The sequence below is a fragment of the Choloepus didactylus genome, chromosome 8, assembly GCF_015220235.1.
Source record: "Choloepus didactylus isolate mChoDid1 chromosome 8, mChoDid1.pri, whole genome shotgun sequence".
Classification (NCBI taxonomy): Eukaryota; Metazoa; Chordata; class Mammalia; order Pilosa; family Megalonychidae; genus Choloepus; species Choloepus didactylus.
Window position 1 is genome coordinate 111,625,671 of NC_051314.1, and position 1,153,433 is coordinate 112,779,103.

A 1,153,433-nucleotide genomic window follows, 5' to 3' on the forward strand; every position below is an offset into this window, starting at 1 on the left:
GGATCACATGGTGATGTTGGGCGGGGGGGGGAAGGCACCCCAGAAACCCAGAGAAAGAAAGAAAAACTGAGATCCCAGGCTGGAAGCCAGACGACCACAAAGAAGATAGGATTTAGGGGCAATGAGGAAAGCAGTAATTGGAAGTGTGCTGAAAGTGGCTGAAAAGTCCAATCTGGAGGTGGGTTGTTCCAGTACATGTATATGCATTGGAGGCAGACAGTTCCCGATTTTGAAACAAAAGCCAAACAATGTGAAAATTTTTTTTGATCTCTGATTTCTTGCTAATTTCAGCTCTGAAAAAGATAGAAATAAAGAGATTTGCAAAGACACCCTTAGAAAGATTAAAAAAAAAATAACAACTAATTGAGGATAGGGTCCTTTGTGATTAATCAGCACAGCTGCACAGAGCATCAAGGAACTCAGTGTCTATAATACTTAGAACTGATATTATTTTAACAGCTTTGGTTATTCCAGTAGCTTAAAAAAACTCAGTTTTAGTATGAAATACTTGAGATTTGAGAAACTGTTCTACATAGATGATGAAGGAATTATTTAATAAGATAGATTTTTTTAAAATGTTATTGGAATAGACATAATACTTAAATAGACAAGATGTACAAATTTATGTCAGATGAGTAAACGAAAATAACTCTCATAATATTGGACATATGCACAGTCTAGTAAATCCCAGTTTATAATCAAAAGTGCAACTCATGATTAATGACAGGTGTGTATTATAATGCCACATAGATTTTTAATGCTAGTATATTATTTTTAGCAGAAATCATTGCTACATTATCTGGAATATAGTTTCATTATTCGATTATGAAACAAGATACAAACAAATTTTATAAGCAGAGTTTTGGCTTCTTAACCAGTAAAACTGTAATTCCAAGTTTCAGAGACATTCACATAAAGATATTCTTTAGCTTCTAATTAATGACAATATACCAAAGATAGTTAGCATGAATTAACAGTACTTTCCATTTATGACATGCATCGTTAACAACTCTGAATTAATTAGGTCAAAAATAATTAACATGGTGGCCATATTTTAATTCAGAAAAAAATAAATTATTATGCTTGCTGTATGTATCTGTAGGTATATGCATGAACATTTTTTCAGATGGTATTGAACCCAAGTTGACTCAGAAAAGGAGTTAATTAGGCATATTACCATGCATTTCTGTTATCAGGATAACTTTTATGTAACTTTATGATGTCAGATAAAACTTAGAGCTCTAGACAACTGGTGTAAGCAATGTCTTGAGTCTGTTGAGTGTATTAGCCATGGAAATTGGTTAACTCTACAGTACAGTTGTTCCCTTTGTACAATATAAACATAGTATAGTGTGTCTGCATTGCTTATTTTGAGTCGCTATTAGATCCATGTTTCTAAATTGCATTTGGGGAGATCCTGGAAAAGCATATGGGGAGTTCCCAGCTGTGGATCTTTAGCAAACTTTCTTCAGCTCCAGCTTCACCTGTTGTCTCTGCAAAGGACCATTTTGTTCTATCTTTCCAATTTATACACTCTTTATTTCTCTTTCCTACCCCATTGCCATCTCTCTGCTTACCAACTTATCTCTCCCGGATGAACTACGGAGAGAACTGAACTATCCTCTTTCCCATCCTGCCATGCACTTCCCTCACCCTTACCCTGCTTGGGTGGGAAAAAGGGGGAAAGAGGGGGAGAATGACTGCGGAATAAAAAAAAAAAAATGCAAGCGGGTAACAGAATGGAAAACAACAACAACAACAACGAAATCAGATCAAGAAAGCCACTGATTGTAACAAAAAGAAAGAACACTCAAAAGAGTTTTCAGCCTTATAATCTTAAATGCTCTAAAAAATTCAAAAGTATGACACAAGGTGATCTAAACAGAACATCAAGCAATGAAAGAAAGCAATGATAGTCTCAGCTAAGAAGTCTACACTGCCTTTGCTTCTAAAAGAATCAAATTAGTTATGTATGTTCCTAAGATTACAAATGGTGTAAAAGGGTCTAAGGGCTTTATTCACATGGTTCATGTTTTCAACAAGAATACAACTGTAATTGAATACAATTTGGTATATTTTCACCAGCTTAGCAGACTGTCTTCCAAGAATCTGGTTGCTCAAAGTTTTCTTCTCCAGCTGTAAGGAAAAAAAATACATAAAATAAAAACACATCCTGCATTTTTAAGAAGAAAAGGCAAGATGAAGAGAACCTTGGGAAATAAATATTTAGCCCTCTAAATTACATTATATTGTGCACTCTGCTACTGAAAATTATTAAAAAAAAATGAGTTTGGACTGATTAGGTTTTAAAATTTTTCCTCTCAGCTTGAGACACATTAGTGTTTTCTCATTTCACATCTGAATCTCCCTAAGGGATGAAACTGCAGTGTGGTATGTTTGGTAGAAATCTGAAAGGGCCACAAATCTCGCTTGGATAAGAATGTTTCATGTCGAAAATACCCACCATTAGGACCATTAATTTATATCAAGGTACTGTCTCTATAAATTTCCTGTTAAAATGCATATTACTTGGGAAAGATGACATAGGAACACATTTGTAAATATTTCTGTATTAGGTGAGCTAGACTTCTTGGAAAGAACTGAGAGAAAAAAAGAAAGGACACTTGTTAGGTGAATGGGATCGCAAAGCTTTAGAGCATGAGGTCCACAGTTAAGGGGTGGGGGTGGGGGGTTGCCAAATCGCAGACTAGACCAGGTACCTGGGACTCCAAGAAGAAGGTGGAACAGCTAAAACCTATGATGAGATAGGGAGAAGGAGTGGTCAGAGGCAAAATGCATCCCCTCATTTTCAACAAGATCATCTCTACATAAAACCACATTCCCTCAGTTAGTTGCAATATAATTTGAATGCCTGGATTACATTTTAACCTGAATTGCTGGCACATTTAGTAATGCTGTAGATAATGGGTTGCTTTTCAAAGGGAAAGAAAAAAAAATACAAGAAATGTATCCTGTAAAAACTCCACTGAAATAGAAATCCCTTGAATAAACTAAAAGCCTTCCAAATAATACCTAGAGACTTTAGAATGGAAATACTAAAGAGGCCAATGGTTAATATATCATATGGGAATTCAAATTGTTATTCCAATTTAGATTAATAAAATTTTGCTTTTTCATTTCATATCAGAGACCAGTCACTTAGGAAATTTCAATAATTAAAAAATATTTATTTTCCAAAAAAAGAATTTAAATGGAGACCAATAGTCACATCCTTCCCTAAAATTTCCATTGAAGATATTCCTCTTCCTCTTTAAAATTAGCTCTTCCTTTTCCATTCTAGCTCACTTTCCTTTCTGGTTCTGCACATCTTCCCAACCATCAAATCTTCAACTACACTATCAACCAATCTCTACCTGTGTTCTCCCCGTACTGACTTCAAAAATGGGTAAGTGTTCTAAATCATGATTCTAAAAACAATCACCTGGGATGCATCATCCTTTTCCCACTATTCAACTATTTCTTATGTTCCTTAATTGAAAGAGTTCTGAAAATGAGAGAGCCATGCGAACTATCCAGTACCCTAGTACCTGTTTTTTCTTAAGTCTGAGTTTTTACCTTCTTGTTTCAAATTCCCTTTGAAAATTGTTTCAGAAGGGGCAAAGCAGCAACAAAGCATGTCATTGGGCAGAGGCAGGGGGGAGTCTTGTGAAACACTTTAAATACAATCTTCCTTTCCCCTTGATTTTTAAAATAACTATTCTGCTATATTTGATGCTGCTGATCACTCCCTTAGTAAAACATTCTATCCTTGACTTCTTGGATACTCTTATTTTGGTTCTCCTCTTTACTTTCGCCTACTCCTTTTAACAACCCTTCACTGACACTATTTCCTCCCAGTTCCCTTGATCACTGGTTATTCTCTGAGGGAAATCCTTTGCTATCTGCCCTCCTACCACTAAGTCTAAGCCCTAGGAGAGATCTCCATTCTCATGGTTTCAATTTTGTTCACTGGCTCTGAATTTCCAATTGTCCCCAAACCTGACTGATCATCAGAATAACTTGGGGGAGCTTCTTAAGGTTATAGATTCTGGGACTTCGCTCAGAATCAGAATCCCTGAGCCCAAGGCCAAGAAATCTCTTTTTTCAGCAAGCTCTTTGGGTAAATCAGATGTGACAGTCCCTAAACGGATAGAGGAGAACTGACTTAAACACTTTTTAAAACCTAGAATGTCTGTCTCCTTGAAGTGAACCTATCTCTTTATCTGCAGAAATTCTCATTCTTTATCATTGGCATCACAATTTCAGTCTCACACTTTGAAAATTGTGTTGAACTGCACATTCGCTTTTATCCATTTAGCTAAAAATTATACCCATCTTATCTCATCCCTTTCAGCATACTGTAGAATCTCTCCATCCATTCCCATTGTCTAACTGCACCTCATCACTTATTATTTTCTTTGTTTCCTACTGGTGTCCCCACTCTAGCCTCTCTTCTTCAACATGGTCCATTGGGAGGTGTCATGGCATAATTGAAAGAGCTACGGAGTCACCTGAACCTGAGCTAGAATCCCAATATCTTACTGTGTGACCTAAGGCAAGTAAATATACCTCTTTAAGGCTCAGCTTTCTGAGCTATAAAGGTTAGCAATAATACCTGACACATAGTAGGTGCTCAGTTGTTTTAATTATTGTTATTACTCTTATTTCCTATGCACCAAACCAGACTCATCTTCCTTCACCATGTCATCTTTGTGCTGAAAATCCACAGGGCATTTTATTCCTTCTGGTCTTTATCCCAGTTTCACCATGTGCCTGCTATGATGAGGGGCAAGTTACTTAATCTCTCTGTGCCTCTGTTCCCTCATCTGTAAAGTGTAGATAACAGAAGTGCCCCCCTCCCAGGCTTATTGTAACGATTTAACTTATAAAGCCATATCAAGTGCTTAGAACCATGCCTGGCCCGCTGCAGTATAATAACACTCAAAATATTAGCTAGTACTAGTAGTAGCCCACCCCCAATCCTATGTTCTGCTATTGCACTGGCTGTTCACCCTATATATTCACTGTCTGTGCCATTCTCATTCTTGATGTCTCTCATCAGCTCCCTTCGCTGCCCATGATGGTGCCTGGCATCTAGTGGGCATAAATATTTATCTGCTGAATTAAGGAATATAACCCTACCTCATCTCCCACATTAGCCCTGGCCTTACTTTGAGTTCAAAAAACATCTTTATCCCACTCTCTTCCATTTGTCTCTCACAGGGTGTTTTTTTTTTTTTTTTTCCACAACAGAAGCTATCAGCTTGATGCTGGAAAGTACCTCCTGCTCTTTTCCCTTCTTCCACATTGTCTGTCCAATACTAGGTACAGGCACATGTACCTTCTCCATTAGCACAAATGTCAGAGCACTAAGCCAGCAGCATATGCTTTGACTATCAGACCACTCACTACATTATATTACACATTTTAATATTTGAATTATGTCATAAATATGGCATCATTACAATTTTTGAGAAGTAATATTCTAGGTCTATTTATTACACCTTGATGACTTCCATTCTTAATAGTAATAAAAATTACATCCCTGGTTACATTTGGCTCTCATAGCAACCCTGCACATGGGTATCATTTTACCAATGAGGCTCACGGTCAGCCAGCTAGGAAGCAGCAGAGCCAAGATTTGAACCCAGGCCTGTGAGGCTTCAAAGCCCTGGCTGATCAGTTAACGAGGTTCTTTAATTCAACTAGTAGCTTTAATGCTACTTGGATAGTATTTCCATTTGAAGATTATACCTAATCCTGGTATAGAAGAACTACACACAGTAGTCAAAATTACACAGGCTTAGACTCAGAATAGGCCCCTATCTATTAGGGTGAAACATATGCAACCACTGTGTTTGTAAGTAAAAGATGGTTAATTTTCAGCAGTTTCATTTCTTTTAACCTCTCAAAACAAGTAATTGGATTTGTGATTATTTAACCTCTTTCGCCTCAGTTTCTTCAACTATAAAATAGAAAGTTGGATTTTTAGCTCTCTCAGTTCTTGGAACTTATTATTCCATGTTTTCAACTTCTAACATGAGAAATAAAAGTTTTAATAAGCTACAGATTGTGAAATTCATATAAAATTCTCCAGTCTCACCAAGAAATGTTTTTGTATCTTTGGGAGTCATTAGTGAAATGTATACTGATCTTTATATAATAAACATCACTGTGAATTTCTGAGTTGGAGGAGGCAACATAGTTTTAAAAATCTGAATAAATAAAGGCAACTTTGTTCCATTCAACACAGAATCCTAAAAGTAAGCAAAGCGTCTCTGTCCTGCAATTGGAAGAGTTTCACCATACTTGTACCTTTCTTGTGGCTTTTGCCAAGAAGCCAGTAACAGGGCTGCTGCCTCTGGAAGAGTTAGTGGTTGGGAATATGGGCTACGCCTTTCTGGAGAAACAAAAAATGTACACAGTTTCTATTAGCATTTAAGCATCATACAGAAAAATCCTGTTATAGTTTACCATATTCCTAGGAAAACTTCTATGAAGTACATTTTCAATCCCTAAGCCAAAGTCCCCTTACAGAGGAGACTGATTTTTATAAAATAAAACATTTCACTCTTCCCTTTGAAAGTGCTAATAAATATTTGGTTGTGCAATGTTTTACAGGGTATGGAAGAGAATTTAAACTATACACTAGAGAAATTTCATGAAAACAAGGAGGATTAAAATAAAAAGTCCATGAGAAATTTCTCTCTTACAGCTTAAAATGCTATCTCTTTGAACAGAAAGGTTTAGATGTGATCTTGCTTGGGTCCTAGACTACTTCTCTCTTATTCCTTCTAAAGCACGTTTGAGATAATAATGAATTAGATTCTTGGTAATTAAGACTGCAAATCTGCTAAATATTCAAAATTATTTCAAATCTAAGTTGACAGAAGAAAAACAGTCCTCATTTAACACAAACCATAATCTTTATTTTGGAGGTAACTAAAGTAGGGAATGTTACCCCCAGAAAGCACATTAGCTTCTTCAAGCTTGCAGTGTAATTACGCGTAACACACATTTGTTAAGCACCTACTACACGTTCAACATGGTATTTGGTATTTTTTTTTTTAAATGCCTTTTATTTGTAGTGTTTCTAACTTTAATATTTTATCAAATTAGTTGTATTTTATTTTTTAATCCAATGACACTGAAAGGTTTAGCATGAAAAATAAGTCCCTGGCCCCATTCTTAATTGTTCCCCATTTCTTAACTATTTCTAGTTTTTATCCCTTTGATAGCCACCTTGGTAATGTAATTGCTAAAGGCATACGTTTGAAGTTTCTAGGTACATCACTATTTTCATCATTATCATCATCACCACAGAGTTTAACAAGAAAGAGTGTTAAGGACTTTTATAAAAGTGTTATAAAAGGGTAGCTAAGGCAGTTGCACGATTCTTTCTATTCCTCTTTACCCTCGTTGCGGAACCCTGACCTTGCCCGCGCGCCTCGCTAATTCCCGGGGAACCTCTGCACACCCGCGGGGCCAGAAGGCGGCCCCTCTGAGCAGCTGCGACCCGGGTCAACTCCGGGAGCCGCGGCCCCAACCTCCTCCGCGCCTTCCACCATTAGTGCGGGGAGAAGCGAGATCCTAGCTCCGGCGCTCGGCGGCCAACTTGGGCGGGTCTGGGTATGGCTCTATCTGCAGGCGGTCCCGGAGCCGCGTCCTTCCTGGCCGGAAGACGCCTACGTTCGCGCCTGCGCGGAGCGCGCCCCGCCGGTGCCTCCCTGTTCTAGGACTCCCGCCGGGCCCTTCACGCCCTCGGTCACTCACTCGGCGGCGGCCGGTCGGAGAGGTCCTTCCTCCGGCTCTGGTCGGAGATGAAGCGGCGCCCCTCTGCAAGGTAGAGACACGCTGCTCAGGGCCCGCCCGGGGTTAAATTAGAGCCGCTCGGCAGCCCGCAGTCCCCAAACCCGGTGGCGGTGGGGCGGCGGCGGCGGCGGCGGGCTGCGCCTGGGCACTGTTCCCACTGGGCTGCTCGGCTCCGGGGACTTGGCGCGCGTCCCCGCTCCAGATGCGCTAAGCTGAGCCAGGCGCCTCAGGGGAGACCAGGAGGAAGACTCCGCACACACGCCTTCGCCCTGCCGGCCGCCCAGAGAGGGCTTTAGAGCGGAGTTCCTGTGCAGGAGGAACCAGTGTGGTGTTTCCCAGGCAAACCCAGAGTCCTCATTTGCCCCAAGAAACAGCGCTCCAGTTTAGATGGAGGATTGCTAACAACTAGAGAGCGTCCTCCCACCCCCACACCCTAACCCAGGTCTCTTTTCCTTAATTAGCTCGGACTAGGACGGCCTCCGTTATTTACAGGAACAGGCTCGATATTAGTCTCTTCCCTTTACTCTCCATCTACCCCATAGATTCATGCACCCCTAAAGGTCTTCCATGATTGCTGTAGAAAGAGCAAAGTATTTGGAACATACGTGCACCCTTCAGGTAGAGCATAGCTTGAGGAGTCCAGTTCCTTCTCTCAAAGAGTCTCTACAACCCGGAAAGAAGAATAATTAGAAAGACTTTGCAACCCAGTCCTCTATTAGAGAAAGAAAAAAGAAAAAGCAGAAGTGGGCACATATCCCATGTAGGAGCCCTGCGTTTTGCATTTGATTACCTGCCGAGCGCTGCTGAAATTCCCTATGAAAGAAAACACCAGGAAAAGAGCCAAGGTTGTTGCCGTCAGACTTCGGAGTCCCTACACGGAACAATGAACCAACAGGAAGAGGATCATTTCTGTGCCGACAGGGTCTTCTGCTTCTTTCTTTCTCACTATGTTCTGTTTTAATACTCAGTATATGGGGGTGTTTTCTGTCTAATCCATTTTCTAATGAAGCCTCAGAGTCCTTATTTTACAAAGTGTTTAGAAATACGTCCTTTCATTCTCTCATTCAAATGAGAAATTGGGTGAACTAAGTGAATTTTTTCATAAAATTAAACAATTCTGATACCTTTATGGTATGCTCTTCAATTACCTTTTAGACTTTAAAATGCTTATAGAAAATTGCTAAAATGTCTATAGTTCTCTTAAGTGAATAAAAATTTTACTTACCTTCATCTTCTGTTCCTTTCCCAACCCCTGAAATAACTTAAATTTAGGTCTGAGTTTTCCAATCTTGTTCTGAAGCGGGGGCTTTTAAAGTCTAGTGCCAGGGAATCCTCCCCCATCTGCAGGATGAATTAGGGAGTCCATAGGGACTTCTTGTCAGACTTTGAGATTGAAAAGATTTGATGACTCCTCTAAGGAGAGCCAATTGCAGGAAGTCGAGGACGTGTGTGGACATCATTTGTTCAAATACTGACCACATCAGCTGGGAGATATACTGAATATATTAGCGAGCATTGTCTTTGCTTTTCTGGAATAGCTTCCTAATTAATAAAGCATCCTTAAAAAAATGTTATTAAAGAAAATGATCAATAGCCCCAGGCAGAAAAAAATTAGGTAAACCATGAAAATGTCTTGGGTAACTAGCTATCAAGATATCAGTGATGACTAAAGATGAATCACTCGGATAGAAATGAAAAGGTTAAGGAATCTCGATGGAATTTGACATCAATCATTCACTTATTCATCCGTCTATTCAATTATTTAACAAATATTTATTGAAGGTTGACCATATGTCAGAGTCCTCCTTTTAGTTCATAAAATACAGCCATGAATGAAAAAGATACGGTCTCTGCTTTGACCAAACTTACTTTCCAGTCAGGGGCGAAACACTCTAAGCTGGTTAACTGGTAAGATAATTTCAGAATGTTTTAAATTTTAGAGGAAAGTTAGCAAGAGGATGTGATAGAGTAAGTGATGGGCTACTTTAGGGAAGATAAAAATTGAAGAGTCAATAAGACAGAGTCAGATACGGATAAGCTGGGGAAGGAATTAATATTCCAGGAATTCCAAGCAGCAAAAGAGAAAAACAACAAATAAAACATTGAGACTGCAAAGAGCTTGACTTATATGATAACTAGGAAAGAGGCTAATGGAGCCAAAGTTGTGTGGGTGTCAGGGGAGAGTTTTTTTGAACTGAGGCTGGAAAGGAAGAAAGGGGCCTGTTCTATGGGAACACAACTATAAGCAAAAGATGATGATAGCTAGACTGGGGTGGTACCAGCAAGGATGGCTAGCTGTAAATGAATTTGGGATATATGTTGGAATTAGAAAATATAGGCTTTGTGGAGAAGTAGGATGTGATAGTATGAAGAAGATAGAAATCAAGGATGCCTCTTAGGTTTTTAGCTTTAACAACTAGATGAATGATGAAGCCATTTATTGAAACTTGGGAGACTTCAAAAGGAAATGCTACAGGGAGATTAAGAACTGTCTTTTGGGCATATTAAAATTAGAATGGATATCAGACATCCAGGTAGAGGAGCAAAATAGGCAATTAGAGATGCAAAACTATAGAGTTCAGGGACGAGGTCACTAGCTAATAGATATTTTTGAAAGGCAGAAATTATCAGCCCTTAAGGATTGAAAAGGATGGGATTGAGAGAGACCACTCAATATTGCTAGGAGTGAATGGAGCTAGAGAGGAGAGACAGGGACAGAAACATGAGAACAGACCCACAGAGACTGAGCAGAGGAAGAGTCAGAAAAGGAGGCTGAGATGAAGCAATCAGAAAGAAAGAAGAAATTATAGGAGGCCATGGTGCCAAGGAAGCCAGGAGACTATCCATTAACATTGAAAGATGGAGTAAGATGAGGACCAAGACTTGTCCACTGGATTTGGAAATATGATGGATTTTGAAGTCAGAAGCTAGATTAGAGTAGGTTGAAGGTGAATAGGCTATGAGGAAATAAAGACAAGTATAGATAAGCTTTTTGAGAAATTTTGCTGGAAGGGGGAATGGAAATATGAGGTAGAAACTGAAGAGGGGCAGAGTCTAGGGAAGTTTTGTTGTGTTTAGTTTTGTTTTTCAAGATACTTGAGTGTGGTGGAAGTTGTTACTCTTTTTGGCCTTCCAGTATCATCTGAACTCTTTTGTATTTTTTAAGGAATTCCTGAAATTCCCTAAATTATGAATTATGGAATTATGAATCTTGTGGGGAGGCAGAGTCTTCCTTCTATTGTACGAGCTGAAAATTTCAGATACTCACTCTTCTAGTTTCTCTATCAGGTAGGGTATGGGCATATGACACAGGCTTCGCCAGTCAGATGTAGCTGCTCTGATGGGTAATCTGAAGTTAACCTGGAAGAAAGTGGGAGTCAGGGGAAACACTTTCTGGTACAGTGGTGGTGGTACTAAGATTGGGTTTCTGGGACAATACAAACTACAATGCTAGTGGCGATTCTTTACTAGCATCTAGGGCTAGAGGTAGTGGTAGCACTGGTTGCAGTGTCCTTTAAATAAATTCCTCTTCTAGGTTTGTTGGTTTCTGTTGTTGACAACTAAGAAACCATTTGTAGGACATGAATGCTGAGGGGTATGATCAGAGAGAAGAAATTGATGACGTAGAATAAAGAGCAGAGCAGATAACCAAAAGAGGGAATCTTAGAAGGTAAGAGCGATAGGATACAAAGGATCAAATTTAGTTGAAAGAGTTATATACATAGGCAGATACTAAACAAGGACCTGAGTACCCACCATATGATATGGTAAGGTGGAAAAATGAGATGGTCCTTTTTTTTAAAAATTCAATTTTATTGAGATTTATTCATATTCCGTACAATCATCCAAAGTGTACAATCAGTTGTTCACAGTACCATCATATAGTTGTGCATTCATCACCCCAATCTATTTTTTCAACATTTTCCTTGTACCAGAAAAAGTAAAAATAAGAAAAAAAATAAAAGTAAAAAAGAACATCCAAATCACTTCTCCCCACCCTATTTTTCAGTTTTTGTCCCCATTTTTCTACTCATCCATCCATATACTGGATAAAGGGGGTGTGATCCACAAGGCTTTCACAATCACACTGTCACCCCTTGTAATCTACATTGCTATAGAATTATCTTCAAGAGTCAAGGCTATTGGGTTGCAGTTTGATAGTTTCAGGTATTTACTTCTAGCTATTCTAATGCATTAAAACCTAAAAAGGGCTATCTATAGAGTGCGTAAGAATGTCCACCAGAGTGACCTCTTAACTCCATTTGAAATCTCTCAGCCACTGACACTTTATTTCGTTTCATTTTGCATACCGCTTTTGGTCAAGAAGATGTTCTCAATCCCACAATGCCAGGTCCAGATTCATCCCCGGGAGACATATCCTGTGTTTCCAGGGAGATTTACACCCCTGGGAGTCAGGTCCCATGTAGGGGAGAGGGCAGTGAGTTCACCTGTCGAGGTGGCTTAGTTAGAGAGAGAGAGAGGGCCACATCTGAGCAACAAAGAGGCACTCAGGGGAGGACTCTTAGGCACAATTATAAGCAGTTTTAGCCTCTCCTTTGCAGTGACGAGCTTCATAAGGGCAAGTTGCATGATAGAGTGCTCGTCACCTCAAACCGCCAGTCCTGAATGTTTGTGAGAACATCAGCAACAATCCAGGTGAGAAAGCCCAACACCTCTGCATTTCCCCCCAGCTCCTCAGGGAGGCCCTGCATATATATTTTCATTCTCTGTTCAAATTACTTTGGGATGTGTCGCTGTTTCACACTAAGCTATGCAAACCTATCAGGTCTCACTTCCTGTTAAAAGTTCCATGTAATTATGGTATTTGAACAGACTGTATGAATTAAATTGATTAGGAAATATAGATCTTGCACCAACTAACCATCTCTTCCCTTGGTCTCACAATGAATTTGAAGTTTTAAAACGCAGTCATTATTGTCCTTCGTGCTTTGGCCCAAATTGCCCTACTCCTAACCACATCTGCTTCATTCATATCTCTAGTTGAAGTCTGGAATCTTTTCAGCTTTTTTAACAGTTGCTATATGTGCTAATTCTGACATTCATATCTGCTAAGTTCTGGCTCTGAGTTTCAGGTGTCACACAGATACCCAAATTTCCAGGGATCAGTCAGGTTATACACAAAGAGATCAGCATCTCGGAATCTGGAGATAGCCATTACAATTCAGGAATAGATGGGACTGCTATAAGAGCTTACAATCTAGGGACCGTTTCAATAAGCATTCCCCTGATAAGCTGTGCTCTGAGGTTCAATTCTAAGTTTAAACAATGTAGTTAGTCCATGGAGGTGTGATCACACCCATCAAGGTGGGGCTTGATTAGTTTACTGGAGTCCTTAAGAGCTCAGGAGTCAACACAGACCCAGTTGCTAGGAGATGCAGACAGAAAGACATTTGGAGATGCTAAGAGATGAAGCCCAGAGTTTGCCCTGGAGAAGCTGAGGACCCCCAGATGCTTAGAGAAATGCCCTAGGAGAACATGCAAAGATGTGTAAGAGCTGAGAGAGAGAAGCTAAGAAAGAAAGAAGCCCAGAGACATTTTGGAGAAAGCCATTTTGAAATTAGAACCTGGGAGAAAAAGACCAGCAAATGCCAGCCATGTGCCTTCTCAGCTGACAGAAGTGTTCCAGATGCAATTGGCCTTTCTTCAGTGAAGGTATCCTCTTGTTGACGCCTTAGTTTGGACACTTTTATGGTCATAGAACTGTAAATTTGTAACCTAATAAATCCCCTTTATAAAAGCCAATCCATTTCTGGTATTTTGCATATTGCTAGCTTTAGCAAACTGGAACACCTTCTATCCAAAATAAAGCTCCGTATTCCTTGGCCAATGTCTTTTCTTAGTCTTTTTTTTTTTTTTTAATCTTCATTTTATTGAGATATATTCACATACCACGCAGTCATACAAAACAAATCGTACTTTCGATTGTTTACAGTACCATTACATAGTGGTACATTCATCACCCAAATCAATCCCTGACACCTTCATTAGCACACACACAAAAATAACAAGAATAATAATTAGAGTGAAAAAGAGCAATTGAAGTCAAAAAGAACACTGGGTACCTTTGTCTGTTTGTTTCCTTCCCCTATTTTTCTACTCCTCCATCCATAAACTAGACAAAGTGGAGTGTGGTCCTTATGGCTTTCCCAATCCCATTGTCACCCCTCATAAGCTACATTTTTATACAACTGTCTTCGAGATTCATGGGTTCTGGGTTGTAGTTTGATAGTTTCAGGTATCCACCACCAGCTACCCCAATTCTTTAGAACCTAAAAAGGGTTGTCTAAAGTGTGCATAAGAGTGCCCACCAGAGTGACCTCTCGGCTCCTTTTGGATTCTCTCTGCCACTGAAGCTTATTTCATTTCCTTTCACATCCCCCTTTTGGTCAAGAAGATGTTCTCCGTCCCACGATGCCAGGTCTACATTCCTCCCCGGGAGTCATATTCCACGTTGCCAGGGAGATTCACTCCCCTGGGTGTCTGATCCCACATAGGGGGGAGGGCAGTGATTTCACCTTTCAAGTTGGCTTAGCTAGGGAGACAGGGCCACATCTGAGCAACAAAGAGGCATTCAGGAGGAGGCTCTTAGGCACAACCATAGGGAGGCCTAGCCTCTCCTTTGCAGCAACTGTCTTCCCAAGGGTAAAACCTGTGGTAGAGGGCTCAACCCATCAAACCAGCAGTCCCCTATGTCTGTGGTCATGTTAGCAACCATGGAGGTGGGGTAGGCGAATACCCCTGCATTCTCCACAGGCTCCTCAAGGGGGCACTACATCTTTTTTTCCTTGTTTTTCTTTTCTTTTTTTTTTTTTTTTAACTTTCCCTTCTTTTTTAAATCAACTGTATGAAAAAAAAAGTTAAAAAGAAAACAAACATACAATAAAAGAACATTTCAAAGAGACCATAACAAGGGAGTAAGAAAAAGACAACTAACCTAAGATAACTGCTTAACTTCCAACATGTTCCTACTTTACCCCAAGAAAGTTACCTAATATAGCAACATTTCTGTGAACTTGCTCCTACTATATCCATCAGAAATTAACAGACCATAGTCATTCCTCGGCATCCCCAGAACGTTAAATAGCTTATCTGTTCTTCCTGGATTATTGTTCCCCCTTCCTTAATTGCTCTCTATTGCTAGTTCCCCTACATTCTACATTATAAGCCATTTGTTTTACATTTTTCAAAGTTCACGTTAGTGGTAGCATATAATATTTCTCTTTTTGTGCCTGGCTTATTTCACTCAGCATTATGTCTTCAAGGTTCATCCATGTTGTCATATGTTTCACGAGATCGTTCCTTCTTACTGCCGCGTAGTATTCCATCGTGTGTATATACCACATTTTATTTATCCACTCATCTGTTGAAGGACATTTGGGTTGTTTCCATCTCTTGGCAATTGTGAATAATGCTGCTATGAACATTGGCGTGCAGATATCTGTTCGTGTCACTGCTTTCCGATCTTCCGGGTATATACCGAGAAGTGCAATCGCTGGATCGAATGGTAACTCTATATCTAGTTTTCTAAGGAACTGCCAGACTGACTTCCAGAGTGGCTGAACCATTATACAGTCCCACCAACAGTGAATAAGAGTTCCAATTTCTCCACATCCCCTCCAGCATTTGTAGTTTCCTGTTTGTTTAATGGCAGCCATTCTAACCGGTGTTAGATGGTATCTCATTGTGGTCTTAATTTGCATCTCTCTAATAGCTAGTGAAGCTGAACATTTTTTCATGTGTTTCTTGGCCATTTGTATTTCCTCTTCAGAGAACTGTCTTTTCATATCTTTTGCCCATTTTATAATTGGGCCGACTGTACTATTGTCATTGAGTTGTAGGATTTCTTTATATATGCAAGATATCAGTCTTTTGTCAGATACATGGTTTCCAAAAATTTTTTCCCATTGAGTTGGCTGCCTCTTTACCTTTTTGAGAAATTCCTTTGAGGTGCAGAAACTTCTAAGCTTGAGGAGTTCCCATTTATCTATTTTCTCTTTTGTTGCTTGTGCTTTGGGTGTAAAGTCTAGGAAGTGGCCGCCTAATACAAGGTCTTGAAGATGTTTTCCTACATTATCTTCTAGGAGTTTTATGGTACTTTCTTTTATATTGAGATCTTTGGTCCATTTTGAGTTAATTTTTGTGTAGGGGGTGAGGTAGGGGTCCTCTTTCATTCTTTTGGATATGGATATCCAACTCTCCCAGCCCCATTTGTTGAAAAGACCATTATGACTCAGTTCAGTGACTTTGGGGGCCTTATCAAAGATCAGTCGGCCATAGATCTGAGGGTCTATCTCCGAATTCTCAATTCGATTCCATTGATCTATATGTCTATCTTTGTGCCAGTACCATGCTGTTTTGGCAACTGTGGCTTTTTATAATAAGCTTCAAAGTCAGGGAGTGTAAGTCCTCCCACTTCGTTTTTCTTTTTTAGAGTGTCTTTAGCAATTCGAGGCATCTTCCCTTTCCAAATAAATTTGATAACTAGCTTTTCCAAGTCTGCAAAGTAGGTTGTTGGAATTTTGATTGGGATTGCATTGAATCTGTAGATGAGTTTGGGTAGAATTGACATCTTAATGACATTTAGTCTTCCTATCCATGAACATGGAATATTTTTCCATCTTTTAAGGACCCCTTCTATTTCTTTCAGTAGAGTTATGTAGTTTTCTTTGTATAGGTCTTTTACATCTTTGGTTAAGTTTATTCCTAGGTACTTGATTTTTTTAGTTGCTATTGAAAATGGTATCTTTTTCTTGAGTGTCTCTTCAGTTTGTTCATTTCTAGCATATAGAAACATTACTGACTTATGTGCATTAACCTTGTATCCCACTACTTTGCTAAATTTGTTTATTAGCTCTAGTAGCTGTATCGTCGATTTCTCAGGGTTTTCTAGATATAAGATCATATCATCTGCAAACAATGACAGTTTTACTTCTTATTTTCCAATTTGGATGCCTTTTATTTCTTTGTCTTGCCGGATTGCCCTGGCTAGCACTTCCAGCACAATGTTGAATAACAGTGGTGACAGCGGGCATCCTTGTCTTGTTCCTGATCTTAGAGGGAAGGCTTTCAGTCTCTCACCATTGAGTAGTATGCTGGCTGTGGGTTTTTCATATATGCTCTTTATCATGTTGAGGAAGTTTCCTTCAATTCCTACCTTTTGAAGTGTTTTTATCAAAAAGGGATGTTGGATTTTGTCAAATGCTTTTTCAGCATCTATTGAGATGATCAATTGATTTTTCCCTTTTGACTTGTTAATGTGTTGTAATACATTGATTGATTTTCTTATGTTGAACCATCCTTGCATGCCTGGAATAAACCCCACTTGGTCATGGTGTATGATTTTTTTAATGTGTCTTTGGATTCGATTTGCAAGTATTTGTTGAGGATTTTTGCATCTATATTCATTAGGGAGATTGGCCGGTAGTTTTCCTTTTTTGTAGCATCTTTGCCTGGTTTTCGTATTAGATTGATGTTAGCTTCATAAAATGAGTTAGGTAGTGTTCCATTTTCTTCAATGTTTTGAAAGAGTTTGAGTAAGATTGGTGTCAGTTCTTTCTGGAAAGTTTGGTAGAATTCCCCTGTGAAGCCATCTGGCCCTGGGCATTTATTTGTGGGAAGATTTTTGATGACTGATTGGATCTCTTTGCTTGTGATGGGTTGGTTGAGGTCTTCTATTTCTTCTCTGGTCAGTCTAGGTTGTTCATATGTTTCCAGGAAACTGTCCATTTCCTCTACATTATCCAGTTTGTTGCCATACAGTTGTTCATAGTATCCTCTTATAATTTTTTTAATTTCTTCAGGATCTGCAGTTATGTCACCTTTTTCATTCGTTATTTTGTTTATATGGGTCTTCTCTCTTTTTGATTTTGTCAGTCTAGCTAGGGGCTTGTCAATCTTGTTGATCTTCTCAAAGAACCAACTTTTGGTGATATTTATCCTCTCTATTGTTTTTTTGTTCTCTATGTCATTTATTTCTGCTTTAATCCTTGTTGTTTCTTTTCTTCTACTTGGTTTAGGATTGGTTTGCTGTTCATTTTCTAGCTTCTTCAGTTGATCCATTAGTTCTTTGATTTTGGCTCTTTCTTGCTTTTTAATATATGCGTTTAGTGCTATAAATTTCCCCCTTAGCACTGCTTTTGCTGCATCCCATAGGTTTTGGTATGTTGTGTTCTCATTTTCATTCATCTCTATATATTTAGCAATTTCTCTTGCTATTTCTTCTTTAACCCACTGATTGTTTAGGAGTGTGTTGTTTAACCTCCAGGTATTTGTGAATTTTCTAAGTCTCTGATGGTTATTGACTTCTAATTGTATTCCATTGTGGTCAGAGAATGTGCTTTGAATAATTTCAATCTTTTTAAATTTATTGAGGCTTGTTTTATGTCCCAGCATATGATCTATTCTGGAGAAAGTTCCATGAGCACTAGAAAAGTATGTGTATCCTGGTGATTTGGGATGTAATGTCCTGTAGATGTCTGTTAAATCTAATTCATTTATCAGATTGTTTAGGTTTTCAATTTCCTTATTGGTCTTCTGTCTGGTTGATCTATCTATAGGAGAGAGTGATGTGTTGAAGTCACCCACAATTATTGTGGAAACATCAATTGCTTCCTTTAGTTTTGCCAGTGTTTCTCTCATGTATTTTGTGGCACCTTGATTGGGTGCATAGACATTTACGATTGTTATTTCTTCTTGCTGAATTGCCCCTTTTATTAGTATGTAGTGGCCTTCTTTGTCTCTCAAAACATCCCTGCATTTGAAGTCTATTTTATCTGAGATTAATATTGCTACACCTGCTTTCTTTTGGCTGTAGCTTGCATGAAATATTTTTTTCCATCCTTTCACTTTCAGTTTCTTTGTGTCCCTGTGTCTAAGATGAGTCTCTTGTATGCAACATATTGATGGTTCATTTTTTTTGATCCATTCTGCGAATCTATATCTTTTAATTGGGGAGTTTAATCCATTTACATTCAATGTTATAACCGTGAAGGCATTTCTTGAATCAGCCATCTTATCCTTTGGTTTATGTTTGTCATATTTTTCCCATCTGTCTATTAATATCCTTTATTGTACCCATACCGAATCTCTTTAGTACTGAACCTTTCTCCAAGTCTCTCTGTCCTTTCTTTGTTTCTCTGTCTGTAGGGCTCTCTTTAGTATCTCCAGTAGGGCAGGTCTCTTGTTAGCAAATTCTCTCAGCATTTGTTTGTCTGTGAAAAATTTAAGCTCTCCCTCAAATTTGAAGGAGAGCTTTGCTGGATAAAGTATTCTTGGCTGGAAATTTTTCTCACTCAGAATTTTAAATATATCGTGCCACTGCCTTCTTGCCTCCGTGGTGGCTGCTGAGTAGTCACTACTTAGTCTTATGCTGTTTCCTTTGTATGTGGTGAATTGCTTTTCTCTTGCTGCTTTCAGAACTTGCTCCTTCTCTTCTGTGTTTGACAGTGTGATCAGTATATGTCTCGGAGTGGGTTTATTTGGATTTATTCTATTTGGAGTTCGCTGAGCATTTATGATTTGTGTATTTATGTTGTTTAGAAGATTTGGGAAGTTTTCCCCAACAATTTCTTTGAATACTCTTCCTAGACCTTTACCCTTTTCTTCCCCTTCTGGGACACCAATGAGTCTTATATTCGGACGTTTCATATTATCTATCATATCCCTGAGGTCCATTTCAAGTTTTTCAATTTTTTTCCCCATTCTTTCTTTTATGCTTTCATTTTCCATTCTGTCATCTTCCAGGTCACTGATTCGTTGTTCAACTTCCTCTAGTCTTGTACTATGAGTGTCCAGAATCTTTTTAATTTGGTCAACAGTTTCTTTAATTTCCATAAGATCATCCATTTTTTTATTTAGTCTTGCAATGTCTTCTTTATGCTCTTCTAGGGTCTTCTTGATTTCCTTTGTCTCCCGTACTATGGTCTCATTGTTCATCTTTAGTTCTTTGAGTAGCTGCTCTAGGTGCTGTGTCTCTTCTGAGCTTTTGATTTGGGTGCTTGGGCTTGGGTTATCCATATCGTCTGGTTTTTTCATATGCTTTATAATTTTCTGTTGTTTTTGGCCTCGTGGCATTTGCTGAACTTGATAGGGTTCTTTTAGGATTTGTAGACCAATTGAAGTCCTTATCTCTAATTTATCAGATCTACAGCTTCGTGGAGTACACTTTCTCTAACTAACCAGCAGGTGGCGTCCACGAGCCACCTGTTCTCCACAAGCCAGTTCTCTCCTGCTTAGCCTTTTTGGTGAGTGGGGGAGTGAGTCTTGTGGGGTCCAATTGGTGTACCAAGCTTGCGTGTGTAGTTGGTGTTGCCTGCCCTGTATATGGGGCGTGTTTCTGGGCAGTCAGGGTGGGGGGGTGTGGCTCTAACAATCAAATCTCCCTGGTGATCCTAGAGTTTTAAAGCTGCTGCAATAGTCTAATCCTTCAGTTCAGTCCTGCCACAGTTTGTCTCTGCCACTGACCCACAAGTCCTTGGTATTGGCGTATGGCTCCTGAGACTTGCAAGTGGGCCCCTCTTCCAGGCCGTGCACCCCGGGTCCTCTGTTGAGGGATGATTGTGCTGTGTCACAGGTGAGTGCCGTCCCCCCAGGGCAGTTCTGGGCTGCTGGGCTGTGTAGGGAGGCTCCCAGTCTGCTGAAATGATGGCTGAATGGGGCTTTGTTAATTCACACTCCTCTACCTTCCCAACTCTGGGACAATCAGCTGAGGTTGCAGGGAAGGCTAATGTCCACGCCCAGTTTTGTGGTGTGTGCCTGTTATTTGAAGCACTTCCGTCACACTGGGTTGTCTGGGGCAGTTCTGGGCTATGGGGCTGGCGATGGGCAGGAGTGTTTCCTGTCCACCAGGATGATGGCTGTGAGTGGACACCCCCCTTTTCTTGGGAAGTTGTGGTGTTTAGTGAATTTTCTCAGCCACTGGATTATTGCGTTTTGTCTCAGAGCTCTCCTAGTTCTGCTCTTGACTTGACCTGCCCAAATTGCAAGTCTTTGAAGCTTTCTGTATTGGGCTTCTTAGAGTAATTGTTTTAGAAAAAGAAAAAAGGATTAAAAAAAAAAAAAAAAAAAAGGGCCCTCCTCAGAGATCTAATGGGTTATTGAAATGCTAAGAGACAAAGCAACCAGGGCCATTAAGGAAAGGTCCACAGGGCAGAGAGATCAGCTTTTCTTCGGGATTTGCATATGCGCCTCAGGGCCTGAGCTCAGGCCTGAGCTCTGCTCTTCCCTTTTCTATGTTCACCAGAACTCCAAAAATCCTCCGCTTTTATTTTGGAGTTTTTCGTGTTGTTTTTTTTTTCTCTATGCCTGTCTCCTCTCTGCTGGGCTGGCTGCTCTCAGATTCTCTGGTGTCTGGTCTCAGTCTATCTATGGTTGGAGTTTGGATCAGTAGAATGAGATTCCGATAAGGGCTGCCACTGCAGTTCTCCCTTCTCCTTCCTGGAGCTGACAGCCCCTCCTCCCACGGGACTGAGCCTGGCAGGGAGGGGCGCGGGTCCCCTGGCTGCAAAAACTTACAGATTTTGCTGATCTCAGCAGTTCCACGTTTTCATGAGTGTTGTATGTAGTATGCCCAAAGTCAGATTGCTCTGTGGTGTCCAGTCCACGCAGTTCCTGGCTTTCTACCTACTTTCCTGGAGGAGTAACTAAAACATACAGCTCACCAGTCTGCCATCTTGCCCCACCTCTAGTCGGTTAATTTTTTACAAGAATTCCATGACAATTCAATGAGGGAAAGAATAGTTTTTCAACAAATGGTGCTGGGACAATTGGCTATCACATACGTAAGACTGATTCTTATTCTTTTTACTAAAGGTTTTGATTCCTACTGAACCCACACCCTGGAAGAGTTATTATAATCCTCATCTGTTTATAAAATCTTTCAGATGGTTCGTAGAGAACTATATTTAAGGGAGTGAAGAGAGATAAAGCTTTTGGTCTTCTGGGGAGAATAAAGAGTACTATCCAGGGACTTGGGGGTTGATAAAGGAAGGCAGAAAGACTAAAGTTCACCTACTTCACAATTTTACCTGGATTAGAATATTTTAACACTCATTTCCAAAACGAGCACTCAAAGTACATAGCTGCTTATGGTGTGCTAGTGCATGTTATTGAAAGAGCAGCACAAAGATGCAGGGCAAATACTGTAGAAAGGCTTGGATAAAGAAGACAGCATCAAAATACTAACACAGATTGCTCTTTAGAAATGTTGTCTTAAAAGAGTTGGTAGCTCAGAAATATGAAGATGCAATAAATCTGCGATTTTAATTTGATTGAATACTAGATATTGCCATGGATCATCATCAAATAGTTAGATGGGGTTCTACTTCCAACCTAGGTCTGTGGGCCAGGAAATGCACACGAGGACAATAATACTCGCACAACACTTTTTATATTTTATTTTATTTCCATCATCTTCACAACAAAGTTGTGTAGTATTATTTAGATTTCACTTATGAGCAAACTCAGAGAATTTGACTTGACATAACACTAAATGGTAGAGTTGGGTTTTATCACCAAAGGCCACAAGACACACAACTGCCTGAGGATCACAAACACCAAAAAGAAGCCTCTTCTTCAGAGATTTGCATTACCTATGATGATCACCACTATTTCACAGATGTTAAGAGATCATTCTGCAGGCGACCCCTCTTGTTGCTGGGTATTATTTCTGGCTTTTTTCACTTAAGAAATAAGTTTACCTCATAATTATTTTTTCCCTGGGGTAGTTCTTCATATTAGCATCTCCAATTATAAACAGAGCCTCAATCTTGAAAAAGGAAAAAACAAAAACAAAAAACCCTCTTGGTTTTCAATTCATATTACAAAGAAAGAAAACTGACAATTAGTGATTCACATTAGTCTCAAAACTTTAGAAGTAGTGGCTTGGTCTCCCCAGCAACCAGCCTTTTCTAGTGAAGAAAGGCAGCCATTCTCCAGGCAGTCCTCGCTTTATCTATAATTCCTCTTCTCTCCATTCACAAGGTGCAGGGCACAGTAAAGTCAAAGTATCTCAGGTTATAAGGAAGGCTAAGCAGAAAGGCAGAGACTTCAGCTGTAGCCAGATCACGGCTCTTCTTTATGGATGATGAAAACCTGCTGGCTGGCTTGAACACACAAGAGGTGATCAGTAGGAAGGCACCAGAAGAACTGTTAGAATTAATTTTCACTCATCCAACCAACATTTATGGAGCATCTACTAAATGAAGGAACTAGAGACATAAACATTACAAAGAACAGATCACAAACCTTAAGAACCCATTTTCCAGAGGAAGACAGTCTCATAACCAAATAACTACAAAATGAGTGTGAAGTTCTGTGAGATGGTGAGGAAGGACCAGCTATTTTGGCCTAGTGAGGTCAGGAAAGACATGATCGAGGTGACATTTCAATTGAGTCTTGAGAGCTGAGTAAAGAAAATGTTGTGGAAAAGTATGTCAATCAGTCGACGAAGGATTTGGGATGTGTCAGGTCATATGGGCTACCTCTGTGTCCAACCTTCATGGAGACAGGTGGTGGAAAGGCAGAGGATGCAGGTTTTCAGTACAGAATGAATACACTGGATATTTACTAATAGATTTAAGCCTTCTAGTTCACCTGATAATGGTCAAAACAATAGTCGTATTTGCTGAATTATTGAATTCAACAAACACTTAGGTATATGAATACCTAAGTGGTAGACATGGCCAGTAATTTCTTGGCCTTACCAAAACTTACAATCAAAACACTTGATGTTAAGTGGCTTTATCTAGGTCTCAAATATCTAAATATTATATATTCTTTCCATTTTGAGAAAAAATAATTAAGCGTTTTCTTCCCTAGTTTCTAAATTCACTGACCACTTTTTTTTTTTTTTAATGTTTGCAATCAATGGTAGCAATCATAGGAGTTTTCAGAAAACCATCCCAACTGCCTGTAGCAATAGCAATTTCATAGCAAGCCTATGGATACACAAATAGCAGTGGCAGTTCTGAATCCCTAGGCTTACATTAAGATGAAAAATTCTCTTCCTGCAAAAACGAAAATAAAAAGCAAAAGTTGCAAAATAAATCACATCTGGGAACAAAACTCCTACAGTTAAAGCTAATGTCATTTTCCCTCCAAAGACACCTTTTTTTTTTTTTTTTTTAATCATCATTTTATTGAGATATATTCACATACCACGCAGTCATACAAAACAAATTGTACTTTCGATTGTTTACAGTACCATTACATAGTTGTACATTCATCACCTAAATCAATCCCTGACACCTTCATTAGCACACACACAAAAATAACAAGAATAATAATTAGAGTGAAAAAGAGCAATTGAAGTAAAAAAGAACACTGGGTACCTTTGTCTGTTTGTTTGCTTCCCCTACTTTTCTACACATCCATCCATAAACTAGACAAAGTGGAGTTTGGTCCTTATGGCATTCCCAATCCCACTGTCACCCCTCATAAGCTACATTTTTATACAACTGTCTTCGAGATTCATGGGTTCTGGGTTGTAGTTTAATAGTTTCAGGTATCCACCACCAGCTACCCCAATTCTTTAGAACCTAAAAAAGGTTGCAAAGACACCTTTTGAAAATGCAAATCAATTACAAAGCTGAAGGCTCAACAGCCCTACTCACTCCTGATTGGAAGAAAAGGTTAGGATGTCTGGACCACAAATTATTCTACCACATGTATCTGTGGTATAATTGAGAGTGAGTTATTTAGAAATAAGGTTAAGCATTTATGAGTAATGTTAAAACTATGAACTCCTCATTGGCAGGTGCTGCATTTTATTCTCCTGGGTCTCCCAAACTCAGCATTTTAGTCCTCAGGAGGTCCCCAGAAAATATCAGAATAACCAAACATGAGAGTCGGATTTTTTTTTTAATAGCACAGTGCCCAAACCAAGTGACTTACTCCTTTTACACAGTTTTCAAACCTAAAAGTTTTCTTGTTTACTTGTAGTATATTTTAATTTACAATTAAATTTAAACAATTTGGAAGTGAAAGATGTGATGAGCACTTTATAAAAAAAGAAGCAAATTGCATATAAAGCTTTTTTTTTAAAAATGAAGGGGGTTATTCTGTAATGTTAAATGTTAGAATTTCATAATAAAGATACCCTCGACCATCAATTAATAGAAAAGTACCCTTTATTGAGAGGTAAGACAAGTGTATTTACAATATTCAATTGTTAGATCATATAATCTGATCTTGAGACTTTTTAAAGCAGCAGTATTTCAGGAATTACAATTTACAAGGGAAAAAGAAAAACATTCCAAATATGTTTCTGTTACAAAAAATACATTTGAACAATGACAGATACACTTAAGGCTAAGTAGTATTAGACCTTTCCCTCCATCTTTATAGAAATAAAGTATGCTTTTGTCACAGACAGAAGGTGATTTTGGAAAGGAAGAGACAATATGATGTACAGTGCTTTCTGTCAGAAGACTAGTATGTTTAAAAAGACAACTTCATCAATGGTGCTGAATAAAAAATACACAATGCTGCCAAGCAGTCCCAAACTCACATCTGATTATTAACTGGACTTCAGACTCTCAGTCTTACTAAGGACTGGGAGATTATCAAATGCTTTCCATGCTTTTGTCCAAAAGCAGTGCTTTCTGAAATAAGATTGTTGAAAAAGGGATCTCTGTCACAGTGCAAAGAACGTTTGATAGAAATTCATGTCTACAAAGGAGTTAAATAATACAGAAGTTCCATACATTAACAGATACTTTTCTTACACTAAAAAGATGGGATTATTTAGCCACTGTAAATGATATGGGTCAAAAATATGTATAACAGAGTCCTACAGGGCACCTTATGTAAATCAATACCTAATATATATATATATATTTGACACTCTCCAAGTGAGGATGAAACTACTTTTTTGAAGAACATCAGACACAACACTAAGTCTCTTATAATTCCATGAGCTACTGAGGTAGGAATCTCCATTTGTCGATGCCAATTTTCACAGATTATATCATAAGTAAAATGCCAGTACCAAAAAGACAGCAATCCACAAGACTGAACCATTAGACTATATACCAATCTTTCCTTCTTTACATGAGCAAGGCTGGGAGTTCTCTATGCATCAACAGATTTCACTTAAAAATAACATAAGTTGTAATGTTTTGTAGACATGTTTACAAATACAAACCATAAATTTCAATTATGATTTTATGCATTAAAAACCTTTGTAACTGTTAAAAAAGTAAATAGCACGATCATTAGTGGTAAATAAATAGTACTGTGGCTGTTAAACTGTGTTCCTACATCTACCACAAAAGCTGCCACCTTGGAAAACTGCTAAAGAAGAAACAACTGTTGTTTCCTACTGCTGTCAAGTAGCAACAGGAGAAAAGACAATACATCATTATTTTTAGTGTCATGTTTTTAAGAAACTGTAGCCAGTTTAATTACAGTAAAATAACTATAGCATGTGATCTAAGATATTTTCTCCAAAACTGAAGATGAAGAGTGCTCACAGGAAGCATGTCATGCGTATTAAATTTTGTTATGAAAAAGCTGAACAGGGAAAGTTCAGCTTATATGAAGTCCTGAAAAAGTCATGAACTTAACCTTTAACATTTCACGTCTTAAAGTAAGCATTACCAATAGTTATTTTAATTTATGAAAAGCAAAATAAAAAACTGCTATTAAAATTTGTAAAAAAAGGGAAAAAAGCAAGAAAGAAAAACTACACCATGATGTGGGCAGATACATTTGGTTTTGTACCACTTAGGACCTGAAATAAAAGACTATTCAATGAGACAAGCTATGTAATAGACAACTTCATGGTCAAGAGTGCTTTTTGTTAAATGCTTAGATGTAATGAATATGGACAGATACTTAGGAGTTCAAACTCCTCAGAAGTATGAGTATTTTCAGAGTATGTTGCTGACCAAAAAAGTGCTTAGTAAGCTGTAATTTAGATACAAATAAATTAAATTAGTAAAGAATGACTTTTGCATATTCCAACAAAGAATACGTAGTTCAATTTTCATCTGGCTTTAAAATATTCAGATTCATTGTTTCTCGACCTTTTGGCTAAGATCAACAGTACAATATTAAGATTCAGAAGAACAACAAAAGTTTTATTGTAACCACATTTATAAAAAAAGTAATTCATACATCAAAACTGGGTTTCCCTTGGTTTTAATATATAAAAAAGACATAATCCAATTTATCTCATGCATCACTTTCAGAGACACAGTGCAACTGGAAGTATTTTTGCCATTGTAGTGGGCATTTCTGAAAAGCAAATTTTGTGTGTGGATGCTCCTGCACTTTCAAAATAAAAAGTAAAGGGACAGGCACCACAGTTCTCTAAGGATGGCTATAGTTCACACATTGTAGGAAAAAACAATAAAAATAGCCTTCAAGAGTTTCGATAAAGGTTGTAACATTTCACCTCCTTCAGTTTGCTTGATGACTTCTTAGATCACTTGATTAGAAGCCTGTTTTCATTGCTTCCTTGCTAACTACTGTTGATACTTTGTAGGCTATACGCTTTAAACTTCTGGAAAGAGCATTACAAGCTATTTCATGTAATTTAATTTTGTGCTGAATTTTCTTCAAAGGATTTTATAAATAATACAATATTTTAAATGAGTCTTCAGTTCACTTGTTGTTATACCATATTGTTGCTTTCTCCAACTTTATCTACAAACTGTAAGGAGAAAAAAAAACAATTAAAAAAAGCCATTGGTTTTATACATTATATCAACATTTAAAATGTTGATCAAAAACTCCAGCTTTACAAGATTTGTAGAAATTTAAGGTATGACCGACAATGATTAATCTGGTATTACTCACCACCATCTTCTGACAACATAAATGTTTATAAAATCACACTTTTTTTTTTCTAAAAGTCGTTTTACATGACATATTGTACATATGAACTTCTGAGTGCAACATGAAAAATGCAACACAATGAATAAATAAATTGGATAAAATGAGGTTAACACTGCTAGCTTAACAAAAAAAATAAAAAAAAATAAAAAGCTGAAATGTCAGCCATTCATGCATTAATGAACCCAATAAGATATTTCAACTGACCATTACTGTGGATCTCTTCTGGGCCTATGTGGTCTTTGAATAAACAGATTTAACTCCATTAAGTTCAATAATTAACAACAGCTAGTGACTAAAAATACTTTAAATGTGTTTTCTGGACTTCAGACTGAAAATGGCAACAACATTAAAAATAAGATTTAATGATACAAGCATAAATTTATAATTACTGAATATAAATTTTAACACACATTAAAGTAAGTGGTTATCTACTTTGGTTACTCCACCCCAAATATAAAGCAGTTTGGCTTTCTTCAGCATTCCAGATGGTGATTCAAAGATTGAAACAAAAGTGTATAATTAGTGGAGATATTAAAAGTTATGTATCACAAGTGGTTATAATACTATCAAAATCTAGCATTCATTTAACTGCTTTTTTCATTTCACTATTCACATTTTTACTTATGCATTTGTTATAATGAAGGAATGATAGGAAACATAATCTATATACTGGGTGTCCATTTATATAAATACTAGAGAATCCTTAAAGTAAGGATATAAATAATGATTACAACTATATAACTAGAGATTTCAGTAAAGTTAACATCCTAAGTACAAACAACACTGACAACTGTGTGAGACTGGAGATTAATGTAACTGAAATCAGGACTTACCCCTATAAGCCTAGATTCCAACACCATATTATCACAAATAGATGGCTGACACATCTAAACTCAAAGATGCTCAATGTATTCATGGATTCATTAGAATTTTAAGGTGAATTTAAGAAGAGAGCAAGTATAACATTCTCTCTCCAAGGGTAACTTGAAATATCTCTAGGTTGCCTTGGCTATAAGGTTCTGATTCCAAAATTGACCTGGTGATGGAAATGGAATTAGACTTTTAGTGGCACTTATTCTTCTATGGGTAGGCCATCTTTTAGCTCTTTGAGAATTCAATAAATGCTACAGGCCTTCTCTCTAGAAAGATCTACAAAAATCTGTAAACAACTTTAGGGAGTTGATGGATTCCCTGACACCTAATTAGAACTTATGGTCTTTTAAATTTGTCTTTAAGGTCAGTTTATCCTAGTTCTTCAGAATAGACCTGGAACTACGAAATTGATGCAAGGAAGAAAAAGCACCTAGGTCAGATTTACAGCCAACAGGATTGTCCCCAGCTCAGCTGAATTCCAGATTATCCAAATTCTTTTGAAATGAAAAGGATTTAGCTTAGTTTTGAAATTAAGGATTCAGGCTAAAAGAAAGTCAGCTGGAGTTGTCTTGAAATCAGCTGATTTCCCTGAGGTCAACGAAATGCAATCATTCATTCATTCATTCAGCAAAGATGTTCTGAGTGTTTATTATGTGTCAGGCATTGTGCCAGGCACTGGGGACAGAACAATGACTAAAATATAGTCTGTCTTTGCCCTCAAGGACTTTATATATATATCACGTGTAGGCCTTTCTCTTGATGTTAAAAACAGAGGTGACTGCTATGAGAGAAATGTGCACAGGGAATGCTATAGAAGCATGGGAGTCAGGACAGCTTTTTCTGAATAAGTAATGTTAGTAAGTTGAATCCTCGAAGACCTGAGCTCTTTAAGAGGTGACAGCCTTCAAACCAGTAGTTTTGTATCAAACATTTGCTGAATGAATTTTGAATGCAGGGAAGAAACTTCACTTGTCAATTTTTAAAGTGTTCTCTTTTGCATTTATCAATGACCTGATATGACTCCCACTATTTTTTCAGGGTGGAAACTGAGGCCCACTCTGGAGAAGCAGATTTGACACTGTACAAGTTGTGGACAGAACTAGTAACAGAATCATATCATGCTTCCCTGCATGGTAATGCTTTATTTTATTGTCTTAATTCACCCCATTTGGCAATGCAGTCTGAGAAGGAAATACTTGCAAGGAATAATGTTGTCCTTTTAATGTTATTTTTCTTAAATTAGAGATCATATGAAAGTTAACTGAAAAATGCCTTGAAGCCTCAAAGAGAAAGGAAACATACTATATCAATCTGAGTAACATTTAAAATTATAGAACAATATTAAAAATGGATACAGTGAAACAAAATTTCAGGCTTAATAAGTTTAGCAATATTATTTTCTCTGCTGTTCATGAAAACCATGATCTATGTGATGCAAGCATTTATATCACAGTCAAAAACTTATCAATCATTCAATCAAATATCAATGACTTAAAATTTCTGTAAGCAAAAAGCATCAAAAATTTTGTGTTTATTTAGTGGTTTTAAAAATGTATTACTAACTACATGATTACTTACTGATCTAATTCCAGGTAAATTCAAGAGGGATCCAAGGACTGGCACTCTTCTAATAAAGCCAACTACCACAGGAAAGAAACCCCTGGGGGAAGAAAAAGAAAGGTTCTCAGAACTTTTACATTCTCTATCACCAAAACCAATCGGTAAGTAAGTGAAAAGTAAAGATCCTGTTAATATGTTGAATATTTTAGAGACTTTAAACTCAGAATTATGAGTGTTAATAATATAATCCAAAAATTTGGTAATTATTAGTAAAAACATGAGAACAGCACAATGAGGTCTAGCTATGTTGTATGCTTACGTTATCAGTTATCTGGAGAGTTGGGTGGGGTGAAACTGATCAAAACTAAAGGGCAGGAGAGAACTAGTGGGTATAACCATGAAAATAACAATGGCTATCATTTACTGGAAATTTACTAAGTGACAACACTTAGTAACACTAACAGTCATGACTGCCTAAAAGATGGATATTATTATCCTTAAATTAAGTGTCATTTTTTTGTCTAAATACAAGGCTACAGAAGTTTCACAGCCTCTAACTAGTTTAAAATTAAGACACCTCTAAATAGGAAGACTAGGAAATAGCTTATTAAAAAAATGCATAGGGAGTAAATTTTTTGTGAGTCTTAAGGGATGAAAATATAATAATGGAGAGAATTCAGGAATTAAGCTGTAAGATTCAAACAAGAATCTGCAAGAAATGAAAATATATGGAATAAAAGAAAAGTTAAATAAAAAGCAAGATTTTTTTTTTGCATTCAATGAGAACTTTTATTCCAATTATCCACAAAACAATATTATAAAATATTTTATAAAAACATTAAGTTTTAGGCCACCATCATTCATTAAAAAAAAGTATGCTAGAAAGTTTTATGCCAACTTCTATTTTTGGTAAGGGTTAAGTTCCATATTATGAGACTGAAGAAAACAAGCAGCTGAAAAAAAATCTTCAAATGTACAAAGTTGTTTCTTATTCTTGACAAATTAAAAATACATAACCATTTAAACTGAATACACCTTAAGTTAAAAGAGTTTTATTTCCTTATTATACAATTGTTATTACAAGGAACTGCTCCACTCAGTTAAAACCCTAATGAGAGAGGCGGGGCAAGATGGCAGACTGGTGAGCTGTATGTTTTAGTTACTCCTCCAGGAAAATAGGTAGAAAGCCAGGAACTGCGTGGACTGGACACCACAGAGCAATCTGACTTTGGGCATACTTCATACAACACTCATGAAAACGTGGAACTGCTGAGATCAGCGAAATCTGTAAGTTTTTGCGGCCAGGGGACCCGCGCCCCTCCCTGCCAGGCTCAGTCCCGTGGGAGGAGGGGCTGTCAGCTCCAGGAAGGAGAAGGGAGAACTGCAGTGGCAGCCCTTATCGGAATCTCATTCTACTGATCCAAACTCCAACCATAGATAGACTGAGACCAGACACCAGAGAATCTGAGAGCAGCCAGCCCAGCAGAGAGGAGACAGGCATAGAGAAAAAAAAAAACAACACGAAAAACTCCAAAATAAAAGCGGAGGATTTTTGGAGTTCTGGTGAACACAGAAAGGGGAAGGGCCCTGAGGCGCATATGCAAATCCCGAAGAAAAGCTGATCTCTCTGCCCTGTGGACCTTTCCTTAATGGCCCTGGTTGCTTTGTCTCTTAGCATTTCAATAACCCATTAGATCTCTGAGGAGGGCCCTTTTTTTTTTTTTTTTTTTTTTTTTTTAATCCTTTTTTCTTTTTCTAAAACAATTACTCTAAGAAGCCCAATACAGAAAGCTTCAAAGACTTGCAATTTGGGCAGGTCAAGTCAAGAGCAGAACTAGGAGAGCTCTGAGACAAAACGCAATAATCCAGTGGCTGAGAAAATTCACTAAACACCACAACTTCCCAAGAAAAGGGGGGTGTCCGCTCACAGCCATCATCCTGGTGGACAGGAAACACTCCTGCCCATCGCCAGCCCCATAGCCCAGAACTGCCCCAGACAACCCAGTGTGACAGAAGTTCTTCAAATAACAGGCACACACCACAAAACTGGGCGTGGACATTAGCCTTCCCTGCAACCTCAGCTGATTGTCCCAGAGTTGGGAAGGTAGAGCAGTGTGAATTAACAAAGCCCCATTCAGCCATCATTTCAGCAGACTGGGAGCCTCCCTACACAGCCCAGCAGCCCAGAACTGCCCTGGGGGGACGGCACTCACCTGTGACACAGCACAGTCATCCCTCAACAGAGGACCCGGGGTGCATGGCCTGGAAGAGGGGCCCACTTGCAAGTCTCAGGAGCCATACGCCAATACCAAGGACTTGTGGGTCAGTGGCAGAGACAAACTGTGGCAGGACTGAACTGAAGGATTAGACTATTGCAGCAGCTTTAAAACTCTAGGATCACCAGGGAGATTTGATTGTTAGAGCCACCCCCCCCCCACCTGACTGCCCAGAAACACGCCCCATATACAGGGCAGGCAACACCAACTACACACGCAAGCTTGGTACACCAATTGGACCCCACAAGACTCACTCCCCCACTCACCAAAAAGGCTAAGCAGGGGAGAACTGGCTTGTGGAGAACAGGTGGCTCGTGGACGCCACCTGCTGGTTAGTTAGAGAAAGTGTACTCCACGAAGCTGTAGATCTGATAAATTAGAGATAAGGACTTCAATTGGTCTACAAATCCTAAAAGAACCCTATCAAGTTCAGCAAATGCCACGAGGCCAAAAACAACAGAAAATTATAAAGCATATGAAAAAACCAGACGATATGGAAAACCCAAGCCCAAGCACCCAAATCAAAAGCTCAGAAGAGACACAGCACCTAGAGCAGCTACTCAAAGAACTAAAGATGAACAATGAGACCATAGTACGGGAGACAAAGGAAATCAAGAAGACCCTAGAAGAGCATAAAGAAGACATTGCAAGACTAAATAAAAAAATGGATGATCTAATGGAAATTAAAGAAACTGTTGACCAAATTAAAAAGATTCTGGACACTCATAGTACAAGACTAGAGGAAGTTGAACAATGAATCAGTGACCTCAAAGATGACAGAATGGAAAATGAAAGCATAAAAGAAAGAATGGGGAAAAAAATTGAAAAAATCGAAATGGACCTCGGGGATATGATAGATAATATGAAACGTCCAAATATAAGACTCATTGGTGTCCCACAAGGGGAAGAAAAGGGTAAAGGGCTAGGAAGAGTATTCAAAGAAATTGTTGGGGAAAACTTCCCAAATCCTCTAAACAACATAAATACACAAATCATAAATGCTCAGCGAACCCCAAATAGAATAAATCCAAATAAACCCACTCCGAGACATATTCTGATCACACTGTCAAACACAGAAGAGAAGGAGCAAGTTCTGAAAGCACCAAGAGAAAAGCAATTCACCACATACAAAAGAAACAGCATAAGACTAAGTAGTGACTACTCAGCAGCCACCACGGAGGCAAGAAGGCAGTGGCACGATATATTTAAAATTCTGAGTGAGAAAAATTTCCAGCCAAGAATACTTTATCCAGCAAAGCTCTCCTTCAAATTTGAGGGAGTTTTATGGTACTGTCTTTTATATTGGGATCTTTGATCCATTTTGAGTTAATTTTTGTGTAGGGTGTGAGGTAGGGGTCCTCTTTCATTCTTTTGGATATGGATATCCAACTCTCCCAGCCCCATTTGTTGAAAAGACCATTATGACTCAGTTCTGTGACTTTGGGGGCCTTATCAAAGATCAGTCGGCCATAGATCTGAGGGTCTATCTCCGAATTCTCAATTCGATTCCATTGATCTATATGTCTATCTTTGTGCCAGTACCATGATGTTTTGGCAACTGTGGCTTTATAATAAGCTTCAAAGTCAGGGAGTGTAAGTCCTCCCACTTCGTTTTTCTTTTTTAGAGTGTCTTTAGCAATTCGAGGCATCTTCCCTTTCCAAATAAATTTGATAACTAGCTTTTCCAAGTCTGCAAAGTAGGTTGTTGGAATTTTGATTGGGATTGCATTGAATCTGTAGATGAGTTTGGGTAGAATTGACATCTTAATGACATTTAGTCTTCCTATCCATGAACATGGAATATTTTTCCATCTTTTAAGGACCCCTTCTATTTCTTTCGGTAGAGTTATGTAGTTTTCTTTGTATAGGTCTTTTACATCTTTGGTTAAGTTTATTCCTAGGTACTTGATTTTTTTAGTTGCTATTGAAACTGCCTTCTTGCCTCCGTGGTGGCTGCTGAGTAGTCACTACTTAGTCTTATGCTGTTTCTTTTGTATGTGGTGAATTGCTTTTCTCTTGGTGCTTTCAGAACTTGCTCCTTCTCTTCTGTGTTTGACAGTGTGATCAGAATATGTCTCGGAGTGGGTTTATTTGGATTTATTCTATTTGGAGTTCGCTGGGCATTTATGCTTTGTGTATTTATATTGTGTAGAAGGTTGAGGAAGTTCTCCCCAATAGTTTCTTTGAATACTCTTCCTAGCCCTTTACCCTTCTCTTCCCCTTCTGGGACACCAATGAGTCTTAAATTTGGAAGTTTTATTTTATCTATCGTATCCTTGAGATCCATTTCGATTTTTTTGATTTTTTTCTCCATTCTTTTCTTTGTTCTTTCATTTTCTGTTCTGTGGACTTCTAGGACACTGAGATGTTATTCACCTTCCTCTAGTCTTGTACTGTGAATATCCAGAGTCTTTTTAATTTGGCCAACAGTTTCTTTTATTTCCATAAGATCTTCTACTTTTTTTTATTTACTCTTGCAATGTCTTCTTTATGCTCTTCTAGAGTCTTCTTTATGGTTCTTATATCCTGGGCCATGGTCTTCTTGATGTCCTTTAAATCCTTTCCCATGTTTTCGTTCCTCGATTGTAGCTCTTTGATTAATTGTGTGAGGTAGAGTGTTTCTTCTGAAATCTTGATTTGTGTGTTTGGAGTTGGATTCTCCATATCGTCTGGTTTTATTATATGCATTAAGATTTTCTGTTGTTTTTGGCCTCTTGGCATTTGTTTTGCTTGATAGCGTTCTTTCAAGTTGTTACAAAAAAAAGGATATTGATCTAATTTTTCAGAGACATAGTTTGGTGATGTACGCTTTCTCTAACTAACCAGCAGATGGCGTCTGTGAGTCACCTATATCCCTCAAGTCAGTTCACAACCTTGTTCCCGCAGTGTGTGGGGAAATGATTCTTGTGGGTTCAGTTGGAGAACTCAGTTTGGGTGTGTTGCTGGAGCCGTCTGCCCTGAATGTGGGGCGTGTGTATGGGTGGCCAGGGAGGAAGGGCAGTTCTAATGTTCAAATCCCCCTGGTTCCAGGAGATTCCAGGCCGCCGCAACAGTCTAAGCCTTCATTTCAGTTCAGCCCCAGACCCTCTCTCTCACTGCTCTACAAACCACCAGACTTGGCGTAGTGCCCCTGGGTTCTCTGAGCAGGTCCCCCTTCCCAGCCGCGATCCTCCAGGAGCTCAGCCGAGGGAATGCCGTGCTACGTCACTAGTGCGCGCCGTCCCTCAAGGGAAGCCGTGGGCTGCCGGGCCGTGCCGCGGCGCGCTCTCAGTTCGTTTCAGAGTGCAGAATGTCTGAGGCTGTCTTTACTGCAATGCCTTGTGGGCTGAGAACAGCTGAGGTTTTCTCCACAGAGGGAGAGAGAGGGACAGAAAAACTCCCAGGTGCACCCATCAGCCAGAGATAGCACCCGATCCTCTGGGCTCCCCATCCTGAGACAGATATGTCCCCTGATTCTCCCGAGATCAGTCGTCACCAAAAGCCTCTGTCTGCTTGTTGAGGATTAACTGTCTGTATTGAGCAGTTAATATTAAAACCTCACTTGGAGCTGGGCTGAGAGAGTGCATGGCGTGGCTTCCATGATGGAGGGGCTCTCGGCTCTAGGCTCTCTGCTCTCAGCACGGGTCCGCAGTTTTACTTACAGATTTTATGCTGTGATCTTGGGCATTCCTCCCAATTCAGGTTGGTGGATGATGAGTGGGCAGTCACGTTTGTCTCCCCGCTGTTATTCCAGGTTATTTACTGGTTTTTTGTTCATTTATGCATTGTTCTGGGGGAGACTAAGTCTTCCACTTCTCTCTATGCCGCCATCTTCCCCAAATCAAAGTATACTACTTTTAACAAGCCGTTCTAAGAACTATTGTAATCTGGTCTCCGAAACTTTCTTTTCGGTCTCATCTCCAACCATTTCTTCCATTCATCTCAGAGTCCTGCTGCATCAGACTATTCACTCTTCACAGAACAAGCGATGTACTTTCATGACCCCATACTTCGTTGTTCATCTATTCCTTCTGTCTAGTTAACTGTCCTTCCCTCTCTCATTTATAGGATGAATTCTGACCTATCCCTCAAGGCCCAGTTTATCAGCTAAACATTTCTTACCTAACCCTGGATTTAATTTCTTCCTTAATTATTTTCTTGTAATATTTTGAATATACCTCTCTAATAGCATTATGACTATATCCTACTGTATAGGATATAGACATGTATATTTTTACATGTCTATTTCCATATTAGAAATTAGAGATTTCCTAAAGCAAATTTGGAACTTAATTCATTTTTATGTCTCCCATGGGTGATACAATGCCTGGGAAACAGAAGGCACAGAATATACATTTTATGAAGAAATAATTAATACCAACCTTACTTAAAGGCATTTTCTCACATTGCATACTATTGTTTACTTACTTGTTAATGGAATTTGCAAAACATTAACTGATTAAAATCCCACATGCGTGTAAACAAGAAATTTCTAGTGGTATAAGCATTGACTGAATTACCATCAAGTGCCAATATCTGTGAAGTATCAAGTTTTATGTATCAAAATGCTGTATCTATCCATCTATGTATTTTTCAATAACTGTTCAGTTGATTAAAGTATCAGACATAAAGATAATGCCTTAAAATGCCAATAAAATAAATTTTATGTTATTACAAGTACTTTACAAGATTACTTGTGTCCTTACTTAAGCAATCATCTACATTTGATAAATATTTTTATAGTTGACTGAATGGTCTAGAGCTGTAATAAATAATTCAATCTAAATAAAAATTCTTTTAAGAACATGATTGCCTCCTTACTTGTGCCATGTAAATATATGGGTCTTCGTAAAAATAATCTGACATTCTGGTATACCAGAAAAGAAAATACAATAAAATGATTGCCTTACCTGAACAAGAGAAAGAATCCATAAATTTCAAAGATCATGCCTATCAAAGGCCAACCAATAAGGACTACAAATACACCACCCAGGAAAAATCCTGTAGCTTTCATTTTATGTTTTTGGAAGAAGAATCTGAATGTTCTTTCTAAACCAATAACAAAAGCCAAGCCAGCCACAAATAAAACCTAGAAAAAAAAAACAACGCAACATTGAAAAAGTAGTTAAGCACAATGCATACATTTAAAAAGTAGGGTCAAAGCTAAATCTAATAAAAAAGAAGCTCATTTGTTTGGCTTTTAATATGGACAAGTAGCCAGGGAGAGAACTACAATGCACAATCAAGAAGCAGAACCAAGAAGGGGGTTAAGAGCTGTTCTACTCTTCTCATTCCTCTTCTAACTTGATTAAGCGGACAAAAAGAGGAACAAAGAAAAATTAGACGTTACCAAGGGCATCTGTATCTGCAGTTTTCCCAGTTTTAGCTGGATGGGGTTGGCTTAATCAAGCAGATAAGGCATGACAAACAGGGAATCCATACTTAAATATGTCACCGGAAGGTAACCCTGGTTCTGAAATATTCATCAAGGACTACAGGAGTTCCTTTGAATGGGAAAGATACTGACATGGCCAAGTTGAAAGAAGAAACCATGCAAGTCCAGGAAAGATTATAATTTGATTAATTCCAGAACATCTGGTGGCAGTGGAAATAAAAATATGAGCATGTGTCTCTCAAACAGACATATGGTATGTTTCAGATAGTGTACAAGAAACGGTGATCTATAAAAACTTGCTTTTTCCCATGTTTTATTCCCAAGTACTTTCCTCCCTTATTAACTTTCTTTAACAAAAAATATTTCATATGAATATACATTAAGCCTAATGGTTAAGTTTCACATTTTGAGATACCAATTTTGTTTGCATTACGATACAACATTAACTTTGAACAACAATTTTGTTACCCTTTATCTTTTCCTATTTCTAACTAAAAGTCCAATGGTAATATATACTTCAAAAGCTATTTAATCATCTGTCAATAACTTTCCAGTGCCCTCTTAGAAGTGCACAAACTCCACACATGAAAATATAGTACACATTCCAAACAAACAACAGGCAAGTCAACTATTAATATAGGTATATTTTTAAAAGGTTTTAAAACTTTTATTTTTTGTTGCTGAATGAAATTTGAACAGATTTGCCAAGAGATTGGGCTATCAAGTCATCTACTTTAAACTCCTATTCAGAGGCAGCCTTCCTTTAATTTATTGTAAATTACAAATCAAACACTTAACAGAGAAGTTCTGGGGTTAGAAAATCTCATTAAGTGTTTGCCTTTTATTTAAACAGAAAGCTGACAGGTTTCATTCCTGATGGAAATAAAGAATGTAATGGGAATTTTATATATGCTTAATAGTGAATTATTTCTCCCAAATCTAACAGTAGGTAATAATTCATTTGAAATTAAAATTTCTTTATAAACTTAGTTAAAATACTTATTTTAAGAACTCACATTTCCAATAGCCAGTAGTGCTTTGTCAAAAAAGAGAATCATTCCAAAGAACAGGAAAAACACTCCAAATCCTGTTAATCCCATTCCAATTTCTGCAATATAAATTGTATGGTTACGGGTAGAGAAAAATTAAAGTCACATTAAGATCCCTGTAAGCTAAGTAAGAAAATTTATCATATATATTTTTGTTTGACATAAAGTAAAGTCCCCAACACTTTAGGTTAACTTCATAATGACATTCATTAAGAAATTTAACAAATTAAATTAACATCAGCAAATTACCTCAAAATTTAAAATAAGAATTTAAATTTTTAATCCTTATACAGAAGAAAGAATACTTCTCACAAACATTTCCATAATAGAAAAGAGATAAGAATCAGTATTCTAAACCTTTGGTTATCCCCTCATCCCGCAATGCCCCACCCAGAACCCCTGACAGCAGACATAAATATATGGGCTTCCTTTAACTCTTTATCAGTTTATCTCCTTTTACATTCTAAGATTATTATTCACATGTACAGTATCTACAGTTCCTTCTCTTACTTCTTAAAATTAATTTCTTTTTTAACCCATCTGAAATGCTGTAATAGGTCAGCACAACATAATTCACTCAATTAGATAACCGCTTCTCACAGCAGCAACAAAAAATATTGAGAATCATGGTGCTGTCTCCTGAAAAGTTAATCTTCAGAAGGTTAGGCATCACTTTTAACATCTCCTTGATGGTTTATTATGGATTTAACTTCCACAAATTTATCTAAATTTTGAATCCATTTATATATTTAGTCTAATGAGTCCTAAAATCACCTGTCTGAAGTTTCAAAGAACACTATTAATATTAATGTTAATATTTCGGGTTAATAATTTGGTTAATATTTTTACTCATTCATTCAAAAACAAAGAATTGTTGGTAAACTACTAAAGGCCAGGAACTGTTTTAGGTACTGAGTATAAAGTGGTGGATGAACCATAAGCTTTGGAATCTATGTTCACCTTGTCTATAAAATTAATTTTATTGACTTTTATTGACTTCATTCTCCAGTCCTTATTTTTTTTAGTTTGAAGAGTTTTAACTGTTATAAAGCACAATTCACTGAGTGACCGCCTTGATTATTTTAGTTTTGTTTTCAGGAAATAACCCACCAATTCTTAAATTACCTAGAAACACTTTTTTTGCATAAGATATTGAGTCAGAGCAAAGGCCACTCTATGGAAACACACTAATCCACTACTATTAATTTCTGATCTGTTACTTAACTTTTTTTACCTTGGCTCCAGAAGGTTAATATCTAGGTTGCAACTATTTAAAAAATATCTGTAGCCATACAAAATGTTCTGTTAACTTGAAAATCTCTATCAACTTGAACTTTTTCTACATCCCTCTCTCCCCAATTTCTAAAGAATTACTGCCTTCCATTCTAGCCATTCCTTTCTTCCAAATTTACCCTACAATAATTCAGGTAGCTGCCTATATAATATACCAGTAAACGTATTTCACAGCACAAAATTCCTATGCAAATTTCAGGCTGGCATGTTCATGTTTTAATGCCTTAAGATAATTTACCAAAATAACTATTCAAGTGCCAGACATAATTTACTGGAGGAAAAGATGGACAAAAGACAAGTAAAATGCCAGTAAATAACTATTACATATTTAGTTAGGTTAGGGTTTAATCACTGGCACCTGAGTTATTTGGATATGTTTGATTTCTGTCTTTACACCAATTATCCTAATGATTACATAGAAATTTTGAGATGTATGTACATCAGAAAGAAAATGATATGGACATATACCTATTATGTCTTGAGAAGTTACCATAATTAGACATTACAAGGTGTTTTACATATATAACTTAATCCTTCCAATATGCCTTTCAAAGTAGACATCATTATATCATTTGAGAAATGGAAAAAATTGAGGTTTAGGGAGGTGAACTAATTTTCCAAAAGTCACATTTCTGGTTAGGCATTTGAACCCAGGTCTGTCTTAATCCAAAGTCCATGCACTTATTCATTAGGTCGTATTGCTCCCCACAGGATCTTTTTATTTTCTCTAGGATTAAATATGGTTGTTTTAATGAAACTTAAGGATATCAGAGTACACTGAACTTCTGGGGGAAGATGCCTCTTTAGGTAACTCAAGTTTAACTTTATCAGTTCATTACCAAATATAACCAAGTAGATACCAGTAGACCTATTAAAAATTGACTGCAGTGTTAAAGGATAATGTCTGAATACGTTTTTACATTTAATGAAGTGCCTTTATAAATATTTTATAATTCCTTTAACAAAATTGTGAGATAAAAAATAGCACCACCCCATGTTCCATATGAGTAACCAAAGAATTAGAGAGCTTAAGTAACTTGCCTTGGTCACAGAATCAGCAAAAGTGTGTGTATATGTTTGTGTGTGTGTGTGTGGGGGAGGGTGCGTGATGGTGGTGTCGGTGTAGAGTCAGGCTAGAATTCAAATCCAGTCTGGCTCTAGAGCCAATGGTCTTACGACTATAACATGGTGTTTTTGTTTGTTAAGCTGCTCAAAAGCAGATACCACGAAATGCATTGGCTTTAACTATGGGAATTTATTTGCTTACAAGCTTACAGTCTGGGAGCCATGAAAATGTCCAAATCTAGGCATTGTCAAGATGATGCTTTCTTCCTGAAGACCAGCCAGCAGTGATCCTGGACTCATCTGTCACATGGCAAAGCATATGGTGGTGTCTACTGGTTTCTCCCTTCTCTTTCGGGCTGTCTTGCTTTTAGCTTCTTATTCCTGTGGCTTTCTCTCTCTTTGTTTGAATTTCATTCTCTTATAAAGGACTCCAGTAAGAGGACTAAGATGCCTCCCACCCCCACCCCTAGCTGTGCCTTAACTGAAATAATGTAATCAGAAGGTCCTACTTACAGTAGGTTTCCATCACAGGAATAGATTAGCTTTAAGAAAGTGATTTTCTGGGGTACATATGGTTTCAAACCACCACACCCTACTCTCTGGACCCCCAAGACATGTTCTTTCCATATGCAAAATACATTCCTCCTATCACAATATCCCAAAAACTTTAAACCATTTCATTAACAATACTAAGTGCAAAGCCTCATCAAAATTGGTTATAGGTGTGGTCTGTCTTGGGGCACTGGTCCTCCCTCTGTAGACCAGTGAAGCCTAGCCAACAAGTTAGCAGCTTCTGATATACAAAGAAGGGACAGTCATAGGATAAACATTTCCATTTCCATAGGGAGAAATTGGAAGGAAATCCCAGATCACAGTTCCCAAACATTTCAAAACTCTGCAAGACATATTTGATTAGACCTCAAGGTCTGAGAGTAATCTATAGAGGATGCTTTGTCTTCCAGGCCTGAAGGAGCAGCAGCCCCACTCTTTCCAAGTGCTTGTGCAGGGGCCATGCTCTCCCCAAATACTGAGGTGAAGGCTCCAACATCTTCGAGCATTGGGTTGATGGCCAGGCTCTCAGCTCCACGCTCGTCAAGCACTGGGGTGGCAGCCAGACTCCAGGCTCCACCTCATCAAGCATCAGGGTTGGTGGCCAGACTCTAGGCTCCACCGTCCTCAAGTATGGATGGCAGCCAAATTCTCCACAATCCCCCAGGCATGTGAGAACACTGGGGTGGTAATACTCTTCCTGAACAATGGGGTGGAAGGCCCCCCCTCTCGAAGCTCTGAGGCATATTCACCCTTTCCGTGTACAGGGGTGGGTCCGCTCTCTTGGCTCAAGATGTCTTTGATTCAGACCTCAGCTTCCACGGTTCTGCCTTTGAAGTCATTTTTCCTTCAATCAGTCCTTTTCCTGTCCCTTTTAGTCCAGGCTGGCAGTGGTTCCGTTCGTATAGATGTTGCAAAAAAAACCTTGGTTTCACATGCAGCACCCAGGAGCCCAAACCATTAAACAAAAGAACTTTTCACAGATCCTTTCTGGAAAACTGTATCTCTAATCCTGCCTTGCACTGAAATGGCTTATTGGTTCCATGTTCAGTTAAACTTTTGCATGAAGCACTATTCTCGGGGGACTTGCTTTCCGGAAGCCCAGAATTTCCCAGACCATCAATTTCTGGTTTCTTTGTGTCCAGGAGTTTATTTCTCAGCTTATCCCTTTCTCTCACATTTTACTATAAGATGCAAGGAGAAAGTAGGGAGCACTTTACACACTCAGTTTGGAAATGTCCTCAGCAAAGCCTGTCACTTTCAAATTCTGCCTTCCATCCGACATCAGAACTCAATATTGTTAAGTTCTTTGCCACTTGAAAACAAGGATCAACTTTGTTCCAGTTTGTAGTGACACTTTCATCGTTTCTAAGGCCTCATCGGAATTACCTTTAGCATCCATATTTCTACCAACAGTCTCTTCAAAGCAATCTAGGCCTTTTCTATCAAGCACCTCACAATTCTTCCTGCTTCTACTCATTACCCAGTTACAAAACCTTTTAAACATTCTTCCTACTTGCAATAGTAGTACTTCACTCTTCTGGTACCAAAATCTGTTTTAGTTTCCTAAGCTGCTCAAAGCAGGTACCATAAAATGGTTTGGCTTTTAACAAACAATAGTTGGTAAGTTTACAGTTTTGAAGCCATGCAAATGTCCAAATCTAGGCATCAAGGAGATGACTTCTCGGATTTCTTCCTGAATTCCAGCTGCCAGCGATCCCGGACTCCTCTGTCAAATGGCAAGGTACATGGTGGTATCTGCTGGTCTCTCCCTTCTCTTCTGGGTTTCCTTGCTTACAACTTCTTGCTCCGGTGGCTTTCTCTCTCTTTGTTTGAATTTCATTCTCTTATAAAGGACTCCAGCAAGAGGATTAAGACCCACCCTGGGCCACACCTTAACTGAAATAACCTAATCAAAAGGTCCTACTTACAATAGGTTTACACCCATAGGAATGGCTTTAAGAACATGATGTTCTGGGGTACATACAGTTCCAAATCATCACACATGGGAACTAAAACATTTTTACTACTTTATCCTATGTAGTCCAGCAGGGGAAAATCTTCTGCAACATCTTTGCCAAAACTGGCACTGCTGTGTGGTTGCCAAGTATTGTCCCACTCTAAAGAGGTCAAAGGAGATTCAAACTGGCCTCGATGCCTTTTTCTCATCTCCAGATTATCTTCTTCCCTATACTTATTCATCATAAGCACTGTTTTATCAAAAGCCCTACAATAGAGCTGCCTCGGTCCACCAGAATCATAAACAGTAAAATAAATTTATCTTTCTCAAGTGCATTAGCAAACTTTCATTCCTTCTGCCCACAAGGTGTTTTTAGAAAGAGTTCATCTAATAAAAGCAATCTAATTAAACTAATTTTTCTAATTTAAAATCTCATTGTGGACATTATTTATAAAGAAACATAAGCATAATCCCATCACCAATGGCCATCACTGTTAGTATTTTTGCATCTTATTTAGAATTTTTTTTTTTTTTTGGTAGCATTGTCCTTTCTGTCTGTGCCCTTTTAAAATTAGTAGACATCATAAAAAAGAATTCTTTTTAACTCAACTGACTACAGAAGAATCTCAGGCAATGTGACATAATGAAGTGAAGACCTTCAGCAGCTGGGAACCCCTTCCTGTTAATGTGCCCTTCAATAAATCTCTTCTCTGAGGGGTTAGATATGCTATTATAGAATCCCTTAAAATAATCATGTATTGCTATTTGCTCTCTACTCTGATCAGTGCTAGGTCACCCTTTCCAAGAATCAGAATCCCAGAATTATCTTGGCAAATCACTTTTGAATGATGGCCAATCCCTGCAGCTAAACACACAGAAACAAACATAATCTGAAATCCAAAGAGATCACTAATCATTTTATGTTTTAATTCACTGTCCCACCTAAAACACCTGGCAAGTGAACAAAGAGTAAAATTTCATCTTCCCACCAATTCAATATTGAGAGTATTTCTTATTCTGCCTATAGTCCAACACCACACCATTGTTCTGGTTCTTGGAAGGATGTAAATCAGGCACTCAACCCTGTAAGTCTTTAACAGAAGAGACTCTTTATACACAGGATAGGTAATTCACAATTTTATATTAATAATATCAGATAGGACGAATAATAATACTTTACAGTTAGATGGGAAAACTATGTAGATATTAAGTACTTGCTCTGAGTAAGTAAGGGATTAGAAATACATTCTAGCAATTTATATATAAAACTCTGCTAATGTCCTTGTACAATGCAATCTTAACTTTGGGTTTCAATCAAGAAGAACAGAGCACTGTGTACCATACGGACTATAGACTCTGAATAACCCACAGAAACCCTCAAAAGAAAAAAAAAATCAATGTATAATACATAGTAATCCAATAGGATAAATATCTACTGTTGAAACTTTTTGCTATAGAAGAATTTTATCACTCTTGGATCTCAATGTTTATATCAAGTTTTCTTAGATACCCATGTGGTACAATGAAAAGAACAAAGGTTTTTGGGCCAGCAGACCTGAGATTGTCTTATTTCTGTCACTTTCCTTATGACCACTCAATGAATCTTTTTGCATTGCATTTAATTTGTAAAAAGGATATACTCCTATACTCCTCTCTGCCTCAGAGGGTTCTTAAAAGAAAAAAGTGTAACGACCTATATGAAAGTACGTGGTAAACTGAAAGACGATACCTTAATTCATTTGCTTGCTTTTTTAACAGCAGACCCCCCCCCCAAAAAAAATAAAACACAAAAAAACAAGCCTGTACATATCTATTTTTTTTCTCTGATAAAAGAGATGAAGTCAATAGAGTTACTTAAATGGGCACTTAATTGGGGAGGAAGCTACAAACTGTAGACTCAGTTCAACCTAAGGAGGGAGGGGAGCCTGGTGTGCCAAAGGAGCCTCACAGTGTGTTGCAGGAGACCTTAAGAATCCTTGCTAAGTGCAAGTCTGCCATGGCTTGAATCTAAATCTTAAGAATCCACTTTAAAATAGGGCATTTTAAATTAAGTTCTATTTTCAGTGCAATAGACTTTCTTGAAATCTTGAAAACCTGAGTTAACTTGAATAAGAAAAGTGAAGCAAAAGAGACTTATCACCATCAAAAGATAAGGAAGTTCAGGGCTTGACCAGATATGTAAATAACAGATTTATTAAGATTGACAAGAAGGGGTAGAAAATTGGAAATGTTATACTAAAAGAAAACGATGCTAACTTTAGAGATGAAATTAGGCCTGGACAACTCTGTAGCAGGCAGAGAGAGGATGCTCAAATAATAAAACATGCCATAAAATACAATATAGAACATTAATGAATGAAATCCTTTAACTGAACACAAAGTGGCTTTTCATTACTGTTGAATCGCTAGCGGGTAGAAAAGTGAAGTAGTTTCAAAAGGGATTTTTAGAAGCTTGCTTCAAGTAGTGGCAAAGGCGAATATTCAAAATATTTAAGTGTAAGCACATTTTAAAAACAGCCACAACAGGTGACATTTAAATTACCGCTTCCCAAACAACCAGCCAGTGACTTGTAAAGGACCCTGACTATGTCATGTGCAGAAAGGTCCTCAATAGTAGGCTGCCGGCCCCGCGCATCAAACTTTCTGTTGTGCAGCATCCAGGAACAAAGTGCCCATCTCACCCCGGGAGAGCGCGCGGCTCGACCCTGAAGTGAGACCGACGATCAGCTGAAGTTCCCACTTCCCAGCTCGGGCGCATCCCCCGACCCCACCCTTTTCTCCTCCCAGGCCAGGTCGGCAACTGCAAGTTCGGCCCCTTCCTTTCAAGGCAGCCCTCCACGTCCCGGCAGCTCTCGCCGAGTCTCGCAGGCCGCCCCCCCCAACGCGGAGCTTCTTTCATTGCACCCGAAGAGGGGCGGGCAAGCGAGACCGAGCCCCAGCAAGGTGTGTGTGGGGCTCAAGGAGGGGCAGGCAAGACCCCGAAGCAGGTACTTACTCTGGGTGTCCGTTAAGGAGATCATGGCTGCAGTGGTGAGAACAACGGCGGTAGCAGATGCGGCGGCGGCACCTCAGGACGCCCAGGGTGTGAAGCTGAATCTGTAGAAATGCAGCCGGGAAGCAGCCCAGGCGAGAGCCGCCACGTCTTCCGGAAACACGCAGCCACCCTCACCCCAGCTCCAAAACCGCTTCTCACTGGCTAAACCCGCTCTAAATATCAACCAATAGCCGGTGGTCTTGTTCGGTGACACTCACGGCGGCTACACCTTTGGACCAATTAGAGAAAGGTATTACTTGCGATTGGTTGACTAGATCGCCCCGGAAGGGTGGATGCTCCCGGCAAGGGACAGGGGAAAGCCCGGTGGCGGGAAGGCTTTATTGGCGAGCGGCTGGAACGGGTGCGTAGCGGTCGCCAGGCTGAGGGGCTTTGGGGCTAGAGAACGGGGAACGGGAGGGGGCTTCTTTAACTCCGTGGGGTTAAGTTCTGGGGTAACTCTTGTGACAACTTGGAAGGGTCAAGGATGTGCGCGGGTCACTTCCTTCCACCTACATATTGGCAGGAAAGAAACAAGGGCGTTAATCACTGCTCTCTTCTCATGGAACTCGGGCCTTTAGGGGCACATTCGCCTGCTAATCGAGCTCCTTTGATCTCTGCAGCCTTTTCCATGCAGACGGTTCTGATATCAAATGCTGTTCTTTGGCAGCCACCGTTTGTTGGGAAATACCACTGGGGATGCTTCCATCCCTTGCTTCACGAGAGCATTAGGGAGGGTATCATTAAATTACTGTTGCCTCTAAACGCAGGTGGTGGGAGAGGAGAGGAGATGTACATCTGATTTAGCCTGTGGTACCTCCGTGGCATTTCTTCCAGCATTGATCAACTGGCTTTCACCCCGTAAATTTTTTCCTATGGGTGCCTACTGCATACTTCTGACTGACAAACCTGCTATAGCTCATTAATTTATTAATACATTTTACATTGAGATGTTCTTTGCTGTTTGGGGAGGGAGAGAGTTTATGAGCAGTCTTTTAACGGTTTAACTCAAAGGAATAGTTTAAATTCGTGGGGAAAATTTGGTTATAGATTGTAATCTTTCATAAGAGTAGCAATAGCCCCTGCTTTCAATCTCAGCAAACTGTTGAGCTTGTGCTTTATATATGCAAGGCCCTATGCTAAGCTTTGTGTATACATAACTGAAAAGACTTAATCCCTGCCCTGCTGCAGAACCTTACAGCTTAGCAAAGGAGAGTCAGTTACATTTCTACGAAAAGGTGATGAGATGTTTATATAGATAGAAAATGAAAGGTCCTCGGTTCACTCCCCTACTATAAAATTATTTTAGGGAACTGGCTGTTTCAAAGGCCAAGGCTAAAAGACCCAGTCTGTCTTTCCATCCTAGGGATGCCATCGGAATTATATGTAGGAAGGGTTTAAGGTCAGCAGTCTGGGTAAGGGTAGGGTGTTGCTGGAGCTATCTTTGGAGAACATTCCAAGTTACTTTTAGAAAATGTTGATTGTCCGTATCAGAGAGTTGGGAAAAGGTATCCCTGGAGTTTATGGGGAATCTAAAGTTCCTACCCTCAATCCTCATCTCCTTCCACTTGTCCATATGCCCTTTATGTTTTAGTCATCCTTCTGTACTTAATTCTTTAATACAAACTATTATTTCTGTCCTACCTGACTTCTCTGTGTTCTCTTCTTCTGAAATCTAACCCCTTCTAGAGTGCCAATTCCTCTTTTAAGATCGAACCTAAGTTGTAAGTAAATTTTAGGTGATTAATTTGATCATTTATGTTGATGGATTTTGCTTAGTCTGGGGCATTTGAGTCTATACAACTTGTTATTTGTACGATAAGTTCTGTCATCCCAATTTTACAGACAAAGAGGCTTAGATGAACAGGTTGGGTAATGGTAATTTAGTGCTAGAACTGACATCGAAACTAGCCTGATTAACCTCAAATCTTTACCCCATTTTTGCTACGTTACTTTGCTTTTGGTGAATGTTTGTTGTTATTGACATTATACCTGTCATGTATATTTTTATGTTACTTTGGGCCCTTCTCCAAAATAGAGATTTTTCCCATAAAAGTTAGTCCTTGTTTGAAAGGTTCCTGTAATATATTTTACTTTCTAACAGTTTTTGGGGCCTAGTAGTGACAGACTATCATTGACGGAACACTATCAATAGTAGCTCATTAAAAAACTGTTGCTGTGATTGTTTTTTCATTTTTAGAAAGAAATTTGGATCTCTGATTCAATTTGAGAATGGCCTCTGTTACAGGTTAGTGGAAATGATTACTTTTTTTTGTTCATTGTGTTCTGTTTCTAATTGTATGTTCTTTAAAACAATTTGTTTTAAAAATTATGATTATAGGAATGATAGGTTTTTGATAGAATTATTGGAAACCTAAGAAAGTGTAAAGAAGAAAATATGAATCATTTCTAAGTCTACTACTCAGATTAACACTGTTAATATTTAGATGTATTATTTTTCAATAATATTTGTCACATTTTGTAGATACTGTTTTGTAACTTGATTTCTAAAATGTAATTTAAACATAGGCTATAGGTATATTTTTAGATAACTTCTACGTTGTAAATATTCTGTTTTTAATACCTGCACTGTCTTGTTCTTTTGAAGTGACATTATTTACTTAATCTTCTGTTGAAATTTTAAACTGTTTCCATTTTTAAAATTAGATTACGCAACATTGAACATCTTTGAATCAGATTTTTGTTTCTTTCTCTGATTATTTCCTTAAGATAAATTCCTAGGAGTGGAGTTATTTGAAGTGTTTTTATACAATCTGCGTATTCTATTTATTTCATATAAGTGAGATCATGCAGTTTGTCTTTTGGTATTTGACTTATTCAAAATGAGGTCATCAAAGTTCACTCATGTTATAGCTTGTATCAGAATTTCACGCCTTTTTACAGCTGAATAAAATTCCATTGTATGTATATACCACATTTTGTTTATTCATTCATTTGTTGATGGATGCTTGGGTTGCTTTTGTCTTCTGGCCATTGTGAGTAATGCTGCTGTGAACATTGGTATGTAACTATCTGTTGGAGTCTCTGCTTTCAGTTCTTTTGGTATATACTCAGAAGTGGGATTTCTGGGTCATATGGTTGTTCTATGTTTAACTTTTTTGAGGAACTGCCAAACTGGTTTCCACAGTGTGTGTGCCATTTTATATTTTACAAACCCACCAGAGTCTACCCTGTGTTTACTTCACACCCATACATTCATCTTTTAACCATAGTTAACTTCCAGGTAAAGTCAATAGCAAAATCAGACTTCTGTGTAACAAGATGGAACTATCTTTTGTGCAGCCGGATACATACTTACCCTCTCCGCAAAGAGGGTCAGATATTCTCTATTCGTTTTTGGGTGATGCTCATTCCTCTTCTCACTGAATCACATCCTCCATGATAATCCTGTAACTTAAATCCCAAAATATAAGGTTAGCTACCATTAACACATCTTATATTGGATGGTAGGGGAGATGGAGAGGGAACAAAACAAAAAAACACCCAACTTGGTTATATACATATATCAAAATAAAGAAGAAATGTTTATAACTATTACAATTCTTATTTCTCAACTGGTCATATGGTCATAGCTGGTATTATAACTACCTTCTTCCATTACCCATTCCCTATCCCTTTGCTCTCAGCAAACATCTTAGCTGGTCATGGGTCTTTCCTTGGTGGGGAATTGCCTTAGCAGTCCTACCTGTATTTTTGTAATTTTCCATTAACTTTAGTTACAGGACGTGGGAGTGCTAAGAGGCACTCCTAGAGGTTCTCCTACACTTCGGAATAGTCCTCCCTACCTCTATAGTGTAGTAGCAATCCAATCACTCATCCCATCCGGTACGGTGACCCCGTCTTTTTCTGTTGATTTACTGGCATGAGGAGCCCAAAATGGCCAAGTGGCAGTCTCAATGGAACCTTTGCTTTGTTTCATGGTAGAAGCATTTCTTCCTTGATGACTATGACTGCTAGACCAGCGGAGTCCAAAGTTGTGAGGATGGCAAGCAAAATTTTCATGAGTGGATTACTGTGGGCATTAGTGAGAGGAGCCACTTCCATCTCTATGACTTGATTCCCATGAATTCTGGCTGTGGGAGAAACAGTACTATTCAGTGATTTAAAGAGTATACCACATCCTGGAGGACAGTTCCCCAGCCCTTACGGTATTGCCACCCAGCTGGCATCATAATTGAGTCTTCAAAATGCCATTCCATTATGCTTTCATCTTAGGGTGATGGGGAACTTGATTAGACTAGTGAATTCCTTGAGCATGAGCCTTCTGTTACAAGTCATTTACTGTAAAATGAGCTCTTTGGTCAGACGCAGTTTTTTTTTTTTTTTTCAATTAAGATTTATTCACATACCATACAGTCATCAAAATATACAATCAGTTGATCATATTACCATCATATAGTTGTACATTCATCACCCCAATCTGTTTTTTTAACATTTTCCTTGTACCAGAAAAAGTGATAAGAATAAAAAAAAAATAGTGAAAAAGGAGCACCCAAATCGTGCCCCCGCCGCCCTATTTTTCCTTTAGGTTTTTTGCCCCCATTTTTCTACTCATCGCTTCATACACTGGATAAAGGGAGTACAATCCACAAGGTTTTCAAAATCACACTGTCACCCCTTGTAAGCTACATTGTCATAACAATTGTCTTCAAGAATCAAGGCCACTGGGTTGGAGTTGGATAGTTTCAAGTATTTACTTCTAGCTATTCCAATACATTAAAACCTAAAAAGTGTGATCTGTATAGTAAGAATGTCCACCAGAATGACCTCTTGACTCCATTTGAATTCTCTCAGCCACTGAAGCTTTATTTTGTTTCATTTTGCATCCCCCCTTTGGTCAAGAAGATGTTCTCAATCCCACGATGCCAGGTCCAGATTCATTCCTGGAGTCATATCCTGTGTTGCCAGGGAGATTTACACCCCTGGGAGTTAGGTCCCACGTAGAGGGGAGGGTAGTGAAGTCACCTGCTGCGGTGGCTTAGAGAGAGAGGGCCACAGCTGAGCAACAAAGAGGGAGTCAGGGAGTGACTCTTAGGCACAATTATAAGCAGGCCTACCAGAGGCAGTTTTATGTGGAATATCATGATGGCATTCTGTAAATTAATGGATGGTGGATTTGGAAGAAGCATTGCAGCCAGTAAAGGCAAATCCATATCTGAAGTAAGCACCTATATCGGGCCACAGTGCTGCCCATTTCATCACAGAAGGTTTCAGTGTAATCATTTTGCTACCAGGTGTCTGACTACCCTGCCAGAGAATGGTGCCACATTGGAGGCTCAGTATTGGCATGTATTGTTTTTAAATTGGCCACTCAGCTTGTCTATGACCAGGTTGGTCTTGGTGAGCGTAATGCATGTTGTGGCAAGATGGGCACTTTATTCTTGAGCCCAGTGAGCAAGGCAGGAGTGGGTAGGAAAGAGGCTGACTGATGTTCACAGGACAGGTCATCTTATCCACCTGATTAATTAAGATCTTACTTTATGGAGGTTACATTTTGGTGAGCCTTCACATGGAACACAGCTATCTTTACATACTGAGCCCATTAGGAGAGGTCTGTATGTATACCTTTTCCCCAGACCTCATTGCCACTGATTTTCTGATTTTCTTCATTCCATGTTCCAGACCATCCAGCCAATCCATTAGCCATTGCTTGCGAATTGATGTGGATCTGTACCTCTGGCCAAATGAATAACCATGTGTGCTGTTTGAGGTCCTGCCAACTGGGAGAATTTTCCTTCCCCACTGTTCTTCAGGGTCATCCTGGAAAGGGCTGTAATGCTTTAGTTGCTCACTTTCAGGTAGTGCCAGTGTATTGTACAGATCCTTCTGTATATCAAGCTTGTATTTTTGCTTCCTCAATCAGCTAGTATTAGGGAACTCCCCATGAATCAGAGGTGTAAGTGGAGAGGGAGGAGGCAAGATAGCAGCAGTGTGACCCATGAGCCTTTGGGTTCCTTGCTCATGCCTTCATTTAGAACCTACTTCTGGTAACTTTTGCATATACCACTTCCATGTTAGGATAAAAGTCTGCTTTATGGCTTGAAGGATCAGATGATACCTGGTTGATAATAGGCATTGCAGGTCACAGAGTAACTTGGTGTCTTTTAAGATCTGGGAGCAATCCAAAAACTGTTTCCAAAAAAAGTGTTATTATCTTTAGAAGATAGCATGTCTTGCTCCAAAATCTACATGGTCTGTACTGTGACTCACCTGTATGACTGAAGGCAACATACAGCATCCCTACTTGTTACAGACATTTAAAGTACCATCAGATCTTTTGGCTTAAATGGTTTGTATGGTAGTATTACCTCTTGTTCAAGGTCCTACTCAAAACTGGTAGCTTTTTGGGTTACTTGGTAAGTGAGATATGATGCCAAGTAAGATATGTGTTGCCTCCCAAATACAAACATTCTCATTAAACTTTCTGCCCCATTCTTAGTGATAGGACCGGCCAGATAGCAACTTGTCCTTCTCCTTGGAAGGGCTGTCCTAGTATGCCCCATACCTTGGGCCTTCTGGAAAGGCATGGGGCATATTGGTGGGTGATAGGCCCCCACATTTTTGTGGGATTTATTTTCTATTCTTTGGCGTGCATATATCTTAACAGTTTGTCTAGAGTAGTTGCTATTTCTTGCCCACCAGATCAGATGAGCATGATAATCATCAGTGTAATGGACCAGTGTAATGTTTTGGTATAATATGGAGAGGCAATCAAGTTCCCTGCAGAACTTGATTATGACATAGGGCTAGAGAGTTCATAGGATAGTGAAGGTGTGTTGGTAGCCTTGTCAGCGGAAAGCAAACTGCTTTTGATGGTTTTTATGAACAGGTATAGAGACTAAAACATTCAACAGATCAATAGCTAAATATCATTGAATAGCTGAATACTAGCTGACCCAGGTACCGTGAGATGTGTTATGTTTTAACAATGAAACCACATCTGGAACAGCAGCTACAATTGGAGTCACACCTGGTTAATTTTACAATAATCTGTTGTGAATCTCCAGGACCCCTTTGTCTTCTGCACAGGCTGTCTTGGTGAATTCAATGGAGATGTGGTAAGAAACATTACTCCTGCATCTTTCAAGCCCTTTATGGTGGCAGTAATCTCTGTAGTTCCTCCAGGAATGCAATAACACTCTTGGTTTACTGTTTTGGTAGGTAAAAGCAGTTTTACTGGCTCCCACTTGGCCTTCCCTACCATATAGTCCTTATTTCCTTTGGGTCAGGAAACCACTGTGGGGATTCTGCCAGTTGCTGAGTATATCTGTTCTGATTATGCTTTCTGGAATTGGGGAAATAACCATAGAGTGGGTTTAGAGACTTACTGAGCCCACTGTATGGTAGACCCATCAAAATTTCATGGATCACCTTACTTCCAGAAGTCCTGTCCTTACCCTGCTGGATCATAGTGGTGCTTTGGGTATCTAGGAATTAGCATCAGCTCAGAGCTGATGTCCAGTAATTTCTGAGAAATTAATTCCCTTTCCCTAATGAACAGTTACGCTGATAAATTTTTTTGGAGAAGGCTAGAGGGAAGATTTACTGTATAAATTTTTAACTGCTTAGGAGGGTCCTTCCTCAAGGGGACCAACCTTTACTTTTTTCAAGGCTGCCTGGCTCTATAAATTGGCTTAAGTCTGGGAATTGATTGAGGGGCTGTGATTCTATTGTGGTGATTAAAGTTAGACTTATGTTTACCGGAATTGGAGCTTTCCTTTGTATATAAATCAAGTAATCTATTTCCGTTTTAGAGACACCATGATCAATTAGCCAACACCAAAGCTCTCTGTGGGTCAGACTATTCTGATCACTGCCCATTCTGGTAACCACATCATTTTGTATTGGTCATTAATTGCCACTGTTTCACTCTAGTATCTTGAAATTCATCATTCTCATTGAATTCAGTAGTGTAGTTTGAAGGTAGTACTTCCCGCAGTCATTCCTGGTTTGACAGAGAGCAGCCACCACAGAGCTGGCTCCCCTCGTGAATGTATTTCTTCTGGCCTTGGTAAAGGTGTGTCCTCTGGATGCTTCTGGGGAACAGACAGCAAGGAGGTGGATGATAAATCCACTCTAGCATTCCATTCTCCCCAGACCTTTGCATACCTTCCTTTTGGGTGTACCCAAAAAGTTCTAGCACTTCAGTTTTATTGGAATCTATAACTATGTTTCCATCCCAATTTTCTGACATTCTTTGGGGCCAGGTTTCAGGCAACCAGCCGAGGAAATTATTAGAGCCATTCCTGGAGGCCACTGTACCTAGCACATTAATCCCAGAATTTCTTAGTAAGCCCATATTAATAAATTTTTGTTGATTCAACATTATATTTCATCCACCCTTAGGATCCACTTTCACATGTATTTCCTGGGTTTCTGTTGATATGTATTGGAAAATGTAACTCTGTTGGTGAACATTGTTATATTGTGGATCATACTTTTGTACCTCATCCTCTGGGGCTTGCTGGGTAGATCCTTAGGAGGATTAGCAATTCCTTGCAGGGTAACTACCTCAGGGGAGACCATTACAAGTATTTTAGGTAGGAGGAGACAAGCCATTTCAGAAAAAGGAGGAAGGGCAAAGGAGACTTGTCAGAATTTAGTAGTACAAGGTCCCCTACTTCACTGGAAATCATTTGGAATCTCATGGTACCTGGGTCAGCTAGTATTCATTGGGAATCTGCTTATATGTTCCTATCCCAATTTCAGAATTCACTCCTTCCAGTCAGTGCCCTAACTTTAATTTAGGAGTCCCTGTGAGGTTGGGAGTTCAATTTGTATTGTAATTCAGCCACCTGCAGAATTTAGACTTAAGATTGGTTTTTAGAAATCTTGGCCCTGTAGCTACAGGAGATAAGTTTCTCTTAGAGTAATGATAGAAACTTTGAGGTCCCTTAATGGAGATCCTGTATTTCTTCTCCCAGGTTCTCCAGTTTACTTAAAAGGAACCAACCATTTCCATTATTCTCCTTTATCTCACAAAATGTTCTCTGATGGCAACTACTTCGTTACCCAAAGGCTTGCCTTCTCTAGACTTTTGATTGCTGGTGATTACAGGTTATAATTTAAATAACTTTCCATTGTATGCAGTGGAATACCAGTGTCCCCTTTCTACTGAAAACAGGGTCATTAATGTTTTTAAATGTATCAGATCAGAGAAACAGTTCCAGATAGCCCAGAAATAATTGAGAGAACCAAATCCATCCTTAAGTTTCTGTTCCTCTGGAACAAAATTCTATACTGGTTAGGGTTTGATCAGGGAAGCTGAACCATTATGAGTGATGTAAGGGATTTATTTTAGGGATTAGTCCTTATGTATTCATGGGAGCTGGTTAAGCAGTTGTCCCTGTGTCTGCTGCTGGTCCTGAAGTCATCAGGGCCATCATTCAGGAAGGGAAGATGAACATAATGTGAAGGAAAATAAGGATGAGTTGGAACCTGCAGGGACAAGCTGAAACTCATGAGGACAAAGTAGAACCCATCTCTCTCTCTCTCTCTCTCATTGGAACTCATGTCAGTGTGTCATTACCTCCAAGGCTCTGACTTTGAGGATGCTAGTGCATCCTGCTGAAGAGCTGGTGCACTTCATCACTGAAAGTTGCACACAAACCTAGTCAAAGGCTCAGAGAAGCTGAAGAAGTTGAGGGTCATGCTGCTGCCCCAGGGAGATTCAGCAGGAGCTGGAGGAACTGTCCTGGCTTCTGTCCCATGCCATCAAGGTGAGCCAGCAGATCCAAGACAACATGAGTGAGCTCCTACTGCGCCTGACCTTCTGCCAACTATCATATATAAACAACATTACTGCTGTTTCATTCCCACCTTCAGATCTTACACACTTCACTTGTGCCCACCCCTAATCCAGAATCATGCAGAGAAGGGAATTCTGACGTTTGATACAACACAAAGTCACCACAATATCCTATCTTTAAATATATAACCGTAAGATTTCATCACACGAAGAGACATTAAAACTGGCTGATTAATGCAGGTGGATGGACGTATTAGGAAGCACTCAGGACATCTTTAAATTTTTTTCTAGTGTCCATTGATATATCAAAAGGAATCTCACTTTGACTTTAATAGTTCGATTGATTAGAATCATACATTGGGGCCTCTATAAAGTAGTTACGACGGAGTTGTAATGCCAATTTCAGTAGTATACTTGATGTCTCTTACTTGTTATGCTGTCTTGTTTATAATCACCGACTTCTTATCATGCTGCCATATGAGCCCAAATATTAATGTTTTCATGAAATAATAGCTAAGTAGTTAGGGGATTATTTTTAAGTAGCTTCGTTTGGCTTCAAAGCCTGATCATTTGACCTACATGATTTAGGAGATTGTTGGACCATTTCTTTAAAACATAAAAAAAAATGAGAGCTATCATTTGTTAAATGCTTAGCTATATACCAGGTATGGTGCCAAGAGCTTTCAATATGTTCTCTCACTTAATTCTTTATGACAATACTATGAAAGTTAGCTATTATCCCCATTTTACAGATGTGGAAATTGAGGCTTAGTTAAGTAGCTTGCTGGAGATCGCCCAAGCAGGTAAGAGGAGGACCTGAGGTTTAACCCCAGTCTGTATGACTCTAAAACATACGCTCTTAACCACTCTGCTATATTATTTTAAATTTGTCTACATTTTATATGGTGAAGAACATTCAAAAAGCAATGAGAAAACTTAAGGTTGTGATTAACTCTAAGCTGGTCATAATATCTTTTTTTCCCTCATCACAGCTCTGACTGAGGAACTGGATTCAGTAACCAATGAGCTACATGCAGTGGACATTCAAATTCAAGAGCTTATGGAAAGGCAACAAGAGCTTATTCAGAAAAAAACTGTCCTAACTAAGAAAATAAAGGAGAATTTAGAGGATTCTCATGCTGGGGCAAGCAACGAGTGTGATTCTTCACCTGCTGCTTGGAATAAAGAAGGTATACCTTTTCTACCCCTTGCTAGTTTTTTTTTTTTTTTTTTTTTCCCTTCTTATTTCTTTAAACTAGAGTTAAATTATTCTGCATGGGTGTCTTTAGTTTCCTAGAATTGCTGTAACAAAGTTCCACACAGTGGGTGGCTTAAAACAACAGATATGTATTGTCTCATAGTTCTGGAGGGAAGGCATCTGAAATCTGTAGGGTAGAATCCTTCCTTGCATCTTTCTAGCTTCTGGTGGGTTTTGGCAGTCCTTAGGCTTCAGTCTGCCTCAGTGGTCACATGATCTTTCCCCTTCTCTGTCTAGTTCTTTGCTCATTATAAGGACACTAGCCGTATTGGATTTGGGTCCACCCTAGTCCATTTTGGCCTCATCTTAACTAATACTATTTTCAAAGATCCTGTTTCCAAGTAGGGTCACATTAACAGGACCAGGGGTACTTGAGTACATCTTTTGGCGGGACACATTTCAACTCATAACAGTGGATCAGTGCTTTCCATCAGGTGGAATGGGAAACTTGGAGGCAGACCATCTTTCTCACTTTCTCTATCTTTCTGAATTAAGCTTTTATTACTCAGACTTTATTATTTTTTCCAAATATTGATCAATGCTTGGAATATAAGATATTCATTTTAACTAAAGTTGCTAAGTTTTAACTAAAAAAAACATGCAATTAAGAAAGAAATTATTTAAACTTCTTTCTAAAGTCTAGTTCATATTCCTGCCCTAGAGAACAAGCCTTTCTTGAACTTGATTCAAGATCTTGCTATGCATTATGCTTATCATTAACTATAATAGAATAATATAGATCTAGAAGGAATTGCAATTTTGGGGCAGAGGCATTGTTTTCCAGTGATTTGCTTCTAAACATGATATTTACACCAAAAATTCTAAAGAATTGTTAACTGTTAATGGTGTTTGTGTTTTTGTTTTGTGTTGTTTGTTTTTTATGATACTGTGAATTCCCTGATCAACATTTATACTGTTTTTCAAATATCTGATCAAATGCCATCCTCTCTGTGTGGAATAATTCTCAACTGGCAAACATTTTCATTTTTTCTGATGTACCATTTTTTACGATGTATCATTTAATTTGTTTTTCTTTGTGAGTTAAACTAATCCCAAAGTGATTACTGTAAAAGTTTAATGGTCCATTACTATTAAAAATTTTAGATATGATTATCTTATTCTTTTTTGTTATAAAAGCTGCCATTCAAGTTTGTGTTTCATTTATAATCCTAATAGTTATAATGTTTTGAGCCTATTTTTCTCTTTCTAGATTTTCCCTGGTCTGGTAAGGTTAAAGATGTTCTGCAAAATGTCTTTAAACTGCAGAAATTCAGATCGCTGCAGCTTGAAACTATTAATGTAACAATGGCTGGAAAGGAGGTATTTTTGGTCATGCCTACTGGAGGTGGAAAGAGTTTGTGTTACCAGTTACCAGCATTATGTTCAGATGGTATGTATTAATAAAGATTTCATTTTTAGTTGAGGAAATGCCATTTTTCTTGATATACTTTTAAGTGATTTTTTAAAAATAATTTTTAACCATACATATGTGAATATAAAGTGGATTTTTGTTTTATTCATTTCTACATTAATATACATTTAAAGGGTTCACTTAAGGGGAAGATTAATGACTTCTGAGGGTAATGTTTTCTGTCTGGTTCCTGAAACGTATTTAGGAAACATGTTGTAGGAGAAAATGCACTGGAAAAGGAGTCAGTAGACCTTGATCTTTGTTGACTGTCTGCTTTGGTGCTAAGCAGTGAGCAAAATAGGCATGGAGGCATGGTCCCATTTTCTCAGAGTTCATAGTGTAGAACAGTTCTTTCTCAAATGTTAATGTACACAAAATTTAACCTGAGGACCCTTTTTTTTTTTTTTTCTTTTTTTTTGGCTTTTATTAAGGGGGTTTATTTGGTTACAAAGTTACCGTCTGAAGGCCATGAAAATGTCCAAATTAAGGCATCAATACGAGTATGCCTTCACCAAAGGAAGGCCAGTGGTGTCCAAAAAACCCTGGGAGGGCACATGGCTGGCATCTGCTGATCCCGGGTTGTGTTCCAGCTCCTCCCTCAGCTCCTGTGCGTTCTTCAAAATGTTGCTCTCGGGGTGTTTTGTCCTTTCTTAGTTTCTGTGGAGCAAACACTGGGCTAGCATCAGCAAAAGTCTACTTTCAGTGGCCGTCTCCAAAATGTCTCTCTCAGCTGCTCTGAGGTCCTTCTGTTTGTGAGCTCTTTTATAGGACTCCAGTGATTAAATCAAGATCCACCCTGAATGGGCGGGGTTCATGTCTCCATGGAAATAATTTAATCAAATGTTTCACTTGCAGATTGAATCATATCTCCATGGAAACAATCAAAGGATTCCAACCTAATCAACACTAATATGTATGCCCCCACAAGATTGCGTTAAAGAATATGGCTTTTAACAGAACATGATATATCCAAACTAGCACATTCAGTTATTTCGCTTGCAAACTAGGGATATTAATAATAAGTATGTCTATCTCATAAGATTATTGCAAGGCTCAAATATCTGGTGTTTATTCAATCCTAGTATTTTACCTTTAAGTGTTGAATTTATATTATTTATATTTATTTTCATAACAAATATGTTGGTCTTCTGATTATTTCTTTTTTTTAATTCAGTTTTATTGAGATATATTCACATATCATATAGTCATCCGTGGTGTACAATCATCTGTTCACAGTACCATCCTATAGTTGTGCATTCATCACTTGAGGATCCTTTTGACATGCAGATTCTGATTTAGTGTGAGACCTAAGACAGGCATGAGACCCAAGATTCTCATTTCTAGCAAGTTCCCAGGTGATACTGAAGCTGCTGGTTGGGGAGGAGGAAGGGTCAAGAGCAGGAGCCTGCAAATTTTCTTCAAGAGCCAGGTAGTAAATATTTTAGGCTTCGTGGTCCATGTGGTTTCTGTGACAACTACTCAACTTGGCCTTTTTAGCACGATAGCAGCCATAGGCAAGACATAGACAAATGGTGTGGCTGTGTTCTAATAAAACTTTATTTATAAAAACAGGCAGCCAGTGCTTGAGTTTTCTCTTCTAGAGGACATAGGTAATTGAAAGCAATTGCAGTAAGGATTTTTGGATAAAAGGTTTTATAGGGAATTAAGAGTCAGTGTAAAGATCTGGTCTAGGAGGTGTCATGAAAGGCTGTCTTGAGGAAGTGGCATTTGAGCTGAAAGCTAAAGGATAAGTAGGCAAAAGGGACAGGGCAGGAAGGAAGAGTGTTCATGCTGGGGAGCAACACGTGTGAGAGCACCAAAGTAAGTGAGAACATGCCTCGAAGGGTGCATTCAGTAACCTGGAAATATTTCAGTATGGCAGGAAGTGGTGAGAGATATGGAAGGAGCCTTTAAAGCTATTTTTAAACTTTCTCTTAGATTAGCAGAAAGCCATTGAAGGGTTTTATAAAGGTAGAAGACTTGTCAGATTTTTGCTTTAGAAGAATAATTCCAGTGAATGGAGGGATTCCAGAAATATTAGGAGGTTGTTAGATAGGAATTAGATGTGGGACAAGGGAGAAGGAATAGCCAAGAATGATGTCCAAATGTTAGGCTTGGGCAAATGATGAGGTTGTTCACTGAAATAGATGAATTCTATTGAATTTAAGATGCCTGTAAGACATCCAAGTGGAATTGACTAGGAGCATGTTTGGATCTATAGCTTGGGTCTGAGAGATCTGAGTTAGAGAGATGAGTTGGAGAATGTCAGTGTGAGATTGTCATTGAATATCCATGAGAGTAATTTAAGGGATCCAGAGCAACATGAGAAGAGGACCTGGAACAGAATCAAGAATGATTAGAGTTTAGGGATAAACAGAGAAAGAGGGTCTTGCAGAGAAGACTGAGGAGAAACAGTCAGAATGTTGGAGGATAATCCGGAGAGTATGGTGGTATTAGAAGCCCAGGGGGTGGGATTGTTTCAAGGAGGGATTGGTCAGTAGTAATGACCAATGGCATCAAAAGCTCAAATAAAATAAGGACCAAAGTTCCATTGGATTTAATGGCAAGGGACTCATTTATGATCTTGGCCAGAGCAATTTCAGTGGAATGGATGGGTGGAAATCAAATAGCAGTGGTTTAGAAGTGGGTAGTAACTGAGGAAGTGGAGCTAGTGTGGAACATTCTTTAGAAAAGTATGGCTATGAAGGGAAGAAGACAGGGACATAAATGAGGTATCTAAGGCTTTTTCAAAGATGAGAGAGATTTGACCAGGTTAAGTATAATTGACCAGGTTAAGTATAATAAGATGATGCCAGTAATGAGGGAAAAAGTGAAAATACAGGAGAGAGAATAATTGAGAGGATGAAATCCCTGATGAGATCTTAATCTTAGTCTGTTTTTAAAATGGATCTCTCCTCACTAGAGGTTATTGTAAGGATCAGACTACAGAAATGTAGGCTTGTATGATTTTAACAATGTAAAATAGTTCTTGTAATTTTGAACAATTTCAGATATAAGAGAAAGAGTATATTACTAGAACTTTATGCAGAGAATAAACTGCTGATTTCTACTCATAATACATCTGGTACAATAAGTGGAATACTCATGCAACTATTCTTAATTATGCATGATGTTATGCTATCTTTGGAAAGATTTGGAATAATTTTCCCTGATGTAACTGTATAGTATTTGACCTGATTTATGTTATTGAATGAGATTGCCAATGCTGACTGCTGAAAATGTTTAATCTTGTAAGTTATATATGTCTGTTTAGTCTTATCTTTGCTTATTTAGCTTATACTCACCTCAGGTAATCATTTATTCTCATCTACCACTCTGATTAATGAGGTTAAGAATAGTATATTGCTAAAGCTGCATTGAAAATTAGTCTGAATTGATACATGGGGACCCAAGTTATGCTAAAGAAGTTGAATGTTGGCAACTCATTCTGGCAGTGGTGTACAATTTAAAGTATATTTTTCTCTTTTAGGTTTTACACTCGTGATTTGTCCATTGATCTCTCTTATGGAAGACCAATTAATGGTTTTAGAACAATTAGGAATTTCAGCTACCACATTAAATGCTTCTAGTTCTAAGGTATGGTGCTGGTTTTTTTGTTTTTGTTTTTTTTTTAACTTAAACTCTTCTTTGAAGTAGAGGCTTTAATGGCAGTTGAGTTGCTTATTAAAGTGTTTATAATTATTTATATCAGTACTACTTTTTATCAGCAAACTGTGTACTTGTGGGCCAGTTCTGGCCTACTGCCTATTTTATTTTTATATGGTCTACGTGCTAAGAATGGTTTTAATATTTTGAAATAGTTAAACAAAAATCAAAAGAATATTATTTCCTAAAATGTAAAAGTTGTATGAAATTAAATTTCAGTGTCTGTAAATGAAATAAATTTTATTGGCTTACAGCCATGCTTGGTTTACATATTGTCTATGACTTCTTTCACATTATAATGCCAAGGTTAAATAGTTGTGAATAGTTAAGTAGTTATGTATGGTCCACACAACATAGTATTGACTATCTGGCTTTTTACAGGAAATGTATGCTGACCTGTGTTTTGTATTATCATTCTAAAATTATAAGCAAGAATTTCTAATTATGTGATATAATTAAATCCATAAAAATAATTACTAACAAGATACCCTACCCTTGTGGAATTTCTTCTGTTTGGGAATGGACTGTCTTACCCTCTTCTGTAGAATAAAGCATTTCCCAGTTATTCTTTATTTGAAAATTTATAATTGAAAATTTAAGTACCAGGTATCCATTACCCACCTTCAATTGTTATTTATATATGGCCAGTCTTGTTTCATCTATATACTCCTATTTTCTTTCTTCTCTTCCTTTAGTTAATTTATTTGAAACATATCTCAGACATTATATCATTTTGATTGTAAATTCTTCAGTATGTATCACTAACCTTTTTTTTAAATTAAATTCAGTTTTATTGAAATACATTCAAATACCATATAATCATCCATGATGTACAATCAGCTGTTCACAGTATGATCATATAGTTATGCATTCCTCACCACAATCTATTTCTGAATGTTTTCGTTACATCAGAAAGAATCAGAATAAAAAATAAAAGTAAAAAAGAACACTCAAATCATCCCCTCCATACCACCCTATTTTTCATTTAGTTTTTGTCCCCATTTTTCTACTTATCCATACTACACTAGATAAAGGGAGTGTGAGCCACAAGGTTTTCACAATCACACTGTCACCCCTTGTAAGCTACATTGTTATACAATCATCTTCAGGAGTCCAGACTACTGGGTTGGAGTTTGATAGTTTCAGGTATTTACTTCTAGCTATTCCAATACATTAAAACCTAAGAGGTATTATCTATATAGTGCATAAGAATGTCCACCAGAGTGACCTCTCGACTCCATTTGAAATCTCTCAGCCACTGAAACTATTTCGTCTCATTTTGCATCCCCCTTTTGGTCAAGAAGATGTTCTCAATCCCACGATGCTGGGTCCAGATTCATCCCTGGGAGTCATACCCTGCGTTGCCAGGGAGATTTACACCCCTGGGAGTCGCGTCCCACGTAGGGGAGAGGGCATTGAGTTCACCTGTCGAGGTGGCTCAACTAACCTTTTTTTAAAAGATTCCTTAAAAAATATTCAGATTTCTCTGTCTCATCATTTATGCATTTTTTTTTTTTTTTTAATCTTGGTTCAGATAAGATTCATGCATTGCCTTTGGTTGATATAACCATAGTTTCCCCTTATCTCTTTTTGTTTCCTTTGCAAATTTTTTGTTGACGAAACAAGGTCATTTTTGATATGGATTCCTTCATTCTGGATTTTTCTGATTGCATCCTTGTGATGTTTAGCTTGTTCCTTTTAGACTCAGAAACTTTGTATTTGGGCTTGATTTTTTTTTTTTTTTTTTTTTTTTTGGCAAGCATATACTTCCTTTGCATCACATCAGGAGGTATATAATGCCTAGTTGTCTTTTTGTGATGTTATGATTGATCAGTGGGTTTAGATGATGTCAACCTAATTTACAATTATCAATTTCTCTATCAGCTTTTCATCTAATGGTTTTAGCAGCCACTAATGATTTTTGCCTACCTTAGATCCATTATTATTTAGGTGGTTACAAAATGGTGATTTCTAATTCTGTCATTCCTTCTTCATAGATTAGTGATACTTTTTCTATGAAGAACTTTTTTCTCATCAACTCTTGGCAGGATAAAAATGCTTGATTCTCTTTTTTTTACTATTTTTCAGAAGGAATTGGTTTTTCAACATTCTCCAAAGGTGGTCAATAAGTTATTTTGTTTTCTTCAAATATAATTATAAACTTAGGCATTTTTAACATATTTGATGTATTTTAATCTATATAATTATTCTTTTTTATGCTGAAATAGTCCCTTCTGGCAGGGAGAACCACTTCAAGGTGGCTCCCAAATCTTTTTTATTTCCTGTATATTTTTGTTTTATTTAAACTCTTGTGTCATTATGGTATAACTGTTCTCATTCAACAGAATGAATCTGTTCAGAACTTATTGCCCTTCTAATACTGTACTTCCTTAAAACTGAAAAAAAGTATTAGTAATAGAAAGTAGCTTAGAAGTTGCAAATAATTACAGGTTTGTGTCATATCGTTCTGAAAGCTGGAGAGGTAGAGAGGGGATAAGTCAAGTCCCGTTTTCTGATTGCTTTCACTAATAGTTTGTGGGATATGAGTATGGCATTAAAAAAATTTTTTTTTTTAGCTTTGGTTCTCTGTTTATTCTGCCAGAGGTTCTAGTATTTTGTTGCACCTGCTCATTTTTTGAGGGAATGGCCTAAGGTTTCTGAGACATTGAAGACTAGTTGAAATGTTTAATACACTTTAGGTCATTTGTTAACAAAATTAGGAGTATCTCTAGGAGTTAATGAACAGCCTCTTAGCTGGAACAGTGAGAGCAGTTTTGACTGTGTCTTTCTATCCCATCCATTATTGTTTTTTTAATGCTGTTTGGTCTCAATTAGATTAGAAGAAAAAAATGGCATGTGATGTGCTAAATGTTATACAAAATAATATCAAAGCACTAAGAACCTAATAAATGTTACTGTTTAGGATTTACTTTTGGTAAAAATATTAATTTAATGAATAAGAAACTTTATGCAACTCCATGGCCTTTATATTTCTATAAAGAGGTAAGTGAACTTGATAGCATGTTAGAGTAGCGAATTCAGGAATAAATTTTGTTTATGTATCTATGAAGTGACAAAATGTTATAATTAATAAAACCTACCTTTATAATCATAGTTATTTCTTTTAGCTCCCATTTTGGCATTTATTATGACTAGTTCAGAATTATGCCCTCATATCATAGAATAGATGCTCTTTATTAGAGTTTCTTTTCATATTCATTTTTTTGTTGTTATTGTAAAGTGAGATTATTTTTTTATCATCAACAATGTAAATAATTAAATGGTATTTACACAACTGTCATGAAGTTTAGTCCTCAGACATGGTTTTGACTTTATTGAACTAACTATCTGCTGCTAGAACAACCCAACCCTTGTTATTTTTCAGTGAGGAATGTCTTCATTTACTATTTAGTGTTGCATTTTGCTAGCTTAGTTCTACTATCATGTCTGTTTTTCCTTTTAATAGGAGCATGTGAAATGGGTTCATGCTGAGATGGTAAATAAAAACTCCAAGTTAAAGCTAATTTATGTGACTCCAGAGAAAATTGCAAAAAGCAAAATGTTTATGTCAAGACTAGAAAAAGCCTATGAAGCAAGATTATTTACTCGAATTGCTGTGGATGAAGTTCACTGCTGTAGTCAATGGGGACATGATTTCAGACCTGGTATGTATGTTTTATCTAGAACACTTGATGTTAGGGACTATTTTCTTACTCAGTTTTGCACAATGGATAGCCTGGCATCCATTAAAATTGTTCTCTCAAGTAGTTATTTCTCATTTTCTCTTGTCTTCATATTAGGGGGCTCAAGAAGCAGAGTTTTACTTTCTTTACTCCCTGCTACAGTTTTTAACCTAATTGCCTTTATCTTTGGAAGTATATGTTTTCTTAAAGTATTATACTCTTCCATCCTTGTCAGTGGCATTTACTGGCCTCCAGGTTCTCGCTCACATTGGTTGAGGAATTTGCATCTGCTTCAAAGTTTTCTTCTTTAGTTGTCATCCTGGGTATCTTCAGCATTCACTTCGGCATCCACACCCAATTTCTCAGTGTTAAAATTCTATGAAATATTTCAGTAACCCTTTCTTCCCTCCGTTAACCTAATCTTCTAGTCATCTCTGAAGCAACTTATTCAGAATTACTCTATGCAAAGAATCTTAAATCTTTTCCCTAGCTGCAACTTCTTTTACTTCTGCACTGTTGTCTTACACTTATATGGAACCCTTAGGTCCCTCTTTCAGTCCCGCCTTATTTTACATACCTCAGGTCTCCACAATTGGGAACTCCTTTTCCCATCCATTCTCTGCTCTATTACCACTTTTCTTCTGTTGTACTCTCCCTGGCTTGCCTGGCTAGTTTATTGTTTTGCTATGAGCGCTGTGCCAGGCTGAGATTTTTTTTTTCCCCCAAGGAAAAGAAGGCTCTTTCTTTTAAGGGTAGCTATAATCACTCCCATTCTCCTTTCGTGCCTTCTTAAGATTTTGCTCGATCAAGCTCCTCATTCCTGCATCTTCAGTCTCTTTTATCCCCTCCCTGAAAACAAAAACAGAAATTAAAACACCTTCTGACAGTTCCCACCCCTTTTTGGTTTTGGCCTATTGTCTTCTCTTCACCATCAAACTTCAAAACTCAACATGTCATTTCTTACCTTTTGTCCCTTTCTGAACTCATTGAATTATGCAAGCTGCTGCTGCTGCTGCTTTTTTGGCTTAGACAATAGGAATTTATTGGCTCATGGTTTTGAAGTTACAGGAAGTCCAAAATCAAGATATCAGCAAGGCTTGATTTCTCCAAAAAATCTGTAGCCTTCTGGTGCTGGCTGCTGGCAAACTTTGGGGTTCCTTTACTTTCCCATTACATGGTGATGTCTTCTCCTTTCTTTTCCAGGTTCCCACTGATTTCCTCCTTCTCCCTGTGGCTCTCTCTGATTATGTCTGAATTTCTTCTGCTTAGTAAGGCCCACCCTCATTCTGTTGAGCCACACCTTAATTAAAATAACATTTTCAAGAGATCTGGTATTTATAGCAATTTACCAGCCTTTTCCTCTCACTCCTTCTGGATGGAGTGTTCCCCTAGACTCCGGAGTTTCAAAGTTGTTGATTCAGACAGTTTCTGCTAGTTCAATAGTTGTTTTGGTGGAGGGACTGATTCCTAGAGCTTCCTACTCTGCCATCTTCCCACCTATTCATGCTTCTGCTTCCACCACTCGACGTCACCAATGACCCCACTTCCCAGTGGCTTAATCCAGTGGTCTCATTTCATTCCTCTTCCCACTTAATTTCAGTAACATTCATACTGAACACCAATGGCTTAATCTTACCTTACCACTTTTCCTCCCTTTCCATTTTCATCCCTTTCACTCTTCTTCCCTTGCCTTAAATATTAGTGTTACCCAGAGTTCTGATCTCGGTCTACCTTTCCTTACACTTCTGTAGGAATAGTAAATTCATGGCCTGAAGATTAAATTCTCCACCTTTAGAATTGTTTTGGACAAGTTTTTTTTTTTGTTTGTTTGTTTTTTTATGTTTTTTTTTGATTGAAATATGTCAAGCAGAGTATATAGTCACTTTTCTGTTAAGGATCCCACTATTTTAACCAGCCTGCTCCACATAGTTGTTGCCTGGTGCCCACTGAAGGCATTTGGTTTATGACCCTTGCCCTGTATTCGCAACCTGACTGGTTTTTCCTGATGGATTACCATTACTTATGGGTTACCATTGCTTATGCATTACCATGACTTATGTCACCCATATATAATTATCTTATTCCTAAACTTTGTTGGACATGTGTATATAAATAAGCATGGCTAAAACTAAATTCCCCCAAAGAACTGCCCTCTTCTGCAGCTGGGAATCACTCTTTACCAGTTGCTCTAGATATCTTGACTAAGAACTTTTTAATTTCTTCCCCTTTCCTTTCCTTACCTCTTCCTTCGCCCACCACTCCCAAACAATTTCTTCTTCTGTCTTCCCTTTCTTAGAAAATCATTCTACCGCTCACACATTTACTCAAGTCAAAATTTTAGCAGTCATCTGTATCAATCAGGGGTCAGTTAGGAAATAGAAACCATACCATTTGTTTGAACACTGAGAATTTAATGTGAAGAATTGTTAAAAGTAAAAAGAATTGAAAAAGTAAAAAGAAAACACTGAGGTATTACGGAGGTAGAAACTGGAAGAAGTAACTACCATTACTATGCCTGAAGGAATAGAATGAAAAGGTTGGAATTAATAAGATTTAGAAATTTAGAGGTAGCATCCTGTGTAGCTGAAACTCAGACTTCTGAAAACTCAGGTGCGAAGAACTGTTTTCTCTTGGTAGAGTGGGAAGTGAGGTGGGTGCATGATGAAGCTGGTTCTCCAAAGTTTGGAGAAACTGCCAACTGTATTCAGCCTCTGCTAAGGAAAGACAGTGCTGCTTCAGGGATGAAAAAGCCTTGCTGGGGTGACATTCACAGGTACCAGGAAGCAAATGGGAAGGAGCAAGTCCCTCCTTCCCCCAGGCTTATAATCTCTCCTTGTAGGGCCAACTGGCAAAGCTGGAATGTAGTGGGCAGGGTTCCTGTTCAGCATTACAAAGCAGAGTGTAGAAGGTGGAGTTGGAGCTGAGAGAAAATAACTTAATAGCTGGCACATCATCCTGGATTTGTCCGACCTCTTCAGATCCAGTCCACCAGTAAGATCTCTCATCTCTCCCACTAAATTTAATCTCAAATTTGTTCACTTCTCTTTGTCTTTACTTCCATTTCTTAAGTCCAGCTGGGCTCTTTTCCTCTGGTTTACTATAGTAGCTTCCTAATAGTCTCTGATTCCAGTCTTACCCTTTTACACTTCATTGTCCACACCACAGCCAAAGTGAGCTTTTCTAAATGTAAATCAAGTCTTGTTATTTCTTTGCTTAACTGTGTCCTATGAGGCCGTATGTGATCCCGCCCCCCCTTCCCCCCATCTTGACCTAATTTCTGACCTTCCTCACTCACTCATTATGTTCCAGCTGCACCGGGGTATCATGGTGAGCACTTATCACTCTCTGATGTTAGCATATTTATTGTTTTACTCTCTGTATTGTCTGGTTTCGTTGCTTGAATGGTAGCTATTGGCAAATAGCATCTTTGTCTTCACCACTTATCTCCAGTGTCTAGAGATATGCTTAACACCTAATAAAAAAGTGCTTTACATGTATCTATTGAATGAATATTTGACTCTTGTACCCTTTCGTCCCTCCCCTCCCATATCCCAGTGGTCTTTAGGACCTGTGGGGTTCTAGTTCACATATTTCTATTCAGTCTTTTCTTTCTCATTTATTCTCCATGTCATGCCTTATTTCATATTTGCTGTTATTTGTTTTCTGTCTTTTGCTGCTATCTTTTAACAGGTCTCCCTTCAATCATTGCCTATTTCAGCCCATCCTTTACACTGCCACCAAAGGGTGATTTCTGAAACAAATCTGTTTGTGTCTCTTGCTGCTTTAAAAATTACTTGATGACTTCTCATTGCCTATGGGATTAAGTCATAGCTCCTTAGACTCAGCAGACTGTATTGTTCATAGTCTTACTTAAACCTGCCTTTCTATACTCCTCTGTATAACAGTATCAGTCAGGATTTGGTCAGGGAAGCAGAGTCACTATGAATATTATGGGATAAGGGATTTATCATAGAAAGCAGACCTTACACGATTATGGAAGAGCTGGGGAATTGAAGGTGTAAGTGGAAAGTGAAGGAACAGAGAAAAGCCACTGACTACTCCTGAGGCACTGATGTATGAGGACAAGCTGGAGCTTGTAAGGGGAGCTGCATCTGGCATGTCCAGTTGCCAAAGTGGGACCAAAAAAGGGAAGCCTGTAGAGAAGTGTGAGGTAAGCTGTCTCCTCCGAGTAGCTGTTACCTCCGTGAGTTTGCTGCCAAGCATCTAGTAGTGGGCCTGGTGCCACCATTGATTGGCAAGCCCTGCCATTGGGAAGAAGAGCTGAATAAGGAGTGGAAAAGAACTAGGCCAACCTAGAACTGTCTGGGTACCTCTATCTGTCCATCAGCCTGCCTGAGATAGAGTAATGGTAGCCTGTTCACTTCTGCCTCCTAAATCTTGCACAAATTGCTCTTTTTAACCAGCTCTAACCTGGAACAATACAAGGAAGGGGATTCTGGAAAATATAGTTCCAGCTTAATGGAGTTCAGTAGATCCAGTCAGCATAATACCCTGTGATTTAGCCCTACTGCACTGCTTTCTGTTATCTGAGCATGCTGAGTACTTTTATGCCAGTGTATCTGTTTTATGTTTTCTTCTTCTTACTTTCCTAGTGAACTTCTGCTCATCCTTTAAGACCCAATTCAAATGTTATCTTTGCCTTGAAACCATTACAACTTCTCAAGCAGTGCCTTTCTTCTCTGTGTTTCATAGTAGTCTTGTACCTTAGCATTTAGCAATTTCTATCACATTTCTTTATCAGTTTCCTCCAGAGTACTAGAGGAGGCTTAAGGACAAGCTATTTAGTGATTTAGATGTGTATGACAAGTATGAGCCCAGGATGGTTTCCCTGAAATAGGTTATATAAGAAGCAATGCCTTTTCTGGTCTGAACCTGTGACTTGGATGATACTGGGTGGTTAGAAGGGTTTTGACTGATGGCCTCTTTTATCTCTTTGTCAGTTGTATGGCTGCTCTCACTGTCTCTCACATCCACTGTTCAGCATTCTCTGGAATCCACCAATGCATAGCTTGATGGAATGTTTAGGTGTTTCCTCTCTTCAACAGGGAGTTCCATCTATGACCAGGAACAATGTTTCTGAAGTGCTAGTTAAAAGAATAATAGAGCCGCCTATTCAAAAAAGACTATGTGGCAATTGCAAATTTACTGAGATAGCTATGGAAGTAAAATCACAGTTATCACTGATTACCTACATAGTATTAAAGGGTGTAATTTACTCTATTATTTAAGGGATGAAAAGAGGATCACTGTGTATCTTCTTTTGTTTCTTCCAGATTATAAGGCACTTGGTATCTTAAAGCGGCAGTTCCCTAATGCATCCCTAATTGGGCTGACGGCAACTGCAACAAATCACGTTTTGAAGGATGCTCAGAAAATTTTGTGTGTTGAAAAGTGTTTTACTTTTACAGCATCTTTTAATCGGCCAAATCTTTATTATGAGGTATAAAACTTTTATGTCAGTTTATTACCTGTGTGAGTGACTTCAGCAGAGTAGTTAGCTTTTTATTATATTTATTTCCATGAACAAAAGTTAACTCTCTCTATGAAAGTTATTAAAATCAAGAGAAAATTATAAGCAGATTCACTACTCAGTGCTTTATTCTTGTATCTGTTTCACTGTATAATCCTTTAAGTTAAGTAGAGGATATTGGTTGATATCTTATAAAAGATATGAATGGTCATATATATTTGTTAAATTTATATCCATTCTTTCTTGAGCAAGGATGGAAAATATAGAATTATACCAAGGATACTAATGACATCTTTACTGAAATTGATTACTAGATAATGGAAATATTAATGTCATTAAAAATTGCTGATACTCTTCTATTTAGATTTTATTTGATACATAAACTTGAAAGCTAAATAACTTAACAGCTATTTTTTCTTTGTTATCTTTTTAAGAATAGATTTAATATTTTTCTGAGTTTTTCATTGAATAGTTATTTATGCTATGGTTTGTATTTGCATAAAAGTAGTATCAGAAAATTTTAAAAAGTCCTCATCTTTACAAGTTATTCCCTGATTTTATGTCTCCCTATCTCTGGTAAATTCACAGTAAGGATCAAGAAGAAAATCTGAGAGGTGGCAGGGTTGAGTTATATGGGGTGAGTCAAATGAGGGGAGCAAAAGAGTAAATAAATAAAAACACTATGCTCATGAAAGAACAGCACCTTGAAAATTGTAAGTAAATAGCTACGTGGATGTTACTCATTAATTTACTTTTTAATAAGTTAGCTATTTTTTTTTCTTTTTTTTTAGGTTCGGCAGAAGCCCTCAAACACTGAAGATTTTATTGAGGATATTGTAAAGCTCATTAATGGGAGATACAAAGGGCAATCAGGTAATACAGAAAACAAGCCAACTTTGAAGCCTTAGACTTTAGAGATAGCTTTCACAAAATGCTAATATTACACTGATATTATATACTGATAAATGACTAACACTGAAAAATACTAATGTATGGCAGAAGATATTTGAAAATGTTGTCATAGAATTAACTTTTTGACCATATTAGAATTGGGTATAATATTTGCTTATGTCACAGATGTTAAGAATCATAGAATTGCTTCTTTATACTTAATTGCTTTAAATAAAGGACCTGATGACTTAATGTGAATTATTGGGAGGACATATTTAGTAAGTATGCATTGTTTACAAGATAGAGGGCTATGTACTGAAATTTGAAAGATATAAAATATAGTCCCTTATAATCAGGGACATATTAAAAATATTGATAATTAAATAGTATATATGGTATGGGTTAAGCATAGAGTCGAGAGTATATAAAAATGTGTTCCAGGATTAATGAATAGAGAAGTGCCACTGATGCAGAGTCTGTGTAAAAGAGGCATTTCAAAACTATTCTATAGATTTTCAGGAGATATTAGTGGGCACTCTGTGTAAAAAGAGTTCCAAGGTCAAATAAGTTTGAGAAAGGCTGCAGCCATTTATCCCTCTTTTGAGATTTCACTGGGTTTATCAGCATGTTATAAGCCCTGAGAACCCCTACAAGTAAGAGAAACCTGTTTAACTTTGTTTAATGCAGTGTTCCCCAAACTCATTTACACATACAACTTTTTTCACAGCACACTTAAAAACATCTTATGGAGCTGTGGGACATCAGTTTGAGAAATACTATATAGTGGGAGATAAAGTTGGAGAGAGAAAAGAGGTAATGGGAACAGAACTGGAGGTTAAAGGCTCACTTCTACTTTAGAGCAAGCTGGTGGTCTAATCTGGAATTATATCAAAAAGTAAATATGCTCAGGCCCTTGGAATTTTTCATACCCCTCACCCCCCACCCCATGCATTATATTAATCAGGGTGTAAGTGTTGAAAATGTGTGTGTTGAAAATGAACTTTCAGAAATGTACCATATATAACTAACAGTTGGGTATATTTTACTACAGGAATCATATATTGCTTTTCTCAGAAAGACTCTGAGCAAATTACGGTTAGTTTACAGAAGCTGGGAATTCATGCAGGTGCTTACCATGCCAATATGGAACCAGAAGATAAGACCAAAGTTCATAGACAGTGGTCAGCCAGTGAAATCCAGGTTAAGTATATATCTTCAGTAGAAGCCTAATTTACTTTTAAAAATATTTAAACTTAATTAACAGATAAAATGTTCAAACATTTTAGGTAGTAGTGGCAACGGTTGCATTTGGTATGGGAATTGATAAATCAGATGTGAGGTTTGTCATTCATCATTCAATGAGCAAATCTATGGAAAACTATTACCAAGAGAGTGGACGTGCAGGTATGTAGAACTCAAATTCAGAAGTAATTTTAAGAAAAAGCTTTTACAAAAAACACTATAAATGATGTTTAATAATTGGACAGTTTTACAACAAGTAATGAAGCCTCTTTGGTAGTTTTACTCTTAATGGCATACGGAAAAATTTTACTCATGCTCTATTGGAGTGTATCAGTTGTTCTTATGTTTGCTAAGAAAACGTGATGCCTACCCTTCCCTCCTGAATTTTTAATTAGTGGTTTCAAGTCTATAAATTAAAAACTGAATTACTTATGCACACATTTTTTTAAATTTAGTAAAGCTGATTGCTGATAAATCTGTTTAGTCATTTTGTTTTTAATTGAGGGCAGCTGTTACAGATTAAAGTTCACATCTGTCTAAAATTTCTAGTTGTGGTATGTTTAGAATTTGAAGCTTTGCCAGCTAATTTTACATATGTATTATTTTTGTATGTTTTGAGTTTTTAAAATTAACTCTGTGGTCTGAAGATTTCTTGTAAACCACAGGTCGAGATGACATGAAAGCAGACTGTATTTTATATTATGGCTTTGGAGATATATTCAGATTAAGTTCAATGGTGGTCATGGAGAATGTGGGACAACAGAAGCTTTATGAGATGGTATCATACTGTCAAAACATAAGCAAGTAAGCCACATACCTTTCTGTAATTTTTGACAATTAAAGACAAGCACAGATATGAAAGTGTATGATGTTACTCTGAGTACTTATTAAAGTGAGTAAACACCTTGGGATAACACCAAGGTGCAAATCCATAAAAGCAGATGTCTGCAGGAAGGAAACTGGTACATGAAGCCACAGGATCTGCTTTAATCCAAGAAAAGATTCTCCCTCTATCTCTTCTCTGTCTGTCTTATACATCTACCTACTTATCTATCTTTGAGATAAATCTCCAAAACTATTGTGGCTTTTTTTGGTGGTTTAGATACAAATTGACTGTAAGTTCAAGCTTTTTGTCTCTGGCACTGGCATACAAGCTACGTGCTTTAATAATTTTGAAAAGGTCTATAATAACATAGTCATTTGAGGGTTAAGCTTAGCAACACATGCCATCCTACTAGCTGATGGATCCATGAAATAATTGAGAGCAGGGTCAAGTTTCTCTTTCAGCAAAAAGTATAAATCTACTTAGCGTGGTTTTAATTATAACATAAAGTCTTAGTCATCTTTGTAGTCTTCATGCCCATCACATAAGGCAGCTCAGAAATGTTTAAATCATAAACAGTTGTACAGTGATAGTATATGATATTTCTTTCCCATAGATGCTACAATAATCCTGTTAAAGAGATGGGAAAATCAAAACTGCCTTAAATTCCAGTAGCTTTCCATGAAGCATATACATATATAAATATATATATATATATATATATATATATATATATTTTATTTAGACTCCTATATTGATACTGGAAAATACAAGAAACTTCTTTGCTATCAAGAAGATTCTCTTGCTAGTTATGAAATATTGAATCTCAAAATGAAATCCTGGCGTCTGCTTAAGTAATGCCCACATCCTGATCCCTGGAACCTGTGCATATATACTTTACATGGCAAAGAACTATGGTTGTTAATCACCTGACTTCAAAATAGGGAAATTATCCTTGATTATCCAGTGTGCCCAGTGTAATCATAAAGGTCCTTAAAAATGGAAGAGGGAGGCAGAAGTAGAAGTCTGATGTGATGTGTTTGAGAAAGACTCAATCTGCCACTCTGCCTATGAAGATAGAAGGTGGGCCTTAAGTCAAGGAATGCAGGCAGCCTCTGGAACCTGGAAAAAGCAAGGAAAACAGATTCTCCCCTAGAGCCCCCAGATGAAATGCAGCCTTGCTGCTACCTTGATTTTAATCCAGTGAGACCTGTGTTGGACTTCTAAGCTATAGCTGTTAAGATAATAAATTTATGTTGTTTCAAGCTACTAAGTTTGTGATAATTTAGTATGACAATAGGAAACTAATAAAATATATATAACCCTGTATTTTGAAATAGGTATTCTTAAAACTTTATTAGATTGTTTTATAATTTGTATCTCTAAATGTGTTTTCAGATGTCGCCGTGTATTGATAGCTCAACATTTTGATGAAGTGTGGAACTTAGAAGCATGTAACAAAATGTGTGATAATTGTTCTAAAGGCATTTGTGAGTTCACTGTTTTTTTAAAACCTTTATAAGCTAATATATAAGATGGGATTACATGAAGCAAGTTTATCTAGATCCCAGGATGGATTTATAAGATTAAGCAATGTATGAGTAGAATTTTGCAGTTTCAAAAGGAATAACTCAGTTTTGAAATAAAGGTTAATAAGGGGAAAAGTTGTTAAGTGGTGTGTACATATTTTATATTGCTATACTGAGGGCATATGAAATTCTTAAGAAATGAAGGAAAAATTTTAACTTCCTCTGACTAGAAGTGCTATTTATATAAGCAAAGGATAACCTTTTGATAATCCCTAAAATTTTTTTTTTTTTTTTTTTTTTTTTTGTCTTGAATTTCCTTTTATTATATATGTATACAAATCATGTTCAAGGCCATACATAAGAGCAATCATTCAAGTTACATGAAAAATAAAATGGAAATCTGTTCAGAATCCTTGAATTAACCCATAAGTGTTGTTCCCCACAATGCAAATAGGGTAACATCAGATCCATGTGCCACCTTACAATAGAGGAAGCCCATGTGCTGTAGAAAAATTGTTGTAGATGTTCAGATGAAGAAAAAAAGGAGCTGTCTTTGAGAGGAGACTATTTTTTTTTTTTTTTTTTTTTTAATCATCATTTTATTGAGATATATTCACATACCACGCAGTCATACAAAACAAATTGTACTTTCGATTGTTTACAGTACCATTACATAGTTGTACATTCATCACCTAAATCAATCCCTGACACCTTCATTAGCACACACACAAAAATAACAAGAATAATAATTAGAGTGAAAAAGAGCAATTGAAGTAAAAAAGAACACTGGGTACCTTTGTCTGTTTGTTTCCTTCCCCTACTTTTCTACACATCCATCCATAAACTAGACAAAGTGGTGTTTGGTCCTTATGGCTTTCCCAATCCCATTGTCACCCCTCATAAGCTACATTTTTATACAACTGTCTTCGAGATTCATGGGTTCTGGGTTGTAGTTTGATAGTTTCAGGTATCCACCACCAGCTACCCCAATTCTTTAGAACCTAAAAAGGGTTGTCTAAAGTGTGCATAAGAGTGCCCACCAGAGTGATCTCTCGGCTCCTTTTGGAATCTCTCTGCCACTGAAGCTTATTTCATTTCCTTTCACATCCCCCTTTTGGTCAAGAAGATGTTCTCCGTCCCACGGTGCCAGGTCTACATTCCTCCCTGGGAGTCATATTCCACGTTGCCAGGAAGATTCACTTCCCTGGGTGTCTGATCCCACGTAGGGGGGAGGGCAGTGATTTCACCTTTCAAGTTGGCTTAGCCAGAGAGAGAGGGCCACATCTGAGCAACAAAGAGGCATTCAGGAGGAGACTCTTAGGCACAAATACAGGGAGGCCTAGCCTCTCCTTTGCAGCAACCGTCTTCCCAAGGGTAAAACTTATGGTAGAGGGCTCAACCCATCAAACCACCAGTCCCCTATGTCTGTGGTCATGTTAGCAACCATGGAGGTGGGGTAGGCGAATACCCCTGCATTCTCCACAGGCTCCTCAAGGGGGCACTACATCTTTTTTTTTTTTTTTTTTCCCTTGTTTGTCTTTTTTCTTTTTTTTTTTTTTTTTTTTTTTTTAACTTTCCCTTCTTTTTTCAAATCACCTGTATGAAAAAAAAAGTTAAAAAGAAAACAAACATACAATAAAAGAGCATTTCAAAGAGACCATAGCAAGGGAGTAAGAAAAAGACAACTAACCTAAGATAACTGCTTAACTTCCAACATGTTCCTACTTTACCCCAAGAAAGTTACATAATATAGCAACATTTCAGTGAACTTGTTCCTACTACAACCATCAGAAATTAACAGACCATAGTCATTTCTGGGCATCCCCAGAACGTTAAATAGCTTATCTGTTCTTCTTGGATTATTGTTCCCCCTTCCTTAATTGCTCTCTACTGCTAGTTCCCCTACATTCTACATTATAAACCATTTGTTTTACATTTTTCAAAGTTCACATTAGTGGTAGCATATAATATTTCTCTTTTTGTGCCTGGCTTATTTCGCTCAGCATTATGTCTTCAAGGTTCATCCATGTTGTCATATGTTTCACCAGATCGTTCCTTCTTACTGCCGCGTAGTATTCCATCGTGTGTATATACCACATTTTATTTATCCACTCCTCTGTTGAAGGACATTTGGGTTGTTTCCATCTCTTGGCAATTGTGAATAATGCTGCTATGAACATTGGCGTGCAGATATCTGTTCGTGTCACTGCTTTCCGATCTTCCGGGTATATACCGAGGAGTGCAATCGCTGGATCGAATGGTAGCTCTATATCTAGTTTTCTAAGGAACTGCCAGACTGACTTCCAGAGTGGCTGAACCATTATACAGTCCCACCAACAATGAATAAGAGTTCCAATTTCTCCACATCCCCTCCAGCATTTGTAGTTTCCTGTTTGTTTAATGGCAGCCATTCTAACCGGTGTTAGATGGTATCTCATTGTGGTCTTAATTTGCATCTCTCTAATAGCTAGTGAAGCTGAACATTTTTTCATGTGTTTCTTGGCCATTTGTATTTCCTCTTCAGAGAACTGTCTTTTCATATCTTTTGCCCATTTTATAATTGGGCTGTCTGTACTATTGTCATTGAGTTGTAGGATTTCTTTGTATATGCAAGATATCAGTCTTTTGTCAGATACATGGTTTCCAAAAATTTTTTCCCATTGAGTTGGCTGCCTCTTTACCTTTTTGAGAAATTCCTTTGAGGTGCAGAAACTTCTAAGCTTGAGGAGTTCCCATTTATCTATTTTCTCTTTTGTTGCTTGTGCTTTGGGTGTAAAGTCTAGGAAGTGGCCTCCTAATACAAGGTCTTGAAGATGTTTTCCTACATTATCTTCTAGGAGTTTTATGGTACTTTCTTTTATATTGAGATCTTTGGTCCATTTTGAGTTAATTTTTGTGTAGGGGGTGAGGTAAGGGTCCTCTTTCATTCTTTTGGATATGGATATCCAACTCTCCCAGCCCCATTTGTTGAAAAGACCATTATGGCTCAGTTCGGACACTTTGGGTGCCTTATCAAAGATCAGTCGGCCATAGATCTGAGGGTCTATCTCTGAATTCTCAATTCGATTCCATTGATCTATATGTCTATCTTTGTGCCAGTACCATGCTGTTTTGGCAACTGTGGCTTTATAATAAGCTTCAAAGTCAGGGAGTGTAAGTCCTCCCACTTCGTTTTTCTTTTTTAGAGTGTCTTTAGCAATTCGAGGCATCTTCCCTTTCCAAATAAATTTGATAACTAGCTTTTCCAAGTCTGCAAAGTAGGTTGTTGGAATTTTAATTGGGATTGCATTGAATCTGTAGATGAGTTTGGGTAGAATTGACATCTTAATGACATTTAGCCTTCCTATCCATGAACATGGAATATTTTTCCATCTTTTAAGGTCCCCTTCTATTTCTTTTAGTAGAGTTATGTAGTTTTCTTTGTATAGGTCTTTTACATCTTTGGTTAAGTTGATTCCTAGGTACTTGATTTTTTTAGTTGCTATTGAAAATGGTATCTTTTTCTTGAGTGTCTCTTCAGTTTGTTCATTTCTAGCATATAGAAACATTACTGACTTATGTGCATTAATCTTGTATCCCGCTACTTTGCTAAATTTGTTTATTAGCTCTAGTAGGTGTATCGTTGATTTCTCAGGGTTTTCTAGATATAAGATCATATCATCTGCAAACAATGACAGTTTTACTTCTTCTTTTCCAATTTGGATGCCTTTTATTTCTTTGTCTTGCCGGATTGCCCTGGCTAGCACTTCCAGCACAATGTTGAATAACAGTGGTGACAGCGGGCATCCTTGTCTTGTTCCTGATCTTAGAGGGAAGGCTTTCAGTCTCTCACCATTGAGTACTATGCTGGCTGTGGGTTTTTCATATATGCTCTTTATCATGTTGAGGAAGTTTCCTTCAATTCCTACCTTTTGAAGTGTTTTTATCAAAAAGGGATGTTGGATTTTGTCAAATGCTTTTTCAGCATCTATTGAGATGATCAATTGATTTTTCCCTTTCGAGTTTTTAATGTGTTGTAATACATTGATTGTTTTTCTGATGTTGAACCATCCTTGCATGCCTGGAATGAACCCCACTTGGTCATGGTGTATGATTTTTTTAATGTGTCTTTGGATTCGATTTGCAAGTATTTTGTTGAGGATTTTTGCATCTATATTCATTAGGGAGATTGGCCGGTAGTTTTCCTTTTTTGTAGCATCTTTGCCTGGTTTTGGTATTAGATTGATGTTAGCTTCATAAAATGAGTTAGGTAGTGTTCCATTTTTTTCAATGTTTTGAAAGAGTTTGAGTAAGATTGGTGTCAGTTCTTTCTGGAAAGTTTGGTAGAATTCCCCTGTGAAGCCATCTGGCCCTGGGCATTTATTTGTGGGAAGATTTTTGATAACTGATTGGATCTCTTTGCTTGTGATGGGTTGGTTGAGGTCTTCTATTTCTTCTCTGGTCAGTCTAGGTTGTTCATATGTTTCCAGGAAATTGTCCATTTCTTCTACATTATCCAGTTTGTTGCCATACAGTTGTTCATAATATCCTCTTATAATTTTTTTAATTTCTTCAGGATCTGCAGTTATGTCACCTTTTTCATTCATTATTTTGTTTATATGGGTCTTCTCTCTTTTTGATTTTGTCAGTCTAGCTAGGGGCTTGTCAATCTTGTTGATCTTCTCAAAGAACCAACTTTTGGTGATATTTATCCTTTCTATTGTTTTTTTGTTCTCTATGTCATTTATTTCTGCTTTAATCCTTGTTATTTCTTTTCTTGTACTTGGTTTAGGATTGGTTTGCTGTTCATTTTCTAGCTTCTTCAGTTGATCCATTAGTTCTTTGATTTTGGCTCTTTCTTCCTTTTTAATATATGCGTTTAGTGCTATAAATTTTCCCCTTAGCACTGCTTTTGCTGCATCCCATAGGTTTTGGTATGTTGTGTTCTCATTTTCATTCGTCTCTATATATTTAGCAATTTCTCTTGCTATTTCTTCTTTAACCCACTGATTGTTTAGGAGTGTGTTGTTTAACCTCCAGGTATTTGTGAATTTTCTAAGTCTCTGATGGTTATTGACTTCTAATTGTATTCCATTGTGGTCAGAGAATGTGCTTTGAATAATTTCAATCTTTTTAAATTTATTGAGGCTTGTTTTATGTCCCAGCATATGATCTATTCTGGAGAAAGTTCCGTGAGCACTAGAAAAGTATGTGTATCCTGGTGATTTGGGATGTAATGTCCTGTAGATGTCTGTTAAATCTAATTCATTTATCAGATTGTTTAGGTTTTCAATTTCCTTATTGGTCTTCTGTCTGGTTGATCTATCTATAGGAGAGAGTGATGTGTTGAAGTCTCCCACAATTATTGTGGAAACATCAATTGCTTCCTTTAGTTTTGCCAATGTTTCTCTCATGTATTTTGTGGCACCTTGATTGGGTGCATAGACATTTACGATTGTTATTTCTTCTTGCTGAATTGCCCCTTTTATTAGTATGTAGTGGCCTTCTTTGTCTCTCAAAACATCCCTGCATTTGAAGTCTATTTTATCTGAGATTAATATTGCTACACCTGCTTTCTTTTGGCTGTAGCTTGCATGAAATATTTTTTTCCATCCTTTCACTTTCAATTTCTTTGTGTCCCTGTGTCTAAGATGAGTCTCTTGTATGCAACATATTGATGGTTCATTTTTTTTGATCCATTCTGCGAATCTATATCTTTTAATTGGGGAGTTTAATCCATTTACATTCAACGTTAAAACCGTGAAGGCATTTCTTGAATCGGCCATCTTATCCTTTGGATTATGTTTGCCATATTTTTCCCTCTCTCTATTAATATCCTTTATTGTATCCATACCGAATCTCTTTAGTACTGAACCTTTCTCCAAGTCTCTCTGTCCTGTCTTTGTTTCTCTGTCTGTAGGGCTCCCTTTAGTATCTCCAGTAGGGCAGGTCTCTTGTTAGCAAATTCTCTCAGCATTTCTTTGTCTGTGAAAAATTTAAGCTCTCCCTCAAATTTGAAGGAGAGCTTTGCTGGATAAAGTATTCTTGGCTGGAAATTCCTCTCTCTCAGAATTTTAAATATATCGTGCCACTGCCTTCTCGCCTCCATGGTGGCTGCTGAGTAGTCACTACTTAGTCTTATGCTGTTTCCTTTGTATGTGGTGAATTGCTTTTCTCTTGCTGCTTTCAGAACTTGCTCCTTCTCTTCTATGTTTGACAGTGTGATCAGTATATGTCTCGGAGTGGGTTTTTTTGGATTTATTCTATTTGGAGTTCGCTGAGCATTTATGATTTGTGTATTTATGTTGTTTAGAAGATTTGGGAAGTTTTCCCCAACAATTTCTTTGAATACTCTTCCTAGACCTTTACCCTTTTCTTCCCCTTCTGGGACACCAATGAGTCTTATATTCGGACGTTTCATATTATCTATCATATCCCTGAGGTCCATTTCGAGTTTTTCAATTTTTTTCCCCATTCTTTCTTTTATGCTTTCATTTTCCATTCTGTCATCTTCCAGGTCACTGATTCGTTGTTCAACTTCCTCTAGTCTTGTACTATGAGTGTCCAGAATCTTTTTAATTTGGTCAACAGTTTCTTTAATTTCCATAAGATCATCCATTTTTTTATTTAGTCTTGCAATGTCTTCTTTATGCTCTTCTAGGGTCTTCTTGATTTCCTTCATATCCCGTACTAGGGTCTCATTGTTCATCTTTAGTTCTTTGAGTAGCTGCTCTAGGTGTGTCTCTTCTGGTCTTTTGATTTGGGTGCTTGGGCTTGGGTTATCCATATCGTCTGGTTTTTTCATATGCTTTATAATTTTCTGTTGTTTTTGGCCTCGTGGCATTTGCTGACCTTGATAGGGTTCTTTTAGGGTTTGTAGACCAGTTGAAGTCCTTATCTCTAATTTATCAGATCTACAGCTTCGTGGAGTACACTTTCTCTAACTAACCAGCAGGTGGCGTCCACGAGCCACCTGTTCTCCACAAGCCAGATCTCCCCTGCTTAGCCTTTTTGGTGAGTGGGGGAGTGAGTCTTGTGGGGCCCAATTGGTGTCCCAAGCTTGCGTGTGTAGTTGGTGTTGCCTGCCCTGTATGTGGGGCGTGTTTCTGGGCAGTCGGGGAGGGGGGGTGGCCCTAACAATCAAATCTCCCTGATGATCCTAGAGTTTTAAAGCTACTGCAATAGTCTAATCCTTCAGTTCAGTCCTGCCACAGTTTGTCTCTGCCACTGACCCACAAGTCTTTGGTATTGGCGTATGGCTCCTGAGACTTGCAAGTGGGCCCCTCTTCCAGGCTGTGCACCCCGGGTCCTCTGTTGAGGGATGACTGTGCTATGTCCCAGGTGAGTGCCGTCCCCCCAGGGCAGTTCTGGGCTGCTGGGCTGTGTTGGGAGGCTCCCAGTCTGCTCAAATGATGGCTGAATGGGGCTCTGTTAATTCACACTGCTCCCCCTTCCCAGCTCTGGGACATTCAGCTGAGGTTGCAGGGAAGGCTAATGTCCACGCCCAGTTTTGTGGTGTGTGCCTGTTATTTGAAGCACTTCCGTCACACTGGGTTGTCTGGGGCAGCTCTGGGCTATGGGGCTGGCGATGGGCAGGAGTGTTTCCTGTCCACCAGGATGGTGGCTGTGAGCGGACACCCCCCTTTTCTTGGGAAGTTGTGTTGTTTAGTGAATTTTCTCAGCCACTGGATTATTGCCTTTTGTCTCAGAGCTCTCTTAGTTCTGCTCTTGACTTGACGTGCCCAAATTTCAATTCTTTGAAGCTTTCTGTATTGAGCTTCTTAGAGTAATTGTTTTAGAAAAAGCAAAAAGGATTTAAAAAAAAAAAAAAAAAAAAAAAACGGCCCTCCTCAGAGATCTAATGGGTTATTGAAATGCTAATAGACAAAGCAACCAGGGCCATTAAGGAAAGGTGCCCAGGGCAGAGAGATCAGCCTTGCTTCGGGATTTGCATATGCGCCTCAAGGCCTGATCTCCGCCCTTCCCCTTTCTGTGTTCACCAGAACTCCAAAAATCCTCTGCTTTTACTTTGGAGCTTCTCGTGTTGTTTTCCTTCTATGCCCGTCTCCTCTCTGCTGGGCTGGCTGCTCTCAGAGTCTCTGGTGTCTGGCCTCAGTCTATCTATGGTTGGAGTTTGAATCAGTAGAATGAGTTTCCAATAAGAGCAGCCACTGCAATTCTCCCTTCTCCTTCCTGGAGCTGACAGCCCCTCCTCCCCCGGGACTGAGCCTGGCAGGGAGGGGCGCGGGTCCCCTGGCCGCAAAAACTTACAGATTTCGCTGATCTCAGCAGTTCCACGTTTTCATGAGTGTTGTATGAAGTATGCCCAAAGACAGATTGCTCTGTGGTGTCCAGTCCACGCAGTTCCTGGCTTTTTACCTACTTTCCTGGAGGAGTAACTAAAACATACAGCTCACCAGTCTGCCATCTTGCCCCGCCTCTCAATCCCTAAAATTTTATATCCACCGATTAGGAAGAGAAATTTAGTGCAAAAGAGAGATTATAGTGAATCATCTTTTATCCCGATAATGGCTAACTACTCATTAGAACACTAACTTAACATTGTCTTGACACTGTATTTTGACTTTCATCCTGTGTGCATGTAATTTTTTTTAGATCAGTAGTAAACAATACTTCATGCAGGGCTCATGGAGTTCTTAGTGTGTTGGTGGACGGAGGTCCTTACACTTGATTTTGCAACTAGAGAAATTTACTTGTTTATGAGTTAACTAGATTGTCTTATGCTGACCAAATTAACAAGACCCTGTTATATAAAACAGTGTGCTAGTTCCTTAACTAAAAATTGGGGCTATCTGTCCAGGATATCCATGTTTTTAAATCTGAGTGCTTTAGGAACCTATACTTGTGTTCAGTATTTTGTTTAATGAGCACAAACCAGATAAGTAAGTACTTATCTTTGTGGCTCTCCTGTAAAGCCCATCTCTTAGTAACTGTCATCATCATATCTGGCAGACACTCTGGTTCCTGGTGCATGCCACAGACCTTTGGATAGCCAGGTTATTTTCTTTACATCACTGTAAACTCCACAATGCCTTCCAGAGGCTATAACTTGTTCTAGTGATAAGAGACTTGAGGAATAGTCTAGTTTTAATTCAGAATACTTAAGAAATCAGTGTTGAGGGAGCCTCACATTGATGATTAGTTTTAAACCAGTTTGGCAACTTTCTAAATTTCAGTTGCCTGCACCATGTCTCTTTCATTACAGCATTTGAAAGAAAGAATGTAGCAGAATACTGCAGAGATCTAATCAAGATCCTGAAGCAGGCAGAGGAACTGAATGAAAAGTTAACTCCATTGAAACTGATTGATTCTTGGATGGGAAAGGGTGCAGCAAAATTGAGAGTAGCAGGTGTTGCTCCTCCCAAACTTCCTCGTGAAGACCTGGAGAAAATTATTGCGCACTGTCTTCTACAGCAGTATCTTAAGTATATCCAAAATCATGTCTTGTCTTTAGTGATTGTTTCTTCTGATTTTTTATTCACAGCAAAATAAATGGTTTTGCAGTTGTTTCATATGAACTATTAAGTACTATAGAAAATTTACTCAATAGGCAAACTCAAACTTTGATTATGTAAAAAACATACAACTAAAATACTTTCTAAAAGAATATTTGCATTCTTATAATGTTTTATTTCATATCAGTGTGTGTTACTTAAAATTATTGCACTTTGCTTTATAAATTTTAGTTTGTTTTCTGTGACTTCTTCACAACTTTTCTGATTGTCGGTCTTTATCTTCTGCAGAGAAGACTACAGTTTTACAGCTTATGCTACCATTTCATATTTGAAAATAGGACCCAAAGCTAATCTTCTCAACAGTGAAGCACATGTTATTACTATGCAAGTAATGAAACCTACACAGAGCTGTTTCAGGGTAACTGGATATTAATTTTAAGTTTTAATATATTTTTAAAAATACATTAAAGCTTTTGGGATGCTTTCCTTTACTTGCCTAGTATTTGCTTAGGTCCAGTTGAACATGAGAAAAGTAAGTTTTCTTCTTAGATTCTGGGGTGGAAGAGAGAAAACATAACTTTGTTTTGGAGATGTTAGTGGAGGAATTGAGTCTCTAGCCTTTTAATATAGACGAGGGTTTCCAATCTTTTTAAATGTGAGGACTCCATTTTAATGTCTAATTTTGTGATGCACACTACTCCTATGATACTGTTTGTGATCATATTGGTTGAGAAGTCTGTGCAGCTCCAGAGGTTGAAAACCACTGTTATACAGCAAATACTATCAAGCCTGCAAAATATGCCATGTACCATTGTGTCTATAGACATTACATGTATTCTTCAGGGTTTCTCTGACAGCACAAACCCTTCTATTCAAGAAGGGGAGAGTCAGGTTCATATTTGAGTAGAAATTTAAAGATAACCAGCCAGACCATGGGATACTGAAAGAGCTAACTGACATAAAACAAATATTTTGAGATTATTAATCTCATGAAAAAACTGAATGGCCAAATTTTTACCAGGTCACTTGCTTTGTTATTGTTTTGTAGGTTGAATCATCTCCAACTTGTCATTCTGAACAAGCTGACAGAAAGAAGGAAGAAAAAAATTCAGGTGACTTCCAGAAGAAGTCTGCAAATAAGATTCACCAATCTGAAGCCAAGAATACAGGGGCTAAGAAAAGAAAAATGGATGATGCCCAGGATGAGTGTTACTAAATTTTCCAAGAAAAGAACAGTTTATGCACATTTATAATATCATTTTTATAGTTAATCAAAGCTTAATGTCTAAGACAGTTTCACTAATACCTTATCTATATAGACCTGTATTTTTAAAATTTATCTGTTAGGTATTGATGAGTTTTACACATCTGAAAATTTCAGACCATAAATAACATATAATTTTATAGTATATGAGAAATTAACTTTTTTTATAGGAAATCTTTACACATAAGATATTTAAGACAATATGTCCACATATCTTAAGGTTTTTATGCCTTAATATCCTTAGTTGTAGTTTCTTTTGACTTAACCCTGTTATGACAGAAATATTATTATACTGAAAATTTTACATGTTTATCCCTAGACATGAGTGATATTTTAAGCTGAATAATGTAGATGATTTCAGGTTATATAAACAGCTATAGAATCCAAACAAAAAAAAGGAATAAAGTTTCAGTACAATATTAGCAAATAAGATACTACTTCATCTCTAAGTAGAATAAAATTACAAGCTCATTGAAACCACAGCCCTATTTTTTTTTCTTTCTTTTTAAAATTATTGATTTATTGATGGAACTATCTTTGGCTTCCTAACTACAAATCCTTTGGGTTGTGTAGGAAGAATGACCTTTGAGACCTGAATTAAAATGGTCAGCCTGAAACTGCAAAGGAATATCTAACCATTTCCCCAAATATATAATGAGGTGGTCTAGTTTTTTTAAAAATTTTTATTGTGGTAACTTACATACAAATTTCCCATTATAACCACTGTTGTATATAAATTTCCCATTATAACCAGTTTTATACAATTCAGTGATATTAATTACATACACAATATTGTGCTACTATCACCACTGTCTATTACCAGAACTTTTTCATCACTCCAAACAGAAACTTCTCATTAGGCAGCAACTCTCCAATCACAGCCCTATTTTGACAAGTCAAAATCTTTATCGAAGAATGACTTTCTGGTCTACATTTTGGTTAAGTAGATAACCACTGAGCTAAATTTGCTCCAAATTTAAATCATGAAAGAACATATTTAAGTTTAAAAAATACAGATGAATAATTTAAGATTTTTTACACAATAGTTAATTTTATGTTAGAAAATATATAAGTAAATAAATTGAACTGATTTACTTCTTAGATTTTAATATTTTTCCACTAAAATTATCTTCAGTGTGGTCATCATTAAGTCAGTGCAGTCATTCACAATATTGGCTTATGATTTTTTTTGTCTTATTTGGAAATATATGTTTTCTTGAAATGTCCTTTTTAATCAAAATAATCTTCTATGTCAATATTTGGATCTAGCAGATCTTCTCCATAGGATGAAAGATTCATTTGGTTTAAAATTAGGTTTTCAAATGTTTCTTCCAAATCAGTTTCACCAATTAAGACAGCTCCCATCATTCTCCCATTTTGCATGACAACTTTGACATATTCTTCTCCTTTGGTACATCTCAGCATTAGTTCATGATCTGAACCTAAGCCCTGTGCATTGTATTTTCCCAGCAATACAACCTATATTTAGGGAGAAAAAAGTTCTAATGAGGACCAAAAAGGAATCATAATATGCACTTATTTTGTGTTATGCTAAAATAGCCAGCAGAAAAATCTATTTACAAAACTTGACAGCTAAAAATGTCACTGGGGAGGTTCGTAAAGAAAGCATTTAAATGACATTTATATATTCTACAGATGTCACTAGAACTAACCTACATAAACAAGCATTAAAAATACCTAAGAAAATTAATAAATATTTAGAATATGGACTGTATTAACCTGGAGTCATGGTTTAAAATTTTAATAAGGAATTGAGTTAGATCTTTCATGGGCAAATCACAATTACTTAATTTCTGTGAGCCTGGTGTACATGTGTGTTGTGTGTGTGTTTCTCTTTATCTGTAAATTAGGAAGAAAAAGCCCACCTCAGAGTAACATAAAGAGAACTAAACAAAATAAAATGTGTGTGAAAACACTTCGTTGATTCTTATTGTGATAGCTATTAGTTCCCTATACAAAGAAAGGATGACTCTTATATAAAACTTAGAAATGCACTAATGGAACAAATCTGGAAGAGAGTTTTTCCCCTTTAAACTGTAAAATAGTGTACTTGAAAGGTGGGTGGTGATTATCCAATAATTAGGAATTAAGACCAGCAATAATACCAGGTATTGACTTCAAAGGTAAGAGAAAATACTTTATTTTTAAAAATGATTAAAACCATGTAAATTTTATTTGAGAAAATTAGATGATCATATTTAGTCACATGAAGGCATTAATTTATCTTACCTTGTAGTTAAAAAATTTTGTTACATGAGCAAAAAGTTCAAAGCTGAAATCCATGTCAGTAGTGTTTCCTAAATTAGCTGCAGCCATGCACTTTGCGGCATACCATCCCATCTGTCTAGCCTGGGTCCACAGCCTCATCTGAAACAATGTAAAAATGTTAAGCAATGTCATTTTCATTATTTTTTGGAAAGTGCTATCATTTTAACCTTGTAAATTCCTTTAAAGGGGTTCCAAGTTGGACAATACTGAGAACACTTGGATCTAGCCATTATTCATCTTTGTCATGGAAGCAATAACCAATCCAAACTAACCAAACTGATTTTGGTTGTTAATTCTACCTCAATTACTGCCTCTGAAGTTAAAGGCATGTACTCACCAATTATGCATGTTTCAATGAAATTTCTACTTAAAATTACTACAATATTTGAACCTATACCAGGTGAAAATAAAATTAATTTGCCAGCGTAAGCTTATCATCAACATTAATAAACATGGCAAACTTTCAGTGAAAATTTTTTTCCATTTCCAGTAAGTTTCAGTTTTAGGTACTAGCTAGACAGTTAAGGATACCCTGCTATTAACCCTTCAATGGTAAGACAGACAGATATTAATTAGTGCCCAGCCCCAAGACATGACATGAGATTTCAGCAACTGATTGTGGAAAGTCATTTAAATTCCTCTCTACAAATTCCTCTGTCTTCAAATTTTATTATAATTTGACAAAAGTGTTGAGCTTTCTGGGTATAATACCAGGGGGTTTTAATCCCAGGGGATTTAAAATGTTGAAGAAAACCCCCTCACAAACTCCAACTCCCAATTGAGACTTTGATCAGTTATGCCACAGAAAGGACAATATTGTAGAGAAGACTGAAAACTAGCTATTTTGAAACATTTCAGAAACATTTAAACAGGCTGAATTAATTCTTATTATTAATGTTGTATATAAAATACACAAAATAGTAAACGTGTCTCTTAAAATACATTCAGTCCTTCCACTACTTCACACTCAAATCATAGTTAATCTGAATGAGTGATATCCCTATTCAGACCAGCTGGGGAGCTGTCACACACACACACCGTAACCGCAGACAATCTCTCACCTATGGCCATTTTCTTTGACTATCTTCCGCTGTTATTCGAAGAAGGTGCACAATATGTGATGACAGGAAGAAGTTTAGATCCAGTTGGGGGGAATCATAGGCTGAGACAGGCTCCTCACTATAGGATCATTTTTCATTAATAATTCCCAGAGGAATAGAATAGTGTCATCCAGGAGCAGAATGCTGTATTTATATGGTTTATAATCTCGGTAGTTTTTTTGTTTTTTAATGATCTAAAGCTGTGCTGCCAGTATTGTAACTACTAGTAACATTTAGCTATTTAAATTTAAAAGTAAAAAAAAATTAAAAGTTCAGCTCCTCAGTCACTTTAGCCACATTTCAGGTGCTCAAAAATTACATGTGGCTAGTGGCTAACATAAAGGACACTAGAATTATAGACCATTTCCATCATCACAGAAAGTTCTACCAGATAATGCTGATAAAGCACTGAGAATGAAAACCCAAGTAATAGCCTACAATTCTTTTTAAATTAAAAGATATCCTACTCTATGCCACTGCTGTATAATAATTTACCAAGAAGGAAAAAAAATCCTAGTTTTTTTTTTTTTTTCTTTTAATGTCATGAACAACTCAGCTTGTTTCATAAAGTAGCACTGAAATCCAGAAAACTGGATTTGCTAGTAACAACCACTTGATATTCAGACAGGATCTCTGATGAAAATGTGCCCATGTATGCTGGTTTACCTGCTGCCAGACTGGGCTGGGCTGCCACGATACAGTGCAGATGTCACCTGCTGCATAGATATCAGGAAGTGACGTTTGCATATGATCATCTACTTTCAGGCCACCATCTTGTCCTAGATCAAACTAAACATTGTTCCTTGTAAACATAAATAATAAGAAAAATAAAACATGACTAAAGTAGAAGACCAAGTCAAATTTTACCTTGGCCTGCTGATTTTTAATGGGAAAATAAAAAAATAGTTGCAAAGTTGAGACACCAAAGCTGAATTTCCAGCGAGTCAAATTCTTACTAAGACAGACCCATATAATTCTTAGAATTTTAATAACCATTCCTCACCCAAGTACAAGAATATTCCCACTTTTTAAGTTTCAAATGCTAAAAGTACAAAAGATACAAGATGCTTTCTCTAAAAGAACCACTTTTAAGGATTCATAGGAGTTGTTAATCTCATCAACGATTAGATAAATAAATTGTAAATTATGTTCAATTAAAGATGACATGTTGAGATGGTAGCTGCTTAAGGATTTTAAGCAGTAAAGGATATTGCAAAATCAAGACATGCACATCACCAAATTGTTTTTAGCAATCTTAATTTACTAAAACAATTATTCATGCTTGAAAATTAGAGACGTTCACAAAGAATTAATACTTTTAAATATCTGTAGCTGCACAAGTTTCTCCTTACATTGTTGCCATGGAGAAAAGGTTCTATATTTGGTATAACTCCTGTAGCACTGACAATGAAATCACAGCCATATATCTTTTCATTAGTCAATTCCACATATACAGGCCACAACTCTTAAAAAAAAAAAAAAAAGAAAAAAAAAAGAAAAAGATTTTATTCTCAAATGTAACCACCAACAGCTGTGTCCATAGTGTTACATGAATATAATAACTAGAAACACAAATAAAGAAAAATGAAGAGATGACTTTAAAACACCCCTTAATAATTCCTAATAATTGTTATAAAGTACATTTGCTAAAACATGATTACTATTCATTTATCCTATTGAGCTTTAAACTTTCTGGAATCACAGTAAACAATATTAATGCAATTAATACCATCTTGTTTTTTTGGTATAGTAACATTCTAAACATTTGTCTTTCAGATTTAGATATAATGCCAATAAAGTAAATTTAAATTGTTAACTTTCTAAATTATTTTCTTCAAAAATCTTTGTTACACACCACTGAGAGTTTAATCTAACTAGATTAGTAATTTTTCAATGTTTTTCCATGAATATTCATATTGAACTTCTAATACTCCCATATTAGAATATCTCATACACTAGGTTTGGTTGAGTGTACTTCCAATGATGGCAGTTCATACAGGATGTGTAGAGCCAGGGTTAGGACCGCTACATCTTAGCCTCAAGTTTTACAGATTTTTCAATCTGTTTGATTTTAGGGAAGTCACTTCACCTCTGAAAGCTTTGGGTTTTTTTAGTTTCACTTTCTTTGTTTTGTTTTAATCTGCAAGATATTCTGATTGATTCACAGAGTTATGATGGTTCAAACACTATGAGCCCTAGGTAAAATGCAGAAGCCCAATATAAATTAATTCATTGGAAAACTGGAAGAATCAGCAGTGAAAATGAAATGACATATAGCTAAATTATGGTTTTATTTTTACTCTTCATGTATAAATTTTATACGGAAATTTGAAGCTGTTTTTTAAATATAATAATATAGCAAAATTATCTTCCTTTTAAGTAAGTGATTACATATTTTTCTTATTTCATTACTTACCTTTATCAGTTGGTTTAACTGACTTATTATGATGGTCTTCTGGAAAAGTCAAGGACTTCTTCCTCAGAATTCTAAATTCTTCCTGAAGGTAGATTTTCTTTACTTCACACATGGTTTCAATGTGAATCTTATGAGAAAACTAAAGTGAAAAAATAATGATCACCCTCATACTTTCAAAAGGAATGACATGGGTTGCTGATGATGAAGAACAAATTTTTAAAATACTTGTCGAAAACAATTTACAGAAAATATAATTCTTATAATACAAATGACAATACACTGATGCTCCAAAATAACCTTCTCAATTTCTACTCATGAAAGGGGTATAAATTCATTCAGTACCTAATAAGAGATTTAATAATTGCATTAGTAGACCATACATGAGACCATACTTTTTAATTTTAAACTTCATTGATAATTGCATATACAGTTGGTCTTTATTATTTGCAGATTCTGTACTGGCAAATTTGCCTACTTGCTAAAATTTATTTGTAACCCCAAATCAACACTTATGACCCTTTCACGGTCATTTGCAGACTTACACAGAGTGGTGAAAAACTTAAGTCACCCAATATACACATTCCCAGCTGAGTCAATGAACAGGCAACACTCTGCTGCCACCTTTCAGCTTTCATTCTGTGTCCTTTTTGCAATATATTTCATGCCACACTCGTATTTTTGTACTTTTTGCTGGTGATTTTGCTGTTTAAAATGGCCCCCCAAAAAAGTGCTGAAGTGCTGTCTAGTGCTCCTAAGTGCAAAAACACTGTGATGGTGACTTAAAGAGAAAATACATAACATAAGCTTCATTCAGGCAGGAGGTATAGTGCTGTTGCCCATTAGTTCAATGTTAATGAATCAACAGTATGTATTAAATAAGGTGTCTTTAAATAGAAACAAACATAAAACAAGGTTACACATTGATAGGTTGATGAAAATGTGACCAGAGACTTGCAGGAACCAAACCCTCTATTACCCCTAGGGACAATGGTTCAGTATTCACTAATTTAGAGTTTGTGAAGACTTTATAGAACACAACTACTGCAAATAATGAGAATCAACTATATATATATATATTTTTTTTTATTGAGATTGTTCACATACCATACAACTATCCAAAGATCCAAAGTGTACAATCAGCTGTCCATGGTATCATCATACAGCTGTGCCTCCATCAATACAATTTTTTTTTTCACTTTTTAGAACATTTTCATTACTCCAGAAAAGAAATAAAGACAAAAAAAAAAGGAACTCAAATCCTCCCCCATACCCCTAACCACACCCTCCATATTGATTCAGTTTTGGGATAGTACATTTGTTACTGTTGATGAAAGAATGTTAAATACTACTAACGGTAGTATATAGATTGCCATAGGTATATATTTTTTTTCCTATATGCCTCTCTATTATTAACTTCTAGTTATAGTGTCATACATTTGTTCTAGTTCATGAGAGAGATTTCTAATATTTGTATAGTTAATCACAGACATTGTCCACCACAAGATTCACTGTTTTATACATTCCCATCTTTTAAATCTCCAACTTTCCTTCTGGTGACATACATGACTCTGAACTTACCCTTTCCACCACCTTCACACAACTTTCAGCACTGTTAGTTATAATCAAAACATGCTACCATCACCCCTGTCCATTTCCAAACGTTTAAGTTACACCCTAGTTGAACATTCTGCTCATAATAAGCAAACACTTCCCATTCTTTAGCATTGTTCTATATCCCTGGGTACATATATTTCATGTCTATGAGTTTACGTATTATTAATTAGTTCCTATCAGTGAGACGCTGCAATATTTGCCTTTATGTGTCTGTCTTATTTCACTCAATATAGTGCCCTCAAGGTTCTTTCATCAACCCATTGTCTTTAAGATGGTTTTGTTCACACACCATACATTCCCGTCCTAAGTAAAACAATCGCTGGTTCCCTGTATGTCACTTATTTATGTATTCAGCACCATCACCACTATCTATATAAGGACATCTCCATTTCTTCCACAAAGGATGAAGAGTCAAAGAAGGCAGAGAGACAAAAAGAAAAAGATAAAGAAATAGAGAAAACAAAACAAAACAAAAACCCAAAACTTGACAGCTAGAAAGCAAGCAAAAGGAAAGAGCATTAACCTAAAGTAGAATAAAGAGTCAGACAATCACCCATTGCCAGGTAGTCCCTACCCTTCCCCATATTCCCAGCCCCCATATGCATTGTAGCTTTGGTATATTGCCTTTGTTATATTAAAGGAAGCATAATACAATTTTTCCATAATTATAGTCTGTAGTTTGCATTGATTGTATTTTCCCCCAAATCCCACCCTATTTTTAACACCTTGCAATGTTGACATTCATTTGTTCTACCTCATGTAAAAACATATTTATACCTTTTATTACAATCATTGAGCACCCTAGGTTTCCCTGAGTTCACAGTCCCATCTTTATCCTTCGTCTTCTGTTCTGGTGTCCACAATGATCCCAACCTTCCTCTTTCAACACACACTCATAGTCAATCTTTGTTCATGTACTTAACATTGCTGTGCTACTATCTCCCAGAATTGTTTTCCAAACCTCTCACTCCTTTTCTCTTTTCTGTCTGCAGTGCCTCTTTAGTGTTTCCTTAGAGCAGGTATCTTGTTCATACTCTGTCATTGTCTGTTTTGTTAGAGAATATTTTAAGCTCTCCAGCATATTTGAAGGACATCTTTGCTGGATATAGGAATTCTTGGCTGGTAGGTTTTTCTCTTTAGTATCTTAAATATATCACCCCACTTCCTTCTTGTCTCCATGGTTTCTATTGAGAAATCCACACATATTTTTTATCAAGCTTCCTTTGTATGTGATGGATCACTTTTTCTCTTGCTGCTTTCAGGATTCCTCTCTTATCTTGATGTCTGATAATCTGATTATTAAGTGTCTTGGAGTAGGCCTATTCAGATCTATTCTGTTTGGGGTATGCTGTACTTCTTGGATCTGTAATTTTATGTCTTGTCGTAAGAGATGGGAAATTTTCATTGATTATTCCTCTATTATTGCTTCTGCCCCTTTCCCTTCTCTTTTCCTTCTGGGACAACCGATGACATGTACATTCTTGCTTTCATTTTGTCCTTAAGTTACCGGAGACGTTGCTCATATTTTCCATTCTTTTCTCTCTATGTTCTTTTGTGTGTAGGCTTTCAGTTACCTTGTTCTCCATTCCTAAGTGTTTTCTTCTTCTGCCTCTTGAGCTCTGCTGTTGTATGTTTTCCATTGTGTCTTTCATCTCTTGTGTTGTGGGCTTTCATTTCTCATAGATTCTGCCAGTTGGTTTTTCAAACTTTCAATTTCTAACGCTCATGTAACCCCCAGTTGTTTTCATTATGCAGTTCAGTCCTTTCGCCAGATCTTCCTGAACTTTTTGAATTGACTTATTATTAGTTGTTTCAATTCCTGTATCTCAGTTGAAGTGTAAGTCTGTTCCTCTGACTGGGCCATAACTTTGTTTTTCTTAGTGTAGGGTCGTAGTTTTCTGTTGTCTAGGCATGGTTTTCCTTGGTTATCCCCAATCAGGTTTTTCCAGACCAGAACGGGCTTAAGGTCCCAGAATGAAGAAATATTCAGTATTTGGTTTCCTTGAGGGTGTGTCTTAGAAAACTGGTACACCCTTTGAGGCCTCAGGTCACTGTGCTCTTCTGCACCGAGCAGGTAGTAACCTTAAGCCTGTAACTCCAGACTGGTGTAAGGAGGTATGGCCGTGGCTGTTTTCCCCCAGACTCTGGGGTCTGGTTGTGAATGGAAGGCAGGTAGTAGAGCTGGGCCCCACCCCTTTCCTCTTAGGGAAGATAAGCCCCTAGGGAGAGTATATTAGCATTTGAATAGACTCTGCCCATGCTATCTCCACCCCTGTCTTGGGTCCAGAAAACTGGGAACTGAAAATGGCTGAGGGGTTTCTCCACCGAGCCGAAACAGGGACAGAAAGCCCCCTTCAGGGCCCATCGGTGGCCAACCTCTGGCTCTCCAAGGTCAGTCATCACCCAAAGCCTTTGTGTGTTGGGGATTTGTAGCTCATAGCAAGCAGGTCCATGCTTGTTAACTAAAGCTCCAGTTGGAGCTCAGCTGAGCTATATTCACTGCTGGGAGAAAAGCTTTCTCTCTAGCACCAAAGGCTTTGCAGCTTGGGCTGTTGGGGGAGGGGGCTCCCGGCTTGGAGCCGCAGTTTTTCTTACAGATTTTATGCTGTGATCTCGGGCATTCCTCCCAATTCAGGTTGGGGTATGATGAGTGGACGGTCACATTTGTCCCCCTACAGTTATTACGGATTATTTACTAGTTGTTCCTGGTTCTTTTTTAGTTGTTTCAGGAGGATTAACTAACTTCCACTCCTCTCTATGCCACCACCTTAGATCTTCTCCTCTCTATTTTTAAAATTATAATGGTTATAAAAACTTCTTGAGGGTAGGTCCATGCCAACTTATTATTGCTGTATCCCAGAACCTTATTAAAGTGCCAGCTAGGCAGAAGATAATAAATGTTTACTGAACTAAACTTTGAAGTCCTTAGGGTAAAAATACTATTAATCTTAGGATATTAAGGTGCAGATAGAAAAAACTTTTGCATAATTTGCATGGCCAGCTCCCCTCCCCCCATCCCAAGGCTGAAAAATCAGTGCTTTAAAAGAAATCAATAAACATAATGAAAGGACTGTTTTGTATGTTTTTTACAATATTTAAATATCATAACCTTCTAACAACTATTAAAAAATTAAAATATCTAATATTTAAGTAAGACACCCACTTACCTACTTAGGATACTTAGTGTGTATTTTATTTAGAATCCATATAATAATCTTTAAAATATTGAAAGTTTACTATATGTATCTGAAATGACCTTTGAGAAAAGATTATTAAAAATAGTACAGGTGTATTCAGCATTGCTGGGTACAGAGGTCTCTGTACCTGAGTTTAAGAAGATGGCTGAGAGCCAGTTTTAGATAAATTTGATATTTTCCTATCTTTGGTGCACAATTGGGCCAAGTGGCTTTGAAGTCCTTTTTTAGTACTATGGATTTTAAGTAAAGTGACCTAGCAATCCTCTAACTAGATATTTTTAACCAGTCTTTACCAAATGGTTCAAGAATTTAAAATTATATTTAGACATGTGTAATCAGTATGTGAAAACACACCTCTTTGGTTCCTTTAAGTGTCAAGCTTCATGCCAATCAGGTCCCAACGCACTACCTACATTAACCATCCTTAGCTTTGGTTCTTCTTTCCTTTTTCCTTCCTAAGGAGACAAAAAGTAATTCAAAATTCAAATGATACCAAAATTGCCAGAGAGTTACACCTGTGTACTGAAGCTTTTATCAGACAATGTAATGATTCTCATACAGGATGACTAAACTATGTATCCATATTAATCATTTTATTCATTATTTTAATATCTTGTGATTGAGAGCTATAACAAGGATAAACTTTCAACTGAGTATTGAGTATAAACACATTCAACATATTTTGGGATGTCTAGGTTAATCTGAATGATAAGAAAAGTAGTCATCAAATTTTCAAAATTTTGTCAAACTTACAAAGTTCTTGTTAAATTTATAGGCAAACAGTAAAATAGTTTTAAAACTATTTTAAACTTCAGAAATGTAAGGGTATATTAGTTTTTTAAACTCATTGCAGTTTTTTACAAAATTACATGTTGTCAAATTGTAATATCTGCTTGCAAAGGTGTAGATGGGCTGGTTTATTTAATTCACTTTGAATTTACAGTTTTAATTATACATAATTTTCATAAAATATATGTTCCAGAAAATCTGAAAAATTCATGCAAAGATATAGAAATAAAAATTATTCATGTCTATCTCCCAAATACAGTATTTTGCTAAATTTTCTTATAGTCATTTTCTATTTAATTAAAAAACGAAACTTCGTCTGTGAATTAATGAGCCAGATGCTCTGCTTACCTTCAGTTGTATATCTGGTTCTTTTCTGTGCAAACTTTAGCTTCTGGTTTTTCAGCAATGAGCTTTGAAGTTAAGAATTCAGCTGCCCCTGCATCGAAGAAAGTATTCCCAATAGCTTTATCTTTAATGGCCCAAATCACTTCACAGCCTTCAATTTCATAACTAAAAGATAAATTAAAATTACTTAAATGTTATTTTAAAAATCTGAGTAGAAATATTTGCATCTGCAAATAACAACGATCTCCCCTAAGGCAAAAAAATATACTGTCTCCTAAAATAAGAAAATATTTTAAAGGAAACTGGAAAATGTTAATTATAAAAAAAAAATAACACTTTCAGGATAGTAAGAGTTATAGGTAGAATAAATAGTAAAAGAAATTACCCAGGTTACTGAAAGAACTTATAAGGGACAAAAATATATACTGAATTTCAGATAAAATTTTATTACCATGAATATCATTTCAAATTTTTACAACACATTTTATAGAATGTCCCCAGGGTCCCAAGGATTAAGCAATGTTTGTTTATCTGGTTTTAATGTAATCAATAATGGGTGGATGGATGGTATACAGCAAGAACATTGAGAATAACTGACTTCATTGGTAACAATTTTTCATATTCTCAAAAGCACCACATTCTGGAAATGGATAGAAAAAGGAGATCATCATAAACTAAAATCTTAACTTTGTTAAAAAGAACCACTACCCATACAATTCCTTTCATCTCAGAAATTTCCAAACCAACTAGTCAAAGAAAGTTCTAGTTCACAGAAAGATCAGGGATTTTAGAGGAAGAAAGGAATTGTTATGTTAGAGAAAAGCTACCCTCTATTACCATTTATAAGCTAGCCAGAGTTCCTAGGCATCTGCTCTTGTATCTGTACATTTGGACATTAAAATAGGGTTTTCTTAATAATTATTTTGGACAAAATCCCTTGAAATCCATTATAATTAGGGTGATCATATAATTTATCATCCAAGCTGGGATACTATCTGCTATTAACTGTTTTAGTACAATAGGTGTACTGGACAAACAGGACATATGGTCATGCTTACTGTAATAAGATTTTATTTGAACAGTTAATTAATATATTAACTTTTAACACTTTTTTCGGTACAAAGTATTACCATCTTTATTTCATAGGCCAATATAAAGTAACATAGGTTAGATAACTTTTCAAAGGTTATCTTAAGCAGATGATAGGGAAAAAAAGGTTAGTACATTTGACTCCAGGTGACCTGATGCTTGTGCTTTTTGGCATATGATAAAGGAGCCCTATGCCTCATCTAATAAGCCTTTATTTTTGCTGCTCTCCTATGCCAGAAAAAAACATTTATAAGTCACTAAATTTCAGATTACGTGGAGGACATTCTATTTCGTGCTACTCAGATCACATATCATTGCTGATCAACAGAAAGAAAAAAGCATATTTAGTAATAAAATTTATGTTTCAGTATACAGGTAGGCATATAGTTTAAAATGCTTCCCTTAATTTTTATAAACTGAAAATTTCATACTTTAAAGTAATAGTATGAAACATATCAATGTAATTGAAAATACTGATAACTGACTGGCAGGCCACAGTTATTATAAGTAACCACTACAAGTTAATTTCTCTACTTGATCTGCCTCAGAGGACACCCACTAATCCTCTTACCCTAATTTATATGATGCCTTCAGCAAGATGCATAAGTTTAAAGATTTCATCATACATAGGGGAAATACTGCTTTGATTTTAAAACCACCCTAAACACACCTGATAAACAGTAAGGTGTAATTATTGAAATTATGAAAAACTTTGCTTGTTTGGAAAGGAAAAGATAAACCTACACTTGGAAAGAAGAAAAGAGAGATAATTAAAATAAAAGTATATTGAAGAAAATTAAAATTAACCCCAGTGGAATATGGGGATTAAAGAGTTAAAGTGTTTGGATATATCAGTTTTCATCATGAGAAGACAAACATCTAATCAATCATTTGGCAGACCTAAAATGAGAGAATAGCAGTATATGGATCCTTTCTTAAACTATCAAAGAAGACCTTACTAAATAAAAAACTTTGATTTTTATCCAATCATAGTCTTTCATTCTTCAACCTAAGGAAAATGAGAAATATGTGTGGCTTTGGACATTTTTGAATATAAAGTTTTTTCATTATAATTAATAAGTTATACTTTGGTGATAGCTGAGAGAAAATCTGTCATGTATACACAAGGATTTGAAGCCCTCCTTACAGTAAATCGATGCCTCTCCACTCTCAGCCCACAGTTTGGTTTCGACCCCCTGCACTTTTCAATACGGTATCACAAACTTCATAATCATGGTAATGATGAATTGCCACCTCTAGTACTCAGGCAATTTGGGGACTCTTACAGGCTTCCACTGGGATTGACCCTCTCCTAAATATAAGATGGGGGCAAAACCTAGTCTGAGAATTGAGATGGAGTAAAAACCTAGTCTGAGAATTGGGATGGATGAAAATGAGCACAGATACGAGTTTTGGCATATTCCCTATTTTGATATAAATTTGTCCTCTGTGGCCTGATCCACCTTTCTGGCCTGAAAAATATTCCGACCATTCCATGTCAGCCATCCACTGGAACCTAAAATCACAAAGATAAGTGAACCAATGCTCTATAGAGCACAAAAGGGCTTTATTTAATGTTTTCTGAGCTTGAATTATCATAAAATTTTATGAAAAATTTTCAAATTAATATGTTCACATTTCCTAAACTTCCAAAAACCAAGAGCTGGGAATACCACATATTCTAAAACAGGAGTCAAAAACACTTATGGTTTCAAGGGACAGACATGTAACAGATGAGTGAAGCAGGATAGAGATAATCCATAAGACTTGGTAGGGGCAATGTCTAGAAATTTCTAAAGATATACACACTTCAATTATTTAAAACACAGTACAAGCTTATAAAACACATCAAATGGGATAAATCTGGCTAGTCACCAGTGAATGATCCGTAGAGATTAAAGCATTCCTTGAACTATAATGTTTTATAAGGAAACTTCTGCAACTATGGATTCCATGAAAGCTAAAAAATAAAGTGATCTTTTGTCCTTGAAAAATATGAAAGACAATTACATTTATTTTTGATTTTCAGGCTAATAAGATGTTTCCTTGTTTGCCAATAATCACATCAGAGTAATTCTTAAATAATATTTAAAAATATATACTTACACTAACTCAAGTGCAATACCACCGTTCCCTACAATCATTATTCTTCTAGCATTAGTGAGCTGTTTCTGAAATTCCTATATTAAAAAGAAAATGAGATAATATTTTATAATTGTGAACAATATCCGAAGCAATAGACTTTACTGATAGTATCCTAAAAGTATAAGTATTTTATTTAATTTACAAAGGAACAACAAAATATGACTTACTTTCCCACTCTGCCATGATGCACCCTCCCAAGTAACTATAAACGTTCTCTCTGTTTCAACCCCAGTTGCCTTCACAGCAATGTCTCTCCTGGTTTTCCTTGCCTTTTACATAATTACATTTAGAGTACCTTAGAATCTTTAGCAAGAGGTAGTTTAGTCTCTTTAGTTTACCACATTTCTAATTATTTGACCAAATCAATTCACTAGCATGACATTAATCTGTATCCTTGATACAGGACTTGTCCTTTCATTCTCATGCTAGTTCCTCAGCTGACACTTTCCCTGGAGTCACACAGTACCTAAAACTTTCAGGAAAGAGGACAGAAGCATTGTGGTTAAGAACACAGGTTCTGGAGTTACTGGCTCTACCAGTTACTAACTGGCTGACCTTGGGGAAGTTGCTTAACATTTCTGAGCCTCAGGTTTCTCACAGTAAATGGAAATACTGTCTATATCCCATAAGGCTTCTGTAAGGATTAAGTAAAATGATGTACATAAAGCTTTTAGGAGTAGCAGGCACATAATAATGTCTAACAATTACTGAAAAATAATATTACCATTATAAGAGAAATAATTGATGGTCCTACCCCCCAAGAAAGATCACAATGAGCTTGGAGAAGCCAGTGGTCATTCTGGCACTATCAAAAGTACAGAATAATCCCATTGCTTTAGAATATGTGAACAGCTAATTTCCTACTGCTACTACTATGCCAAGTTACCATTTCTGTTAAATTGACATGAAAACTTATTGTACTATTCAAAAAAAAAAAAAAAAAAAAAATTCAACCCTGAAATTAACTTCTATTTTAAAATTGTAGAAGAAAGAAAAATTGAAGTCAATTTTAGCTTGTCCTTCAATGAGGGCAGTGAATAACTTAAAGATCTGTAAAGAGCACTGGAGTCGGAGATGAAAGGCATGAGCTTGAACTGCACTTCTTATCAATTTACTAGCTAATGCAGAATAAGCATGTTACTGAATCTCTCAATCTCAGTTTCTGATTTGTAAAATAGGAGTAATAACTATCATACAGGATCACTGTGAGGTTTCAATGAGTTCATGTATGTAGTGGACCCAGTTGGAAGAAGTTGAGTTCAAAAATTCTGATGAATATTTTTTAAAATATGAATCTAAAATGTTTACAAGAAGACAAGTTCTTTTAGTTTTTCTCTAACTTCCTAATTATTGGGGAAGAATAGGTTGAAGGCAAACCATCAATTTTCTAGAATATAAAATATTATATAAATGTAAATACATCACCTCGGGGACAGAACATCAACAAAAACAATGAACATGAGGTAAGACAGAGTACTGTGACTGGAAACCAGGAAGAGTTCCTTGACAATTAAAAAACCCAAGTAAGTTATCAAAAGAAGTTGTGTAAGATTCCATACATTGAAGTTCCACCTGACTGGGATAGTTTATCACATTCCTAGGGAAGAGCAATAAACCCCAAATGATATTTTCAGTTCCATACCACAAAGATAATGCATATTTTGAATATTAATTTCTTTGCTAGAGAGTAAGTTAAGTTAGTTTTGGACTTGCTATACCTTTTTTGGAAAAAGACCATTACATGATTTAGGTTGCAAAGCCATAATCCCAATCAAAGGAGAGTAATGAATTTGTGTATAATGTAAGTTGTGATATTCAGCACAATTATATTTGGGACATCTCATAATCAAAAGAACAAAGAACATCAGCATGAACTAAATTAACAAAGTAAGTTATCAACTAAAAACAAACTGAAATTGGCAGTAATAAAACATTATAACCACTTGAGAACTGTTTTTGGTTTATGGGTCATGAAACAAAAACCTCTTTTCTCATCTGACCAGATAAAAATTAACATACATGGAACATTTTGATTTGAATGTAGAAAAGTCTAAGGAATTGATTTGTACTTCTTTAATCTTAATTTTCCCTTCCCATGACCCAACCTTAAAATCTTACCTGATTTATGTGACAATCCCTATGAAATGAGTGGAAGTATGATTTTTGAATTAAATGACTTTTCCATTTGGTGGTTAAAAAAAAAAAAAAAAAAAAAAATTTACATTCATGTAGAATACAATGTTTAATGAAAGATAAGTAATAAAAATGTGTTAATTTGAAGCATGCATATATATATATTTTAAGCTCAATGGTAATTGTAGCAATTATTTTGAACTGAGAAAAACAAAAGTTTGTTTTTTTTTTTTCAGTGAGTAGTATTTTCTCTCTGACATTATTTAGAGTTGCAGATGATAATAAAAAGCAGAAAAACTGTTGTTTTTAAAAAAAAAAAAAAATCTTACCTGAGTACTATCTGTATCACGGATTCCTAATACATAAGGATTTCCTTCACATATCAACTTCGGTTTAGCTCCAGCACAAAGACAGAGTTTCTTATACACATGCTGATTGCCATCATCTGTTAAAATGCACTGTAAAAACATATAGCAATGAAAGGGGAGGGGAAACATATTTAGACATGGTTACAATTTCACTTTAAGTTAGGAATTAAATAGGACAAAAGCAAAAAGTATATTCAGGCTGCCTCTTGGTGGCACCCAACATGTGTCAGCAATTACAAAGCTAAGTAAGCATGAAAATGCATTCTCTAATCCAATGATTATTAATCATTTTAGGGTCATAAACTACTTTGAGATGCTGATGAAAACTAGACCTCCCTTGGGGAAAAAAATTACATTCACACAGTTTTACATAAAACTCCAGGAAAATCATATGATGTTTGGAGAGGTATACTGACCTCAAGTTAAAAACCAGACTTTTAGAAATTTTAAAATTGAGCATTCTGATTATCTTATATCTCACATGGGCCTTGATAAATATTTCTGATTTCAGTGGAAGTTACTACAAGAAGAGCTAGTGATTCTACGCATATCATACCTTAATACCTGTTATGGGTACAAAGAGGGAGAGTGTGTGGTACAAGAGGTTACTATATGTCTGCCTTACCTAAAAAAAATAAGTGCTAAAAGTACAGTATTTATATTCTTATGTCCAAATAACAATTACTTTACCAGCAAACTAAATGGCTTGTTTGAAGATTATATTTTAATATAACTGAAAAACATGTTAACCTTTAATCTTAATATGAGTTGGCTTTAAAGTTGTTCATATTACTTAATTTTTAAATGACACTGATGAGGTTAAAATACATATTAGAAATACACTGTTTTTCTTCATTATATTAAATGAAAATCTACATGTAAAGGTAGTAACCTTTAGAAAGCAGTATTAAGTACATGCCACCATGAGTTTGTTGGAATGATTTAGGGGTTAACATTTGTGCCATGTGTTTGACTTACAAAACCTGGCAAAGCATAGAACTTAATACCCATTAACACATTTGTTACTCTATTTAAGTCTTCTATTGCATAACAAATTCTTAAAACCAGTGATCCAACATAGCATAATCCACACAGAATTTTTCCAAGTCTTCCTTCAGATAATTCAGTTAAAATTCTATCTCAGAAACAGAATAGACACAGATCAAATTTTAAACATAACTCACATTTAGCTATTGCAAACACAAACAAGCAAACAAATAGCACAGATACTGAAAACACTTCTCATTAGCTACTGCTAAACTTTTGGAAGTAAAACACTATCTTTAATTCACTAAAGAATGTAAAGGAAGGATAAAAGAATATAAACATGCATTTCATGCGGGATACTTTTTCAAATAGTAAAGGAGGCACTCTGATTCATTCAAATGTCCCAAAAAATAAATTCCTTCACAATTCATTAATATTTTAGAGTCTGCCTAAATTTGCAAAATTAATTGACATGGATATTACCTGGAATATGTGTTAACACTAAGTATGAGCAAATTACTTGGATTCTGGATTCAAATTTTTTTCTCTTAAAACTCAGCACTTTCCCTCACTTTTTTTTTCCTTCAAATTACGTGCATTAAATTAGAAATGCCTTAGAGAAACAACTACAAACCCTACTTCTCATCTTATGTAAGGCTTATTTGAGAATCTAGTAAAGATGGTGTCTGACAGCATCCTTTCCTAAGATGCCTTATTCATTCTAATGTCCAATGAATTAATGAGTCCTGAATTTATGGCAGAAATCTCCCTCAAATCTGGTCCATTCTTTCCACTACCATTGTCTTTGTATTAGTTTTGTCTTATATCGTCTGCACTACTGAAACTGCCTTATGATTTAATTGTTGGTCACCAACCACTCCCTCTATCCCAGTTCATCCTCCACACTGTTGTCAGTAGATTCCTAAAAGAAAATCTATTCTATGACTCCTGCCTCTCTTAAAATCTCTTTTATTGTTTCTCCATTGATATAAAATAAACTCAACTTCTTAGCATGATATAAAAAGCTCTATGCAACCTTACTTATTTCTCTGGACTTGTCTGCCAATCTCCTTTATTTATCCACAACCCAATCCCTTGAACAGCCTCACTATTCTGCATATTCCTTTTCTTTCCTATGGGTCATTAAACATGCAATCTCTTCTTCCTGGAATGCCCCTTTCCAACTGCAGAATTCTTAATTCACCTATATTTTAAAATGGAGGTCAGATTTAACCTCCTCTGTGAAGTACTCCTAAATCCCTAATATTGGATATTACCTCCTCTGTGAAGTATTCCTAAGTCCCCAATATCAGAGATTTGATCATATTTCAATGACCATACTTTTCACGTCAGTCTAATTATATGTGCATGACTCCCAGAGCAGGTATGTTGTATTATTCCTCTTGTATCCCAGCACCTAATGCAGTGCCCAGAACACAGTGAACACTATGTAAATATTAATGCTAATTTGAAATAAATATGAAATCAAAAATGTGAAAACAAACTAAATATATATTCCTGACAAACACACAGAAAGTGTAAATGTTTCTGATAAAAATGGAAATCCATTTCACTAAACTGTACATGTTAGAGACTTAAACGGTAGTAGTCAGGGTGGTGGTGATAGTGGTAGAGGGAGATGGGGTCAAAGAAAGGAAGGCAAAGTTCACCAAAATTTTAAGAACGGAAAATTTCACTAAGGAAAAACCTCTTACGTGTTCTTCACTCTTCAGTTGCTTTACTTCAGATTCTATAACCTTAATGTTGGGAAAGCGGTTTTCTAATATGGTACTTGGTTGTTCTTCAACATCAAATTCTTCCAGTATTTTAGAAACCTGTATTAGATTAAAGAGTTAAAATGCATATTTTAAGAAGTATTTTCTTTCAAGAATCTTAAATAATAAAAATACTTTTATTTGTTTTTATATGCTGCTATTTCATGTTTATAAAATAGTAGAGTCAGATAGCTGCATTATATATGGTGGAAAGAGGACAAGACTCTGCATTCTAAGATCTGAACTCAAATACTAGTTCTACCACTCCTAGGCAACTCATGTACATCACTGAATCTTAGTTTCCTGGCTGTCAAATGAAGGCTAAACTAATTATTACTCCATGGTTGTTATGAAGATTTATTCAAATAGTTTACCTATTTCCTTTTCCTTTTAGCTTTCCCTCTCCACTTACAATCCAACCTTACTGTGATCTAGTCTAGTCTTTGGACTCTTCTTTCCTATTCTCCAAAAGCATCAGCATCCTCTTGAATTCACTTTCTTTCCTATTCAGCTAAGATTCTACTGTGGATCATTTCATCTTTTGCTAAAACCCTTTATTACCTTAACCATTAATTACCCTGAAAAGCCCCCAACCACAGATCAAACCACTGACTTTCTCTAGTTCTATACCTGGGCTGCTTAGAAGGACCACACAACCTTGGAGATTGGTATCTAACCTCAGCGACTCCTTAAACACTGCATGGAAATCCTACTACCTGGTGCCAGCAATTCTCAAATCTTTTGGTCTCAAGTCCTCTTAACCCTCTTGCAAGTTATGGAGGACCCCAGAAAACTTTTGTTTGTGTAAGTTATACCTATCAATATTTACCAAATTATAAATTAAAAGAGAAAAATTTTAGATATGAAATCACTTAAAAATAATGATAAACCCAATACTTTTAATGAAAGTATATAATATACTTGTAATGAAAAATAATTATGTTTTCCCAAACAAAAAAAATTCAGTGAGAGGAGTGGCAGTGTTTTACAGTTTTGTAAATATCTTTAATGAATGGCTTAACAAAAGATAGCTCTTATCTGCATTTGCATTCAAACTGTTTTTACATTGTGCTTCTATACTCAAACTGTTGCAGTGTTATTTTGCTCAAAATAAAATAGATATGCAACTGAGTAAAGGAGTATTTTAATAGCTTTTCATGCTAAAACTTTACAAGTGATAGTTTCTTAAAGATTAGTTGCAATGTGGCATTTGAAATTATATCAAAGATATTTTTCATACTGTTACTTTAAAATTGACTGGTCTATCCTGTACTTTGAATGAATTGTGTAACCTCAAGCACTGGTCATTTGAATAACATTGGTTCCTGAGTCATACAGATTTTCCAAATGTTGACTCATTTCATATTAACAGAATTTCAAAAAGTCATGCTCATTAATATCACCAGAAATCTTATCAGAAAAGTCAAGAAAAGTCTTTAAGTACAGGAGGGTCACAGTGGAGAGTATGAGCTTTCCAAAATTCTAATTTTTACTTGGAAGCTCTATTTTTATCATTGGCAAGAGATACTGTCAGTTGTTTCCCTTGAAGTGACAGGCTCCCTTCATTCATTTTCCAAGTCTGAATAATCATAGTTTGTCAGTTGGCTCTTTAAGTAAAAACGACATTCCTTGAACAAAAGTGGCCAGTTCTGCTTGCAATTTAACTGCACAACTGATTTTCCTTGCAACGACACTCTGCTATGCAGAAGTACTTTGTGTACTTCCCATTTCATCATACAAAATATTAAAAACCTGAGCACTGAAGAATCAAGATTTAATAAAATCAATAATCTCATCCTTCTCTCTCTTAGAAAGTCACCTTTCTTCTAAGTTCAGAGACTACTAAGACTCCTACTACTTCCTTTGTACTATCTATAAACTTCTCCGCTGTAGTCCACCTTTCTAGACCCATTTTTTCTCCCTCACCTTTTCAAGGTGAATTCATTAATCCATGCTCCATATCCCATCATCTCTCACCTCTGCAGGACTCCTGCCTTATTACGTGTTCCTTGTTTTCCCATATCTTCAGCCTTCTCTACCGGTTTCTTAATTTCATCAGGTAAACATAATCAAGTCTTTCCCATCTTAAAAATAATAAAAAAAACCCTCCCTTAATTCTAGAGGCATGTTCTCATTTTTTGCCACCCTGTCTTTCCTCTCTTCACAGTCACGTTTCAAAAGAGGCCATCCTATAAGACACCACAATTGGGCCTGTCTTCTCACTGAATTAACTCTTTCTGAAAAACTGCATCCTATGCCTGTAGCTTCAGCTAACCCCGATACAATGATGAATGCTAAACTAATACTTCCAATGCAGTCTTTTTACCTGTTCAAAATGCTCCAGCAGTTTTTTATCACTGAAATTTAGATAAAATGCAATTCCACAGCATGACATACAGGCCTGTCATGATCTGCTGGTTTCTGCTTACTGGTACAATTGCTTACTTTATACTCCAACAATGCTGAAATGGTACCTGTGTGAGCATATTATGTAGTCATACAATTCCATGCCCCTTGGCACATAATGTTAAGTCTCTTTCTGGGATGCCTGTCTCTACCCAACCTTTCATAAACATGGTAAACACCTACTTATTAATTCTCAGCTTCAATGCAACCTCCCTTGTAAAAGCCTTCCTTGATTCTCAAAGGCAGACTCTGACCCCCATATATCAAGTATATGCTTAAAAATAAATATATATATAAATTGTGATATGACCTCATTTTTTTTAACCACTATCAGGATAATTATCACATGGTATTATAATTATTTCTTTGCATATTTATTGCCCCCAAAGAAAGTAATTATTCTGATAATGCACTATTCATTAATGATGAGGACTCCAGAGCCAAAGTGCCTGACTTCAAAAGCTAGCTGTATGACCCTAGGAAATCTACCTAACCTTGCTCTGACTCATTTACCTCACCTGTAAATGGATGTTCTGGTTTGCTAAAGCTGCTGTTATGCAAAATACTGAAATGGGTTGGCTTCTATAAAGGGGATTTATTGGGCTACACATTTACAGTTCTAAGGCCATAAAAGTGTTCAAACTAAGACATCAACAAGAGGATGCCTTTCTTCACTGAAGAAAGGCCAATGGTGTCCAGAATACATCTGTCAGCTAGGAAGGCAGGTGGTCAGCGTCTGCTGGTCCTTTGCTCCTGGGCTGTGTTTCAAAATAACTTCCTCCAAAATGTCTCTGGGCTTCTGTCTTCACTCCTCTCTCTCAGCTCCTGTGTGTCCTTGTTTCTTACTCCCAGGGAGTTTCTAAGCATCTGGGGGTCCTCTCTTAGCTTCTCCAGGGCAAACTCTAGGCTTCGTCTCTTGGCTTAGTAGTATCTCCAAACGTCTTTCCTGTCTGCAACTCCAAGCATCTGGGTTTGTGTCCAGGGGCAAACTCTGTATTACATATCTTAGCTTCTCTCCAATATGTCTCTCTCAGCTTCTCTAAGCTCCTTGCTTCCCTGAGCACTCTTACAGGACTCCAGTGATCTAATTAAGACTCTCCCGGAATGGGCGGGGTCACATCTCCATGGAAATAATTTTATCAGAGGTCTCACCCACAGGTGGGTAAGTCATACGTCCCTGGAGACACTCAGTCAAAAGGTTCTACCTGAGAAGACTGGAGTACAAGATCATGGCTCTTCTGGGGTCCTTAACAGTTTCAAACTGGCACAATGGAGATGATAACAGAATTTACTTCACAGGGCTATTTAAGGATTAAAAGAATCTGTATATGTAAAACACTTAGAAGAGTGCTTCTTACATAGTAAGCACCCCATACATGTGAGTTATTAGTAATCTTTGCTCCCTTTAAAAAATCCAGTTGATGAATACATATTCTTTTTAACAGTAAACAAATAAATAACACATAATATAGAGTAAAAAACTGAAGTCCCTCTTTACTTCTCTTCACAGCTCACAGTTCTCCAACCACCCAATGCCCAAAAAACCCACTAGTGACCTTTTGGTGTGTGTTCTATGCTTTTTCATCTCTGTACTCTGGGTGCATGGCACATTAGTTGATATATAACAGGTGCTCAATAAATGATAAAAAGGATACAATTTCCTACTGCTGAACACTTAGAAAAACTGACATATGTATAATGTTTGTTATTTCAAAGCACTTTCACATCTCTTTTTCACACTTCACATCCCTGTTAAGTAAGCAAGTATTATCCTAATACTATGTGTGAAACAACTCAGATACACAGGTTTGCCAAGCCTACACAGCCAGTAAATAACAGAATCAGGCATAGAACCCAAGTTGAAAATACTTGGAAAAATTGAACTCAGGTATTATAACTCTAGGATCATTACTCCAAATTAAAACTTCTGGAGAGACAATTCTAAGACCTACCTACAGTTCTTTCTCCTACATATGAGCTCTTAGCATGTGTGCCAGTTTGAATGTATTATGTCCCCCAAAATGCCATTATCTTTGATGCAATCATGTGTGGGCAGATGTTTTAGTGTTGACTAGATTGGAATTCTTTGATTGAGTGTTTTCATGGAGATGTGACCCACCCAACTGTGGGTGATAACCCTGATTAGACAATTTCCATGGAGACATGGCCCCAGCCATTCAGCGTGGGCCTTGATTAGTTCACTGGAGCCCTATAAAAGCTAAGACAGAAGGAGTAAGCTTGCTACAGCCAAGAGGGACACCTTGAAGAATGCACAGGAGCTGAGAGAGGAGCTTCAGCTTACAGAGACATTTTGGAGACGGCCTTTGAAAGCAGACTTCTGCTCCAGAGAAGCTAAAAGAGGACAAATGCCCCAAAAGCAACAAAGAGTGACATTTTTGAGGAGCTGAAACCTAGGGAGGAATGTCCTGGGGGAAAGCCATTTTGAAACCAGAACTCTGGAGCAGACACCAGCCACGTGCCTTCCCAGCTAACAGAGGTTTTCTGTTGTTATGCCATTGGCCGTAACAATGGCCATGGTTCTGATGCCATGGGTCATCCTCTGGTGAAGGTACCCGACTGTTGATGTGTTACCTTGGACACTTTATGGCCTTAAGACTATGACTGTGTAACCAAATAAACCCCCTTTTATAAAAGCCAATCCATTTCTGGTGTTTTGCATTCTGGCAGCATCAGCAAACCAGAACAACACGTAAATGAATATTTATTTTTCATTTGAAGATTAACAGCCATAATTTATTTTCTCATTCTTCCAATCCTATAACTCTTTTGGCTATACCTAGTTATTAAGATACCTTAGGTATCTCTAGGCAAGTTCTAAAGGGTCAATATAGCATATGACCTATTTAGTTTTTATAGCACCTTTTCTCGCTAGACTTATTGGAAATTTTCTGAGAAAAGTGAAACATATATGGATTGAGTTGGAGGAAAAGATGGGGAGAAAAAGAAGAAGAGAAATTCAATATCATTCTGGGTGCTTCTGTTTTCAATCTAGCCCTAAACTTCAAGAATTGATTTAAATATGGATATCAAAAGAATATTTGTAATTTTAAGCAATTAAAACACCACAATTACACCTATTTGATAAGCAAATTACAAATTTTAAAAACTAATACTAAGAAAAGTTATACAAAGGTTCTTACCTGCTTGAAATTTGTAATAGCTTTAATGACAGGAGATGCTGTCACCAGGAGAATATCTTCTGATGGAAACTGAATAGCCAACTTATTAAAAAAAAGAGTGAAAAATATGATAAGTGAGTTTTGGTACTGGTACATATGGCATGGGGGGTTAGGCTGAGATAATGCAATTTTAATGTTATAAATCTAGGAAAATAAAAGTTCACTATTCCTCATTTACAGGTCTCCACTATCCTGGGTCTTGTTAATATTTGTAGGGCTGTTGATAAAATGAATAATACATTTAAAATGAATTTATAAGAACTCCTGAACAAGAAAAGTGATATAAAGAAATAGACTTGATTTATTTAAACTTATTTTACATACCAATTTAAAGCTATCATGCAGAGAATTAGAATAAACTACTTTCCTAACTAAGTTAAAGCCACTCCTATTGAGGTTTCTGTTGACCAAGATGTCAGCATAAGACACTCCAGGGTGCCATTCCCCCACAGAATCTTTGAATAACTAGCAAAAATTGGCAGAGCCATCTTCCTCAAAACTCCAGAAAACAGCTAATGGGTTTCAGGAACTGGGCATGTACTAAATCAAGGAAATGTCCCTTAAAAACAGGAGAAGCTCCCTTTGCCCTTACTGGCCCAGTCCCCACCCCCTACCCTGGTTTGGTGTGGAGCCAGAGCAAACCCATTGTGGATCCCTGGCCTTGTTCCAGAGGGAGCAGAGTAAATCTTATAAAAATAGTGGGGTACCTGTATACAATGCCTTTCTATTGGGTAGCAAGCTAAAAGAATGAATCAGGATCCTCCTCTTTGGCTCGTCTCCCTCCCTGCCCCAGAACTTGCTCTCCAGGCAGAGGCAACTTGTGAACAGTGAAAGCAGTGTAAGAAATAATTAAGTCCAAGCAGACTGGGGCAAATGATTACCTCCTTTAAGACACACACTAGAGCAGCAGGGAGGGGGAAATGTCTATTTCATAGGGAGTAGAGGGGACATTCTGTATTTCTGTAAATGGGGGAATGCCCAAGGCCACAAGCCAGGAAGGAGCACAAGCTCAGGAGAAGACACAGTCTCAGAAAAATACACTTCACTTTTGCCTGAAGCTGATTTTTATGGAAGGGCTAAACTGTGAAGGAGAACACTACCCAATTCAATTTCAACTTGCAAAGACAGTGAGAGGTGTGTTTTGCTTTGTTTCTGTTAGATTCTGACACTCATGGAAATCTCTGTCATATCACTAGCTGGATACAAACACAAAGAACAGCTCAAGGACTAAATCCCAAAGTTAACACTTATGTTCAATGTGCTACAAAAAAATTACAAGACAAACAAAGAAAGAGGCTATGATGGCCCATACAAAACAAGATACAAATCCAGAAATCATCAATGAAGAAGACCAGACTTTGGACATACTGAGCAATGACTTTTAAAAAAATGATCCTCAATATGCTCAAGGAGATAAAGAAAAACACAGAGAAACAACTAAAGGATACCAAGAAAATAATGAAGGAATGATATGAGAGTCTCAATAAAGAGACAGAAAGTTATAAAAGGAACCAAACACAAATACTGGAGTTCAAGACCACAATAACTGAAGTAAGAAAATATCCTATAGGGTTTCAACAGCAGATTGCAGCTGGCAGAAGAGTCATTGCACTGAAAGACAAGACAACTGAAATGTTTCAGGTTGACAGGCAGAAAGAAAAAGAATTAAAAAAGTGAACAGAGCCTAACAGACTATGGGACAACATCAAGCACACCAATATATGCATTTCGGGAATCCTAGAAGGAAAAGAAAGATAAATGGAGAAAAGGGGAGAAGGAATATTCAAAGCAATAATGTCAGGAAACTTCCCAAATTTAACCAAGGACATGAATATACACATTCAAAACTCTCAATGAACCCTAAACAGGATAAACTTGACGAGAACTATGCAGACACACAGTAGTCAAACTGTCCAAAACCAAGGATAAGGAGAGAATTCTGAATGCTGTAAGGGAAAAACAATGTGTTATGTACAAGGGAATCCCCAAAAGATTAAGTGATTTCACTTTCACATCAGAAACTATGGAGGCAAGAAGGCAGTGGTAGGAAATATTTAAAGTGCTAAAAGAAAACAATTGCTGACAAGAATTTTATATCCAGTGTGTCCATCTTTCAACAATGTGAAGGAAAGATTAAAACATTTCAGAAAAACAAAAGCTAAGGGAGGAGTTCATCACTACTACCTGCCATGCAAGCAATGCTAAAAAGGGAGTCCTCCAGACTAAAAAGAAAGGACACAAGACAAAAGATCAAAACACCATAAAGAAAACCTTTGATAAGGTAACCAACCATACAGGTAATTATAAATGCCAGCAACTTTTACTGCATTTTTTAGCATGTGACTCCACTTTTTACTCCTTACAGGTTCTAAACTGCAAATGCATAAAAAGTAATGATAAATCTATGGTTTTGGACATACAGTGCATAAAGATATAATTTGTAACAAGTATAACAAAAAGGGGACAGAGGGGATAGCAACAGTATTTGTTTATGTCATTGTAATTAAGTCAGTATAAAATCAAATGTGATTGTTATAGATTTAGGATGTTAAATTTAAGCTCCATGGTAACCACAAAGAAAATATATGAAAAATATATAAAGAAGAAAATGAGAAGGGACTAAAAATAAATATGAAAGTAGGCATCAATGGAAGGATTCAGGGTCAAAAAGGGTATAAAGACTTACAAAAACCAAATAGCAAAGTGGCAGAAGACAGTCCTATATTATCAGTAGTCATTTTAAAATGGATTAAACTCTCCAGTCGAAAGGCAGATATCGGAAGACCAGATGCCAACTGTATGTTCTTTACAAGAAACTAACTTTTAATCCAAAGACGTAGGTAGGGTTGAAGGTGAATGAATGGAAGAAAATATACCATGCACAGTAACCAAAAGAGAACTTGGGTATCTATGCTAATATTAGATAAAACAGACTTTAAGTCAAAAACTGTTACAAGGGGCAAAGGAACTCATTCTATACTGATAAAAGGGTCAATTCAACAAGACTTAATTATTAATATACATGCACCTAATGACAGAGCCCTAAAATACATGATACAAATATTGACAAATCTGAAGGGAGAAATAGATGGTTCTACATTAATAGTAAGAGAATTCAATACACCACTTTCAATAATGGGTAGACATCTAGACAAAAGAGCAATAAGGAAACAGAAGACTTGAACAATACTATACACTAACTAGATGTAACAGATATATAATTCACCCCATGCTTCACCCCAAAGCAGCAGAATATACTTTCTTCACTAATGTATATGGCTCATTCTCCAGGATAGACCACAGGTTACGTCTCAATAAATTAAAAAATATTGAAATCATACAACGTATCTTCTTTGATCACAATGGAGTGAAGCTAGAAATCAGTAACAGAGGGAGAACCAGAATATCATAAATATGTGGAAATTAAACAACATACTCTTAAACAACCAATGGATCAAAGAAGGAATCACAACAGACATTAGGAAATATCTTGAGGCAAAAATACAACAGACCAAAACTTAGGTGACACAGTGAAGGCAGTGCTGAGAGGGAAATTAATAGCTCTAAATGTTTACATTACAAAAGAAAGATGTCAAACCAGAGACCTAACCTCACAATGGTGGATCCAGAAAAAGAAGAACAAACAAAACCCAAAGCGAACAGGAGAAAGGAAATAACAAAGATTAGAGAGGAGATAAATGAGACAGAATAAACAAACAATGGAGAGAATTAACAAAATCAAAAGTTGTTTCTTGAAAAGACCAATAAAATCAGCAGACCTTTAGCTAAACTGACAAATACCAAAAGAAATGAAAGAGGGAACATTACTACCAACCCCACAGAAATGAAAAGGACAATGAGAAGATACTATAAATAACTAGATGCCAACAAACTAGATAACCTACATGAAATGGACAAATTTCTAAAAACACACAAACTACCTGCACTGACAAGAAGAAATAGACGATATCAACAGACCAATAACAAGAGATTGAATCAGTTATCAAAACCCTCCCAACAAAGAAAAGTCCAGGACCAGTGGGTTCACTGATGAATTTCACCAAAAATTCCAAGAAGAATTAGCACCAATCCTGCTCAAACTCTTTCAAAAAACTGAGGAAGAGGGAACACTTCTGAACTCATTCTATGAGGCCCATATCATCCTAATACCAAAGCTAGATAAAGATACTACAAGATAAGAAAATTCCAGACCAATATTCCTTATGAATACAGATGGAAAAAAATCCTCTGTACTAGCAAACCGAATCCAATAGCACATCAAAAGAATTAAACACCACAATTAAGAGGGATTTATCTCATATATGCAAGGGTGGTTCAACAAAAGAAAACAAATTAAGGTAATATACCACAGAAATAGAATGAAGGAGAAAAACCACGTGATCATCTGAATTGAAGAGAAAAGGCATTTGACAAAATCCAGCACTCCTTGACAAAAGCACTTAGAACATTAGGAATAGAAGGAAACTTCCTCAACACGATAGAGGGCATATATGAAAAACCTGCTGCTAACATCATACTCAGTAGTGAAAGATGGAAAGCCTTTCCTCTAAGATGAAGAACAAAACAAAGATGCCCACGGTATTCAACTTTGTACTGGAAGTTCTAGCCAGAGCAGTCAGGCAAGAAAAAGAAATAAAAGACATCTAAATTGGAGAGGAAAAAGTAAAACTTTCCCTATTTGCAGATGACATGATCCTATACACAGAAAACCCTGAAACATCCACAACATCCACATTCAGTTGAATGAGGAGGTAGAATATCAACATGCAAAAATCTGTAGTGTTTCCATATATTAGTAATGATCAATCTCAAGAGGAAATTGGGGAACAAATTCCATCTACAATACAACTAAAAGAATTAAATAGCTAGGAATAATTTTAACCAACATGTAAAGGACTTGTAACATGGAAAACTAAAAGACATTACTAACAGAATTCAAAGACCTAAATAAATGGAAGGATATTCTGTGTTCATGGACTGGAAAACTAAATATTGTTAAGATGTCAATTGTATTCAAAGCCACTTACAGATTCAACACAATACCAATCAAAATTCCAACTGCCTCTTTGCAGAAATGGAAAAGCCATCATCAAATTTACATGGAAGGGTGAGGGGCACTGAAGAGCCAAAACCATCTTGAAAAAGAAGAACAAAGTTGGAGGTTTCATACTTCCTGATTTTAAAACTTGTTACAAAGTTATATTAATCAAAACAGTATGGTACGGGCACAGAGAGAGGCATATAAATCAATAGAATGGAATCGAGATTTCAGAAATAAACACTCACATCTATGGCCAAATGACTTTTGACAAGGATGTCAAGTCTACTAAATGGGTAAGACAAATGAAAACTGGATATCTATAAGCAAAACAATGAATGTGAACCCCTAGCTGACACATATAAAAATTAACTCAAAATGCACCAAAGACCTAAGTATAAGTGTGAAAACTATAAAATTAGATAAGTAGGACTCCATCAAAATTAAAACTTTTGTGCCTTAAAGTATTTATTATGAAAGTATAAAGCCAACCTATAGAATGGGAGAAAATATTTGGAAACCGCATATCTGATAAGGCTTTAACATCTAGACTATATAAAGAAATGTACAACTCAACAACAAAAAGACAAAAAACTGAATTAAAAATGGGCAAAAGATTTGAATATACATTTTCCTAAAGAAGATATACAAATGGCCAAAAAGCACATGAAATGATGCTTAACATCATTAGCCTTTAGGGAAAAGTAAATCAAAACTACAATTAGATACCATTTCATACACACCAGAATGGCTACTATTAAAAAAATGGAAAATAACAAGTGTTGAAGAGGATGTGGAAAAATAGGAACACTTGTTCATTGTTGGTTGGAATGTAAGATGGTGCAGCTGCCGTGGAAAACAGTTTTGCAGTTAATCAGAAGGTTAAATATAGAAGTATCCTATGATTAAGCAATCCCACTTCTAGGTATGTATCTCAAAGAACTGAAAGCAGGCACTTGAACAGTTTTTTGTACACCAAAGTCCATAGCAGCATTATTCACAATCGCCAAAAGGAGATAGCAACCTAGTGTCCATGAGCAGATGAATGGACAAACAAAATATGACATATACATAACAGTGGATTATTACTCGGCTATGAAAAGGAATGAAATTCTGGTACATGCAACAACATGGATAAACCTTGAAAACATCCTGTTGAGTGATATAAGCCAGACACAAACAGAGAAATATTGTATGACCTCACTGATACGGAAAAATTAGAATAAGCAAATTCACAGAGCTAGAAACTGGAATACAGGCTACCATGGGCCTGGAAAGGGAGAGAATGGGGAATTAATGCTTAGTTTGTTCAGACATTTTGTTTGGGGTGATAGAAAAGTTTTGGTAATGGATGGTGGTGATGGTAACACAATAATATGAATGTAATTAACACCACCCGTGGGGAACTGAGTCTTCCATGTTGCCTGAGGCATATCTGGGGTGGTGGCTTAGAACGCTGAGCCGCAGGCCTGCATAGATGCCATGCAGGCCCGCCCTGTAAAGATGTGTGTCTTGTGACTACCATTGTCTTAAACCTAGATTGTATGCACCTGATGTAAACATAGGTCTCTGGTGGGCTCTCCCCCACCTGAGCACCTTTAGCATATACATCTGATCTTCTGAAATAAATAGCTGGAGCAAGGCTGCATTGTCGTCCACTTAGCACGAGATGCAAGTGGGCCCCCTGCTCCCTTAATTCTTAGCTTTGTGTCCGTGTCTCATTCCTGCGCTGCCCTGTCAGCAATAACCACCAAATTACATATTTGAATGTGGTTAAAAGGAGAAATTTTAGGTTATATATTTTACCAGAAAAATTTTTTTAAAGAAACCATAAGGCTGATCAACACAAATATGAACCCTAATATAAGCTATGGACTTGTTAAAAGTATAATTTTAACATTTTGATTTCATTAGTTTGTTACAATAGTACCACACTGATGCAAAGTGTTAATAGGGTAAATGGCATGTGTTAGGGGCATAGTATAGGGGAACGCCATATTATTCTGCAAAAGTACAATTTCTCTAATAAAAATATCCACTCCCATTCATTTAAAAATAATATTTAAAAAGCAAGGATATTTTTATTTGCCTTCAATGGGATGAAATTACAGCTAACTCTCAATAATAAATTCTTAGACTATTAGCCTGACTTTTCTCAAGTGCTTTGGGACTCCTATTCTGCCTCTCCCAATTGCCCGACCAGTATATATTCTGGAAAGACAAAAACATTTTAATATCAGCTTTATTGTTTCTTCATCCTCCTCTAGCTACAATCTATCTCATCCTTACTTTAAACTTCTTGAAAGCATTTTCTGATTTCACTCTCGTCTCAACTCCACCAACCTAAAACCGAGCACGCTCAAGTCACCTAAACACCCTTAAAGCCCATCAGATTGTTTTTAGTGTCACATTATTTAAACCCTGTATTATTTAACAATGTTATCACTCTCTTCATCTTGAATCCTTTCCTTTATATATTCTGTAATTTATCTCTTTTCTTTCTGTTCCCATTGCTAGACCAAGCCCTCACAACTTCTTTTTACTACTGAAATCATCTTCAAATTGGCCTCCCATTCTCATATATTAACAAGCTGCCCAACACAAATCAACTTTAACCAGATATCTTTGAAAATGTTTAATTTAATCATGTCACTCCACCACTCAAAATCATTTGACTACATATAAGTTCTCAGCAACATGTAAGACCCTTTATGATCTGGTCTCTGGCAACTTTTCCATCATCATCATCTCTGGTAACTTTATCCAAGCACAATGTGCTTTAAGCCTTGCTGCTCCAGGATGGTGCCATGCTTACGCAACTGAGATTATATTGTTACCTCCATTGGGAATGCCTTTTATTTTTTCCTACCTGGTGAACATTTACCAGTTTTTCTATACTGGAATAAAATGATACCCCCTTTGTCTTCTCAAAGCCACTCCCTACCAACTACACTGGCACCCCAACATAGCAGTTAACACAGAGATGAAGTGATTTCTTTATATATGTCCTTTCCATTAGACTGTGACTTCCTAGTACCGAGGTAAGCTTTAGTTCTATTTGACTACAAAGCCTTTAAAACAGTGCCTGGATCACAGGTGTTTTCTTGATGAATAAATGGCAAAAACACATCCAAAGATTAAAGTTTAAAAAAGACACTGGAATTGCTGGCACGATTTCTTATGACTTCAGTGATTATGTTTACTTTACATAAACAAAATAATCTAGTTCTCTTTGGAATATAATATATACATACATTCTATTCATTATAATCAGAAAAACATTCCTTTCTTCTTGTATCGCAAAACATTTTCAGAGACGAAATCCCTTCTACCCTGGAAGTTCCAACTACAGGAAACTTAGGTAAGCGCTTCACTACTAAGTGCTCACGATGCACTAAAGATTTGGCAGCTCTCTAGAAGCTGAATTCAATCAGCTAAGCTAATTAAGAAAGGTGGCTGAATTTTCCGTCCAAGTTCTTACCAGTTATAAGTACTCCTGACGGCTCTGGTATTACTAGGACTAGGGCCTGGTTCAGCCGGCACTGGTTTCCCCACTAACAATTTGTTCCCCACCCTTTATCCCTGCGACTGAGGCGAAGTCTGAGATGTACTTAGGACATCTGCAGAACACAATGCAATTTCTAATATCTGCGGAGCACGGTGTGCGGGAAAGTGACGAAGCGAAAGAGGAAATAGTTAGAAGGACAAAAGGAGGACGCGCGAGGGAGCTTCGGCACCCCAGCCCTGGGGTCTTGAGAGTAGACGGAGCCACCTGGGCGCCTGCCCTACCTGCTCCGCACAGGTGACGCCCGCAATGCCGCCGCCGACCACCACTAACTTCCCCGCTTTCGGAAGAGGGCGCGCTACCTCCATACTCTCGGACTGCTAGAGGTTTACGGAATACTGTCCGGAGCCGAGAGAGTTCCCATTTCCGAGAGGAAACCAATGCCCCACGGCCACTTCCGGTCTCTGAGCCGAAGAATTCACCTACGGGTGCCTAAGAGCTCATACTTAGCCTCCTCGCTTGGTGGCTGCCGAGCTGCCTTGTTGAAGTGTAGAGGCGTTTCGTCGTTTCCGGTGTTTGCGTTGTTTTTACTACGCTCAAATGCAGCTTTTCCACGTGGGTTTGAAGAAGAGGAGCCAAAACAAAGTAAAGAATGTGGGATGTCGAAAGAGGTTTGGCAGATTGGTTCTCTAAAGACAGACTAGTGCAGTCTCAGGGCAGAACATTACAAAATAAATGGAATGTTCTGAAGTTCGCACTCCTTGTTCCTGCGATAAATTAGACATAGGCTCAGATCTTAAACTCCTAGTGGTAGAAGGAACTTAGGGATTGTCATCCTAGCCACCCTTCTTACTTTGTAGAAGAGGAAATGGAAGCCTCTAAAAACCACTTTTTTTGCCACCCTTGACATAACAATCCAAAATTTTTTATTTGAGGAAGCAAAAACGTTCTTCATGATGTATTAATCAAGGCAAAGCAATACCACAGAGTTGTTCTCTAAGTTGTCATTTCCATTTACAATGTATGCCTCAGCTAAAATTTCTAATAATAAATAGAATTGCTTGCTGTTTTATCGGAACAAATCAACATTTTCTCCCAAGTTACCAATAATATTTTGAGGACTGAATGAAATATTCCCAATCTTAATTTTGCTGTTAATATCTCTTTTGTGGTGTTCATTTGTTTTGAGAAATGGCTGTCATTATTTACTATTTTTGCTATATTTACTCACCTTTTATCACTATTTACATTCCCAAATAGTTGTGTTCTAATATTAAGAAGATACTACCTCAAGTGGCTTATTCTAAAACTGGTAATCACCAATGTTCCTTTTGTTCTTTAAATTCTGAGAATAACCATTCAAAATGAACAGGAAAATATACCACATACTTAATTACAGATATTTACTGATATTCATAATAATCATGCTTCAATTAATTTAAATGGTAGGCAGTTCAATAAGTGATTCTAGTTCCTATTTAGAGTTTAGACAACCAATTAAAGCATTTCTAAAAAGGACTTGTACTTTAAACCTGTTTAGATCTAGTCTTACTTCAGTTTCTTATTGTCACATGCTCCTTCCAGATTCAAGCACACTTGCATCTCCCATTTTCTCTCTTTTCTGGGCATTTGCACATATCTTTCCTGTCATGTTCTCGTCCAGCTACTTTTCCTAGTTGACCTTTGGTTTCAAGCAGACATCATTTTCTCCTAGGAAGTTTTATTTAATGCCCTCAAGACTGAGCTAGGTGTCTTCTCTTTGTTTTCCAATAGCACCTTGGTCACCACTGAAGTTAGGATTATCTCATCTTATTGCAACCATCTATTAACCAACTCCTGCCCCACCCCACCACCACCACTACTGTGGTAGGCTGAATTATATCTCTGAAAAACATGTTCTTTAATCCATTCCTATAGTTACGAACTTGTAAATAGGACCTTTTCTAGATGTTAGTTAAGGTATGGTTTTATTCCTATTACTGGAAGCTTTATAGAGAAACCTACAAAGACAAAGCCACGGGGAGAAAACAGAAGCTGGAATTAGAACTGGGAGAGAAAGAGGAGGACGCAGCCACATACACTGCCATGTGACAGAAAAGTCAAGGACCCAAGGATTGCTAGGAGCCAGCCAGAGAAAACCACAATCCTCAGATAGAAGGCATTGCTTTGCAGTCTCCTCAGTTTCGGACTTCTCCTAGCCTCAAAACCGTAAGCCAATAAATTCCTGTTATTTAAGTCAGCCTATTATATGGTATTTGTTTTAGCAGCTGGGAAACAAAACAACCACTATAAACTCACTAATCTTAGGGATTCTACTTGTTCCCCTTTGTAACTAATGTTACATTGGTAGTACATGTTCAAAAAAATGTGCTGAACAAATTAGGAAGTGGCTGGATCATGAGACTGACCTGCAGTCCCCTTAAGGACTTTTAGATTCATTGTCCGTGGGCAGGATTCTCCTGTATATTATGAGAGCTATTTCCCTTTATGGAGGGCAAAGAGAAGAACAGACTGGAACTCAAGCAACCAGAGGAAATAGAGGGAGACAGGGTGTAGATGAGAGAAGTATAGGTGGAATTGGGAGAGGAAGCAAAACAGTAGGAAGTTTCTCTCTTAAATGATAAGAGATGGTGACCACACTCTTCTTTTTTCCTTCCCCTTTAGAAGGCTAACCTATATTAGGGAGGGGTAGTGATAAGGCTTGCTGCCTCCCACACTGAACTGAACATCCAACTTTTAGAAGTTTCTAGTTAAGGAACCTTCATGGTAGAGCACCAAGGGAAGGCTAGCAGTGTAGCCTATCTTAATTGAATTAATTAGAAATGCAGGCTGTGTGTGGAATAGGTTAGGCATACGATGTAGGTGAAAAAGAAAGAAAGAAAAGCGTTTGGGGTGGTTCAGGATTCATCTGGGAAAAGCAAAGGAGATAAACTTTATCTTGCTTCTTCTATTTCCTTCCTTAATTCCTTTCTTCTTTCAGATTCTTTAAATCTGATTTCCATCCCCACCTACTCCCTTGAAGGTCATCCATGACTTTTAAGCTAACAAATGAAAATCTAGCTTTCCACCCTTCTCCAAGTTGATTCCAAAAATGTCTAAAATAAGAGGACTTTCATTAATTTGCTGAGCCGCTTGACTGAAAATTGGGAAGGAACAATGAAATTTCTGCAGTAAAGTTTAAAGGCTTTTGTGTCCACCTTCTGTTTAAATCTGGTAACTTGCCATGTGGGTTACTCACTCCACTGAATCTTCATTTCCTTGTTTGCCAAGTGGGTATAAGATCCACTTTTATTTTTTAATTTTTAACTTTATTTATCAAAAAATTAAACAAACAACAAAAAAACCACAGCATTTCAAACAAAACAAAGCAAAGGATTAAGAAAAACAAAGAACCTAAAATAACTACTTTGCTTCCAACATGTTCCTACCATACCCCAAGAAAATTAATAAACCATATCCAAACAAAAGAATAAGAAAAACAAATAATCTAAAATAACTACATCGCTTTATACCCCAAGAAAAGATCCACTTTGCAGAGTTGATTTGATGTATATATGAGAGAACATATTTAAACTTTCTAGCACAGTGAGTGTCACATAGCAGGACCAGCTGTTAAATTGTCAGCCTCTGCTCAGCGGTCCAATGGATCTTATCTATGCTTGTAACGTCAGTGATCTTATAATGCTTTTAACTCTCAAATGTCTGTCTTTGGTGTCACCTACTCCCTGAATCTTCAAACCAAAAATTTCTAAAGTTTCCTGGATCTCTTTTCATGGTTATTGCAGTCTCCTCAAATTCAGTATGAAGCCAAACTGGACTCACCTTCCTCTCAAAACTTCTTTCTTTTTTTTTTTGTTTATGTTACCATTTTATTGAACGAGCCAGATTTTGTAGGGAGCAAACGAAAGGAAACTTTTTTCTTTCTTACCACTTTCCCTGATATTGTGTTTTTCTCATCCCATAAATTAAATCCTTGAAATGTCTCAGAGCTTTTCTGAGCATTCTCAGGTGATAGAAAGTTCAGTGCTACCTGTTATCAAAACTCCAGACTGTCATCCAATTAAAGCTTCACCTAACTACAGGAAGTCAAGGTTGGTTTCTTTTTACTTTCTTGCCCCAACTCTTCCCTTAGTAGCTGATGTTTTGAGCTGCTTTAGACTTGAAGGGTGGGTAAAAAGTAAGGGAAGGAAAGATTTTACTTGACTGGTACAAGTACCAGTGAATCAGTGGCGTTAGAGCTACCTTGTCCCATGAAAGCTGCCGATTTAAGTTCCAGGAATTATGGGAGCTGTTTGTTAACACAGCCATTCTTAAAGATAAAATTATGTAAACTTAACATTAAATAAATTAACTAAAAGCAAAGGTAATAAATATTCAAAACTCATCATTTCCTGGTTATTTTGCTACATTTTACAAACAGTAAAATTTGTAATAAACACATGGATTCATATATATATATATCTATTCATGCATTCATTATTTTCAGAGAGTTGGTTGTTAAACATTTAGCAGCATACCACTGATTATATTCTAGCATTGGAGCCTTCTTGGTGTGGCAAATTCTAAATGCTGATTCTTTTTCTCTTGTGGATGATTTTCTGGGTACATCTGAGACCTACATCATTGGGGACTTGCAGTCACTAGGTATTGCTCACCTGTAGTTTCTGGGTCCTTCCCTTCTCAGACTCAGTCCCTCTTAAGATGACTCGGGGTCCACAAAGGACTTCTGGGAAACTCACTTAATCTTTGCCCCTACCAGGTCTTGAAAGGGCAGATCAAACCAACATGGTACTTTCCTCACTCTGCTGTCAGGTCATCTAGCTAGCCACACCTGGCCTTCAGCTGAATTAGGTAGCAGACCCATACATGGCTTTCCAAATGGTGCTCTTGAAGCCCCCCTAACTTGTGCTAGGAGCAGAGGTGGAAGGCTGGATAACATTTTTCTTTCTCCTTTCCCATGTGGGCTGTGAGTTATGTTGGCCAGGGAGGGTTGCTCTCACAGCAAACCTACAGGCATCTCCAAAAGAATTCCTATTTCAGGCTTCTGAAATTCATTGAAGAATTGTTTACATTCCCTTATACAGCACCAAGCAAGATGATGGTCTAGTTCTGGCAGGCCAGTTTGCAGTTTTTTTTAGCACCGTGCTTCCTAGGTAGTCTAATCTATTATGTTGAAGGCATTGGGGTACTTGCACCTACTTTATTGTTCTTTGCTTTTAAAGTTGAATCAACCAGAAAAATCACATTTAACACCACAGTATAGGTTTTGTTTTATAAGTATCAGGCTCATGCCATTTAGAAAATTGGAGGCATTTCTTACACTATACTCCGTCAACTCCAAAATTCAGTATACCAAGTCCTATCAATTTAGAAATGTGTAACATGTTCATCATTTCAATTTTTATTGTGACTGCACTATTTTAGTCTTCTTTGAAATATTTGTACTATTAAAAATGTTCCTAATTCGTCTTTCTTCCTTCGTTCCCTGCTTCTAAACTTATCTTCCATGCTGTCACAGAGTTATCTTCCTAAAAACGAAATGCAGTTATTCTTCCTCTGTTTTGGTTTCCCAGGGCTGCTGAATAAAGTACCACTGACTAGATGACTTAAACAACAGGAATTTGTTATCTCATACTTTTGGAGGCTAGAAATCCAAAATCATGGTGTTGGCAGGGCCATGCTTTCTCTGAAGTCTGTAGTGTCTTGGTAGTGGCTTGCCAACAGTCCGCAACTCAACCTCCGTCTCCGTCCCCATTTGTCTCTTCCTGTGTCCACATTTTCTCTGCTTATAAGGACTCCAAGTATAATGGATTAAGGCTTCCCTGATTCAGTTTGGCCTCATCTTAACAAATAACATCTTCAAAGATCCTTTTTACAAATGAGTTCATATCTAAGGACTGGATGTTAGGACTTGAACATGTCTTTGTGAGGGACATGATTCAATCCATAGCACCGTCCCTACCATTTTTGCTTCTGCCACAATGAACTATTCCCAATTCCCTGAACACTTTATGAATTTTGTTGCCTCCTCCATTCCAAACTTCCTTTCCCCACCTACAGAAATCTATGAATCTATTGATGGCAAAATCAAATGCTGTCTTCTCTGTTTTTCCCCCACCATTCTCAGACAGAAATAATCTGCACTACTTTAACAGTTAACATTTAACTGTTGACATTTAACCATTTTTATTTAGATCTGGTTGTGTGTGTTTCCCTTTTGGGCATTCTGCTTGAGGAAAGGGACCATACAGTATTCACCTTTGGTTTTTTTCCTCTGCCCTCAACCCCAGCACTTAGCACCATGACTTAAGTAGTAAATATTCAATAAATGTTTCTTGATGCTTCAGAATTAATATGGTGGAACCAAACTTGAAAAGACTGAGCTCTCATATTTTGATTAGATCCACCATTGTGAAGTATGACTTTGTTTTATGAAATATTACTGTTCTTTATTAAATAGTTTGCTGTAATATTTTTAGATATTTAAATAGTTTGCTGTAATATTTTTAGACCGGGTTGTTCAGGGTACATGCTGTGGTTATCCTGCGGTAACAGGATGGAACCCCACCCCAAATTTACCTTTGGATACCAATACTGATGACGCCACACACGTACTAAGAAGGTATGAAAAGATTTATTGCATAATGAGGTTTTTTGAGCTTTCTGGGGAGAGCAGGAAAAGAATACATGCTCTGCTTTTATTGTGAATAGGGGTTGGTGCTGGGGTGAAGGTTCCCACACATGTGGGCAATGGTGTGTGGTTGAACATTCTATTGCCACCAAACCAAGTTTTCTCAGCTTGCCCAAATGTGGGACAGGATGGGGATAGGGGAGTGGTGAGGTTTGAAAGCTGTCAGCGAATATCAAAAATGGAATCACAGTCTTTATTACAATAGGTAGTCTTCCTTTCATGGTTTCTAATTCTATTCAACAGGTTTATAGAATTTCCAAGTGCTTCTCAAGCTATACAGTGGAGCTTCAGAAATCAAATTCAATTTCAATCCATATCACAAGAAAACACCTTATTAGATTTAGAAGTACAAAACAAAATTCCAAAGCCAAATACCAATTTTTTTACTTGCATCTTTTTTTAGAAATTTGTAGATTCTCTTTAGCATTATAAATTTTTTTTGAATCATGATTAAAATTTCTAAAAGAGATATTTCATAATGTAAAGTATTACAACAGTATTTCCATTATCTTTTTCTGTATCCCAAATAAGTAAAGAATATTAGGGTTAGCCCTTAAGTCTTTCATTCTATTTTTGAATAAAACATTTCTGCTTACATTACATGGCGTATATTTGATGATTGCTATGCTTTCCTCATATAAAATTATGGTGACAGCATTTGGAAGACTTATTTAATTACTTTGATGCTTAATTATTTTCTATTTTAGTGTGTTAGGCAACATTTTAACATCAGCTATTCTGAAGATAAAGGAAATTGAAATTGTTTTCTCATGGGGCAGACTTTTCTGCAGCTAGTTAATTTTACTTGAGGAATAGAAAGGAACAACACTTTGTGTTTATGTTTTTTTAAAATTAAAATCATTTGTATATTTCAGATGGAACAAAGAAGGTACAAAGAAGGTAAAGTATATTTCCTTACAAATGAGAAAAAATGTTAAATTATGGCGTAAACAAATGGATGTGGCTAATTTATTTCAATTCATATAAAATACTGAAGTTATAAATAGTTTGTATCTCTGAAATTTTATGTTAAAAAAATCTGTTATTTCAAATGATGCTATGTTATACCTTGTTTCTTTCAAGTTCTCATTAACTCAAGTTTAAGTAAATTTCTCCTCTTTGATCTTGAAGATATTTACAGGTTTATATTTACTTTAAAGTTTAAGCTGTCAACATTATCTTTTAATCAGGTTATTTATTGTAACAACGTTTCATATTGAGAATGCTGGACCAAACACATCAAGCTAAAATTATAGAAAGTAACACTCTTATTTTGTTTTTCCACTTGGGAAATGCAAGTCCAACCCAGTTTCTGGTTTGGTTCAGGTTAAGTCGTTTATTGCATGGAGCACATTTTGGAGAAAAGCTAGGTAAAAACTTATTTTATTTAACACCCAAAAAATTGTAAAAATTGCAACTGTGAAATTGCATTCACAGAAGGAAACGTTTTTCTTCAGGAAGATGAAACATTTGTCATGTAAAGAGATCCATCAGCTGGCTGTGCTAAGGTTCATTTTTTACTTCTTTGAAGTAATCTAAAGTTTTATCGGTTACAGAATAGTTACGGCATCTGGTGTTTGTGGAATTGGATACTCATTCATTCTCTCCCTTCTTTTTCTCTAGCTATTCGCTGCTGTAGTCTATAGCATCCTTTTCTGTATTTATCAATGTCCCTGTTGAAAAGGAATGTTACTGTGAATTGTCAGGTGGCTATAACTTACGGAATCATAAAGTAACGACCATCCACACATTCTAAGGTAATTGAGAATATGTCAGAAACACTTAAGCCTAAGACTAAAAATCATGAATAACTCAACAATATTCCTATTTTCCTTTTACATCTGTCTTTTTTTTCTCTCTTTCCTTTGCTGATTCAGTTTCTTTCACCTCCCCCTAAATGCAGTTGTCCCTGAAACTTTATTTTCTACCAAGTTCTATTTCCTTTGTACACTTCCTTTTTCAGCACGTCTGTTCTTAGTTGACTATCAAATATACATTCTTCTCTTCTTCCTTACTAACAGAATCCCAATTTTGTTTAAATTGACAATGTACCCACCTAAAAATACCTGTCTTTGCAGACTCCTTTGCATCTAGGGGTGGCCATCCAACACAGTTCTGACCTATGAGTTAGTGGATGTCAGTGAGGGATTTCTGGGAAAATCTTTGCTCTCCTGATACAGGTACTGCTAGTTCTTTCTCTCTTCCTTCTTCTTCCTGTCTGGAATGTGGATGTGAGATTAGAGTAGAACAGCCATCTTTCAACCATTAGATGAAAGCATACATGCTAATGATGTTGAGGGAAGAGAGAGAAGGATCCAGGTTCTCTATAGGCTTCGTTGAGTTCCTTTTCTAACTCTGGAATCTTGTTGTCCAAAAAAATAAATCTCTATGTTTAGCTACTACTCGTATTCTGTTACCTGTTGCTGAACACAATCTTAACTGAGCCCCCTCCTTTTTTAATTAAATAAGGACATATACATTGTTTACTCCTGTAACATTATCTTTTTAAGCCATATTCATTTCTATTTCTCACCTATGATTTCCTTTCAATGTATGACTTGAAAGTGTGTCAAACTGAAGGCAACATTCTGTATCATTTGCAAAGTCAAATAAATTGCTCTTGGTTCAAAGTAGTTCAGTGATTTATTTTGTCATTTCTCAGATTTTGGTATAGCTGCAACATTTTTCTGTAGATATGATATGATTTTTAATTTGGAGACCTTGATACAGTTTGATTCCTTATCCCATTACCTGATCACATTAGTATCAATTTGTGTTAACTACTCATGAAAATCCAGTCCGGATTAATTTCTTTATGAAATAATATTGTGGGAGGGCATGACATATTTTATCAGACATAGGTTTCAATTTGCCACCCTTTCTATAATGAAGTCGTTTGACAGTGAGCAGGAAAAATAGGCCCCTGTACAGAGTAACATAATTAATTTGTGTGAGTGTCTATATCTACATCTTTATCTATATATACTTTTAGGGATCTGACTGAGACAAGGAGTAGTTATGTAAATGTAATTGTTTCCAAAACAATGACTTCTGTTTTTCTTCAAATCACCATGATTCAATATAGTAAACTAGTCTGAATGTATTCCTTTAGCTTCTTAGCAATTTGTATTAATGGAATTAACCAAATAGGCTCAGTAAACATGTTTTAATTTTGTAATGAAAAGCCTATTAAATGGATTAGGAGAAGTACAGGTGGGTTATGCAAATACTAATCAGTATGGCCATTCTAATGTCATTTTAAAGTCTTTATATTGTTACTTTTTCACTAATTCATTCACTCAATAAATATTTGCTGAACATCTGGTAAATGCCAGACATTATTCCAGACACTTGGGATACATCAGTGAATAAAACAAACAAATTTCTGCCCTATCAGGGGGCAAGAGGCAAGAAACAAGAATAAATAAAAAAATAAATAAGGTAATACATTAAAAGGTGCTAAATGTATGGAAAACAATTAGAACAAGAAAAGTGGGATCAATAATATGAGTGGGGGTACGCCCTTTGCAATTTTGATGAAGTTCAGTAGGTAGGTTGCATTGAAACAATGCTATTTCAACTAAGACATGAAGGAGCTGAAAGAACCAGGTAGATGTCTGGGAGAAGAGCATTATAGGTGTCAGGAGTGAGAGGGCCAGGGAATGGTGAGTATCCATGCCTGGCACAGACAAGACATAGCAAGGAGGATAGTGTGGTTGGAGCAAATGCATGAGGGGAGAGAAGTAGGTTGTAAGTTTAGAGAGGAATAGGAAAGAGGTAGGCAGATTTAGTAGGGTTTGTAGGCCATGTGAGAACTTTGGCATTTGCTTAGTGTTATGTGGGGGTAATTGCAGGGCTTTCAGCATATAAGTGACAGGTACTGAAGGTAAGTACAAAGCAGAAAGACCAGATGCAGTAGTGAGAGGAGATAGTGGCTTGCACCAGTGAGATGTGCTTAGATTCTGGATGTGTTCTGAAGGAATAATCAACAGATTTGGAGAGGTTGAACATATAATTTTTAATCCAAACCTGACATTCTTAAAACTGAAAAAAAGATGCAATTAATATGCCAAGATAAGAAGCATAAAACAGAACTGTTCTGGACAAAACTGGACATAGGGTCACTCCAGTCATTAGTGACCTTAAAAAGAATATTTTGTCTTCTTTGCAGAAAAGTCCTTCTGTCTATTCCTTCTCTCTTAAAACCACTCCTGTCAGGCTTTTCCCCCACAAGCCACAGAAATTGATCAGTTTGCAATTGTTTATCCTAAATTAGAGAAATGTCCTCTGAACACAAGCGAAATGCTGGGATTATACCCCATCTCATCTTCGGCTAGATTTTTGTCAGTAAATCTCTCTCTCTCTCTCTCTCTCACACACACACACACACAGACACACAGACACACACACACACAAACACACACACACAGGTTGGTTTGTTAAGGTTGGTTCGATTCATCTAGATCAAGAGTATGCAAACTTTTTCTTAATAAAGGGACAGATAATCAATATTTTAAGTTTTCCAGGCTGTACGGTCTCTTTCTTTTAACACTGCCATTGAAGTGCAAAAGCAGCGATAGCCAATATGTAAAGGAATGAACATGGCTGTGTTCCAGTGGAACTTTATTTATCAACAATGAAATTTGAATTTCAAGTAATTTTTGCATCCTTTTAATGAAACTTTTTATTTTTTGATAGCTATAGATTAATGCAGTTGAATCTATAGAGATCCCATGTACCCTTTATTCATTTTCCTCCAATGGTAATATTTTGCAAAGTTATAGTATAATATCACAACCAAAGTCTTGATATTGATATATTCAATATAAAACATTTCCATCACCACAAGGATCCCTCATTGTTGCCCTTGCATAGCTATACCTACTTCCCTTCCACCCCTATCTTCTCCTTAACTCCTGGTAACCACTGATCTGTTCATTTGTATAATTTTGTCATTTCAGGAATGTTATATAAATGGAATCACAGATTGTAAATATCCTTTGGGATTTTTGTTTCACTCAGCAAAGTTCTCTGGAGATTCATTCTTGTTGTCAAGGGGATCAATATTTTGTTGCTTTTCATTGCTGAGTAATATTCCATGATTTAGATACACCAGATTGTTCAATGATTCACCCACTCACCCCTTGAAGGATATCTAGGTTGTGTCTAATTTCTGGCTATTTGAATAAAGCTGCCATGAAAATCAGTGTCTTCATTTCTCTGAGATAAATGCCAGTAAGTCATATGGTAGTTGCAAGGTTGTTTTTTTAAGAAGCTGCCAAACTGCTTTCAAGAGTGACTGTACCATTTTACATTCTCACCAATAGTGTATGAGTGATCCAGTTTCTTTGCAACCTTATCAGAGTTTGGTGTTGTCACTATTTTTTATTTTAGCCATTCTGATAGATTTGTGGAGATACCTCCTTGTGGTTTCAATTTGCATTTCTTTAGTGGCTAACGATGTTGAACATATTTTCATGCACTTATTTGCCATCTATATATCCTCTTCAGTGAAATATTTCCTCATGTCTTTTGCCCATTTTTTATTGGATTTTTTTTACTGTTGAGTTTTGAGATTTCCTTATGTATTCTATATATTAGTCCTTTGTTGGATATGTGGTTTGCCAATATTTTCTTACACTGTATAGGTTGCATTTTTATTCTCTTAATGGGGCTTCTCATAGAGCAAAAGTTTTAATCTTGATGAAGTTCAATTTACTGATTTTCCTTTTATAGATTGTGCTTTTGGTGTCAAGTTTAATAACTTTGCCTAGCCCAAGGTCCCAAATAATTTTTTGTGCTTTTTTAAAAAGTTTTATTGCTCTATATTTTACAGTTAAGTCCATGACTATTTTGAGTTAGTTTTTTAAAAGTTGTGAGACTTCGATTGAGGTTCATTTTTTTTTTTTAACCAATGGATGTCCAGTTGCTTTAACACCATTTGTTGAATTGCTTTTGCAACTTTGACAAAGATCAGTTGGGCATATGTGTGTGGATCTATTTCTAGGTTCTCTATTTTGTTCAATTGTTCTATGCATCTATCTCTCCACCAATATAACACAGTCTTGATTATTTGGGCTTTAAAATAAGTCCTGAAATCAGGTAGACTGATTCCTCCCCCTTGATTCTTCTTTTTCAAAATTGTTTTAGCTGTTCTGATTCATTTGCCTTTCTGTATGAATTTTGGAATAATTTTTCCTGTACCTATAAGAAATCTTGTAGGAATTTTGATAGAAATTGCATTAGACCTATAAAAATATGGGGAAATTTGGCATCTTTAACTCTGTTGATTCTTCCAATCCATGTTGTGGTATATCTTTCCATTTATTTAGATCATCCTTGCTTTAAGCAAAAGCATTAGCTTTAGGTTTTTTGTAAATGCACTTTATCAAGATGAAGAAGTTTTCTGTGGTGGATTAATCATGTATACCAGGAAAAAAAAACATGTTCTTAAGTTCTTAATACCATTCTTGTGGGTGTGTCATAACTATCAAAACTTTTGTGTTCTGTTTTGGCATCCATCTCACTTGGCTAAACCACTTGCCTCAACACTGACCTTTGGCCTAGTTAATGAACAGCTTTCAAGCCCTGGGGCATAAACTCCCCCAAAGCTCAAGCCCACATTTGAGGCCACCACCCACACCCACTCACACAAAATCCACACCTGGTCTCAAATAATAAGTTACCCATCTCCACTGCCCTTGAACATGTAGTCTCTTTTCCTTTTCATGTGCATTTGCTTTAAATTAACCAACCCTTGACTCCCACAGGAAGTCTACAAACCTCCACCCCTGGACCGCAGTAAAGGTGCAAGCCCACAGAAATCCCTTTGTTCCATCTGCTGGTTGAGCCACCTGAGCTGACTGCTCTTCCCATCAACCTCGCATGGCTCCTTCTTTCCCTGAAACCTGTGAGTAACAATCTTTTCTCATGCGTTATGTTCTCCGTTTCCTATTATGTCATATATGACGTCCCACACAGACCCAAATTTAAAACCTAACTTAACTAATTTGAAACAGGGTGTGTACCCATTGTAAATAGAACTTTTAAAAGATGTTATTTTTCGTTAAGTTGTGGCCAACTGAATCAGGATGGGTCTGATTCCTGTCATTGGAGGCCTTATAAGAGAGAAAGCCAGGAGGAAGAGCCAGATGGTTGAAGTCAGTGGAATGTAGTAGAGAAAGGAGAAGATGCCATTGTCCTTTGACAGGAATGTCAAGGAACCTAAGTATTGCTAGCCAGCCAGAATGCTATCCACCCCAGGAGGAAGCAAGCCTTGTAGTGTCTGAAACTGTGATCTTATAAATTGTTGTTATTAAGTTAATCCATTGTGTGGTATTTGTCATAGAAAGAAGGAATCTAGGGCAGTTTTTGTTACCAGAAATTGGGGTGCTGCTATTATTACAAATGCCTAAAAATGCCAAAATGGCTTTGGGATTAGGTAATGGGTAGAGACTGGACAAATTGTGAGATGAAAAAACCTAGATCGCTTTGAAGAATGTTGGTAGAAATGTGGACGTTAAAGGTACTTCTGATGAGACTTTAGAAGCAAATGATGAATGTGTTATTGGAAAATGGAGGAAAGCCAAGTCCTTATTATAAAGTAGCAGACAACTTGGCAGTTTTTGTCAGACTGAAATTGGAACTTTTAAGCAATGAAGTTGTATATGTAGCTGAGGAAATTTCCAAGCTAAGTGTGGATGATGCAGTCTGGTTTCTCCTTGCAGCTTATAATAAAATGCAAGAAGAAAGAGATAAGCTGAGAACTGAACTGTTAAGCACAAATAAACCAGCAAGTGATGATTTAGAAAAATTTCCAGCCTATCTAGGTCATGTACTCTGAGACACGGGCCAAAAGTAGCTCTATTAGGGACCTCCCTGAGCTTCTGGGAAGTGAATCCCCAGTGAACCAGGATCTGAATGAGGGTTTAACTGAACAGCCCTTTGCTGAAGAGGGTGTGGCTGAACATTGATCCAGTCAGTTATCTCAGAGGAAGGCAGGATTAAAAATACAGTTATCCAGGAAAGATCCATGGCAAGTCCTTTGTCTGATGGTTTGGACCCTCTTGAACTGCATGCAAAACCAACTAGGTTTTTGCAAAATTTATATGAGCAGAACCACTGCCAGCCTGTACTGAAAGGGACAGAGAAGGGATGATTGAAAAATGACTTCAAGGGCAGAACCATGACAGTAAATGTCTGGAGTAAAAGATCTCCTTGGGCCAAGACAGCAGGCGCACCACATGTATGCAAAGGGTGCATCCATCCCTGCATTTGGAGCGTGCATGCCATCTGCCCTGGTGCTTGGAGGAAGTGGGCCTTGTGCCCTGATGTTCAGGGAGAGTGCCAGCACCCCAGTACTTGAAGATGGTGGGGCCTGTGCCCAGCATTCATGCAGAGCCTAGCCACCATTTGGAAAGTGTGGGGTCTGTGCTCCAGTGTTCAGGGAGAGCATGGCTGCTGCCCAAGTGCTTGGAGAAGGTGTGGCTGCCACTTCGGCAAGCCCAGAGAACAAAGCTTTGATCCACAGGTGATTCTCAGACATTGGGAGCTAATGGAATTTACCCTGCTGGGTTTCGGACTTGTTTGGGACCCATGACCCTGTTTTCCTTCCACTTTCTCCTTTCTGGAATGGGAATGTCTATCCTATGCTTGTCTATCCATTGTATATTAGAAGCAGATAACGTGTTCTCTAGGTTTCACAGGTCCACAGACAGAGATGAATTTTGCTGCAGGATGGACCAAACCCATAACTGATTTTGATGAGACTTTGGATTTGGAGTTGTTCTAAAACAGCTTAGAGCTTTGGAGATATTATGATGGAATTAATGTATTTTGCATGTGGGAAGAACATATCCTTTTTGGGTAGATTCTCAAATGTGTGGACTGTGGTTAAATTGAATTATGTACCCCAGAAAAAACATGTTCTTAATTTGAAACTATGGGTGTGAACCCATGGCAATAAAACCTTTCGAAGATGTTACTTTTAGTTAAGGTGTGGACAACTGAATCAGGATGGGTCTGACTCAATTACTTGAGGCCTTATAATAGAGAAGGCCATGGGGAGAAGCCAGAAGCTGAAACTTAAGAGAAAGGAGAGAAAATTACCATATGATTAGAAAGCCAAGGTACCCAAGGATTTCCGGCCAGTCAGAACACTAATGACTCCAGGAGGAAGCAAGCCTTGTAGCTTCTGAAAACGTGAGCCAATAAATCCCTGTTGTTAAGCCATGCCATTTTGTGGTATTGTCATAGCATCCAGGAAACAAGACATCCTCAATTCCTATCTTTATGCTAGTTTTATCATGAATGAATGTTGAATTTTGTCGATTTTTTTCCTGCATTGAATGATTTGATCACATGATTTTTCTTCTTTAACCTGTTCATATGGTGGATTACAGTGACTGATTTTCAAACAGTGAACCAACCTTGCATCTCTTGAATAAATCCCATGTGTCAATGGTGTATAATTTTGGCAGTATATGCTGAATTCTACTTGTTAATATTTTGTTGATCTTTGTGTCTGTATTCCTGAGGGACATTGGTCTGTTGTCCCCACCCCACTCCCTTATTTTTTTGGTAATATTTTTATCTGGCTGCGGTCTCAGTGTGCTATTATCCCATACAATGAAATAGGATGTGTTCTATTTCCTGGAAGAGATCCTTTAGAATTGGTATTAATTCTTCTCTAAATACTTGATATAATTCTCCAGTGGACTGGAGATGCCTCCTTTGGAAGTTTTTTTTATTATAAATTTCATTTTCTTTATAATTATATGTATTAAATTATCTATTTCACATTGGGAAAGTGGTGGTAATTTGTGTTTTTTGGGGAAGAGATCCATTTTGTCTGAGGTGTCAAATTGTTGCATGTTGAGTTGTTTGTAGTATTCCTTTATTATTCTTTTGATGTCTGAAAGGCCTTTAGTGATATCCTCTGTTTAGTTCCTGATACTGGTGATTTGAATCCTTTCTCTTTTTAGTTTATCAGTATTGTTAGGAGTTTGTCCACTTTATTGATTATTTAAAAACTACTTCTTTGATTTTAAAAAAATTGTTTAGAGAAATTGTAAGTTTACAGAAAAATCATGTGAAAAAAACAATGTTCCCATATACCTCCAAATTATTATCACTTTGCATTAGTGTGGTACCTTTGTTACAACTGATGAAAGAATATTATAATTGTGCTATAAACTATAGTCCATAGTTTACAGTAGGGTGTATTTTTTCCCCGTATGCCACCATATTATTAACAACTTGAATTAGTGTGGTACATTTGTTGTAATTCATGAAAGAACATTTTTATAATTGTACTATTAACTATAGTCCATCATTTACCATAGGGTTCATGTGTTGTAAAGTCCTGATTTATCTTTTAATTTTTATTCTAGTAACATATATACATCCTAAAATTTCCCCTTTTAAGCACAGTCAAATGTATAATTCAGTACTGTTAATTACAAACACAACATTGTGTGACATCACTACCATCCATTTCTAAAACTTTACAATCAACCCAAATAAAAATTCTGTAGAACTTACGCATTAACTTCCCATTCCCTATACCCAGCCCAGTCCGTGGTAACCTATATTCCAGATTCTAACTCTATGAGTTTGCTTATTCTAATTATTTCATATCATTGAGATCATACAATATTTGTCCTTTTGTGTCTGGCTTATTTCATTCATCATAATGTGTTCAAGGTTCATCCATGTTTTGCGTGAGTCAGAACTCAATTCCTTTTTAATGCTGAATAATATTCCATTGAATGTATATACCACATTTTATTTGTCCATTCATTTGTTGATGGACACTTGGTTTGTTTACATCTTTTGGGCAATTGTGAATAGTTCCACTGTGAACATTGGTGTGCAAGTATGTGTTCGAATCCCTGCTTTCAATTCTTTTGGATATATACCTAACAGAGGGATTGCCTGGTCATATGGTAGTTCTAGACTTAGCTTTCTGAGGAACTGCCAAACTGTCTTCCACAGAGACTTTACAATTTTACATTCTCACCAGCAATGAATGAGTGTTCCTATTTCTCTTCATCCTCTCCAAATTTTCCATTTTTTTATAGCAGCCATTTTAATGGATGTGCAGTGGTATCTCACTGTGGCTTTGATATGCATTTCCCTAATAGCTAGTGAAATTGAGCGTCTTTAGATGTGCTTTCTGGCCATTTGCTTATCTTCTTTGGAGAGATTTCTGTTCAAGTATTTGGCCCATTTTTTAACTGGGTTGTCTGACTTTTTGTTATTAAGATGAAGGAATTCTTTATGTATTCTGGTTATTAAGCCTTTATCAGATGTGTGGTTTCCAAATATTTTCTCCCCTTGCTTAGGTTGTCATTTTACTTTCATGATAAATTTCTTTGAGGAACAATAGTTTTTAATTTTGATGAGGTCCCATTTATTTTTTCCTTTGTTGCTTTGCTTTTGGTGTAAAGTCTAAGAAACCTTTGCCTAACTCAAGGTCTTGAAGATGCTCCCCTATGTTTTCTATGAGAAGACAATATAGTTTTTAATTCTTCTTTATCAGAATGGCTTTAGCTATTCAGGGCCCCTTACCTTTCCATATAAATTTTTTTAAAATTAATTAATTAATTTTTTAATTTTTATTTTGAAATAATTTCAAACATATAGGACAGTTGCAAATACAATATAAGCCCCATGTAGAGAACTTCGACACCCCCAACCCCCAGATATCCCTATCTACCAATTTTACATTTTGCTACCTTTGCAGTACCTTTCTTTCTCCTCCGTCCCTCCCTCCCTCCGTCCCTTCCTTCCTTCCTTCCTTCCTTCCTTCCTTCCTTCCTTTCTTTCTCTCTCCCTCCCCCCTCTCTTTCTTTCAACTATATCTATTGTCTTTCTATCAATTATCTGTCAACCCGTTTATCATCTTCTGAACATTTGAGAGCAGGTTGCGTATATCATACTCCTTGAACTCATAACACTTCCATGTACATTTCCTACGAACAAGGATATTCACTTATGTCATTAACTTAATTGCAGTTAATTCAAGAAAATTAATATAGATATAAAACTTAAATTCTGTATTCCAATTTTTCCTTATGCCCCCTTTGAGCTTTTCTCCTCCATTCTTAGATCCACTCCAGTATCCTGTATTGCATTGATTGCCATTAACTCTTAATTAACTTTTTAAAAAAATTAACTATAAAAAAATATTTTTTTAAAAAAGATATACAATAAAAAACATTTCAAACAAACTGTAACAAGGGAGTAAGAAAAAGACAACTAACCTGAAATAACTACTTTACTTCCAACATGTTCCTACTCTACCCCAAGAAAATAACCTAATCTAGCAACATTTCTGTGAACTCGTTCCTACCATACCCATCAGAAATTAACAAACCATAGTCATTCCTGGGCATTTCCAGAATGTTAAATTTACCCACGATAGCTTATCTGTTCTTATTGGGTTATCGTTCCCCCTTCATTAATTGCTCTCTATCGCTAGTTCCCCTACATTCTACATTATAAACCATTTATTTGAGGAGTGTGTTGTTTAGCTTCCAGGTGTTTGTAAATTCTCTAAGTCTCTGATGGTTATTGACTTCTAATTGTATTCCATTGTGGTCAGAGAATGTGCTTTGAATAATTTCAATTTTTTTAAATTTATTGAGGCTTGTTTTATGTCCCAGCATATGGTCTATTCTGGAGAAAGTTCCGTGATCACTAGAGAAGAATGTGTATCCTGGTGATTTGGGATGTAATGTTCTATATATGTCTGTTGAATCAAGTTCATTTATCCGATTGTTCAGGTTTTCAGTTTCCTTATTGGTCTTCGGTCTGGTTGATCTATCTATAGGAGAGATAGAATTCCACAATTATTGTGGAAACATCCATTGCTTCCTTTAGTTTTGCCAGTGTTTCTCTCATGTATTTTGTGGCACCATGATTGGGTGCATAAACATTTATGATTGTTATTTCTTCTTCTTGAATTGCCCCTTTTATTAGCATATAGTGGCCTTCTTTGTCTCTCCTAACATCCTTGCATTTAAAGTCTATTTTATCTGAGATTAATATTGCTACTCCTGCTTTGTTTTGGCTGTAGCATGCATGAAATATTTTTTCCATCCTTTCACTTTCAATTTCTTTGTGTCCCTGTGTCTAAGATGAGTCTCTTGTATGCAACATATTGATGGTTCATTTTTTTTGATCCATTCTGCCAACTTGTATCTTTTAATTGGGGAGTTTAATCTATTTACATTCAATGTTATTGCTGTGAAGGCATTTCTTGAATCAGCCATCCTATCCTTTGGTTTATGTTTGTCAGATATATTTTTTCCCTATCTCTCTTATTGTCCTTTAATGAACCAATATTGAATCTCTTTAGTACTGAACCTTTCTCCGTCTCTCTCTCTCCTTTCTTTGTTTCTCTGTCAGTAGGGCTCCCTTTAGTATCTCAAGTAGGGCAGGTCTTATATTAGGAAAATCTCTCAGCATTTGTTTGTCTGTGAAAAATTTAAGCTCTCCCTCAAATTTGAAGGAGAGCTTTGGTGGATAAAGTATTCTTGGTTGGAAATTTTTCCCTCTCAGAATTTTAAATATGTCATGCCACTGCCTTCTCACCTCCATGGTGGCCGCTGAGTAGTCATTACTTAGTCTTATGTTGTTTCCTTTGTATGTGGTGAATTGCTTTTCTCTTGCTGCTTTCAGAACTTGCTCCTTCTCTTCAGTATTTGACAGTCTGATCAGAATATGTCTTGGAGTGGATTTATTTGGATTTATTCTATTTGGAGTTCGCTGGGCATTTATGCTTTGTGTATTTATATTGTGTAGAAGGTTGGGGAAGTTTTCCCCAACAATTTCTTTGAATACTCTTTCTAGACCTTTACCCTTCTTTTCTCCTTCTGGGACACCAATTAGTCTTATATTTGGACATTTTATTTTATCTATCATATCCCTGAAGTCCGTTTCGATTTTTTCGATATTTTTCCCCATTCTTTCTTTTGTTCTTTCATTTTCCATTTTGTGGTCCTTGAGGTCGCTGATTCATTGTTCAGCTTCCACTAGTCTTGTACTGTGAGTATTCAGAATCTTTTTAATTTGGTCAACAGTTCTTTTACTTCCATAAGATCATCTATTTTTTTATTTACTCTTGCAGTTTCTTCTTTATGCTCTTCTAGGGTCTTCTTCATGTCCTTTATATCCTGTGCCGTGCTCTTCTTCATGTCCTTTATATCCTGTGCCATGCTCTCATTGTTTGTCTTTAGTTCTTTGACTAATTGCTCCAAGTACAGTGTCTCCTCTGATCTTTTGAGTTGGGTATTTGAGTTTGGGTTATCCATATCATCTGATTTTATCATATGCTTTAAAATTTTCTGTTGTTTTTGGCCTCTTGGCATTTGCTTTAATTGATAGGGTTCTTTTAGGATATGTAGGATTATTCAAAGACTAATCTCTGATTTGTCAGATCTGCAGCTTGGAGGTGTACACTTTCTCTAACTAACCAGCAGATGGCATCCATGAGTCACCTATTCCCTCAAGTCAGTCTACACAACTTTGTCTTTGTGGTATTGTGGGAGTCTGATTCTTGTGGGGTCCAATTGGTGCACCAAGTTTGAGTGTGTTGTTGGTGCTGTCTGCCCTGAATGTGGGGCATGTGTCTGAGCAGTTAGGGAGGGAGGGCAGCTTTAATAATCAAACCTCCCAGGTGTTCCTGGAGATTTAAGGCTGTTGCAAGAGTCTAAACCTTCATTTCAGTCTCGCCACAGATTGTCTCTGTTGCTGACCCGCAAGTCCTTGGTATTTGTGTAGGGTCCATGGGATTTCCGAGTGGGTCCCTCTTCCAAGTCGTGCCCTTTAAGGGCCTCTGCTGAGGGAAGGTTGTGCTACGTCACAAGTGCACGCCATCCTGCAAGGGAAGTTCTGGGCGGCCAGGCCCTGTAGGGGTGTTCCCAGCCTGCTGTAAGGATGGCTTTATGGGGCATGTTAATTTCCCCCCTTTCACACAGCTCTGCCTTCCCAGCTCTGGGACAATTAGCTGTGGGTGCGCGAAAGGCTATTGTCTACGCCTGATATTGTGGCATGTGCGCATGTTGCTGGAAACACTTCCTGTTACATTGGGTTTTTGGCATGGTTCTGAGCTGTGGCTCTGGCGCTGGGCAGGAATGTTCCCATCCCGCTGGGAAGATGGCTGCAAGGAGCGTGGTTTTTTTCCCCTTTTGGCTAACCTTTGCCTTCCTTGCTCTGAGACTATTAGCAACGGGTGTGTGAAAGGCTATCTTCCATGCCAGATATTGAGGCATTCGCACAGCCTGTTCCTGCCACACTTCACTGTGCAGTTCTCGCTGCCATATCTGGAGCCGCTTTTGGGTTTTTTTAATAAAAGAACTAGTCTGCCTCCAAATGCCAACCCTCAGGTTCCCCACACTGCAGCGTGGCTGCCTGATATTCAGCGGCTTACTCGCTCATTTCAGAAAGCAGACTCCCGGTTTCACCAAGTGCATGGTGTCTGTGGATTTAGCAGACCTTGTCCAGCTGGTGCATTGCTGGAACTGGTATTCTGGGTCACTTTCTGGCTTTTATGTAGTATTTTTCATGGAGGTGTTTTTTTTCCCTGTCTCTCCTAGCTGCCATCTTAGGTTCTCCCTCCATATAAATTTGATAATTGGCTTTTCCATTTCTGCAATGAAGGTTGTTGGAATTTTGATTGGGATTCCATTGAATCTGTAAATTGCTTTGGATAGTATTGATAGCTTAACAATATTTAGTCTTCCAATTCATAAACACAGAATGTCCTTCCATTTATTTAGGCCTTATATAATTTCTTTTAGCAATGTTTTGTAGTTTTTTTGTGTACATGTCCTTTACATTTTTGGTTAGATTTATTCCTGGATATTTGATTCTTATAGTTGCTATTGTAAATTTCTTCTTCTGATCACTCATTGCTTGTGTATAGAAACTCTACTGATTTTTGGATGTTGATCTTGTACCCTGCCACATTTTCATTTATTAGTTCTAGGAGCTTTGTTTTGGATTTTTCAGGATTTTCTGCATATAGGAGCAAATCATCTTTAAATACGGAAAGTTTTACTTCTTCTTTTCCAATCTGAATGCCTTTTATTTCCTTTTGTTGCCTAATTGTTCTGGCAAGAACTTCCAGTACGATGTTGAATAACTGTGGTGGCATTGGGCATCCTTGTCTTGTTCCCAATATCAGTGGGAAAGTTTTCAGTTTTTCCCCATTAGGTACAGTGTTAACTGTGGGCTTTACATATGCCCTTTATCATGTTGAGGAAGTTTCCTTCAATTCCTAACATGCTAAGTGCTGTTGTTTATCTGAGAATGTCTTGATTTCAGCCTTATTTTTGAAAAAGAGTCTCCCTGGATGTAAAATTCTTGCCTGGCAGTTGTTTTCTTTCAGTACTTCAAATATTTCAACCCACTGTCTTCTTGCCTCCATGGTTTCTGAGGAGAAATTGGCACTCAATGTAATTGGGACTCGCTTGTACATAACATGTTGCTTTTCTCTTGCAGCTTTCAGAACTCTTTCCTTGTCCTTTGCATTTGAGAATATAATTGATATATGACAGGTGTATTTTTCTTCATATTTATCCTGTTTTGTGTTCTCTGTGCTACTTAGAAGTGAATATTTACATCTTTTACTAAATTTAAGCAGTCCTCTGTCATTGTTTCTTTGACTAGTCCTTCTGCCCAACCCATATCCCTCCCTTATATCCCCCTCATATGCATTTAACTTTGGTATATTGCCTTTGTTACATTTAATGGAAGCATATTACGATGTTACTGTTGACTATAGACTCCAGTTTGCTTTGATTATTTTTTTTTCCCAAATACCATCCCTTTTTCAACACTTTGCATGGTTGACATTCGTTTGCTCTCCCACATGTGAGAACATTTTTATATTTGTACATTTAGTAACAGTCATTGGCCACTCCAGTTTTTGCCAGATTATACAGTCCCAGTCTTTATCATGTATCTTTACATCTGGTGTCATATGTTATCCTATCTCACCTCTCTCAGCCTTACTCACAGATGTCTTTGTTCAGTGTACTTTCAATATTGTGTTACCATCACACAGTATTATGCTATTTATTTCTGGATCTATACAATCAATCCTGCTGAACATTCTGTAGTCCTTCAGCATCAAATGCCTGATCTCTACCCTCTTTCTATCTCCTGGTAGCCTGTGTTATCAACTTTTAACTCTCAAAGTTTGCTCACTAATGTTAGTTCATATTAGAGACACCATACAGTATTTGTCTTTTTGTTTCTGGCTAACTTCACTCAACATAATGTCCTCAAGGTTCATCCACATTATTATATGTTCCATGTCTTTGTTCTGTCTTGCAGCTGCATAATATTCCATCATTTGTATATACCACACTGTGTTTATCCACTCGTCCATTAATGGACATTTGGGCTGCTTCTATCTCTTGGTAATTGTGAATAATGCTGCAATAAAGATCGGTTGACAAATGTCCATTTGTGTCTTAACTTTCAGTTCCTTTGAGTATATACCTAGCAGTAGAATAACTGGGTCATATGGCAAATCTATATTTAGCTTCCTGAGGAACTTCCACACTGTCTTCCGAAGTGGTTGCACCATTCTACTTTCCCACCAACAATGAATAAGTGTGCCTCTTTCTCCACATCCTCTCCAGCACTTGTAATTTTCTGTTTTTTGGATAATGGCCATTCTGGTAGGTATGAGATGATATCTCATTGTGTTTTTTTTTTTAAATTAAATTCAGTTTTATTGAAATATATTCACATACCATGCAGTCATCCATGGTATACAATCAACTGTTCACAGTACGAATATATAGTTAAGCATTCATCACCACAATCTATTTCTGAGCATTTTCCTTACATCAGAAAGAATCAGAATAAGAATAAAAAATAAAAGTAAAAAAAGAACACCCAAATCATCCCCCTCATCCCACCCTATTTTTCATTTAGTTTTTGTCCCCATTTTTCTACTCATCCATCCATACACTAAAGGGAGTGTGATCTACAAGGTTTTCACAATCACACTGTCACCCCTTGTAATCTACATTGTTATACAATTGTCTTCAGGAGTCCAGACTACTGGGTTGGAGTTTGATAGTTTCAGGTATTTACTTCTAGCTATTCCAATACATTAAAACCTAAGAGGTGTGGTCTATATAGTGCGTAAGAATGTGCACCAGAGTGAGCTCTCGACTCCATTTGAAATCTCTCAGCCACTGAAACTATTTTGTCTCATTTTGCATCCCTCTTTGGTTCTGGAAGATATTCTCAATCCAATGATGCCAGGTCTAGATTCATCCCCGGGAGTCATATCCTGCATTGCCAGGGAGAGTTACACCCCTGGGTGTTGGTTCCCATGTAGGGGAGAAGGCAGTGAGTTCACCTGCTGAGGTGGCTTGGTTAGAGGGAGAGTGAGGGCCACATCTGAGCAACAAAGAGGTGCTCGGGGGAGACTCTTAGGCACGATTATATGCAAGTTTAGCCTCTCCTTTGCAGTAATGAGCTTCATAAGGGCAAGTCCCATGATAGAGGGCTCAGCACATCAAACCACCAGTCCTAATGTCTGTGACAACATCAACATCAGTCTAGGTGAGGAGTCCAACACTTCCGCACTTTCCCCCAGCTCCTCAGGGGGGCCCTGTAAATGTATTTTTATTCTCTGCACAAATTACTTTGGGATGTGTCACAATTTCACTGTAACCTCTACTAACCTACAGTATTTCACTTCCTATTCAAAGTTCCATGTAATTGTGGTGTTTGAACAAACTGACTGTAGGGTTATACTGTTTGGAAAATACAGACCAAATAGTCATCTCTTCCCTTGGTCTCACATGGAAGTTGAAGTTTTAAAACACAGTCAGTTTCGACCTTTACCCTTTGGCCCGGTTTGCCCTAGTCTTAACCAGATCTGCCTCATTTATATTACTAATTGAAGTCTGGGCTCTTTTTCAGCTTTTTTTTTTTTTTTTTTCTTAACGGTTGTTGTATGCATTAATACTGACATTCATATCTGCCGAGCTCCAGCTCTGAGTTTCAGGTGTCACAGAGTTATGCATTGTTCCAGAGACCAATCAGGTCATACACCAAGGGATCAACATCTCAGAGTTTGGGGATAGCCATTACAATTCAGGAATAAATTTGACTTCTGTAAGAGCTTACAATCTAGGGACCATTACAATAATCATTCACCTCTTAGACTGTGTTTTAAGATTCAATTCTGAGTTTACACATTGTAGTTGGTCCATATTGGTGAGGCATTATAGTGTTTGCCTTTATTTCTGGTGTACTTCGCTCAAATACTGTATTCAGAATCCATTCACCTCATTGCATGTCTCACAGCTTCATTCCTCGTAGTTGCTCAATATTCCATTGTATGTGTGTACTACAGTTCACCATTCTGTTCCTCAGTCTATGTACCCTTAGGCCACCTCCACCCATTGTAAATCATGAATGCTGCCTCCATGAACACCAGTGTGCAAATGTCCATTCATGTCTCTGTTCTCAGATCTTACAAGTACATAACCCATAGTGAGGTTGCAGGACTTTATGGCCCCCACATACTTAGCTTTTTGTGGAACCACCAAACTGACCCTCAGAAAGGCTACATCATTCTGCCTCCTCATCAACAGTAGGTAGGTACATCCCTCTCTCCTTGTTTTCTCCAACACTTTTACTCCTATATATTTTTTTTTCCTACAATTTTATAGAGTTATATTCACATGTCATACATTTATCCACAGTGTACAGTCAGTCATTCATGGTATCATCATAAAGTTGTACATTTATCACCACAGTCAGCACTTGAACATATTGATTACTGCAAAAAAATTGTTTTTTTTTTTTTTTTTTAGTGAATAATAAAAAAGCTGATAAAAAGAAAAGTAACATGTCATACAATACAATATAATAGTAAGGACAGAAAATAAAACCACTACCAAGAATCCCATATCTATCCCCTATATCCCCTTCTCATACACGCTTACCATTGGTATATTGCATTAATTACATTTAATGGAAGCATATTACAATGTTACTGTTGACCATAGACTCCAGTTTGCTTTGATTATGTTTTTTCCCAAATACCATCCCTTTTTCAAAACTCTGCATGGTTGACATTCATTTGCTCTCCCACATGCAAAAACATTTTTGTATTTGTACATTTAGTAACAGTCATTGGCCACTCCAGTTTTTGCCAAGTTATATAGTCCCAGTCTTTATCATCTATCTTTACCTCTGGTGTCATACATTCCCTATCCCACCTCTTTCAGCTTTACTCACAGACATCTTTGTTTCTTTTACTTACAATACTGTGCTACCATCATACAGTATTATGCTATCTATTTCTGGATCTATACAATCAATCCTGCTGAACATTCTGTAGTCCTTCAGCATCAAATGCCTAATCTCTACCCTCTTTCTATCTCCTGTCAGCTTTTAACTCTCAAAGTTTGTTCATTAATGTTTGTTCATATTAGTGAGACCATACAGTGTCTGTCCTTTTGTTTCTGGCTAACTTCACTCAACATAATGTCCTCAAGGTTCATCCACGTTATTATATGATTCATGTCTTTGTTCTATCTTACAGCTGCATAATATTCCATCATGTGTATATACCACAGTTTGTTTATCCACTCGTCCATTGATGGACATTTGGGCTGTTTCCATCTCTTGGCAATCGTGAATAATGCTGCAATAAACATCAGTTTGCAAATGTCTGTTTGTGTCTTAAGTTTCAGTTCCTCTGAGTATATACCTAGCGATGGAATAGCTGGGTCATATGGCAAATCTATACTTAGCTTCTTGAGGAACTGCCACACTGTCTTCCAGAGTGGTTGCACCATTCTACATTCCCAACAACAATGAATGAGTGCCTCTTTCTCCACATCCTCTCCAGCACTTGCAATTTTCTGTTTTTTGGATAATGGCCATTCTGGTAGGTGTGAGATGATATCTCATTGTGGTTTTGATTTGCATTTCCCTAATAGCCAGTGAAGTTGAGCATTTTTTCGTATGTTTTTGAGCCATTTGTATTTTGAGCCAAGTGTCTGTGCATGTCTTTTGCCCATTTTTTAATTGGGTTGTCTTTCTGTTGTTGAGTTGTAGCATTGCTTTATATATTCGGGATATTAACCACGTATCTGATATGTGGTTTCCAAATATTGTCTCCCATTGTGTAGGCTGCCTTTTTACTTTTTAAACAAAGTCCTTTGATGTACAAAAGTGTTTGATTTTGAGGAGATCCCATTTGTCTGTTTGTTCTTTGGTTGCTCATGCTTTGGGTGTAAGATCTAGGAAACCACCTCCTATCACAAGGTATTTAAGATATTGCCCTACGTTTTCTTCTAAGAGTCTTATGGTCTTAGCACTTATGTTTAAGTCTTTGATCCACTTGGGGTTAATTTTTGTATAAGGTATGAGGTAGGAGTCCTCTTTCATTCTTTTGGAAATGGATATTCAGTTCTCCAAACACCATTTGTTGAAGAGGCTGCTCTGTCCCAGTTGCTTTGGCTTGACTGCCTTAGGAAAGATCAATTGCCCATAGATGCCAGAGTATTTCTGAATACTCAGTGTGATTCCATTGGTTGGTATCTCTGTCCTTATGCCAGTACCATGCTGTTTTGAGAACTGTAGCTTTGTAATATGCTTCAAAGTCAGGTAGTGTGAAACCTCCCACTTTGTTCCTCTTTCTCAAGGTGTTTTTGGCTATTCTGGGCACCTGCCCTTCCAAATAAATTTGGTTATTGGTTTTTCTATTTCTGCAAAGTAGGTTGTTGTGATTTTAACTGGTATTGCATTGAATTGGATAATGCTTTTTTATCCATTCTGCCACTCTGTGTCTTTTGTTTGGGGAGTTTAATCCATTAACATTCAGTGTTATTACTGCAAAGGCATTACTTCCTTCAGCCATTTTGTCCTGTAGTTTTTATAGGTCATTTTTTTTTTTGCCTCTCTTTTTCTTTATTGCAGACTCTTTTTCTATATAGTTAAGCTTTTGTGATGTATCTGAGTGATCACTTTCTCATTTCTGTTTCTGTATATTTTTTAAATACTTTCTTTGTTGGTAACCTGAGGTTTGTGTTATACAACATCCATCTATAACCTACTAATTTGAAAAGATACCAACTTAACTTCAATAGCATATGTACTCTCTGTTCCCATATCCCTCTATTTTCTTTCTTTATGTTGTTTTTGTCCCATGTTGCCTCTTTATATTTTCCATGTCCATTATCATGAAATATGATATTTTCTTGTTCAACTGTATTCTGATTCTTAAAAGAATTAAAGAGTAGGGTTGTATGTTGATTATGCAGTACTGAGTTTTGCATTTACCCTTTTAGCTACCTTTATTGAATATCTTCATTTCTTAACACTATTGTAAGCCATTCTCTCCCATCTTTTCCTTTCAACTTGCAGAATTCCCTTTAGTAATTTTTGCGAGGTAGGTCTTTTGTTGGCAGAGTCTATCAGTTTCTGTTTATCTATGAATATCTTAAACTATTCCTGATTTTTTTTTCAAGTTAAGTATTTTTTTTTTCTTTTTGCATGGTTAAATTTTATTATGTAGACAAAGAGTGTGGTGTGGTTTTTAGGGGACATGGTTCTGGAATCTAACCCTCTGCTTTGTCAGTTATTGGCTGTGCAACTTTGTGCAACTTACCCACTCTGAGCCCTAGTTTCCTCATTTGAAAATAGAAATAATAAAAATACCAACCTTATAGAGTGGCAGGAGAAAATGACATTATAGATTAAATCACATGGCATCCTAAGTAGTATATGGAAGTATATCCCCATGATATTATTTTTTTAATTAAATTCAGTTTTATTGAGATATATTCACATACCATACAATCATCTATGGTGTACAATCAGCTGTTCACAGTACCATCACATAGTTATGCATTCATCACCCCAATCTATTTTTGAACATTTTCCTTACACCGGAAAGAATCAGAATAAAAATAAAAAATGAAAGTAAAAAAGAACACCCAAATCATCCCCTCCATCTCACCCTATTTTTAATTTAGTTTTTGTCCCCATTTTTATATTCATCCATCCATATACTGAAAAAAGAGACTGCGATCCACAAGGTTTTCACAATCACACTGTCACCCCTTGTAAGCTACATTGTTGATACACAATTGTCTTCAAGAGTCAAGGCTACTGGGTTGGAGTTTGATAGTTTCAGGTATTTACTTCTAGCTATTCCAATACATTAAAACCTAAAAAGTGTTATCTATATAGTGTGTGAGAATGTCCACCAGAGTGACCTCTCAACTCCATTTGAAATCTCTCAGCCACTGAAGCTTTATTTCATTTCATTTTGCATCCCCCTTTTGGTCAAGCAGATGTTCTCAATCCCATGATGCCAGGTCCAGATTCATCCCCAGAGTCATATCCTGTGTTGTGAGGGAGATTTACACCCTTGGGAGTCAGGTCCCATGTAGGAGGGAGAAGTTAAGTAGTATTTAAAAAATTTTTATTGATGTGTGGTCATGTCCTCCATGTTTCTAAATGCATTTTTTTTGATTAATGTGATGTATAAACATATCAACAAACATGTCTAAATCAGAAATGGACTTATGAAAATGTATTGGTTGTAGATTTTCATGTTTTAAATGTCCAGGCAAACTTTTAGTGATGAGCATGAAGTATCAGAAATACAGTATTCATATTTTTAAAAATATCTTTAATATCCACTCATTGACTACCCTGGTAGTTATGTAAGGTGGGAGATACTTTCACTAGAATAATTCCTTTCAGAGTGTCATTTACTTTTTTTTCCCCTGAAATTTTGTTGAGATATAGTCGCATACCACACAATCGTCCACAGGATACAATCACTTGTTCACTGTATCATCATATAGTTGTGCATTCATCACCGCAATCAGTCCTTGAACACGTTCATTACTCCGATAAAAATAAAAATAAGAATAAAAATAAAAGTAAATAAGAACACCCAAACACCCCCCCACCCCCATGCCTCCGTATTATTCATTTAATTTTTTGTCCCCATTTTTGTACTCATCTTTCCATACACTGGAAAAAGGGAGTGTGAGCCACAAGGTTTTCACAATCACATGGTCACACCATATAAACTATATAGTTATACAGTTGTCTTTAAGAATCAAGGCTTCTGGATTGCAGTTCAACAGTTTCATGTAGTTCCTTCTAGCTATAATAATACACTAAAAACTAAAAGGGGATAACTATATAATGCATAAAAATAACCTCCAGAATGACCTCTTGACTCCATTTGACCTCCCCGATCCGTTGAAACTTTATTTTGTTTCATTTCTCTTACCCTGCATTGGTCCAGAAGGCTTTCTCAATCCCATGATGCTGGGACGAGGCTCATCCCTGGGAGTCATGTCCCATGTTGCCAGGGAGATTTATCACCTTGGGAGTCATTTCTCCTGTTGGGGGGGGAGGGCAGTGAGTCCACTTGCCAAGGTGGCTTAGAGAAAGACCACATCGAAGCAACAAAAGAGGTTTTCTGGGGGTGACTCTTTAGCACACTTATAAGTAGGCTTAGCCTCTCTTATGCAGCAATAAGCTTCATTAGGGCAAGCCCCAAGATCAAGGGCTCAGCCTACTAAATTGGTAGTCCCCAGTACTTACAAGAGTATAAGGAATTCCCCTGGTGTCTCCCTCATTTTTGAAGGACGATTTTGCCAGAGAAAGAATTCTAGGCTGGCAGTTTTTTTCTTTCACTACCTTAAATGTATCATACCACTGCCTCTCGCCTCTATGGTTTTTGATGAGAAATTGGAACTTAGTCTTATGAGAATCCCTTGTATGTGATGAATTACTTTTCTCTTGCTGCTTTCAAGATTCTCTTATTGTGGTTAGTATGTATCTTTGATTAGGTCTGTTAGGGTTTATTCTGGAGGGTGTTGCACTTCTTGGCAGATATAGTTATGTCTTTCATAATAGTTGGGAAATTTTTGGCCATTATTTCCTCAAATATTCTTTCTGCCCCCTTTCCTTTCTCTTTTCCTTCTGGGAGACCTATGATGCATATGTTTTTATGCTGCATGCTGTCACTTATGTCCCTGAGACACTGCTTAATTTTTTCTCTTCTTTTCTCTGTTTGTATGACCATGATTTTGATCATCTTGTCTTCTAGCTTGCTGATTCTTTCTCCTGCCTGTTCAAACCTGCTGTTGTATGTCTTTAGTTTATTTTTAATCTCCATTATTGTACCTTTCATCCCCCAAATTCTGTTATGTTTCTTTTTAAACTTTCAGATTCTTCTTTATGCTCACACACTGTCTTCTTAATATTCTTTAGCTCTATAACCATATTTTACTTCATCTCCTTGAATTGATTTAGGAGATTAACTTAAACTTGTGTGTTTAGTTGTTTCAAATTCTATGTCTCCTCTTAAGTTTTAATTTTTTCCCTTGTCTGAACTATATCTTCCTGTTTCTTAATATGGTTTGTAATTTTTTGCTGATGTCTGGGCATCTGATTGTCTCTATGAGTTAACTCTGAAGGTCAGTTTCTCCCTCTTGTATAGGGTTTTTTTTTTTTTTTGTTTTTTGGGGGTAAAACAATTTTATTTCACAGTTGAATTTAAAACCACAAAGACACTAAATTCATCATATAAAAACAGTAGTATAGATACCTTATACTTTCTAGAAAATTATTATATAGCCCCTCTCAAAATTAAAAAGCACCCCATTATATGGTTACAGTTAGGTTACTTGGAAAAAAATCACTTCCTAAAACAAACCTATTCCACCACTCTGCACCTTTTGGTTCAAAGTAAAGATTATTGTCATTCTGGTACATGTTCCTGCATTGTTACATATTTGATAATACATATATAGTCTGCTTTATCACTTAATGTTCCGTTGGTTCATCAGCCTTTTCTGCAGGTTCATCAGAAGGTTGAGCAGGCTGAATCTTTCTCTGTGGTCTTTCTTCAAGACTTTCCAGGAATGGAGACACATCATCATCATCATAGATTGTAGACTCCAAGTCTTTATCAACAATTCCAATGGAAAAATTCTTTGTAATTAGGTCCTGCTCTGCAGGAAGTGTCTCTCTTAAGGTATGCAGACCATGTTTAACCAGTTCATTCAAATTACACTCCACAAACTCAGACATATGTCTCTCCAAGTCAGTATGTGCTGACTGAGAACGGGCCCCAATGGACATAGCTCTGCAGTCAAAATAGCAGATGGATAGGTTTGGAAAATATAAGGGCCCATATCATCCTAACTAGCAATGAGCAGTCCCACACCATATGGTCTTCAGCCATATCGTTGGGTTGGTAGCTGGGTCTTGCTTCCAATTAGCCGTACAGGACAAGGCATGGGAAGAGGTCTGTCAAATACAAGTCTGGAATCCAAACACTCCTGGCACATGAAATTACACAACAGTCTAGCATCAGCAGTAAACCCCACAGTTGAGATTCCAGTATGGTTGTCGACGTGGTGAATTTTTTTTTTTGATGGGCTGCAAGCTCTGATTGTGCCCTCTTCAATGCAACTAACACTGCATGGTTTTTGATTTCAGCCCAACTGTGGCTGAACCTTGCTTGACAGCTTCCATTGCATATTCAATTTGATGAATTCTGCCCTGAGGTCTCCAAACAGTGACATCATTGTCATACTGATAGCGAAACATGGTTCTGGCCTGGGACTGGCTGCGGCCTCCAGCAAAGCTGCGGGTCAAGGCTTGATGCCAAAACTACTGCTCAGCGGTTGGTGTATAGGGTTTTATTGTTGATTGGCTTTGTGTTAAGGCTCTTGTTTGATGTGTGGTCCAACTTTTTATGGACCTTGAGAACAGCCCGTGTTTAACTTTTCAGATTTTCTCAGCTCTTCTTCACCTGATTTTTGCCCTGGATATTCAGTACAGTTTTTAAGATTGTACTTTTTGTGTAATTGTTTCACCTCTGGGAGAAAGCTTCCTTTCCTCTGTTCCTTCTCCAGGAGTCTTGATTTGTTCTCTTTGTTTCTGTGCAGAATATTCTCCTGAGCTCCTATGATTTGTTTAAATTCTCTCCCTTACCCAGTGCCCCCTTTTACTTACAGTTTTCAATTCTAGGACCCATCTTTCTAATAGCCAGTTCTACTACCACCTTCCCCCCTTTTTTCTTGTGAGACTTTTCTGCCTCCAGTTTCAGACTGGTTATGAGATCTTGCCCCAGGGACCCAGATAGGGTGAATCCAGAAAGTTGAATCAATCCAGAAAGGTCTGTTTCTCCTTTAGGTAGGTCATCAGTGACTGGATTGAGCATGTGCACCTTTTGCCAACAGTTCTGTGCTCTCCCTCTTTTTTTCCCCTGGGGGCACTTTTGTATGTGGCACTCAGCTGCTTGTTTTGCACCCTTGGTCTCTGTGGAGATAAGTACCTGGGCTGGATATGTGTGGAGTTCTGACTTGCTGCTGTGAGTATCTCTATGGTCTGAATCTGTGGCAGGAGGAACCCAGGCTATACTTCTAAGTTGCAGCTTCTAAGTTGTGTGGGATGAAGTGAGAGAAATGGTTCCAGACTGGCAAATCTCCTACCTGATTTTGATGATTATTTTTCTTTTTCTTTGGTCAGTGTTTGTAGAGTCCTTTTCCAGTCTCTGTCATTCTTCAGAGTTCAAAGAAAGTGGGATTTGTCCTTTTATTAGTTGATTCTGAAGGGAGACTTTTCCAGGGGATGTCCTATGTCACTGTGTTGAAAATTTGTCAGTGTATCTGTCATACTCCCAAATAGTTCAGGAAACTTAGCATGATTTAACTTCACTTTGAGAGCCACTGACTCCCATCTTCCACATAATTATCATTGAATACACTAGTTCCATATAGTTTTTGTTTATACATTGTTTTAAATTTACTTTCTTATAAATATCTAAATTATGCATGCACAGTATCAAATACTTTTATTTCGGTATATGTCTTTTAAAATTATTCTTCATCACCCTTCGCATTTCCAAATTTCCCTCCTCAGAGAAACTATTTCAGTGTTTTTAACTGTTTCTTCTCACATTATCTTTGTTTTTATTAAGCAACTGGCTTTTTCTGTTTTTTGCCTCCTTCTTTTGAAGATTTAATTTCCTTAAACAACTCATTCTTCTGCATGCTTACCATATATGCACACACACACACTTCTTTTGATAGCATCCTCATATAGTTGATTATAATTTTTAAATAAATAAGTATTCAATATATATGGTGTGTGTGTGTGTGTATATATATATATATATATATATATAGTTAGATTTCTTATCTCATGAATCCAAATATTTATTCTTTTTTTAGTTTACTACCTCATTTGCAATGAGAATATACTTTGTAATCTTTCTGAGAAATGATGGCATGGTTGAGTTTTTTGAAACTTGAACATTTCTTTAATTCTACCCTCACCTTTGATAGCTAGGTATAGAATGAATGACTGGATACAGAATTCCAAGATGAAATAATTTTTCCTGAGAATTTTGAAGATACTGATTCATATGTCCTAATTTTTTGCATTGTTGATGAGAAATATGATACCTGTCTGATTCCTGATCCTTGGTTTGTACCAAGTGTTTTTCTCCCAAGAGCCTTTTGAATCCCTGGTATTCTAAAATTTTAAGGTAATATGTGCTAGTAAATGACTTACAATTTTTTTTTTAATTCAGTGTACTGAGCACTTAATGGCCTTTTAAATCTGGGAAATGTTAGTTGTTTTTTGATAATTCTTCTTTCCATTTTTCTTTTTCTATTTTTCTAAATTATGCAGATATTGGTCCATTTCTAGTAATCATCTGATTTTTCTCATTTTGATATACTATTTTTAATTGTTGTGCATTTCTTCTTTCTTCAATATGTTATTTACTTAATCTTCCAATTTTTTTCTGTGAATTTTTTATTGTCTCATACTTTTTAATGCTCTGAGATTGTTTTTGTTCTCTCATATGTAGTTCTTGAAAAGTTTTTTCTGTCCCTATGCTCTGTTTTCTTCAAATTGTGAGCCTGCGTTTTTCTTCCCATTTGCTTGGTTTGGTCTGTCTTTCATATAAGAGGTATTCCTCACACATCTGGAGACTCTTATGTATGGTTCACGATTACCAATATCACATTAATGTACTAATAAGTTTATGGAAGATTTATTTTATAGGGGGGCTTTTGAACTGGTGGATTTTATTGTAGGATTATCAGACTGGGTCATGGGTCATTAGCCTTTTTTTTTTTTTTTTTGGATGGGTGAACTCCCAATAGTCAGTCTCTGCTTTTTTTGTTGTTCTTGTTGTTTGATAAGTATCTGGTCAGTATCTCCAGAGAGATATCTCCCAGTCTTCTGCTTACTGGAAAAAACACTGGCTGTCAGTCTTCCGGAATTCAAATTGGGAAAGAGATATGAGGGCTTATCTTTTATATATAGATTTTCACTTGATATCCATATTTCATTCCATCATATGGGTTCTCAGTGCCGGTTGTTATAATTAAGATGAGAGTTCCTCTGATTGAGCCTTTCCAGAGGGTATGCATCAGTACTGTGCTAGGGTAGGGGAGAACCAGTTGCTTCATGGTATGGAAGAGGGGATTTGGAGTTAAACTGTTTCTCATATAGAATTTCAATTAATATTCATGTATGAGGCTCATCTGTACTCTCAGTTAGTACCTAATGCCTCCAGTTCCTGAGATTTTTCTGAGGTTCTGTCCAGAAATTTGTTTTACTTTTGTACTTACCCTACTGCCAGCTTAGATTTTAGGTTTCTTGAATTTGCTAAGTCAGTTACTATTTGTTCACCTGCTTTTTGGCTTCTAAATTTGTCTTACTGTTACCCCTTTGCTCCCATTCTCTTTTCCTTTTACACTTTTAAAAATCCTTTGCTGTCATTCTATTGGGATTTTAGGAGGGTTAGTGGTATGTGTGTATTCAGCCTGCCCTGTTTAACTGGTAAGTACCATTTATTTTTGAAATTTCCCAAATTAATAATAATTTTTTTACAATTAATACTTATTTAGATTTACAACACATTTTATCATTTTCTTTCCATATACACAGTAAACATTTAATCTTGGACTAGTTTCTAAGGTTGCTATTGAAAAATTTCTTTCATCATTTCTGAGTGTCATAAGCAATTTCTTAGCCATTGTTGACCAGAGTGGGGAGAAAAGCATTTTTAAAATATTAGAATATGTTTTATGTGGTAGACAGAATAATGGCTTCCCCATTATTCCTCAGAACCTGTGAATTTGCAAAGGGACTTTGCAAATGTGATTAAGTTAAGGACCTTTAGAAAAGATTATTCTGGATTATCCATTTGGGTCCAGTGTAATCAGAACAGTCCTTAAAAGTAAAAGGAGGCAGAAGAGGAGTGTCAGAGAATCAGAGGGAGATGTTACTGCAGAAGAATGGTCAGAGAAAGGCAACGTTCCCGTCTTTGAAGATAGAAGAAGGGTGCCACAGGCCAAGAAATGTGAGCAGCCTATAGAAGTTAGAAAAGGCAAAGAAATTGATTCTCCCTCAGAGCCTCCAGAAAAGAATGTATCCTTGCTGACACCTTGATTTTATCCCACTGACACCTAAAGAATTGCAAAATAATAAATATTTATATTGTTTTAAACCACTAAATTTGTGATAATTTGTTATAGCATCAATAGAAAACTAATACACCTTGGTTCTGCTTCCACTATAGGTACAAGAATTAAGAATATAAAATTAAAATGGAAGCCCAAAATATGGTCAATAAATATTTGCTAAAGAAAATATTTAATAAATGAATTTTCTGTTCACAGAAGCTGGTCATAATGCTATTTGTGAGATTGTCATGTTTTAGAGATTCTCCCATGATAGTAAAGGTACTGAACAATCCAGACATTAGAATCTACATATTATGAAATGCCTGGATACCCTTTATTCATAGGTGTATGTGATGGTTAGGTTCATGTGTCAGTTTGGCCAGGTGATGGTACCCAGGTTCTGGTCAAGCAAGCACTGGCCTAACCATTGCTGTGAGGACGTTTGCGGCTACCTGATAAACCAGAAGGCTGGTTTGTTAAATCATCAGTCAATTGGCTGCAGCTGTGACTGATGCTGTCAACAAAGGGCATATCTTCCATAATGAGAGAATGCAGTCAGCTGGATTTAATCCAATCAGATGAAGACTTTTAAACAAGACAGAGAACCTTCTCTTCTTCTTCGGTTAACCAGCGAAACGTTTCCTGAGGAGTTCATTGAAGTTGCCAGTTTGTTTCCGGAGGAGTTCATCGAACATGTTCATCGAAGTTGCCAGTTCGCTGCCTGAGGAGTTCATCGAACATCTTTATTGGTGTTGCCAGTTTGCTGCCTGCCCTGTGGAATTTGGACTCGTGCATATCCACAGTTGCATGAGACACTTCTATAAATCTTATATTTATAGATATCTCTTATTGATTCTCTTTCCCTAGGGGACCCTAACTAATACGACTTGGTACTGGGAGTGGTTCTTGAGAAACAGAATCTTAAAATGGGCTTTTACAATTGGTTTTCTACTCTGATTAGATTCAAAGGCACTAATGACTCCATTTCCAATAATTATGATGGCTCTGACAGTCCATGGCGTGAGTTGGCAATGGAGATACGCAAAATAGCACCATTTGATTCTCCTAATCATACTCTTGTACGAAGCAAGACTCTGGGTGACAGTGTTTTGACACCTTCACAGAGTTTTGCAGAATTAAGAGGTATAATGATGTTGGCTGGCTGCTCTTAGATATGATGGATAAAGTTATAAGAGAAGGGGACGAGCTAAAGGCTTCAAATTTAAAACTTAAGCACCGTATGACAGATGTAAAGGTTTCTATGTGTGCCCTGAAAGAAAATCTTATTTCCTGTGGCTTCAGACTTGAGATTTCTGAAAACTGGACACAGAGTCTCATTGTGGGAGTAGCAGATTTACAATGTAAACTAAAATCTCAACCTTGCAAGGTGTCTGCTGTTAAAGTAAAGGCATTGATTGGAAAAAAACGGGATCCTGAAACTTGGAATAGGGACATATGGATTGATAATAATGGCAGTGAAGACACTGGAACCCTGGATTCTGCTGAGTCATTGTTAGATATACCTGTAGTGGGCTCCTGAGGATACAGACCCCCCACCTCCAGTCTGCCCTGAAGAGACAGCTACCCAACCTCTAGCCTTCTTGGAGGAAACAGCTTCTGACCTCCAGTCTGCCCCGAGGAGCCTGCCATCCAATCTCCACCTAAAGAGATTAACTCTTCAGTGCCTGCTAAACTTGTAATTACCTCCCCTGAGGGAGCAGCCCTCACTCCTTTGTCTGGAGAGATTAATTCTGTTTTACTAGACAAAACTGCAACAGAATGTCCTGAGGTAAATGGCTTGAGGGATACTTCTTTTCATGACCTACCCCCCATCACCAGTCTTTGCTTCAAGACCTATAACTAGACTAAAGTCCCAACAGGCCCCCGAAGGGTGAGGTACAAAGTGTGACCCATGAGGAAGTATGCTATACTCCAAAAGAACTGAGTTTTCCAACTTATATAGACAGAAACCAGGGGAATATGTGTGGGAATGGATATTAAGGGCGTGGGATAAAGGTGGAAGGAATATAAAGTTGCATCAGGCTGAATTTAATGATATGGGCCCACTAAGCAGAGATTCTGCATTCAGTGTTGTAGCTCTAGGGGTTAGAAAGGGCGTTAAAAGTTTGTTTGGGTGGTGAGCTGAAACATGCATCAAAAGGTGGCCAACATTACCTGAGGTTGAAATGCCAGAACTGCCCTGGTATAACATAGAGGAGGGAATTCAAAGGCTTAGAGAGATTAGAATGTTAGAGTGGAATTTATGCCTGTGGAATGTCCAGAAGGCACACCTTTTACCAGGACTGTGAGGAATAAATTTGTGAGACTAGCTTCATCATCCCTGAAGAGCTCTGTAGTTGCCGTTCTCTGTAGGTCAGATATTACTGTGGCAACTGCTGTCACTGAGCTGGAATCCTTAAACACAATGGGGATAATCAGATCCCAAGTCAGCAGAATCCACATGGCAGCAGTTAATTGCCAAAGACAAGGTGGACATAGCTACCATAATGGAGAACAGGCTCAAAGTAGCAGTCAAAATAACCTGACTCACAGAGACTTATGGCGTTGGCTAGTAATCATGGAGTACCTAGCAGTAAAATAGATGGGCAGTTGACTAAATTCTTGTTTGAACTATATAAGCAGAAGAATTCTAGGTCAAGTGAACAAAAGTCTACCTTGAATTACAAAAACAGAGTCACAGCCCCTTAATCAGTTTCTAGGCTTGAGACAGTTTACAGCTCCAGAGCCCCTTGAATGAGGGGAAGGCCAGGTACCCTTGGGGAAGGACCTTGTTATACTGCCAAAATTTTATGCTGTTTATCTTCCTCCCAGCCTTCCCCAGGGAGACCTGTGGCCTTTTACCAGGGAAAGTGTGCATTGGGGGAAAGGAAATGATCAGATATTTTGGGGATTATTAGACACTGGTTCAGAAGTGACGTTAATTCCAGGAGACCCAAAATATCACTCTGAGTCAGAGTTGGGGCTTATGGAGGTCAGGTGATTGATGGAGTTTTAGCTCAGGTCCGTCTCACAGTGGTCCAGTGGGTCCCCCGACCCATTCTGTGGTTATTTCCCAAATTCTGGAATGCATAATTGGAATAGACATACTCAGCAACTGGCAGAATCCTCACATTGGTTCCCTGACTTGTTGAGTGAGGGCTATTATGGTAGGAAAGGCCAAGTGGAAGCCTCTAGAACTGCCCCTGCCTAGGAAAATAGCAAATCAGAAGCAATACCAGATTCCTGGTGGGATTGTAGAGATTAATGCCACTCTTAAGAACTTGAAGGATGCAGGGGTGGTGATTCCCACGACATCCCCATTCAACTCTCCTGTTTGGCCTGTGCAGAAAACGGATGGGTCTTGGAGGATGACAGTGGATTATTTTAAGCTTAACCACGTGGTGACTCCAATTGCCTGCTGCTGTTCCAGATGTGGTATCATTGCTTGAGCAAATCAGCACATCCCTTGGTACCTGGTATGCAGCTACTGAGCTGGCAAATGCTTTTTTCTCAATAACTGTCAGCAAGGACCACCAGAAACAGTTTGCATTCAGCTGGCAAGGCCAGCAGTATACTTTCACTGTGCTTCCTTAGGGTTATATCAACTCTCCAGCCCTATGTCGTAATATTGTCCACAGGGATCTTGATTGTTTCTCCCTCCCACAAGACATTACGCTGGTCATTAAATTGATGATATCATGTTGATTGTACCTAGTGAGTAAGAAGTAGCAATTACTCAGATTTGTTGGTAAGGTATTTGTGTGGCAGAGGTTGGGAGATAAATCCAACAAAAATACAGGGGCATTCCACCTCAGTAAAATTTCTGGATGTCCAGTGGTGTGGGGCATGTTGAGATATCCCTTCTGAGGTGAAGGATAAGCTATTGTATCTGGTCCCTTCTCCGACCGAAAAAGAGGCACAACACTTAGTTGGCCTCTTTGGAGTTTGGAGACATATTTCTCATTTGGATGTGCTACTCTGGCCCATTTACTGAGTGACCAGAAAAGCTTCTGGTTTTGAGTGGGGACTGGAACAAGATGAGGCTTAGTGACAGGTCCAGGCTGCTGTGCAAGCTGCTCTGCCGCTTGGACTGTGTGATGCAGCTGATCCAATGGTGCTGGAAGTGTCAGTGGCAAATAGAGATGCTGTTTGGAGCCTTTGGCAGGCTCCTGTAGGAGAATCACAATGCAGGCCCTTAGGATTTTGGAGTAAAGTTTACCATCCTCTGCAGATAACTATTCTCCATTTGAGAAACAGCTGTTGGCCTGCTACTGGGCCTTAGTTGACAGAATGCTTAACTATGGGCCACCACGTTACCATGAGACCTGAGTTACCTATCATGAGCTGGGTGTTGTCTGACCCGCCAAGCCAGAAAGTTGGGTGTACACAGCAACACTCCATCATAAAATAGAAATGGTATATACGAGATAGAGCTTGAGCGGGTCCTAAAGGCACAAGTAAGTTACATGAGGAAGTGGCTCAAATGCCCATGGCCCCCACTCCTTCCGCCTTACCTTCTCTTTCCAAGCCCACAGCTATGGCATCTTGGGGAGTTCCTTATAATCAGTTGACTGAGGAAGAGAAAACTCGGGCCTGGTTTACAGACGGTTCTGCATGATATGCAGGCACCACCCAAAAGTGGACATCTGCAGCACTGCAGCCCCTTTCAGGAATGTCCCTGAAGGACTGTGGTGAGGGGAAATCCTCCCAGTGGGCAGTACTTTGAGTAGTGCACCTGGTTGTTCACTTTGCTTGGGGGTTTGTGAACTGATTCCTGGGCTGTTGCTAATGGTTTGACTGGATGGTCAGGGACTTGGAAGAAACATGATTGGAAAATTGGTGACATAGAAGTCTAGGGAAGAGGTGTGTGGATAGACCCTTCTGAGGGGGCAAAAAACATGAAGATATTTGTGTCCCATGTGAATGCTCACCAGAGGGTGACTTCAGCATATTTTTAATAACCAAGTGGATAAAATGACCCATTTGGTGGATGCCAATCAGTCTCTTTCCCCAGCCACTCCTGTCATTGCCCAATGGGCTCATGAACAGTGGTCAGTGGTCATGGTGGTAGGGATGGAGGTTATGCATGGGCTCAGCAACATGGACTTCCACTCACCAAGGCCAACCTGGCCACAGCCACTGCTGAGTGCCCAGTCTGCCAGCAGCAAGGACCCACACTCAATCCCCAATATGGCACCATTCCCCAAGGTGATTAGCCTGCTACCTGGTGGCAGGTTGATTACATTGGACCACTTCTATCATGGAAGGAGCAGCAATTTGTTCTTACTGGAATAGTCACATACTCCAAATATGGGTTTGCCTTCCCTGCATGAAATGCTTCTGCCAAAACTACCCTCCATGGACTTACAGAATGCCTTATCCACTCTCATGGTAGTCCACACAGCATTGCTTCTGACCAAGGAGCCCACTTCACAGCAAAGGAAATGAGGGAATGGGCACATGCTCATGGAATTCTCTGGTCTTACCATGTTCCCCATCATCCAGAGGCAGCTGGGTTCATAGAATGGTGGAATGGCCTGCTGAAGACACAATTACCACACCAACTAGGTGACAATACCTTGCAGGGCTGGAGCAGTGTTTTCAAGGAGGCCGTGTATGCCCTGAATCAGTGTCCACTCTATGGTGCTATTTGTCCCATAGCCATGATTCATGGGTTCAGGAATCGGCGTGAAAACAGGAGTGGCACCACTCACTATCACTCCTAGTGATCCGCTAGGAAAATATTTGCTTCCTGTTCCTGCAAACTTAAGCTCTGCTGGTCTACAAGTCTTGGTTCCAAAAGGAGGAGTGCTTCCACCAGGAAACACAACAATAATCCCTTTGAACTGGAAGTTTAGACTGCCACATTGCTACTTTGGGCTTCTTATGCCTCTGAATCAACAGGCAAGGAAGGGGGTTACTGTACTTGCTGGGGTGATTGATCCTGACTATCAAGGGGGAAATAGCACTGCAGCTACACAATGGAGGTAAAGGAGTTTTCCTGGAATACAGGAGACCCCCTAGGGGTCTCTTAGTACTGCCATGCCCTGTGATTAAAATCAATGGAAAACTGCAAGAACCCAATCCAGGCAGGACTACCAGTGGCCAAGAAACTTCAGGAATGAAGGTTTGGGTCACCCCACCAGGCAAAGAACCATGACCAGCTGAAGTGCTTGCTGAGGGTAAAGGGAACATGGAACGAGTAGTGGAAGAAGGTAGTGATAAATATGAACTACGGCCATGTGACCAGTTACAGAAATGAGGACTATGATGGCATGAATATTTCCTCCTTGTTTTGTTATGAGTAGTTTGTATTTGTCTGTAAAGCAAATATCTTTGCTTTCTTCTCTGTCTTATCTCCTTATCATATGACATAAGCTGTATTGTTCACTTTGCAGTATTTAAGTTAAAGGAAATCAGTTTTAGAGTTAATGTCACCCAAGGACTTGCACCCTATTCTGGAGAGATTTAGTGCTTTTCTGGTTGTATGCTGGACAGCAGAGTCTTGTTATGCAAAATATATATCTGTTACTGTTCTCTACTTAAAGATAAAGTATGGTTTTAGGTGATGTGTTTAACCACCAAATTGATAAGAGGTGGACTGTGATTGTTAGGTTTAGGTGTCATTTTGGCCAGGTGATGGTACCCAGGTGTCTGGTCAAGCAAGCGCTGGCCTAACCATTGCTGCAAGGATGTTTGTGGCTGCCTGATAAACCAGAAGGCTGGTTTGTTAAACCATCAGTCAGTTGGCTGCAGCTGTGACTAATGATGTCAACAAAGGGCATGTCTTCCATAATGAGAGAATGCAGTCAGCTGGATTTAATCCAATCAGTTGAAGACTTTTAAGCAGTACAGATAGAGAACCTTCACTTCTTCTTCGCCTAACCAGCGAAGCGTTTCCTGAGGAGTTCATCAAAGTTGCCAGTTTGTTTCCTGAGGAGTTCATCGAACACGTTCATCGAAGTTGCCAGTTCGCTGCCTGAGGAGTTCATCGAACATCTTCATTGGCGTTGCCAGTTTGCTGCCTACCCTACGGAATTTGGACTCTTGCATACCCACAGTTGTGCAAGACACTTCTATAAATCTTATATTTATAGATATCTCTTGTTGATGCTCTTTCCGTAGAGAACCATAACTAATGCAGTATATAAGTTAGCAACTTCTGTTTGTCAGCAGAAAAAAAAATATGGTAATTTACGACTTAGTAATTCAGTTATTCAGAATGGTTAGAACTAGAAACCAAAAGATGGCATATATCAACAGCTGTGGTCAAAAGTTTTAGCAAGGATACCATAGATAAAGAGCTTGGCTAAACTAGTTCCCTCTTGGACACTGTTTATGTACATAAGGTTTTTATAGAACGTAGCCTGCTCATTAGTTTATATATTGTCTATGGCTGCTTTTGTGTGACAACAGCAGAGTTGAATAGATGCAATAGAGACCATATGGCCCACAAAATCTAGAGTATTTACTACCTAGACCTTTACAGAAAAACTTTGTCAATCCTGTGGTAGACTCTGACAACAAATGTGTTGTCTGAATTCATTAAAAATTATAACACATGACTCTATGGACATATATGCTATTTTTTTTGTATTTGATTGTATCCATGTATTTTGAGTTGGAATCCATATTCCAAAGTATATCTATGTTACACAGTTGATAAAAGATGAACATGGATGGAAATTTAAAAGCAAGACAAATGGTGATAAACTTCACTAGAAATTCTTAACTTTATCTCTAGTTTGTGAGACTTCATTATTATTATAATTTTTTTTTTGGTTAAAAACTCGAGATCTTAGAATTTTTTTTCTATTAGAAGGATGTTGTTTAAGAAGATTGTTCAAGTGATTGTGTCACAGGTGGGAAATTGCTACCTATAAATATGAAAACGTTTAATATCTGCTGCTTTCCTTTCTTGAGGTCAGGAACTAGAGGAAGACACCTGAAGAAACTGAGGGACTCCTGGATAACCGGTGTTTTGAATTGGTGTGTGTGAAATGGTGACTTTGGCTTGGGGCAGGAGGAATTCAGCATGGTTGTAGGAGAATTTTAAAAAGCAGGGAAACTTTTAGAATTCTGCTTTTGCTTCTTCCTTGCCATTATCTGGGGATGAACAGGGCTTCTGGCAATTACAGGCAACTCAAACTTCTGGCCCAGGTGTTCTTGGGAGTACAAGGAGCAGCCCAGAAACCCCATGTTTGTAAGCTGCTAAGGAAAAACAGGAAGGAATAACTGGCCTTGGGCAGTTGCTTCCTCCACTTCTCATACTCATAACTCCAAGGGGTTTGTGTAGCCCAGTGCAAAATGAAAATGTGGGGCCTCTTGTTCAAATTTCAGGCAGAAACAGCAGAGTGGTAAACCAAATGTGGGTGCCAGTAAGCATGAGGCCCTGTGCAACTACACAGGCTACCCACCATGAGTCTGGCTCTGTTCTCAGAGCAGGGAAATTACAGTCTAAGGAATATTTCCTCCTAAGGCTATGTCTCACTGGGGAGAAATGATGGAAACCTGACCCAAAGTATTATGGGTAGAGGGGAACTTAATTTATCATGTCCTGTGTGTGTGTGTCCAGGATTGTACATCCAAGGGCACATTATTTCCCACCCTGGTATATTGGGGCTGACAGAAAATGAGTTCTTTTCTTCCTTTCTAGCATTGCCTGACCAATTTAAAAATAACTCCAGAGTAAAATAGCTCCTAGGCCCAAATAACAAGACATTTGAGAGCACGATCATTTGAAAAGAAAAGAACAGATTTGAACAGAAGCAGATGATTAGAGCAATTACGTCAAAAATTTAAACTTAGCCTAATGAACCTACTAAAGAGATAAAGAATGATATTAACAAAATGAAATAAGAACAATAGAACACAAAAAGAAACACACAGAAATATTATATAGGAAAAATAATCAACATAATAAATGTAGAAGTTGGAATAAGTAGCAGAATGGCTAAAGCTTGAGAAAGGAAGTAAAGAGAAGACCAGGTTGAGAAAATCCTCAAGAAGAAGGAAAGAACAAAGAAATACGAAAACATACAAGAAGAGCAAAAAGACAAAAAGGATAGAAATAGAAATGCTAATCCCCACTACCCCAAATTAAAAACTTTTGAAAGATCTCAGATTGAAAGGGCCTAAAGAACAACAAAAAAGAGATATAGTGGAAAGCAAACTCTAAAAATATAGTGGGTCTAGGTGCTGTGTTGAGAGGATTTTCCAGACATATGAAAGTTCTAAATCAGTTTATCTCCAGCCATTCAGAAGGAGGCTACATGGGGTGGGTCTGATCCAATCACACCCAAGCCCTTAATAGGGGCTGGAGCCATATGGGGCTCAGAGACTCCACACAGCAGAGAGAAGCAAACACACTTCCACACTCTGGGCCTCCGTACCTACCTGAATCTCTGCAACTGTAAGTGCCAGCTCTCCCCACCCTGGATTAGGCCCTATGGCTGCAGAGAAAAGACTCTCAGGAGAAAGCTCAGGGATAAAAATGGAAGAAGTGATGTTTCAGCCTGAAATTACTAGAAATCTCCAGGAAGTAGAGGAAGAAGACACTGAAGAACCAGAGAAGCTCTCAGGCCAGCTAAATACTCCTTGGAGTGATAAGGAAATCAGGAGTTTCCTTCAGGAATGGGAATCCCTTGAACACGTGATGTATCCCATTCAGAAAAAAAAGAATTACGTGCTGTCGAAATCAATTGCCCAGGGGCTCAGGAAGAGGGGCATAAAGAAGAGCTGGCAACAATGTCTCCACATGTTGATAAGTTTGACCGACTTATATTGGACTATACATGAGGCCAACCAGAAGCCAAGGACTGAACCCCTGCCTTGTCCTTATGGAGAGGCCCTATACAGGATAATGGAGTATAACTGGGAGGACAGCATCTCCTCAGGTTGCCCCCATGCAGACATGGCCAACCTTCCACCTCCCGAGTTCCAGGCCTGCACCATCTTCGTGTGCCCTGAAGAGCTGATGTGGACTTCCCCACATGTGTTCTGCATGGAGAACCCTCAGGTACCAGGATGGGTGCCCTGGACCCCGAGCCCTCCATGGTCACCTCCGTACCTGTATCCTGTCATTCTCCCGGAAGACCCCACACCCCAGCTGCAGTGGTCGACTGCCTCTAACTGATGCAGATCCTGGTCTTTACTAAAACTTAAACCTGGATCCCAAATCTGTTTGAAGAATAACAGAATATCACAGATCCATGAACTCATTCCATCTTTTTTTTTTTTTTTTTCCATTTTTATTGAGATTGTTCAGATACCGTACAATTATCCAAAGATCCAAAGTGTACAATCACTTGCCCCTGGGTACCCTCATACAGCTGTGCATCCATCACACTTAATTTTTGTTCAATTTTTAGAAACTTTTCATTACTCCAGACAAGAAATAAAGTGAAAGATGAAAAAAGAAAAAAAGAAAAGGAAACTCTAAACCTCCCCTATCCCTAACCAACTCCCCTCAATTGTTGACTCCTAGTATTGATATAGCACGTTTGCTACTGTTTATGAAAAAATGTTGAAATACTACTAACTGTAGTATATAGTTTGTAATAGGTATATAGTTCTTCCCTATATGCCTCTCTATTATTAACTTCTAATTGTATTGTCATACATTTGTTCTGGTTCATGAAGTGATTTCTAGTGTTTGTACAGTTGATCATGGACATTGCCCACCATAGGATTCAGTTTTATACATTTCCATCTTTTGACCTCCAACTTTCCTTCTGGTGACATATGTGACTCTGAGCTTCCCCTTTCCACCTCATTCACACACCATTCGGCGCTGTTAGTTATTCTCACATCTTGCTACCAACACCCCTGTTCATTTCCAAACATTTAAGTTCATCCTAATTGAACATTCTGCTCATACTAAGCAAGAGCATCTACATTTCTTCCACAAGGCAGGAGGGAGAGTCAAAGAAGGCAGAGAGGCAAAAGAAAGAGGAAACAAAAAAAAATGACAGCTAGGAAGCAGCAAAAGGAAAAATAACCTTAAATCAAAGTAGAATAAAGAATCAGACAGTACCACCGATGTCAAGTGTCTAACATGCCTCCCCTATCCCCCCCTCTTATCTGCATTCACCTTGGTATATCACCTTTGTTACATTAAAGGAAGCATAATACAATGATTCTATTAGTTACAGTCTCTAGTTTATGCTGATTGCATCCCTCCCCCAATGCCTCCCCATTTTTAACACCTTGCAAGGTTGACATTTGCTTGTTCTCCCTCGTAAAAGAACATATTTTTACATTTTATCACAATTGTTGAATACTCTAGATTTCACCAAGTTACACAGTCCCAGTCGTTATCTTTCCTCCTTTCTTGTGGTGTCTCACATGCTCCCCATCTTTCTCTCTCAACCGTATTCATAGTTACCTTTGTTCAGTGTACTTACATTGTTGTGCTACCATCTCCCAAAATTGTGTTCCAAACCACACATTCCTGTCTTCTATCACCCTGTAGTGCTCCCTTTAGTATTTCCTGTAGGGCAGGTGTCTTGTTCACAAAGTCTCTCATTGTCTGTTTGTCAGAAAATATTTTGAGCTCTCCCTCATATTTGAAGGACAGCTTTGCTGGATACAGGATTCTTGGTTGGTGGTTTTTCTCTTTCAGTATCTTAAATATATCACACCACTTCCTTCTTGCCTCCATGGTTTCTGCTGAGAGATCCGCACATAATCTTATTAAGCATTTTATTATATACAATTTATAATATACAAATATTACATTTGTATGTAATGGATTGCTTTTCTCTTGCTGCTTTCAGGATTCCCTCTTTGTCTTTGACATTTGATAATCTGATTATTAAGTGTCTTGGCGTAGACCTATTCATATCTCTTCTGTTTGGAGTACGCTGCGCTTCTTTGATCTGTAATTTTATGTCTTTCATAAGAGATGGGAAATTTTCATTAATTATTTCCTCTATTATTGCTTCTGCCCCCTTTCCCTTCTCTTCTCCTTCTGGGACACCAATGATACATACATTATTGTACTTTGTTTCATCCTTGAGTTCCCGGAGACGTTGCTCATATTTTTTCATTCTTTTCTCCATCTGCTCCTTTGCGTGTAGGCTTTCAGGTGTTTTGTTCTCCAGTTCCTGAGTGTTTTCTTCTGCCTCTTGAGATCTGCTGTTGTATGTTTCCATTGTGTCTTTCATCTCTTGTGTTGTGCCTTTCATTTCCATAGATTCTACTAGTAGGTTTTTTGAACTTTTGATTTCTGCCATATACATGTCCAGTGCTTCCTTTGCAGCCTCTATCTCTTTTGCAATATCTTCTCTAAACTTTTTGAATTGATTAAGCATTAGTTGTTTAAATTCCTGTATCTCAGTTGAAGTGTATGTTTGTTCCTTTGACTGGGCCATAACTTTGTTTTTCTTAGTGTAGGTTGTAATTTTCTATTGTCTAGGCAAGGTTTCCTTGGTTATCCAAATCGGGTTTTCTCAGACCAGAACAGGCTCAGGTCCCAGAGGGAAGAAATATTCAGTATCTGGTTTCCCTGAGGGTGTGTCTTAGAAAATTGCTCCACCCCTTGATGCCTCAGGTCACTGTGCTTTTCTGCCCAGCAGGTGACACTGTTAGCCTATAATTCTTGACTGGTGTGAGGAGGTATGGCCGTGTTCCCCCAGGCTCTGGGGTCTGGTTCTGAATGGAAAGGGCCCCACCCCTTTCCTCCTAGAGAAGACAGACCCCTCAGGTGGAGGTCATTAGCATTTCAGTGGTCTCGCTCTCTGCTTGTGGTGTCTCCACCCTTCCCAGAGTCACAGCCCTGGAAACTGGAAATGACTGGGGCTTTCTCCACTGAGCCAAAAAAGAAACAGATAGTCCCCTTCAGACCCAGTCCAAGGTGACCCTCCGGCTCTCCCAGGTCAGTCGTCACCCAAAGCCTCTGTCTGTTTTTTGGGGATGCGTACCTGTAGTGAGCAGTTCACACTCGCTACTTAAAACCCCAGTTGGAGCTCAGCTGAGCTGTATTCGCTTGCTGGGAGAGAGCTTCTCTGTGGCACCATGCGGCTCCGCAGCTTGGGCTATGGGGGAGAGGGTCTCCCGACCTGGTTCTGCAGGTTTTACTTACAGATTTTATGCTGTGTTCTCGGGCATTCCTCCCAATTCAGATTGGTGTATGATGAGTGGATGGTCTCGTTTGTCCCCCCACAGTTATTCTGGATTATTTACTAGTTGTTTCTGGTTTTTTGTAGTTGTTCCAGGGGTACTACTTAGCTTCCACTCCTCTCTATGCCGCCATCTTGCCCGACTCCAACTCATTCCATCTTAATGATGTTGTTCTTCCAATCTATTACCACAAAATAGTCTATCATTTATTTAGGTTTTCATTAATTCTTTTAGCAATTTTTTTTTTATTTTCAGTGTACAAGCACTTTATATCTTGGTTAGATTTATTCCTAGATTTTTTATTATTTTAGTTTCTCTTGTGAATGAAATTTTTTCCTTGATTACTTCTGATTATTCAAAGTTCGTGTATAGAAAGAGTAAAGATTTTTAGCTGTCGATATTGTACCCCACCACTTTTATGAACTCATGTCAAGTGCCTTTCTATATATAGGGTCATGTCACCTGCAGATAGTGAATGTTTTACTTTTTCCTTTCCAATTTGCAGGGTTTGTATTTTTTTTTCTTGCCTAGATGCTCTGACTAGAACTTCTAGAACAATGTTGAACAACAGTGGTGACAGTGGACATCTTTGTCTTGTTCCAGATTTTAGAGGGAAAGCTTCATTCTTTGACTACTAAGTATGATGTTAGGTTGGGTTTGTCATTTATGCTCTTTATCAGGTTGAGGGAGATTCCTTCTATTCTTACTTTCTAAGTATTTTTATCAAGAAAGAATGCTGTGTTTTGTCAGAAGCATTTTCTGCATCCATTGAGAGGATCATGTTTTCTTTTTCCTTTTTGATATTGTTGTGTATTTTACTCTTTGATTTTCTAACGTTAAACCATCTTGCATGCCTGGGATAAAATCCACTTAAATCTTGTTTTTCTTTCATGCATTGTTGGAGTCAATTTGCAAGTATTTTGTTTAGGATCTTTGCATCTATATTCATAAGAGAAATTGGTGTGTAATTTTATTTTCTTGTAGTATCTTTATATGGCTTTGGCATTAGGATAATTTTGGCCTCATACAGTGAATTAAGGAGTGTCCCCTTCTCTTCAGTTTTTTTGGAAGGGTTTGAACATGATTCATATTAATTTTTCTTGGAATGAATGGTAGAATTCACCTGTGCAGACATCTGATCCTGAGCTATTAGTTGGGAGATTTTTGAAGACTGATTCAATCTCTTTGCTTGGAATTGGTCAGTTGAGATATTCTATTTGTTGTATAATCAGTGTAGGTTGTTTGTATGTTACCAGTAGTTTGTCCATTTCATCTAGTTTGTCCAATTTATCAGCAGATTTATTTTCATAGATTCTATTTTGATAAGAGATTCTTATGATCCTTTTTTTCCTATGGGGTCAGTAATACGCATAGAGGTATGGCAAGTTCAAGGATTATGATATATGTAACTTACTATAATTTTTTTTGAAAATAGGTATATATATGTAATTAGATATAGATATGTAAAGGATGGATAGATAGACACACATATAGATAGAATTATACAAAACTGTGGCAAAATATTAAAGGTAGACAAATAGGGTATGTGGGTATGGGGTATACTGGGGTTCTTTGTATTATGATATAACTTTTGTAACTGTCCTTAACTTTAAAGTTATTTCAAAATAAAAGTTATAGAAATGAAAAAAAAATGTAGTGAAATTCAAGACTGTCTAAAACAAAGAAAAATATAAAACCGTCCTGAAAAATGAAAAGTTTGCATGCAAAGGAACAAGAAAAGATCAATATCAGGTTTTTGAGCCACAACATTGGAGTCAAGAAGTAAATGGAGCAGTATTTTAAAAATATGGCAGAAAAAGAAATTTAAATCTTGAATTTCATGTCAGTCAAATTGTCAATCAACATTGAGGGCATAGCCTCCCCACTACGTGGGACATGACTCCCAGGGGCGTGCATCTCTCTGGCAACATGGGACATGACTCCCGGCATTGAACCTGATCCTGGCATCACGGGATTGAGAAAGCCTTCTTTACCAAAAGTGGGAAGAGAAATGAAATGGCTGAGAGATTTCGAATGGAGTCAAGAGGTCATGCTGGAGGTTATTCTTTTGCATTATATAGATATCCCTTTTTAGTTTTTAGTGTATTGAAATAGCTAGAAGGAAATACCTGAAACTATTGAACTATAGCTCAGTAGCCTTGATTCTTGAAGACAGTTGTATAACTGTACAGTTTATAAGGTGTGACTATGTGATTGTGAAAACATTGTTGCTCATGCTCCCTTTATCCAGTGTATGGATAGATGAGTAGAAAAATGGGGTCAAAAGTTAAATGAATAATAGGAGGGGATTTCAGTTGTTGTTTTTGGAGTAATGAAAATGTTCAACACTTGATTGTGGTGATGAATGCACAATTCTATAATGGTACTATGAACAATTGATTGTACACTTTGGCTGATTGTATGGTATGTGTATATATCTCAATAAAATTGAATTAGAAAAAAAAGTGAGGGCATAGTATGAAAATAATATTTGCAGTCATACAAGGCTCCAGAAGGTTTAGCATACAAAAACGAACACTGAAACAGTTTTGGGTGAAATATTTAAGTGAGAAGAGAGAAAAATCCAGGAGATATAAGAGATATATGAGGTAAAGGGGATCAAATCACTTGGTAAAATTTGCTGCTGTCTTAAAAATTGCTGGGTACTCTCTACCCACAAAGAGAAAATGCAGCTGTAAAAATTCAGACTCTGAATTACAAGTCTAGATAATAACAACATGGTAGGTATTGAAGGAGTAGTTCTTGTCTTATTGCTGGGAAAATGCAAATGTAAATTTTAGAATGTGGTAAGAAAGAATTAATAAGAAACTTAGAAAAAGTGAGACAAGCTGAAATAATAATTAAGATGATAGAAGCAGGCCCTAGATGTAGTTAATACAATTAGACTTAGCTTATTAATTAAAAGATACAAGTTGATAAATAGGATAAATAGAAACATGCACATATGTAAAAATATGAAAAAAGATACGTCAGGCAAATTTTAGCCAAAAGAATGTAGGTATAGTTATTTATATCAGATCTAATAGATTTTAAAAAGTAACAAAACAATTATTAGGGAAAAAATGAATCATCACATATTGGTAAATATCCAATGTACCATGAAACTGTAGAAATTTTTTCTCAAAATATATGAATGAGAATGGATCGGTATGAGAGAGACATTGATAAATCCACCATTATACTGAAATTTCAGTATAAATTTTGATTATTGATGTCAAGTATATAAAAAATCAGACAGATTTAAAATAGCTGAACAACACCATTAACAAGTTGATGTGATAGACATATGTAAAGTTATGCACACAATTAGAAAGAACAAATTTTTCTAAAAAAATATGAAACATTTGTAAAAATTTATTAGAAACCCCGCAACAAAGAAAGCCTTAATAAATTTCCAAGTGTAGGTAACATACAGATCATGACCTTTGAGCACATTGTAATTAAGTTAGAAATTAACAAAAAGATAGATATATAATCCTCACATATTTGGAAATTAAAGAAAAAAATGCTACCATGTAACTCATGAATTAAAGAAGAAATCAATGAAAAATTGAAAATACCTAGAACTGAATGATAAAATTTAAGTATGTAAACATATATATGTTTATATATGTTGAAAAATTAGCAGAAGACAAAAATAAAATTGAGAAATAAATGAACATTTCTGGAGCAACATTTATTGGGGAATACTCATGTAGGTAGGAGTAGTAACAGGTATGCAGGTCCCCCATTGTCCATCTCAATCTAGGGTATCTTACATATATTTATATGAGGATACCAGATTCCAGGAGAGATGACTTGGCTGTGGAGGAAGTATAAGCCCCCTCCCCTGACATAGTCAATGAGTAAAGAAGTCCAAACATACAGGTATATGCACTGTGATTTGGCAGAATCTTAGCCTTTGGCTCTATTCTTCTACCTTGGCATTCTTTATTGGGACAACACTAACCTTCCTCTGTCATGACCAGGAGCTGAGATCTAAACCATACAGAACTTGGAGGCTTCACCTTCTCCTTAACACTCTGCAAGACTGATTGCCTTAAGCACTAAACTAGCTGGTTTACAATGGAACTTCACAACCAGCTGACGGAATCTGTTTTGGAAAAGTAACTCTTACCTCTCAAAGACTAATAAAACCAAAAACTGGTGCTTTAAAAAGTAACAAAATAAACAAATCTCTCGTGATTTAGCCCATGCTTCCTAGAAAGCAGGGTCTGAAGCAAAGATGGTTTATTTGTAAATTGCAAGTCCAATGTAAGAGAGAGTGGAAAGGGAAATAAAGCAGGGAAGGATGGTGACACATTATTGTGCTGATGACTGCTTCATGACAAGTTATTTGGTAGGTGTTTGGTCACAAAGGACATACCTGGACAAGAATATGAAGGAACTGTGCTTTATAGCAGTCCATGAAAAGAGGAAGAAGAGCAAGTTTATCTTTCTAGGTTCCTCATCTCCTGTGTTCATTTGTTAACGTTCACCCCATGATATATTAACTCGCCTGCATTTTTGAGTTGTGTCAGCCACCCCATTGGTGGCCACCCTGGAAGCCTTTGGTGTGGCCTTTCATCCCAGTCTGGAAGTGACGAGAGAAGTTACACTGTCTAGGCATGCAGCTAATTGGGTAGCTGTGCAGTGGCAGCCAATGGGAGGGTTTCTTCTCCTGAGCAAAAATTACTACATCCTTGGATAGACTCAACAGAAGTTTGTCAGCTGTGGTGGCACTTAGATAAAATAAGCTGCTAAAAGTCTGTGGGAAGATGGCAGAAAGAGGTTCTGAGCAGTCACATGTGCTATATTTAACAATCTGACAAGACTGATCAAGAAGCTGGAAGACACAAATTAACAATATTATGAATGGAAAGGAAGACATAAATAAAGATAAAGTAGAGATTTAAAAGATAAATATGCCGTCAATAACTGTATGCCTTGACTTTGAAAACTGAATGTGAATAAATTCTTAGAAAATCGTAACTCATCAAAAATGAATGAAAATTCTGAATAAACTTTCAGATTTAAAAAGCCATTAGAAAGCAGATTGAAGTAGGGATTAAAAATCATTCCAACTTCGTGTATCTTCCAGACAATAGAAAAAGAAATTCTCCCCAATTCATTTCTTAACTCTAGTAGAACCTGAAATCAGAACCAGACAAGTACATAATAAGAGAGAATTACAAGGTCATTTCACTGATTAATGTATGAAATGAGTGAAATGAGATGGAAATTTCTCAACAATCCAGTAGAGCATATAAAAGATAATGTATCACATCAAGGTGAGTTTATTCCAGGTATGCAATGATGGTTTAATTTTAGAAATCTATAAATTTCATTTATATATTAACATATTGAGTTAAAAAAACATCATTTGACAGACATTTGATAAAATTCAACAGCTAATCATGATAAATATTCTAAGCAACTTGGAAATAAAAGGGAAGAGATCTTAAACTGATTTTGTAAAGATTATGCATAAAATGATTAAATTTAACAAAAGATATTTGATCTCTATGTAGGGAAAATTATAAAACTTTATTTAGCAATGTTAAAGAAATTCTAAATAAGTAGATATACCATGCTCATGCATAGGATTTACTAACATAGAGATGCCATTTCTCCCCAAATTAGTCTATAGATTCAATGCAATTAGTGATCATGAAATTTGATAAGACTGTTGTAACTTTATATGGTCAAGTGAAAGATCCATTAAAAAAAATGGGTGGGGAGTGGGACTTACTAAAGTGGAACCTAATACTTATTATAAAGCTATAGCAATGAACATAGTATGTATATTAGCAGGGATAGATAAACTAACACATGGAATTTAAACAGAGCCCTGAAAAAGGTCCAGTCATGTTTGGAAGTTTGGTATGTAATGCAGGGGCATGAGAGATCAATGGGGAAAAGAGAGATTGCCCAGTAAATAGAGCTGGAAAAAAAGCTGATGCATATAGAAAAAGATAATATTGGAGTACTTTCTCACTTTATATACAAAATCAAGTACAAATAGATTAAATTTTATGTGGCTAAAACAAAATTTTAATACTTCTTGTAAAAAAGTTACAGTTTTATTTTGAGGCAAGAGAAGATTTCCTTTAAAAGACACAAATAAGCTTTGACTATAAAAGAAAAAAATGGAAAAGTTTGACTATATTACAAATAAGAATTTCTGTTCACTAGAGGTCAGCATAAAATAGCAAATAATAACATGGGAGAAAATATTTACAATATACATAACTAATAGATTAGAATCAATAATATTCCAAAAACATCTACGTAATCATAGGAACAACACAGACAGCCCAACAGAAAACCAGGTGAGAAATGAGCAGGATATCACAGAATTAGAAATACATGTGATCAGTAAACATGTGAAGAAAATATTTAATCTCTTTTATTATCTTTAATAAACATGAAGATCATGAGATGTCATTTTATACTCATTCTTTTGAAAAAAATTAGAGTCTGAAAATACCAAGTATTGGAGAGGATGCATTTCAATAGCACTTTTTTCTAGCTTCTGGGAATGTAAATCGGTATAACTACTAGAATACAATTTGACCTTATCTCATAAAATTGAACAATTTAAATAGCCTCTGATGCACCATTCTATAGCTAAGAAACTTATTCCCAAAGAAACTTATACACTTGTACAACAGGAATTGTTCTTAACAGCAAAATCCAAAAAACAACCCAAATACTCATCAAAGAGAAAGTAAATGATTTAAACTGTAGTGCCTGCCTTTACCTAATGAAGCATTATACAGCAATAGAAGCAAGTTAACAGGGGGCTCACCAGCATGAGCGGAAAAGGGGAAGCATGGAGCATTCAGCCATGGCAGCACGGGGGGTAAAAGTGAAGCAGCCACTCACACACACACACACACACACACACACACACACACACACACACAATCAATGCCAGCTCAGCTCTGCTGCCACAGTTGCTGTAGAGGAGAAGGAAGCGAATCCAGCTGAGTGAGCACAGATATCTTTGTTTCCCTCTATATTGTAAGTCTTTAAGAGTGGGGACTGTGGAGAACTTCTGGGGAAATGGTGGAGTAGGGAGCTACATGATTTACTCCTCTCCCCAAAACAGATAATGGACAGGCAGAAACTGTCTGAGACAACTGTTCTGGGGCTCTGGAGGCTAGGGGAGCACTGTACAGCTTCCAGGAAAGAGCAGGACAAAGAGAATGAACAGAGGAAAGAAAGCTTTGACCTGGGGGTGAAAAAATTGCACAAAGCAATCTTAAAAATTGTACCACGTACCCAGGACAAGAGCCAGATGTGGAAGAGTTGAATAAATCTAATCAGTTAAACACAGGTAATTTTCAAGGTCAAGAAGAAATGGAACCAAGTGTCAAAGAAGAGCCTTATCTCTAAGCCAATCCACAGCAAAACCCTAGAAAAGAGAGAGAAGTTGACCTTCAGAGTAAACTCATCAAGATAATCAGATGCCCAGACAGCAGCAAAAAATTACAAACCATACTAAGAAGCAGGAAAATATGACCCAGTCAAAGGAGCAATTAAAAAGTCAAGGAGACACAGAATTTGGAGCAATTAACAAAACATGTTCAAATAAATTAATCAATTCAAGGAGATGAAGGAAAATATAGCTAAAGAGATCATAAGAGAATGCCATGAACAGCCATATGCCAACAAATTGGACAACTTAGATGAAATGGACAACTTCCAAGAAACACACAATCTGAACTGACTCTAGAAGAAATAGAAGACCTCAACAGACCAGTTACAAGTAAAGAGATTGAATCAGTCATCAAAAACCTCCCAACAAAGAAAATCCCAGGACCAGATGGCTTCATAGGTGAAATCTACTGATCATTCCAAAAGAGTTAATACCAGTTCTGCTGAAACTCTACCAAAAAATTGAAGATGAGGGAACGCTATTTAACTTGTTATTTTAAGCCAGCATGACTCTAATACCAAAGCCAGCTAAAGATACTACAGAAAAGAAAATTTGAGTACAGTTTCTCTGATGAATATAGATGCAAAAATCCTCAACAAAATACTTGCAAATCAAATCCAACAGCACATTAAAAGAATTAATTATACACCGTGATCAAGTGGGTTTTATCCCAGGTATGCAAGGATGGTTCAACAAAAGAAAATCAATTAATGTAATACACCACATTAACAAATCAAAGGGGAAACACCACATGATCATCTTGATTGACACACAAAAGACATTCAAGAAAGTCCAGCATCCTTTCTTGATAAAAACATTAAAAATAGAAATACAGAAGGGACCTTCCTCAACATGATAAAGGGAATATATGAAAAACCCACAGTAGCATCATACTCAATGGTGAAAGACTGAAAGCTTTCCCTTTGAAGTTGGGAACAAGATGAGGATGCCCATTGTCACCACTGTTATTCAGAATTATACTGGAAGTTCTAGCCAGAGCAGTTAGACAAGAAAAAGAAATGAAAGGCATCCAAATTGGAAAGGAAGAAGTAAAAACTTTCACTATTTGCAGATAACATCTACTAAAAAGCTATTAGAGCTAATAAATGAGTTCAGCAAAATGGCTGGATACAGGATCAACACACAAACATCAGTATTATTTCTGTACACTAGTAATGAACAATCTGAGGAGGACAGCAATAAAAAATTCCATTTACAGTGTCAATCAAATAACTAGGAATAAATTTAACTAAGGATGCCAGTGACCTGTACACAGAAAAATTAAAAAAAAAATTCTAAAATAAATCAGAGAAGACTTAAATAAATGGAAGTACATTCTGTGTTCATGGACTGGAAGACTAAATATCGTTTAGATGTTAATTCTCCCAAAATTGATTTACAGATTCAATGTAATCCAAATCAAAATTCTTACAGCCGCCTTTGTAAGAAAGGAAAAGCCAATTATCCAATTTATTTGTAAGGGTAAGGGGCCCCAAATAGCCAAAAGCATCTTGAGAAAAGACTGAAGTTGGAAGACTCACATGTCCAGACTTTAAAGCATATACAAAGATACCATGGTCAAAACAGCATGTTCCTGGCATAAAGATAGATATGTTGACCAATGGAATTGAATTGAGAGTTCAGAAATAGACCCTCAGATCTATGGTCAGTTGATTTTTGACTAGTTTTCCAAGTCCATTCAACTGGGACAAAGCAGTCTCTTCAACAAATGTTGCTGGGAGAACTGGATATCCATAACAAAAAGAATTGCAAATCAAAACCGCAATGAGATGTCATATCCAAAAGAATGAAAGAGGACTCCTATCCTCATACGTTATACAAAAATTAACTCAAAATGGATTAAAGACAGAAATAAAAGATCCAAGAAACTCCTAGAAGAGAAAATAGGACTGCATCTTCAAGATATGTAGTAAGCAGTACTTTCTTAGACGTTAACCAAAGCACAAGCAACAAAAGAAAAAATAGAAAAATGGAACCTTCTCAAAATTAAAAAACTTTTGGGCTTCAAAGGACTTTGTCAAGAAAGTGAAAAGCATCCTATTCAATGGGAGAAAGTATTTGGAAACCACATATCTGATGTGGATTTAATATCCAGAATATTTAAAGAAATCCTACAATTCAACAATAAAAAGACAAACAACCCAATTAAGAAATGGGCAAAAGACTTGTATAGACTTTTCTCCAAAGAGGAAATATAACTGAATTAAAAAATGTGTGAAAAGATGCTCAACAGCATTAGCTATTAGGGAACTGCAAATCAAAACCACAATGAGATATCATTTAGCACCTGCTAGAATGGCCACTATTTAAATAAAGAAAACAAAACTGCAAGAGTTGGAGAGGATGTAGAGAAATAGGAATGCTTATTCACTGCTGGTAGAAATGTAGAATGGTACAGTCACTGTGGAAGAGAGTTTGGTGGTTCCTCAGGAAGCTAAGTATAGAATTGCCATGTGATCTGGTGGTCCTGCTATTCAGAATGTAGTCAGAACTGAAAGCAGGGACACAGACAGACATTTGCACACTGATGTTCATAGTGGCATTATTCACAATTTCCAAACAATGGAAGCAACTCAAGTGTCCATCAACTGAGAGTGGATAATCAAAATGTGGTATATATATATAAGATGGAATATTATTCATCTCTGAGAAGGAATGAGGTCCTGATGTATCTAACAACATGGATGAAACTTGAGTGAAATAAGCCAGACACAAAAGGACAATTATTATATGATCTCACTGTTATGAACTAATTATAATAAGCAAACTCATAGAGTTAGAATCTAGAATATAGGTTACCAGGAAATAGAATGAGGATAGTGAATAGAGAGCTGATAATGTAATTTGTGCAGAATTTTTAATTAGTTTGATTGTAAATGTTTGGAAATGAATAGAGGTTTGGTAGCACATTATTGGGAGTGTAATTAATGGCGTTGAATTATGTGTGTGAATGTGGTTGAAAGGGGAAGTTTAGGGTCGTGTATGTCACTAGAAGGAAAACTCAAGGTTAAACATGGGTCTGTATAACACAGTGAACTGTTGTGGATGATGACTGTAGTTAATAGTACAGATATAGGAATGTTCTTTCATGAACTAGAACAAATATACGTCACTATTACAAGGTGTTAATAATAGGGTGGTATATGGGAAAACATACACCTATTGCAAACTATGGACTATAGTTAACAGTAATATTTTAATATTCTGTCATCAATCATAGCAAAGGTACCAGACCAATTCTAAGTGTCAGTAATAGGGGGGTTTAAGGGGTATGCAGTTTTTCTTTTTGGAGTAATGAAATATCCTAAAATTGATTGTGGTAATTATACTGAGAGCCACTGATTGCACACTTTAGCTGGATTGTATGGTGTGTGAATATATCTCAGTAAAACTACTTAAAAAATCAAATGAACACAATGATATGATGTGGAATGGTATAGATGAATCCTAGCAATAAAGGGAAAAAATTAAATCTCCCAAATTACCTACAGCCTAATACTCTTTTTATAAAATTTAAAACAATCTCTCTTTCTTTAGGAATATATTTGGATGCAAAAGTACATAAAAATGAAAGCAAGGGAATGATGAATATAAGATTCAGGGTGGTGGTTACCTCAGACTGGATGAGACGGGGGTGAGTTAGAGAAACCAGGTGGTTAGATGTAATTTATTGACAAGGTTCTAGTTTTTGTAAACAAAAGCACACCATGCATGGATAATGATGAGGCAAAGTCATGAGCCAAGGATTATGATTAATCCATTTCTGTGTTTCTAAGTTTCAGAAAATAAAATAAAATTTCCTCCAAATACTTTCCTAGATGGGTTACTTTCCACATTTTAATAATTATGAAGGACCATGCCTGACTAATCAAATGCTCAGTAAGAGGAAAGAACTTGTGCAATGGAGTGAAGAGTACATACGTAATGTGTTTGATGTTCAGAGAGATAGAAGCAGGATGTGCAGACTCTGAAGGAAGCTTGTGTACTGTACATCTCATAGATATGACAGTGATCTCAGAGGTTGTTGTCAAAGATGGGAAGGGTAGTGGTGTCACCTGCCACACATGAATTCATCCCAATCCTTCACATTGGTATCTGCCTCTTAACCTGTAAGCCACAATTTTTGCCAGAGATCCTGCTGACACTATTACAATTACTGGCCACTATTTCTACCCGAGGCATTTCTCTACAACATTCACTTCACTCTTTGGCCCTTTCTTTGTAAAGGGCCAAATATTAAACATGGTAAACCTTGCAGACTATAAGATCTGTTGTCAACTATTCAGCTTTGCCATTGTAGCATGAAAGCAGCCATAGACAAAATGTAAATGGTTTAGTGTGGCTGTGTTTCCAATAAAACATGAATTACAAAAACAGGTAGCATGCTAGATATGGCCCATGGGCTAGAGTTTGCTGACCCCTGTTATATACTATCCATCCGATGGTAGATTTCTTTATCTTATAGTGAGAGAATATCAAGACAACATGTTTGCCAGCATGGTGAGATGGTCTTTAGCTTATATATCAGAATTTAATAAGTTATCACCATTATTAAAGGGAAGTTGCCCCATCTTCCAATGTAAGAAGAAACAGACCTAGTGATCCAGACTACAGAAATCTTTACAATGGAATTATCATCAAGTGATGCTCTCTCCAGAGTTGAAAATCTGAGATGAGGATTGACGCAGAAGTAAATAGTAATAGAATTTGAAAGGATTGTCAATTTTCTTTGGGGTGTGAGGCTTGTCAATGCTTTTAGAACCCAAGATGCCTTTCTGGGTTGATCAGCAAACCCTGTCTGTCTACACCGTCACTGCTGGTATACTTAGAGGGTGGAACCTGTTTGAAAACAAAATTGAAATTTATTCTATCAGCCATTCACAGATTGTTTTAGGAAGACTTTGGAGGATCTTTGGTGATTTGGGACATTCTTTTCCATACTATTTTTTAGGGTGAATAACAAGTTTACTTTTGGTAGTGACTGTCCTCTGTCTTGTTGAAAAAAAGGGCAGCCCAAACAGTCTGTTTTGTGCCTTCATATGCCTGCTTAGAATTTATAATTTGCTTGACAGCTTATAGAACTAGTATTTTTAACTTAATGCTAACCATGCTGGGTTTTCATCAGCAGAGAAGGGGCTGGAAGAATTCCTTAGTGGACAACTTAGGGTATCTGGTAGCCTCACCAGCAAATAGCAGAGGAACATGCACACAGGTCTTTGCATATAATATTACGTGTGGTTAAGATAGTACACAAAGTTAAGAAATCACATTTAATATTGTGGGGAGAGCCAGGGTCAACACTGAAAGCTTAAAGGTCTCTGTGCTTTCCCACTGCTAACTAGGGACATTGAACTTGTACAGATATTTATTCAAAGAAGAGGTATCTTGATATAAAGAAGTGGCTGGTAGAGACATGAAGCAAGAAAAGAACATGTTGTTTACGACCAAAGGGCAATTGTCAATATTTTAAAAATACTTTCTCTATGGTTATTAGGTACCTTTGTTGTACAATAACAGTTATTTTTGAGTATACTGGCCTCGCATATCTAAATTAGGGGAAAATTATTTGTGTAGAAAATGATCAGAATTGCTAAGGTACTAAAGACAGTGATCTGGTGCCTTAGCTATTGGAAGCCCCTATCCAGGTAGTTGCCACAGAGTTTTCTAAAGATCTCTGTTATGGAAAACTTCTATCAGTAAATCCTTGAGGCTATCTCAAAAACGTGATCTGAATGTTGGCAGATCTGTCCATGGACCAGGCCACCATGCTTATCCCAGCCATTGAGAATTTCTTGCCTAGACTGGTGCAGTATTTTCCTGGCTCCACTCTTGCTTCCTCTACTCACCCCGTCTGCCACACAGAAGTCAAAATGATCTTTATAACACAAATCTAATCATGTCGTTTCTCTGCTTCACATCCTCTAATGGCTGCCCATTTCCATTAGAATAAAATCCAAACTCTTTGCCCTAGAGTATAGTACTGTCCATGATCTGGCCTCTGCTTACAACTCCAATTCCATCTTGTACCATTCTCTCCTTAGTGAGTATAGCTAAACCTGCTCCAACCACACCAGCCTTCTTGCCAGTTCTCAAATATACCGAACTTGTTTCCTTTCACCCTAAGGCTTCTGCCCTTGCTGTTTCCTCTGCCTGGAGGGCTCTGTCTCTAGATGTTCACACAGTTGCTCCTTCTTATATTTTGGGTTTCAGCTCAAGTATCATCTCTTTGGAGCCTTCCCTGACCGCCTCTGCAAAAGAAGACCCCTGGACTCTCTCAACCCCATCACTCTATTTGATTCTTTTTATAGTGCTTATTATTTCATGAAATTGTCTTAAGTTGTTTCCTAAAAACTTTGGGTGATCCTGCTGGAAGATGGAGAAGTAGAGAATGAGGTGGGGAGATTTAGGGCATGGGGCAGGGGTGCTTTTGGATATTGGCGATATGATTATTTTTCCTTTTGAGAAAAAATGGGATAGATGGATTGCCATATTTTTTTCTGGAGTATGGCTCTACAAGGCTTTGCACATTTGGTTATAAGAAATACTTATGTATTTTGCAACAAGGGAAGGGAAAAGAAACATGCAGTTGTTAAGAGAATTATTTTAATGCTCTTTTCTGCCTATTTGCTAATTTAATGTCAACTATTGAAGGGCAGTGAAGTACAGTGTTTAAAAGTGCAGGATCTGGAGCTGAACTGCAGGGCTCTAAATTCCCACTTTTCATCTTTTCAGCTGTGTGATCTTGGGAACATTAAAGCCAGCCTGTTCCTCAGTATCCTGGGATAGTGATAGTACTTATTTTTTTACATTTGTTGAAAGGACTGCATGAGTTTACACACTTATGTGCTTATAATGGTCCATGGCATATAATATAAACATTCAATACATGTTAATTGTCATTATTACCAGAGAATAGAAAATAACCCTGCCCCTTGGGGCCTTTCAAGAGAAACGAAAGGTTGGAATTTTCTTTTCACACCATATGAGGGCACTAGAGAGATGAGGGCATCTCCCCACTTTTTTTTTTTTTTTTTTTGAAGCAGTCCCTGAGTTTTATCCATGAAGCTTCACCATGGGTAGATCTTCTTCTGTCCATCCTTTGCCAAACTACTTAAACTGAAAAACAGTGAAAGAAATCTCACCAGCAGAGGATGAGTAGTAGTTCAAGTAACATCTGAGTATTACTAAATATTATCTTAGGTAGAAAAAGGGATTGTAGAAAAAAAATGTTCTAACTGGTACAGTTGCTAGGAATTCACACACGTGCACACACACACACCACACACTTTTTAAATATTTTTATTAAGTAGGCCTACAAAGGGAAAAAGTTCCTTTTTAATCTTATCAGTTGGACTTGTTTATTTTCTTTCTTCCTTTAACCAGACAAACAAAACCATGAGAGAGTGATTAGACTATTTTGCTTATTAAACCCTAGCACCTAAAATAATATTTGGCACAAAATAGGCACACAAAAAATATTAGTCTGATGAAAGAACAGTTATCTCAGCAAACTTTTGAGGGAGGTGCTCTAATTATCCCAGAGTATAGATGAGAGAACTGAGGCTAATTCACTTGTTTAAGATCACAACTGGTCAATGCTGGAGCTGGATTTGAAATCAGTTAATGCTTTTAAATATCCCACAGTTTTTGTATCATTTCCCCCTTAAAAATATCAGTTCAAACAATCATTTCCATTCCATCCTAAATTCACTTGGATATTTCCACTTCAGTATGTGTCACAGACTCTAACTAGACCCAATATTTCATCCATCCAACCAAGCTAGCAATTTACTTGTGAAATAATCTTTAAACATTGTTTTTGTCTCATCAGTCGACTTTTCAAAAATGCCGGTTGCACCTATAGAAATAGATATTTCTGTCTACATCAACTCCATGCTTCCAAACTTATTCCTATTTTGGTATCATCTTTTCTTAAGTTATCCAGTACATGGAAATTGCACTAGCCACTCACACTCAAAATACAAGCATCTTAATTTACTAAATCAGCAAATTAATAGGTGATTCTTTGATTTACAAGACTTGTTAAAGTCTTCTTAACCATGAATAAGAAAAAAAAAACCTGAGAAAATTGAGGCTCAGCAAAGTTACGTAACATTTAACTGAGTTTTTCTGAAGTCTTTGACGGAATGTTAGCCTCAGAGTTGCTGCCACGTAAGAGTTAACTTTGAGAAACAAAACAGCAAGGAGGAGCTTCAGGTTCCAAGTGACTAATCTTTTCTATAACCTGATTTATGCAACCCTCAGAGCCAAAGAAACTTTACCAAAGGATTAAAACTTACATAAACACGGTCCTTTTATTTACAACTCTGATTTTCTGGAGAATAAGAAGCTTCAGCTTTCATGTTTGCAGTCCTTTGTTCATAGTGGTTACTTAGTATGAATTTTTAAAAAGTCTAATGGCCTTACAGTATGGAAGCAGCAGTGAGTGGAAATGATGGTGAATGCTAAGGTAAAAGTAGTTCATTTACTCTGTTTGTTGTGGGTTACAAAACAGTCACTTTTGCTTGGAAAAATATAAGACAGATTTCATACTTAATACTTAGTTGAAATATGTAAAATTCTTTGGGTTTTCTAATTACCTTGTCTATACTTCTCTAACAGTGAAGTTTATTCTGTTTAACACAGGATTTAAGCAATAGTAATCCTATTATTTGTTTATATACACACTTACAAGCATATGGACATATATTTTGATTTTTCAAACATGTGATTGGAGAATGATTCTGGAGAATATTATTTTCCTCTTGCTTTATCCATGATCTGAAAGGCCTCTCTTTGTTTATTCAGTTCTTCCACATCCGTTATCCAAGTTTCTCACCAAGCCCTATGTTTTCCACATCACTCTTGCTCTCCCCAGAAATTCTAGAGCATTAGTCATCCATATTATACACATATACATTTGCAACACACACATACATACACATATACACTTCATTGGAGGTTTCTTTTAAAATTCAAAAGTGAGAAATCATTATTTAGATAATAGCCAAACAACACAAAAGTGTAAAAAGAAAAAGCCGATTTGATTCATATAAATATATAGTTATTTAAAAATATGAAACATATATAATTATATGTTTATATATTTATGTTTGCATCTGCTTTTATTTATAAGAATAATATCATCATTGTATATATAGCTTGACTTGTATTCATTTAGCTAGGTATGTGGCTATCCCTAAGTCAGTACATGTATCTAAATCATTCTTAGTCCACATATCCTAGTCAGGAACACTCATTTCTATAGAGTAGATTTCCAAAAGTGAAATAACAGAAATAATATATACTGAAATTCACAATCTCACCATTTTCCCACACCATTCCATTGTGTTATGAGTCTTTTTGATTTTTGCTAACTCAAGATATGAAAAATGCATTATTTTGAATAGCATTTCCTTGGCTGCTAGTGAGATTGAGCATCTTTTGTAAAAATATTCTTTAAAAAATTCTCTTATTCATTAGTATTTCTTTTATGAACCCCAGTTCATACATTTTACCCATTTTTAAAAACCAATTTGTGAGTCCTGTTTTTTTTTTTACATTAGATGTATAAACCCTAGTCTCTCATACATGTCTGAAACATTTTCTTCTTGACTATTATTTTTTTAAAACCCTATGTTTTGGTATTTTTTGCCATTGTGTAATTGTGTGTTTGAAGTTAACCCTGTAAATTTTTTCCCTTATGGATTTTTGGTTTCTTGTCTTTTAAAAGAAGTTCTTCATCCTGAGGTATACAAACAATTTCCTAATTTTTTCAAATGTTTTTATTTTTTACATTTTAATTTTGAACATGACATTAGACAGAGGTATCACTCTTTTGTCCTACTAGATGGAGATCTAATTATGATATGAATAACATTTTTGATAAACTGTAGTTTTCCTGCTGAACTATGATTGTGATATCTATTATATATTACATTTTAATTTATACTGACTCTAGTTATGGACTCAGTTTTGTACGAATGATCTTGTCTATTCTTGTGCTGATAGCATGCTGTTTAATCAGATTAGTGTTACAGGTTTAGTATTTTGTATGGCAAGTGCCCATCATCTTGTTCAATATTTTTCAGCAAATCTTACACATTTATTCATCCATATATACTTTAAAACCATTTTGTTCAGTTCTAAAAGAAATCCTGAATAATAAAATCTGAGTGAAATTATGTCTAAAATTGCATTAACTGTTTATTTAGGAAAGATACATATTTTGATAATGTTATATTTTCTTGTCCAGGAAGCAGGGTGGTTTTTCCTAATTTCTGCAAGCTATATTTTATGTTCTTCAATATAATGTTTTGTGATTTCCTTCATATGGTTCCTGTGCATTTTTGTTAAAATTTTCCAAGACATTTTATCGTTTGATTGTTATTGTGAATGAGTTTTTTTTTAATTCTAATTTTTATATGTTACTGATAGAATAAAGAAAAGCCTTTGGTTGTGTATATTTTATCTTATATCATTGAATTAAAACCTTTTATTAATTATAATTTTTTAAGATTATTTTTGTAATTTAAATGTATTAATAATCGTCTTCAATTAAAAATTGATTTTTTATCTACAGTACTTATATATTTATTTCCTTTTCTTGTCTTCTCATGTTAATTAAAATTTGCAGAAGAATGCTGAATAACAGTATTATGAGGTAACCTTTATTTTTTCCTGATTTTAGTAGGACTACTAGCTTAATTATTACACAATTTATATAATGTTTGAAATAATGTATTATTCGTGTTAGTATTAGTATAGTTCCTGTTTTTTTATCATCACTATCTTCCTGTCAAGATGGTAAGCAAGTGTCAGAACCATATTAGTGGAAGGACATGCTATTTTATGTGAATTAATCTCAGCCACTGAATTTAAGGGGCTTGCATGTCTCACCCACTTCCAGATACTTGAAACATCTAAATTTCTGAGAAAATACTGTTATACTCATCTCTTCCTGGGATGATTAACTGTTTCCCAGCATGCACCCCTTTTCCTTCATGCAGAGCTGGATTTGTAGATTTGGCCATATAACCTTGTACAGAAACAGGTTTCTCTAAGTTCTAGTTTGTCTTTCTGGAACGAAGTCAGGACACAGTGGGTTTTTGCTGAGCCACTAAGTCATGTTTACCAGAATCATAAGGTAGGTTCTAGACTCAGTCACACAGATAGAACTGTTTCTAAAGACCCTACAGGTTACTTCACTGAGTTCTGAAGGACTGTTTGTGCATGAGTCCATGCTTCTGCCTTGAAATTGACTACCACCTGATCTGGAAACAGGGCCAGAATTCGTAGAAACTCTGGAAATAGCTCTTCAATGGAGCAACTGTTGAATTATGCTTGCTTCTATTTATTGATATATTGAGACAAGGTTTATTACCAATTCCATTTTTATTATTTTATAAATGTCAACACTAAGGAATATTGTTTTCATGAAAATGTAGTTGAGGGGAAGGAATTTTATTAATGTCACTCAATTCTTTGAACTCCTTATAGTTATATATCAAAAGTCAAATAGTGATCTGCTACCTAAAATTATTTTTATTGCTCTACTGACTGACAACTTCGTTTTCCTTCAATGTTGTTGAAAGCAAACACAATCCTTACAGAAGATTTGTTACTTAATTGTTAGAATTATTCACTTTCTCAATTCTGAGAAATATACCTACAAATTTTATCTAGATGTATAAAAGCATTACTCATTATACTTGTTTCTCTTTCATTTACAGGCACCTACAATTGATAATGTTGCCTTGAAAACAATAGCATTAAATTGGGCATTGTGTATTGTAGGACATTTTTTTCCATAGGCTGAGCAGAGACATATTTATGTGTGCCAAATTTTAATTTTCTAATCTGACTTTTCTCTAAGATGCTTAAAAGATCTTGACAGCTGGACAGAAAAATGGATGTTTGAAAACTTTATATCTCTATTAGTTAGATATTTTGTTTCATGGTTGAAAATGGTTACATTTATAACAATATATTTAATGGACTTAATGAGCTTATCATCCTCTGAACAGGAGCAGTTAATCCTAAATAAAGGAAGCTGGTTTCTAAAGTTTAGGTTGCTACCTAGATTGCTTTGTGGAAGCTTCTAGCCCTTTTCCTGAATGTAAGTAGGTATTGTGATTTTAAGAGTGCAATAAAATCTTCTTTAGGAAAATTAATTGCAAAAGTATAAGGTATTTGGCCACTAGTAAATGTGAGACTTAGAGAAAGAAAGCAGGGTCCCCATGAGGGATCTGACCTCAGGGGGAATGTATTCTTTGATAATAATAGGGGAAGATGGAATGTGCCACATTAAGATTTGGGGTAAGTTAAGAGGTAAGGCTTTTCTTTTGTCATGCAAGAAAAGGGAATTTTGAGACAGGAGGTGGGAAAAGGAGAACTAGCATGATGTCTAAACTCTATGTCCATTTTCAGGCAGATCAGTTTTACAAATGATTCTAAACAGAAGTTGTATAATTGGAGATGGATTCCCTTAAAACTACTTATGCCTGTATACCTTGGAACATCTTTGTGTACCCTAAATGTCACATAGCCTGGTCTAGAGACCAGTGTTCTAGATCACCTATGCCCTTGCAAAGGAGAAGGACAAGAATGGGTTTTATGACACTTAACTGATCACCCTTTGCCAGTTTTCTAAGGTTTGTATAGGTAGAAAGGTACATTGTATATTAGAGGGGAATTTCTTTGGAGAAAGTTGTGCTGCTATGTTTCATCCCTACCGCTGTGAGGAAAGGATGGGGATTTCCTTCTCCTGACCTCAAGCCTGGTAAGCATGACTTAAAGAAGTTTGCTTGGTGTACATTATATTTGACCTCTGCAGTTTGGGGGACACAGGGGACTGGTGTCAAACTCATGCTTAAGAAGTCTAAAAGGCAAAAGGCTTTGGCTATATCTGCTTCTAGGAAATAAACAAACAAACAAACAGTGGGTCAACTGGAGCTAGTTTGGGGGCTATCTTAGATCTTAGGCTGATTGGGTCATATGGATGGGTGATGAAACCTCAGTAGAAAGATCATGAAAGTGTATGTCTTATACCCAAAGTTGAAGGAAAGAATTGTGTGTGACTAATGAGAAGAGAGGCATTTGCCCCTGCCAAGGATAAGGCAGCTGACAGATCACTAATGAGAAGTGGGATCTTCAAAGAACCCATGGAAGTGGCCTTATGTTTTAGCTTCCTGGCAGCTAAAAGAAATACAGTACAATGGGTTGGCTTAAACAACAGAAATCTATTGGCTCACAGTTTCAGAGGCCAGTAGGCTTGCTTTCTTCTGAGGTTGGTATCTTCTTGCTTTCTGGCAACCTTTGGGGTTTATTGGCTTTTCCATTACATGACAATGTACGGGGCAGGGGGCTTTTTCTTTCTTTTCTGGGTTCCATAGATATCCATCTTCCTGCTGCTTCCATGGTTTCTTCTGTCCAATTTTCTTTGCTTATAAGGATTTCAGTCATATTGGATTAAGTCCCACCCTCATTTAGTTCAGGCACACCTTAACTAGTAACATCTTCAGAGGTCCTATTTACAAATGGGTTCACATCCAGAGGACCAGGGGTTGCGATCATGTCCCCTGTCTCTTGTGGAGTACATGATTCAATCCCTAACACCGTAAAAAAGAGTAAGTTTTAAATATCTGCACTGGTCAAAGAAGGCAAGGGTGACATTTCCTGCTTCCTTAACTCCTCCCCTACTAGCTTCAGCTCTGCATGAGACAGAAGCAACCTTGTTCAGCAGTGGGGGAAGACTTATAGTGGGTGCCAGGGGAAGACTTACAGTGGGTGCAAGATGAGCCGGGATGGAACATAGAGAAACAACTGGGACTGTTTCCAACTGCAGGCTTTAGACCTGCTGTAGTGGAAGGGAAGAAGTTTTCATTTAAATGAAGTACAAAGTGAATTAGATATATTGGTAAGAACTGAGCCTCTTGGGGAAATGAGGGGACTTTTTCTTATCTTTTGGAAGTGAACAAAAAGTGGTGTAGCCTGTCTGAGATTTCATTTAGTGTCTGGAAAATAACTGGCACTATAAAACCAATCTGATAAGCATTGGAGGGAAAAGAATAAGGCTATTTTCTGATTATGCCACATTAATCCCATTTGTTCAGGGTGCTTGCACTTGCAATTTATTTTGAATGTAAATATTGCTTGAGAGAAGGGCATGATTATTTCAACTTTTTCAATAACACCTCTCTTTCAGTAAATATTTGGCCTTCTCCTCAGGAAGACAACAAGATTGTAATTTTTCCTTCCTGCAAGCCTCCCTTCACTTCAGTATACTGTACTAGTTTTTCTGCTTTCACAGAGATATTTTGCCATTTTACCTTGAGGTATCTTTATGACTTGTGGGAATGGATTTAACTTCAGAAGCATGCCATCAAGTCCATGAGATGATTATGTTTTACATGGGAATTTGTGAGGACAGTCAAGGCATTTGGATCAAATGTGTACCACTCTATAAAGGAAAACTTTTAAAGTAGAATTTATCAGTTATAAAAATGATGATAATGTCAGATTTATGTAGCATTTTAAATCTATATAGTCATTTATTTCTTATAAGCAGAAAAAAGTAGGATTATAATCCCCATGTTTGAAATGAGGACAGAAAGTAGAAAGATTACTTAATGCAACTGCTAAGAGGCATAACAAGGACGAGATAGATCTCAACTGTGCCAACTTTTCAGTTACTTTGTCTAGCAATAGCAGCAGTGGGGAGCTACCAACTATTGAGCCTTATAATATGTCAGGCTCTCTGGTGACATTTATATCTTTAATCTAATTTTAAAAATTATATGTCACATGGATATCTAATCTTTTTAGGATATACAAGAGAAGATTTAGATATCTCTGATTTTAGCCAATTCTAGGAAGCTTAAATAGGTCTACCTACTTAGATGGTCTGTTGGCAATCCTGGAAGCATCAGATATTTAGGTTTTTTGGGTTTAAAAATTAGAAGTAGTGCAGATGTGGTGGTTGCAGCTTGGGTATTCCAAAATGTTCAAGTATATGATGTAAGTTTTGGCAGGAAAAGACTGGGGGACAGACTGGAAGAAATTGTGGGTGATTTATAAGCTTGGGTGAATATTTTCTTTCTTCTTTTCCAAAATTCTGCATTATACATTGCAAATTTTATGATTATTTTAACTAGATATATACTATTTTTCAAAAAATTTTTGCAGTATTTTTGCCGTATTTTTTTACAGCATTTTTCAAAATCTTTTTGCAGGTTTACATTCTTTTCCTTTTTGTGGACATTAGCCACTCTGAGTTTAAGGCTTATAAGTCCATGTTTGTTGAGCAAAATAAAGTATGTGACAGAATGTGACAGCACTTTAGGAACTCAATATTATATAGATTTACCTTTGGCTAGCACCTCTTAAACTTATAAGCCTTGTATCAAAACTGACATTGCAAGTTATTTTATGTGGCTAAAAATTTCTGGAAAACTCTAAAAATACCTGGTTTGGCAAAGTGAACATACTCAGTTCACCAACATTTTTGTTTCACAAATAAAATGTTTTATAGTGACAATCTGATTTCGTCTACATTTGTAAGAATATAATATGGTAATCTAGTGAAATAATATACATTTATTTAGATTTTAAAATGGTAAAAGAGAGTAGGAAATAGGACTCTGAAAAGCTCATGTGACGCACCTCATTTTCAAGAAGACCTGGTTTCTTTTCCTATCATTTTATTTCTTTTATCTCTGTGTGGGTGTGAATATTTCTTTATTTCCTCGTGGCACTTATGTCATTTGTGGTTTATGTTCTCCTGTTCCTTATGCTGTAAATCTTGGTGTTAAACCCATGCTAAATGGGGCTAATTGGAAAGATACCTAATATCTAAATTCAGTATGAACTACAGTATAAGAAAACATACCCTTGAGATGCAAATTCATCTTGATTTTGCTACAGTATCTTCTGTTATATTTACATGGCAGAATAAAGTATGTGTGTATATAAGGAAAAGGGAAGAGGGTGGACTGTCTTTTTGAGTTTTTGCTTTCCATTTGGGACACTGATCACTTTTTAACCTCTTAAGCCAATGTTGAGTGTTAGCCATTAATGAGTCTTACCTGTATTTAAAAATTATGGTCACATCTATGGATATTTCTATAAGCTAAATTGCACTTTAAAGATATTTCCATAGAAAAGGCAATTAGAAAGAAAGGGTGTAGGTGGATAATACCAAAGTTTTTCTGAAGCAAATTTCCAGATGAAAATATATAATAAAATATAACTGGAATGAGTATAACACTTTTTTAGATGAGAAAACATTATATCATACCCTGTTGCCTCCCTGTATTACAGATGAAAAAATAATTCACTTCAGATTACTGGTCACAGTGACCAGGCTCAGTTTTAGTGGTAAAACAGTGCATTATCCATTTTAGGTGATTCAGTTTTCTAACTCAAATATACCAAAAGGGCAACATGTACTAGAGATGTGTGGGATTTAAAAGATATTAAAGAGCCTCAGCACGTTACGTCTTAAAATAGCCGCTTTTAAGGATTCATTAGATTGTTGTATTATGGTGTTTACAGTGACAATGTACTAAAGGGTCTTATCTACATTTGACTACTCTCTAGAAGACTAATCCTGCACCTACAGTATTTTACCAGTTGTAGCTGTTAGAATCCCCTAAACATCTTGACCTTTGTCTTTATATTTTCTCTCTCTCTTTCTTTTTTTAATTTTTTTGTCAGAAGTCTCAGAATCAAGGTGGGGCCAAATGTGAAAGTAATGAAGTGATATACATATCACTTCACACTTTGGTGAAGCATGCTTTGGTCAATGCCACAGTTAATAATAATCACAGCTAAAATTTATTGTGTTGTATTAGCAGGTATTATATACTAAGTGATTTTAATATCATATCTCTTATCCTCATATCTTTGTAAAGTAGATATTATTATTTTATTCATATAGAAATGAGGAAATTGAGGCTAAGAGAAATTGAGATGTTTATTTATTTACAATTTTGAAAAAAGAACCAGAAACTCACAACGACCTGCCTGATATTTCAAATTATAGAAAGTTACAGGAGTTAATTTGAACAGGAGTTCTTCTCAAAACCTGTTGTCTGATCAGGCTATACATATTTCTGAAAGTGGAGGCATGCATTCAAATAAATGAAGTGAATTATTACAAACTAGAACACAGTTTTATCACACAGTTATAGTTATGTGTGGGACCAGAGTCTTCCAACCTTACATAAGCCCATACTAATTATTTCATCATTTCATAGGCATCCATTATTATATGTCTATAGAATAATGAGGGCATTATATCCATGGAGATGAAGAGATTTTTTTTTTGGAAGTCTACAATTTTTTTGATAGAATTAATTTTCCTTTAAATAACGCTAATCTAGGATTTTAATTTTAAAAATATTTATTAACATATATTTGCTATACATGGGGTAACATTTGTGACTACTTAATTCTATCCTTAATTTCTTCCCACCCTTCTAGTCTACTTATAGTCAGGTAAACTCTACCAAGTGTGCTGTTTCTATATGGTCTGCTGTTCCTTTTTAGGATTTGCATGCCACTTTTCCACTAATCATCACCTTTGTTCTGAATCACAAAAAGAATATTCCCACAAGGAAGTGGGTGGAGAGACATGAGGAGAACAATCAAGGCAAGGATTTTCAGAGCCTGTATCTTGAATGATTCTTTCAAAATTTTGTAATTCTAGATGCTGTTATACAGTGAAAGTGCCTTTGCGTCATTGGTTATTAGAGCAGCTAAGGTATCTGGTGCTAAAATCCTATTTAGGATTTGGGTGGATTATTATCATTATTATTTCCCCTTTACTTTATCTTGGTACCTTTCCCCATCTTGTTTTGCACCTACTTTTGTTACCTCTATTTACCTTTTTCTTTCTCTTAACTCCTTCTAGTTTGCTATTAATAACAAAAATACCCATAATAATACCATTTCTTTGTTTTTGTACACATTATAATGGCTGTAACAACTACCACTAGTGGAAAACCAATGATGTGCCAGGTACTTTTTGCTTGTTTCCTTTTCCTAATCTTTAAAAAAATCCTACAAAGGCAGGTATTACTATCCCTGTTTTACAGAAGGGGTTGAAGATGCCACAATCTATCACTTTCATCAGACTGCCTTAAATCATAACTATACTAAAGCTCTATCATTCATTCATTTTTATTTGTTCATTTATTTATAGAATGCATTTATTCATCCAAAACATCTTGAGCACCTATTATGTGCTTAAATATTGTGAGAAGTACAGATATAACTTATGTATCCTTGTCCTCAGGTACATTATAGGCTAAATGAGGGAATAATACCTGGGCATACACAACCAAAATACAAGGTAGAGACTGTGAACTTATTCAAGGTATCCCTGAAACCCAAAGACTAAAATGGTAAAAATTCAAAAGTTCATTAAGTGTTTGTTAAATGAATGAATAAATTTGTTGAATGACTGAATAAACTATCAGAAGACAGCTACAAATAAAAGTCTAAGTAAATTCATAGGAGAGCTGAGATCATGAGAAGTTCCATAGAGAATGAGACATTTGAGCAAAACCTGAAGGGTGTGTCAAATTTAGACTCCCAGAGGTGAAAGAAGAATTTTGCAAATTGAGCAAATTATATGAGCAAAAGTATAGAGGTGGGTGAGTGTGAGGTGTGAATAGGAAGTTGGTAGAAATTTAATACACAAAATGGAGGGGTAGCAATGCAGCTGGGAATGTAGACTGAAGACCAGCTTGAAGATCCCTGAGGAAGGAAGTTGAAGTACCGGCTAGAGGATGCAGGCCTATTCACTGAGCAGTTTTCATTTAACCAGAAAAAAAAAAAAAGTTATCTCAGTTTTTTACAGAACAAAGAAGTAAAAGTGTCAATAGAAAACTCAGTATGATAATCTAAGTGATATTGGCAATAAAAATAAAAGGGTGAGCTACTAGCAATCTTTCAGTATTGGAAATATCTCATATGTATTATATTTTTCATACTCTCTCCCAGTTGAAACCTTAAAACAAAGCAAAACTTTGTCAAACTGGGTAGACTTAAGATTGTTTTCCCCAAAAAATCAAATAAACTCTTCTTATTTTGAATAAATATCTTATTTCCTTTGTTCTTTTGTCTGACTTATTTATCCAGTTCCAAAACAAAGTGATTTGGCCTGGCTCAACACAAAATAAACCACAGTGGAAGTAGAAGAAACTATTTTTGTTTAGACATGAGATAGAGAAATTACTTCAAATCCAGCTAATAAAACTAGGTTCAAACAGTGGTTCCACTCATTAACTGTGTGATCTTGGATGAGTAGCTCATTTTCTATTCCTTAGTTTCTTCCAGTAAAAGAGGGTAACAATACCTGTCCTATGGGGTTTTGTGACGGCTAACAATAATATACATAAGGTACATGTAGATGGTACTTAGAAAATAGTGTCAATTTTGTCTTAATTCTGCCATGATTTCTTGTTTTCCTGACAATGTGTGTAATTTAGTTTATGCCACTCTAAAAAGAAGATGATAGACTTTTACAAATCTGTCAGGGGGGTATCAGTGGCTAAGAGAACAAGCTCTGGTTCCTACCCCCAACTCAAAACTAGAATATAAGTTCCACAAGGGCAGGAGATTTTGTGTTTCTAGTTTACTAACAATCCCGAACACTTAAGGAGTGTGTGACATGTAACAGGTGCTCAGCAAACGCTTGGAATGAATGGATGTTTGGGTTAAAATCTTGGCTCTACCACTTACTAGCTGTGTGACCTAAGGCAAATCACTTCACCATCTTCTACTTCATTTTCTTCATCTGTAAAATAGATAATAATATTATTTTTTTCTTTTGTTATGAGGATTCAATCAGATAGTGTGTGTGAATGAGCTCGGAACAGCATCTTGCACATAGTGAGTTTGCCATAGATGTAGTTCTAAGAGGGAAGGCAATGGAAGATCAGCAATTAACGAGTCTTACCCTAAATCGTACCAAGTGCAAATAGAGTTAGGTAAACAGATAAGGACATTCATGCCTTCAGGCTTAGAGTAGAGTCTCTCTCATTAAAGAACATATTAAATGCCCCGTCAAGCACCTTCCTGAGATACCTTTCCCCTACAAATGGGCCCAATGCCATTCTGTGGTAAGGTGACCCTGTGGGATATGCATTTTAGGGAGAAAAGTGAGGCTTCCTCTATAAAGGAAATGGGAAGGTACCATTGTTTATTGCAGGGCAGGTTTTCAGCCAAAATCCTAGCTATTGTCACTGACATGATTACATTTAATCTTTGCAGCCACTTTCTGGTTTATTTATTATTCTTTTCATGTCACATATGAGGAAACAGAGGCTCAGAGTAACTTAATCAAAGTCACCCAGGTAGGTCTATGTGACTCTAGGAGACATAGACTTGCCAACATACTGCACTAATGAGGATGCACACTATTTGGTTCTCCCCCAGTACCTCCAAGGGGTTTTGCTCTGGAACAATTGCAGATATCCTTAGTTGTCAGCTGCACAGGTGACCAGCAGCAAATGGTGATTCTCTCATAGGGATAGAGAAGGGTTTTCTATCTTTCGGTCCCAGGAATGTATATTTCTGGCCTTTTCCAAGACACAAAAGAAACTTAGGATCAATGATGACACATCAAAATTTAAATCTCTGGTCCATACTGTAGTTTATTTTTCACCTTGTAAGCATTTCCACTGTGTCATCATGAAGAAATAGCAGGTTTGAAATCATCAGGGATGCTATTGACACCTCCTACACAACTGAAAAGAGGTGAAGAATTTGGCTGCAATTTTTAAAGATGTTGCCATTGCTTACTTCTACCTAGTATAGGTGTATTTCACACCTTTAGTAGATGCTCAAGGGACCCTGGAAGCCGTGGAATTTTCCTTTGGACCTTGTTACTCAGTGATTTCTTTAGGAACAAAAAAACACAGCACTGTATTATAAAGATTTCTTTCCCATATATAATGAGAGACTCCTATTAATTAATTATAAGCAATAGCATTTTATAGATTCCAAAAGGAGGTATTGGGGTTTTCCCAAAACTCTATAATATGGCTGTCAAAGCCACTCTAACTCAGTAGACCTGAGCTTTTAGATTCTGTTTATCGTTCACCTGAAGAAATGAGACAATCACAAAAACAATATAGCAACAATATACTTCTATAATATAGCAGTTTAAATCTAAATGAAATAGTATAATACTCTGATATAGTGTTCCTTTTAAATATAAAAGATAATCACAAATTGTGATGAGAGATCATTGTGGGGAGAAATAATATTCAGTAGGGCAATGATGAAAGATTCTTGAAGATTTTGCCATTGAAGTGTTTCAAAAGTCTGTGCTAAGGCACTTATTCAGTTTGGGGGGAATGGGGACAGAGACAGAGGCTGAAAAATAAGAAGAAATGTTCTGATAACAGTTTAAAAGACATAACTAAGAGAGCAAAAACAGTTTGGCAGGAGCATATATGAAATGAAATTATGTGAGTTTATGTTGGAGAAATAGAGTGGGGTTAAATTATAGAGGAGCTTGAATATGTGAGGCTAATTTGATATATTTTAGTAGGCAACAACAAGACTTTGAAAACTTCTGTGTAGAAGAATGTCAGTAAGATATGTGCGTTTGGAAACTTATTCTGATCTCAGTGTATGGAATGGCAGAAAAAAAAAAAAGGAGGATGGAGAACTACTGACAGGCTGTCATAGTAGTTCTGGTTTGAAGTAAAAAGGACCTGAATTACAATGACAATGAGAGAAGAAAGGAGATGCATGACTTAGCAGCAAGGAGGCATTAGAGTACATTTCCTGGTAACTGATTGAATGTATGGAGCAGGGAATTAGAGCAATGAGAGACCATTCCAAGATTTCAAGACTGACTTAAAGTGGACGAATGGTTGTGCTATTATTAAATGTAAAAGAATAAGCAGGAGAAGCAAATTTGGGAGATAGGATGAAAAGTTTGATTTTGGTTATAGTATTAGGCTAGACTGTAGATTCAAATCACAAAGGTTTATTTCTTCTTCACATTCCATGTACAAAACAAATCAGGCCATTCTCTTCCATGAAGTTACTCAGGGACTCAGTCTGATGGAGGCCTCCCCATCAGGAACAGCGTGCTACTACACCAGAGGAAAGAGAAAGATTGAATATTTGCATGTAATCTTTTTACTGAATAAGCCTGAAAGTGACTTATATCTCTTCTTCTTATATTTTATTGGCCAGAACTAGCCACATGGCCCTGACTGAAGGCAATGCGGACTGAAAAACATGATCTCTAATGTGCTCAGAAAGGAGAGGATATTGGTGAATGCTAAAAATATCTACCACAAATCCATTGAGTGTAATAAGTTGAATCTTTCCATAGGTTTGCATGGTTTGTATGTAGCAGGGAGAAGAATGTGTAGGAAAAGAATAATTTTTCCTGTTTATATGAAAAGCCCCATCTAGTACTCAGGCTCTGTGTTAGCCAAAGGAGTATTGGACTCACAATGCTCACTTTTCTACTATTAACCAAAAGTAATTCTTTAATTAAGCATAATATTGCCTGATAAGTCAGGATTCAGAGAAATGAGAGCTACATGCGTAATGTCCTCTTACAAAGCCAAAGAGGATTTCTAGAATTTTTAAATGTGGTATCACTAAACAAATTCTTAGTTCTGACCCTGTATTGAAGCATAGAAGCTAGAGGAATCATTTGTAATTCTAAATGTTTAATAAAATGTAGTTTGTAGTAGGTATATGAACTATTTGGATGCTTAACTCACTTTTAGGTTGCTCAAGGGTACCCCTGATTTCATGTACCATAGGCACAAGTTTGGGATAAATTTATTTTTTATTAGAGAAGTTGGGAGTTTACAGAGCAATCATGCATAAAATACAGGATTCTCATATACTATTCCACCACCAACACTTTGCACTGGTGTGGAACATTTGTTACAATTGATGATAGCATATTTATATAATTGTGATTTTACTAATAAAAGTCCATGGATTAACTTAGAGTTCCCAGCTTGTGTAGTGTAGTTCCATGGATTTTTTTTTTTAAATTTTTATTCTGTTACCGTATATACAATCTAACATTTCCCTTTTTAATCATATTCAGGTATGTATATTGGCTGTTAATTGCATTCACAATATTGTGTTACTATCACAACCACCATTACCAAAACATTTCCATCACTCCAAATAGGAATGCTGTACATTTTAAGCCTTAAAGTCCCATTCCCTATCCCACCCCTAAACCCTGGTGACCTATATTCTAGATTCTGACTCCAAGAGTTTGCTTATTCTAATTGTTTCAAAACAGTGAGATCAAACAATATTTGCCCTTTTTGTATTGACTGGCTTATTTCACTCAACACAGTGTCTTCAAGGTTCATCCATGTTGTGACATGTATCAGGACTGCATTCCTTTTTTATGGTTGAACAATATTCCATTGCATGTATATACCACATTTTCTTTATCCATTCATCAGTGGATAGAAACTTGGATTGCTTCCATATTCTGGCAATTGTGAATAATGCTGCTATGAACATTTGTGTACAAATATCTGTTCGAATCCCTGCTTTCAATTCTTTTGGTTATTTACCTAGTATGGGATTGCTGGGTCATATGGTAGTTCTATACTTAACTTTCTGAGGAACCTCCAAACTGTCTTCCACAGAGGCTGTACTATTTTACATTGCTACTAACAATAAGTGACTGTTCCTATTTTTCTGCATCCTCTCCAACACTTAGTATTTTCCATTTTTTAAGTACAGTCATTCTAATGGGTGTAAAATGACATCTCATTGTGGTTTTGATTTGCATTTACCTGATAGCCAGTGATGTTGAGCATCTTTTCTGGCCATTTATATATCTTCTTTGAAGAGATGTCTTTCAAGTCTTTTGCTCATTTTTTTTTTTTAATCATCATTTTATTGAGATATATTCACATACCACGCAGTCATACAAAACAAATCGTACTTTCAATTGTTTACAGTACCATTACATAGTTGTATATTCATCACCTAAATCAATCCCTGACACCTTCATTAGCACACACACAAAAATAACAAGAATAATAATTAGAGTGAAAAAGAGCAATTGAAGTAAAAAAGAACACTGGGTACCTTTGTCTGTTTGTTTCCTTCCCCTATTTTTCTACTCCTCCATCCATAAACTAGACAAAGTGGAGTGTGGTCCTTATGGCTTTCCCAATCCCATTGTCACCCCTCATAAGCTACATTTTTATACAACTGTCTTTGAGATTCATGGGTTCTGGGTTGTAGTTTGATAGTTTCAGGTATCCACCACCAGCTACCCCAATTCTTTAGGACCTAAAAAGGGTTGTCTAAAGTGTGCGTAAGAGTGCCCACCAGAGTGACCTCTCGGCTCGTTTTGGAATCTCTCTGCCACTGAAGCTTATTTCATTTCCTTTCACATCCCCCTTTTGGTCAAGAAGATGTTCTCCGTCCCACGATGCCGGGTCTACATTCCTCCCCGGGAGTCATATTCTACGTTGCCAGGGAGATTCACTCCCCTGGGTGTCTGATCCCACGTAGGGGGGAGGGCAGTGATTTCACCTTTCAAGTTGGCTTAGCCATTTTGCTCATTTTTTAAATTGGGTTGTCTTTCTGTTCTTAAGATGAAGGATTTCTTTATATATTCTCAATATTAACCCTTTATTGGGTATGTGGTTTCCAAATACTTTCTCCTATTGTGTAGTTGTGTAGGTTGTCATTTTACCTTCGTGATAAAGTCCTTTGAGGAATAAAGCTTTTTTAATTTTGATGAGGTCCCATTTATCTATTTTTCTTTTGTTGCTTGTGCTTTGTGTATAAAATCTGAGAAACCATTGCTTAGCAGTAGATACTGAAGATGCCTCCCAACATTTTCTTCTAGGAGTTTTAGAGTTCTTGATCTTATATTAAGGTATTTGATCCATTTTTAGTTGATTTTTGAACATGGTGTGAGATAGGGGTCTTCCTTTTTTTTTGTTTTTCCAAATGGGGATCCAGTTTTCCCTGCACCATTTGTTGAAGAGATGATTCTTTCCCAATTGAGTAGTTGCCACCTTGTCAAAAATCAGTTGACCATAAATGTGAGGGTTGATTTCTGAGCTCTTAATGCTATGCCATTGTTTGAAATGTCTGTCCTTGTGCCAGTATCATGCTGTTATGATTACTGTGGCTTTGCAATAGGTTTTAAGATTGGGAAGTTTGAGGCATCTAACTTCATTCTTCTTTTTCAGGATGGCGTTAGCTATTTGGGGCCCCTTTCCTTTCCATATAAATTTGATGATTGGCTTTTCCATTTCTGCAAAGAAGGTTTTTGGAATTTTGATTGGGATGACATTGCTTTGGGTGCAATGTTAATTGCATCTTAACATGCTATGTTGCATCTTAATGATATTGAGTCTTCCAATCCATGAACACAGAATATCCGTCCATTTACTTAGGTCTTTGATTTCTTTTAGCAATGGTTTGTAGTTTTCTCTGTACAAGTCCTTTACATCCTTGGTTAGATTTATTCCTAGATATTTGATTCTTTTGGTTGCTACTGTAATGGAACTTTTTTCTTTATTTTTTCTTCGGATTGTTCATTGCTTGTTTATGGAAACAATACTCATATTTGGGTGTGTTCTATACCCTGCCACTTTGCTGAATTCATTTATTACCTCTAGGAGCTCAGCTGTGGAATTTTTAGGATTTTCTGCATAATGGATCATATCATCTGCAAATCAGAAAAGTTTTACTTCCTCCTTTCCAATTAGGATACCTTTTATTTCTTTTCTTGCCTAATTGCTTTTGCAAGAGCTTCCACTGTAATGTTGTTTCACAGTGGTGACAGTGGACATCTTGTCTTGTTCCTGATCTCAGAGGGAAAGCTTTCAGGCTTTCACCATTAAGTAGAATGTTAGCCAGCTTTTCATATATGCCCCTTATCTTGTTGAGTAAGTTTCCTTCAATTCCTAGCATTCTAAGTGTTTTTATCAAGAAAGGGTGCTGTATTTTGTCAAATGCCTTTCTTTATTGATTGAGATCATGTGGGTTTTTTCATTATGTTAATGTAGTATATAACATTAATTGATTTTCTTATGTTGAACCAATCTTGCATACCAGGGAATAAGGTCCAGTTGATTACAGTGTATAATTCTTTTAACATGCAGTTTAGTTTAGTTTTGTGTAGTTTTTTTTTTGCATCTATATTCATAAGAGATATTTGTCTATAGTTTTCTTTTCTTGTGGTATCTTTATCTGGTTTGATTCAAGGGTAATGTTGCCTCCTCTTAAATTTTTTGAAAGAGTTTGAGCAGAACTGGAGTAAAATCTTTTTGGAATGTTTGGTAGAATTCTGTTAAGGCATTTGTTCCTGGGCTTTCCTTTGTTGGGGGTTCTTGATTACTGTTTCAGTCTCTTTACTTGTAATTGGCTTATTGAAATCCATGTGTACTCAAGATAGTATAATCAATATATTACAGGGTGTATTTTTTTTAATATTTATCCTGTTTTGTGTTCTCTGATCTTCTTGCATATGCATATTTATGTCTTTTGCTAAGTTTAGGAAGTTCTCCATCATTATTTCTTCACTATTCCTTCTGCCCCTTTCTCTCTTTCTTCTCTTCCTGGGACTCCCATTATGTGTATATTGGTGTGCTTGTTGGTATCCCAAAGCTGTCTTGGGCTATTTTTGCTTTTATTATTTCTTTTTTCTTTCTGTTCCTCAGCCTGACTCATTTCAAGTATCTTGTCTTCAAGTTCACTGATTCTTTCTTCTGCTAGCTCCTATCTGCTTGTGAAACCTTCCTCGGCATTTTTAATTTCAGTTATTGTGGTCTTCAACTCCAGTAGGCCTGTTTGGTTTCTTTTTAAAATTTCTCTCTCTTTACTTGGGCTCTCATATTTTTCATTCATTGTTTTCCTGATATCCTTTAGTTCTTTCTCTGTATTTTCTTTCATCTCCTTGAGCATTTTTAAGATTATTTTTTTAAAGGTTTTGTTTGGTATGTCCACATTCTCATCTTCTTCATTGTTGTTTTCTGTATTTTTATCCTCTTCCTTTGGATGGACCATCATTTCCTGTTTCTTTCTTTTGGTGCATACTGTACATTTTAAAATTTTTAAATGTTAATTTGGGGATTTATCCCCTGGGATTTATCACCAGCTGGTGATAAGACACGGAGTTTCTTGAGCTTTAACCTCCTTTCATGAAGGTCTTTCCAATGCTAATGCAATGTGTAGGGTTTTCCTGTCTTTCCAGGTCTCTGTCTTGTCCTGGGCTTTTGCTTGTTAGTTGTTTTGGAGTTCCCCTGTTTTCAGGAGATTGGTTGTCCCCTTTATGCCTCTATGGTTTTTACATTCCTTTCATTGTTCCATGCTGTTCTTGCCTGGAGGGCAAATTCTGGGAAGAGAGGCCCCCAGAGAGGACTTTTCTATGCCAGTCTTTCCCAGCCAAATAGGGCCAGGGACCCAGGAGGCAGTGCAAACTGGCTTCAAAGTGTCCTGGGGAAGGGATCAGGGATGGCACCAAAAGCTTCTCCAACAGCTCCTCAAAGTTGATTTTTCCTTGCCTGTCCAGCAAAGGCAGCCCTTCAGCTAACTGTTCCCTATAGCCCTCAGGAAGTGCTGCGTCTTTAAATCTCTAATACCTTCATCCCTGTCTGGGAAGGGTTAAGACATGGCTGCTATTGCCTTTGTCAGGGCTGGGTTGAAACAGCAGCTGCCTCAGATCAGGGACCCAGCAATCCAAATTCGCTAATTAAAAGATGTGATCAGCGATCGGCCGGGCCCCCTTTTCTTTGAGAAGAGGATTTTTATGTCCTTTTCTGTCACCAGCAGTTAGTCAAGACTGCACCCTGAGGTGGCCTACTACTAGAGTAGGGAATGGGTTATGGTAGTTGCCATGCAGAGATAATTTACAGTTCTTTATTGTAATTTATCAGCCTCTTCCTCCCGCTCTCCCTGATATTGTACAATGTTCTTCTGGCCTCTGGAGTTTCAAAATAGTTGTTTCAGTCAGTTCCTTCCTGTTTAATTGTTGTTTTGGTGGGAGGAGAGTCCTGGAGCTCACCACCCTGTCATCTTCCCCAGAAGTCTAGGTTGGGGTAAATTTAGTCACCAAAATATTTCTATTGGTACCTCCAATTACATTGAACAATTGATATGCATCATTATTTTTACACAGTAATTGTTAGAAACCAGGGAAAGTTTGGTAAGTTTCATGACAGTAAGATTTTCCTGAACTATATGTATTTAGCTTCCTTATTGATCTGCAAATACCAGTCTACCTAAGGAAATAATGCTGAATTTGTTTCTGTGTTTCACTTTGAAAAGAAATTTATTGAAAGAACTTTAGAATAATGTCTACTATATATATATATCTGTTATATCAATGTTATTAATCAACAGCTTCTCTTTCCCTCTCAAAAGTTTCCCAGTTGGGATAATTAATTATATAGTCACCTTAACTATATTCTCCTTCTTAGCACTGGGGTTTTTCATGTTATTATCTGCACTTTCTTATGTTTTTACTCTTGGTAACTCTGTGCTGCTATATACAAAGTCTTTGAACATCATAAGCACCCATTAAATTTTTGTTATTTCTTGAACCATAAATTGGGGAGTTGAAATAAATCTGTATAATAATATGATATTTAGTAAAGCTTTATTTAAAGTAGACTAGTGTGTGAAAAATTTTAAATAAGTAAGTTTAAGAGATTATAATTTAATAGTACTGTATTCAATCTGAAAACTTGATCTTGAGTCCACTTTGAAAGAAGGGCCAACAGTTGAACATCTCAAATAGGAATTTATGCATGTATTATTTATTTCAGTGTGCAACTAATATAAAATTCATGATACACATCTTTCATCTCTATGTACTCACATAGAAAAACAATAACTCTATAATTTGGTAATCTAATCAATTAATAGGGGGAAATTTTAATATAGAAATCATGTCAGAGAGACAGATTCTCACCAAGATTGGCATGCTGCTTCTTTTTTCTACTCTTTAGAAAATAAAAATTGAGTACCTTTAGAAATGGCATACTGCAGCATGATAGCAGTTTACAAGAATTAATGCTACTTTCAAGGTGTCTAACTCAAAGTCAGGGAAGAGCTGATACCTTGTAAGAATCTGACTTAACTACAGCTGTCTTCCAATAAGCAAACAAACAAAAGCAAAGAAAATCAAATGCATTACCTCTGTCAGAAATGTCCAGTTAACAAAGAAAGTAACTTGCCATACAGTACATAGTTTCCAGAAGTCTGTGGTCTTTTAACTGAAGACATGATTATTGGAGGAACACAAATTGCTTTTGCAATACTTTTCATAAGAAGTTGAGTGTGGTTTGCTAAAAGCCACTTAAACAGAATAAAAGGACATATGCATTTAATAAAAGATCACTGAGGATAATACACAATGAAATCCTCATGGGCATAAATTGCTTTTATATTTTTAAATAACCATTTAGTACCAGCAAGGACAACAAAGAATAGAATTTTTAAAACATTTCAGCTGAGTCAGGAGCATTATTTTATTTATTGATTTGTAAAACAGCATCATTTCATTTTAGAGATTTAATGCAGAAAGAGATTGCTTAACAGGGGCACTAACAATTGCTGGTTTTCTAATGTTCAGAATCTTACCTTTACTATTAGCTGTTTACATTTTACCAAGTTTCAAACTACCATTTTCTCCTTCATTCTCAAACTCAGATCATAAAGATATAGGCAGAAGAAATGACTTTTTTATATTTTTAAAATAAAATTTACATCAAGTACATTTCATTTTTAAAGAGCTTGCCTTTTTATTGTGGAACTTTAATTAGTATTAATTTCATAACAATACTTGACATGTATATATGTACTGGTAAATGAAACATGGAACACATGGACACCTACATTCACACTAGAAATTTTAAAGACCCTGTTAAATAATACAGGAAATCACTAGAGTGTTTATACCTAAAGCAATGAGAACCGCAGAAGGAAGAAGATCTCTAAAGGGGGAAGTAATTCAGTGGTTCTCTGTTTAAAACATCAACTGTATTCCTCTTGCCGTATGTGTTGGATCCCACGTTGGTAGGTGAGAGAACTACACCAAGGTTGTTGCTGGAACGAACTAAAAAATTTGCCAGGCGTTGCGTCACACAGGTGGCAGTGTTGCATTTCCGTTTTTCCACCAGATGACTGGTGTCATCAAACAAATGTGAAAGATTAGAGGCTTACAATCTGGATTAGATCTAGCTATGTGACACCAAATATCTCATATTGATAATAACTAAAAGAACCATTTTCAGAGTAACCAAATGTTTTGATTTGCAAATATTTAGATGATTGAGATTTTTTTTGACACCTTGAAGATACAGTGCAATCAATTTTTGACTAGGAAATTATATAGCCCACTCTCCAATTAGCTTCAGTTTTACATTTCCCAGTATAATTTTTTCCTTTGGAGATTCAGATTAAGTTCTAGGTGAGGAAAGAAAAAGTGCCTGTGTTTTATATTTTTCTAAACCCTACTGAGGAATTTATTTTCCCAAATGTAAAATGGATACAGAGTGTAAAATTTATCTGTAACTTGGAATATGTGGAAATTTGTTTCTTTAAAAAATATATTCATTTCCAATAAGAATTAAGCAGCATTAGTTAAGTTTTGTTTAGTTGTCTGAGATTATTGAATCAGTGTGTTAAGAGAGAAATATCATGAATTATAATGTCTCAAAAAGAATTAAATTTATCACCTTTTAGGGTACTCTGACTATTGTAGTTCTATTAGTACTAGCATAAACACATGAACTTGACTATCTTCTTACCACCTACTTGGTTCCTTTACTTTTAGCAATTTTAGTGCTAGGACTATGTTAAAAGTTAAAGCCAAAAGACTTTCTGTATCAGTGGTACTAATAGTCACCACATTATGTCGGCCACCTTGAACAATTTCATAATAATATTATAGATAAGTCAGAAATTATGATAGTGATTAAATAATTCATTTGAAATTTAACTTCTATTGCTAGTTACCAAATTTATTTATATCAACTCTATATTTTTGTATCACCTCTTATTTTAGTGTGCTTTCAAAATGGTATTGGCAAATTGCTTCATTGTTACTGATTATTAGGAAAGCTAAGAAAATGTTTTAGTTTTCAGCTCCATAGAAATCAAAATATTGGTGAAACAAACTATAAAACAGGAAACAAAACTCAATGTCCATATACCAGTGGAGAAAGACAGTTTGGAGCAATATGTGGATTTTTGTCTCAGTGCATTTACTTTGCATGGGGAGTACTTAACTTTCTGTATCTCTACGTAGAGATAGCCTAAAAGGAAATATTTTAAAGTTTCAGCTTACATGGTTTTACTTCCCTATTTCCTCCCAAATACAGAAAACTCTTCTTACAGTATCAGGTCAACCAGATATCTACTGAGTTTAACTGTATGCTGACAAACCAATTGTTCAGGCAAAGCAAACCCACTTTGGGACCTAATGACCTGGTCTGTATAACAATTATATCCAAACTATCTGTTCAGTTATTTATCTCTCTGCATGTGCACTAAGCATGGCCAATGTGTATTTTGAAAGAATGATTTAATGCTTTTAAGGGTTGACCCGGTAATTCCATACGTCTGGCATTAAATTCTAAAAGACGGTCTTTTTTCTGAAAAATAGCAGGAATTGGAATTTCACCCAGAGACTTCAAACTAATAAATTTAAAGCAATAAAGGGAAGTTTGAATCAAATTGGGAAAGTTCAAAGGAATATCTGTTCCAAGATAAATTTGGTAAATGCCTAGAGCAGAGTGTAAAATACTCTATTTGCTAAATATCTGAGACGTAACTTGACAACTGATCTCATGGTCAGTAATTCAGTAAGAAGTTTTAAAATTATTCTAACTAAAATGACATCTTATTTGAGTTATTTAGAAGGACATCATTCTACTTAAAAGAAATATTTATAGCCTTCAGGTTTGTTGTTTTTTTAATTGTGAAACTGCTTTCCCAAACAAGAATTTTATCTACACATACTATTCAGCATGTATAAGATTATATTCAAAACGATCATTAAGATGCAAAAAGGAGGCTGAAATGGCTAGCAAAAGGCAGGGCACCCTTACCTTCTGGCATCTTTCCTCATTGAGCAGACAAATCCTGCCTGCCTGCTAGTAACAATTACCAGTTTAAAGCTGTTGAACACTTGGAACCACATACACGGATATTGTTGACTTCATGAGATTTTGAGTAGTGATGACTATTGGCCAGATTAGAACTCTTAAATTTTCTCCCCTTAAAAACATTACAGTTTCAAGGGTTGTCCCTGTTCTTAATCAACATTCATGTGTGGAGGTCCAATTAGTAACTATAGCTTGGCCTCTGTTATTAGATTTTTGACTGCCCTTTGATTATGTGCCAACCAAGTTATTTACAACCTAGTGCAAAATAGTATAAATGTATAAAAGTTGAAAAAAATCCCAAATGAGGTAACTGATTTCATAAAAAATTTGACACTGAATAATAAATCTACATTGACTTTAATTTTTTAAGGTGTTTAAAATTTGAGACATTTTCTACATAGGTTTTCTCAACTTTTTATGAGATTTTGTAGAATATTGCATAGTGGAACAGCTGAGGAGGATAAATCCACCCCCTTTAAAAAATTACCAAGACACTGGTTTTAGGAAACACATTATAAAGCAATTTTTTAGTATGTTTTAGAAATAATGCTAACAATTCAATGTAAGAGATTGTAAAATGAGTATGAAAATAATTTGATAGTAAGTAATGTTATGCACTATCCTATTTCTGAGTAAAATTCACCTCATAATTAGCAAACATCCGTAAAGACATATTAAGTAAGGGTGATTAGCAAATATCTACATCTAATGAAAGAAAAGATTTAAGATAGAGACAGAAATACTAGGTAATACTGATAATTTTCCTGTCATCACTCAATTGTTCTGCTAATCTATTTGAAACTTTATGTCAGTTTTGAAGTTATTTTTATCCATGAAACAGCCAATTGAACACTATATTCAGTTCTGAGAAGAACATCCCGTAAACTAGCTAAGCCTTGAAGTGACAAAAAAAATCTTCTGATGATGCCTGCTATTTATTATATGTAGGTGCTTTAAAAATATGCTTATAGCCACAATTTCCAACCCAAAAAAAAAGCATCCTGAAAGAAAATAAAGACAAGATGCTGGTAATTTTAATGAGAAGATTCTACTGTGAAATTCAACAATCTCTTTTCAAAAGTAAACTTAATTTTCCTTGGTCTTAAAGAGTATATAAGTTCAGACCCATGAGACTATATGGAGGCAAAACTAAGTTAGGCAAAAACAAATCCTCATTATGCTATTTAGGAAGTTGAACTTAAGAATCTTTGAAATAAATGAAGAATTAAAAGTTTAAAGTTTGAAAGTGGTAATTACTCTAACATTTTTACCTGACATAGTTTTTAAACTTTCTTAAAATTACCATTTAAATGATATAACACCTTTTAAAATATGCCTTCTTGGGAAAGCCAGATGGACATGCTACCTAAGGATAATATTTTCAAGAGCTATTAATTTAGCTGCTCAGAAGTAATATCACGGAGGGTAATTTTTTTATAATTCTGTTTTATTTGCACAACAGCTAGTAATACAGGATGAATTCCCTAATAGCAAATGGCTTTTTCATTAATTCTCTAAGTTTAACTTCCTAAAAACTTTAATTCCCTCCCACCCCCACCACCTGCTTAATTCTATATATTTCAGTTTCTGGAAAGAGGTGCAAAAGCTTTGGATATTGTCAGAGTTCTGTGAGAAAAAAACTTGTGTAAATATACAGTAAAATTTCACCTGATATAAAATATATGCTTTACTTAAGTGTTTCTAAATTTGTTTTAGAATGAGGTTAATATAGTAGAAATTATACCTTTTGATTTCTCCTGCCTCTTGTTCTGCCTTAGCCCCTGTAAATTCCCACAGCATATTTCTTGACAAAGCTGGAACTATCCATTCCTGTCAGACATGTCATCAGAGAGTTTCATCAGACACTGGTATTAATCTTTAAAGAACACTGAATTCAAGGAACAATTGAACAGCTTAAGGTATTGTTCTAAAGCATGATTTAATCAGGAATTCACTGGCATAAGGGCTGTTAGTTATGTAGCAGTATTTAATTCTACTTTTCCCAAGCTTTACAAAAGAAACAACATTTTAAAGTTACTAACCTTTCAATGGGTGTAGCTTTCAGATGGTTTAATGCAACAGAGAGTACAATGAGAACTACTGGCAGCTTTAGGGTGCACATTGCTTCTCAAATTTTCTGAAAAGAATAATCCAGCCTTGAAATCAAGAATTTCTTGTAGCTTTGACTTGATAGAATTTTAAGCTAGAGCCTAATTAAAAAAGAGAGACAAAACTTTTTTAACATACTCTACAAGCATAGTCCATTGCCACAGTCCCTTAAAACTGTTCAAGCAATTTCCAAATATTTAAAAAAATTTTTACTGTCCCGATTTCCTTCTCCAAACAATCTGCAAAATTGATATTATCCGTTAGCCTTTATTTGAAATAACCATATATTCAATGCCAATTCCTCTCTTCCCTGAATAAATAACACTTTCTCAGAAAAATATTCTTTACCTTTTAATGTTTCAGTGTCAGCAATATCAGAAAATGCCTTTGATAGCAAGAAAGCTTCAAGAAAAAATCTCACGCTTGCATCCACTGGACTATTTACCCCCCACTTGCTAACTAGTAATTCAGCTCTTATATACCCTTCACACCTTTCTCAGCTCTGACATCAGGCAGCTCAGAAAGACTCTGTCATTAATTTCCATCCCTATAGATAGAAAGTGCCTCATAGACAGCAGAAGCAGATGGATCATTATTACATTAACACATCAGTAAATATTAATGTAGCAGATACAGAATGTCTTTATGCACTTAATGGAGGGTCATACACAGCAGAAGTTTGAATTTGTCATCTTTGTAAAATACCAAAGTGACTCTGCAATTTAAATTAAGTATGGTCTAGAAAGGAATTGATAAAAAAGAAGTGATTAAGAATAACAGCAAATGTGTTTATATGGAAAGAGTGAAACCAGGAAATTTGAGGAGGTATGATTAAATCCAGTTGACCCCAATGGCTTAATCTCGTTAACATTCAGAAGAAGATTGATATATCCGTGCAAGGTGCATAAAGAAAGGACAGAAAATAGAAATAAAAAACATTTATAATGATGGAGGAGGGCATGTAAAGATATAAAAAGAATAATTTTCTGACCACAAATCCATTGTTGGTATTTAAACTCAGACACATAGCTATATTCATTCCAGTAGTTTTTCACCAACGTTTCCATTAATTGTTGCATAGAAATACCACAATTATTTTGGAGGAACAGATTTTTTTTTCATTGACTTCATGAGAAAATTATGGATGCGTTGGCTCAGGAAAGTAGTCTGGTTAGCCTTTTAAAATAATTTGTTACAATGTTCTCTAAATTATTTCTTTTCTTGTACTTCTAAATTATATATATTATATTCTAAGCCATAACAACCTTAATATCATATTATCCAACTAAAATAAATTACAACTGTTGGTAAAACTGTGCTCATGTGTGTAAACTGCAAAAGTAAAAAATTAAGTTCACTAATTTCGTCTACTTCCTTAAAACCTGGTAACATAGTTTGAGAGTATTCAGTAAAGATTTCAGGAAAGAAAAAAACACATTTTTCCAATCCTTTTTCTAATTAGTTAATAATTCTGCAATTTGACTATTTCTGTGAAATTTACTGATATCCCAAAAGGAAAGGAAGCATAAAATCAAAGGATTTGGAAGGATAATAATGTCTTATAAGAAGATAACTAATATATATGATAAGATATGTACAGTGATTTTGGAAATAATACAGAAGAGGCTCAGAGGTGTTAAATAACATGTCCAAAATCACATATACAGTCAGTGCCAAAGCAGGACTACAACCCAGCTTTTCTGTCTCATGATCTAGTGTTCATTTAGACTAAAACGCATATAACCCTCCATATTCATTTATTTTCAGAACTCTTCTTTCCCTCTGAGATTTTAAGGGTGTCAAGCATAACATCAAAAATTGATTCACCCTCACCTCTTGGGAAATCAATGTTATAAAGAAAATGTCCTACCTAAGAAAGGAACAGGAGAACCTGATATTTTTAAGAACTACCATATGCCAGGAACAGTTGTTTAATTGATATGTGAAACCTCACTTCATCTTCACACCTCTGAGGTGAGTATCATTTGCCCCAATTGACAGATGGTGAAACAGATTCAAAGAATATAAGTGACTTACTTCAGATTACACAGCTACTCAGGGACAAAGCAAAATTCAAATTCTCATCTGTCTCCAAGATACATATTCTCTTTGCATAAGGGATTCCTACCCCCATGTAGTGGATTGTCAGTAGCTTCCTCTCAGTTTTGTATCTTGCTATAACACTTTGAATGATTATGTCATAGCCAGACATGGCCTCATGTTGGTTTTGTATAATGTCTAAGGTCAATATCTATCCCAATCTCAAGGAGTATTAGGTCTCATGTGCTTCCTTCCAATACTAATCACAGTGAAGGTGGTATGTGGTGATTAAGATTCTCTTTATACAGCAACTGCATTACCAGGTTCTGAGCTCCTTTCTGAAGGACAAACATCACTTATCAGTCATCTTTGTTCCCCCTCTACCCTTGCTGTTCAAAGTATGTTTAGACACTGATGGTTTGGCATCACCTGGGAGCTTGTTAGAAATGCGAAATCTCAGGTCTCATACCAAATCCACTGATCCAGAATCTGCATGTTAACAAGATCCCCAGGCAGTTGTATGCCCTTTCAAGTTTGAGAAAAACTGTGCTATAGAACATTGCACTTATCCATTGATTCAATAATTATTTTTTAAGTATCTTCTCTGTAACAGGGATTGTTCTAGGTACTGGAGTTACAACAGCAAACAAAGCAAAGTCTACCTTTCATGCAGCTTAGAGTCTGTGGAGGAAACAAGGGCTAAGCAAATAAATATAGCTCAGAGAAATAGTAAATGGAAAATACTGTAGAGGAAAATAATCTGGTGGTGAGATAAAGAAAAATGGTGACAATTACGTTGAATTTCAAAATGTAAGAGTTAACCAGGGCAGGAGTAAATGGGAGGTGTTTGAAAGACCAGTAAAACAGAATGTGCAAATTTAAGTGAAAGGGAAAGTGGTGTAAAGATGACGCTGGAGACAAAAGCAGGAACCTGTTGGTGGGTGCAGGAATCTGAGGGCCATCATAAGGATCCTGGATTTATTCAGAGAGCAATGGGAAGCTACTGAAGACGTCTACCCACGAGTGTGGCATGTTCTGCTTTGCACCTTTAAAACTTCAGTCTGACTGCTGTGTGTAAAATGATCAGAGGGTGAAAAGAGTGAAAACAGGAAATCTGTCCAGATAAGAGATGTTTGATACCTTACTTAGTTCAGGGTGTATAAGAGGAAAATGAGTTTAAATCATATTCTAGATCTTAACTTAATTTGGTAATAGATTAGGTATGGAGAATAAATGAGAGGGAAAGTGAGAATAAGCGTGAGTGCCAGGCTAGGGTATAACTCATAATATCAATTAATGGGTTTGTTCCCATCAAATTAAAAAAGTAAAATATTTTTTATGTATCTTTTAAAAATAATTTTTATTTTTATCAAATTTGTATATGTTCACAGTTTTAGAAAATCAAAAGGGCTGACAATGAAAACAGCAGTCCTTTGCCTTACCTAACTAGCCTTCTCCTGAGTTTTACTCTCCACAGGAAAGCAATTTTAACTATTTTAGTTGTTTCTCCATATTTTAAAAATACATTCTTCTCTTGAAATTCTCATTTTATCAGTTTTAAATGTTATATGTTGATGTCCTATTCTAAAAAATGAAGAATTAGCACTTAACACTGTCACTTTCTTCTCTACCACCTTCCTGAAATATTTTTAATGCAAATTTTATTGAGATATGATCACATAATATACAGTCATTCAAAGTGTACAATCAGTTGTTCACAGTATTGTCATATAGTTGTGCTTTCATCACCACAAACTTTGAACGTTTTCATTAGTCCAAAAAATAAAATGAAAATTAAAATAAAAAAGAATATCCAAAACATCCCATTCCCCTCTCTTCTAGTTTGCTAATGCTGCAATGCAAAACACCAGAGATGGATTGGCTTTTATAAAAAGGGGGTTTATTTGGCTACACAGTTACAGTCTTAAGGCCATAAAGCGTCCAAGGTAACACATCAGTAATCGGGTACCTTCACTGGAGGATGGCCAATGGTGTCCGGAAAACCTCTGTTAGCTGGGAAGGCACGTGGCTGGCGTCTGCTCCAAAGTTCTGGTTTCAAAATGGCTTTCTCCCAGGACATTCCTCTCTAGCAAGCTTGCTCCTCTTCAAAATGTCACTCACAGCTGCACTGAGTTCCATCTCCCTGAGTCAGCACATTTATATGGCTCCACTGATCAAGGCCCACCCTGAATGGGTGGGGCCATGCCTCCATGGAAATATCCCATCAGTTATCATCTGCAGTTGGGTGGGGTGCATCTCCATGCAAACAACTTAATCCAAATGTTCCAACTTAATCCCCACTATTATGTCTGCCCCACAAGATTGCATCAAAGAATATGGCTTTTTCTGGGGGACATAATACATCCAAACTGGCACATTTCACCCCCTGGACCCCAGAAAAACATATTCTTTCCAAATACAAAATGCATTCATCCCACAATACCACAGAAACTTAAATCATTTCAGTAACAAAAGTTAAGTACAAGATCCCATCAAAATCAAATATAGGCGTGGTCAGTCCTAAGGCATACTTTTCCTTTAGCTTTGGATCTGTGGACTTAGAACAAGTTATATGCTTCCAATATACAAAGGAGGGACATTCATAGGATAAACATTCCCATTGCCATAAGGAGAAAGAGTAAGGAAAACAGGGTTAACAGGACCAAAACAGTTCCTAAAACCTGCAGGACAAACTCCATTAGATTTCAAAGTCTGAGAGTCATTTATAGAACAACGTTGCATCCTTGGGGCTTGAGAGAGCGGGAGCCTAACCCTTCCTAAGGGCCTTTTCGGCAGCCCTTTCCTCTCCAAACGCTTAGGTGAGTGCTCCAACATACCCACACATTGGGGAGACCACCTTCTCGGCCCCACCCTCCTCAAACATCGGGGCTGCTCCCGGATTCCCTTCCATCTCCAGGGCACACGCTTAACCCCTTCAGAACAGTGTGGTGGCAGCCAGGCTCTCCCCAATTCCCTGGGAATGTGCTCCACCCTCTTTGGGACCTCAGGTGGCAAAACTCTTCCAGAGCATCGAGGTGGAATGCCCACCCCCGACCTCCGGGGCAAACTCACCCTTTCCATGCGTGTGGGCTGCTCCACTCTCCCAGCCCAAGGCCTCTTGACTCCAGACCTCAACCTCCATGGCTCTGTGTTTGAAGAAGTTTTTCCTGCCATTTGTTCCTTGTCTGTCTCCTCCAGTCCAGACTGGCAGCAGCTCTGTCTATAAAGTTCTCGCAAAAATTCTGTTGGCTTTGCATGAAGCACACAGGGGTCAAAGCCATCAGACAACAGGACTTTCCACAAATCCTTTCTGGATAATTCCATCTCCAATCTTGGCTTGTACTGAAACGGCGGCTGGGTTCCATGTTTAGTTAAATCCTCATGTTGGGCTATAGCTTCTAGGGATCCACCCCCTGGAAGCCTGGAATTTTCCAAACCATCAGTTTCTGGTTTCTTTGAATCCAAGAGTTCAGTTCTAAGTTTATCTCTCCTCGCATTTTACTATAAGCTGCAAGGAGAAGCCAGGGCACGTCCTCCACATGTAGTCTGGAGATCTCCTCAGCTAAGTATTCCAGGTTGTCGCTTTCAAATTCTTCCCTCCGTCTGACACCAGGACTCAATTTTGCCAAATTCTCTGCCACTTTAAAGCAAGGATCGCCTTTCTTCCAGTTCGCAACAACACATTCATCATTTCTGTTCAAGGCCTCATCAGAAGTATCTTTAGAGTCCATATTTCCACAAACAGTCTCTTCAAAGCAGTTTAGGCCTTTTCTATCAAGCTCCTCACAATTCTTCCAGAACCTTCCCCTTATCCATTTAGAAAGCAGTTCCAACATGTTTGGTATTTGCAAACTCAGCAGCAAAAGCACCCCACTTCTCTGGTACCAAAATCTATTCTAGTTTGCTAATGCTGTGGAATGCAAAACACCAGAGATGGATTGGCTTTTATAAAAAGGGGATTTATTTGGCTACACAGTTACAGTCTTAAGGCCATAAAGCATCCAAGGTAACATATCAGTAATTGGGTACCTTCACTGGAGGATGGCCAATGGCATCCAGAAAACCTCTGTTAGCTGAGAAGGCACGTGGCTGGCATCTGCTCCAAAGTTCTGGTTTCAAAATGGCTTTCTCCCAGGACATTCCTCTCTAGCAAGCTTGCTCCTCTTCAAAATGTCACTCACAGCTGCACTGAGTTCCATCTCCCTGAGTCAGCACATTTATATGGCTCCACTGATCAAGGCCCACCCTGAATGGGTGGGGCCATGCCTCCATGGAAATATCCCATCAGTTATCATCTGCAGTTGGGTGGGGCGCATCTCCATGCAAACAACCTAATCCAAACGTTCCAACTTAATCCTCACCATTATGTCTGCCCCACAAGATTGCATCAAAGAATATGGCTTTTTCTGGGGGACATAATACGTCCAAACTGGCACACCCTCCTCCCTCCATTGTTCATTTACTTTTTTTAAAATACAGTTTGAGATACAGTCACATACCCTACAGTCATCCAGTGTACAATCAATTATTTACCACATACAGTTGCGCGTTCATTACCAGAAACAATTTTTGAACCTTTTCCTTACTCCAAAATAAAAATAAAAGCAAAAAAGAACACCTAAATTTTTCCATCTCTCCTATTCTTCATCTAATTTTTGTCCCCATTTTTCCACTCATCTGTCCATATACTGGATACAGAGAGTGTGAGCCATGAGGTTTTCACAGTCACGCAGTCACACTATGCAATCTACATAGCTATACAATCGTCGTTAAGAATCAAGGCCACTGGGCCGCAGTTTAAGAGCCTCAGGCATCTCCCTCTAGCCACTCCAATACACCAAAGACTAAAAGGTAATATCTATATAGCACATAGGAATACCCTCCAGAGGGACCTGCCGATTCCATTTGAAATCTCTCAGCCACTGGAACCCTACTTTGCTTTATCTCTCTTCCCCCTTTTGGTAAAGATCCTCTCAGTCCCACAATGCTGGGTCCAGGCTCATCTCCAGGAGTCATTTCCCGCTTTGCTAGGGGGATTCACACTTCTGGGAGTCACATCCAACATAAGGGGGACCTTCTGAAATATTTTAAGAAAAGATTTGGTTTATATCAATATTAGGTTTATACTTTTTATATTTAAAATTTTTAAGCTCTTTTTAATGGAAATTTTCAAACGTATATAACGTTCCAACAATTATTAATACATAGCCTATTTTGTTTCCCCTATATTCCCACCCATTTTTCTCCCATCCCACATTAGATTAATTAAAACAACTTCTAGATCTCACATTATTTTATCTGTAGACTCTTCATCATTGTATCTCTAAAAATGGCATATTTTAAAAACATAACTAAAATACAATACAGTAAAATGTACAGTAATTCCTTATTAACATTAAATAATCCCATCAGCAATTATGTTTTCTCCCCAGATTTTTAAAACTGATTTTTGGAATCAGGTTCTAAACAAGATTTCATTTTGTTGCTCTGTCTCTTTTTGAATACTTTAATTTATAACTTTCTCTCCTGTATTTTCCTTACCATTGATTTACTTAAAACTAGGCCATTTGTTTGGTAGTATTTCCTATATACTGCATTTTGTTGATTACATATGTGTGGTGTCATTTAACATGGTCCTTTCTTACTTGTGTTTCCTGTATACTGGTGGTTAGATCTAGAGGCTTGATCAGATTCAGGTTTAATTATTTTGGCAATAAATACTTTGTGTGTGGTGGTATTTATTTCCTATTGCATCATAAGGCACATAGTATCTGGTAGAATCTTTTTTGTGATGTTAAGGTTGGTCATTCAGTTCAGGTGTCAGCCAGATTGTCCATTCTACATTCTTCTTAGCCTTTCACTTACTGGTTTTAGCAGCTATTGGTGATAGCTGCCTGAAACCATTGTTTTATTAGGGGTTGCAAGATGGTGTAGTCTAATTCTATTTTTCCTTCTATATTTATTAGTTGACATCCTAATAAAGAACATCCATCATTAGCTATAAGGTAACCTTGAGGTACAGTTTTAAAGGAAAGCTAAGATATGTTGATTCTTTCACTTTATTTACCAGATTTCAAAATATAGTTTTTTAGTTTCATGAAGGCGTGTGTTTTCACATATGTGTGTTTCAATTCCTTCATCTTTTTTATAATCAAATTACCTCTTCTAGTTGGTTTCTGTGTTCTTTTGACATTACCTCAGTAATTTGACAGCTTCCTTGCTTTCTGGTGAGTAGGTATATTTTTATGTCTGCATAAACATTGTTCATTGCTGAGCCAAGTAGTATTACTATGATTTATTTTCTTTCTTTTACAACATTTTGTTTTCCTCTGATAAATATTTGCTTCACTGCATTGTTTAGTTTTAGATTTGCAAACTATCTTAGAGAATGATAAAACTATCTTAAAAGGGCAATATTTTCATTTTATTTCCAACATCCTCCCTCGCCTAGGTTTCTCTCCTAGAGCATATTCTGAACAGGTTGTTTTCTAGATTAGCTGTACAGTTGTTGCTGCACTTTGTTGCTTATTGAGAAATACATTCATCATCCTTCTGTTCTGGATATCCTGTTTCAGGTTTTTTGGTTTACTCCCTTAATTTGATGCAGTGTATCCTACGTAGCTTTTTGAGAATGGGCATGTGAGAAATTAAGACCTTTTGCTTCTGAACATAACTTAATTCAGTCCTCACACTTGGTTTTAAATACGTCTGGATATATAGTTCTAGACATATGATTTTTATTGAAAATCATAAAGGCATAATTTCATTGTATTTTAACCATACAGTGGCTATAGAGAAAAGCAATTTCTGACCCCTTATGTGTGACTTTATTTTTTTAAAACTTTTTTAAGAAGTCTTTAAGATCTCTAAAACTGGTGTATGAAATCTCATGATAATGTGCTTTGGTGTGGGTCATTTTCATTTACTGAGTTGGAAAATTAATGTGACTTTTAATATTTAAACTCATGTCTTTCAGTTCTGGGAAATATTTTTGAATTATTTCTCAATAGATTTCTGCTCTCTATTTTCTGTGATTTCATGCTCAACAGACTTTTGTGACTTAGATTTATTGGATTAATCCTGGATTTATTTTTTTCTCTCACGTTTTCCATGTGCTTAATTTTTTTTAAATTCTGAGAAATATCCTAAACTTAATCTACTAACCGCTCTATTAAAATGTAACTTTGACAAATGTAATTTACATATATATATAAGAGAAGTTGTATGTTTACAGAAAAATCATGCATAAAATAGAGAGTTCCCGTATACCACCCTGTTACTGACAGTGGTTAGCTTTAGTATAGCATTAGTGTGGTAAATTTGATAAAATTCATGAAAGAACATTTTTATAATTGTCCTCAACTATAATCTATCATTTATAGTAGGGATCACTGTTTGTGCTGTATAGTCCTGTTTGTTTTAAAAATTTTATTCTAGTAACATAAGGTTATTTTTCCTTTTGCTGCTTCCTAGCTGTCATTTTTTTTTTCCTCTTTCTTTTGCCTCTCTACCTTCTTTGACTCTCTCTCCTGCCTTGTGGAAGAAATGTAGATGCCCTTATACAGATAATGGTGAAGGTGGTGAATACATAAATGTATGACCATGCAGAGAACCATCGATTATTTACTTGGGATGGAATGTATGGTGAGTGAACAAAACCATATTTAAAAAAAAATGGGTTGATGACAAAACCTCGAGGGCTATATACTGAGCGAAATAAGCCAGACACATAAGGACAATTATTGCAGGGTCTCACTGATAGGAACTAATTATAATATGTAAACTCATAGACATGAAATATAAGGTACCAAGATATAGGACGAGGCTTAAGAATGGGGAGCGGTTGCTTAGTATGAGCAGAATGTTCAATTAGGATGAACTTAAATGTTTGGAAATGAACAGGGGTGTTGGTAGCAAGATGTGAGAATAACTAACAGCACCGAATGGTGTGTGAATGAGGTGGAAAGGGGAAGCTCAGAGTCATATATGTCACCAGAAGGAAAGTTGGAGGTCAAAAGATAGGAATGTATAAAACTGAATCCTATGGTGGGCAATGTCCATGATCAACTGTACAAATACTAGAAATTGCCTCCATGAACCAGAACAGATGTATGACAATACAATTAGAAGTTAATAATAGAGGGGCATTATAGGGAAGAACTATATACCTATTGCAAACTATATACTACAGTTAGTAGTATTTCAATATTTTTTCATAAACAGTAACAAATGTACTATATCAATACTACGAGTCAACAATTGAGGGGGGTTGGTTAGGGATGGGGAGGATCAGAGTTTCTTTTTCTTTTTCTCTTTTTTCATCTTTCACTTTATTTCTTGTCTGGAGTAATGAAAAGTTTCTAAAAATTGAACAAAAATTAAGTGTGATGGATGCACAGCTGTATGAGGGTACCCAGGGGCAAGTGATTGTACACTTGGATCTTTGGATAATTGTATGGTATCTGAACAATCTCAATAAAAATGAAAAAAAAATTTATTCTAGTAACTTGTATACAACCTAAAATTTCCCCTTTTAACTACATCCAAATATATAATTCGGTGCTGTTAAACAAATTCAGAATGTTGTGCTACCATCACCACCATCTATTACCAAAACATTTCCGTTAACCGAAAGAGAAACTGTAAAATTTATGCTTAATTTCCTATTCCCTAACCCCACCCTGGCTCTTGGTAACCTGTATACTAGTTTTTGACGCTATGAATTTGCATACTCTTCTTATTTCATATCAGTGAAATCATGTAATAGTTGTCCTTTTGTGTCTGGCTTATTTCACTCAACATGATGTCTTCTAGGTCCATCCATATGGTCACACGTATCAGGACTGCTTCCTTTTTATGGTTGAACAGTATTCCACTGTATGTATTTGCCACATACTGTTTATCCATTTATTAGTTGATGAACCCTTGGGTTGCTTCTGTCTTTTGTCAATTGTAAATAATGCCACTATGAACATTGGTGTGCAAATATCTGCTCAAGTACCTGCTTTCAATATTTTGGGAACATATGTAGAAGTGGGATTGCAGGGTAATATGGTAGTTCTATACCTAACTATCTGAAGAAATGCAAAACTGCCTTACGCAACAGCTACAACATTTTACACTGCTACCAACGATGAACGAGAGCTTGTGTTTCTTCCTGTCCTCTCCAAAATTTGTAATATTCTGTTTTTTTTTAAATAGTAGTTATTTTAGGGGGTCTGAAATGGTATCTAAATGTTATTTTGCTTTGTATTTTTCTAATAGCTAATGATGTTGAACATCTTTACATGTGGCTATTGGCCATTTGTATATGTTCTTTGGAGAGATGTCTTTTGCCCATTTTTAAATTAGGTTGTTTGTCTTTTTATTGTTGAGTGGTAGAATGTCTTCATATTTTATAAATAGTAAACCTTTATTGGATATGTAGTTTCCAAATATTTTCTCCCATTGAGTAGGTTATCTTTTTTACTTTCATGATAAAGTCCTTTTATGCACAAAAGTTAATTTTTGTGAGGTCCAGTTTATCTATTTTTTCTGTTGTTGCTGTGCTTTGGGTATAAAGTCTAAGAAACCATTGCTTAACATAAGGTAGTAAAGATGCTTTCCTGTGTTTTCTTCTAGGAGATTTATAACCATGGTTTTTATATTTAGGTCTTTGATCCATTTTGAGTTGATTTTTGTATGTGGTGTGAGATAGAGGTTTACCTTCATTATTTTGCAAATGAAAATCCAATTTTTTCCAACACCATTTGTTAAGTAGACCGTTCTTTTCCAATTGAGTGGTCTTTGCCACCTTGTCAAAAATCACTTGGCTGCAAATGTGAGGGTTGATTTAAGAACTCTCTATTTGATTCCATTGGTCTATATGTCTCTCCTTGTGCCAGTACCATTCTGTTTTGATTACTGTGGCTTTGTAATAAGTTTTAAGATCAGTTAATGTGAACCCTCCAACTTTGTTATTCTTTTTCAAGATAGCTTTGGCTATTCAGGCTCCCTTACCCTTCCATATAAATTTGATGATTGGGTTTTCCCTTTCTGCAAAGAAGGTTGTTAGAATTTTGAATGGGATTGTGCTGAATCTGTAAATTGCTTTGGGGAGAATTGACAATAGTATTTAGTCTTCCAATCCGTGAATGTGGAATGTCATTTTACTTTCATGATAAAGTCCTTTGAGGAACAAAATATTTTAGTTTTGATGAAGTCCCATTAATCTATTTTTCTTTTGTTGCTTGTGTTTTGTGTGTAAAGTCTAAAAAACCATTGCTTAACACATGATACTGAAGATGTTTCCCTACATTTTCTTCTAGGATTTTGATAATCAATCTCTTATATTAAGGTTTTTGATCCATTATAGGTTCATTTTTGTATTTGATCTGAGATGAGGTCCACCTTAATTTTTTGGCAAATGGAAGTTCAATTTTCCCAACACCATTTGTTAAATAGACCATTCTTTTCCAAATGAGTGGTTGCCGCCTTGTCAAAAATCAGTTGGCCATACACCTCCAGGGAATATCTTTTGTTTCTCAGATGTGGCCTTTCTCTCTCTAAGCCCAACTTGGTAAATAAATTCATTAATCTCCCCCCACCCCAAGAGGGACATGACTCCCAGAGGAATGAATCTCCCTGGCAACATGGGATATGATTCCCAGGAATGAGCCTGGCCGTGGCAGCAAGGGATTGAAAATGCCTACTTGACCAAAAGGGGGAAAAATAAAGGTAACAAGCGGAGGTTACAGTGGCTGAGAGATCCCAAATAGAGTCAAGAGGTAAGCTCCAGCTAGACATCCCAAATGGCCACAGTATGCCATGCCCTTACCAAAAGTAGTCCCCAAATACCTAGGTCTCTACCTGAGATTCTATAAAAGATTCACTCACCAAGTTTTATTTTCAGAAACTTAATCCACCAGAGTGTTCCTGTGCCAGACAAATCCTAAAACCCAGAGGCAACAGCCTCTTTAAGAACAACAGTCAGATGCATCCTCTTCCCCTTTCAATATGAACAAGTTAGGGTGCTCACTGCCTAGACACCCCTTAAGATGGAGAAGGAGATAAAGTGAGAGGAAGGGATAGCAGCAAACAAGATAAGATTTAACAAAGGTCTATGAACACTGAAACTTTATATGATTGTATGTATTTTTTGGATGCTGGGGTATTGGAAGGGCTGAAAGGAGGTAAAAGACATGGTGGAACTGTAGCCTATAGCATCCTTGGGGTTTGCTCTATAGCTGCTCATTGAATTATGCCTTGAAGGTCTTCACCTTTCTGTATATACCTTGTATTGCATAATAGGAAAGGGACTGAGACTGTGGAACTGTAACCCATAGCAATTTTTTAAATTACCTATATACCTGCTTGTTGAGCTGTACATCAACAGTTGACACCTTTTTGTATGTGTATCTTACAATAATGGAAATGGCTAAAGTTGTGGAACTGTGACCCATGATATTCTTTGAAATTTGCTCTCTAACTACTTGTGAAATTGTACTTTGAAAGTTGACAGTTATGTATATATGTTAAAGTTCACAATATAAAAAAATAAAAAAATATCAGTTGGCCATAAATGTGAAGGTTGATTTCTGAGCTCTCAATTCTATTCCTTTGTTCAAAATGTCTGTCCTTGTTCTAGTTCCATGCTCTTTTGATTACTGTGCCTTTGCAATAGGTTTTAAAATCAGGAAGTGTGAGTCCTCCAACTTCATTCTTCTTTGTCAGGATGGCTTTAGTTAGCCCCTTAGCCTGCCCTATAAATTTGATGATTGGCTTTTCCATTTCTGCAAAGACAGTTTTTGGAATTTTGATTTGGATTGCATTGAATCTATGAATTTCTTTGGGTAGAAGTGACATCTTAAAAATATTTCGTCTTCCAATCTATGGAAATGGAATGTCCTTCCATTATTTTTAAACCTATTCTTTGATTTCTTTTAGCAATATTTTGTAGTTTTCTTTGTACAATTCCTTTACATCTTTGGTTAGATTTATTCCTAGATATTTGATTCTTTTAATTGCTATAGTTACAAGAATTCTTTTCTTGAATTACTCTTCTGATTGTTCATTATTTGTGCCTAGAAACACTACTGATTTTGGGGTGTTGATCTTGTACTCCACCACTTCGCTGAATTCATTTATTAGCTCTAGGAGCTTAGTTGTGGATTTTTCAGGAGTTTCTGCATATGGGATCATATCCCCTGCAAATACAGTACATTTTACTTCTTCCTTTCCAAGTTGGATGCCTTATATTTCTTTTTTCTTGCCTCATTGCTCTGGCAAGATCTTACAGTACAATGTTGAATAACAGTGGAGACAATGAGCACCCTTTTCTTATTCCTGATGTTAGAGTGAAAACTTTCAGTCTTTCACTATTGAGTAGGATGTTATCTGTGGACTTTTCGTATATGCCCTTTATCATATGGAGGAAGTTTCCTTCTATTCCAAGTGTACTAAGTGTTTTTATTAAGAAAGGTTGCTGTGTTTTATCAAATGCCTTTTGTGTGTCAATTGAGATGATCATGTGTTTTTTTCCTTCCCTTCTGTTAAAGCAGTGTCCTCCATTAATTGATTTTCTTATGTTGAACCAACCTTGCATACCTTGATAAATCTTCCTTGATCATGATGTATAATTCTTTTAATATGCTGCTGGATTTAGTTTGCTAATATTTTGTTGAGGATGTTTGCATAGATTCATGAGAGATATTCATCTGTAGTTTTCTTTTCTTGTGTTATCTTTATCTGGTTTCTTGTGGTATCTGTGGTATCTTTATGTGGTATGAGGGTAATGTTGGCCTTGTAGAATGAGTTAGGAATGTTTCTTCCTCTTCAATTTTTTGGAAGAGTTTGAGCAGAATTGGAGGTAAGTCTTCTTGCAATGTTTGGTAGAATTCCATGTGAAGCCATCTAGTCCTGGGCTTCTTTTTATTGGGATGTTTTTGATGAGTGTGTCAGTTTCTTTACTAGTAATTCATTTGTTGAGATCTTTTGTATCTTCTTGAGTCAAGGTAGGTAGTTTGTGTGTTTCTAAGAATTTGTCCATTTCATCTAGGTTATCTAATTTGTTAGCATAAAGTTGTTCATAGTATCCTTCTTTTGTCCTTTTCATTTCAGTGGCCTTGGCAGTGATGTCCCCTTTTACATATGGATTTTTAAAATTTGTGTCCTCTATTTTTTCTTTGTCTTACTAAAGGTATGTCTATTTTATGGATATTTTCAAAGAACCCACCTTTGATTTTGTTGATTCTCTATTGTTTTTTGTTTGTTTGTTACTGTACCAGTTTGTATATATTATGTCCCCCAGAAAAAGGCATGTTCTTTGATGCAATCTTGTGCAGCAGACATATTAGTGGGGAGTAAGTTTGGATTAGGTTGTTTCCATGGAAATGCACCCCACCCAACTGTGGGTGATAACTCTGATTGGATAATTTCCATGGAGGTGTGGCCCCACCCATTCAGCATGGGCCTTGATTAGTTTACTGGAGCACTATATAAACTCAGACAGAAGGAGCAAGCTTGCTACAGCCAAGAGGGACACTTTGAAGAATAAACGGGAGCTGAGACGAGAGGAGCTGCAGATGAGAGACAGTTTGAAGACAGCTGTTGAAAGCAGACTTTTGCTCCAGAGAAGCTAAGAGAGGAAAAATGCCCCAAGAGCGACTAAGAGTGACTTTTTTGGGGGAACTGCAGCTTAGAGAGGAACATCCTGGGAGAAAGCCATTTTGAAACCAGAACTTTGGAACAGACATCAGCCACGTGCCTTCCGAGCTAACAGAGGTTTTCTGGACACCACTGGCCATCCTCCAGTGAAGGTACCTGATTGTTGATGTGTTACCTTGGACACTTTATGGCCTATAGACTGTAACTGTAAAAGCCAATCCATTTCTGGTATTTTGCATTCTGGCAGCATTAGCAAACTAGAACAGTTACTATTTCATTTATTTCTGCTCTATTCTTTGTTTTTTTTTTTTTTTTTTTTCCTTCCTTCTGCTTGCTTTTGGTTTCATTTGCTCTTCTTATCCTAGTTCTTCCAGTTCTGATTTGAAATCAGGTTGTTTCTTCTTTTTTAATGTAAGCATTTATTGCTATAAATTTCCCTTTCAACACTGCCTTCACTATAGCCCATAGCTTTTGGTATTTTGTATTTTTATTTTCATTCACTTCAAGATTTTTCCTAATTTTACTTCAGATTTTCTCATTAACCCTTTGGTTGTTTAATAGTATGTTGGTTAATTGCCACATATTTGAGAATTTTCCATTTCTCCTTCTGTTATTGATTTCTAGCTTCATTCCATTGTGGTTGGAGAATATGCATTGTATGATTTCAATATTTTTGAATTTATTGAGACTTGTTTTGTGACCCAACATATGGTCCATCCTGGAGAATGATCCATGTGCACTGGAGAAGAACATGCATTCTGTTTTTGTTGGGTGCAGTGTTCTATTTTTGTCTGTTAGGTCTAGTTGGTTTAGTGTGTGATTCAAGTCTTGTACTTCTTTACTGATCTTCTGACTAGATGTTCTGTCTGTTATTGAGAGTGGTATGTTAAAGCCTCCTGTTAATTTACAACCATCAATTTTTCCCTTCAAAGCTGTCAATATTTGTACCGTATTTTGGGACTCTGCTGTTAGGTGCATATGCGTATATTTATAATTGTTACATCTTCTTATAGGATTGTCCCTTGATCAGCATATAATGACCATGGTTTCCCCTCATAGCTGTTTTTGACTTGGAGTCTATTTTTTCCAATATTAACATAGCCATCCCAGCTCTCTTTAAGTTACACTTTGCATGGTATATTTTTTCCAGACTTTCACCCTAAGCCTTTTACTTTCCAACCTTTTACTTTCCACCTACTTATGTTTTGGAATGTAAGGTGGGTCTCTTCTAAGCAGCATAGGGTTGGGTCATGCTCTTTTATCCATTCTGACAATCTCTGCCTTTTGACTGGAGTGTTTAAACCATTTACAGTTAAATTTACTACTTATAGTGTAGCACTTTCTTTTTCCATTTTGTTATTTGGTTTTGTAAGTCTTTATACCTTTATTGACCCTTAGTTCTTCCATTATTGCCTACTTCCATATTTATTTGTTTGTATTTTACCATATTGAGTCCCTTCTCATTTCTTTCTGAATGTATTTTTCATGTATTTTCTTTATGATTCCCACAGGGTTAAAATTTAACACCATAAACCCGTAACTACCACATTTGATATGATACTTTCTTATCTTCAGTAACATACACTTATGCACTGTTCCTCTCCCTTACTGCTCCCCACCTTCTTTGAACTTGTTACAAATTATATCTTTGTGAATTGTCCAAAACCATCAATTTGTCATTACTTTTTATGCTTTTGCATTTTAGCACCTGTAAGATGTAGGAAGTGGAATTACATAACAACACAATACAATACAATAGTACTAGCATTTATAATTACCAATATGGTTACCTTTTCTGGAGGTCTTTTTCCTTTATGCTGCTTCTGTCCAGTGTCCTTCTCTTTCAATCTGATGAACTCTATTTAGTGTTGCTTGTAGGGCTGTTCTAGTGGTAATGATCTCCCTCAGTTTTAGTTTATTTGGGAATGTTTTGATCTGTCCCTCATTTTTTATTTTTTTAAGTCTTTCCTGATATACAATTCTTGGTTGTCAGTTGTTTATTTTCATCACTTTAAATATCTTGTACCACTGCCTTTTTGTCTCCATGGTTTCTGATGAGAAATTGACACGTAATCTAATTGTGATCCCTTGTACATAATTTGTTGCTTTTCTCTTGCAGCTTTCAGAACTCTCCTTATCCTTGGCATTGGACAATTTGATTACTATTTGTCTGAGAGTGATTCTTTTTAAGTTTGTTCTGTTTGAGCATTTGTTGGACTTCTTGAATGTGCATATTCATCCTTTCATTAAATTTGGGATGTTTTCTGCCATTATTTCTTTGACTATTCTTTCTGCCTCTTTCTCTTGTTCTTCTCATTCTGGGACTCCCATAATGCATATATTGGTATGCTTGATGATGTCCCACAGCTCTCTTAGGCTTAGTTTGTTCCTTTTTATTCTTTTTTCTTTCTGTTCCTCAGCCTGAATCTTTTCAGTTGTCTTGTCTTCAAGATCACTGATCTTTCTTCTGCCAACTCCAATCTGCTGTTGAAACCTTCTACGGAATTTTTCATTTATTTTATTGTGTTCTTCAACTCCAGTATTTGTATGGAGAGATTGCCATATTTTTCATTCATTGATTTCCTCATATCATTTTATTCTTTCTCCTTTTTTCCTTTATCACCTTGAGCATATTGGCAATCATTATTTTAAAGTCTGTGTCTGGCAAGTACAAAATCTATTCCTCTTCATTGATATTTCTGAATTTTTATCTTGTTGTGTTGGAAGGGCTATAATTTCCTGTTTCTTTGTCTTGTAATATTTTGTTGCATACTGTACATTTTAATATTTTAAGGTGTTAACTCTGGATTTAGTGTCTGAGTTGTCTGTTCTTTAAATTTCCATCCAGCTAGTGATATGCTGGAGATTTTCTTGAATGCCAGAAGCTTATCAAAACAAACTAACCAAGGCAAAAAAGCACCTTTAATCCTCTTAGCAAATTGAGTGTGCTTTGACAGGTGATCTCCTTCAGAGCTTAGCCCTTCTATCAAGAAGATCAGCCTGTGGCAAATGGGAAGTGTAGGGTCCTCTCTGTCTTATCTGAACCTATGTGGAGTTGTAGCTGTAGAGATGGCTTCTTTTAATGGTTTTCTACTTACCAGAAGCCCTGGGAATTTCCTGTTCAAAGTTTATGATAATTTTAGTGAATACCCCCTCTACTCCCTTTGAAATAGGCCTCCTCCCCCTCCTGGGTGCTCTCTTGGTGACTAAGTGCAGGTAGTTCTTTACTTTAGACTGTTTCAACTTGATTGTTTCTCACATTGTCCTAGTTGTCTGCAAGCAGTGTCTTTGCCTTCAGGACAAAGTCTGGGAGGGTGAGTTCCAGACTTGTTCCCTAGCTCAGTCTCTCACACTTCCACTGATATTTTGGCACTGATGTACAGACACCCCGGTGTGCACACAGGGGCCATTCAGCTCTCTCTTGAACAGGGCCAAGGACCCACAGTGGGGGAGGGCAAGTTGGCTCCATCCTGCTTTGTGAAGGGAGTGGGGGAGGGGCCAGCAGGGGCACCAGGAGCTGCTGCTTTGGTTTTTGAAGTTGCATTTTCTTAATTCCACACTTTCCCAGTTAATGTGTCCCTGTTGCTGCTTTTCATAGCTTTGAGGAACATTACTGTCTTTAAGATCCCTCTTCCACCTTTGCCTGAAGGAGGTTAGAACAATGACTGCTCTCAGAGCCAGCCACCAGAGATCTAAAGTGGCTCATCTAAGTAGAGATCTGGAATCAGACATCACGCTCCTGGAGTTTGGAGGGCTAGTTCTTTATGTCCCCCCCTGGCGCCAACTTGCTACACCAGGAGCCCAAACTTCAGTCCCCATTGCTGCCTCCAGTGAGGCTGGGGGAAGGCAATGATAGTTCCCACAGGGAGAGTGAAACTCATGGGTATTTACTGCAATTTACCGGTCTCTTCCTCCCATTCCTCCATTGTTGCTACACAATGTTCCCCTAGACTCCATAGTTGCAAAATAGTTGATTCAGACAGTTCAACAGTTGTTTTGGTGAAGGGACTGATTCCTGGAGCTTCCTGCTCTGCCATCTTACTACAATTCTCTCTGACAATCATACTTTTTAAATTTTAAGAGCTCTTGCTTTCTGATTCTTCTTTTCATAGCATCCTGTTTTTGTTTTGTGGTTGCAACTTCCAACCTTCTGTCTGAGGATATTAATTATTGCTTTCTGTGTTTTTAAAAAAATTCTCCTTTTATGGTCTACATTTCCTTCAGGTACATTCTTTCCCTGATTGTTTGTTTTGGTCTCTGTATTATTGGAGCTTTCTTTAAATGTCTTTCTTTAAATGATTCTTAATGGTTCATTTATTTATTTTTATTTTGTTTTTGTTATTTTACAACTTTATTCAAGTACTATTGAAATATAATAAATAAACTGCATATATTTAAAATGCAGAATTTGATCATTTTTCCTTTCTATTGATTTCTTCATATCCTTTTTTTCTTTCTCCTTTTTTCTTTTTTCACCTTGAGCGTATTGATGATCATTACTTTAAAGTCTGTGTCTGGCAAGTCCAAAATCTGTTCCTTTTCATTGATATTTCTGAATTTTTATCGTATTCTGCTGAAAGGGCTATAATTTCCTATTTCTTTGTCTTGTAATATTATGTTAACATACTGTACATTTTAATAAACTCCTGAAACCATCCTTGCAGACATTTCAAACCTCCAAAAAGTTTTCTTGTGCCCTTTTGTAATTAATTGATCCCTCCCTCTACCCTCTTCTCTCCCAACCCTCTCCACTTCCTCATGCCCTCCTCAGGCAACCACTGATGTTCTTTCAGTTCATATAGATTTGTTTCCATTTTCTAGAATGGAATTGTATTGCATGCATTCATTCTTACTTGGCTTTTTTGTTCACTAAGCTTAATGGTTTTGACATTCATCCATGTTGTGCTTCAATAGTTCTTTCCTTTTTATTGCTGAGTGGTATTCCATTGTGCAGATAAACCACAATGTGTTTGTCCTGTCCCCTGCTAATGGACTTTTGGGTTGTCTCCAGTTTGAGGTTATTATAAATAAAACTACAAATACCCATGTAAAATCTTTGTGTGGACATGTTTTTCTTTTCTCCTGGGTGAATATGTGGGGGAGGCACAGGAAGTCTATTTTTATCAATGAGATGCTACAGAGCTGATTGGTAGCTGTATGCATGGGCATAGCTTATCAGCTGGTGGATGGTGGATTTAACTGTGGGTTATTGGGTAGGAGCCAGATCGTTTACTTAGGAGACTCCCAAATATCAGTATGATGGTTCTTTTCCCTGGGACTTTAGATTTCTCCATAGAAAAATCTTCTACTGTCTTCTTCGAGGAGTGACTATTCTTTGTTAGGGTAGGGGGTTTAGAACTTAACCGGTTCTCCCTGATTTAAACTTGATGTTTCACTTCGCCCTGTTGTGGCTATTGGTTTACACACATCCAGCACATCCAGAACCTATCTTTTTTTAATTTATCCAGAGATTAAACCATGGTTGGAGTAGTGATAAGTAGTTTACCTGGTTGCTTGGAGGGAAGTACAGGGCAATCTCTGTTACAGTCTATAAAATTCTTAAAGTGTAAAACATCCTTCAGTTCTTAGTCCTATCCCATGCCCTTGCTTCTCAGTTACTTGAGGTCGAAAACTCCCTAGATTTTCAGAGGTACTGTGGAGCAATCCAGTTGGCTTCTTGTTATCATTGCCCTCTTAGTATAATGAAACAGAAACTAAGTTATTATCACTTCTCAATCATTTATCCATCTTTCAATTATGTGCGAATGTCTTCAGCTTATTATTGTTTCTTCTCCCATTTCCTGTCTTTGTGGATTTACACATCTTCTATTCTTTGCTACCATTTTAATGGTTTTACAAGAAAGGAAAGATAAAGATGTTCATTCTGCCATGACTACGTGAAGACCAGTGTTACATTTTTGATTCCTTCGGATCCTACTTTCTTCTTTGATAACAGCTTTCCTAACAGCTTTGGTTTTTTCTTTCTTTTTAATTGTTTTGATGTTATTCATTTCCTATTTGTAGACTTATTTTCACACTTTAAAGTTAATTTTTAATTATAGGAAATTTAAAAGGCATCAGCAATTTAAAACCATATGAACTAATGGTAAAGGAAAATTAAACTTACAGAATTGTCCCATATGCTCCAACTGAACTATACACAATATTTGCATATAAAAATAGTAAACATAAAAATATCAGTAGAGTACTAGACTATGGCCATTTTCCCTCTGAGCTGTTTCTGTGTTGCTGCGTGTTTTTAAAACTATCTTGTTAAAAGACTGCTGTGCAGAGTTTGAGTGGTGTCACTGGTCTAAAAGTTTCAGAAAACAAATGTGTTTTAAAACCTGCAGCACTTATGTATCAAACAGTACTTTATCTATTTTACTCTACCATGGCTGCTTAAATGATTTTCTAGCAAAAAGAAATAAATTAGCAAGATGGATGATTTTTCCAACACACAATTTCACATTCATCACTTCTCTGGAGAGCAGTGGAAAATTGACACTGTTTTCAATGATGGTCATTTTTTCCATCCCACCCTTTAAAATGTAGCACAGGAATTTTTAAGTCCCTAAAGTGAAAGTAATGTTTTTCTGACACTCCCTTCCCATCTTCTCTTACCAGATTCAAGCCAGGTGAGTAAGGTTTTGAAAAGAGAGAGGGGCACACACCACACCAAAAAAGTCTATTGAGTGTTCAGCAAATGGATTGGCAGACAGACAGATGGACAAACAGATAGAAGGATAGATAGATGGATTGATAGATTGATGGATAGATAGAATAGTATGGCAAATGTGGCAAAATGTTAAAATTGATGGATCTCGGTATCTTGGAGGGGGTTGGATATAGGGGTATGTTGGAGTTCTTTGTATGGAGTGTGTATTATTTTTGTAACTGTCCTGTAAATTTGAAAATATTTCAACATAAAAAGTTAAACAACAAAAAAATCTAGGTGAACATGAGTAATGCCTTCTCACACCTTAATTTTATTTTTATGCTTTTGGGGAGAAGTCAATACTTAATAGTTTGCTTCTTTATATTTTTTAAGTTTCTCAAATGATTTTACCCAAGAACATATGTATTCTTTTATAAAGCTTTAATATTTTGAAAAAAGATACATTTTCCAACACTTCTAAGATCCTGTTACTTCGGACACACAGATTAGAGCTTTTCAAAGATTTTCCCCAATCAAAACAAAACAAACACACTATCAAAGCAAAAACAATCTCTGAATTAGAAGAGAACTTAAGGATCATTTAATTTAACTCCAATGCTTGAAATGGTCATTTAATAATATACAGAACATCTATTGGGTACAAAGCCCTTAAATATAGTCTAGTTGGGGGTTTGGTTAACTAAACAAAAAATTACAATGACATTTTCAATCTGCCAGAAAAAAATGGCAGAAAAAGGGATTTGATAATAGCACTGTATATAACTTGGGGTTAATGGGAGCACACTGAAGGGGGTATCTACTGATACAACTTTTCAACTACCAAAGAGGCAGTCAATAACCTTTTTTCAATCAACTCAAAATGCTGTTTAATTGTATCAGTGAGCCCAGTGTTTCTCTCTGAAAATAATCAAATATAGCAAGGATCTGGCCTACGCTCTAATTTTATGAATAGATTTGTAAGCACATAGCCACTACTATCTATTTACATATTGTCTATGGCTGCTTTGGTGCTGCAGTGACAGAGATGAATAGTGGTGTTAATTTTTTAAATTAATCTTCTTAGAAGTAGTTAGGTCAAAGGGCATAAACGTTTTTAGTTTTGATACACAATACTCAATTGCCATGAGAGTATTGTACCATTTATACTTTCATCATCAGTGAGTGAAAGGCCTTTGACATTGTTGTGTATTGTAATAAAGAGACCTTTGACAGACAGATTGAGTTTGTTTTGATGGAACTTAAAGTCTAGCATATTTCAAGATATGAAATACGTAGCAATTAAAGGTGTGATTAAGAGGAACATATCTAAGGAGATTTAACCTAGGCCAAGGTGTTAGATTTAAAGTCTTCTGAAGTGACACTTAAGAATAAATAAAAATTAGCCAAGACTTGAAGACTGCCTGCATCTATGGAGAGGGTAAAGAGGAGCTTCAAAGGACGCTAAGAAGGAGCAGATAGGGAAGAAGGAGAAAACCCATGGAATGCAGTATTGCTATTAATAATAACACTTAGTTGAAATGGCATTAAAGTTCAGTGATAAAAATGTTTTCTCTCATGAGAAGAACATGTCATTAAAGCCAAGAGAAGAGAATATTTTAAAAAATAGGAATGAAAACTCAGTGTCTCATATTACTAAGAGGTCAAAGAAAGAGAATGACTGAAAAGTTGCATTGAATTTAATAGCACTGAATTAATTTGAGCTCCTAATAAAAAGATGTTTAGTACTGTGGTTTGTCTGAAAGTCTAACTGTAGTGGTTGAGGAGTGAGATGAAGAAATAATGATACTGATTAAAGGCAATTTATTTAAAAACTCTTTGAAGTTTATTATTTTAAAATATGGTAATTCGCTTCTTATGTATTCATTTGTGAATCTATTTCTATTTATTGTCCGTGTTTCTAAAGCTGGTATTTGTTTTTTATTGATATGTAAGTGCTATTGATATGTAAGTTTTAACCAGGTTTTTATTTGGCTATTAATATGCTATTAATATCCTTTTTTTTTCTTGGTCATTGTTGCCCTAAATTTTAACTTTTTAATAGAGGCTTTCTGCTTCTTTTGTATGTTTGCAAAGGCCTTTTCCTCTATTATAGCCTATAAATAGAAAATTTCTTCTAGAACTTCTTTTTGGAATTTAACATGGAGTATGGAATGAAGTGGAGATTTAATTTTTTTTCCGGTAGTAAATAAGCTATCCCAAAGAAACGTAATGATAAGCATTTGAGTTGAATCGATAGGAAAAAGTAAAGTTCTGAAAGAGTCATGTGGCTTGATCATTTGTGGTTTGATGCAAGACTCAATGAGCATTGAGTATGGGGACTGGAGATGATACATGTGAATTCCCACTTATTCTGTCAGTCTGAATACAGGCCACGGTAGACTGAGACCAGCCATTCATTAAGTCATATTTGATTTGGTTGAGATCTCTTGAATCCACATTATAGTACTTCCTAGCAGTAAGTATGTATATAGTACAAATTCAGTGCTCAGCACTATATTAGGAAATGTGGGTATTAAAATAAGGTAAGGGCATAGTGCTGAACCACAGGAAAATTTAATAATATTGTATAGGGAATGAAGTCCTGATACATGCAACAACATGGATGAAACTTGAAGAAGTCATGTTGACTAAAATACCCAAAGGGCAAATATTGTATGATCACACTCCTTTGAAACAATTAGAATAAGCAAACTCAGAGAGCCATAATCTAGAATGTAGGTTACAAGGGGATGGGATAAAAAGGGGATAAGAGCAGTAAGAAATGGGAAGTTATGCCTTAAAATGTACAGGGTGCCTATTTGGAATAATGAAATGTTTTGGTGATAGGTGGTGGTGATGGTAGCACAACACTGTGAACACTATTAACAGCACTGAAATATATATCTGAATATGATTACGAGGAGAATATTAGATTGTATATGTGGTAACAAATTTTTTAAGAAAATCCATGGAACTACACTACACAAACTGGGAACCCTAAGTTAAACCATGGGTTTTTAATTAATAGTACAATTAATTATAAAAGTGTGCTATCATCAATTGTAACAAATGTTCCACACCAATGCAAGATGTTGGTGGTGGGGTGGCATGTGAGAAACCTGTATTTTATGCATGATTGTCCTGTAAACTCACAATTTTTCTAATAAAGGAAAAAATATTGTATAGGAGAGACATTCATGTATGAAACAATAAATCTGTCTGACTAGCTATAATAACATGCTAATGGTGAAGTACAGACAATTATTGCAGATAGAGTCACAAAGGCTGATGAAATAACCTGAGCTATACTACTTCACTCCAATGTCCAATACTCTGCTTGGCATCCTAGGTACTAAATAATTTGCCCTTAGGCAAGTATATTGACTTGGGCTATTTAATGAACCTTTGACAATGAAGTTTTTTTTCAAATGTAATTTTATTGAGATTGTTCATATACCATGCAATTATCCAGAGATTCAAAGTGTACAATCAATTGCCCATGGTACCATCGTACAGCTGTGCATCCATCACCAGAGTTAATTTTTTTTTCAATTTTTAGAACATTTTCATTACTCCAGAAAAGAAATAAAGACAACAAAAGAAACTCAAATCATACCCCTAACCACAACCCCTCCATTATTGACTCATAGTATTGGTATAGTATATTTGTTACTGTTGATGAAAGAGTGTTAAAATACTACTAACTGTATTATATAGTTTGCAATAGGTATATTTTGTTTCCTGTATGCCCCTCTATTATTGACTTCTGGTGATATTGTCATACATTTTTTCTAGTTCATGAAAGAGATTTCTAATATTTGTACAGTTAATCACTGACATTGCCCACCACAAGATTCACTGTTTTATACATTCCCATCTTTTAACCTCCAACTTTCCTTCTGGTGACATACATGACTCTGAGCTTCCCCTTTCTGCTGCATTCACACACCATTCAGCACTGTTAGTTATTCTCTCAATGTGCTACCATCACCTCTGTCCATTTCCAAACACTTAGGTTCAACCTAGTTGAACATTCTGCTCATAATAAGCAACTGCTCCCCATTCTTTAGCCTTGTTCTATACCCTGGTAACTTATATTTCATGTCTATAAGTTTACATATTATAAATAGTTCACAGTTATATCAGTGAGACCCTATAATATTTGTCCTTATGAATCTGACTCATTTCACTCAATATAGTGCCCTCAAGGTTTCTTCATCAACCCTTTTTTTTCTGTTTTTTAAGGCGATTTTGTTCACACACCATACATTCTGTCCTTAGTAAACAATCAATGATTTCCTATACAGTCACATATTTATGTATTCACCACCATCACCACTTTCTATATAAGGACATCTCCATTTCTTCCACAAAGAAGGAGGGAGAGTCAAAGAAGGTAGAGAGACAAAAGAAAAAGAAAAAAGAGAAAACAAAACAAAAGAAAACATGACAGCTAGGAAGCAACAAAAGGAAAGATAGAATTAAAATAAACTAGATTAAAGAGTCCGACAGCATCACCAATGCCAAGAGTCCCATACCCCTCCTTTATGTCCCCCTCTTATATGCATTTAGCTTTGGTATATTGCCTTTGTTACAGTAAAGGAAGCATAATACAATGTTTCTGTTAACTATACTGTCTAGTTTGCATTGATTGTATTTTTTCCCCCAATAACGTTTATCCCTCATGTAAAAACATATTTGTACATTTTATCACAATTGTTGAGCACTCTAGGTTTCACTGAGTTATACAGTCCCAGTCTTTATCTTTCCTCTTTCCTTCTGATGTCCCACATGCTCCTAACCTTACTGTTTCAACCATACTCACAGTCATCTTTGTTCAGTGTACTTATATTGTTGTGTTACCATCACCCAAAATTGTGTTCCAAACCTCTCACTCCTGTCTTTTCCTATCTGCTGTAGTGCTCCCTTTAGTATTTCCCACAGAGCAGGTATCTTGTTCACAAAGTGTCATTGTCTGTTTGTCAGAGAATATTTTAAGCTCTCCCTCATATTTGAAGGACAGTTTTACTGGATATAGGATTCTTGGTTGGTGGTTTTTCTCTTTCAGTATCTTAAATCATACCACTTCCTCCTCGCCTCCATGGTTTCTACTGAGAAATCCTCACATAGTCTTATCAAGCTTCCTTTGTATGTGATGGATCACTTTTCTCTTGCTCCTTTCAGGATTCTCTCTTTGTCTTTGATGTTTGATACTCTGATTATTAAGTGTCTTGGCGTAGGCCTATTCAGATCTACTCTGTTTGGGGTGCACTGCACTTCTTGGGTCTGTAATTTTATGTCTTTCTTAAGAGATGGGAAATTTTCATTGATTATTTCCTCTATTATTGCTTCTGCCCCTTTTCCCTTCTCTTCTTCTGGGACACCCATGACAAATACATTCATGAGTTTCATGTTGTCATTCAGTTCCCTGAGACTTTGCTCATATTTTTCCATTCTTTTCCCTTTCTGTTCTTTTGTGTGTAGGATTTCAGGTGTCTTGTTCTCCAGTTCCTAGGTGTTTTCTTCAACCTCTTGAGATCTGCTGTTGTATGTCTCCACTGTATCTTTCATCTCCTGTGTTGTGCCTTTCATTTCCATAGATTCTGCTGGATGTTTTTCAAACTTTCAATTTCTACCTTATGTTCACCCATTGTTTTCATTATACACTTCATCTCTTTTGCCATATCTTCCCTAAACTTGTTGAATTGATTTAGCATTAGTTATTTCAATTCCTGTATCTCGGTTGAAGTGTAGGTTGTTCCTTTGACTGGGCCATATCTTCATTTTTCTTAGTGTAGGTTGTAGTTTTCTGTTGTCTAGGCATCTGGTTTCCTTGGTTACCCCTCAGGTTTTCTCAGACCAGAAGGGGCTCAGGTCTTAGGAGGGGGAAATATTCAGTATCAGGTTTCCCTGAGGCTGTGTCTTAGAGGATTAACACACCCTGTGAGGCCTCTAGCTGCTTTTCTTTTCCTAACCTGCCCAGCAGGTGGTGCCTGTCAGCCTGTTGCTGACTGGTGTAAGAGGTGTGGCCCCCTTAGTTTCTGTTTTGGATGTTTCCCCCCAGGCTCTGGGGTCTGGTTCTGAGTGGAAGGTGGGTAGTAGAGCTGGGCACCATCTCATTCATCTTAGGGAAGATACACCCCTTAGGGAGTTATCATCAGTATTTAAATATATTCTTTGTCTCTCTGACTCTGCTATCTCCACCCTTGGCTGGGTCAGAGCTCTGTGAACTGAAAATGGCCTAGGCTCTCTCCACTGAGCCGCTCAGGTTGAGAGAGAGAAAAAGGATCAGAAAGCCCCCTTCATAGCCAGTCCATGGATCCTCAATTTCACTCATGGGCTAGAGGTAACATCTGGTCTTCTGGGCTCCCGCTCCTGGGACAGATGAGTCTTCTGGTTCTTTAAGGTCAGTCATCACTAAAAGCCTCTGTCTGCTTGTTAGGAATTTGTAGCTTGTATTAAGCAGTCCACATTTGTTAATTAAGATCCCAGTTGGAGCTGGAATGAGGTATATTCACTTGTTCAGAGTGCTGCTTCCTACCACAGTGAGGTTTTGCTGTTCAGCCTGCCATGGGGAGTGAGGGGTGGGGTTCCCCGCATATTTCCGCAGCTTTTATTTACAGATTTTAGGCTGCGATCTCAGGCATTCCTCCCAATCCAGGTTGGTGTACAATGTGTGGACAGTCATGGTTGTCCCCCAGCAGTGTTTCCAGATTATTTACTTAGTTGTTCCTGGTTGTTTATTAGTTGTTCCATGGAGACTAACTAACTTCCCCTCCTCTCTATGCCTTCATCTTGCCGCCTCTCCAACAATGAAGTTTTAAACAAGTTTTCTTTAAGTTGTTTTACTTTCAACAACTAATTTCTTTTCAATTCACATTACTAAAAGAATGACAACTTACCTGTATCTTAAAATATGCTTCATTTTGCGAAAATGATATAGTCTTGACAGATGGACTGTAGATAGTGGCTTTTTTCTTGTAGTTTGAAATTAGCATCATTCTTGTTACCAAGAGCTCCCCACAAGGAGTGAAGGAAATGCTTTCCATTATGTAGGTAGATTTATGATGACAATTACCATAAAATACAAATCAGCCTACTATTAATGGCACAATAGTATGTGTGTGGTTTGCTAGCTCATCTTGTCTCCAAATGAATGGGATGGAAAATGTAGGTGTTTCTTCCAGAGTGGAGTGGAGCAGACAGCTGCAGTTACATCTTTGCAAATTCAGGATTGTTCTGGTTTACTAATGCTGCTGGAATGCAAAACACCAGAAATGGATTGGCTTTTTTAAAAGGGGATTTATTGGGTTACACAGTTACAGTTTTAAGGCCATTAAGTGTCCAAGGTAATGCATCAACAATCGGGTACCTTCACTGGAGGATGGCCAATGGTGTCCAGAAAACCTCTGTTAGCTGGGAAGGCATGTGGCTGGCGTCTGCTCTAGAGTTCTGGTTTCAGAATGGCTTTCTCCCAGGATGTTCCTCTCTAGGCTTCAACTTCTCTTCAAAATGTCACTCTCAGTTGCTCTTGGAGCATTTGTCCTCTCTTAGCTTCTCCAGAGCAAAAGTCTGCTTACAAAGTCTCCAAAATGTCTCTGTATACTGCAGTTCTTCTCTCAGCTCCTGTGCATTCTTCAAAGTGTCCCTCTTGGCTGTAGCAAAGCTCGCTCCTTCTGTCTGAGCTTATATAGTGCTCCAGTAAACTAATCAAAGCCCATGCTGAATGAGCAGGGCCACACCTCCATGGAAATTATCCAGTGAAAGATCTCGCCCACAGTTCAGTGATCACATCTCTAAGAAACATCCAATCAAAAGTCTGCAACCCAATCAACACCAAAACATTTCCTGCCCTCACAAGACTGCATCAAAGATAATGGCATTTGGGGGGGACATGATACATCCAAACCAGCACAAGGATGTATCTGATGGTTTTGGAGGTTGGGGGCAACAACCGGCCAAATTCCAGTCAAAGGAAAATCCCTTTGGACTCTGTAACCAGGTAGTTATAAATGCTGGGAATGTAGCTATGCCTATGGCTTTTGCTGAAGCAAGTATAAATGACAGTAATTGTTTCTCATATATTTACTTTTGGGAACCATATTTCTCAATAAAAAGTCACCTAGTTGACAATTATGGTTTAATTTGAACTGTGTATACTGCCAGTGCAAATTCTTTAGAAGACAAATTTCACCCTCAAATCTGCATCCTGTACTCAGCAGAAAAGTGTCTGTGTTTGATTAGTCTTCAATACAACTCTCTTATGACAATTCTATGGGAGTAGATGAAGTTTTCAAAGATCAAGGTGGACTGAATCATGTACCCCATCTAGACATGTTAATCTGAATCTATATTCCTGTGTATTAATCTGCATTCTATTGTAAATAGAATGTTTTGAATATGTTATTCTTGTTAATTTGTGGCCCAACTGAATGAGGATGAGCCTTAAAATGGATAACTGGAGTCCTTCATAAGCAGAAAAAAATTAAGACATAATCAGAGAAAGCCATGGAGAGGAGCCAGAAACCAGAAGTCAATGGAACCTGAAAGGGAAAGGAGAAGCCAGTACCACGTGATGTAAGGCAGGAATATAAGCCAGCGAACCCCAAGGATCACTGGCAGCCAGCACTAGGATATTACAGACTCTGGGGAGAAAGCATCACTTTACTGATACAATTTTACATCAAAGTTGTAGCTTTAAAACCATAAGCCTATAAATTCCCATTTTTTAAGCCAAACTATTGTGTAGTATTTGTCCTTGCAGCTCAGGAAAAACTAAGACAGTACTGAAGGCCATTTGCTGAATGGCCTATTTGCTAAATTTACTAGTTTATGAAAAAAATGTTTTAAATATTTAGCGTATATTAATTAGGGTTCTTTAGGGAAACAGGATCAACAAGAGATATCTATAAATATATGATTTTATAAAAGTCTCTCACGCAACTGTGGGTATGCATGAGTCCAAATTCCATAGGTCAGGCAGCAAACTGGCAACTCCAGTGAAGACGTTTGATGAATTCCTCAGGCAGTGAACTGGCAACTTCAATGAATGTGTTCGATGAACTCTTCAGGAACAAACTGGCAACTTCAATGAACTCCTCAGAAAACACTTTGCTGGTTAGCCAAAGAAGAAGTGAAGGTCCTTTATCTGTCTCGCTTTAAAGTCTTCAACTGATTGGATTAAATCCAGCTGATTGCATTCTCTCATTGTGGAAGACACACCCTTTGTAGATGTAATCAGCCACAGCTGCAGCCAATTGAATTATGATTTAATAAACCAGCCTTCTGGTTTATTAACCAGCCACAAATGTTCTTGCATTAATGGTTAGGCCAGTGCTTGCTTGACCAGACACCTGGGTTCCATCCCCTGGCCAAGTTGACACATGAACCTAACCATCACAAGCTGCATGAGCATATTAAATGATTGTGAAAATATTGTCCTGTAAACATATTCTTATTGACTATATTAAATGAATATGAATATTTTATTCTTGACTATATTACTTATGCTGGCCCACCTGAAAGGAAAGAGTTAATGGATCCCTAACAGATGCTTAATTAATTCTCTATAAATTGGCAGGGCCAATGATATTTTGAACAAAGATTATATTAGCAAATTACATCTATTAGCTATTCTTTCTAACCACGAACCTTTGTGCCATTGTGAGATGAAGAAGACAGGCACTTTTCCACAAACTTATAATTATGGCATAATGAAATAATGAAAGTAAAATGTTATCTAGGTACATAAACCAGTGGTTGATGAATCATAGTTAATGATCTTTTGTGAAAAACTCAAGAAAAACGAAGACTTTGAGCTCCCAGTCAACATACATCACTTTTCATTCTTTAAGTTGTATTAATCAAGGCCCTTCATGTAGCATAGCTCATTTTCAAGCAACTCAGATAATTAGATGAACTCCAATGGATTTTTATTCATATTTTAACCCATGACTGTCTACCCTGAACAATACTATCATTAAGAGAGGTGTTTAAAAACTTCCCAGCCTAACTCAAGATACACTTTGACTGCTTGGGATATTGATGTCAGCTCTGTGCAGTCCCAAATTAAAAGAAGAGTTGTTCACTATCTGTGTACTAACTTGAGTGCAGAGAGATAGTTTGATATTTCTGAGGCATTTTTCCCTAATTTTTACTTTTATTCACCTTTCTTTGTAGATAAGCAATGGTTTTTATGCCTGAATTTTCATGTCCTTTTGGCATACAGACCTGACTTTTATCAGCAACCCTTTCTCATTTATATTTAATAATGTTAGCTGTAACTAGGTTGCATGAAGAAATTCTTTTTGGTTCCACCTATTCTAAAAAAGGCTCCTAATAGCAGGTTACTGGGACATTCTCTTCTATTTGACCTGAAGCAAGTCACTCTTTTGGTTACTCTATAAAAATTTGGGTCATTGTCTCTAAGTAATCACATTAGAATATGCATTTATCTACCTATCAAGGGAGCAACCAGGTATGTGTATATGTTTGTGTGTGTGTTGGGGATTGAGAGGGAAGAATTGGTGAGAGATGGAAAGGGAATGCAGGAGAGAAGGTTGCTTTGGGAGTCAGGCAGATTATGTCTTGCCCCTGCAAATATCCAATTGTGTGACCTTAGGCTAATCTCTTAATGATTATGGTCTTAGTTTCCCAAACCAAAAAACAATGTAGTTATCTAATCTGTCCCTATCTTTTAACACATGTAAAGAACATCAGATTAAATCAGTAAGAGAAGAGAGAATGAGAGGGGACAGAGGGCAGAAGACATAGTTAGGCAGAAGATATCGTCCTTCTTATGAGTTTTAGACTTATCTCCTGTATGTCCAAGATGGAAAATGCAGAGCTTTTCTTAAAGGAGTCCTGCTTCTTTCATGCTAGTTTTCTTGCTCTTTTGGTCTTGTGTTTGGAATGCCTTCTCCCCTTACTCTGTCTAGACTCTATTTGTCAAGTCCAGCTTGAATGCTGCTCTCACCGTGAGTGAATATACTTCTCTGCCCCATTGATACTGGCTTGGCCATTTGGCATGCTTTGGCCAGTAGAATGCAGGCACAGTGATGTTGTTTCAACATGAGGCATTGCTGTGTTTCTCCTTGCTACACTTCCACTCCTGTGATCCAACATAAGAAGAATATGCATGAGGTAACTTGTGTCCCCAAATGAAAGCATGTGAAATAGAGGTAAACTAGAAACTTGGTGTTCAGCCTGCCCCAGCCAAACACAGCCTATATCTGAAGCACACTGAACCAAAAGAGCTGAGAATGTGAAAATAAATACTTGTTCAGTAATTGATATATTTGAGGTTGTTTGTTATGTAGCATTATTGCATCAAAAACTGATTAATACAGGAGAACCTAAGATGGCAGCTAGGAGAGACAGTGCAAAAAAACACCTCCATGAGAAATACTAGATAAAAGCCAGAAAGTGACCCAGAACTCCAGTTCCAGCAATGCACCAGCTGGACAAGGTCTGCTAAATCCACAGGGACCGTGCACTTGGTGAAACCAGGAGTCTGCGTTCTGAAATGAGTGAATAAGCCTGCTGAATATCTGTCAGCTGTGTTGCAATGTGGAGAAACTGTGGGCTGACATTTGGAGGCAGACTAGTTCTTTTTTAAAAAAACCCAAAAGTGGCTGTAGATATGGCAGCGAGAAATGCACAGTGAAGCATGGCAGGAACGGGCTATGCCAACCCCTTAATATCTGGTGTGGAAGATAGCCTTTTGCACACCCACTGCTAATTGTCTCAGAGCGAGGAAGGCAGAGGTGAGCCAAAAGGGGAAAAAAAAAACACACCTCTTGCAGCCATCTTCCCAGCAGGCTGGGAATGCTCTTGCCCGGCACCGACACCACAGGCCAGAGCCATGCCAAAAAACCCAATGTGACAGGAAGTATTTCCAGCAATAGGCGCACACGCCACAATATTGGGTGGGGCAGTAGCATTTTGTGCACCCACAGCTAATTGTCCTGGAGCTGGGAAGGCAGAGCTGTGCGAAAAGAGGGAAATTAACACTCCCCATAAAGCCATCCTTACAGCAGGCTGGGAATGCACCTACACGGCCCAGTGGCCCAGAACTTCCCTTGAGGGATGGCGTGCACTTGTGACGTAGCACAGCCTTCCCTCAGCAGAGGCCCTAGGAGGGCATGGCTTGGAAGAGGGACCCACTTGGAAATCCCAGGGACCATACACCAATACCAAGTACTTGTGGGTCAGCGGCAGAGACAGTCTGTGGTGAGACTGAAATGAAGGTTTAGACTCTTGCAACAGCCTTAAATCTCCAGGAACACCTGGGAGGTTTGATTATTAAAGCTGCCCTCCCTCCCTAACTACTCAGACATATGCTCCACATTCATGGGGACAGCACCAACAACACACCCAAACTTGGTACACCAATTGGACCCCACAAGAATCAGACCCCCACACACCACAAAGACAAAGTTGGGGAGAACAGACTTGAGGGGAATAGGTGACTCACAGACACCATCTGCTTCTTAGTTAGAGAAAGTGTACACCACCAAGCTGTAGATCTGACAAATCAGAGATTCATCTTTGAATAATCCTACATATCCTAAAAGAACCCTATCAAGTAAAGCAAATGCCAAGAGGCCAAAAACAACAGAAAATTTTAAAGCATATGAAAAAACCAGATGATATGGATAATCCAAGCCCAAACACCCAAATCAAAAGAGGAGACACAGTACTTAGAGCAATTAGTCAAAGAACTAAAGATAAACAATGAGAGCATGGCACAGGATATAAAGGACATGAAGAAGAGCATGGCACAGGATATAAAGGACGTGAAGAAGACCTAGAAGAGCATAAAGAAGAAATTGCAAGAGTAAATTAAAAAATAGATGATCTTATGGAAATAAAAGAACTCTTGACCAAATTAAAAAGATTCTGGATATTCATAGTATAAGACTAGAGGAAGCTTAACAACAAATCAGTGACCTCGAGGACCACAGAATGGAAAATGAAAAAACTGAAGAAAGAATGAGGAAAAAAATCGAAAAAATAGAAATGGACCTCAGGGATATGATAGATAATATAAAACATCCAAACATAAGACTCATTGGTGTCCCAGAAGGGGAAGAGAAGGGTAAAGGTCTAGAAAGAGTATTCAAAGAAATTGTTGGAGAAAACTTCCTAAACCTTCTACACAATATAAATACACAAAGCATAAATGCCCAGCAAACTCCAAATAGAATAAATCCAAATAAACCCACACCAAGACGTATTCTGATCAGACTGTCAAATACTGAAGAGAAGGAGCAAGTTCTGAAAGCAGCAAGAGAAAAGCAATACACCACATACAAAGGAAACAACATGACTAAATAGTGACTACTCAGCAGCCACCATGGAGGCGAGAAGGCAGTGGCATGATGTATTTAAAATTCTGAGAGAGAAAAATTTCCAGCCAAGAATACTTTATCCAGCAAAGCTCTCCTTCAAATTTGAGGGAGAGCCTAAATTTTTCACAGACAAACAAATGCTGAGAGATTTTGCTAATACAAGACCTGCCCTACTTGAGATACTAAAGGGAGCTCTACCAACAGAGAAACAAAGAAAGGAGAGAGAGATCTGGAGAAAGGTTCAGTACTAAAGAGATTCAGTATTGGTTCATTAAAGGACAATAAGAGAGAGAGGGGAAAAATATATCTGACAAACGTAAATCAAAGGATAGGATGGCTGATTCAAGAAATGCCTTCACAGTAATAATGTTGAATGTAACTGTATTAAACTCCCCAATTAAAAGATATAGATTGGCAGAATGGATAAAAAAATATGAACCATCAATATGTTGCATACAAGAGACTCATCTTAGACACAGGGACACAAAGAAATTGAAAGTGAAAGGATGGAAAAAATATTTCTTTCACACTACAGCCAAAATAAAGCAAGAGTAGCAGTATTAATCTGAGATAAAATAGACTAAATGCAAGTATGTTATGAGAGACAAAGAAGGCCACTACATACTGATGAAAGGGGCAATTCAACAAGAAGAAATAACAATCATAAATGTTTATGCACCCAATCAAGGTGCCACAAAATACATGTGACAAACACTGGCAAAACTAAAGGAAGCAATGGATGTTTCCACAATAATTGTGGGAGACTTCAACACTTCACTCTCTCCTATAGATAGATCAACGAGACAGAAGACCAATAAGGAAACTGAAAACCTAAACAATCGGATAAATGAATTGGATTTAATAGACATATGTAGAACATTGCATCCCAAATCACCAGGATACACTTTCTTCTCTAGTGATGGTGGAACTTTCTTCAGAATAGACCATATACTGGGGCATGAAACAAGCCTCAATAAATTAAAAAAAAGTTGAAATTCAAAGCACATTCTCTGACCACAATGGAATACAATTAGAAGTCAATAACCATCAGAGACTTAGAGAATTCACAAACACCTGGAGGTTAAACAACACACTCCTCAAATAAACGGTTTATAATGTAGAATGTAGGGGAACTAGCGATAGAGAGCAATTAATGAAGGGGGAACGATAACCCAATAAGAACAGATAAGCTATCGCGGGTAAATTTAACGTTCTGGGAATGCCCAGGAATGACTATGGTTTGTTATTTTCTGATGGGTATGGTAGGAACAAGTTCACAGAAATGTTGCTAGATTAGGTTATTTTCTTGGGGTAGAATAGGAACATGTTAGAAGTAAAGTAGTTATTTTAGATTAGTTGTCTTTTTCTTACCCCCTTGTTATGGTTTGTTTGAAATGTTTTTTTATTATGTATCTTTAAAAAAATTTTTTTATATAGTTAATTAAAAAAAAAGAGTTAATTAAAAAAATGCAAAAAAAAAATATGCAGAGCCCCCTTGAAGAGCTGGTGGAGAATGCAGGGGTATTGGTCTCCCCCACCTCGATGGTTGCTGGTGTGCTTGCAGACATGGGGGACTGGTGGTTTGATGGGCTGGGCCCTCTACCATGGGACTCACCCTTGGGAAGACTGTTGCTGCAAAGGAGAGTCTAGGCCTGCCCATAATTGTGCCTAAGAGCCTCCTCCTGAATGCCTCTTTGTTGCTCAGATGTGGCCCTCTCTCTCTAGCTAAGCCAACTTGGCAGGTAAAATCACTACCCTCCCCATTACATGGGATCTGACACCCAGGGGAGTGAATCTCCCTGGCAATGTGGAATATGACTCCCGGGGAGGAATGTAGACCCGGCATCATGGGATGGAGAACATCTTCTTGACCAAAAGAGGGATGTGAAAGGAAATGAAATAAGCTTCAGTGGCAGAGAGATTCCAAAAGTCGCCGAGAGGTCACTGGTGGGCCCTCCTACACACAATATAGACAACCCTTTTTAGGTTCTAATAAATTGGAATAGCTAGCAGTAAATACCTGAAACTATCAAACTACAACCCAGAACCCATGAATCTTGTAGAAGATTGTATAAAAATGTAGTATATGAGGGGTGACAATGTGATTGGGAAAGCCATATGGACCACACTCCCCTTTGTCCAGTTTATGGATGGAGGAGTAGAAAAATGGGGGGGGGGGTGAGGCACCCAGTGTTCTTTTTTACTTTGGTTGTTCTTTTTCACTTTGGTATTTATTCTTATTGTTTTTGTGTGTGTGGTAATGAAAATGTCAAAAATTAATTTTGGTGTTGAATGCACAACTATATAATAGTACTGTAAACAATTGAATGTACGCTTTGTTTTGTATGACCGCATGGTATGTGAATATATCTCAATAAAAATGAATTAAAAACAAAACCAAAACCAAACAAAAAACTGCTTAATACAGACTTGGTACTGGAGGTATGGTGCTGGTACAACAAAAACATGAACTATATTTCAAAATTTTGGGAACCAGAAGGTGAAAAACTAATGTGGGCTGTAAAAATGTTGACTCATATTATGTGGTGGTGAAATATGTGGCCAAATAATTGCCTGTGATGACCTAGAAAACAGAAGTTCCTAATGAATTTGAGGCATTGGCAAGGAACGGTGATAGCATGAATTGGTTGTGGCTAACTGAATTGACAAAGCACTAAAAGAAAGAGATGACCTCTGAAACTAGTTGGCTTGTTTGTAAGAAGAATTGAGACAAAGAATAGAGAACCCAGAAATTTGGGATTAGAAAAGAAAATTGTTTCTTAACAAATGGAAGGTGTGGTCATTAAGGCACAATCTCAGGACAAAAACAAAACCTAAGACCTGCCCTTTAAGTACATTCTTAAGAACAAAGAAATAGCCTTTGTATGGACTTCTGAAAGGCAAAACCCATGCCTAGTAAGTTCTTTCATCTTGACAAAACACCTCTAAAGCACAGTCCCTTGGAAGCCTGATATACTCAGTTATCTGTAATAAAAACTAGAGAAGTAGAGGTATTTCTCAAAAAAAATTGTGATTGTTACTTTGGGCACATATTATCGCTTGTAGTCAAATTCCTAGAAAACCAATGGTATTTTTGACAGTGCTGATTGCTGATAGTGACTAAAAAGACGTAAAGACTTTTAAGTCCCCAGCTTTCTATGGATAGGAAGTAAGCTGATAAAGATCCTCACCTGCCAAGGAGTGTATATTCTTTAATGTACTGATGTAGGCAGAGAATATAGCCATGGAGAAGAATGAACTGAGAGAGGTACTTAGGGAAAATTAGAATTGGGCTCTAATCCAGTGGCATGTGCTCAGTGAGATTTTGAAAATTGTAATTGACCAGGGACCACCATGTGCTTTTCATTTTCTCTCTCTTTGAATGGAAGCATTTGATATGGTTATCCTGTTCTGGTTCCACCATGGCATTTTAAGTGTAAGAGAGATGGATCAAGAGGAGCTACTTCTGGATCTGATACAGATCATGAGTGTATCTTGTGAGTGGGAGGGAAGTGAACACTTCTGACTAAGAAGGAAAACTGCAGGAGATTGTCATATTGTCGTATTGTTCTCAATTCTTCTATCCTTCTCATAATAAAATCAGACCAGTGCACCTTTTGCCATGTGACCAAGAATGGAGCTTTATTGTAGATCTTTTAGGATTCTCTGTATATAGGATCATGTCAGTTTTATTTCTTCCTTTCTAATTTGGATTCTATTTATTTATTTATTTATTTATTTATTGCCTAATTGCTCTGGCTAGAACTGTTTCTTATTTTTAATGTAAGCATTTGGGGTTAAAAATTTTCCTCTCAGCATTGCCTTTGCTGCATCCCTTAAGTTTTGATATGTTGCTTTCTCATTTTAATTTGTCTCAAGGTATTTATTTATTTCCCTTGAAATTTCTTCTTTGACCCATTGATTGTTTAAGAGTATGTTCTTAAACTTCCATGTATTTATGGATGTTTCAGTTTTCTGCCTGTTATTGATTTCTAGCTCCATTCCATTATGGTCAGAGAATTTGGTTTGTATAATTTTAATCTTTTTAAATATATTGAGACCTATTTTGTGACCCAACCTGTGGTCTATCTTGGAGAATGATCTGTGTGCACTTGAGAGGAATGTATATCCTGCTGTTTTGAGTATGTCTGTTAGATCTAGTTCATGTATCATATTATTCAAATTCACTGTTTCCTTACTGAAGTGCTGGATGTTCTATCTATCGATGGGAGCTGTTATTGTAGAGGTGTCTGTCCCTTCAGTTCTGCTAGTGTTTGCCTCATGTATGTTGGGGTGCTGTGGTTAGGTGCATAAATATTTGTGATTGTTTATTTCTTCTTGGTGGACTGCTCCTTTTATAAATACGTGGTGTCCCTCTTTGACTCCTGTAATAGCTTTTGACTTAAAGTCTATTTTGTCCGATAGTAGTATAGATACCCCTGCTCTCTTGGTTACTATTTGTGTGGAATATCTTTTTCCATCCTTTCACTTTCAACCTATTTGTGTCTTTGTGTCTAAGGTGAGTCTCTTATAAACAACATATAGTTGGAGCATGCTTTTTTTTTTTTTTAATACATTCTGCCAATCTGTGTCTTTTGACTGGGGAGTTTAATCCATTAACACTCAGTGTTATTATTGTAAAGACAGTGCTTACATCAGCCATTTTGTCCTTTGGTTTTTATAAGTTGTATCTTTATTTTGTCTCTCTTTTCCTTTATTGTAACCTTCTTTTCTATATAATTGATACTTTTTTGATGTGTCTGACTGATCCCTTTTTCATTTCTCTTACTGTATATTTTTAAAATACTTTATTGCTGGTTACACTAAGGTTTGTATGGTACAACTTAAATCTATAACCTACTCATTTGAAAATATACCAAACTAGGTGCAATAACATACATGTTCTCTACTGCCAAATCCTTCTGTTTCCCTTAGTTATGTTGTTTTTGTTTTTATCATACATTGCCTCTTTATGGTTTGTGTGTCCATTATCTTGCTCAACTGTTTTAGTTTGCTAAAGCTGACGAAATGCAATATACCAGAATTGAACTGGCTTTTAACAATGGAGATTTATTGGCTTACAAGTTTACAGGTCTAAGGCCATAACAATGTCCAAATTAAGGCATCAACAGGACGATTCCCTCTCCCCAAAGACTGGAGATCTCAACTCCTCTGTTCCATGGCCAGACACATGGTGAAATTTGCTGATTCTCCCTTCTCTACCAGGTTTCATTGCCTCCAGCCTCTGGCTTCCACGGCTTCCTCTCTGTTTTCTGTGTGTCCTTTATTTTAGCTTCTTTCTCTCTTAGCTTCTCTGGGGCCTTCTTCTGGTGTCTTCGCCCTGTCTTTTATCCTCTTATTTATAAAGAACTCCAGTAAGAGGATAAGACCCACCCTGAATGAAGTGGGTCATATCTCTACTGAAATAACCTAATCAAAAGGTCCCATCCACAATAGGTATATATCCACAGGAATGGTTTAACTTATGAACATCCTTTTCTGGGGTCCATAAAGCCTCCAAACGACCAAATCTATATTTAGACTCATAGAAATTAGAGTAGAGCTGTATATTGAGTATACAGTACTATTGGGTTTTGTATTAACACTTTATTTACTCTTTATGAAGATCTTCATTTCTTCATACTACTCCAACTCACTGTCACCTGTATTTTCCTTTCAACCTATGGAATTCCCTTTAGTAATTCTTGTAGGGCAAGTCTTTTGTTGACAACACCTCTCAGTTTCTGTTTATCTGTGAATATTTGAAACTCTCCCTCCTTTTTGAAGGACAGATTTGCCAGATAAAGAATTTTTGGCTGGCAGTCTTTCTCTTTCAGTGACTTAAATATATCATACCACTGCCTTCTCACTTCCCTGGTTTCTGTTGAGAAATTTGCACTTAGTCTTATTGAGGATCCCTTGTATGTGGTGAATTACTTTTCTCTTGCTGTTTTCAGAATACTCTCTTTATCTTTGCCATTTGACATTCTGATTAGTATGTATCTCAGAGTAGGTCTATTAGGATTTATTTTGTTTGGAGTATGTTGCACTTCTTGTACATGTATATTTATGTCTTTCATAAAGAGTTGTGACATTTTTGGCCATTATTTCCTAAAATATTCCTTCTGCCCCTTTCCTGTCTCTTCCCCTCTGGGACACCCATGTCACATATGTTTGTGTGCTTCATGCTGTTATTCGAATCCCTGAGACACTGCTCAATTTTTTCATTCTTTTATCTATCTGTTCTTCAGACTGTATGATTTAAATTGTCCTGTCTTCTAGTTTGCTGATTCTTTCTCCTGCCTGTTCAGATCTGCTATTGAATGCCTCTAGTGTATTTATAATCTCTATTATTGTGCTTTTCATCCCCATAATTTCTCTGTTTCTTTTTATACTCAAAGCTCTTCTTCTTGCCCACACATTGTCTTCTTAGTATCTTTTAGCTTTATATCTATCTTTTCCTTCATTTCCTTGAATTCATTTAGGATATTTGCTTGAACTTTTTTGTTTTGTTCTTCTAAATTTTGTGTCTTCTCTGAAGTTTTAATTAGTTCCCTTGACTAAGCCATATCTTCCCGTTTCTTAGTATGGCTTGTAATTTTGCTGATGTTCGGACTTCTGACTGTCTTGAAGAGTTAACTCTGAAGGATAGTTTCTCTCTCTTGTCTAGGATTTTATTGTTGATTGGCTTTGTGTTAAGGCTTTTGTTTGACTCATAGTCCAACTTATTCTGGATCTTTAGAGTAACCTGTGTTTAACTGTTCAGATTTTCTCAGATCTTCTTAATCTAATTCTTGAGCTGAATATTTGGTACAATTTATAAGATTGCACTTTTTGTGGAATTTTTTCACCTCCAGGAGAAAGCCTCCTTTCCTCTTTTCCTTCTCTGGAAATCTTGATCTGTTCTGTTTGTTTTGGTGCAGAATTTTCTCCCCAGATCCTTTAATTTATTTAATTTTTCTCCCTCACTCAGTGCCCCCTTTTCCTTAAACATTTCAGTTTTGGGGTCTGTCTTGTCTTCTAATAGTTCAGTTCCTCCTCCCTCTTTTTTTTCTTCTGGGAGGATTCTCTGCCTCCAGTTTCTTCCCCATTCATGTATTTCACCACATGGAGCCATAAGGGATCAGTCCATAAAGGTGGGTCAATCTAGAAAAATCTGTTTTGCATTTAGGTGTCCAGCCAACAGAAACTGGGTTGAGTGCATATAACTCTTTCCAACAGTTCTACCAAGGTCTGTCTCTGTCTCTGTCTCTCTCTCTGTCTTCTTCTGGTGGCCCTTTCATATGCAGCATGATTCAGTGGCTAGTGTTCTGCCTTGGGTCTCGTTGGATTTGGGTCCCCGTGCCTGATATAAGTGGGGTTCTAACTTGTTGGTGTGAATGGCTCTACAGTCTGTATCTGTGGCAGGAGGGACCCGTGCTGTGCTGCCTCTGCATGACTCCCAAGTTGAGTGGGACTGAATGAGGGAGAGGAGTCTGGACTGAAGGGTCCAGGACAGAAATTTCCCATCTGATCTTGGAAATTATTATTTTTTCTTTGATTCAGCACTTTTGGTGTCCTTCTCCAGTATCTATCATCCTCCAGAGTGCTAAACAAGTGAGATTTGTCCTTTTATTAGCTGATTCTAAGGGGAGAATTTTCCAAGGGATGTCTTACATCACCATGTTGATGATATCACCTCCTCTATCCTTTCCTTTGATTGTGTAGATTGAGTAATACCCTCATTGGGAACCCATCTATCTTGCTCCTAGATATTTCATGTTCTATGAACTATCGTCATATCTTTCTACAGCTCAGCCCATCCTGGTTACCACCCCAGCCTTGATGCTCATTACAATAATTATATCTACTTTGCTTCTGATGTTTAAGAGCTACTGGCTAGCCTCTCTATTGTTTCATGACCCTATTATCCCCTTTTCTCTTGGAGAGTCATGCTTTATAATAACATCTCTTAATGTCATTCTTGGCCTACAAAGGTCAGCTACCAGTGAGCTTCCCAATAATGCTCACCAGTAAATTACTTATTGCTCTGGTAAGTGGAGTACCCTTTGGACTTTTCTGTGGAACACAGAGAGCTTTTTTCACCACCTTATATGATATATCTACTCTAGCATGCCTATTTCTTTGAGCCTTGTTATCCCTTCTCTTATTATGGAAGTTCTGGCATTTCTATTTTGCTTAGTGTGGAGACATCCTAGAAGCATGTTAGCTTATTCCTTGTCAGTTAAATATTTTATTATAGGAGAGTTCTCCCATTTTGATAAGCTTTTCCTTATCCAACTTTAGTTCTGCCCCCTCCCCCTTTCCAAATTTTCAAAATTCTGTCCCATGCATTTTCTTTTAGCTCCTGCCCATAAATGTTCACCTGGTCCTGCAGCTTCTTTGGGATATAGTCTTTTTCCTACTTTAGCAGGTCCAGCACTTCACAGCTGATCTGTGTGGACTTAACCCTAGTTATTGTATTGGTGGTCAGGAGGGAAGTTTGGAGAAGATTCTTAAGGAGTGTATGTTGTCTTGCAAGGCAGAGGATAGTTTGCTAGTCTTTAGTAAAAAGGAATAGAGGGTTTTCATGGGTATCTGGTGATTCAGGATTTTCAAGTATATCAACTCAGATGCCTCTATGCCAAGTCTCAGCATCCCACTTCTTTCCAATCAGGACACTGAGATTGCATAGAGTTTCAGTTGGGTTTTAGAATTCAATTTTCTATGAAACTTTGGTTCTGTTTTAAGTCCTGGAATTCATTCTTAGCTTTTACTTACCTCCAGCTACAGGAGATGATAATGCCCTTTCTGGTTTTCACACTTAGATTTAAATTGGCTATTAACTATCACTCAGCTTTTCATTATTTTTCTCCAGTGCATCCGCTATTTCCAGCAATAGCCATTAGAGTCTATGCTCCTTATTCCATAGTTCCTTCTTCAAATGTTTCAGACTCCTGTCAGTATTTTTCCTTCCAATGGTATTCCTCCATCACGAAAGTATTAACAATTCTATCATACTGTCTGCAAAGGCTAATCAATATGTCACCTGTTATTAGTGATGGAGTCCTCCTTATTGCCAGATGTTTGAAGGATAGCCCAGTTCCATCATCCTGTTTTAGAGTTTGCATCATCAGATCACCTGGTACCAATTGTATTATGTTGAGTTCTCTGGGAAATAGATTCTGAGATAGAGATTAGTATACCAGTAGTTTATTGGGGGGTGTTCAGGAAATGGCCCCTGTAAGGGAGACAGGGAAACAGAATTGAGTAGAGGGAAACATTTAAATATAATGCATTTGCAACAGAAGTCTGGACTGATCCTATGAAAAACTCTGCAAGTAGAATGAACTTTTGAGGGGTCCAAAATTGAGGCAGGGGGCCACATTGTGTCCGTTGGTAGTGGGCATAATCTTGGACAAGGTAGTGCCCTTCAGCAAAGGATAATTCCTAAAGAGGGCCTCAGCATTAGCAGCCGATACCCCCGAGTAACTTGGTACTGAAGGGGATATCTGGGCAGAATACCAGCGCATCCACTGCAGTAGTATTGACAGTAGGTTGAAAGAATGAGAGACTTGTGTTATGGTCAATCTTCTAACAGAGATAGGAATCAGAAAATGAGCAGAAATCTAGGTTGAGGGAAGCTAATGAATTTTTTTGTTTTTCCTTAATGAGGATATGACAGTCTGACTGTTGGAATCTTAACCTAGAGTTACATAGAGAGTTGAAACATGAAGATGTAGGTCTGGAAGCCCAATAGTATTTTAGTTACTTAAAGCCATTAGATGCATGATATTATCTGAGACAAGAGTATACAGCAAGATAAGAGGGACAAATATTAAACCTTGATAAACCCTTATACATAAAGGGTATCTCAGGAAAGGAAACTAGGCAGGTGGAAAATAGATACAGATTCTTTTAAAATATTGGCCATTAGCATTTTTAAAAAGTGGCAAAAGAGCCTACAGCCTTACCAAAACTAACTGTAAGAGATAGTGGAAATTTTTAGGAACAATGCATTTGAAAAATCTTTGTTTTCTCAATCTGGGTAAATTTCCCATTTGTGGGTCAACTATTCAAACTCTGGCATTGCCTTTCTATTCTGAATACTGTTCCATTTTAGTGACTTTCACTTCTACCCTCACATCAGCAGCTCCCATATCTGACCTCACTGTGGGCTTGTCCCCTCAAGAAACAACTCCCCATATGATATCTTACACCATAAAATCCTTCTGAATATTTTTTTCTTTAACAGTAATGCTTTGTCTATCTCTCTAATCTTTTCAATTAACCAACTTTTTGCTTGTATCATGTGCCCCTCCCTGTGGTTTTAGTCTATCATTTCCTTCAGGGTTCCTTTTTCTCTGTATTCAAACCTGACTTCATGATCCATAATTTCAAGTTTATGCTTATTGGCCTCTGAGATTCCTTTACCTCCTTAACCCATCACTGAACCCAAATTGTTAATTCCCAATTCTAGATAAACACCTACATCTACTTATATCCCTCCTTTTTCCTTTCTATTTACCTTGAAATTTCTTCAGATTTTCCATCAACATTGCTCTTTCTAACATACTCTTTACAACATGGTTCACATAACCCTCCTAATACAAAGAATATGCATATGAATATATGAAGGCTTGCACAAATATGGGTATCCCATCTCATTAATGAGTGGGAAAGACTGAAGGAACAAAACCATCAATTGCTGTTCCTGGGAAGAGTGTTTGATAGTGGTAGGGGAAGTAGAATAGACTCCACATTTCTGCTGAATGTAATGAGATATTTTTTCTAGAAGTCAACCTTCTTGCAAAAATCAAATACTAAGCAAAACCAAAAACCAAACCAAACCAAAATAAAATAAAACCTGAAACTAACAAAACAGCCACAGCAGTGAAAAAGTTCAATAAAGACTTTTTCATTGCTGCATCTTTTTAGAAGATACAGGCAACTGGACAGAGACAAAGAGTGCTCAGAAAAAATAGGCTTGAAAAAGTCACCAGGCAATTGCAAACAGAGACACTTGTCATACCTGGCTAATAATTTAAAAGCTGACAGACTCTTTCAGAACTTTAGTTTACTTTAACTTAGTGAAGTGAGAAAGGGCATGGACTTATTGACAAATATATCCAAAGGTAAAATTATGTCGTATTGGGTTTGGTAGTCAAATATATTGGAGAAAAATAAAACCTTCTTGATATAAGAACCCAAGACAAAAAATTATCTGATATTGATAATAAAGGACCCCAAGAAGAAGAATAATAACTATTTCAGTGCAGATCATTGTGGTCACAGAGGAAAATGGTTAGCAGAGTCTATAAGAAGGAAATCCAGATGGTACCAGAAAAAAGACATTTCCTCACTTAAACATGGCTAAGGCTTTTATCTATTCCCTATTAATTTAGTCTCTTTTGGCAAATTAATATCATAACCCTATTATAAATTGCTTATAGTTAATTGTGTGTGTGTTATATAGCATGTTCAGTCATTTTCAATTAACTTATTTATTTTTAAAATGTCCTAAGTTAAAAGACTTCTCCTTAGTATTAGAAAAACCTACACTGAGAAAACCCCAAATGACTTTAGCATTCAAAATCCTGATGTCCATGAAGGAATTTTCTGGGTGATAGAAACGTTCTATAGCTTGATAGGAATATGGACTACATGGGTGTATTCCATTGTCGAAACTCACTGAGTTGTACAATTAAGATTTGTGCATTTTGCTGTATGTTAATTTTACCTGCAAAGCTATAAACAAATATTGAAATTTTTTTTGTTTTTAGTTAGTAGGTTTGCCTTTCACAGTGGTGTGGGCTAACATTCTGAAACTGTTTTCTATTTGTATTAGGCTTGAAAAAATAAATAATCTATTGAGGATAATGGGAACAGGTTTCTTCTGGTGGAGACAGAAGTTACAGTATTGAAAGAGGAAAGACTAAAATATACCCTACAATATTTTACTAGAATTGGCAGTATCAGTATGAACTCATCTTTAATATCTATACATTTACCCATATTAGATATCTATATATATTGATATATTTATATTTCTCATTATATATATGTATATCCCTATCTCTAAGTTTCTAAATATTAGTCTCCACTAAAAGAAATCAGTGTTTCTTAGAGAATGGGTTAATTTGGGAGCTGTGGCATGGAAAGTAAAAAATGAACCTGTAACATCTTTGGGAGTCACAAAGTAAGGAGGTGCTCAAAGAATGATGGGGACATACAAAAGGACATAGGAACCAGTTTGAAGGAGCTTCAAAGACATTTTAGCAAGAATATGAATAATGACGTTAATAGATTTTTCTAGTTTGTTAATGCTGCCAGAATGCAAAATACCAGAGATGGATCGGCTTTTATAAAGGAGGTTTATTTGGTTACAAAGTTACAGTCTTAAGGCCATAAAGTGTCCAAGGTAAGTCATCAACAATCAGGTACCTTCATTGGAAGATGGCCAATGGTGTCCGGAAAACCTTTGTTAGCTGGGAAGTCACGTGGCTGGCGTTTGCTCCAAGTTCTGGTTTCAAAATGACTTTCTCCCAGGATGTTCCTCTCTAGGCTGCAGTTCCTCAAAAATGTCACTCTTAGTTGCACTTGGGGTATTTGTCCTCTCTTAGCTTCTCCAGAGCAAGAGTCCACTTTCAATGGCCGTCTTCAAACTCTCTCTCATCTGCAGCTCCTGTGCTTTCTTCAAAGTGTCCCTCTTGGCTGTTGCTCCTCTTCAAAATGTCACTCACAGCTTCACTGAGTTCCTTCTGTTTCTTCTGCTCATTTATATGGCTCTGCTGATCAAGGCCCACCCTGAATGTGTGGGGCCATCCTCCACAGTTATATCTCATCAGAGTCATCACCCACAGTTGGGTGGGGCACATTCCAAGGAAACACTCAAAGAATTGCAATCTAATCAACACTGATAACGTCTGCCCACACAAGATTACATCAAAGATAATGGCGTTTGGGGGACATAATACATTCAAACCAGCACATAGATTATAGCCAGTTGAATGAAATAAAAATCCATGTTTCCATACTGAAATAATTAAATAAAAATATGTAGAGGGAGAAAGGAAGTCTCTTTCTTATAGATTGTCAATTAATGCCTATAAAATGAATAATGGAGCCAGAATATCATCAGTGGATGCTAAAACTAATGGATTAAAGTTTGATGAGGAACAGGATATTTAAATAGTCTTAAAGTATCTCTGTACAAATTACCTATTAATTACAAAGAGAAAAATAGTAACTTTATACTGAGAAAACTGGAAGATATATTTTAACTTGTGATCAAAGGTAACATCACCCACATTAGGACAAATTGATATAAGGTGATTGAAGATATGATGTGCAGAAAATCACCTCACTGGTATTTCTGTCCCAGATGCACTGCCAGAACATAATCATGAGGAAACATCAGACAAAATCTTATCAAGGGATCTTTTACAAATCAAGTGACTTACATTCTTCAGGAAATATCAAGGCCAAGAAATAGCACACATACCCAAAAGGCTGATGAACTCTTCTTGATCAAAGGGAACTAAAGAGAGATGATAACTGAATGCAATGTGTGGTGCTGGATTGTATCCTGGACCATGAAAACATACAAACAACAACAACTAAAGGACATTGTTAGGACAATTGACACAATTTGTTTATAGGCTATGGATTAGAGAATAATGTTGAACCAATGTAAGTTATCAGATTTTGATAACTGTATTGTGGTTATGAATCAGATACCCATTTTTAGGAAATATACACTGAACTATTTAGTGATAAAATACCACAATATCTCCAGTTTTTTCAAGTGGTTCAGGATAAAAATATATATGTGCATATATGTGTGTATTGAGAGAGGTAGGGAGGAAAGAATGAGAAAGCAAACAAAGTAAAATGTGAACACCTGGTGAATGTGGGTAAAGAGTATATAGCTATTCTTTGCATAATTCTTGCAACTTTTCTCTATGTTTGAAATTATACCAAAATAAAAGTTACCAAAACAATATTGATGCTTAGAGGGGTAAATCAGGTAAATAGAGGTCTACAAAATCTCTATTTTAACAAGGTTCTTTTCTGTCTGGGAGGGTTATATAATATGGATAGGTAGAAAGATAGGCCATTAGGTAGACAGTGGAAATGTATTCTGGGTAAGAATCATGGACTTCAGCAAGTATTTTTGGTTTTTAGTTAAAACTGTGAGTATGTGTAAGTGCTTTACTAAGTATTTTGTGTGCATATGTACTATTGTGGCATGAGTAGCAATATAAATGAGTGTTGTTTCCATATTTGCTAAATGAGAACTCTGGATCAATGTTTGCCAATCCCTTGTGACTCACAACTCCCTTTCACAGTAATGCAGTGTCTTGAAAACTTTTATAAATTAAAAGTAAAGTTTATTTAAAGATAGATGATTTTACCTTAAAAAGTTTGATTTTAGATCAGTATGTTTTTAGATAATTAAAAACCTTATTTCATTTTTTTTATTTAGTAATATTAAGTATTAAACCAAATTTCTAACTTTATTTAACATGAGATATGCAGTCTTGATTTTAAATTAATGTTGTGAGAAAAAGCATGGCCTATTAAAATTAAATTCAAAGATGACGTTGTATTTGGTTTGGGGAGTAATCTATTAAAATGTAAATTGGATTTTTTTTATATGTGTTAGGTGTTGAAATAAGAAAATTGTTGCTTTATGATGTTTGGAAATCTTGCATGTTGAGTAATTAGCAACTAACTTGGTTTTATAATGTTCATGTTTTTTTAAATTAATGAAATAAGAAAGTGGATTTTATGTCACTATTTGCAAATATTTCTGTGTGGGAAAGCCCATTTGCTTAGTTCTCTAGGGCTGCTGTAACCAAGTACCACAAACTGGGAGGCTAAAAACAAGAGAAATTTATTATCTCACAGTTCTGGAGGCTAGAAGTAAAAAAAAAATATTAAGGTATCAGCAAGGCCATGCTTTCTCTTAAACCTGTAGGGGAAAATTCTTCCTCACCTCTTCCTAGCTTCTTGAGACTTGCTGGCAATCCATGGTTCTTGTTCTCTGCCACATTCAGATGCTATATTCCCCTCTGTCTCTCTTGTGTCCAAATTTCTCCTTCTTAAAAGGACACCAGTCATATTGCATTAAGGGTTCTTTTAGTTTCCCAGCTGCTAAAACAAATACCATTCAGTGGGTTGGCTTAAGCAATGGGAATTTATTTGTTCATGGTTTTGAGGCTAGAGAAAGTCCAAAATTGAGGCATAAGCAAGGCAATGCTTTCTCCATGAAGACTATGGCATTCTGGGTCTGGCTGCTGGAAATCCTTGGTCCTTGGGTTTTCTGTCACATGGCCATGCATATGGTGGTATCTTCTTTCTCTTCTGAGTTCTATTGACTTCCGTCTTCTTGCTTCTCCTGTGGCTTCTCTCTCTGTCTGGCTTTCACTTTGCATATAAAGGACTTTAGTAATCTGGATTAAGCCCAACCTGATTCAATTGTGCCACACCTTAACTGAAATAATATCTTGAAGAGACCTCATTTATATTGAATCCACATCCACCAGAATATGTCCAAACTGAGGTATGCAATTCAATCTACCATAAGGGTCTACCTAATCAAGTATGACTTCATTTTAACTTGTCTAATTCTATCTTAGGCTAGTATTTTCCAAAATAAGGTCACATTCTGAGTTACTGAGGATTAGGACTTAAACATACCTTGTTTGGGGAACACAATTCAACCCATTATATCCATTTAGATAGAATTCTCCATTCCGTTATTCCTTTTAAAAAACTGATATTTGAACTGTGGAACCATACTTAGGTACTAGGTAAAAGGTTTGAATAGATGAATGAAATTTAGAGGTTGGGTGAAGGTAATCCTGAGGGAAATTTATAACTTTTTAAAATATGTTTACACATCTCAGGTTATATTTTAACATCAGGATTCTTCATGCTTCTGATCTTTAACCAATGGTCCATTAGAAGTATAAATAAAACACTGCATGGCCCTGAGTAAAGATAATTTAAAATTGTGTAACGGTGCAAACAACCATGCTGACAAATGGAATTCATGAGTGATAAACTGAAGGATATGCTGAGTCATACACACACTCTGATTAACACTAATCACTGAGCATCTACTTGATATTAATTGAGCTCCAAACTCTTCCCTTTAAATAACTTAAATAATTATTTTATTTATTAAATTTAGTAGAAATTTGAATTGATACCACTGATAATATTACTGCTTGGAACAGTTGGGAAGCCATTTGGGAAGTTTTGAGTAGCCAAGAAGGTTCTTGGTGCCTTCCAGCTCTAACAAAGTAGCTTTAGTTAGGAAGTTTATGGATGCCTCAGGTGTTTTTGCTAAATTAAATCCCGAATAACCAAAGAGAAGTGAGAGAGGAGACTGACATTTCAAAAGGTTCTCAGAGAAGCAAAATAATTAGAGAAATGAGAAAAGAAATAAGTAGTTTAAAACTTAGTGTTAACTTGAATTAGAATTGTGCTGCATTCTGCATTCTTACTACGTTTGTAATGAATCGATTCCTTTGATATTTATCCTTTTTTTCCCTATAATGTATTTTTTAATTGGAAAAATTATAAGGATGCTTGGAGAAAACAGCACGAAAATTCCCAGAGGGAAAAACAGAGCAAAATCAACCATAGTTCAATCCAGAGATAACCCACTTTTAAGATTCTGGTTTAGGTCCTTAAGCATTTTATGTGTGAATTCAAAAGGGGCCACCCACCCATCCACCCACACATACTCACATACCTGTGGAGAGGTAGCTTGGTTGTGTTTGGATCAGATTGCTTGGAGCTGAATTCTAGCTTTGCCACTTGCAAGCTGGGTGGCTTTGGGCAAATTACTCGATGTCTCTGTACCTCAGTTCCCACATCTTTAAAATTGGGATAATAATAGTACCTATGTCATAAGATTTTACGGGGATTAAATGAGCTGACATCTCTAGAACTCCTAAAACAGTGCCTAGCATATAAAAAGCAGTATTTGAACATTTACATTTTTATTATCTCCAACTATATATAGTTTTACAAAAAATGGTATCACATCGTATATATTAGATCGCAGACTGTGTTTTTTCAATCTGGTGCTAGTCCTTTAAGAAAAATCTCCTTCTTCAAGCTTTTCTTGTATGTTGGGGTCTTTGAGGATATACAATAAACACAAGCTTTCTTCTCCCATCTTAACTGTGAATTAATTGAGAATTAAGACAGACAAATATGGTCACATGGGTTCCAAAATATCCCCTTTCACCCCAAACAAACTGATATTGGAGAATTTGGCTTTTATCTGTTGGCAAGTAGACTTCCTAATGGTAAACCTCCAAATGGATGGGCTTTCCCAGATAGTTAGTGGGTATGGAGAGAGCAAAGGAGTGTTATGCTAATGGAACTCTACCTAAAAGGAGTAATAGGAATGAAGAAGCTTTCCTTCCATAATATTATAATTTCTTCTTTCTACTTTCCACCTTAGAAATGACTTAATTGGACTTTTAGGTACTGTTTTTAATCTGGCTGTTGAAGCATTCTAATTTAGTGTTAACAAAGAACGTGTGTCATCAACTTGGTTCTCTGGACATTTCCATACACACACAACCTAAATAAGCAAATTAGTTGTTATATGAAGATTTGGTTACTATACCTTGCTTTGTAAAGATTTGGTTACTATAAAGGTGTTTACATGATGCCAAAGTAATTGGTTAATACATTCAAATCAGTTAAAAATTTGTTGATTTGATGACAAAACATCTCTTATTTGGTATCACAGAGATTGTGAGATTGCAATGCCTACATATATAAAGCGGAAACCTGGGTAATTAAGCAAAGAGTTAAGTCTCCTGAATCTTTTATTACTGAGAATAAAGAGAGCATTGAGGACTGGAGGTATGATTATCCAATGTGAACAGCTACCTTTAGTGAATATTGATTGTATGCTAGCATCGTATTAGGCATTTAACATATACCATTACAGAACAAAGTGGTGTTCTCTGCCCCTGCATATAACAGCCAATCTATGACACCAGGGTTTCAAAAGGAGAAAGAGTTTATTGCAATGTGAAGCAAGGAGAACAGACATGATTGAAGGGCCTAAAAATCTGTCTCTGGAAGTCTAAGGAGTTTAGGGTGTTTATGGATTGAAACAAAAGGAGACGGAATTGTTACTATTACAATAACAAATATAAACAGCTACAATTTACAAATATAAAGGAGTGGAGCTAAGCTAGAACTAAGCTAACCATTGCAATAAGAAATGAATAGTTAGTTCTGGGAAGAACCATGTAGGTTGTGTTAAAGCGAGGTATTGGTGTTAGAATGTGGAGAAGGCAAAAGCCATAGCACAGCGACTTGAGTGTCCTCGGGGACTCAAGCTTCTGCCCCACAGCCCTTTCCCTTTCTGATACAGCAAGCAGGCAACTTCCTGCTCTTACAAATCTCTGGTTGCTTCTCCATCCCCATTTAGTCTTTGAACCCTTCTAATATCTTTGTAGATACTTTCATAACTAGTTTACTGTATTAAATTCCTTCAACTGTCATGGGCTCTATTTTCCTTCCTGGACCTTGACTGATACAAAGATAGATTTTATTTTTATTTCATTTTATAGATTAAATGACTTTCTAAAATCACACAGCTTCTTTAAAACCAAGGTTTAAAACAAGCTGTGTCTAATTCCACAGGCCAAGTACTTAAACTACTATGCTGTCTCCAAACGAATATCCAAATGAATAATTCTGAGTAATTGCTTTTTCCTATTATTTAGCTTAAATTGTTTGCATTGTAGCACTAATTAGCTATTATTATCAATGAATTGTCTTTCTCTCCCCATAGCTTATGAGGCCTTCTTGAGAGCAAGCATATATATTATTTTGTTTCCTTAGCACCTACTACTGTGCTTGGAATGTAGTAGAGCGTCAATAAATATTTTTGAAGTGAATGAATAATCATCACTACCATTTATAAAGTGACTATTTTATTCCAGCAACCAGGGTAAGAGTCTTATGTAAATTTTATAATTCTCTTCTTAACAATCTTGGAAGATATGAATAATCATTCCAGCATCATAAATAAGGAAAAATAAGTTAAAACAGTTTAAATAACTCACAGCTAATCTGGAGTTAAACCCAAGCTAGCCGGGCTCCAAGGTCTGACATTCTGAGTATTTTGAGTATTTTGCCTTCCTCCTCTCTTAACGTGAATGAACAAATACAGAAATAAATGGGTTGGGAAAAAAATCCAAGTATTTTGTTGGATTTTCAGTTATCTTTGGAGTTTTGTAAACAGATAAAATCTTACCTTTATGATTAAAAGGAGCCGTTCTTATATGTTACCACAATAAATCTTTTTTTTTTTTTTAAAGGAGCAGTTCAGTATTTACTTGTCACAAATTAAATGGAGGTACACTTTTTTGTATGTAAAACTGTGTCTACCCAGGCAAAAGAAGAGAAGAATTGGGATAGTAATCTGCAGAAATTGAACAGTTCATATCATAAGTGTGGAAAACATTGGTTACTCCCATAATTCTCTAATTCTCTAGAATTACTTGGTGTGGAATGTGACCTTGATGATATTCATAACCAGTTCTCCTAAGTTCTCAGGTTTCAGTTTTACTTTTTTGCTTCTTGGTCTATTATTCAGAGTTAGACAGCATGTTATCCAAAGTAACTGAGTAGATATTTTCACTACTTGATTGCTGATGAAGGTTTTTGCTTGTGTTTCTGTGAGTCTCATTCTTTATTTTGCATGTTGTGATCAAACATATAGGTACAATTCTCTAGCCCCACTAAATGTCTTCTCTAGTTTTGCCTAGAGTGATGCATTCTTGGTACTTTCTCTGAATGAAGCCAGTAAAAAAATACCTATATTTCTATGGCCATTTTACAGAATCCATTATTTTATCCTTTAATTTCTGATTAAAATAAACTAGAAGAAGAAAAAATTTGCTAGGCATCATACAAAAAGTCATTGTTGATTTTGCATGTACTTCATTTGACACGTATTTTGCTTGGTTTGGTATTGGTTGAAATTATTTCAGCTGGATACCACCCAAGAGGCTGTCCTCTTCTCACACAGCTAAGAGCTGTTTGAAAATTGTGAAAATAAATGATTCGTCAAAAGAATTTTTGCTGGTGTGATTCTCTTTTTTCCCAAGGAAATGATATTCTCCTAAGTCTTCTTCATGTATGTACTAGCTTTCCATGATAGAGTAAAGCCTTTATGTTATTATTTCAATTGTTAAGAATAATGTAAAGTGAAATGCATGCATTATTTTCAGCTGATCTTTTAATAACCACAACTATGTAAGTATATTTAACATTGGGGAAAGAGCACAAAAAGACTGTTTATTCATTTTGTAAAAACAATTATTTTCTTGTGATTGAGCTATATCATTAGAGACTGGCAACCAAAGGGTGCCAAAACCTCCAGAGTTTTGAGGAACAGGCGTGGAAGAAGCACATGACCTTTGTGTGAGAAAGAATACTGAGGCATTACCTGCTCCCTTTTGAATGCTGAGAAGAGTGAGTTTGGGAAATGAAATGAAATGAAATGAAATAAAACTCTAGCAAGGGAGGTAGTTTTCATTAGCAGTGATGATTGATGGGGATTTGCCAGGTCATTGTGTGGCCCCAGGAACAGAAGTCACCATGTAAACAACACTGTGCTAACAAAAGGGGACTGTTCCCATGGCTGGCACTTGCACTGCCAGCCTTAAGGATATGAAGAAACATGCATAAATTCCCTGATTTGGGGTCAGAGCACTCATGAGTGACTGTAACGTTAATTATTGGATTTCATGCATTTTGTGAAATGAAAAGAATAGATTTTATTCATCCATTCATTCATTCATTTTCCTCCATTAAAAAATTTTCTTAATGTGGCTAAAAAGATGAAACATTTTTGGGGCTCACATATTTGAAAGGAGGAGTCAAAGGAAAAATAAGGGAGAAGGATTGGGGTCTAAATGCATAAGAAGGAAGAAATGAGGGCAGTTGAGAAGTTTATGATAAATGCATATTAATATTAGGGATGATAAAAAAATAGCAGTTTCTACTCTTTCAAAAAATTACTGAATGCTATCAGTTTGTCCAAAAACAGTGTCAGTACTTAAACTGTAGTTAAGGTGATTTGGAATTTTATGTAGAAGATTTTGGTATGGGTTCATTTGTATGGCCATTCAGAATTGACGGAAGTGTCTCTAATAACTTTTATCTATGACTTAAGAAATTTTTCACAACTTATATGGCAAAAAATTTATACTTGACCGTACACTGTCTGGTTCTGTTCCAATGTGGTTTATATAAAGTTTTATCTTTCTCAATGAAAGTCCTTGGATTCTGAGTCCAAGTGTCTTCCATAGACCTTCCATTTACTTGTCTAACTAATTTATATTCTCCCTAGGACAGTTTGCCTCTCTAGTTTGCTGCTGAATTCCCAGTGCAAAATGACTAGCACATAATAGGCTTTTGATAAATACTTATTTCATCAGTGAGAGACTGGGTAAAGTGAACTACGCTCATACATAATTTTTCAGGGGGTATTGCCTTAACATGTGTAGGGTGTGGTATTCAGCAAATTTGTAGAGGCAAAGCAGTTAGGTTTTTAAACACTGGTACCGTTCAGAATCACTTAAGTGGACATTGTTCAGAAGATTTGAATAAATTAAATCATAGGATACTGTTAAGTTAGCATTTTTGGCAAATTAGAATAGATCTGCTGGAATAAATATTGTCGAAGTGAAAAACTTGTTTTGGTACAAAATATTGCTCTATTTTTAAGACACAAAACAGACAAAATCTTAAACAATGGATTAGTAGAATTTAATAGAGTTTGCCATCTTCTCGTTTTACATATAAAATGTGTGCCTATATGATGAATATTTATACCTATATCTATATTTACATATAGATCTCCACTTAAATGGATGGTCTTCTCCTAAACCTTATATCTTAACTTGAAACTATAGGATTTTTTTTCAGATCATAGAATTATTTGTTATTTTTACTTAGGCTATTTCCATGATTAAAATTCCATGTCTCCCCAGGTTTCCGTGAATCAGCAGCGCCCCACAAAGCATTTCCCTTCCTGAGATTCCAAGGAAGTCTTGGAACTCAAAGAACTTGAAGAGGGAGTCTGGCCAAATAGAGATTTTTGAGCCGTGGTAGGCTTATTGAAGCAGATTTGTAGCACAAACATAAACCAAAGTCCGTGTTCTTAAAAGCAGCAATTTTCATGTAAGTCCAAGGAGCTCACTTTGGTTCTGTTTATTTTGGCTAATGAGATGAAAAGCTTTGTTTTAACCATGTGGCCATTATTTTGCAAATGGACCATAAAAAATCATTCTAATATTTTTAATCTCACTAAAGAGTAACTGAAGTTACTTGAACCAACTTTTTTAATAGAAAATTAACTGAATCTTCTTTAACATCTTTATATTTTAGACTTGAATCAAAAGTTTCCCAAGTATTTTTATAATACAATGGGTTCTAGTTATGTTATTCAGATACATTACACTTTTTTAAAAAATGATGGTGTATGATTTTGTCAGTAACTTAATAGATTTTTGTTTTTTAAAAAGGATAGGACTAAGAAACATCAAGGTTTAAAAGATAAATACCTTGGAACCTTCAGAAGAGCAACATGGGAGAAACTGAGAAAAGAATTGAAACCCATAGAATAAGATGTCTTTCCAAGGTGAAGGTATGGACTGTTTTTTGTGGATATATATATTAAATATATATTTAAACTTACATATTTATATATATATAATGTATATATTTAAACTTAGTCCTTGTAAATTTGCTCACATCTGCATGAAGTAATCTAATATGAATGTCATAGTACCTGAAGTATTTATAATTTTTTGCTTTAAAGAACCTGGTTTTGTAACTGAGGCTGTGTCTAAATAGGATTATTGACTCTGCAATTTAATCAGAAAAGGTTTTAGATACTTAAATGAAGACAGGATCTTAAAAATTTTTTCAGACATACTTTATGTTGTGGCAGGATCTATTTTCATGGATCAAAAGCCAATTCAAGTTTCATCCTTCTAGGGCTTCTATGCCAGAAGAGTCTGGGAGACTGTACTAGAAAATGGTTTCTTGCACAGAAACGCTTTATTGATCTATTTACAATGATTACTTCACAATGATCTAGTAAGACAAATGTTTTCTTCAGCTTTGACAACATAACAATCATCCTCTATAAGAAAAAAGCCCATTTTGTTAGCGTTTCTGCCACTTTCGACTATTTCAGAGCAAATTTTTTTACTTAGTTTCAAATTTGAATTCACTTTAAACCAAGGGATCTCAATATTTGTCTTCACTTTACAGCTAGTCCCTACAAATGGTTTCCAAATTAAAACACTGCTACCAATTTTCTCCCCATCAAAGCCCTGTTTTCCCTTTATATGTGCTGAGGGAAAATCTACACATGTAAACTTAAGTGGGCAATTATAATATATATCTAGAAAACTACTTTGCCTAAAATATCATGATTATTATGTAAATTTTTTTTTTTTTTTCCTGAAATTACCTCTCAATTCTCATTTGCTTCTCATGTAATTGAGTGGTTAAAAATAAGGCTCTGAATCCAGGCTATCTGGGATCACAAGTCCAGCAGCTAAGCTGTGTGATGTTGGACCGATTGCTTAACCCTTTATGCCTCAGTTTTCTCATCTGACGAGGGTAATAACTGTCCTACCTCCTCATAGACATTTTTTAAAGCAGGCTAGAAACAATGATTTTAATATTGTAAACTTTCAATAAATATTAACTGTTATTAATAAGTAACAGTATTTGTAGAGAAAAGCCAAGTCGTGTGTTATTTGCTTATGATAGGCTTTAAATTTAATTTTTTATTACTTTGGAGTTTGACAAAATTAGATAACATTGTGAAGGTTAAGGGAAAATATTGCAGATTTATCAGATAAAATTGAGAGTTGGACAATTGCTAAATAATCAGCTTTCTCTGCTTCACTGAAATTAGAAATGTGCTCATGAAGCAAAATACTTTAGGAAGCACCAAAATACTGTCCTTGAAAATGTGCTTCAGTCTCTGGGGCATTATTGTTAAAAGCTGGTAGGACTAGATTTATGAATATAGAGATTATTTTGCATTAGACTTAAGTCAGAATAGGCACTGGTTACTGCCACTCTGTGAGTAGAACCAAGCAGTTGAGGCAACTCTAGATCTAGGTGTTGTATGAAAAAAGCACCGAGGTCATGACAATCTAGTTTCCTTTCTTCCTGTGTTAAATAAAATAACTTGCCCAAAATCTGATTTGTGCTTTATTAGGTAGACCTAATATACAAGTATAAAACCTTTAAATATAAAACCTGAATTATAAACCCACATGAAAATTGTTTACTTTCAACAATATGCTCTGTAAAGATACGGAGTGTAAGGAGACAATATTTCTGTAAAGTTATTTAATATTAAAGGGTACATAGCTAGAGGTATAACTATACTATCTTGGCAGCCATGTAATACTCAATAGATTGAGTCTGATATCATTTAAACTCCCCAAATCCTTTTCACATAAATTCTGTTTAGATTCCCGCAAACTAAGTGGTAGAGACAACTTTTGGCTTAGATTCTCGTAATCCTATTACATCTCATCTTACTTTCAGCTGACCACTTCTTCAAGATGTTTTTGAATGTTTATTCTGTTATTAATTCAATAAACTTGTATTGAATGCCTACTATTATTCATCAGGCACTGTACTTGGCAACAAAGGTACACATGTAAATAATATATGGTTCCTATCTCTGAATTTCTTACAGTATAGTGAGAGGCACCTTATAGACTCCAAACACATAAATAAAGTGACTATGATCAGGGTAATAATAGAGGTGGGTACACACAGTACATTTGGAAGACACAGAGACTGGTCAAGGCTAGAGGAGTCAAGGAAGGCTTCACAAAAGACATGATGAGGATTTTAGGGAATTGAGCGTGCTGACTAGAGAGTAGGTCAAATGGTCTTCCTGGATGGAAGTGTCATAAGGAAATATCGTTAGAAAGAGCCAAGGAAAAAGTCCTATGGCATATCATTGGAAACTACCATGCAGGTTTACATAGATCTATTTATCTTCATTTTTATTGATTCTGAAGCAGTAATTAGTCTATCAAACTATGCTTTTAGTCAGTATACATTGCTCCTTCTTGACTTGTTTCAAATCCTTTATTAAAAGCCAAATATGATTTAATAAGCTTATCAAAATTTTACCTTTACACGTTTTTAGTAAAACCATGTTACCTCCTAGTCATTGCAATGGCTCTATTTGGTAAATTGTCCTTGATTTTTGTTATGCAACATATCCGTGCTCTCTAGAACTATATCAGGACATAGGAAATATGATTTGATATATGAAAATTTGCCGTATTCATATTTATTTGTAATAGCAGGTACCTGTTCAGTTAATGTGTATGTATTCTTCAGCGCTACAGATAGAATTGTAGTGCTGAAGACCTATATGAATGATCAGCTATGTCTTATTTGGAATGACTATTTGTTTCTATGTATGTGATATATAGAAGATGTGACTATAAACTAAAGGGACTACAGCTGCCTACAAAATTCAATATCACTAACTTCTTAGTACCACTTTTGAGTTTTCAAAGAGAGAACATGGCATGACAGAACAGACCACATTAAAAGTATCTTGCAAATTCAAGTGTTATTTGATTTGGGGATGATCAGTCTTTTGGTAGAAGATATTTGATCATCAGGTGGCAAACAGTAGACACTGTAAAATAAATTTTTATGTTTTCTCGTATTCTTTTCTTCCTAGATGTTCCTATTGGCATTGACATGTGCTTATATATCCAAAACACTATCTGGGGCTTATATGAATTCCATGCTCACACAAATAGAGAGACAATTCAACATCCCGACATCTCTAGTTGGATTTATTAATGGGAGCTTTGAGATTGGTAATGATTTATTTCTGCATTACTACTTATTATTTTGTTTTATCCATGAAGTTGGGCTGAATTTTATTCTCTTTGTTTGCTGCTATAGGCTATTTAACTGGACTGAGTTATATGTTTTCTAAAAAGATTTGGATAGCCTTACTAAGTTTGGGGTATGTTTAGAAGCTATTCATTTAAATATTACCTCTGAATAACACCTAAATATTGCCACATGTCCCACTTTTTTATTGTGATACTTTCTCAGTTATCTAGCTTGAGTAGCAAGAGTATTTAGAGTGTTTATATTTAAATCTTCCACTTGATAACCCTAAGGGAAAGTAAGGGCTTTAACTTAGTATGTAGAAATCATCATGGAAGACCAAATGAATCTGTTTTCTGACAGAAAAAGCAAATAGTTTACTGCTTCTACTGTGTCTGGGAAGTTGACAGTTATCCTTGCTAAGGGCAGAGGAGAGAAGAATTTCTTTTTACTAACCCCTGAATTTATTTCAGAAACACCCTTAAATGTGGCTCTCAGGAATAATAAGTGCTACTCTTAGGTTCTGATTTTCGTGGATGATTGAGACATGAGGACAAAAGAGGGAGAATGAGGGAGAGAAAGTTTTCCTCTGTGAATAAAGTTGCAGAGAAAGGAAGGCCATCTCTTTCTGTTCTTTCTGGCTTTATAATGGCTCCTCCTTCCTTCAAGAAGAAAGTTGAATTTAATATATTTAAATATTGAATTTAATATAATCAGTCTCCAAAAGAAAAATCAGAGTGAGGAGAGGCAAAATTGTTACACTGGTGAGGCTCCTTCTTGTCTCTTATTGTTCAACTCCCTCAGAGCTTATTCTGTACCACCTATAGTTCTAGATCCTGGTGAGGAAAATACAACTAAGGTTAAGTTCCTAGCCTTGTGTAGACTCAGTGCACAGTGTAATGGTAGGTGTATCAGTCATGGTTCTCTGGAGAAAAAGAACTGATAGATAGAGATAGATAAATAGCTTTAGGTAGATGATAGATAGAGATGGATATAGATGATGATAGAAGATAAGTAGATATCTATAGATAGAGATACATACAGATAATGACAGATAAATAGCTATAGGTAGATGATAGAGCTAGATAGAAATAATGCTAGCTATAGATAAGAGCTATAGATAGATGATAGATATAGATATAGATATAGATATAGATATAGATATAGTTAGTTGGATAGATAGATTTTCAGAATTGGCTCCCATGATTGTGGGGACTGGCAAGTCTGAATTCTGTAAAGCAGGCAGCAGGCATGAAACTCCTGTCAAGCTGGTATTGCACTCTTGAATTTGAAATCTGCAGATGAGGCCCGTAGGCTGAAAACTCAGGCAAGAGTAAATGTGGCCATCTTGAGGAAGAATTTCTTCTTCCTCTAGAAACCTCAGTTCTTTGCTCATGTGGCCTTTAGCTGATTGGATGAGACCCATGTACATCATCAAGGACAATCTCCTTTACTTAAAGCCAGCTGCCTGTAGAGGCTAACATCTACACAATACCTTTACAGCAACATTTAGGCTAGCATTTGACCAAGCAATTGGACACCATAACCAAAACCACCATAGCCAAGTTGACACATAAAAGGCATACACGAAAATAATAATTTTAATTTAATGCAGTAACTATGGAGATATATCATCCGCATTAGGGAAGGTTGAGTTTTAAAGAATGAATAAGAGTTTTCTAGGCGAAGAAATGGGATTAAGTAAGTGTGAAAGTAATTCCAATAGAAGAAGAAATATAAGCAAGGAGTCATATGGGTGAGACAGCATAGCATGTGTAGGGAGCAATATTTAGCTTAGAATTATTGGTTGACAATTCCAAGATGGAAATTATTAAGAGATGAGCCCGGGGAAATAGGTAGAGGTGTGAAATGGACCATGGAGAGCCTTGCTTGTTTGCTATGGACCTTACCTTTTATTGTCTAGGTGAGGGAGAGTCACTAAGGGTTTGGCAGGTGTTGTTAATATTTTTGTGCCAAGGACCCCTTTGGCAATCTGGTGTAATATGATCTCTGAATAATATTTTGGATTGATTGCATAAAATAAAAATCATAGGCATACCAAGGAAGCCAATTATATTGAAATAGAATTATGAAATATTGAAACAACTTACAGTAATATATGTACCTGTTTATCAACACATTTATGTAACAGAATCTAGCACTGATTTTGAAGTGATGATTAGTTTAAATAATATTTACAATATCACTATAATGTGATATGCAAATATCTGTAATTTCTGTTGGTGACATTTGGTGACAAAGACATAGGTTCTGTTAATATTACTGTAGTTTGTTGCCTACTTTCACATTCAAAGGAAAAGATAATATTCAGTTAGAGGATAGTTACAATGAAGATGCAATATGCTTTTTTTTCTCATCCAAGTTTATGCAACCCTTGATTTCCATCCATGGACTTCTTGGAGATTTATAGACTGCAGGTTATGAGCCTCTGTTTAAACAAGAGTCAGATTTACTTTACTTTTTAGAAGAGACATGGCTTTTTAGAAGATTATGGCTGTGTCAGGGATAGATTTGAAGGTGGCAAATCACACTGGGGAGAGAGGCATCATAGGAGGAAAATGCAAAAGCACAACAGGGAGCTGATTTAGGCCTGATCCAGACTCATACTGGTAGGAATAGAATAAAGAAATTGACAAAGAAATATTTAGGAGATAAATTTCATGGAACTTAGTGATAGACTGGATGTGGTTAGTGAGGGAGAGGAAGGAGCATAGGATGCCCCCAGATTTACAGTTTGGGCAATAGAGTCGATACCTGTGCTGAGACAGACAATAGGGTAGGAACAGGATTGTGGTGGTGGTAAGGAGACAATTATGGGTTGTGTTTATGCAAATTGTTTGTAGTAGCACCTGTGAGCCTTTGGGTAGAGATGTCCTCACTGCAATTATATGAATCTGAAGTACTGGGGAACTATCTAGCTGGATATATTGAATAGTGAGTAAATAGGTGGTTGTTGAAACTTTAAAGAGTAGATGAGGTCATTCAGGGAGAGGATATAGGGTGATAAGTACAGTGGGCAAAGAATGCAACCCTGGAGAAGAGTAACATTTAGGAATAAGTGGAAGAAAAGGATCCCATGAAAATGTGAGAGAAGCAGGGGGAGAGCTGGGAAGTCAAGGGAAGAAAAATTTCCGAAAGAAAGAATTTGTCAACAGTGTCAAAAGAATTAGAAAGACTTAGTTAGATGAGGATGGAAAACTATCCACTGGACTTCATAATATGGAGATTGTTGATATCTTTGCCAGGGCACTTTCAGTGGAATAAGCCAGAATGGAGCAAGCAGTAAGTTCCTTTAGAAAAGAATAGGAGCAGAACACATTTTGGTCACTTTATTAAATGACATTTAAACAGTTTTAAGTTTCAATTGCTAAACAGAACTTTGAATGATGAAACTACAGATGGCATATTGTCATACTTGAATGCTTTACTTTAAAAACTTGAATGCTTGCTCTTTAAATAAAAGAATAGGGGGTGAAGAATTGGAGTCTGTGAATATAGAGAAAATTTCTGAGAATTCGGGGGACTATCTGCAGATTAAGATTCAGTAGAGAAGGAAAAGCTTAAAATACACGATAGACCTAGAGTTTAATTCTCAGAATATATTGCTAGAGAAGAGGGAGACACATGAGATAAAGAGTCCAGGTGGTTTGTTTGTCCTTGGGTGGTCAAATGAGCACTACGACCTCAGAAACTGAAGGGAACAGGAAAGGACGTAGAAGGTGGGAAACTCAGATACCTCATGTTTGATCGCCCAAATTTCTTGACAAATTAAAACATATTAACTATGGAACGCAAGTGGGGACAGGTGACTTGAGAGAAGATTGATAAAGGTATGAAATAGTTGTGAGGGGATAAAAGAGGAAATTTACAGATGCTAATAAAAAGTATCACTTTGCTTACCTTTCCCCAGTCATTTTTATAGGCAGTGTTCTCCATACCCTTAACAAAGACTTAGCTGTCTTTTCCCCTCCCATCTTATGGTGATTGATTTTAGTGATAGAGTAAGGCAATTTGAAAGATAAACTCACTCTTATGTGAGAAAGGAAATCTCTTTACTTCCAGTTTCAAAGACAGATACGGACTTTAAACAATGGCCTTCTGGAGACAATACCTTCAGCATGAATGCTTTTGATGATGGGGATTTTAGAAACCTAGGCAGGCCAGTGTGGCTGGTATGGCTATAGAGATGAGACACTCTCCATATATAATAATGTAGGGGTTGACATCTTTTCTATGTCTGAGGCAGAAATTGGAGAAAAAACAGAGATCTAAAGAAAAGACTTCAAAATATACAACTTAATCTAGAGAATTATTAACTCTTTGAGGAAAAGATATTGTAAAAATTTTATAATCCTTGAGTTTATCACAAAGCCCTACACATAGTGGAATCAGGGTAAATACTGTTTTTGGAATTCAGAAATTTATGGTTTGCAAAGAACTTACTCCTATATTTGATTCTTTCACCCCCTTCAATCCACACTCTCCAAGCACCTGTTAAGAATGGAATTTCCCTAATGGGCTTTTCTATCCTAAGAAAAATTAGGACTTATTTACTCTTGAAATCTAGACTAACTTACTTCTAAGGCCTTGGAGAAGTATGTGTGGGGCGGTGGTGGTGACTTACCTACATTATATGATCTAAGGAAGAAGTAGAAAAAAAATAGATCTCTGGCTTGGCTATGTTGACCAATATAAAGTTATCTCTCTGAATCATTAGTTACAAAACATGCATCTTTCTGAATTTGATTTTTGCTTCTCTTTCCAAGGACAGCAAAACATCACAGTATTCTGTTGAACAGGAAGAGAGGGGAAGCCAAAGTCACATACAGCTGACAGCGCTTATGCATCCCATTCCCCAAGGCTAGATAATTACAAAAAGAGCCTTTTATCTTCCCATACACCATTCTTCAGTCCTGTCGCTGGCTTCTCTTCCTCTGCCCTCTGTTTCTGTTTCTGTCTACACTGCTAAGCAGAGCTCTCCTTTGGGGAGAGGTCATTCTTATTCATTTACCTTTTATGCATCCCTAGCCCCAAACCCAATATTTGAGATAGCTGTTATTATAATAAATGCTAGATAGTGAACAATTGAGTGGGGGTGTGATTAAGATTTTCTTCTTACTTGTGGAAATAAGCATTTAATTTTTTTTTTCTAGGAAATCTTTTGTTGATTATATTTGTGAGTTATTTTGGAACCAAACTTCATAGACCTATAGTGATTGGTGTTGGATGTGTGATTATGGGCTTAGGATGTTTCTTGCAATCGCTACCTCATTTCCTCATGAATAGGTAAGTATTCCAGTCTCTGATGATGTTTTAGATTTAATTTTCAACTGCAGGAAGTGAATTTTCCTTTCTAGAGCCATGATGTCTAAAATCACAAAGCACTGTAATGGGAACTGAAAGATGCAGCTTCTGTTCCATTAGGCTGTTTTGTGCTCTTGGCTGCAACACTACCACTTACATAGCTACATTTTGCCAATTTATGAACTAGGGAGGCTTATATTGAAAAAGAGTTGTCCTTTCCCTTCTACCTTACTCCATATTTCTACTTCCTAGAGGCATCCACTTGCCAGTTTTAGCTCTTTTGTCTATTTACCTCCATATGTCTAAGTAAATGCTTATCCCGTTAGTTTTTGATATTTCAGCTTAATATATAGACTTTCTACTATAAAATCATATTCAGAGTTTGCGTTTTTATGACTATGTATAGATTTTTAATGACTGAACCAGGCAGTTATTATAATTCCTTTTTCCTTTCTTATACAACTTTTTATTTTCCCTGGATTTAATAATTGCTTCATTTTTTCATTTGATTAATTTTCTTTGTATCTCTCACTAATTCATCACTAAACTCTCCAGTGGTAAAGGAAATATACTTTCAATATTCTTATGCACATATTGTGTTTACTGACACAGCAAGGCAATTTGAAAGACAAATTTACCCTTACATGAGGAGGGAAAGCTCTTCCAAACCCTTTGTACTTGATGCTTGTACCTGAGTTTCTCTGTTGTTTTAGAACTACCTCTCCTGTCAACCTCAATTCTTCTGCAGTTTGAACTGGAAACTCTCTAGGCCCGTACATTACTGTTGCCTTGGGATTTTCCCTCGTCATTACCCTTAGAATCTGCTTTATTTCTGCCTTGCATTCAGTTACTTGTTTCTTGGGTCTCACGTTGTCCACTTTTATTTTTTACTCTTACTCCTTTGGTGGAGAAAATAATCTGGTAGCTTTTTGAGAAAGCATGCAAGAGGAATACAAATTTTAAGACTTTGAATATCTGAAAACATTCACATTTTGCTCTCACACTTGATTGATAGTTTGTTATAAAATTGTAGGTTGGAAATAATTTCCCTAGGGATTTTGAAAGCATTATTCCAATGTTTCCAGTGTTACTTTTGAGAATCCTGGGCCATTCTGAAACTTGTGACCAGATTCTTTTCTCTGGGAGATATTGAAATTTTCTTTTAAGTTGCAGAATCTGAAATTTCATAATTGGTTTGGCATAAATCCTTTTCCTCCATTGTGCTAGGTGCCTTCAATCTGGACATTTGGAAAAGTTACTTGTATTATTTCTTTAATAATGTTCTTCCCCTTCTTTTCATCCCTCCATTTTCTCTGATTTTTCTTTCTAGAACTTCTACAATGTGAATATTGGACATCCTGGATTAATTTTAGTTTTATATTTTTCTCATCTTTTTTTTTTTCCTTCTTCCAATTTTCTACCTCTGACTTTTTATTACTCTCTGGGAGATCTTTTCAACCTTATCTTCCAAACCACCTAATGAATTTTTAATTTATGCTATCATACTTTTCATTTTCAAGAATCTTTTTTTTCTTGAATGTCTCTTTTTAAGAAACATTTTGTTCTTCTTTCAAGAATGCAGTGTCTTCTCCTATCTAAATTTTCTTCAGCTGTCTTCGTTGTCTCTGTCTCCTCCAAGTGTACAATTTTTGTTTGTCTTGTTTCTATCTTTAATGTCATCATCTTCTTTGAAATGTCTGGTGGTTCTTTTTGTCTATTCATTTTTAAGAGAGAGGAAATACAGCAACATAAAAGCTGATTGGAAGTTCTGTGTACACAATTATGACTTGTTCGATGGAAAACTTCTTCATAGGGTGATTGTGCAAGGGCTAGCTATTAATTCAGATGACTCACAAATACCCATAACAGGTTAGTTTTCCTAGAGAGGGATACTCCAATCTTTTGCCTAAAGGTAAAGGCTTGGCTACTATCTAGATGAGGGATGGGGATATCACTTTTCAGGATGTGTTTTTTTTTTTTAACTTAATTTTTAGTACAGTATCTCTATCCTCAGGTTTGCTGGTTCAGACTTTCTAAAGCCAGTGGACAATTTCAGTTGGAATGGAGAAGGGTTCTTTGAGGATCTAACTTCTCCTTACACATTCTTTGAACCAATTGTCCTGTTTTTTTCCGACTGTTTCCACCTCTGTTTTTTATAAGTATCTTGTGACTCCAATTCTTGAAACTTTACAGGAATATATGTATGCCTTTGGTTGCTCCCCTGTAGGCACTTACTTAGGGTTGTGTCTTTTCATATCTGTTAGGTCAGTGACTACTCAATAATCTGCTATCTGCTTTTCAAAGTTTTGTCAAACCTCCCATCCTTGTGGGATTATTCCTTTTTCTTTTCCTTTTTAAACTGACTTACTGTCATTTACTGGTGTTTTGGGAATACATTTTTGGATTTTGTTAGGTGAATAAGTTAAATGAACAAAAGATATTTTATCTTCTCAGGGATTTCTGAAGGGATCTGAAGTCTCTAGGCAAAAAAAGACTTTTTACTGGCCCTTTATTTCCTTATCCTACCTAAGACAATGCCAAGTAATATTCAGTTATTATTGACATTTCTCCCTGCTCTCTGAAGCTGGCATGTCTCACAGGGTCTTGGGAGAGGAGACAGAAGCCTTTGTTCTCAGTTCACAGCCACTCTTTGTGGACTTGACTTGGCAATTGTTCTGAGGAGGGGGTGTTCTGATCCCTTCTGTTACATCCCATAGCACAGAAATGGAGACCATCGGTGACATCCAAGCATAACACTCTTTGCTCACTTGGAACTCAAAAGGGCAAGTTTTCTTTTGTCTTTCCCTTATCTAATAGAAACATAGAAAGCAATCTAGCATAATTTCTAACAAAGAGAGACTTAACTGGGTATGTTTTCCTTCCTTATTGCAGCATGTAATTTACTCTCTGAGAAAAGACATGTAGATCTTCTGGTAATTTGCCTAAGTTAAATAGTCATAGTCTCTTAAATCCTTTGTTCTTATGGGAGGAAAACATGTCATTACATTGTGTTATTAGGGTGTTTGAGACTCCCAAAGCCTTAAAAAAAAAAAGGCCTTTCTTATCAATGGGCAAATGTTTTGTTTTACTTAGAGGTTAATGAACCCATGAAGGAATTATTGTTTGGATTCTCTGAAAGTAGTAGTGTATTTCTTGCAAGCAAAACTCAGAGAATCCAAAATGAGAGACTGTGTTGTTCCCTACCCTTTGAAAGCTTTTATCTTCTTAATTATACTTTGTTGAGTCTATTATTTTATGAAACATTTAGTTTCTGTTCCTGATCTCACACTAATTATTTCCAGGAAATGATTACCTAAAAATCAAAGAAGGATGATGTTAAATAACCTAAAAGATAGATAATTCACATGCAGAATAATTGAAAGCTACCATACAGGGACTGCAAATTTATAGTGAATAGCAAGTTCCTTTTGACCCTATTAATTTATCATGATTAGGATAGCAAAGATAAAAAGACCTTCTTTACTGGATTTGGATGCTGTGTCTTAAGTGAAGCAGAGGTTAATAATCTGGACATTGCTCACAATATACTTATCAATTCCTTAACATAGACATCTTTTCTCTGTGTTCACACAGATATGAATATGAATCTACAGTTTCAGTTTCAGGCAACTTATCCTCAAACAGTTTTTTGTGTGTGGAAAATGGAACTGAGATTTTCAAGCCAACAGAAGATCCATCAGGTTACCTATTTCATTTTATTGCTTTCTGTTCAGTAAATTTTTAACTGGACACTTTCGGCTAAGGGCTTTTGAATGAGTGATTGAGTTTTGTTAATTGAGTAAGGTAAATGGACAATAGATATTTTCTCTTTTCAGGAATTTTGGAGGGGATCACAGTGAATAGGAATGGCTATTAATGCAGAATGTTATTCCTTTTATCTTTGAATGTATTAATTAAGACTGCCTTTGTCTAGTCCTTAAAATGGTTACTGCAAAATGAATCAAAGACATCCAGCCAAGGATCATTGTCAAGTTAATTTCACAGAGGAAAACAGTTTAAAAGGATGTATTTTTGTTGATGATTTCATCCATACTATTAAGTAAATAGGAGATAGAGATAGAAATAGAGTTTAAAGATTCATGTTATATCCCTCCTCTTCTGTAGCTAGGAAAACAGGCAACTATGCTATAGTCTTGATATTCTAATCCTTTTCTACTCAACTAGGAACTTCTCTCAGATGCCTTATGTCCCACCTTTCCCTCTTTACCCGAGACACTCCTTTACAGTCCAACACTGTATTTGTGCTTCCTTTAGCTTCCTATAGGCTCAGTCACCACTGTGCTGGCATCTGCTCCCCTTATGTGCTAAGGGGCCTATCTAATCTTCTAGTGTTATTTCATCTGGAGATGGCTCTCCTGACTTATCTTAGACCAGAACTTCTCCTTCTCTGATGGAAACATTTTTATGCTGGATTCATAGCAGTGGAAGATACAGTGGTCCCAAGGTCTAGGAATCAGAGGAAATCAAAATAGTTTCAAGGAGCCTAAGGGTGGCTGTCTCAGAAGTCCTAGGCCAGAGGAACCACCTGGGGAAACAAAGAACAATGAAGTAAATAGCAGCCTGAGCCTTCTTCTTAAATTGGCTTTTGCCCAAGACTAACCCCAGGGGTGGTCCGGAATGTAGCAGATCAAACAAAGCTTCCCCAGTCTTGTGTATCTCCAGGAAATCACCTTTCAGTTTTGCCCTTAGAGTAAGCCTAGAATTTGCCTATGATCTTTAGAAAAAAATCATTGTGCTCCATAGAAAAAAGACCTGAATACTCATAAATGTAGACTGTGGATTTTTGGACTGGGAATGATTGAGAGCTAGAACTCCCAAGAAGTACCCAATGCCAGCTGCGTTCAGGACCCTCACTTCTATGGGTGGCACTCAGCCAATTTATAGGAGGTGAGAATAAGTTGTTATTCACTTTCCTAAAAAACATAACCCTAAGGGTTTCCTCCTTGTTTGGCAGCTACTTTGGCTAGAACCAGAATGGCAAAGAGGTACAAGTTTTCAGAGGTCTGCCTATCTTTCTCCCTTTCGATTCATTTTGACCTAGTCTGTGTTATTCTAATAAGCAGCTCCAAGGATTAGGACTGATTTGTTTATTAAAAGTTTTTTGGTGGTTGCAGTATGCAATAGGCTCTGTAGAGGAAATGTGAATGTGAATTACCACCTGGTTATACATTTTCAGTTTCTAAAAAGTAATTAGAGCTGTAGCAACACCATCCAAACTTCAGTGAGTTTTTTTTTAAGCATTCGTAACAGCTTGGTGGATTCAGTGGTTATTGGTAAACTGAATCTCCAGGGAAAAACAGCCCTAATTGTCGTGTTTGCCGATTTCTGTGGTATAAATACTCCCATCAAGCTACCAGTATGACACTAAACACTGAACTGGGAAGAGATGTGTATATTCAGCTCTTCTGACCCAGAAGGAACTGGATCCATCACATCGCTTATACTTGCCCGCGCCTAAGTACTCTGTCAGCAAATGCGATAGGACGGGCCCATGATTCATTGGTGGCAAAGAAATAAAAATCATGAATTAGGTGCCATGGTCACATAAGAATTATGAAATGTTTATAGAAACCTTAGAATTAAGTAGCATGAATCCTTTACCATCAAAACACTAATGCAACACCTTTTTTTAAATGCAGGGTGTGTGAAGGAAGTGAAATCATTAATGTGGGTGTATGTACTGGTAGGAAATATTATACGTGGAATTGGTGAAACTCCCATCATGCCTTTGGGCATTTCCTACATAGAAGATTTTGCCAAATCTGAAAACTCTCCTTTATATATAGGTACGTTTGAAAAGCAAAAGGTTGGGGTCACTCTTTTTAATTAAACAATATTCTTTTAGTTATTTTAGCTATTTGCTGTTATATGAATTATAGATTTTGCCCCAATGTGGCCATTTGCACTGCAAAAGCAATTTATGTAAACTTGTGAATTCTGCATATTCTCCTTAAGCTTCCAGTTCCTCTATTCTAAGCACTTAAGAAGCACAAGTGAGTAAAGAGAAAAATCCACTTCCTTCCATATTTCCATCTCAGGGCTGAGAAGGATGTGTTCCTCCTCTTCTCTGTAACCACCCTTATACTATTGAGCTCATTTTTTTCTTCTATTTTGAAGACCTACCTACTCCATGTAATTGCCATTTTAAAATGTTTTCATTAGCTCATTTTTGCCTTGGTTGCTTTTCTTCTTCATTTAAAAAAATTAAACCTCTGAAATCCTGGTGGAGGTAGGGGTAGCCTATACTGTTGCTCTTTCTTATGATTGCTCCCCCTGCCCTTTCTTCTCTTTCTCAAATACATTTATGAGGAAGTTGTTTCTAAGTCTTCACAACCCTTGGCATTATGGATGCTATCCTTTCCTTTGAAATTGTTTTCTCTAAAGTCACCATGAATCTTCTTACTGCCCACAATTATCATTCAACTTTATCTCTGTTCTAACCCGGATACTACTTCGTTTGGCTTCTATGCTTAAAATGACGACTCTGTTATATTTCTGCCACTTTCACAGGTTCTTCTTGGTTCCCTCTATGGTTCTCTCCTTGACATAATGCTCTTCTTTTTTATATTTTGTTTTCTTAAGGAGTTCTTCCATGCTTAAAGTATGGACTGTAATCTCTCTCACAGATAGCTCTGATCCTGATACATCTCTCGCAGATCTATGTTTGACTAAATGAGTGAAACATGACACTTGGCACACAATATACTCTGCCTTCCTTGAATTACCATTGTTTTAAATAGTTTACTTTTATAGGGAAATTAGTACTTTCTTCCTTCCTGTATACTGTCTTAATTCCTTTTTTAATCATACTTTTATTGTAGAATATGACATATATACGTAGAAGTGATAACTTTCCAGTGCAATTTAACAAGTAGAGAGCAAATTTCAAGGAATGTTATGGGTTCTAGTTCCACAGTTTCAGTCATTTCCTTATTGTGAAATATAACATATATACAAAAAGATAATATCTTTCAAAGTATGATTTAACAAGTAGTTATATAGGAAATTTCCAAAAAAGATATGAGTTATATTACCATAGTTTCAGTTATTTCCTAATTGTGAAATATAACTTATATACAAAACAATGGTAACTTTCAAATTACAATTTAACAAGTAGTTATAGAACAAATTTCAAAGGATGCTATGGGTTACAGTTCCACCATTTCAATTACTTCCTTCTAGCTATTCTAATACCCTAACAACTAAGAAAAAGAAAATTATATACAGATTCAGTATTCATAATCCTTTGTTAAATTCCATCTTATCTGTTGCTACCCCTTCCTCTAGTTCAATCACTTCCCCAAACTTCAGAGCTGTCTAGGCAGTGACCACCCTAACGTGTTTATGTTAACTTGTTTATGTATCAACTTTATTCAGAAAGGGGACACAGTAAGTTTCTTGAGGGCAGAGATCAGTTACTTTTTTGGATTCTTAATGATTTCCAGGATGATGATTAAAGTGCCTTGGTGCTGTTTGTGGTCAATAAAAGTTTGTTGAATGGAGCAATTATATGCTGACTCCAAATAAATCACTTTCTAAAATCTGCTTTTTTTTCTATTGAAAATACTACTATCTGGTGCCTTTGCGTTTCTCTGTGACTCTCCCATTTCCTTGACACTGCTCTATATCCAACCTGGAAAGAGAGTTACCATTTTTTTTTTCTCTAAAATGTAACTTATATTCAAAACCTGTCTCACTGTTTCATTATTTCTGTTTTTTATTCAAGTCCTCATTACCTCATTTTGAAGTTGATTATAACTTCTTCATTGATTCTCTTATCTCTAGTATTTTCTTTTACCAATTCTTTACACACATTCTTGCAGCATAATTTTTCTCAAATATTGTTTTACACATCTCTCCCATGTTCATGAAACTATACTGTCTTGTTATTTATCAAATCTGAGCTCTCTACTTTATTACTTATGACTCTGCTCCCCATTTATCTATTTAGTTTCTTATATAGTTTCTCTTCATCACAATCTCTCTATACTAGCGAGACTTCATTTATTTACAAAAATCTGTCTTCTTACTTTGGGTTACATTGCTTGAGATTTCCTTTTCTAAAATCCATGAATGTCACTTTCCTCAAAACCTACCTTCTTATGCTGTCTTCCAATCCCCTACATGTTCTTTTATGAATAACTTGCTCATATTCTTTAGTTATTTCATCAGTAGTAAAATCATAACTTTGAGTACAGGACATTTTGCTTTGAATGTAGACATAGATTTTTAAAAACAGAAAATTTTAAGAGGCTGGGAAAAGATTGTAATAGACCAATACATAATCAAGATGAATTAAAATGTTTAGAAATCATTGCCCCCAGTAACTTTTGGTACTTTTGGGCAACTAACTGATTTTGCAATAATCCTTTTCAGTGTTTTTCTGTTCAGCCCTTTCAAATTCCTTCACATATTTATATTTAAAGAATACAAGTTCTCACTTAAAATAAATTAATGAACACCTTGATATAGTATGTTTTCTCATTCAATAAATACTAGGATGTATTATATATAGAAATAACTGTTATAACCTCTCTATTAAGATGAATAATACATGGTCCACTTAAGGTTCCTAAATAAAAAGCTATACATTTATAAATCAATGAGCTATATATTTAGTTAGGTAACTATAAATCAATTAGTTTTACCTCAAGGAAACAGTTTCATGTATGGTTCTGGAAGTGTAGGAGCTTTATAGCTCTCTTTATAGAAAGACAATAAATGAAATCAAGAAGGAGAAATAATATTCCCATGGGAGGCCATAATATAGTGAGAAGTCCTAGGACAAAATACTGGGGAACACCTCCACTTAGTGGTTAGAACAGGAGGAAGAAAAATCAAGGAAGGAGTAGTCATAGAAGAAAAAGTGAAACAAGAAAAGCATTGTGTTCTAAAAGTCTTAGAAAGAAAATGTCAGAGGAAGAGTTCGCCAGCAATGTCAAATATCATGGAGAGTTAGGAGGATGAGGACCAGAAAAGAACATTGAGTTAGTGGCAAGGAGATTAGTGGTGGTATCCAAGAGCTTGAGTTTGAATGGAAAGTGAAATGATTCGAGTAGAGTGAGTGAGGGGTGAGGAAGTAGAGACAGAGAGTATAGTGAAAGGAGAGAAAGCAGGGTGGATTTGAAATATTGTAGAAATTAATGGATAGGGAGAGAATTAACAAGCACAAGAGTGGGAATATTGGTAGAGAAAGACTTCAGAGAAGATAGGAGGGGTTGATCAAGGAGTCAGGAGTGTATAGTAGGCTAGCCCATAGAACTGCAGGGAAGACTGAGTTGGCGGGTAAATACACACTTCAAAGTGAAGAGGAATAACGTTGAGAAAGCCCATGACTAGATTTTCAGTGAGTAGGGAGGGTTCAGCAAAGATTCTGAAGCGGAGATGGCTGATGATGAAGTTCCAGGTGAGAAAGAATTCAGTGAGGCCAGAGGGGGCTGATGAAAATGGAGAATAAGAATGTGGAGCATTAAGAAAGGAGATCATGAAAAACAGTGAAGAGAAAGAAGTGAGGATGTAGGCAGAAGGGAGTTTTAAGTTGGAATTTTGGGAATGTAGCTTTTCTGAGTAATGTGCCCAAGATATTATCATAACATACTTTTGTTTCAGAATTCAGCTAAAAGCTTGATTATGGAAAACATCAAAAGGCCCATGGTCTATCTTGAGGCTTTGTCGATAGCATGATCCCAGCTTGCACTGTTACAGCAAATCTCCACCTGAGGTCCAGCATAACAGAGAATTTGGAAGCCTAGAGAATGTGGCTTTAAATTATGAGGCTTTTTTTTTTCCCAACATTTATGGAAACAAACCTTACCTTATGTATATACCAAGCTTAATTTCCTTATAAATTATCTAAGGCAACACAAATCAGTCTTCAGACTCTTTATGAACCAGAACTCTGTATGTGGTTATGAAACTCTACTATAACTTTATTTTTCCTTTGTTTTTAGGGTTTATAGAAACAGGTGCTATCATTGGTCCATTGATTGGACTTTTGTTAGCATCATTCTGCGCAAATGTTTACGTTGACACTGGATCAGTGAACGCAGGTAAGTCAATAAAATCTATTCATGCAGTGTCTAGAGTACATAAAGTATCTTTTGGATATGTTATCACAGTTAATCATTGCCTTACTTGACCCTCAGCTAGAGAGATTATCTTCACCTTAGAGGTGAGCAAACTAAAGTTGAAGAGTTTGAGTGACTTTTCAAAAACTTCAAACCCATGAGCAGGAAAACAAGACAAAATGCTGATCTCCTGAATCAAAATCTAGTGCTCTCTAATACACTGCAGCCATGCTTATCATTTTCAAAAGATGTAAGCACATTGATTTGAGTTTATTTCAGTCAAGCAATCATTCATGGATAATGAAGTAGACTTTTTAGTTATTTAATGACTAGCTATTTATATATTCCTGGCATAAGACAGACTAATATTTTGCTAGACTTGGGTGCTTTTATACCAATATGTATTGCCAGACAAGTTTCATGAATGCCTGAATTATAAACAAAATTTGTATTTGGATAGAACCTGAGAATTATAATTTTAATAATTTTCTGTAGTTCAGATAGGGAATAATGACTCTAAACTAATGAAAATGCATATATTTCTTTCCAGATGATCTGACCATAACTCCCACTGATACACGTTGGGTTGGTGCATGGTGGTTTGGCTTTTTGATTTGTGCAGGAGTGAATGTGCTCACTGCCGTTCCCTTTTTCTTTTTGCCCAAAACACTTCCAAAGGAAGGACTAAAGGATAATACTGATATCATTAAAAATTACAAGGAGGAGAAACATGAAAATGAAATAAAAAAGGAAGAGGACACAATCACTAAAGGTAAATATTAAAATTTTAAATGCTGTGTAATTTTATTTTACGTAGATGTGTATGTATTTCAGTCTGACACTATAACATGCAATGCTGCATTGAAACAACTTGTCATTAACAGTCACCAGTCAATAATGTCTAACTAATCTGTTTCCTCCTTTGCTACTATTTAAGAATAAATTATATTATTTTGAAGTTGAACTATCTCAGAACAGCCTTTAAGTAAAATTTATGTCAATTTAGAAACTCAATAAACATATTTATTTATTTGGTCCTGTGTGCTTTAAAAGTTTAAATTTACAGAGACATAGACCTAATTAAAAAAAAAAAGGTAAAGAAAGTCAAGGAGGAAAAGATATTTACTAATCCCAAAAGGTAGTATAGTTGTGTAATCAAATGTTAGATTAGGTATGAAATTCCTGGAAATTAGGACAAAAACAAGTATATAGTATTATACAAACAAGTATAATACTAGTATTATATAAACAAGTATATAATATTCTATAAACACGTATAGAGTATTAATAGTATTTAGGACTGTTGTGAGAGTTAAAGGAGATTCTGTTGTGTATTACTATTATTACTGTTACTCTGATTAGTATTCTTATTGTTGCTGTGTCTGCCATCACCCATAGATTATAATACAGATTTGAACAGAATTTTTATTAACTGTTAAAATCTGCATAAACCTCAGTTGAACATAATTTAATTCTCCTGAGTCACTAGGAGCCAATTCAGAACTTTGTGAATTCTGAGTAATCTTGATTATATTAACAACTCTTCTGAAAGGATTGATATGGACTGATATAGAATTTTAACATACAGAATAGTATTTGTGGTCTGCAAAAGCAATTCAATTTTCAAAGCTAGGAAAGAGACTATCCTAGTATAAGACAGGAAGACAAGAAATTTGAACTGCTAGGACAAAGATATTAACATGGGTGATTTTTAAAGCTCCAAGGAACTCTGATCACACCTCTCTCTCCTGCCATGTCCCTTATCTATAAATATGAGTTCTACAACTAGAATTCATTTCTTTGCATTAGGCTATATTTCCTTCTCCAAATTGTTTATGTATTGATACTTTGTTCCAGAAAGGATGTTAGGCAGTTTGTTAAGCAGACCAGGGCAATACAAATTAAGTAAGGAAGTTGAGACAGAACATGAAGATAGGAAAAGCAAATAGAAACGAGAAGTGAGAATTTGACCCAAATGGCAGCAGTACCGCCCAGTACACTTACTAGGGATGGATCACAGATTTGGCTCTGAGCTTTTCTTCAGTCCACACAGAAAGAAAAGTTTTGGTTAAATCATTCACATTGTTCTTAACATGTATCAATACAATCAGTATCTCTGAGGGTCGTTGGTAGTTTTCAAAAGATTCCTAGTTGGTTCTAATATGCATCCAGTTGAGAGCCATGGGAACATATGCTACAACTGTTGTTCTGAAGAAGCAGAAAAATTCTGATTCTTGAGAAAATTTCTTCCATTGATTCCCACAAAAATCTTCACTTTTAATGTTCAAGGGGTAATCATATCAAAATTTAAGTTTGAACTTATTTATCAAACTGATTAGATTGATGTGCTTCCACACCTTAGAGACCAGAATGGGCAGTGTTTGAATATATTTTCATTATAGATGATCTAGAGAAGAGAGAATTTTAATAGAAGTGAAAAGAGAAGGATAACAAGGAAATTGAGTATACACAGATAGTATTTTGGCTACTTTGTAGACTTTTTTTTAACTTCTTATTTTGAAATACTTTCAAACTTACAGGACAGTTACAAAAATAAAATAAATGCCATTCAGAGAACTCCAACATACCCCTATGTCTTCCAGATACCCAGATTACCCAGATCCACCAATTTTAATATTTTGCCACATTTGCTTTATCATTCTATCGATCCATCCATCTATCCATCCATCCATCAGTTTTCTGAACACTTTAGTATAGGTCGTATACCTCATGCCCCTTGAGCACTTACACTGCCATGTACGGTTCCTAAGAACATGGATATTCACTTATGTAATCACCTTAAGTGTAGTTATCAAGTTCAAGAAATTTAACGTTGATACAAAGCATACAATCTATATTCCAATTTTTTCATATGACCCAATAATGTCCCTTTTGAACTTTTACTCCTCCCTTGCTAGATCCCATCCAGGATTATGTATTATTACATTTAATAGTCATTGTCTCTTTGGTTGCTCTTTTTATTTATTTTTTTAAGTGTGGAAACAGATATGCAACACAAACTTTCCCATCTCAACCACTCCCAAGCCTACCACTGAAAGATTAATCACACTCACAATATTGTATACCCTCACCACCTTCCATTACTAAAACCTTCCCAATCTCCCAAAACAGAAACCCTACACCCATTATGCATTAACTCCTCATTCCTCCTGCCCCCCACCCCTGGAAACTTGTACTCTAATTTCTGTCTCTATGAGCTTACATGTTCTCCAAAATTTCCTTTGTTGTTACCATGGGGCCTCACTTAATAGTTTTGCCTTAAGTTACAATATTAACTTAGTGAAGGAAAAACTATTGTCTTATCTCTACCCTGTCAGCTGGATAAATGACTTGCAGAAACTACTAAAACTGTATAACTTTTGCTGTCAAAAGGTAAAAAAGAATTAACAAACATATGTGAATTATAAAACAGAAAAGAGTAATTTGAGGGGGAGGTTGATGATTCGGAAAAAGCAGGCCACAAAATACAAAGCCAATTTATTATGACACTGTTGTCATTCTATCATTTCAGATTTTTTACCTTTCATGAAAAGTCTTTTATGCAATCCAATTTACATGCTTTTCATACTTATAAGTGTGATACAGTTCAATGCATTTGTAAATATGATCTCCTTCATGCCTAAATATCTGGAACAGCAATATGGAAAATCGTCGTCAGATTCGATCTTTCTAATTGGTATGTTTGTTCTCTGCATTATTGGCTTTCTTTTTTTTTACCCCGTGAAATGGTGAATAGTGCAATGATAGGTCCTAGAAATCTTCTAAATTGAAATCTCTTGGGATATTTCTGTCTCTGGTATGCTTCTCCCTTCCACTCTCTGGAGGAATATATGGTTGGGAAAGGAAAAGGTCAGGAATATCCTGACTTTCTTCTCTCCTCTGCTCTTTCTTTGGTCAGGATAAAAAATCATAATATTTGTGGAGATCTTGGAGAATCCACAAATTAGGTGCAATTTTTAAACAGGCCATCTGTTTATATTAAGGAAGTCTGTATTAACTCATTACGATTTGTTGTTTTTTGTACCCACATTTGACTATTTTGGCTCCAATCCATGGATTCTTGTGTTCCTCCAAATTTAATTTCCTTGTCCCCCTAGTTGTTGTAGGTGTCTCTGCAGCCACATAAATTCTGCTTTTCTTGTGAATACACTAACCCCAATGCAGTGCTTCTCTCCCATCTTGAGTTTCTCCTGGAATCTTTTTATTGTTTTGAAAGGTGATTTTTTTCAATTACCTGCACCAGAATCACCTAGAGTGTTTGTCAACAGCACAAATTCTTAGGGCCCTCTTTAGATATGCTAAATCAGATCCTCTTCTGTCAGGCTCTGGGATGGATTTTCAACAAGCTTTCCCAAAAATGTGATCTAGTGAGCAGATCCTGACTTTATAAGAATGCAACCTGGGGTTGCCTTTCCTTTTTCTGCTTTTTTTTTGGGGGGGGGGGTGAAGCTGGGGAGTGGAGAGTGCTAATCAGTAGTAGCAAGACATGAAATGTGAGTACGCTTGATAAGCACAGGCTCAGCAAAGTGACCTTCTAAAGTACCTTGGCCAGATTCTTAAGGTACCTGGGGTCAGAGTGGGAATAAGCGAAGGCATTGATATATAAAATCCACCCCACAAAAAGGAAAGCAGTAAATTATTGGTCAACTTTGACTCTTCACTCCTGCCTGGATCCTAAGGAAAATATATTGATCATGATACCGGCCTGCAAGGAACTTGCAATCTACTGCAATTAATTAAATGAGCAGTAACAGTAACAATCCTCCAAAATATATCTCAACTTTGTGGTGCATTTCAAAATCTCTCTGTAGACGGTACCTAGGTGGGGATACAATTGAATCAGGCTTCTTCACTGTGAATTGGACCTAAATGATTTCTTATGTAAGACCTATTAGAGAAAAGTGATAAAATATTTTTCCTTTGCTAAGTGACTTTGTAAGTAATATTTTGCTTGTGTTCATAGGTATTTATAACTTACCTGTAATATGCATTGGATATATAGTTGGTGGTTTAATTATGAAAAAGTACAAACTTACTGTCAAACAAGCTGCCCACATAGGATGCTGGTTATCTTTACTTGAATATCTTCTCTATTTTTTCGCTTTTCTCACCGTCTGTGAAAATTCTTCAGTTGCTGGAATAACCACTGCTTATGACGGGTATGTTGTTTTCTAATTAACATCATATCTTTATAACAAACAGTTAGTAGCATATTATCTCCAATGATTGTCCATGACCATATCATCTGCTTAATGGAGTTAATGGCAGTGATCTGTCATCTTCCTAATCCAATCCATGCATTTCTAGGCTTATTAAAATTGTTATGGACAAATCACAGGGTGGGTGAGTTTTTATTGTGTATGTGTATATGAGATTATCATGTGATATCCTAGTAAACATCAAAGTGGATATCAAAGAAACTACTTATAATTTTATGTTGTATTAGGATATGTTATCCATGTATTTTATCCTTTCATAAATGGGTATGAGTTGACTATGTAGTCTAAAACAGCTGTATGTGTTTTCACAATATATGATACATTAATTCATTTAATTGATATCTCATTTGTATAGTTATGTCTAAAGCATTGAATAGTTTTATATTTTATATTTTGAGGGTTATCTGGGTTTATAGGAAGATTTGCATAGTGATATTAATTTTAAAAATTCAATTTAAGAGCTAATTAAGTAGTCAATTAAAGTGAATTGTAGGGCATACTAAAATGTTCCCTTTAAAATTATCAATGCATATAAGATTGAAATAGTTTTAAATGTAAAACTGTAAAATAATTTCATATATATTATTTGATTTGAGTCTTGCTTACTCCCTTTAAAGTAGTTGTTATTATTTCCATTTTACAGATGAAGACATTGAGTTTCAGAGGGATTTCATAACAAAGGTAGTTCGTGGCAGACCTCTTCAACTATATCTATATAGAAACCTAGAATTTAAAATTTGAAAGAATCTTAAAGATTATCTAGTTAAACCGTCTCCAATTATCTTCATTCCCACAGAGATGAAGTAACCTCTATGATCTAGTCACAGACTTAGAGCTTGAATTCAGTCTCTAGACTCCCATGCTAGTCTTTCAATCACATAACACTGAGCATAAGAAAATATCATTTTACTGGGAACTTTCTATACTGAAAGAATGTATTTGTCCACTCAAGTAGCTATGTTTATGCAGCTAAATGCCTCATCTATATTGTAAACAGAACTTTCAGATTTTGATTTTCAAGGTAGCCCTTGAGTTTGACATTGCTGGTAGAAAGTATGACCTTGTTTGTTACTTTCAACCTTATGGATCAACTATAGAGATTAGATCATATTCATTTTTGAGTTCTTATACTACCTGGCAAAATACCTCCTATATAGTAGTCACTCAACTATTTCTTATATCTTGGCTATTTGTTTATTTGAAATATACCTTTGAAAAAGTGGCTATGTGGCCACTGACACAGGTATCTTTTATGCAAGAGCTATAGTACCCAGGTCACACAAAAAATGATGGTTGGAAGCAGTTGGTCTAGAATTGCCCAGGGGCCCAGAGAAGTCAAATGAATCTGATTATCCACTTCTGCATATAACTGGATCTTTTGGAGTTATTTCATACTGGGAATAACCTTCAACCAAAGAACCAGTATGAAGCAGACAATAATGATAAATAATAATAAAAATGACTTTTTGTTTCCTATCTATTATTAATAATAACTTCTAGAGACTGATTTTATTACTATCATTTTATGGATGAGAAAATTGATGTCAGAGAGGTTAAGTCACTTCTCCAAGATCATGAAACTGGTAAGTAGTAGGTTAGGAATAAAAACAACTGGCGATCAAGGATTTAAGATGGTGGATTAGGAGAGACAGAGCAAAATTCTCCTCCATGAAAAATGCTAGATAAAGGACAGAAAGTGCTCCAGAACAGCAGCTTAAAGGGTTCCACCAGCTGGGCAGGGACTTCTACACCCATAGTGACTGCATACTTGGAGAAAATGAGAGGCTGCATCCAGAGATGTGTGAGTGTTCGACCCAGAAAGCCCCCAGGAACAGGCAGTGGGAGCTGCAGTTAAGTGTGGTAGAGAGTACTCTTCCTTGCCCCGGGCACCCTCCTTGGTACCTGGCATGGGTGATAACCCTTTGCAGACCTGCAGCCAAGAGCCCCCATGCCAGGGACTGGCAGTTGGATCAGGCGGACGACCACGGAAGGGTTTTATTGCCACACCCTGAGCAGCCATCTTTGCAGCTGACTGGGAGGCACCCCTTCACAGTACCACAGCCGAGAGCTTCCTTGAGGGAATTCGGGATTCAGTGGGCTTGTGACAGCGCCCACTCTTCCTCCACAGAAGCCTGTGGGGTGCATAGCCTCGAGGCAGGGGTGCGTGCCAGGAGCCTTCCCCCAATCCCAGGGACCAGTAGGCTCATGGCAGAGAGGGACTGTGGGGAATCTGCGCTAGAGGGTGAGACGCACAGGTCTGCAGCCCCAGGGTACTCCACCCGCAGCCCCAGAATGGCTGGGACCACTGTGTCCTGGAGCAGACTCCCTGCCAGATTGTACAAGGCATGTCCCCCAAACACAGGGCTGGTGGTTCCCACTGCACAAGTATTTCATAACAAAGGTAGTTCATGGCAGACCTCTTCAACTGTATCTATATAGAAACCTAGAATTTAAAATTTGAAAGAATCTTAAAGATTGTCTAGTTAAACCATCTCCAATATCTTCATTCCCACAGAGATGAAGTAACCTCTATGATCTAGTCACAGACTTAGGACTTGAATTCAGTCTCTAGAATACAATTGGCTAAAAAACACGGGAAAAAAATATTCCTCTTCACTAATTATTAGGGAGATGCAAATTAAGACCACAGTGAGATATCATCTTCCACCAATTAGAATGGCTGCCATTAAAGAAACAGGAAACTACAAATGCTGGAGAGGATGTGGAGAAATTGGAACTCTTATTCATTGCTGGTAGGAATGTATAATGGTACAGCCACTCTGGAAGACAGTCTGGCGGTTCCTTAGAAAACTAGATATAGAGTTACCCTATTATTCAGCAATTTCACTTCTCGGTATATACCCAGAATATCTGAAAGCAGTGACACGAACAGATGTTTGCACACCAATGTTCATAGCGGTATTATACACAATTGCCAAGAGATGGAAACAATGAAAATGTCCTTCAACAGATGAGTGCATAAACAAAATGTGGTATATGCACATGATGGACTGCTACACAGTAGTAAGAAGGAATGAGATTGTGAAACATATGACAACATGGATGGACCTTGAAGACATAATGCTGCATGAAATAAGCCAGACACAAAAGGAGAGATACTGTATGTTACCACTAATGTGAACTCTGTGAAAAATGTAAAATAAGTGTCTTAAAATTAGAATATAGGGGACCTAGAGATAGTCAGAACCTAGTGAAGGGGGAACAATAATCTAATAGGTACAGATGTGATAATGAGGGCGATCTTAATGGTATGGAAATGGTCAAGAGTAACTATAGTTCATTATGGGATTATAAGTATCAGTGAAACATTGAAAGTGAACCTGTTCATAAATGGTTGTTTAAAGGCAAGTAACCCATGCACAATGTAGCACCACAAACCTAAATAAGTATTAGCATGACATACTTATAAGGTATGACGTTGCTGCAGAGGGTTAACAACAGAGTGGTATGGAGAAACTACCCATTATGTATTAATGACTAGATTTAATAGGAATATCTTACTCTGTACTAATACTAGGAATGAATAATTGGCAGCTGATAAGAGCTCTGGGATGTATTATGTTATGATAATTGTTTAAAGTTAAGAGTGATGATGATTGTACAACCAAGTGAAGATAATGTAAGAAACTGACCATTTATCTTGGGATAGAATATGTGTTAAGTCAAGTTAGGAACTTACTACTTAATAATATCAAGCCTTTGACTTGAAACTTGCTCTTGTGAAATTTAGGGTTATGAATAGCAGGTTGAGCCCTCCTATAATTATGCTTAAGAGGTGCCTCCAGGCAACCTCTTTGTTGCTCAGATGTGGCCTTTCTCTCTGTAAGCCCAACTCAGCAAATAAATTCATTAAGTCACCCCCCACCCCTGACACACACACACACACACACACACACACACACACACACACACACACACACACACACACACACACACACACACACACGGGATGTGATACTCCCAGAGGAATGAATCTCCCTGTTGACTTGGGACATGATTCCCAGGAATGAGCCTGGCCCTGGCAGTAAGGGATTGAAAATGCCTACTTGACCAAAAGGTGGAAAAAAAGAAAGGTAACAAGCTGAGGTTACAGTGACTAAGAGATCCCAGATAGAGTCCCAGAGGCTATCCTGGAGGTTTCTTTTATGCAAGCTCCAGCTAGACATCCCAAATGGCCACAGTATGCCATTCCCTTACCAAAAGTAGTCCCCAAATACCTAGGTCCCTACCTGAGATTCTATAAAAGATGCACTCACTAAGTTTTATGTTTCAGAAACAAATCCATTAGAGTGTTCCTATACCAAACAAGTCCTAAAACCCAGAGGCAATAGCCTCTTTAAGATCAACTATCAGATGTGGCCCTCTTTCCCATACTGTGAACAAGTTAAGGTAATCACTGCCTAAACACCCCTGAAGATGGAGAAAAAGATTAAGTGAGAAGAAGGAGTAGCAACAAACAAGATAAGATTGAACAAAGGTGTATGAATACTGAAACTTTATATAATTGTATATATATATATTTTTGGATACTGGGGTGTTGGAATGGTTAGAAGGAGATAAATGACATTGGAACTGTAGCCTAGAGCATCCTTTAGGATTTGCTCTATGGCTGCTCATTGAATTATACCTCGAAGGTCGATACCTTTCTGTATATACCTTGTATTGCATAATAAGGAAAGAACTGATATTGTGGAACTGTAACCCATAACAATTTTTGAAATTACCTATATGACTGCTTATTGAGCGATGCATCAAGAGATGACACCTTTCTGTATGTATGTAGGTCATATTTTACAATAATGGAAATGGCTGAAGTTGTAGGGGAAAAAAAAAACTTGCTCTGACCCAGTCTGACCCAATGGTGACAATGATCTGATTCTGTTTTGTGGGTTTTGTATATCCCCTTCCTTGCATCCCAAATATCTGGGTCTTGTTGATATCAGAGCAATATCCCTATAGCTTGTGTTCAATAATCATGCCCTGGGATAAATACACTCTCAGCAACAGAGAGGTCATACAATTTCATGGTAAAAAATCATGACAAAATCAATCTTTACCCTAAGAAAATCTATTTCAAATAAATTGTTTAAAGGACTTCAGAGCCATAGATTGTGATGTAGAAATGGGCCTAGCCTCACCTTGCAGAAACCCAGCCCTTCTTATAGTCTATAAGCTGGTATTAAATCTTTCGTTCTTCCTATCTTTTGCTTCTCGGTAAATATAATTCCAGGGCTTGTTTCTGGGGCTGTAAAGGCCATAAGGAATAATTAAACAGGTTTGAGATAGTAAAGGTCAAAGTTTAAGAAATTCATGCTTTAATGTTAAAAACATTATATCAGATTTCTGTGTTTATTTTGTTTTGGAGTGGAGGAAGGGCAGGGATATAATTGGGGATTGAGAAGAAAGGAAGGAAAAGAAAATGCCTACATCATCTTCCAACACCCATGGCATCATTTTAAATCATTTCAGAATGCAACACAATTTTTCCATGGGAAATACTGTTTTTGCTGACTGCAACATGGACTGCAACTGCCCAAATAAAATATGGGATCCTGTTTGTGGAGACAATGGTTTATCCTACATGTCAGCTTGTCTTGCTGGTTGCAAGACATCTACTGGGACAGGAATAAACATGGTAACATAGCCTATGGGCTTTTTTTTTTTTCCAGAGAAATTTTATTTTGTCTACTTGATTGGAACTTTTCAGCCATGAGCTGGGCCTGCATTGGGTAAAAGCAAATTTAAAGTCTTTACTCAAAACCAATTTGTGTGTGTGTGTGTGTGTGTGTGTGTGTGTGTGTGTGTGTGTGTGTGTAAAGAACCAGTTACTTTGCACATATTTACTTATTTATTTTTATTTCTTAGACCTTTTTTAAAAACCTTCATTGTATCTGAGAACTGAGCTGTAATTTCAAAAGCATTTGAGGTTATTTGTATGACTTGGTTTAAAAAGCTTCTCATCTGAAGTATTTTGATAATTGAGATAAAGTAAGCAGTTTTGACCCCACTTATCCAGATAATTTTTCCTTCTTTCTTTCTGTGCATATGTATTCATGTACTTTCTGTGTTTTTCACATTCTGACAGCTTTTAAGAAGGTAGAATTAGGCATGTTTTCTTACCTCAGCAATGTAACAATACTTATAATATAGGTTGGTGATCAAAGTAAAATATAAATTTTGATTCTTACTAGGTGCTGGTAACATGTAGCAATTCAAAAAGCGTTGAATTTACTCTGTTTTTGAAATAAATCTTATTTTTACAATAAAGCTTTAACTGTAAGCATCTAAATATTTCAATGGAGCACTCAATTTTCTCATATGTATTATAGCAAAACAGTATGTATTTCTTTTAAAAAAGTGTGCCTTTAGGATAGCTGGGCTGTTGCAAATTTACTCCAAATATTTAGGGAAAAAATACCATTTTTCTGAAGTTATCTTTCTATGTTTTGTTTTAATGCCATAATTATGAGAGACACATTAAGAGATGATTATAAAGGGAATAAACATTGTGATCCAACTGATAACGTAGAAAACATTTGAGATTTGTGCTCAAGATTTTTCCTTCCTTAAATGGGATAATATATTATTTTTGACAGGTGTTCCAAAATTGTAGCTGCATTCAAACATCAGAAAATTCATCTGCAGTTCTTGGGCTGTGTGAAAAAGGACATGACTGTTCCATGATGCTCCAGTACTTTTTAATATTGTCAGCTGTCAGCAGTTTCATTTATTCTTTAGCTGCCATACCTGGATATATGGTTCTTCTGAGGTACAAAAATTATTTTCTTTATTTCTTTTTTTGCCTTAGATTCCTTTCTGGTCATTCATTAAGGTGACTTTTTCGAAGAAAGCTTCTTAGAGTTTATGGTGGCTAAGAATTCAGAGCTCTCATATACCATACGTTAAGAGTGTTGGCTAAATGACTTCCAATACTAATTAAGATACTAAGTCTTAATTATAATTCTTTTTGTATAAGCAAATTATTTCACTATCCGCAAAGCTAATGAAACATTGTTGAGTTTTACAAAATTTAAAGTTAGTAATATAAATGTTCTGTTGACATTTTTTCTGTATCTTTTCCTTTCTTAATTTTTTAGAGCTAAACAAATGAACCTCTCATTTAAAACAAGAAGGGACACATTTATATTTTAGGGTACATCATATGAAATGGTTATTTTGTTAGGTAAAGAATGGTTAACTGTCAGCAACTTCCTATGGTTCCACCTACAGGACAGCAGTTTGAAGCCGTCAGAAGCCCCCATGTCACCAATTCTATCTATAAGACATTATGCAGGTCAATTGATTTTTTGAGCTCTGTTTTTCTTAAATAAAAATTGGGCAGAATGATAAATGCTCAATTGTCTTACAAGGTTATTTATAAATACCTTGAAGGGCCTTATAAAACTGGAAGGTACTTTATTATAGATGCTACTAAATGATTATATTTAAAAAATTATTATATTGATATTGGAAATAATGGTTAGGGAGAGACGTCCTTCATACACACACACACAGAGTTATTTGTTAAAATCCACACAACTAGAAAATTAAAGTGCTAGGTTGCAAACTTAGATCTCAAACATGGGTTCCTTCAATTTTACTACCCTTCACGCCTCAAAAATAATCCTGAGCACAGTTTGCTTATTTTCTCTTTTCCTCTTTTACTGAAACCCAGAATCAGAGTTAAGATTAATCATACTTTTCAGTTCATAACACATTATCATCACAGGCTGAAGCAAGAGTTCTCTCTTGTTTTCTGTAACTTTATTTTTATTTTAGATTTTATTTTTCTTTCATTTCATTCTCCACTTCTACCTACCATAGATTCCTACTTTAATATGATTGATATATGTCCTTAAATATGTATTTTCCTTTGTAAAATAGGTAAGATATTTTGTGTGTGTGTGTGTTTTTATATTTACAAAGATGGTATTGTGCTATAAATCTTGATCTGGATCATAAGACGTATGCATACATAAAGTCACCAAGTACTGCCACTGTAAGGGAGTTCCCACCTCCTTATGTACTCACTAACACTTGGAATTATATTTCTGATTTTGACCATTCTGATGGGTGTAATATAGTTCATTGATGTTTTAATATATTTTTTCAATTGTTTTTAGTTGAGCTTCTGCTTCAAGATGCTTATTCATTTTCTCTTCCTGTTTTCTCATTATATTTCCTATCTTTTTCTTGGTGATTTTGATGGCTTCTTTGTAAATTATAGATATTAATGCAATATTGTTTAGGTGATGTCATAATCTTCTCTTAGTCTGTCTTCTTTCTTTTAACTTTTCCATGGTGTCCTTTGTGAGATGTAATCCTAAATTTTGTTTCACTCAAATATGAAAGTATTATTATCTTAGAGTTTGTATGTTGGAGGACACATTTTAAGTTTTTTTCTCTCCCATTCCTAGCTTACATAGATATTCCCCTATATTTTATTGTTCTAACTTCACAGTTTTGCCTTTTACATTTGGTTATTTACCCACCATGAATCCATATTAATGTACTGTGTGAGGCTATGTAAGGTCAATATATCCAGTGTTGTTCGTCTCCATATGTTGAGTTAGGTTTCCCAACAACTTCATCTAAATAAAAGGTCATTTCTCCATAGATTTTGGTGCCACCTTAATCATATCTCAAGTTTTGATATGCACATGGCCTTTTTCTTTTTTTAACTCTTATTCTGTTCCACAGATCTGTTTGTCTGTTCTTATACCAGTGCCATATTGATTTTTATTATTTTGTTAATATGTTCACATATGCTAATATCCCATATGGTAGGACCTTCTCATGTACCCACTCCTGTCACCTTTACTCTTACTTCACTCATTTCTTTCCAAATGGATTTAGCTTTTCATGGATCTTTAAACTTTGATTTGGTTTGTGTGGATTCTATAGATTAATTTGAGAAAGGCTAACATCTTTAAATCAAATATTTCTGAACATAGAATCTCTCTTCATTTATTTAAATTCTCTTTTATATCTTTGAATAGAGTTTTTAAATCTCCTACCCAGACATCATATGTTGTTAAATTGCTTCCTAGATTAGATAGATAATAGAGATACAGATATAGTCATAATTGTTGTCAGTGGTACCTTTTTCTCTTGTATTTTCTGGTTTAGTATTGTTGCTTTAGGGGAATGCTGTTGATTTTCCTAAGTTTACTTTTTATCTAGCAGTCTTTCTTATTTGTTCTAGTAATTTGCTAATTTTATTAGATTTTCTAGGTAGATTTTGCCATGTGCTCATATGAGGAGTTGTCTCTCTTCACTTCCAAGCCTTACACATCTTATCCTTTTTAATTTTCTTATAGAATCAAGTAGAACCTCACCAGAGGTGATAGTGAGAATTCTTGTCCTGTTCTAATCTTAATGGCAATGATGTAAGGTTCTTTAATTAAGTATGATGCTTGTTGTAGTTTTCAGTATATAGCTTTCATCTAGCTTCTAGACTTTTTAATAACAAAATTGATATTAAACTATCAAATATTTTTTTCTGCATCTATGAAAATAATTATATAATTTTTCTCTTTCAGTCTGTTAGTATAGTGAAATAAAGTGATAAATTTTATCGATGTTATACTATATTTGCATATCTGAGAAAAATTTACTTACTCACAATATATTTTAATCCATGATTCAATTTGCTTAAGTTATATTTTATTTAAGATTGTTATGTCTATGTTGATAAATAAAATAGACATTAATTTCTATTATTATTGTTGTATTTTGGAATCAAGATATTCTCGCATCATAAAAGGAGAAGAGAATTTTTCCCTTTTAAAATATTTTTGGCATACTTGTTTTAAATATGGATTATCTGTTTGTTGAAAGTTTTATAAATTCACCTGTAAAATTATTTGTACCTCAGGCTTTTTTGTATAGGGTATTTATTGCTTTCATTTATTTAGTGCCATTTACCATGTCTGTTTACACCAGTTTGCATGCTTTGTTAGTGAACAGGTATTTGTAATATTCTTTCTGATATTCTCTGAAGTCTCTGGAGTGTTTCCCATATTTTTGTTTATCTGCAATGTCTGTCTTTTTTCTTGATCAATATTGGCAGAGACTTTATCATAGTTTTCATTTTTAAAAACCAGTTTTTGTTTTTTTATCTTCATTTCTTTCCTTCACTCCATGGATTTTTGCTCTTCTCTTTATTATGTCTTGTCTTGTTTTGTTGTTGTTGTTGTTGTGTTCTGCTTTGCTTTGCTTTTTGGGCTTGCTCTGATGTTCTTTTTCTAACTATTTGAGTTTAACACTTAGATCATTTATTTTGATTAATACGTATCAAACCATACATTTTCCCCTAAATATTGCTTTGGCTATGCCTCAAATGGTGTTTTGCTTGAAGTTTATTTCTACTTTGTATTTTCTTTGACTTCCCCACTATACCAAATATATATTAGTATGTAATATAATTTTCATCTAAATGGGAACTTTTTTAGGCATTGTTATTGTTATTCATGTTTATGATCAGAGAACATACTCCGAAAGATGTAGTTTTCCTTTTTTGAGAGGGTAGGTTGGAAATATTAAGGCTTTCTTTGGAATCTAGTGCATGGTCAATTTTGAGTGTTTCATGTGTTCCTGAAAAGTATGTGTAACTTTTGCATTTGGGGTATCAAGTTCCCCATATCTCTTGGATCAAAGTTAATTATTGTGCTATTTAAATTATGTAAATCTATGCTTGGTTTTAGTATGCTTGATTCATGAGTTTTTCAAATGTGTGTGTTAAAATCTCTAACTATAATTACTGATTTATTTATCCCTATACTTCTATCAATTTTTTCTTTATATATTGAGAAGCTATATTATGGGATGCAAATGTTTTTATGATCATTATACTTCTATTATCACCAGTATCTAATGTTATTTACCTTTAGTAATTTTTTTTCAAGGAATTCTATTTTGTTTCTTATTAAAATTGCAGTTCTAGCTTTCTTTGGTTGCATTTGTCCTCAGTGTTCCATTTTCTTCTGAGAAAATTTACTAGATCTTATTTTCCAGTCCAAGATTGATGAGCTTAACCCATTTATATTTATTACTGTGGTTAGGCCTCTTTTATCATTTTATTGCGTATATTCTACTTCCCTGATTTTTGGTTCCTTTTTTTTTTTTGCTTTCCATTTTACAGATTGTATTTTTCTTCTGCTACTTTGCTTTGGAAGTTATGCCTTTCCAATAGTTAACCTAACTATTGAGATTGTTCACTACATTTATGTTTTAACTATCAATTTCAAAACTTTTCAGCATGAATATCTACTCCCTAGTAAGACAAGTACTTCAGCATGCTTTCATCTTTCTCTTCCTGTCTCTACTCTGCCATTTCTTTCTGAGATCATATAGCAGAGTTTAATGCCTGGATTATTATAGGTATATTTATGCTTTTCTCTATTCTTGTGGAAACTCCATTGATGGATTAGTGGAGGGATGCAACACCTGTGTTAGTTTTTTGGAAAACCATTTGAATTTTTCTCTGCATTTTCCCCATAACTTACATTCTAATTTTTCTTTCTGATTCCTAGATTCTAGAAATTGATGTTATTATCAATGCCAAGCAATGATAAAGCCCAGAGAACAATTTAAACTGCTTATAATTTATGAGATATTAGGATATTGTGCTTCTGTGAAATCATGAAATCAAGTACTAGAGATAATCAGAGAATAAAGCAAAATTCTTCTACATTGGACCTCCTGGCTTTTCTTACTTTGTTCTGATTGAGATTTTTATTTTTTCTAAAAAAGCTATGTGTCAAATAAAGAGTGTCCAGAAGAGCTTTGTCTCACTCTGTGAAGTTGTAGAGTTAGTATAATCCAATAAAATACTTGTACCAAGAAAATGCCAATAAAATGATGCCTTTGGCTAAAAATGATTTGTATTCTTTTGTGAAGGAGAGCTGCTTTTATTTTCTCAGCCTTTTATTAATCAGGAAAGGGGAGAGGGCAGAGAGGAGCTCTCAAAGTGAATTCTTCAAAGAAGTAGCCATACTGATGGCAATGAGTGGGACACCAAGAAATGCCACTGGGAAATTATGGTCTTCAGTTCACTTATAGGATTTTCAGGCAACAGGGAGAAACTGGGGGAGTTTTTGCAGAGAATGAAGGAATATCTTTGCAACTCTTGAAGTTATATCAATTCACTAAAAATTGGTTTGCTTTGAATATTTTCATCACTTTCCTTTGAAAAATTTTATGCTTGTTTTACTTCTTTCTTACATTTACTTATTGCAAGTTATTAGTTTTTCTTTATTTTGTTAATACAAATAATTTGAATACATCTAGGACTGCACCATTCTTTCTTTAAGCTAAAGGTTTAACCATTAGTGTCATCAAGAACTGCTAATATCATTAAGAGGATACTGCTGTGGATCTTGATTGAAATGAATTATATTCTTCCTTGCCAACTTTCTGATAGAAAATGAGTGAGCAAAAAGTGATGGTAAGAATGCCAAGGATTGGATATGGGGCTCCTGTGTAAGCTACAAATGGAATAACTAACCTGAGTATAACCTAGACCTAACCATATGAATGAGATTTTCTAACCCTCAGTGTGTATTACTAGCATATTAAAGTCCTTTTAAGAAACTATGGTAGTTTGTAAATCTATATTTTTATTTTACTTGTGAATGTATTTATTTTTAGGTGTATCAAGTCTGAAGAGAAGTCTCTTGGTGTGGGATTACATACATTTTGCACAAGAGTATTTGGTAAAAATAGTTATTTTTTTCCCCACCGTCATATCAGACCATTATTGAAGGCTATGTAAATGAAATCACACTCTCAGAGTAATAGTCTAGCCAACATTTCTTCTTCTTGTAAACAATACTTTGTAATTAGTATGAGATTAAAGTACAAGAAAAAATGGAGAATCCCCCCCTTTTTACAGGAAAGGTCCTCCCTGAACTTAATTCCACTTTTCATTTATTGGAAGACTTAAAAAGCAAGTAATCAGGAAATTCTTTGTTAAAATGTTCACATGATTGGGCAAAAACGTTCCAAAAAAATATGAAGTTCAGAGTCAATGATTTTCCCTATCAATATTCTTTATGATCTATTTATCCATAAGCTTGCACATCCTTTATAATCTAGAACACTAACAATAAAGGTAACTTCTCATTTCTTTAAAAAAAAACAATTAAGCATTAGCTTTATATTGTGTTAAATTTTATTGGTTTTACAAATACTGAAAATTGAAATATTTCCAGACAAAATAATGTGTTTTAATTTTCACCTTGTATATGGATTTTTCTTTCTCTATTTTAATTGTAGCTGGAATTCCCGCACCTATATATTTTGGAGCTTTAGTGGACTCAGTATGTTTACACTGGGGAACCTTGAAATGTGGTAAACCAGGGGCATGCAGGATATATGATTCCACCAACTTCAGGTAGAGAAAACTATTTTTTTTAGAATTGTTTTCTAAACAATAGACTGTGTATTTTCTTTATAAAGTGACTTGAATACTTTTAGCTTTATTTTCAGAGTAGATAGTGATGCTTTATCTACATTCCTTATTTATATACCAGAATTTTATTTTCCCAATATTTTCAAAGTATTGGATAAATATAAGCATGGAAGTCTTCCCTAACATTGTCTTTCAAAATGCTGTTTGTTAATTTGTCATCAGTAAAGGCATTATTGAAGATAATGGGAGCATTTAAGTTATCCATCCAAATGGCATTACGCTTTAAAGTATCCACATTTTATCCTACATAATTTCATTCTTAGAGTAATGAAATTGAAAACACAGCATGCCAAAATTTATGGGATCCATCAAAGGCAGTGCTCAGAGGTAAATTTATAGTTGGGAAATAAAATGAAGAAAGATCTCAAATCAATAATTTCAGATTTTGAGGATCTAGAAAAAAAGAGCAATGCAAAGATAAAATTAACAGAAGGAAAGAAATAATAAAGATTAGAGCAGAAATAAATGAAATAGAGAATAAGAAAAATCTAGGGCATCAACAAAACCAAAACTGGGTTCTTTGAAAACTCAATAAAATTGACAAACCTTTAGCTAGACTAACAAAATAAAGGAGAGGACACAAATAACTAAAATCAGAAAGTAAAGTGGGGACATAATACTGTTGATCCTGCAGAAATTCAAAGAGCTATGAGAGAATACTATGAATAATTTTATGTCAGTACATCAGATAATCTAGATGAAATGGACAAATTGTGAGAAACATACAAACTACCTACACTTTTGAGAAGATAGAAGATCTCAGTAAACCTTAACAAATAAAGAGACTGAATCAGTAACCAAAACCTCCCACCATAGAAAAGCATAGGACCAGATGGCTACCCTGATGAATTGTATTGAAAGTTCAGAGAATTAACACCAATCCTTTTCAGTTTCTTCCAAAACATTGAAAAGGAGGGAACCCAGCCTATCTCATCTGGCAGGCTAACAGTACTCTAATACCAAAGCCATACATGACTTCATAAAGAAAAGAAAATTGCAGACTAATTTCCCTTAAGAATATGGATGCAAAAATCCTCAACAAAAATACTAGCAAATAAAATCTAACAGCATTGAAAGGATTATACCATGTGAAGAAGTTGAATTTATCCCAGAAATGCAAGGATGGTTTAACATAAGAAAATCAACCAATGCAATACATCACACTAACAGAATAAAGGAAAAAAACATGACATATAATCTCAATAAATGCAGAAAAGGCATTTGACAAAATACAACACTTTTCATGATGAAAATACTCAGAAAAATAGGATTAAAAAGAACCTTCTCAACATGATGAAGGGCATTTATGAAAAATGCACCAATATGATCATACTAAAGGTGGAAAGACTGAAAGCTTTCCCCTGAGATCAGAAAAAAGACAAGGATGCTCACTTTCACCACTGCTATTCAGCATCTTACTGGAAGTTTTAGGCAGAGCAATTAGGCAAGAAGAGTAAATGAAAGGCATACAAATTGGATAGGAAGAATGAAAACTTTCCCCTATGCAGATGACATGATCATATATATAGAAATCCTCAAAAATCTACAGCACAGTTACTAGAGCTAATAAATGAATTCTGAAAAATGGTGGGATACAAGATAAAATGCAAAACTCAGATTGTTTTTATGCAATAGTAATGAGCAATCTGAAGAGGAAACTGAAAAAAATCCAATTACAATAGCAACTAAAAAAATCAAATGATTAGGAAAAAAATTAACAAAGGAAGTAAAGATTTGTACATGGAAAACTACCAAACATTGCTAAAATAAATCAAAGAAGACCTAAATAAACGGAAGGACATTCAATGCTCATGTTTTGGAAGCCTAAATATTGTCAAGATGTCAGTTCTACACAAAGCAAATTATAGATTCAACATAATCCCGTTACAAATTCCAACAGCCTTCTTTGGGGAAATTGAAAAGCCAATCATCAAATTTATGTGGAAGGGTAAAAGACCCAGAATAGCAAAAACCATGTTTAAAAAGAAGAATGACATTGGAGGACTCACACTACCTGATTTTAATACTAATTATAATACTACTGTGCCAGTTTGAATATATTGTGTCCCCCAAAAGCCATTGTCTTTGATGTGACCTTGTGTGGGCAGACCTATCAGTGTTAATTAGATTGAAATTCTTTGAGTGTTTCCATGGAGATGCGCCCCACCCAACTGTGGGTGATGACTCTGATTGGATAATTTCCATGGAGGTCTTGGCCCGCCCATTAGGTGGGTCTGAATTAAATTACTGGCACACTATATAAGATCAGACAGAAGGAGTGAGCTTGCTACAGCCAAGAAGGACACTTTGAAGAATGCACTGGAACTGAGAAAGGAGCTTCAGCTTACAGAGACATTTTGGAGAAAGCCTTTGAAAGCAGACTTTTGCTCTGGAGAGGCTAAGAAAGGACAAATGCCCCAAGAACAACTAAGAGTGACATTTTTGAGGAGTTGAAGCCTAGAGAGGAATGTTCTGAGAGAAAGCCATTTTGAAACCAGAACTTGGAGCAGACGCTGGCCACTTGCCTTCCCAGCTAACAGAGGTTTTCCGGATGCCATCAGCCATCCTCCAGTGAAGGTACCCGATTGTTGAAGTGTTATCTTGGACACTTTATGGCCTTAAGACTGTAACTGTGTAACCAAAATAAACCCTCTTTTATAAAAGCCAATCCATCTCTGGTGTTTTGCATTCTGGCAGCATTAGCAAACTAGAACAGCTACTGTGGTCAAAACAACATGGTACTAGCACAAAGACAGGCTTTTAGACCAATGGAATAGAATTGAGAGTTCAGAAATGGACTGTCACACTATAGCCAATAGATTTTCTTTATTAGAGAAATTGTAGGTTTACAGAAAAGTCATGCATAAATTAGTCTTCCCATATACCACCTTATTGTTAACACCTTGCATTAGTATGGTACATTTGTCACAATTCATGAAAGAACATCTTTATAATTGTACTAATAACTCTATTCCATTGTTTACAATAGGGTTCACTGTTTCTGTTGTACAGTCATATGTTTGTTTTCTAAAATTTTTATTCTTGCAACATTTATGCAGGGTCAAATTTCCTCTTTTAACTACCTTCCAGTATATAATTCAGTGCTGTGGATTACATTTGCTTTGTTGTTCTACCATCACCACCATCCATTTTCAAAACTTTACAATAACCTAAATAAGAAACTCTGTATAATTTAAGCATTAACTCCCTACTCCCTACCCCCACTCTGGCCTCTGGTAACCTATACTCTAGATTCTGACTCTATGTTTTTGCTTATTCTAATTAATTCATATCAGTGAGATCACACAATATTTGTCCTTTTGTGTCTGGTTTATTTCACAAAACATTATGTCTTCAAGTTTCATCCATGATGTTGCATGCGTCAGGACTTCATCCCCTTTTATGGCTCAAAAATATTCCATTGTATGTATGTGCCACATTGTATGTATATGTACATCAGCTGATGTACATTTGTGTTGTGTCTATCTTTTAGCAATTGTGAATAATAATAATGCTGCTATGAACTTCAGTGTTCAAATATCTTTTGGAGTCCTTGCTTTTGATTATTCTGTGTATATACCAAGTAGAGGAATTGGTAGGTCATATGGTATTTCTATACTTAATGTTCTAAGTAACCACCATACTATCTTCCAGAGCACCTGCACCATTTGCCACTAGCAATGAATGAATGTTTGTATTTCTCTGCATCCTCTCTAACACTTGTTATTTTACATTTAATAGCAGGCTTTCTAAAGGGTGTTAAATGGTATATCATTGTGGTTTTGATTTTCATTTCCCTGATTGGCTAATGATGCTGGACATCTTTTCATGTACTTTATGGCTGTTTGTAATTCTGCTTTGGAGAAATGTCTATTCAGGTTTTTTACCCATTTTTTAATTGGGTTGTTTATCTTTTTGTTATTAAGTTGAAGAATTTCTTTATATATTCTGGATATTAAACCTTTATTGGATATAAGGTTACCAAATATTTTCTCCCATTTTATAGGTAGTCATTTTACTTTCATTATATAGTCCTTTGAGACAATTTTTTTTAATTTTGAGGAGGTCCCATTTATCTATTTTTTCTTTTGTTGCTTGTGCTTTGGGTGTAAAGTCTAAGAAACCATTTTCTAACACAGGTCCTGAAGATGCTTCCCTATATTTTCTTCTAGGATTTTGATAGTTCTAGTTTTTATATTTAGTTCTTATATTTAGTTCTTTGATACATTTTGATTGAATTTTGCATATGGTGTGAGGTAGGGGGTCCACTTTTTTTTTTTTTTCCCAAAATGAGATCTAGTTATTCTAACACCATTTGTTAATAGACTATTCCCAATTGAGTGGTCTTTGCCACCTTGTTAAAAATCAGTTGGCCATAAAATATGAGGATTGATTTCTGAAGCACTCAAATCTATTCCACTGGTCTGTATGTCTATCCTTGTGCCAATTCCATGTTGTCTTTATTACTATGGCTTTCTAATAAGTTTTTGGATCAGGAAGTGTAAGTCTTCCAAAGTCATTCCTCTTTTTCAAGATGGCTTAAGCTATTCAGGGACCCTTACCATTCCATATAAATTTGATGAATGGCTTTTTCATTTCTGCAAAAAGGTTGTTGGAATTTTGATTGGTATTGCATTGAATCTATAAATTGCTTTGAGTAGAATTGACATCATAATGATATTTAATCTCCAGTCCACAAACACAGAGTATCCTTCCATTTATTTAGGTCTTCTTTGATTTCCTTTAGCAATGTTTTGTAGTTTTCTGTGTACAAGTCCTTTGCCTTTTTGGATAGATTTATTCCTAGATATTTGATTCCCTTGGTGCTATTGTGAATGGAATTCATTCCTTGATTTCTTCTTCTGATTTTTCATTGTTTGTATATAGAAACATTACTGATTTTGGGAGTGTTAATCTTGTACCCCACCACATTGCTAAATTCATTTATTAGTTCTAGGAGCCTTTTTGTGGATTTTTCAGGAATTTCTGTATATAGGATCACATCATCTGAAAATAGGGTAAGTTTTACTTCTTCCTTTCCAATTTGGATGCCTTTGATTTCTTTTTCTGGCCTAATTACTCTGTCAAGAAATTCCAGTAGATTGCTGAATAACAGTAGTGACAGTGGGCATCCTTGTCGTGTTCAAGATCTTTGAGGGAAAGCTTTCAGTCTTTCACCATTAAGTAGGATGTTAGCTGTGGGATTTTCGCATATCCCCTTTATCATTTTGATGAAGTTTCCTTCTACTCATAGTGTTCAAAGTGTTTTTACGAAGAAAGGAACTGCATTTGTCAAATACATTTTCTGATTCAATTGAGATGATCACGTGGTTTTTTCTTTTCATTCTGTTAATGTGGTGTATTACATTAATTGATTGTCTTATGTTGAACCAACCTTGCATATCAGGGAGAAATCCCCCTTAATCATGGTGTAAAATTCTTTTCATATGCTCTTGGATTTAGTGTGCTAGCAATTTGTTGAGGATTTTTGCATTTGTATTCACGAGATACATTAGTCTCAAGTTTTCTTTTCTTATGGTATCTTTATCTGGCTTTTGTATGAGGGTGATGCTAGCCTTGTAGAATGAATTAGCAGTAGTCCTTACTCTTCAATTTTTTGGAAGAGTTTGAGCAGAATTTGAGTTAAGTCTTCTTCAGATGTTTGGTAGACTACCCCATGAAGCCATCTGGTCCTGGACTTTTCTTTTTTGGAAGGTTTTTGATGACTGATTCAATCTCTTTACTAGTAATTGGTTTGTTGAGATTTTCTATTTCTTCTTGAGTCAATGTTGGTAGTTCGTGTGTTTCTAAGACCTTGTTCATTTCATTTAGTTTATCTAATTTATTGGCATTCAATTGTTCATAGTATTCTCTTATCCTTTTTATTTCTGTGAAGTTGTTAGTAATATCTCCCTTTTCATTTATGACATTATTTGTGTACTTGCTCTTTGTCAGTCTGCCTAAAGGTTTATCAATTTTATTGATCTTTTCAAAGAACCAACTTTTGTTTTTGTTGATTCTCTTTTTTTTTTTTTTTTTCCCTATTTCTTTTATCTCCACCCTAATCTTTGTCATGTCATTCCTTCTGCTTACTTTGGGTTTAATTTGCTCTTATTTTTCTAGTTCTTCCAGTTTTGATGTTAGGTCTCTTACTCGAAGTATTTCTTCTTTTTTAATGTGTGCATTTAGATCTGTAAAATTCTCCCTCAGCACTGCCTTCCCATGATCCTGTAAGTATTGGTATGTTGTTATTTTAATTTTCATTCACCCCAAGATACTTCCTACTTTTGCTTCTGATTTCCTCTTTAATCCATTGCTGACAAATATGTTGTTTAATTTCCACATATTTGTGAATTTTCCATCTCTCCCTCTGTTATTGATTTCTAGTTTCATTTTTTTTGTGTGTGTGATCAGAGAATATACACTGTATGATTTCAATATTTTTAAATTTATTAAGTCTTTTTTGTGACCCATTATTTGGTCTATCCTGGAGGATGATCCATGTACATTTGAGGAGAATGTATATTGTTTTTGGTGAGTGAAGTAGTCTATATATTTCTGTTAGGTCTAGTTGGTTTAGAGTATTCTTCAAGTCTTGTATTCCTTATTGATCTTCTGACTAGATGTTCTATTCTTTATTAAGACTGGTTTGTTAAAGTCTCGTACTATTAATAGAACCATCAATTTCTTCCTTCAAATCTGTCAGTATTTGCTTCATATATTTTGGCTCTGCTTTAAGTGCATATATATTTATAATTGTTACATCTTCCTGTTGAATTGTCAGTATATGATGTCCATGTTTGTCCCTCATAACTGTTTTTTACTTAAAGTCTATTTTATCCAATATTAGTATACCACCCCAGTTCTCTTTAGGTTACTCTTTGCATGGTGTATTTTTTCCAGCCTTTCACTTTTAACCTACTCGTATCTTTGACTTTAAAGTGAGTCTCTTGCAGACAGCATATGGTTGGGTCATGCTTTTTTTATCCATTAGACTCTCAATATTGTTCATTCATTGTTTTCCAGATATCCTTTAGTTCTTTGTCTGTACTTTCCTTCATCTCCTTGAACATTTATAAGATCATTTTTTAAATAGGCTTTTTTTTCAGTATGTCCATATTCTTGTCTTCTTGGTGTTTTCTGGATTTTTATCCTCTTCCTTTGGATGGGACATTTCCTGTTTCTTTGTGTTTTACTTTGTTGTACTCTGTCTGTCCATTTTAATATTTTAAAAAGTGAACTCCGTGATTTACTCTCTGGGATGTCTGTTTCTTGGTTTTGTAACCAGATAGTGACAAGACAAGAGATTTTCTTGCATTTCAGCCCTTCTATCAGGAAGGTCTGCCCAAGGCAGATGCAGTGTACAGGGTTTTCCTTGTCTTTGTGGGCCTCCGTTGTTGTCCTGGGCTTTTCTTGTTAGTTGCTTGGAGCTTCCCTGTTTACAGGAGTTTGGTATCCCCTCTGTTTCCAAGAAGACAGATCTCCTTTTCCTGGGTGTTTCAAGCTGGCAGGTCTTTGTCCCAGACTGTCTGCCTCTGCAGGTTTTTACACTCCTTTTGTTGTCTCAAGCTGCTTTTGCCTGGAGTATAAATTTTGGGAAGAGAGCACACCATAGAGGACTTTTCCAAGGCAATCTATCCCAGCCCAGACAGGGCCATGAAGGGGTCATAGACCACCTCCAAATTGCCCTGTGGAGGAGATCAGGAAGGACACCAAGAGCTTCTCTGATGGCTGCCCAAAGCTGAGCTTTCCTGGCAGGCGTAGAAAATGCAGCCCTTCAGCTAACTGTCCCCCGCAGCCCTGAGGAAGTGCAGTGTCTTTAAGTCTCCACCATCTCTGCCCCTGTTTGGGGCTTGTTGAAACAGTGGCTGCCATTGCCTTTGTCTGGACAGGTTGAAACAATGGCTGCCCTCAGAGCCTGGCCCCCAGTGATCCAAATTCGCTAATCAAAAGCCATGATCAGTAATCAGCCACTGCCATTCCTGTTCTTGGGGATGAGGACTTTTATGTCTCTTTTTGTCACTGGAGATTTAGCCAGTGGCTGGACTCCAGGGTGTCCTGCCATGGGAGTGGGATATGGGTGCCCGTAGCAGCTGGGCAGAGAGCAATTTCCTGTTCTTTAGCATAATTTATCACCTCTTCCCCCTACTCTTCCTTGGATCCTGAACAGTGTTCTTCTGGCCTCTAGAGTCTCTAAATAGTTGTTTCATACTGTTCCTATTTAATAGTCTTTTTGGTGGAAGGACTGCCTCCTGGAGTTCCCTTCTCTGCTATCTTCCCACAATTCTTGCATCTGATTATTTTGATGTGCTAACTCTGAAGGTCATTTTCTCTCTGCCTAGGGTTTTATTGTCGATTGGCTATGTGTTTAGGCTCTTCTTTGATGCTTGATTCAACTTATACTGGACGTTTAGAGTAGCTTGGGTTTAACTGTTCAGATTTTCTCAGGTCTTCTGCACCTGTTTCTTTCCCTGGACATGCATTACAACTTTTATGATTGCCCTTTTATGTGCAATTAGTTCACCTCCACCAGAAAGCTTCCTTTCCTCTGTTCTTTCCCTGGGAATCCTGAGCTATTCTCTTGTTTTTGTGCAGAATTTTCTCCCTAGCCCCTACCATTTGCTGAACTTCTCTCATTCACTCAGTGCCGCCTTTTCATTATACTTGTAAGTTTTGGGACCTGTCCTGCCTTACAGCATTTCAGTTTTCCTTTTTTTTCCCTCCTGTGAGGTTTTTCTGCCTCTGGTTACTTCTCCTTTAGGGCATCCCTCCCTGGGCAGCTGGATAGGGTCATTGTTCAAAAGGTCCATTTTTTTCATTTAGGTACTTCACTAATCAATATTTGGATTGGGTGTGTGCACCTTTTGCCAACAATTCTCCATTGGTCTCTTTTATTTCCTGGGGTCCTTTTTGTATGCACATGTTTGCCAGCTGCTTGTGTTCTACTCTGGATATCTGTGGTCTTCTTTACCTGTGCTTGACTTGTGTGGGGTTCTGACTCACTTCTGTGAGTGTCTCTGTGGTCTGCAGGAGGTACCCAGCAGGAGGTACCCAGACATGCTGACTCTGTGTGGCTCTTAAGTTGCATGGGACAAACTGAGGGAAAGGGATCAGACTGGGAGAACCAGGTTATAGATCTCCTACCTTTTTGTGGGGTGTTATTTTTCTTTTTATTTGTTTCAGCATCTGTAGAATCCTTTTCTAGACTCTGTCATCCTCCGGTGTTCCAAGCAAGTTGGATTGTCCTTTTATTAGTTGTTTCTGAGGAGAAACTTTACCAGGGGATGTCTTATGTCACCATGTTGATGACATCACTGCACAAGTTAATTTTTGTATAGGCAAAATATGAAGGCAGTTGGAAACATTTATGGGGTCAAATGAAGAGGCTCTAAACCATTAAAATCTATTCCCTATGTCCAGCTGGAAGAGCTGAGTGGCTCAGTTGCAGAGTCATCTGCAGTATCACTGCTGGGCGCCAGCTGGGTGTCGAGTCCACTCAGCTGCGAAGGAATTAGTCTCTTTTTCAAATGTTTATTGGAGAACTGGATATCCATATGGAAAACAATTAAATGTGAACCCTATCTCACACCATATACAAAAATTAACTTTAAATGGATCTAAGACTTACATATAAGAATCAGGACTACAACTCCTAGAACAAAATGTAGGGAAGCATCCTCAGAACCCTGTGCTAGAGAATGGTTTCTTAGACTTTAAATGAAAAGCACAAGCAACAAAAGAAAAAAAATAGATAAATGGGATGTCATCAAAGTTAAAGACTTCTGTAGGACAACCTACAGAATTGGAGAAAATATGTGGAAGCCAAATATTTGATAAGTGTTTAATACCCAGAATTTATAAATAAATTCCTACAACTTAGGAACAAAAAGACCAACAGTCCAATTAAAAAATGGGCAAAATATTTAAATAGACATTTCTACAAAGAAGGTATACAAATTTCAACAAAGATCTTGAAGAAGATGCTCAATATCTTTAAACATTAGGGAAATGCAAGTCAAAACTACAATGAGGTACTATTTCTCATCCTCTAGAATGTCTACTATTTAGAAAATGAGAAATGACAACTATTATTGAGGATTAGAGAAAGAGGAACACTCATTCAATGTTGGTTTTAACATAATATGGTTCAGTCACTGTGGAAAACAGTTTGGCCGTTATTAGAAAGTTAAGTATACCATGTGATTCAGCAATCCCACTTCTGTGTAAATAACCCAAAGAATTGAAAGCAGGTACTCGAGCAGATATTTGCACACCAATGTTCATAGCAATATTATTAAAAATTTCCCAAAGTGGGAGGAAACCCAAGTGTCCATTAACAGATGAATGGATAAACAAAATGAGGTATATGCACACAAATGAATATTATTCAGCAGTGGAAAGGAATGAAGTTCTGAAACATGCTACATGTATTAACTTTGAAACATCATGTTGAGAGAAATAAGCCAGATCCAAAAGGGCAAAGACTGCATGATCTCACTGATATGAAATAATTAGAAGAAAAGCCAAAACAGGTTACCAGGGTCAGACTGGGTGTAGGGAATGGGAAGTTAGTGCTGAATTGGTACAAGTTTCTGTACGGGGTGATGGAAAACTTTTGGATTGTGGTGATAGTAGCACAACATGTGAATGTAATTAAAATCACTGAATTACATATATGAAGTGGCTGAAAGGGGAAATTTTAGGTGGTACATGTTACTAGAATAAAAATTATAAAACAAGAAAACCATCAGACTGTACCACACAAATAGTAAACCCTAATGTAAACTATGGGCTATAGATAATTGTTCAATTAAAGTAATATTCTCTCATCAATTTTAACAACAATACTATACTAATGCTAAATCTTAATAATGGGCTGGACATGTGGGAACTCTATTTTCTGCATGATTTTTCTGTAAACCTACAACTTCTCTAATTAAAAATAAAAACATGCACTTAAAGTGTCTAACAGAATAAACATAATTAGATATAACAGAGTAAAATTGCAAAGCTTTAAGGTAAAGAAAAAACTTAAAATTTACCAGAGAAATAAACATATTGCCTACAAAGATGTAACACTTAGACCACTAAACATCTAACTCATCAACAACAAATCTTGATATCTTTATGACCCTTATTGCTTTGGGTTTGGGTTGAAACAAAAACACAAACCACAAAGTTAGGCATGGACCAATTTACTTAAAATTTTACATTTTTTTGTGCAACAGAGACGACCCTATAAACAATATGGATTGATAAAATAGAGATTGGGAATATCAGGAACTCTCATACAATGCTGGTGGAGATATAAACTGGTAAACTACTTAAGGGAATTTTTGGACAGTATCTACTAAGTTGTATATTTTAAGACTCTTACACATATTTTAGAGAAACTCTTGCTCACTAGCAGAAGGAGACATCTATAAGGATATTTACAAAAACTGAACAATGTAAATGTCCCTGAACAGGAAACTGGACACAAAAATTGTGGTATATTCACACATTGAAATTGATATCATATTTAAAAATAAATGAAGTAGAACTACATATATAGCAGAGTTTAAAAATGTTAAGCTGTACAGAAAGTTTCATAATAAACATGTGGTATTATGCCAATGTTTTTAAATTTAAAAAATAAAATATAATGGTATATATTGTAATGTATACTCACACTTAGTAAAATATAAAATAGACTAGGAACCAAATCCATAAAATTCAACATGGTGTTACATCTGGGATGGAGTGGAAGGAAAAGAAGATCATAGGAGGGGTACACAGAGTACTTAAATATAGCTATAGTGTCTTTTTTTAAACAAAAATATTGATCTGAAACAAAAATGGGAAAATTTAATCATTTTTAAAACCTGGGAAATGAGTACAAACATGTTTGTTAGAGACTTTTTTCTGTATTCTGGAATTATTTCATAATAAAAGAAATTTTAGAAGTAGAAAGATAAAAATAAACAAAAGCAGACATTAATAAACAGATTACATGCTATAGAATTAACCAACAAAATAAAAAGGTATGTTATTGAAAAGATTAATACATAATAATACTAATAACAGTCTGGAAAGACAAATCAAGAAAAAATGAGAGGTGGCATAAAGAAACTATTAAGAATGGAAAAAAGGGAAAGTAACTACAATAGGGATTTTAAGTATAAAAATGTGGAAGCATATTATATAGATCATTTTCTGGACAAATCTATGTTACTAAAATTTACTATGAATATTCTCATAGCCACTTAAAAAGTAAATCAGTCAAAAAAAACCCATCTCTCAAAGGCACCAGGTCCAGATGCTTTCAAGGCAAGTTTTCTCAAACCTTCAATGAACTGATGATCCCAATATTACACAAGTTATTCCAGGAAATAGAAAAAGCAAAAAAACTTCCCAAATCATTTTACAGAGCTGGTACAATATACATGCCAAAATACTAAATAGAATATTAGCAAATTGAATCTAATAATGTCCAAAAACCATTTATAGGATTTATGTCAGGTGTGCAAAGTTGGTTCAAAATTTGAAAAATCTATTAATGTAACTCATCCTATTAGTCCAATAAATGAGAAAAAAATCTTGCAGAAAAATGGTTAGATATTATTTTATACATTTATAATTAACAATTTGAGCAAACTCAGAAGAGAGAAATTTTCTTAATCCAACCCAATAAAGGCCATCTAAAAAAACAGTAAATATAATTAATGGTGATTCTTTGGAAGTATTCTTATTAAACACTGTAATAAAACTACTATCATTGCCAGTATAAATTTAAATCGTTAGTTCTGCTCACTACAAGATAAAAACAGTGGTAAAAGATTAAGAAAGAAAAAATAAATTAAGAAAATAAATTTGGAAATTCTAGATAGAAAATCCTAAAGACTTTTTAGCAAACTTTAGAATTAATAAGGGAGTTCAGCACAGTTGCTTATATATCAACATGCAAAACAATTAGTGGCAGTTGTCCTAATGGGAATAAAATAATAATTAAAAAGATAAACAATTAATTTGTATTCACCACACTGTTTATGTAAGATTTAATATGTTTTAACTTTTTTTTTTAATAGATACATCTACCTTGGATTGCCAGCAGCCCTAAGAGGATCAAGCTATATTCCAGCCTTATTGATCCTATTTCTTTTGAGGAAGCGTATTCTACCTGGTGAAAATGTCTCTTCGGGAATTGTGCTCACAGAGGCAAAGACTATGGGGAAGGAAAACGAATGCAAAGAAATGCACCCAAATTCCAAAGTTTTGAATGATGATGAAGTGAAAACTAAACTGTAATGCCCTGTCATACCATGCTTCTCAGAGTTGAAGAATACACTGTACAACTTAGCTGTTTCTATATCAATAGTTACCTTAGGTAGAGGTACTCTATGGTGCCTTTTTCTTGGGCTTAAGAACCTCAAAAGAAAACATTTATTCAAGGTAAAAATGTCCATTGATAGTATTTCTGAGGCATTGATGGCATTCGAGATTTTCTGCAGAGGACATTTGTAAAACCCTTGAAACAGGATTTAGAGCCAGGATTATTTTTATGTTAAAAAAACAATTTCTCCCTTAACTCATGCATCTCTTTTTCCACGTCCCTTTTCCCACATCTCCTCTCCCAAGTGGTTCTGAAAATTACTTGTTGTGAAAATTATTTAATTCCGTGGAATTTCTGCTTTGGTACTGGGGTTATCCAAAGACTGAAATTCTTATTTTACTTATGAGAAAATTTTAATATTTTATGTGAATTTATCATTTCTATGTGAAAGAACCCCACATCTTATTCTATTCAGGAATTATTCTTTAAATCTTCATATTCATTCCAGATATGATTGTTTTAAAATAGATTAGTCATTAATATATCTCTTGCTTTCAATTCTTTCTCCACTTTATCACTTATGTTATATATTTGCTCATTTTTGTTCAGAACACTGACAAATTTAATCAGGTTATTAAAAGTCATGTAACAAAGATTGTTGGTATTTTTTCCCAGTGATTCCAACCCTGGCGATTAAACTCTCCCTTAAAAAGAAATGTCTGAATCAAAAGTGAAAGGTAATACTAGGAAAACACTACAGGCTGCTTTCTTGTAATTTCAGATATTGTCTAAGATACTGTTTTCTAGATTCTTGAGGCCTCCTCAGACCCATGTTTATGCCACCTATGGTGTCCTAAGTTGGAACACAATCACTAATTTTCCATAAATCTTCTTAGAGAATGAAGATTTTAAAATGTGGCTTTTGTTAGGAAACTGAGGTCAATAAAATTCAAGACACATTTAAAATTAGATTTGCTTTTATTATTATTTTTAAATTCAAGCACAGATTTTAGAGGTATAAGTAGTCTTACTGGTAATACGGGTTTCAGGTTTCAGAGCGTAGAATGAGAAGACATGTACTACTCCCTGTTGTCCCTACCTATTCTCCATCAGATTGAAATGGCAGTCAATATGTAAAAATGATACGAATCCCTAATGCTAAGGAAATGTGGGGCAGGAGGGCAGGAGAAGGGGTTGTCAATATACTATAGTTATTTCTGTGTAATGTAAAGGGAATGGGAATGCCTCTGGATTCACAGTGGTGGAAGGTGTCATCCAGAGCGTACTCTGAATGTGCCTGAATGTGGGTGGGAGCCTCTGAGTGGCAGATTCTGCGGAGCCTCTGATGTGCAGGTTCAAAGAGTAGGAATTGGTAACTGGACAGGAAACAGGCCAGTTAATTGAAGGACTGTCTAGAGATATTTTGCAGGTCAACAAGATTTCCTGACAAATTCCATGTATCATACGAGAATCAACAAACAAAATGAGAAAGATCAAGTAGAACAGGTTTTGGGGAAAGGATTAGGAGTTAAATTTTGGACTCATAGAGTTTGAGACTTTATCTCTGGGTGTATTATAATAACCAAGATTTAAATCAGGGGTAATGTTGAAATGTGAGACAGGAGCTAAAATTTGGGGAAAGCAGGTAGGTATGACTGCACTAATGAGGTTTAGTGAGTGTTACAGGCTGATAATATGCAATTTGGAGCTGCTTTTTCTTGGGAAGATATGGAGAGAATGGTCTGGAAGCTAAAATGAGGAGCAAATCCAATGATGAGAGTTGTGAAAATAAGTAAATAGCTACCAAATGAGAAGTTTTCAGAGAAAGCAGTGTCCTCAGGTGAAATCCAGATTTTGATTAGGGCGCAATGGTAAAGAGAATGTTCATTTGTGAGTTTGAGGATATAGAAAGATTTGGTGAGGATGGACTGCGAGTTCCAGAGAACAAGCCGATAGATTTCAAGAGTCTGAGAGTCTGAGAGAAAAAATACAGAATAGGAGGTGTATGGAAATTAGACTTATGGAAATTAGAAGGGGAATGAGGTATAACCTAGAATTCTGGGGCTTTTTAGGTGAATGATTATAAACAGGAGCGAAGGACATAGATCAATCCTTACAAATGGTGGTGAGATTGTGGGTCAAATTAGGAGAGATGGCTCCTGGGCTCCCTTGTGGATACTCTGTCATGGAGACCAACCAGAGAAGCTGAATCTTGCTTGAGTACCTGAGGGTCTTTCTTGACCTCCCTATTGATGGGTTTAAGGTGAGTGAGGTAGCTTGAGTCTTAGTCTGTGCACAATTCACCCAGTTGCACTCCCTTAATGGAGTGTAGGAGATCCAGAGAGACATGGTTTTGGACCCAGTGCCTTGGGTTCACTCTCATCTTTTCATGGGGGAGATGGGAATTTATTGAGTGTTTAGGGTTCCCTATTGACACTTACTGGTTTAGGAAAACAGGTAAGAGAAAGTCACCCTTGGAGTGCTTGGGGATCCTTCATTACCTCTGTTGTTGGAGTCTAGGAGATCTGGAGAAGTCAGTTCGTATTCTGAGCTCTTGCACTCCCCACGTCAGGATAGAGGTAACAATAACACACAAGTGGAGAAGAGAAATGGGAGAGTAACAGATAGTAGGGTCACTAATTTTCATATGTAATATTGTGGGGAGTTTAAAGTAAATGGAATTAGATAGAATAGTTTAATATACTATATATAATAGTTTAATATACTATATATAATTATATATATAATTATAAAAGCAACCAATATTTATAGAAACTTATAAAAAATAAGAACTTAAAAATAACCTCAAAAACTGGGAAAAGGCATGAAAAGGAAGGACAGGGAATAAATATTCTTCATATTTTATAGTATAGAGTTAAATATATTTTAAATTATAAATTAAGCTATAATAGTATAAAAATATTAGTTAGCATTACAGAAGCCACTACTAGAAGAACTAAAAGAACTACTAGAGGAACTAAAAGTAGAACTGCTTTAAGTGGTTGCCTCTGGGGCACAAAGAACAATACTTTTTTCTGTCATTTTACTTCCCTTTGCACCCTAATTTTTTTTTGTCATATGCATGTAAGACATGGTTGAAAAAAACATGTCACTAAGAATAACACATAAGTAAAAACAACAACAATAATAAAAGAAATAAAATAATGTGTTTTACAGAAGGGGACGATCCTCCAGGTTCTAAGAGTTGTTGAGGGTCTCCAACAAGTGTTTATAGAACAACTGTTTTTTCATTTCTATACTTAGTTCTAGAAGGTATGTGTTTCAGTATGTGAGGAGACGGTAACTAAATGTATTAGTTTCCTAGGGCTGCTGCAACAACGGCCACACATTAGGTGGCCTAAAGCAACAGAAATTTATTTTCTCACAGTTCTGGAGGCTAGAATTCTGAAATCAAGGTGTCCGCAGGGTCATGCTCTCTCTGAAACCTCTAGGAAAGAATCCTTCCTTGTCTTCTGATGGTTCTCACAGCTTCTGGTGGTTGCCAGCAATTTCTTGGCATTACTTGGCTGGTAGACACATGTTTCAATCTCTGCCTCCATCTTGCCATGGATTTCTTCCATATGTGTCTCTTTCTGTCTTCACATGGCCTTCTTATAAGGAAAACAGTCATTGGATTTAGGGCCCACCCTAATTTAAGACCTCACCTTAACTAATTACATCTGCAAAGGCAGTTACCCTAATCTAGTATGAATTTACATTAACTGATTACATCTATAAAGACCTTACCTTAATCTGGTATGACCTCACCTTAACTAATTACATCTGCAAAGACCTTACTTCCAAACAAGGTCACATTCTGAGGTTCTAGATGGACATGATTTTAGGGGAATGCTAGTCAATCTAGTACACTAAATAAGTTGTAGACCATAGAATTCAAGTGGTGTCATTTTATTAGAGAATATATATACACAGAAAACAATTGCAGAACAACAAATAAAAGCACAAGGTAAATTCAAACCCTATGCGTATGTGGTGAGTCACTAAGTAATCGGAATTTTTTATGTAAGTTTCCTTTTCAGGTCTTGGTGGGAAATGATGACCACAGATTGATGGAAAGAAAAAAAAATCCACTCCTGTTTGAGGGAATAATACAAGCAAATATAAGAATATCTCTTTTGATGCTGGCTACAGTTACAGCTGTTACTTAGCCAATGAAATGATGGCAGAGGCCTGCTAAATGGGAAAGTTTTCCCTTACTAAATAAAAAGGCAAAGTCTTTTGAGAAGACATTTTGGTCTTTCTCCTTCTTCCTTCCTGGACTGTGGAGATTAGGCCCATAGGAACAGTAGGATTTTATAACCAAGAGGCAACAAGCGTAGACATGAAAGGCAACACCTGGAGGATAGCAGAAGAAAGACAGCTGGAGCCTGGATACCTGATGCAGCACTGAGCAGCTGCCCCAGCAGGAACAGAGCTAGGTTTTGAGAAGGTCTGAAGTTTATAAGGGTTGAGCAGAGGGCTCTTTAAGAAAAAAAAAATCAAAATTATAAATACAAAATGAGTTTAAAATGTGAATATTTATTTAGAATAAGAAAAGAATCACAACAAATTCCATGTGATAAGATTCAGGACACAATCATGATTTTTAAAAATACAGCAATTATAACTAAATGGAAAATATTAAAACATTTCCCCCTTGTATCAGAATTGAGAAGATAATGCCTCCTATCTCTGAATGTCTCAGGCAGGGAAATAAGGGAAGAAAACACACTAAATTTGTAAGGAGGAAAAAAGAAAAAATTGAAACTGTCAGTGACATGTTGTATAGGAAATCTAGAAGTTTCTATAAACTATCGAAATTAAGTAAATTTAGCAAGCTCAATGGCTACAAGGGAAATATAAAAAATCAAATGTGGTTTTTCATATACCAGTAACAATTAAAAACGATATTAGTAAAGCATGACATTTAACATAACATCAAAACACTTAAATTCTAGGAATAAATCTTATAAAAGATGTTCCAAGACCTCCCTCTACCTCTCAAACCACAAAACGTTATTCAGAGAAATTAAAGACCTATATCAAGTTATTGACTGAAAGACTTAACTTTGAAAGGATGTCAGTTCTCCCCCAATTTATCTATGGATTCAGTAAAATACCTTTACTTTTGAGATGTGGAAATTGATGAGATTATTTTGAATTTCAATCTCAAAATCTTCAAAACAACCTAAACACTCACAATCTTATGACCTTAATTGTAGCTATTTTTATTTTTGCGTGATGTTTTTAGTTCTTATTTATAAAATTCCCATGTCATATGACTAATTTTGGGGGTTCAGCTATTTATTCCCTCATTCATTCATTCAAAAGTAGTTATAAAAGCACCTGCTGTGTGTCAGGCACCAAGCTAGATGCTGGGAATAAAATAGGTGGGTGAAAATGAATTCAATTCCTACCTTCCTGGAACTTCCTGAAGGAGACTCATAGTTATACATGGAAAATTACAATTTTGATAAATGCCATGTTGCTATGAATATATTTGGAAGATGTTAACCAGCAAAGAAGTCAGAGAAGTTGGAGGAATGGCAATTGAGTTTAGATCTGAATACTGAGCAAGAGTTAAATAAGTGGAGAAAAGAAGTTTTCATGAGAAAGAAATACCACATGTGGTCAAAGGCCCCATCGCATGGAAATGGTTGGGAGTGTGAAGACAAGCGTGAATAATGGTACTTCAGTTTATACACCCAAGTCTTTTTTCATCAAAAGAAAGCATTTTTCCTTTATGTCTTTAACTGATTCTTCCTTTTCAGTTTTGATTTCTTCCTCAAAAACAGATTTCTTAGGTTGAGGGATTGCTTCTCCACTATATCATCTACCTTTTTTCATTATTTGCCTCTTTGTCCTTTTCTCCTATATTTTTGGAGATTTTCAAATATAACTTATTCATCATTGATTTGATTTTTTGGCCATTATCTTCTTTTACCCTTATCCAATGCACATTTTAATTATAGTGTTGCATTATTTTGCTTCATTGCAAATGTTCCTCATCTTACTCATTTCTCTGTTGAATTTATCCTCTTTTAATCTCTAGGATTTATATTTTATTATTATAAATGTCATTGGATTAGGTATTAACATTCATTCTGGATTTTTGGATTCTGCTGTAGATCACATAATCTGAGGTATATTTTTATTGTTCACTGCACATATATTTATACATGTTAACTTATAGCATTTTATAACTTTATAACATTTTATAATTTAATATTGTTAAGTTCTGTCTCCTTCTTTAGTGTGTGAGATCCATAATGTAGAGTCATTTTTTTATTCTTACCATTGTATTCCACATTACCTGACAGATAGTTGGCACTCAATAAAAATTGTTGAATAATTAAATCTTCAGGGATTTGACTTTATTTTCTTTGCAGGGTTTAAAAAATAGCTTCATAATTTTTTCTTTTTATCTACTTTTTAATGACACAAGACCCCATTAGACTTGTTATGTACCAACCTACCGTGTGAGTGGTTTTTCCAAATTTCTCTTTGCATGATTAGAGAATTTTTTCTTGGGTCTATGACTTGAGATAGGTTAATATGTATAACTACAAGGCCAATTCCCAGTCTCTAGCAACCATTCATGTTCTGTGAGTTTGCTATCCTCGGGTATACCTTCTCTTACTGTGTGGCTTGGTTTTCTGTATCTGTTTCAAGGGCTCATCACATCACAAATGGAATGTTACTTAGAGGGGAATGTTTAGGCTCCATAACAGCTGTATTGAATCAGAATGGCCTATGATAGTATTTATTTTTTAAAAGTTTCATGGGTGATTCTAATGGAAATAAAATAAAATAAACTGCTTTTAATCGATTGAGAATCTCCACAATTGACAATAGAGCTGCTGCCTCTAGCAAATGCAATATTTAAATATTTGTTCTTATTTATACTAATTCTCTCCTACTATTTTGACAGAATTGGTGGCAGGGAGAGTGGAGAGGTACAATAAAAATGAAATAACAGCAAACAACATACAATAGAGTGACAGTTGAGAAATTATCTAGTGAAGATTTTACTTTTCCTAGAGCGCAGACAGAGGGAATGAAGGCATATCTTTAAATGGACTTTGTTTTCTCAAGTCAAAGTCTGTGTTTCCTTAATCTATCTCCATGGACCAATAGAAACTTAACATATTCTGTAATATGTTGTCTGACAACATATTTAGTTTGCAAATTTTAAATTATTGCTATTGCTTTACCAGTATTTCAGTGGAGATAGGAAGATGCATCAGACAACAAACACAATTTTAAATGATACATTAATAAAGTCTGTGAAAAAAATGACTTAATACATAGATGACAGAAGTCATGATAGCATAATCCTCCATCTGGCAAGCCTTCTGACTTGAGTAACATGGTCCAAACTGGATTAAAAAAAAGTTATTTAATTTTTCTTCTTATTTAGGCTGTTTTTTCTCTTCTTTTTTCACCTCTCCCCAATTTCTAGCCATTGTTTTCATTGAGTTACAATTATCTGAGCAAATACTTTTTCTTCTGTTATATACTAACCATTCCTCTCATTTTACATTTGTGGGTATTGCATTTTCTGATTTTAATTACAAATGTTTATTCATATCAAAACAATAGGATTCCTATTCCTTTTTATTTATAGTTTGTTTCATGTATTATCATAAGCAAAAGAGTGTGGGAATTCTCAGTGAAAGGACCAGGAACTTCTGCTCAAAAATAACATCCTATTGAATCAACTCAATGTTGGTTGGAAATACACCAGCAACCAGCAGAAGAGTTGTTTCTTTTTTTCCTTCTCTTTAGTTCACAATTCACTGTCTTCTCCAGCAGAAGGTTCAAAATGTCTGTTATTATTTAAGGGTTCTAAGTTTGTTTCATCCAGGACTTTTCCTCCATTTTCTGATGCCTTTGTATCTTTTCCTTGATATTTTTTCTTCATGACAAAAATGAATATAGCATATAAAACAATCGCAGGGAATCTTAAACCCGCCCTCAAGCCCAAGAAAGTATATCTGTGAAAAGAGAAAAAAAAAAAGGTAGATTTTTATTTTAAATTGTGTGGAACAATTTTCAATGTTGTTCTCTAGTATACAGAAGACATCAAAAGAAAAAAAAATGTTTGAAATTATACATAAAAATAAGAAGGCAGAAATTAAAGTGATTCTTTTCCTTGGGGCATGTGGCAGATTGAAGTATGTACCCCAATTTAGACATGTTCTTAATCTTATTCCCTTCCCTGGGGAGTGAACCCATTGTAATTAGAACCTCTTGATTGCACAGGTGTGGCCCACCTGAATGAGGGTGGGTCTTACTCTGCATTGCTGGAGGCTTTATAAAGATAAGGGACGGAAGCTGGAAGCCAGAAGCCAAAAGAGCAGCTGGAAGCCAGAAGCCAAAAGAGCGGGGAGAAAGATGTTTCCAGGTAATGTGAGGCAGAGATTTGAGCCAAGGAACTCCAGGACTGCAGCAAACCAGCACGAGAGCACTAGTATCCGGACAGGAAGTTTGGTCTTGACAATGCCTTGATTTTGGACTTGTAGCCTCAGAAACTGTGAGTTAATAAATGTTTATTGTTTAAGCCAGTCCACCATACGGTATCTGTCATAGCATCCCAGCAAACTAAGACAGGGCATTAGAAGTTTTCGATTTTTTTTAAAAAAGGATTAAGCCACAGAAACTAAAAGTGGTTAATGATTTAACCCATTGCTTTCCATAAAGTATGGGTGTGTTTGGAATGTTTAGCTTTCGCAAAAGCAGATTAGCTCATCTGTAATGGGAATAGATATTAAAGTGAACTGACTGTGAAATAATCCAACTGAATCGATTTTAATTGAACTAGAATCCAATATTTAGGTTTTGGGCTAAATGTAATACACTAGGTTGTGCTGTGTGTAGGTCTCTGATAAAAACAACATAAAATTACCTTGCACATACAGTCTATCCCTGGGATTCTCAACTTAATTGCACATTAGAATTACCTGAGGAGACTTGAAACCTCTCAGGCCCAGGCCATGCCAATTGACCAACGAAATCAATCTCTGAAGGAGGTGTACAGAAGTCACTAATTTTTAAAGCGCTCCAGGTGATTTCAATGTGCAGTAAAGATGGATAACCTAGATATAGTAGATTAGAAAGAGCTGGCCCCATGCCATACTTAACTAAATATTGCCAAGTTTTATGCAAAAAATACTATGAATGATTATTAGTTTTAATTGAAGGTGAATGGAATTCATTATACAATTTGGAGCTGTTTAAGCTTAATTTTACTAAAATTGCAACTGAATGTTGTGGTATACTAAATACGATGAAAGAAATGTAAGGAAAGCCTTCACGTGTATTTGACCCATGTTTGAGTTATGTCTAGCAATTATATACCACTGTTAAACTCTTCAAAATTACCATTGGTATCAAGAAAAATGAATATAGGATGTCTGGTTATGCAGAGGTAGGTTTAAGATTGAGATAATAATGTAGATTTTTACTCCCTGGCTTAGGAATTGTTGATATTATTGTGTCTATGCTAGATAAAATGAATGAAACAATTATCAGGTTACCCAAAAGTATTAAATTAAAAAAAGCCTAAGATGATCAGTTAACATTTTTGTTTTGCATTCATTGGTGAATATGCTACTTAAAAAAAAAAAAAAAACACACCTTGATTTAACCTAAATCTTGTCTGAAGGACAGGGAGCAAGTATGATCAAAAATGGTGTTAGGGTATCCGTTTATACTGAAACTAGAAAAAACATCTCAATTTTATGTTAAGACTTGGGCTGGATAATCAGTGCTTCAGGGAAAACTCTGAGGAGCATCTTGCCAGGGACCTTGGAAATGAGTGATGATTTCAATTAAAGATAAAAAAAATACACTTTCATAAAATAAAGTCACTAAGGTAAATTTATTGATTTTTCCATTGTAGTTTCTTTCATGCTTTTAACCTTAGAAAATCTTTTCCCATCTTGGGAGAGATTTTCTATAATTAGAATTCAAAAAATTTTTGAGCACTTCTGTGAGGGTAATGAGCACTGCTTCACTAGAAGGATTCAGAAAGGAGATAGATGTGTATCTGTTGGGGATGTTAGGGAATATACATACATAGGTGGAAAGTCTTTTCATTAAATTTCATCCAGGGATCCATCCTGAACTAGGAGGCTTCCCCCACTTTTAAATAAATGATAGCATACTCCACATATATTCTTGCTTTTCCTTTCCTTCATGTGGTACTATGTGTTGAAGATGTTTCCATATTAGTAAATAAACAATTTCTACCCCCCCCCCTTTTTTTGAGATTTCAGAGTATTAATTTGCTTGGGTATACCATTGTATGTTTAATTGGCCCCTTATTGAGGGACAATTAGGTTGTTTCCAATAGTTTGCTATTGTAAACAAGGCTGCAATGTACATATGTACAACCTTATATGTGTCATCTTGTACATTTGGGAGTATATTTGTAGGATAAATTCCTAGAAGTACTATTGCTGGCTCAAAGTATGTGGTTTTTTCCAATACGGTGTGCAATTAGCATTTTTGATTGTTGAAAATCTGGGTGAAAATCATATCTTAGTATAATTTTAATTTGCAATTCTATTATAAATGAATTGAGCATCTCATATATTTAGGACATTTGCTCTTTGAGATAGTTGCAAATTCTTTTACCAATTTGTCTTTTGTCTTTTAACTTTGCTTAAGAAAAGTCTTGTGGTGAAGAGTTTTAAAAAATTTTTATTATCAACTTTTTTCCTAGTATGGATTTGGGAGTTTAGTTTATATATAGATATATTCCCTGCTTCCTATATAATTAAAAGACATTCTACCATGGTTTCTACTAATACTTTGTGGTTTCCTGTTTTAAATGTATCTATTTGATTAAGCTGCAGTTAACTTATATTTGAGGCATGAGGTATCACTGTAACTACTTTCTTTCCAGATGGCCATCTAGTTATCCTCACATTATTTAAAGATTATTTCTCCCTATGAGTAGACTTATGCCTAGAGCCCCAGCTGGCCATTCTGTGTCTTTCTAGAGAAGCCAGAGTCCATTGAAGTAGAGTTGTTTTTAATATGAGGAGAGGTTTTGGAAACAAAGAAAATGTGAGTACAACTCCCAGTTCTTTTGTTATTAGCTGTATGACTTTGGGCCAGGAATGCCTTCTCCATGAGTCTTAGTTTCTTCATATGTAAGGAAAAAGTAGAGAACTATCCATCTCTACATTGCCTATGAATAATAAAAGTGAGATACCAGATTGCCTGACACAATACTGAATAGAAAGTAAGTGCTCATTAAATGGTGCCTATTATTATAAATATTATTATTATAATGAAAATGCTATCTCATTCTTTAGGAATCATTGCAGTCAAAGGAAAAGAAAAATCAATGAATGAATTATATTCATGGCAACTTACCCATATAATATGGAATTATATATCCTGCATGCCCCTGGCTTCCCACAGCTGTCAATGGACCACTTCATACATACTTTATCAATCAGAGCCCCAAAATATATTGGAGCTAGAATTCCTCCTGCAATGTGATATAAGGAAATGTCAATTTAAGGATCATTTTTCAAAAATACCTGGGTGATATTTCATGTCCCTATATTTACTAAGTAAATTAATTTTGTTTTCTAGAAATTCATGAAGACCCATTACCTAGGTATAAATATAAGTTTCAAGGACTAATGTAGTTTTATTGGAAGTACAGTATCTCATACTAAAATTGGTTTGCTGTTTATACATCTTTATTTTCTAAGTTAAGAATAAAGCTAAGGGAAATAGCTTTAGAGTTACTTAGGAACTGTTTTTAATTAACTATTAATTCTCTTTACAAAAAGCTGCTCAAGTACAATATTTTTTATGTTCACATTTTATTGCTAAATAACTCAATTACCTTTGATCATTAATCAATTATATAGCAGAGACCCAAGATTAAAGCTGAGGAAATGGAACAGTCAAGATAAAAAAAAGGTGAAGTTGTAGATTAAGTAAAAGCTGAAAAATTTGGAGGACTCGCCCAATTTCATGGCCTACATCTACCCAAGAATCATGGTTATTAGGAACCTCAAATGTTCAAACTTTATAATCATGTCATAAACATCTTTTTATCTACTCTTGCCCCCTTCCTACAACCCAGTGTACATAAGGAAGGAGGAACATTAAATGCCCATACACTCTGTTCTTCTATAATATCAATTATCTTAAGCCTGATTGTTTAAAAGGAGAATGTTATCAGTAAAACATGGAAGTTACGTTGTTTCATATGTAATGCTTCGTAGATAAGGAGAGCTGGAATATTGGGAGTAAAATTATAACTTCACAAGTAAAGGAAAATCTCTGAGCTCAACTGCTGAAAAGGCAGGTGGGTTTTTTTGGTTTGTTTTTTGTTTGTTTTCAGCTCAATTTTAAGAAAACTAAAAAGCCAGTGGTTGCACCGGGGACCTCCCACATAGAGAAGAACAGGCCCAGTGCTGCAGAGGGCTAGGCTCCTGGAAGGATGTGCTTCCTTCTTGGCTCAGAGTCCCACTTCCTTCTTGGTGTCATTAGAGCTCACAACCCATCACTGTCTCTGTTGATTGTGTGTATTTTAATATTGCCTGAAATGGCTCCCCAACTTAGGCCCTGTGGTGCTGAATTTTGTTACTGTTTGTGTTCTGATCACTGTTTCATAGGTTTTCAGTGGTCTGTCCCTATCTCAATTTCTATTTTGACATGATAATATAGAATGAAATGCTTTCCAGGAACATATATGTTTCCATATAGCAAAAGTGCCAAACTGCTTTTACTGCTATTTTAATAAATTCCAAGGTTGACTCTTAGTTATAAGCGTAGGTAATTTGAGCAAAATTTGGGGGGAAATGCTAGTAGAGTTCTATTTTTCAGATGGAGGAACTAAAGTATTCGTGGTTTTGCTTTGTTGATTTTGGTATTTCGATGAATGATTTTCAAATTTTATTATGTTACAGAAAAAATTGATAGTGATTCATATTTCACAATTTTACTAAATCCATTTACTTTTAATCAGTCTCTGAAATTTCTGAGAAATCTTCAAATGACAGGAGCTGGTATATCAATGTACCTGAGGAAAACTGGTTTTGAGGCACTGGGTGAGAAACTGGCAAGTTTCTACAAATTACGGGCACCCTTTGGAGTATAAAAAACATATGCCAACAATTTATTCTCCCATATAATGCCAAAGCGTTTTGTCCTAACTTAATTAATTTAATGCTTTATGTAACAAAGTTGGCCCTAATCATACTGGAATTTTAAAACTTCTAATAGCCTATTTACCAAATATCTTTTTCAGTTTAATATGCTTGATAGGCCTTCTATGATTCACATATATATTGTATTCAAGATGATCATTTGCTAATTGAAAGTTTGTTACTCTATATTAGCAGCCAGGTTCCATTGTGCCATATGTTAACCACATCCAATTAGGATGTTTGCAATTAGAATGGCAAAATTTCTATTTTATGTATTTCTCATCAAAATACTAGCTATCCAGATTCTGTTTTCATCTGCCAGCTTCTTGGCCTAGGATTCTAGAAGTGAGGTGTCTTCACTGGATCTGGGGGTAGGGAATTACCAGGGTGGGGGGGCGGGGGACAGAAGCTGTGAGATTAGAGAAGCATGGAAGAGAATGCCGGGCAGAGAACTGGGACAGAATCTTGCCGCACCTCCATCTTCACCCCTGTCCCATTTCCTTTATATTTCCTCTGTTTATCTTGAAGGATCTGCGGCCTTCTCCCCAAACATACTTCTTGGACAACTTCTCTATTGTAATTTGGCCACTAAGTTATTCTGTTTTCTCTTGATTCCTCCCACTTCCCTTTCCTTCTGCCATCAGCGTTTGCTCCACACCATAACCACTCCTCTGCTTCTATCACTAAATGAATGGTGTTCTTTTTCTACTTTTTAGGGATAAGCTTATACTTTTCCTAGGTCTCACAAAGGCACACAGACAAAGGTTGTGTTAGAAGTTATTAAACTGCAAACATCAACAGGAATCTGGGGTTAACATGGCAAATGGCAGCAAGAGAGAAAGGATAATTTCCAAAATCACCTTGTTTGACTATTTAGAAATAGACCTGTAACCTCTGGAGTCTTCAGCCCTATGTAAAGCACAATTTCCTGAGACTTATTTAGGTCAGAACACTCCTTTAATCCAAGATGCTCAGTTGCTGGAGCCTTAAGTTTTCATTTCCTTTTACATGTTTGCCTTCTGATAAAGGTTAGCTACCCCAGCTTTAGAGAGCTAGGCAGTGGGAGGTAGGGGCAGTTACTAATTTTCTGTTGTTGTGCACACTCTTGGTCTGACCAGATTCCAAGCTGTCTCCAGGCCTTACCTCCCTCAGTATAGAAGCCAGGCCATCTAAAAGTAGAACTTTAGAGAGCACACATCTTTGTATGAGAAAGAGAGTAATACTAATATGGTGATTCCTTGATTTTAAAAGATTGACTTTAACTAAAATTAATCAAATTCTCTTTTAGGACAATCAGTTTTCCTCTGTCTTATTATTTTTCATTTATTACAAAATGGAAATGATTTTCACTTTTACTTTTTCATAATTGGTAATTAATTATATTCAGTCTTTGAGCTTTGACATGAATACTTATGTCATGAACTTATAATCTATACATTTATCATACCTAGTGATCGTATAGTCAGTGAATGGAAACCCACTGCAAGTGATTTCAGTTCAGGTGGAACATTTCTGAAATAAAATAAAGGCAAACAAGCATTAAACATCTCTAAAATACTAACTTGAGTTCAGTATTAAAACATTTCTCAGTATAGTTGTTTTTCATGATTAAAACGCAAGTGAATAGAAATCTCAAGTAAGTAGTGTACATTATTTAAAGTTTTATTTTCCGTTCTAAAAAGGCAAACACCTGAATGATAGTAATTGTTATTATTCCCTTATTTTTTCACTGTGTTAATGATTTTAAGACATCTTAATGAACATTTTCACATTTGATCATTAAGGAACTCCTATGATATAGTGGTTGGAACAGACTTTGTTTTCCCTGTGAAGATTCCGTGTGGTCTATTCAGTTGATACAGTCCCTATGGATAGAGAAGACACCATTATTTACATCTTCTGTGACCTTAGCAGAGTTCTTTTCACCACCTTATTTCTGTCATTGATGTTAACAGAAAAGTTTACTAATACAATTCATGGATTACATAATACAACCAGGAAGATCAAAAAAGTGATCTGTATTCTAGTTGAGTGTCTTAAAACTAGAGAGATATTAGTATCCTCTCTTAGAAATTTACTCACTCTTGCATTTCGAATGTTATTGCCACAATTCTATTTTTCTGTGTTCAGTAAAGCTGGTGACACTACCATCTTTGCAATAACAGAATACATATCAAGTGAAATGAAATTATTTGACAGTGGGGTGTGGGGCCTGGTGACTGAGGCTCAAAAAGCCCATTTTTGCTGAAATATTAAATTAACAGATATAAAATATTTATTTTTCTTAAACTGCTTGGGTGACAGTTTTAGTCCAGAGAGCCAATTTAGTAGGCTTAATTATTCAGCAAATATGTATTAAGTGCTTCTGATGAGATGCCTCTGATTCTAGTTTTTGTTCTTGAGAATAGAGATAAATGATGTTTCACATCAAATAAGTGACTTAGTTAAGTCATTTAACCTCTCAGTCTCAGTTTCCTGAACTACTAATTGGGGATTATAATGCCTATCTCAAATGTTGGGAGAATCAAATACAATTGCCTAGCATGTGTAAAATTATTGGAGTAGAATAGAACCTCAGTAATTAGTAGATCTCCTGAAATCCTTACTTAAGGGGCCCTTAAGTAAAGAAAATTGAGGTTTAGAGTGCTTGCACTAAATGTAGATGTAAGAACAGGGCAACCATATCTAACAAGTCCAATGTTTGATAAAGGATTCCATTTTCTGAAAGGAAAGGGAAGACTCTCTGTTTAAGCCACACATTGTTAACCTTCTTGTCATTATTAGGCAAAATTCTACATTGTTAAGTAGACAGTTTTTGACACATTGAAAAGAAAATGGAGATCATTAGGAGCCAAAATAGATTTACTACAAACATATCAAATGTGATTTAATTTTAGCAAAAGTTGCCTTACTGGTCAGCAAGGCCGAGTAGGCATGGTGTATCATAATTTCAGCAGAATATATATCTATTTAGGATCTATACAATTTCCAAAAGTATTTTAGAAAGCTTGTAAAATTAAACATGGCAAAATTAAATATAGCCTAATAAAATTTAAAATTAAGCATAGCACATTTATATATTAAAAGAGAAAATAAATTGAAGGTGTTTTGGCAATGCTTTTGCAAAGGGCAGCAAACTTGGCTGAAGGCAGTGAAGCCAGGCCTGTAAGTAAGTGAACTGCTGTTATTAAAAGAGGTGGCTTCTTCTATAAGCAGGATGGCATGAGGAAATCTGGAGGGGAAAGTTAACGTGTCCATCTGACTTTCTCTCTCAGATATCAGCTTTCTCAAGGGGGCTTTTGAGAAGAGGGAGACTGCGGTTCATTTCTGGTTGCATTTTCTGACAAGTGCCTGTGTGCCATTATTCCCTGTTGTTGATTTTTAAAGGGTGCTTTTGGTTTAGACACCAGACACACAAGAGACAAAGGTCAGTATTTGATGTCAACTTGTATTCTCACTCAGGGAGAGGGCTAGCATGTAGGAGAATTGGGGAGACTTGCAGATAGGTCTGATAATTCCCTGAAAAGGGGCTTGAAATCTGCCCAAAGTTTTAGACAACAATCAGTGGCAATGACAATTTATGTGAGTGACACACATATATACCAATAAGCACATACAGTTACTTGCTCACTCATAATGCTCAATGTACACAACTCAAATGCATGCACACCCACACTGACCCACACATATTCACATCCCACCCCCACATGGTCATGGACACACACATACATACGTGTGCACACACACACACACCATTATCAAATAAAATATTTTTCACTGCATTTTTACTCCTACCTCACATTTGATATTGATAAACTGTATATTGATGGCCCTCTCAGGACGGATTCATCACAAAAAGCACCCCATGAAGTTGTGTATCATTTTCTTTTAATTCTATTGAAGAATGTCTTCCAAATACAGTGATTTTTAAATTTGATTAGTGCTCTGTTCTCTCTAAATGACAGCCATCAGGACCTACTGCTTCTTGAGGGGGTTATCAGTTAAGCCTGATAAAATCCTGCCAATAGACAGAATAGGGAGGGAATGTCTTCCTATTTACAAAGGATTGAAAACAAAAAAAAAAGAAAAAAAAAAAAAAAGAAACCTCCAATTCATTTCCTTGCTGATCCAAATCATTGAAATTTAAGTTTTAAAAAAAGTTCCAAGGTACTCCCCTCATTTGGGCTGTTTTGAATGAACATTTGATTACTTATAAGCTCACCATAGGCCTCACATCCCTCAGTCATAGAAGCAGCACACGATTTCCAGATCATCTCTGGGTTCCAGGGCCCTTACTTCCACATGGTTTGCTACATCCCTTAATCCGACCCAGTCAACTACTCCTTTTCTGTTATGCAAACCCTTCCTTGTGCCCCCTGGAATTTATAATTTCTTATCAGAAAAATCCTCAGATCCTAAATTCTTGGCAGTCCCTTCACTTTCTTTATCTAAACAAAGCCTGGCTGCCCCTAATGAATCTTCCTATGCAATTTTCTCAAGTGAAGGCTGTTCTTCTCCCACAGACTGGGTATATGGCCTGAAGTCTGGGTATCCTTCTTCTTGCTTAAAATTTTTTTTTTTTTTTTTTCACTGCTTCTGGATGAATCCCTCCTCACTCAAAACCTCTAGCTCCCTGAAAAGGTGCACCATCATAATACACAATTCCCCAACTCCTTGTGGCAGTTAGCTATAGACCATCATCACTCCCCATGGTCCTTGACGATTTTAGTGCTGGGCTCTTTGTCATTGTGTCCAAAACTATTCCTGGTTATTTTAACAATCATGTAGACCATCCCAGTGCTCTAACCTCCCAGTTCCTTGATCATTTCACTTCAATGGTCTTATTTCTGCCCCCACACTGCCACTCCCACATCACAGCAATCAATGTATAGTGTTCTTAATTCTAGTTTTAGGCATCCTACTCTTCCAAACCACCTCCTATCTTAAGTTCACTCCCTCTAATACACCAACTGCAGCAGCACCTTGGCACCCCAAGGGTCTTCAGGCCCTTGACTTCACTCCCCTTTTCTTGAGCAATCTCCACACCTAGGCTTTGCTCTCTTCCTCACAGAGCAAACTTCAATCCCAAGATCTCTCATCACAATCACTGCTTTGTATACTCTGGACTTTCTTGTCCTTCTCATTTCTTTTTGTACTAGAAAGCGAAAATGCTTTCATCTGAACCTCTGCCTTTTCTGCACCCATACCCATGTTAAATAGGCTGGAGAAAACCACTCAAACATGCTGACTGGGCTCATTTTAAATTCACAAGTACAAACACTAAGTGGGCCTCTCATACAATCCTGTTAGATCTTATTAATTTTTCCTTTGTTTTCTTTCTCAAAAATCAAGATTACTATTTCACATTTCCTGATTTCACATCAAGCCTCTTCCTTGTCTTCTCCTCACTCCCAGCTGTTCACCTTACCTTTTATTTAATAGAGGAAATGAGGCAGTCAGAAAATAATTTCCATACCTTTGCACCACTATAGTTGCTCATTTACTTGCCTCTGTGCCGTTGTACTCACACAGCCTGAATAAATTTGCTCCTCCAAAAACCTTATGAGCTTGACTTTATCTATGACTTACAAATGAGGAAACTGGTTTTTGAAAAAATAGTCACATTGCTAGGAACTAACAGAACTAATATGACCCAGGTCTGTCTGATCGCGATGTCTGGACTGAATTCTCAACTGTGCTGCTTAACTACTTTCCATAGTTTTTGTGCTTCGCTTCTGTCACCATCCAGTGTTTCTTCTGAATGTCAGATTGTTTGTGACGTTATCACTGATATCTAATAAGTATTTCAGACTTACAAGTATAGAAAATATTTTTGCTTCTCCATGTCCTTCAACCTACCCTTCCCTAGTCTTCCCCATTTTGTACAAAAGGACTGCCATCCCCCCCGAGACTTGGATTGTCTTGAAATTCTCTCTTATATGCCACATTTAACCCACCAGCAAATCCTTTGGCTCTGCCTTAAGGAAAAGGAAAAAAAAAAAAAAAAAGAAAGAAAGAAAGAAAGAAAAATTAAGAACCAGAGCATTTCCCAGTTCCTTTACCATTACCATCCTAGATCAAGTTCAAGCCTCCATCATGCAACAGCTATCATAGCTTCCTGTTTTCCCGGATTGCATTCTTGTCTCCCCAAACATCCACAGAGCAGTCAGGGTGATCCTCCAATTATGCCAGTCAATTGTATAATTCTAATGTTCAAGCCCCTCTGTTGGCTTCTTAACAAACTTAGAATAAACTCAGAAGTCTTTACCATGACCCACAGATCTCAAAAATGATCTGGGCCACACCCCTCTCCCCCTGTACTTTTTACCTCTTTCCTCCCCCCACTCTCCTAACCTTTTCTGTGTCAGGTGTGCAACACCTTAGGGCCTTTATCTTTGCTGCTGCCCTTGCCAGGATTGTGTTTCTCTCTCCCCATATCAGCATGGCTTGTGCCCTTACTTCATTCAGGTCTCTTATCAAATAATTCCCAATACATGGTCTCTGAACTAGTACCTCTTACCTCTGTTTTTCCTGTTTTCTTACCCTGATTTACTTTTCTTATTGAACACTACCCATATTTTACATATTTACTTGCTTATTTGATTCTTATTTCTCCCCCTACACCCATCCACTGCCCCCATTCCCTCTGGAGTATCAGCTAATGAACGCAGGTCCTTTATCACTTTTGTTCACCATTGTACCTTCAGTGCCTAGAACTGTGCCTGACATCTATAATGAACATATTGAATGAGTGAATAGCATCACCCCTGTTCAGTCTATTTTTAGCAGTAGCCTTATGGTATAAGTGTTAGAAAATCATTACTAGATCGAAATTTATATTTTGGTTGTATAGCCTGCTTCTTTTAACAAAATCAAAGGGTATGATAGATCAATAAATTTTTTTTAACAATTGGTAGATTGATCTTAACCACTTTCTTTAATACAATAAAATGTAGCTATCATCAAGGATGGAGAATAGATTGCCAAAACTGTCTTTCTCTTCATGAAAGAATTTAATTAAGAAGTTAAAACTTAAGATGGAAACTAGTTTGGAGTTTTGAGATGATTTCCTGTGATTTAGTGAATCTGTACTTTGGCAGACATGGAAAGCTTCACTTTCGGAATAGACAACACTTTATATTAAGGTGGAGCTATATCTGGAATAAATTAGGATAAATAATTTGATAAGATTTGGAGTCAGAATAGACTTTAATAACTATAGACAAGATTCCTGAGGTCTATACTCATTTTAACAAAAGTTAATAACACATTTGCTTTGCTTTTCCTCCACGTCATGCTGTTGGCTGTCACTGAACTCGTGGTTAACTACCCAGGTTTTAGCTGTTAAGCCAGGTCACTATACTTATACACGTATATTTGTACGACCCACGTGCCAGTATTTACATGCTCTCAGTTTTAGGTGATTAATTGATTAACTTAGCCAGTATGGCTTGTATCATCTGTTCCTCTCCTAACTTGCCAACCTTATCTTGTCCACACTCCTGTAACCCAGTAGGTTCCTGCTAAGGGCCTTCTTGTTATTCCTCAAAAAACACCAGCCCTTTCCTACCTCAAGGCACTGGAGCCTGGACCCCCTCTATGAAAAGCCCTTCAATTTGTTAACTTGAATTTATTCCCTGGGTCTTTAGGTTAAATCTCATTTCTTTTTGAGAAGTACACTCTAAGACCACCTTCTTCCAACCTCTCAGCTCAATCCTAAATCCACTTTCTCTTTTTATTCCCTTTAACAGCATTCTTTTCTTTTTCCTTAAAAGAACTAATGCCACTTTGTAATTATATGTGTATTTTAAGATTATGTATCTCATTTCAGTTTTTCCTGACATCCTCCAAGCTGTATGACAGGAGGTATAGTGCCTGTTTTATTCACCACAAAATATTCTTCATCAAGCACAGCACTTTGTCGTAATATCTGAGTAATGAGTGAAGAAAAGAATGAATTCTGCTCACATATTTTTCTCTTTTCTTCTAGGGTATTATAAGAGATTACTAGGTCAAAAATTAATCTGAAGCTGAATTAAAAGCTTTGGAATATCATTATAGAGTGAAGTTTATATTATACAATCTGGTTCCCAAATGTTTTCTTTCCCAATGAAATCAGTATGATTCATCCTGGCAGGTCCACCAGGGTGCAGGGCATCTTGAAATCAAAGGTTCTTTTTGAAACATAGAGCAGTTGTTTGATGATTGAGGCAAATGTCAACCAGCCTGTACCTTAAAATTCTTGTTAAGCGGAGAAAAAATGGGACCTACATTTTGTAATGAAAGAATAAAAGGCAAAATGATTATCAATTATGGTATTCAAGTATCACAATAATCCGAAAATAATGGATTCTTGGAAAATTAAAATGTAATAAATTATAAATTTGAGTTCCAAATATGAAAAAATATGTACAATGTTTGGTGTGTTTATAGTTTAATATATATGAACATGCTTTTAAAAAGTCATACTCACTTAAAAACTAGCATGGTCAGTGGGACGCTTCCTGTCGCATAGGCAAAAGACTGCACGGTTTGCATTGTCATATAAATGTAAAATTTTCTTGTACAGTCATCACTTCTTGGACATTCACCCAAACGGGCTGAGTTATTTCTGTTCTGGGAACCAGTTGCTTCCACACAACTACAGTTATGAAACACCTAAAAAATGGTTTTTGAAATAGAACAGAATATAGAATATAACAGAATATATACAACAGGGCCATAAAAACATTTATTTTATGTTTCATTTATTCAAACTAAAATAATTACGATAAAAACACAATTGCTTGTTAGTTGAAAGACACATTGTTCTCCTGGAATCCTTTCTAAATGAGCAAGGAAATGTAATCCATTATTAACATTTAATTTATTCCTAATTTTTAAATTAGGAAAGGATTTAAGAGATTAGTGTCTGAAACGCTGCATAAAATTTTCTCACTAGTATGAATTATTACTTTTACTTCCTCTAACACACCTATGAATGCTATTTAACAACTGCTACTAAATGTCAGAGACATGACCAGGGAGGAATAACCAAGAAAATCCAGAAAACATGGCAGTTTGGGAGGGCCCCAAACTTAGATCTAGAGCTACCCATTGGAATGGGATAGAGTCTAGGGGAAATGGAGCCAGGCAGGGTGGCTGGAATTCTACTTGGGTGGACCAGCACAACATCTAAGAGCTTAAATATAGATTATTGGATGTTTTCACTAGAGAGGTTCAGCACATCAGGATGCCCTGACTACTGGTGACAGTACAGAAGGGGAAAATTTAGGAAAAAAATGATTTTAGAGCTTTAATCCATCAGGCAGTTTATGTAGATAGGTGATTTTATAAATTCTGTTCTGAGTTTGGGCTAAACTCAGATTCAAAGGAAATTCGTCCTGAAACTCAGTGCTAAAGACTAATTACTGAAGGAGGATTTAAGGAAGAATTTGAATCCATATTTATCTGTCTCTACCAATCTTTACTTTTTCAGTAGGAATAAAATGGGATGTTCCTTATGGAGCAAGCATATTGGCCAGTAAATCCAGAGACATTATTCTGAGTGGTTTTGATGGAATGATTGATCACTAAGGATTTGATAAAAGAACTCCTAGTAGCCCCCAAATGGTAGAGTTATTGTCAGTATCAAGATGATGTCTCCATGGTAGATGGAGCTTCTTTGGATTCTAACATTAAGTCTACCTCAGGCATTCACTAGTGGACAAAGTGGAATCATGGACTAATGGGGCACTCTCAGTGGAAGGCACTGAGCCCATGAATGTGAGATGTGGGCTTTTACCTACAGTCTTTGGGGCCATAGTTGTGCAAGTTTATTAAAATTGTGGCTGAGCTTCAAAGAATCTAGGATGTTTTATTCTTCAAAGTTCTCAGTGTCCTTCAATACTTTAATTTGTAGGACAATGGCCAAGAGAAAGATGGAAAAAGCTTGAAAATCAAACACGGAAATGTTTGGTACAGAGCAAGGATCATAGCCGATTATATTGCTAATGTCGATGATAGGAAAAGAGCCCAGGAAGTGGTTAAGCAACTTTGTTACGTTGGGTGGATTCAAGCTGGATTGGAGGATATCATGTCTGATCCCCAAGAACTGGAAGTATCCCAGGAAACTTGGGAGAATCCACAGTATACATGGAAGGAAATGTTTTGTGTGAATAAGGAAATGGCATTTCTAGGACGATGTTGACAAGAGGTAAGCAGGATACTAAGTTATCTTGGGTGGGATAGGTGCCAGTTTTGGAGAAATCAAAATTGTGAAACAAGAACTGAACATAATGCTTTGTTTAATATCTTGGAATGTCAACAGGATAGTGATCAGAGCAAAATTAGTTAGATTTATATATAAAATTTGTCCTGGAAAGGCAGGTTATGCTGTCAAAGGGTTAGGTGAGGATTTTGCCTTAACTTCTTAAGTACCTCCACCTTAGGGAAATCATACCCTTTAGTCAATGAAGTACTTCCTAGAGACCTTAAATGCATTCAGATTTCAAAAGGTGATATTCTTAAAATCTTAGGTGGGTAAAGTGGGGTAACCTTATATTAGAACCAAGCAACAGAAAAACCTTCTTGTTTATTAATCAGGTTTTTATATGTGGCCTTGTTTACACGACATCACAGTCATGATAATGACAGACAACTCTGGGAATCTTTTTCTTTTATCCTTTTACTGGAGAGCCTAGTTATAGAAAAATTTGATAAATAATTGCTAAATCAAATCTGTGATTTTGATGCACGGGAGGAGAGAAAGTAAACAATAATACTCACTGTAGACCTTTTCTTGCCTTCCAAAGATTTGCATCCTGCTAGACAAGGTGATATATAAGTTATCCCATTGTCTCCACAGACTGGTTCCCAATGACTTTCATCACAATTGCAGTCTGAGTTGCAATAAGAAAGTGGTACATTTGTATGAGATTCCACTGGATTATTTCTGCAAATATATAATAGATGTATATATAGAGAGAGGAGAGAGGGACAGAGGGAGGAGAGAAATAAGGAAAAGGTTTGTGCTTTAATTAAAGAAATTTGCTAAGTGATGAGCCAAAATTTCCAAGTTTTTAAAAAATTCTTTTTAACTTTTTCACTATTCATCTTTACCAAGACATAAATTATGTAACCTAGGAAAAGTAGAACTTAAAAGAGAAACGAAAATGGATAGGTAAGACTTAGAAAAGAGGTCTTTGTGGCTCTACCGAGACATTTCACATTAGCTAAGTCACTTCATTTTTCTGGGACCTGCTTTCTTTTCAACAAGGTAATGGCATTAGTCAGGGGTTCCTTCCAGCTCACTGTAAAGTCCTGTGAATCTCTGAATGTTAAGTAACTAGGTTGAATTTAAAAATCTATATTTTTAACTACAGAAGAAAAGAATTTGACATAGTTAAAGCAAGGCCCTGAAGGATCAAATTAGAAAAATCAAGAATAATAGAATAAATTTATAAAGATTAGGAAGTCTCCATATAGTTTTCAATAAAACTACAATAGACTTTTTAATTTACTTTATGGTTATAAGTTATAATTTTATAACATGGATAAATTACAAAGCAGTGGTATTTGTGTAATTTTATGCTTATAGATTTTAGAACATTTTTTCCTTTTGGCAGCAATCTTTATAATAATTGGGAATTGATTATTTGGGAATTGATAAATTACCTCTGAATGAACAAGTAATTGAGATGAAAAAAGAAAGAAGTAAACTCAGAAATTCAGAAATTATCGGTAATCTTAACCAAAAAAGCATCTAATAACAAGTAACACTTGAAGACATATCACAGGAAGTAGTTCAGCAGCACAATTGAGAAATCAGTCCAGACATTGCAGTCAGACAGGCCTATGTTCACGTTAGTTCAGTACTTCCTAGCAATATGACTATTCTTTCAAAAATCAGTTCCCTCATTTGTGAATCATAGATAATAATGTCGACCTCCTAGAGTTCTTTGGGGAGCAAATATATTCAGTAGTTCTCAAACTTTCTAGTCTCAGGAGATCTTCGTATTAAGAACCACTCCCCACCCTGCCCAAAGGTTCTTTGTTTGAATTATATCTATTAAGAGAATGAGAATGAAAAAGGCAAATCACATCTTAGTGTTATCATAAAAAAGCTTTGAATTCAGGGACCCCTGAAGAGGTCTCAGGGACCTCCAAGGGCCCTCAGACAGTGTTCTGAGAACCTCTGCACTAATTCATATCTTAAAAACTTATCCCACTGAATAGCCTTTCACAAATGTTCAATAAATTATATCTGTTATTTGCTATCCGGGGACTATGAGTTCCACAAAGGAATGGACGTATTCTACAAATCTTCTTGGCCTCTCACGAGGTACTCAATTAAATTTTGTTGAGTGAAAAACATCCCGTAGAACTCCAGCTACCTTATTTTAAATTGATGGCACAGTTGCTATACTTGTTTTTAGGAAACTAGCTTTAGGCTAAAGGCTGGCTTGACAACCAGGGAGCAGGGAGCCCCTAGAACAAAACAAGTCACAATTTCCCTGGATCTTAATTAATGAAGGAAGAAGAAATAAGAGAGATGGGATGTGTGATATCTAAGGTTCTTTTATTTCTAAATTTCAATGTTCTAGGTACTCTGTGTTTTGATTTACTAGAGTGAGTGGTAGTGAGTGGTAGAGGACAGGGATGACTAACCTCAATCAGGATCAGGAGAATACTTCAAGACTATCATGGCAAGCCTCCAAGAACAGGATGTTGTATAGGTAAGGAAATATGGGAAGATTTGACAAGTTTGAATGGTCAGAGTCAACAAGAAGCAGCAACTAGTGAGCATGATTACTGAACTATGATATGAAGACCTTTGCTTATTGTTTGAATGTGAACCTTCCTAAGCTTAAGTTGTTGGTATAGATTCAGGAGAGGAGAAGTCTGCACAGGAATTTTGTCTCTGATTTGATGCTCAGGCCATAGTGCTAAGAATACTTCACAATATTTGATAATAATAGAAAAGTAAAGGTTTTCCAGGTCTAATATGCAATTATATATAGGAGCTTTATTAATTCTACTTCTAATGAAGACTACCAGAAGAACCAGTATTTGCTTGCAGAAAAGGAGAATTTAGTACAACATAAAGTGTTTTCTTATAATGATCATGTTAAGCATCAAAATGAACTAGAGATTTAAGGCCGTTCAGTCACTTATGGAGAATGTTATTTCTGTTTCTTTTGTCATCCATCCAAGATTGCAGTGGTTAAAACTAAGAGTTTTGGAATCAAACACTCCAACTTTGAGTCAAACTCTTAACATTGCGACCCATGTAATCTGTGTGCTTCTTTGAGCCGAACTTGTCATATTTATAAATTGGGATAAAAGTACTCACCACCCATTGTAAGCACCCCATAAATGATAGCTATCATTATAACAACCTATGTTGCTTTTCTTTGAGGAGAGAATATAAGGAGGGCTTTTTGAGGTTTCAAGAAATGGTTATTTTAAAAATTTGTAAGTTGAAATTTCTCTCAATAAAAAAGACAGTTTAGTTAAAATTGCTATCTGCCCTGTTTTCTCTACAGTCTTTTGCTCAGATAGTTTATACATCATGCAATTGGTAAGTGATTTGTACAAACCCATCATAGGTCAAGGTTAGGCCAGCAACTGATTTGTCGCAGATCATCACAAAATCTAGCAGTTGAAATAGGTAGCCCACCGTCATGGCAAAAAAGCCTAATTTGGCAATTCCAACCAAGGAAAGTTTGAATTTTTTAATGACATATCCTCCTGTAAATATCCCAGTCGCAATTATAGGTATGGTTGAAATTCCTAGAAATAAAAGAAGGGAAAAATGTAATAATGTGTTGTTTTTTTTTTTTTTTCTGATGTGTCTTTATGTATGAAACACAGCTTACATCACCCAAATTCATCTGATCTTATTATTCTCATGTAGGGGGATGGAGGCCAGGATAGAGAGGATGGGGTGGGCCAGTGTATTATATAGGAGAGACAAAAAGAATTCCTTCCTGCAAATACTGAGGATTTGGTCTCCCCAGAAGTTGAATATTTTTCTTTATTTTTTTTTCTTGGAAAACAACAACAAATATATCATCTTCCTGCATATGAGACTTTAATTCTATCATCTAAATTCCCTCAATCTCTTCCAAATGAAGAGTTCTAACCCTCTAGAACCTCACTTCAAATTTGTCTGGTACTTCACAATTGAATATTTAAATTAATATCTCTTCCTTATCCAAACAAGCATATACCCCAAGATGTTAAACAGGCCTATATAAGGAGTTAAAAATGATTGGCTCTTAATAACTTTTCCATTTCATTGTCATGCAAGAGTTATTAAAGATGAGGATACCTCTGACAAAAAAATTCAGACTGAGAACTTTCTGGGAGTCAAAACTTAACCTTTATGGTCTTAACTTTTATCTTAAGATCAACAGGGCAGTCATACTGAAATCTTATCAGTGCTTTTGTTTTCATATTATTGTTTTCCTGTTATTTATGACTCAGTCACATACCACTTGATAAATTCAGTTTCATTCACCAAATATTTGAGTTTCTACAATGTACTGACTACCATACTGGTCAATATATGGCTCTTAAAAATCTTACAGTGGGAGCAGGAGAGGGGTTCAGAATGATATGAGAAAGACTTTCATCAATAACGAGATCTCAGTACCCACTGGAAATAGATAACAGTGTAAAACCTCTCTATAGTATGGTATTTGTTTTGAATTGTGCAAATATTGGTAATGTGTTTTGATTGCTACTCCTTTTGGAAACATCAATGTCCTATTTTTTCTAAGTAGTTGAGTCCTGATTTCAATTTCCATGAATTATGGGAGAATAATGATTACATTACAACATCATTTATCTCAGGGACTCAGCACTAAATTATAAGAGCTAATTATGTAGATACCGTGTTCATTCATACACAACATTTCCTTTAGGAACAGATCTGCCATATAACATGAGATGCAACTTTGAATGTAGAACAATAATGATTATCACAAGATTGATATGGTTTGCAAAAGCATAAATGGAAATTGTTTATTAAAATATTAAGTTGCCTTCGCAACAAAATGAGACTGTCAGTCACTTGGATCCCAACTACATGGTAATGTATTGCTTGTCAAACAGCTAAACAATAAGTCTTACCAAGCAAAAAGTTAGCCTCAGCTATTGACCGACCAAACTGTTGTTCCACATATTTGAAGACGTAAGTAATTGAACCAATAAAGCTGCTTATGTGTAGCAGGGTCACAAACAAGAAAATAACATATAGAATGTTGGTAAGGATGGTTTTCAAGGACTGGAAGAAACCTATAACAATATTAAAAAAAAAGAAAATGTTATGCATCTTAAATCTATATTAATATCTTAATTTTACAAATACAACAAATTACATAAGATTCGAAATTATATAAATACATAACAGAGTGAGACTACCCTGTAATCCTACTCTCAACAGTTTTTTTAGATATATTCCTTCAGTTTTTCCCATATGTACGTTAATGTTCATTTAGTTCATTTTTTGCCTCAAATGGGATCATGCATCCATACTATTTTTCAGTTTGTTCCCTTCATAGTTGGTTATTCTTGTCATGCTACCACATAATTGCATACATCATTTATTCATTCATTCAGAAATATTTGGTTTTCTGTTAGGTACCAGGCAATGTGCTAGGCCCTGGAGAAAAAAAATGAATAAGAACAACATTATTATTAGTAATAGTAATAATATAAATAATAACATATTACTTCATGTTCTAGTTTGCTAATGCTGTGGAATGCAAAACACCAGAGATGGATTGGCTTTTATAAAAAGGGGGTTTATTTGGCTATACAGTTACAGTCTTAAGGCCATAAAGTGTCCAAGGTAACACATCAATAATCGGGTACCTTCACTGGAGGATGGCAAATAGCATCCGGAAAACCTCTGTTAGCTGGGAAGGCACATGGCTGGCGTCTGCTCCAAAGTTCTGGTTTCAAAATGGCTTCTCCCAGGACATTCCTCTCTAGCAAGCTTGCTCCTCTTCAAATAACATCACTCACAGCTGCACTGCGTTCAGTCTCTTTGAGTCAGCATGTTTTATATGGCTCCACTGATCAAGGCCCACCCTGAATGGGTGGGGTCACACCTCCATGGGAGTATCCCACCAAAGTCACCACCCACAGCTGGGTGGGGCACATTCCAAGCAAATCTAACCAGCACCAAAACGTCTGTCCCACAAGACCACAAAGATAATGGCATTTGGGGGACACAATACATTCAAACTGGCACACTTCATAATCTAATTAAGTAGAAATTTACCTTAAACATAGCCTAATCTAAAACTCACAGAAATAAAACTATCAAGTTTCAAAAATCTTAAAGATTATTTTAGTTGCAGGATTCACATTTCTCGTTTCCTGAAATTTAGCTTTTCTACTGTAAAATACTGTTTCAGTAAATCTGGCAGCATTATAAATCACCTTTCTTAAGATGTAAGAAGGAAAAGCAGGAGAAAATAATGTCTCAAGTGACATTATTGCAGTAACAGAAGAGCAACCTATGCCCACAGACAGGTGTGTAACAAATTCATAACCTCTGTGCATGGCAGAGGTTTGGGTCTGGGATCACCAAGTCAGTCAGCTGTAATAGGAGTTAAGAATGGAAGAAACTACCTAGAAAAACAGTAGGAAGTATCAGAGTCAGACTGCAGCAACACAGAACAATATGGTTATTGAAAGATGGGTGATACAGAGTGTGAATGATCTTGCTCTGTAGATCTCTAAAGGTTTCCATTAGATATGATGTGGAAAGCCAATAGTTATCTAAGAAATAGTTTTATATGCTTCTAATATGAAGAAAAGGGAGTTAGGGCAAAGGGCACAGAAGAGGAAAAGAGGTAAATAAATGTATAGCAGGAGTAAACCTTTAAAATAGGCCCAATTGATGAACTTCTCTCTAGAGAGCTCCCCAGTTAGGAAGGACCCCTGACTTTTGAGGCATTGTTGAGTGAGTTGTTATCTTTGATCAAGATAAATGGAGTGAGTCTATGGATTTACCAAATTATTGACTCTTTCAGGTAGTTGGGAACCTGGATGTCATCCAGTCGGAACTTCTTCCACATAATCATGATCCACTTTATATTAGTCTCAATAAATGGTTCAATAAACAACTCCGGTGACAAGAAGCAACTCACCCCATTTTGGGGCAGTTCTCATTGTTCATAAGTTGTCTTTGTAATGAACTGAATTTTTCCTTCCTGGCTTTCTAACCATTAGTTTTGGTTCTGCTCAAGAGCATATAGAACTAATCTTTACTTCTGATGAAACATTCTTGGTTATTTCACCCATTCCTAACAGGCATATAATTAAGGGTCTCTTTACTATTTTGGTCACTATCCTACAACATAGTTGGAAACATAGATGATGTTTAAAATTGTTTCCAGAGTAGGTCCTACTTTTGCATCTTCATTATCCTCTTCATTCTTGGGCTTGCAATCAAGAGTGGCCCTTATGGATTTTTCACACAATCCACTAATTTTTATAGATTTGATCTAGTAGATGAGAAACATAGCATATACCAAATGAAAATTTCTTGGTGTGCTATTTTTAGTATGTTAAATTTCAAAAAACTTCTAACTAAATGTTGTGCTGTCAAATGTTTAACAACTGATTCTCTGGGGGAAACAAGCCCTGATTTGTAGTAGTTGCTGATTTCCATGATAATACATCATGGTGAATCCTCCCATCAGAGCCAATTTCAAGCTTCCAACATAGCTGAAAAGTTAGCAATTCTGTCTCAAGAACCAATACAAACTGGCTTAAGAACACCACTGCTCTTGGATTAGAGTGAGGGGGGAGTAGAAGGTAACAAAAATGGTGAGTGGAAGAATTGATGAAAGAGGGAACTTGGGCTACACCTGAGAATCTTTAATCTCACTTTGACTTAAAGTTGCAAGTTTGGGCAAAGGTTTACTCGTTGCTCTGCTTTGGCTTTTACTAATTCACCATTTCTTTGTAATCTTAAAATTGCTGCTCTCAACACCTCATTGTTTCAACTATGGTGCTCTGGCTGCTGCTGGATCATTCCCCAGACTATTGATCCTCACTGATTCTCCATTCTCTTCTCATGTTTGAAAGAGAAGGCATAGGGAATGGCAGAGAATCTTCAGCCCATGACTGAGTTCAATAATCTTAACTATTACTGTTTCTTCCACTTCATTTTTTGAAGATTTAGTCAGGCAGTATTTTTTTCTATGCAATTTCCAAGAAAATAATCTTACTCTGATTACCTAGAGGGAAACTTCCTTTGACTTCCTTTCTCCCTACTTTGTCCCTCCACCCGAGAATAGTTCTGTTGTTCACCGTTTAAGCTCTCATAGTTCCTTATTTGACTTTACCTTAGTTCTTAAAACACTGTGTTGCAATTGCATATTTACTTTTTGGTATCACCACTAGATTGTAAATTCTTAGAAAACAGAGTATTAAGGATTGCATTGAGTCCCTCATAAAAGACATGTTCAGGCCCTAGTCCCTAATCCTGTGGTTGTGAACTTTATTAGTTAAGGTGTGCCCAAACTGAATGAGGGTGGGCCTTAATCCATTATGGCTGAAGTCTAAGGAAATTAGACACAGAAGGAAAAAGCCATTAGGAGGAACTGAAAGCCAAAAGTCAGCTGGAACCCAGAAAATAAAGGAGAGGACATCATCATATGAAAGGAAAGCAGGAAACCCAAGGATTGCCTGCCAGCCAGCCATGACACTACTAACCCTGGGAGAAAACCAGCCTTCAAGCCTCTGAAACCATAAGCCAATAAATTCCCATTGTTTAAGCCAACTCATTGTGTGGTATTGGTCATAGCTGCCAGGAAACTAAGACACAGGTGCAATATTCTTTCTCCAAGGCGTGCATGGTGTCTGGTACCACTTATTTAAATGAATGAATGAAACATTATTCTTGCTTTCACCCTCAGAGTTTACACTATATAATTTTGAAATGGATGTATACTCTTTAGCTTATAAGTAACATTTGCAGCCTTTGGTTTCTCCCTGCTAAAGATCACAAACCTCATCATATTTTCTTCAGACAATTGGTATGTACTCGGAAAATATTTACCAATTTTAATGGGAGTCATAGAAAAATAATTCAGCTAAATTTAGTACAAGGAAAGCTAACTACTCCACATGATTTGGATATGATTTATCATTTTGGAATACCCACTCCTCTGTTCCACTGGAATTATCAATCCTGAGTTGACTATAAATTTGAAATACTTACCAGTTATATTTCCAGTAACATTTTGCTCATGGTTGGCTAATTTAGCTGTTTGATTCCTTTCTCCATTTGTTTTGGATCCATGCAAAGATACTGAAACTTTCCTTTCTTTCTGTGGTTTATTAAGATTTGAGGAAATGGAAAAGAATGGTATAGAAGAAATAATGGCGACTAATCCAGCCACAAGGAAGCCAAGCCACCAAGCACCAACCCAAGTAGAGTCCTTAGGAGTTATTCTAATACTGCCTAGAATAAAGAATTAGAAAGAAAAAGCCAGTCAAAATCAAGTTTGAAATGCAGTAAATTATGGGTATGAATGAGAATGATTGCTGTCCTCCATTGATGAAGAAAGTAAACTACATTCAATTCTAAAATTCGATTTTCTTTTTTTCACACTTTGTCACCTCTGAAATCAAGATGAGTCTGATGGTTGATAACAGCTTACAACTGCTGTTGATCTGAGGTCAGTCATGGCATTGTTGTCATTGCCTAAGCATGAGAGAACTTGGTGGCTTTTCTTATTGACATGAGTAGACAACTGCCATCACTGGATATTTAAACCTGCAAACCACTTAAGAACTATTTATGGAAGGAATAAGAATCCCTCTTGTCTGTAAACTTCTATTGGCCCCTTTTTCTGAGCTCAAGAAAGCTCCAGCATTGAAAGTTTATAGAGTTTGTGAGAAATTCTCAAAGCCAATAATGGAGCAGGATTTCCAGAAACCCTGCATTTTAACTTTCTTGATGGCAGGCACAGAGGATGATATTGGTGGAAAAATACAAACAATGAGAATCTGAGTTTAAAACTAACCCAGAAGATTTGGGCTCTAAATTTTAGGAATAATTAGACATTTTATTTCAACCATATTTTCCTTGTAATAATAGGAGTGATACGTAAACTCTACATTTAAAAGGGCAAATGAGCTGTTTCAAACAATATAAAAAAACTTCTTAAGTAATAAAAAAGCACCCACACCCATTAGAGAAGTTTGAAGCACAATTTAAATGGTGCCATTACTCTTCCATCTATAAGAAAATGCATTGGCATAAGTAAATATTGACTGAATGTATAGCTATATAGAGATAAATTATTCATTCTATTTACAGGATTGGTTTTCAAGTCTTCCCAGAGCTGGGTTTAAAATTGATTTACATGATCACATTGTTCCATAGTCAACAACTTAGATAAACTCCAGGAAATGATTGGTTAAATCAATGACTTTGTCTACAGGCTACTATTCATCCTCTGTTGGAGATGTCATGCTGATGACATGTTTCCTGTTCTACTGTTGGCCTACACATATAAGAACTAGAGGTCATAACCTATCTAGATATAGTTTGCCAAAGTGTTTTCCATGGCCCACATGTTGTCTCAAAATTTGGAAAATTCCACATAATAACCTGTTATTCTGGATTTTCTTGAAAACCAATCAAAAGATCTTATCAATTCTGGGCCCAAGTTTCTCCATGAAAAGAATAGACTGGGGCTGTGTTGCACATGCACTTTGTGGGGTGGTGGGGGTAGAAAAAGGGAAGTAGTTCACCACCAACTCTTCCCAGTCCACCCACCATACCCTATTTTTCTACCCTGGACACTTATGATCCCTCTTTGGTTCCTATGGGCATCAGAGTTTGCCAAAATGTAATTTATAATGTGTTCACATCACACTCATCACTGAATAAGGGAAGAAGTCATAAGGTCTGAATATTCAGTGGTAGAAATAGAATCACCATGAATTCTAAAATACTGTGAGTAATAATTTCTGAATGTAGAGAGATTACAAAATCATCACCCAAAATACTTTCACCATTTATTTTTGTATTCTTAGTGGAAAAAAAAATCACTGAAGGTGAATGGGTAGCACTCACACTTAAAATGGAAGTTATATAACATTTCATCAGATACTTGATTTAGTTTTATATTAGCAAACACTTTCAAATTTGAAGTCTCTGTTGACCTACTGTGATATCAACTCCATTTTGGAAATGAATCTTTTAGTCTTCTTGGAGTGATCTATTGAAGTCCTGGTGAAATAGAAAACCAGATTTGTTTATTCACCAACACTAATCACTTATATGTTAAGACAGGGACCCTTCTGTCGTATTCTAAAAGAGAAGGTAGGTAAGTGCAAACATGTTCAGGGCTCATTGTGATCAGGGCTACACTAAGGGCATGCTCTTGGTGATCAATAGGAACAGAGCAGGGAGAGAACACCTAACTTTGGGTCAGCGGGAGGTGGTTTTGAATAGGAGTTCTGAATAGGAGCCATGTTTTGAAAGAGACTTTAAGAGCTATGCAGAGAGAAAAAGGAGGGAAATTTCCAAGTATAAATTCAGGGAAGTGTGATTACAGGGCACGTTAAGAGACCTGCAAATTGTTTGGCATGGTTAGCACATAGGGTTTATATTAGAAAAGGGTAGGAAGCAAGTGGAGAGTTAAAACATAATAGATCCTAAAGCGCCGTGTTTGCCATTGGCTTCTATCCTAAGGGCAAGGTGAAGTCACAGAAGTATCTTAAACGGGATGACATGAATCAGAGTTGTTTTAGAAAGATTGTTCTGGAAGCAGTGTTGTAGAAGGAGAATGGCTGAGACTGGAGACAGGTCAGTTCAGGTGAAGGGTTATGCAGTAATTCAGGCAATAATTGAGTTAAGGTAAAGATCATCTTCAAGGGACGGAATATAGGGAACAAGGTGGGTTTGGAGGTAAGATGATGAGCCCAGATTTTTACATTGGGTTTTCGGTACCTATGAGACACCTAAGGAGAAAATGAGCAAGCACTGGACATTTCAATTAAGATAAGTTATAGAAAAGTATCCAGATTATAGTAGGTTGAGAAGTGGATGCATGGCAGGTAAGAAGGTGGAGACACCTAAAATGGATAGATGACTTCTTCAAGGAGCTTGGTTATGAAAAGAAATAGAAAAACAAAATCAGCCCAAAAGCTGTTTTGGGGGATAAAATTTTCTATATTTTTAAAATGATGGGAGAGACTTCAGTGCATTTGCTTAGGAGAAAGAGGATGGAGATGCAGAGGTTGAGATGCAGAATGGAGCAGGCAGAGGATTTATGGAAGTAGATCTTTGAAGAGTAAGGAAAAAGAGAATCTAAATCCCAGGTGCAGCTGTTAATAATGGCTAAAGACAGATGCCTTTTCCACTGAGATGGGAAAATAGGGAATAAAGATGGGTATGGTGTAGCTATATTGTCAGGAAGGAAGTTGAGGCAGTTTCCATAACTTGGCCTCTATTTTTTTTCTATGAAGTAAGAAGAAAAGCATGCTTGAGAGTGAGAAGGAATTATGCATGCATTCCTTCATATATTCATTCAACAAGCAGTTGTTGAATGTCACCATATGCCAAGCCCTGTGCTAGGACGAGGGAAAAGGACCATAAACAAAGTTCAGAGTGGAGTCTGTCAAACCACTTCAGCCGTGAGTCAACTACACAGCCACAAGGAGGGTTTAGCAAAGAAATGGTAAATTTTGCACTGCAACATCCAAACCATAATCAATTCAAAACTGGAATCTACTTGACTGGGTGATCAGTTCCAGGAGAGGAACATTTTCAGTTTGGTTGTTGCAGATCACGTAATCCAGAACAAGTTTGTTAAAATTTCCTCATTTTATAATTAGTTATAAAAGTATGATGTAGGTAGAAGCTGAATTTTATTTTTATTCTGATTATCAATACATTTATTTCTTATTTGTAAATTTGGAGGAATAGTAAGCATAAGGCTTATTGAAAGGGTGAATTAAATATTTGGAAGAATAGCATCCTGTAATCAAAAGGCACTATCATATTACCTCGTTCTAATTGTACTTACTTAGATCTACATATCCGATATCCACATACATAGAAGCAAACAGAGATCCCAGCAGAAAGCCAATGATTGGACCAATCATTGCTACTGTGTTCAAAATACCTAAAAATATTATAAAAAAATTTATCAGATGCCAAGAATACATGGTTCTTATTTCCTCAATAGGTTTTCTTAAGTAACATTACAGGATGGATTTCTCTAAGTAACGTTGTTAATATGTATAAAAGAATGAATTTAGTAACACTATTATTTCATGGGCGGACCCAGGAGAGTAATCATTGTATCTAATATTTTCTGTACATTACCTAAATAAAAAGAAGAATGTCCTTCTGGAGCAAAATCATCAATGTAAGAAATCCCCAAGGGTATGATTGGGCTTTCCCCAATTCCACGAAGCATATTCCCCATCAGTACATATATCCACATGTAGGACCCAGATTCCTTGACACAACCTATGAAAACAAGAGAGTATTTTATATTAAACGTTCTTTTTAGCACTCTTATTAAACACTCATTTGCTTTAACCCCTTAATTATTTCCTTTAATGATGTTTTTTTGCTTTTTTCTAATTGACTGCTTATATTCACTTTACGTTGTTTAAGAATACAGAAAAGCCCAAAGCAAATAAGTAAAAACCATCTATGATCACACCACACAGAGAAAGCCTCTTCTAATGTTTTTTATGTCTTCCATATTTTCAGTGCATGTAAAAATATGCATAATATGTATATTATACTTAAGTGTCCAATTCAGATTATAGTCTACTTTTATACTTAATGCTGCATTATGACAATTTCCCCATGTTAAGAGTTCTTTTATAACAATATATTAATATTACATAGTATTTTATAGAATAAAAGTTTCAAAAATTTATTTACTCTATCCTCTACTTTTTAATCATAAACTATCTCTTTTTCTTTCTGTTAAGCAGAGATGTAGTGACTGTAATGGTAAATAAATCCTTGCACACATTCATAATTGTTTCCTTAAGATTAAAAAAAGCAGAATTGCTGAGTTAAGCAGGTATGCCTATTTTTGTCCTTTAAAGTATACTGAAAATTAGCCTCCAGAAAACGTTGTGAATTCACACACTCCCAAGTAAAACATAAAATGTCTTTCTTCAGTCTCGTTCCTTTTTATTTTAAAACTTTGCCTAAGCGGTAAATAAAAAAAATCTTTATTGGTATAATTTGTAATTATAATTTATAGTTTGTGTTATAGTAGGTAAAAAAAATCTTTACTTGGTATTATAATTTGCATTTTTCATTAAGAATCAGGACACATTTTTCACATTTATGCCGTTTCCCTCTTCTTTATTTTAAATGCATAAGTTCTTTGCCAGTTTTTTAATTGAAATATTTTATTTACTTCTAAAAGTTTTGCATATAAAATATAAGAACACTGTGATATTGTCTGTAAGATGCAAATGTTCTTCCTATTTTTAAAAATCAATTTGCTGATGAATATCACAGTATTTTTATTAGAGAGGTAATTAGATTTAAAAAATACAGAATAATTTTTATTGTTACTATTCTTACCTTTTTCTGTTATCTCAGGTGATGTTCTATTGAGTACTACATCTTGATTAATTAAACAGACTGAAAAGCTTGAGGTTGAGTTTTCTGATAGGACAATATTGGTTTCTTTCGAATACTTGTAACTGTAAGAATATCATTGGATTTAAAAGTTTGCTTATGTACTGAATATTTTCACTTTTTTCCAGAAATACAGAGGAATTTTCCCCTTTTTTGTACCACTCTATTCTCCAAATAACCAGAATCCTCTTTGTCAATTTTCCAGCCTGTATTTTAGGAGAGGTGATGGGTGAAAGTGAAATGAGAGTGCCAACTAAGAAAGACCATTTGATACTCCCCAAGAAAGTTTAGTTATCAAGTTGCTGTCATTCTAGGAGTATCTACGTTTTGGTCAAGATATGAAATATACTCTCACTCTCTCTCTCTCTCTCTCTCTCTCTCATATATCCCCCCTTTCAGTTTCCACTGCTTCTGTCCTTGGTCAAGCCCATCTGGACCATCTCTGAAGTAGACTGTCGCTGTCACCATCTCCTCCTGCTCTCACCCTCTCATTGACTTCCTAGTAAATATGTGCAAGATTAGCCTGACATGCAGAGTCTGGCTTGTTATTGTCCCATCCTGTCTTTCTAACCTCATTTTGTACCCATCCAAGCTTATATATATATATATATATATATATATATATTACTGCTAACTGTATCTATCTTTCCTTTTGAGTTATCTTTAAATATGGCCATACTCTAAACTTCCTGATGATTTATGATGCCATTTAATAAATATTTGAGTGATATTTTAAAACTCAACCTATAATGCACACCAATTCATCTTCATTTTCTATCAACAGCACATTTTCTTTCATAGATACCCCCCCACACACACCCACTTATACATAACTGCCTCTTGAAAACTTAGTTAAAAAATTCTAACCCATTTCAACATGATTAGGGGGATCTTAATAGAGTGTTGATGAGCTAGAATAGGGACAACTGCTGATAAGTCAAAAATCTGGGCTACCTGGTGAATTCCAAGGGCAGCCTACTATATGCCTGGCATTATGCTCAGCCCAAGGAACTAGAAATAAAAGACACAGTTTTTGTCCCTAGGGCATTTCATTCCATAAGAGAAATATATATTATAAAAGATATGTTTAATATATAAGTCCCTGAGTTGATGCAGAGATAAAAGAGATCATCTTTGCTTGGACGTGGGGATGGGCAAATTAGAGAAGACGTCACAAAGAAGATGACAAGAGATAAATCTTACGAGTTGGAGAGGAGTTTAATAGTTTAGCAGAGGAGGAAAAGTATTCAAGCCTGTAGAAACACCACGTGGCACATCTTGAGAACTGCAGGTAGTTTGATAGGCCTAGAGTGTTGTCCTCGATTGTAGGGAGCACTGAAAGATGTGGCTAGGAAGATAGTCAAGGACCAAATCAATGAGCTATGGTTAGTCATTAACCCATAAGCAAGTGATTTTCAATATTTTTGCCTGTAATCAACTGTCAAAACATTTTTTCAACACAACCACAATACACATAGGAACTCACAAATATATGTAAAACCACAAAAAGTTCACATAGCCATATTTATCCCCACTTATCCTTTATATTCTCCTGTCCTATCATCTTCTACCCTATCCTATTGTATTAAAAAACTTTTGGTCCCAATCATCTGAATTGATTTGACCCACTAATGGTTCAGAAACTGAAGTTTGAAAACCACTGTTCCAGGATACTGGGAATTTTAAGCAGAAGGAAAATGATTTGTGTTTCAAAATGAATACTCTAGGGTACAATATGAGTTAGAGAAGAGTTGAAACCGGAGGAAAAATATCCAAGTCAGAGGTGATGGAAGCCTCCACTATGTTAGGAACAGTGTGGAATGAAAGCAAGTGGACAACTTTCACATGCATTTAGGAGGTAGAACAAGCAAGATTTTGTGTCCAGTAGTCATCTGTGTTGAAGTAAAGGAAATGTCTAGGATGATGCCCTTGACTTTGGTTTGATTTCCTTTGTTCCTGAAGGAACCATTACTTAAAAGATTGAACGTGAAAAATCTGAGGAGCTCATTTTGGCTTAATGATGAATTTGTTTTTAGAATATGTGAATAAAAAATGTTTGTGGTATCTTCGGTTGGAGATATCCATAAGGTGATTGATTATATAGCTCTCGAATGTAAGACAAAGTCACAGTGTATAGGTGATAGTTGCATTTTTAGTCATGCTCTTCCTATAGATGATACAGAATGAAAAGTGAAAAAAGATTGAGGAAGGAGCTTACAGAATACTAATATTAGGGTATCAGCAGCAGAAGAAAATAATGGGCCTGATGAAGAAGGCACAAATAGAGGAAGTAAATCAAAAGAGCATAATGTGATGAAAACAAAAGTACTTATGAAGGTCAAGTGTAGAAAAAAGTGGAATTAATATGGTGAGCAAAAAGGCATGATTGTTGCATTTGGCAGTTAAAAAGTAATTGGTATCTCTGGCAGAAACTGCTAATTGTCCCTCAAGGCCTGTTCTCTTCTCTGTCCATAGAAATGGAAGGCAGGATTTTTAGCTGGGAATATGGAAGCCTGGGATAAAAGTCTATTTTTTTCTTTGTCTTTATATCTGGGTGTTGAGATGTAACTATGTTCTAGCAAATGTTCAGTAGAAGTTTTATGCTTCTGGAAATATTTCTTGAGCCTCAGCATGTGTGCACTGTTTGCTGCTGCTGCTTCTCTCCTTTGTCCCTTCTATCCTGTTGCCTGGAACAGCACTGCCTAAATTTGGACCATGAGGCAGGGGCCATGCCAAGCAGAGCAGTAAAATAAAAAGAAGCAGTAGTGTACCATCCCTGGACTGGCTACATTAACTTTTATGTGAAAATTAAACGTCTATATTATTTAAGTCATAGCTATTTTAGGTTTTCTGTCATCAGCCGCTGGCCCTGTTCATAACATCCCCCCACAGACAGAATAGCTTAAATGGAATGGTGGTGCAGTATGAGATAATCCATACTGCACTGGGTTGAGTGGCAACGCCTTATCGAGTATGATCAAAATCTACAGGCAAAGACATGAAGTCTGTATGTTATACTAAAATATCATGAACTGCTTATTTATTTCCTATGAAACTGTACACATTATTTAGTGCTATTCATGTTTCAAAGTCTATGAGAGCTGTGGTGAATAAAGTAATGTTAACTATCACATAGAAAATATACTCCGTTTCTATACATACTTATGGATAGTCTTCTCAAAGGGTAACTGCCTATATAAAAGAAAAAAAAATGAAATTCAACTATCAATATATGTGTGAGTGATAATTAATAGCACAGAGCTAGTTAACACTTACTATCCCATGAAGAAATGTGGTAAAGCAGTCAAAATACTTCCAGTTCCCATAATGAAGCTACCAATTCCGATTATCCTTGGTCTGTTTAGTTTGGATCCAAAGTAACTTACAAACACTATCACAAGCAAATTTCCTACAAAGAGAAAAGGATTATTTTGATATGACTCACTACAGCAAATATTTACTGAATTCAATTTTGTGTCCAGTAGAATAGATGGCCCCAGAATGAATGAAAATAAAACACAAGACATGGTACCTTCCCTCAAAGACCATGTAACCGAGAAGGTGCAATTTACCTACACAAAGCACTCATTGTAAAGTTGTATGGTTCTCATAATAAATAAAATAGGTTTTAGGTACAAAAGAAATCATTGGGATTACTTGGCAATGTTTGTGAAGTAAAATTTTATTATGGAATTTGGAATTGGTTGGATTGTATTTGAATGGAGAAAAATGAAGTCTATCTTTCTGACCTGAGGGAAAGGTATTCATCCATACATTTATTATTTCACACATAGCATTCACTAAATGCCTATCCAGCACTTGCCATGTTGTTATAACTCCAAGATATAAAAGAATAAACCATGACACCAGTCCTCAAGGAACTACACACCAGTAATAAAAAATAGATAGATTGACAAAAGTGCTATGAGACCATGGAAAGGGGGAGAATAAATTAAGTAGGGCTTTCAGGAAAGCTTCCTGGAGAAGACGCTTTGAAAATTTAATATTGAATATAAATTATCTAGATTAAGAAGTGGAAGCAGAGCATTCCAAGGGGATGGAGGCACAACTAATACTGACTCATGTGCAGCTATGTGTTTACCAATGAATAGACACCAAGAATTACTGAATATTTGATGAAAAAAGATAGCATGAGAGAAAAGCTCCAAAATGAAACAGCAGAGAGAGTAATCCATGAAGAAACTGAATTAAACGAAGAAACTGAAAAGAGGAAAAACTTTTAAAAAATCCAGTTAGTATTTTCCAAAGGAGAAAAGGGCAAGGGGCAGCCATTAAAAAGCAAACAAACAAACAAAAAAACTGGCAGATAAAAAATAAGAGAACAATAAAGTATTGTTGTAAATTAAAAATACGATAGAAAAAAGTACAAATTGGATTAAAAATGATAAAATGGAATATAGTATCGGAGAGGATTGATGGAACACAAACACAAAAAGATAGCAATTTAGAAAGAAAAATTTGATGGAAAAAAACAGCCTGAAAATTTAATATTCATCTTATAGATGTTTCAGAAAAAAAGGAGCCAGAAAATAGAGGGAAGAAACCAACAAAAATAGAAAATAAATTCTGTAAGTGAAAGGAAGACTTAAACCTTCCAATTAAAGTCCTTTATCCCTACAGAGGAAATAAGGTAAAAAGACATAGTCCTAGATATATGTTGGTAAATTTTCTAAAATTCAGAGATAAAGAGAAGATACATATCAGTTCATGAGAATCATACTGGTAATGATTTCGCATATGTAACATTGAGTGTTATGAAATAGACAAATGTTTAAAATGTTCTGAGGAAAAATATTCTGAACTTTTAATTCCAGACAAATATCACTTGAATATGATAGCAAAATATAAAACATATTTTCTTATAAGCCAAGGGCCCAGAAAGTATGTCATGTGTTCACTTCTTTCTGGAAAAAATAACTACTTGAAGATGCACTCCAGAAAAACTAAATATGAGACTAGAAGTCACAAGATCCAAGAAAGAGTGGTAGGCAAAGAAACCAGGAAAACCTACAATGATGTCCAAGTAATTGCTCTTAAATGGCTTCAAAGTTTAACAAATCTATTAAGAAGCAATTCCTCAATAAAAGGAGACATAATGTGAAGAAGATATTAAAGCTACTAACAGCCTAACACTAAAATGCTAAACAATTTCAGTAAACCTGGGAGGTGGAAGAGTGAAGGATATGTTGGGTGTAATCTCATCCAAATCGTGAAAAATCAGAGTTTGTAAGGAAAAGATAGATAGGTCTTACTTTATTCAATGTTTTAAAATACTCACTAGTTAAATATGTTGTCAACAAAGTTAAAAAATAAATACCAAACTTATAGAAAATAGAAAGTATTTGCAATCTAGACAACAGCCATAACTTTTTTTGTGTTCAATCTATTAATGCAGATGATTTGATTTTTTACATTTTTTTGAATCTGAAGATTTTATTGAGATATATCCACATACCATATACTCCACCTAAAGTATGCAATCAGTGTTCACAGTGCCATCACCTAGTTGTGCAGTCATCATCACACTCAATTTTAGACCATTTTCATTGCTCCAAAAAGAAAAATATCATATAGACACAAAAAAAAGAAAACTCAAAACACCCCATATCTCTTATCCACCCCCACCCCCCATTATAGACCCCCACTATCATTGTGGTACACCTGTTACTGTTGATGAAAGAATATTCAGTATTTCTATTAACTATAGTCCAGAACCTGCAATAGATAATTTTTTCCTATATACCACTCTATTATTAACTCTTTGTATAAGTGGTGTACATTTGTACTAGTTCATGCAAGAACTTATTTATATCAGTACTGTTAATCAGTAACATACATCACTCTAAACAACCCCTTTCAACCGAATTCACCTACAACACAAACACTATTACTTATAATCCCAGTAACAAGCTACCCTTACCTCTATCCATTTCCAAACATTTAAGTTCAACCTCATTAAAAAGTCTAAGAATATGAGGTAACTGCTCCCCTTTCTCTAGCTTCCATCTCTAGGTCCTTTATATTCTACATTTTAAGACTCTGAGTTTACATATTAGTGAAATCATATAATATCAATCCTTTTGTCGGACATAACTTTTAATGAGTTCCTTCAAATTAATTATATAAAACCTCACTAATATTGGATAAAACCAAGTTAGAAATGAAGACAACAGAGCAGTATCTTCAAAATTCTCATAATAAAAAGATTTTTGACTCCAAATTTTATACCTGGTTAAATGGTAGAAACATAATGTAGGTTGCTACAAAACTGTTCCTCCCTCCTCAAGTCCCCAGAATCATAGTCCTCACTCTTCCAACCTTTCTTTGTACTAGGGCATCTCAAGAGAGGAAAGGGAATGCTCCACAATGTATTAGTTTGGAAGCAATGAGTTAGGATAGGTCAGGGTTTTTCATCTCATCACTATCGACATTTTGAGATAGATAATTCTTTGTGTAGGAGCTGTCCTGGGCATTGTAGGAGGTTTTGCAAGTGTCCCTGCTCTCTAACCTCTAGATGCCAGTAGTAACACCCCCCACTCCAGTTGTGACAACCAGAAATGTCTCCAGATTTTGCCAGATTGCACAGGGAGGAGGCAGGGTGTAAATTCGCTGCTGGTTGATGACCACTGGTGAAGGGCATATATGAAGTTTTTACCTTTGCAAATCTGATCACTAAGTAATAACTAAAATTGAAATAAAAATTACCAATTTCAAAGCTTCCATCAATTAAGCCAGAAACAGAAGAGGGTATGTCAAATCTCCTTTCTATGTGAGTGATGGAACTTTTCATAATGATACCGCCTAGTGTCTTAGAAATAAAGCTGATTGACATGGCCACCAAGAACACCTAAGAAAAAACAGGAGGAAAAGGAAAAAAAAAAACATGGTTAATCAAAGGGCTAGAAAATGTGCATGGAATTGAAATAGCTTTTCTTCTTTACTCAGAAACAGTTTTTATCATAAAAAGCATATTCACCTTTTCCCTATACCAATTTTAGTACTTCTTAGCCCTTTTAACCTTATCATCACTGTACTAATTAAGCTTCATTTTCTAACTTTGTTACAGCATTATATTATTAGAGCAGTACAGTCAAGGTTGTTAATTTTTAATTAATGTCATCAACTGATTTCTAAGAAGCTAGATAATGGTCTCCGATGGCCATCATGATAAGCTATTCTTTATTCTCAAGTGAATAGCATAGGCTAACTGTGAAGGGAGTAGCTAAACGTTCTCAAAGATAGCATTTCCAGGAAGCCAGATGAAAAATAGAAATCTGAGGAGGAAGAAGGATGCTCTAAGAGCAACACAAATGACTGACATTCAATCTAACACTCAGTGGTTATAGATATTTTAATTTAAATTTCATTTTAACAAAATGTATTGATTGACTCTTTCTCTTAGCCCGCATTCACAGCCATAAGCAAATTCCATTTGTCTCTTTTATTGAAAGCTGACTCCTTCTCACTACATCCTCCACTACTAGAGGTCGCTGCCATCATCTTGAGTCTGGATTATTACAGTAGCCTCCTAATAGATCTTCCTGCTTCTGTGCTTGTCCTCCTAGCTGTCTCTTCTCAATGCAGTAGGAACATTAAGTCTTTAAGAATGAAAATCGGATCATGTTGCTTCTCTGTGTCTTCCCATATCACTCATAGTGAAATCTAAGGTATTTCCAATGGCCTACAAGGCTTTAAATGATTTGTCCCACTGATATACTTGCTCTTAACTGAACATTCCATGTTAGTTATATTGCCTCAGTCTTTGTTCTTATTTTTCTCCCTGCGTGGAAAGCTATTCCCTATAGTCATAAGCATATCACTCCCTAAAGTCCTTGAGGTTTATGCTCAATGTAACCTTTACAGTGAGGCTTTCCTTGAGTACCCTGTTTAAAATTACACCACTTTCCTCTCACGTAATATTTTCTTCCTCTTTTAGTGTAAATATGTTCCCCTCTCGAGAATGTAAGTCCCCTAGGGCAGGTTTCTTTTGGTCTGTTTATGTTCCCCAGTTCATTGAACAGTGCCTACCACAAAGATGCTCAAAAAATACTTGTTGAACTTCTGTTTAACTGGAACCTACTATATATCTTACACAGACCAGCTTGGAGGAAAGAGATAAAAGGCCTAATGTAGCTCTTCCATGGCTGGCAAGTTGTGTGTTCTTTCTTCCTGCAGCGGAAACTCTCTGATGATATGTGCTAGCAATAAATGTGAAAGGACTGAAGCACAGCTGTAAAGTGATACAGCTTATTAGAGATAATTAAGAATTCTTGGAGAACAAAACACAAAAGGTGAAAGGGTATCAGAACCAGTTTTACTAATTTGTGGAGGGGAAGAACAAGACTCAGAATGTGGCATTGGTCCCATAGAGTTAGACAAAAATCATGAAGATTTTCATCAAGGAGAGTCCATTCTTATATTTTGTAGTTATCTATTCTAGAGAATTTTTATGTGATAGTTTTTCTTTATCTCAAGATTATGGAAGATCTACAAAATTCTTATATTTTGTAGTTATCTATTTAGCACAGGAAAAACAAAGAAAAATTTCCAGGTCCTAATCAGTTAAAAAAATCATGTTTTTGACACCAGAAATGAAGGAATACTTAGGGTGGCCTCTGGCAGAGAGGACTAACATATTCCACTGGGTGTGTCCAAAGTGCCAGGTGTCTGGAGAATGGGGGTGGACCACTGAAGTCTTTCTCATTTGTTCCCACAACTGCTCTTCAGCATACTGGGGTCCTGGATCTATGAAGTTTTGTAGAGCTATAGAACCTCTTATGAACGGTCCCTCTGTAAATTCAGGCTCTTTTAAACACGGGTTATCTCTTCATTGTCACATTCCATTAGGTCTCATCAATTTGTAATTAAAATATCAAATCCTTGGACTGAAGCTGCCAGGATTTTTTCAGGTTATAAATCATATTCTTGGCAATGGTATATATAGAATGGGAAGAATGATCCTCAAAGAGAAGATATGTTGTTTTTTGGTGCCTGGTATCCATTGCTGCTTGTTTCTGGAATGTACTCTAGTTTGGCTTCCGGAGGGGCTCCACAAAGTCCAAGAGTGTCAGCGCGTCCCTTCCCTGGCCACAGTGCAGAGATTGGGGTGGTCAGTGACAGGCAGGTGAAGGGCCTTTAAACCAAGAGAGAATTTTTATGTGATATTTTTCTTTATCTCAAGATCATGGAATTGGGAGTTAACGTTCTTCGATTGAATTGTGGCTTCATCACTCCTAACTGTGTGAATCTGGCAAAATCTCTTAAAGGGTCTAAGTTTGTTCCACCATCTACAAAATGAGGACCATAGAGGGCCTTGTCTTTTAGGACAGCTGTGGGGCTTAAAGGAGATAGTGCATATAAACTGTTCACCACAGAAGTCAGCAAATAGTTGTTGCCATTGGGGAGGATATTGTTGTTACTATTATCCTTTCTTTTTTTAACATCTGGACTAGAATATCGAGACTATGTACATCTTGTTTCCCAAAAGCATAGCACCGGGCATACAGCAGCCAGACAAATTTCTTTTCTTGGTGTCAGTTTCCCTTGTCAGGCTAGTTTTCATGCGGAGGCATATCCCCCTCACCTCCCTGAACTCCACCACGTGGGGAGTACGGAGAGCATCCTAAGGACTCAGCCCCCCCTTATTCACCCCTTTATTACTCCACATGGCTCTGCAGCCTGCCCTGCCCTTCATCCTTGTTGGAAAATTTCAACCACAAATTTTCTCTTACCAGCGGTGTCTCATATCCCAGACCCTCCAGAAAAACTTAACTCCAGAGAAGAGAAATAAGGGGGCGAAGGGGACCTGATGGACATCCAGGCGGCCCAGTTGAGCTTCCAGTGGGGAGGCAGAGCACCAGGGGGAAACATCTAATTCCCTTGGGCAATACTTTAAAAATATTTGTAAAATAAAGGAATCTTAAATTGTCGTTAAAAGATGGTCAACTCTGCCAAAATGTCCTTTGGAATATCTAGTAGTAGTATTTTGGGACTTCTCAGGAAATAATTTTTTGTAATTATATTCATGAGTGCCAGTCACCTCCTGAGGTAAATGGAATCATAGCACTCCCCTCACCCACCCACCCACCCACCCAAGATGCCCGAGTCCTAATCCCCAGAACCTGTCAGTATGTCGCCTTCCAACTGCAAAAGGAACTGCTGACGTGATTAAGTCTTGCCAGGGGGAGGATATCTTGTATTCTCCAGGTGGGCCAGTGTAATCCAAGTGTCCATATAAGGAAAAGAGGACTGCAGAAGAGTCTGAGTCAGAGAAAGAAATATAAGGACTATAGCAGAGTTCAGAGAGAGGCATTTCTGGAAGAGCCATTAGCCAGGGAACGGGGCATCCTCTTGAAGTCAGAAAAAGGCAAGGAGCAGATTCTCCCCTAATGCCTCCAGAAGGAAACAGCCCTGCCAACAACTTGATTTTAGCCCACCGATTTGTGGACTTCTAGACATCCAGAACTTGGTGGCTATACTTAGCAACTATAAATGTACATTATTTTAAGCCACTAAATTTGTGGTAGCCATAGGGAACCATAGGGAACCCAGTGCACCTCCCTAACCCCACCGAGAAATTCTGTTCCACGTTGTAATCATCTTCTACTTTCCAAGTCTTCCTTCTCTTCCAAAACATTATTTCCACTAAGTAAAACAAGAAAACATATCCTCTATGCCTCTGAGTCCTTTATTTTTTTAGATTAGCAAACTTTAGGCCTTTAGTAATAATCTACTGATAAGGGAATCACTAAAGATAGTCTTCAGGTTCTTTCTGTATTGTCTTGGGGGCTTGTAACTTTTCATCAATATGAAATACCACTTTTTGTCCCTGTAATGATTTGGATCTTCACTGCTATGTTGGGTGATATTGGTAATACTATACTGGTTTAATTTGTTTTAACATTTACTTGGTATGTATTTCAATTTCCTTTCTGTTGTTGTTTTTATTTTTAACCTTCAGTGTTGTGTTTTTGGGTTTTGTGTGTGTGTGTGTGTGTGTGTGTGTGTGTGTGTGTGTGTGTGTACTTCTTCTAATTAGCATATAATTTTTTCACTCAAAAGCCTTTATTTTTGTTTTTTGCCTTCTTCTATTAATAGGCGAATCTAATCAATTTGCCTCTATGTGCTGGCTGATAGATTTGGAAGTATTTTTCCAACTTTATTTGTTGTTTTTTAAAATTTATTATGTGTTCTTATTTCCTTTTTTCCTTTCCCCGGTTTTTATTATATTCAGAATGAAGCTGATGCTGATGATAGTTAACATTTGCATAGTATTGTGTGTCAGGCACTTTACATATGTAAACTTAATCCTCACAACTCAATGCAGTGGATTTTATTATCATCCTTTTGACAAATATGGAAATCGAGGCTCAGAGAGGTCACAATGGTAGTAAGTAGTTAGAGCCAAGTTTTGAATCCAGGCGGTTTCACTCTAGAATCACTAAATTGACTTTTAATTAAACCACTTCTAATGCTTTTACTTTCCTCTCTTCCTTCTCTTTATCAACCTGTTATTTTTTTAATATTATTTGGAATTTTAATCCCAGATATATATATATTTTTTTAAACAAAAAACAATTATTTAGATATAGCAATGATTTTATCAGTTTCTTTGGTCACTATTGTTTCTTGTACTTTAGTCCTTTCCCCTTTTGCTGTTCTTAATAGAGAACATCAATTAATTCTTTCACAGAGAGTTTGTAGGTGATAAAAATTTTTTAATCCTTCTGTATCTGGAAATATCCCACTTGAAAAAGAGTTTGGTTGGGTTCATAATTTTAGACCCAAAATCCTTTTCTCTGGAAGATAGTGTTCTGTTGTCTTCTTGTCTCCAGGGTTGCAAATGAGATGCCAAGTGTGCCTCTGGTTTTCATTTCTTTGTAAAGTAATATGGGGCTAGTTTGTTTCATCACTTTAAAATTATTTAGGTTGTCTTTTAATTTTTGGTATTCTAAAATTTTATCACAATGTATTTGGCTGCAGATTTTTAAAGTTTATATTGCTAGAGGCCCAGTGGGCCCTTACTTCCTTCACAAAAACAATCTTTTGAATCGATTCCTTTATTCATACACTCTCAAGTTTACATAATTTTATACAAATACGTAAATTTGATCACATACATCCTTGTTAAATTTTTCTTTTTCTTTCTTTACTTCCTCTCCATTCCCCCTAATATCTCACTCTCCCAGACTGCTTTATCCCAAGTTAATTCTTTATCAACACACTACCTCACTATATTTTTCTTGATATTTATATGATCCTATGCAAGCATACATACATCTACTCATTCCTTCTCTTCATCCTTTAGAAGCATATTCTGTGAAAATTCCTCAGCTTGAATTTCCAGCTTATCAGTTCATTTTCAAATATTTTATTAGCTTATATGCCCATCAAATGGGTTTTCTTTGCCAGTTACCAAGTTTTGGTGCCCTTTCACACTTGCATATTAATTTTGTGGTTTTAATTTTATCCCACATCTCTCTGAGAATAATTATATTAATTTTAATATTCTTTTGTTTTCTTTGTCATGGGGGTAAATTCTTCCATATGTTGACTTTAAGTGTGGCAAATTTCAAATACCCTTGTGATTCTTGGTTGTCTGCTTTGTTTCACATATTCCAGTTTGCATCTCCTTGTCTCAAAGCTCAGTCTGTGAAGCCTATTTAGGGTGGAGAGGCAGCAATCATTTTAGCAAGAGGAGCCAATAATTGATCTTCTGCATGTAGGGCTCCACTTCTTGAGTGTTACAGCCACTTGGGGCTCTACAGGATAGAGAGGTACTTTTACTTCCTGCTTGCATGCAGGACTGACTCCTCTGTCATTTGCTAACAACGAGAGATGCGTGTTTCCTCTTATTGAGTGGGGTACCCCAAGTAATCACCCTGTCGGTTGCCCCTGCAACGCTTATCCCATTATCAGTGACTTCTGTCTTTGTAGCACCCCTGGAAACACATCCGTATTTGCAGGTTTGTTTTTTTTTTTTTTCCTGCATTTGTCTTGGACCATGGTCTCCCTCTTCAGCCCGATTCCAACTACCTTTTTTCTCTCAAAAATTCCCTACAGTTTCTGATTTGGAGAATGTATCACTTCTTGTTTCCAGCAGAGTTATGGGTTGCTTTTCAATACCTTTTACATCATTTATTAAAATAGGAGGGACAGAGTTGGCTATTGCCTTCTAGTTAATCTGAGGTATTGTACGGGAAGCCTTCGAGTTTTGTCTTTCTTTCTCTGCTAGATAAACAGAAAGAAGATAATGATTGGTGGTTTTAGAAAACTTTATTGGGTTCTCCAGCAAATCTCAGATGCCCTACATGTAATGATTAAGTATTTGAGAAATGTTTTTTGGTTGTTGAATAAATTGATATTACCCCAATTCGATTTATAGATCTGGTATGTAGCCAAAATATTATGTGAGTGTAGTATTTCAACAAATCTCTAACACCACCATATCAAAGCTAACCTGTCTTTTTAAAAGCACTCAGCTTTTAAGTAGAAATAATTATAGTAGAGTATGAGAATTAATTGAAATAATACACGTAAAGTTCTTGGCATAATGCTAGACATGTGGTAAGCAATGATAAATGTCTATTTTTATTATTGTCACTATCATTGTGAGCTACCATCATCCAGATATCTGCTGTAAGTTCATTCAGACAAGAACAGCTAAACTTTCTTGTTCCAGGCACTGTGATAGGTGCTACAGAATCAGTGATGAGCATATTGACAATATTATTGATTATTGAAGAAGCACAGAGGCAAACTCCTATCTAAATGCTAACCAACAAAGCACTGATTGGTGAAATCAAAGAGGCAAGAATTTCAGAGAGTAACAAGACATCTTGTTAAAACAATAGCAAGCATATCCAAATATAAATCCTGTCCTATAGAAAAGGAGCTTTCAAAAGTTCAAAGGAAAGGTTTTGTACAATCTATGTTAACCCTTAAAAACAAGAGTGGCTTAAGATTTAAAAAAAGAGAGACTCAAAAAGGCAAAATTCTCACAATATCCATCATAAATTGGTCTTATTAAAAAGAAAGGGGTAATAGATATAAACACCATGACCATAATAGGATCTCTCTAATGAGCTGAAATTTTAAACAGATATGAAATGAATTAAGATTATAGATATAGAGATTGATATGCCTTCCTTTAGCCTCACTATATCCCTGTGAAATGGGGTGCTATTAACCACCTTCCTGATAAAGAATTGAAGTTTAGAGAACAACTGAAATAATGACATTCTCAGAACTTAAAAAACATGTGAAATGTATAAGAAAGCTAAAACATCCACTGAAAAACATTGGAAAATCAATGTCACTCAGGTGGAGAATTTAAGATTGAGAGATTTCAAAACAGAGATACATATGTTCACAATAACCAGATAGATCTTAAAATATCACAGGCCAGAAGAAACCACAGGCATTGAGATAAGAAGTAAAGCCTATATTTACCTGCAATCATGCCAGACCAGTCATTTATACATTCCTCAGGGGCAGTATAGGCCAAGAGTTCCAGACTTGAAGTCAGAATATAGTTCTACATTTCATAGTGCCAGAAGTACAGACTTCATTAACAAAGTTAATTCATCTGAGTTTGTTTATTCACCAAACCTTCTTTGAGCAACTGTGTTGGAATGGAAACATTATAGACTTGGAGTGGAGACAGGTGCAGAGAAAGAAGGGAAATAAAACAAATAAGAAACAGCAAATGCCCTAAAAGATCTGATAATATCCTGAGACATTAAATAATTTAAAAAATGGCAGTATAATAAGTGCTATAATTGTAATAAGTGAATACTGTGAATACACAGGAAAGAATAATTCTGACTGTACAGTTAAAAATTTTTATAGATGTGACATTTGGGCTCAGTTTTCAGAATATAACAGAAGCTTGGAAGTTGAAGAGGAAATAAAATATTTAAAACAAAATAAGCACATGAAAATTCCATGAGTAGTAAAAGAACACGGATCATTTGAAAAAGAAAGCATATCTAGATGGAACATAAAGTTTGTTCAAGGAGTGGTAGAAGAAGAGGATAAAAAGGAAGGTTGAGTTCTATATGCCAAATACTGGGAGGTCAATCTGGAGTTTTAAATGTGATATAAGGAGATTACTCTTCAGAGGATTAACTTGGAAGCTATAAGGAAAATGGATTTATTGCAAAGAAATCTGTTAGGAGGCTGAATTCAAGAAAAAAAAAAAAAAAAAAAGAGTAGAAGTAGAAAGAGGGAAACAAAAGGTTACAGACCCAGTTGGAAGATGTTTCAGAAAAGAATCAACAAGATGAGGGTTACTGAAAAATGATGATTCAGATTTAATTTTCTAGGTTTCTAGTTTTGATAACTGTATATAGTAATGTTATTTTGGATAAAAATACAGGAAAAAGAGAAGTCTTGGGGTTGAAGAATATGACTCAGTTAACCCATCTAAACCTGCTTGTTTTCTTATCATTTATTGAGCTACTCAAGGTTGCCCAGCTAAGGATAAGATAACCAAACTGAGATTTGAACTCTCCTCAAGAGACAGAATTCGCAGTTTCAGTTCAACAAAGCTAATTACCTTGTAAAACAAAACAAAAACACTTTTGGGGGGAATGTAACGATATCCTAAATTACCCAACATACGAAGAGACAGGTGAATGTGACCAATTTTGAAGAAAAAAGAAAACCAGGCATGACCAATCCTAAAATGACACAGATGTTGGAATTAGTAGACAAGGCTTTAAAAATAACTATTCTAACAATGCTCATTGATATAAATGAAAGGAGTCTAACAATGAATTAAAAGATAAGAATGTCAGGGAAAAAAAGTTACAAAAGGAACCAAATGGAAAAAAAAAATGTAACACCTGAAATAAATAAGTATAACCGAGAGGTTAGATTATCTCACATCTTCTGGATAGATAATATGTGCATACTCTGTGTAATCTGTGTTTTTCTGTTACATGAAACTTAGCATGTTTCCAAGTTTTTCCTAAAGAATTTATTCACAGAGAGCATTAATGGGCGAGATAGCTTTTGTAAATATTTGATAGCAGAGATAAAGGAGGGGGATTACATCACATTGCCCAACAGTAAAAAAAAAAAAAAAAATTTTTCCATGTCAATTTGATGATATAGGACATTTCTTTAGCATGTTTTGCTGAAATGCAAAAATTGTTTTGGTTGAATACTACAAATTGTGTTTAGCCTTTCTTTGTCTTCAAATACTTCTTGGACACTACCTTTAACATTTTTCCTGCCCTCCAGGGACAAATTATGCACTCTTGATTAATCTTAATTTCAGAATGGTTGTAATCTAAAATTATTTTAGTAATTACTAGTATTTTAGAAACAGTAAAATTTTAGTAAAAATTTAGTAATTTAGTAAAATTGCTTTGACTGAAATCGATTTTTTTTTCTTCTCATATTCAAATTGTGCAATCACTTACAGGAATTTGTGATGTCCTTATTACCTCACAATTTCCAGAGTTTTAGTTTAATTTTTAATTTACTCTAAATATTATAGATTTAATACAGGCACACCTTGGAGATACTGAGGGTTTGGTTCCAGACCACCGCAATAAAGTAAATATCACAATAGAGCAAATCACCCAAATTTTTTTGTTTCCTAGTGTATAAAAGTTATGTTTACACTCTACTATACTTTAAGTGTGAAATAGCATGTGTGTGTGTGTGTGTGTGTGTATAAAAATGTGCATACCTTAAGTAGAAAATACTTTATTGCTAAAAAATGCTAACCATCATCTGAACCTTCAGCGAGTAGTGATCTTTGCTGTGGAGGTTCTTACCTCTCTGTTGATGGCTGCTGACTAATCAGGGTGGTGATTGCTGAAGACTGGGGTAGCTGTGGCAATTTCTTAAAATAAGACAGTAATGAAGTTTGTTGCATTAGTTGATTCTTCCTTTCATGAAAGATTTCCCTGTAGTATGTGATGCTGTTTTATAGCATTTTTCCCACAGTAGACTTCTTTCAAAACTTGAGTCAATCTTCTCAAACCCTGGTGCTGCTTTATCAACTAACTTAATATAATATTCTCAATCCTTTGTTGTCATTTCAACAATGTTCATAGCATCTTCACCAGGAGTAGGTTTCATCTCAAGAAACTTTCTTTGCTCATCCATAAGATGTAACTCCTCATCCATTATATTTTGTCATGAGATTGCAGCAATTCAGTCAGAGACTCAGGCTATACTTCTAATTCTAGTTCTCTTGCTATTTCCACCACGTCTGCAGTTACTTCCTCCACTGAAATATTGAACCCCTCAAAGTTATCCATGAGGGTTGAAATCAATGTCTTCCAAATTCCTGTTATTGTTGATACTTTGACTGCCTCCCACGAAGCACATATGTTATTAATTGCGAATAGAATGGTGATCCTTTCCAGAAGGTTTTCAAATGACTTTGCCCAGATCCATCAGCGTAATCACTTTCTATGGCAGCTATAGCCTTATGAAATGTATTTCTTAAATAAGACTTGAAAATCAAAATGACTCCTTGCTTCATGGGCTGCAGAATGGATGTTGTGTTAGCAGGCATGAAAATATTAATTTCCTTGTACACCTCCATCGGAGTTCTTGGGTGACCAGGCACATTTTTGATGAGCAGTCATATTTTAAAAGGAATCTTTTTTTTTTCTGATTAGTAGGTCTCAAGAATGGGCTTAAAATATTCAGTAAACTATGTTATAAACAGATGTGCTGTCATCCAGGCTTTGTGGTTGCATTTGTAGATCACAGGCAGAGTAGATTTAGTGTAATTTTTAAGGGCCCAAGGATTTTCAGAATGGCAAAGGAACATTAGCTTCAACTTAATGCCACCAGCAGCATTAGCCCCTCACAAGGGAGTCAGCCTGTCCTTTGAAGCTTTGAAACCTGGCATTGACTTCTCTTCTCTGGCTATGAAAGTCCTAGAGGGCATCTTCTTCCATTAGAAGGCTGTTTCATTTACATTGAAAATATGTTGTTTAGTGTAGCCATCTTCATCATTTAGCTAGATCTTCTGGATAACTTGTTGCATCTTCTTCATCAGTTCTTGCTGCTTCATCCTACACTTTTATGTTATGGAGGTGGCTTCTTTCCTTAAACCTCATGAACCAACTTCTGCTTAGCTTCAAACTTTGCTTCTGAAGCTTCCTCACCTCTCTCAGCCTTCATAGAATTTAAGAGAGTTAGGTTCTTGCTTTGGATTATGCTTTGGCTTAAGGAAATACTGTGGCTGGTTTGATCTTCTATCCAGACTACTAAAACTTTCTCTATATCAGCAGTAAGGCTGTTTCACTTTCTTTTCATTTGTGTGTTTGCTGGAATAGCATTTTTCGTTTCCTTCAAGAACTTTTCCTTTGCATTTACAACGTGGCTAACTATTTGGTGCAAGAGGCCTAGCTTTCAGCCTATCTCAGCTTTTGACATGCCTTCCTGTGCTGGTTTGGATATATTGTATCTACCAAAGAGCCATATACTTTAATGCAATCTTGTGGGGGCAGAGTTATTAATCTTTTTGATTAGGATGTAACCTCTTAATTGAATGTTTCCATGGAGATTTGACTCTGCCCATTCAGGGTAGGTCTTGATTAGTTTACTGGAGTCCTTTAAAGGGAGCTCACACAGAGAACAGAGAGATGAAAATGCCCTGGGATAGGCTAAGCCAAGACCAAGATGCTTGCTGATGCTTAGAGATGCTTGGAGATGCAGACAGAAGGACGTTTGGAGATGCTAAGCTAAGAGAAACCCAGAGACATTTTGGAGAATGCCATTTTTGAAACACAACTTGGGAGCAAAGGGCTAGCAGATAGCATCCATGTGCCTTCCCAGCTAATAGAGGTGTTCTGGAGGCCATTGAACATTATTCAGTGAAGGTATCCTCTTGTTGATGCCTTAGTTTGGACACTTTTACGGCCTTAGGACTGTAACTTTGTAACCAAATACTCCCCCTTTGTAAAAGCCAATCCATTTCTGGTATTTAGCATAATGTTAGCATTAGCAAACCGGAATACTTCCTCACTAAGCTTAATCATTTCTAGCTTTTAGTTTAAAGTGAACAACGTGGGATACTTCCTTTAACTTGGACACCTAGAGACCATTATAGGGTTATTAACTGGCCTAATTTCAATATTGTCATGTCTCGGGAATAGGGAGGCCTGAGGAGAGGGAGAAAGATGGGGGAACAGCAGTCAGGTGAAACAGACAACACAGGCAGCATTTTCAATTAAGTTTGCCGTCTTATATGGTCACGATTCATGGCACCCCAAACAATTATAATAGTAACATAAAAGATCACAGGCCATCATAACAGATATAAACAATGAAACAGTTTGAAATATTGCAAGAATTACCAAAATGTGACAAAGAGGCATGAGGTGAGCACATACTGTTGGGAAAATGGCACCAATAGCCTTGCTCAATACAGGGTTGCCCCAAATGTTTGATTTGTAAAAAAAAAACAAAAAAAAAAAAACAAAAAAACACTGCATCTGCAAAGCACATTAAAATGAATTATACCTGTACACTATTTCCAAACAGATTGGAATACATTTTACTGGTGTGCTTTAGAGAGACTAGGCTCTAGATGCATTGTTTCTCTTTTTACATGGTTTTGTTTCATATCTGAGTTCTGTATCTCATTTTTCCCTTCTTCTTCCTCTTCTCCTCACCCTCCCCCCACCCAAATACCCCCTGCACTGTTTTCTTCTCTGAAAAAGTAGAAAATCATCTATGGACTTAGTGTTCTTGTGATGCAAGGAAAGCAGTGTATTTTGAAATCATGAGAACTGGATCTACTTCTGCCTTTTTTCTTAATACCCTAATAATAAAGGAAAAGTTATATAATTCATTGAACCTCAGGTTCCACAATCATAAGAGGATAATACGTGATATCTAACTAACTTATTTCATAGGGCTACCATAAAGTTCAAAGAAATTCTGTTTATGAACGTTTGTGAATGCACCAAACATAATATGGCATTTGGAAGACCACTATTGACTCATCCTTTTTTGTGTCTCTTTTTATTAATATAAAACTTGCTTCCAAAACTTTGCTCTATTCACACTCCCCTTTTACACAATTGTTTTCAGCTCTAGGGGAAGAACAGGAAAAGTACTGGGTACTCCCTACTACCTCTGTAAGATAAATTACAGCTGAGTTAGAAACATGTGTATTATAGAGTGAAAACATGTGTATTATAAAGTGAAACGTATTATAGAGTGAAAAAGTTGTAAAGCACTTCTCTGATGCATAAATTGGGCGATATACTCCAGTCCAAAGATTTTTTATGTATTTAATATCAACTATGTTTTTTAGAAAATAATTCCTTGTCTTTATAAATCTATAATTCTTTTACTTAATTTTACTTTATATCATTGTTAGTACATTGAGCTGGCTACAGTTTTACTTCTGATGTTCTTACTACTTTTATCTGTACTATTTTTTTTCTGTTAATGGCAATTTTTTTTCTTATTAACAAAATTCTGTATGTAACTTTGAACAAATGAACAGCTAATGGTTAATTCCTTTTCTATTTCTTACAGACTTTGTCATTTTTAATTTATTTGTATTCCTGTGCTTTCTTATGTGATTCATGTCAGCCAAATGTTATGTATTCACTGTCATAATTTCTAGCTTTTTGTAGCATCCTGGCAGTTGCTTATGTATTTAGCATTAGTTGCTAAAAATTTTTTAAGTGCTTTGCTTGAAAGATCTTCTGTCACAAATTGTTTCTTTAGTAAAATCATTTTAATATAATGTTTAAAATTATAATAGAGTTTCAAAATGGCAGATTTTGACATATTTTTAAATCACTCAACAGGCACTGCTCTTTAAGGGGAGAAGAGGCTCTTAACACTTAAGGGCCTCTGTCCTGAAATCGCCATGCACCTGTCTTTAGCCTGACATTTATCCCTTGGACTCAATACTTTCGGTATTGATCTTTGCTTCCTTGTTCAGCTATTATGTTACTCTTCCTTTTGGTTGCCTTCCATGCAGCTTCAAGATCCAGGTCATCCTCTGGCCGTCAGTGTTTTTCACCTCAATGCAGGGATTGGCAATGACTGCTCAGACCTCAGTAAAAAGGGTCCCGGGGAGTAAAATCAGAGTAACTCGGAAGTCCTGCCCAGCAAAGCAGCTGAGGGAAGCAGGTTGAGACTGACTAGCCTTGGCAGGAATTCTCTTCCACAGGTATTCTCCTCAGTTTCCTTTCAGTGCTCAGTTACAATTTCCTCTTATATCAGTTTCTCCCCATGGGACTGAGAAGGCCCTGGCTTGAGCTGCTGAGTACGGAATGGCATGTGGTTTTCTGGTGACTAGCGTTCTTCACCTTAAAGCTCATCTTGCTATCCCTCTTCCAGAGCTCTTAGGCTCAAGCAGAGGAAGGTCTGTTCTTTAACCTTTCCATGGTTTCCATTACCAGACAGAGCAGCCATTTTAACCAGTGAAATATGAACCCTAGGCCAGAATAAGAACATCATCATGGAAGATAAATCACGTCATAAGAGGGAAAAAAAAATGAATTGTGATGGAGACACCATAAGAAGTATATGTTTTAGAGTACATTCACCAAGAGTTAAAATAAGTATAACAAATAAATAAAAGAAGGAAGGTAAATGTTAGTAAACTAAATAATGGCAAAGTAAAACAACAAAAGGAGAATAAGTGGAAAATATGAACAATGTAAGTTTAAGTAACATAATATATGAGATAAAAAGTAGAAAGAATCAGTTTGAAAATCAAATTGAGGATCTCACTCAGAATGAAATGTTAAGGTATACGAAGATTTGAATTAAATTGTTAATATTTGGATAATGCCTTAAAAGGCGAAAAAATTAAATTGGAGAAGAGAAATATATTAAAGAAATCATAAATATAAATTTCCCAATACTAAACCAAGATGAAAAGTCTCAGGTTGAAAGAGCTCATAGAATACCCAAGAGGAGAGGTAAAGGAGAAGCCATATGGAAAAACTAGATACAGTATGGTAAAATACAAGATTATCAAAGACCAAAACCTAAATTTTTCCAAGAGAAGAGCAGACCACTTTTCAACAGCAAAAATGAATGCAAAATGTATGTGTACATACATACATATTTTAAAGTATTGAAGTAAAAAAACAAATGAATTTTATTTTTAGCCAAATTATATTCTCAAGCATATGAGGCCTTCCCCAAACTTGGTACATAAATATCCTCATTGGAAAGAGTTTTGGAGAAATTACTTAAATAAAAGGATAATTAAATCTAGCTGTTCTGTGAGATTTGAAAAAGAAGGTGGATAATATACCTTGTTAAATTTTGTTATTGCCTTTAAAATAATAGTATAAAAAGAGGAGAGAAGGGAGAATGGACAATATCTAAAATAGCACCCATCAGTATGATGAAGGGTGAAGAAGCATATTAAACATGAGAACATGTTAGAGTGTTTGCCTTATTATGGAAAATATAAAGATATCAATTCTAAATATATAAGAAAGCATTAAAAAGGAACACAGAAAGGAACATAATGAGTTAAGATGGTAGAAAGAAGTCCAAATACATCAATGCATACAATAAAAGTAAATGGACAAACTTACTAGTTTAAAGACAGAGATTTTCAGTTTAATTTTTTTAAAAAAATTCACCACATGCTGTTAAGAGACATGTAAAGCATGAGGAAGTGTTACTTTTTATAGTAAAGGATAAGAAAATACAACCACTAAAAGAAAGTTCCTGGAGCTGTGTTAATATCAGTTGAAATACACTTTAAGAGATAGAGAAGGTCTATATATATTTATGTAAGTATATATCCATCTAGAATATAAACTAGATATAAAATAATGCAGTTAAAAGCTGAAAAATAAATAAGCAAAAATCAGTAACATATAATAGGAAATTTCAACACTACGCTCTGATGTGAGCTCTCTCTCTCTCTTTCTCTCTCTAGATTACAATAGTTTAAGTAGTCAAAATATAAGCAAGGATAGAGAAGATGAGAAGATCATAATACCACTACTAACAAGATTGGTCTCTTGGACATCAACTCAAAAAACATGCATTTTTTTTCAAGTATCTATGAAATATTTACAAAACTTCACAACAAATTTCAAAAAGTGGGTTATCATACAGACTATCTGACCATAATGAAATTATGAAAGATATTAATCACAAAAATTATAAAGAATATCCCTATGTATTTGGAAAATGTAAACATATTTCTAAATAAGTTGTATATTACTGAAGAAGACATGGTGAACATTTAAATTAAAACCTAGAACTGAGAAAGATAAATGAATACTATCAAAAACCATTTACCAACAAAATGAAAAATTAAACGTAATGAACAAATGCTTAGAAAAAATAAATTTACAAAACTGAATCAAAAAGAAGAATAAAGCTTGGGTAGTTGTATACTCTTAAAGATACTGAAGTAGTAGTCAATTTTTTTCTATTAACAACAACAACAAAACCTAGTATCAGGCAACTTCTTCAAAATTTTCAAGGAAAAGATCACCCATAGAAAGCATAATCCGCCAACTCATTCTACAAGGCCAACATAACCCTGTTACCAAAACCAGGCAATGACATCATGAATAAGGAAAATAACAGATCCAGTTCACTTATCAATATGAATGTAAAAACTCTAAATGGAATATTCACAAAACCAATTCAACAATGTATAAAAAAAGAGAGAATCTATAACCAGGCAGCGTGGTTACGCTATGCACCTTCAAATGAAATCACTATAACACTCAATATTTAAAAGCAGAAATATTCTAGCACATAGTATTACCCCTGGACAACAGTAATGCAATTGCCTTAACCAATAACTTTTCCTGATGATTGCCATTTTGCTTAAATATTATTCAAATATTTCATCAGAGCTGGCTTTCGCAGTTATCTCTAAAAACAAATAGACTTCGTGTTCTTTGGAAAAAGTTAAAAGGGACCTTATATAATGTTATTGCAATTGGATCTGACCCCTGTAGTCTTTATTAAGCTGGCTAAGACCACAAGTTAAACTGAGTTTAAAACTTAAAATATTGGTAAAGGGTCACTGTGATTGATTTTTTGTCTTTCCCAAGACTTTCCTATATTTGGTTAAGGACTTTGACTTGGATTCAAGGGTCTTCAGTGTAAAGTTAGGTGACTCCAGGCAAACTTCTCAACTTCCCTGAGTATTGGTTTCTTCATGTAACACCATGCTCAAAGGGGGTCCTTTTTTCCCTGTCTATGAAAATCTCAAGCCAGTCTAGATTATTTAATGCCTGACAGTTTTGTGACACGAGTAAGAGAGGCAGGGTTATTACCGTTATCAACCTGCATATGGAAAAATTAAATGGCTTTCCTGAGCTATCAACATGGTCTTTGGGCCAGGTCTTTTGATTGTTATTGCAGATCTCCTTTTCCATCAGCTACTGTGAATTATTTAAGTTATCAGAATAGAAAATGCTGTGTTTTGTGTCAAGACCACAAATAGATCCACAAAACCAATTACTCCTCCAAGCTTACAGGTCAATTTTAAGAATATATATTTACATATTATCCATTAGGTAACATTTTAATCACATTTATAAATATCTTTCAGTCCATCAAGAACCAAAAAGAAGATATCAAAATATTTCTAAATTTTCACCATCATTAAACTCTTATCTGAAATATCACCACAGAGATATCTTAATCAGATTTAAAAACTGATTTAAATCAAGACATGAATGATATTTTAGATTTTTTAATATATACTTCAATTGAGAACCCTAATTTAAAATATATTCTTTTTTTTAATCAACTGGTTGCCTTTTTTTAAAATAAAAATTCCTGATTTATTTATTTTAATTTGGAAACATGAAACTCATTCCACCTTGAATCCACTGCAGCATCTGGTTTTCCTTTTGTCTGATGGCTGTTCCTCTGCTGTATTATTTGTTTGACAATTTTGGTCCATCATGGAACCCGAGATATCATGTAAATATTTTTCAATTGTTATTGATGCTTGATTCAAAATGATCACCTATTCAGGGAGAAAAAGTAGGATTTATTTCATTTGAACAGTATACCATGCAGAAATAAGATAAGCTGCAAGATCCACATCAACCAACCAACCTATCAATCAATCCACTGATATCATTCAGGTCCTACTATGTGCTGAGCACTGGGCTGGGTAAACATTGGTCTGGATACAAAAGGAGACACACACACACACGCACGTGTGTGCACGCACACACACACACAGTGTCCTAGCCTTAGGGAGATGATAATTTAACTGGAGATTTGAATTCATGGAGAAAAACTTTAACAAATAAATAAAATAATATAGAATCACAATTAAAGTTCATGAACAAAATTTAAAATTACAGAAATATGAAAAATATTTTTCTACATATAAAGACAATAAGATTTAAGAAAAATTTGCTTAATTCATCTTTGCAATTTTACAAAGTACCAAACACAGTGCAAACTACCATGCACACAGTAGATACTCAAAAGGGGTACAAAAATAATGTAATGAATTTTAATTGGAATGACCTAAGAAGTTTTCATAGGAGAGCCACCACAGGAAGCAGGTAGAATTTGGATTTCTTAAAAACAGAATGGTGTAATCCAGGTATCTCTCAGAGAGATGCCAGCCATGCCTGACCTTAACCACCATCATGATCCTACTTTATTTTAATTTTGTTCATTTATTTTTGAAGAGAAAATACATGTATACAGTTGAAAATGCAAAAGATCAAAAAGACCTATGGTAAAGAATTTCCCTCTAAACTGTCTCCCACGTAGCTCATTTCTCTTTCAGGGAACTGATACTATCAGCTTTTAATTAATCTTCTCCAAAGATATATTAATTTTTAATAAAATACAAACTATTTTCTTTTTCTTGAGGTATAAATGGGATGGTTCTCTAAATTTCCACCCAGTTTTATATGTTTAACTATATTAATAAAGAGCTTCGTCACTTTTCTTATGGTTGCAGGATATGCCACTGTCCACATTACATTTAGCAAGTACCATGTAGATAAACTTTTTAGGTTGTCACTAAATTACTCATATTAGAAAAATTCTTAATATGTGATGTATCATTTTTTTTACATGTGAGTGTGTCTGTAGGACAAATTCCTAGAAGAGCAGTTTGGATTTTAAAGTGTAAGGAGAATTATAACTTGGAGAGTTGTTAAACCTCTACTCTGAAGTCTAGTAAAGTGATTCAACTTGTTCATTAGATTCAGTCTTTTAAATAGAATAGTGGGTTCTTCACTGAAGTTAGAAATTGTATTCTTTTCCATACATATGTACATAATGTATTTTTATGTATGTAAAATATTTGTTTATATATAGCTACACAGAAGCATGATACATGATTAATAGGACACTATTATATAATATATTTAGTAGGTTATTTTATTCATTAACTTATGTAATAAGGATTTATTGATTGCCTATATTAGTAAATATATAAAGATAGTGAATATATTGAATGTTCAGTGGGTTTAAATATTTAAATGTGGAAATGATAACTATCTGAGGATATTTCCACTTATATATATGTGAGAATATATCAAGATATGGATGGATGCAGCAACTCTACACCTATGTGTATCTAAGAAAACCCCAGCTATTTCCCTTAAAACATATGTTCCAAATATACCAGCACTTCTGGGTATTTTCAGTTAGAATGGGGTAAGGAGTTCAGTAGTTTAGTGGTCCCCAAATCCTAAGCAACCCATTGATAAATTTCATATGACTTTTTCCATGGGCACCAGTTTCTTGAAGACTGTTATCTTACCACTCCTGTCCCTTGTTTAATGTAAGTGATCAACTCCTAGCTGTGCTGTCTCCCAGTCTTCTCCCTGTCATATGCATATCACAGCCATCCTCAGCATCTTTCACATGATCCCTTGTACCATACAAAATAATATTCACACTTCCTATTTGAGGAACTTCACAAACTAAACCCAGCTCTTGTTTTCAGTCTCATTTCCCAGTACACTCATAACCACCTTCAGCCATGTGAAATCGTTCTCCTCAGTAGAAACTCTTCCTTCCCTATATGTTTTTTTCTCAACCTGTAGTGTTCTTCCTCATCTCTTGGTTGTAATTCAGCCCAAACTCACACCTTTTAAATATTTTCCCAGTTACTCCTGTCTTGGGGACTGAATCATGCCCCCCTCTCCCCCACAAAAGGCTAGTTCAGGTCCCAGCCCCTGGTCCTGTGGGTGTGACCCGTTTGTAAATAGCACCTTTGAAGATGTGTTTAGTTACGGTGTGCCCAACTGAATGAGAGTCGGGCTTCATCTGATGTGGCCGAAGTCCTTATAAGCAAAGGAAATTGGACATGGAAGAAGGAGCTGCGGGGAGCAGACAGAAGCTGGAAGTCAGTGGAAGCCAGGAGAGAAAGAAGATGCTCCCATGTACATGGCCATGTGATGGGAAAGTGAAAGAACTCCAAAGATCCCAAGCAGCCAGAAGTTACAATCCCAGGAGGAATTGAGCCTTTTAGCCTCTGAAATTATGAGCCAATAAATTCCCATTGTTAAACCAGCCCACTGTATGGGTATTTAGCAGCTGGGAAATGATAACACCCCAGTTGAAATATCATTTCCCACACTGCTGCTCCATCGAAAAATATACCTCAAATGGCCATTAAGTTTCCCTGTATTATCTGTGAGTCCTATGGGAGAAGGACTATGTCGTAATAGTCTTTGTACTCTGAACAAAGTCTGCTACCGTACTTAGGGCAAAAGAGTCCAGTAACAGTCACTATATCAGTTAAGGAAGAACAGCTACCTAACTTCTGGGGGCCAAAGAAATTCTTCTTCCCTTCCATAGCCCCAGTTGGAGTTTTTCTTTTTTCCTTCTTCCAGACTGCTATGATATGAATTATCCCCCCTGTCTCCCCAGAAAGACTACAGTTTCATACCTCTCTCCCAGATCTTGGGGTAAAATACCAGGAAAAAAATACTGAAAATATAGGCACTTTGTTCTCCATTTCTCGAAAAAGGTTAAATTATAACAAGTAATTATAAAGTTGGTATTTGAATTTAGGTTTGCTGCTAAACATCACATTTTCCATTTCACTGTAGTATTTTAAGCTTGATAAAGAGACATTTAACACATTTTTCTCTGGACATATTTTTTCAGGGCTCCACACAACTGGCATACATATTAATTTGGGGGATACCATATGTTTGCATGACGGGACCATACACATTCAGATGTAGCATTGCAACTCTTCCCTGGACAGAAGAGCCCGGCTCCGCCTAGGTAGATAGGGGTGGGATGTGGGTGGAGGATTCTTACCTGCCTTTATTCTTCTGCACTTCCAGATTCCAAGACACAAAGAGGCTGCATCAACCTTTTACTATTTCAGGGACACTAGAAAAGGAGTGCAGGCCAAGTGACCCTGTTTCTAGCATGAACCTATGGAACTGAGGAGGGAAAGAAACAGCCATTACTAACTTCTTAGACCTTGTTTATGGGACCCCTGCCCCCACCTCCCACCTTGCTTTGACCATATCAACAATTGTCTTGTAAGGGCAGTCACCTTCCCAAATTGGAGCAAGGAACCAATAGCTATTGAGTCCTTAGTTTTTGCTAGGAACAGTGCTGAGCAGATTTTTTTTTTTTTCCTCATTTAATCAGAAAGTTATCTAGAAAACCCCTTTCTTCTAGCCCACCTTGAGTCAAACTTGAGTCGAAAGGGGAGGAGGTTATATGATTTGGAGACACATTCCATTTCTTTATGTTTGCCAACTAATTACCTCTCCCCCCGTTACTCAGTTCAGGTGGAATAAAAAAGTAGAAAGCCCATGCAGTGAGCCTTGTAGCACGTTTTGGGACAGAAACGGGAGGTCAATTTTTTTTTTTTTTCAGATATTTGAAGTTCAGTTCATCTAGAGAGTGATAAGAATAGGGTTTCAAACTTTACTTTTAAATTATAATGTATGATTTTCTGTAACTTACTTTTAAGAGTATATAAACCAGGGAATCATCTATCTCCAGAAGGGATATTTAATAAATTTTAAGGGCCTGAAATATATTTGTGTAGCAGACACAAAGCATAAGGTTTGTAATATTAATCATGACCATTAAAATATATTTCTTGAAATTTATGGAAATTTCTTATATAGAAGGAAGTTTGAAATTAGAGAATCTCAAAGATTCTTACCTGGACTTAGACTCTACAGCAACAGCAACTAGTCAGTCCCTTTATCTGTTGTTAAGGTCCCTCTTTAAATAGATAGATGGCTTTTTTTTTTTTATCAGTTCAATGATGATTAACCATCTTTTTGGGTCATTGTCCTACGCAAACAGAAGAAAATTACCTAGCTAATTTTAGAAGTTTAGTATATTTTAAAGGTTATATTGATAGTTCCTCAGAATTTATAAATTATTTTTATATTAAAGTTCAAAAAATAAGTTTTATTTCTGGGGTAATTTACATGTGTTTACTCATCAAGTTGGTGGCATAAGATTTCTTCTTTAGAAATTCCGTACAACAGGTTATCCCAGATATTTAAAACCCTTCCAAATAGAAAAGCAATCAAGGCAATTTTTTAAATGTGTCTACAGGTTATGTTCCCATGCAAAAGGTAATTGTACTCCCTTTGCTTGATACTTGGGAACAGTTCTAATATGATGTGGATGATGTGGAATGAATTCCACACAGAATAGGAACATGCCAGTTAAATACAAGATGGGTATTCTAAATGACAAAATCAAAAAATTTTGATGAAAGTCAAGACCTCTTTACACGACAGATTCCTTACATCCACTTATGAGATAAAAGGGGTCACATAGTTTTCTTTTATCAACTTGGTCTTTAGAGAATGAGAAAGCTTGACCCAATTGAAAGTTTTCTTGAGTGGGGACAAAATTTGATTAGTTCACTTAGTCATTTACTAATTCAAACAATTTTGACATCCCACTATACCCCATGTATTGGGCTCTGATCTGGGGGAACTAATGTCAATATGAAACAGACCCATTCTCTCACCTGAACGAACGTCTATAGCAATGTGAGGATGCATGTATAAATACGTTGTTACTCAATGTCACCTCTGCAGGATAAGTGTCGCTACAGTTGCAACAGTATGTACTTAATTTCTGATCTTGGTTATTTGTTAGATGAGTTCTATTCCTATAAATAGGAAGTGTTGGCATCATGAGAAGAACCAGAGTGTGGAAGGGGCTAAGGATTAGGAGATGGAAGGATCTGAAAAATGTTGACCTGAGGCTAGGAAAACTAGGGCATGGTTCCCAAATACTCCTCTTCCCTATTAGAGAATCTACTGGAGGTCTTTGTTAAAATAGCAATTCCATGCCCCTAACTAGGATATTCTGATTCAGTAGGTCTGGGTGTCACCAAAGAATATGCATTTTTAATAAGCACTTCAGATAATTTTGATATACTTTCAGATTTGAGAACAACTGAAGCAGAGATTCAGGACATTTCCAGTAGTTTGTGGACTTCCCTTTCATTTATAGTGGGATTACAGTTTCGATCTCATGTTGTAATTCGTTGCCTCCAACTTCGTTCTGTCCATGGCATGTCAACCAGTTTTGAGACGAAAGTAAAACAGTGCAAGTTAACTGAGAACATTTCTAATCCCTAAACTAAAGCTGTCAGTGGTGAAATTCTGGCATGTTTCCAGAGGCCAAAGAGCATTTTCTGTGCCCTTTTTCCTGTGTGACTGTTTAAGTAATTAGACCACTTTTCTTGTACGTCTGGTAAAAGAGGGGTGGTCAGAGGACAAGCATGTTGCAACAGTGCTTGAAAGGTCAGTATTAGGCTAGCAGCCATGATCAACAGAATTACATATATTTGCTAACTATAAACTATTGGTATTCATTTCAGAGATTGAATGAATTATTGCTATTCATTTTCGTCTTTGGCGTCTGATAAAATTTGATTCCAACTTATTTCTGCTACTTGATGGCAGCATGACCTTAAGTAGGTCCTTCAACCTTTCTAAGCTTCAATATACTCTTTTTTTTATGAGAAATTTTATTTTGAAATAAATTCAAACTTACAGGAATAGTTGCAAAAACAGTACAAACCCCGTCCATAGAACTGCAACATACCCCTCCCCCTCCCCCCCATACCCCGATCTGCCACCTTTAACATCCTGTCACACCACCACTTCTTAGTTTCTTTCCTTCCCTTCCTTCCTCCCTCCCTCCCTCCCTATCATCCATCATCTATTGCTCTGTCTTCTGAACATAAGAAAGCAAGCTGCACACATCCTTGAAAAAACATGAACATTATTTTATGCAATCCCATTCTTTTATGCAATCCCATTAAATGCAGCTAAGAAGTTCAAGAAATTCAACTTTGATACAAATCTTACATTCTGTATTTCCTTTTTTTTTTTTCCTTATGTCCCATCTGTGTCCCTCTGAGCCTCCTCTCCTCCATCCTCAGATCCCATCCAGGATCATCCTTGGCATTCAGTTGTCATCTATTTAGACTGTCTTTTTTTTTTTTTTTTTTCCTAAATTGTGGAAACATATATACAGCCTAAATCTTCCCATTCCACCCCCTCCCTAGCATTCCATCAGTGGGATTAATCACATTTAGAATGTTGCAATGCTATCACCTTCCCACAATCCCTTTCTAGACGTTTTCCCTTCACCCCAAACAGAAACCCTACACTCATTTCTTAACTCTCCATTGCCCCTTGCCCCACTTCTTGGAACCCCTATTTTACTTTTCATCTCTATAGTCATATTCTCTGATACTTTCTTTGTGTTTACTGTGGGGCTTAAATTTATCATCTTAAATCTATAACAATCTTGTTTTTCTTCGATACCAATTTAACTTCAATATGACACATAAACTATGTTCCTATACTCCCTCATTCCCCCACTTTTATGTAGTTCTTGTCAAAAATTACATATTTTACATTGAGTCCAAAACCACTGATTTATCATTACAGTTTATGTATTTCAGATCCTGTAGGAAGTAAATAGTGGAGTTACAAATCAAAAATACAGTAGTATTAGTATTTATATTTACCATGTGATCTTTAGTGGTACCCTTTATTTCTTCATGTAGTTTCAGTCAATTGTTTAGTGTCCCTTCCTTTCAGCCTGCTCAACTCTCTGTAGCATTTCTTATAGGACTGATCTACTGGTGGTGAAGTCCCCAATTTACTCTTTTATAGGAAGAGAGTATATTGAATAATACTTGGGGTAAGGATTTAGATAATGCATATAAAGTGCCTTACACAGTACCTGGCACATTATCGATTTAATACAAGATAAGATTCATTGTGTGGCATTTATGTATTATAGGTATTTAAAGCAGTTGATTCATATCAAATGAGTAGAAATGAAATCTCTTAAGACATGTGTCTGGCAGGTTTTTTTCCCAACAGTTTTTACTCCCTACAGTTCTCGGGTGGGTGCCACAGGCACGGTTCGAGGAGAAACCTTCCGTCTCAGAGTAAACCTGCTATAGCCCACATCTCCATTGGCAGTGGGCAAGAGGTAGCTCCAGAAAGCTTTCTACTCCTGGCAAGAACCCCACCCCTCTCTCCCCACCAATGCCCAAAGCACTGACATAGTCAAGACTAACCTCATAAGGGCAATTATCTCTGTTTTGTTAATCACTACCATAAGAAGCTTGGGACTCCCTGATAACGCTCATCTTCTTTCTAATCCCCATCCCTGTTTCTGACCCCATCTCCTACCCATCCCCCAATCCTGAACTGAAATCCTTTTCATGAGCTTTCTGGAACTCATGGTAAATTATGAGTAAAATCCCCTTTACCTTCAGCCTCTTCTCTGAATTGTTCTGCTTCATCTCTTGCTCTACCTGGAAACTGACCCTTCCCTGAAGACACTGCCTCTCCTGCAGCCCTGGTACGTGGGGACTGCTTTATCACCCCTATCATTCTCACAAGTAGGCCTGGAGACAGACTTGTTTTCAATTTGCCTCACCATGCTACTTCCTTTCCATTTTCCCTCCCTCCTTCTTCAAAAACTATAGTTTTGAATCTTATCTCAAAAGACTCTACCACTGATCCCTTCTCTTGTTCATTCTGTGAGTTTTAGCTCTTGGCTCAAAGCTGATCTCTCAAATACTACTATTATCCTATCTATTCTAATTATTAGCAGTTACAATGATCATGAAGGGGAGTCTTCTAATTCTCTGCCTTCTTAATTTTTACTTTCTTTCCTCTACTGATCCTGGCTTCCACTCACTCCTGTGTACATATCCTTGACCTTTTCACCCCAACAACTACAACCTCTCCATAACGGAACTGATCACCACTGTCTTGTCTTTCCAGTGCACACACTGTAGTACCCTGAATCCAATGATGCTTCCACTGACCAGGATTTATAATCCATTGATAGTCTACCAAAGATTTTACTGTTCTTATCTGCCTCATGTCCTCATTTCTCTCCATATCTGGGATAAATATCATGGATATTTTAGTCACCCTTTTCCATAATATCTTCAAGTAATTTCTAACTTTTGCATCATCGTACTCGTTGGCAAACAACAAACCTAGATTCAATATAACTCTCAGCCTATTTTGCCCCTTATACCCATAGGGCCAGAAGTGACTAGAATAAAACTCTCTACCATGCTGACTTTAAATTCACGATCATGAAACTCAACTGGGCCTTTCTTTTTGCCTTGGAATCATACTGCATTTTCCTAGTCCTTGCCCTCTTGCTTTCTGCGTACCTGTTTACTGCCCTCCTCTCTCTCTTCACAACTCTGTTTTCACCTTCAATTGGTGACCTGTTTCACTGATGAAATCTTATGTTTTAATGCTCTAGCCCAGTGGTTTACAATCTGGGATATGTATCCACTCAGAGAAGTAAGAAGGCTTTTCAAAGGATATTTGTTTTTGTTTTCTAGGCTGCTGAAAGCAGACACCATGAAATGAGTTGGCTTAACAATGGGAATGTATTAGCTTACAATTTTGAGGCTGAGAAAAATGTCCAAATCAAGGTGACGCTTTCTTACCAAAGACAGGCTGCCAGCGAACCTTGGGTCCTATGACACACGGCAAGGCACATGGCGGCATCTAACGGTCTCTCCTTTCTCTTCTAAGTTTTGTTGCTTTCAGCTTCTTGTTTACATGGTGTGCATGCCAACCCCCTCCCCCACCTTCATCTCATAAAGGACGCTGGTAAGAGGATTAAGACTCATCCTGAATGAGGTGGGTCACACCTTAACTAAAGTGGCCTCATCAAAAGGTCCTAATTACAGTGGGTCCACACCTACAGGAATGGATGAAATTTAAGAATATGCATTTCTGGGGTACATACAGCTTCAAACCACCACAATAGGCAAGCACAGATAGATTTTAAAAAATTTTTCTTCATTTAAAAAACTGCTACCATAACCATCATCCATTACCAAAATATTTCCATTGTTCCAAATAAGAACTCTGCACATTTTAAGCCTTAACTCCCTATCTACTCCCCATCCCCTAGTAACCTATACTCTAGATTTTGACTCTATGAGTTTGCTTATTCTAATTGTTTCATGTCAGTGAGATCATATAATATTTGTCCTTTTGTGTTTGGCTTATTTCACTTAAGAGATCTTCAATGTTCATCAATGTTGTCACATTGTCATTCCTTTTTACAGTTGAATAATAGTCCATTGTGTGTAACTGTAAGCAATTTGTTTATCCATTCATCAGTGATGAGCACTTGGGTTGCTTCTATCTTTTGGCAATTGTGAAATGCAGATGGTTTTTAGAAAAAATTAATAATCTTATTGAAGAAATGGTTGGTACACAATAAATTATATGTATTTAGTGTACAATTTAGTGAGTCTTGACATGTGCATTCACTGATCATACCAAGATAACAAACATAAAGTTTGTTAAAGTTTGTAAGTTTCTTCTGCCCCCTCTCCCATCCCCACCCCAGGCCAATCCACTACTGTAGATTACTGTACATTAGTTTACATTTTCTAGAATTTTGTATTAATGTATCAGACAGTATATACCCTTTTTTCTCTGACTTCTTTCACTCAACGTCATTATTTTGAGATTCAACCATGTTGTGTATATCAATACTTCATCACTTTCTATGCTGAGTAATATTCAATTATATGAATATACCACAATTTGTTTTTTCACCTGTTGGTGTATTTTTGGGTTGTTTCCAGTTTAGGGCTCTTACAAATAAAAGTATTATGAACATTTGTTTTTAAGTTGGTATGGAAATATGCTTTCATTTCTCTCAAATATCTATTACTAGAATCCCTGGGTCATATAGGAGGTGCATGTTTAAGTTTTAAGAAATTGCCAAACTGGGTTGTAACATGGTTGTATCATTTGATGTTCTCAGGAGCAGAGTATGAGAGTTTTACTTCCTCCACAAATTCACCAACACTTTATGAGAAGTCTTTTTTATTTTAGATCTTCAAGTAAATGTGTGGTGGTAGGTAGTTCATTATGGTTTTAATTTGCATTTAACTAATGACTAGTGATGTTGAGCATCTTTTCATGTGCATAATTGTTATCCATATTTCTTTTTTGGTGAAACATCTGCATAAATATTTTCCCTAATTTTCGCTGGGATGTTTGTCTTCTTACTATTGAATTGCAAGTTGTCTTCTTATTGAGTTGCAAGAGTTCTATATATATCTGAAAACAAATTGTGGATATATGTTTGCCAATATTTTCAAGAAAAAAATTTAAAGTTTTGATGAAGTCTAATTTATTAATTTGTCCTTTTTCAGTTTGTGCTTTTTGTATTCTATATGAGAAACCTTTGCCAAAGTTAAGGTGATTAAGGTTTTTTCATTTTGTTCTTGAAATTTTATAATTTCGGTTTTGATGTTTAGGTCTATGCTCCAAATTGAATTAATACTGATATAAGGTGTGAGGCAAAAGGTAGCTATCCAATTTATTCAACATCATCTATTGAAAAGGGTATTCTTTTCCTACTAAATTGACTTGGAAACTTTGTTTAATAATCAGTAAAATGGGAATGTGTGGGTATATTTCCAGACTGTATTCTGTTCTGTTGATATGTCTGTCTTTAGGCCAAAACCCTACTATCTTGATTACTGTAGCTTTATGATGTCTTGAAATCATATGGTGTGTCTTTTTTTTTTTTTTTCCCCAAAGATGTAGCTATTCTAGACCCTTGGCATTTCCATATAAATTTTTGAATCAGTTTGTCAATTTCTGCAAAAATATCATCTGGGATTTTGATAAGGATTTCATTGACTCTACTGACCAATGTTGATAGAATTGCCATTTTAACAATATTAAGTTGTCCAATCCATGAACATGTTATTGCTGTCCATTATTTAAGTATTCTTTCATTTTTCCCAGTAAAGTTTTGTAAATTTCAATGTGCAGGTCTTGTACTTCTTTGGTCAAATTTATTTTTAGGTATTTAATATTTACTAGATTATAAATTATACTATTATTTTAATTTCTGTTTTTGACTTTATTACTCATATATAGAAATACAATTGATTTTCAACTACTTAGCTTGCATCATGCAACCTTACTAAACTCACTTATTAGTATTAGATTTAAAAAATATATTTCTTAGGATTTTCAATGTAGACTATAATGATGTGTGAAAACAAAGAATTGTACTTCTGTTTCAATCTGGATGTCTGTTTTTCTCCGCCTTATTGTACTGTTTGGGCCTCCATTGTCATCTCTAGACTAAAACATCATAAAATAAAAGTGGTGAGGGCAGGCATCTTTGTCTTGTTCCCAATCTTAGGGGAGAAAATATTTAGACTTTCTTGACTAAGTATGATGTTAGCGGTAGGATTTTTGTAGATGTAGATTGAGGAAGTTTCCTCCTATTTCTTGTTTTCTGAGAGTTTTTCTCATGAATAGATGGCTTAATATAAAAAAAATAAGGCAAAGTAATTTGTTGCATCAGCAGAATGAAGGGGAAGAAATCTTAAACTTAATCATTTCAATAGAAGCAGAAAAGGCAGTTGATAAAATTCTTCATCCACTCATGATAAAAATACTTAGAAACTGTGAATTGATGAGAACTTCTAAAAGATGATAAAGGATATATTAAAAAAAAAAAAAACAAACCCTGTAGAATCATTCTACTTCATTACATTTTTATTTCATATGAATATACCAGCGGAGAGGGAGAAAATGGGAGGGTCAGTAGACTGGAGTTTGGAAGGAAGAGAATGAGATGAAGGAAAAGAATGAAATATAAACATACTATTTTGGAGAAGTCCCAGGTGATAACAAATCTCAGAAAATGGCTACAGGATGGGTGATCGAAGTGGAATGGAGGAGTAAATGCTCAACAAGGCATAGAAATTCTACTCTAGGTTGTGCTGAGCCTTCAGGGAAGCGCTGTCCACTAAGCCTTTCTGTGATGACGGAAATGTTCTATAGCAGCACTGTCCAATATAGGAGCAACTAGCTACATGTGACCGTTGAGAGATGGTGGCCACTGAGCACTTCGAATGTGGCTAGTGTGACGAATGAACTGAATTTTAGTTATATTTAATTTTTAAAATTTAGATTTAAATAGCCACATGTGGCTAGTGTGCTCCCACATTGGACAGCGTGTCAATCTTCCCCATGGCTGAGGAGAAGCAGAGGAAGAATGGTCCTTTCCCAGAGCGTCACAAAATCTCACTTAAACAGCAACTAAGGCTTTTATCTCTAGTTTACCTCTTTTCAATGCCTGAAAAAAACAAGTTAAGAAACAGAGGGGATAAAAAATGCTTTAATACTTTTCTTTTCTTATATTGTCTCTTTCTTTCATCTCCCCTTCTCATTTCCACACAGCTCTCAGATGAAGGCACCAAGCACAGTGTCAGTAACATCATAACCACTCTCTATGTGGCAGCTAGTGTAATAGGCTTCTTCAAATTGCAAACAATGCTGTAATGAACATCTTTGTAAATACATATTTGAGTGCATCTATGATTATTTCTATAATATAACATCTTAGAACTAAAATTACTTATTCAAAGAATGTAAGCTTTTTTTAAAGCTCACTTTTAAAATTACTTTTCAGAAAAAGTGTATCAACAGTAGTTCTTCCATAAAGATTACATCTCTTAATCCATCCCCATCACTCATATCTCTTTAAAATATTGGAAGTTGGTTGCAAAATGGAATCTCACTGTAGTTTGACTTTACATTTATTTGATTATAAACCAAATTCATGCTAATTCCACAAACCTTATAATAAGAATCCCATAATATATTTCTTATGATATAGTTCCCATTGGCTTAAACCCAGAATAATACATTTTCATATTCAAGTGGCAAAAATGTTTATTATCTTGAGTAGCATCAATCCAACATTTTATTTTCCCCAATAGAAATGTTTATTAGCCTCCAGTTTTCTGATAATGCTCATAACACTACAGATTCCAGAATAATTTTTTTTTTTTCTGGGAAGTCCTACCTTCCCAGAGAATTTTCAAGTTTTGTTTTCCCACATGATATAGCAAAGACCAGGCACAATAACCAAAATTGTCTTTGGAGCAACAGGATGCTCCTGTTTTCAGTTACTGCTAATCAAGTGTCTGCTGAAATTCCAGTCATAGCCATACTTTCTTGGATCATCTTGTCCATTTTCCACAGGCTTCTTTCGGTGTGTTCTGTGTCCCCTGGACTCTTCTAGGCTTCATACGTCACCTTTGGATACCCTGGATATGTGTGGTTGCCTAATGATTTTCATAACACAACCCACTGGCTAGTCTAATCAATTACTCTAAAGGCTAAGACTAGGGAGAACTGAGAGGTTATGGAGTGACGCAGAAGGCCCAAGTGGGAAGGAGCTGACATTATGCCTATAACTGAAAAACAAAGAGCCAAGTAGAAATTACCTGTAGAGTACCAATGATTGTGAAATTCTCCAGCCAGTAGATGGAAGCAGACACCTATCTTTAGAGACAGACTTCACATTTCTGTGTAGTCATTTAGCATTCTTACAGCAAAGGGGGATTTCATTCTCCAGGAATTACAGGAATTAGCTCTTTTTTTTCTCCTTACATTTTCTGTTGTGAAATATAACATATATACAAAAATGTGATAACTTTCAAAGTACAATTTAACAAGTAGAGAGCAAATTTCAGTTATTTCCTTATTGTGAAATAGAACATTTATATACATAAGGGTGATAATTTTCAAAGTACAATTTAACAAGAGCAAATTTCAACAAGTGTTGTGGGTTACAGTTGTACCACTTAATTTATTTCCTCCTAGCTATTTTAATACCCTAGCAACTAAGAAAAAAATATTTATATAAAGATTCCGTATTCGTAATCTTTTGTTAAATCCTATCTTGTCTGTTGCTACCCCCTCTCTGGTTTGATTACTTTCTCAATCTTCAGGGAGATCTGGGTAGTGAGCACCCTAATTTGTTCATATTGAAAAGGGGTGTCAACATTATGGGTAAAGGGGATGCCTGTGGTTGATGTTCCTGAAGAGGCTGTTGCCTCTGGGTTTTAGGACTTATCTGGCATAGGAACACTGTAAAAAATAAACTTAGTGAGTGAAACTTCTATATAGTTTCTGATAGGGACCTCGGTGTTCTTTAGGATTTGGGGGACTACAGTTGAATTGGGCTTGGCATACTGTGGCCATTTGGAATATCTAGCTGAAGCTTACATAAGAGTAACCTCCAGGATAGACGCTCGATTCTATTTGAAATCTCAGCCACTGAAACCCCTTTGGTCAATCCTTGGATTCCAGGGCCAGGTTCATTCCTGGGAGTCGTGTCCCACATTGCCAGGGAGATTCACTCCCCTGGGAGTTATGCCCCATGTAGGGGGGTGGGTAATGAATTTATTTGCCAGGTTGGGCTCAGAAAGAGAAAGGCCACATCTGATAGCAAAAGAGGTTCTCTGGAGGTAACTCTTAGGCAAAATTATAGGTAGGCTTAGCCTCCCCTTTACAGCCATAAGTTGCACAAGAGCAAGCCTCAAGATCAAGGGTTTGTCTTAAGTAGGGAGTTCCTAATTTCACATAGCATATATTCTGACCGAGATAAACAATCAATGTCTTACATTATCTTCACTAAGTTGTAAAATCATCATCACTCTCAATTTTAAACAATTACCATAACCCAAAAATACCCCAAAGCTCTTATCAGCCCCTAACCTTGTATTAGGGTGGTACTAGTAAGGTATTCCTATTAATTATAGTCCATAGTATGCAATAGGTAGTTTTCCCCATATACCACTCAGTTGTTAACTCTTTGTACCACTGTTATACCTTAGAAGTAGATCTTGCAAGCACCTATTTACATCCGTAGTGCTAATCTGTAGGATACATGCCTTTAAACAGCCCCTTTCAATCACATTTGCCTTCAATGCAGGAATTAGCTCTTGAGGAAATTATTTATGCAGCCACTAATCCCTGTTCAGAGAAGATTAGAGGTCTTAACAATTTAACCCATGCCAAGGATCTTACAACATTTTTTCCATGCAATTTCAGGTTAGTTAGGTGAAGCAAACTTTAGACCTAAAGAGTAAAACATCTTCTGGGTGGGATTTTAATGCTAAATAATTTAATCACCTTAAAGAAGGTGCATGGTAGAATAAATTCAGTTCAAGACAAGACAGATGGTCCTATTTGGCTTAAGGTCAGAAAGGCAGAAGTGGATTAGGAAAGGCAAATCCATAAAATAGGGTGGTGGTGGAGGGCAGTATTGAGGGGGATTTAAAATATTTATTAAAGGGGATGATCTGGCCCATGAGCTCCCTGAAGGCAGGGATGTATATATGCTCTTTGCTTCAGAGGCCAGCACAATTCTGGATACCTAGTGGATACCCATTCAAGATTTGAATATAATCAATATTCAATGATTAACTAGATGTTTGAATGGTGTCTGTTCTCTGGATTTGATATCTCAACAGAGATCCTTGAATCAAGTATGTAATTTAAAAAAGAAAGTTGAAGGGCAGGGGAGAAACTGATAGTATGGTAAGCAGAAAGGATAATGGCTCCCAAAGATGTCCACATCCTCATCCTAATATCTGGGACCTGGGAATGTTACCATATATGGCAAATGGGGCTTTGCAAATGTGATTAAGTTAGGAATATCAAGATAGAGAGAACTTCCTGGATTATCTGGATGGACCCCAAGTGTAATTACAAGTGTTCTTATAGGAGGAAGACAGAAGGAGATTTGATTGTAGTTGGGGAGAAGGTGAAATGATGATGGAAGCAGGGATTAGAATTATACACCTTGAAAATGGAGGAAAGGGTCATGAATCCAGGAATTAAGGTGGTCACTGGGAGCTGGAAAAGGCAAGGAAATTCAAGAACAACAAAAGAAAAAAATCGATAAATTAGGCTTCATCAAAATTAAGAAATTTCATGCATCAAAGGACAAGAAAGTAAGAAGACAGCAAACAAAATGGGAGAATATATTGGGAATCATTTATCTGATGATGGTTTAATACCCAGAGTATATGATAAACTCCCTTAACTCAACAACAAAACAACAACCCAATTTAAAAAAAGGGCAAAAGATTTGAAATACATGTCACCAAAGAAGATAAAGGCCAATAAGCATATGAAAAGATACTCAACATCCTCAGCCTTTAGGGAAACGCAAACCAAACCACAATGAGATACCGCTCATATCCACTAGAATGACTTTTTTTTTAAAAAAAAAAAACGAAAGTCCAGTTGTTGGTGAGAATGTGGAGAAATTGGAACCCTCATGCTGATGAGAATGTAAAATGGTGCAGTTGCTATGGAAAATAGTTTGACTGTTCCTCAAAAAGTTAAATGTAGATTTACCATGTAACCCAGCAATTCCACTCATATATACCCCAAAGAACTGAAAGCAGGGACTCAAACATTTAACTACATATCAATATAGAAGCATTATTCACAATAGCTGATGGTGAATACAAGTGGCCATTGACAAATGAACAGATAAACCAAATGTGGTGTATCATTCAATGGAATACTATACAACCATAAAAAGGAATGAAGTTCTAATACATATTATAACATGGATGAAACTTGAAATCACGCTAAGTGAAATAAGCCAGATGTAAAAGGACAAATATTGTACAATTCCGTTCATATGAACTATCTAGAATAAGCAAATAGAGATGGAATGAATATTAGCAGTTACCAGGGACTGGGAGGAGGGGGAATAGGGAGTTAGTGCTGAAAGGGTCAAGAGTTTCTGTTTTGGGTGATGAAAAAGTTTTAATAATGGCAGAGGGTGGTGATAACACAACATTGTAATAGTAATTGATACCACTGACTTAGTACATCTAAAAATCATTAAAATGGCAAATTTCATGTTATGTATAAGTTAACACAAATAAAAAGGGGTAAAAAGAAAAGACAAGGAAATGGATTTTACCCTTAAAGCCTCCAGAAAGAACAAGACCTGCTGATGCCTTAACTTGTATCCAATGAAACTGATTTCAGAATTGTGGCCTCCAGAAATGTGAGAGAATAAATTTGCATTGTTTTAAGCCACCAAGTTTGTTAGAGTAGCAATAGGAAATGAATACAGGTGGTAACTGCCTTCATCTCTCATCATTTCTCTTGCTCCACTAGCCTCCATACTTTCCTACCTTTTCCAGAGGCTGTTGACACTGAACCATTCGATGAAGGGCCCCTGAATATTGTACATACAAAGTCTCCTGTGGGTAGGGTTTGTGATAAGTGTTGCTGTATCATAGTCAGGATTCAAGGCTTAAGAGGTGGGTCCAAGCCCCTTACACATCCAATAAGCTTGCGTTTCTACTGTTACTGACTACTCTGAACTCCTTCACTTATTATAGTAAATTACTGTGACATTTCTTGGTCCTGTGTGATGGCCATGAGAATGCACCTCACAGCCTCTAACTACAAAGATCATAACTGACCCACAGTCTCAGCTGCTGAGTTCTGAAATTCATATTCTTGCATGTGCCAAGGCTACACTTAGTTTAGGTTGCTCCCAGCCCCTGACTGAGTGCAGTAGGGACACTAAAGCAGGCTCTATCAGGAGAGACACAGGACTCCTCTAATGACGAAGTTTGTTCAGGAGTCCCTTGATGGCCTTCGTGAAACTTCCTTAGACTGCACAGCAGTCTAGGACTCTTCTATTCCACCTTCCTTCCTTCTCTTGGGGTCAGACTTGCACTGTGGTCTGGTAGTTCTTACAGTGTTCCCCAGCTTCCTCCTCCTCATCTCTCATAAGCGCTTCTCCTAATAAAATCCTTGCACATTTAATCTTGTCTTGATGTTCCATCTTAGAGGACTAGTACACTGGATATCTTAAACATACTCCAATTACTTCTTTTTAACTGTGCCCCTCTCTGGAAACCATCCTAGCTGTCTAGACCATCAGCCATAGTCCAATGCAACCCATTTTCTTCATTTATTATCCTCAGGTTCAGATCCTGCTCTGCATAGCTCATGCCCACACGATCACAATGATATCCTTTGCCCAAACGTGGATATTAATTTTCTCAGACTCTGGTTGTCATTGTACTCATCCTTGATCACTTAGAAATAAAATCTGATAAATCTAGTTGGCATCAACTGAGATGATCATGTTGTTTTCCTCTTTAGTTTATTGATGTGGCTTATTATATTAATTGATTTTCATATGTTGAACCACTCTTGCATACCTGGAATAAAACCCACTTGGTTATCATGTATAATTCTTTTAATGTGCTGCTGGATTCAATATGCAAGTATTTTGTTGAGGATTTTTGCATCTGTAGTCATTAAGGAGATTGGTCTCTAATTTTCCTTCCTTGCATTATCTTTGCCTGGCTTCGGTATTAGGGTGATATTGGCTTCATAGAATGAGTTAAGTAGCTTTCCCACTTCTTCAATTTTTTTTGAAGAGTTTGAGCAGAATTGGTACTAATTCTTTCTTGAATGCTTGGTAGAATTCACATGTAATGCCATCTGGTCCTGGACTTTTCTGTTTTGGGAGGTTTTTGACGACTGATTCAATCTCTTTACTCATGATTGGTTTGTTGAGGTCATCTATTTCTCCTTGAGTCAATGTTGGTTGTTCATGCTTTTCTAGGAAGTTGTCCATTTCATCTAAGTTGTCTAGTTCGTTAGCATATAGTTCTTCAGAGTAACCTCACATTATCTCCTTTATTTCTGCAGGGTCAGTAGTTATGTCCCTTTTCCCATTTCTGATTTTATTTATTTGCATCCTCTCTCTTTTTTTATTTGTCAGCCTAGCTAAGGGTCCATTGATTATGTTGAATTTTCTCAAAGAACAAATTTCTGGTTTTATTGATTCTCTCTATTGTTTTCATGTTTTCAATTTTATTTATTTATGGTCTCAGCTTTGTTATTTCTTTCCTTCTGTTTGTTTTGGGGTTATTTTGCTATTCTTTCTCTAGTTCCTCCAGGTGAGCAGTTAATCCCTTGATTTTTTTCTCTCTTCTTTTTTGTTACAGGCTTTTAGGGAAATAAATTACCCTCTCAGCACTGCCTTTGCTGCATCCTGTAATTTTTTATGTTGTGTTCTCATTTTCATCTGCCTTTAGATATTTACTGATTTCTCTTATAATTTCTTCCTTGACTCACTGGCTGTTTAAGAGTATGTTGTTTAGCTTCCATATACTTGTGAATTTTCCAGCCTTTCAGCTGTTATTGATTTCCAACTTCATTCCATTATGATCTGAGAAAGTGCTTTGTACAGTTTCGATCCTTGTAAAGTTACAGAGACCTGCTTTGCCACCCAACATGTGGTCTATCCTGGAAAACGATCCATGAGCACTTGAGAAAAATGTATCTCTAGTGTGGTTGGGTGCAATGTTCTGTAAATGTCTGTTAAGTCTAGTTCATTTATCATATTATTCAAAATCTGTTTCCTTATTGATTTTCTGTCCAGATGTATTATCCATGGATGAGAGTGATGTATTGAACTTGCCAACTATTATTGTAGCAGTGTCCACTTCTCCCTTCAGTGTTGTCAATGTTTGCCTCGTGTATTTTGAGGCACTCTGGCTCAGTACAATAGATATCTATGATTGTTATGCCTCCTTGAGATAAATCTGCTTGGATTTGGGGGAAACCAGAGCTGCAGTCCAGAGCACAGACTCTGAGGACAGACTACCCTGGCTTTAATCCCAGCTCCTGCACCTAGGAACTATGTGACTTGGTCAAGGTATTAAAACCATGTTTCAATTTTCTCCTCTCGGGGATAAAGAGAATATTACTACCTCCCTTATAAGGTTGTTATAACGATTAAATGATGAAACTTGAAGCATTTAAAACAATGCCAACAACAGAAAGTCACATACACAGTCCCCCTTACGTGAAGCGTTCAGAATAGGCAAATCCATAGAGACAGAAAGTAGATTAGTGGTTGCCAGAAACTGGGGGTGGGTGGGGTGGTGGTGGTGGTGGTAGAAAGTGGAGTTACTGCTAAGGGGCACAAGGCTTCTTTTGGGGGTGATGAAAATATTCTGAAATTAGATATGCTGGGGTGCATAAACTATAAATCACCTAAGTATTCACTTTAAAGTGGTAATTTTATGGAATGTGAATTGTATCTCAATTTTTAAAATGCCGGCACATTGTGTTGGCTATTACTTTTAATTATTGTGATCACGGTTTCTGGTGTTTCAGGTGTTGTGTGGAAGTCTTTTGGGTAATGAGATACAAACACAGATGTCTAGTCAGTCGAAATGCATGAGACCACAGCTTTATTAGATCAAAGGGCCTGGAGGGAGAGGGGAGAATGGAGAACAAGAGTGGTGGAGGGGCCCGGGGCTGATTTAACCTAGGCGCCTTCCAGCATCAGTGGAGGAAGTGTTGGAGAAGAAGAAGGTATGGGTCCTGGGCTCTTGTTTTTATTGTGACCCTGAGGGGAGGAGCAGGACTTTCTCTCCGATGCTGAGGATTGGCAGCTTTAAACTATATCCACAAAACGCAGAAGCATTGAGGGCCATTTGGAAAAGCTGAAGACAGCTCTTATCATCCAAGCCATATGGAAGTATCTGCCCTGATAGTAAATTATGTGGCACAAAAGGGCAGAAGAAGAAAGGGCTGTCTGGAGAAGCCGGGGTAGCTCTTATCATCCAAACCATAGGGAGGTATAGGCCTTGCTAGTTGCGGTTATGCCAAGGTCAGGGCTAACTTGAGTGGTGTCACTAAAAAGTGGAACTTACAACTAAGCTGGGCCAGATGACAAGGCACCAAATGTAATTTCTTTTATGCCATTACGATAAACCCTGTTGTGCCTCTGCATCATTTTTTAAGATGGTTATAGCCTGATAAGTTGAGATATTTAAGGGCATATTTAAGTTGCTTTTTATGGATTGAATGATCAGCCTAAATAAGGGCACCATAACCATAATTAAACTAGTCCTATGACTAGTAACGGGAAGGCCTGGTGGAGCCAGTCTCCTCAGATAGGGGGGTTAACCATGATAAAAGGTCCAAGGTGGGCTTGAAGGTAGTGAGGATTTTGGAGGAATTATACATTTTAACAAGTGTTGCATCTTTTGTAAATTGTATTGGACTTGCCCTGGATGTACATGCAACAGGCCATGCCTGACATAGCACAAACACCTCCCCGCCTTAGCCAGAAGGTAATTCAGTGCTAATCTGTCGTCAAAGACCATTTGAGCTAGGGAGCTACGCTGTTGTTGCTTGAGACCCAGGGTCTGGGGTATACACTGCACTTGCTGATCTATAGTGACCTGACAACTGTTGATTGGCCTGGAGAATAATTGTTGTAGGGATATGGTTACAGTTTTGTAGGCTTTAAAGTACCATGCAGGCTTTCTGGGCAGGCAATTGGCGATCTCTGTGGGGTACAAATCCAAAATTAAGACCCAGTGCTTTAAACAGTAGTACAAGCTTGTAGGAATTGTACTTTAACTCCTGTGATGGAGTTAACTGGGGGTGAAGTCCTCTCTAGTGACAAGGTCATGGGCTGTGGTCATGTCACCTGGGGTGAGGTCATCTCCAATGATGAGGTCATGGGCTGGGGTCGTGTCATCTGGAGTGAGGTGTTCTCCAAGCGTGAGGTGGTGATTGTCAGGGGCCAACACAGGGATGGGTATCCCTCCCAGGTAGGATTTCCTAGAGGATGATGATGTTTGTCATGGGCTTTTAATTACTGTTGAGCAGCTCTAGTCATGATATCTCTGTAGGTTTCTGTAAGATGGTTGTCATCACAGCGCTCCATGGCTTTTAGGGGGTTGTTCAGGACACACCTAGCAAAGGCTTTGTCTGCATGTTCCAGTGTGACTCCCTGCACTTGCCTCTACATGAAAAATATGTTTTGTCCACACTTATATGCCAATTGGGTGTTAATTCTTTGTAGGCCTTCTTTGCAATCTAAGCTCTTGTGTTAGAATATTATGTCTGGTAGCTGGGTTAGAAGATAATTAGCCACTAAGGTTTGATTTAATTATACTTATGAGTTCATTGGTGCTGTATGAGAATCTTATGTAGGGCATGTCCTGGGTCAAGAATTATTTATGCATTGGGGCCAGTGGACCCGTTTGATACATAAGTTGAATAGTTTGGGTCCTTAAGCATGCTGGGTGCAGGTGGTTGAGGAGTGGCAGCCAACAATCTCTGTGCTATTCCTGGGTACAATTTTAGGATTTGCTGAGTATTGTTTGAGCACTCCTGGGCCTGCATGGTGAGGCCTTGTGGGTAGGTGAGTAAGCCTATGACCCATGCAGCCCACAAATTAAAACCTAGAGCCAGGGTGAACATTGACATTGCACCAGGGAGTGAGGACTGGCTTCAAGTGCTGCTACTGGTATCTTGACAACTGGACTTGGTGGTGTTTTTCCCTTGCTGAGAGATTACATAATGCTTTCTCTCAGGGCTTGCTCTTTGCTATGTTTGCCAGTCAGGTGTTGTGCCTTGTTTTGAGAATGGGCACTCATGATAAGGTAAAAGGAGGTCATTTTTCATGTGACTGGCATCTACCAGATGTAGTTTTTCTTCATCTCTAAAATGACCCAGACCATCCCACTACTTGTTTGGGAGCTACAATCTCTACTTCTTTGTGGCTCCAGCAGTGATGGAAAGTGGCCCTATGTAATTAATATGGCAATGGGATAAAGGTTTATCCCTACTCCATGGAATATGACCCCATCTATGGAATACCAATGTTTGGTTTTGAGCACAGGCCACAGACTTCGGTAACTGTGCCAGTGATGGGCCTAGAGGCAATCCCTGTTTATGTGCCCACTCCACTAGGGCAGAGGAGCCTCTGAGGCCTGAGGTACTGTGGGCCCAGACCACCAGTTGATCGGGGGAAGCTTGGGGAGGCTGAGTGTGCAGTCTCCAAGCGACCTGCTGGTATGCTGTGTAAGAATGAATTTTAGGTAGTTTTTGGCAGTGTAACTGAACAGTGATTCTGGGGTCATGAGTCAAGCTTGTATGGAAATGAGTGAGGCTGTGAGTTGTTTATAAATGTGGAGCTCCCCAACAGGAGCCCTCCCTTTTTATGAGAAAATTATCTTGTTTTCATTGGCCTGACCCCTCCTACCAACCCCTTGGCTACCGTCCAAGAATCAGTGAAGATTCTGAGATTGGGCAACTGGCAGCTCAGAACATCCCAGAGAGTTGACTGTGCAGACCCCAAACCTCCATACTGGGTAAGCGGGGTGTATGAGGCTAGCTGAAATGCCATGGCCTTCCAGTGAGTTGCATTGTGTACAAAGATAGTGTCACCATCAGTGAGATAAAATGACGCTCTTTTCATTTCAGATAGTTGGTCCCAAGAGGCTCTCCACTTGGCTAGAGGAGGGTGCCATGGGGGCACTATCACCAGCATCTCAAGATCCATGGGCAAGGGGCTGAGCGTGGGAGAAGCCACGTGCTCCTATAATCTGGGAAGGCCCTGTTTGTCAGTTTAGCTCTCTCCCATAGGTACTATTTCCATTGTACCAGTGAGGCTTCAGTGCCATGCTGAGCTCTTGCTGGGAATTGTATCTCACCCGTGGCCTTATGGGGATCTGCATATGTACAGGCTGACCAGTTTGTCCCAGTAAGCACCTCCGTTTTTAGAGCAGCCCAATAAGCAGCCAGGATTTGCCATGCTTATTTGGAGGTAGCCAAGGCCTTTAATCTGAAATCTGTTCCCAGTGGGACAAGGGGCATGGCTTGGGAAATGGCCTATCATATCAATTCTAAGGCACATTGTTGGGGCTCTCTCAAGTAGAGAGCAGCAAATGTATGTGTGATTTTCTATATGGGCTGTAATGAGAGTGAGAGATGTGGGATGCATTGTCTCCAGAACATGAATAATCCTAGTAGTGTCTGAAGTGGGCTTATGTTTGGTGGTGGGAAACAGTACCTTGTATTAGATGATACTGTGGTATTTATCACCTTGATTGGCAGGGAAAGTTCCACGGGGATCCCATTTAGCAAGGTCTACCAAGGGAGCCAAAGACTTTTTCTTATTCCAGGTGACGGGCTGAAGCATAAATTCTTATAGTGGGGTAGAAAGCAAAAGGTGCCACCACTAGGGGTAGCTGTTTAATAAGAATTATTCCAATGGTCACAACTGCCAGGTGGGGCAGGGGACTGTGCCTTTGATATACAGGAGGAGGAGGTGGGGGCCCTCTAGGGATGAGACCTTGTGACCCCCCGGAGCATGGCCACAGGGCCACCTGGGCCTGTAAGCAGGATCTGTGACTCTGATCTGAATCTCCCTCACATCCTGCCAATAGCTCCACCCCATCCATAATTTCCTGATAGTATGAGCCTTGCCAATAAGGTTAAGGAAGGCGGTTGGTAGTAAGTTTAGGGGGGAAGGGGCTCCTTGTAAGAAAATTTTCCATGACTCAGTGTCAAAAGGGGCCTCCCTAGGGCTGGAGACAAACTATGGGTCTCTGCTGTCTGGATACTCAAAATGTCATGCACATTGCATCACCCCAATCTTTTTTATTTGTAAATGGGCCTCATTAATTGTTTGCCAGTGGATATCTGCCTTGGTGGTGATACCCACTATGGATGAGTATGTCTCTATATTTATTTATTTCTAATCTAGCGAGGGGCTCAGAGTCTGTAGTGATACTAGCCAATTGCCTCTTTTTTAAAACAAGGGTGCTGCTCAGAGTCTATTATATAATTTGGAGTCCTTGGCAATGCCTGCTAATTGTCTCATGTCCTGGGGGGTTACTAATAATTTGGACCCATGTTGAATACCCTTAACAACTAGCCAGATACTGTTTCTCCTTCCTGCTGAAAAAAATTAAGAATGGTTTGAATTTCTAGTCTGGTAAAATTTCTGGTTTCCATTTCAGTATTCTCCCCAACTGGGTTAATTTGAACTTGCAGGTTGTTGCCAGGAAAATTTGGTAGGGGTCCTCTCACCCTGTCTCATATTCTGTCTTTGTCTTTGGGGTGTCCCAATCAACCTCAGGGGAGTTAGAGTCCACAGCTAGGACGTGACCCTCTATGACCCATGGGGTCAGGGAATGAAAACAACAGCAGCAAAGACATAAGGGTCACTGACCCTTGTGCACCTTTGGTCAGTGAGCTGCCACGTTATCCCGGTCAGAAGTGTTCACTTCTCTGTGTGCTCTGGCAGAGGACATGTCCCTAAACCCAGGGGTGTATAAATACCCTTGGACAAGGTCTGGCAGACACAGCTCAGACAGGACGGAGCATCGGAGGCCCTATCTTGGAATCATGCCATCTTCCAGCTCTGGGTGATTCGACAGACACAACTAAGGGCAGGTCTGTGACCCCCAGGATGGCCTGAGACTTAAAGACCTGGGACCAGCCCCTCCTGTATTTTATGTGGGCCTCCACATCTTTGTAGGAGAGAAGCCTATTAGTTTATACCAGATTTGCACTGGTGTCACCCAGTCCTGTGCTTCTTTTGGGGGGAACAATAGGGACCCATGGTTCCCTTCTTGCCCTACCAAGGCAGGTGGCCGAGTTAAGTGGTCTCTGTGGAGCCTGCCCGTGCGTCTCTGCAAGCCCCTGTCCTTGAATGGATCTGCATTTTGATGTGGGTAAGCTCAGTAACCCCTGACTGGCAACTCTGACAGACAAAGGGGCAGCAGTGCAAAGCAGTGCCAGGGAACACTGGCAAGCGGTGGAGGCTTCCCAAATGGTGCTAGCCACTTGGGACAGTACATTAGTAGGCTAAGAGCAGCGGAGGCAATCCCACCTGGCTGCATCAAGTCACCCTGCTCCCTGCACAGATTCTGGGTGTTCTGTGGAAGTGCTTCAGGTAATGAGGCATAAACACAGATAGCAGACAGTTGAGAGAGTACATGGTGGGACAGCTTTGTTAGATCAAAGGGCCTGGAGGGGAAGAGGGGAGAGTGAGGGCAGCGGAAGTGCCAGGACTTACCTAACCTAGGCCCCCTCCAGGGTCAGTGGCTGTCAGGTTCAGGGGAGAAGAAGGTATGAGTCCCAGGCTCTTGCCTTTATTGTGACCCAGAGGGGAGGAGTAGGACTTTTCCCCAGGGCGGGGTGACTGGGATGATCACTCAAAAGCGGGACTTATGACTAAGCCAGATGACAAGGCATCAATTATAATTTCTTTTATGCCATTCCATCCGGTCATCTTCTCCAGGGCCTACATTCAAAAGAGAGTGAGGCTTTCTCGTCATTAACCTTTTCTCTTCTCTACACTTTTTTTCTCCCAAACATGCACTGCTGAGGTCCCAAAATATCTCTTCTGAATTACACTTGTTATGACAGAATATTCAGTATTTTATGTAACAAAGGAATGTTATTATCTAAGATCAGAATCTCTGAGGAAAGATAAAGTGACTTGTGATAGTTTTCAACTATGTTCATGAAACAAAACGTAAACTGAAGTCAAAATAAAGAGGCAATGGGCTCAAATTACTCCACAAGAAATAAGGTTAGATGCAAGCAATAAAATGTGAGGTCAAGGCCCTCTAGATAACATTGTCTGTACCAGGAAGAAACTCAGCTTATCTCTGACATCCTGACCAGGTCATTCTCAGAGCTGATGTTTGAATTCCTCAAAACAGAACTACATTTTGAAACTACACTACAAATGCACTTGTGGCATAAAGGCTGGTAAGAGTCAGCTTTATTTCAATATGTTAAGTAATACAGGCTTGAACTGATCTGTTTTATTTGTGTCTTCTGTATACTTTAGGACCATTTGTATCAGACCTGGGACTATGGAGAATAGCTGAAAGCAGGAGACTGGTTACAACACACTAGTGCCAAGGAGGATCTCAACCCCTTCAATTAAGACACATTTACTGGGCAACTTTTATATGCCAAGCAATGTACCAGGGGCTGGGCATCTGCACTATCAACTAAGTTATGATTCCTGTCCTCAAGAAGCTCACAGACTAGTTGCAGATAAAATGACTGTCCTTGGGCCTGCTCTGTGTCTAGTAATAGTCTGACTTTATAAATGGATAAACTATCAATCCTTAAATTTCTTTTAGCATAGCTGAAAAGTCATTAAATGTTCAAAATATTTTACTGATTGCTAGAGGATTAGGAAAAACTGGTGTCAGGGCAGGGCAGTGGGGGGTGGCACAGTTTGGTGATTATAGCTTATCTATCCCTGTTTTCTGTTCCTCTAGAGCAGGAGTTGGCAAACTATGGACTGAGGGCCAAATGTGGCCCCTGGCCTGTTTTTGTAAATAAAATTTTATTGGAGCACAGCCGCACTCATTTGTTTACATGTTGTCTTGGGCTGCTTTTGCACAACAATGCATGAGTGGTTATGTCAGGTTGTGTATGGCCTGCTTAAAATGTGTACTATCTGACTCTTTACAGATATAGTTTTCTGATCCCTGTTCTAGAGAATTCTATCCCTTTCTAGCTATTGGTCTCATCCCCTATCTTGGGTCCCATTCCAAAACCTATAATAAGAAAAACTTTTAACAGCGATTCTTTGGTGTCTTGACCAGAATGGAGCCTGGGTCTTCTCTCTCACTGAACTACATTCCACCTTATTAGTCAATTTTTCTGTTTAAGGAACTTCTTCTGTCCCAGGTCAGTGATATTAAGAATTATCTTTTATCCATGCTCCACACAATAACAGGAGTGTAGTCATTTCCTCATAGGTTTTTCAACATTCACAAAAGCCACATGTACACATAGCAAAATACAGTAATTACAGAAAAATTAAGATATCTCTGGGCATCCCAGTAGAGAGGTGACCAATGACAGCTTATGATCTGGATTGCAGGAGAAAGTTCTGGATTAGAGATGTCACTTTTAGGAATTATCCGTCAGTGGATAGGTGGTAAAAGAATTCTTTGGAGATAGATGAAATTTCTTAGGGAAGTGTTAAGTATGAACACAAACACTAGGGAAATTCAGAAGAGATGGCAATGAAGGAAAAACCTGAGCAGAAGCAATTGGGGTGATAGGGAATCCAAGAAAGAATGAAGTCACAGAAGCCAAAAGAACAGATGTAATAAATTAAAAAAAAATTTGAAGGTATTGAGTGCTGCCGAAAGATCGAAAAAATGAAGACTAAAACTCAGAAGTTGAGTTGGAAATTTTTTCTGGAAATCATATTACAGTGTTCCATTGAATGAATGGGCAGAGCAGTCAGTATGTCTTGGCTATCTTAGAACATGGCGGTACAGCAGTAAGAGTGTGGAATTGAAACCCAACTCTGTTGCATGCTCTCTTTGTGACTTGTGGAAATTTGTTAAGTTCACTCAGCCTCAGTTTCTTCCTTATCTGTAGCACAGGGACAATAATCGTTTCCACATCTGTTCAGATCATTGAATGAGGTGATATATTTAAAGCACTTGGCTCAGTGCCTGTACATAATTGTTTAATGAATAATAATTATTAATATACCACAGAATCTTTTTGTAAACCTAAGTATAAAAAAAAAGAGGGATAAAATATTAACTAGAGGGAGCTTTAGGATAAAGAGAGAGAATTGTTTTATTTCTCTTGTCTTTTAAAAAAATTTTTTTTTAATTTTAATTTTTTTAGTGTTTGATAGCTGGTGGTTAGGAAATTATAGTCTAGTGGGAATGTCATAAGTCAAAAGCTGAAAGCCAGAGCAGCTCTTTATTTCAGACACAGAGCTTTAATAAGTTTCTTGGGTGCAGAAAAATCAATTACTTGATCTACCTTGAACCCAGTGGGAGGTAGTGGGTAGAAGGAAGAATACAGGGGCAGAGGCACATTAGCAACAACTGATGCCCTGGGTATGTGGGAATTCATAGGGACGGTAGAATGTTTTGACAAAGGGGAAGAATCAGGTTGCCCCTGTCTTGAGAGCAACTGGATTCCCTGCGGTCTGGTGGAAGTGGGGGGAGGGTGGGTGTGGGTGCCCAAATACAGATATAGAGCACTTTGCTAACTCCCAGACCATTGAGTTCCAGATATAGAATGCTGAAGACTCCATTTGAAAATATCCAATAATATACATATTTCACAAGCAGAATTGCAGTATACCATATTCTTTCAAAATGGCCAGGGTTCTAGAGGGTTATTATTTTTTTTTAATATGTGGTTCTAAATAAGGCAAAACAGATGCACTTGTTAGCCTCCTGAATACTTTTCTGTCTTGGAAATGAAATCTCTTAATACTTTGGATTTTGCTTATGAAACATGGCATATGTTCCAATTGCATTGGCCTTAGGCATGAAGTAAATCAATGCCTGGATTTTTAAAATATGGATTTAATCCAAGCCAGACCTGCCCCAAAGCACTGTATAACCTAAGATTGAGTTGTACTGATGTTGGAGCCTGAATGTTAGAAAATCCAGTCTATTAAAGGTTCATATGGGTAAGATCCATCTGAGAAACCTCAGCAAAGTCTAATTAATTGTAAATGATACCTTAATACAGCCTTTCTATAAAGAGCCCCTCATGTAAAACTTATGGGTGAAAAGTTTGTTAGCTTCCATTATGTGGCATCTGTTTACGTATATTTTTAAGGGACAGAGTCATTGTTTTCATTGAAGAAGCCTTCTATATCTCCAAATTTTTAACTCACTTATCCTGCCCCTCTGAAGCCTGGGGTTTTATTCGTTCATCCCTTGGGTGCCTGTCGTGTTCCAGGTTCACGAGAGCCGGAAATAGCAACTAATCCTTGACACCTTGTGGAGCTTGTATTCTAACTGGGGGAGACATACAATAAATATATTAGCAAGAAGACAGGTATTAAAGAATAATTGTTATGAGGAAAAATAAGTCAGGCTAAACAGATAGAGAGTGCCAGAGTGTGTTATTCTAGATAGCGATGTCAGAGAAGGTCCCTGCGGGGCTGACATTTGAACAAGGAGGGAGTGAAGGATCAAGTCATAGGGGCAAACTGTCCGAGGTAGAGGCTACAGCAAGTGCAAAGACCCTGAGTGGGGGCTGCTTGTATGCTGGAGGGACAGCAAGGAGCCCCAGTAGAGCAGAGTGAGTTTGGGAGAAGTGGGAGGAAATGAGAGCTGGGCTCTATTAGAGAGGGCCTTGTAAAGCCATGATAACATTAACTATACGTAATGGCCAAAATTATATGCTATATCAGTGTGGGTGCTTTATTTACAAAGTTATCAGAGTTTCCCAGAACCAATTTTTATTCCTGGTTAGTCCACCTTGAACTTCAAAGGTCTTGATTGTCAACTTGGGTTGCTCAGTGGGAGGTCCCAGTGGAGAGATGATAGGATGAGAAGTCAGGATGGCCAGGTACGGATGTCAGCACAGCTAGGAAGTAACTTGATTTTGTGGACCATTAGAACGTCACGTCACCTCTGTGGCCCCTATCCTCATGTCTGTTAAATGACAGTTTCTGAGAAGGCCCCCCGTGCTGATACTCTGACTGCTAAAATGGGAGATGCTGTATGGTCATTGGTCAGCCCTACTGCCAAGAGGGGATCTTCGCATGGCGTGAGCTGCCCAGCATCTTTCTACATGGGTCAACCGCTTCAGCCAGCCTGGAAATGTGGACCAGAAAGAAATAGAAAAAAAGAAAATATAGGCAAACTAATTTTGTTGTTTAAATAGAGGTGAACATTGTGGAATACTCTTATTTAGTCTTAATCAGAACTGAATATCATGGATATGGTACCCTGAATCATAGCACTCTGTCTGATGTGTTGGGGCTTGTAAGAAGTTTCAACCAGCTATGGTGAATGGCAATGGCAGTGGATGAGGTGTTAGAAGATATGGGTTTAAGCTCCTGCTGTGCCAATATCTGAATCTATGGACCTTAGCAAGGCAGGTAAACTCATGTAATCCTTTTGTGGTCTCGGGTTTTTCATCTATAAGAAGATAGCATTATCCATCCTTAAGATTATGTGGAATTCAGAGGTAAAAGACCAATGCTAAAATGCTTTGTAGGTGCTAATTATACATGCAAAGGTAAAGGATTAAATAGAAATGCTGCAAGACATAACAAATTTCTAATTTAAATTAAGTCTTTCTGAAGGAAAAAGAGTTGTTTCTACCGTGTATCTAATGTCCTAGAAACTTAGGCCACAGAAGAGTGTTTTCATCCTTGGTTTTGGTTTTTGGTATGTGCACTATCCCCAAAAACCAAGAAACCCTTTAAAGCATTTTGTCTATTTTACTTTAAAATTCTATCCTATATCATTGTTTGCCAATATTTTTCTTAAATGAATTCAGCAAATAATATAGAAATTTAATTGCTAACTTATTTCAGGAAGAATTATGTAATGTACAACTTTTTAAAGTCTTGTTTTCAATTCCCAAATGAATTTTATTTTTCCCATTTCATTAGTTCATTCATTTATTCAATATTGGGCTCCTACTGTGTGTCAGGTAACGTATTGAGTACAGAAGGCTGATAAAGGAAAGCCTGTATCAAGTCACCCACCACCTAGTGCTGTGGGGTGCCACGGGGGTGAGAGTTCAGGGAAAGCCGACTGGAGGTGCCTGAACTGAACTGTCAAAGAGGAGGAGGAGGCAATCAAGTCCTTGCTGCTTAAAGTGCAGTCCATGGAGCAGTAGCATTATTATCACCTGGGAGCTAGTTAAAAATGCAGAATCTCAGGTACCACTCCAAATCAGGATTTGCATCTTAACAAGAGTCCCAGGTGATGTGCAGCCCACAGCTAAATGAAAAGGTGAAAGGAGAAGAAAGGGGAAGCTGTTTTCTAGGCAGAGATGGTAGTAGGCACAAATAGCACATTTATGAAATTACACGAAGTAGATTTGGTCAGAGTATTTGGGTTAAGAATTTGAGTGAGGTGTGTTGTGGGAGATGGAGCTGAAGAGGTTGTCAGGGACCAGATCCTGAACGGCCACTCCTTACCAAGGAACTTGGCATTTTCCTGAAAATGGTGGGAAGCTACTAGGTGATTTTGAATAGCCGACTATCACAAGCAGAGTTTAAGTTTAGGTATATGAGACATAAATATCACTGAATTTTCTAACACACAAGGAAGAAACAACATAAGGAGTATCAACTCTGAAAAGGAATCAAAATAATATTCTTTGCAGGCAGTCTTTTCTACCAAGAAACACCTATGGATTCAACTGAAATATAGCTAAAACTAATGAGTTCAGTTAAGAAAGCACTTACAATAGAAAGATGAAGAAACTAATAGCTTTAGCAAATCTTTTACATATAAAAATGGACAAAACTCCTAATAGCTTTTTAGAGAGTAAAATAGAATAAAATATCCCAAATCATGATAACAACACAAATATTGAAGACTGGAAATAAACTTAATAAGAAATATTCAGGACATATATTAAGAGAACTATTATATTTTTTGGAGAAAAACAAAACAAAATGTTGATGAATGGAGACATATATCATGTTCCTGGAAACAGGAAGGCACAGTATAATGAAAGTATCTGTTTTAAAGTTGGCACTGTGATATTTTTAGAGCCTGAGAAAATAATACAGAATTTATCCAGAAGAAAAAAAAAATAACATATTTAAGAAACATTTAAAAAATAATCATTTGAATGGGGGATATGAACTGTTATAAATTAAAATGTATTATAATATATGATTCTTAAATAGTGTGATCCTGAAAAGAAATTGGCCTGTCAATGAAACAGATTAGGAAGTCACCAAATAATTATAACTTAGTAAATTCTTAAAGGTGGAAAATATGGATTATATAATGAATAGTATTGGTATAGTGGCTAACCATTTGTCATAATAATTAGGTTCCTTGTCTCAAAATATTTCATCAAAATAAATCCAGATGTATTAAGTATTTTAATTTTAGAAATGAAATCATAAAACAGATAAATATAGGTAATAATTTCATCTTGAGATAAAACTCATTTTAAGCACACATGCAAATGTAGAACCTATAAAGGGTACATGAGTATTTAAAAATCTTTCAATAGCTTTAAGTCAAAAATCACATAAAAATTTAAAATCAACCCTCAAATTAAAATTAAATTGTTGTATATAGGGTACACAAAGGGTTAATATCTTTACAGAGATAAATATGAAAAGAAATATGCAAACAAGAATGTAAGCTATACTTACTAAAAGAATAGTTGCATATAAGTTGACATAAAAGTTAAAACTCACTATAAAAAATAGAAAATTAAAATGTTGAACTACTATTTTTAATTGATAAAATTGGTAAATTGGTGAAGGTTTGTGAGAAGCTAAACTTTCAAATGCTTTCAAAGGCTCTATTGCCTTTCCTTTTTGGAATGACATCGGTTGGTATATTTGAAAAATTTAATCTCTAGGAATCTATTTTAAAAAATAAACAGAGATAGGGAAAAAGATGCACGCATGAAATGTTCCTTGTAGTACTGTTTAAATAGCAAAGGGAAGATATGTAAAGTAAAAATAATTTAAATAGTAATTTAGGTTTTAAATCCTCAATTATATTTGCCTGAATATAATTGGAATTATGGGTGAGAAGAGAAAGAATGTAAAAGCATTAAAATTTTTAATCTTATACAAAAGGATTCAAGAGACAATATTTATTATTTGATTCTTGGCATTTTAACTGAGAAAATTTGTGTTAATATTGTATTTTTATAATTTTTATATAACCAATAGCAGAATAATTTTTAGATTGCTACAGAAGTGGCTATTACTTTGCTGTGGCTAGCAAGAAATAAAAAGTAAAAATATAGTACGTATAGCATTACGTAAAGGAAAACCATAAGGAAATATAAAAAGAATGCAATAAACAATGTGACAGAAGTAAAACTCATCATCTGGTATGACAATTAAACTTTACGTATAGCATATACGTAAAAGGAAAACCATAAGGAAATATGAAAAGAATGCAAAAAAACACAATATAACAGATGTAAAACTCACCACTCGGTATGACAATTAAACTTCTTTATTAATAGACATAATTTTAGATAAGCTAAAGCTAATCCAATTTTATACTGTTATTAAATATCTACTCTTTTAGAAAGCAACACAAAAACATTGAAAAATAAAGGCAGGACCAAAGATATATCAAGTAAACACAATCAATAAAGAAAGCATGAATGGCAATATTACTAATACCGTAGAACTTAAGAAAAACTGAACTATGACAACAAAGTTTTATTTGATCAAACCTAATACATTATAAGGGTATAATAGTTATAAAACACAACAATAAATTCTACAAATAAAAACATTTAAAAAACTGGATGCAATTCACAAAAAAAGCCACAATGAATCACATTGGGGGATTTTAATATCCTACCACTCTCAGACCTTGACAGAGTGAATAGGAAAGATACTAAGTATCTAAAGAGGTGAATAGCATAATTAATTAGGTTGATTTAGTAGATACATATGTCCATTATTGTCCTCTACAATCAAAGAACATACTATATGTTCAAAATCCAGAACATTTTCCAAAATTGTTCATTTCTTTGATTTAAAAAAAAGCTCTCAATAGCTTTCAAAGAGTATAATTTGAATAAGTTACGTTCTTTGATTATATGATAATTTAAAAGTTAAAAGACATATTTAAATTAAAATATCTGGACAAAGGAAGTTTAAGAAAATTCTCCTTTTAGATCAAATCGGAATTTTGAATCAAATAGAAAATGAAAAATGCATTTATAAACAGTTGGGAAAGCATCATTGGTACTGCAACATGCCAAAATTGTGGATCATATGCAAAGCTGTACTTTGAAGCAAATTTATGTTTTTATTATTAAGCTGTAGCATATAGTTACAAGCTTATGAATCAAGAATTCAGATAAAGATTTTTTAAAAGCATGGCTAAAGAAAGCAGAAAAAAAAGGAATTAAGGTAAAACAAAAATTAAATTAGATAGCAGGAAAACAGAATTCAAAAGCCATTTCTTTGAAAAGTCCAAGGAAATAAGCCCCTGATAAGTACGATGCACACAAAATGACAAATCCAAGTAGACAATATTAGGAATGAGAAAAAAAAAACATACAAAAGTAGACTAAGGTAATGAACTCTAAGTTTACAACATTGAAAATATTAATAAAATTCTTAATCTTCTAGAAAAAAATGTTTTAAAAGTTGATTCAGCAAACAGTAAAAATAAAAAACCAATAACCAATCAAAAACTTTTCAAAGAATTATTTTCTAAAAACAGCAAAGAATGTTCTTCCGAATATAAAAGGAACACATAATTCCTAGGCTATTAAAACTAAATCAGAACATTAAAAAAATAAGTAGTTTTCTAATTGTATAAAGCTTGCATAATCCTGACATTGTGACCTGACAAAGATGGCATAAAAGGAAATGATAAAATTGTATTTCACAAATGTAATAAAAATTAGGTCCAAAGCTTGTTAATGAAAATTGGATTCAGTGTCAGATAAGTTTGGGATACACCTCCCCTTTAGGATATCTACAATGCACAGAAGCATACTAAAGAATTGGCAAGATTCTGGCGTTATCTGAGAGTTATCATTAACAGTGTATTCCAAAATTATTGAAATAAAAACCACTTTTTTTTACATTATACTCAGTATTTAAATGTGGTAATGTATCTCTAATGCCTGATACATACTTGGTTCTCAATAAATGAGTTTTCTCTCTTTATCTTTTTTGCTAATGGTTTCAACAGTAGGTGATGTAATTTCAATCATGACCATCCAGGCTTTTTGAAGATCCAGTATTGACACAGAGCTGACGAAAAAGGTTATTTTTCTTGACAATGCAAAGGTAAACAGTACAGCTAACAGAAAGAGGGAGATGGAAGAGGGTAGGAGAGATGAAGGGAAAGGAAGGAGCTCTAAATTCTTCACTTTGGAAAGTGGGGAATTAAATGATACTGTATATTAAACAAGAAATGGAGGGACTGATGTAACATCTGAGGAATTTAGAAGTGACCTCACTATGCACAGATTACAGGAGTGGAACAAGTGACATTAGTCCTAATCCAGCAGAGCTAACAGTCAACAGACATTGCCCAAAGTGGAGAAATCCAGAAAGTGGTATAATGTAATTCAGTTATGGAAGTGATCACCAGAAAAACCAACAAACCAAATTGCTTAGAAGTGTTACCTTTGAGGAATAGAAGTACGGGTGGATGGAAGATTGTTACTTCTCATTTTAAGTCTTTGTGTATGATTTTTATTTTTGTAACCATGCACATGTGTTTGTTAGTATGTTAAAACTTTTTGAATTTAGAATTATGCAGATGACTTGCAGCAGAGTCAGTGGAAGACAACAATTACGCTGTAGATTAATGTAGGCAGAATGTGGCCACTTGAACCTGATAACCTTCAGTTTTAATCTTGGCTCTGCCAACCACTGGTATTTGTATGGTCTAAAAGCTGAAGTTCTCAGCCTGTTTCTCCTCTGAACGTGTCAGTAATTGTACCTAACACAGAAGGTTATTGTAATCTTTGCGATAATGTGTGTGATGCACTCAGCATACAAACGGAAGGTGCTTGATATATGTTGTTAATAGTATTTTTATTATTCTTTGCATAATTACAGACAACCTACTCTTTGAATCAATCTCTCTTTGTCTGTATAGGTATGTGATATTTAAGTGGAATGGTCACAAAAATTCTTCCGGCTCTTTTTAGAAATTTCAGGTTGTTTGTTTTTATAACCTACTTTAGAGGCATGTGATGTAATGGAAGAACCCAGCATTAGTTTTTCTGCCTCTACCTTGGGCAAATCATCGAATTCAATTTGAGTCCTTCTATCTATAGAATGGCATTGCGGGTGCTTTATCTTATCTTTCGAAGATGAAGGTGAATCCAATGTTCATTTGAGGTGCTGGTCACCTCCAGGGCCCACGACTGTATAATGAGAGAATAAAGTGGTCCATTGAATGTGGGGTCATGTTGGGATCCCACATGGCAGTCAAGGCCTTACCTTTAATGTTTGGCCCTGGGGCTGAGGGAATATTTTGACCTCTGAAACAAGGTTTGGTTTGTTTAAAAAATTAAAAGTAATCATGTGCTCTCCCAGGCTTAAAAAGCTTTGCTTACTTCTGTTAGATGAGTGTACTCATCTAAAATATCCGGGTTCCTTTTGGTAATTTTAATTCCCCACTAAAAGATACCTTCATATGCCATACACAGAACTTTGGTATATATATTTCCACTATCAAATTAATGGTTATGAATAAAAATGGTTCCTTTTAATTGAAATCCAGTCCTTTTATGAAAGACTGTCATTTACTCATCCTTTATGCCAGCTTTTCTTTTCCAAGTTATTCAGGGATAAATCGGATGAGATTCTGTTTAGAAATTCAACTTGCAAAGAAGTTATTTTTCAGGATATTGCTACAAAAAGGTTTTTTTTTTTTTTTTTTTTTTAAAGAGGATGTGGGAGACAGGATGAGGCACATGAATTTTAATTACATCGGTACAAAGAAAATTCTTGACAAGTGTACTCACTCATTCAGTAAATATTTGTTATGGGTAAGATTGATAGAGATGACAAAAAATGATTCCTGCTCATAAGCTAGGGCAGCAGCAGGTCTGAATACTGTTTCCTGCATACTGGAAACAAAACAAGACTATTTTCATTTTTAGAAATAGCAAAATATAAGACAATTTTGCATAATTAATTCAAATAAAATGACAAAGTTAATATATATTCAAAGAAAACTCCTTTCCTTTCCATCCCCAAATTTTCCATCCTCATTTTTTCCACTCATATCTGCAGGACTGGTATATAAGGGGAAAATGAAAAAAACAAAAAAAACCCTGCAACCCATTTTGTCATTAATATTTGATCTCTTGATTTTGAGTTAGTTAGGCTACTGCAGTTTTGAGTTTCGCCTTCTTATTGGACTTTGACTCCAAGAAATACCTCAGTCACCTTTCTGGGGAGTGTCCTGTTTGTAAGTTCTTTTATTCTAAAATTAAGAATTGTGTTTCAATTCCATGTTTCCAGAATTCTAAGAATTCTAGAAGATTGCCTTTGACATCTGACTTGTTTGGATAGCAACACTTGCTTGATTTTATCTATCAATCAGAATTTTAGTATTTCAAATCATAATCATCAACATTTGAAGAAAAATGCTAATTAAATGCAGATGAGGACAATTATAGGAGCAGATTGATCTGGTGAAATAAAGCAAGGAGGGATATTACAAGTAATAGAAGCAGTCACATTATTGGGTCAAGTTACTATGGGGGAAATACAATTTTAGATTTAGACCTGGGTTTAATCCTGGCTCTGCCTCTTCTAAGGTTAAGCCATTTACCTAACCTCCCCTAGTCTCAGTTTCGTCAACCGTTAAATGGGGATCCTTACACCAAGAAAGCTATAAAGATTAAGTGCTACCTTTTTTAGAGTGGCAGTTGCATATTGGTCCCCATTCTGACCTTCAGGATATCCTTGGTCAAGTCAGTGTCCTTCCCTGTGCATTTGAGGGATCCTGTGGGATCACTCACACCAGAATACTCTTACCAGAATTCCTTTCTTAGCCCAACTTCCTTTCCACCCCATCTTCTCTGGATTGGTTCTTGCGGGTTTGCAGACAGCAGACAGTCCTGGATTGTGAGCTGGTGTATTCTCCATAGGGTGCCTCACTAGGGTGGTCGCTACCTTGTATCTGTTTTCCTGGGGGTGGGAGATGGGACAGGACCCTCTTGTACAGCTATGGTGGAGAAAGAGAAACTTAATATATAATAGAGCTGAAGACTACAGATGCTGCACTGCCGAAGCTTCTATCTCTGGTCAGAGGAGTGCTAGAAAGCCAGGAAAGAGGGTTTCCTGGCTTGACTCTCAGTTCCAGAGAGGCCAGATATACGGCAGACTGTACCAGTGGCAGCCTCCTGTCCAAAAGCCCCTAAGGCCCTTTGATGGGAGCAGGTGGAGTCTTAGAAGGACCCATATCCAGCCTTAACACCAGTCAACCCACCCCCTCCATTCCCATAATAAGATCTAAGTTTATGTAGCCTTTTGGAAATTTAACCTTCAAGCATGTTTTCAAGAGTACATCATATGCATTAGTAGGAAGCTGCTTATACACATTAAAATAAGGGTGGGATTGTATTTAACAATATTTTTAATGCATTGAATTCACAGAAGGACAATAAAGCATATTAACATTAATTTTATTACTTTACAACCATGGTCACACAGTGTCACACATAAAGCACACGCAAATAAATCATAGAAGAGCTAATAATCTAAAATTCTAATACCCTGAGATCATTTGCCACTACAGATTTTTACATCAATTTTTACATTTTAAAGGAAAGGAGCTGAAAATTAAATTTTCCTCTACATGTTCTGACCCCATTCTAACATCATCATTAAGGTGATATTTGAAGGACGCCAAGAGCTGGCTTAATATTCTAACAGCATTCTTCTTTTTTTCTTAACTTTTTAATTTTTTTAATTAGAAAAGCTAAAGGTTACAGAAGAATCAAATAAAAATTATAGCATTCCCAAATAACCCCTATTGTTGACACTTTTCATTAGTGCGGTACCTTTGTTAAAACTGATGAAAAAATATTAAAATTGTACTATTAACTATAGTTCATAGTTAACATTAAGCATCTTTTTCCCCATATACCATCTCTTATTAACGCCTTGCATTAGTGTGGTACATTTGTTATAATTCATGAAAGAACATTTTTATACTTGTACTATAAACTATAGTTTATTGTTTACAACAGGGTTCACTGTGTTATACAGTCCTATGTTTTATCTTTTAATTTTTATTCTAGTAACATACACTACCTAAAATTTCTTCTTTTAACCTCATTTGCGTCTATAATTCAGAGCTGTTAATTACACTCACAATAATGACAGAATTTCTGTTTCAGTTGATCATAGAGTTTTGGGTATGGATGGTGGTGATAGTAACAGTATTCTTTTATCCCAGACAAATATTTCAGTTTATAAGTTCCTTTACACATAACCATTGGGAAATAGGAACAATTGTTTACTAGGAACACAGTTGATAAATGGGAAGAAAGCAAAATTAAGCAGTCTGAGTAAATAATATAAAGAATTTGTATATTTGAATTTGTATATTAATTAAAAGTTTTGAGATCATCATCTGCATTTTCTGTAACATGTTTAATTATATTTGGCATCAGCCATGTTATCTAATACATACCCAGGATCAAAAACAAAGTAGAAATTTTTTGAAAGGAGAAAGAAATTATACATTTAAAACCCTTTTGTTTAAAATTTGTCTGCAGACTTTTCAGAAATTGGAAAACGTTGCTTCAGGTCATCATTCTTTTTAGAGTTGTGTTTCCTTGCCTGGCCAATACTTGGGTTGTAGCAAATGATCACTAGTAGTAGAACTCTCCTTCCTGATTCTTACAGAGGCCATGGTTCTTTCTCTCTTGGTTATGAAGCTTCTATGTTTTAAAACATATTTTTTCTTTAAAATGAAAAGTACCGCAATACTCAGGAAAATAGACACTGTGCCCAGTGTCACAGTTAGTCCCAGATAGATGTACCTAGAAGAAGACAGAATCTCAGTCATAATCATTGCAACCACCCAAATTGAAATAAAATGAAAAAGAAAGATAATATAAAATCATGCAGATGGTTTTCTTTAAGACTGCAGATTTGGTGGCTATAAAAGGCCTTTCTATGAACACAATAGACTACTGAAAGCAGTTTGCTAATATAAAGCAATTTCTTAGGAATAACATCATTTCAGTTACTAATTACATAATCCATTCCATCCTCTCTGTAAATCATTCCCTTAGACCAGGTGACCACATCCCTGTTTGCCCAGATCACCCCCGGTTTATGCTAGGGTTGCCCCAGTATAATTTTTAATAGTGCCCCTTTCATGCTCCAAGTGTCCAGGTTTGAATGACAAATTACGTGGTTACACTACCCTCAGACCTTGCCCAGATTCACTTCTAATGAAAAAGTGCATGAAGCAATGTGAAGGTGAATCAGAGCTCCCAGGAGAGCAGAATAAGGTTTAAATCAGTTACTTCTGTGAGAAGCCTTTAGTTCTATGTTCTGTTCAAAGATGGTAAGGTATGGAAGGGCAGGTTGTAAGCATATCCTTAGTCTCTGATTGAGTCATACTATCATTACATTATAGGGAATACAGCCTTAGCAAATGTGAGGAAGCCCAAATTATACTCACAGATTAGGTCCCTTTCAAAGACCAAAATAAATTTCTCATATAACATCAAAGCCTATTAAATCAAACAAACTTACTTGAGATGGTCTGCTCAATTCAAATCCAAATTACACAGATCAGTACCAAGTTTATTTCTCTAGAAAATGCTCATCTTATAAATCTAAAAAAAAAAAATCCTTCCAGCTTTTAAACCATTGAAGCATTGCTTTAAGCAATAAGGGAACTAAATGTATGATGAATTGAACTGAACACCACAGTGAAAAAACCATGCCTCCTACCCCCATACTCACACACACAGAGAAAAACCTTTTACTTTTATGCATTTCAAGTACTGGAATAATTGAACATCAGTTTGGCCGTAAAAGCCAGACAGATTTAGAGCCAAATCCAACTCTTGCCCAAGGGGATTATATCTGACGTAAATGGTACAGTTTGGCTCAGTTTGAAAAAGAATAGCATTTAACCCAAAATGTGACCTAAATTTAAATGCTTCTGGGTTTCAGGGAATTATTTGCCCTTTGTGTGCATAAACTTTAAAAATTCTACTCTATTCTGGAATTTTATATAATGTTTTAAAAAAATGACTACTGATTTAAAATGGGAGTCAAGATTAGTAATGAGAAAAACAACAACAATCTATCCAAATAATGAAATAATAATGGAACTATTCTGTAAAGGAGAGCATACTTAGATATTCCCTTTCCTTACAGTGAAATTATGTGAAAAATTCTGAGTGTCAGTTTCATTGAAATATAGCAGTGAGATGCAGGAAGACGTCTGATACGGTACCTAAAAGCATCTGAATCATATAATCTGCAGGATCCTCTACTTCCACATCTTTGAAATCCCCATTTGAGACATGAAGTGTCAATCAAAACTCCAAAGTATACCGGAGCTGGGATACCTGCTGTGAGAAAAACAAATAATTGCTGCTAGAAACATACGCACATTGTTTTGGTTATCCCATCTGAAGCCACTTACTTTTAGTCTAAGCATGACTGTTTGGGCAATTACAGGGCCTCAGTCATGTCCTGATGAACATGATCAGGAAGAGTCGGACTACATCTACAAAATATCAGTATCAGGCAGCTGCTTCAAAGCCGAAATGGTGATTGAATGTAAAATGAAATTTTAGTTGATATAGAAAACATATGATTAGGAATGTGGTGCCAGATTACCTTTTGAAATATTCAAACTCTGTTTCTCTGGCCCTGTCTTTTCTCCTAAGCTCCAGAATCATGTTATAACTGCCATTTGGTTATTTCAAGGAAGATATCTCCCAGGCACTTGGAACGCAACTTGAGCTCATCCTCTTGCTTCCCCACATTACCCCTTCTTCCCTGAAAAATCTTGGAAGTCATCTCTGATGCCATCACCACAGTTCATTCATCCCTAAATCATGCCAATTCTACCTGTGCGGTATATCTTAAGCACTTCTAATTCCTACTGCCACCACGTCTATCCTGATTTTAAAGCAACAACCATTCATGATTCTGCCTGATTCCTCCCTTAACCCTTGCCAATCTATTCATCATAGAGATGTAGAGATGCTAGATCATTCAATTAAAAGGATAAATTCCCAAGACATTTTTCCCAATACAAGAGCAGCTAACTGGCTTCTGGGACCTGTCCACATTTCCCACCTCCTTTTAGGTGACACTCATTGCTTTGTATTTCAGACTCCAACTTCACTGGATTTCTTTCAGTGTTTACAATGTTCTTCCCTCTTGCCTACATGCCTTCTCTAGTTTTCTTTAAGTAAAACACTTTCCGTTCCTCTTCCTTCTTAATACTCATTCCCCTTTGAATTTCTGTTTCAATGTTATTCCTACAAGAAAGGCTATCCTGATCCCCTGAACTACATTAATTGTTTTTGCTCTGCATCTCATAGCATTTGTACTTTAATTTAGAAACTTTCAATGCTCTTGTAATGGCTTGTTTAGTTTCCTGTGAGACTATGCTCCACAGGGGCAGGGGCATGTCTTTAATAATCATGTTATAAGCCCTAGCAGGTTCTTAATATATGTTGATTGAGAATTTAATCCCTCTTGGGAGATTAAAGATCTCTCTCATATACAAATATACATATTAATGACTTCTCACCTTAAAATATTTGGGTTACAACTTGTATATGACAGACATCTTCGTGCCTGATGTCGCTGTGATCTTCCTCATCATGGCGAGTCACAGCCCAGTCATTAGAAAGGTCAAAGTAGTCACATTCTATCAGTTTTCTTCAGATTTTATCAAAATATGCTGTATCTTGTGGTCTGCTCACAACTCAAATTTTTATTTTGTGTGGCTCAAACTGGTGGTCCATTCACATATGTTATTTAGTCTGCACAGGTTTTGCTTTTAAATTTTGTTATTTTAATTAGTAGGCAATATTTAAAGGCCAGGATATTTTATGCATAAAAAATAATGCAGATTTCTGGATTCTCTTAAAAACTTCACTCTGGCAATGCATGTTAACAGTCGGCTGGAGTAGAGTAGCAGCTGCCTTCATCTTTGCCCCCACCCTCCACATAGATAAGGTGTCCACTCTCCAACTCTGGAAAGCCTCCTCCCTGCCTATTCACTCTTTTACATCAATTGCCTGGAATTCTTTTGCATTTGAGTTTTAACCTCCCTTATAAATGTTGCCTTCTGTTTTAAATTTTCTTTGAATGCTTAAATAGAATAAAATATTCTCACTGACTCTTAAAAGTTGTCTAAGAATGTTTATGGACCACTCTAAATTTCAGAGATTATCCATTTGTTCTTTGATAACAAATGGGTAATTTAAAAAAAAAAAATTTCTATTTAAGGACTATCTAAATTTTGCAAATACTCATGTAACAATTGAGTCAATTAAGAACTTTCAGTGTGTGCTTAAACTTTGGGTAAAAGATCTTTAGGGAAACAGAATATTCACATAGACTCAAGGTATCACATCACAGATTACTTAGTAATTAAAAAGGAGAAAGGTACTTTCATGATAAATAAAATCATAAAAAATAAATTACACTTAAAATCCCCAATGACAGGACAAGCTAAAATTATGTTTCCTGATGTGATGTACTGAGAAACACACAGTATCAACTATGTAGTATTACTGTCAAAAATATTTCATCTGAGCATAATCAAAAGCAAACAATCAGATAAATTCAAATGGGTGGGATATGCTATGCCTCTTAGAAATGTAAATGTTGCAAAAGACAAAAAAGATAGGGATATTGCTGGAGATCATAAAAAAATAACCAAATGAAATGAGGCATTCTTGATTAAATCCTTGATCAAAAGGGGAACAATGCTATGGAAGATATCATTCTAGTAAAAGAAATTTAAATATGGAATGTATATTAGATACATCATTGTATCAGTGTCAGCTTTTTGTGTGTGATAATGTTATTGTGTTTTTGGAGGGTGATATACTTGCTCTCTTAAGAGGTACAAGCTGAGGTCTTTAGGGTAATCTGTCATGATATCTAATACTTCTTTTCAAATGGTTCAGCAATATTTATGTATGTTCAGAGAGAGGAGAGAGATTTTTGTCTTTTGGACACATTTGATGAATTCAAGCAATGGTTATACAGGTATACATTGAATTTCCTTCAACTTTTCTGTAGGTTTGAAATTTTCCAAAATTAATAGTAGAAAGGGGGAGAGAAGAGGAAAGTGGAATGTATAAATTGAAGAGATTTAAAAGATTCACTCAAATGCAGTATGTGGACCTTGTTTGGTTCTTGAATCAAACAAATACTCCATAAGGAAATGTACAGCTAACTGAAAAAGTGTGAACACTAATTGAATAATTGATAATATTAAGTAGTTATTTTTGAGTTTTGATAACCATAAGGTTAAAAAAAAAGTCCTTATCTTTTAGATTAGAAATACTTAGCAAAAAATGTTATGGATAAAATGATAGGCTGTCTGAGAGTTATTTAAGAATAATCAAATAGGGAAATGCATAGGGATACAGATGAATTAAGATGGGCCATATTATCAATTGTTGAACTTGGTTTTATTATTTGCAAGCAGAGCAGCAAATACACATTTAACAGTAGATCCGGAGTATTTGGTTCCTCTTTCTTTTTATCAATTTTAAGAATAATGAGTCAGTAACCTAGTGTTCAAATTTTAAAAATGGTCATAATGTCACTCATGATTTTTTATATATTTAATATATTTTAATACACTGCAGCCATTATTATTATTTTGTTTACTCCTCAAATTACTTACCTTAAACCAATTCCTCAAATTGGTCCAGTACCATACTGACATGTCCCTATTAGCTTCTGATAGCTTTCTTACTTTCCAGCACAAAAAGATATCCCATAATCATCTTGCGCATTTTCTAATCCCAGACCTGGAATCAGTCATTTCTCCAAGATGCCATGGTTCCTTTTTGGGAATTGATACTTAGATATCAGAGACTGAGTACTATGGGTACTCCTGGGTTATCACAGCTTCTGGATTGTTAAGTACCCAGAGCTATAAACTATGAAATATTTTTTAATAAAAAACTATGAGTTCATATGGATATTTAAAATTAAAATTTAAGAATGGGCTTTACTTAAATTTTTAATACTATACTTTCATCACTTTTTTATTATGCTAAAAATATTCATAATGATGTAAACATATCTTGTTTTATCTTAAAGTATAAGATGGTTTTGGCATACCAATACCAATTTTGGTACTAATGATAACACTATAAGTGCAGATAAGCTCTGGGGATTTGATTAAATGATTTAAAAAGAAGTTTTAAGTTTTTTCTGTATGGTTATGTCACCAGTATTATATATAGCTAGTTTCAGTTTATTTTGAGTATCTCTTGATTTCTTTTAAAATTGTTTTTTAAATTATGTAAAAACTTTACATAATTTCAAAATTTCAAAAACAAAATTATTTAATAAGTTGCATTACAGTTTCATTTCCATACTGTCCTGTCTTCCTTCTTTCCTCTTCCCCTATTGCTAAACATTCCATTGTTTCTTTTTTAAAAAGTAAGAGCAAATAGTTTTGTTTTGTGTATATTTCCAGTTTTCAACACTTCTAATACAAAAGAAATCATATGCATTATTCTGAATTTTGTTTCTTTTCACTTAATACTGGATTGTGGAGATCAGTTGCTACATTACATAATGGTCTTCTACATTCATACTGCATAGTATTCTGTTACATGTGTTTATCCTAGTCCATTCAACCAGTCTCTACTTACAGACATTTGGACTGCTTGAAGTCTGCCACTATTACAAATAATGCCACAATAATTAGTTTTATGCATAGTGATTAGACATTTCATGCTTTTGCTAGCAAAACTTTGGCATCATTTCTTAGAAATGGCATTTCTGGGTCAAAAGGTAAATCCTTAGGTAATTTTGCTAGGTATCACTAAATAACCCTATGTAGAAATGGTATAATTTCCTCAACAGGAATGTGTAAGAGTATCTGTTTTCCAATTATGATGAAGAAAATTTGGTGATATGACACTCTGATAAATCAGAAATTCTGTAGTTTGTTTTTTTAAAACAACTTATTCCTGGAAATTTTGTTGGTTAAAAAAAATTACTAGAGCAGTTGTAGGTTTACATAAAAATTAGGCAGAAAGTACAGAGTTCCCATTATCTCTCACATGCTGTTTTCCCTATTATTAACATTTGGCATTTGTGTGGTTGGTACCTTCTTTACAATTGATGAAACAGTGTTATCAAAATTATATTGTTAATTATATATATAGTTACATTAAGGTTCATTCTGTGTTCTACAGTTCTTGTGTTTTTAAAATTTGTATTCTAGTAACCTAGAATTTCCCATTTTAACCATTTTTAAATATACAGCTCAGTGGTGTTAATTACAATCACAATATTGTGCTACCATCACCACCATCAATTACCAAAACTTCCCATCACCCAGAACAGAAACTCTGTAACAATTAATCATTAAATCCCCACCCCCTATGACCCCTGCCCCTAGTAACATGTATTCTAATGTCTGAAGTAATGAATTTGCATATTCTAATTATTTCATATCAATGAGGTCACACAATATTTGTCCTTTAGAGTTTGCTTATTTCTTTTAACATGATGTCTTGATGGTTTATCCATGTTGTCACATGTATCAGAGCTTCATTCCTTTTTTGGCGGAGTAATATTCCATTGTATGTATATACCACAGTTTGTTTATCCGTTCAGTGGTTGATGGACACTTGAGTTAGTTTCACTTTTTGGCAACTATGAATAAGCCTGCTAAACACTGACTGCTATACATCTGTTCAAGTCCCTGCTTTCAACTTTTGGGGTATATACCTAGAAATAGGATTGCCAGGTTATATATGGTATTTCTATATTTAACTATCTGAGTAACCAGCAAATTGTCTTCCACAGTGTCTGAGCCATTTTACATTCCTGCCAACAATGAATGAGTGTTCCTTGTTCTCCACATTTTCTCCAACGCTTGTTATTTTCTGTTTTCTTAATAGTAGCCATTCCAGTGGGTGTATGAAATGATATCTCATTGTAGTTTTGATTTGCATTTCTAATGGCCAATGATGTTGATATCTTTTCATGTGCTTATTGGCCATTTGTGTATCTTTTTTGTAGAAATATCTATGCTCAAGTTTCTTGCCCATTTTCAGATTGGTTTGTTTGTCTTTTTATTGTTGAGTTGTAGGATTTATTTACATATTCTGGATACTAAACCCTTGTTAGATACATGGTTTCCAAATTTTTTCTCCCAGTCTGTCAGTTATCTTTTCACTTGCATGAGAATGTCTTTTGCATAAAAGTTTTAAATTTTGTAGAACTGTCTTTTTCTTCTGTTGCTTGTGCTTTGGGTGTAAAGCCTAAGAAACCATTGTATAATACAAGGTCCTGAAAATGTTTCCTTTTGTTTTCTGCCAGGAGATTTGTAGTTTTAGTTCTTATATTTAAGTTGCTGATCCATTTTGAGTTAATTTTTGTGCATGGTGTGAGGTAGGGTTCCACCTTCATTCTTTTGCATGTGGATATCCAGATTTCATTTGTTGAAGAGACTAGTTTTTCCTCATTGAGTGGACTAGGCACCCTTGTGAAACATCAATTGGCCATAGATATTAGGGTTTATTTCTGAACTCCCAATTTTATTCCATTCATCTATATGTTTGTTCTTGTGTTAGTACCATGCTGTTTTGATTACTGTAGTTTGTAATACATTTCATTATTTCTTTTTAAATCCTATTTATCAAAAAATTAAAAAACATTTGAAACAAAACAAACCAAAGAATAAGAAAAACAACCTAAAATAACTACTTTGCTTCCAACATGTCCCTACCATACCCCAAGAAAATTAACAAACCCTAACAAAACAAAGGAATAGGAAAAATAAATACAAATAACCTAAAATAACTACATTGCTTCCAGCACGTTCCTAACATACCAAGAAAATTTGCAAACCATAATCATTCCTGAGCATTCCCATAACATTGAGATTATCCTCAATAGCTTATCTGTTTTTATTAGACTATCATTCCCCCTTCACTAGTTGCTGTCTTTCACTAGGTCCCCTACATTCTACAATATAAACTATTTATTTTACATTTTTTACAGAGTTCACATTAGTGGTAACATACAATAGCTCTCTTTTTGTGTCTGGCTTATTTCACTCAGCATTATGTCTTTAAGGTTCATCTGTGTTGTCATATGTTTCATGACTCATTCCTTCTCACTGCCATGGAGTATTCCATCATGTGTATATACCATGTTTTGTTTATCCACTCAAGTTGAAAGACATCTGGATTGTTTCCAACTCTTGGCAACTGTGAATAATGCCGCTATGAACATCAGTGTGCAAATATCTGTTCATGTCACTGCTTTCAGATCTTCTAGGTATATACTGAGAAGTGCAATTGCTGGATCGAAGGGTAACTCAATATCTAGTTTTCTAAGGAACCACCAGACTGTCCTCCAGAGTGGCTGAACCATTATACAGTCCCACCAGCAGTGAATAAGAGTTCCAATTTCTCCACATTCTCTCCAGTATCTGTAGTTTCCTGTTTGTTTAATGGCAGCCGTTCTAATTGGTGTGAGATGATATCTCATTGTGGTCTTAATTTGTATCTACCTAATAGCTAGTGAAGAGGAACATTTTTTTTTCATGTATTTTTTAGCCATTTGTATTTCCTCTTCAGTGAAATATCTTTTCATATCTTTTGCCCTTTTAATAACTGGGCTGTTTGTACTACTGTCACTGAGTTGTAGGATTTCTTTATATATGCAGGGTATCAGTCTTTTGTCAGATACATGGTTTCCCAATATTTTTTCCTATTGGGTTGGCTGCCTCTTCACTTTTTTGACAAATTCCTTTGAGGTACAGAAGGTTTTAATTTTGAGGGCTTCCCATTTATCTATGTTTTCGTTGTGCTTTGGGAGTAAGGTCTAAGAAGTGACCTCCTAATACAAGGTCTTGAAGATGTTTCCCTACATTATCTTCTAGGAGTTTTATGGTACTGTCTCTTACATTGAGGTCTTTAATTCACTTTGAGTTAATTTTTGTGTAGAATATGAGGTAGGGAGCCTCTTTCATTCTTTTGGATATGGATATCCAGTTCTCCCAGCCCCATTTTTTGAGACTGTTATGTCCCAGTTCAGTGGTTTTGGAGGCTTTATCAAAGATCAGTCAACCATAGATCTGCGGGTCTATCTCTGAATTCTCAATTCAATTCCATTGAATAATATGTCTATCTTTGTGCCAGTACCATGCTGTTTTAACCACTGTGGCTTTATAGGAAGCTTCAAAGTCAAGAAGTATAAGTCCTCCTGCTTCATTTTTCTTTTTTAGAATATTTTTTAGCAATTTGAGGCATCCTTCCCTTCCAAATAAATTTGATAACTAGCTTTTCCAAGTCTGCAATGTAGGTTGTTGGAATTTTGATTGAAATTGCATTGAATCTGTAGATGAGTTTGGGTAGAATTGACATCTTAATGACATTTAGCCTTCCTATCCATGAACCCGGAATATTTTTCCATCTTTTTAGGTCGTCTTCTATTTCTTGTAGTAAAGTTATGTAATTTTCTGTGCATAGGTCTTTTACATCTTTAGTTAAGTTTATTCCTAGGTACTTGATTTTTTTAATTGCTATTGAGAATGGAATCTTGTTCTTGAGTGTCTCTTCAATTAGTTCATTTCTAGTGTATAGGAACATTATTGACTTTTGGTATTAGAGTGATGTTAGCGTCACAAAATGAGTTAGGTAGTGTTCCATTTTATTCAATTTTTTGAAAGAGTTTAAGTAAGATTGGTGTCAGTTCTATTTTGGTAGAATTCCCCTTTGAAGCCATCTGGCCCTGGGCATTTATTTGTGGGAAGCTTTTTGACGACTGATTGGCTCTCTTTGCTTATGAGTGGTTTGTTTCTGGACAGTCTAGGTTTTTCATGTGTTTCCAGGAAACTGTCCATTTCCTCTACATTATCTAGTTTGTTGGTGTACAGTTGTTCATAGTATCCTCTTATGAATCTTTAAATTTCTTTGGAATCCACAGTAATGTCCCATCTCTTATATTATTTTGTTTATGTGGGTCTTATCTCCTTTTTACTTTGTTCAGTCTAGCTAAGGGCTTGTCAATCTTGTTGATCTTCTCAAAAAAGCAATTTTTTTTTTCTCTCTATTGTATTTTTTGTTCTCTATGTCATTTATTTCTGCCTTAATCCTTATTTCTTTTGTTCTGCTTGGTTTAGGATTAGTTTGCTGTTCATGTTCTAGCTTCTTCAGTTGTTCCGTAAGTTCTTTGATTTTAGATCTTTCTTCCTTTTTAATGTATGCATTTAGAGCTATAAATTTCTCCCTCAATACTGCCTTTGCTGCATCCCATAGGTTTTGATATGTTGTGCTCTCATTTTCATTTGTCTCTAGATATTTAGCAATTTCTCTTACTACTTCTCTTTTAGGAGTGTGTTGTTTAACCTCCAGGTATTTGTGAATGTTCTAAATCTCTGATGGTTATTGACTTCTAATTGTATTCCATTGTGTTTGGAGAATGTGCTTTGAATAATTTCAATCTTTTAAAATTTATTGAGGCTTGTTTTATGGCTCAGCATATGATCTATTCTGATGAAAGGTCTGTGGGCAGTAGAGAAGAATGTATATCCTGGAGATTTGGGATGTAATGCTCTATATATGTCTGTTAAGTGTAATTCACTTATCACATTGTTTAGGTTTTTAATATCCTTATTAGTTCTCTGGTTGATCTATCTATAGGAGAGAGTGATGTATTGAAGTCTCCCACAATTATTGTGGAAATGTATCCTTACTAAATGTCTCTAGTTCTGTGCCCTTCTCCCCTTTTTTTTTCTCATCCAGGAGGACTCCCTTTAGTATTTCTTGTAGGCTAGGTCTCTTGTTAGCAAATTCTCTCACTATTTGTTTGTGAAGATTTTAAGCTCTCCCTCAAATTTGAAGGAGGGTTTTTCTGGATAAAGAATTCTTGGCTGGCAATTTTTCTCTTTCAGAATTTTAAATATGTCATGCCACTGTCTTCTTGCATCCATGGTGGCCGCAGAGTAGTCACTACTTAGTCTTATGTTGTTTCCCTTGCATATGGTGAATTGCTTCTCTCTTCCTTCTTTCAGAACTTTCTCCTTCTCTTCAGGTTTGTCAATCTGATCAGAATACGTCTTGGAATGGGTTTATTTGGATTTATTCTGTTTGAAGTTTGTTGAGTGTCTATGATTTGCATATTTACATCATTTAGAAGGGTTAGGAAGTTCTCCCCAAGTGTCTTTGAATACTCTTCCTAGTCCTTTACCCTTCTCTTCCTCTGCTGTAACGCCAATGATTCTTACATTTTGTGCGCTTCATGTTGTCCATCATATCCCTGAGATCCATTTCACATTTTTTTATTTTTTTCACCATTCATTCTTTTGTGCTTTCACTTTCCAACCTACTTTCTTCTTTCTTCTTTATTTATTCCTCTGTTTCCTCTAATCTGGTGTTATGTGTATCAAGAATCTTTATAATTTGATCAACAGTTTCTTTTAGTTCCATAAGATCCTCTATTTTTTTGTTTAATCTTGCAAATTCTTCTTTATGCTCTTTTAGGGTCTTCTTGATGTTCTTTATATCCTGAGCCATGGTATTGGTGCTTGAGATTACTTCTTAATTTCTCCAAGTTCCAAATCTTCTCTGATTTTTTAATTTGGGCATTTGGGTTATCCACATCTTCTGATTTTTTCATGAGACTTATAATTTTCTGTTGTTTTGGCCTCTTGGCATTTGCTTATCTTGATAGGGTTCTTTAAGGATATGCAGGATTATTTAAACAATTATTTATAATTTGACAGAGCTACAGCTTGGTGCAGTGCATTTTCCCTCACCTACCAGCAGATGGCACTCCCAAGTCACCTCTTACCCTCAATCCAGTTCTCCCCAACTTTGTTTTTGCAGTGAGTGGGTGTTCAAACTATGTGGACATCCAAACAGTACATGAGTTTTCTGTGTGCAGTGGGGAGTGCCAGCCCTGTGGGCAGGGGGCCTGCTCTGTGCAGTTTGGCAGGGAAGAGGGCTTTAAGACCCAGTACTCCCAGCTGTTCCTACAGCTGCAGCTGGAATACCCTGGGGCTGCGGCACATGTCCAACACTTTAGCTCAGTCCCTCTCTGCTGTGGGCCCACAGTCCCTGGGCTTGGGGTAGGGTTCCTGGCACTTCTGTGTGGCACCCCTGCCTCTAGGTTGTGCACCCTTCAGGCTTCTGTGGAGGAGGAATAGCACTGTCACAAGACAGCCAAATCCTGAATTCCCTTGAAGAAGCTCTCTGCTGCAGCACTGCGAAGGGGTGTCTCCCAGCCCACTGCAAAGATGGCTGTACGGGGCATGGAAACTATCCACTTCTTCAATCGTCTGCCTGCTGTAGCAGTCTGTCCCTGGCTTGGGGGGCCTTCGGTGGGTGTGCAAAGGGCTATCACCCACACCAGATACTGAAGCGGGTGCCCGGGATGTGGAAGGCACTCCCTACCACGATTGACCCCTGACTGCTCCCTGGGTTCCACTCTGACCCACCTCCAAATGCAGTCTCTCAGTTTCTCCCCACTGCAACACGAGTGCGGCTGCTGTTTCTCTAGCAGCTCTCCAGATCAAACACATGACTTCAAACACAGTCTCTTAGTTTCTCCAAGTGCTCAATCACTATGGATATATAAGTCCCTGCCCTGCTGGTGGAACCCTGGAACTGCTATTCTGGAGCATTTTCTGTCTTTCATCTAGTGTTTTTCACAGAGGAGAATTTTGCCCTCTCTCTCCTAATCTGCCATCTTGGATATGTAATACGTTTTTTTTTTTTTTTTTTTTTTTTTTTTTAAATCATCATTTTATTGAGATATATTCACATACCACGCAGTCATACAAAACAAATTGTACTTTCGATTGTTTACAGTACCATTACATAGTTGTACATTCATCACCTAAATCAATCCCTGACACCTTCATTAGCACACACACAAAAATAACAAGAATAATAATTAGAGTGAAAAAGAGCAATTGAAGTAAAAAAGAACACTGGGTACCTTTGTCTGTCTGTTTCCCTCCCCTACTTTTCTACACATCCATCCATAAACTAGACAAAGTGGTGTTTGGTCCTTATGGCTTTCCCAATCCCATTGTCACATCTCATAAGCTACATTTTTATACAACTGTCTTCGAGATTCATGGGTTCTGGGTTGTAGTTTGATAGTTTCAGGTATCCACCACCAGCTACCCCAATTCTTTAGAACCTAAAAAGGGTTGTCTAAATTGTGCATAAGAGTGCCCACCAGAGTGACCTCTCGGCTCCTTTTGGAATCTCTCTGCCACTGAAGCTTATTTCATTTCCTTTCACATCCCCCTTTTGGTCAAGAAGATGTTCTCCGTCCCACGGTGCCAGGTCTACATTCCTCCCTGGGAGTCATATTCCACGTTGCCAGGGAGATTCACTTCCCTGGGTGTCTGATCCCACGTAGGGGGGAGGGCAGTGATTTCACCTTTCAAGTTGGCTTAGCCAGAGAGAGAGGGCCACATCTGAGCAACAAAGAGGCATTCAGGAGGAGACTCTTAGGCACAAATACAGGGAGGCCTAGCCTCTCCTTTGCAGCAACCGTCTTCCCAAGGGTAAAACTTATGGTAGAGGGCTCAACCCATCAAACCACCAGTCCCCTATGTCTGTGGTCATGTTAGCAACCATGGAGGTGGGGTAGGCGAATACCCCTGCATTCTCCACAGGCTCCTCAAGGGGGCACTACATGTCTTTTTTTTTTTTTTTTCCCCTTGTTTGTCTTTTTTCTTTTTTTTTTTTTTTTTTTTTTTTTTTTAACTTTCCCTTCTTTTTTCAAATCACCTGTATGAAAAAAAAAGGTTAAAAAGAAAACAAACATACAATAAAAGAGCATTTCAAAGAGACCATAGCAAGGGAGTAAGAAAAAGACAACTAACCTAAGATAACTGCTTAACTTCCAACATGTTCCTACTTTACCCCAAGAAAGTTACATAATATAGCAACATTTCAGTGAACTTGTTCCTACTACAACCATCAGAAATTAACAGACCATAGTCATTTCTGGGCATCCCCAGAACGTTAAATAGCTTATCTGTTCTTCCTGGATTATTGTTCCCCCTTCCTTAATTGCTCTCTACTGCTAGTTCCCCTACATTCTACATTATAAACCATTTGTTTTACATTTTTCAAAGTTCACATTAGTGGTAGCATATAATATTTCTCTTTTTGTGCCTGGCTTATTTCGCTCAGCATTATGTCTTCAAGGTTCATCCATGTTGTCATATGTTTCACCAGATCGTTCCTTCTTACTGCCGCGTAGTATTCCATCGTGTGTATATACCACATTTTATTTATCCACTCATCTGTTGAAGGACATTTGGGTTGTTTCCATCTCTTGGCAATTGTGAATAATGCTGCTATGAACATTGGCGTGCAGATATCTGTTCGTGTCACTGCTTTCCGATCTTCCGGGTATATACCGAGGAGTGCAATCGCTGGATCGAATGGTAGCTCTATATCTAGTTTTCTAAGGAACTGCCAGACTGACTTCCAGAGTGGCTGAACCATTATACAGTCCCACCAACAATGAATAAGAGTTCCAATTTCTCCACATCCCCTCCAGCATTTGTAGTTTCCTGTTTGTTTAATGGCAGCCATTCTAACCGGTGTTAGATGGTATCTCATTGTGGTCTTAATTTGCATCTCTCTAATAGCTAGTGAAGCTGAACATTTTTTCATGTGTTTCTTGGTCATTTGTATTTCCTCTTCAGAGAACTGTCTTTTCATATCTTTTGCCCATTTTATAATTGGGCTGTCTGTACTATTGTCATTGAGTTGTAGGATTTCTTTGTATATGCAAGATATCAGTCTTTTGTCAGATACATGGTTTCCAAAAATTTTTTCCCATTGAGTTGGCTGCCTCTTTACCTTTTTGAGAAATTCCTTTGAGGTGCAGAAACTTCTAAGCTTGAGGAGTTCCCATTTATCTATTTTCTCTTTTGTTGCTTGTGCTTTGGGTGTAAAGTCTAGGAAGTGGCCTCCTAATACAAGGTCTTGAAGATGTTTTCCTACATTATCTTCTAGGAGTTTTATGGTACTTTCTTTATATTGAGATCTTTGGTCCATTTTGAGTTAATTTTTGTGTAGGGGGTGAGGTAGGGGTCCTCTTTCATTCTTTTGGATATGGATATCCAACTCTCCCAGCCCCATTTGTTGAAAAGACCATTATGGCTCAGTTCGGTGACTTTGGGGGCCTTATCAAAGATCAGTCGGCCATAGATCTGAGGGTCTATCTCTGAATTCTCAATTCGATTCCATTGATCTATATGTCTATCTTTGTGCCAGTACCATGCTGTCTTGGCAACTGTGGCTTTATAATAAGCTTCAAAGTCAGGGAGTGTAAGTCCTCCCACTTCGTTTTTCTTTTTTAGAGTGTCTTTAGCAATTCGAGGCATCTTCCCTTTCCAAATAAATTTGATAACTAGCTTTTCCAAGTCTGCAAAGTAGGTTGTTGGAATTTTGATTGGGATTGCATTGAATCTGTAGATGAGTTTGGGTAGAATTGACATCTTAATGACATTTAGCCTTCCTATCCATGAACATGGAATATTTTTCCATCTTTTAAGGTCCCCTTCTATTTCTTTTAGTAGAGTTATGTAGTTTTCTTTGTATAGGTCTTTTACATCTTTGGTTAAGTTGATTCCTAGGTACTTGATTTTTTTAGTTGCTATTGAAAATGGTATCTTTTTCTTGAGTGTCTCTTCAGTTTGTTCATTTCTAGCATATAGAAACATTACTGACTTATGTGCATTAATCTTGTATCCCGCTACTTTGCTAAATTTGTTTATTAGCTCTAGTAGGTGTATCGTCGATTTCTCAGGGTTTTCTAGATATAAGATCATATCATCTGCAAACAATGACAGTTTTACTTCTTCTTTTCCAATTTGGATGCCTTTTATTTCTTTGTCTTGCCGGATTGCCCTGGCTAGCACTTCCAGCACAATGTTGAATAACAGTGGTGACAGCGGGCATCCTTGTCTTGTTCCTGATCTTAGAGGGAAGGCTTTCAGTCTCTCACCATTGAGTACTATGCTGGCTGTGGGTTTTTCATATATGCTCTTTATCATGTTGAGGAAGTTTCCTTCAATTCCTACCTTTTGAAGTGTTTTTATCAAAAAGGGATGTTGGATTTTGTCAAATGCTTTTTCAGCATCTATTGAGATGATCAATTGATTTTTCCCTTTCGAGTTTTTAATGTGTTGTAATACATTGATTGTTTTTCTTATGTTGAACCATCCTTGCATGCCTGGAATGAACCCCACTTGGTCATGGTGTATGATTTTTTTAATGTGTCTTTGGATTCGATTTGCAAGTATTTTGTTGAGGATTTTTGCATCTATATTCATTAGGGAGATTGGCCGGTAGTTTTCCTTTTTTGTAGCATCTTTGCCTGGTTTTGGTATTAGATTGATGTTAGCTTCATAAAATGAGTTAGGTAGTGTTCCATTTTTTTCAATGTTTTGAAAGAGTTTGAGTAAGATTGGTGTCAGTTCTTTCTGGAAAGTTTGGTAGAATTCCCCTGTGAAGCCATCTGGCCCTGGGCATTTATTTGTGGGAAGATTTTTGATGACTGATTGGATCTCTTTGCTTGTGATGGGTTGGTTGAGGTCTTCTATTTCTTCTCTGGTCAGTCTAGGTTGTTCATATGTTTCCAGGAAATTGTCCATTTCTTCTACGTTATCCAGTTTGTTGCCATACAGTTGTTCATAATATCCTCTTATAATTTTTTTAATTTCTTCAGGATCTGCAGTTATGTCACCTTTTTCATTCATTATTTTGTTTATATGGGTCTTCTCTCTTTTTGATTTTGTCAGTCTAGCTAGGGGCTTGTCAATCTTGTTGATCTTCTCAAAGAACCAACTTTTGGTGATATTTATCCTTTCTATTGTTTTTTTGTTCTCTATGTCATTTATTTCTGCTTTAATCCTTGTTATTTCTTTTCTTCTACTTGGTTTAGGATTGGTTTGCTGTTCATTTTCTAGCTTCTTCAGTTGATCCATTAGTTCTTTGATTTTGGCTCTTTCTTCCTTTTTAATATATGCGTTTAGTGCTATAAATTTCCCCCTTAGCACTGCTTTTGCTGCATCCCATAGGTTTTGGTATGTTGTGTTCTCATTTTCATTCGTCTCTATATATTTAGCAATTTCTCTTGCTATTTCTTCTTTAACCCACTGATTGTTTAGGAGTGTGTTGTTTAACCTCCAGGTATTTGTGAATTTTCTAAGTCTCTGATGGTTATTGACTTCTAATTGTATTCCATTGTGGTCAGAGAATGTGCTTTGAATGATTTCAATCTTTTTAAATTTATTGAGGCTTGTTTTATGTCCCAGCATATGATCTATTCTGGAGAAAGTTCCGTGAGCACTAGAAAAGTATGTGTATCCTGGTGATTTGGGATGTAATGTCCTGTAGATGTCTGTTAAATCTAATTCATTTATCAGATTGTTTAGGTTTTCAATTTCCTTATTGGTCTTCTGTCTGGTTGATCTATCTATAGGAGAGAGTGATGTGTTGAAGTCTCCCACAATTATTGTGGAAACATCAATTGCTTCCTTTAGTTTTGCCAATGTTTCTCTCATGTATTTTGTGGCACCTTGATTGGGTGCATAGACATTTACGATTGTTATTTCTTCTTGCTGAATTGCCCCTTTTATTAGTATGTAGTGGCCTTCTTTGTCTCTCAAAACATCCCTGCATTTGAAGTCTATTTTATCTGAGATTAATATTGCTACACCTGCTTTCTTTTGGCTGTAGCTTGCATGAAATATTTTTTTCCATCCTTTCACTTTCAATTTCTTTGTGTCCCTGTGTCTAAGATGAGTCTCTTGTATGCAACATATTGATGGTTCATTTTTTTTGATCCATTCTGCGAATCTATATCTTTTAATTGGGGAGTTTAATCCATTTACATTCAACGTTAAAACCGTGAAGGCATTTCTTGAATCGGCCATCTTATCCTTTGGATTATGTTTGCCATATTTTTCCCTCTCTCTATTAATATCCTTTATTGTACCCATACCGAATCTCTTTAGTACTGAACCTTTCTCCAAGTCTCTCTGTCCTGTCTTTGTTTCTCTGTCTGTAGGGCTCCCTTTAGTATCTCCAGTAGGGCAGGTCTCTTGTTAGCAAATTCTCTCAGCATTTCTTTGTCTGTGAAAAATTTAAGCTCTCCCTCAAATTTGAAGGAGAGCTTTGCTGGATAAAGTATTCTTGGCTGGAAATTCCTCTCTCTCAGAATTTTAAATATATCGTGCCATTGCCTTCTCGCCTCCATGGTGGCTGCTGAGTAGTCACTACTTAGTCTTATGCTGTTTCCTTTGTATGTGGTGAATTGCTTTTCTCTTGCTGCTTTCAGAATTTGCTCCTTCTCCTCTATGTTTGACAGTGTGATCAGTATATGTCTCGGAGTGGGTTTTTTTTGGATTTATTCTATTTGGAGTTCGCTGAGCATTTATGATTTGTGTATTTATGTTGTTTAGAAGATTTGGGAAGTTTTCCCCAACAATTTCTTTGAATACTCTTCCTAGACCTTTACCCTTTTCTTCCCCTTCTGGGACACCAATGAGTCTTATATTCGGACGCTTCATATTATCTATCATATCCCTGAGGTCCATTTCGAGTTTTTCAATTTTTTTCCCCATTCTTTCTTTTATGCTTTCATTTTCCATTCTGTCATCTTCCAGGTCACTGATTCGTTGTTCAACTTCCTCTAGTCTTGTACTATGAGTGTCCAGAATCTTTTTAATTTGGTCAACAGTTTCTTTAATTTCCATAAGATCATCCATTTTTTTATTTAGTCTTGCAATGTCTTCTTTATGCTCTTCTAGGGTCTTCTTGATTTCCTTCATATCCCGTACTAGGGTCTCATTGTTCATCTTTAGTTCTTTGAGTAGCTGCTCTAGGTGTGTCTCTTCTGGTCTTTTGATTTGGGTGCTTGGGCTTGGGTTATCCATATCGTCTGGTTTTTTCATATGCTTTATAATTTTCTGTTGTTTTTGGCCTCGTGGCATTTGCTGTCCTTGATAGGGTTCTTTTAGGGTTTGTAGACCAGTTGAAGTCCTTATCTCTAATTTATCAGATCTACAGCTTCGTGGAGTACACTTTCTCTAACTAACCAGCAGGTGGCGTCCACGAGCCACCTGTTCTCCACAAGCCAGATCTCCCCTGCTTAGCCTTTTTGGTGAGTGGGGGAGTGAGTCTTGTGGGGCCCAATTGGTGTCCCAAGCTTGCGTGTGTAGTTGGTGTTGCCTGCCCTGTATGTGGGGCGTGTTTCTGGGCAGTCGGGGAGGGGGGGTGGCCCTAACAATCAAATCTCCCTGATGATCCTAGAGTTTTAAAGCTACTGCAATAGTCTAATCCTTCAGTTCAGTCCTGCCACAGTTTGTCTCTGCCACTGACCCACAAGTCTTTGGTATTGGCGTATGGCTCCTGAGACTTGCAAGTGGGCCCCTCTTCCAGGCTGTGCACCCCGGATCCTCTGTTGAGGGATGACTGTGCTATGTCACAGGTGAGTGCCGTCCCCCCAGGGCAGTTCTGGGCTGCTGGGCTGTGTTGGGAGGCTCCCAGTCTGCTCAAATGATGGCTGAATGGGGCTCTGTTAATTCACACTGCTCCCCCTTCCCAGCTCTGGGACATTCAGCTGAGGTTGCAGGGAAGGCTAATGTCCACGCCCAGTTTTGTGGTGTGTGCCTGTTATTTGAAGCACTTCCGTCACACTGGGTTGTCTGGGGCAGCTCTGGGCTATGGGGCTGGCGATGGGCAGGAGTGTTTCCTGTCCACCAGGATGGTGGCTGTGAGCGGACACCCCCCTTTTCTTGGGAAGTTGTGTTGTTTAGTGAATTTTCTCAGCCACTGGATTATTGCCTTTTGTCTCAGAGCTCTCTTATTTCTGCTCTTGACTTGACGTGCCCAAATTTCAATTCTTTGAAGCTTTCTGTATTGAGCTTCTTAGAGTAATTGTTTTAGAAAAAGCAAAAAGGATTTAAAAAAAAAAAAAAAAAAAAAAAAAAAAAAAAAAAAAACGGCCCTCCTCAGAGATCTAATGGGTTATTGAAATGCTAATAGACAAAGCAACCAGGGCCATTAAGGAAAGGTGCCCTGGGCAGAGAGATCAGCCTTGCTTCGGGATTTGCATATGCGCCTCAAGGCCTGATCTCCGCCCTTCCCCTTTCTGTGTTCACCAGAACTCCAAAAATCCTCTGCTTTTACTTTGGAGCTTCTCGTGTTGTTTTCCTTCTATGCCCGTCTCCTCTCTGCTGGGCTGGCTGCTCTCAGAGTCTCTGGTGTCTGGCCTCAGTCTATCTATGGTTGGAGTTTGAATCAGTAGAATGAGTTTCCGATGAGAGCAGCCACTGCAATTCTCCCTTCTCCTTCCTGGAGCTGACAGCCCCTCCTCCCCCGGGACTGAGCCTGGCAGGGAGGGGCGCGGGTCCCCTGGCCGCAAAAACTTACAGATTTCGGTGATCTCAGCAGTTCCACGTTTTCATGAGTGTTGTATGAAGTATGCCCAAAGACAGATTGCTCTGTGGTGTCCAGTCCACGCAGTTCCTGGCTTTTTACCTACTTTCCTGGAGGAGTAACTAAAACATACAGCTCACCAGTCTGCCATCTTGCCCCGCCTCCTCTCAGTTGCTCTTGAGGCATTTGTCCTCTCTTAGCTTCTCCAGAGCAAAAGTCGGCTTTCAAAGGCCATTCTTCAAACTGTCTCTGTAAACTGCAGTTCCTCTCTCAGCTCCTATGCATTCTTCAAAGTGTCCCTCTTGGCTGTCTCCGTAATACGTTTTAAAATCAGGAAGTATGAGTCCTAAAACTTTACTTTTTCAAGATTGTTTTGGCAATTTGAGGCTCCTTTCCCCTCCATATGAATCTGATGATTAATTTTTACATTTCTTCAAGGATGACTTTGAATTTTGATTGGAATTGTATTGAATTTGTAAATCACTTTGGGTAGAACTGACATCTTAAGAATGTCTTTCAATCAATGAATTCAGACTGACCCTCCATTTATTTATTTAGGTCTTTAATTTCTTTCAGCAATGTTTCGTAGTTTTCCACATTCAAGTTCTTTACATCCTGGTTAAATTTATTCCCAGAAATATTTATGTATTCTTTTGTTATTGTAAATGGAATATTTTCTTGATTTACTTTCAGATTGTTCAACACTAGTGTATAGAAATACCACTGATATTTGTTGGCTGAATTTATTAGCTCTAGATTTGTTTTGGATTTTTCAGCATTTTCTGCATATAGATTCATGTCATATGCAAATGGGAAAAGTTTTACTTCTTCCTTTCCAACTTGTATGCCTTTTTTCTAGGACAATATTGAACAGCAGTGGTGAAAACAAGCATCCTTATGTTCACTTTTTGTGTTGTTCATGATCTTAGGGGGGAAGTTTTCAGTCTATCACCATTAACTATAATGCTAGGTATGGTTCTTAATATATACCCTTTAGCATGTTGGGAAAATTTCCTTCTATTCTTAGTAATCTGAGTATTTTATCAAGCAGTGGTGCTGGATTTTGACAAATGCCTTTTCTACATTATTTGAAATAATTGTTTATTTTTAAATTCCCTATTTCATTTATCTGCAATCTAATCTTTATTATTTCCGTCCTGCTACTCAGTTTGGGTTTTGTTTGCTCTTCTTGTTTTAGCTCCTACAAGTGTGAACTTAGGTCACTGATTTCTTTCTTCTTTTTAAATGTAAGCATTTCAAGCTATAAATTTCCTGTCAGCACTGCCTTTGCTGCATCCCATAAGTTTTGTGATGTTATGATTTCTTCTTCCTTGACCCATTGATTATTTAAAAGTGTGTTGTTTAATTTCTATCTATTTGTCAATTTTCCAGGTGTCCCTTTGTTTTATTTCTAGCTTCATTCCACTGTAGTCATAGAAGATACACTGTTTGATTTCAATATTTTAAAATTTATTTGGACTTGTTTTGTGACATAACATATGATCTATCCCATAGAATCATCCATGTACACTAGAGAATAATGTGTATTCTGCTGTTGTTGGGTAAAGTGTTCTATATATGTCTGTTAGGTCTAGTTGTTTCATAGCATCATTCAAATCTTTGATTTCCTTATTGATCTTCTGTCTAGATGTTCTATCTATTGTTAAAAGTCCTGCATTAAAGTCTCCTACTGTTAATGTAGAACAATCTATTTCTCCCTTTAAATCTGCCAATATTTGCTTCATATATTTTGGGGCTCTGTTGTTAGGTCGTCTTGTTGCTATGACTGCTTTACCAGTATATAATGTCTTTTTGCCTCTTGTACAGTTTTTGACTGAAAGTCTATTTTTATCTGATATTAGAATAGCTACCCCAGTTACCTTTTGATACTATTTTCATGGAATATTTTTTTTTTGCCACACTTTTCACATACAATTTACTTTTGTCTTTGAATTTAAGGTGAGTCTCTTACAAACAGCATATAGTTGGGTCATGCTTTTTTATCCATTCTACCTATCTCTGCCTTTTGGTTATAGTGTTTAATCCATTTACATTTACAGTAACAACAATAAGGCAGGACCATCTTCTGCCATTTAGCTATTTTGTCTTTGTAAGTTTTACATCCTTTTGGTCACTCAATTATTCTATTACTGTCTACTATTGCCTTTATTTCAGTTTTTATAGAGAACCACTTTGATTCCCTTCTCCTTTCCTTCTGGATATGTTTTTCAGATTTTTCTTTGTAATTACCAGGGGGCTTAAATTTAATATCCTAAATCTATAACAATCTCATTTGATTTGATACTAACTTAACTTCAATAGCATACACAAACTATTCTTATACCCCTCCATTCTCCTACCTTTTTGTTGTTCTCCTCACAAACTATGTGCTTATATATTGTGTCTGAAATAATAAATTTATCATTACTCTTATGTATTTGCATTTTATATCTTGTAAGTAGTAAGCATTGTCATTACATAACAAAAATATAACACAAAATTAGTATCATTTATAATTACCCTTGTGGTTATCTTTAACCAGAGATAATTATTTCTTTATACCACTTTGATGTTCTATCTAGTATCCTTTCATTTCAATCTAAATAAATCCTTTTAGCATTGCTAGTAATGGTGACAAACTCCCACAGCTTTTGCTTTTCTGGGAATGTCTTAATCTCTCTCTCATTTTTGAAAGAAACTTTCACCAGATATAAAAATCTTAGTTGGCAATTATTTTCTCTTAGCACTTAAATATTTTGTCCTATTGCCTGCTTGCCTCCATGGTTTCTGATGAGAAATCAGAATTTAATATTGGGGCTCCTTTGTACATGACATATTACTTCTCTCTTGCAGATTTCAGTCTTTGGTATAGGATAGTTGGATTATAATATGTCTAAGCATGGTTCTCTTCAAGTTTTACCTGTTTGGGGTGTGTTGGGATTTTTGTATGGTTATATTCATATCTTTTGTTAAAATTTGGAAGTTTTTGTCCATTATTTCTTTGAACAGTCCTTCTGCCCCATCTCTCTTTCTTATCTTTATGGGATTTCCATAATGTGCACATTGTTATGCTTGATGGTGTCCCCAGGCCTCTTAGGGTCTGTTCACTTTTCTTCATTCTTTTTTCTTTGTGCTTTTCAGCTTGAGTAATTTCAATAGTCTTATAAACTTTGTATTCACTGATTTTCTTCTTTTTCTAGCTCCAATCTGCTGTTGAAACCATCTAGGGAATTTTTTTATTTCAATTATTGTGATCTTCAACTCCAGTAATTCTGTTTGGCTCCCTTTTTTGAGATTCTCATTTTGTTCACATATCATTTTCATGATATCATTTAGTTCTTTCTCTGTCTTTTCCTTTAGTTCTTTGAGAATATTGAAGATCATTGCTTGAATGTTTTTGTCTGGTATGCCCAAAGTCTGGTTTACTTTGTTGGTGTTTTCCAACGTTTTATCTTGTTCCTTTGGATGGGCCATCATTTCCTCTTTCTTTGTCTTGTAACTGTTTGTTGCACCCTGTTCATTTTAATATTTTAATGTGCTAACTAACTCTGCAATTTAGTCCCTGATCTCTCTGATCCTTAAGGTTTTATCCAGCTGGTGATATGACAGAGATTTCCTGGAGTTCCAGGAGCTAAGAAAAACAAACAAACAAACCCATGCAAACACCTTTCACATTTCTTGCAGTTGGCTCTATGTTGGCTGGAGTTTTCCTTCAGTGCTTAGCCTTCTAACCAAGAAGATCAGCCTGAGGCACTAGTGCAGGGTCTTCTCCATTCTTTTCTGGGTGTATGTCTTGTCCTGGGAATGGAACCCTGGAGTATATCATGCCACCATCTTGACTGGAAGTTGGCTGTTTTCTCAGTCTAGTTTAAATTGTACTTATGAGAGTTTGAGCATCATCTCCTATATTAAAAGGTATTCACATTTCTTTTTTTTCTATGAAAAGCTGTTCCTATCTTTTATCCAGTTTTCTGTATGGTTGTCTTTTTCTTCTTAATATTCAGGAGCTCTCCAATAAGGATATTAGCCACAGGTCTGTCACATAAATTACATAATTGTTTCCCAGTGTGCCATTCACCTTTTGATTTTGCTATGATATTTTTGGACATTTTCAGGTATATTTATATTTTTATGGAATCACTCTTATGAATCATTTTGTTACTTGAAAATTTTTTGCACTGTATGTTACATCTAGATTCCCAAAGATGAGTAGATATTGGGGCTAGGAATATATGTCAGGGTCAATAATTTGACATTTTTCTATAGAATCTTTATTTTTATGTTGTAAAATTAGAGCCAACAATGAGGCATAACTTCCATTTTTGTTGCTTCTCCAATTTTATTATGATTATATTGTATCTGCATATATTTCATTGCCATTTTATGTCAATACCTATAAACCAAGTGTAATTTCAAAATTTTAAAACTTGGAATTTGATTTTCTTACAAGACAGTTCTTGTTTGCTGAATTACAGAGGAATATTTACAATTATTTCACTCTCGTCTTCAGAATATAAACAAGTGAAGGACTGAGGCCTTATATGTTTCATTCGCTCTGATTTTTGTTATGTGTAGGTTTTAACTAATTCATATAGAATAATTTGGTGGTCAGAGAAAACATTCCAATTACATTTGAAAGAATCACCAAGTCAAAACAACCATACTTTGATTATTTGAATAATCATATCTTTCTTCCTTATGACATAGTCTAAGGATGAATATTCGGGGTAGCTGAAAAGAATTCCTTCCACTTAAATAACTGAAAAGAAGTCATATTTAGGCGTCAGTATTTCTTACTGACTCTGAAATTTTGCTTTCCTCTCAGAGGGCTCTCCCATAATAGCAATAGATTTTTTGACAATAGACCAGTGTTGGAAGCAGAAACACCATTAATCAAAAATTGTCATTATTCTCACCAAATCACTTTGTTATATCATGGACACTCAGTAAATACTTCTGGAACAAAGCAAGGGAGGAAGGAAGGAAAGAAATGAAGGAAGGAAGGAAGTAAAAGGAATATAGACTTAACCACCTACATTAACCAGTTATGTATGGTAATTCTGTAGAAATATTTAGAAAAGTATTCAAAATATGCTTGTAATGGTTACCATAAATTAAAGCATAGGTTGTACTTACCAAGGACTCTTACTGCTAAGGTATAGATACCCAGGGCAAAAGACTTAAGTTGTGGCTTTATGCACCTAAAGCAACAAAAGCAAAATTTTAAAAATATGGTCCATGAAAACAAATAGAAATATTAGTGAGAAAAAAATTTTAATATGCTTGAAATGATGTTAGTATTCAAGTAGCATTTATGGAGCATCTACTAGTGAGCTAGGTATAGGGAAGGCGAAATATGGAAAAGCCATATTTAATTAACATGTAATGGTTCAAGAAGCTTATAATTAATATTTCTAGGAGGCAAATCACCCCTATATGATATATTCAAATGGCGATTGGTAGAGTAAAATCAAATTAAATCAGCAAAATAAAAGCCAAGACTAAACTGACCAGAACTGAAACAATCACTGTGGCATGCTAAGTGTTTGTGCTGAATAGAGAAGACCTGGATTAATCAACTGGCTCAAATTAACAAGAGCATCATTAATATGTCCATACAGCTTCAGCTGATTAGACCCTGGATTGTAATAGCAATAATCATGATGGTGTATAATTGATATTGAGTGTTAACCATGGAACTAAGTACTTCACATGTATTATCTCATTTAGTCTCTGCTTTAAGAGACTTTTCTTCTTCAATTCAAGGGAGCCCTTCTGACATAAAAAAAAAAATACACCATTGTGTATTTGGGGGACTGTAGTGAGGAAAAGCGTTTCTAGAGCAGTCTGGTTCTTTACTAAGTCTATTTGATTATTTGGCACAGTATATGATGATGATGAAGTGGCCCTTGTCTGGGCTATGAAGAATGACCCTGGACTGGGAATTCTAGAGCAATGCTTTGTCATCTTTCCAAACCCATGCTCCCATTTGTACACATAAATATCTCATGTTCTCCCTAAACTTTTTTGAGAATAACAGATTTGTGGAAGTTATGTTCTATTTCTATCTTTTTCAATGTCTATAATATAAATAAATATGGAAATTACTTTTCATTAATCTCATTCTAGGTAAAATTAATACTCATCCTTGGAAATATTAATTAATTTAAAAATCACCCAATCCATCTCATAAAAGATTGATTTCCAGTGAAAGTTTTCCTTTTTATGTTAATAACTTTCCAGTGAAAGTTTTCCTTATGTTAATAACTTTATCAAAATTTGTAACATTTTTAGATCATTTTGATCGTGTAATACTAATATTTGCAAAGCTAATTCAATTACCAAGAAAATTTTATCACTAAGCATCCTGGTTAAAAGACCAATATTTAAAATTTGATTTTGAATACATTTTTATAGTGACATAGGTAGGATAATAAATAAAAAATGTTCATCCATAAATTATATTACCATAGAAGAAAATTCTATATGGAAATCGAATGAAGATATAAGTACAAGGAGAAAAAGCAAAGATGCAACATTTTTTAACATTAAAGATGTTTCAAATAGTTTTTAATTGGGTAGTTTTGGTCTTCTGATCTCTATGTTCTTTAGATCCTATTGAATATATTAAAAAGAGTGATTTAATCACTACAAATACTGGAGATCAATGCTTAGCTACAAGTGAAACATGCTACAAACTTTTGGATACCAACTTAGAAATACGCAAGTGGTACATAGTTTTAAAAATTATTTTAGGGTTTTGTCAGAAAAAAATATATCAAGTTACTGAAACTGTATTCATGGATTAGAATCACCAACTGACCCAATAATCATAAGATTCCCACAAATAATTCAATTAGGTGAAGAATACTAGAAAAAGTAATAACCAATATATAAATAAAAAGTATGGAAAGCATCCTAATATTATATGAGCCTTTAAAGTATCTTATAAATTGTACCAATCATAAATTTGGGGAAACCATATTTAATCCAATGTATTTATTGTCTCGACTAGCTAAATTTTGTCTATTCTAGTACTATAAAGTAGCATGCTATATTTAGCGAGTGATTATAGTGAAAATGGTTCTAACATTGCTCTCTAGACCAGCGGTTTGCAAACATTTTTAAGAAAACTTCTACTCAATTACGTTTTTACACAAAATAATTTAAAGTTGGACTCATATAACACTGGGACCAAGTTCCCTAAGAGGTCTATACACAGTCCTGATGATTCTATAGAATAGAATTTGAGATCACTGCTCTGGATGATTATGTTTAATTTTCCATTAAAATTGGGGAGAGAGAATCAGCGCTCACCTGAGAAGCAATATGTATCCAGGTATGCCACCTAGGGATAAAGTATAGGATGTGATTACAGAAATTACAAGGAAATACAGAAATATTTTGGGGCATCCATTATCTTTTTGACATCTGCCCACCAGGCCTGAGGAATTTCCTGATTTAGATGCTGCAATTCCCACACATGTGCAGTTATAAAATATCTGTAACACAATAGGAGTAAACATTAAAAAGGCATTATCGTACAGTATACATGCATTCTATAAACAACAGAGAAAATATTCTTTTACTCTTCTTTGTTAGGGCATATTGAACAAAGCAGACTCTGTAGACACACAACATTCTACTACCCAAATAGCAGATGGCTGGTCTACAAGCGACTGACCCTACAGTAACAATCCCTCAGCAAATCTTACCAAATCAAACCATACCTTACCTCCTTCACCACCACTTCAGGTCAGGTCTAAGCCACCATTATTTCTTGCCTTAATTGCAATGCTCAACCTCTTTCCACTCATATCTAGTATAGTCTTTTTTCCACACAGTAACCAAAGTGAGTCCTTTAAAATATCAGTCAGATTGCATCAATACCCTCAACATTCCAGAGGCTTCCCGTCATATTTACTAAAAAATCCAAAATCCTTATAGTGGCTTACAAACTCTACATAATGTAGCTCACAGATTCTACTCCAATCTCACTGCTAAATGCCCTTCAATCTCTCTCTTGGCTTCGTCTACACACAGGGGTTCCCTTTCTTTGTTGTTGCCAATTCTGGAAAATGGCAAGTTTACCCTGGTCTCACGGCCTCTCTGTTTTCTTTGCCCAGGCAGCCCTTCCAGACAGCTGCAGGGCTGGCACCCACACTTCAGGCTTCTGCTCAGATGTTTCATTACTGAGAACTTCCATGACCAACCATTCACAATAACACCTCCACTCCATCCATTTATCTTATTTTTCTTTCCTATCGTGATGTTACATATTTATTTATTTATTAAACTATATTTCCCCTTTAGAATGTAACCTCCATGAAGGCCAAAATTGCTTGCTTTTCCATAATTGTACACTAGGGCATAAAACTGTGTGGCATATTTTAGGTACTCAAAGAAAATTTGTTAAATGGGCAGACTTAGAATATGGCTGAATGTGTAGCTACTAGAAACACATTCCTGATGCATAAAACTCAATTAGTGGGGATATGTAGATTAAGAAATGCAATTTTTATAATCTCTCCATTTCTTTCTGTAAATTTCATGTATGAATATGTATATATAATGAGTTGTCATTTTCATCACAGAGGATATTGTGAATTTTTAGATAAACCATGAAATAAACCAGTATTTCCTTTTCCAGGAAGAGAAGCAATATAGATTTCTTTTTAGGCCAGGCAAAAATCTTTTGGATCTTGACTTACGCCACTCACTAAATATGTGAGTTAGGCAGGTCCTTTATATCTTAGAGCCTTAGTTCTCTTATGAGGAAAATGGGTAAAATAATACCTAATTACTTGATGATCATGACATTTAAATGTAATTGTTTTTAAAGAACCAGTCTTAGATCCTGACATGTAATGCTACCATTCAATAAATGGTAGCTCCAGTTAAGAAAAATCTTCATGCATTTGTGGACAAAAAGGGTGGTAGCTAAAGGGAGTGGGGGAAGGATGGAAATAAATAAATAAAAGGGAAGGTGGATGGAAACTTGTATTTCAGGTGGATGGGTGATCTTATTCACTATTGCTAGACTAAACCTTCCAGCTCCAATTAAAATGTCAAAATCATGGTACGGAAACAGAAAATCAACAAGAATTACTCTCTGTCTGCAAATATTTGCCTAAGCATTCATATTTGGTTGATAAGCCTTTGTAAATATATGTGGAGTTTTTTGTTTTGTTTTGTTTTTTTTACAGCCCTCTAGGGCTGTCAAATAATAATGGATTTTGTTAGTTACAAGTAGAAAACTGTTTGACCACTGTGCTATTGTAAACAGTGAATACAAGGAAGAGTCTATGTTTGGGATAGGAATGTAAAGATGTGATTAGAGGGGTGAATCTGCTAATGACTGAGGTAGATCACATCCTTCACAATTGGTTTCTTACCAATACTTCCGACCTCATCTCCCTCTTTCCACCCAACAGCAACCCTCCATTCCAGTCCATCTGCTCTCTTTCATTATTATACAAGTTAGTTTCATTTCTCAGGCAGAGCCACCCCAGAACCATTGATCTCCTCACAATCAGGTCACTGATACCTGGATCTAAACTTTCTAGCACTGGACTCTTTGTCCTTTTCCCTGAAACCTTCAAAGATCATTGGTCATGATACCAACGAGATATGGATCCCAATGCAGATTTTATTGGGCTGTAGGATCTTGTACCTGGGACTTTCGCATCTAAGGGTTCATACTCCTTAAAAGTGAAATGGGAGAATGGAACCAGATAAATACAAAAGCCCCTTCCAGTCTGTTCCATGGTTCTAATTCTTATCCCAACCCTTTCAACAACTCTACTTTCCACTAGCAATGGTGGCAAACTTCCTGATTGCACACACACACACACACAAAAAAAAGCAGGGTGAGAGGCAGGGGTCCTTCCCATGTTGTACTGCTGCTGGGTTGGTCTCAAGCCCCCATAGATTTGAGTTGTTATATATTATAACAGGACCAGGGGCATACACTTGACGATTTCTTACAATATTTCTTCCACTCCTGGTAGAGTTTTCACAACCAGCAAGACAAGGTGAAGCATATGTGATTCCATTTTCACCGCACATAGGTTCCCATTGTGTCTCTGAACATTTGCATCTTGAGTTGCAATCTGAAAAGAGAGCTCGTTCATGATAAGAGACAGGTTTGTTTCTGAAAGGAAACAAACAGTATAAAGTATTATCTTTTAGCAGGGGTTTTAAAAAGTCATCTTCTTGAGCTGAGTGATAAATGGCACTGCCAATAAAGTTTGTATTTTGGAGACACAAATGTTATCAGCAACCGTCTTTAAAAATGTCTTCTTCTGATCATTAAGGGTGGGTTCAATATGAAGTTTACAAGTCAAATTTCACACAATATTCAGACTTATGGCTCTTACTAAAGTTCACTGAGGACGTTCTAATATATTTCTATGCAGAGGTATATGAAAATGGTTAACAAGGCATAAAAGTAAACTAACTTTTAGAGCAATTTATGACATTATTTAAATGCATTGCAGGTGATGTATGTATGAGTGTGTGTGTGTAAATTTCTTTCAGAATTGTTATCAGAGTATTAGTAGAATGGACATTACTAATGGTGTGGTTAAAGAAAAAATAGCTGAGCAGTCAACATTATTTCAATACACTTTCACCACTTGTAAGCACTACATATTCTCCTTTATATGGTATACCTCATGAATAAATGCATTGTCAGTTTATCTAACCTTTCTCTCTCTCACAAAGTCATAATCCTTCCACTATATGGAGCTTTTCCAAATCTTATATCACACTTTTTTTTCTCAACGTCACATGCTGTTTCAAAAACTTACCATTCATTTTCTTCATAAAATTTTACTGGGAGCTTGCTACGTGTTAGTTTTAGGAGTAGGGGAGATAGTACAAATATGAGTGAGACTGTCTTTGACATCAAGGAGCTAATCTTTTTTTAAAGATAACTTTACATAATTCCTATTGTCTTCTCTCTTCTCCTGTATCTTCCCACTCATCTCTTCCAAAATTCCTTCCCTCTCACTTTTCTGTTTCTTCTTTTCACCTGAGTTGGCTAATACTTCTGCTGTTATCTTTCTTGCAATGTTCAATCCATCTATACTTCTAAAGGGTACTTATACAATGGTATCTTCTGTCTGCTCCTTATTTGCCATCCATTGATCCTTCTTGTTTCATTTTTTCCTTTCCTGCTTTGAATTTATTTGCTTATAACCTCCATTTTCATGAAGATTTGAGTGACTTAAAACACAATCCATACAAAACAAGTAATAAAGTTTAAACAAAGTGAAAACAGCAAGACCCAAAGAGTTCTCAAATATGTTAAACATGGGGTCAACACATTTGTTGCCCGTTATCATTGGATCTGAGCTTCCTCACGTCAAGTAGCAAAGAAAAAGATGATCAATTGTGTGATCAGACATAAGTTACATATCTTACAGGACACTGACTGATTCTTCTCCATTTTAAAGGTCATATTTCACCTCCCTCTACCCCAACCATTTTATACAACTTTTTCTGTTATCTCTTCCTCCTTCTCCTTGTCTTTTGTGCTTGCTGTTATCCTCCTGTTGTTCAAAAGACCAGAGACTTTGTCTGATGTTCCACTTGAATTGGGATCTTTCTTGAAACTAATTTTGAAGTCCTGTTACCAGGCTCACCAGGGTTGAGAGACTGTGGAATACTGTTCTAGGATATGAGGAAACTAAGGCCTTGCCTTCCTAATAATCACCTCCTTCTTAACTCATCCCCTATTTTTCTCTTATAACTCTGCTAATAGCATGGTGTGCTTTCTTCAGGTCTCTGCTCAAATATTACCTCAATAGGTAGGCCTTCCCTGGTGCTTTATGTGCAATAAACAATCACATCCTGCCACCTTGTTGCTTACCTTCTATATTCCTTTTCAATACCTGACTCATTTAAGGTGTATATATAGTGTGTGTGTGTGTGTGTGTGTGTGTGTAAGAGAGGGTGGGAGAGAGAGAGAGAGCCTCCAATGGAATGTATACCCTGTGGTGTCAGGAACTATGTGTTTTATTCACTCCCATATCTCCAGCACCAAGAACAAGTTCTGGCACATACTAATCTAAGAATCAGGATTTTTGTAAGTTAATCAAAGACGAACAACTATTTTGGAGGAAGAATCAGTCATTTGGTCCTGTCTCTGAGAGGGTATTTCCTTTAATGGTTTCAGTCATAATTTCTTAATCAACATAATTTTCTATTTAGTGGGAGGATTGCTATAGATTTTATCACCTCAAGAATAAAAGCAAAAGACTTCCTTCATTGCCCCCAAACAGAAGAAAATGGTACTTTACTAGGCTTCCAGAGAAGTCCTATAGGAACGTTTAATTCTATTCTCTTTCATAAGGTGTTCATTGCTAACTGAGACTGTTTGATAGTATCACGAAGTATAAATACATGCCTTGGGAAGCCTAGAATCAGGCTGGGATTGTAGAAGGTTAGAATTGGATGGAACTTTGGAGTGATCTACCTCAATCTACCATTTGGCAGAGCAGGAAAGTCACATCCAAAGTAGGTAGGTGACTTGCTCAAATTCACATTGTTTATTGATAACAGACTCAGAAGCAGAACGCTTCCAGGCCTATTGCAAATGAAATATTCCTTCCATTACCATATCTGAAGTTTGTTTACAGTGTTCCTGCTGAATGTCCAGGGCTAAAATAGCCTTTTGGAACAAAGCAGCTCTGGGCAATTCCTTGGGAACATTTTGTGTTTTATAAAGCCAATTATTTTAAATTGATGAAAATCAGTTAAATTTATCATTTAGGGCAGTCTTGAAGCAGTAATTAATTGTATGCATATTATATGAAGGATGTGTTAAGAGTGGGGCTGTGATTTAAAAATTTATTGTAAGAAGAGTTTTTAACAAAACTTAAATGTGATTTTCTTTCAAAATAGTCATGCTGGTAGGTGAGAGATTTTCCCAATGATGTTGACATTTCTTTTGGCTGTTTCCAGTAGCAAAGCTACTCTTAGAGGTTAAATCTTTGCCATTATTGAGGATATTCTAAAAAATCTTAAAAAGCAATTTTAAAAGAAGTATTTTTTGAATGTTTTTAACAGTGGTCACATTATTGGATTGAATTATAGTCTTTCAAGATGACTGCTTTGAAGCAGATAGTATTTACTCATACAATGAGTATACTCTTTCATTTAAAATATTTGATCTCTCACATTAAAGTTTATTTATATAGTAAATCTTAACATTTTAGTACTGATATCTGTTTATATGTTTGTTGATCTTAGAGGCAGTGTGATTTTGTAGAAAGAATATTATACTTTGAGAGTCAGGCCTGTGTTTGAGTTTCAGGTCTGCCTTTTATAGCCATTTAACTTTGGGTAACTTAATCGACCTTTCTAAACCAAGTTTTTATAAATACGGATTACAAAACTTATCTCATACAGTTATGTTGAGGATAGAAGTTAAGGTATTTTGTAAGTTTTAAAATATAAAGTAAAGTACTCTATCTCTGTTAACCTACCCTGAGAATCACATGGCTAAGGTGCCACAGGGATTCTACTCTCTCCAGAGGACATTTTAGAAGGAATATCATAACTGCTGCTCTATAGTAGAAGGAGGAAGCAGATGAATGAAGGTGATGGAGGTTGAAGCACAATGACAAGGTAGATATTTGAGCAGAGGGTTGAGATCAAGCAATAAGAAAGACGCAACTGTCTTGGCAGGACATGAAAGATTGATATCAGAAGTGTCTGCTTTTGGGCCACAGGTAGAGTTTCAGGCACTCAGGCAGATACAATCAGGGAGGCTCAATCTCTTTTTTTACAAAAACAAATGATGAATAGATAGATGGGTAGATGAAGAGTGTTGCCTCTGGGAACTTGTATGAGTGGTTGGAAGGACTCTTAAAGAGGATGCAGCAACATGGTTCCTATAAGATCCAGCCTTAAATTAAGAGAGAGAAACTCTACAAGCCAAGAAATCTAATCACACACCCTATACAGGATGGCATAGGTGTGAGAACATCAATAAATATTCTGACCAACTGCAAGACTCACAGCTAAAGGGAGCTATCATGTGCATCACTAGGTTGCAGAATAGCCATTTTCTCCTGAAACTGCATATGTCTCAAGTACAACAGACTATGGAAGATGGCATAGAGACTACTCATGTTATTCAAAGAAAAAATTTCTATAGTTATTTCCATGAATGGAGCACCTATTTCATGCCAGACAAGAACATTATCTTGCGTTAGCCTTACAACACCTTAAAAAGGTAGTTATTTCTATTTTAAAAGTGGGAAAATTGAGGATACATTAGGTTAAATAAGTCATACAAAGTTGCCTCACTAAGAACAGGCAGAGGCAAAATTCAAGGTCTGTATTGTCCATCATCAGGCTGATTCCCCAAAGTAAGATATAGGCTTAGAATTTTTTATATCTCTTTAAGACATACTCAAATTCAAAGCAGATGACAGATTTTGGTGACAGTAATGGATTTGATGTCGTAAGTATTATTATTATTAGCAATCCCACAATAAAACAGTAATTTCCATCCTATAGTTATGTTTAAAAATCAAGCTCTATCAATAATTAATTTAATTAAATGAGACAAGTTATTTAAGAATGAACATACCCTTGGTAGGAGACAGTTAATCCTGCCACATCAGAATTTTCACAGCCCAGTGCAAACAGGGAAAGGAATAGGAGATAACCAAAGACAGATGATCCCAAGTAGAGTTTTGCAGCTCCATACATATTGACTCTGAATTTTTTCATAATTATCCCCCCAGAGAATATTCCAAGGGCCACTGCAGGTATGTTGATGAGTCCTGAGGAATAAGAAAAATATATTATGGTGCAGATCTCTAAAAGAAACCTGAGTACCCTCACACACGCTTTCTAAGTGATTTTACAAAATTATATAATAGTTACTGATGTATTATTAGACTATTTTGTCATTTTAAATTATGGAAATATTCAGTCATCTTTTATTGACACATATCAAAACCTTCCTATAACCCTTGATGAGTGATTTGTAATAGATTAATGAGAGCTCAACTGGACAGTCTCAGAGTTCTGCCAATCACAATGTCTAGCATAGGGCAGGAAATCACTAAATTCTAAATGAATCAGTAAATGAAATGTCATTCTGGTCCAGTCGAAGAAATGACAGGAACAATCCAATGGCAGTCAGATGACCGTTAATATTCTCCAGTATTGCGCATAGAACAGTAACTGGCATATGGAATGCAGGGTTAAAACAAACAACAGTCTTGATTTCTATTCTATGGCCCAAACAAAATTTTTATTATTCACCCAACCTCTTACTTTGTTACCATTCCCAACAATAACAACTTATATTTATTGTTCACTTGCAATATATCAGCCAATTAGCTAAGCATCTGCTATATTATCTGTCATGTTTCTTTTCACTACAACTTTAAGAGGTAGGCAGATTACTGTCCTCACTTTGGAGAATAATTTGTTCATTGTCATGGTTAGTAAGTGGTAACATCTGAATTTGCAGGCAGGCAGTCCAATATCAAGGCCATGCTTTTAAGCTGTGTTCCACTGCCTTCCCATCAAGAGTTTCAGGAGATAGTACCCTTGATAAATTGATGCTCAGCCTCACTAATAATCAAATAAATATGAGTTAAAAACAACAACTAGGGAGACATCCAACAGAAGGGTTAAGAGCTGAGACTCAGGACTCAGGTCTGGGTTTCAGTTTTACTTTATGATAACTATGCAACTGCAGGCCATTCTCGGGATTCTCTAAACCTGGCTCCTCACCTGTAATGTGTAGTTAATAATAGTGCTGTTGAGGTGATTAAATGGCATTATTCATGAAAAGTTCTTTTAAGTTGCTATTAGCATTTCCATGTACTGTATTCATAAGGAGGAAAATATTGGGCAGGACAGAATCTCAGTTGGGAAAGACTTGGGGAAAGAGGCTCTTTTGCACTCTTTTGGTGGGACTGTAAATTGGTATACCCCTATGGAATAGCAATCTGGCACTCAATAAGCCACTTCTCTGCTAACTAGAATTTAGTTCTCATATTGTTTACCAAGGAATCAGTGATGTCCATGTTATCTTAAAGTGTTGAGATAATGCATTTCTTTAAAACAATACAAGGGCTGAAATTCATATAAACTCTGGCCAACAGGTTCAAATGCAAGCTCAGAACCTGCTGCGGTGAGCTGCAATCACAAGTATCCACATCACTGACTTGCCACCCTACATGAAATTATTAAAACTAATTAAAAACACTAATGTCTAGTGATAATGAGATGCAAACATTTTCCATTTTCCTCCCCTTCACTTGTTTCTTTCTCTTTCCTTTTAAACTTACACACCCAGTCCCTTAACTAAGATTGAAAAAGTCTAAATTTGAGAATTTATTATGATCTTTGATGTGCTCTTACATTATTTTTACAAAAAGTTTCACCACAAATGGCTTTAGGTGAAAAGGCTGTTTTGTTTCATCTCTTTTGATTTTACCATAGTTTGTGGAAATTAATGTTAAAATGATAACATTAGAAGTCAATCCACCTTGAAGGTGGCAAGATCATGAAATCAAGATGCTAATTTTTACTTCTCCATCTGAGGTTTTCAGATGGGGCAAAGATGAAAGTATATGGGGCCCCTCAAGAGACAAAAATCAGCTAAGAGGTACCTAATTAATTATTAAAAAAAAAAAAAAACATAAAATAGAAGATCCTATAACAAACCTGGTTACCCTCTTCCCCAGGTTGATAAACACTAATATTTTACTTCAGATTTTTTTAAAACATAGAGATATATAAAACTGGCTCTCCCTCTGATTCAGGTTCCAGCCCCTTTCCCCAGAAGTAAGCTCTTCCATGAATGTGGTATGTGTCCTTTAAGTCTCTTCTTTTACACATATTTGTGCCATAAATACATAAAAAATCCTTTCCAGCCCCTTTCCCCAGAAGTAAGCTCTTCCATGAATGTGGTATGTGTCCTTTAAGTCTCTTCTTTTACACATATTTGTGCCATAAATACATAAAAAATCCTTTCACCACAGCCCTGAGACTGACACAAAAAGAGCACAGAGCCCTACATTTACTCCCTCACTCCCATCCCAAGAGCGATTTATAGAAAAAAACCTGTATTTCAGGCTCTGAACTGAAATCCTCAGAGAATGTGCTTAGCCTTTTATTTTTATTTTGTAAAGTACTAGTTGAACCTGGGGCATAAGGAGTCTTAGCCCAAAGCATACCCTTCAGTTCAGTTTGTAGCTATCGGCTGAGCTGGATTCCATTGCTTTCCCCTACCCCATCTGGTCTAGAAAAATCTGAGAATCTAAATGGAATTATTCCTGGGGCATCTGACCCTTTGGTATGGATTGTGAAAAATCAGGAACATCCTCTCCTGCTTTATTAAGAGGCCTGTGTTCCAGAAAGCTTCATGTCATCTCTTGCCTCGGGCTTTGCTTTGCCTGACGCAGTGTCCTCCCAAACCTGCACTTCAGTCTCCACACTTTCACCTCTTAGCCCTTCCTTATCCTAATTTAGGTATCATCACCTTCTCCTAGAGAATTCTTCCTGGCTCCAAAAATAGTTTTGTTCTCCCATAGTATGTGGGGCTGGGCTTCTTCTAATCAGAGCACTTATCTTAGCTCTACCAGCCACTCCACACCTCCAGGAAACGCAGCTCACTTAAGGGCACACAACCTATGATCATCACCCTGTCCTCCTGCAGCCAGAGACCCTTGTACAGGTACCATAGACAGGAGCCATGGCACCTGCCACTACTGCCGTTTTTCTCACCTCATCCACATCTCCAAACCTCGAACCAAACCTTCAAGGCAAGAACAGTGCTCACCTTTGAATCCTCTATTCCTTGCACAAACTGTTTTGCCTAAAAACTTGTCCATGTATCCTTGATATCTTACTGTCCTATTTCAAGGTGACTAAATTATAATTCCAAAAAAGATTAGTGGTACATTTCAGCTTGTACCATAGTGCTGTAAGCTTGAGTCTCCTTTTCAAATTTCCTAGGATGTATAAAATGCCTGATGGAACAAACTGATGGTGAATTTCCGGAACTCATATGAGATGTCTCCCAAAACTTCCTTTAAGTTTAATGAAGTAGAAATTTTACTCTTATTTCTATATTACATACTTCTCCCATGCACACCATAAAATGTGTTGATATTAGATGGTTTACCAACTAAATATTACAAATGGAAATATTAACTGCAATTTACACTAGCATCTGTAATTTGTTTCAATTTATTCTATGTAGGCATTTTCTTTTGAATGCAGCACTAACATTTAGCAACACATCAGAAAAGGTAAGAGAAATTTAAGAGAGCTATTTAGAAATTAAGAACTACTTTCAGCATACCAGATCAAGTTTAAAACCTCTTTCTTTATTACTTACTGCCCTAAACAAGAGTTATGAGGGATGTGTAAAATGTGTTGAGATGATCAGAAGGAAAGAGTAAAACAGCACAATTGCAATATAAACCCATAACTTTGATTCCCATACACATGCATGATAGTCTTAGCCATTAAGACGCAATGGTAAAGAATTATAATAATACTACCAGATGTTTTGAGAGATTCTCTCCTACTGAATTAAAAGTCCATGTTATCTCAAGGACCTTCACAATATTTTATATTGGAAGGAATGAGTATTAACATATACATTTTACAGACAGTAATGCAAGGAAAATTTTATGGGACTTTTTAAGCTCATATAGCCAATTGGGTAGAGACAAGTAAAATTAACATTCCTTTTTGGGCAGAATCAAAATAATTTTTCCCGACAAATTAAGATCATTTTCCATCATCTCAGATTTTTAATGTAACTAGTTCTAGAGCACATCATAACATACTTATTAAATTGCTATGCTGACTTACCAACAAAAAAAGTTTTCTATCATAAGCACCTTTCCCCAAGTAATTCTCTCAATTTTTCCTTAATTTTATGTGTAAAACTTCTAAGAATTGAGAATGATAATCAAAGATATTTGATGTATTTTTTTCTCCCAGATACCAACTTATTTAACAAAAGTATCACAAGAAATTAACCAAAACTTGCAACATGGTTAAAATCTCTGGGTTAAGAAGAAAAAGAAAAGATCATTTGCATGTAACTTAATAGTGACAGGAGAAGTTTGAATAGAAAATTCAGCTGTCTGTTCAAACCTCTTTCAGTAGAAATTGCAACAAAATTTAAAAAACTAAATCCACATACTTAATAACTCTTCTTTCTCTTTTTCAGATATTCTGGAAGGGACATAAGACTGGCCATTTCCAAGGTATTTTGATAATTGTACCTCACTCAAGCAAAAACTAAGCCTATAGCACAAGATCACTTACAGAGCGAGAAAAACTTGAGAAGATATCTCAGAATTCAAAGATAAATTTTTAATTATTTCATATTTTACTAAAAAGAGATTGCCTCTCTTGAGATGAAATACAATCTAATGCCTCAATACAGAAGTTCAGAAGAGCAAAACCATTTCAATGCATTATTTCTTGTCCCTGACTTTGAAACATTTTTTGGTTTTTATTTTTCTGTAATATTCTTGGAAAAATGAAAGTATGAGGAAAATGCTATTTCTAAATTTTAGAAACAAGTACAACAAAATAAGCCCTCATTGTGATACTTAAAAGAATTTTGTTTATTCTTTCCTCCATATCAGGAAAATGCCTTCTCTGAACATAGAGGAGAAATGTGCCTCTCGCTACCAAAGCCCACAGAAAAAAAGGGAGAGAAGAGAGAGGAATAGGATGGAAGAAGAGAGAGAAAATACAACTAACATTTTTTGAATGATATACAAAATGCATAGTAAATTCACTTAATTATCTTATTTCATATTTATTTTAACTGAATGTGGCATTTATCTGCACCATTTTCAGATATCAAAGTAAGTTTAAGGGATGTTGAATGATTTACCCACTTATACAAACACTAATGCATACCATACTAATTAATGTGAATCCAAGATGTGCTCAGGAAAGGATCCTAGCTATAATGATGTGGAATTATTAGACAATATTACTCATCTCTCAGAAGAGTACTTGGATTATCTATAGATAATGGCATGCCAGAAACTATGAAGAATTAGAGTTTTAGGCAACCACTGGTGGCTCAAAAATTTTTGATAATGATTTTGTTTGCAGCTCCGAGTTCCATTTGAATGTAAAGAGAAGGGTCACAGATTAAATAAAATCAATAAGCTACAGTTTAAAAGAGAATTATTGGTCATATCTAAGATGGCGGCATAGAGAGGAGTGGAAGCCAAGTAGTTCCCCTGGAACAACTAAAAAAACCAGAAACTACTAGTAAATAAGCCGGAATAACTGCGGGGGGAACAAATGTGGCTCTCTACTCATCATACACCAACCTGAATTGGGAGGAATGCCTGAGATCACAGCATAAAATTTGTAAGTAAAAACTGTGGACATGGACCTCTGGAAGATGGTGGTTAGGAAAGACAGGGCAAAACAACATCTCTGTGAAAAATACTAGGTAAAACCCAGAAAGTGACCCAGAACACCAGTTCCAGTGATGGAAAAGTTCTGCTAAATCCAGAGGGACCATGCACTTGGTGAAACCGGGAGTCAGCATTCTGAAGTCAGTAAGTCTGCTGGATATCTGGCAGCCACACTGTGGTGTGGGGAAACCGTGGGTTGGCGTTTGGTGTTGGACTAGTTCTTTCTAAAAACCCAAAAGCAGCTGTGGAAACGGCAGCAAGAACTGCACAGGGAAGCATGGCCAGAAGGGCATCTCCACAACCTGTGACTACGTCTCAGTATCTGATGTGGACGATAGCCTTTCACGCACCCGCTACTAATTGTCTCGGAGAGACACAGGAAGAGGTGAGCCAAAAGGGGAAAAAAAAACCATGCCTCTTGCAGCCATATTCCCAGTGAGCTGGGAATGCTCCTGCCTGGCCCTGGTGCCACAGCCCAGAGCTGTGCCAAAAAACCCAGTGAGACAGGAAGGGTTTCCAGCAAAGCACGCAAATACTACAATAACTGGCATGGACAATAGCCTTTCATGCACCTGCAGCTAATTGTCCCAGAGCTAGGAAGGCAGAGTGGTGTGAAAAAGGGGAAATTAACATGCCATCCTTTCTAAAGGCTGGGAATGCCCCTACATGGCCCGGCAGCCCAAAACTTCCCTTGAGGGTCAGCATGCACTTGTGACGTAGCACAGCCTTCCCTCAGCAGTGGTCATAGAAGGGCACAGCTTGGAAGAGGGACCCACTTGGAAATCCCAGGGACCATACACCAGTACCAAGGACTTGTGGGTCAGCGGCAGAGACAATCTGGTGAGACTGAACTGAAGGTTTAGACTCTTGGAACAGCCTTAAATCTTCAGGAACACCTGGGAGGTTTGATGGTTAAAGCTGCCCTCACTCCCTAACTGCTCAGACACACACCCCACATTCAGGGCAGACAGCACCAACTACACATGCAAAACTAGTGCACCAATTGGACCGCACAAGAATCAGACCCCCACACACCACAAAGACAAAGTTGGGGAGAACTGGCTTGAGGGGAATAGGTGGCTCGCAGACGCCACCTGCTGGTTAGTTAGAGAAAGTGTCTGCCACCAAGCTGTAGATCTGACAAATTAAGAGAGTAGTATTTGAATTAGCATGCATCTCCTAAAAGAACCTATCAAGTTAAGCAAATGCCAAGAGGCCAAAAACAACAGAAAATTTTAAAGCATACGAAAAAAACAGATGTTATGGAGAACCCAAACCCAAACACTGAAATTAAAAGATCAAAGGAGACACAGTACTTGGAGCAATTAATCAAAGAACTAAAGACAAACAATGAGAGCATGGCACAGGATATAAAAGACATGAAGGAGAGCCTAGAAGAGCAAAAAGAAGAAATTGTAAGAGTAAATAATAGATGATCTTATGGAAATAAAAGAAACTGTTGACCAAATTAAAAAGATTCTGGATACTCCTAGTACAATACTAAAGGAAGCTGAAGAATGAATCGGCGACCTGCAGTATGACAAAATGGAAAATGAAAGAACAAAAGAAAGAATGGGGACAAAAATCTAAAAAATTGAAATGGACCTCAGGGATATGATAGATAAAATGTCCAAATTTAAGACTCATTGGTGTCCCAGAAGGGGAAGAGAAGGATAAAAGTCTATAAAGAGTTTTCAAAGAAATTGTTGGGAAAAATTTCCCAAACCTTCTACACAACATAAATACACAAAGTATAAATGCCCAGCAAACTCCAAATAGAATAAATCTAAATAAACCCAGCCCAAGACATATTCTGATCAGACTGGCAAATACTGAAGAGAAGGAGCAAGTTCTGAAAGCAGCAAGAGAAAAGCAATTCACCACATACAAAGGAAACAACATAAGCCTAAGTAGTGACTACTCAGCGGCCACCATGGAGGCAAGAAGGCAGTGGCATGACATATTTAAAATTCTGAGAGAGAAAAAGTTCCAACCAAGAATACTTTATCCAGCAAAACTCTCCTTCAAATTTGAGGCAGAGCTTAAAATTTTCACAAACAAATGCTGAGAGACTTTGCTAATAAAAGACTTGCCCTACTTCAGATACTAAAGGGTACCCTACTGACAGACAGAGAAACAAAGAAAGGAGAGAGAGAGATGGAGAAAGGTTCTGTAATATTAGATGAAGATAAATTTTTTAAGCCATATAATTTGAGCCATTTAATATAAGCCACTGAATATAAGTTTGGCTTTATTATCATCATAGTCATCATAAGACACAACCCTATATTAAATTATTTTTTCAATTTCGTATTTCAGAGAGGAATAAACAGACTTTGCTGAATGGTGACATTATGAAGGAGAAAACATACTTGGTATCACATCCTATTCCATGCTACCATTTCTTTCACTCTATTTCAAATGGATAACTCAGGTTTATGGTATGGTATTCTTTCTGAAACACTAGAAGTCAGAAGATGAAGATACTTGCCTCACTTTTCTGACTTGCTGATTGTAAATGTGGTCATCTCACTTAACTCATAAGATGACTTATACTTTTTGAGACCATTGAAAAATGTATATTCTCAATTATGTTTTATTGGTTGGTATAGATTAGATGCCATTGTCTGGGGCATGGGATACATAGAGCAAAGGCATATAGGGAGCAGTGTTGGTGAAAAGGTCTATTTATATATGGAGAGACATCTGTTATTCTAGTCATTGAACCACTAAATTTAAATGGAAATTTCATACACTGAAACAAAAGAACATTAATTGTGGACCCAAGATTTGCTATTTATTGCATAGTTAATGGAAAATACCAAACCCTAGCTTCTGAGTTCAGATAGAGGGTTTGGCAAAAAAAAAAAAAAAAAAAAAAAAAGAAAAAATCTATTTACTCTCTGATCTCTAAGTTTGTATAGCTTACAGTGAGAATTCCTATAAAAAAAAAATATCTCAATGCATTTAGTTCCTTGGTTCAGATAAAAATAATTTGAATAGCAAGGGTTATGTGTAAGCATGTTTGTACATATACAAAGGAGGAAGAAGGAGAAATATTGATCTGTATTCAGATGTATTCTGCAACCTAGGTATGGTGAGAATAGTGCAACAATAACCTCATCTGTAAAATTTATAACACGGCCACTATTTTGTGATATCAAATGAGATGACTATAAATATCTCAAAATTAAATACTGTTCTGAAACTTGAAAAAAATAATACAGGGTCATATAGGGAAAAACATGCAAACTAATTGCAGTTAGTAGTATTTTAACGTTCTTTCATCAACAGTAACAATGATCATATCCCAATATTATGAGTCAGCAATGGAATGGGGGGTAGATAGGAGTATGGGAGGATTTGCGTTTCCTTTCTTTGCCTGTATTTCTTTTCTGGTATAATGAAAATGTTCTAAAAATTGAAAAAAAAAATTGGGGTGATGGATGCACAGCTATATGATGGTATGATTGACTGTACACTTTGGATCTTGGAATAATTGTATGGTATGTGAACAATCTCAATAAATAAAATTTAAAAAAGAATTATTAGATTCGTCTTGTCAGCTTTCCAAAAATAATCATGCCCAGTGGGGACAATAACTCAGAAGCTGAGGGGAAATGATTTTTTTCCTGGCTGTGTCCTAATGTATGATGCATATGTTTGATATTAGACAGGCCATTGAAGCTCTCAGAGTTTCAGATTCTTATTCTCCTTAATAAATGAAATACCCTTTGCCTATAAAATTAATCACATTTTCTTTGTAAACATCTTCCATCAAATAAAACTTTTAATTTTCCTTTTTGAAATACTTTTCAATCTATTATAATTTTGTTCATGATTATAGTGAGAGCAAAATTAAATGCCCAACATCTGTTATGCATGTATTGAACAATGAGAAATACATGTATATTTAAAGATGTGGCCCTTCATACTGCAATTCATGGGGAAAAGATGGTCTTTTCATTGTGACAAATGAATGCTCTTGATGCTCTCCTTCACATTATATAAAAATTAATTCAAAATGGACTATAATCTAAATTATTGAAAGCTAAAATAAGCAAGCATCTAGTAGAAAAATAAGGAAACCATTTCCATGACCTTGGGAATTGACAAACAGTTCTCAAAACAGGACTAAAATAACACTAATGGTAAAGGAAATGCTTGAAAATTAGACTTACTTAAAATTAAGAAGCTGACCATTAAGTAAAAAGGTAAACTCAAGGCTATGAGAAAATATTCATAGTACATATATTCAACAATGGACTTAAATCAAGAAAAATATAAAGTACCCCTACAAATCAATAAGAAAAAGGCTGATAACCCAATAAAATGGGCAAATCATTTAAAGAGAATTAACAAAAGAGAATGTTGAAATGGCCAATAAGCCTATGAAAAGGGGCTCAACAACCTTAGTCATTAGGTAAATGCATATAAAAACACAATGAGATACCACCACACTCATAAAAAAAGTTACAATGAATAGGACCAATGATACCAAGTGTTGATAAGGATATGGAGCTACTGGACCATCCTCACACTTTTGACAGGAATATAAATTTGTACAACCACTTTGTAAAATGGTTTGGCAGTATCTATATCTGATATAAACATACATAATCCCAGCAATTCAATTCCAGGGTATAACCAAGAAAAATGAATGCATCTGCTCATCAAAATACATGTAGAATGATCATAGCAGTGTTATTTATAGTAGCCCAAGGAAGAAAACAACCTAAAAGTCCACCATAAATAGAATGAATAAATGAATTTTGGTATATTCATGTAGTAGGATATTACAACATGAATGAATCGCAGATATTTTGACTGAAATAGGCTAGACACAAAAGTGTACATACTACAATATTGCATTTGTATGAATCTCAGAAATAGGCAAAACTAATCTATGATGATAGATTGCAGAATAGTTATTGGCTTTGGGGAAGAGAGCGACTTTGGCATACTGGAAGTGTGCTATATATTGTTTTAGATAGCGGATAGATCTAAATCTAAATCTAAACCTATATAAATTTATCCAGCTGAACTATACATTTAAGATTTGGGACTTAGTTGCTTTTAAGTTAGTTTAATACAAATGAATAAAAATAAAGTGTCTTTTTAAAACTTTCATTCATCTTCTATTCCTCTTGAGCATCAATATAAAGCACTGACTGGCATATATGGAGTATTAAAAGAAAACCTAAAATATTTCCTCAGGTCAGCTATTAAACAACAAAATTAAATCAACTTGAACCAATTTATATGGAAAGTAAAACTTCTGTGGTCTAATCGTAATGTCCAGAATTTTGGAGAAGAATTGTCCAAACGGAAGTTAATTCTATTAGCATCTGCTAAGTGCCCATTATGCAGGATTGCTATGGGAAGATTACCTTTCTTAAAATAGTCTCAGTTGCTTCTAATTTCTCTTTCGGAGATAGAGTGATTTTAAAAACATTTTATTAAAAAGAAAATTATTTTTAAACCTTTGGAGCCTTCTACCATGAAGGAACATGTCCTAAGACACAGAATATATTTTATGCTTGAAACAGTAACATTAAATAATATTTTCAAGGACCAACAGAGCTAATCAAACATTTTAAATTTTTCAGTTACTTCTAGGATGGTATTCATGTATTTGTAGATTCTGGTTCCTATTCATTTCTGGATGATTTTGTTTGCCCTAGAATATCTCTCATTATTGACTGTGCTACTGTTCTAGAAACACAGTCCTTTAAAGGACCCAACTGCCAGAAGTCAGAGAAATCTTTTGACTTTGAGTAAATACAAACCTGGTTTTCAATAAACAATTTTGAAACTGTCTGAATGCCCATTTTGCATGTCTCAGAAACTGTTCAGGTAAAATGGCCACTGTCAGGAGACTTTAGCAACACTTGAAAGACAAATACGCAGGATTATCAATCTCCTAATATAATACATTTAGTCTACATGATTTTGCTTCTTCATGAACTGCTTACTCACAGGGTGAGCAACTACCTACAAAGATGTGCCACTGACAGCATAAATATTTCACTAGGCTAGATTTTTTTCTTACACTTTTTGACTTATATCTAAAATACCCTAAATTATCTTCAGTTTAAATACTGGAAAACTTTCTCTGAGGTTACCAAGGGTTAGCAAGATGCATCTAAGATAAGGCCTATCGGGAAGCACGAAGGACAGGTAAGCAAACCTATAACGAAGTTGGCCTTGGAGGATGACTGTCCGTACTGCTGCTCAATGTACTTCGGTTTATACGTCACCATGCCAAATAAAGAACTGAACTGAACCGTGCTGGCACACAAATATAAGAGATACACTGGATTCCCAAAAAGATTCTTCAGTGAAGGGACAAAGTCTATGAGACAAAAAAGAACATGGAGTCATTAGATAAACACAGAGACACACTCAACAAAAGATACGACCGTGGCTGTTGGGCTTAGACTGCCAAGTCTCATTGCCGTAATTTTCAGGAGCATTCACACTGTAGACATACACACACCACAATATTAAACCGTTGGCATCAATCAAGGCTAAGATCTTGCCAGATTCAGATCCGGGCACAGGCATGTGCTTCTACCGGAATGAAGTCTGCACCACGGTAGAGGAGTATGTCAGACAGGGACAGACTCCTACAACTGATGCAGGAAAAAGGCAAGGGGGATAAGAATGACTGCTCACCACCCAGCTGGGAGCCACAGTCAAGAGATTAAGAACTTCTGTCTTCTGGTCTCTAAGTCTCTAAACTTGGGTCATGGTCACAGAGAAAGGAATGTGAAAGTTACTGCTATTTAAAATGTATGCACTTTAGCGTTATAAATGAGCTTTAGGATTCTCTGTTCTTCCTGTTATGCAGCTGACCAGTTAGAAATGTCTTGGATTTCTGTAAATGTAAATATTGTTCAGTGAGGAAGGGGGTGTGTGATAAACATTTTTTCTCATGGCCACCTGTGGCCACCTGTTTGCACGTGGAGGGAATTCACTAGAGGAACACTCCAGGCCTTTTGGTCCATGGCACACTCACTCTTGCTCACTGCTGGGAGACATGCATTGGTACACATTTCTCAAATGTTAAAAGGCCCCAAGAGAGTCACTCTTTCTCTTCTGTCCAACTAGGGCAGTGGCGAGGTCTACACTGAGGAGAGAGGGGATTAGAGTGGAGATGTCAGCAAAGAAGGTTATCAAGCCTTCTGGTCATGTTCTTCATTCAGTTTTTCCAGTAATAGACCTAACTTTTTGTTGTCCATTTCTGCTTCCTCCATTTCTCAATTTATTCTCAAGACATGAGGGAAAGAGAAGTGTATTATTTATTGGACACCAAAAGTCTGAATAGGAAAACTGAAAGTCCTTCAAAATCAAGGAGAATATGACTCACCTCTTGCCATGTCTATAATTGTAGCTCTTTCTCCATGGTGTGTTTGGTAGTCTGGGTGATCATCCACAATAAACTCAGATTTCTCAGGGGGAGAACTGGAAACATTTCTGCTTGGGGGTCTTGGTAGAATCTTTGGTAAACACCAGAAAGGCACAGCTGCGAGAAGACTTATGATTCCTGCTATTAGATAACCAAGCCACCAGGCACCTACCCACTGGGGATCCTTTGGGGTAATGGTTATGTGGTCTGAAAGATAAAGAAGATGGTTAAGTAGAACATGGTTAAGTAGCAAAGGTAATGTGCTGAAGTATGTTTCTCTGTTTGTTAATCCTAGCACTGGCTCTATCTCACCATAAGAATACCTAGTAATTCATAAATTTTTTTCTAAACTGAATATTATTACTATCTTGTTTGTTAAAGGAAAGAGGGTGCTTATGGAGCATGATGCTCTTGTTATTGTTGTTCCTTGTATTAAAATACAGAGTATAAATCCTGGAAGAAGCCTGTGGTGGTTTGGAGCTATGTACTCAGAAAAACATGTTCTTAAACTTAATCCATTCCCGTGCATGTGAACTCTTATAAATAGGACTTCTGATGAGGTTACTTCAGTTAAGGTGTGGTCCAGCTAGATCAGGATGGATCTTAATCCTATTACTGAAAGCCTCATAGGGAAGGTCATAGAAACAGAAAAGAGTCAGAGGGAGCAACCAGCAGCTGAAAAGCAACAAACCCGGAAGAGAAGAGAGAGGCCAGGAGAAGCTGCCACGTGCATTGCCATGTGCCAGAGGAGCCCACAACCAAGGATCACCGACAGCCAGCCCCAGAATTCCAGTCTTCAGAAAAAAGCATTGCCTTGATGATGTCTGGATTTAACTTCTCCTAGCCTGAAAACTCTGAGCCAATAATTCCCCATTATTTAAGCCAACCTACCGCATAGTATTTGTTGTAGCAGCCAGGGAATTAAAACAGTTTTTGATACTAGAGAGTATGCAAATACCAAAAAAATTCTGGAAACCGCCTTGGAATTGGGTAATGGGTAGAGCCTAGAAAAACTGTGAGGTGCTTGATAGAAAAATCCTGTTTTACTCTGAAGAGACTGTTGGTAGAAATATGGATGCTAAAGGTACCTCTGATGAGGCCTTGGAAGGAAATGATGAATATTTTATTGAAAACTGGAAGAAAGGTGATCCTTATTTCAAAGTGGCAGAAAACTTGTTGAAATTGAATGCTGATGGCAGATGGGAGGCAGAACTTGAAGGCAACGAACTTAGATATTTAGCTGAGGACATTTCCCAGCTAAGTGTGGAAGGTACAGCCTGGCTTCTCCTGAAGATTTCAAACTCTGCTCTGAGTTTCTGCAGAAGGGTCCCCCAGACCCCTGACAAAGAGGAAAGCAACTCATGACGAAGAATTCCTGGGACTCAGAATCTCTCTTTTGCCAGCTACTCCATATCAACTCTACTTGCATCTGATTTATATATTGAATTTCCATTTAAGATTTTACTCAAAGAAAGAGTTATGCCCTGTACCCTCTGGCCTAAATCTAGTCTAGACCTCTCATTACACAGATGGTAAACTTAAGACACATTGAAATGGAATCAAAAGAGCATTATTTGTTTAGTGGTGGTAAATAATAATCCAGAGATAGTCTAGGTCTGAAGCAAGATTTTTATATGTAAATAAAACTTCAGCATCTTATCAAAAAACATTATTTTTGACACCATTTCTAATTTGACTAATATTGAAGCATTGACAGTTTTACAAATGAAACCAAGCTTTTTTTTCTTTATAAGAACCTATGAAACATATCACTATACTTTCCCACTGTCCAGAGAACAACATAAACACATGTCCCTTGACAAGTAGGTTCAATTGTCACTGCATTGCGTTCAGTGAAAGGCTTATGCTAGTTTATCGCTGCATGTTAACTGCTTCCCTTTTACGATTTTCCACGTACCACTCATGACACCTACACTTTCTTATTCTATCTCAGTTTCCAAGACAAGTTTTAGTGAAACTTGTTTTCTTGCTTCTAACTGCTTTCTTGGACTTCTTATAAAAACATAAATATCATCTATTTCTAGGTAGTACAGCAGGCAGAGAAAGAAATAAATTAATAGCTATGGAAAGTGCTCTATTTATTCCCTATACAAGCATATCTTCAGGAAGAAAAGCCAATCTCACTATGATAAGCCTCCACCTAAAAAGACTCGTAAATTAAAAAAGAAGTGAATTTTAGTTGCCAGAAGACTGTCAATCCTTTGCCTTTCTGGCAAGTCCACAAATACATTATCAATTGATGTGACTGTAATAAATGTTGACACACCTGAAACCAACAAGAACCAACAAGTAGCCACAGTTTTTAGCCTTAACTATGCTGGAATGCATTTGAACTGGAAAACCAGAAGTGAAAAAGGATACATCTTAATAAAAAACCATGTGTCATCTGTTTCTAAACACCATCTACTTTTTCATATTTCATTTATTAACATGTGTGATGATTATATCAATAAGTTTTCCATGAATTATTTTCATTTTATCAAAGGTTACCCTCCTGTCATTTTATAAAAAGGCAATTTGATATTTTCCACATTGACTCCATTAAAGAAATTACAGTAACTAAAATAAATGAATAAATAAAAATAAACTCCCTTACCTAGGTTCACAAAGCCAATGTCAACATACAGTTTGGCACATAATGAGCCCAAAAGGAAGCCAAAGATTGGTCCTATAATTGCAGCTGTCTGCACACACCCTGCAAAAAAACAAAAAAAAAAAAAACACCTGCCATTTCTTTGCTTTTATAAATTAATAAATTTTTAAATGAGAAATGTAATGTGAGTGAAATTCAGTTTACAGACAAAACTATTTCAACTCCTAATCTGCGTGTTTAATTTTTCCAATTTTTTGACCTAACTGAATCAGGAAATAAGTCCTTCTCTGCTTTTGGAGAAAACGTAACACTTTTACGGCATCAATTACTTCTTAGTAAGAAAATAACTCCAAGACTCTGAAGAAGAAAAATTTACTCCCTGGGATTAGATTCCCCACTGATAAAAATAAGAATTATACTAATTTGGTCAGTCTTTCAAAGACTTTTTATGTTCAGTTAAGAGGAAGATATGTTTTGATATTCAAATCGATTCCTTCCACCTTAGTGAAAAAGTGCATTCCTTCATTTGGAGTTTCTGTGGGATCCCTGTAAGAGCAGTACCCTTGCAGAGCCCTGGATGTAGCTAGTCGAAAAGCTAGAGTTTGGCATTGGGATGAGATGCTCGCCCCGCATAACCTGGGCAGGGCTATGCCGTGGCTCTGGCTGCAACCCACTCAACTAATTTAATTCTTGCCCTTCTGACCCTGAGAAATCAATAATGATGTGTCAGAGAATTAGCCATCCCTGTATCCCTAGTTTCTAGCTTAATTCCAGGACATGAGGCACTCAATGAAATCTGCTTCAATGTATCTGACCTTGGAGGTTGCCTTGACTGTATTATTTTGGTTTCTGTGATTTTAGCTGCTATTCTAACTACTGGGGTCTGCTCCAGAGATAGGTCAGTCTCAGGCTTGCTTCTGTCCTTCCTTGATTTTTTTTTTTTAAACTCCTCTTAAATTGCTATTGAGATCCCTAAATTCCTTGTATTCTATCTCTCATAGGAAAAAGATGCTTTAAATAATCAGGGCTTATAAAATGGAAGCCAGTTTTCGGTCTCCGGAAACAAATCTGTATAAAAATTTAAAGCCTAAATGTTGTAGCAGTAAAATTCTCCCAATAAAAAGAAACTATGAATCTTGAATCCCATGGAGATGAACATACTTTCACAAGGTCATATATCTTTGTAGTTGAGCTCACAGTTATTGCCCAAATTTCTTTTAATCCAGTGTTCTTTCCCAAATGCAACACGTCTTTCTAATTGAGATTTCTTCATCATTCAAATCCTAGGCGTATATTTTAGAAATGGGGGATCCAAATAAAGGAATAGGGAATGACGTTTAAAACCTTCTACACCCAAGTTAGTTTAGAATGAAATTGAGAACACCAGGTACCCTGCTTCCCAAGATGAGGACTGAGGAGGGAATTACCGATATAGAAAGCTGCGTTGTCTTCACTGGCAAAATCATCAAGGTACGCAATGCCTAGAGGCTGAATGGGAGTTTCTCCTATTCCACGGAGAAGATTCCCTAGAAAAACATAGACCCACATGGAGGAGCTGGCATCGATTTCACATGCTTGAAAGGAAAGCAAACAAGGGAAATGAAATTAGATCACTATCAAAGTTAAATAATTATTCTGGATTTCTAATTCATCCTAAAATTGGATTAGTATGCAGAAATGAAATTTGCAATAAACGCCACTTAATATAATAGCAGTTTGGGCAAGATTGGAAAATATATTGTAACTTTCGTATTTTAGCTAGAGTAAATCCCCAAGGGATTTTGATCAAGGAATTCTGTTGTTTCTTGTTCCTGTTCTTTTTACTTCTTATTGTTTCTCCTCTTTTTATTCCATACATACACCAAAGCTCTTTGAATTACTACACTCCAACATCTTTCAATATCCCTGTCTGCGACAAAACACACGAGCTTTTCTTGTCTTGATTTTTCAACTTTTCCGTTTTCGAGCAGAAAATAAGCAATTATATTGCTGGCTGAGTTCCATCTGAAATCCCAAATTTTATATGGTTGATACTCCAACATTGGACAGTATTGCCTACAATTACATTTGCCTGATAGTGAGTACTGGGCTCTGGAAACACATGTCTAAAAATGAGAAATCCTATATGCTTTAGCAGTGTAACTATTCCAATAACAAGAGCCTTTTTGACTATTTCTAGAGTAAAATTCAAAGCTAACAATTTTAACTGCTACCATAAAAGTCATAATCTTAATATGATCAGGCAAAGTAGAATAACTATCTCCATACCATAAATGAACTATATCTCTGAAAAAGTTAACTTTAATAAAAGTGATAATATTAATGAGCTCTAACAATCACCACTTCTGAATGTTTCCTCTGTGCCAGGCACTTGACTAAGCGGTTTTGAGGCATTATTGAATTGAATCCTCCTAACAATCCTATGAGATAGGAATTATTTTAACCTGTAAAAACCTTTAAAGTAATTTTTGAAGGTTAAGTATGGGTCATGTGAAGAACTGAGACGGACACCTTTGGGCAGGTGAATCAGACTGCGAATGGAAAAGACTACTGAGTAGTCACATTGATTCAAGTCCTTCTGTCTCGCCTAGAAGTGACCATGGATTTGTCACGCCTTCTCTGAATTTCTATTCTTCTCCTAAAAATATGAAGTAAATTCCTTTCCTAAAAATTGGCTCGAAAATCAATTTCAGCCCTAACGTTTGTGATTCTAAGAACCTTGTTGATAGGTGAGTCTTGAGGTAGATAAGAATAGACAACTTATACCTGCACTATCCAATACAGTCACCACTAGCCATATGTGAGTGTTAAAAATTTGAATTAATTAAAATTAAATAAAATTAAAAATTCAGTTGCTCAGCCACATTAGCCACATTTCAAGTCCTCAACATTCCAATATGATTACCATATTGGATGGCACATATATAGGATATGCCAATCATCACAGAAAGTTCTATTGGACAAAACTGCTATAGAGCGTTGTGAGGGAAATGGGGTTTCTGTGTACAGTATTTTTGAGAAGACTCCTATATTTACCACCACCATCATTTTTAGGAAAAGCCCTGTTTCCACTATTCCCAAGGAGAAGGATTTTAGGAAGTGGACCTAACCTAAAGGAATGAGAAGAATTGGGTTGTGAGTGTGATGCTCTGTCTATCTGAAAAATCGTCCCTTCATGTTAAAACGTTTTTAATTCCATGCCTCTAAACCTATGTGTCTCTTTTTTTGCACCAAGGGCTTAAATATTTCCTAACTAGTTGTACTGTCATTTACATGATCTCTCTTCCTTGATTATCAAAAACAAAACAAGATATCTTCAATGGCTACATATTGTATGTACATGAAAGTCTAAATTCATTAGCTCAGTTCCTTGTTCCTTTACCTGGACCTAAGTTAAATATACTACTTGTTATAGTCCTATAAAATGAGACTTTTGTTCTAGTCCATTGATTTATATGTGTTCTACTGAATACATCTATTATCTTTTTTCTTCTCCTAGAATGCTTTTCTTATTATTTGTATAGCAGGAAAGGATAAAATTTTTAGATTTTTATATACCTCCACTTCCTCCTTCCATCCCTTTCCCCCACACATATTTTCTTTTAATCCTTTGATCCTTCCCTTCATTCAAACATCTAGGCCATTCGTATTCATTGCCCTGGGAAAAGACATCTTAACGGAAAGCATAAATGAGAATTTTAGGGAAATAAAAAGTTTTTATGGATTAGATCAAAGATTTGGATGGATAGGAATTATTAAAAAAAAGGCTTCCACTTTGCCTATATTAGATATTAATTCCCTAAACTGGAGGTAGGAAATGGGATTAAGGGGTAGGGAGTGTGGAGCATATTGATTTAGAAGGGCTGTGGGGAGAGGAGCTTTGATTCTCCCACCTGCACAGAGTCCTGGAGACACGGTAAATACCTACAGATAGATTTTTGGACTCCGGAAGCTAGGAGAGCCTGTGCTACATTGGCCAAGTTGGAGCCCAGGGCTAGTGGTGAGTCCTCTGAGATGAAATGGCTGCACAGTATAGCTAAGCATCCTCGCCCTTGGTTCCTCAAAGGGTTTCCCATGTGTAGAGTGATGCAAACAAGATGTTTCCCATGTTCCGAAGACTGATTCAGACAGCACTGCTATGTGATATATGTCAGCCATACATAACCCTAGATATTCTGGCAAAAGTCCCTGAACCCCAGCCTGTTATGGACAGAGGTATTTCCACGTTTCTAAGATTGCCACTTGTGTCAGAGAGAGATGCTATACTAAAGAGAATGGGAAGATGGGCATGAGATGACTCTGTGTTAAATATGCAACCAAACACGGGGCCTGAGGGACTTCCGACATCTGCGCTGAGAGACTGATAACAGCAAGAGCCCTCCCCCACGATGTCCCCACTCCTCTTGCTATTATGTAAGCTCCCGGGAATGTAATCAACCCTAGAAAACTAATGAGCCTTAGGGACAAATTGACTGAGATTAAGTTGTTGCCATTTTGGTGGAAAGGGGCCAAACACAGAAATGAAATTGAGCTATGGAAAAATTATATTTCTTTTACATGAATAATGGACTGGGATCTAAACTAGTTTTGCGCTATTTTAAAGTCTCGCTTTATTTGGATCCACTGGAAGCTTTTTTCAAATTCTTTTTTTTTTCCATAAAATTTGAGGGTTTGTATTTATTCTTAGGATCTCATCATATATTGCTGTATGCACTAGGAATTTTTTATGGCACTGTAATATTTCAATTTAAGTAGTAAAACTTTTGAAAGCAAAAATCATATAGATTTTTTTTTTTTTTTTTTTTGTCCATACTAAAGAATATAGTCTAAGAAAATGTTGCTTGGTCCAGAAAATAACAAATATATCATCTTACCATTATTTATTTGGGACTTTGATTTTTCCATGACTGTGAGTGGAAATTGATGGTTTGACTCCAGGAGACATGGAGAGATACTCAGAGTGGAATTGGAGAAAGCAGAATACTTCTCATACTTGTACCTGTATAAAAAGAAAGTTTTGTTTAGTAAAGTCTCATTAACTTCATGCTAAAAATATTATATGTATGCTGCATTATACAATATGGTACCTGTATGGCTATCCTTGAATTGGACACAAAATCAAACTAGCATTTAACAACAAAGTTTGCTGAAGAAGCAGCCAGAAGATCTGGTTCATAGGTTTAACACCATACCTGACAGGTCAATTACCCAGTGAAGTGAAAGAATATAAAAGTAAGAATTATTTATAGAGGCTCACTTTAATATAAAACAATGACTCACCTACTCCCTTGGTGAAAAAGTATCCAACATTTGATAAAACCATGATTATTGCTGAGACAAAGGAAAAGCAGTAATTCAAATTATGGCCATTAGCACACTGCATTTATAGTTGTAAACTTGGTAGAACAACTGCAAGGCTAGTGCTGGAGAACTCATAATGATACATGGGCTTTTTGAAATATTTATTCAGATACGGTAACCTAGTTTTTCTTTACAGTTCATCAATCTGGCTCCAAGGCATCATTTCTAATTCACCTCTTTCCTCTCCTTATTAGATTAAGTTGGAAGAACCAAAGCTTACTGGTGAGCTTGTGGTAATTCTATGTACAGTGCTCAACTCTGTACTTCCACTCAAATATCCTTCATGAGCTAAGTGCTTTGCTCTATTTGTACACTCCAGGAAAGAGGTGCCTGTTAAAGGCCATCACATCATCATCTTGATTCTCAATATGCTCAGGCACTAACTATGTAATTAATGGCTAATAATCATAATAATGGGTTTGAAATATGAATTGTAAAAACCTAGCTATTTGCATGGTAATGAAAACCTGAATGGAGTTACTGAAACATGCAGATTGGTAAATGGGTTACCTTATATCAGCGTTGTTTGAGCTAGGATTCACTGGATCCATGAATCCCACTACAAAGCAAGAACTTTTTTTGTGTGTGTAAGTTTACACATGAATGTTTAAGGGAAGAGGTTTATACCTTCTATGATTTTATCAAACATTCCCTGACCAAAATAGGTTAAAACATGTAATAAGGATAACTATTTTTCAAATTATTAGCTACATAGGAGTATATTTGACATTGAAATCATGGGATATATATTTTTCTTTCCTTAATATTAATTACAGAGATACTATGGGCTATTGTATTGCCTCAAGGTTATTAAAGTGAAGGTCAATAGTGATTCTGGAGAGTTTGGGAAGATTTTAATTATTTGCGCTTTCTCAATTCAATCGATCATTTGGTAACTTCTACAACATAATCATTATTTAGATTTTGAATAAATGGAATTTTATGTGTCACCTTTGTCACTAATTACTATCTGTAATACTCTAGGAAAAAACAAACCTCCTTATGTTTTGATTTTCTTAATTGTAAAATGAGGACTATAAGTATGGTCTGTGTCTAGTTAGGCTCTGCTGGATAACACAAAAAAGAAGTAATTAAATGGGGTATCGGTAGTACAAAAGCTATGTCAACTGTTTGGGGACATTAGGGACAGGTGAGGACATTTCAAGGCCCAGGTCAGTGAGAGACAAAGAGTCTGAGAAAAAGTGGGCAGAGGCTGTTTTCAGCCCTGGATCCGAAAGCCCTACCCTACCCTTGAGGGAAACAGCAGTGGGTGGCCAGATCCTTGCATGGGGGATGGCTGCAGACAGGGGCAGTTGGGGGAACCCTCTGCCACAAGGGAAGTGGGGGATAAAGCCCCACATTGAGCCAGATTTTGGCTGGTAAAGTGAGGGCACAGGAACCCTGCAGTTTCAGCCCCACCCAATCAGACTATTTTGTTCCAGAAGGTAAATAGCTTCTGAGGATAATTAAGTCACTAAACAGCACCTTCTGCTGGACAGGTCAGAAAGTGCAGAGGAACTGCAGGGATTTTCAGGCTGATCCAGACCCTATGCCAGGTACATCAGAGCTGGTCTACACCCTCCTGCATGGGCGCCCAGCCCTGATTTGGCTGAGAAATATTGATGACCCAACTGGCAAAGCAGTGCCCTAAACCAAACCCAAAGCAAGAACTAAATCCTAGACAAAAGAGAGAAAACAATCTTCAGAATAGACCCAACAAGATAATCAGATGAGCAGATATCAGCAAAAAAATCACAAGGCATACTAAAACTCAAAATGAAATGGCCCAAAGGAACAAATAAAAAAGTCAGAGGAGACACAGAATCTGGAACAACTAATCAAAGATTTGCAAACAAATCTCTTGAATCAATTCAAAGAAATGAAGGAAGTATGTATAAAGAGATAAGGGATATTAAGAAGACACTAGAAGAGCATAAAGTAGAATTTGAAGGAATACATAGAAAAATAGCAGACAATATGGAAATAATAGACACTGTAGATGAAATAAAATATATACAGGAGACACAGAGCAGATCTGAAGAAGCAGAAGAAAGAATCAGTGAGCTAGAAGACAGATCAACTGAATTTGAACAGACAAAAGAATAAATGGAAAAAAAATGGAAAAATCTGAGCAGGGTCTTGTGGAATTCACTGACAACACAAAGCACACAAACATACACATCATGGGTATCCCAGACGGAGAAGAGAAGGGAAAAAGGTCAGGAAGAATATTCGAAGATACAATGGCTGAAAATTTCCCAGCCCTTATAAATGACATAAATATGCAAATCCAAGAAGCCCAGCATACTCCAAACAGACTAGATCCAAATACATCATTTCAAGACACCTAGTAATTAAACTGTTAAATGCTGAAGAGGAGAATATTCTGAAAACAGCAAGAGAAAAGTGATTCACTACATATAAGGGAATCCAAACAAGACTAAGTACAGATTTCTCATCAGAAAACATGGAGGGAAGAAGGCAGTGGTATGATATATTTAAGGTACTCAAAGAGAAAAACTGCCAAGAATTTTTTATCCAGCAAAGGTATCCTTCAAAAAGGAGGAAGAGTTTAAAATATTCACAGATAAACAGAAGCTGAGAGAGTTCATTAAGAGATGCCCTACAAGAAGTACTACAGGGAGTGTTGCCAGCTGAAAAGATAAGACAGGAGAGAGAGGTCTGGAGGAGGGTACAAAATTGAAGAGTATTAATAAGGGTAACTTAAAGGATAAAAAGGGAGAGAAAAAAATTGATCTGACAAATAAAAAGCAAATGATAAGACTGTTGAATTAAGAACTGCCTTTACAGTAATAACTTTGAATGTTAATGGATTAAACTGCCCAGTCAAAAGACACAGATTAGCAGAATGGATTAAAAAATATGATCCATCTATATGCTGTCTACAAGACATTCATCTTAGACTCAAAAATACAAACAGGTTGAAAGTAAAAGGATAGAAAAAGATATTCCATGCAAGTAGTAACCAAAAAAAAAAAAAAAAAATAGACTTTAGATTTAAATGCACAAATGTTATAAGAAATAAAGACAGACACTATATATTAATAAAGGGAGAAATTCACCAAGAAGAAATAACAATCATAAATACCTCTGCTCCTAATCAAGGAGCCCCAAAGTACATGAGGCAAACACTAGCAAAACAGAAGGGAGTAATAGATGACTCTACAGTGACAGAAGGAGATTTCAACATACCACTCTCCAATAGAGAGAGCATCTAAACAGAGGATCAACAAAGAAACAGTGAACTTAAATAATATAATAAATAAACTAGATCTAACAGACATATACAGAACATTGCATCCCCAAAGAGCAGGGTATACATCCTTCTCAAGTGCTCATGGAACATTGTCCAGGATAGACAATATGCTGGAACACAAAACAGGTCTTAATAAATTTAAAAAGATAGAAATTATATAAAGCACTTTCTCTGACAATAATGGGATGAAGCTAGAATTCAATAACAAACGGAGAACTGGAAAATACCCAAATATGTGGAGGTTAAACAACACACTCTTAAATAATCAGTGGGTCAAAGAAGAAATTGCAAGAGAATTCAGTAAATATCTTGAGATGAATGAAAATGAGAACACAACATATCAAAACTTATGGGATGCAGTGAAGGCATCACTGAGAGGGAAGTTTAAAACCCTAAACACCTACATTAAAAAAGAAGAAAGAGATAAAACCAAGAACATAAATGAATAACTGGAGAAACAGGAGAAAGAACAACAAACTAATCCCAAAGCAAGCAGAAGGAAAGAAATAACAAAGATTAGAGCAGAAATTAATGAAATGGAGAATATAAAAAACAATAGAGAGGATCAACAGAACCAAAAGTTGGGTCTTTGAGATCAATAAAATTGATAAACCCGTAGTTAGACTGACAAAGGCAAAAGGAGAGAAGCGGCAAATAAATAAAATCAGAAATGAGAGGGCGGCATTACAAGGACCCGGAAGAAATAAAAAAGATTATTAAATGTTACTATGAACAACTGTATGCCAACACACTAGACTACTTAGATGAAAAGGACAACTTCCTAGAAACACACGAGCACCTTACACTGACTTGAGGAGAAACAGAAGACCTCAACGAACCAATTACAAATAAAGAGATTGAATCAGTCATCAAAAACCAACCAACAAAGAAAAGCCCAGGACTGGATAGCATTACAGGCAAATTTTACCAACCAATCCACAAAGAATTAATACCATTCCTGCTCAAACTCTTCCAAAAAACTGGAGAAGAGGGAACACTATCCAAAAAATTGGAGAAGAGGGAACTCATTCTATGAAGTCAACATTACCCTAATACCAAATCCAGATAAAGATAGTACAAGAAAAGAAAACTTCAGACCAGTATCTCTAATGAATATAGATGCAAAAATCCTCAACAAAGTGCTTGTAAATCGAATTCAATATCATATTAAAAGAATTATACACCAAGATCCAAGTGGGTTTTATCCCAGGTATGCAAGGGTGGGGTTCAACACAAGAAAATCAATTAATGTGATACACCACATTAACAAATCAAAAAGGAAAAGCAACATGATCTTGATTGATGAAAGAAAGACATTTGACAAAATTCAGTATCTTTTCGTGATAAGAAAACTTCAAAAAGTAGGAATCAAAGGAAACTTCCTCAACATGAGAAAGGGTATATATGAAAAACCCACAGCTAACATCATACACAATGGTGAGAAACTGAAAGCTTTCCTTCCAAGATCGGGAAAAAGATGACCACTGCTACCACTGCTATTCAACATAGTGCTAGAAGATCTAGCCAAAGCAATTAGGCAAGTAAAAGAAATAAAAGGTATCCAAATTGGAAAGGAAGAAGAAAAGCTGTCCCTATTTGCAGATGACATGATCCTATATTTAGAAAATCCTGAAAAAATGACAGCAAAGCTACTTGAGCTAATTAATGAGTGCAACAAAATGGCAGGATACAAGGTCAACACACAAAAATAAATGATTTTTCTGTACACTAGTCATTAGCTATCTGAGGAGGTAATCAAGAAAAAAAATTAGCAACTGAAAGAATCAAATGTCTAGGAATAAACTTAACCAAGGATGTAAAGGACTTGTACACAGAAAACTATAAAACATTGCTAAAAGAAATCAAAGAAGACCTGAATAAATGGAAAGACATTTGTGTTCATGGATTGGAAGGTTAAATGTTATTAAGATGTCAATTCCACCCAAATTGATCTAAAGATTCAATACAATATCAATTGAAATTCCAACAGACTACTTTGCAGAAGTGGAAAAGCTAGTTATCAATTTTATTTGGAAGGGGAAGGGGCCTTGAATAGCTAAAAACATCTTGAAAAAGAAGAATGATGTGGGTGGTATCACACTTTCGGACTTGAAAGCTTATTATAAAGCCACAGTGGTCAAAATAGCATGGTACTGGAATAAAGATAGACATATTAATTAATGGAATCTAATTGCGAGTTCAGAAATGACCTTCAGATCTATGGTTAATTGATTTTTGACAAGTCCCCCAAGCCCACTCAACTGAGACAAAACAGTTTCTTCAATATATGGTGCTGGGAGAACTGGATATCCATAACCAAAAGAATGAAAGAGGACCACTATCTCATATCCTATATAAAAATTAACTCAAAATGGATCAAAGACCTAAATATAAGAACCAGCACCTTAAAATTCCTAGAAGAAAATGTAGGGAGACATCTCCAAGAACTAGTGACAGGTGGTAGCTTCTTAGACTTTAAACCCAAAGCAGAAGCAATGAAAGAAAAAATGGATAAATGGGAATTTCTCAAAATTAAATACTTCAGTGCTTCAAAGGACTTCATCAAAAGTGTGAAAAGGCAACAGACTCAATGGGAGAAAATATTTGGAAACCACATATCTGATAAGAGTTTGATATTCAGAATATATAAAGAAATCCTACAACTCAGCAATAAAAGACAAATGACACAATTTAAAAAAGGGCAAAAGATATGAAAAGATATTTTTCCAAAGAGGAAATATAGATGGCTAAACAGCACACAAAAATATGCTAGCTTCATTAGTTATTAGGGAAATGCAAATCAAAACCACAGTGAGATATCATCTCACATCTCTCAGAATGACAAGTGTTGGAGAGGATGCATAGAAAAAGGAACACTCTTTCACTGCTGGTGGGAATGTAACATGGTATAGCCGCTGTGGAGGATGGTTTACCAGTTCTTCAGGAAATCTATGTATAGAGTTGCCTTATGACCCAGCAGTCACACTACTCAGAATATACCCAGAAGATCTGAAAGCAGGGATGTGAACAGACACCTGCACACTGATGTTCACAGTGGCATTATTCAAAATGCCAAAAGATGGAAACCACCCAACAGATGAATGGATAAACAAAATGTGGCGTATATATATGATGGAATATTATTCAGCAATAAGAAGGAATGAAATCCTGAAGCACCCGGCGACACGGGTGAAACTTGAGAACATTATGTTAGGTGAAATAAGTCAGACACAAAAGGACAAGTATTGTATGATCTCACTGATATGAACTAATTATAATATCTAAACTCATAGACATAAAATATAGGATATAGGTTACCAGGATATAGAATGAGACTAAACAATGGGGAGCAGTTGCTTAATATGTATACAACGTTTAACTAGGTTGAATTTAAAAGTTTGGAAATGGACAGAGGCAACGGTAGCACATTATTGTGAGAATAATTAACAGTGCTGAATGGTGTGTATGTGGTGGAAAGGGGAAGTTTAGAGTCGTGTATGTCACCAGAAGGAAAGCTGGAGTTTAAAACATGGGAATGTACAACACAGTGAATCTTCTGGTAGACAACATCTGTGATTAACTGTACAAATATTAAAAAGTTGTTTCATGAACTAGAACAAATGTATGATGTATTACAATGAGTTAATAGAAGAGTATATGGGAAAAATGTACCTATTGCAAACTATAGATTATACTTAACAGTAATATTTTAATAGTCTTTCATCAGCAGTAACAAATGAACTGCATCAATACTATGGGTCAATAATAGGAGGGTGTGCCAGTTTGTATATATTGTCTCCCATAAAAAGCCATGTTCTTTAATGAAATCTTGTGTGGGTGGATGTATTAGTGTTGATTATGTTGGAACCTTTGGATTAGGTTGTTTCCATGGAGATGTGACCCACCCAACTGTAGGTGATAACTCTGATTGGATTATTTCCATGGAGGTGTGGCCTCACCCATTCAGCGTGGGCCTTGATTAGTTCACTGGAGCACTATAAAAGTTCAGACAGAAGGAGCTCACAGCTAGCTGCAGCTGAGAGACTCATTTTGAAGACGGCCGTTGGAAGCTGACAATGAAATTTAGGAGGACACCATTTGAAACGCAACCTGGGAGCAAGCGGACACCAGCCACATGCCTTCTGAGCTAACAGAGGTTTTCCGGATGCCAATAGCCTTTCTCCAGTGAAGCATTAGCAAACCAGAATGGGGCATAAGGGATATGGGTGGATTTGGGTTTCCTTTATTTATTTTTATTTCTTTTCTGGAGTAATTAATATGTTCTAAAATTGATCATGTGGTTGTATGCACAACTATGTGATGACACTGTGAGCCAGTGATTATACTCTTTGGATGGTTTGTATGGTATGTGAATATATCTCAATAAAACTGCATTAAAAAAACAGTAAGTGGCCAGGGAAACCATCCTAAAAGATAGGAAAACTCCCACTGGGAGAATTCTGGATACTACCTTTACAGACTGGCCAGGGAAATAAAAATCTGACAATACTTACACGAGTGATCCAGGAATCCAGGAAAAATTGTAGACTAGATAATTTGTAAGTCTCTCCAGGTCTAAAATATACAATATTCTAAAGTGGGCAAGAATCAAAGATTCAGTTCATATATAATTTTAAAAAATATTTTCTTGCTTTGAGACCTCTTGGTGTCACTTCTCTCAGTTTGCAGTAGATATATGATACGTGGTAACCACAGAGAAGGGATGTAGAATGCATGTACAAAAAGGATTCTGGTTGAGAAGGCAGATGTCCTGTTTTAGGGGTCAGGTTCTATATTTACATGATATAACAGAGGTGAAAACACTTGGAACTACCAAAGTTTTATGTAAGTAAAGCGCTAACAAAGGTACTAAAAGCAGACTTCAGGGATAGAGGATACAGACAACCCTGTTCTATTGAGAAGAGTCTACAGGATACTGTTGGGACACTGAATCATTATTTGAGTTGACAATATATCCCTGAAGCAATTATCTGCCAGCCTAATGTACCATAATATGACATTTAGTATCTGCAGCATCTATTCTTAACCCATTTGACAACCCTTTGAGATTTACCACATAATATGTTAATTAATTTCTCTTTTTGGTATTATATCAATAAATACTTTTTTACAAGTTAAGTCACAAGTAAAATTCTAAAAGTATATGGAAATTTTGCCCAAAGAGGATGTAATAAAAATAAGACATGCAATTACTAACTCGTGTTATTTTCTTCAATTTAAATAATTAATTGTAATTAATAAATAAATCGTAAATAATAAAAAAAGGAAAAACACAGTTGTTAGCTGAGGCAGGAAAAGGACTACTGCTTTGGACTTACTGCTCCATGAAGAACTGAGGCATTGCAATGAGCAACGTTCCAACTCCCATAATCAAGCACCCGGCTCCAATTAATTTTGGTCTGTGAAGTCTGGCTCCAAAGTAGCTAACAAAGGTTATAACTAAGAGATTCCCTTTGGAGGAAAGAATAAAACATTCATAAGTGAGAGAACCTAGAAAAAGGTCATCAGCATAATTATAAAAGTAAGTGAATGTAACTAAGTGAACAAATAACTACAACATTTTTACTTTGTTTCTGCTTCTTCATTCATTCAAGTTTTCTATTAAAACTTCTATTGAAGTTTCCCAACTGCTCTTGAAAAAAACATTAGATATTCTCTAATTAGCTAATATTCCCTGTAGACAAAGAAAAACAAACACAACTGTACCTCACTTTATAAAACTAATATTTACACAAATGTCAGTTTCCAAGTTTAATTTCATACTTTTAACAGAAAGATAAGACTCAGTAGAAACAAAAATTATTCTACCTAGAAATCTTCAGGAATACATTAATTATATAACATCACTGTATACCTATAATACAAATTTTTTAAACAAAAAATTTTCATAAAATATATTCATCAATCTCTTTTATAAAAAATAACGAAAGAACCTGTTTTTTTGAAGGTGGGAATTACGCCTTTCTAGAATTTCTCTAGTGAAGCATTCTTTTTAGTTGATGATAACACTAACTGAGTAAACATGCTTTAGGGCAGATGTTCTCAAGCTTTGATGTGCATAAAACTTACTGCAAGGGGATGGTGGGGGAAATGGCAAGTTGTTAAAAATGCAGATTCTTGGCAACTCCCGAAAGTCCCTGATTCCATGGATATGGGACTAGGCCAAGAAATCTGCATTTTTATACTAGCTCAAATGAGCTGGTGGAGGTGGCTCCTGTAACATGCTTTGATAATCATTGTTTAGGGCCTTAGATTTCAAGGGGCTTTAAAATTTTAGCCATTTTCATGTGGGATATTTAGCTTTAAAGAAGTGCAGTGCTAGATTGAACAAGAATTTAGCAGTTCCTTAGCAACTGATTTTGATGGCTGATGGGTAGCCTTGCTTTGAAGTTCTGATGTTTTCAATTTTCTAGCAAGAGTGTGTGTCTTACTTCTGTAAGCAATCATTTAATTTACTACTATTTAGTTAAATTGCCAGCTTTAGTCAATTTCAGGAAGAGCAGTAATTTTTATAGCCTTGACTACAGTCATAATGATAGTGAGAGAATTAGCTCACACAGTACCTCAAGGCTTTATGGCTCCAGGAAGAATTAGGTTCTTTTTAATTTTCATTAAAGAACACTTAATTACATCTGGGATTTCCCATTGACAATTAAGTATTTAATAGAAGAAATCTGTATCACATTATATTGATAATTATCTCTACACTTTTGTTAATGTATCATAATACAACCAACTGAAGTGAAAGCTGACTTCCAATTTATATGCAAACCACCTCTTCTCCCCATCCCACTCCAACCAACACTGGCAAAATAAGATGATACCATTTTTTTCTCTGCCTCTGTGATATCCAGAGAATAGTTTTTTGCTTCCTTTACTTTAGTATCCATCCTGAGTCATCAGGAGATTTACTTGGAAAATAAATATTGGAAAATAATCTTAAAAAAAATCAAGTTGGATATCAAAATTCTCCTCCACCTGCAATTACTACACTCTGAAAAAGACAACAGGTACAGAGAGTTTTACAAATATGATTTTCCAAACTTTCAAGTAACAGATATTCTCACTCTCTTTCCCTTCCAACTTTCCTCCCTCTTTCAGACTACTTTAGATAACAGAACAAGAAAGAAAGCTACCTAACTCATCAATATCTTATAAGACTAACATATTCATGAAAACAAAATGAGGCAAGAACAATGCCAGAAAAGCCAATTAGACAAGTTTAATTATGAAGATAAATGTAAAAATCCTAAATAAAATAGCAAAGTGAATAGAGCAGTGCATAAAATGAAGGCAGTATAAAATTAATACATCAGAATAAAATGAATACATCTTCAACCAAGTACAATTTATTCCATAACTGCAAGAGTATCACCAAAAAAAAAAAAAAAAAAAAAAAATCTCATAATGAAATTACTGTATTAACTGATGGAAGGAGAAAAATTCCCTGGTTATCCTAATAGATGTAGATAAAGCATTCAATACAATTAACCACCCATTTATGATAAGAGAAAAAAATCTGAGCACACTAGGGAGCGGAGAACTTCTTCAACATTTTTAAGTGTATCTATCAAAACATCGCAGCAAATTATTGCTTAATGGTGAAATTTTAAAATCATTTCCATTAAGATCAGGTACAGGAAAAGGATGCCCACTGTCACTGTTTCTATTCAACATTGCCAAAGCCAATACAATAAAGCAAGAACAAAAAATAGGAGCCAGTAATTGGAAAGAAATACACAAAACTGTCTTTGGTTTCAGACCACAAAATTGTCTACTCAGAAAACCCTACAGTATCTATAGACAATCTATTAAAATTAATAGATGTTAACAGATGGGTTCAGAAAACATTTAGAAATTAATATAGTTCCTATATTCCAGGCATTACCAAGTAGCATATGCAACAAAAATTATTTTCAATATAGCAACAAAAACTTTAAACATGTAGGAATAAATCCCAGAAAAGATAGGCAATAAATTTGCAGACAAAACTATAAACAATTATTGAAGGATATAAAAAAAGTCTGACTAAATGGAGAGATTAAACCATATTAATGGAAGGGAAGGATTACTATGTTAAATGTTAGCTATCTGATTTGATCCACAAATTCTATATGATACCAATCAAATATAAACAGGATTTTTCAGGAAACATCTAAGAATAACCAACAAAACTTTGAGAAAGGTGAAGACTGTCGTAATAGCAAAGCAAATGATAAGGTTTTAATCATTAAGACAGTCTTGTATGAAGTCAGGGATAAACAGATTTGTGGAACAGATCTACTCTTACATAGTAAGTCAATATAAGCTAGAGAAACTGTTGGGGATTGAATCACGTTCTCCCACAAAAGGCACGTTCAAGACTTTAACCGCATTCAAAGGGATGAACCCATTTGTACACAGGACTTTCGAGGATGCTCTTATTAGTTAAGATGTGGATCCTATTTGTTTGCAGGATCTCTGAAGGAGAGGAAATCTTATAAGGAGAAGAAATCAAGAGAAAGGCATGGACAGCTGAGCAGAAGTAGATGCCAGAAAGAGAAGCCATGTGACAGAAGCAGAGATCAAGCCAGAGAACACCGAGGAATGCAGCAAGCCAGCACCGGAACGCTACAAACTCGAGGAGAAAACGTGGCTTGCAGAGGCCTTGATTTTGGACTTCTACCCTCCACAATCATGAGACAATAAATTCCCATTGTTTAAACTGAAGCCATTGTGTGGTATTTGTCACAGTAGCCCTGGCAAATTAAGACAGAAGGCATTACAAATAACTGGACTAAGCATATATTCAATATATGGTGAGAGAGCAATAGGTTATAATAATATAAAGAGATTATCTACCTCCCATAGCATGAAAATCTATTTCAAGTTGATTAAATATGTAAATGTAAAAAGCAAAACTTTTAAACATTTAGAATAAAATGCATAGAGAAAAATTTGAAACAAAATATTATTATCTGGAAAATGTTAGGGGATAATGATAGAGAAAACATTTCATTTTCTTGGTGAATTCCTGTAGGTTGCTGGGGAAAGTCTTTGTTATGAGGAAATACTTGACTGAGGGTAGAAGCTGAGTCCTAGAGTGTGGGCATTAGATAATGACGCCAAGAGATGTCAAAGGAGAAAGGAAACTTGTCAGCAAAATAGAATTGACAGATGGTGATGGAGGGAATGTGAATAGAGGCACGAATAGAAGTAAATTAAGACTCATGGTTAGAAAACCCAGATGTCTGGAAATCTACATATTTCAAACAATTAGAGCAAACCTGTGATGTTTGGGATACAGGTTGGCATTGGAGGTAGAAGCACTTCCAGCCATTTTAAGGCATCTGACCCCAAAAATATTTTCTATCCTTGGAATGGTCCAAAGGGATTAATATGAATTTGGACTCAGGGTCCTCTTTTACTTCCTGTTTCCTATAAAAAGTTAGTACTTTCTATCAAATATAGCTTCTGTCTTTCTCTCTCTGGAATTTCATCACTTCTCTCATTTATGTTTCTTTCCATACAACTCATCTATTCTTTCTATCTACACCTTTTGCCTCTTTGTACTTATTTCCTCTCATGATGCAATGTGTCTCCTTTACTTTAAGTCTCCATGGCTCCCATTCAGTTAAAGCTTTAGGTAGAGCAGGCACCATGAAATAAATCAACTATCCAGGTCTGTCGAAGGAGCTTAAGCAAGGGAGTAAAATGATAAATGTTTAAGAACTTTGCTATGCATACTGACATCCATTGACTAATATCAGCACCACCTGGGAGCTTGTTAGAAACACAGAACCAGCATCTGCATTTTAACAAGATGTCCTGCATTGAATATATATTGAAGTTTGCTGAGCAATGACTTTAGAAAGTTCATTCTGGTAGGATGATGAAAGATGAATTTGGGAAATAAGAGCCTGAAGGGAAATGGTCACTCTTGTTCATTCATTTGATTTTTTCTGTGATATTCAGAGTGTAAATGGAGATATATAGTACGAACTAAAAAAATATTATGAACAGTTAAAAAAATCCCCTCATTCTTCAGAAAGTTCATTAGGTCAAGCTAGAACTGGGGCAGTTAGAGATTTTACTATGGCATGGTTTTGAGTCCAAACAAGCAGTAAGCACCACAGAAGTTACTATTTTTGCCCCTCAGTTTATCAATTTAGGAAGCAGATGAACTGGGAGTATACTCTTTAAAGTACTTCTGAAACAATGATTAAAATCACTTGGTCTTTTCAGGAATTTATAATTGAGTACTAACCAAAGACAAAATTGGGAGTAGAATTTTTATTCCCTGCTCTGATCTAGTATTCTTGTTAATAAAATCTCTTTTCTTTTCTTTCTAGGACACTGGTCAGAAAACTCCTTTTATGGTTTAACTTCTTAAGTCATTGCAATAAATGTTTGTAGACCCCATTTGAACCCTTTCAAATTTCTAAAATTGAATCAAAGGGTGCCCAGGATGTATCACACTTCTGTAAAGATACTTCTTCCATAATTTTAACTAAAAATACACTTGAGCATCTCACTTTCTCCTCCAGGAAAAGACCTCACTCTGGGACCTCTGGATAGTATGCCATGCACTAGTGAACACCTGGGGCAGGAAACTTATCCTTGTTTGTCCTGAGACAAACTGTCTCTACTGTAGCACAAAGTCTTGGAGAATTCTGTCCATACAAAAATTTTCTAAATAGAGTTGGCTTCCAGAAGAAAACAAAATGCCATGTGGATATCATTTAGCCATGCCTAGAAGACCATGAACTTAAAAATAAAGTCAGGCATCTGTAATACCTACCAATTTCAAAACTGCCATCAATAACTCCCACCAGTGAAGAAGGGATATCAAACCTTCTCTCTATCTGAGTGATGGTGCTTTTCAGATAGCCTTCTGCCAATGCTTTGGCAAAGTAAACGAAAGACAACGCACCAAGGAACACCTGGAAAAGATGACAGGTCACACTTAGTCTGACTCTAGCTGGGCACACCGTTGGAGACTTACTAAATGAACTGACAAATAACAATAACACTACAAACCAATATATAAAACTATATATGACATCAAGCTTTTTATTATTCAAGATTCACTTTTATATGCTTCCCTTTAGATGCAAGCTCATGTTTATTTCCAAAAGGTCAAATTCTCAGGAAATAATGGATTTTAATTCAATATGTGTGCTGAACTCTTTTTTTATCTCCCCTCCAATACTCTCCCCACCCAAGAGGACATTCAAAGGAGTCTTGCTTTGAAAAGGAGATGCAGTGTATGGTGAGGCAAAGATAGGGAGGAGGATTCATAGGTAAGAAAATAAAGCTAATGACAACCCTAAGTCCCACACTTAGCATTTCATAACAGTCAAACACTGGTGATTATGCGTTTCCCAGTGATGGCATATGCACCAGCAGAGAACATAATAGACTGAAAAGGAACCACTAATCCTCATGCTGAAGTTCATATTCCAGTTAAAATGAAATTCAAATTCTTTTTCAATGCAAAACATTTCTCTGATATCTGGCTTATGTCTTTTGTGAGACCTTGGTCTGTGATGGGGTATCCATAGCAGCCTAGCATTTATAAGAAAATAAGCATATAAATATTTGATGAGTCAATGTTTGGTGTAAAGAAAGAATGGGAGCTTGGAAGCACACAGAGCACCATTAAAAAAGCAACACCATCACTGTGTAACAATTGTGGTGGCTTGGAGCTATGCACCCTAGAAAAAGACATGTTCTTTAACTTAATCTATTCCTGTGGGTGTGAACTCATTGTAAATAAGATCTCTTCAAGATACGATCTTATTCAGTCAAAGGGTGGTTCAAATGAATCAGGTTGGGCCTTAATCTGGATTACTGGGTTCTTTCATAAGCAGAGAGAAAGTCAGATAGAGAGAAAAAGCCACAGAAGAAGCAGTCAGAAGCTGGAAGTCAGCAGAGCCCTGAAGAGACAGAGAAGCCAGGAGAAGCTACCATGTGTATTGCCATGCGACAGAAAAGCCAAAGACCAGGGATTACTGGCAGCCAGCTCCAGAACACCATAGTCTTCTCAGAGAAAGCAGCACCTTGATGACAACTTGCTTTTGGCCTTCTCCTAGCCTCAAAACTGTAAGCCAATAAATTCCCACTGTTTAAGCAACCCATTGCATGGTGCTTGCTTTGGCATCCAGGAAACTAAAACAAAATGCAAGTCAAATTTCTCATTTTTAAAACTGGAATAATTGGATATTTCATGGATTAAGTGTTGTAACTGTGCTTTGCATGATATCCAGTACATGGTAGGTGTTCAATAAATATTAGTTTTTTCTATTTCTCCTTTCTGTTTAGAAGGGGCATTAAAATGAGCCCAACTGGGAGGGTGGGGCAAAATGGCAGAGTGGTGAGGTGTGGAATCCAGATACTCCTCTAGGGAAGCTGGTAAACAGCCAGGAACTGTATGGAACAGCTGCTTCAGAGACTTCTGTGACCAGTCACGTGTCGTACACCAATGTGGAATGGGTGGAACAGCTAAGATCACAGCAAAAAACTGTAAGTTTCCCTGGCCAGGGGGATGGCGGCCCTCCCCAGACAGGCACAGCAGACTGTCTTGGAGCTGGTTGCCTGAAGGTAAAAGAAACAATCTGTGCTGGGAGCAAGGAGGGGGGCCCAACCTGGCACCAACTGCAGAATTAATTATCAAATACCAAATGCTGAATAAAAGCTCCAAGCACAGATAAACCAGGAATGCACACAAATGAGCTGGGAGAAATCCATCCAGCAGAGAGGAGGAGGGGCTGACAACAACAACAATAAAACAGAGACTTTTGGAGTTGGAGGTGTTCAGAATACTGGAAAAGAGCTGTGCTTCATGAAAAGGGGGCACATAGAGAGCTGGGATCTGGCTCTGAAAGGGTTTTTTATTTTTTCTTTGCTTTTTTTTTTTTTTTAACTCTCTTGTTCTCCAACTCCTTATCTTTTTGCTTGTCAATAGCCCATCAGAGCTCCTGCTTAAGCACTGCCCCAGGCAAGGGAGGAATTAAGAATTAAAGTTGTCTGAGAGTAACTATTCAGGTGAAAGAGATAATAGCCTAAAGGGATTATCTTTAAATAGGCCATACCAGGACTGAGAAAACTTGGGGAATGGGGAAAGCCTTGAAAAGGATTTTCTGCTTTCTTTTTTCTTTTTTTTTTGAAATAACTATTCATTCTAAGTAGTTCATTACAGAAAGCCTCAGGTATTTGCAATTGGCCCTTGGATCCAGGCAAGGGCAGAGCTTAGATAGATCTGAGAGAAAAAGCAATGAGTCTAGTGGAGGAGACCCTCTTCCTGAGACCTGTACCACTCAGGAGTGGGAAAATATGATTGGGGTCGATCATATCTGGAGAGACTTTCTCACAAAAAGGTTACTTGGAAACAGGGCAAGAACCAGGAAAACAAGAGGTGAAGAATTCTGATCAATGACACAGAAGCTAGGTTAGAGGTCTAGAATAAGTTGAACTGCACACCAAAGAAGAAATAGAGAACAAAGCCAACCAACAACAGAACCCTAGGTAAAAGAGGGAAAATAAACTCCAGAATAAACTAATCAAGAAAATCAGGTGCACAGACAGCTAAAAATAATGCCATACTAGGAAACATGAAAATATGGACCAGCCTGAGGAACAAACTAACACTTCAACTGAGACATATGAAATAAAATAACTAATTAATAATCAAACAAAACTCCTAAGTCAATTCAAAAATCAAATTAGTGAGCTGAGGTAATATATGGAAAAAGAGATGAAGGATATAATGACAAAATTGGGCAACATAAGGAGGAACTTGGAACTTTGAAAAAAAATGATAGAACTTAACAGAAATGAAAGGTACCATAGAGAGATAAAAAACACAATGGAGACTTACAACACTTGATTTGAAGAGGTAGAAGAAAGGATAAGTGAACTAGAAGACAGGACATCTGAAATCTTAAATACAAAAGAACAGATAGGGAAATGAATGGAAAAATATGAGCAAGGTCTTAGGGAACTGAATGACAACATGAAGTGCACAAAAATACATGTTATGGGTGTCCCAGAAGGAGAAGAGAAGGGAAAAGGGGCAGAAGCAACAACAAAGGAAATAATCAATGAAAATTTCCAAACTCTTATGAAAGACATAAAATTACAGATTCAAGAAGTGCAGCATATCCCAAACAGAATAGATCCTAATAGACCTACTCCAAGACACTGATCAGATTGTCCAATGTCAAAGACAAAGAGCGAATTCTGAAAGCAGCAAGAGAAAAAGCAATCCATTACATACAAGGGAAGCTTGATAAGACTATGTACATATTTCTCTGAAGAAACCATGGAGGTGAGAAGGTAGTGGTATGATAAATTTAAGATACAGAAAGACAAAAACTACCAACCAAGAATTCTATATCCAGCAAAACTGTCTTTCAAAAATGAGGGAAAGATTAAAATGTTTTCAGACAAATAGACACAGAGTTTGTGAATAAGAGACCTGCACTTCAAGAAATACTAAAAGGAGTATTACAGGCTAATAGAAAAAAACAGGAGAGAGAGGTTTGGAGAAGAGTGTAGAAATGAAGTCTATCAGGAAGGGTAAAAGGAGAGACAGAAAAAAAAATAAGATATGACATAAAAACCAAAAGACAAAACGGTAGAAGAAAGTGCTGCCCGTACAGTAAAAACACTAAACATTAATGGATTAAACTACCCAGTAAAAAGACATAGACTGGCAGAATGGATTAAAAAAACAAGACCCATCTATATGCTGTCTACAAGAAACTTACTTTAGACAAAAGGACAAAAATAGGTTGAAAGTGAAAGGTTGGAAGATACTTTACGCAAATAACAACCAGAAAAAGGGGAGTAGCTATATTAATATCAGACAAATTAGACTTCAAATGTAAAACAATTAACAGAGACACAGAAGTACACAATATATATTAATAACAGGGACAATACATTAAGAAAACATAACAATCATAAATATTGATGTACTGAGCCAGAGTGCCCCAAAATACATGAGGCAAACACTGACAACATTGATGGGAGAACATCTAGACAGAGGATCAATAAGGAAACAGAGGTGTTGAATTGTACAAAAAATGAACTGGACCTGACAGATATTTATAGAACCCTACACTCCACAACACCAGGATACACATTCTTCTCAAGTTCTCATGGATCATTCTTTAGGATAGACCACATGTTGGGTCAAAAAGCAAGTCTCAACAAATTAAAATAAAAAAAAACTGATATTATACAAAGCATCTTCTCAGATAATATTGGAATGAAGGTAGAAATCAATAACAAGAAGAAGGTCAGAAAATTCACAAATCTATGGAGGCTAAATAACACACTGTTAGACAACTAGTGAGTAAAGTAAGAAATTACAAGAGAAATTAGTAAGTATCTCAAGGCAAATGAAAATGCAAACACAACATATCAAAACTTATGGGATACAGCAAAGGTGGTGCTGAGAGGGAAATTTATTGCCCTAAATGCCTATATTAAAAGAGAAGAAAGAGAAAAAATTGAGGAAATTAACTGTTTACCTGAAGGAACAAGATAAAGAACAGCAAATTAACCTCAAAGCAAATATAAGTAAGGAAATAGCAAAGATTAGAGCAGAAATAAATGAAATTGCGACCAGGAAAACAATAGAGAGAATCAACAAAACCAGAAGTTGGTTCTTTGAGAAAATCAATAAAATTGAGGGACCCGTTGCTAGGCTAATGGGGTAGCGGAGACGGAGGGAGAGAGGGAGAGAGGATGCAAATAAACACAATCTGAAATGGGAAAAGGGACATAACTACTGACCCTGCAGAAATAAAGGAGATAAAGAGACGATACTATATGCTAATAAACTAGACAACTTAGATGAAACGGACAACTTCCTAGAAAAACATAAACAACCAACATTGACTCAAGAAGAAACAGACAACCTCAACAAACCAATCACAAGTAAAGAGAATGAGTTGGTCATCAAAAAGCTCCCCAAAAAGTAAAGCCTAGGACCAGATGGCTTCTACCAAGCATTCAAGAAAGAATTAATACCAATCCTGCTCAAACACTTCAAAAAAATTGAAGAGGAAGGAAAGTTACCTAACTTATTCTATGAAGCCAACATCACCCTAATACCAAAGTGAGACAAATATACTACAAAAAAAGAAAATTATAGACCAATCTCATTAATGAATATAGATATAAAAATCCTCAACAAAATACTTGCAAATGGAATCTAGTAACACACTAAAAGAATTATACACCATGACCAAGTGGGATTTATTCCAGGTATGCGAGGCTAGTTCAGCACAAGAAAATCAATTAATATAATACACTACATCAATAAATCACAGTGGAATAACCACATAATCATCTCTACTGATGAAGAAAAGACATTTTTAACATCAATTCTTGATGAAAACACTTCAAAGTATAGGAATAGAAGAGAACTTTCTCAATATGATAAAGGCAATATATGAAAAACCTGCTGCTAACATCATACTCAATGGGGGAAGAATTTGTAAGCTTTCCCTCTAAGATCAGGAATAAGATAGGGATGCCTATTGTCACCACTGTCATTCAACATTGTGCTGGAATTTCTAGCTAGAGCAATTAGGCAAGAAAAAGAAATAAAAGGCATCCAAATTGGAGAGGAAAAAGTAAAACTTTCAATGTTTGCAGATGACATGATCTTATATGTGAAAAATCTACAGTAAGCCTACTAGAGCTATCAATGAATATCCCAAAGTGGTAGGCTACAAGATCAACATGCAAAAATCAGTAGCATCTATACACAAGTAACGAGCAACAGAAGGAGGAAATCAAGAAAAAAAAGAACTCCACTTACAATACCAACCAAAAGAATTAAGTATTTAATAATAAACTCAACCAAGGCCATAAAAGACCTATACAGAGATAACTATAAGAAATTGTCAAAAGAAAACAAATAGGACCTAAAAAGAATGGAAGAACATACCATGTTCATGGATCGGAAGACTAAATATAGTTAAGATGTCAAGTCTACCTAAACTGATTTATAGATTCAATGCAGTACCAGTTAAAATCCCAACAACTTACTTTGCAGAAATAGAAAAACCAATAACTAAATTTATTTGGAAGGGCAGGGTGCCCCAAGTAATCAAAAACATCTTGAGAAGGTGGAATGAAGTGGGAGGTCTCACACTACTTGGCTTTAAAGCATACTACAAAGCTACAGTGGTCAAAACAGCATGGTACTGGCATAAAGATAGATATACTGATCAATGGAATCTAATTAAGTGTTCCGAAATAGAGCATCTCATCTATGGACAACTCATGTTTGATAAGGCAGTCAAGCCAAAGCCAATGTGACAGAGCAGCCTCTTCAATAAACGGTGTTTGGAGACTGGATATCCAAATTCAAAGGAATGAAAGAGGATTCCTATCTCACACCTTATACAAAAATTAACTCAAAATGGATCAAAGATCTAAATATTAGTGCTAAGACCATAAGATTTTCAGAAGAAAACATAGGGAAATATCTTAAAGATCTTGTGATAGGAGGTAGTTTCCTAGACCTTATACCCAAAACATGAGCAATTGAAGAAATAGATAAATGGGATATCCTCAAAATTAAACACTTGTACATCAAAGGACTTTGTCAGAAAAGTAAAAAGGCAGCCTATGCAATGGGAGACAACATTTGGAAACCACATATCAGATAAGGGTTTGATATCCAAATATATAAAGAGATCCTACAACTCAACAACTGAAAGACAATCAACCCAATTAAAAAATGGACAAAAGACATGAATAGACACTTTTCTGAAGAGGAAATACAAATGGCTCAAAAAACATGAAAAGATCCTCAACTTCACTGGCTATTAGGGGAATGCAAATCAAAACCACAATAAGATATCATCTCACACCTACTAGAATAGCCGTTATCAGTAAAACAGAAAACTACAAATGCTGGAGAGGATGTGGAGAAAGACACACATTCACTGTTGGTGGGAATGTAGAATGGTGCAACCACTCTGGAAGGCAATGTGGCAGTTCCTCAGGAAGTTAAATATAGAAATGCCATATGATCCAGCAATTCCATTACTAGGTATATACTCAGAATAACTGAAAGCTAAAACATGAACAGACATTTGTAAACCAGTGTTTATAGCAGCATTATTCATGAGAGCCAAGAGATGGAAGCAGCCCAAACGTCCATCAACAGATAAGCAGATAAACAAACCGTGGTATATACGCACGATGGAATACCATGCAGCAGTAAGACAGAACAAAGTCACAGAACATATAACATGGATGAACCTCGAGGACGTTGTGTTCAGAGAAGTTAGCCAGAAACAAAAGGACAAATACTGTATGGTCTCACTAATACGAACTAACATTAATGAGCAAACTTTGAGAGTCAAAAGCTGAGAACACAGGTTATCCGGAGATAAAAAGTGAGTAGAGAGCAGGCATTTGATGCTGATGGAGTATAGAATGTTCAACAGGATTGACTGTATAGATCCAGAAATGGATAGCATAGTACTATGTGATGGTAGCACAATATTGTAAGTAAACTGAACAAAAATGTCTATTATTTAAAGCTGAAAAAGGAGTGCTAGAGGCAAGTATGACACCAGAAGGAAAGATAGACAATAAAGACAGGGACCATATAACTTACTGAAACCTACAGTGGTTTATGTGGGTGACTAAATGTACAAATATAAAAATGTTGTTACATGTGGGAGAACAAATGAATGTCAACCTTGAAAAAGGGGTGGTATTGGGGAAAAATACAATCAAAGCAAACTGGAGTCTATGGTCAACAGTAACACTGTAATATGCTTCCATTAAATGTAACAAAGGCAATATACCAAAGCTAAATGTCTATGAGATGGGTATATAAGGGAGGGGTATGGGATTCTTGGTAGTGGTGGTGTTGTCTGACCTTATTATTATATTGTATTGTATAGTATTTTATTTATTTATTATTCTTAAAAAATTTTTTTTTGAGTAATGAATGTGATCAGGTGCTGATTGTGGTGATGAATGCACAACTATATGATGATACTGTGAACAATTGATTGAACACTGTGGATGATTATATGGTATGTGAATACATCTCTGTAAAATTGCAGGGAAAAATATAAACAGAGGGATACAGGTGATGGAGAAGACATGGAGAGAGAGATGTGCCTATTTACTGTTGGTGGGGAAGTAGAATGGTGCAGCCTATCTGGAGGACAGTGTGGTGGTTCCACAAGAAGCTAAGTATGTCGGTTCCATAAGGTCATGCAACCTCATTATGGGATATATACTTGGAAGCTCTGAGAGCAGGGACATGAATTGACATTTGCACGCTGGTGTTTATGGCAGCAGTACTTACAATTTGCGTAGAGGTGGCCTAAGCGTACAAGAACTGATGAACAGAATGGTGAACTGTGGTGTATACATAAAATACAATATTGAGCAGCTGCAAGAAGGAATGAAGCTGTGAGACACACAACTAGGTGAATGTATCTTGAGGACAGCATTTTGAGTGAAGTACACCAGAAATGAAAAGACAAACATCATAAAGCCTCACTAACATGGAGTAACTATAATGTGCAAACTCTGAAAATTGAATCTTTGAACACAGCTTATCAGGGGAATGCTTATTTTAACAGTCCCTAGATTGTAAGCTCTTAGCAGTCACATCAGTTCCTGAGTTGTAATGGTTATCTCTAAATTCTGATATGCTGAGCTCTTTGTGTATAACCTTGTCAGTCTCTGGAACTTGGGTACCTGTGTGACACATGAGACTCAGAGCTAGAACTTGGCAGCTATGAATGTCAGTATTACCTCATACAGCAACTCTTTAAAACCCTGAAAAAGAGTCTAGACTTCAATTAGAGATATGAATGAAGTGGATTGGTTAGGACTAAGGCAAATCAGGCCAAAAGGTAGAGGACAATATTGACTGTGTTTTAAAACTTCAACTTCTGTGTGAGACCAAGGGAAGAGACGTTTATTTGGTGCAGGATCTATATTGTCTGCAGAATACTAAATAATTTAACTTGTACACTCAGTTTATTCAAACACCATAATTACATGGAAATTTGAATAGGAAGCGAGATCTGGTAGGTTTGTATGGGTTAGTGTGAAGTTCCAATACATTCCAAAGTAATTTGGGCAGAGAATGAGGATATTTTTGCAGGCCCCCCCTGGGGAACTGGGGAAAAATGCAGAAATGTTGGAGTTCTCCACTTGGGTTAACTGATATTCTCACAAACATTGACGACTAACAATTTGGTAGGATGAGCCCTAGATCTTGGGGTGTGCCCTTGGGAAGGCTGTTGCTGTGCAAAGGAGAGGCTGAGCCTACTTATAATTGTGCCTAAGAATCTCCCCCAGAAAACCTCTTTGTTGCTCAGATGTGGCCTTTCTCTCTAAGCCCTCGCAGCCCTTACTGCCCTCCCCGCTACATGAGACATGACTCCTAGGGTTGTAAATCTTCCTGGCAATGTGGGACATGACTCCCGGGGATGAGCCTGGTACTGGCATCATGGGATTGAGAAAATCTTCTTGACCAAAAGGGGGAAGCAAAATGAAACAAAGTAAGTTTCAGTGGCTGAGAGATTTCCAATGGAGTGGAGGACAGATATCCCTTTTTAGTTTTTGGTGTACTGGAATAGCTAGAAGGAAATACCTGAAATTGTTGAACAGCAACCTAGTAGCCTTGATTCTTGAAGACGATTGCTTAACTATGTAGCTTACATGGTGTGACAGTGTGATTGTGAAAACCTCATGACTCACATTCCCTTTGTCCAGTGTATGGACAGATGAGTATAAAAATGGGGACAAAAACTAAATGAAAAAATAGGATGGGGTGGGGGGGATGGAATGTCTTGGGTGTTCCTTTTTACTTTTATTTTTATTTTGGAGTAAGGAAAATGTTCAAAAGTTGATTCTGGTGATGAATGCACAACTTTATGATGGTACTGTGAATAGTTGATTGTACACTGTGGATGACTGTAGATAGTATGTGAATATATCTCAATAAAACTGTATGTCAAAAATGAGCGCAAGAAAGTATTATTTAGTAATTTAATCTACGTGATCTGATATTGTTTTTACTGTTTGAGAAAGTGTGGTTTTAATAAATTATGCCTAAGATCACTTTTAAAAAAGAATAAAAAAACCTCACTTCTAGCTATATTATTATCTGGATAGAGAGCCAAGGGCTTTCCAACTCATTTTTTGTTATTTTACCTTTAGTTCACCACAGCAAGACTGTTTTTCCTCTGATGAGGGATATTCTGTTTTAAAGGAAGGTCTTTCAACAGGTTGCACTGAATTTTTGCAGTATAACTGGGTATTTTCTTTGGATGAAGTGTCCATTATGAAAACGTTCCTTGACTCCAACCTGTCAAAAGAGATTTTTTAAGTTTAAAAAAAAAAACTAATTCTAGTCCACAAATTCCTCAAATATTTTATTTCACTGTAGACCATAATTCTACAGACATGATTTTAAAAGGAAGCTACCTTTTGTGACCACAGTAAATTGGCAAAATTTTTCAATTAAAATCTGCCAGGATATTTGATTAATTAGTTCTGCTATTGGGACTCTGTAGCCAGCATTCTTTCTCAAGCCCTCCAGTTTAAGCCGTATTATGGCAAAGAATACATTTAAATGTTGCCTTTGGAATGAATAACAAGGCAGAATTTTGCTAACTTTGTGGTCTTGCCAGCTTGAACTAGAAGCAAATAGGAAGGGAAGAAGAGGAATTCAACACTTTGAATAGTGATTCATTAGAATTAAGCCTTTAAATCTATCTTCTTAGCAGAATGGATTAAAAGGGTTGATACCCAGCATAGATATCTGTGGGCACCTCAAGATTTCCATAGGTCTGGAAACCAATGTAAGACTTAAAATAATGTGAAAAGAAGCAGGTCAGTTTGAGTATCATTTTAGTTTGACAAATAAGAAAATAACAGGATTTGAGCCTCAAGCTCAGATTTAATTCAGGCAAAAGTACAGTCTGTTGCCTCCCTAAGCGTAAGGAAGATGGCATCCCTTCCCATTTCATTTCCCACCCTCCCCTCACCCATCTCTCCCTACTAAGCCCTGTCCCTATTTTCTCCCTGCTCACATCAATATTTATATAGCCTACTTCCCACTTCTTTAAGATTCCACATACTTCAGTGCCTGCCTGATAAACTAATCTAGGTCAAGGTACTTGAAAATAAAATAAATTTCTTTATCACCCTAATGATTAACAGATAATGCAATTATATGTTAATTGAGGGATCTTCTCTATTTTCATTATATTACCTAAAGAAATAACATTAAGAGTAAACTTTTCATATACTGTGGTGGTAATGTAGACTTATTCTACTTATGGACATATCACCCTGATTTTACATGACAGAGTTCATGTTCTGTGTTTACTAAAGCCTCATCCTTCATAGTTTGAATTTATAGATAAAATCTCAAACTGAGAAATCAGGAAATATAGTATAACCAGTTAATTTTGAAATACAGAGGTACATATCAGAAGACAAACCTAAACAATTTAAAAGTGGATTCTCAAGGAAGTAAGAAATGAGTTGAGAAAGGGTAGGTATGTTTTTTTTAGCCTTGTAGACTATTTGACTTTATAAACATATATAACCTTGGTTTTAAAAATAGACATTTTTTTCAAAAGGAAAGAAAAATTTTGAGTGAAATAGAAAAACCTAAACAAAAGATTAAATAAAACAAAGGGCTGATGATGCAAATCAAGAGGAAAAGATAAAGACACAAGAATAATATTAAGGAGAACAAATACACATGTTTAAGAATATAAAACTTAGGAAAATTATGCAGAAAATTCTGAAATAACTTTAAAACCTTGAAAAAAATAGATTACTTTCTAGCAAATATTAATTACCTGTATCAATACCAATCAGACGAGAAAAACAGCCAAGGAAGTCATTGAAAAAAATTCCCTAAAACTATTTCCTAAAAATGTACTAAGGACAGATGGTATAACAAGTGGGCTTTATCAAGGCATATCTTTCAAGGAAAGATAGCAGATAATGGAAATGGATAGCAATAATCTTCATTCATTTGACAGAATTATTTTGACAAATTTTCATGAAGATGGCACAAAAAAGGAAAACTTCAGATCAAACCCATAGATGCTAAAATCCTAAGTAAAATACCAGCAAATCCAAGTTAATTAAGTGCTAAAATTAGGATTTATTCTAAAAACACAACAAAATATTAGGAACTTTATTAACCTATATCATCACATTAAGAATTCAAAGGGAAAAACAATAAAATCTCAGTAGATGCAAAAACATTAGGTATTAAATTCAACATCCATTCCTGATATTAAAAAAAAAAATCCTAGGAAATTAAAAATATAGGTATTCTTCTTTACTATCTAACCACCATCTTCGTGTATCCATGTAATCACTAAAACTACCTTTCCAGAACAGTGTTTTTCCAAGAACAATGAAAAGGGGTTTGAGAAATATTAGTTTATACAATGTTAAATAGGTTTCTTTAACAAAATTGCCGAGTACCTTTAATTACATTCCTAGAGAGACTTATTGCTTATAGTTAAAAACAAAATCAAAACAACTAAATGACCAAACGTCCAACAAAGTATGGTATATCTATCTAATGAAAATTTTGAAGCCATTAGAGATTAGTGTAAAGAAGAAAATATAGTTATTTAGACCCATGCTCATTACAGAGTTGATTTTAAGAATACGTGCGACTCATTACAGGTTTCCAATGGCTGGCAGCAGGGGGGAGGGAGCCATTGCTTCATGAGTACAGAGTTTCTGTTTGGGGTGATGAAATGTTTAGCAATGGATAGTGGTGTTGGTAGCACACTATTGTGAATGTAATTAATTAATATCACTGAAATGTACAAATGAAAGTGGTTAAAATGAGTATTTTGTATACGTTACCACAATAAAAAAAAAAAAAAGAGTAAACATGTCACTTGTGCACTATGACATCATAGGGAGTTCCCTGGGCAAAATAATGAAGTTAAAAAGAGGTGCCTTTTAGCTACTTTTATTGTTTTTGTTGTTCCCACTCAGTTACATTTCCCTAGTAGGGTCCCAAACACAAAAGCCTTCAGGGGATAGCCACATTAAATAAAAGGGTGATTGGGTTAAAAAAATATATATGCTACAAAATTGTATATATAGCATCCTATTTTATAAAAGAAACATATTTGCATTTGTCTATGCATAGAAACAAAAACTTCTGAAAGTTTATAAACAAAAAGTTAACACTGATTATTCCTAGTTGGTGACTCTGCAGATGAAATTTTAAAAATACTTTGTATATCTATATTTTCTAATTTTTCTACAATGAGTACATGTTTCTTACATTTAAAAAAATAAAAAAAATTTCTATCACCAAGCAAGAAATTCATATACTATAAAAATTTAAAAATATAAATCATATAAAGTTTAAAATGCAATTCTTCTTCCAAGAATTAAACTATGTAATTCAAATCAGCCTACTGTTTTAGGGGTTGAGATATCATATCATTTACTATCAGTCATGATATTAAAGCCAGTGACCAGAAAATACAAATTGCTTAATCCTAAAATATACTCTCACTTATACTAAATAAATTTGTCTTTAAAAGATTCAAAGGGTTTCATCTAGAATATTTATGTTAAAGTGAAAAAATTACTTTGAAAACATTAAATGCTTGACACACTAAAACCATTAAGTCATTTTATTTGGAGGGATTTACACAAAATCACTGTAACTAGAATCTAGATGTGATAAAACCAAGAGAACTATAGTAATTCTAACTGATATTATATTAGGGCAAAGTGATCCCCAGCTTAAACTATTGACACTGCATAGTTTTCCTGAAAGCATAATGTTCCGAGGAGGCTACACTTTATGTACATCAAGCTTTCCCTTCCCCACGAAAACTTGGAGAATACAGCTCAATGGCATGAATGGAAAGATCTCTGCTATTGCAGAAGTAGAGCAGGAGCAGCACACAGTTATTTAGAAGGATTTGCATTTGGCAAATCCTTAATTGCTCTCCTGTCACTTGAATAGAATCCTCCAGGAAAAGTCTCATGACAAAATTTTCATCCAATACCCTTGGGTTGGAGGATAACATTTTCTGGAGGCCAAAGGAAAATAGGCCAAGCATTTTTTTCTTTTTCATTTTGGTTTTAGAAAATCAAATCCTCTGCTCGCATAGGTCTGAAAGCCAATATTCAGTCTTTCAAGGTGCTCAAGTGGCTTAGGAAGGTTGTAGCTGATCTCTCAGATGCCCTCCGCCTCCCTGCCAGATCCACTGACACAGACGCCATCCAGCCGTGGGCCTTCACAGGCGGCCACTCCCCAGGGCTCTCGTCTCTATAGTCTACAGTCGCCTCTCATGATGAACATCTATGTATCAGCTTCTCCCCTGGACATCAGGATCCCTCTCTTCAGAGAGTCTAAAAATAATCTTATGGTACGTCCTAAGAAGGAGCATGTGTTGCTTAGAAAGCTGATCCCCACAATTCAAACAATTATTTGTATCAGATTTGGATTTAATAAGTACTGTTTATATACAGGGTGATTCGTGCCCTTTATTTCTTATCCTCAAAACAACCCCAAGTTAAGCATTATAATTCCCATTCTACAAGAAAGGATATGTTCAGAGAAGTTCAATGTCTTGTCAAAGGTTACCCAACTAATAGGTGTCCGAGTAAAAATGTGTCCCCAGATATGAGTTTATCTAACTTGTTTAACCAGTCTCCCCTCCATTTCTACCTACCTAACAAGGGGCCCGGCACCTTTGAGTGAGAAGTGTTAGGGACTGAACACAAAGGAGTGTAGGTATTAAGGGTTTATTAACTTCTGTCCAATGAGAATCCAATGTACTAGTCACAAAGTACAAAAGAAGAAAACCAAATCTTACCTGGAGACAGAGATCAAAGACAGCCAGTTCCCCTCAAGGTGTTCAGTAAGAGGCTGGACCACCCTTCTCAGACCGGAGGAGGAAACTGAGATGAATTCTATGAGCAGTTTAGACAGGTGGGCAGAGCCTGGCTGGACACAGAATCAGAGGTGACTAGGGAAAGAAAAGATCAAGGGCAGGGTCTCACCCTGATCAGCCTATTCTCTCTCCTCTTCCGCCTGTCCCCTTTTCTCTGGCAGTCTGCAGAGAACTGGCCACGCTGGCAAAGCCACTGACGTGCATCTCAGCTCCCAGGGCACAGAAAGAGCTGAAGTCTTTGAGCCATTTCTTTGCAATTTGCTGCAAGTTTAAGGCCACACGTGATAAAGCTTTCTTTATGGGAGAGAGTGAAAAAAAAGAAAAGACCACTTGTGATCTTACTTGCTGATTCCCAGAAAACACAACTCTGCACGGGGCAGAGGGTAAGGGAACAGGGACAGAAAGAGTGGACGGAAGTTTGTAACAAAGATCCCTCCTTCTCCTTCCAAGAAGTTTTTAAGCCAGATGCTCCTTGGGGACAACGTTAGAATCCTCTGCTTTGTTTTTTTTAAAATTTTTAATTTTTTTTATTAAGGCTCTTGTGCTAAATCTCTGCTTGATGTTTTCCCATTTGGGATTCTAGAATCTGCAGGGACTACATATTAAATGGTCCAGATCAAGGCTCTGCAGTGTTCTCTCCAGAAACAGTTGATTCTCAAAGAAAAATGATCAGTTGCTCACATCCACAATTTCTGAGTTAAAAATAGACAATTTTTGGCATTCAGTCATTTATTCTACCTAATTCTAATCCCATGGAAAGAGAACTCCTTGCACTGAGAAATTCTACAGTTCTAATAAATTCTTTTTCCAAGTGAACTATGTTAGAGGATTTAGAGTAGTATTAGATTGCATTTGGTTTATACTAATAAATGAATTTGCTGCCAGAATTACCCAAGAGCCACCATATTCTTAAATGGCTGTGACTAGACTAATGGCTTAACTCTATTCTCACACTTCTTCCTCTGCAAAACAGAATTTTAATTAAAAAAACAGACTCACAGGGTTGTTTTAAGGTATAAATGATATCGTGTTCAAAAGCACGAAGCAAATCACAAAGCACTAAATGACTAGAAGGTATCATCATTACCTATATAATTTCAGCTTAAATAATGGTAAGGATGGTTAATGAACATGTATTAGCTCATTTTTCCTACACACACACACACACACACACACACAAAGGATAAGAGGAAAATAAGGATTTACCTTAAACCTTACAATGAAGCAATAGTGTGTCCAGACTCTGAAAGACCACCTATTTTATTTTGGCAATCAAACTAGCCTTTGTCATAAGAAACAACGAGCAAACATTTTAATAGATCTTACAATTTTCAAAATGTATAATGGGGGGCCATTGGTCCAGTAAAGGACAGACAGCATTTACCAGCCAAAATCACAAAGAGTTTACTTTCTCACCAAGAAATGCAATTCTCCCCTGATAATGTAATTTTCTCTATTCCCAACTTGCTCAAATCCATTCTCAAACATGATTCCTTTTTTTTCTACGCAATTTACAGGTAACATTACTATTTTGAATGCACATACTACTTATTCTACATGATATTCAGAGCTTCTCACATATAGCCTTGCTTTGGATTGTATCTTTTCACCCTCACTCAGCCACTCATTTCTACTTTCATATTACAGACCAGGGGTCAGCAAACATTTCTTTAAATGGTCACATAGTACATATTTTATGTTTTGTGGGCCATAAAATCTCTGTCACATCCACTCAACTCTGTAGCATACAATTAACCATAAACACCACACAAATGAATGAGTGTAGCAGTGTTCCAATAAAACTTTATTTACAAAAATGGGTGGCTGGTCAGATTTAGCACCCAGATTATAGTTTGCCAACCCCTACTCTAGACCTTGGGGACTATCAAACCCTGCATATCTTCCACAATCTCAACTTCAATCCCACTTTATAACCAACACCTTATGTACTCTAAGCTCTTTCTTTAAATACCCAACTCCAAGGTCCTTTGTCACTGGGTTGTATAATCCATTGATCCTTTACTCATGTCATATTTTCATTTTCCTCCTTCCCTGACTTAAATTTATGCGGTCATTTTAATCCCTCCCTTGCAAACATCCTCAATTTATTTGTCCTTCTTTCAGCTTGTTATTCTTCCTTGGCAATCTCACCTAGGTTAAATCCAACCCTCCATCTACTCCATGATTGTATATACACTGTTTTAAGTGGTTGGAGAACAACTCACTAACAAGCTATTGGGTCCTATTTTATATTTATGATGCTATCCTCACTGGGCTATAGAGATGTTGTTAAACATTGTTCTGGTTTGCTAAAGCTACTGTTAGGCAAAATACCAGAAATGGATTGGCTTTTCTAAAGGGGATTTATTAGGTTACAAATGTACAGTTCTAAGGACATAAGTCTCCAAACTAAGGCATCAACATGAGGATACCATCACTGAGGAAAGGTCAGTGGCATCGAGAACACCTCTGTCAGCTGGGAAGGCATGTGGCTGGCATCTGCTGGTCCTTTGCTCCTGGGTTCTGGTTTCAAAATGGCTTTCTCCAAAATGTCTCTAGGTTTCTGTTTCTCTTAGTTTCTCTCTCTCAGCCTCTGTGCATCCTTGCTTGTTCTCCCAGGGCATTTCTCTCTAAATATCTGGAGATCCTCTCTTAGCTTCTCTAGAGAAAACTCTGGGCTTCATCTCTTAGCTTAGCATTTCCAAATGTCTTTCTGTCTGCATCTCCAAGTGTCTCCAAGTGTCTGGGTCTGTGTTGGCACTTTGCTTCTCCTGAAGCAAACTCTGGATTATATATCTTACCTTCTTCCCATTATGTCTCTCTCAGCATCTCTGAGCTCCTTCTCTCTGTGAGCTCTCTTAAGGGACTCCAGTAAATTAATCAGTGGATGGGTGGGGCCACACTTCTGTGGAAATGATCTAATCAAAAGGTCTCACCTACAGTTGGGTGGGTCACATCTCCATGGAAACAACTAATCAAAAGGTCCCACCCCAATCAAAAGTCTATTAAGTCTGAACCTACAAGTTTGCATTAAAGAACATTGCTTTTGTGGGGGACATAACAGATTCAAACCAGCACAAACATAAAATCTTTTAATGGTCCAATCGCACCCCTTCTCTCTTGGGTGACTTCTCAAACCTTCAACACTTCTTTCCCTGCCCTCACTATCAGTTGTTGACCCTGCCTATGGAATTCACTGATGAAAAAGAAGAAAAACAGGATAGAAATTTCACAATCTGTCATCACCACATCTACACTCCACCTACATATGTATTTGTATTATCTGTCTTTCTACCTGTTCATATGTCCAGGCTCCTAAGGCCAGGTTATAGTCTATACTGATTATCTCTAGTTTCTCTATTTCAATTTTTTCTACCAGCTCTAATCAGGCTTTTATCTCCACCATTCCCCCACAATTACTTTCATCAAGAACATAAAATATCTTCTTAATAATTCTAGCGATCAATTCTCAGACCTCATTTTAACTGCTCTATATGCAAAATTGTATACTATTGAGTGTGTCCTTCTGTTTGATACATTTTCTTCACTTGATTTTCAGAACATCACACCCCCTCAGCTTTTTTTTTTCCCTACGTCAGTGATCATTTGTTTTGAGTCATCTTTGTTGGACAGCCCCACAGCTCAGTTCCTGGAATTTCTCTTCTGCTCTATCTATACTTACTCCATTAAGGACTTTATCCAGTGTCATGGCCTTAAATGTCATTTATAATGCAAGATCAATATAGTTAAGAAAAACTCTGTAATCCCTATTTTCAATTCAGAGTTTCAGCCTTTTGCAGAGATAGTTACAGATATGGGTATGGATGTAGATATCAATAAAGATATCTAGGTGTTCTGGTTTGTTGAACCTGCTGTTATGCATAATACCAGAAATGGATTGGCTTTCATAAAGGGGGTTTATTATGTTACAAATTTACAGTTCTAAGGCCATAAAAGTGTTCAAACGAAGGCATCCACAAAGAGATGCTTTGAGGAAAGGCCGATGGCATCTGGAACACCTCTGTCACCTGGGAAGGCATGTGGTTGGTGTCTGCTGGTCCTTCTCTCCCGGGCTCCAGTTTCAAAATGGCTTTCTCCAAAATGTCTCTGGGATCCTGCCTCTCTTAGTTTCTCTCTCACGGCTCCTGTGAATCCTTGCTTGTTCTCCCAGGATGTTTCCTTCTAAGTGTATGTGGGTCCTCTCTTAGCTTCCTCCCGGGCAAACTCTGTGCTTCATCTATTAGCTTAGCATCTCCAAATGTCTTTCTGCCTGCATCTCCAAGCATCTGGGTCTGTGTGAGCTCTGAGCTCTGAGCTCTTTTACGGACTCCAGTGATCTAATTAAGACTCACCCTGAATGGGCAGGTCACACCTCCTTGGAAATAATCTATTCAAAAGGTCTCTCCCACAGTTGGGTGGGTTACATCTCCTAATCAAAAGGTCCCACCCACATAAGTCTGCTCCCACAAGACTACATTAAAGAACATACAAAACAGTTTCAAACTGGCACACTAGGTATGGATCTACAGATATAGTTCTTTCCTAGCTCTCTTCACTAAGAAGACCTAGAAACAACTGGTATCTCTAAGTACTATTTCATAACAAAAGAAGCCTCGACTCAATACATGATGCACATCAGGTCTGGGGATATAAGATGTCTGGAATATCTTAGAAAACAGGGAGGCTTGAAGACTAGGTTATGTCCAAAGGACTTAGGAACCACCTGAACAAGTTCCTACAAGCCAAATATAGGCCAAATTGAGCACCAATAAGAATGATAACTGTGATGGCTGAAACATAAATTGTTTAAATTCACAAACTCATAATGACACTGAAAAAAAAAACAAAACCACATGGTCACTTCGGATGATTATATGGGACAACTCTGATATTCTAAAAATTGTTAGATTAGGGGAAAAACTTGTGCATTTATCTTTCCTTTCCTATTAATATGTTCATGAGGGTTATTAAAGAGTAAATGAAGATAAATTTCTATCTATTCCAACAAATAAACAAAGAAGGGATGATGGATTAAGAGTATCATAATTTTCAAATCCCTACTGAATTAATGAATCTAGGCAATTGTCATCAGTGACTAGTAATACCACAAAAGAAAAATAGCTAGACACTTTTATGTAAGTTAGAAGTTGAAATACCACCATTGAAATAGTCCTTATCCTTACCACCATACATAAGTAATCTTATCAAGCTGCAAATTAGATTGAACTACCAGTTTACAGGAAAGACAGAAATATGTCAAATGACGCTATGAACATGCCATTAGCAAAATCCAAAGTGGAGAATACCATTAAGGCCAAACAACTTGGGTATTTTTCAACTACACACAGCAAGGGAAAAAATAAGAGATAGAGGGGGAAATTGCATATTAAAATTGTATAGTAAAAGAAATGTATGTACCTCATAAAAAAGAAAACCTATGACGAAAAGATTTTATAATCCTTTTGAAAAAGTTATAACCTCAGAAATGTAAGTGCTGTATGAATATATGATGTATTAAGGAATTTATTTAATTAGTTATTTTAGAGATGATAAAGGTGTTATTTCAATGAATACTTAATTTTTAGAGGTAAAGAATGAATTACTTATATATAAAATTATTTATATATAAAATGGTTGGATATTTTCAAAATAATTCTGGGAGGAAGTGCTAAGTATTTGGATGTATAAACGGAACAAGGTTGTCTGTGCATTAATAATTACTTGACCTGGGTGGTAAGTATATAGGATTCATTATACTATTTTCTCTAAATTGAAAATATTTGAAAATTTACATAATTTAATTTTAAATAAGTAAATAAACAAATAAAATAAAAACTATTAGCAGATAAATCCCAATTTTATCTCTCTGACCCAAGTCTCTGTCTTTGCTCAAGTTCTGCCTTCTCAATGAGACCACCGAAACCAACCCATTTACAAAGGCATTCTTCTCTCCCCCTTAATTCTGATGTCTTAATCCATTTTATTTTTCTCCATTGCACTTAGCACCTTATAATATATTATATAATTTTCTCAGCTCTTGTATATAGTAGAATGTAAGCTCCATGAAGGCAAGATTTTTGTCTATGTTTTACACTGTTGTAAAAGACAAAAGGAAAGGCAGAGTGGCGTGAGAGCACAAAAGGCAAGTGGTTAGCCAATCCACACATTTTCTGCTCAGCATCTATTCTCAACCTTCTACCCATATTTAATTGCTATGAAACATCAACAATAATATTACATTTCTCTCAAACATGATATGACTATTACTCATGAAAATGAAGACACTAGCATTCAAATTCCTTTGGTTACAGTATTCCTCAATGGAAAACAACAAATACTCTTTTAGTTAGTCACATTCCCACCTGCATTATCTAGAACCTTAACTAAATTTGAAAGTTAACATCCACCAAATCTCCTTATTTAAAGCAGTAGTAGGAAATTATCGAAAAGAAAAGGAGGGGGTGACGTCATCAACATGGCGATGTAAATGGCTGCTGAAAACTTCTCCCCAGATATTCAGCAAAAAAGGGGGATAACCCTAATGGAGGAGGGTATGGATGGGAGAGTGACCCTACAGATGCCAAACTGAAGAAGAGAGATATCAGGTGGAAGAACTCTGTTCTGGGTCAGCTGCTCCTCTCCCTTCCCTCCACTCAGTCTTGCAGCATGGAAGGATACAGAACTAGGGTATGGGATTCCTCTCACCTCCCACCAGGGACACAGACTATACACTCATCCACAGCAATGAGACAGATTGTTTGGAGTTCAAGGGTATAGGGGAAAATACTTCAAGGCCAGATCAGTGAGGGGCAAAGAGTCTAAGAAAACATGGGCAGAGACTGTTTCCAATCTTGGGTCTGAAAGCCCTTCCCCCACCCTTGAGGAACATAGTAGCCAGAGGCCTGATACTTGCCTAGAAGATGGCTGAAAAGTTTGGAAGCTGAGAAAGTCCTCTGCTGCAGCGAGAGCTGGGGACACAGCCCCACACTGAGTCTGACTTTGCCCAGCAAAGTGAGGGCACAGGAACCCTGCAACTTCAGCCTTGCCAAACCATGCTCTTCTTGGCTGCAGGAGGTAATTCAGCCCCACTCAGCCAGACTCAGTTGGGCTCTAAAGGTAATTCAGCCCCACCCAGTCAGACTCAGCCAGCCTCCAAGAGGTAATTTAGCCCTGTCCAACAAGACTCAGCATGCTCCAAGAGGTAATTCAGCCCCACCCAACCACACTCAGCCATGCTCCACGGGGTAATTCAGTTCTAACCAGCCAGACTCAGCCAGGCTCCTAGTGGTAATTCAGCCCTACCTGAACAGTCTCAGCTGGGCTCCAAGAGGTAATTCAGTCTCACTTGGTCAGACACAGCCTCGGATCCAGAAGGCAAACACCTTCTGAGGAAAATGAAGTCACCGAACAGTGCCATCTGCTGGGCAGAACAGAAAGTGCAAGGCAATTTTAGGACTTCTCAGAACCTATTCAGGCCTTATCCTAGGCCCATTAGAGTTGGTCTACACCCCCTGCCTGGGAAACCAGCCCTGTTTAAATTAAGAAATACGGACAACCCAACAGTTAAAACAGTACTCTAAAACAAACTCAGGGCTTGCAGGCTGGTAAAAAACAGAATACCACTAGGAGCTAGCAGACTTGTTTTACCCACACAGAGAATTTGCTGTGGCACTCAGTGTCTATTCCCCAGAGGCAGGTTGCAGTGGGTACCTGGTTTTAGGGGGAAACTTGGGGGCAGAGCTAATCTGACAACTGGTTGGGGGAGAGAAACATATAAGCAGGGCAAGAACCAGAATAACAAGAGATAAAAATTCTGATCAGTTAAACAGAAGCTATATTAGAGGTCCATAAAAAGTTGAACTCAAAGACAAAGAACAGATGGAGAACAAAGCCAACAACAGAAAACCCAAAGTAAGAGAGTGAAAATGACTTCTAGAATAAAGTAATCAAAGAAACCAGATGCCTAGACACCAACAAAACATAATGAGTCATGCTAGGAAAAATGTCCCCGTCAAAGGAACAAACCAACAGTTCAGATGAGATACAAGAGTTGAAACAACTAATTAATGATGTTCAAACAAACATGTTAAATCAATTCAAAAATCAAATCAGTGAGTTGAGGGATGATATGGAAAAAGAGATGAAGGATATAAAGAAGACACTGAGCAAACATAAGGAAGAACCCAAAAGTTTGAAAAAACAAATGGCAGAACTTATGGGAATGAAAGGCACAACAGAAGAGATGAAAAACACAATGGAGACTTACAACACCATATTTGAAGATGGAGGAGAAAGGATCAGTGAACTAGAGGACAGAACAACAAAAAATTCTACATATAAAAGAAAAGATAGGGAAAAGAATGGAAAAATATGATCAGAGTCCCAGAGAACTGAAGGACAACATGAAGCACATGAATATACATATCATGGGTGTCCCAGAAGGGGAAGAGAAGGGCAAAGGGGGAGAAAGAATGATGGAAGAAATAATTACTGAAAATTTCCCATCTCTTGTCAAAGACATAAAATTGCAGATTGAAGAAGTACATCTTATCCCAAATGGAATAGACCGGAATAGACTAACTCCAAGACAATAATCAGATTGTCAAATGTTAAAGATAAAAAGAGAATTCTGAAAGCAGCAAGAGAAAAGCAATCCATCACATACAAGGGAAGCTTGATTAGACTATGTGTGGGTTTCTCATCAGAAACCATGGAAGCTAGAAGGCAGTGGTATGATATATTTAAGATACGGAAACAAAAACCTGCCAATCAAGAATTCTTTATCCAACAAAACTGTCCTTCAAAAATAAGGGAGACTTTAAATATTTTCAGACAAACAGACACTGAGAGAGTTTGTGAACAACAGACCTGCTGTACAAGAAATACTAAAGGGAATTCTATAGGCTAACAGGAAAAGACAAGAGAGAGAGGTCTGGAGAAGAGTGGAGAAATGAAGAATATCAAAAAAGGTAAAAGGAAAGAGAACAAAATAAGATATGACATATAAAATCTGAAAGACAATATGACAGAAAATAGTTCTGCCCTTACAGTAATAATGTTAAATGTTAATGGATTAAACATCCAAATCAAAAGACATAGACTGGCAGAATGGATTAAAAAACAGGACCTGTCTATATGCTGTCTACAAGAAACTCACTTTAGATACAAGGACAAAAATAGGTTGAAAGTGAAAGGTTGGAGAAAGGTATTTCATGCAAACAACAACCAGAAAAAAGCAGGGGTACCGATACTAACATTGTACAAATTAGACTGCAAATGTAAAACAATAAAAAGAGACAAAGAAGGACACTTTAAGGGACAAGTCATCAAGAAGACATAACAATTATATTTATGCACCAAGACAGAGCAACCCAAAATAATGAGGCAAACAATGACAACATGAAGAGAGAAGTAGACACCTCTACAACAACAGTTGGAGACTTTAATACACCACATTCATCAATGGACAGAACATCTAGACAGAGGATCAATAAGAAAACAGAGATGTATGATAAATGAACCAGACTTAGACATTTATAGAACACTACACCTCACAAGAAAAGGATACACATTTTTCTCAAGTGCACATAGATGATTCTCCAGGAGAGACCACATGTTGGGTCACAAAGCAAGTCTCAAATAAATTTAAAAATATTGATATTATACAAAACACTTTCTCAGATCATAATGAAATGAGGTTGGAAATCAATAACAGGTGGAAGGCTGGAAAATTCACAAATACATGGAGTCTAAACAACATCCTCTTAAACAACCAGTGAGTCAAGGAAGAAATTACAAGAGAAATCAGTTAATATCTAAAGGCAAATGAAAATGAAAACACACCATATCAAAACTTATGGGATACAGCAAAGCAGGTACTGAGAGGGAAATTTATTGCCCTAACTGCCTATGTTAAAAAAGAAGAAAAAGCAAAAATTGAGGAATTAACTGTTCACCTGGATGAACTAGAGAAAGAACAGCAAACTAACCCCAAAGCAAACAGAAGGAAAGAAATAACAAAGACTAGAGCAGAAATAAATGAAATTGAGAACAGGAAAACAATGGAGAGACTTAATAAAACCAGAAGCTGGTTCTTTGAGAAAATCAGTAAAATAGATGGACCCTTATCTACACTGACAAAAAAAAATTAATAAAAAACAAAACAGAGAGATGATGCCAATAAATACAATCGGAAATGGGAAAGGGGACATTACCACTGACCTTGCAGAAGCAAAGGAGATAATGAAAGGATACCATTGGCAGTTATTTGCTAATAAACTAAACAACTTAGATGAAATGGACAACTTCCTAGAAAAGCATGAACAACTAACATTGATCCAAGAGGTTTATAGACAACCTCATCAAACCAATCAAAGTAAAGACATAGAATCAGTCATCAAAAAGCTCCCAAAAAAGAAAAGTCCAGGATCAGATGGCTGCCGAGGTAAATTCCACCAAGCATTCAAGAAAGAATTAGTACTAATCCTACTCAAACTCTTCAAAAAAAAAAAAAACTGAAGAGGAAGAAAAGCTACCTAATTCATTCTATGAAGCCAACATTACCCTAATACCAAAGCCAAGAAAATTATAGACCAATTGCTTTAATGAATATAGATGAAAAACCCTCAACAAAATACTTGCAGAATGAATCCAGTAGTGCATTAAAACAATTATTTACCATGACCAAGTGGGTTTTATTGCAGGTAAGCAAGGCTGGTTCAACACAAGAAAATCAATTAATGTAATACACTACATAACTAAATCAAAGCAGAAGAACCACATGGTCAACTCAATTGATGCAGAAAATGCATTTGACAAAATTCAACATCTTTTCTTTATTAAAACACTCAAAAGGATAGGAATAGAAGGGACCTTCCTCAATTGATAAAAGCAATATATGAAAAACCCACAGCCAACATCATACTCCATGGGGAAAACTGAAAGCTTTCCCTCTAAGATCAGGAACAAGACAGGGATGCCCACAGTCACCATTGTTATTTAACGTTGTGCTGGAAGTTCTAGTAGAGCAATTAGGCAAGAGAAAGAAATAAAAGGCATCCAAACTGGAGAGGACGAAGTAAAACTTTCACTCTTTGCAGATGACATGATTCTATATGTAGGAAATCCAGAAAAATCTACAGCAAAGCTATTAGAACTAATCAATGAATACAGCAAAGTGGCAGGCTACAAAATCAACATGCAAAAATCTGTAGTGTTCTTATACACAAATAATGTGCAACAAAAGGAGGAAATCAAGAAAAAAATTCCATTTACAATAGCAACCAAAAGAATCAAATATTTAGGAATAAATTTAACAATATACACAAGAGATCTATACACAGAAAAGTACAAGAGATTGCTAAAAGAAATCAGAGGACCTAAATAAATGGAAGGGAATATCACAATCATGGATTGGAAAACTAAATATAGTTAAGATGTTAATTATACCTAAATTGATTTACAGATTCAACTCAATACCAATTAAAATCCCCAAAACTTACTTTGTAGAAACAGAAAAGCAACTCACTTCGCAGAAATAGAAATAACTGAATTTAATTGGAAGCACAGGGTTTCCTGAATAGCCAAAAATAGCTTGAGAAAGAGGAATGAAGTCGGAGGTTATACTTCCTGACTTTAAACCATACTACAAAGCCACAGAGGTCAAAACAGTATGGTCCTGGCATAAAGATAGATATACGGCCCAATAGAATTGAATTGAGTGTTCAGAAATGGACTCTTTCATCTATGGAAAACTGATCTTTGATAAGGCAGTCAAGCCAATGCAACTGGGTCAGAGCAGCCTCTTCAATAAAGGGTGTTTGGAGAACTGGATAGCCACATCCAAAAGAGGGAAAGAGTACTCCTATCTCATACATTACACAAAAATTAACTTGAAATGAATCAAAGACCTAAATATTAGAGCTAAGACCATAAATCTTTTAGAAGAAAATTTAGGGAAATATCTTAAAGATTTTATGATAGGAGGTAGTTTCCTAGGCCTTACACCTAAAGTGTGAGCCATGAAAGAATAGATAAATGGGATCTCCTCACAGTTGAATACATTTGTATATCAAAGGACTTGGTGAGAAAAGTAAAAGGCATCCTACACAATGGGAGACAATATTTGGAAACCACATATCAGATAAGGTTTTAATTTCCAGAATATATAAAGAGATCCTACAACTCAACAACAAAAAGACAAACAACCCAATTTAAAAATGGGCAAAAGAAATGGACAGACACTTCTGAAGAGGAAATATAAATGGATCAAAAACAGGAAAAAATGCTCAACTTCATTGGCTATTAGGGAAATGCAAATCAAAACCACAATGAGATATCTCACACCTACTAGATTGGCCATTATCAAAAAAAAAAAAAAACAAAAAAAAAAAAAAAAAGAAAAGGAAAAATCCAGAAAATTACAAGTATAAAGTTATGAAGCATGTAACAATGTGGATGAACCTTGAGCAAAATTATCCAGAAACAAAAGGACACATACTGTATGGTCTCACTAATATGAACTAACTATAAGGAACAAACTCTGTGACTTAAAGTTAAGAACATAGATTATCAGGAGTTAGAAAGAGGTTAGAGATCAGGCATTTGATGCTGAAGGAGTACAGAATGGTCAACAGGATTGACTGTATAGATGCAGAAATAGCACAATAATCTGTGAGTATTGTGCAGTATTGTAAGTTTACTGAACGAAGATGAACATGAGGAAGGTTGAAAGAGGAAGGCTAGCTTCACATAGGACACCAGAAGGAAAGATAGAAGAAAAAAACTGTATAATTTAGTGAAACCTAGAATGGCCAATGATTGTGATCAAATGTGTAAACATACCAATGTTTTTACATGAGGGAGAACAAATGAATGTCCACTTTGCAAGGTATGGAGAACGGGATGGTACTGGGGAAAAAATACAATCAAAGCAATCTAGAGTCTAGGTAACAGTAACAGTGTAATACAGTATGTCTCCACTAATTGTAACAAAGGCAATATACCAAAGCTAAATGTGTATTAGAGGGAGATATAAAGGAGGGGTATGGGATTCTTGGTGGTGGTAGTGTTGTATGAACTTTTTAATGTATTTTATTTTATATTTTCATTTATTTTTTAGTCATTTTTTTCTGTTGTCCTTTTTTTTTTTTTTCTCCTCTTCCTTTTTCTTTGTAGAAGAAATGGAAATGTCCATATATAGGTTGTGGTGGTAAATGCATAACTATGTGATTATACAAGGAGCCACTGATTGTTTACTTAGGATGGAATGTTTAAAAAATAAACAGAGGGATACAAGTGCTGGAGAAAAAGTGCAGAGAGGGATGCACCTGATCATTCTGGTGGGGAAGTAGAATGGTGCAGCCCATCTGGAGGGCAGTGTGGTGGTTCCACAGGAAGCTAAGTATGGGATTGCCATATGGTTCCACAACCCCACTAGTGGGTATATACTTGGAAGAACTGAGAACAAGGACACAAATGGACATTTGCACACTGGTGTTATGGCAGCAGAATTCATGATTTGCAATGGATGAAGGTGGCCTAAGGGTACATCAACTGATGAACAGAATCATGAACTGTAGTGTATATGTACAATGGAATATTGAGTGGCTGCAAGTAGAAATGAAGGTGTGAGGTATGCAACTAGATAAATTGACATTGAGGACAGTATGTTGAGTGAAATAAGCCAGAAATGAAAAGACAAACATTATAATGTCTCACTAATATGGACTAAATATAATGTGCAAACTCTGAGAACTGAATTTAAGAGCATTGGTTATCAGGAGAAGGCTTATTGTAATGGTTCCTAGATTGTAAGCTCTTACCATTATTCCTGAGTTGTAACAGTTATTTCTAGATTCTGAGATGCTGAGCTCTTTGTGCATAACCTGGTTGGTCCCTGGAACTTCGGGTATCTGTGTGACACCTGAGACTCAGGGTTAGAGTTCTGCAGCTCTGAAAGTCAGCATTACCTCATACAGCAACTGCTAGAGGAGTTGAATAAGAAATCAGACTTCAATTAGAGATATGAATGAAATGGACTTGGTTAGGGCTAAGGCAAATCAGACTAAAGGGTAAAGGATGATATTGACTGTATTTTAAAACTTCAACTTCTGTGTGAGACCAAATAAAGAGATGTTTATTTGGTGGAAAATCTAAAATTTCTGTAGCATATTATATAATTTATCTTGTATGGTCAGTTTATTCGAACAACATAATCACAAGAACCTTGAATAGAGTGCAATCTGGTTTGTTTGTACAGGTTAGTGTGAAGCCCTGATACATTCCAGAGTAATTCTGACAGATGATAAAAAAAAAAAAAAATATATGAAAAATCCCCTTGAGAGACTGGGGAAAAATGTGGATATATTAAATTTACCCACCTGGGGAATTCCTTATATTCTCACTAACACTGGGGAGTACTAATTTAGTAGGCCAAACCCTCAATCTTGGGGCTTGCCCTTATGAAGCTGTTACTGCAAAGGAGAGGTTAAGCCTACTTATAATTGTGACTAAGAGTCTCCCCCAGAGAACCTCTTTTGTTGCTCAGATGTGGCCTCTCTCTCTAACCCAACTAAGTTACCTTCCCCCCTACGTGGGACATGCCTCTCAGGTGTGTAAATCTCCCTGGCAATGTGGGACATGACTCCCAAGAAGCAGTCTGGACCTGACATTGTGAGACTGAGACAGCCTTCTTGACCAAAAAGGGGAACAGAAATGAAAGAAAAAAAGTAAAGTTTCAGTGGCTGAGAGATTTCAAATAGAGTTGAGAGGTCATTCTAGAGGTTATTCTTATGCATTATGTAGATATCCCTTTTTGTTATTAGTGTATTAGAATTGCTAGAAAGAAATACCTGAAACTGTTGAACTACAATTCAGTAAACATGATTCTTGAAGATGAGTGTATAACTATATAGCTTACATGGTGTGACCATGTGATTGTGAAAACCTTGTGACTCACACTCCCTTTATCTGGTGTATGGACAGATGAGTATAAAAATGGGGACAAAAAAGTAAATGAATAATAGTTGGGGAATGGGATGTTTTGGGTGTTCTTTTTTACTTTTACTTTTATTCCTATTTTTATTTTTATTACTTTTTTTGGGTAATGAAAATGTTCAAAAATTGATTGTGGTGGTGAAGCACAACTATATGATACTGTGAACAACTGATTGTATACTTTGGATGACTGTCTGGTATGTGGCTATATCTTAATAAAATTGTGGAGAAAACAAAACAAAACAAACAGCAAACAAAGAAAAACCACATACAACTCCTGACTCCACAAAGAAACAACACAGGTTCATCAGCAGTGCATAGTGTTGGAGAGAAGAACATGGGAACACAGAAATTGTCAATGGGTCTCACTTGTAAATGGAGAGAGAGAGGACTCCTTATAAGCAAGTGGCTCTAGAAACAACCAGTGAAGTAGGGAAAGGCCTCCATAAGCTTCAATGATTTTTAAGAGATATTGAAGTATAATTTATATCATAAAATTTACCTGTTTTAAGTGTACAATTCAATGATTATTAGTAAGTTTACAGGATTATACAATCATCACTACAACCCAATTTTAGAACATATTTATCACTCTAAAAAGGGACTCTAATAGCCTCAGTTTCCAAACCTAATCCAAGGCAACCACTAATCTAATTTCTGTCTCTATAGATTTCCCTTTTGTAAACATTTCATATAAATTAAATCATACAATACAAAAAAAAAAAAAAAGTTAACCAAAATGAGGAACTAGCATGCGACGTATACAGAAGGCATATAATGTAACAGTCCAAATCAGAAAATGTAGAAAGGAAGCAGCTGTGGGTTGAAGTTTATCAGAAAAATGGAACACGGTAGGTGGAATAGGGTATTTCAAGAAATTAGGTATTTTTAAATTAAATTAATGTGTATGTAAAAGCTAAAAAAAAAAGGAACCTGAAAAGTAAATTGGAAAGTTAAAAAAAAAATACACTAACTTTCTTATATCAAATACTATAGAAAAGGGAGAAGGAAAGAAAGAGAAATAATTGGGTATTATATAATTATATTTAAGATTGTTACAATCTTCAGGTCTATAATTGACCAAGAGGCACATACATATACATATTATATATATATAAAACTTTTGATTTCCACTATCCATTCTATGTTTTCTTTGGCTTCAGTCAGCACTCAACTAACTGAGGTCTTTTTTTTGTTTTCTATTGACATGATTAGGAAAGTTCAGTGTCCTAAGCAATCCTGTCTTCTGTGAGTTTTCTAGTTTCCCACTTCATTTACATGGAAGTACAACCTAGAAGTACTAAGAGGTCCCACAGAGAATCCTCTGGGTTCCAAATGCAATCTTTTTTGCCACTATTTTGTGGCAGAAACCATATATCAACTTGATGAATTGGTATCAATCACTCCCTATCCTGATGATTCAGTGACATGAAAACAAAACTGTGAGGTTGTCCTACACTAGGGTAATGGAACCATCAAGTTCTTGGTGAAAGGATCCTTCCCTTAGAAAAGAATCCCTCTAAACAAGCAGAACCAGATATTTCAGAGACAGGAAGCAAAATAAGATTGTTATTAGACATACTACTGAAAGTAGCAATTCTCATTTTCACCCCTTAATTCTGATACTCATCTATTCTGGCTATAGGAGAAATAGCAAAACATATTGGTAGATGGTTAACAATTTTATATCAGAACACACTGCACCCTCACAGGGCTTATAGCTGGCATCTAACTCAATTCTCAATAGGCCATTCCATCATTCTTAAGACTGGGCCTTTCCTGCTTTCTATATGGCTATTTTTGGCTTCTCAATTAAACCTCTAACTTCACTACGGGCATAAACTTCCATTTTGTGCAATAATTGGGTGGCCCATCTGCCTTCATCATCTTCATTCTGTTCCTCCCTCATTTTCTTCATCTGTGGAAGTTAGACTAACGCCCCCAAAGATGCTCAACGCCCAATTCCTGGAAACTGTAAATATGTTAAATTACCTAACTTTGAGACTTTGTAGATGTCATTAAAGTTACAGATCTTAAAATTGGGAGATTATTCTGCATTATTTGGGCCCAAACTAATTGTATGAGCCCTTACAAGCAGAGAACTTTCTCCAGCTGGAGGCAGAAGAGATGTGACAGAAGAGGAAGCCAGAAAGTTTCAAAGTGTGATAAGGAATCACCTCCCACCATTGGTCTGAAAAAAACAGGAGGAATGCAGACAGCCTTAAGAAGCTGAAAGATGTTCCCACCAACAGCTAGCAAGAACAGGGTCCTTAGCCCTACAACCCTAGGAACAGATTTCTGGCAACACCCCAAATGAATTTGGAAGCGAATTCTCTCCCGGAGTCTTCAAATAAGGGCCCAGGCCAGCAGACACCTTGATTTCAGTCTTGTGAGACCCAAATCAGAAAACCCAGTCAAGGCTGTCTGGATTTTTCACCTACCTGCCTTGTCCTAAGCCACCAAACTTTGTGATTTTTTATGACAGAAATAGAAAATGATTATCTTTACCTACTTCAAACTCCCTGAAGATGGACACAGACCTTCAGTGAGTTCACCTCTAGTATCTGCTAGGAAAAGCCAGTCAAACTGACAAGACTGAGGAGCTGTTCACCTATCTTGAGTGCTAGCTATAAAGTGTGAAGTAATATCCTCTATCATCCATCCACTCCCCAGTCCAGCTCTGTCTAGGCCCAGTAGCTCAGAGGATCCCAGAGAGCACGGGGGTGAGACAGAACTTCCAATCTGACCGATAGCAGCTGAGGTGAGCCTGGACTCCTTCCTTATCCAGTAGCAATGTCAGAAAGAACATTCAGGACATGAAGTAGCTCCAGTGCTGTAAAATAAGCAAGATTTGCTTAATTCTATCCTAGCAAGCAGACAGTTTTATAATTATTTAAGGAATTAATCTATTAATTTTTCTTTTCATTGTCAGGGTCTGGTAACATACCTCAAGCTGCACCTGGTGAGGTTCAGCGAGTGTAGGTTGGTCTGTAGCGCTGGACCAAGTGTGCGTTAAGATAACCAAGGCCCTCTCGCCTGATCTCTGAGGATTTCTATTACAGAAGGAATAGGATGGCTGTGGCCATCTTTTTTTGTCCAGCCCAGTTTGCAGACTCCATGGAACTTACCCATCTTCGCCAGTACATACTGTATCACAGAAATTAAACTTTCCTTATCTAAAACCAGTTATGAGGGCATCTAATTGTAGGAAGGATAGAGGGAGATCAGACTGGGTTGTCTGGTTACCGTCTCCTTTGACCTGAGAACCATTAAGACGAAAGCCCCAGGAAAGGGATTAACTTTACAACTCAAGAAGACCAAAAAGATATAAGCAATCTTGCTTTGTTGTGCTTTGAATATTTGGATGTGTGTGTGTGTGTGTGTGTGTGTGTGTGTGTGTGTGTGTGTTACACAGAAGGAGAGAGAAAGTGTATGTATACAGACTGTGTGAAAATATGACACTGACACAATTTGCCTAAGACACAGAAATATGACTAATAAAAAGGTCAGTTTCTTTAGGAGAGGGCCAATAGTTTGGGGCCAGACTAAAGGGAGTTTTGAATATACCAAACTTGTCCGTTAGGGTTTTTTTCTCATAGGTAACAGGGAAATCAATAAATGTAGATTAAGGAATTAATTCCTTGGAACTTTGGGTAGAAATCACATTATGTTTTTGTTTCTTGGGACTACAGTTGAGCTAATTTGATATTCAAGTGTACTCATTCAAACTCCTCTGAAGTTTTTCAAACATGCAGAACAAAAATAATTCCATTGAGTTTGTACGACAAAAGGACTATATGTATTAGGTACCCAAAGACAAGTTTTACAGGATATATTGTGGTATTGGGTAGTAACCGCCAGCACTGTGGATTTTGTAGTACCCTGAATGTCATAGGACCCTGAAGCTGAGTGCCAGAAATCTATCTGGGTAACTTGGTTTTGGTGCCATTTGGTTAGAAAAAGGACAGATGATGATAATTCACCAGTGATAGGGAGGGAGATGTGACCATGAGAAAATACCCACCCCCCTCCCCACAGTGGTCCTTGGAAACTGTAGGAAACCCAATGGATGTCTTACAGTAGAGAACAGGCTGGGGTACCAGGAAACTACATTTGAGTATGAGAAGAAAAATGCTTTCAGAAGGCTGGAGGACTTAGGTTCCACAAATAACTACATCAAACATGATACCACACAATTATATTTATATAGTACATTATCTTCACATTGCAACATGTACATTGATCATCTATGACACACAGTTCTAATAATTTTGAATATATATTTACTGTAATATATATAACCAAGAGGCACTTCCAGTAATTCTGGCAAAAAGGGAACATCATTATAGTCTCTAAGCTAAAAAATAATAAAAATAAATACAATTTATCTTTTTTCTCTGTACAGATACTACTTTTTACAAAATATTTATCAGCTATTAACTAGGTCACTTAACAATTACTTATAATCAATAATACTAGTATTTCTACACATATTAAGTACAATATGCAGCTGAGAGCACAAGATTTATAGCAGTGGCAAAAAGACCACTTGAATTCCAATGCCTTACTTGTGGTTTTTCTAAAAGTTGGATAAAGTATTCAAGGTTATCAATTAATATATTCGGGGTTGTATTGTCACTTTGGTCAGCAGTTATTTGAAAATATTGCTTTTTAGGAACACTAGATAAAGTTCATCTAACACTCTCTGGTTTCCAAATATCTTATTAAGTCAAATATCTGGGACATGTTAATTAGAACTTTCCAGTGACAACTTGCCATCAGGAAGAGGTAATCACTTATCAGAACAATTGCTCCATTGGGAATCAGAACACATTTTAACACCAAAAACCAAATCAAATTAACCAAACCAACCCATTCATACTAAAATTCTTTCAGCTGCATGTCTAATATCATTATAAAATGAGATTGTCTTTTATTATTGTCTTTATTATTTTGCATTGAAAGCTCCAGAATATTTATAAAAGCACCAATTTTCATTTTGTGATTTGCATGATAAATATCTGTAGGAAGAAATATTGGGATGGTGTGTATGGGGGTGAGGGGGGTGGGGAGAGGTGGATTCAGTGACATTTATTTCCAGTGCTTATCAACTAACAAATTGTCCTTGTTGGAACAAAATTGGTATGCATTCTTATATGAGACTATATTAAGAAATACACTGATACTCATAAATGGAAAAAAAAAACCTCAAAACACCAGATGAGCAAACATAATAGAGTAAAAATCCCATGCAAGTATTTGACTCAGAGATAAAAATCTTAGTAAATTTTTCAACTAATGAACAAATATCTACTAAAAGTTAAACCACTGGAACCCCACTAACAGGTGATATAGAGATACGTAGTATAAATGCTAGGGTTTTTAAAAGATGGCAACATTATAGTACTGTATTAAACTTATAGATGACTAAAACGAAATACGCATCATAATATATGATTTTGTTTGATAAAAATAATCAGTGAGGGAGTTTTGAAGAAAGGTGAAGGGAATACTCTACCAACCAACAAGTTATATGCATAAAAAGAACATCTTTAAACAATTACTTTAAAACTCACATTAAACATCTGAGTATTTTGCTATTATATAGAGAACAAAATTACTAGCATGAAAAACAATACTTCCCTTCAAAAGGTATTCAAGCAGCAGTTTCCAAGCTCTATGGGCTAATTCACATTCAGAAAGTTGTGGAAATGCTCATCATAGCAAAGGAAGACAACAGGGTTGAAAGGGATCCTTTAAGTCACTTTACTCCAGGGTAACTAACAACTAAATTAGTTTGCATAAAGATGGAGGGGTGTCCTGGGTTGGTCCTTCAAGTTTTATGCAGTGTTCACTCCCAATCCACATTAATGCTTTTGGGTTTCACAATGAAACTTGGTGAACTAGAACTTGAAGGCAAAGGCATTCTTGCTCACTATGGCAGGGGAGAATTTTCCCAGTGCTAATTTTGAGAGAATTTAAATTGAAGAGGACCATATTTTTCTCCTTATGAGTTCGACTTTGTTTTGTTTGTTAAAAAAAACAAAAGACAGAAGGAAAGCAAGCAAGCAAGAAAGAAATGAATTCCCTGCTGTAGTTTCTGTTTCATTTGTAATAGGTACTTTCAATGACACTGAAAACTTGGATAAAGCATTAGAGGTTTAATACATACTTTTGTGTTACTTTTTTTACTTATGAATTTTAAATTATAGCCTGCTGTTTCATCATGGTTGGTCAATGAATGTGGTGAATGTGGTTTATTGACTGGTCAGTGCTTCATCTGTAAACATCAAGATTAATAAGATTTAATTTTTCTTAGTAGTGAAGATAAGTATTTGGGTTTTTAATTGTGTAAGAATTTAGTAAAAGAAAATGTACCCTAATAGACCATTTTTTTTAATGACAACCTTAACCATGATAAATTGCTGGATAATACATTCCTTTTTCTTGGCATAACTCAGAACTCAGGTATCTTTAATACTTAAAGTTAAATGACTGGGACTAAATTTATTTTTATCTATCTCATGTATTTATTGTAACCTTCATAAAACATCCCCCAAGACATGAAGGACATTAGAAAAAACTTAAATATTCTTCTTCCCAGTTTTCTGTTACTTAATACTAGTTTTTTTTTATTATTTCAAAATATTTACCATCTCAATACCATGGAATGCCATTTTGTGGGTTTCATTTTAATTGAAAAATAAACATTTTAAAACAACATGGGTTTAAGAGAAGAAATCATATTCAAATATTCTCAAACTACTTACATATGATGATTTAATAGTCCTCTCTTTGAAGAAATTTTTATTTGATTGAATTATTTGTATGATGAAGGCTTGGCTTTCTTCTCTGTTCCATATCTCCTCGGGGAAGCAGTAATCCATGAGAACCAATGCCTGTCAGGGGATGAGCTTTGAAAGCATGATGTGGAGAAGAATTAGCCATCTTTCCACAAGAAATTTGGCTTCTTTTTGGAACTTAAGCATATTTCAAAAGAAAATTTCATTTTTCATGTATACACAATTCCATATTCTTTCTGGTCTCACCTGAACTTAAATAACTTGTAAAGGATCTATATTTTTGAATCAGTAGATTCAGACTGAGCTCCACCAAGTAAATAATGCCTTACTCTTCTTCAGTTTTGTATCTTAAAACATATTTAGCAACTATTATTTGTTTGTCACCATTGTTAACCCACTGTTTGAGTGATTTTATAACGTGATCATAAAGATCATTTCAGGTAAGGGAGAAGCAACATTATTTTAGCACATGAAATGTGTTCAGGTATAGTATAAACTGCCTAACATCTATGGTACATAATACAGACTGAAAAACATATTTTTGTTCTTCTCTGGCCATGGTTCATCAGTGTGTAACAAATACTTACGCAAACCCCCATTTAATTTCTTTAATTCATAATTTGTAATTTAACCAATCATCTCATTGCTTGTAGTTTAATCCATACCAATTGAATTCCTAACAAGAATGTGAATATTTTATAGAGGAACAGTTACGACTGGAAAATTTCCTTCTGATTTGAAATTCTAAGGATAGTTTAATTTTAAAATATTACTCACCTAAAATGGCTAATTGGTGTCCTAATCTTAATGTTGAATTTGGTTGAAGAAAAAATGGCTGATGACATTAGCAAATTAATTCATGGGGAAATCATGGGAGAAATTCAAGGCCTAAAATGGTCATAACATGTCTTGCTGCTTGTTAAAAGAGAAGGTTACATGAAAGAAACTCACTTTAGTTTCAAGTACAGAGAGATCTAGCTCTCTATCATCTGAAGTTGGGCTATCTGCATATGAAATTTTATTGATTTTTTCCCCACACACATTAGCTGAGAATCTCTAGAATAAGGAGAATCTTGACTTACCCTAGACTATCAAAGTTCATGGAAGTCAGTTTTACTGAAACCTTTCACTAGTTTGAAAATACAGTCTGTTTCTAAAATAGCATAAAAATCAGGAAAGGCATTAAATGGGAATCAGGTTAGATTAAGACCCTCATTGTGGCTTTCATTATTATTTTTTAGATATATTGTAAATGTTGAGGACAATGGAGATCCCCATACTGACTTAAAAGCACCAAAAATACCTCCCAAAGTGAGTTTTTGATTAGTTACCTCATCATTAGTTTATCCCCAAAACCGGTCACTTTTGTAAAGTAGTCATTTCAAACTTTATTTACAATGATAATTTGCATAATTTTATTAATTAGAAAATAATTTATATTTTTCCATCATTTAAACACAGAATAGGTCTGAGTCTCATGCCTTTTGCACAGCTTCTACCTTCAAAGAAAGTTTTCTGGGAAAGAGAGTTAAGGGACAAGGGAAATCTCAAATCAACAGTGTATATGCATCTATTCTAATATGACCATTTTGCACGACATACAACTCCTTTTCTTTAGTTTTACTGTGACTGCAATTTTAGAATTTGTTTCGAAATTCAATCAAATGAGAATGGACAGAATTGGATATTCTGTTTGTAGAAAAGTGGATAGTTTCTGAAACATAACACAAGGGAATTCCTTCACTGTGAGATGAAGACTGACATAGATGTATTCCTCTAGAGAACTACTGTCTTCATCATCTACTGAGAACAAAACCAGGTCTTAAATAAATGGCATCAATGAAAAAAGATTTTATAAATTAAGAAAAAAAAGAGCAAAAGTGGTATTTTCACCAAGGAGACAATATTCTAATGGTTTTGGCTTAGATAGATAACTGGAAAGGGATTCTATGACATCAATGACCTTCAGAATATACCAGGTCTTTTACCTAACTGTGTTTCCCTACATGGATTAGAATTGCCTTCATTTGAAAGACCAGAGTTTTCCCGGGAGCACCTATGAACAGGCTCATCTAAAAATGTAGTAAATTGCAGCAAATACACTGGCACCATAGAGAGTAAGCTCTGGAATTGGAAGTGAACAGTAATATTGCTGTCACCAAGGAAGAGGTGAACATTGCCAGAAGAAAGCAACTTTTTATGTCCATAGGCATTCTTTGGGATGAAAGTCACACACATGATGAATCTCCATCCCTTTCTTTCATTGGCATTTAGCTATAATATACTAGCTATTTATTTTTGGAGAAAAATTATCGATATGCCTAGACTGATGAGCACAATTCTGGAAGGAAGAGGATCTACTTTCTTTGGCTACTATTATTCCTATGATTTTGATGTACCTTAAGACAAAATTAAACAACCAGACAAAAACCAGGCAGTTTGCTATGACTTCCACTGGGGCAGTTGGGCTGCCTCCAGCTAGAGGTCATGAAGCTTTGAGGAAACTGCTAACATAAGGTTGAAAACTCATGGTTGAAAACTCATAACTGTTCAGTATACTGTTTTCTCTTGCATCCAACTTGTTCCAAACCTAGAGAATTTTCCTTGGCTTTTATTTATTTTAGAAATGTAGGGCATTTTGAGAAGGAGATTAATTCTGTTAAGTAATTAGATGCAAGGGGTATGTAAGTATATGTGCTTGGTTTTTAAATTATTATTACTTGCAAGGGAAGGAGAATAGTTAAATTCATTGGGGAAATCTATTTGACTCACAGTAATTTTTTGCAAACAAAGTAAAACACAGGCATAACTAAGAAAGTAAAAAAACAACCTCATAAGTCCTAAGTAATGAAGACCTGGTATTTACTCAGAAAAATACTGCAATGTATTCTAATTATTTAGGTAGAAGTCTGTATCTGATTCTTTTTGCATGTTCCACACTTATTGGAAAATTTGCCATGAAACCATACTTATTTTTGATTTGTATTATATTTTCCTTACTTGAAAAATACCATGGATTACTGTAAAACTATTCTTTGGAAGGGAAAAACACAATATCTATTTATGAAAAGCAAAGGCATTTTTAATGTAAACACTCCTTTCCATGACTTTAGAGGAAATAAAAAATAGAAATCACAATCAAGATTTACTTAGAAGCTAAGATTGCTTTTATGATAATCAGGTTCATATAAAGTACTGCAGCAAAAGTTATAACCAAAAAGTGTTGGGAAGAGATGGATGCTAATTATAAAAATTCTGTATTGGATAAGAAATTCTTTCAACTGGGAGACACAGACCCCAAATTCTTTCAGATAGCAAAGGTTACTAGTGAAAAAACATTCTTTGCAGCATCCTCATTTAACTGGCATAAAATTACTATATCAGATTATCATTTAAATTAGACTAGGTGGATAAGTGGCTGCCCATAGACCTCCAGGCAATTGAGTTATCACTGGGCTTGGAGATGGCTACAATGTATAAAAATGGTGATTAAAATATAACTTTATAAAAATGTTTCCTTTCCCCTTTTATTTAAAAAAAAAAGTTTACTATCTACAGGAACCAAAAAAAAAATCTTTATATTTACAACAAGATAACTATTCATGACAAATATAATAATATGAAATAAAATATTGAAAGTGAATATCAACTTTTTAAATAGAAGTTTGGCTCACAGCATAAACAAGTGTAGATAAACAAATAAACAAAAAAAAAAACAAAAAAAAACAAAAAAAAAACAAAAAAAAGACTTTCAATGAAAGGCCAGATCCCCAAACAACAATCCTCTATAATCTTCCCTGCCTAAAGAAGCACGACCACGGGTCAGAATGCTACCCCGTCCCACAGCATGTGGAATACCACAGGTGTAGTCAGTGGGACCTTTACCATCCCCCCAAAGCCAACATCCAATGGAATCAGGCTTTTACTAGGTCAACACCACCAGAACACTAGGTTGAAATTTTCTCCATCATCTCTAGCTAAATACCCCATAGTGGGTTTCTGTTTGCTTTTCTTCCTTTTTCTACCACACATTTTGCAGCAAATTAAGAAGACAGGAGATCACTGTTAAGTGTAATTTCTCAGGCCTTCTCTAGCAACCTTTTAGAATTCTAAGATGATTAAAGGACTCAGCCGCAGATCCTCCTTAGGCAGTTATGTATAAAGAACACCATCCCTTTATATGGTGATTTGATTTTGGTGAGTGACGCAGGTACTCAAAGACACAGCTCTTGTACATTCATTAAGCGAGTAGATGGGAAAACGCCTCGATCCTCCAAGTTTCAGGCTGGTCATAGATCGCCCCCAAGTGGTGCACAGCAGTAGTACCAGTCACGTGGGCCTCGCATCCAGCTGGTGAATGCACTTGTCTGCAAAGGGTCCTTTATTGCAGCTAAGTGGAGGAGGGCATTTGGAATGGCCGCCTCTCAAAGGCACCCCCAAATGAACTTCTTTCTGTTTGTTCACATGTACTGAGTCATTTGCTACAGCTACTCTACGAACTACTAAAACTACAAAAATCTCCCTTTTACACACACATACACACAAGCACCCTTTCAATCCCTGTTTACACACACACACACACACACAAACACACACACACAATGTTGGCAGGATGAATCAGAATTCAAATAATGCTCTTGAATTTTTATCCCACAATATTAAGAGCAAAAGCTACTTACTTGGTAACCTACATTTGCTGCACCTTTTCCTTGCTAAACTGCACCATTTCCTTTGTGATTTGTTTTATGTTTTCCATTATACGTAATTATATCACAGTGACTGATATATATCTTAATACGAATGTTACTAAATTGTGGAGCCAGTAAGCCTGGCTTTCAGTGTGTATATGTATATACATATGTGTGTGTGTGTGAATATGTTTTATATGTATCTATGTGTGAGCTTATATACACACACACATACATTTTTCCTCCTCCTCCTCAAAAAAAAATCCCTCAAAGCTGGTGTTGCAGTGTGAAAGCTTCTTCAAGCAAGAGTTTTTAACAATGTACCTCACTGTAAAAATAAACACATATAATATGAAGAATCCCAAAATGCAATAGCCATTTGCCCATCTTCTTGTATTTCTACAGTGTTGTGTCTAGGGGTTGTGCTGACTTGAAAAGTGTCTGTGACAAGTCAATTTGTTTGGAAGCACAGCTCATTCCATCCACTGTCACTGGTTTGGCTCTGGACTTGGCATCTCCTCTCCTCTTGGCTTCCCTTTCTCTTCGTCTTCTTCCCTGATGGCCTGGATCTGTTCTGAGGGGTGCTGCTGCGGAGACTGGTCCAGGGATTTCTTTTCCACTCCCACCAACCGCTGTTCATCTTCAATGACCTTCTTCCACATTTTGTGGTTCTGCAAGAGGTGCTGAGTTATTTGGCAGTAGATTTTCCTCCTTTTGAAAGTTTTCTTTCCTGGGAAAACACCAAATTACACTACTTATTTATGTGCTGAGCACATAACAGTTACCTCTTTTCAGACAATTAATAGGTATTAAGTACCAAATGGATACATATATTTATCACCTGATTCATATTTCCTGAGAATGTAGTTTTCAAGAGTGGGGAAACAAGAGGAAGATAGTGAGAACCCGTACTTTATCATCAAGATCTAATTGTGAACAGTTATCTAATATTCAGTAAAATGCCTAATACAGTGTTCTGGTATCTTCGTATTACTCCTACTCCATTCAGACTACCAAGACTTCACCTAGTCTACTGGAATAACTGATCATTATATCTTCCATTACTCTGCCAACCAATTCAACTCAGAAGTCTACAAGACTGATTTTCTTTAAAGACAGTGTTGATCTCACTTTTCTGATTTAGGTGGACCACAACATTAATTTCATACTCCAAGGTTCCCCACAAGCTGCTACAAACACCATCTGTAGTCTTTGCCTTTCTGCAGCCTACCCTCTATCTACACTTAAGTGCTGTTTTCTGTATATACACCGAACTCTTCTACTTTCAAGCTGGTATTGTCTCTCCTTCTGAAATTCTCTTCCCAATCACTGAAATTTCAAGACCTTGTCATATTTTACTTACTTCCTCTTCTCAGAAATCATCTCTCTCTAAACGCTCATGTTACACCACATATAACACCTAAGAGTTGGTGTCATCTCCATTTTTGAATCATTATCATCTCTTTCTTCTGGTAACTGCACATCCCAAATCATTTGGGGTGGGGTGGGGTGGGGTGGTGGGTGGGTGGAGAATTCTATGTATTAAGTGATTCTAGAAAAGATCGTCAGTCATGAAACTCTACCTCCCCACCCATCTCCCAACAACACAAGCTGTGTCACAATGACTGGCTGATGGGTAGATATGTGACCCAAGTCAGGACAATCACACTCCTTCCCTGGGATTTTTCCCAATGACATAAAGTGCGAGTGTAGGGGATTGGAGACCTTTTCTCCTCTAGTTGTGTGTCTGGGGTGATACGGACTTAGAGATGGTTGTAGTGCCAGTCTCATGAAGAAAGCAACGTTAGAGGAACAAGCTGTCAGGAAGGTGAAGGAGAGACAAGAGCAGGGTTCTCTAAGCCCACAAGCAAGCAAACTCACTGCCCTCCCCGCTACGTAGGAAATGACTCCCAGGGGTATAAATCTCCCTGGCAACACGGACATGACTCCTGGGGGATGAGCCTGGACCTGGCATCATGGGATTGAGAAAGTCTTCTTGACTGAAAGTGGGAAGTGAAATGAAACAAAATAAAGTCTCAGTGACTGAAAGATTTCAAATGGAGTTGAGAAGTCACTCTGGAGGGCATTCTTATGCGCTAGATATCCCTTTTTAGGTTTTAGTGTATTGGAATAGCTAGAAGGAAATGCCTGAAACTGTCGACCTGCAACTCAGTAGCCTTGACTCTTAAAGACGACTGTATATTATCTTACATGGTGTGACTGTGTGATTGCGACAACCTTGTGGCTCACACTCTCTTTATCTAAGTGTATGGACAGGTGCGTAGAAAAATGGGGACAAAAATTAAATGAAAAATATGGGGGGATGGTGGGGATAGGATGTTTTAGGTGTCCTTTTTTACTTTTATTTTTATTCATGTTTTTATTTTTTTGGAGGAAGATGTTCAAAAATAGATTGTGGTGATGAATGCACAACTATATGATGGTACTGTGAATAGTAGATTGTACACTGTGGATGACTGGTATGTGAATAAATCTCAATAAAACTGAATTAAAAAAAAAAAAGCAGGAGCAAGTGAGCACTGATACTAACCAACATTACGTTTACAGGAACCAGTAACTTTCCCTTTTTGTTCACTCATTTGATTGGAGTCTTGCTACATGTAACAAAACAATGTTCTAAATATTGTACCTATTTCAAGGAACCTATTTTGTTCTTATACATGCTAGGCATTAGCTCCTCTACTAGACCACAAGTTCCTTGAGGGAGCCTTGTACAGACCTTATACATGACAAGGTTAAGCAAATATGTACTTAATAAATGGATATATTACATTTTCTTATCACAAAATCATTTCAAGTTTTCAATATGGAAGTATTAAAGATTATTTTTACATAATTGTATGCCTTTATTCAGGAAGTATAATAAAGTTAATTTCAACAGAAGAAACATACTTTTTAAAAAGAACACTATATGAGTTTACGTCATAATTCATTATTTAGGCTTCCAATTCCTTATATATTTCCTAAATACCCAATGTATACCAAGTGCTGTGCTACATTCTGGTGACTGACATGATAGACAAGACAGATATAATGCTTGCCAACATGAAGCTTCTACTCTAGATGGAAGACAGAGCGAATAAGTAGGCATAATTATACTGAACAATGAAAACTCTTTGAAAGGAGGCAAAAAGCATGGGTAACAACCCAACTGGGAGGATATTGCATGAAGATAGTGGCTGGGACTAGGGTGGAGGTGGTGGAAAAGAAGATAGGTAGATAAATTGATATATTTATGAGGTAGAATCAACAGAATCTGGTGACTGATTGGATATAAGGAATAGGGGAGATGGAGGAACCAAAGATTAACACCGAACTTCCTGGCTTGATTAGTTGGGTAGATGGCAGTAAGATGTTGTTCATGAGGAACAAACATGAAGGCTGTGAATATGGGTATGTTGAACTTGAAATGTCTGGGAGACATTCAGTTGGAGAGACAGAGAAGGTCTTGAGCTTAGAAGAGAGGTCTGTTCTTTTCTAAGCTTCCAGAATATAATATAGCTCTCAGCATCCTCCTCTGAATGACCATTTTAGACTTAGGTCGAGAATTTATAATGTAGGCTAAGATCTTCCCATTAGACTATAAAATTCCCTAAGGACAGAAGCTTTTCCCTTTCGTGTGCATATTCAACAAAATCCCCAGACTCTCACAGCAGCAGCTTACTAGATGAATAATTCTCTAATTTCTGTTCCACAGCTCCATGTAAATGATGAAGTACTGATAAATGGTAAAAATGAAAATGATATGAAGAAGTGGCCTACAGGAAATTCTGATCTAGTTGAGACTATGTTAAAGAGTTAACAGTACAAGTTATCAGAATGATCAGATGGGATGTTTGGGTGTATTCAACCAACTAGTCATGGCTTATAAAGCAGACTCTGGGAGGAAGAGAAAAAATTGACAATAGGGAAAAAAAATGCTAAGTGCTATGGAACATGCCAAAGGAACTAGATCTCTCAGAGGTACCTGCCAATATATTTGTGGAAGTGCTAGTGATTCTTTCAACAGTTTTATTATAATATACCACAGAAGCTTCTTGTAGTTTAAAGGCCAATAAGATCAATTTTTAAAACACAGTAAATTACTTTTGAACCGTTCAGGCACACAATAAAGATTATTAAATTGAATCAATGCTGCCATGGAGGGTGGGCCATGGACACAAGCAGAATCAGAAAAAAAATTCTTTATTGTAATCATTATTTTATTCATCACATGGATCCATCAATCAAACATAATTACCGCCCACTAACTGAGAAGCACTTTTCTGGAATCTATGGAAACAAAGATCAATTATGCTCAGAGCTTGACTTAAAGGCACTTATAGTCCATATGAGAGAAAGCGAACACGACAAAATCTGAAACACATGTATTGTTTTATGACAGCCCTACACATCAAAACATGTCAACACAAAAGACTCCATCTGTGGGGGAATAAAGTTTTTTTCAAAGAGCTGAGCTGGGACATAAATGATGAGTATTAACTACACTGGATGCAGAGAGGACCAGAAGCATTCCGATAGAGAGGGGCATGTGCTAACACACAGGCATGGCTCCTTATACCAATTTCTTCACTTTAAGGCGTTCTTTCAATTCAAGTCAATAAAATACATTAACACACTGGATTTTTTTAAAAGAAAATTATAAAAATACTCTTCTACCAAAGTCATCTACTCGTCTATTCTACTTCATTTTTGTTGCATTTTAGTAAAAATCAGCTTCTGTTGAAGAGAACTTTTGAAATATTAAACCTTTTAACCTAGTCCTTTGAATTGAAAGGGTTACAGATGATCACTGGCTGAAGGACAGGCTTGAATCACATTTATAGATAACATTCTAAGCTCAAGGTGATTATTCCATCTGAAAGTTATACATCTCTGGAGAAGTACACTCATAGGGATGAAGCTAACAAAAGCTCAATTTTTCTCTTTTTCCTTTCAAGGCAGACCCCTTGAGAGCAGCTGTTCTCTTATTAATGCTGTTAAATGTTAGCAATAAATCTCTCTGGAATTACAATGAATAAAGTGACGTAGAAGAAAGTTTGTACTAAATAAATTTGCGTAGATTAGAGTCTGCAGGTGGTTGAAAACATGTCTGCATTTGGAGCCAAACTGTTCAGCACTGGAATCTTTTGAAATGAGAACAAAGAGTCTTTCATTGCTCCAAGTCTAAATGCAGCTTAGTACTTCATTAGAAACCTCTAAGTTCGCTGTAGGAATCTTTCATATTTAATTATGAGGTGGGGAAAAAAGCCTTCTTTCCCTAGGATACCATATTGAAACATTTTATCCTGCATTTCCTGAAAGATCTCCAAGTTTTACAAACCTCAGAAGTTATCAGTGTGTCTTCACTTTTTTTCTCAAATCTAAGTATCAGACTAAATCTTGGGTAACTATCTTGGGCAACAGGACTTCTGTAATTAAAATTACTAAATGCCAAAAGAAATGAAGTTAAAAATTAGGAAAACTGGGTTCCCTTTCTGGCTCTGCAGGTTTGGAGATGTGATTTAACTTTCTGAGCCTCGGTTTAGTCTTTTGTCAAGTGAGGCAGTTAAAGTGAATGATCACTGATTCTTTCAGTTCTAAGACTCCTTTACTCTGCATGGCCAATTTTTAGTAAATATTAACATTACCTGGCATTTATCATTTTCTTGGCTGTAAAGGAATACTCCAAAGATATTTTTTTCAAAAGCTATGGTATCAATTCATTGTTGATGGGATGTTTTAAGTTTTAATGCAAGGTGGCCAGTTGGCTTTTTGAAGCCATTAGTGAACAGAATCCATAGACTTCTCATTCCTGCTTTCGTCAACTAGATAAGAACAGGAAGGTCAGGAGAGTAACACATCAGAATCTGGAAGTCAGTGGGGCAACATAACCCTACCAGAAAAGAAAGGAACAGAATACATGGCTGTAGCATTTGCTGCGAAAACACACTGAGAAGTTAAGGCTGTTAAATAGCCTTGCCTGGCCTTCAGTTCCTGATGCCTGGATTGAGTGTCTGTGTTTTTAACGTGTTTAAGTTCATATAGCAATCTGTTAGGGTCCATGGGAACGAAACTTTTTTCAGAGGCTAAGCCTCAATACTTTTCAATACCATTCAGTGGAGAACTATTTTGTCTTTAGTTGGGGAGCAAGCTACCTGGTTCTCTGAAATGAAAACAAAGTAAAAAGAGGGAACTAACTCAGGCTTATTAACTGAACAATTGAATGAACAACCCATGAATCCCAAGTCTTGGCTCCTAGCTCTGAATCCTAGGAACAGCACTAAATTTCTAATGGAAGTCTTTTTATAAGCATCTGAGAAATAAAATATAATTACTTTGACAGTGGGATATTGTAGGAAAACAACTTTTGATTTTTTTCTTCAATCTATATGTCGAGAAGAAATGAAGCAAAAATCTTACCTAAAGCCAAATTTGCAAAAGCCCATCAAATATGTCTACATTTGTACTTATAATCCTCTTTCTCTAGGATTATAAGTACAACAGGGTACTTAGATGAGGGCAAAATGGGTTAATACAAAGTGAGAGAATCTTTTTGCCTTGACAAAATGAACCAAGTCATGCATTTTCCTGGCTCTAACAAGACATAAGAACAAAATGATTTAAATGTCTTTCATTGGTAATATTTTTCACAAGGGCTGTGAAAAATATTAAGATTGTACTTTTTTCATCTGTAATGGAAGATAGAAATCACAAACTAAGTTCTCGGGAACAATATTTGTGCAATATCACTGGAAAGGTCATGAGTTTTATGATGTTACTCACCACTTTTTTCATGGCAGGAGAATGAGGATAGTATACTTAAAAGCATGATGAAAACTAATATATGTTTATAGCCAAATAACAACTAGGTTGAAACAATTAGATTGGTTATATGATGTACACCAAACCAGTTGCCAGATGTGATCACATCTCATTGTTTCTACTGCCCTGGTCCAAAGACACAGTCACCTCTCAACTGGATAATTTTAATAGCCTTCTAACTGATCCCACTTATACCTTTGCTCCCACCCAACCCTGAGAATATTCTCATACAGCAGCTGAAGCAATCCAGTTAAAATGTAAGTTGTCAACCAACGCTTCTGCTCAAAACCTCGAATGGCTTTTCATCTTAGAGTAAAAGCCAAAGTCCTTACAGTGACCTACAGAACCCTACGTTACAAACCCTACATCACAAACCCTACATCATCCGGTTTCCCACTGCCGCTCCCCAATGCCACGCCAGCTTTCCCAGCCACCTCCCACCTCAGGGCCTTTGCACATTGTGCTTCCCCTCTCCTTGGAATACTCTTTCCCAAGACATCCCATGGTTCACTCCATCACTTCTTATAGGTCTTTATATATAGATATCTTATTGAGATCTTCCTTGGATCTCTTATCTAAAATTTCAATCTTTCTCTGCAATATTTCATATCCCCCAACCCTTTCATAAAAAGTTCTATCATTTATCAGTACCTAATATACTATAGATGTAATTATTTGCCTTGTTCAGTGTCTGTTGACCCCACTAGAACATAAGCCTATGAGGGCAAGGATCTTTTTTCTACCCATTTTTTTTTTTTTTCCACAGCTCTATCTTCAGCACCTGGAAGAAAGCATGGCATGTAGTAGGTACTCAATAAATATGTGTTGAATGAATGAATGAATATTACCTCTTATCACTTCATGTGACCTTCTCTTAACCAAGCCAATAAAAGCCCATAGTTAATCTGTATGGTAATTAAAATTCCTTTAATCTCTAAATCATTAATACATTCTAAAGAACAGGCTTCAACTATTCAATTTCTTTTTACTTTGTGCTAAAGAACATATCCTTGTATGAGATACATAGTATTACTATCGATTTTTATTATTGTGATACTGGAGAATGGGGCTATCCATAAGCAAATCTAGCATGTAACATTTGGACTCAAAATATGTAATTAGCAAGAAGCATAACATTCATCTGAACCTAATTAAGAAAACAATCCTAGGAAAGACACTTTAGAAGTAGGTTTTATAACTTACTTGGAGATTCATTATTTTCACAGGTTTCCTCTTCAGTTGGTGGTGCTTCTTCCTCTTCTTCTAGGTCATCGGTATCTCCTGACTCATCACTCTCCTCCACCCATTTCCCTGGCATTAGCCCTGCTGAGTCATAGGAGTTGCACAGAGGACCCACGATGTGAGAGATGAAGGATTCCTGAAGGTTGGCCAACTGAGGAGCAGAACGGTCCATGAAAGGGCTTATTGGTAGCCCAAGGCTGGCCTCTTCATCACCCTAGAAATAGGAATTATTGTGACTCTTTACTAGAAAGTTAAATGGACAAAGAGGGTTTAAAACACAAGTCAATCTTCACCTAGTATCGAAAATCTGTATGAACCCAGACATTCATGTGCCAAACTCTCTCTTTACTTGACTACCAAGGGGTTCCACCCAAATCACTAAGATTACTGTAGAAATGCTTTGTTGCCATTTACCACTTTTGAGACCTTGAGGTTTTGCCTTTTAATTAAGGAAAAATATAAGAAATGGTTCTTGGCAAGATGGCGGCATAGAGAGGAGTGGAAGCTAAGTAGTCCCCCTGGAACAACTACAAAAAAACCAGAAACAACTAGCAAATAATCCAGAATAACTGCGGGGGGACAAATGAGACCATCCACTCATCATACACCAACCTGAATTGGGAGGAATGCCCGAGAACACAGCATAAAATCTGTAAGTAAAACCTGCGGATCCAAGTTGTGAGACCCCCTCCCCCATAGTCCGAGCTGCAAAGCCTCGTGGTGCCAGAGAGAAGCTCTCTCCCAGGAAGCGAATATAGCTCAGCTGAGCTCCAAATGGGGTTTTAAGAAGCGAGTGTGAACTGCTCACTACAGGTACGCATCCCCAGAAAACAGACAGAGGCTTTGGGTGATGACTGACCTTGGTGAGCTGGAGGGTCGCCTTGGACTGGGTCTGAAGGGGACTATCTGTTTCTTTTTTGGCTCAGTGGAGAAAGCTCCAGTCATATTCAGTTTCCAGGGCTGTGACTCAGACAAGGGTGGAGACAGCACAAGCAGAGAGCAAGACCATTGAAATGCTAATGACCTCCACCTGGGGGGTCTGTCTTCTCTAGGAGGAAAGGGGTGGGGCCCTTTCCATTCAGAACCAGACCCCAGAGCCTGGGGGAACACGGCCATACCTCCTCACTCCAGTCAAGAATTATAGGCTAACAGGCATCACCTGCTGGGCAGAAAAGCACAGTGACCTGAGGCATCACAGGGTGGAGCAATTTTCTAAGACACACCCACAGGGAAAACAGATACTGAATATTTCTTCCCTCTGGGACCTGAGCCTGTTCTGGTCTGGGAAAACCTGATTTGGATAACCAAGGAAACCATGCCTAGACAACAGAAAATTACAACCTACACTAAGAAAAAAAAAGTTATGGTCCAGTCAGAGGAACAAACGTACACTTCAACTGAGATACAGGAATTTAAACTAATGCTAAATCAAATCAAAAAGTTTAGAGAAGATATTGCAAAAGAGATAGAGGCTGTAAAGGAAACACTGGGCATACATACGGCAGAAATCAAAAGTTCAAAAAAAACAACTAGTAGAATCTATGGAAATGAAAGGCACAACACAAGAGATGAAAGACACAATGGAAACATACAACAGCAGATCTCAAGAGGCAGAAGAAGACACTCAGGAGCTGGAGAACAAAACACCTGAAAGCCTACACGCAAAGGAGCAGATGGAGAAAAGAATGAAAAAATATGAGCAACGTCTCCGGGAACTCAAGGATGAAACAAAGTGCAATAATGTACGTATCATTGGTGTCCCAGAAGGAGAAGAGAAGGGAAAGGGGGCAGAAGCAATAATAGAGGAAATAATTAATGAAAATTTCCCATCTCTTATGAAAGACATAAAATTACAGATCCAAGAAGCGCAGCGTACTCCAAACAGAAGAGATATGAAGAGGCCTACGCCAAGACACTTAATCAGATTATCAAATGTCAAAGACAAAGAGAGAATCCTGAAAGCAGCCAGAGAAAAGCGATCCATTACATACAAAGGAAGCTTAATAAGACTATGTGCGGATCTCTCAGCAGAAACCATGGAGGCAAGAAGGAAGTGGGGTGATATATTTAAGATACTGAAAGAGAAAAACCGCCAACCAAGAATACTATATCCAGCAAAGCTGTCCTTCAAATATGAGGGAGAGCTCAAAATATTTTCCGGCAAACAGACAATGAGAGACTTTGTGAACAAGACACCTGTCCTACAGGAAATACTAAAGGGAGCACTACAGGGTGATAGAAGACAGGAGTGTGTGGTTTGGAACACAATTTTGGGAGATGGTAGCACAACAATGTAAGTACACTGAACAAAGGTAACTATGAATACGGTTGAGAGAGGAAGGTGGGGAGCATATGAGACACCACAAGAAAGGAGGAAAGATAAAGACTGGGACTGTGTAACTTGGTGAAATCTAGAGTATTCAACAATTGTGATAAAATGTACAAATACGTTCTTTTACGAGGGAGAACAAACTAATGTCAACCTTGCTAGGTGTTAAAAATGGGGAGGCATTGGGGGAGGGATGCAATCAGCATAAACTAGAGACTGTAACTAATAGAATCATTGTATTATGCTTCCTTTAATGTAACAAAGGTATATACCAAGGTAAATGCAGATAAGAGGGGGGGATAGGGGAGGCATGTTAGACACTTGACATTGATGGTATTGTCTGATTCTTTATTCTACTTTAAGGTTATTTTTCCTTTTGCTGCTTCCCAGCTGTCATTTTTTTTCCTCTTTCTTTTGCCTCTCTACCTTCTTTGACTCTCCCTCCTGCCTTGTGGAAGAAATGTAGATGCCCTTATATAGATAGTGGTGAAGGTGGTGAACATATAAATGTATGACCATGCAGAGAACCATCGATTATTTACTTGGAATGGAATGTATGGTGAGTGAACAAAACCATATAAAAAAAAATGCGTTGATGACAAAACCCCGAGGGCAATATACTGAGTGAAATAAGCCAGGTACATAAGGACAATTATTGCAGGTTCTCACTGATAGGAATTAATTATAATATGTAAACTCATAGACATGAAATATAAGGTACCAAGACATAGGACGAGGCTTAAGAATGGGGAGTGGTTGCTTAGTATGAGCAGAATGTTCAATCAGGATGAACTTAAATGTTTGGAAATGAACAGGGGTGTTGGTAGCAAGATGTGAGAATAACTAAGAGCGCCGAATGGTGTGTGAATGAGGTAGAAAGGGGAAGCTCAGGGTCATATATGTCACCAGAAGGAAAGTTGGAGGTCAAAAGATGGGAATGTATAAAACTGACTCCTATGGTGGGCAATGTCCATGATCAACTGTACAAATACTAGAAATTGCCTCCATGAACCAGAACAAATGTATGACAATACAATTAGAAGTTAATAATAGAGGGGCATTATAGGGAAGAACTATATACCTATTGCAAACTATATACTACAGTTAGTAGTATTTCAATATTTTTTCATAAACAGTAACAAATGTACTATATCAATACTACGAGTCAACAATTGAGGGGGGTTGGTTAGGGATGGGGAGGATTAGAGTTTCTTTTTCTTTTTCTCTTTTTTCATCTTTCACTTTATTTCTTGTCTGGAGTAATGAAAAGTTTCTAAAAATTGAACAAAAATTAAGTGTGACGGATGCACAGCTGTATGAGGGTACCCAGGGGCAAGTGATTGTACACTTTGGATCTTTGGATAATTGTATGGTATCTGAACAATCTCAACAACAACAACAACAAAAATAAATAAATGGGAAGGATTCACTCAAAAAAAAAAAAAAAAGAAATGGTTCTTAATGTCTTAGTTGATGATAAATCTTATCATACTACTCAGAGTCCCTTATGTCTTAGAATATAAATGCAGTTTAAAACGTAGTGTCTGGAAAACTGATCAAACAAACATATAATCTATCATGGTTCCTTTTTTGCCCTTGGCTGCCAGTAAGCATAAAATAATTTATTGTTTAATAAAGTCGCCACATTATCCCAGATTTGGGTCGAATTATTCCTTTTTTTAACTATATGTTTAATGGCATTATTGTAAAAGTGTTTTTATTTTGAATGGCTTCAACTCTTTCTGAAAAAACAAACGAGACTGCAAACCAGAAGATAACCAGAAAAATTAATGAAGGAAATACACCAAAATATCCAAAAATGGTTATGCCTATATAGTGGGATTCTACATACATGTTTTATTTTTCTTTACATTTCTTCTGCATTTCAAATATTTCAGGAATGATTAGGAACTAATCCCATTGCTAGGAAAGGCAATGCATTACTTTTTAAAAAGCAAAAATCTTTTACTGTAGACATGAATCCTGTCTATAACACTCATAAAGGTTCTCTCTAATCTCTGTTTAAATATGTTCAGTGGCAGGCATTTATTACTTCATATAGTAGCTCATCCTAATTTTGGACACCTTTAATAATAAAAATTTCTTTCTGACATTGACCTGAAACCCCATAACTTCTGTAGATTGTTCAAAGTCATGCCTTTTTAGGGAATAGGGAGGGAACTAACATTTCTATAAGAGTTAACTAACCCTATGTTAAGTATTTCATATAATCTATCTTCTTTAATCTTTATAACAATATAAAGATAAACCTAAACCTAAATTTGTAGTCCCTTAAGTATCTGAAGACAAATTATTATATCACCCGTTTTCCCAGTGTAAATATAATTTCCTTCATGTCTTTTTTTTTTGAAAATAAGTTTTTTTAATACTGAAATTTTTGTTAATATTTCTTACATTTCACAAAACATCTTTTGTTGACATTCTACAAATGATACCATCCAATACTGTCCTAATACTTTCTTCTTGTGAGGAAAGTTTGTAGATCTTTTTGACTTCTGTAACATTTGTTATTTCAGGAAGATTTTTCAGAGAAATATGATAACCACCTACTTGAGATATTAGATATTCTTGATTTATTTGTTTTTCTCCCTCTTCAGTGTAAACAATTAGGACTGAAGTGTCATTTGCTGAGATACCAAATTTTTTCAAAGCCTCAGAAATATTATTTGGGGAAAGGCTGAAAATAATTTCAGTAGATAGAGTCCTTGTCTTCATTTTTCCCAGTTTGTAGACATGAACTGCTTTGTTTTCTGCCACAAGTATCTGAAGTGGATCGACAATCACTGCAGGATTTATTAATGAACCATCAATGGCACCTTCCATGGCTTTTTGTCTCAACTCTCCAGCATTTTTTTTACATCTTTAAATAAGAGAAGAGTTACTCTGCATTCAGGAAATAGCTCCAGCTGATGTGTTAACTGCACTTCATAGATAAGTAGGATTCTATTGCACAAAACGTCGGGTCCCTGGTCCGTCTGGGATCCTTCATATCCTTTTATGTCATTTGCTCATGCTCCAGTACCTCAATATCCTTCTTAAGGTCTTCAGTTTACAGTTCTGAACACAATGCTTCAGATGGAATCTGATCAGTGTAGGGTAAGGTTGGGAGGGTCACCCCATGCTTACAGCATTGTGGTAGGTTTCTGGCAGTCTGTTGACTCTCACGTTATCATTCCAAATAAAATTCCTGCCTTTTTCTTTTTAGCTTTCATATATTGCTGCTATTGACTCAGAAAAGCAAATGAAGTTAATCTGAGATACATTTCTCCATATAAACTTAAACTAGCATGTATTTTAAAAAAGAAATCTACAAAAGAACAATATTTCAAGGATTTTCCTAATGTCTCACTAAGTCCTTCCATTATCCAAATCTTCTTCCTCCAAAATGCTTGCAAATAACTCAACCTTAGAGCTCTATGGTTATAATTTAGTCTAGTCCTTACCAAGCCATTTTCTAGCCTCTGATCAAAATTGGCAAGTGCATTTTCTGATAAAAGTATGGATATGAAAAAGTGTGATCACAATTTTGGAAGCTTTTGGGAACTCTGGTGAATTCATGAGCACCCCAGTATAGATTAAGAGAGATTAAACAGTTAAGTTTGTTACCTGTTCATAAAATTCATTGACAATACCCTCTGTCCACTGAAGATGGAGTTCTTTACATTTGGCTGGCCCGTTGATATCAGCCAACTTTATACACATTTGACAAACCAGCAGGCGGTCATTTTCATTTGTCCAATCTATTCCAACCTCATCATTTACCTGTTTCAGGGGCAAAGTTAAAATGTGTTTTGCCTCAGTGAAAACAAATTTTGAAAAGGAGAGTAAACAATAGAATACTTACTGTCTTCCTACCATGTGGTGATCAGAATACCAAGCACTGAGGAACTTCTTGGCTATTTAATATAATGTTATTGGCTTGTATAAATTAATAGTAAAATAGCTCATCAAAAAAGTAAAATAATAAATAGTGGATAAAATATGTAATTATCAATTATGGTATTGATCAGTAAATGATAGCAGATGTTAACAATTACCATTAAAAGGATGTAGCTACAAATTATTTTCTTCAATTAACATCTGGGATTTATGTTCGCTTTATGAATGCTTGCTTCACACTTATGACCTTTACTACTGCCAGATAATTTATGTTATCACACCATAGAGATGAGAGCAAATTAAATCAACAAAAAAAGTTAGAATTTTATTTTTCCTCTGTAGCACAAATTATAATATACACACAGAGCACCTCAATTTCTTGGGTTTCTAGATTGGGACCTGCAACTATATAGCCTATATATTTGCAATTGATTAAACCATTTTATTTCTTTTTATTTTCACATTTGACATGTATGAGTTGATAGGATAGAGTTGAGTTCAATGCTTTTGTTCCACAGCATCTCTTAATGTGACCATAAAATGAAGACTAATACAAATCTAGTTACCTTGGCATTAAGTTTGGCTACAAAGTCAAAGTGTTTCTTCAGGTCAGTGGCCAAAATTGCTTCAATGACAAGGAAACGGAAATGCTTAAATTCCACATGGTCGAGGTTAACTAAGAAATTATACTCTGGCCGGGACATGAAAAGATTCCATGCAGCAGCTGCATGATGGTTCTCCAAAACTGAACGATCATTATATAGCACCGCCTAGGCAAATAAGGAAGAGAGTTAAGTACTCAAATTTTTAAGTGAAAAAAAAAGAATCACAAAATACAATTTGCAATGCTTTTGAAATTTCTTTCTTTTTCAAAGAACTCAGAAATATGTGGCTTCTGGTTATGAAGGATTACTAATTCTATACATTTGACTGTTGATTACTTTTATTTTAGTTTATCCTAAGATAAATTTCCTTTCCTTGTAACTTTATTTCAAATTCTTGCAAGTGAAGAGCATTAACCTATCTGAATAGAATTGGCTTTTTTTTTCAGGTTTATTTGCAGGGCACATGTATTTAAGCATAAAATACGTGACGTATATGTGTGTATATATATATTACGTGTATATATATATATAAAACGTATATATATGACATATTGGCATATATATATCCCAATATCCCAAGAAGATATCTCAGTTACTTTCTGCTTCTAGGCATAAAATTTACCTTCTTTTAGCTAAATATATGTAACTAATAAAGATGAATGGAATTACTAAGGACCTCACAATTCATAACATTCTCACTCTACAATCAGCCATGTATGTGTCACTTTCTCTCTAGTAATTGAGAATATACAGTGTTTACTTATTTGGAATTCTCTAATAATTTTGAAGGAAGCTTGAAGACTAGTGTGTGAAATAGGATACCAGGGTGGGGGAAGGCATAAGAATTAAAAGGAAAGCCTAAGCACATGAAAATTAATATAGGGATAAGTAAAAACATATAGACCTGTAGGAAAATCTGAACAGTAAATGGTGCTGGCCTAGAGATTTGCCTATCTTCAGGGAAAATAACTCTGTATATGAAAGAAACATTTAGGGAAAATAGCTCTATATAGATTAGAAGAATATTCTAGACTAGTCTACAGGAGAGACTGCAGAAATGGATGGGAAGGGGTAAAAGACAAAAAGCCAACAAGAAAAAAAAAAAAAGCAAATACGGTACCAAATTGGCCTCTAGATCCTCTATAAAGAAGAATAGAGGATCTTTGGATGTTTAATAACCTGGGTCCATCTGCTTAAAATCAGGTGAAGAGACCTGAGTTTGATTATATAGAAATTTCTAGATATTTAGTGATTAATTTTCAACTTAGATTTAAATATTAATTAAAAAGAACTTCTTTAAAGTTATTCATTCTTGGAATCTATCTTTAGATTAAAAATTTCCCTCAAACAAATTAAATTGATTTTTAATTCCTGTTAACCAATAGACATGCTATAAGACTCATGATTGTTGTAATGAATGTATTTCAAAGGAATGGAATTTATATACAAAGAATTCTTACATCTCTAAAAGTCCAAGAAAGATTTTTGCTTTATTTTTGTTTGCTTTTTCTAAGATTTGTTTTTTTTTAAATCTTTTCAGAAAGGGACTTTGTGTAAGTTGGATTTTCTTTCTTGAGGAGATTCCTTAATACTAATTCAAGTAGTTCCTCCTAAGAAGAAATTGAAAAGGAATTGCCAAGGAAGATAAAGAAAGCTACATGCCTGCCTGTATTTTAGAACAAACCTAGGCATCTTTTCAGAATTAGCGTGGTCTCTGAGGATTTTATCCTATGATTAAAAAATTTGGCTTCTATTTACTTGGTGTCTATTATAAATCAAATTAAAAAAAATCATTTTCTTTGGAAAAATATCTACATTGAATTATTCCTCCCAGTCAAAACGTAAAGACTTACCTGAGGAGCACTAGTTGCAACCAGAAAAGCGTTCGTCCTTCCAGGGTGATCGTAATCATGCATGGCTGCGGCCACATATAGCGCCATCAGCTCCAAGGCAGGGATGTTTCCAGACAGACAGCCATATTTATCATCGGGTACATTATACATTTTTGAGAATACATATCCCATATGTCCATGTGTAAATCCACTGTCAGAATCTGAGAGGAAAAAATGTAAGCAACAGAAATTAAACATATCTATGAAACTCTCATTTGCCTTGGCTTTCTTTTTAAAACAACAGGAAAAGTAAAACCCAAACACTTTAGTTCCCATGTTTCACAAGGGAACACAGACGCACTTAATAAATACCTGAATCACTTGCGGATCCATGATCATTAATCACAGTAGAGAGGCCTGGAATAGGCTGAGTAGTAAGATACCAAACCGCATGTAAGACATCGGTGGCATGGATTCTGTTATGATCTGTAACCAATGCAAAGGAATTACCTTTAAATTGTGAACTCTGGAGTACAAGGACTAAGAGTGCCATCTACTGGATAAACAGTTTAGTCCTAACATTTTAATACCTCAGCTAAAAGCCAGCCAAACTTGCTAGGACAAATAGTCTTTGATTACTCTTCTATAACCCCATAATATCCACAGTAACAAGAACAATCAACATTCATTATGCATGCAGATGTCTGAGGTGGAAAAATCTATGTCCAGAAACCTATATATACAGAAAATTCACTATGTGAAACAACTACAATGTTTACACTTGTACTTATTTCCATGCTCCTGTAGAACATTATGATATACTTCCAACTTAGGTCAGTCAGACCAATGGTTCATACTACTCAATATTCCATCTCTGACAAATGGCACCCAAATATAATCTGTGAATAGAACACAGTACTATTCTGGATTAAATTTAAAACACTCTAATCAAACTGAATAATGCATTTTAAATATGTAGATTAAATTCACAAAGCAAAATCTAAAACCTAACTCAAGTATGTTCTCTGATCTGAAAATTCGAATTTGGGAATACTGTTCCAGGAAATATAGAAAATTGAAACCTCTTTGTACAATAATGTAGGGAGATGAACCATTTGGAAGACCAAAAATTATGGAAATAGTCAATCTCCCTGGTTATAATGCCATTAACATGGGGACGAGTTCTATTTTATGCTTGTGGTTCAACTTCTATCAAACTCTGACCAAACTCTTTCTGGTGAAAATTCTTCTAAATACTTCTTTTACCAGCTCCTCCATAATACTTCATTGCTTGGTATGCTTTACCACAAATGTACTAACTTCATACATTTTATTTCTACTAACTATGATAGCTTCCTTTTCCAATATAATACATTAATTTTCTGAATAAATCTCAACAGAAGAGGAGAAGAGAGAAAGAAAAGAGAACAGAAAAGGAGGAAAATGGGAATTTGAGAGAAACACTTGTTTCTGGTCCAGGTCAGGGAAGAAAGAAAAACCCATGGTATCTGTGGAGCTGGAAGCACCCAGGTACAGTGTGGGCAAATGGTGCCTGCTCTGCTGCTTTTCTGCCAACTCCTAGGAGTTAGCTTTTAAGTGATCACAGGTGGCTCCTATGCTACTGCTAGAGGTTAACACTGCTATTATATAGTACTTCAAAGAGTGATTTTATTAAAATTGGGATCTATATCACAATGTGCAGAAAATCGCAAGCGATTCAAGACAATTATCTTTTATGTCTGTGCCTGTGCCTTGTACAAACTTGAATATGCCAGAATTCTCTGTGCTTGGGACAGATCTGGTTTTGTCTCTACTATTTATTATCCATGTTACTGTGGGTGAGATACTTAAAGTACTAATTCTCGTTTCCTTATCTTAAAGATATGGGAATAATAATAGTGCCTATTTCATAGTAAAAGTGTGGGGATTACATAAAGGGATATATTGTAAGGTGACACACAGTAAACTTGTGATTGTTTTAGCAGTGTTATTGAGATATATTCACATACCATACAATTCATCTAAGGTGTACAATCAATGACTTTTAGTATAATCAGAGTTGTGCATTCATCATCACAATCAATTTTAGAACATTTTCCTTACTCCAAAAAGAAAAACTCCATACCCCTTAGCAGTCACCTCTCAACCCCTCTATCCTTCCCCAGACCCACATAACCACTAATTCCGTCTCTATAGATTTATTTATATTTAAAGAGGACTAAAATATTACTGGTAACTATAGTCCATAGTTTGTATTAGCTGTATTTTTTCCCATGCATCACCCTGTTGTTAACACCTTGTAATAGTGGCATATATTTGTTATAGTTCATGAAAAAACTTTCTTATATCTGTACTATTCACCACAGACATAATCCACAACAGGGTTCACTGTATTATACAGTTCCATGTTTTATCCCCTAGCTTTTCTTCTAGTAACATACATGACCTAAAACTATGCCTTTTATCCACATTCACGCACATAATTCAGCGCTGTTACTTATACTCATAGTAATGTGCTATCATCACTTCTATCCATTTCCAAACATTAAAAATCAACCTAGATAGAAATTCTTCACAAATTAAGCATCAGCTCCCATTCTCTACTGCCATTCTATCTCCTGGTAACCTATATTCTAGATTCTAACTTTGAGTTTGCTTATTATACTTAGTTCACATTGGTGAGATCGTAAAATATTTGTCCTTTTGCGTCCGGCTTTTCTCAACATAATGTCCTCCGGATTCATCCATGTTGTCACGCACATCTGGACTTCATTCTTTCTTACTGCTAAATAATATTCCATCATAGGTATATACCACATTTTGTTTATCCATTCATAGATTGATGGGCACTCGGGTTGCTTCCACCTTTTGGCAATTGTGAATAATGCTGCTGTGAACATTGGTGTGCAAATGTCTGTTCGCTTCCCTGATTTCAGTTCTTCTAGAAATATACCAAGTAGTAGGGTTGCCAGGATCATATGGCAATTCTATACTTAGATTACTAAGAAAACGCCAAACTGTCTTCCACAGACATTTTACATTCCTTTCAGCAGTGAATGAGTGTTTCTCTTTCTCCATATACAGTCTAACATTTGCAGCTTTCTGTTATTTTGATAATGGCCATGCTAGTAGGTGTGAAGTGATAACTCACTGTGGTTTTGATTTACATTTCTCTCATAGCTAGTGATGTTGAGCATCTTTTCATGTGTGCTTTGGCCACTGCATTTCCTCTTTGGAAAAATATCTATTCAAGTTTTTTGCCATTTTTTAATTGGCTATTTGTCTTTTCATTGTTGCATTGTAGGATTTCTTTATATTCTGGATATTAAACCCTTATCAGATATATGGTTTCCAAATATTTTCTCCTGTAAGCTTGCACTTCAATGCTACATATTATTCGCATAAAAAATTGCTGCCTGTTCACAAGATGATAAACTGGAACAGATCACCAGTTCTCTCCAAAAAGTAATGTTGCACCTGCAAGGATAGTACAGAATAGCTAAAATAAAAGCTAGTCTAAGCCCCTGGGGTGACAAAAGGCAGCGGTGATCTGGTATAGAAGAAAATGGCAGTCTGGGCAGAGGATGGCACTGTTGGGGGATATGCTGGCGCTTCTGAGTTAAGTTCTTTTCTCTTTCCTGGTTGCAAGTTTAATACATGCATTTAACTACCATTACCATTACCATTGCAAGTCAGAAAAACCCAAGCACGAGCGAAACATTAGAAGGTGGATGGGGTAGTGGTATCAGGGTGCTGCTAGAGCCTGGGTGGGTAAAGAATGGATAAGAAGTACAGATGAACTTGAAACTCCTGAGCTTTACTGCTCTTTGTCCTGGCCCCACCCCACAGTACAGGGCCAGACACCTTTACAGGTGATTTTTACAAACTTTCAAGTACAAACAATGCTATCTAAGTTACGTAGTTCAGCAAATAAAAAAAGAAGGAAGACTGCCAAACTAATTTTATGAAGCTAGTATAATCGAGTAAAAAACTAGATAAAGACAACATATGAAAAAAAAAGTTACACACCCCTTTTGCTTATGATTATAGGTTCATAAGTCCAAATAAAGACAATAGCTAAACAAATCTAACTTTACTTAAATACATACGTCTAGGTATGTGGGTATATATACAGGAGAATTACACTATCACCAATTGCTTAAGCAGAGTGGAAAATAATCTGCCTTGTAAGCAGGCAATAACATATTTCTTTTTAAAAAATTTGCTTTGCATCTATTGGGGATTGAATCATGCCCTCCACAAAAGCTGTGTTTAGGTCCCAACCCCTGGTGTGGGTGTGAAGCCCTTGGTAAACAGGACCTCTGAAGTTGTTTTCCTTACGGTGACCCAAACGGAATGAGGCTGGGCCTTCGCCCAGTATGGCTGAAGCCTTAGAGGGAAGGAAATTGGACACAGAGGGTGAGGCCATGGGGAGCAGCTGGAAGTGGGAAGTCAACAGAACCCTGAAGACAAAGGAGATGCTGCTATGTGCATTAACGTGTGACAGAAAAGCCAAGAATTCCCCAAATTGCTGGACAGTCAGAAGATACTGACCCTGGGAGGAAGCTTCTAGCTTCTGAAACCATAAGCCAATAAATTCCTGTTGGTAAGCCAACCCAGTGAATGGTATTTGTTTTACCATTTTAGCGTTTGTTTTAGCAGCATCTATGATGTACAAGTATTGTGTCGAGTGCTGCACTAACACATCACACATCCTTCCTCTTTCCCAGAGCCTGTCCATCTCTCTCTTCTGTCTTGATACACTGGTTTTCTCAACTTTCACCTTATCCCTTAAACACAGAGATGAAATGAGCTGGTATGGAGGGTTGGAGTTGTATGTAGAATTTGTAGATTTTTAGACCCAAATTTGCAAATTTTCTATTCAAAATTCTGTCTCTGCTTCTAAGTATTATAGAGGGAAAGAACTAAAGTGACACTTTAAATATTTTCTTATTTATAATACAGCTAATACTGCAATACTTCTGTTCCTCTAGCTTGTACCATGTCACCTCAATATGTAGTTTTACAAATGGTGGCACATCATAAATAGATTAATTGAACTGAACTAAATGCAGACTGGACAAGACTACTCTCATCTCTGCCATTAGATAGTTACATGGGTACAGGTACTTCTGAGGCAGTTTCCCCATCTCTCAAACTCAAAGAATAAGAATGACAAGTGTTAAGAAGAATGTATTTTGGGGATGACAGTCTTTGAAAATAGAAAATGCACTCTAAAAAATAACTTTTAGTCCATGAAGAATATGACCTGATGATTCACCTTCTTTTCTAACCAAAATGGCCACTCTTTTGAAAGGGACTGTAAACAATATTAAACATATTTATCTCCCTGTGCAATTAGGTATCAATTATACCTTAATTTATCCTAATCCTTATTGAACAATTTTTTTTTAAATCACACTTCTAACAGGGAATTGTCTATATTTATTATCTTACTATCTGTCTATATTTATTTGTATTTATTATCTTACTATCTGTCTATATTTATTATCTTACTATCTCCCCCCCCCATATATATATATGAGACTCTAACCTAGATTCTTCAAATTTTAGTCAGAGTTCTGGTTACAAATTTAAAAGCTTTCACATTCCCCTCTTCTCTTGAAAATTATTAAAGATGTGACCAGAACTCAAATAAAAAATTTAATTCTAATATTTTAGATCATCTAATATTAAAGGCAATCTAATCCCATGTTTACTTTGGTTGCTCTTTACACTTTTTCCAACTAATTATGGATTTTTTAGATAAATCCATTAGAAATATAGTTTCCTGGGAGTAAATTACTAGACATGCAGCAAATTACTGTGCATGCTAATTATAATTAATATGAAAAATTTTAATTAATATCCGTATTAGTTTAAATTTACAACTCCAGCACATATGAGGTATTACTATTTAAATGTTATCACCAAGCAACTAAAGCTTTCCTGTGAGAAAATGTAAGTAAACTTCCTTAGGTACAGTGTCTGGGATTTCTAACAGAACAAGCAGTTTTATTATAACAATTTTTTTTTCTACACAGAATGAATTAGAATCCATTACTTCAAGAGAAACAAATGCAAAAATGTAACAAGAAAGAAAAAAACTTAAGAAAATGTAAAAATAATAAAGTTTAGAATCTGGCATTTTATACTTAAATACTGGTCACTTTTCCCTATAAGTCAATTATAGACTGTTCAGTGAAAAGTTAGTTGTATTAATGGAGTCTAGCATCAGTTTGAATTAAATGTATCTTGACTATGGCTAATTATTTCACTAAAATACATTTGGAAAATTTAGAGAAAAGTTAGTTGTATTAATGGAGTCAAATATCAATCTGAATTAAATGCAACTTGACTATGGCTGATTATATCACGAAAATACATTCGGAAATAAAACACCGATATGGAAATTTAGTCTGGTGACTAGTGTTCCTGTACGTTTTCAGTGGCCTGCTTTCCATAAAAGCTTATTTATGTAACTTCTTAATATCTGAGAAATCACTAACACATACGTCAATCACTGGCATCCAACCAGTGTTGGCCCTGGGAAAACTCTATTAAGAAAGCAAGGCTTATCTTGAGATCCTTTCAGATTGCCCCCTTTCCATATGTCTTCCAGCTTCCATGACTGCATCAGCCAGACTTTCCCAAGAGGCTCAGTGCTCTTAAACACCCCTCTTCCCTATACTAACTATTGTATTTTGGTCCCAAATTCTCCAACAAATCTCATTTTTAGAATCAATTCTTCATTCTACTTTCCTATTACATACCACTGGCTGTGCACTTTCATTCTAATGGAGCATGTGGGTGGCTTTCTGAAAGATATGTTAATATTGGATGACTAGGTTGCTGTGCTACTCCCTTCTGGAAATACCTGTGCTTTATCTGCATCCATATAATTTTTATTTAACTTCAGTTCTTTGCAAGTATAAAAGGAGGTGGGGTTGTAAAGCCCAAGACACAAAAATCAAGTTAAAACTGTAGAGTTAAAACAGGAAGAGGTTGAAATGAGATGAAAAATATTTTGTTTTAGTGACTTAAAACATTTTGAAATGAATGAAAACCTTTTTTATAAAAGACAGATTTTAAGGTCTTATTTTAATATCAAAATATCAAAAAATGTCAAGATTTAAATACACTTCTAAGAAAAGCATTCATTTATTCACTCAGCATATATTTAAACTAATACAAAAAATCTCTGTTTAACACTTCTTTTCTGAGCCTTCTCTTCCTTTCACTTCTAAGTGACAAGTACTAACCAATGTATTATGTTTGACAATTTTTCTTAATATGTATTGATTCCCTTGAATACTTTGTGATTGCTACACATTTTCACAACTTCCATGGTTGGACCAAAGGATATTTCCACCAGTTACACACATTTTGTTGCATGCAGGACAATTCTACCTGTGTGCTCCGATGATACCTACATGTCATCATCATATCTGATGATGTTGCGTATTGAAAATTTAACAAATCTGTATTCTAATTCTCTCATTATTATAAAACAGCAGACTTATTCTCACTATACTCAAAGTTCATAGGCTTGGACCCTTGATGGTGTTCACTTCTTGGGTCTTCACATTTGCCTTTTAAAAAATCTTTCCAATCATTTTTCCATAATCACTTGAAAATGTCTTTTCTTTTCCATTTTATTAATCAGATCACTTTCTTCATGCCCCTCTACCCCCAGCCTGGCTTATCTTATACTGAGAAAACTTCAGTATTTCGTGATTTAAATAGGTACTTGTCAAACTCCAGAACGAAAGTCGAATTCACCCAATGAAAGAGGCAGAATATAAAATAAACAAAAAATATTAATTATGTGTCTATCAAAAACTTAATGGCACTTACTATGTGCAAGGCACTAATATAACCTCTTTAAAATTACTACCTCATTTGACCCTCATAGGAAGCCTATGAAGGAGTTATTATGATTCCCATTTTATGGATTAAGAATGAGGCCTGTAGAGATTAAATAAGACTCAGGGTCACACAGCTTATAAGTGAAGGGGCCAGGATTCTAAAGAAAATCCTGTCTCCTCATCTGGCTATATTGAATATCTACAATATGTAAGTCTGAGTAAGAGGCTAATGATGCAACAGCCCATTACTCAAGCAAATTCAACAGACTGTAACAGTATTATTTCACAAATGCCATATACTTACATGGAATATCCCTGTATCCAATCTCTAATGCATGAAAATAATTCATAAATTCCCTAACTGGGATTTTAAATGCTTCGAAGAGGCCCATGTCTTCAAAAAGTCTGTATGATACCTATAAAAGAGAAAGACAAAACCTTATAAAACATCTCAGAATATGTGTTAGATGTAAAAAGAAAAATGGAAACATAAGTGTACATTCCATCAACCATATTAATTTACTGCCAGTAGAGCACACCTACTAGAAACAACAGATCACGTATGTATTGAAGAACTCCATGTGCCTATCCCTTGTTCCTGAGCACGAGGGGTTTATAATCTATATCTAAGGGTAGAGACTAAACATACATTCAGGAAACAATAAACCAATAACTCAGTATACAATATAGCAAAATTGTGCCTAAAAGAGCACAAAATTGTGTGTTGTATCAATAACCAGAGTCTGATACATACTGACATGCTAATTGTATGGTATACATCATAAGCACTAAATAAAGAATGAGCGAAAACAAGCTTTAATTTGGACTAATTTTGTTCAGAAAGATTTCCGGCAGATGAGAAAGGCTTTGAATTGTGCCTTAAGTGAATGATAAGGGGAGAGAATGAAGGGAGAGAGGGAAAGGCTTGATTTGTCTAACGTATACATATAGAGAGAGAGAAAGAGAGAGAGAAAAAAGATTTATTCTAAACCATTATAAATAACAATGCCTAAACTGTTTTCCCCACTTATCTTCTCTCTTCCTCCCCTGTATATCTATTCTCCTCCCAATTACTTCCACAGCTCTGGTGATGTGAATCAAGTGAACACTACTGGATGTAATTGGCACATTTGACATGTAAACGATGGAGAAAGAAAAAACAATGAAGGAAAGAAAAGAAGATAATGGGGGAAGACATGGTTATTCATGTGGCAGAAAGGCACACAGCACCATTTAAAATTGGTGTTACTTCATGTCTTCAAGGCATAGTGCTGGTTATAGTTCAGGAGACTTCAGGAAAGAACTACTCAACATTTTTATTATTTGCATTCCTTCTTAAAATTCTTTTGAAATATTTCCTCCAAATCTTTGATACATCACGTCATAGTTAAATGTTTATCTTTTGTTTCTGCATTCTGTTCAAACTGACTAATATTGTTTGATTATATATTCACTGCTTAATAGTAATATACGTTATACATACACATACATCCCTAAAACAAGGACTCTCTCATTCGGCATACAACTATTGAGTTCCTACTGTGTAAGAGACAATTTTCTATGTGTGTGGCATATATAAGTGATCAAAAAAATCTCTTCCTTCATGGAGCTTTTGATCTAGCAGAAGAGGACAGTAAATAACAGCCATAATAAATGAGTAAGTTATACTCAATGTCAGAAGGTGATAAATCACATGGGAAAAGGAAAAGTGGAGCAGGGGTGGAGACTTGGGAGCACAGGGAGGGCATGGTAGTTGTCATCTTAAATGAGGTGGTGAGAGTAGGCATATTCAGGAAGTGACATTTGAGCAAAGTGTTGAAGGAAGTGTGGAGTGAACTACACGGATATCTAAGAAAAGACATTTCCATGAAAAGGAAACAGCCGGTGCAAAAGCCCTGATTTATACTTGGTATATTCAAGAAACTGCAATATGGCCAGAGTGGCTAAAACACAATGAATGAGGACAGGAGTAGGAATTTAAAGAGAGGTAACTGTGGGGCAACGGTTGGAAGCTAGATTGTGCATTTTAAGGTCTTTTTTTTTCCACCCTGAGTGGGACAGGAAGCTATTGGAGAGGCTGGAACAGAGAAGTGGTGTTATTTGACTTATGATTAAAAAAAAGGAGCACTCTAGCTGCTGGTTAAGAACAGGTTGTAAAATATATTCATCTCAACTTCTGTGTGCTTTTCTTCACTCTGACTGGCACTTGTATTTATTTTGTCCTTTTTCTGTGTAACATAATATCCCTAGCTCCTCTCTTTAAAAATGCAGCAGAAAGTGATGTTTGTGGTTTCTGTCATATTTCAAGCTATTTCACCTCACAGTTGCCTCTTCTATATTAAAATTGCTTTAGACTACATTTGAGTTGTTTATAAGCATCTGGGATATTTAACTATGAGTATTACTTCAATAATAGCAGCAGCAGCAGCATTTACCCAAACCCAAACCCCTATAGCATTTAATAAATGAGAGGTTTTCACTAAGTACTTCACATATATTAATTCTTACATATAATTAATCCTCACAAACACCTAATGAGATAGGTACTGTTAATTACTGACTGACATTTGAAAGCAGAGGAAACTGAGACATAAATGAGTCAAGTGACTTGTCCAAGATCACACAGCTAACGCATATCAGAGCCAGAAATCAAGCCAAGGATCTTGGCTTCAGATTTTGTACTCTTAACTGCTTCAAATCCTAGTACCATTATTTGAAAAGCAATATTACGAGGATTGCAAGTAGCTAACATTTCTCTACTTAAACCATCCAACTCAAAAACAACAAAAATAGGAAAAAATAAGACAACACCAGTTTCATTAAGAAGCTGTTAAAATAAAGTACCAATAATTTTGTATGATGATGGTAATTCCAAGCTCATCAACAAAGAAAAGACACCCTCAAGCAAGGGTTAAGGTGACTATAAAAAGTAAACATTATTCCAAAATCTGAAGCATGTCTTTTAAAATTTGTTAAAATAAACATGACAATTACCAAAAAGGCAAACAGTTTATTGAGGCTGAGGAGGCATTTCCATTGCACGTATCTCTCTAAAAATCTTTTGAAATGAGACTTTTTCTGTATAGTTTCAGCCGAAAGGTGATTTTGTGGAATGTCCACATTAATTCATTTCAGCTGTCCTAAAGTTTTACTAAGGCAAAAGAAAAAATATGCCCTCCCATAATCAAAATTCCATTATTTTTGTGCTTGTAAACTCAAAATCAAAGAAATAAAACCCATAAAGTTTTACTTAGCAAGGAAAAAGACAGTGCATTTTTTCAAAGTTTAATATTTTGCAAATTGGGAAAGTAAACAGCGCCATAATTACAATCATGTACAAACATAATCCTTTTTTTTTTGAAAGAGGACTGGAACAAAAAGATATATAAATGTATTTACCTGAAGTCTGTTAATTATCTATACTTTTCCTAATGTCCTCTTGCCTTGCAAAACTCTTAGAAAACATTTTGTCACAGAAATTCAAGGTGAACTAAATATCTGCCAGTGTATTTAGCACTCTTGTCACTTATGCTGCAAAACCAACTGCTATAGGGACCACCTTTTAATCTTTTCAGACTTCTCATCTGGAGAGTTTCAAGACACATAATAGGTGGATATGTTTTATGGGGAGCTGAGAAGCCACTGAACTGAGCCTGGGCTTCTAATGTGGATAGATCTGCATCGGAAACCCAGGTCCAATATTTACTAGATGACTTTGGGAGAATGGTATTTCCTCTTTAACCCTTTCTTCTTCTTCTGTAAAATAGAGATTTTAAAAATGCCTGCACCAAAGTAACTATGAAGATTAAATTGAAGGATTTGGTGGAATCTGTGACATATATATGAAATTCACATTCGTGTGAGATTTTTCTCTTCTTAACAGGGAACATATTGTAAATGAAGAGAAAGATGACTTCCTGGTCCACAGCCACGTCCTGTGGCTCTATTCAGGCTCGTCTCCAGGAAAGGATTTCTCTCTTAGAGTCCTGTCTGTAACGGATTTCAGAACAAAGAATACAAAATATCCATGATGAGCCCTCAGGAGTAAAGCTATGGAGTATTGAATAAAACGACCGCCCTTAAACCTATCCTCATTATCAGCTAGCACAAAAGAGATTGCTTAGCACTGAGGAGAATGGAAGAAAAGAGGAATGGGATTATTAACTCTTAATAAATGTGCAAGAACTGTCATTCTATTGCTGAACAGCATGAGTCTAGCAGAGGCAAAGACTGCATATTATTTAGAGTTTGTAATTATTCTTAACTTCATATTCATTCCATCAATAAATTTAACATACTCTTTCATATGTACCAAGTGGAACTGACATTATTTTGTCCTGTATCTATTTCCGTACTAGACCAGAAAAGTTCCTTCAGGATGAGGAGCTATTTCTCTCCTTGAACGTTATACTAGTTCTCCGTGTCTGTGGAACTGAACTTCTCCTTTTAACTTCTCCCTTCAAACCTTCATGGATCAGGAATCCTCACCCTGAAGCTTGCACACTCAGACACTTGTTGAGAGGTCTGAAGAAAGGCTGTCTCAGTGTTACACTGATTTCCTCTTTCAGGGTTTTGGAAAGAAGTGTAAGTGGTCCTAATCTTGGTTGAGTCTTGCATTTTTACCCTATGCATTAGATGAACATGTTTGGTAGCCTTTAGTATCTCTGCTGCGAGTGTTATTCAAATCTTTAAGAACTCACCTAATACATTTAAAAATAAATTGATAAAAAAATACTGTATCATTTCTTTTGAATGACTGAGTGTGTGTTTGTATAGGTACTTGACAATACAGCAAATCCATCATTTTGATTTGTTTGTTTTTTGGAGGACAAGAACGTTCAAATTCCTTATATGTGTACAAATTTTCTTTCTCCCTCAAGGAAATAAACATTTCTTTATTTGGGAAGCCTTGAAAGTACTTTAGCTTAAAAGAAAAACAAAAACGAAAACAAAAACGCTGTTATGTGGTAGCAGTTCTCGTTCTGTACTTCTTATAGTAAATAAAGGTGTTTTTCATATCAAAAAATATGGAGAATTATATTTGATGTGTTTTCACAGCATTTGGGGGAGGGAATATTCTTCTGCATATCTTATTTTTGATAGAGCCTAAGCAGTAGAATAGTCAACAGTTAAAAATATAGCCATGGAAATAATTATAGACAAAAAGTGTTTATACTTTCTAAAATAATCAGTTTTCTTCCTTTTAGGGCTTGTGTAAGCTTTTCTTTTGCCATCTTCTATGACTTTTAAATTGTTTGGCAATTTTGCTTTTGCACCCACCCTACCTCTTGACTTTAAAAAACGCATATCTTAATTATAGAATATGATTTTCTATTCACTTGAGAATTCCAACTTCTTTTGTTAATCTCATCACCAAGGAAATTGTGGAATGTTCTGAGATAAGATTTCCTTTCTCCACACAACACCCATACACAGGTGTTAACAATCTACATAGGTTTAAGCAACTGAGGAATTGTTTTTTTCTACATTTAAAGTCATATGTTGGTGCAGAGTTTCTGTCTGGGGTGATGGCAAAGTTTTGGTAATGGACAGTGGTGATGGTAACACAACATTGTGAATGTAATTAACACCACTGAACTACGTATCTGAATGTGGTTAAAAAGGGAAATTTTAGGTGATAATATGTTGCTAGAACAAAAGTTAAAAAGAAAAAACTAGCATAGTACTGTTCAACACAAAGAGTGAACCCTAATGTAATCTATGAACTATAGCTAATAGTATATTATAATATTCTCTCATCATTTGTAACAAAGGTACCATACTGATGCAAAATGTTAAATATGAGGGCAGGTATAAGGGAACTCTGTATTTTGTGCATGATCTTTCTGCAAATCTACAACTTCTCTAATAAAAAAATAACTTATAAAAAGTCATATGTATGAGTGCATTTCTTACCTGACTAAGAATACGGCCACATTTTCTTCCTATCTTTTCCACCAAATCAAAAATTGGAAAATTCCACGCATTTAGCTGCTCCATAATTGAGTCCAGGTTATCCATGACAAGAGGTTCAGGAGCAAGAATTGGTTTGTCCTGTAATTAGGATTAAAATATTTTAATGTCATGCAGCTTTTCTGCAAAGCAATTTGTGTTTTTAGTTCAATTTAGCAAGTGATGTTACCTGAAATAAATGACTTAAAATTTCAAAGTGAAAGAGTGATCTTAAAAAAAAAAAAAGAATAAGTCAAGATGAACAACACACTGTCCTCAATCTAGGAGAAAAGTGCTCGGGGAACTTTCTCTTGTTTGGAGCTTGCATATCACTGGTTCGTACACCGTGCTGAAAAAGTAGATGCTTCTGCCCTAAGTTAACACAACTGCTTTGTGGTTTAGTGCAGAGTTTTTAAACAAAGATTCATGCAAAGACTTCAGAGCACTTTGAAATTGCACGTAAATTTCTCTTTAGATGTTTATTTTTGTGGGACAAGGGGTTCTTGGCTTATGTGGGATTCTCAAAAGAAATCCACAAGTGGAGAGGAGGAGCTAATCACCCCCTAATTCTTACTGGTCTAACTGTTATTAACGCTTCAGAATTCGTATTAATTCTGTGGAATGACAACTGCTACATTTTTCAAGGATTTAAATTTAATACATGTGATCAATTGCTTCTTGAAAAACATGCAAGTAAATGTAAAGACAAATCATAACTAGTCCTAAAGGAGAACACTTTTAAGAGTACACTCACCAAGGGAAAAAAAAAAAAAGATAAGTTCCATATTAAAATGATTTTATCTAACAATCTATTTGATTTAAATGTATAAAAGGCAAACGTGAAAGATAAATGATAATAGCAGCAATTGGTAATCACATAATAGGCAACTATTTTTCATTTGCTGCCTCCCCCAAATTAATTTGACTCAAATGGATGCTTTCATCTTCTTTAAATGAATCCATCATGCACAAAACACATCATCATTAAAGAATATCTTAACAGAGCAAGTGGCGATATAAACCTGTTTTATGTAAAAAGGAAAACAAGTATTGCTTGTTTTCCATATCAAGGATGTGCTCAAGAAAAACCCACAGAACCCTACAGGCAACAAGAGAAATGTAAAATAAATGAAATGTATACTTATTTATATCTATAGATACTACATCATTTAATATATTGTTTACTGAATGAAATAATTCATTTTTCCTACAGGTAGCTGCACTTTTCAGGTTAGTTCAGAAATATATCTATTCATTTGTGGAGATGAATACTTAACATGTTTAATTACCAAATATAGACCCATTAAGAGGCCAATAAGGCTCAGATGAGAAAAACTCTATTGGTAATTATGAATAGGCTACAGTACACATGTGGTCCAAATGAAATATGTCTTTAAGTCTAATGATTCAGGAATGTACTGCTAAGCCAATCTCTATAATAGATGTCAATTTCTCAGGTAAATGAGAGAATTAAGTGGTATGGGGCTACCAGGAATATCATGGTCTCAGGAGTGTAGGTGCTGCAAGCTGACTCTTTCCTCAGAGGTCCCCTGGGGCACTCGGACTCATCTTCATTCTGTACAATATCACTGCTATCACTGTTGTTATTGGTTTCATAATCAGAGGTAACTTGAGCTGTGTCATCTGCAATAGAAAGGGAACAGCTTATTTTGAGACCTGTAATGGGGAAAGGAGTTTCATTTAAGCAGGTTTTCCGGAAATGCTTATGGTAAAAACAAAGTTTAGGGAAATACTGCTTTCATGAATTTATACATCAAGAATATAGAATTGTAGCATGGGAAAACACGTTTTTTAACCCAAAAAAAGATATAGGAGTTATGACCTGTGAGATATGAAATTTAATAAGTTTTGGATCAATAGTTCATGTGTTTTTAAAATCCTATGACTTTGTATTTCTTTTTCCTCTATTCCTCTTCAGCACACTAAACCGTCAAGTAGCTGACTTGATAGTTACTAAGACATTAATTCTAGAATGGGTTCACAGGTGGGAGAAATTGAGTGGACATATTACGAACAAAGTGGTCTGTAGAGCATGAAGTGATGGGATGTGCTTAAGATCCCGGGGAGGTCTGTGTATCCAATACAGTTCCCTTGGAGTTTGCAACTTTCTTCCTCAACTGCTCCCTCTGTGGTCTCCTGTTTGAGTCAGTCATAAACTGTGCCTCCTAAATGATCATTCTGATAATACCAAGTGTCTAAAGAACATGCTTCTGGGGCAAAGATCTTAAGCAGCATCATAGCTGGATAAGGTACCTAAATCAAAATTACTGAGTGCTTGCTATGTGCCTAGTACCACTTGAAGAACTATCTATCTTTAATCCACTCAGCAATCCTATGAGGCAGATGTTACTGTCTTAATATCATCCTTCGTTTGCAGATAGGAAACTAAGGCACGGAAAGGATGAGTAAATTGCCCAAGGTCACACAGCTGGTAAATGTTGCCTCCAGAACCTGAACCCAGGAATTCTGACCTTAGTTCCTCTTTTCTTTACTTTTGATGAAATCTAGTATTATTTTATGTTTATTGCTTTCCATGCTCTAGGAAACCTCTGCATTCCCCAAGTTACCAAGACATTATTCTGCATTTTCTTCCAGAAGCTTTACTGTTTTAGCATTTAGGTCTATGTTCCATCTAAGAATAATATTTGAAATAGTGTGAGGTAGGGGGTGAGGTTCACTTTTTTCCAACACTATTTATTGAAAGGCTTATCCTTTCCCAGTTGGATTGCTTTGGCATCTTTGCTGAAAATCTAATGACTGTGGAGGGGAAGGTCTAGTTTGGGGCTTACTGATCTACTTTCCAATCCTTATGCCAGTAACACACTGTCTTTATTCCTGTGGCTTAAGTCTTGAAGTAGGTAACAACTTTATTAGTAACTAACTTCGTTCTTTTTCAAGACTGCTTTGGATATTCTAGTTTGTTGCATATCATCCATTTTTAAAATGATTTTTCTTAAGTTGCTAGTGAATAATAGCTTTTGTTAAGAAATCTATTCCAATCAGAAGCATCTTTCAGGACTTTTCCAAAGACCCATCCTTCTCATGCAACTGCTTCTATTTTAGAATTACATACAGCATGAAAATGTAAATGGCAAGTTTCAATCCAGAATCTATATGGAAAAAGAAAGCCAAATGTGGGCCTCGAGAAGCCACACTCAAAGGCCACAGCTCTACATGAGAACATAAAGGTGATAAGAAATACACTCCTTATTCTTTCATCCCAATAGAATCAGAGAAGATCAGAGACACAGACAAGGGACTACTCTGAGTCTTCAGAGATGCTACATCATCAGATGATGGCACACACAGAACACTCCTTTTGATTTTTTCCTTGCCTATATCCTACAGCACAACCCTTTCATAGGCAATAAAAAATTAATGATGAAATAATTCCAGGTAGCTCTGTCACACTGAAGTCTACAGATGATAGAAATAATTTTTCCACCCTTTTGCACTTACAGTCCTAACAAAAGTCCTTAGATCTCCATCAATAAAAATAAAATAATAGTTATTAAAGTAATAGCAGCAACCACTAATTACAGTGATCCAGCTACTATATATACTAAGCACTTTACAGGCTTTAAGTAATTCAATTCCCACAACAATCATTGTGGTAGGTACTATTATCCCAATTCTACAGAGGAAGGAATTGAGGCATTGAGATTAAGATTACAAACTGGTAAGTAGAATCAGGATGTGAATCAGGGCATTTGGCTCCCACACTTGTGTTTTTAACCTCTCCACAATACTGCTTCAAGTAAAAACTGAGCTCACAGTGACAGAAGCAAGTTTTCTGAGGGTTGCAATTAAGACCTCCATAGATGATGCTAAAATGGATGACTCTCCAATGTCTGTGCAGCAAATAAAGTAAAACTTCTATACTGTTCTTTATGTTTTATAAAATGGCCTTTCATTTTTTTGTAGAAAACAAAAACAAAAACATTTGGGTATAGATGTAGGGAAATACTTTGGACAGCTTTGTACCAAAATTTTACTGGTGATTAAATCTAGGTGACCGGATTATGGATGATTTTCATGTTCCTCCTGGTGTTTTTAAATTCACAATTTTAAAGATTAGGAACATATGGTACTTTCTTGATCAGGTAAAAAATCAGTACAGTGACTTCCATTTTGAGAAACAGAATTCAAACCAAAGGAATTACCCGTTCTGCATGGTGTCCGAGGGTCCGTACTGTTTCTCTCCAGTGGTCTATCCACAGGACTCCCCTGTGAATTCGGTCTGCCGCAGCTGAGAAATATTGGAGCATCTGTAAGTACAACCTTCTCTTTTCATAAAAGCACAGGCACACACCATTTATGTGTACATTAAGATACTAAGATAGATGACAATAATCAAATTATTCTGCCTTCTACTTCCTTGTTTCTTGGAAAAACTTCAATTTGTTTTATATAAGGATGCTGATATGCCTTATACCATTTTCATTTTGTGAGAGAATGATCAATGAAAAGAGTCAGAAATTCTTTCGACTCTCCACCTCCTCCTCCACAGTCAAGACCATATTGGAGGTAAAATTCCTGGCAACATTTTGTTATATTATTTAGAGAATACTGAGATAGGCTGCTATCTATAATCGTGATTTTGGAAGAGTGACATGTCTTTCGCCAAAAAATATCTTCCCCAATGGAATACCCTAGTGCCTGCTTAGACTACACATTATAAGATTATTTCTTTGGGTTAGGACATCTTACACCCAAAGAATCCTTTAAAAATTGAATAGGTTAAAACAGAATGATAGTAGGTTAATTTTATTTTTGCCACAAAATAAAATAAGTTCTTTTGTTTGGATTGGTTGGTGACTGTTAAACCCCTAAAGAAATAACAAAGGAGAGGAACGGTTTGACGGAGAAGGGCTGTGAGAGTGACAGCATAGGATGCTGGGTGGGGAAAAAAAATAGGTCAAGGAGGCCTACTGTGGGCAACTGAAAAAAACGGAAGCATTTGATAGGTGAACAGTGTTCCTTAACAGACAGGGTTGCAGAATATAGGCTACTTTTGCTTTCTCAACAGTTCTGACTGTTTTCCAAATAAAAAAGTGACTCCACATATTGACCTGGCAAGGTCCAAAACTATCTCCTCTCTCATGTATCTTATGTGAAGACCTCATGGTTAGATTTTAAGTCTGCATTTTGCTGCTGGGTTCTTTCCTTCTGTCTGTTATTGTAGAGGGTCTCAGACGGTTTTTGTTTGTTTGTTATTTAACCACAGATACTCACTCAAAAATGAGAAAAAAATGAGTGATAAGTTTATTGCTTATAAGCGTTTTATCACTTTTATTTTCTGAGTTGTGCTTGTATGTAACTAGAGAGAAATAGCAATAAGCATTTTCCAGCTGGAGAGTAGCTTCTTACTAAATTTGCTTTTCAAGCCCTGAATGTAAATGGAAACATATTCCCTGCAAAAGAGTTCTAATTATGAAATCCCACTAGATTGACTTAGGAAATAGAAAGAAAACGACAGGACCAAAGGGGGAAAAAAAGCAGATACAATTGTAATTGATGAGCTTACATTCTCAGATGAAACTTGGTGGTCTCTAACAAGTAGACTTTATTAATTTAAAAATTTTTCAGTGCAAGATAATACTTAAAAGGAACATTAAAATTAGTAGTTCAAACATACTAGTTCTTATGCCAAAAAAATAGCTTGTAGCATAGACATTACAGCAGCCAAGACACTGGGATTCATTGCCAAACCCTTTGAGTTCAGCAGGGGAAACCACAATAATTAGTCGAGTGTTTCTGGAACTCTCTTTGCCTACATGGGTGGCTGCCTTGAAGGCAATAATAAAACCAGGATGGAATTACAGATTTATAAGGTCCAAACAAATAAAACACACACTACCGGATTTATAAACATTACTGAACAAGTAGACAGTGAAATCTCTTGTTTTTCTCTGAATTCTCTTTTATAAAAAATCCATTACATTCTTCCGGCTACGAACACCGAAAAAAAAAAGACTGTGATGAGAAAAACTGTATATGAATGTATCCGAGAAATTAGGATTTAAGGGATGGTTATAATTAGTGAACCATTATATAGATATTCCTTTTTTAATTTGTGGTATATTAGAGCAGACAGAAGAAAATACCTGAAATCTCTGAACTGTAATCCAGCTGCCTTGATCTCTGAAAATGATTGTATAGCCTTTATCTTGTGCTCTTGTGATTGTAAAAACCTTGTGACTGACCCTCACTTGTATCCATTCTATCCGGTTTTTTGACTTTAGAGTCTTTTGATCACTAAAAACAGCTCCTAATGTTTATTAATGACAGAACTAACCCACCCCAATTCCAAAATTATGTTGATAACCAAAGCTGGTTCTAATCACAATGGGTCTGCCTGACATGAGCAGTAGCTTAGACTTTAACTTATAATACTAAAAATCACGTCCATCATCATATTAAGGCCACCATTTTCTTACATGCATTCTGTGACTAAGCACGTAATCAATCTGCACATGCTCTATAATTAGATCACCTCTAAATATATCAGCTGAAACCATTGTGCTCATTATCCTAAAAGCTGCCCATCTTTTGATACTATAAAATGATCAAAGTTACTGCAGTTAGAAAGACAGATTTTTAGGCCAACAGGCTGTCTGATTTCCTGCTTCGTGCTTAGCAGTAACTCTTTCTTTCTCTGAAACCCTGATGTCTCAGGAACCAGTTATTTGAGGGCATTGGACAGAGGATGCACAGCTTTTGGTTGGAATCATGAACAGTAGATATTTTCTGAACATCCCTCTTCTTCCCTTAAGCTACTTATTTCCCACAAGTCTGGAGTGCACAGTGGGAGAGCCTCCCTAGAAAAGCTGAAAGCAGGTGTCCTTGATGGAAATTACACTATGAGGTTCCATGTTGGCTCAGGATATATACTACAAACAACGTTTCTTCAGCGTTCTCTAAACACTAGATCTATGGGCAATTATTGGATGTTAATCAAAAGAAATTAGTTCTGCAGTCAAATAAATTCAGAAAACAAACACTAAATGAAACAAATAAAAGCAGGTATTCTTTTAGCAGGACTTCTCAGAGCTTTTAACAAAGTGCTATGTGTTGTGAATCTCTGAGAGGGAAAGATGGTATGTCTCCCAGTGTGCCGGTTTGAATGTATTGTGTCCCCCAAATGCCATTATCTTTGTGGTCTGGTGGGACAGACGTTTTGGTACTGGTTAGATTTGCTTGGAATGTGTCCCACCCAGCTGTGGGTGGTGACTTTGGTGGGATACTCCTATGGAGGTGTGACCCCACCCATTCAGGGTGGGTCTTGATCAGTGGAGCCATATAAAACATGCTGACTCAAAGAGACTGAAGGGAGTGCAGCTGTGAGTGACGTTTTGAAGAGGAGCAAGCTTGCTAGAGAGGAACGTCCTGGGAGAGAGCCATTTTGAAACCAGAACTTTGGAGCAGATGCCAGCCACGTGCCTTCCCAGCTAACAGAGGTTTTTCGGACGCCACTGGCCATCCTCCGGTGAAGGTACCCGATTGCTGATGTGTTACCTTGGATGTTTTGTGGCCTTAAGACTGTAACTGTGTAGTGAAATAAACCCCCATTTTATAAAAGCCTATCCATCTCTGGTGTTTTGCATTCTGCAGCATTAGCAAACTAGAACACCCAGATATTCTACCATAGAACACACTTTTTATGGAAAACAAAGATGGGATTAACATCCCTCAGAATTTTTGTTTTAAACCTATCATGGAAACACTAGTAGAATAATTTTTGGACAAAATAACTTTTTACCTTGGCTCTGGTCAAACAAACAAAACTGATTTTCCTTTTAAAAATATTTGGAAAGTAAAAGGAAGCAAAAGTAGAGTATGAAATAACATCTGTAAGTAAAAGTAAAGATTATGAAATAAATAACATCCATTTCACTTAGAGTTCATAAACATAGTCTCTGAAAATGAACCTTGTGGGGCTTAATATAGATTACTAGTTCTTAAAACTGATTTACTGAGAAAAATCTAGGTCTGTCAACCAATATTTGATACCAGATGACAAACATGTTACTAATTGAATCAAATATTTACCCTTATTAACCATAAAAAGAAATACCACTTTATGCAAGGCACTCTTGTTTAGTTTTAAAACAGTTATTTTCTACTTAAATTCTGTATTCCTTTAAGGCAATTTACTCAAGATGAAGCTGTTACTGAAGAACAACCAAAATACATAATCAGTAAGAGGAGGTATTTCTTTCTTAGTGACATTATTGGCAACATAATTACTCCTGCTTTGTTAGACCCCTTTTCTTACCCTCAGTGATAAACAATATTTTGTAATCCTATTTCAACATGATACAGTGGACCAAGAAATTGCTTAGTTGTTCTCAGAGAACTACTTGAATACAGCCATAGTGTGCCATATATTTTTTGCGCGTTTTACATTGTTTAAATGGATAATACAAACAAGATAAAATACCTTTAAAATGAATGCAAACTACTCCCAGAACAAGTACCATTCCAACCAACTATCAAATTACACCAAATTGCTTGATATAATTTTTTAATTACATATTTTATGCATTCTTCACTGGTAAGAAACCAGAATACACAACTAGTTATTTTGTATCATCTCCAAAGTTTGAGTAATGGACTTTTAGTTTTCTTTTACTATGAAACCACCTAAAAATTAAGTTTCCATTACACACTATTCAACACAAACCGCAGTATCTTATACTTTCTTGTCAACTTATTCAGAAAACTTACACACAGCTGTGTAGACTGGTAGTCAGTGATCCTGTGGAGAACACTGTTATAAAATCCAGTTAGCAATATAAACTCTTACCTGCTACATATAACAGGCGGAGTCAGGATCTGAGGGGATAGGTCAGGGGCACTCTGAGTATAAGTTAAGGCCCTGTGGGAACCTAGGTCTTGTCTGGCAGTTGCATCTGTAGATTCTGGAAACTGCACTGCAGAAATTTTATTGACTGGGCTGCTGGCTGGCGTCCCTTGGATAGGCGAAGAGTAGGGCGATGAAAGAGGTGAAATTTTTGCTAGGGCACCTGAGAAAGAATGGAAGTTATTAAGTCACTAAATAAATTCTTTGAATGCAAAATAGTAACTCTGAAACTCTGCTGTGGACTCCAATTAACTCACTGATAACTGCATGCAAAGGGCACTGGGCTGGCCCCCACAGGCCACCATCTTGACACAGAGTATATGGTTGGATGTCTCCACAGCATGAAACATGAGTAAGGAATCATGAAAAATCTGGTGGTGATGCTGGTAAATCCAGTTAAAGCCTTGGTCCTGGAGTAACTTCAGGACAGAAGGGCATTATTTTCTTCTTCCATGTTTGCTTCTTCTTGCCATTCAGATATGATAATAGTTGAAATTTTCTCATGTGTTTGTATTGTTTTAAACATTCACTGGTATCTGGAGCAGAGTTTTATGGGCAATGGATGTGGAAAATGTATAAGCAAAGAAGATAAATTTTTGAGAGGCAATTTACTTTATTAACATTTTCAGTAAAACTACTTTTTTGGGTGAAACTACTTTTGTGTGTGTGAAACAGAGCTTTGATCAAAATAATTTCTGGAGAAAACATCAAAAATGTTATATAATCCATTTCAGACCCAAACTACTGGCTTAAAGCTTAAATTTTTAATGTGGATATTTGTACCAAACTGCTTATGCTTACTCTGATGGTAAGAATTGTATAAGACACTGGCTTAGACGTCAAAGAACTAACTGATGCTGGAGTGTAAGGATGATGTAATTTGAGGTTGTGCTTTCCCAAACAGAAAAGACAGCATACTCTTAAATTTGGATGGGGGTGGTGAGAGGGAGAGAGGGAGAGAGGGAGAGAGGGAGAGAGGGAGAGGGAGAGAGAGAGAGAGAGAGAGAGGGAGGGAGGGAGGGAGGGGGAGAGATCGAACGAACATTGGAACGACTACCTACCTACTGCTTTTCATAATTTTACAGTTGAACAACCTACTCTAAGGCAAATTAAATGAAATCATTAAGAGTCATTCTCTGTCACCACTTGGAAATTTACAGCCAGTGGCTTTTACATCATCAAATAATATGTGTGGTTAACTGGCAGCTGGCTTAGAGCACAGTTTGCTTCAAATGTCCAGTTCCCCCAAAAGTTTTATTTGTCACACCCAAAGGTTTTCGGTCTACTGAAAGGAATATCAAGCTTCGTAAAGGGTTTTTGTAAATTTTTTCTTTTTAAATCTTTTGTTGGCACTGTTATTTCTTTTGTTTTGTTTTAAAAGATGACAAATCTCACTTTTCTTTGACTAAGTGTAGATAGCAGTAGCCCCTCCTGGTCATTTTCTCCATTTCTACTGTATGTAAATTCTTAATGAGCTTCGCTGCTTTTACACTTAACCAATGAAGCCACTTAGACCCAGAGAAGTTAAACAACCTTCCCAGCATCACACTACTAGTAAGTGAGGGAATATGAAGTGAGTTCAGCTATTCTTAGTAAAATGTGGTTTATTAATCCATATTTCTATCAATGACTGCCAAAGGGGGTAGAACAATCCATTATTCATTAAGAGAAATTTATGTTGTTCTCTATAATGACAGGCCTTATGACTTTTATTTTTATTTCTATTGAAAAGACTTAGCTATTTTACCAGAGATACTAAAACACCTTTACAATATGAAGATTCAATCAGTAGTCTCTTGGGCCAAAAGAAAAATAAGTTTTCTAAATTTTTAACTGTGAGTTTCCCAACCAGTGCAACACTGTGGGCAGCAAGTGGGTTACAGAGAGTAGGTGTTATAGAGTACTAAGGGTTGTAAATGATTTAAAATATATATATATATATATTTTAGAAGTTCTGGAATAAATTTAATTTTTAATATTATCTCTAACATTTTAAAGGTAGGTGCTTATTATATTTTCATAATATAAAGGAAATGCATTTTTTATCAAGCTCTAAATCCTCTCCCATTTCTCCACTGCTACATAACATTTTCATATTCACAAATATTATTACACACTCTAATGTGCATGCTCTAATGTGAAAAAGGTTGGATAGGGCAGGTTTAAATTAGACTATGAGTTGGATTAAGGCAGACTAAGATACCAGATACTCTTAGAAAAGCAGCATAACCATCAAGCACCTAGATTCTGGTATGACATGGTAATAAAGGTTACCAAGATATCTGCATTGATTCACCAAGGTTTTTGCAGTGACTTACTTATTCAACAAATTTTTATTGTACCACTGAACTGTTCTAGGGACTGGGGGTGCAATGGTGAATGAAACAAAGCCCTGATCTCATGGAGCTCCCACTCTTTGGGAAGAGAAAGAAACTTAAAAAATGGTGAAAAGTCATATACTTTTAAGTGATAATGAAGAAAAATAATGCAGATGGTAAGAGGATGTAAAAGGACAGAAATGCTATTTGGGTAAAATGGTCTGGGAAGGTGTCACTGAGGGGGTAACATGTGAACATGAGTCTGATGAAATAAGGAAGACATTTAGGCAAGTATCTGGGGAAGCATGTTCCAGAAACAGACCTATTTGGAGGGTGTTAAAAAAACACTCAGGAGATCAGTGTGGCTGGAACTTAGCAAAGATGAAAAAGAGAGACGCAGGGTATGGTCAGAGAAGTTACTGGGGGCAAGTCTAGATACGGCCTTGGAAGTCATGGCAAGATTTCAATTGTGTCTTAAGAAAATAGAAACCCTTGATATATATTACTTTAGAAAATCCCTTAATTTTTTGACGGCTAATTGTGAATTTGTAGACAGTTAATTTCAAAGCCTGTGGGAACATTGTACATTTCTGTCTTGACACGGTGCATATTCTGAAGGCAATTTATGAGAAGAGTGATCTTTTCACTGCTAATTTTCAATAGCTGCCAGTTGACCGCCTCAGAGAAATGAAATTCACTCTTATACACAAATTTAAAAATCCACACAGCCATTACAGTTCTTGGAACTCATGGATTAACTAAACTTAAACAAATAAACAGACTTTAAGACTCAAAACTCACTGCTTAGAATGAAATGTAAACCTTGCAACAGAGGATAAGCTCTACGCTTCTGTAGCACCATTAGTGTACATATTTTTGAACACTTAAGTATGAATCTTCGCAACAACCATGAGAAGCAGGGATACTATTATTCTGTAGGTGAGAAGATAAAATTATAAACATATCTATTCATTTTTTCCAAAACCAAGCCACTATTTCTCACAGTGTACACTATCATAGTTCACTTAAAATTTAGAAAACAGAAAGGATTAAGGGAAACTGAAGGTAATGACTTCTTCTAAAATAACATATTTACATATAGTAGTCCTCAAATAGAGAGATATAAATGCAGATAATAATCAAATTTCTTTTTTTTCTAGAAATAATAGATTACAAAGAAATGATTTTGGACACAAGAACAGGATACTTTAAGGAAAGGGAGGAATGGCCTTCTTTGCAAGTCCCTAAAAACATCATTTTCTAAGATATTTTAAGTGTAACCATGTCTCAAGTTGGAGGGATAACCTTTATGATCTTTTAAGGTCTCATCCTACATTATGTTGCATATACATATTTACACACACACGAGTGAAGGACTTCAGATCAACATGCATTCTTTCAAATATATTTATCTTTAAGTAATTATCTTTGAGTAATTTTAAGAGATTCCAGATAAAAGACATAGCTCATGAAATATCTTTGTATGAGTCAAGTTGCCCTAATATGAAATATCTAAAATTAAAACATTAAAATTGAAAAATTTAAAATGTACCTGAAAAAAAAAGTCTAAAACACCAATTCTTTTGAGTAACTTGGCTTTTAATTCCTTGTTCCTAAGAGCATGTGAAAATGTGCACCAAGATACAAGGAACTTTGGGAACCAAAGGAAGAAGATGAACAATATGGGTGGGAAATTAAGTGAATTCATCTATTTGTGCTGTAAAACTCTCTCAGTTTAATTTTAATTGAACAAGAAAGGAAACAGCATATATGTAAACAAAAACTTATTTTCCATGCCCACAGGAAAATGGCCAGCTCTAATAATATTCCAAAACAGAAAATGCATCCAAATTAAAAAGAAAAAAAAAAAAAAAAAACAAAAAACTCCACAATACCATAACTTAACTTCTCTCTCAGTTCAAATGATGTGTAGGAAAAACTGAATTTAACTTTTAGATTAGCGATATCTATAATCATTTTAATGGGTGGTCCAAACTTATAAGAATCCAGGAAGAGACTCTACAAATAAGATAACTATGAATTTGAGGAATTTTAAAGGCAGAATGACATAATGGTAGCTTTACATTCTCCAAGACATGGACTAGAAAAGAAAAATTGAAAATGTAAATTATATTTAAATCTCCTCTTTTTATGCTTTAATCAAAGGACTCCTATGTGATTTTATCCATTTATTTTTTATTAGTAGCTGCAAAATAATTGGTTGTATTTCAGCTATTTAAAATTAATGCTGATTTACTGAGCCAGAGGAGACAGTGTTTACTTGATTTGTGCAAAGAACAGATTCATTAGTTCTCTCTGGAAACAGGTCATTTATCTTTCACTTTTTCTATTCTTTATTTTATGCTTGCTTCTCCCACCTCTTTTGCCTTTTGCTTCTTAAACACTCCTCCTGAGACTTTCCTCACACTTTTTTTTTAACATTCCATTTGCTCATACTCATTGCCAAATAAAGGGTTTTTTTCCCAGAGCCTTTCCATACAGTTTATTGAAAACTAGGTGGTGTCAGAAACAATTAGATCAAATATGGCACACCTGCTTAGCTAAATTCACCCAAATGAGCCATCGATACAGGGAAATAAGAATTTCAAAACAAGAGGACCCATATGATCACAGAGAACTGTAATCCAATTTTAGCTCTGATTCTTGATAGATGTTTTCTCCCTTTTCAGCAGATGTTCAGGGATTTGTTTAGTTGAATTCAGCATGCACAAGGATATAGATTATTCTGTAAACATTCAGCTCTGCTTGGAAAACAGTCTGAAGTTGCCACTATGTGAAATATCCTCCAAAGTAATTATGGTGGAGATACCTGATGTAATTTATGGCAAGAATAGAAGGAGGCTCTTGCCATGTCTGTGGCTCTAATTTCTATCATGTTGGCTACTCAATAATTTATATTTCATTATCCAAAAGACAAAAATGGAGAGAAAAACAAATCTTTCCATTATCTTGTACCCAGCCAAAGAAATAACCAAAAATCCTAATGTCAAATTATTTTAATCTATCGTCCTCAATTGTTCTCTATTATGAAGACATTAGGACAAAAGACAAGATTCACACTAGTTGTGTGACTTTGGGCAAGATACTTAACCTTTCTATGCCTTACTTTCTTCATCTGAATCTTCTTCCTGAGCTACCCAAGAACTTAGAATACTTAGATTCTTTTTGCATTCCTTGAGTTAAATATTGTGGTCTGAAATTTTAATTCTGTCCTTAAAGAAATCTTTTAAAAACTACCCAGAAATCTGACAATATTGTTATTTATACATATAATGTTTGTTTGGTGGTAAAGTTTTGGCTGATCTGAAAATGTCTTTAGTTAGCTCTTATTCTTGTGAGGTCGATTTTCCAGGTAAACAATCTGAGGTTATCTATTTCCTTATAGTGAGGAAAATATTCTACTGTATTATGGCTCCTTTTATTTCTGAGAATTATGCTCTAAGACCGGTTTTCCTGAAAAGGTAATTTGTCTTTTCCCTGGCTGACTTTAAGAAATATTTTTTTTTGTCTTTGGCATTGTGTAGTTTCATTACACTGTGTTTAGGTATAAATTTCTTCGCATTTACTCTGCTTCTCTTCATATAGTTTTTGTCCTCCACCCTCTAGTATATTCTGATTATGTACACTAGTTTCCAATCCTTTCTCCATATATCTTAAAATCTTTTATATCTCCCAATTTCTTATCTATGTTGTAATCTGGGTTATTTGCTCACATCTTCCTTCCAGTGTACTAATTCTCCTTTCTATTGGCTATTACACCATTTAATCCATCATATTTCCTTGTGTACATTTCCAAAAATTAGGTTGAGCTGCTCTGCAGTTATATCTTCCCTCATTGCTCTATATTTTGTGATATGTTTTTCTTTAAGTATATATGTATTGAAAAATTAAAAATCAAAAATTTAGATATTTTAGAATGTACATCTCTCAATCTTTTAGAGATCTAGAAGAACTTTTTGTTTCTGTTGACTCTAACTCATGATGCCTCCTGGTGTGTTTAATGATCTTGGTTGGAAGAAGATTTGTTTGTTCTTGATCTTTGGAGATATCGTTGTCCTTAACTGATAATGCTTTCTTCCACTTGCACATTATTCTCTGCACATAATTCTGCTGGGAGATAGGAGGCCATGCCCACCTCACACTACTTTAGTGTCCCTTTATGAAACTCAGGGTTGGTGTGGAATGCTCAAGTTCAGTTTCTCCACCTCGCTGTCATTCCAGATTAGTATTCTTACCACAGAGCTAATTTCTGCATTTGCCCTCATAACAATCCTAATTTATGTATTTTCCTATATTTCCTGTTACTGGCCTGATTTAATCTCAATTCTTTTAAAAATGTTAACAATAACTTCAAAGTAATAAAATATAATGAACATTTTTAAAGAGCAAAGAGGACAAGATTAGTTATTAAAAAAAAATCAGACTACTTTTAACAGTTTATTTCAATGCTGTGATTCCAATGAAACTGTACTTTCTAGAGGAAATGATTTCCTATACTCAAAATGGAGAATTGAGCAAAGGAGGTGATCGATTCAAAAAATAGCTACCCAGCATAAAGTGGATTATCAAAGGGGAAAGAAAATACTAAAATTTCTTTCTAGATGTGAAAAACAACACCAACAGAAATGCTTCCTTAAGTTGTTCCTCTTAAAATGCAAACTTCCTATCTCAACATTGGCTCTTGAAATATCAGTGGAATGTGAATACTTTTTCTATAACCCTCATAAAAACATTGTCATTCTGAGGATTTCTGATTATGAGGGAGTAGTCTGTAGCAAAAGAATAATTCCTTCAGAAAAACTAGACCAACTGGGTTTAAAAAAATGTTATTGGGGCAAGGCAACCAATTTTAAGAGGCTAAGCTCACAGGGAAAAGAGACTCTCAGAATGATGGGCAAAACCTTGTGAAATATTCTTCCCTTTACAGCATTATTTACTGGATTGTAGGCATGGAGCAAGAGACTGAGAATCCAGACAGAGGGATGCACTAAGAGGAAGGTAAGCCAGTGAGCTTTCAGCAATGTCACAGGGCCGATGACACAAAAACAGGAGTTTGGGACTACCATGGCAGGCAGAACCTGAATGGCCAATATCCCAGTAAGAAGGAGGGAAGTTATCCCCTTGAGGCATTAGGTTAATTTTTTTTTTGTTATTGTTAGAGAAGTTGTAGGTTTACATGAAAAGCCTGCAGAAAATACAGTTCCCATATGTCACCTTATTAATGTGGTATATTTCTGCATTAGTATGGTATATTTGTTACAATTATTGAAAGAACCCTTTTATAATTGTACCATTAACTATAGACCATGGTTTATATTAGGTTTTATTGTGTTATACAGTCCTAGGTTTTTAAAAATTTTTCATTCTAGTAATCTATACACAACCTGAAATTTCCTTTTAACCACATTCAAATATCTACTTCAGTATTGTTAATTATGTTCACAATGTTCTGCTACCATCACCACCATCCTTATCAAAACTTTTCCATGACCTCAAATAGAAACTCTCCAATTTTAGCATTAACTTCCAATTCCCTACCACCACCCCAGCCACTGGTAACCTGCATTCCAATTTCTGGCTCTATGAATTTGCTTATTCTAATTATTTCATACCTGTGAGATCATAAAATATTTGTCTTTTTGTGTCTGGCAAATTTCACTCAAAATGAGGACTTTAAGGTTCATCCATATTGTTGTGTGTATCAGAATTTCATTCCTTTTTACTACTGAATAATATTCCATTGTATGTATGGACACTTGGGTTGCTTCTATCTTTTGGCAATTGTGAATAATGCCTCTAAGAACAATGGCGTACAAGTATCTGTTTGAGTTCCTGCTTTCAATTCTTTTGGGTATACACCTAGAAGTGGGATTGCCTGGTCATGTGGTACATGTGGTAATTCTATACTTACTGTCTTCCACAGCAGTTCCTTCATTTTACATTCCCACCAACAATGAATGAGTGTTTCTATTTTGCCACATCCTCTCCAAAACTTATTTTCCATTTTTTAAATAAACAACCATTTTAGTGGATGTGAAATGGTATCTCATTATGGTTTTTATACGCATTTCCCTAATGGCTAATGACACTTAACATCTCTTCATGAGCATTTTGGCCATTTGTATGTGTTCTTTCGAGAAATGTCTATTCAAGTCTTTTGCTTATTTTTAAATTGGGTTGTTTGCCATTTTGTTGTTGAGTTGTAGAGTTTCTTTATATATTCTGGGTATTAAATTTTTATTTGATATATGGTCTCCAAATATTTTCTCCTATTGTGTAGGCTGTCATTTAATTTTCATGATAAATTCCTTTACTGCACAAAAAATTTTAACTTTGATGAGGTCTGGTGATGCTTAAGTTCCCGTGTCATCTTGGCTAGGTTATGCTGTCCAGTTATTTAGTCAAGCAAGCACTGGCCTGATTTCTGTCAATTTAAATCGGAAAAATCTTGTAGTTAATTTGGAGTGTAGTACACCTCCTCATGGGTTATAATTTGTACCTCACCTTTTGAGGCCTCTCGGGATTTCAGTCTAGTCATCAGTCTGCAAGAAAAGATGAGTGGTGGAGGTGGGCCATGAGAGGAATTAGAAGTGTCTTGCAAGCCAACTACCAAAGGGCATTCCACTGTGGTTTCATCTGGTGAAAGAGGATTAATTTCTTCAGGGAGATGTGTGAGGGCTCTTTCCTCAAGGGAGGTGGTTGTAGGGTTATCAAGCACAAAAATATTAATCTTTTCAGGTAGAGGTTGGATAGCTGATTCTTTAGGGCAGACGGGATTGGGTGGTTGACTTTCAGGGCAAACCATTAAAAGTATATGTGGCAAAGAAGATTCAGCAGAATCTAGGGTTTCAATGTGCCCACTCTCATCATTATCAATCCATTTATCTCCATTCTAATATTTAGGATACAATTCTCTTTGAGTCGATGCCTTTACTTTAACAACAGACATCCTGCAAGGTTGGAAATTCAACTGAGGTTGTAATTTAGTCACTTGCAGCACAGGACTCTGGGTCTGGTTTTCAAAAAATAGGTGTTCTAAGCTCAATCTCTCTTGTAGAGATATAATAGCCTTTCATGAAACTACTGGTTTAACTAATGAGGAAAGTAACATTTTTATTTATCCAATTCATAGGAATCAAACAACTCAGCTAAAAAATGAACATAGCACAAAAATTTAGTCACTTGCAGCACAGGACTCAAATCTGCGGCTACATGAAATAAGATTTTCTTTCAGGGCACACATAGAAATTTCACGTCCTTCATGTGGTGCTTAAGATGGGAATTCGAAGCCATGAGCTCATCCCTTTCTGTAACAACTGCATCTAATATATTTAGGAACAACCAGCCAACATCATTGTACTTTTTAACTCCCCAAACATTGTTAATGTGTCAAATACACTCTCACCCAGAGCCTTGGCTCTTATAAGCAGTTGAGTAGCCATATCCAATGGTGACATTTTGCATATTGCTACTGCCAACTCACGTCATGGACTATCAGTGCGATACTGTTTATTGGAAATAGACTAATTAGTGCCTTGGCATCTGTGGTGCGAAGGTGGGTAGCTACTGAAAATATTAAGAGTTTTCTGCAGTGCTGAGAAAAGTTGGAGTTTGGAGAAGTCCAAGAAGGAAAGTCATAGTAAACACACCAGACTCTCAACTGAGACTCCAGGAATGAGGGCAATACAGAGACAGAGTCTTATGAAAACTGTATCACAGCCTGAGTCAGTACACATCCTGATGGAATGACGTTATCTTCACTTAAATCATTTCACTACCCTACCTAAAACAATATTGTTCTTAATTGAGATCCCAAACTGCTTATCACAGCTCACCAGGTCCTGCAACACCTTGCCTCTGTCTACATGTTGGTTTTCATCTCACAGTACTCTTTCCTTTCTTATTATTAGCCTTTCAAGCAAATTATAATCTTAAGTTACTCAAGTTCTCTCTCAACATATTGGGCGCCCCACCACTCTGCCTCTTGCATCTTTTTTCTTCTGTTTCATCATTTGACAGTCTTTCCTCATTTCCTTAACACACTGCACAGTAATAGCTATTGACTTGTCTGTATTCTCCACTTGAATGTTAATTCTCTGAGAGAAGGAACGAGGTCTGTATTAATCATTGCTGTATCCCTGAAATTAGTTCAGTGTCTGAGACAATGAACATAGCACAAATATTTGTTGAGAAAATGAAGCTTAAGGAAAGAGAGATGCTGCTGGTTAGTAGTATATGCCATACTCTGACTACAACCTGGAAATCCCTTGCAGTAGTTAGATGCCAGATCCTGGATGGGAGAACCTACAACAAAATTTTTCAGCAGTTGCACCTTTCTGGAAAGGAAGGAAAACCCACCCACAGTATTGTTGGGGTATTGTGGTTGCTGACTTGTGGGTTTTTTTTTCAAAAAGTTCTCAAAGACCCTAAACTATATTTTCTCTAAATGTAAATACCTCTTCATTTCAGCATGTATATATTTTGGGGGAGTGGGTGATATAAAGAATTTCTTTGAAAAAATTACAATATATAAAATAAATATAGCATTTCCTTGAATTCATACAGACACCATACTCCTGAAAAATAATTTTCTTTTAACAGATATTAAAATATAATTGAAATTTTATAAGTGCACTGTTAGCTTGTATAGTAAAAGATGAAGCTTCTGGAGATTAACCTCATTGGTGACAATGACATCCCATTTATCCAACAAGTTCAAGATAGGAATTCTGGCATAGCAACCTTGAAAGAATAGATATTATCACAATACATGAAAATTTAGGTAAATAATCAGTTACAGAGGCTTTTTCTTTCCAGAACTGATAAACTAAAGGCATCCCAATGCAGTGTGCCCTCAGACTCTTATTTCAACACTTAAGACTTGGTTCACTCCATGACAGCATACCCAATGAATATGAACTCTTCTCCCAGTAAGTTTCTTACCTGATCGATTTTGCTTTTTAGCCTTTACATGGTTAGCTGGAGAAACAGCATAGGAAGAAGAGAAGGATCTGCTTTTGGTGAGGGTCATCATCACTGGGTTATTCCAAGAATCAGAACCAATAGCACTGTACAGACAGGATATAAAGAAAAATGAAGGAAATTTTACATCAATTATTAGAGCAATTCTTGCCCATGCTCAACCATCATTTCCATAATTGACTTGCCAATCTGTGCATTGATCCAGGTTTCCAGGTTCAATGGCAAATCCACTTTAGTTCCAGTGGAAAAAAAATAGGTGTTATAAGCTCAATCTCTCTTGTAAAGATATAATAGTCTTTAATGAAACTACTGGTTTAACAAGTGAGGAAAGTAACATTCCTATTTATCCAATTCATAGGAATCAAACAACTCAGCTAACTTCTTCCACTTCTGTAATTATTGTTCTCAGATTTCCTAAAAGAACCTTGCAGATTAAGTGGTTAAGATGCAGATGGACTTACGTCAGTTATGATTGTCATGATGCTTCCTTTGGTGCTCTATATTATTTATTATTCTTGGTATATCTATGTTGAAAGCTAAACGCTTATAAAATCATTCAATGATAATGTCTATACTATGTTTTGTGAATTAAAAGGTTAGAAACAGGCCTTTACCCTAATATTTCTCTTTGCTGGTGACACTCTAGAAAGAAATGGATGACCTAGCTAAATCTCCTTGTAAACATGCTAATGATGGACCTGCTGCTAAACACACTAATGGTATTTATAAGGTAACAGAGAGTATTGATCTATAGAATTCTTTCAGCATGATGTACCTGGTCTCTCTAGGTTGCTTATAGTAAATAAATCTGGAAGGAATAGATCTATGGGGAGTTGGGCTAGAGAATGTTGTCATGTAATTAACGGGATCTAAATTTTGGAGTTGTTTCAAACCTAATTTTTTCTGCATGCATTGCTAAAAGCCTTACATATTAAATCTGAAACAGAACCCATCCCAGTGAGGGAGAGAAAGAAATTGAGGGAGTTGTGTGGAGGATCTTGGGCTGCTCCAAGGGAAAAGTACTTGGTCTGTCTGTGTTTTGCTAAGACTGGGGTCCTTTGAACCATTGGTAAATTTGGTACTGAGTAAAATCTATAATTTGCATGAGTCTAATTTGACCATTTGACCCTCTGCCAATCTTAGATTGGCACAGTGTACAGGATGTACCTGGTCTATCTGGGTGGCATATTGTAAATCAACCTGAAATGGATGAAATTATGGGGACATGAATGGCTGGAGAGTGCCATGCAAGTTGTATAATTAATGGAGTATAATTTGGAGATATTCCATAACCAAAATGGCTCCCATTGTGAAAGCAACATTAGGCATGCATCATTTAAAACCCTGCATGTTAAATTCAAACCAGAACATGTCCTAACGGAAAGGAAAGGACATTTAGGGAGATGCAATAATAGTCTCAGACCTCTAAAGGGAAGAATGCTGAGTCTGTACTTTATTATTGCCTGTATATTTTGATAATAAATTTAGCACTGGGTAAGAGCTATTATTTGTGTTGAGTCTGATTTCACACTCTGACCCCTGTATTATCTCAGTTTTAATTTTCAGAGAGATTTTTCTTCAACTATTGACTCAGGCATTTAAAATTTTCATCCTTTCTATACTTATAATAACAAAATACATCATAAAGGAGATACTTGAAATGCAGAATGAACTCTAACAATTATCAAATACAATTAAGGAAAACACACAGAATAATATTTGCCATGCCCTTCTTAGAAATCGCATCCTAGACATTTCACAAATCCTTGGAATTTTAGAAACAAGAAAATCAAACTTAGGACCTGAAACAGGTAACTTCGCCAACTATCCCTATTAGCACTGTTCCCTTCCAACTCTTCTGGCATGCTTGATTGACTTATAAGATTTACTGTGAAGAAACTTTACATGATGGCTTCATGCCTAGGTATTTTTCATGTCTTAGTACATTATACAATAAATAGGTTATTACATTTCTATGTAGGCTTTTAAAAAACAGGACTTTAACATTAACTGGATTGATTTTTCAAAACCTCAAAAAGATAAATTATGAAGACTAGTCCCAAAATTGTCTACTATTGCTTTATTTTTCAAACAAAAACATTTAAAATGTGTTCATTTCGAGAAGTTTTGGACAGTGCTATGTAGAGTATCTTTAATGTAGGAGGATTTCATGAATTGCAGGATAAATAAAACCCTAGCCATATCTCGTTTTCAATATAATCAATCATATTTATGTAATGCATTAGAGTTTACAAGAACTTTCATATGTATTGCTCTGTGTGATCTTCACAATAACTATTAGCTTTGCACTGACCTGTATTTTCTCAGTCCTGTTTAGATCTTAGGAATATGTCATAATTTGGATTCTGGAGAGGAAAAACAGCTTGGGGAAACCTTTACTTGGCTTCCTCATTCTGACCCAGCAGAGGAAAATTTTCCATGTATTTATGGTAGAAGATTTGAACCCTCCTCTGTAAAAAGTGAATTTTTAACAACTTCATCCCAGTTTCTGAAAGTCTTTTCAGGACCTAAGCGTTTCTTTAACAGAGTTTAGAGCCTCCTTTCTATCTTAAATAGAGAGACAGAGGTCAGTTCCAAGATAGACTTGGAATGATTTAGCATTAGATTTACTTCAGACTTTACATCTTTTTCAAGCTTATTTTTAAAAGAGCACCTAAGAGCCGTCTTCCATCTAATTTACCTCCTGAGTATGCAATAGTTACCCCTTTTCCTAATGATTCCTTGTACTGGTCATGGAGGCTCAGGCAGATACACATCTCAGGATACACATTTCTGAGCGGTAGGGCCAAAATCCTTCTGTTACCTGACTGTGTGTCCTTTCTGCTAGGCTGTGTTTAAAATTAACCAGGAGTAAATTATTCAGTGGTATAACTAAAGGGATATAAGCTGTGGGACTGTTTCTAATTTTTACTTCCCATTCTTGTTCTACTTTTGATCACTTCAGTCCTCAGAGAGTATCAATCAAAGGACAGATATGAAAGGAAATAAATAAAACTTACAATGACCAAAACTCAAATGAGTTTTGAAATCAACTAGCAGTTGTAGCAACAGGTTTCCTGAGTAAAGAGGGCTTTAACTTTAGTTTGTAATCATGGCTGTAGACCACCTGGGGCTATTTTTAACTACTTTCACCCACTAAAAAAGAGATGTCAACCAAAAACTAGTGACACTAATGCCACTTACTTAAATATGGTTTTCCCTTAGGGGCTAACACTCTATTCAAAAGGAATTTCATTTCTAGTTGTATTGCTATCAGATTTTATATGAGGACTTTTAACAGGACTATGAAATAAAGAATAGTAAATTAGTATGAAAAGGCATACCCTGGCAAGACATCCATGAGTATTTTTGAGAGAAATAGAATGAGTGGGATCTTATTCTCTTTCCTTGTGCCTTCCGGCTTTACTTGGGTATGAATATTTATTTCATCAAGCAAAATGACAGGATCCTTAAAAAGGATGATAAGCTCACAAAAGTTATTGGAACCATCTTCCTCTCCATTATTTCAATTTCAGGCCCCAATTTCTTTTTATTGAATAAAAGAAGAGAGGAGTAGGAAATACAAGATTTGACCAGAAGGAACAAAGAATAATAAAAAAGAAAGAAGACCTTTGAGAATCTCTAAACTGATTTGTGATAAAGTCATTCTATAGACAAAAAACCACAGAGCCCTAGACAACAGGAAACTTAGCAAGGTGTGTTGGTAACTTAGATGCCTCTCTGTCAATACACAATGAGAACATAGTTAATTTTCTTGAGCAACAAATATGTAAGAATAATACTATTAAACACCATTTAACAATATTTGCTGCTGTAAAAATTAACAATGGTCAATGTTTTCAGGGGAAAATATTACCAATGACCTATAATTACAAACTTCATGGTATGTTTATGAAACAGATTGGGTAAGCTCCTCCTGTGGTGATGGTTAGAAGTTTTACAAAAGCCCAGGTAATAAGACGGAGTGGAATTACACTGATATTTCAAAGAATCATACCAGCTTGCATCTGCCTCTACAGAATTATTAGACTATGAACATCAATGTGGAAGTAATCAATTAAACATATTTTTAATCAAGAAAGCATGAAAAGTTAGCAGTCGGTAACATCTTATGCTTCAAAAGGTTTCCATTTCTCTGTCAACCTCACCTCAGTGCTTTATTTATATTTAAGGTCAAGTTCAGGAGAAAATAATTTCTGATATTGCCATCATGTAGTTCACCAAAGATGTGGATATTTTTTGGTCATGAGGCCACTAATGAAACTGATATATATGTTTCAAAAACCTGAAATCACATGGTAAGTATTAACATAGTAATGGAATTCACGCAAAGCATGCTGACTTTGTTATAAATAGAGAAAGACAGATACAATTTTCCCTACTAAAGTACCTCTTTCACTAGATGTATTCTTCAAAATCTGTTCTAGATCTTAATACTACCTTTTCTTTAACTTCGGTAATTCTGGGTTCTGATTCCCTTTGTAATGTTGGAATTAATATACTAAATACAGTTTAAATGATTACATGCTTGAACAATTGCAAATGCTCTTAGGATCACGCTCTTCAGGGCAGCTAGGGGAATCTGTCAACGAAAAGGGTCAGGTTGGATGCCTTTGATTTCAGGGTCTCCATATGGGTCTCAACCTCATATCTAGGTAAAATGTAGCCTGCCTTCATTCAGGGCTCCACCTTCCCCATCCACGCTCACGCTGGCAGGAATCACCACAAGTCCTTCGCTCCTTTAAGGGCACACAACAGAACTCAAGCCTAGTTACCTGATGTGACTCCCCATAACACTCTGCATTTTAAATGATGTACCTTTTCCATTCCCAAACCTGGCCTATGACCAACTCTTCACCTTCCTCCCTCCTCTAATCTATAATTCCTTTTTGGTAAGTAACTTCCCGAAGAGACGTGAAACTAACAGGAGCGTCGTCTAACCTGGAGGTCGGTGCTTCGTGGAGTTTGATGCTGGCACTGCGGTCCCTCCGCACTGGGGCAGGCTCCAAGGTGGGCAGCCCTGTGGCTGAGGTGGTGGTTGTCCAAGTAGATGACACTCGTCTCAACAGCCCAGGAGGCAAACTTCTTCTCAGGCGCTAGGATGAAGGAGTACTGACTTTATTACCAAGCATATTTTATAACACTAAATTCTATGTAACATAATGGAAGGAATGGGTTTACAATTAAAAGTGAATTTGTTAAGCTATATTGGTTGAATATAGCCCACCTAAATTTTGGGAACCCAGAAATTCAATAGAAGACTCTCTGGCCAAAATGAATGAACATTGTAAAATTAACATTTTGGGGTTTTTGTTTCAATGTTTTGACAAATATGGGATTATAGAAATGAAAATCAATTAACCCTGGGGGAACTTTATAGGATTTACATACCTATATACAAATATATTAGTTATGATGCACAGATGGTTTTCCTGAAAGTCACTTGTTTGGGGTATTGGATTAAGATATATCATATTATACAATAATAGTTTATACACTAAAGTGCTTACTGATTTCATTTTAATTTTTTGGTTTAAAAAAGATAGGGGCTGAAGGAGCTAAGATGGCAGCATAAAGAAGAGTAGAAGACTGTTAGTCCCCCCCAGAACAATTCGTAAATGACCAAAAAACTAGTAAATAACCTGGAATAACTGCGGGGAGACAAACATGACTGTCCACTCATCATCCACCAACCTGAATTGTGAGGAATGCCCTAGATTGCAGCATAAAATCTGTAAGTAAAGCTGCGGACTCGCGCTGAGAGCCGAGAGCTGAGAGCCCCTTCCTCACAGAAGCCTCGTGGTGCTAGAGAGCAACACTCTCTCAGCCCAGCTCCAACTGGGGTTTTAATGTTAACTGCTCAGTACAGACAGCAAATCCTCAACAAGCAGACAGAGGTTTTTGGTGATAACTGATCTTGGGAGAGTCGGGGGACATATCTGTCTCAGGTCGGGGAGCCTAGAGGATCGGGTGCTATCTCTGGCTGATGGGTGAACCTGGGAGCTTTTCTGTCCCTTTCTTTCTCTAAGGAGAAAACCTCAGCTGTTTTCAGCCCACAGCACTTTGCAGTAAAGACAGCCTCAGCCATTTTAAAATCAAAACACTTTGATCAGCAGAGTCAGAGAAACAAAGAACTTATTGATATGCAGATGACATCTCTGGAGGGGGCACAGCTTCCCAAGAGGAAAGGGAGGGGCCCAGCTCTACTGCCTGCCTTTCTGGAACCAGACCCAAAAGCCTGGGGGAGGAGAGCCACAGGCCACACCCTCTTACACCAGCCGGTGACAGGCTGACAAGTGTACCTGCCTGGCAGAAAAGCACAGGTGTATCAATCCTCTAAGAAGACCCATCAGGGAAACCAGATACTGAATATTTCCTCCTTCTGTGACCTGGGCCTGTTCTTGTCTGGGAAAACCTGATTGGGGTGGCCTAGGAGGTCAGATGCCTAGACAACAGAAAACTACAACCTACACTAAAGAAAAACAAACCTATGGCCCAGTCAAAGGAACAAACGTACACTTCAACTGAGATACAGGAATTTAAACAACTAATGCTAAATCAATTCAAAAAGTTTAGAGAGTACTTCGCAAAAGAGATAGAGGCTGTAAAGAAAACACTGGGAATACATAAGGCAGTAATCAAAAATTCAAAAAAACAAATAGTAGAATCTATTAAAATGAAAGGCACAACACAAGAGACAAAAGACACAATGGAAACATACAACAGCAGATCTCAAGAAGCAGAAGAAAACACTCAAGAACTGGAGAACAAAACACCTGAAAGCCTACAAGCAAAGGAGCAGATGGAAAAAAGAATGAAAAAATATGAGCAACATCTCCAGAAACTTAAAGATGAAACAAAGTACAAGAATGTACGTATCATTGGTGTCCCAGAAGGAGAAGAGAAGGGAAAAGGGGCAGAGGCAATAACAGAGGAAATAATCAATAAAAATTTCCCATCTCTTATGAAAGACATAAAATTACAGATCCAAGAAGCACAGCTTACTCCAAACAGAATAGATCTGAATAGGCCTCCACCAAGACACTTAATAATCAGATTATCAAATGTCAAAGACAAAGAGAGAATCCTGAAAGCAGCAAGAGAAAAGCAATCCATCACATACAAAGGAAGCTTAATAAGACTATGTGTGGATCTCTCAGCAGAAACCAAGGAGGCAAGAAGGAAGTGGTGTGATATATTTAAGATACTGAAAGAGAAAAACCACCAACCAAGAATCCTATATCCAGCAAAACTGTCCTTCAAATATGAGGGAGAGTTCAAAATATTTTCTGACAAACAGACAATGAGAGAGTTTGTGAACAAGACACCTGCCCTACAGGAAATACTAAAGGGAGCACTACAGAGTGATAGGAGAAGACAGGAGTGTGTGGTTTGGAACACAATTTTGGGAGATGGTAGCACAGCAATGTAAGTACACTGAACAAAGATAACTATGAATACGGTTGAGAGAGGAAGGTGGGGAGCATGTGAGACACCAGAAGAAAGGAGGAAAGATAAAGACTGGGACTGTGTAACTTGGTGAAATCTAGTGTGTTCAACAATTGTGATAAAATGTACAAATATGTTCTTTTATGAAGGAGAACAAACAAATGTCAACCTTGCAAGGTGTTAAAAATGGGGAGGCACTGGGGGAGGGATGCAATCAACGTAAACTAGAGACTGTAACTAACAGAATCATTGTGTTATGCTTCCTTTAATGTAACAAAGGTGATACACCAAAGTAAATGCAGGTAAGAGGGGGAGATAGGGGAGGCATGTTAGACACTTGACAATGGTGGTGTTGTCTGACTCTTTACTCTACTTTGATTTAAGGTTACTTTTCCTTTTGCTACTTCCTAGCTGTCAATTTTTTTTCCTCTTTCTTTTCCCTCTCTACCTTCTTTGATTCTTCCTCCTGCCTTGTGGAAGAAATGTAGATGCCCTTATATAGATAGTGAAGGTGGTGAACATATAAATATGTGACCATACAGAGAACCATCGATTGTTTACTTAGGATGGAATGTATGGGGTGTGAACAAAACCATCTTAAAAAAAAAAAAAAAAAATGGGTTGATGACAAAACCTCAAGGGCAATATACTAAGTGAAATAAGCCAGACACATAAGGACAAATATTGCAGGGTCTCACTGATAAGAACTAACTATAATATGTAAACTCATAGACATGAAATATAAGGTACCAAGATATAGGATGAGGCTTAAGAATGGGGAGTGGTTGCTTAGTATGAGCAGAATGTTCGACTAGGATGAACTTAAATGTTTGGAAATGAACAGAGGTGTCAGTAGCAAGATGTGAGAATAACTAACAGCGCCGAATGGTGTGTGAATGAGGTGGAAAGGGGAAGCTCAGGGTCATATATGTCACCTTAAGGAAAGCTGGAGGTCAAAAGATGGGAATGTATAAAACTGAATCCTACGGTGGGCAATGATTAGAAAACTCTTCCATGAACCAGAACAAATATATGATAGTACAATTAGAAGTTAATAATAGAGAGGCATATAGGGAAGAAATATATACCTATTGCAAACTATATACTACAGTTAGTAGTATTTCAACATTCTTTCATAAGCAGTAACAAATGTACTATACCAACACTATGAGTCAACAATCGAGGGGAGTTGGTTAGGGATAGGGGAGGATTCGAGTTTCCTTTTCTTTTTTTTTCTTTTTTTTCTTTTAACATCTTTCACTTTATTTCTTGTCTGGAGTAATGAAAAGGTTCTAAAAATTGAACAAAAATTAAGTGCAGTGATGGATGCACAGCTGTATGAGGGTACCAGGGGAAACTGATTGTACACTTTGGATCTTTGGATTATTGTATGGTATCTGAACAATCCCAATAAAAATTAAAACAAAAATGTTAGGGGCTAAGAGTAAGAGTGTAATTCTTTTTCACAAAATGTCACATTTCTCTTGAGGTTAATGTGATTTAGACATCAGGGATGTGGGGAATGTTATCAGTACCAACTCATCTTGATAGAAGACCTCGCTGGCTTACTGATTCTCCTCTCTCTCTCTTATTTCTTCTCCCACCACATCCTAAGCAGGATATGTGGCATCAGCAGCACCAAGGCAAGATTCTGGAGTGACTAGGATGAGCACCAGAATTCTAAAGTGAACTCTTAACCTTAAAAAGTAAAGTGAGGCATCCTTCTTATGCAACTCCAGCAACAGTCATAACAGTTAGAACATCAGTGCTCTTTTATTGGTGGCTAGTTACTACTAGAAGACCCACTGGGCAGCCTTGGTTTACGAGGACACATTCTGCTCTTCCAAAGACGGTAACAATTTTTGAAAAGTGAAATATATGGCACCTTGGGATTAAAAAATAGCTCTGATACTAAATAATTCCCAATGTCTCTTAATGATATGAATATACATCTTAGGAGATCATTTGGTAGGAAGAGAAATTATCAAGCACCGGAAAATATCAGCACTTTTGCCCTCAATCTGTCGCTGATCTCCAGTCAGTTCTGAGACCTTTGAGAAATCCAGTTAATCTCTCTCTCTATTTCTTTAATGTCTTATCATGCTTAAGCATATCTTTTTCAGAGAAGCCCATGTTAGAAGGGAACCGTGTAAATATCTAAGTGACAAAGTTGTTAGGATTGTATTTTTGGATCAAGAGATACAATAAGAGCTTCATTGTTACTGACTGACCACCACCACCTTGTCTAATAAATAAATAAGCATGCTGGATGCATGGGAAACCACTTAAAGTCTGAATTTTTCAGCCTTTAATATGACTTATTTCCCACTAATAAATGAAGTCTGAACTGATCACAGGAATCTATCTCTACTGTAAAACTTGAGCCTACAGTTTACTTTTGTAAAACTCTCATATCCTGTATGAAAAAAAAAAAAGAGGGAATTGTGTAAACCACTAAGACCATCTTTCACTTCAAATAATCTACAATCATCCAACTGTTTTGAATAAAAGACTGGATAGTTTGGGAAATCCATGAGGGTACTATGAAGGATACCATATTAAGAAATCAAAGAGCAAAGCAATCCTAAGTTTCAGAAGGCAATGCATTATAAACAGACACCACTCTAGTAAACATTTTTGTCTAGTCTGTTTTCTGCTATGATATCCTTACCACCTAGAACAGGGCCTGGTTCAATAAAAATGTCTTGAAGATTTGAACGAAGAAGGTAATGGGGACTTCTATTTACAGAAAGCTCTCAAGTACAAGGATGGAGGTCTTTATGTCTAGATTTTTATTACCTTTGCCACCCTAATCAACACAGCTTCACTAAGTAACTGATAGGAACCACCATATGGGTTTGAGTGAGTGACTGTAAAGATAATTAGAAGACAATTAAAAGAACGTGTTTAGCCCCTTAAGGCGTATGTCATCAATACCTACCTTGGGAATGGCGAGCTTGTCTTTCTCAGCGCTTTCTTCAGAATCGGAACAGGTGTAGTTTTCACTAAAGGAAGCGATGGGATTCACTCTGGGCTTGTGGATGGCCTGGAAGGTGAGCTGTGTGCTGAGCAGGTTGCTCACTGCCCTCAAGGATGTGCACACATTCGGGGGCAGGGAAGGGTCAGCCAGGAGGTCGGTGATGAGGCCGTGAGCCTCGCCCATCACGGCGATGTCCACAGTAATGCTGGTTCCTGAGGACTGAGAAACCAAAGAAAAGGTCTGGTCAGAAAAGGCCTTATCCCAGAGCCACAGAGGGTAAGACTGGGCTTTTTCAGTGAAAAGTGAACAGAGTTGACTGTAGCATTAATATTACAGTTAAAGCCAAACCACATTTCTGTTTCCAAATTTGCCAAGTCTCCAGCCCACAGCTTCCACCCTTTGTGTGTCCATGGCATATTTTTTAATGCTAGAACTTGAGGAAGGATGCAGCATATTCAAAGAGATGAAAGTTAAGCAATAGTTTTAAAAAGACAAAGAGTTTCAGGGAACTGGAAAAAAAGTTTCTTTCAGTTGCTGGAATTTGGAATTGATAGAATGCTGGAATTGATAGAATGTTGGAATGTTGGAATTAATAGTTTCTATCAATATTGGAATGCTGTCACATCAGGAAGCACAAGGAACCAACATAAATTTAAATTGTATAACCCAGTTCCTGATTGGGAGACAGGCTCTGGAATTAAGCTACTTAGATCCAAATCCTGACTATCTTTGGCAAGTTACTAACCCTTTGTGCTGTGATTTCTCCATCTGTAAAGACGATGTAGTAATACAAGTAATGACCTCAGAAGGTAATTATAAAAATTAAAATTAATATATACAAAGCACTTAGTATTGGCAATTAGGTGTTCATAATGATAGTGTTACTAGTAATAAGAGTTCTGGGATTTTTCAATAAGAAGATATTAGGAAGTTGGGCTATTTGGAAGAAAATAAATTTTGATCATTCTCTCACAGCAGGTATAAAAAGAAACTCCACAGAGATTAAACATTTAAATGTATAAAAGTGTAAGACTGTTAAAAGAAAATATGGGGGACTATTTTATGATCTTGAAATTATTAGGAAGACTTTAAAAAATTAGTATGACTGCATAAACCACTGAGAAAATATCAAATAAAGATGTAATCTCTACATTGGAAAATATACGATAAGCAAAGATAAAAGACAATCTGAGAAAAAAATTTGCCAAACAGAGAAGACAAAAGATATCCCAATAAAGAGCTGCTCAGAAAACCAAATAGAGGATAATATTGGATAAAGGGAATGAACAGACAAGTCAAAGAAAATACAAATAATCAAATACATAAAAAGCATCTTGCCTCCATAATACTTAAAATGCAACTTAATATAATGAAAACTTTTTACTTAGCAAAATGGCAACATAATGAACGACTGAGAGCACCAAGCATTAGCGATAGTGTAAGGAAAAGAACAGTCGCTTTAATGGTAGTGTGCGTGTAGAACAATCCAATATTTTGGAAGGAAATTAGGCTGTAGTATATCAATTTGTAGTTTAAATGTATACATCCTGTGATCCAGCAAAAACAATTTAGACATCTAGTGAAAAGAAATACTTCTGGAAATATACATAAATATCAAGGTAAGGACACAAAGAGTTATAGCAGTGTTCAGATTAAAAAAAAAAAAAATCCAAAAAATATAACCACTAAATTCATGTCAATAGAGAAATTGTTTCATGAAGTTGTAATATAAGTATATTATAATGTATTATGTACTTGCTTAAAAGATTTGGGAAGATACATAACGATTATTTGGGAAAATGCTCATGAAATACTGTTTAGTGGGGGGAAAAAAGTATGTCACAGAAAAGATGAATATGGGTTACTTTTGTAATCAGAAAAGTACAATAATTGCAAAAAGCACCCACCATCCCTGAATACATAATCTTAAATAATTATAAGTGATGGATAAATTATTCTGTAAAAGTTTTCACATAGAACAATTATGTCTTTTACCAATAGAATAACAATAATAACCATAGTAATGATGACAGCTGATATTTATGAAGGCTAAGTTTACAGGGTAGGCATGCTTATGAATTTTATTTTAATACTCATAAATAACTTTCCAAAATCAGAGCACTGGAGAGTGGAAATGGCAGGCTGCAAATAGCTGAAGTGCTGAACAAGTGCACTAAAATATATAATGAACTTTTTCATTTTATGTTCCTAAATATATCTAAATATTTAATATATTTAGATAATATATATATATTAAATATATCCTAAATATATCTAAATTATTTAATGCATTATTTAATCATTAGGTCCATGCATTCCCTCTGTGCAGAAGACTAAATATCCATTATGAAATGACATGAAAATTTAAGTGTAATATTAATAGTGTTTAGGATATGTAATTATGCACATTTCATGTAAGCACCTATATGGTTAGTTGAAAATGCTCATGAAAATGCCTCTGAATTAGGTTAAGATTCCCTCTTAAAAACATGTATTTTCAAATGCTTCTCTAATCAGTTGCTTTTGAAACTCTCACCCAGTGTGAATCTCAGAAATGATTATGTTTACTTCTAGCTGTGTTATTTTAATAAAGATAAACTAACATATCACTGTACTATTTCTATAAAAAAAATTGAAATTTTAAGTCAAACTGGGTTTTCAGGACATGGAATTTTAAGACTTTCTGACAATTAACATTTTATGCTCTAGATATTAATAATCAAAGAAGTTTTCTCAAAATATTCTCAGTACGTAAAATCTACAAATGTGAAAATAAAGAAGAACATGCCCACTGACAATTAGAATTATATTAGGATGATTTTAAAATGGATTATTAGTTACAAGTCAAGTGCTTTTTATAATTCTCTGTCATGTTGTTTTTATAATACATTTTTTCTTTTCTTTTTTTAAGCAATACACATATTATTTGCACCTAGAAAAGACAAATAACTAAAATTTTAAAATTTAACTTTAAAATAAATACAGAACTGAAAATACTATCCCTACAAATCTATGTTAGTATGATACTAATTTAGAAAATAAACCCATTGTGTCTTTCAATGTCACTTATGCTGTAGCTTTCTTGAAACAAAAGGTCTTCAATGAAAACACAAGCAGCATTCAAGCCAATAAGAAGCAAATTACCTGTACTGTAATTGGCTAAGAAACCAAAGTTAACAATTTTATGCTGACAAACCAAGAGTTACATCACACATAAGAAATTATTACTACTTTTAGGCTCAAATAACTAAAGGCTTCAATAAGGTATGAAATCTAAAACCAATGATCATATTTGTTTGCCATGAAACCACTGAGACTAACCACATAAGAAATGCTGAAAGACCGAAAGATAGGCTAGCTGCTATTTCAAATAATGTCAGGCAAGCTATAAAGATGAGGGTATGTTCAGGGAGTCACTGGTAAGGAATTTCAGGGCACAGGAGCTGTGGTTGATGATAGAGGTTTTTCATTATATGATTCAAAATGTAGAACAACTGAATGACTCACACATAACTATTCAAATTTAGAAATAATATAATTACATTTCTAGGTATACCAAATGATAGAGAAATATTTCACTTAACTGGTGAAATCTTAGATAATGATAATAAACACTAAAGGTTAAGTTTATACAAAAGCCACTTTAAAAGCAAGTCTTAAAATAACAGCCTGAAATTATCTTTGAGTGTAGAAACGAGCTACACTAAGTGAAAAACCACAGTTGAGTCTTTTTATGGTGCAGAAGATCAAACAAATGTTTTTCTTTAAAAAAATGTTACTAAGCAATATAAAACATTCTACTTCACAGGCTTTCCTTCTAACAAAAATATTTATATTTAACATTTAAGGAAATGCAAGTATAATTCCTTAGGCACTAATTAAATGACAACCAAATTTGGAGTGCCACTTTTAAATAGAAAATCTGGAATTTAAATCTGATAAACAGTGGAGGAAAGTGCAGTTTTATATATCAAACTCAAAATAACTGATTCCCTTGGTAAATATGCTTGCACTTTTCAATGCATCCAATTTTTAAATATTTTCCTTTTCCCCATTTATCACCATCCAGTCTACTGCACCACTGCCAGGGTGTCCTTCCTGATGCAGGCTTTAGATATGATATATATTGCTTCCAAGTCACTTTACTGATCATAAATTAAAGGCCCAGAAAATCTGAAATTATAGATAAGAAACAAAAAATATGGATATTTATAATTAAAAGCAAACATAATTTCTAGACTAGACAATGTATCAGACAATTCAATTTTAGAAAATTTGTTTTCATTCTTACTACTCCTGTGCTAAAACTTTGTAAATTACTGTATTAGTAGGATAAAGGAGGAAGCTTTGAGAATGTGGGGAGAAATAATTTACACTCAATGAAAGGTTCCTAGGTTTCTAAATTATAATAAATTGCAAATTATAAAAAAACTAACAATTTATGTGATCAAATTACCACAGAATGTAAAATAAAGTGATATAACTTCAAGTAACATGCCAGATTATTTATTGCAGTACTGTGTTTGGGTTTATGGCACAATATTATTGAGAACTGGAAAGTTTCTAAAAGACAAAATCCTTAAAAAGTTTGAAGAATTATACAAGGATAAGATAAATAAAAACAAACAAGCAAACCTTATTTCCCTTAGAGAAAGGGAAGGTTCCCAAGGGAAAAATAAGAAAAGGATAGAGAAAATGGTGGTGCCAATAGAAATTTGCTGTTTAAAAATGGTCAGGGAGATTATCTGCTGTGGGGGTGGGGTGAAGACAATGGGTTCAATTTTTGATAAGTTGGGTTTGAGGTGGCACCAGTATATTCAAGTTAGAGCTCTTCTTCTTACAAATTTTAAAGCAAAGGTTGAACTGATAACTTAATGAAATAGGTTGAATACATCCCTGTCCTGAGGGAGAAAATTTAATAACTCTCAAGGCTTCTGACTCGGTGACTCATCTGATGTGTTATTTGCTTTCGAGATTAATCTATTCTAACTGGAGGAAAAGAATCAGAAGCAACACAAATGCCTCTCTTCCTAACTCTACATGAAATTCAAAGATAGATTATAAATGCTAAAGCACTAGAAGTGAGACAATTAGCTAGAAAATATAGTTGAAATGTTATATGCCTCAAGTTACGCCACTTTCTCTCTTCTTTTATCTTTTGAGTTTTAGGACGATTTCGTTTTAGGACGATTTCTAAAACGCCACATGTAGAGTACCACATCCATTGCAGCACTCAGGCTCTCTCTCTGCAAAATCAGTGCACTGGGCTGCATCTCTCAACGTCTCTTCAATTCCATAAGTCTAAATCATTTCTCCACAAAACATACACGTGTACAGACATCCAAGAAGAAAGAAGGGAATAATTTTTAAGCTACTTATTGGCATCATTAAGCATTTTTAAAATTTTAAAAAGATATAAAAATTATTATATAGACTTAGAAAAGTTCTTGTTTCATTGATTGCTAATCATATCCAAGCTGTATCTAATGGATTCTGGGGTCATTGGTCTCGTTTCCCTCCTATGGTAAAATGCCTAGTGCACACTGAGTACTCATGGGGAATAGACCACCGTCTGCAACTCCTGCATGCTTCTCCCAGGGCTTGAGTTGTATGTTTCCCAGATGCCAGTTGTGTTTGGTTCCAGACCTATTTATGCAAGTTGTATGTGTCATTGTAAATTACACATGTTAATAATTTATTAAAGTATCTATAATTTAATAAAACAAAATATTTAATGACAATTTAATAAAATATTAAAGTATTTTACTAAACTATTATAAACCAGTGATATATAGGTAAAAATAGAATTGTTTTCATGAAAACTAAATTGAATGCTTTTAAAAATAGACTTAATAAAGGTGAAGCCCTATGGAGTCAGGTAGGGGAGATACAACTGTAAAGATTCAAAAAGAAAATCAAAACACATATAAAAGATTCTCTCCTCAGGATTCTTCCAAGTACCTAAGTTATTTACACTCTAAAGAAACACTGCATATGGCAATCATATACAATGAAGTATGGGTGGAGTATGAAATAAAGACAGCTTGGAACTCAAATCAGTAAAGTGGATACATCCTCATACAAAAACATTCTTGGCTCTTCATCAAAAGATGTGCAACACCTTGTATATTTATAAATAGTAAGTTAAAATACATTGCTAGAGGGATGGAAAATAGAAGCTATATTTTTGTGATTCTCTGCTTTAAAACCTTTTTAAATTGGCAGACCAACTACTGGTCCTAATTATGTTTGTTAAGAGGGCTCCATAGTACTTAACCCAACATCTTCTTTCATTTGAAATGAGCTATAACATACTAGTGATGTCAAAGCTATCCATTACATCACTGGAACAAGAGAAAGAAAATGAAGTTCAGTTTATGAATTAACACTTCGGATGCATAAAGGTACAAGTGCACATCTTCATGAGGTGCATAGGTTGGAAGGTTGTGTATGTGAGAAGTTGGAAAGCAAAGTTATAAAGAGCTGGGATTTAAGGGAGAAAGTTTTATACATTCATCAATATCAAACGTTTATTTGATGAGGTAGTCCATCGGGCACGTTAAAGCACAGGAGCTCGAGTCAGACTGTATGTGCTCAAATTTCAGATCTGCTGAGATCTTGGGAAATTCACTTACCTCATCAGCATCTGTCTCATCTCTAAAAAGGGAATATTATTACTACTACCACTGTGTAGTATTGTTGATTAATAATATCTTGCACACAAAGAGCCTCAGTAGAGTGCTTGCACCACAATACATGTTTGATAAACATTGTCTATCACCATCATCACTATTATTGCACTGAGAAAGATTGTGTGTGCACAGGAGGCATATTGTGCATGTCGGTGTTTGTCCCCTATGTGACGGGGCCAGTAGCACCTTTATAAATGAGGACAGCAAAGAGAAATGGTTTCCCTACCAACAAAAACAAAATTGCAAATATGTTCACTTTTTATTCTAGGTAAAATACAGTCATAATGATTGTATTCTCTACCCCCATCTATTCATAATAATTCTGAGATTAATTTTAGGCTCTTAAAAAGTAACTGTATAAAAGCCCTGGTTTCAGTTAATATGGCTGATTGCGCTAGCATGATTTATAATATAGCGTGTGAAAACTGACATCTTAGCTCCATTGTTGGAATTTTTTTTCTTTCTTTTTAGTCATCCTAGGAGGCATGCTGGGAGGCACCCTGGGAAGCAAACATGGCATGGGAATAACATTCTCTGGGTGGAAAGGGTACTGGGATAGGAGAGGAATAAACAATTAAGGGATGACACATAAAAGGAAAGAGTCACTGGGATTTTTCTTACTCAACTTTGGTCCCCACTGCTGGGGAAAAAAAAAAAAAAAAAGATGTGTTTTTGGAAGCTGTCTTCTACACCACTGTAAGCACAGTTTGCGCCCCGCCCTCCCCGCCCTTTCCAGAGCTTTCCCTGGAAGGCTGAATGTGATGCTAGGAAGGAGTAACTTGGTCTTAATGTACTAAATTTATTTAGAAGATGAGCTGGATATGATAAAATGATCTTTGCTTTATTACTGGTTCTGACCTCAGAGCCAGCAAAATTGCATATGTGTTTATACTTTCATAGGACCCATTTATAATTTTAGACTTGAAGTTGGTTGGGAAATTTTTTAAAAATGAAATCATGTGAAAATTTTGCAGTAACTCATTGTAGGCTGAACCTTGGCTAAATGCCACTCTAAGAAAGCAGATGTTTGCTTATTTTATTTTTCTGGCAAGGAATATGAGTTTACATTTGGATTTTCTCAAGATAATATATATGTACAGTAGGAGGAAACATATAGGGCCCTTCATCAAACTGCTTTCCAACAACATCTCTATTGGCAGGCCCCATTTGAGATATGAGACACAGCGAACTGTAGCGGTTACCGGAATTCAAATCTCCTACTCTTTTGATATTCAAAGAGAATTCCTAGTCACCAAATGGGAAGTGTCACATGGCCTTAGGTTCTTATATATTTCCCTAAAATCTATCTCCAAATAAGTGCATAACTTTTAAAACATTCCCTCTGTTTATATTTTCTAAATACTTTCCAGACACTAGTGAATTCACCCAATATCCTCAAAAACAACAATTATCATAGAATACTGTTTTACTATTTAGGAAATTAAACATACTTATTAAATTGCTTACTCTAGCAAGCACCCATGTCTCTGAGCAGACATTAGCTGCTTGTTGTCTTCCAGGATGGCCTTCTCATTTTCTTAATTAGAAAAGATGACGCAGAGAAAACATCAGGTGTTCAGGTATTGAGCTGTTCATGTGACTGCTCACGCAAGTGAAGGTGGGAAGGCTTGGGTAAGTATAAATCGTTAAATAAACAAAAAAGCACTATTATTTCTGTAAGTAGAAGAAACAAGGAACAAAGAGAATATAACTGGATTCTCTGGAGTCAGTAGGAAAATTAAGGATGTCTGAAATAAGCATGAATTCAGAAAGTTGATGAAATTTGGGTGGTCTCACATTTTAAGAATTACCATTAAACTTGAACTTGAGATTTCTGTTTGCTTAGCCAAAAAACAGTTTTAGTGAACAACAGATGGCAGTATTCTGCTTTTGTACAGAACTCTAATTGTCTGAACGTTTCCTTTTAGAATGAATTCTGCTCCCTCATTGACAGGCAGAGTTTATGTTTTTCACATAAAACTAATATAAACTAAAAGAAGAAGAATAACTGATGAAGAGGGCTGATAGAAATTAATTTAAAAATTAAAATTTTGCTATATTCCTTAGAATCCCAGTTAAAGTGAAACTATATTACATAATTAAAAATTTAACTAAATTAAAACATTTCAGTTCTATCAACTCTCTGCATTTTTTAAGACACTCATGACCCATTTTTTTATCTTCATTTTATTGAGATATATTCACATACCATGCAGGCATACAAAACAAATCACACATTCGATTGTTCACAGTACCATTACATAGTTGTACATTCATCACCTAAATCAATCCCTGACACCTTCATTAGCACACACACAAAAATAACAAGAATAATAATTAAAGTGAAAAAGAGCAATTGAAGTAAAAAAGAACACTGGGTACCTTTGTCTGTTTGTTTCCTTCCCCTATTTTTCTACTCATCCATCCATAAACTAGACAAAGGGGAGTGTGGTCCTTATGGCTTTCCCAATCCCATTGTCACCCCTCATAAGCTACATTTTTATACAACTGTCTTCGAGATTCATGGGTTCTGGATTGTAGTCTGATAGTTTCAGGTATCCACCACCAGCTACCCCAATTCTTTAGAACCTAAAACGGGTTGTCTAAAGTGTGCATAAGAGTGCCCACCAGAGTGACCTCTCGGCTCCTTTTGGAATCTCTCTGCCACTGAAGCTTATTTCATTTCCTTTCACATCCCCCTTTGGTCAAGAAGATGTTCTCCGTCCCACGATGCCAGGTCTACATTCCTCCCCGGGAGTCATATTCCACGTTGCCAGGGAGATTCACTCCCCTGGGTGACATGACCCATTTTCATATGCAATTTGATTTGAAGTTTTTTCCATAACATAATGTTCCATTGTGATTAAAAGAGTCACAAAATAATCAAACAAAAAACATCAAAAATGTGCATTCTAGCACAATGGTCTTGTGAGCCCTCACTGGCATTTGCTGTAACCATGTTGGTTATCACTAGACTCTTTCACATCTAGTGTGCAATGTGCACCTCCTTTATGCCACTGATTTGCTTCTACCACTCAGGGTCCAGGCTGTCGTGTCTGGACTGCTGTGAGAGCATCCAAACTGATCCCCACATCAGTGCCTGTTGGGGCCTTCCTTCATTTCAGACAACAGAAACAACAGAACCCAAACCAATCAAACAACAAGTCTTGGAAGCTGTAACATCTGAGACAGTCCACATCTCTGACTGTTATCACATGTGCTCTTAAAACCTCTCTGTCATAGCATTTGTTATAGTTCTCAAGTCAACTTCCAATATGTGATTATGGGATCAAGGTCTGTCATCCTCCTTCAGGCTGAAAGTCCCAAGAGGGCTAGGGCAATGCCGGCTTTCATTCACCAGTTTAACCCCACAGCCCCGTACAGTACCCAGCACTGTATAGGCATTGAGAAGTAGTATGAATGAATGATTTCATGCATATTCTACTCTGAGAAGAATATTCTAAACCTCCAAAGACGACCACATTCCCTCTCTCCAATTCTATGCCTTAAAGAAATGTAAAAAGGCAAACAAATCAGAATGTCCAAGGTCTTTTCTTAAAGCAAAGCAATGAATTCTCTGGAAGCCATCCCCAAACATTTCCCCTCCTAGCACAATATCAGATTCTAATTTCAAACTGAAAGTCAGAAAAGAATTTTTGAGAGTTGCTAGAAAGAAATACTGGCCATAACACTATATTTGAAAAACTGATTCTGGAATATCTACTATCCAGAAAAGAGTGAAATGGCCAAGAAGAAGTATTGGTACTGATAAAAGAAAAGCAGCTATACACACTCTCCATAATCTGGAGAAAAGAGTAAGCAGAGGATGAGGGTGTATGGGTGTTTTCTGGCGAACAAAGACAAACTTATAAAAAAGGCTTAGAGTAGAGAAAGAGCATCTTTTGGGTGTAAAGTTCAGGTAAAGCGCACAGTGCTTCATGATGAAAAGGATGAGGCCAGAGAGTTTTGAGGGAATAAATCATGGCAGGAACATAAGGCACATTCAAGAGCTTCGACTAACTTCCAAGGACAGTGAGAAAGCCTGACCTTGAGGTCTGTTACAGATCGAATGACACCCCTGGTCCTATGTACGTGAACTGCTTTGGAAATAGGAGATTTGAAGATCCTATTGGGATGAGGTCAAACTGAACTGTGGTGGGCTGGAGTCCCCATAAGCAGAAACAGAATGGTAGGAGTCGAGGACAGAAGGAGACCCATGGCTACATGATGCAGATGGAGATGGAGTTACGGATTGCTGGCAGGCCGCCCCCAGGGCAATACAGACTTCAGAGGAAGGAGGAGCCTGCTGACACCTGGATTTTGGACTTCTTAGCCTCCAGAACTGAGAGACAATAAATTCTTGTTCTTTAAGCCAAATACTTTGTGGTTCTTTGTTACAGCAGCCCTGGCAATCTAAGACAAGGTTCATGGCTTGGGCAGAGGAGTAGTTAAGGATCTTTCACTGAGTTAGGGATCAAGGGGATGCTGAGGCATGCATTTTTAAATAAATGTGTGATGCCCATAGGATGATTTGAACTGCATATCAAGAGAGACAAGGGGGCTGGAAATACAAATCCAGGCATCGATGACAAGTATACGGTAATGTCAATAACACACTGTCAAGGAAGTGTGTGAGGAGAAAGGAGACGTGCACCAGGTACAGAGCCACACTCAATACTGACTTTTAAGGGCAAGGCAGAAGAGAAACCCACAAAGGAAAATGAGAGGAGCAACTCAAAAACTAAAAGACTGCAGGGTTTAAGGAATGTGTCTGTTAAGAAGGAAGGAGTAGTGGGCAGTGACTAATGAATATGTTCTGAAAAATATCCATTAGGTTTATCCCTGGAAGGTCACTGGTAACACTGGAGAGAACAGTTTCAGTAGTGAGGCTGCAAGCCAGACTGCATTCAATTGAGCAATGAAAGGAAGATATGAAAATGAAGACAATGTAGACACCTTTTTCATGAGAAACAGCTGCAAAATGAAGGATAAAGGTATGTCAGAAACACTCTGAAACACAGGGTCTGAAGAGCTGTAGAGTACTTGAGCAAGCATAAATATCGAAGGGGGAGCCCACTAGTGTGAGAGGTTTAAAGCACAATAAAGACAATGGGATGATAAATAGACAAAGGTCCATGAAAAGGGAGTGGAGAGTAAAAGTGTAAAAGTACTAGCCTTTCACAAGAGTGGGATACCTTTCCCAAGATACCAGTAAGAGAGAAAAGTATTTGTCAATTTGCAGGCAGGAAATTGAAGGAATTCTTATACTTTGGCTTTTATTTTCTCTGTAAATTGCCAAGTCCCTTGCTCAGAACGTGATGTGTACTATGCTGGCATAAGAGCTACAAAGGAGAGTGAAGAACGTTTGAAAGAAGAATAAAAAAGAGCTGACTAGATTCTCAGGCAATACTGAAGGCCCAGCCAAGTTGGAGACCGTGAACTCCACTATGCTGATTTTGTGCTCTGCATTGCTACCATGCAATTTCATGTGAAAATGCAACAAAGTAAAAACAGGCAGTGCCTAATATAGAGAAAGAAGGCAGGGATGGTACTGGAGATCCTGGTGAGGTAGAAGAGATGCAGAAAGAGGACCTGAGGGACAGAAAGGTGCAAAGAAGAATACAGTCAGAGTTGGATTTAGGATGAGAAAGACGGATGAGGAATTAGCAGGCTCGTACTCAGATATGGAAGGTTTCTGCTTTTTATTAGATAAAAATAAGTCTTAAGAGGAAGTATGAGGCCAGATTTCAGATGCCTGTGAATGAAAGACAAGGTTTTCTAATACTATTAGTTGGTAATTGAGTGATGAAAGATGTCTGAGAAGGAAAATGATGTAATCAAACAGTGTGCAGGGCTTGGGGAGGATTGAGGTGCAGTGTAGGAGAAGGTGGATTTGACCAAGCCACAACAATGGACGTGTGACACTAGGATGTTTGCAGCATGAATGCACTGCAAGGGATGAGTAAAAGCAACATTAAAGGGAATCAATCACACTTATTAGATATGGGGACACAAAAAACACAAAGTACTTACTCCTGTAATAGTCTTCTTTACTCTGCCACACTATTTTCTCAGTTCCTTCTTTCAGAAATCTCTTAGAGTGCCCCTGACCTCACAAAATACAATGTGGATAATTCACTTGTGAGTGTAGAAAGGCCATATTTTATCTGATCGACTGTCTAAGAGAATGTTCTCCTTTTGATAATATCATGGTAGTCTCCATTATATAAACAACTGGGAGGTGGATGTTCCCAATAGCCCCAAATTGCTTTAATACAGAATTATACAATTCATAAATGCAAACCCCACTCAATCCCAGGTTCTTCAACTCATGAAAGTTACCATAAATTAAGTCATAAGTTTTCCAACCTTATAAACATGTCATCTTTCAAAACATCACTTGTAAATCAATTTTTTTTGGGAACTCAGAATGCATTTTTCTAAAGAAACAATGTTATAATTATAAATGCAGTGAAGTTCCTGAGCTAGCTTACAAAGCATATATAACCACAAAATAGTAGGTATGATAGCACTTTTTTCCAATAAAAATGTATCCTATAAAGACAAATATATTTTATCAATGATGTGCTTCAAAATGGGAATATAGAGGCTCTGGGCAAACATCAACTTCTCTTTCATTTATTCAACAAATATTAACTGAGCATGGGTACTGTCTCCACCCTGGACTAAGGAGATGAATGCTGCTGTTATGCAGCTTGCAGTCTAGTAGAAAACGTTCCAGGGTGTGAGAACGTTCAGAGGATAAAACGGGAATGGAGGGAATCCTGGATGTATCACCAGTGCCCTCTAGTTAGAAGGAGAGTGAATTCAATTATTTCTCAAAGCACTGGCCACAAAATACCTGCATCCATGTATATGGATCTTTCTCAAGCAAAGTTTGAAAATTGCTACCCTGAGAGACTTGGTCACCATTATCATCCATACCTCTTCCCAACGCAGGATAAAAATCAAACTTCTCCAGAGAAGAAAAGCGTGTGATTCCCTTTTAAGTAAACAGAGAAGAGATGGAGAGAACTAGGACATAGAGGTAGGGTCAGGGAAAATCGAGAGGCTAATAGGTGTCAGAAGGGCAAAGGAGAAGAAGTGAACATTGTCATCACTCAAATACAAACATCTCTGGTTTCTTGTCATTTCCCTCAAAATCCTGAGTCCCTAGAACTCTCACAGTCCCAACACCAAAATCTCACGTTTGAAATACGGACATCAGGCCTCTCCATGTCCCTGTTCCCCGCTCCATTCAATAAAAAGCAGGGAACTTGATGCTCCCTCACCTCTCACAATACTTGAGGGTCTGGCTTCTTGATAACTGGTTTTAAGGGAACTTATCTGTGAACAATGTTTCACATAGAACCATCTTATTTAATACAGAAGACATATGTAAAAAAAATAAAGTCAGAAATACCATTTCTTGATTTTTCAGAATGCAAGTAAGTAAAATCTTAATCCATTGTTTTCTGCCTTTCATGGGTACAAGAAAGGAGTCAATAAAAAGGAAAACAAATTCAAGCAAGTCTTGTTTGAGAGAACAATTTCCAGGGTAAACTTTAGCTTACTTTTACATTCCATATAATAGACTTCCACCAGGAAATCCAGTGCTATAATGTGATAATTTATGCTTAAAACAGTATAACTTGAGAACCACAAGTTTCTGATTTAGTTCTATGTTGTCACTAACATAAAAAAGTGGATTAGTTCATTTTCAGAAGATACGCAGGAAGGCTGAAGTCACAAAAGGTTTCCTGAGCTTGTACTCTACTTCCACTAATTTGTTCTATTCCACACTTTGAAATAAGAAGATAAATAAGGGATTGCCAATTAATATTTGACATCTCAATCTAGAAAAATGTAACCTGAGGAGAGATAGAATTAAAATTTTCAGGAGTAAATTTAGCTAGGATTAAAGCAGATCTAATTAACACAGTTCTGAAAAGTTACATTATGAAAGGAATTACTGTCAAAGTTTGAAACCAGTGCAGGAAAAGTTAAGTAACTTGCCCAAAGTGATGCACACAGTAAATAGAATCGGTGGCATTCACATCCTGAAGTCTGGTTCTAAGGCCCTACACTATTAATCCCAGGGCTACACTACCTGTCAATATGTTGTGTAACTGTTCCTGTGTATAGTCATATACCTTTGATGATCTGAAAATAGCCAATTTGCTACACATTGTTTGTTTTGTAAATACTTCCTCCAATTAATCTTTATCAATTTAGGCTCTCATTATCAAGGGGAACTTATTAACATCATCAGCAAACTGAGATTTCATGTGTATATTCCCTTCCTTCAGATCTTCCCAGAACTAAGTCTTAAGGAAGGCTTCCCTGTTAATATATTTCTACGAAGAAAAATGCTATTTATTCTCTCTCCCTATTTCCTATATTTAAGCAGATCTATTATAATATCTACCCCTGGAAGGAAAGAAACTACTGAGCTCTCATGGAGGCTTCTGTTACCAATAGGAAGGCATTTATCTTCATTTTCCTTTTAGGTGGTAATGAAAATGATATTTTGTAATGTATCTGTCTACAAGTCTGGGTTAATTACTTCAGTTTAAGAAACTGGTTTCAGGTATAATCTCATTATATTCAGAATGTTATTAGACAATTAAAAAATCTGATTAGCCTAGGGTCAGCAGACCCGGGTAGCTCACCAATATATTTACTAGGCAGATGATGGGCCAGATTGTTAAGGTTTTGTATGGGAAGCATTTCAAAATGATGTCCCCCCCCTGCCAAGTTTAGCAACATGTTGCTGAGTAAAGGAGGAAATTAGACAAGCAAATAAGTCATTTGGTCAGAATGATGAGTCACTCAGGATTTATGTCATAGATTTGTTTTCTTCCTTATAGACCATTTCTTTCAATTACAAGTGCTAGTTCAGTCAGTGCCCCACACACCATTAGTACAGCAACAATAACATATTTAAGAAATATAAAAGGCCAACAATTTGTAGCGCTGCAGCACAGGTTCCTTAAGATAAAGCTCAATGCAAAGACAAAAGAACTCCAGAATTAATTTTATAAGATTAGAAAATCTTGTAAGATTGCAATTTTATAAGAGTAATAAATTACTGATTAAAAATATGACTTACTTTATTATTTATTTCCTGGGGATCAGAGGAAGAATCTAGGGAGAAATTGGTGTTGAATTTCTCTTTCGCTATCATTTCAGTTCATTTTAGCTTTATTTCCTCCTAAAATCTGGAGATGAGAACTGAGTGTGGAACGAAATTTTTAATTAAAATATCCCAGAGAAACAAATAAGCAAAGCTTTATTAAAACCAACCAACAGCCTGGAACAGAAGCAATGAATCCTTCCAGGAGCTGGCTTTGATGGCAGACTAAAGACTATAAAATTAACATAGAGTGAGGCCTTACCAAAAACAGCCTCAAATAGTCTCCCTGCTAGTGTTGATATTTCTTTACAAATAGTTTTAACTTACTGTATCATCTCTATCATCAGTCATGCTCTACGCTGGCCCAAAAGATTGCAGCAGCTTCGCAGATGACCATCAAGTATGTCTTGTGCCTGCTGCATGGAGAGACAGCCTCAATAGCTGTCCTATGCACAATGGTAGCATTTTGGTACCAAGGAGATTATGTCCCCAGAGACATTTAGAAAACCCCAACTCTGAACTCTCCTCCAAGTTTCTGCAGTGGATGTCCTGACTGACTCCCTATTACCATCATGGTAATTCCAAACCCCGATCAAGTGATTTTGTCAGGCCTGGGTCAGTGGGGGCCAGTGAGACAGGAGGGGAAATCTGCATTGAGCTTCTAGGGAACTCCTCTCTCTCTGGATGCTAACAAGGAAGCTTGTCGTTGCCAGCAACCGTCTTTGGATCACTAGTGGACTCAGCTTCAGGATGAAGCCAATACTTCAGACAGAGGCAGAGACAAAAGAATCAAAACCCAGGTCCTTGATAACATTGTTGAGTTACTGAATTCACTAATTTTGAAGCCTCCCCTCCTCTGGTCTTCTTCTGAGTGGTGATAAAAATTTCTTTATTGCTAAAGCTAGTAGGAGTAAAGTTTTACTTATGGTTAGAAATACCCCACCAATCCAGCATAAAATGTTCCCAAACGGGTATTAGCGAATAGCGATCAAAGCTACCGAGAGCTACTGGTTAAATGACTCTACATCAGCACCCAGCACACCATGTCTATCTGTGCCTTAATTTCAAGTTACTACATACCATGGACCTTCAAATGGACTTGGAATAGTCAAAAAAGCCCCTCGCCATCTTCCTGTGCCAAGGCACCATATTACCCATGTGTGGATTTTTATGAGCTTCTTTATACAGTATTTATTTTCCACCCCCCACAGCTTCCTTTTCCCAGGCTCAGCACATGTCTGCCTAACTGGTTTAAATGAACTGTCCTTTCTCCAGTTCTTCTTGGGTGGTAAATATGCAAAAAAGTTATCCAATCCTTTACTGCAGAATTTTTGCTTTATATACATTTCTGAATATAGCTATGATTTCATAATTCTGTTTACTTCCTCCCTACTGTTTCAGGAGAGCAAACATTCTCTCTTCTTTTTAATAACAATTCCCTTCTTCTGGGCTCTCAGTCTCATCCTTCTCACATAGAGAGCATATTTGTTCTTTAACTGGTGTCTTCCTTGTTCTCTCCTATTCTAATCCTCCTCTCCCCCTTGTCTTAACATAAAACTATTGTTAGCATTTCTCCTGCTATCAAAAATGTTTTTTAGCCCCACATAAACTGCAATCCATTCTTTTTAAATTCTAATCTACTAAACTGCTGGAAACAGAGTTCTCTTCTCACTTTATACCCTTCCTTAAAGTATTTAGTCTTCTACCCACTGCAATCTGATTACTGTCTCCCCCAGATAAAACAAAACTTCCTATCAAATGAAATCAATATCTTAATTAAATTATCCAATGACAACATTTCAAGGTTTGCCTTACTGAGCCTTTGGGCATTACTGACGCCCAGCAATGGAACCCCTTTTTCTTTCCTTGCCACTGACCTGACCTGCTCTTCTCCAGCCTCTCTCAGAATTTTCTCTGTGGCTGCTTTGCTGGTCTTCTTCCTTCCTGAATTGCAGCTCCTCTGTATTATTTGTTCTCATCTTTATCTGTGCCCTTCCCTCCCAGCTCTGCCCCAGTGTTACAGTGAATACCTACTAATGTGCAGCTCAACTCTGACCTTCCTCAAGCTCCAGGCCACTGTTCCTACATGCCCTCTGGATGGCTCTACTCTGATGATCCATAATTATTTCACACTCACCTTCCGAAAGAGAAAACTTCATCTCTGTCTTCTGAAATAATCTTTTCCTCCTGTTTTTCCTATCTTGGCTAACAAATATTGTTCACCAAAACTGGGCACCTTGATTTTTCTTTCTTTCTTTTTTCACTATTTTTACTTTGTCACAGCAAACTGCCTGCAATAACACACTCAATTGATCACTAGCTCAGGAGAGTCCTACTTAACAGACTCCGTCATCTACCTCTTCTTTAAAATCCCTTAATCCCTACTTTAATCCATCGCTTATTGCACAAGAGGATGGCGGCAGTTTTTTTCTGCTCCCCATTTTTTTTTTTTTTCCCCCAACCACAAGCTATGTTTTCTTCTAATAGAGAGAGAGGAATATGCTACTCTGTTAATTTTCTTTGATGGTTTCTGAAAGTAATGGAACAAGATTCTATTTCTTGGCATGGCTTTAAGAGTCTTAAAATTAAACCCTTAAACTTTCCCAGTCACATCTCCAACTATTCTTCTCTCCTTTGTACCCTACTCATCTCTCGCCTTCCTAGCCACCCTGGATTATCTCCTCAAATGTGCTACCACAACCCTTGCTTGTGGTGTTACTTCTGCCGGGATTGTCTTTTCTCTGGTATATTTGTATCACTGGAGCAAGATCCAACTTTAAAATATAAAAACATTTTCAGCCTCACTCCTAATCACTTCAGCCTCAAAGCTTCCACAGCATTTTGTTCAAACATCTATTGTATTGTGCTATTATTAATTATTTGTGACTAAATTCCCTGACAGATCATGAATGTGAGGACAAGAAAAAATTTTATTCATTTTTATAATCTTAGTGCTCAGCAGACTGTAAGAACTCATAACTCGATAGTTAAATTAATGAGTTCTAATTGCCTTCTAATGCAAAATGCTGTTCTTACAAATAGTCTCAAAAGGTTGGAGGATTACAATCATTCTAATCAGTTTGAAATGTATGCCTTTGCCTATCCCTTTTGGTCAAACAAGACCCCTTCCAGTCCTCACAACCTCCTACTGAGAATCACATAGCTTAAGGCAACTGCTGGCATTAAACACACTCAGTTCACTGGCAAACACAGATTCGCATGAGCAAAGAACAAAAGGGGAGTGTTGGAGAAAGGAGACGCAGAGTACACTAATTTCCTTTGGACAGTCTCCCTAATTTTCATTAGTCTCTGTCTACGGGGCACACTGCTTATTTTCATTGCTCTTTTATATATTAGTACTCAAGTATCGGTGCACACTTCACAGAAAGTGGCTTTTTTTGTAGTAATGACTACCTTATTTCTTCGGAAAATACCAGGGCATAGAAGAGGAAAAATAAGATTTTACTCATTGTTAAAACAGAAGTTTGATACTCTAGTTTTTGTGGAATGATTATGTATGATGTTTAAATTCATTTTGCTTAGTACACGATGACCATGTACACCTGTAGAGAAGGTGATTCTTAAGCTCTACAGTCAATCCTCTTAGCCCCTAAAAACAAATATTACTCCTTGAGCTTTGTATACTAACAGGCACATAGATATTCCACATGCTCTTAAAAGAAAATGTGCACATTTCCTTCAGATTTGAGAAGGAAGAAAACAACCCTCTTAAATCAAAACTAGCATTTTTAAATAGATAAGTCACCATCTTTCCACAATATAATCCACCCAAGATTGAGAATGATTATTACTTTTCTGCTTGGGAGAAATACTGGCATTTGTACTGAGATTTTAGGCATGAACTGAAAATGTCATATTGAAAACTATAATATGCCTGTCCTGAAGAATGCAGCATGCAAATATTTTTGCTGATGTATAAAGAAAAGGAATATTAGAAAGGAACAGTTGGAAAGGAAGAACTTGTTTTGATGCAACTGGCCATCCTGAGTTTTCAAAAGAAGCTGGGCAATATGGTCCTGACATGGAGAAGGATGACAGTAACCATTACGATCATTTGATTCTCTTTACTATGAGGTTACACTTATCAAGCAATCTCTGATACTGTGTCTTCCCCTCAGCCTACAATCTACTCAGGTCTCTCCTTTTTGGTTATACTCAAGTCTCTCTTTTGCTAGGATATCCCTTCTTTAATCCCATATTCTTTCCCTAATCTCCACACCCCTGTTACCATCATCTAATTCCAGCCATTCTTACCCCCAATTTTTTGAAAACATTAATACTAACTACATCCATTTTCTCATATCCCAATCCAATGAAGCTGGGCTTCTAGGAGAAAGGATAGCTCTTGCTATCATCACCAGTTTCTACTGCCAAATTCAAAGGATATTTTCCAATCCCTGAATTACTGGGCTTTGTACTATAAAACATTGGTAACTTTTTTTTTTTTTCTGAAAATCTCCTTCTTCCTCACGTCACATGCTATCATGCCCTTCTATTTCCTTTCCTACCTTCAGAACATTCTTTTCCATCTCTTTTCTGGAATTTCTCCTCTCTTTCCAATCCTTCAACATTTTAAAAGGCATTTCCCCAGGAACCCACTGTTTTTCTCTTTCTACAGACTCCCTAAATTTGTTCATACACTTTCTTAAGATCCATATCATTTCTTTTTGCTAAAAAGTACTAAACCATCTCCTACCCAAAACCTCTGCCTTGAGCCATTATGCTATTCCTGGACTCCTCAGAGGAGATTGCAACGTGGCTTCTCAAAGCCGAACATCCAAACCTCACATTCCCTGATTCTCCCACTCCTCCTGCCTCACTCTAGATTCCACTGAATCATTCACACTAGCAACCCTAAGCTCCCCATTACTCACTTGATTCATTTCATTAATCACTGAGTCTTGCCATTTTTACCTCCTATATATCTTGCCACTCTTTTTCACAATTGTTGCTCCAATAACACTTATTTACTTATGGTTCCCACATGCTGGTTTTTTTTTTAATTAAATTCAGTTTTATTGAAATACATTCACACACCATACAATCATCCATGGTATACAATCCACTGTCCACAGTATGATAACATAGTTACGCGTTCATCACCACAATCTATCTCTGAACATTTGCCTTACATCAGAAAGAACCAGAAGAATAAAAAATAAAAGTGAAAAAAGAACACCCAAATCATCCCCCCAATCCCACCCCATTTGTCCTTTAGTTTTTATCCCCATTTTTCTACTCATCCATACACTAGGATAAAGGGGGTGTGATCCACAAGGTCTTCACAATCACACTGTCACCCCTTGTAATCTACATTATTATATAATCATCTTCAGGAGTCCAGACTGCTGGGTTGGAGTTTGGTAGTTTCAGGTATTTACTTCTAGCTATTCCAATACATTAAAACCTAAGATGTGTTATCTATATAGTGCATACGAATGTCCACCAGAGTGACCTCTCGACTCCATTTGAAATCTCTCAGCCACTGAAACTATTTCGTCTCATTTTGCATCCCCCTTTTGGTCAAGAAGATACTCTCAGTCCCACGATGCCGGGTCCACATTCATCCCCGGGAGTCATATTCTGCATTGCCAGGGAGATTTACAACCCTGGGAGTCGGGTCCCATGTAGGGGGGAGGGCAGCGAGTTCACCTGTCAAGATGGCTCAGTTAGAGAGAGAGAGGGCCACATCTGAGCAACAAAGAGGTACTCAGGGGGAGACTCCTAGGTACAACTATATGCAAGTTTAGCCTCTCCTTTCCCACATGCTGTTTTTTAAGCATCCATATCTGTTGAATTCAGTTATTTCTGCTTTGAAACACTACTTTCCCTGCTGTCTACCCCTTGTCACCACCTTCACTTCTTTTTTATTCCTGTTAATCCATTAATATTTAATTATTCTAAAAACACCTTTCTTGACTCTCCACTCTACCCCTGGCTGGGTTAGGTATCCATCATTTGTACTCCTATAAACACCCTCTGTATATCTCAATTGCACTGAAATTGAAATAATGTGTTTGCATATCTGTTTTCACTGCTAGATTGTGTATTTTATTCAACTCTTTATCTCTGGTGCTTAGCACAGTGTATGGTACCCATTAAATGCATAAAAATATTTGCTGAATTAATAAATGCAGTTATTTATTCACTGAATTGTTTGCCCAGGTAGATTTTCATACTTGGAAAACAAAATACTGAACAGCTAACATGATTCTTACAATCTATTTGGCAATGACATTTCTCATGAAAAAATGAATATGCTGACATTCTGGTTTATTAATCAGCCTCTCATGAAGTAAGTTAAAATGCATAAGCTTTTTGAAATCTGAATATTCCAAGTGAACTTAGTATACAGTTTTTGAGTCTAGAGGTAAAAATAACACTTCAGACCTGCCCCTTAACTAGACTCATGAGTTTTAACACAGAAAGTCCTGTAATCGTACTTCCATCTGGCACCTAACAATGCACATACCTTGATGATTTGCCTTAGGCATTAGAGTGTTACAGCTGTGGGTCATGGTTACTCCCTTGTAAAATGTAATTGTGTTTTGGATCACTGCGTGGGCACTGAGATACCAGTTATAAGTAAAGTCAGATGGTGGATTGGCTCTAAGGGAGCTTGAAAATTGATTATTCAATTCTATATCACGACACAGGGTAAAAAAATATATATATACACACACACACACTCTTGGACAGATAGACCAATATATATAGAGAGATGGATAGAGAGATGGCTTTGTAATGTCTTTGACAATGCCTAATGTATATATCATGTTATTGCACAATCAGAATCTTATTTCATGATTAGGGAAAGAAATTAACAGAACATCATTTTTCTATTGCTGAGAAAGAAATGAGACATGGTCTTGCAATTGCAGGACTTTGTAGAGAAAAGAGTAACATAGCAAATACAACTATTTATGATCTGGAGTAATATTTAGGAACATACTGAGTTTTTTTCTGGTAATGTTCAGATGAACTTTAACATTTTAGAATAGTGATAGTGCGCAATAACCATTATAATATCAACAGTGACAACACTTTTGCCTGGTACAAGTGCTCTGTACTTGAAAGGGGACAGGGAGATAGAACTTACAACGTAGGACATTATGCTATTATCACTATTGCTTCCTCAAGGTTTATTCTCGGGGAGACCTGAAACAATTTGTAACTGACCTATCATGATCTGCATACTCAAGAGATTTAAGCCAAGTTATAGTCTGCATGTAATATTTATTCATGAACACATTTCTAATCTTAACTCTGTCTGCATAACACCTTGGTACTGCCCGGGATGGGGATGAGGAATTTATATTTGTAACCCCTCCCTTTTTAATTTCCACCCTCCTGTGTATTTGGATTGTGTTTCTTGATACCTCCTTTCTCCTAAGGGTTATTCTTTGATGCTGGTTGTACATCCTTCGCTACTGACTTCATACCACCTCTTGGAACTGGAACTTGCTCATGAATACAAGCTACTGATACAAGAAACCCCTACATGTGTCTTTTTATCTTGGCTCAGAGTATTCTACAATTGTAGGAGAAAAGGGACCAGAGGAAGCCCAACGGTGCTGACTGAAACTTTTATAATCTTCACTGTCACCTCCTAAATCTCCCTAAACCCTGTAGCAGAAGCATAAGTTGAAATTAGAATGAGCTGGACAAACTTCTCAGCAATGCCACTGTTTATATTTGGAAAATATTACACTTCAGGGCCTATGAATGCATTTGGAGCCAGAAATGGTAATAGTGACTGCTTCTGTTCATTTCAGTTGCAGCATAAGAGAGCACATGGAAAATTGCTACAGGTATGTCCATCACTCAAGTCAGTGATCTTAACTAACACCCAGGTTACATGCTGCCAATGTGAATGGGCATTAGATTGATTACTAAACCGAGACAATCGGTCCCACTGTAGGGACCCTGTTATTATTGCCTGTTTAGGCATAAGATTGAAAGTAGCTAATATAGGTGAGTTAAACTGTAAGCCTTTCTAGTCCCCAGACTCTGAAGACCTTGGCATACTTCATGATCCTTATTTCAGGACAACCTACTGCCTTCAAAATTTCTACCTCTGAAGTGTATCACTGACCTCAGGAAGAGTTAGGAAGAAAATATCCTTGGTAACACAGCATAAGTCACCTTTAATAGGACAAATTATTTCCCATGAATAGCATGAGCCACAGCAACAATGACAAAACCTTTCTCTGGTATAATTACTTTGTGTTAACATTTTTTTTAATTTTCAAACTGGGTCTGAGAATCACTTCATCCAATTAAGCGTCCCAGAAGTAGGTGCATTATAAAAAGAAGACACTTGATAACCCAGCGAATTAAAAGTTTGAGAAACTCCAGGCATTAACATAAAGTAAAGCATGAAAATTTCTGCAATGAGAAGGGTCGGGGTACGAGGATCAGTCAGCTTGGCGTGAAAGTGTGGCCTCAGGGTCAGTTTCTGAGAGCAATTCCCAGCATGTCAAAGCGCCATTATTTCTTCCACATGTGGGTCCAAGGATTTTCCAAAATTCCAGTTTTGGTTTTTGATTTTTCTTGTCCCCCAAAAAGGGGTTGGAGCTGACAAGCAGCATGGAGCAAAATGGCGAGCCAAAGCTATTTTTGTTTGTATATTTGCACAGGTCTGGTGTACATTAGGTACATTATTACTGGGATCAGTTCACAGAACCTGGGGTTTTGTTCTGAAGCCCACCATTGCCATTTTAGAACTTCAGGTGTTGCTGAATGTGTTTCCAAGGCTGTCAGGATCCACAAAAGGCCTTCTGGAGAGAATATTTTTTGAATGATCATATTATATTGCTAATTGAAGCTGAGTAGTTCATGGCCCTCTGAAGCTGACAGTGAAACACGCCATTCTCTGAGCATGTGTCCCTTATCAGAGCCACTTAAGGTAACAACATCCTACAAAGGGCCCTCTGGGTCTCTGAAGGTACAGAGCCTGTCATTACTCCTCCAGTTAGTGAAAGCTTTAGACCACTTCTGGGAATGCAAATGAATGAAACCCCATGTGACAGCTGTAATAAAAGGCTCCTGTCTTTTTGCAAAGCATTCAAATGCCATCTGGCAATTTCGTTGACGTCAGCAGGCACAGAAAAACAACTGCCCCCACTGCCTTCTCCATCATTCCCCCCTCCTCCCTCAACTCTGCTCCCCCTCCTCCCTGGCAAAAAGCTCCAACTTTCAGTTATGGAGAAAGACAGGAGGGAAAATAGCCTTTTAAATAAATAGATTTTCTTTATTTCTTGTCTGCTCAATTTTAAGAAACAGCATTAGCATCTTAGCAGCAATGGTATTTTGTCCCAGCTTTCCAAATCCCAGTTAGAAGCTGTATAGATCTTAACAGTAAAATAACAACAATAATAAATGATGCCTTTTCTATTTATGTTTTAGTACTTTAAGTCCATTTATGCTGAAAGTGGAGGTGTTAAAGAAAATGATTAATCTTACTTCTGATCTAACACATGCCCTCTGTGATCACTGTAAATAAACACCCAGTGTTACCCTGAGACCTAAGCTGAATACATTGGCTTGAGAACTTACACTTCATACACACTTTTTCAATAGTTCACTAGAAGCTTAGATGGACAGATTTTTTTCCCAATGTCTTAGTCATATGATATAATTATCAAGCTATTTTGCCTTAGGTATACTTGGTGAAAATCGTATATTTCTAAATTATTGAAAAAAAAAAACATAGGTCAATTGAATAGTTGTACCCCTGTCACAGAAATAGAAGTCTAGAAAAAATACCAAACACAAATCCTTTCTAGAAGTTCTTACTTAAAAAGTCCACCCTAGTATTTGCACAAAGTATAGAGGGGCATAGTAATTTTAAGCTTTGATTGCCTACCATGGTTTTTCATTTAAAGGGAGAAGCTGAATATTTACAATACCTGGTCTGTTCCTGGAAATGGGCAAGCACCACTAAGAGTAAGAGCAAAATGGTCTCTTTAAAAACCAACTGATCAGATCAGCACCTTTTCAGGCTCCAAATGGATTACTCCTCAAGGTAAATGAATAAGCATTTGAATGAGATCCCATAATTTAATCCATAGCATTGTGCCTGTTACTTATCTATCAGACCATTATCAGATAAAAATTATTTTTGAAAATATTCTATATATTAAATTAAGGACAAGTCTATTTAGTACAATTAATCAATCTTGCAGTTGCTTAGATACCTTGCTGGAGACCTAATTCCTTGCCTTTTCTAAAAGTTTTTCTTTTTTCCTTTTTTTAATCTTAAACTTTCTAATATTCAAGATAATTTTTCCAATTATAATTTCTCATGAAAATCCATCCATCTCTTAGGTTAGGTGAGTGATTTTAAAGTTGGGATATAACTATGTGGCTTCCAGGCTAAAAATTTTTCATATAATTTTCTCATATAATGAACTTTTTATTCCTCCCTAACTCACTGAATGAAAATGACGCAGTGCCCAGAGTAGAAATGGCTAAGGCAGTTAAGGACACTTGGAGTTGGGGTTAGGTGAAAAGGAATAACATGAAGGCTGCAAAATTTGAAAATCTGCTCCCAATAACTTTAAGGGGGGGTGGCACCTCCAAATGGAGACCCTCTATGGCTAAGCTCTCCTCTCCCCACTGTTTCCTCCTCAACTCTTGCCATTCTTTTCCTTCCTATGAAGTACTTGTGGTTTCATCGTCTCAACAGATGTTTCTTGCCTCTGTGTCTATGGACCGTGTAGTTTCCTTTGTATGGAAGACCCATCTCCTTGTTGAGCCCCTTCTCACCATCCTTTAAGGTTTAGCCCAGCTGTTCCCTTCCTCCAGAAGGCTTTGCTGACCCATCTCTGTTTTGCTTTCAAAATGCTCTGTGAATATCATCCTCATTTCATTTTCTACACTAGATTGTGCATGTCCATCTTCTCATGAATCTGTGAACTCCATTAAAATCATAAAACTCTCATTCACCTTTGTAATCTCAGTGCCAAGCATAATATTAAGTGGTCAATATATGGCTATAGAAGGAAGGAAAGGAAAGGAGAAAAGGCAAGGCAAGCACAGCAAAGGAATAGAAAGGAAAAGGCATCAACCAAAGTCAAAACTGAAATCAGTCATTACTAAAGGAGGTTAAAAAAAAAAATCATAGGATAACTTGTTATGGTTGAAGGAAAACAGCTAAGATTTATTGAGAATATATGTCTAAAAGCATGCAAAGTATTTTCACACATTATCTCATTTAATAGTCAACAATAGCCTGAAATGTAGGAAATGTTATTATCATTTATATATGAGGAATTAGATTCAGAGAGGTTTTGTTACTTACGGAAGGTCACCCAGCTAGCAAATGGTGGTGGCAGGTCTTTCCACAGTCTAGTGTTACAATGCCTTACATTCTTTTGCTTCAGGCAGGAAGGGAGAATGAGAAGATTAGGCAAGATAATGAATAACCTCTTGTTGAAGTTGAGGGGAGTCTTGAAAATTCTAATAATAAATCCCATAGGGCATAAGAGAAAAACTTACCAAGGGTACATTTGGGAAATACTAACTCAAGGCTAAGCCTGAACTGTGTGTCAGTTCCAGGACACCTTCTGGATTTCTAACAGCTCTCTGGAACAAAAGGTCATTAATAGCTGCTGATTTAGAGCTAATGTCTTTGCTGATTGTGTAAACTAACTAAGTCTTTCAAAAACAGCCATCACTTGCTAACCAGTTTTTTATGAGCTGTGCATATGTGCTTAGGAATGGAAAATGAGATATCGAAGAGGCTTTGGCAGGATAAGCCAAAGGAAATGCCAGCTTAGCAACTGATGAAAGATTGAGATCGAGGAACTATTAGATTTTCACTTTCAAGCTTTTCATAATGAGCAAAAAGTCTAATAGATCATTTCTAGAGCATATGAAATAAATCATAGAAGCAAAGAGCCTTACCTAATTATAACTACTTTTAAGTAAAACCCATTACTCTTATAAGATAACAGAGAAATCAGTAGAACAGACTCTAAAACTGTCCAGAAAATGGTTAACATGCTCTTAGGGAAGTAAAGTGAGGACATAAAAAATCATAAAAAAATGAAAATCACCACAAAAAAAGACATTAAGAATTTTGACACCATACTGGAGTCAGATCCATTTGACAGAACAGGACTTAACTTGTCGAAGAAATAGTTTAAGTTCAATGCAATGTAAAACATCTCATATTCATAGTCATGCTTTTTAGAATTATTCCTACAGACTGGAAGGTAAGAATGGGACAATAGAACTTATTCAACAGTCTCCGAGTCAGTTTTATCCCACTTTCATGTCAGTCTCTGATGAGTTTAGTTATCCTCAGTTAGTATTTCAGAGTTTGATACTCTAGTTTACCTCACAAAAATGAATTTCTGGTTCTGCAAAACGTAGGCCATGACCTTGACAAGGGGAACTGCCCATCTGTGTGACCTCGCTCAAGAGAGTGGCCAGTCTTTCCTTGGATTCTCTTTTTTGAAAGCAACAAGGAATTCAGCACTTCACAAATCAAGTCTCTTCTAGTCCTGGAAGGCTATCATCACTAGAAGATTCTTCTGATCCCAAGCTAAGAGCTGCTTCACCTATCATTTCTAGTTGTATTCTCCTAAGTTAAACACCTTTTGGACTTCACAATTCCTCATATAAACTGAGCAACTCTTGTTCTTCCTAGGCTTTTGCTTTTTTGGATTATACCTATCATTCCTCATACAGTACACTTTTCTGTTTCTTTCCTATCACTCTGATATTTTTTGATGTCTGCTTTAAAATGGGAAGTCTAGACTCAAATACCAAACTCTCAATGTTGTCTGACTAGCGAAACCTCCTTTGTTCTAGTTGCTGTATTACTAATGTAGGCTAAGATTCTAATACTATTTTTCATGCACTTTTAATTTTACCCTATGCATGTTTTTCATATAACACATTTAAAATCATAAATAGATTGATTTTATTGGCAAATAATGCTGAAGTTCATATTTACCCTTAAAAAATTTTATCATATCTATTTTTGCCCATGATAATCTTTGGAATCTTGAACCTCTGATAGAATTACTTGTTTCTTCCAGTTTTGAATCACTAGTAAATTAATGACAGTGCACAGGATTAAGATCAAAACTTACAGCCTATCTTTGGAGGTCTTCCTTTTTGTTAACACTGACCCTTTTCTCAATTATGTCACAGCAGAACTGTTCAAGCCATTGTGATTCTACTAACTTTACTAACATTCAGTCCACATTTTCCATTGTTCTCAACAATTTCATGTAGAAATCGTTTTTTCTGCCCCTTCAAATTGGGATAGCCTTAGTGAATTTCTTGACCAATAGAATGCAGTAAAGTAATGTTCAGGGACTTCCGGGGCTAGATCACAGAAAGCCCCACAGCTTTCACAGGACCTCTTGGAACTCTTGCTCAGGTGACATTAGCTTCCATGTAAGATGTCTGATGATTAAAGACCACTGGGCTTTAGAGAAGCCCAAGCTAGCCATGTGGAGCACCTGCATGCAGGAAAATACCTGCCCAGCTCAAGCTGTTCCAACCATGCCTACCTGGGTACCATATACATTGGGAGAAACAATCTCAGGCACTCCAGACCAAGCAGATGTGAGGTGTGAAAGAACCTAGTAGGTTCTTTCACATATGTCTGCAGACCAAGGCTGCAGACATGTTTCTAGTCGAGCTGTCCCAGCTATCTACAGCCATTTGAACCACCCCAGTCAATGTGGAGTTGACAAAAGCCACCCCTTCTCTGCCCTGCACAAGTTCATGACCAAGAAAACTGTAGTCTAATAAGATGACGTTCTATGCCACTCATTTTATGGGTGGTTTGTTATCACTCCTAAACCAAACAAAAACTAGACTTTACAATGCCCTACGAGGCCCTACTTCCTCTCAACATACTGTCTTGTTTGCTCTGTTCTGGCTACCCTGGTCACCTTGACGTTTCTTGAACATGCAAGGTATGCTCCCATTTCATGATGTGTACACCAACAGTTCCCAAAACATTATTCCCACAGATACCTACACAGCTCACTTTCTCACCTCCTTCAGGGTTTTTCCAAATGTGACTTTCTCTGATCATCCTATTTAAAATCTCTGATCATGACCCACACTCCCCATCCCTCTTCCCTGCCTTGCTTTTCCTCTGCCCACTCATTTACTGTGTTTCTCTATTGTCCGTCTTTTCCCATTAGAGTGTGAGATCTACAAGGGCATGGGTTTTGTCTTGTTTTCATGGTTGTTTCCTCAGTGCCTAGATAGTTCTCCTCACATCCTAGTTGCTCAGTTAATACTGTTGAGTGTATGAACGCTGTGTCCTTAGATTCTAGAAGGCATCTGAGATATTCAACAGATAATTAACTGAAGACTGAATTAGTGGTGTCTATGATTCCACAAAGGCGTGTAAATTGTACCATTACATCTGCAAGTACAAGGGGATATAAGAGCATGGGACTAGAAATTTAAACAGCTGGATATTTTTTGTTTTTTGTTTTGTTTTTTCATTTTGTGTGTGTGTGTGGATACTCTTTTTTAGTTTGTTTTATTTTAATTAGAGCAGCTATAGACTCACAGAAAAATAATGCAGAAATTACACAGCCCCCCACAGGTTTCCCTATTAGTAACACTTTGCATTAGTGTAGTACCTTTGCTACAGCTGATGAAACAATATTATTATACTATTCACTATAGACCCTAGTTTCCATTAGGATTTACTTTGTGTGTTGTTCAGTCCCATGGTATTTTTTTAAAATTTATTCCTAAAATTTCCCATTTTGTACACTTTCAAATATAAAATTCAGTGGTTAATTACATTCACAACATTGTGCCACTGTCACCACCATCCATTACCAAAACTTTTTTATCACCCCAAACAGAAACTATGTTCAAATTAAGCATTAATTCCCCATTCCCCACCACCGTCCTAGCCCCTGGTAACCTATATTCCAGTTTCTGACTGTATACATTTCATATTCTAATTATATTCTTTAAATAAGATCATACAATATTTGTCTTTTTGTGTCTGGCTTATTTCACTTCAAGGTTCATCCACGTTGTCACATGTAACAGAACTTCATTCCTTTTTAGGCTAAATAATATTCTATTGTAGGTATATACCACATTTTGTTTCTCCATCCACCTGTTGATGGACATTTGAATTGTTTCCACCTTTTGGCAATTTTGAATAATGCTTCTAAGAACAATGGTGCACATATATCTGTAGGGTCACTGCTTTCAATTCTTTTGGGTATACACCTAGAAGTGGGATTGCTAGATCACATGGTGGCTCTGTACTTAACTTTCTGAGGAATTGTCAAACTATCTTCAAGAATGGCAGCTGGATATTCTTTTAATAGCTTATCAAGTCTTCTGGATTTCTGATTTAGGGCATTAGCTTGGACACATATGGCCCATCTCAAAAAGACAAATAAACGATATTTTAAAAAGCCTAAAACTCACATCTGGTATTATTTATATATCTTATACCATTTGTGTTTTCTCCTACTATTTGCAGGTTGCAAAAATGAAAGTTCTTTTTGTGGGAACATTAGTGGCTTCTTAAAATAATGTTCATCCCTCAATGAAAAAAAGCGAGCATTAAATATAATAATTTTCAAGTAAAAAGTAGTATTTTTTGAGAGGCTATGTTGTACCAGGGACTGGTCTAAGCACTTTAATAGAGTACTTCAATTAGTCTTCATTTCACCCTGGGAACCAGGTACTAAGATTATTTGCATTTTGTAGATGAGATAGTAGAGATTGAGTAACTTGTCCAAGGTCATATATCTAGTAAGTAATGGGGTAAGGATGTGGATCTCTGACTCCATCGCCTATCCTCTCCTATCCATTATTCTGTACATTGTCTCCTTATCAAAATCCAATATGGAAAAGAGATTCTAATCAACCCTCTCATTTCCTAATGAAATTACCAGTAGGAATTAAGGTAGGACAAATAAAGCAACTCCTTGAGGACAGCCTAGAAGGTGCTGGAAAAACCATACTAAATTACCTCAAATTTCGAAACTATTTATTTATTGAGGCTCCAGAAAGTACGGATGTTTTAAAGCAATTTTTTTAAGTTTCTCTGTTTCAGAAATTTTTACACTGTGAACGAGGCATCATAGGAGGTTAAAAAAAAATAGAATGTATTTCAGAATCTGAGTCCTGAGATTAAAAAAAAAAAAAAAAGCCAGTTCACATACTCAACAGGGGCTTGACTGAATAAAATTTGGATATGTTATAAGCTAAAGCCAATTCTCAGATAGTGATGGGGGAGGGAGACTGGGGGGAATTCAGAAGTAACTCTACAATTTTTAAACTGTTTTGCAGAAGTCAAAAGTTCCTCAGGGGGTAGTTTTGCAAGAATCATTAAGCTTTAATGACTTCTAAAATTATAGGGTTTTTCCTCCACATATTAAAATTGTGGGAGAATATTATTTCTAAATGTACTTCCTTCTCTTCTACATCTATACTCCACCATAAACTTCAGTCTTTAGCAGTGCATTTGCTTTCAAAGGCAATCAAGGACCATATAAGAGTAAGTATTTCCACTTACAGGTAGAAAAAGCAAATGCAAAAATGGAAAAAGTTTATGTTTAAATATCTATATATACATATTGTAGTTGTCACGAATATTGTTTTGAATTCCATCTTCTCGCAAGGATCAATGGTGACAAACCATTCTAAGTTTAATTACAAACTATAGAGGTGTATATATTTATATCATTATAATTTTATTCAGTATTCTGCAAGGATTTTAAAATATAATTTAACAATAAACTTTCTCTTAGATAACTCAGATTGTGTCATTTGCAAAATGATTAAAATTATTTCCATCACAATAATTTTCTCATATATCCATTTTTAAAGCATAGATCATGGAAGGATATTTCCAGTAGGTCTTAATTTGTGGGAAAAATCAGTCTTTTTCTAAAAATGTGTCTTTTAGAAGTCTCTGAATTAGAAAACAGAGACTTGCCAAGAGTATGGCAAATAAAAAATATATGCAAAATAATCATCCAAATATACATCTTTAAATGTGGAATTATTTCTTTGAAAGGAGTTTCTCTCCCTTATCTTCCTACTCAATGAACTTGGGCCCATAATCCAAATCATTCTTCCTTTTTTTATCTGTCCCAAAAAGAAGTTAAAATGAACATGCTTTACTAAGCATTTTGTTTTAAAAATTGGACTTTATTTATGCTACTACTTATGAGCTTAATTCAATAAACATTTTTTGATATTCCACAATTTCTCTATTGTGTGTGCATGTATAAAATACATGCTTTACCCCAAAGAAAGAAAAAATTACAATCCCTCTCAGATTGCTCTATCAGATCTTCTAAGGCTGCTGTGTTCAACTGATTTAGCAACAAATTATAATATAGTGAAGAAAAGCAATAGATGAGGTATAGACATTTGGCTCTAACCACAAAGTACGTTCTGCTTAGTTCCTCATAACCTTTTCATACCTTGAACTGAACCGAATCAATAGGCAATGCCTACTTGTTACTTGATGATCATTTAGCAAAAAAAAAAAAAAAAAAGAAATCTAGAATTGTATCTCAAAGTCATGAGAGTCAATACACTGAATGATAAGTTTTCTACTCGGCATTAATTTTTTTTCTGCTCCTTTAATTAAGTTAAATATTTTTATTGTATAGATAAACCAGTCCTGGTTTGCCTTTATTCTGCTGGTGACAAAGTTCAATATTCTGAGTACCTTTCATAATTTTAAAAGGAAATTTAGGAAAAAAAAAAACAACTGTCTTTTGCTATTTTTTCCCAAGCCAAATTAGCTCATTGTAAGGAAGGCTGTTTGAAAATCTCAGTAATAAACAAACCTAGAGGCTATAATTTTCTTGATAGTGGAACACTCCATTTTACTCCTGAAAGTAGTAGGGGTGCATGTCATCCTTCTTTCCATTTATTATTCATATTTCACCACTGTCCTTTATGTGCTAAGTAGCTTTGAAAATGCCAGCACTAGATTCAGGAGGTTAATTTATACCATTAGCTGTCACTTTTCAGAAGCACTTGCATATTTGCATGTTTGTCAGGAAAGCAATGTATGAGCATGTGGTGAGGGGGCGGAGGAAAATTAATCCTAGGCTGTGCACTTATTCTTCTGACTTAGCAAACACTATTGCTTTCGGTGTCACAAAAAATAAATAGCAAAATATAACTTGCAGTAAGTAATTTACTTAGCCCCACAATCAAAAGAAATAGCAACAGAAAAGAATCAGAAGGCCCTTGCAGGTCAAAATGTACACACGTTCACTGATTGCTATGATCATGGCACTAAATTGACTAGATACACTTGGACCACGGACTATTTTAATATTACTAATGTGGTTACCGAGCTGAATTTTGAAATGACCCTTTCTCTTCTCCCATCTCAATCATGTTCAATTCATCCTCTGAAGCTACCAGGTTCTGTGAAGTTATCTCTAAAGACTTCAGCCTATCCAGAATTTTCTCCAACTTATATCGACTATAGTCAATTTTAGACTATTAAAATGTCATATTATATTCTCCTAACTGTTATGTGTGATTTTCAAAAAATCCAAATTGTAAATTTTGGGGGAAGAAACCATGTTTTTAGAACCTAGAGGAAGGACCCAGGAACTCTCTGCTCCCTCTCCACAGTCTGCCATTCCCAAGTCACAAGACCATTAAAGTTGGCTTAGAGGCTCCCAAGAGGTAGTTTATTACACAATAATAAATATAGCAGTGGCATAATGATTTTTATATGATTCTACGGGCATTTGTTTACAATCTATGCAATTTAATTTATTATGCTTTTTTATATTTATTACATTTTGATATAGTATTCATGGTCTCGTTCCAACTTTCAAACATTACAGCTTTTCTTAAAGCCTTTATAATTTCCTTTATGAATGAATCAACTCTAGACCAACCTTTTCAATTGATGCTTCTGTTCCTGCCAAAGAGGCCTTCACCTATTCCATTTCTACTGGCTCTTCACTTGCTTTCTCTGCACTACAGGTCAAATCTGTGATACTCTGATTTGCAACAAAGCACTATGTAAGGTGCAACTAAGAATCATTAGATACACTGCTGATGCATAACAGGAAAATATTCAGAAACTGGCACCCAGAGTGGGACATTTCTGTAAAAAAAAAAAAATCCCTAACATATGAGGCAATGTGTAATGGCTCAGGGGGCAGGTGGTGAGGAACCAGGCTTCAGAAACTAGAAAGAGGTGATCCATGTGAGGCAGAGAAGGAAAATATGATGACACTGTTGCCTGCATTATCTAGGAAGACAGACGATGGACTTGTTGAACTTGTAGGTCTAGCACAAAGCTTGGAAAACAGGATTTAGTAGCATATGTTGGGTACTGTTGGTATATTTGAAGGTATGACAAGAAACAGATGAGCTCAGAAAAGACTGGATTTTTTTGCAAGGATTAAAATAAAAGGAAATAAAATGACCAAGAAAGGGAAGAGGCAACTGCTTTCCATTCTCAAATGGCAAAAGAACAAACTGAGAAGAACACAGAGCTAAAAATGACAATTACAACTCAGAATTGGTAAAGATTAATCAAGAATATCATCACACCTATTATCAAAACCTGAGTGGAGTAAGATGTCTTAGAACAAAATCAAATTAAGGTTGTGGTACTCAAAAAATCCTTTTACACAGAGGAAATAACTCAGGAAGGAGAAAATAAACAACTTTTCTCAAGGAAAACTTGCTAGGCTCTCCCAACAAACCCTGAGGGTCTCACATTACTTATATCTAAATTGGGAGTGAGAAGCATAAGAAGTATATCCAGAGAAGAACTGTAGGTGCGGTTATAAGGCCATGAAGCTGATTGGAATCAATTAAATAAGGAGATAAGTTTTTGAGAGGGTTGTACTACCAGAAGAACTACTGTTCATATTTCAACTCATGAGGATCTGTGAATCGGAAGTGATCAGATAAAGATGCGCAGGCCCCAATGAGGGCATGCTTCTCAACGTCTCCTTTACAGGTGGTCAGGAGGGTAATTAGACCAGAAAGAACCTCTGAGGGTAGAGGAGCCAGGGGCCCCAGAGAACGATAGGGGGTTACTCCCAAGAAGAAGAATTAGGGTCTAATAAAAAACACAGAATAAGGGACCTCAAAATGGCTGCACAGTGAGACTTTGGAATTGTTTTGGTTTAGTGAAGGTGTATGACTTCCATGCTTCTCTTTTCAAATGACTGTATTTATTGGGTGATCCTGTTCATTTTCCACATGTGTGTATGTGCGTGCATTTGTATGTATTAGTTAGGGGCCAGGGGAGGCAGATAATATGCCTTTTTCATTTAGAGTTCTCTGGATCAACAGTCACATCCAAATATGATACAGAAACTACCGCACACCACTCCTAAATGAAAAAACGACTATGTATTATCCAGACATTGATTGGATGGAACTACTGGGCTGTCTCCCTTAAGAATTAGTGTATTTTTCATGCTCTGGGGAACACTTGGTGAGCAGAAAGTCAGACTGAGGTGGTCATTAGTGCTGTCTACGTATTTCTGACTACCTTCCTCTGGTCACATGGGAGGATGACACTATCTGGCCCCTCTGTGGTTAGGTGGGACCATGTGACTAGTTCTTGCCCCAGTGAGTTATGAGGAAAAGTGATGTGTGCTACATCCAGTGGTTGACACTTAACGGCTCAAGTGAGACCCGCCAGGGTTCTCTTTCCCTCTGCCAACATGACTGGCTAAGACTTCGGTGGGGGTTGCTCCATCTGTGTGTCCTGGAGTGAAGACAATAGGACTGAGCCCCTCACCATCACATGATGGGTAATATATGATGGTACAAGAAATAAATCTCATGGTTTAGGAGTCAGGGTCTGTTTAATCCTGCAGCATCATCTTGTCTTTCCTGATTTTGTCCTTGAATTTAAAATATAGATTGTAAGGAGTATAATTTATTTATGAAGCCTTCCTTCGGGAGCATATATAGAGTAACTTCTGCCTTGTACTCCCTTTGAATAGTGTAAAAACTCCAAGAGATTAAGTAAAATCTAAAACTCAAGTAATCTTTAAGAATTTCTTCTGACTCCCTTATTCCCGAGCTGTTCAGCTTCCTCCCTAGAACAAGTAATTACATCGGTGGAATTCTCATGAAACATCTTTTCTCCAACTCCATGAATTTTTTGTACTCACATTTGCTTGTTACTAGATTGTTTCTAATTTCACATTTCTATTTTCTCTCCATCTTTTGAAAGCTACTGCTTCAGCTTTCTTACAGCTTTTGACAGTTTTCTCTCAATTATAAAACAAACTAAAGACTTTTTATTTTGTTTTCAGTAAATAAAATGACTGCACATATCCAGTATATGCCAGTTTCCATTTCCATGACATATAACACCATCACAAAATTTTAAAACAAGAAGGGACAGTAGAGATAATCCAGCCCCAATTCATTATTTCATAAATTAAAAAGCTGGAGAATAAAGAGGTTATTTGACTGGTTCATGATCATGCAACCAGGCCTCTCCTAGTGGCTCCTGACTGAAACCCCTTTCCCCTAATTTTCCACCTTTCTTGACCAGCATGGCCCATGCTCTCTAGGATACTGCTCTAGCTTTGCTGGCCTATATACTGGGTCCACAAAGCACTATAGTTTCATGCCCAGCCTTTTAACTTTTCTCCAATTAGCTCTTTAAAACTGGACAAACTTCTATGGTCCCTTGGCTGAGTGGACTCCAGTGCCCACCTGATCTCATAGGCAGGTTTAATATTTTTCTGCTGTAATATACACCTAACACAGTGCTATTGCATTGAATTCAGCTGTGCTGTGTTGCAGGGTACCATCCTGTCATCCTCCTTACTATTTGGGTGACCTCATCTAAACCATGGATCAATTCAACAAACTTAAAATTTCCAAGTCCATATCTAGAATGGCTCTCCCTGCCCTGAACTTAATAATCTTTTGTGAAATTGACTCCCATATGTGATGACTTTCAAGTGAAACTATCTCTATGGGCTCAAAATTGATTCCATAGTTCCCCCCTAATTTGCTGCTTCTCCTGTATTTCCTATCTCAGAGAGTGGTTATGCCACATATTTAAAAGGTTATACCTCAATTAAAAAATCCCTTTACTGTCCTTTACTTATAAATATTTGTCAAGCAGTTATGATGTGCCAAATGCTCTGCTAGGAACTGAGAACACAGCTGTAAACAGGCATATGTGAGTTGAGCCCATTTACAGGTTATAGTCTAATAGTGAGAGAAATGAGTAAAATAAATGTTATTACAAATTATGGTAAATATTAGAAAAAGAAAAACAGAAGACTTTAGTCATGAATAACAGTGATGTGTGGGGAAGGGAGTACCTCATTTAGAGAGGATCGTGGGAGAAGGCCTTTCTGAGGTCATGACATAACTTTCCTCTAAATCTCTACAACAGCACTTTGTGCAGTTCATATTTTATCTATATTATTTCCCTGGTCTCCTAATTGGTCTCTCTCCCTCAGGTCTCTTGCCTTCAACTCATCTCCACCTGAGTGCTACCAGGCTGACTTTTCAGAATCATTCACTACTCCATCTTCTACCTATATTGCTCTCAGAGTGATCTTCCTAAATTGTAGACAAGACCATGTCAGTTCCTGACCAAATATCCTTCAAAAGCTTTAGGAGTGTGCCTTCTTAAAATACAAGGTCCTACAAGATACGGCTCCATTGGCTTAGGGCCTCCTCCTTGCCAGCACTCTTTGCCTGTTTTACTGAACTATGTTGCTCCTAGGCTTTTACATACATTCTCCTTGCCTGGAAAGTTTGCCACATCCCTTCCCTTGGCTACTCCTAATCAATTTTCATAAATCAACTCAAATGTAACCTCCTTCCTAATAGGCATTCCTTAAATACCCAGCATATTTATATACCCTTCTTATATGCTTGATAATTTTCAGAGCCCACTGACAACACAGTACCAACCACACTGCATTCTATATGTTCTTAATCCATTAGATTAAAAATAAGATGGTTCCTTCCTTGTGTTCCTATCTCCAATGCTTAGCACAGTGTTTGCCAAGCAGAAGAGGCATAACCAATGTTGAATGAATGAAGTGTACCTGTTTTATCCTCTAGTGTGCTAGAACCATGTTTAAATCATCTCTGTGTTTATATCACTCAGCACGAGATAGGCACTCAAATGATGTTTTCTGAACAAACACAAGAACACTAATAGCTACACACAATAAAGGTAATGTAAAAAATAAGCCTAACCAAAAATTCAAATAACTAATTTTAAATTTATATGTGGCTCTGAAATTCAAAGATCCAGAAGTGAAAACTGGAAGGCATACATTCATTCAACTTTTATCATTTTTTTTTTTTTTCTTTTCTTTTATTTCTTTGTATAATTCTGCATTACTCTTTCTGGGTTGCAGAATCTTGAATTCTTACAACTGGACATTCCATTTGAAAAATAAGAAAGATGATCTGGGCCAATAAGAGGGCCTAGCTAAAGAAGGACTTATAACACTTTCATTATCAGTGTCTTCAGGTAACAGACACAAAAACAGTTTTCTACTTGACAAATTATAGTTTTGTGAATTTCCATAAATTGAGTATACTTAAAATGGAGACTGTCTGTCTAATCTCATTTCCATCGGTAAATGACTTTAATGCTGACAGTCAGTTCCTCTTCTCTGTTTATTGCTAGTAAAAGATTTAATCCTTTCACATCATGTAAGACCAAGGCAATTTTTATTTCCTGTTTTCCAGATATCCTATTGCTTCTGCCAAAGTACTCATCCCTCTGTTTAATATACAGTACTGACTTTCTTTCATGATGTTCAGTGGACTAAACATAAAAGTTACAATATAAGAAAGAATGCTCACAATTCAATTAATATTTAAGACTAATATTGCTATCAATATCCCTTGCTACAGAATGTGTAAAATAATATTTTACACTAAAACCACATTTAGAAAACTTAAAGACTGGGAATGCTAAAATTTAGGTAATTCTTCCATTAATAACCATGTAATAGATTGGTTTAGTGAAATAAAATTTCAAGTTAAGATGTGAAAATAGTTTCTAGGTATAAGTTCTTTAGTTTATGAGTATATGAAAATCTTGACCTAATTTTTATTAATTACTTCTATGCATTTTAATTTAATTATATATTTAAAAAATTCAGTCATGACGTGAATAAGAAACTAAATGAAATATTGAGACTATAATTTGAAATTAAAGCTCATATGTCAAGTCAAATAAAGAACTTACATTAAATTATAATAAGGATTATGTATATATAAAGGATTCCTAAACACGCCACATCTAGGAAGCCCCACTATTGTAACTAGACAGGACGGGATGATTTTTGAAGTAGCCTGTCTAATCAGCTAATATCAAAACTGTACATCGAAACCAACTTGTGAGATGCCACAAATTTACCTTTCTACAATTACTTAATCAGAGCTTTATTTTTCCTTCTTGCCCTTAATAAGAGATTTTTACAGCTTAGTCTTAATTTTATAGGTTAACCTTAAACAAGATATTAGCAATAATGAAATGGTTAGATAACTAGTAACTTAACTGAAATTTACTTATTGTAGGTTCACATTTTGCTTGATGCCAAGTAAAAAGAATATTAACTAAAAAGCTAATTCCAAGTTTGGTAAGGATAATTAACTTAATTTATTTTGTAAAATATAGGACATAAAAATTAGACTTGCTCTGAAAATAAATACATGAATGTTATATTTTATCCTCATAAATTCCTTGAGATGCAAGCATTCCAAATCAGACAAATAATTTATCTTACCCATGTAATCAGAGATAACTCAATAAATTATATGTTAAATGACATTTATTGAATCTTGGAAGGAAGGCATTCTCATTATGGAGCTCAGTTGTGATGCCATTTCTCATATATCAAAGAAATCTGTGTAATGGCATGTTCCTGCAAATTATCTTTTTAGTGGAGTTGTTCATCTTTCATGAGAGAGCATAACCGCTTTGCAGAAAGATGTTCTGAAATAGCTTGTGGTCTTTGGGGAAAAAAAGAGAGAAAAGAAATGTGCTACTAATCTAGGTGGTGGGATATTTAGTCAAAAGTGACCTGTTCATTGATTCTCTATGGTCCAAGGGCTGGCGAGCAGTACTGGGAGATCAGATGGGAGAGAGGTTCCGGGGCCATCATGCTGTGCAGAGTGTTTGTGTGTTAGTAATGGTAGTGGTAGTAGGAGGAGAATGGTAATGCTGCTGATGATTATGTTAAAGCTATTATGTTTACTCTATTCCAGATGCTCCTTTTGATTTAAAGCTTCATGATATATTTTGGCCATGGAACAATCCTACAAAGTAGATATTATCTCATTTTTCTGATGAGAAAACCCATGACTTCGAGGTTAAATATCTCATAGAGGTCACATATACTTTTAACAGTAGAGATGGAATCTTAATTACTTCAAAGATCATTCTCTTCACTACCATATCAACCATTGATTTTAGAGTGGAAACCTGCAGAACTTACTCTAAAATTTGTAGTTTCATGAACTTCCAGGAAAACTAAATAATACTCTTTTGCTTTGACAGATGTGCAGCTTTAAGAAGATGAGGTATAGTAAATTTTACCTCAGTAGTATGTTCCTGGCTAAATTAGAGGCTGTGGTGATTTTAGAGGTCTTCCAAAGTTCAAATTTAGAGGTCCTGCTGCATACACGGTAAAGTTAAAATCTTAGGTGGGTTTGAAGTGGAACTTTTTCATATACTGTATATAATAAATCTAATTTACTTAAGTCAGGCTTGACAGCAGAAAATGTTGGCTGAAACCACTATTCTTGTCAAAAAAAGCGATTCTGAAAAACTTAGCTCCTGGATATTTATAAGACTGGAAAACTCACTACTCAAAAGACTGACCTTGCAGCTATTTAAATTTCAGCGACTCTAAATGTAACCTCCATCACAATAGGGGGTTTATGTTTCTAATTAAAATTAATGTTTTGTAATTAACTAAATAAAAATGAGTTTATTTTAAATGATGGTAATTTGCATCAGTATAAAAATCTAAATTTTTACTTTATCTGGTAAAGTATTTCAACAGCTGCATGATAAATCAGATCTGAAATATATTTTGGTGAGAGGTGGTTTAGCACAGCAGAGGCAAAAGCAGCACTTTTAAGTCAGACAGACTTAGGTTTGCCACAGTCTTACCACTTTCTAGCTCTGTGACCTTTGGCCTGTCATTTATATTGTCCAATATCTCTCCTCACCTGCAAATGGGTGATAAAGTCACCTAGAGCTCTAGAACATGAGCTTCAGGAGCGGCAAAAGCTTGTGTGTCCAGTTTTCCAAAGAAATGCTTGACCACTAGAATCAGGCTCACACATAAGAAGCTGCTCCAAAACCTTAGTTAAATAAATAATCTATCTTCCAGAAATGTTATGTAGATAAAATGAATTATGTAGATGAAAGTACCTAGCACAATGGGAAAAAAAATTCCACAAATGTTAGTTTTTTTTCCCTTTGTCATCTCAAGATGTTTCCAATATTTTATTTTAGATCCATCTTTGTATCTTTTGTTACTGGAAGCAGTGAGAAATTACTTATCAAAAGGAAAAACACTGCCATCAAAATCAGTAAGAAAAGCCACAAGGAATCTCTAGTTCAGCACTTGAGTCCAAAATAAACCAATATCTTGCAAATATTTCAATAAGGTTAGAGACATATGACGGTCATATTGACTGGTAGAGATTAATACCAACCATTATAATATGGCAGAAAGATATTACATAGTGAAGTTTCTGATATCTTACCACATACATGTTACAAAGATAACTGCAAGGTAAGGTATGACATACAGGCCTGAACTACAGAATTGGAGAAGTTGTGGTGGTTAACAATGATGTCCAAGTCACTAAAATCCCTTGCGTACCAACAGATAAACTACTTGTCTGCTCAAATGGTTATTCTTCAATAGATGTTTACTACTCCCTGCTACAGCAAAAGACATTATATATTTTTATATTCACCCATAAATTGTAACACAGGACCTTAAAAATTCCAAGTAGGCAATCAATGCAGAAGGAAAGTGGGAGGAAGCAGAAAGGAAGGACAATTATTTGAAAAATGTAGATTTGGTGGTAGACTAAAGATTACAAAGGTTCATGACACTTTAATCTTTGCCTTTGGGGGGGGAGAAATTATGTTTTTATTTGGGAGTTTGGGGAAAGGTTCAAGCTAAAACACTGTGTTTAACTTTATAAGATATTTTTATAACACCTTAAATTTTTGTTGTTTTTTTTTTTATTAAATTCAGTTTTATTGAAATACATTAACACACCATACAATCATCCATGATGTACAATCCACTGTCCACAGTATAACATAGTTATGCGTTCATCACCACAATCTATCTCTGAACATTTTCCTTACATCAGAAAGAACCAGAACAAGAATAAAAAATAAAAGTGAAAAAAGAACACCCAAATCATACCCCCATCCCAACCCGTTTGTCCTTTAGTTTTTATCCCCATTCCTCCACTCATCCATACACTAGATAAAGGGGGTGTGATCCACAAGGTCTTCACAATCACACTGTCACCCCTTGTAATCTACATTATTATATAATTGTCTTCAGGAGTCCAGACTGCTGGGTTGGAGACTGGTAGTTTCAGGTATTTACTTCTAGCTATTCCAATACATTAAAGCCTAAAGGTGTTATCTATATAGTGCATAAGAATGTCCACCAGAGTGACCTCTCGACTCCATTTGGAATCTCTCAGCCACTGAAACTATTTTGTCTCATTTTGCATCCCCCTTTTGGTCAAGAAGATACTCTCAGTCCCACGATGCTGGGTCCACATTCATCCCCGGGAGTCATACTCTGTGTTGCCAGGGAGATTTACACCCCTGGGAGTCGGGTCTGTTGTGGGGTTTTTTGCATGTGTGTGTATGCACGTGTGTGTGTGTGTGTTTAGTCTCAGTTCATAATGTGGTACCCATTAAAAGTTAAGCTAAAGGGGATGGGGCAAGATAGTGGCATAGGGGGTTGTAAAATTTAGGTCATCCTCCGGAACAACTAGCACATATCCAGGAACAACTAGCAAATAGTCTGGAACAACTATTGGGCAACATCTGTGACAGAACACACATCACAGACAATATGGAATGGGTGGAATGGTTGAGATCGCAGCATAAGAACAGTAAGTAAACTGCAGCACTGGCACCCCCCCCCCCCCCCCACTAGCACAGTAGGCAGAGTTAGAACACTTCCCTTGGGAAAAAGAAGGTAGCTCAACCAACCTCCAATTAATGAATTTGTACTGTTGAATCAAGCTACAAGCACAGATAAACCCAGAGCAAGTAGGAAAGGAAACTGGAAGCTTCTCCCAGCAGAGAGGGGCAGAGCTGATGGAAAAAAATACATAAATAAATAAAAACACAGGCTTCTGGAGGCAGCTGAGCTCAGAATACTGAAAGTGGCACAAAGAACTAGGCACCAACTCTGGTTCTTGACTGGTAACTGGGGGGCTGGGGACTTCTTTCTTTCTTTATTCCCTTTTTTTTCCTCTCTCATTCTAAGTAGCTCATTAGAGAAATCCTCAGGCCTCTTCAATTGTCAGTGGTAACCCAGGCAATGGTGGATTTAAGATAGTCAGATAGACAAAAGAAGAAGTCAAGTTTAGGAGATACTCCCCAAAAGGGCTTATATAAACTAAGAAGAGGAGGAGCAGGGCCCAGCTCAAGTGGCTGCCCTTGGGCATGGGGCTAAAAACAGAAACAGCTTAAGCTTGGCTTCTGACCCACTCAGCCACTGGCAGGGACAGGGTCTACTGAAAATTAAAGGCAATGCACCACTTTATGCCAGTGGGGAGCGGCAGGCTGACAAGCACCACCTGCTGGACAGGATAGGAAAAGCACAGAATTTAGAGGCCTCATAGCAACGTCTGACAACTTCTGGGTCTCATCCTCAAGGACACCTGACACCGATTACACCCTTCTCCTGAGACCTGGGCCTGTCTGGTCCGGGAAAATCTGACTGGGATAATCAAAGAAACCACATACCTAGACAACAAAAAATTCTGAATCACACTAGAAAAAATGAAGATCTGGCCCAGTCAAAGGAATAAACAGACTTAAAATGAGATACAGGAGTTGAAACAACTAATTAAAGATCTTCAAACAAATATGCTAAATCAATTAAAAAATCAAATCAATGAGATGAGGGAAGAAATGGCAAAAGAGATGAAAGATATAAAAAGACATTGGGTGAACATAAGGAAGAACTTGAAAGTTTGAAAAAACAATTGGCAGAACATAAAGGAATGAAAGACAGAATAGAGAGATGAAAAACATAATGGAGGCATACAGCAGCAGATTTGAAGAGGAAGAAGAAAGGATTCAGGAACTAGAAGACAAGACATATGACCTGCTACACAAAAAAAAGAACAGATAGGGAAAAGAATGGAAAAATACAACCAGTGTCTCAGGGAACAGAATGACAACATAAAGTGCAAAGAATATACATGTCATGGGTGCCACCAGAAGGAGAAAAGGGGCAGAAACAATAATGGAGGAAATAATCACTGAAAATTTCCCATCTCTTATGAAAGAAATAAAATTACAGATCCAAGAAGTGCAGCGTACCCCAAATGGAATAGATTTGAATAGATCTACTCCAAGACACTTAATAATCAGATTATCAAATGTCAAAGACAAAGAGAGAATTCTGAAAGCAGCAAGAGAAAAGTGATCCATCACGTACAAAGAAAGCTCAATAAGATTATGTGCAGATGTCCCAGCAGAAACCATGGAGGCAAGAAGGCAGTGTCATGATGTATTTAAGATACTGAAAGAGAAAAACTGTCAACCAAGGAGTCAATAACTGGCAAAACTGTCCTTCAAAAATGAGAGGCAATTTAAAATACTTTCAAACAAATAGACACTGAGAAAGTTTGTGAACAAGAGACTTGCTACACAAGAAAGAGTAAAGGGAGCACTAAATGTATATAGGAAAAGACAGGAGAGAGAGGTTTGGAGAAGGATGTAGGAATGAAAATAACAGTGAGAGTAAAGAGAGATGGAAAATAAAATATGATATGACACACATAAATTCCAAAAGTCAAAACGCAGATAGTAGACATTATGAGGAATGAAATTAGCCAGACACAAAAGGACAGAAACCCTATGGACTCACTAATAAGAACTAACATTGATGAGTAAAATTTGAGAGTTACAGTTGAAAACACAGGGTATCATGAGATAGAAAGAGGTTAGAATTGGGCATGTGATGCTGAAGGAGACAATAAGGGTCAACAGGATTGAGTGTATAGATCCAGAAATAGATAGCATAAATTGTGTGATGGTAGCATAATATTGTAAGTACTCTAAACAAAGATGAGTGTGAGTATGGTTGATAGAAGGCTAGGGGAATCTATTACACCAGAAGGAAAGATAGAAGATAAAAATTGGGATTGTATAATCTAGTGAAATCTAGAGTGGTCAATGATGGTGATTAAATGTACAAATACAAGAATGTTTTCAAAAAAGTGAGAAGAAATGAATGACAACATTGCAAGGTATTGAAAATTAGATGGTAAAGGGGAAAAATACAATGAATGCAAACTAAAGTCTATAGTTAAAGGTAACATTGTAAGATGCTTTCATTAATTGTAACAAAGGCAATATACCAAAGAAAAATGTCTGTAAGAGGGGGTTATAAGGGAGTCATATGGGATTCTTAGTGGTGGTGGTGTTGTCATCTGACCTTTTCATTATATTTTACTTTATTTTAATTTTTCTTCTATCTTTTACATTTTTATTCCTCATTTTTTTAATCTCCTCTTCCTGCAAAAGAAATGATGTCCTCATATAGATTTTGGTGGTCAATGCATTACTATGTGACTACATTGGGAATCACTGATTGTTTACTTAGGATGGATTGTATGGTCTGTGAATAAAACTGTTTTAAAAATAAACAGAATGATACAAGTGCTGGAGAAAATGTGGCATGAGAGATGTACTTAGTCACTGTTGGTAGAGAAGTAGAATGGTGCAACCCAGCTGGAGGGTAGTGTGGTGGTTCCACAGGAAGCTAACTATGGGATTGCCATATGGTCCTACAACCCCATTATTGGGTATATACTTGGAAGAACTGACAGCAGGGACATGAATGGACATTGCACACTGGTGTTTATGGTGGCAGTATTCATGATTCGCAACAGATGGAAGTGACCTAAAGGAAGGATACATCGACTCTGATAAATGGAATGGTGAACTGTGGTGTATACAATCAATGGAATATTGAGTGTCAACAAGAAGAAATAAAGTTGTGAGGTATGCAACTAGGTGAATGGACCTTGAGGACAGTACGTTGAGTGAAGTAAGCCAGAAACGAAAAGATAAACATTATAATGCCTCACAAACATGGACTAACTATAATGTGCAAACTTGGAGAACTGAATCTGAGAGCACAGGTTATCAGGGTAAGGCTTATAGTAAAGGTCCCTAGATTGTAAGCTCTTACAGCAGTCACATCTATTCATGAGTTGTAACAGTTGTCTCTAAACTCTGAGATACTGAGCTGTTTGTGTTTAATCTGGTCAGTCCCTGAAACTTCAGGTATCTGTGTGACACCAGAGACTCAGAGCCAGAGTTCAGCTGCTATGAATGTCAGCATTACCCCATTAAGCAAATGTTAAAGAGACTGAAAAAGAGATAGAGATATGAACTCAGAGATATGAGTGAAATGGACTTGGTTATGCCTAAGGTAAATCAGACTAAAGGGAAAAGGATGACACCGACTGTGTTTTCTAACTTCAACTTCTATTTGAGACCAAAGGAAGAGATGTTTATTTGGTGGAAAATCTGTATTTTCTGTAGCCCACTATATAATTTTTTTTTTTATCTTTTTTTTTTTTTTTAATTCAGTTTTATTGAAATATATTCACAAACCATACAGTCATCCATGGTATACAATCAGCTGTTCACAGTATGATCATATAGTTATGCGTTCATCACCACAATCTATTTCTGAACATTTTCCTTACATCAGAAAGAATCAGAATAAGAATAAAAAATAAAAGTGAAAAGAGAATACCCAAACCATCCCCCCATCCCACCCTATTTGTCATTTAGTTTTTACTCCCATTTTTCTACTGATTTTTTTTCAATTTTTTAACTTTGTTTATCAAAAAATTAAAAACAAACAGGCAAACATCAACCAAAAAAACCCCACAACATTTCAAACAAAGCAATGGATTAAGGAAAACAAATAAGCTAAAATAACTGCTTTGCTTCCAATATGTTCCTACCATACCCCAAGAAAATTAATAAACCATGTCCAAACAGAGGAGTAAGAAAAACAAATAATCTAAAATAGCTACATTGCTTCCAACATGTTCCTACCATACCCCAAGAAAATTAACAATCCCTAAGAAAACAAAGGAATAAGAGAAAAAAAAAAACCTAAAATAACTCTATTGCTTCCAACATGATCTTACTATATCCAAGAAAGTTTACAAACCATAATCATTCCTGAGCATTCCCATAACATTGAGATTACCCTCCATAGTTTATCTGTTCTTATTAGATTATCATTCCCCCTCCCCTAATTGGTATCTCTAGGTCCCCTACATTCTACAGTATAAAACATTGTACATTTTTCACAGAATTCACATTCCACTATATAATTTAACTTGTATTGTCAGTTTATTCAAACAACATAATTACATGGAACCTTGAATAGGGGGTGAGATCTGATTGGTTTGTACAGGTTAGCATGAAGCCTTGATACATCCCAGAGTAATTTGGGCAGAGAATAAAAATGCATTTATAAATCCCATTTAAAGGACTGGGGAAAAATTGGAAATATTAAACTTCCCCACCTAGGGAATTTCTGATATTCTTGCAAGCACTGGGGACTACCATTGTAGCAGGCAAGCCCTTAATCTTGGGGCTTGCCCTTATGAAGCTTGTCAGTGCAAAGGAGAGGCTAAGCCTACTTATAATTGTGCCTAAGAGTCTCCCCCAGAGAACCTCTTTCATTGCTCAAATGTGGCCTCTCTCTCTAAGCCAACACTGCAGGTAAACTCACTGTCTTCCCCTCTATGTGAGACATGACTCCCGGGGTGTAAATCTCTCTGGAAGCATGGGACATGACTCTGGGGATGAACCTGGACCTGACATCATGGGATTGAGAAAGCCTTCTTGACCAAATGGAGTAAGAGAAATGAAACAAGATAATGTTTCAGTTGCTGAGAGTTTCAAATGGAGTCAAAAGGTCATTCTGGAGGTCATTCTTACGCATTATATAGATATCCCTTTTTAGTTATTAGTGTATTAGAATAGCTAGGAGGAAATACCTGAAACTGTTGAACTGAATTACAGTATCCTTGATTCTTGGAGATGATTGTTTAACTATATAGCTTATACGGTGTGACTATGAAAACCTTGTGGCCCACACTCGCTTTATCCAGTGTATGGACAGATGAGTAGAAAAAGGGAGACAAAAAGTAAGTGAATGATGGGGGGTGGGGGTATGAGATGTTTTGGGTGTTCTTTTCCACTTGTATTTTTATTCTTCATTTTTATTTCTTGGAGTAATGAAAAAGTTTAAAAAATTGTGTTGATGAATGCACAACTATATGATGATAATGTGAACTGACTACACTTTGGATGTTTTTATGGTATGTGACTAGCTCAATAAAATTGCATTTTAAAAACAGTTAAGCTAAGAAGGAAAGACAGAGGATAAAAACTGGGATTGTATAATTTAGTGAAATCGAGAGTGGACAATGATGGTGATTAAAGGTACCAATATAAAGTTTTTACATGAAGGAGAACAAATGAATGTCACATTGCAAGGTGTTGAAAATGGGATGTGTTCTGGTTTGCTAATGCTGCTGGAATGCAAAACACCAGAAATGCATTGGCTTTTATAAAAGGGGGTTTATTTGGTTACACAGTTACAGTCTTAAGGCTATAAAGTGTCCAAGGTAACACATCAGCAATCGGGTACTTTCACTGGAGGATGGCCAATGGTGTCCAGAAAACCTCTGTTAGCTGGGAAGCACGTGGCTGGTGTCTGCTCCAAAATTCTAGTTTCAAAATGGCTTTCTCCCAGGACATTCCTGTCTAGGCTGCAGTTCCTCAGTAATGTCATTCTTAGCTGCACTTGGGGTATTTGTCCTCTCTTAGCTTCTCTGTAGCAAGAGTCTGCTTTCAGCAGCCATCTTCAAAATGCCTCTCATCTGCAGCTCCTCTCTTAGCTTCTGTGCATTCTTCAAAGCATCTCTCTTGGTTGTGGCTCCTCTTTAAAATGTCACTCTCAGCTGCACTGAATTCCTTCTGTTTGTCAGCTCATTTATAAGGCTCCAGTGATTTAATTCAGACCCACCCTGAATGGGCGGGCCAACACCTCCATAGAAATTATACAATCAGTGTCATCACCCACAGTTGGGTGGGGCACATTTCCATGGAAACACTCAAAGAATTACAATCTAATCAACACTGATAGGTCTGCCCACACAAGATTACATCAAAGATAATGGGGTTTGGGGGACATAATACATTCAAACTCGCACAGGATGGTATATGGAAAAAATACAATAAATCCAAATCAGGGTCTATAGTCAATAGTAACATTTTAATATTCTGTTATCAACTGCAACAAAGTGAATATACCAAAGCTAAATGTCCAATAATGGGGATATAGGGGAGGTTTATGGGATTTTTGTTGTCATTGTTGTGTCTCTTTTTTTTTTCTTTCTCTTCTTTCTTTGCAAAAGAAATGGAAACGTTCACATATAGATTGTGATGGTGAACACATAACTATATGATTATACCAGGAGCTATTGCTTGTACACTTAGGATGGATTGTATGGCTTGTGAATAAAACTGTTAAAAAATAAACAGAAGGATACAAGTGCTGGAGAAGAGGTGGAGAGAGACAGATACACCTATTCACTGTAAACAGGGAAGTAGAATGGGGCAGTCCCTTGGGAGGGCAGTGTGATTGTTCCACAGGAGGCTGGGTATAGGGTTCGCATATGATCCTCCCAGCCCATTATGAGGTCTATACTTGGAAGAATTGAAAGCAGGAACATGAATAGACATTTGCACACTGGTGTTTATGATGGCATTATTCATGACTGCCAATGGATGGAGGTGGCTTAAGGGTACATCAACTGGTGAACAGAAGGGAGAACTGTGGTATGTACATACGACAGAATATTGTGTGGCAGCAGAAAGAATGAAGTCATGAGGCATGCAACTAGGTGAATGAACCTTTAGGACATTATGTTGAATGAAATAAGCCAGAAGTGAAAGGACAAATATTGTATGGTCTCACTAATATAAACTAACTAAAATGAGCAAACTCTGAGAGCTTAGGTTATTAGGGGATAGAAAGTGGGCAGAGATTGGGCAATCGATGATTTAGAAGTGCATGTTCAATAAGGCACACTGTAAAGGTTCCTAGATTGTAAGCTCTTCATGGCAGTCACATTTACTTCTGAGTTTTAACTATTATCTCTAAATACTGAGATGCTGTGCTCTTTAAGTATAACTTGGTAGTTCCCTGAAAGTTTAGGTATCTGTGTGATACCTGAGACTCAGAGTTAGAGCTCTGCAGTTCTGAAAGTCAGCTTACTCCATACAGTGACTGTTGAGGAAGCTGAAAAAGAGTTCAGACTCCAATTAGAGACAGGAATGAAATTGACCCAGTTAGGACTAAGGTAAATCAGAATACAGGGTAAAGAATGATATTGTCTGTGTTTTAAACCCCAACTTCTGTGTGAGACCAAAGGAAGAGATGTTATTTGTCCAAAATTTAAATTTTCTGTACCACACTATCTAACCTAACCTCTCTTGTCAGTGTATTTAAATAACCTAATTACATGGACCCTAGAATAGGGGATGAGATCTTGTTACTCTATACAGGTTAATGTAATACCCTGATACATTCCTGAGTATTTGGGGCAGAAAATAAAAGAATTATTTGCAAAGTTCCCTTGAGGGACTGGAGAAAAAAAGTGTGGAATTATTAAAATTCCCTATCTAGAGAATTCCTAATATTCTTCAAGTATGAGGGACTCTCAATTTAATAAGCCAAGCCCTCAATCTTGAGGCTTGCCCTTATGAAACTTAGTCCTGCAAAGGAGAAGCTAGCCCTACTTATAGTTATGCCTAAGAATCACCCCCAGAGAACCTCTTTTGTTGCTCAGATGTGGCCTCTTTCTCTCAGCCAACTCTGCAAAGAAACTCACTAGCCTTCCTCCTAAATGGGACATGACTCTGAGGGGTATAAATATCCCTGGCAACATGGGCCATGACTCCCAGGGATGAGCCTGGCCCTGGCATCATGGTATTGAGAATGACTTCTTGACCAAAAATGGGGAAAGAAATGAAACAAAATACTTTAGTAGCTAAGAGATTTCACATAGATTCTAGAGGTCATTCTGGAGGTAACTCTTATGCAAGCTTCAACCAAATATTGCAAATTGCCACAGTATGCCAAGCCCCAAACAACAGTATTCCTGAAAGCCCTAAAGAATACCCTGGGATCTATCTAAGACTCCATAAATGTTTTACTTAATAAGTTTATTTTTCAAAAACTTAAGTCCTCTAGATTGTTCCTATGCCAGATAAGCCCTGAAACCCAGAGGTACCAGTCTCTCCAAGAACATCAACCAGTTGCATTCCTCTACCCCATAAAGTTGACACCCCTTTCCAGCACGAAGAATCTAAAATGGTCATTGTCCAGATATCCCTGAAGACTGAGAGAATGATCAAGTGAGTGGAGGAGGTACAACTGAAAAATTAGGATTTGACAAATGACTACGACTACTGACTGATTATATAGATATTTCTTTTTCGTCTCTAGTGTATCAGAATAGGCAGAAGGAAATACTCGAAATTTTTGAATTGTAATCCAGTAGACTTGGTCTTGGATAATGAATAGATAACTATATAGCTTTTCACATGCCCACAAGATTGTAAAAACCTGTGACTGACATTCTCTTTATCCAGTAATAAAATAAAGACATACATGAAAAAAAATAAGAGGTTGGGAATATGGAGGAAAATATTTCTATGTAAACTACAGACAATACTAATAGTACTACTTCAATAATCTTTCATAAATTGTAACAAATGTTAAGTACTGTTAAAAAATAGTAGAATTACAAAAAAAGTGTTATCATCAACTGTAACAAATTTTCCACACCACTGCAAGTGTTTAGTGGTTGCAGTGGTGTATGGGAGTCCTGTATTTTTTTGCATGATTGTTCCATAAACCTGCAATTTCTTTAATAAACAATTTTTTTAAAAAGTTAAATTAATGAATGTTTAAGGAATAAGTTGACTAAGTTTATTATAAACTTGGTTCCCATTGCTTTCTGGATTTATTATTTTTAAAAGAGCTTTTTAACTATCCTTCAATAATATAATTGCTGCTGAAAATCACTAGAATAAAAAAGGTTATTCATACCCATTACCAGTAAAGGCTCTATTATTTTGGAAAATATTGTCACCATGTACCATTAGTAATGATTTTTTTTTAAAGTTCATATTCTGTTAGAACAATTCTCATTTTTTCAAAATATGCTTTTGAAAGTACTAACTGGAACTCCTTTTATCCTCAAATTAAATCCAGGTCACACCATAGCTGCAACATAAATTAGGCTAAATGAAAGTTCTGTGCACTCAGACTTCCCACAGTTTGCCCCATTAATTCATTCGTTGAGTCAACATGTCTTGAACAACTGCTGGGTGGCAGTCACTATGCAGGTTTCAATCAAGAGCTAGTTCCTGGATATGAGAAGCTTTAGCCTAGGGGGAAACTGTGCACTGTATGCTAAATTCTATGACAGATGCAATATGGATGTAACATGTGTTTTGGGAGCACAGTTAATGCTTAAATAAGAGCTGGGACCCAGATAATGTTTCAGCTGTATTGAAAAAGGATTTAGGAGGATAAAAAGGAGAATGGTATTTATTATAGGCAGAGTAAACATGCTTGTGAAAGCACAGAGGAGTGGGATAGCCTGATGCCACTCGGGGCCTAGGAAATTTTATCTATTTTAGAGAGAGAGAGGTTGCTAGAAAGCTAGGAGTCAGAAAATAACAGTCCTTGTTTCCTTTTCCTGAGAGTTAGTGGGAGTGGTGTGATCAAGTTCAGGTTTTAGAACAATCATTCTGCTTTTAGTGTAGAAGTAAATTTGAAGGGCCAAATAGGGCAATGTGTGCAGCTGAGCATGTTGCATACTGCACAAATCCAGAGGGCATCTTTCATATAGATTATAATGTGAATGGCTCTTCTTGGAGTTGTGCAACATTACTGTCCTGGTGCCAAAGGGTGGAGGAAGGGAAACCAGTATCAATCCTCAATGTTATTTCCATTTTTCACTTCCAGTATTCTATACCTTCATTTCTTTACCCTCTTCCCTTCATTAAAAACCATTTTCATCCATACTAATGAATTAATGACTAGTATCAATATAAAATCTAAACTCCCACATGTTTATTTGAATAAGAATGGATCAGTACAGAAATTTAGCTGTAAGATAGGAGTGAGCCAAAGGAGAATTATTTTAGGCAGTGAAACTGTTCACCATCCACGCCATCTCATTTACTCAATGACTTAATAACATGGTCACTCATCCCATCACCTGGGAACCTTCTTAAAATGGAGATGTTTTCCTGGTTCCATCTAAAACCTGGCAAATGGAACCTAAAGAATCTGCTTAATTGGCAAGCTCCCTAGGTGATACTGAATGGATACTGCCAGTTCATGGGAAACGCCACTTTAAAATCACTCCACATGGGGAACTTACTATTCTACTTCATTCAGAGTACAATCCAAGTCTGAACTTAAAATTTATGGTTTGCCTTGATTTGAAATCTTCCATCAAATGAAGGGCATGATAACAGGGCTCTTCTCTGAGACACACTGAAATGTGCTTAATTTAGGAGATTAAGATTTTAGTATCTTGAACAAGTAAATTTTAATATCTGTTTAACAACAGATGAATGGATAAACATCATGTGATATACATATACAATATAGAATATTGTATATATTTTATTTGGAATACAATAGAATATTATTAAAGAATAAATGTTATTAAGTTTTGATACATACTACAACATGGATGAACCTGAAAACATTGTGCTGTGAGAAATAAGCCAGACACAAAAGGACAACTATTGCATGGATTTCACTTACATGAAACATCTAGAGACAGAAAGTAGATCAGAGGTCTCCAAGAAGGAGGGGGAACAGGGAGTTATTGCTTAATGGAAAAAGATTTTCTGTTTGGAGTAATGAAAAAGTTTTGTAATGCATACTGACTCAAGGTAAGAAATAGAAGATCTCAACAGATCAATAACATGTAAAGAGTTTTAATCAGAATGAAAACCTCCCAACAAAGAAAACCCAAGAACAAGATGGCTTCACTGGTAAATTTTATCAAACACTCAAAGAAGAATTAACACCAATTCTGCTCAAACGCTCAAAAAAAAAAAAAAAAAAAAAAAATGAAGGGCATGAAATGCTTCCTAACTCATTCTATGAAGCCAGCATCACCTTTGTACCAAAGACAAATAAATATATCATAAGAAAGGAAAATTAAAGACCAATATCCCTTATGAACATAGATGTAAAAATCCTCAACAAAATATTAGCATATTAACCCAACAACACATTAAAAGAATTATCCATTATGATCAAGTGCTGAATGATTCAACATAAGAAAATCAGTTAATGTCATACCTCACATTAACAGAACGAAGAAAAAATAAACACAGGATCTTCTTAGTTAATGTAGAAAATGTTTGACAAAATCAAGCACTCTTTCTTGAGAAACAGTATATATGAAAACTCACAGATAACATCATACTCATCCTACTCATACACAGCCTCCTGAGGTCAGGACAAGACAAGGATGCCCACTGTCACCACTGTTACTCAGCACTGTACTGGAATTTGTAACCAGCCAAAACCATCTTGGAAAGGAAAAACAGTTGGAGGACTCACACGTCCCAATTTTAAAACATGTTACAAAGCTACAGTAAGCAAAACAGCATGGTGTTGGTACAAGGACAGACATATAGACCAACAAAATGTAATTGAGAGCTCAGAAATCAACCCTCACACTTATGGCCAATGCCAACTGATTTTTGAGAAAGGGGCAAAGACCAGCCAATTGGGGAAGAAAAGTCTCTTCAACAAATGGTGTTGGGAAAACTGGATCTCCATTTGCAAAAAAAAAAAACAAAAAACAAAGAAGAAGAAGAAAGAGGATGCCTACCACAAACCTTATACAAAAATCTAAGCAAAACGCTTCAAAGACTTAAATTTAAGAGCAATAACAATAAAACTCCTAGAGGGAAAATAAGGAAGTATCTTCAGGACACTGCATTCAGCAATGGTTGCTTAGGCTTTACATTAAAAGCAAGAGCAACAAAAGAAAAAATAGATAAATAGGAATTCATCAAAATTAACATTTCTGTGAGCAGAGGTCATTATCAAGAAAGTGAAAAGACAATCCACAGAATGGGAGAAGATATTCGTAAACCATATATCTAATAGGGTTTAATATCTAGAATATGTAAAGAACTCCTACAACTCAACAACAAAATGATAAATGACCCAATTAAAAATGGGCAAAAGACTTGAACATTCTCTGAAGAAGATATACAAATGACCAATAACCACATTAAAAGATGCTCAATATCATTAGCCAGTAGGAAAATGCAACTCAAAACCATGAGACACCATTTCACACCCACTAGGATGGCTACTATTGAAAACAAACAAACAAAGAAACAAACAAAAAATAACAAGTGCTGACAAGGATGCAGAAAAATAAGGAAACTTGTACTTGTTGGTGGAAATGTAAAATGGTACAGCCACTGATACAAACAGTGTGGTGGTTCCTCAGGAGTTTAGGCATAGAATTACCATACGACCCGGCAGTCCCGCTTTTAGGTATATATCCAAAGGAATTAAAAAAGCAAGAATTCAAAGAGATATTTAAACACTGATGTTCACAGAGACATTAAAAATTGCCAAATATCCATCAATGGAAGGATGGCTAATCAAAATGTGGTGCATACATACAATGGAATATTATTCAGCTATCAAAAGGAATGAAGTTCTGATACATGCTACAACATGGATGCTGAGTGAAATTAGGCACAAAAGAACACATATTGCATGATAACATTTATATGGAATATTTAAAATATACAAACTCATACAGTCAAGAATTAGAATAGAGTTTACCAGGGGTGGGGCTGGGGAACGGAGTATTAATGTCTAATGGGTACAGAGTTTCTGGTTGGGTTGGTGGAAAAGTTTTGGTAACAGACGGTGGTAATTGTAGCATAACGTTGTAAATGTAATTAATGCCACTGAATGGAAAACTTAAAATGGTTAAAATGGTCAATTTTGTGATATATATATATATATATATAGATAGATAGATATAGATAGATATATAGATACTTATCTACAATAAAATTTAAAAAAAAGATTTTGTTATCTTGGACTTTACACTTATGAAGTTAGTTCATCTAATGTTCTTCAGGAAACTCTCCTAGATAACAATCACTTCAATTTCATATTCAGGAAAACTACTACCTTATTTTATTGTATTTCCTATCTACCTCTTATTTCTAAATCAGTTTAAATAGCCAGAAATGCTTTCCCCATATTTAATCAAAATCTGATTGCCCTTGTCCTCTATCCATTTGTCTAAATACTACCTTATGGGACTACAAAGAGAAAAAATCTCATTTCTTTCCACATCATAACACTTTTGATAACTCCGAGCACATACTCACACTCTCGCCTTTCACAAGAGGTTCTCTTCTCGAGCTTAACTCTCTACTGCTTCTGGCACGTGGTTTCTAAAAATGTTGATCTTTGTGAGTGTATCAGCTTTTCAATACCCTTCTTGATATCTGGCATTCAGAATTGAACACAACACCCCAAGGGTCATCTAGCCAGTACGGATTTTATTGGATTAATTATTTTGCTCTGAATGCCATGAATACTTCTGCTAATGAAATCCAAGGTACACTGATGTTAGAAATTGTTGTGATCAAAACTTATGACATCAGGCTTCAAGTAAACCAAATTCTTTATGGCTTACTCCTTGTTTCTTCATTTGCTTATAAACAGATACATTGGCAGATATTATCCACTTTCCATACTTGAATTTTATTAAAATTTTAAGTGCAGAATTTTATTTCCTTCTCTTCTGTGTCATCTTTTTAGTTTAGTACTTTAGCTGGAGTTTAATGAGAATTCTCTTCTCTTCATGCCATCTACACATTAGCTACACATCCTGCTCTTTAACACCAAAATATAAGCATTGCATTCTTCTGTATTTGTCATTGATTAAAATATTAAAGAAAGCTGTGCCTTAATAGGTGTTATCTTTATTTTATACTGTGATTTCTCCTTGTAAAATCTATCAGTGTGTATGCGAATATGACAACTTCTAAATAGTTATGAAAGAGGAGACTAATATACTACCTTTAACACTAATTCCCACATAAATGATTACATAGATTTATAAATAATGTAGAGCATCGGCCTTTTAAGCTGTTAAAATAATCATTAAGTATTTGCATACAATATATAGAAAGTAAAACTTTTAGAAAAACAGTGTATCAGTAGATAATATCAGTTTCCAGCTTTATAATTTCTTTAAATGAAGTATTTTTTTAAAGTTGATCTGGTGGCTATTACAGTGATGATTTTCTAAAACAGGACTTCAAAAAAATTTAAGTGTGGTTAACAAAGCTAGTCTCTTTGTAACAGAATATTTAATGTTAATAAAACCATGTGGATTTTTTCTTAACATCTCTAAATAAATAACAATTTTATTTTTAATACAGAGCATGCTTATGATTCCATTCATGCATTTATATTAACATATTTCTAGATGCACATTTATTTATATATTGCTTATATAACAGCTTGTTACAGATGATATTAAAGTATATATTACTTGTATATACATTTATCAATGCACTTTTTTTTTTTAATCAACACTTTGCCTGTCCCCTTGAAAAAGTAATCCTTTCCATCTTCTTTTCATATTCCCTAATTCTTTTCCATGTTCTCTAAATTTTTCCACATGCTCAAATTCCCATAAGGTCAACTGTAGTGACACAAATTTAATTAAATACCTATTAATGAAGAAAATGTACATATTATGAAAAAAGTTTAACAAGAATATTTCAAACCAATCTTCTAACTCTATCAAGTAACAACAATTCTAAATTAAATATAGCCAAGTGTTAATATTTATTAAATCTAAGTGATGAGTATATTTTGATACATTATCCACTGTATTTTGCTATATGTCTGAAACATTTCATGAAAAAGAATATGTCTCAAATATTTGATATTTAATGTTCCCAGCTATGTCCATAATTTGTATAAAGTGCTTCATTCTTGGAAAATTGTTTACTTCCTCTACTACATCTACAGGTTAAAATGTTAAGGGCCACTAGTGCACAAGATGAAAAAAACAGAATTTCCTTTAAATTTGAAGTTATAGAAATTATTTATATGACTATTTTTCCTCATTAATATTTGGTAGAAATGCACTCCAGATGAAAACTTAATATTTTAAACTAATTAATAATGTTTATAAAGCACTTATAAAAGAGCTTTACATTAAGTGCTAATTATGACTTTTATTAAGTCTAAATACTTTAAATTGTGTTATAATTTATCAAGAGGAAACAGCCACAATATAATGTAGGGCTTCTATTATTCATGGATATGTATAGAAAGTGGCTAGATTCTAAGAGAATGTATCTTTACTGTAAGCTGAGGGGCACATTTAATCCTATAGTTGAATTTAAAAAGATATTAATAATTATTTCTTGTTTAAAGATTGCACTGAATAGAAGCAATCTCTATCGTAACTATAAGAAAAAAATGAACAAATACTTTTTTTAGGAAGTTTCATTTTGGTATGATTATTTATATTGTGAAGTCAAAATAATGCTTTTTCCTCTCTTTTCTTTTTCCATAAACAAAAGTAACAGTGCCAAGACCAAAACATTAAAAATGGTAAAAATTATATATTTTTCTTCTTTTTTGAACATAAATAGCAATGCCAAGTTCAGTTTGTTCCATTGGCTTTAAGCCAAATAAATAGCAAAAAATAGTGAAAAGCCTGGTCACATCACATGTCATAAGTTTCTATTAAAGTCCTTATATAAATCTCAGATCCTTGAGCTGCATCAGATGGGCTCCCCTCTGAGCTTAAAAAGTTATATGACACAGGAAAAGGGAAATGGGAAAAGAAAGGACCTGAGTGGAGCCACACTCCTTGAGAATGAGAAGAAAATATGTTCCTTTACAGAGGAACATATATTTAAATACTGTATTCTCCTTAATTAACACCAACATGACAAATTCATCTTCATACCTTAATGCTAGCTTACAGTAAAAGTAATAAAATACCTTCTTACATTATGACATCATGTACATTAAAATGAAGGAATTTCACTTTCCTTATAGGATTTAGAAATAGAGAAGCCTGAAGGCAGAGGAATAAAACAAAACAAAATTCTTTTTGGCCTTATTATTTTGCTATAGAAATAATTCCACTAAATCCTGGATTGTCCCTACATTTTACTGTGGACTATTAGAAAATTTTCAAGACCTACTGGTTCAGCAAAACTTATATGAATAAAATTGAACTCTAGGTTCATAAATTCTAATTTGTTTTCATTTATTTTTGAAATGTTAATTGAAAATACACTAAACGCTGGGTTTCCATGATCAGTATAAAATAAAATTGACTGCTGGAATAATATTACTTAGCAAAACTTATTTAAAGTCATGCTATTTCTACATCAAGAATAAAACGAAAGTGTCCTACAATCAGCTTTCACAAAATAATGTGGTGAATTGGGATATTAAAAAAAAAATCATACAAACGTCTAAAAATACAATAAACCTGCAGCAGACTGCCAAGTTGTTGAAGTACCAGAAAAGAACTGTTAAGTTATGGCAACAAGTCACCACAAACCTGACTAGGACACTGAGCAGTAAAATTGGGTTTAAAACATGCCCAATTCCCAAATTATGATTCCCAAAATCAAAGGACTTTATACTACTTCTAACCTTCTCAACACCAGTGGGCTGCAAATGGTCATGTCCTTATCTTGCTTCATGAGATGCTCTTTTCTTTATTTACCAATCCTTTTTCCCTTGGGTCTCTTCTGCACCGTCTTTGATATACAACACTTTCCATTCTTCTCCTACCAATCCTTGGAGGATTAAAGCTTCTATATCTCTTTGCACTTTTTCCTCTTACTGACTGATAATGTTGGTTTACTTTTGAAATTTCCACTCCATACGTTTGTGTCACCAAGAATCTTTTTCTGAGAGCTTTTGCTCCCAAACTTTTTATTACTACTCTTTTAAGTGTGTATCACTGGTACTGTGCAAACAACTTTCTGTAGATTCAGGGTTAAAATGATTTGAAAAGAAAAGAACATGGTTACAAAATTCTAAACTGGAAAGAGTTGTGGAGATCCAATTGTGAACTGTCACCTAGAAGCATTCAACCATAAGGGTAATGGAACTCAGCAAGCAAACTATTTTGATTAGTGTTTGATAACCTGCAGGTTTCCAGTAAGAATAAGCTTTAATTTGTAACATTCATAGTTTTCCAGGAACCAGTCATTGTGTAATGCATTACCACCAAAAAAATAAAATAAAATAAATAAACAAATAAGAAGAAAAAAAGAAAAAGAAAGAAAGAAAAAAAGAAACCTGTGATCTGGAAAATCAAATCTGACAAAAGAAGCTGCATTTTTGTGACTTATGAGGTAATTTCAGTTCACTAATATCTCTAATGTCATTCCAAGGTTTTGCTTTGTAATTATTAGCACCAGTTGCTTGAATTTACTTAATTTTACATGATGGCTGGATTCTATACAAAATGGGAAAATAATTTAATGCTGAGAACAGAACTCCAAAGCTAACTTTGTTCTTTAAAACTTTTTTTAAAAATCAGTTGCTTTGATGCCAGCATCTTGTAGGGGAAGCTATTAAACAATCTTTTTAAAAACTTGTCATCTAGAATGGTAATAAAGAAAACTTTCTGCACTGTAAATAAGATTGTAATGCTCTATTAGAAATACATAATATTTCTCTATTAGAAATACAAATAACCTAGATATACATTAATAAGAAACTAAGTAAAAACATTCATTCCCTCCAAATTTCTATAACCATATCCCACAGTCCTTTGCCTTACTTCATCCTCTCTAATTGACTGGCCTTTTAATTGCCATATGATCTTTTTCACTTCTCCTCCCTTTTGGTGCCTCCCTATTTGATGGTTTGTTCTAGTCAATACAATCGAGTCTTAGATTTTTGTCTCCTATGAGAATCTGATTATATTCAGCATACTCTTCTTTTCATCAAGAAAAGTGGAATAACAATCTGTAAGTGGAATAACAATCAAAAATCCATCTTCCAAATTTCCCTTGTAGAGTATTTTTTCCATAATTGACAAAGAACATGCTCACACTTTATGCCACACTAAAATCACCCAGAACATGATTAAAAATTATTTCTCTTTATCAGATATTGAAAATCAAAAATAAATTTAACAATCCTCAATTTAGCATATCTTTCTTCTATTAATCTAAACAAGTAGGAAGCAAAACTTTACTGCTGCAAAATTAATTTCCAAGATATATAAACTTACTTTATAGGCGCTTAGATTTAAAATATTTGTGTTATTTGTATATTGCTTAAACTATTTACAGCTTCTGTAGATTAATGCCTATGTCAATGGGTGCTTATTTCATTGCTTTTTCTTTCATATAAGGAATCATAAGTTTCCGATTTGGCAAAAACAAGCATAAGGCAGGGCACACATTCTGTGAATGATCTCCACATTCCCCAAGATTAGAGGGTCCTTCGGTAAGTATCACACAATGTACCTAATAATCCTTAAAAGAGAAAAAAATAAAGACATAAATGCCGGTAGCAATTTTTCCTTTTATTTCTGTGGACTTGTTTGATTCCTTTTTAAAAGAAACCAGGGCCTCTAATAAAGAGTGACTAACTGAAGGTCATTCATCAGTTGACCAAAAACACATGTTGCAATGAATACGTGGACAGAGTCACATTCTCTCTCTAGCTATTCCTCTGAATCACTTGAATACTTAAATGTAGAGAGAGCACTTATTCTCTCTAGTTTCTAGGACATGATTCTGCTGTGAGTAAACTATTTCACAATGAACTACCTCACTGTTTAAAATTGCTGTTTAGCAGAACGAAAGATGAAACCTGAAGGCCTCAAAGAATAAATGCTCAAAGAAGCATTTTCTCCATTTTCATAAATGAATTGTCAAAATTAATCAGTAAATATTTATTTGCCATCTTCTGTCTGCATAGCAGAGATTACACTGTAATCTCAGTAGTTCTCAACCAGAAGCAATTTTGTCACCCAGAGGACTTGTGGAATGACTTGAAAACATTTTGGTTTTCACAAATGGGTGGGGGGATGCTACTGGCATGCAGTGGGTCAAGTTCAGGGATGCTGGAGAAATTAAAAAAACCAGTGGGTTCACTTGAAGAGAAGCAGCTTTCTCTTCCTGTAACAATGGCCAAAGAGAAATTTCTCTGAGTTCTCTTCACATGTGCAGGTTGTGGTAATTGTCAACAGCATCCCTACAAGGATGGATTTTATAAAGATATAACAGTAAACCGTAACAAAGCAAAAACAATTCCACAGGGGCGGGGGAGAGGTAGAAAAAGAATGTCCAACATGTAAGGGTAAAAACTTAAAACTTCTAGAGAGGACTTAATGGATAAAATGTATATAATATTTAGAGTCCTTCCTGCGACTAGTGTCAGGTTAGGAAGTGTCAGGAAGACACTAGATGTCACGAGAAGTGTCAGGAATGTCACTAGATGTCACTAGAAGTGTCAGGAAGACACTAGATGTCACTAGAAGTGTCAGGAAGACACTAGATGACAAAGTCACCCCTACTATGTGTGGGGTCCGGACAATATTTGTTGTGGTGTCCCTGTCCATATAAACAAATCCAAACAAATTTCACAACTGAAACAAAATTCTTTGGAGAGATGCCAAAAATGAAAAAATTATTGGAACAATTTCTGAAACACTACTAACAGTTGGTAGGCTGACATATGGAAAACTGAACAAGGAGAAGAAGTGCGAGTAAAGGATATTGTTTTCAGAAAAAGTAACACTGGCAGCCAGCTTAATCACGATTACGTGTACAACTCGGCATAAAAAAACCAATGAATTATATAATTTAAAAATTATTTAACACAGAAATGAATTAACTCATCACCAAATTTGACTAGTAGGCAAATGCTTGGGTTACTCAACTTCAGCCGCTGTTACTAATAGACCCATTCTCTTGAATATGAAGTAGACGGGAGAGTGAAGTACCATGATCTCCCATCAAAATTCATCCTTATGACTTAAAATAGTAATATAAAAGCTAACAGAACTAGGTAGATCCTTCTTATACTAGAAGTTTCACAGTTCGGAAATCCCAGTAGTTGGGAGACAATTGAAGGCATGCCACTAAAGAGGTCACAGGTTCATTCCAAGCATACTATACCCTAGAATATTTAATAACTATTTTTCCCCACCTGAATAGTCAGAACTTTCTTTTATACATATAAAACTTCAATTAATTAGGAATATACAAACCAGAATTTCATTATCTACAGAAAAGCATCAATCATTTGAAGCCTAGGTGAATCACACAAAAAATTGTTTCTTTGGCAAGGAGTCTTAAATATAATTGAGAAGGTCTGGGAGGTAGACAGTTTAAGTCATCAATAATATATTAAAAGACTGAAGAACCTGCTAGTCTCTAATATGGGTAAGTAAAGGACTGCTGGTCCAGTACATAAAATTTTAGGAGTTTTACAAATTCACAAATTGAAGATTTTATTTTTATTTTCCCACAAGGTCCCTCAGCCAAGTAATTAGAAATTATCTGCTCCCTAGAATCCTCTCCTACCATTTTTAAGTCTTCCAAAGGAGAACAGTTTTTATTGCCTCTCAATTTCCCATTGGAAAAAACCTTTCTTCAAGAATTTGAAGGAAAAAAAAAGCAACTAATTGCCTTCTGAGAATTTAATGCTTGGACTTCATTTGGTATTACTGGGAACACAGCCAGATAAAGAGTTCTGCTGAAAGTTTACTTTTCGTTTTAGCATCTTTCCTATATTTGGATGATCTTCTTTTTGAGAGTATACATTTTAAAAAAAGAAAGAAAAATCAAGGAAGTTGTGAGTGAACTGGAAACTTATGTCAGAGAATTACTGATAATAGAGTAGAATAAATCAATCTGAATAAAATTTTTGAAAAGTCTAAACAGTCATATGTAATTAAGTGTGAAATGATTTAACTGAAGTGAGATGTGCATTTTTCAATATAAGTATTTAGTATAAAAGGTGCACTTTGCTATCATCTGTGATACTGCCCGTGGGATATCATTTTGGGGGACTAAGGCAAATTTGAGGAAATCCTTTTTTTTTTTTTTTAAATTAAGCTCCAAGGGGGCCTAGGGAGCTCTCTCCTGGTAATGATTAATGCCTAGCTGAAATTTTTTGATCCTCTGAGCTAAGGCTGACTTTGAACAAAACTATAGGCTGCTTAAAGGCCAAATTGTTGTTGTTTTCACTTCTTCATACCTAAACATTAAAAAACTGCCTGACATATATTTACATTTTTGGAGTCAAAGTAAAATAGGTTAAAATTTGACTTGCAGGCCACCCACTCACATCTGAGGCAACTCTCTGTTTTCTCTTGGGTATTTTTTGATACTGAGACATCAAGCCAGTTCCCTTTCTTGGACATGTAAAAAAAACTTTGTTTCATACATTTTCTACCATTCAAGATTTTCCATTATTACATTTCCACCTTTATGTACTCTTGTTCTACTGATAAAACTGAAGTCACTGGAAGTCACTGGGCTCACAGTATTTCCTTTATTTTGTAATACCTGTCCCTATTTCTTCTCTCTTCTTTTAGTAGAGATGTCTCTACTTTCTTTCTGAAGCCTTTTCATCTGTACTTTTTATTGGATTTATCCAAAAGTTTGTTTCAAAACACGACCAATTTCTCTGAAATGGGAGGAATGGCAGTGGGGTGGTTGGTAGAGTGAGAGGAAAACGCAGGTGCCACAAGGGCCACTGTGGAAGAAAGTGCCTTCCCTTCCTTGATCCACAGTTGCCTGAGTCCTTAGCTCCCTCTTGAGAATTTTCAGTGTTTTCCTCTCTATGCTGACTCCTTTCCTCTGCCATTATAAAGACACACACCTCACCTTAGCATAAAAAGAAAGTTCACTTCCTTCTACTGCCCCCTCTTTCTTCAATCCGACCTTTCTTTTAAAACAAAACTCCTCCAAGGGACCTCTCTCTACTAATATTATTCTGTTTTAACTCTTCTTGAACCTTTGTCTGTGGTCTCAGCCCTCTCCTTGGTTTAAGTTGAGAAGACACCACTTGCGATTCTCTAGCATTTCTCCTCCAGCTGGTCTCACTAGCACGAATTCACTCTCTCCGCAGGCTCCTCCCAGCCCTTGCTGTGAATGTTCCCCAAGAACCAGCCGTTCTCTGCTTTTCTTGTTTAATTTTCTTCTTTGGAGAGTCTATCTTCTGGTATAGTTCAGTTACCACCTGTCTGATTAGTACTGGCAAATTGACATCTTCTGCTCTCATTTGGCAACAGAGAGGCAGACAGGCACCTCAAGTGTTTGCCTGAAATTTCCTTTTGGAATTGTCGTCATCACTTCTCACTTAACATTGCTAAAACTGAACTCATCATCTTCCCTCTTAACTGGTCTGTGTTTATGACACTAATATTTCAAGTACTTAGTTTCAAACTAAGTAATTCATGACATTCTCCAGATTCTTCCCTCCACAGTAGCTTCTGCATCAGTTCCTATCCTATAAGTTTTTTTTTTAGTCTTTTTTTTTTTATTTTGAAATAAATTCAAAGTTATAAGAACAGTTGCAAAAACAATACTAGCCCCATACACAGAATTTCATCATACCCTGACCCCCCTCCCCCGATAGCTCAATCCACCAACTTTAACATGCTGTCACATCACTATTTCTTTCCCTCCCTCCCTCCCTCCATCCCTATCATCCATCATCTATCGCTCTGTCGTCTGAACATATGAGAGCTAGCTGCACACATCCTTGAGCATTCACTATAATTCACGTATACACTTCCCATGAACAAGAACATTATTTCATGCAATCCCATTAAGCGCAGCTAAGAAGTACAATAGATTCAACAATGATACAAAGCTTACATTCTATATTTCCTTTTCCTTATGTCTCTACTGTGTCCCTTTGAGCCACCTGTCCTCTATCCTCCTGTCCCATCCAAGTTCATCCTTAGCATTCAATTGTCATCTAGTTAGACTGTCTTTTTTTTTTTTTTCAGTTGTGCAAACATATATACAGCCTAAGTCTTCCCATTCCACTCCCTCCCTAGCCTTCCATTAGTGGGATTAATCACGTTTAGAATGTTGTAATGCTCTTTCCCACCATCCATTACTAGAAATTTCCCTTCACCTCAAACAGCAACCCTATACTCCTTTCTTAACTCCCCATTGCCCCTTCCCCCATTTCTCTTAACCCAAACTCTGCTTTTCATCTCTATGGTTATATTCTCTGATAATTTCTTTGTGTTTACTGTGGGGCTTAAAATTAACCTCTTAAATCCATATCAATCTTGTTTTTCTTTGATACCACCTTCACTTCAATAGGACACATCAACTATGTTCCTATACTCCTTCATCCCCCTCCTTTATATAGTTGTCTAAAATTACATATTTTACATTGAGTTCAAAACCACTGATTTGTCCTTAGAGTTTGTGTATTTTATATCATGTAGGAAGTAACTAGTGGAATTACAGTTCAAAAATTATTGACTTCTATTTATATTCCATTGTGGTTGGAGAATGTGCTTTGAGTATATTCAATTTTTTTTTTTTTTTTTTTTTAATTTCTTGAGGCTTGTTTTATGTCCCAGCTTACGGTCCCTTCTAGAGAAAGATCTGTGATCACTAGAGAAAAGTGAGTGTCCTGGTGATTTGGGATGTAAGGTACTATATATGTCTGTTAAAATTCTCTATATCTCTTTCTCCTTTCCCTGTCTCTCCGCCAGCAGGGCTCCCCTCAGAATCTGAAGTAGGGCAGGTCTTTCATCGGCAAAGTCTCTCAGCATTTGTTTGTGAAAAATTTAAGCTCTCCCTCAAATTTGAAGGAGCGTTTTGCTGGATAATCTATTCTTGGTTGGAAATTTTTCTCTCTCAGAATTTTAAATATGTCATGCCACTGCCTTCTCGCCTCCATGGTTGCTGCTGAGTAGTCACTACTTAGTCTTATGTTGTTTCCTTTGTATGTGGTGAATTGCTTTTCTCTTGCTGCTTTCAGAACTTGCTCCTTCTCTTCAGTATTTGACAGTCTGATCAGAATATGTCTTGGAGTGGGTTTATTTGGATTTATTCTATTTGGAGTTCGCTGGGCATTTATGCTTTGTGTATTTATATTGTGTAGAAGGTTGGGGAAGTGTTCCCCAACAATTTCTTTGAATACTCTTTCTAGACCTTTACCCTTCTCTTCCCCTTCTGGGACACCAATGAGTCTTAAGTTTGGAGGTTTTATTTTATCTATCGTTTCCCTGAGATCCATTTCGATTTTTTTTATTTTTTTCTCCATTCTTTCTTTTGTTCTTTCATTTTCTGTTCTGTGGGCTTCTAGGACACTGAGATATTGTTCGGCTTCCTCTAGTCTTGTATTGTGAATATCCAGAGTCTTTTTAATTTGGCCAACAGTTTCTTTTATTTCCATAAGATCTTCTGTTTTTTTATTTACTCTTGCAATGTCTTCTTTATGCTCTTCTAGGGTCTTCTTTATGTCACTTATATCCTGGGCCATGGTCTTCTTGATGTCCTCTAAATCCTTTGCCAGGTTTTCGTTCCTTGATTGTAGTTCTTTGATTAATTTTGCGAGGTATACTGTATCTTCTGATATTTTGGTTTGTGTGTTTGGAGTTGGATTCTCCATATCTTCTGGTTTTATCATATGCATTAAGATTTTCTGTTGTTTTTGGCCTCTTGGCATTTGTTTTGCTTGATAGGGCTCTTTCAAGTTGTAAAGAAAAAGGGATATCAATCTAATTTTTCAGGAACACAGTTTGGTGACGTACACTTTCTCTAACTAACCAGCAGATGGCGTCTGTGAGTCACCTATATCCCTCGAGTCAGTTCTCAACCTTTTTTCCGCTTTGTGTCAGGAAATGATTCTTGGGGGTTCAGTTGGAGAACTCAGTTTGGGTCTGTTGCTGGAGCTGTCCGCACCGAATGTGGGGCGTGTGTACAGGTGGCCAGGGAGGAAGGGCAGTTCTAATGTTCAAATCCCCCAGGATCCTGGAGATTCAAGGCCGCCACATGAGTCTAAGCCTTCATTTCAGTTCAGCCCCAGACCCTCTCTCTCGCTGATCCATAAACCACCGGACTTGGTGTAGCGTCCCTGGGTTCTCCGAGCGGATCCCCCCTCCCAGCCGCAATCCTCCAGGAGCTCAGCCGAGCGAATGCTGTGCTATGTCACCAGTGCACGCCGTCCCACAAGGGAAGCCCCGGGCCGAAGCAAAAATGGCCGAGCGGGGTGTCTCAGGCCCCTCCTCCTCACACAGTTCCTCCTTCCCAGCTCTGGGACAACTGGCGGGGCTCTGGGCTGTGGGCACGGCCCCAGGCAGGAGTTTATCCAGCCCTCCGGGGGCCAGCTGCAAGCCGCGCAGTTTCTTTCTGCTTCCGGCTCTCCCCTCCGTTCCCCTGAACCAAGGGTATCTGCTGCGGGCTACCTTCCCAGCCAGACAGCAAGAGGCCGGCCCAGTCCCCTCTTGCTGTGTTTTACTGTGTGGTTCCCACAATTGCTACTGGAGCCACTCCTTTTTTTTTTTCTTAAAAAGAGCCAGCTGGTCTCCATACGCTGAACCCTGGCTTCCCCAGCCCGCCGCACGGCTGCGGGTCTTCCAGCCAGCTTACTCACTCGTTTCGGAATGCCGACTCCCGGTTTCACCAAGCATACGGCCCCTCTGGAGCGAGGAGCCCTCATCAGCTGGCGCATCGCTGTAACCGGTATTCTAGGTCACTTTCTAGTTTTTAGCTAGTGTTTTTCACGGAGGCGTTTTTTTCACCCTGTCTCAGCTAGCCGCCATCTTAGTTTCTCCCCCTATAAGTTTTTATAAAGCCATTATAAAGAAAATTTACACACATCCAAACATGGCCAGTCTTGCCTGTTCAGACTTTCACTCAAGATTTTCCATCCAATTTTTCCCTCTATTTGTACTTTTGAAACTTATCCAGCTTTGAAGGTTCACCTCAGGTATCATCGTCTTTAAGAAGTGTTTGCTTGTTCTGCTAGGGAGAAATAAATACTCTCTTCTCCTGAAACTACCATCAGACCTTGTTTATATATTGAAATTTGCATCTGCCAGTTTGCTTATACGTGAATTATATGTACACAAGTGTTGCTCTATTTCCAACTATAATTTGTTACATCGTAGAAAGCATTGACCTTGTCATTCAAGTTTTTCCCCCCATGTTAGACTTATACATGGTAAGTGCTTAAAAACCTACCCTAAATTAAACTAAACTGAGATGTGATTTGAGGAGATTCACAAGCATTGGTAAAATATGAAGAGATTTGTGTTCAAACGATGTCTGTCTGAAAGTCACTTTGAAAGGCGGAAAGGCTTTAGACATAGCATTCAAGGAAATGATAGCAAGATTAGAAAGCACCAATTACCTAAAATATAAATACAGAGTTTTGTTGTTTTTTTTTAACTGGAGGAAGGGGATTAAAAGAAAGGTTATTACTTAATGTCTAATTTATCTATTTGGAATTTCTAAAGAATAACTTGTTGCTGTTGTTACTGTTGTGTGTGTGTGTGTGGTGTGTGTGTGTTTGCTTTTTATCTTGACAATTCTTTTCTGAGTTGAGGAAAGGATGTGGGACAAAGTTTTACTACATTTAAATAGTATTCTTCTAGTTGAGAGATCCATGAAAGACCTTGACGTTTTTAATAGTAATTCAAGCAAGAATATTCTAATTCTTTTGCTTTTTAGAACCACTTCTGAATTGCAAATATAATCAAATTTTATTCATGAAAATATTGTTTTGTGTGTGGATGCAGAATTTTGAAGCTTTAGAAAGCTGTGTGTAATATCTAGATTATTTTAAATTTTCATTCTGGATTGTGTTTAAAGTTATGAACAATGTATTTTTATGAGTTTTTTTTTAAATAATTGAGATTTTATGAGTTTTTTTTTTTTTAAAAAAATGTATATTGACAGAGTCACCAATCTAAATGTGAAAATAAATGATATCCAAATACATTATTCCAGGAGTAAATAATATATATTTTCAATAATAATTTTTTATAAAACAGTACTTTGTATGGCCATATACTCAACACATTCCTTAGCTTATACTTGATATTAAAGTCTTTGGTGGCAATAATTAGAATTCGGAGTGTTTTGTGGTTTTTTACTTATGCTCATTTTTACTTTGCATTGGTTTAGGGTCACAAGGCATTTACTATACAATTTCACTCTTGATTACCTACTTAGCAGCATAAAAATATTCAAATTCTGATACAAAATACTGTAGATATATGCAGGGGTAGGACTACCAGGGAAAATGGGAGAAAGGGGCGTGGGAGTGTGGGAAAGAAAGCAAGGCATAGATTCTTTTGGATAATGCTAATGTAACTGGATTAGTTTGTATTACCTACTAATCAAATTGATAATAGACAAGAATAAAATCTCAACTATTAAAATCTCAACTAAAACCAATTCAGTCACTTGTTTTTATTTTCCAGAGACCCAAATTAAATGCAATTACCTATGCAAACAATGACAACACAGATACACATACACTTAGGAGACGCTCATACTTTCATACTCTAAACTTTCATATACAGTATTGAACATTAAATCCTACTTCTTTTAACAATGTTTTTTAGTGCCAAATACAAAATGTGAGCTGTGGAAGTAAAAATGTTCCATCCATTTAATTTTTATTTGGAATGTTTACAGTCAGGTAAACATAGACTGTTATGAGATAAATTATTTTTATATTTCTTCACAATGCGCCCTAGAAGAGATAATTTTCTTACTTTGAAACTCAGCCTTTATTCTGTCAGGCAAAATAATTATGAAAGCAAAACAAATCCACATTGTCTAATTAGGTCATTAAAAAGCATAAATGCGTCATGGAAGCTTTTCTCCTTGCCTAAGACATAGAATAAGACAATTAAAACAGTCTGGTAATATAGAAAGGTTTAAAATTTGTTTCTGCTCAAAAATAATAGTTCCTTTCATCTTTCTATTTCTCTAAGACAGCTAATTTAGAGCAAAATCTCTAATTAGTTCAGGATTTCCTCTGATTATATTTCAAAATATTTAACCAAAACCAGGAAGATAGAGAAAAGAAGAAAAAAGTAGAGAAATTATCAAAGAAAGTGAATGAAATCAAGAGAGTGGGCTGTTGATCAAAATTAATTCCACAGAGACAAGATGAATACAAAATCTACATTCACATAAACACAACCAATCTGTGATACCAGAAAGCTCTTAGAGGAATATACTGGCATCTGTCTTTGGATTTGAAATCCAGACTTTAATTACAGCTAACCTAAATAAAAACAAACAGCAGGATTATTTTGCCTGTTTCTCTACTTCTTATTATTTCTTGAGTTTTAGAAAAACCACAGCTTGGTCAAAGTATCAAGAAACAAAACGAAAAAAACAAAAAAGGGGAAAAAAACCACCTTACCTGTGATCCTCTGGGCCCTCGCTTGTGATCCCATTCAGAATGTCCCATGAGCTGTAAAGATAATAATTTCAGTAAATTAAATGATACTTATTTTACAAGGCAAATACTTACCCTTTTTCTTTTAAAGAATACTGTTTTGAAATCTATGTTTGAATGGTAATGTCTTAAATAGACATTGTGAACAGATTGTCAGACCTAAAGTAACGGACATCTGGACTGATAGCTAATAGTTCAACTTCTAGCTGTTTGGGGGGGGGGGCATTTTAATATTACCATGCAGCAAAGGGAGTCTTCTAAGGTATATCTTTACTGTTCCTTGTCAGGAACAAACTAGTTAGATGTTAAAACACGCAAAACTTCACTTGTATATCGTTAAGCTTCTACTTTATTGGGAAAATATGCTGAAGTAGTATGCTGATATAGCTTAATCTACTGTCATGAGTGACAAGAACCAGAAAATGAAACTATTTCAATATTTAAAAATTCAGTTCAGATAATATCACAAAATATGTGTTATATAGATAAAAATTATTTAATGTGATATATGCCCTCAAAGTCTAAAAATGTAGATTTTCATACAATAAAGACTACAAAATATTATCAAGTTATTCCTGCAGTTATAATAGCCCTGAGCCACTTTGTTTATGAAGTTCAATATTTATTTATTGAGAAACACATTTAACTAGAGGAATATTAAGGAAATATAAGATATCAGATGTGAAGAATGAGAGTGTTCATCTATTATACTCACTATTCATGAGCAACATGAAGGACTATTTATAACTAATAAGCCAGCATGCTACAAGGAAGGCTATGCAACATACTTATACAGATGATTAGCTTTGCTACATAATAGCAGTGACTTCTTAGCAGATGTAATAAAAAACAAAAAACTATTTACAATAGAAACAAAAAAAACCACACCTTTGAATAATTTTATTAAGAAATGTGTGATAACCATATTTAGAAAACCTTACTGAGCTTTTGGCTAACAAGACTGAATTCTATAAAATCATTATGCTACGACATCATTACGAGTTCAGTTTACCCAAACAATTTACAGGTATAACTCAATTTCAATCAAAAGCTAATAACACTGTTTTAGGAAAATGAAAAAAAAAAAATCTAAATTTTGTGAAGGAATAAACATAAGAATCAGCTGGAAATATTAGGAGTGATGAAAATGCCCTGCCAGTTACTAAAATGTATTATAAAACTGTAATAACCCAAATTATGTAATGATGGGTTAAGAATCAAAATATAAATTGAGACAATACACAGTTTTGAAATAAACACAAATACATGTGGCAATAAAACATGGAAAAGAAAATATCAAAAACCAATGGGTGCTTGATGAATTTTTCAACAAATGAGAGAAGCCGACTCTTTGGAAAAAAATAAATCGTATCTGAACCTTTAATAATATACAATAATAGAAATTCTAAATAGACTTAAAATAATTATATAAAATATGAAATCATAAGTATAAAATAGAATAAAATTTAGGTAAATATTTAACTTATCTTGGAATGCAAAAAGTTTCCAGCTTAAAAGAAAAAAATCATGCAATAAAAAATCAGTTGATCTGTACAAAAGTCACACTGGCAAAATATCTACAGAAAATGGTAGGTAAAAGATAATTTCCCCAGTACACTAAAAGCTCTCACAAATCGAAGTGAAGCATAACTCTAGAAGAAACTAGAGGAAGGATAAGAGTAATTTACAGAAAAACTATCAACAGTCAATAGATTTATGGGAAAAAATTCAACTTTCTTGGAAGTAAAAGATATTCAATATAAGCAATAATAAGATACTACTCTATCAAATTAGCAAATTCATAATGCTGAATATTTGGTAAGAATCTAAGGATTTAAGTGTATAAGTACATATATTGTTAGTATATAAGGTGTATATATGTATATACACTACATATAGAATATACAGATACATCAAGTAGTAATTTTAATATATATCAAATACTCTGAAAAATTCATATTCCTTGAACCAATAAACCAACAGGTAATCCAGTAGTTACAATGTGTTAATCACTGTTATCCAACAAAAGGAAAACGATCCAATAAATTATAGAATACAGAAGAATATTATACAGCCATTAAAATCCAGCTTCTAGGGCTTTAAAAAATTATGTGATCAATGCTCATATTATAATAAGTGCAAAATATTAAAAATTTTAAACTATTCACAGTTTTAACAAGATACAGTCAATTATTTTAAGTCTTGAAATTATTTTAATGATTTCATTATAGTTTGGCTAGCATGCAATTTTAGGCAAATTAGCCCAGATAATACTGCACAAATTGAAAGCTTGCTTACCTAGCTGATATTTTCTTTAGTATACTGTTTAAATATCTGGATTTACTGGCATTACACCTACTAGTTAAATATTCATTACTATTAATGTAAAACTGCGTATATGGGACTTACAAACACTAATGAAACAGTCTGATTTAGAAACATGTAAATTAAGAACATTTAATTAGTTCACTAGAACTATCAAAAACAATTCTTGACACATTTCAATCATCTGCCTTATGGAGGCCTTGAAAATACCTTTCTATCATAAAAAGAAGACTAGGTGCTTGTTTTAGGTGACTTTATAGAGATGATAAATGAGCAGGATGCTGTCTGTTAGAGAAAAAATAATTTTAAGCACAAGGTTTACCTCCAACTTGCCTTCATTCTTTTGCCTAAATATTCTGAAAAAAATACTTGTTTTAAAGGCTGACTGTTAGGATTATTATTCTCTTTGCTAATGAGATTTAACTAGGGGATAACTGCAAATTCTACTCTGCATTGTTATAGCAAAGAGAGATTAAACAATTCTCACAAACACAAATGGTAATCCAAAATATATTGATTTAAGGGAGAGTATTTGATGATGATGGATAGTAAGTCAAGATGGTAATCTTTCTCTGGGATCAGAACTAAAAAAATAAGAAAAGCATGGAATTCACTGTCTTCTGCCTTTAACTCTCTTAAAGATGACGAATTTTAGAACAAAAATAATCAAAATGTAGTTATTTGGGTTATTACTATTAATTAAGGGAATTAATTTTGCAGTTAATCAACCAGACATAAAATAAACCTCTAAAAATTCACTCTCTAAATCAGCCTTTTTCTTTTGAAGCATAAAATAGTAAAAATTGTCAAATGTGTTGATATATCTGAATTACTTCCTAGCCTTATGAAATAAACTAATGAAAGAGATTAAAGTTAGTGAAATTATATTCTATCATCTCCAATTATACTATATAGTAACATAGTTATTACATTCTAATTTTACTATATTTGAGTGTGTGGTAAAATTTCTAAATGTACATTATTACTATTTTTTTTCAAACGAATAAAAAAGGTACGGAAATATACACACTATGTGAAACATAACCAAAAAGGAATGGACTCTGTATATACAAAAGAAACACTGAAATGTTCTCTCTCAATAAGAGCATCAAATGAATTAACAGAATTTTTTCCCTTTGGACTTTAAATCATACAGGGCTTCCCCATAAATTCCTCTGCATGATGATAGCACAACTGGCACCAGATGGGAGAGAGGGTGGAAGGTGGGAAAGGGAGAAAGGAGAGGCACAGGATAGCATGTGCATTTTTATCTTATTTGCACATAAAATTTATTTTACTCTTTTAAGACCAATGACCTCAGATCAAAGAGAGACTAAAATGAGCAGAAAGTTTTCAGTGTGCCTTTTAAAAGAAGCCATCCATTGTATGATAAACTGACTGGATATATTTATTTAATATTGTAAACTATTTAAATTAAAATTCAGCATTTGGGTCCCAGTATATATTCTTGTTAAAGCAGAAACAGGGATAAACTTTTTAGGAAGTATGTAGGCACCTCTGTATCCTTGCTCCCTCAATTAACAATCCTATTAGGACAAATAAAAAAAAAAGGTCACTTATAATACACAGTAAAGAAGAGAGTATGCAAAATGAAGTTAATGGATTTCAGAATTAAGTGCAAGCTAATGTTGATGTTATATCAATGAAAAAGTCAAGATATCCTTTGAATTGAAGAGGTAGGATTAGTGTGAAGTTCCAGATGACCAAAGCAGTCATTTGACATTATCATGGGATTAGATAAATGACATAAATGGGTCACGGACAATGAGGAACAGAAGTAGAAACTGATCTACTATGGGATTATTTTTTCTTTCGGCAACTTAATTTATCTGGACTAAACTTTCAAGATAAATGAATAGCAGCAAGATACCTAAGCAATTCTGGGAAAAAAGTCAGAAAGTTTATTAACATGATACGATATCCTTTTTGGCAAAGAAACGCCAGTGATTTTAAAGACTAGTTTATATGAAGTTGCTAGAAATATAAAAGAGACAGAAAGGGGGTGGGGGGAAGGAGAAAGAGGGAGAGGGAGAGAGAGAGAAGCACTAGAAGTGTGAATTAAAAATAGGAAATTCAAATATTCTGATTGATCAAAAGTATATGGCTATTTAATTCAGGAAAAAAAATGTTTGCCTCTCATCATCTATTGCCCATTTAACTAAGATGACTCCTCTGGGTAATGATATTTTAATAAGTATCTTACCAGAAGGTCCAGGGATATATAGGTCACCAAGGTCATGCAACATGGCAATCGAAATGTTTCCATCTGCATGAAGTGAATCTATAAAAAAACCACAAAGTATCCACCCAGCCTTCTCAGCTACAGAAAACCAGGACAAAATGAAGACGATGAAATTTATGACTTGAAAACAAGGTATGCTTCCTTGAAAAGAATCTTATTATATACTATTATATGAAGCATTTTGAAAATCTCAACTTCCTTGACACTGCCTAGGTTATTTTCACTCTTATGGAATAAAATTCTTCTTCACTCTCTCTTTCATTTTTAATACTAAATTTCTACTTCACAGCCTTTAGCCAACACTATGTTACACAGTACTTGCTTCCAAGGAAAACAAAACTGCTGCCAAACATAGAATTTTAAAAGTTCACAGGAGAAGCAAAGGAGAAGTGAGCATGGAAACAAAAAGGTTCTATCTAAGCAGAGATATTTTTAATAGTGGCATAAGAAATGGCAATCATTGAACATATATTTGTGTAGGTAAAATATGGTTCCTTAATGTTTTTACATTCTTCCTGGCGCTAGTTTTTTCTATTTATTGTTTGTTTATTTTTATAAAAATGAATGCCTTTTTAGGGATTTCTCAAGAGAAAAAAAATTCACCATTGCTGTTACTGATGGGATGAAAGTTTCAGGAGAATCACAACTAGATGTGATTCACTGTGTGTACACAACGAGGCAAGAGATTTCAGATGTTAAACATGCAATGAGTAACAATCACCACTGTTATCTTCATATTACTCTCAAGAAAACCATTCTCTTTTTTCACTTGTGGAAAATGACTAAAACATTTTTGAAAGCATATAAAAAGAATATTTACATAGAGATGTGAAAGTTACCACACAACTACCTTTTTACTTGCTCATTTACTCATCAAACATACTTACTGCATGCCTATATGATCTAGGTGCTGTTTTAGGCACAGATTATTTATCGTTGATAAACAACACAGGCTCTTATGTTCTAGTGAAGGAAGATAGAAGACAAACAAATATACATACAATATACCAGGTGGTAAAAGAAGCTATGAAGCAGCTCAGAGTAGAGTAGTAAAAGCGTGGAGAGTGAGTAATGGCAGGTGGGGATGGGAAAGGGGCTAATTTTACATAAGTAGATCAGGGAAGTCCTTTCTGATCAGGTGACATTTTATCAGAGAACTGTATGATGTGAGAGAATGGGTAAGAGCAGCAGGCTGAAGAAAGAGAAGATGCAAAGGTCAGGAATGGTACATATGAGAAGCAACAAAGTGTCCCTAAGTTAAAATTTAAAAAGGGGTTAGCTCTTTTTAATTGTATTTACTTGGTATTTAATCCCTTCTCTTTGCAGGAAATTGGCAAAAATTTAATCATTAGCTCCAATAATTGGAAATTACAAAAAGAATTTTCTAGGTAAAATGCCAATGGACCAGGTATTACCCCTCCCCCAAATTCTTATTCAATACTGCAAGATTTATGGAGCACTTATGAAAACTCACAAGGCACCTGTCAGAGTGTATACCACCGTCTGTACAATTTTACTGCTTCTTTACACATGTGCTTTGTTTTTCAAGAAAGTTGTAAAATATGTAAGAGAAAGGACTGTCTTTTCTCTTATTAGAGAAGTTGTGAGCTTACAAAACAATCTTGCATAAAATACAGGATTCCCACACACCACTCCACCAACAACACCCTGCATTGGTGTGGATCATTTGCTACAACTAATGACAGCACTGTTTTACTACTCTACTATTAATTAAGAGCCATGGTTTAACTTAGGGCTTTCTATTTGTGTATTGCAGTTCCATGGATTATTTTTAATTTTTTATTCTGTTACCATATACAAAATCTAACATTTCCTTTTCTAATCATATTCAGATATATATTTAAGTGCTGTTATTTGTGTTCATAATGTTATGCTACTAACACCATCCATCACCAAAATATTTCCTTCATTCCAAATAGGAACCTTGTACATTTGAAGCATTAACATCCCTTTCTCTATCCTCACCTAGTCCCCTTCTATCCTATATTCTAGATTCTGACTCTGCGAGTTCGCTTATTCCAATTGTTTCAAATCAGTGGGAACATACATTATTTGTCCTTTTGTGTCTGGCTTGTTTCATTCAACATGATGTCTTCAAGGTTCTCCAATGCTGTTGCATGGATCAGGATTTCATTCCTTTTTATGGCTGAAAAATAGTCCATTGTATATACATACCACACTTATTTATCCATTCACTGGCTGATGGACACTTGGGTTGCTTCCATCTTTTGAAAATTGTAAATGATACTGCTAGGAACATTGCTGTGCAAATATGTTCGAGTCCCTGCTTTTAATTCTTTTGGGTGTATACCTAGTAGTAGGATTGCTGGGTCATATGGCAGTGCTATACTTAGAAGCTTTCTAAAAACTGCCAGACTGTTTTCCAGAGTGGCTGCACCATTTTAAATTGCCAACAGCAATCAATCCATGTTCCTATATCCCCACATCCTCTCAAACATGTTATTTTCCATTTTTTAAAAGCAGCCATTCCAATGGGTGTGAAATGGTACCTCATTGTGGTTTTGATTTACATTCCCTGATGGCTAATAATGCTGAGTATCTTTTCATGTGCTTTCTGGCCATTTGTTTATCTTCGTTGGAGAGATATTGGTTCAAGTCTTTCATCATTTTTTAATTTGTTTTTTTATCTTTTTGTTGCTATGTAGGAGGATTTCTTTATATATTCTGGATAGTAATCTTTTATCAGATATGTAGATTCCAAATATTTTCTACCATTGTGTAGGATATCATTTTACTTTCATGATAAGGTCTTTGAGGTGCAAAAGTTTTTAATTTTGATGAGGTTCCACTTATCTATTTTTCCTATGGTTGCTTGTTCTTTGGGTGTAAGGGCTAAGAAACCATTGCCTAACACAAGATCCTGAAGATAATTCCTTATGCTTTCTTCTAGGAGACTGATGGTTCTAGCCCTTACATTGAGGTCTTTGTTCCATTTTGAGTTGATTTTTGTTTGTGGTGAGGTAGGGGTCTTCCTTTTTCTGCAAATAGAGATCCAATTTTTCCATCACCATTTGTTGAAGAGACTACTATTTTCCAGTTGAGTGATCTTTGCCACTAGTCAAAAATCAGCTAGCCATAAATGTGGGTTGATTTCTGAGACCACAATTCTATTCCATTGGTCTATACTTCTGTCCTGTGCCAGCACCATATTATTTTGATTACTGTATGTGCCGGTTTGAATGTATTATGTACCCAAATGTCATTATCTTTGATGTAATCTTGTGTGGGCAGATCTAGCAGCGTTGATTAGATTGTAATTCTTTGAATGTTTCCATGGAATGTGCTCCACCCAATTGTGGGTGATGGCTCTGATTGGATAATTTCCACAGAGGTGTTGGCCCGCCCATTCAGGGTGGGTCTGAATTAAATTACTGGAGCACTATATAAGGTCAGACAGAAGAAACACAGTGCTACAGCCAAGAGGGACACACTGAAGAACACACTGGAACTGAGAGAGGAGCTTCAGCTTACAGAGACATTTTGGAGATGGCCTTTGAAAGCAGACTTTCGCTCCAGAGAAGCTAAGAGAGGACAAACACCCCAAGAGCAACTAAGAGTGACATTTTTGAGGAACTGCAGCCTACAGAAGAATGTCTTGGGAGAAACCCATTTTGAAACCAGAACCTGGGAGCAGACGCCAGCCACGTGCCTTCCCAGCTAACAGAGGTTGTCTGGACACCTTTGGCCATCCTCCAGTGAAGGTACCTGATTGCTGATGGCAATCGGCAATTATGGCCTTAAGACTGTAACAGTGTGACCAAATAAACCCCCTTTATAAAAGCCAATCCATCTCTGGTGTTTTGCATTCTGGCAGCATTAGCAAACTAGAACACTGTGCCTTTGTAATAGGTTTCAAGACTGGGAAATGTGAGCCCTCCAACTTCATGCCTCCTTTTCATTGTAGCTTTAGCTATTTGCAGCCTCTTGTCCTTCCATATAAATCTGATGATTGGCCTTTCCATTTCTGCAAAGGAAATTGTTGGAATTTTGATTGGGATTGCATTGAATCTATAAATCAATTTGGGTAGTGATGATTCATAATGATATTTAGTCTTCCAATTGATGAACATAGAATATCATTCCATTTACTTAGGGCTTCTTTAATTTCTTTTAGCAATGTTTTGTAGTTTTCTGTGTAGAAGTCCTTTACATTCTTGATTAGATTTATTCTAAGACATTTGATTCTTTTAGTTGCTACTGTAAAAGGAATTTTTTTCGTTATTCTTTCTTTCCATTATTTATTGCTTATGTATAGAAACACTACTGATTTGGGGACACTGATTTTGTACCCTGCTGCATGGCTGAATTCATTTATTAGCTCTAGGAGCTTTGTTGTAGATTTTTCTGGATTTTCTGTAGATAGGATCATAACATCTGAAAATAGGGAATGTTTTACTTCTTCCTTTCCAATTTGGATGCTTTTTGTTTCTTTTCCTTGCCTAATTGCTCTGCCAAGAACTTCCAGGACAATGGTCTATAACAGTGGTATCAGTGGACATCTTTGTCTTGTTTTTGATCTTTCTTGACTGAAAGAAAGCTTTCAGTCATTCACCATTAAACAAGATGTTAGCTGTGGGTTTTTTTTTTTTTTTTTTAATTCAAGAAAGGTTGCTGTATTTTGTCCAATGCCTTTTCTGCATCAATAGAAATGATCATGTGTGTTTTTTTTTTCCTTCATTCTGTCAATGTGGTGTATTACATTAATTGATTTTGTTTTGTTGAACAACCTTGCATACCAGGGATAGATCCCAGTTGGTGATGATGTATAATTCTTTCAATATGCCATTGGATTCAGTGTGCTAATATTTTGTTAAGGATTTTGCATCCATATTCATATGAGATACTGGTCTCTAGTCTTCTCTTCCTGTGGTGTATTTATCTGGCTTTGGTATGAGGGTGATGTTGGCCTTATAGCATGAATTAGGGAGTGATCCCTTGTTTGGGTTTGCTAAGCTGCTGGAATGCAATATACCAGAAATGGGTTGGCTTTTACAATGGGATTTATTAGTTTACAAATTCAGAGTTCTATGGCCATGAAAATGTCCCACGGAAGGCATCAACAGGACAATACCTTCTCTGAAGAAAGGCCGATGGCATCTGAGGTTCCTCTGTCACATGGGAAGGCACATGACCAACATGTGCTGGTCCTTCTCTCCAGGGTTTTGTTGCTTTCAGGTTCTGGCTTTTTCAGTTTCTATAGGTCCTTGCTTGCTTATCCTGGACTTTTCTCTCCAAGATCTCTGGGTGTTTCTTTCTCTGAAAAATCTGGCTTTTTTCTGTCCTTTATCCTCTCATAAAGGACTCCAGTAAAGGACTAAGACCCACTTTGAATTGGGTGGGTCATAGCTCAACTGAAACAACCTAATCAAAAGGTCGCACCCACAACAGATCCACAACCACATGGATGGATCAAATGAACATGGCTTTTTCTGGGTTACAAACAGCTTCAAACCAGCACTTCCCTGCTCTTCAATTTTTTTAGCAGAATGGAGTTAAGTCTTCTTAGAATGCTTCTGAATTCCCCTGTGAAGCCATTTGGTCCTGGGCTTTTCCTTGCTGGCAGTTTTTGACGACTGATTCAATCTCTTTACTAGTAATTGGCTTGTTAAGATCTTATATTTCTTTTGGAGTCAACACAGGTAGTTCGTGTGTTTCTAAGAACTTGTCCATTTCATCTAGGTTTTCTAATTTATTGGCATACAGTTGTTCTTAGTATCCAATTATAGTCCTTTTTCTATCAGTGGGTTGGTAGTAATGTCCCCTTTTCATTTCTGATTTCGTTACTTGTATCTTCTCTTCTTTCTTTGTCAGTCTAGCTAAAGGTTTGTCAATTTTATTAATCTTTTCAAAGAACCAACTTTTGGTTTTGCTGATACTATTTTTTTTTTCATTTTCTATTTCATTTATCACCTCTCTGATCTTTATATCCATCCTTCTGCTCTCCTTGAGTTTAGTTGGCTCTTCTTTTTCTAGCTCTTAGTGAGGTTAGGTCCCTTGATTTGAAGTCTTTTTTCCTTTTTAATATAAGCATTCAGTTATAAATTTCCCTCTCAACACTACCTTTGCTGCATCCTGTAAGTTTTGTTATGTTGTATTTTCATTTTCATTCACCTCTAGAAATTTCCTAATGTTGCTTCTGATCTCCTCTTTAACCCACTGGCTGTTTAATATTACGTTGTTTCTTTTCCACATATTTGTGAATTTTCCCTTTCCCCCTCTGTTATTGATGTCTCTCTTCATTCTGTTGTAGTCAAAGAATATATATTGTATAATTTCAATATTTTGGAATTTATTGTGACTTGTTTTGTGACCCAACATATGGTTTATCCTGGAGAATGATCCATGTGCTCTCGAGAACAATGTGTATTCTGTTTTTGTTGGGTGTGACATTCTATATATACGCCTGTTAGGTCCAGTTGCTTTAGTGCATCATTCAAGTCCTGTATTTCCTTACCGATCTTCTGACTAGATGTTCTATCCATTATTGAGAGTGGGAGGCAAAGTCTCCCACTACTAAGGTAGAACCATCAATTTCTTCCTGCAAATCTGTCAGTATTTGCTTCATATATTTTGGGTATCTGTTGTTCATTGCATATATATTTATAACATTTCGGATGAATGTTCCTCCTTTATCAGTATATAATGACCATATTAATCCCTCATAACTGTTTTTGATTTCAAGTCTATTTTATCTGATATTAGTAAATGCACCCCAACTCTCTTTTAGTTACTACTTACACAGTATAAATTTGTATTTTTCCATACTTTCACCATCAACCAACTTGTATCTCTGACTTTAAGGTGAGTCTCTTGCAGACAGCGTATAGTTGGGTAATGCTTTCTTATCCAGTCTGTCAATCTCTGCCTTTTGACTGAAGAGTTCAATCCATTTACATTGAAAATCACTACTGATATACAGGTCTTTCTTCTGCCATTTTGTTATTCAGCCTTTGTAAGTCTTATATCATTTTTGTTCCTTCCTTTAATGCCAATTTTTATGTATTTGTTTTTTTTGTGTGTTGTACCACAATGAGTGTCTTCTGATTTCTATTTGGATATATTTTTCATCTGTTTTCCTTGTGGTTACCATAGGGTTAAAAATTAACATCAGATTTGGTTTGACACCAACTTAATTTCAATAGCACGTACATACAATTTTCCTGTTACCCCTCAGACCCCCCATCTTTTTTTGTACTTGTTATCACTTATACCTTTGTATGGGACTATGTCCAAAAGCCTAGATCTATCATTACTTTTTATGCATTTGCATTTTAGCATCTGTAGGAAGGAAGGAGTGGAGTTGCATACCAAACAATACAATACAATTTTACCAGCATTTGTAATTACCCAAATAGTTATTGTGACTGTAGGTCTTTATTTCTTCATGCCTCTTTGAATGACTGGCTGGTGTCCTTTTTTTTCAGTGTGAAGAACTCCCTTTAGCATTGCTTTTAGGGCAGGTCTAGTGGTGATGAACTCCCTCAGCTTCTGTTTATCTGAGAATGTCTTAATTTCTCCCTCATTTTTGAAGGTGAGTCTCATTTTCTTGTGCTTCAGCCCTCCTGTCAGGAAGGTCTTTCCATGGCGTGGTATTCCCTGTCTTTCTGCACCTGTCTTGTAGTAGGCTTTTGCTTGTTAGTTGTTTTCAAGTTCCCCTGTTTGCAGGAGTTGATTGTCCCCTCTGTTTCCCAGGAGACAGACCTCCCTCTCCCAGTTACCTGATGCTAGAAGGCCTTTGTCCAAGACTGCTCACCTCTATAATCTTTTACATTCCTTTCTTTGTCTCACGCTGCTTTTTCCTGAAGGGTAAATTCTGGGAGGAGAGGAGGGTCACTCCAGCGAGGACTTTCCCATGTCGGTCTTTCCCAGCCAACTAAGGGCTATGGACCCACAAACAGGGTGCAGACTGGCTCCAAAATGCCCTTAGGAGGGGACCAGAAATGGTGCCCAAATCTTTTCTAATGGCTCTCCAAAACTGAGCTTTCCTGGCTTGCCCAGTAAACTCAGCCCTTCAGCTAACTTTCCCCAGCTGTCATGAGGAAATGCTGTGTCTTTAAATCACCACTGCCTCTGTCCCTGACCAGGGAGGGTTGAAACAAGTCTGTTGTTGCTGCCTTTGTCTGGACTGTATTGAAACAACAGCTGCCCTCAGAGCTGCAACCCAGTGCACCGAATTAGTTCATCAAAACCTGTGATCAGTGATGGACCGTGCACGACCCCATTCTTGGGGATGAAGATTTTTATGTCTCTTTCTGCCACCAGCAGCTAACCCAGGACTGACCCCAGCAGTGGGGCCTGCCGTGAGGGTGGGGATGGGTGCTGGTGGCCGCCGCGCAGAGAGCAATTGTCAGTTCTTTACTGCAATTTTTCACTCTTCCTCCTGCTCTTCCCTGGATGCTAAATGGTGTTCTTCTGACCTCTGGGGTTTCAAAATAGCTGTTTCAGACAGTTGCTGCCTGCTTAATCATTGTTTTGTGGAAGGAGTAAGTCCTGGACTTCCCTCTCCACCATCTTCCTCAGAAGTCTCTCAAGGACTGTCTTTTATCTCTACATTTATTATTATAGGCATGGAGTTTTTAATTTGATAAAATTAAAAGCTGTCCTGAAATCATGGCATGGTCCATTTGGATTCTCCCCTTGGCATACTCTCCCCTTTAATCTTCCTCTACTTAATGTTTTCTCTGTCAAGAATCCCATGTGAGAGGAGGGCTGAGGGTTGCTTGCCGTCACTGCTCTCAGGGTCTAGGAGAGGCACTCCCAGGTACTGGAAGGCTCTGTTGTGGTCCATTTAGGACATCCCAGCTCTTGTCTAGTCCTTTTAGGGTGACTGCTCTTTTTCCTTGATTTTTCTTTCCTTCAGTTCTTATCAATGGAGTAAGAAGGTCTAGACTACATTGTGTTTTTCAGAAAAGGTACAGTGGAAATTTGCATTTGCTCTAGGGCCTTAAGTCAAAGGGACAAACAGAATCTCTGAGGCTCCCACACATTGTCATCCAGTTTTCCAGGGTTCTAAACTGGTTTAGGGCCTACCAAAGGCCTAATACAGGTCATACTGAAAAAATATATAGCCTCCTTTATAATTTAATTCAGAAACTAGTAGACTATATTTTCCCTCCTCTGGGTAAACCAGAATGACCAGTAACCTCAGTTCTTTTCCTATATTGAAGCAAAGCTGGGTACTTCATCATATCTCTCCAACCCCAAATCAATCCAAACCTACAAAGCATTATCAAGTGGTGTTGATTTTATTTAAGATTTCATGGGAGGGCAAAGAGTATGGTTCTTTCATATGGAATACAGTAAAGAGGCATGAAACTATCCACTAGCATCTCCTAGGTCTTCACAAATGCTTTTTTTTTTTTTTTTTTTTTTTGGCAGCCAGTCACCACTTGTCCTTTACCCTAGGGATAGGGGCAAAGGAAATAAATTTTTTCAGTGTTCTCACCCAGCCCAGTCTTTCCTGCCTCCAGGTTCTTTCCCAAGATCTAAATCTCTTCCTTATCTTTCCCAGAATAATTGAGCTTTCCCTTATACTTCCCATTTTGATCCTTCAGACATATTAGCAGGAAAGCATTGAGAGCCTGAAAATAGTGACTGCAACTAATGACTTAAATTAACAGATACTTGTTTTTCCTTTCACAACTGGTTGGTAACTACTTAAATTCTATCTACTTGGCTAAGAGTAAACCCCTGATCTTGACTCTTGATGTTCCAACCTAAAAGCCACTATATATTTCATTATTGTCCCTCTGACATGATTCTGAGTCTTACTAAACACATAATCTTGACAACTTAATATCTCTGTACCTCAGTTGCTATATCTCCAGGATTTAGAAAATAATAGCATCTAACATGCGGGTTTGAGGAGTGTTAAATGAATCATTTTATGAAAAGGTTTAGTGTATAACTTGGGGTATAGCAAAGGCTTGATAAATGCTATGCATTACTTTTATCAATACTAATAATTGTATGATATTATTAGGTATAGCTACAGTCTAATTATTTGAAAAAAATATAATTGAGATGATACGTGGTTACTTTCTATTAAACTAGAATTTCTTATCAAACAGAAAAATTCCCTTCTTGACCATGCCATCACATAATTCACAAGATTTGATGAAATACTACAATTAAAAACAAAAGCCCATGCATTATTACTCACAGTAACATATAACACTGGTGACTGACCATGGGGTCTACTGAATCTTCTGAATCAGATTCAGATTTTCTGTGCAACAATAGGAAAATCCAAATTTTAATATTATTAGGCCCCTGGGGAGATGAGAAGCACACACTATCAAAAATTGGGATGGCTTAAATTTTCCTGAGGCATAAAGAGTGGTAAAAGGCTGAAAGTAAAAAAAAAAAAACACAAATTTTTGAAAAGACCAGCTGGGGCAAGAGCTATGACAGAATTCCTTTGATATAGAAAGGACTTTGTACCTTCAGGTTTATCATCTATTAATTGGAAACACACAGACAAATTTCAAATTCTAACAGAATTTAGGAGTGAAGATCCTGGTTTAAATAAAATAAATACGCAAAATAAACAAACACAACAAACAAAAAATTTCATGCAAATGTTTCTAAAATAATTACATATGTAAATCTTTTAAAATCTGAGCAAAACAAGTGCAGTTTTGTCACAAAATATTAAACAAGGCATTATAATTCTAATTTATTAACTCTATGAACTGTACTTCAGGTGAATTCCGAGTCTCTGAGTACCACTGAATGTGACGATATGTTTACATTTTATATTTTATTAAACTTCCTCATATTACATCTGCCAATACGGATAATTAAGAAGAAATCAGAAAAAGGCCTCATTTATTATTTCTAGCTTTTTACCTACTATATTAGACTAGATCATGATAGTATTTCTTAATTTTCCTATAGATTCAGATTCAGTTTGTACAATGCTTCATGAAAGGCACTCATTCAAGGCTATTTTCCCCAGATTATTAGTAAAACTTGGGACAGATCCATTGGGGCAGCTTCAGAAGACTAATTTAAAAAATTGGTATCTTTTCTTAGGACACAAAAATTGAAAATCCCATGGAAATAACAAAATTCAGGCACAGCCTCAGTTGTGGTAAATGTTTTAACTTAAGATTTATGAGGTCTTGCATTTGGATAGCTTTGTTTTTGTCTTTTTCTTAAGCATTCTGATATATTGCATTCAGTGTTAGCAACATGCAATTTCTTAAATTATAACCTTAAAACTAATAATATATCCTGAAAATGTAGAAAAATCGCTTTGACTGATCAGTAACTTACATTTATGGACCTATAAAATATAGATGTATTACTAAATACAATTATTAAATACAAGAACAAACCTCACTTAATAAATATGAGGAAAATTCACTACTTAATCCTTTTTTAGAAATCATCTTTTAAAAAGCAATAAATAGAATGGCTTTTTAAAAAAGAAATCTCAATATTCATGTGATTGAAAAAAATTGAACTCATTTTACATTTCACTGATGAAATATAATACTGAATCCATTTTTATATAATTTTCTCTTAATGTGAAAATGACAGTTTACCAAAAGTCTCTTGCAAAATTCTTAAAGTCTTCTTTCATTTAATCCTTCAGGCACTTCTTTCATCAGTGGCATAAATACTTAAGTAAAATGACAAAATTCCAAACATTTTCCATGCCACTTCCTCCTCCTCAAACAGCTTCACTTTGGGGGTTGTTGAGAAAAGGATAGATTAACTAAGTGGCAGAGAACAATATGTGTCAGTCCATTACATGTCCCCTGGGGTTTCTTCTTTTTTCCTATGAATTTGCAATTGCCAAAATTACTTCAGTTTCATCTTCTACAATTGGTAAGTTTTAATAAGAATGGACGTTCTGTGCTCAGCTTCTTAAATGTTCCTGGAAATTACAGTAAATTTATTCTAAGGCCTTAAGACATTTTTTTAGAATGAGTTTAAGGTAGACTTCAACCTTGCCCCTCAATTCTCCTTCATGGCTCCAAGATCCATTTGACAAGTTGCAAATTAATTTCATGGGTTTGTTTATGCTAAAACTAATGTTCTTTTGAGGAATGAAAAAATAACATCACCACCAAGAGTTTTCTTACAGATTTATTCCTTTTTGGGACATGTTATGTGGACCTCTATTTAGGGATGAGGGAAAACAAATAAGAATATAAGATGACACAATGAGGAAAAAGCAGGGGGGAAAAAGAAAGGAGATAATATGATTTTAAATTGTTTGTATTTAAGTAACTGAAGTGGGTGGGGTGGGTAGAGAATAGCTGCAGAAGGGATTACTGTGAGGATCTTCCTGTTTTTCTCTGCCTTGGTTCTTACCTCAACTACCAGAGCTTAAAACTTTATCCACTCTTTTTGTTTTTCTTTAAAAATAACTACCATATACTAAAACTTGTATTAAAAACAAACCAAAAAAAAAGAACTACCTAAACATGACTATGGAGAGAAGAAACAGAAGGAAACAGACGAATAATTCATACAATTTAATAATGGCCATCATATAGGTTGTACAAGAGGAAATGCTATTGATTTATTGGCTGAACTTGCCAGTTTGCATGGATAATATACAAGGAATGGGATTCCTGGTTTATTTGATTATGTATCTAAATTGAAAATTTTAAGGGGGTGGAGGCATCTTAAGTGAAACAGCTTTGAAAAAAATTCATTAAATATACTGTCTTTGCTTCCAACCATGATTTGGATTATCAAATGTTTCAATGAGAAACGTTTCAACATGAATTGTATTCCAGAAATGGGGGGAAGGATATAACTAGACAAATATACAGATATTTGGACATCATTGTCATGCCAAAGCCAAAGTTCTTTAATGAAATGGCTGCAGAAAATTCATCAATTTCTCATCCTTTGTTGAAAGGATTTAATATTAGAACCATGGGATTCCAAAATGGGCAGACAGCCACAACTGAAAACTGGAAATTACTGTCAGTTACAGTTTTAGGGTGATTTTTCCTGTTGGCTTACATTTCTCATTATTGTGGGTTACTGGCTGTTCTCATACTGTTTTTGATGCAGGATGGGCCCCAAATCCCCAAGAGCATCAGAAGATGCCCAATGCAATTTTTTAGTATCAATAAATTATGCAAGGCAGAGAGTCACAACTTTAAAAGTATACCCAAACTGAGATACCTAGCTTGAGTCTGTCATGCTGTTTTTCCTTATTTAAAGCTATTGTTTGTAAATTACATAAATTCAAAAAATTCATTAGAGCCATAAACCAGATTCCTTAGAATAATCCAGTTTATAATTCATTACAAAAGATTATTATTGATTAGAGGATATTCTGATAAGCTATATTTTCAAATCCTTAAGTCATATAAGAACTGTTTTAAAAACTGAATCCATTAAATTGACAGAGATCTCATTTCCGGCCTTTCTCTTTCTTGTTGAATTAACAACCCAGATCCTGTTACGTGTTTAGGGCACACATTATAGTGTATCCATTGAGTCTTTACAATGCTGCATAGTGGTTACAGGTAGAGTCTGGAGATGAATTCCTTGAAATTGAATCCCAACTTTAATTTTACTACCTCTGCTATCTGAGTGTTCACTGGTTTCATTTCCAGGTTCAGTTTCCTCATTTGTAGAATGGGGATAATAATAATATTATCTACTTCACATAATTTTTATGACGATCAGATGAGAAAATCAATGTAAGACCAGTTAATGGTTTCTCATTTCTTTTAGAATTAAAGTTGAACTCACTGATATAATCTGTGAGGCTTGGCATGCTATTTACCCTGCCTGGAATGAATTTCCCCATTTCTTAGCACTGTTGGCTCATGCTCATCCTTCAGGTTTCAGTTCAAATAACACATCCTCAAAGACATTTTCTATGACTGTGACCAATTGATCATCCATCCATTCATCCATTCATCCATCCAAACATCCATCCAACCACCCATTCATCCAACACCAACAAATATATATTGAGAACCTGCCTTGGACTGGGATTGATACTAGGTGCTGGGGCTAGAGAATAAGCAGAGGCCAGTCTTGCTTTCATCTTCCTGCAATACTCTTCAGCATATGACCATGTGTATTTCCTGTGATCATTGCAATCTGAAATTACCTTATCTTTTTATTTCTTTACTTGCTTATTGTCTGTCTTCCATTCTACAAAGAAAGTTTCAGGATAGCGGAGACCGTGTTGGTCTTATTTTCCGGGTGCTCTGTGCTTGGCCCCAGTTAAGGCCAAGCCCTCAACAAATATTTGTGTAAAGAATAGCTGAAATATTTGTTCAGGAGAAAATTAAATAAGAGAAGTCAACTGGTTAGGAATTTTAATAATGAGGACTTGATTCCAAATTTCTATAGTTGTGAAAACAGTCCTCAGTTTCATTCTGCCTAGAGCCCTTCTGCTATTAAAAGCATCTTGTGAAATATATAGGTTTATACAATTATAATGAATAAAATGCATATTGCTTTAGCTTTAAAATCTCATGGCACCTCTTAATGTTAGCATAGAGGTTCTGACCTGCTTCAAGCTTAATGATGCAAATAAGAGTATGCAAGTAGGAAAGAGGCTTTGCCCCTCCACTCTAATTCAGAATTTTCTGCTAAACTGCTAGTTTCCCATACCATATATATCCTTCTCTTCCTTATTCACAGTACTGCAATTCTGATAGGACTGACAGTTTGTCCAGCTAAGAAACTACATTTTCTGATTTTCTTTACCTTATCGATTAGGAGGCCACAGCGCATAGCCTCCAAAGAGATGTAAGCAAAAATCACTGGGTGAAGCTTCCAAGGAAACACTTTAAATGTGGACAGACTTGGCTAATTTGTGTTTTTTCCCTTCTGCCTTTTATTCTTTCTGCCTGGAAGGGGTATAGGGTTTTGTAATTGGAGCAATGATTATATGACACAAAGTGACCATGGGGAAAGTGAATTGTCTCTGCCCCAACATCAAGAAGTCATGGAAATGTCACCACTGAATTCTATTTGAACAGACATATACAAAGGCAAACACACACACAATTTCTTACAAAAAAGTTGTAACAAAGGCAGTCAACACATATATACTGGAAATAGCTCTGGAAATGGAAGAAATAGAAGAGAATAGACCCACACAGAGTGGATTCACTCTGGCAAAAGCATAACATTCTGAGTATGACTGGTACATAGAGGGATAATTTATGCTATTAGGTTGAATCCTACTACGTGTATGACACATATATCAAATTCAACCTCATGAACCAAAAAAAAAAAAAAAAATGATAGAAAGGTCAAGTGTGATTGTCCCCTTTTTTGCCATATATCTGGTTCTAGAATAAAAATGACTATCATGACAAAAAAATAGAGGACAAATGTTCATAATGCTGTGAACCAAGAAAAACCAATTTGGAAAACAGATTAGAACAATGTTTCTTTCAGAACTATGTTCTACAGAACCTGGTATTAATAGTTGTTTTAAGGGGAAATTTACTAAAATAAATTTTGGAAATTTGGGTTATATAGATATTATTTTTAAAATAGAACCTGACATGGCCTTTAACATTGTGACCTCAGAGTGAGAGAGAAAGCAAACGACATTTTCTTAAATATATTTATCTCAGAAACTGAATCCATTTTTCATGGAGCATCTTGTGTATGTTAGAGCAGTTTGGGAAACAATGGAATGAAGAAATCTATCCTTCAAAATTTTACCATTTTAAAGTTAGGACAGTAGGTGAGGCGGAACAGGCTTCTCCTCTGTGAAAGTAACTAGAAAGAGGCCGGAGGACGCCCAGGACTGTGGTTTCGGGGTGTGACCGGCCATAGAGGGTTCCCCAGAGTCTCGTCAGGAACATCAACAAAATCAGAAGAGAGATGGCAGCTCGAGGGACGGGTGAGTTTGTTTCCGTCAGATGGCCTCCTAAAAAGCAGCAGCAAAACCGCCACTGGGCAAGGGAGTGAGCAGCAGCTCTCCACTCCCATGTATTTGCCTTCACAGTTTGCTGGAGGGGTGATCATCCACAGTCAGACAGCGGGAGCTCCCATGAGGGAACTCGGCGGGCAGCGTTTGCTCTCCCCCCATGTAAGTCTGGGCTGTGCACTGGCGAGAAGTGGGGAAGGGAGAGGCGCCATACTATCAGGAGCCCCTCCCATGCCCCAGAGACTCTCAGATGCACGGCACGCAGGGAGTGGGCAGGCAGGGCTCATGGTCCATCTGCAGGCTCCCTTTGAGTGGACTCCCCACCTACCTGCTCAAGGCCCACGACGCAGCCCCAGGACAGGCAGTCCCCAGTACACTGACTGGTTCCTGACCAAGTTTGGACTCTGCCCACCACATAGAAGAAGTTTGGGGAAGACCTTCTGAGAGAGCTACTGGCTGGTAGATTAGGGGAAATGCACTCCAGCAAGCTGTACCTCCACATCACCACCTGCTGGTAGGATCAGGAAGCTGCACCGCAGCAAGAAGCTCTACCAAATTATATATAAATGCTCAAATAATCCTGCATTTCCCAAAACAACTTATCAAGACAAGCAAACACCCTGAAGCCAACAGAAAATCACAAAGCACTTGAAGAATCTAGAAGATATGGACAAGCCAAATGAACAAACTAAAAAGCCACAAGAGACACAAAATTTGGAGTAAAGATGTACAAATGAATCTCCAAAACAACTTCAATGAGATGGCTAAAGACATAAAGGAAAGAAGACTCTACAAGAGCATAAAGAAGACTATGAAAGAGTAAAAAAAATAAATAAATAAAAATAGCAGACCTTATGGAAATAAAAGGCATTGTGGAGCAAATTAAAAATATACTAAACACACAATAGCAGAATTGAAGAGGCAGAAGGATAAGTGAACTTGAGGACAAAGTAACTGAATGAGAGCATACAAAAGAACAAACGCGGAAAAAAATAAAAAAAATTTGAAACGGATCTCAGAGAAATGGCGGACAACACAATGTGAACAAATCTAAGAATCACTGGTGTCCTAGAAGAAGAGAAGAGTAAAGGGCTAGGAAGAGTATTTCAAGATATAGTTGAAGAAAACTTCCCAAACCTTCTAAACGACATAAATAAGCAAATCAATGATGCCCAATGAATTTCAAATAGAATAAATACAAATAAACCTACTCTGAGACATATACTGATTAGATTGTCACATGCTGAAGAGAAAGAGAAACTTCTGAAATCAGCAAGAGAGCAGTCATTCACCACATACAAGTCTTATGTTGTTTCATAAGACTAAGTGCTGACTATTCAGCGGGCACCATGGATGTGAGAATGCAGTGGTATGACATATTTAAGATTCTGAAAGAGAAAAACTGCCAGCCAAGAATTCTTTATCCAGCAAAGCTCTCCTTCAAAATTGAAAGAGAGTTTAAAATTTTCACAGACAAACAAATGCTAAGAGAATTTGTTAACAAAAGACCTGTCCTGCAAGAAATACTAAAGGGAGTTCTATCAGCTGAGAAAAAAGAAAGGAGAAAGTGGTCTGGAGAAGAACACAGAATTGAAGAGTATTAGTAAGGACAACTCAAAGGGAAAAAGAGGGGGGGCGGGAACAGATCTGACAATTAAAAACCAAAGGATAAGATGACTGGTTCAAGAACTCGCTTCACAGTAATAACTTTGAATGTGAATGGACTAAACTCTCACTTTAAAAGATACAGACTGGTAGAATGGATTAAAAGTATGACCCATGGATATGCTATTTACAAGAGATTCATCTTAGACTCTGACACAAAGAGACTAAAAGTGAAAGGATGGAAAAAAAATATTCTACTCAAGCTGCAACCAAAAGAAAGCTGTGGTAGTTATACTAATATCAGATACAATAAACTTTAAATGCAAAGATGTCATAAGAGACAAAGAAGGATACTACATATTAATAAAAGGGATAATTCACCAAGAAGAAATAAAAATCATAAATGTTTATGCACCCAATCAAGGAGCATCAAAATACATGAGACAAACATTGGCTAAACTGAAGGGAGCAACAGACATGTCTACAACAGTGGGAGACTTCAATACACCACTCTCTTCTATAGATAGAACTAGACAAAGGAAAAATAAGGAAATTGAGGCCCTAAATAATATGATAAATTAATTAGACTTAACAAACATATATTGATCATTACATTCCAAAGTACCAGGATATACATTCTTCTCTAGTGCCCATGGAACATCCTCCAGGATAGATCATATGCTGGGTCACAAAACAAGTCTTAATAAATTTAAAAAGATGGAAATTATTCAAAGCACATTCTTTGACCACAATGGAAAGCAACTAGAAATCAACAACCACCAAAGAATCAGATCTTTCACAAATATATGGAGGTTAAATAACACACTCTTAAACAACTAGTGGGTAAAAGAAGAAATTGCAAGAGAAATTGGTAAATATCTAGAGATGAATGAATATGAGAACACAACATATCAAAACCTGTGGGATGAAGCAAAGGCAGTGCTGAGAGGGAAATTTATAGCTCTAAATGCGTACATCAAAAAGCAAGAAAGAGCTAAAACCAAAGACCTAACTGAACAACTGAATAGGCAAGAGAATGATCAGCAAACTGACCCTAAAGCAAGTAGACGAAAAGAAACAACAAAGATTAAGGCAGAAATAAATGAGCTAGAGTACAAAAAAGCAACAGAATAAATAAAACCAAAAGTTGGTTCTTTGAGAAGATCAAGAAGCATCAACAAGCCCTTAGCTAGACTGACTAAGTCAAATGAGAGAAGAGCCAAATAAACAGAATCAGAAATGAGAAGGGGATAATTACTACAGATAATGAAGAAATTTTAAAAATCATAAGAGGATAACTGTGTGCCAACAAGCTAGACAATTTAGAGGAAATGGACAATTTCCTGGAGACACATGAACAACCTAGACTGACCAAGAAAAAACAGAAGGCCTCAACACCAATCACAAGCAAAGACATCCAATCAGTCATCAAGAATCTACCTACAAATAAAAGCCCAGGACCAGATGCTTCACAGGGCAATTTTACCAAACTTTCCAAAAAGAATTCACATCATTCCTGCTCAAACTCTTCCAAAATACTGAGAACACTACCTAACTCATTTTATGAAGCAAATATCACTCTGATACAAAAACCAGATAAAGGTACTACAAAAAAGTAAAACTATAGGCCAATCTCCCTAATGAATATAGACACAAAAGTCCTAAACAAAACACTTGCAAATCAAATCCAAAGGCACAATAAAAGAATTACACACCATGACCAAGTGGGGTTCATTCCTTGCATGCAAGAGTGGTTCAACATAAGAAAACCAATTAATGTAATTCAACACATTAACAAATTGAAAGGGAAAAATCAAATGATCATCTTGATAGACACTGAAAAAAGCATTTGACAAAATTCAACATCCCTTTTTGATAAAAACACTTCAAAAGGTAGGAATTGAGGGAACCTTCCTCAATATGATATAGGGCATATATGAAAAACCCACAGCCAGCATAGTACTCAATGGGGAGAGGCCGAAAGCCTTCCCTCTAAGATCAGGAATGAGACAGAGATGCCTACTGTCACCTCTATTATTCAACACTGTGCTAGAAGTTCTAGACAGAGCAATTTGCCAAGAGAAAGATATAAAAGGTATCCAAATTGGAAAGGAAGAAGTAAAACCATCATTATTTGCAGAGATATGATCTTATCTTTGGAAAATCCTGAGAATTCAATCACAAGCTACTTGAGCTAATAAACAAAAAATTCAGCAAAGTGGTGGAATATAAGATTAATGCACATAAGTCAGCAGTGTTCCTTTACACTAGAAATTACCTAACTATAGAGGCAATAAAAAAAATTCCATTCACAATAGCAACTAAAAAATCAAGTACCTAGGAATAAACTTAACCAAGAAAATTACAAAGTTTTACTAAAAGAAATAAAAAAGGACATAATTGGTGGAAAAATATTCCGTGCTCATGGATAGGAAGATTAAACACTGTTAAGATGTCAAGTCTACCCAAACTCATCTACAGATTCAATTCTAATCAAAATTCCAACAACCTACTTTCCAGACTTGGAAAAGCTAGTCATCAAATTTATTTGGAGGGGAGAGAGGCCTTAAATTGCCAAAAACAGCCTAAGAAAGAACAACAAAGTCAGAGGACTTACACTTCCAGACATTGAAGCCTACTGTAAAGCTACAGTGGTCAAGACAGCATGGTATTGGCATAAAGACAGACATATTGATCAGTGGAATCAAATTGAGAGTTTGGTAATAGACTCCCAGTTATACAGTCAACTGATTTTTGATAAGGCCCCCAAATCCACAGAACTGGAACAGTACAGTCTCTTCAATAAATGGGGCTGGGAAACTGGATAGTCATAACCAAAACAATGAAAGAGGACTCCTACCTCACACCCCATACAAAAACTAACTCAAAATGAATCAAAGACCTCAATATAAGCAACAGTGCCATAAAACTCCTAGAAGATAATATACAGAAACATCTTCAAGACCTAGTATTAGGAGGTAGCTTCTTAGACCTTACACCCAAAGCATAAGCAAAAAAAGAATAATTAGATAAATGGGAAGCCCTCAAAATCAAAAGCCTCTGTGTCTCAGAAAACTTTGTCAAAAAGATGAAGAGGCAGCAAATTCAATGGGGGAAAATATTTAGAAACCATATATCTGATAAGAGACTGATACCCTGCATACATAAAGAAATCTTACAACTCAACAACAGTAGCACAAACAGCCCAATTATAAAATGGGTAAAAGATATGAAAAGGTATTTTTCCGAAGAAGAAATACAAATGGCTAAAAAACACATGAAAAAATTGTTTATCTTCACTACCTATTAGGGAAATGCAAATCGAAACCACAATGAGATATCCTCTCACACCAGTAAGAATGGCTGCCATTAAACAAACAGGAAACTACAAATGCTGGAGAGGATGTGGAGAAATTAGAACTCTTATCCATTGCTGGTGGAAATGTATAATGGTACAGCTGCTGTGGAAGTCAGTTTGGTGGTTTGTCAGAAAACTAGATATTGAATTATCCTACGATCTGGCAATTCTACTTCTTGGTATATATCCAGAAGATTTGAAAGCAGTGACATGAACAGACATTTGTACACTGATGTTCATAGCAGCATTGTTCACAATTGCCAAGAAATGGAAACAATCCAAGTGACCTTCAACAGAAGAATGGATAAACAAAATGTGGTATATACATATGGAATACTATGCAGCAGTAAGAGGAACAAGGTCCTGATACATATGGCAACATGGATGAAACTTGAAGATATAATTCTGAGTGAAATCAGACAGAAAAGGAGATATTGTATGTTACAACTTTTGGGAACTCGCAGAACAATGTAAAATCAATGTCTTACAGAATTTAGGGGACCTAGTGACAGTAGCTACTAAGGGTGAATGATAATCTAATATGTTCAGATACGTTAATGATAGTGAATTCAAAGGTACGGTAATGGATGGGGTGATGATTGTTAATGGGATTATAATATCAGAGTTGTACTGGAGGTGAATAGGATTGAAAGGGGTTGTTTAAAGGCATGTTTCCCACAGATCAGCACCACAATTTTAGAGAGGTGCTTGCATGATATACTGCTAAGGTATGACATAGCACATAGAGTTGATAAGAGAAGGGTATATGGAAAAATCTACATGTTACATATTAGGGACTATAATTAACAGGAATACCACACTAATATTACACAAATACTAGGGACAAATAATTAAGGGCTGACAAGAGCTATGAGATGTTTTGGGTCATGAGAATTGTTTAAAATGGAGAGTGATGAGGATTGCACAACTAAGTGATGATAATGTGAGATATGGCTGGATTATCATGGACATAACTTATGTTATGTGAATTTAGCAATCCTCTATTTTGTAAGTCAAGCCCTCAATCTTGAGGCTTGCTCAGGTGAAACTTATGGTTGTAAAGAGGAGGCTAAGCCCACCTATAATTATGCATAGGAGTCACCTCGAGAACCTCTTTTGTTGCCCAAATGTGTACTTTCTCTCTCTAAGCCTAATTCTGCAAATAAATCATCACCCTTCCCCAACATGGGACAGGACACCCCCAGAAGAATGAGTTTTCCTGGAGACATGGGACATGGATTCCAAGAATGACCCTGACCTTGGCATTGAGGGATTGAAAATGCCTTTTTGACCAAAAGGGGGGAAAAGAAAGGCAACAAAATAAGGTTTCAGTGGCTGAGAAAATTCAAATAGAGTCAAGTGGCTGTCTTGGAGGTTACTCCCATGCAAGCCTCACCTAGATACACTAAATGACCACAATATGATAAACCCAAGTCAACAGTAGTCTCAAAAACCTTAAAGAATACCCAGATCCTTATCTGAGACTGTGTAGGAGTTTCACTCACTAAGTTTATTCTTCAGAAACTTAAATCCTTCAGAGAACTCTTATGACAGCTAAGTCCCCAAACACAGAGGCAACAGCTTCTTCAAGAACATCAACTAGATGTGTCCCCTTTAAAAAAAATTTTACCATTTTTAATTCAAAAAATCAGAATTTCAGAGATAATAAATTTTTACAAACATATGAGATGAGTCATGAAAATTAACATTAACCTTAAAATTCAGCCTTTAAAATAATTTATCTAATTCTTGTTTTAAAAAACACACACAAGTCAATATCATCCATAAAGGGAAAAAAAAAACACCCACAGAATGAGAAAAATATTCATATTTCATATATCTGATAACAGATTTGCATACAGAATACTCGCATACAGAATACAGGTCTTTTATATTTCAATAATAAATAGAAAAATAACCCAATCAATAAACAGGCAAAAGACTTACATAGACATTAGTCTAAAGAAGATAAACAAATGGCCAGCAAGCATATGAAAAAATGGGCAACATTATTAGCTATTAGGGAAATGCAAAAAAAACAAAACAAAAAAAAAACACACAATGAGATACCACTTATCACCAACTGGTGCGGCTATAATAATATTTTTAAAAAACACAAAAAATAACGTGTTGGTAAGGGTGCAGAGAAATGGGAACCCTCATATTTGCCGGTGGGAATGCAAAACAGTGCAGCCACCATAGGAAACCATTTTACATTTAATTTAGCTCCACGAGAAATGAAAACATATGACCACACAAAATCTTGAACATGAATATCCATAGCAATATTATTCATAATAGCCAAAAAGTGGAAACAAATCAAATGTCACATTAATTAATTGATGGCTAAACAAAATGTGGCATATCCATACAATGGAATTTTATTCAGCAATAAAAAAGAATGAAGTACCAATACATGCAACGACATGGATGAATCTTGAAAACACCAAACTAGGTGAAAGAGATCAGTCAGAAAAGACACATATTGCTTGATTATATTTATATAACAAGTCCAGAATAGGTAAATCTACAGACAGAAAGTAAAGTAGTGGCTGTCTGGAGCTAAGATGAGAACATGGAGTGACTACTAATGAGTACAGGGTTTCTTTTTGGGGGTGATTCAAGTGTTCTTGAATTAATTAGATAGTAGTGATGGTTGTGTAACTCTACTGAATATACTAAAAAAACCATTGAATTTTACACTTTATGTAAAATGCAAACTTTTACAGCATGTGACTTACATCTCAGTAAATCTGTTTAAATACACACATACACGTATGTGCACACACCCTCCACATCAAAAGAGTCCTTAAGGAAAAATATGCTAAATTCAGATCCATCAGCTATATTTAATTTTGAGAAGTACTGTTGCAAATGTTGTGGAGCTGAGCACAGAATTATCATTAAGCACTTTATATGTAAGGTATTTTAGATGAATTAAACAATATATATAAGCATGGTTTGTTTCTAATAGAAGTGATAATTATGTGCACGGTGATCATAATTATTACCGGACACTGTAGAATTATTTAGAAATCCTTCCATTTATATTAGTTATATCTGCAGAGTCTGATCTAAACCAAACTGGACTTTTGTGAGGACTTATGTTTTTTTAGTTAATTTCTAAATTGGATCCAGGAGTAATTCTCCACTGAAGAGATGCAATTTCTAACATTTTTGGATTTATTATTTTAAACTATGGTTCACACAGTATCTGTAATCTTCCTTTTCTTGGAAAGCAAAATCTTTCTCAAAATGTGTCAATTTCAGCATTAATGTGGGTATTTAAAGCTTATTTTAATACTCTTCTTAATGTTCTGACCAACATATTAACATCGATAACCACATAAAACAATATTATATGCCAAGAGCTGTCAGATGCTGTGTGTGCAAAGAAGACCAAGTTGGAATTCTGGCCATCTCATTTTAGTAGGGGAGAAAGATATATAAGTAAATTAAAATAAATATAAGCACATAAAATATTTGTTTTTCCTACTAGCAGCTGAGTCATTATGGCATGTACTAAGTACTTTCTATGCATTATTTCAAAAATCCTTAAAATAACCCTCTGGCCTAATAAAATTTCCTTTCATTTTTAAATGACGGAACTGCAGCAAACAGAGAGCTCTTAACTGTGTGGAATGTGCCAAAGTCCCACAGACTTTTGAAACACTGACTCTTACCCTTTACATTTCATTCCTCCACATATCACAAATGAATGTGCTATTAAATCACAGATATGGAAACAAAAAATTCTTCCCTGAGAGGTAGGTGGTATCAGTGAAAGCTGAACTAAAGACAGGATGTAGGGTTTGAGTTGGTTTTTAAAGTGTGTACAGGGGACAACTGGGGCTAGAGGAGAATTCCAGGTTGGTTGAGGTCAAGATATACAGAACCTCAGACATGAAGGTAAAGAGTTCAGAGAATATTTAAAAGCAGGAGGAGATACCACAATTTAAAGTAAGAATTAGATGAGCATATTTGTGTTTTAGAAAGACAAATCTATCAAAAGAGTAGCAGATGGTAGGATGGAGGAACTTATGGGAAAGAATTTGATAGCAAGGAGATCACTTACAACACTACCCCTGCCAAAGGGGAGTTAAAGTAACATTTTTTATTAACATTCATATTCATTCTTTTCCTATTCCCACAGGGAAAGACCCGTCAATTCAAGATAATTTTGAACTGGGATAGAAGCACCTCACCCTTTCACATTCAATGATTAATTTTATGGAAAATATGCATGATCTCATCCATGTTTTTACGTTGAGTTTGCAACTGCGTCAACTGGTATAATTAATCAAAGAAATAAAAAACTAATACATTAGAGAGCCCAACAAAAAGAGATAGAAGACTGACCTCTCAAATGGCAAAATAAAATATAACCTTATTCTTTTCTTCTTTTAAATAGATTATTTAAATCTCAATTGCAACCTGACTATTCTGAAAGGATCTCTGAAGGAGAAATCGTGTATAAATGGTCCAGAGTGGTTGTCAAGCACTCAGAGTTCCATTTCTTTAATTACATTAGTATGAGGTCTTGTCTCACTCAGGACATCACACTTAATGTATAAATATAAATATGGATGTGAAGATAAAAAATCAATCTCATAACTTAGGTCCTTCAAAGGGATCAGTATAAATGTTTTGTCATTGGGGTCAATGTTACCCATCAGAGGTAGATCATACTCTCCTCACCAACCAGAGAGGACCAAAAGGAGAGCTCTGGGGAGAGGTGAAAAAACAAAAGGTGAAGGCCTTCAGAAAGCCAAGAATACACATGCTTTGATGAGAAGAGTCACGCTACATATTTATTAATCAACACTAATTCAATAATTACTGGGTACTTACTACCTGCCAGACACTGGGTAAGGTAGGAGAGATAAAAAGCTGAATGAATGTCTTAACTATCAACGAATTTTAATTTCCTAGAGAGAAAGAAAACATATAAATGAATTACAATATAATATTACAACCCCTATAATACCTATTCCTCAAGGACAGGGAAAAAAAGATATTTAATATGTGTTTTGGAGGTTGAAGAGGGCTTTATGAAAGAGAAATGAAGGGAGTACAGTGATTTACGGGAGCATTGCCGGTGGATGGAATGCCACTGGCAAATGCTCGGTATGTGAAAGTACATGGATGATTCATTCAGGAAAATCAGACTAGCTGGCAGATTGCTGTACTTAGGATGCACTGTAAAATGGGTGGGATATGTCAAGGAGTGGGTGAGACAGATATATCCTGAAAGGATGGTTGAATGCAAATCTGAAGGGCTTGATATGGCGGGCTAAGAACTTGCAAAATATACACCATGGGTTTAAGAAAGTCATTGACATAGCTTTCTTCAGACTTGTTTTTAGGAAGATGTCATCTAGGAAAGTACGTATAATAGATTAGGGACAGCTGAATGTGGGAACCTGCAAACAGAGAGAACACTTAAGAAGTGATTCTATAATCCAGCTGGGACATCAGGAGGACCCAAGCCAGGAGAAAGACAAAAGGAAAGGAGGAGATGGAGGACAAAAAGAGACCTTTTGGAGGTCGAATTTTATTTACTTAATGAAGCCAAACAAGGGAAGCTTCAGTAAGAGGAAAATACTACTTACAATATTTGTACTTTCCATACTATAGTATAATTATGTACCTTGAAAGACTGCAAACTCCTGATGGTAGGTCTATCTTCCAACCACCAAGCCTAGCACTGTGTCTGGAACTGAGTAGATTCTCAAGAACTTGCAAGTTAATTATTAATCAATTAATTAATTAGTTAAATGCAGAAATATCAAATTAATGACAGCATAGAAAAAGGAAAATAATCCAGTGAAAACAGTGGTAGGGCTTTAGTTCTAATATCTTATTAGCACCATAATTCTGTTTTGTTTGGAAATGTCCTCAATACAATTTAGGGCCCTTAATACATTCTTGTAGGTTGGTTTGAGTATGCTTCCATAAAAAAGGAAATTAATTCACATAAATCCGACATAAATGTGCCTGTTCAACCCAAATGTTTGTCCATCATGTCAGTATTGCTAATGTTCACATTCAATGCTAGTCATTTGCCTGTCATATGGCATATCAGGGTTGTCAATCTTAATTTGTAAACTCAAGAGATAAGAGACTATGTCAAATTCATTTTATACACACAATAGCACTGTTAAGCTCTTGATAAATGCTACTGATTATGGTAATTTTAAATAATTTTCAAAACAAAATTCAAAAAATTTTCAAACACAAGTACAAGATAACCACTAATTACACAATGCTAATTAATAATATGACAAATGCCTAGAACCCATATCTTCATATTCCTTACAGATTTTTACGAAAGTTTATCTTTTGAGTAGTCCCATGCATCTATCATTACTTTTATTTGTTAAAGATGACTCTACATGTGTAATTACTTTGATTTCATGCTACATGTATACTTACTTTGGTTTCAGAGAATATGTTAGTAAATAAACATAAATTAATTGAAAACAAAATCCTCTAAGTTCTTCAAAGTGTTTGCTTCATATTATGCTCCTTGTTAATTGTATCTGTGGGCAGTCATTGGAAGTTAAAGGTATGAATCCATCCATTTATCAACCTCAGGAAACATATAACAGACTTGAGCATGAGACATAAGATATGAAAAATCACGCTCTTATTTCACAGTTCCTAAAATGTATCAAAAGTGAAGCCTAATAGATGGATAAAACACTTTGAAGACAACTCAGAATTTTCCATGTAAAACAAATCCTCTGATAACAGTCTCTCTGAGTGTTCAAAAAACTTCTTAGCTAATTTTGAAAATACCACTCTTGTGAAACCATGTAATATCATTTCTTTAACAATTGCTCAATGTCTTAATTGACATCTTGATTCTCTATTGAGGATATATACCTCCCAAAGTTCAAATAAGTTGTTATAGAGGACATTTTTTTTTCCCCAGCAGAAAAAAAATACTCTATTTTAAGTCAAGGTTCTACTATGTAAGCTACTACCAGAAAGTCATTTAACCATTTTGAGCATCGGTTTTCAAGTAAATTGGAGGTACTACTAGTCTTAAACATCTCATAGAGATTTTATGATGGTATATATGAGAAAATGAATGTAAAGGGGCTTTTTTAGATAGAAAAAATCTACTTAAATTGTGAAGCAATTCTTAAAATAACTATCCATGAATTTTGTAAATTTAATGTGAGGTCAAGCATCAGAAATATAGAACTATCTTTAATTTTAAGATTACTTTTTTTCATATCAAATAAACATTATTTTTCCCTGTAATGATGAAAAAAAAAAGATAACTGCTTATAATGTGACACAAACCATCCTGCAATAACAAAAATGGAGAATGTGTTCACATAGCTTCTTTGAATACAAAGAGGTTAAAAGAGCAAATAAAGGAGCAAATGGAAATGGGTCTAGTATGCTGAAGCTAAGCCAAGAGTCCTGTATCACAGATATATCCTGATAAGGAGAACCTGTTAGTTCCTGAGAACTTCAAGCAGCACAGCTTGAGCTGATGTTTCAAAGGAACTCCTGCTTTATTATAAGGAGGGATGCTTTTCTTGGCTAAAATGTGAACAGACAACATGAAATCTCTGAGTTCTCAGGACCAAAATTCTGATTTACGAAGATTTTAATTAAACACAGTCAGAATTACACTGCACGGGTATGTTTAAAATCAGTTCATTTTCTATGAAATGAACAGAGTATTATTCCATTTAATGCACACAGACGAAAAGGCCTGGAGGAGGATTTGATTGACCCATGTTCCATTTTTTAATTTGTTGAGCTCAGGAAGGCATGCACATTTCTCTTTTCAATGTACTAATTAATTTTAACTGGAAAAGTGAAGAAAAATTTCTAAGGTGACTTTTCAAAATACAAATCCTTAATATAATATATTTTATAGTCATTAATACTGATCTGTAGACACATACTTAATCCTTGGAAAATTATATTTGATTCTATCATTTGTTACTAACACCAGTTTTATCTCATGGAACGTACATTTGGAGTCTTAGTTCTACTTTCTGGAGCAGGGTGTGCCCAGGAGGTGCACTAATAAGGTTGAATTTGGCTGACCCTGATTCCTTGACTACTATGGATTTTAACACATTTTATAAGCTATGATTTGAGTTTTCACTAAAAGCAAAGAAGAAGAAATAATAATGTTTAGATTTCATTAATCTACTAGGAGATGTGAAATAAATGAAGTTTCACCTTTTCAAATTTGATCCATTAATTTTAATACATGAAGCCTGAGCCAGAAGTGATTAGATTTCAGAGACTTCTTATATATGAAATGGTTCACATACAAGGATAAGTAAAAACATAAAAAATCTGCAATAGTAAAATGACAGTCCCTCATAATAATGTTTTAAATATACCACATTTACTTTTAAAGGAAAAGAAATGAAGCAATTTGATTTCTAGAGACAGGCAACCAGGAGTGTTACAAAGAGTAATGAACCTGGGAATCAGGGAAACTGGGTTCCAAGTTCAGTTACTTGACTAATAACTCTTTGTGAAACCATAACAAGAAATATCTATGGATCTCAGTTTTCACAACTATAGTAGTTTCCAGAACTAACAAAAGGATCTCTCAACCATTTGTGGATAGAGCAATTTTCACTTTTTCAAAATAAAACATATTTGATAAGTAGTGCTGGTAGCACTTGTTGAATGAAAGATCCTGAAAAGAGCCATGCTGTCTCTGTATTTTCTAAAAAAAAACCTGCGCAGGTTCAGTTACATACAGTGATTGACCTTCTGATTCTTCTGGGGGATTTCATTTACAGATTTAGGACTCATGGATTTTAATGATCACCAAGGCCCTTCCAGCCATGACTTTTAGGATTCTGTAATATTTTTTAGATTTGCATTCTTACACAGATGAAATCAACAAAATAAGACAAGGATTTTTAACATGAGCCTATAAATAAGATTAAAAAAAACCCTCTCTCATAACTCAGAATACTTCTAACATTATTAATACCTTTACTGATGTTCTTCAATTTCTTAAAACTGGATTCTATTATCCACAGACACTACGTTTCTTCTGTAGAGTGCCCCTTCTCAGGATATACATACTTTGGTAAACCACAGTACTCATAGACACGCCAGTGAGCACCTGTTCACCAGATGTCCAATCCCAGCTCAGCCTGGCCACGTGTCGTGTGTCCCCAGGAAGGGCATGTACCTCTCCCTGCCTCAGTTGTCTCAGCTGTCAAATGGGGATGTTAATAACAATCCTGAAATGGATGTTCAGCAAGCATAGCTTACTTAGCAATAATTTATTACTAAGTTATTATAGCTACAATAAACTCTAGGAAGATAAAGGTGTGGCAACCCCTGGTCTGAACAGAGCAGGCCTGCAGACCTCGGCGCACAGCAATCTGCATGATCTAGGCAGCTAATGTTTAACCTATCATCTTTGTAAGCCAGTAAAGAGAAAACGGTAAACTAACCTTAAAATGTAACTTTAAAATGTGAAACAGGAAGCAAGCAGGAGATGAGAAACTCTCGGTCTCATAAAAGAGTAAGATGTAAACATGCCCCAGACCTCCCCCATCAAATGTTACTCTAGTTTACCTGCTTCCTGGCTCCCAAATGTTATAAGTCTTGTGGTCATCTCTCAATCACCCATGCCACCCCGCCCAAGACTGTTTTCCCGTGCTTGTACCCTCAGGAATGTCTTTGTCTCAAACCCTTATAACTGGCTTGCTGCCCTCTTTTTAATTGCGCCGTCAACTTCCCTGCGAATGCAATGCCCACCCGGCCTAAGAGAGCCCTCAGGATCTCTGTGTGAATTCTCACTGTGTTGGTAAGCCCTGAATAAAAGTTCATGTATCAGAAAATGCCCGGTGTCTTCTTTGGCCTCTGCGCTGGCAAAGCCCTCATGGGCCATGACAATTGGTGGAGCCAACCAGGAGAATCAAATAGCTGCCAGCCCAGAGACTAAAGAAATACCAGGCACTGATGACATAAACTTGGGGAGGGGAAAGAAGTAGTCCCCGGGTGGGATACTGAGGAGGCCTGCGACGTCTATGTGGGAAGGGCTGCCCACCCTCCCAGTGGAATGGATGTCTATGTAGGGAGGGGTGGCTACCCTCCTGGATGAGTGGAATCTGCCGAGGGAGTACGGAAATGTTTATAACTTTCTGGCTGGACTAATAGCCATCCTGCAGCAGGCTGCAGGAGCGCTGGGGATTCAGAAAGAAAAAAAGGGCCACCAGATTGTGGCTGCGGTGGACTGGCTATTGTTAGAGGCTTGTATGCACCACTACTGAGGAAGCTTGAGCATCAAAGGCAGCCATAAGCCACCTGGGAGAGAAACTAAAGCTAGAAAAAGATACGAGGCTAGCACAAGCAGAACTGAAAGATGTTCTGGATAAAAGTTCAGAAATACTGGGATGCCAGCAACACTAGAGTAAAAGGGCATAAGCTGCCCTAAGGGCAAGTTAGGCATATCCTACCTTCCCCTAACTGGGACCCTAAAGTGTGGGACCCTGTAAATTCCTCATCAAAAGATGATGAACCTCAGTTTGACTGGAAAATTAAAACTGAGGAAAGTAAGCATGCTTTCTCAAAATTCAACACCCTCATCCCCCACAGAGGGAAGAGAGCTAGGTAGTAGCACCAGCTTCTAATCAAAAGGTGCTCATTTCATCCTGGGAGTTTTCCCCAGCCAAACTAAGAGATATCAGTAACCAATATCAACAAAAACCTAGAGAGCTTTTAGCAAGCTGGTTGCTATGGCTCTGGGACCAGTGGTGGGGAAGCACCTTGCTAACGGGACATAAGTAAAGCAAACTGGCCACAATCCCACTCACCCTTCCCTGTAGCAGACTCTGTACTCCCTGGGAACTAGCATCAAGACCCAATCACTTTTTAATTGGCTGGTAAAGCAATGCAAAGCAGTGTGGCCGCTTGAAGGGGACTTACCCCATAAACTGTGGGGTAAATTACCTAAGGAGCAAAGGTTTGTTAAACTAGGCACTAAAACCTTGGAAGAAACGGCTGCTCAAACACACAATACATGCAGAGAGCCCTTGCCCCACTGGTAAAGAAGTCAGATGGCTCTTGGAGAATGACTATTGAGTACAGAGAGATAAATAAGGTAACCCCTCCTTTGTTTGCAGCTGTGCCAAACATCACCACATTGCCCCAAGACTTTAGCATAAAGGTGGGCCTGTTTAATTTTGAGTTAGATCTTGCTAATGCCTGCTTTAGCAGTCCCCTAGATTCTTTCACTCAACCCTACCACAGTGGGGTTGTAGGGAGGTGGAATGCTGCTTTGTTGCAGAATATGAATACTCAGTTAAGCCAATTTAACTTAGAGTTAAACCTTGCTAATATGTTATTTAGTATATTTTTAGATTCTTCCAGTCAACCTGTGTTAGGCTTCACGTGGGGAAAACAACAATGGACATTTGCTGTGCTTCTATAAGGATACCTTCAAATGCGGAAAACTCCAGAAGAGCCTGAGTACTCTATCAAGTTCTTGGGTATTGTCTGGTTGGGTAAAACTAAGGTTATTCTTTCAGTTGTTGTTAAAATACAAAGTTAACCCACATTACTTACTTGTGAACAGTTAATAGCGTTTGTTGGTTTACTGAGTTATTGGAAAATGTTTATACTCTATTTAATAAGAATTTTTAAACCTTTGTACACCATAATTAGAAAAGGAAAAGCATGGGAATGGGATTTTCCATGGCAGGCTGTGTTTAAAAAGGCTAAGCAAACTATTGCGCAAGCAGAGGCTTTAAGGGGGGTGGATTCCAATATACCCTGTGAATTGGATGTGGCCAGTGCCAATACTGGCTTTGGGTGGGGTTTGTGGCAAAGGCAACAGGCTAAATATATATGTATTAGATTCTGGTCCCAACTATGGAAGTGCACAGAACTCAGATATAGCCCTTTGGAACAGCAATTGTGCATAGTTTATAATTCTCTGTTACAAGTTTAAGGTCTAACTCAAAGGTGCCCAGTGACCTTACAGACAACCATACCCATACAGGTATGTGGATACAGGATGCTATAAACAAGCCCATTTGGGGAGTGCTCAGGTGAGCACATTGACAAAATGGAAAGCCTACCTCCTAAGATGCAGCATTTTTAAAGACTCTTTAAGTATAGAGATGCATGAAATTTTAGGACCGGTCTTCTATGTGGAAGAGCAGCATGCCCTGCTTCCTGTTGATCCTCCCAAGGTGGTACCTTGCATGCCCACAGCTGACAGACAAGGAAATAAACCTGACATTGCATGGATTGGCACACGGGCAACCTGTTACCTGGGCGGCTGTGACTGTCCAGCCCAGTACTGACACCATCTGGTGGGATGCCTGCCACAAATGTAAGGTAACTGTTTTCCATGTCACTGCCCACAACACCAATTCATTACCAGGTAACATAGAAGCGGATGCCCTGGTGAAATTCTGCAGCCTAATACCAACAGTGCCTGTGTCAGAAAACTGGGCACCGAGGACACCAGATTCCTGTCACCTGGTGGCAAGGAGACTATACTAGTCCCCTTTGTCTGTCCAAAGGGGCAAAATATTCCTTCACTGCCATGGATATGGCTATGGGACCGCTGCTGGCCTTCCCACTGGGCAAGGCCAACCAACGACCTACCATACGTAGATTAAAAAAATTAAGTGCCTTTTTTGGGGTCCCCACACATGTGGACAACAATAGGGGGACCCCTTTCACTGGACAATTAACCCAGGCCTGGGCTACAGAACATGACGTCCTTTGCACGTTTCACCTGCCTATAATCCCACAGCAGCTGGGTTAACTGAAAGAATGAATGGCCTTTTAAAGGAACACTTAAAGGATGATAGAAACTCAACGACTGTATCAGCATTAACTCCAGACCCAAAGCGGCCAGCTCCCGCTCCTGTGGACATGGTAACTGCTGGGCCCACACAGGCTTTATGAATTCAGATAAAGGGGATGGCTGCCTTCAAGCCGCAACAGGGCAATGATAATAACCTTCTCTTGCCTGTGCCACAAACACTAGAAATTGGGGAAAATAAGGTCAATAGTCTCTGGTTCTGGCCCATGCAGCCACGCTGGTTGAGAATCCTAAGCCCATGGGGTATTAGAATTACATAGGATGACAAGAGTTATTTGTATTTCTCATCTGGGATTCCACATCCCCCAGGGAACTGTATGCATAACTTTGCAAACACTCATTATTCCCCAGAATAACTGTACATCTGATCCCAAAGGGTTCCCTGCAGGGGGAGAAAATATGGTATTTAAAACCCCCTCACCTGGAACTCTTCTATCTACTAATGAAGACTTGGCTTACATATTGTTAAACCACTCAGCTGTCCAATTTAATGCTTACATTTGTTGTTAGTTCATGTGTAAAAAAATGTGTATTAGTATTTCAATAATGCAGTAACCAAAATGTTTTAAGTATTTAGCATTATTCTAACAAGTTTAATTTTAATAATGACAATATGTTGTGAAATGTTTGTTTAAAAACAATTTCCAGAATTGTTCTGGTGACTTGAATGTAGAGGGTCTGAGGGATGTTTTTATTGAAGGAAAAAGAAAGTAGTTTTGTCCTAAATGACTGATAGTTTGAGAATGAAGGAAAAATAAAAAAAGAAGGAATGTGGAACAAAATCTGAATGAATATAGAAAGTTGCAGAAAGTTGGTGGAAAGGGAAATTTATGTCTGTGGTCAAGGTTAAAAAATGATAACTATCAATATCACACTGTTTAATGATGAAACCTCACAATGGTCATGGATGGAAAATGGTAAAAACCAGATACAGAATGAAGCAGACTGCCTGGTAGTTTTATCCTTGAGCTATTTTAGCCCCAGTCAGTCCTTGTGCTCTAATTAATGTTCAGTGTTGTATGTATGTGCCTGGTAATTCACAAAATGTAACCCACACTCTTGATCAAATACAAAATCACATACAAAGTAGTGATCATTTATCTAATGATCCTGTCTAAATGATGGAACTCATTAACTTGGCCATAGCACCACCTCCAATAAGTTTATGTGCCAGTTTGAATGTATTGTGTCCCCCAAAATGTCATTATCTTTGATGTAATCTTGTGGGAGCAGATGTATTAGTGTTGATTTGATTATAATTCCTTGACTGAGTGCTTCCATGGAGATGTGACCCACCCAACTGTAGGTGATAATTCTGATTAGATAATTTCCATGGAGGTGTGGCCCCGCCCATTCAGCATGGGCCTTGTTTAGTTCACTGGAGCACTATATAAGCTCAAAAAGAAGGCGCAAGCTTGCTACAACCAAGAGGGACACTTAGAAGAATCCACAGGAGCTGAGAGAGGAGCTGCATATGAGAGACAGTTTGAAGATGGCCGTTGAAAGGAGACTTTTGCCCCAGAGAAGCCAAGGGAGGAAAAATGCCCCAAGAGCAACTAAGAGTGACATCTTTGAGGAACTGCAGCCTAGAGAGGAATGTCCTGGGAGAAAGCCATTTTGAAACCAGAACTCTGGAGCAAACACCAGCCACATCCCTTCCCAGCTAACAGAGGTTTTCCGGACACCATTGGCCATCTTCCCAGTGAAGGTACCCGATTGTTGATGACTTACCTTGGACACTTTATGGCCTTCAGGCTATTACTCTGTAACCAAATAAACCACCTTTATAAAAACCAATCCATTTCTGGTGTTTTGCAAAAAGGCAGCAGTAGCAAACTAGAACAGTTTATTATCTCTCTGTACCATTATATTAATACTAAGTTGTTTATTGTATTGTTGTTGTGAATTATGGATGTAAAGTCTGTCCTATGGTCAATGCAAACTGCCATGCGGGGACGGACTGTGGCAGCCCCTGGCCTGAACAGAGCAGGCCTGTGCACAGCAGTCTGCATGACCTAGGCAGCTAATGTTTAACCTATCATCTTTGTAAGCCAGTAAAGAGAAAATGGTAAATTAACCTTAAAATGTAACTTTAAAACATGAAACAGGAAGTAAGCAGGAGGTGAGAAACTCTTGGTCTCACAGAAGAGCAGGATGTAAATGTACCCCAAACCTCCCGCTGTCAAATGTTAATCTAGTCTACCTGCTTCCTGGCTCCCAAATATTGTGGTTATCTATCAATCACCAAACCCCCACCCCACCCACCCCCGTCAAGACTTTTTTCCCCCGCACTTGCACCCTTAGGAATGTCTTTGTCTCAAACCCTTATAACTGGCTTGCTGTCCTTTTTTAATTGCGTGGTCAACTCCCCTGCGAATGCAGTGCCCACCCAGCCTGAGAGAGCCATCATGATCTCTTTGTGACTTCTCACCCTGTTGGTAAGCTCTGAATAAAAGTTCATGTATCAGAAAATGCCCGGTGTCTTTTTTGGCCTCTGGACTGGCAGAGCCCTCTTGGCCACGACAAAAGGTGATACCAAATATTTGAAATTAATTAATATCATCAAGGTCACAAAGAATCCGTAGTTAAAGGGGATAATCACAGTAGAAGCAGAAGCATTCATTCATTTACCTCGGCTAGCCACTAGATTTAACCTATGTGTTCCTGCGTCTGTGATTCAATGTCGTTCTTCCTGCTGTAAATACCCATCCCCTATCATCAGAACATTTCACAATACATTATTCAGTGCCAGTGTGCTAAGGCAGAGTAATGGAGGACCACACAATAGGACATGTTCCTCGCAATGCTAGTAGCTGGAATTTGACAAAGGAAGTGATACGATAGCAGGGCTGCTTTGCAAAGGCTGAGAAAGAGCAAAGCAAATGTAAATCAATGTGACAACCTCTCTGGTTGCAAATTCTTCCCAAACTAAATTTTTTGCAATTGAGAGTGACTACTCAGATATAAAGAATAACAACGACCAGAAGAAACTATTAAAGTTGTCAGAGCACATACCCTTTGATCATAACTTTTAATACTGCTCAAAAGGACTTGGTCCATTCTCACACACTCTCTCACTTTAAATCTGAGCCTGGGCCTCAGAACGTGGGATACTCCAAGCTGCGTAGACAGAGCCTGAGAAAGCACAGCGGGTTTTCCTTTATTCTCTTCTTCTTTAAAGTTATAAATACACACATAAAACGTCTTCTTCTATATTTTAGCCCCCTTCAACATATGAAATGATGAGGTTACACAGTAAAATAACAATATAATGGGGGGGGGGGCTTGCCCCTGGCATAGGGTATTAGAAACATCAAGAAGTGCCAGTGTAAACCTTTATTCAAGAGACTGGGTTCTTTGTCAGGCAATGCCTTTCTTTCAAAACATCCTTGCTGCCATATGCCTGCACCCAGCCAGCTGCAGATCTAATAAGAAAGTTCTTATTCATGCTGTATAATGTTTTACAGGTTTGCCACGGAGGTCACTAGCTGTGAGTCCTTTACGTCAGAGTCGGAGCTCTAACAAACAGGGTGCAGAATGATGCCAAGAAATGTAGGCTGGGAAGGGGAGGATGGAGGAAAATGAAAGGAAACAGCGTATCAAGCTCACAGCCTTTCTGTTTATTTTGTACTCACTTAATGCCAGAGCAATGCTTTTATTATTAGCGGAGAAGAAGAGAGGAAAGCAGGCAACTATTAGGTTGCATAAACATTATCATCAAATATAAGGTTAGAAATGCTTAACTAACTCTATCCTGACTATATTTAGAAAGGGGAGAAGCATTAATCTTTTCAGATATTCAGTAGCTATTTAATTATGGTTTTGCTGTATTATTCATCAGGCTAAAAGTACAAAGGAAAAGAAAAGTTTCCTAATGGCCTTAAAACATTAATATAGCTTATTAGGTTCATAATTTATGTCAATGAAGGGTCGTGGATACATCAGTTACAAATACTATATTTTCAATATAAACTTGCATTGATGTAAAATTAAATTTAGCAAGTAAAAAACTGAAATTGGTTGAAGACTAGAACAATAGAAAAGGACACTAAATGTTTACAACACTGAATGGATTAATGGATGTTGGTCATGGTAGCACAATGCTGTGAATGTAATTAATACTATGGAATTAATGGTTAAAATGGCAAATTTTATGATGCATAAATCTATATTACATCAATAAAATTTTTAAAAAATGAATGGATGACAGATCTTTTACCGAGTCTTCACTACCCACACTGCCTCAACATGAACTCATTAAGTAGATGTGTAGCACATTTGTGGAACATGGATCTCTGCTTCAGAACCTGTGACACATGCCCATATCATTTTCTTTTCCTACACTGGTTCATTTTAATTGCAGCTGATTTTTTTTTTCTTTGACAAATTTGATATGAAAAGTGAATTTTCAGATCCTAGAGTTGGGAAACTTAATCATGAGCAAGACGAATTAAAAAAAATTAATATAATAACAATAAAAAGGAAACATTGCTGGATCATTAAAACATGAAATTTAAAAGCCAAAGACAAGTGCATACAGAGTTGCTGAATAGAAGTCAATCTGAGAATAATATCAGAAGGGAAAAAAATAATTTTATTGAGGAAAAATAGCATCAACTAAATAGTGGATGAGAAATTTCTATTAGGTGCCAAAGCCAATGCTGTAAAGGAGGTGAAGTTAAGCACCACCATCAAGTGAGAAGTCCATGTTGCCAGAGAGATCATAGACAACAGTATCTGTGTGAATTGACAGGAGAATAAAAAATAGCATCAAGAATTACAAAATATCTTATTGGTGAATTTTATATTAGTGTTCAAAGCCTTGCCACCTTCGAAACAATGTTCTGGAATAGAAAATACTTCCTTTTACTTATAAACTTATTGTTTTTTTATCTTTGCTTAAAAATACTTAGAGAAAAAAACAAAAATCTCCAAATGGGAAGTTCTTTGGCTCTCAGTATTAATAAGGTAAGTTTTTGGTAACTAACTCTCCTGCTTTACAGTGTTTGTTCTGATTTTGCCAACTCTTTTTCTCTCGTCTTTCAATCATTTATTCTTTCATACTCTTAGAAGTATCCTTTAGTAAACTCAGCAGCAAGCCAAAACCCCCAAAACCCAAAGTAATATTTTTGTAAATCCTGTCAAATTTTAATATCATCCTTCACTGTATTTAAAAGCAACCAGGTGGCACACTAATATTACATAACTAAAACTAAATATTATATGGGTCACAAATGGTGATATATTTTGAAACAGTCTGACATTAAAAAGTCTTTGCTTAAATGAAGTCCCAAGTTGCTTCAATAGAAGCATCTTAGAAAGATAATTTGTAAGTACACAGTGATAAAGTAAAACAGATGATGTAAAAAAGACCCACGAGGTTCATGCTGAAAGATTTGAAAAAAGGAACAATGAAATTATTCTCAAAACCAACTTCTAATTGCTCGAATCACACCATTTTGTCATGCTGAAAGTCTCTTAAATACAAAATTCAGCATGATGGTGGTACTAACAAAAATAGTAAAGATTTAGACAGTGGTTGCTACACAACACACTTTTCTAATTATGCTGGGAGACCTCATGGAATCCTCACAACAACCCTATGAGGTAGGTATATGATCATTCCTTTTACTAGATGAGGAAACCGAGGCACAGGGAGGTTAGTAACTTGCCCAGTGGTTTGGAGTTGCTATGTGGTTTCATTGACCCAACCACTAGGCTGTGCTGCAGTGATAACCCCTAAGGACGAGAAAGTAGGGGAGATAGATGGGGATTCACAGGGGCCTTCCAAGATTCTGGAATGCTCATTTCTTACACTCACTGGTTGGTACATGGGTTCTCTTTTTATATTTTATTATTGTTGTTACTATTATTATTTTAAATATATGCATGTTTTAAATACTCTCTTTAACGTGTGATATGTGCACAATTGTAAAAATTTTAAAGGAGAAAACGGCTCTTATACAAATCTTAAAGATGGCATAAGTAGAATCTTAACTGAATTTGATATTTAGGCAATGAACCATGCTATCTTTTAGCGAACACACATCATAATCTTCTGTCACATTTTAAAAGGTACCTCAAGTCTCTCTCCTCTAAGCAATAAACCTAGATTACTGCAAAGTCTTCCCCCCACGCAGCCTCCCAGCTTGCTTCCTCACATCATCCACGTGCTCAAAAAAAAACACCTCGTCAAAGAGGCTTTTCCTGACCACTGTAATCTACAGTTGCACCACTTTATACTCGCTCTTCTTTCCTTGCTTTATTTTCTTCATGGCACTCAGTATTTCCTAGCATATTTAATCATGTCTTTATTAACTACCTTTGCAGCAGTTCTCAAACTCTGCAATCACCTGGAGGGCTTGTTAAAACACATACTGCTGGGGCCCATCCCCAGAGTTCCTGATTCAACAGCTCTGGGGTGGGGCGTGAGAGTCTGCATTTCTGAAATGCCCTTATGATGCTGATGCTGTTGGTCCTGGGTCATGCTTTGAAAAACCCCATCCTTTAGAGTGTGAGCTCCAGGATAGCAGAGCCCTGGTGTGGATCACTGCTGTATTCTCAGCACATGGGAGAATACCCAGCATAGTACCCATGAACGGTCCTCAATAACACTGGCTGAATAAATGACTAAAAACACCTATTTTTAAATGCTAGACATTTCTATGGACATGCGATTCTAAATAATTCATCTCAAACATTTCTGAAACAAAGTGTAGTTTAAATACGTACATCTTTTTTTTTAATGGGCTACTCATCGAATTGGTAATCTGGGCATTACCAATCAAATGCAATGATAATTGAGACAGTGGCTATCTAAAATGCAGATTACTTCCTTAAGTGATACAAGCTCAATAATCATTAATTCACAACTGATTAATGAACACTCAAAATCACCAGCTAAAATGCCTGATTACTTTCCTACCATCTATGGTTTCCCAGACTGCTTAATTTTTTTCATTTCTCTATTCCTCATGTCACCACTCCTCTTTCCTAACATAAATTCTTATTGCATAGCAGCTAGATTCTGCAGCAATCCCTGGCTCCAAGAGATGTGTACAAATTTAAAATCATGCCTGCTATTTCCCTCCTGTTGAACCAGCTTGTTTCTGGATAACTGCATGTTAATCTGATGCTTACCAGCCCAAGAGAAAGGAGGGCACTGGATAGATAGCCAGGAGTTGGGCAAGCAATGTATTTGACAGAGAAGAGGAAGGAGCACACCAAAAAAAAAAAAAAAAAAAAACATGCCACTATACTTGGAATAAAATATGTTTGTATCCACATAAGGATCAGGGGCCATGTTTTCTAGTCCAAGCTGTTGGGTGGACATGAAGAATGTTCCACCAGAGAGAGGGGAGAGGGACATGCTCCGAGTCATCAAGATCCCCACCCTGCTCTCTCCCTCAATCTCAGATCATCATCCCCTTTGTGAAAGCATGAGGCCCACACGGATTGCCAAATACAGAGCAGGGAACTGCTCACTCCACAGAACACATGCTAGTGTTTCTCAGAACAGCACTTGGCTCCGGTTTCTGCTCGCCTGCCCTGCCCCTGCTCCTCATTTGCCACAGGGCTGCAAGGTGATGGTAGGCAAGAAGCCGGGGAGCAGCAGATGGAGGCAGAGCAAGGAGGGGAAAAAAGAAACTGTTCCGGGGAGCGTGCTCAAGGTAAACTTTAAAGTGGAGCCAGATATGAAGAGTTGCAAATGTAGATATCCTCTCAAATTCGGGCCACATCCTAGAAATGATATGTCAACTGATCATGTATTTATTGTCTTGTCATTTTATGTTTTCCAAAAAAAAAAAAAAAATATAGCAAAAACTTCCAGTTCCATTGGCAGATGTGAAAAGCCATTATAATCATTTTCTTAAGTATCTGCATGTGTCTCTTGGCTGACTTATTCATGGTGAATTTTTACTCCTATTCTGGCTGATTCCCAGTATGCATCAGGGTGGAACTCAACTATTTCCAAGCAAGTATGCATTCAGGAAATAAAAGAAAGCCAAAAATTTTAACAAAATTTCAAGTAAAACAATTAACTAAGTCTGCTGTTGATTTTAGCTCCTGAATTTCTTTAGGAATCATGATATCATTGCCTAACCTAAAACTAACCCCTAAAACCAGCTCCACATTACTTACAGAATAAATTCCAATGTGTTTACAATGGTGTAGATGGTTTTTCATTATTTCATGCCTCTACTCTACCTCTTTAGTTGCATCTCCTCGTATCCTGTGCTTCAAGGATAAGGTACTACTTGAATTTCTCCAAATATGTTGAGTTGTTCATTTCTGATACTCATGTTTTATGGTGCAGCACATGGGCTTTGGAGTTAAAGAGAACTAAGTAAGGTTCAAAGCTTGGCTTCCTCACCGAATAATGATGTGATTTTTGGGCAAATCTATTAAACACCAAGTCTTGGTTGCATCAACATAAAATGAGGAAAAGTATACTTACCTCTCTCTGAGAGAGATGAAATGAGATGATGTCTCTAAAATTCTTACCGAGTCACCTGGTGCCCAGCAGTCCTCAAATTCCTTACCCATCCCTAGGCCAGCTCCTACGCCATCTTTCAAAACCCACCTCCAGAGTCATTTCTTCAGTGAAGCCTTCCCTGCCAGCGCTCCCTGCATCTTGCCTTCAGCCAGACAAGAAGCACTTCTTTTTCTATGCAAAACTGTACCTTGCTGATTTTTGCACTTCCTTTTTTACCATGTAGCACATGTATTTACATTCCCATCTTCATTAATCAGGAGTAAATTCCTTACAGTAGCTTGGAGCTATGTACCCAGAAAAACATGTTCTTAATCTTAATTCATTCCCATGGGTGTGAACCCACTGTAAATAGGGCCTTTTGATGAGGTTACTTCAGTTAAGGTGTGGCCCAGCTGGAATCCTATTACTGGAATCCTTTATAAGTGGAATGAATTCAGACACAGAAGAAAAAGCCACAAGCATCAGCCAGAAGCTGGAAGTTAACAGGACCCAAAAGAGAAGCCAGGAGGGGCTGCCATGTATATTGCCATGTGACAGGAAAGCCAATGACCGAGGATCACAGGCAGCCCGCTCCAGAATGCCCCACAACGCCCCAGTCTTCTGGGAGAAAGCATTGCCTGGGTGTTGCCTTGATTTTGGACTTTACCTAGCCTTAAAACTGTGAGCAGATAATTTCCTGTTGTTTGAGCTAACCCATTGCATGGTATTTGTTTTAGCATCCAGTAAACTAAAACAGTTTGCAAAGGCATAAAGGTACTTGCTGTGTATAAATTATCTTTGTATTCCAAATACTTAAATTAATACTTACTACAAAGTAGGTGCTGCATAAATGTTTAACAAATAAATGAACAGAGATCAAATTTTATACAATGTGTTCTTTTAGCACATAGAAAAGATGATTTTAAAATATCACTACCCTTCATTATTACAGATATTTAAAATTGGGATACATATTACTTATCCCATTCAATAGAGATTTTATTGAAAATTGACTACATACTGGACATTGTAGATATAAAAACAAGCAAGATATTCCCTAGAGGATTGGCATGGCTTGCAGGCTTGCCAGGGCTGTTATGTGCACAACTCTAGGAGATGCTGTTCATAATGTGATGGCTCCCAGTGTTTCCAGACACACACTCTGACATCTGCTTGCTTTCAAAGAGTGACTTTCAAAATGAAAGAGAAATAATAACTATCTCCAGAAGTATGACAAAGTCAAAGGACTGCTTCATAGAAGCTACGTTTACTCACATAAGCTACAATGCTAAACAATCATAACTTTCAACTTTCATATAGAAGTCAGCAATTACTCCTAAAGTTATGGAAAAGTACATTTTACAATTTCTTCTTGAGGAACTCCATCAAATACAGTAGCTACTCACATTTGGCAAGTTATAATATAATCAATTAAAATTAAATAAAATAAAAAAACTCAACTCCTCACTTGCACTAGCTACGTTATTTCACATGTTCAACACCAACGTGGAGCAAGTGGCTACCAGACTGAACAACACAGACATAGAACATTTCTGTCATCAAAGAAAGGTCTGATGGATGGTGTTCCATCTAGAAAATTAAAATCTGTTTTTAAAACATCTAGCTATGATTCACTGTTTACTTACATCCATTATTAATTGGGTTATTGACTGTGTTACCAAAAAAAAAAATTGGTCACGGTTATCATTCCCATGCAAACGAGAAAAAAATCTTAAGGTCTGAAACATCTGTTAATCTTGGTTTCTTTGTTTACAAATATGGCATTATTCCAGATCAATATTAGAAAGGTTTTGTTTGATGATAGACCAATTTACTTAATTTTAAAACGCAGTTTTCTATTCATGTTTTGACTGTTTATTGCTATTTTTTTAAAGTCAGTTATTTTCTTAGGAACAGGCAAAGGACTAAAGGTGGCTATATTTGGAGATTTTATTCCAGATGAATCCTACTTTTTTTTTTTTAAATATTAAACATCCCTGGAAGTTTTAACTGAACTCTCTAACATTCATTGTCATTGTCATACCAAGAACTAGAAAGCTTCCCAAGTACCCTCTCCAGTTATAAAAATGAACTCATTCTTAATTTATTCATGCAAAACTTTCTGTCCCCATAATACATTTAAATACTGAGAGGATCTGTCTTTATAATCAGTCTCTGACCACTGAACAACCAGTCCTTTCTGAAATGCACTAGAGAATTCTAAAGTCTGCCCTTTAACATTGTGGGGCAAATTAGCTGTGTTTCCCCATTGATAAGGAGATAGATATAAATGTTTAGGCATTTTTTAAAAAAGTGTATAAGAATTGTCCATGCCAAAGTAGCTGTTACCAAGGAGATAGAAACATATCCTTCTCTGTCTTCAGAAAAGAACATGGCAGAGTCAACATTTCTCAAAATATGGTCTTGGACCACTTACATTAGGGATCCCTATGCCAGGAATGTGTTACTGAATACAGATTCCTGTGAGCCCTTCCTCGGAATCCCAGGTTTATTAAATCACAGTAAGTAAGTTATTTGACAAGTTCGTAGGAGATTTGTATGCACACTCTAGTTTGACAACCTCTGTTATAGGAGTAGGGCCAAGGAAAAAGAACTTGCAATATATTACCCTGACGTATTGAGCTTGAAGAGACATTCTGCTGTTTAAGATTTTTAATACAAGATTGGCAGATCACATTATAGTGACTCTTTATTGTGTATGTGTGTGTCCATGTGCATCATATTCCAAGAACATCCAGTAGAGTTAGTTTATAATACATATTCAGTCTGCTGTATGATGGAGCTGTAAAAAAGCAGAGCAGAAAAACAGTAAAGAGCTTATTTATGTTATCATGATGTCTAACATGGATTGAATAGTGTCCCCAAAAAGAAATGTTCAAATCTGAAGCCCCAGTCTCATGAATGTGATCTTATTTGTAAATAAGATATTCAAATATGTTATTTATTAAGTTGAGGCAAAACTGGATTAGGATGGGCGCAAATCCAGTATGACTGGTCTTTTTTTTTTTATTTTTTTTTTGGTGATATTTATCCTCTCTATTGTTTTTTTGTTCTCTATGTCATTTATTTCTGCTTTAATCCTTGTTATTTCTTTTCTTCTACTTGGTTTAGGATTGGTTTGCTGTTCATTTTCTAGCTTCTTCAGTTGATCCATTAGTTCTTTGATTTTGGCTCTTTCTTCCTTTTTAATATATGCGTTTAGTGCTATAAATTTCCCCCTTAGCACTGCTTTTGCTGCATCTCATAGGTTTTGGTATGTTGTGTTCTCATTTTCATTTGTCTCTATATATTTAGCAATTTCTCTTCCTATTTCTTCGTTAACCCACTGATTGTTTAGGAGTGTGTTGTTTAACCTCCAGGTATTTGTGAATTTTCTAAGTCTCTGATGGTTATTGACTTCTAATTGCAATCCATTGTGGTCAGAGAATGTGCTTTGAATAATTTCAATCTTTTCAAATTTATTGAGGCTTGTTTTATGTCCCAGCATATGATCTATTCTGGAGAAAGTTCCATGAGCACTAGAAAAGTATGTGTATCCTGGTGATTTGGGATGTAATGTCCTGTATATGTCTGTTAATTCCAATTCATTTATCAGATTGTTTAGGTTTTCAATTTCTTTATTGGTCTTCTGTCTGGTTGATCTATCTATAGGAGAGAGTGATGTGTTGAAGTCTCCCACAATTATTGTGGAAACATCAATTGCTTCCTTTAGTTTTGCCAGTGTTTCTCTCATGTATTTTGTGGCACCTTGATTGGGTGCATAGACATTTACGATTGTTATTTCTTCTTGCTGAATTGCCCCTTTTATTAGTATGTAGTGGCCTTCTTTGTCTCTCAAAACTTCCCTGCATTTGAAGTCTATTTTATCTGAGATTAATATTGCTACACCTGCTTTCTTTTGGCTGTAGCTTGCATGAAATATTTTTTTCCATCCTTTCACTTTCAGTTTCTTTGTGTCCCTGTGTCTAAGATGAGTCTCTCTTATGCAACATATTGATAGTTCATTTTTTTTGATCCATTCTGCGAATCTATATCTTTTAATTGGGGAGTTTAATCCATTTACATTCAACGTTATAACCGTGAAGGCATTTCTTGAATCAGCCATCTTATCCTTTGGTTTATGTTTGTCATATTTTTCCCCTCTCTCTATTAATATCCTTTATTGTACCCATACCGAATCTCTTTAGTACTGAACCTTTCTCCAAGTCTCTCTGTCCTTTCTTTGTTTCTCTGTCTGTAGGGCTCCCTTTAGTATCTCCAGTAGGGCAGGTCTCTTGTTAGCAAATTCTCTCAGCATTTGTTTGTCTGTGAAAAATTTAAGGTCTCCCTCAAATTTGAAGGAGAGCTTTGCTGGATAAAGTATTCTTGGCTGGAAATTTTTCTCACTCAGAATTTTAAATATATCGTGCCACTGCCTTCTCGCCTCCATGGTGGCTGCTGAGTAGTCACTACTTAGTCTTATGCTGTTTCCTTTGTATGTGGTGAATTGCTTTTCTCTTGCTGCTTTCAGAACTTGCTCCTTCTCTTCTGTGTTTGACAGTGTGATCAGAATATGTCTCGGAGTGGGTTTATTTGGATTTATTCTATTTGGAGTTCGCTGAGCATTTATGATTTGTGTATTTATGTTGTTTAGAAGATTTGGGAAGTTTTCCCCAACAATTTCTTTGAATACTCTTCCTAGACCTTTACCCTTTTCTTCCCCTTCTGGGACACCAATGAGTCTTATATTCGGACGTTTCATATTATCTATCATATCCCTGAGGTCCATTTCGATTTTTTCAATTTTTTTCCCCATTCTTTCTTTTATGCTTTCATTTTCCATTCTGTCATCTTCCAGGTCACTGATTCGTTGTTCAACTTCCTCTAGTCTTGTACTATGAGTGTCCAGAATCTTTTTAATTTGGTCAACAGTTTCTTTAATTTCCATAAGATCATCCATTTTTTTATTTAGTCTTGCAATGTCTTCTTTATGTTCTTCTAGGGTCTTCTTGATTTCCTTTGTATCCCGTACTATGGTCTCATTGTTCGTCTTTAGTTCTTTGAGTAGCTGCTCTAGGTGCTGTGTCTCTTCTGGTCTTTTGATTTGGGTGCTTGGGCTTGGGTTATCCATATCGTCTGGTTTTTTCATATGCTTTATAATTTTCTGTTGTTTTTGGCCTCGTGGCATTTGCTGAACTTGATTGGGTTCTTTTAGGATGTGTAGACCAACTGAAGTCCTTATCTCTAATTTATCAGATCTACAGCTTCGTGGAGTACACTTTCTCTAGCTAACCAGCAGGTGGCGTCCACGAGCCACCTGTTCTCCACAAGCCAGTTCTCCCCTGCTTAGCCTTTTTGGTGAGTGGGGGAGTGAGTCTTGTGGGGTCCAATTGGTGTACCAAGCTTGCGTGTGTAGTTGGTGTTGGCTGCCCTGTATATGGGGCGTGTTTCTGGGCAGTCAGGGAGGGGGGGTGGCTCTAACAATCAAATCTCCCTGGTGATCCTAGAGTTTTAAAGCTGCTGCAATAGTCTAATCCTTCAGTTCAGTCCTGCCACAGTTTGTCTCTGCCACTGACCCACAAGTCCTTGGTATTGGCGTATGGCTCCTGAGACTTGCAAGTGGGCCCCTCTTCCAGGCTGTGCACCCCGGGTCCTCTGTTGAGGGATGACTGTGCTATGTCACAGGTGAGTGCCGTCCCCACAGGGCAGTTCTGGGCTGCTGGGCTGTGTAGGGAGGCTCCCAGTCTGCTGAAATGATGGCTGAATGGGGCTTTGTTAATTCACACTGCTCCACCTTCCCAACTCTGGGACAATCAGCTGAGGTTGCAGGGAAGGCTAATGTCCACGCCCAGTTTTGTGGTGCGTGCCTGTTATTTGAAGCGCTTCCGTCACACTGGGTTGTCTGGGGCAGCTCTGGGCTATGGGCCTGGCGATGGGCAGGAGTGTTTCCTGTCCACCAGGATGATGGCTGTGAGCGGACACCCCCCTTTTCTTGGGAAGTTGTGGTGTTTAGTGAATTTTCTCAGCCACTGGATTATTGCCTTTTGTCTCAGAGCTCTCTTAGTTCTGTTCTTGACTTGACCTGCACAAATTGCAAGTCTTTGAAGCTTTCTGTATTGGGCTTCTTAGAGTAATTGTTTTAGAAAAAGAGAAAAGGATTAAAAAAAAGGGCCCTCCTCAGAGATCTAATGGGTTATTGAAATGCTAACAGACAAAGCAATTAGGGCCATTAAGGAAAGGTCCACAGGGCAGAGAGATCAGCTTTTCTTCGGGATTTGCAAATGCGCCTCAGGGCCTGAGCTCCGCCCTTCCCCTTTCTATGTTCACCAGAACTCCAAAAATCCTCCGCTTTTATTTTGGAGTTTTTCGTGTTGTTTTTTTTCTATGCCTGTCTCCTCTCTGCTGGGCTGGCTGCTCTCAGATTCTCTGGTGTCTGGTCTCAGTCTATCTATGGTTGGAGTTTGGATCAGTAGAATGAGTTTCCGATAAGGGCTGCCACTGCAGTTCTCCCTTCTCCTTCCCGGAGATGACAGCCCCTCCTCCCACGGGACTGAGCCTGGCAGGGAGGGGCGCGGGTCCCCTGGCCGCAAAAACTTACAGATTTCGCTGATCTCAGCAGTTCCACGTTTTCATGAGTGTTGTATGAAGTATGCCCAAAGTCAGATTGCTCTGTGGTGTCCAGTCCACGCAGTTCCTGGCTTTCTACCTACTTTCCTGGAGGAGTAACTAAAACATACAGCTCCCCAGTCCGCCATCTTGCCCCATCTCCGACTGGTCTTTATATGAAGAGGAAATAGGACACAGACAGAGGCAAAGAGTGGGTTATGCCACAAGTCAAAGAATGCCTGTCACCACCAGAAGCCTCCAGACTTCAGAGAAAGCATGGCCCTGCTGACAACTTGATTTCAGACCTCCAGTCTCCAGAACCATGAGACAATCAACCCCTGTTGTTTTAAGCCACACAGTTTGAGGTATTTTGTTTCAGCAGTCCTAGCAAACTAACACATTGCCCATTATATAACCGAGAAAAATATTCAAAACGTAAGCTATTATAGTCACTCAACATGTGTAAAACCAAGCAGACAAATATACTCAGCGTGAAAGTTTACCCTATTCTCCATACTGTTCAAAGAGCCATAGTAATCCCTGTTCTTCAATCCCTCCTTCATAGTATCAACTGGCCAGGAACAGGAACCATGTCTTGTTGTGTTAATGTGTTTTAATTCCTGGTGCCTGGATCACTTTGGTTGTTAAACCAAACTTTGTTAAAGAGATGGATAGATTCATCAGTGACAATGAGAACAGTAAATGGCACCTGCTGCTCTGAAAGAATCAATTTCAAAGATACTTGCTGTTTCCCAGAACTGAAACAGAAAGTATGAAACAGAAGGAAGAACTCCTGACTGGCAGTCAAAAAATTTGTCTTTCCTTTCAACTTTGCCATCCACTAAATGCTCTGGGAGATGTGTGTTCTCTCTGGGGCACTGTTTCCCAGCTGTAATAGAAGAGGCAAGACAAGATGATCTTCCTGCTTTGAAATTCTGTAATTTATACTGGGAAAAAATAGCTCCTCATCCTAGCTATTACTTTCAGCTATTTTTTTTTTTTTTCCATCACAGAATAAAGTTAAGTTCTCCTTTTAGCTAGATAATTTTGAATAAAATTTATCTCAATGCAATTTGTCTTGGAGATTCATTAAAATTCCTTCTGGCTGTTGTAATTAGTTAAGTGTAACTAAATGAAGCAAAAAATAACTTAGACAATAAAAGCAAATTTGATTTTGTAAACATCTTCACTATTAATTTAATCACAGTAAAGACAAATTGAAAAGTTTAAAGAAACCTCATTTGAAAATAACTTGTGAGTCCCATATGCTGAAAGAAATCATTTAGTAGAAACAAAAGATATTTGAGATTTCCTTTTTCACATATATGAAGTATTCTACATTCTGGGTGATTATGTTGATTATAATACATTTGAAAGTACAACTAGCTATGCATATTACATGATTATTTCACAGCATTCTGATGGATGCAAATCAGGTAAATCATAGTTTAGTTTTACATTTCCACTTATTTTAAGTGCTACTCTATTAAACAGGAAATAAAAGAATTCATCAATAGCTCATTAATCGACCTCACATCAAGCAAGACCTGGGGATATTACCTTGCAAAGGCAAAGACTGCACTAAAAATGAATACTCACGTTAAACAGAACACTCACTATTCACCCTTTTTCAGGGTTTGAATAAAAACCTATGAAAAAGATAACCGATGTGTTTTTTTCTCATATTTTCCTAATAATTACTATCACTTCTTCTAGTGCTACCCTAGCTTAATTCAAGTGAAAAATTTTCCTTGTCCTGGCCTGCCCAGAGGGCATTCAGTAAGGCAACAAACTTTCTACATTGCCCAGGAGGTTTGAGATACCTTTGTCTACTTTGGATTCCTGGGTTGGCTAGAACACTTCAGAAGCCTCACAGAAGGTCACAGCTTATTTTAGACTCTCTCCAGGGCAACCCAACATATTCCAGGTTTATTGTCAGGTTGTCCAGAGGGCTAGAACCTCCAATCTGTGATTATCTAGCACAATATACTGGTTGTCCACTCGGAATTTCCCAAATCACCACTTAATAGAAATGTAGAAGTTAGAGATTTTACCTAAGGAGTCTTATATCTCCATCAACACTTGGTTTGCCAAAAAGGAATTACATATTTGACACATATTCTGATGCCACAAATTCAGAAGCATATTGAACATGTGTTATAGGTATATCATAATCGTCGTCAACAACCATTTCCTGGGTATCTATGACGTATCAGTGTTCTAGACACTTAACATATATTGTCTGATTAAATTGTTATGACTACACTATGACAGATATTTTTGAAATAATTTTACAGACACTCAGGTTAGGTCACTTGCCAAAGTCACACAGTTAGTAAGACCCTGAGCTAGGTTTGAAGACAGATCCATCTTCAAAATCTATATTTTCTCACTATGCTTCATTGACTCCCTAGCTTTGCCACAAGACTTAATTCTCAGTAAGTATATACTTCATACAAATGAAGGTATGATTGAATACATCTATAACTGAAAAGCTTAAATAACAATCAGACCCGAAATGTAAGGATCAGAAAGTCGAAATGGCTTTTTCAAGGTCACACAGCTATAAATGTGGTAGGCCCAGGACTACTAAACCTTCTGCCAAGCATACATTCTCATACCATATATTATCAACTGTGCTTTTCTTTAAACACTACACAAAGAATATAATCCACACGTGTGGATTTCTTGGGACCGATGATTTTTAAGAAATTGAATCAAGTTGAAATGTTCTTGAGAAGTTATAAAAAAGATAATATTCCTCACAAAGTACACCATTACTATCCTAGGATGATTTGAAAATAAAAAAATAGCCGAGAGTTCATATTTGCTATAGACTAAAATGCTATTTACATATTTGAAGAGGTCCTGAAATTTTTCATTTCTTGTTTGAAAAATTCAAACACAATTTTAAACATAAAAAGAAAACTTGACAGCCATATTCAGCAGAATACTGAAAATTAATAGAATAGGACTAGAAATTATGTAACCTAACAAATATTTTACAGGTGAGAAAATGGATGTTTAGAGATGGAATAATTTGCTATAAAATGTTGGTTCTCAACTTTGGCTGCATATTGGAACCACCTGGGGAGGATTAAAAGGAGTGATAGTTGGGTCCTACCCCCAGAGGTTCTGGTTTAAATGACTTATGATACAGCCTGGGCATTGGGATTTTTACATCTCCCCAGTGATTCTAACATGCAACCAAGGTTGTGTAAGCACCTACAGATGATCAGGGGGCAGAAGTGGGACTAACAGTTTTCTCAGTCCCAGTTGTGTGCTTCATCCACTACCTCTTTTTTTCTCTCTGTTAAAACAAAAGAACAAAAACAGTAGCAGTACTTGAAGTTGACAGCACTGTAATTCAGAAATAATTTAACCTCATTTTAATTACGTTATTTAAATTCATATTGACTGGGAAATTGAATAAAGTTGGTCTGAATTGTTTGAATTATATCTCTGTAAATGTTAATGTAATTTGTATCTGATGTGTCAAAACTGCTCTGTGTGGTCCTGTGACAGTTTAATAGAAGAAATATATCAACACAGTCTCCTAATAGAGACAGATCAGAATATCATCAAAATTTGGGATTCAGGAAAACTCTAAAGTCATCTATGAGTAGATGTTTTCATAAATTCCATATGAAGCTAATACAATTCAGGAAAAATATAATCCAGCACGTTGTAAATTAAAGAAACTAATGCAGAATCTATGCATGATATATACTTATTTCACCTTACAACTACTCCAATTGTGGAAACCTTTATCAAGAGGGGGAAAAATGTCACTTGTGGCTTTTTTGGCTGGTAAAATATTCTAAGAGGTTTTTTCTAATAAAATTATTTATTTATTTCCTGACATTCAAAAACAAGTTCCCATCAGAGAAGTTGCAACATTGATACTTAAAAGAGCAGGGGGTGGCTGCCATTAAAAAAGACTGATTTCTCATGATCAAAATCATATGCCTATTTCAAAAGTTTTTAAAGTTGCTTCACTGTCATGTTTTTACAAGTGTCAGGGAATGGACAAAAGAAACTACACAGTATACTTTCAATGGACTGCTGGGGATTTCTAGTAATTCTTCTGGGGATTATCTATAGCAATGTATACCTCTGATTGTTTTTAACTAGATTATTTTACAACCCTAGGTACAGATCTTAAATAATAGAAAACTGATAGCAATACAAAAATTTTCTGCCCACAGAATTGAATATGATACCTGTTCATGACAATGCAAATTAATTATGTTTGGTTGAGAACATCTGTTTCAAAAGTCAAAGTCTCATTTGAACCAGGTTTAACATCTTACTGATTCCCTCATTAATTAATGAGGTAAATAAAATCTTTGGCTCCTGTTCATTTTATAATTCTATGGACCATATGACCTCTTTGAAAAATTATTTTAACACAGGAAATGTCCATAAATTGCTTAATTATGTTGTGTGGGAACAAATAAAATGTGTTATATCATGAGTATTTAATATTTTTCTTTAAGCTAAAACATGACTAGCAAAAAAAGTCAAGTATTATTTCAGATTTTCTTACTAGGTTTCAAGCTGATAGAAACTAAACTCTAAACATTAACCTTTCAAATATTTTCACTCATTTAACCAATGGATCAAAGCAAATGAATTCACACAATGATGGTCTAAAGAAAAAAATCTTTCTTTAGGAAAACTTGAGGTTACCCTTAGTATTTCTTATCCTCCAAAGCCAAAAGACATCCATCCTGAGCTTTAGAGCTTTGCTGTACATTTGTACTTAAATGTTCCTCATAACCTAAAACTAGAGTTTAAAATGAATTCATCACACCTATAAATCCCAAGCACTGTATCCAAACCTGTCCCTTCTGAGTTGTTTCTTAACACAGCTGGCATTAACACTCCTAGCTACCCAACCTCTAATTAAGTGAGTTGAATACTTTCTTTAGCTCCACTCTTTTCGATCTAATAACTCTTCCCATTCCCACCCCAGTAGTTAAGAGCTATCATCAGTTCCATGGCTTATTTCAATTGTGTTCCTATTGATTTCCTACCTTCAATCTTTCCATTTCAAATTCATGGTCCTCATTGATCACTCAGTCAGAATGATCTATTAGATTAGAAATACCACTTTGACTTTGGTATAGCCCTGCTTAAATCCCTCCTTGATCCTCCATGAGAGGATACAGGATCCTAAACATGTTGTACTAGGCCCTCCACCACCTGGCTTTGTTTCCTTCTGCATCCTCACCTGCCAGCACATGCCCCTCACAACTGATGCTTCAGCAACAGACAACATGGTTCAGTTTCCCTGCATTTTTTCAATGTTTCTTACCTTTTTGCTCTTTCTGCATTGACTTTTTCCTTGCTCCCCCTAAACCGACAGCTACTTCCCTGGCTACCCTTTTAAAAACAATTTAAGGCATCATCACTTCCCTAAACAGCCTTCCACTCCAGTACCTATTTCAAGGCTAAAGTATTCAAAGCATCATGTACACACTTGTTATTATACTAAAAATACAAAGCTACTGTAATTATCTGCTTAGACATATAGCTCCCTTTACTGGGCTGTAATCTCCTTTATGGCACAATTACATCAATTCAATTCAAATTATTACAATTTTTCAAAGTCTCTTATATATTGTTTTGCCAGTTTGGATATATTATGTTCCCCCAAATGCCATGTTCTTTGATGCAATCTTGTAGGGGCAGATGTATTAGGGTTGATTAGGTTGGAACCTATTGGTTCAGTGTTTCCATGGAGATGTGACTCAATCAACTGTGGGTGAGACCTTTCATTGGATTATTTCCATGGAGGTATTGCCCCATCCATTCAAGGTAGGTCTTTACTGTACCACTGAAGTACTTTAAAAAGAGCCTCACAGGTCCAGACACAGTGTAGCTGTGAGCGGCATTTTGGAGAACTGAGAGTGACATTTGAAAGAAGAGCTGCAGCTAAGAGAGGACAAAATGCCCCAAGAGCAACACTTTGGAGAATGCCATTGTGAAACACAACCTGGGAGCAAGCAGACACCAGCCATGTGCCTTCCCAGCTAACAGAGGCTTTCCGGACACCAATAGCCATCCTTCAGTGAAGGTACCCTGTTATTGATGCCTTACCTGGGACACTTTATGGCCTTAAGACTGTAACTGCGTAACCATATAAACTCCCTTTATAGAAGCCAATCCATTTCTTGTGTTTGTAAATGGCAGCATTAGAAAACTGGAATAATTGTTAAGTTCAGCTCCTAAACACATTTAAGCAACATAAAGACAACAAGGTATTATATCTATTTTAGATTCCTGCCTAAAATATTTGCATCAAAAGTGCAGTAAGATAAAATATATACATGTTTATAACTTAAAATGTTAAACTTTCTTAGTGTAGTGGTTCTTCTGTTGTCATTACCAAGTAATACCCTAAAACAAATAATAATTGATATGTGGATCAAGAAATGGTGTCCTAGAATTTCTTTCCCAACAGCATTCTTACCACCAGTGGTACACAGAGGTAGTATAAGTGGGACATAAGGAATCTGCATCATTATTATCCAGATTTTCAAATATTCTCTCAATTCCCATGTTAAATGCTTTGTTTTGACCATTCTTTCTAGCATATATTAAACTATTTTTTTAAAATTCATGTTGGTTGGTTGCAACATGAATTTTCTCTGCTGTTGCTCACCTACCTCAAATATTTCTAACATGCTATGTTAACATAGTTTACTGCTAAAATTGTGTAAATTAATATTTATAAAAGATAAATAAAAAATACCTATGCTGGAATACCTATAATAATGGTTTGATTTATGATAGTGGAACCCAGACTTTTCAATAGAATAAATGTTAACATGTAAAACACAAAAGATCAGAATCACTTTTCAAAGGTATATAGCATCTCACAAAAGAAATTAGGCAGGAGATGGCTCTTGGCAATATCCTATGGTAAGGTGGAAATGACTCTATGCAATTAATTCTACAAAAAGAACAAAACACATTTATTCAAAAGAAGCCCAAAGGACTAAGAAAGAGTAAGAATCCAGTGATTTCTAGTATGAATAATGTTACATTTTAAAAAGCATACATTAATATCATGGTAGGTAGTGGCCAAATAATGCTAAATTATAAGCTTTACATTGAGTCTTTTTCTTCTTCTAGCGCACAATGTCCTTAAAGCTCAATATTTCCAAATCTGTGATCACTCTTAGGGCACCAAACCATTTGCTAATGTGATGGAGTAGCAATTTATTAAACAGCACTCTGATGCCCTGGATAATATTAACTTCAGGAACTAACATGCTCAGAAATTCCTGGAAAGTCATTTTGTTCATAGCAAAATTTGTGCTATATTCTCCCAGATATTGGATTTGTAATTAAAATTATGCTCATTGAGACGTTCTGGGAGATGAGGTTTCCAAAACTCCAAATAATGACATAATCAAGTGTGGACTATTCTGCCTGCTTCCTTTGTTGAAAGGTATGAGAGAAACACTAGATAATACTCCATCAGCCTTTGGGGGTCTCCACAAAGAAGGCATTCATTCAATTGAAAGAATTTTTACTAATTGGATTTGTCTTCATCTGTTGATATCTAAATGACTTCATAATTACCAAAGAGTATATGGCTTACAGTATGACTTTTTACTTATTTTTATATAAACTTTTTATAATAGTTTAAATCTAATAGAAAAGTTGGGAAGAGAGTATAGAGAGATCGGATATACCTCCCACCAGATTTTCCCTTATTATTAACATTTTACATTCCCATGGTACATTTGTCACAATGAATGAACCATTACTGACACATTATTAACTAAAGTCCATACATTATCTAGATATACTTAGTGTTTTTTTTTTTTTTTTTTTTTAATTGGGATTGTTCAGATACCATACAATTATCCAAAGATCCAAAGTGTACAATCAGTTGCCCCTGGTACCCTCATACAGCTGTGCATCCATCACTACACTTCATTTTTGTTCAATTTTTAGAACCTTTTCATTACTCCAGACAAGAAATAAAGTGAAAGATGTAAAAAAAAAGAAAAGAAAAGAAAAAAAAAAGAAAAGGAAACTCGAATCCTCCCATATCCCTAACCAACCCCCCTCAATTGTTGACTCCATAGTGTTGGTATAGTATGTTTGTTACTGTTTATGAAAGAATGTTGAAATACTACTAACTGTAGTATATAGTTTGCAATAGTTATATATTTCTTCTCTATATGCTCCTCTATTATTAACTTCTAGTTGTATTGTCATACAGTTGTTCTGGTTCATGGAAGAGTTTTCTAATATTTGTACAGTTAATCACAGACATTGCCCACCATAGGATTCAGTTTTATACATTCCCATCTTTTGACCTCCAACTTTCCTTCTGGTGACATATATGACTCTGAGGTTCCCCTTTCCAGCACAGTCACGCACCATTCAGCACTGTTAGTTATTTTCACATCTTGCTACCGACACCTCTGTTCATTTCCAAACAGATATACTTAGTTTTTATCCAATATCTTTCTGTTGTTGTTGTTCCAGGATCCTATCCTGGATATCACAATACATTTAGTTGTTATGTCTCCATAGGTTCCTATTTGCTGTGATGATTTTCCTGACTTTCTTTGTTTCTGATAACCCTGACAGTTTTGAGTTCTGGTCATGTGTCTTGCAGAATTTCCCTAAATTTGGGTTTGTCTAATGTTTTTCTCATGATTAGAATGGGATTTTGGGTTTGGGGGAAGAAGAATACAAAGATAAAATGCCATTCTCATCACAACATATTAAGGGTATACACTAACAGCAGGACTCATCACTGTTAACTTTGACCATCTGGCTGAGGCAGTGTTTTTAAAGTTTTCCAACTGTAAACTTACCTTTTTCTCCCTACTTTCCATACTACACTCTTTGGAAGCAATCATTATGTATGGCCCACATGTAAGGGATGGAGAGTTTTGCTCTATCTCCTTGAGAGGAAAATATTTACATAAATTATTTGAACTATTTGTGCATGAGATTTGTCTATTCTGTGATATTTATGTATTTATTTAATCATTTATTTATAACAGTAGGGACTCGTGGATATTAGTTTATACTTTGGGTTATAATCCAATACTGTTTTATTTCTTTTGTTGCTCAGATTGTTTGAGCTTCGCCATTGGGAGCTCTTTCAGTTGGCACCTGTATCTCATGAACTTATCCCCATCATTGTGCACGTGTGTGTGTGTTTGAGTACTTCCTAACTTTCTGACACTAAAAGATGTCCCAGGCTCATCTTTTATATTCTCTGCCCCAGCCCTACAATCAGCCATTTCTTCAAAAAGTTCTGGTTCCTTTTATTGGAGAAACCAAGATGTGGATGCTGGGTGTAATCACTGCTAGTGGGGTACATTTACTTCTTGGCCCTCTCAGCTGACAGCACAAGGACTTGTACGCATGTATACTAACCCATGTTTATACATGAAATGAGAAACATTTCTATATGTACCCATCTCTATTTATACGAAATGTTTTTTATTTTGATGCCATCAACCAAGAAGAAAATGCTCCTCACCCAGAACTGACCACCCAGTCAACCAGATTCTATTTTTTAATTGGTGGTGTGGATGTTGCAGTGTGGAACTTAAGAATTTCCTATGCTAAAGCCTCTCTGTGGCTTCCTCCTTAACTCATGGTAGAGCGGTTTGACAGACTCCACTGCATAATTCATTTTTTGGTCACTTTCCCTGGTCCCAGCATGGGGCTCGGCATATAACAATATTCCATAGTGCTTGCTGAACGAATGCAAAAGGGAATAACAACTATCACCTTCCTCTTTTATCTCAGAGTGTTTTTCTTCTTATCCCTGAGAAGAAACAGAGGCCATGTTGTGGGAGCTGCCTCAACTCCAGGCCCTCCTTCATACAAGTAAGTGTACCTGCATCATACCCATCTTTTGTCCTATTTCCCATCACAGTGGAAAAGGTATTCATTTTCAGCAATGTTAATACCTCTACCTGGGGTTTAATTCTCTCTCCCTGCCTCTTCAGAGATCTAGTCCCATCAGTTCTTTGCCTGCTCCATTCTGTACCCTCAGCTTCTTCATGTTCACCCTCTCTCTCTCTCCTCCACACATACAATCTAGTCTCTCCTATCCTTTTACAAATATAGGTTTTTACTCCCCAAACTACTTTCTAACTTAGGTCCTGTTTTTCTTTCTCTCATAGCCCTGTGCCTTGAAAAAATAACCTAAATTAGATGTCTCCACCTCCTCACCTCCCATCCACTTCTCAACTATTATCAGGCTTCTAACACTAATGAAACACAAACAATTTCTACCTAATTTAAATCTAACTCCAGTGGATTCATTTTTATAGTTTAATTGATCTAACACATGACAAGCCAACATACAAGGTGTACATTATTTAATTAAACTTGCTGACAAATTTGTATAGCAATTTAGAAAAAAGTGTGTACATGCAAACTAACATTCATGTAACTGAACTAAAAAGCATTCAAGAGCTACATTTAAAATAACTTAAACCAAAAAATTTAGAAGAAAAAACTGATAAAGTTTGTTGCTATCTGAATGAAGAAAGGCCATTAAAGAAGTCAAAAAACAGAAGCAAGATATCTATATATGAAATGCTTTACCATCACATAATATAGGTAAATAATATTAACATTTAAAATGTTAATGAGCAGATGATTTATAAGAAAGAAAATACAAATGACTAATAAACATAAAATGTTCAGTTTCATAAGTAATAAAATAAATTAAATAAGTGAGCTATTCTTTTTTACTTATCAACTTTGTAAAGAATTCAAATAAACCTCCTACTTTTAGTAATTATGAATTAAGACCAGCATTATATTAATGGCTTTTAGAGACTGGTAGAAATATATATAATTTTTATTTTCTATTTATTCATTTCTGGATTTTCTAAGCTGCACTTAAGAGAAGAAAAGACATTTAAAAATCAGAAGAAGCATACATTAAAATCACTTAGTTACAAAAAATTGGGAGATATAAAATTACACATTCAGGGTCAGACATTATGAAGCAACAGAATAGGCTGGGATACTAGCTAGAATTTTCATAAGCCTAAAAGGCCCCCTCAACACAGTTTACTTCTATTCGATTTTTAATGGAAAATAGTCTTCATTTAATTGGAAATTAAAGTTTTTAGCATTTGTAAGCAATTACTTCCAGGATAAGTAATTCACACTAAGACATAAATGATAAAGTGTTTCTGCAGAAGAGGTCTTGATGAGGGAAACAGAAGGTAAGGCATTAGGTACTTGAATGAGACAAAGAAAGCGGACACTCTCTAAGGGGAAAAACTGATGGTAAACCAAAGGCCTGGCAGATTAAAACATGCTTTGCCTGATACCTAAAACTGTGTTTTATGTCCATACTGTTTAAAAGGCCCTTGTCCAGAATATCAAGCTATGGGTTCTTGCCTAAAAGGAAGCAGCTGTTGACACAGATGTGGTCTCACTCTGTTATTCAAACCAGAGACCCACTGGATAGAAGCAGGTTAATATTGCTTTAATGGTGGCAGATTAGATATTTGGCCTGCTCATTAGACGTAAATGAATCCGCTTTTTTGAGAACAGCTCTTGATGACGCACAATGTCACAAATCCAACATAAGAAGGGCAGTTTAAGGTCTGGTGACAGAATGCATATGTTAGCAGATAGAAAATGCTGCTATGTATGAGACAGACATGTAAATAAACCATAATGGAATTTTTATATTTTGATTTGGAGATATGATTTCTGGTCTTGAAAGGATGGACTTTCTGAAGAGTAAAATGAATGATCATATTTATGGGTTTTTGAAGCTTAAGAGAAATTAGCCCTGGAGAAAAAACTGAAAATTTAAGATTTTCTTTTACATCAACTGCATGGCTAATTATTTCAACTATTCAACTTGAAAAAATAATCAGAAATATGACGATCTCAGTGAGCTTTTTATCTGGCAGAAGCAGGAATCAATTCCAGGCAGTCTAATTCCAACACCACCACATCTTAACTGCTTAATCTATATTGTTTCCAAGTTGTTTTCTGAATTGAAAATTGGCTTCTCTAAAGGATTTTCTGCTTAACTGAATTTCTTTTATAAAATAGCATGGGGTGAAAAATACTGAACTCCAGGAGTACATTTTTCTGATCTAATTACTGTTGTTTACCCAATTTATTTGACAGCTATATAATGAGTACCTATTAAATGTCATACACTGTTGCCGATGCTTGGGAAATATCAGTAAACAAAACAGAAGAAAGTAGTTACATTTGTAGCTAAATTCTAGTGAAAGTGGCAGAAAATAAACAATAATCTTAAAAATAAATAAATTCTGTCAGGTATTAGAAGGTGATACGTACTCTGGAGGAAAAGAATAGGATAAGGTGGACTGGGACTGCAGGGGTGGGAGGAATTTCAATTTGAAATGAAGAGGTCAAGGTAAGTCACACTGGGAAGGTGACAACTGATCAGCGATTTAAAGGAACAGGCAGAGGAAAGGAACCACAAGGATATCTGGGGAGAAAGTGTTGCAGTGTGACGGATAGCCAGTGCAAATACCTACAGTGATAGTGTGCCTGGAATACACAAAGAAGAGTAAATTTAAGTGTGGCTGGAGCAGAGTGAATAAGGAGAAAGGTAATAAGAGATGAGGTCATGACATAGATAAAGGGGCACAATGACATAGAGTTCTGTATGTGGTTAGAAGGACTTTGACTTTTACTCTGACTGGCATACTAAGCCATTTGTGGGGAATCGAATCATGTCCCCCAAACAAGGCATGTTCAGAGTCTAACCCCTGGTCCCATAGGTGTGAACTAATTTGTAAACAGGACTCTCGAAGATGTTATTAGTCAAGGTGTGCCCAAAGTCAATGAGGGTGGGCCTTAACCAATATGGTATGGCTAAGTCCTTATAAGCAAAGTAAATTGGATGTGGAAATAGAAGCCAAAGGGAACAGCCAGAAGCTGGAAGTCAACAGAACATAGAAAAGAAAGGAGAAGACACCACCATGTATAATCATGTGACCAATAGCCAAGAACCAGTGATCTTCAGCAGCCAGCCTCAGAATGCAGAATGCCACAATATTCTGGGAAAAAGCCTGATGACACCTTGATTTTGGGCTTCTGCTAGGTGCAAAACCATGAGCCAATAAATTCCTGTTGTTCAAGCCAACCCCACTGTATGGTATTTGTTTTAGCAGCTAGGAAACTAAACATCACTGGACGATTTTAAGCAAAGGAATGACTTGTCAGTTATGAGGATCAATTAGGCTACTCTATTGTAAGCAGACAGCAAGGAATGAAGGGTGGAAGGAGGACGAACTGCTGAGAGGTTTTTGCAGTAATCAATAGGCATGATGTTAGCTTTACTAGAGTTGTCTCAGTAGAGGTGGTGAGAAGTCATCAGATACTGAACTATTTTGCAAGCAGAGCCAAGTAGATTTGTTAGTAGACTGAATGTGATGTGTAAAATAAGGAGAGGAGTCAAGAATGACTGTAAAGCAACTAGAATAGCCATAAGCAGAGATTAGGATGGCTGCAGAGGAAGTAGGTTTGGAAGCAACAATTGGGAGTTCCATCTTGGACATGTGAAGTTTAAGAATATCTAGATCAAGAGAACAATGATTGCAGTTGGATAAAGGAGTCTGGAGTTCAAGGGGGGTCAGTCTGATACTTACTTTCTAGCTACTAGAGGAAGGAAAGTAAAGCACTCATTCACCACTTATACATGTTATGTACTATCCCATGCACTTTCACATACCTTATTTAACTCTTATCCCTGTTTTTACAGACTCGTAAATTAATTTGGACAAGACTAAGCCACTCATAGTGGCTAACCAACTTCCATCATGGCTATGAATTTTGGAAGAGGCAGACTTTGTAGTCATTTGTAGGCTTTTCCATTAGCTGTATAATCTCTCAAGGGCCCACTATATGCAGAAATATAGCTGACATTCTGTCTGTGATGAAGAGAAAAAGGAATCTAAAAAACTGATGGAGAACTGTGCATAATTATCCTCTAACACCATCATAAATATCCTGAATGATCTTGAATGATTACATTTACAATTTTGTAAATAAAGAATCAAAGTATACAAAGTCTTTTTATAATTTCAATCAAAATTTTTGAAACATTTTGTAGTTTTGTTTCTTAAATAAGTTAGTCTTCTTGAAAAATCACCAGTTTCTCACAAGTCATTTTGATGTCAGATATTAACCAGATTTGTAAAAATGTGAAACATTAAGTAACCTATTTCTTTAAAGCATAACATAAAAATAATAGCTTATTCATTTGGTACCATATTTTTCAAAGAAAAATACTAAAATTGTTTTTCTTCCCAAAGTTTCATATCACTTCTATTGTACTGTTTTAGTATATTCATAATTACCCAAGATACAGACATTTCTTAGACAATTAGCTGGGTAAAAGCATCAAATACCATCCTGAAGATGTTTATGATCCATATTATAAACTCTGCTATAAACTTATATATTTGACTACCAAATATGGCATATTTGAACAAAATAGAACCACAGGACTCCTTACTACAAATGAATCTAAATATGTTACTATGACAACTCTTGCCAAAATTTCTTTAGGTAAGACAGTTAATAAAAAAAAGCTCAATGTACTCATTTATATATTAAATACCCAAGAGCGAGGCTATAACATCATAACCTCTGTTCGTGGTGTACAGATATGGAAATAAAAATTTATAAAATTATTCAGAATGTTATATTTTAACAAAATAATTTATCATATATCTCACCTATTTTATGAATTTACAATACAACTTTCTAGAGAGTAATTTTAAATGTGAATATGCACATGGGTTACAGTTTTATAGGAGGGGTGACTCAGAAAACAAACACTGATTTAGCAAAAGCATTTATAAAATAAACTTGTGGAAAATCCATATTTGTTTAACCTGTCCTATACACATAAACCCCACACATCCTTATACTCCCTTAGCTCCTTAACCTGTATCTAATATATATTCTCTTGTACCCTTTATTATTTATTAAATAATTTTCAAATAATGTCTGTTCACCAAAACCATAGGATTCACGGGGGGGTGGGGGGGTAGGGGGTAGACTTAGCAGACATTGGAATGTGTGTTTGTTGGGGGTTAACCATTGGACTTGAGATGCTTCTCATCTTCCAGTTCAGCCAGAGCAACTCCACTTTTATTTGTTTAATATATATGGCAGCTCTAGTAATAATTTGTTGCAAAAAGACTTTTATTGCTTAAAGAATAACTTGGAAAACCACTATCACGAGATTTCCTAATTAAAATAATATTTAGATTTATCAAGGCATCAAAAGTTTCACATTTATCTAACAGAACTACAGAATGAAAAGAGGGACCACCAAAGATACTTGGGATTAGCGTTACTTTTCCTAAAAGAAACAAGAGCAAAGTAAGTCTGCTTTGTGTAATTTACCAGAATGTTTAACATTTGAAAAGTATCAGTTTCACAGAATGCTGAGTTATTTTCAGTATTGTGCAAAGATTCACCATGGTGCATGTTTATAACAGAGGACAGAAAACACTTCAGGACAAAAAGTCCCTTTAACAAGGTCTAGGGAAATGCCCTATTTTTCAGTGAGTTCTTAGTAGTTTTGGGAATTGAGTAAGAGAGATGTAATTACATGCAATTTATAGACAAGCAAATGAAGAGCTCAACAACAAAATGATTTACAAGGGTAGTGAAGTTAACAACCCTTGTTAACAACAACTAGAGAGGGGAACTCTTAGGTCAAGTCCATGGAGTTGGCTACACACCACATAGAGCCCTGTTACTGTGTGATGAATTCATGTGTCAAGAACTTACTATAAATGGGACTGAAGTGATAGGCTATAAATACAGGGCTGCTAGTTACACATTGCAAGGATATCTAAATCCAAAGAATGTAGCTTTTCTTTTTTGAGCTAAAATAAATCCTTCTTCTGTTGTTCAGACAGGCTGCCAAATCATATTCTTTTTCTACCAAGAAGGCTCTTCCCCTCGTAGTTATAAGGAAAAGGACGTTTCAGCCACAGGCATACACTCTGTGGTAGGCAGAATAATGCCCTCCACCCCACCCTAGATACCCACCTCCCATTCCCAGAACCTGTGAATATGTGGGAAAAGGGACTTTGCAGCTGCGATCAAATTCAAGACTTTAAAATGGAGAGATTAGCCTAGATTATCCAGGTGGGTCCACTATAAATCCTAAGGGTCTTTAGAAGAGGGAGGCAGGAGGATGAGGGACACTAAGAGGAGGTCTGAAGACAGACGAGGTCAGAGTGATGCAGGTAGGGACTCAACTCATCTTTGCTAGCTTTGAAAATGGAGGTCTTGGCCAGAAGCAAAGAAAACTGGGATGCCTCTAGAAGCTACAAAAGACAAGGAAACGGATCCCATACAGAGTCTGGAGGAAAGAATGCAGCCCTGCCAACTATACCTTGATTTTAGCCTGTGAGGCTCCTGTCAGACTACTGATTCACATAACTGTGAGATAACTGCATTAATTTATGCCATTAAATTTGAGCTGATTTGTTATAACAGCAATAGAAAATCAATATGCTTGGCTTATAAGGGCATGACTTCGTAAATGAAGAGTTTTGTTTTTTGTTTTTGTTTTTTTTTTTTAGTTAATTCAAGAAATCTTGTCACTGAAAGTCTAAAATGTGCCGGGCTCAAAGCGCTGAGGTTGAAAAAAGAAAAAGATGTACTCTCTTCTGTCAGGTGTGAAGTTTTCCCACATGTATGAATTGGCTTCTTTGTACCTATTACACATGAGTACACAAATGTTTATCTACATGCAAAATGCCAAATGAGTAATTTAGAAGAAGAAGAAGTGATTTTAGATACTATCTTAAGCCAAATGTACAAATGAGGAAACTATAATCCAGAGGTGACAATTTGCTGTGCTTAGGAAGATAATTCCCGTATTCATAAAGGTTGCCATCTGCCTTCTCAGAGTCAACTGGTATTTCTTTTGCTTAATTAATGAAGTGGAAGCAACTTGAAGCCTAAGATTTGGATATGTATACTCCCTAAGTTTAGCTTATGAATTAATCAGCCTGAGACCATTCTGAAGAAAATCAGCTTAAACAAGTTTTCAAGCTAAGAGTGTTTCACATTTTCTAATAATAGCAATAAATTATTACTGATTCCATTATTTTGAAAAAAATGCAATTAAAAGAAAACAGACCCCAGAATGTCATATAAATTCTAATAACTATTAAATGATGTCTATTTTAAAATTAAACCCAAAATAAGCATATAAACTATCACACATGGAAATGTAGTGACATGGCAATTATGACTCCTGAATAATATGCAACTGGAAAGCTTGGTCTCTTAGTAACATGACTTTTTCCATGACTCCAGGCTCAAGAAACAGAAATTCAAATTAAATGACACGTCAAGATATTTGATCAATATGCATTCATAGCATTCACCTCTGCCTAGAGGTGCCATCTTCTGAATGGTTCTTGTTTGATGGAAGTTTTCTATTTCGGATGATTAATTGAAAGGAGGTGATAAAAACATTTTCTGCTCATTTTTTTTCACAGACGGTGTTTTCAACATTTGCAATTGAACTTACATCTTGCTTCTTTCCAAAGTTTACTATGAATAAAGGAATAGTTTTTCTGGACTTTCTGTTGAATGCCTGATAAAGCCCCAGGAGTCAGAAACATTGGATTGATAAATATTTATATTAATTGGCATTGTACACTAGTAGAGAAACTAAACTTCATATTAATATTATTTAATAATCTAAACTAGTATACCAACCTAATAAACCTCATACATCATCTCTGGTGAACTAAGGAGTCCTAAATATATTAAATTCAGGGAGGAAATTGTGGTACTATTTAGGAGGCAATAAATTAAATACCTATGTGATTTATATAATGACTAAATGATGGTAGTGATGATGACAATGACAGCCATAACAGCTTGCTCAATGTCAGGCTCTGTAATAAATTATCTTATTTAACTTTCACAAAAATCCAATGAGATATGCATCACTTCTATTCATAGGTGGCAAAAATGACCTAGAAGGATTAAGTATCTTTCACAAAGTCACACAACTAGTAAATGGTAGAGGTGGGATTCAAACCCTGCCCCAAACCAGGTCTCTCTAGCTCCCAAATACGGTCCTCAGACCCCTACTATCCCTTCTCTTATAGGCAAAAGTCAATGTTAAATAGGGAATTATTGAATGGGGGAGAATTCTGGTATTTCCTCAAATGCTAGCTATGGAATCTTGAGGATGTGAATTAACCAATCCTTTCTGTAAATTAGAAAGTTTAGATTAGATGATGTTAAATATTCTTTTCATTTGTATAGTTCATTCATTGTTCCATTCATTTATTCCATAGATACATACTGAGTACCTGCTATTTGTCAGAACTGTTCTAGGTGAATAAAACAGAAAAAGGCTCTGATCTTGATCTACTGAGGAAGATAAGATGATACATAAACAAACAGTTTTGGGGAGTGCTCCTCAGGGAAGGCCCTTCTGGCAAGGGGTATTTCAATTGTGACCTGGATAGATAAGTAGGGGAAGAGTTTTCCAGATAGGGGAAACTCACTCCAATGACTCCTTCAAAGTCTAACCATGTTGGATATTCTTTGGGCTAAATTACTTTATTGTGCATGATTGCTGGATTCACACTTGAAGTGATAAATTTAAGATGATAAAAATGTTGGAACTGATTAGTGGCATTTAGTTGATCCTTACTGTTTCCTAGACCCATTTACCTATAAACTGAAAATCTGTCATTTGGAAATGAAGCAAATCATGTGATTCAATAAGATGCACCAAACTGTTAATAATAACCCTCACAAAATATATGAGGTATTATATGTGTCTATGGACTTGATGTGAGGATAATCTTAAAATTATTTACTTTGTGAATTATCATTTACAAATGGATCAACAATTATTTTAATCCCACAATGCTTTACTATCCCTTTTCAAAGTTCACTTCATGGAACTTGGAAAGCTTGACAAGCACCAAGAATGAAATCTACTATATACTCAATATTATAAGAGAATAAACTGCATAAAGGTAGGTGAATTATTTAGTATAAAATTCAAATAATGACAGCTGAATGCACTAAATTTGATCCATCAGAAGCAGTAATATAGAGATTTCTGTTACCATTATGTTCTGAAAATCTAGCACCCTTTCACAATTTTATTGCCATGCCAAACTAACTTGGATTTTATAAAATAGTCTGGAATGATCACTTAGAATATAGTGATTAAGATTACTCACTACAATATAGATTCATTTTTATAAGTATACATTAGAGGAATTGAAAGCAATGCTTTTGGTTTAATTTGTTAGGAAAATAAAAATAATGACTTATTATTCTTACTTCCTTCTATGAATAATTTCAAATAATTTATATTGAACTAAAACATAAATTCTTACTAAACAGCCACAAAGTTGATGTGAACAGGTTGGGGGAATCATCTTACATCTATTTAGAGTAGTAATGTTGTCCATAGCTGGCTAAATTGCTAAATCACTTATTCCCTCTTTAATTTATTTTTACAGATATTTACTTATCACTTTCCAGGCAGTAATCAGGTCCTAAGCTTAGTGCTGGTGTTACAGACTTGCCTTTAAATAGATGACTAAAATATTACTTTTGACCCAACAAATATTTTATCTTTTCTAGAATTTTTGTAAGCTCAAAGTCAGAGAAAATTAATGCAACTCCTTGTTTCCAGTATTGTGAGAACATAACATCACAGGAGAAAATTCTTGGCTTGAGCCAAGAATCCACACTGATAATTTATTTTCTCTTTCTACCTGTAACATTTGAGAATTCACCAAAGTGAGAGAATTAAAGCCTTTTTCACCTTAATTAAACATTAAAAAAATTAATAAACAGAGACACTAAACCCTCTAGAAAAACACATTTTTTTTTTTTTTAAAGAATATGAGGAAGTTAAATTGAACAAACAGCTTCATTATAGAGCTCTGCTTAGAAACCCAGCTGAGGTATGGTTCAGATAACAAACATGAAAATTTTTGTCAGAAGGAAGAAAAAGTTTTAGCACACACTGAACAGCAGGAAGATCTGGCGTCTATGTCAAAATTGATCAGGGAACCAAGTTTAGATACTGGACCCTTTTTCAGTAATCTAGGTCAGCATTCTCCTCAGAGTGGAAAGAGTAATCATATTCTTCTTTTAATGTATCAATTAATTGCTGTTTATTTGGGTACCAAAATATATTGCCATCAGGTAAAATAACAGATAATACATAATCCAAACAAAGTAAAATGCACTAAATTCTAATTAGAACTGTTTGCTCATGATACATTCCACTTTATCATAAATCATACATAACACAGTTTTTGTGTTCTCTGTTTTCAAGCGGCCCTTTTCACTTACAGGAAAATTCTTAAATATCTCTATTGGTTTAGATCCTATTTGGATTTAAATATTCTCACAAAACAGAATGCACTAGGAGAAGTTTGACTAAGACAATTTGTTTCAATTTCACCAGTATGAAAAGAAACTGTTGAAGCCTAAGAGGGAGGTATGAATTCTTGCTTCTCTGGAGTAGCAACACAGGGACAGCGTAGTATAATGGTGAAGGGCACTTGTGTTCTAAGCCAGGTTCTGCCATACCCGGGGGAGTGACCTTAGCAAGTCAGTCTTGCTACTAAACTCAGTTCTTTTCCATAAAATGAAAATAATAGTAGTGCGAAACAGATAGGATTGTTGTGAGGATCAACGAGTGCATGGGTAAAATGCTCAGAACGGTACTCGACACCAGTTATGACTCAGTAAGTGCTGCATGGTGCTCATGATGGTAAGGGCATGAGATGAGAGAATACATGCAGTTCGTGTGCATTTATCAAACTCATGGAACTGCAGACTTAAGATCTGCCCATCTCACTGTATATACATTGTACCTCAAAACAATCACTAAAAAAGAATGCATGAGTAGTGGGAGAACAGGAGTGAGGAAAGGGAGAAGAAATAAACTACCTGATTCTATTAAACTGAAAAGGGTAATATGAGTGACGTGTTTGAAACTGTTTGTCTTTGCATTATTAGTCTAATTATACAAATACTAACAGTTAACTCAAACCTTTTTTATATATTCATTTAAAAAAACAGTTTGTTAATCTCATTTTTTGTCATTATAAATTTTGAAACTGACCTAAGGAACAACCTCAAGAATATTTCATAGTCAATTTGTAATTGTCATGTTTATAACTCTTTCTTCATTGCCCATCCCCAATGATTTAGTGTGGTTCCACTGAAATGACATACTAACAAAGATGACTAAGGAATACTAACTTCAAACAAGTCCATGGTAACTAATGAGAAGCTGCTGCACATCAGTCACAGGGTTACACACTTCACATGTGTTTTCTCATATAACCTTCCACCCACTTGACAGAAGGGTGTTCTGTAGCCTATCATATAAATACAAAACTCTAGAATGATTCGGCGAAGTAAGTTGTCCTTTGTTACAGACTTAGAGGTGTCAGAGCATGGACGCGAATGCATGTCTGACTCTCAGGCTGTGATTTTAATCACTACTTCCCACAGGGCAAAAAGTGCAAAATTCCATGCATGTGCCAATTTTCCACCTATAAGTCAAACACAATGTGATCTCTGGTCCATCTCTTCTATACTGCAATGTAAGGCAGCAATCAGTAACTTTAGATCCCTGCCTTTACTCCCGTTCCTTTTTGTGTATATAGTTATGAGGGAAAGGGAGGAGGGGAGGAGAGTGAGGAGAGCAAGAAAAAGGAAAAATAAACAAAAAATGTCTTCCATTGTTACATTTTATATCAAAGATAGAAAACTCAGTTTTAAGTACAAGAAATCAATGGAAAATTAAGAGAAAGCTTGAAGAAGTCAAGTAAAATAGGACTCTGAAGTCATAAAAAAAAAAACCTCATAAAAATAATTTTGGATTTAGACAAGTGTTGCAAAGACAGTACAGAATTCTTATATATCCTTCACTCAGGGAAGCCTCATACTTTAATCTACAAAGTCCACAGTGCCCACCAATCTAGGAGACCTGAGATTTTATATTATTTAATGTTAGAGTAACTTTTCTTTAACAGCATGGGTATAGTTTTTACTTTGCATGATAGAGAATGGAGTAGGAAATGCTTAATGTGGATAAATGAGAAAACTGTAGGACACAGGTTATATGATTTCTTTTTGCCCTGTGTTCCTCTTAACCTACCACGTAACCCCAGAAAGTCTTTTTCTGCTACACTGCATGTTTCTGTATAGTTAATTAGCTCATACACAACTGGTAAAAAAGTGGGATAGCAAGAGATGCATGTGTTTACACGAGATTTTTTTTTTCTACAGCCGGTTAATGTTTGACCACTGAGTTATGAAGCAGAACACAAAGTATACTACCAGAAGTGAACAGAACAAGGCATGGTGTAAAACATTATTGTATATGATGCCCATTTGCCCCCACTTCATTCTTTGTTCATTTGACTAACAGTCCTCTCTTGGAAGTGTGCATTGTGTTTTTCCTGATCTCAATGCATTTGAACCTGCTGCCACTATTCACAAGCCTCTCTTCCTCACATCTCTTTCCAACAATCTACCATCATCTTTTATTTTTTAAGGTAAAGTTCTATATTTAATGTAGTCTTTAATTATTTGGACTAACATGTTTTTCTAATGCTGCTGGTATTTTGTGGAGGATTATTATCGTTTCTATTAGTACTCTGGTTTAGCATTCTAGTTACAAAGTGACATAGGTTTTGAATGGTTTGTCCCAACCCAATTTTTCTCATGGTACAATTTTTGTTAGTGCACAATTTGTAGAATCTAGGTTTTTCACATACTTATATATCACATTATGGAAGAAATACCTGCCTATGGTTTTACCATTTTAACATTAAAGTAGAGGAGACTCCAAAAATAAAGCCCTTCATCAAGTTAAGAGATTATTAGAAATCCATTATGGATATATGGATATATAAATTTATATTATATGCTGTGTGTGCATGGGTGTATATAAACTGGAACAATTATATTTCTGGTATTGACATGTAGAAAATACTTATCAGGTAATCACATTAAGTTGTGTTTTTTACTAGGATGTTTCTTAAATAAGTAAACCCTCTTTAAGGAACTATCACTGGTAGTTTCCATTATAGGGATATGATAGGTCTCTTGAAATGAAGTATCTAACTATATAATTTTCATTATAGAATAAGTACCCATCTTAACACGTAATGTGAACAGCTATGATAAAACTGAAATGCCCTTAGTGTGGCCATTAGATTCCAAACACAGTGCATTTCCATGGAACTTTTCTCCTCTCTTCTTTTACATTTCCTAGGTCCGTTCACTTGCTCATGGCAAGGGCAGTGTTGAGGGCATAGCTAATAACATGAATCATTCATACTCTTCCGTATGGCTCAGGTAATCTGATTATCCTTCTAATCTCCTCTGTCACTTTCCTATGTTTATATGTATAGGTTCATATAAAAAAATCCAGCAGCCCTGGTGGAGTACTCTTGACCTTGAGCACAAAACCCAACTCAATCAGAGGCAGAAGCTAAAATTCAGAATCAATACCTTTTCTCTCCAACATAACAAAGCAAATAAATATCTAAAACTATACTTCTTAAGTTCTAAAGGTAGGCACTTAATTTTGGATGATTTCCAATGACTGAAGTTTGTTTTGAAGAAGCAAAATAAAGTCTAAGTATGGTTCTAAGAAGATTTTAGACATTGAGATGGTGGAGAGATGATCTGGGGAAGTGTACATTCCTGAGGACTTAAGAAATCACAGCCATCATGTTGAATCTCTCAGGTTGAGATGTGTTTGTTTCTTTGTTTCTTTGGGGGGAGTTAGGGAACAGAATTTCCATTATAACAACCTGAAAGGATTCTTAAACAGGTTCTAACAATCGTAATTCTAAGTAATCAAATCTGCCTTCATCTATGGTAAAGGGGGTTGTCCATTTATATGACAGTTGCTGGAGGATAGCTTTGGGGTTTGAATGTCAGCTGAAGGTTTGTGAGTTTATCCCTGCATCCATCCATCCCTTCCACCATCCATTCATTTTTTAAACATACTGAGCACTAAGTGCCAGGTACTAAGCTATCACTTCTCTCCCCTCGCTCCAGTCCAAAGGATATGGGTCAAAACCTTGATAAAACATTCTTTAACCTCTGCTTATTTCTACTGACATTAAGAGTACAAGGGGGGGAGGAATCAAATTCAAGGTATAATTGTAGTCTAATGATTTAATGAGGATAAAATGATACAGTATAATTTATTTGAACATGTAGAATTCCTTTATAGCAGTCACAGAAATTCAATAGATCAATATATTCACCCTGACAGCAAAATATCTATTGAGTTATAGTCTTGACTTTGTTTAATAATCACTTAAATGCTGTTTATTTGCCTTCTGATCAAATAAATCCAATTAAAAAGTTACCAGGCATTCTTTTACCTTGCTGGTGGGAGTACAAATTGGTATAATATTCTTGGAAAGAAACTTGGCAATATGTCCAGGAACCTTAAAAGTATTCATACAATTTAACCTGGTAATTCTACTTAAAGGAATATTTTGCAAAGAAATTTTCTGCAATTTGAAGAGAAACTTTTCTATACAAAGTTTTCATCTCATTACTTTTTGTTGTAGGGAAAATTAGGAAACAACACAAATGCCAAACAAGAGAGTTAATTATATCGTAGACATAGAATGAATTGGCACATTACCATTAATAATGTTTTTTGAATATACAATATAAAATGCTTGGGAAGGAGACTTAAGTATAAAAAATATGAAAAGTAGATACACTATGTTGTTTCATCTAGGCAAAATGTGATAAAATCATTAAGAAGATACATAAAATGCTAACTGGTTATCTCAGAGTCATAAGATTGTAATTATTTTCTTCTTCTTTGGGTTATCCTAACCTTCCAAACTCTTTACATTGAGCTTGCAGCTATAAATCAGAAAAACCCAAAATCTGGTCTTCTGAAAGCATTTCAGGTTTGGTTGTACATTATGCTAGATACCTGAGATGAAGTTTCAAACCTAAACCTAAAAGCGCACACTATCAGAGCATGCTTACGGACTACAAAAAGAATGGTAAAAGAAGCAGGAGAGAGGATGAGAGGACAGAATTCTGAGTAGGCGTTGAGTGAACACATTTCAGACAGGTAGACTTCAGGAAAAAGAGTACTGCATGAAAATTCCTGAAACATTCTCCTCTCCACTGTTTATATGGAAGAATTCTCCAATAGAATGATTTTAGACAAAAGGTATGTTTAAATGAGTTAATAAAACTGTATAATTTGTCCCTTTATATCAACCAAGTTTGTGCTAAATGACTTATTTGATCAAACAGAGTGGTGATATATTTGGACAGCTTCTCACCAATGCCACCAAAAAATAGTTTTTTATAGTATTGTTTAAAACATTATTTACTTCTCATTCTCTTCACTTTATCCTGAATAAATGCCAGGTGGAAACTTTTTCCCCCTCAATCTGAATTTTCCACTGCAAGGCAAAATATTCTAAACTATTTTAATGTACAATGACACCTATTGCTTTCTACAATTCTACCCAGAAATGGGAGAGAGGTAAAAAAACAGTCACATTTTTTTCCATTCTTGGTCAACTGAAATTTATAAAATTTACTCCACATCAAAGGGAAATTTACTTTATAACTCTTCATGTAATGACAGAAAACTTCTAGATCAAAACAGTATAACAAATCAAACATAGTCACTAGACACATCATTCCATTAAAACACACACACACAAGCAGCATAATGAAATTCCAATCATCCAGAAATGTGTTTCTTTAACCTTATTACAGTGGAATCAACTAATTCAAATATTCACCCCTACATATGTTAACAGAATTATCAATATCTTGATAAACTATATGATACCCAAGTGCATGGCATATTGTGGTATCCAGAAAATAATATTTAAAAAACTATCATTCAACAGAGTTAAAGGTCATGGAAAAAAAAAAATCTATAAACGTTTTCTTTCTCTATAAAACTGAATAGGATTATGAACCTAAAAAAATAAAAGGCCTGCACCCCTTCCTGAACAGTCATACAAATGTCACCCATTTACATTTCTTCTCATCAGACAGTGGCCTGAAGATGATTTAATCTAGATGAGACAAAGTGGACAAAATGCACTATTCTCAAATCCAGATTTAATGGTCAAGTGGTCAAATGTTACTATAACATTGTTCATAACAGTGAAATATTGGAAGTAGTCCAAATTCCCATCTAAACAGACATGTTCAAATACATTATGACATGGCCACACAATGAAGTACTGTGAAGCCATTAGGGTGTGGTGTATGACTATGAGAATGTGCATGTGTGTACAGAGAGAGGTGGCTGTATCTATACATATAGAGATAATCAAGCTATATTGCTAAGCAAAAATCACATATTGCTGAATAGTGCATACAGCATTAATTAATAAAGTAATTAATAATCTTTGCTGACTGGTTTCAATACAGGAGGCATCTGCCTACACACTTCGTAAGTATTAACTCATTTCACCCTCACCACAACCCTATATTATTGGTTCTGTTATTCTCCCAATTAAACAGATTAGCCAACTAAAGCAGAGTAATCTGTAAACAACACGTTTAGGACACACAGCTAGTACGGGTTTGCACTTGTAATTCTGCATTTGTCCCCGGATCCTCCCAGCCCCTTTTCAGCCCTAGGGGGGCTCATTTTTACATATTACAACACGTGGATTCTAGAGTCCTTGGGTCTCATTTGGGTTCAGCTGAAGGCAGTGACCATCAGCCAGTGGAGATGAAAGGAAAGCAGGCTGAGGGTGGGGTAGTCATAACCAGCCTCAGCTGCCCCCCACCCCATCACCGCCATGAAGTGACCAAAAGGGACTGCACGTCTCTACCCAAGACCACAGGGCTCCTGCTCAGTGATCCCTTCCTACAGAGGCTGCTCTCCCGGGTTTCAGTAGCAGCCCTCTGTTCCTTAGGGCCTAACCCAGGTTGCTTCGTCACCCCTGCTGTTTCCCTACTACTTCTGCAAGCAGTTCCTTCCTGACAGTCTCCAGTGACCCCTTTGGTAGGGGCATCTATTTCCTGCCAGGACCCTGGTTCACCCAGCAGCAGAGGCAGGATTCAAATAAGACAGCCTGGTCCCTGTGTCCGTTCTCCAGACACGCCCACCATGTAATTCTGCCTCCTTACCATGCTGTGTACGTGTCTTTAAGAATTGAAAGAGCCTGCATTTGTCCCCCATGCCTCCCCCCTCAATAATGTTCCAAATTATTGATTTGAAGTATATATCTAGGAAGAATTATAGGTGGGAATTTCAACCTCTCTTTATATATTTCTACAATATTTGAATTTTGTCACTAATGCCACCAAAAACAGTTTTGAATTTTATTTTATGTTTTCCCATAAAATGCAGTAAAATACTATAGATTAAACATTAGTGGAATGACTACAAATGGGTTTTGATACTGTTTACTAATATTGATTACTCCTTTAAAACAATTTGGTATAACTATAAAATAACCCTCAAAGGACAGATATCCCACTTTGTGCTTAAAAATGTTTTCACAATTTTGACTATAAGGTTCTTAACAAAGTATGGATAATCATTCTCTACAATAAAGGTCTAGACAACACACCATAATTTGATACTCTCAGATTGCAAAAAAAAAAAGAAACAAAAAAAACCCTTGTACAGGAAAATATTATAGGATTATTAAATTATTATCCCTCCTATTGTTGCTAATGTACCAAAGAGATATTGGATATTAGCTCTTCTGATGGGATAAAAACTAACAGAAAGAAATGTTGAACATTACATTTTTAATATTATACTCCAAAGTTTACAATCATAGAATGTTATGGTTTCCCTTTGGACATTACTGATGTACACTATAATAAATTTGTTCTACATTCATAAAATCTGCATGGTCAAACTATATAAACACTATTTCATAGGGAACTGAAGTCTAAGTCAAACCCCAGCCTTATGCTCTGCTTATGGTGTACTGCATACTGCTCTGCTTAGCCACAGTACAGTGAAGTTCCCTTTTCCATGCTGCAAACACAGCATTCCCACACTACTCCTATGCTCACAGTGAATTTTCCACATTATAATGGCACTAGCAAGAAAAGATATTCAATATTAACAATGCTACCTCATAGCTAGCTGCTTTGGAATGCTCTCTTTCCAAATAATCATGGATAATGGTTGTAATTTTTCTTGATAGCAAAGGAAATTTCAACCTTCATTTTTAAATAGTAATTAATAATGGGTATGTCCCCTGAAGTCTTTTCCTGGCTCAAGCAATTTTTATGTTGGTAGCTAACATCAAATTAACTAACCCCATTCAAAGGAAACAATCATAGAAGATCAGTCATTCTCCTTCAAGTCTTCCCATCTTTCTCAATGTGACAATGTCAATTCCATCCATTGCAAATGTGGTATTTCCTGAAGTCAAATCTAGCTTACCAGAAAAAAAAAACAGCAAAGCCAGAATTCCCTCCACCCCTAGGTATATATAAAAGGGTTCCAGATGCCACTCAAATCCAACTCTCCTACCAAGGACTTACTATCGAATGACTGCCAGCAGTGAATACACTATGACCCCAAATCCTTCTGCCTCTGTGACGTCAAAGCCTCCAGAGCCCTGTATTTCCTGAGCAAACATGTGGGAAAAATCCAGGTCATTCATTATTGGAGTGTAAATGCTGACAATCAATGCCTCCAAGCCATAGATGTTATCCTGGCCTAAGACCCATCTGTCATCACCATTTAAATCAATGAACATTATTGTCAGACTTGTTTTTTCATTCGAATAAAACTATTTAGTCTGTAGGTTAGGCAGGAATAAGAATTAACTATAAATTTTAATTACTTGATATTTATTATGATTGCACATGGTTTCTTATGATCATACACAGCTCAGTTAAACATTAATATATTTAGGCACAAATTTTCCTTCCTCTGTAGAAATGGATATTGAGTTACACATTGATTTTTCATTTTTCCATATAAATAATATGGAATGCACATAGGATAATACAAATGATTAGTTTGTCTTATTTTCGTGACCACAGTTGTTTACTTATACCTAATGCAGTATTTTTTTCCATCAAAACTCTAATAAGACTCTGGCCTAAGGAAGGCCATCATTTTTCATGCCACTTCAAGACCAGTTCACACTGTCAGGTGCTGATTGCCAAGGTTGCTAGCTAAAGTATCCTGACTCCGTGATCACACCTAGACTAAAAGAGTCAGTAGGAATTCTCTGTATTAATCACTGGAAAAGAATTAAATGAACTTACCCCTCCTCTTGCCAATGCACTCAAATGAAGGAAGGAAATAACCAAAAGAAAATAACCATGAGTAAAATTAAATACTTGAGAGTGAATAGAAAATGAGTTCATTTTTAAATAGCCATATTCAGATTCTGAGTGTACTACATTTGACAGAGAACGACTCTGATGGGACCTGTAAACTTATAAGTTAAAAAATATTTATTAAAATATAAAGTATCACCTTGACCCTGGACAGTTTGGGCAAAATAAAGTGATTAAATACTAGAAATGACATTTTACACATTCAATGCTAAGGAAGCTAATCCTCTCAAAAGCCTCCTCATTTAAAGAGTTATTTGTCTCACAGGAACAATAAAAATGATTTTTTTTTAAAAACTGAGTAGAGATCAGACCAATATGGCAAAGTCTCTAATTAGCAGTTAAATAGAAACTTTAAAGGTAAATGTTAAGAATTCTTGTTCACTAACACTGAACAACACTCTTGCATGCATTTCTGAGAAGGTATCATGTCACTGGTATGGTCAGCTGAATCAAGAACCCCAGACCCCAGAATCAGAACTGGACTGACTGGGCACCAGGTAAGGGAGGGGTGTGGAGGAGAGCGAGGTGGGGGGGGGCTGGGGGTGAGGGGTGGGGACGGAACGGAGCACAGGAAGGAGAGAAAGGTGACAGAGAGGTAGGGAAGCCAAGGCCAAATAAACTGCCTCTACCCAGAGTAAAAAGAGCACAAAGTGAAAGCGTTTCTGTTTTATTTTTGTTTGTTCACGCTTTTAATAATGTTCATGAGTAACTATGCGGATGCTAGTGATGTCAATGGGAAAGAATATAAATTATTGTTTTATTTTCAATTATATTAGGTTTAGATGAAAAAAATGTAAAAGTACAATTCTAATTGGCAAAAATGAAATAAAAATGAACACAAACCCACTGCATGGAGAATTTGTGAAAGACTTTAAGGTGGGCAAAAACAAGACAAAGCAAAACAAAATGAATTAGTGGATACTCAGACCAGTTCACTCATCCTGCTTATCTATGGTTTTCATTGTCTTTGAGCCATGTTGCAACTCTAAGTTGTGGAAAACAAATACTACGCAAATTGCTGTCAAAAGATGGATAGTAATAGAAATGAAACCTGGAGTCCATTGGAATGCAACTGATTTATCGCCCTTTGGATAGAGAACCGTTTTGCATCTATTTGTAAATTCAGCATTTCTTACCTAACTATAAATTTGCAGTTCTTACACTGATCCTTTGAATTATTTGAATATCTTACTGATTCCCTCATTAGTTAAATAGAGAAAATCTTTGGCAGACATTTATTTTATTTTTGTATTAATCATGATTTAATTTTTTATAATTGTCATTTAATTGTAGAACATATATGCATGGACATACGCATTCACAGAGAAATTTGCCATAAAATTTACAATTAGCTATACTGTGGTTGGACTGCGTACTTTTGCACATATACATTCCTGTATTTTCTGTTTAATGTGAATAAATTATTTTAATAATTAGAAAAAGTGTTGAAAATAACTAAGGCAAAAAAACCCCACAAAACCCTAAAGTAATCCTCTGTTCCTCTGATGCCTCTAAATTTATAAACATATCTAAAAAAAATTTTTTTACAAGGTCTAAATTTAAGATCCACTCCCATTAGAAAGCAAATGATCCTCATTTAAACTGATAACAGGGAGACCATGAAAATAAACTCTGAAGTATATGAACCTTGCCTCATCAAAGAATATGCTAGTGAAACAAGCACTCAATCATGAAGCTTTCACTTATAAATCTTATTTCTGTAATGACAAAACTAAACTTAATTATAATTAAACCTTATTTCTGTAATGACAAAACTAAACTTAATTATAATTAATGACTAAAAGTCACTCCTGGGAAACCTTGTTATTCAACGTGGCCTCTCTGTAAGCCAATTCTGCAAATAAAATCATTATTTCCCCCCTACATGGGACATGACTGCCAGGGGTGAGCCTCCCTGGCACCGTGGGATCAGCAAAGCTTTCAGAAAGAGACCTTAATCAAATGAGGGAAATGTTCAAAGAAATAAAATCGAGTTTCTATGGCTAAGAGATTTTGAATAGAGTCGGGAGGTCACTTTAGAGATTACCCTTATTCAGGTCTCAGCCAGAAATCACAAACTGCCACAGTTTGCAGAGCCTCAAGCAAAAGTGCTCCCGAGGGCCCTGGGGACATCCAGACACCACAGGCAAGCCACATCCAGCATGGAATCAACAGCCCCTCAGCGGACTTTATCTGGAAATATATGAATAGTTACATTCACTTACAAGTCCCCTAATCATAATCCTTCTACTCTATTTATTAATTTTAATTCTCAGAGACTTAAAGCCTCCAGACTGTTCCTGTGTTGCTTGAGCCCTGAAGTCCAAGGGTACCAGTTCCTCCAGGAATAACAACCCGGAACTCAAGAACACATCCATCTACAAGCAAAGAAGTCATTCTTCTATAATATTGATGCCCCATTTTCAGCATGAAGAAGTTAGAGCAGTCATCACCCAGATATCCCTCAAGATTGAGGCATGGACAAACAAAAGGGGGGAATTGTAGCTGAGCACTAACAAATATTATTATGGTTACTGAGTCATTATCTAAATACTTTCTAACTTTCTGATATATTGTGATGTAGCCAGAGGCAATTATTTGTAACTATTGTAACTCACTGAACTATAACCCAGATGTCTTGTTTCTTTGATGATGATGCTATATTTCATAATCGCATGATCTTTACCCTGTAACTGGACAGTAACAAGGTAACTCGTAGCTGGCCCAGCACGTATTCCCTTATCTTGTTTTGCACGTCTGATACTCCGCAAGTCTGATACTCCTGCGTGTACACCTCGATGTTTATTAATGAAGTAACATGAGTCAGGCCAAAACTGACCAACCCAGTTCTAATCATATTTGACCATGCCTGACATGCATAATAGCCTAAACTTTAAACTTCAAATGAGCTAAGCATGTAATCAATCTGTGCATACTCAGAGATTAAACTATATCTAATCTCATCAATGACTGACTTTGTTTGAATGCTATAAAACACTGAAAATTTCTCCAATTCAGGGAGATAGATTTGAGGAACTGTTCTCCTCTCTAGGCAAGGTTAGCCTTTATTAAATAATGTTTTTCTCTTCTCAAAAATCCTGGTGTCACTTAACTGACTCCAGAACACATTCGGCAAGGACTCACTTTTGAGCAGCAATAATACTTTAAAGTAAGTAAATAAGTAAATGCACAAAGGGAAATAAATATCACAGGGTACAAAGTCACTAATTCTATGTAAATGTACACAGGCAAATCCTTATGAATTACTAGTTTTCATAAAATACCAATATCAGCACATAGATGACAGGAAATAGCTTCATTTTTGTGTCGTCATGAAATTTTAGGCCATTTTCCTATGGAATAAATCAATTTATTTGAATGGACATTTTAGTCTTGCCTTATTCTTGGCACTCAGAATAATAATAAAAGGTACTGTGAAACTTAATAAAAATAAGCCACAATGAGATAAGGCAATGTTTCAGAACTGACATTTGATTGTGCAATTTCACATGCTACTTATGATCTCTATAATATACTGAATCTTTAGCACTTTAATAATGACTGACCAAGGTATCTTCTCAACTCATTTCTTTCCCCCTCCCCCAGAACACAGACACAGACACACACACATACACACCCCAGGAAAAAGAGCAAAAAGAAAGAAAGAAAGAAATCTTCGAAGGGTGCGCAGTGATTTTTTTTAAACACAAATTGCAGCCGACAATTCTGGTCATCACTACATCAATTACCATTATTAATGATGCTTCCATTGACGTCTGTTGTTTCAACATTTTACTGCCCACTTGCAAGTTTTAAGAACATTTCAAAGTTTATGTTTTATCTTAGATATAAAAAATAAAATTGGACAATGGAATACAGAACAAAGGTTAAAGACAAAGAAAAAAGTTTAATGTGGTTTACCCTGTAATCAAATACATCAAGATGCACTACCTCATAATAAAAAGTCAAAGTTCTAATTCAAATGACAAAGAACTGATACTGGCTTACTCTCAAAGCAGAGAGCATCTTATATTTAATGGCTGAGATTTTTTTTCTCATTTTCAGGTCCCAATAACTATCAAAATGTTTCGTGTGCTGCCTCAGCATGTGTCTTACTCTGGCTACACCACTGGCCTCAACACTGATCTGGACTGCTTAACAAGCAGGTTTCCAGCCCTGGAGCCTAAACTCCCCAGAGCCCAAACCCACATCTGTGGTCACCACCCACACACCTCATCCAAAACCCATGGCTCATCCTAAATGATAAACTAATCATCCCTATGGCCCTCAGATACCCAGTCCCTTTCCCTCTTCACCCAGGGATTTGCTTTAACCAATCCTTGGCTTCCATGGTAAATCCACTGACCCCCGCCCGGACCACCCTAAAGGTAAAAGCCCAGGGGTCCCTCCTGCTCTGGTCGTGTGCTCCCCACCTGCTGGTTGAGCACCTCGAGCCCATCGTGCTTCCCACAGACCCCTCACAGCCCCCTTCTTTCTCTGGGACCAGTGAGTAACAATATTTTCTTATACATGGTAGCCTTAGGTTCCCATTGTGTTACACCTGACCTCTACCCAGACCCAAATTTAAGGTACAACTTAACTAAATCAAAACAGATCATTTGCCAGAAATTTTTCTAGACTACACATTTTTTCTTAGGAGTTTTGAGATTAAGATTCTGATAGTGTGCATCAAATTCCTTTGTCAATGTGATCTGAAATGGATGTGGAGAAAAACAGTGCTATACAGAAGGGAAATATCACTTTTACATATAAAGAAATCAAGCAGGAACTTTTATTTGCCTAATTCGTATTTCATAGCCTACTCTTCACTTTCTAGGAAAAAGAAATCAAGGCTTTCCCTTCCACAGAAACATGAAACATTGCTTTTGGAGACTGGGAGCAACAGACTAAAAATTAAGCAATTGTTGCCAATTAAATCTGTAGTACAGCTGCACCCATTTAGAAAGAGCAGCTGTTGAAGAAATAAAAGTACATTCTCTGCATCAAACTACAAAACATTAAAATACATAGTGACATTTGATTAAATGGATATTTATTAGAGACGGCTCCATATGGCTTTACACAGATTCTTTTACATAAACAACAGCTTCTCTTTCTACACTAGAAGCTGAGAAGTGCTTATCTAGGAAACACACACACTTTAGCTCCAATTTCATCCTTTGAGAAACAATTTTTATTTTAGTTTGGCATGTATTATATTCAGGCCAGCTTGATTATATTTAACTGGGCCTCAGTGTTTTTCATTTTTCAACTCCTCTTCATCAAAAACTCAGTTTACTCATTCTCTACTTGCATGTGATTCTTTCTTTACCTGTACTCCCAAGTACTTCATTATCCACTCATTTAAGAAAAATACACATCTGTAAGAACAGAGAATTTCTCCCTGCTGTGGCTTTCTGGTAGGTCATTCTGGAACAAAAATATTTGGGTTTCTATATAAGTTGGAAACGTTCTCCTATATCAGATTTCTTTAGAGTGCATAAAAAAGAATACACATGTACAATGCATAATTTTAATCACTAAAATAAAATATTTCATTTTACAGTTACATGATCAATTATTTAATAATAAAATCAAAGTGGCAATGAGATATAGTCTAGTGTTTTTTATACTTGCCTGAAAAAATCATTTCGGGGCTTGTTGAACCAAAATATATATATATGTGTATGTGTATATATACATACACATATTTGCACACATGCATATATACATATATACATACATACCAGGCCACTTCCTGGTTCTGGAGAAGATTATGAAACAATTGTTCCATCCTGGAATCTCAGTAGAGTTTTGGGGGTTTTAGAAGAGATACTGTGAGCAATACATGGGATTCAATTTTATATCAATAAAAAGATACAAATAAATATGACAATGCTTTTTTTCCTTATCTAATTTTTTTGGCTGCTGCAACTAACAAAGACTAGGTCCAGTGTACCTCAGATTTGATCAGGATTGGATTTAACATGACAGGAATCTTCTTATCCAGGTGACCAGGACTAGTTAAAAAATCTGTTAGTACAGTTGAAAGAGTCACTTAAAGCAGAGAATCATTTAAAGAAATTAAATGTACATATAATAAACATTCACTTTCAGCTTGAAACATCCATTAAAAAAGCACACTTGGTGGACCTCAGCTGGTATTTTCAAGAGGCAATGGGACCAAGCTGGTGAAGGTGAGGTCAATGAAGAGAATTTCTCCTTTGGTTTCACTGCTCAACCCTAATGATATTCTACCTCAGCAGTTAATGCTAGCTTTGGTTGGCTGGTTGGTTGATTGGTTGATCACCTTTCTCCCCTGGAATTTATTTTTGGGAGAAGATGTTATTCCTCTCTTTATTGCTCCTATGGTATTTAAACTGAATGGAATAGCTTCTGGGCAAATCATTGCTTAAAAGAAAAAAGGAAGGTTATGCAATTCAAAGCAAACATCTGAGGAGGGAAACTCCTTGCCATGCAATGAAAAGAGTCAAGATGTAAAGTAAAGGTAGTTTATTCCTAACAGACTTGCAACTAATCCAGGCATTTCTTCAATAAAAAGATCTTCTATGTCTCAATTTTGCAAATGCTATATTTTATTTCTTCTACAAATAAAACTTTTAGAGCACTAGAATGATCATGTTAAATTTTACAATACTTAGTACATACAGCAGATCATACATACAAATAATTTTTAAATCCTGAATGCTATGCTACGTGAATGATAAAGAAGTTAAGGAAATAAGTTTCAAAGCTTTGTATAAGGTCCTCTGCTCTACGACTAAAATTTTTTACACAAGAAAGAAGATATTATATTGCTTTGATTGGGAGTGTTACCCTATGATTTTCTACAATTAAGTCATCATTTTATAGCAGTGATACTAATTGCCAAATTCCTGGTACTGCTTAGCCACTGATGCATTTAGAAGAAGTCTTAAACTTTGCAATTTCTCTTCAAACACAGAGGGAGATTGGCCTCACAGGGTAGGGGGTGGAAGGCAATAATAAGAACTTGATAGATAGATGAACTCATCTTCATTGCCCTCCCTACAGCCAAAAGAAAAATTTTCCCAACATGCTTGCTTCTGCCAACAGTGATGAAAAACATTCAATCATTAAATCTTTGTCAACTCAAGCCTTTTAATCCTTTTCTGAATTCAGTTTTAAACAATGAAACTTCTTGGTTTTGTTCTGTTGCATATCTACTTGTGCTTTGCTGTGACAGTCAACCTAAAATCAACTTAATATTTTTATAAAATGTCCAACTATTAATATGCAAAAAGATTTCCAGCAGTGGTGAGAATCTTCTAAACAATTCCAGCTGTAGAAATCTCTGGTTCAAGTGTCCTCAGTGAATCTGAATCATTTCCAACCACGGGTTTTAATATGCTGGCCCCAGAAATCTATTTTATAAATGTGCACGTTTGATCATAAGCTCAAAAGACCAAGATGTAGGTAATATGATGAAGCAAAATATTTTTCTGCAGCAAAACTCCTTTTCCGTAAGTTCCTTTAACCCCAACATTTGTATTAGTGATAAAAAAAACCAGGAGTAATTCTTCACTGGTGCCCTCAAGAACAGAGGCATGGAAAGTGCTCTTATATTCCAGGGGAGAATTGAAAACAATTTAGATAAAAAGATATTTGGCCCCAATTAAGAAGGAGGAGCAAAAACACCCCTGGCCTTGCCCAGAAAATCACATTATACTATAAAAGAGAGCAGCAGTACCCATTTCAATCAAAGTTTAGCTCTGATGGTAACTTTTAGAAGATACTGCGTTTGATGATACAGTTCATTAAAAGGCAAAATGAACTACACAATGTTTTTCAATTTCTATTAAACTCTATCAGTTATCTTCTAAGAGAATGACTAAAACCTTTTAAGAGGGAAGAATACCTAGGAACAATAGAAATCATAGCTCAATTATTACTCCTGAGATACTGCAACGCCACCTGAATAAATCTTAAAGACAAACCAGCTAACTGCCATTTTTCTAAGCAAACATTTAGATAAGATACCTGGCCATGAGAAACACGGGTTTTAATAAATGCTGAAAATATCACAAAATACCCCTCTTAAAATTAGTGTAATTACTTTCAACTGTTTTATCAAAATGGTGAGGAAATGGCAAGAAATTCAGAAGGCTGGTAGGTTTTTCAATTCTTCAAAAAGCTAGGCAAAAATGCAGGTGCCAAACTTTTAGCTTAGAAATGATTTGGGATTTACAGTAAAAGAGGGACTTTTCACATGGGTATTAATATCAAACTATAGCTTTTAGAACATGTGCATTTTCCTGATTTTTTATAAGGATTTTGTAAAAAGGAGAAATGCCATTTAAATTATATTAAAAATAGGCAGTATATTTGGATGAAAGTGTTATTTCCTGGAAATTTTTGCTCTTACAATCAACAATTACATAATTACATACACAGGCAGTTTTCAATTTTGTCAATACATTCAATATTTATTGAGTGCCAAACACTGTGCTAGGGTACAAAAAATACTATATAAATAAATAAGAATAAGAATCTCCTGGAGCTCATGTTTGAGCTCTGGATCCAGTACTTGAAGTGTTTTCAGGAGCTTGATCCTATGAGGGTGTATAAATGTACATGGCTGCCTGTGATATTTACATCTGATCACAACTATCAGTATATTTATTTTCCCGGTATCCTTGTTTGAATCATTGCTCCTTTCAACTTACTATGCTAGTTTACAAATATGGCTCCCCTGTTTATTCCACGTGGACCAAGCTGTCAGCAGGAATAAACATCCATACACTTAAGATCACTTTAAAATAAAAGTTTAGATGAAGAACAATTCCTGACATTAATTATTCCTCTTACAATCACTTTCATGAACACTGCTATTGTTGACAATTTTCGGAAGTTACATTGCATGAGTTACATGCAGAACCTTAAAGCCTTACATGCTTTATTTATTTATTTTTAATTTATTTGAGAAACAAGTACTTCCGAAATTTTAAGAAGCCAATCTTGTGGCTTCTGGCAGGAGATTAGATCTGGAGAGAATCACTTATGCTGGTGACAAGAAGAAAGGAAGGCTGTTGAATCAGATCAAAGACTTTTTGACCTACATTTTTAGCAGTTACAAAGGAAGAGGTAGGCTAAAGTGTGTTTAAAAAAAGGATTAACTTGTTGTTTAAGGATCTCATTCCCAAGAATAACACAACTGATGACAGAGGAAAAAAAAAAATCTTTCTAGGCTCTTTTTGTGTTTCTTTAAATCAAGAATGTTTTAATTATTTTTAAATATATGTGGATCTTTCACTCCCTTTAAAAATTTCTAACATACTGAGTTACATATGAAAGGACACAAGGGGTCTGCACACAATTATAAATCATGACATGCACTATTAGGTAGGGCAGTCTTGAGAATGAAGGAATATAATACCCAATACCCTACGTATGCAACAAAAATACGTGCTTGTTGATAAATATTAAAATATTTAATATAAAATATTAAAAAATGAGACCTTTGGTTTATTCTGCAATGTCATCTCTTCACATAGGATTTAGTAGATGTTATTCTAGTCAGCACCTTAACTCACAAAATGTTTAAGGAACATTAGCTCAACAATCATGATTATATATTAATATGTTAGCACCAACTACAAAAATGGCTTCAAGCTATTGTAGAAGCCTCTTTGCTAGAATTCAATAAAATAAAGCTTACACATGAACTGAATTTCCTCAGTAGAAAAGACATTGTTCCTCCTCTTGAATCTCAGAGTCAAGTAAAGGAAGTCCTGGTAAAAAAAGTAACACTTTAAAAAAAAAATGCAATTTTTTTTTGTTTAATTTACTGTATGAAATGTTTTCCTTAGGAATATTTATAGCTATAAAAATGGGGTTTTAAATTAATGTTTATAATCATAATTTAACTCACCAATTCAAACCTCAAATTTTGAACACTTAAAAATCAGATGTAATTAATGCCTGTACTCCCTCAAACATCATATCAAAAGGGAAAATATGATTAGAAATGGGTATAAATCTGAATAATAAATTTTATACTACAAATAATCCCTCTAAGGTAATTGTTCAGGTTTCTAAATTAAGAGTAGAGACAAATTTTTATTTAATATCAAATACTTTGGTATCAGTCCACTGAAAACAAACTGGAGGCACAAATTAATTGAGCAATACCATTTCTATCTACACTGCAATATGAAAAAGAAGCTTGTAATAAAACCTTTCTGAGTGTCATATGCACAACTGCAAGAAAATGTAGATTATTATTGGGTAATTATAAAAGCAAGATATGTATCTCAAATTTATTTTTGGATGAGCAGGAGGACTGTCAGGGACAAGGCCATGTATACGTCAGTCTCCAATCATGTCCCCACATGTCCCTCCTGCCCCCAGCCCCACTCCCCTCCCTTGAAGCCTAGGCCTGCAGATGGTTACCTCACTTGTTTTATGTTCAGGAGAAGCAAAATAACTCAGTGTTAATTTTTTAACCTCCTCTTTATCTAGTTCTATACTGAATTATCCCTTTGACTTGAAACCTTAATAATTTGTATCGCAGCTAAAGTGCCGTTCTTTATGATTCTGATAAAATAAATTACCTGTTCAACAATGGAGTATGGGCACATTATATCTGATCAGAAATTGGAAGGTTGGAACCCATTCTTTTTGCAAATTGCATGAAATTTATCACAATAGTTAAGGGTATATGCTTTCTGGCATTTTTTTTTTTTTTGACTGAGGTGTTTTCAAAAATGGAAAAAGTAGGTTTTTGTGGTAACATTATTTAACTCATACTTCTCTTGTAGCAGCTCCAGATTTCATAGCAACCTCTAACCAAATGTATAATATGTCTTTACACCAAAAGGTTATCTACTGAACTTGGAACTCCTAGAAAATATCAGGAACATTCCTTTCCTTTTTGTACTAAAGTGTCTAAGAAGTGTTCCCTTCGAGTTCATTGAAGGGAAGAATATCCTCAAAATATGGCTCAGCAATGAATGCAGATGGAATGAGGGATTAACCCCTCTGCACTGAATTATCAGACAGTATTAGTAGGAGACAGAAGGAAATTCTGCCTGCCCTGTTTTTTACCTCAAAACCAACAGTGACCCTGTTAGACAAGACAAATGATTGCTCAGCTGCTACTTCATTGCTAATGACTAAAAGGAATACAGGACATTCAGATAATTTTCAAGGTATAGTTTAATAAGTACTGACATTTTCAGCCCACAGATTCAAAACAATTTGATGGAATTTGCCAAGGGTAAAAATTTTGTTGACATATCTCTTTGCTCTTTGGGGAAGGACGTCTCATCCAAATCCTAAGGCTTTTGGTTTGAATCCCTGAGGAACTGGGCATATGTTCAAGAGACTAATAATCTGTCCTTCTTGGACAACTTAGATAATCACATGGAATGAATTCTCCCTCAATGTTGCTGTAGTAGGTTCACAGGATGGATAATGCCACACAAGGGAATAGGGCAGGTGAAAACCAAGACAGATTAGGGGTATGGAACTTTGCCATTACGTTCCCATCTTTAGAGCAGAAATATTACTGAATTACTCATTTTATTCAGCCAAGTTTCTTTGTATGCATCTTGAAATTTTTATATTAAATATTTTTATATGTCAATCACAGCAGAGGTGAAAACCTCCATTTATTAGGACCAAGACATCCATTAAATCTACCAAATAAAATTCAAATGTCATAAAATCAAACATTATGTAGCCCAACACAAGTATCACACTTGTCTACTCTTTACCACTTGATATAGCCATTAGTGCGGCAATAATTTTTCCCAGCCTAAGGATATTACAGGTTGATTATTTGTTAGTGGCAGTAGCCTTTTTCTTGTCAGTCATAAGAAAACTGTGCTAGTAGTTTTCTAAATATTGCCACAATCCTTAAAATAAGAATAAAAGCCTGCAGAGCAAAACTTGTCTTCCTTTTTAAGGCAAAAGAAAGGACAATAAATGATTTAAAATGCAAATAATAAAAGCAAAGAACATTTAGATTGAGGGATAAACTGTCCTTAATTCTAGCATTAACTACAATACAAACTAAAATACAAACTGAAGCCGTTAAACAATTCCTGTACTTACGTCTACTTGGCTCTGACTCCCCGTTTCTGTTTCTACGTCCACGGTTATTCAATACAAGCCTCTTGCATTCCCTACCGAAAGTTCCAGTTTCCTTGTTTATTAGTAGAGTCTGGGTCTTAGACCATTACATTCCAATTCATCTCCAGATTCACAAAACCAAAGGCATTTTTTTTCTTCATTTTATATCAAACATGCTTAAAGTTAATGGATCATTTAATTATGCATAGAGGTTGCAAAAGGCCTTCACATCATCTCTCCCCTTTTACTTATGTTTTGTCACGGAACAGTGTTCACATGGAAAAACAAGTGAGGGCTCACTGAGGATACTCGGCCTAAGACTCGATCTTGCTGCTGCTTTCAATGTGGGAAAAGGAGAGGAACCCAGGAATTTGAAAAGAATATACACACACCCACACACAGACACACCCACATATTTAACATACTTAATTACATATAAATACATTATATATACATATATGCATATGCACATATACATATATGCACATACAAATACATATTTATTTTTCCATATTTTTGGCCTAAGTGGTAGAGGACAAGGAAAGGGGAACAGTCTCACAATCTTACATGACAGACCTTTTTTGTCACTCATTGCTGATCAACAGTGACCTAAAGAGATTACTTAACAAATTTTTGGCTAATCTGGCCTATGAAGATTCAATAATCACAGCAACCCCCACTCTCTCCCAAAAATAAATGAATAAATAAAATAGCAAAAGATATGTTTTTCTACTGTGGTAGGATGAATAATACCCCCCAAAGATATCCACATTGTAATTCCTGAAACGTATAATACCTTACATGGCAAAAGGGATTTTGCAGATGCGATTAAATTAAGGGTTCTGAGATGAGGAGATTATCCTGGATTATTAGGGTGAACCCTAAATGTAATCACAAATGTCCTTATAAGAAGGAGGCAGAAGGAGATCTGAGGATAGGAGAGATGGAAGGCCACATGAAGAATGAAAGAAGATGCTAACTACTGGCTTCGAAGATGGAGGAAGAGGTCCAGATCCAAGGAATGCAAGGAATGTACCTGTCTAGAAGCTAGAAAAGAAAGGTAAATAAATTCTGTCCTAGAGGCTCTAGAAGGAGCAAGGCCCTGCCAAAACCTGATTTCAGCCCAGTGAAACTGATTTTGTACTTCTGACCTCCCAAACTGTAAAATAAATTTCTGTTGTTTTAAGCCACTAGGCGTTTACTAATTTGTTACAGCAGCTATAGGAAACAAGTAATACAAATTAAAATTTTAAAGCATTTTGTTCTTCAAAATCACCTGAAAGAAAATGAATATTCAAAGAAAAAATCTAAGAAAAAATAACATTTGCAATGTATACAACTGACAAAAGATAAGTATCTGATATACATAAAGGGTTCCTATGAAATAATGAGAAGACAATCCACAATAATAAATTTGACAAAAGTACGAGGCATTTCATGAATGGCTCCTAAATATAAGAAAAGAGGTTCAACCTCACTATTAATTATGGACATGTAACTTAAAACCACAGTAATTTTATTTTACACCCATCAGATCTGTTTGCCATTTAGAAATAGGATTCAAACACCCTGCTGGGGAGAAGCTGTATTGTTCCAACCATTTGGGAGTGTGTTTTGTTTGGTTCTATCTAGGAAAGCTGAACGTGCAAAATCCCAAGACTGAGCAATTTCACTCTTAGGTGTACACCTTGGAGAAACACACTTGTGCACTTAAAGCCACATACAATCGTGTTGGTACTGGAAAATGGTAATATCCAATAAATACTGGAAACAACCCAAAAGTCCATCAATACTAGAATAGATAGATATACTGTGGTCTGGTAAAACACAGTGGAAAATGAAGGAAGTAAAATTATACACATAAAACAACGTTGAGTGAAAACAGCAAACCACAGAAGAATAAACATGATAAAATTTCAATGCTATAATGTTCAAAACAGGCAATACAAACATTATATTTTTAAGGGGTCCATATTATAAAAGACAAGCAAGAGAATGATTTTCACAAAACTCAGGATACGAGTTAACTCTGGAAGGGAGAGAGGAGGGTCGGAGCAGGGTAGAGCCCCAGGGAGCTTTAAAGCCACTGGTAATGTCCATGTCTTAATCTGAAAAGTGGAATATGAGTGTTTTTCTTTAAACTAACTGTAACACTAAGTACAGTCTTTCATATCTGTGTATGACATTCACAAACAAAACTTTCAACTACAAAAACTCAATCATGTAACTCACCAGAACTGTTACAATAGCAAATCTGATACCATTTTTAAGACTGATCTCCCTATTTTAATTGTTTATTATTGATTATTGAAAAAGCTATGGGCCTTACAACCAACTACATGCAAGATCACACCCAATATGCCTGTATTAGTATCACTTAAAATGTTAACTGAAACACATTTTAAAAATGTACCATGTTGCTAAATAATATTTCAGTTTTATTTAAAATGTGAATCTGCAGATATACCCCTTTAATGTCTTTTGATATTTAATTTCTTTAGATATTAAGTCATTTACATTCTCAAACATTTTATCCTTCAATCAAAGCCAAATTTCCAAATTCCAAGGAAACCCTGATAAGATTTCACATTTAAACTGGTCTTTATTTTTTTCAGTACACAAAAGAGTCACTAGCTACTTACTGTTTTTCTGAGAAATCTTTTCATAAGATGAGTTGCAGCTGTGATAATGTGGTCATTTAGCGTAATAAAACCCCTGAGAGAAGACTTGATTCAGAGAAAGATTCAACAACTGTTGAGTGTAGAATTTTATATCTAACTGAATAGTTATACCTTTAGGAGGAAAAAAAAAAAAGCGATATCACTTTTCAAGTTCCCAGAACTTTCTTGTGATTGAGGATTGCAGTGGGAATGAAGGGAGGGGCTGAGGTCCTAGAAATATACAGAAATTAGCCCTCCAAGGATGCCAACTATGAGGCAGTGGAGTTTTCATTAAACCCTCTGAAAGAAATGAGAGAAATACATAAGGAGTTGACGAGAATTTGTTTATGCTGTCGTTGAGGAATCCCTTCCTGGTTGCCATTTCTTATTGAATCTCCCAGGAAATATGTTAAACATGCATGCTCCTGAGCCCCAATTTCAATCTGCTGAATCAAAATCTCTGGGGGTTGGACACAAGAATCACCTAATGATGCTGATGTACACTGAAATTTAAGACTCTATAAGAGACTATAAGTCACAAGAGGGTAGGGGTGTATTTGTCTATTTCAGTATTAAACCAGTTTGAATATAAAGCCTGTATATGGTCCACGTCCCTTCTGACTGTTCATGTCAGTGCCACACTGGGTGCTAAAAACTGTAAATACCACCTTCCCCTGACATCCCAAGTGTCAAATAAAGTAACCAGCAGGCACATAAAAGGTATTCTATAAATGATTTTTGAATGAGAAAGCTAGAAAAACAACCTTAAGATGAACACATAGCATGTATCAAATACTACTTTGATATAAAATCTAAAATTCATTACTTTACTGAAATTATTTATTTACATAAAATTATGCCAATTTACCCAGAATCCAAAATGTAGAAAATGTACAGCTATTACATTTTTAGTCCTGATTCCGAGACTTTCAATACTGGAGAATTTGAAGCAACAGCAACAGCTCAAGTTTGTGAAGCTGTGAATTTGCTATTCAGAACATAACAGCGAGAGTGATTCGAGACGAAAAAAGGGGCACCCAGGGGGAAGAGGGAGTGCGATTCGACTATGGGTCTCCAGAAACCCGGATTTATGGGGCAGATGCACAGAGGTAAAGGGATTAATTTGGCCCAGAGGTTCTTTCCTTTGGCTGCATGTGAGACTCACCTGGGGAGCTCTTTAAAAACATCAACCACCTGGCCCTACCCCTGATTTAATTACATGCAAATTAAAAATCAGATTGTTCTCCACCATACAGGTACACAGAAAATCGTATGGAGATTCTGAAGCATTCAAATGCTAGGCTGTATTGTGGAATCAGTCTGTTAACTCTGTTGAATCAGCCTCCAGGGATAAAGTCTAGGAACCTACAGTTTTCAGTGTTGTGATGCCCAGCCAAGGCTCATACTTACAGATACAAAAATCAGAGACTGTTTTGATTTAAGGCAGAAAAGAGGAACCTTCTCTCCACCACTTGCACCCTCACATCCTTAATAGTTCACTCCTGTCTAAAACACTTTAAGTGAAAAATTATTCGAAAGAATAATAATGTACTTTTCTGACAATTTCCACATTTTATGAGAGGCAATACAAATTAAGAATTTAAGAATTTGAGTTTTGTAATCAGACATTTCTAGTTTCAAACTTCTAATAACAGTGGTCGTATTTGAAATCAGGGAATGCTCCTGGGACACGAATGCCTCTCTTCAGCATGTCAGATGGCTTGTGAAACTGTGGTTTCATCACTAATTCTTTTCCACTGAACCTAGATATGGCCTCAGAGTCCTTCTTACAGCATTCCAGATACAGCAGGAACAACACTCAAGATGAAACCTATTTCCCTTCCCTATTCTAAAAACTATTTGTTGCCAGGAAATCCAGTAAAAAATCATTTTTCATAAGACAAAGCTTTGGTATTAAAAAAAAAAAAAAGACCAACCGTCCCCCTTCTCCCCCCTCAAAAAGTTAAGCAAATAATGAGTGATACTGAATGATTACTGCTATGTAAGTCAGAAAAAAACAATCTGAGTTTTGTTATCACATGTGGCAGGGATAGAACCAAAGAGATTAAATTTAAGATATGATTTCCAAGAAGAGGTGGAGATGGAAGCAAATTCAGAAGAGAAGGAGAGGCAGTTTTCCAAAGTCATTATTGGCAGAGTTTGTCATTTAGAGTTTTTCTGAAAGCCCTTAAAGAATAATTGTGCCATGGGAATATCTATTTTGTCTATCTTTGTTCCCTAAGCTGAACTTTAACTTCAGAATTTATGAGTTATTTACAATTACAGCACTATTAAACTGTGTTAAGTAATTGACTCGGTGTTTACTTCCTAAATAACTATTCTCCTACTCCTCCAACATACTTCCTCTCCGATGTCATCCAAACTATATGTTATGTCTAAAAACATTATGCTTTTCTAAACATTATTCAATATGTAATAGCTTTAAAAATCATATAAAAATATATGTGTTTAGTGGAGGGGGATTTCAGGTGCTTTTAAACTCCAACAGTTCCTAAATAATTATTATCAATAATATAGGATTTGAATTAATTTATAAAATTCAGAAAGCGTCAGTAAGATTTGATGCTGAATAAGAACCCTGTAGATGTATTTTTAGGGAAGTAACTGTCAAGGCAATAGGGACGACTGATTAGGGAGAAGAGAGGCTGGAAACAGGAAGGCCGTTATAACCATGAGAACCCTCCAGGTGGGGGGTGGCTAAGATGGACTAAAGCTGTAGGAATTGAGAGGAGATGACAGACAAACAGGCAAGACATTGTATGATATTAAAAATTAGGAACAAAGTTCACAGGACAGGTAAAAGTGAACCTTAGGATACCGATCGTTAGGGTAGCTGGGAATATCTGAACATTTCAGTCCCTTCCAGGGTTGAGCAACAGCTTGAAAGTCTTTCTGGGTTAAATGTGAACAAATATGCTTCAAAATCTACATACATACATAAGATAACGGTGTGCAATGATCTTGGTTCCGCATTTCTGACTTCTCACATTTTGTGATAACTGATTTTCAAGCACGTCATCACTGGGTTCTGAAGAGGCAGTGAGCTCCAAGGCTTCGGAATTCACTTCCCAGTCTGACATGGATTTATGAGGTCTCAATAACAAGACCATGATACGCTTAGTGACAAAGTGGCAGCCTCATGCTGTGCAACAAGAGCTATTTAGTAATCTGTCCTCAAGAGTTATTTAACAAATTAACTCCTGCCAGAAAAGATGTTTGAAATTTTGAGTATACTTAGTAGTTCTTTTATCCATTGTGTACAAAAATCCTAGAAAATCCAATTACATTGCTTGCCAATCCACCACTAGCATGCCGAGAACAAACACTTCTTAAATACTTGTCTTTTAATTCCCTTAAAAGTAGTTAGGTCAAAAATCATAATAACAACAGTGAAATAATTCTCAAATCAGGTATGTTTGAAGCCATGAAATGGTGGAAGGGGAAGTTCAGAGAGAGATTATCAGTGTAACCTGAAACAGCAGGCTGACCTTTCTATCCTGTTATATGAATGGCTTCTTGCATCTTTACAAAACTACCATTAGCGGGTACTTATGGGGTTTCTGACACCATGCCAGGCAATTTATCTTTACCAATTCATTTAATCTTTGCGATCAATCCTATAGACTGATATTATGTAATTTCATGTATGAGAAAATGAGATCCAGTGAGATAAAATAACTTGCCCAAGACCACAAGCTAGTACAGACCTTAATCATCTTTCTTAATTTCCAGACAAAAAAAGAATAATGATAATAAGCAACAGATACATGAAATAAAAAATAAGTAACATGCAAAATGTTAATAAAATGAAAGGATATAAGATTCTGACACAGTTCAGAGGATGAAAGGGAATACTGAGAAATCAATTGTAAACGGAAAAATAAGTGCTATAATGACTTTATGAATAGAGTTCAGTCCTAGCAGAACAACATTACTTTTTAAAAATCTAAACAAATGCAACTTTCTTTGCTTGAGTTAAGGGACGAAATCATAAAGCTGGCTACAAAAGCCAGAATTGCTATTAATTTAAATGAGTGTTTCAAGAAATGTTTTTATCCATTGACCAACATCCACTGTTTAATTAGCTCAAATATTCAGATTAAAGTAGATACCCTAACAATACTTAAGGAATAATGTCCAAATCAAAGATGAAGGATGTAATGCTTCTAAGAGAGTATCACACACTTAGAAAAAAATAAGTAAGATTTAATGTAACATTTTAAAAGTCCGTTTTATATAATCATCAGTAATGATGCCTAATTCATTTTTATAAAACATTTAATGCTGAAACATTTCGGGCTATAGGGAAAAAGAACACAAGACAGGAATATAGGAAATCATTACACAAAACATTTGGGCCTGGGTGTCCCTATTAAAAAAAAAGGACTAGATTATCTCTATAATTAATTTAAGAATTAAAGATTCCTAAATACACAAATAAAAGCAGCACTATCACTGATAGCCTTTCTTCTTCCTTAAAGAATCTCTTCCAGAAATTCCATTTATTTATAATCTATTGTTTTAACCAAGTCTAGCCGCCATTTCTCAAATCAGAATTTTTTAAAAGATGAGAACAACCAATAACTCAGAATTTATGTTTAGCAGTTGTCATCTTTACTCCCAATTATACAAAAATTGAGTGTAGAGTGTACTTATTTAATAACACATAGGTCAAGAAGTTCAACAACCAAGAAAAAACTTGTGAAAGCATTTTTAACAAAGGCTGCCCACCCAACAACTAAAAAAAGCAAAGATAAGGTACAGAACAAGTCTCCAAAAAGCTAATGAAATATGTGCTCATTCCCACAAATTTTAAACTCAACTCGGGAGCTTAAGTGACAATTTATCTTTTTCCCTCAGAAGCAATAGTGTAGTGGTTTGGAGCTAAATACCCCAGAAAAACATGATCATAAGCTTAATCCCTTCCTGTGGGTGTGGACCCATTGTAAATATGATCTCTTCAAGATGATACTGAAGTTAATGTGTGGCCCAAATTAATCAGGTTTTTTTTTTTTTTTAATTCATTAGAGAAATTGTGGGTTTACAGAACAATCATGCATAAAACAGAATTGCCATATACCTCCCCACCACCAACACCTTGCATTAGTGTGGAACATTTGTTACAATTGATGATAGCACATTTTATATTTGTATTATTAATTAAAGTCCATGATTTAAATTAGGGCTCACTGTTCAGTGTAGTAGCATGGGTTGTTTTTCAAGTTTATTCTGTTACCATATTTATATTCTAACATTTTCCTTATTAATCATATCCAGATAAATTTTTCAGTGCTGTTGTGTCCACAAAGTTGTGCTACCATCACCACCATCCATTACCAAAACATATCCATCAATCCAAATAGGAACCCTGTACATTTTAAGACTTAACTTCCCATTCTCTATCCCCAGCCCACCCCCTGGTAACCTATTTTCTAGATTGTGACTCTATGAGTTAGTTTATTATAATTGTTTCAAATAAGTGAGATCATACAATATTTGTTCTTTTGTGTCTGGCTTGTTTCACTCAACGCGATGTCTTCAAGGTTCATCCATGTTGTCATATCTATCACAGCTGAATAATATTTTGCTGTATGATTTTTCCACATTTTATTTATCCATTCATCTGTTAATGGTCCACTTGGGTTGCTTCCATCTTTGGCCATTTATGAATGATACCACTATAAACATTGGTGTGCATGTATCTGTTCAAGCCCCTGCTTTAAATTCTTTTGAATATATACCTAGATATGGAATTGCCAGGTCCTATGGCAGTACTATACTTAGCTTTCCGCAGAACGCCAAACTACCTTCCACAGTGGCTGCACCATTTAACAGTAAAACCAGCAAGGAATGAATGTTCCCATTTCTCTCCATCCTCTCCAACATTTATTTTCTGTTTTTTTTAATAGCAGCAGTTCCAATGGGTGTGATAGGGTATCTCATTCTGGTTTTGATTCGCTTTTCCCCTGATGGCTAATGATGTTAAGCATCTTTTCATGTTTTCTGCCCATCTGTATATGTTCTTTGGAGAGATGTCTGTTCAAGTGTCTGCTTATTTTTAATTAGGTTGTCATTTTGTTAACTTGAAGGTTTTCTTTATAAATACTTTATACATATTTCTATATATATCTTACATATACTTTATATATATTTCTTTATATATATTAGATATATAGATAGGTAGATGTAGATATAGATAATCAGGTATGTAGTTTCCAGATATTTTCTCCCACGTGGTTTTCTTTTTACTTTCATGATAAAGTCCTCTGAGAAACAAAAGTTTTTTTATTTTCTTGAGGTCTCATTTATTTTTACTTTTGTTGCTTGTGCTTTGGGTATCAAGTCTAAGAAACCATTGCCTACCACAAGGTCCTGAAGATGCTTTGCTATGTTTACTTCTAGGAGTTCGATAGTTCTAGTTCTTAGGTTTAGGTCTTTGATCCATTTTGAGTTGATTTTTGTTTATGGTGTGAAGCAGCAGGGGTCCTTTTTTCTATTTTTATTTTTTTTGAAAATGGAGACCTAGTTTTCCTAGCATCATTTATTGAAGAGACTGTTCTTTCCCAACTGAGTAGTCTTTGCCACCTTGTCAAAATTAGTTGGCCTTAAATGTGAGGGTTGATTTCTGAGCTCTCCATTCATTCCACTCATCTGTATGTCTGTTCTTGTGCCAGTAGTATGCTATTTTGATTACTGTGCCTTTGTAATAAATTTTAAGATCAGGAAGTGTGAGTCCTCCAACTTCATTCTTCTTTTTCAAAGTGACTTTAGCTATTTGGGGCCCCTTGCCCTTCCATGTAAATTTGATGATTGCTTTTTCCATTTCTGCAAGAAGGTTGGAATTTTGACTGGGATTGCACTGAACCTATAAATTGCTTTGGGTAGTATTGACATATTAATGATTTTTAGTTTACAATCCATGAGCATGGAATATCTTTCCATTTATTTTGATCTTCTTTAATTTCTTCTAAAAATTTTTGTTATTTTCTGTATACAAGTCCTTTACATTCTTGGTTATATTTTTTTTTTATATTTTACTTTTTAATACTATTTTTTCTACTGTGAATGGAAATTTTCTTGATTTCTTCTTCTCACTGCTTATTGCTTGTATATAGAAACACTATGGATTTTTAGATATTGAGCTTGTACCCCACCTGATCGCTGAACTCATTTATTAGCTCTAGGAGGTATGTTGTGGATTTTTCTCGATTTTCTCTATATAGGAACACATCATCTGCAAATACTGCAAGTTTTACATCTTCCTTTCCAATTTGGATGTATTTTATTTCTTTTTCTTGCCTAATTGCTCTGGCAAGAATTTCCAGTACAATGGTGATAGTGTGCATACTTGTCTTGTTCCTGATCTTAGAAGGAAAGCTTTCAGTCTTTCAGTATTAAGTAGGATGTTCGCTGTGGGCTTTTCATTTATGACCTTTATCATATTGAGGAAGTGTCCTTCTATTCCTAGTGTTCTAGAAAGGGTGCTGTGTTATGTCAAATGCCTTTTCTGCATCAACTGAGATGATTATGTGTTTTTTTTCCCCTTTCATTCTGTTAATGTGATGTATTACATGAATTGATTTTATTATGTTGAATTAACCTTGCAGACCAAGGATAAATCCCACTTAATTATGGTGTGTAATTCTTTTAATATGCTGAGGATTTGAGTTGCTAGGATTTGATGAGCATTTTTGTAACTTTATTCATAAGAGATATTGGTCTGCAGTTTTATATTCTTGATCTTTATCTGGCTTTGGTATGAGGGTGATGTTGGCTAGTAGAATGAGTTAGGGAGTGTTCCCTCCCCTTCAATTTTTTGGAAGAGTTTAAGTAGAATTGGAGTTAATCTTCTTGGAATGTTTGGCAGAGTTCTTCTGTGAAGACATCTGGTTCTGGACTTTCTTTGTTTGGAGGTTTTTATATCTGATTCAATTTCTTTATTAGTTATTGGTTTATCGAGATCTTATATTTCTTCTTGAGTCAAGGTAGGTAGTTGGTAAGTTTATAAGAATTTGTCCATTTTTCATTTAACTTATCTAACTTATTGGCATACAATTGTTCATACTATCCACTTATTCTCCTTTTTATTTCACCAGGGTCAGTAGAAATGTTTCCCTTTCCATTTATGATTTTCATTATTCGTATCCCCTCGTTTATTGTTTGTCAGTCTAGCTGAAGTTTCTATTTTGTTGATCATTTCAAAGAAGCAATTTTTTCCTTTGTTGATTCTCTTTCTTTCTTTCTTTTTTCTATTTCATTGATCTCAACTCTAATCTTTGTTATTTCCATTCTTCTGCTTGCTATAGGTTTATTTTGCTCTTCTTTTTCTAGGCCTTCCAGTTTTGAGGTTAGGACTCTGATTTGAAGCCTTCTTTCCTGTTTATGTAAGTATGTAGTTATAAATTTTCCTCTTAGCACTGCCTGTACAGCAACCCATAAGTTTTGGTATGTTGTATTTTCATTTTAATTCACTCAAGATATTTCCTAATTTTGCTTCTAATTTCCTCCTTAACCCATTGGTTGTTTAAGAATATGTTTTTTCTTTTCCAACCTATTTGTGAATTTTTCCTTTCTTCCTCTGTTGATTTCTAGCTTCATTCTCTTGTGGTCATAAAATACACATTGTATGATTTCAATATTTTTGAATTTATTGAGACTTGTTTGTGACTCAACATATGGTCTATCTTGGAGAATGACCCACGTGCACTCGAGAAGAGCGTGTATTCTGATTTTGTTGGGTGCAGTGCTTTATATAAGTCTGTTAGGTCCAGTTGGTTTAGTGTATCATTCAATTCCTATATTTCCTTATGGATCCTCTAACCAGATGCTCTGTACATTATTGAGAGTGGTGTATTAAGAGTTCCCCACTATTAATGTAGAATCACCAATTTCTCCCTTCAAATTTGTCAGTATTTGCTTTATATTTTGGGGGGCTGTGCTGTATATTATTATATATTTATAACTGTTACATCTTCCTGTTGAATTGTCCCCTTTATCAGTATTTAATGACCATCTTTATCCCTCAGAGCTGTTTTTGACTTAAAGTCTACTTTATCCAATATTGGTATAGCCATACCAGCTTTCTTTTGGTTACTACTTACATGATATATATTTTTTCCATCCTTTCACTGTCAACCTACTTGTATGTTTGACTTTAAGGTGAGTCTCTTGCAGACAGCATATAGTCAGGTAACGCTTTGTTATCCATTCTGCCAATCTCTGCCTTTGACTGAGAGTTTAATACATTTACATTTAAAGTCACTACTGATAACATAGGTCATTCTTCTGCCATTTTGCTGTCTAGCCTTTGTAAGTCTTATACTCTTTTTGTTCCCCACTTACATTAAAGTCTACTTTAGTGTTTATTTGCTTTTTTGTGTTGTACCACATTGAGTGCTTTCTCATTTCTATCTGTTTTCCTTGTGGTTATCATACAGTTAAATTTTATCATAAATATATATATGATTCTATACCAACTTAACTTCAATAGCATACACATATACTTTTCCTATACCCCTTTGATTCCCATTTTTTTGGTACTTGTTACACCTTATATCTTTGTATATTTTATGTACAAAACCTAGATCTATCATTACTTTTTACTCATTTACATTTTAGCAACTGTAAGAAGTAAGGAGTATACCAAACATTACAATACAATAATATTGGTATTTATAATATTACCCAAATATTTACCTTTACTGCAGGTCTTTATTTCTTTATGCTGCTTTGAACCACCACCAAGCGTCCTTTTGTTTCAGTCTGAAGAACTCCCTTTAGCAATACATGTAGGGCAGGTCTAGTTTTGATGAGTTCCTTTAGCTTTTGTTTATCTGAGAACATCTTATTTTCATCCTCATTTTTGAAAGAGTCTTTCTTGATATAAAATTCTTGGCTGGCATTTGTTTTCTTTCAGCACTAAGTATTTCAACTTGCCTTATTGCCTTCATGGTTACTGATGACAAATCAGCACTCAATCTTATTGGAGCTTCCTTGTATATAACACGTCGCTTTTCTCTTGCAGCTTTCAGAACACTCTTTTTGTCCTTTGCATTCGATAGTGTAATCAATATATAATGGGGTTTATTTTTCTTCATAGTTATCCTGTTTGGTATTGAGCTTCACAGATGTACATATTTATGTCTCTTGCTAAGTTTGGGAAGTTCTCTGTCATCATTTCTTTGACTGTTCCTTCTGCACCTTTCTGTCCTTCTTCTCCTTCTGGAATTCCCATAATGCATATCTTGGTGCACCTGGTGGTGTCCTATAGCTGTCTTAGGCTATTTTCACTTTTAATATTTCTTTCTCATTTCTGCTTCCCAGCCTAACTCATTTCAAGGGTCTTGTCTTCAAGTTCACTGTTTCTTTCTTTTGCTAGCTCCAATTTGCTCTTGAAACCCTCCTGGGCATTTTTAATTTCAGTTATTGTGGGCTTCGACTCCAGTAGTTCTGATTGGTTCCTTTTTAAAATTTCTATCTCTTTACCTAGACTCTCATACTGTTCATTCATTGCTTTCCTGATACCCTGTAATTCTTTCTCTGTAGTATCCTTTGTCTCCTTAAGCATTTCTAAGATCATTTTGTTGAAGGCTTCATTTGATATATCCACAGTCTCATCTTCTTTGATGGTGTTTTCTATATTTTTATCTTCTTCCTTTGGATGGCCCTCATTTCCTGTATCTTTGTTTGTCCTGTACTCTTCTTGCACACTGTACATTTTTAATATTTTAAAAAGTTAACTCTGAGTTTTACTCCCTGGGATGTCTATCTCCTGGTTTTATAACCAGCTGGTGATAAGACAGAGACTTTCTTGAGCATCAGCCCTCCTATCAGGAAGGTCTGCCCAAAGTTAAGGCAGTGTGCAGGATTTTCCCTGTCTTGCTGAGCCTCTGTCTTTTCCTGGATATTTGCTTGTTAGTTGTTTTGGAGTTCCCCTGTTTACAGGAGTTTGGGTGTCCCCTGTTTCCCAGAAGACAGACCTCCCTTGCCTGGGTATTTGAGGCCAGCAGGCCTTTGTCCCAGACTGCTAGCCTCCATAATTTTTCATAGTCTTGTTGTTGTATCAGGGTACTTTTGCCTGGGTGGCAAATTCTCTGAAGAGTCCAGAGAGGACTTTCCCAAGTCGGTCCTTCCCAGCCAACAAAGGGCCATGGACCCACTAAGGGGGCACAGACTCACTCCAAACTGCCCTAGATGTGTTCAGGAAGGGCACCAAAATATTCTCTGATGGCTTCCCACAGCTGACCTTTCCTGGCTTGCCCAGCAAATGCAGCCCTTCAGCTAATTGTCCCCTGCAGCCCTGAACAACACTTGGTCTTTAAACCACACTGCCTCTGTCCCTGTCCAGGAAGGGGTGAAACAACGGCCAGCTGCCTTTGTCAGGGTGGGGTTGAAACAATGGGTACCCTCAGAGCCGGACTATGATCTGTATTCACTAATCAAAGCCATCATCAGAGATCGGGTGTGCACAACCCTATTCTTGGGGAAGAAGATTTATATGCCCTTTTCTGTCACCAGCAGCTAGCTAGGGACAGGACCCCTTCATGGCCTGCCGTGAAGTAGGGGGATGGGCGCTAGAGGCTGCTGCATGGAGAGAGCAATTCACAGTTCTTTACCATGTGTTATCAGCCTGTTCCTCCAAGTCTTCCCTGGAAGTGAAGCTGTACAGCGTTCTTCTGGCCTCTGGAGTTTAAAAAGAGTGGTTTCAGACACTTCCTGCCTGTTTAATAGTCGCTTTATGGAAGGAACGAGTCCTGGAGCTCCCTACTCTGCCCCCGGAAGTTCTCAGGTTAGTGTATTAATTCGGATTCCTGGAATTCTTTATAAGCAGAGAAAAGTCAGAGAGAAGAACAGCCACAAGGGGCAGCCAAGAGCTGGAGGCCAAAAGCTGAACATTAGCGGGACTCAGAAGAGAAAGGGAGAAGTCAGGAGAGGCCACCATGTGCCTTGTCATGTGAAAGAAAAGCCAATGAACCCCAAAGATTGCTGGCAGCCAGTCCCAGAACGCCACAGTCTTCTGGGAGAAGGTATCACTGTGATGCACCTTGATTTTGGACTTCTCCTAGCCTCAAGACTGTGAGCCAATAAATTTCCATTGTTTAAGCCAACCCATTGCATGGCATTTGTTTCGGCACCTAGGATACTAAGACACATAGGATGGGAGGCAAGGCTTAAGAACTTTTTTGTCTTTCAAACTAAAATTTGGTGATGGGAAAAGCAAGCATTTAGCAACTGGAACAGGTAGCGATGGTAAAGGATGAGACAGAGGAAGAAATATTTATCCTAAACTTCAAACTTCACATATCAATACACAAAGCCACAATTAGGCAATCATGCTTATTAATAGATTAAGTGGTTTCTATATTCAAATTAGACTTTCTAAAACATCATCTACACATCAGAGCTAGAAATACGAAAACAGATGAAATGGTCTCTTACCACAAGATGTTTTAAAATAATATAGGAGTCACTATTTAGTTTTAAAATAATTATTTAAAAGTACTCTGAAAATAAAAAAAGCATTATAATTCATAATATTACACACAGCCATTTATTATATTACACTATCGTCACCTAATTAGTTAGTTCACCAATTGGCAAACTTTCCCTCTACCACCTCCTCATCTTATGACATAAATAAAATGCTTGTGAACTGCTGCTTCCTATTCAGCACAAATTCTTAATTATTAGCACTTTTTTGGTTTATGTGCTTTCTAAAATTTAATTTTTAAAAAACTCTCTGTTCATATAACGAAAGGTTTTTTCATTGACAAATCATAAGTGTCAGTGCAGTGTTTGTACTAAACAGAAGCACCCAGTTTCTTTGCTTGACTTCCAAGAGTTTGGCTGTCAGGAACTGGAATGGAAACAAAACAGAGGTCAGTATACTGGATGAAGGGTGGGGCCTTAAGACTCCCAGGGACTATTTGCATAGCTCTACAGGGAAAATGCTTTTCAAGAGTCAGAAGACAGAAAAATAAATGGGCTAGAGGGTCAGGTTTTAACCTGCTAAATTAGTTCACTGGTTCCTCACAGTCATCAATGGCCTTCCAGCACTTCTACTTAAACACAGTTACTTATTGATCCAAAATCCCAGAAAGGGATTACTAATATGAGTAATACCTTTTAGCACAAATTTATATTATTTATAATACTTTCCTCTTCTGGAGCATTCCTTTAGATACAGGCTGTCAAATTCTAAGAAGTAGGAACCATTTGCCCTATCTGCTTTCCTCATTTTAACCACCTCCAGGAATTTCAGTGTTATACTTTCAATTTAATCTAGGACATGCTGTCATTTTTAAAATTTAAAATAAAAATACTTAAGATATTAAAATTCTAGAACATGTATGTTTACTTAGTTCAGGGAGTTGGTAGAAAGGGAATAATATCAGAGTTGTGGATATGTACAATGCCACAATTTAATATGAACTAGCATAGGGCTACTCTGTTCTTAGAATATAGAAACCATAGAAAAGCAATATGGTATACTAATGAGGAGAAAAAATTGTGTAGAGCAACTACCAATTTCATCAACTTTATTCACAGAGAGGAATGTTTCATGAACTAAGATAAACCCCAAATTTTTATAAGCTACGTGTAATTTCAAATTTCTTTAAAAAAAGATGATTGATTGATCGACTGACAGGTAGCTAGATAGAGTATCAAGAATCTAAAAAGCACAGAAGTAAACAGTTATGCACAACAAACCTTTGTGTCATGCCTAAGCTTCTAACTTCACTTTCAAGATTCTTTAAATTCTCATATATTATTAACTGTTTCTTAAGTCATAATTCAGAGATTTGCATAGTGGTATAGAGTACAATATTAAATCAGTTCATAACATGGTAAGAGTGTTTCTTCTGAAATATTTGGTATCTTCTCTATAAGATAAGATTTGATGGTAACTAATTGGTTATGACTAGAAAGCTTTGGAAACCATTCCAAAGACTGGCATTTATTCACATATGAGAAACTAACGTCTTATTCCATTCAACCATTTACAGTCCTAGAGAGTCAGTCTTCAAGAAGAAAGAAAATTGCATCACACTGGCCTGAGCTTAGTGCCTGCAGGAAAAGAGAAGGGTTTAGAAAGTAATCAGGATTCTGCCTACCGTAAAACTTCTTACCATAATCAGCCATCCAAAATAATTACTATACTATACTATATTTATATATACATACATAAAATATATTTTGCATATTTCATGGGCCTGCAAAATGAAAGACTGACACCACAGTGAAATGCAGAAAGAAAAATTATGATGAAAGTGAGCTGACTAAAGGTAAAAATGATGATATACTCAATATTATATTATATATTTAAAAAGAAATGCAGGGAACAATGATTTGGGTATTGGTTTATCAATTGGTAATGGGCTTTATTAGGTGAATACTGTATCTCCATTTTGTAGGGGGTATATTAAATTTGTGGATCTATTATAATACTATTTAAAACATCATAGGCCTACGTTAGTGAATTATGCAATTACATTTGTCTATTTTCAATATAATGCTGATAAGACCAATAAAAGTTCTCATCATTTCAGCATGATTAGTACTGGGCATACTTTTAAGAAAAAGTCATTCCAAGAACAGAGCCATCTAGCGGCAGTGCAGAACAACATCAAATTAACAATGAACCTAATAGCATGAGTTAACTATCATCATAACAACCTAAACTAGGAGAAAAAAAAATTTAGAATGGTTTTGATTTTCAGGGAACAAAAGCAATACATTAATGTAAAGGCCAGATATCAAAATGTATAAACTCTTTATGAAGTATGGTCCCTATTTTGTAAAATCAAAGAAAACTAAACCAATAAGTATATACAAGCAGACAGGCAGGCACAAGATGGAAAGAACCACAGCTGAATGTTAACAGTGCCAAACCTGGGAGATGGGATTAAGAGCTCTGTTTTGTCCCCTTCCTGTTGCTTTTCTGCATTTTCTTCAGTGAAGACATTACCTTTATGATTAGAAACACAATATTTCAAAGTACTCTGGGATAGTACTGTAACAAACGTGAAAAATAAAAACAAGACTAAAGCCAGTAGTAATCTTTTGGAATATGTGATGTTTCCCATATCCTACTTGTACATCCTTGTAGGTCTAGACACTGTTTGCTTTGATATAAATGCAAATAGTATCTCAATTTATTTACCACGGGCCTTGATGATGATAATATGCTTAGATATTAGACTTACAGCATTAAAACATGATTCGATTGAGCAACAAATAGGCATATATATTTATGTGGAGTTTTTTATTCATACACATTGCTTTTACTTATCAACATATTTAATACTCTAAATAAAACTCTGAGGTAAGTAAGGAAAATATAACTATTCCCATTTACAGATGAAGAAATGGAGATTTGGGAAGACTGCATATCTACCCCCAGCTCTGCCTGAAATAATCTAAAAATTCTGACCTCTTGTCATGTGTTCTTTGTACTATAAAAGTTTCGATGCCTAGAAATTAAGCAAATTACTTTGAACTGTTTTCATATTTATTCTCAAAGATCTCAATGGAGGCAACAGTAAATCTTTATTCCTATTTTATATGAACACAGGCAAGGTACTATAGGTGAAAACATTTATATTGGATATAATCAGAGTATAAATTACATTCTCCTAAAGTGCATTCACATTTTACCGAAGCTTTTAAACTAAATGAATATCCAATGCAAGAAAGCATGAAGTAAACATTTAACTATAATAAATTCAGAATAAAAGGAAACTTTGGATATTGAAAAATTAAAGTTTTAAGAATCCAAACAAACCAATTTAACAATAATGAACCAAACAAATCAAATTGTTATATGAGGCCACCCTTAGGAGAATGATACAGCTGTGATGACAGACTAATTCTAACCCTAATCTTCACAAATAGTAATTTAATTTTTAATCTTACCATTATTCAAAATTGATTTGGAAATTCAGAGGTTGAGTACTTATCAACAATAATACTAAATATATTTTCTACATAAATTTACAAGTTATGGGTAAGCTCCAAAAATTGTTATTAGAAGAAGCTTTGTTTTGTGATGCCAATGATATTTGTACATGGGTAGCACTCAAAGTGGAGAAATGCAGCAATCAGGTGGCAAAGAGGTACTTCATTTCTTTCCCTTCCCTTAGTAATCCTTTTATTCCCATTCTAATTACTTGTAAAATCTTCTTAATCTCTCTCTCGCTATATATATATATATAACATATAACATAAAGTACACGTTGTATAACATGTAACAAAGTATACATTATATAACATATAACAAAGTATATGTTATATAACATAACAAAGTATACGTTATATAACATATAACACAAAGTACATGTTATACTTTAAGTAAACAATACTAAATCATTTGTGGAATAAAAAATGGCATTGTAAACTTGTAAATTGATATACTGACCTTTTTATTCATATCTGTCTTTCGTACACTAGGTGAACCAGCTGGTCAGAATTCACCAGAATTTGCTACAAATTTATTTTAACAAGAATGTTAGTTTTAAAAAATTAATAATCATCATCCCTTTTACCTACTGGGTTGAACCCAAAGTTAAGCTAAAATAATATAGATTATTAGGAAGAAAGTAGACAAAAATGATGATCTTAATCTAACCTTTCTAGATAATACTATGCTTCTCTGTTTTATATCTCTGCATACAAAACTAGAAAGAAGGAAAACAATATAAATGTATTATAATATAAATGTTTCCAAAGCTCCAGTTATTCACATACCAATCACTTTCATGATTCTGCTATATATGAACTAACCACCTGTATTATTGTACACTTAGTAATTTTCTTTAAATTTTCTTCAGTTGGATTAATTTTTAAAAACATTGCATCATCACTAAAATGAAAATGTAAGTATGTAAATACAAAGTGTCATAAAAGTAAATTCAGTGAGAAACAATGCTATGTCATGAAATTCTAGCATGATACTATTTCTGGAAAAACACATTGTGCCCAAGAGCTGTTCTCCTTATTATCAACGGAGATCACTGAGTGTTAGAGGGATGCTAAAGGCATACGAACACCAAATTGAGATTTTCTCCCCAACTTTAATCAGAAGAATTATCACAAAACTGAAAGGAAATGATTTGTTATTAAATGCATATTGTCCACAAGCATCTCTGATTGCATTTAAACTAATCTTTCGATATCACTGACACGGACCTTACATTTCAAGAAACACTATAGTATATTACAGTAGGAATTCATTACTTTAGTAAAAAGTTATACTTTATCAGAAATGATGGTGGTTAAGTTAAAAACATAATCACATTGCTCTACGGTCTGAATGATTGAGGGAGACTAGTGTTTGACTATTTGAATGGGGTAGTGAGCCAAAAAAGGGGTGGAAGTTACAAAACAACTCTGAGACCACTAACTCCCATCACCCTTCATAAATGGAAAAACTACACAGTATTTAAAATAATCTGGCTGAAAACATCTTCTCTAGTGGCATTTTTTAAATGTTTTTAATATCTCCTAAAAGACTACTAGTTATTTCCCATATTAATAAAATAACATTGTCTTTGTTCTAGCTAATCAGTTATGTGAATTCTACCATAGCATTAACATCAAGGACATCGACTTTCATTTACTCCAAAAGCTTAAAGATCTCTGTAATTTACCAAACCTTGTTTGATTTTGTCTTGTCTTCTTATAAACCTTATATGATATACTACAGAGAAGTACACATACCTGTACTACCCTATTTCGCCAACCATTCACTTCATAACAATATCACACTTTAATAAATTACAGTATATGCTTCTAGCAAATGAATTGCAATTGCTGTAGATTGTTTACTTGCAGGCCAGTTATTAAAGCAAACAGATACGAAATAAGGAAATGACAAAAATAGGTAAATGAACAAACACATGTGCTTGTCTATTGGCTCTCAAACACACATCCACAACTTTCTATTTCACAGGAGGCTGGAGGTCTCTAAACTACATTTTCTACATTTGTGGCTAGTTGGCTTCCTGTCTGCCAAAGGGACTGGCTATAGATCTGAAGGTGAAAGGAAAGGAAAGTTATTTTTTCTTTTCTGCTTCTGGCAGAGCCCAGAGAACCAGAGGGCCACTGGGAACCACTGCAGGTGACTGGCACCCAGCCACACAGTTTTAGAGTATTAGCAACGTTGGCTCCTGGGACTGCTCAGCAGCAGCCGTGTTCTAAAGGCAGCAGCAGAAACAGCTGCACCTCCAGCAACTCAGTTTCTAGTACAGAATTGTGGCCCCCAGAGTTGGGTGGTAGCAGCTTCCCCATCTTTAGGTCACAACGCTTCCTCCCCTTTGTACCTCCAGTCCTCTTGATACCTTTGTAATTGATTGCCTGCATTCAATCTCTCCCTGCTTACATTAGAGTTCTGACTTTCTGACCAGTCACCACTGATAAACAATACAAGTATAAATCAAAAGTATTTTCTCTCCCTATCATTATTAGCTTTAATTAGGAAGTTTGGAAACATTTATTTCTGGTTAATGCTGCAAAATGTCTGAGTATATGTGTTTCAATACACACACACATTCACTGAACACAAATACAAAGAACATACATTAAACACAATCTATACATGGTCAAATTATGGATGATTTTCCTTCCATTCTGCTTAATTACATTTCCTATATAAGCATATGTTACTTTAGTAATAAAAACATTTAAAATTACATTTAAATTTAAAAACATATAAATTATAATAAATTTTAAAATGTCTTTAAAATTTTTACTCTATAATTATCTTTTAGTGTATTTTATGCCTTTCAAGCTTTCGTAGCAAGGAGTATGGTGTTCAGAGTCAGAAAGATTGCAATACTCTCCTAGTTTGACCACTTTATAATTGTACAATCTTGAAAAAGTCTACCTCATCTGATTGTTGAGAAGTTTACATGAAATTACATATGCAAAATATGGGTTGCCTTTAAACTTTTTACCCATTCTTTACTCTTGCCTAAAATAGCAACCTAATACATACTTAAAGTCACAAAACTGCAAATAACAAATGCCTACTGTAATAAATTTGAGAAGCACAAGAAAAAATTAAATAGGGAAACAGTCACCTCTAATTCCTCCATCCAATAACAAAGCACTGACATTTGACATATTTCCTTCACCATTATTACTATGTGCTTTTATTAACATGTTTTTATTTCTTTACATACTTATTTTTTAAGTCGATATATTTTTTCTCTCAGGTTTTACCATAAGCATTCTGCAGTCACTCTGTGAACCTTTGTAAACACCATGTTACTGACTATATAATGTGATGGGAGACATTATTTTAATTGCCTCATAAGTCTGCATCCATGCAAGAGATGGACAGCATCGTAACCAGCACCTTTTCTTTTTATTGGAAATGCTGTTTCTGAATCTTAGGCAGCTTGTCTTCCTACTTATTTTCAGACAACTAAAGCAAAGGTGTGAGACTGATTATAGGTTCATTCCAGTTCTAAATCATTCTAGATAGTGCTTACAGCTGGTGAAATCTCCTTCAAAATTTAGGAAATAGGTTGAATGTTAATCACAGTTTTCTACATGTATCTTTTCCTGTATTTCTAAAGGCACTTTAGCAGAAGTATGGGAGAGGGCTACTAACCAGATAGCATTTTTAAACTATAACCCAGGAAAAAATATTCTCCCAACATTATATATTCACCCCACCATAGGGTTTAGAAGTTACATTTGTATAAGTTGATAAAATTTTGCATAAATAAAAGGAACATTGTTTAAAAAAAAGAAATGGAAATTGTCACAAAAATAATCCTGGACCAAACAGAGAAGAAAATGGCAAGTAGAATCTCCACCTATAAGGAAATCAAAAAAAGGGGCTGTCAAGAAACAAATTAACAACCGTTTGAAATAGCTACAAAGTTAGTAGGCACTGATTTTTAAATTTTTTGACAGTAGAACTAACTAGTTTATAAATAATGCATCCATGTAAAAATAAATACAGAAAGATGACAATTCACCAGCACATTAAAGTAGCCAAGTTTCTTAAATCCAAAAGAAAAAAATACTTAGGAATATTTTTGAAGAAAAAAGATGTCAAACAAGGATCAAAACCACTGGTTAGGAACATTATTATCTAATGGAATCAACAGAATCATCATAATCTCTTACATAAATAAAGAATATTGTGAAAACTTGTAGATAAGATAGGTTCAAGATGCAGCAATTTTAGGGAAATGAAAATAATCTTTCTAGACCGTAATTTAGCTGACATTTTTATTAATTTAATCATGGCATACTTCAGAAGCTGTTTTACTTTAGAAATTTACAGCATTGCCATAAACTATGACAAATTTAATTATATTGCAAGTTAGTTTTAAGCAGATAAAATAACTCAGATAAGAAAACACCCTAACTTCTACCCTGCCAAAAGGAGATTAACCCTTATAATACCTTTGAATAGAGACTTTATACCCTTTTCACTGCTTGGGTTGAGAGTTTAGGTAACCTGTATTCTATTCTGGATCAACCACTTATATAACATAACTTCATACAATAATTTATATATAAAACATCTTATAAAATTATATATATCTAGAAAATAAAATGCACATAATTAAGGTGTGTGTTTAAATGTGTTTTTATATATGTATGTACACACTCATACAGGCACTATATACATTTTAATTCACATATGCCTTCTTTAACCCATCAGTGAAATACGATAAATATATTACTATTAGGAGTCCTATGTAAATCTGGGATACTTAAATACATCTAAGGTCTAAGCATAGAAGTGTTATTTAAAAACAAAATAAAATGAAAATATAAAAAACGTTCTCTTAAAGTTAGACAAATATTGTTAGACTCCTTTTCCTGCAGTACTATAAATATTAGGAGAGGTTTCCTCCACTCAACATCCTTTCTCAAAATTTTGCTTGAAATTTTATCTCTATGTGAGTTTCCAGGGTTTTAGTTTTTGGAAATAGAGGCATCCCAGGGAATAAAATGATTGATTAGCTTCATATAAAAAGAGGATTAAACCATGTTCTGGGAAGGAGGCTTTGGCATCACTTTAGACCAAGAGAGGAAGAAAACAAAGATTAGACTAGTTGACAAAAGCATCTCTGTGTCCAGCCTGAGAGAGTGAGCATTTATTTTCAGACTATGGTCCTCAGACTGCAAACTTATCCAGAAACATAAGACCTTTATTTGATTCTTATGGGCAAGTCATAGACTAATTCTTTTTACCTGTGACTATATGCTACTCGGGAAAGTACCACATAAGCTATACAGGATTACTAAAATTTCACATTCATTAACTGAAATACCAAAATCAGTATAGTCTACTTAGTTGAACTAAGCTGTCCAACTATCATGCAATGCTTGATAAGTCTGCCCACTGACATACAACACTTAATTGGATCTCCAGTAAATATTTTAATAAGGATAATCTATTACCAATGTATCAAGAGTACTGTCCTGAGCTGGCCAAGTTTTTAATTGCTTAAACTCTGGCCTTTTATTTATTTGTTAACTCAGCTTTATAGCCATGAATTTAGGTTTTGTGAGTTAGGTAACCTTACAACACAGAGAGATGCATAATTTCACCAATATTTCAGGAATATAGTTTTCTAAGAAGTAGACTTTAAGGTATATATATTATGGTTTGAATGTGAAATATTCAAATTTATTTTTTTAAAATCCTCCCCCAAATTTGCTAGTATAGTTTCTCGTCTTTGCTGATAAGATATACTACGTAAGCAAACTGCCTGAGAACCTACTTCCAAGTTCAGTGTTGTAAAATTACAACTGCTTCTGTATTTTAGTAAACTTAGATTGTATGATTTATTCCAGTCACTCAGCAAATTTATAGGGGGCAGAACATAGTAAACAGCTCACAACTCATTCTGTTCTGAACTTGTGGACTCTCAAGGCTTGTTGGAGCAGCACTGCTACCAGGGAAAATCACTTCACATGGGAACCTACAAACAGTTTTTCAAGATGACCTGGATATAAATGTTGAAATAGGCAGTTAATTCTTATTTACCTCATAATTTTTTAGTATTTTCCTTCATGTACTTTTCACCAAGGAAACAGTCATCTTTTCTGTTCAAGCGCCAACTGATGTATCATTGAAAATGTTACATTCAAAGAAACACTCTAGGGATCTATGATTCCTTTATGATGATTTAGAAACCTTCAGATCTATCATATAATAATAGACCCTAAAATCTTCTCAGAAGGATTTGAGAGCAGATATATGAATGGATTATTCTCCTTTCTATCTCCTAGTCCTTTTCTCAGCATTTTCAACCATATTTCTAAATACCTGCCTGTCCCTTACCTCACAAACAAAAAGAGAGAAAAAGGAAACTAGTAATTAATAAGATGTACTTACCTAAATATTTAAAATTAGAATGTTTACCATTTTAGTATAAACATACAGAGATAACAAGCAGCTTTTACTGTAAAGCAGCTTACCATTTCATAGTAAATGCCGAATGCCAAAAACAAACAAGAAGTCATGGTCATGCATCGTTTCATCTTTGTTTACTTTGCCAACATGTGTTGCAGGCCTACTAAGTGCCAGGAACCCTGTTACACACACTGTTCTTAGTGATGAATAAAACAAACAAGCTCTCCTCTTACTGTACTTACATTCTAGTTGAGAAGATAGACGACAAGGAAATAACGTGACTTAGGAACAATACAGACAACTAAAGCTAAAGATAGAGGGAGAGATGAAGGCAAGTGTTTATGAGCTACTTTAAGTAAGGTGGTCTGGGGCAGACCATCAATGAGGAAAGTTTGAGCAAAGACTGCCAGGAAATAAAGAATAAACTATGTGGATAATGAAAAGAAGTACATTTCAGGCAGAGGAAACAGTAGGAGCAAAGACTCTAAGGCAAGGACATTCTTAGCAGGTTCAAACAAAGGCAATGAGCTGATGTGACTAGAGTAGAGTGGGTAATGGGAAAGTGTTAGAAGATGACGTCAAAGATCTAACAGGGCAGGTGGACAGGTCATGGGGGAGCTTGGACTGTGCTAAGAACGTCAAAGCAATGGCAAGATTGCAAATGGAGAAATGATCTGATCTGACTCAACTTTCAAAGGATTACCTTTGTTGCTGTGAGGGGGTAAACCATAGCGAGGCAAAAGTAGGAGCAGCAACAATCCCCTTAGGAGGCTATTTGAATAATTTAGACAAGAGAAAATGATGACTGGGACCAGGATGGTAACTGTAGGTAGGGAGTGGTGAGACTAACTATATTGTGAAGAGGCATTTGCAGATAGCTGGAATAGGATTTGCAAATAGATCCAAAAGTTGGATATAAGAAAAACTGAATTGGGAAGGATGGCACCAAATTTTGTGCCCTGAGCAACTGGAAAAGTTTAATAGGAAAAGCAATGATTCTCTGAATATGACCCCTATTTATATTCAAAATGAGGGCAAAACAAAACAAAACAAAAAACATCTAAAAGGCTTTCCTCTCTCCCCGCTTTAACCAGAAAGTTGAGCTTTCTGATTTATTTTACTAGGTCTTAGATACTCTGACAAATCACAATTCTCTCTTTCCATTTTGCTATCTATATGTCTTCAACTGAACAGAAGCCAATTTTGTTACCCCTATAGAGTAAAATTGTTGTCCCAAACCACCAAGTCATGGGTCTAGGAAATGAAATCCTGTAAGTCTGCCACACAACTTCCATGAAAATGTCTTTTAAATCCCTTGAACTTACTGATTCAAACCAGTGCTGAAACCAGGGATTAAATAAGAATACCAAGGTATTGTTTCTGAAGATGACTGAAAACAGAAGTGTCAACTTGACAGTCTTATCAAGACAGCTTCAAGGCAAGCAGGCAGTCCACAGCTGTTAGAAGAAAGAGTAGTTGGCCTAGAAGGTAAATAAGGCGGGTTCCCTTGATTTCCACCCCCCAGCTGGGGCCCATCAACATATCAAGGTAAACGGGGATGAGGTGATGAAGGAGTGTAAAAATCAAGAGATCCTTTACTCCCGGGCCTGGCATGTTTCCTTTCCACGTTTGCTCTCTATAGCTGATATGTGTCAAAGTAAAAGCCAAACCATCCTTAGCACATAATGAGAGGTTGGCCATTCCACAATCACTGCCAGCATCTCCCCAGCTGGGTTCTGAAGATCATTAACCACATAAGATGCTCTGAGACTAGTTCTTTGGTCAAATAAATACAGGAAATGCTCTATCATATGTCGCTCCCGTAGAAATGTGCAATTCTCCTCCATTAAAGGTTCTGTCAAGGCATGTGGGAATTAAACCAATAACTGCTTAATCAGTATTTCCCAAACCTATTTTACCAACAGGCAAAGAAAACAAGGACTTTAATTAGGACAATAAAAAGAGGATGACCATTTAAAGATACATATCCATGGAAAATGTCAAAATTTAGTGACTCCAGCCAATTAACCCAAGCCTGGGCTATTGAACATGACGTCTTATGGACATTTCATTTGCCATACAACCCCACAGCAGCAAGGTAACTGAAAGAATGAATGGGATTTTAAAGGAGCAGCTAAAAGATGATAAACAATCCCTGCAGCAGTAGAACCGTGGGTTATACCCAGCCCTCACCAGCCTCAATTCACCATCCTGAGCAGCCACTCCCACACCTGTTGAGTTGGTAACTGTGGGACCCATGCAAGCTCTGAGGATTCAGGTAAAAGTACCAGCAACCTTATAACCACAAGGAAGTAATGAAAATAATTTGCTCTTGCCTATGCCACAGCATCAGAAATTGGGGAAAATAAGGTCCATTAGCTGTGGTCTTAGCTGATCCCCACCCCCCACCCCCAGACCTCAAGGTACTGTATGTATGACTTTGGGGACACTTAAGCCTAAGTTAACCCTAGATTTGATTTGAGAAGACTCCCTGCAATTGCAGAGGGGAAAAGCATGCTATGTAAAACCCCCTCATAGCACCCCTTCCCCAGGAACTCTTCTGTCCACTGATGGAAACTTACTTTGTATATCAGCAAGAATTATCCCTTATTGTTCCCCATAAACATCTTCCTTTTCACACATAGCACTCTAGGGGCCTCAGTGGTAACTCATGCCCACAGTTGAACCCAATATTGGGTTTGCACGGACTTGCCAACTTTAGCTGCTACCGCCCTTTCTTGGACTGTAAGCCCTGTGAATTGGACACATGAACACCCTGCTGGCCCGGCATAATTGAATGCATCAGCAAATAACACTGAAAATCACAAATTTCATCAACTGTCAGTAGTATCTCTTCGTGGAGTGGTTATTTCAGGGGGGGGGGGGGACCCCTGGTGTTCTGTTGTCTCTTATCCTGCAGTGTCTGCCCTATGTCCAAGTACTCTGCTGCTGGGGGTGGACCATGAGGGCCCGGCCCGGGACCCACCCCTCCTCCATTACTGAGATACTCGCAGCCGCCTACAGGACCAGGCAGCAGGCCCCTCCTCCGGGGGGAAAGCATTAAAACTTCCCTCCCCTAAACACTGTTCGTAACCAAACCTTGCAAGATTCTGTTGTAAACAAATCTTGAGAGAAACTCACTGTCACAAACCTTTATAAGCATCCCCTCCTTGGCGCGCTTCTCTCTCTCTGCGGAAGGGCAGAACGCTGACCTTACTCCCCAGCCCACCGCCATCACGATGTCTTCTGCTTTGTAAGCCCCTAATTAAAATTATGGGTAACTCGGTGCCAGGTGTGTTCTTTGGTCTGGAGACTAATCTGGGTTGGAACACCTGGCGAAGCACTGGCTGGAACAGCCACAACAGTGTGTGTGTAATTTTGATGAAAATAAAACATTTAAATATAAAATAATAAATGGTAAATAAGGAACATTCTGTCTAGTTTCTGATTTCAGCTGAAGCGCTTTAATAAGCTATTAGGATTTTTACTATTTGTTTAGATACATAGTCTTTGTTATATTTAACTCATTTCCTTGAATTATTTACTTAGCTATTATTTGTTATTGTCATTATCTGTAGATGCTGACTTTTAGCAAAAGTTTTTCAGCATTTATTAATATCATAATTTTAATATGATTGTAATAAATTATGGTGATTGATTTTCCTAAAAAAAAAAAAACTTAGTGACTGATTTAATGAATGGGTGAAGGAGTAGGGGATGTCAAAGGCGACTTCAATTCCAATGAATATGACAAGGGAAGGAGGAAAATTATATATTAAGACGATTCAGTTCCAAATTCAAGATTTAGCTTTTATTTCAATTATACTCATCAGGCATTTATTGATTGATTGCTAGGTTCCATACACTAAAACCAGGCAGAATAACAAGTACAATGAACAAGCAAGAGAACATTCTTGCTCTTGCACAACTTAGTCTATCTGAGGAATTACAACCCAGAACTACCCTGATAAGCACAGAGGAATGCCATGATTCAGGAGCACTAATACTTAATTTGGATTTGAAAATGTAAGACTCACTGCTCAGAGAGGCATTCCAAGAGGAAGTAACATCTAAGCTGAATCATAAAAGAGCAGTGCATGTTAACCAGGTGATGGGAGAGAAGATTGTTCAGACATAGGGACAGGACAGACTGAGCAGGTGATGAGCCTCAACAGTCAGATGAAAGCACTGTAACAAAAAGAAATTTAGTAAGTATGAGGATAGTACACAGCTGAAAAGGGGAGAAACTCAATGAGTCAAACTAGTGTCTGTGTATTATATTATAGTCACGGATATTTTAAATTTAATATAAAGTTTGGCTATTTCCCCCAAAAAAAGTCAGCTCTCTAATTTCATAAACTGGAAAATTCTTCTAGACACCAGGGTATCATGTAATATGATGGAATTAAAGGTTTGGAAATAAATCCCAACCTTTAGTTCTTTTCCTTTGGGATCTGTCAATTAAATTTTAAAAGGCTAAGCAGTGGTTCTTCCTCCCACAAAAAAAGTAAAAACAATAGGTGAATTAGAGACCACTGAAAAGTGGCTGGGAGAGCTGTTAATACACTAAAGTCTGAAATGTTCTTGGACTGCAAGTTTGAACACCTTAAAAAATATCCATGTAGTGGTTTGGAGCTGTATGTGCCCCAGAAACACATGCTCATAAATTCAATCCATTTCTGTGGGTGTGAACCCACTGTAGGTAGGACCTTTGGATGAGGTTACTTCAGTTAAGGTGTGGCCCAGTTGAGCCTTAATCCTATTACTGGAGTTCTTTATAAGCAGAGTAAAATTCAGACAGACAGAAAGCAAGAAGCTGAAATTCAATGGAGCCTGGAATAGCACAGAGAGACTAGGAGCAGCTGCCCTGTGCTTTGCCACATGACAGAGGAACCAAGAACCAGTGATAACCAGCAGCCAGTCTTCGGGAAGAAAGCATCGCCTTGATGACACCTTTATTTGAACTTTCTTTTAGCCTCTTTTGAGCAAATAAATTCCCATTGTTTAACCTAACCTATTCCATGCTATGGCTTGAGCAGCCTAGGAAACTGAAGCAATCTGATATTTTACATTGACTTATTTCTGCTACAGCCTTTTTCAAGTGTTGAAAGCACACTTTCATACTCTAGAGTTGTTGCTGACACATATGAAAGGAATACAAGGTAAATACTAGATTTAAATAGCAAGCTTCGTAAAACTGAAACACCTTCTGCAGGTAACTGTGCTTTTTTTTCACTTGCTCACCACTTGCAATGTCTGTGCTTGAGTTTAAAAAGTGTTTACTGCCTTGACTATATTCTCAGAACGAGTCACAAGCAAAATTCTTATTTTCCCATATAAACATTCAATCTTTGTTTAGCACCAACCTGCAAAAGTCCTGATCACCTCAAAATTCTGGCATGCCTTTCCACAAAATTATCTTCACTTGTAACGATACATTTGATGTTTTCATCACAGTATGACCACATATCCACTGATACTCTAGGATGCAGCCAAATATGAGGTGACTCTGTGTTAAAATCAACTTAGACTACTTCTCTTATCATTTGTATCCAATTCTGCATTTGGACAATATCCTCTCAAATGTTAAAATATTATGTAAAGGACCATCCACCATTACAGGCTTCCAATTCTAGTTTTGCATCTTTTGTAATGTTTCATGAATATAGTTTTCTCTTTCTTCAAATAAAAACCTCGAAAAGAAGTCTTCACGTTATAAACCCTTTTAAAACATACTACTGTGGAGCTGGCTTTATAAAAATATGTGCAAATTCATTTATATTTGGTTGGGTAAAGGAATTAAAAATATGGCACCATCTCATCTACAACCCCTTTAAAATCAGAGTTCCCCAATGTGAGGAAGAATGACTTTGTGATCCTGGCTTATTTATTCCTGGGTGGCAGGGAGTAGGTCTCCTTCTCTTCTATATCCCCAGTCTTTAGCATAAACCTAGTGATGTAGGGCAAGTTGGTAACTAAGCAACTCTAATGGGCACTCAATAAATAGTCACTGAATGAATAAACAAATGAGTATAAATCAACATAGCCAACAAATTAAGCATAATAACTGATCATGGTTATGAAAGAAATAATGTGGTTGGAGAAAGAAAAATGTGTTGGAATATTTAGCTGTATTTTTCTTTGTGAAACTTTATTTTTTAAAGCAACTAATAAAATGAATTAAAGGTTGTCTAACATTAAAATGAATTGGAATATACACATCACTTAAGAGCAAAATGGGAGGAAAAAAGACTCCTTTATCTTCCCACTCTCCCTTCCCAGGGGCCTGTGTTGGGAGAGCTATTCACTACTTATTTCTGGACTGTCTGCAATATTGGAATGACAAAATCATATCATAGATAGCCTTGCATTAGTTGCTGCACAATAAATTAAGCTTCTCTCCTCCAGCACTGGCTTTATAAGGGAGTACACACTCAGCAAGACAAGGTGATACAAACAATGTGATAAGAAGGGCAACAAATATTAATGGTGGAAGCAGAGAACCAAAATAAACTCAATCTAAATAGAATGACTGAATCTTTTACCAAAGTACTCTTTTAAAATACATGGAAATAACCATTTGTATACTGTCCCCTGTCTTCTAAACATGCAATCTGGATTACCCTTTACAAATAATATTTTCGATGAAATTGAAAAACCCCAATATCAGCAATATCAGAAATTATTTGCGTAAGTGGTTGCTTTTGTATCCAAAAGCATGAAAAGTAACTGAAGCCACTCTGGTTGGGAAAACCAAGACACCATGTTAAAGTGTCTTGACTCCAGTTTCTTTGAAATACTTCACTCAGAAAAGTTATTTAACAAAAGTAAAATACTCACCTCAAATTGTTTGTAGGCTACAATTTATGTAGCCACATTTTACCCTCTTACCAATTTTATCCCAGGTTTTTCCTTAAATGGAATCCATTGTACATTTTGAAAGGATGACCATCACTTTCCTAGAAGTGACTGCTTTAACATGACTTAAGAGATTTTTACCATATTGCTAACCTGATTCTCCCCATGTCTTGCCATCTCAATACATAGCAAAGCCATTCTTCCAGTTGCTCAGGACAAATGTCTATTAGCAGATTGAATTGACTCTACTTTGGAGAATCTGCCCACTCCCTTCATTGTGACTTCCCATCCAAACCATCAATGTCTCCTGCCTGGATGTTTTGCAAGAGCTTTTCCCCCTGAGTCCATCCTGTGTCCCACATTACTGTTCTGAAGAGTAAGAAAGGCCATTTCATTCCTCTGCAAGGTCCCATCTTGGTCAGAATGAAATCCAAAGTGCCCGTCATGGCCTACAATACAGCCTCCAGGGTGTGTCACCTGCTGCCCCCACGACTGGCCTTTACTCTGTGCTCTGCCCTGATCTATGGGATTTACACTTGCAATTTTCTTTGCCTGGAATGCATTCCCAACCCTCCCCACCCCACCCCCCCAAACCACCATAGGGCTCACACTCTTGCTTCTCTCAGGGAAAGAAGCAATTGCCCCCTTATCAGTTCAGTCTTCCCTGACTAACCTATGTAAGATAGCACATATGCCCCATAACTACCTATAGATAACACTTATTCCATCTGACATATATTTTAGAAATTATTAAATTATTTTAGAAACAAAGGTGAACAGAGAATTTACCTATTGGTTAACAGTATCCTAAATGCTTAGAATGGACTCTGGCACACAGTAGCACTCAATAAATATTTACTAAAAGGGAGAATTAATGTTTCCTTAAAAACTTCGACAGACCAGGAAGATAACAGCATATAATATATCTAAGATCCAGGATCCGAACTCAAATGACCACAAAGGAACCACCCCTGCTACCCACCAACTTTGCTCCCAGCTTTACCCACATGTGAAACTACCTCTGGCAGTTTACCTTCTTGGGAAGCAATGGATTAGATATCATGGTTTACAAGCATGTGAAGGAGGAGGAGAGCAGAGAAATAGCATCTCTTCTTCCCACCATCTCAAAGCACTCAATACACTGGTCCTCACTCAATAATGGCTATCTGGAAGCATGACTGCTTTTATTTCACTGGAGAGAAAAGAGGAATATGGAAGACGACATTTTCTTATGATTTGAGTTTACACAATTCAACAAAGGAAGAAGGTAGATATGTGCTGTAATAGGAATGGCAGGCTCTTCAAATGCTCACAAATCACAAATTCCTAGTTATGCTTTGGATGGGAATGGCTTCATTTCAGGCATGTGGGGGAGAAACGGTGGAGGGAAACTTGCTCAGACTGTGCTATTTTTAAGTTATTTGTTAAGAATGGCTATTTTTCCCTCTGATATTCTTGAACCATCCAAATGTCAAGTTTCCATGCACTGCTGTCTGGATGCTATCAGAGTCATGGCTCCGAGGTGAGAGGAAGGGGTCATATGCTCATCTTCTTACATGCTGATACCACTGCTGATTTTTTTTTTTAAAGCTTTGTGACCTAGAAAGGAGATGTACGGTATGAATGATGCACGGACTGCAGAGAGCATAAGGCGTCATCAGTCTATTTATACCTCCAGGAAGGAAAAAATTAGTACAGAGCAATGACTCTATACTCCATGGACTGGGTAATGCAAAGATCATCTGAAGAAACAATAAACAACACAGTGAGGGAGGCATTTATGCCATCAGCGAGAAATAGAAGGCGAAGCCATTTTCCCATGTTCCTGGGTCTTTCAAAAATTCTGTTTGCTTTTAAAGAATTTCAAGTTAATCCCCTGATATTTCCCACTGCCGTCTAAAGCATCTTGAGTCTGAGTTAAAGATACTACTACCCGTATTTCAAAAACTGGCTTCACGCCATATGTGCATTCAAACTCACATTTGGATGTAATCTGCAACCTTTTGGACACACTATAAATCGTGGGGAAAAGTTTTTCAGGCTCAATAAAGTATTTGGAAAAATCCTAATAGATACTCATGTGACTTTAACTCCAAAAAAGAAAAAATGAGAAGATTTATAAAGATTTACACAATTTGGTAGAAAAAAAATTTTCCCAAGATGTATGTAGCCAGCTTCTCTTAAGTAGTGAAATATTTCCACAACAAAGCTGGGAACCAGTCCCAGGTGTTAACACTTATTCCTGCATCACCAGAGAATTTAATGCTGGGCTTTCCCTCTAGATTTCTATTTTTTTCTAATGTAAAAAGTATAATGTGGGGCCCAACAGAAATGACTTTCTGAACTTACCCACTTTGGTCTTTTGTAACCCATTTATTAGTGTATTTTCTGCCAGCTCATGCTACTCTTGGAGCTGTTTTACCAGCCAGGGTGATGGGTTTGCTGACAGCTGGCCAGAGTATGAAGTGTTTTTTAAGGCTAGAGATTAGGTATTCCCTAGTGTAAAATGTTCTGATCCACATGAGGATCAAACCTGGAGCCTGGATTCCTTAGTGGAGCACAAAATGATTTACTTTGAATACATTCAATGTTCCCAGTATAAACACTCTGTTTCTATTACTGCCTAAGTCTTCTCTATTTCTACAGCAGACAACTTAAGGGCCTGCTTCACTCTTTCCCTTCGTCTGCCAAAGTCATGTTTGGCTTTAATTCATGGAGTATGCATTGGACTTCATCTTCGGTCATTTCATCACAATCTCTCTACCACGGCCTGAACTATAAAGGGGATGAAGCTGAGTCTTGAATTGTTTGGATCAGAGAGAATTTATGCTATTAATTCTTTAATTTCAAGAACTCACATGGTAACTTTTGAGCTTGTCAGCAAAGGGACAAAGAAAGAGGACAGAAATGAAAACTCAGCTCCAGGTACCTTAAACTAATAGGCATTTGATAAATATTTGTTGGTTGATTATACAATAGAAGGGCAAGGGATTGTGTGCTATAACATCTTTGAAATCTCTTCTAAATACACTACAGTACAGAGAATAGGAACATAATTTTCTTCTACTCAATAATGTTAATGCTCACTGTCCTTTAATTCCCCACTACATAAACCAGTACTGTTATTTTTCTCCCTCATTCTTTTTCCTCTCCCATTTTGCCACAAAGAAGCTAACCAAATAAGCCGACCTTTAAATAGGGATAAACCTGGCTTATCCCCTGTATCCTTTGCACAGAAAAAGTCAGTTGATCTCTGGATAAGTTAAGGAAGTACAAACATTCAGAAGGAGTTTGAACAATTTGGCAAGTTTTCTGAGAACCAGAGGAATGATTTTCCATAAGAAAATATGCTAAATGAAAAAAGCAGACCATCAATATACATTTCTTCTAAAAAGAAATTTCATTTTCACAGAATAGATTTTTAAAATGATTTCTATACTTAACTGTTAGCTTATGTTAATGCATCTCTTTATAATATTCAGCACAATTACTGTGAGGTGAAAGAAAACTAATAGACATAATAAGATACTAACTTATCCCCAAGAAATGGAAAGAGATATTCTTGTTCTGCAATAAAAACAAAACACAGGCAAAACCCAATTACTGGTAAAAATTTCTGGATCAAAAAAGTACTTCTTTGAGATTTCCTCTTTTTATATCTGTATATTTGATCATGCTGGCAGCCATTATTCATTTCAGAAGATAATAAGCTATTTCCTAAATAACTTTAAATTGCAAATAATTCTGGTATAACTGCATTAATTTCTCTCCTTGCCTACATTCTCTTAAATACATATGCAGGTAGTCAAGCTTGTATATCCAAAATAGGAGTCAGGACTAGAGTGATTAAGTTTAACAATCTCCATACATAATGCTGAGTAAGATTCTCTCTCCAGTGCTACATTTATATTAAATGTTCTTCCTCAAATCAATTTCTATAAAACTTCTTGCAAAAGGAAATACAAACAATAATCAATGTTGGCAAAGCCAAGCCAAAGGCAACTAAATATTATGACAAATATTGTTTTTATAAAACTCAGCATACTTATAGAGAAGCACTTCAATGTGGAATTTTAAGCCATTCAGATTCTGCTCATTAACACTGACCAATGAATTCTGAATAATCCTTATGCCTCCTCAAAAAAAAAAAAAAAAAAAGGGATGGGGGGAAGGAATCCTTCAATCATGATATATATCCAAGGACAACTCAACCTATTTACTGTAGTATTATTTTTCTTAGACACCATCAGTAGACAAGATAAAACCCACGTTTTTATGTGCCAGCCATTAAGTGCTCACATTTGTTGAGTTAAGTAGAACCAGGTTCTACAGAATCCAAAGTTTTAAAACGAGATGATTTAAAAAGTCTCACAATCGCACATCTTAAAGTTGTTTCGTTGTAGTTTTCAAAGTGATAGATTTAAGTACATTTTTACATACAAATAATAAACACAAATTCCAAAAAATTCAGTAAAGAATTTGCCTACAATTTATGACCTTTCCACAACAGTGTTCACTATATATTTCCATATTTGTCCCCCAAATAGAGTAGGATTGTACTCTCCCCACCCCCAACATCAAAAAACAATCTCTCTCAATTCTGAACAACAGATGCATATTATCTAGCTGCTTAATGGCACTTATTTATATACTATCTGCAGGCTTTTTTTCCCCCCTTAATTATATTCTATTTTCCTCTAGTCACTATACTTTCTTATTTACCCAAATATATTCCCAGCAGTACTAGGTATAAAGCCTTAAACTTGTTGATCTTCATTATTGAATAATTCAGGGAATTAGTTCCAATCTTAACATACAATTTGATTATAATATATTAATATAATCCTTTCTCTTTTCCTATTTTTTATTCATAAAGTTTAAGAACCAAGACTTATTCCACATAACTGGTCCTTTTCTCCCTCCTTTGACCTATAAATAGTCAAATGTTTAAAGTCAAGCTATTCTTCCAAAATGGTGTGCCGGTTTGTGTGTATTGTGTCCCCCAAATGCCATTATCTTTGTGGTCTTGTGTGGGGCAGAAGTTTTGGTGCTGGTTGGATTTGCTTGGAATGTGCCCCACCCAGCTGTGGGAGATGATTCTGATGAGACGAGACGTTCCCATGGAGGTGTGGCCCCGCCCATTCAGGGTGGGCCCTTATCGGTGGAGCTATATAAATGAGCTGACTCAAAGAGAGGGAAGAAAGAGAGTGCAGCTGGGAGTGATGTTTTGAAGAGGAGCAAGCTTGCTAGAGAGGAACGTCCCGGGAGAAAGCCGTTTTGAGGCCGGAGCTTTGGAGCAGATGCCAGCTGCCTTCCTAGCTAACAGAGGTTTTCCGGAGGCCATTGGCCATCCTCCGGTGAGGGTACCCGATTGCCTTGGACGCTTTGTGGCCTTAAGACTGTAATTGTGTAGTGAAATAAACCCCCATTTTATAAAAGCCTATCCATCTCTGGTGTTTTGCATTCTGCAGCATTAGCAAACTAGGACAAATGGCAAAACAAGGTGATTACAAATCCTAAAGGAAATTTTACAGTCTCTCATAAAAAACCCCTAGCCCCTCAATTCCAGGAGCAGAAAAGGAAGAAAGCAAATCTTCCACAAATGGTCAGATAGCACTCTTGGCTCCCATAGCTATAAAGATGTCAAAAGGCAGATAAGGATCCACATAAACAACTGACAGTTGAAAAATTGTTTTTTTTCCTCCAAACACCACCACCAAGCAAACCTAGTGTTCCTTGATATCCTTTGTTTCTGCTGTAGTAAACAAGTACTCAAGAAGGGTTGGGACTTACTGAGAAATAGTTTCACACCTGAAAAGCAACTGGCCCAGGAGCTTAATCATTGCAACCTCAAAAACATAACCCAGTCTAGTCCTCTTTTGTTAAGTGATTAAGAAAAATAAAAAGGGACTTAGAGACCAGGTCTTGCTTACTACCCTTCCAACTCTTCTGAAATAGGCATTGCATTGGCCTTTAATCTCCTCCCAGGAACTTATCACTAGAGTCAGTCCTGAGCAAATCCTTTTCCAGTATAAATTACTTTGGAATTTAAGTCTCTTCTAGGGCAAAACTTAAAAAATTAGATCCTATCTACTCCTTGTAAAACCTAGAAGCAAGGCAGTATCAGAGACAGAATAAGTCACTTGAACTTTTCATAAATCACCAGAAACATTAACTCTTTCAAGTGTCCTTGGCAGAGGCTTTATCTCACACTCATTTAGCATCACAGCTTAATTAGGTTTCTTGCAATCATACATCATACTTAGATTCTTAAATTTTTCTTGTTTTTTAATAGAGTGCCCATATAAAAACAATCAGAAACATAATAAAAATGTTAATTTTGAAAGTATAACCAAGTAGATAGGGAAATTATAATTTACGTATAGTTCATTTTAAAAATGTTGCAGAAGCAAAACTCTTATGAGGTAGTGCTAGCTATCTGTCCCTATTTTTTTCCAGACTGACTTATGCAACATCCTGATGTTTAAAACTCTTCTGTCACGGAAAATCTGTCTCTAGAGTAGGGGGAGGGATGGTGTTCCATTTTCTTTTTAAAATTATAATTTTATAGTTTAAAAATACAATAAATTTCCTGTACTTTGCAAACATTTTGAATTATATTACAAGACTACAAGGTAAAGAGCGAATGTACATTTGAAAGTAAAGACTCAGCAAATGCCCCTTTTGCCTGCAGCATTAACAATACTTTAAAATAAAAATATTTTGCCTTTCAAAATAAAGAGTCAGCAATACTCAGTGATATGAATGTTTTCACATGTAATGAATCATTAATCAGAGTTTTTTTTAATGCTACTGTAATTTAAAGATTAAGAGAGGGTGATAATGATTTTTCCCTTTCATAAATATAAAGAATAAATACTGTAGGTCAAAATTTCATTCATGTTTCTCCCTTTGCTATGGTGACTAGAAGATAAATTGATATAAATAGTCTAAATTCATATTCAATGTCATATGTGAATGTGAGGGCAAAAATAAACTTTATTTTTCCAACTTAGTCTTTGCCACTTCAACAATTACTTACTGCTCCCAAGTCATCCCTTCCAAAACTACTTGGGATAGCTGAGGCTTTTAAAGTCCTGCTGTCATTTTATGGCTAATAATCCATTATCACTAGATAATATACTATTATAGAAAAATTATATTATAAAACAAAGTTAAGATTTTACTTTTTTAACTTTTGAAATGGACCTAAAGACAAAACATATTAAGCAACAAGAATATCCAAGATTCAGGGGTCTGGCTCAGTGACGAAAATCAGTTCCTTGACTGGAAGCAGGGCATGTCACTCTGAATGTTAGCACTGTTACAGGAAATATGCTAACCCATAACACATCCTAGTCCATATCCTATGCTATAAAGATATTATGACAGAAAGCTAATCACACCACCATATTTCTACCCTGCAGTTTGTGTCAGAATGCGCACCATGTTTGTCTGTACTATATTATGCTTTGCTTTTTAGCTGAATGACTTTTGAACCATATTTTCTCATGTTACTAAAGTGTTAAGTGCAATGTCAACATCTGAAAATAATTATCTCTCTGTATTTGCATAACTTTGGAATGCTGAGAAATGTATTTGGCTTAAGATACAGCATGATGGCCATGACAACCCCCGCCTTAACATTATATACAGCAGACTTCTTTTAAGGGAGGAATTACTATGTGGTTTTATAGCCTTATAGTAAACACTCAAAAGCTGGTTCTGCTGAAGATAAATTGAAATTTTAGGAACCTGAATACCTGTGGAGATTTAGGAACTTCCTAAAAAAGAAACTAGGGTAACTCAGTGAATTCCAGAGAAAATAGAACTAATTCTTTCTAGAAATATTTCCTAATCTAAGAACAGAAAGACTTCTCTCCTAGAAGGAGTCAGATATAGGAGACCTCAAGAAGAGTCTTAAGGTCAGCAATTACCTTGCATGAGCCTGCTTTGGAAGACAGTTGTAATGAAATGATTACCTGCTTTGACTTGTAGCCTTACTGGGGGAAAAAAATCTTTTTAATTTTTTTTAAATTACGTAACGAGAGCTTTATCTAAAACTGGGAAAAGCTTTAATATGGGTCATGTGGTATTAACTCTCAATTAAGTTCATTTCAAACTTAATCAGGCTATGAGCTCAAAAGGATGTCTATGATAAAATGTAAGCTGCATGAGTGCAAGTCTCTATTTTTCACTGCAGCCCTGGCACCTACAACATTACTAGCATAGAGTAGGGGCACAATCAGTATTTGTTGAATAAATAAATGAAGGCAGATTCAAGTACAACACTGGTCCCCAAATGCTGGCCACTAATGTGTAGCAAAACTGGAAACGGTGGAAACTTCCTCACAGGCCATCTACTAACCTCTAGTTGCAAAGTGATTTAACTTGCCTCAGCCAACACTCAATTTTCATTAGTAGCATGGCCCAAATGTGCAGTCAATACTCACAGGAATCACATAGCATCTAGCTCAGGTGCTCCCTTAACAAAACGCAGGGCATAATTATCTTAAATTTTACCCAGAGCCCTAGGCAAGAGGGAAAGGAAAAAGGGAGAAAGGAATAAAGTCACAATTATTGTAAATCCACAGGCGGAAAGATAAAAAATTTGCTCACCTTTACTGCAACGAAAAATATTGCTCTAAGGGGAAAACTAGTTCAATTTTATTTAATCCTAAACCTTGCTAAGGCTGGAAAAGTGAGGGCTAATTTGCTATTATATAGAAAAGTTTTGTGTCACGGATGCAGAATCTGAAGTACTAATTCCTATCCTCAAATATGCACGTGATCTTTATTAGGAATTTAAGTCTCTCAGTCTCAATCCCCTCCATTCTTCCCCTCTGCAAGAGAAACGAAGAACATATTATAAAACTCCCTGAACTCCTGAGAATGTATGCCTAATCACACTTAGATCAGGCAAAGTAAAGCAGCACTTACTTACTACCTCAGAGAGCATGGTGACCAGAAACCAGAATCCTAGAGATAAAATCATACATATCTCCTGATAAAATTCCCAGTTCGTCTGACTAAGTATTTCCCCCCATAATCCCAGACACTATAACTGTCAGTCATTTTTGGTCTGTTATTCCAATATGAAAAAGTCCAACTTAAGCACCATAAAAGCCTTGGGAAAAAGACATTTTTGAACACTGGTAGGCTCAAGGGACTGATAATGGAATTATGAACCTTTCACCCTAAAATGGTTCCTTGGGAACAGAAAGCAGCATGTTTTTTTTCTGGATAACCCATCCCCCTTTCACTCTTTCTCCCCAGGTGGTGCTAAAACATCTAGAAGGCAGCTGTAGTCAGAATATCCACAACATCCAAAAGAGCCCTTGATTAATCAGGGTGCTCAGACATCTGCCACACTAGTGCTTAAGAAACTTTGCATACAAATCCCCTGGGGATTTTCTTCATCTGTGGATTATGATTCAATAGTCTTGGGTGAGGCCTGAGATTGTGCATTTTTAGCAGCTCCCAGGTGTTGCTTATTCTGCCAATCCATGGACCTTACTTTGAATAAGGTCCACATTATCTATGTGATTTAATTTGAGGGAGACCACAATTCCAAAACACCCCAAAATCTCACTCTTGCTCACTAGTGCAATATCAGAAACATCCAAATACAAAAAAGGGAAGGAGGGAAGAAGAAAAAGTCCAATTTCCCTTATTTAACTTGTTTGCTGGATCTAACACTGTACTGTAACAAGAGTGGTTAGATCATACTTGCAGGCTCAAATTTGACCAGTTCCAGCATTGTAACCTACACTACAATATAAAAGCAACTGTGTATTTATCATGTGATCCTAACAATGACTGTGAGCTAAGCAGAGTAGATTTAATTACTATTTTAGAAAAGGAGAAACTTATTGATCAAGTTAAGCAACTTACTTATGGTCTCTTACCTGATAGGAATCAAATTCAGGAATCATTCTCAAGTTTTCTGATTCCATCTCTAGAGCCTGTCTTCTCCCAACCCAGACTAACTGTCTTTCATATTGTTGCACAATTGTTCCAGCAGTTGTATAGGAACAACAAAAATATCAAAGATATATGGGGTTGTTTGGTGTTCAGCATCTCAGTTCATACTGTACCCTAAACGTGTGGTTGTTTTTTTTTTTAATCTGGAAGATAATCCTAAATTCTGTTGGAAAACATATAGCAGAACAAAAGAATTCAAATTCTCAAGATCTGATTCAACTACGGAGAGATATTTTTGATCAACAATGCTAATAACAATGTTAGCAACCAGAGGAAAACGTTCCGCAGTTAAGAACCCAGAGTAGAGAAAATGTGAAGAGAGGGATGTACCTATTCACTGTTGGTGAAGAGGTAGAATGGTGCAGCCCATCTGGAGGACAGTGTGGTGGTTCCACAAGAAGCTAAGTTTGTGGGTGCCACAAGGTCCTGCAACTTCATTATTGGGTGAATTACTTGGAAGAACTGAGAGCAGAGACACGAATGGACATTTGCACACTGGTGTTTATGGCAACAGTATTCACAATTTGCAATGGATGGAAGTGGCCTAAGGGCACATCCACTGATGAACAGAATGGTGAACTGTGCTGTATACATACAATAGAAGTTATCTTCTGAGCAGCTGCAAGAAGGAATGCAGTGGTGAGACACCCAACTAGGTAAATGAGTCGTGAGGACAGCATTTTGAGTGAAATACGCCACAAAGGAAAAAAGACAAACATTATAATGCCTCACTAATACGGACTAACTAAAATGTTTAAACTCTGAGAATTGAATCGTACAGCACAGGTTATCAAGGGAAGGCTTATTGTAAAGCTTACTAAATTGTAAGCTCTTACAGCAGTCACATCTATTCCTGAACTGTAATGGTTATCTCTAAATTCTGAGATGCTGAGCTCTTTGTGAATAACCTGGTCGGTCCCTGGAACTTCAAGTATCAGTGTGACACCTGAGACTCACAGCTAGAGTTCAGCAGCTACGAATATATTACCTCATACAGCAACTGTTAAAAAAAAGCTGAAAAAGTGTTCAAACTTCAATTAGAGAAATGAATGAAGTGGATCTGATTAGGACTAAGGCAAATCAGGACAAAGGGTAAAGGATTATATTGACTGTGTTTTAAACTTCAACTTCTATGTAAGATGAAGGGAAGAGATATTTATTTGGTGCAGGATCTATATTTTCTGTAGCACACTAAATAATTTAACTTGTGTGGTCAGTTTATTCAAACACCGTAATTACATGGAACTTGGAATAGGAAATGTTATCTGGTAGGTTTGTACAGGTTAGTGTGAAATCCTGATAGATCCCAAAGTAATCTGGGCAGAAATTAAAAATGTATTTGCAAGGCTTCCCCTTAGGAACTGGGAAAAATGCAGAAATATTAAACTTCCCCACCTGGGGAATTACTGGTATTCTCACAAACATTGAGGACTACCAAGTTAGTAGGCCAAGCCCTCAGTCCTGGGGCTTGCCCTTAGGAAGCCTGTTATTGCAAAGGAGAGGCTAGGTCTCCCTATAATTATGCCTGAAAGTCTCCCACAGAGAACCTCTTTTGTTGCTCAGACGTGGCCCTCTCTCTCTAAGCCTACTCAGTAGGTAAACTCACTGCCCTTCCCCCTACTTAGGACATGACTCCCAGGGATGTAAATCTCCCTGTCAATGTGGGACATGACTCCTGGGGATAAGCCTGGACCTGGCATCATGAGACTGAGAAAGCCTTCTTGACCAAAAGGGGGAAAGAGAAATGAAAAAAAATAAAGTTTCAGTGGCTGAAAGTTTTCAAATGGAGTCAAGAGGTCATTCTGGAGAGCATTTTTATGTGCTATACAGATATCCCTTTCTAGTTTTTAGTGTATTGGAATAGCTAGAAAGTAATACCTGAAACTGTTGAAATGCAACCCAGGAGCCTTGATTCTCAAAGATGACTGTATAACTATGTAGCTTAGGTGATGTGACTGTGTGATTGTGAAAACCTTATGGCTCACATTTCCTTTATCCAGTATGGACAGATGAGTAGAAAATGGGAACAAAAATTAAATGAATAATAGAGGGTGGAATGGGGGGATGGGATGTTTTGGGTGATCTTCTTTGCTTGTAGTTCTACACTTATTTTTATTTATTTATTTATTTATTTATTTATTGGAGTAACAAAAATGTTCAAAAATTGATTTTGGTGATGAATGCACAACTATATGAGGGTCCTGTGAACAACTGATTGTACACTGTGGATGACTGTAGGGTATGTGAATATATCTCAATAAAACTGAATTGGAAGAAATAAAAATAAATAAAAAAAGAATCCCAGAGTTATTCCACATTTATAAGGAAGGCAACAGGGATTCTCTATAACAGAGTGAGAAATGACAAGCACCCCTACCTTTGCCATTCTCAAAGAGAAAGTCATTTTGGGAGTGTGAGTTCAAGAACCCCCAGCACCCAGAAAAAAGGTCTGCTAGGTAGAAGGTGCTCCATAAATATATTCTTTAAAAATTGAAAGTATTGAAGTCTTATTATAACAATAATATACAATCTAATAAATGTCATATTTATCTTGTTTAAATATGTATTATTCTCACATTTCTTCCATGATAAGTGGATTATCTTTCACATTACGTGGGTTAAAGTTGTTTTGAAATTTTTTTTTAATTGAGATTGTTCACAAACCATACAACTATCCAAAGATCCAAAGTGTACAATCAGTTGCCCATGGTACCATCATACAGTTGTGCATCCATCACCACAATTATTTTTTTTTCAATTTTTGGAGGATTTTCATTACTCCGGAAAAGAAATAAAGACAAAAAAAGGAAACTCAAATCCTCCCATACCCCTAACCAACCCCCCTACATTATTGATTCATGGTATTCATATAGTACATTGGTTACTGTTGAAGAAAGAATGTTAAAATACTACTAAGTGTAGTATATAGTTTGCAATAGGTATATATTTTTTTCCTATATGCCCCTCTATTATTAACTTCTAGTTAGAGTGACATACATTTGTTCTAGTTCATGAGAGAGATTTCTAATATTTGTACAATTAATCACAGACATTGCCCACAAGATTCACTGTTTTATACATTCCCATCTTTTAACCTCCAACTTTCCTTCTGGTGACATACGTGTCTCTGAGCTAACCCTTTCCACAACATTCACACACCATTCAGCACTGTTAGTCATTCTCACAACTTGCACTATCTCCTCTGTCCACTTCCAAATGTTTAAGTTCACCCTAGTTGAACATTCTGCTCACAATAAGCAACCACTTCCCACTCTTTAACCCCGTTCTATTTCCTGATAACTTATATTTCATGTCAATGAGTTTACATATTATAATTAGTTCATATCAGTGAGACCCTGCAATATTTGTCCTTATGTGTCTGTGTTATTTCACTCAATATAGTGCCCTAAAGGTTCCTTCATCAACCCATTCTTTTTTAAGACAGTTTTGTTCACACACCATGCATTCTGTCCCAAGTAAACAATTGATGGTTCCCTGCATAGTCATATAGTTATGTGTTCACCACCATCACCACTATCTATATAAGGACATCTCCATTTCTTCCACAAAGGAGGAGGAAGAGTCAAAGAAGGTAGAGAGATGAAAGAAAAAAAAAAGAGAAAAAAAATGACAGGTAGGAAGTGAGAAAAAGGAAAGACAGCATTAAACCAAAGGAGAATAAAGAGTCAGACAACATCACCAATGCCAAGAGTCCCATACCACTCCTCTATGTCCCCCCCCCATATGCATTCAGCTTTAGTATATTGCCTTTGTTACATTAAAGGAAGCATAACACAATGTTTCTGTTAATTATAGTCTCTAGTTTGCATTGATTGTAATTTCTTCCAATCCCACCCTATTTTTAACACCTTGTAATGTTGACATTCATTTGTTCTCCCTCATGTAAAAACATATTTGTATATTTTATCACAATTGTTGAACACTCTAGGTTTCACTGAGTTACACAGTTCCAGTCTTTATCTTTCCTCTTTCCTTCTGGTGTCCCACATGCTCCTAACCTTCCTCTTTCATCCATACTCACAGTCATCTTTGTTCAGTGTATTTACATTGCTGTGCTAGTATCTCCCAAAACTGTGTTCCAAACCTCTCACTCCTGTCTTCCTTTCTGTCTGTAGTGCTCCCTTTAGTGTTTCCTGCAGAGCAGGTATCTTGTTCACAAACTCCCCCATTATCTGTTTGTCAGAGAATATTTTGAGCTCTCCCTCACATTTGAAGGACAGTTTTGCCAGATACAGGATTTTTGGTTGGTGGCTTTTCTCTTTCAGTATCTTTAATATATCACACCACTTCCTTCTTGCTTCCATGGTTTCTATTGAGAAATCCACACATAGTCTTATCAAGCTTCCTTTGTATGTGATGGATCACTTTTCTCTTGCTGCTTTCAGGATTCTCTCTGTCTTTGATGTCTGATAATCTGATTATTAAGTGTCTTGGCGTAGGCCTATTCAGATCTATTCTGTTTGGGGTATGCTGCACTTCCTGGATCTGTAATTTTAAGTCTTTCATAATAGACGGGAAATTTTCATTGATTATTTCCTCTATTATTGCTTCTGCCCCTTTTCCCTTCTCTTCTTCTTCTGGGACACTGATGACACACATTCCTGCATTTCATTTTGTCTCTAAGTTCCCAGAGATGTTGCTCATATTTCTCCATTCTTTTGTCTACCTGTTCTTTTGTGTGTAAGCATTCAGGTTTCTTGTTCTCCAGTTCCTGCATGTTTTCTTCTTCCTCTTGAGATCTGCTGTTGTACGTCTCCATTGTGTCTTTCATCTCATTTTGTGCCTTTCATTTCCATAGATTCTGCCAGTTGTTTTGAAGTTTTGATTTCTACCTTATGTATGCCCAGTGTATTCATTATACGTTTCATCTCTTTTGCCATACTTCCCTAAACTTTTTGAATTGAGCTGGCATTAATTGTTTCAATCCTGTATCTCAGTTGAAGTATAAGTTTGTTCCTTTGACTGGGCCGTAACTTTGTTTTTCTTACTGTAGGTTGTAGTTTTCTGTTGTCCAGGCATCTGGTTTCCTTGGTTACCCCAATCAGGTTTTCCCAGACCAGAACGGGCTCAGGTTTCAGAAAGAGGCATAGTATCAGGTCTCCTGAGGGTGTGTCTTAGAAGACTGATACACCATTTGAGGCCTCAAGCCACGTGTTTTTCTGGCCAGCGGGTGGCACCTGTCAGCCTGTCACTCCAGACTGGTGTAAGAAGGTGTGGCCTGTGGCTATTTTCCCCCAGGCTCTGGGGTCTGGTTCTGAATGGAAGACAGATAGTAGAGCTTGGCACCACCTCTTTCCTCTTATGGAAGATCTACCCCGTGAGGAGATAGCATTTGCATTCGAATAGTCTCTCTGACTCTGCTATCTCCACCCTTGTCTGGGTCAGAGCACTGGGAACTGAAAATGGCTGAGGCTTTCTCTACTGAGCTGAGAAAGGGACAGAAAGCCTCCCTTTAGGGCCAGTCTGCGACCACCCTCAGTTTCACCCATCAGCCTGAGATAGTACCTGGTCCTCTGGGCTCCCCTCCCTCCCAGAGAGGTCCTCCGGCTCTCCAAGGTCAGTTGTCACCAAAAGCCTCCATCTGCTTGTTGGGGGTTCATAGCTTGTACTGAGCAGTCAACATTTGTTAATGAAAACCTCAGTTGGATCTGGGCTGAGGTATACTCACTTGTTCAGAGAATGCTGCTCTCTAGCACTTCGAGGCTTTGCAGTTCAGGCTGCCGTTGGGGAGGGGCTCTCGGCACAGGTCCACAGTTTTTACTTATAGATTTTATGCTGTGATCTCAGGCACTCCTCCCAATCCAGGTTGGTGTATGATGTGTGGACAGTCACATTTGTCCCCCAGCAGTTATTCCAGGTTATTTACTAGTTGTTCTTTGTTGTTTATTAGTTGTTTCAGGGGAACGACCTAGTTTCTACTCCTCTCTATGCCACCATCTTCTTCCAACCCTGTTTTGAAATTTTTAAGCCTTGGGAGAACTAGAGACACTTTGCTCTTTACAATCTGACTAAAAATTACTCTTTATATCTTGAAAGATGTAACCCCAATGTAATGCATCCTACTCTACATAAGCACCATATTGAGTCAAATAAGAGAAAAACAGCCAATGGCTCATGTATATTTCAAGCCTGCTCTTCACATTACTGTGGGAATTTAATTTCTGATTTTCATTCAGATCTTGCCTCAATCAGCATGTCATGACAGAAGCCTATTACAGGTTCTTCATAGCATCATATACCTCCCCTTATATAGACTATATACACCTTAGGTAATATAATTTTATAGGTATGTGTTTTAACTCTCTCTGTGATTAGACCATATTCCCACTGCAGGAAAGAATCATGTCTGTTTTGGTCACAAGTGTATCCACTGCACCTGCTTAGTCATGTCCTTTCTAGCTCTAGGAGTTACTGAAAACTAGCAAATCTGCTCTAAAATCATTTGATTCTGGACAGTCTCACTGCCTCTACCCTCACATGAAGAAATATGGCCATAGAGGTTTCTGCGGTAGATTCCATGGAGGCACAACACAACAAACAAACCAAGGTTCTAGGAAATTTCAGAGGAAACATTGTAAATTTACCATATTGCAAATAAAATATATGTTCGTATTCTGTCCCTCAGAAGATCTGGGGCACATACAGTAGTCATGAGCAAGACCATGACTTATGACAAAGCTATCGTAAGAGACAGAAAACAAGCTGAAAGGCAGAAAAAGGAAAAGGTCACTGTTTCTTCCTTCTTTCTCTAAGCGTGTTTCTCTCTAAGCATCTGGGGGTCTTCTCTTAGCTTAGCATCTCCAAACGTCCTTCTGTCTGCATCTCCAAGCGCCCCTCAGTGTCAGTGAGCATCTGTGTCGGCTCTTGAGTTCTCTTACATAACCCAGATCCAGTGAACCAATCAAGACCCACCCTGAGTGGGCAGGGTCCACACCTCCATGGAAATAATTTAATCAAAGGTATCACCCACAGTTGGGTGAGTCACATTTCCATGGAAACACTCATTCAAGAGGTCCCACCCAACAAGATCGGGTTATAAGATATGACTTTTGTGGGGGACATAATATATCCAAACCAGCATGGTTAATCTCAATATTCAAATCCTGATGCAGTAAATCAAAAAAAAAAAAAAAAAAAAAAAAAAAAATTAACACTGTAATGATATTTAAAGAACATCAATGTTACACATTTTTAGCAATGCAGGAGACTCATGCCATCTGCATCATTCTCACTCAGTCTACGAAAGAATAAATCAAATTCAAGTTAATGCCAGAGTGGAGAAAAAAAAATTGATCACCCATATTTACTATTGGCAATTCTTAATCAGTATTGGTCAAAGGGAAAGAAGACAACCATACTTAAAATATTGAGACCATTTAGGAATTTCATCTATGCATGCTCTTTCCCCATAATACATCTATGAAAACTTTCAATGTCTATGGAGCCTGTAAATAGGAAACAGTCTGTAAACAGTAAATTAGTGGGTAACCTTGTGAGAAGTTGTACTTTACCTTTGTAGGTACATAAATATCTTTCCAATGGCATATACTTTTCTTAACGTTACTAAAATTACCATTTTGTGCATTTGAATTTTTAAAAAATCTTGTGTGTTCTTACAATTTTAACTCTGAAATATGGTATAAAAAACACAAAAAAGTTTTCATTAAGTTTCAGATTTATTAAACATGAAATTGCTGGATAAAATGGAAATAAACAAATACATGTACTGAGAGAGCAGGATTAAATGTTTGTTAAATTTTTTCATATTTAAAAAATTTTCTTCCTCATATACCAGCAACTAATGTCATTTCTATGGTTATGTGCCACTTACGTATCCTACAGATTTCAACTTTTTTTTCTACATCCCTGCCCCACTTCCTCCTTCTTAGTAGAATATGAATTTGTCAAGGTGTTTACCCATCTCTGCCAATTGTTACAGGTCTGCTGTCTCCCACCACAGATGAGTTTGGTCAGAGGATGATCCCATTGCTTTTTACAGGAAATGGCTCTGAAAAGGTCATTCAGGCTAAGGAGATGAGCGGATTTCTGGGAGCTGCTGGGAAAATTCTTCCTCACTCTTCATCCAATTAACGTTACATTTGGATGTGAGGTCCGGAAGTGATTCAGCTACTTCGCTACCAACCAAAAGAGGGAAATGTCAAGAAAACTCAGGAAAATGGAGCCAGAACTCTTTGATGAAGTCAACCAAGACCCTCTAGACTTTCATTTGTGAAACAATATACTTTTGTTATTATCATGCATATCAGTTTCAGTTGGATTCTCTATTCGCTCTATACAAAATCATACTAAAAGATATATTTTCATTATTTAATAATTATTCACCTAAGTTTCAAGAACAATTTTAAATACCAAATGATAAGGAACCATTTGCTTTTGAATACTGTTTTTTAAATATAATGCATGTTTTTAAAATATGATTCAGAAAGTAGATTAAATAAACTAAAGAATTAGCTCTCTGACTTCATATGGTTATGTGGGAAAAGGGAAGAAGAGAAAAATAATTGAGATGCTTCTTTGTTTTTCTTTAAGTCATCTCATAAAATCTCAGAAACATAGTGAAACTCAAATGTTTAGAGAATAAATTCTTATCTTTTCATCATAAAAAAAAGCATTAAGTATCTGGTGAACTCTCTGGTTAACCAGAGAGATCTGGTTCTGTGACTCTGGGCAAATCATGTAACCACCCTAGGTTTATCTCCAAATAAAAATGCTTTTCTGGTTCGAATATTTCATCACTATTGGCTTATTATCACGGCTGCTTGCAAAAGATTTGTGGAAAAAAAAAGAAACAGCTCCAAAGTGACTAACTGTAAAAGTCCTTACAGATTAATAGAAGTCAGATCACCAGGACACTCATCTCATTCCTTTTGAAACTGTGCATTAATTCTCAGCAAACAGAAACTTATAAGCCCCAGAGCAGTTGTGAGATGTGTTATTAAAATAAAGTGTTAAAGGAATATACTTTCTTCCAAAGGGTTACATACAACTAAAAATATAAGGCATACAGCTCAACTTTGATTTCGTGATTTCTCTTTTTCTTCTTTTTAATGGAAGTAGGAAAAATTGAAATATAATGTAATATAATAGAAAAATTAAGACATATAACTAATTAAATATCTAAATAGCAGCAGTGCTTTTTTTTTGTTTTTTTTTGGGGTCACTATTTGACAGGTGCAGTGTCCTAACACTTCACCTAGCTGATTTAATTTTATCCTCATAGCAACACAAATGTCCCCATATTAAGCATAAGGAAACATTCTCATAAAGGCTAGGTAAATTATTCATTTTATTTACTAGCAGGGGGCTGGTAAAATCTTTCATCTCCACCATTATATTATATAACATCCCCTTCCTCTCAAATAATGAGAACTTTTATTTCCACATGAGCCTACATGACAGAACATTTCAGTGGACAAAAAAAAAAAAAAATCTTACGCACTTTAGGAAGAAACTGTTTTCAGAATTTGTATTAAGCACTACAACTTAAAAAAAATCATTTATTATTGCTTATATGAGTCTGGTACCTTATGTTACATGTGAAGAGCCAGAATTAGTTAGCTGTATAGAGAATCTCCCTGTAGCTTCTTCTCATTCTATAGTTTTTCATTTTCAAAACATCAATCAGCCTGTTACAGATTGTTAGATTTGTAGAATGGCAGAAAGACAGAGAAAAGAATCTCTATTAGGTGGTGATAGTGATAAGAAGAAAATGTTTCTCCCACAGTTGAGAAAATCTGAGGGAGGCTTTGTTACTCAAACTGGAAGGGTAGAATAAACATGTTAAAAAAAAACCTTCCAACGAACCCAGAATGTCAGAATACTTAAGTATCATGGCTGCACTGATAGCACAGAGAATGACTCGCCTGGAGGTGAGGAATAAATCAGCTGCTACCCTGGACAGGAACATAGATTTAAGGTGGTTTTCACACTAAACTTACCCCCTCTGCAGAGAGCAAAGTAACAAGAGAAAGAGGCCATAAATATTACCTTCACTACCACAAAACTCTTTCAAGATCAGTGAAATTATGTTTATATATATATATTAAAAGTAGGGAATGGAGGCCCCCAGGATCTAAGGTAGCAGCCAGTGCTTACATACACAAGACAGGCTGATTCACGGCAGAGGGCAATACTGGTGAATAAAACGTTAAATTTTATGCAGTAGTCCTCTTCAGCTTTACTCATTTATATGGTTTAGCAAATCTTCCTTTCAAGGCAGTGTGTTACTTTTGCCCCCATGTAGTAAAGCAGTGCCTCTCTCCCCTCTTCCAAACTTATGAACAGGGAAGGAAAAACTTGGGTAACTCACTCTAAAGCAAAATGGACAGTTTTCCTTCAATCAAAAGAAACAAATGTTAAAACATACAGACCTCATTTAAGGAATGGACTTAATTAAGAACTAGAAGATTATATCAAGTTATTAATATCAGCAAAAACTCCCCTGTAAATAAAAATGTCTCTCTAAAGGATAGTTTGTGAAATTGCTACACCAATAACAATGAGTACTTCCTTCCTTCACAGAAGAAGGTCCCTGCATGGCACAGAAGAGAACAAAGAAAAGCATTCATTTGTTGCATTCCAAGTTTATTTGACTCTAGACATCTTGGTCTCTGTATGTGTCCAGGTATACTCTGATGTATTAGGAGAGGCAGCAATAAACATAAAAGAACTTTCTCAGAATAAAATTTTAATAATAAAGGTTTTCATTTGTGTTCTCTTTATTCACTAATCTTTGCTGTGAATATCATCTTCTAATTTTTTATCAAGACCACTGTCTTCTTTATATCTTATAAAGCAGTTTTTCAGAACTTATGCTCAAGGTAATAGCTTAACCAAATGACATCAGTGTAGTGTTTACCTTCAGCCCACTTTGCCCAGAAATGGGATAATCAATGGCCCAAAATATCTTTTTGTATTTTTACAATCCCTTACACTAAAATTCATGTGGATTTTCTGTACTTTTAGATAATTTGCTCTATTCATAAAGGAAAAATAAAAGCAAGGGTGAAGAATGGCTTGGCAATTAACCACACTTTAAATTAACAGGCCTCGTTGCTGTTTATCTCTGACACAGGCATGGAAATTTCCAAGACTGTAGTCTCTGCTGAACTCATTAGAGGGAGCTCCAGGGAACATTAGCTTCATGACATAGAATATTCAGAAAATGTAAGTGACCCAAGGTGTAGGGCGTGAAATGCCTCAAGCCACCGGGATCTTGACTCTACAGCACTCAGTACTTCACCATATCCTTGCATGGCTAAGAGCCACTTGTGCCCACTAACCTGTGTTAGAGGTGAGACATAGGGAGATTATTGGGGAACCTGTACCTATGAAAGCAGCGCCCTGTAAATCACTCACAAGTGACAAACCTGGATGCAGACTGACAGCTTTTTGGCAGCTACAGAAGCTTTTCAAACTACGCAAGGTGATGCAGTCAGCTCCATCAGGTAACATACAAATATGCACAGAAGAAATCCAGAATGATGCAGGAATGGGTGGTATTACTAGAAGAAACCTAGACATAAATGATTCATTATTGGTTTTTTCCTATATTATTATTTATTATATGAATATTATTTATTATATTATTTATTCCTGTATGAAATGTTTAGACATCCAGGAAACAAATTTCTTAAGCTAATAGCTTTTGTGGGTAAGTTTCCATATTTGAAATGATTTAACCATGTTCTGCTTTCCACACCTTGAAACCAGACCTTGTGTTCAAGATTAAATTCCCACATTTTCCTCTGAAGCAATCAGCATTTGCCTTTTTCTGTACATGCATCTCGTATTTAAGCAAAACAACATCTTCCTAGACATTTATATAAACATTTTCTATTTAGGAAAAAGAAGATTCTTGAAAATAGCCAAAGAATTGTATTAAATTTCAAAGTGAATCACCCTATCACTACTCCAAAATTTTTAGTAATCTTTGTTTTTTTGTTTCTTTCTTTGTTTTTCTTAAAGATGGCCTTGTCCCACTTAATGAGCCAGAGGACTAATAAATTTTCTATGGATTCCTGATTATCACAGATGTCTATGCTAGAATTATCTCAAAATTTTATCATTCACTGTTTTATCTTAAAACACTGAGATGAATTAAACAGTGACTTCCTTTTACTCTTTTAGGAGAAATCATTGTTGGATTCTGCTAGGCACCTACATACATTATTTATAATTCTCCTCAAAACTTTGCATTAAGGACATTATAACCATTCAAAGATGAAGAAACCAGGACTTAGAGAATTTAAATCACTTGCCCAAGGCCACAACACTGGCAACTGGTAAAGCCAAAATTTGAGCCCAGTTCTGTGTAGATCCAAAGCCCACACAAAAACCCCACTATTATCACACTAATAATTGCTACCCATGTAAGCAGAAACACAAACATGACACATGAGCCTTTTAGTTACAAAATGAGAGACAGATACCATTAAAGATGACATTTCTTTCTCCAGGTTTAGAAATTTTTGTTTTGTAGACTTTTTATGGCTGAAAAGATCAGAGTCCACAAACTTGTTTTATTACTGCATGGTGGGTATGATCAACAGATTCCCTGGGGAAAGCACTAGCCTACACTAGAAAACCTGGACAGTGGTCATGACTCAGTCATCGTTATCTGTTGGATTTGGAGCAAGTCTCCAAAGTATTTTGTGACGAACATCTCTGATTTACAACTGGCATCTATAATTATCCTCTAGATGTTTGCAGTGGCATTTATGATTCAGATAGCATACCGAACACTTCACACAGAAATCACAGTTCGAATAGTAAATACGCATTGCGCTATTAGTATGAATTTGTTGTTGCAGGGCTAACAGAGTTGAAAAATGCTAGATGGCCTATCTTTGTGATAATCTGGATGAGGTGAAAGATTTGGGAATTCGGTGGATTATTAAAAAATGAAAAATGACATTAATGGCATAATTTATGGAGCAGTTCATACTCCATTAGGCCAGAAAATTCCAATCCTAGATTTACGTTTGATTATACTTTCAAACTGCACGCTGTTGGCTTTTAAAAGCGCAGGGTCAATTCTGGTTGGCTGTAGTGTCAACTGATTTGATTCTCTTCTGTTAGGAGCAAATACTTCGGGTGGAAAAGTCAAAAAGTTATTTTAGCTTTAAAAGTTTTAAATGCTCATTCTTTCCCAAGGGTTAGATACTACAGTGTGTTGAAACACGATGGAACAACATGCTAAGCCATATATATTTTAGATTTTAGACCAATGTTTCAGAAGTAGAGTCACCTTAGGGGAGTTCCTTCTAAGTGCACTCCTCTCTAGAAACGCCTTGGTACAAATACATTTACTTGCGAAAATGACACTAGCAAATAGTTAAATACCATATGCTACAAGTAATGGAAAAAGAGTTTAACTACAGTTCACATAAAACTGAGAACTCAAAGGCAGGTTATTTTGAAAATGTACACAAATAAATTTTAAAAACATTTGGAGGTATTTTGGAGTTCAAGCCTACAACCGTAAGGCTAAAAGCAGCAGATGTGGCATTTGGGTGCTGGGTGGATGCCATAACAACATAAAGAATCACCATCTAGGATATCCGGAATATGGATTTAATGCTTCAGTGTTTGAAACAAACGACACATTGAAATGACTGGGATAGAAAAACAAAACGTCAATGATAACCTCAAAAAAAAAAAAAAAAAAAAAAACACACACATGTTCTTTCTACTGGTCAAATTTAAATATATCTACTTTCTCTTTTACAATCCTTCCCTCTCACTGAGTTTTGCATGTAGTAGGTTCTCAGTAAATAGTTCATTCAGAGATACCCACCCAGCTTCTCATTCAAAGTGAGCACATTACATGACTTAGGATTGTTTTCCACCCACGGGTTAGTTGGATGAAAATAGTTCTTGGCTAGGAGAGTACCTCACAAAACCTAACACAGACATGATCAATACAATACTCACATCTACACAGCCTTGTGCTTCGAAACGGCCTTTATTTCAGAAAGCATGCAAGACCTATTTTCTCAAAGTTTTAACATTTGAAAAAGGACAGTAAGTTACAGCATTCTACCAGGGAACAATCTGAACATGGGTTAAAAATTAGATAAAACAGCCTGAAAAGTAACCATTTGGAGAAAAAAAGAAAGAAACTGGAAGTCAAACCCATGGATATTATTTTCACCAAATACAATATTAAACAATAGAACCTCACCATACTCAACATCATTATTTAATGAAATTATTACTCACACTATTAACTAAAATCATTTTCTCTGAGACCCCAATGGAAAACTCATGTGGTAGATATATAACAAGAGAACAGGAAACGGAAGGTGCATAAAATTGATGTCATTAGAGTCAACATCTTCCACAAATCCCAAATCTAATCCCGTGTCTAATAATCCTTTCATCTTACAGATGAGATGTTAAAACAAGATTTTTTAGAAAACATTCCAGTAATTAAACTTTTTTGATGGCATTCATATAACTATCTTTAAAATCAAGGTATAAAGGAAACAATTTGCAATTTAGATGCACTGCAACCTCATGACTATTTCACATATCCAGTTTCACCTACTGGAACATCAAAAAAAAACTACAAAATATAGGGACTGCAATTCATGTACGTAACATTTATATTACAATACATCCTCTCACCTACACTAAAAAATAAAATTTCTACTAAAAATTAAAATAATGAAAATCAGAACAAGATAGTTTGATTTGTAATGCTTCTTTGCAATTTAACAGAGTATAAAAGGAAGAAAAAGCTCTGTGTGGATGGACAATTACCAAGTCCTAGTAATTCAGACTTTGGGATAAAAGTAGACGCTTGCTAACCAACAAGAACTACCTAGGCAGATGGGTAGAAACAATTCCTAAGACATATCCATTATAATTGGTTTGAAACATTTGGCAGGGCTGTAGTATATTCTAGATTATAACAAACTAATATGTTCCATTACTGCAAAAGAAAAGCTAATATGAATGTGCCTTTTAAATTCTGGATTTAGATCATCCTCTTTACTTTTCATTTATTCTATCCTATGTAGAAACACACACATTATATGGTTAAATTTATTAAATGAACTGAAAAATATAGTCTGAATATACCTGTCTTCTCTGAGAAAAATGTAAAGTTACCAAGTCCATTTCATTGCTTTTTAGAGAAATTATAACAAATTACTAAAATTGAACATAATCTAATGCCTGAAACAAAAAGTAAATATTTTGATAGGTCTTAGAATTCCTTTCAATTCATCCTATCACATACCTGACAATAAGAACTCAAAAGACACAAGAATGGAAACTAAAAGAGAAACATGCGTATAAAACAAAGTCAGTTCCCAGAGCCATACCACAGCTATCTTCTGCTATATACCCCAGACATTTTCACTTGCATGCAATCTTTAAAGAGCCTTTAGTGTACTGGTATGAACTTCACATATTGTCCATATATAAAATTGAAAGGCTTACAGCATTTCTGCTCATCTTAGATTACAAGCAACTAAAGATCAGGGAGAGAAACATGGGTTTTCTCTGATTAGATCCCAACATCAAACTATTTTTGCTGACATAAAGAATTCTTAATAAACTACTGAACCTAAATTAGAAGAATTTCTGAAAATTGGGAAAACATATCACCCTGTCTTCCTTGATCTACCTGTAAATAAGATTTCAAAACTAGACTGAATAAAAGCAGGCCAATTACATAGTCTTTTTCCTCTTTTGGTTATGGGGAGCCAATAGTGCCATTAAGTCTAATATAACCATCCATGCAATTATATATCAGTCTTAAAATCTTAATGAATTTCTCAGGAATCTAATTTCTTTACTGCCCAAGCCCAGGGAGGACACAAATGCATAAATTTTATTTAAGCCAATGTGAGTCATTGCATCCAAGCTTATAGTGTTCCTGTAAGACCCAGCTACCATACTCATTGTTAAGCAGTACATAATGTTATAAAGTAGCCATTTCATTATCGGACATTCTAGTTGTTCAATTCCCACCCCTAAACCATCCCCACCAAATATTGCACTAAAAATACATGTTACTTTCATTATATTGATTATACTTCTGCATTCTACAGCAATATACAAGCCTATTTTTTTATGGCAACCTTGTAAAAATAATTGGAGACAAGTGTTATAGCTCCTGTTCATCTTCTCTAACTCTAGGCTACACATCCCACTTCCTCTGTTTTTTTACAGGATTTCCAGACTTCTGGCACTCCAGTCTGTCAATGTCCTTCCTAAAATTATGGTGTCCTGCATAGAACACAGTATTCCAACTATGATCCGACCAGTGTGAAGTACGTCAAATCTATGACTTCTTACGATGTGGACACTCTTATTTCTACTTATACTGCCTAAAGAACACTTAAGGGTTTTGTTTTTGTTTCTTTTTTCATTAAGCAGCTGCATCATACAGTTGGCTCATACTAAGTTGGTAGTCAAGTAAAACCTCCAGATGTTTTTCACAAACTGAAAATTTTCATATTCAGTTCTCATTTGGAGCCAGCAAACACTTGCGCCAGTGACAGGCAGAGAATTCAAATGTGCAGCTAGCTGTATAAGAGCGGAATAAACATCTAAGATAATTCACTAAATTTTTGTTAACAAAATTTCTTAGTTGCCTTTCTCATTGCTTCAAATTTCATCAACAGAATTAAGTATTGTCACTTTGATGATGAAGTCCATATAGTCCTATAATATTCAAACATTTATGGTATCACTTGTGTTTTATTTAGTATGTGATGGTCACACTCTAGGTGCTACAAAAAATAATAACTCATTTAATCTAGATAACAACCCTATGAAGCAAGGTATTGTTACTGTATGCATTTAACAAATGAAGTCATTGAAGCACAGACAAGTTAAATAAGTTGCCAAAATCAAACAGCCAGTGACAAAACCAGGTAGTCCAGCTCCAGAATAGGTGCTCATAATCATTATATTGCCCTGCCTCTTTACCCTAAATATATGGTGAGAGAAACAGGCGCTGGACCAGACACTTGGGAAACAAACCACCACCACCACCACCACCACCACCATCCTTCTGTATATCTGTCTTACTTCCATCAAACAGAACCATGACAAGCAACACAGAATTAGGTCATAGACATCTGAACATGACTTTAAAATGAAACCTAAATATAAAGGTCACTTTTAGGACTGTTGTAAGGATTAAATAAATTAGTATTTATAAAGCTCCTGGAATAATATCTGACCCAAAATAGATACTACATAAGTATAAGCTTTTATTAAATATGAATTGCATAACTGCATTTATGCCTACAAATATGTACACATATAAATTCATACTTGTAAATAAAGTTTCTTAGATCAAGAAAAAAATAAAATTAATTAAATTGTGATGAGACCTTATTTCAAAAAAGTACATTATTCCATTAATTATAGAAGAGAAGCAGGATAAGAACTGGAGGAGGCAGAATTATTATACACATTGCATGAGGAACAAAAAAATCACTCAACTTTTTGGCACCCATCTTCTAATGGAAAGAACCCTGTTGGCTTTAAGTATGCCACCAACCAGTTTGGGAATTAAAGATAAAATTACTCTGAAAAATATGAATTACCCCCTACATTACTGGTCACCTAAACCAATCCAGGAGCTTGGCTTTTAAGTACTCTAAATAGATATTATTGGCAACTCATTTGTGGTCCTGATAATCCAAGGTATCTAAACAAATGGTCATTTGTTAGTACTTCGAAATGAACGACCCAGAATTCCATAGACTTTCATTTTTCTACAAGACAAAGGGCTACAAACCAGTAAAACTAAAAGCATCTGATCACTAGAATTTCCTGAGCATGCTAAGTCCTCATTCAGTCAAGAAGTGTGATCCATGGAGAGGTAGCAGGAATTCTTGAACGCCATGATGGATGGAATTCAGGATGGGATCCTATGTCATACTGTGATCCACTGTCATGAGATGTCTGTGTTCTTCTTCTGGATATACTGTTTATTAATTACAATTATTAAAATTCATCAGAGTCCGTTACTGGCTGTTTGGTTTACTCTACAGTGTACAGTGACAAAACCTGCATATTTTTATGATAATTTTTCCAATAAGTAGATATTCTGATGTGTATGATGTGTATGCCTAGCAGTTCCAATGTAAGTCAATTTATTAGGCAGGCATAAACATTATTCCATATGACTTCCTTAACAATTATTTATTTTGCATGGATGGGGTACTTCATTATTGATTCATCTGTGAATTAATGTTAATTGACAATGAAAGAGCTTTTTAGAAAATAAAATCTTAAGTATATGTTCAAATTCTTAGTTTATAAATTAGTCAGCAATTCACCATATGCTCTTCTACATGTATTTGTCCTTATTAAATTATTTCCCTACTAAAATGGAATCTTCTGATACAAGGGAAGTAATTAAAAGAGGGAAGGAGAGAAGAGAAGAGGAAGAAAAAGTGGAAGGTCTACTAATGTAAAGTATTATTCCCAATCATAAAAAGGGCATGTTGTTTCTATTAATCACTATCTTCTCCTTTCTCAACTCTACCCTTCCCCTTCATAACAACTAAGAATTGAACACCTCATCTTATAGCCATTCATTCATTCATTCATATAGCAAGAACCAATATGGTTGCTACAATACTATCAAGAATTTTACACTAAAATTGGTTTATTCTTTAAAAGCCTTGCTTTTGGTTATAACTATATATTTTTTAATACAGTCCTATGAATATGATAAAAAGTGCAAAGAACCCTACATTCTACTTCAAGTTAGAATCATCTCTTACAAACTTCCACCTCACCTAAAGACACTGCTACTTCCTTATACTAGGTATTAGTTATTACTATACATATGATCTCCTCTATGTCTCTAGCATCCATATGAATAAAAAACCACCTTCTCCCAATTTTTTTAATTCAGTTTTACTGAGAAATATTCACATACCATACAATCATCCATGGTGTACAATCAACTTTCACAGTACCATTTTATAGTTGTGTGTTCATCACCCCTATCTATTTTTGAACATTTTCCTTGCACCAGTAAGAATCAGAAGAAGAATACAAGATAAAAAGAAAAAAAAAACCCACCCAGATCATACCCCCAATCCCACCCTATTTTTCATTTAGGTTTTGTTCCCATTTTTCTACTCATTCATCCATATACTGGATAAAGGGAATGTGATCCACAGGGTTTTCACAATCATATTACTGTCACCCACTGAAGCTACATTTTTATACAATCGTCTTCAAGAGTCAAGGCTAGTGAGTTGAAGTTTGGTAGTTTCAGGTATTTACTTCTAGCTATTCCAATATATCAAAACCTAAAAAGTGTCATCTATATAGTGCATACTCCCCCCAATCTTACCATCAACAGCCATACCTTGAGGTCTGCTGGGGCAGAAGGGCATATCATTTGAGCTAGCAGGCTCTGCATACCACTAGGAGGCTACAAGAAGATTGAGGGTTGTATTGGCCTGTTCCTATAACAGGAATCAAAGTTTTAAGAAGAGGCACAGTAATGTAGATGACATGGGGACAATTAAAACAAGAGAGGAGCAAAACAAAAGCAGCCACTCACCAACACTAAAACCTGACACATAAGAGTCCACTTAACTTCTATAATTATTTCTAAACCAGAATTTATGATTCTGAAAGTTTTTGAAGGAACACCTTTGTTTGTCCAGGTGCATGAGGTTGTTTCCCCTGCCACAGGAAAACAAGTTCAAGACATATGAAAAGTGTGCACTTAAAAAGAATATTTTAATCCTAGATTTATGTGTAGCATGAAACAGTTCAGGATTAAAATCCCAAGAAAGAAGTCAACCAAGACAGATATGACCATAAATGTGTGCCTGTTTGTGGGGGTATGCGTTGTATATTGTGTCTATGAAAGAAAGAGAGAGAGGGAGAAGGATTAATTTTGGGGGGAAAGTAACTTCCTAACAGAGATGTCTAATTAACTTTTATATCTCTGAAGATACAAGGATTTATATAGGTCTCTGTTTCACATGTGTGTATTTCCTCTGTATATTTAATAAATGTTATATAGTTTTATTAGTGAAAGCCCATATTTTTCCAGAGACTTGAATACAGAAAATAACATTATTATTTGATACTATATAAAACCAAACATAACTAAAATCAACCCAGGCTTCATTGGCTACATATTCCAGTGATTTCCGGTATAACATGTCTAACACCGTGCAAATGAAATATTAATCTACCGCTGTAACAAAATCATTATAACAAATTAGATAAAGGAATCGAGATGGCAAAATTATACTTTTAAAAAAAAATGTGTCATATTCTGCCAGTCATGACTATAAAAAAGAAAAAATTTCCAAAGTCTATAGTAATTTTACCAGAATAATATTTACAGTTCTAACAACTGTCAGGAAGGTAAGAGATAAATATACAAATAATCCAGATTGCCTTTTAAGGTTCATACCTTCCTAAATATATAAAAATATTTATAAATGTCTTCCCTCTGGGTCTCTTTAGCACCATTTGCCTTTTTAATTTTCTTGGAGGGTGGAAGAGACAATATATTATTAATGGGTCTACAGCTTTCTAGTATTCTCCTAAGTTTAGATTAGGCTGTTTCCACATCCTTCTCTATTTTTTCAGAAAATGACCTTGGAAGAAATAAGTATGTATTAATTTTTTTTTCACAGATTAACATTTTCTAAAATATGGCACTGTATATATTATAATGGGAGCCCTCCATAACATATGATAGAATGAAAGGTTTATTTTTCATCAAAGTCTAAATTAACAATATGCCAGGTATTAGTTCCAATCTATGACCTAAAATTTATGTTAAAATCCTTTCTTCTGATTCCACTTCTAATTCAAAAAAAAAAGAAAACACTTCAGGGATGAATTTTCATTTTAGAACATTAAACAGCAGTTAGTGCTACCATAAATTTTAAAATAAATTTTAAAATAAATACAACATTAGCTCTGTCTCCAAATAAAAGTGAAGTTGAAGTTGAGACTTTTCAGTCATTATATAGGAAACATTAACTATTATATTGGTGAAACTCCATAATTTAGGTGGGAAAGCAAAAGAGAATTATAACACAGTCTATGCCAAGTTATCCTAGACTAGCTGTTTTCAGAGCTTGTATTTTCCAAATATTTGCCCACTTTTCACTGTACGTTGCTCATTACCAATCTATGTTTTTAGGACTTCAAAGGCCAGCTGTTCAAAGGAGCAAAAAGCTAGACAGAAATGAAACCTGAATACCACTCTTAGGAACACGGAGTGCTCTGGCCCAGCCACAAAACCAGGCCCCATTTCAACTCTCCCACTTCCTGTTAATAGCAAAGGTTAGAAACAGATTCTGTTCCCAAGTACAAAAGTCAGCATGTCTTTTTTTTTTTTTTTTTATTGCCAATAAAACTTTGAGCAGCACACACACAGGTACAAGTGTTTTATGCTATTTGCTTATTCTATATAAGAGTTATAAACCCTTAAGACAGATGGCAGTATAATTGTTAAATTCTACAGATTAACTTAGCTGCAATTAAAGCCACAAACCTCATAACTAATAGAATATTCACACAGCCTTAGGTTGTGTTATCTGGTGTGAACACAGATTAAGTCTGATAAAGACATTTATAAAAACATTAACTCACTTGATGATCAAATTTAGAACTACCATTGATAAAAAATCTGTCCTGAGCACCAAAACATTAAAATTACATTTACACAGGGGAAAATTAAATGGCAAAAAAAGTTCACTTTTGAAGATCTAGAAATGTATACAAATATACATGGCTAAAAATAAATGCCATAATATTTTAAGGTGGTTAATTCGATGCTTTTAACAATTTTTGGACTCATAGAACATATGAGTTTATCTAAAATAGCTATTTCTTTGCTATCTAATTTATCATCACTGTTATGATTTTACCATTTCAACATCCTCTATTTTATCCTCATCAAACTGTGTTTCAGCTCATTCTTAAACATTTCCAATGATCAGAAAGCACTGTTTTTTTTTTTAAGCTACTACTTGGGACAGTATTGAACAAGTCTATCACCCTTTACCCATACTATCTGCCCTCCCCTTATTCCTATCAATACAGTCCAAATGCCTGCCAGATATAGAATATACTAGTAAAGAGGAAGACATATCGCATTCTTTTTGGCTGGCAACTTATCTCTTATCTGATGGCAAACTGAAATGACTAAATGTTAACCACAGAAATAGTTTTTAAACTATCAGGCACTTCTCAAATCTAGTAACCATGAGATTCAATAGGAGAAACTTTAAAAAAAAAAAAAAAATGCTTACCTCAGATTTACAAAATCAGAATCTCTAGGAACAGTGTCCTGAAACATGTATGTCCAGAGATAAGTCTAACATGCATCCAGCATGGGGACTTTATTTAGTAATGTCATCCTTTAGGGACTCTGCTGTATACAACAATGAAAGGCAACATTTGTGCTTCCTATTACCTGCTCTTAAAAAATAAGTTACCGAGCCTTCACCTGGGAGTGTCCTTGTCCCATCAGTACAAGTAGAACTGCCCCAAATGGCTCCAAATTCCACAGTGAAAGTTCCTGTCCCAACCTTTACTCTCAGCCAAGATTCCTGCTACTTATAAATACTAGGTGAGTTTTCATTTCTCTTGGATGCTAGTTTATTCAGGTTGCCTCTATTCCACATCATGACAATCCCAGCATGAAGCTCGGACCCTCCTCAAACATTAATAACAATGTAATACTCAGACACAAGCCATGTGTGACTTGACGGAATGTGGAGGTTTGAAGTATGGGGGATTTATTGGTAGGAGTCACTCTGAAGCACTATCTGTCCCTGGTCCCCTTCCTCTTCTGCAGATTGCCAAGAAAATTCCAAAGTGTTCTCTTTCTCTCATACAGAATATTTTCTCTTTTCTCAGAAGCCCTGGCTCCATCAGACACCCAAATCCTTTGGGAATGAAGAGAAAGTGAGAAGGGAATGGTGTTCTCTCCGTACTTGAACTAACATTTTAAATATTTTTCCATAACTATTCTAAGAGAAATTTTGGTGACAGTCATTAAGTCAAGAAATTATTCTTCACCTGATTTTTAAAAAAGTTCCCAGTATTACTCCATGACATTAACATTAATATTAAATTTAATCAGAGTGCTGATATTTAATTTTAAATTATTTCTTAAAATATGCTTTTTGTGGTATTTACTATCTATTAATGACTATTCAAAATATAGGTAAATATATTTTATTAAAAAATGCAACAAAAAACATTAGCTATATGAAGCCATACATTTTGACTATATTTTTTATCATAACCTGAGGTTTTGAAATGTATCACTGTCATCAAATACCAAAAGAGTTTCATGTGCTATAAGTAACAAAGAAATAGGAAAGAGTTCTCTTTGGTGTATCGCTCTCTCATCTAAATCGCAACCACAAGGATATGCCACAGAGTACTTTAAAAACCACTGCTCTAGGATATGAAAATTTTTTTAACATTTTCTTCCAATTTTAATTATTAGAGTTTAAATCATTATTTTAAAGCACAGAATCCTTTAATTTCCTAAATTCTGTACTCATAATCCCATGTATAAAAACGTATCTGGAATAAATAGTCAGAAATACATGAAAGAGTTTACAAAAACATTTACCTCAGTATCATTTATACTGACAAAACCTAGAAATAACTGATAAGTCCAAAGAACAATAGAGAAATGTTTAAAAAAAAATGACATACTCAAAGACAGACTATTAAGTTCTCAAGTGATGTTTGCAGAATTTTAATGTTGTAGAAAATGGTTACAAAATGAAGTTAAAGAAGATGGAAAATCAATCAATATATATATACTATTATCCTAATTGTGTAAAATATAAAATTATAATAAAAAACTACTGGAAAATGGACCAAAATATTAAGGCTAATCACTTTTATTGTTTATTTTACTTTCATTTCAGAAAGAATTTGAGCTAATGCATTTTTTAAAATACAAATAAATTAAATAAAATTTATACAAAATGGATGAGGAAAGTTGATTAACAGAAAAATAAGAAGAGAAAGCTCAACTGCAGACAAGCAAGAGGTTAGTTCAAAAAAGTATGCATCGACACTCACCTTGGGCTAATCTTGATAGGAAAGCTAATCTCAGCCAATGCAGAGCCAATTTTAAAACATTGTAAATGGTGTTTTTTTTTTTTGCATTGGTTGGTTTGTTTTTGTTAGCTCCTGGCACTCAAATAAATCTCTGTATTATCACTAATTGGGTACAAACCTAAGGAACTGAAGGCTCAGGGACTAAATCACAGAGTTAACCCTTGAAAATATTAAAATGTACAGTGTACAACAAAAGGCTACAAGATGAAAAAGAGAGAAAGAGGAGAGGGAGAGGGAGAGGGAGAAAGGAAAGGAAAGGAAAGGAAAGGAAAGGAAAGGAAAGGAAAGGAAAAAAGAAAAGAAAAGAAAAGGGGAAATGATGGCCCATTCAAAGGAATAAGGAATAAGGGAGAGGGAGAGGGAGAGAGAAAAGAAAGAAAAGAAAACAAAAGAAAAGAGAGAAAAGAAAAGAAAAGAAAAGAAAAGAAAAGAAAAGAAAAGAAAAGGGGAAATGATGGCCCATTCAAATGAATAAGATAAAAAGCCAGAAATGATCAACAAAGAAAACCAAACTCTGGGTATACTGGATAAATATTTTAAAAGAATGTTATTCAAAATGCTCTAGGAGTTAAAGGAAAACAGAAAGGACAAAAGAATATCAGAAAAACAATGAAGAGAGAAATTTTAAAAAGGAATTAAACAGAAATACTGTAGTTGAAGACCACAATAACTGAAATGAAAAATTCCTTGGATGGTTTCAAAAGCTGGCAGAGGAAAGATTCTGTGAACCTGAAGACAAGAAGATTAAAATGATTCAGGCTGAGAAGCAGAAAGTAAAGGAATGAAAAAAGTGGGCATAATCTAAGAGACCTACAGGACACCATGAAGCGTAGTAATATACACATTAGGGGAGTCCCATTAGGAGAAGAAAGAAAGGGCAGTAAGAATATTCAAAAAAAAAATAACGATAGAAAACTTCCCAAATTTAATGAAAGACATGAATATGTACATTCAAGAAGCCCACTGAAATCCAAAGAGCATACACTTGAAGAGAACTACATCCAGACACATAATAGTAAAACTTTTGAATGCCAAAGACAAGGAGAGAGTTCTGAAAGCTGCAAGAGAGAAGCAAGGTGTCATGTACAAGGGATTCCCAGTAAGAATAAATGCCAATTTCTTATCAGAAACCAAGGAGCCAAGAGGGAGTGGGATGAAATATTTTAAGTGCTGAGAGAGAGAAGACAACTGCCAAAAAGAATTTTTAACTTGGTGAGACTTTCAAAAGTGAGGAAGAGATTAAGACATTCCCAGATAAAAGCCGAGGGGGGTTCATCACCACTATACCTGCCCTACAAGCAATGCTAGAGAATTCTTCAGACATAAAGAAAAGGCCACTAGATACAATAACAACTGTAAACCAACAAAATTAGATAACCTAGATGAAATGGACAAATACCTAAAACACACACACCACCTACACTGACTCAAGAAGAATGAGAAGATCTCAACAGCCCAATAGCAAGTAAAGAGATTCAATCAGTTATCAAACCCTCCCCAACAAAGAAAAGCCCAGGACCAGATGGCTTCATGGGTGAATTTTGCCAAACATTCCAAGAGGAATTAACACCAATCCTTCTCAAAATCTTCAAAAAAAAAACTGAAAAGAAGGGAACATTTCTTCATTCATTCTATTAAACCAACATCACCCTAGTATCAAAGCCAGATAAAGATATTATAAGAAAAGAAGATTACAGGTCTATATGCCTTATGAATATAGATGCAAAAGTACTCAATAAAATACTAGCAAAAAGAATCCAACAGCACATTAAAAGAATTCTACACCATGATGAAGTGGGATTTATCCCAGGTATGCAAGTGTAGTTCAACATTGGAAAATCAATGTTGTACACCACATTAATAGAACATTCAAAATAGATGCATGATCACTTCAATTGATAAAGAAAAGGTGTTTGACAAAATGCAGCACCACTTCTTATTAAAAACACATAGAAAACTAGGAATAGAAGGAAAATGCCTCAAAATAAAAAAGGGTATAAAGGGAAAAACCCACAGCTAACATCATTCTCAAAGGTGAAAACCTGAAAGCTTTCCTCTAAGATCGGGAACAAGGCATCCAAAGATGTCCACTGTGCCCACTGGTAGTCAGCACTGTACTGGAAATTCTAGCCTGAGCAATTAGGCAAGAGAAATAAATAAAATGCATCCGAATAGGAAAGGAAAAGTAAAACTTCCTATTTGCAGATAAAATATTCCTATATATACAAAACCATGAAAAATCCACATCAGAACTGCTAGAGTTAACAAAAAATTCAGCAAAGTGGGAGGATACAAGATCAACATACAAAAACTAGTATAGTGTTTCTATACATTAATAACGAACAATATGAAGAGGACATTAAGAAAAAAAATCCATTTACAGTAGCAACTAACAAATCAAATATCTAAGAATATATTTAACCAAGGATGTAAAGAATCTCTATACAGAAAACTACAAAACATTGGTAAAAGTAATCAAAGATCAAAATAAATGGAAGGACATTCCTAGTTCATGGATTGTTATGATGTCAATTGCATCCACAGCAATTCTGAGGTTCAACACCAATTCCAATAAAAATTTCAACAGTCTTCTTTGCAAAAATGGAAAAGTCAATCATCAAATTTATATGGAAGATTAAGTGGCCCCAAAAAGCCAAAACCATTTTGACAAAGAAGAAAGAAGTTAGAAGACTCATAATTCCTGATTTCAAAATTTATCACAAAGCAACAATCATTAAAACAGTACGGTACTGGCACAGGAACAGACATATAAGTCAGTGGAATTAAATTTAGAATTCAGAAATAAATCTTCACATCTATGGTCAATAGGGGTGCCAAGTCCACTCAATTGGGAAGGAATAGTCTCTTCAACAAATTGTGCTGGGAAAATAGATATCCATATGTAAAAGAATGACGGTAGACCCTTACCTCACACCATAAACAAAAATTAACTCAAAATAGATTAAAGACACCCCCATAAGAACCAAATGATAAAACTTTTAGAAGAAAACATAGGGGAGCATCTTCAGGACCTGATTTTAGTAAATGTTCTCTTAACCTTTACTCCAAAAGCATGAGCAATAAAAGAAAAAAAAAAAAAAACAGATAAATTGGACTTCATCAAAATTGAAAACTTTTGTGCATGGAATTCATCAGGAAAATGAAAAGACATTGTATAGAATGAGAGAAAATTTGTGGAAATCACATATCTGATAAGGGTTCAATATCCAGAATATTTAAAGAAATCCTATAACTCCACAACAAAAAGACAAACAACCCAATTTTTAAAAATGTACAAAAACTTGAATAGACATTTCTCCACAGAAGATATACAAATGGCCAATAAGCACATGAAAACATGCTCAACATCATTAGCCATTAGGGAAATACACATCGAAATTACAATGACGTATCATTTCACAACTACTAGAATGACTACTATTAGAAAAATAAAACATAAGTGTTGGAGATGATGTGGAGAAATAGGAACACTTATTCACTCTTGGTGGGAATATAAAATGGTATAGTCACAATGCAAAACAGTTTGAAAGGTTCCTAATAAAATTAAGTATAGAATTACGATATACCCAGCAATTCCACTTCTAGGTATATAACCCAAAGAATTGAAATCAGGGGCTCAAACAGATATTTGCATACCAGTATTCATAGCAGCTTAATTCACAGTAGCCAAAAGGTATAACAACTCAAGTATCCATCAACATATGAATGGAAAAAAATGTTATATACATACAGTGGAATATTATTCAGCTATAAAAATGAATGGTGTTCTGGTACATTTGACAATATGGAGGAACCTTGAAGACATGTTGAGTGAGATAAGACAGATACAAAAGGACAAATATCGTATGATCTCACTGATATGATGTAATTAGAGTAAGCTAATTTACAGAGTCAGAAACTAGAATACAGATTACCAAGGCCTGGGGTGGGGATAGGGAATATGAAGTTAATGCTTAATAGATTCAGAGTTTCTGTTTGGCATGATATAAAAGTTTTGGTAATGGAGAGAGGTGATGATAGCACAACATTGTGATTGTAATTAACATCACTGAAATATACATGAATGTCATTAAAGAGGAAATTTTCAATTATATGTCATTAAAATAAAAATTTAAAAAGAAACCATAAGGACTTTACAATAGAGTGAACCCTAATGTAAACTATGGGCCACAGTTAATGGTGTAATTACAATAACATTGTTTCATCAATTGTAACAAAGGTACCATACGAACACAAGGTGTTAATATCAAGGAAAACTGTCTGGGGATGGGGGGGCCTTTATAGGAATTCAGTATTTTCTGTATGATTCTTCTGAAAAGCTAGAACTTCTGTAATTAAAAAAAAAAAAAAAAATACTTTAAAAAAAAAAAAGTATACCATCAAGTTTGGTGCACGTGAAACAGGCCACAAGCTGAGCCAGTGATATCAGTCACGTGACACACAATGTTCTATGCAAAAGTAACAGTTAACCTTTATTGAGTGCCTATTTTTGCCAGGCTTTATGCTTAATAATTTACATGTATTATCTAATTTAATCCTCCCAACACATCTGAGATTGGTATTATTATTCCCACTTTACAGAAGGAAAACTGTGACAAAGTAACTTGACCTAAACCCCAAAACCAGTAAGAGGCAGTCAGATAAGCAGTTCGAAACTAGCCTCTATTCCAAGACCTGCTGTGAAGGACCATTTAAACAAAGAGGCTCTGGGATCTCTGTGGACTCTTCTAGGTTTTTTACACAGGAAAACCAGAATAATTTAGTGAAAAAGAGAATGGGCCTAGGGATCAGTTTGCCTGGGATTCAAATATAGGCTCTCCAATAACTAGCTCTCTATTGTTTTAATATTGATATTAATAATTAATAACAAGTAATAGCAATTAATCCTATTGTAAATGCCTAACATTTTTATAACACATATATATAGCAAGATGCATATACATGCTTTATATTAATTCATTTAATGTTTATAACAACTCTAAGAGAAGATGCTGGTGAACTGCCAAGTAACAGTAAGCACTTACAAATATCAGCTTTTATTATTCCACGTTTTTTCATATTTAATTGTGTGATGGCTGTGTTCATGTGTCAATTTGGCCACATAACGGTGCCAGTTGTCAGGTGAAGCAGGCACTGGTCTAACTTCTACTGCAAGGACATTTTGGTGACCTAAATCATCAGTAACTTGATTGCATCTATGGCTGATTATACCTACAATCAACTAAAGGGAGTGTCTTCAGCAATGAGAGATGTTTAATCCAATCAGTTGAAGGCTTTAAAAACAGAAGTGTTGACTTCAGGAATCAGAGGGGAATTTTCATCCCTACCTCACACAGCCAGCCTCTCCTAGGGAATTCATCGAAAACACTGGCGTTGCCAGCTTCCTGCCTGCCCAAAAGAATTTGGACTCTTGCATCCTCACAGTTGTGTGAGACACTTATATAAAATCTAATATTTACAGATACCTCCTGTTGGTTCTGTTTCCCTAGAAAACCCTGACTAAATAGGTTTTATAAATCTTATTATTCCTCTTTATAACATTTATGGGGAAAATGCATACTTTCAGACTTTTAATAGGGCTCAATGGGGCATTCACAATCTTTTAATTCCCTAAATGAGCCCTATGACCATTGAGAAGCAGTTCTGGCTGGAAACTTCTTGATGTTTCTTCAAGTTTAAATAACCTTTGCCAGACAGAAGTCCATGTTCTCAGCACTTACACCATAATTTTCGTTTATGAATAGCTACCATAGGAAATTCAAAATAAGGGTAAGTTTTACCTCTCAAGATTTACTGTTGATACTCTAATTTTATAAAATATTCTTAAATATATGAGTATCTGAAGATATAATTTGTGCTTCACTAATTGGTTTCCGAATAAACTAATTTTTTAAAATCCTTAGGAAAAAAAAGGAAATTGTATTTCTAATATTAGACTTAAAATGTCCTTTTAATATAATAGTAATTTTGTGTACTGCCAATTTATTTTTTTTAAAGTAAACTGGCTCTAAAATGTAAAGACTGCCACATAAATGTCACATAAATGACCACATTAGCTAATGACATATATGAAATACAGGGGAAAGGCTAAACTAAAAGCATTTACTTATAGATTAGTTAAGTCCATTACTACAGCATGAATTCAGCTGCAGGAAACAAATTCTTCACTATTTATGCACATTACATATACTTTGATTAAGGTTTCCACCATCATTTGTAGAATTTGTATTTCTGTTTTAAATAAAAAGCAAGAATTGTGTTCCCTTAATAAGGATAAATTTGTAAGGAAAAATCTTGATATCCCACCTTGTATACTTTGAAGATAAAATTAAGAGGTTATTTATCTGAATTTAAATTCTTTTACAGCCATACAAAATATCTATTCCAAAAGGAGAGCTCTTTCTAAACTAAAAGTGACTAAACATAGCCCACAGTTGTATATTCATGCTCAACTAATACTTGAGGTATGTGAGCAAAGAATTTTCACACACTCTAAAGAAACTGACTAGAAAATTTAAATTTAAGGAATCGGGTAAGGTGCCTTGATTCTCTCATAATTTCTTGAGGGTTTTAGGAAGTGATAACCTCATTCAGACAAAGCCTAAAAAAGATACCTCTAAGATACACATAAATCAAGAATTATGTTGTTCTACATAGTACAAGCCAAAAAAAAGAAAAAAAAAAACAAAACTCCAAAACTTGGAGGAAAATCTATAATTTTAGAAAATGTTATTTATTGTACTATTCCTGGCACATACAGCGGCTACTTAATACTTTTCTCAAATTTTTTTTTTTTTTAATTTTTGCTTAATACTTTTTGAATGTTTAATTCTGGCCTTATTTTAGATTGTGATCACTTAGTGACACACAAAAACAGACACACACACACCCACATACATGTACACACAACAGAAGTGGGCTGCATCTACTTTCATGTCTAAAATTCATTCAAGTATTACTTCATTTATTGATTGAACCATTACTTATCCTTCCTTGCACACTTAAAATATATTAAATAGTTATTGGGAATATCAAGAACAGTAAAGACCCCTCACCAGATAATAGTTTCATTTTGCTTTCAATTATTCTAAGTAGGAAAACAAACCTGAAAGTAGTATGTGTGTTGTTTTGTTTTTTTATAATTTAGACCACTCACCATCAGACTCCTAAATCCAAGATGGCTGCTATTCACAAGCGAGAATTTTAGTCTGTCTCTTAATCCCTTGTGATCACCACAATTCCACATGCACCCACACATGAAACTGGGAAACAGCTCTGCTGTGCTATGGATACTGTTGGTGCAGGGGATTCATATCTTAGATATAACAATCTTGATTTATATTTCTAAGCAAAACAGTCATGGAGACCATCATGTATTAGTTTCAAATCTACTAAAATGACCAGTGACCAATCCTGGATCAAAGTTTCAAAAGGCTCAGGAATATAAATTGCTACAAGAGCACCTGGGGGATATCCAGGGCACTTGGATCAATACTCTTCTTTCTACGACTAACTAGCTGTGAGAACTCGGTCAAACCACTATGTGGACCACAATTTCTTCTTAGAGAAAATGAGGTATTAGACTAGAAGGTGTAAATATTAGCTACCATTTATCAAGTGTTTTCTATTATATTAAGATATTCTCCTTAGTGCTTTGTATGTATTATGCCTAACACTTGCAACAATTCTGGTAGATAGTTATCACCTCATTTTTATATGGGGGAGGGACTAAAGCTCATACAAATTGAATATTACATCCTGTGCCACATAGCTAGCATGTGTCAAGTTTGGACTCAAACTTGTTTCAGTCTAATTTTGAAGCCCATGCTGCCTCTTTGTCTCATCCCCAACTCTAATATCCCATGAGCTTTAGTCACACTTAACTTACAGAACCTAAGTTTAATCTATCAGCATTTTACCAAAGAATGCAGAATTAAATAGGAGGTGGAAAACTTATTCAAAGTAAACCAAATACTTTATCACAAAATGATCACCCTGTTTTAGGGTAAAATGAGCATAATCACCCCTTATGGGAAACCTGACGGATTGTAGCTTGGCCATAACTACAATTCAGACATGTGTTTTATTTGTCAAAGTAAGGATCAGTGCCAAATGAGAGCCAAAAAAGGAGCGTGGGAAAGCCTGTGGGTTGGGGTAAGGGTTAGGGAAACAGCTGCTGTGGGCAAGATACAAAAAGAAAGCAAAAAATAGAAAGAGAGAATTCAGCAATAAATATAACATAACTATCTCTACGTTCTGCGGTTTGAAAAGGCCTTTAAATGAAAGATATTTTAGACGGTTAAAAAAAAATGTCATTAACCTTATCAACAATCTGGTATGGTTTGAACTTTAGGATCAAAAACTAATGAGCAATTTTTAATCAGATTTTTACTTTATTAAGTTTGACATATTTTTATATTATTTCCTTATGAGACTCGATTTAAAAAAAAATCAACCTGTTGCTCTTAAAAATATCAATTTTGCTTTCAGTTTAAACCATGATAAAAGACAAGCCTAGAAGTAAATAACAACTCAACATAATTGTGTTTCTACTATGTGCAAATATCTGTACTTGGTCCAGAAGAAAAAGAATAAGTGATTCTCTGTCTTTAAATAATTTATAGTCTCATAACTCCATATGTTTCATTCATTCAGCAAACATTATCTACTTTTTGCCTGCAACTATGTTTTTCAGGATTCAATGAATAATTACATGGTAAAGAACAGTTCTTTTTATTGAACTGAGAATTTATCAGAGAAACCAATAAGGACCATGAAAAGGAAGTACATGATACTCTAGTCACACAGAAGTACCAACCTAAGCACTGAGGGGAACCATGTAAGGTTTTATTTTATTTTATTCAATAATTTTTATAAGCAGGGACAATACATATACTTCAACAAATTTGATTACTTGACAGATATCTTAAACTCTGCTGTCACCAAAGGTTAATAAATGTAAACATAGAAAAAAAATCTTATACCTCATAATTTCTAATTCAATGCAGATAAAACACCATTAAGAGGCTGAATTGGAATAAAAAAAAAAACCTATATCACAGTAGTAGACTTGGGATACTCTCTATGTTCTAACTTGTAGAAAATCACTTATTCTGACAGGATCTCAGTCTTCTCAACTCTATTGTGACTGTACCAGATGGGAGGATCTACAAGATTCATTCCTGCTATATAATTTTATATCAAAAGTGACCTGCCCTCAGTAAACCTCTACTCGCTTGCTAAACATTTGTGTTCTGAAGAACTCTTCTTTTTCTATAAACTCCCCAGAGGATTTCATCTATTTCCATAGCCTTCCTGGCCATCTGTGGAGGGATCATTCCAAAATCTGTACCGCAGTCCAGGCTATGCCTCTCAACTCAACCCTGGTCATTCGTTAACTTTTACTCAGATGACTTAACCCAGCTCAACAGGCCTACCAGAGAATTCCTCATCACCCTAATTCCCAGAATCTGCCCTTTTTCTAGTGGTCCTTATCTCAGGAATAATGTTCTATCATTTTCCATCTAACTACTCAAGGCAGAAACCTGAAAGGTGTGTTTGCCCTCTGCCTTCCTGTCACCTCTTAAATCAAACAGAATTTACAGAGGATGTTTTCATCTACTAAACACCCTCAAACCCCTCAATTTCCCCTCTCCTACCACCATCCCCCTAGTGCAAAGCACTGTCATCTGTTGTCCAAGTTTCTGGTCTTCCCACATCCTCTCCTGACTCCTCCAATTTCATTATCCACAATGTAAGTAACGATCATTTCAAAATACAGATCCAGTCATGAGTTCCTTGATAAAGCCTTTAAATGGCTTCCATCAAAGTTCTTCTCAAAACCCTTAAGTAGAGCCAGATCCTGCATCATTTTGTCCACACCTATCTGTCATGTCTCAGGTTTGCTGTCCACCTCCTCAAAACTCGCTCTCCACCATCGCTGTCTCTGTGCTCTCTGCACCAGGCATGCTGACTGTTTTTTTTAATTTCTCCAGCATTCTACAGGACAGCTCTCTCTTGACATAGCCTTCACATATGCTATTTCCTCTTCCTGGAAAATTCTTGCCTACCTACTTCCTACTCAACCTTCGGATATTAGCTGAATTGACACTTCCTCAGAAGGCTTTCATTGACCCTGTAGCCAAGGTAAAATTCCCTTGCTAGGCTCTTCCAGAGCAATCAGCAATCTACAACCCTTCAACCATGTTCAACGTACTTGCAGTCACTTAATACATTCCTATGAGACTATAAAATCCACAAGGGCAGGATGATATTACTTTGTTCATCATTTTATTCCTAGCCCAGGATATCATTGGTGTTCAATGCATTGTTATTAAACTGAATTATATTTCTGCTTTATGCTACATATACAGTATGAGCTAATATATCCATGAAGACTTTAAAAGTACACTCCCTCACTCATACTACAGTATTTTATTTTTACAGCTAATATAATACTGTTCAACTTTAACAGAAAAGGTCAAGCTGATAAGTACCATCTACCTGAATTGGAGGAAAGGGATGTGTAAGAATCACCTTCCCACTCAACAATGACCTTGAGTTCAAGTTTCAGAAAAGGACCAGGAGAGGTAAAGAAAACATAGTAGTTCAAAAGAAACAAAGAACAAAAGGGCAAAACAATATTCCCTATACAATACCCATACTCCACCTATGTAACATGTCCAGCATTTCAAATGCTACAACTGCAGTGGCTAACCTGTTGCCAATAACACCGAATCCGGATTTTCTTTTTTCTCTTTTGCCTTTCTTGGTTATTTATCTGATAATTGTCTGTCTGTTTGTTTATCTAGCTACCTATATCAAATTCTTCTAGGGTTGGGATGATGCTACACTAAACAAAGATCAAAGAAGTTGCCTGGGTGTTTTTCAGTAGGCAAAAAGAAACCTACTAATACTTTTCTTATGTGTTTTTTCAAACTTATATGTTTCCAAACTTAAAAATTCAAACTTAAAACCCTGAAGAGGGTGAGCTATGCAGAATACATGTATTTGGACAGATTGTGAGAAATAAATTGAATTTTTCATCTGGGAGAAATTCAAGGATAAAAAGAGGCGTATAAACACTGCATTTTGTAGAGACAGTGAAATGATTTTTGAAGTTAAATGACTGAAATGAAGGTCCTTGGCAAATAATGATGGCACATAAATTTAAGTACATGGTAATGAGATAATCAAAAGAAAAGAGTTGAAGTAGAATACGAAAGCCTCAAAATTTAAGCAGAAGAAGCTAGACTAGATGGAGAACATCAGGCGAGGAAGTGTAATGTTTTAGCAAAAGGGGGTTATTGAGGGCCTTTATGTTTTAGCAACTCATGGGGCTCCATTCCTGGTAGTTCTGGAGTTAACAGCCAGATAAAACTCACATTTACAAAGATTACTCCCACATTATACGTTATGGCTGTAAGTAGTGAGAGAACGGTCAGAAACCTGTATAAGAATTCCTTCATTAACTCAGACTCAAAGTGATAAAGGCTTAAATCCTGTTGCTGTCAAAGAGGTGATTAAAAAAAAAAGAAAGAAAGAAAATGGGTAAGTCACAAAACAACGTCGACATAAGAAATGCCAAAATATGGTGTCAGACTGGGATTAAGAGAAGGAGAAAAGAACTCAAAATTACTCTTAGATCACTAGCTTAGAAGATGGCAAAATGGTGTGTTATTGAAATAAAGAGGGTCTAGCCTGCCAGGGAAGAAGAGCATGAATTGTCAAATATATTTGATGGGAACATCTAAGTAGCAATGTCTCACAGGCAGCTGGAGACACTAGATAAGGGCTCTGTGAATAGAACAGGAAATATGCTGGGTTTTAGTGCCACTATTTTTTTGTAGGGAAGGGGTAAGAAGCTAATTATGATATTCAATCCTGAGCCCTAGACTTAAACTGAAATGTTTTTAAAATAGATAACTCTATTAAAATATTTTTTCATATTTTTATATCTCTGAATTAGATGATCTTACAACGAAAAGCATCCTTTTCTTTTAAAAGATTTTAATTTTGGTTAACATACATAAAACATAAAATTTACCAGTTTAACTATTTTCAAGTATACAGCTCAATGGTGTTAATCACGTTTACAAGGTTCTACTACCATCATGACCATCCACTTCCAAAACCTTTCAACACCCCAAAAGTAACTCTACACGCACTAAGCATTAACTCCCCATTCCCACTCCCATCCTAGCTCCTAGTAATCAGCAATTTATTTTCTGTCTCTATGATTTGCATATTCTAAGGTATTTTATATAAGTGAAATAATGCAATATTTGTCCTTTTGTGACTCGCTTCTTTCACTTAGAATAATGTTTTCAAAATTCATCCGTGTTGTAGCAAGTATAAGAATTCCAACCAGTTCTGTGGCTAAATAATACTCCATTGTATGTGTGTAACACATTTAGTTTATCCATTCATGTACTGATGGATATTTGAGTTGCTTCTACCTTTTGGCTATTGCGAATAATGCTGCTATGAATATCAGTGGGCAAATACCTGTTCAAGTCCCTGCTTTCAATTCTTTGGGGTATATACCTAGAGTACACAGAAAATATACCTTGGGTATATTCTATTAACTTTCTGAGGTACAGCCAAATTGTGTTCCACAGCAGCTGCACCATTTTACATTCCCGCCAATGTACGAGGGCTCCTATTTCCCCACATTCTGGCCAATACTTGTTATTTTCTGTTTGTTTTGGTTGTTGCTATTGTTACTTAATACCCATTCTAGTGGATATAAAGTGGTATCTCGTTGTGATTTTGATTTGTATTTCCCTAATGGCTAATGAAGTTGAGCATCTTTTCATGTGCTTCTTGGCCATCTGTGTATCTTCTTTGACTAAATGTCTTTTCATGTCTGTTGCCCATTTTTAAATTAGATTGCTTGTCATCTTATTCTTGAGTTATAGGTGTCCTTTATATTTCCTGGATATTAAACCCTTATTTATCAGAGACATGGTTTCCAATTATTTTCTCCTATTCTGTAGATTTTTGAACAGCATATTTTGAAGAAACACAGTAGTTGCAAGTAACAGAAACTAACTCTTGATAGCATAGAAGATATCTCACAGAACCTGGATCAGGAACATAAGTGCAGTCTCAGGGACAAAGTAGAACCAAGAATCCAGAAACATATGAGGTAGGTTGCGAGAGGTCTCTCCCCCTCTCTCTTCCTCTTTCCCTCCCTCTACCCTGATCCTCCATATGTGATTTGGTTTTTCTGTAAGTTAACTTCTTCTGTTCCTTAGTCCTATAGCTTTTGAATTTCAGAAAAGACTCCCTTAACTCACACAGGGTCCCAGTACCAAATTTCTGGATCAGAATCTCAATTCTCAGCTTGGGCATACTCAGGTATAGCCAAGATAACAGGGTCATGCCAAACAAGGGTGGCCGCCAGAGGATGACTACAATAAGTATAGCCCAGTACCTCAACAAGAATTGATTACATGAGCATCTGAAGGAAGAGGAAAGATGATGAGAGATATGAACACCAGGTCAAAGAACAACTGAGTTAAACGGACATTTTTAGCCTGGAGAGAAGACTTAGGAATCCTAAGAGGCAAAGTGAGAGTAGTCTTCCATTATTTGAATGTATCATTTGGTGAAGAATATAAATATTAAGAAGAAAGAGTGAAAGTTACTACAGGAAATATTTTGACTCAACACAACAACTTTCCTGTTAGCAATATTCTACTAAATAACTTCTGCATGATAAACTATCTTTCAACAAACTTGCAGAATTGGGATTTAAATTTTCATTTTACAGAAGGAAAAACCCAAATTAAGAAATTCACTGGCTTGCCTAATATCAAATAACTAATAAGAAGTAGCAGAATCACAATTTGTATCAAAGTACAATTGAATCCAAAGACCTTCTCTTTCTAATACATGCATTGCTTTCTTATATTGATTTGAGCATGGTATGTTCTCTTTCATTAAAGGTATCCAAGTAGTGGCTAAATAAACATTTGTCATCGATATACTAAAGGAACAATTATTGATTTGGGTAGGAGGCTTATTATTTCACTTCTCTGATAATTTCCAACCGAAATATTTCATAAGTTTACTATTTTGTAGTCAGTGGCTTTATTTTGAAAGCATTCCTTAAAAACAAAAAATGAATACCTTTCTCATCCATCAAAGGTTTGCAATCTTGACAAATTTTCAAAAAGAAAATGTTCTCCACCAAGAGCATCAAAGTTTTTGAGAAGTCTTTTATTTTTTTAATTTGTTTTTAAGGAAAAGAGCTCTGGTTCACCTTTAAATAAGAAAGCTATTAACAGTAAATGTACTAAAGTCTGAGAACAATGATTTCTAGGTAGAGTTGTAGGAATATAACTCTAAAGCTGGTGAAAATAGCTAAAATAGAATAAGAGAAAGTAAAACATATTCAAGGTAGAAAGTTCTCTGTGGCTTCAACTTTGTCATTGGTTTACAAACATAAAAGCCATTAAGGCCTCAAATGGTCTAGAAAAAAATCACTTTCAATCCCAAGATTTCAGATGCATCAGTCCAGCAACCAGTGGTAGGGGAGGAAGGACTCAGTGGAGATGTGATGAAATGGCTGGAGCCCTGGGCCCACCACACTGTCTTTAACCTGCTTCTCTCAGAGTTTTTTTTTTAAATTTGTTTATTTATTTATTGGGTTTTACATAGCATTTCATTTGAAACAAATGTTCCATTTCGAGAAAAATAGGGAAGGAGGGAGGGAGGGTTAGGCAGGTGGAAAGGAAGAAAATATGTAAGCCAGTCATCTAGAGCTTTACAGAATCTACACTCTCAATGGATGCATCATTCCACTTCGAGAAACTATGCAGCAGAAGTAATATATGTACACACAAGTAATGTTTTCATAGATTTCAAAATTTTTGCAGCACCCAGAAAAGTCTGTTGAAAGTCTTGAGAAATGTGTTTAATGAAATGAAAATTATGATAAGAGAAATAGTGACAATAAATTACATAACTATGCAGGATTATATATTTACCTTTAAAAGTTATTTGTATAACTTGGAGAATATAAACATGGAATATTTGAGAAGAATACTCTGACTATGGAAAAATAGGAACAGATGTGATGTTAAAATAATTATTTAAATATCCACTTACTCTTTGGAATAAAAATGACAAGTAACCCTTATGAAAAGTAACTGTTTAATTAAAGCTAGCTGCAAATTAAAGGAAAGTCAACTGAAGCCAGTTTTCCAAGGAGAATGTTCCCCTTAATAATGAAGTTTTTTCTAATACCCACAGAGCCAAACAGCAGTGCAAATACCAGTGTAAAAAATATCATTAAGAATATCAATTTTTGTAACAATTGTAAACTTTCATTTCAGGTATATGGGTCCTCCGTCAAGATTTTATGAAGGGAGATTTATACACGTGTTTAAAATTTTATTTTTATCCATGCTATTTATAATTACAGATTTCTAAAATATGAAGTTATATATGTGACTTTTCTAATCAAGTTTTGCTTGTAAGAAATTAAGTTTTACTATACTTCAGTAAAAGCAGTCTGAAATGTAGTGAAATTCTACGAAAACAAAACAATTTTTTACATACTACTTGCTTTTCTTCCTCTAGTCAATAAAGAATGTATATATTATGCTAGATGCATGTAAGTCTATTCAGAAGTGCTTTTAAAAATAATAAATTTATAAAAACTAACTCAAGACTCTAAAGTATCCCATAATCAATGAAAACGTTAATTCTAAGCAACAGAATGTCTGAACATTTTAGTGTTTTCATTTCCTTTAAAACAATTCCAATAGCTCTTCCATTCATAACACATTTCTAAATCTAGTTGTAATGGAGAAAGGGGCCCTGGATGGTAAATGTAATTGTGGTCACAAATCCTAAGCTCTGTCCTACAAAGGAAAGACATGTTGTCATCCTCAGGCTTCCACCTAGAGCCCACTGACCTAGGTGGGCTGGTGACAACTGCAAATAAATATGGTTGTTAATTTAGCAAGTGTGGTTAACTGCTCTTCTCTGCAAAATTCCAATTCTTCTTTGCAACAGAATCAAAGATGTCTGCTAAACACACACTGGACAACTATGGGGGAGAGGATGAAGTTTAAAGGGCACATATAATAATACAGAAGCACAAAAAGTTGAGCCATTCAGCATCAGGCAAGTCTCTCTAAATATTTTAATGGTCGCTGAGAATGTTATTGTACTGCTGCATTTAAAAATAATTCAAGTTGGTAATGAAGACCTTGAGTTAGCAAGAAAAAAAATTAAAGTCATTGTGCATGCTGTGTACACACCCACACACTAAGAACATGAAATAAGTAAGTTTGATTATCAATTTAATGACAACAACAAAAATCCACGTGATGGCATTCTTTAAGGAAAGAGAAAAAAAGACATTACCGTATGTCTTAGTTTCCCAGACGCTAAAACAAATATCACACAATGGATTGGCCTAAACAATGGGAATTTATTGGCTCATAGTTTTGAGGCTAAAAGTCCAAAATCAAGGCATCAGTGAGGCAATGGGTTCCCCCAGAAGACTGGGGCATTCTGGAGCTAGCTGCTGGAAATGACAATCCTTTGGTCTTTGACTTTTCCAACACATGGCAATGCACATGGTGGTGTCTTTCTCTTTCTCTTCTGGGTTCCACTGACATCCAGCTTCTTGCTCTTTCCCTGGCTTTCTTCTCTCTCTGTCTGAATTTCATTCTGCTTATAAAGAACTCCAGTAATCCGGATTAAAGCCCAACCTGATTCACTTGGCCACAGCATAACTAAAAATAACATCTACAAAAGGTCCTACTTACAATGGGTTCACACCTACAGGAATGGATTAAGTTTAAGAACATGATTTTCTGGGATACATAATTCAACCCCCCACCCAACACTATACAATGAGCAGGAGTTATATACTATTTCTGTATTCCTTTATAACTTTCTTTCATCCACTAACTCTCATTCATATGTAAGACTTCTTTTCCTTTTTTACATATACTCTTACTAGTATCCAAGTTTGTGTTTCCCTGAAACATGTGTTGACCCTGAGTACCACATCATAAAGTATTTAAGTCTAATAGCACAGGGTTAAGATTATATCAGTAATAACCTCCTGCCTCTGGAGGGTTATTCTATCACAACTAGGATATTGACTTATCTTGCTTTAATCATTAAAAAGCAGGCACACTTAACATGAGGAAGAATTGCACATTTGACACATATTTTAAGCTTTGTTAGCTAATTATTCTCTGTCTTAGCTCGCTACTATTCAAAACTTCAGCAGAGGAAATAAAATGCCTATGATTCAAACTTTTTGTTTTTAATCTTAATGCCAGCGTTGAATTAGGTTGAAATTCAAGGAGACTGTTGATACCCTCAAAAGGCCGACTTTTCAGTCTACACAAAATGTCTCTAAATATAACCATGCTATAAAGTTTTTGAAAAAAGGTATTTGATTAATATAGCTTATTAAGAGAAAAAAATCACAAGGTAAGAACTTGCAGATCTCGGTTCTACTTTCAATTGTCACTAGTCATTCACATTACCTGATTTCCAATATTAAAATAAGGGAGATGGACTGTACCAGTGGTTCTCAAACTGACTGCACATCAGAAAGACAGCACTTAAAAATAAAAATACTAATGTCTAGGTCCTACCAGCCCATGAAATAAGGTAAGAGGGGGTCAAGAATTCCAAATTAAGAGGTATTTATTTTATTTGGAAGGCAACAAAGAACTATGAACTACTTTTTATCAAACAATTGACATGATTTTATATTAACATTCAATAAAACTACTATCTTGATTAGAGTTGTGCATCATGAAGTTATTATGCAGTAGAGCAGGTGGTAAATATTTACAATCTGTGGGACAGGAAGATCAGTTTAGGAAGTTTCCACAATAATTTGCTCAAGTGTGATATGATGAGGCCAAGAACTAGGAGAATGAGAGTAGAAATGGAAAGGAAGGTCCTGACAATGATTATTACTTTGAAGAAAGTGGCAACCTATAAATTCTGGTGATGCTTTGCTGTCTAACAGGAAGCCCTCAGAGCTGGACAGACCTGTGCTGAAATCTGACACACAATGAAATCATAAGTAAGTTATTTGAACTCTTTACACGAACAGTAATAAAAACCTTAATCTTGTGAGAACTGTGTTGATATCTGTAAAATGTGCTACAGATTGAAGGAAAATTAGCAGTATGGAAAACCACAAATGAGAGAAACAAAAATGTGGGTACAATGTTAAGGGGCTGAAATGAGCTTTGATAAATAGAACTCAACTACTCTACTCCACCATCACCAGTGTCTTTTTTATGCTGTTCCATCAGACAGCAGGAGTCTCAAGGCTTTCCATTCTCCAGGATCTCTAGCTCAGGTACCAGCTCCTTATTTTTAAAAATAGGGCTCGGACTCTGGAAGTCAGTCTGGCGGTTCCTTAGAAAACTAGATATAGAGCTACCATTCGATCCAGCGATTGCACTTCTCGGTATATACCCGGAAGATCGGAAAGCAGTGACACGAACAGATATCTGCACGCCAATGTTCATAGCAGCATTATTCACAATTGCCAAGAGATGGAAACAACCCAAATGTCCTTCAACAGATGAGTGGATAAATAAAATGTGGTATATACACACGATGGAATACTACGCGGCAGTAAGAAGGAACGATCTGGTAAAACATATGACAACATGGATGAACCTTGAAGACATAATGCTGAGCGAAATAAGCCAGGCACAAAAAGAGAAATATTATATGCTACCACTAATGTGAACTTTGAAAAATGTAAAACAAATGGTTTATAATGTAGAATGTAGGGGAACTAGCAATAGAGAGCAATTAAGGAAGGGGGAACAATAATCCAAGAAGAACAGATAAGCTATTTAACGTTCTGGGGATGCCCAGAAATGACTATGGTCTGTTAATTTCTGATGGATGTAGTAGGAACAAGTTCACTGAAATGTTGCTATATCATGTAACTTTCTTGGGGTAAAGTAGGAACATGTTGGAAGTTAAGCAGTTATCTTAGGTTAGTTGTCTTTTTCTTACTCCCTTGTTATGGTCTCTTTGAAATGTTCTTTTATTGTATGTTTGTTTTCTTTTTAACTTTTTTTTTCATACAGTTGATTTAAAAAAGAAGGGAAAGTTAAAAAAAAAAAAAAAAAGAAAAAAGACAAACGACAAACAAGGAAAAAAAAAAAAAAAGATGTAGTGCCCCCTTGAGGAGCCTGTGGAGAATGCAGGGGTATTCGCCTACCCCACCTCCACGGTTGCTAACATGACCACAGACATAGGGGACTGGTGGTTTGATGGGTTGAGCCCTCTACCATAAGTTTTACCCTTGGGAAGACGGTTGCTGCAAAGGAGAGGCTAGGCCTCCCTGTATTTGTGCCTAAGAGTCTCCTCCTGAATGCCTCTTTGTTGCTCAGATGTGGCCCTCTCTCTCTGGCTAAGCCAACTTGAAAGGTGAAATCACTGCCCTCCCCCCTACGTGGGATCAGACACCCAGGGAAGTGAATCTCCCTGGCAACGTGGAATATGACTCCCGGGGAGGAATGTAGACCCGGCATCGTGGGATGGAGAACATCTTCTTGACCAAAAGGGGGATGCGAAAGGAAATGAAATAAGCTTCAGTGGCAGAGAGATTCCAAAACGAGCCGAGAGGTCACTCTGGTGGGCACTCTTACGCACACTTTAGACAACCTTTTTTTGGTTCTAAAGAATTGGGGTAGCTGGTGGTGGATACCTGAAACTATTAAACTACAACCCAGAACCCATGAATCTCGAAGACAGTTGTATAAAAATGTAGCTTATGAGGGGTGACAGTGGGATTGGGAATGCCATAAGGACCAAACTCCACTTTGTCTAGTTTATGGATGGATGTGTAGAAAAGTAGGGGAAGGAAACAAACAGACAAAGGTACCCAGTGTTCTTTTTTACTTCAATTGCTCTTTTTCACTCTAATTATTATTCTTGTTATTTTTGTGTGTGTGCTAATGAAGGTGTCAGGGATTGATTTAGGTGATGAATGTACAACTATGTAATGGTACGGTAAACAATCAAAAGTACAATTTGTTTTGTATGACTGCGTGGTATGTGAATATATCTCAATAAAATGATGATAAAAAAAAAAAAAAATGGGGCTCGGCTGGGCATGTGCCAGAACACAGAAAGAGACCTTCACAAGGCAAAACGATACCTGCAGTCCCGGCTTCTGGACTCCACAGCGTTCGGGGCAGAGAAGCACTAAAGTAGCTACTCATGGATGCACAAAGTAGAAGGGGACACGTCAGGACTGACAGAGAACTATGCAAACAATGTAAGCAGAGGATTCTTACTTTTAGACTGGAAAAATTATCTTGCTCTTCTATCTGTCCAACTCAGTCATTCTTACACAAAGTTTTGAATTATTAGGTTGAAAATTAATATGAATATACAATTGAGTGTTTAAAGCAACCAGAAGAAAGCATATAAAAGGACTGCCAAATATAGTTATACCATCCTTATAACAGTCTTATGAATTGAGAATTTTGTTATACTGATTGTATAGGTGAAAAAACATTTATCTCCTCCTTGTTGGAAAAACATGGTGAAAAGCAAAGCATTGAATGCTTCTTTAAAAAAATGTGTTACTGATGTCCACATTCTTTTCTGTCATTTGTAAGGAAAAGTTTCTTTGCTTCTGCGGAAGAAAAGAAGTAAAATCATACTTTTTTCAGCTTCTCCTATTAATTACTTAATAGTCTGTATCTTATATATAATAACTGGGCAAAAAACTTCAGATTTGTCCCAAAATGCACAAATCCTAATTAAAGCTATCCCATAATTGCTTTTCAGTCTTCTTCTTAAATCTCCCATCTTTCCACGAGGAGGGTGTTGATTAGGATCAGTTTGAAAACAGTGACATGGTTAAATAAATGCGGTTAAATACTTTCATCCACATTTGGAACAATTCCTTTTTCAACTTATTGACTTTATTTCAAAAGTTTTCATAACTACCATTTTTAAGCAATATAAAAATATTGCCCTAGCACTGAAATTTCTTAGAGATACTGGAATTCTAGGGGTACATAAGTAAACAAGAGTTGTGTTTCAAGACTATTATAGCCAATCATCTGAGTTATAAAACTTGTCCACATGTCTATTTTCATTCAATTCTTTACAGCATTTAAGAATTATCTTTCTCACATATTCTGAAATAAAGACCACTACTGTAAGCTTTCTTTTTAGCAGACTATTATTTTAGAAAATGCAGTGAAACCAGGGCCAAAAATAAATACAATTCTTTAGATGGTCCTCTTTCATTTTTATGGCAACATTACGCTTTTCATAACTCAGAGATTTATTATAGATTTTTCACAACAGTATTAGCTTATCTTTTCCTATTGGACCACATAAATTCGTTACTATGCAAAGTGTGCCAGTTTGAATGTAGTGTGTCCCCCAAATGCCATTATCTTTGATGTAGTCTTGTGGGGCAGACATTTTGGTGCTGATAAGATTTGCTTGGAATGTGCCCCACCCAGCTGCGGGTGATGACTCTGATGAGATATTCCCATGGAGGCATGGCCCCACCCATTCAGGGTGGGCCTTGATCAGTGGAGCTATATAAATGAGCTGACTCAAAGAGAAGGAACTCAGTGCAGCTGTGAGTGACATTTTGAAGAGGAGACACAGCCAAGAGGGACACTTTGAAGAAAGCACAGGAGCTGCAGATGAGAGACAGTTTGAAGATAGCCATTGAAAGCAGACTCTTGCTCTGGAGAAGCTGAGAGAGGACAAATATCCCAAGTGTAACTAAGAGTGACATTTTTGAGGAACTGCAGCCTAGAGAGGAACATCCTGGGAGAAAGCCATTTGAAACCAGAATTTTGGAGCAGACACCAGCCACGTGCCTTCCCAGCTAACAGAGGCTTTCTGGACAAGACTGGCCATTCTCCAGTGAAGGTACAAGATTGCTGATGTGTTACCTTGGACTTTATGGCCTTCAGACTGTAACTGTGTGGCCAAATAAACCCCCTTTTATACAAGCCAATCCGTCTCTGGTGTTTTGCATTCTGGCAGCATTAGCAAACTAGAACACAAAGTAATCAGTATAAACCTTTTGGAGCTAGACATGAATAAATCAGAACGAGACACTGGAGCTGTCTAAATTGAGAAAATAAAAATAAAAATAAGGTATTGCTATTGCCCATAGTATCACTAAGGGCAAAATAATGTGAAAAAATAACAGTTTTGCAAGTGGGCCCTCCATTTCTCCTCCATAATAACACTTCCTTTTCCCATGCCCTCCCTACCCCATGCTGCATAGATCACCAGGACTTTTCCCATTTTCTCTGAGGTTGGTTTAGCCCTACTAATAACTCATTTGGATGGAAATGTTCTCATATTGATTGTGGTGGTGAATGCATAACTATGTGATTATACCAGGAGCTACTGATTGTTCACTTAGGATAGATTACATGATGTGTGAATAAAACTGTTTAAAAAATAAATAGAAAGACACAAGTGCTGGAGAAGATGTGGAGAGAGGGCTATACCTATTCACTGTTAGTAGGAAACAGAACAGTGCATCCCTTCTGGAGGGCAGTGTGATGGTTCCACAGGAGGCTAAGTATAGGGTTGCCATATGATCCTGCAACCCCATTATTTGGTATTTACTTGGAAGAACTGAAAACAGGGACATGAATAGGCATTTGCACACACTGGTGTTTATGGCGGCAGCATTCACGAATTGCAATGGATGGAGGTGGTCTAAGAGTACATCGACAGGTGAACAGAGGGGTGAACTGTGGTGTGTACATATGATGCAACACTGAGCGGCTGCAAGGAGGAATGAAGTTGTGAGGTATGCAACTAGGTAAACGAACCCTGAGGACATTATGTTGAGCGAAATAAGCCAGAAACAAAAGGACAAACATTGTAAGGCCTCACTAATATAAACTAACTATAATGAGTGAATGCTGAGAATTGAATTCACGGGCAGAGATTGGGTAATCGAAGATGCAGGAGTACAGAATGTTCAATAAGGCTTATTGTAAAGGTCCCCAGATTGTAAGCTCTTACACCAGTCACATCTATTCCCGAGTTCTGTTATTTAAGAGATGTTTATTTGGCACAAAATTTGTATTTTCTGGCACACTACCTAATTTAACCTGTATGGTCAGTTTATTTAAGCAACATAATTTCATAGAACCTAGAGTAGCGAATGAGGTCTTGTTATTCGGTACAGATTAACGTAATACCCTGATACATCCCAGAGTATTTTGGACAGAAAATAAATGAGTTATTTTCAAACTCCCCTTGAGGGACTGGGGAAAATGTGGATATCTTAACCTTCACCACCTGGGGAATTCCTGATATTCTCACAAGCATTAGGGACTCTCAATTTAATAAGTCAAGCCCTTAATCTTGGGCTTGCCCTTAATGAAACTTATTCCTGCAAAGGCGAAGCTAAGCCTACTTGGGGTATAAATTTCCCTGATAACATGGGACACAACTCTGAGGGATGAGCATGGCCCTGGCATTGTGGGATTGAGAATGTCTTCTTGACCAAAAGGGGAAAAAAATGAAACAAAATAAAGTTTCAGTGACTAAGAAATTTTAGATAGAGTCAAGAGGTCATTCTGTAGTTTATTCTCAAGCATTATATAGATATTCCTTTTCACTTTCTAGTGTATTAGAATAGCTAGAAGGTAATACCTGAATCTGTTGAACTGTTATCCAGTAAAATTGATTCTTGATGACTGCATAATTATATTGCATTTATCATGTGACCATGTGATTGTGAAAACCTTCTGATGATACTCCCTTTTTCCAGTGTATGGACAAATGAGAAATAAAGTAAAGACAAAAATACATAAATTATAGGGGGGAACCAGGGGTATGGAATGTTTTGGGTATTCTTTTTTATTCTTTTCTTTATTTTGGAGTAATGAAAATGTTCTAAAATTGATTGCGGCAATGAATGCACAACTATATGATGATACCCTGAGCCACTGATTGTATACCACGATGGATTATATGGTGTGTGAATATATCTTAATAAAATTGCATTAAAAAATAACTCATTTGGAAATAAAGGTCAGAGTTCCCGACATAACCAAAAAAAGACGTTCGACTCAGTTGTCTAGAGATTCCCACTAATCTTGTGCAAATGAACATTCTCATAGACAGAGGGATATCAATAAGCTTCTACAGAATGAATTAAAATATCAGAATTCAATAAGTATCCACTAAATCCTGTACATGTTCTAAGCCTTACCATATACCATCAATACCGTCATGAGCATCCCTTCCTTTATTTTCATTCATTTGAAATCTCTTCTTTATCAGTATTCTTAAAATTAGCTTTTTTGGCATTTAGGAAAATGCACTGATTCTCCTTTTAACTCAACTGCCAATTGTTATTTTTTGAGTTAATTAATATAATTAATAAGCCATCTTTAAAATACATATCTAATAGGAAATTATCCACAAGTTTAGACTTAAAATAACATTTATTTTGTTTGAAGTAAATCAACAGTATACAGGTGTTCAGGAAATAGTTAAAGCATCATTCATTCATATTAACTAAATATTTGAACCCAATTATGATTTTGTTAGTTATGCCTTTTCACTATATTAACTAGATAAATCATCGTTGCTATGATTATAGGACACAAACTCTTCCCTGAGATATACTGTAAATATAATTCTACATATCTTTATGGGTACCAAAGGGGTTCAGAACTTTCTTTGAAATGAGTCCAACTTCCAAATCCTGGCCAAAGGTCATAACGGTATATAAAACACATGGCACAATGCCCGCGCATTGTACATAAGAAAACATTTTAAGTAATGATTTACTGGTGGAATACAGAGGGGTTAATCTCTCTGTGCCTCAGTTTCCTCAGCTATAAAATGAGGATAATGGTATCAATCACAAAGAGTTCTAATGAGGCTTCAACAAATTCATAAACGTGTAGTTCTTAGCATTTACCTCGGCTTATAGTAAGCAATACCCAAGGGTTAATAATGGTAGCAGCTTGGCCATCTCAATCAATCCTTAAAACAACTCTATGGGGTAGTTTTTTAAACCCCATTTTTTATATAAGAAAATCTATGCTTTGAGAATTTAAGCACTATAATTTACCCAAAGCCACCCAGTTAAGACGTGACAAGGCAGGGATTTGACTAATTCCAGGCTTTCTGACCACTTTACAACCGTCAATGCTCCTCTTAAAATATAGCAAGCAGAATTGTTCAGAATGCGACAAATGCAGAATTAGAATTCCGGAAATTATGCTGCCAAAACCTTGTCTAAGACGCAGCCAACTGATTGCACTTGCAGTTATCTAACCATTAGGTATTTATACTTTAAACAGGAGTTAGATAATAGTCCAACCTCTCTCATCATGAGCGTATAAAGTTAATATTTCTAAAACTAAATGTACAATACTTTACATTTTCTCCTGTTTAATTACATATATTTTCACTATTCAAATGTGTGCATATATTCAATCATCCAAACTATTACCTGTGTCCCCAGTTTTTTTTAACTGAAAATTTAATAAGTAACCTTTAAGTTCGTAATAAACTGTGAAAGAGGACCAGGTCAAGGACAGAGTTCTGGCTTTGGAGATTTGTGTTATAAATTCTCCTGTCCTCTCCTTTACTCACCACCCAGACCAAATTTCACTGGCTTCAGTGACAGCACCACATGCCAACTCAAGCGATAAAGGCATCAGTATGACCAGCTTTATCTTTCCAGTAAAATTTTAATGGGTCCCACAGCTCAACCACTTTTGGATAGGTGACTAAAGAGGTAAGCAATTAACAAAGCAGGAAAAAGGGGAACCCTATGAATCAGATTTTTACAAATGTATTTTTCAACATTTGCACTAGGAAACTGACAGGCTTTGCTGCTGTAATTTTTATTTTCTTAATTACAAAACTAACATATGCTTTTTGGAAAAAAAATCATTAAAAGCTTACAGAAGAATCTAAAAGAAAATGAAGAAAAAAAAAAAAGCCCTCAAACCCAACCTCTCATTCATAATCTCTATTAATAATTTGATATTTTAAATGCTAATTTCCTGGTCTTGAAGGCTGCATTCCTATACATCTCCCTAGGTTGGCAGATATCCTCTTCCAGTACTTTATTTAGATAGACAGATAAATATAAAATTGTAAATACTACATCTCTTCATTAAATTGTAGAAAAAACCAGAGTCACTCAAGAAATTCATCTCTACTGATCACATTTTTCATATCTCACTCCCAACACAACTATACACACACACAAACAAGCACACAATGCTGACAATCCCAAAATACATTCTAAACATAATAGCAGTGGTTATCATTTATTGAACATGTAACATCTTCCAGGTGGCAAACACCATTTTATTTAATTTCACAGCAAGTCTGCAAGGTAGAATTCATTATCCACATTTAATAAATGACAGCACTCAATCTCAGAGGGATTAATCATTTTACCTAAGAGCGATGATGTGAACCCAAATCTGACAACAAATCCTCTGTCTTAATCACTGAACTGTATTTGAATCCCACCACCAACAGATCTTGCTATAGCTATTTTCACACTTAGAATAAGGAAGAATTCAATTTCCGTTTATTTTATCCTCCTGTTCAATTATATATATTAATCAAAATAAACATACAATAATGTAAATTTTCTCAACCTTGGCACTATTGACATTTGGGGTCATACAATTCTGTTATAGGGAGCTGTCCTTTGCTTTATAGGATGTTCATCATCACTCTTAGCCCCTACCAAGTACCTAGTAGCACCCCTCAAGTCGTGACAACCAAAAACATCTTCAGACGTTGCTGAATATCCCGTGGGGCAAAATTAGCCCCAGTTGGTAAGTGATGCAATACTCTAACACATTACATTTGAAACACAAAATAAACAGAGTAACTGACTCAAGTTTTCCTGGTATAATCTATTTACATTTTAAACTATATTTTCTTCTATGACTATTATAATTATAAACTTTGGTAACTGTGGAATAATATGTAGAGTTCTGCACAATTAGAATGTTTTTCTCATAGCTCATTAATTATATAAATCTATACTTAACTTCATTAAATAAAAATATTTCAGGTACAACTCTTTAATTTTGTAGTATAGTTCACTGCAATGAGAGTTTGCTAAATATAGTAAACTCTCTTTTATTGCCCAAGGTGCCATAAAGGTTTCTTATTTATCCCAACTCATGAAAAAGGAATTCATACCATCTTTAATGCAGAGATACCCTTTTAGAACCAGTGTTCTAGCTACTCTTTGTCCAATATTTTATGATTTCCAATAGGTTACAGACATGAAACTATAAACTATAGAAATAAGTAATAAAGCATAATTTATGGAAAAAGTTATGAAATAGCCTGCCACTCTAGCTTAGAAAACCAGTTATTAAAGTCAAAAGTAAAATCCAAATGGCCTGTGAAAATACTGAGCCAAAAGCTGCCTCTTGCAAGAATATTTGGATGCTGTCAAATGAAACTCCTGAAAAGGCCCTTCCTCTAAGCTGTATTTATTTAAATCTCTCCTTACAGGGACTTTGTACAGGAAAGTAAATGCTTACTTGGTCCACAAACTATGTTCATGCCCTACTTGGATCCAGTTTATAGAGCTGTGATATGCACACGTGCGCGCGCGCGCACGCACACACACACACACACACACACACACACACACACCAGTGACTGTAGCTCCCTATAGCACTGACTGGGGAGATTTGGCTCCCTAGAAAAAACATAACAGAATTTCAGTACCAGGGGCAGGAAAAAGCCTACCATGTAAGAATCACCCTTGTGGAGGACAAAGCACAATTTTTACTACCATCTCAAAGAGCTCACCTTGGATGGAAAGTTCATTCCACCATTGATAGGGCCACCTTATGCTAGTTTTTCCAAATGTACCCATAATTTGGTGCACCAAATCTCAAGTCTTCCTTTTCCAACTACATTTTAGGCATATATCAGGGTGATAAATTAAAATTGTTTAATATTTGCATGAAACCATGAACAAAATCTTACATTGCCATACTTGTTCTTTTTTCTACCTATGGTTTTGTGCTAAAAGAACCCAAGCATGATTAAACTCATTGCACACTTCTATTACATTAAAGGTCTATGTTGAACGAAGAGAAAGTGGATAAACAGAACTATTTTTAAATTCCCTGAAACTTGACCAAATTTCACATGCATAGTTTTTCTTCCTCCCACCTTTCACTATTTTAGCAATACATAAATCACCAGAACATATTTCATAGTAGAAACCTTAGCCATCTTCCTCTTTTCATCTGTATCAAAAATAGGAATATGACCAATGATAGTAATAAATACAAGAGCATAAGTTCCAAAGTACTAAAGGCACAATACAGATAGATCTTAGTATTAACTCATGTGAAGTCTTCAAATTTTTTGCTTATTTAATCTAAAAACTAACCATAAATCTATAGATTATCATTCTGACCAAAAAAAGTAAATGTAGACTTAGAAAGCATTAAGGGTCTCACCATTTAGTATAGTGGTGTCAGAAACCAGACATCCTCACTCACATTTTTATATGGTTTAGATCTAGACTTGGGGCTCAGACAAGTATATGCTGAAAAAAGGTCCAGAAGTTATTTATGTAAAAGGTGACAATCATACTGTGCTTTGTTTCAATCAGACCACATCTAGATCGCCAGATTCTACACTTCTCATTCTTAAAAGGTCATGATATCCAGAGGAGAGAAAGGCTGAGGGTAGTGGAGAGGGGACAAGGAGGAGACGAGAGGGAGAGTGAAAATGGTGTGGAAGGAAGATTAGTTCCATATTAGGATAGTGATTAAACAAAAGCTTAATTAGGATCTCTTGCTAGGGATTTCATAACTTTGGTTCTATCTTTAATCTCCCTTCCAATGCTATGATGTAACAGTAGTGATGTTTAAAAAAAAAAAAAAAAAGTGTCACACACATAAACAAGAAAGAAAAGTTGATAAGAAGATTCCTGAGAATAATGAGAATTTTATCCAGTGGGAAACTTCACCAAGGGGGTAAAAATAGAAATCACATTGCATTTATGGAAATTTGACCAAGAGTAGTGCCATCACCAAATGCAGCCTAATTTATAAAAATGGACAAGCCATAGTAAGCATCTAAGAAAACCCAAGAAAAATATCGAAGTGTAACTCAGCCTGGTAATTTTACAAGGTTAACTACTCTTGACTGCCTAGGCTGTCTCAACTGGTAAAAATATTTTTTAACTAGTCATATAATCCAGCATTTATTTATCCAAAGATAAGAACCTTGCCTTGAAGAGCAGGGGTTATACACTGTATCACCCCAGGGATTGTCACAGGATTACACAGAAGCTGCAGTTGTACTGTCTCAGTAGCCTATTATGGTAAAATTCAGCACACGGAGTATCAACTCATCTGCCCTATAAGAGCTAGGACCTTATTTAAAATCTAATCTTAAATCGGGTGATATTCTTTGTGTTTACTAAAATGACCAAAGCCTGCATCTTTCTGTTTCCAGTGATGAACTGGGCACAAGAGGCTTCCAGTTCCAAAACTATGTACATATACTGACCAAGAGGAACATGGTGAACAAATGTGACTCTTGTTATAAAATATGTTTTCGTGCACAAATGAAACTGGGCACCTACAAGCTTACAGGGCCACGTGAGATTGCAAAAGTAGCACACACTGAATATGTCCAAATCAATCAGTCAGCAAATAACAGACATATCATTTCCCTTCCCCCATCCTTGGGCCTAAAAGAAAAAAAAGCTGATCTTCTGATGCTTTTCTCTCAATGAGGAGGATCACCATCTTTCTAGTTCCCAGGTTCACAGCTCTAAGAAATCTTCATGCACTCTGCAAACACCTTCCACCATCAATCACTGCCTACACCTACCACTAACAATTAATAAACAATAAAAACTAATTTTTAATTTTTTCTTATATCATCTTTCCTTTCCACTGCTGCTGCCCTAATAAATTTTCAGTGTCTCTAACCAAGACTATTACAGAAGCCTCTTAAATGTCCCCCTGTGTCCAGTTTATCCCTTCTCTGAATTACCCCATCAAACTTAAATTTAATCTGTTTATATCACTCTCTTGTTAAAAAACAAAAACAAAAACAAAAACCTTCATTGACTATCAGTGCATACACAATAATGTTCAAATTCCTCAGCCTAATCTTCAGGCACTCCAACTTTCATTCTCTCTTACCTTCCCTATCTTATCTCTTATTAAAGGTTCTCACCAGCCCTCTCTGCCCCACATCACAAACCCCAGGCAGGCTGTTTCATGTGTCATTTCCAAAACACAACATTCGCTCCACACCTGGCATCCAACTCCATGATACAATGTCGTGCCCTTTCCCTCCCTCTTACCTCCTGGCTTCATGCCCACTGGGAAAATACAGACATTCTTTTATAGGTACATTATTTATATTGTAACGATGATTACAGTCAGCTTATTAACATAAGCATATAAAGTTAAACATGAGTCAAAGAGAAGAGTCAGAAAGGAAGGGAAGACAGAATTTTTACCAGAAAGCCATGTTAAGAGGGTGACAGCATTGAGCATTAAATTTAGCACTGACCTTTCTGGAAGACAAAGTTCTCATGACTTTCTGTATTTCAATGCATTTATCACTTGGCACCTGTTATCATTCGTTAATGTAATAGCTGTATTATAAGCCTGGGAGGTGGGGAAAGCAGGAAAGGTCCATCTTTGAAACACATCCCCCTCGCCCAACAACTCCCACAGTCTCTGGCATGTTGTGGGCACTCTTCAAATGTTCTGGTTAAAAAACACAAACATTGTAAGTTTTCAAGAAGAATTCCCACAAGCCAGAGATTCCCCAGTTGCGGTCTAGGAGCCAACCATGCAAAAGGTGACTTTCCCACCAGGAACAAGAAGCACTGACCAGTGAGTCCTGGCGTTCTGGTCTTCTTTGCAGTTAAATTCCCCAGTGTAAATTAACAACTGACATTCTGATTGATGAGTTACAGTTTTATTATTAGTGTGCCTCAGCAGTGGATAACCTCGGTTCTATGGAAAAAAGTGTATCTCTGACCTGCAAGGCTGAGATCTGGATTCCAGCTAAATGCTAACTTCATCCCCACCCTCTCCACACACACACTCAGCAGGGAACTGCTGACCAGCCTCTGTCACCTTAACTCACCATCTCAACCAAAATCAGCTGGTCCTAATCCACTAACTCTCCCCAGATAGAACAGTAAAAAGCAGGTGGTGTGCTTGGGTAAAAGATATATGTTTTTCTAACTTCCATTTCTGATTCTACTGTATTTATTTCTGGAAAGATTTTTTTTTAAGTGAGAACACAGACCCTTTATTTTTTTAGATAGTTATAGAAACTGCTTTTATATTGCAAATTCATTTCCATAGAAATTTGTAGCTCCTTAGGTAAGAATGCATGTCAATACTCTTCCATATGGAAATAATCTTTAAAATACTACATACTTTTCTTCCCCATTCATTTATTTAAATAAGCAACAGTAAATGGAAATGCACAAAATTCCTTAGTTTTATGCATGGAATAAACAACAAAATTCTGACAAGCTAAACCAATTAAATCAATACTATATACAGTGCAACTCAGACACAGAAAAAGCAAAATAAAAAAACAAACATATTTCTGCATATGAGTTACAGCTGAAATTTTAAAATATAAAATAAAAGCTCTCATATTTTACTTATAGACTGTGCAAAACCTACTAGAAAAATTACACTATGCATTTAATAACTACTTTGGTACACAGAATTCTTTTCAGCAAAGAACATTTTAATGTTCATTATATTTAAAAACAATCATGAAGCTGATTTTTACCTACAACCTAACTGGCCCAGTAATCAATGAGGGAGGTTCAATACTTTATATACTTACGGCGTTTTACAAGGAATTTTCTCTCCTTAGTAGAACAGTATTTGTTCTCATGTTCATCTCAGTACGTAATAGGTGTGGTAATAGATGTTTGTTCCCAACTTTTAATGTAATATAGGCCAAGAAGCCTTTCTAAAATTCAAAGCACATTTCAGTACATGTAAATGTATCTCAACACATATGTATGCATATTTTTAAATAAAACTATACCTGCAGATAAAGTTGGTCAAATCATCTAAATGCCAAACTATACTTTCAGGAACTCACTATGGAGCATCATGTGCCAATTGGGATCTTGGATCTTACAAGAAGTTTTAAGCCTTTCCAGCCTCTGGGTCAAGAATCAGGAATGCAAAAGGATTTAGTGTTTTACCAGGTATTGAATGTTCACATTCCCATTCATAAAAGCCCCTGAAAGTGCTATTTCCATGCCTGCAAGTCAAACTGCTACTAGGTAAATAGCCCTAATAAATATCCTGTTAACATACCCAAAGGAATAGTATCAACTAACTACTCTTCTTTATAAAGTTTTAATTATTTTTCTGATTATAAAGTATCTGAAAACATAGGAAATCACAAAAAAAAGAAAAATAGAAATCGTCTATGATACCCCCATATATATAACAATTAACATTTTTGACATTTCCTTTCTGCTATGCATTTGTCTGTTGTGGGTGATAGCATGCTATATCCTCCACTTTGCTTCCTGACTTCCCTCTCTACTCATCAAAAGTATTTTCCCATGTGGTTAAAAATTCTTTGTTTCACATGTTTTAAAATTCCTCATCCTCTGTTGTTCCCAAGCAGTAAAATAACCACAGTGCAGAGTTAGCAACTCTGAAAAGTTACAGTGTAACCAAGCTATCATAATTTAAATATTTATACAGCACCTATCACTGAAGTAGGTCGACAAATGTTTTGAATTAATACGCAAAACAAATAGAAGTATTTCCTCTATAGGAAGGTCTGGGGTATTTTGTCACCAATCCTTTAATTATAAATGGGATTTGTCAGACTATTCAAAGACTATTAACGAGGGAAAGGCTTGAATTTTCCTTAAACAGTCTAATGTTTATGTATAGAACTTAAAATATTAGAGCATCAGCTATAACTACATGCGTTTAAAAAGAGAGCACGAGAATGAGTTACAGCACAATTCATTTTAAATAATAGAGACATTTATATAAGAATAAAATTTCACCAACTTTTATTATATCAAATGTTATAATATCTAAACAAACTAATAACTTTTGCAGAGTTTGGGATGCTTGATCAGAATTTATTTCCATGTAAGGAGATTTGACAACTTTCCTGAAAGTCAGGTCCACTACCTGTACATCTTCTGCAAGATACAGAAGATAAAAGTGGGGGGGGGGGGAAGCCAACCCAATCAGATGTTTTAAAGCAAAAAATGAAGATATACATATACACACATATACATGCATATGCATATTCTTTTAATATCAGGTCCTTAAATAAAAACATTAAAGGGACTCAATCTCTACCCTCAAAGAGAAGATCAGTCAATCAATTCCAGTACCTTGGTGGTAACACCTATGGGTAGAATTTAGTCCAATCCCCAATCATCCCTGGATTATTGCAGTAGTCTTCTAATTGGTCTCCTTTCTTCCTTCCTGACACCTATGCACACTCAACGCAGACAGCCTGAGAGATCCTATTAAACATACCTAATTACATCCTCTCCCTGCTCAAAACCCTTCAACAGTTTCCCATCTCACTCAGGGCAACAGGCTTGCAATGGCGCTGACGGCCTACATGAGCTGCTGGCCATCCCTCGCCTCTCTAACACCTCCTCCTAGGGAAGAGGAAACCAGAAAACGTTCTGTGTTCAAGTCAGAGAAAAAGATGATGACTCCGGTCAGTATTTCTAAATTGAATCCCATGGCAGATAGCAAGAATCTACATATGACTCCTGAAATTGCTGAGGCCAAACCAAAATAACCATAAAGGCTAGAAAGAAAAAAGAAAGGTTGCTTGACATCAGCAAAAATCAGAAGAAAAGTGGCCCAAGGATTGAGTCCAGATCAGGGCCCTGTGGAAGGTGGCAGAAAGAGGAGCATCCTGAGGACTATTTTTATGTAATAACATAAATAATCACCATGAGGGCTATCCCTGAGTCAGTGCTGTATTAGTTGCTTTACACAGATTGTTTGAGGATAATGGTACCAGTGGTAAACAATGAGGAAAAAAAAGGGAGGGTATTATTAAACTAAAAATTCTAAAAATAATTTTCCCTTCAAAACTAAATATGGGTTAAAATGACAGCTATGGCATCTCTTAAAACACAAATCAAGTTTCTGTAAGATTGAGTTATAAGACATATTACTGCACAATTGACTCAAAAACATCATCAGCCATGTTTACAAGAATGTTCAAGGACTCCATCAAATTTCCTAAATATGTGTCTTAATTCCTTTTCACCCAAATCATTTTCTTCTGAAACATCTGTCACTATCTTTGTCATATTTCTCCCCTTTCATTGCTAATTTATCTGGCTCTCCCAGATCCTCATTTGTCAGTGGCTTTGGTTGCCATGTTAAGTACCACTCTAACATTTTAATCAACTTCCTGAAAACTTGCATCTTTTGCAAGACTTGCATTTCCATTTTGTAACCAGTTTGCATTGTTTTAAATTGTATGTTTTTATATTTAACCTGCAACCCTTAATGACATGATCTTAATGGGCAAGAACAGACAATATTCTTGCTAAGCTGAAGGGATATTTGACAAGAACCCCTGTCCCATTATTTCCATTAATTTAACCATTACAACCTCAGGAAGTAAGATGTATTATTCCTGAATTCTAAAGGAATTCCTATTATTCCTAGGGGTAGGATCACTGAGGTTCAAAAAGCTTAAGAAATACATATACATTACAAATTTTTGATCTATCTCAATCCAATGCATATACTCTTTCTACTTAACATCTGTATATCAATTTATTTTTATTTAGGCTTTGTAACACCTGAGATAGATACAGAAACTGTTATTCCTATTTTACATAGACTAAGGAAACTGATAATGCAGAGAAACCAAGTAACTTCACTTCAGTATATTTAAAAGGGAAATCAAAGTGAAAAGAATTATGAATGTCATAATTTCATAAACTATAATCTCCTTATTAGATTGCTAGGTAGGGAGATAGGTAGAAATGTAAGTAGATGATAGATTAGATGATAGAGATAGGTAGAAAACAGAGAGAGAAAGAGAGCTTGATCATAGTTTTCCCATGATACCAAGCCCTCTCATTTGAGTCAAGGGCTTTTTAACTATTTGTTGAATCAGACTGCAAGTCAGAATTTCCTGTACAGTTTTAGTCATCAGAAGTTTTTAGCCTGATTTTTCTCAACTGGGGCACCTGGGGGGCTCCTTAAAACTACAGATTCCTGGATCCCACCCTACATTTAACTAAATCAGAATATCTAAGGGTAGGATCTAGGAATATGCACTTTAATGACTTCACAGATAATTTTTCTGCAAGCTAAAATCTGAGAACTGCAGCATGCAGCTTAATTGAGAAAGTATCAGATGATGAGTAATTATTAGTAGGTAAAGATCAGGCAATCTCTTCACAGACTTTGGAAGTATTTAATGAAAGTCTATTAATCTATCAATTTACTCTCATAATCCATAAGAAATACTTGGATTAACAGGGCATTATAATTATATAAGATTATCACCCAGGGAAAGAGTCAGGGAAAGGAAGACAAGAATCTAGACATATTGAAATGCTTAAAATAGAATAAATATTTAATGGAAAATAAAGCAAGTCCTGAGATCTTAAATAAGAAACATTTCCTTGTTAATGTTTTTAATCAATTCTGATGGCTACATACAGGGTAAAGGTTCGTACAGGATTGCTATTAGGGTGAACTTGTAAGTTAAAGTGACAAATCTGTTAAAGAACTAGGAACATATCAAGAAGAGCATTCATGACCTCTCCTGCAGACTATCACCAATTGCTTTCGGTCTAAGGGCAGACTGTGAGCCAATGAAGGGCTGATTTGTGCACACTCTCCAGGACTGACTCTCTCAGGCCCCTTCTCTCCAAATCATAAGGAGTTCTAGATTTTAAATGCACCAAGCTTATGTCCCCAAAAGACCATATAATAAATCTTACAAAAAAAAAAAAAAATCATGGAATTTTTCATTTGATTTTGATCTAGCCTCCTCTCTGCATAAGCAAAATACAAGCATTGATTTTTTTCCACTCATTAATTGTAGTTAGCTTCCATTTCGAGGAATGTCATTTTATGTTTTTCACAACTTATTTAATCAGTGTTCAGCTATATCTGTATCCAACACTTCCAGCCTAATTCTCAAACTTCTCATTTAGGACCAGTTAATTGCTTATGTTCCACTGAAAACATTTAAATCTGGTCATAGTTCTCTAAAGGGGTTAATAAGAGTTAATCCAATTATTATTCAAGTAAAAAGATGAAGAGAAGAGGACAAAATGAGGCTAGTGCCTTAATAATTATACTGCAATTTAGGTCCTGTTTATCTAGCAAAAACAATTTCAATTATAGCAAAGACAAATCACTAAGAGTAAAAACAAACACTATTCAAAAGTGTACAGACACACAGCTCTCTCCCTCAAATAAAAATGCAGTTAAAAGATTTTGGTTCTAATTGTTTTATTAAAATGTCAAATTCAGAAATGACTTTTTTTATAAGGATGTATTTCGATTATCTCAAAATATGGATAATTTCTAACTTGCCGCTTTGTAATTTACTATATGCAAATAGAAATCTCAGACTCTGATATTTGTCAGTGATGGCAACATTGCAAAAAAAAAAAAATCTACCTATTGCGACCATTTGACATCCATAGACTTAAAGAAACTTGTCATTATAAAATAAAATTGGAAATAACTTTTCCTAATCATTGTATTTCTAGTTTATCTATGGTGATGATAATTCGTTTACCATGCTCAAAACAGATGCCTCTAGAGTCAGTAAGAGGATATGATAAGTTCTACATTAAGTATTAAAACTGCAACAAAATGTTTTATTTGACTTACAATTTTCTCTTTTAACAGGTCAAATTCCATTTAAACTAGAAGAAACAAAGAAAATGACTGGATAATAATAAAACTTTTCAAGAAAAGCTTATAAACTGCCGATTTTTTAGGTCATTTTGACTCTGAAATAATACTACCAAACTTCTATTATTCAACATGACTGAACTAGTTTATAGTCTGATGAAAAGAGCAGTTTCACAAAGCTATCCCTGGAAGCAACTGGCTCAAAATATATTTTATAATTGAACACACTTAAAAGATAAAACAGAGATATAATTTATTTTACATCAGACTTTTTCAGGCAACACGGCTATTCAAATAAGAAGCTCTAACAAGAATACAGATGAATAAATTGTAAAATGTCTGTATATCTATCACGTTGAGGAACACACGACAGTTCTTTGTAGAAAGTGATGGGAGCAAATAAAGTCAAAGTTTACTCCTTCTCAATTTATAAGTTGAACATAAAAATGACTTGAATTTTTATTTTCTAAAAATGCACCCTAATTTCAGAGGGTATTTTTTAAGATTCATACTACAATGACATGGGTGGGAACTCTGGCTACTTTCTGTTGAGAGTGAATTAAGAAATAAACACCTAGGACTCATGCCGAATGTGGGCTTTCTCTACCACTAAGGGCACAAGCAAATCTAGCCAGTCGTGTGACACGTACAAGAGAACATTTTAAAAATATAATAAAATAAAAATACAAAATTCATGTATGGGAAATACAAGTCCATAGACTTATTTACAGACTATTGCTTTTCTTTTCTCAATAGAAGCTTTTGCAGTCAATTTACTCACTAACTCAGTCTAAGGAGGTTGGGGAGATAAATACTTCAGACTAAAAGTCATTTATTTATTTTCTATCCATTTATCTTGCCAGTCAGCCTACATCTACAATGGGCAAGGCCCTGGGCCAGAACTCTCTAAAAAAATATTTATGGTGGAGACAAGGAGACTAAGAAGTTTAATTCCTTTTATAATAAAAACTGTCATGATTGGAATCTGAATTTTTAGTTCATGAGCCTAGAAAGCAAATTCTCAGTATAGCACAGACAGCAACAGGCTCTCTCCTTTCCAAGTTTCTGATGGGCTGTTGGTGATGCTGAACCACCCCAAAGTACTAACTCCCAAACAAGGGTATGTTTCATATCACAAGGATGAATGCTGTTCCCAAGGAGCACTTCTTAAGCAGACCTGTTAATTTGATCCTCTAAAATACTTAAGGTCAAAATAAATATTTCATTTATTTATGTTCATGCTAGTTTGAAAATTTGCTCACAATGCTGACTCCACTAAGCAGTACAGCAGTTGCCACAAAAAGAAAAATTCCCTACAAAATACAATTTCTACAACTTCTAACCTCCACATAATAGGTTTATTTAAGTGGATTATACCTGGAAAGGAATAAACACTTGCCACAGACACAGCATAAATATTCAGTTATTTAAACTTACTTCAGAAGATAGCAATGTTTTATTTAAAATCCAATTAAATCAAAACCACCAGCTTCTTGCATAAAATTATTTCAATAATCTTACAATGTACTGTGGGGAACAGAAGGATGATCTTTAATTTTTAAACACACTTTACAGGGAAGAATCTATCAGATAAAATGCCAATAAAATGTATTTCTTTAATCTATACATAGCAGGTAAAATATATGCCAAGGAAAGAAGAAAGTTTGGCAAAAAATATAACTACAAGTCCATCCTCAACATTCATTTGAAGCAACTTCAAAATTAGCGAGAGCAAATGACTAGCTACATTCAAATGCAAGCTCTTTCAAGTTATAGATGTGTACTACAATGGCATTCTATTCTTCAGCTAACTTCTTCAAAAAGTCTAAATTAAACCAGCTTCATCAGCAGTGAACCTGAGTTCACATTATTTCAGTTTAGTGAGATGCGCTTCATTTACCATGATTCTGTTGCCATTTAGCGTTTTCAGGTTTTTACTAAGTGATATGTAAAAATCTATATATCTCACTATTTTTATTCTGGAATACTAAGACAAATAAATTGCCCTGCCATAAAAAAAGTAAATTTGTAAGTCATAAAAGTCACTATTAGCATCACACACAAATATAAACCATTAAACACAAAATAAATAAATACTTTCTTTCAAAAATATATTGTCTATATCTAAGTATATAAAGAACATACCATAAATAAAAAATAATTTTCTCATTAATTCTCAATGTACTACTGAACTATGCCTAGAACTAATGAATTCACAGCATTTAGGGAGACAAGATAGAAGAAAGGCAACCATTAAAATAATTGTCTTTTTCATCTGCACATTTTTCTGAGTCTACCCTGCAGTTCGAGAGCAAGCAGAATCACAAAAGTCACCTAATCTCAATTTTCAGTTTAGAAATTCCACTGTCAAAATCTCCAATCCTTGCTTTATACAAAATGGAGCCGTTTTCATTTTGTATTCTTGAATGTGGTGTTTACATAAGCAATAGTGAGAAGACATCAACCCTTTACAGATACTGTTATAATTTTCATCCATTAATGCGACCAGTAGGTTTGTCACCTTAAGTCCCTAAGATACAAAGATAACGACCTGTACTATAACCACAAGCACTTTCATTTCTAAAGAGATATTAGATAACCCAATTACAGACAAATCACAGTGAACATGTGTTCACACTAGATGCATAAGCAAACCCTGTTACATACAAATCTGAAAAGCAAACATTAACTTCAAGTCCTACCACTGTGTTATTAATCAGGTTAATATTAAGTTTCTTTTTTAAGGATGCTGTTCAGCTCCCCAAATTAAAATAACCATATTTTTGAAAATGCACAAAACGTGAAATGAAAAACAGGATAAAAACAGACTTGCAGATTCAGAGTAGTTAGCTATGTGAAAATAAGGTATCAAGATTACATATGAAATTTGAAAACTTATTTATTAATGCTATCATGATTTTACATAATTAAAAAGGCTTTTCATCTCATTAAAAATCTATAAATTGCACTGTCAATATGGAAGACATTAGCTACTGAGTACTTGAAATGGGGCTAGACCAAATGGAGATGTGCTGTTAAGTATAAAACAGACACCTGATAGTTTAAACAGTAGGAAAATCATCTCTTGGTATGCAAAATATCTCAATGATTTTTTTTTATATTGATTACTTGTTGACGTGATATAGGGGGTTAAATAAAACAGTAGTAGTAGTAGTAGTAGTAGTGTGAATTTTACCTGTTTCCTTTCACGTCTTTTTATGTAGCTACTAGAAAATGTAAAATTAAATATGTGGCTGGTGTTATATTTCTATGGGATAGTGCTTATCTACAGTGTTTACAGGAATGTTTTCATCAAAGCCACTGGGTGACACTGTTTCTCCATTAAATTTATACAAACAAAGCAATTTACTGCCAGGGGAAAAACACACACACAGACACAGGGACACATACACACACATAATAATCAATAAACAAAAATGCCCCTTATAACCACTCAAATTCTGAGGATAAAAGAACATGAACACACCAAAATAATTACATTACTATGTTAGCAGGACCAACTATACTTGAAAACTTTAATAATCATTCAAGGATTCCTTCATGATAAGTGACAGTTTTAATCAAATCAAATGGGAAAAATTTGTTTAGTTTGTGACTTTTCCCAAATAGCTTTCTATCTTCTAAATAGCTACGTTCTCTCCATGACTTCCTATTTGCTTACATTTTAACAGATTCCTAATGGAACTCGGCAAAATAATTTAGGTGAACAAAAATAACCAGCACTGTTTTAGCTAACAATGAAATGCTTTACTTATTTGCAGATGATTTTATTTTCAAATCCTGAACTTAAAAATAAATTTATTGAAAAACCAAAATGAAAACAAAAATCCATATTTAAACCACCAATGAATACTCTTGTTTGAAGACATAAAGACTGCAAAGGTAGACTTTGCAATGCAATTAACATTCCTTTATGGGACAAGCTAAAGTCCAGAATAATACATGCCATAGGCTGACTAAAAGTATTTCACAGCAAAAAAATTCACTGTAAGGGCTCAAAAATTTTTTGTTATTCGTACATCTCATGGGCATTACTCAGTTTTCTAATTCTGAATGAGAATTTCGAGTTGGCTCCATGTTTAAAACATAAAAGATGCCCAGGCTTCAAATTACCAGCCTCACTCCTTTCCTTCTCTGTTCCCCCAGTAGCATATTCAAGTCAAGAGGAAACTGGATAAAAGCCAAACTTTTGCCTTAGTCTACAAACATTTAGCTGTCTCTCCCTCAGTCTCTTTCTCTCTAAAACCAGACTAATTCTAGTCTCCAAACTACACAGCCTGGTACAGAATTAAGCATTTTAAGATATGGTCACATGCTACATACAGCCAATATATAAAAACAGGTAATCAGTGTACTATTTGAACTATAACATGTTCTGAATACTATCATATTTTACTTTTATTCCAGAATGCACCTCAAATGTATACTAATTTCCATTTCAAAGAAAAAATTTCTCCATATCTTCAAAACATGAAGCTGCTTAAAACCATTTTGTCTTGTGTACCCTTTGAAAATCTATGAACACTAGAGACATTCTCCCCAGAAAAAATGAACTAAAGTTTTGCATCTTATTCCAGCGGAAAAAATGAATGTGTCCTGGATCTAGGTTAAAAACATACCCTAAGCTATTAAGTGCATTCCTTTAACTATTGTCTAAGAGGTGATTTAGGTATTTTACTGTGATTCTCCCTTTTCTTGTGCTGATGTCTCATTACCCTAAAACTAGGCTCTAAGCTCTGGAGAGACAGTTATTGTGTCATATCTTTCTTCATTAATTTTCACCACAAAGCCTAAGGCACAGACAAAATGTGTTGATATGACATTTGATATGGTGATGGACCAAAGAAAGACTTTTATGGATAATATTTACTAATGGTAGCATGTTCTTTTAAAACAGTAGTATACATTTATAATGATCTAGTATGGCCAACTAATATTTTTTAACAATTGTTATCCAACAGACCTTACTCTGAATTACAACTCAGGTATATCCTTAAGAATTTTTTTTCCCAGTAATCAGACCCCTACTTTATGTATCAACAACAGCACGAACATACATTCTCTGTTTAAAGTGAAAACAATTCCTAAGGACAGCCTCACTAATAAAATCCTTTTTAAAAAATACTAACAATGGTAAAAGTGTATGTAGGTAATAACTAAACAAATTTAAATTTCTAAGTAAAAGAAATAAGGTCCATTTGAATAGAAAATATGGAGATTTGGGGACCTACTGGGGTTTATTTTGAATTATTTGATATGGCTTCATTAAATATATGGGTATATAAAATTAATATAAAGCCAATTTTAAGTATCATATATTTGAGTCTCTTTCAAAGAAGATAAAATTATAAATATCACACACAAAAGAGAAGGGGAAGAGAGAAGACTCCATGGACCAGGAGATATATGGCAACTAAGTGATCGATTTATCACAAATACGTAGGATTATAACATCACAAAGCTAGAGAAACTTTCCCACGGCAGAAGCAAAGGCACTGCTTCTCCATGCGATCATGCGAAAATATCTCAGGATACTACACGATACAATAGTTGCATTGATAATGTTCATACATCCATGAGATTACAAATATAATATTTAAAAAAGAAGTAAAATTCAAATTTAGTAAAGCCTTTATTCATCTAGAGTCTTGAAGAGATTATTCTCAGAGCTATATTTCCTAATAGAATACAACAAATTCACACAAATGTCACTACAGATATAATGAATGTTTTTTCATGCCACTGTCATTCACCCTTGCCTGCCTTCCCCCCCACCCCCAAGGCTTTTCAAAATGTATTTCATACACAGAGTCACTGTTCTGGTTGTTTATTTAATTAACATGACAGCCCAGCATACACAGCATTTCTTTCAGCTCTACAGTTTTAACTTTTTACACTTTAGACTCAATACAGAAAGAGTAAAATTACTGTTTTGACTCCTTCCAACCTCTGTAAATTTATATCGATTCACTGACTATTTCTGTCAAACAGTTTTTCAGTATGCTTTAAATATCTGTATTCACAGAATAAATATCTGTATTCTTTTCCCTCACCTTTCCCAAGGGATAAGAAAATCTTGATTTTCCCTTTTAGTATTTTTCAGAAGCTAACATAAATAATCAATATTGCTGTCTGTACGTCTCTAAGCTCAGTAATATTACTGAAAAGCAATAGAAGCTATAGTTTAAAAATTTCAAAATCTGAAATGTATTCAATTTGAGATATAAGTTGTTATACTTAAATGTATTTAAGAATGCCTTCATTTTTGCTAAAGATACTTGAGGGCTTAGAGCTATAATCATGGGAAATTATTTTGATTTTTTAATTACAAAATGAAAAATATATACATACCTTACATTTCTGACTGACCATTGCATCTATCACAAAGAATTCTGGCATTAGTGCTACAAATGCATTAAAGGAGACAGCCAGATGCCTTGTGTTTACTTTATGTGAAAACACAGGCAAAAATATTAAATTCTTCTAAACAAGTAACTAAAATAAAATGGTATTAGTTTGGAATCTAATCTTTCAAACATGAATACATAGGTGGTCCCAATAATTAGAGGGGAATGAGCAATCAACAGTGTTCTATGAGGTGTGAAGAGAATAAAGAGAATGGGGAGACACTTCTTCAAATACAATTTCCAAATCTTAAGAATTACATAATTATAATTTTAGGTTTGAAAAATAATATATTTATAAGTCATGCATAATATTTAATAACTTGAGAAATTCTAGTTACCTCCATATAAGTATTCCAGTGTTTGGGCATACAGTGGTAACTTGCAAGAGATACACTTCCTCTAAGAGGTGAACATCCACTTAGAAAAAGATAACATGCACTTTAATGGAAACACCTGTCTTCTTCACACTACGAACCAAAAAAGTGTCATGTGGCATGCCCATCTACAAAATCGGGAGGACAGTGGGCTGGCAGGATTGAACTAAACGCCACCCAGATGCTATGAACTTCGTTCTTTACTGAGAGTAAAGATATCTTCACTTGTACTGACAGGCATGCCTAGTTTCTGATTAATCCTGTGAGCGAAGACTAGAACTATCTCTCCTTTCTTTGAAGTCACCTTTATCATAAGCACTGTAAAACTTAATTCCATATGTAGTATCCAATTTATAGACTTAATGGTTCTACAAGAAACAGAGAGGGACAAACCAAGGAGGAGAGAAAAGGAGAAAGAAAGAAAATATATGTGTCAGCTGGTTTGTCTTGTGAGAACTTTATCATATATTTGCCTTTCTCTTTTAGAATTAAGAGCCACTGAAGAGAGATGGTGTGCAAGCAAGTGACCACTGCCATTCGTATATGACATTCTCTCACCTTTAAATCTCACAATGAACAAAGTTCAAAAAAAAATTCTCAAGAGGCCTCTGCCAGACTCATTGTACTTTATATCTTTACACTTCTACTTAAAATTCACTTGTTGCCTCTGAGTTTTGCTTTGAGTTGAGAGCTGACATTATTTCAAAAAAGAACTTGAAGCCAATTAACTTTTCAAGGGAATCTTATATACTTGTTTAATAATTATTTTGATTCTTGTCCTTCATAAGGTTATGCAGATGGCAACAGTACACTTTGCACCCTTAATCAGAAGTTTGTTTCCTTATGATAAAACACATAAGCAATTTACTATATAGCTCCTGAACTTTTCACACAGTTAGGCTAACTTATAAGACACTTTATTAGTTCCCACTGCTCCCAACCCCCACCAACTGAACTCAGCAACAACTTTAATGGGTCATATATAACAACTAGTCTTAAGTGACACACACAAACTAGCACCCTCACTAAACCTTCTGGGATCTAAATACCTGCTAAAAGTAAACTTTGTTTTTCCACCACCCATAAGAGATAAATTCTCTCACTTTAGAACATTCTTCATTCATAAACACAGTCTTTAAAAAAAATAGTAACCAAAGAAATTACCAAAATAGATTACAAATACGCACTTTCAATAACATTCACCAGCAAAACACTGAAAACTGCAATGCTCAGTTATTTTCTTCTTTAAATTTGCAGATTGTTCAGCTACTCCATATATCAATTAAAACCAGAGAGAGAAAACCAATAAAAATCTGTGGGTTAATTAACAAAATGCTGTTTAATTCACCAATTCACTTAAATATGTTCTTATTTAAATCCACCCTTAACTTCTAAATATTAATATGAAATTTCAGAAATTCAGTTTCAGTGGCTAAATGAAATAAATCCTGGAATCAAGTTATTTATTATCAAATTTCAGAAATGGAAGTTTTTCTTAGAAATGATGGTTTGATTTTGCAATGATCACTTTACATTTCCCTATATGTTAAAGAATAGTGTGTTCCAGACATATTTAAACTAGTGGTATTTTCATTTAAAAGACATTCTCTTATGTATCTGTGAAAAATTAATATTTATTTTCCCCTTAATTAGTTTACCTTGAAGTAGATATCTCACTTTACTCTGATGACTTCAGAAAGTATCAGTAAGTGGCCTGTTTCTCCCTTCACTCTTAGAGTACAAACCCAAGAAATATTTGTTTTATCTAAACAAAAAGCTAAATAAGCACATTTGTTTTAAAATAAACACGGCAAGTATGATGCTGTCATCCACTCTACTAAATAGTGTCAAACAACCACAAATCTGTGTAATCAACTCTTTTCCGAAATAAACTAGTCACCCACACCATATGTGGCTGCTATTTCTTAGAAATATCTAAATGATTATCCACACAAGAACCTAAAAAGTATTTTAAAAAAAAAAAAAAACTATAACTTTGAATATTCTTTCATTTCCTCAAGTTATCCAAATCTTAGTATAGGTAGGCATAAATTTAAATGGGAAGGGTAAATTTCCATTGCTGTACCTAACCAGCTTTCCGCCCACCCCTATCAGCACGAAATCTGCTTCAAGTAGAGGAGTGAACACTTAAGTATGACCTCTCAGATACAATTTGTATTTAAAATTGGGATTTGTTCTTTCGTGTCTTTCATAGCAAGTGTATTCTGTGATCTTAAAACATTTAACCATAAGGGAAGTCCCACCCCCAAAATTCACTACACTTTTATTTACGACAACTTCACTCATATTGTGGGTTCCTTTCTGAAATTATCACCAGTAATCTTAAAAATATCCTTCCATACTAATATTTCCTATATAACCTGTGTATAAATCTGTTTAAGATTTCTAAATATCCATTTAAGTATGCACTCAGGGTAATTTTACCTTTTAGTTGACACTGACAGTGCAGTTCACATGATTTGACAAATTCTAAAGTTCAAGAAATACTGTTCACCCATTTGATGTTTATGATTATGACACAAAGCACCTCAATTATACTTAAAAACAAACTGGGCACGATCAGATTCAGTCTCCAAGTAGAACTTACCGCAAAATAGGAAAGTGTGTATTACTACCTCAACTTCAAGCATGCACTGATGTGACCTAGAATCTTCTTTATGATTCTATAAACATTTTCCCATACTTCGTAAGAGAGAAATTTTATTAAAAGAAACGGAAAGAACTCCAGTAAAACCCACGTGTTGAAAATTACCCATAACTAAATTCTAAAATTTCTGCTAAAGGAGGAAAAGGTGAGACTACTTAAAGTGCAGGGAAGCCATATGCAGGTGTAGTAAATCTAAAAAGTTGGCTGAGCTGTGAAAGACCCTGCAAATATCTCTTTTCCTACTTATTCGTGTTTCTGTTGTTTGGGTTATAAAATACTGTATGAGAGAGGAAGAAAAATCCTCTAGTTTACCATTAAGTCTTAAGTTACACTACTTTTCTAGGTTACCTTCCACTGGTTCCCAGCGCTTGGAATTCCCTCACTCTGCACCGGTTCCCAAGCGTTTCAAGTTTTCCTGAGAGGTGAAGAGAGGAGCTGCCAGTGCTTACCTGTTCCCTCGGTATGCAGGGCAGGGAGGTCCTCCGATGGGACTTGCTGCCACAGCCGGACATCTCCGCGGATACCACCGAGCTGGACCGCCTCCTCCGCTTAAACACCGGGATATCTTCCTTGGTCCCAGCAATCAGCTGGGACCCAAAATGCTCCCTTGGAGCAGCCCCCGCGGACTGCGGCAAGATTTGCTCCACGTACCTGGCCAGTAGGATACCCAGCACGCCGGCCAAGTACGCCAGGTAAGGTCTCCAGGCGACCTTGAACCTCTCTAAGGAAATGAGGGACAGGGTCCTGACCGCGCTAGTCAAGGCGATCATGAGGACGCCCAGCCTCAGCCTCAGCACCAGCCATGTCGCGGCGGCCAAGCAGCTGAGCACCACCCCCGCGGCGGGGAGCGAGAGTAAGTGATCCTCCCCGACGCCCAGCCCAATCTGGACAAGCGCTTCCCCCCCGCAGCAGGCGGCCAGCAGCGCGACCGCCAGAGGCAGGCGCACCCCGGCACGCCGGAGGTACAAGCCCATCCAGAAGAAGGCACACAGGAGACTGAAGAGCAGCGCCGAGGGCTGCAGCCAGCTGCTGAGCGCCGTACCGCCCCCGGGAGCACCTCCCCGAGGCCCCGGGAAGACGCCCCCTTCTGCTCCCGGGGCCGCTTCTTCCGCTGCTGCTGCCGCCGCCTCCTTACCCTGCGCCAGATCACAGCCGATCTCTCCGCGGACTAGTCTCACCAGCAGCGCCAACAGAAAGAACAGGGAGCCCGCGCACAGCGCCGGGGAAAGTTTCCTAGAGCGCCGGAACGGCTGCAGCACCAGGTCTCCCCAGCAGCTGCGGGAGCCCGAGTCCCGCGGCAACTCGGAGCCTGCAAGACGGTGGCAGTCCCGGCCCGCCGCGGGGGCTTGACTCGCCCCACCATGGTCGTGCTTGTCCCTGACTCGGGTGGGCTCGCCGGGCACTGCCATGATGTGCCCTCTTCACGGAATCCCCAGGCCGCCCGGACCCGATACACACACGCGCGCTTCCCGATCCCAACCTCTGAATCTCTTTCTTCCCTCCAGGCCCACAAGCCACTGAAAGTTTCAGCTTTCGAATAACTCCTGGAGCATCCTACTCCTTCAGGTTAAAACCTAGCATGGGCTGAAATGATCAGACTCCCCCTTTTCTCTCTCTTTGAAAAGCTTCTAAAAATTCGCTGCTCCACCCCTACCCCAACTTATACCCTCCGGGGTCTCTTCCTACTTCAGGATTTTAAAAATTGTCCAATGCGTCCCGCGCACCCGGGCCGCAGGCGCCGGAGGAGTCGAGGGCGCATGGGGAGCTCGGGGCCATCCCGCGCGCAGCTCCGCGCTGAGCGTCTGCGCGCCCGGCCCGCGGCAGATGGAGGTCTCCCTTCTCTTCCTTCCTGCAGCTCTTTCTCTATCACTCTTTCTTTCTCCTTGGCCGATCCTCCCCGGCACAGCCCCAGGACGCGAACCGCCATTCCCCCCGGCTGAACTCAAAGCCTCCTCCGCGTCTGTCCGTCCAGTTCATGGCAGAGAGTGGGAAAAAAATGGAAAAGGTGGCTGAGAAATAATCAAGAAGTTGCTAAGTCCTGTCGGAGAGAGACATAGTCCGTGAAACGCGCGGCAGCCGCAGGAGGAGGGAGGGCGGGAGAGGGAGCGAGCTGAAGAGGAAGGGAGGGTGAGAGGAAAAGGAGGGTGAGAAGCGAGAATGAGATTTGCTCCCCCCCGCCCTTTGTTGGTGCAAGGTTGGTAGTGATTTGCAGTTTTGCAGAAGGGAAGCGAGTGGAGATGACTGCTTAAAACTGTACAAAAAAATAAATAAATAAAACTCCTGGCAACTGGAGCTTTCTACAATTCCGCTTGCTTGCTTGCTTTAAGGCAACTCCCTAGGAAGGCTTTCCCAGCCGAGCTCCCGCCCCTCCCCCGGAGGAGGCGCTGCTCTCAGCTCTACTGCTCCTTTCTCCGAAGCAGGATCGCTTAACCAGCAAGCTGGAGAAGGGGCTGCTGCCTCGGGTCCCTAGTCCAGCTCGCCGCAGCCCAGGGGCTCGGGGGTCCGCGGCTGGCCCTCAAGCTGAGGTTCCTAGGACTTTGAAAAAAGGATTGTACTTGGCTACTTAGAGGGATCTGGGAGTCAACATGCTTCCTACTGTCATTGAAAATGACAGTCACATCTATTGTCTGAGTGATTCAAAGATGTTCATAGGTTCCCAAGTCAGTTACGACTGCAAATCAGTTTCAGGTGATGTTGTAATGCTTGGGCTGCTCCTGCAGCCCACGCATTCAACAGAGAACCCAAGCCTTACCTGACAGTCTGAATAGTGGGAAAATCTCAACAAGTTAGGTAGACTACAATAGCATGTTATTAAGAAGGGGGAGGGGACTCCATTGAACAAATTATTTGTAACTTAAAAAAATTCCTGTTTATGAGTGTTAATCAACCGTTGTTGATTGGGATTAAGTGACTACAGCCCCAAGAAGCTTTAGGAAGAAGCCCAGATAGTCATCAGAAAGTAATATAAAGCACCATATGAAGGGGGCGATAAAGATAGGTGGGTAATCACTAGGAAAAGAAGACTGTTTAAGCCTATGAGATACCATGTCTGCATTGAAGCTCATGAAAAAAACTCAGGACCCTAGTTATTAATGACCATGGGGTGCAATGTTTATGTATTGTAGAAAGGGGGTGTTTGAAAAACTAAGGGGAATTTTTAGACCTCACTTTTTGGGGGAAGATTATGAAAATAATTCAATAACTGTTCAATGGCCATTTTAAAAAAAAATCTCCATCCATGTTCCCTGGGATCTAGTTTCTTTTGTACACATAGAATAAGAATATGATATTCCATTGTTCATTTTTAAAATAGTTACTTTTGATGCCATTTGTTTGCCATCACTAATAATTTTAATAATCCATTTTTGTCTTAATTGCCTCATCATTTCAGGTTAAAGTGTGCTTATAGCCTAGAGTATTGGGATAATTGGTTCAATATGCCACTGCATTTTGTGTATAGCGATGAAGCAATATAAAGAAAAGCCAAAAGGAGATACTCGAGATAAAATTAATTCATGGGGCAGAGGGAGAAGGGGGCTTAAGTCTTAGAGTTAACTTCATAAGAAACAGCCTGCTCTAATTAGAGGCTGGTATTAATATTAATGTTAAGACATAAGTGGATATGAGGAACTGTGGTGGTGTAGCTTCTCTTTGTCAGATGTCCAGAACTGCACTACCACATGGAGAACAAGTTGGGCAGCTAGTCAGTGACAGTGGGCACCATCTGTTTAATAATTAAGGCAACAGAAGCAGCAGTGCCTTTGCCAATGACAAAAGAGCCCCCTAGTATGCACACATACTTTCAATGTTTCCTTTTTAGACATATGATTCATATGCCAGAACTTACCTGGGACACTTCAGAGTGAAAAACTTTGATTGGGTGGTCATGCTAATATTCATTGGCATCACAAATAGCATATTAAAATGAAAAATTATAAAAATCTGGCATATATCAAGGTTAGAGAGAAAGGCACAGTGAGAAGAATTTTAGACCATTTCAATTTTCTCTGCCTCCTCTTTCCCCCACAACTATTTCAGTTCTTTAGAAAGGATAACATAATGCCACCATAATAACTGAACTCTTAAGAGATGGAAAGTAGACATTAAAAACATTGTAACAGGAGAAAAAGAAAAACAAAAAAAGAATGGCATTCGTTAATGGCAACAGAACGAGAGTATCAGGCCCATGTGTTAAACAAAGGCATCTTGGGGTGTTCAACAGTTTTGTAGAGGCAGGGTCTGGCCATCCAGGTTTGTGCCCATTTTCAACAAAAATCACAATCAGAAAATTATTTGTCCCACCAAAAGGAAAGAAGGTAGCTTTTCTTCCTCCATTACCATCCCAAACATGGAGGCAGGTGGACAGAAACAGCAGAACACTTATGTTAGAGGTAGAAAGCTGCAGAGTTACACAAATCAAAAGAATTGACTAACATTGTGCACTGAGCAGATAGTATATTAAGTTAAATGAGATAATAAACTTAAAGCAAATCGTGAACAATCACATGTAAATTAAAACCAGCTGTTGTCATAGATTGTGACAAGTCCTAACTCAAGAAAGATAACAGGTAGCAAAAGGATAAGGAAAATGTGGTACACATGGAGACAAATTTGACTTGAGCTCTCCACCAACCAAATCTAGCTAATGTGTTTTCACTAGTTCTTTGTTAAGAGGATCTAGAAATGAATGCCACTGTATGTCATTTATAGTTTGCCAAATATAATTGTGCTCAAGGGAATTCCATCATAAGAGTATGCGTGCTCAGTACTGTCCAATATGGAGGCCGTTAGCCACATATGGCTATTAAGCACTTGAAACATGGTTAATGCCACTAAAGAACTGAGGTTTTGCTTTTTATTTTAATTAATTTAAATTTTGATAAACTCATTGCTGGTGGATATTGGGATGTAGAGTGCATCTCTCACCACTCAAATTGTTTTTGTTTTTTTTTTTTCATACATGCAAACCGAAAACCCTCTTTAGGACCTTGGTATCTCCAATTGCCTCTATTGGAATGCTTTTCCCCCAGGGCTTTTGTCACATGGCTGGACCCTTCTTCTTGATCAGTTATCATCTCCAATGTTACGTTTTTAGAAAAGCCTCTCCCAACAATCTTATAAAAACTGTGGGGGCATCCAAGTGCACACACACATTTTATTACTATCACGCTACTCTGTTTCGTTGTATTCATAGCAATTATCGTTACACAAAAAGGTCTTCTTCATTTATCTGGTTTCTTGTTCATCCCTTATCTCCATTCACTAGGGTGTGAAAACCATGTGAACAAAGACCAGAATGTCGTTGTCTTGTTTGCTGTGTATCTCCACTGACCAGAATAGTGCCTGACTCCTGTTAGAAGAACAATACATACTTGTTGAATGAATGAATGGATGAATGAATGAATGAAGTCAATGAATGAATGATGAAATAATAAGTTAAAAAATATATGTTTATTATCTTTACACAGTCCTCATAAAGTTCATCTCCAGATATTTTAATATATAATTATTCAGGTGGGCAGAATACTCTAAACCTTGCATTGAAGATTCTGTTGCCCAGGGTGGCCAACAGGAAAAATCATGCAAATAGCACATTTTACAGAATGTTGTTTTAGAAAAGTTTCTCTATATAAATTACTCATGTATAACGGAATTAGATAATAGCCAAAGACTTTGAAAACTTTGCATTGATTCTGATGAGATTCCCATAATCTACAGAAGTTTTCTGTTAGGCATAGGGAAAAAGCAATTTTAACATATGCATTTGGATAACAAGTAAGCTCAGAAAAACAGAATTAGGAGATTGTCCTATTTTGTTAACTATAAATGACTGAAATGCCATATATCACATAGTCTTCAACTATGCCACTTAACACTAATTTAGGGTTGCATTTAAGTAAAAAATTTAACATTTTTCTAAAAGAGGCCTTTTAATTCTTATTATTTCACATATAGATAAGAGGAAATGTATAAAACTTGTGTTTGAGGTGCATTATCTTCCTTCCTCTTCTATGGAGTACTGCCCCTATGTACTTTCCAAAGAATTTATGTTATAGCTTTGATGTACAATTGTGAATTAACATTAAAACACTAAACAGAAAGAGGAAGATGTGAGAACTGCTTTAACAATATATCAGAGTGTCCAGGGTACAGCCCACCCGGATGGCTCACCTCACCTTCCATGTGCTCTACACCCACATTGCCTGACCACTTTGCCCCCACGTCACCTCCTGGGTGTTGTTAACAGCTGGCCCCAACCTTCTTAAACAAACTGTTAAGGAAATCAGAGTGCTTTAGGTGCAGGGAGGGCTTCCCCACCTTGTTCACTTTGTGGCACATGCAGAAAATACTTGTTTGTTGTCACACCGTGTTAAAGAGACAAAGCTGTTTGCAGTCCAAGAGTGCAGGCCCAGGGCCTGAGGAGCTCAAACTCTCATGCATACCTGTGGCATACCAGCTGGGAATTTTAGAGACACCTGGTATTTGACTCACTAATAAAATATAAAACTTTCTGAAGGCTGCTAACCTAAACATTGAGTGAGTTCCAATGTCACTCCGCGGCTTAAAAGGATCCAAAGACTTCCCACTGCACTTGGAGAACGTGCCCTGCAGCTCTTCTCTTAGTTAACACCCTATGAACCACCACACTCACAGCCCTTTGCACTTATTTCCACTCACTTTCCTGTAAATTCCCTCATTTGTTCTGCAATACAAACACGTTATTTCTATCTAAATTAGGAAATGAGACACAACAGGTTTGATTTGAAAAATAGACACTATCATGAAAAGGCCTAGAATCCGAGTCTTTCCTACCACACATCATTATGTTCTCCATCACACCAGCAACTCATCCATAACAGCAATAACTCACCTTCGACCCTGCAAGTACTTTGGTAACTCTTGGGAGAAGGAATTATTTTGTAATCATACAAATATTATATATCTAGTAAAGTCCTCCAAAATAATGATAAATTGTTTTATTTTTGTGGAATGCGCATGCTTTTTTTTAATAGCTTCATCTACGTATGTATCAAAGAATGATGTTCAGCGTAAAAGTGAAGAGTTGAGTGTTCCATTCTGGAATTCTTTGCACCCATTTTTATCTCAATTCCAGTAGGCAAGGTCTATTAAGGAGGCAAAAAATCTTGGGTTACAAGAGCAGAATACAAAGTACCTGAGTCAAACGAAAGACCAGGAAATAATGATATGCTTATGTGTAAATTTGCCGGTGTTTTGTACAAGTAGAAAATACAACAAATAGTATAAGTTATAAGAGCATTAAAATTGTTTATAATACTATTTTAAGGAGTCTTATTAAAAGAAATCATTCCACTTCTCTGCTTTATCAACAATAGCATAACAAAGTTTAATTGAATCTTTCTGTGGTAGACCCATCATATGTTTATATCCAATATACATAAAAAAAGTATAATTTCCAATGCATAGAGCTAAATGGTAGGGGAGGCATGGGGGTTGGACTGAATATATACTGATTTCTGAATGCACAGCAATAATTACTTTAAAAATAATCCCAGTCTTAGAATTTAATAATACATTGGTAGAAGCCTGAGGGTAACAAAGATTTAGTGTTGGCTTATAAGATCATTTTTTTTTTTTTAATTTCTTTTCTACTAGCCTCTGGACAGAGCCAAACAGTCATAGCATAAGCAAAGAAAAGAAATTATTCTGTTGTAATGGAAAGGGGCAGGTGGAGAACATGCAATAAGGGAGGGGTGGGCAAGGATTTTCCATAAGATGGTCTACATAAATGAATTACACCCCATATGTCCTATAGTGCACAAAAATGTGCCTCTCTATTAAATGAACACCTTGAGTGCTATTTTATGAAGATAAATGAATTTTTCTAAATTTTTTAAAGAATATACAGTGTATTAAAATATCTACTCTTCTGGGGGAAGTAGATGAAAGAAAATGCAGTAGCAACCAAATAAATTACTGACAAATGATCTAAACATCCCAGGCTGAACTCTTACTAGCTTCATGATTAAATACTGTGGTTCTACAACTGCCACTGATGGGCAGGCCATTTCAGAATGTTAGAACTGAAGGATGATTCATGACTTTAACTGGAACCTATATAGGGAGGAAAAATTGAATATTTCTTGGCAGAAAGGAAAATATAAGTAGAGTCTATTTCATTTTAGATACCAACATCACTGAATTTTAAAGTCACTTTTTACTTTACCTGCAGGAGTTGTAATGCAAGCAAATTATTACTTTGTGTGTACATGACAATAGGATGCCAGGAACAAAATTCATGTAGCCCAGAAATATCATTTTAATCTATAAATTTAAACCTCTTTTTATATGAAACTTACATACAAATTGGGTTATTTTTGTTTCTTTTTATTGTTGAGCTATTTCTAAATGTTAATGGAGTGCTGTGAACTTCCTTATCATTTTTGAGGAAGTTTAATAATCAATAAAATATCTAGAATTAGGCAATTGATGGAAGAGGAGATATAACGAATACAGATAATTTACTAATTGAAAAATCTACCCTGATTAATCAAATGCCTACTGTTCTTTTTCTTTACAACTACCTAAGAAGAAAGCATATTTAAAATTACAATGAAACAATTAACGTGGACTCAAAATCACTCATAAAAGGGATATATTTTAGAATTCAGGAAATATCCTAATAAAAATATCCATATTGTGCTATGCAGATTTTAAAGTAATCTTATATTTATTACCCTAATTAATCTTCACAATGTTTGTGATGTAAGAGAAGCTTATATTATCATCCTTATTTTATATAAAAGGAAACCAAGACCAGAGAGGTCGAGATTTGCTCAAAATAATAAAGCAGCAAAACAATAAAACAGAATCCAAAGCTCCAAATTCTGGAATCCAATACTTGTTTTAAATGGATATAACACATCCCCCAATTTAATCTGAATCTTAGAGTTGAAAGAGAATTTAGAGATCACCCATTTCTGTTTCTCATCTAATCAGAATTCTTACAGCGTGAAAATTTTCAAAGATGGGAAATCCCACTACTTTTTAATTTCTAATTAAGGTATAATTCACATACCATAAAATTCTCCCCTTTAAAGTGCATAGTTCACTGGCTTTTAGAATATTCACAAAGTTGTGCAACCATCACAACTTTTAATTCCAGAACGGGTTCATCACCAGACCCTATACCCATTAGCAGTAATTCTCCATTCCTTCCCCAGTCCTTGGCAATCACTAAAATACTTTGTCTCCATGGATTCATCAATTTTGAATATTTCATATAAATGCAATCATATAATATATGTCCTTTTGAGTTTGACTTCTTTCACTTAGCATAATATTTTCAATGTTTCATAATATTTTCATCAGTGTTGCAGCATGCATTAGTACTCATTCCTTTTTATGCTGAATAACATTCCATTAAATGGATATACCACATTTTGTGAATTATTTGGGAAGATCTTTTGCAAAACATCTACTCAGGTCTTTGCCCAGTTTTTAATTGGACTATTTGTCTTTTTATTGTTGAGTTGTGAAAGTTCTGTAAAAATTCTGGATACAAACCCCTTATCAGATATGATTGACAAGAATTTTCTCCCATTCTTTGGGTTGTCTTTCACCTTCTCCATGGTGTCCTTTGAAACACAAAAGTCTTTAATTTGATGAAGTGAAATTTATCTATTTTTTTTCCTTTTGTTGCTTGGGCTTTGACGTTATATCTAAGAAACCACAGCCTGAAGCATGTTCACAAAGATTTGCATCAAGTTTTTTTCTAAGAGTTTTATAGTTTTAGCTCCTACATTTAGAGCTTTCATTTATTTTGGTTTAATTTTTTGTGTATGGTGTGAGGTAGGAGTACAACTTCATTCCTTTGTATGGGAATATCCAGCTGACCTGGCACCATTTGTTGAAAGGACTATACTTTCCTCATTGAATTGTATTAGCCCCAAGCTAAAAGAGTGCGAGATTAGAATGATCCCTGTGAGGTGAAATCTGCCTCCTTTCAAATTTGTTTCCCAGGTCTGCTTTTGGAGGAATACAGAGTAGGTCTCTGTTACTTCCTACTTAGCAGCATTTCAAATATTTGAAATGTTTTTAAAGTCCTGTTTCCTCCAAGAGAAGCATTCCCGATTGGTAAAACAATTTATTGGACAGCATGGTTTTTGGTCCTTTGAAATCCTTGTAGTCTTCATGTCCAGTTGCCAGCATCATTCTGGAATGTTCCAGATCTGATTTTGCTAATACAGAAAAGAATAAAACTATTGTATTACTTCCAATGATCAGGGCTACCTATTTACATTAATAGAGTCTAAAAGTATGTTAACTTTGTATTCCAGCCATTTCCATGTTATTGTTGCTTGTAGTTTATTAAAACTACCAGAATTTTAAAAAAATACTTTGCAGTGAGAAACAGATCTCTCATTATGAGTTATGATCCTTTCATTGTGCTCCTTAGTAAAAAAGCACGGGTCTCCTAGGTAAAGCAGTAAGGAATGTTTAGAGATTAAAAAGTATATTTTGTGGAATACTACTCAGCAATAAAAAGGAACAAACTATTAACACACACAGTATCTTGGATAAATCACAGAGAATTTTGCTGAGTAAAAAAAGCTAGTCCCAAAAGGTTACATATTGTAGGATTGCATTTATATAGCATTTTTGAAATAAAATGATTGTAGAAATAGAGAACAGATCTGCAATTGTGAGGTCAGGGAGGAAACTGGGCAGGAAGGAAATAGGTGTAGCTATAAAATGGCAGCTGGAGGAATCCTTGTGGTACAAAACCTGTGTCTTATGTGTCTTACCTATATCAATGCCAATATTCTGTTTGTGTTACTATTCTATAGCTTCTCAAGATGTTACCCTTGGGGGAAATTGGATATAGGTTACATGGATCTCTCTGAATTATTTCTTATTTTTTATTGTGATTATACAATAACAAATAGGAAAAATAATTTTGCGTTACCTCTGATAAAAATAAAAGGGAAACCACTATTATTTCTTTCTGTGTTTATGTATGTCATTTCAAAATCTTTTTTTTTTTCTTTCTACAGTTCACATACTGAATTCTTTTGATGTTTGGTTAATTTATTTTGAAAAGATTGTTATTTATCATGTAAAGGAAAATAAATGGGAAAATAATTGTATACCTAAAAAAATAGAAAATATAGCATTTTAGTCTTTTGACCATTATAAAGCAGTTTTTCCTAAAAAGAAACACAACTATATAAATATATTTTATTCTTTGATTTTCAGAGATGATTTATTAACGTGCCCTACGAAATATATGAAATGCAGCTTATAGCATCCTAATTGGATAAATGTAGAAACAGAGGCACAGGTATTTCCAGTGCTTCTCTTAAGGTATTGCATAAGTTCTGGAAGTCAGCTCTCTTGATTCAATGATCCAACAATTATATATTTTGTATCTTTGAGTGAAAGCAGCTAAGGAAAACTGGTACTTGACCAATTATCCTACTTTACTTACATTTACAATGTTTTTTACATTTGTACCTGTATTGGTTCTTACAGATTCTAGGACTATTTGTTATAATGACTCTTAAATTCTTGCTCCCCACCCCCTCCAAGGCGTTAGTCCAAAAAGGGCAATCTCATTTGTGACTATAGCATGCTTGGTGGGGCTGAGCACAATAACCATGTTGCAAGAGTATTGAAGTATCAAAAATACAGCATTTATTTAATAATTACCTGTAGAAACTGTAGAAAAGAAGTAATCATTGTCCGTATGTATTACTTACTCTTAAAGACTTAAACTCAAACACAAAAAGCAAAATGTTAAACATCTATTATTGCTCCATTAACATGGAGTTCAGAAAAGAAGGAACAGTCTGGGCTTCTCAACACAATCAATATCTCACATTCAGGGACTGAGAGGGAAGTGCCGTATTAGTTAATCTGAGCTGCCTTCTCCGCCTGTAACTGTTAGGCATTTTTTTCATTCTACTGGAACCACGGCACTATGGTAACTTTCCACAGAAATGGCAAATTATATACAGAACTTAGGCTCAGTTATTTTCTTTTGCCAAAATCTAGAAATGGGGTGTTTTGAGCTCAGTAAGAACAGTAAGTGATGTGTGGAAGAGAGCAATGTGGTTCTTTTCCCATTTCTGAAAAGGGGTGAATCCAAATATATAAGAATATGTAAGTTTTCTTTGATAATCTGTCTTCCCTTCCTGACCTAATCTTCATATTGATTCCTTTTTTTTCTTTTCTGAAGGCCCTTAAATGATGACTTTTAGTCTGTTTACTATTAAAAATCAATTTAACATTATTGTTCTGAATTTCCTTATTATAATTAATACATTACATATGAAGTTATGCGTGACACAAAACAAAACGTTCTAGAAGTTATTGGTGATGCTTAACTTGAAGATATCAAAAAACAGTCTCAGATTATTCTAAATTTAAAAAATTATCAATTGCCATGTATCTTATTCCACACATATCCTAAATCTAAGTTATTCAAGGATGTGAAGAGAAATCCAGAAGAAACCCTCAAAGTAGGAGTCATTGCATCACCACATATAACTATGGGTTAAATTAACTCTTAATATATAATTTTATTGAGAAAGAAGATTCATTTCTCTCTGAAAATGTGCAGCCTATCTACAAATACATGAGCATCCCAATAAGAAAGTTATTCAAACAGGTATTTTGTTTTGCTAATTCATAAAAATGGAGTTTGGGATAAAGTTGGAAGTAATGTGTCTGAGTTTTCTCCCATAGAAATGTCAGTCATCGTCCTAAAATTTCCATGCATCTTCTTTCATCTAGGGCTCACTAAGAAACCCATATTGCTACAGCTGCAACCAGATTATAGAACACAAGGATACATCCTTAACCTTATAAAAATGCCCTGGAATTCTTAACGAGCAGCAGTGGTCAGAACCTCAGTCTTACATATCATCCAATAGATGGTTCTCATGTAGCACAGTGCTCCGTAACCCAAAGCTGGGAATTGGCCTGGGCCACCTTGGGATGGAAGAGGGCCACCTTCTGAATCACCGCCACCACCACATCCTGCAACATCTCCCATCCAAGTCTTCCCCGAGCCCACCCCTGCTGAAATCCAGAGGTCTGGAGAGATCACAGCTCTACAGCATCTCATTACAAATTCAAAATTTCCAGCCTCTGGTTTTCATATTGCATTTCAAGATCAACATCCTTATTATTAGTAGTATATATATATATATATATATATTTTTTTTTTTTTTTTTTTTTTCAAATTTTATGACACCTTTTCCACTGGGAAACTCAAAGCTGGCTACTGAACTTTGTTACCACCCAGAAAGAAATCCTCACAACACCCCGATGAAGGAGGTGTTAAAAGAAAGAGGGAGAAGGAGAGAGAGAAAGAGATCACCATCACCGACTCCCCCAAAAGACCTGTTCTTAATAATTAATGAATGAAAAGACATCTTGAGTCCAGTGGTCCCTGGAGGTAATTGGAATATATTTTCTCAGCTGCCTCTAAATGAAAATGGTAGTAATTTAACCAATATATTTGGGCTGAGGGCTAAAATAAGTTCCTTCTTGCACCCAAGCAGTAGAACTAAGTGGCGTCTGAACAGACAACTCTCTGTTACCACCTAATTGTGGAAAACTCACATGTTGTGCTCAGGACTAAAGTGCTTCAAATCCTGTACACATTCACAACAGCCTTTCTGTGTCCTCACAAAGGTCCTGAAAACAGAATGCTGAATCGTATTTGTTTTGCTTTATTTTCTTTCTGTCCTCAGTCCTGTCCTGATGTAAAAATTCTTGGGTGTCCAAAAGACAATGCAAAATAAAGGAAGGGATACTTTGAATGCAAAGTCAACAGAGTCCAGCTATCAAGATGAAAATTATGTTTGGCAAAGTTACAGCACAGTGGTTCTCAGCACTGTAGCTATTGCCTCCTTTTATGAGAAATGCTTTGTCTATCACTGCATCAGATGCTGTGGGTTCCCCTACCATACCCCTAGGCACTCCTGTAGGCTCCAGGGACTCCCACTGCTGGTCTCTGCCTGGGAGCTTTTCCTGGCTACAGGAAAGTACTAGGCTCATACACACTGTGGAAGATCAGAGGGTGCTGGCCTGGTAGAATGTTAAAGGAACTCATAAGGATGAAGGCAACTGGGGAATTTTTGTTTCTTGTCCCTGCGACTTCATGCTTTTTTTATTAGATGTCCTGGTTTTGGGCCAATGGAGGATGAGTTTGGGCCAGATGCTCTATCAGGGGATGGCAGTCAGGGTTTCACTATCCATAAATTTGGCTGCTTCCGAGACATATTAGGCATCTCTTGCCAGTAGTCTAACAGGCAGAGAAATTATTCACTATACTGATTATCATGGAGAGATAGGGTTGCTGCTACATAACAGGAAAAGGGAGGAACATGACTGGAACTCAGAGAATTCATTAAGTTGCCTCTTGTTTCCATCCCAGGTGGTGACTGGACAAAATCAAGGCAATCTAGGGTCGAGAGCCTCAGGGATGTAGGTCTGCGCTACTTACCAGGCAGGTAACTTAGGCGAGCAGAAATAAAGTCTGAAATGACAGTCTAGAATGAGTAGTAGAAGACAGAGCAGTAAATATCACTTATAACCTTGGCTTGTCAGCAGTAGATGGAATTGTAGCTTATCCCACTGATACTACTGTTGTCTGTTTTAGAAAATGTGTGTGTGTGTGTGTCTGTGTGTGTGTGTGTGTGAAAAAGTGGAGAGAGGGAGAGCGAGAGCACCCCTTTGTTGAATCAGTAGTGGAATGGATTACCTTAAGAGAGAGTGCTGGTGGATTTGGGCGGTGCAAGGAGGGGGTAGACTGTAGCAAATGTTGCCTGTGTCCCACTCACTGCACTCACTTTCCCTGTACATGCCTATAGGTTCTTTCTGCAAACCCTTGTGACTACATGCCTGGGCTTTTTCTTTAGCCACTGGTACATTCTTGGTCCACATATGAGACAGGCTGGAGTGCTAGGGTGGTAACATCTCTGAGAGCAGCCCTCAGTTAATGACAAACTGGAATTGATAGATACAGGCTCCATCTTTCTGACACCTCAGGTTGAAAGACAGTGTTCTACCATCTCTCAGAAGTTCCCAATAATATTGTGCCCTAGTTGCCCATGATGATAACCTGCTTTCTAATGCACCTGCATTATTTTCCTTTACTTTCTTGTCTCACTTCCCCACTCTATTACTCCTACCCCTACCTGGGGATTACTTCCCAAATAACTTGTATTCAAATCATTGTCTCAGTCTGCTACTTGGGAACCCCAATCTAAGACAATCACCTTTACTTTCCTAAAAAAAATTCATCAGTATTTGTGGTTGGTTGAATCTTCTTTCCCAGAAAAAGTGTGTTCTTAATCTTAATCCATGTTTCTGTGGGTGTGAACACATTATAAAGCATATCTTAGAATATGTTAGGTGTGTCAGGGTGTGGACTCATCTGCAAACAAGATCTCTGAAGGGCCTATATAGGTGTGACCAATTGAATCTGGGTGGGCCTTAACCCATATTACTGGAGGCCTTATGAAGAGAACCCAGAAGCCCAGAAGCCAGAAAGGAGACTACATGGCCATGTGGTGGGAAGCAGAGATACAAGTCAAGAAACACCAAGGATTGTCAGAAGACAGAACCAGAATGCTGCAGACTCCTGGGGAGAGCAAGACCTGCTGACACCTTGATTTTGACTTTGTCTAGCCTCAAAACCATGAGCCAATAAATTCCCACTGTTTAAACCAAACTATTGTGAGGTATTTGTCATAGCAGCTAACCAAACTAAGACAATAATGTGACTTACCTGCCTATATAATTCCAAAATTCTATATAATCCCCTACTTTTAATATAAAGGAGAAATTAAAGGAGAGTAATTTATAATAAATTAATATGAATTTTATCATGCAAATTATTAGGCATTACTACACAAGAAATGGGGAAAAAGAATTTTAATATTCTTTTAGTGTATCAATGAAGGAAGCCTAGAGGACTCAGATTATAGACAATATTACAGTAAAGATATTGCTTCCATTTATGGGCATTAGGCCTTAAGCAGTGATGTGCTGGGGTGGGGTGATACTGGCTTCCAAGGGTCAACCATACACATTTCTCCCCAACTCATTTAGTGGCACCATGTTGGTAGTTTGAAATCAGCCCCATGGGAATATTTACCCCATGAAAAGCTGCAAACACTATGTCTTAGTTTGCCAGTCTGCTATGACAGAGATAACACAATGGGTTGGCTTAAATAACAGGAGTTCATTGGCTCATGGTTTCAGAGGCTAGACGGCTTGCTTCCTACTAGGGTGGGCAGTATTCCAGTTGGCCAGAAATTCTTGGGGTTCCTTGGCTTTCAGTCATGTGATGGAATCTTCTCCTTTCTTTTCCAGGTTCCTGCTGACTCTGACTTCCGGTTTCTTTCTCTTTATGAGGCCTCTAGCAATCCAGATTAAGACCCAACCTCATTCAGTTGGACCACACCTTAATTTAAAACAACCTCTTCAAGAGGTCCTATTTGCAATGGATACACACCCACAGGAATGTAGCTCAAGATGAAGAGCATGTCTAAACTGGGGTACATAATTCAATCCACAACATAGTAGGGATCAGTTTTTTTCCCCTGAAGTTCCAGGGGACGTTTTTAAAATTTAAACAATTATCAGCACATCACAGCCATAAATCTCACCAGCATAACATATGCGTAGGATATTAGGTAGAGAAAAAAAAATCTCAGTCTCAGGGATTGTGAGAAGAAACAAGACAAAGTAGAGCAAGGAAGTCAGATGCCAGGTTCTGCTTCTCTTTACCTCTCAGGGATTATGTAAAGCAGAAAGGCACTTGTACTTGGTGGTAACTGTTTTCAGTTTTGGGATGGACACATTGGGAGTGAGAAGGGAAAAAAGAAGCAAAATAATTTGTCACACAAATTGTCTTCTAGAAAAGTCCGGAAGAAAACTGTGCCAGATTCTTTGGGAAAAAGAGGCTGGAAGAGACTGCATCAATAAGTCAAATGGAAAAACAAAAAGTGCCATCATGGGAGAAGAAGGGACAAGTCTCCATACTCCAGTCTTCATTCCACCTTTAGGTACAGTTGAAACTGAAGTAAAGGACAGGCAATGTGGTAATGCAGGGGGAAATGTCAACACAGAAATGTGAATGGAGGGTCACTAATAAGCACAGGGAGTGACTAAGGAAGACAGAGAGAGATGCCAGGATATACAGCAGCAGCTATGATAGTTGCTAGGAAATATTCTTTAAAAATCATTTTCATTATTTGAATCCCTCTTCTTTGGTTTTAGCAACCTGTCCATCTATGCCCCTAAACTAATCTGTCCTGGTGAAACAGAATTGTAAATATGAAATTAAAAAGGTATCCTGGGTCCTTTCCCACTTCCAATTTAACTATCAATATATCACTATATCTTTATATTCTACCCCAGGTTAGTACTTTTTTCTGAAGAATAAATTGTGCAAAATATTACAGTAACTATGCAAGGACATCAGGCAAATGATAACTGCAAAAATGGTGAATACTTCAAAGAAGAATACTGCATAGCACCAAATTCTTAGTTATAGAAAAGTCATCTTTGTATTTAGAAAATAATATGGTCTAAAAACAGACAATAAGTTTTCTTAAGAAATCTACACGACTGCCCAAATTATAATGATATCCATCAAAATAACAACAACAGTAATTTGGTAAATTCAGTATATATCTTTGCTAAGTAAAGAACTCTAGGCTACTAACCAGGTATTACCCACGTGCCAGTTTGAATGTATTATGTTCCCCAGAAAAAGCCATGTTCTTTGATGCAATCTTGTAGGGGCAGACATATTAGTGGGGATTAAGTTGGAACCTTTGGATTAGGTTGTTTCCATGGAAATGCACCCCACCCAACTGTGGGTGATAACTCTGATTGGATAATTTCCATGGAGGTTTGGCCCCACCCATTCAGCATGGGCCTTGATGAGTTTACTGGAGCACTATATTAGCTCAGACAGAAGGAGCTCACTGCTTGCTACAGCCAAAAGGGGCACTTTGAAGAATGCGCAGAGGCTGAGAGAGGAATTGCAGTTTACAGAGACATTTTGGAGACGGCCTTTGAAGGCAGACTTTTGCTCCAGAGAAGCTAAGAGAGGACAAACACCCCAAGAGCAGCTAAGCGTGACATTTTTGAGGAACTGCAGCCTAGAGAGGAACATCCTGAGAGAAAGCCATTTTGAAACCAGAACTTTGGAGCAGACGCCAGCCAGGTGCCTTCCCAGCTAACAGAGATTTTCCGGACACCATTGGCCATCCTCCAGCGAAGGTACCCTTTGTTGATGGACACTTTATGGCCTTAAGACTATAACTTTGTAACCCAGTAAACCCCCTTTTATAAAAGCCAATCCATTTCTGGTGTTTTGCATTCTGGCAGCGTTAGCAAACCAGAGCACCCCAAAATGATGTGGAGATTTCAAACTTCTGGAAATAAGGCATTCTCCAACCGCAATTTTGAAATCACCTATTCCCAATAAAGCTTTATTTTTATTCACATTTATCTGATGTCAAATCAGGACTTCTTAGGAAAGATCTTTTAAATATTCCAGAAGAAATGGACAATTATCTTCACCTGAGTGCTTATTTCTCTCTTCTTGGACCATGGCCTGAATTCAGCTTGGGAAAGAGTCACAGTTCAGATTTTTCCACAGCCCTTCTTGACCTACACAAGTCGGTTTGCTATAAACCAAGCCCCTGCAGCTTTCCTATCCTGGCAAAGCTGGGAAAGCCATAAATATTTTTGGCAAAGCAGGGCCCTAAAATAAGACAAGGTTTTTTATTCCAAGAACACATAACATTGGTCAAAGTGGCCTACTGAGGCAAAAAGCTAAAACATATTTTTAAAGCAAATATGTGGTGATATAGAAATATTTCTCATACTAATCCATGTCAACCATCTAGTAGAGGTTTCAGAGCCCAAGGCTATATAGGATACGTTGTTTCAAATGGAGATTCTAAACCGTGCTAGATTCTAGTTACATGAAAGGAAAAGGTTCTGATGTGACATTAGCCACTCAGAAACCGAGCTACTACTTAGTCAGACTGCAAGTCCCAGAGGCTTCAGAATGCTCCTTAGATTAGTGGTTTCACAAACTTTAGTGCATTTCAGAATCACTTGGAGGTTTGGCTGGTCTTAGCCACAGAGTTTCCGATTCAGTAGGTTGAAGGTGGGACCTGAAAATTGGCATTTCTAACAAATTCCCTGCTGCTGATGATTCTGCTAGTCTAGAATTGCCTTGAGAATTACTGCATTAGTCTGACTTGAAGGTCATAGCAATTGCTTCAGGGGAAAGAGACCCTCAAGTCCCCATCAATACTGCATTTTCATATAATGCTTACTTGTGCTAAATAAACAAATCTTGCAGTCATTTACTGATGAATATTCGTTATTCAGTGTGTCCAGTATTAATCGCTGTACCATCCAAGTTCAGAATTTCAAAAGGTAATTTTGGAAGTCTTACTGAAAGGAAAACCTCAATCCCAGGGCTCATACTTTTCTGCCTCTACACAGATTTCATTACCACCTGCCAAATCTACTGACTTGCAAGGAACCACAGTGATAATTTGTTTGCATTGAGAAAACTTGATACTTATTGAAATTTTATTTTTCTCAAAGAGACCCCATATTCTTAGCTACCCCATTGGGTACACTAAAATTGGAGCACTCTAAAATGGTATAAAATGCTTTTTACATACCTTGTTACTTCAGATAAGAAAAAAAGACCATAATATAATATATGGCAACTCAATTTAAGTTGTTAATATAATTGAACAGTTAAGTACCAGGCTAGATTGTCTCACTTTTCCCAAGTCCTCCCTACTTTCCCTGTGAGAAGATTATAGATCTCAGACCTTTGCCATATGCTTGCCCTTCTCAGTGAGACTAAATAACTCACTTCCTACCACAGTGCAGCGCACATCAGCCATGTGACCAGCTTCGGCCAATGGAACGCAAGCAGAAGTGATCACAGGCTTTAAGAGGCATGGGATATCTGCCACGACCCGGTTCCACTGCCATAAAACTGACATTTGCAGTGTAGACACTGATCCTCTAGCCTTCTTCTGGAATGAAGACTATATGGAGCAGAGCCCTAGCGGAAATGAACCATGATGTGAGAAATAAACCTCTGTTTGTCTAAGCCACTGAAATTTGGGCTTTATCTGATATCACATAACTTAGCAAAGGTACAGTGTAAATACAGACAATATGTAAAACAAAGGTGATGCTTTGGTGACCTCCTTTTATGAGAAGAAGCAATGAAGAATCTGGAAAGGATGCATGGAATTTACATAGCCCTAATCATCTCATTTTACGAATGATAAATCTGAGATCTAGAGAGGCTAAATGAATTGACTAAGGTTAAACCTTTAGTAAATGGACTCATTATTATTTTCAAGAAAATGAAAGAGAAATAATAATCCAGTGCCCTGCAATGTGCCAGTCCTTTAGATTCCACTGAAGTCTAATGTACAGAGATTAGGATGCTATATTAGAGTTCTAAAATTAATCTTTGTTGGAAACTGACTGTTGACATTTAAAACAGTTTCCTTAACCAGCTTGAATATTCATTATACAACTGGTGTTAGAGATGATACTTGGGCAGCGGTGAGGCCCTTGGCAAGCTAATGTCCAGATCACTAAATGGATGTACACTTAGTATGAAGATGAATACAACAAGTTGCTGTCACAAAATATTTTAATCATGTAACTAATTTTCCTCAGTATAATTCCTTGCCTCCTGCAAAATTATTCTGATAATTTGCATCCTTGTTCTTCTCTTGCTTAGTAGAAAAGAATGTTCTGGTCAGACTGAGGTGAATATCTTTAGTTACATTTCTCATTTTATGAAGAAGTTGTCTTATTTTCCCCCAAACATCCTTCTTTCTCTCTAATAATACCTTGCTTTTCCTTTTAAGAATAACTAATCCCTCCTCTCAGCCCACAGAATCAAAGTGGGGTTGATCTCACCTTCAGCCTCAGCAGTGGCTGACATGAATCAGTACCTCCCATCTCTCTGGCCTGGTGATTGGTTCAGTAATGGATATGTGACCCAACTGGGGCCATGCCAACAGAATCCAGGACTATGAGGAAAGAGAGGCTCTCTCTTCAACACTGGATATGAAGTCAGGAGCTGCAATGGTATTTAATCAAGAAGGAAGACCATGTCTACAAATGAATAACTCATGTCAGGGGAAATCAATCCAAGATAGAGAACCGGGTAATTGTGATGTTGTTTGAACCTCAACATTGAGCCAGCCAAACCTCTAAACATTTTTGGTCATTTGAATCAATAAATTCCCTTTATACTTAAGCCAGCTTGATGGTGGGGTTCTTGTCACTTGCAAAACAAGAGTGCTAAGTTAGAACATAATAAATTAACAAAGATAGCCTATTTTTCAGCCTCTTATGAGTTTAGAAAATGCAAGGTTAGCCTTCTTGACATTCACAGACTCTGGGTGACTGACAAGATTATTTTGGCTGGGATGTCAAATTCTGAGCCCAGGTAAACTGACCAAGGTAAATGTCATCCTCTAAGGCTTATTAACAGCCAGTTGTTTTTCTCTTCTAATTCCAAGGTTATCAAGAACCTATCCTAATTCTGCCTTTTTCTTTTAAATGTGCATGGATTTGGGGGTAGTTTTATCCTGTTTTATTTTAGAGATGAGCTCAAAAGAAGTTTCTGTATTCATGATATTTGGAGTTGTTAACTAAATTAACATGTATTTATTGAACAAACATGTATGTCCAGACAGGTGTTAGAGTATCATATCCTGGTAAGAACAGGCTTTTTTACAACAATACTCTATAAATAATGCTGCCTTGGTGTGTCCAACATAGAGGCCAGAAATCATGCCTGCAAATGACTAGGTACAGATTTCTGTCACTTAATGATACCTAGAGGATTTCTTTAACTCAAGGCTCTATGAAGAAAAATATTAAAGAAGAAAGGCATTCCAGTTACTTACATTTAAGCATAATGCTGGATAGAGTTTGGAAATTCTTTGCCAATGCTGTATCATTAGCTCAGTGAGACAAGTAACGTGTCTGTCAGATATGGCTCTGATTTGTTTTCTTCATTTGTGGTCCATTTGATACCCTCCTATTTATACCCCTAGCTCTTATACAGTGGAATAATCACTTCTTTATATCAAAATCCTTGTTAATAATAGAAGATTCTTAGATTGAATCTATAGTTTTTTTCAGAATTTAATATAGAGTCTTCTCAAGCTGTATGTATTTAAATAGGAAGGACGTTTCACTTCTTGCTGTCAGCTAATTGGCTACTGCTAGAATTTATTATACAGGGACTGGCTTCTGTCTCTATTTGAGCAGCCCAGCAACTTTCTGTCTTCTCTGAGTGCTCTCTGTCTGCTGTGTCTGGATTCTGCCAGAGCAAGGATGGGGTGTATATTCTACTGCTTTTGGCTGGGAGAATAAATTCCAGCTTAGGTCCAGGCTGAAAACAAATTCCCCACTAGGCAAAAGCATGGACCCTAGTACACTTCCTGTGTACCCCATTAAAATCCCCTTTGGCTGCAGCAGCCTGGAGTTTTACAGTGGAACCACTTCATGCTTAGTAACACATTCCACACCAGGTTCTATGGGAAATACAAAGGCACAAGGCCATGCTCCCTGAATTGAGAAATGTAAACTCTTGCATGCAGGACAACATTTGTACGCACACAGAGATACGCATGCATGCACATACATGCACACGTATGTCTTGAAACTAATACAACACAGTATATAGTTAAGTGCAAATTTACGATACTGCTGATAAGTGTATTGGTAAGAAATCATGGTAAGTTTAATCAGTCAGGAAAGACTTCATGGAAAAAGAGGAACTTGAATGGTGCTTTGGAGGTTAGGGAAGACTTGAAAATGATGTCTGGGCTGTTCAAAGCAGAGTCTCCTGGTGAATTGAGTCCTAATATCAATTTAGTTTTTTTTTTTAAATAAATAGATAAATAAATGGACCCAGCATTTACTTGTCATAATGTACACCACATTTCTATACCCTGAATTCTTCCCCCTTTAATTGCTTGTTTTGGCCCCACAGAGTCCTAGCCTATGTCATTTGACTTTCATTTGGTGATCCATATTTAAACAAGTTTCTAATGTTGTATTTGTTCAAATCTAGCAGGACATAAGGTACGTGTTTTAAACCTGATTGTCCTGGTGAACAACCACTAAAGCCAATTAAAGGCTTCATAAGCTATTTCATGTTTAAGAGTCATTAACAAAGCAGTTCTCTCAGTGTGCCTAAGTGAACCCATAAGGGTGCAGTTCTCTTGGTTTATTAACTGCCCTATGTTTGTTAGAAGTCTTTATTATAAATACAGTCATTCGGCAAATATTTCCCTAATGCTTTTAAAGTAAATAAAATCCAAACTTTGCCTTTAAGCAGCAATAAAATCAGGAATGCATCAAAGCAATAAATTCAAAGTAAAGCTCAATGTGGCCGTGAGAGAGCTCCTCTGTTCAAAGGCATTAGAAAATGATCTTAGAAAGGTGTAATATTTATATGTCAAGTCTATCTTAACACAGCTTTTGATCATATTTGGAAAAAAATTCCATACAGTTGCCATTGATTTTTGGAATGTGAGTTCATTCACTTTATTTGTTCCTTCGATGTATTTATAGATGCTTTTCTGCATACTAGGACACTTTTAAAAGTAAAAAGAATATCTCAAGGGTTTGTTTTATAGTAATACAAATAAAATGAACACCATTTACACAGTTTGCTGAAATAGAAGTATTCTACTTGTAAAGTCTAAAAGTATCTCTTTGTACTTTGTGACTTTAACACGACACCCTGATCTTACTTGGCCAAATGCCTTTGCAAAACAGTATGGTGAGAGAGGTCAAAGGTGAACTTGCTACTCGCAGACTAGAAATGACTAATTCTTCATCATGCTGAAGAAAATCTCCCACAAGTCTATAATATAAATTTATGCTACCCGTTTAGTACTGATTTCATCATCAGCCTCTTCCTCCTTTCTCACATATACAAAACTGTACATTAGTCATGGTGTGATCATTCCTATGAAAGAAAAAATAAATTCTCAGGAAGGACGAAGGCCAAGTATAGCCTTATGCTCTCCTTCTAAAATCACAAACCTTTTAACTAAGACTCTCTTGTTGAATAAGCTATTTTTGATTCTAAGACATTCATTTTTTAAAAAATATACTTTCCAGAAAACATCTGGTGTATTACTGACTGCATCTAATAACAGAAGATAAAGTTAGAAAAAAAAAAACTAAAGCAAATGTAACTACTTCTCTTCGTTTTTATTCCACAGTTACACTATCAATCTTAAGTATAAGCAGAATTTCTAAAATCACGTCTACCTAATTAGAGAATACTTTTGGAAAACTAAAATATCAGCTTTGGGTACTGAGTAGCAGCCAAACACAAAAACTTGCTATGTCTTATCATTGTGGCTCATCGTAGTCTGTGATATCCTGAAAACAGATGGAGCAAACTATTGATCTAAAACTTGTTAGGTTCAGCATGCTGGGCCTATCTTAACTAATAACTACAGTCATTTGCCTAATGGATTTTGATATCTTTCAGGGATATATGAAAATATACCAAACACTTCTATATTATTTTCTTCTAAAAACAAATCAGTTGTTGGACCCATTGTTTTGAAAATTTCTTCAAAGACTAGTACCTTTATCTACTTTATAGTCAGTGAATAAGAGTTACCTGGTTTATACCAAAGTACACTAAAGATACTAATTAATAATAGAGTGGGTGGCAAACAGCAGTGTTTAGGTGATAATTACCAAATGAAATGCAATTATAAATTTTGTGATAATGATTGAATATGGGGAACTGATCTGAATAGCTATAAATTATAAGGTAGAGTATAACAAAGGAATGGCTTCAAAAATGGTCCTGAATCATTCATGTGTTCAGTACAACAAGCATCTCAAGATCAATGTTTCTATCTCTCTGGACTCTGAGTGAGACCACCAGCCTGATAGCTTCCCTTCATTTAGGGAAAGTTCAAGAAGGCATTTCTTTTGTTAATATATATACTCAAAACTTTCCCCTTAGGAAAAAGAAACTATTAGGTTGTTAAGGAAATTTATTCTCATGAGTCTTTCACTATCTGCTATGGCATTAGCAGAAAACTTTGCTTGAAACAGTAACATCTTTTCCACTCAACTGCACCCTTCATTTCTAGGAGAAATCTCAATTTTCAAAAGACTAAGTTTCTTATGACCCTATCCAAGATTTGTCTTTGTATACCAAGGAACTACTAGAGTGACTAACATAAAACAAATCTTTTCAAAGGATTAATTTAAAAGTAAAACCATAAGTCATACAAAATGAATGTATCAAATATTTTATTTCATTTATTATTTAATGGGAAACAAGTGAGCTGTTACAACTAGTTTAAAACAGGGTTTTAAAAACCCGACATATATAGGCAATAGGAAGGCTGACAAGAATTTACAAATAGATGCAAAACTGATCTATCCAAACGACAATAATCAATTGCATTCTACTGGATATGTTTCACTTGCCTTTGTATGGATAAGAATCATTTGCAGTGCTTTCAGTTTTCTAGAATTTACAGTGTTGTAAACTAAAAGACTATGAAAGGTGAAGATAACCCAGTAGGGTGCACTAGATAGGACACCAGGATGGTAGGCAAATTCACGATTGTGTTGGCAACAGGTATTTTGCACATGAAATTAAGTTTACTAATCAGTTGATCTTAGCCTTGGGAGACTATCCTGATGAGTCTAACCAAATCATGCAAGCCCTTTAAAAGCAGAGATTTTTGTCTGGCTGGTAACAGGAGAAGTAATAGAGTCAAAGCACCTGAAGGATTTGACATGCCATTGGTGGCTTCAAGACGAAGTGGGAAACAAACAGATGAAGGAGACCACATGGAAAGGACCTGAGAGTGGTCTCCAGGTGCTGAAAGTGACCCTTGGCCAATAGCAGATAGAAAACCAGGACCTCAATCATGCAACTCAGAAGAGCTGGGTTCTGCAAAACAACCCAAATGAGTTTGGAAACAGAGTTTTCCTCAGAGCTTTCAGATGAGCACTCAGCCCAACTGACAACTTGATTTCAGCCTTGTAATACCCTGAGCAGAGAACCCAGTCATCCTCTGCAAGGCTTCAGACTTACAGAACTGGGCAATAATAGATGGATGGTATTTTAAGTTCCTAAGGTCTGCTAATTTGTTATGCTGCCATAGAAAACTTGACACCCATTGTTCCTTGTTGCCCACTTTACAAATACTTATCACAACATTAATAAGTATTTGTTACAGGTACAAAAAGAAAACAATCATCCATCCCTTGGAAAGTTTCCCCTTAGAAACTGGTATTAAATTTTTCTATCAGAAAGTGTCAAAGATTTGGAGCCATGAGGTCATATAGTTGAAAATGAAAAACCTTCTAATTTTATTAGATTTACTGTATATGTAATCCACAAAGGAAGCCATATCTGGAGTCCACATGCCTCTTTACTCTCTGACCATGGTTTAAAACTTTATAAGCACTGCTTTTAAGAGTAGCTGACTATCAGTTTTTCTAAGCACTGCCCTGCAATGATAAATACTTTTTTTCATAAAAGAAACGCACCGTGAACATACTGATTGTGGTCCTTTCCTGGCTTACTTTCTATCACCGGCAGAGGGTTGGAATGAAAACATAATCATTTGTATTGAGATTCTGAATCAAAGGTGCCAGGTTTGAGCCTTTCACCCTTGATTGGCTGGCCTTTGGGAGTAGGAAAACAGAAAGAGGAAATGTCCATGTTTGAGCTGGCATGTGCCACGCGATCTTTATCCAGCACTGACAAGTCCCTGCTGTTGGAAACCTGCAGCAGTTGTGCAGTTTGTCTGTGTGTATTAGCACAGGCCAAATGTGCCATATGCCTAGGGAATATTAAAGTCCTAAGGAAAGATACAAACTATACATATATACATATATACATTCTTAGAAATGAAAGTCTCATTCTGATTTGACTTCTGAGGCTATGGTGTAAGGCATGTTTAGAAAAATCAGGTTGATATTTTAGTTCATCTTTAAAGTTTTTATTATAATATATTGGAGGGAGTATCAAGCATTTAAAGATTACCTGCTTGCTTTTTCTTTTAGGTAAATAGAATTAAAGTAAAACATTTTTTTAACTAATCAAAACTTTTCCCTCTCCCTCTGTCTCTCTGAGTATAAAGCAATGTGCATGAGATAGAAGTGCTTATGAGTAAGCGTTTGGTGCCTCAACAGTCATTCAGCCTTTTGAAACAAACCTGGGAACTGCTCTACTTTTTAATGGCATATTTTTAAATGTATATACTATGGTCTATGTATGGAAATATGCCCAGGTACAGATCTCACATACACACAGGTGCTCCTCACTTTGTACTACAACTGTGTTCAAGATAAGCTGTGCATATAAGTCACCCATTTATGATGTTGTAACATGTAAAAATGTTCTAGGGGAGGTTTCTGTTTCGGGAAGCTCTGTACTGATTGATTTTATAGCACACACAATCATTCCCAGATATTATCTCCTTTGAAAGTACTGTGCATGGCATTAGTAAATCAGTTCAGTTCAGCAAAATAAAATTTTAAGAAACAGGACTTAGGAATTAGAAAGAAATTTTAACTTTTTTTTTTTTTTAAATTAGTGTTTGGGAAAAATTGCACTCAAAAATGTTTGCACAATGTAATAGTTTTACCCTTTATTCTAGGTAATACCTATACATTTTTTCACTGATCCATCCCAGGGTGCCCAATTAGTTGGGAATCTTTAGCAAGAATCCCAGCTCTCAAGAGTTGTAATAATTCTGAGTTGGAAGATGAGCAAGGAAGGGAAATACTATATCTACATGTAACCAGTTAAAGCAGAAAATTTTCTAAATTGCTCATGTGATGCAGCCCTAAATTAACTCTATGTTTTCTTGGAAAAGTTGTATGCAATATATATTGCTATGTAGAATTCTATTTTTACATCTTAATTTTAGAGATTTGCTTTCTTTGAAAAGATAAAATACAATTTAGGCCAACCCGTGGGTATTAGTTTTCCTATCGTTGCTGTAACAAATTACCACAAATTTAAGGGCTTAAACAACAGACATTTAGTATAGCACAGTTCCAGAAGTCAGAAGTCCAAACTCAGCCCCACTGAGCTAAAGTAAAGGTGTCCACAGGGATTGTCCCTTCAGGAAGCTCCAAGGGAGGATCCCTTTCCCTGCCTTTTCCAGCTCCTAGATGCTTCCCATATTCCTTGGTCCAAGGCCCTCTCCCAGCAATTGCATCATTCTGACATTAAAGAGATAATATGTGTTTAAGTTGTCATAATTATTACGAACACAGAAGATTAATATGAAGTATATCATGTTTAAAAAATAACCTTTATAGGATGAACTCCATATTAATATTTTTCACTGAAAAAAATATAGAAATAACTAAAGCGAGAACATGTTTTATAAATACATCCATGAACTATCCAAAGGAGACATTTGTTAGTATTCTAATTTTTATCTACATAATACCAGTAGCATACCAAATGTGAACCATTATTTTATGATGTGGTATATTGAATCATGCCTTCACAAAGACATGTTCAAGTCCTGACCCTGTGTCCTGTGGGTGTGCATTCATTTGTAAATAGGACCTTCAAAGATCCTATTTGGATGAGGTCATATTGCGTATTGAATCAGACTGAGCCTTAATCCAATGTGGCTGACATCCTCATAAGCAGAGGAAATATGGATTCAATTAGGAGCAAACCAGCAGAGGAACCCAAGAAGACCGATTTCCATGTGACGGAGGAGGGCTGGAAAGCCATCACCAGAGTGCTACAGACTTTGGAGAAGGAATGATCCTGCCAACACCTTGATTTGGGACCTCTAGCCTCCCAAACTGTGAGACAATAAATTACTGTTATTTAATTCAACCCATTGTGTGGTATTTATTGTAGCAGCCCTGGAAAACTAAGACACATGACATAATAAAGTTTAACGAAATGTATTGATGATAACACTGACACTGCATTCATAAATTTCTGTTAACCTTCTCATATAAATTAACTTCGAAAAACAAAAGCAAAATGAGAATTTTTGGAGAGGACTTCCTCAATTGACCATCTTAAATAAAATAGTACCCATAGTATTCTCTCTTCTCTTCCTTTATTTTCATTTTTAACAACTTTCACTACCTTAACAATTACTCTACTTGCAAACCCTGGAAAAGCAGGGACTTTGTTTTTTTCACTATTGTGTTCCCATTATCTAGACCAGTGACTGGCACAAAAGTTGCCCTCAATAAACGCTTGTTGAATTAATGAATTTCTTTTTGCCAGATATTGTGTTATTTTTATTCCATGTTTTCTCATTTAATTCTTATATTAACCCTTTGGATTAGATAATAATAGTGGAAAGATATTTAGATATTGCTTTCTAGGTCCCACAAAAAGAAATTCTTTGACACTCATAATAACCTTATGAAGTACCCTCATTTTATAGATAAGAAAATTGAGGCACTGGGAAGTTAAATGACTTGCCCAAGACCATTTCTCCAGGGAGTGGTTGAAGGCAGATTTTAACGGAGGCAGGCTGACCCACTGTGACCTACTATCTAACATGGCCTTTCCACATGTTTATATCACATGTTAGAGAACAGGCTGAGAGACTTGGATGGAAATGATAAGGTTTACTTATATATGATTTATATTCATACTATATTTTTGTTTATCATTGATTTAAAAAAATGTCTTTTTATAATCAGTGCCTGCTATGATATAATGAAAAACACAAAACAGAAAAAATTGCCAAATCATTTAAAATTAGCCACACTTAGAGTTATTGAATTGCAAGATGTTATAGCTAAAAGGGACTATAAATGTCACTCATATCCAGGCTCATCATTTTACAAAATGAGAAACTGAGGCCCAGAGAGGTAAAGTGGCAGGCTGCAGTCATTGAGGTGGTTAGTTATTCCAGTTTGAGGTTTCTGCTCTCGGTCAGAATTCTTTCAAAGGAGTAGTTCAGAGAGCATAATTTTCCAACTCCTACCTGTCCCACTCACCTTTTGAGAATGAGTCATAGATGTTATGGTGCTCAGTGCTATATAAATAATAAATGGAACAAGGACAATGGTCTTCACCTCCTCATATTTAATGATTAAATCATGTATCCTCACAGAGGCTTTACTGAAATGATGGCAGAATCTACTTTGCATTATTTATGAAAATATATTTTCAGATTTTAAAATTATAAAACATTTCATTACTTCTGCTGTACTATTTACTCGGATAAAAAAAGAAAATATATTCACAGTAGTCATTTTATTTTTTACTTTTTTTGTTTAATCTGAAATAGATAACACTATTGGACTTAACACAAACATTTAACGTCCACATATCAGATTTTGTAGTGCACAGGACTGGTTCATTTTTGTGCACTCAATACGCCATGTACTATTCTATGTGCTGGACATAGAGTGGTGGACAAGTCAGATGAATAAATAGAGAACATACTATCAGTAAGTAAGAGCTATCAGGAATATAAAGCTGGATCAAGGGGAGGGAGACACTACTTTTGATGGGGTGGTCTGAGAAGGTCTCTTTGACATTAAGTTGAGACTTAGATGGATTAAGGGTTTGATCTATAAGGAAGGGAAGGGGCATTCCTGAGAATTCCTGAAAGAGAGAAGAGTAACTGAAAGGGGAGAGGTGAACAAGTTTGCCAAGTTTGAGGAACAGCAGGAGGATGAGATGGATAAGGGGGTGAGAAAGCAGAAGAGTGAAGGGCGAGAGTCATTGAGGTATCCAGGAGCTAGAATGGAGAAAATCTTGTGGGCTGTTGTAAGAACTTTAGACTCTGCTATAAAGTGGAGAGCCATTTTGAATAAAGGGATGTCATAAAGTAAGAGGTCTTCCAATAGCTGGCAAAGCTGTGTTAATTAACGTGACTTTGGAGTTTGCAAACGAGTATAATATACAAGAGAGGATACCACAGAAGATCAGAATGATGAGGAATTCCTTAAGGCAGAACCCAAACAGCAGATAATTAATGAAGAAACCCAAAAAGGTTAAAGCAAAGTAAAGGCCTTTTTGTTTGTATGCAAGGACTAAATATTATTCACTTATTTACCCTATGTGAAAACAAAAATGGTAAGAAAAAGTCTACTCAAGCAGGAGAATAAGGGGTTCTAAGAAAGAAGATCATTTAGGTTACAACATTGATGAGTAGTTATGCCCAGAGTATTATCTCCTGGACAGGGAAATCAGGAAAGAAAAAACAAGAGCAAAAAGACAGGTCAAAAACTGGAAATAAAAGCAAATAGTCACATGGGAGCCTTGAGGAGCTCCCATCTCAGAATAAAAAATGCAAAGAGAAGTAGAACATGGAAATTAATCTAACAACAGCTTTCAGATGATCTGAGGAAATTAAGCCCCTTCACCTCCTGGACTGCCTGTGTATTCAATGTACCTGGCACTGATTGCTTTTGGCCAAGACTCTCCAGATGAAGTGGGATTAGAACTCCTAGAGTTTGGATCCGAAAGAGATGCAGGAGAACATAAGGCACCCTAGAGCTGCCACGAGAGAGGCAAGGAATAAAGGAAAGGAAGAATCACTACACCCAGGTACTCCCACTCCCAGCACAAAGCTCTCTTTTTACTGACCACTGGAAGGGTGATCAAATAGCCTACCTCCTCCTTGCTTGTATATTCTCGAGTGCCCTGATTTTTGAAACATGTAATATCTTTACACAGAGCTCTCAGTTAGCCTCCTATCCATATCTCTGCAGAGATAGACAGGGATTAGGAGATGGAGAAAATTCTGAAATATTTCAGAGAAAAACACAAAGCAGGATAACTGTAAGGAATGAGAATTAAATTAACATCAGATTTCTCATCAGCAGTCCTTTCTGACAGAAGACAGTGAAATGATGTTTACACTTGTGATGGAAATATGATTGTAAGGCTACTTTTACATTTCTAACCAAACTGTCAACTACAGGTTAAAGCAAAGTAAAGGCCTTTCTGTTTGTATGCAGGGACTAAATGTTATTCACTTATTTACCCTATATGAAAAAAAAAGGTGAGAAAAATTTTCTTCAGGCAGAAAAATAAGGGATTCTAAGAAAAAAGATCATTTAGGTTACAACAACATTGACAGAAAAAGCTAAGATAGCAGAAGCAAAAAAAAGAAAAAAAAAAAAAAAAAGAAAAGGAGAGGAAAATTTTTGATCTTAATGAATATTCTTTTTCAAGTGGGCCCAGATTTAAAGAAATGGCATTCCATTTCCTTTTCTCTTGGTCCAATCATAGTAACGAATTCTGCTGTAAATCTTATGTTTATAATCATGATACTACAAATGTTTTTTAATTGACTTTTAGTATTTAGAATCAATGATTAGAAAAAGCTAGGAAAATTCAATTGTAATTACTAAATTGAATGTAGGCTTATCAACTTCTATCATAAGACATAATAATCTAATAAAAATCAGCCAGTGAAAGGAAGGTCAAGTAAGGGAAACAAATTAGAGGCTAATTTCCTTATATTTTATTTTAGAGATTCAAATTAAATTTAATTTCAAAATTGGTGGATGGAAAAATACAAGAAAAGATAAAATTTTAGCCACCAGAGAATAAAAAAAAATATGTATTGTTAGCAATGTTAAATTCTGACAAAATAAGCTGAAATGGGGGTAGGGTGATGGGGAGATCTTTATTTTTCATATTTTATCCTTCAATAGGAGTTGAGTGTTTGTTACTATGTGCATTCACTACTTTTATAATGTAAAAGCTATTTTAAAACTTAGCTATGTGTACTACTTGTATTATTTATTCCTAGTCCTTTTGAAACAAATCTTGGAAAAAAAACAAAACAAAACTGCTTAACCAGCTCATATTCTCAAGAAGAACCAAATGGTTCTTGTGCACTTACTCACAAGAAATGATGATAAAAGCTAAGTAAGCTCTTTTAACAAATGCTCTAAACCAGAAATCAAAAACTGGCAGCCCAGGGGAGAGAATCTGGCTTGCAGAAATGTTTTGTTTAGTCAACATGGTAGATTTTGCTTGCTTTTTTGCTTTTAATTGAAATGTCGCCAATATAAATTTTCACATAAAAATTCAGATTTCTGTCATGTTTTGAAAACTCAGAAGGTCTTAACAAGTGATCTGCAGGCTCCTCCTGGGAATAAGTTGGCTGGAACCCACAGAGTCGAATGGGTTAGGCTAGGACCAGTGGCAATATTTAACTTTAGTATGCATCAGAATCAACAGGAGTGTGTCTTAAAAGTGGAATCCGAGGAAAAAAACCAAGATGGTGGCTGGGTGAGACAGGGCTAAGGAATGCCTCCGTGGAAAACACTAGATAAGGACCAGAGAGTGACCCAGAATACCAGTTACAGTGATGTGCCAGCTGGATGAGATCTGCTAGTTCCCAGGGGCTATATACTTGGTGAAACTGGGAGTCTGCATTCTGAAACGAGTGAGTAAGCTGGCTGGAAGTCCCACAGCCGCGCGGTGATCTGGGGAAGCCAGGGTTTGGCGTCTGGAGACCAATGGGCTCTTTTAATTAAAAAAAAAGAAAAAAGGGGAAAACCCAGGAGCGGCTGCAGGTGCGATCAGCTGCAGGTGCGATCATGGGAAACACGCAGTAAAACACAGCAAGAGGGGACTGGGCCGGCCTCTCGGTGTCTGGCCTGGAAGATAGCCCGCTGCAGATATCCCTGGGGCCAGGGGAACGGAACAGAGAGCCAGAAGCCGAAAGAATCCCCGCGGCTAGCAGCTCGCTCCCGGGAGGGCTGGATAAACTCCTGCCCGGGGCTGTGCCCACAGCCCAGAGCCCCGCCAGTTGTCCCAGAGCTGGGAAGGAGGAACTGTGCGAGGAGGGGGTTGTGGAGATGCCCCATTCGGCCATTTTTGCATAAGGCTGAAAGCAAGCTGGCTCGGCCTGGCGGCCCGGGGCTTCCCTTGAGGGATGGCGCGCGCTGATGACGTAGCACGGCATTCCCTCAGCAGAGGTCCTGGAGGATCATGGCTGGGCAGGGGGACCTGCTCGGAGATCCCAGAGACACTACGCCAAGTCCAGTGGTTTGTGGGACATCGAGAGAGAGAGTCTGGGGCTGAAATGAAATGAAGGCTTGGACTCTTGCGGCAGCCTTGAATCTCCGGGAACTGGGGGGATTTGAATATTGAGGCTTTCCTTCCTCCCTGGCCACCCGTACAAGCGCCCCGCATTCAGGGTGGACAGTTCCAGCAACACACCCAGGCTGAGTTCTCTGGCTGGACCCCACAAGAATCATTTCCCCACACACCACAGGGACAAGGTGGAGAACTGACTTGAGAGGTATAGGTGACTCACAGACGCCATCTGCTGGTTAGTTAGAGAAAGTGTATGTCACCAAACAGTGTTTCTGAAAAATTAGATAGGTTTTTTTTTTTTACAAATTAAAAGAACCCTGTCAAGCAGAGCAAATGCCAAGAGGCCAAAAACAACAGAAAATCTCAATGCATATGATAAAACCAGACGATATGGAGAATCCAACTCCAAACACACAAATCAAGTTATCAGAAGAAACGAAGTTCCTCGCAGAATTAATCAAAGAAATACAATCAAGGAACTAAAGCATGGCAAAGGATTTAAAGGACATCAAGCAGACCATGGCCCAGGATATAAGCTACATAAAGAAGACCCTAGAAGAGCATAAAGAAGACATTGCAAGGCTAAATAAAAAAATGGAGGATCTTATGGAAATAAAAGAAACTGTTGGCCAAATTAAAAAGACTCTGGATATTCACAGTACAAGACTAGAGGAAGCTGAACAACATCTCATTGTCCTAGAAGTCCACAGAACAGAAAATGAAAGAACAAAAGAAAGAATGGAGAAAAAAATCAAAAAAATCGAAATGGATCTCAGGGAAACGATAGATAAAATAAAACGTCCAAACTTAAGACTCATTGGTGTCCCAGAAGGGGAAGAGAAGGGTAAAGGTCTAGAAAGAGTATTCAAAGAAATTGTTGGGGAAAACTTCCCCAACCTTCTACATAATATAAATACACAAAGCATAAATGCCCAGCAAACTCCAAATAGAATAAATCCAAATAAACCCACTCCAAGACATATTCTGATCAGACTCTCAAATACTGAAGAAAAGGAGCAAGTTCTGAAAGCAGCAAGAGAAAAGCAATTCACCACATACAAAGGAAACAACATAAGACTAAGTTGTGACTACTCAGTGGCCACCATGGAGGTGAGAAGGCAGTGCCATGACATATTTAAAATACTGAGAGAGAAAAATTTCCAACCAAGAATACTTTATCCCGCAAAACTCTCCTTCAAATTCGAGGGAGAGCTTAAATTTTTCACAAACAAATCCTGAGAGACTTTGCCAATAAAAGACCTGCCCTACTTCAGATTCTAAAGGGAACCCTACCAACAGAGAAACAACAGAAAGAAGAAAGAGATATAGAGAATTTTAACAGAAATATATATTACCTTACATCCCAAAGCACCAGGACACTCATTTTTCTCTAGTGATCATGGATCTTTCTCTGGAAGGGACCAAAAGCTGGGACATAAAACAAGCCTCAAGAAATTAAAAAAAAAAAAAAAGTTTAATATACTCAAAGCACATTCTCCAACCACAATGGAATACAAATAGAAGTCAATAATTTTTGAACTGTAATTCCACTATTTACTTCCTACATGATATAAATTATACAAACCCTAATGACAAATCAGTGGTTTTGAACTCCATGTAAAATATGTAATTTTAGACAACTATATAAAGGTAGGGGAATGGCGGAGTATAGGAACATAGTTTATGTGTCCTATTGAAGTGGAGGTGGTATCAAAGAAAAACAAGACTGATATGGATTTAAGAGGTTAATTTAAACCCCCACAGCAAACACAAAGAAACTATCAGAGAATGTAACCATAGAGATGAATTGTAGAGTTCGGGTTAAGAGAAATGGGGGAAGGGGCAATGGGGAGTTAAGAAATGAGGGTGGAGTTGCTCTTTGAGGTGAAGGGAAATTTCTAGTAATGGATGGTGGGAAAGAGCATTACAACATTCTAAAGGTGATTAATCCCACTAACGGAAGGCTAGGGAGGGGGTGAAATGGGAAGATTTAGGCTGTATATATGTTCCCACAACTAAAAAAAAAAGACAGTCTAAATAGATGATTGAATGCCAAGGATGAACTTGGATAGAATTAGAGGATAGAGGACAGGTGGCTCAAAGGGACACAGTTGAGACATAAGGTAAAGGAAATATAGAATGTAAGCTTTGTATCATTGTTGAGCCTGTTGTACTTCTTACCTGCGCTTAATGGGATTGCATAAAAGAATGTTCTTGTTCATGGGAAGTGTATACGTGAATTATAGTGTATGTTCAAGGATGTGTGCAGCTAGCTCTCATATGTTCAGAAGACAGAGCAATAGATGATGGATGATAGATAGGGAGGGAGGGAGGGAAACAAATAGCGATGTTACAGCATGTTAAGGTTGGTGGATTGAGCTATCGGGGGAGAGGGGTCAGGGTATGATGGAATTCTTTGTATGGGGTTAGTATTGTTTTTGTAACTGTTCCTATAACTTTGAATCTATTTCAAAATAAAATTTTAAAAAATGCAAAAAAAAAAAAATGTGGCATCCTTGTTCCTACCCTCAGACTTTCTGTTTCAGCAGGTCTAGGTTGAGGCCAAAGCATTTGCATTTCTGACGTTTTCAAGTGATGCTGATGCTGCCAGTCCAGGAACCACACTTTGTGAACCATTGGATTTGGCCATGTTCGCCAGTCACTGCTATCCTAACCTTTCTGAATCATGTATTTTTGTCACCTGGCTGGCCACTACAGTTGCTGAAGTCTGTGTTTCCTACTTTAAATCTTAATTGCAATAATTTTTCCTATTAATAGGCAGCATTTCTCATTTGGAAAAAGCCCATCCTTCACAGTTGGCATGAACTGACAAACACTTGATTATATTTGAGCATATGGTATAAAATTAGCCTTTATGTGTACTCATATTTCACCAGTTTATATTAATAATCAATGTTATGAAATTGCATAAATGATGAAACTACACTAAAATTTGGGTAACACTAGAATTTTTGTAAAGTACAGATTAGTTAAGAGAAATATATGCTAATAAATAGAAACATCTCTGGTATGAAGCAAGCAATTTATTACAGAGTTTATTCCCAGTGGTTTAGAAGTTGAGGGAGAAGAGTCAGACAATGAAGGAGGAAAGAATACACGTTTCATGTTTCAAAAACTGGAAATTTGCTCAGAATTTCCAGGACAATTCATAAGTTTTATTATTGTGATTTACTTTCCTAGGGCTGCCTTAACAAAGTACCATACATTTGATAGCTTAAAAAAAAAAAAAAAAAGAAATGCATTGTCTTACAGTTTGGGGAGCTAGAAGTGCAAAATCAAGGTGTTGGCAGGGCCATGCTCCATGTGAAATCTTTGAGAGAGAATCCTTCCTTGCCTCTTCTTAGCTTCTGGTGGTTTGCTGGCAATCCTTGTCATTCCTTGACTTGCAGCTATTGTTGCTTTTTTTTGAAGCAATGTTATGAAAAACGAGAAATTATTGAGATGGTTTAAAATGCTCTTGAATTTCTTTTACGTATTCTGGCTAATTTTCATTTACACAAAGCTCTATATATCAATCTCTAATTGCAGATATACCCAGATTCATGGCCTCCCTGTACCATCTCTTTTAGGAGGAACTGTGTGCCTTGAGTGAAAAATACACCTGTATATGCCTCAGCTTCCTTATCCAGACATACAAAAATTAGGTTGGGGTACTGATGGTACCTTCCTTATAAGACTTTGGAGGATTAACTGAGCAGATGCACACACAGCCCTTAGCTGAATGCTTGGTACCCATCATGGTAATTATGAAATTAAGCATTCTGATAAAGGTTAGGTTGTCCAACTTTGGTTTAGTTTCTTGGCTGCTAAAACAGACACCTTAAAATGGGGTGGTGTAATAACAGGAATTTATTGGCTCATGGTTTCAGAGGCTAGAAGGCTTTCTTTCTTCCTGGGCTGGTATCTTCTGGCTGGCTGGCAAAATTTGGGGTCCCCTGACTTCTGTTACAAGACATGGTGGCATCTTCTCCTTTCTCTTCTGGGTTCCACTGTCTTCCAGCTTCTGGCTACTCTTTGTCACTCCTCTCTCTAAAGGCCTCCAATAATAGGATTAAGACCCATCCTGTTTCAATTGGGCCTTCATCTAAAGGTCCTGTTTACAATAAGTTCACACCCACAGGAATGGGCTGAGATTTAGAACATGTTTTTCTGGGGGTACGTAGCTCTAAGTTACCACAAACCTCATTTCTTTTCGCTTTGGACATGTTAGCAAATGTATATTTTTATGACTTTAAGAGCAATATCAAGTTATTGCATTTGTTTATATAAAATAATTTCTGAGTTTCTTGGTTTGCCAGAAGCAAATTTAACACATAATCCCAGTAATGGTGGGGAATACTAATACTGCATAGAGTAAAATTTTGTAAAGAATCAGAAAAAAAAAAAAAAAAAAAAAAAGAAAATAGCAAAGAGAGTTTGGCATAAAGCAATAAAAATAAAGTTGGTGACAGCCTTTTTGCCTAACTAAGACCAAATATTATGAATAGCTTCATTTCTCTGAATTTTTTATTGCTGACAGAAAGGTGGTTGAGAGAACAAAACTGCCATTGAAACTTGTAGATAAAAAAAAAAGACCAACTTCAATAAGTCAACAGGATATTTCAACTACATGACAAGAAACATTGGGATAATCAGTAATACCTAGACATTGGAATTGTTATCCAAACACAGACTTGCTGTGTGTAAAGAAAAGGAAAAAACTGTGAAAGTGGGCAGGAGCACAGGAATGCAGAGAAAACTGAAAAGTTTCTGAAATATATTGTTCCATGATGCATAAATATGAGTTCCACTCTGAATTAGGCAGCATGATTCTTCAGTTTTACTTTATCCTTACTTTTGTTGAGACTAGCAATTTATAAGATTTAGGGAAAATGCTAAACAGTGACAGTGCCAGTTTGAATGTATTATGTCCCCCAAAATGCCATTATCTTTGATGTAATCTTGTGAGGGCAGAGGTATTTAGTGTTGATTAGATTGTAATTATTTCCACGGAGATGCGACCCACCCTACTGTAGGTTGTAACTCTTACTGGATAATTTCCATGGACGTGTGGCCCCACCTATTCAGCGTGGGCCTTGATTAGTTTACTAGAGCACTATATAAGCTCAGACAGAAGGAGCCAGCTTGCTACAGCCAAGAGGGGCACTTTAAAGAACACACAGGAGCTGAGAGTGTAACTGTAGATGAGAGACAGTTTGAAGACAGTCGTTAAAAGCAGACTCTTGCTCCAGAGAAGCTAAGAGAGGACAAATGCCCCAAGAGTGACTGAGAGTGACATTTTGAAGAAGAGCTGCAGACTAGAGAGGAACATCCTGGGAAAAAGCCATTTTGAAACCAGAACTTGGAGCAGACACCAGCCACGTGCCTTCCCAGCTAACAGAAGTTTTCCAGACACCATTGGCCATGCTCCAGTGAAGGTACCTGATAGTTGATGCATTACCTTGGACACTTTATGGCCTTAAGACTCTAACTGTGTAACCAAATAAATCCTCTTTATAAAAGCTGATCCACTTCTGATGTTTTGCAAAAAGGCAGCATTAGCAAACTGGAACGGTGACACTATTAGAGCATGTTTCTGTCCTAGTTTGCAACAGCTGCTGATGCAAATACCACAGACTGGTTTCGGCTTAATAACAGAATGAGAGAAATTTATTAGCTCATGGCTTTGAGACTAGAAGTTCAAAATCAAGATATCAGCAAGGCTTGCTTTCTCCCACAGTCTGTAGTGTTCTGGTGCTGGCTGTTGGCAGTCTTTGCAGTTCCTTGGTCTGTATCTCTGTCTCCCATCACATGGCAACGTCTTCTCCTTTGTGGGGCTCTTTGTGTTTCTGCTAACTTCTGGATGCTGGTGCCTGTCATGTTTCTCTGACTTCTGGCTTCCATTTCTTCTCTTTAAGGCCTCCCATAATATGAATTATGTTTCACCCTGATTCCATTGGCCCCACATTAACTAAAAATATCTTCAAAAGGTCCTATTTACACGTGAGTTCATACCCACAGGAATTCAGATTACGATTAAGAACATGTATTTGCTGGGGCATATAACTCATTCTACTACACGTAACTTAAGACCTTTAAAAGTATTTTAAATCTCATTATGAATAAGTCTTTAGGTGGAGAGAGTACATTTGGCTTTCAAAGAATATTTTATAAAACATAAATAGAATAGTAATAAAAGTTACCTTACTGTTTTGTTCCTTTTTAAACATTCTTGTGTTTAGAACAGACACATTACAAGATTATTCAGGAAAATTTTCTGGTTACTATTCTAGCAATAAAAGGATCTGAGTTGTGTAGAAGGATTAAAGAATACACTACACCTGGGATATTTCTCTCTTTCTAGACCTCAGTAGTACTTGAACAGAGTATAGAAGTCTTGAAGCAGCTTGTGACTAATTTACTCACCCCCCAGAGAAATTTTATAAGGCTATGTGCTTATTTTTTCCTAGTGCTAAATATGGAATGTAAATGAGATGCTTTCTTATTAGACACATTAAAACAAACAAATATCATATAAGAATGCTGGTTTAGGTATTCGAAGACCTGATTTGTAGCTTTGGCTCTACTACTTAATATGATGTTGCCTAAGTAAGTCACTTTCTCTCTCCAAACTTTAATTTTCTCATGAATGAAATAAGGGTTTTTAAAAATTCCTTTCTTATGAAATGATAAAATTTCTGACATAAGAGGACATTAATTCTTTCCAGCACTCATTTTTCAAATACGTAATGGTGCCAGTGAAAGAATTTAAGCTGACATCTTACTAGGATAATTATTTGAAAAAAAAAGTTAATATTACTGTTTTGTTTTAATCTCAAAACACAGAGTTAGTGTAAGGTGACAGCAAAGAAATACACTTTTCATCCAGCGATCAATCTTTCACTCTTTAAAATAGTGGATGGGCTGAGATTATGGAAAAAGGAATTATAACATTGTTATTCACTTTAGAAATTCAAGAACCAGGCTTGCTTATTGGCATAGCAGGAAGATTTACTGCTCCAGGCTCAATTTTCTCCTCCTGTATCAATCAGTCATAGAAAATTCCCTGTAAGTTACAGCAGTGGCCTGGAGGAGATGCTGGAGTGAGGCACAAGTCAGCCCACTGAGGTTCCTACAACTTGCTTGTGCCTTCAAGACCAGGCCTCAGAGATGACATTTCAATTTAGATATCACCACCCTTTAGTATTAGGATGAGAAATAAATTTAGTGGGTGGCAAGCAGAATTTAAAAATTGAATAGAATAAAATAGAACAGAAAATGTCAGAGTGAACTTTACATAGTAAAGATACGTTTAATTTCATGAAACCTTTTTTTCTTTTTTCCAAATCGGCATGTGTATGAGTGTAACAATATTTCTTACATAGAATCTTATGAAAATAGCTTGAAAAACAATTTTTTTTAATCTTGAAATGATGCTCAGCATGCCTGAATTGGTGACTAAATAAGTAGAAGATACAGTAGTATTCATGATGGTCAGTTTAAATCATACATTCATCTGATTACATACTGTGTTCAAGCATGCAGTTAACACCAGAACCCAGTAGCAAGCCAGTAGTTCTTTCTTGGAAGAATTACAGTTACTTGGCATGAAGATGTTAGCTTTGCTTGAAAACTCCAAGGGGTACTCTTTGTTCTCTAGGGCTTGCTATGGTCTGTAGAGAATCCTGATTAGACACAGACACTCAGAGAATCATTGTACCTGCTTGGTCGAAAGGACCTAATTGTGGAGCCATTTATTTTGTAGGCTGACTAATAGAGAGTCTTCTTTTTCTCTGAATACCACTGAAATCTGGCAGCCTTTTGGGCCACCTGGTGAAAGGGTCAAAGCAGGACACCAAATGTGGCAGGAATTGCCTCCAGAATTTAAAGGACCTCACTGATAAAATTTTCTTCACCAGTTTTCCTGTGTTCTTGTGTTTTTGGTATCTCTTATAAATGCAGCATATAGATGGAATTTAAAAAAAAATATTATAATAATTGCTGTCTTATGAATGACAGGTGTATATATTTATATATATTTTAACATTTTCAGAGATTTCTTTACCATCTTATTTTGTGTTTTCTATCCATTTCTCAAATCTCTCTCTTTTTTTTATTTTGTGGTGAATGTTGAATGTTCTTAGTTAAGCACCCTCAAAGTACATTTCCATATATACCTCTGAGATTGTTTCTAATATACATTACTGATATCCAGCTAAGTCCCAAAACCCAGAGGCAATAGCTTCTTGAAGAACATCAACCAGATGTGTCCCCTTTTCCCATAATGTCACCCCATTTTCAAAATGAATAGGTTAGAGTGGTCACTTCCTAGACATCCCTGAAGATTGGGAAAGTGATTAAACTAAAGGAAACGGTAGCAACAGACAAGATTGAATTTAACAAAGGATTTTGAATACTGAATCTCTATATAATTTTCTTTTTCTTAGTTGCTGGGGTATTGGAATACCTAGAAGGAAAGAACTGAAATGATAGAACTGTAACCCACAGCATTCTTTGAAATTTGCTCTATAGCTACTTGTTAAATTGTAATTTGAAAGTTATCACCTTTTTGTAGATACGTTATATCCCACAATAAGGAAATAAGTGAAACTATGGTATTGTAACTCATAACATTTTTGGAAATTTCCTATATAATGACTTGTTAAATTGTACTTTGCAAGTTATTACATTTTTGCAAATATGTTATATTTCCCAATAAGTAAATAACTGAAACTGTGGAACTGTAACCCCTAACATTCTTTGACATATGCTCTCTAACTACTTCTTAAATTGCATTTGGAAAGTTATCACTTCTATGTATATATGTTATATTCCACAATAAAAATATGATTAAAAATAAAAAAATAGAGGGAGCAAGTCAGTGGCATAGAGAGGAGTAGAACTTAGTCCCCTGGAACAACTAATAAACAACCTGGGACAACTAGTAAATAATTTGGAATAACTGCTGGGGGACAACTGTGACTGTCCACACATTGTACACCAACCTGGATTGGGAGGAATGTCTGAGATCACAGCATAAAATCTGTAAGTAAAAACTGCAGAACCATGCTGGGTGTTCCCTCCCCCCATGGCAGACTGAACTGCAAAACCTCACTGTGGTAGAAAGCAGCACTGTCTGAGCAAGTGAATATATCTCAGCCCAGCTCCAACTGGGGTTTTAATTAACAAATGTGGACTGCTGAATACAAGCTACAAAGCCCTAACAAGCAGATGGAGGCTTTTAGTGATGACTGACTTAAAGAGCAAGAAGACTCATCTGTCCTGGGAGGCAGAGCCCAGAAGAACAGGTGTTACTTCTGGCTGATGAGTGAAACTGGGGGCCCGTGGACTGGCTCTAAAAGGGGCTTTCTGTCCCTTTTCCTCTCTCTCAACCTCAGGGGATCAGTGGAGAGAGCCTAAGCCATTTTCAGTTTGCACGCTCTGACCCAGGCAGGGGTAGAGGCAATAGAGTCAGAGAGACAACAATTCAAATGCAGATGATAACTCCCTAGGGGGTGTACCTTCCCTAAGAGGAAGGAGGTGGCACTAAGCTGTAGTGTGGGCCTTCCGTTCAGTACCAGACCCCAGAGCCTGGGGGAAAACAGCCCAAACAGAAACTAAGTGGGCCACACCTCCTTACACCACTCGGGAGTGACAGGCTGACAGGTACCACCTGCTGGGCAGGTTAGGAAAAGCACAACAGCTAGAGATTTCACAGGAAAGCCTGTCAATCTCTAAGACACACCCACAGGGAGACTGGATTCTGAATATAGCCCCACTCTGAGACTTGAAGCTGTTTTGGTTTGGGAAAATCTGATTGCAGTAATTGAAGAAGCCATATACAGAGACAACAGAAAACTACAATCTACACTATGAAAAATGAAGATATGGCCTAGTCAAAGAAACAAACTTACACCTCAATCAAGATACAGTTGAGATATTATTTCACATTAATGAAACAATCTACTAAAGATTTTCAAAGAAATATGCTAAATCAAATCAAAAAACCAAATCAATGAGTTCAGGGAAGATATGATAAAAGAGATGAAAGATATAAAGAAAACACTGGGTGAACATGAGGTAGAAATCAAAAGTTTGAAAAAAACTACTGGCAGAATCTATGGAAATGAAAGGCACAACAAAAGATGAAAAAAAAAAAAAAAGACAATGGAGACATGCAACAGCAGGTCTCAAGAGGCAGAAGAAAACACTCAGGAACTGGAGAACAAGAAACCTGAAATCCTACACCCAAAAGAACAGATATGGAAAAGAATGGAAAAAAATGAGCAAGGTCTCAGGGAATTGAATGACAACATGAAGTGCGTGAATTTATACATGAAGGGTGTCTGTGATGGTTGGGTTCATGTGTTGACTTGGCCAGATGGTAGTGCCCAGCTGTCTGGTCATGCAAGCACTGGCCTAACCATTGCTGCAAGGACATTTGTGGCTGGTTAATAAACCAACAGGCTGGTTTATTAAATCATCAGTCAATTGGCTGCAGCTGTGACTGATGATGTCAATGAAGGGTGTGTCTTCCACAACAAGAAAATGCAGTTGGCTGGATTAAATCCAATCAATAAATTGAAGACTTTTAAGCAAGACAGATAGAGGACCTTCACTTCTTCTTTGGCTGACCAGCAAAGAATTTCCTGAGGAGTTCATCAAAGCTGCCAGTTCATTTCCTGAGGAATTGATCGAACATCTTCATTGGAGTTGCCAGTTTGCTGCCTGTCCTACAGAATTTGGACTTGTGCATACCTACGGTTGTGTGAGACACTTTTGTAAATCTTACATTCATAGATATCTCTCATTGATTCTGTTTCCCTAGAGAACCCTAACTAATACAGCTTGGTACCAGGAGTGGTTCTTGAGAAACAGAATCTTAAAATGGGCTTTTACAATTTGTTTTCTACTCTGATTAGATTAAAAGGCACTAATGACTCCATTTCCAATAATCAAGAGGGCACTGACACTCCACGGCATGAGTTGGCAAAGGAGATACGCAAAATAGCACCGTTTGATTCTCCTAATCATACTCTTGTACAAAGCAAGGCTCTGGGTGACAGTGTTTTTGACACCTTCACAGAGTTTTTCAGAATTAAGAGGTATAATGCTGTTGGCTGGCTGCTCTTAGATACATTGAATAAAGTTATAAGAGAAAGGGATGAGCTAAAGGCCTCAAATTTAAAACTTAAATGCCATATGACAGATGTAAAGGTTTCTATACGTGCCCTGAAAGAAAATCTTATTTCCTGTGGCCACAGACTTGAGATTTCTGAAAACCAGACACAGAGTCTCATTGTATGAGTAGCAGATTTACAATGTAAACTAAAATCTCAACCTCTCAGGGTGTCTGCTGTTAAAGTAAAGACATTGATTGGAAAAGAATGGCATCCTGAAATTTGGGATGGGGACATATGGATTGATAATAATGGCAGTGAGGACATTGGAACCCTGGATTCTGCTGAGTCATTGTTAGATTTACCTGTAGAGGGCTGTCCTGAGGAAACAGCCCCCCCACCTCCAGTCCACCCTGAGGAACAGCTTATCCACCTCCAGTCTGCCCTAAGGAGCCTGCCATCCAACCTCCACCTAAAGAGCTTAACCCTTCAGTGCCTGCTAATCCTGTAATCACCTCCCCTGAGGAAGCAGCCCTCACTCCTCTGTCTGGAGAGATTAATCCTGTTTTAAGAGATGAAAATGCAACAGAATGTCCTGAGGTAAATGGCTTGAGGGATAATTCTAATTCTTTTCATGACTCACCCCCCCCCCCAGTCTTTGCTTCAAGACTAAAGTCCCAACAGGCCCCGAAAGGTGAGGTACAAAGTGTGACCCATGAGGAATTATGCTATACTCCAAAAGAACTGTATGAGTTTTCTAACTTATACAGACAGAAACCAGGGGAATATGTGTAGGAGTGGATATTAAGGGTGTGGGATAATGTTGGAAGGAATATAAGGTTAGATCAGGCTGAATTTACTCATATGGGCTCACTAAGCAGAGACTAACAGTTCGTTTGGGTGGCTGGCTGAAACATGGATCAAAAGTTGGCCAGCATTACCAGAGGTTGAAATGCCAGAACTGCCCTGGTACAATGTGGAGGAGGGGATTCAAAGGCTTAGAGAGATTGGAATGTTAGAGTGGATTTATCATGGAAGATCTGCTCACACACCCCTGGAATGTCCAGAGGACACGCCTTTTACCAGGACTGTGAGGAATAAATTTGTGAGACTAGCTCCATCATCCCAAAAGAGTTCTGTAGTCACCCTTCTCTGTAGGTCACATATTACTGTAGGAACTGCTGTCACTGGGTAGGAATCCTTAAACACAGTGGGGATAATCAGATCCCAAGTCAGCAGAAGCCAAGTGCCTGAAGTTAATCACCACAGACAAGGTGGGCATGGCTACCAGAATGGGAAAAAAAGGCTCAAATCAGCAATCAAAGTAATCTGACTCGCAGAGACTTATGGCATTGGCTAGTAGATCATGGAGTACCGAGTAATAAAATAGATGGGCAATCGACTAAATTCTTGTTTGAACTATATAAGCAGAAGAATTCTAGGTTAAGTGAACAAAAATCTCCCTTGAATTACAAAAACAGAGAGTCACAGCCCCTTAATCAATTCCCAGACTTGAGACAGTTTACAGATCCAAAGCCCCTTGAATGAGGGGAAGGCTGGGTACTCTTGGGGAAGGACCCTGTTTCATTGCCAAAAATTTATATGGTTAATCTTCTTCCCAGCCTTCCCCAGGGGGACCTACAGCCTTTTACCTGGGTAGCTGTGCATTGGGGAAAAGGAAATGATCAGATATTTCATGGATTATTAGACACTGGTTCAGAAGTGACATTAATTCCAGGAGACCCAAAACATCACTCTGGTCCACAGTTAGAGTTGGGGCTTATGGAGGTCAGGTGATTGATAGAGTCCTAGCTCAGGTCTGTCTCATAGTGGGTCCAGTGGGTCCCCAGACCCATTCTGTTGTTATTTCCCCAGTGCTAGAATGCATAATTGGAATAGACATATTCAGCAACTGGCAGAATCCTCCCATTGGTTCCGTGACTCATGGAGTGAGAATATTATGGTGGGAAAGGCCAAGTGGAAGCCACTAGAACTGCATCTGCTGAGCAAAATAGTAAACCAGAAGCAATACCGGATTCCTGGAGGGATTGCAGAGATTAATGCCACTCTTAAGGACTTGATGGATGCAGGGTGGTGAGTCCCACCACATCCCCATTCAACTCTCCTATTTGGCTTGTGCAGAAAACAGATGGGTCTTGGAGGATGACAGTAGATTACCGTAAGCTTAACCAGGTGGTGACTCCAATTGCAGCTGCTGTTCCAGATGTGGTATCATTGCTTGAGAAAACCAACACATCCCCTGGTACCTGCTATGCAGCTATTGATCTGGCAAATGCTTTTTTCTCAATAGGACCAGCAAGGACCACCAGAAACAGTTTGCATTCAGCTGGCAAGGCCAGCAGTTTACATTCACTGTGCTACCTCAGGGTTATATCAACTCTCCAGCTCTATGTCATAATATTGTCTGCAGGAATCTTGATCGTTTCTCCCTCCCACAAGACATCACACTGGTCCATTATATTGATGATATCATGTTGATTGGACCTAGTGAGCAAGAAGTAGCAACTATTCTAGATTTGTTGGTAAGGTATTTATTTGCATGGCAGAGGATGGGAGATAAATCCAACAAAAATACAGGGGCCTTCCACCTCAGTAAAATTTCTAGGTGTCCAGTGGTGTGGGACCTGTTGAGATATCCCTTCTAAGGTGAAGGATAAGCTGTTGCATCTGGCCCTTTCTATGATCAAAAAAGAGGCACAATGGCTTAGTTGGCCTCTTTGGATTTTGGAGACAACATAGTCCTCATTTGGGTGTGCTACTCCGGCCCATTTACCGAGTGACCAGAAAAGCTTCTAGTTTTGAGTGGGGACCGGAACAAGATGAGGCTGCAACAGGTCCAGGCTGCTGTGCAAGCTACTCTGCCGCTTGGAACATATGATCCAGCTGATCCAATGGTGCTGGAAGTGTCAGTTGCAAATAGAGATGCTGTTTGGAGCCTTTGTCAGGCTCCTATAGGAGAATCACAATGCAGGCCCTTAGGATTTTGGAGTAAAGCTTTACCATCCTCTGCAGATAACTACTCTCCATTTGAGAAACAGCTGTTGGCCTGCTACTGGGCCTTAGTAGAGACAGAACACTTAACCATGGGCCACCAAGTTACCATGAGACCTGAGTTACCTATTATGAGCTGGGTGTTGTCTGACCCATCAAGCCATGAAGTTGGGCATGCACAGCAGCACTCCATCATAAAATGAAAATGGTATATACAAGATAGAGCTTGAGTGGGTCCTGAAGGCACAAGTAAGTTACATGAGGAAGTGGCCCAAATGTCCATGGCCCCCACTCCTATCACCTTACCTTCTCTTTCCCAGCCCATGGCTATGGCATCTTGGGGAGTTCCTTACAGTCAGTTGACTGAGGAAGAGAAAAGTTGGGCCTGGTTTACAGATGGTTCTGCATGATTTGCATGCACCACCCGAAAGTGGACAGCTGCAGCACTGCAGCCCCTTTCTGTGATGTCCCTGAAGGACAATGGTGAGGGTAAATCCTCTCAGTGGGCAGAACTTTGAGCAGTGTACCTGGTTGTTCACTTTGCTTGGAAGGAGAACTGTCCAGAGGTGTGTCTGTATACTGATTCATGGGCTGTTGCTAATGGTTTGGCTGGGTGGTCAGGGACTTGGAAGGAACATGATTGGAAGACTGGTGACAAAGAAGTCTGGGGAAGGGGTATGTGGATAGACCTTTCTGAGTGGGCAAACAACATGAAGATATTTGTGTCCCATGTGAATGCTCACCAGAGGGTGACTTCAGCAGAAGATTTTAATAACGAGGTGGATAAAATGACCCATTTGGTGGATACCAATCAGACTCTTTCCCCAGCAACTCCTGTCATTGCCCAATGGCTCATGAACAAAGTGGTCATGGTGGTAGGGATGGAGGTTATGTATGGGCTCAGCAACATGGACTTCCACTCACCAAGGCTGACCTGGCTACAGCCACTGCTGAGTGCCCAATCTGCCAGCAGCAGAGATCCACACTCAGTCCCTGATATGTAACCATTCCCCAAGGTGATCAGCCTGCTACCTGGTGGCAGGTTCATTACATTGGACCACTTCCATCATGGAAGGGGCAGTGATTTTTTCTTACTGGAATAGACACATACTCCAGATATGGGTTTACCTTCCCTGAGCAAAATGCTTCTGCCAAAACTACCATCCATGACTTACAGAATGCCTTATCCACTGTCATGGTATTCCACACAGCATTGCTTCTGACCAAGGAACCCAATTCACAGCAAATGAAGTGAGGGAATGGGCATGTGCTCATGGAATTCTTTGGTCTTACCATGTTCCCCATCATCCAGAGGCAGCTGGGTTGCTAGAATGGTGGAATGGCATGTTGAAGGCTCAATTACAGCACCAACTAGGTGGCAATACCTTGCAGGGCTGGGTCAGTGTTCTCCAGGAGGCTGTGTATGCTCTGAATCAGTGTCCACTCTATGGTGCTGTTTCTCCCATAGCCAGGATTCATCGGTCCAGGAATCAAGGGGGTGGAAAAAGGAGTGACACCACTCGCTATCACTCCTAGTGATCCACTAGGGAAATTTTTGCTTCCTGTCCCTGCAAGCTTAAGCTCTGCTGGTTTACAAGTCTTTGTTCCAAAAGGAGGAGTACTTCCACCAAGAAACACAACAATAATCCCATTGAACTGGAAGTTAAGACTGCCACCTGGCCACTTTGGGCTTCTTATGCCTCTGAATCAACAGGCAAGAAAGGGGATTACTGTACTGGCTGGGGTGATTGATCCTGACTATCAAGGGGAAATAGCACTGCAACTATACAATAGAAGTAAAGAAGTGTTTTCCTGGAATACAGGAGATTCCCTAGGTGTCTGTTAGTACTACCATGCCCCGTGATTAAAGTCAATGGAAAACTGCAACAACCCAATCCAGGCAGGACTACCAATTGCCAGGAAACTTCAGGAAAAGAACCACAGCCAGCTGAAGTGCTTGCTCAGGGTAAAGGGAACATGGAATGGGTAGTGGAAGAAGGTAGTGATAAATATGAACTATGGCCATGTGACCAGTTACAGAAATGAGGACTATGATGGCATGAATATTTCCTCCTTGTTTTGTTATGATTATGTTTGTATTTGTCTGTAAAGCAAATATCTTTGCTTTTTTCTCTGTCTTATCCCCTTATCATATGGCATAAGCTGTATTGTTCATTTTGCTGTATTTAAGCTAAAGGAAATCAATTTTAAGAGTTAATGTCACCAAGAACTGGCACCTATTCTGGAGAGATTTAGTGCATTTCCAGTTGTACGTTGCACAGTGGAGTATTGTTAGGTGAAATATATGTCTGTTATTGTTCTCTACTTAGAGATAAAGTATGGTTTTAGGTGATGTGTATAACTGCCAAGTTCACAAGGGGTGGACTATGAAGGTTGGGTTCATGTGTTGACTTGGCCAGGTGGTGGTGCCCCAGCTGTCAGGTCAAGCAAGCACTGACCTAACCATTGCTGCAAGGACATTTGTGGCTGGTTAATAAACCAACAGGCTGGTTTATTAAATCATCAGTCAATTGGCTGCAGCTGTGACTGATGACGTCCATGAAGGGTGTGTCTTCCACAATGAGAAAATGCAGTTGGCTGGATGTAATCCAATCAATCAGTTGAAGACTTTTAAGTGAGATAGATAGAGGACCTTCACTTCTTCTTTGGCTGACCAGTGAAGTGTTTTCTGAGGAGTTCATCAAAGTTTCCAGTTCATTTCCTGAGGAGTTGATCGAACATCTTCATTGGAGTTTCCAGTTTGGTGCCTGTCCTATGGAATTTGGACTCATGCATACCCACAGTTGTGTGAGACACGTTTATAAATCTTATATTCATAGATATTGCTCATTGATTCTGTTTCCCTAGAGAACCCTAACTAATACAGTGTCCAGGAGAAGAAAAGGGAAAAGGGACAGAATCAATAATAGAGGAAATAATCAATGGAAATTTCCCATCTCTTATGAAAGACTTAAAATTATAGATCCAAGAAGTGCAGCATACCCCAAACAGAATAGATCTGAATAGACTTATGCCAAGACACTTAATAATCAGATTATTAAACATCAAGGACAAAGAGAGAATCCTGAAAGCAGCAGGAGAAAAGCAATCCATCACATACAAAGGAAGCTTGATAAGGCTATGTGCAGATTTCAGTAGAAACCATGGAGGCAAGAAGGAAGTGATGTGATATATTTAAGATACTGAAAGAGAAAAACTGCCAACCAAGAATCCTATATCCAGCAAAACTGTCCTCATATATGAGGGAGAGTTTAAAATATTCTCTGACAAACAGACAATGAGAGAATTTGTGAAAGAGATACCTGCACTACAGGAAATACTAAAGGGAGGACTACAGACAGATAGGAAAAGACAGGAGTGAGAGGTTTGGAACACAATTTTGAATGATGGTAGCACAACAACGTAAGTTCACTGAACAAAGATGACTGTGAGTATGGTTGTAAGAGGAAGGTTAGGGTCATGTGGGACACCAGAAGGAAAGAAGAAAGATATAGACTGGGACTGTATAACTCAGTGAAAGCTAGAGTGCTCAAAAATTGTGATAAAATGTACAAATGTGTTTTACATGAGGGAGAACAAATGAATGTCAACCTTGCAAGGTGTTAAGAATTGGGGGAAAATACAATCAATGCAAACTAGAGACTATAGTTAACAGAAACATTGTATTATGCTTCCTTTAATGTAACAAAGGCAATACACCAAAGCTAACTACCTATAAGAGGGTGACATAAGGGAGGGGTATGGGACTCTTGGCATTGGTGATGTTGCCTGACTCTTTTATTCTACTTTAGTTTAATTCTATCTTTCCTTTTGCTGCTTTTTAGCTGTCATGCTTTTTTCTTTCTGTTTCTTTTTCTTTTGTCTCTCTACCTTCTTTGACTCTTCCTCCTTCTTTGTGGAAGAAATGGAGATGACCTTATACAGATAGTGGTGATGGCAGTGAATGCATAAATACATAATTATACAGGGAACCATCAACTGTTTACTTAGGACAGAATGAACAATACATCTTAAAAAAGTGGGTTGATGAAGAAACCTTGAGGGCACTATATTGAGTGAAATAAGTCAGACACTTAAGGATAAATATTGCATGGTCTCACTGATATGAACTAATTATAACATGTAAATTCATAGGCACGAAATATAAGTCACCAGGATATAGAATGAGGCTAAAGAATGGAGAGTGTTTGCTTATTATGAGCAGTATGTTTAACTAGGGTGAACTTAAGTGTTTGGAAATGGACAGACATAATGGTAGTGTGTTTTTGTGAGAATGACTAACAGTGCTAAATGGTGTGTGAATGTGATGGAAAGGGAAAGCTTAGGGTCACGTATGTCATCAGAAGGAAAGTTGGATGTTAAAAGATGGGAATGTATAAAACAGTGAATCTTGTGGTGGACAATGTCCGTGATTAACTGTACAAATATTAAAAATATCTTTCATGAACTAGAAAAAATGTATGACACTATAACTAGAAATTAATAATAGAGGGATATAATGGAAAAATATACCTATTGCAAACTACGTACTACATTTAGCAGTATTTTAACATTCCATCAACAGTAACAAATGTACTATACCAATACTATAAGTCAATAATGGAGGGGGGGTGGTTAAGGATATGGGAGGATTTGAGTTTTCTTTTTTTTTGTCTTTATTTCTTTTCTGGAGTAATGAAAATGTTCTAAAAATTGAAATAAAAAATTGTGTTGATGGATGCAGAGCTGTATGATTGTACCATGGGTAACTGATTGCACATTTCGGATCTTTGGATAATTGTATGGTACGTTAACAATCTCAATAAAATTAAATTAAAATAAATAAATAAATAAATAAAGAGTTCTGCAATTATTTTGTGTGGGGCATTCTCCTCCAGGATGTAATTATGGATTTGACTCTCAAGAGCATGTTGGGATATACATGTACTGGATTTGATAGAATGAGAGATGGGTCTTAGAGGAACTGGCTTCCTTTTGGAAGGTAATTATTTCACGTAAGGGAATGATAGTGTCCTGAACCTAGAAGGGAGACTGGCTTGTTAGGCAGAGTAGAAATAATAGCTGAATCAGGGGAGAATGTCTGCTTTTTCAGCAGGGAAGCATCAGGAGGTGGTAAATTTTACAATTTTCTAGTTAGTCTTCTGACTTCCTAGTATTTCCTCACTGCAATCCTCAGGGGCCCATTTTCCAGATCAATCCTGTCTTAGTTTTCCAGATTGCTAGGAACAAATACAACATAATGGGTTGGTTTAAACAATGGGAATTTACTGGCATGTGAATTTGAGGTTAGGAAATGTCCACAGTAGAGGTGTTAACAGGTTGATGCTTTCTCCCAAAGTCTGTAACATTCTGATGCTGGTTTTCTGGTGATCCTTGGGGTTCCTTAGCTTGCATCTCTGCTGTGTATGAAAGGTGATGTCCTATCTTTTTTCTTCCAAATTCCATTGACTTCCACCTTCTGGATCTTCCCCATGGTTTCCTCTTCCTGTGTCTGAATTTCCTTTGCTTTTTGAAGAAATATGGGCTAAGGCCTATGCTTATTCAATAGTGCCACACATTAACTAAAACAACATCTTTAAGAGGTCCTATTTGCAATGGGTTCATATCCACAAATGTGTTTTAAGATTAAGAAGTATCATTGATTTTTGCATGTTGATTTTTGCAGATATTGTGAATGTTTCAAGATTTTCTGTACCTGGGATCATTTCATCTGCAAATAGGGAAAGTTTTACTTCTTCCTTTCCAATTTTTTTTCTGGTAACATGTATATAACCCAAAATTTCCCCTTTTAACCACATTGAAATATATAATTCAATGCTGGTTAATCACATTCACAATGCTGTTCTACCATAATCACCATCCATTCTAAAACTTTTACATGGTCCCAAATAGAAACTCTGTACATTTTAAGCCTTAACCCCCTATTTCCTACTCCCAGCCCAGCCCCTGGTAACTATATTCTAGATTCTAACCCTATGAGTTTGTTTATTCTAATTATTTAGTATCAGTAAGATTATACAATATTTGTCTTTTTGTTTTTGGCTTATTTCACTCAACATGATGACTTCAAGGTTCACCTATGTTGTTGCATGTATGAGTATTTTGTTCCTTTTTATGGCTGACTAATATTCCATTGTATGTATATTAAAGAAGACCTAAATAAATGAAAGGGCATTCCCTGTTCATGGATTGGAAGATGAAATATTAAGACATCAATTCTACCCAAAGTGATTTTGTCCATTAAATGCAATACCAATCGACATTCCAACAACCTTCTTCATAGCAATGAAGAGCCAAACATCAAATTTATGGAAGGATAAAGAGTCCCAAATAGCCAAAACTATTTTGAAAATGAAGAATCAAGTTGGAGGACTCTCACTTCCCAATCTTAAAATGTATTACAAAGCCATGATAATCAAAACAGAATGGTATTGGCACATGGGCAGACATATAGGCCAATGGAATCAAATTAAGCATTTAGAAGGCAACCCTCACATCTATGGTCAAATGATTTTTGACAAGGATGCCAAGTCCACTCAAATGGGAAAGAATAGTCTCTTCAAAAAATGGTGTTTGGAAGAGAGACATAATCAACAGGGGAGCAATGTCATCAAAATAACAGACTAAGACATTCCTTGAGGAAACCTTTCCAGAGATCCAGCAAATAAAAAGACAAATCACACTTAGAACTCTGGCAGATGGTAGAGAAGTACTCCACAAATGCTGAATCAAAGAGAGAGAGAGAAAAAAAAAAAGGTAAAAAACTTCTATCTTAGACCTGCCAGTCCTCTTTCTTCCTCTTCACCCAGTCCTCTGCAGCATGGGAGTTGCTCAGAGGTAGCAACCCAGATCCTCCCACCTCCAAACAGAGGCATTGAACATAAAGCCACTCACAGCAGTGAGTTATATCCCCTTTCATATCCAGGCACAGGCACCCAAGTCCACAGAGGCCAGATGTGGAACACAAGTCATTGAGGAGTGCAGCATATAAAAGGGCCCACAGGAAGAAAAAGTGAAAGAGAGAAAGAGATCACAGTAGTAAGACAGCTCCAAGTGGTGAGCTCACTCAATCCAGTTACTGTCAGTTGGACCACCTAAATGCAAAACAGAGTTTTCTGGGATGACCTGTCTTTCTGGATTGGTGCTATCTGTCTCTCTACTGTGTAATACTCTAGTGGGAGAAGAAACTGACAGTAGAAAAGCCTCACAGAGATAAAAGGGGAGGTGGGGTGGATTTAAACTGAACTGCTGTAAGACAGGAGAGTCCTGGAACTAAAAAGTGTAAGGAAAATGGAGCACTGAAAAAGGAGAAGAATTTAAATAAATCACAGGAGCTGGGGAGAAAATTCTACACACAAACAAATAGAACAAATCAAAATTCCAAGAGAAGGACCGGAGGAAAAGCTTTCTCTTGCAGGAGAAACAATTACAAAAAAAAGTGCAACCTTAAAAATCATACCACATATCTAGGGCAAAGATCAGTTTAAGAAGAGCTGAGAAAATCTGATCAGTTAAACTCAATTTATTCTAAAGGTCCAGAATAAATTGGATCAAATGTCAAAGAAGAGCGTTAATACAAAGCCAATCAACAATAAAACCCTAGATAAGAGGGAGGAACTGACTTTCAGAGTTAACTCATCAAGAGAATCAGATGCCTAGCCATCAGTGAAAAATTACAAGCCATACTAAGAAACAGGAAGATATGGCCCAATCACAGGAACAAATTAAAACTTTGGAGGAGACACAGAATTTGGAAAAACTATTCAAGATGTTTATATACATCACCTAAATCATTTCTAGGAGATGAAGGAAAATATGACTAAAGAGATAAAGGACATGAAGAAGACAATGTGTGAGAATAAAAAAGAATTTGAAAGTGTGAAAAGAAACATAACAGAAATAATGGGTATGAATGGCACAATAGTAAAGATTAAAAATACACTACAGAAAATTGACAGCTCATTTGAACAGGCAGAAGACAGAATCAGCAAATTAAATGACAGAACAGTTGTAACACACAGGCAGAAAAACAGAGAAAAGAATAGAAAAAATTGAAGCAGTATTTCAGGGATTATGACAACAGCATGAAGTCACAAACATATGCATCTTGGGTGTCCCAGATGGAGAAGAGAAGGGAAAAGGGTCAGAAAGAAAACTTGAGGAAATAATGGCTAACAATTTATCAGCTCTTATGAAAGACACAAATTATACATGTACAAGAAGCAGAAAAAATTCCAAAGAGAATAAATCCTAATAGACCTTCTCTGAGACAGAATTAGAATACCAAATGCCAAAGATAAAAAGAGAATCCTGAAAGCAGTGAGACAAGTGATTCACCACAAATAAGGGATCCTCAATATGACTAAATATCAATTCCTCATCAGAAACCATGGAACAAGAAGGCATGTATGACAAATTTAAGGTATTGAAAGAGAAAAATTGCCAGCCCAAAATACTTTATCTGACAAAACTGTCCTTCAAAAATGAGGGAGAGTTTAAAATATTCACAAATAAATGGAAACTGGGAGAGTTCATCAACAAAAGATCTACCCTACAGGAATTACTAAAAGTGGTTCTGTGGTTGAGAGAAAAGGACAGGAAAGAGTAGCTTCGAAAAGTTTGAATAAATGAAGATGATCAGTAAAGGAAATTAAAAGAGTAAATGCAAAACCCAGTAGTACTGTATCCTCAATATACAACTCTACTTTTTAATTCCTGTAAGAGTCAGAACACAATTGAACAAAAAAATGACATATATATGGATAATGAACATGCAGAATATAAAGTGGTAAGCTTGGACAAAAGCAACATAAGAGGGAAAACAAAGGGATACAGGAGCAGAGAACATGTATGCTATTGAAGCTAAGTTGGTAGCTTTTCTAATTAACAGGTTATAGATGTAGGTTGTATAATATAATCACATGGGTAAGCACAAAGAAAGTATTTTGAAAATATACACAAACAGAAATGAGAAAGGGATCAGTCAGATCTATCATAAAAAGATCAACTATACAGACCAGAAGTTACAGTAAAGGAAATGATAGACAATAAATACATATGAAAAATAAAACCGAAGGGCAAAATGGTGATGTAAGAACTGCCTTTACAGTAATAACACTGAATTTTAATGGATTAAACTCCCTCAATCAAAAGACACAGATTGGCAGAATGGATAAAAAAGCATGATCCAACTATATTTTATTTACAAGAGACTCTCCTTAGAACCAAAAATACAAAGTGTTTGAAAGGGAAAGGTTGGCAAAAGATATTTCATGCAAATAGTAACCAAAAAAGACCTGGGGTAGCTGTACAGTATTGAAGAAAATAGACTTTAAGTCAAAAGCTGTTACAAGAGACAAAGGAGAACACTATATATAAATAAAAGGGGAAATCCACCAAGAAGAAATAACAATCATAAATATTTATGTTATTAAATACAATGCCCCAAAACAAATAAGGCAAACAGTGGTAAAAAATGAAGGGAGAAATAGACACCTCTAAAAAATAGTTGGAGACTTCAATGCACCACTCTCCTCATTAGATAGAACATCTAGATAGAAGATCAATAGGGAAACAGAGAACTTGAATAATATCATAAATGAACTAAGTCTAACAAACATAAACAGAAATTGCATGCCCAAACCAGCAGGATATGCATTCTTCTCAAGTGTACATGGATCATTGTCCAGGATAGACCACATGTTAGGTCACAAAACAAAAAATTTTACAAAAAAATTCTAAAAGATTGAAATTATACAAAGCATTTTCTCTGACCATAATGGATGAGGCTGGAAGTTAATAAACAGGTGAAGAACTGAAAAATTCACAAACATATGGAAGTTAAAGACTACACTCTTAAATAATCAGTGGGTCATAGAAATATTTGCAGGGGAAATCAGTACATATCTTGAGATGAATAAAAACAAGAACACAACATATCAAAACTTATGGGATGCAGTGGAGGTAGTGCTGAAAGGGAAACTTATAGTCCTAAATGCTTACATTAAAAAAGAAAAAGGAGCTAAAATCAAAGACCTATCTGCACACTCAGAGGAACTAGAAAAAGAACAGCAAACTAATACCAAAGCAAGTGGAAGGGAAGTAATAACAAAGATTAGAGTAGAAATAAATGATATTTAGAAGAAAAAGAAACAACAGAATTAACAAAACCAAAAATTGGTTCTTTAAAAAGATCCATAAAATTGGCAAATATTTAGCTAGACTTGTAAGGAAAAAAGAGAGAAGATGCAAATAAATAAAATCAGAATGGGGGGCATTACTACCTAATGCACAGAAATAAAAAGGATCATGAGGATAACACGAACAATTGTTTGCCAACAAATTAGAAAGCCTACAAGAAATGGACAAATTCCTAAACACACATGAACAACCTACACTGATTCTGGAAGAAACAGAAGACCACAATAGACCAGTTACAAGTTAAGTGATTGAATCAGTCATCAAAACCTCCCAACAAAACAAAAGCTGAGGACCAGATGGCTTCACTGGTGAATTCTACCAGTCATTCCATGAAGAAATAATACCAACCCTGCTCAAACACTTCCAGAACTTTGAACAAGAGGGAACACTACCTAACTCATTCTGTGAGGCAAACATTACTCTAACATCAAAGCCAGAAAAAAGATACTACAAGAAAAGAAAATTACAACCCAATTTCTCTCATGAATATAGATGCAAACATCATCAACAAAATACATGCAAACAGAATCCAATAGCAAATCAAAAAAATTATACACCATGATCAAGTGGGTTTTATCCCAGGTATACAAGGGTGGTTCAACATCAGAAAAGCAGTTAATATAATATTCCACAGTAACAAGATGAAGGGAAAAAACAGAAGATCATCTCCATCAATGCAGAAAAGGCATTTCACAAAATCCAGCATCCTTTATTGATAAAAGCATTCAGAAAAACAGGACTAGAAATAAGCTTCCTCAATATGATAAAGGACATATATGAAAAACCCAAAGGTAACATCACACTTAATGGTGAAAGATTGAAGGATTTCCATCTAAGATATGAAACAAGACAAGGATGCCCACTGTCATCACTGTTATTCAGCACATTGTACTGGAAGTTGTAGGCAGAGCGGTTAGGCAAGAAAAAGAAATAAAGGCATCCAAATTGGAAAGGAAAAAGTAAAACTTTCACTATTTGCAGATGGCATGATCCTGTACATATAGAAAGCCCTGAAAGATCTACAACAAAGCTACTAGAACTAAAACACTAATTCAGCAAAATGGTGGGGTATAAGGTCAGCATGCAAAAATTAGTAGTGTTTCCATGAACTACTAATGAGCAAGCTTATGTAGATATCAAGAAATAATTTCCATTTATAATAGCAACTAAAGGATCAAATACTAAGGAATAAATTTGACAAAGGATATAAAGAACTTGTACTCAGAAAAGTACAAAATATTGCTAAAAGAAATCCAGGAACACCTAAGTAAGTGGAAGGACATTCCTTGTTCATTGATTGGTGGACTAAATATCATTAAGATGTCAACCCTATTCAAAATGATTTACAGATTCAACACAATCCCAATCAAAATTCCAACAGCTGACTTTCCAGGAATGGAGAAGCCAATTATCAAATTTATTTGGAAGAGTAAGGGGCTCCTAATAGCCAAAAACATTTTGAAAAAGAAGAACAAATCTGAGGACTCATATTTCCTGACTTTGAAGCATATTACAAAGGTAAAATGTTCACACAGCATGGTATTGGCACAAGACTAGATATTTTGACCAATGGAATTGAATTTTGAGTTCAGAAATAGACCCTAACATCTATGGCCAATAGATTTTGACAAGGCTGCCAAGTACATTCAACTAGGAAAGAACAGACTCTTCAACAAATGGTACTGGGATAACTGGGTATCCATATGCAAAAGCATGAAAGAGGACCCCTATCTCACACCAGATACAAAAACTAACTCAAAATGTAATAAAAACCTACTATAAGAACCAGGACTATAAAAACCCTAGATGAAAATGTAGGGGAGCATCTTCAGGATCTTGTGTTAGGCAATGGTTTCTTAGACTTTACACTCAAAGCACAAACAACAAAAGAAAAAATAAGTAAACGGGACCTTCGCAAAATTAAAAACTTTTCTGCATCAAAGACTTTTTTTTACAAAAGTGAAGAGACAGCCTACTCAATGGGAGAAAACATTTGGAAACCATGTATCTAATAAGGGTTTAATATCCAGACTATATCAGGAAATCCTACAATTACACAACAAAAAGACAAATAACCCAATGTAAAAATGGGCAAATGTCTTGAATAGACATTTCTCCAAAGAGGATTTACATGTGGCTAAAAAGTACATGAACAGATGCTCAGCATCACCAGCTATTAGGGAACTACAAATCAAAACCACAAAAGATTTCATTTCACACCCACTAGAATGGCTACTATTTGAAAAAGAGAAAATTACAAGTTTTGGAGAGGATGTGGAGAAATATGAGCACTCATTCATTGTTGGTGGGAATGTTAAATGATGCAGCCAACGTGGAAGACTTTTTGACAGTTCCTCAGGAAGCTAAGTATAGAATTACCATATGACCCAGCAACCTGCAACTAGGTATATACCCAGAAGAATTGAAAGCAGGGACTTAAAGAGATATTTGCACACTGATGTTCATAGTGATTATTCAAAGTTGTCAAAAGATGGAAACAACCAAAATGTCCATCAAACAATGAATGGATACATAAAATGTGGTTTATACATACAATGCAACAATATTCACCTGTAAAAAGGTATGAAGTCCTGATACATGTGAAAACATCAATGAAACCTGAAGATATTATACTGAGTGAAATAAGTCAGACATACAAGGACAAATATTACATGACCTCCCTGATAGAAAATAATTAGACTAAGCAAATTCACCGAGTTAGAATCCAGTATACAGTTTACCAAGGGCTGGGTTGGGGTAGGGAATGGGGATTTAACACTAAATTGTCACAGAATTTCTGTTTAGGTCAACTGTAAACATTTGGACATGGATGATGTGATTATAATTAACAATACGGTGATTATAATTAACAGCACTGAATGTAGTTAAACAGCATGTGAATGTAGTTAACAGCATGTGAATGTAGTTAAAAGGGGAAATTTGAGTTCATATATATGTTACTAGAATAAAAAATAAAAGATAAACCATAGGACTATATAACACAGTGAACACTATTGTGGATGATGGATTATTTAATAATATAATAATTTTCTTTTATGAATTACAACAAATGTATGGCACTAATACAAGTTGTTAACAATAGGATGGTATAAGGGAAGAGTACACCTAATGTAAACTATGGACAATAGTTAATAATACTATTTCAATAATCTTCCATCATTGTAACAAAGATAACTACTGTTAAAAAAAATAGTGCAACTACAAAAGTGCTATTATGAATTGTAACAAATGTTCCACACCTATGCAAAGTGGTGGTGGAGTGCTGTATGGGAATCCTTATTTTATGCATGATTATTCTGTAAACCCATAACTTCTCTAATAAATTTTTAATGATTTTTTTAAATGGGAAAACTGGATGTTCATATGCAAAACAATGACGGTGCACTTATACCTCACACCTTATACTAAAATTAACTAAAAATGGATCATAGACCTAAATATAAGAAGCAGAACTATAAAACTCCTCGAAGGAAAAATAGGTAAGCATCTTTAGGACCTAATGTTAGACAATGTTTTCTTAGCTTTTGCTACCAAAGCATGAGCAACGAAAGAAAAACAGATAAATGAGACCTCATCAAAATGAAAAGCTTTTGTGCATCAAAGGACTTTATCATGAATGTAAAAAGACAACCTACACAATGGTAGTAAATATTTGGAAACCACGTATCTGATGAGGTTTATTGTCTAGAATATATGAAGAAATCCTGCAACTCAACAACAAAAGACAAACACCTCAAATAAAAAATGGGAAAAAGACTTAAATAGACATCTTTTCAAAGAAAATAAACAAATGGCAAAAAACAAAACAAAACCAAAAAAACACAACGTGAAAAGATCTGCAATGTTGTTTTGGTTTGCTATAGCTGCTGGAATGCAATATCCCAGAAATGGGTTGGCTTTTACAATGGGAAATTATTAGCTTACAATTTACATTTCTAAGACCATGAAAATGTCCAAATTAAGGCATCAAGAGGAAGACACTTTTTCTGAAGGAAGGCCGCTGGCATCTGGGGTTCCTCTGTCAGATAGCAACGCACATGGCTGGTGTCTGCTGGTCCTCCGCTACCAGGATTCCTTGCTTTCGGCTTCTGGTTGAGTGGTCTCCTCTCTGAGCTCCTGTGGGTCCTGTCTTAACTTGCCTGGGGCTTTTCTCTTTAAGCTCTCTCTGCTTTTTCTGTACTTTATCTTCTCATAAAGGACTTCAGTTAAAGGATTATGACCCACCTTGTATGAGGTGGGTCACATCTCAATTGAAATAACCTAACTAAAAGGTCCCACCCACAAAAGGTCTGCACCCATAGGAATGGATTCAAAGAACATCGCCTTTTCTTGGGTACCTAATAGCTTCAAACAACCACAAACATCATTAGCCATCAGAGAAATGCATTCAAAACCACAGTGAGATAACATTTCATACCCACTACAAAGGGTATTATTAATAAACCAGAAAATTACAAGTGCTGGAGAAGATGCAGAAAAATAGGAACACTCATTCATTGATGGCAGCAATGCAAAATGGCACAGCTGCTGTGAAAGACAGTTTGGTGGTTCCTCAGAAAGTTAAGAATATGATCTAGTGATCCAACTTCTAAGTATTTATATACACATAATAGTTGAAAGCAGGAACATGAACAGAATTTACACACTGATGTCATAGAGGAATTAGTCTTAATTTTCTAAAGATGGAAGCAACCCAAATGTCCATCAACCAATGAACAGATTTTAAAAATATGTTACATACATATATTAGAATATTATTCAGCCCTGAAATAGCATTACACCATCATATTTAGTCAAATAAGCCATACATATAAAGACAAATATTGTATGATAGCACTTAAATGAATTAATAAGAATAAACAAACTCATAGAGTCCAAATATAGAATATAGGTTACCAGGGGACAGGGTAAGGGCAGGGAATGGAGATTTAAGGCTTAAAATGTAAGAGTTTCTATTTGGGACAGTGGTAATGGATAGTGGTGATAGCAGAACAACAATGTGAACATAATTAACAGCACTGAATTATATATTTGAATGTGGTTTAAAAGGGGTACTTTTAGGTTGTATATATGTTTATAGAATAAAAATATATAAAAAACAACATAGGACTGTGCAACACAAAGAGGAACCCTAAGGAAAACCATTGAGTATGTTAGTATAATTTTAATAATATTATTTCATTAATTGTAACAAATGTACCATACAAATGCTAGGTGTTAATAATGTGGGGGAAGGGATGAGAACTCTATATTTTCTGCATGAGTTTTTGTAAATCTACAACTTCTCTACTTAAAAAAAAGATTGGAATATGTCTAAATTTGGGTACATAATTCAATCTACCCCAATCAGTCCTCTGAATTTCCAAAAGACATATTCTTCCCACATACAAAATACATTCACCCATTCCCAACATCACAAAATCTTTAAGTCATTTCAGTATAAGTCTAAAGTCTCATTAAAATCAGTTCAGGTATGGTCCATCCTGGGGCAAAATTCCTCTTTGTCTCATGGACCTCAGAAACCTAGAAAACAAGGTATCTGATTCCAAAATACAATAGGGAGACAGGTATAGGATAGACATTCCTATTCTAGAAAGGAGAAATTGGAAGGAAAATAGGAGTCATGTGTCCCAACCAAGTTCGTAACCCATGAGGGCAAACTCCATTAGATCTCAAGTCTAAGAGCTAGCTGTGGCTTGATGTTTTGTCCTCTGGTCCTGCTGTAGCAGCAGCCCCACCTCTCCCAAGAGCTTGTGCAGTGGCCATGCTGTCCCCAAATGCTGGAGCCTGGGCCCACCTTCTCCAAGCTCTGGAATGGCAGCATTGCTCTGCCTAAAACCTGGATTGTAGGCCTCTCCTTCTCCAAGCATCGTGGAGGTGCCAAAGTCTCCCTCCAAGGACATGGGTGGACTTGCCATTTCCACAAGCTTGAATGGGCCTGCTCTCTGTGCCCACGAGGATCTTTTCAGTCCAGAACTCTGCTTCCATGGTTCTGCCCTTGAGGTCATTCTTCCTTCAATTTATCTCTGTGCCATACCTTTCAGTCCAGGCTGGCAGTACTTCTGTTCATACAAATTTTGCAAAAACCTTGTTGGCTTTCTTGCAACAGGGGTCCAAACCATCAAGCAAAATAATTTTTCACAGATACTTCCTAGAAAAATACACTTCTAATCCTGACTTCCTCCGAGATGACTGACTGGATCCATTTTCAGTCATACCCTCTTCCTCAAAGGGCTCTTTAGCCACAACTTCTTGAGAAGCCCATTCTCTGGGAACTTACCTCCTGCAAGTTCAGAGAGGGCTCCAGCAGAGCCAGCTATCTGGGCAGGCTAAGAATGTTCTAAATCATCAATTGCTGGTTTCTTTGTGCTTCACAGATCAGTTCTCAGTTTATCCTTCTCCTCTCATGTTTTATTGTAAGCTTCAGGGAGAAAACATGTCACATCATCCACACTTAGTTTGGAAATCTCCTCAGATTCATATCCAAGTTCATCCCACCCAACATCAGAACACAATTTCAATGAGTTTCTGCTACTTTATAACAAGGATTGCCTTTCCTCCAGTTTCCAATAGAACGTTCATCATTTCCTTCTAACACATCATTGGAAGTACCTTTAATGTCCATATTTCTACCAGTAGACTCTTCAAAGCAATCTAGGCTTTTTCTATCAAGTTCCTCATAAAGTTCTTCCAGCCCTAATCATTACCCAGTTTCAAAGATGTTTCCATACATTTAGGTATTTGTAATAACAGCCCCCACTTTCTAGTACCAAAAACTGTCTTAGTTTGTCAGGCACTATGACAAATACCAAACAATGGGTTGGCTTCAACAATGGGAATTTACTGGCTCATGGTTTCGAGACCAGAAGAAGTCCATGCTTTCTCTCCCAAAGCTGTAACATTCTGGTGCAGGCTTGCAAGCCATCCTTGGGGTTCTTGATGTGTATCCCTACCTCTCATCACGTCAAATGCTCTCTCCTTTCTCTTCTGGATTCCCTTGACTCCAGCTTCTGGCTCCTCCCCATGGCTTTCTCACACTTTAGCTTCTGGTTTCTTCTAATGCCTCCAGTAATCCAAATGAGGACTCATCCTCATTCAACTGGACCACACCTTAACTAAAAATAACATGTTCAAGAGATCCTATTTACAATGGGTTCACATCCACAGGAATGCTGACCAAGATAAAAAATATGTCTAAATTAGGGTACCTAATTCAATCTACCCAAAATCCCCTGTAGCATAAGAAATCTCTCATTGTAAACTCTGAAATTGATTTGAGCATTTTTTTTTAGCTGTTAGAAATAAGAGATAAATCCTTTCACTATGGTAATAGAAAATCTTCTAGGTGTCTGTCTTCTATTTCTGCCCATATAGAGATTAGCTGTCTGGAGTAACACTCCCAGTGAAGAACAGCAAGAAAGCATCACATGACTATGCACACACAGACATACACACACATACACACATACACACATACACACCTTTCCTAAGGCATGTGCAAACTATTGGAGAATAAGGGGAATTCTTAATTGCAAGTAACAGGTGTTTGCCTTTGGGGCATCTAAAAATCCTAGATGGGACCGAGTTTGAATTTTAAATGTCCATATGTGACAGGCAAGAGACAAAACTAGGGGAACCTCCAATTTTCTGAAGTCAGAACAGAGAAACTGCTGTACAAACCAGAAGCCCACAATTGGGTTAATTTAACAAATTCTTGCTGAAAAAAAATTTTTGTCTGGGTGTGTCAGCCTTTGTGCTGGGTGGGGGCAGAGATGGGGAGAAGAAGGGAGGAGGGTTCCTAATCATATGCAGCCACCACATGAGTTTAGGGCCAGAATAACCGTTGGGCTCAAAAAACCCTGAATGGAGTATTTAAAGTTATCCTGGCAGTGCCCTCAATTACTGAGAAAAAAAACAAGTACATAAAATCATTGGATTAATTAACTTTTGACTTCAGACCCTGAAGAATTCCCAGGATAAAGTTTTGAGGGGCATAGTCTGCAACTAAAAAAGTCACAAAATAACCAAAGAAATAAGCTACTTAGAAAATGTCAGGTGAAATAACAATTTGCAAATTTCAAATCTATAAGAAATTTGTGGATATTATTATATAGAAATATAAAATAATTATGTTTAATATGTTCAAAACAGCATATCAAAATATGACAAGAGAAAAAAACTGCAAAAAACTGACAAGGAGAATTTAAAATCAACTACATAGAATCTCTAGAAATAGAAAATATAACACTTATTAAGAATCCAATGAATGTGTTAAATAGCATATTAGACACAAGAATTGATAAGCAAGAAATAGAATTGATGATTACATAGAATGTACCATAAAGAATCAAAGAGATGGACAATATGAAAGAGATAACTTTTATGGGGATATAGTAAGTTGGTCTGGTATAGATCTCATTGGAGTTTCAGGAAAAGGGATTGGAGAGAATATTAGGGAAACGATATTCAAAAACCCTATGGCTGGGAATTTCCAGTATTTTTGAAAGACAACAGAAATCAGTTTTAGGAAACCTAGTGAACCCCATGGAGGAAAAACAAACATACTTTTTTCATTGTAATATAGAATTGCAGAAAACCAGAAACAAAATGGAGATTTTAAAAGAGAGAAGTTACAGACCACTTGTAAAAAATTAAGAATTAGAACTAACTACTAACTTCTACATAGTAATAAATGAACCCAAAGACAAAGGTGTAAAGACTTGAAAAAGAATAATGTCTGAGAGAAAGTAGCTATCATACTAGAATTTTATTCCTGGTGAAATCCCCTTCCAAGATAGAGAGCATATAAAGACAATTTTAGACAAACAAAAGCTGAGAATTTTAATATCACCATACATTGTTAAGGGATCTTCTAAAGCATATATGTAAAAAAGATGGAAAATGATTCAAGAAGGAATATATGAGAAGCCAGGACTGTTGGACAAAGAAAATGGAAACATATGGATATAACTGGCCAAACACTGACTGTAGAGAACAGTAATAATATCTAATTTGTGGGTTATACAAACAAATAATAGAGCTAAAATACTGGCTGAAAATAGCAGTTAAAGTGGGGAGGCAAGGGTATGGTTGTATGTCAAACCTAAGTTCCTTGTATTATTTGGGAGAAGGTGATAAATAGATTAACTTCAGGTTTTGGTAAGTTTAATATGCATGTTAAAATCTGCAAGTTAAATATGCATGTTAAGATCTCCAAAACTTCCAAAATAGAAGAGGAGAAAAACTGACATGGGATGCAGTTTACTTGATCATTTAAAGAGGCAAAAAAAGGTGGGGAGGGGTGAAAATATGGGATACATTGGCCAAATAAAAACTACAAATAAGCCCAGTTTGAGCTAATGGAAATAACTAAAATTTCCAGGAAAAGGAAGATGGCAAAATGGAAAAAAAAAAAAACAAAACACAACCAGCTATTTGATTTTATGTAGTCTAATCTAATTAAATGAAAGCAGTGTTATTTCACAGCCTACTAAAACAGAAAAAAATGAAACACTGCCTATTAAACTATGACATTGCTTTAATGTCACTCCTATGTGTCCACAGTTCTCTGTGACCTATAAATCTGCCAAACAAACCTCTTTGCTTTGACTTTTTTTCATTTGTTCTGAGAGATTTGGAATTGTTTCTGCCTTCAGGTGCAGTAATTGGTGGGCGATACATAATCCATTTGCATTGCTTGTATCTGAGAAATAACACATAACAGCTTTACTTATGTGTAAGTATCTTTTTGAATCATTTACTATTAATAAAAGATACAGTATCTCAGTAAGATATAATTCTAAACTAGTGTGTACCTGAAGAACATGGCTTTTTCTGGGAGACAAAATATATACAAACCAGTACAGTACCCAATAACTTCTTTTCAAAATACACAAAGGAAGTCAAAATTGATAATCTATCATCATATTAGAAAATTAATACATCTACATGAATAAATAATGGGTCCATCAGAAAAGAAATCAAGGATTGAGAAGACATGAAAAATAGATGTATATCAACAGATATACATTATATAGTTACTTGCACCTCAACACTGCAAAATACATATCTTTCCATATTAACAAGGAACATTTCAAAAATTGATCATTTTGTATTATATAATAAAGCATGTATCAACAAATGTCAAATAATCAATATTTTAGAGGGCACATGCTGTATTTTAAAAAGTCCACTTAATTCAATAACAAAAAAATGAACTTTTAAAAACTCACTTGGATGTAAATTTAAAAATTTACATCCTTCATAACTCATAGGTGAAAGAAAAAAAGCAAAATTAAAACTAGAAAATATTGAGTATCAAAGAATAATAAAACTCGTACCCATCAAAGCTTTCGGGATAGAGCTAAAGTGGTATTAAACGGAACTGTAAATCATTAAATGTTTTACTAAAAGAGAAGAAATTTGAAAATTCATTAATTAAGTATCAAATCTAAGATCTGAATGAAAGAACCATAATTCCATAGAAATCAGAAAAAATGCAATGATAAACATAAGAATAAAAATTAAGGAGACAAAATATATAGAGAGATGATTGGCAAACTTAAAGGATGGTTCTTTGAAGAGATAATTATATAGACAAACTTTACAAGCATGATCATGAAAAAATAAGGCATAAATAATTGATATATAAACAAATATATATTCCTAAGAATGGTAAGAGATATTAAATGATTAGAAAGAATATTATGGACAACTTCATGCCAATAAAATTGAGAACTTGTTTAAAATGAAATAGCCTTAGAAAATTATGACCTACCAAAGCTAACTGAAGAAGAAATAGAAAACATTAATATTCCAAAAATATTTTTAAAAATCTTCGCATCAATAAATTATCAGGCTCAGATGGTTTGGCAGCTGAATTCTATCAAAATCCAAGAAAAAATGATAGATTTTTAAATAAAATCTTCCATAGAATAGAATAAAAGAGACCACTCTCCAACTCAATTGATGAATGTAGTATAATATTGACACTAAAATCAAATAAGGAATATCAAAATAGTGGAAATTAAAGACCAACTCACTACTGAACATAGATGCAAACATTCTATGCAAATTTTAGCAATTGATCACCTTTCCCTTTAAAATCAGGAATAAGACATCGATATGCGCTCTAATCATTTCTACTCTATTATACTAGATGTCTTAGCCAGTGTAATAAAACAAACAAAAAAATCAAGCATAAGTTTTAGTCAAGAAGAAAGCAAACTTTTATTATTTGCAGATTATATAATTGTCTATAAAATAAAACTAAATTTTCTGCATATAGATTGCTAGAATTAATAAGAGTATAGCAAGATTTCCATATATAAAGTCAGTATACTGAAGTCAATTGAATTTCTGTACACTTGTAGGTAAGAGTTGGAAAATTTAATTCGAATAAAGTATATTATTTATAATAGAAACCAAATATGTAAGGTAGCCAGGAATAAATATAAATAAATATGTATAATATAAATATATAAATACAATAATATATAAATATAAATAAATATAATTAAGGAAGAGAACATTGTGTTGAAAGAAATTAAGACATGTATAAATGAAAATATATACTATATTAATGCATAGACTCAATAAACATGTCACTCCCCCCAAATGAATCCATAGATCAGTAAAATTACAATTAAATTCCAAAAGGAATTTTCTTGAAATTCAACAAGCTGTTCTAAAATTTATATGCAAGAACAAAGGATCTAGAATAGCTAAAATACTCCTGAAGAAGATAGAGGAAAAGGAAGAGGAAGAAAGTGCCTTACCAAATAGGAAATTCATTATGAAACAAATGTAATCAAAACAACAAACATAGGATTGGTATAGAAGACCAATGAAACCAAGTAGAAGGGCAGCCCAGAAGCAGACTTATGTATGGACATCAGATACATGACAGAGATAGAATTCACAGTAAATCAGGAAACAATGAAATATTCACAAATAGTACTAGGACAATTTGAACTTTGCTTTATGGTAACTCATCAAAAAATCATTTACACGTAGATTCAAACTAACTTGTAAAAGAAAGAACCTAAAAAATTTTGAAGAAAGCATCAGGGTAAGGAAGGATTTCTTAAATATGGCATACAAAGCACAAGCCATAAAAGGAAAAGATTAATATACTCAAATAGATTAAAATGAATAACTTCTAATCATCAAAAAATACCATTAAAAGAATCAAAGATAAACAACAAACTAGAATAAGAGAAGATATTTTTGAAACATGTGACCAAGAAAACCTTATATCCAGAATATACTAAAAAAGACCCTACAAAAGCAATATGTAAAAGCAAACAACCCATTATAAAAATGGAAAAATATATGAGGCATTTCACAAAAGAAGAAATATGAATAGCCAGGTAGCAATCTTATGCCTATTTATTTTATTGTTTTTTTTTTTAATTGTCCATATATGTCAAATAATTTCTTTCTATTAAATTATTCCTAATTTTCATTTTATGTTTTGAGTCAAGAATATAAGGATTTGAATTTGATTTTATCTATAAGACGTTATCAAAGGCATCACTCTTCCCTGCAATCCTCATGTTTATCACTATTTAGGAATGGTTTTTCTGGGTCTTCCCATTATTGACTCTTGATTTGATGAAATCATTGGGAATAATTTGTTAGTCTTTCACTACTGCATGCCAAAGGCTGACGTCCCACAATATTTATGGGACTGCCACTGCCTTCTACCCATCTTAGACTTAACCAGCAAATTCGTCACATTTTCTGAAGCTGCGGTGTTTGAAACCTACTCTTAAACATCACGTTCCATATTGTGATGGTTAATGTCACACGTCAACTTGGCTATGTCATGATGTCCAGGTGTTTGGTCAAACACTGGTCGGCTTGTTAACATGAGGGCTTTTGGAGATGGCATTTGCATCTATTAATCAGTTGATTGCATCTGTGATCAACAAAGGAGATTTCCTTCAGCAATGTGGGAAGTTTCCTCACCTACTCAGTGGGAGGTTTTAAACGTTAGAAGTGGAAGCCAGAGAAGGGGAGAGATATCACCATGTGACAGATGCAGAGATCAAGCCATGATCAGAATACTGCAGATTCTGGAAGAAAACATTGCCTAGTGATACCAAAACTGTGAGACAATAAATTTCTGTTGTTGAAGCCAACCAGTTTGTGGTATTTGGTTATAGCAGCCCTGGAAAACTAAGATATATATCATGCAAGGTATTACCTTAACTGACAGAATTTTTTTTCACCTAAGTATACTGATACTTATGAACTGTAGCAAGATACCATACAGAAATAATAACCTATTTTGTTAAGATGATACATAAACTATCTTCCAAAGACACAAGAGAAAAGATTTTAGAAACAGAATCATCTTCAAATAGGTCCTGTTATAAAAAGGGGCATTACACAATCATAAATAACTATAAACAAACACTTACCAAAGAGAAAGACTTGCACACAGGTGGCAAATTTAATAAACATTATTGATTTCTACACACATGATCTACTGTGACACCCTGAATAGACTGTAATCCTAAATCATTGAAGCATATATGCACTTCCCAATTATATTTTGAAAACAGGCATATCTAATGATGACTAGAAATTGTCCATTTTAAACAGTGAAAGGAAAGCCTAAGGATAATTAACTTAGGTTAGAAAAAAAACTGAACATTTCAGTGTTATTTCAAACCAGAGAGCAGAAAGTGCTTCACTTAGCAACTGAATGGACACTCACCCTTCCTCCCTCCCTCCCTCCATCCCAATATCCTTTATCTTCTGTAGCTATTGTTTTAGACAATTCGTGATTACTAGTCTACAGCAATGATTCCAAAGGACCGTTCCCTCCCTGGAGAAAGGTGTAGGTACAATTACCCCTAATCAATTGAACAACAACAAAAGGAACAGCTTTTTGAAATGAGCCAGAAGAAAGAAATAATCAATGCACATGAGTGAAGCCTGGGTGAAAGACTGAAAATAAAATATTTATTTTATTGAAGTTTATTACCATTTGTAATTTTAGGTTGAAAGTACAGAGCCATCATAAAATTTTAATTTTAATACTGTAAGTAAACTACAAAAATAAAGTTTTGCAAAAGTAGTTGCTATAATCATTTCCCATCATTCTCTGTTGGCAATTAAAAATGTCTAATCAGTTAACCACTTGCTGGAGATAATTTCCTGTGAAGTGCTGGGAGTGTATGACTATACGTATGTATGTATCTTTATCTACTGGGGCATTTAGTTGTCCTTTGTGCTGAATCATATGTTCTCTTCTACTTTGTAATTTAAAAAAAAAAAAGAGATTTTATAAATCTTATCTAGCTATGAACATTATATTATTAACTCCTAAGCCTAGGTTCTTTATTTCATTGCAATGATTATAGAAAACAATTGATATTTAAGCAATTCTTATTCCTGAATGGGCTATGCACTTCAGGCTTCCAAGCCTTTGTACTCACTGTGGGAAGTACAACTTCCCCATTTTCCTATTTTTCATCCTTCACCTTGCTACTATTCAACTTACTATGTACCAGAAATCTGCTAAACATTTTATATGCATCACCTCATTAGTCTCATGCCAACACTATGTGGTAAGTTCAGCCTCCACTTTATATTTGAGGAAACTGAAATATAGAAGCTAAGTTGTCGCATGGCTAATAAATAATTACACTGCTCCTTAAAGCTACTTTCCTCTGATTTTATAGCTCATGGTCGTAGCCTATCGGGTACTAATTTTGTTCTTGCATAAGTAGGAAGGCATGGCAGGGAGTGCAGATAGACGATAAACTAATGACGAGCTGAACTAAAGTCGAGGCAGTGGAAATGAAAGGCAAGAAACTGGACTTGAAAGACATTCCTCTGGTACAATTGAGAGGATTCCAATCATTTGGATCTGGATTTGAAGGTTAGTGAGTAACCAAGGATAATTTGGAGACTTCTGATGTAGTTACACTAAGAGAGAAAATAAGAGCTCTTGAGGCCAACTTGATAAGGGAAGGTAGAGAATTCAGTTTGGACAGACTGACATTTAGGTGTCTGTGGGACATCCAAGTGGAGTCCACTAAAGAGTTAAACAACATCATATTGTATTTCGGAAAGAAAATAAAATGGAGACACGAAGGAGAAATTTAGGGTGTAGGAGGCAAAAACAATTCAGGGTAAAAAAATATCCTTTTCACTAAAAATAATGCAACTATGTATATGCATATAACGGAAACTTTAGCCACATCAAAGATACATGTCTTCTTTTTTTTTTTTAAACAGAACAGAAGTTAACATTATAACAAACACAAAACTCCTTACACTTACTTAGCTTACTTAACGAGTTGCTTTCAAGCTTTGTAAAAATCCAGTAACCCAAAAATAGAAAATCTGATTTAGAAAGCAAGTGCTACATTGATCTAAGGTTGGAATGAAATAGTATTTGTTTGATTGTGAGAAGTTTCCCAAAATTTCAGTTTTTTTGCATGGTAAAGTTATTACTGAGTCTTTTTGATTCAGTAATTTTGAGTAAGTCCCTGTTACGTACTGCAACCATGTGTGAGATGATAACGGATGAATCAAATAGGAATTTCTTTCTGGTTCTCAGTCTTAAGTGCCTATCTTATTTAATGTACTTGCTACTATTCACTTATTTAGGACAGCGTTTTTGTTGTTGTTTTTAGTGAGGTGAGCTTCCATAAAAGCTCATATGAGGTCTTAGATAAAAGTTCCATTCTTTTTATTGCACACACACTGAAATGAAGGAAGGAAGGAAGGAAGGAAGGAAGGAAAGAAGGGAGGGAGGGAGGGAGGGAGGGAAGGCAGAGAGAAAGAAAAAGGCAAGATAGGGTGGGGTGGGAGAGGAAAACATATAGAAAAAAATAGAATCTGACCAAATTTAAGCTCTGGCTAAACTTTCAAAAACTACATAGTGTTAAAACAAATAAAAATGATAAAATGTCTTGACTTATGCTACTGTGCCATATGTGTTAATCTCTTTAACTGTCCCCAGCTAGACATCAACTTTTTAAAAAGCAATTTAAGAAAAGAAGAATAGAAAATTCTTGACTTAGCTGGGTAATACTTAGCTTGCAATTTGTTCATTTATGTCACTAAAGGGAAAGGGAACTCATATTAAGTACTGCATGCTAATAAGCTCTCCTCTGGCTTTTCCCACATATTTTAACCCAAATTGCTCATTGTACTCCACAGAAATGGCACAGAATGTCTGTGCAAGCTAATTTTTATGGATTTATATGAAAAGTTTGAGAAACTCAGGCAGGAAAATGGTCTCCCTATCATGCTCACTCACTAGATTAATTTAAAGAAGTCTTTGGCTGTTAAATCTCACCGTGGGCCTCTGAATATCCAACTGCCAGCCAAACTGGCAAAATGTACCAGGTAGTTTTGATCCTGAAATATGTAAGTATTCTCAAAATTCTCAGCTGCTTTCTGCTGTATATGGAGGAACTCAAATTTAAAAAGTCTCCCCTCTGCAAAGGCTATAGTATTTATATGACATACTCAAAATAACAATCGAAATCCATAATCTGTCCACTAATTACATGGGACAGATTCATTTTTCTGGACAAATCCTGAAGTTCTCCATTAGAACAGCAATTTTGCATCATAGAGTGTGAGTGGTGGAAGACTATTTAGCGATCTAGTCTAATCACATGTCACAGAGGGGAAATCTGAGGCCCATGAAGGGAAGTAATTACCTTACCTTAGTCCTGTAGCTTATGAGGCAAAAGAGCAAGAACTTAACCCCAAGATTACAGCTTCCCAGCTTAATAATCATTCTTATGGTATGATTTGTTGGAATTACCAAACACACCAGAGATTGAGACTCTGACCCTGAGTATTTGCAATAACACTGGGGGTTGTATATGCCCCCATTTGCCACCTCTCTAGGAAAACTAACTGTGCCGGTTTGAATGTATTATGTCCCCCAAAATGCCATTATCTTTGATGTAATCTTGTGTGGGCAGAAGTATTAGTGTTGTTACATTGTAATTCTTTGATTGAGTGTTTCCATGGAGATGTGACCCACGCAACTGTAGGTGATAACTCTGATTGGATAGTTTCCATGGAGGTGTGGCCACACCCATTCAGCATGGGCTTTGATTAGTTTACTGGAGCACTATATAAGCTCAGACAGAAGCAGCAAGCTTGTTACAGCCAAGAGGGATACTTTGAAGAACACACAGGAGTGGAGCAAGGAGCTTCAGCTTGCAGAGACATTTTGGAGACGGCCTTTGAAAGCAGACTTTTGCTGCTCCAGAGAAGCTAAGAGAAGACAAATGCCCCAAGAGCAACTGAGAGTGTCATTTTGAAGAGAAGCTGAAGCCTAGGGAGGAACACCCTGGGAAAAAGCCATTTTGAAACCAGAACTTGGGGCAGAGGGCAGCCATGTGCCTTCCCAGCTAACAGAGGTATTCCGGACATCATTGGCCATCCTCTGGTGAAGGTACCCGATTGTTGAGGCCTTACCTTGGACACTTTATGGCCTTAAGACTGTAACTGTGTAACCAGATAAATCTCCTTTTATAAAAGCCAATCCATTTCTGGTGTTTTACATCCCAGCAGCACTAGCAAACTAGAACACTAAGTGTTTCCACCTGGATTTAAAATTTGAAAACAAAAAAAAAATATTTATTTTAGTTTCTCAGATGCTAAAACAAATACAATACAATGGATTGGCTTAACAAAAGGAGTTTATGGGCTCATATTTTCAGAGGCTAGAAAGCTTGCTTCCTCCTGGAGTCAGTACCTTCTGGTCGACCTGCAGCTTTGGAGGTCCTTGGCTTTTCCGTAACATGGCAATGCACATGGTGGTATCTTCTCATCTCTCTTCCAGGTTTTGTTGACTTCCACCTGTTCCCCATGGCTTCCCTCTCTGTGCCCTTCTCCATAAGGCCTGCAATAATAGGAGTAAGGCCTATCCTGATTCAGCTGAACCACACCTTAACTGAAGTAACCTCATCTCAAGGTCCTAATTGCAGTGGATTAAGGTCAGGAACATGCTTTTTCTAGGGTACATATCTCTAAACCACCACAATATTCTTTACACATATGCTCTCAGTAGATGGTCTTAAAAGAACAGACACGACAGGGCTAGTCTAGGGGAAGAGAATCCACAATTTTCAGTGAATAAATGGGCACAATGAAATGAGTAACATTAATTTTTTTTTTAAGTCCACTGCATCATGCATGTGACTAATGCTCGATAATGACTGAGTCACTATGGTGAAAATATCAGGCATGTTTCTCTCCCACATTATCCACAGAAATAACACAATTGTAACTAAGTAAGTATCTGCTGTTTCTCTTTCCTACTGGATTGTAAGCTCCATGAGCAGAGAGATTAGGTTTGCTTTATTTACTCTTATAATTGCAGTACGAAGCAGAGTGCTCCATACGTAGTTGTCCTTATTAAAATTGTGGTTAAATGAAGAGGTATCTGTGTAGTAACAGGAATAGAAGTTATTGATTATTGCTGCTCTCTTCTGTTCTCATCAATCTGTTGACTCAAGCTAACTTCTCAAATAAGAAATAATTTTATAAATGGAACTCTCACTGGATACGGAAGTAAACCTGGATTCTCTTTGAGTGATATAATCAACTTCTCGGGGTCTCAGTTTTCTCATCTATATGCTGGGGAAAATACTTGCAGTAATTCCCTCTTGAGTTCTTGTGATGATTGCCAATGTCATTTAGAAGTTATATTAGCTTTTAGGCTCAAAAGCCTATGACTCCTACTTCTACCACCACCATAATGGGGGTCACTCTGGGAGGCTGCCTTCCTCCCATCTCTGCATACACATTGGTCCTGTGCACAGAAGGTTCTTGTCAGGTGTCATTTTCCATGGTGATGGTAACACCTGTGTAGGCCAGACGTCTTTAGGGCAAATGATGCATTAAGAAGGAAAGTGAATATATTCCTTTAATATGACTTTTTCTGAAGGAATAACATATTTTTTTCTACTTAACTTTTAGCGTTTCCAAAAGGAAAGTTTCCATAATGCATTGTTGATTTATTGCCTTTCAGTGGATTTTATTTCTAGAGATGCCAGATTTGTGGATGAAAATAATGGAGCCTGAATTTGAGCCCCATTCTGTGGTAATTCTTTCAACATAAATTAAAATCTCCTGGAGCAAATGCATTTTGTCTTATTTTTTACAGTGGCAGTGGAGCTTTTTCAGTGCTGAATAATTTTGAGGTTTCTTGTTGAAATTAGTTTTTTAATTATGCAAAAATATTTGAATAGATGTTTCCCCTGCAACTGTCAATCAGCTGTCTCCGATAAAAATACATTGTCAAAGATGCCAACTACTGAAGTCACCATAATTCTTTGATATAAGGAAACAAAAATTACTTTTTTATATTAAATTTCCAATGGTTTGTTTAACTTTGTGCTTTGATAGTTTCTTCATTTCTATGCAGTAAGCCATTGCTTTTCTCAGAAAGTTAAAAAAAAAAAGAATATATTAAAATTGAACTTTTTTTTGCTCAAAAGTTTTTGAATCGAGTAGTCCTTATTTTAACCTATGGCATAAAGTTTAAAGATTGATTGAGGAAGCCAACAGTTTGGAGTCTTTAACTTGGGGAAATTTTGTAGAAGACTCAGGACACTAAATTTTTAAATACAATTAAAATACATCTCAAAGGTAACTCAGATTTTGTAAGACAATTTTGAAACAAGAGTCTTGCTAATGTTCATTATTATTATCCAGTATAGACTTTTTTTGAATGATTACCCCGCATAGAACATTGGCAAGATTTTGGTTAAAAAAATTGTATAAAGCATAGTTTGCTCAAGAAATTTCTAATCCTGTTGGTAGGCAGCACATATGTGATAAATGTTAACCAGCAGGGACAAAATTTTTGGAAACCATATATCTGACAAAAGACTGATATCTTGCATATATAAAGAAAACCTACAACTCAATGACAATAGCACAGACAGCCCAAGTATAAAATGGGCAAAAGATATGAAATGACAGTTCTCTGAAGGGGAAATACAAATGGCCAAAAAAACACAGGAAAAAATGTTCAGCTTCACTAGCTATTAGAGAGATGCAAATTAAGACCACAATGAGATACCATCTCACACCAATTAGAATGGCTGCCATTAAACAAACAGATAACTACAAATGCTGGAGAGGATGTAGAGAAATTGGAACTCTTATTCATTGTTGGTGGGACTGTATAATGGTTCAGCCACTCTGGAAGACAGTCTGGCAGTTCCTTAGAAAACTAGATATAGAGTTACCCTTCCATCCAGCGATTGCACTTCTTGGTGTGTGATTATATACCCGGAAGATCTGAAAGCAGTGACACAAACAGATATCTGCACACCAATGTTCATAGCAGCAATATTCACAAATTCCAAGAGATGGAAACAACCCAAATGTCCTTCAACAGATGAGTGGATAAATAAAATGTGGTATATACACACGATGGAATACTACGCGGCAGTAAGAAGGAATGATCTGGTGAAACATATGACAACATGGATGAACCTTGAAGACATAATGCTGAGCGAAATAAGCCAGGCACAAAAAGAGAAATATTATATGTTACCACTAATGTGAACATTGAAAAATGTAAAATAAATGGTTTATAATGTAGAATGTAGGGGACTTAGCAATAGACAGCAATTAGTGAAGGGGGAATGATAACATAATAAGAACAGATAAGTTATCGTAGGTAAATTTAACGTTCTGAAATGCTCAGGAATGACTATGGTTTGTTAATTTCTGGTAAGTATGGTAGGAACAAGTTCACAGAAATGTAGTTATCTTAGGTTATCTGTTTTTCTTATTCCTTTGCTGGGTTATAGTCTGTGTATTTTCTTGGGGGAGAGTAGGAACATGTTGGAATTTTAGGTTATTTGTTTTTTCTTATTCCCTTGTTTCAGTTTGTTTGAATTTTTTTATTGTATGTTTTTTTTTTTAATTTTTTGATATAGTTAATTAAAAAAAAATGAAAAAAATATACAGAGCCCCCCTGAGGATCTGGGGGAAAATGAAGAGGTGTTGGGCTTCCTCACTTGGATGGTTGCTGATGTGCTCACAAACATTGAGGACTGGCAGTTTGATGTGCTGAGCCCTCTATCATGGGACTTGCCCTTAAGAAGGCTGTTAATACAAAGGAGAGGCTAGGCCTGCTTATAATTGTGCCTAAGAGTCTCCCCCTGAATGCCTCTTTGTTGCCCAGATGTGTGCCTCTCTCTCTAGTTAAGCCAACTTGGCAGGTAAAATCACTGCCCTCCCCACTACGTGGGATCTGACACCCAGGGATGTAAATCTCCCTGGCAATGCAGAGTCTAGATGATTCCTGGGGAGGAGTCTAGATCCGGCATCATGGGATGGAGAACATCTTCTTGATCAAAAGGGGGATGTGAAAGGAAGTGAAATAAAGTTTCAGTGACTGAGAGACTCCAAAAGGAGCCAAGAGGTCACTCTGGTGGGCACTCTTACATACAATATAGATAACTCTTTTTAGGTTTTAATGAATTGGAATAGCTAGTAGTAAATACCTGAAACTATCAAACTACAATCCAGAACATTTGACTCTTGAAGACAATTGTATAACAATGTAGCTTACAATGGCTGACAATGTGATTGTGAAAGCCTTATGGATCACACTCCCCTTTATCCAGTGTATGGATGGATGAGTAGAAAAATGGGGGGAAAAAAACTAAAGGAAAAATAGGGCTGGGGAAGGGTGATTTGGGTGTTCTTTCTTTACTCTTATTTTTTCATTCATACTTTCATTTTTTCTGTTATAAGGAAAATGTTAAAAAAAATAGATTGGGGTGATAAATGAACAACTATATGATGGTAATGTGATCAACTGATAGTATACTTTGGGATGATTGTATGGTATGTGAATAAATCTTAATAAAAAATGGAAAAAAAAAAGTTAACCAGCATACAAAGCAGAGATGTATTTTAATAATTTAGGTGAAAAAAAAACTACAGATTTTGTGTCAGAAGTTCCCTGCTTGGCTAATTTTAAGAACTTGGGCGGATTGTGCAATCTCACCGGACCTCTACTTCCTCAACTGTAAAATGGGATTATTGACATGTTCACAGGATTTTTATGGATTAAAAATTGTGATTAAAAATGCAAAAATATTTTTTAAACTGTAAGATTTATACAAATGGTAAGTTTTGTTTAAAGATAACATATGCTAGTACCACAAGCACAGTTTATGCAACAAATGATACAGCAGTTCAGAGGAGGAAGCAAACAGCTTGTACTGGCGGGCAGTGTTTTCAATGAAGTATATTTAAGCTTCATTTAAACCCAAAATTAAGTTAGGCAAATTATGGAAAAGCACTGCTTTGATTATGCTTATGAACAAAGTCCCTTTCTCACCAAGTTAACAGTGTAGCTTGTTTTTTAGTTCCCCACATTTGACTAACTGAAACCATGTCTAGACTTGAAAACATAGTTTGAAATTCAGCGTCATTTGAGTCACAATCGTCAGCGCATGGAGTGCATACGAAATCATCATTTAGTCTGCCTCAGACATCATTCAGCTCAGTTCCTTTACAAGGAAAGCTTGTCTTAAGTTCTCTTCTATTTTGTAAATTCTTGATTGAGACATCTAATTTAGAGCTGGAATAGTTAAACTGACAGGTCTTAAAGGATTTTCCATTTTTGTTTCTGCATGCAATTCAGCTGCCAATCCCCTTTGGATTTTATTATTTATATATTTTAGTTTCAAATAAGCAAATTTTTCTGTACTGCTGATAGCCCTATGATTCCACTACTGCTTTTCAGATTTTTTTTTTTTTTGTTATGAAAAGTAAGTCTATATTTTTTTCCTTCCATTTTATAGGCAAATTCTTTTATGGCAAAAAAAAAAAAAAAAAAAAAAAAACAAAAAAAAAAAAACACCAAATTTTTCACAAAATCCTTTAGCTTTTCAAAGAAGAAACTTTACAGAATATTTTAATATGATATTCAAAAGTGGATTTGAGTCATGCCCTTGATTACAAAAGCTCAGGAATAAAGAAAACAGAAATATAGTCAGGATATCTCAGATTTGCAGAGTATATCTTATATGCAGTAGCTGGGGCCAAGAAGACAGATGTGACTGGCCTACTTTTATTTTGCCAGAAAGTACTTTTATTTTAGTTTCTCTCAGGTAGCCATAAAGAGCAAAGGCTTTGGAATCTGACAGACCTGGACTGGAATCCTAGTATCATGGCATTCTGTATATTCCTTAACAAAGACTTAATCCCTCTAACCTCACTTTCCTTATCTTTAAAATAGAGAAATTTATGAACATCTTCTGAAGATTAAAATGAGATAATATATGTAAAGCTCATGGGATTGCACCCAAGGTGTTTTATGTCCTCAATAGTTATGAGTTCTCTGATTCCTTTTTCAATGTGTGCAATATATGTATGTGTATTTGTGTGTATGAAATGAAATAAATCTTTATTTGTTTGTCTTCATTCAACAAGTTTATTTTGAATTTGCTAGGGATTTAAATGTGTACCAAGATAAATAGAAAATAGTTTCTTGTTCATAAGTTAGAGAAGATAAAACCAATATAGAAATAATTTTAACATGAGCTTGTCCATAAGAGCCACAAGAGAAGTTCTGAATTATTTACAAGTACAAAGGAAGAGAGCCGCTTTCTGATCTGATGAGTAAAGTCTTCTTGGAGGCATTCACATACTATAGAGTTCCATTTAGAATCCAGTGACTGATTCACATCATTTTCATGTCTTTCCAGCCTGCTGTACATAAAAGCCTGCAATATTTCTGGCTATGGTTACCAGATTTAGCAAATAAAAACATGGGATGCCCAGTTAAATTTTAACAGATAAACAAGAAATAACTGCTTAGTGTAAGTATTAGTAGAGTGTTATTGGTATAGTGTGAGTATGCCCTGAATACTTCAGTGACATATACTAAAATTATACTAAAATATTATTCATTGATTATTTGAAATTAAAAGTTAACTGGGTATCCTCTATTTTATCAGATAACCTTATTCCTGAAAACCCTGGGAGCCAGGAATTTTAGCTTCATCTGCATTTACCTCATCCCCCAATTACGAGGAAGAGTGATAAACCATGTAGATATCTGTAGGAATTCTACAGCTTTATTTCTTGGAAGCAGTTTTCAGATTAGTCCCAAGGAATGTTCACTGCTGCACTGGTTATTAATGTGGTTCACCAGCCACGTCTGTCTCTCCGTATTTGGGGCTCAGGCTAGGCTTGCACTTCCTAGCACCTTTTTGGTTGGATTTGTTCTGGCCAAAGAATTGGGAATAGAAGTTATGTATATTGTTCCTGGGGCAGAGATTTAATTGCTAATGAGTTTTCAGAGTTCTCCTTTCCATTGCTTCAGCTGGTAACATTTGAGATGGTGGCAACTCAGTCAAACTGAATCCCAGAGTGGAAAACATGGAGGAGGGCCCCAAAAACCCTGTGATGGGCATGAGGTATGAATAAAAACAAACCTTTGTTATTATAGGCCACTAAGATTGTGGGGTTAGTTACTGCAGCACAATTTTAGCTTATTCTGAGCAATACAGGAATTGGTATCTAGAAGTAGGATATGTTCCAAATACTCCATAATACGTTGTCATGTAATAGTAAAATCGTCATGTATGATCTGAGAAATGATGGCAAGTTGAAAGCAGATTTAGTACAGCAATGGTTTGAAAGCTAGCAGATTCAGCATGACAATAGTTTGGATGCTCAATGTAATTTATTTGCTTGCTTAATACCAAGCTGCCAACACAAGCTGGCCCAACACATTGTAGGGTCCAAGGCTGTTGGTGGTGGGTGCTGGTTGCAGTACAGTGGTGAGGGTGGCAGCAGGCCTTGTAGTGCAGCACGGGCATTCAAGCTGGGAGTCAGAGCAACCGAGTGTCAGCCTACCTCTACCTAATACTCACCAAAGTGGCGTCTGCCCTGGGTTTTCATGCCTTAGAGACCTGATCCTCAAGGTCCCTATGGAGGAAGTATCCCTCTGGCAGTTGTCAAGAAAGCCCATAACCTGTCCTCACACAAAACTATGGCTATCACTCATTACACAAACATGTTTTTTCTCAATTTGTTTACATTCTGAATGTGGTCCACATGTTTACAATATTTTGGGGGTTCAAGATTATTAATATCATTGCAGAATACAACACAGGTGGTATTGGCTAGGCGGCTGGCAGCAAGGGGACTGCTATTTCCTGCATTTCAGGCTGGAAGGATAGCAATTCATTCCATGCACTATTGAAATAACTAAGGGCAGATAAGGTATCTAATGAACTTGTAGTTCTAGGTGTAGTTGGAAAACAGTATGTTAATTGTTGATTGCTGCTGTCTGCATATGAATATAAGACTTGATCTGCAAATGGGAATAAAAGGAAATAGAGAGAGGCCACACTTTTAGAGTCTTACATAGGTGAAAGAGACAACTAGTTCTCAAGCCTAAATAGTAAAAAAAAAAAAAAAAACCAACCAAACAAACAAAAATTAATAAATAACTTGAAGGTAAAAGGCTTATTTAAAAAAAAAACTTGACTTTGTGGTAAGAATGTAAACAAGAGAATAGTTCTCTCATGCACTGAGAAAATCTCTGAATAGATTAAGACGGTGTCCAGGAAATTCTTAAATTTGGACAAAGTGATTCAGCGAATAACGACTAATGGTATAGCTCCACTACGGAAGCCTCCAAGGTATATACAATAAGTCAAGAGAGAGAAGCATGAGGAGAAGAAGAAAAACAACAAGAAAAGATAAAGAAAAGGAAAAAGAAAGTATATTTGTGTGTTTGTATATGGAAATACACACACATATACCACACACTTATAAACATCTCAGATTTGCTTTATATATATGTATATTTATTTTTATAAATATTTACATGTATATATGTAATACAAAATTAAGAAGTATGTCTAGAAAAGAACTACGGTCATTAGTACATAGAGCTGACTGAAATTTAATAGAGAAGGAGCCAATCATTTTAAGAGAGTTTATAGCTGTAAAAACCATGGGTCTGAGCTAAGAAAAAGTTTTATCAAAAACTTAAAATAATCCTTGGACCCCTATTTTTCTACAGGCAGGAAGTAGCCTGAGAAAGCTTCTACTCCCCAAGAAGGGCATAATCTCCAGTAGTCACCTGAGTTGGGGCCGAGGAGGATAATGGGAAAAGAAAAAAACTTTCAAAGGAAGGGAACAAAGGCCATCAAAGACAAATGGCCCTGGGAGAACAGAAATGGGTAAAATCAAGGAGTTTTGCCATCCTGGGAGCCTAGAGGGATTTCAGAAACTAGCATATCCAGATACAGAAAATTCTCTCATAGATTTCTTTCTGATTCTAAACCATCATACATGACCACAATTTGCACAAATCTGCCTGCAGTACATTCAGAGGGCACCTTGTAGAATCCTATGAAATTACTAATTCTGATTTCTCCTCAGATACTCACTGCCCCATGTGCCAATTTGACTATATTATGTCCCCCCAAATGCCGTTATCTTTGATGTAATCTTGTGGGGGCAGACATATTAGTGGGGATTAAGTTGAAATGTTTGGATTAGGTTGTTTCCATGGAAATGCACCCCACCCAACTGTGGGTGATGACTCTGATCGGATAATTTCCATGGAGGTGTGCCCCGCCCATTCAGCATGGTCCTTGATGAGTTTACTGGAGCACTCTATAAGCCAGACAGAAGGAGCAAGCTTGCTACCGTCAAGAGGGACACTTTGAAGAATGCACAGAAGCTGAGAGAGGAGCTGAAGCTTACGGAGACATTTTTGGAGATGGCCTTTTAAAAGCCAGACTTTTGCTCTGGAGAAGCTAAGAGAGGACAAATGTCCCAAGAGCAACTGAGAGTGACATTTTGGAGAGAAGTTGAAGCCTACAGAGGAAAGTCCTGGGACGAAGCCATTTTGAAACCAGAACTCCAGAGCAGATGCCAGCCATGTGCCTTCCCAGTTAACAGAGGTTTTCTGGATGCCATTGGCCATTGTGCCAGTTTGGATGTATTGTGTCCCCCAAACACCATTATCTTTGATTGTAGTCTTGTGGGGCAGATGTTTTGGTTGCTGATCTAGATTTTGCCTGGAATGTGCTGCACCCAGCTGCGGGTGATTGACTCTGATGAGATATTCCCATGGAGGCATGGCCCCACCCATTCAGGGTGGGCCTTGATAAGTGGAGCCATATAAATGAGCTGACTCAAAGAGAAGGAACTCAGTGCAGCTGTGAGTGATGTTTTGAAGAGGAGCTACAGCCAAGAGGGACACTGAAGAAAGCACAGGAGCTGCAGATGAGAGAGAGTTTGAAGATGGCCGTTGAAAGCAGACTTGCTCCAGAGAAGCTGAGAGAGGACAAATATCCCAAGTGCAACTAAGAGTGACATTTTTGGGGAACTGCAGCCTAGAGAGGAATGTCCTGGGAGAAAGCCATTTTGAAACCAGAACTTTGGAGCAGATGCAAGCCATGTGCCTTCCCAGCTAAACAGAGGTTTTTTCCGGACGCCATTGGCCATCCTCCAGTGAAGGCACCCGATTACTGATGTGTTACCTTGGACACTTTATGGCCTTAACACTGTAACTGTATAGCCAAATAAACCCCCTTTTTATAAAAGCCAATCCATCTCTGGTGTTTTGCATTCCACAGCATTAGCAAACTAGAACAGCCATCCTCCAGTGAAGGTACCCAATTGTTGATGCGTTACCTTGGACACTTTATGGCCTTATGACTGTAACTGTGTAACCAAATAAACCCCCTTTTATAAAAGCCAATCCATTTCTGGTGTTTTGCATTCCAGCAGCATTAGCAAACAAGAACACCTCAACACACATATTGCAACAAAATGGTGAGCAAGGTGATGAGAAAAGGTGGTCCATAAAAACAGAAAGCATCATTTTTTCTTATTTCAAATTATATATAATAGAGGTTTCATCAATGAAAGCTTGCCACATTTGTTACCTGTTCTTCATAAGTGAACATACAAAACATCTTCAATTTAGGCTTTTAATAATTTAAATTTACCTGTTGAAAATATCACTAGCTGTGCCATTACATTTTCTGCTGATTTTCTTTAAGTTCAGTTCCATTCATGTGGCGTCTCTACTGAAAATCTTTCCATGACTCGTAACTACCTTCCAAATCATGGACAAACCTTTCACTCAGGCATTCTGGGTCCCTCACCATGAGAACCTTTCTAGTCTTTCCAGCTTTATTTTCTGCCACTAACTTAATAGCACATAACTGCCACAAAAGTAGGTGAATGACGGGGTGTGCATTCTGCATGGAGTTGAGAGCAATTTCATATACCAGAAGCTGAAACTAAAGGTTTTTATCCCACAAAATTCAATCTAGGCTCTTAGAAATAATGACATTGCCTGACATACAGTGTCAAAACAATTTGACCCTCAAAGATTCTCTCTTCTGCCTAAACGGTCCTTGTTTTAAACCTTGTCCCCTGATGGTGCTCACCCAGACCTTTCAAACCCAGCTGGCCTACTGGACTTTTGCCTTTGGAAACTTGCCCTGCCCCTGTGTTGACACCATGGCATCTGTCCATTTCTAGCTACTGGTCTTTGTGCTCACATTTCCCTTTGGCAACTGTGTTGTTGCTCTGGCTGGGGCCTTGCCTGACATCAGTCTTCATGCGACTGTGCCCCATCTGTCATTCACTCATCCTCTACTCCTTTCTTGGCTTCAGCTGCCATTGACCCAGGCTCATACCTCCAGGTGGGGGTTGTAACACCCTCCTCTGGGAGTTGGCAGGCAGTCCCCTCACTGCACCATATGCTCCAGCCCAACTAGCCAAGTCATCTAGGCTAGTGGCTGGCTAGAATTCCTTCCTTCCTCTGGGGCTTGAAGGATGGGAAATTATCTATCTGTCCTTCTAGACCTGCCCTCAGTGTCATCTCCTCTGTGAAGCTTTTTTTTTTTTTTTTAATCTGGACTCTGTTGAGCAAAATTAAGCAGTTATCCTCTTTTCTACACTCCCCATAGCACTTTTTGTTTCTTCCAATTTCTATTAATCTTATGGTATTATAATTACAAACCAAGCAAATGCTTAAATGCCTTTGGCCCAACTCAGTTGCCACTCTGTTTATTTCTCCATGACTTTCTCCTTCCTCTCAGCAGATGAAAACAATTCCTTTCCCTGTTTCCTTGGCATTTACAACAAACTCCAAGCTCCTCAATGGCAGGAATGTATTTTATTCATCTTTGTATTCTGTATGCTAAGTTCAGTGTCTGGGACATAGAGAGTCATCAATAGGTTTACGTGAAACCTGACTGGTAACAGGTTTGGATTTTTACCTATATCATTTCATTTGATACTCAAATTGAAAAATAAGATGAAAAGAACAGCCATTCTCTCCAGGAGAGGATAAAACTAAGGCTCAGAGGGGTTAATCAATTAGTCCAACCTCATATACCTATAACTAGAGCCCAGGAATTAAACTGACTTTAAGTCTAATTATCTTTTTACTATTCATTCTTTCTTTCTTTATCTGGATGCTAGCAGTTAAAAAGCAATTAAAATATTATTTTACCCTAAAGTGGCCCACAGACTAATAGTGCAGACCAAAAAATTAAACATATAATAAAGTACAGTTTGATAGATGCTTTGAATGAAGTTTAGAATTCTATCAGAACACATAAATGGATAGCTACCCATAGTTGATGTGGTTCTTACTTTAATTTTTTACTTAAAAAGTGGGAGATTTACAGAAAACTAATGCAGAAAACAGAGCTCCCATATACTTCCCCTATTATTAACACCTTGCATTAATGTGGTACACTTGCTATAATTGAGGAAAGAATATCATTATAATTGTACTATCAACTATAGTCCATAGGTTACATTAGGGTTCCCTGTTTATGTTGTACAGTCCTATGGCTTTCATTAAAGCCTTTATTGTGGTAACATATAAACAACCTACAACTTCCCCTTTTAACCACATTCAAATATATAATACTTAAACTGTGCAGAGTTTCTGTTTGGGGTGATGGAAAAGTTTTGGTAGTGGCTGGTGGTGATGGTAACGCAACACTATGAATGTAATTAACAGTAAAAAGGTTCTTTATTTGGAATACTTCCTAAATTGGATCTTAGAGGATAAATGATAGCCATATAAATCAAGGAGGGAAAGAAATTCCTTGGCAGGAAGCAAGCAAGGGCAAAGCCTTGGAATTGTGAGCGGACATGACCCAGGAACTTGCAAGTGCTTTAGCAAGGCAGCTGTGCAGAGCATAAGGCACGGGCAGGCAGGTGTGATTCACTTCTTGGAAGAAGACGGTTTTATAAGCAACAATGATAGATTCAAACAGAATTACTCAACTCTTATGTGGCTTCCCTGTCCTCTGTTGAAGGCAATGGACATTATATATATTTAAAAAAAAGATAAAACCACCTTGGTCTTCATCAAGACCTAAAACTGAAAGGAAGTAAAGCAGTAGTGGGAGAGAGCACACGTATCTGTTACTTCAAATGACTTAAACTCTTCAGACTCAGCCGGAATCCATCAGAATATGTGAAAGAGGGAGCTTCCCCAGAACTCCCCCAACAAGTACCACATAAAATGCAAGGAGCCACCATCGAAATGTATTTTGAAAGGAATTATATAGCTTTTATTGCTACAGTCTTCTTAGAGCTTTCTTTTCAGAGACCCGAATTCAATTAGCGAATACTTGTTAATTTCAGGAATAATGGCTTGGTACAATGTGGTAGGCAGAACAATCGTCCACCAAAGATGTGCGTTGTCTAATCCCTAGAACCTGTGACTAGGCTATCTTACATGGGAAAAGGGACTTTGCAGAAGTGATTTAGTTAGGGATCTTAAAATGGGGAGATCATTCTAGATTATCTTTGTGGGGCCAATGTAATTGCAGTCATCTTTATAAGTTTTGAACGATGGAAGCTGGAGAGTCAGCGTCAGAGAAGGAGCTCTGACAATGGGAGCAGGGACAAGAGTGATGCAATTCTGGCTTTGCAGATGAAATGGGGGCATGAGCTAAGGAGTGCAGGCAGCCCTGGAAGCTGGAAAAGTCAAGAGGAAACAGATTCTCCTCTAGAGCCTCCAAAAGGAATACAGCCTTGTCAACAGCTTGATTTTAGCCCAGGTGAGACCCCATATTGAACTTCCAACCTCCAGAACTGCAAGATAATAAATTTGTGTTGCCTTAAGTCAACAAAGGTCATAGTAATTGGTTACAACAGCAAAAGAAACTAATATACCAGATGTCATATTTCAAATTCACTTCATTTTCAATGGGCAGTCTACTTCATTATTGTATCCCCAATTTCTAGCACAATGCCAGGACACAAAATAGTCACATAATAAAAATATCTGGACTTAAAATTATTGGTAAATTCAATCATTCATTTTAACAGGTTTAAATTTCACCCACATTAAGGCAGATTGGATCTTTCTGAAGTCTGTGCCATAATATCATAACATTTTCAATGTTATTCCAAAAGTCTCTCATGTTGAAAATGCAATGTATCTATCTCTGCAACAAAAGAATGACTGAAATTTGAATGAATTTTTAAGTAAACTTTTCATGGAATATAAAATATATGCAGAAATGTGCACAATCATGAAGAAAATGCATTCGCACAAAGTGAACAAACCTATGTAACCACTACAACATCCTGAGGTGTCCCTCCTGCCATTCTGATTCCCCTAAAAGTCCTAACAGCATATATCATTTTGCCTGTTTCCAGATTTTTTTAACTAGAAACACACAGCATTTGTATCTGGTTTATTTCAAGTAACAATATATTTGTTGTCATTTATGCTGTGTGTAGCAGTTATTTATTCTCATTGTTCATAATTCTATTTTATAATTTATCCATTATATTGTTAATTGACAAGTGGGTTGTGTCCAGTATTTAGAATGATGCTTTATGAACATTCTTTATTGCCTTTTAGTAAACTTATTTCTGATAATCTTCTACCTAGGAGTAGCATTGCTGGGTCATAGGGTGTTTCTGTGTTCAAATTTGTAGATATTACCAAACAACGTTCTCTAAAGTGGTTCTCCCAGTTTATACTCCCGACAGTGGTGGGAAGAGACTTCCCGTTGCTGCATACTCACACCAACATCTGCTATTTACATTTTTTAAAAATCTGTTTACATTTTTTCTATTTACATTTTTTTAAAAATCTAGCCACTCTGGTGGTATATAGCAGATCTTTAATAATAATAATGATATATAATAAGATTCAGAGCCTTTTTATACATTTATGGGCTTCTTTATGATATCCTTGTCGTATTTTCTATTGGGTTGTCTGCTGTTTACTTATTGATTTGTAAGAGCTCCTACATTTTCTGGTTACCCTGGACATGAATTCTTGTTGGAGACACTTATTACAAATAACTTCACCTTATCCTTGGCTTGCTTTTTCACTCTCATTAATGGTTTGTCTTTCATGAACCTAGTAGTTGCCCACTTTATCCAATTTTTATGCTTGTGGTTTCTGCCACATTTAAGAATATTGACTATTCTGAATCCATGAATATCTTCTCCATTTTTCTTCTAAAAATTTTGTTATTTTTACTTTTTGTCTTTAAATTTTATGATACATTTCATTTCATTTTTTTGCCAATATGAATATCTACGCAATACATTAATTCAAAAAATTACCCTTTTCCTTCTACATTGTTGTTTTAGTAAAAAGAACAAGAGATTGTATACAATAGGTCTGTTACTAGATGACTTTCTCTTCTAGTCTATGTGTGTGTTTGTCTTTCCTTGCAAGAATACCACACTGTCTTGATTACTGTAAGATTTTAATAATAAGTCTTGATATTGGTATATAAGTATGCCAGCTTCATTCTTTGTCTTATGAAGATTATTTTGGTTATAATTGGTGTCCAGTTTTATATGTTAGATCTTTTCATCATATTTCCTATATATCTTATGCTTTTTGTTCTCTGTACTTTATTCTGGAATGTTTGATTCTTTTTTAAAAATAAATTCCAAGTTGTTTAGTAAAATTTTCTATTTTTCAATTATTTTCTTGAACAAGCTAATCACAGTATTTTTTTTTAGAGTTTTTTTTAATCTTCATTTATTGAGATATATTCACATACCAGACAGTCATACAAAACCGTACATTCGATTGTTCACAGTACTGTTACATAGTTGTACATTCATCACCTACATCAATCCCTGACACCTTCATTAGCACACACACAAAAATAACAAGAATGATAATTAAAGTGAAAAAGAGCAATTGAAGTAAAAAAGAACACTGGGTACCTTTGTCTGTTTGTTTGTTTGTTTCCTTCCCCTATTTTTCTACCCATCCATCCATAAACTAGACAAAGTGGAGTGTGGTCCTTATGGCTTTCCCAATCCCATTGTCACCCCTCATAAGCTACATTTTTATACAACTGTCTTCGAGATTCATGGGTTCTGGGTTGTAGTTTGATAGTTTCAGGTATCCACCACCAGCTACCCCAATTCATTAGAACCTAAAAAGGGTTGTCTAAAGTGTGCGTAAGAGTGCCCACCAGAGTGACCTCTCGGCTCCTTTTGGAATCTCTCTGCCACTGAAGCTTATTTCATTTCCTTTCACATCCCCCTTTTGGTCAAGAAGATGCTCTCCGTCCCACGATGCCAGGTCTACATTCCTCCCCGAGAGTCATATTCCACATTGCCAGGGAGAGTCACTCCCCTGGATCACAAGTATTTTAAAGTCCATGACGCATAACTCCAATAACTGGGTCAACGGTAGATCTGTTTCCATTGTTTGTTTTTCTCTTTATCCTGTTTCTATGTGTGCTTGGAAATTTTTTATTAAATGGTGGACATTATATATATAAATGGGAGAGGCTCTAGATGATGTTGTTTTTCGCGAGTGGTTGCACTCCATACCTGGTAGACGGAGAGAGTGGAGGCAGAGCACCTACATCCAATTTGCGACTGACCTGACCCAAAGTTAGGCTGCAGTTTTTGCAAGGTTTTGTATGTCCCCTAGATCACTACTGAGAGTTTCTTCTTCATGTGTTCTAAACAACAATTTATTTTTCTCCTCATCACTTAAAGGTGGATGAACTTTCTCTTCTGCTTTGAAAAAAACTACCAACTCGGGCTAACTTCTCTGCATCTCGCTTCTTACCAAGATCTTGGTCCTCCAAACTCTGACTTTCTTTGCCTCCTAAAACTCCATTTTTTTTCTCTTTCTAACCCTGGGAAATTTCCAAAAATCTGATGGCTTCTCTCCATCCTAGTGATGGCTTTCTGTTACAATTCTGGCATTTTGCTGTGTCAGTTACTGGCAAATATCCTGAGAGGATGCTTGCAGCTTCCAGACTATCTCCTCACCTGTTTGGGCTTTGTGTTTCCCTTCTCTCTGGGGATTAGGCCCTTCAAGTCTTGGTTTCCTCTGATGCTCTCTGATTATATATAATTTTGCTTTTTTTGAGTTGTTCATTTTCTCACTGTGTGTATTCACTAAATAAATAGGTATTGAATAGATACTCGGTGTCAGGCACAGTTCTAAGTGCTGTTTAAACAGCAGGAAACAAACTGAACAAAACTTCCAGCTTTCATAGAGCTGGCATTTTACTGATATTGCTTTAAAAGAAATTAATATAAGCAATTCATTCTTGTTGGCTTACCCCAATGTCCATATACACAGTGGAAAGACACAAATATATGAATAATCAAAGATATGGTCACTAGAGTAAATTGGAACAGAATTTTGTTGTTCTCAAGTGCATTTCAAATCATGAAATCCTTTCCCAGTAAGGTTCTGTGCCTCGACTGAAGGCTCAGAAACACTCTGTAGATTGTTTTATTCTGACACTAAAAGAAAACTGAAAGGGTTCTCATTTTCATCCTTGGCTAAAAGTGCTGGTGTTCCCTGCCTTTATAAGGAATAAGCAATTGAGCTTAATGCAATAGTTTTCTTTCCAGAAGAATTCAGAGCCTGTTTTCTTAATCTGCCTTCCACTTTCTCAGGTTTCCTGACTTCCTCAATGCTATTTTCACATGCATTACTTAGCTTCTGGACAATCCAGGTTTCCCCCAGCCCTTATTTTATTTCACTAATTCTTAAGGCCACCCTTTTGCCTCACTCAGCTACTCTCAGTTTCAACCACCAAAGCACATTCTAGAATTATCTCATTATAGTAGCGCAGAAATATGTCATAAATTAGGATTCTATTGTGTTTTAATAAATAGCTGCAACCACAGAAAGAATGTTGCACCAGATGAAGATAAGCTTTTTGGTCCTGCCAGGGGACCTACTTTCTTTTCATTTGTAGATTTTCCAGTTCTTTTCTGAAAGTTGTGTCCAAATCCTCCAGGGTCTGGTCTACACAGCTAACTAGGGCCATCATGAGACAGCATTTGCCCTTAGGGGATTTGCTTCTTATTAAAGTCTATGCCAACTAACAGTTCTGGGACATTGTAGATACCAAAGTTATCCAGGTCCTTTTTAAATTATGTTGCCACCCACCAACTTCTTTGTGAATGTGGCTTTGACAAAGCCTCCACGTTTTTCAAATAAAATATACTCCCAAAGATCATGTCCTGTTTTGGATGACAAATACTTCCTTAGGCTCTAGGGAGTTCAGAGTAGAGAAGACAGCCATTGTCCATTTTCTTTGTTCCAGCCATCTGAACAATTGACTGTGTTAACAAGGATAGAAGCACACAATAAAGAGAGCTGTGCCCTCTGTAGAGCAATGAACAAAATGCTTGCATTGTGTATACATGAAAAAGAAATTGAAAGAGATATGCTTCTAAAGGTTTATTTACAAAATAGATAAATAAATAAAGGATCCACAGCACTTGAATATTAAAACAGTAGATGTTGATATTAGAATTATTTTTTTAGAACTATCTGCTCTCTTTTATGTTTACATTCAGTGATTTTGCTATATGTGGATATTTTTGTATTAAGACAGATCTATATCAAGATTTTAAGCCTAAATTCTTGACTAGATTGAGGACTTTTTAATAAAGTACCTGAATTCATACTTTAGAGATGTTTTTATGTTGTCAAATATTTTTAGGTATCTCAACTTCATTTGACTTCAGTCACTCTTATAAACTATCAAATTTATATATGGATACATATAAGACCCAGTTGCTAATGCATATGTATCTTTATAAACTGTTCTATTTCTGAGTACCAGAAAACTTTATTTTATAAGCACAGATGAAGTTAATGAGAAACCATGGTCTATGACCATGTTTGGTATATTCGCTTTCCTAACCCCCCAAATCTCTTTATTTACAATTTAGACAAGTTAACTCCACAGACAAAAATGAAATAGAAACACTCTATGACATACCATATGCCATTAAAAGAAGAGACAAAAGATTTTGGTGGATTGTTATAAATATATTTTTCCATTTATTTTCCTCAAACTGCAACTTTTGGAAAGATGTATAATAAAAATAAATTTTATGAATTCATGTTAACTATTCTTTGGCAATTTACTTTAGACTTTTATTTGAAATATATTTTACTGAATTTACAAATAAATCTGGTCCATGGATCTTTGATTATAGCAAGTAAATCTGACTTCCCCTCTTTTGGGGATCACTTTTCATTAGTTTTCTCTGTATTCACGTCAGCCTCTTCCTTGTAAAGTCCACCAGGCCCCCCGACACCTGCCCCTTTTACTAACTAAACAATAACTAGGCAATGTCTTCCAGGAGGGAGATTTATGGTCAGGAAGTTTCCAGATTTCTGTGATTACAAGAACCTTACCTTCTGTTTCTCAAGGTTCCACTCTTAGTGGAATCTACAGGCACAATATTAAGAGAAACCACAAGAGAGAAGGCATATTTCCTGACTGCCTTCAGAAAAATTTTCCTTAACTTGCTATGGTCTGGAAAATGTCACTATTGTTTCTTTGTGAGCCCCAGATTTGAATTGTTGCTTCCCCCGGCATTAAATTAAAAATCTTTCTATATATCAAGAAACCTGAAACAAGGTACCTGTTGGCTATGAAAGCTGCTGCAGCTCAAAACTAACCAGAAATGGACTAACCAGCTAGCTCAGGAAGTGCCTCGCAGATGGGCTATGCCTAAACCTTGAAGGTTAGAGTTGATCAGGATTTGGAAGGACAGACTCATAACAACCAAACGCAAGGGAGATTGATTTATAAACAAAAATACCAACTGATTAATTTAGAATAGGAATATTAAGAAGAAAGACTCTGTTTTTTTTCTTTTTGTACTGTCAAAACGAAGTTCCTTTATTTCTCATTGCAAAAGTAATATATGAATAATATTAAAAAAAAACAAAACCCAGCACCTTAAAAAAGAGAAGATATAGACAAAGACAATAAAGAATATATACAACCCCAGAAAAAGCTGATGTTACAACTTGGAAGTGTGACCTTTTATATATTTTTTGGTGCATACATATGGCACTTTTTAAAACAAAGACACAATTTTACTAGATATAATTTATAACTTGTTTATGCAGTATTTCATGAAAATCTTTCTAGATCAGTAGAAAGCCTTTAATGGCTAGAAAGTATTTCATTTTTTATTTTATCTTTTATTGTTTAACTAAGCACTGACTCAGTACTGAACATTTAGGTTGTTTTCAACATTTTTGCTCTTATAAAAGGTCTGGTTGAAATTCCAGTTCTGCAACTTTATGACAATGTGGATATAGATAATTTAATTGGTGATAAATTTGGGGAAAACAAGTTCATTAAAAGGTTAGACTATGATATCTAAGATAAATGACAAAATCACATAGCAAAGGTTAGCAATTTTGTTTTTGTTTTTGTTTTTTTTCCTAGAAGTACTTTCTTTTTTGGCTGATCAAAATCTTTAGCACCACATCATGATTCTGGGTCATGTTGATAATATTCTTTGTCATAGCCTGATTGCTTGCATGTTATTTCAGGTTTCTTGTCCTACATTGTATTTCAGAGATTTTGTCATTCAAAAATTTAAAACAGGCATTTGATATATATTTGTGGTAGATTTAATTATCTACCCCAATTTAGACATGTTCTTCATCTTACTCCACATTCCTGTGGGTAAGAACCATTGTAAGTAGGACTTCTTGAAGATGTTATTTTTAGTTAAGGTGTGGCCAATGGAAATAGGATGGACCTTCTTCTGATGACTGGAGTCCATTATAAGTAGAAGAAATTCAGACATAGGGAGAGAAAGCCACAGGGAGGAGCAGGAAGCCAGCAGTCAATGGAACTGGGACGAGAAAGGAGAGGACATCTCCATGTGACTCAAGGCAGGGGATACAAGCCAAGGAATCCTAAGGATCAGCAGCAGCCAGCCCCAGAATGGTACAGTCTTTGGGGAGAAAGTCTCGCCTTGCTGACACCTTAATTTTGGACTTTTCCTAGTCTCCAAATGGGAAGCCAATAAATTCCTTTGTTTAAGCCAATCCATTGTGCAGTATGTCATAACAGCCTGGCAAAACTTAGAAAGTGTTACTGATTCAATTTTTTCAGGGTAGGCTTCATCTAAGTTTTTCATGGATCCAGCACTCTAATAATATATGAACAATCACACAGCTTAACCTTTAAACTTGGCTTGGATCACAACCATCTACGTGGAGACAAATTAAAAGTGTGCAAGTTCTTTTCTACACCAGCAAAAAGAAGATTGGCCAATAAAGAAGGAATGAGAAATGAGTAAAAATTACAAGTATTTGAAATAGTCACTGATGTGCTTCTATTAACAATTTTCATAACATTCTTAGGTAGCTTTTGCTTAGCTATTACCGAATTGGAGAGATTTTTCATTTTATCTTATTGCATATTTGGAGATTACTTGAAGTCAATTGGCATTTTGTCTCATTCTCCTGGAGAAAAAAATGTGCTTTAATTGCCTTTTTAGCAACTAGAAAAGGAATAAAAATCAGCAGAGTATTTTGTGAAGTCTGTCCAAAAGATATGAATGATTTATTTCTATATATTTTCTTGTTTAATAAAATTCAAAACAAAAGCAAATAGTAAAAAGCTCACCTTCTTTATCCATCCAGAAAGAGTGGGGTGTTTAATGCCACTATGAAGATAGGAAGCCCCTAAGGAGTCTGAATGCTTCCTTCCAGAATTTAAGTTTGAGTATTAGGTATTAATCACAAGGTGAAATGTGGTAGGGCTTATGAATTAGCGGTTATGCTTTGGTCAGGTTTGAAAAAATGAGTGAAACAAGTGTACATTACAGAATTCTCCATAATGCAGTTTGTATAACTATAATTACATTAGCAGAATATTTTGACTTCTAACTTCTATATAGCAAAACATGCTAAGGAAGTCCCAGCAAAGTAAAAATAGTATAATATAGAGGTTCAAATTAATTACCCTTGTCACAAAGCATTGCATCACATAGAGATTAAATCTGGTGTGTTCCTGCCTGCAGAGTTACACTAGAATTTTTATAGCCCCTTATTTTACTCTTCCTAGTGATGACACATGCTATTATTAAAAAAAAAAAAAAAATCAAAAAGTTCAAAAAATAGGAAGGAGAAAGTAAAATTCATCCCAAATTCTACCACCCAGATTGACACGTTTGGAAAAATCTCTCTTTGCATATATGTGAATACAGATATATGCATGTAATCTTATATACATGGGATACAGCATAGGGGTTAAAAATGTAGGCTTTGGACTTCAAAGGGTATTATCAGGAGTAAATGAATTAATAATCAAAGAAGAGTGCCTGGAACAGAGTAAATGCTCAAAAATATTTGCTATTATTATTCTATAGACACATGGGGCTTAAGGATCACAATTTTGCAACCCCTGGACCATATCTTCAAAATACAATTAAAAATTTTTTATAAATATAATTCAAAATGATTTGTTGAAAAATATGTGTTGAATTCAAGATAATGCTTGCCTTAGTAGAGGGAGAAAGGGGAATGGATTGGTGAGAAGAACACATACGGATATATAGGTGAGCATCCTAGCTTTTGCTTGGGGTGGTAGGTTCTAGGATGCTAAATCCAGTTTTTAAAAGGACACATTAAATTAAAAGAAATTGCTGGTGTCTTGGCCCCAGAGCTTGTGATTTTAACCTGCGACTATAGCAACAATGGTAGTAATAATAACCAGAAAATGATAGTATAATAATTAATAGCTAAATCAATCAATAATTTACTCTGTAGCAGACAGTATCCCAAACACAATACATGTACTAACTCATTTACCCCTAACCCTAACTCATGAAATAGAACCTATGAGAGTATTCACATTTTACAAATGAGGAAGCCCGGGCACAGTGAGGCTAATTAGCTTGTCCGAGATTCCACAGCCATAAACTAGTAGAGTACAAAGTTCTCTGTTTAGTACCGTGTGACACACTGGGTATTATTTGTGCGATTGTTAACTTTGGGCCAGGTGTGGAGTGCTGAGAAGTTTGAGCTAAGTCTAAGATGGAGGTATTGCTGATACAGAAATGGGGGCTTTCCACAAAAGGGATGTTGAATAAGAGGACTATGGCACTGCCTAAGGAATGATATTCAATAAATTTAGCAACTAGTGGGGCACAGGCATCAGCATATTGAAATGAACCCTGGCCATTTCCAGCTGGGACTGGCATAGCATTTCACACCAGGTTAATATCAGCTCTCTCTTCAAAGAAGGTCATTACCAGGCATTTTCATTTGGACAAGTACTGGTCACGTGCCAGTTTTATTACTTACTACTTCCCTCACTGAAGTACTGCGGGGGTGCCAAGTCACAGTGAAATCATTTCTGCAGCTGACTACTGAGATACACACACATTTCTTACTATCCTAAGAAAATATTACACTTACAACAAGAAACATTTCACTTAACCATTTTGCAGAAATTATGAATTTATTGGCCCTTTGGAAAAGTGAACAGAATTTAATATTTTCATGCATCATCATTATGATCAGAATGATTATAGAACTTTGCTAAGGCAGGGATGTCCTCAGGAATCTTGAGATATTGCAAGCTTATTGCTTATATTCTAACGGCCCTGTTGCATTTTGAGTTATGTCTGCCTTTAAAAAAAAATTTTATATCCTATTTCATTTCCTGGCTATTATACTTTCAGCTAGTATACTTTCTAGTTTTTACTATGTCCTTTCACTGTTGTACACTGAGAGGTTAGAAACCTAACATGTTATAATTTGGGGTAATGGTCTCAATTTTAGCACATTTTTTGCGTCCTTTATGTTGTCCATTCAGTTGCCTTTGTCTACTTTTTCTAGAATTCTTCCTGCATTCCTGGATAAAATGTTTGTAGGTAAGCAGAATTGATCAGTTGATATTTATTTTCTGGTAGCACCTCACAAGGTAGCAACCACTTGTCAGACACACTTCTGGATCTGAGTCTACTTTTAAATATTCTGTAATTGTTTTCAGCCACTTATAAGTATTTAGTCTCTAGGGCTATGATTAACATTAATCAAATTCATAAATGACTGATTTAATTAATCATGTCCTGCATTTATTTAATAAATTTTATGGAACAATACCATGCTAAGGCAATGTGGTAGTCATGGGAAAAGTGATGGTTAAACTAAAACAGTTCCTGAAACAGATAAGGAAGGGGAAATGAAGCATTTATATAGATATCTTATGGACTACAACTCTACAGCAATCAGTACATATATGCTTGCTTTAGAAGGTTCCCACAATAAGGGTAGCTGGAAACCAAATAACTAATCAGAAAGTTGCCTAATATGCACTGAATCAGAGAAAAGTGATCTCTAGACTGAAATTTTCCAGACTAAAATTTTCATAGTACTGCGTCTTTCTAGGAATTGTAAAACATTTAGAATGCCTTATTTCCCCCACCATTATTTTAATGTATTTTATTGGACAGACGTGCTGTGATTTCTTCAATCAGTTTTCTTTTGATGAACACTTAGTCTCCTATACCTCTGAGTTTTTATTATCATCAAGACTGTTAAGTTAATTTCTTGACTGCATTCTAGAGGTCTGGAACTTCTATTTCACTTACCTTCTGTAATGGAGAGTCTAGAAAGCTAAAACCACACTACCGGATTCTCTTGCAGCAAATGGATGTACCCATGGGAAATTTAGAAGGCATATGTGAAGTATATATTGGGAAGTAAAGTCGGTTCCCTCTGAGGTATGACGGATTCTACACCTGCTGTTATGCTGATGTCTGCTGTTGGGACGAGACATGCTATGAGAATGCCCTAATTTTACTTATTTCTTTATTTGCTCATTAATGCACTTAACACAGGCCACTAAGTGATTGTGTATGTCCAAAGATTCGGGCCAGAAGACAAGCAGGGCCTCAAATCCAGCCTGGGTTCTGCTCACCAAACTACTCCCTGCAGGGATGCAAGCCCCAAGTGGAGACACCTTTTTCTAATTCATCTGCCCAGAAAGTTATCCTATAAAAATCTGTCTACTTGGATGCCTGTCTGAGTAATATGCCTCCCTGTGCTTGAGTATAGATCTGAGTATGATGTGATCTCACCCTTGAATGACCTTGAAATATAGCAATATGTGATATATTCTCTGTCTTCTTTGTAGTGTTCAATAAATCATGGCATATCTGTCCCAATTCATAGTTTTATTCAGTACACTTGATCAATGATCAAAAGTTTTAGTCATTGCAAGAACTCCTTAATTTTAATATGCTGCTGATAATGACTTATTTCCTGTGAGTTCCATTCTATACTGATGTTTTAAGGTTTATTCTTTTAACTGAGCCCTTCAGGGAACATCGTAACCATCAGTGAGACATTTCTACATCATTGCAATACCGTGGATCACTTCTGCAGAAGGCATAACTATAATGAGGAATTCAAAGTTAAAGGGATGAATTTTCCCTACGTTTTGGAGTCCAATTGGGGCATCCAACTTCCTATACCTTGACTAATCATCGTCCTCAACCCTCAAATACTTCACCAAGGGGAAACTGCTGGTTTACCTGCAGCATCTCTGCTGAGTGACTGCTGGCTGCTACGGTAGTTTCATTCACAGAAAGTTTCATGTTTAGAAGCAGACTGTTTCATCTTCTCAATGCTTTCCTAGGATCTTTTTCTTTCCCTTAAAATGTGCCATTTTCTCTCTTTCTTTTGGTCCTGGATCTATTTAATGGGGGATATGCAAGACAAATCAAAACTCAAATCAACACGAAATGCCCTTAAATAATCAAAGACTTAAAGTATACCTCTCCATACATTCTTTCCTCCAAACTTCTCTTTAAATAGATGTTGAATTTAATATGCAATTTTAAAAGTATTGGCCTTGGAGAATTACGTCATTAAACCTTCTAAATTAAATACACACTTAAATCCTTTATAGTAGGCATTTCAATATACTGAATTGTTGGTAAAGAAGTGAAAGGGAAGTCAATAAGTTCTTGGCTAAGGCATTGAAATTATGGCAATTTCAAATGTAAAATTAGTTACCTACTGCATTAGCCACTGTAAGCAAAGGAATAAAAAGATACTGCAGATAAATTCTTGCATGTGCATACCAGTTAAATACAAGGCTTAGGTAGACAGTTAATGGTAAGAGCATGTGTTTAAAATTTTGTTTCTTTGTGATTGAGTAATGAATGCACACTCTTCATAGAGAGAAAAGTTCTTCTTTTACTCTCTATTCTAAGAAGCTTCTTCAATTTCCATTATCAAAAAAAGTTTCTTTTATATTTAAACTCTTCATATCTGTTCCCCTTGTATTATGATATTGCTAGAGACATATGACCCAAATCCCATATTACAATACAAAATAATTACATTAAAAGCAAGGTTTGTGATTTGTGTCGAGCTACATACCTTTGCTTTTGTTTGGGTAACACTCACAGTGAACACCTTGTCACATTTACCATGTGAACAATATGTTGGCAAATAAGACAAATAGGCATTAATTTGTTTGATTTTATTATAAACATATAATATTTAGTTATCAAAATTAACATAAGTCATGATAAAATAAAATTTACACTCATTCTTTTTTTTAATTCCAAAATTACTTTATTTATCAAATAAAAAAAATTTCCAAACAAAATAAAGCAAAGCAATGGGAAAAACAAATATCCTGAAGTAACTTCATTCCTTCCAATATACTCCTACCATGCCAAAAGAAAATTAATGAACCATAGTCACACCTGAGCATTCCCATATCATTAAGATCACCTTCAATATCTTGTCTGTTCTTATTACATTATCGTTCCCCTTTCCCTAACTGCTGTCTATCTCTATCCTACAATATAAGACACTTATTTTACATTTTTCACCGAGTCACATTAGTGGTAACATAAAATATCTCTCCTTTTGTATCTGGCTTATTTCACTCAGCGTTATGTCTTCAGTATTCATCCATGTTGTCATATGTTTCACGACCTCGTTCCTTCTTATTGCTGAATAGTATTCCGTTGTGTTATATACCATATTTTGTTTATCACTCATCTGATGAAGGATATTTTGATTGTTTCACCTCTTGGCAATTGTGAACAATGCCACCATGAACATAGGTGTACAAAGATCTGTTCGTGTCACTGCTTTCAGATCCTCTAGGTAAATACCGAGAAGTGAAATTGCTGGATCATAGGGTAACTCAATATCTAGTTTACTGAGGAACTGCCAGACTGACTTCCAGAGTGGCTGAACCACTATACAGTCCCACCAGCAGTGAATAAAAGTTCCAATTTCTCCACATCCTCTCCAGCATTTGTAGTTACCTGTTTGTTTAATGTCTGCCATTCTAATTGGTATGAGAGTATCTCGTTGTGGTCTTAATTTGCATCTCCCTAACAGCTACTGAAGCTGAACATTTTTTCATGTGTTTTTTAGCCATTTGTATTTCCTCTTCAGAGAAATGTCTTTTCATATCTTTTGCCACTTTGTAATTGGGCTGTTTGTACTACTGTCATTGAGTTGTAAGATTTCTTTATATATATAAGATATCAGTCTCTTGTCAGACACAGGTTTCCAAATATTTTCTCCCATTAAGTTGGCTGCCTCTTTACCTTTTTGACAAATTCCTTTGAGATACAGAAGCTTGTAATTCCGAGGAGTTCCCATTTATCTATTTTTCCTTTTGTTGCTTGTGCTTTAGGTGTAAGGTCTAAGAAGTGACCTCCTAATACTAGGTCTTGAAGATGCTTCCCTACACTATCTTCTAGGAGTTTTATGGTACTGTCTCTTATATTGAGATCTTTGATCCATGTTGAGTTAATTTTTTTATGGTATAAGGCAGGGGTCATCTTTCATTCTTTTGGATGTGGATATCTAGTACTCCCAGCCCCATTTGTTGAAGAGGCTGTTATGTCCCAGTTCAGTGGATTTGAGGGCCTTATCAAAAATCAGTTGACCATAGATCTGGGGGTCATTTCCAAATTCTCAATTCAATTCCATTGATCAATATGTCTATCTTTGTGCCAATACCATGCTGTTTAGACTACTGTGGCTTTATAGTGGGCTTCGAAGTCAGGCAGGGTAAGTCCTCCCACTACATTTTTCTTTTTTGGAATGGTTTGAGCAATTCAAGGCATCTTTCCTTTCCAAATAAATTTGATGACTAGATTTTCCAAGTCTGCAAAGTACATTTTGATGGGAACTGCACTGAATCTGTAGATCAGTTTGGGTAGGACTGACATCTTAATGATGTTTAACCTTACTTTCCATGAACACAGAATATCTCTCCATCTCTTTAGGTCCCCTTTTATTTCTTTTAGTAGTTATATAATTTTCTGTGTAGAGGTCTTTTACATCCTTGGTTAAGTTTATTCCTAGGTATTTAATTTTTTTAGTTGCTATTGAGAATGGGATCTTTTCTTGAGTGTCTTTTCAGTTATGTCATTTCTACTGTTTAGGAATTTACTGACTGATGTGCATTAATCTTACATCCTGCTACTTTGCTGAATTTGTTTAGTAGCTCAAGTGGCTCTGTTGTTGATTTCTCAGAGTTTTCCAAGTATGAGATCATGTCATCTGCAAATAATGAGAGTTTTACTTCTTCCTTTACAATTTGTATGCCTCTTATTTCTTGTATTACTGAATTGCTCTGGCTAGAACTTCTAGCACAATGTTGAATAATAGTGGTGACAGTGGGCATCCTTGTCTTGTTCCTGATCTTAGAGGGAAGACTTTCAGTCTCTCACCATTGAGTACTATACTGGCTGTGGGTTTTTCATATATGCCCTTTATCATTTGGAGGAAGTTTCCTTCAATTCCTACCTTTTGAAGAGTTTTTAGCAAAAAAAGATGCTGGATTTTGTTGAATGCTTTTTCAGCAACTATTGAACGATCATTTGATTTTTCCCTTCGTTTATGTTAATGTGTTGTATTATATTGATTGATTTTCTTATGTTGAACCACCCTTGCATGCCTGGGATGAACCCCACTTGGTCAGGGTGTATAATTTTTTCAATGTGTCTTTGAATTCTATTTGCAAGTATTTTCTTGAGAATTTTTGCATCTATATTCACTAGGGAGATTGGGCTATAGTTTTCCTTTCTTGTAGCATCTTTATCTGGTTTTGGTATTAGAGTGATGTTGGCTTCATAAAATGAGTTAAGTAGTGTTCTATTTTCTTCAATTTTTTGAAAGAGTTTAAGTAGGAATGCTGTCAGTTCTTTTTGGAAAATTTTGCAGAATTCCCCTGTAAAGCCATCTGGTCCTGGGGTTTTATTTGTAGTAAGCTTTTTAATAACTGATTGGATCTCTTTACTTGCAATTGGTTTGTTGAGGTCTTCTATTTCTTCTTTATTCAGTCTAAGTTATTCGTGTGTTTCCAGGAAATTATCTGTTTCCTCTAAATTATCTTGTTTGTCCGCATAGAGTTGTTCATAATATCCTCTTATGATATATTTTATTTCTACAGGATCCATAGTAATATCCCTTCTCCCATTTATTATTTTATTTATTTGGGTCTTTCTCTTTTTGATTTTTGTCAGTATAGCCAAAGGTTTGTTGATCTTCTCAAAGAACCAACTTTTGGTTTTATTTATTCTCATTCTTGTTCAGTCTTATTCCCTCTGTAGCTTAGCTGCACTTAACAGCATACTTGAGCTGCTTAGGGAGAAAAGCCCTCTGCATATGGAACTGGTAGAAAATGAGAAATGTGTTGGAGGAAAAGACACAGTTGTGCTATTTTACTTCTTAAAACATTTTTTTTCATTAAAGATTGACTATATGATGCAAAAGCAAGGAGGTGATATATCTTGGTCTTAAATTCCAAAATAAAATATAAATTATTTTCTTTAGTTATTTAGTACTATTTATTAAGACTGTTGTTAAATGACCATATGCACAAAAAGATGTGGAAAATAAATTTGACTATGCCATCATACTCCCTTGTGGAAAGCTACGAATTATATTTTTACTAAAATTTTGGCTCGGTGCATGTAAATATTTGGAAATGTTCTTCTATCACACCTTTCAAGTCAAGTCAAGATTCCAATCACAACCATATTAAAATAATTAATCACAAAAGCTTGTGAAGTTGCTAAATCCCTTTCAAATAACTAAAAGGACTTTCTCTGGGTTATATTTCTTGTTTAAATTCCAAAATTCTGGTTCCCACTTATGTTGCTACTTTGAGTTTTGCAGACTTCGTAAGTTGGTTTCCAAGCATTCTGTAGTCTTGCAACGAGAGCAAATAAATTAAGCCTTCATCACTGTCACTGTTCCTTTGGTCACTTAAAGCCTGTGGAGGATTGTTATTGGATGTGTGATGTTTTAGGATTTAGTTTTCCTGTCTTTGGGAGGGGGAACCAAATCTTTTATGCTGGATGATGTGACGTACTCTCCCAGAAGTTTTTTCCCTTCTGCAGATGCTTCTGATTTCATTCATGTATTAGTATAAGGCTATATTTGCTGTTCTAATGTTTGGGATGTTGGAAATTCTTTCTGAAGTTGGGAGATGAAAGCCTAAAAGAATGGTCTTAATCTCTAGATTTGTTTACCAGAAGATATTATGGGAAAATGCTTTCTGCTTATCATCTTCGCACCCTATATATTCTTGGGAAAAGGAATGAGAAAACACTCTCTCTGTTGCTAATAGCCTAATTCTATTCTTAGACATTAATGAGCAAGATGTGGAATAGAAATGCCATGGTAGGACTGCTAACAAAAGGAGGGTCAAGGTCATTAATGGCAAATGATAACTGGAAAAGTTCCCTAGGCCATGTTTATTCAATTTTGGAAGCTTCTAGTGTACACACAGCACCTTCTTGTAGGGTCATCTGCAGCACAGATGCTAGAGCCTGTAATGTCCCAGGGCACATCACCTGGGGTTCTAATAAACTCTGATATATTTGAAGTATAAATACTATGTTTTCCCATTTCAACAAAGGGAGGGGGTCCCCTTTGGTTGAGACAAGGAGGGGATGGAGATAAGGATGGTTGGAAATAGGTCAGCCAATAAGAGGGACAGGAGTATGATCAACAATTGCTTACCCATCTCTCTGTCCTTTATATGGCTATGACTTAAACAAGGAATCGAACTTTGTGCACACAAGTGAATATTAATTTAGAATGTAGATTTAGGTTCCAGTTCTGTTACATGGTTGTGTAAACTTAGGAGTGTCACTCAACCCCACACAGCCTGAGGTTCCTCACTACCAATTTTTAAAGTTTATAAATACATATTTAAAAATCAATACATTTCTAATTGTGTAAAATAAAAGTACATAAATAAATAAAAGATGAATTGAAAGTCTAGGAACACCTACTTACGAGCATTTACACCTATCTTCCACATTTCCAAGTGCTAGCTACTGCTAAGTCTTGGGTATATCCTTTAGTTTCTTCATTTATATGTTGGAGATAAAACAAATATATCATAGTCTTTGTGAGACTAAAAGAAGTTAAAATATAAAATGTCTAGAATATTGTGAAGTCTTCTTTGTCTTTATTTTCCTTTTCTGCTTTCTAGTTTTGCTTGTTTTACTTGATCCTATGCTTGTTCATATTTAGAAAAATTTTTAAGTTTATATGATAATATATTAGTCAGATTTTGCCACAAAATAATGCAGAATTTCAGTCAGTGTCATATAACCACAAACCTTTATTTCTAGCTTATTGTTCTCTGGGTTGATTTTTTTGCTCAAGTGTCTGCAAATCATTTGAGCTGGACTAGTTTCAGGCTACAGGTTAGGTCTCCTTTACATTTCACCTATTGCCAGATCCAGACTAAGTAGCTTCAACTACATGGGGATTTTCTTCTCATGTAGTTGGAGAATGGAATAGGTTCAGGGCACAAGTGAATACATTGGTGACTCATTTTGAGGAAGATGCAGATGTATAAGAATTTTTAATAAGTTTTGCTGTATATTGCAAGGTTTTACCCTCCCCTCTCCTCCTCCTATCGGAAAGTTATCTCATTTCTCTATGGTGCTTTGTTTTTGGATCTTTTCTAAGAGAATAAATAGAAGAGCTGAGACAATGCAAGATAGATGTCAGTGGAGAGCACATGCTGCTTGGGAGGACGAGGAGCCACTAAATGAAATACCGAGGGTGAGTTAGCTTGTGTCAAGGATGATGGTGAGGTTTCTCATGTGGGAGGGTCGACAGTGAACCAAATAAGTGATACAGGGGAAGGGGGTGTTTGGGGAAAAGAGAGTGAATTTAGGCCAGTGACATTGTGGTCACAATGCTAGACATGAAGAGGTTAAAGTAGTAAGGATACATGTGCTAATCAAGGGAGGAGAAGGTAGTTTGAATTGTCCACATCATCTTGGTTCTTTTTCTCTCCAACTTTAAAAAGAAAAAAAACAAAATAGAAAATATGGCAGAATAAACAATATTTGTGCAGTTTATCAAAAGGAGAGGCTTTAATAATCTCATATTGAATCACCATTTCCTAATTCTAAGAACTATATAATCTGTTACCTTCTTTTATCCCACACTCGTTGAGACTTAGGCACAGGAAATCAGCATGACTTCTTCTACTACCTTCTGCTACTTTATGCCTTCACAGTCAAAATTACTGAACAAGAAGTTCTCAGTTGTGTAACCAAGACGGTGACTATGACAATCTTGTTTTTTTCTTCAACACTGTCAATAATAATGGTAAAGATGTCTAAATATGGCACTTAAAAATATACCTTTCTCCCTATTTGACCACTTCCTAATAACCTGGAAAAGACATTTTCACCTTGGATTATTTTGTGGAATCGATAATCTACAAATTATGTTTCAAAGACCTACTTTGAATTATGTTGAGATACACATACACACACACACCATGGGCTCATTATTACAGCTTGACCTGTCCTTGAATCTGCAATATCAATAAAAAGGCAAATTAATATATTGGCTATTACACAGCTGATTCCCTTCCAGAGTAATATTAGGTATATTTAAAAGAAATATAAATCATTGTTGGCATTACAACTGGGTTAATCTAACTCATTTGTCAATCTTCCGTGTATTGTAAAGGCCTGCCGTATTTAAGATACTTTTTCTAGCATTACAGATTTATTAGAGTTTTCTCCAGTTCTTTTCCCTTTATTCCTTCATCTCAGTTTCTCACATGTAGACAGCCAGGTAATCTTAGTGAATACATTCCAGGTAATCTTTAAAAAAATCACCCACTGAAAATGCAAATCATTTCTTTTTTCTTTTTTTTTTTTTAATATACATACATGGATATGACCACATGGCTCATAAAACTGGCTTAGAGGATAATACTTCTTTTCTGGTTTAGAAATCTGTCAAGCAACATTTTTAGTTACATAAAAAGTAGTGTAGGGAAAGCCAAATAAATGACCTTTTCTAGGGTGAAAAACTTTTAAAATCTATTCATTCCATTCATCTTATTTCCACTTAAAACAACTTCAATTGTCAACTTAGTTGAAGGACAAATTTAACATTCAGTTTATAAGAAAACATCTTTCAAAGGACTTAAATCCCTCTGTGTTTCGCTAAAAGAATATCAGCAAAAACTATATGAAGTCAGGAAAAGCCATAAATATTTCTCTAATTTAGTGAGTTCAAACCCAGCTTTGCATTTTCACTAATAGAGAACACATTTTAAAAAGACCATTACTGAATTTTCACCTAGAAGCCCTCAAAGTTATAATTTCACTGAAGTAGATGCTACTTTGGTATTAATTCAGTAAGTTTTTTAATTAATCAAGGACTTTAGGAGTTACCTACTGTCAGTAGTGAATATACAGAAATTATTCAGAGAGATGGGGTGTACTACTCCCAATAGTAGGGGAAAACATAACCCATTAGTTCATCTTTTAATTAGGTAAACCATTATAAGTACTGTGGGGTTTGTGAGAATGACTGATGTAAACAAGGAAAACTGTTAATCATTTTGATTAGAAAGAGAATAGCATAATTTCAGAAAGTAGTTTTTAGCCATTTATTCCCACTTACTTTAATCAAGAATAGTAAGCAATTTTTCTGTAGGTGTTTACCATTTAATATATATTCAGAATTATGGTCCATAAAAATATCCAATATTATAAAATAAAGGTAAAATACTCCCAGGTTTTTATCTATATGGAAATATTAGAAATAATAAATCATATGTGTATTTCAATTTATACATTTATAGATTTTAAAAGATTTCACATATGATGTCTTACTTAACCCTTGAAACAATCTCTTTAAAGCAAAACTATTAAATTAATCTCTGCTCAGAGAGGTATGGAGACTGGGTATCCACATAATAAGTGGCAGAACGTATTTGATTTCTGGGCTCTGGATTTCAAAAATTATACTAGTTCTCATTTACCACTCTGCTTCCCTTGTTTTATGAATGCATTTTCTTGTCGCTACAATGAGTAGTTTATAAAAGCCATGGGCATATACCTAGAAGCAGGATTGCTGGATCATGTGGTAATTTTATGTTAAACTTTCTAAGGAGCCACCAAACTTTTCTATGATGGCTGCACCGTTTTACATTCCCACCCACATATAAGGGTTCCAATTACTCAGCATCCTCACCAACACTTTTGTTTTTGTTTTTTGTTTTGTTTTGTTTTGTTTGTTTGTTTTTTAATAATAGCTTTCCTAGTGCCTGTGCACCGGTATCTAGCTGTGGTTTCGGTTTGTGCTTCCATGATGACCAATGTTGAACATCTTTTCATGGGATTTTTGGCCATTTCTATATCTTTGGAGGAATGTCTATTGAAGTCCTTGTCCCATTTTGTTTCATTAGAGAAGCTGTGGGATTAAAGAACAATAAAATACAGGATTCCCATGTACCACCCTATTAATAACACATTGCATTCGTGTGGTATATCTGTTACAATTGATGAAGGCACATTTTAATAGTTGTACTATTAACTAATAGCTGTTAACTATGGTTTAACTTAGGGTTCACTGTGTAGTGCACTTTCATGGATTTATTTTTTTAAACAATTTTATTATACTGCCATCTATATGACCTAACATTTCCCCTTTTAACCACAGTCAGATATATATTTCAGTTTATTAATTATGTTCGCAATGCTGTGCTATCATCAATAATCCCTTATCAAAACATTTCCATTGTTCCAAACAGGAACTCTGTACATCTTAAGTCTTAACTCCCTATTCCCTATTCCCACCCCAGCCAATACTAAAATATATACTAGATTCAGACTCTATGAGTTTGCTTATTCTAATTATTTCAAATCAGTGAGGTCATACAATATTTGTCTTTTTGTGTATGGCTTATTTCACTCAACATGGTGTCTTCAAAGCTCATCCATGTTGTCACATATATCAGAACTTCATTCCTTTTCATGACCAAACATATTCCATTTTATGTATATACTACATTTTGTTTATCCATTCATCAGTTGATGGACACTTGGGTTGCTTCCATCTTTTAGAAATTATGAATAATGCCACTATGAACATCATCAGTGTGCAAATACCTGTTCAAGTCCTTGCTTTCAAGTTTTTAGTTATATACCTAGAAATGGGATTGTAGGTCATATGGTAATTCTATACTTAACTTTTTGAGGAACTGCCAAACAGTCTTCCACAGTGCTTTTACCATTTTACATTCCCACCAGCAATGAATCAGTATTCCTATTTGTCTGCATCCTCTACAACACTTGTAATTTTCTGTTGTTATTTCTAAAATAGTGGCCATTCTAGTGTGTAGGAAATGGTATCTCATTGGGGTTTTGAATGCATTTCCCAGATAGCTAATGATGTGGAGTATCTTTTCATGTGTTTTTTGGCCATTTGTGTATCTTCTTTGTAGAGATGTCTATTGAAGTCTTTTGTCCACTTTTTAATTAGGTTTTTGGTCTTTTTGTTGTTAAGTTGAAGGATTTCTTTATATATCCTGAATATTAAACCATCATCAGATAAGTCATTTCCAAATATTTTCCCTCATTCTGTATGTTGTCATTTTACTTTCATGATAAAGTCCTTTGAGGCACAAAAGTTTTTAATTTTGATGAGGTCCCATTTATCCATTTTTGTTTTGTGGCTTGAGCTTTGGAAATAAATGGAAACATAGATGCTTACCTATGTTTTCTTCTAGGAGCTTGATAGTTCTGGCTCTTATATTTAGTCTTTCATCCATTTTGAGTTGATTTTTGTTTAAGGTGTGAGGTAGGATTCCTCCATTCTACTGCAAATGGAGATCGAGTTCCCTGAGCACCATTTGTTGAAGATTTTTCTTTCCAAATTGATTGGTCTTTGCCCCGTTGTCAAAAATCCATCGACCATAAGTGTGAAGGTTGATTTCTGAACTCTCAATTCAGTTCCATTGGTCAATATGTCTGTGCTAGTACCAAGTACCAAGTACCAAGCTGTTTTGATTAATGTGACTTTGTAATAAGTTTTAAGATTGGAAAGTGTGAGTCCTCCAACTTCATTCTTTTTCAAGATGTCTTTGACTGTTTGGAGCCCTTTACCTTCCCATTTATTTTTTATGATTTGCTTTTCCATTTCTGCAAAGAAGATTGCTGGAATTTTGATGGGAATTGCCTTGCATCTGTATGCTTTGGGTGGAACTGATAGCTTAACAATATTTAGTCTTCTAACCTATGAACTTAGAACGTCCTTCCATTTATTTAGGTTTTCTTTGATTTCTTTTAGCAATGTTTTATAGTTTTCTGTGTATAAGTCTTTACATCCTTGGTTAGATTTATTTAGGTTTTCTTTGATTTCTTTTAGCAATGTTTTATAGTTTTCTGTGTATAAGTCTTTACATCCTTGGTTAGATTTATTCCTAGATATTTGATTCTCTTAGGTGCTACTGGAAATGGATTTTTTTTTCTTAATTTCTTCTTCCAATTGTTCATTGCTTGGGTATAGAATCACTACAGATTTTTGGATGTTGATCTGTACCCTGCCATTTTGCTTAATCTGTTTATTAGCTCTGAGAGCTTTACTGTGGATTTTTCAGGATTTTTCTGTATATATGTCATCAGCAAATAGGGGAAGTTTTATTTCTTCTTTTCCTATTTGGAAGTCTTTTGTTTCTTTTTCTTTTTCTTTTTTTTTTTTGCCTACTTGCTCTTGCTGGAGCTTCTAGAACAATGTTGAGTAACAGTTGTGACAGTGGGCATCTTTGTCTTGTTCCTGATCTTAGTGGGAAAGCTTTCAGTCTTTTATAATTAAATAGGATGTTAGCATTGAGTATTTATGTACGTCCTTTATCACGCTGAGGAAGTTCCCTTCTGTTCCTAGTGTTCTAAGTGTTTTTATCAAGAAGTGTTGCTAAATTTTGTCAAACGCATTTTCTGCAACAATTGAGATGATCATGTTTGTTTTTTCTTCATTGTATTAGTAAGCTTATTACATTAATTGATTTTTTTAGTTGAACCATCCTGGCATACCTGGGAAAAGTTCAACTTGATTATGGTGTATAATTCTTTTTAATGTGCTCTTGGACTTGGTTTGCTAGTATTTTGTTGAGGATTTTTTTCATCTTTATTCATACAAGATACTGGTCTGTAATTTTCTTTTCTGCTGGTATCTTTATCTGGCTTTGGTTTGTGGGTGATGTTGGCCTCATAGAATGAATTATGGAGTGGTCCTTCCTCTTAAATTTTTTGGAATAGTTTGAACAGGATTGCAGTTAACTCTTCTTGGAATGTTTGGTAGCATCCCCTTTGAAGCTATCTGGTCCTGTACTTTTCTTTGTTGGAGTGTTTTTGATGACTGGTTCAATCTCTATACAAGTTATCGGGTGGTTGTGATTTTCTGTTTCTTCTTGAGTCATTGTAGGTTGTTTGTGTGTTTCTAAGAATGTATCCATTTCATATAGGTTGTCTAATTGGCATATAGCTGTTCATAGCATCCTCTTTTTGTTCTTTTTATTTCTATTAGATTGTTAGTAGTGCCACCCTTTTCATTTGTTTTGTTTTTAGTTATTTGTTTCCTCCCTCTTATTTTCGTCATCAGTCTAACTCAAGGTTTCTTAATTTTATTGAATTTTTCAAAGAACCAACATTTGGTTTTGTTCATTCTCTCTATTGTTTTTTGTTCTCTATTTCATTTGCTGCCACTCTAATCTTTGCTGTTTCCTTCCTATTGTTTGCTTGACTTTGGTTTGTTATTCTTTTCTACTTCTTCTAGTTTCGTGGTTAGGACTATGATTTGATATCTTTTGTCATTTTACCGTAAGCATTTAGAGGTATAAATTTCCCTCTCAGCACTTCCTTTGCTGCATCCCGTAAGTTTTGATATGTCTTATTTTTGTTTTCATTTGCCTCAAGATATTTCCTAATTTCCCTTGTTATTTACCCTTTAGCCCATTGGTTGTTTAAGAGTACAATGTTTAATTTCCATCTGTTTGTAAATTTTCCATTTCTCCTTCTGTTATTGATGTCTAGCTTTATTCCATTGTGGTTGGAGAAGATACCCTGTATGATTTCAATATGCTTTAACATACTGAGACTTCTGTTGCAACCTAAGATATAGTCTATACCTGGTGAATGATCCATGTGTCCTTGAGAAGAATGTGTATTGTGTGGTTGTTGGGTGAAATGTTCTATATTGTTCTGTTAGGTCTACCAAGTTTAGAGTATCATTCAAGTATTGTATTTCCTTATTGACCTTCTGACTAGATGATATATCCATTATTGAAAGTGGTGTATTAAAGTCTTCAATTCTATCAAATCTGTCAGTATTTGCTTCATATAATTTGGGGCTCTGCTGTTAGGTGTACACACACACACACACACACACACACACACACACACACACACAACTGTTACTTCTTCTTGTTGAATTGACCCCTTTCTCAGTATATAATCATTGCTTTTGTCCCTCATTAACTGCTCTTGATGTAAAGTGTATTTTATCTGATATTAGTATAGCTACTGTAGCTCACTTTTGGTTTATATTTGTGTGGCATATTTTTTTCCATCCCCTCACCTTCAACTTCTGTCTTTAAATTTAAGGTGAAGCATGTGCAGACAACATATTGTTGAGTCTTTTTTTTTTTTTTAATCCATTCTGCCAATCTATGCTTTTAGACTGGAAAGCTTAATCCATTTACATTTAAAGTCACTACTGATAATGCAGTACTTTCTTTTGACATTTTTCCATTTAGTCTTTGTAAGTCTTACAAAATTTTTTGTTCCGCAATTATTCCATATTGCATACTTTTATATTCATTCAATTTTTCTGTACTGTACCATATTGAGTGCCTACTCATTTCTATATATTTTTCATATCTTTTCCTTATAGTTACCATGAGGTTAAAATTTAACATCCTGGGACATTCTGGGAGGATAGTAGAATAGGAAGCTCCAGGATTCAGTCCTTCTCCAGAACAACTACTAAACAGGCAGCAGCTGCCTGAAACAACTATTTTAAAACTCAGAGCCCAGAAGAACACTATGTAGCACCCAGGAAAGAGTGGGTACAAGAGGCTGATAACGTATGGTAAAGAACTGTAAATTGCTCTCTCTGCATGCTAGCTACTGGCACCCATTTCCCCACTCTTGTGGCAGGCTTCCATGGGGTCCAGGTCCTGCCCACCTCACTGGTGACAGAAAGGGACATAAAAATACTCCTCCCCAAGACCATGGGTGGGCATCGCTGATCACTGATCACAACTTTTGATGAGTGACTTCAGATTGCTGGGTGCCTGGCTCTGAGAGCAGCCATTATTTCAACATGCTACAGACAAAGGTCAGAGTGGGTGAGACTTAAAACAACAGTTAGAGAAGAGTTGCATTTGCTGGGCAGGCAAAGAAAGCTCAGCTGTGGGAAGCCATGGCAGAAGCTCTTCGTGCCCCTCCTAACTCCCTCTGCAAGTTACTTTGGAATCTGGTCTGCACTCCCCGTGTGGGTCCCTTGCCCTATTTCAGTAGGAAAGACTGACTTGAGAAAGCCCTCTCCAGTGTGCCTCTCCTCCCAGAATCTGTCCTCCAGTCAAGAGCGGTTTGAGACAATGAAAGGAATGTAAGAAACTATAGTGGCAGACAACATGGGGCAAAGGCTTCTTGGCTTCAAACACCTGGGAGAGGGAGGTCTGTCTCCTGGGAAACAGAGGCAACAACAAAACTCCTATAAACAGGGGAACTCCAAAAAACCTAACAAGCAAAAGCCCAGGGCAAGACACAGGTATAGAAATATAGGTAAAATCCAGCACACTACATTTGCCTTGGACAGATCTTCCTGATAGGAGGGCTGAAGCTCAAAAAGATTTCTGTCTTCTCACGGCTGTTTACAAAATCAGGAAACTGACATCTCAAGGAGTAAATACCAGAAATAACATTTCAAAATATTAAAATTTACAGTGTGCAACAAAAGACTACAAGACAAATTATAGGAAATGATGACTCATCCAAAGGAAGAGGATAAAAATCCACAAAACACTAATGAAGAAGACAAGAATATACACATACCAAAGTCTTTAAAAAACTGATCTTAAAAATGCTCAAGGAGATGAAGGAAGAGAAAGAACTAAAGGATATCAGGACAACAGTGAATGAGCAATATGAAAATCTTAGTAAAGAGACAGAAATTTTTAAAAAGAACCAAACAGAACTACTGGAGTTAAAGACCAAAAATAACTGAAATGAAAAATTCCAAGGAGAGTTTTCAGAGGGGATTAGAGCTGGCAGAAGAAGGAATCAGTGAACTCTAAGACAAAACAGGTGAAATGAGACAGGCTAAGGAACAGAAAGAAAAAAGAATTAGAAAAAGTAAAAATAGCCTAAGACCCCTATGGGACACCATCAAGCATACCAATATATATATTATGGGAATCCAAGATGGTGAAGAAAGCAAGAAAAGGGTAGAAGGAATATTCACAATAATATGACAGAGAACTTTCCAAACTTAGCAAAAGACATAAATGTGCATGTCCAAGAAGCCCAGAGAACACCAAACAGGATAAACATGAAGAAAAACACACCCCATCATATACTGAACACAAAAGCAAAGGACAAGGAAAGAGTTCTGAAAGCTACAAGAGAAAAGCAATGTGTTATGTACAAAGTAGCACCAATTAGATTACCAATTTCTCATCAGAAACCATGGAAAAACCATGGAGGCAAGAAGGCAGTGGGTTGAAATACTTAAAGTACTGAAATAAAAAACTGCAAGCTACAATCTTTTATCTGGTGAGCCTTTCTTTCAAAAATGAGGGAGCGATTAAAACATTCCCAGATAAATAGCATCTGAGGGAATTCATTACCACTAGACCTGTTCTACAAGCAATGCTAAAAGTTCTTCAGCCTGAAAGGAAAGGATACTAGACAGTAGTTCAAAAGGTAATAAAGACTTAAAGACCTGAAGTAATGGTAATCACTTTGGTAATTATAAATGCCAGTATTATTGTAGTGTACTGTTTGGTGTGTAACTCCACTTCTTACTTCTTACAGGTGTTAAAATGCAAGTGAATGAAAAGTAATGATAAATCCGTGGTTTGGACATACAGTGTACAAGGATGTAAATGGTGATAAGTATTAAGAAAGGTGTGGGGGGACAGATGATATAAGAAAAGTATCTGTGTATGCTATTGAAATTAATTTGGTATCAGACCAAATATAATTGTTATATAGTTAGGATACTACATTTTAACCCCATGGTATCCACAAGGAAAACAGATGAAAAATATAACCAGATAGAAAAGTAAAGTTACTTAATATGATATAACACAAAATTTTAATAAATATAAAAGTAGGGATTAATGGAAACACTTGGAAAGTTATCACTTCTTTATATATATGTTATATTGTACAATAAAAAATGATTTTAAAAAATTGAGGGACAAAAAATGTATGAGATGTACAAAGGCTATATATCAAAATGGCAGAAGAAAGTCCTAACATGAATAGTGACATTACATTTAAATGGATAAAATATTCCAGTAAAAAGGCAGAGATTGGCAATATGGATAAAAAAGCAAGATCCAACTGTCACAGCCCATGAGGGCTTTGCTAGTCCAGAGGCCAAAGAAGACACCAGGCATTGTGCAATACATGAACTTTTCTTCAGGGCTTACCAACAGGGTGAGAAATTGCAAGGAGATCATGAGGGCTCTCTTACACCAGGCAGGCATCGCATTTGCAGGGAAGTTGGCCAAGTGATATGAAAGGACAGCAAACAAGTTATAAGGGTTTGAGACAAAGACATTCCTAAGGGTGTGGGGCGGTGGGGGGGCGGGTCTTGACGGCGGTGGGGAGGGGCAGTGGTGATGGATAAATAACATTTGGGAGCCAGGAAGCAGCAGACTAGATTAACATTTGACTATGGGAGATCTGGGGTACATTTACATCTTGCTCTTTTGTGAGACCAAGAGTTTCTCACTGCCTGCTTAACTTCCCATTTCACGTTTTAAAGTTACATTTTAAGGTTAATTTACCGTTTTCTCTTTACTGGCTTACAAAGATGATAGGTTAAACATTAGCTGCCTAGGTCATGCAGACTGCTGTGTGCTGAGGTCCACAGGCCTGCTCTGTTCAGACCACAGGCTGCCACACCAACTATATGCTGTCTGCAAGAGACTCATCTTAAACTCAAAGATAAAAAAGTTGGTTGAAAGGAAAGGATGGAAAAATATCTACCATACAAGTAGTAACCATAAGAGAGCAGGGGTAGCTAAACTAATACCAGATAAAACAGACTTTGATCAAAAACAGTTATGGGGGACAAAGACAGTCATTATGTGCGGATAAAGGGGAAAATTCAGCAAGAAGATGCAAAAATTGTAAATATATATGCATCTAACAGTAGAGCTCCAAATATGTGATGCAAATACTGACAGATTTAAAGGGAGAAATTTAATATGAGAATTTAATACACCACTTTCAATAATGGATAGAATATCCAGACAGAAGATAGATAAGGAAATACAAGATTTGAAGGATACAATAAACTAACTAGACATAGCAGGCGTATATAGAACGCTTCACCCAATCAAAATAGAATACACACTCTTCTTGAGTACACATAGATCATTATCCAGGATAGAACATATCTATAAAACATATGTCACAAAACAATTCTCAATAAATTCAAGAGTATTGAAACCATACAATGTATATTCTCTGACCACAACAGAAGCAGCTAGAAATCAGTAACAGAGGGAGAAATGGAAAATTCACAAGCATGTGGAAATGGAACAACATACTCAAACAACCAATTTATTAAAGAGGAAATCAGAAGCAAAATTAGGAAATATCTGGAAGTGAATGAAAATAAAAATGGAACATATGAGAACTTCTGCAGAGAAGGCAGTGCCAAGAGAGAGATTTTTATCTTTGAATGTTTAATTAAAAAGAAGAAAAACTTCAAATCAGAGATCTCATCTAAAAACTTAAGAACTAGAGAAATAAGAGTAAACTAAAAAGAAAGTGAGCAGAAGGAAGGAAATAAAAAAGATGAGAGCAAAGATAAATGAAATAGAACAGATTGAAAAACAGAGAGAATCGACAAAACCAAAAGTTGGTTCCTGGAAAAGATAAAAAAATATTGAAAAATATTTAGCTAAACTAGCAAAAAGAGGAGGTGATGCAAATAACAAAAATCAGGTATTATAAGGGTGACATTATTACCAATCCCCACTGAATTAATAATGACTATAAGAGGATACTATGATCTCCTGTGTAACAATAAATCAGATAACCTAGATGAATTGGATAAATTCTTAGAAACACACAAACTACCTACAGTGACTCCAGAAGAAATAGAAGATCACAACAACCTTGTAACTTCCTTAGCTATTGAATCAGTAATCAAAAACATCCCAACAAATAAAAGCCCAGAACCAGATGGCTTCAAAGGGGAATTCTACCAAACATTCCAAGAAGACTTAACTCCAATTCTGCTCTCTTTCAAAAAGTTGAAGAGGAGGGAACACTCCCTTATTCATTCTATGAGGTCATTATCACCCTCTTACAGAAGCCAGATGAAAATACCACAAGAAAACTAGGACCAATATCTCTTAAGAATATAGATGCAAAAATACTAAAAAAATATTAGCAGACCAAGTCCAAGAACATATTAAAAGAATGATACACCATGATTAAGGAGAATTTATCCTTGGTATGCTAGGGTGGTTCATCTAAGAAAATCAATTAATGTAATACAGCACATTAACACAGTAAAGGAAAAAACTGCATGATCATTTCAATTGATGCAGAAAAGGCATTTGACAAAATCCTGCACACTTTCTTGCTAAAAACTCTTAGAACACTAATAATAGAAGGACACTTCCTCAGCATGATAAAGGGTATATATAAAAAGCTCAGATATCATCGCACTTAATGCTGAAAGACTGAAAGCTTTTCCTCTAAGATCAGGAACAGGTCAGGTATGCCCACTGTCACCACCATTTGTCAACATTGTACTAGAAGTTCTAGCCAGAGAAAGCAGACAAGAAAAAGCAAAGGTTTTCAAATTGGAAAGGAGAAAGTAAAACTTTCCCTATTTGCAGATGATGTGAACCTATATACAGAAAATCCTGAAAAATCCACAACAAAGCTTCTATAGCTAATAAATGAATTCAGCAAAGTGGTGGGGTATAAGATCAATGTGACAGTTTGAAGCTGAATGTACCCCCCAGGAAATATCTTGTTCAGAAAAGACCAGCTAATCCATTCCCATGGATATAGACCTATTATGGGTAGGACCTTTTGATTAGTTTATTTCAGTAGAAGCATTTCCCAGAGTGGGTCTTAATTCTCTTACTAGATTATTTTATGAAAGGATAAAGACAGAAAGAAGATACAGAGGAAGAGGCCCCAGAGAATCTAAGAGAGACAAGCTAAAAGAGAGGACACACAGAAAACAGACAGGAAGCCATAGAAACCAGAAGCTGGAAGCAAAAAAAAACCCAGGAAAGAAGAGAGAGACCAGCAGACCTCTCCGTGTGCCTGGCCATGTGACAAAGAAGCTGAGGATCACTGGCAGCCTGTCTTCAGGGAGAAGGTATCATCCTGTTGATGCCTTAATTTGGATATTTTCATGGCCTTAGAACTAAACTTGTAAGCTAAGAAATCTCCGTTGTTAAAAGTCCACACATAACTGGTATATTGCATTTCAGCAACTTTAGCTAACTAAAACAGTCAGCACCCCAAAACCAGTAGTGTTTCTATAGGCAATGAACAAACAGAAGTAGTAATAAGAAAATATTCCATTCACAATAGCAACTACAAGAATAAAATATCTAAAATATTCCATTCACAATAGCAACTACAAGAATAAAATATCTAGTAATAAATCTAACCAAGGATGTAAAGGACTTGTACACAAAAAACCTGCAAAACATTGCTAAAAGAGATTAAAGATGACCTAAATAAATGGAAGAATATTCCATGTTCATGGATTAGAAGACTAAATACTGTTACACATTCAATGCAATCCCAATCAAAATATTTGGAAACTGCATAACCGATAAAGGATGAATATCCAGAATAGATTAAAAAATCCTTCAACTTAACAACAAAATGACACACAACTCAATTTAAAAATGGGTAAAAGACCTGAAGAGACATCTCTCCAAAGAAGATATACAAATGGCCAAAAGGCACATGAAACGATACTCAAGATCATCAGCCATCAAGGAAATGCAAACCAAAACCACAATGAGGTACCATTTCACACCCATTAGAATGGCTGCTATTAAAAAAATGGAAAATAAAAGATGCAGGAGAGGATGCAGAGAAATTGGAACACTTGTTCATTGTTGGTGCCAATGTAAAATGGTGCAGCCACTGCGGAAGACAGTATGGCAGCTCCTCTGCAAGTGTAAGAACTACAACATGGCCCAGCAAATTGTTTGCTTTGTGTTGTTGGGTAAAATAATTGAAAGCAAGAACTCCAGATATTTGTACACCAATGTTGACAGAAGAACTATTCATGGTAGCCAAAAGGTAGAAACAATCCAAGTGTCCATCAACAGATGAAGAGAAAAAAATGTAGTATATATATATATACAATGGAGTATTATTCAGCCATCAAAGGGAATGAAGTTCTGCTGCATGCTACAACATGGGTGAACCTTGAAGATATCATGTTGAGTGAAATAAGCCAGATACAAAAGGACAAATATTGTATGAACTCCCTGATATGTAATAATCATAATAAGCTAATTCTTAGAGTCAGAAACTAGAATACAGGCTACCAGAGGCTAGTGGGCAGGGAGGAAAGGGGAGTTACTGTTTAATGGATGCAGAGTCTCTTTTTCAGGTGGTGAAAAAGTTTTGCTAATGGATGGCAGTGATGGTAGCACAACATTGTGAATGTAATTAATACCACTGAATTGTACACTTGAAAGTGGTAAAAACGGCAATTTTTGAATTGTATATATGTTACTACAATAAAAATTTTTAAAAAATGATAAAGTAGAATGTGATACTTTATATTTGGTAGTTAGTTTTTTGTAACTCTGTTCTCAGCAATGTGCAGGTGACACATAGATTTTGTTATTTTGCAAGATTTTTAAAACCTTGAAATCATGAAATTTATGTCAATTATCTAACTCCACCTCAAGCTATTAAATATGTGGCAATGCAAGATAATTGAATATAATCATATTTCACCCGTTTATTCATTTAATACACATGTATTTCTCAAGATCTGTCAGAAGTCTCTGTATTTAATGCAAGGATATAAGTCTATTAAGAAAGAGTCCCTTCTCTCAAGGAGCTTACAGTCTTTGGAGAAAAGGAAGTATATTAGTCAGGGTTCTCCAGAGAAAAAGAACTGACAGTTATATATCAAATAACCAAATGACCTAGCCAAGTTGATACACGAAATTGACAATCAGAGCAGGCAAATCAAAGATTACCATAGTGAGATTAGGGTTCGTAAAGACATTCACTGCGTTACTGGTGCATAGGAAAAAGATAACTTGTACTAGAATTGAGATATATTCATTGATAAGGTGATGCTCAGGATAAACTTTTTAAGACTTAACTATAAAAGGGATGATAGAGACAGACCAATAAGTAGGAAGGTCTACTAAAATAGGATGATTCCTTCCAGGGCATACAGACTCATTTAATCACGTCATACATAGTTTGATGGGGCTTTTCTTGGGCTCTAGAATTAGCTGATAGGGCTATGACTGAGTATGATGAGATGCTGAAATAAAAAGAAGAAAAACAGAGGAGTGAGAGAGAAGTTAGGAGTGTAGTCTTCATATGGACGGAGGATTGTCCATCCTCCAATGGAAGCAAGCTCCATTGTGAAGGGGCTCCAAGAGGATCATTTGTAGAGATTAGTAGTTCCTGGCAAGAAAGAGAGACTGATATCTCACTGCCTGCTTGAACATGAATGTAGGCTGTAGACTGGATTTTGATTTTCCCACCTGTGCTTCCTTCAACATGAGAACAAGAGAATCAGAAAAAGATGCCAGAGCATCGGGGAGGGGGGGTGGGGTGCAGGGAGGTGGGGAGCATGGAAAAGCCTCTGAGCCAACCATTTGGCATGACAGGAATGTGTGAGCTGCTTGTGGACAAATTAAATATTGTAGAAGTTAGCTTGAGCCATCTGTCCAGAGCCACATCAACAGGGCAAGATGATGGCTGAGGGTACTCTAGCAGCAACAGCAGGTGGGAGCAGGTGGAGCTGACTCTCTCACATCTGGGAAATGTCATGTTAGGGCCCCTGAAGGGCCTGCTGAGGAGCAAAAGCATTTGGATTCCAGCAACAGAGAGGCCCTGATGACCTGTTAGTGTTAGCCAGAGAAGCAGCACTCACCAAACGACTACAAAAGTGGCTGAAAAGGAAGAGCCGCTTATCCCATTTCATCAACATCCTCCTTATCCCGGCACACTGGCAGAGGAGCTAGAGCCTGGAAAAATGAAGTGTCCCAGAGACAGATAGATAGCCCCACCTCTGATTATAAGGGAGGGAGGGAGAGGAGAAGCAAATAGCAAATCACCCTCCCTGAGCCACAACACCGACTGGCCCTGGGGAGAGGGAAATAAAAGAGATTGAAATAAAAGAGAAATAAATTACAAGAGCTCTGAATTTTTAAATGGAGAGGTTTTAAATAATCAGAAGTATTAAAGAAGCTAGTGTATTTATTTGCATTTTGTAATGGGATCTACTCTCCAGTGGGTTGGGGGGTTTGACAGTATAGTTAGACAGCAACTGGAGAAAATAAAAACGGGCTCATGTGGTGCCCCCACTAAACACTGAACAATTAGCTTATTACAATCAGCCTTAGGGGATAATAGTGGGAGATAAGCCTAGAGAGGTGACAAGAGTCAGGAAATTAAAGGCTATAATGTGTATGCTGAGGAGTTTGAACTTTGGACTGAAAGCTATAGGAAGCCACTGAAAGATTCTAAGCAAGGGAATCATATGGTTAAGAATTTAGAGGGTAACCTTAGAGATGCAGGAAAGCCACGTTCATCTAGTTTAGGTAGGTTTAAGATAAAACAAAACAAAACAGAAAAGCAAGCACAATAAAGGAAACATTGTTTTCTTAGCCAAATTTCTAGGTAACTGCTACCAATTATATCATTAAATTTTATTATGTTCCTCTCAATGTAAAAAAAAAAAAAAAAAAAAATCAGGACAAATCTAATGACAAAGTAGTTCCCTATGTATTCAACATGCATTTCAGCGAAATGTGCTTTTATGTTTCAACAACTACAAACTGGTAGATTTTGTAACAGGTTAAAATTTTGTATCTTAAAAAACAAATGACTATGTAGAAGACTAATGTTAGAGGCACGTAACTTCACGAAATTTATACTACTAATAGTTTATTGAATAATATTTTATAATTTCAAGACAACAAAGGCTTATATAGGTATTTGTTTAAAAACAAACATAACTGTTCAAAGCCATATGTTTTTGGTATCATTACATTAAAAGAATTTAGATTGCCAGGCTGAGTTAATCTCTCTCAATTCCATCTTTTACTCCAACCAACAAACTGAAAATATGCAGGAAAATGAAGGTAGTTCATTAGAGAGGGCATTTCCCAAAGGTATTTAAAAAATTCATTAATACTGGGGTCATATTTTAAAATGTTTCTGAAAACCGAACGCTGAATAGTAAAACATTCCTAATCAACATTGCTGAATATGGACATTTTTACTTCAATAACTAGACACTTAAGGTTAAAATTGAAACTTCTTCCAGTTTTTATGTCTCTAGGAGAAGTAGAATATGTTGGTAAAATTTGAAGAAAAAGAAGAGATTTTAACCCTGCATATTTAAGAAAACATGGCCTGAGTATGTTGCATGCAACACCTGTTACTGAAAGTGCCTTAAGTTAGGAGACAGAGAGGAAGAGGAAAATCTACTCTTAGCTCAGCTAGTAACTGACTATTTCATAAACTCCCCTGTCCTTACTTTCTATGACTGTAAAAGAATGCAAGACAAGCTTATCTTTACATCCAGGTCTACATATTACATCATTTATTTATTTTTCATTTCAGTTTAGCAGGCAAAACAAAATATCTCAAAACAATAAAAATTTAAACTTAAATCAGATGAAATGTGTTTTAGTTAAGATGCATAAAAATAAAGATATTTCCCTTGCATATGTTGTTAAACTACAGTAGAAAAAACAAAATAAAACAGTTAGGGATTGCAAATTAAATCACTGTTTCAAAAAATGTTTTTAAAAACGTAAGCTGACTAAACGTTTGCTTCTCAAAGTGCTTGCTCTCTGTGAACTAACAGCATCGGTGGGATCACTCTGGGAGCTTTTTAGTTGTTTATTAGAAATTCGGAATCTCAGGCCCCAATCACGATCCACTGAGTCAGGATTTACATTATAATAAGATGGCTCAGAAATTCTTATGACCGTTTAATTTTTTAAAATTTTTATTTTGAAATAATTTCGAACCTACAGGTAAGTAGCAAAAATAATATAGAGACCCATGACAATTTTTGAAATTACCTGCATAACTGCTTATTGAGCTGTACATTGAGGGTTGACATCTTTCTATATGGATGTTGTATCTTACAGTAATGGAGCTAGCTGAAGTTCTAGAACTGTGACCCATGACATTCTTTAAAATTTGTTCTCTGACTACTTGTTGAATCGTATTTTGAGGGCTGTTGCTGTTATGTATATATGCTGAAGTTCACAATAGAAAAATGCGTTAAAAAATAATAATACAGAGAACTCCAATATATGTCCCCTAATATGATATCCAGATTTTCCAACTTTTAACATTTTACCACATTTTCTTCCTTCCCTCCCCTTCCCTCCCCTTCCTTTCCTTTCTTTGTTTTTTTCTTTTTTTTTCTTTTTCTCTTCTTTTCTTCTCTTTTCTTTTCCTTACTTCCTTCCTTTCACCCATCCATCCATCCACCCATCATTTATCTGTTACCTAAACATTTGAGAACAGATTGTAGACATCATGCTCCTTTACCACTTAATACCTCCATGTATATTTCCTTTATATAAGGACAACCACTTATGTACAGCTATCAAGTTCAAGAAATTTAACTCTGATATAAAGCATACAGTCCATATTCTATCTTTTTCAGTTGTCCCAATAATGTCCTTTGGGCATTTTCTCCTCAGTATTAGCTCCTATCAGGTTCCTGTTTTCCATTTAATTGTCATGGTTTCTTTACTCTTTCTTTTATTTAAATTGTGCTAATATATAGACATTATAACATTTTCTGTCTCAAACACTGAAGCACACAATTCAGTGGCATTAATCATATTCAAATTGTTGTGCTACCATCAACATCATTCATCACCAAAACTTTTTATCCCTAGAAAGAGGACCCTGCACCCACTATGTATTAACTCCCCTTTCTCCCAACTTCCTGCCCTAGTAAACTGCATTTTACTTTCTGTCTCTTTTAACTTGCATATTCCAATTATTTCATATAAATGGAATAGTACAATATCTCTCCTTTTGTATTTGGCTAATTTCACTCAGCATGATGGCTTCATGATTCATCCATGTTATAGCGTGTATCAGAACTTTATTCCTCTCTATGGCTGATTAATATTCCACAATATGTAAATATCACATTTTGTCTCTCCATTCATCTGTTGATGGAAACTTGGGTTGTTTCCAACTTTGGGCTATTGTGAATAATGCTGTGTACACTGGTGTACAAATAGCTATTTGATTCCCTGCTTTAAATTCTTTTGGGCATATACCTAGAAGTTGGATTGCTGAGTCATTTGGTAGTTCTATATTTAAGCTTTAAGGAACTGCCAAACTGTTTTCCACAGTGGCTGCACATTTTACATTCCCATCAACAATTTACGAGGGTTCCTGTCACTCTGAATCATCACCAGAATTACTTTCTGTTTTTTAAGTAACAGCCATTCCAGGAGTAATGAGTTGGTATCTCATGTAATTTTGATTTGCAATTCATTAATGGTTAATGGTGTTGAGCATCTTTTTTACGTGCTCACTGGCCGTTTGTATCCCTTTGGAGGAATGTCTATTCAAATCTTTGCTCTTTTTTTAATTGGGTTGTTTGTCTTTTTGTTGTATTGTAGCAGTTCTTTATATAGTCCGGATAGTAAACCCTATCAGATGTATTGTTTTCAAATATTTTCTCCCATTCTGTAGGTTTTCTTTTCACTTTCTTGATATGACCTTTAATGCACCAAAGTTTTTAATTTTGGTGAAGTCTTATTTATTTTTTTGTTTTGTCACTCATGCTTTGGTGTAAAGCTAAAAAACCCATTGCCTAACACAAAGAACTGAATGTACTTGCCTATGATTTATTTTTTTATGCAAGTTTATTGAGACATATTCACATACTGTAAAATCATCCAAAGTGTACAATCATTCACAGTATCATCACATACTTGTGCATACATCAACACAATCAATTTTTGAACATTTTTATTACTCCAAAAAATAAGAATAAGAATAAAAATAAAAATAAAAAGAAACACCCCAAACATCTCATACTCCTATCCTCCCCATTATTCATTTACTTTTTGTTCCCCTTTTCTCTATTCATTTGTCCATAAACTGGATAGATGGAGTATGAGTCACAAGATTTTCACAATCACACAGTCACACTGTATAAGCCATATAGTTATATGATCATCTTCAAGAATTAAGGATACTGGATTGTAGTTCAAAGTTTCAGGTGTTTCCTTCTAGCTATTCTAGTACAATAAAAACTAGAAATAATGCATAAGAATAACATCCAGAATAACCTTTCAACTCAATTTGAGATCTCTCAGCCACTGAAACTTTATTTTGTTTCATTTCTCTTGCCAGGGAAATTTACACCCCTGGATGTCATGTCCCACGTAGGCAGGAGGGCAGTGAGTTTACCAGCTGAATTGGCTTAGAGAGAGACAGGTCACATTTGAGCAACAAAAAGGGCTCTCAGGGGGTAACTCTTAGGAATCATTATAAGCAGGCTTAGCCTCTCCTTTTCAGTAACAGAGCTTCATAAGAGCAAGCCCCAAGACCAAGGACTTGGCCTACTACAATGGTAGTCCCCAGTGCTTATGAGAATAGCAGGAATTCCCCAGGTGGGGAAGTTTAATGTTTCCACATGTTCCCCCAGGCCCTCAAGGGAGCTTTGCAAATACTTTTTATTCTTTGCCCAAATTACTCTGGGATGTACCAGAGCTTCATGCTAAGCTGTAAATACCAACCAGATCTCACTCCCTATTCAAGGATCCATGTATTTACGGTGTTTGAATAAACATTATATAGCATGCTACAGAAAGTATAGATTTTGCACTAAATAAACATCTCTTCCTTTGGTCTCTCTCAGAATTTGAGTTTTTAAAACACAATCAAGAGAGAGGGGGCAAGAAGGTGGCATAGAAAGGAGTGGAATTTAGTTAGACCCCTGGAACAACTAATGAACAACCAGGAACAACTAGTAAATAATTTGGAATAACTGTGAGGGGACAACTATGAGTGTCCATACATCATACACCAACCTGGATTGGGAGGAATGCCTGAGATCGAAGCATAAAATCTGTAAGTAAAAACTGTGGAACTGTGCTGGAAGCCCTTCCCCATGGCAGGCTTAGCTGCAAAAACCTCACTGTGGTAGAAAGCAGCACTCTTCCAGCAAGCCAATATAGCTCAACTGAACTCCAACTGGGGTTTTAATTAACAAATATGGACTGCTGAATACAAGCTACAAACCCCCAACAAGCAGACAGAGGCTTTTAGTGATGACAGACCTTAAAGAACCAGAAGACTCATCTGTCCTGGGAGGGGGAGCCCAGAAGACCAGGTGTTACCTCTGGCCAATGAGTTAAACTGGGGGGCCATGTACTGGCTCCAAAAGGGGGCTTTCTGTCCCCTTTTCTCTCTCTCAATCTGAGGAGCTCAGAGGAGAGAGTCACAGCCATTTTCAGTTCCCAGTGTTCTGACCCAGACAGGGGTAGAGATAACAGAGCCAGAGAGATGACAATTCAAATGCAGATGATAACTCCCTAGGGGGTGTATACGCCCTAAGAGTAAGGAGGTGGGGCCCAGCTTTCCCTTCAGAACCAGACCCCAGAGCCTGGGGGAAAACAGCCAAAACAGAAACTGAAGGGGCCACATCTCCTTATACTTGTCAGAAGCAACAGGCTTACAGGCACCACCTGCTGGGCAGGTTAGGAAAAGCACAGCGACTAGATACCTCACAGGAAAGTCTGTCATTCTTCTAAGATACACCCTGAATATAACCCCATTCTGAGAACTGAACCCATGCTGGTCGGGGAATATCTGATTTAGGTAACCAAGGAAACCAGATGCCTAGACAACAGAAATCTACAACCTATACTAGGAAAAACAAAGATATGGCCCAGTCAAAGGAACAAACTTACACCTCAATCAAGATACAGTTGAGATATTGTTTCACATTAATGAAGCAACCTATTAAAGATTTTCAAAGAAATATACTAAATCAAATCAAAAACCACATCAACAAGTTCAGGGAAGATAAAACAAAAGAGATGAAGGCTATAAAGAAAACACTGGGCAAACATAAGGTAGAAATGGAAAGTTTGAAAAAACAAAAGGCAGAATCTATGGAAATGAAAGGCACAACAACAAGATGAAAAACACAATGGAGACATGCAACAGCAGATCACAAGAGGCAGAAGAAAACACTCAGGAACTGGAGAATAAGACACCTGAAATCCTACACACAAAAGAACAGATAGGGAAAGAATGGAAAAATATTAGCAACGTTTCAGGGAATTGAATGACAACATGAAGTCCTTGAATGTACGTCATGCATGTCCCAGAAGGAATAGAGAAGGGAAAAGGGGCAGAAGCTATAAGAGAGGAAATAATCAACAAAAATTTCCCATCTCTTATGAGAGACATAAAATTACAGATCCAAGAAGTGCAGTGCACCCCAAAAGAAAAGATCTGAATAGACCTATGCCAAGACACTTATTAATCAGATTATCAAATGTCAAAGACAAAGAGAGAATCCTGAAAGCAGCAAGAGAAAAGTGATCCATCACATACAAAGGAAGCTTGATAGGACTGTGTGCAGATTTCTCAGTAGAAACCATGGAGGCAAGAAGGAAGTGGAGTGATATATTTAAGATACTGAAAGAGAAAACTGCCAACCAAGAATCCTATATCCAGCAAACTCTCCTTCAAATATGAGGGAGAGTTTAAAATATCCTCTAACAAATAGACAATGACAGAGTTTGTGAACAAGATACCTGTGCTACAGGAAATACTAAAGGGAGCACTACAGACAGATAGGAAAAGACAGGCATGAGAGGTTTGGAACACAATTTTGGGTGATGGCAGCACAGCAATGTAAGTACACTGAACATAGATGACTGTAAGTATGGTTGAAAGAGGAAGGTTAGGAGCATGTGGGACACCAGAGGAAAGAAGAAAGATAAAGACTGGGACTGTATAACTCAGTGAAAGCTAGAGTGCTCAACAATTGTGATAAAATGTACAAATATGTTTTTACATGAGGGAGAACAAATGAGTATCAACCTTGCAAGGTGCTAAAAATAAGGTGGTATTGGAGAAAAAAATATAATCAGTGCAAACTAGAGACTATAGTTAACAGAAACATTGTATTATGCTTCCTTTAATACAACAGAGGCAATATACCAAAGCTAAATGCCTTTAAGAGGGGGACATAAGGGAGGGATATGAAACTCTTGGCATTGGTGATGCTGTCTGAATCTTTTATTCTACTTTAGATTAACTGTATCTTTCCTTTTGTTGCTTTTTAGCTGTCATGCTTTTTTTTCTTTCTTTTTCTTTTTCTTTTGCCTCTCTACCTTCTTTGACTCTTCCTCCTTCTTTGTGGAAGAAATGGCGATGTCCTTATATAGATAGTGGAGATGGTGGTGAATACACAAATACGTGACCATACAGGGAATCATTGATCGTTTACTTAGGATGGAAAGTATGGTGGGTGAACAAAATTCTCCCTCTAAAAAAAAATGTATTGATGAAGAAACCTTGAGGGCACTACAACGAGTGAAATAAGTCGGACACATTAGGACAAATATTGCATGGTCTCACTGATACAAACTAATTATAATATATACATTCACAGACATGAAATATAAGTTACCAGGATATAGAATGAGGTTAAAGAATGGGGAACGGTTGCTTATTATGAGCAGAATGTTCAACTAGGGTGAACTTAAGTGTTTGGAAATGGACAGAGGTGATGGTAGCACATTTTTGTGAGAATAACTAACAGTGCTGAATGGTATGTGAATGTGGTGGAAACGGGAAGCTTAGAGTCATGTATGTCTCCAGAAGGAAAGTTGGAGGTTAAAAGATGGGATGTGTAAGACAGTGAATCTTGTGGTGGACAATGTCTATGATTAACTGTACAAATATTAGAAATCTCTTTCATGAACTAGAACAAATGTGTGACACTATAACTAGACATTAATAATAGAGGGGTATATAGGGAAAAATATACCTGTTGCAAACTATGTACTACAGTTAGTAGTATTTTAATATTCTCTCATCAACAGTAACAAATGTACTATACCAATACTATGAGTCAATAATGAATGGGAGGGTGGTTAGGGGTATGGCAGGGTTTGAATTTTCTTTTTTTCTTTCTTTTTTTTTTGTCTGTATTTCTTTCCTGGAGTAATGAAAATGTACTAAAAATTGAAAAAAAATTGTGGTGATGGATGTACAGCTGTGTGATGGTACCGTGGGCAATTGATTGTGCACTTTGGATCTTTGGATAATTGTATGGTATGTGAACAATCTCAATAAAATTAAATTTAAAAAAGACACAGTCAATATCATCCCTTTCCCTTTAGTCTGGTTTACCTTAGTTCTAATCAAGCCCATTTTGTTCATATCTCTAATTTAAGTCTGATCTCTTTTTCAGCCTCTTAAACATTTGCTGTATGGGGTAATGCTGACACTCATAGCTGGCAAATCTGGCTCTGAGTCTCAGGTGTCACACAGATACCTGAAATTACAGGGACCAACCAGTTCAGCATCTCAGAATTTAGAGATAGCCATTATAACTCATGAATAGATGTGACTGCTGTAAAGGCTTACAATCTAGGAACTTTTACCATAAGCCTTCCCCTGATAGTCCATAGACACCAGTGCACAATGTCCATTCATGTTCTTGCTATCAGTTCTTCCAAGTATATACTCAATAATGGGGTTGCAGGACCATATGGCAACCCCTACTTAGCTTCCTGTGGAACCACCACACTACCCTCCAGCTCGGCTGTGCCATTCTACTTCCCTACCAACAGGGTATAGGTACATACCTCTCTCTACATTTTCTCCAGCACTTGTATCCCTCTGTTTATTTTTTAACAGGTTTATTCACACACCACACAATCCACCCTAAGTAAGCAATCAATGATTCCCAGTATAATCACATAATTATGCATTCACCACCACTATATATGAGTACGTTTCTATCTCTTCCCCCAAAGAATGAGGAAAAGGGGGAAAAAAAGAATAAAATACAAAAGATAGGAGAAAAATAAAAATAAAATACAATGAAAGGTCAGACACCATCACCACCACCAAGAATCCCATGTCACTCACTTATATCCCCCTATTATAGACATTTAGCTTTGGTATATTGCCTTTGTTACAATTAATGGAAGCATCTTACAATGTCACCATTAACTATAGACTCTAGTTTGCATTGATTTTATTTTTTCCCCTATACCATCCAATTTTCAACACCTTGCAATGTTGACATTCATTTGTTCTCCCTCATTTAAAAACATTATATTTGGACATTTAATCACCATCATTGATTCTTCTAGGTTTCACTAAGTTATACAATCCCAGTCCTTATCTCCTATCTTTCTGTCTGGTGTCATACCTGCCCTTAACCTTCCTCTTTAAACCATACTCACACTCATCTTTTATCAGAGTACTTACAATATTGTGGTAACATCACATACTGTTATGTCATCCATTTCATTTCTGGGTCTATACAATCAATCTTGTTGAAGCTTCTGTACTCCTTCAGCATCAAATGCCCAAACTCTAACCTCTTTCCATCTCCCAATAACCCATGTTCTCAACTCTCAAATTTCACTCATCAGTGTTGGTTCATATTAGTGAGACCACACAGTATCCTTCCTTTCATTTCTGGCTAATATCACTCAACATGATGTCTACTGTCTACAATTTTGTCTTTTTTTTTTTCCCTCTGTCTCCCTTTTTTACCCTTACTGATAGTCTTCATTTATACACTCTTCTCCAAACCTCTCTCTTCTGTCTTTTCCTATCTTTAGTGTTTCTGGTAGAGCAGGTATCTGGTTCACAAACTCCCTCAGTGTCTGTTTGTTGGAAAATACTTTAAACTCTTACTTATTTTTGAAAAACACTTTTCCTGGATATAGAATTCTTGTTTGGCAGTTTTTCTCTTTCAGTATCTTAAATATATCAAACCTCTGCCTTCGCACCTCCATGGTTCTACTGAGATCTGAGATATCTGCACAGTCTTACTGAGCTTCCTTTGTATGTGATCGATCACTTTTCTCTTGCTGCTTGCAGAATTCTCTCTTTGTCTTGGACATTTGATAATCTGATTATTAAGTATCTTGCAGTTGGTCTATTCTGATCTATTCTGTTTGGGGTATGCTGTGCTTCTTGGATCTGTAATTTTGTGTCTTTCTAAACAGATGGGAATTTTTCAGTGATTATTTCCTCCATTATTGTTTCTGCTCCTTTTCCCTCCTCTTCTCCTTCTGGGACACCCATGACACATATATTTATGTGCTTCATGTCATTCAATTTCCTAAGTGTCATTTAATATTCACTTAGTTTTCTCTGCCCTGCTCATATTTTTTCATTCTTTTCCCTATCTGTTCTTTTGTGTCTAGGATTTCAGTCATCCTGTCCTCCAGTTCACGAATCCTTTCTTCTTCCTCTTCAAATCTCCTGTTGTATGTCCCCATTGTTTTTCATCTCTTCTATTGTGACTTTCATTCCAATAAGTTCTGCTAATCTTTTTTTTCAAACTTTTGAGTTATTCCTTATATTTGCCCAATGTCTTCTTTATATCCTTCATCTCTTTTTGCCATATCTTCCCTCAACTCACTGATTTGATTTTTTAATTGATTTAAGAGTTTTTTTTTGATTAATAATTAGTTGTTTCAATTCCTTATCTTAGTTGTAGTGTAAGTTTGTTGGTTTGACTAGGCCATATTTTCATTTTTCCTAATGTGACTCATAATTTTTTGTCATCTAGGCATCTGGTTCCCTGATTACCCCAATCAGATTTTCCCAGACCAGACAGGCCCAGTTTTCAGGAGGCAGATGTAATCAGTATCAAGTTTCCCTTAGGATCGGGTTGTCAGACTTTCCTGTGAGGCCTCTAGACCCTGTGCTTTTCCTATCCTGCCCAGCAGGTGATGCCTGGTATAGAGATGCAGCCCCTTTTCAGCAGACCAGGGGCTGAGGGTGTCAGAAGCCAAGCTTAAGTTGTTTTTGTTTTTTTATTCCCCCTAGGCCCTGCAGTCTGAATTCTCTGAGGGAGGGAAGCCAATTGAGCTGGGCCCTGCCCCCCTTTTCTTAGGGAAGATACACACTTTAGGGGGTTATCTTGTACACTTAAATTCCTCCTTTGTCTCTTTGACTCTCTTAACTTCACCCTTGCCTGGGTCAGCACTGAAAATTGAGAATGCCTGACTTTCACTAATGAGCTTCTTGGAATGGGAGGGAAAAAAAGGAAAAAGAGAGAAAGCCGCTTTTCAGAGCCTGTCCCCAGCCCCTAGTTTCATCAGTTGGCCAGTGTTAGTACCCGTTCTCTGTGCCCCTTTTCTTGGGACACAGCCATTTTCCCCCAGCAGTTGTTCCAGACTATTTACTAGTTGTTCCTGGCTATTTACTAGTTGCTCTAGAGGACTAAATTCCACACCTCTCTATGCTGCCATCTTGTCCCACCTCACTATGTTTTCTTCTAAGAGTTTTATAATTTTATCTCTTATATTTGTGTCATTGATCCATTCTAAGTTGAATTTGGTATATGGCATGAAGAAGGGGTCCATTATAAATGTTTTGCTTATGGATATCCAGTTTTGCCATACAATTTGTTGAAGAGCGTATTTTTTCCCCATCGAGTAAACTTGGTACCCTTATCAAAGATCAATTGGTCATAAATGTGTGGGCTTATTAACACACATAACATTAACATTAACATTGTTAACTCTTAACTCTATTCTATTGTTCTACATGTCTGTCCTTCTGCCAGTGCCATGATATCTTGATTACTGTAACACTGTAATTAATTTTTAAATTGGGAAATGTGAGTCTCCAACTTTGTTCTTTCAAGATGTTTTTGACTATTTGGAGCCACTTGTCCTCCTATACAAATTTTATGATTAGCTTTTCTATTTCTGAAAAGAAGGCTATTGGAATTTTGGTTGGGCTATATTGAATATATATATTTGGGGTATTGGCACCTTAACGATGTCAAGTCTAATCCATAAGCATAACATACTTTTCCATTTATATTAGGTCTTTAATTTCTTTCAACAATGATTTTTAGTTTTCCAGGTACAGGCTTTTTTCATCCTTGGTTAAATTTATTCCTAGATATTTGATTATTTTAGTTGCTATTGTTATGGAATTGATTTCTTGATTTCATATCAGGATTGTTCATTGCTTGTGTATAGAAACATCAAAAAATTTTGCATGTTTTTCTTATACCTTGTGCTTATTTTGCACCCCATCATTTTTCGGAATTCATTTATTAGCCCTAGTAGCTCTCATAGAATCTTTAGGATTTTCTGGACATAGCATCATCTCATTTGCAAATAAGGATTGTTTTACTTCTTCTTTTCCAATTTGGATGTCTTTTATTTCTTTTTATTGCCTAGAATGCATATTTTGCTGTTGTTGTTTCTGTTAGGTCTAGTTGGTTTATGGTATTGTTCAAGTGCTCTATTTTCTGTTGATCTTCTGTCTAAATGTTCAATCCACTACTGAAAGTGGTATATTGACATTTCCTACTATTACTGTAAAACCATCTATTTCTCCCTTCAAATCTGTTAATATATGCTTCATATATTTTGGAGCTCTGTTGTTAGGTGCATATGTTTATAATTGTTATATATTCTTCATGTAAGGACCCAGTTATCAATGTATATTGCACTTCTTTGTCTCTTTTAACAGTTTATGACTTAAACACAATTTTTTAAATGATATTAGTATAGCCACTCCCACTCTCTTTTGGTAACTATTTTCATGGAATATTTTTTATATCATTTTATTTTTAACCTATTTGTATCTTTGAACTTAAGGTAAATCTCTTGTAACAGAATATAGCTGGATTTGCTTTTAATCCATTTTTCTGATCTCTGCATTTTGACAGACAAGTTTAGCCCATTTATATTGAACATAAGTACTGATAATGCAGGAGTTACTTCTACCATTTTACTGTTTGGTTTTTGTAAGTCTAATACAAAGAATTACTCCATTATTTCCTTCTTTTGTATTAATTGATCTTCAATGACTCCTTTAGAATTACTTAACCATTTATTTTTGCATATATTTTCAGATATTTTATTTGTGGTTACCATGGATATTAAATTTAACCTAAATCTTTAACAGTCTTGTTTGATTTGATACCAATTTTACTTCAATAGCATATACGACTATGTTCCTGCATACCTCCTCCCACCTTTATGTTCTTGTCACATATTAAATATTTATACATTTTGCATCACAAATATAGATATACCATTACTTTTTATGCATTTACATTATGAACCCTGGAAGAAATAAAAAGTGGAATTATAAACCAAAAATACAGGAGCACTGATTGTTTATATTTACCCATGTAGTTACATTTATCGGAGAACATTTTTTTCTTCATGTGCTTTCAATCCTTTCCTTTCAACCTGAAGAAATCCCTTTAGCACTTCTTTTTGGGTCATTCTAATTGCAATGAACATCTCTCAGCTTTTGTTTATACAGAATGTCTTAATCTAATCCTCATTTTTGAAGACAATTTTGTCAGGTATAGAATTCCTGGTTGGCACTTTTCTTTCAGCATCTTAATTATGTCTTCCCACTGCCTTCTTGCCTCCATGGTTTCTGATGAGAAATTGGCACTTAATCTTATTGAGACTCCCTTGTATGTGACACATGCTTCTCTCTTGTGGCTTTCAGGATTCTCCCTTTGCTTTTGGCCTTCAACAGGATTCTCTTCATTTGTCTTTGGCATTTGAATATAATGTGTCTCCATGTGGGTCTCTTTCAGTTCATGCTATTTGGAGTTTGTTGAGCTTCTTAGATGTATATATTCATGTCTTTCTTTAAATTTGGGAAAGCCTTTAGCCATTATTTCTTGGAGTATTTTTTCTGTCCTTTTCTTTTTTTTCTTCTTCTCGGACTCCCATAATGCTTATGCTTGATCTTGTCCCACAGATATATTAGGCTCTTTTCAGTTTCCTTCATTCTGTTTTTCTTTCTGTTCCTCTGACTGAACAAATTTCAATTTTCTTATCTTTTAAGTTCACAAACTCTTTCTTCTAACAGCTCTAGTCTGCTGTTCAACCCATCTAGGGAATTTTATTTCCTTCAGTTATTGTAGTCTTCAGCTTCAATATTTCTCTTTTATTCCTTTTAATTTCTCTTTATTTAAGTTCTTTCTGATCTTCTATTTTTTTCCCTGATTTCCTTTAGTTCTTTGCCCGTATTTTCCTTTAGCTCTTTGATGATATTTAAGACAATTTTTAAAAATGTCTTTGGTATGCACGGAATGTGATCTTTCTTGTTTTCGGTTTCTAATGCTTTTTTCTTATTCCTTTTTATGAGCCATTGTTTCCTGTTTCTTTGCATGCCTTTTAGTCTTTTGTTGCAAACTGGATATTTTAATATTTTAAAGTGTTTTCCATAGAATATAGTCAATAAAGTGTCTTTTCCTTAAACTTGGATTCAGCTAGTCTTATGAATGTGATTTCTTTGAATTCCAGGAGGTAATTAAAAAAGAAAAAGGGAAAAAATGTAAAGACCTTTCCCAATCCTTACAGACTGGCTTGTGTGAGTACTCTCTTTAGAGCTTAGTCATCTTAAAAATGGGTCTAAGGAGCAGTCCAGATTTTTCTGAGCATACGTCTTGTCTTGGACATGCATGCATGCCCTTAGGAATTCCCCCCTCTTATATAGATCTGAATGTGACCTTTTCATCCAGGAAAACTTTCCTTTCAGTTCAGGGTGCTATATTGTATGTTTTAAAGCCAGTAACCCTTTGTCCTAGACAGTTGTGATTTGATTGCTTTCTTATAGTGTATTAGCTGTCATTCAGGCTGCTTCTATGTGCTAAGTTCTGGGATAGCAAGCCTGCAACAAGTGTCATGGTTCAGTCTTGGGGGCTTCCACCAGGCAGATTAGCACAGGCAAAAATGTAACTTAGTATGTACACAAGGGTTACTCTGTTCCTTGCAGATCTGGGACCAGGGACCTAGACTGGGAGTGCACACTGGCCCTGCAACAAGCCAGGGAGTGGATGGGGAAAGAGCCAGCAAGGATGCAATGATATTTTGCTACCGTTTTTAAGCCATCTTTTTCTTGATTCAACACTTCCCTGGTTACTGCAACCTTTAATTATTTTCTGAATCTCTGAGATAGGTGGTTCTGCCTGTTTTTGATTCTTTTGTTTAAAATCTCTGTGGAGGATTTCTGCTATCTTTGTCAGATTTTGAGAAGTTATAAAAAAAGACATTTGATTGTTTTAAATAACTCCAATAAAATGATTTCCACCACATAATTTAAGAAATTAATTTAGTCAGAGTCATTCAATTCCATATTCAAAGGAGGACCACTTCTTATGACCTTTTGTAGATTAGTAAAACAAGTATCAGTTTGCTTGGTTGCACATCTCTCAAATTTCCTACAAGTAATATCTTTATTTATGGGAATTATTTTTTTTTTTTTGTCAAAAAGAAGAAGTCCAATAACCTTATTTTAGGAAATAGTTTTCCTAGAAATAAACACCATGTTTTAGAGAGCAGCCTCATAAATTGAAAGTACTGTTCTCATTATTGAGACCTGGCCCTGGTATGCTAGAATGAAAAAGGATTTTCTTTTTGTCAACTGTGCAATATTTCTTTGGGGTTGGGTTAGAACAAAAGCAGTTCATATCCCACCATTAACTGGTTTTTATTTTACCTTATTCTCTCTCTCTCGTAACACTTAATAGTGCCCTTCTTCAGGCAATTGAACCAAGAGTAGGAAAGCCTTGAGTAGGGGATGGTCAATCTGTACTGCATGATTTAGGAGAAAGAGAGAAACAGTAAGAAGAATCATGGAGTATGGACATCATCAACATGGCAACATAAGATGTCCCCTGTGAAAAACTCCCCAGAGATTCAGTGAATAAAAGGACAAATCCCACTTGCTTAGAACTCTGGAGTATCATAGAGACTGGAGAAGGACTCTGTAAATGATGAATTAAGGAAAAGAATCAGGTAGGAAACTTCTACCCTGGAATTGACATCTTTTTCCCTCCCTCTCACTTGGTCCCACATAGCTTTGGAATTGCTCAGAGGCAGTGGCCTGGATCCCTCTCACCTCCTGTCAGGGAAACACACTATAAAGGCACTCACAGCAGTGAGTTAGATTCCCATGCACATACAAGTACAGGGACCCAAGTCCACAGAGACATAGGGAAGGAAACACGCTGCTGAGGAGTGCTGTTTACAAAAGGGCCCATGGTGGGGGTGGGGAGGAAAGAGAAAGTCAGATTATAGAAGAACTGCAGCTGGTAAATGGTCTGCACACTCAACTTTCTGTTGGCTGGGCCAACTAAATGCAAAATGGGATTTCTGAGTGACCCACCTTTCTGGATTGACCCCATCTAGCCCCCAGAGAGGTATAACCTAACAGGGAAGAAATTGCAGGCAGAAAAGCCTCACAGAGAATAAAAAAGGAGGAAGATATAAACTGAACTTCTGTAAGACAGGAGGGTCCCAGAACAGAAAAGTATAAGGAAAATGAGGCACTGAATGAGGGAGAGACTTTTACCAAATCATAGGAGCCAGGGAGAAAATTCTGTTCAAATAAAATCAGAACAGATCAAGATAACCAGAGAAGGAAGTGAAGAAAGGAAGCTTGCGCTTGGAGGTGAAACAATTACACAAAATGTGCAACATTAAAAAAATTGTACTGCATATGAAGGGCAATAATCAGATGAAGAAGAGCTGGGAATATCTGATCATTTAAACATGGTCTAGAATAAGTTGGACCAAGCATCAAAGAAGAACCTCAACACAGAGCCCATCAACACTAAAACCCTAGACAAGAGGGAGAAACTGACCTTCAGAGTTAACTCATCAGGCTAGCCAAATACCTAGCTATCAGCAAAAAATTAAAAGCCATGCTAGGAAAAAGGAAGATATGGCTCAGTCAAGAGAACAAAGTAAAACTTCAGAGGAGATACAGAAGTTGGAAAAACTAATCAAAGATATTCAAACAAATCACCTAAATGAAATCAAGGAGATGAAGGAAAATATGCATGAAGAGATAAAGGATATTAAAAGGCAATGTGTAAGCATAAAGATGAACTTGAAAGTACAAAAATAAACATAACAGAAATTATTGGGATGACAAGCACAATAGTAGAGAAAAAAATACACAAGAGGCATACAACAGCAGATCTGAACAGACAGAGAAAGAATCAGCAAATTAGAAGACAGGACAATTAAAATCATACAGGCAGAAGAAAGGATAGAGAAAAGAAAAGAAAAAATTGAGCAGTGTATCAGGGATTTGAGTGACAGAATGAAGCACACAAACATACGCATCACAGATGTACCAGCAGGAGAAGAGAAGGGAAAAGGGCCAGAAAGATGATTTGAAGAAATAATGGTAAAAATATACCAACTCTTATAAAAGACATAGAAATACATGTGAAAGAAGCTCAACATACTCCAAACAGAATAAATCCTAATACCTACTCTTAGACACATACTAATAAGAATGTCAAATTCCAAACATAAAGAATTCTGAAAGCAGCAAGGGAAATACAACTTATCACATTCAAGGATCCTCAATAAGACTAATTGTTGATCTCTCATCAGAAAACATGGAGGTGAGAAGACAGTAGTATGATGTATTTAAGGTACTGAAAGAAAAAAACTGTCAGTCAAAAATTCTTTATCAACAAAACTGTCACTCACAAATAGGGAGAGTTGAAAATATTGACAGATAAACAGAAGCTGAAAGATTTCATCAACAAAAGACCTGGCCTACAAGAATTACTAAAGGCAGTTTGCAGGTTGAAACGAGAAGAGAGAAGAGAGTCGCTTGGAGAAGTGTGAAGAATAGAAACAGGGATATGGGTAGGCTATCGAAGCTCAATTGCTATCTTTTGTAATTAGCAGGTTATAAATGTCAGTTGTGTAATATAAATGCCAGGGTAACCACAAAGAAAGTATTTTAAAAATATACAGAAAGACAAATTAGAAATAGATCAGCCAGATAAATCAGAAAAGATCAACTTTACAGAACAGGAGGTTGCAGTAAAGGAAAAGAGAGACAAAATAAGATATGACATATAAATACCAAAGGATAAAATGGTTGAAATAAGCCCTGCCTTTACAGTAATAACACTGAATGTTAATGGATCAAACACCCTAGTCAAAAGACACTGATTCGCAGAATGGATTAAAGGTATGATTCAACTACATGTTGTTTAGAAGAGACTCACACCCAAAGACACAAAGTGGTTCAAAGTGAAAGTTTGGCAAAAGATTCCATGCAAATAGTAACCAAAAAAGAGCTGAGGTAGCTATACTAACATCAGACAAAATACACTTTAAGTCAAAAGTTGTTATAAGATACAAAAAGGACACTATATATTAATAAAAGGGCAATCCACCAAGAAGAAATAACAATCATAAATATTTATTCAACTAAACACAGTGCCCTAAAATACATGAGGTAAACACTGGCAAAATTGAAGGGAGAAATAGATACCTCTACAATAATAGGTGGAGACTTCAATGCACCACTCTCCTCAACAGATAGAATACCTAGACAGAAGATCAATAGGGAAACAAAGAACTTGAATAATATGATAAATGAACTAGATCCAACAGAATATACAGAACATCGCACCACAATAAAGCAGGATATACATTCCTCTCAAGTGTACATGGATCATTGTCCAGAATAGATTTGTTGGGTCACAAACAAGTCTTGATAAATGTAAAGGAACTGAAATTATATGAAGCATTTTCTCTGATCATAATGGAATGAAGCTGGAAGTCAATAACTGGAAAATCCACCAATACATGGAAGTTAAAGAATACACTCTTGAACAAAGAGTTGGTCGAAGAAGAAATTGCAAAGGAAATCAGTAAATATCTTGAGATGAAGGAAAATGAGAACACAACACATCAAAACTTATGGGATGCAGCAAAGGGAGTGCTGAGACAAAATTTATATAGCATTAAATGGTAACATTATAAAGTAAGAAAGAGCTAAAATCAAAGACCTACCTGCAGACTGGAGGAAGTAGGGAAAGAACAGCTCCCAAAGCAAGCAGAAGAAAAGAAATTTCAAGATAAGAGCAGAAATAAATGAAAATTGAGAATTCAATAAAAGAGAAAATTAACAAAACCAAAAATCGTGCATTTGAGAAGAGCAATAAAATTGATGTACACATATCTAGACTGATAAATTAAAAAATTAAGAGAAGATGCAAATAAATAAAATCATAAATGAGAGGGGGGCATTATTACTGACCTCACAGAAATAAAAAGGATCATAAGAAGGTACTATGAGCTAGCGTATGCCAACAAATTAGACTACCTAGATGAAATGGACAAATTCCTAGAAACACATGAACAGTCTATACTGACTCTAAAAGAAATAGAAGATCTCAATAAATCAATCACAAGTAAAGCGAATGAATCAGTTATGAAAAACCTCCCAACCAGAGGGAGGGCCCAGGACCAGATGGCGTCACAGGTGAATTCTACCGACCATTCCAAGAAGAATTAATACCAATCTTGCTCAAACACTTCCAAAAGATTGAAGAGGAGGGGTGACTACCTAACTCATTCTACAAAGCCAACATTACCCTAATACCAAAGTTAGATAAAGACACTACAAGAAAAGAAAATCACAGATCAATTTCTCTTAATGAATATAGATGAAAAAATCATCAACAAAATACTTGAAAGCAAAACTAAAAGTACATTAAAAGAATTACAATTCATGATCAAGTGGGACTTATCCCAGGTATGCAAGGGTGGCTCAACATAAGAAATTCAGTTAATATAATACACCACAGTAACAAAGTGAAAGAAAAAAGCACACGATCATCTCCATCGATGCAGAAAAGGCATTTGACAAAATCCAGCACCCTTTCTTGAAAGGAAGCACCTAGAAAAATAGGATAAAGGAAAACTTCCTCAACATGATAAAGGGCATATATGAAAAACCGACAAGTAACATATCATATTCAATGGTGAAAGACTGAAAGCTTTCCCTCTAAGATCTAGAGTAAGACAAGGGTGGACACCGTCACCACTGTTTTTCAACATCATACTGGAAATTCTAGGCAGAGCAGTTAGGCAAGAAAAAGAAATAAAACCATCTAAATTTGAAAGGTAGAAGTAAAACTCTCCCTATTTGCAGATGTCATGATCCTAAATATGAAAAATATACAACAAAGCTACTAGAGCCAATAAACAAATTCAGCAAAGTGGCAAGGTAAAAAATTAATGTGCAAAAATCAGTAGTGTTTCTAGACACCAGTAATGAGCAATCTGAAGAGAAAATTTTAAAAATTCCATTTATAATAGCAATAGATAATTGCATACTGAAGTTCAGAGTGGGCATCATTCACAATTCCCAAAAGATAGAAGGTACACCAGTGTCCATCAATCAATGAATGGATAAACAAAATGTGGTATATACACACAATGGAATATTATTCAGTTGTAAAAAAAGGAATGAAGTACTGATGCATGCAACCACCTGGATAAACCTTGAGAACATTATGCTGAGTGAAATAAGCCAGACACAAAAGGACAAACAATGTGTGATCTCACTGACATGAACTAATTATAGTAAGCAAACTACCAGAATTATAATCTAGAATATAGATTACCAGGGGATATATTGGGGTTAGGGAATGGGAAACTGATGCCTAATTTGTGCATTTCTATTTAGGTTGATTGTGAAGGTTTGAAAATGTATGGTGGTGATGGTAGCACATTATTTTAAGTGCAATTAACAGCACTGAGTTATACAGGTGAATGTGGTTAAAGGGAAACTTTAGGTTATATATGTTACTAGAATAAAAATTAAAAGATAAAACATTGGACTGTATCATACAGCAAACCCTATTGTAGACAATAGATGATAGTCACTATACAAGTATATGAATGTTCTTTCACGATTTATAACAAATGTACAACACCAATACAAGATGTTAATAATATGGTGGTATATGGGGAAAGATAAACCTAATGTAATCTATAGATAATTAATAGTACTATTTGAATAATTTTCATCAATTGTTACAAAAGTAACTACTGTTAAAAAATAATGCCATTACAAAAAAGTGCTATCATCAATTGTAACAAATGTCCCACTCCAATGCAAGGTGTTGGTGGAGGGGTGGTATATGGGAATCCTGTATTTTATGCATGATTGTTTTGTAAACCCACGTCTCTAATAAAAAAATTAGGAAAAAAGAAGAATCATGAAAGAGATACGTGATGATTAGGATAGAGAAGAGGAAAGAATGAGACATGGTCAGGTGATAGCTAATAGGGAATGCCAACAAAGGCACATTGTGAGCAAACTTGCACATAAAAACAAAGCTTTCTCTTTGTTTTCCTGTTGCTATTGCATCTTATATGTTACAAATGCAAGTAATAAAGATTACATCGTAGTTTTTGTTATTGAAGGGGTATAAGGACTTTGAGCTTTTAAAATGTCAAATGTTCTTATTCACTATTGTTTATTCTTTTAGGCATACACCATTTCTTCAGTTAATACTTATTGAGTAAACTATATCCCAGGAATCATTCTAGATGGTTGGTGATGAAACAAACAATAACGACTCCTGTCCTCAAGGTGTTTATGTTCTAATGGGGGTGGTGGTGGTGGTGGTAAAAATCACCTATAAACAAAATAAATAATTGCTAGATGATTCTGTTACACTAAACTGGCAATTCACTTCCATTCTATTTCACAATTATTGAGAATAAGTATATTCAAACCACGAAGACAATGAAGTATATAGTATTGCACATAGAAGAAAACGAAAAGATTTCTTAGTTTTTACATCTTTTTTTAAAAGATGTAAAAGTCGCAGATCTACTCTTAAAGGTCTTAGTAATCAAGTGAAGGGGATACAGCAGAGACATAGGTAAATATTATAAAAAGTAAATTATTCTAAGAGGAACAAAAACATTATAAAGGGTTTCAGGAGACCCAGGAGAAGAAATGTTTTATTTCAAAAAATGAGATGACAAGAAATGAGGAAATGGAATATTCCATCAGAGAAAGGAAGTGCTAATTTTAAAGAGATTAAATAATAGATGTGACAAATTCTACTTAAAGAAAATATTTCAGCTGTGTAATGAAAATACATTTCCTAAGTTGAAAAATATATTTTTAATATCTGGCTGATTCCAAACTTCGAAGAATGAAAGCTCTGAGCTTTGACAAATCCAAAAGGAATATTTACATAAGGTTTTATAAACTGCCAGCATCCTTATTTTGAGGCTATTTTCTCTCTTCTCTGTACCTTTTATTTTTCTCATTGGTATCACTGAGTCACTGTGTTTTCTTGAAGTATGAATCAAAATTAAAATTCAGCTTTCTTAATCAGCTTAGAAGTTGTTTCGTTTGTTAGTGAAACCACGTTTGAAACAGAGCAATAGGAGGCAAAGGCAGGTATTGTGTTAGAACCGCCAATCAACTAGAAACCAAGATTTGAAGAACATAAATCATCAGTAAATCTCTTAGCATTAAAGGCTTCCATTGTTAGGTTGATGTTTTTTTAAGGGCTGCAGGAAAACATGAATTCATTCTAATTCTCTAAAGAATGGGTCTTACCTGATTCCCCCCCGCCCTTTTTTTTTTTTTTTTCCTAAGCAACCGATGGACAAACAAGGGAAGTCAGAGTAGAGACCAGGGAGAAAATGAAATGTGCACAGGAAGCATACTAAAAGACTTTTTGAATTTCAAGAAGTAACAAAAAAGGCAAAAAATATTAGGCCAACGCAAAAATGGTATTGAAATATTAACAGTTAACTTTTGTATCATACTTCACCGCTTACACACACCATAATGTATTTAACATAAAACAACTCGTTACTCTCATTAATCACTAATTATTTGTTAGTCACTATTACTCATGAAATAGACTCAACTAAATCCTACTGTTGTCTGTGGTTAAGCCTCGAACTATTGTATTATTTTTAGTTCCTTCTTGGATAGAAGGATGGAAAGAAACCTCTGAAATGCTTCATCTGTAAAATCTTCATCACTGCAATGTTCTGGAATGTTCTAGTTTCCAGGTTGCCAAGATAAATACCATACAATGGGTTGGTTTAAACAACACGAATTTATTGGCTCACAGTTTTGAAGCAATTGATTTGCCTCAAAATCAAGGCATCTGCAAGGCAAGGCTCTTCCCCTGAAGACTTGTGGTGTACCGGGATTGGCTGCTGGCAATCTGTGGTCCTTGGCTTTTCTGTCACACGACAGTGCACATGGTAGTATCTTCTCCTTTCTATTCTGGGTTGCAGTGACTTCCAGCTCTGGCTGCTTCCTGTAGCTTCTCTCTCTCTCCAAATTTCATTCTGCTTCTAAACGTCTTCAGTAATCCAGATTAAAACCCAACCTGATTCAGTTGGGCTACACCTTAAGAAAATAACATCTTGAAGGGATCTAATTTATAGTGGATCCATACACACCAGAATGTAGACCAAAACCAAGAACAAGTCCAAACTGGGGAACATAATTCAATCAACCACATAGAGAGTTAGGGAAACAAATAGAGGTGAAAATGTTTCTTTCAATTGTAGAAGACCCAGCCCAAACTAATCTTAGCCAACATGCCTACTAGGGTATAAAGGCAAAGCTTGAGTCAGGACTTTAAAAATATCAGTATGATTCATCCTGTGGCTCATTGCTTTGTATACCTCTATTTTTTTTAGGGTTCAAGGGGAGGGCCCCAGCAGCTTCAGGCCCATGTTACTGCAATACCCAATCCATCAGAAGGCAGTCTGCTTCTGGGCTGATTTAAATCAAAATCCACAATTCAATCTAATTATCTGGTTCCCCCAACTTGGTTTACTGGTCCTCCAGAACCAATCACTGCAGTCAGGGGAAAGCGATAAAACATCCTAATTGCCCAGGCTAAACCCAGGTCAAATATTCTACCTCTGGAGCTGAGAGTCAGGAAGTGAAATCAGTACACTGTTGCTACAAAAATGGAGGCCAACTTGCAAAAGGAACAAATACCTACTACATCTAACACACAAAATACTGCATGTAAGAGGGCCGAAAATCTCGCTACTATGTTAATTTCCACTACTAGTCTATTCTTTCTGCAAGCCATTTTGTCTACTGCACCCAGATTAATTGTCCTAGAAGACAGTTTTGTTCATGTTACTCTTTTGCCTGGAAACCTCATAAACATTGATTTTTGAAAAGAAATTTCAAATTACTGAGCCTGACATTTAAGATTCTTCTCAATCTGGTCAAACCCAACTTACCTTACCATTCTTAACTCCAACCAAGAAGAACCACCCTGGGCCTCTACTTCCAGTGCTCTCTTCACAAAAATCTTATCCTTCTCATCTCTGCTTGTCTAAATTGTACCAATAGTTTAATAATTGAAACAAATGTCATGTTCTTTATGAAGGTGAAAGTGTTTTTTTCCTCCTCTCAAATCCCATAACCCAAAATCTCCCCCTACAGTAGCCCCTACTTTCTACCTGAGTCAGTTATTTCTGGATCTGTCTACAAGATTTCTATATGCCTCACTGAAGGTGGGTTTAAATCTCTTTGGAGACAGCAAAGTAATGTATGCACACTACTGTGTTTTTCTCATAAACTAAAAATTATAGAGTAACCAGGAAAAATGGAACACATCCTGGATCTTCTCTATTTAGGCAGAAATGCTTTGTTGATATGGAAACAAAGTGCTGGTGATCAATCATTCATTAACTCATTAGCCTTTCATTCATTCATCCTTTGTTATGTGCAAACCCTGTACCAGGTACTATGCAAGCTGATGAAGATACAAATTTGAATGACTTGTTCCCATCCTCAAGGAACTTGTAATTTAGATGAAAAGATGCACAAGTAATTATAATACAGTGGAATAAGATGATATGGGAACACAGAGGAGGAAGAAAAGTGAATTATGTCTCAGAAATTCTTTAAAATCTTCACAGAAAAAGGAAATATCTGAGCTGGAAAGAAAGAAAAGGGCAGGGAAATAGCAGGTGTAAAGTATAAAGAAAAAGTTGAGTTTGGGAATTTTGAGCTGTTCAATGTGGTCAGTGTAGAGTGTATTTTGTAGTGGATATATTGTACAGACAAGGATGTAATTGGAAAGATTTATCAAAGCAAGATAATGAAATGTTTTATATGACAAGGAGTTTATATTTCACCATGTAGGTAGTTGGGCAGTAGCCAACATATTGAGACTGAAATTTGATCTCAGATTTATAGATTTTAAGGCAACGTGGAATATGGCCTGGGTGGGAAAGAGGGACTAGAAGTCAGACAGGAGGTGAGTATAAATTTGAAGATTCTAGCCACAGTAACAGGATACATTTTAATGTCATTAATTGAAGAAGGAAATAAATGAGAAGTATTAGATTTGGGGGACAGGAGAAAAATGATTATGTTGAATTTGAGATTCAGGAGACTTTCAGGTAGAGGTATCTAATAGGTTAAGTAAGCAACTAGAAATGACTGCCTTACCTATTCCACTACTTGTGGACTTCATAATAAAAATGAAAATGCTTTAAAAGTTAAAAAAAAAGTATAGAATCTAATATACAATAAAATTATTTTTGTATAATAAAAACTTTTATGGTACATTTTCAAAGTAGATAAAAATATAATTTGCTATTTTGGCTTATTTGTTTGTTTATATAAATGGGAAAATAGATCAATAAACTGACTTGCTAAATTTATAATTTTTAACATAAGTTTGATCCAAAATTTTCTGGATAATAACTTCAAGTTCCTGAATTCCCACCCAGTTAGTAAAGCCGATAGCTGACATTTTGCAAAACATTTCCCAGTTTTTTTTCTTAGGGTAGTATCATGTTTTTATTCACCCTTATACTCTGGAATTTTATCTCACCTACTGTCACTTTCTATGTACCATGAAAACTTACTCAGTAGTTTGGTTTGGTTGTTTGAAAATAAATTAGGATACATTGTTGTTAAGATATTGTCAGTTATTTTGTCAGAATCCATTGAAACCACAAAAAGATAAACCGAAAGTTATGAATTCTTTTGGTTTCCTGAAGGAATTATATTAGTCTTGAGAACTATATGGTGAAAAGTTTTAAATGCAGGTTAAATTTCAATACTCTCATTTGCTTACACGTACTTGAGGAAAATAATCTTACATATTAAAATGCACTCTTGAATAGCTGAACCTTTGGCAAATATTAAAAACTAGGCTCAACTTTTCTCTACTTCACTGAGGAGATTGTGAAAGCAGCAGCAGCTGAAGTCTGATGTGAATATTATTGGGGTTGCCAAGTTAATTAAATTCAATTTAACCAAGAACATTCTTAAGACAAGATGCCCCCCCCACAGGAACTTATAATCAACTATAATATTTAATTAAACATGATATAACTGCATTATATATGCTCTAAGAAATATAAATAAATGGCACGAGAATGTGGGGAATTCATATGGATTCCAACTACAGGCATTATGAAGACTTCATGGAGATGGTGAGATTGAAGATAAGTATTTAAGGGATGATCTAAATATAATGAGAATAATTAAAGCAAACAAGAAAGAATTTATCAGGCAACAGTTCATAAATAGAACTGGTTGTGTTGTACTATATCGACAGTAAATGGTGGCCTAGAAGGGAATTACAGTGTTTGCTTCAAATATAATTTTTCTTGTATAATTTTTTCCAATGTACTCAAATTTTCCCTTACTTACTTAAAAGGTATAAAAAAACAGATGCTAAATAACTATTAGTGAAAGTTTGTGAAGGTGTTAAAACCAATAAATTAATTTCCCTCATCTTGGATTTTTTTTCCTTTTTCCCAAGGCAGACATCTTTACTTACCATTGTATTTTTGTCTTTTTACTGCCAAAATTTTCTAAGTGGGTTGTGTACAATTCTTCAGTACGAAGATGTTGCTATTGCCCATACACCTACTCCTATTTCTTTTAAAATCAGTCTCAAGAAAGACTTTAAAGGCTTTGCTTAGGCATCAAATTCAAATGTCTTTCCTCCATTCTCATTTTCCATGATACTTCTTGAGCTCTAGAAAGTGTCGATCACCCTGTTTCTTGAAAGCCTCTCTTCTTGAGGTTTCAAACATACAAGATTTTTTTCTTGCTCTACGTTTTTAGACTTATCTTGGTGACTACTCCTGAACTCACACGACATTCTCCTCCCACCCTCAGATTGTCATGCTATAAGTACATAAGTATGAATTAGACAGGTTTTGGGGCTCTCACAATCTAGTGCAACACTAGCCCATCTGCACTAAGAAGAGGCATACAGAAAGCACCAGGAGGAGCTGAGGATGTGTTAATAAGTGTGTGGGGGGTGAGTAATGTGGGGTCAGGGGATAGCAAATGCAAAGGCCTGGTATTAATAATCTATGATATATGAGAAAATGGCTGAGAAGTTCTGCAAGGCTGAAGTTTAAAGGTAGATGCAGAGTTGTGATCAGATGAGCTGAAAAGTAGACTGAGGATTGAGTTGTAAAACATCCTATTCATTATGCTAAGGTGTTTTCCCTATGACTAATGAGCAAAGTCAATGTTGGATAAGTACTGGTTTAAAGAATCATTTAATCATTCAACCAACTAGCATGTATTGAATAGGAATGGAAAAATAAGAAGTTGACTTTATGAGAAATTTTGTTATGTAGTTGTGGAAGGCAAACAGTTATAGAACGAGAAAGCATAGGATATTGCTAAGTTATACAGGGTATATAATGAGTATGGGAGAAATGAGGAGTAGCCAATGTTTACTGACTATCTCAAGTAAAATTTTAGACTTGAATTAGGCCTTGAATATTGAGTAGAATTTGGATAGGGTCAGAAGAGGAAATTGGCTAAAGGTAGAGGGAGAACAACACTGACAGTGCCCTGTGTGTGAAGTCATTGATGGACCCCCTACTCCTGATACCCATGCCCTTGTATAATCTCATTCTACGTGATAGCAGTGTTGATCTATGTAACCAATAGAATGTGACAGAAATGATGGTGCACCACTCCCAAGTCTAGGTCATGTAAGAACTGAGGGTCTGACCAGCAGCTCATATGAATGAGCTTCAAGCAGATCCTGTGCCCCCAGGCAAGCCCTCAGATGCCTGCAGTACTGGTTAACGTAGACTGGAACCTCAGGAGAGATACTGAACCAGAACAACCTTGCTAAGGTGTTTCTGAATTCCTGACCCATAGAAACTATGACTTAATACGTGTTTGCTGTTATAAGCCACCAAACATTGGGGCAGTTTGTTACGTAAGCAAGAGATAACCTAATACTGTCCTGTTCATCAAAAAATTTCAATTCTCCTTCTAGGCCTGTGTTTGGATTGCATGTTCTTTCCCTTTGAAGGTAAATGTTACTTCGGCCTCTGAAATATAAGAAGGGGCATGTGGAAATTCAGGAGCCAATGTACAATTCACATGCCTTTTTCCTTTGCTCAACAATCATGTATACATGAAGATGGATTCTCCCCCACTCTAGGTCTCCGAGTGATATTGATAGAGACTATAGCCCTATTAGCTAACCTAGAATAAATATGTGGTATGAGACATAGTAAAACTGTGTTGTTTTAATCCACTTAAGCCTTGGAGTTGGTACCACAGCATAATCTAACCTACCCTGATTGATATAATACAAATTAAACATATCAACAAAATCAATTTGTGGCAAGAGTACTGTAAATAGAGCACAGCCTCAAACAGACAGGGAGCTAGTCTGATAATGGTCTAGTGAAGAAATAAAGTGTTTGAACAAAAAGAAATGGTTACTACAGAGTCTAGGGGTCACCCAAAAACAAAAACTTTAGTAGTATGTCCCTTACACTTTCTGGAAAGAGAATGCTGTGATTGGGTAATGGTAAAACTCTAGGCTGCTTGGCAGGTATATTACGATATTCAGGAAGATGAATCCAGTTTTTACAGTTCAACTATTTTGGTTAAGACTTTACCAAATACACTAATACACTCCCTTTGCTTTGATTTCTTATTCACCAGTCAACTTTCTGATTATATCTTGCCTTTTATGTATTTTTTTCCCACTGAGAGAGCATGTAGTTACTATTCCAATTGATATCACTGCAAGACAATTCTCCTTTGTTTCTTGCATTTCTTCACATCTTGTGACTGCTTTTGTTCTGGATTATCTTTCCAAGAATATTTTTGTAGCAGCTTTGAAGATAGTGTTGAACTCTGGAGTGAAGGGCAGGTTTACTTACTCTTCAGCAAAATAAAAAATGACTCCCTCTGCCTCAAAGATGGACGTGTTTACTGTCCATTTTAAAAGATTCAGGCTCCCTAAGCTCAAAGTTCCTCTGATGTGATGCAACGCACTGTGCACGCACAGGTGTCATCTACCCCATTTGCGTTTCCTTTTGGGAACTGGGCTCAGAGAACTGATGTAAGAAAATACTGATACTCTGGCTTTTGGTATGCTGTGAGTAACAAACTGTCCTTCATTTCTCACCCAGGAGTTGTGTGTCTTTTACCATCATCCTGAAACTGTGGCAGGTGGAGTTGTTAGTTTGCAAGTAAACCTCCCACCCTTCACATTTCTTGACAAGGGTTGTCTATGATTGTGATTAATGTAAGTCAGTTCCAAGGAGGCTGAACAACTGCTGTCAATATTGAGATATTGAGATTCTGCTACTGAATATGTCTCTAATACCACCTGTCATGGGATGCACCTGGAACCAGAGCCAGAGCAGTAAAAGGATCTGGACTCCTTTGAGAAGAGGTTTCCACCAAAAGCGTTCTCAGGTCAAACCGGTTGCTCAAAGTACGAGAAAGAAGACACGTTGTGAGCTAGAAAATTAAATGATTTTCGACAATGAAACTATTAGCAAGCTGAGAAAATCAGAGATAAGTGAGAATCAAAATGGAAGGTAACAAAGACACAAAGAGAAACAGAAAAAAGGCAGAATTAGAATCATGGGAAGTATACGATGCCACCAAGAGAAAAGGCAGAAGTGAGACAAAATTGGGATTGTTATCTGGACCCCAAGGCCTGAGCTGGATCTTTTATAATACACAAACCACTGGCAGATAAAGGACCTCCCAAGTACCCGGCTGACATCCCTGGATAAACCATTCTTTGTTATGATGGCATACTTATTTTGGATGGTTTTATTTCTTCCTCCTGACCATTCTACTCTGGGAATGGGAATGCTCTGCCTTCTCTCTTATGTCTGTTCAAGTCCTGCCCATTTTCTTTTTTTTTTTTTTTTTTCGGTCCAATGGAAGCCATACTTCATGGAACCTTAATGGATAATGTCTCGGAAATTTTATTGCAAATTAGGGAAGTTTCCCTGAGTGAGAAAAACACTGCTTTTGGCTGCTGAACAGAGTCAGAGAACAAAACTTTGTTACCCATGGCTATTGTGCTAGGTATTGTTAAATTTGTTCTTCCAGCCCTAACCAAAAGCAAAAATAAATTTTAAAGTGAAGACGTTCACATGATTCTCAAGGGTTTTCCTTAACTCCTTTCTTGTCCCCTCCAAATTGGCAATGTATGTGGCTTTCTAGGAGCATTTCTTTTATTTATAGCCCCTTCACCACTTTAAGGTCCAGTTCTCTAGCCTATATTTGAAAAAAGAAGGAATTTATATTTATTCCCTTTTGACTTCCTAGGCTGGACTTGGACGCTGCTACTCGGAGTCATTAGCTCTGTGCAGCCTCAACAGAATTACTGCCCCTTCCCATGGGCTAGAGAAAAAGTATGGATAAGGGAGTGGTCACCCTTTCCTTGGGGTCTTCTCCTTTACTTCCCACAGCACCACAACATAAAGTTCTATATGTGTATTAGACATCTCAGAAAGATGAAATAATTTAATTATAATGTGTGAGGCACCAACTTAAAGATGTATGCTTTATGATCATTGCAAGGTAAAAGATTTTGGGATTTTAAACATTTCACTGGCTATTTCCTGTGAACAGATTCTATTTCCTGAATTCATTCTCTTCTCCTTAGGTAAACATTTAGTTGTAAAATGACCTCTTTATTGAAACCTTCATCCTCCACCAGGTTATCTCACCAAGTCTGAATAAATCCATCTAGAACTGCTATCCAATACTGCAGCAACTATTGAGCACTTAAATATGTGTCTGAATTGAGATGTGAACTAAGTGAAAAATATCCACAGATTTGGAAGACTTAGCACATGCAAAAATAATGTAAAATGATACAGGGCATTAAAATTTATATATTGAATATTGAAATGATATTTTAGATATACTGGGCTAAACAAAATATACTAAAATTAATTTCACCTCTTTCTTCTTAAGTCTTTCAAAGTGGCCACTAGGAAATTTTTAAAATACATAAGTGGCTTGCTACAAACTAAATATATAATTCTATTGGGTCTTCCTGGTCTAGAATAGCAAAGAGGACATTTGTGGGAGGTAAGATTGGGGATATGTTATGGGGAGAAAAATATATCTTAGGTAGGACAGCAGAAAAAGTCTGGAGTAGGTTTTTTCATATCACAGTGCACCAGTTTGAATGTATTATCTCCCCCAAACACCATTATCTTTGATGTAATCTTGTGTGGGCAGACCTTTCAGTGTTAATTAGATTGTAATTCTTTGAGTGTTTCCATGGAGATGCGCCCCACCCAACTGTGGGTGATGACTCATTGGATAATTTCCATGGAGGCGCTGGCCCGCCCATTCAGGGTGGGTCTGAATTAAATTACTGGAGCACTATATAAGCTCAGACAGAAGGAGCAAGCTGCTACAGCCAAGATGGACACTTTGAAGAAAGCACAGGGGCTACAGATGAGAGACAGTTTGAAGATGGCTGTTGAAAGCAGACTCTTGCTCTGGAGAAGCTAAGAGAGGACAAATACCCCAAGTGCAACTAAGAGTGACATTTTTGAGGAACTGCAGCCTAGAGAGGAACGTCCTGGGAGAAAGCCATTTTGAAACCAGAATTTTGGAGCAGACTCCAGCCATGTGCCTTCCCAGCAAACAGAAGTTTCCCAGACACCACTGTCCATCCTCCAGTGAAGTTACCCGATTGCTGATGTGTTAACCTTGGACACTTTATGGCCTTAAGACTGTAACTGTGTAACCAAATAAACCCCCCTTTTATAAAAGCCAATCCGTCTCTGGTGTTCTGCATTCTGGCAGCATTAGCAAACTAGAACACACAGTGAAGTTCAGAGCATGTGCACTCTACATCTGATCTCCGTTTGGGTACACCTCACCAGAATGAGTCGTGGAATTTTAAATATTTTTAACCTATTATCATATTATTAAGATTGAGTCATATTCACACAAATATGGCACCAAAAAAGCAAATTTTACTTTCCACAGAGATGGTACCCTACAAACCAGGGACAGCAAACTCAAATACTTATTGGAGTAGCTTAGATGAGTCAAGTGGACCAGCTGAGAAACATGATACACTGGAGCTCACATTTCTCATTGAAAAGGGACAGCTGCTCAGCTTCAGCCAAGTGTTACCAGGTAGGAATGTTGGCCCTGTGTTGCCAGGAGCCAGATTTTTATGTGACCTTTCCCTATTTAAACATTTAAATGATTCTGGGTGCATTCTATTTATATTAGAGTCATTTATTTGGGGGGAAATGTTTGTAACCTATGGACTAAATGTAAGGAGAAAGACTAATTTTCTAAATGGTCTCATAATTTCTCAACGGGCAGCCAAGTTTCACTGGCCATGGAATCAGTACTTAGCATAATGAAGCAAGGCAGTGTGACTTTCCTTCATTTTCTTGATCTCTTTTCTGACTAGGACTTTTTTAAGAACAGTTAGGCATTGTAATAAAGAGGTTCATTACAGAGCCATATACTTATTAATTTTTATGTATGAAATACTTCAGGTATTCAACAAAATCAAAGGAAACAAGATAATGAATGATGATACCGCTCAGAATAAGACATGAAACTTGACAAATGAACAGTAAATTGGACCCTATGGAAGTCATTTGGCAGTATTTATCAAAATTAAAATGTATCTACCCTTGGGCACCCCAATTTCACCTTGTGTTCCTCTCCTCAATAATAATTTAATTCCACCAGGCATTGCTTCCACTCCAAGTAACTACTATCCTGAATTTGATGTTTATAATTATAAGATTATGCTTTTATATAGTATGTATTCAGAAATGATAGCATATTGTTTACATAATGTAAATAGTACCATATGATACACATTCTTCTGTAACTTATTACTTTTTAGTCCTCAGCGTTATGCTTTGTGATACTTACCCATTTCATACATGTATATCCAGTTCATTTTAATGGCACAGAGAATTGTATTGCAGGACTACAACAGAATGAATTTTTCCCTTCTTCTGTGAAAGATTTTAAGTTGTTTCTAGTTCTTAACTGCAAACAATGCTGAGACAATCTTTTACACACTTACTTGTGTGCATGTACACTTTTTTTAGGGCAATGATACTAGATCATCAGCATAGACATTAGCTGGGAACTTGTTAGAAAAGCAATTTTTTGGGCCTTAACCCAGATTTAAGGAGTTTGAAACTCTGGGGCAGGAGTTAGCGATCTGTTGTGAGAAGCCCTGCACATGATTTTGTTGCTTACTGAAGTTTGAGAACCTCAGCTGTAAGATATAAATCTCGGAGCAGTCTTACTGGATCATGAAATATGCATATCATCAATTATTAGATATTTTAAATTTTATTTTCCAAAGTAATTGTACCAATTAATAGACAGGAGGCTTTATAATACCTAATAGGACAGTTAGGTAATAAAATATACCACAATGTCTTAGTAATTAAAATAGTGCAGTATTAGCATATGAACAACATAAAGAGCAATGGTATAGAATTGAAAGAACAGAAATGACTCAAATGCATTCAGGAATTTAGTTAAAGAATACAGTAGCATGTTTTCTCAGAAAAGTTTAATTCTTCTCCGAGTTCTGTTCAGACAACTAGGGAGACATATGGAATAAAATAAAATGGGGCCCATTCCTAGGTAAATTCCAAATAATTATAAGACGTATGTGTGTGTGTAACCAAAAAAGAACTAGGAGAAAACAAAACTTGGAGAATTATTTTTAACTTCAGAGTGGGGAAGGATCTTAGCTCTGTGAAATAAAATTCAGAAGCCATAAAATAATAAAATTTTATTCAAAAAGAAAAAAAAAATCTTTCATATGGCCAAAAAAGGCAAAAAAAAAAAAAAAAAAAAAAGAAACAAATAAAAAATATTCAAATAACTCAGACGGAAAAAAATTTGTAACATAACACAGACAACAGGCTAGTCTATGGAAAAACGGACAAAGGGTATGAAAAGAGAGTGTCATAAAAGGAAATCCAAGTATCTCTGAAATATATGAAAAATACTCAAATGGGTTGGTACTAAGAGAAATATAAATTCAAACAATATTGAGATAAAATTTGCACCTACCTCATAGGCTAAAATAGAAAATACACTGTGTTGGCAGTCTGTATGGAAATAGTAATTCCTACGAAGTGCTAGTGAGAGAGTAATTGGTACAAACCCTATAGAGACCATTTGGTCATATTTGTCAAAATCGTAATGTTTATATTCTTTGTATAACCTTTGATACACAATTCTACTCCTAGGATTTTATCCTAGACATAAACTACTACACGTGAAATTACATATGTATGTGATTGTGACATTATTTATAAAAGTAAAAGAGAGAAAACAACCTCAATTTCCATAAATTGATTAAGTAAATCATGGTATAGCTACATAATGGAATACTTTGCAGTTGTTAAAATAAAAAAGAACAAGAAAGTACTTTATGAATACCTTACCATGGATTAATATGAAAAGACTTGTAAGTTAAAAGAGCATGCATGGAGTGGAATAGAAAATTCACTTCAAGTATCTTTTTATATTTTTATGATGTTTGAGGTGTGTGAATGTGTTACAGATTCAAAACCTTATGTGTCTGTGCATGCTCGGAATGATTTGCTCAGATTCTGTATTAAAGAAATAAACTTTATTATACTCATTCCATTAATACAATATACAGTATTATACTGTATTTAGCAATGATGTCAAACAAAGGGGTAAAATTTTAAGGTGATAGTTCTTTGCCATATTCTACTCTAAGATTCATTTGAGAATTTATTTTCTTTTCTGTATGACAATTGTAGTAATTTCTTTCTGTTGCTATATTGTTTGAACTATATTCCAAAACACTATTTGTTTACCAAGAGTTTTTTATAACAGATGAATTACTCCTTCAGTGAAATAATCTTCCTTGCAGAATCTTTTTAAAAACTGCTTTTATTTCAATTTATTCTTAAATATTACATATGATTAAAATAAGGGCTTCAACTTAAATCCCTTATTTTCATCTCCCATGTTCAATAAATCTCCTGTGTTCTCAAAACTCTCTCTCCTTGCATTTCCCACCTCACGCTCTGGCCCATCTCCTTCCCTATATTTCGTCTTGCCAGACAGCTTTAATCTTCCGTTAATATACACTGGACGGTTTAGTTTGCTTTCTTTTCTAACCTTACTTTCTGACATTGATTCCTAATTATATTAAAATCTGAACCAAAGTAAAATGTGTAAACATTTATTTTATAAAGTTGTTATTTTATCCAGGATTCTCAATGTCTAACCAAACATGTCTATTTACCTTAAAGCACATACGTGGATTGTTTAGATCAAACAACTGATTTTTAACACTTCCACTTTTGGTAAGGCTTCCACTTCTTTCAAGAATTGAATGCAAGTACATCAAGTTTTGTGCCGTTTCTAGAACTGTATTTATAGATCTATTAAAATACACTATTGTTCAAATTCCTCCTAGCACTCTCTCATGACAGCATTCTCTGACTCCTTCAGGTCTTAGTTCAAACGTCAGCTCCTGAGGGACGCATGCCCTAGTCATCCTGTTTAAAACTCATACTTTTTCCACTCCTGATTTGGGGACCAATTACTCCCCTTCCCTGTTATATAGGAATGCACGTGTTCTTGTATATTACATGAAAAAATGTATTGTATTGGTTTTTAATAAAAAATTTTTTAATGTAAAATATTTTAATGTTGATATAGATACATACATTTTCTAGATATAAGCTCCATGAAGACCCGGTGTTTTATCTGTCTTTCATTTTTTGTTTTTTGTTCACTGGTCTATCTCCAGTATCTGGAACAGTGCCTGGTACATAGAGGTATTCAGTGATTATTTTCTGAAAGACATAACGTAATTTTTCATGAAACCCAAAAAGCCTTCGAATTTCAAACTGTAAACCTAGTTTGATTACATCTTCAGGTGTAATTAAATGATTGAGTTAAAATCCATAATTTGTAAAGCTTTAATTTCATCATTTCTTTAAAACTCTCCACTTTGCACAGGAACTATTAATGGGAAGTAATTCCCAGCATTGGGCAGGCCTAGGAGAAGTACAAGAAAAAAAGGGGCTTTGGAATTCAAGGGGGTGGGGAAGTGGAGGTGTCACTGACTGTCAGCTAGAGGATTTCCATAGAATGGCTTCAAAGGCTCAAAAATAAATGCAAACAAAACAAAACAAACAAACAAAAACCCATAGTTTCTGTATTTCATCAGGAAGACACAGTTTTTTCATTATTTGAGCAAAATCTTATTTGTGCTGCTATCCCAAGAACAACTGAAATGGTTTGCTAAAATTTTCAGAAATTCCTATCAAACTCTAAAATTTATTTTCTTTATTTTCAGAGGAAAAAAAAAAACAGTTATGAAACCTTTTTTTAAGTTTATTTTAAAAGACTGCTTTGAAAGTAAGCAAAATATGTTCCATTCTGGATTTGATGGAATTGAACATCTTGGGCAAAAGAGTTTAACAATAAAAAGTTTAATTTTTTATGAACGTAACTAACTAGTGATGTTTGTTGGGCTGGAGGCCATTCAAAGTATTCAGTGTGGGTATAAATACTGAATTTTAAAATTATAAATAAGGACTATCTCACAATTCCACCAATTCATTCCAGTTGTAGTTTGGAGTTATACAACTGTGTATAACATAAAGGAATTGGGGATGCATGACAAGAAAAATGCTAAAATATTTTACATTTTAAAGTTATTTCTTATTTGATGCAACTCTCACAGTCTAAGCTCTCACTGTGGACAATTGAGAAACATGTTATCATAAAGCTCACGAAACTTTCAGAAATACCTGAAGTAGACAAAGTGTGCATCAATAAATATAACTTGAATATTAAAAAGAAATTTATTTTAGTTTAGGTAATTTTTCTTCTTCACGAACTATTTGTATAGTACTGAATATGTGACTAGTTGTGATATTAAAGGTTCGTCTAATTATCTAGGAGTATTTATCCTGTTTTGCCTTACTATTTACTGTTTTTTAATAATACATATTTTTATTAGAGAAGTTGTAGGTTTACAGAAAAGTCATGCAGAAAATAAAGAGTTCCCATACCCCCCCGATACACATACACGTTAACACTTGGCATTGGTGTAGTACTTTGTTACAATTGATGAAAGAATAAATTATAATTGTACTATTAACTATATAATCTATTGTTTAGATTAGGGTACATACATGTTGTACAATTCCGTGGTGTTTCTTTAAATTTTTATTCTAGTAACATATACAACCTAAAATTTCCCCTATTAATTATATTCAAATATATAATTCAGTGTTGTTAACTATATTCACAATGTTGACACCAGCATCCAAAGCTTTTTGATCCATAAATAGAAATTCTGTACCAATTAAACATTAATTTCCCAATCCCTACCCACATTCCGACCCCAGTAAATGGTATTCTAGTTTCTTACTAAGAATTTGCTTAGTCTAATTGTTTGATATCAGTGAGATCACACAACATTTGTTCTTTTATGTCTGGCTTATTTAATATGATGTCTTCATGTTACATTTATGTCACACGTATCAGAACTTCATTCCTTTCTAAGCTAAATAATATTCCGTGGATGTATGTATCATATTTTGTTTATCCATTTATCTCTTAATGGACACTTGGGTTGCTTTCATCTTTTGGCAATTGTGAATAATGCCACTATGAACATTAGCATGCAAATATCTGTTCGATTTCCTGCTTTCAATTCTTTGGGGTATACACCTAGAAAAGAGATTGCTGGGTCATATGGTAATTCTATACTTAACTTTCTGAAGAAATGTCAAACTGTTTTCACAGTGGTCACATCATTTTGCTTTCTCACCAACAATGAACAAGTTTTCCTATTTCTCCGTATCCTCTCCAGTGCTTGCTATTTTCCATTTTCTTGCTTGTAGCCATTCTAGTGGGTATCAAATGGTATCTCATTGTGGTTTAGATTTGCATTTGCCTAATGGCTAGTGATATTGAACTTCTTTTCATGCACTTTTTGGCCATTTGTATATCTTCGTTGGAAAATATCTATTCAAGTCTTTTGCCCAGTTTTTTTTTTTTTTTAAGTTTTTTTTGAGATTGTTCACATACCATACAACTATCCAAAGACACAAAGTATACAATCAATTGCCAATGGTACCATCACACAGCTGTGCATCCATCACAATTAATTTTTTCTCAATTTTTAGAACATTTTCATTACTCCAGAAAAGAAATAAAGACAAAATTAGAAAAGGAAACTCCAATCCTTCCATACCCCTAACCACCCCCCTCCATTATTGATTTATAGTTTTGATATAGTACATTTGTTACTGTAGATGAAAGAATGTTAAAATACTACTAACTAGTATATAGTTTGCAATAGGTATATATTTTTTTCCTATATGCCCCTCTATTATTAACTTCTAGTTACAGTGTCATACATTTGTTCTAGTTCATGAGAGAGATTTCTAATATTTGTACAGTTAATCATGGACATTGTCCACCACAAGATTCACTATTTTATACATTCCCATCTCTTAACCTCCAACTTTCCTTCTGGTGACATACATGACTCTGAGCTTCCCCTTTCCACCACCTTCACATCCCATTCAGCACTGCTAGTTATTCTCACAATGTGCTACCATCACCTTAAACATTTCCAAACATTTAAGTTCACCCTAGTTGAACATTCTGCTCATAATAAGCAACCACTCCCCATTCTTTAGCCTCATTCTATATCCTGGTAACTTATATTTCATGTCTATGAGTTTACATATTATAATTAGTTCATATCAGTGAGACCCTGCAATATTAGTCCTTATGTGTCTGTCTTATTTCACTCAATATAATGCCCTCAAGGTTTCTTCATCACCCATTTTTTTTTAAGACAGTTTTGTTCACGCACCATACATTTTCTCCTAAGTAAGCAATTGTTGGTTCCCTGTATAGTTACAGATTTATGTATTTAGCATCATCGCCATTATCTATATAAGGACATCTCCATTTCTTCCACAAAGAAGGACAAAGAGTCAAAGAAGGTAGAGAGACAAAAGAAAAAGAAAAAAAAAAGAGAGAGAAGAAAAACATGACAGCTAGAGAGCAACAAAAGGAAAGATAGCATTAAACTAAAGTAGAATAAAGAGTCAGACAACATCCCCAATGCCAAGAGTCCCCCCCCCTCACCTTTTGCATTTAGCTTTGGTATATTGCCTTTGTTATATGAAAGGAAGCATAATTCAATGTTATTGTTAATTGTAGTCTCTAGTTTGCATTAACTGTATTTTCCCCCAATCCCACCCTATTTTTAACACCTTGCAATGCTTATATTCATTTGTTCTACCTCATGTAAAAACATATTTGTACATTTTATTACAATCGTTGAGCATCCTAGATTTCCCTGAGTTATACAATCCCAGTCTTTATCTTTCTTCTTTCCTTCTGGTGTCCCACATGGTCCTACTTTCCTCTTTCAAGCATACTCACAGTCATGTTTGTTCAGTGTACTTACATTGCTATGCTACTATCTCCTAAAATTGTTTTCCAAACCTCTCACTCCCATCTTTTCCTTTCAGTCTGCAGTGCTTCCTTTAGTGCTTCCTGTAGAGCAGGTATCTTGTTCACAAACTCTATCATTGTCTGTTTGTCAGAGAATATTTTAAGCTTTCCCTTATATTTGAAGGACAGTTTTGCCAGATACAGGATTCTTGGTTGGTGGTTCTTCTCTTTCAGTATCTTAAATATATCACTCCACTTCCTTCCTGCTGCTTTCAGGATTCTCTCTTTATCTTTGACGTTTGATAATCTGATTAAGTATCTTGGCATAGGCCTATTCAGATCTATTCTGTTTGCATTTCTTGGATCTGTAATTTTATGTTTTTCATGAGATGGGAAATTTTTGTTGATTATTTCCTCTATTATTGTTTCTGCACCTTTTCCCTTCTCTTCTCCTTCTGGGACACCAATGATGTGTATATTCCTGCATTTCATGTAGTTATTCAGTTCCCAGAGACATTGCTCATATTTTTCCATTATTTTCTCTAGCTGTTCTTTTGTGTGTAGGCTTTCAGGTGCCTTGTTCTCTAGTTCCTGAGTGTTTTCTTCTGCCTCTTAAGATCTGCTGTTGTATGTTTCCATTGTGTCTTTCATCTCTTGTGTTGTGCCTTTCATTTCCATAGATTCTGCCAGTTGTTTTTTCAAGCTTTCGATTTCTTCCTTATGTATGCCCAGTGTTTTCATCATATGCTGCTTCTCTTTTGCCATATCTTCCCTAAACTTTTTGAATTGATTTAGTATTAGTTGTTTAAATTCCTGTATCTCAGTTGAAGTGTAAGTTTGTTCCTTTGACTGGGCCATAACTTCATTTTTCTTAGTGTAGGTTGTAGTTTTCTGTTGTCTAGGCATCTGGTTTCCTTGGTTACCCCAATCAGGTTTTCCCAGAGCAGAGTGGGCTCAGGTCTCAGCACGAGGCAATAGTATCACATCTCCCTGAGGGTTTGCCTTAGAGGATTGATGCACCCTGTGAGGCCTCAAGTCACTGTGCTTTTCCACCCAGCCTGTAGCTCCAGACTGGTGTAAGGAGGTGTGGCCTGTGGCTGTTTTCCCCCAATCTCTGGAGTCTGGTTCTGAATGGAAGGCGGTAGTAGAGCTTGGTACCACCTTCTCTCTCTTAGGGAAAATACAACCCCTAAGATGATGTCATTTACATTTGAATCAACTCTCTACCTGTGCTATCTCCACCCTTGTCTGGTCAGAGTGCTGGGAACTGAAAACGGCTAAGGCTTTCTCCACCGAGCCAAAAAAGGGACAGAAAGCCCCCTTCAGGACCAGTCCGCAGCCATCCTCCAGCTCTCCAAGGTCAGCCTTCACTAAAAGCCTTTGTCTGCTTATTGGGGATTTTTATCTTGTATTGAGCAGTCCATATTTGTTAATTAAAACCCCAGTTGGAGCTCAGCTGAGCTATATTTCACTTGCTTGGAGAGTGCTGCTCTCTAGCCCCAAGTCTTTGCAGTTCAGACCATGGAGAAGGGGGCTTCTGTCTTGGATCAGCAGTTTTTACTTACAGATTTTATGCTGCGATCTCGGGCATTCCTCCCAATTCAGGTTGATGTATGATGAGTGGGCAGTCACGTTTGATCCCCCCACAGTTATTCCAGATTATTTACTAGTTGTTCCTGGTTTTTTATTAGTTGTTGCAGGGGGACAAACTAGCTTCCACTCCTCTCTATGCTGCCACCTTCTTCCCTCCCTCTTTTGCTTATTTTTAAATTGGGTTGTGCATCTTTTTGTTTTTGAGATGTAAGATTTCTTTAAATAGTGTAGCTCTTAAGCCTTGATTAGATATCGGTTTTCAAATATTTTCTCCCATTCTGTAGGATTTCTTTTTACTTTCATGATGAAGTCCTTTGTTGCACAAAGATTTTTAATTTTGATGAGGTCCCATTTATCTATTTTTTCCCCTTTGTTTCTCATGCTTTTGGGGTGAAATCTAAGAAACCATTGCCTAACCTCAGGTCCTGAAGACGCTACCCTGTTTTCTTTTGAGAGTTTTATAGTTTTGGTTCTTATAGTTAGGTCTTTGATTGATTTTGAGTTAATTTTTGTTTATGGTGTGAGATAAGGATACACCTTCATTTATTTTTGCATATTCCAGGAATACTGAGGTAGGCATATTTCTCTGTCCACTGACTTGGGTTCAAGTACTCTCCAACAGACTTGCTGACCCTTCCTTAGACTGTGCAAACTCTAGGATGCTTCTACCAACCCTCCTTCCCTCTCTTCTTTACTTGGCTCAGACTTATATTTGTTCTGACAGCTCTCTCAGCCTCTCCAAGCCCACTGTCCATTTTATCTCATAGGCTTTCCCCTAACAAAATTCTTGCATGTTCCATCCTGCCTTGCTGTCTGCTTCCTGGAGAACCTGAAATAACAAAAATAGTACCAGGAGTAGCCTGAGAAAACAGGTGCCAAGATGGGGATTTGGAAGACGGGCTGGCCAAATGCCCACTCATCAGGTGAAGACGCCATTATACTGGTTGAAGAGTGGGCATGGATAATTCCTGGCACAAGGTGCAGCTCATTTTCTAAAGATTTCACTGGTGGTGGCATGGGACAATGTTCTAGTGGAAGGGAATGCTGTGTGATGATGCAGGAATTTGAAAAATATTGAGAGAATGGAGAAGAAAATGCCTAAAATCATAGTAGAATTGGCTGGTTATTTGATAAGTTATATTGATTCCATGCAGAAGACTGAAGGCTGTAAATAAGCAGTTAGAAGCTAAGTGTGAGAGCCAGATAGCCTCTCTGTAAGGCTGTGGTAGCTAACAATGAGGCCCTTATCAATTGTAGTGGGAGCAGGAGTCCTCCAGGCACAGGCTGAAAACTTATAATTGCTGGAGTTGCAGTCCCAGAAAAGTCTGAAAGTTCATTCAAAGCAGTTCTTTTATGTGAAGGTCAGTGTAAAATCTGAAGTCCTGAACCGTGAGATGGAGAAATCTGATAGATGGCCTTGAGGATGTGGACTCTGCAACTTCCCACTGGACTCTCTGAGCTTATGGAAGTAGCTCACCTTTCCGATAGCAAGAACTAGCACTTCTGCTTGCTGGAAGATGATAAGGAAGCTCCTCTCCCATGAAGTTTCAGGTATACCCTCATGATTCATCTCCACCTGCTCTCATGGCTGCTAGGCTGATAACTAGGACTAAATCCCAATGTAACATGGCAGGGGACATGCCTGATAAAGAAGAAAAATATTATACCCCCCAAAAATGGCAAGAATTAGCCAGAATATAATGCTGAGCCATGTGAGTACTCATGGAATGGTTTTCTGATGGTGCTTGATTATGGGAACTAGAATTTATTTACTTGGGTGCACTCTCTAGGATGTAATATTTAATACTCTAGCAAGAACCACTTGCTAACACCCTAGCAATTGTGGCAAAATCACTATTGAGGAGGCCCTCAGAAGCATGAAAAAAATGATGGCCATCTCTCAAGAAAGTGGGAATGTCTGAGTTGTCCTGACAGATAGGACAGGAAAGAAAAAAGAGGCTGAGGGAATTGAGTATGCCAGAATGGATATGTAACATAGACTGGGAGACCCATCAGAGGATTATGTTCCCTGAGGGGGCCCAAAGGACATGCTTTCATTAAGGCCACCAAGCATGCATTAGTATGAGGGGCACTAGTATTTCTGAGAAGTTCAGATGTGGCTCTCGTCTGCATACTAAGAATGGAAGTAAGAGAGGTGGTCACAGAGCTGGACTCATTAACATCCACACAAATGATGCCCACCATCGCCCCTATCCCCCTCCCTGGCAGAACAGGGACCAGGTGGCAGAGATTAATTTCAAGAAGCTAGAAGGCTACAATTACCATAGTGACCAGCAAGGTCAGGAGAGAAGACACACGGGGCTTGACCTGCTCAAAATCAATAACAAAGGGGGGGGGCAGATGAGATGGAGGATGGGGTGATTTTCCCAAAGAAATCTCACAATTACTTGTTCAGTTTCCAGATCTGAGACAATTTTCCAAATTGGAACCCACTAAATAGGGTATAGGGATCCCTAGGAGGGAGGATCCTGTAGTATCATAGCAAGTATACATTGTGATATTGTGAAAATTTCCCCAGACCTCTCCCAAAAGGACCCATGGTTATTTACTCTGGTGACTATAAGCTGAAAAAAAAAAAAAAAAAAAGGTAGGAATCACAAGATATTTCCAGAATGATTGGATATTGGATTGGACAGGGTGTGAGTTGACAACGCTGATAGCCAGAGAACCTTGACATCATCACAGACCCCTTTTGGAATGAGGCCTACAGAAGCCTAGAAATAAATGGGGTTCTGATTAAGTCTGGCTTAATGGGGCATCACTTGGTCCTTAGACCTACTTAGTAGTCATTTACCCCTCCCTGAGTGTATAATTTGAATGGTTATATTTGGAAGTCAGAATAACCCACATTTGAGCCCTGGCATTTAGAATAAGAGCTAGCCTAGTAGAGAAGGCATAGTGGAAACTTCTACCCCCAACTCAAGAGAGTAAATAGAAAACAATATCATATCCTGGGGCAGTAACAGAGATTTGTGTCCCAATAACGACCTAAAATTCAGGGATGATGATGATCTGTGGTTGGCTGACTAATGTATCCCAGAAAAAGACATGTTCTTAAATTGTAATCCAGTCCTGTGAAGTAGGGTCTTTTGTTGTTTAAGACGTTAATTTTAGTTAGTGTGTGACCCAACTGAATGAGGATAGGCCTTAACTTGTTACTGGAGGCTTTACTAAGACAAAGCCACCTGGAGGAGCAGAAGTTGGAAGTCAACAGGATTTAGAAGACAGGGCGTTGCCATGTGACAGAAAAGCCAAGGAATCAAGGATGGGAAGCAACCAGTCCCAGAATGCTGCAGTCTCAGGGAGATAGCATCGCCTTGCTGATGCCTCAATTTTGGACTTCTTCTAGCCCCCAAACCATGAGCCAACAAATTCCTGTTGTTTAAACCAATCCATTGTATGGTATTTGTTTTACAAGGTCCCTATCAAAACTCCATTTAATTATTCAGTCTGATTCATGCAGAAATTGGATGGCTCCTGGAGAGTGACTGTCAACTACCATAGGCTAACCAAGCAGTGGCCCCAATCACAGCTCCATGCTGAGCATAGTATTATTGGGAGAGCAGATTGATCAAGCCTCAGGCACGTGGTATGTTACCTTTTATTGATAAATGTATTCTTGTCCACTCTAATTAGAAAATAGGATAACAAAGAGTTCCAATTCATGTGGAGCAAACAATAATATACATTTATAATTTTATCCGGACATCCCACCAAACATCACTCTCATCCATTACAATGATTAGATCACGCTGATTGGACAGGATGAGCAAGAGGTGACTATCACACTAAAAGCCTTGGTAGGACATGTGCATTCCAGAGAATGAGAGATAAATGAGGCATTAAACTTACAAAAATTCAGGGAGAGAATGCTTCTACAAAGTTTTTAGGTGCCCAGTGTAAGGTGTGCAGGCTTATGTCATCCAAATAAAAGACAAATTGTTGATTCTTGCATTCCCTACCACAAAGAAAGCAGCATAGTGTCCATTAGGCTTTTCTGGGTTTTGATGGCAATACATGTTACACCTAAGAAAATAGTTCTGGCAGCTATGTTAGGCCACGTGGAAAGTTTCCATACTTGAGTGAAACCAAGAGTAGGGATAGGCACTGCAGCAGGTCCAAGCATGATGCAATCAGCTCTACTGTTTGGGCCATGAAACCTGGCAGACTCTATGGTATTGTAGGTGTCAGTTATGGTAAATTATGCAGTGTCGAGCTTATGAGAAGGCGATTGGGATACTGAAGTAAGGACATGCCATTTATAACAGAGAATCATAATCTCTTTGAGGAATAGCTCCTAAACTGTTACTTGACCACTTTAGAGATGGAATGCTTGGTCATGGGACAATAGGAGATTGATTATGCATCTGAAACTTCCAATTATGACCTGGGTTCTGTTGATCACCAAGTCAGTAGTTAGAAGTCTCAGCAATGGTCCATCATAAGATGGAAATGATACACCTACGCTCAAGCCCCAGCAGTACCAAGTAAACTTCATGAACAGGAAACCCAGATCTCCATGTCACTTACTACATTTGTACCCTCCACATTTCCTGACTTACAACTATGACTGTATGCTGGGGAAGGGTAGAGAGAGGTGTTGTATATTAGCTGAAAGAGCAGTTACAAACCCAAACTTTAATTAAGGTAGGTCAGCTCAGAATTTGGATGAAAGCTGAAAATGGACAACAATTACCTTATCTCTAATTTCTGGGATGGTCCCAAAGACACTGGAGAGGGAAAATTTTCCCAATGGGTAAATGTGCAAGTATGCTTTTTATCATCCACTTTGTGTGGAAAGAGAAATGGTGAAGGTAAGAATGTATGCAGATTTCTGAGCAGTGATAATAGCCTGGCCATCTGGTCAATGCCCTAGAAGGAAAAGGACTGGAAGACTGGAGACAAGGAAGACTGGGGTAGAGGCATGTGGAGGGATATTTGGAAGTTGACACAAAGTGTGAAGATTTTTATATCACAGGATAATGTCCACCAGAAAGCCTCCACCATGAAGAGGCACTTAACAACTTAGTAACAAAATGATTCTACTAGTTGACCTAGTCTTTGTCATGGGTAACTCTAGAACACAACGGGCATAGTGGCGGAGATGGAGGGGTGGAATCTCACGTAATAAGACTGTTCTAGTGACTGCTGCCTCTGAATATCCAACTTGTCAGCAACAGACCAATGCTGAGCCTCCAATATGGGACATTCCTTAGGGAGACAAATGGGTCATTTGTTGGCAAATTACACCAGTCTTCTTCCATTCTGGAAGGGCCGATAGTCTTTCCTCACAGAAATAGATACCTATTATGAGTATGGGTTTGTCTTTCCTGCCCAGTCTCAGCCAGTACTACTATATGGGGGCCTACACAATGCCTTAATCATACAGCATATATGCAACCTGAGGACACAGTTCATAGCAAAGGAAGGGTGGGAGTGGGCCCATGATTATAGGATCTACTGGTTGAGGCAGCCAGCCTCATAGTACACTGTAACAGCCTTCTAAAGGCACAACTAATGATCCATCTCAGAGAAAACACTGGAAGGATTGGGTGCCATCCTTCAAGATGCAGTGTGTTTATTTTATCAGTGATCCATATATGGTTCTTGCTCTATGCTCCTTCCTTGTTCCTATGAATGACAGATGGGTCTGGGAAGTAATGAGTAGAAGAGAATGGCCCCATTTATCATCAATCCCAACAACTCACTGCAGGATCTTGTTCTTCTTAAGCCTGCAACCATGGGCTCTACAGGTTGGAGGTTCTGATCCCTAAAGTGGCACACAGCAAGGGGCCCACTAAACTACAAATTCCAGCTGTTGCTACCACATGTTGTACTCCTTAGACCAGGGAAATAAGGCTAAAAGGGGAGACACCCTATTAGCAGGGTTAATTGACCATGGTCAGCAGGAGAAGACAGGACTGCTGTTACACAATAGAGATTGAGGAGAATGCATATGAAACCTGAATGCTCCACTTGAAAGCTTCCTGATATCCCCTTGCCCTGTTAAGAGTTCAGTTCCCTTGAGAATGAAGGTTTGGGTGACACACAAAGTAGGCCATCAAGATCTACTGAGATGCTGGCTGAGAGTGAGAGGAATTTGGAAAGGATAGTGGAGGAAAGAGATAATTACCAGCTGTGTTCTCATGATCAAATACAGAGATCTAAATGATCTATCATCCCATTAAGCTATGACTTCTTAGTTTCCCTTCAGGAAGAAAGACCCACGGGATCTCAAGTTGCTAATATCTTTCGTTTTTTAGATGCTGTCAGTTTCCCAAAGTAGTTATAACACTGTACCTTTACGCTAGCAGAGGAGAATTATAGTTGCTCTGCATCATTGTATAATATTGGCATTGGTCTGTCTTTTTCATTTTAGCCACTTCATTTTAATTTGCATTTTCTTGATGACTAATTGAGTTAAGCATATTTTTTATATATTGATCAACTATTTGCACATCCTCTTTGAATCCTTCAGACTCAAATTCTCTAGTTAAACCTCTATATTTGCATTGCCTTTCTCCATCTCTACCTCCGTTTTCTTGATCATAAGTTTATGGCCCTTTCCACCTAACTCCAACATCTTAATCACCTTTGTGCCTATTTTATAAACTTTACTCCTTGATTTTTCACTTATATGGCCCTATCTTTTGGCATGCCTGATAGCTTGTGATTTAATGCTGGATATTGTGCATAAAATTTTTAAGAGGCTCCAGATGAGTTCATCTTTCTCTAGTAAGTTTTTATTCTTTTTTTTTTTTTTTTCTGCTAGGCATATGGAGAGTCTAGTGAGCTTAGTCCAATCAAAGATTGTGTCATTGTAAAACTGGTCTATGTCTGATTTGATTCTGGTCCTCCATGGTTTTCAACTGAGAGCTCAGTACGATCTCTGGTTTTACATCTTCTAATAATTTTCAAACTCTACTATATGTCTTGTAAGAATGCTGAAAATGAGGCTCTCATTTTCTGAGCTATACACTTACTCTTCTGTCTTCAACTCTGTGTAAAATCTGGCAGTTTTCCTGAGGAGAAAACTGTCCACATGCTTGGCGTGCTCCAAGTTTTAGAGTTGAAGGCTCTCCTAGTTTTTCTTTCTCCTCACAGTGATTCTTTGCCAGTGCAAACCTGAATTTTTAGCCTCCTTCCCATGCCAAGAATTGAAAAATGCCCCCAGGGTAAAAACAGCTGCAAAATTCAGCTCAATTTTCTCAGGTTATGGCATCCATATTCTTTGTCCTTTCAGTGTGTATTTCCTCAGCAGTCTCCGATGCTGTCAAAAGATTATCATTTTATTTGGCTTTTCTAGTTGTTCCTAACAGGACTCCTAGTCTGCCACAAGTTACTCTACCCTATTTAGAATGAAGTCTTGTTCAGCATTTTATTATCTTTTGGAATAAATGTATTCATTTCTCTTTTATTTTTTCAACAAACATTTACTTAGTAATTGTTACACATATAGCACAGTATAAGAAAACCCAAGTCAAGCAGAAACCTAAAACAACAACAATAAAAAAAAACTACCACCTAGAAAAAGAAGGAAATATCTGGCATTTATAGACATCATAAAACAAAACTCCCAGCAATCTACATGCTTCTGACAATACTTCTACTCTCTCCTCCCTTATCTGCAATACTTGGAAACTTATCCCCATAATTTTCTTTAAGAATATTGTTTAATTCTATTACATCTATTCTTGTTGTTTCTATCAGTAACGAGAAACCTGTGACTCCTAGGTTATTATTCATCCCAAATCCATATGGCTCTTGTACATTTCCAAGCCTGATCTCATATCCTATCATTCTCCAGTTCTGGAAACCACTCCACTGGGCCCTCTAGACTAAAGTGTCGGTAACCAGGAAAATACCCTTTATCTTCAATGTTTCAGTGGAGTTTCCTTTCACATTTTTATTCCAACTGAAAAAATCTCTCTCCCCTGAGGGCATAGATATCTCCCAAGTCCTCTAATACAATGGCTAATTTCTCTTCTACAGTCCAACTCTCCCAAGATGTGGAGATGGTGGGCATTCATCACACTGACATTTCCTGCCCATTTTTCCTCTCTTCCCTAAACCCACCCAGATTAGAATCTCCTGCCAGAAGAGAATGCAACATGATACCTCCTTATTCCAGTCATAAAAATCTTCTCCAGCCACTGCCTCATTTCTTCACTCTTATAAAAGCCAAACTCTCAATAAAGTTATATATTGATTTTTGCCTTCAATTCCTCTTCTCCTATTATCTATTTAACCCAGTGCAAACAGGCTTTTGCTCCCATCTCTGAAAATGTTCCTGTTGGGGCTAGTAATAATCTGTCATCATTAAATCTTGTGATCAGTTTTCTTTTCTCATCTTTTTCATGATCTTTAATCAATATTTGACATCACTGATCACTCCTCCTTGAAATATCTTATTATTGATAAAGTAAGCTTTTTGTTTGTTCTTCTCCACTAGAATGTAAGGTCTATGAGGGAAGAAATTTTCTCTATTGCATTCACTGTCAAATTCCCAGTAGTCTGAACCATAACTATCATATTGTAGACACTTTAAAAAGTTTAATTATTGATTGAAAGAATGAACAAATCCTTAGGGATATAAGGCCATTCTGAGTGTATCCAAAGACAGCTATATGCACCATTAGTAAACCTACTGGAATTTTCAGTGCATAGAAGAATTTGCTATGATGTACTTATTCAAATTAAAAAACAAACTTTTCTCAGATCATATTTTCCTAGTTAAGTCCTTTGAGAGAGTATCCTCTCTATGTTTTGATCAGTGGCCCTCAGACAAGCTGAAAAGTTAAAGCTTTACAATTCTATTCACAATTAACCACAAACCATCTTATTTTCAGTCTGTCATCTATGCACTTTTGGTTTGTTTGTCCTCGTTAACAAGCTCTTTCATAAACTATAGATGTTATTAATCATTCATTCACTCTGTGCCAGGCACTGTGTTAATTTGGAAGGATATAGGGTTCCTGCTCTCAGGGAATTTAAAATTGTATTTTTCTCCAAAGTGTACCATAACTCCTCTTATCTACAGTCTTAGTAACGGCATTTAAAGTTATTTGTGGAAATCTGGATGTGTGTATCATTGACCTTAACAACTTAAGGTCTATTCCCAAATAAACTCAAAACCAGATGATGTGAGCTAACGTAAATGAAACAGTGTTTCAACATAGTATACTTGAATTCTATTTCCTATAACATGATTAACCTTTGTAGTAAGGTAGAGTCTTCTTTTACCTCAGTTTCTTCATGTGTAATAAAAAGTTAGCGGTCCTTATTAAACTCAAAAGATTTTTGTGAGGATAAAATAATTAATCAAAGACATTATAAAACTAAATGCATTTCTTAAATATGTAATAAATTTATCATTTAAATTGGGAGACGGAATTGTGTAGTGTGACAAGCAATTCAGGCTTTGGAAGAAGACTTGGAGTCAAATTTCAGCCCTGGCATTTAGCAATAAGTGAACAATGCTATTTAATTTACAACGTTATTGTGAACATTAGAATTAATATATTAGAAATACTAGCACCCAGCATAGCATGTGGCACAGAGCAGATGCTATTGTTGAGTCTGCATATCTCGGCAGCTCTGTCATACACCACCCGTACCTATTAGAACAGTGTGCTCTTCAATTTTTAAATACACCTCAGTTTCTTCATTTGTAAAACGGGGAAACATCCTGCATTGGATTCTTCTAAAAGGCCACCCCCAGAAGTATTGCATTAATAAATGGATCGGTATCTCCAAGCAAAAGTCACTATTATCATTTGCTTGAGGGCAACGATATGATGTTCTTTATTAGATTTCTGCTTTATCAACTCAGAAGACAGAGATAAAAAAAATCACATTCAGGAAAAGTCAGGGCAGGACACTGGAGGAAAATACGAATAATGAGGTATTACAAGCTATAAAGGAAACCAGGACAAGGGCCAAGTATTTACATGCAAAGGGAGACTAGAGAAGATCAGTGCTTGCATACCCACAGCTTCCAACTCCTTTCAGAGGGCATGAGAGATATGTGACACTCTTCTCTGGCAATTTTTAAAAGTTAAAGCCAAGCAAGCTCCCTCTCTCCAACTGCCCCTTGAGGAGACACCCCTTCACAGTTCCCTGTTGGCCTCATCTCACCGGCTGATGACGTCATTCTAGTCACACAGGGGAGAAGGTTACAGTTTGTGGAAGCTTCATTTTATCTTCCATTAATCTCGTGTCAAACTTATTCTCCTCGGCAAATAGAAATGGAATAATTAAGTGTTCAAGTCATTTTTATCACAACTGGTTTGTAAAGGCTTTGTCTTCACTGTAAGTTCCCCAAAATAGGTGGGTTATCTCTCCTCTGTCATCATAAGTAGCTTTGTCCTTTCGAAATGAAAAAAGTAAGCTTTATATTATAAAAGCTAGAATTTAGCAGCTCTTTTGGCATATACTGAAGCCACATTCTGAAATTATTCCACAATTGCCTCTACAGTAGCAGCTCTTACCTCATTTTAGATGCCCCAGCATTGACACTTTGTTCCTTGATCTATCACTGAATGTCTTAGAAGCAAATGCTCTATCAAGAGATACTTTATGAACCAACTGACAAACTAAACTGCATTACCTGTAAGTGAATTTTATTAACTTCATGGCACTTAACAACCAAGTTGTAGAGATTTCAGTTATATTTTGATAATTTGGCCTATGAAGCCTTACTTCTTTTTATTTCCTGATCAACTATGAACATACAAGAGTATAACAAGGAGTCATTATTCTATATCACAAACTCAGAGTGTAATTCATTGTTGAAAAATTAGAATTGTACCATTGCTCTTTAAAGTTATATGAATACCATGAAACAATACCACAAATGGGATCAGGAAAACAACTGTTACATATGTGTATAGATCTTTATATTTGTTTTAATATCATTTCAAAAAGATGTCCCATCCCTGCTCATGGTATAAAACATTGAACAATTTACTAACACAAGAGTTAGGAACTTTCCATTCATATTACACAGCATTTAATATTTAAAATACATGTCATTAGGTAAACTTGGCATTTAAATTTGACTTTGTTCTTTGCTTGGTTATTTTGGGGCCTCTGAGATTAATTTAGAGGTAATTGTGCATCCTTATGCTAGCTGCATTCAACTGTTTGCTACCAGTCAGATGCTTTCTTATTCTGTTGACTGCTTCAGAACATTAAACAAATGGCCTTCCCTCCAGACCATTGCCCAGTCTTCCTCAAGCTCATTAATTTTGTGCTCCAATTTGACCTTCTAGCAAATCTATCTTTCCTTCAGAGTCATGGCTTTTTAGAATTTATTTACCACATATAAAACATATATATATATATATATATATATATATATATGTACTTTAGATCAAAATACAGTTTTCTAAAAAGTGGTCCTAATGAAATGTTTTCTCACTAAAACTAAAGAACAGCCCAGAAGTACAAGAAGCTACTGATAACTTCTCCCTGCTGGTCCCAGAAAGAAAGTCTGAGGATCTTAAGGGTTTCCTTTGTCTCGGCTGTGATTACATATATATTGCTAATGGCCCAAGGCACTTAAACATTTCAGGGAGCTCCCCAGCCTTCTCTTGGACTAATTCCTTCCAGAGCCTCTGTTCAAGTGTGATTCATCACTTTACAAAACCACAGCCTCCCTGTACTCCTCCTGCCAAATGTGGAGGGCATGTCTTTCCCATTGGATTCCTGCCATTTCTTTCATACATTTGACATCATCCTCTTTCCTATTGTTTTTGTGCATCAGATTGTGCAAAATTTCAGGCAGAAAAGGAGAGCGGAACCTAAGAGCCAGCCAAATGGTTCTGTTGAGATGCCTTCAGCAGTCCTGGGGTACTGTTTGGCCATGAAGAGCTCAACTAGTTTGAATACTGAGGTTTAGTTTAGTCAAGCTTAGTTCTGCTTGTTGGTATATTTGTTTGTTTGGGGTGGGGAGAATGGGGTGTTATAAGACTTCACATGATTCAGGGAAGTTGGAGAGATTAGAGGAGGTATAACAAAAATACAATTAGACATGCTGCGAAGGTAAAAATAAATAAATAAATTGAACTCACATAGCCAAATTTACACCTGAGCACTCACTAGACCTTACTAGAGATTTTATGGCTACAGAAATATTCATCACATTTTCTCTCTGCCTGGTTATTCCTCCATTAATTTTTCCCTTTCTTCTCAGCGCTATCAATCTCTTCCTTCCCACTGGCATCTTTCCCTTAGCCTATAAATATGTTCACATCTCTCCCAGTCTAGGAATAAACACTTCCTCAACTCCGCCTCTACTCTAGCTACTGTACCTTCTCTTTTAATTTTTTTTTTTTTTCTAGCTTAGCTTCTGGAACAAGCAGTCTACATAGATCATCTCTACTTTCCCATATTTAGCTCCTTCCCCTACTGATCACAGTCTGGCTTCTTCCTCCATTCCTACATTATTGCTTTTCCAAAGTGAGTTTCAATGTTGCTAATTCCGATTTTATTAGCCAGTACTCTTGTACTTCAAGTGACTGAAAACTTAATTCAAGATGAGTTAAACCAAAAGAAAGGTTTTATTGTATTTTATAAAAAGCTATCATTGTAGTTATTATGATTGTTTACATCATTTACTTGAAAAATTCATAGTTTGAGATTGCTTCGGATACAGCTGACTCAGAACTTTCTCTCATTCTCCTGACTCTGTCTACTTCTATTTTGGTTTTACTGTTTGTTTGGTTCATGCTTCATAGTGGCAAGAGATGGCAAGGAGTTCAAAGCTCATATTCTCACTGCTATAAGTCTAGCAGAAAAAGAAAATTTGCTTGACCATATCTCCTGTATAATTCGCAGGATTAACTCTGGTTGACACAGATTGAGTTACGCACCCATTGCTGAACTAAGCATCATGCCCAGGGCTTTGAAACATATTTGACTGGGCCCAAGTTGTGTGTATTCTTTGAACTCAAGCACAGCTTTGGATTTCAGCTATAATAGTATATATTAATAATAATATTGCAGCTACACCTACTATGTGATACACACTTTACATCTAATATCTTTTCTTTATAACAACCCTACAAGATATATATTAAAAATTATGGAGATGAAAACAATTAAATAACTGGCACTACATCTTACAATTAACAAAGAAGACCTAGCATCACTACTTCATGCACTTATCACAAGGCTAGCACATGCTTAACTAATGCTATTTCCTTTTATTTCCTCTGCACTTGCAATTATGATCAAGTCTTAACTCTTAAATATTTTGTCATAAGGCCCCTCCATAATGTGATCACTTCCTACTGTAAATGGTTTCATCTCTCACTATTCTTCACCAGGTCATTCTGATCTATTTATTCTTCCTTCAACATGCCAGGTTCCCATATTTGTCTGAAATTTTGACTATAAAATATATTCATTCTATTTGGCTCACTCTCCTTATGGCAAATTATTCACTTTCTGAATCTAATCTTTTGTGTTTCCTCTGCAGTCCATACATATCTCCACTATGAACATTTTTATATTATATTATAGTAACTCCTATATATTCTTCCCATTAGACTTGAAACTTTCAGATCAAGGCCATGGATCAGGTCATGTTCTCTTCATATTCCTGGGGACACTGCTACCATGTCCATGTTTGTTGCATGAGTAAATGCACATACGAAGAGATGAATCCAGCAAAACTTTGTTAGATAAAAACAACAAAAAAACAAGGACAGAGAGACAGAAAAAAAATAGAATGTAAAACACTGCCTACAGACACACTGCCGTACAGAGGAACTACAAAGAGAATCTTTCATCTTTTACATGAGTAAATGATCACTGATCCACAACCAATTATTATCAAGATGTATAGAATTTTGGCAACATACCTTCTAGTCTTAGTGGACATGGCAGAAATAATTCTTGATGTCTCCTCTTTCTTCTACCAAATGGGTGTTAATGCAACTTCCTTAAGTTTTGCTCATGCTTCTAGGTCCACTGCTATCACTATTGCTTTAGTCCAAATCTTCATCATCACCTGGATTATTGTAGAGTCTCTCTCCTCCACCTTGCTTCTGCCTGGCCCTCTCTGCAATCCATCTTCCACGTGGTTGGTAGAAAGATCCTACCAAAATAAACAAGAAAACCTTCTGTAGCTTTCTGTTGCCTTCAGCATAAACTCCAGGCCTCTAGAATGACAAACCTATTCAAGTCTGCCTTAGTCAACATCTCTGGCACTTTTCTCTTGCTATTCCTACACTCACATCTCATGCTTCAGCCATATCAAATCTATTTGCACCAACCTCTTTGTGCCCTATTATTTCAAATTTCTTTAGTTTTGCTTATGCTGCTCCCTCAACCCAGAATTTTCTTCTCACTTTGTCCATTTGGCTGACATAGGCTCTAGGTATCTAAGCCATCACTTAGCTCGTGAAGCCTTGTCAGCTGCCCCCATATATAATTGACTCTTTCTTTCTGTTTTCCCCCGAGTTACATTCTTTTATCAAAAATACTACAACACTTTATTTCTTAGATTTATTTACCCTGTGTCTCCCACTAGATGATAACCCCTTGATAGCAGGGACTGGGTCTTATTCATGTCTGGCTCCCTGGCACCAAGCCCAGTGACCGGAACATAAATATTTGGTGGTTGGGCTGAGAGGAAGGAAAAAAGAAAAGGCAAAATGACAAAAATAATTAAGTTTTCTTTCACTTTTGTTTCAGGCCTCTGAGATACACATCCCTAGAGAGAAAAACCTCTGAAAGAATAAAGGAGAGAAGTCTATTATCTATATCAAAATTGCTTTTGCCAACAATAGCATTTGTGGCAATATAGAGAAGTTTATATATGCATAGGGGATTTCGTCTTGAATTTCCACTTGCAAGGTTTTAATTCTGCAAGGTGCAGGCCTTCCTCTTGTTGGCTTACAATCATATTGTCAGTTGCTGGGAACTGAAATCCAAGAGGCATGCATTTATATTGTGAGGCAAGAAAATTTGAACAAACTATTTTTGTTATGTATGTATCTCTTTTCCCAATGCTTGACTTTATTCTTAGTAGGAAATAAGTGCATTTATATAAAAAATCTTTTCTGCCTTAAAATAGACACTGTAACTTCAATTAATTTTTTGTTCATGCTTCTAGAAGGTGATCATTAAATTGTTTACCAAGCCTCCTTGGCTATTCTACTCTCTTCCTTTCTTTTCTTGAAAACTTTTCAAATAAGTAGTTTAATGACTGCTCTCAATTTCTCTACACCAAGTATATATATATTTTTTTATTAAATTCAGTTTTATTGAAATACATTCATACACCATACAAACATCCATGATATACAATCCACTGTCCACAGTATGATAACATAGTTATGCGTTCATCACCACAATCTATCTCTGAACATTTTCCTTACATCAAAAAGAACCAGAACAAGGATAAAAAATAAAAGTGAAAAAAGAACACCCAAATCATCCCCCCATCCCACCCCATTTGACGTTTAGTTTTTATCCCCATTCCTCCACTCATCCATACACTAGCTAAAGGGGGTGTGATCCACAAGGTTTTCACAATCACACTGTCACCCCTTGTAATCTACATTATTATATAATTGTCTTCAGGAGTCCACACTGCTGATTTGGAGTTTGGTAGCTTCAGGTATTTACTTCTAGCTATTCCAATACATTAAAGCCTAAGAGGTGTTATCTATATAGTGCATAAGAATGTCCACCAGAGTGACCTCTCGACTCCATTTGGAATCTCTCAGCCACTGAAACTACTTCGCCTCATTTTGCATCCCCCTTTTGGTCAAGAAGATACTCTCAGTCCCACGATACCGGGTCCACATTCATTCCTGGGAGTCATACTCTGCGTTGCCAGGGAGATTTACACCCCTGGGGGTCGGGTCCCACGTAGGGGGGAGGGCAGCGAGTTCACCTGTCGAAATGGCTCAGTTAGAGAGAGAGAGGGCCACATCTGAGCAACAAAGAGGTACTCAGGGGGAGACTCTTAGGCACCATTACATACAACTTTAGACTCTCCTTTGAGGTAATGAGCCTCATAAGGGCAAGTCCCATGCTTGAGGGCTCAGCACATCAAACCACCAGTCCCAATGTTTGTGACAACATCAACACCAGTCCAGGTGAGGCTGTCCAACACATCCGCACCTTCCCCCAGATCCTCGGGGCTGGGGAGGGGGAGGCTGTAAATATATTTTTTATTGTCTGCCCAAATTACTCTAGGATGTGTCACTATTTCACTCCAACCTATACTAACCTACCGTATCTCACTTCCTATTCAAAGTTCCATGCAATTGTGGTGTCTGAACAAATCGACTGTAGAGTTGTACCGTTTAGAAAATTTAGATCCTGTTTACCAAATAGATATCTATTCCCTTGGTCTCATATGAAAGTTGAAGTTTTAAAACACAATCAGTTTCAACCTTTATCCTTTAGCCTGGCTTGCCCTGGTCTTAACCAGACCTGCTTCATTCATATCACTAACTGAAGTTTGGGCTCTTCTTCAGCTTTTTTTTTTTTTTTTTTTTTTGACAGTGGCTGTATGCACTAATACTGACATTCATATCTGCTGAGCTCTAGCTCTGAGTCTCAGGTGTCTCAGAGATATGCATTGTTCCAGAGACCAATCAGGTTATACGCTAGGGGATCAGCATCTCAAAGTTTAGAGGTAGGCCTTACAATTCAGCGATAGAGTTAACTGCTGTAAGAGCTTACAATCTAGGGACTATTACAATTATTGTGTCCATGTTAGGCTATGTTCTAAGATTCAATTCTGAGTTTACACATTGTAGTTAGTCCATACTGGTGAGGCATCATCCCTCTCACCATGTTTTCTCCAACACTTTTACTCCTATATATATATTTTCCTACAATTTTATAGAGTTATATTCACATACCATACATTTATCCACAGTGTACAATCAGTTGTTCATGGTATCATCATAAAGTTGTACATTTATCACCACAATCAGCACTTGAACATACTGATTACTACAAGGAAAATTGTTTTCTTTTTTTTTTAGCAATAAGAAAAAATGATAAAAAGAAAAATAACATGTCATACAATACAATATACTACTAAGGACAGCAAATAACACCACTACCAAGAATCCCATATTACTCCCCTATATCCCCCTCTCATATGCATTTAGCATTGGCATATTGCCTTTGTTGCATTTAATGGAGGTATATTACAATGTTACTGTTGACCACAGACTCCAGTGTGCTTTGATTATGTTTTTTCCTGAATACGATCCCTTTTTCAAATTTCTATATGGTTGACATTCATTTGCTTTCCCACATGCAAAAACATTTTTATATTTGTATATTTAGCAACAGTCATTGGCCACTCCAGTTTTTGCCACGTTATACAGTCCCAGTCTTTATCATCTATCTTTAACTCTGGTGTCATACATTCTCCTATCCCACCTCTTTCAGCTTTACTCACAGACATCTTTGTTCAGTGTACTTACAATACCGTGCTACCATCACACAGTATTATGCTATCTATTTCTGGATCTATGCAATCAATCCTAAACATTCTGTAGTCCTTCAGCATCAAATGGCTGATCTCTGCCCTCTTTCTATCTCCTGGTTGCCTGTGTTGTCAGCTTTTAACTCCCAAAGTTTGTTCATTAATGTCTGTTCATATTAGTGAGACCATACAGAATCTGTCCTTTCGTTTCTGGCTAACTTCACTCAACATAATGTCCTCAAGGTTCATCCACATTATTACATGATCCATGTCTTTGTTCTGTCTTACAGCTGCATAATATTCCATCATGTGTATATACCACAGTTTGTTTATCCACTCGTCCTTTGATGGACATTTGGGCTGTTTCCATCTCTTGGCAATTGTGAATAATGCTGCAGTAAACATTGGTTTACAAATGTCTGTTTGTGTCTTAAGTTTCTGTTCCTCTGAGTATATACCCAGCAATGGAATAGCTGGGTCATATGGCAAATCTATATTTAGCTTCCTGAGGAATCTCCATACTGTCTTCCAGAGTGGTTGCACCATTCTACATTCCCACCAACAATGAATAAGTGTGCCTCTTTCTCCACATCCTCTCCAGCACTTGTCATTTTCTGTTTTTTGGATAATGGCCATTCTGGTAGGTGTGAGATGATATCTCATTGTGGTTTTGATTTGCATTTCCTTAATAGCCAGTGAAGTTGAGCATTTTTTCATATGCTTTTGAGCCATTTGTATTTCCTCTTCAGAAAAATGTCTGTTCATGTCTTTTGCCCATTTTTTAATTGGATTGTTTGTCTCTCTGTTATTGAGATGCAGGATTCCTTTATATATTCGGGATATTAAACCCTTATTTGATATGTGGTTTCCAAATATCATCTCCCATTGTGTAAGTTGAGTTTTTACTTTTCTGACAAAGTCCTTTGATGTACAAAAGTGTTTAATTTTGAGGAGATCCCATTTGTCTATTTGTTCTTTGGTTGCTCGTGCCTTGGGTGTGAGGTGTAAGAAACCACCTCCTTTCACAAGATCTTTAAGATATTGCCCTACATTTTCTTCTAAGAGTTTTATGGTCTTGGTGCTAATGTTTAGGTCTTTGATCCACTTTGAGTTAATTTTGGTATAAGGTGTGAGATGGACATCCTCTTTCATTCTTTTGGAAATGGATATCCAGTTCTCCAAACACCATTTATTGAACAGGCTGCTCTTTCCCAGTTGCTTCAGCTTTACTGCCTTATCAAAGATCAGTTGTCCATAGATGTAAGGGTCTACTTCTGAACACTCAATTCGATTCCATTGATCAGTATATCTGTCCTTATGCCAGTACCATGCTGTTTTGAGCACTGTAGCTTTGTAATATGCTTCAAAGTCAGGTAGTGTGAGACCTCCCACTTCATTCCTCTTTCTCAAGACATTTTTGGCTATTCGGGGCACCTTACCCTTCCAAATTAATTTAGTTATCGGTTTTTCTATTTCTGTAAAGTAAGTTGTTGGGATTTGAATTGGTATTGCATTGAATCTGTAAATCAGTTTAGGTAAAATTGCCATCTTAACTATATTTAGTCTTCCAATCCATGAACATGGTATGTTCTTCCATTTTTTCAGGTCTTGTTCAATTTCTTTTAGCAGTTTCTTATAGTTTTCTATGTAAAGGTCTTTTGTGTCCTTGGTTAAGTTTATTCCTAAATACTTGATTCTTTTGGTTGCTATTGTAAATGGGATTTTTTTCTTGATTTCCTCCTCTTGTTGCACATTACTTGTGTATAGGAACACTACAGATTTTTGCATGTTGATCTTGTAGCCTGCTACTTTGCTGTATTCATTGACTAGTTCTAGTAGCTTTGCTGTAGATTTTTCTGGCTTTCCTACATATAGAATCATGTCATCTGCAAATAGTGAAAGTTTTACTTCTTCCTCTCCAATTTGGATGCCTTTTATTTCTTTTTCTTGCCTAATTGCTCTAGCTAGAACTTCCAGCACAATGTTGAATAGCAATGGTGATAGTGGGCATCCCTGTCTTGTTCCCGATCTTAGAGGACAAGCTTTCAGTCTCTCCCCATTGAGTGTGATGTTAGCTGTGGGTTTTTCATATATTGCCTTTATCATATTGAAAAAGTTCCCTTCTATTCCTATCCTTTGAAGTGTTTTCATCAGGAAAGGATGTTGAATTTTGTCACATGCCTTTTCTGCATCAATCAAGATGATCATGTGGTTCTTCTGCTTTGATTTATTGATGTGGTGTATTACATTAATTGATTTTCTTGTATTGAACCAGCCTTGCATACCTGGAATAAATCCCACCTGGTCATGGTGTATAATTCTTTTAATGTGGTGCTGGATTCGATTTGCAAGTATTTTGTTGAGGATTTTTACGTCTATATTCATTAAAGAAATTGGTCTATAATTTTCTTTTTTTGTAGTATCTTTGCCTGGTTTTGGTATTAGGGTGATGATGGCTTCATAGAAAGAGTTAGGTAGCTTTCCCTCTTCTTCAATTTTTTTGAAGAGACTGAGCAGGATTGGTACTAATTCGTTCTTGAATGCTTGGTAGAATTCACATGTGAAACCATCTGGTCCTGGGCTTTTCCTTTCTGGGAGCTTTTTGATGACTGACTCAATCTCTTTACTTGTGATTGGTTTGTTGAGGTCATCTATTTCTTCTTGAGTTAATGTTGGTTGTTTATGCTTTTCTAGGAAGTTGTCCATTTCATCTAAGTTGTCTAGTTTATTAGCATATAGTTGTTCATAGTATCTTATTATCTCCTTAATTTCTGCAGGGTTGGTAGTTATGTTTTGTTTCCCATTTCTGATTGCATTTATTTGCATCTGCTCTCTCTCTTTTTTTTTGTTAGCCTAGCCAGTGGTCCATCGATTTTATTGATTTTCTCAAAGAACCAACTTCTGGTTTTGTTGATTCTCTCTATTGTTTTCCTGTTCTCAATTGCATTTATTTCTGCTCTAATCTTTGTTATTTCTTCCCTTCTGCTTGCTTTGGGGTTAGTTTGCTGTTCTTTCTCTAATTCCTCCAGGTGAGCAGTTAACTCTTCAATTTTTGCTCTCTCTTCTCTTTTAATATAGGCATTTAGGGCAATAAATTTCCCTCTCAGCACCGCCTTTGCTGCATCCCATAAGTTTTGATAAGTTGTGTTTTCATTGTCATTTGCCTCGAGGTATTTACTAATTTCTCTTGTAATTTCTTCCTTTACCCACTGGTTTTCTAAGAGGGTGTTGTTTAGCCTCCATATGTTTGTGAATTTTATGACCTTCTGCCTTTTATTTATTTCCAACTTCATTCCATTGTGGTCTGAGAAAGTGTTTTGTATAATATCAATATTTTTAAATTTGTTGAGACTTGCTTTGTGACCCAACATGTGGTCTATCCTAGAGAATGTTCCATGAGCACTTGAGAAAAAAGTGTATCCTGCTGTTGTTGGATGTAGTGTTCTATAAATGTCTGCCAAGTCTAGTTCATTTATCATACAATTCAACATCTCTGTTTCTTTAGTGATCCTCTGTCTAGATGTTCTATCCATTGATGAGAGTGGTGTATTGAAGTCTCCAACTATTATTGTAGAGGTATCTATTTCTCCTTTCAGTGATCGCAATGTTTGCCTCATGAATTTTGGGGCATTCTGGTTTGGTGCATAAATATTTATGACTGTTATGTTTTCTTGATGAATTGACCCTTTTATTAATATATAGTGTCCTTTGTCTCTTTTAATTGTTTTGCTTTTAAAGTCTAACTTGTCTGATATTAATATAGCTACTCCCGCTTTTTTCTGGTTGTTGTTTGCATGAAATATCTTTTTCCAACCTTTCACTTTCAGTCTGTGTTTGTCCTTGTGTCTAAAGTGAGTTTCTTGTAGACAGCATATAGATGGGTCCTGTTTTTTAATCCATTCTGCCAGTCTGTCTTTTTATTGGGGAGTTTAATACATTTACATTTAGTGTTATTACTGTAAGGGCAGTACTTTCTACTACCATTTTGTTTTTTGGAATTTATATGTCATATCTTATTTTTTCCTCTCCTTTTATCTTTCCTGATAATCTTCATTTCTGCACTCTTCTCCAACTCTCTCTCTCCTGTCTTTTCCTATCAGCCTGTAGCACTCCCTTTAGTATTTCTTGTAGTGCCGGTCTCTTATTCACAAACTCTCTCAGTGTCTTTTTGTCTGAAAATGTTTTAATCTCTCCCTCATTTTTGAAGGAAAGTTTTTCTGGATATAGAATTCTTGGTTGGCAGTTTTTCTCTTTCAGTATCTTAAATATATCATGCCACTGTCTTCTTGCCTCCATGGTTTCTGCAGAGAAATCTGTACATAGTCTTATTGACCTTCCCTTGTATGTGATGGATTGCTTTTCTCTTGCTGCTTTCAGAATCCTCTCTTTGTCTTTGACATTGGACAATCTGACCAGTAAGTGTCTTGGAGTAGGTCTATTGGGATCTACTCTATTTGGGGTACATTGTACTTCTTGAATCTCTAATTTTCTGTCTTTTATAAGAGTTGGGAAATTTTCAGTGAATATGTCTTCTATTACTCTTTCTGCCCCTTTTCCCCTCTCTTCTCCTTCTGGGATACCCATAACATGTATATTTGTGCGTTTCATGTTGTCACTCAGCTCCCTAAGACCCTGCTCATATTTTTCCATTTTTTTCACCAACTGTTCTTTTGTGTGTATGAATTCGAATGACCTGTCTTCCAGTTCACTGATCCTTTCTTCTGCCTGTTCAAATCTACTGTTGTGTCCCTCCATTGTGTTTTTCATCTCCTCCATTGTGGCCTTCATTCCCATGAGTTCTGCCATTTGTTTTTTTAAGTTTATGAATCCTTCTTTATGGTCAGCCAGTGTCTTCTTTATATCCTTCAGCTCTTTTGCTGTATCTTCCTTCATTTCATCAAATTTATTTAGCATTAGTTGCCTCCACTCTTGTGTCTCAGCTGAACTATTAGTTTGTTCCTTTGGCTGGTCCATGTTTTCGTGTTTCCTGGTATGGCTTGTTATCTTAAGTTGTCTAGGCATCTGATTCTCTTGATTAGTTTATTTTGGAGCTTGTTTTCTGTCTTACCTAGTGGTTTTCTTGTTTGTTGGCTTTGTTCTCTGGCCTCTGTTATTCAGTTCAACTTATTCTAGACCTCTAACTTAGGTTCTATTTAGTTGATCAGAATTTTTCCCCTCTTGTTTTTTCTGTTTCTTGCTCTGTCTCTATGTAACCTTTTTGTGAGTGGGTCTCCTCAGATATGATCGACCCTAGTCAGATTTTCCCAGTCTAGTGATGCCCAGGTCTCATTTGGGGGGTATGGAGTTTTCCAGAGAATGAGACCCTCCTATGAGGCCTTTAGAATTGGTGCTTTTCCTCTCCTGTCCAGCAGGTGGCGGTAGCCAGCCCGCAGCTCCCCCACCAGTGTAAGGAGGTATGGAGCCTTTAGTTCTCCTGGTGACTCTGATCCTGTCAGGGACATGGCTGACTGAAGCCGGAATCTGAATTCCAGCCCCTGGGGTCTGAATTCCCAGAAGGAGGACTGCCAGTTGAGCTGGACCTCCCTCCACTCTCCCAATCCTCAGAACTCCAGTTGTCTCTCAGAGGCACTATTCCCTTCTCCTCTCTCCTCTTTGGTGCCTCTCCAGGTAGATTCCTTGGTCAGCCTGGGTTGCCAATTAAAGACCGGGGTGGAGACCTTCAGTAGTGAATATGGAATTCAAAGACACTGTGGGTACTCAAGCCCAGCCCAGCCCAGTCCCCCAACCTGGGCTTTCCAATAGAAAATAACCACATATATTACTTTTAGATTAAAAAAAAAAAAATAATGTAGAAAAGAAATCAAGAAAAAGAAAAAAGGAAAAAAAAAAAAAAAAAAAAAAAAGAGTCTCTTTTAAAGGTCTTTTCCCAGCCTGGAAGTTTTGTCAGCGTCAGAATAGAGCATTTAAAGATATGCTTTGGGCTATTGTCTGATAATTACTCTCCAACCGCTTCAGTTCCACCCCTGCCGGGGGCTACTGAAATGCAAAAAGATAAGGGATCAGTGAGAAGCCAGAAGGGACAAAATGTAGGGGAAAAAAAAATGGCTTTTTTGGAGTCTGGGAATGGGTGCCCGCTTTTACGTGCCCCCACTTCTCGGAGCCCAGCCCTTCTTTAGCACCCCAGCTCCCAAAGTTAGTTAATTAATCTGTTGATTAATTCTGCAGTTGAGGCTGGGTTGAGCCTCCCTTCTTGCCCTCAGCAGATTGCTGTTTTTTTGGGTTTTTTTTTCCCCCCTTTGAGGGAGCCGGCAGCAAGACAGTCTGTGAGGTCTGGGTGGGGAGGGGCGCCAGACCCCTGGTCCAGGAAACTTACAATGTTCGCTGCGATCTCAGCTTTTCCTCCAATTCCAAACTTGCATCCAATGTGCGACTGGTTACTGGAGACCCCGAAAACACTATTTCATATAGTTCTTGGGTAATTGCCAGCTGCTCTAGGGGAGAGATGAAATTCTGCTCCTTACCACTCCGCCATCTTGCCCCGCCTCTCCCCAAGTATATTTTTTAATGCCTTGCAATCATAACATTTGCTACTCTATTCTACTGAAATTGCATCATAAAATTATTCAAAAACATTTAAAAGTCTTTACCATTGAAAAGTTATTGTCATAGAAGACTTTAATTTGGCTATTGACCCTCAAATCAGCAAATTCAATGGTTTTTTTTCTTCTTTCTTTTCTTTTAACTCTTTATCATGTTAGTAACTATTGAATTATTTTCTATTCTAGAAAATTTTCTCTTTTAACATCTATGATGCTATTTTCCTGGTTAGTAAAAGAACGTTTATGTTCAGTTGCGGGATGTCTGCCAGGACCGACTTTCCCTGCTGTCCTGAAGAATTTAATTTGACCAGTGATGCCAAATCTGGAGTCACAGGGACAAGAAGGATGAAGGATTGGATCAAATCCTGTGGAGTTGCACAAGAAAGCAGAGCATCCTGTTCAGATACCAGACCCTAGAGCATCAGTGCTGCCCCAGATTTTTGGGACCTGAGAACTAAATGCTGAACAAAAATCTATCATTTCATTCTGCTTTGTCTTTTTGGGATAAGAAATCATGAGGAGACAATGTAAACTCAATGGATATGTTTTGAAAAGTAGACTTAATAGTGTGTTGATAAGGTCCCTTCAAAATTCATGTCCTTCTGGAACTTCAGAATGTGACATTTGGCAACAGTGTCTTTGCAGATGTAATCAGGTAAGCATCTCAAAATGAAATCTGGATTCAGGTGGGGTGGGCTTAAATGACTGGTGTTCTTTTAAGAAGAGGAAAGGATATTGAGAAATACAGACACAGAGAAGGCCACGTGAAGACAGCGCTGAGACTGGGGTTCTGTCGCCATATGTCAAGGAATGTTGGGAGCTACCAGAAGCTGGAGGAGGAAGGAGCCTCCCCAAGGTCCTTTGGAGGCGAGTGGCCTTGCTGACATTTTGATTTCAGACTTTTGGCCCCCAGAAGGTGAAAGAAAAAATTTATGGTTTTTTAGGCCTCCAAGTTTATGGTCATCTGCTACAGAAACTCTACAAGACTGAGACATATGTATTCAATAAGTTGAAAGATAGTTTATGTTATGATATTTAAAAACATGATATTTCTTAGAAGCAAATTTAAGTTATCTTTATATATTGCTGTATATTTTAAAAGGAAAACCTCTGAACCAAAGAATATATATATTATGTATATATAAGCACATATCTGAAGGCATAGAATATTATTTATGGATCTATGATAATCATATAGTATAGAATCTAAAAATGTATTTAAAAATAAATCCTCCTGATCTAATTTTCAAAATGATTTATCCAAAATCATGTGTGATACTTAGGTTATATACAATTATTTATACACACACACAACTATATCTTAAGTTTTAAAATACAACACCCCAACTCTCTCAAATATTATAGCTATCATAAATGTTGTTGAGTATATAAGGACAATTCAAAATGCAATATTGGAAATATTTATCTTTTCTTTTGCTAAAATTGCTAATTATATTCTATTGCAGCCTTTTAAATTTAAAAAATAATGTTTCCCATTCTATGGTTCCCTCTTTACAAAAACCTGAGCAAACTCTCACCAAATACTTAGGTAAGATGACTATTTGGTATTCTGTAGACTGAAAAACACAGTTAAACTGAATTTAAACATTTTAAAACCTTATTTATGTCAAATTTATTTAACAATGAAAGTTATGTGTTATCTCCTAGATCTCCTCCAGCATAGCAAGTCTTTTGATTAAGCCCTATAATTGTAAATATAGACTTAAGATCTTTTTTTAAAAATGCTTCCAAAATATTGTTAATCTTAAAATTTACTTTTCACATGGTTTGGGCTTGAAGTTCTACTTAGAAACTTTGAGTACAAATAAGTAATTGTGTCTTCAATTTTACTCCTTCAGAGAAAAAGTCGATGGAGAAAGAGTTACCTGTGTGAAATTGGACTCAAGTTTCATACTGAAACATTACTAGCTTTCTGTGAAAATCTGCTTCTACAATGAAAGTGAGTAACAGGAGCCCAGGAATCCACACATCTGTATGACTATCCACTGAAATGAATATCCACTGACAGGACACATTCCCAATTTAGTTTTAAAGGAGCCATAGGGAACACTTAATGGACTCATGAGTGGAGGCAATAGATAGGGCAGTTTATTATTTTGGAGCAGGTAGCACATAATCTGAAATTGCAGTGTTTCCATGATTTCAGTGAAAACAAAGTATGCCCTATGTATATCTCCTGCTGACTTGGAGTGAAGCCAGAATACACAACCCTAGAGTTCTGAGGTTTAAATCATCATATACTATCAACCTAACAACACAGTGATTCATGTCATTTGCCCTGAAAGCAACTCAGAAAGAAACTCGAGGAAAGCTGTCTAGAACAAGTCCATCAGTGATTTTAGGGAAGTAAAAATGTGAGAATTATATTTTTAGAAGAACTCTGAAGTACACATGTAAGCAAATTCAGTGTCTAATTATTAAAAGTAAGTTTCGTTAGTCATTTATATCCTTTAGAGGTACATTTGATGCCATATATTTAAAATATTTATTTCTACCATAGCAAAAAGCAACATAACAAACCATCCAAGCTAGTTAATCCTTAATTCCAAAATAAGCAGAATGCTAAAAACATAATTTAGTATTTTTAAAATACTTCGTAAATTTGAATTTATATTAAAATAGAAGTCAGTCTTGTTCAGAAAGTCTGAGAAGTCTTAGCTTAATAACTATTTTTTTTAAGTCAGTTAATGGGGAGCAACTGGAACACACTACAAATGGCTGATGGTAATAAAACAAATGCACCTATTAAAAATACATGTACCCATAACTCTGAGGGATGCTGTTATTCATCAGTGAAAACCCTTTTAACAACCATATTTGATTCCCCACAATCATTTATGCTCAGAAACATCCAAACCAAAAGTGGACAAATATTTTCATCCTGAATTAAGCAATATTATAAACGCTTGGGCATGATAATGAAGTGAGAAACTTTTACTGGCATACCAGGGCAGTATAAAAATAGTAATAACCTTTGACAACAAAAAGCTTAGTCAATTCACAGTGACAGTCATTTTCTGCATTAAAGATAAAATCAACATTACCTTAGACACCATCATAAGATGCTGCAAACAAAAATGGTATTTACCTTGAAATTTTTAAAATAGAAAATATTTCTGGTGAGGAGAATTTAATTCTTTTTGAAAGCATTGTGACATAATATTTGAAATTTTGAGCATATTGAAATATCCAATTCTGTTTAATTGCTAAAATTGTACTTCTGAAGAAGCTAAATATTAAATATGGATTGAAATCAGTTGAAATTTATGGTATTTGACTAGTTTAAATGATGTAGATGTTAGGTGGCATCAATTTCCATTTATCTTATTTCTTTGGGAAAAAAAAAACCTGCATTATAATAAAACAACGAGAAGGATGATACGGCTTGTATCAGGCACTTCAAAACTGACTCCTTGTCCAAAAGTTTCTGCCCTGTATTCTGCCCTTTGATAAGTAACATGGTAATTACAGAATTTTTGCATGATAACTTCTGAGGATCAGTGAGAAGAAAATTTTTTTTTTTGCTGCTTGAGCTGCAAAACATAAATATGCTTCATTGTTATCATAATGGAATGTAAATATAACACATTCATCTAAAGTGCTGTGGGAGTTGTACTATAAAGACATTTATGTTTAGCTTTAGTGACTTTGGGCAATTCTATAAAAACATAATTTAAGTATTGATATAGTATCTATAAATCTTGTCATATTTTGTAAAATAATGACTATATGTATATAGAAAACTTGTTTAAAGTCTTATTTCATGGTCCTTAATAAATAAAAAAATTCAAAGCTAAGTTAGCAGGAAAAACTAATGGCAGCCCTATAATTCAAAGAAATAGCTGTCATACTTCTATACTTGGCTTTGTTGATGACTAGCTGTGTGTACCTGGAAAAGTTGTTGAACCATTTAACTTTAACTGCCATGATCATTAACTTCCTCAAATACGCAATGTAAAGATAAATGAGAAATACATATTTAGTATGCTGAGATTCTTAAAAGAACTGGACTTTGTAATGTAAAATGCTGTAGAAATAATGGATAAGAAATTATCTATTCTATTTAAACAAGTCATATGTATAGAAATTCTTTTAAAACAGTAGAAATACACCCAAAAGGTAAAGCACACATTTTGTCCAAATAGAATACATTTCCAGAGAAATGTAATAGAAGGTTTAAAGCTTTGATATTGACATGACCTTATTTTCTTTACTGGTATTTGGTGCAAAGAAAGAATGCACATCTGTACTCTGAAAACTACAAAATGTGGTTGAGTGAAATTAAAGAAGACCTGAGTAAATGGAGATATATACCAAGTTCATGGTCAGAAGATATGATATTATTAAAAGATGTCAGTCCTCCCTAAATTAATCTATAATTCCATGTAACATGATTAAAATCCCAACAGGTTTTGCTTTTTTGTTTGGTTTTGGTAGGAATTAAAACATTATAAACTTCACATGGAAATTTAAAGCACTTAGAATAGTCAAAATAACTGTGAAAAAAAAACCCCACAAAATTGGAGGGCTAATAAAATCTGACTTCAAGACTTATTTTAAAGCTGTGGTAATCCAGGACTGTGTCTGGTGTCAAGATAGACAAATATATCAATGTAACAGAATAAAGAGTCCAGAAATACATAAACAAATGATTTTTGGAAAAGGTACAAAGGCAATTCAGCAGACAAAGGACAGGCTGTTCAAGATATGAAGCTCAAATAATTGGCTATTCATATGCAAGAAAGTGAACATAGGTCCATACATACCACCATATACAAAACTCAGATTGATCGTAGACTTAAATTTAAAATAAAAAACTTGTAGTAGAAAACATAAAAGAAAATCTTGGTGACCTCAGATTGTTTAAGATTTCTTAGGACACCAAAAACATGATCCATAAAAGAAAAATTGATCAATTTGGACTTCATCAAAATTAAGAACTTCTGTTCTTCAATAGATACTATTAAGATATGAAAAGACAAACCAAAGACTGGAAGGAAATACTTGCAAAGCATATATTTAATAAGGGACTTGTATCCAGAAGCTAAAAAGAACTCTGAAAACTGAATTAGAGGAGACAAACACATTTTTAAAAAGGGGGTGGGGGACAAAAGATTTGAACTCTTTGCCAAAGAAGAAATAATGGATGAGTGATAGGTCGATTAGTGGCCCCCCAAATTTATCCATATTCTAAACTCTGGGTGGGGACACCCCCACAAAAAGCATGTTCACGTCCCAACCCCTGGTCCTGTGGGTGTGAAACTATCGTAAATAGGACCTTTTATGATAAGGTTACTTCAATTAATGTGTGACCCAAATAAATCGGGATGGATATTAATCCTATTACTAGAGTCCTTATAGAGAAGGCCACAGGGAAAGAAGCCACAGCGAGCAGCCAGAAGCCAGAAGTCAAGGAACCCTCAAGAGAAAGAAGAAATTCTCTCTCTACTTCAGTCAGCCAGCTTCTGCTAGGGAATTCATTGGAGCCTTCATGGGAATTCCTAACTTATGGCCTTCACTCCAGAATTTGGAATTTGGATTTCCCAATCCCCACAGTCATGTGTGCCAATTCCTATAAAAAATCTCATAACGTTACTTTCTTACTTACACATATCCTGTCTGTTCTGTTTGTCTGGAGAACCCTGACTAAAATACCCTGGAACCTGTGAATATTATCTTCTATGGAAAACAAGGACTTTGCAGGTGTAATTAAATTGAGGATCCTGAGATGGGATATTATCCTGAATTACTTGGGTAGGCCCTAAATGCAATCACATATTCCTTATAAGAGGGAGACAGAAGGGAATTTGACCATCAAAGAAAAGAAGGTCATGTGACAGAAGCAAAGGAAGCAATCAGAGAGAGATGTTCCACGACTTCAATAAAGCTGTTAAAAATAATTAAATGAAAGTATATTTTTATTATTTTCATTCAAGGAGCTAGATCTAAGTTATAAATGTTATAAGTTCATAGAATGTTTATGTTGAAGATGTTTGTTTTCACAGAGCCTGTAAGACTCCCAAACAGGTTTTAGATGCCTAAACAGGTTTACTCATTTGCTTTGTAATCAAGTCAGCAATATTATATGTCTTAGTAATTCTTACACTATGAAATAATATCGTGTATTTAACACATCTATTGATTCACATGCAATATTTAGTTTTCTAATTCAATGAATCTACTGCAGGAAGAAAAAAAAATGGCTCAGCTCCATGTGAAAGGAGGAGTTATATTATCTACAAGGTACTTACTATATGAGAAATTGGAAGAACTATAGCATAGAAAGAGTTAAAGGTCTAAATAAAAATTCATATTAAATATGATCACATGAAATAATTGGGCATATAAAAACAAGTAAACAAGTTTCTATTCTATGCTAAATTCTAGTATTTCTACTATATTTATGTTTTAAATGATTAATAAAAATCATTTATGGAGCATTGTCATATGTGCTCATATGATTAAACACAGTACTTGGCATCTAAGGATTTGAAAATGAATAAGACAAGTCCCTAACTTCACGAAGTTGGTATGATAGGAAAAATGAAAAGTTAAGAAAATAGAAAAAGATAAAATAGATTGTGACAAGGTGCTATGACAGCCACATAAAAGGACTTGCTGAAGATAAGAGAATCATGGAATGGACAGTAAATTTGGAAGTCATAATTAAAGCTTGCTCTTTGGGTTTATTTGAAGAAGCTTGTATTTCTTGCTTGCTATATCATATAAATAATAATAATAAAGAATCACCTCTCAAGTTATTATTCCTATTTTCCAGTTTTATAAGTACAGAGTGTTTTCTCCACTATTTCTTCCTTTTCTCCATTACACTTTTTCAGTAACTTCAGACATTATCTTGGACACTAAATAGTTATTATACAGCAGTTTTTGGATTGTATGTTTTGGAAGAAGAGTGCATATCTGTGCTTACTGCCAAGAAGTAGACACAAGAGATTGTCAGCCCAACATCATTCCTATGAGTACACTTTTCTTCCAGCAAGTGGTTAACTAATTCTATACAATGTTAATATAAGAAGCCCTCACCTCCTGACCCAGTAGATTAGCATAGGAATTGGAAGTTTACCAATAATGAGAGAATCCCAAGGACAAAAATTGATGCTAGTGAAGTGGTGGGCTGTAGTTTAGACCTGTAGTTGGAAATTCTGCATTGCCTTAGCCACCAGAGTTTTCCCCACCCATCTTTCTCTAGGCTGACGTAAGAGGAGCGCTTTCTTAAGCTGTCTTGGTTTTACTCCTAGACCCCACACTAGGCCCAGGACAGGGTACAAGAGGTGAAAAGTGGTGGAGAAAAACTGAGGGGAAGGATGATATGATATTTTTCCATTCACTCATTTCTTCTGAAAAAGTGAAGTGCCTGAGCCATCACAGAGATCTGGAGGAGGTAGTGTCAACTTTGAAGATAGAACTCTTTGGATGCAGATAGCTAAAACTAGTTATTACAGATCTGTCCATCTTATTTGGAATTAGAATTTCTTCTTATGAGGTAAAAAGATAGAACCTGGATGCCTAATTGGGGTGGCCAGGCCATGACTGCTCACCCCCATAAAGAGTTGCTGGGGTTATAAACCAAATACACGAAGTTCAAAACAGTCTTTTAATAGCTAGAAGGAAATACCTGAAACTGTCAAACTGTAACCCAGTAGCCTTGATTCTTGAAGATGATTGTGTAACTAGGTAGCTTACATGGCATGACTGCGTGACTGCGAAACCTTGTGGCTCACACTCCCTTTGTCCACTGTATGGACAGATGAGTAGAAAAATGTGGACAAAAACTAAACGAAAAATAGGGTGGGATGGGGGGATGGAATGTTTTGGGTGTTCTTTTTAACTTTTACTTTATTTTATTTTATTTATTTATTTATTTATTTATTTTTGAGTAGAAAAATGTTCAAAAGTTGATTCTGGTGATGAATGCATAAATATATGATGTACTGTGAATATTGATTGCACACTGTGGATGATTGTAGGGTATGTGAATATCTCTCAATAAAAAAAATGAGGGAGAGTCATGGAGCCTGGGAAGGGGTTTTGTTCATCTTTTGCCCACAGCGCCCATGCCACAACACATTTCAAGGCAGCTTATTTTAGGTAAAACAGTGTATACAATTTTTTATATGTGATCCTATTTTTATATTTACATTTTTTATAAGACATAAATATATATGGAAATTGAAAAAAAAACCCCACTCTTTTATAACCAATATGAAGTATGTACTTCAAACATTTAAACAGTTCTGCAGGTCCACATTCAATAAGAGAAAAGGATTCTCATAATCATTTAAACATCTTGAATTTGCTTTGTCAAAATATTTGCCAGGCACAATTCTAACTATAACTTCAAAACAATTTGTTTATAATCTAAAAACCTACTAATGCATTGCAAAAAATGTTACCAAAAAACCCCACACATATATCAATGAGAAAAGGATAAATTCTTTAATGAGTGTTATTAGGCCAAGTTCCTTATTAAGTGGAAAAAGTAGGTTCAGACAGACCTCTTCTTAACATCTGGCACTAAAATAAATTTTAGATATATTAGAAATGTTAACTGAGTAAAAGAAACTATAAAACAAGAAAACATAGCTGGGTATTTACATCATGTTAGAATGTGGCATTAACTATATCCAGAACTGACAAGATTGAAAATTTTGACTTAAAATACAAACTTTTGGCATGAAAAAAAAAAAATGGTGAAAACAAAGAAAATAAATACATAAGCTAAGACAAAAGTAAATGTCCTTGATATATAAAATGTGTGTTTAACAAAGAGCAAAGATACAAGCACAGAAATAGGCTACGAACATGAGAAGGCAATTTCATAAATACTAAAACAAATCTCTAATAAACACAGGACAAAATTGTCAACTTCACTAATAATTAAAGAATGATTTTTAAAAGGGGATATAATATTCATGTATGAGATTGGCAATGAAGAATAAATAGTTAAATGTAATATTGGTGCTATTCTCACATTTTGCCTTCTTGGGTATGAATTCACACCACTTTCCTGGAGAGTAATTTGATAACTTAAAACATATTTAGACTCTTTGACCCAGCTATTCAATTTCTAAGACTTTATATTAAGGAAGTAATTGTGTAAGTCTACAGACATAAAGGGACTAGGAGATACGCCAAAGTCTTTTATTTAAATACAGAGACATATTATATAAATGTTCAATTGCAGAGGATTTATTAAATTATGATATAAAGTGGAATACTTGTGGTCATTAAAAATGATAATTTAGACACAAATTTATTGATATAGAAAGATGTAAATGATATACTGTTAAGTGAAAATGGAAATCTGTAGAACATGTAATAATATTTTTCTTTTAAAAGTATACATTTTATTTGATATCATAAGAATTGAAAGAAACAAGGAAAACACTCTTGCAGACTTAAAGCTACCTGGCAAATATCCCAGTGGTCTCAGTTGCTGATTACAGAGTATGCTAGCAGTTTTATTATTAACTTTTTTTACTACAAAGGAAAGAGCACCTGTTCATTCCTCTTAATTCTGCTGGATTAGTTGCTGACCTAAGAGATGTTAAGCCCTGTGTTAAAATTAAGAACTGGCATATCTTACATGTGAAAATGGCAAACCTTTTCTATATTATCCCATCAGCTCTGACAGGCTCTGTTAAGTCTCAGATTTAAGTCTTTCCAAGTCAGCTAAGAGGATTAAAATAGGTACACAAAAACATTAACACCCAGCCATGAGGTTAAATATCCACGCAGGACCAACAATTATTGGCTCATTTGCAGCTGCTCACTGCTGCCACGTTTTTTCATATCAGGAGGAAATAGAAGGCCCATACAAACTTTGACAGCTCCCTTTAAGACTGCAACAAAAACAGTGAGGGGAGATGGCTTGGAGACTGTAGGGACACACACAACGCTCCCCATTCTTAGTTTCCTTCCTTATCTTCCAGACTGCAGACCTCTCTGTTTTTCTATCCTCTCCTGTGTTCTAATACCTATAACATTCTGGACTTTCTTTTCCTTGACCTCCAACTCCCATCTATTCTTTCTCCCAAACCCTTAATTTTATCCTTTTGAAAGTTAGATTTATGGGGGGGCGGGAGCAAAATATTCCTACCTTCACCAACTTCATTAATCGTTCCTTTCTCTTCCTTGCCTCGACAGGAACCTTTCTCTGTCCCTGAACAACTGCAATAGAAACAGATATGCAGCACCAGGACCTCCTTCAAGCAAGGACTTACTGACCAGCTGAGCAGAGTGTGGAAAGCAGATGGACTACAGCTGTCAGCTCCTTCCAGGTTGGCCACAGCTGGAGAGCCTCCTCATCCAAAGTCATGCCTGTCTTGGGGCAGACCACCTGGCAACTCAGCAGATAGGGATATGAAGGCTTAGCCCTTTCGACCCAACATAAGACACTGATGGGCTATCTTCACATAAGAGGACTTCTTCCTCTGCCAAATTCTGCTTCTCCCCACTTTCCTTCAAAGGTGTTAATCCCTAAAAAACAACCTGCACTTGAAACTTCAACTCAGTGTCTGCTTCCTGAGAGCCCAACCAGGGACCACTGGTACTAGCAGTGATCAGGCAAGCAAGCAATAAGATGGGGACTTTATCACTCATCCCCTGGCTGACATTGGGGATGCCATCACTGGAACCCATTGCTGGAACCATGGCAGATGGAAGCCAGTCAGCACCTGGCACAAGGTAGCAGTACAACTGTTAAAATTTTCACTGCTAGTGATTGGGGATTTATACCTGAAGGGGCAGTGAACTGGTTAGGATCTATGTATGTATGTATCTACTGATCTATCTACATATATATATATATCATGGGCAGTGATGAATGTCCTGGCCAGTTATTTAGTATTTAGGGGTGTGGAAGGGAAAAGAGTAGAAGATTGGGACAAGGAGGGATGGTGTAGAGGTATGTGGATAGAAATATGAGAGTCAGCATAAAAATCTTTGTAGAACATATAATGGCCACTAGAGAGCACCTACCATAGAAGGAGCAATAAACAAGCAAGTAGACAAAATGACCCAGTCAGTTGACACCAGCCAGCCTCTGCCATCAGCATCCCTAATGCTGACATGATGTGCAGGTAAACAAAGTGGCCACACTGGCAGAGCTAATGACTATGCCCTGGCCCAGCACCATGGACTCCAACTTATCAAGGCTGAGTTATCTATTGCCACAGACAAATGTCTAACCTGCCAGCAACATAGACCAATTCTGAGCTGATATGAACTGTTCCCCAGGGAGAATAATTGGCCACTTGATGGCAAATGGACTACATTGTGCACCTACTGTCCTGGAAGGGCCAGTTCTTCTTTGTCCTCCTGGGGATAGATACTTATTCCAAGTATGCCTTTACCTTTCCTCCCTGCAGGGCCTCAACCAGCACTGCTATCTGGGGGCTTTCGGAAATTTTGATTCACTAGCATGAGGTCCGTTATAGCATCATTGTCAGACCCACTAATCTTCCTCCTCTGTTTTTCCAGTCAGGAAGAGTGGCCCACTGGAGTCTCGGAGGGACTTCTCCTTGAACATATATGAAGAAGTAGACTGGAACATTATAAGGGGTGGACGCTACAACAGTGTGGATGTGGGAGGGGGCACATGACATATCATATACTGGTCACATCACACATCGTACCACCCAGAAGCTGATGGTTTCACAGCTCACAGGTAATACTTCACAAAGATGAGGTACTATTTTCAAGAGCACAGTGTATGCATTGAATCAAAGACTTTTATATGGTGTTATGTTCTCATAGGAAGAATACATGGGTCCAAGAACAAAGACATAGAAGCAGAAGTGGCTCTGCTTATCATGACTTCCCAAGATCCACCGAGGGGCACTGTGCATCTTGTCCCTGCAACTATGAGCTCTGCATGTTTAGAGTTTCTCATTCCCAAAGGGTGAACACTTTTGCCAGGAGACACAGCAAGCATCCCAATGAATTATAAGCTATATTTGCTGCCTGGACACCTCAGGTTCCTTGTGTCCAGGGACTAATAAGAAAGAAGAAGAGCCATCAATGTGGCAGAGATAATTGACTCTGGTCATTAGGAGGAGGTAGGACCCTTGTTACACAGTGGGGACTGGAAGAATATGTATGGGACCAAAATGATACACATGGTGCCTTTTGGTATTCCTCTGGCCAATTTTTAACATAAGTGGACAAATATAGCAACCCCAACCTGAGAAGAGTAGAATGATCAGGGGCTCAGACTACTGAGATTAAGGTCTGGGTCATTCCCCCAGGTAAATCACCAAGGCCAACAAGGCCAAGCTGAGGGTAAGGAAAATCTAGAATGGGTAATGGAGGAGCAAGCCAATGAGTATTAATTGTAGCCCTGAGATCAGATGCAGCAGCAGGGGCTGTAATTTGCTCTACTAATCTCCCTCTTAGATGCTTTCCCCAAGGAAGAATAGCCCATTGGAATCCTAGACGAGCTGCTTCCTGAAAAAAAATGAAGAAATAGATTTAAGTAGAACAAAAGGTGTACCATGGTAGACACTGAGATGTGCTGTACCATATTCTTCTTCAAGGAAGTTCTTATTGCTCTGCTGCAGGGAGAATGGCCAGCAGACAGTCTCCAGCTCAGCATCTTTGGGTCTGCCTCAACTAAAGAGGGCTACCTTACCTAGGTAATTCCTTTCCCTCACCTAGTGACTGAGTGAGGTGGGATATAACAGTCTGGCTAATTCAGCTCCACGTGGGATATTCCAATGGGCAATGCTCATTCCAGAGTTCCTCACCAAGTTGGCTAAGGCCTTGCAGGGCCTCCATCAGAGTTCATGTTCTCTGTCCAATCCAACTTCCTCCCCCTTCCCTTCACAGGGGTTGGTAGCTAATAAAATCGTGCACCTCAAGTTTCATCTCAATGTCTTCTCCACCTCCCAACCTGCAAAAACACCAATTCCACAGTCTAACATTTAGATGTAGACTGTTTATTCTCTCTGAGTGCAATTATGCCTGTGCCCTCAAGACTGGAAGTGTCTCTGTATCTTGGTTGTTTCTGTGACAAGGTAAAGAATTTTCATGGCCAAAATTCCAGAAGAGTTGCCTATCAACATATTTGCATGCCAAATGGAAAAGAACTACTCTTTCAAAGGAGATGGGCACAGTGTGAGCTTGAGTACAGTTCTTGGTACTTGCTTGTTCTGGAGAATGCATCAGTGAATGGGGACATCTGCCTGATGGTCAGGGAGAAAGAGGGGATTTTTTTTTTTTTTACTGCTTTTCTTGAGAGTGAAAATTGAGTGGGGGGTGTATAAAAAGAACTTGTGTAGTGTGTATTGCCTGCCCCCTTTAAAAAAATCTACCTTGAGGACTGGCATTATTCTTTAAAGACTTCTGGAATTAATTTGTGTTTCCTTTTGATATATCTCACTGTGAAGATTGGATGCTTAGGGGGCCTTGTTTTACTCAGGTTACCCCTAACGAATTATTGTCCAAGATTTCAGATCTGCAGTTAAGTGCTCAACTATATCTCAGTCTAAAATATTCACACTGGTTTGGATCCAAGAGTAAATTTTCAACATGATTATCAAACATTTGGAAAAATGGTGTGAGAAACTGAGGTTAAACAGACCCATGCTATACGTAGAAAATACATAGACTACATAGAACATACATAGAATACATAGAAAAACACTGTGGAGGTCTTGCAGAAATTTTATAATTCCAAATGCCTAGTTTTGAATTGGTTGTAACATATGGAAAACTAAACATATAGTATTACAAGGATTTACTAAATTAAGGAAGTATTAAACATTTCCTCTTTATATTATCTAGAAATTGCTTTACAGTATAAATGGAACAGCACCCAAGATTCCTAAGATATTATTATTCTTTCTAAAAGGGGGAAAGAGGTAGACAGCAGATGTGTTATAAAGATACCTTCATGTAGGTAACAACAAATAAATGATTGCAACTAGGAGATCTGCTATCCATTACTTTAGGATAAGATCAGCAGCAAAATAAACAGTGGTCCCACAGTGGTCAGGAGGTGTGAAAGGAACACAGCATTCAGAGGAAGAATAATTAAGAGGACTACTCAAGAGTGAATTTATACAATCTCCAAACTTCCTCTCAAATATGTTAGGTGATCCTTAAAGAGGTGGAGAATAATGCTTGACTTACAATCAAGACTGCAATGAGTATTATAGTCAATAATATTTACTATTTTCAGTTTTCAAAGGAATGGACAAGGCATCAGTTTTTGACCAATCAGCTCAATTTCATGGGGAATCCGTCACTCATGTGTCGTACATTGCTACTAGTCCTAACATTTTTTTCCTCTTGGAACTCTCCTGCTTCTCTGTAGCTTAGAGAGTCTTTTTATGGGGAGAGAGGAAGGGAAACAAAAAAGCCTACTCTCCAGCTCACATCCCAGTAGACAGTGCCATTTGTACAGATAAGCTAAATATATAGCATCTTTGTTCTCCCTGTTGGACAGTTTGTCTCTAAAACAGTAGATACTTATCTGTTTCCCTGCCAGATTGGGAACTCAGGCAGCTGTTTCAAGTCAGGTGGGAACCAGGACATCAATTATTATTTTGAAACCTGGCCACAGTACAAGGTTTGCCCCAGCTACCTTCTATCTTCACTGTAACTTGTCTTTTCTCCCCACTTCCATTCCATATCTTTTATACCTACTATTGAAATTTGAAATGAAATAAGGAATTTCCTATTTATTCCTATTAATTTCATCATATTAATGCTGACAGATATCCCTATTTTTTGGACTTTTTATGAAAGGTTTGTTTGGTTTTAGTTCTTCATCCCATCTTATATCATGCTTTCTTTCAATGGGCAGAGCTGCTTTCACTCTGATCCATTAATGGAATGTCCTGGGTAGCAGCCTTTGAAGCCTGCCCATCTTAGTGCCTTTCCATTTAAAGCATCTGAATTTCCCCATGGTGCAACTTGGACCTCCCAGATGTGCTCCTCTCAAAAGTGACTCGTTTTCCTCTTTAGACTCTGCTTTCTCCTCTTCCTGCCCAACATTCCTTCCTTTTACCATGCAAAAAATTATTCCCCTTGTAACTGACTTGGGAGCTCCCTCATCTTCTCTTACCTCTACACTGTCAATGCTCCTTCTCTCCATCTGCCCTCCATTCTTCTCTGACACATTAGAAAAAGAGGAGTCAGAGATTCTCTTCTTCCCTACACCCTCCCTCCATCACTGCTTCAACCCAGCTCAAGCACAACCTTGAGTTCTGGGAGGGGCTGAGAGAGTGTGGAGGAACCCAGATCCATTTCCATGTAGCAGCAAATGCAGAATGAACCAGGTTCTGTGTTCTAAAGCTTTGGTGGGCCGGTTTAGGATTTGCTCACCTGATTCCACAGTCTTCTAGAACCATTCTCTCTGCCCACCTTGAAACTTGAGGAAAATACCTTCATAGCATTGGTAATTTAAAACTGTTTGCAAGGGTCTCAGGAGATATCCTCCTTATGTTGAATTTCACTTGGCAACCAGCAGTGCTCACTCATCTCCAGGGTGCTGCAACCCATTCCCTCCTGCCTGGACAGGGCACGGTGGTGGCACAGGGTAGCCTTTTCTTGCTTTCATTTTCAACTTATTTTTATTTTTATTTATTTATGTAAAAGATTTCTTTCTTTACATTCCATTTTTTATTCAATAGCATCTTTAATTTATTTTTATCATTACAAACACTTCTACTTCCCCCATCTACCCTCAAATTCATGTCCCTGGTTACCATTAATCTGCTTTCTATTTTAGTGAATTTGCTATTTCTAGTCATCTTTTAAAAGTGATATCATACAATTTTGTCTTTATGTGTCCTGCTTTTTCACTGAGCATAATATTTCAAAAGTTCTTCCATGTTGCATCATGTTTCATAACATCATTTAATCTTATGGCCAAATAATATTCCATTGTAGGTATGTACTACACTTTGTTTATCCATTCATTTGCTGATAGATATTTGGGTGGTTTCCAACTTTTGGCTATTGTGAATAATGCTTCTATAAATATTGGTATAAAAGTTTGTTTGCAACCCTGTTCTCACTGTCTTTGGCTATAATACCTAAAAGTGGGATTGCTGAATCAAATGGTTATTCTATATTTAACTTTTTCAGTCACTGACATAATTGGTTTACACAGTGGCTATACCATTTTACATTCCCATCAATGATGCATTAGAGTTCCATTTTCTCTGTATCCTCTCCAACACTTGTTACTTTCTGTTCTATTAACAGCATCCTTGTAGGTGTGAAGTGGTATCTCATTGTGGTTTTAATTTATGTTTCCTTAGTCACTAATGATGTTGAGCAACACTTCATGTGTTTATTGGCCATTTCTTTGGAGAAATGTCCATTCAAGTCCTTTGCCCATTTTTTTAATTGGGCTGTATGTCTTTTTGTTGTTGAGTTGTAGGAGTTCTTTTTATATTCTGGGTATTAAATCCTTATCTGATACATGGTTTGAAGCTATTTTCTCCCAGTTGTGAGAATTGGAAGGTTGTCTTTTCACTTTCTTGATGAGTTCCTTCAATGCACAAAAGTTTTAAATTTTGATGAAATCAAATTTATCTATTGTTTCTTTTGTTGTTCATGCTTTTGGTGTTATATTTAGGAATCCATTGCCAAATCCCTGATCATGAAGATTTGCCCCTATGTTACCATCTTAGATTTTTATAGGCTTTTAGCAATTATATTTAGATCTTTGAATCATTTTGAGTTGATTTTTGTATATGGTGTGAGGTAGGGGTCTAACTTCATTCTTCTGCATGTGGGTACCCAGTTTTCTCAACTACTTGTTGAAAAGACTATTCTTTCCCAATGACATGTACTTAGCACCCTTGTCAACAATCAATTGGTCATATATGTGTGGGTCTACTTCTGAACTTTGGATACTGTTCCATTGATCTATTTATCTATCTTTGAGCCAGACCCATACTTTGTATTACTGTCACTTTCTAATGCAATTTGAAATTGGAAGTGTGAGTCCTTCAACCCTTTTCTTTTTCACAATTGTTTTGGCTATTTGGGGCCCTTGCAGTTCCATATAAATTTGAGGGTCAGTTTTTACATTTCTGCAAAAATGGCTGTTGAAATTGCATTGAATTTGTATATCACTTTGGATAATAATATTAACAATGTTAACTATTCTAATCCATGAACCTGGGATATCTTGCCATCTACTTAGGACTTTTTAAATTTATTTCATTAGTGTTTGTAGTTTTCATTATACAAATCCTTTGTATGCTTAGTTCAGTGTATCCCCAGATATTTTCTTACTTTATATGCTATTATAAATGGAATTGTTTTTTAATTTCCTCTTCAGATTGACCATGGCTAGTGTATAGGAACACAATTGTTTGTTGAACTTGTATCCTGCCATTTTGCTGAATTCATTTAGTATCTCTAATGGTTTTGTGTGTGTGTGTGTGTGTGTATTCTTTTGGGTTTTCTTTATATGAGACCTTTAAGTCTTCACCAGTGACAATGCTGTTAGCTGTGGGTTTTTCATAAATGGCCTTTATCATGTTGAGAATGCTCCCTTCTACTTCTACTTTTCTCAGTGTTTGGATCAAGAAAGAGTGCTAGAATTTGTCAAATGCCTTTTATGCTTTTATTGACATAATCACATTTTTTCCCTTTTTTCTACTTATGTAGTATATTACATTGATTTTCAGATGTTGAACCACCCTTTGCACTCTTGGGGTGAATCCCACTTGGCCACAGTAGATAATATTTTTAATATGCCATTGGATTCATTTTGCTAGTATTTGGTTAAGGATTTTTGCATCTATGACATTCATAGGGGGAATTTTTATATATTTTTCTTTTTTTGTGCTGTCTTACCAGGCTTTAGTATCAGAATAATGCTGGCCTTATAGAATGAATTAGGACGTATTTTCTCTTCTTGAATTCTTTGGAGCTGTTTAAGAATGACTGGTATTCACTATTCTTTAAATGTTTGGTAGAGTTTACCAGTGTAGCTTCTGGTCCTGGGCTTTTCTTTGATGGGATATTTATGATTATCAATTCAATCTCTGTACTGCACTTGTCAAAGGTTTCTTGAGTCAATTTTGGTAATTGATATATTTTTAGGAATTTTTCCATGATTCTAGAGTATCTAGTTTGTTGGTGTTCTGGTTTGCTAAAACTGTCAAAATGCAATATACCAAAAATGGATTGACTTTTAAAATGGGGGATTATTTGTTCACAAACTTACAATTCTAAGGCCATGAAAATGTCCAAATTAAGGCATCAAGAGGTAGATGCCTTCTCTGAAGAAAGGACGATGGCATCTGGGCTTCCTCTGTCACATGGGAAGGCCCATGGCTGAGTCTGCTGGTCCTCTCCTGGGCTTAGCTTCTGGTTTCTGTGGCTTTCTCCAAAATGTCTTTGGGCTTTTGTCTTAGCTTCTCCTGGGGGAAACTCTGGATTACATACCTCAGCTGTTTTCCAAAATGTCTCTCTTAGCTTCTCTTGGCTTCTGGATATTTCTGTCCAAGTATCTCTGCCTTTTATCCTCTCATAGGACTCCAATAAAGACAATTACGACCCACTTTGAATAACAGGTGGGGTCACATCTCCATGGAAACAACCTAATCAAAAGGTCCTTCCCACAAAAGATCTGGCCCCAGAAGACTGGATTAAAAAAATGTGGACTTTTATGGGGTACATAATAGATTCAAACCAACACAGTTGGCATACAATTAATTGTTCTTAATCTCTTATAACCTTTTTATTTTAATAAGGCCAATAGTGATATCACCATTTGCCTTTCTGGTTTTAGTTATTTGCATCTTTTTCATTTTCAACTTTATTGATTTTTTTTTCCAAAAAAAACAACTTTTTGTTTTGTTTATTATATCAATTGCTTTTCTAGCCCCTATTTCATTAATCTTCAAACTAATCTTAATTATTTCCTTTATTTTTCTAACTTTGGATTTACTTTGCTTTTGCTTTTCCAATTCCTCAAGATGTAAAATTAGCTTATTAATTTGAGATATTTTCTCTTTTAATATGGGTATTCATAGCTATAAATTTATCTCAGATCACTGCCTTCATTGTATCCCATAAATTTTGATATGTTGTGTATTTGTTTTCACTTGTGTCTAAGTATTTTCTAATTTCCCTTGTAATTTCTTCTTGAACCCATTTGTTGTTTAAGAGTGTTGTTTAATTTCTACATAGATGTGAATTTTCCCATCTCCCTTCTATTATTGTTTTCTAGATTCATTCCATTGTGATCAGAGAAGTTGATTTTTATGATTTCAATATTTTAAAATATATTCAGGAGACCCTAAGATGGCGGCTAGGTGAGACAGGGCAAAAAAACACCTCCGTGAAAAATACTAGATAAAAGCCAGAAAGTGACCCAGAACACCAGTTCCAGAAATACACCAGCCGGACAAGGTCTGCTAAACCCACAGGGACCATGCATTTGGTAAAACCAGTAGTCTTCATTCTGAAACGAGTGAGTGAGCTAGCTGGAAGTCCGGTGGCTGTGCTGCAGTGTGGGAAAACTGTGGTTTGGCATTTGGAGATGGACTAGTTCTTTTTTAAACAAAACAAAACAAAACAAAACAAAACAAAAAAACCCAGGAGTGGCTGTAGATATGGCAGTGAGAACTGTGCTGTGAAGCACAGCAGGAGTGGGCCTTGCGAATGCCTTGATATCTGGTGTGGAAGATAGCCCTTCCCACACCTGCTGCTAATTGTCTCAGAGCCAGGAGGGCAGAGGGGAGCCAAAAGGAGAAAGAAACCATGCCCCTGGCAGCCATCTTCCTGGCGGGCTGGGGACACTCCTGCCTGGGTCCAGAGCCACAGCCCAGAGCTGCACCAAGGGCCCCAGTATGATGGGGAGTGTTCCCCCAACACATGCACATGCCACAATATTGGCTGTGGACAGTGGCCTTTAGTGCACCCACAGCTAACTGTCCCAGAGCTGGGAAGGTGGAGCCATGTGAAAAAGGGGGAAATTAACATGCCCTATTCAGCCACCTTTACAGCAGGCTGGGAATGCCTCTGCAGGGCCCGGTGGCCCAGGGCTTCCCTGGAGGGCCGGCGCACCCTTGTGAGGTGGCAAAGCCTTCCCTCAGCAGAAATTCTGGAAGGGCATGGCTGGGAAAGGAGACCTGCTTGGAAATCCCAGGGATCCTACGCCAATACCAAGGAGTTGTGGGTCCCTGGCAGAGACAATCTGTGGCGAGACTGAAATGAAGGCTTAGACACTTGCAACAGCCTTAAATCTCTAGGAACACCTGGGAGGTTTGATTATTAAAGCTACCCTGCCTCTCTAACCACCCAGACACATGCCTCACATTCAGGGTGGACAGCACCAACAACACACCTAAACTTGGTGCACCAATTGAACTCCACAAGAATCAGACCCCCACACACCACAAAGACAAAGTTGGGGAGAACTGACTTGAGGGGAATAGGTGACTTGTGGATGCCATCTGCTGTTTAGTTAGGGAAAGTGTAGGCCACCAAGATGTAGATCTGACAAATTAGAGATTGGTGTTTTTCATATCCTGAAAAAACCCTATCAAGTAAAGAAAATGCCAAGAGGCCAAAAACAACAGAAACTTTTAAAGCATACAATAAAACCAGACGATATGGAGAAGCCAAACCCAAACACCCAAATCAAAAGATCAGAGGAGACACAGTACTTGGAGCAATTAATCAAAGAACTAAAGACAAACAATGAGAACATGGCACAAGATATAAAGGACATGAAGAAGAGCATGGCACAGGATATAAAAGACATGAAGAAGACCCTAGAAGAGCATAAGGAAGAACTTACAAGAGTAAATAAAAAAATAGATGATCTTATGGAAATAAAAGAAACTGTTGACCAAATTAAAAAGATTCTGGATACTCACAGTACAAGACTAGAGGAAGATGAAGAACAACTCAGTGTCTTCGAGGACCACAGAATGGAAAATGAAAGAAGAAAAGAAAGAATGGGGAAAAAATTTGAAAAAATCAAAATGGATCTCAGGGATATGATAGATAAAATAAAATGTCCAAATTTAAGACTCATTGGTGTTCCAGAAGGGAAAGAGAAGGGTAAAGTTCTAGAAAGAGTATTCAAAGAAATTATTGGGGAAAACTTCCCAAACCTTCCACACAATATAAATACACAAAGCATAAATGCCCAGCAAACTCCAAATAGAATATATCCAAATAAACCCACTCCAAGACATATTCTGATCAGACTGTCAAATACTGAAGAGAAGGAGCAAATTCTGAAAGTAGCAAGAGAAAAGCAATTCACCACATACAAAGGAAACAACATAAGACTAAGTAGTGACTACTCAACAGCCACCATGGAGGCAAGAAGGCAGTGGCATGACATATTTAAAATTCTGAGAGAGAAAAATTTCCAACCAAGAATAGTTTATCCAGCAAAACTCTCCTTCAAATTTGAGGGAGACCTCAAATTTTTCACGAACAAATGCTGAGAGATTTTGCTAATAAAATACCTGCCCTACTTCAGATACTAAAGGGAGCCCTACTGATAGAGAAACAAAGAAAGGAGAGAGAGATATAGAGAAATTTAACAGATATCTATAGAATATTACCTCCCAAATCACCAGGACACACATTCATCTCTAGTGATCACGGATCTTTCTCCAGAATAAACCATATGCTGGGACATAAAACAAGCCACAATAAATTTTAAAAAATTGAATTTATTCAAAGCACATTCTCTGACCACAATGGAATACAAATAGAAGCCAATAACCATCAGAGACTTAGAAAATTCACAAACACATGGAGGCTAAAAATTAGGGGGTGATGAAAACATTCCCGGATAATCAAAAGCTGAGGGATTTCACAACCACTAGGATCAGTCCTATAAGAAATGCTAAAGGGAATTGTGCAGGCTGAAAGGAAGAGACACTAAACAATTGACTGAAACCACATGAAGAAACAAAGATTTCCAGTAAAGATCACATGGTAAATATAAATACCAATACTACTGTATTTTTGATTTGTAACTCCACTATTTACTTCCCACAGGATCTAAAATACATAAAGTGTAATGATGAATCAGTGGTTTTGGACTCAATGTAAAATATGTAATTTTTTACAAGAACTACATAAAGGTGGGGGAATGGAGGAGTATAGGAACATAGTTTATGTGTCCTATTGAAGTTAAGTCAGTATCAAAGAAAAACAAGACTGTTACAGATTTAAGATGTTAAATTTAAGCCCCACAGTAAACACAAAGAAAGTATCAGATAATATGACCATAGAGATGAAAAGTAGAGTATGGGTTACAAGCAGTGGGAGAAGGGGCAATGGGGAGTTAAGAAATGAGGGTAGGGTTTCTGTTCGGGGTGAAGGGAAATTTCTAGTAATGGATGATGGGAAGGTGATAGCATTGCAATATTCTGAATGTGATTAATCCCACTAATGGAAGGCTAGGGAAGGGTTAGAATGGGAAGATTTAGGCTGTATACATGTTTCCACAATTGAAAAAAAAAAAAAAGACAGTCTAAATAGATAATGACAATTAAATGCCAAGGATGATCCTGGATGGGATCTGAGGATGGAGGAGAGGAGGCTCAAAGGCACGCAGGTGGGACAGAAGAAAAAAAAGGAAATAGAGAATATAAGCTTTGTATCAATGTTGAGTTTCTTGAACTTCTTAGCTGTGCTTAATGGGATTGCATAAAAGAATGTTCTTGTCCATGGGAAATGTATATGTGAATTATATTGCTTGTTCAAGGATGTGTGCAGCTAGCTCTCATATGTTCAGAATACAGAGCAATAGATGATAGATGCTAGATAGGGAGGGAGGGAGGGAAAGAAAGAAATGGTAGTGTGACAGGATGTTAAAGTTGGTGGATTGGGGTATTGGGGGAGGGGGATAGGGGTATGCTGGAGTTCTGTGTATGGGCTTTGTATTGTTTTTGCAACTGTTCCTGTAAGTTTGAATTTATTTCAAAATAAAATTTTAAAAAAATAAAAAAAATGTATATATATACAGACATCTTTTGTGTCTTATAATATGATCTAGCCTAAACGATAACCCATGTGCACTTGAAAAGAATATGTATTCTTCTATTGTTGGCTGAAGTGTTCTGTGTATGTCAGTTGAATCTAGTTGGTTTATAGCGCTGTTCAGGTCCTCTATTTCCTCATTAATGTTAGGTTTAGATTTTCTATTCAATGTTGAAAGTGGTGTGTTGAAATCTCCAGCTATTATTTTAGAATTGTCTGTTTCTCACTTCAATTCTGTCAATGCTTGCTTCATGTATTTTGGTGCTCTGCTAAGCGAATACATATTTTAATTGTTAAATCTTTTTGTTGACACTATTTTCAATGTATAATGCCTTTCTTTGCCTCTTGTAACAGTTTCTGACATAAAGTCTATTTTATCTGATGTTAATATAGCCACCCTTCACTCTCTTCTGATAATTATTTTCATAAAATAAATATTTTTTTCCATCCTTTCACTTTCAACCTATTTGTATCTATGGATCTAAATGTGTCTCTTGTAAACAGTATATAGCTGGGTCATTGTTTCTTTATCTGTTCTGTCAATCTCGCCTTTCAACTGGAGACTTTAATCCATGTATATTTAGGGAAATTATTGTCATTTTGATAACTATTTTTTGTATGTCTTATACCTTTTTTGTTTCTCCTTTCTTCCATTACTGCTTTCTGTTTTGTTTAGATGAATTTGTATAGCAAGCCACTCTGAATCACTTATACTTTCTTGTTTAACTTTGTTAGCTATTTTCTTTATGGTTACCATGGGGATTGCATTTATCATACTAAATATATTACAATTTAGTTTGCATGGATTCCAAGTTGATTTCAATAGCTTAAATATACACAGTACCTATACTCTTCCATCCCTGCCTTTTATGTTGCTCATGCCACAAATGATATGTCTATGCAGTGTACGCCCAGTAACAATGATTTACACTTATGTTTTATGCATTTGAATTTTCAGCCTTATAAGAAGCAAAAGATAGCATTACAAATATAAAATGGAATAATACTGGCATATATATTTGCCTATATTGTTGCTAACACTGGAGATCTTTATTTCTTTATCCAGCATCAAGATACTGTCTAGTGTCCTCTCCTTTCAACATGGAGGACTCCCTTTAGCATTTATTGTAATGCAGGGCTAGTAGGAATGACTTCTCTCAGTTTTTGCATCCCTATTTCTGGATATTCTTTTAAATCATAATTGTATTTAACAGATCACTCAGCTTTATGTCATCTGCAAATCTGAACCTAGAGACAGACATTCTCTTTTAAAGGAAGATTTATAAGAAGCCACCCAGAGGAAGTGAGATGATCCAGATGACCTCTGAAAGTCCCTGCCAGGCTTATGTTCCGAATTTTTCACAACATTTCATTCTGTAAAACAGACCCATTGGCAGTGTTACTCAATCACATGAAAGATTGAGACAATTCCCCCAAAATCCACTGTGACTTTCCACTAAATGTTATTAAAGAAAAAGTAGAAAATGGGGCTTGAGTTATCCAGGGTGTTTGTTTCCATTGATCAAAGTCACAAAATAATTACCTTATTTGACTTTGCCTGATTAGTCATAAGTTCATGACAGATTATATCTTGGGACATAATGAAAGGGAAATATGGGTCAAATTATACAGTAAATTGACAAAGCAAAAAGTTGACCAGGAAGGTTCTCCTATTTACAGTGAAAGAACACTTTAAAGAATTGTTCAGTTAAAGTATAAGTTTGACTAATGAAATTAAAGGAACTAATTTATAATCTGTGAATATTGGCCAAGAAATAATGCTTGAAATATAACATTTCATACCAAAATCCTACATGGTTTATACTATAAAATAATTAAATGGCTTCTGTTAGTACTTATTCATCATCATGCTCATTATGTTGAGCTTTACTGAAGATCATGTGTAAAGAATAAACAGTATATGAGGTACTCTCTGGAGAGTGCTACAATGATCCAAAGGAAAGATATAAATAAAATTACTTAGAAAATTTGAACTCTTACACAAAAATTTAAAATTCACCTAGGGAAACAAGCTAATTCTTATGGTGGGAATAAAGAAAATAAATACTTAAAAAAAAATAGGCTATTGCTGTTGTCATTCAAGATCGTGAAAAAAAATGAAACCTAACTTTCTCTTCTCCATGGTTTGCAGGGAAGTATCAAGTCACAAACCACGCTCATCATAATTTTCTATATATGTTACTGGTAAGGCTATTTACTTTCAGCCAAAGATCAGAAAACATTCCATGGCAATGAGATCTGTGAACTACTATCTCAGGGGAAATGGTAGAATCCCCTTCACTGGTCACTCACTGTTTGCTTGAAAGTAAAATGGACAAAATATGATAAAAACATATCCTGGGAAGCAAATATGTTTTTAAAGGAAAAGGTAAGAGCAAAGAATAAAACAGGGAAGAACTTCTGCTCAGTGCCTATTCTGTGATAAAGACATTTAAAGACATTTAATATCCACAGCCACTCTGGGAAAGAATGTTATGAACATTTTACATGTAAGTAAACTGAAACTGTGAGTAGCTTGCTTGAGTCAGGAATTGTAAGTGACAGAACTGGGGATTTGAGCCCAAGTCTGTTTTTCTTTTATGCCCTTGCTCTTCTGTTCTGAGAAAGAAGGTATGTTAAAGTGCCTATCACAGAAAAGTCAAGTGCGGCAATACTTAAATCTCTGCCTGGTGAAACAGATATCTTTTTTTGTCCTGTCTTATTTGATTATACACCATGTTCATACATGAACCTGTAAGGATTAGAAAAATGAGCATAAAATAGCAAAACAATGTAACAGTCTATTATATTTGCAATTCAGAAGATAAATGACAAATATCAAGAGTCCAGTTGCATTAAAATAATTAGAATGAAACCACAGATTGCTGGAGACTTAGCTATGGGTGATAAAAAAATCAAGGCAATGATTTTAGACAACACTTCTTATCTGCACACTATTATCACAGCTATCTTCCTTCAGTCCCAGCAGGAAATATACATCAGATTTTCAAGAAAAGAGAAGAGGAGAGGTTGCTTAAGAGGGTAGAAAGATCATAGAAAGAAGCACCATCAGCTTGAAAAAAGGAATGAGTTATTCCTCTTCAGGCAGGTGATTGAAAGGGTAGAGCAAGAGATGTTATCAGAATAGCAAGAGTGCAAGTGAGAATAGAGGTGAAATGAAAAGTCAAGGATTACAAGGTGGATGGAGAGAAAAGTGAATTTAATTGGGCCAATATACTTGGATATGAATGGAAAATCGAGGCTGGGGCTTGAAAATAAATGAGTAGAATCTCAGTGGAAGTGGAGTAATCATAAAGGCAGAAACATAAGAGACCAGGGGAATTGCAGTTGGGTTCTAAAATGGAGACAGATATGCAGGTTGCTGATACAGAGAGAAGGCAATGACTGCTTAAAAGAGAAGTAGCCACAGGAATGGGAGACTTGGGTATTGAATGGATCTGTTATAGACACAATAAATGCTACCCAGAATCATGGAGTTGAGGGATTGCAGTGATTTAGCTGTTTAAGTCTCTGAGAGATCAGAAGGGATGTAGTACATAAATTACTGTGATAAAGATGAGGATTAGAATTGCCAGCTGTCACCAAACGCTACGGATTGTAAAGATTGGAGAAAGGTTAGAGATACAGCACCCAAAACATGTTATTATTAAGTGGTGTCCAAATGCCAGTTTAGTGAAGGAAGAGGAAAGGTAATTTTTTAAAAATCTGAAATTGAAGAGAAAATTGAGAGCAGCAAAATGGAGATTTTCAAGAGTACTAGGGGAGATGGTTAGTTGAAGAACCACTAGAGGAGGAATAAGATTGAGGCTAATTGGAATAACATTGTACAAGACTGGGAATTGGGGTGGGTTTACTATGGTTTGGGATTAAAGAAATGATAAAGAATGCAAAGGGCATAGAAGTAAAAGGTCATGATGAGGAAGAAATCATTAGCTGTGTTAATCACGTTGCCCTATGTTATCCTATCATCTGTGATTTCTACTTGAGGGTCAAATAAACAGGGCTACTAAGGTCTGGGAATGAAAAGAAATCATTCTTCAATTTGTAGCCCTGGGTACTATTTAGAGGTAATTATCATTTACAAATACCAACTGAAGTTAATATTTAAAAAAAAAAAAACAAACTTTAAAACATGTGTCTTTTCATAACCTTCTCTAACATAGATATGCCCACAAGTGGCTTTCTTCTCTTAATGTTTTTATCATTGTCAATACATCTGCCACCCTACATGTCTAAAAATCACAGTTACCTTAAACTCTTTTTTTAAAATTCTCAACCTGGAAGACAGTTTAGGCCAGTCGCCAGGAGCTCAGTGATTTAGATACTGACTTATTTTACCTACTAGCCTCATAGCACCTAATACAGAATTTTTTTCTCAGTTTCTTTTGAGGAACTTGATCTTTCTGTCCCTTTAAGGTTCATGCTCCCAGAGGTTCTGTTCTTAGCTGTTTCTCATTTTATTCTACATTCTCTTTCTGAGTGATTTAACCCCTTACATAGTTTCCCCTAAGAACTGTGGGCTGATGATACCAAATCTCTATCTCCCATTAAAATCTCTCTCCTGAGTTCAAGTACTATACATACAACACCTCCATCTGGGCAACTCAATTTCATTTTACAAGCATTACATCTGAAGACTTCTGATTGTAGCTCTGACATGAATGGAAGTTGTCACTCATTCTCACAACAAGAAAAAGTTGAACAAATTGAAAATCAGTGTCTTGAACCCATCAGAGAACTAAAGTCACAGACAAACTGCCGTCTGAAATCTGGAGAGTCAGGAGCACACAGACAGATACAACCAAGATCTGCTTATCTACAGCAGAAGCCACTGTAGCAGAAAATTGGTAGAAACATTTAAAGAGTAATTTTGATGAATTACTGGAGGATGAGAGAGGATTAGCATGAGAGTGAGAAACTCCTGGAGGCCCAAAGTCTTATGGAGGTCCCCACATACTCATGGGCTCTATCTCCAGAGACCCCACCAGTTTTTTATGATGAAGATCTGAGAAAGATCCCATGATGATTCCTGCAAAGTGAAGGGAAAAGTATTCATTGTGAAATACACCCAGAGCATTCTCCATAAAAAAGGCCTACTCTCAGGGAGAAGAGCTTTGTCAGAGCCTTTTTGAGCTAAGGGAAGGGAATCTCTCCCCATTCAGATCCCTAACCATCTCAACTAAGGAGGAAAAAACAAAACAAAACAAAAATAAAATAGATTGGGTATACTGCAGCCAGGGAAGAAATAGGGGGCAAGAATTATGAAAAAGATACTGCTAGAGAAACACTTATGAAGGGCACAGCCCCAAGACATAACCTCATGAAAGACTGAGAATTAATAAATGGACCATAGGACATCCCCTCCCCCAGTATGTGCCTTACCACCACATGAACAACACTCCACTATAATAGCTGAATTACTGTAGAAAGAGCTGCAAGACATGCTCTTTTTGAAGAGAAATGTGTAGAGAATCACAAAGTTAAAGGAGACAAAAACAAGGATACTAGAGGAATATGAAGCCTGTGGAAGCTAAAGCTACAGCAAGCATTACACACAGACTAACCCTTAGCCAGATTAATATAAATTCTCAACCTAAAGACTCATTTACCTCAGTTCCTGTCACCCAACATGTCATGTCCAGCTTTCAACAAAAAATTACAAGACATGCCAGAAGCCAAGAAAAGCCAGTCTGAGGAGACAAAGAAATCATCAGAAATCATCAGAACCAGACTCAGATATGACACAGATGTTAGACTATCAGACAAGAATTTAAAGTAATTATGATTTATATGCTAAAGGACTCTAACAGAAAAAATAGACAACACATGGGTAATATAAGCAAAGAGATGGAAACTCTAAGGAAGAATCAAAAGTATATGCTAGAAATCAAAAACACTGTAACAGAAACAAAGGGTGCTTTCAATGGGTTCATCAATTGACACAACATAGCTGAGGAAAGAGTGAACTTATTGATAAGTCAGAAGAAACTACATGAAAGGAGAAGAAAATAATTTATAAAACAGAACATTCAAGAAGTGGAACAATATTTAATTGGAACACAAGAAGGAGAGAAAAGACAGACTGGAGAAGAAGAAATATTGGTTACAGACATAAGTTGTATAATACATACCCCAGGGTAACCACAAATAAAGTATTTTAAAAATACACAGAAAGAGAAATGAGAAAGGGATCACAAAAGATCAACTATTCAGAAAAGGAGTCTGCAATAAAGGAAAAGAGAGACAAAAGAATATATGACAAATAAACACCAAAGGACAAAATGGCTGAAATATTGCCTTTACATTAATAACACTGAATGTGAACAGGTTAAACTCCCCAATCAAAAGACACAGATTGGCAGAATGATTTAAAAAGCATGATCCAACAAAATGTTGTTCACAAGAGACTCACCTTAGACCCAAATACACAAATAGGTTGAAAGTGAAAGGATGGAAAAAGATAGTCCATGCTTATAGTAACCTGAAAGAACTGGGGTAGCTATACTAATATAGGAAAAAATAGACTTTAAGCCAAAAATTTTTACAATAGACAAAGTAGGACACTATGTATTAAAAAAGTGGCAATCCACCAAGAAGAAATAACAACTATAAATATTTATGGACTTAAAAATGGTACCCCAAATACATGATGCAAACACTGGCAAAACTGAAGGGAAAAATAAACACCTCTACAAAAATAGGTGGAGACTTCAATATACAATTCATGCCAAGAGATAGAACATCTAGACAGACAATCAACAAGGAACCAGAGGACTTGAATGGTATGAAAATGAACTAGAACTAACAGACATATAATTTGCTGACCCAAAGTCAGCAGGATATGCATTCTTCTCAACTACACATGGATCACTGTCCAGGGTAGACCACTTGTTGGGTCACAAGACAAGTCTCAATAAATTTAAAAAGATTGAAATTATACAAAGCATCTTCTATGACCATAATGGAATAAAGCTGGAACTCAATAACAGGTGGAGAACTGGAAAAAACCACAAATATATGGAAGTTAAGTGATACATTCTTAAACAACAGTGGGTCAAAGAAGAAATTACAAGGGAAATCAGTAAATACCTTAAGGCAAATGAAAACAAGAACACAGCATATCAAAACTTATGGGATACAGTAAAGGAAGTGCTGAGAGGGAAATTTATAGCCCAAAACACTTACATTAAAAAGGTAGAAAAAGCTAAAATCAAAGACCTAACTGCACAGCTACAGGAACTAGAAAAAGCACAGCCAATAAAACCCAAAGAAAGCAGAAGGAAAGAAATAAAGAACAGAGCAGAAATAAATGAAATTGAGAATATAAAAATAATAGAGTATTAACAAAACCAAAAGTTCGTTCTTGGAAAAGATCAATACTATTGACACTTTGCTATGGGCAAATTAATAAAGAGAGAAGACACAAATAAATACAATCAGAAATGAGAAGGGGAACATTACCAATGACCCCAGAGAAATAAATGGGATCATAAGAGGATACTGTGATCAACTGTTGCCAGCAAATTAGGCAAACTAAATGAAATGGACAAATTCCTGGAAACAAACAATAGAAGATCTCAAAAGATGAAGAACAAGTAAAGAAATTGAATCAGTCATCAAAAACTTCCCAATAAAGAAATCTCCAGGACCATTGGGCTTCACAGGTGAATTCTACCAATCATTCCAAGGAGATCTTGTGTTAGACAATGGTTTGTTAGACTTTACATCAAAGCACAAACAACGAAGGAAAAACTAGGTAAATGGGACCTCACCAAAATTAAAAACTTTTGTGCTTCAATGGACTTTATCACAAAAATTAAAAAAGCAACCTTCTAAATTGGAGAACATACTTGGGAACCACATATCTGATAAGGGTTTAATATCCAGAATATATGAAGAAACCCTACAACTCAATGATAAGATGACAAACAACACATTTTAAAAGTGGGCAAAAGACTTGAATAGACATTTCTCCAAAGAGGTTATACAAATGGCTAAAAGCACATAAAAAGATGTTCAACATCACTAGTTACTAGGGAAATGCAAATCAAAAGCATGATTAGATACCATTTCACACCCACAAGAATTGGTATTATTGAAAAGATAGAAGATTGAAGTGTTGATGAGGATGTGGAGAATTATGAGCACTCATTCACCAATGATTGGAATGTAAAATTTTGCAGCCACCGTGGAAGACAATGTGACAGTTCCTTAGAAAGCTAAGTATAGAATTACCATATGACCTGGAAATCCCTTTCCCAAAAGAATTGAAAGTAGGGGCTTGAACAGATATTTGCACAGCAATGTTCATAGCACCATTATTTACAATTGTCAAAAGATGGAAGCAACCCAAGTGTCCATCAACCGATGAACAGATAAACAAAATGTGGTATATTTCCACAGTGGAATATTACTCACCTGTAAAAAGGAATGAAGTACTGGTGGGGCAAGATGGAAGCATAGAGAGGTGTGGAGTTTAGTTAGCCCTCTAGAGCAACTACTGGATAGCCAGGAACAACTAGTAAATAGTCTGTAACAATTGCTGGGGAAAAACCCCGACTGTCAACACATAGTACAGAAGCCTGGAATGGGTGGAATGGCTGAGATTGCAGTATAAAACCTGTAAGTAAAAGCTGTGGATCTGTGTTGGGAGCCCCCTTCCCCCATGACAAGCTAAGCTGCAAAACTTTGATGTGGGTGAAAGAAGGAGTCCCTGCCAGGAGCAAGCAAATATAGCTCAACCTAGCTCCAACTGGGGTTTTAATTAACAAATGTGAACTGCTGAGTACAAGCTACAAACACAGACAAACTCTTAAAAGCAGCAAAGTACCCTGAGGTCATTCCCAGTGGAGAGGAAGTGGGGCTGATGGAAAAAAAAATACAGAGGCTTTTGGAGATGGCTGAGCTTAGAATACTGGAAAACAGCTGTGTCTCAAGAAAAGGAGCACAGAAGACTGGGTACTATCTCTGGCCAACAGTCAAAACTGGGGGGCTGGGAACTGGCTCTGAAAAGGGGCTTTCTTTCCCCTTGTTTTCCTCTCTCAATCTGAATGGCTCAGTGGAGAAAGCCGCAGACATTATCAACTCTTGGTGTGCTGACCCAGGCAAAGGTGGAGTTAACAGAGTCAGAGAGACAAAGGAGTAATTCAAATGCAGAAGATAACTCCCTAGGGGGTGTATCTTCCCTAAGAGGAGGGAGGTGGGACCCAGCTCAAGCGCTACCCTCCCTTCAGAACTCAGACTTCAGGGCCTGGGAGATAACAAATCATCAAACCAGAAACAATGTAAGCTGAGAATTAAAGGGACCACACCTCTTTACACCAGTGGGGAGTGACAGACTGACAGGCGCCACCTGCTGGGCAGGTTAGGAAAATCACAGTGGCTAGAGGCCTCATTGTTGATCTTGTAAGACACACTCTTAGTGAAACATGATTCTGAGTATAGCCCCCTCCTGAGACCTGAGCCCTGAGCCCCTTCTGGTCTGGGAAAATCTGATTGGGGTAATCAAAGAAACCAGATGCCTAGACAACAGAAAACTACAAATCACACTAGAAAAACAAAGATATGGCCCAGTGAAAGGAACAAATTACACTTCAACTGAGATACAGGAATTGAAACAACTAATTACAGATTTTCAAACAAATATGCTAAATCAGCCCAATGAGTTCAGAGAAGATATGCCAAAAGAGATGAAGGATATAAAGAAAACACTGGGCAAACATAAGGAAGAACTCGAAAGTTTGAAAAAGCAACTGGCAGAACCTATGGAAATGAAAGGCACAACAGAAGAGATGGAAACACAATGGAAACATACAACAACAGATGAAAACATTCAGGAATTGGAGAACAAGATACCTGAAATCCTACACACAAAAGAACAGATAGGGAAAAGAATGGAAAAATATGAGCAACATCTCTGGGAATTGAATGACAACATGAAGTGCATGAATGTATGTGTCATGGGTGTGTCCCAGAAGGAGAAGAGAAGGAAAAAGGGGCAGAAGGAATAATGGAGGAAATAATCACTGAAAATTTCCCATCTCCTATGAAAGACATAAAATTACAGATCCAAGAAATGCAGTGCACTCCAAACAGAATAGATCTGAATAGACCTATGCCAGGACACTTAATAATCAGATTATCAAATGTCAAAGACAAAGAGAGAATCCTGAAAGCAGCAAGAGAAAAGTGATCCATCACATACAAAGGAAGGTTGATAAGACTATGTGCAGATTTCTCAGTAGAAACTATGGAGGCAAGAAGGCAGTGGTGTGGTACATTTAAGATACTGAAAGAGAAAAACCACCAACCAAGAATCTTATATCCGGCAAAACTGTCCTTCAAATACAAGGGAGAGTTTAAAATATTCTCTGACAAACAGGCAATGAGAGTGTTTGTGAACAAGATACTGGCTCTAAAGGAAAAACTAAAGGGAGCACTACAGACAAACAGGAAAAGATAGGAGTGAGGTTTGGAACACAATTTTGGGTGATGGTAGTACAATAATGTTAGTACACTGAACAAAGATGACTGTGAATATTGTTGAAAGAGGAAGGTTAGGAGCATGTGGGACACCAGAAGGAAAGAGAGAAGATAAAGTCTGGGACTGTATAACTTAGTGAAACCTAGAGTGGTCAACAATTATGATAAATGTACAGATATGTTTTTCCATGAGGGAGAACAAATGAATGTCAACCTTGTAAGGTGTTAAAAATGGGGTGGTATTGGGGAAAAAATACTATCAATGCAAATTAGAGTCTATAATTAACAGAAACATTGTATTATGCTTCCTTTAATGTAAAAAGGCAATATACCCAAACTAAATGCCTGTAAGAGAGAGCTATAAGGGAGGAAAATGGGATTCTTGGCATTGGTGATGTTCTCTGACTTTTTTATTGTACTTTATTTTAATTTTATCTTTTCTTTTGTTGCTTTCTAGCTGTCATTTTTTTTTCTTTTCCTTTTGTCTTTCTACATTTTTTTTTTTTTGAGACTTCCTCTTTCTTTGTGGAAGAAATGTAAATGTCCTTATATAGATAGTAGTGGTGGTGGTGAATGCATTACTACATGATCATACAGGAAATCATTGATTGTTTACTTAGGATGGAATGTATGGTGCTTGAACACAACCATCTTAAAAAAAAATGGGTTGATGGATGAACCTCGAGTACATTATGTTGAGTGAAATAAGTCAGACAGATAAGGACAAATATTGTATGATCTCACTGATATGAATTAATTATAATATGTAAACTTATAGACATGAAATATAGGTTACCAGGATACAGAATGAGGCTGAAAAGTGGGGAGTGGTTGCTTATTATGAGCAGAATGTTTAACTAGGTTGAACTTAAGCATTTGAAAATGGACAGAGGTGACAGTAGCACATTATTGTGAGAATAACTAACAGTGCTGAATGGTGCGTGAATGTGGTGGAAAGGGGAAGTTTAGAGTCACATAAGCCACCAGAAGGAAAGTTGGAGGTTAAAACATGGGAATGTATAACACAGTGAATCTTGTGGTGGACAATGTCCATGATTAACTGTATAAATATTAGAAATCTCTTTCATGAACTGTAACAAATATATGATACTATAACTAGAAGTTAATAATAGAGCGTATTGTTCTAGTTTGTTAATGCTGCCAGAATGGATTGGCTTTTATAAAGGGGGTTTATTTGGTTACACAGTTAAGTCTTAAGGCCATAAAGTGTCCAAGGTAACACATCAGCAATCGGGTACCTTCACTGGAGGATGGCCAATGGCGCCTGGAAAACCTCTGTTAGCTGGGAAGGCACGTGGCTGGCATCTGCTCCAAAGTTCTGGTTTCAAAATGGCTTTCTCCCAGGATGTTCCTCTCTAGGCTGCAGTTCTTCAAAATGTCATTCTTACTTGCACTTGGGATATTTGTTCTCCCCCAGCTTCTCCAAAGCAAGAGTCTGCTTTCAATGGCCGTCTTCAAAACATCTTTCATCTGTAGCTCCTGTGCTTTCTTTAAAATGTCCCTCTTGGCTGTAGCTCCTCTTCAAAATGTCACTCACAGCTGCACTGAGTTCCCTCTGCCTGTCAGCTCATTTATATGGCTCCACTGATCAAGGCCCACCCTGAATGGGTGGGGACATGCCTCCATGGGAATATCTCATCAGAGTTATCACCCACAGTTGCATGGGGTGCATTTCCATGCAAACAACCTAATCCAAATGTTCCAACTTAATCCCCACTAATATGTCTACCCTACAAGGTTGCATCAAAGAATATGGCTTTTTCTGGGGGACATAATACATTCAAACCGGCACAGATATATAGGGAAAAAATGTACCTATTGCAAACTATGTACTACAGTTAGTAGTACTTTAACATTCTTTCATCAACAGTAACAAATGTGCTCTACCAATACCATGAGTCAGTAGTGGAGCAGGGAATTTAGGGGTATGGGGAGGATTCAAGTTTTCTTTTTTCTTTTTGTTTGTTTTCTGGAGTAATGAAAATGTTCTAAAATTGAAAAAAAATTAATCATGGTGATGAACAAATGACTATATAATGTTACCATGAACAATTGATTGTACCCTTTGGATGACTGTATGGTATGTGAATAATCTCAATAAAATTAAAAAAAAAAAAAAAGGAATGAAGTCCTGATACATGTGACAACATGGATGCAACATAAAGACATTATGCTGAGCAAACTAAGCCAAATATAAAAGGAAAAATATTGTATGATCTCACTGATGTGAAATAATTAGAATAAGCAAACTCATAGAGTTAGAATCAAGTATATAGATTACCAGGGGCTGGCTTGAATGTAGGGAATGGGGAGTTATTGCTTGATTTATACAGAATTTCTATTTGGATTGATTGTCAAGTTTTAGAAATGGATGGTGTTCATGGTAGCACAATATTGTGAGTATAATAAACAGCACTGAATTATATATGTAAATATAGTTAATGAGGGGAGATGTGGGGTTATGTGTATATTATTATCAGAATGAAAATTGAAAGATAAAACAGGACTGTATAACACAGTGGACCCTATTGTAAATGATGGACTATAGTTAATAGTGCAATTATAAAAATATTCTTTATTGAATTATAACAAATACATCACACTAATGCAAGGTGTTAATAATAGGGTGGTATATGGGAAAAAATACACCCTAATATAAACTATGGAGTATAGGTAATAGTACAACTTTAATACTCTTTCATTAATTGTAACAAAGGTACCATACAATGCAAAGTTAACAATAGGAGGTATATATGGGAATGCCTTATTTTTATATGTAATTTTTTTTGTAAACTACAAGTTCTCTAATTAAAACGATTTTTTAAAAAGCTGAGGAAGTTCATCACCATTAGACTGCCCCTACAAGAAATGCTAAAGGGAGTTCTACAGGTTGAAGGAAAGGATACTAGAAAGTTGACTGAAGGCACATGAAAAAACAAAGATCTCTGGTCAAGGTAATGACACAGGTAAATATAAACACCAGTACTATTGTATTTTGATTCATAACCCCACTTTTTACTTCCTGAAGAATCTAAAAGCAAATGCATAAAAAGTAATAATATATCCATGGTTTTTGACTCAGTGTATAAATATGTAATTTTTAACAATAACTACAGAAAGTTGGGGGGATGGAGGGATATAGGTATATAGTTTATATATATTATTGAAGTTAAGTTGGTATCAATGCAAATGAGATTGTTATAGATTTAGGATGTTAAATGTAAGCCCCATAATAACCACAAAGAAAATATCAGAGATTATACTAACTCTTAGAGACATAAAGTAAAGCACAGTTTACCAGGGTTAGAGGCAGGGGCAATGGGGAGTAAATGTAAAATGAGTATAGGGGTTCTGTTCTGGATGAAAGGAAAGTTGTAGTAAAGGATGGAGGTGAGGGTATTGCAATATTGTAAATGTGATTAATCCCACTGAATAGTGTGTTTGGGAGGGGTTGGGATGAGAATATTCACGTCATATGTATGCTTCCACAATTTAAAAAAAGAGAAAGAAATTGAAACTAAAGAAATAGCAATTAAATGAAGTACATGATACTGGATGAAACCTACGAATAGGGGAGAAAAGGCTCAAAAGGACATCATTAGGACATAAGAAAAAATTGGTATATAAAATGTAAGCTTTGTGTCAATGTTAAATTTCTTGAACTTGATAAATGTACTTAAGGTGATTATATAAAAGAACATCCTCGTTTGTCCTATATAGAAGTAGTGTGTGTTCAAGGATATGATGTGTACAACATGCTCTGAAAAGTTCAGAAAATTAGATAGACAGTATATATATATAAAATATATAAGATATATATATAAAAGTATAATATAAATGTTAATAATAGGGGAAACTGGGTTTGGAGTGTATGGGTACTCTGTGCTATCTTGGCAACTTTTCTGTAAATGTAAATCTATTCTAAAATAAAAAGTTTACTAAAAAGAAAAGCAAAGCAACACCTCTGAAACCAAATTGTATCTTTCCCCCAAAACCTTTTCCTGATCATCAATCGAGTCAACTATGTCAGAAAACTAGATGTAATTCTTTGCTCCCTTTCTCCTTAACATCCTCAATTAAATAATCATTGTTCATTCATTTATGCTCCCACAAAATTTTACAAATTCATTTCTACATATTCATTTCTATTATTCAAAACTTTTCATCCAACTACTTAATAGATTCATGTTTAATGCCCTAGCTTTAGTTTTTTTCATACCATATTACATTATGTCATTGAAACCAGAGTGAAATTTCAAAATTGCCAACATAATTTTTCTTTCCTGCTTAGGATGCTTACTGGCTCCCCTGTACCTTAAGCATGGAGTACAAATAATTAGACCACAGAAAACCCTTTGCTAACTGACTTCTCCCTGTCTACTTTTCCAGCATCATCTCTCTATACTGCCCCCATGCAAATCCTTTGCACCCATCATATTGAATTACTTACAGTTATTTGAATGGTATTGCCTCTTTCATATTCTACAGTATTTCCATTCTGCACCTGAAATTCTACATTAAGAAATGAAGAGTTGAGAGAAAGTAGGCATACTAGGCAGTTTTGAGCTTTGGAGGGATGATTGTCACTCTGCGTCTCACCCCCACAATAGTTTTGAACCAAATGAGGTGTGGATGCAAGGCTCCAACAGAACTAAATACTAGTTTTAATTATAGGTAAATTGGATTAGAGATCAGAGTTCGAATCTATACCTACAAGAGACCTACCAGATCTAGCCAAGAGACCTACCAGATTTGCTGCTCCAAACACACTCAACAACTGCCACCACACTATCAACATCCATATTGGGGACAGAGAAAGATAAGCCTCCAGACCCACATATGAATTCCTGCAAATGGGATCTTTCACTATCAGGAAAGGAGTGGGTTTTCTGGGATGTCAAACACTACTGAGCTTTGACTTTGCTTTTTCCTAGGATTGGCTGTGATTTCTATTTTAGCTCAGTTTGACATAAAAACAAGGAAGATCCCTATGACTATAAACATACTAGCTTCAAATAAAGTGCACAAAGCACTCTTCTAGGTTCTTCCTGAAAAGAGCAAGATGGAATACATAAATATAAGTTTTTTTTAAAAAATTGGGGAAATAGAAGTAAAAGTATTGTAAAGAAAATGACTGAAAAAGAAGATAAAGTAAAGGGGTTTCAATATATGCACAACTAGGATCCAAACAAAAGACACAAAGTAATGGACCAGAAAAAATTAAAATTTATAATCAAGAAAATTTCTTTAAATAAAAAAGATATGAATTTATTCATTGAAAGAGCACCCTGAGTATCAGGGGAAATTGAACAGAATCAAACCCAAGATATCCTGCCAAAGATACTAGATTTCAAAAACAAAACAAAAAACTGAAACCAGTCAGAAAGATCGAGTCACTTGGAAAGGGGGAAGCAGACTGGCCTCAAATTTCTCCCCAGTAATATTTAACAGCAGAAGGCTTCAGAGTAACAAGTTTATTGAGTACAAGATACTCAAGAAAAGAAAGCTTAAGCAAAGGTTTTAACATGCAGCCAAATTACCTTTCAAAAGACACATACAAACGTTCAGGAAATATTGTTTCCAGGAGTAAGTACTTCTGTGGAAACTATTATAGGCTGAAGCGGAGCAGAGAGACAAATAGGAAAGCTATAGTGAAATAACAGGCAATGAGCACCTTCAATAAAGCAGATGTAAGATTGGAGTGGCAGAACAGAATAGAAATGTTTGAACCCTGACAATGTAGAAATGATGGAACTAATGATAATTTGTGGGGGAAGAAGAGAAAGGTTGAAGGTAAAGAAAGTTTGCTCATGACCGCATCTGAAATCTCTGGGAGTCACAGGATATCATTTAATGCTGGCTGATCAAATAATAGACGTTTAAGCATATTTAATAGTACAAAGGTAAACACGAAGAATGATAGCAGTATTGACAAAAGTGGGTTAGTGGAGGGGACAGAGAGGAGGAAATATGTTAAATTTATCCTTTCTTATAATGGAGAACTAATAAACACTGAATAAAGAAACATTAGACCTGTGGTTCCCAGAGTGTTGTCCATGGACATCTGGGAGGTTCTTGAGGTCAAAATTATTTTTATAATACTACTAAGATGTTATTTGCCCTCTTCACTGTATAGATATTTGTACTGAGACTGCCAAACAATCATAGGCAAAAATTTTCACATCTTAGCAAAAATCAAGGCAGTGACATCTAACTGCAATGCAGTCACTGCATCCTTCACTGCCATACACTCAGTTAAAAAAGGTGAAGCAAAGCAAACAAATAAAAAGCATTTCCATTTGAGTATGTTCTAGTAAACCAAAAGTAATTTCTAATGTTCTATCTCCAATTCACATATTCTTTCCTTCCCTCCTTCTGCTAAGTCCATTTTAGTTTCCCAGTTGCTAAAATAAATACCATATAATGGGTTGACTCAACAACAGGAATTTATTGGCCCAAGGTTTCAGAGGTTAGAAGGCTGGCTCCCTCCGGGGGTCAGTATCTTCTGCATGGCCAGCAATCTTTGGGGTTCAGTCACATGGCAATGCATACGGCTATGTCTTCTCTCTCCTCCAGGTTCCGCTGACTTATGGCTTCTGGCTGCTCCCTGTGGCTTTTCTCTCTATGGCCTTCTCCCTATGATTAAGACCCATCCTGATTCAGCTGGGCCACACCTAACTGAAGTAACTTCATCAAAAGGTCCTATTTACAATGGGTTCTCACCCACAGGAATGGATTACAATGTTTTTCTGTGATACGTAACTCCCAGCCTCCACAACTCCATCTGCTGAGTTTTCATTTTCATTTATTTTACTTTTTCAGGTCTAAAATTTCCATGTTTCTTCTTTATATCTTCTATTTCTTTGCTGAGGCTTTCTACTTTTTTTGCTGAGATTTTCTATCTTCTAATTTGTTTCAAGTATGTTTCCAATTGCCGTTGAAGCACTTTTATGCTGGTTGCTTTAAAATATTTGTCAGACAATTCTAACATCTTTATCTTCACAGTGTTGGTGTTTATTGACTATGATTTTTCATTCAAGTTGAGATTTTCCTGGTTCTTGGTATGACAAGTGATTTTCTATTGAGACCTGTACGTAGTGGGCATTATGTTATAAGATTGTGGATCTTAATTTAAACCTGCTGTTTTAGCGGACTCTCCCTGACACTGCTCTGTCAAAGAAAGGGGTGGCACAGCCTCCTTACTGCCAGATAGAGGTACAAGTCCAGGTTTCCCACACAGTCTCTTCTGACCCAGAAGGGAGGATGTCCTGTTCCTTACTGCTGGGTCGGAGTGGGCGTTCTGCTTCCCACTAAACCTCCCCTGATACCACCCTGGCTCATTATTATTCCCATGTGGCCTCTGTTAACACCACAGAGGAGGAATGGCCTCTGGGTGGTAACAAAAATCCTGACTCTCCACCTAGCTTCTCTGGCTCATGTGGGCACAGGGATGAGCCAGGGCATGTCAACCTTTGCTGGTGTGTGTGGGGAGGGGTCGCACTTTTACCTGTGGCATTTGGCTAGAGTAGAGCAGTTATTGCCTAATAGTTTTCTATCTTGATAAACAGTTCCTTTCCTGATCAATTGGCTATATATAGCAGGCCTTTGTAGGGAATTTTTTTTCTATTCTCACTGGCAGTTTTGGGTTCCCTGGTTTTCCAACTCCAAGTTTGGCAAATATAAGGGAAAAACAAGACTCAAGGAGTTCACCACTATTTTGTTCCTTGGGTCCTAAATATCCTAGTTGGTCTGCCTCCTCTACAATTTTCAGTCTTCTTATGTTTGTGTTATATATACATTTATTATATATATATAATGATGTCCAGAATTTTTAGTTGTCCTTTGGGGAAGAAGTAGGGATAAGTACATCTACTCTGTCTTCAGAGGGGGAAGTCTCCAAAACTATACTCCCAACTTATGTCATAAAACACTAATCTCCTTGGCATATAAATCCCTCCCAGTTGGTAAGAAAATCATCAGTAACCCAATAGAAAAAAATAGGCAAGCTTTATGAAAAGACAGTTCACAGGAAAGCAAATACAAATGGCTCTTAAATATTTTAAAAGACACATCTTATTCATAATAGTGAAATAAAAATTTAAACAACACTGAAAAAACATTATCCCCTCCTTTCAGATCACAAAAAATGCAAGAGTTTTATGACATACACAATTAGCAAGGATTTTGAGTAACAGAGACTTTCCTCCACTGCTGATGGGATTGTAAACTCATTACAATCCCTTTGGAGAGCATTTTGGTAATTATCTATCAAAATTACTTCTAGGAATTTATCTTAAGAAATAACTGCATGTGTGGGAAATGATGCATGCATGAGGTTTTTCATTTCAACTTTTTTAATAGAAAAAGATTGAAAACAATCTGTTGTTAAATTTTAAAATTTGTGTAATATGATACCATTTACATTTTTCTTAAAGTATTTACTTGTATTTACATAGAATTCTTACTAGGATAAACAAATAATAGCGATTACCAGGGGCATGGGTCAGGCAAGATATTTACTGAGCAAATAAAGGTCTTACAAGGAAGTGACTTTTCATTGAAAAGCTTTGTATATTTTTGATATTTGCAAAAGAAGGAAGAAAGAGAAGGAGGAAGGAAAGAGGAAAGGAAGGAAGAATGGAGGAAGATTCAGGCAGAAACTTGGGCATAAATAAATAAATAAACAAACAAACACAAAAAAGAGGATATTTAAAAGGGGAGTGCAATACAAAGTTTCCTTAAAGCACAATACATTTGTTCTTTAATATAATGTATATGTTGACCAATGCAAATTCTGTGAGTTGTATATTCAGTTTTGTTCTTCCACCAGGTTACAAAACACAGGGATGAGATTTTAGGCAGGTAAGCCTTCTAGAAATACATTGTAAAAGTTGGAAACAGACTTAACATTGTATTCCTGAGATTGAAGTCATTTCAGACCTACTCATTTCATAAAGTGAAATTAAATCATAGTCGAATGTCTCCGTGGGAAATGGATTATCCAGTGAACAGAAGGCAATGCCTTCTGGGATGTCTGAGCCCTGGCTGTTCTCCACAGGATCAGAGTATGATCCTGCAAAACTGGGATTGACTCGAGAACCAGGAGGCTCCTAATGTCTACAAACATTTCCTTTAATAGACATACTAAGTTTACATACTGCCCTAAAGAACACTGTAAATCCCAAGTGATAAAGAACTGTGGCACAGCCATAAACTAAGCTTTTCAGATCTAGTAAGACCCTGCCTTATACATGGAGCATTCCTGGCAGCTACATTCCCACATTAGGGATTCTGGGGGACCTCAAGAAGCTCCATTGAGGCATGCTACCTTTGTGCCTGTTTTGGTTGTTTGCTTACTGTTTTTAACCAAAAATGGAAAGGGGTGTCTGTATTGGATGTTTTGGTGTTGTCCTTTGGATGCCCTCTACTACTCTTCCTACTCTTCCCAATATGGTAACTTGGAACAGCGTTTCTTTTCTCTTCAAGTTGTGGCCTGCATCTGGGCATGGTTTTTCAGGCTACCTGCCTCATTTAATTATTTTAAAGTGGTTTCCTTAGTTCCTAATTTCCTGCTGATTTTTAAAAATTTGTCTTCAATAATTTCCCTGGAAGATAAGTAGAACCACTATAACAGTTGTATTTTAATATATAGAAGGTGAAACTTCCTTGGTATTAGTGCATTATCTCTAGAATGCCATTTGTCAGCAATTTCAGGGCCAAATGTTCATGGTGCAATTAAGATACACATACATATTAGAATCTAAAATACAAAAATATTTCTGAGACAAACAGCACAGAAATGGGTGATACTTGCACAATTCAGTGCTTCCATGATTTCTTGTTTCATCCTTTACAATAACCCTACAGAGCAGCTATCTTCACTCCAGGTTACACATGAAATGATCAAGGCTCAGCAGGTTGACATATCCAAGTTAGCAAGCAAAGACATGTTTCTTGTTCAGGTGTTCTTTCAAAACTCATGTTCTTTCTCTACACAACAGCTTTCCTAGGTATTGTTTTTATTCTGAATTTTTAAAATCCTTCCCCATTGTTACTAACATGCTACACTCAAATGAATCTCAAGTACAGCTTATACAGCAAGTTTTGCTTCTAACTTTATATCAGTAAGGAAATAATTTTCATAAGTAAGCAATCAACCGCATACTTCATGTGGGTCATTGCTGCTTGCTCTTCCCTGGACTTAGAGGCAATCTGTCATTTCTCTGGCATCTTCGTTCAGAGAGCTCCTCAGAACAGAAGCTGTTACTTTTTTTTTTTCCATACTCCCAGAATTACATGTCCTTGAATTTTACAGATTACTATTATCTCCCTTCTCTGTCCTGGGTTGAAACCTGAAACCCTAAAATATAACCATTTTTTAACTTCTGCACTAGAATCGTTGAACAAATACAGGGGTGTTCAATATCAATTTGGCTGCAAGAGGTGAAAATAATTCTATTTGCTATACACATTTGATTGAGGGGTGCAATAAATTCCAGTAATAATCACAGGATTTGTTTGATGAAAGGTATGACAACAAAATAGAATATTGATTTGTGCTACCTCAAGGCCATTTTTCATTTACACATTCCATAAGCATTTAGCGAGCCTCTGCTAGTCTCCAGAATTATGCTGAACACAATCCAGAAAATACAAAATAAAATTTAATAACATGTAATGTCCATCAGGCAACAATGGTGAGAGCACTGGACTGGATATTTGGAAAACTGCGTTGAAAAACCGATCTGCAAATAACTTTTGTGTGGTCTGGGAGAAGTCATTCATCTGGGGGAAGAAATTAGCCCTTTTCCTCAGCAGTAAAATGAGTTAAATTATGTTCTCTTTCATGTCTCTCAAGGCTCAAAGTTTTATGTTTTGTAATAGGACCTGAATAACTGACTAAACTGAAAAAACAGGGATGTTTCCTAACCCTCCAGATAATAAGTGAGGTGGAGTTCCAAAATTAAAGGGAAAAAAAATCATAGGGCTCACTTTCAGTTTCTCAATATTTCCTGGCACATTACTTGATCCTTTGAAATGTTTGTTTTCCTTTTAAGACTCATCCCCATATTAACATATTAACATATAATTGCATTAGAAATAGATGTTAAGGAACCATAATAATCACTGTTCTAAAACAGTGACAAAAATTAAACAGCTAACAACAAACTGATCCTCACCTCTTCATTGGTGTTTTATTGTCTATTTTAGTTTACATTGAAAAATTTTCTAATTTAATTTCCCTTGTCTCGTTGACAATAGTCCTTTGTCACTTCATGTGTTTATGGCATGCTACTATATCAGATATCCTTTGGAACTTGGAGTCTACATTTGGAGTTTTCTCATCTTATTGTCAGCTAAGTAATTTTTTAATGTACTTGCTCTTCTGTCAAACAATAGTTGTTATAGTAGGCTTAACTCCTACGCCAGCAAAGTCCCAAAACCCAGAGGCAATAGCCTCTTCAAGAACATCAACCAGAAATGTCCCCTTTTCCCATAATGTCGACACCCCTTTTCAACATGAACAAGTTAGTGTGGTCACTGCCTAGACATCCCTGAAGATGGGGAAAGTGATCAAACTAGAGGAAGGGGTAGCAACAGACAAGATGGAACTTAACGAAGGATTATGTATACTGAATCTCTATATAATTTTCTTCTTCTTAGACACTAGGGTATTAGAATAGCTAGAAGGAAAGAATTGAAATGGTGGAACTGTAATACAAAGCATCCTTTGAAATTTGTTCTATAGCTACTTGTTAAGTTATAATTTGAAAGTTATCACTTTTTGTACATATGTTATATTTCACAATAAGGAAATAACTGAAACTGTGGAACTGTAACCCATAACATTCTTTGAAATTTGCTAACTACTTGTTAAATTACACTTGAAGAGTTGTCACTTTTATGTATATATTTTATATTCTACAATTTAAAAAATATGATAAAAAAAGGAAAAAAACTAATAAAACATGAAGATCATTTTTCACCCTAGCTATGTACATTCTTATCAATATTTCTTTCCTGGAATCCCTTGTTTTTAAGGATTTTCAACAAGTTTGCACTTTTTATTTTTATTTTGAAATTGTGTGTGAGATAGTAAATGCTGTATCAAAGAAGCTGTGTTGAAAAGTCACTTTAAAATTCCAATAGGAAGTTATTTTCTACATACAGTGATAACAGCAAAATCAAGTTATTTTTGAAACAAGGGCATTAACACAAAGGGATTTGAAGTAAAAATATTTATTCATAAAAACTGCAGAACTCAACTATAATGTGATTTATCCAAGATAACTGACACAAAATATATATTCCCCCAAAATATCATTGGTAAGAATGATTCTTATCCTATAGACAGCAGAGTTTATAAAAATAGGCCAGAACACCAGCAAAGTGTAGATTTTGTCTACAAGGGATGGGGAATAAGCTAGTCTAATGATGATAGTCATGAAGAACAATGATTTAAATGATGATAATCCTTTCCTAAGTTATAGAAGAAATCAAGGAGAAGCTGGGGAGTAAATTGTAGCCAGAAGGGAAAAGAAGTAATTCTAAGCAAATATCAAATTAGAAGAAAAAATATTGGGAATAAGCCTGGACATATTGCTTTGAGGAATATTATTGTCCAGAGTATGCACTAAAAAAAAATTAAATTCTCCTCCACGTGTACATTCACAGGCAAAAAGTGGCATTGTTCTCAGAAATGGTTTGACATATCAGCATAATCCTGGGTACTCCTTTCTGTCTGTTTTTAAACATATCATCAATTAGAATCCTTTTGTTTGCTTGTACTTTTCCTTCTTTGGTTGGGACATGAATACATTAAGGAAATCAAGGTGTACATATGTATATAATTTTTTTTTCTTTTTTAACCTTGGAGGGATTCCTTTCTCATGCAAACTGTAAAGTTAAATGTTACATACGGGAAGAAAACAGACTGAGTCTAAGTCATTTTAAAAATCTAAAAGTTGTTTAAATAACTTACATTTTCCAAATAATAACATAAAGGAGATTTAAAATTCCAGGTATAAAGATACATATTTGTTTTAATATAGCAAATACAATCTTTCTAATACCTGGCAGTATTATCAGCAAAATAAAATAAATGAGAAACTTTAATTTCAAATGCTTGATGAAATACAAGCAAAGGAATAGTTGTTATCTCTGATTACAGCCTAATTCCAGTTATCTTAAACTAAAATTTCAGAAAGATCTGAAGCATTTCCACCAATAAAATAACTGAAAGAGAGAGGATAGTGTCATCTTTGTCTATGATATCCTGTTGACATTATGAACTTTAGACATGACTTTACACAAAAAGTTTACAGAATTTTTTTTCATTTACCCAATATTTTTTAGTTGTTTTTTAAATTCAATTTTATTGAGATATATTCACACACCATACAATCATCCATGGTGTACAATCAATTGTTCATAGTACTACCATATAGTTGTGCATTCATCACCCCAATCTATTTTTTGAACATGTTCCTTGTATCAGAAAAAGTGAAAATAAGAATAAAAAAATAAAATTAATAATAACACCCCAAACCATCCCCCCCACCCTATTTTTCATTTAGTTTTTTGTAGCCATTTTTCTACTCATCCAAACATACACTGGATAAAGGGAGTGTGATCCACAAGGTTTTCACAATCACACTGTCACCCCTTGTAAGCTCTATTGCTATACAATTGTTTTCAAGAGTCAAGGCTACTGGGTTGCAGTTATGTTTCAGGTATTTACTTCTAGCTATTCCAATACATTAAAAAGGGATATTTATGTAATGCATAAGATGTCCACTAGAGTGACCTCTTGGCTCCATTTGGAATCTCTTAGCCACTGAAACTTTATTTCGTCTCATTTCACATCCCTCTTTTAAAAAGTTGACTGAATTTTTTAAAAAATATTTTAATAGGGTATTATAAGGAAGAAAATGAAATTCAAAAATTATAAATGCAAGATCCTGAGTTGAGGAAAATTCAATTGCAGAAGAAATGAATTGAAAATACAATATAATGATAATAATAATAATGAAAACTTTGTGGATGATGGTGATACTAATTTAAATATTTATTGAGAGCTTACTATGCCTTGCACACTGTGCAAAGCATTTTACATGTATTGACCCATATAATTTTCATAATAGCTCTGAACAGTACTATGAATATCCCCATTTTTCAGATCATGAAACTGGGGATAACAAATAACTTGCTCAAGGTCAAACAGCATGGAAGTAGAAAAAGTTGGATTTGAACTCACAAAAACTGACTGTAGAAGCAGCACTCAGAATTGTGGAGAAAATTCCCTGTAACAGTGATTCATGTGAAGAAAGAACTGGGCAAATTAAGCAAATGAGGCAAAAGTTAGCTATGACTGCTAAAAAATAATAAAACAAGGTCATCTTAGGCTACATTAATAGATTTTCAGCATTCAAATTTATGGAGGTCAAAGTAGTAATGTCCTTGTCACTGGTCACACCACATCTGGAGCTCTGACTTCGGTTCCAGAAGTGACATTTTAAGAGAAATAATAAGTAATTAGAGCAAATGCAAAAAAGAATCAAAAAAGAATGTAGGAGCTTGAGGTCAAGCTATAGGACAAATGATGGGAGAATCTAGAGCTGGTTGTCTCCCCAAAAAAGGAAAAGCGAGAAAATGACACCTGCTATGTCTCTGCTACATAGTTTGAGCAAACCAAGAAAAAGTTCTAAATCACATGTGCCTTCCAAGGAGGCTTAAATCTACTAAGGAAAGACCTAAATATTCAGCTGGCCATTTCTATCACCTGAGCAAGATGGTTTGGAATATGCAAAATGAGCTAGGAACTCAGTTTAGGAATAGGGACCAGAGAGAATTTTATTAATTCTGACTAATTTTAATATTTCTATATTAATTAAACAATTGTTAATAAAGTGGAAAAAATTAGAAGTTCCCAGAGACAACACTGGATGAAAGGAGTTAAAAGGAACCAAGGAAAAGGAATTGAGAGGCAGAGGAGACTTAGAGGCAAAAAAGGCAGTCAAGATAGAGTAAGAATGTTAGTGTTGGAGTCATAGTGAAGTTCAGAGTAACGATAACAAATGGTACTATAGCGTTAAAAAAAAAAAGCACAGCATACCCCCCTAAAAAATAGATCCAAATAGACCTACTCCAAGACACTTATTAAGGAGACTGTCAGATGTCCAAGACAAAGAGAGAATTGTTAAAGCAGCAAGAGAAAAGTCATCCATCACATACAAGGGACGCTTGATAAGGCTATGTGTGGATATCTCAGCAGAAATCATGGAGGGGAGAAGGCAGTGGTATGATACATTTAAGATACTGAAAGAGAAAAACTGCCAAACAAGAATTCTATATCTGGCAAAACCATTCTTCAAAAAAGAGGGAGAGTTTAAAATATTTTCTGAAAAAGATACTGAGAGAGTTTGTAAACAAGATACCTGCCCTACAAGAAATACTCAAGGGATTACTACAGGCAGATAGGAAAAGACAGGAGAGAGGTTTGGAGAAGAGTGTAGAAATGAAGACTATCAGTAAGGGTAAAAAGAGCGAGAGAGAGTTGCAAGACAGAATAAAGTCATGAAGCATATAACAATGTGGATGAACTCGAGGACATTATGGTGAGTGACATTGGCCAGAAACAAAAAGGACAGATACTTTATGGTCTCATTAATATGAACTAACATTTATGAGTGACTTTGAGAGTTAAAGTAGAGAGCACAGGTATTCAGGAGATACAAAGAGCGTGGAGACTGGGTATTTGATGCAGAAGGATTACAGAATATTAACCAGGATTGATTGTAAAGATCTAGAAATGGATAGCACAATACTACTGATGGTAGCACAATATTGTAAGCACACAGAAAAAATCTGAGTGTGAGTATGGTTGGAAGAGGAAGGCTAGGGGCATGTATGACACCAGAAGGAAAGACAAAAGGTAGGAATGGGACTGTATAACTCAGCAAAACCTGGAGTGGACAATCATGGTGATTAAATATACAAACACAATGCTTTTACCTGAGGGAAAACAAATGAATGCCAACATTTCAAGGTGTTGAAAATGGGATGGGATATGGAAAAATTCAATCAATGCAAATTAGATTCTATGGTTAACATTGTAATATACTTCCATGAAATGTAACAAAGGCAATATACAAAAGCTAAATGCCAATAAGAGGGGGACATAGAGGAGGGGTATAGGATTCTTGGTGGTGTTGTTTCTCTTTTTATTTTATTTGTTATTTTTCATTCTTCATTTTATTCCTCCACTTCTTTTTTGTGGAAGAAATGGAAATGTCTTCATATAGATCGTGGTGGTGAATGCATAACTATATGATTATACCAGGAACCATTGATTGTTTACTTAGGATGGATTGCATGATGTGTGAATAAAACTGTTTAAAAAATAAACAAGATACAAGTGCTGGAGAAAATGTGGAGAGAGGGATGTACCTATTCACTGTTGGTAGGGAAGTAGGATGGTGCAGTCCATCTGGAGGGCAGTGTGGTGGTTCCACAGGAAGCTAACTATGGGATTGCCATATGGTCCTGCAACCCCATTACTGGGTATATACTTGGAAGAACTGAGAGCAGGGATATGAATGGACAGTGAACACTGGTGTTTATGTCAGCAGTATTCACAATTCGCAATGAATGGAGGTGACCTAAGGGTATACTGACCGATAAATGGAATGGTGATCTGTGGCGATACTGATCGATAAATGGAATGGTGATCTGTGGTGTACACATTCAGTGAAATACTGAGCAGAGCAAGAAGAAATGAAGTTGTGAGGTGTGCACTAGGTGAATGGACCTTGAGGACAGTACATTGAGTGAAATAAGCCACAATCAAAAAGATAAACATTATAATGCCTCAATAATATGGACTAACTATCATGTGTAAACTCTGAGGATTGAATCTGAGAGCATAGGTTATCAGGGGAAGGTTTATGGTAAAGGTTCCTAGATTGTAAGCCCTTACAGCAGTCACATTTCTTCCTGAGTTTTTACAGTCATTTCTAAATTCTGAGACGCTGGGCTCTTTGTGTATAACCTGGTTGTTCCCTGGAACTTTGGGTATCTGTGTGACACCTGAGACTCAGAGCTGCAGTTCTGCAGCTATGAAAGTCAGCCTAACCCCACACAGCAACTGTTAAAAAAGCTGAAAAAGAGTTCAGACTTTGATTAGAGATATGAATGAAACTGATCTGGTTAGGGCTAAGGCAAATCAGACTAAAGAGTAAAGGACAATATTGACAGTGTTTTAAAACTTCAACTTCTGTGTGAGACCAAAGGAAGAGATGTTTATTTGGTCCAAAATCTATATTATCTGTAGCACACTAAATAATTTAACTTTTATGTTCAATATATTCAAACACCATAATTACATGGAACCTTGAATAGGGAGTGAGATCTTGTTGGTGTGTATAGGTTAGTGTGATGCCCTGATACATCCCAGAGTAATTTGGGCAGAAAATAAAAAAGTATTTGCAAAGCCCCCTTGATGGACTGAAGAAAACTGTGGAAATATTAAACTTCCCCACCTGGGGAATTCCTGATATTCTTGCAAGAATGGGGACTAACCTGGGGAATTCCTGATATTCTTGCAAGAATGGGGACTACCAATTTAATAGGTCAAGCCCTCGATCTTGGGGCTTGCCATTATGAAACTTATTCCCACAAAGGAGAAGCTAAGCCTATTTATTATTATGCCTAAGAGTCATTTCCAGAGAACCTCTTTTGTTGCTCAGATGTGGCCTCTCTCTCTAAGCCAACTCTATAGGAAAACTCACTGCCCTCCCCCCCATGCGTTTAGTCCATGGTCCATCAGTATTGTCATTTCCTTGTATGTAACCTCAATTCTTTTGTCATCCATTCTCCATTGCATTTGCCTGAGAAGACCCAAACTCTAGGTAGGTTAAATCTCTGCATTCTTCATTATTGCACATGAACAGTTCACATGGCTGAATAAAAACTAGCCACTTTTGCCAATAAATCTCACCTTAAAGCACAAACTGTGACTCTTTGGAGCTGTCAAGCAATAGTACCACAGTTTTCTTGTCATTTGAGTCTCCCACTAACCCCAGTGACAATTTCACAGCTGCCCCTCTATTTTAAAACATCCAACACTTCTCCTTGCCCTCTTCACTCTCAGCTGATGACTCCCTATTTTAGCAAAATAATAGAAGCAGTCCTAAAATAATCTCTTCATTTTCTCCACCAACTCCACCAACATATCTGCAGCTGCAACTCTACATGCAGCTATATGTACATATATGCCTTTCTACCTGTTACAACTTTCCATCATATATGCACATTAAAGTGCCTCAGGTCAAAATTAGGAGAATGCTTATAAAACTTCTACTAGAGTGGTGTTTCTGAAAGTGTGATATTCAGGCCAACAGCATCAGTGTCACCTGAAAACTTGTTACAAATGAAAATTCCTAGACCTCACACCAGACCTGTTGAGTTAGAAACTCTGGGAGGTGGGACCTAGTCCTCTGTGTTTACACACCTGCCAGGTGATTCTGATGTGCACTAAAGTTTGAGAACCATTGCTGTAGAATGCACTGGTGTATTTATGTTGTTCTAACTCTAGCCTAAGGTACAGTAAAGCAAATAACTAATTGTTTTATTTTTCAGGGGGAAAGGAAGAGGAAAAGGCAGACATTTTAGCACATACCTTTTGACTTTAAGAACTTGAAGGAAATTTTAAATTGTCCCTGGATTATAACATTTTATTTCTATAAGAAATTGAAGCCAAGCTAGAATAGTAATTTGTCAAAGTTTCATGCAGCTCTCTTTAATTCTATCCTATAATAATCATGTGTAATGAGCAAATCAATAAATTCCTTCCTTCCTAAAATGGAGACCTAATCTCTACTTCTCCTTATTAGAAAGACTATGGAAGGGGAAACGAAATAATGAATTTGCCCTTCCCAACAATCCAAAATCCAAACTTTCTTCATCCAAACTGCTACTGACTCTCTCTGAAGCACAGACTCTAGTAGACCTAGTGCTCAGAACCACTGCTTGCCATCCCCACTGACTCCAATAAGTAAGGCTGCATGTCGTGCCTGCTTGCTCCACCCTGGCTACTTCCTCCACCTGCTCTACTTGCTGGACCAAAATGCTGATTCCTGAAATCTGCCTCTAGGGCTGCCACAACCCATGGAACCACGCCAATGTGGGACGCTCCATCTCATACTACATCTATCAGGACTCCCTCTAAGGCCACAACTAAACGTTAAACCTAAAGAGTAAATACAATAACAAAATCAATTCATATTGTCTTATTTATTAATGTACAAAAACTTAAGAGATTTTAGTGAAAGCAATGTAATATGAATATATTGCTCTGATTAATCATCATTTTACTTTGTAATATGGCTGATCAAGCACATGTATTTGGAGTGGAAACAGCAGCAGCTCTGTCATTATTTTTTTTTTTTTTTTTTTTTTGGTTTGTTCTTGTATTATTAATTTTCTTCAATTTCATCATTTTGCAGGGATCTCTAGAACCATTTGTCAATTTTAGGGAAGGCTAATGCAATTTAAACCGGATAATATCATCTATAAATCCACATTGCTAGGCACAGGTAAAATGCAGTATATCCAAGGAAGGAAGCTCAAATTAATTCATATGTTTATTATTAATAAAGTAATATCATAGCATTTTTGATAAAACTAGATACACTATTTATATACCAAATATTAAATTTACATTCTAACATTGTCTTCATTCTTCAATAGCTCATCTTACACATCTCTTTTGAAGACTGTCATTCTAGTCTATGTCAACATTCATCTGAAAGACACACTCACTAAATAACATGCTCTCTCAGTTCCTTGATGTTTTCCTCTCCTCTAAGTCACCTACTCTTTTCTTTTGTCATCATTAACACGTCACCTCTGTCCTCAAGCTTCTGTGCTACTAGATTGCTTGCTCAACTACACCTTTAAATCTAGTCTTCTATTTCATGGAGACATCTGTTCTAATGACCCTCTCATTATCCTTATACATCAACTCTTTCCTGTCTTCACTTCCTTCCCAATCCAGTACAAAGGAGACAGCAAAGCACATTGGCTATAATCTAGGATTCTAGAGTCAGATAGACCTGGGTGTGTGATGCAGGGTGAGTTGCTTTACCTTGATATGGAGGATGTGGATAAAAAGGGAGTCGACATAGTCTTTTTCTTGGGAACATTAAAGAAAATAAGTTCTGCAATGTCTCATTCAATAGCTTGTAATTCTAAAAAGATCAAATGGTCAACTACATGAAATGTTCCTGAGGGGTTGTTCTAGTTTGCTAATGCTGCTGGAATGCAAAACACCAGAAATGGATTGGCTTTTATAAAAGGGGGTTCATTTGGTCACACAGTTACAGTCTTAAGGCCATAAAGTGTCCAAGGTAAAACATCAGCAATCAGGTACCTTCACTGGAGGATGGCCATTGGTGTCCAGAAAACCTCTATTAGCTGGGAAGGCATGTGGCTGGCGTCTGCTCCAAAGTTCTGGTTTCAAAATGGCTTTCTCCCAGGACGTTCCTCTCTAGGCTGCAGTTCCTCAAAAATGGCACTTTTAGTTGTACTTGGGATATTTGTCCTCTCTCAGCTTAACTGGAGCAAGAGTCTGCTTTCAATGGCCGTCTTCAAACTGTCTCTCATCTGCAGCTCCTGTGCTTTCTTCAAAGTGTCCCTCTTGGCTGTAGCTCCTCTTCAAAATGTCAGTCTCAGCTGCACTGAGTTCCTTCTGTTTGCCAGCTCATTTATATGGCTCCACTGATCAAGGCCCACCCTGAATGGGTGGGGCCATGCCTCCATGGAAATTCTCTCATCAGAGTTATCACCTACAGTTGGGTGGGGCACATTTCCATGCAAACACTCAAAGAATTCCAATCTAATCAGCACTAAAATGTCTGCCCCACAAGACTGCATCAAAGAATATGGCTTTTTCTGGGGGACATAATACATTCAAACTAGCACAGTGGTCAAGGTGGAATTTAGCTGCATAAAGAAGTAAATGTGCTATATTCTTATAACCACTTTTTGTTGATTTCTTGTTTCTTATTCATCACTGTCAGGACTGTGTATCTCTCTATCATATGTGAACTTGGAAATGTCACCAAAATGCTAGCAGTATGAGACTCTGCCCTACTTATAATCTGGCATTGCATTGTTGATCCTTGGTACTTCTCTAGATCCTGAACATGTCTCCTCTTCTGGTTCCTATTGTAGCTCTCCCAGTTTCACAACTGAGACCTTGATTTGGACAATCTCTATGGGCCAATTTAAAAATACCAGGCACAGGAAAGAAAAACATAATGTAGAAGACAGTAGGATGGAATAATACGTATTCTGAAGTCTGTCTCTAGGGCTGCTACTGCAATGTATTATGTTCAGAATTTGGGAGTTAAGGTCATAAAATAATTTGGTCCAGAAAATAATGAATGTGTGGTAGAAAACCAAGTTTATTTTGGGGGCTTAGAAATGCTCCCCCATTTCCACCTGAATCAGGAAATACCATCTTGACAACAAAACATGAAACCTGAGCCCTTGGGATTTAGTCCGAGTCATCCATGGCAGACAAACACTTTTTAATGACAAAACCTCAATTCTTGAATTGTTGGTTAATTTGTGTACTCAAAGTTTGATTTTGAGTGCACCATCTTGCTGAAAATTTAGGTGCATATGGCTTAAGCTCACACTATGAATTAGTCTTTCTCATATATATGCTTCTGAAATCACTCTTTCTAGAAACTGTCAAAGTGAAACAATTGGAGTAGTAATTGCCAAAGCATACAGCAAAGGTTTTCCCCTCAGCTACTCTAATTTCTCTGGTTTCTAGGCAGTTATGTTTTCCCTATTCATCCTCCCTAAATTGTTTCTCCCCTATTTGTCAAACCTTATAAATCAAGTAGCATTTCCATGAAACCAGTCATTCTTTCCAAAATTCTGGAGATGCGCATAAAAAGCAACAACTTGCATAACTCTGGTACACAAAATATCAATCTTTGAAGTTTATTAGAAACTTTATATTTTATATTACTAGAACCCAGAATAGAATTCAGAGCCTTTAAATTGGATATCTAGGGTTCTATTAGAGGCTAATTTAAACTTAAAGCTTCTGGGATACTTAATTTTATAAACTTTGAAGTCAGGAAAATGTTCTTAGTATTTATAGGTTGAGAGAAAATAAGTAAAAATGGTAATAAAAAGGAAATATTCTTTTTTATGCTTTCTTTGGGATTATGCTTAGGGTTGCATTTTGGTTGTCTGCCCAGAATATCAAAGCCTTGGGTATATATAGCAAAGGTTGTCCATAGATGCCTTCTCCTTTGCCTCTATTACTCCAGACACCAATTTCCCTCCTTCTCAGATTGAATGCCATAATTGCTTGCCTGGAACATGCACAGCAAGTCAGCATAGCCAAACCTGACTCCACAATCTTCTCGCTTTCTTGGCTCTTCATTCTTTTTCAAATGTCAAATAGACACAGCTACTGCTGCTGCTTTGGAAGACAATGGCTAATGCTGATCCCCAAGTTGCCTTGTGAAATGTGAGATGTGGTGTAAAGGAAAACTGAAATGGACAGTTTCTGTCAGCCCTCCCAATATAGGCAGCCATTTTCATCTGGCTCCTTGCAATTCCATTCAATTTCTTACGGCCTTCTTAAAGTTTAGACTCTGGAGCTGTGTAGTGTACATTTATAAGAGCTTGACCAGTGCTAAAAAATCAGGAATATTTTTCTTTGGAGACAGTTTATACTAAGCATTAGCATAATCAGTATTATGCTGGTTTTCAAAACATGCAACATATCCGATGCATCCTAAGCTTGTTCTCTTCAGTAAGTGAGAATGCCTTTAAATTCTCCAGTGGCACAAGTTACAATAAGAAGTACCTAACAAAGGAGGAGGAGTGAGCATAAAGTCTACTCAAGCAGCCCCTGTATCATATGCAAGAAAGACCAACCTGTTATTATGTGGGAATCACAAAAGATAAAAGAAATTTAAAAAAAACCTTTCAAGGAAGACCGGTGTTAAAACTTACTGTGTTGCATGGTGTGTTAAGGCAATATTAGGACTAAATAGAGAGAATTTTTAGTAGAAAAAGAACTGGACTAGATGTAAAGAGACCAAGATAATGTCCACCAACTAGCTAAGTGACTTTGGTAAGCTACATAACCTCTGTAAGCCTGCATTTACTGAGCTTTAAAATTAAAGGGTTGAACTTATGTAAGTCTTCGTCTCAGGGCAAAAGCAAACTAGAGGAGAAGAGAGGGTAACAGCTGGGAGTGGTTCCAGGATATGACGGCACCATGGACTGGATCAACCTCGGTGGGCAGGCCATGTTCTTAGGCAAAGTCTTAGGGTATCTGTCAAGTTCAGGATGTGAGGCAGAGGCGAAAAACAAGGTAATAAATAATGAAGTTCAAGACCAGGGCAAGAGTGGCACAAAGTTCTAGGGATAAAAATGGGTCAAGGAAGATTATTCAAGTTGAATCCTGTGAATGATGAATACGATTAGAGAGCCCCTTTTATGCCGTGTCTGCAGCAGTACCACATCAGCTTACAGGAGAGTAGTCAGGCTGGATGTGACTAGTCTTTCAAGTCCCTCTCAGTTCTGTAATTCCACATTCATTTATTTCCCTTTTTCTTCTTCCAGACCTCACCTTGGAATAAGCTCAGTCCATTGGCCTATGCATTACCATCTTCAGAGAGCATTCTTAACCTCTCTAGAGGGTTTAAAAGGTCATTCTCATCATCCTTTTTGTCTTTTTCTGGACAAATTATTTTATATTTATTTTGTTTTTCTGTCAACACATTCCATTTTTCCCTGTAGCATATTGCATTAGACCTGGTTAGTCCATAGCCTATAGCTAGCTTGAAAACTCTTCTTTAATGGCTAGTTGTCAGAAAGCTATGAGGTATCTTTAAATCCAGTTACTGTTTTCAAACCCTAAGAAGCAGCACTTTTGTTTTACGAACTTTAAACAAATGGTTAAAATGAACAAACATATTTTCCTCAGAGAATCTATAACAGAAATGATAATGCCTTATAAGTTGAGAAACAGAAATATCTCTATCTCTATATATTTTATTAAAATGACATTCAAATACTCCTTCAGATAGATATTTACATTATACAAAATGCTAAATATTTTTGAACTTTAACTATTTATGTATATTCCAACACTTTTAATTGACAAAGCACCCCAGTGAAATCCCTAGGTACCAATCATTGGAACTAATGATGTCATCAAGGGAACTATTTCAAAAGACAAATAAAGAAAGACAATCCTCCAGGATAAAAGAATGCAAAACCTTACTTCCTGGTAATTCATTTTTTCCTTTCAAAGAGAAGTCCATCTCCTATTTTAGAGTTCACCAAGGTATTCTCTAGCTAGAGTAAGTCTGAAAAAATTTGCCAATTAAACTATTGTTACATGACATTTTAAAAATGGCCAGGTTTATCAATAAGCTGTCATTTATAGCACAGGGTGGGGATAGTATATATCTTAAAAGAGATTCTCATCTAGTTCATTCTGTTTATATACATAGATAACATTAATAACCGGAAAATATTTAACTTTTTTACTGCAATTGAAAAGCATTCAATTCTTTCAGGAATTTTCCCCAGTGTTTAGTGATACTCTGTTACAAAAGAATCTTCTCATTCACCATATCAGGTCCTAGATGTAGAAAGAGAATTCATTCAAACCTCTGCCTCTAGGCAGTAGCACAACACCTAAGCTTTCCAGTAAGATATCAGTGTGTGTTTAATTTAATTCTTAAGCCAGCTATTTTCTCAGTTTCCTTACAATCTGCCACTCTCTCTTATTTATAAATTAAACCTCTCCTTCTACAATTTAATCCTTGTCTTTTTTTATTCGTCTTCTTGTCTTTTGAAGAAAAGGGAAACAGCCTTCCTCCTTGTTGCTTACCAAATCTTTTAAATATATTTAATATCAAATATTAAGACTGCAATATTTCAAGTTAATTAACTCCATTTTAAAAAAAACTTTTGAAATACCTATATTCTTTAATCCAGGGTTGTCTTATTACTCTGAAGTTTTGAAGTCCAAACCATCTTAGGTAGCATGATCCAAAACATTACTTTAACAAAACCACAATTAATCTAAATTATACCTCAGATATTATATCTTAATCTAGAGTGTTGATGCTATGTTTATATAAAGTTCATGAAACTCTTCCTGAGGACTAAAGGGTTTAGGCTGAAGTTACGCAGTTTGTAACCAGATCTAAGAAAACTTTGCAACAACAGATAGATGTAAGTATATAAAGGCAAAATCATGATCTGCAGGGTACTTATACTTAAAACTTCTAAGGTTCACATTTAAAATTCCCAAATTTTCTCTGTATAGATTTCCTGATTTCTCAGTACCTTCTATGATTGTAAATGTTCTACTATAAATAAAACAACACACACAAGAAAGGGAAATACTTGTCAGCCACCTTTAAACAGTGAACAAACAAATTAACATGTGAACTCACATGCAATTCATTTCTATCATTTATCACTATTATTGACAAGAAGCCAACTTCCATTATTATCCTTTCCCTTCCATTCAATAATACCATTCTCCGTGTCCTTTAGTAAAAAGGCAAAGAAAAGGTGTTTCCTCACAAGCAGCTTAAAAGAAATCAAAACTTTTTGATTGAGTTCTTCTATAAAATCAAGGCTTGAGTAAGAGATAATTTAATTCCCGTCAAAGATCCTTCAGGAAGAATGACTTGAAAAGACAACGAATTCATTCCTTCTTTCAACTAATATTTCTGGATTACAGTTCTGCAGGTGGACACCACACCAAATGGTGTCAGTTTCATGCTTTTCATTTGGCATTTTACATTTTGCAGAAGTCAGAAGTGCATAGTACCCTGATTTGGAGTATGAATACTTTCCAGTCCTAGATTTTAGTGGAAATCAGGAAGTTCATATTTTGGATGGCCAGAGCAATGCAAGTATTGTTTGCTCAGAACCAAAAGGCTAAGTGAAAGAGCTGAGATTCACTGACTTCAAATCTTTTTACTTTACTACACTTACACCCTTATTAACTAAAAGGCAAGTAGTAAATAAAGTGTATGGTTAGGTAAATAATGATATACCTTGGATTTATATAATTTCTCAAAAAAAAAAGCAAGCAAACCAACCAACCCTGAACTACTTTAACCCTTGATTGCACTTGGAAAACTCAGTCATTTGAAGAAAGTTTATGACCTTATTTAACAAATGACCAAACTGAGATAAAGAGAATTTAGATGACTTCCCAATGGTCAAATAGGCAGTATGGATTTAATATTATTTGTTTTTCCCAACCCTGTTCCAACTCACTGGTATCTACTACCCACACTCTGAAAAGAAAAGCATATGGTTACAAACCAGGCACATTGGAGGTGAATGACATGTCTTCTTCCTAGAAACTTTTCGAATTATGCAGAGGTTAGTGTCGGTAAAACTGAAATTTAGAAGATATAGAAAATAATGGATTTGGTCAGACTCGGTTATGAGAGGATTACAGCTGAGTTATATTACCATATTTAAATAATGCAAAGTCCAGGTTAGGAAAGGTCTCTCTCTTAACTGGAAAGGTACTCAAAAAATTTCTTGGCATATTTCCACTTCAATAATCCAACACCATCTGTGAAAACAATTTGTGTACTATAGGCTTCCACTAAATGGATTATATGTTTCTTAGCAGACACCTGTTCAGAGCACTTAGATATAAGGTGACTCAGCCTTCTAAAACACATCCATAGCTATTGATCAAGTCTACATATATATTGAATTTAAATGTCAGGAAATTTAGGGGCAGTTTAAGAGGAAAAATATAATGACAAAATATTACATATTTAATTTTAAGCTTTTTGAATTTGAGATTATCAAAAGCAAAAGTCTTTGTTTATATAGAACATCATAATTTATAAAATATTTTCACAAAACAACCGCACAGTTTGACACTGACTACAATTAGGACAGAGCAATGGTGTTGTCATATATTATGGGATAAAAAGTCACAGAGTCGGGGAGGGTCACTAGATCCAATGGATTGCACAACTCAGGAACACTCTGTAACAACTGGGTGTGCCAGCTCTGCTTGGCTGTATGTGGCGGCTCCAGATTCAGGGCTAGAATTTAGGTCTTATGATTCGCAGTTTAGAGTAAGAGCCAAATGGAAAACACTGCAATTCCCACCCCCAACCAAAATAGTCACACCATAGCAGTTACCAATGACAAAATTAATTCTACTTTTTCCTTATTTGTTTCATTGAAGCCAAATTCCGAGTCTCAGGTGGGAAATTCTCCAGACGTAAGAGATTATTGGATCTATTTCTTACTATTCAACCTGAAATGACCAAAACCCACTCCTCTATCTACCTTTCACTGCAGCACCTGTGTTGGCAAAGACCTAGGCTTCTCCAAACAGATGCTTCCATCAGAGGCTCTGAATTTGGACTGAAGAAAACAAATACACAAAGCGAGAGTAGAATTCACATTGTCAATGGGAATTGCAGTGGCTCTTCCTACTTCATTGGTCAAAATGCTGATCTGGGGATTCAGCTGGTTACTGAGGAAATAAATGTTGACTTTATACCAAGGAACTGGAAAAATATCCAGAAGATGGATTCGGGGTTTGACATTTGATATGAAAACTCCATTTATCACTCGACCCCTCAAAACCCTCTCTGAAACAAGTGGATTGGTGGTGCTTTAGGTTCCCACCAATTAATTTTAGTTCAGAGATGTTGCCAATTAAGTCTAAAACAAATCCATGTATTTTAAAAACTCCCCTAGTGTATGGGGAAAACCAGAAATTTTCATAAAGGACTTAAGGCAATATTCTAACATCTAGCCTCAAAGGGTATCTAACCCTCCCACCCCACCCAAGTGACACTAATCTGTAACAGGTACAGTCCTCAAGTCACAGTATTTTCCTCTCACCATGAGGTCTTCTCCAGGCAAATCAACTTACCAGGAACAACTTTGAATTCACCCCTATGGAAAAGTGTATGTTTCTAATGTGCTGAAACTTGATTATCTAAAATAGATTAAAATTTCAAGCATATGAGAATACTAAATAAGTGATGATATTAATCTGTCATTTTTTTATAACCATAAACCCACTTTAAGGTAAAGGTTGCATTGGGCCAATTTGATAGTTGTAGAAATGGATAGCAAGCAGTATCCTTAGTGAATGCTAAGCTAGAAATCTGAAACTGTGTTTCTTTAATTTAAAACACACTGACTCTAAAAAAAAAAAAATCCCCAAAGGTCCCAATACTAAGGAGACATTTTTATTTTTATTAGATATTAGAATATCTAATGCACAGCTAGTTTCAGAATCAATTTTACTACTTTGGAAATACATATTTTTAAAGGAAGATATTTAAAAGGGATAAGACCACATGCAAAATATACTTCATCCACAGATCATATTATAAGGAATTTTTAAACTAAAATATTATTTAAAAGAAATTTATCAGTTTGTATGATGAATCTGTGATAATGCTGACAGTGCCAGACAAATTGACTGGTAGAGTTCAATAGAGCAGTCCAGAAACAGACTCACACAAGTATGGAAATTTGGTACATGTGGAGATGAGAAAAGAAGGGACTGTTTAATAAATGAGGCTGAAAATAAAGTTACTCACTTTGGAAAGAGATCAAATTTGACTCCTACCTTACACCATAATGAAAAAACATCAACACTAAATTGAATACACAATGTCCTAAACAAAATTTTTTAATCCTGGAAGAAAATATAGATTAATATTTTGAGACTTTGAGGTAGGGAAAGCTTTCTGAAAACAAGTCACCAAAACCAAAAGGAAAGAAAAATAAATTTGGCTGTATTAAAATTAAGGACTTTTATTCATCCAAAGCATCTTAAGGAAATATTCATCCAAAGCATCTTAAGGAAAGTGTGTGCGTGTGTGTGTGTGTGGGGGGGGGGGTTATAACCCAGAAGAATACATTTGCATCATTTGCAACAATAAAAGATTAGTATAAAGAATATAGCTTTAAAAATCAATAAGAAAGGCAGGAACAGTATGGAAAAATGGGTAAAACATATTTAAGTGAAGAGAACATTCATATGAACAATGTATGGATAATAGTCAATATTATTACTGATAGTGAAAGGGAAATAAACCACGATAAGATACCATTTTACAGCCATTAAATTGGCAAAAATCTTGAAATCTAACCATACCAAGTGCTGGAAAAGATATAGATTTACAAAGTTCTCTTATACATTGCTGTTACAAAGGTATATTAGTAAACCATTCTGGCAAACAATGTGACATTACCTCCCAAATTTGAACATTCACACGCCCCATGACCAACAATTTTCCTCCTAGAAAAATTATTAGAGAAACTCATGCATATGTGCAATAGGAGACATATATAACATTCTTAGAACTATTCAAAGTAGCAGAAAGCTGGAAACAACCCAAATGCCCATTGATATGAATAACCTGCAGTATATTCACATAATGAAATGTGACACAGCAGTCACTACAATGTCACAGCAATACAATTTGTGATAGCTGAAAAATGCTCCCCACATCCAAAGCTATACTTACTTCCTAATCCTTGGAACCTGTGACTATTACCTGATATGGCAAAATAGGTGATTTTAAGTTAAGGATATTAAGAGGAGTTGTTTACCTTATAGTATCTCAATGAGCCCTAAATACAATCCCACGTATCCTTATAAGAGAGAGGCAAAGAGAATTCTGAGACAGAAACACAAAGAGAAAAAGATGATGTGAAGATGGAGAAAAGACAAAGATTTGAAGATACTGACGATGTGGCCACAAGCAAAGGAATGCCAGCAACCACCAGATGCAAAGAACATTCCTCCCCTGGAGCATCTGGAGGGAGCTTGGCCTGGCTGACAACTGATTTCAGCCCAGTAAAACTGATTTCAGATTTCTAGGATCCAGCACTGTAGAGAATAAACTTCTGTTATTTTAAGCCACCACTTTATGATAATTTGTTATAGCAACCACAGGAAACTAATATACAATTCTTTGAGAAATCCATAAACATGGCAACATATTTTCTGAAGTATTGATTATTAGTCAAAATTTAAAAAAAAAACAGAAAGCTCAGTTGTCCAATACATGGGTTTTGTAAAATAAATTACGTTAACACAAAGTGATACTAGGTAAAAATAAAAATAATAAACCTAAAATGATGGGGAATATTCCTTAACTAAGACATCACTGTCTAGCAAGGCTCTTTCATCACACAGACTCGTGCACAAATGACTATAACAGAATTTGAGACACTCTAATTACAATAATTAGGTATAAAATAAAATGGAGTGATTATGGAACAGTGAGAAGAACATTAGTCTTCTGGATGTGAAGGAATGACAAAGAGGAATAAGATTACTAAAATGCAGACAGGAAGAATTGGCAATTTGGGAAACAAAGGAATGACTTGATATCTCAGAAGGAATTCTGATTTAATTTGCATTCGGCAAGGAGCTTATGACACAGCCTTATCCATTTTTCTGCTAATAGAGCCAAGATAGTGGTTCTTAAACTTTGGAATTGGAATCACCTGGGAACTGGATGGCAAACACTTCTCCAGTGAACTTGCTCATCTGTGTCCTTTCTACTTCTCTGGGTGTTCTGATATGTGCCAAAGTTTGACAACCAGTGATCTAGAAAAACACACTTAAAGAAAACTCATATTTTCATGGAAAGCTGCGATTATTCCCCCCAAGAAGTAATAGAAAAATTTTTTTTTTCTTCACTGCCCATTCAAATCACGTCTCTAAGGCAAATTCTTTGTGCTCCTTCAATAAAATCTAAACAGATCTCATGACTTTTCTGATCTGACTGTTAGAAAATAAAACATCCTCTAAACATTTTAGTTTTTAGTCACATGAAATCTAATATCCATATTTAAAATATCATTCCAAAGTAATACTCAAAACCAAACTTCATTAAAGTTTCTCCCTTCCCAGCTCAGGCTTAGAAGTTGGCTGGAAGCCTGCAGTGTCTGGAGGGCTCAGTTACCACCTTCTTCATTTCACTGCCTAAAATCCTGCTGCTCCCCACCTCCCAGTAGATCTAGATGTGCAGGAGGTTTATTAGAGAGAAGTATTACACTAAAATGTTCTCACTTGATAGGCACTGATACGACCTGGCATTGATTTCCTCTGTCAGGTTGTAAAGGTGATTCTTGCACATGGAGCAAGTCGTCTGTACTTTCTAGGGAGCCTGGTCACTGGCAATGGAATCTGCCTGTTGCTCTTTTAACACACCAGTCAATTCTATTCTGCCTGGACATTTGTGAATTGGCCCTGATTTCTGAGGCCCCATCCACTCGATTACTCATCCAAGGTGGCTCAGGTGTGTCTCTCCCTACCAAGTGGCCCTCAGGAGTTGACAAGGAGCCTTCATGAATTCTTCTTTCTAAGACCTCTGGTGGCGCAGGACATTCCCAGGGTAGCCAAGCCTCCTCTCTGGCCAAGAGGCAGAAAGGCCGCTTGGGAAACCTGTGCATTCAGGCTTTTCCCGTGGCAGTCTCTGTGCCCCATGACCACAGGCACACAAGGCAGCCTCTTCCCGGTTCAATCCCCTCTTACAAAGCTCAATGGAAAGTGGAAAGAACATTTCACAACACTCCAAATCAAATATTGGAAGACTATTGCCAGATGTATCGCAATCACCTTGATAATGTAAAACACAATAAACATCAACACTTCCTACAAATTTCATAGATTCCTTCTAATGCCTCTGTTCTGCCTACATATTTTGAGGAATTGTTCATCTTTTTACAAATTCATGAGTGTTGTCATATAAAGATATGAGAGTGTTTCACAGATTTTTACTTATTCATAAAACTTCATCATTTATAAATCCAAAAGATATACATAATGATAAGTGCATAAACTTGGGGGCTCTTCTTTAAATGCTACGGAAACTTCATTAAAATTCCCACAATTGCATGATCTTTGCAGGCCAGGCCACATATTTTATTGGGATTTGCTACAAATAAGATTTTTATACCCATACATAAGTTGGCCCCAGTCATTTTTCCTTTGATGAAATTTAGAAGCATCTTTTAAATTAAAGTACATTTGACATTTTTAATAGGTCTCAAATATATTTCAGTTCTTTTCCTACACAATTTTCTTATACTATATTACTGAGTAAGCTGGAAAAAAAAACTGAGCTTATGGACTATGTTTGGTGATTTTAAAATTTTTTTTCATTTAATATTGAATTTATTCATTCCCTTTTGTAGGAATCTACTTGTAATTCATAAATGGAAATTTTTCTTCCTTATACTTAACACTAATTTAATCAATTGATCAATCGATTAATTCAACAGATATTTATTTAGCCTCAACTCTGTTCCAGGTGCTGAGAATACAACAGTGAACAAAATCAACAAAATTCATGGCCTCATAGAGCTTTCATACCTCTTAATATTAAACAATGTTTTTAGACATGTAATATTTTAACTATACAATTTAGTTATACTCTATATTGTTCAACCCCTTTTGAGTAAAGATCGTTATGAGCAACAGTTTTTCCAAAAAATATTCTTCAAAATCACAATAACTTAAAATATACTTCACATTTCTTTTCTTTTCTAAAATTTTCCAGACCTTTCTTTCCAATTTGAAACAAAACTTTCTTTGTAAACATCTCTGTTTATGTTTAAATTGTTTGGCAAAACAATTGGCACAAGCAACAGAATGTTCCATTGTTTTACCCCTGAAAATATGAATATCGATATTTCATAAAACTTAGCACTGTGCGTTGAAATTTGGTGTTTTGAGATACTTTGGGCTGGTATTTTTGTGGCAGAGATTGGAAGTTTCTCCACAATATGCATCCCTTTCCCTTCCTTCAAATTGAACTTCACATTTTCTCAAGTCGTTCTTCTTTTCCACTGGCTAAAATACAGATAAGACGCCCAGAGTTTAATCAGCCAAATTGGACCACGAAATGGAAGCCACGTGGTGAGTACAGCCCAGCAGCAAGATGGAAATTTGGGGCTCTGATGCTCATGGAGCCATCATGTCAGCCTCATGGCTCACACTCAGATTCTGTTTGCTCACGAGAGAAAACTTCAGCCTAGTTTAAGGCATTGCTATTTGGAGATTTCCACTAGCTGTGGGCAGACCTAATATGACACATAGTCCAAAACTTATCTTTATACCTTTAACAATTTGTGCTGAATCTGGTATAATCCTTACAATCCTGGTTATTTATTGAAGATGAAGAAATTTTCGGCTATTTCACATGCTATTGTTGGCACCAGCACATGATTCACCAGTCTCACACTTAGAGAATTTTTTTGAAAGATGAAAACAAAATAATATACATCATATGTATATTTATAAGAATAAATTTTAAAACATAAATATAAAAAATGTTTTGCCATCATTTTTAAATAATCACAATAGCTAGTAAGAAACCAAATTAATCATGGCCAAAATACCAAATGACTGGTGATAATAAAATATATACACACCAAGAGAGGCAAAACTACACAGGTACACAGGTATAGCCTGGGCTAAGGCAAACCAGGCAGGGAAAATGCACTACTGGAGCATCTGACTGATTGAGTTACATCAAATTGCTCATGACTTTTCTCTAGTTTTATCAAATATAATGTGGAAAATTTGCATGTCATACAACCACAGTAAAAAGAAAACTGCCTCTGTGTTTCACAATTTGTGGAACTGACTTCATTTCACTGTTGTGGTATTCTCACTTTTCTTGGAATTAAATTTTGTCTTCCCTCCCTTTTCTGGCAATCAGGATTCACATATTCTCCACTATTCTATCTTCTTCCCTCTGCTTAATACATGGATTGGTATGAAGGGCTAACCTCCATTTTCTAATCAAGATATTCTACCTTAAATGTCATTCACACACAAAAATCATATGACACTGATTATTCACATAAGTGCCAAATATTTACAATTGCTCCTTGTCTGAGAGCATTTTAATCCAGGGTAATTAGCATTATTTGAACTGCTATGTCATTTAATTGGTAACACTATAGGTTTACAAGAAAAAGCAAGCCTTGCACTAGAGACACCAAGTCTACAAAAAAATAAATAAAAGAGAGTCAAACCATCCCATTTTAAAAGTTGATGTCAGAAATGCCTTATTTAGTTCAAATAAACTGCTGTAAAAGAATAATCCTCTAAAACATGGAAATGAAGAGCCAAGTACATAAAAGTGGAAATAATATCTAGATGAGAGAGACACTTTATATTCTGTTGGAGGGCAGGATTAAACAACACGAAGGCTCAAAATATACCTGTATATAAAAAGCTTGGTTCCCCAAACAATTATGAAACATTTATACCATCTCTAAGGGAATGACTGGAATACAAAGATCCTACTTAAAGGATCTTTAAAGGGCATTTTTATTGCTAACAATTAATTCACTTTCTGAAACTCTGGTGAAATTACAACTATATTGCTAGAAGTTTATAGTACTTGATAACTCAAGATCAGAAATCATGTTACTATTCATGGTCATCAATAATTATGAAACTGATCAAAATATTCATTTGAGAAAAAAATGTTTTTAGCTTGGATGCAACTGAGAAAAAGTACAGTAAACTTAAACTTTCTTTTTAGTAAGACAACACAGAAGTTCAAGTTACATTTGAAATACCCAATTCCACTTAAAATTTTAGAAGATTTTAAGAGCTCCTTAAACCAGCTTAGCAAATGTCATACCCTGATATTACATCAAGAAAAGTATGATCAGTAATTCATTTATTCCATAAATCTAAAGGCATTAAACTAACTTCAGTTTTCCCACATTATTTAAAAAATTTAAGCACTATCAGTAGAGTACTGAGAGACAGTATGGTGTTGTGGTTAAGAGCAGCTAGTTAAATTGTACTGGGTTCCAATACAGGTTCTGTGCCATCTGTGTAATCTTCAGCAAATTGCTCATTCCCTCTTGCCTCAATTTTTAAAATGGGAAGAATAATAATATATACATCATAAGGTCATGTGAGAAGCAGCTTTCAAAGCTCAGATTTTTAAATGAGAAGTGGGCACAAAAGTCCAAATCTGACCTCATTTAATCTCATTTATTTACTCTCTTTTCTGTCTCTGAGCACAGCCCAAGGAAGAAAAAATAAGAACACATTTTACTGGCTGAATTGCTAAATTTTTCCCTCTCTCTTCATTGACTAGTGTTTCTGATACATTGAAAAGAAACTTAGGGAATTTTAAAAATCTTATTTTCCTTGTCAGAAACTATCACATCATCCTATTTGCAATAATATGTCTTAATCTTATTGAGCCAACTAGAATGAATATCATATACTCAGAAAGCTAAAAAAAGGAAGCACATATAGATTCTTTTAAGTATTATCCCCATTACAATAATATAGATGGAAAAACTGAGTGATTGAGCTGGACGGATAAGAGATAGAAGCATTACTTTGTTTCTGAAAGAAATTTCATTCAGGCAATGGCTAGGAAATGGTATCATTTGGACCCAAAGCCCTTGCCAAGCAGACCTTGGCAGATACTGTCAGTCAGTCCTATTTATGATGTGTCTGTCTGAGTTGTACACTTGCTCTTATAGCCTGGATGCAAGAACTGCCCTCCTAGCTGCAATAGGAAGAAGTACAGGGAATCTAGAGGGAGAGGCTACTTAATTAAGGAAATTCTCTGGGATGGGCTCATAGAGGATCTCCGATCCTTCACAGTTTCCTCCCAATATATTGGAAGAGTGTCAACAACTAAGTTATAATTTTTAAAATTAATCCACATTAGGATTGTATTATTATGAGCTATTCTATTGTGTTTTTTTTCCAGTATGGAAAATTAACATTTGATTACAAAAAGCAGTCTCATTGATTTAACCTTATATAGGAGATTCACTTAAACCAATACTTTCCTTATTCTGTTTGAGAATATCAAAGATTCATGTATTTATTTTAGAAAGTTTTAGCACCTAACCACACCTCTTAAATAGTTTTCAAAAATCAATTACCACACAGAAGAAGATGGCAGAATAGAGAGGAGTGGAAGTTAGTTAGTCCCCCTGAAGCAACTAATAAACAACCAGGATCAACTAGTAAATGATCTGGAATAACTGCTGGGGGACAACCGTGACTGCCCACACATCATGCACCAACCTGGATTGGGAGGAATGCCTGAGACTGCAGTATGGAATCTGTGAGTAGAAACTGTGGACTCAGGCTGGAAGACCCCTCCCCCATGGCAGCCTGAACTGCAAAGCCTTACTGTGATAGCATATACCTCAGTCCAAGTGAATATACCTCAGTCCAGCTCCAACTGAGGTTTTAATTGGCAAACGTGGAGTGCTCAATACAAGCTGCAAATTACCAACAAGCAGACAGAGGCTTTTAGTGACAACTGACCTTGTAGAGCCAGGGGACTTCTCTGCCCAGGAGGGGCAGCCCAGAGAACCAGGTGCTGTCTCTGGCCAATGGATGAAACTGGGGGCTGTGGACTGATCCTGAAAGGGGGCTTTCTGTCCCTTTTTCTCTCTCTCAACCTGAGCAGCTCAGTGGAGAAAGCCTCAGCCATTTTCAGTTTGTAATGCTCTGACCCAGACAAGGGTGGAGACAGCTGAGTCAGAGACAAAGAACCTCTAGGCAGGTGTATCTTCCCTAAGAGGAAGGAGGTGTTGCCCAGCTCTTCTACCCACCTTCCATTCAGAACCAGACCCCAGAGCTTGGGGGAAAACAGCCAAAATAGAAACTCAAGAGGCCACACCTCCTTATACCAGTCAGGAGCTACAGGCTGACAGGTGCCATCTGTTGGACAGATTAGGAAAAGCACAGCAGCTTGAGGCCTCACAGGGTGTGTCAATCTCCTAAGACACACCTGCAGGGAAACCTGATACTGAATATTTCCCCCGAGCCTGTACTGGTCTGGGAAAACCTGATTGGGGTAACCAAGGAAACCAGATGCCTAGACAACAGAAAACTAAAATGTACACTAAGGAAAACGAAGTTATGGCCCAGTCAAAGAAACAAACTTACACTTCAGCTGAGATACAGGAATTGAAACAACTACTGCTAAATCAATTCAAAAAGTTTAAGGAAGATATGGCAAAAGAGATGAACTATATAAAGAAAACACTGAGTGACAAAAGGTAGAAAACAAAAGTTTGAATAAACAACTGGCAGAATCTATGGAAATGAAAGGCACAACACAAGAGACGAAAGACTTAATGGAGACATACAACAGCAGATCTCAAGAGGCAGAAGAAAACACTCAGGAACTGGAGAACAAGACACCTGAAATCCTACACACAAAAGAACAGATAGGGAAAAGAATGGAAAAATATGAGCAACATCTCAGGGAACTGAATGACAACATGAAACACATTAATGTACATGTCACGGGTGTCCCAGAAGGATAAGAGAAGGGAAAAGGGGCAGAAGCAATAAGAGAGGAAATAATCAATGAAAATTTCCCATCTCTTATGAAAGATATAAAATTACAGATCCAAGAAGTGCAGTGTACCCCAAACAGAATAGATCTGAATAGGCCTATGCCAAGACACCTAATAATCAGATTATCAAACGTTAAAGACAAAGAGAGAATCCTGAAAGCAGCAAGAGAAAAGCTATCCATCACATTCAAAGGAAGCTTGATAAGACTATGTGTGGATTTCTCAACAGAAACCATGGAGGCAAGAAGGAAGTGGAGTGATACATTTAAGATACTGAAAGAGAAAAACCACCAACCAAGAATCCTGTATCTGGCAAAACTGTCCTTCAAATATGAGGGAGAGCTTAAAATATTTTCCAACAAACAGACAATGAGAGAGTTTGTGACGAGATTTCTGCTCTACAGGAAATACTAAAGGAGCACTACACACAGCTAGGAAAATACAGGAGTGGGAGGTTTGGAACACAATTTTGGGTGATGGTAGCACAGCAATGTAAGTACATTGAACAAAGATGACTGTGATTACGGTTGAAAGAGGAGGGTTAGGAGCATGTGGGACACCAGAAAGAAAGAGAAAAGATAAAGACTGGGACTGAATAACTTAGTGACACCTGGGGTGCTCAACAATTGTGATAAAATGTACAAATATGTTTTTATATGAGGGAGAACAAATGAATGTCAACCTTGCAAGGTGTTAAAAATAGGGAGGCATTGGGGGAAAACACAATGAATGCAAACTAGAGACTAAAATAAAAAAACAATTACCTCATTTTCAATTAATTAAAAAAATTAAACCATGAAAAATATTAATCTTGATCATATCTCAGCCGTTAATGCATTTCAAGGAGCTGTCTTGGCTTCCATGTCTCTTCTGATAGATGCAGAACATTAATCTCCACGCTGCTTCTCTACATATTAATCCACATATTTAAAGATAGAGCACACAAATTATATTCAAAAATATCTTTTAAAATTTAAATTGTAAAGTCAAGCTATATATATATATATATATGTACACACACACACACATACATACACATAATATCACAGTAAAATGTTTATTTTGTTGGTGGAGCAATTCCAGTATGACAACCAAGAACAGTTAGCATTTTAGCAAGCCAAACGTTGTACTCAGAATGTTAGTGTTGTCTTCAGGCTTCTTGGAAAGTGTGGGGCTTTGGTTTTCCTTTTCAGACTCAAGAGACAGCTTGTTGAGTATTATTCTTAGAGAACTGAGTCTTCTTTTTGATCCCAATTTTGGCAAGATAAAGACCCCTACTTGCCCCTAGCATGCATTGGGTCATACACGTTCCCCATATCACAAAGCCCAGGTCAGATACATAAGGATGTGATGTGTCACCTTCTGTCTGGAGAACCAGACACTATCCTTCATCCCTCAAAGTGCTTCCTCTGGGGGATCAAAGGAAGGTGACATGCCAAGTGTGGCTAGTGCTATGTAATCTAGGTGGGCAAGTGACTTCATACAGGCTAGAGTAGCATAAAAAATGCTGGGTTAGCAGCTGGAAGGAGCTGGAAGCCTAAAATATCCCAAAATAACATTTATTTCCTGGCTATGTGACTCTCCTAGCCTCAATTTTCTCTAACATAAAGTTAGAACGTAAAATCAACATGTTTAACATACTAGAGGCAACAATGAGAACATATAGGAGGGTAATTATTCAGAGTGATGGAACTGAAGTCCTTCTTGGAGGATCAAATGATTTATTATTGTAAAACTAGTTTCATTTTGTAAAGTATAGAAACAGAGAGGAAAGAAACCAGTTAACTACTAAATCTCTTGTTTATAAAGAAGTTACTCTATCTGGAATTCAGTAATGTCTAATGCCATTTATTCTATCCTCTTTTCTTTCTGTATTCTCTCCCTTCCCCTTCTTTCCTTTGCAAATGAGCTTATACAATATGCCAAATACTGCACTAAGTGCTGAAAATGCAGGTCTTATTAGAACCAGTCCCTTTCTTCAAGGAATTTATACTTACATAGAGGAAGTGCAAGCACAAATTGTCGCTTACAGTGAAGCGTAATGAGTGACTTCATAGAGGAAGCACAGAATACAATGAGAACACACAGAAGAGCAGTGCCTCAGACACAGGGAGGAGATGGCAGTGGAGGGGGCTCAGGAGAGTCCTTCCCAAAGGCAGGATTTAGATGAAGAAAGAAGGCTTTGGGAGGAAAGTGTTTTAGGCAAAAGAGACTGTGTTATGTGCAGTCATAAAAACTTAAAACCCATGTAGACTAGGAGGAAGCACAAGTAGTTCTGTAAATCTGTGCCAAAGATGCTGAGATTTAATATCATCCTGAACTTTGCCTGAAAATTATGGGAAAATAGTAGAAAAAGTAGAAAAGTTATATGGTCATATACATGCTTTAGGAATATATGGATATCAATTATAATGGACCCTGCACAAAAGACATTTCCTTGGGTAGCTTATGGTCATGGATGAAGATAAAAAGTAGATATGTGGAGACTGAGTTGACTCTACTAACATTACAGAGTTGAAATTCAGAGCCGGCATCACGGTTCTTAAGAAATATTCTATTGAGCAACTATTATGAAGCAGGCACTTTGTTAGGTTCAGAAAATGCAGATAAGTAACAGAGACTCCCTCTTCTCAAGAAGGTTAGAATGCACTGTGATGAGTGCAAAGAGAGTGCTATGCCAAGGTATTGAAAACAGAAGAGGGGCCAGTAACCTTCCAGTGGGATTTAGGGAGTTTTTCAATGGAAGCTGAACTTAAGTCGCAGAGGAACCTTGAAGGATTGAGACTTAAAGGATTAAACAAATTAATCAGACACAGAATGAGGTAATTTGGAGGAAGGAAGCATTCTAGGCAAAGGAGACACCTTAAGCAAAGACAAGGAAATGAGAATTTATATCGACTGTGCATAGTCCAGGGGAGTGGTGATAAGAGACCAAGCAAGCACAGTGATTCTAAGGATGGGGAATACCTAGGGATGCTAGATTTGCAAAATGTTTAGGGAGTATTGCCAGGATTTGGTTAGTATTTGGATGCAAGCCTTTTGGGTGGGGGTGACGATTTCTTTTCTACTTTGTTTCTTTCATCCCTTCATGCCTGTAGCCACAAATAATTTTCCAAGTTATTTAGCTTAACTAAGTTATGTTTCCTCCTGAAGTTGAACTTTAGGAGGAGGATCTATGATTTAAGTCTACAATCACCGCACATTTATATATCTACAATCACACTATTGTTTGACTCCAAAACACGTATAGTGAAATCCCAATTTAGGCTTGATTGTTCAAATATGGCTCCAGGCATAGTGTTAGTCAGACATGTCCCCTTGTCCAAACAACTACTAACCATTGACTTGACATGTATACACAAGGCATAAAGATATCTCCGCTCTCAGATCAATTTTGAAGGGTTCCACTGTGAAATTACAGAGTTTCAGGGTTTGAAAGCATCTTGATGTTACAGAATCCAAATATTTGGGAAACTTCTCACAATGTAGGCGCTTTGATCCATTTTTTTCATGCAATCAATACACCAGATATCTAGGACTACTTGCCTTGGTAAGTTTACCTTGAATTCTTGGTTCTGAGAAAGAAGATTTCAAGATGCTGGGAACAAAAATATATCACTACTGATTTCACAGCCCCATGCACTTTCAAATTCACTTTTCTATTTTGTCAAACAACTGTCAAATCAAGGTTGATTTTTCCCTCATCATTTAAATGTGTCTCATGCTTTCTGGTGTAAGAGTCATGCTAAAATGAAATTAGTCACTGTTTACATTGATTTTGCCTGGATTCTTTGACAAGAAATAATAACACAGCCCAAAAGGAACATAAATTCTAATGAATGAGTGGAGTGGGGATACCGGAGGGATGGGGAATGGGACTGTTTTATCAGAACAATGACAATGACTGCCAGTTTATAACCAAAAGCTTTCACATTATCTTATGGATAACTTGAACATTGAGAAAATTCAGTGCATGGGTAACATGGTAATATTAAAAATCCTAACTCCTGAAGTAGATTGGTGTGATAAAAAAATTATTAAACATAACATAATTCATCAAATACTCATAGGACAGAACAAAACCTCATTTTATCTCCTAGAAAATTATTTACTTTACTAGGAAATGATTGCTTAGAACTTTCTTTTCTTTAAGAGCCCAGAGGTATGCTTAAATATAGAGAGTACATGAACTCATTCAACCTAGCACACACACACACACACACACACACACACACACACACACACACATTACCCATACATAACACGTGCCGTACCACATGTATAGCCTTTACCATTTGGAGCAAGGAAAATGGTTTTACATATTGAAAGTAAGGAAAATGGCAAATCATTGTCAGTATTTGATAAGCTAATCATACATTTGTGTCATAAATGTATGAATAAAAATGCAAGGTGTCTTTTTTAAGGTATCATACTAGATATGCTGTAAGCTCTGAAACAAATCAACTAATGACTAATAGCTGAACAGAAATCATGACTGGAAACATGGGATGGCAGCCAAGGAGCAGACTCCTGTGAATTAATAATAACTAACTGCAGGTATATAGCTTAATTTAATGCTGCTCTTTCCTAATTCCCCAAAGTCTTGCATTCAACAATGAATGTGTGAAGACCTACCGTCTGCTGGACTTGCGACTCTGTAGCAAGTTAGTGGTCACATATAGGTGCTAAAATCTAATCCCTTTCCTAAGAAACTTTTGTTTCATTGACTGCTGATCCTGTGCTTTCTGGTTGCAATTGATAAATGTTCACCCCATTTAATAACACTTTCCAGATTTCCAGACAAATGAATTCATAACATACAGATTTACTTCCCCTTCAAAACACAAATTTTATAGTTTTTGGCTTCCAGAGAATACTGAGCAAGGTTATTTTTAAAGAGGAATTAATGAAATAAGAAAACAATTGCTTCACTGAGTAGTTTAGCCGCAAAGTCACTGATAATTTAGAGAACAACTTCAGTGACGTACTTCTTTTTCCACAGGGACCTGTGCCAATTAAAATGAAACTACCGTCTCTTTATTCGGCTGTCACATACCTAATGAGACCTCTACTACCTGCTCTTGCCTGATTCAAATAGGCTTTTAGGACAAATTCCTACATTTTACTATTTTAAATGCTGATTTTGTAGTGAGTTTTTGTATATTTTTAAAAGATAGTCTTCTTCTTATTATTATTATTTACCTTTTTTACTATAGCTTACTGGAAAAAGAGGGAACTATGTATATATTTTTAAGAATGTAATTACTAGTGTATTGTTATTGTTCTCTGAAGGTATGTTTTTTGTCCAGCCTCCTTGCCATTGCTTGAGGGCAAGGATCATGTTTGTATTTATATGCTGCACTCCAACTAAAATTTCTTTTTAAACCATAATCCATCCATTTATTATAGCTCCATGGGTTAGTATATAGAATTACTTAGACATGTTTATATTGCACCAATCTACAAATATTACCATAGTAGTGATTTGCAATTTGCCAAATAGTTAATTAATTAAGGTTTCCTAAGATTGACACTTTGGAATTGAATTACTCCAAATCTTCGACTACAGAGGTAGCTTGTGAAATTAAATTACGGACATATGTTAACAAATGCTAAAAGCCCAATAAAAGATTCTTTTTAATCTTAATTCTTCCCAGTTTTTCAAAGTATCATTAGGTAACTTGATTATTGTATCTATTCTGCACTCAATTTGACTTGGTTTTTTCAGCAATTTGCCCAAAGGCACACAACTAACCACCACCTAGAAAGTGACTTAGACTTGTGTAACCTTTTATGGTAGGCATGCTTATATCATAACGTTGTTCTCCCACCTCCACCCGTGACCTGCTTGTTTTCCTATATTTTTTGTGTAAGTGAATAGCAACCTAATCTAGCAAATCACCCAAGTGAGAAACCCATAAGCCAACTGTATTAGTTAGGGTTCTCTAGGGAAACAGAACCAACAAGTGATATCTATAAATATAAGATATGCAACAGTGGGGATGCATGAGTCCAAATTCCATAGGGAAGGATGCACGAGTCCAAATTCCATAGGGGAGGTGGTGAACTGGTAACTCCAATGAAGGTGTTTGATGAACTCCTCAGGGGATGCTGGCCTGCTGAAGAAGTAAAAGTTTTCTTCTTCCTTCAAAGTCTTCAACTGATTGGATTAAATCCAGCTGACTGAATTCTCACATTGTGGAAGACACGCCCTTCGTTGATGTAATCATTCACAGGTGCAGGTGCTTTCCCCAATCCCTTCAGATCAAATGACACTTCCTCTGTGGAGCCTTCTGTGTGCATCTCTCCTAAGCGGACATTTTGGTTTGACTCCCTAAAATCAACCCCTACTCCAAATGATTGATTGATTTAAATCAGGATAATCTCATTCCTCTGTCCATATGGGTTCAGGAGTGGTGTATAACACAACTCTATCTAAATTTAGTTCCCCTGTTATTTTATATGATGGACATATTTTACAAAGCTTTAATTTATTTAATGGTGAGAACTTTACCTCATTCATCTTTGGGGTCTCTCTATATATAATTCCTACATGGTAGGCACAATCACACGCATAATTGCTCATGTAATAGGCACTGCCATTTAGTCAGCAGAATCATATTTTGTATTTGTCATATAGTTGATGGTCGTGTAGGAGACACAATCACAGATGCAACGCTCATAGAGTAGCACTTAAATGTTGACAGAACAGCTTGATATTTGAATAGCGGGATTTTCATACAAAGGTATGAGTTAATTTTGACATTTTCTAGCTTAACGCACTTTCACCAAACTATTCCCATAGTTGATGCTTCCTCTTAGTGGCTTTATCCAATGTTTTCAGATCCTTGAGAATGTCTGCAGTAAACTTTGCACTTTTCAATCATCCCAGTGGTCAAAAGGATCTCCTCCACCACATGTCCTTACACTGTTTTTTGCTTTCTTGCGATTCTACAGCTAAAACAGATTTTGTCGTGTTTGTGTCAGCATATTCTTAGAACAGTTGATCTGATATTCTATTCTGCCACCTTTCCATTAGGTGGATTCTAGCTACTGCAGTACCTACCTAGCACCAGTGGTATTACCCTAAACATTTAATCACTAAAAACATAGTTTTTAAGCACCCACCACTTACTTGCCAGTCATTATGGGAATGTAAAGAGTGACATGTTCTGTCCTCAAATTTCTTGCAGTTGGATCTATTTCTAGATGTTTTGTTCTGTTTCACTGATCTATCTATCTCTGACAATACTACAAAATCTTAGTTAACCTACCTCTATCATAAGTCTTAAAATTGGGTAGAGTGCAATATTAGTGATCAACAAGAGGGAGAGGTATGGGATGTTTGGGGTCTTCTTTTTTCTTTTGATTTCTTTTTTTGAAGTAATGAAAATGTTCTAAAAATGATCACAGTCACGAATACACAAATATGTAATGATACTGTGAACCACTGATTTATAATGGGTTATATATTGTGTGAATATATCTCAATAAAATTACATTAAATGTATATTATAAAAATAAAAAAATTCTCACAGTATAAAAAAATGAGAAAAAGTTTGGTACTATGAAAACCATATGAACTTTATAGTTCAACATATCTAGATTCAAACCCTGATTTTAACTTTCTACCCACTCGCCCTAGGGCAAGTTGTCACGACTGTGAGAGTCTCAGTATTTCTATCTGTAACCTGGGGTAAATTGTAGGTTATTACAAGATTACATGCCCATGAAAAGTATTTTGCATTGTGCCTGATCCTTAATAGGAAATCAGTAAGGGTAACATTAAAATGAAAGTATTTACAGGTATCCAAGGGCATAAGGAAGAGAATGGTCAAGAGGAGAAAAACAAACTCTGTGGAGGAAGTGTCACAAGAAGACTTGAAATATTAGTGGGATTTTCCAGACAGACAAGGATGGGAGGACACTGCAATTGGAGAGAGCAATGTAAGCAGGGCCCCACACTGTTTGCACAGTTGGGGAGCAGACAGCAGTTTGTTATGGCCGGTATCCATGTCAATAGACTGGCTAAATTCTAGTACCTTATTGTTGGGCATGCATACCTTAGATAAGGTTTATAAATAATTCAGGGAGTTGACAGTTACATTTGACTAATGTCCAGGCCTCAAACACAAGAAAAGGAGGACTGCTACCATTTGTCTCAAGACGTACCACCTGGAGTGGAGTTCTGTGTCATATCAGCTAATACTCTCTTTAGACTCCTAATGAAAGTGCCACTTGCTGGGTTTATTTTTCTGTTTTTCACCCATTCAGATTCTCAAATATACCTCCTCACTGCAACCAGATTGCCCAATTCACCTATATCACAAATGTACCAATACTGACCACCCTATTTAATAGTTTTTCATGACAAAAATAAAATAATATCTAAATTAGGTAGCATGGCAAAAATGTCCCCCGTGGCCCATTCTCTAACTCCTTCTCCAGCCATATATTTTGGCTTTCTGCATGTGATGGTTAGGTTTATGTGTCAACTTGGCCAGGTGGTGGTGTCCAGGTGTCTGGTCAAGCAAGCACTGGTCTAACCATTACTGCAAGGACATTTGTGGCTGGTTAATAAACCAGAAGGCTGGTTTATTAAATCATCAGTCAATTGACTGCACCTATGACTGATTATATTAACAAAGAGTGTGTCTTCTGCAACAACAGAATTCAATCAGCTGGATTTAATCCAATCAGTTGAAGACTTTTAAGGAAGAGTGATAAAGGACCTTCACTTCTTCTTCAGCTAGCCAGCAAAGCATTTCCTGAGGAGTTCATCGAACACCTTCATGGGAGTTGCCAGTCTGCTGCCTGTCCTATGGAATTTGGACTCATGCATCCCCACAGTTGTATGAAACACTTTTATAAAATCCTGTATTTACAAATATCTCTTGTTGATTCTGTTTCCCTAGAGAACCCTAAGACACTGCACTTTGCAATAATGAAACACCAATCTATTTATCTTTCCTTGCACGTACCAGGCTCTTTCAAACTTTGTGCATTTTGCTGTCTTTCCCTTCCACCTCAAAAACTCTTTCCCCTTCATTGTCAGCCTAGCATTCTTCAAGATACATATGAATGTTTTTTTTTTCCTTTCCTGGTACCCACCCTAGGCTGTGTGAACCTACACTGTGCTCCTTAGCAGTCTGAGTAAACCACTATCAGAGTCAAGCAACTTATGTCCAAGTCATTTGTTTTGATCTTTCCCTTTGGAATGCAATTTCCTGAAAGGAAGATCTTGTGTCTTACTCATCTTTGAATAAGCCCAGCATAATGACTGCTACATGGTACCTGATCAATATGCCTGTTGAATGAAAACTAACTTGAAATGTAAACAATCATTCCAACATAGCAGTTCCCAGAAGGTCATCCTTTTATTTATTTGAACCTCCTGAGTTTAAAATATTTATCGCTGAACCAAAAAGTTATAATAAAAGCAACTTCCAGGTCCTTGGCTCCGTCCTAATGAAGCTGGCATAAAATAGTTAAGATCAGGCCCTCTGTGTTGTTTTGACTCCACTGGCTATGGTTAATGGGAAGTATAGAGCAAAATTAATTTCTTTACACTTATCATGCTATCATAAAGCATTTCAACAAAGAACATTTTCAAAAACATTAAAATGCCTGCCATATGCCAGACCTAGAGGCTTTGGGAACTTCACCATGCAGAGTATCATGCTTAGTAACTTCCGTAGTCATTTTCTTCAGATGGCACTGCATATTTGAAAAGGCAAGCTATTGTACTTGCATCTCATTATTTGCTGAGAAAGCAAGACCAAAGTCTTGCCAGTGGCCCAATGCAATGCCAGAAATTTGTTCATAGAGTTGGGCAGTTGCCCCTCCAAAAAGTCTCTAGCTATGACCTTGCCAAAAAAATATTATACAAAGAAGCTAACAGTTTTGACTTATAATCACTTAAGGGCTCTAGAAACTCTATTTCACCTCCGTTTTTGCTCCATCTGCATAAGAGCTGAACTGCTGCTGCCAAATCAGCCTGATAGAATTCATACTACTCTCTCTCTTATCACAGTTGTTCCTCATCTTGTCCAGTGGCTTTCTAGATTGCTGCATGCTTAGAAGGCAAATGCATTCACTCTCCTTGTTTCCAAACAATCATCTTCTGAAACTCATCTGAGTTTTTCTTTTTCTTGCTACCTTAGTGTTTCCCTGTGGTGTGTGTTTCCTTTGCTATAAGAGAAAAGAATTAAAGCTATTCACATGCTGTAGCTAGTAGTTTACCTTTCTCTCTACTGGACCAATGCCCTTATTTGCCATTTGTTTTCTCCTGCTGTCTTGCTGGTCTCAGGGGTGTGTGTGTGTGTGTGTGTAGTATTATACATTTATGAGCATGAGTAAGACTACCACTAGTGTCTCCTAAGAGTATCCCTCACTTGAAAGCATAGTGAAATCAGAAATGGCATCAACCACAGAAGGCACTAAAGATTTATCTATTGAATTGAATTATAGACCAATCTACACTCTTGTCCTTTTCTTAAAATATGGGAATAATATTTCCCCAGGAATGGCAGGATAGTCTTTCCATCCTGTGCCAGTTTAAATATATTATGTCCCCCCAAACGCCATTATCTTTGATGTAATCTTGTGTGGGCAGATCTATCAGTGTTAATTAGATTATAATTCTTTGCACCCCATCACTGTGAGTGATGACTCTGATTGGATAATTTCCATGGAGGTGTTGGCCCGCCCATTCAGGGTGGGTCTGAATTAAATCACCAGAGCACTATATAAGAACTCAGACAGAAGGAGCAGTTTGCTACAGCCAAGAGGGACACTGAAGAAAGCACAGGAGCTACAGATGAGAGACAGTTTGAAAATGGCCATTGAAAGCAGACTCTTGCTCTGGAGAAGCTAAGAGAGGACAAATGCTCCAAGAGCAACTAAGAATGACATTTCTAAGGAACTGCAGCCTAGAGGGGAACATCCTGGGAGAAAGCCATTTTGAAACCAGAACTTTGGAGCAGATGCCAGCCACGTGCCTTCCCAGCTAACAAAAGTTTTCCAGACACCATTGGCCATCCTCCAGTGAAGGTACCCAATTGCTGAAGTGTTACCTTGGACACTTTATGGCCTTAAGACTGTAACTGTGTCACCAAATAAACCCCCTTTTATAAAAGCCAATCCATCTCTGGTGTTTTGCATTCCAGAGGCATTAGCAAACTTCCCCAAGAGGTTTACAACATTATATACATGTCATCATTTACATTCAATAGAACCTTAACCTTTTTTTGAAATAATTTGCAAAAGAATATCTCCTTTGAAATCAGAAAGTACCAGTTGTGAAACCCAGGTTTTCACCTAAACTTTTAACATGGAAGTGATAATACCTCAAATTCCTTCAAGGATTAACTTATAGATGTATGGGAAAGTACTTGGAACATAGCAGTATATGAGACTTTTTATGTTATCCATAAAATGTATTTTCCTTTAAATGGAATAGAAGAGAGTCCTTAATCATTAAAAAAAATTCAGAAAACAAAGACAAGTCAGGTTTTGTTCATTACAGCCAAATGGTTCTCTGAATCTTAAGTATTCTAAGGATTGTAGGCAAGTATAAAAGACGTGGAAAGACATGGTCTTGCAGTTGCTGAGACTGAGTGGCGTATGTAGCCAGGAGTCAAATGTAAATGGTGAAAAAACAGACTTTGCAGCTAGTTTTTTTGTCTTGAACAAAAAACTTCACCTCTCATATGCTTGTTTCCTCTTCTTATGCAAGTAAAATTAGAGAAGTTGTAGGTTTACAGAAAAATTATGTAAAAAAATACTGCATTCCCATATACCGCCCCTATTGTTAACACTTTGAATTAGTGTGGTACCTTCATTACAATTGATGAAAGACTATTATAATAGTACTATCAACTACAGTCAATAGTTTGTATCAGGGTATATTTTTTCCCATATACAACCTTACTATTAACACCTTGCATTAGTGCCGTACATGTGTTATAATCCGTGAAAGAACATTTTTATAATTGTACTACTAACTATAGTCCATCGTTTAAAATAGTGCTCACTATGTTGTACAGGCCTTTGTTTTACCTTTTAATTTTTATTCTAGTAACATATATAGGATCTAAAATTTCCCCCTTTAACCACATTCACATATATAATTCAGTAATGTTAAATACACTCACAATCATTCCATGATATATTTCACTTTAATTAGTAAGCCTTTGGTCCTCTGTGTCACCTTAGAGAAGATACTCTCATGAAGTTTACAAGAAGTGTGATCAGGAGGGCAAAACATTTACTGATAAAAGCTGTTTCTAAGAGATAAAAATAGAAGCTTTTTCAGAACTGCAGCTTGATGCTATATTGGGAATCATGTAACATTTACAATATACTTCCTTCCATTCAAGACAGTCTTATGCTAAACCACTGCTAAAAGTGACAGTGCCTTTGGTGTTCACCATATGTGATATTAAAAAGTAATGGCAAGTTTAAGCTTCTATCTTAATCCTCACTGTTAATATGTAAGTAGTTTCCTGCTTTATCCAGCTAGCATTGCAGTATTTTGCCATTACAAGTAGATAGTGAAAACTACTCTCAAAATTCCATTTACTTGACCTGTAGCTACTATGATAGAATTTAAAGTCTTTTTTAAAAAATAGGATGAAATCCTATACTTATATCTAAGCTCTTTGGGAATGGAAGAAATTATTTAATTTAAAAGGAAAATGAGAATTCATTCAAATATCTAAAGTTACACTATGCATTGAACTAAAAACTTTCATGAAGAGCTAAAAAGAATTTCTAAAACTCTAAACTTAGATACACATTTTAATATGTGGTAATTTACTAAAAATATTTGCTCATTGCTTTCTTAAAGAACCACACATATGTTATGAATTGACTTGTGTCCCCAAAGAGGCATGCTCAAGATCTAATCCCTGATCCTGTGAATTTGAGCATATTTTAAATGGGATCTCTGAAGATGCTGTTAGTTAATATGAGGCCATACAGGACAGGCCCAAATCCAGTATGTCTGGTGCCCTTAGAAGGAGAGGAAATTTGGACACACAGAGAGAGGGAGAGATGGCCGTGATAGAGGCACACCACAAGCCAAGGAGCACAAGGATTGCTGGCCTCCCACCAGAAGCCAGGCGAGAGGAATGGAGTGGATTCTCCCCTTTAAGAGGAAGCATGGCTTTGCTGATCACTTGATTTCAGACTTCAAGCCTCAAGATGCCATCAAGCATACCAACATATGCACCATATGATTCCCCAAAGGACAAGGGGTGAAAAGGGGGCAGGTACATTAGTTAAAGAAATAGTGGCTGAAAATGTCCCAAATCCGATGAAAGATAGTAGCGCACACATCTAGGAAACTCAATGAACTCCAAGTAGCAAAATGTAAAGAGAT

At 36.4% G+C, this 1,153,433-nt stretch overlaps 9 protein-coding genes, 2 long non-coding RNA genes and 2 pseudogenes across 20 annotated transcripts; 3 read left to right on the forward strand and 10 right to left on the reverse strand.

Annotated features, from left to right (window-relative positions):
- Nucleotides 1-587: 587 nt before the first annotated feature.
- SPX (spexin hormone) lies at nucleotides 588-9,043 on the reverse strand. Its single transcript, XM_037847488.1, is given in 6 exon segments — nucleotides 588-2,136; nucleotides 6,316-6,400; nucleotides 7,774-7,836; nucleotides 8,418-8,475; nucleotides 8,603-8,683; nucleotides 9,038-9,043. Coding segments are annotated over 6 exon segments (351 nt in total). The 3' UTR covers nucleotides 588-2,078.
- A 15,898-nt stretch (nucleotides 9,044-24,941) lies between these two features.
- GOLT1B (golgi transport 1B) lies at nucleotides 24,942-46,824 on the reverse strand. The gene is made up of 5 exons (XM_037845088.1): nucleotides 46,667-46,824; nucleotides 38,772-38,863; nucleotides 37,271-37,449; nucleotides 30,124-30,205; nucleotides 24,942-27,487 (listed from the first exon to the last, which is right to left on the reverse strand). Exons 1-5 carry the CDS (start codon nucleotides 46,689-46,691, stop codon nucleotides 27,449-27,451), a joined length of 417 nt encoding a protein of 138 aa, XP_037701016.1. The 5' UTR covers nucleotides 46,692-46,824; the 3' UTR covers nucleotides 24,942-27,448.
- A 162-nt stretch (nucleotides 46,825-46,986) lies between these two features.
- RECQL (RecQ like helicase) lies at nucleotides 46,987-89,120 on the forward strand. Its single transcript, XM_037845086.1, has 15 exons — nucleotides 46,987-47,066; nucleotides 48,903-48,950; nucleotides 57,464-57,661; nucleotides 58,940-59,119; nucleotides 62,631-62,737; nucleotides 66,273-66,471; nucleotides 71,784-71,950; nucleotides 72,772-72,853; nucleotides 73,923-74,071; nucleotides 74,158-74,275; nucleotides 74,779-74,917; nucleotides 76,335-76,426; nucleotides 85,671-85,890; nucleotides 86,209-86,338; nucleotides 86,969-89,120. Exons 2-15 carry the CDS (start codon nucleotides 48,935-48,937, stop codon nucleotides 87,134-87,136), a joined length of 1,965 nt encoding a protein of 654 aa, XP_037701014.1. The 5' UTR covers nucleotides 46,987-47,066; nucleotides 48,903-48,934; the 3' UTR covers nucleotides 87,137-89,120.
- PYROXD1 (pyridine nucleotide-disulphide oxidoreductase domain 1) lies at nucleotides 87,877-122,129 on the reverse strand. Its single transcript, XM_037845087.1, is given in 15 exon segments — nucleotides 87,877-88,663; nucleotides 89,435-89,572; nucleotides 91,240-91,362; nucleotides 91,926-92,038; nucleotides 92,990-93,128; nucleotides 98,155-98,183; nucleotides 98,186-98,216; nucleotides 98,218-98,255; nucleotides 98,938-98,968; nucleotides 98,970-99,099; nucleotides 102,130-102,203; nucleotides 104,631-104,759; nucleotides 107,372-107,491; nucleotides 112,999-113,079; nucleotides 121,886-122,129. Coding segments are annotated over 15 exon segments (1,509 nt in total). The 5' UTR covers nucleotides 121,970-122,129; the 3' UTR covers nucleotides 87,877-88,414.
- On the forward strand, nucleotides 122,115-324,062 carry SLCO1A2 (solute carrier organic anion transporter family member 1A2). 4 transcript variants are annotated; one of them, XM_037845082.1, is made up of 21 exons: nucleotides 122,115-122,246; nucleotides 128,112-128,223; nucleotides 129,168-129,192; nucleotides 129,730-129,800; nucleotides 129,916-130,049; nucleotides 135,063-135,202; nucleotides 271,391-271,580; nucleotides 271,925-272,046; nucleotides 275,143-275,284; nucleotides 280,478-280,610; nucleotides 284,223-284,329; nucleotides 286,289-286,435; nucleotides 290,600-290,698; nucleotides 291,267-291,488; nucleotides 294,249-294,413; nucleotides 295,701-295,896; nucleotides 301,447-301,612; nucleotides 302,574-302,746; nucleotides 308,629-308,693; nucleotides 309,256-309,373; nucleotides 322,519-324,062. In XM_037845082.1, exons 8-21 carry the CDS (start codon nucleotides 271,987-271,989, stop codon nucleotides 322,736-322,738), a joined length of 2,013 nt encoding a protein of 670 aa, XP_037701010.1. In that variant the 5' UTR covers nucleotides 122,115-122,246; nucleotides 128,112-128,223; nucleotides 129,168-129,192; nucleotides 129,730-129,800; nucleotides 129,916-130,049; nucleotides 135,063-135,202; nucleotides 271,391-271,580; nucleotides 271,925-271,986; the 3' UTR covers nucleotides 322,739-324,062. The 4 variants fall into 4 exon arrangements, with proteins under 4 accessions (XP_037701010.1, XP_037701011.1, XP_037701013.1 ...); XM_037845083.1 differs by lacking the exon at nucleotides 129,730-129,800; XM_037845085.1 differs by lacking the exons at nucleotides 122,115-122,246; nucleotides 128,112-128,223; nucleotides 129,168-129,192; nucleotides 129,730-129,800; nucleotides 129,916-130,049 and adding an exon at nucleotides 130,420-130,472.
- On the reverse strand, nucleotides 154,144-154,932 carry LOC119541295 (annotated as a pseudogene).
- On the reverse strand, nucleotides 209,382-213,678 carry LOC119541297 (islet amyloid polypeptide). The gene is made up of 2 exons (XM_037845089.1): nucleotides 213,599-213,678; nucleotides 209,382-209,571 (listed from the first exon to the last, which is right to left on the reverse strand). Exons 1-2 carry the CDS (start codon nucleotides 213,676-213,678, stop codon nucleotides 209,382-209,384), a joined length of 270 nt encoding a protein of 89 aa, XP_037701017.1.
- A 3,220-nt stretch (nucleotides 324,063-327,282) lies between the features above and the next one.
- On the reverse strand, nucleotides 327,283-389,774 carry SLCO1B3 (solute carrier organic anion transporter family member 1B3). Of its 2 annotated transcripts, XM_037845245.1 has the most exons (16): nucleotides 389,737-389,774; nucleotides 388,869-388,996; nucleotides 385,435-385,584; nucleotides 367,317-367,458; nucleotides 363,867-363,999; nucleotides 360,534-360,655; nucleotides 359,301-359,447; nucleotides 358,999-359,097; nucleotides 355,176-355,418; nucleotides 351,065-351,229; nucleotides 349,528-349,720; nucleotides 346,715-346,880; nucleotides 344,421-344,605; nucleotides 337,395-337,459; nucleotides 334,152-334,269; nucleotides 327,283-330,760 (listed from the first exon to the last, which is right to left on the reverse strand). In XM_037845245.1, exons 3-16 carry the CDS (start codon nucleotides 385,519-385,521, stop codon nucleotides 330,553-330,555), a joined length of 2,073 nt encoding a protein of 690 aa, XP_037701173.1. In that variant the 5' UTR covers nucleotides 385,522-385,584; nucleotides 388,869-388,996; nucleotides 389,737-389,774; the 3' UTR covers nucleotides 327,283-330,552. The 2 variants fall into 2 exon arrangements, with proteins under 2 accessions (XP_037701173.1, XP_037701174.1); XM_037845246.1 differs by lacking the exons at nucleotides 327,283-330,760; nucleotides 334,152-334,269; nucleotides 337,395-337,459 and adding exons at nucleotides 337,477-337,812; nucleotides 341,905-341,925.
- Nucleotides 389,775-389,784: 10 nt separating this feature from the next.
- Nucleotides 389,785-411,878, reverse strand: LOC119541378. The gene is made up of 2 exons (XR_005218240.1): nucleotides 411,843-411,878; nucleotides 389,785-389,870 (listed from the first exon to the last, which is right to left on the reverse strand). It is a non-coding gene; the product is annotated as an uncharacterized LOC119541378 (long non-coding RNA).
- On the forward strand, nucleotides 411,134-467,267 carry LOC119541377. The gene is made up of 3 exons (XR_005218239.1): nucleotides 411,134-411,217; nucleotides 466,155-466,191; nucleotides 466,579-467,267. It is a non-coding gene; the product is annotated as an uncharacterized LOC119541377 (long non-coding RNA).
- On the reverse strand, nucleotides 425,491-537,436 carry SLCO1C1 (solute carrier organic anion transporter family member 1C1). Of its 5 annotated transcripts, XM_037845240.1 has the most exons (17): nucleotides 533,780-537,436; nucleotides 519,315-519,429; nucleotides 511,935-512,065; nucleotides 507,259-507,412; nucleotides 496,838-496,979; nucleotides 491,376-491,508; nucleotides 482,273-482,397; nucleotides 478,826-478,972; nucleotides 477,402-477,500; nucleotides 474,746-474,991; nucleotides 473,564-473,728; nucleotides 461,532-461,727; nucleotides 456,914-457,079; nucleotides 454,244-454,428; nucleotides 452,063-452,127; nucleotides 427,720-427,837; nucleotides 425,491-426,283 (listed from the first exon to the last, which is right to left on the reverse strand). In XM_037845240.1, exons 4-17 carry the CDS (start codon nucleotides 507,385-507,387, stop codon nucleotides 426,061-426,063), a joined length of 2,139 nt encoding a protein of 712 aa, XP_037701168.1. In that variant the 5' UTR covers nucleotides 507,388-507,412; nucleotides 511,935-512,065; nucleotides 519,315-519,429; nucleotides 533,780-537,436; the 3' UTR covers nucleotides 425,491-426,060. The 5 variants fall into 5 exon arrangements, with proteins under 5 accessions (XP_037701168.1, XP_037701169.1, XP_037701167.1 ...); XM_037845241.1 differs by lacking the exon at nucleotides 533,780-537,436 and having other exon boundaries at nucleotides 511,935-512,061; nucleotides 519,315-519,721; XM_037845239.1 differs by lacking the exon at nucleotides 533,780-537,436 and having other exon boundaries at nucleotides 519,315-519,721.
- Nucleotides 537,437-537,528: 92 nt separating this feature from the next.
- On the reverse strand, nucleotides 537,529-881,304 carry PDE3A (phosphodiesterase 3A). 2 transcript variants are annotated; one of them, XM_037845709.1, is made up of 17 exons: nucleotides 880,345-880,412; nucleotides 764,954-765,026; nucleotides 672,407-672,457; nucleotides 599,673-599,930; nucleotides 594,224-594,378; nucleotides 589,223-589,347; nucleotides 577,884-578,103; nucleotides 573,238-573,323; nucleotides 570,543-570,697; nucleotides 569,018-569,155; nucleotides 563,406-563,517; nucleotides 555,606-555,719; nucleotides 555,255-555,454; nucleotides 553,363-553,566; nucleotides 552,524-552,679; nucleotides 546,529-546,781; nucleotides 538,989-539,230 (listed from the first exon to the last, which is right to left on the reverse strand). In XM_037845709.1, exons 2-17 carry the CDS (start codon nucleotides 764,984-764,986, stop codon nucleotides 538,989-538,991), a joined length of 2,502 nt encoding a protein of 833 aa, XP_037701637.1. In that variant the 5' UTR covers nucleotides 764,987-765,026; nucleotides 880,345-880,412. The 2 variants fall into 2 exon arrangements, with proteins under 2 accessions (XP_037701636.1, XP_037701637.1); XM_037845708.1 differs by lacking the exon at nucleotides 764,954-765,026 and having other exon boundaries at nucleotides 537,529-539,230; nucleotides 880,345-881,304.
- Nucleotides 551,315-552,048, reverse strand: LOC119541602 (annotated as a pseudogene).
- Nucleotides 881,305-1,153,433: the final 272,129 nt, after the last annotated feature.

Bases quoted from the DNA above. Each gene is read 5' to 3' on its own strand.
- GOLT1B (XM_037845088.1), bottom strand. From the start codon at position 46,691: ATGATCTCCTTAACGGACACCCAGA. The intron at 30,206-37,270 runs GTAAGGCAATCA...TTCTTCCCCCAG, and splicing joins GGATTCTTTCTCTTGTTCAG to GGGTTTCTTTCCTGTGGTAG. The intron at 27,488-30,123 runs GTAAGTAATCAT...TTCTCCTTACAG, and splicing joins ATTTACCTGGAATTAGATCA to TTTGTAGATAAAGTTGGAGA.
- RECQL (XM_037845086.1), top strand. The intron at 59,120-62,630 runs GTATGTATTAAT...TTTCTCTTTTAG, and splicing joins ACCAGCATTATGTTCAGATG to GTTTTACACTCGTGATTTGT. The intron at 74,072-74,157 runs GTTAAGTATATA...CAAACATTTTAG, and splicing joins GGTCAGCCAGTGAAATCCAG to GTAGTAGTGGCAACGGTTGC.
- LOC119541297 (XM_037845089.1), bottom strand. From the start codon at position 213,678: ATGTGCACCCTAAAGCTGCCAGTAGTTCTCATTGTACTCTCTGTTGCA. The intron at 209,572-213,598 runs GTTAGTAACTTT...TGATGACACCAG, and splicing joins AAAGCTACACCCATTGAAAG to TCATCTGGTGGAAAAACGGA.
- SLCO1A2 (XM_037845082.1), top strand. From the start codon at position 271,987: ATGGGAGAAACTGAGAAAAGAATTGAAACCCATAGAATAAGATGTCTT. The intron at 284,330-286,288 runs GTTACCTATTTC...TTTTAAATGCAG, and splicing joins GCCAACAGAAGATCCATCAG to GGTGTGTGAAGGAAGTGAAA. The intron at 290,699-291,266 runs GTAAGTCAATAA...ATTTCTTTCCAG, and splicing joins CACTGGATCAGTGAACGCAG to ATGATCTGACCATAACTCCC.
- SLCO1B3 (XM_037845245.1), bottom strand. From the start codon at position 385,521: ATGATGGACCAAAATTGTCAAACAAATAATACAGCAGAGGAACAGCCA. The intron at 360,656-363,866 runs GTAAGTGTTAAC...ATATTCTTACAG, and splicing joins CCACATTTCTTCATGGGATA to TTACAAGTATTCGAAAGAAA. The intron at 359,098-359,300 runs GTAATGTACAGA...TAATATTTTTAG, and splicing joins ACATTCTTCTTTTTATTTAG to GTATTTTGAACACAGTAGCA.
- SLCO1C1 (XM_037845240.1), bottom strand. From the start codon at position 507,387: ATGGACACTTCATCCAAAGAAAATACCCAGTTATACTGCAAAAATTCA. The intron at 496,980-507,258 runs GTAAAATAACAA...CATCTTTTCCAG, and splicing joins CTTGCTGTGGTGAACTAAAG to GTGTTCCTTGGTGCGTTGTC. The intron at 491,509-496,837 runs GTAGGTATTACA...TTTCCTCCAAAG, and splicing joins TGATGGCAGTTTTGAAATTG to GGAATCTCTTAGTTATAACC.
- PDE3A (XM_037845708.1), bottom strand. From the start codon at position 881,304: ATGGCAGTGCCCGGCGAGCCCACCCGAGTCAGGGACAAGCACGACCAT. The intron at 599,931-672,406 runs GTAAGGTGGTTT...TTGGTTTCTCAG, and splicing joins GAGGGCCCAGAGGATCACAG to TCCTCAGGAACCAGCATTAC. The intron at 578,104-589,222 runs GTAAGAAACTTA...ATTCTTTCTCAG, and splicing joins TAAAAAGCAAAATCGATCAG to GTGCCCTAGCAAAAATTTCA.